General features: G+C 47.8%; 3 protein-coding genes across 7 annotated transcripts in view; 2 read left to right on the forward strand and 1 right to left on the reverse strand.

The window, feature by feature from the left end:
• Window positions 1-75,390: 75,390 nt before the first annotated feature.
• PRMT5 (protein arginine methyltransferase 5) lies at window positions 75,391-170,015 on the reverse strand. The gene is made up of 17 exons (XM_069238235.1): window positions 169,782-170,015; window positions 151,008-151,126; window positions 122,690-122,775; window positions 120,276-120,410; window positions 119,763-119,878; window positions 118,464-118,513; window positions 117,875-118,038; window positions 117,489-117,650; window positions 116,943-117,020; window positions 116,038-116,096; window positions 113,712-113,834; window positions 113,413-113,588; window positions 78,082-78,191; window positions 77,727-77,820; window positions 77,395-77,511; window positions 77,072-77,136; window positions 75,391-76,776 (listed from the first exon to the last, which is right to left on the reverse strand). Exons 1-17 carry the CDS (start codon window positions 169,901-169,903, stop codon window positions 76,624-76,626), a joined length of 1,929 nt encoding a protein of 642 aa, XP_069094336.1. The 5' UTR covers window positions 169,904-170,015; the 3' UTR covers window positions 75,391-76,623.
• A 506-nt stretch (window positions 170,016-170,521) lies between these two features.
• On the forward strand, window positions 170,522-625,168 carry RBM23 (RNA binding motif protein 23). Of its 2 annotated transcripts, none has more exons than XM_069238236.1 (14): window positions 170,522-170,641; window positions 190,872-190,981; window positions 231,911-231,957; window positions 288,095-288,145; window positions 336,594-336,884; window positions 351,912-351,971; window positions 408,208-408,325; window positions 408,416-408,568; window positions 409,507-409,644; window positions 460,783-460,848; window positions 510,574-510,772; window positions 511,578-511,667; window positions 594,823-594,907; window positions 623,386-625,168. In XM_069238236.1, the coding sequence occupies exons 2-14, from the start codon at window positions 190,916-190,918 to the stop codon at window positions 623,387-623,389; spliced, it is 1,368 nt and encodes a 455-aa protein (XP_069094337.1). In that variant the 5' UTR covers window positions 170,522-170,641; window positions 190,872-190,915; the 3' UTR covers window positions 623,390-625,168. The 2 variants fall into 2 exon arrangements, with proteins under 2 accessions (XP_069094337.1, XP_069094338.1); XM_069238237.1 differs by having other exon boundaries at window positions 170,631-170,738.
• Window positions 625,169-911,051: 285,883 nt separating this feature from the next.
• The window catches only part of REM2 (RRAD and GEM like GTPase 2), a 388,579-nt gene continuing 146,197 nt past the window's right edge, over window positions 911,052-1,153,433 (forward strand). The window contains exons 1-3 of one of the 4 annotated variants that reach the window (XM_069238241.1): window positions 911,052-911,270; window positions 1,003,312-1,003,434; window positions 1,119,089-1,119,432. In XM_069238241.1, coding sequence (XP_069094342.1) covers window positions 1,119,108-1,119,432 — 325 coding nt within the window. In that variant the 5' untranslated portion in view covers window positions 911,052-911,270; window positions 1,003,312-1,003,434; window positions 1,119,089-1,119,107. Of the gene's footprint in view, window positions 911,271-1,003,311; window positions 1,003,435-1,095,528; window positions 1,097,002-1,097,435; window positions 1,097,545-1,098,781; window positions 1,098,893-1,119,088; window positions 1,119,433-1,153,433 lie in introns of those variants that run through there. The other 3 variants (XM_069238239.1, XM_069238238.1, XM_069238240.1) reach the window with 3 other exon arrangements.

Consider the following 1,153,433-nt stretch of genomic DNA (forward strand, 5'->3'; position numbering starts at 1 on the left):
ATAAACTAACTTACTTGTAAGTCCCTAGTATGTGGTACCCTGAGTACCTATGGCATGTAAGTTTTAGGGTCGTCCCAGGGACTGCAGCACTGGTTGTGCCACCCTGGATGTGACAGAGGTAAAACATGGCTTCTAGTCTGCCACTGCAGACTGGTGATGTAGTCTTTAAACTGCTAACTCAACTTTGCCATTTAAGGTGATGGCAAAGCCAAGTCCTCCCCTTTTAATAAATGTAAGTCATCCCTAATGGAGGCCTAGCGGGCCATAAGGCAGGGTGCTGTATATTACAAAGTGGATCATGTGTTTTACATGTTCCAACCGTAAACAACCATGATTGACGTTTTTACTTTGGAAAAGACTAGTAGGCGATTTGGCGAGTGCAGAAATGCAGGCTGCCACACAGCTTTGCAAACGTTTGACTGTGATTACTAAAGTTGATACTGTAAATGATCAAATAATCCTTTACCTTGAGCCCGACTTGATGCCAAGTCAAAATTAATGTAACTTGCTGCAGTGAACACATTTTTACTAAATTGCCACTCTGTTGCCTAAATCCCCTGTGCTCGTCCATGCTTGCACATGGGGTCTGATTCCCAAGACAGCCTTTTACCCCTGTGGTGACACATGCAGACGCCTCCCAGGAAAGAAGGCAATAGCAGCCATTATGGGAGAGAGGAGTTTCCTCACCAGGCAGAAAGCCATATAGGTTGTCTTATCCAGGTGACTGGTTGACACCTGTTCGGTATAAGTCAATAAGGACACTCAATGGAGGACCACACACCAATTATTAATACAATTTAACTTTACTAGAATTTCAGGTAAATGTATGCATTTAGCACGTCAACAATAGTAGAATAAGAATAGCAATGAAAAGCATCTATTTATATATGAGTACACTACAAAGAGCATCTATGCATATATATATATATATATATATATATATATATATATATATATATATATATATAAGCAAAGAGTTCATTGACAGATATAAGCTTTGATTAACTGTATACCAAAATGCATCACACTACGATGTTCAGGAAGCAAAATATAAATGAGTTGAATACTTCAGATAAGCTTTGATTTACTGCACACCAAAATGCATGTTTCAATTACTGCAGCAGGCTCACACTACGATGTTCAGAAAGCAAAATATAAACAAGCTGAATACTTCAGATTAGCTTTGATTAACTGCATACCAAAATGCATGTTTCAATTACTGCAGCAAGCTCACACTACGATGTTCAGAAAGCAAAATATGAATGAGCTGAATACTTCAGATTATAAACACAGTGCAAGCTTAATAATCAATCATAATAATAGAGCAGAGAAACAAAGGCCTTTCATCCCTGTGTGGAACTTAACTTAGTTCACGAAATGCTGGGAAGCCCTCTACCGCCCGCTTGGACCTCTCCCCCTCTCAAGCATCACGGTCTCTGAACAGCAAACAGGGAGGCAGCACTGGGTCTGAAGATGGCAGCTTTCACAACCCCATCTGCAAGCTTAAAATCCCTCACCCGCACTTCAGTGCTTAAATAACTCGAAACTTGGATTCTATCTCTTTCTGGCATTTTCTAGCTATGTTATCAGCACTTGTCGCTTGGCTGCTCTGCCCTTCCGCAGCCTTTGTTTTCATTCCATCTTCTCCCTGTACTCTCGTTCTCAAGGTTGAGATGGAGTCTCCTACACAAACAAGCTTGAAAATAATATCATGAACTTTTCCACATTGTTCGGGGGTTTCAGCAGGCATCACGCTCATCTACACTGCTCATGCTAATTAACCCTTCGTGTCACAATGTCTTACGCACCTTTCCCTATACTGATCATAGGTGTTGGCCCAAAAGGCGAGCTTCAAAGGAAAAGCCATCTTTGAAGGGCAAATGGTGAATGAACACTTGGTATTGAGGCTGCCCTGCTGTTTAGGTAGACAGGGTGGCACTCGGGAAGGAGAGTGACTAGTTGCCAAACTGTTTTTCCAGGTGCTTGTAGACCCCTTGGTAGCCACAGCTCTGGCTTGGGCTACGGAGCGGTGCACAACAAGAGAAGGGTTCTGCCATGTTGGGAGTGGGCTAAGTGGAAAATTCTGGGATAGCCAGTTGCCACACTTTGCAAGAAGTCATCATCAGAAGGAAGGGAACCTAGTAGCCCATTAGCTACTGACCACATCCACTCTGATGGCATTTTCTCTGCATAAAAAAGGACTTCCCTGGCACCCAGAACTCAGATCTTGGCAGACTTGAGAAGAGCACTGATGAAGGACTGCCTTGCTAAACACCAAGGAAATGGCAGAGAGAGGCTGCACCTACATGTACTGCACCTGCTAAACCTGGTGGCTATGCCTGCTGTGCCCAGCTCACAGAGAAATCATTGCTTTAGCCCAGCCGAAGCCAGAGACCCCAAGGGTCAGTTAGCTGACCTCCTGCTCGCATCACAACAGCTGACGAAGTCTGCTGGCGCAGTTTGGTAGCCCAGATCTTTGCATCGCTGCCACATGTTGCAGTGCAGCAAGAGAGGCAGGGACCCAATGCTCAAAGTTGCACGTGGGTCTGCTGGAGCCGGGAGAGTCTGAGTGTCAGTTGCTCACTCAGATAGCAAGGCATCGTCATCCAAGGAAGGATTCTGCTGTGACCACAATACCGGGTAACTGGTAGCCCAGTGGCAATTGGACTTGTGCCAGGACAGAGAGGACTTTGGGAGGCATTGTCATCTGTGGCCAATACCCCTTCCCCTAGCTTGTGGATTGAGGAGAACCGCAGAAAGACCCAAGAAGACTGTATTGCATCCACAACATCCTTCAGCATCCTGTATCCCTTGCATCATGACCACTATTATAGGAACCTACAGCAAGATGATAAAAGTGCCTGAAACAGATTGAAGACTGCTTTTTCCTCTGAGGTAACTGTTCCTAAAGACCTTGCTGATCCCCCTGACTGCCTCCATGCCAAAGCTGGTCGCCTAAAGTAACTGAAAGTAACCACATTGATACTTACCCAAATTTTTCCTGAAAAAGTTTCTAAGTGTCAAATTCGTTGAATTTGTCAAAGTTTGTTCATGGTTAAGTAAAAGTGCATATTTACTGTACCTTGTACATGGACATCAGTGGATCGTTTTTATTTTGGTGTCTAAAAATACATAGAAAATAAAGGCTATTTTTATTAATTGGTGTCAGATTTCTTCGCTGTCTTGTGTATTTCTTCTTCAATTGTTTTGGTGCTGTTTAAATACTTAGCACTTGTTACTTTGTGTACGCTTGGCTGCACAAAGACACAGCTACTCAGAGGTGAGCTAAGGATTTCACAGAAAAACGAAACCTACTGCTCCTTAAGGGGTTGGAAAGTATTACACGGTGAGGTTGCACAACCACACCATGTAATACACCCCACTTTCTCACACAGGCTTACTCCATGACTAACCATTCCCTTTTTCAAGAATAAAATAATTTGGCGGCATGACTTTCTCTGTACAGACTGCCAAACAATGGAATTCAGTCACTGAAAAATGAGAGCAACGGCCAATCATGTGAAATTCAGAGGAATGGTCAAGCACTGGTTAGTCTCACCCTCACCATCATAGACACCTAGAGACAGAATATAGAAGATGAGGCCCAGCTGTTCTGTTCACTTGATAGATGTTTGATCCAACTTTACAAAGCCCTTATGGAAGAAATAAATCAATTCTATCAGCAGACAAACCATTGGTCTGTCTTTAGTGCTTATCAAAAACACTTGATAAAAATACTTTCTCACAGGTAAATAATGTAATTGTTCCGATAACTTACATGATTACCATTCATTGTAATTTCAACAAACCTCCTCCCATTATATTGTTAAAGCCCTGCTAGAAAACTGATCCTGCTATCAGATGTCCCTTTACCTTTCCCACTGTCAAACAACCCCTCACAATACCGACCATCCTCTGTATGGCCCACTTTCCCTGTGCTTGTCTACTCTGCGTATCATGCTCCTTTGCCTTTATTTTCTGCTATATATTTCTGTGACCTGCCTACACCTCATTCTGTAGATCACAACCTCTCTTTTCCTTAAAGCCAATACCTAATGACTTCTGTCCCTCCATTAATACCACCAGTTATTTGCATGATGCCAGAAAGCCTATCCTAACAATGTCATCTAACTCCTATTAATTGAATTTACAATAAGAGACGGAAGTAAATGTATGGAATGCTTTTCTTGACAGCGCTAAATCTAATAATCAATTAACCACTGGATATAACAACTAACCTTGGGTTGCAGAGTAGCATGCTACGCCTCGTGTAGTCCTTCAAAGCCTTTTAAGCAGTAATAAGTGCTATATAAATGCAATCACAATATAATACATCCTTACTACATCCAGCTTGATCTACCTTAAGTTGTTTAAAGTGAATCACTTATGATCTCCCTTGAATACATTGTCCATCTGAACCGCTCCTGCCCTGTACCCTCTGCAACTTGGATACTGTGAACATCTCAAATAGCACGCACACCGTACGTAAACTAAACAAGGCTTCATCCGATCTGAACCTACATCTATCACATCATCTAAAGCAATCCTCTCAAACCCTACTAATGACATTGGTCTCCCCAAGCTACCTCGCTGTCTTTCACTGGCCAAATCCTCTAATATTCAGCACCTCATCTCTCTTGTTATTGGCTTTTAAGCTTAATACCGCTTAACATAAAATGCCACCCCAGCCATTTCTCTACAGTAGTAATGGGGTGATAATCCTCTGTCAATCAATTGTATCGAATTATATGACATCCTCCTTCCAGTTTTCACTATCCATAACTCCTCGCCTCTTCTCACGACCCCACTTGCCATAAGTCCTCACCACGTTGGTAAGCCATCCTGTAGACTATCACTCAATCAGTTGCATCAGCCCTTCTCTCCTATCGCCCATAATTTTTAATTGTTACACCTGACAGCCTTAGGGTGGTCATCCTCCAACTTTTTACCTGCCTCCCTCCACTTTTCTGACACTATTTTTGCTGGTTTTAGGACTCTGCACACTTTACCACTGCTAACCAGTGCGAAAGTGCATATGCTCTCTCCCTTAAACGTGGTAACATTGGTTCATCCCCAATTGGCATATTTGATTTACTTATAAGTCCCTAGTAAAGTGCACTACATGTGCCCAAGGCCTATAAATTAAATGCTACTAGTGGGCCTGCAGCACTGATTGTGCCTCCCACATTAGTAGCCTCTTAATCATGACTCAGACCTGCCATTGCAAGGCCTGTGTGTGCAGTGTCACTGCCACTTCGACTTGGCCTTTAAAGTACTTGCCAAGCCTTAAACTCCCCTTTTTGTACATATACGTCCCCCACTAAGGGAGGCCCTAGGTAACCCATAGGGCAGGGTGCTATGTAGGTAAATGGCAGGACACGTACCTATGTGTTTTATATGTCCTGGTGGTGAAAAGCTCCTAAATTCGCATTAGGACTGCCCCCATGTACTTTTTGATTGGTAGATTCTGATTTGAAAGGGGTAACCAGGTCATATTTAGTATGGCCAGAATGGTAATGGAAAATCCTGCTTACTGGCGAGGTTGGATTTTATATTACTATTTTAGAAATGTCTCTGCACTTGAAACCATCTGTGCCTTACAGCCTGTCTGCAATCAACGTCTGTGCTGGGTTGGTTGACAGCTTCCTTGTGCATTTCACCCAGACAACCACAAACACAGGACACTCAGTCACATCTCCATTCATCTGCATACTGAATGGGTCTTCCTGGGCTGGAAGGGTGGAAGGCCTGACACTTACATTTGAAAGGCCAGTGCCCTGCCCTCACACAATGCATATGGATGCAGCGCCCGTGCCTTCTTCCAGCGCATCAAGGATTTTCAATGCCTCATCCCTGCGCATCAAAATATCCTTGTATCACAGTGAGGAACCAAGACTGCGCGCAGAAAAAAAGAGGCATAGCCCTTGCAGCAGGGAAAGAAACAACGCATTGTCTGTGCCGTGTCAGAAAATTTTAAGCAACGCCTTATTTTTCCACGAATCTCCTTCTCTCCGGTCTCCATGCGTCGTTATTTGTAACGCATACCAGGTACTGTGTGTAACAAAGAGACAACTGTTTATTTCTAAGGATTAAGACTCTTTTAAACATCTTAAAAGTGATATTTCAACTTGTGCTTATTGGATCTTTGTCGTTTTTACCTTATTTTATTCAGATAAATATTACCTATTTTTCTAAACCTGTGTGGTGAATTCTTGTGGTGTTTTCACTGAGATACTGTGTGATTTATTGCACAAATACTTTACACATTGCCTGCTAAGTTAAGCCTGACTGCTCAGTGCCAAGCTACCAGAAGGGTGGGCACAGGATAATTTGGATTGTGTGTGACTTGCCCTGACTAGGATTGTGGTCCCTTGTTGGACAATGGTGTATACCTCTGCCAACTAGAGACCCCATTTCTAACAATCCTCTTCTTCCGCTCTGCCTCCAGTGCAAACCAATGGAAAATCCTACATTGCGAATGAGACAACACATCCTTAATAGGGTTCTCCCTCTTCGGAAGAAGCCACTCCAGAAGATTATTTTGTGTCATACGATGAAGAACAAACACTAACCATCTCAACTCCCTCACATCCCTCAGAGCCTTCCTGTTTACCAGCTCCACTCAGCCAGGCTATCCTCAATAAATTAGCTATTTCTGCTTGACAAAGCTATGCCTTGCAAAACCAGTGCCACAATTAATGGGACAAACACCAAGAATGCTTTATTCCACCCTTGACTTTACTCTTCCAGCCACTGCTCCATGCACCACTTGCCATACCAGCACCAACCAAAGCCCCAGCTCCATCAGATATACAAAGGTCTTAACTGGTATGCTTTGAATTTGGGTCGAAAAAACAAGCATTCCAGTGCAAGTGTGCCTACATCAAACTATGTTAGAGACTTCGTGCCACTAACGGTGGCTCCATCAGTAACCTATGCTGGAAGGAAATTGAGGAGAAACAGCAAAGTAACTTAATAAGGTTTATGGAGGCACAATTTAAATTTGGCAATCAGGGAACTCTGCCTGCAAGACGCATGGGATATGAGCTTGGGGAAATTGGCATTCAACCGCATGGTTAACGCCTCAACTCGGTCATTGTCTTTTTTAACAGATAAAAATGCGCTTGCACAAAGACGGCACACTTGGACAGTAATATGTCCATATAAAAGTTTGCGAGCCTAGGAAAACCTGCCAATCCACTTTTCTCAAGTTCTGAAGCACCAGTACTTGTTATATCGTCTTGTTATGATGGAGACTAAAGACATTGGCCCTCATTCCGACCTGCTGGCGGTGCTTCATTCGTCATTCCGACCACAGCGGTACAGCCGCGGTCGCCCAGCCGGGTCCGGCGGTTTCCCGCCGGATTTCCCCCGGATGGGAGAATCCTCCAGGGCAGCGCTGCAAGCAGCGCTGCCCAGGGGATTCTGACCCCTTCCCGCCAGCCTGTTTCTGGCGGTTTTTACCGCCAGGAACAGGATGGCGGGAACGGGTGTCCTGGGGCCCCTGGGGGCCCCTGCACTGCCCATGCCAGTGGCATGGGCAGTGCAGGGGCCCCCTAACAGGGCCCCAGCCTGCTTTTCACTGTCTGCCTAGCAGACAGTGAAAAGCGCGACGGGTGCAACTGCACCCGTCGCACACCTGCAACACCGCCGGCTCCATTCGGAGCCGGCTTCAGTGTTGCAGGCCCCCTTCCCGCCGGCCCAGCGGGAAGGTCGGAATTGCACCAGCGGTCTTTTGACCATGGTGCGGCCAAATGGCGGTTCCCGCCAGGCGGGCGGCAACCGCCGCCCGCCGGGGTCAGAATGACCCCCATTGTTCCTTCCTGGAAACTCCAGCCGTAAACCCAAACGTGTTGTTTTTGTGGGTACTGTATTGCTCCTCACTTCATATAAGAGGACACAATGCCAAAACAATTCAGCACTCTTAGTCTGAATAATGAATTTATTAAGGCACTTCCCAAACATCAAATAAAGGTCATACAAATATATGAGAATAAGCATATAACTTAAGTGCAGCAGAACTTGGGTATATGCAAAGATACATGCATATATCAAGTGGTCAAGACTTAAAAAGAAATGTGCAATGCATCAACAGAACTTGTATACTCATGAGCTAAATGACCAAGATTTAAAATAGTTCACCATTTGAGTCAAAGTCATCATCCTCGCCTGATTGGGATCACAAGTAGATCGTGGGAAACGCGTTGGTTCCACAGGCAAGCTTCTGTCTGAGTGCCAAGTCTCTTCATCTTTTGTACCTTAAAACACCTCAAGAAGAGAGTTCTAGAACTCCCTCCCTTCTGTTATGAAACTAAACACTGGCTGTACTTTGTCTGCATCGAAAACACCCATGGAAGCTGGGCAGGCTCCCAATGTTTGTTCTGAGATAGATTTGTACATTCCTCTGGTAAAAATAGTCTCATTCTTATGAACTCTTATTGAGTCTGTTTCCCACATATTATGTTCCAGCACTGCCTGACTTTGTGCTGCTGAAAAGAAAAACAACTTCTATGAGAAAAAACACCTGTGCTGCCCTGCAACTGCTGCAGGACACAAAATGGAATCACTAAAACAAGATGGAGTCGATGGGGAAATGATGGCCACATCTACAGAGCATCACAGGTACAAGCAAGAGTCACTAGAACATGTTTTTGTGTGTGTCTGGTGCAGGCGGCACAAAGGAAAAGGTACTTGAAACACATTTTTATGACACTGAACATTCGCTCTTGCAGACAAGCAGTAATAACATAGCTAAGTGGTGCATCAGTTCCCCTAGCATGTAGGGGGATAAGGTTTTTAATGCCGCTTTTTAAAGAAATGTCTATTAACCCCGAGTAAAGCCAGCATAACAGCCCCTAGATAAACTATCCGCTCAGACATCTTTTATATGAAGGAAGCTCCGGCACCCTACAAGCTGCAAAAAAAAAGCTCTTTGTTAGATCTTAGTGCTAATGTACTGTTTTATTTTATAGCATGTTCTTAGGTCAATATTTTATTGTACTGTACTGCTTCCATACTTTGAAGTTTTTTTAGGCTAAATATGAAGCACGTCTTGTGTATTTACATTGTCTGTATGCATGTGAACCGATTTTAAATGTGGCACTGGTTTAATTAACTATGCTGATAAACTTGACATGGACTTCGACAAATGTATGTGCACCCTCTTCCCTGCTTCACCCTCCCAATGCCTACATTGTGAAGGCATTAAAACACCACAGAAATGCTGTTCACACTGAAAAGTCTGTCTTCACTGCTGTTTTCAGTCTCACCCTGTAGTGCAACAAAACTGTCCCAGACATGGCCAACCCCATTTGTCTAAAGAAAGTCCTGGTTCTGACAGCCTGCAACACTGTACATGCACATTTCTGATGCTCCATCAAATACAGCAACTTTCTCAATTCTAATTTGTGCGTGCCTGCGCCTTCCTGATGAAGTGCAGTACCCCATCACCACCACCGCGTCTTTGGGCAACCATGCCTCACTAATGATCGCCAATAATAAGCATTCTAGAGTGTTCCTTTGGTATTTTTCGCTTTTGAGACACACTGTGACATAATGAAGAAGATTACTGCAATACAGCCCACCTCCGCTTGGGTGGAAAGCACAAAAAAGGAGCAATACATCACTGGTGCCCCCGCTGCAACCACAAATCCTGAGGAAACTCACCCCACATGACCTCATCAACCACGCTCAGAACTGCTCAGTGTGTGTCCAAGCCGACCCACCGAAAGGCACATGTGCATTGAGAATCATGTCCATATACTTCAAAAGTGCAACGCCTCATACATGATGCCATATACATGTGCGTATACTAAAAAGGCAGGCGTCCAATTCTCTGTTGTAAAACCAACTATTTTCGGCCACTTCTAACTTCTCCTGCTCAGACCTTCCTTTCCCTTTACCTCCATGTATAGCAACGTTAACACGTCCACGAGCTCCGTGTTCCATATCTTTTATTTGGTCGAACACATCAATGTACTTTCATTGGTTTCTTAACAATCCATGCAGGGGTGTGCTTTCTCTGCTCCTCGTTTTTAGAGCCGAGCCTGCGTTGCATGCGCTCGCGCATGCGTATCGCAGCGAGACCCTTTAGTTATTAGAAAAGGGCTCAGAGCCCTGACAACATCACATCAGTGTTTTTTATTGGTTCGTGGGCTTGCCTGTTAAAATCCGCTTGCTTTCATTAGTCGAAGGCATGCACACGTCATGCCTTTTCAAGTGGCTAGCCCTCCTCGAGCGCATCGACCAAGTACAGAAAACATGCAAGGCTTGCTGCTTTCTGTCCGGCTCGTGGACTACTTTTTCTCTATTTTACAAGCGCGATTTCGCTTGGCAGAAGTCGAGCGCTTTACACAGTTAATTGCACTTTTTCGGTTACGTACATAAATACACTTTTGCCAATAAGTGAAAAGTCGGGTTAGGAGTTTACAACGCTATCAGCTCTAACATGAGCAAACGTGAGACCCGTTGCATTGCAAATGCTTGTTATTCTTGAAGAAAGCAGGAAGGGCGAAGGAAGGGAAGAAAGAAAATGAAATTAAGGACAAAAGGCAAGAGAGAAAGAAATAAAAAATAAAAAAACAAAGGTTTTACAAGTGCTGCAAATGAAACACAATAAAAGCTGATTTTCTTCCTGTGCAAAGTTTATTAAAGAACAAGTGGTGAAATTGGGACCAGAATAAACACGTTCTGAAGAATTATCTGCTTAGGAATTCACATGTATAATATTGAAGCTTTTGATTTGTGTCCTGCAGGCATAGTAAAAAGAGAATGACTTAATATAGAACAGTTTCAAGTATACAAAATCTGTTTTGCTGTAAAATACCAGCAGTCAAACAAACAAAGGACACTTCAAAAGAAACGTACAATATCATTGGCAGTAAGTGATCAAGCTGGAATGTGGCTTGTGCTCTTAACTGGTAGAAAGCATCCTATCACCCAAGGCTCTAAAGATAAGGGCAACACTAAAGTAATTGTGAAGTAAAAAAAAAAAAACACTGCCACTGAAGGAAACTACCTTGTGCATGGATGTGCTGCTTGTGAAAGAGCAAAATGCTGTCACTCAAACCGACGTTAGCTAATGGCTGAATTACTCCATGCTGTAGTGGGCGGAAGCAAAATGTGAATGACACAACAGACCAACGGATGAAGAACCTCCTTTAAATAAGTAAATGATACAAACAGTTTTAGTAAAATCAAAAGGCCTTGTCTAACGCCAGACCCAATAAATGCACATTGACACATTTGTTACTACATTGTAAAAGCCAAATAGAGTTTATTACCACAGTACAGTAAAACGTATATTAGAAAAAAGATGACTGTCTCACAGACTGATTATAACAATTACTTTACATGGGGATTTTTTTTTAATTATCAGCAAGACTTTTTCAAAGCGATTTTCCTTATTGCACAAATGTAAGCCTTTGAAACAAGTAAACATGAAATATTGCCATGGCACATCATATATGCAATTGTGTATAATATCCTATTATATATATTCATATAAAATACAATATGGCCCCTCTTTTTTTATTTTACACGTGTATTATGTTGTGATAAATATTTAAGTTTTCCAAATGTTATAATTAATGCAAAAGATTACAACTTATCAGCCTTTTAACTACCCACGCCCCTAAACAGTGACAATGCCAAATCCTCACATCCATATCAACCCATTGTTGTCCCTTATTAGTAGTTTCTCACCTCGCCGATTATCTCAAATCTTAATTATCTGCAGGGCTCTCTATGACCTGGGGCACGTCAGGGCTCTATAATATTTTACAAAGTAGCTCAGTACTGGCACCTAAGTCCAGCACAGTTGTTTATTGTTCTCCATTAAGGCATAGGTGATTTCGAACAAGCCAAAGATGTGTGTCCCATAGTCTACCGTGAGGGGAGTAGCGACATGCCCCCTGCAGCCAGTGGCAACCTGTTCAGCAGCTCTCCCTGGCCTCTGCTATCCCTATTTAGTAGCAGGCATCCAGTTCAGTAAAAGGTTAGTCGAGGACCTAAATATTTTTGTACCCACAATTTCATCTATTGTATTCAAAATATCCTCCCAAAAGATCCTTACCTTCGACCAGTCCCACAGAATGTTTCATCTGTTAGGTTTGGCGGCATCTCTTCCAGCAAATGTCTGAGTTGCTGTCATTCATTAACTGCACTCTGTGAGGGGTCAAATGTCATTGGTGAAGGTTCTTGCAAACTGCTCATTTCACATGGACAGTCCCATCACATGCTTTGGTAAAATAGGTTTCTATTGTCTCTGGGATAGCTCGTCTTCTAATTCCTTCTCGCAGTTAATCTCGGCCGCATTCTTTAAGATAGTCTCCCCAACTAATATTAGTTCATAATTTGGAGATAAAATATATGTATCTTCTGTAAACTTCCTAAGCAGTTTTTCAAATTCTGCGAGTGAAAGAGTGGCAGATTCCTTTATCTATTTTTGCAGTGTTTATATGTGTCTATCTATATCGCTCTATTTCACCCAGAATAAAATCTGCCTTCATTTGTTCAAAGGTTTTTACTTCCCCCTGGCAAAACATGTCACCAATATTGATACATGTGGCATCCCTCCAGTGCTTAAAATCCTCTCTATCTTGTCCTGGTATAAAGTCGGGTTTCCCAAACAGTGGTGTGTAAGGAGATGGGTATTTTATGAGTCCCAAGTCTTCTCCAATTGTAATCCAATTTTTTATGTTTGATTTATTGGGGTCCTTGTTAAGCTTGGCTCTGAATATATTTGGTTTATGTCAAGAAATACGTAATACACTGTTCCAACCAAAAAAGAACGAAAACTAATGGCGGGGGTCCTAAATTTTAGGAGCAAGAAACCTCACACATCCATAGGATGTCATGCTTCATCATCGGTACTGCTCCTCGTCAGACCGGTGCTGCAATGTCTGACGGGCACCACCCCTAATGGGGGGGCTCTTTGCCGGAGATCTTTTGCAATGATGGTGCCATGACCCCAGAAGTGAAGGAGTGAAAAAGGAGATCGAAAAAAATCGTGGTTAAAATTGGCTCACAAAACTGCCATTGGGTCGATAGTTTTATTGGACCAGATGGACGGTCAGGGCCAAGATTAAAAGATATATATAGTCAAAAGAGTGAACCAGAGGTAATGCTCAATCACTCTGTATAGGATAGTGAAGGGGGGAATTGGGGATTTTCCAAAACCTACCCTATCATGGCTCAACATGTTTCGCATCCTGGTGGTCCATACGGATCCAGTGATGCTTCATCAGGAACTAGATGACTACGTGAATCTCCAATTTATATGAGCCACATATGTTTCCTAATACGAGTGTACAGTTTAACAAAGGCCAGAGATTATCTGGGAGAAATAACCGTCACTTACATAAAAATGGAACCACTAATTCCTATTTGTCGCCCTGTAAATCAAAATACACAGGTTAATCAAGGATAAGGGCGAGTCATAACCAAATTACTAGAGGTCAACAGACCACTCATGCATATAGAGGGAAATGAGGACAAAAAGTGCTATGCAGTGAGAGTGTCAAAAACCGTGAAAGAAGCACACGCATGCAAATGCACATAGTACAGGCTTACCGTCCTACATTAGAGAACAAGCATCCTAGGAACACATAGACCTATAATCCAGCGTAATTAACGTCTATGGAAGAATAAACAGAGGGGGTGGAGTACCAAATAGGTATCCAAATTAGTAAAGAGTACGGTAGCGTGGAGATATAGGTATTCTTAAAAATCCCTATTAGAATAATCACAAGGAGGTACATCGTGTAGTTAATACCAATAAGTGTATAAATAGAGATAACAATGCGGTATGGGGAAGATAACTCTATCAAACTTCCATGTCTGCCTGTTTGCCTGACTCTCACGTCACCGGAAACACGCATGCGGTGTTTCCGGGACGGCGAGCTTTTTACCGACTCCGGCAGCGTTCCTTGCACTATGCAGGGACCACGGACCTGGGTAGGTTCTCCGCCCACCAGCACCGTATCTACCAAGTAAGTGTTTCACTGCCCGCACTTTAGACAGTCTGGGCTCCCGATTTCGGGACCCACCGCAGAATGCAGGACTGTCTCTGCTGTATCATTAGACGCGATTTACTGTTAATTCTGGGCACCCGTTTTTTGGACCCACCCCGTAATGAAGGATCGACTTCACTTAATATAATCTTACCCTTATCCCCTGCTATTATGTAGACTTTTGGGTAAAAACTTAACCATGAACGTACATATCTGATAATACAGTGAATCATCGTATACCACCGGGACCTTTTACATACCCTATAGGGGCCCGGTGCTCATGTAAAACACATGTTTTTTTCTCCGGCCCTGTTGAATTCACTACCTAGTGACCCTCCCGGCTGTACCTTATCCCTTATACTTTCCCTGGCCTGTTACTAATCTTGGGGCAAGATTGGACACACATAACGTTCTGAGCATGTTCTATTGATTGATTGCCAGCCAAATATTAGGGAAGTTTGATAGAGTTATCTTCCCCATACCGCATTGTTATCTCTGTTTATACACTTATTGGTATTAACTACACGATGTACCTCCTTGTGATTATTCTAATAGGGATTTTTAAGAATACCTATATCTCCACGCTACCGTACTCTTTATTAATTTGGATACCTACTTGGTACTCCACCCCCTCTGTTTATTCTTCCATAGACGTTAATTACGCTGGATTATAGGTCTATGTGTTCCTAGGATGCTCGTTCTCTAATGTAGGACGGTAAGCCTGTACTATGTGCATTTGCATGCGTGTGCTTCTTTCACGGTTTTTGACACTCTCACTGCATAGCACTTTTTGTCCTCATTTCCCTCTATATGCATGAGTGGTCTGTTGACCTCTAGTAATTTGGTTATGACTCGCCCTTATCCTTGATTAACCTGTGTATTTTGATTTACAGGGCGACAAATAGGAATTAGTGGTTCCATTTTTATGTAAGTGACGGTTATTTCTCCCAGATAATCTCTGGCCTTTGTTAAACTGTACACTCGTATTAGGAAACATATGTGGCTCATATAAATTGGAGATTCACATAGTCATCTAGGTCCTGATGAAGCATCACTGGATCCGTATGGACCACCAGGATGCGAAACATGTTGACCCATGATAGGGTAGGTTTTGGAAAATCCCCAATTCCCCCCTTCACTATCCTATACAGAGTGATTGAGCATTACCTCTGGTTCACTCTTTTGACTATATATATCTTTTAATCTTGGCCCTGACCGTCCATCTGGTCCAATAAAACTATCGATCCAGTGGCAGTTTTGTGAGCCAATTTTAACCACGATTTTTTTCGATCTCCTTTTTCACTCATTCCCTTCTGGGGTCACGGCACCATCATTGCAAAAGATCTCCGGCAAAGAGCCCCCCCATTAGGGGTGGTGCCCGTCAGACATTGCAGCGCCGGTCTGACGAGGAGCAGTACCGATGATGAAGCATGACATCCTATGGATGTGTGATGTTTCTTGCTCCTAAAATTTAGGACCCCCGCCATTAGTTTTCATTCTTTTTTGGTTGGAACAGTGTATTACGTAGTTCTTGACATTTCCACTGGGAGGATATACACTGGACCATAATCCCTCCTAAATCCCTTCATTTTTGGAATATATTTGGTTTATGCCATGAGATTTACTAGAGATACATCCCCGCCAAAAGATGTTCTGTAAAGAACCATTGCCAATCTGTTTATGCTTTGGACCAATTCAGGAGGCAGCCCAAGTGAGCAGCTTGGTAATAGGCCATGGAACTCGGAATCCCTAGGCCCCTATTGTTCATTGGTCGGTAGGCATATTTCACCTCGATCCTGGCTTTCTTTCTCCCATTTCTGAAGTCCAAATGGATTCATAGGTCTCTTTGCATGGGGATTGCTTATAATAGGAAGAGTACCCGTAGTAGAATATTTATCTTAATAGATGCAACTACTATGCCTGCTTAGTAGGTAATTCAAAAAAATTTCAGTAGAGTAGGAACGTTAGCATTGTTGGACCTAGCTGTGTTCCCAAGTATTTTCTAGTGTTGCCATTATATTGAAATTGAGAGATCTCTTGGAGACATCACTTATCATAGGCCGTTAAGTGAATCCAAAAGGCTTTGCATTTGGTCATATTTCATTTAAATCTGGAGACCCCCAAAAAATGTGTTTCGTTCCTGGAATGGAAGAAGGATATAGAACCTTGAAACTCATCCCAACCTAATTCCATTCCCTGTATTTGTGTTGTTGCAGATACTTTGGGCTAGCGATTCTAGATACAGTGGGAAGAGAGGGTGACAGAGGGCACCCCTGTGTAGTCCTTCTCTTGATCTTTACAGCATCCGAGTCTTGCCCAAGGACATTAAAGTTGACCGCCAGATCTGTATATCCCACCAGGGCCATTTAATGTCCAATTGACTAAGGCTTTTTTGCATCAAGGGATAGAAGTACCAAACTTTATTTATTAGCTATTTATATCAGATGGATGATTTTCTTTGTATCGTCTCCCACCCTTTTCCTGGGTACAAATCCTGTCTTACTCTGGTCAACGAGGACTGGTAGTAAATGTTGAAGACCATTAGCTTTTATTTTTGTTTACATTTTCAGATTGACAAAGAAGAGCCTAAATGAACCACAATATTCGGGGTCCTTTTCCTTTTTTTCAAAATAACAGAGACGTTTGCCTTTCCCATTGATGGAGTGACAGTTCCTTTGTTAGCTATCCCATTCAAAACTTTGGATGTAAGCCCTATCAGCTCTGGCTCGGCCATCCTATAAAAGGCAGGTGCATCCCTATCAGGATTGGGCCTTGCAGCGCTTTAAGCTTTTAATTGCTGAGATGATCTCTTCCCATATAGTAGGTCCATCTAGAGACTACTTGTTCCCTGTTGAGCTTATTAAAGCTGTGTGCTACCTATATACTGTCTAATAATAGTCTCATCTTTAGGACTCCGCTTTGTATAAAATTGAGAAAAGGGCTCCCAGTTACCTTTTTTTGTTTTCACTGTGTCATCTAATTGATAGCTAGGATATGAGCCTGGCCTTGTCTTCGACTCACTTTAACAGCCCATAATCTCCCGGCCTTATTATCCCCTTCTTAATATATCTGTTGTATTTTTACAAAATGGTATTCTGCTTTATTGAGCTCCATCAAGTACAGCTGGCTTTGTATGTTAACTATTAGGTACCATATCGTTTTTGTCAGTTTTTTTCTTCTAGATCCTGAAGAGTATTTTTAAAGTCTTGATTTGGTAAGTTATGTATTGTACTAAGCCTGGCCACTTTAGCTGTAAATTTGCCCTTCACAGCAGCCTTCATGGAGTCCAGTAACATCTCCAAGCTACAGTATCGTTGAGTTCGAGAAACTCTTTTATCTGGGCCTGAATTGATTTTCTAGCAGCTATATCCCACAGGAGGTATTCATTAAAATGCCATCTTTGTGGGCCCTCCATCTCCCCCATGACAGTTCCAAAGTAAGAGGTGCATGATCAGAAAGAGTAATCACTTTATGTCTGTCCGCACACCTCACTTGTGTCTATTCATCAGATTGATGGGAGACAGAGTGGTGGGAGTAATGTCTTGCCCCTCCGTGTCTATTTCTCCTGATATTCACCAAGCTCATCTCCATGAGTTACTTATTTCCTTCTTCCCGCTCTGTCGCTCTTCCCATCCATCACTAGATTCCAGACATCGCTCACTATCAGAGGGCCGACTGCAATGTCAAGGAATTTCTGAGTTGTTTGACATTGGAAAGATACCTGGTCCTGATTCTGGCCGTGCACTGTGGCTAATGATATGTTTCTACCTCTCAAGATACTAATGAGGCATAACCAAAGCCCTTTTTTATCTTTGTGTACAGATTTTAGCAAAAACCCTACATGTTGTCCCACCAGAATTCCTACACATTTGCTTTTTTGTATTTGCAGAGGCATAGTATTGATGCTGGACAGTACTGGATCATCTCTGTCAAGGATCCTTATCTTGTAAGTGTGTTTCCTGAGCAAAACTGATATCTCTCTACAGCATTTTCAATGCTTATAGGACCCATTATGCTCTGAACAGCTGTATTAAGACCTTACCATTAAATAAAGGGATGGCTTCAACTTGATCAATGCTGGTCTACTTAAGCCTATAGCTGGTTCTTGCCATGGAAACCTGACTGGTAGTATGGTAGATGGTCTAGCTTTCACTGTCCTCTCCACAGCGTGAATGACTAACTGTTGAGCCTGTTATCTCTAATTCTGGCCAGTGATCCCTTCACAACTATGTGCAACACATTAGGATGAACCCAAAAACTATGTTCTTTTTCATAGTGTGCAATGTGATATTTACCAGTACTCTACTGCAGCCTGCCCTGCGCCAATCCTGACGCTGCTCAGAGCCCAACTGGGAGCCTGTGCATGCTCTCTTCAGCCCGGCAACTGTGTTGCTGAGCTGGAGAGAGCCTACTGTGCATGTGTGTTTGGCCGGCCCGAGACAGCTGGCCAAATATACATGCGCAGTGAGGGGGTGGCTGTGCATTCCCCCTCACAGCTCTTCACCCCAATAGCCCCGCCCCTTTACAAGAAAACTATAATAAACTCAGTTTATCATTTTGTGGAAAAGGTTTTGCAGCTGTCGCTGCTGGCGGGGTGGGCGACTCCTCTGCCCTAAAGGAGGAGCTGCCCCTGTCCTACTGCACCTCCTTCCCTAGCCCATGCTGATCACCAAGGAGTCTGCATCTTCTCCCTTTGGCTTCACTGAGAGAATCCTCTAGCAGTCTAGTCCTTATATTTGTTGAGGGCATCTGATTCTTTCTTTCATCAGTGGCCTGCTGCAGAGGGCAGGGATTCTATTGCCACTTTCCTTTCTTCTCTGATTCCAAGTAAGGTTTCCTGCTATGTCCCTTCAGAACTCTTGCTTCTGTTGTGGTGTGTCTCTGCTCCCTCCTTCAGGGGTGATGTTACTCACAATGTGTCTTCTCACTAAATGGCAAAGATTATCTGCACTTGTATGAGTGATTTTGTTTGGAAGTGCTATTCTCACTCAAAGAAGATTTTGAAGGGGGTGTCCTCACCTTTACCGGACCTTGTGTTGCCTCATTAATTGTGTCAATGGTCAGAATAATTTCCGTTTTAAGATCAGCCACTGCTAGCTCTTGGAAGACAGTGAATTGGTGGCCCTCAAAAGAACTATTGCCTTGCTCTCATGCTCCTTCCATAATCCTTTCCTTTGTCTGAATGACAGCCAGAGGGCCAGTTGTTTGTGATGATGGGGAATCACTGATCTTTGTGTGTGATCCAATTTAATTGGGTCCGAGTTGTTTGTACTCAGCAACGAACTCAGGAGGTGCTCAACAAAATTTTTAATGTCCTTTCCGTCCACTCCAGCTGGAATTCCTCTTATCCATAAGTTATTCTTCTGTGATCCATGTTCCATTTCTTCAAGTTTTAATTGCGTAACTATATGCTATTTTTGGAGGGTCAATAAATCTGTTTTCGGAATTCCAGTGCCTCTTCTCTACTATTCCCTGATTCCTTTTAAATGGAAAACTCTCTCTCCGAAACCAGTTACATCTTTGCAGATGTCCTGAATTTCTTGCTGTAGGTCTTTGTATAGTGCAGTGAAGCAGTCTTTCAATCCATCTAATAGTTCTTTGAGGAACTATCTTATAACAGATTTTGTACCGTTGGTAGTTGCAGGTGTCTCATCACACATGCCTTCCTGTTTTTTCTTGTATTCGACTCCATTTTGTTCAGTGTAGGTCTGCTTAGTAAGTCTTTCACAGTTTGGTTATGTTTATTTTTTGGAGCCACCATTTCTGATTTCCTGGTTTTCCAGGTGAGTGCTGCATGATGGCCAGGCATCATACCGCTGGCCTAGTACCCTTGCCGTAAGTGGCACGGTTTGTGCTGCATCTGAGAGCCCGGCAGAAGACACCCGCTGTATAGAAGCAAGTAATCGAGTTCGAGGTTTGTGGTTTTGTTAGCCTCCCAACTTCAAACTAACTCACCAGGCCATTTACTCACATCAGCTTTACATTATAACACTGTTGGCAATTCCGAAAATAGTTCCAAAGATTGGTCACAGGTTGTTTTCTGCCTCCTCCATGTTTGTTTTAGTTCTATGGGGCCCAAAGGAGACACTCCCTGATTTAAAGCTGTATGAAGAAGTGGAAGCGATGGGGGCGTCCCACTCAGAATGTGCGACTTCAACCATGCCTCCGTGCAGCTCTCTCAGCCCACTCGCTTGTGGGGTCCTCTACTACAGCACTCCTCCTACAAGCCAGAGCAGCTTCCTCACCACTATGGTGAGGCCCAGCACCAGTTCCAGTGCATACATGCAAACAAACTTAATTCATATGGGAGACTATTTATTAAAACCCAAAAAGGCTTTATTTTAGGTGTCTCCCACCTAAAATCTCCTCTTTTTCAATGTAAGTCAATGGGGAAAATCAGTTCCCCCAGTTCTTTTTCAAAATCTCCCTCTTATGAAGTTCAAAATGTTAGCATGTATGCCAGTGACACCAGCAGCATGTTGCCCCCACTTCGCCTCTTGAGGGCCAGTTTTCTAAACTGGAGTGGTGGGTGCCTCGGGCAGCATCACCAGGTCCAGGCCTCCGATCTCCTGCTCCAATGTCAATGGAGAGGACCTACTTCCATGGTGGTTAGTAGGGCAGTAGGGGCTCTTTCCTCCCAGCGTCGCATCTAACAATCTGACCCTCATGATATCGCAATTTGCACATTAAAAAAACAGCACTTTTGTAAAAATCCCTCAACTGGTTAAAAAAATGTATGCAACATTTTTGATAAAAAGGAAATATTGGGATGACCCTCTCTTTAAAGGCTCTGTGCGGTCGCTGAGCCAGTACAAGCAGTGCCAAAATGAATACATCTTGCCTATGCAAGAGCTAAGCTTTGCTAATTTGTTTTAGCCATGTTATACACCAGTGTGAATACTGTTCAGCATGGTTAAAAGTTAGTGGCATAAAGGAGAGTGGTGTGGAGTAGAGTGGATTGTTATGGAGTGGCAGAGTGTTGTGGAGTGTTGTGCAGGGAGTAGAGAGTTATACAGGGAGTGCAGAATTATTAGGCAAATGAGTATTTTGACCACATCATCCTCTTTATGCATGTTGTCTTACTCCAAGCTGTATAGGCTCGAAAGCCTACTACCAATTAAGCATATTAGGTGATGTGCATCTCTGTAATGAGAAGGGGTGTGGTCTAATGACATCAACACCCTATATCAGGTGTGCATAATTATTAGGCAACTTCCTTTCCTTTGGCAAAATGGGTCAAAAGAAGGACTTGACAGGCTCAGAAAAGTCAAAAATAGTGAGATATCTTGCAGAGGGATGCAGCACTCTTAAAATTGCAAAGCTTCTGAAGCGTGATCATCGAACAATCAAGCGTTTCATTCAAAATAGTCAACAGGGTCGCAAGAAGCGTGTGGAAAAACCAAGGCGCAAAATAACTGCCCATGAACTGAGAAAAGTCAAGCGTGCAGCTGCCACGATGCCACTTGCCACCAGTTTGGCCATATTTCAGAGCTGCAACATCACTGGAGTGCCCAAAAGCACAAGGTGTGCAATACTCAGAGACATGGCCAAGGTAAGAAAGGCTGAAAGACGACCACCACTGAACAAGACACACAAGCTGAAACGTCAAGACTGGGCCAAGAAATATCTCAAGACTGATTTTTCTAAGGTTTTATGGACTGATGAAATGAGAGTGAGTCTTGATGGGCCAGATGGATGGGCCCGTGGCTGGATTGGTAAAGGGCAGAGAGCTCCAGTCCGACTCAGACGCCAGCAAGGTGGAGGTGGAGTACTGGTTTGGGCTGGTATCATCAAAGATGAGCTTGTGGGGCCTTTTCAGGTTGAGGATGGAGTCAAGCTCAACTCCCAGTCCTACTGCCAGTTCCTGGAAGACACCTTCTTCAAGCAGTGGTACAGGAAGAAGTCTGCATCCTTCAAGAAAAACATGATTTTCATGCAGGACAATGCTCCATCACACGCGTCCAAGTACTCCACAGCGTGGCTGGCAAGAAAGGGTATAAAAGAAGGAAATCTAATGACATGGCCTCCTTGTTCACCCGATCTGAACCCCATTGAGAACCTGTGGTCCATCATCAAATGTGAGATTTACAAGGAGGGAAAACAGTACACCTCTCTGAACAGTGTCTGGGAGGCTGTGGTTGCTGCTGCACGCAATGTTGATGGTGAACAGATCAAAACACTGACAGAATCCATGGATGGCAGGCTTTTGAGTGTCCTTGCAAAGAAAGGTGGCTATATTGGTCACTGATTTGTTTTTGTTTTGTTTTTGAATGTCAGAAATGTATATTTGTGAATGTTGAGATGTTCTATTGGTTTCACTGGTAATAATAAATAATTGAAATGGGTATATATATTTTTTTGTTAAGTTGCCTAATAATTATGCACAGTAATAGTCACCTGCACACACAGGTATCCCCCTAACATAGCTAAAACTAAAAACAAACTACAAACTACTTCCAAAAATATTCAGCTTTGATATTAATGAGTTTTTTGGGTTCATTGAGAACATGGTTGTTGTTCAATAATAACATTAATCCTCAAAAATACTACTTGCCTAATAATTCTGCACTCCCTGTAGAGTGGAAGGGCATAAACTGGAGTAGGTGTCTTGGAGTAGAGTGGCACAGAGTGAAGTAAAGTCATTTGAAGTGGTGTAGAGGGAGTTGCATAGAGCAGAGCAGATCGTGTAGAGTGGAGTGGCAGAGTGGTGTAGTAGAGTGGAATGGCAGAGTGGAGGAGAGCGGCATAGAGTGGAGTAGTGGTGTGAAGTAGAGTGTCATGGAGCATTGTAAATGGAGTTGCATAGAGAGTCGTAGATTGGTTTAGAGTGTCAGAGTAATATATATTGGAGTGGAATGTTGTAGAGTGAAGGAATGTAAAGTGGAGGGGTGCAGTGGCATAGAGTGAACTAAAGTGTCAGAGTAGGGTGGAGTGGGGTACAGTGGAGTGGCCTAGAGTAAAGTTTGAGTGAAGTGGCTTAGAGTGGAGTTGTTTAGAGTGGAGTGGATTACGGTGCAGTGATGTACGGTAGATTATTTCAAAGTAGAGAGAAGTGGAGTGGTGCAGGTTAGAGTGGAGTGGTGCAGGATGGATAGAGTGCAGTGGTGTAGAGTGGCATAGAGTGCAGTGGTGCGAGTACATTGGCGTAGAGTGGTGTATACCTTCAGATGCCCAAAAGAGTTGACGAATTTTGTACACCGGTTAATTCTTACATCATCCTTGAGTGACACTTTGGAAACCCTGTATCAGACTTTAAAAAGAATACAGGAAATTATTCAACCAAACAAAACCTCCTTAAGTCAACATAAATCCCCTTGCACACCACGGAAATATGGAAAAGGAGCAGATATTAAAACGAGTCATGAGAGACTGTAACAAAGATAGATACAACAAAGCGCTGCACCAAAGGGTGTGGGTTCTAAGAAAACTGCATCGCAGCTGCTATTGTCCCTGAAGTCGAAACATCTTGAAAATGAATGGCAGGGGCAGCCCTTCCGTAATAGCAGAGGAGCGTTGCCCCCCTGCTCAGTCAGGCAGTGACAAATTTGTCACTGCTTGACTGAGCCAAGGGAGTTTAGGGCGAGGTGGGGCCATTACAGAAAGGAGAAGTGGTGGGCACTCGTAAGTGCGCATGTCAGTTTGGTTGGCTGTCTTAGGCTGGCCAAACTGACATGCGCACTTACATTTCTCCAACCCAGCTGTGTTACACAGCCGAGTTGGAGAAATGGCACAAGGTCCCTGTGCCTGAGTGAGCGTCACACCAGTGCACTCAAGCCAATCCAGAAGCTGCTCTCATGCTTGCTGAAAGGTTTAACAGCTGTAACGCAGATGTGTTTCAAAAGCTGCTTTGTTGACGGGGCTGTTCTCGTAGGGTCGAAAACTGCTCCCCTCTTATACTGGGCGGAGTATAGATTCCATCTGGGCAATACTTTATTAATCTTCCTAGGCGCCTCGACACGGAGACCTTTATGGAAAAAAAAGCTCTGCAATGTTTTTTATAGCATTCAGGCATTTACCACAAAGCAAATGAATCGTAGGACCATGAGGCAGAAAAAAACATTTGCATTTTTTCCAAGACCTCTGGTTCACAGCTTCCTCTGTGGGACAGGCTCCAACCCCATCAGACAGCCTACGTTGCTTGCCTGTGTGCCAGTGTGGGTGGGAGGGGCGAGTGTTTGAGATTTCCGTGTATAGAGTGCACTGCCTCAGAACTAAATCATAGTGCTCCAGCAACCATGTGGGGGAGAAGCTGGGATGGGGAAGCTAGGACAGGATTTGGAGCTAGACCCTATTTATGCAAAGAGATTTCCTAAACAGAATCCAGATGAGGCACAGCTGACCTCGCAACCCCTTCCAGACTTTAGGTCCACCACCACAGCACGTGCTACAAACCTATGATACTTTCAGAAGAAGGGTGCCAGATGCCATGATGGAACACGGGGGACAGGGAGCTCGAAAAGAAAAGTGGTGCCAGTGCGACAGCATCCTCCTGCGAAGAGCACCTCGAAATAAACGCAGCTGAATATGACGATTTAACAAGATAGGCGACAAGGCAGAGTAAAGGACAAGGATCACACCAAGGCTGATCTGGTGAGCCCAGGAGCAGCCAAACAACCAGCCAGAATACTGTGGTCACCGGTGTCAAATGCGGATGCGATCCAGTAACAGCAAGATAACTTGCTCTGATCCCCTGCGGTGCTCAACTCATCCAAGGACGCTATTAATGTGGCTTCCCTGCTGAGGCTAGCAATCAGTCTAAGGTGCTTCAGAAATCAATGGTGTTAACCAGCCATGTAGTTAAGCATTACTTCATGATTTTGGCACGGGCAGAAAGGCGATTTAAGTAATGGCATTTCTGCTACAGTTGTGTGATGTGCCTTACGGTATAGTGGAAGACAGTGCCTTATGTCTCACCTCCCCTGCAGACCGCTTCCCCATCCTGCACCTCTGAACGCCCTCTCTCTAGAACTCATTGTGAAACCACGTGTATTCTGTCTGACTTTGGATGGACAGTCAATAAGGAAGGATCTACCTTTTGTTCAACTAGGTATGACCCAAATCGGTTCAAGCAAGTTAAGGCAACACCACAAAAAAGGAACAGACAAAAGGCAAGGCCAAGGCTACAAACAGCACAAAACAAAAAGGCTGCTTGCCCCTCCATGCTTCCTTAGGGTTGTGTCATCTGAAACCAGTTCCAAGGAGATGAGGCACACTGAAGAGAATACAAGTTCACTGGTTTGCCTACAAGTGTGTAGGGCAAACTGAATCTGTCTGAATAACTGGGACTAAGTGGACTGACCCAGGACTCGAAGGAAGAAGACATGCCAGTGCAGAGGAAGGAAAAGATCAGGGATGGAATTCTGGGTTTTCTCCATTTCAGAGTTAAGGACTACACCCCTGGGACAGATGAGAAGATCTGTGCTGCGGATCCTGGCAGTAGAAGCAGGTTGGCTGTCTGGGTGCTTAGATCCTGCCTTGCACTGGCAGAAAACAAGATTCAGCTGTGCCCACTCCACCACAAGGTACTTGCTGATGAATCAGACGGATACCACATGTGCTATACCACTGCCTGACTGAATCCAAAGATGATCGACTTGAACATCATGCTAAACAAGCATCTCATTCCAGGTGTGACTCTCAGATGTAGTCATCCAAAGTTGGTGGCCTTCAGCACTGCAACTGCTGTAACCAGTGTGAGGCCTGTATCAGTCAGCACCCCCTTTGCAAGAGTGGGGCCAGTGTACATGATCATGTTGGTGCTGACCTCCTGGTCAGTGCCTGCTCGCTCTCCTCTGCACAGCACCACCTGTTGCTGCTGCCTCTGCCGCGTTCAAACTGAGAGCCTCCCTGACTCTCAGTTTGAGGCCCACCTCCACCTGCGCCTCATCCCTAGTGGCCATCTGTATGTAAGTACCTTGCTGCCACTTTTTACTTTTGCTTATTTTTCTATCATCTTTATTTTTCTTTTCTTTCTTGTCTTTCTCCCTCAGTCTTTCACTCTCCCCTGTGTTTCATTCCCTGCTGCCTCTGTGGCCTTGCCCTACTCCCTCCCTGCGCAGCGCTTTCCTGCCCTCCCACCTCACAGCCAACCGGACCACCCTCCCCTCACCTCCCGCCACTTCTTAATGTCAGCCGCGGCGCACCGAGTGGGGGACTCCTTTGACTTTCTGGCCAGCATCTGCTCGCTCTCCTCTGCGCAGCTCTACCTCTTGCTGCCTCCTGCTGCGTTCGAACTGAGAGCCTGCCTGACTCTTGCTTCCAGGCCCACCTCCACCTGCAAGCACCCCCTGCACCTCATCCCTAATGGCCTAGTGGCCATCTGTATGTAAGTATCTTGTTTTCACCTTTTACTTTTGCTAATTTTTCTGCTATCTTTATTTTTTCTTTTCTTTCTTGTCTCTTTCTCTCTCCCTCAGCCTTTTACTCTCCCAGTGTTTCATTCCCCGCTGCTCCACCCCACTCCCTCCCTGCAAAGCGCTTTGCCACCCTCCTGCCTCCCAGCTGACCAGAGCCCCCCTACCGCCCACCTCCCTCCACTGCCGAATGGCAGCCGCACTAAAGGAAAGCCGAGCTGCGCCTGGACGGCACTGAGCACCACAAACCCAGGTCCTCCCACCTTCCATGGCTACAATGCAGAGACCTCCACACAGAAAGCTCCACCACTTGCCATCTCGCATCACCCAGAGACACCCACAGATTATTCTCCTGCCTCTACTGCCACCGCACCCCCACCCTCACCCTCACCCTCACCCTACAAAAAGCATCAGACCCTACTACCACTGAACCATTGAACACCAACACAGAGCACCTTGGCTGCATCCTGCTCAACATTCACTCCCTCCACAAACACGCCATAGAACTCTGGGACCTACTACACTCCACCCGCCCGGACATCACCTATCTCACCGAAACATGGATAAACCCAGCATCTACACCAGACATTGCCATCCCCAGTGACTATAAACTGCTCCGCGCAAAGACCAGCCCTCTTGCTCAGGCAGCCTGGCCATTGTACACAAATCCACCCTTTGCCTGACGACCAACGCATAATAACCTCCCCCACCCCTGCCCCCCCCCCCCCCATGGAGCACCTCCATTTCCAGATACACACCATCCCCAAGAAAACCTTTCACAGCACCCTCATCTACAGGCCACCTGGCCCCAGACCAGAGACTCCACTGTCAACATCATCTCTCCTCATGCTCTCGCCTCCCCGAACTACTTCCTCCTCAGCGACCTCAACTACCACACTGACAGCGGCAACACCACCAACACCGCTTCCCTGCTTGATAACCTTGCCACAATAGGACTAAAGCAACTGGTCACCTCACCAATACACATAGCTAGACACACACTCAAAGCCATCTTTTCCACCAGCAACAACATCACAGTCGACAACACCTCCACACTTCACTGGACTGACCACCACTGCATCCATTTCTCCATCACCTCACAACCATTCACCCTCTGCACACTCTGAGCCCCAAGCAGAAAATGGAACCAGATGACTGAGGAACATCTCACTAACACCCTCAGCCAGTCTCCCCTGCCCTTCAGCTCAGATGCTAACATCTCAGCACAGAACTTCCACCAATGGATCTCTGCACCTCTCCCTAAGACCTCAGCTCAATACCACCTCAAGAAGGCCAGCTGGTTCTCTCCCAAACTCCAGGAGCACGTACAGACAGTTCGAAAAAAGAGTCACCAGGAAAGCCACCCTGCAGGACTGTACCAGCGTCACGGCTCACAACACCAAACAACTCTTCGCCGTGGTCAAAGAGTTTGCCAAACCCTAATCTGAAACGGCAAGGATCCCTTCATCTCAAGACCTCTGCGACAGATTAGCCATCATCTTCCACTGATATCTTCGAATCCCAAGACCCTCGGCCGAGCCCTCCAACAACCCTGCTGTTCTGACCCATCAAACTGTCACAGATCCTGCACCACTGGACCACCCTCACCACAGACGAGACCCGCACAATCATGAGCTACTCCGGAGCCCCTAAGGCCCCCTGTCCTTACCACATTTTCAAGTGAATACCTACATCGCACCCGAGCTCCGCCACACCCTCAACTGTTCCATAGAGACAGCCACCTTCCCAGAGGACTGGAAACACGCCAAAATCCACTCCTGAAGAAACCCACAGCTGACTCCCTGGACCACAAGAATTACCGCCCCATCTCTCTGCTGATTTTCCCTGCCAAGGTCATCGAAAAGGCCATCAACGTTCAGCTCCATAAGCACATCAAGGACAACATCATCCTGGACATCTCCCAATCAGGTTTCAGGATCGACCATGGCACACAGACCGCCCTCCTTGCTGCCACAGATGACATTCGCTCGCTCGACTGAAGCCATACAGCAGCCCTCATCCTACTGGACCTATCGGCCGCCTTGACATGGTCTCGCACCTCAGCCTCCGCTCCAAACTCCACACAGATGGCATCTGCGGAAAGGCCCTACAATGGATACGCTCCTTCCTGTCAGGCAGAACACAGTCAGACTCCCGCCTTACCTGTCAGAACCTACGCACATCAGCTGCGGAGTTCCACAGGGCTTCTCCCTGAGCCACACACTTTTCAACATCAACATGGCCCGCACGCATTCATTGTCAGGAACCACGGGCTGAACATAGTCTCTGACGATACCCAGCTGATCATCTCACTGACTGAAAACCCCACAACTGCCAAGAAGAATTTCCACCACAGGATGGAAGCCGTCGCCGCCTCAAGCTCAACTCTGAAAAGACAGAGATCTTCAGCCTGGGACCCTCCACATCAGCCTAGGGTGACTCCTGGTGGCCATCAATCCTTAGCACTCTTCTCCCCCCCGCCCTGCCTCCTAAACATGCTCACAACCTCTGCTTCATCCTGGACTTATCGCTCACCATAAACCATGACCCCACCAAGTCAACTCAGTCACATCCTCTTTTTTTCACACACTCTGACTTCTCCGGAAGATCTACAATTGGATCCCAAAGGACTGCCGCAGAACCATAACCCATGCCCTGGTTACCAGCAGACCAGACTACGGCAACACCCTCTACTCCGGCACCACCCAGAAGAACCTGAAGGAACTACAGCACATCCAAAACGCCTCTGCCATACTCATCCTGGACATTTCCTGCTGTGAACACATCTCCAGTCACCTAAGAGACCTCCTCTGGCTTCCTATAGAGAAAATAATTAACTTCAAACTCCTCAGCAGCAGCCCCAGTAGTCCCACAGGATGGGTACATAGAAGTTGCAGGAGCCCACGCATCACTCCAAAAAGGGATCACACGCCACAGGAGAACCATGCAGAGTGCTGAACATTGCAGGAAGGAGTGCTAGAGCTATAAGTCACCTGAAGATCCCTTGGAGGAGATGCAAACAAGCTTTGGCAGCTGCAAGAGACGCAGTGCACTAGGGTACTGTCCTCTGTGGGTAGGCAAGGGCTTACCTCCACCAAAGTTGGACGGCTGTCAGAGAGGACCAAGAGGACTACGCTGGACCAGCACCCATGATGCAGAATCCACGCAGCTCAAGATGAGGGGAGATCCACGCCACCGGTCGTCGTTTGCAGTAGGTAGATGCAGGGGTGCCGTAGTTTGGACTCTTGCTCTAGGCAAGACTGCTGGTCAAAGGATGACAGTACTTTTGTTTGTAGGCGACTATGCGCATCCTACAACAAGTCGCAATTGTTTTCCCAACCTTACTGGCTCACTAGCAGCACCTCACTAGAAACACAATAGTAAAAGGTGATTTGTGGCAGCCTTTACGCATGGACTCGAGAATAAGACATCTCAGGGAGCGTTGTGGTTAAATGGAGATTACCCCTTTCTCACAGATATATCATGTCTCATACAAACTCAGGCAATGACAAAGATGCAGTAAAGTTTCAATAGTTTTTATTTAACATGACTGCAATTTGCGATAAGTTGCATGGGCTGCAATGATTAGGATAATGAATAATGCAAGAAACAGAATTGTGAAGACGAGAGTCATTATTACAAAGACCCCCGCCATCTTGCAATGCATAAAAAAGACATACGAGATGTAAAGTGCCCTAATACCCTAATGTGAGAGGCCTAACCTCCTACCTATAGGTTTAGCAAACCCAGCTCTCCTCATCTGCCAATGCCATGTCCATGAGAGGAGCCCCCAACCATCGATACCTTGGAATGAGGTCTCTATTTCAGACTCCGCAGGGACACGAAGACTGCGTCAGCGTCAAGACGACGTGCAGCATCGATATCAGCGATGGTGGTGATGCCCTCTGGTCAGAATCCCTCTGATTATCTTTCTAAAGTGCGATGTATTTATACAGATCTACCAGGATCCCTGACGTAGGTGTGTTCCCAAACAATAGATAACAGACATGCTTGGGACAGCAATTAATATAAACAATCCCTCGAAAGTATAGAGAGGGAAAATCCCTAACTGTGAACACCTACCGTTTGTTTGTCTTTGTTGCTTGATCTTGACACCTTAGCGCAGTGACACTGATAATGCAAAGCATAACAAGTGGCCGAACTATAAACAAGGCAGCCATCTTAGAAGCTTTAAATAATAAAATCGTCTAAGACAGAGCAAGCTAAGTAGGATAAAAGTCACTAGGTGACGGGGGCACGAGTCTGCAAGCCAGAGACTAAGCGAACTCCTGTTATCCCATTAAAACAAACTAGGATTCACTACACCCTCCCCATTGCCGTAACAGGTATGACGAAGGTACAGGAACCCAAACGCTAAAATTGCTCTGAACTAAAAAGCTAAAAGCATAAAACCAGCTTAAAAAGTCTTTAAAACATGCTAAAAAAGGTAATAAAAACAGTTCCGCTAAAATACATACAGAGATGTTAATGTCAACCATGACAAGCACAGCGTGCCAAAGCAAGTTAATTTAAATGCATAACTTTAATCGGGAATGCAAACCAATTCATCAAATTATTTGCTGTACGCATGATCTTGAAGAGTGTCATCGAAGCCACCAATCAGGGACCTCAAAAATGAGTCAACATCATCTAATGTTAAATCGAGTGCTGGGCAGACAAACGGATCCACAGAGCAGTAGTGAGCAGTACTTTCTGGTGTAACGTAATTCGTTGCAGTGCCCTCGTCCATGGTAGATCTCAAAACAGAAGGCTCATAGGTGGCCTCGCGGAGCAACCTCAGTCTCAAGGGGCATGACCGTGTATGAACCCTCAGCGGGGACATCAGCAGTTCGTGGTCCACAGGAGATATCGGTGCCACAGCAAGACAGACCATAGGCAGATGTTCAAAGAGGCACCATATGCAACAAAAGGCTGGTTGTACACACCAGAGAAGGGGCTAAAATGACAACGACCAGTCATGCTCCAGTTCCACCAGCAAGGGTGCACCGAAGATCCGAACCATGCGTTCACGGCACAGTGGAGTTGGTGGGAGCGGCTCCATTGCTCTGCGAAGCTGGAAAGAAACAACCACTGCTAATCAGAAGAATTAGCAGTAGTAGTCTGCAAATCAAAGCCAAAATAATTGGAAAGCCACCAAACACGCTTGAAAAGAGCGTGTGGATGGCTGACGGGATGACTCCGAAGACAGTCTGGAAGATGGACACGAAACCAGAACCGACAGCCTTAAAGAAATGAACAGTCCTGGTGGTGCTTGAAGCATTGAATATTCTGGATGCCAGCTCTCCAAAGTGCTTGGGGAAGTTGGTATTTAATAGGGATTGTATCTCGGCTGATGATCTCGCAATCTGGAGAGCATACAACTCTTTTGCGGATGTCAAGGCGACCTGTTTTTGAAACAATAGCGCCTTTAGCCTGCTCAGCTTGTCATATTTAACATTAATAGTATCTATGTGGGGCCACATGTCAGATACTTTTATCTCTCGTGTGGGGGGGAACAAAACATGTCCACAACACGTAACGACCTTCGAGACCGAGATTGCGTAGGCAATTCCTGGTCGCATGCCGCAACAACTTTGATCGTTCAGTACCACATAACTTCCATTGGAAAGTACATGAAATACCGGGCGAATCAAAGGGACGGGAGTACCTTTCAGCAAACAGGACAAATTTGCGACCCCCGCATTGCAAAGACCATGAAGGGACACCTGCTTGCATATCATGGAATGACTAACAGCAGACTCACATTCGCTTCCGCTAAGAAAGACCTCTGTTTCGCCGTTCAGACATTTGTAATCAAAGGGCAACTCCCACTCTTCCTTAATATAGCTATCTCCTAGTTGCTCGTACCTTCCCACTGCAAGATGTTTCAGGCAGCTTGAGAAACGAAAGGTCGAAATGGGTAAATTAAGTATGCCATGTAAGAGCCAGATAGTTGAAGGACTCTCTGCTACCGTGAAGGGCAACTTATCCAACTTCTCTACGTGAAGCATGGTGAAACTAGCCTCCCTTTTAGCCATTGTCTGTTGTTCTTTGGAGAAATTAAAAGCAGTGAAAGATTCACTCCTGTTAATACACTTCCATGGAATGCAGCCATTTTTCAGTATCTGCAAAGTCCAACCCACCTGCATAATGGAGCAGAGCTGCGTTTGCCCATGATATAACCGGGACAAGTCTGTCTGGGTGATATCAATAGCAGACAACACTATATTTGATAGTGAATAAATTCTGTTGGACAGAGTATTCATGCCATTGTCGACAACCGCTAAAGCCTTTTCTAAATTTTCCTTATCCAATTGCCTTAAACGCGCAGCAGCCTCAATCTGTGAAAGTTTCCAAATTTCATTGTACATAGCATATAAAAACCTTTTTGAGTGCTTTTTTCTAGGACCCAGCAGAGAATCCTGCAAGTCTACATCTTCAGAAAGAGAGTTCAGGTGTTTAACTGCGGCTAACGTGTTGGTCTGTACCCATTGCTGGCACAGCTTACCCACACTGTATATTGTAACTATACCCTTCTGTTGACCCGATACAAAGCGAGGGTCTGGCCTGTTAACTGAAAAAAACCCTGAAGAGTTAAAAAAAAATGCGCTTGACACTCAGTGTCATTGGGCCATATTAACCACCCACCGGGACTGGAAAGTGAAGAATTATAGGTACCAGCATTAACCATTGCATCTAGCCTGTCCTCAGTGATGTTAAGGAAGTATTGCCAATCTTTAAACCCTGCCGGAGTGGAGATACTGGGCGTATTCAAGTCTTTAATTTTTGCTAACCCCAGACAGGATGTCTGCTGAATAGTGTCATTTAAGAAAATCATTTGCACAGGAATCAGGCATGCTCGAAATAAAGCCTCCCTACCCTGTATCTGCCAATCTTGTGTTCCCCATACACTTTTCAAGTCAATAGTGCTCTTCCAGTATTCGTAACCTTCAACTGCGAGCCGGGAAACAAAAGGACCTGAATAAATCATTTTTGTCTCAGTTAGCAATATTTTCCTAATTTGTGCTGGAGGTATTTTAAAATAATATGAGACTCCTTTTTTTGTGTCATGCCCAGAAAAGTATGTAAATTTATCATTATAGTACTTTGGGCTCCCCACCGGTGGTGTAGAACAGTGTTCCCACTGTGTGTAGTTTAATACTGGCCTGTATCTAGTGGCACGCTGTTGGTAGTAATGTCCCCAATTTTTATAGCAGAACATTTCCCCATAATTCATTGTATGTTCATATACATCATCACTTTCAAAAGCGGCATAGTACTTTATTTCAGTTAGCATGGAATCAACTGTTTGGACATCCCAATCATCAGAGACAACATCAGGTGTAATTACATCTGTCATAGAAATTCTGAACACGTATGGTATTTGAATAATTTCTGTAGGCCCGTATATATCAAATGGAACCTTGTCCACCACAATCCCATCAGAAATCAGTATTGCTGTAACATTTACAGGGGACAAGTCTCTTCGGACCTTATGTGAGGAATGATATGGAGTTAAAACTTCATCAACAGGCTCCATAGAGGAGCGATCAGGAATATAGTGACCATTTATGAGCAAAAAGAAAACAGTCACAAAACCAACCCATAAAAATAATGCAAAAAATGTCAAACAGAACCATAAATAGTTCCATGGGTATGTCAAATAGTTCTTTTCAAGCCAATGATACAGATCACGTCTATTTGAAACATTGTCAATCACAGTAGTGGATGAGTCTGAAGAAAAATCATCAATGTCAATGAAATAGCCAGAGGCAGTCTCTGCAAACACGGGAGCCGGAGCACCATCCATACTTTGGTGCACTTCATGTGGAGGCTCTTGATAGACAGTGTCATTAGTCCATGATGTGTTTGTGTAAAAAAACAGCTAAATCTTGGACCGGAGTGGTCACTGAAGTGGTGACAGGAACTAGCAAGAGTTCATTTTCCGCCCTCCCCATGGTCGGGGAGGTATATGGAACAGCATTGGACATCGTTGCATAGTCCGTAGTAGTGTTGTCCTGCTGGGTAGTGAGAGGGAATCAGGAACCACCCAAGGGACCTCTTGGTCTACTGTGAAGGATCTGCCACATGGTGTAATTTGATGTCATCGATGGAGATAAATCTGTTTGTTCGAGAGCCAGACAGCGGTGGTAAGATGACAGTCCTGGTACCTTGAATTCCCAAAACGGGTACAGTTGCTCTGTATGATGGACCGAATTCCTTCTTCACGGCGATCTTCTCACAAACCAGATCCCCAACTTTAGGAATCCAGCCAGTCGAAGTTTTCGCTAAATCCCTTATTCCTAAAGTGGCAGCACTTGCAGATGATTTATCATCACGAAATTGCTGAAGCTCCTGTAAGACAGTGAGACGTTCATTTATGACAAATGGTGTTTCTGCTGCCACCATACCAGAGGCATCAAGATCTGGGACATACATAGGTATCACAAAGAGAACCTCATATGGAGTGCGACCCCCCCAAGGACCGTCTTGGCAGATTATTCAATGCTCTCTGGACCCCATATAGGTGATGTAGCCAACTGCGGCCTGAACCTAATACTCGAGCTGTTAAGGACTGCTTTAGATCACGATTCTGCCTCTCCACAACCAAATTTCCCTCGGGATGGTATGGTGAGGAGTAATGGAGTTCAACACCCATCGTCCCTATGGTGTCCCTGAATGCCTTCGAGGCAAATGCAGGGCCCTACTCCGAATTGAATGCTGCAACTGCATATGTACCGATAAAGATCAGCAAGTCTTTTATAACAGTCCGAGCGTCAGCCGACTGCTGTGGCCACACCCACAGGAATCTAGAACAAGAATCTACAGTGACTAGAATGTATTTGTATGCACCATCAGGCTGTAAGGGACCACAATGGTCCAGGTACACACACTGTAGTGGCCTGTTGGACACTAAGAGGGATGTGTGCGGTGGGCGTTTGATATTAGAGCCCTTTATCTGCTGGCAAATGTAACAGCAAAGGACATACTGTTTTGTTCGTCTGCATAGACCAGGCCACCAGAAGCGTTTCTGTAAGAGTGTTATCGTGGCCGATATACCAGCATGTACAGAAGTGAGACCCTCATGCGCTGCTTTAATTAGATCTAATCTCTGGTCTTCGTTGGGGATCACTCGATCTCCAACCCCAGGAATTGTTGCATAGTCAACATTCTGTGCAGTAATATGGTAAGTATAGTTTGTAGGGTATCCCTTCGGAAGGGGCTTGGCTGCAACCGAGGCTTTCACGGCAATCAAAGTTTAATTATCCAATATCGTCTGTGAACGAGTCACTGCAGCCAGAGAAGCTGTAGCTACTGCTGCCTTGACCGCTTCATCAGCCAATGTATTACAGGTAACGTGTAGTCCTACACGTTGGTGACCCAATGTATGTACTACATGGAGACGCGGTAGCTTCTCCACCCTCCCCCACAATATTTTGTGTTTAATGGTGTTCCCTTTAGAGTCTCTAACCCCGTTCAGCTTCCAATGATTGAGATAATCCTTGTATGAATGAACTCAGTAATATGAGTCACAGACTATTAAAGTCAGGCTTCCTGGCTCTGTATGTTCGAGGGCTAGTATAAGAGCTTTAAGTTCAGCCAACTGGGCTGTGCAGTCCCCTAAGGTCTGCGTGTAGGTATTGTGTGGGTGGAAGACTCCATCTTCCATCACTCCGCTCATGGCTGCGCAAGCTGCGGAGTATTGAGGTTTAGTACCTACTGCCGTTTGTGCTGAACCGTCAGTGTATAAGACAGTATGGTATCTGTCTAGTGGCAAGATATTTAGAGGAGCGGGGTACTCTTGTTCGTACTAGAGAAACTCTTGTGTCTGAAGTTTTGGATCAAAAATGTAATCGACATCAGTGGCGGTCAGAGACGTTGCCCATTGAATCCAAAGTGGATGTAATGCTTTAGCGTTAGGAATGATTGCTTTTGGTGACAGCCTCCGAGGCCGGCACCGGGGCACAACAATAATACCTTTCCCCTGGGCAAGTGGCCTCTCTTTTATGACAGCCATCTGAACTGCCGTCAGAATCTTTTCTCTGGGTGCAAAACGCTGTTCAGCATTGGAGTATAAATGTGATTTATATGCTATAGGTACTGTGTCACCCTCATTGAAGGTGACATAAGTAAATCCAATGGCATCAGCAATTATTCTGATGACCAAATTTGTTTTATTGTCACGTGTGTGCAAGTGTTTAGCTTCTAGCAGGTCCTGTTGCATTTCCCTAAGGATGCAGGTGTGTTCAACCGTCCAGTGTCTGCCAGAAAAATTGGGCTGAACCAAGTCATAAAGTGGCTTTATTCGTTGTGCATAATCTGGAATGTACGTTCTGCCAAAATTAAAGAAACCTAGTAATGACTGTAGTTTCTTAAGGGTGTTAGGAGGGTGCAGTTGAGCACATTTTTCTAGAAAGTGCAGGGCCAGGCTCTTTCTCTCGTTCGATAGCTCATATCCCAGGAATAATACACTGAGAAAGGAGATCTTGCTTTTCTTAAAGTTGAATTTGTAACCAAGGTCTGCAAATCCCAAAATGATCCGATCGACCCTTGCAAGATGAATGCCGAGGTCGTCGTCTGTGAGATATATGTCACCCATGTAGGATAATGCATTGGAATCAATATCATGTAATATTGATGTTACACGGGCTGAAAATAGCCCCGGGCTGTTTTTATAGCCTTGAGGTAAACGACAAAAGCGTTTGAGAGCCAAATGAGAATGCACTCAGGTCCCGACTTTCATGTGCTAAGTTCTGGCAGAAAAAAACATTTGATATGTCTAATGTTGTTTTATATTTTTTATGCACTATATTGTTTATTAGTGCTGTGCTATGTGAATTTTGTATAGCATATGTGCGTGTACGACTATTTAGATGTCTATAATCAATGACTATTCTGTATGAATGGTCTGGCTTTGCAACGGGGAATAACAGATTATTCATTGCAGATGTATTACTCCCTGGTATTCAAGTTGGGTGAGGATCTTCCTCACCGGAGCTTTTGCTTCATGTTTGACAGGATATTGTGGCTGCGGTTGGGGTGTTGACCTAATGGGAATGACATGACAAGGAGACTCTTTGTCCCAACTTAGATGATTGCGATATAAATGCAGGTGCCTGCGCTAAAGCCCATTCAGCTGCATAGGCTTCTTTTTCTTCTTCCAGAACAAGATCGGAGAAAGAAGGCAAAATTACATTTTCCCCATGCGGGAGCTTACGGACGTGTTCAGGTGGCCAATCTCTTTCGGCCAGTAGGATATCACTAGTAAGTTCATCCCAAAATATCACACTAATGGTGCGCTCCACGTCTCCCTCTATTTGAATTTTTAAATCATAAACCCTGTCTGGGGGGGGGTAAGAACGCAGCCGTCCGCTGTTTCAACTGCGATTAAATCACTAGTTGCTGTTGCATCCAGATGATCTTTCAGACTTTGGCAACATATCGTGACCTCTGCTGCGCTGTCTAACAGAGTCACTGCCCACATCTTGTTCCTCAACAGTGTTCTCAAGTATACTGGCATTTTTTGCTGTCAGTGCTGCCACCTTTTTCTTTTTAAACTGTGGCTTTTGCTGAGGAGTCTTTTCTTGTTTTTTATTGGTAGACTGTGGCAAGTCTTTCTTTTCTTTCACGTATTCAGGACGTGGATCTGGACGGCCCCCTCTCTCGCTACGTCTGTCCTGTGCGTCCTGAAAGGAACGAGAGGGACGTGAATCAGTATATCTGTCTGGAGTTTTAATGTTCTCCCTATTTCTGAGATTGTATCTCCTTTCGGAGTTCTCCGGGTGTGGAGAATCAGCTCTCTTATTTCTTCTTTCTTTGAAATCTTTTAGTTGGTCCCAGCACTTCTTAGGGGCCCTCTTGTGCCTGCTTTGTACCTTCCTTATGGTTGGTACCTTGTAACTCCAATTTCTTTGGTTTGGCTCCTAAACTATCCCAGCCTATACTAGTATAGGTGTCGGAAATTATTTTTGGTAGCTGTCTCTCTTGTTCCTGGTGTGGAGTTTCCCGGAGACGCTGGTGTATTGCCAGTGCTACCGCTTCCCCATTAATATTACTGAGTATTACTGAGGAAACCGCGTCAAAATTACGCATTAATTTCAGCCCCAAATCCAGGGCTGGTGCAGCCCCATGCTCATTTTGTATTTGTTTTAACACTTCCAGTAAATTGGCAAGTGTCGGGGTACCATGTGTGGTAGTATATATGGCAGCGAAGACTGTACCCCATGTGGCACAGTCATCCACCGAGGGAACCATCCCAAAGGGCAAGCACATAGTGAGCAGTCTATGTTTTTCCTGTGGCCCCGTATGGGGAAACACAGCTTCCAGCTGATTAGTTTTCTGGGCAATCCAGAACGGTATTTTTTCCCGTTCCGCTGGAACTTTACCCATGATAGTATGCACTGTTTGTGGATTAATCCCAGTAGCCAATTGGTAACCACCAGGTGCTGGACTTGCTGGTGTTGTGTTCAATGTTTGCATCACGAACTGAACTAATCGTATATATATTGTCACCAATTCATTATGTAAGTCTCGCAGATCTGCTATTGGCATATTTTGTATGCCTGGGTGAGGTGTGTATGTGGCAAACATAGGCCATGTTGGTCCATCATTACTTAAGGGACCTAGCCTCACTCTTTGTAATACATGTGGTAGGGCGCCGTCAAACCAGTTCTGGTGGTATGTGAGCGATATTTCATGATATTGGTATGCTCGGTACCGTAAAGGTACGTTTGCAATTTCATATGTGTGGAACGTATGTGTTCTTTGGTCTACCTCAGGAAAGGTGACCCAACAGGAAAATGTTTCTGTTTGGTTTGCTTCATTAGCTTCTATTATAAGAGTAACATCCCCGCCCTCATCTGTAAGGCCATGCGTTAATAAATGTTGTGTTAGTGCATGTCTAGCATTTTCAGGAATGCCTATGGCAGCAGCCATTTTTGTTTAGAAAACGGAACACTAAAATGGAGAGTTTAAGTCCTTTTATGAGTTCGAGCTCGAACAACCTACAGCTTAATCAGGTTTTACCTTTTCAGCTGAGGAGGAATTTCCCAAAGACCACGGACGTCTCCGTATAATGGTAGTTAGGGTACCTGTTGTCTGTGAGACAGTGATAGTCGGGGTATCCGTAAATTAGTGCCTAAACACCATCGTTGGTGGCGCCATGTAGTAGTTTGGACTCCTGCTCTAGGGAAGACTGCTCATTAAAGGATGACAGTACTTTTGTTTGTAGGCGACTATGCCCATCCTACAAGTCGCAACTGTTATCCCAACCTTACCGGCTCACTAGCAGCACCTCACCAGAAACACAATAGTAAAAGGTGATTTGTGGAAGCCTTTACGCATGAACTCGAGAATAAGACATCTCATGGAGCGTCGTGGTTAAACTGAGATTACCCCTTTCTCACAGATATATCATGTCTCATACAAACTCAGGCAATGACAAAGATGCAGTAAAGTTTCAAAAGTTTTTATTTAACATAACTGCAATTTGCGATAAGTTGCATGGGCTGCAGTGATTAGGATAATGAATAATGCAAGAAACAGAATTGTGAAAACGAGAGTCATTATTAAAAAGAACCCCACCATCTTGCAATGCATAAAAAAGACATACAAGATGTAATATGCCCTAATACCCTAATGTGAGAGGCCTAACCTCCTACCTAGAGGAGAGCTGGGTTTGCTAAACTTAATCTGCCAATGTCTTGTCCATGAGAGGAGCCCCCAACCCTCGTTACCTTGGAATGAGGTCTCTCTCTCAGACTATGCAAGGACACGAAGACTGGGTCAGCGTCAAGACAACGTGCAGCATCGATATCAGCGATGGTGGCGATGCCCTCTGATCGGAATCCCTCTGATTATCTGTCTAAAGTGCATTGTATTTATACAGATCTACCACGACCCCTGACGTAGGTGTTCCCAAACAATAGATAACAGACATGCTTGGGACGGCAATTAATATAAACAATCCCTCAAAAGTATAGAGAGGGAAAATCCCTAACTGTGAACACCTACCGTTTGTTTGTCTTTGTTGCTTGATCTTGACGCCTTAGCGCTGTGACACTGATAGTGCAAAGCATAACAAGTGGCCTAACTATAAACAACGCAGCCATCTTAGAAGAATTAAATAATAAAATGGGCTAAGACAGAGCAAGCTAAGTAGGTTAAAAGTCACTAGGTGACGGGGGCACAAGTCTGCAAGCCAGAGGCTAAGCTAACTCCTGTTATCCCATTAAAACGAACTAGGATTCACTACAGGGGAGTGACTCCTTCACTCCAAGGAAGATTAGTTTGTCTTGTGCAGGCTGAAGAGTTGCTGTCTTCTGAGGATGCACGGACGGGGAAGTGTTGCAAAGCTGGCAGGAGCCGCGGAAACAAAGTTGCAGAAGAGTCCTCTTCACTGATTGCAGCGTTGTCAGTTTCTGGAGGGTTTAGTCACAGTTCCAGTGGGCAGAAGACAACGTGGAGGTTGTAGAGGAATCCTGCTGGAGTCTTGTAAGCCGAATCTGAGGACCCACCCAAGAGAGACCCTAAATAGCCCTGAAAGAGGGATTTCTCACCTAACCAGGTAAGCACCTATCAGGAGGCCGCTCTGAAGTCACCTGCCTGGACTGACCACTCAGATGTGCCTGCCAACCTTGGAAACAAGATGGCAGAACCCAGGGACCCTCTGGAGGAGCTCTGAGCACTACCCCTGGGATGGTGATGGACAGGGGAGTGGCCACTCCCCTTTCCATTGTCCAGCTTCACGCAAGAGCAAGGGGTGGCTCACTGAACTGGTGTGGACTGGTTGATGCACGGAGGGCACCAAATGTGCCCTTCACGGCATACCAGTGGCTTGGGGAGGCTAGCCCTCCCAAGCCAGTCACATCTATTTCCAAAGGGAGAGGGTGTTACCTCCCTCTCCCAAAGGAAATCCTTTGTTCGGCCCTCCTGGGCTTGATTAGATCAAGCAGTAGGAGGGCATAAACCTATCTGAAGGGTGTCAGCAGCTTGGGCTGCCCGGAAAACCCTGCAAGACTGGTGGTAGCAATGCCGGGGGTTCTCTAAGGAGCCCCCCCAGAATGCATGGAATCATACTTCCACTACTTGCAACAGTGTACCAAACATGCCCCGGATTAGAGTTACTAATATGCAGCTGGTCATAGGTAGCGACTATGTCCAGTACACAAGCAAAATGGTGTCCCTGGACCCGAAAAGCCAGGGAAATGGATCTGGAGTTTGTGGGGACACCTCTGCTAGTGCATGGGTGCCCTCATACACAGGTACCTGCACCCTGCCCTCTGGGCTGAGAGGGCCTTCCATAGGGGTGACTTAGTGACCTGGTGCAGCGACCTGTAGTGAAAACGGGTGCATGCACCAGTTTCACGCAGACTGTAATGACAGGACTGCAGAACCCTTTGCATGGGCTCCCTATGGGTGGCAGAATCAATCAATCAGGAATTTGTAAAGCTCACTACTCACTGCGAGGGTCTTAAGGGGCTGAGGAGGGGAGAACAACTGCTGCAGCCCATAGCGATCCCCTGGAAACCCAAAGCCCTGGGTAGCTAGGTACCATATACTAGGGACTTACATGGGGGACCAGTATGCCAAATTTGGAAAGAAAAAGGTACAGTTACCAAGTTAGAAGGCAGAGAGCAGAACCACTGGGGCCCTGGTTAGCAGGATCCCAGTGGACACAGTCAAACACACTGACAACAGGCAGAAAATGGGGGTAACCATGCCAAGAAAGGGCACTTTCCTACAGAGAGGCACATGGGGCCACACCACAGATTAAGGGGGGGGGGAAAGCAGCTGGAAGCGGATGTAACACCTCAGTCATCTTGTGATGCCAGACCCTACTGGAGAGAGAAATGTGGAGTCCGCGCACTCAAATAGCTGGCTTTGGAGTGGATGCAGTGGAGTTTGAGAAAGGGGGAGCTTCCTACTCCCTTTTGACAAACAAGCCGCGATAACCTTGTTTGTGATGCTACGGGGCGAAGTATGTTTGGATAAGGTATTGCTGTGGCGCAAGGAAATGTGACGCCTGTGCGTTGTCTTACCTGGAATATTCGCGGGTTGAATGCAGCGTCATGCGGTGGACATTTGCAAGCTTCACGAGACTCACCTGGTTGAGGCCACTAAGCACCAGATGAAGGCTGGCTGGATTGGTGAATGGCACGCTGAGTTGTATTCGCACCATGCGAGAGGTGTGGCAATTCTGATCAGGATGGGTCTTCAGTGGCGTACTGAGAGAGCATTTGTAGATCCTAATAGCCGCTATGTCATGCTGAGTGGTACGTTGCTTAATAGGCTGTGAAGGTTGGTAGCGCTATATGGCCCAAATATGGATGACCCGGAATTCTTGGGGGAAGTGGGGCAACTCGTTGACTCGCTGGGTCTAGGTCCCTGTTATGGGGAGGCGACTTTAACCTGGTGGTGGACTTTGAGTTAAATCGCAAGAGCCGGGCTAGACCCCAGCATGTGGCGGCTGCTAGAGCTCTGACGCGGGTGATGGAGGAGGTTGCCTTGGGGGATTTATGGAGGAAAAAACACGGGACTGACAGGGAAGGCACACTTGTCAATTATGTACACGGCAGCTGGTCCTGCATAGACAGATGGCTCGGCACCAGGGATGTTGAGCTCTGGATGCTGTCCATCGAGCATAAGGCCCGTACTTGGTCAGATCATTCGCCGGTCATGCTGGAGCTGGCTGTTCCGGGTGGGCCGCGCCGTGCCTTCATGTGGCATCCCTCTCATGGCGCGCTTCGGGACCAGGTATTGAGGGATGAGGTCCGTGATGCCATATTTCATTACTTTGCTGAGAATCAGGAGTCGTGACCTCAGCCGGCACTGCACGGGAGGCCTTTAAGGTGGTGATCTGTGGGATTTGTCTTTCTAAACAGCATGGTGTGCTGAAGATGTTAAGGCGTGAGATGACAGAACTGGAGGCCCAGATTGCTGATCCTGAAAAACACTTGGCTTTCAACTCGGCGGCCTTGAGGGAAAAGAGGTCTGCTTCTTGGGGGAAGAACGCTGCAGGGAGGCGATACGGTGAGGGTGACAGAGCTGGCCGCACTCTGGTTGCAATGCTCCGCAAGCCGGGGGCAAGTAATTATATAGTCGAGCTGAATGACGCATCTGGAGTGCGTTGCACTGGTACTGGCGAGATCAAGCGTATCTTTACTGACTTTTATTCAGCTCTATATGCTGAAGTCCCGGGGTTGAACCCGGAGGCTGCCACTGACTATTTCGAGGACATTAGCCTTCAGTGGTTTGAGAATGCCCATAGGCAGTATTTAGATGTTCCCTTCTTGGTGGACGATGTTGTCCAGGCAATACGCAGCTTACCCGGGGATAAGGCACCAGGGCTGGATGGTCTCACACCGGCCTTCTATAAGGAATATGCTGATATATTAGCTCCTCACCTCTTAAAGGGTTATGCGGAAGCTCTAGAGACCGGGCTCCTTCCGCCCTCGCTGCGTGAGGCTCATCTTGTGACAATTTTGAAGCCTGGATAAGATCCGTGCTGCTGGGACTCCTATAGGCCTCTCTCACTGATCAATATTGATAATAGTTAGCGCCTCATTCACTTAAATTTTCTACATCGTTTATATTATACGCCCCTTAGGCTGAAGAAAATGGGCCTCTGGACTGAAGCGCATTGTGAGAGATGTATGACCTCCTGAAGCAGACTTTATGCATCTGGCATGGAACTGCCCGCCACTGCGTGTGTACTGGTGAGAGGTGCTGCGGGTGATTGGGGAGATGACAGACTCAGCTTCTGCAAAACTCTAGGCTTGCCCTCTTGGGGTGTGTTGAGGGGCTCCCCGCTGCACACAGGAGATTGATTGGACTGTTGCTGCTGCTGGCAAAGCGTAGGGTTGTGATGTATTGGGGGAGGCGGTGGACTCCCTGTTGTTCTGAATGGTTGCACACTGCTTTGTATTGTCAGGACCAATTAATGATTTACTGGGACCTAATGCCGAAGGGATCTCGGGCGCGAGATATATGGCCCCTCTACGCTCCTTTTTAGAGACCCGTTCGACCATTCCACAGCCTTAGCGCCCTCAGGAATTGCGCAATGGCTATACCCCCGTTGCACTACTTCATCGCTGGCTTCATTTGTATGGCGTCCCTTAACTCCTCTCACCTCTTCTGCTCTATATTCTTCCTCTCCTCTTCTGTCGCTTTCCCTCTGTGCCTTGCACTACCCATTGTGGAGGTCTTTTGTATGTTGTTTCTTCTACACATCGGGGGGGGTCGCATTGATGCGTTTTGGATAATAATTGTGATTTATGACGTTGATTGCCTCCTCAGCGCGGTATGCGGCTGTTGGATATAAGACTCTAATGTTCCCTATTTTGAATTTGGTCATGATACATGCCTATGACCTCTCCGATGTGTTTGATGCTGTTCTCAAGAAATGCCAAAAAATTGTTTTTAAAAATAAAATAAAAGACTTAAAATGACCATAGGCCCAACCACAGTTTTTGATTAGCAGCACGTCCATCTCATTTTAAATAACCAGAACTTCAGCCATTCAGGTTAGGGCACTCTTCGGAAGCTAGTGTGCACTTTATATAGGTTTATTGTTTTTTATTGATATAAGATAAAGTTGCTTGTCCCGGCTGTTCATACATAAACCCTTCTATTTAGCATTATAATTTAGCACTGTTGCAGGTGCTCGAGCCACTGTTTCTCTACAAGTGTACAATTAGATGTTAAGTTGACCAAACACTTTAAGTGGTCAGGAACCAAGCTGTTTATTTGGGTGGCAGCCATGTCTGCAGTCTCTGGGGAAGAGATTGGGATGGTTCTTGAACTGTACGGGTGAACTCAGTGACAAGTCTCAACAGGTTGTTGATGCAATGAAAATCAGAGGAAAGTGGTCCAATTGGCCTTCCTAAGCACCTTCGGAGTGATGAAAAATGTCACAAAGTCCAAGATGTTTAACAAAGTCATTGAGAAGGCAATGCACCTGGGCCACACGTGCCATACCCAATGGTGCAATACTGTCATTACTTGTTCTTAAGTGTGGCAAAAACATTTAGAGCTGGAAGATCCCACTTTCTGAAGACACTACAGCTTATCCTGCTGTACCTCCAACTCAGGGGCACAACTCAGCGCATCTGCCTGAATGTTGTAGACTCCTAGTAGATGTTCTACTACAGTACCACCCTAGTTCACTAATGGTCCAGTTCCACCACATCTGCATCTCCTCAGACAGCATCAAGACTTTGAGCTTCCTAGTTTGGTGATGTAGCGTATCTAGGTTGTTTTGGGCTGCTCTGATAAAACACTGCTTGGCCTGCCAGTCTCTGCTCATCAGCCTAGTCTGATGTCTAGCAGCTACAAGATGCTTACACAGAGTGACTTTTCCTCTTCTGACCAGAGGTCTATAGCAGACAATTCCTGCCTGTGAGATCCCCATTCTCCCACCAACACGTCCATTGTGATAGTTATTCTATTCACAGTGGGTTGAAATGTAAGGCCTGCCTTGAGATTGCTTGGGAATCTCTACCACAGAAGAAACTGTTTGAGCCTTCTGGATACCAGCACTGTATGATTCCATGATCGCATCTGTTTAAAACTTTTCAGCACCTTGTCCAAAAGGGGTTTGTCCTTCAAAAGACAGGTTGAGGATTTTAACTTAGAGGGCTGATAAAACCAGCATTTGAAACATCCAATGTTGCATCTACGATGGATGGAAGTTGATACATTAGCCTTTTCCCTCCTGCTAGGAAGAATGGGAATGTTGTGCCACATTTGGCAGCTGCCGTGGCCTGGGAAGGCAAAACATTTGTTGGTTTATGGATGGAAATATCTCTGTAGCAGACGTCAGTCAGGCATAGGCTGGCCATTTAAATATGCTGGTGCAGACTAGGGTGCACTTTGTGTTCGAGGAGCCATACCAGTGCTTGTAGCTCAGTTGGAGTCTATAATTTTCAACCCCATTTTACAGATGCAATTTGAGAGAGGAATGGACTTAGTGGTCTTTAAAATCATAAAATGAATAGCTTCTACACTGCAAAGTTCTTTGCTGTTCTTTGTAGCAGGGCAGGATACTGGATGTAGGAAGTTGGCTCTGTATGTGCTATTTCAAAGTAAGGAATAGCATGCACAGAGTCCAAGGGTTCCCCTTAGAGGTAAAATAGTGGTAAAAATAGATAATACTAATGCTCTATTTTGTGGTAGTGTGGTCGAGCAGTAGGCTTATCCAAGGAGTAGTGTTAAGCATTTGTTGTACATACACATAGACAATAAATGAGGTACACACACTCAGAAACAAATCCAGCCAATAGGTTTTTATATAGAAAAATATCTTTTCTTAGTTTATTTTAAGAACCACAGGTTCAAATTCTACATGTAATATCTCATTCGAAAGGTATTGCAGGTAAGTACTTTAGGAACTTCAAATCATCAAAATTGCATGTATACTTTTCAAGTTATTGACAAATAGCTGTTTTAAAAGTGGACACTTAGTGCAATTTTCACAGTTCCTAGGGGAGGTAAGTTTTGATTAGTTTTACCAGGTAAGTAAGACACTTACAGGGTTCAGTTCTTGGTCCAAGGTAGCCCACCGTTGGGGGTTCAGAGCAACTCCAAAGTCACCACACCCGCAGCTCAGGGCCGGTCAGGTGCAGAGTTCAAAGTGGTGCCCAAAACACATAGGCTAGAATGGAGAGAAGGGGGTGCCCCGGTTCCGGTCTGCTTGCAGGTAAGCACCCGCGTCTTCGGAGGGCAGACCAGGGGGGTTTTGTAGGGCACCGGGGGGGACACAAGTCCACACAGAAATTTCACCCTCAGCGGCGCGGGGGCGGCCGGGTGCAGTGTAGAAACAAGCGTCGGGTTCGCAATGTTAGTCTATGAGAGATCTCGGGATCTCTTCAGCGCTGCAGGCAGGCAAGGGGGGGGTTCCTCGGGGAAACCTCCACTTGGGCAAGGGAGAGGGACTCCTGGGGGTCACTCCTCCAGTGAAAGTCCGGTCCTTCAGGTCCTGGGGGCTGCGGGTGCAGGGTCTCTCCCAGGTGTCGGGACTTAGGTTTCAGAGAGTCGCGGTCAGGGGAAGCCTCGGGATTCCCTCTGCAGGCGGCGCTGTGGGGGCTCAGGGGGGACAGGGTTTGGTACTCACAGTATCAGAGTAGTCCTGGGGTCCCTCCTGAGGTGTCGGATCTCCACCAGCCGAGTCAGGGTCGCCGGGTGCAGTGTTGCAAGTCTCACGCTTCTTGCGGGGAGCTTGCAGGGATCTTTAAAGTTGCTGGAAACAAAGTTGCAGCTTTTCTTGGAGCAGGTCCGCTGTCCTCGGGAGTTTCTTGTCTTTTCGAAGCCGGGGCAGTCCTCAGAGGATGTCGAGGTCGCTGGTCCCTTCGGAAGGCGTCGCTGGAGCAGGATCTTTGGAAGGCAGGAGACAGGCCGGTGAGTTTCTGGAGCCAAGGCAGTTGTCGTCTTCTGGTCTTCCGCTGCAGGGGTTTTCAGCTGGGCAGTCCTTCTTCTTGTTGCAGGAATCTCATTTTTCTAGGGTTCAGGGTAGCCCTTAAATACTAAATTTAAGGGCGTGTTTAGGTCTGGGGGGTTAGTAGCCAATGGCTACTAGCCCTGAGGGTGGGTACACCCTCTTTGTGCCTCCTCCCAAGGGGAGGGGGTCACAATCCTAACCCTATTGGGGGAATCCTCCATCTGCAAGATGGAGGATTTCTAAAAGTTAGAGTCACCTCAGCTCAGGACACCTTAGGGGCTGTCCTGACTGGCCAGTGACTCCTCCTTGTTTTTCTCATTATTTTCTCCGGCCTTGCCGCCAAAAGTGGGGCCTGGCCGGAGGGGGCGGGCAACTCCACTAGCTGGAGTGTCCTGCTGGGTTGGCACAAAGGAGGTGAGCCTTTGAGGCTCACCGCCAGGTGTGACAAGTCCTGCCTGGGAGAGGTGTTAGCATCTCCACCCAGTGCAGGCTTTGTTACTGGCCTCAGAGTGACAAAGGCACTCTCCCCATGGGGCCAGCAACATGTCTCGGTTTGTGGCAGGCTGCTAAAACTAGTCAGCCTACACAGATAGTCGGTTAAGTTTCAGGGGGCACCTCTAAGGTGCCCTCTGTGGTGTATTTTACAATAAAATGTACACTGGCATCAGTGTGCATTTATTGTGCTGAGAAGTTTGATACCAAACTTCCCAGTTTTCAGTGTAGCCATTATGGTGCTGTGGAGTTCGTGTTTGACAGACTCCCAGACCATATACTCTTATGGCTACCCTGCACTTACAATGTCTAAGGTTTTGTTTAGACACTGTAGGGGTACCATGCCCATGCACTGGTACCCTCACCTATGGTATAGTGCACCCTGCCTTAGGGCTGTAAGGCCTGCTAGAGGGGTGTCTTACCTATACTGCATAGGCAGTGAGAGGCTGGCATGGCACCCTGAGGGGAGTGCCATGTCGACTTACTCGTTTTGTCCTCACTAGCACACACAAGCTGGTAAGCAGTGTGTCTGTGCTGAGTGAGAGGTCTCCAGGGTGGCATAAGACATGCTGCAGCCCTTAGAGACCTTCCTTGGCATCAGGGCCCTTGGTACTAGAGGTACCAGTTACAAGGGACTTATCTGGATGCCAGGGTCTGCCAATTGTGGATACAAAAGTACAGGTTAGGGAAAGAACACTGGTGCTGGGGCCTGGTTAGCAGGCCTCAGCACACTTTCAATTGTAAACATAGCATCAGCAAAGGCAAAAAGTCAGGGGGCAACCATGCCAAGGAGGCATTTCCTTACACAACCCCCCCCCAAACGAAAGAGGATGAGACTAACCTTTCCCAAGAGAGTCTTCATTTTCTAAGTGGAAGAACCTGGAAAGGCCATCTGCATTGGCATGGGCAGTCCCAGGTCTGTGTTCCACTATAAAGTCCATTCCCTGTAGGGAGATGGACCACCTCAACAGTTTAGGATTTTCACCTTTCATTTGCATCAGCCATTTGAGAGGTCTGTGGTCAGTTTGAACTAGGAAGTGAGTCCCAAAGAGGTATGGTCTCGGCTTCTTCAGGGACCAAACCACAGCAAAGGCCTCCCTCTCAATGGCACTCCAACGCTGCTCCCTGGGGAGTAACCTCCTGCTAATGAAAGCAACAGGCTGGTCAAGGCCATCATCGTTTGTTTGGGACAAAACTGCCCCTATCCCATGTTCAGAGGCATCAGTCTGCACAATGAACTGCTTAGAATAATCTGGAGCTTTGAGAACTGGTGCTGAGCACATTGCCTGTTTCAGGGTGTCAAAGGCCTGTTGGCAGTCCACAGTCCAGTTTACTTTCTTGGGCATTTTCTTGGAGGTGAGTTCAGTGAGGGCTGTCACAATGGATCCATATCCCTTCACAAACCTCCTGTAGTACCCAGTCAAGCCAAGGAATGCCCTGACTTGAGTCTGGGTTTTTGGAGCTACCCAGTCCAGAATAGTCTGGATCTTGGGTTGGAGTGGCTGAACTTGGCCTCCACCTACAAGGTGTCCCAAGTAAACCACAGTTCCCTGCCCTATCTGGCATTTGGATGCCTTGATAGAGAGGCCTGCAGATTGCAGAGCCTTCAAAACCTTCCTCAGGTGGACCAGGTGATCCTGCCAGGTGGAGCTAAAGACAGCAATATCATCAAGATAAGCTGTGCTAAAGGACTCCAAGCCAGCAAGGACTTGATTCACCAACCTTTGGAAGGTGGCAGGGGCATTCTTTAAACCAAAGGGCATAACAGTAAACTGATAATGCCCATCAGGTGTGGAGAATGCTGTCTTTTCTTTTGCTCCAGGTGCCATTTTTATTTGCCAGTACCCTGCTGTCAAGTCAAAGGTACTTAGAAATTTGGCAGCACCTAATTTATCAATGAGCTCATCAGCTCTTGGAATTGGATGAGCATCTGTCTTGGTGACAGAATTGAGCCCTCTGTAGTCCACACAAAACCTCATCTCTTTCTTTCCATCTGTGGTGTGAGGTTTGGGGACTAAGACCACTGGGCTAGCCCAGGGGCTGTCAGAGCGCTCAATGACTCCCAATTCCAGCATCTTGTGGACTTCCACCTTGATGCTTTCCTTAACATGGTCAGACTGTCTAAAGATTTTGTTCTTGACAGGCATGCTGTCTCCTGTGTCCACATCATGGGTACACAGGTGTGTCTGACCAGGGGTTAAGGAGAAGAGTTCAGGAAACTGTTGTAGGACTCTCCTACAATCAGCTTGCTGTTGGCCAGAGAGGGTGTCTGAGTAGATCACTCCATCTACTGTACCATCTTTTGGGTCTGATGACAGAAGATCAGGGAGAGGTTCACTCTCTGCCTCCTGATCCTCATCTGTTACCATCAACAGATTGACATCAGCCCTGTCGTGGAAGAGTTTAAGGCGGTTTACATGGATCACCCTCTTGGGGCTCCTGCTTGTGCCCAGGTCCACCAAGTAGGTGACCTGACTCTTCCTCTCTAGTACTGGGTAAGGGCCACTCCATTTGTCCTGGAGTGCCCTGGGAGCCACAGGCTCCAGAACCCAGACTTTCTGTCCTGGTTGGAACTCAACCAGTGCAGCCTTTTGGTCATACCAAAACTTCTGGAGTTGTTGGCTGGCCTCAAGGTTTTTGGTTGCCTTTTCCATGTACTCTGCCATTCTAGAGCGAAGGCCAAGTACATAGTCCACTATGTCCTGTTTAGGCTCATGGAGAGGTCTCTCCCAGCCTTCTTTAACAAGGGCAAGTGGTCCCCTTACAGGATGACCAAACAGAAGTTCAAAGGGTGAGAACCCTACTCCCTTCTGTGGTACCTCCCTGTAAGCGAAAAGCAGACATGGCAGGAGGACATCCCATCTCCTTTTGAGTTTTTCTGGGAGCCCCATGATCATGCCCTTTAATGTCTTGTTGAATCTCTCAACTAAGCCATTAGTTTGTGGATGGTAAGGTGTAGTGAATTTATAAGTCACTCCACACTCATTCCACATGTGCTTTAGGTATGCTGACATGAAGTTGGTACCTCTGTCAGATACCACCTCCTTAGGGAAACCCACTCTGGTAAAGATACCAATGAGGGCCTTGGCTACTGCAGGGGCAGTAGTCGACCTAAGGGGAATAGCTTCAGGATACCTGGTAGCATGATCCACTACTACCAGGATATACATATTTCCTGAGGCTGTGGGAGGTTCCAGTGGACCAACTATGTCCACACCCACTCTTTCAAAGGGCACCCCCACCACTGGAAGTGGAATGAGGGGGGCCTTTGGATGCCCACCTGTCTTACCACTGGCTTGACAGGTGGGGCAGGAGAGGCAAAACTCCTTAACCATGTTGGACATATTGGGCCAGTAGAAGTGGTTGACTAACCTCTCCCACGTCTTGGTTTGTCCCAAATGTCCAGCAAGGGGAATGTCATGGGCCAATGTTAGGATGAACTCTCTGAACAGCTGAGGCACTACCACTCTCCTAGTGGCACCAGGTTTGGGGTCTCTGGCCTCAGTGTACAGGAGCCCATCTTCCCAATAGACCCTATGTGTTCCATTTTTCTTGCCTTTGGACTCTTCAGCAGCTTGCTGCCTAAGGCCTTCAAGAGAGGGACAGGTTTCTTGTCCCTTACACAGCTCTTCCCTGGAGGGTCCCCCTGGGCCTAAGAGCTCAACCTGATAAGGTTCAAGCTCCAAAGGCTCAGTTCCCTCAGAGGGCAGAACTTCTTCCTGAGAAGAGAGGTTCCCTTTCTTTTGCTGTGTTGCAGTTGGTTTCCCCACTGACTTTCCTGTTCTCTTGGTAGGCTGGGCCATTTTTCCAGACTCCAGCTCTACTTTTTCACCCTGTGCCTTGCATTGCGCTCTTGTTTTCACACACACCAGTTCAGGGATACCCAGCATTGCTGCATGGGTTTTTAGCTCTACCTCAGCCCATGCTGAGGACTCCAGGTCATTTCCAAGCAGACAGTCCACTGGGATATTTGAGGAGACCACCACCTGTTTCAGGCCATTGACCCCTCCCCATTCTAAAGTAACCATTGCCATGGGATGTACTTTTCTCTGATTGTCAGCGTTGGTGACTGTGTAAGTCTTTCCAGTCAGGTATTGGCCAGGGGAAACCAGTTTCTCTGTCACCATGGTGACACTGGCACCTGTATCCCTCAGGCCCTCTATTCTAGTCCCATTAATTAAGAGTTGCTGTCTGTATTTTTGCATGTTAGGCGGCCAGACAGCTAGTGTGGCTAAATCCACCCCACCCTCAGAAACTAGAGTAGCTTCAGTGTGGACCCTGATTTGCTCTGGGCACACTGTTGATCCCACTTGGAGACTAGCCATACCAGTGTTACCTGGATGGGAGTTTGGAGTGGAACCTTTCTTGGGACAGGCCTTGTCTCCAGTTTGGTGTCCATGCTGTTTACAGCTATGACACCAGGCCTTTTTGGGATCAAAGTTTTTACCCTTGTACCCATTGTTTTGTGAAGAGGCTCTGGGCCCACCCTCCTGTGCAGGTTTTTGGGGGCCTGTAGAAGACTCTTTACTATTTTTAGTTTTGGTTGTCTCATCACCCTTCTGCTGGGGAGTCTTTGTGACCCCTTTCTTTTGGTCACCCCCTGTTGAAGTCTTGGACACCCTTGTCTTGACCCAATGGTCCGCCTTCTTTCCCAATTCTTGGGGAGAAATTGGTCCTAGGTCTACCAGATGCTGATGCAGTTTATCATTGAAACAATTACTTAACAGGTGTTCTTTCACAAATAAATTGTACAGCCCATCATAATTACTTACACCACTGCCTTGAATCCAACCATCTAGTGTTTTCACTGAGTAGTCAACAAAGTCAACCCAGGTCTGGCTCGAGGATTTTTGAGCCCCCCTGAACCTAATCCTGTACTCCTCAGTGGAGAATCCAAAGCCCTCAATCAGGGTACCCTTCATGAGGTCATAAGATTCTGCATCTTGTCCAGAGAGTGTGAGGAGTCTATCCCTACACTTTCCTGTGAACATTTCCCAAAGGAGAGCACCCCAGTGAGATCTGTTCACTTTTCTGGTTACACAAGCCCTCTCAAAAGCTGTGAACCATTTGGTGATGTCATCACCATCTTCATATTTAGTTACAATCCCTTTGGGGATTTTCAACATGTCAGGAGAATCTCTGACCCTATTTATGTTGCTGCCACCATTGATGGGTCCTAGGCCCATCTCTTGTCTTTCCCTCTCTATGGCTAGGATCTGTCTTTCCAAAGCCAATCTTTTGGCCATCCTGGCTAACTGGATGTCCTCTTCACTGGAGTTATCCTCAGTGATTTCAGAGTTGTTGGTCCCTCCTGTGAGGGAACCAGCATCTCTGACTATTATTTGTGGAGTCAGGGCTTGAGAAGCCCTGCTCTCCCTAAGTAGGACTGGAGGGGGGGAATTTCCCTCCAAGTCACTATCTTCATCCTCTGAGTTGCCATCCTCAGAGGGGTTGGCCTTTTCAAACTCTGCCAAAAGCTCCTGGAGCTGTACTTTGGTAGGTTTGGGGCCCATTGCTATTTTCTTTAGTTTACAGAGTGACCTTAGCTCTCTCATCTGTAGATGGAGGTAAGGTGTGGTGTCGAGTTCCACCACATTCACATCTGTGCTAGACATTATGCTTCTAAAAGTTGGAATACTTTTTAAGAAACTAAAACTGGTTCTAGAATCTAATTCAAACTTTTACAAACTTTTAAACTCTAAAAGAAATGCTAAACAGGGACTTAACACACAAGGCCCTAGCAGGACTTTTAAGAATTTAGAAAACTTTTCAAATTGCAAAAATCAATTTCTAATGACAATTTTGGAATTTGTCGTGTGATCAGGTATTGGCTGAGTAGTCCAGCAAATGCAAAGTCTTGTACCCCACCGCTGATCCACCAATGTAGGAAGTTGGCTCTGTATGTGCTATTTCAAAGTAAGGAATAGCATGCACAGAGTCCAAGGGTTCCCCTTAGAGGTAAAATAGTGGTAAAAATAGATAATACTAATGCTCTATTTTGTGGTAGTGTGGTCGAGCAGTAGGCTTATCCAAGGAGTAGTGTTAAGCATTTGTTGTACATACACATAGACAATAAATGAGGTACACACACTCAGAAACAAATCCAGCCAATAGGTTTTTATATAGAAAAATATCTTTTCTTAGTTTATTTTAAGAACCACAGGTTCAAATTCTACATGTAATATCTCATTCGAAAGGTATTGCAGGTAAGTACTTTAGGAACTTCAAATCATCAAAATTGCATGTATACTTTTCAAGTTATTGACAAATAGCTGTTTTAAAAGTGGACACTTAGTGCAATTTTCACAGTTCCTAGGGGAGGTAAGTTTTGATTAGTTTTACCAGGTAAGTAAGACACTTACAGGGTTCAGTTCTTGGTCCAAGGTAGCCCACCGTTGGGGGTTCAGAGCAACTCCAAAGTCACCACACCCGCAGCTCAGGGCCGGTCAGGTGCAGAGTTCAAAGTGGTGCCCAAAACACATAGGCTAGAATGGAGAGAAGGGGGTGCCCCGGTTCCGGTCTGCTTGCAGGTAAGCACCCGCGTCTTCGGAGGGCAGACCAGGGGGGTTTTGTAGGGCACCGGGGGGGACACAAGTCCACACAGAAATTTCACCCTCAGCGGCGCGGGGGCGGCCGGGTGCAGTGTAGAAACAAGCGTCGGGTTCGCAATGTTAGTCTATGAGAGATCTCGGGATCTCTTCAGCGCTGCAGGCAGGCAAGGGGGGGGTTCCTCGGGGAAACCTCCACTTGGGCAAGGGAGAGGGACTCCTGGGGGTCACTCCTCCAGTGAAAGTCCGGTCCTTCAGGTCCTGGGGGCTGCGGGTGCAGGGTCTCTCCCAGGTGTCGGGACTTAGGTTTCAGAGAGTCGCGGTCAGGGGAAGCCTCGGGATTCCCTCTGCAGGCGGCGCTGTGGGGGCTCAGGGGGGACAGGGTTTGGTACTCACAGTATCAGAGTAGTCCTGGGGTCCCTCCTGAGGTGTCGGATCTCCACCAGCCGAGTCGGGGTCGCCGGGTGCAGTGTTGCAAGTCTCACGCTTCTTGCGGGGAGCTTGCAGGGATCTTTAAAGTTGCTGGAAACAAAGTTGCAGCTTTTCTTGGAGCAGGTCCGCTGTCCTCGGGAGTTTCTTGTCTTTTCGAAGCCGGGGCAGTCCTCAGAGGATGTCGAGGTCGCTGGTCCCTTCGGAAGGCGTCGCTGGAGCAGGATCTTTGGAAGGCAGGAGACAGGCCGGTGAGTTTCTGGAGCCAAGGCAGTTGTCGTCTTCTGGTCTTCCGCTGCAGGGGTTTTCAGCTGGGCAGTCCTTCTTCTTGTTGCAGGAATCTCATTTTTCTAGGGTTCAGGGTAGCCCTTAAATACTAAATTTAAGGGCGTGTTTAGGTCTGGGGGGTTAGTAGCCAATGGCTACTAGCCCTGAGGGTGGGTACACCCTCTTTGTGCCTCCTCCCAAGGGGAGGGGGTCACAATCCTAACCCTATTGGGGGAATCCTCCATCTGCAAGATGGAGGATTTCTAAAAGTTAGAGTCACCTCAGCTCAGGACACCTTAGGGGCTGTCCTGACTGGCCAGTGACTCCTCCTTGTTTTTCTCATTATTTTCTCCGGCCTTGCCGCCAAAAGTGGGGCCTGGCCGGAGGGGGCGGGCAACTCCACTAGCTGGAGTGTCCTGCTGGGTTGGCACAAAGGAGGTGAGCCTTTGAGGCTCACCGCCAGGTGTGACAAGTCCTGCCTGGGAGAGGTGTTAGCATCTCCACCCAGTGCAGGCTTTGTTACTGGCCTCAGAGTGACAAAGGCACTCTCCCCATGGGGCCAGCAACATGTCTCGGTTTGTGGCAGGCTGCTAAAACTAGTCAGCCTACACAGATAGTCGGTTAAGTTTCAGGGGGCACCTCTAAGGTGCCCTCTGTGGTGTATTTTACAATAAAATGTACACTGGCATCAGTGTGCATTTATTGTGCTGAGAAGTTTGATACCAAACTTCCCAGTTTTCAGTGTAGCCATTATGGTGCTGTGGAGTTCGTGTTTGACAGACTCCCAGACCATATACTCTTATGGCTACCCTGCACTTACAATGTCTAAGGTTTTGTTTAGACACTGTAGGGGTACCATGCTCATGCACTGGTACCCTCACCTATGGTATAGTGCACCCTGCCTTAGGGCTGTAAGGCCTGCTAGAGGGGTGTCTTACCTATACTGCATAGGCAGTGAGAGGCTGGCATGGCACCCTGAGGGGAGTGCCATGTCGACTTACTCGTTTTGTCCTCACTAGCACACACAAGCTGGTAAGCAGTGTGTCTGTGCTGAGTGAGAGGTCTCCAGGGTGGCATAAGACATGCTGCAGCCCTTAGAGACCTTCCTTGGCATCAGGGCCCTTGGTACTAGAGGTACCAGTTACAAGGGACTTATCTGGATGCCAGGGTCTGCCAATTGTGGATACAAAAGTACAGGTTAGGGAAAGAACACTGGTGCTGGGGCCTGGTTAGCAGGCCTCAGCACACTTTCAATTGTAAACATAGCATCAGCAAAGGCAAAAAGTCAGGGGGCAACCATGCCAAGGAGGCATTTCCTTACACTGGACAAGGTCATCCAGTTAAGAATTTAGTAGTGGAGGGGGGTTTTGTCACTTTCCTTGGGCAGGATAAAGTCTCTCACTTCTTTATCCTCTTAACGATCACCATCCTCCTCTTTCTCTTATTCGATGACCTCAACTTCCTTCTCATTTAGGCCTTATTCCTCATCACTATCTAGAGTCAATAACACCCATCTCATGTGTCCCAAGGGGCGGTCATATGGGACATTGCCACATGGCTGGCAGTGGTGACATATGAACTTGTGGTTTCGGTGGACATGGCAGAAGTGGTGATCCGAATGAGGACCCAGCAAAGGGTAGATATGTTTGGCTTGATGAATCTGTCTTTAGAATGTCTTATCATTTGTGGCACCGTAGAGATGAAGGTACATGCATTACAGGTGATTCAGTGTACTGGTGCCGAGCTCCTAAATGAGTCTCTAGACTCATGGACGACCTTCAGATGGGAAATTCTTGGAATGTCATAGTTCTGCTGAAAGTCTGTCTCCATCTCCATCTCCATAAGACTCTTCAACTCTAATGCAGTGCATAATCAACTGCCTATTCAAAGTTTGTCCTGGTCGCTGATCTCAGCCTTTGCAGCAGGTACATCTAAGTGAAAACCCCATTCCCCACCCATACCAAGATCCCCAAGCAGGGGTCCACCTACTAGACACCAGGTAAAGTGTTTGTGGTGAGAGCAGCCTGCCTAGTCAGGGGCAAGTGCTCCCCTGCCTAAAAAATGTAAAAACAGTATGTCTGTGCCCTGTGTGTGGAGGGCAATTTGGGGTGGGGGCTAACTCAAATACCCAAAGGGGGCAGACAGCCCACTAGACTACCAGGGTTAACATATGGATAAGAACAGGCCACCCTGGCATCAAGCTATAGCCCCAACCCAGAAAAAAAAAAATCTTCATTTGCCCTTCCCTCTCCAAGAAAACCCACTAGTTTCTAAAAAAAAGGGGGTATAGCCCATAAAGGCATCGGGTACTGCCGGCGGTCCATAAGGGCCCCAACAATCTTTCTGCTTTCCTCTCTCCCTCTCCTGGAACAACATATGTTTCTAGAACCACTTTGCCCTTCTTGCTCCAAGGGTAGCCTACAAAGAGCTGTTCATCAGTTCTGCTCTCACTGGTATGGTCTGTGTAGAACCGGACCAACCTTCTACGATACAACTGGTGTAGCTACTCCTCCTTCATAGGATGTGGTGGGGCTAAAAGGCAAAGTAATGAACTGATGAAACCGGGTGGGGGAAGAGGAAGATCATCTACAGCAGAAAAGCAGCTTAGCTTGAAGAACCAACTTGGCTGACTGATGCTCAGTGCTTGCATCTCGCCGACTTGTATCGCAGACACACTGGCAACCAAAAACAGTCTTTAATGGTAATAGCCTCAACTGCCAACTGTGAAGGGGCTCATACGAGACATCATCAAAATCATTAATACTAGATTTAAATACCCATTGAGGTATGACACATTGGTTCTGCTGATACAAATGACAGTCCTTTTGGGACCATCCTAACAATGGGAAATTTGAACAGGGAAGGCTGGCTTGGAAGGCAGGTGAATGCTGATAAGGTACTCCTTAACAGTGGCTACCATACAACCCTGTTGAGCAAGCAGAAGGACTTCTGACAGGCAAGCATGTAAGAGATCTACATGGTTCTCAGTGCACCCTGCGACAAACTTGCTTCACCTTCCAAAGTATACTGTTTTCATGTAGTGGCTGCACGCACACAGAAAGACATTTACCACCTCTAGGGTCAGATGAACTACCCTCACTCAATCTCCAGGAATTTAGGTGAAAGCTCTGGAGGTTGCGGTACTGGATCCTCCATTCTGACTGGAAGAGGCAGTGCTCCCTGAAAGGCAGGCAGGATGGGGGCACAAGGAGAGATGCAGGTATGCATACCACACTATTCTCTGCCAGTCTGGAACAAAGAGAGTGACTTAAGCTCACTCTTAACGAACCTTCCTCAGAACTTGAGGAAACGCATAGTAAAGTAGAATTTTTTTTTACCTCAACAGAAACATGACCCCAAGGCTCCCCTCAAAGAATACAGGAGGGCACAGAAATGAGGACATTCAACATTATCCAATGTGATGAAAAGATCCAGCTGAGGAATGTCCCAAAGGGAACAGATATCCTACAACACCTTCAGCTGTAGGCACCACTCATGGCTGGCAAGATGACGACAGCTCATACTGTCAGTCAGCCCTGACATCCAGGGACCTGGCCATGTGATTGACAGTTAACCAAATCCCATGCCACTGAGTCCATGTCCATATCCTTGCACCTCGTGACAGAGGAATGGAGCACCCCCTAGACCTGCTTGTTGATGTGCTACGTTACGGTTGTGTTTTCTGTCAAAATCTAGAGGCACTGAGCATGAAAGAAGGCAGAAAGGCATTGAGGGCAAGTCAGAGGTGATGTACCTGCTCCTCTGGAGGCCACAGGCCTCTGCTCTTCCAGATGAGTGCCCCACTAAGGATGGAGGCATCCGTTACGAATGTGGTCACAGCTGGTAGAGGGCCGAAATAAAAATCCCTTTCAGTAGGTTATTTTCTACCTGCTCCCAAAGAGAATTCACTGCAGTTTTCTAGGAGAGCACCATGGTTCCTGATATCTCTTTTCCACCCCATGCTGGAACCACTGCAGGGTCCTCCTGTGCAGGCCAGAGCAGGAGGATACAGAAAGCTACCTCACTTAGCAGGCATAAAGCCATCCAGACAGGAATGTATGCTGCCACTGAAAAAAATTGGAATCATCACCCAAATGTCTCAGATCTTCTGAGGGGGGGTAAGGCTCAACGTGATTTACCAGAATTACTATGTGAAACACCCCTGCCATAGTTACAGCTGTGGCTCCAACTCCATAGATTATTTATGTAGCAAACCTGCAACCTTTTGTTGCCGGATACAGAAATGATCTTCCATGGGGCGAGTGTCTGACAATGGGTTCAGAGAGGGACTTGGTGGAAGACTACAGTATAATTCCTGTCAACAATTTGGAGGAGCCATGGGCACGAACTAATGGCCTTCCAGCCTTATGGAAAGGACACAATCTTCCAACTGGCCTCTGATGCTAAGACAGGAGCAAACTAAAGTTGCCTTCCTTGTGGTGCGGGGAGGAAGAGGCAGTTTACTGGACACCAGGTCCTTAGCCCTTTTATTACTCAAGAAGGGGAGTCTGGGGTTGCATGGGGTAGCATTCACAGAAGCTAAAGCCATGGGAGAAACCACCAAACATCTGAAATTTCCTATAGTATTTCAGCAGGACTAGGGGGCCAAGGGAACATGTGGTAGCCCAGCTGGCCTTAAAACATTCCATGGATGAGAGTGTCTTGCCTCCAAAAATGTTGGCACAGTCGAAAGGCAAATCCATTAACGTCACCTGTATGTCAGTGTAAAACCTTGACGATTGCAACCCAGCACCACAATGCAAAGAGACTGAAGACTTAAGAACCACACAAAAGAATCAGGCCTACCTTGATTTTTCTGGAGGAGTCCTGGCCATCCCTGGCCATTGTACAATGATCTTTCAGGTGGTTTGTTAAATGGAGAATGACTAAATCGGACCATATCCAAAAATGCATGAATGTTTCTTCCCAAGAGGCAGGTGACATTAAGGGATTTCAAGACCATACTGCAAACAGAAAAGACCTTCTTACCCCAAGCTCACAGTCTTAGGAGTTTCTATCTGCTGTCATAATGGGGAATGCTCCTGAAACTTGCTTGAGACAGCCAGAAGATGGTGACCAAGCTTGTAGGAGAGATTTGATGACAGAAAAGAAGGGTCCCCAGGAGCTGGTCAGTACCTTAGAATCACCAATCAGATGACGGCTGGAGCTGAATTTGGTTTCTCCTAGGCCACTCTAATAGGGTTCAGCAAAGCCTTGTTGAATGGCAATAGAGGCTGCATGATGTGTTGCTGGCTGAAGTTCATTAGTATGCCCCCTCCCTAATCACCTTCTGTGTACTGAACCTCTAGCGTGCTAGGTCAGCACAGACCTGCTGATGAACGTTGAAAGGAATCTAAATAGAGAGGACCAGATTATCACTATATCTGGACAATGTCATCTATGTAGGCAACCCTTGGCAGACAGCTCCCACACTCACGTACATTTTCCAGCTGTACGAAACACTTTCGTTTTTGGATAAACTAGAACAAATCTATTTGGTTCTAGATTTGCTGTTTGGACATTGGACCCTTGTGAAAGATCTAGCTCAGGTTTTGTTACTGGGAGCAAAAATTACTAGGGCATATTCTTGGAATGTACTCTGGATGTGTTAGTCACCATTTCCCAGGATGTGCAAAAGTGTTGTACACACACCCCGTCACTGCTAAGGAGTGCTGCATATTATACGGAACTGCTCATATCAACCACCACATATTATTTTAACCACCACCCCAGTGCTCAAATGTCACATCATCTGAGGTGAAGAGGTGACAACACCCAAAGTAAGGAAGTGCAAAAAATATTCTGGAGCCTGAGAATATGGAAGGCAGGTGAACTGGCGAGGACTATGCAGGTACACCTGAAATATTGTTATGGAAGAACTTATTGTTTTGACGGATACTTAACACCTGGAGTTTCCTCACCTCATGAATCAATATCAAACAAATAGAACACCAGGAGAAGGGGCAGAAGAGAAACACAAGTGTGCAGGCAATCACATCCACAGTTCTAAGTTGGAAACAATGGCATGTGACAAGGAACTGAGTAAACACCTTGCAGCAGTCTAGTGCATGCTTCTGCTTTTAACAAGCAGAAAGGTAGAAAATAACTCATTTTGCTTGGCAAATGAATCAAACACTATCTGAGACAAAGACACCTACCTCCTACAGAGTCCATCACAATTACAGGAAGGGAGATACCTAATTTCTAATTCCCAATGCCTCTCTACTTACTCATCCTTTTTTTGTGCTTAAACAATACTTAAGGAGGAGGGACAGAGATAGGCTAACAGCTGAAAAGGTGTCAACATAAACATCATACATCTATCAAGGTGTCCTAAGGTAAGCAATGCTGCATGTAATACAGGGAAATGACAAGGTGAAATCCCCTCCACACATCCCATTAGAGGTGAAAACTAAAAACACTGGAAGAAACACAAAGTTGCCGAAATGTCCACAGCATTATGGCTGGGTGAAGACAGAGCAGCAATCAACTACAACCCAGAAAAGCCAGCACAACCACACTCAACTTTGTCCAATACTAATCAACACAACAACAGGGGCAAAGAGGCCCACAGCAGGAACAGACTGGTGAATGACAGACATCAATCAAACCCTGACAGGAGGGCAACTCTGAAGAAGGCGCTCAGAGAAGACAACCCCCGGGAGAACGGTAGGTGAAAACAAAAACATATACCTTTTCAGCCCAATCAGGCCAAAGTGACTATTACTGCCAACCTTTTAAAGGCCATTCTTACATGGCTACAAAACCAAGCAACAAGACTAGTAGGAAGGGCAAGTCGTCCAAGAGTGGAGAATCCAGGTGGCAGATGATTCAAAGCAGAAGATGGAGTTAGAGAAGGTCACCTCTTAGAGAGAACTTCCTGGCACCATCGTGGTGCTACATAGCCCATACACACATGCAATCCAAGCATGAACAGGACGGATAGTACATAGAAGCAAGGTCTGCCTGAAGCAAAACTTCCAAATAATACTAATGGCATTTTCTGAGAAGATAACATCTAAGAAGCGAAACAAAACGACACTTGGCTCTCAGAAGCAGGTTCTCAATATGCCAAGAAGGGAGTAACCCTACAATCTGCCCCTGCTTTGGGTTGGGCTAAAGTACATACCAATCATGTCCACTCCCTACCTAAAAGAACCATATCCTAATTCAAGTCACAAAAACCATTGAGAAAGTGGCAGATGACCAAGCCCCAATATTAAAAAAACAAGGCACACTACTACTATGAACCAAGAAACCTGGTCACCATTTCTCAACAGAAGAGGTTTTGCACATGAGCCAAGAAGGATGAATCAGAACAAAAGTCCTAGTTCAAAACAACTGTGAGGCTGACGAGCAATGGGGGCGGTCACAACAGCACCCCTCAATCCCCAAACAATGGACTCTAGCATTCATTAATTAGCAGCAACTCTCAGAGGCAAGGCTCCACCTTACTCTAATATGTGGAAAAACTGCAGACTGAACCAGAAACCACAGTGCAACCAATGCACCTTCCCTAAAAAGGGAAGAAAACGAACTGCTAGAAAGGAGACCAGAATCCCAAACACTTCCCACTAGCAGATTAAGAGCCGAGTCAGGAACTACTGAGACCTTCCGAGAGATGGTGACTTTCCTGCAGAGGAACAAAACTTAGTCAGTTTAGTTTGCCTGGCAACTGTGTAACAGCCTGGGTGGTCAAGGAATACAGATCAAAAAGCAAGCCCATATCACAATAAACCTCAGTGCAGATCAAAAGTTCCAACAAACAATGCAGTTTCAAGGCCTTTAGGCCTACTCTCCAAGGAGGCATTCAACACTGACTGACAGAAAAGCTGGGGATGACCAAAGAGAAAAACAAACACACAAAAGGTACATCAAGGCTAAAGAAGATAGTTATTTGGTTGTCTCAGGCGTATGTCCGGATTCCTCTGTAAAGATAACAAGCATTTGCAATGCAATGGGTCTCGCGTTTGCTGGAGTTACTGCTATTAGCGCTGTAAACTCCTAACCGGACTTTTCTTGCCACAAACTGAAAATGAAAAGTAAAAGTTTCACATAAGCGAGCTGACAACCGCCATGAGCGCAAAGCAGACACAAAAGGAAACAGAAGTTAGCTCACAGTGAAACATATCGGCAAAAGTGCAATTATCCATGCAACTGGCAAAAGTTTAAATATCCATGTAACCGGGTCGAGGTCATGCAAAGCGCTCAACTACTGCCCAGCAAGATCACACTGCATATGAAATAAAGAGAAAAAGTAGTCCAGAAACCATACGGAAAACATAGAGCCTCGTATGTTTTCAGTAGTTGGCCAGTGCGCTCGAGGCAGACTAAACACCAAAAAAAAGGCTTGATGTATGCATGCCTTTCACTAATTAAATCAAGTGAATTTTAAAAGACAAGCCCACTAACCAACCAAACCGATGGGCATGAAATGGGTGCGGTTAAAAGCCAACAGAGATTGCACCAGGGACAGATCAATTTGTGCGCTCTACCCTAAAAACAGCCCTCACCCACAGTTTCATCACCAGGCTTGCATTCATGCCAACAGTTATACTGTTGGGACAGGATCAAGCAGGATAATAAGGAAACTCTTGATATTGTTTGTGTGGATCAGATTTAGATATATTGGAGATCTAAAATTGTAATGGATTAACCAATAATGATTTATTTCCTATTGGCTAACATGAAAATGATAAAATAAAAAAATAATAAGTGTGGCTGGTCAAGGGAAATTATTGTCCTGTCATTCCTAAACTTTCAGCCAGCAAGTATTTCTTCTTGGTGGATACTCGTGTAAAGTGACTGTCTAGCCCTAGCAGCAGCTCATGGGAGTGCTACTAATGATTTTATGCAGGTCTTTTGTATTTGATGTAAGAAGGCAACTCTTTTACAAGACGCCATTGAAAATGGACACAAAACTGTCACAAGGGATCTAGGATGAAGTTCATGCCAGAAAAAAAAATGGGACATCCAGATGGTGTTCTGGTTTTTTTGAACAAGGACATCTGCCTCGTCCTTGGAAGTCCAGTTGTTTCAGCTAACCTTATCTGTAAGATCTTTTATTTTAGGTTTTAACTCATTAAATTGGTCGTGTATAACGATTGTATAGCTCTCTGTAACATTTAGGTGCAGGGGCATTCCTGTGTACATGCTTCTTTTGTTTGTGTAAAAAAATAAATAAAAAAAAACAGGCTCCATGTTAAACTGCTAGTTTTATAATCGGATCCTTCTTCGCTCTGACATCTTGTAATGCAATTTTTCATTCTCAGTAAGGCTGAAAAAGGTTTGGCTATCTTGTGGGTCAAGATGTTTAATGTCTTTAGTCAAAGTCTCTATTCTTGTTCCTCTAGGTTATTAGTAAGGAAGAAAAACTCAACTACTTAGAGTCTAAGGTTGATACATTAAATGGGACAAACCCCGTCCACCATTTACAAGACTTAGTAATTAGTAAGTGCAGTGGTGGCTAAATCTGTCACTGTTGTCTGCCTGCTAGACTTTCGTTGACTGTCACCTGACACGTTTCTGTTGATTCGTTGAGTGAGGTTGCCCCCTCTGAATTTTACGATCTTTCTGTCATCCTTTTCCCCTCCTCCAGTGGGTCGTTAAAAAGGGCGTGGATTGTAGCTAAAAGGTATGTTCTTTGGGATCCATATGGTTCTGGCCAACCAAAGAATAGTCCGGTCTATGATGGTGGAAGGCACGTGGGAGCATATTTTCCCCAAAATCCCTCTCTTCCCTTTTGAATACCCTCTGTCATCAAACTCAGGGGATGAAACCGTAAAAAACTATTCTTATGTGATCTATTGTAATTGGAAATGTTGTGGTTGGTGGACTTTGCTAGTACCTGGTTGCAGTATTCATATGTTAGGACTACCCTCTGTCATCAAACTCAGGGGATGAAACCGTAAAAAACTATTCTTATGTGATCTATTGTAATTGGAAATGTTGTGGTTGGTGGACTTTGCTAGTACCTGGTTGCAGTATTCATATGTTATGACTACCCTCTGTCATCAAACTCAGGGGATGAAACCGTAAAAAACTATTCTTATGTGATCTATTGTAATTGGAAATGTGGTTGGTGGACTTTGCTAGCACCTGGTTGCAGTATTCATATGTTATGTACTGATAAACCACCTCATGTGAGAACTTGTTTTAATGTCTTTTTGGAGTTCATACATGTTCAACGTAGCAGTGCCTTTTTTTTTTTATAGCTCTGTTAATGAATCCCAACCTTCCATCTGGGTGAATGCTCGGGAGATAGTGGTTGCCCCCATCAACTGGGGGGTGGAGTGGCTGAATAAACAGATGCTACCATGCATTGGGTTATAAAAAGACCTTGTTGCTCGTACATGGTTACTCTCTTTATGGGTGTAGTACCCTCTTCATAATGTGGTAGTTTATAACTTATTACCACAGACTGTTTTGGTATACTACAGGTGTTACACACAAACTGATGATAGCAAGCAATGTTCCCTCTAATTTTTTTCTACTGTGTGCAGCAGTGTGCGGTCTCTGTGCACTGCAGCCAAGGATACGTGCGCCAAGAAATTGACCATTCACGCACGCGCAGCGCATAACTAGCCAAGATCTTTGGCATTAGCCTCTCCATACCACTAAAGCAAAAAAGGGATATCATTGCTCCATGGAATAGGGCATCAAGGCAGTTTTGTGACCTGGTTGCCCACCCCAAGGACATGACCTGTTAAGTGCCACCTACACCCCAGTTAGAGAAAACAGAGGAACATTGCCCGCGGCCTTTAAACGCTGTTTTCATTGACTTCAATCCAGATTCAAATATGAGCATTTTCTGCAATAGGAGAGCACGACTATCGCTCTAAAAGGCTTATTTGAGCTGAGAAAGTGATAATGCATATAAACAACTATGAAGTATGACAATGATGGAAAAGTTGATAACAGCACATTTCCTACTGTTCTGAAGCATTTTCTAGCTCATTAACCATTAATTTTCAACATAAGTATCACTTGCTCGCTTGTATGCTAAAGTACGCCAAATGATGTTTAAAACACTCCCCGCGGCATTTAAACGCTGTTTTCATTCACTTCAATCCAGATTCAAATATGAGCATTATCTGCCTTAGGGGAGCACGTATATCGCTCTAAAAGGCTTATTTATTAACGTGCGCGCTTGCCGAAGGAGCCTGCGCGATGGGGGAAGGAAAGGTGGGCGCGCTCCTTACAGGGAACATTGATAGCAAGGCTAAAGCAACCAGGTTTTTGGTAGTACAATGTATCAGTCTAGAAGATAAAACAACTCACCCAGTCTGTGGCATGCTACACTCACTGGGCCATCTTCATCCTGACAATTATCCTACCAGGGTGAGCTAAACAAATGTAATTGGAGGGTGCTTGGTATTCTATGTGGAAATCATTTTCCTCTCACTCCTGGTTTATGGACTATTTACCAGTTAATTAAGGTATCAGGACAAGTCAAAATACATTTGCCAGCAAGCACAGGGGTTGCCTCTCAAGCACCAATAGAATAAGAGCAAAAGGCAAAAAGGTATGCCCTGTTGTAGTGAAGTCAGAGAACGAAGGGGGCATGCATGTGCTCACAATTTAGCTTGCTCTGCAAGACAGTCAATACCCAGAAGCTCCTGGTGACCTCTTTAAGAGTGATGAGCAGCCCAGATAGACTGCTCTTAAGCTTGGGATGTAAGGGTAAAGAGGCCTCAGAGTCCTGCCATAACCCAGCAACAAATGTGTGCTCAATACAATATGGATAACAGAATTCCACTGTCTCCCAGCTGGGGCATCAAATCTGCTAATATTAAAAAAAGACAATACATGAGCCATTTGGAAGCAAGGCCAGATGGTCTGTCTGATCACAGCTAGGCTGAAAGGAGAACGTGTTCTCTTTAAGCCTCTAAACTTTTGTTGGGTTTTACCTATTTTATAGTCTTTCACAACAATGTATGTTCTTTAGGTTTATAAAAAAAAAAAAAAAAAAAAAAAAAAAAAAAAAAAGACAAGGAACTAGCTCAAAGTATTGAGCTGCTGCTGCGTTAAACAGGCTCTGGTTATAGACTGCCATTGAAGGTCAATAAAATGAATACTGTTAAGTAGGTTAATACCTGTTAAACACCTAAAGACAGTGTAGACTGCGGTCGCACTACTGTACATAACATTACTAGTGTGTGGGCTTTAGGAACAGCTGCACGTTGGTGCCCGTGTCAGGAGCTACTTAGGAGCAAGTCCAAGTCCAACAAAAACATATCTCATCTTGCACAGAAAGATTAAGGGTCGGAGGGTGAAAAATACAGTACTCAGTATCCAGCAGTAACAAAACCAGAATTACAGGACAGTAACAGAATAAGCTACAAAGGAAAATATAAAATAAAATAAAAAAAAGACTGCAAACAGGAGGTTGTGATAGACCGGGTGGGAGAATAAACCAGAGTTCTCAGCCTAGTGCTCCATCATAGGCGTGGGAAAGTATTTTATTATGTGATGTAGGTGTGAGACTTCACCATCTAATAATGTCACAATCTTTATCAGGTCCAGTTAGACTTCTTTAATACAACATTTTGCTCAGTGATGGGTAGCTGTGGCACACAGCAGTTAGGCTTAATCAAAGGAACAAGTGTAAACCATTTAGACGCACTAAAAGAACAGATAAGAAGCATGTCGCAAAATAAAATATAAAAATACGAGAGTTTTTAGCTTTAAATAGACACCAAAATGACAACCTGTAGATATCATCTTTCAAAGGAAAGTAAAATACTTTTATTTAACTCTTTTTAAATGCAATAAATGGTTGCAAGTGGTGCGTAGCCAACAAGGCTAAAATTCCTGTTAGAACCCTCTTAGATTCGCCACAATAGGTTGGGGGCGAGTCAGAGGAACCATGCAGGTCGCGGGGGCCTATCTTAGCAGTCCTAGGGTACTCCATGCACTTTTCTCTTTTAACGCTGTCCAGCCAAGAAGTAGTCCTGATGCTGAAGAGCTGTGATGAGGGGTCCTGGGTTCACCCTGGGATCCACGAATTTCAGGGGTCATCTCCAGCCGCAGAACTCGATGCCCCACTGATCATTAGAGGAGTCTGGTGCAGGTCCAGTAGCCACTGGTCAATTGGTCCCCTGGTTACATCAGGTTTCACAGCTGCTTACAGGTAGGCAATTTTTTTTTTTTTTTTAAATGACCAGAGTCCACTCCGGCAACAGGTCTCCAACTTGAGGACACTTCAGTTGGGCCTAGACTCAATCTCCCAGCAGGCACTGTATCATCCAGTGTTGGAAAGGCATTCCTGGCAGCTAGGCTTTACACATGTGCCGGATTCTTTAGCTTTTGGTGGTTCTGAAGCTTAATATGAAGCTCACCACCTAGCCCTGGGAGTCACTTCTTCTGTCCTGGCAAACGTGGAGGTCTCTTCCACGAGTGAGCACAGCAGGCACAGTCCTCTGCATATCCCTCGGGTGTGGCAGTTGCAGGCTAGTCTTTGGTGCAGCCTCTTTGTTGAGCACAGGTAACAGCAGGGCAGTCCTTGTCTTCATTCCAGTCCAGTCGTGATCGGAGGGCTATAGGTCTGGGGTGACACTTTTATTTAATCTTTCCCCTATGAAAAACTATGGGCACACCTGTGGACTATACCCAGCATAATGAGTCACTCCTACTGGAAAACTGGTTCTACAAAAAGTTTCTGACCCGCCCCCCGGAAATGCCAGCCTGTATGCCTACACAAAGGAGAAAGTTGACTAAATTCTGATCGCCATTTGCTTCACGGAGGTGGTAGCCTCTGAAACTGGGTCATCCGTGTCCACTACCCGGTAGTCATCCTGCTAGAGGAGGTAACATCGGCTCCCAACAGCAATTCTTTTTGTTCCCTGTTCCTGGGAGCACTTTACTCTTCCTAGTAGGGGGTAGCATGTCGTCTTGGGTGACATTTGCTGCAGACAGACAAGAAAGGCTAGCAGAGGTTTGGGCAACAAAGTAGTGATTTTCTAACGTCACCTTTCTATTAAGTTACATAAAATCTGATCTCAGCAATGAGATGGGATTAATGTAACCATCTAAAACCTATAGTGTAAAAAGCAATTGTGTGTTTTCATTGTCAAGGCATGTTAAAAACAAAAGGAACAACATCCTTCTTTTCAATATGAAGCACCTTGCCTGGTGGTTACTAAACCTTTCCTTCGGGTGGTTCACTAAAAATGAAAAGGAAAGGTTTGACCTGATAAATGGGTCTATTTTGTCAGATTAAGTTGGCAGGTTTAAATCTGTATGACTAGGCTGCAGTGGCAGACGTACAGTCACGTTTTAACCATGTCGCTGTTGTGGTGCCACAATTAAGTGCTGCAGTCCTATAGTGACATTTTACTTACTGTCCTTGTGCAAACACTGAACCGTATACTATGGACTTAGAATAAAGTTATATGAGCCAATCGAGTAGTAGCCAACTGAACACATTCCTTAGGGAAATGTGCACTGGGGCCTGGACAGCAGGGCCCAGTATACTATAGAGTTGAAAACCCAGCAGCATCAATCCAAGAACCTGGGAATATGACCATGTAAAAATAGGTCATTTCCTACAATATGCCAAACAAATGTGTGAATGAGCTATAGCTTTTCTTTGAGAAGGATCCAATTTGCCAGTTTTGTGTAAAATAACAAGTTACTTACCTTCGGTAACGCCTTATCTGGTAGAGACTATATCTAGCTGCAGATTCCTTACCGTAGAATTTTCCCACTGCAGATTCCTTACCGTAGAATTTTCCCAGGCGTCATAATGGATCCAGAAGATTTTGTGAGCAGTATCACTACACCCCTGTAGGTGGCGTCGTTCAGCTCTGCATGCATCGTGGGTGTCCTCCACGCCAAAAGTGACATCCGTGGTACCTAAATAGGCGCCAGCCAGGCATGCTGACATCAGTTTCTTTTCATGACTCTTCACACCAGAAACGCAGAGTCATGGAGAACACTGACCACTGGTGTGGATGACTAAGGCCCTGTAAGGGGAAACAGCTGTGACCCTAGAAATCCAGTTACAGAGCAGGGATACTGGATGGTCTGGTAAGGAATCTGCAGCTAAATATAGTATCTACAAAATAAGGCGTTACCAAAGTTAAGTAACTTGTTCATCTGATGTAGACTTCTAGCTGCAGATTCCTTACCTTAGACTAGTTGCCCAAGCAATACCAGCTCCACAGGTGGGTCTACAGACCAATTTCAGATGAGGAAGTATTTTATTGTAATCGTATTTATATAGCGCTTACTACCCCGGACGAGGCGTCGAAGCACTTTTCGATGAGTAGCACGCTACTCCGGAACCCAACAAGAATTAGTGATGGATTAGTATCGTATAATGAGTACAGTTTTAGTATTATTATGAGTTAATTTGAGCCGCGGATATGAGAGTTTGTTAGTTAGATTGACTGGAGTAATGGAGGGGTGGAGGAGGAAAGAAATCCAGAAGTGTTAATTGGGAGTATATCCTTCATTTACTCAGCCCAAAGGCTGTTGAGGCAGTAGTATTTGGTAAACGTGTGCAGAGAGGCCCACATTACTGCTAGGCAAATATGCAGGTCTGGAACTCTGCGTGCTAATGCAGTACTCGAAGCTTTGGTGGAATATATTGCAGAGCACGAACCATCTGGAGATGGTTGTTTTCTGCACAGCATGACTTTTTTTTTTTTTAAGCTCTGACATACCCCACGAAGAGCTGATCATCTACCCGGAATGCCTACGTGCGGTCAAGGTAGAACGACAACACTTGCTTGGGGTTCAGACAGTGGAGCCGCTTCTCATCTTTGGAAGAGTGAGGTGGAGTGCAGAAAGTAGGCAAGGTGATGGACTGACCTACATGAATGTGTGTGACCACCTTCGGAAGACAGGAGGATGTGTGTAAAGCACCAATTTGTCAGGATGGATAGATAGATACATAGAGTGGCTCATTAACTTGTCAGGCAAACGTAATGGCTACAAGGAAAGCCGTTTTGATGGTGACTAACCACAGGGGACAATTGAGACGTGGCTCAAAAGGAACCTACATTATGAATGTGGGAACCAGATTTAAGTCCAAAATGAGGCATGGTAAAAGGAGATGTTTGGAAAAGATGAACCAAAACGTTTAAGAATCTATGTACAATAGGAGATTTGAAACGAGAGGGCTGATCATGCAATCTGAGGAATGCAGAGATAGCAGAAAGACAGCCTTCAAGAGTACCTAGAGCACAACGCTGCTGGGCACGAGAAAGTAAATAGAAGAACTTGAGAAAGAGGAGGGGGGTTGATATTTCTGTCAGAACACCAAGCCACAAATTAATTTAATCAGCAGGCATTTACCATCTTAGTGGAGGACATTCATTGGCTGGCTGGCAAAATAACTTAAGACCTCAGGTGGCAGGTCAAAGGCCAGCAACGGCCGCCGTTCAATCTTCACGCAAGAAAGCAGAGACTCGACAGGTTCATGTTCAAACCACCCCCGCTGCTGCGACAGAAGATCCTAACGAAGGGGTAGCCTGATCGAAGGATCGATGGCCATGCTCAGTAACTCAAGATATGTAAGCAGAAGAAGTATGCAGTTCCTAAGTGAAAGGAGAAAATATAGGTCGGGTGGCATGAGACACCAGATTCTGGGATGCGATTGCTGAGGAGCAAAAGCCCTCACACACTCTAATGGGTGTCATGCTTTATCATCAGGCAGCTCATCGTTGGCCCGAGGCTGCAATGTCCAACAGGCCTCCATGGGGGGAAGGGGCTCTTTGCCAGAGTTATTTTGCATTTCGCCAAAGTGGAGAATGAGGTGCAGTGTTCAGTGTGATAGCATGAATAAACTTGTGTAAGGTGAGGTTAAAAATAACTAAGGGATACCCTACTCTTTAAATATACAGGTGCCCTTGTTATTGTTAAAAAAATATATATAATTGGCCAGAAGTGGAAACAATATTAGGAGAGCGCACTTTGCACAAGACACACACCTGTCCTCTGCCACCACATCTCTATTGTGGCAGAGGACAGGGTAGGTCTTGTGCGAAGCACGCTCTTGATCTCTATTGTTTTAACGTCAGTGAGCTTCTTCCCTGCCACTCATGTTGGGGCAAAGTACTCTTCCTAATATGGTTGTTTTTTTAATTTTGAAGGTATACCTGTATGAATGCCTTTGGGTATGATTATAAAGTTTTGCGCACTTTGGTGACCCAAATCATGAGCAGATTAGGATTCCAGTCCTGATGAATTGCAGTGATCAGTTTTTACATTAAATAGGCAAGAAACATGTTGACCGTCTCCTAATATATCACTTTCTGAGCTAGGTTGAACCATTGTATCCACTTCTGGCCAATTATATATTTAACAATAACAAGTGCACCTATATATTAAAAGATTAGGGTATCCCTTAGTTATTTTTAACCTCACCTTACACCAGTCTACTCACGTTATCACACTGAACACTGCACTTCGTTCTTCATATAGGTGACACACACAAAAACTCAGAAAAAGAGCCTCCCCTCTGGGGCCCGATGGGCATGGCAGTGCCAGCCCCACGAGGAGCTGCCTGATGATGAAGCATGACACCCATTAGGGTGTGTGATGGCTTTTGCTCCTGAGCAATCAGATGCCTGGATATGGTATCTCACGTCACTACCCAACCTATATTTGCTCCTTTCACTTAGGAACTGCATACTATAACTTAAGATAGCCTAATTGGGGGTGTGTATACTGAACCTTAATTAGCCCCCTGTCCCTCTTGTATTTTGTCAGTAACTCGGGATGCCAGACTCTCCATGCCTAATCCTGAGCCACCAGACTAACTTGGGCCCAGGTGTTCTGGATCTTCTTAAGAATTATGGGGTGAAGTGGTATGGGTAGAAAGGAGTACAGGAGGCCTGAGCTCCACTTGTGATGAGACGAGGATATGAAACTATGCATCCTGCAAGTTCAACGCTACCATCCAGTCTCCTGGGTCCAGGACAGACAGAACCTGAGCCAAGGTGAGCATTTTGAATTTCTCCTTCTGAGAAAGTAGTTGAGGGGTTGCAGGTCTAGGATAGGACCAAGGTCTCAGTCCTTCTTCGGCACCAGAAAGTAGCAAGAACAGCAAGCACAACCTACTTCTGGCATCGGGACCCTCTCTATGGCCAAGAGAGCTTTAACTTCCTGACAGAAAAGAAAAAGATGAGCCTCTACCAGCTGGTCATGAGATGGTGGCATGAGGGTAGAAGTAGTCAGGAAGGGGACGGAGCAGCCCTTCCAGACTATCTGCAAGGCCCACCTATCAGATGTTATGGACGGCCAATGGGGCGGGTGATGATGTATCCTGCCACCAATTGGCTGCCTGTGATGGTATGCAGGCATATTTGGAGGGCTTGGAGGTTGCAGAGGCACAGGTTTGGGGGTGGGGAGCGGGGCAGTGGCAATTGTTCACCGGAGTCCCTATGTTGGGTTTGGACAAGGTACCCAAAATGACATCTATGAGGGCCTCATTGAATGGGAGGAGCTATTCAGATGGGGAGACTCCCAGCTGAAGTACCTCTGTCAAGACACTAGTCTTGACCCCACCAAGGGCAACTGAAGGACGAGGACCTCTGTAGCCCTCTGCACCATCATAGCAGAAGTTCCCTCCTCCATAGCCATGGTAGGGGGAGAAAGCATGTCAGCATCCAGACCACTGGCTTCAACCAGTTTAACCAGTCCATGTCTTGTTCATAGGGCTGGGCTTCTAAAGGGTCCAGTGACCACTCCCTATCCTCTCCGAGACCAAGACCATAGGAATAGGGCTCAGTGTCTGATCTGGGAGGCAAGGCTCCCGATGACGCTGAATACAGCGTCATGATGCCCCTCTGCTTCCCTATCAGAGTCAGGCATCAAAATGGGGATGGCGCTGCCGGGAGCCTCCACATCAGGAGTGGCGCTAAGGAAGGTGGTATGACCGGCATTGGTCCAGATCCAGAAGTTGATCCTTGGGGTCCCGCTGGGGCCAGAGCCACCGGCGTGGAACCAGCAGCAGCCCCTGCTGATCCCCCGAGGGACCGGCCTGCCCACAAATAGCACACATTGCATCACAGAATTTCTTTATTTGGGCGTAGCTCACTCTGGCTCCTTGAAACTCAGGGAAGTCAGGTGACGACCCAGGTGCAGGATCAACCGAAGAGCAAGGTCTCGAATGCAGACTATCCCATGTCTCGTCGACTGACGGATGCTGAGAAGTCGAAGCACACTTAGACTTCTTCTTGTGTTCTGACTTACTTACCCAAGTGTCCCAAAGATTCTGAATGGGACAGGGGCCTTGGCATACCTGCCCGATACCTGAAAACCAACAGACAGCCCCTCACCCACCCCACACCCCCAGCAGATCTGCACTGGCTGGCGTGAGAAGAAAATGGACCTCAGCACGCCTGAGCAGCACCTATATACTTCCGGCGATGCACACGGAGCCAAATGACGCCACCTACTAGCACGCGGGGGTCCTGCTCACGAAAAATCTTCCAGATCCAGTCTGACGCTTGGGAAAAGTGCGACGTTAAGGGGCTTGCAGCTAGAAATCTGTATCAGATAATGGAAGATTAGAACCACACCCTTAAATTGTGTGTTACCTGTTTAATAACAAACTAGCCCTAAACAGTTTTTCTATGAAATTTCAACAATTAACCCTACTTGTGAGCCATGTCTGCCAACCCAAGGACAGGTTAGGTGTAAAAGGTAGGTGCAGAGAACGATGAGGCTTGAACTGCAGAGGCCAGGTGCTGAATGTTAGACAAGGGCAAGATGGAAGAACACTCCACAAATTTTGCATCTAATATCAGCATTGCCCTCCTTTCCCGAAAAGGATATCAATGTCAGTGCTGTCAGAAGCATTAAAATAAATAGGAAAAAGAGCATTAAAAAAACCCAAAATGTTTTATGCAAAAAAAAATCTGTATTTTTGGAATGAACACTTCAAGTATATAAGAACCTAAATTGAGAGAAAATGGTTTTGTAGACTAAAGAATCCTAGTATAGTCAGTCTCTGCAACACCCTCTCATGCTGTGACTTTGTGCCACAAGCAGACACCAGTTCCACTACACACACTAACCCATCACACAAGTTTAATTCCCATCTAGCCCTCCTATCCAGATAGTGGTATTCTTCCACACCCGACACCCAAAAATAGAACTCCGCTATTCCACCAGAGAGTCGAGCCTAACTAAATAGGACAGATACATGAATAGGACACAAATCTCTATAAACACGGTCTCCTTTAAACAAACGTTGTAATGCCACACTGGAGGAGAAGACCATATCAGCACAGCACAGAGCTTAGGTGAATATGAGCCTATGTCCCACTACCCAGACCACCCTCACAGCAAACAGCAGCACCTGATACACCCCCAGGCCCATCCATGGCAGGGTGCCACCACAAGGGAAAACCTAGACCTGCCTTATGCCAGGAGCTGCGATAAGACTATAATGATTTTTGACACACTGTAGCCAAAATTGTATAATTTCCTACACTGCAAATGTTAGTGCTACAGGGAATCGGGGGTGGGGTTGAGAGAAGGAATGACAAGTGCATAGTGTATAGTTACTAGGACACTTCAAAGTGGTATAGTGGTAACGGCAGTATGGTCACTGGGCAGATAACTGACAAGAATGGAAAGGTGTGCCCTCAGCATTCATTCTTTAAAAGTGAATTTAATGCCCCGTCTCTAAGAATTGGAGGAGGGGGGGGGGGGGGGGGGTAGGGGCAGAGGGTGTGGTTACAGCAGTTACAAAACGAAGCATGCTTTGTAATCCTGCACAGCAAGAATTACAAGGGTCATCATTGTGCTCAGAGGAGAGTTACACTGCTACAAATCCTTTCTGCTGGTAGTTCCTAAGACCTCCTCGACCAGTTCAATTGTATTCACCACAAAAATGTCCAACATTCAGTTAGTAGGCAACACTCAAAACTGGCTAATGGGATTTTCTGCCGACAGTGCACCTCAAGTGTTGGAGAAGATGGACCCGGTGAAGAGATCAGGAAGGACCGGACCTGGTGCAGTTAAATCCATATCCAGGGATTAAAGCGGGAGCTCTCTGCAGGACTTCTTTTGCACTAGAGTCGATATCTGTAGCCCCGGTTCAATATTGGGCAGGAAGAGTCCCTGTACTACAGACCAATGGTGTAAGAGCGTCCAGTTGGATTGTGGATAGCAGAACAGGAAGGCGAAGTAACTGCCCACTCGTACCACACCTTCTTAGAGTTATTGCAGCGCCAGAAGCACACGCAGACCTTGTCACCTTTGGAAAGCATGATGGGTTGCTGCAAGAAAAGAAGAGGGTGGAGTAGCCCCCCCACCAAAGGTTAGTCAAGCAAACAGCCATGTGAAAATTGTGAAAAAACACAGAAACACTTATTTTCCAAAGACCCTCCACACTGCCAAGCCCTAAAGATTTACTATACTCAACAGTCCTGATACAGTAATAATCTGGAATTTCCACACAGGTCACTGTGAGCTACAATCAAGTTTCTCTCACTCCTTAGGTTTTCTTTATTAAATCCACCTGTGCATTACTTTATTTTGGCATTTCATTGTGCTCTCTGAGCAAGTCCTTACCTTAATGGGAAAAAGGATGGGGAACCAGGAGAACATCCCTGGGGAATGAGTTTCTGGACGAATACCTAAAAGATAAGAAAAGGATAAGACATATTGATTAAAAGAGTCCAAAAACACTGAAAATGAAAACACAGCCAGTCAAGATGCTGAGTCAACCATAGTCACCCAACCACGAAGCCAGGTCTGCAAAAATGTATTAGCTGGCTTAGTGAATGTCATCCAGTCCTGCAGCTGAATTTGCCATAGTATCCTATATTCACCAACCCAAGCACAAGCTCTTCTCAATCATACCTGTGCAAGGGCACCAAGCTACACATACTTACTGAGGGTGACATCCTTGTACAAAACTGTCTCGAAATAGCCGGAGAAGCCATGCAGGACAGTGTTCAGCTCCACGGAATACTCTAGTGCCTTGAACCGATTGTTGTCTATAACTGCATCTAGAGATGTAGTGAATAGGAAGGAAAGAGGTTAGACGAAAACATGAGCAACATATGACTGTGAAGGAACTGGTAAGAGGTAATTAGAGTCTCAATGTAGAGAAGTCTGCTGGGTGTCAAAACTGAATATCAGTATTATTCCAGGAGAGAGGGAAGGAAAGAACAGGAGTGGCTAGACCCAGGCTTTAGAGAAACTGATGAAACATTCAACTCACCTTTGTTGGGGTGGCAGAAAGTGAAGCAAGGCAGAGGATCAGCAAGCTGGTGAAAATTGTGCAGCCGTACTACATATGGCATCTCAAATTGGGCCTGTCAAAGACAAAATCCAGTCAGACATCAAATTCAACCCAGGTCGTTCCCCCCCCCCCCCCCAAAAACACACACCAAACATCCTTCAGCCTCCAACCACAAGGGAAAGCAGCAACAACGTTTTGCACTGTGTATCCTCCTTATCAGATCTCTAGTGTGTAAAGGAAAGGTGACATATTGCAGGTTTCGAAGATAAACACCGGCTCTTGAATGGCCATCTATACATAGTTGGATGTAAGATCAAAGAGCTTCTGTTCTCACCTCAGGGTCTCTGTCTTTCTCTCGACACGCTCGCACCTCATTGTACAGCTTCGATGAGGAGATGGGTGCTAAGAATGATGTATACTCAGTGGGGATGCTAACGCCATCATCTAAAAAACAATAATATTCGCCACTTAAGAATCATATCTGACTCCATTACCACACCCTAGAGAAACAGAAACTCTATAATTGATTGAAAATGCAGTGGCATCAGCGGCTACTGATTAACCTGCCCTCCTTTATATTCCACCACCGCCCCCTAGTTACCCTCACCTGTGAAGTGTTTGGTAAAAAAGATGCACCCAACATGTATCACCACCAATAGTTGAGGATATGGAAACGACTGGTGTCAAGTAATCGTTGGTTCCTAGTTACAGATGTAAGTGTCCTCCTGTTAAAGGAACTGTCTAAAGGCCTTTCTGATTTAAAAATCGTGTCAGTTCGCTATAACTGGAATCCTTGCTAGACTGTGGTGTAAAGTACATGGATGGCACCAAATGACAGCGTACAAATTAACTTGAATATTGTGGACAATGTATGTAGCTCAGCATACAGTCTGGTATATGTTGCAAGTTGCTTTTTCGTTCATTAAGGATGCAACGGCACACCTGCCCTTTAGTCTCCTGGGTCCCTGCTGGAAAGCATGGTTGGCTAGGAAACAAAACGCTCCCACTGCCTGCTAAACTAGATTTCAATCCACTACACTAAACCTCAATATCACTCCCACTTCTTTCTACCCTCCGATACTTGCAGTCACATGGCAACCAGGCTCACTTTGCCCAGGCCTTCTAACTCTTATCTACAAACATCTTTGCTGGTTTTGACCAGCCCATCATAAACATCTGTGTGCCAGAAAAGTCTAAGAAAATGATCAATGCGGACTAAATATTTCCTCCTGGTTAAAAACATTTTAAGAAAGCTTATACTATCTCTTGGATCTGGCTTCCTTGGTGTGCTTTCCCCCTAACTTTTTGCCTTCAGACCTCCTGTTTTTGCTGGCTTTAGGAATCAGCACACTTTACCACTGCTAACGTGTTTGAGCTCTCTCCTTAAAATATGTTAAATTGTCTCATACCCAACTGGCATATGCAAATTACTTGTACGTCCCTCGTAACGTGGTACTGAGCCCATGGCCTGTAAATTAAATGCTACTAGTGGGTCTCCATGACTGATTGTGCCACCCATTTATGTGGCACTTGAAACATATCTGGTCTCAGGCCAGCCTCTGCAGGGTATGTGTATGTGCAGTTTTAAACTGCCATTTTGACCAAGCAAAGTAACCCTGTTCCCAAGCCCAACCCTTCCTTTTTTTAACATCTATTGGACACCCCTACTGAAGGCCCTGGACATCCTGGAAGGCAGGGAACAATGCACTTAAAAAGACAGACATGTATTTTTAAGTTGCATACGCCCAGATAGTGAAAAACTCTTGAATTTGTGTTTCTCCACTGAAAGGCCTACTTCTGCCTTAGGATAACCTGAGTTATGTTATTACATTTTTAGTAGTGTAATTTCAAAATGGGAACAAGTAATCAGTTCATGTTTGGTGTCTGTAGAATGGGATTTATCATCCTAACTTACGGTGAAGTGATTTCAAATGAGGATTTTGAAAATGCCACTTTTAGAAAGTTGGCAGTCTTGCCTCAGCCATTTGGTGTCTGCAGCCTTTCTCTGGGTCACATGAATGGGTGAAGTTGACATTTGGGCTCTGTGTATTCCTCCTCGATAGCCACACATAATGAAGCAGTTCAGGTGACTGGATAGGGCTTTGCTGTCAGGGTGAGAGGGAGAAGCCACTTACACAGGCTGTATTCTGCCTCCACACAAGGGGCTGAATAGCTCCCTTGCCCCCATAGTAGTTGGTCTGGAGCCAGGGCCAGGAATGCAGAGTACTTGTGCACTTCAAAAGGCATGTCTCTAGAAGCTTCTCCCCACTTTAAAGGCACAGCTAGGTAAAAATATTGGATCTCAGACAACAACTCTTCAGTACACTTTTGGACCGCTCTGCTGTTGAAAGGACTGCCACTCTGCTACTCTGAAGGACTGCTGTCCTGCTGTGCTGAATTGCTGCCCTCTTGCCTGGGTGAGAAGGAATGGACCTGCATCTCTTGAACCCAGAGGGACCCCAAGGGCTAGTTGGCTGGCCTCCTGATCTGTAGTCTCAGGGACACAACAGGATTCCAACAACCTTGCACCTGCACTGAACTCTGCCATCTGAGTCTACCCTGCCAAGTGGTGCCACTCCAGGACCCTTGGAAGTGGGCTTAAGGTGCTCTGCCAGTCTCTCTGGATCCAGCGTAACTGAAGCATCTGCTCGGCTGCAAACCCAAACAGAACGGACACATCACAGCCCATTGGAACTGCCCCTTTGCGATGCATCCTCAGCATCCCCTGTTTACAGCAGCCTTGACGCGGACTTCCACTGGCAGCTCTTCAGAACCAACAACGCATTGCCCCTAATGTGTGCCGCATCACCGATACCAATTTTCGCACTGCAAGCTCCATCAACAGGATCCTCAATGACGACGCAGGCCCTCGCATCACAGCCTTGCTGTATCTCGGAACGGATGCATCGCTTCAGCTGTGCGACGCATCTTCGACATGGATCCTGACAATGCCTTGAAAACCAGGATTTAAGGTACTTTGTTCAGCAGGTCTATCTGGGTCATTGTAGCTGGCCCACGCTCCATTGTGGTCAGCCTGAACTTGCGACTTTGTCCCAATCTGGCATGACCCGAACTCCACAGTTAATTTCATCCTTTTTGGTGCTATTTTCACTAAGATCTTAAACTGTTTGACACATTGCCTCTAAGTTAAGCTTGACTGCTCGTGCCAAGCTACCAGAGGGTTGATCAAAGGTTAATTTAGGGTCACTTGGCCTCACTCTGACAAAGATTGTGGTTGCTGCCTGACCTGGGTTTACACCTGTAGGAAGGTACCCTCTTTCTTTGCATGGTTACCCCCATTTGTTGCCTGTTGTCAGTGTGTTTGACTGTCTACTGGGATCCTGCCAACCAGGACCTCAATAGTTATGCTCTCCCCTGTAAACTGTACCTTTTTCTACCCACAACTGGGATACTACCCCCCCCCCCCATGTAAGTCCCTAGTATATGGTATCTAGGTACCCAGGGCATTGGGGGGTTCCAGGGGATCCCTATAGGCTGTATCAGTTTCTCTGCCACCTGTAGGGAGCTCATTCAAAGGGTTCTGCAGGCCTGCCATTGCAGCCTGCATGAACCCGGTTTCACTACAAATCACTGCAAGTCACCCCCTATGGTAGGCCCTCAGCCCAGAGGCCAGGGTGCAGGTACTGGTGTGTGAGGGCACCCCGGCAAAAGCAGAGGTGCCCCCAAAAACTCCAGATCCGTTTTCCTGGAGTTTGCGAGTGCGGGAACACCATTTTACGCATGTACTGGACAAGGTCACTACCTATGTCCAGCTACATAATGGTAACTCCAAACCTGGGCATGTTTGGTAACAAACATGTAAGAATCATACTCCAACACTGTTGCAAGTATTGGAAGTATGATTCCATGCACTCTGGGGGCTCCTTAGAGGACCTCCAGCATTGCTACCACCAGTCTTACAGGGTTTTACGGGCATCCCAAGCTGCTGCTACCCCCGCAGGCAGGTTTCTGCCCTCCTGCTGCTTGATCTGATCAAACCCAAGAAGAAGATAGAACAAAGGATTTCCTTTGGGAGAGGTAGGTAACACCCTCTCCCTTTGGAAACAGGTGTGACTGGATTGGGAGGAGTAGCCTCCCCAAGCCACTGACTGGTATGCTTTGAAGGGCACATTTGGTGCCCTTCGTACATAAACCAGTCCACACCCGTTCAGGGATCTCCCCCCCCCCCCCCCGGCGCAAAAATGGACAATGGAAAGAGAAGTGACCATTCCTCTGTCCATCACCACCCCAGCGGTAGTGCTCAGAGCTCCTCCAGAGGGTTCCTGGGTTCTGCCATCTTGCTTCCAAGGTTGGCAGGGAACTCTGGGAGCATCTGAGTGGGCAGTCCAGGCAGGTCACGTCAAAGCCCCCTCCTGATAGGTGCTTACCTGGTTAGGTGACCAATCCCCCTTTCAGGGCTACTTAGGGTTCTCTCTCTTGGGTGGGTCCAGACTCCAGCAGGGTTCCTCTGCAACCTTTACTTCGACTTCTGGCCACTGGAACTGCGACTGGACCCTCCAGGAACCGACAATACTGCAATCAACAAAGAAGATTCTTTGGCAATATTGTTTCCTCGACTCCTGCCAGCTTTGCAACATTTCCCCAGCCGTGCATCCTCAGAAGACAGCAACTCTTCAGCCTGCACAAAGAGAAGGAATCTCCCTTGGAGTGAAGGAGTCACTCCCCTGCAACCGCAGGCACCTACAGCAAACGACAACCGGCTGCGTGGATCCTGCATCACGGGTGGTGGTATGGAGTAGTTCTCTTGGTCAACTCTGCCAGCTGTCCAACTTTGGTGGAGGTAAGCCTTTGCCTTCCCACGCAGAACAGCACCCCCATGGACCGCGTCTTTTGCAGCTGCCAAGGCTTGTTGGCATCTCCTCCAAGGGATCTTCAGGCAAGGTGCAGCTCCAGCCCCCAGCACTCCTTCCTGCAAAGCACAGCCTCCTGCTGCGTGGGCTTATGTGTCCCCATCCTGTGGGTGCTCTCTCTGCGACTGAGGGCCCCCTATGACTCCCCCTCCTGGACCTTGCTGGTCCCTGGCAGCACCACTTTCCCGCTAACCGAGAGTGCCTTTGCCAAGGCTTGTTAGTGGAATTCCTGCACCGACACCCATCTGCAATCTTCACCCTAGTGTGGGACATCTTCTGCAACCATCAGGAACTCTTCTGGGCTCCAGGGCTGCAGTACTGACCTGTTAATCATCACCGTCGACCAACTCCTGCAAGTACAGCTGGGTGGGAAGGAGCTCCTACTCCTCCTGGACTCCACTGTGACTTCTTATCCTCCTTTTGGGTGGGTTTGGGAAAGTCCAGTGATTTATTCCTTCTTTCATGGTCACTGGGGGGTGCTGTGTTACTTACCTCTGTAGTTTTCTAGTACCCCCAGCTTTGTGTACCTTTAATTTTGCCCAACTGAGTGTTTTCTTTCATGTGTTTAAGTGCTGTGTGACTACAGTGGTATTGCATGAGCTTTGCAAGTCTCCTAGATAAGCCCTGGCTGCTCATCCACAGCTACCTCTAGAGAGCCTGGCTTCTAGACATTGACTACACTTCACTAAGAGGGGATACCTGGACCTGGTATAAGGTGCAAGTACCTTGGGTACCCATCACACATCAGGCCAGCTTCCTACAACACCCCAGTCAATCAACTACCCAATTCCTCATACTAGCTCTGAGCCCCCAAAGCAGAATAAATAGAACCTCCTGTGCTGAGGATTTTACTTGTGTCTGTACTTCAAAAGGGAAACTGCCTACAGCAAAGAAAGATCCACAGGCATGTTCCCCAAGGGATGGATTCTGGAAGGAAAAGCAATGGTGCGAGCCACTTGACAGAAGATGCACTATTCAGTGAGATGAGCATAGCCCAGATTTAGAAGCAATCGTGTGCAAGGCTCAACTGGATAAGTCCAGTGACGATGTGTGTGCGGACCACAATCACTCCAAAAGAAAAATAGCTGAAGAGCTGCAGAGCTCTTCTCCTAGTCTACAACCCTGGTGAATCTTCACCTTCTTAGACCTGCAACAAGCCCACATCTGCTGGCTAGAAGCCTGGAAGACCAGAGGTTGCACTTAGTTAATTGTGTATGGTACCCGCAAAAATAAATTTGTTTAAAGTCAGCTCCTTTATCCTTTCTTGCCTAGACTATGCAACTGCTGTCTATCTGGGACTTCCTGAATCTGAGAATAACAGATGACTTGAAATATGGAAGCTTGGCTGTTTACTGTCTCCAATGCAAGATGTAAACTACACTGGTTGTTGGTCAATGAATGAATTCAGTATAAAGTAGCCACCCCTCCCCCAAAAAGCTTACTTTACCCAATCCTGTATCACCAATAATATGGGGCCCAGAATGTTCCTTTTTTATGTCTGATTAGGTTTTGAAACTACTGTGACATAATTCACCAGAGAGCTTGCTTTACTTGGTCATCTATATCTATGGAAATGTCCCTTTCAGATGCCTTTGATTTACCTGCCTCTGCCCCCGCGAAATCCCAGGCTACAAGAAAGGCTTTTGTATCTTGGGCTTCAAAATCTGGAATGGGCTGCACCTGGAAACGCAACCAACTTTTGGGAAAAAGCTCCTAACAGTTAACATTTTGCAGATCCGTTCCCTTCTCTCTCTCCTCTTTTTGTAAAGCATTGCTGTTTTGGACTCAGAAATGTTTAAAACTGTGTTTTGCTCCTGAACCTAAATTCTAGGTCCTAGCACTAGAGAAGCTAGTTGGTCCTCTAGCCCCAGAAGTGTCCACACCCCTGGCAAAACCACTTTAAGCCCCTAATGCATGGCAGCCCTGGTACCTAGGGCCTGGAGTACTAAGGAGGGTCTCCAAACGCTGCAGCACGAATTGTGCCACCATAAGGGACCCCTCACCAAGCACATGACAGGCTGCCATTGCAGGCCGTGTGTCTTGGTGCAGAGAAAAGTGTAAACACAACATGGCACACATCCTGTGAGCCATGTCCCTTAAACACTGCATGCAATATATGTAAGTCACCCCTCTATTAGGCCTTACAGCCCTAAGGCAGGGTGCATTATATTACATGTGAGGGTATATCTGCACGAGCAGATATGCCCCTGCTAGGTCTTCGTCGATTCTCAGACATAGTAAGTGACCAGGAAAGTCATTTTAAATGCATGTGCTGGACACGAGTTTCCAAGCTACTGGATGGCCAAGCTACAGGATGGCTTCTCCGAATAAAGGAATGTTTGGTATCAAACATCTCAGATTAATAAACCCTCAATGATGCCAGAGAGGGATTTATTAATAACTGCACCATAGGGCACCTTAGAGCTGGCTCCTGAAAACATACCAGCTACTAGTGTCACCTTCGGCGCGTTCACCCTCCCCCAGACCCCCCCAAACCTCACCCAGGCAGGATGACATTCCAGGGTGGTGAGCTTCAAAGGCATAGCTCTTATAAGGAAACCAAGATGGCAGAGATGACCAACCCCCACACTTCATGCCAGTCCCACCTCTAAGGGGGACGAACTGAAGTGGATGCTACTTTTTAAATTTGTCCATCTTGTTTGGAAGGAATTAGGCCACTATTATGCCCACTTCCCAGCAGTGGAAGTATACATAAGAAGGGTGTAGTCGCGCTAAAGGTGGCAAGCCCAATGGCTACCACCTGGAAGTCCCTATAACGCCCCTAAATTATTTAGGTGTCCCCCCTGAACCCTAGAACTCAGATCCTGACGACCGAGGTAGAAAAGGATACAGAGGAGTCAAACCTGCAGAACAGGAAAAGAAGAAGCAACTGACTTGGCACCAGCCTGCCTGCTGACCTTGACGGACTCTGCCCAAAAAGAAGACTCATCCTGCAGCTGAGCCTCCAAGAAACCCAGGAGGACGGCCTGTCTTCCACAAAGACTCAGACTCCTATGAGCAGTGGATCTGCTCTGCAACCAAAGTCTCAAGAAAGAACTCTGCAGCCTCAGGAACAGCAAAGACCAGACAGCTGAAGTGATCTCCGCACTGGACGTCCATGACCCGAGGTGAAACCAAACATTGCTAGCACGGTTCCCCAGCTGTCCAGAGTCTGAGTCCAAGTTGCCTACAGCCTCTGCATGCAGCCCCCTCCATTGTGGCCTTGTGGTGAGAAAAAACCCAACACCTCCAGCAACCACTGCATCTGTTGCCCATGACCCAATCTGAGGTGGGTCTCTGGTGCAAAGACCCCCGGGTCCCCTGAGCTCAAGTCTACCCTGGTTTCCCAGACACCTCAACACACAGACCCCCTGACAGCAACTGCTTCTGAACGAAGAAACCCGACATCTAAGAACAACCCTGCATCTGTCATCGTCCCTGGGCACAGGAGAAGAGGACCAAAGGTGCACCTACGTGCCCGAGCACCCCAAGTCGACACCCTACTTGCTTGTTGAACCAGACTGGCTTCCTAGTCAGAGCCTGTAGCCTGTCTTTACAAGGACCAATTCCCACTGGGCACCCGAAGCCTTGCTGCACCCGGCCACCTCAATGCTGCCCGGAGTGACCTGCTGGTGTGATTCTGATCAGTACCCAGTACTTCCATTAACTCTCTGAGATTGGCCTCATAAGTGATTGTTAACCGTGTTTGCTGAACATTGTTTTCCTCCACAGATTAACACTGAAGAACCCGGAAATTGCACAAAGTGTCAATTTTTGAAACTTAAAAGTATTCATGCTTGAAAACATACTTACCTTGTAACGAAGGTCTTGGGTTTATAGAATTTATAAACAAAAGTATTATTTTTCTAAATCAATCTCGGTGTGTTCTTTGAGTGTGTATCTCATTAATTGCCTCCGCGAGTACAAAAAATGCCTAGCCCTGCCCTTTGATAAGCCTAACTGCTCACCCAAACTACCACAAAAAGAGCACTAGTCCTATGTACTTTTGTCTCTGCAGACCAATTGGTAATCCAATGGACTCTCTGCACAGTGTACTTTTTAGTGCACCATATAGAGAGCCAGCTTCCTACAACCTCGTCAACAAAAATCTTGGCCACAACTAGCCTGTTTGAAAAGAAGGCCACTGAAGTAACAAAAAGGGGCAAGGAGTGCACAATGTACTTTGGGCTCCATTTTGTCACATCCTTGAACAGTGTCCTAATAGACAGACTACTGAAACTCAGTCAACTGGTCTCAACTCTTCCAATGGTCATGGCACCCTAAAGTCTCAATATTGGACTTGGGTGGGATCTCTGTTGCAGTTTAGTTTCAAATATTTTACTGTTGTGGGTAGAAAAAACCAAACTGAGTTGTTAAGTTTTGCATCTAGAGTCTGAGAATCTATGGTATAAGGATACAGATCAGATTTTTTGGCTTCATAAAGCTCAACTCACAAAGCTTTTTTTTTTTTTATTTAAAGAGTAGGCTTCTTATTAAAGACATTGGTGCGACTTACTCATGAGTTTTCAGTAGTAAGACATTTTTACAATGGCAAAATATTTTGTAAATCAAACTTGTTGTGTAACCCCGTAGGAAGCTGTCCTGGTGTGTGGTGGGTACCTAAGGTACTTACACCTTATACCAGGTCCAGGTCCAGGTATCCCCCTCTTAGTGAAGTGTAGACAGTGTCTAGAAGCCAGGCACTCTACAGGTAGCTGTGTATGAGCAGCCAAGTCTTATCTAGGAGACATGCAAAGCTCATGCAATACCATAGTAGTTACACAGCACTTACACACATGAACAAAATGAAAATGTCACTTACCCAGTGTACATCTGTTCGTGGCATCAGTCGCAGTAGATTCGCATGTTTTGCAATAGCTCGCCATCTGGTGTTGGGCCGGAGTGTTACAAGTTGTTTTTCTTCGAAGAAGTCTTTCGAGTCACGGGACCGAGTGACTCCTCCTTTTGTCACCATTGCGCATGGGCGTCGACTCCATCTTCGATTGTTTTTCCCCGCAGAGGGTGAGGTAGGAGTTGAATTGTAGTAATAGTGCCCATGCAATGGAGTGACTAAGTATGCACCTATTTAAGGTTGAGATGATACATATATAAATAATTGAAGGTAACTTCCAAACTGCTACAGGCTCCCGGGGAGGCGGGTGGGCACATGCGAATCTACTGCGACTGATGCCACGAACAGATGTACACTGGGTAAGTGACATTTTCAGTTCGATGGCATCTGTCGCTGTAGATACGCATGTTTTGCATAGACTATTAAGCAGTTATCTCCCCAAAAGCGGTGGATCAGCCTGTAGGAGTGGAAGTAGTCTGAAATAATGTTCTTAATACGGCTTGACCCACTGTGGCTTGTTGTGCGGATAACACGTCTACACAGTAGTGCTTGGTGAATGTGTGAGGCGTAGACCATGTGGCTGCCTTACATATTTCTTGCATTGGGATGTTTCCTAGAAAGGCCATGGTAGCACCTTTCTTTCTGGTTGAGTGTGCCCTTGGTGTAATGGGCAGCTGTCGTTTAGCTTTAAGGTAGCAGATTTGGATGCATTTAACTATCCATCTGGCTATACCTTGTTTTGATATTGGGTTTCCTGCATGAGGTTCTTGAAATGCAATAAATAGTTTAGTCTTTCTGATGTTTTTTGTTCTGTCAATGTAATACATCAATGCTCTTTTGACATCTAATGTATGTAGTGCCCTTTCAGCTACGGTATCTGGCTGTGGAAAGAACACTGGAAGTTCCACTGTTTGATTTAGATGGAACGGTGAAATAACCTTTGGCAAAAATTTAGGATAGGTCCTTAGGACAACCTTATTCTTGTGTAGTTGTATAAAAGGTTCCTGTATTGTAAACGCCTGAATCTCGTTTACTCTTCTTAGGGAAGTAATGGCGATGAGAAATGCCACCTTCCAGGTTAGGAACTGTATGTCGCAGGAGTGCATGGGTTCAAAAGGTGGACCCATAAGTCTAGTTAGGACAACATTTAGGTTCCATGAAGGAACAGGTGGTGTTCTTGGTGGTATAATTCTCCTAAGGCCCTCCATGAATGCTTTAATGACTGGTATCTTATATAGGGAAGTTGAATAGGTAGTCTGCAGGTATGCAGATATTGCTGCAAGGTGTATTTTAATGGAAGAGAAAGCCAGGTTAGATTTTTGTAAGTGAAGCAAGTAACCCACTACATGTTCTGGAGTTGTGTGTAATGGTTGTATTTGATTAATATGGCAGTAGCAAACAAACCTCTTCCATTTACTTGCATAGCAGTGCCTGGTGGATGGCCTTCTGGCTTGTTTTATGACTTCCATACATTCTTGGGTAAGTTGTAAGTGCCCGAATTCTAGGATTTCAGGAGCCAGATTGCTAGATTCAGCGATGCTGGATCTGGGTGTCTGATCTTTTGGTTGTGCTGTGTCAACAGATCTGGCCTGTTGGGCAATTTGATGCAGGGTACTACTGATAGGTCTAGCAGCGTTGTGTCCCAGGGTTGCCTTGCCCAAGTTGGTGCTATCAATATGAGTTTAAGTTTGTTTTGACTGAGTTTGTTTACCAGGTAAGGAAGGAGAGGGAGAGGAGGAAAAGCGAAAGCAAATATCCCTGACCAGTTCATCCATAGGGCATTGCCTTGGGATTGTTCGTGTGGGTATCTGGATGCGAAGTTTTGGCATTTTGCGTTGTCCCTTGTCGCAAACAAGTCTATCTGAGGTGTTCCCCAGAGTTTGAAATAAGTGTTCAGAATTTGGGGGTGAATTTCCCATTCGTGGACTTGTTGGTGATCTCGAGAGAGATTGTCTGCGAGTTGATTTTGGATCCCTGGTATAAATTGTGCTATTAGGCGAATTTGGTTGTGAATTGCCCAACGCCAAATCTTTTGTGCTAGCAGGCTTAACTGCGTGGAGTGCGTCCCCCCCTGCTTGTTTAGATAATACATTGTTGTCATGTTGTCTGTTTTGACGAGAATGTATTTGTGAACTATTATTGGTTGGAAAGCTTTTAGTGCTTGAAAAACTGCTAGAAGTTCTAGGTGATTTATATGCAGTTTTGTTTGATGTACGTTCCATTGTCCTTGTATGCTGTGTTGATCGAGGTGTGCTCCCCACCCTGTCATGGAAGCATCTGTTATTACGTATTGTGGCACTGGGTCTTGGAAAGGCCGCCCTTTGTTTAAATTTATGTTGTTCCACCACAGAAGCGAGAGGTAAGTTTGGCGGTCTATTAACACCAGATCTAGAAGGTGACCCTGTGCTTGTGACCATTGTGATGCTAGGCACTGTTGTAAGGGCCTCATGTGCAGTCTTGCGTTTGGGACAATGGCTATGCATGAAGACATCATGCCTAGGAGTTGTAGTACCATCTTTGCGTGTATCCTTTGTGTTGGATACATGCGTTGTATGATGGTGTTGAAATTTCGAATTCTTTGTGGACTTGGAGTGGCTACTCCTTTTGATGTGTCTATTATGGCTCCCAGGTATTGTTGTACCTTGCGCGGCATAATTTTGGATTTTGTGAAATTGACGGTGAACCCTAGTTTGAAGAGGGTTTGTATGATATGATTTGTGTGATTTGAGCACTGTATTAACGAATGGGCCTTGATTAGCCAGTCGTCTAGATATGGGAACACATGTATTTGCTGCCTTCTTATGTGTGCAGCGACTACCGCTAGGCATTTGGTAAAGACTCTTGGTGCGGTTGTTAATCCGAAAGGCAGTACCTTGAATTGGTAATGTATTCCTTTGAATACAAACCTTAGGTATTTCCTGTGCGATGGGTGTATTGGTATATGGAAATAAGCATCCTTGAGGTCTAAAGTTGCCATGTAGTCGTGTAGTTTTAGCAATGGCAATACTTCTTGTAGTGTGACCATGTGAAAGTGGTCTGATTTGATGAAAGTGTTCACTACTCTGAGGTCTAGGATTGGTCTCAGCGTTTTGTCCTTTTTTGGTATCAGAAAGTACAGTGAGTAAACTCCTGTGTTTATTTGTGTGTTTGGCACTAATTCGATTGCATTCTTTTGCAATAGTGCCTGCACTTCTATCTCCAGGAGATTGGAATGGTGTGTTGTCAAATTTTGTGCTTTTGGTGGTATGTTTGGAGGGAATTGTAGAAATTCTATGCAATAACCATGTTGGACAATTGCTAGAACCCAAGTGTCTGTAGTGATCTCCTCCCATGCTTTGTAATAATGACTTATTCTTCCCCCCACTGGTGTTGTGTGGAGGGGGTGAGTGACATGTGAGTCACTGTTTAGTAGTAGGGGTTTTGGGGCTCTGAAATCTTCCTCTATTTCTAGGGAATTGCCCTCCTCTATATTGTCCCCGAAAACCTCATCTATACTGTCCCTGGTAACTGGACGGTGTTGCTTGTGAGGTGCTGGCTTGTGTGGTCTGACCCCGAAAGCCCCCTCGAAAGGGCGTTTTACGGAATGTGCTGTAATTCCCTCTGCTCTGCGGGGAGTAGAGTGCGCCCATGGCTTTGGCAGTGTCCGTATCTTTTTTGAGTTTCTCAATCGCTGTGTCCACTTCTGGACCGAACAGTTCTTTTTCATTAAAAGGCATATTGAGAACTGCTTGTTGAATCTCTGGTTTAAATCCAGACGTTCGGAGCCATGCATGCCTTCTGATAGTTACAGATGTATTAATTGTCCGTGCAGCTGTATCTGCAGCGTCCATGGAGGAGCGGATCTGGTTGTTGGAAATGGTTTGTCCCTCCTCAACCACTTGTTTTGCCCTATTTTGTAAGTCCTTGGGCAGATGTTCAATAAGATGTTGCATCTCGTCCCAGTGGGCTCTGTCATAGCGCGCAAGTAGTGCCTGGGAGTTCGCGATGCGCCACTGGTTTGCAGCTTGTGCTGCGACTCTTTTACCAGCTGCATCGAACTTGCGGCTTTCTTTATCTGGGGGTGGTGCATCTCCAGATGTGTGAGAGTTGGCCCTTTTCCTAGCTGCTCCTACAACGACAGAGTCTGGTGGCAGCTGTGTAGTGATGAAAACCGGGTCTGTAGGAGGCGCCTTATACTTTTTTTCCACCCTTGGTGTGATTGCCCTACTTTTGACCGGCTCCTTAAAGATTTCTTTCGCGTGCCGGAGCATACCAGGGAGCATAGGCAGGCTTTGGTATGAGCTGTGGGTTGAGGAGAGTGTGTTGAATAAAAAATCATCCTCGACCTGTTCTGAGTGGAGGCTTACGTTGTGAAATTGTGCTGCTCTAGCCACCACTTGAGAATACGCGGTGCTGTCTTCTGGTGGAGATGGCTTCGTAGGGTATGCCTCCGGACTGTTATCTGACACTGGGGCGTCGTATAGGTCCCATGCGTCTTGATCTTGGTCACCCTGGCTTATGGTGGTGTGAGCTGGGGAGTGTGATGGAGTTCGTGCTGGTGAGACGTTAATCACGGGCGGAGGAGAGGGTGGTGGGGTAACTCTTTTCACCACTTTTGGTTGTGGTGTCTGTTCAGTTTGGAACTCCAACCTTCTCTTTCTTCTAATGGGGGGAAGGGTGCTTATTTTTCCTGTCCCCTGCTGTATGAAGATACGCTTTTGCGTATGGTCCACATCAGTTGCTTGTAGCTCTTCCTCAAACTTATGCTTTTGCATTTGGGAGGTTAGCGAGTGCTCTTCTGTATAAGAGCCTGAAGCTGGGTCGCTTGCAGTTTGTTTCGGCATCGAAACCCTGTCTGCGTGTTTTTTCGGCTCCGAGGTGACTTTTTTCTTTTTCGGGGCAGAAACCTCTCGGCGTCGATCTTCTTCGGTGCCGCTGTCTCGGCGTCGAGCCGTGTCCACACCGGCATCTCGGTGTCGAGGCTTGTCTCCAGCACTTTCTCGGTCCCGAGAAGGCTGCGTGCCGGTGTCTCGACCGGAGTCGGACGACCTTGGCACTGTTTGGGCCTTTTTCGGTGCCGACGGTCGGTCACCGAATTTATGGGTGGAGCCATGGCCTGATGGCAGTGGCGTCCCCTGGGCCTTGTAAATCTTTCTCTGTGTGGTTTTCGACGTCTTACTCACGGTTTGTGTATCGTCGAATCCTTCGGAGTCCGATTCTTGGATCGAGAAGGTACCTTCCTCTTCCTGCTCCTCGAACTCTCGGTGGGCTGTCGGCGCGGACGCCATCTGAAGTCTTCTGGCTCGACGGTCTCGGAGTGTCTTTCGGGACCGGAACGCACGACAGGCCTCACAGGTGTCTTCACTGTGCTCAGGTGACAGGCACAGGTTACAGACCAAGTGTTGGTCTGTATAGGGGTATTTATTGTGGCATTTGGGGCAGAAACGGAACGGGGTCCGTTCCATCGGCGTTCTTCAGCACGCGGTCGGGCCGACCAGGCCCCGACGGGGGATCGAAAAACTACCCCGAAGGGCACCGGAGCTCTTCGATCTTCGATGCGGTGTAGAATCTAAGTACGCCGATCCCGAACGCAACAAAACCGACGAAAATCTTCCGAAATTAGCTAATTTTCCGTTCCGAAACTCGGAGCGACAGGAACACGTCCGAACCCGATGGCGGAAAAAAAACAATCGAAGATGGAGTCGACGCCCATGCGCAATGGAGACAAAAGGAGGAGTCACTCGGTCCCGTGACTCGAAAGACTTCTTCTAGAAAAACAACTTGTAACACTCCGGCCCAACACCAGATGGCGAGCTATTGCAAAACATGCGTATCTACAGCGACAGATGCCATCGAACACAGTGTTACAAAAATAAAGGTACACTAGTAATCAGAAATAGACATAGAAAACAGTGCAATTAGCAGTAGTGACCCTAGGGGGAGCCCACACCATGTACTAAAAAAATGGAGTGCAAATGCAGGAACCCTATCTAGGTAAGTGGAATGTGTAGAGGGGAACTAGGAAGCCCCAAAAGGGAAGTTACACCCCCGCCCCCCAAAGCTACCAGGAAGAAAGGAGTAAGCTACCCAAAAGGAAGGAAATGAAGAAAATGCAACACCCAGACAAGACTGCAAGAAACCAGCAGTGGATTCCTGCAGAGCAAGATCGCTAGAAGAAGGGGACCAAGTCCAGAAGTCATAGAAGAGTACAGTGGGGGCAGGAGCCACTACCCACCCAACTGTGATTGCAGGAGTTGGTCGATGGTAGGACGAAGACGGTCAGGAATGCATCCCTGGAGCAGGTAAGGAGTTCCAGGAGGATGCAGTCTACGTCCCACCCCGAATGGATGACTGCAGTCAGTCAGTGGTGTGGAACAACCACCAACAAGCCTTGGCAATGGCAGAAGTTGCGGTGAAGCAAAGTTGGAGCTGCGGGGGACCAGCAAGGTGAGGAGGACACTCTGCCTTGCCTAGGGGGACCCTCAGCAAGGCAGAGAGTCCACAAAGAGGCAGTCTCTACAGGAGACCCACTGGAAGAGGAACCAGGAGTCGCAGAGGAGCCCACACAGCACAACTGGAGAAGGGTCCCAGGAGGCAGGAGAAGAGCGTAGAGGGCTGTGCGTCGCAGGAAGGAGTGCTGGGGCTATGCAGAGCCTGAAGATCCCTTGGAGATGCCAACAAGCCTTGGTAGCTGCAAGAGACGTGGTGCACAGGGATACTGTTGGGTGTGGGAAGGCAAGGGCTTACCTCCACCAAAGTTGGACAGCTGGCAGAGAGGAACAAGAGGACTATTCCGGACCACCACCCATGATGCAGGATCCACACAGTTCAGGATGAGAGGAGACCTACGAAGCCAATCGTCGTTGCAGTTGGTGCCTGCAGATGTAGAGGGAAATTCCCTCTTCCTCATTGTGCAAGCTGAAGAATTGCCACCCAGAGGATGCACAACTGGGGAAATATTGCAGAAGCTGGAAGGAGCTGTGGAAACAATGTTGCAAGAAGAGTCTTTGTCGTGGATGGAGATTGTCGGTTCCTGAAGGGTCCAGTCACGGTTCCAGTGGCTAGAAGATGAAGTAGAGGTTGCAGGGGAGTCCTGCTGGAATCCTGCAAGCAGAATGTGAGGACCCACCCAAGAGAAAGAGCCTAAATAGTCCTGAAAGGGGGACTGGTCACCTAGCCAGGTGACCACCTATCAGGAGAGGGATCTGCTGTCACCTGCCTGACCTGGCCACTCATATGCTCCCAGAGGTCCCTGCCAAACTTGGATTCAAAATGGCAGAACCCAGGGACCCACTGGAGATGGGGTGGAGATGGAGTGGGGAGTGGTCGCTCCCCTTTCCATTGTCCAGTTTCTCACCAGAGCACAAACTGGAGGTCCCTGAACCAGTGTAGACTTGTTTATGCACAGAGGGCACCAAATGTGCCCTTCAAAGCCTACCAGTGGCTTAGGTGTTAATGGCTTGGGAGGGATAGCTTCCCTATTTCCAAAGGAAGAGGGTGTTACCCATCTCCGAAAGGAAATCCTTTGTTCTGCTTAACTGGGCTTGAGCTGTACAAGCAGCAGGATAGCAGAAACCTGTCTGAGGGGTGGCAGCAGCTTGGGCTGCCGCAAACCCCAGAAGGCTTGTAAAAGCTGGGGGCCCTCTAAGGAGCCCCCATAGTGCACGGAATCATACTTCCAATACTAGCAACAGTATTGGGGAATGATTTCGAGATGTTTGCTACCAAACATTCCGAGTTACCATTGGGTTGCTGGACATAGATAGTGACCTATGTCCAGGACACGCATAAAATGGTGTCTCTGCAATCATGAAGTCCAGGAAAATGGGACTGGAGTTCATGGGGGCAACTCTGCTAGTGCAGGGGTGCCCTCACACATAGGTACTTGCACTCTGTACTAGGAGGGCCTACCATAGGGGTGACCTGGTGCAGTGACCTGTAGTGAAAAGGGTGCATGCACCCTTTCACGCAGGCTGCAATGGCAGGCCTGCAGATACACTTTGCATGGGCTCCCCATGGGTTGCATAATACATGCTGCAGCCCCTGGGGATCCCCTGGTACCTCAATGCCGTGGGTATCATACTAGGGACTTGCATGGGGGCACCAGTATTCCAAATGTGTGGTGTAAGTGGTTCAAGTAACCAAGTTTAAAGGGAGAGAGCAAAATCACTGGGAACAGGCAGAAAATGTGGGTAACTATGCCAAGAAACAGTACTTTCCTACAAACCCTGTTCGGCAGATCAGCCCCACTACTTATTTATTTGTAAACATCCACTGGTAGCACCACTGAACTAGATTTTAGTGAACTTACCAGATTTGACAATTCACCCAGTGGACAGTAGCAAACAAGGAAAAATGTGTTTTTGCAACATATAAATACAATAACATTTTGAATGGTGCTTTGACCTACTTGGTTTTCGGTGTTAATCCGGATTTTAACTGCCCCATTTATTTACCTGGGAAACTTATGTGCTAGCCCTGGATAGACATTTAGCTTTTTGGGTTTTATATACAGTGCCATCCTGTATCAGTTTTTAACTTGACCACATCACAGAGTAAGCTTTGACTTTGCCATCCCCAGTCAATTTTCCAAAAGGGGGTATCTTAAATTGTTTAACAGAACCCCACCAGCAGTGGTGTCTGTTCGATACGGACACTGCCAGTGAACTCAGAACCCGCCTCACTCCAAACCTTTCTCCGAGCACACATTCATAACGATAGGACCCAGTCCTAGAGGCGACTGCCTTGAGTGAAGTAAAATAGGTAATCTTTTCCATGCTTGTTCACTTCTTGGTGTGCATATAATCATTATTCCACTTCATCCTCCTTAATATGCATGTAATGAGAGCTGTTCCCATACATCCAGCTAGGTCTACCAGAGAATAAGTCTGTTCGGGTGCCTACCTTCAACGATTATATATTTCGGTGTTAACCCAACAAGACTGAAGTCCGACCCAGTGGATGTGAAGCAAAAGTCATTCTCTAGTATTGACTGCCCTCCACACATGCGCCTCCTTTTCCAATTCTCATGCAGACCAAACCCACTGGTGCGAAGACTACCAGGGTCCTTCTGATGCAGCATTGCCTACGGGTCACACGTTATCTAGGTTTGCATGTGCTTCTTTCCCTGTTAATCTGTTTTCTTTGGTCGTTCGAATTACTTGATGCATCATGTTTTTAATCCTACAGAATTTATATGCTTTTTGGGATACTAAAAGTGTTCAATAAAAAATGTGTGCCTTTCATATTTACGTTTCTATATCTGTTTTGGTTGCTCCTACATTTTGATTTTCTAAACAGTGTCAAGGGGTGTCTTTCAGGAGGGTCATCTTTAATCTAGAATATTTTGAGACCACAGATCCCAAAAATATAATGAGAAAGCTGTTGGAACCAGCATAATGAAGTGTGAGAGCAGGGGATATCTGTGCAGGACAGAACGTTACCATAGTGTTGGAGATGAACCCAGAAGATATAGGGGTCTGCAGCTGAGGAGCCTTTAATGGTGGGTTTGAAAACTGGGAAATCCTACAAGGCTAGGGCATGCTGTAACAAAGGGGTACCACATTAAATAAAGGTGACGCTGATGAGTGCTCTTGGACAGGTAGCCGTCAAAACTATTTGAAATGGAGGAAGCACGGTTATTGTATGTTCCATTTGTTTCAAGTCCCTCTTCCTCCAGATGACCCATTCTCTTTAGAGTATTATGTGGGAGAGAGGAGGAGAAAGCCTGCAGGTGCGTGGTCATGTTTCTTGACAGTGATGGTGTGGCAAAGCCTGTATCTGGGCCTGAAAAGTGAACCAATTATTTACCACAGAAAAATAAAAAGCTGCCTATTGAGTTCCAGCCCACACGACTTCTGTGAATGAAAGTCAGAGAGAGAGAGAGAGAGGTGAGTGAGAGGGTGGGGCAGCAGCAGGTGCACAGGTGGATGACTGTGTGCAAGGCAAAGTAACACATACGATCGCTGATTAAAGAAACTAATAAACAATAGCAAAACAATCAGTACAATGCATAATTTGCTAACGCATGAACAGAAAATAGTTTAAAGAAATGCTATCAAGGCACAGAATCAGTAAACTATCACTGGCTACTCGCAGGAACATCAACTTGTGGAAATCACCCCCTTTCGAAATATCAGTAAATTACAAACTATAAAGGAGTGAGAAGAGACGCATGAGCTCATAAAATATTAGAATGGACGTTTCACGCCACAATCTGGTAAATCTTTCCAACAGAAAAGGAGCAACTGGTATAGAGGACTTTATCCAAACTTGCCAGTGCAATGCTCAGTGGCATTAGCAGCTATCTACCACAATAAAGTAGTCTACTTGGTTTGCAGCCTCCTCTCAAGTGTCTAAGGTTAAAAAACACTTTTCCAGTGCCATGACCTTTGCGCTACAAATAAAGTATGGGTTCGTGCAATAAATAACTAATGTTTACAATGCAAATAGGTTTCCAACTTTTTACCCACTTAAAATACTAGCATTGGAAAGAGAAACTATATTCCAGAAAAAAATGTATTTTACTTTTAAAAGTAAGGAACAATTTACTCTTATTTATCCGGAGCTGTGGGGGTGACACTTTAAGAAAAAAAATTCTCCAGAGTTTACCAACAGAAGAGAAAAGAAAAAAACCGTAATCCTTCGATGAATGTGTACACTGCCTATGACTGGAATCAAACAATGATGAATACTTTCCGCATACGGCTTTCTTCTACTGTTCCAATCCTATTCATAGACTGCAGCCAGGTTTAGCATGCTTGACAGCTAATATTAGGATAGCATGAACCCTGTAAGTTCTACATCTTAGAAAAGGACAGGGGCTAAACCACAACTTAGTGTCTGAGTATTGGGTGACTTTCAAAAAATAAATTTTAAACTTCTCATGATGGAAACACGTAGTGAGATTGTTAGAGGGCTAGGGTAAGTGTTAATTAGGATTACAAGCGCTCGCCTGACTGAAAGAATGCACAGTTGTGATAAAAAAATTAAAATATTTTACCATACTACAGCTGGAAATTAGATGAACACTCTTCAAGTCTAGAGGTAACAAGACTTCAAGATGCAAAAGTGTAAAACCTATTTAAGGAGAATGCAATAGAGTTAGATCAGAGCAACTGACTAAGTTTGAGATGTAAACCTAAAAGGACTTCCATAATACTTTTAGTTTTTATTCTAGATGTGGTGAAAAACAGCCATGTGCTTAAATTAAACTCTTTAGTTTAAACTTATAAATAAGGGTCACTGTATGTAGGTGAACGTAATGTTTTCTTAATTGTTCACATTTGCCGGTAGTTGTGTTAATCTCACAGGGAAATTTATATTAACTTTTTCTACTTTGGAGGTTAAGAAATTGTAAATGGAGGAAACCATGTCAAACATTTTGAACCGAAACTATCTTCTGATAAATTAACAGAGAATACTTTCCCTAGTTTCAACATTTCTCTTATGGGGTCTGGTCTATTGGGGAGTTGCAGTTTAAAAAGTATTATTCCTTTTGCTGTAAGGCTTCCCCCTCAATGAGGGGTCATGCAAAGGGAAGGGTTGATGTTTGCTATCGAATAGACTGCATTGGCAGCATGAATGCTTTATGGATCCCAGTAATGTGTTTTTAGCAGTAACTTTACACTGCATTGAAGTCGGAGACAAGGTAATCTCCCTTACTTTGATGAACTCTTATGTTCCTCCTGGCATCTCTTTGAATAATCTTTTAGTTAAGGTATTTCTTTACATTAAGGAACTCTGTGACAGGGACCTAGGAACCCAAATCATCACGGTAGGCGATCTAAATTGTAAGAGTTCAAACCCAGGGCTTGCATCCTTCCAGGATAAGGAAAAGGAAGAAGCATTTGGATTACCACCTTGTACTTTTCCTCACAAAATAAGACTTTATAAGAGCGGGAAGCTTTTTCTTGAGTACTTGAGAGAGAATGATTGTATTGTTGCTCCCATCTGACTCCCCAGCCCATTCTACTCATAAGTCGCCTAGGGGTGCCGCAATCCTGGACTACTTGGTAAACTATCAGTCTTTTTCTCTATTAAAGGACATAATAGTACAGACTACCCTAGAGTGACCATAATGTCTTGGTAGATTCTCTTGATTTGAAGGCGCAACTCACTGATTCATGGAGGTAGCACCCCCAGGCAGGGCAGCACACCCAGCTAAATGTTACAAATGGTAGAACATATTGGTTCCGAGTAGCTTTAAGGGGCTCAAAGGAATCCTGGAAAGTACCCTGAATGATCTTGGTAGCTGGGTAGGAAAAGTAATGGAGAGTTTTACTAGTTTCATGCAACTGTTTGTTTCAATCCCCAGTCAAAAGCCTCAGAATAAATAAATAGTAAAACCCCGCTCCCTTTTATTAGTGAGCAGAGAAATGAATGCTCTTATTCGTAAACAGTATTGGGATTATACATCTGTGAGGCATTCCATCTTAAAGAGTGCACCTAAAAAAAAAGATGCCACAGATAGATTCTGGGTTGCAATAAGAGAAGCAGCCTCCTCCAGCCATACTAGGTGGTTTTGGTCCTTGATCGCAAAGGGGTGTTGTAAAGAAATGGCTCCCTGTTGCAGTTACCCTCCACTTTTTGCCTGATACTGATGCTGACTTGACTGAGAAGTGTGCTGGGACCCTGCTAACCAGGCCCCAGCACCAGTGTTCTTTCACCTAAAATGTACCATTGTCTCCACAATTGGCACAACCCTGGCACCCAGTTAAGTCCCTTGTAACTGGTACCCCTGGTACCAAGGGTCCTGATGCCAGGGAAGGTCTCTAAGGGCTGCAGCATGTCTTATGCCACCCTAGGGACCCCTCACTCAGCACAGACACACTGCTTGCCAGCTTGTGTGTGCTGATGGGGAGAAAATGACTAAGTCGACATGGCACTCCCCTCAGGGTGCCATGCCAACCTCCCACTGCCTGTGGCATAGGTAAGTCACCCCTCTAGTAGGCCTTACAGCCCTAAGGCAGGGTGCACTATACCACAGGTGAGGGCATAGGTGCATAAGCACTATGTGTAAAGAAATGGCTCCCTGTTGCAGTTACCCCCCACTTTTTGCCTGATACTGATGCTGACTTGACTGAGAAGTGTGCTGGGACCCTGCTAACCAGGCCCCAGCACCAGTGTTTTCACCTAAAATGTACCATTGTTTCCACAATTGGCACAACCCTGGCACCTAGGTAAGTCCCTTGTAACTGGTACCAAGGGCCCTGATGCCAGGGAAGGTCTCTAAGGGCTGTGGCATGTCTTATGCCACCCTAGGGACCCCTCACTCAGCACAGACACACTGCTTGCCAGCTTGTGTGTGCTGATGGGGAGAAAATGACTAAGTCGACATGGCACTCCCCTCAGGGTGCCATGCCAACCTCCCACTGCCTGTGGCATAGGTAAGTCACCCCTCTAGTAGGCCTTACAGCCCTAAGGCAGGATGCACTATACCACAGGTGAGGGCATATGTGCATGAGCACTATGCCCCTACAGTGTCTAAGCAAAACCTTAGACATTGTAAGTGCAGGGTAGCCATAAGAGTATATGGGCTGGGAGTCTGTCAAAAACGAGCTCCACAGATCCATAATGGCTACACTGAATACTGGGAAGTTTAGTATCAAATTTCTCAGAATAATAAACCCACACTGATGCCAGTGTTGGATTTATTAAAAAATGCACACAGAGGGCATCATAGAGATACCCCCTGTATTTTACCCAATTGTTCAGTGCAGGACGGACTGGTCTGAGCCAGCCTGCTGCTGAGAGACGAGTGTCTGACCTCATGCGGTGAGAGCCTTTGTGCTCTCTGAGGACAGAAACAAAGCCTGCTCTGGGTGGAGGTGCTTCACACCTCCCCCCTGCAGGAACGGTAACACCTAGCAGTGAGCTTCAAAGGCTCAAGCTTCGTGTTACAATGCCCCAGGGAACTCCAGCTAGTGGAGATGCCCGCCCCCTGGACACAGCCCCCACTTTTGGCGGCAAGTCCAGGAGAAATAATGAGAACAACAAGGAGGAGTCACTGGCCAGTCAGGACAGCCCCTAAGGTGTCCTGAGCTGAGGTGACTCTGACTTTTAGAAATCCTCCATCTTGTAGAAGGAGGATTCCCCCAATAGGGATAGGAATGTGACCCCCTCCCCTTGGGAGGAGGCACAAAGAGGGTGTACCCACCCTCAGGGCTAGTAGCCATTGGCTACTAACCCCCCAGACCTAAACACGCCCTTAAATTTAGTATTTAAGGGCTTCCCTGAACCTAAGAATTTAGATTCCTGAAACTACAAGAAGAAGAAGACTGCTGAGCTGAAAAACCCCTGCAGAGGAAGAACAGAAGACACCAACTGCTTTGGCCCCAGTCCTACCGGCCTGTCTCCTGCCTTCCAAAGAACCCTGCTCCAGCGACGCTTTCCAAAGGACCAGCGACCTCTGAATCCTCAGAGGACTGCCCTGCTTCACGCAAAACAAGGAACTCCCGAGGACAGCGGCCCTGCTCCAAAAGAACTGCAACTTTGTTTCAAGGAGCAGACTTAAAGACCCCTGCAACTCCCTGCAAGAAGCGTGAGACTTGCAACACTGCACCCGGCGACCCCGACTCGACTGGTGGAGAACCAACACCTCAGGGAGGACCCTCCGGCGACTCCGAGACCGTGAGTAACCAAAGTTGTCCCCCCTGAGCCCCCACAGCGACGCCTGCAGAGGGAATCCCGAGGCTCCCCCTGACCGCGACTGCCTGACTCCATTTCCCGACGGCTGGAAAAGACCCTGCACCCGCAGCCCCCAGCACCTAAAGGAACGGAACTCCTGTGCAGGAGTGACCCCCAGGAGGCCCTCTCCCTTGCCCAGGTGGTGGCTACCCCGAGGAGCCCCCCCCTTGCCTGCCTGCGACGCTGAAGAGATCCCTGGATCTCTCATTGAACATCATTGAAAACCCGACGCATGTTTGCACACTGCACTCGGCCGCCCCTGCGCTGCTGAGGGTGTACTTTTTGTGCTGACTTGTGTCCCCCCCGGTGCCCTACAAAACCCCCCTGGTCTGCCCTCCGAAGACGCGGGTACTTACCTGCTGGCAGACCGGAACCGGGGCACCCCCTTCTCTCCATTGAAGCCTATGTGTTTTGGGCACCTCTTTGACCTCTGCACCTGACCGGCCCTGAGCTGCTGGTGTGGTAACTTTGGGGTTGCTCTGAACCCCCAACGGTGGCCTACCTTGGACCAAAAACTGAAACCTGTAAGTGACTTACTTACCTGTGAAACCTAACAAAACTTTACCTCCCCCAGGAACTGTGAAAATTGCACTGTGTCCACTTTTAAAACAGCTTATTGTGTTTTATGTGAAAAGTATACATGCTAATGTAATGATTCAAAGTTCCTAAAGTACTTACCTGCAATACCTTTCAAATGAGATATTACATGTAGAATTTGAACCTGTGGTTCTTAAAATAAACTAAAAAAAGGTATTTTTCTATAACAAAACCTATTGGCTGGATTTGTCTCTGAGTGTGTGTTCCTCATTTATTGCCTGTGTGTATGTACAACAAATGCTTAACACTACTCCTTTGATAAGCCTACTGCTCGACCACACTACCACAAAATAGAGCATTAGTATTATCTCTTTTTGCCACTATCTTACCTCTAAGGGGAACCCTTAGACTCTGTGCATACTATTCCTTACTTTGAAATAGTGCATACAGAGCCAACTTCCTACATTGGTGGATCAGCGGTGGGGTACAAGACTTTGCATTTGCTGGACTACTCAGCCAATACCTGATCACACGACAAATTCCAAAAATTGTCATTAGAAATTGTTTTTGCAATTTGAACTATTTTTCTAAATTCTTAAAAGACCTGCTAGGGCCTTGTGTTAGATCCTGTTTAGCATTTCTTTTAGAGTTTAAAAGTTTGTGAAAGTTTGAATTAGAACCTAGAACTAGTTTTAGATTCTTAAAAAGTATTCCAACTTTTAGAAGCATAATGTCTAGTACAGAGATGAATGTGGTGGAACTCGACACTACCCCTTACCTCCATCTTAAGATGAGGGAGTCAAGGTCACTCTGTAAAATAAAGAAAATAACAATGGGCCCCAGACCTTCCAAACTACAGCTCCAGGAGCTGTTGGCAGAGTTTGAAAAGGCCAACCCCTCTGAGGATGACAACCCAGAGGATGATGATAGTGACTTGGAGGAGAATTCCCCCCTTTCAGTCCTAATTAGGGAGATCAGGGACCCTCAATCCCTGACTCCAAACATAATAGTCAGAGATGCTGCTTCCCTCACAGGAGGGGCCAGCACCTCTGGAATCACGGAGGATAGCCTCAGTGAAGATACCTCCTGTTAGCCAGGATGGCCAAAAGATTGGCTTTGGAGAGACAGCTCCTAGCCATAGAAAGGGAAAGACAAGAGATGGGCCTAGGTCCCATCAATGGTGGCAGCAACATAAATAGGGTCAGAGATTCTCCTGACATGTTGAAAATCCCTAAAGGGATTGTAACTAAATATGAAGATGGTGATGACATCACCAAATGGTTCACAGCTTTTGAGAGGGCTTGTGTAACCAGAAAAGTAAGCAAATCTCACTGGGGTGCTCTGCTTTGGGAAATGTTCACTGGAAAGTGTAGGGATAGACTCCTCACACTCTCTGGAAAAGATGCAGAATCTTATGACCTCATGAAGGGTACCCTGATTGAGGGCTTTGGATTCTCCACTGAGGAGTATAGAATTAGATTCAGGGGGGCTTAAAAATCCTCGAGCCAGACCTGGGTTGATTTTGTAGACTACTCAGTGAAAACACTGGATGGTTGGGTAACTGGAAATGAAGTGCATGACTATGTTGGGCTTTATAATTTGTTTATGAAAGAACACATTTTAAGTAACTGCTTCAATGAAAAGTTGCATCAGTATCTGGTAGACCTAGGACCAATTTCTCCCCAAGAATTGGGAAAGAAGGCAGACCACTGGGTCAAGACTAGGGTAACCAAAACTTCCACTGGGGGTGACCAAAAGAAAGGGGTTACAAAGCCTCCCCAGGAGGAGAAAGTGGGTGACACTAGAAACAAAGAAAAAGAGTCCTCTGTAGGCCCCCAAAAACCAGACCAGGTGGGTGGGCCCCGAGACACAACCCAAAACAAAGGTGGGTACCAGGGTAAGAACTGGGATGCCACTAAGGCATGGTGCCAGAACTGTAGACAGACAGGGCACCACACCAAGGACACTTCTTGTCCCAAAAACAAACCCCCTAGCAAAATCCCAGGGGTAACCAGTGTAGCCATTGGGGATGACCCCTCAGATGAGGAGGTCTTCATAGCCTTCAACTGGAAAAAGGGCCCCACAGGTGAGTTGGAGATTCCAGAGGGAAGTAGACACTTCCACCACCTACTGGTGAATGGAATCCCAGCCACTGCCCTGAGAGACACTTGTGCCAGTCACACTATTGTGCATGACAGGCTGGTGTTCTCAAACCAGTACATTCCAGGTGAGACTGCCAGAGTAAGAGTTAGCCCAGACAGGGTCACTGATAGGCCTGTGGCTTTTGTGCCCATAGAAGTGGGTGGGACTTTTAGCTGGAGAAGGGTGGTAGTCAGTACAGACCTCCCCCTTGATTGTCTCCTTGGAAATGACTACCCAGAGGTTAGTCAGAGCCCAAGAGAGGAACTGGTCCAGTGCCAGTCCTCTCCCAAGGATTCTGGAGTTCCTGCCTCTGCAGTAAATGCAAGTAGGCCCCAGAAGAAAAAGAAAAGAAAACAGTGTAGGAAGGGTGGACAACCTTTAGCCAAGGTTCCAGCAAGCCAAGGAGATTCTGCTACAGTAGGGGAGAACTCCAAAAGTGGCACTGGTAAAGTCCAACCTGACCCACAAGAAGTCCTGGCTAGTCAGGACACTGTTAAGCCTGAGTGGGTGGCTCCTCAGCTAACAGAAGAAAGAGTGGAAGAAGGGTGTTTACTACAAGATGTGGTAACCCCCCACTCTAATACAGCAGACAGGCACCCTGAACCCAAAGAAGCCTGTAACTTAGCCCCTTCCCTTGTAGGTGAAGAGCTAAAGGTGTGGTTCTGGGCACGGACAGCTGTCAGTGGCCTCTGCTGGGTGTTAGCCTTTATGGCTGCACTATCCTTGGCATGGTGGTCAGACCCCATGCCAAATAGCAAGTTAGGACCCCTGACCCTATTGGTCATGGTGGGGTTACTCCAGCTCTGGGTAACCTCTTTGGGTAAGCTAGGGGTGACCCTGTGTAAAGAAATGGCTCCCTGTTGCAGTTACCCCCCACTTTTTGTCTGATACTGATGCTGACTTGACTGAGAAGTGTGCTGGGACCCTGCTAACCAGGCCCCAGCACCAGTGTTCTTTCACCTAAAATGTACCATTGTTTCCACAATTGGCACAACCCTGGCACCTAGGTAAGTCCCTTGTAACTGGTACCCCTGGTACCAAGGGCCCTGATGCCAGGGAAGGTCTCTAAGGGCTGCAGCATGTCTTATGCCACCCTAGGGACCCCTCACTCAGCACAGACACACTGCTTGCCAGCTTGTGTGTGCTGATGGGGAGAAAATGACTAAGTCGACATGGCACTCCCCTCAGGGTGCCATGCCAACCTCCCACTGCCTGTGGCATAGGTAAGTCACCCCTCTAGTAGGCCTTACAGCCCTAAGGCAGGGTGCACTATACCACAGGTGAGGGCATATGTGCATGAGCACTATGCCCCTACAGTGTCTAAGCAAAACCTTAGACATTGTAAGTGCAGGGTAGCCATAAGAGTATATGGGCTGGGAGTCTGTCAAAAACGAACTCCACAGCTCCATAATGGCTACACTGAATACTGGGAAGTTTAGTATCACACTTCTCAGAATAATAAACCCACACAGATGCCAGTGTTGGATTTATTAAAAAACGCACACAGAGAGCATCTTAGAGATGCCCCCTGTATTTTACCCAATTGTTCAGTGTAGGCTGACTGGTTCCAGCAGACTGCCACAACCGAGACATGTTGCCGGCCCCATGGGGAGAGTGCCTTTGTCACTCTGAGGCCAGAAACAAAGCCTGCACTGGGTGGAGATGCTAACACCTCCACCAGGCAGGAGCTGTAACACCGGTCGGTGAGCCTCAAAGGCTCACCCCTTTGTTCCAGCACCGCAGGACACTCCAGCTAGTGGAGTTGCCCGCCCCCTCCGGCCACGGCCCCCACTTTTGGCGGCAAGGCCGGAGAAAATAATGAGAAAAACAAGGAGGAGTCACTGGCCAGTCAGGACAGCTCCTAAGGTGTCCTGAGCTGAAGTGACTCTAACTTTTAGAAATCCTCCATCTTGCAGATGGAGGATTCCCCAATAGGATTAGGGATGTGACCCCCTCCCCTTGGGAGGAGGCACAAAGAGGGTGTACCCACCCTCAGGGCTAGTAGCCATTGGCTACTAACCCCCCAGACCTAAACACGCCCTTAAATTTAGTATTTAAGGGCTCCCCTGAACCTAAGAATTTAGATTCCTGAAACTACAAGAAGAAGAAGACTGCTGAGCTGAAAAACCCCTGCAGAGGAAGAACAGAAGACACCAACTGCTTTGGCCCCAGTCCTACCGGCCTGTCTCCTGCCTTCCAAAGAACCCTGCTCCAGCGACGCTTTCCAAGGGACCAGCGACCTCTGAATCCTCTGAGGACTGCCCTGCTTCGAGAAAGACAAGAAACTCCCGAGGAAAGCGGCCCTGCTCCAAAAGAACTGCAACTTTGTTTCAAGTAGCAGATTTAAAGACCCCTGCAACTCCCCGCAAGAAGCGTGAGACTTGCAACACTGCACCCGGCGACCCCGACTCAACTGGTGGAGAAACAACGCTTCAGGGAGGACCCTCCGGCGACTCTACGACTGTGAGTAACCAAAGTTGTCCCCCCTGAGCCCCCACAGCGACGCCTGCAGAGGGAATCCCGAGGCTCCCCCTGACCGCGACTGCCTGAACTCCCTTTCCCGACGGCTGGAAAAGACTCTGCACCCGCAGCCCCCAGAACCTAAAGAAACGGAACTCCTGTGCAGGAGTGACCCCCAGGAGGCCCTCTCCCTTGCCCAGGTGGTGGCTACCCCGAGGAGCCCCCCCCCCTTGCCTGCCTGCAACGCTGAAGGGATTCCTTGATCTCTCATTGAAAACCATTACAAACCAGACGCGTGTTTGCACACTGCACCCGGCCGCCCCCGCGCTGCTGAGGGTGTACTTTTTGTGCTGACCTGTGTCCCCCACGGTGCCCTACAAAACCCCCCTGGTCTGCCCTCCGAAGACGCGGGTACTTACCTGCTGGCAGACCGGAACCGGGGCACCCCCTTCTCTCCATTGAGGCCTATGCGTTTTGGGCACCTCTTTGACCTCTGCACCTGACCGGCCCTGAGCTGCTGGTGTGGTAACTTTGGGGTTGCTCTGAACCCCCAACGGTGGGCTACCTTGGACCAAAAACTGAAACCTGTAAGTGACTTACTTACCTGTGAAAACTAACAAAAACTTACCTCCCCCAGGAACTGTGAAAATTGCACTGTGTCCACTTTTAAAACAGCTTATTGTGTTTTATGTAAAAAGTATACATGCTAATGTAATGATTTAAAGTTCCTGAAGTACTTACCTGCAATACCTTTCAAATGAGATATTACATGTAGAATTTGAACCTGTGGTTCTTAAAATAAACTAAGAAAATATATTTTTCTATAACAAAACCTATTGGCTGGATTTGTCTCCGAGTGTGTGTTCCTCATTTATTGCCTGTGTGTATGTACAACAAATGCTTAACACTACTCCTTTGATAAGCCTACTGCTCGACCACACTACCACAAAATAGAGCATTAGTATTATCTCTTTTTGCCACTATTTTACCTCTAAGGGGAACCCTTTGACTCTGTGCATACTATTCCTTACTTTGAAATAGTGCATACAGAGCCAACTTCCTACATTGGTGGATCAGCGGTGGGGTACAAGACTTTGCATTTGCTGGACTACTCAGCCAATACCTGATCACACAACAAATTCCAAAAATTGTCATTAGAACTTGATTTTTTGCAATTTGAAATTTTTCTAAATTCTTAAAAGACCTGCTAGGGCCTTGTGTTAGATCCTGTTTAGCATTTCTTTTAGAGTTTAAAAGTTTGGTAAAAGTTTGAATTAGAACCTAGAACTAGTTTTAGTTTCTTAAAAAGTATTCCAACTTTTAGAAGCATAATGTCTAGTGCAGAGATTAATGTGGTGGAACTCGACACCACACCTTACCTCCATCGTAAAATGAGGGAGCTAAGGTCACTCTGTAAAATAAAGAAAATAGTAATGGGCCCCAGACCTTCCAAACTACAGCTCCAGGAGCTGTTGGCAGAGTTTGAAAAGGCCAACCCCTCTGAGGATGGCAACTCAGAGGATGATGATAGTGACTTGGAGGGTGATTCCCCCCTACCAGTCCTATCTAGGGAAGACAGGGCCTCTCAAGCCCTGACTCCACAAATCATAGTCAGAGATGCTGGTTCCCTCACAGGAGGGACCGACCTCTCTGAAATCACTGAGGATAACTCCAGTGAAGAGGACATCCAGTTAGCCAGGATGGCCAAAAGATTGGCTTTGGAAAGACAGATCCTAGCCATAGAAAGGGAAAGACAAGAGATGGGCCTAGGACCCATCAATGGTGGCAGCAACATAAATAGGGTCAGAGATTCTCCTGACATGTTGAAAATCCCTAAAGGGATTGTAACTAAATATGAAGATGGTGATGACATCACCAAATGGTTCACAGCTTTTGAGAGGGCTTGTGTAACCAGAAAAGTGAACAAATCTCACTGGGGTGCTCTCCTTTGGGAAATGTTCACTGGAAAGTGTAGGGATAGACTCCTCACACTCTCTGGAAAAGATGCAGAATCCTATGACCTCATGAAGGGTACCCCGATTGAGGGCTTTGGATTCTCCACTGAGGAGTATAGAATTAGATTCAGGGGGGCTCAAAAATCCTCGAGCCAGACCTGGGTTGATTTTGTAGACTACTCAGTGAAAACACTGGATGGTTGGGTAACTGGAAATGAAGTGCATGACTATGTTGGGCTTTATAATTTGTTTATGAAAGAACACATTTTAAGTAACTGCTTCAATGAAAAGTTGCATCAGTATCTGGTAGACCTAGGTCCAATTTCTCCCCAAGAATTGGGAAAGAAGGCAGACCACTGGGTCAAGACTAGGGTAACCAAAACTTCCACTGGGGGTGACCAAAAGAAAGGGGTTACAAAGCCTCCCCAGGAGAAAGTGGGTGACACTAAAAATAAAGAAAAAGAGTCCTCTGTAGGCCCCCAAAAACCAGACCAGGTGGGTGGGCCCCGAGACACAACCCAAAACAAAGGTGGGTACCAGGGTAAGAACTGGGATGCCACTAAGGCATGGTGCCAAAACTGTAGACAGACAGGGCACCACACCAAGGACACTTCTTGTCCCAAAAACAAACCCCCTGGCAAAATCCCAGGGGTAACCAGTGTAGCCATTGGGGATGACTCCTCAGATGAGGAGGTCTTCATAGCCTTCAACTGGAAAAAGGGCCCAACAGGTGAGTTGGAGATTCCAGAGAGAAGTAGACACTTCCACCACCTACTGGTGAATGGAATCTCAGCCACTGCCCTGAGAGACACTTGTGCCAGTCACACTATTGTGCATGACAGGCTGGTGTTCTCCAACCAGTACATCCCAGGTGAGACTGCCAGAGTAAGAGTTAGCCCAGACAGGGTCACTGATAGGCCTGTGGCTTTTGTGCCCATAGAAGTGGGTGGGACTTTTAGCTGGAGAAGGGTGGTAGTCAGTACAGACCTCCCCCTTGATTGTCTCCTTGCAAATGACTACCCAGAGGTTAGTCAGAGCCCAAGAGAGGAACTGGTCCAGTGCCAGTCCTCTCCCAAGGATTCTGGAGGTGCTACCCCTGCAGTTACTGCAGGTAGGCCCCAGAAGAAAAAGAAAAGAAAACAGAGTAGGAAAGGTGGCCAACCTTTAGCCAAGGTTCCAGCAAGCCAAGGAGATTCTGCTCCAGTAGGGGAGAACTCCAAAAATGGCACTGATAAAGTCCAACATGACCCACAAGAAGTCCTGGCTAGTCAGGCAACTGTTAAACCTGAATGGGTGGCTCCTCAGTTAACAGAAGAAAGAGTGGAAGAAGGGTGTTTATTACAATATGTAGTAACCCCCCACTCTTACACAGCAGACAGGCACCCTGAACCCAAAGAAGCCTGTAACTTAGCCCCTTCCCTTGTAGGTGAAGAGCTAAAGGTGTGGTTCTGGGCACTGACAGCTGTCAGTGGCCTCTGCTGGGTGTTAGCCTTTATGGCTGCACTATCCTTGGCATGGTGGTCTGAACCCATGCCAAATAGCAAGTTAGGCCCCCTGACCCTGTAGTGCATACAGAGCCAACTTCCTACAGGTGTGGTACAAGAACCAGGCCCCTCCCAATATCCATTAGTGAATTAAGCTGGTTGACTTTTTTATCTGACCTTTATGCTTCTAATGGGACTACAGTGGAATTCCCTCAAACCACATTTGATTCCTCATACTCATATCCAACCCTAAAAAACATTGAGGCTGCTATAAGAGGAATGCATTGTTCTGCAGCAATGGGACCGGATGAAGTCCCAATATTGCTAATAAAACACGATCTATCCTCCTGGTGTACGATTTTATTCCCGGTGTTTCAGCATTGCAATGAAGCCAGGAATGTTCCTCAATCCTGGAAGGGTAGCGTCATTGTCCCTGTGTATAAAAAAGGGGATCACAATTGTCCTAGGAATTACCCCCAGATTGCACTTTTGGATGCGGTCGGTTGGAAAAATCTTTACTAAATTCTTGTTGTCACAGATTAATGATTGGGCAGAAAGGTACAAAATTACCCCCGGAGAGCAGTCAGGCTTCAGGAAAAATCATGGCACAATTGACAATATCTGTTTTGCAAGTAATTAATGAAAAATATGTCTCTCTGAAGGGGGAAGTGATCTACGCAGCCTTCATAGCTTTCTCCACAGCATTTGATAAGGTAGACTGTGTCTTGTTATGGAAGAAGCTCCTAGGACTAGGCATGTCCGGCATTCTCTTTGACCTTGTGGTAGCTCTTCACTCCTCCACCTGGTGCAGAGCTTTGCTAGGGGGTGAACAAGTTCTATCTCAAGTAATTTCAACCAAAAACGGCCTTAAACAAGGATGTATGTTGGCTTCACTGTTATTTTCCCTGTATCTTTCGGATTTTCCAGCACATTTAACTCAATGTGAGGGCTTTGCTCCCAAATTAGAAGGTAGATTGCTATGCTGTCTATTTTATGAAGATTTCAATCATTTTAGATCGTCCCCCAAAGGGGCTTAATAACAGACTACACTGAAGCTCACTTTTTAAAGATAAATTGCTCAAAAAGCAAAATCTTCTGCTTTCATGGGAACAAAAGATAAAAGTACAGCAGTTTTAGCTGGACCTTGGGAGCTCAACACCTTGAAAGAGTAACCTCTTAAGCTTTTTTGGGTAAAATTGTCTGTGGGAGCCTTAAAGACAGAGCACATTGAGCATAATCAAAGGAAGGCCCAATCCCAAGCTAATGGTCTGAACACCTTATATAGGGCAACGGGCAGAAGGCATTTTAAACATCTTTGAGGTTTATCGGTGAAGATACCTCCATCTCTATTGTATGGTATAGAGCATATTGCGGTATCAAAGTGGATCTTTCTCGATAAACTCAAGGGACGTGTCTTAAGGAATATTTTAACTGGAAACTCTGCCTTTTCTGTACCGTTATCAAGGAGTTGGGCCTGCGTAGCACTTTTATTCAAGGCCTGGCTGCGGTAATTAGTTGGATGTTTATTTGATGACGTGCAGCGACAACTCTTTTCGGTCACTGCTAAAAAAAGAAATATTAGCTGGTCATAAAGTAAAATATACCATCTGCAGGAACTTTTTATATGCCATGGATCATTTACAATTAGATCCCTCTGCAATTTGTACTCTCTCTCCAGCACAGCTTAAATCCACACTCAGGAAAGCAACTTGGGCAATGAGTTTCCGCCAGGACAGCCAGGCCTGCGCACATAAACAGAGTTTTCATATAATATCGGACTCCTTAAGGCCAAGGATCACACAGCCCTACCTTATCTGGAACTTGCTTCACGGGGGGAGAAGATTCTGGCTCCTGCTGTGACAGGGGCAGCTCCCCCTGAATACATTACAAGCAAAATGGTTTGGCTCTTCCGCTATTTGTAATTTATGCCATAATGGCGTCCAAGATTTGAAACATGTTTTAATTTGCCCGCGCTATTGCCTTATCATCGTAAGTGGCAGCGTCCTAATTGCCTATCCTTTTCGTTTAGTACTGCTTCTAAACTATTACAAGCCTTATCCATTCTCCCTAATGAAAGTTTTTTGAGTTTTTAACCATTTTTTAACTTTGTATTAGCTTAATCAATTTGTTTCTCAAAGTTTAATCCATTTGCTACTATTATGTTTCTTCTTTTTGTATATTTATGGATTATTTTATGTGGATCTCCATCGGAGTTCCGTAACATAATAAACTTGAACTTAATGGTTCATATTTGCCAGTAGTGGTGTTAAACTCACAGGGAAATTTAGATTTACTTTTTCTACTTTAGAAGTTAAGAAATTGTAAATGGAGGAATCCATGTCAAACATTTTGAACTGTAACTGTGTCTTTTGATAAGTGAACAGAGAATACTTTCCCTAGTTTCAACATTTCTCGCTCTGAATTTGTCAATCTATAGCGGTCCCACAAGCAAAGGAGGGAGAGTTTTCAGCTTTATTTGTGCCCCGCTGTAAGAATGAAAGTGAAGTTCATACAGCACGTGACGAGAGGTACGGACAGCGATATAGGTTATGGTTTGTCTGCTGCTTAAATCTCTGTCCCGTACATGGTGAGAGATCAATATAGCATATTCATATGGCCATGTTTCAGACTGACGAAGCTCACAATCTTGGGCCAAACACAATAAGCAATCTGACCCACTTGCAGGTGATCACACACCCTTAAGAAAACTCTGAGCTCCATCTAGGCACTCTGGGGACAGCTCGTTGTCTCCAAAGGAGCCGAGCAGCTCGCTGACGATGATGTCTGCCTTCTCGGGGGCTGCCCACTCACGCATATCACCCGACACCACTGTGACCTGGCTGCCCCACTCCTCGAAGCGCCAGTTCTCCAGGCTGAAAAAGGGTAACAGAGAAGGGGAGAGGTGAGCGCATACATTGCAAGATGAACGATATGCTAGTGTACGACACGGTTTAGAGAGGAATGGAGGGTGCAGCACGTGCCAGGGTCTCACTCACGTCACAACAGCATTTGGATTCTTCTCCACAGCGTACACCTTGATCTTACGGTTGGCCTGACTGGCTGCCCGGAGTGAAGCGTTCACCAGGGGCCCTCGGCCTGCTCCCAAAACCATGAGCACCCTGAAAACAGTAGGAAGGAAGTCATTCTAGGCCCCCAAACATATCACATGATAAAACCAAGCAACCTGCTTGAGACAAGGTTTTAAACTCGTGCACAGGAAGAAGACTGAATACTAAGCAAATTAACTGGAAACAAAAGTCAAACAAGCTTCCTGATGAATCCTCCCAAACAATGAACATGAATGAGCAAAATTTGCTGCAAGTTACTTTTTGTGGTGATACTCTACTAGGTTAGTCCTCAGTCCACCTATCCTCCGGACTCAAAGAATGTTTGAGCACAGGTCTAATGAGGGGAACAGTACTACACAGTAATCGTTAAATGCTGGCTCTTACACCAAACTTCTGTTTTAGGTCTTACCAGAATCAGAACATGCCCTTTTTGTTGGGAGACAATTTGGTTACAGTGCCCATTGCTTATCACGCGTTGGCTTTATTGCCACTCATTTGCTTGCTTATTTGTCAGCTCAGTGTGCCCGATCTCTTCTGGGGTGTCTCCCTCCCCTGAAGCACAGACCCATTACTTCTATCACTGCTCTTTTCAGGTGCCACCTTTTAGTTTCGACTAAACATTCAACAAGCGAGCACATACATGTGTTTTCCAGCTGTCTCCATTACTTACTATGTGTTTTTGCCTGTGTTTCTCTTGACATTCACTCCTTCAGTGTCAGTTTTTTTCCCCCGAGCATCTGCCACTACCTTTCTTGCTTAGAACACTCTGCTGTCCATCAGCTCCTCCATCCCTGATTGCCCACCGCTCGTTGTCATCCGCTTCCCCAACCCATCCACTGTACTCCCTGTGCTTCCCCATTATCTCTCCACTGTGCTTCGCTCCCCCACCTGCATCCTTCTCTCCCACCTTCCTTCCAGTGTGGTCTCGTTCTAGTACGCTGCCCAACCCACTACCGCGTTAAAAAAGTGCATTAGTGCTATACGAAAAAGAAAAAAAAAGCACATTTCCCACAGCTGTTAATGTACTAATTTACCTCTGATTGGTAAGTCAAACGAAAAAATACCTGCCCTGTTTTCTAGGTTTGGGCATTAGTGTGGGTGCATGCCTACAAAATGACTCGACTACTGTACAGCATAGCTAAAAACTAATTGCCAAAGCCAAAAGGTCTCATAGGGAGACCTACTGGCTTTGCCAATGCTTTAGTTTGCAACAAGATGATGATTTGGATTGTTTCTCTTTGGAGGAAGAGGGGCTGGGGGATATGACGATCAATGGCTTTCAGTACAAGACTCACTACGCTAATCACTTATACTTAGCAGTAGATCCAGTCTACAATTGCCTCTACATTCAAGTTTAGTATCACATTTGGCTGCTTTACAAATCAAATCGAAGGAACAAACATGGAAGAACACAGAGGCTGTTCTGACCTTGAGTGCACAGCAACAGATCAACTTAAGTGAGAAAGATCTACAACCCAGTAACTCAGAATATCGTATAACCCAGCAACAAAGTCTTTGAATACCTGTCTTCCAGGTACCAGCATAGATTATTCAGCGAGAACTCAAACAATGCTCTACATCACCAAACTATAGTATTTAGCAACAGAGGACTGAATGTTCAAAGGGTTTAGGAACCAATGTAGTGAGGGACAGATTGAAGACCCACAGTAAGTTAGGCTTCCAAACATGAAATAAAAATCAACAAGTCCTGAAAAAGCAAATTGTCGTTTTCTGGGAAAAGAAATTCCAACTCGTAACTTCAGTAGTCCTCTATTTCTGCCAGGTACGACCTGCATGACAGCTTGGATCCCCATCCCAAAGAAATATGAAACAAAGCACATTAAATAAACCATGATACAAGCTGGAATCGATTTCTGACAGAGTCCACTGGCAAAATCTTGTGCACTTATATTGTCCTCATATCATCCTTAAAGTCATAATCGTGTAAAGACAGCACTATAATGGCAGTAGGTAGAGCTTCCATGCACCAGTCAACTGAGTTGAAAGGTTAGGTGCAGGGAAGAACTATCTGGTGTTCCAGTGGAGTGAAAAGTTCCTTACAGAAATCGGAGAATGACTGTCTGACAATTACAACTGCACTCTATCCTTTTAGAGAACCCCCAAAACTAAAGGGTGGGCTGAAAGTGTACAACAACGGCAGACTACCACTATTTAATATTTGGTGTCTAGATGTATTCTTCCCACACCCCACTTCTTTTCCCATCGCATGCGCCAAGAGGGGAACTGTACTCACTGTGTGTTTGTATCCTTCTGCTCATCAGGTACGCGGTCCAGTAGACACTTGTAAACAGCCTGGAGAAACAGACAGCATGTCAGCTACAAAGTCATCTTGATAAAAGCGAATGAAGAGAGGACCTCGAAGTCAATTTCTAAACCAGCAGTGACTAAGTCTGGCTTGGTGTTTGCATTGCTGCATCTTTGTATAATGTCCACTAAAACGCATTGCATTTGTGTAGGAGTATCTACTGTAGTTACTAACGAATAAGTAAAGAGGATATTTGTGTGTTTGGAGGAAAGAGAATCATGCACCTTGTTAAAGTTGGTTTGGTTGAAAGCACACCTTGTCAAAGTTGTGCGCAGAAAGCATTAAGAAGGCAGCCAAGAGGGGGGTACAAGGCAGAGAAATGGACAGAAGGTCGCCCTTTATCATCAATGTGCATTAGCAGAATATGGACACAAAAAAAACGCACAATGCACTATTCTAGCAGAAATTACCCATAATAAAATGTTTCACAAGCTACAGATAAATCATCTCTGGCAATAGAGCACCTAAAGTGGTAGTCCATGCTCAAAGTTATGTTCTTTTACAAACCCAACTGCTTAACATTGAGGATTTTTAAAGCATACTGTAAAGAAAATCCTGATGCCTGGCAAAGACTCAGAAAGACTGACATTTGTTCAGACCGACATTTCAGCAGGTCAGTTCTGTATTTTGATTACTATTAATATCTTTATTGCATCAAAGTAGTAGTTATTTATTTAGGCAGTCCTATAAGTCAGGGTTGGGAGAGAAAACGAAAGTAGGACACTACCTAGGATGCTACTTACTAAGAACTATTCAGTGTTTTTTTTTTGCTCTCGAGATGGAGTTGTGCCCTGCAATGAAATGTGTGTTATTCATCCGCGAACATCACTCACCTGCTGGTACTGGGAGTATTTTACAGGGTCCTTCTCAAACACCTCATATGTCTGTGACTCCAGATTATCCATCAGAGGCTGCATGGTATAAAACAAAATGTAAATACGCTGGCGAGGGCATTATGGATTAAGTTGGAGAGCCTTGAAAGAGACCCAAGGGAAGGAGTGATTTACTACTTTTTTCCACAGGCTTTTTCCTCGATTTGCTGACATGGCTTTCTGTAGGCTCTCGAGCAGTTTTTTTTAAATAGCATTCTGCCATTTCCCTGGTAGCCTGATCTCTCCAGGAGAAAATGAACCCTTTTCCATTCAAAAATCACCTGGATTTGATAAAAAGTAGTCCCCATCCGTCCACCTCCCAAAACAAATAACCATTGGATCCACTGACAGCTCAAAAGAGTCGGTTGAGTGGTGCCATTAGCTCTCTAATTCCAATCGATCCATCTTGCTTGCAAGCAGCTGTATTCTATTTTGCTGTTAAATTCCCATGCAAGAGCCTACCACAATTTCACATTCCTTCCCTCTAGGAAGCCCTAACCGCCTTACCTGGAGGGGGGATTGCAAGTAATCCTCATATCCCTTGGCAAACATCTCATAGGCATTGGGTGGGGGCCTGTTCTGACTCAGGTATTCCAGGTACTGCAGGTAGCAACAGAAATCCTTTTCGGAGTGGTGGTTGGTGCCGGTAATGATAAACTGCACCTCTAGCTGAGAGAGAAATAAAAGTAAGAGTTTAGGAAGCACCCATAATCCCAGTCAAATCTCACACTCCTCCGTCAACGGAACTCAATACCAAAAGTGAGGAATCTTAACCCAATCCCTCACCATGACTGAATTTAAACCAGATAAGCACCAAGGAACAACCCTAAGAGTGACAAATGTTTAAGACCACAACTTTAAACTACTAGACCAAAGTGGATACCACAGATTACCTTGAGGAGCCGGAAAATGAGGCGTTGGTGGCTCTTTGCCAGCACAGGGAAGCACTTCTTATTAGTCAGGAAGATGCTGGTGGGTAAAATGGCAGCTTTGATGGGTTCCCCAAGCCAGCGGTCAATGACATGATCCGAGGGGAGGTCAGCACCCACCTCGATGGCTACATAGGACAGAGGGAGGGAGATTTGTTAGCCCTGTCTTGGGTACTTCATGGCACGTTGATACCAGAGGTCAATGAGCAATGATGCGATAAAGGCAGGGCAAATTAATTACATTACTGCATGCTTCCTCATTTACAGATAGGTACAGCCCACACAACAATACAAGCTGCATACACAAAGAATATAGCAGAGGGGACGGCAGATCAAGCCTTACTCTCATACATAACAAGTGATGGACAGGCAGCAGCATGGCAAGAGTACAGAGAACAGCAGACACAACCGCACTGGCAGTGCAAGCTCTCCAAAACAACAAGTACAACATGAGCAGCAGTACTGCAAACCTCTCCACACAGAAATTACAGCAAATGCAGCCACGGCTTCCTTTAAAACCAGTGTTATACAGAAGAGGCATTATGAAACTCACCAAGGGCAATCCGCTTGTTGTAGTCACAGAGTGTACGGAAGTTGTGCCACCTATGGGGAAAAGGGAACGCAAGAGGAGGGAAAATGTGAGCATCATCTGCCAGCTTTATGCTGCAAACTGTTTAGGAGGTAATACAACACCTGATCCCAAAGCATTACTGTCGGGAACCACAGATCAGGAAAAAAAAGGAAGCATGTCTGACTCGGGTGTGATAAGTTTATTAAGTTGGCCAATAGTTACATATTTTTGGAGCACTTAGAGAAAAGTGTGGTAATAACCTTTTTGGAAAGGTATGTGGCCTTGTAATGCTGTGAAAGCGGACAGCCCTGTGAGAGCACATACTGAAGTAATAGAAAAGCTGAAGAGAATAGTTCAACAACTACCTACAGAGCCTGATGAGCAATTTGACCCCCTTTCCCATACCAGCTTCCAAGTGGCTGTCGAGAACGGTACAGTGAAAACTGGTAACAGTGACCCAACTCCCCTCCTTTCTAGAAAGCATAGCCTTCCCCATGCAATGTACGATTGTTTCCACAGACTTTTCCTTCCCTCAGGAGCCTAGGCTCTCGGGTTTAATCAGAATGCGTCTCCTCAACTACTCCTTTCTCTAGCTTATTATTCCCTGTGCAAAGACATTCAAGCACCACATCCCCCAAGAGCCTGGCCTCCCTAGGCTAAGATGACAAGGATCTAATTCCACTCCCCACCCCTGCCTTCCACAAACGTACTGCCCCATCCTGTGAGAGTGAAGCATCACAAAGTGTTGTGCATCTTGGGAAGAGTCAGATCATTCACTCAATTGTATCTGAAAGCAAGTGTACCTACACAATCACCCCAACCACCCTAATGAGACCAATACGCTTTGTGAAAGGGTTTGCCCGCATGCCCTTTAAAAGCCTAACCTACCCTGTTTTGAGAAGATAGGCCTATATCCCTTATGAGGGGATGTGACACTGTTAACCCCGACGTCCCACTCCCCAGAAGCCTTGCCTTCCTTATTTGTGCAGCCTGGTAGCCTCTGTCCTTAGTACTAACATAGTACCACCAATTCATCATCACTAATGAGTAGTACACCCACCCTGCACGCCGCTCCTAAACAGTTTCTGTCCTACACTTCTGCCACAGAGCACTACTTTCTTTAGCCCACATTTAAACATTTAGTATTAGCGCTCAAAAAGTAGTGCTTATTCATATTAAACAAACCTGCCTTCCTTAAACACAGGTGTGATAACAGACTAGTAGGCAGGAAGAAGGCTGGAAAAGGGAAGGAGCGCACTGGGCCTAAGCAAAGGCACTCACCACATCCAAGTAGTCTCTTCACTCCTACTGTCTTGATCAGGGTTAAGCACTTGCTCATTCTCAATGAGGTCATCTCGCAGGTCCTCTGCTGCGATGAGAGGCACACGCATCCAGAACTGAAGGAGTAAAAAAAAAAAAAAAAAAAAAAAAAAAAAGGGGGGGGGGTTTAATATGTAAAGTCAATCAGGGACTCTGATACACCTACACTAAAATTGTTCTAAGCAACTACACTGACTCATCCAATAGCAACCAACACGATGCAATAAAGGAACATTTACCCAAACCCTTACTACCGGAATAGAATACAACATTTCCACAGAGGAATGTTAATGGCACTGCACCCTCTACAAATACATCACTACATATCTCTGTTGAACCAAAAAACACACTATCCTAGCAACCACACCAATCCACTCAACAGTACAGAAGAATCTCTACTAGACTCATATACTTGTATATTACCTACTTACAGTCCCTGAAATACCAGCAGGCCTCACCTGCCCTACTACATACCACAGATGAGTGATGGCCTCCATGGATATGGTTGATAAGAATTCGAGCCAGGTTGCTGTTGTCTCCTTGAGTGAGGGAGATCAGAAAAGCGGGAAGTCCGAGGTAGGCAGAGAAGTTCAGTTCCTGAACCAAGGCCTGGAAGAAAGAAGCAGAGGAGAGGCTTCAGAGGAAAGGTCCAGCTTTAATCTCAATATTGGTTCTAGCCAGAGAGCAAAAGATACTGCTGTCATGAGGCACAGAAGCAGCACAGGGGCCAATCCTCCACATTCATCAATCAGGATACTGATTAGAACCAGAATGGCCTGGCACTATTTTCTTGAGTAACTTTCGCACACTATAAAACCAGTCAATCTGTCAGATTACACATATATTTCTTTTTTAATCTCACTACATGACCACTGCTGCTGGGTAGCCAACTAAAAGCATATAAACCACGTGCTCAAGATTCCACAGCTGCCACACAATCGCCATCAGTTATTTTAAGTTACGGCTTTAGATCGGTTCCCCAATAAATGGAGCTCTGGGAATTTTGCTTCACGCAGTACTCAACATTCCAGATGGCATTTTGACTAGGGAAAACAAGAATGCAAGGGCAGTTAAATAAGACTTTTTACCAGCTGCTAGAGCTTACCCATATGTACTGAGAACATGGGTCAACTAGGAAAAGTGACAGTGGTTCCGAAGGATTAATAACACGTACAATTGCTTAAGGTATGACTACATGTTCACAACAGCCAATGTACTTTTATTACATTAAGACTACGTTCATCTTTTAATGCAAATTTTTTGTACAAGGAAACTTAAAATACGTAATGAATGAATCACTCAAGACGTGATCCGCCTGTTACTGTATTCAATTTCCACTGGGTACATAAGTGCCATTTTCACACAATATTAATACACAACTAGAAGAGCGGTACTAACGGCACAAAGTAAATAAAAATGCTATGTTGCGGTCAAAGCAGGCCACGTCATAGCGTTTTTTTTTTGTACTTTAAGCCACGTTATATAGCAGGCCAAGTGCTGTGCACCATGTTAAAAAATAAAATAAAAATTAAAATAGATTTTGCTTATGCAAAACCTACTGGCTTTGCCAGTGCTTATTAAGTGTACCCATAAAAACTTACCTCTGCTTTATTTAAAAATCTTATCGATTAGTGTCACATAAAAGGAAAATTGCCCCCTTAACATGGTGAAAAGATACATGTAGATTTTGAATAGGGAACATAATGTCATCAGCTGTTTCATAGGTGATGTTCCACTGAGAGAGCGTTAAACTACTCTGTTCCACTCTGGTGGCTGGGATCATGGCTACTACAAACTGTTTTAATCTTTAATTAAATGAACTTTATAAACCACTTACTGTCATGGAAACCTCATGGCGGCCTTCAGATAACTTCTACTACTAAGATTCTGTTTTTGACTTTCAGGCTGAGGGCCCCCGCAACAAGTTTGACTAATTGGTGGACGTTATGTGTGTTTTTACTTGGAGAATACTCCCCGATAAAGGATCTGCTTGGTCCAAAATGCATTGGGGATATGTCCATTACTCGGGGTCACTTTGGATTAACAAGTCAATTAACAACAATGTCTTTTAGAGAATATTTGAGAACAAAATAATAAATACGGAGATTCTTTGCAGAAAAGGATTGTTTTGAACATTTGGATTTTACAAATGTTAGTTCATTTTAAATAAACTAATCAATTTTGGAGCAATTAAATGTTTTACACTGGAGAAAAATAGCCCACGAGACTTATTCAGGTGGCTGCGTGCCTTTGAACTATTCTCAAAAAAGTTTCATTTTCATGGAGCATTCCAAGACAAAGAACACGCTGAGGAAGCACGCCCTTATGTGGGGAGTACTTGGAAGAAACTACTAATAAATTTGGCGTGCAGCGTGCTCAAGAATCATTCCTAGCAGTTGCTGGCACTGTAAAAAATATTCTTTCCTTTTCTTCATCTGCAGTCTCATCAGGCCACCAACAGTTTCATCATGCATACCATAAAATGCCATCTTCCGGGTATATGTGCTGGAAAGTCAGTTTGAAAAGGTATTTGAAGAACACACAAATTATATCTCAGCTGACTCTTGCCGGGAAAGTAAGCAGAATACCTGCTGCCCGTTGATCGAGAGCAATTTTCATTAGAACTAAATTTCACAGCATTAAGAATTTCTAGCCTTTTGAGACGTTATTGGCATGTTTGTGAAATATCTTTTTTTAGAATGACTTTCTTGCAAATATATGCATGAAGGACCTATGGATCAAATACTAATAGGGTTGAAATGACAAGATTACCCCAAGTGCCCTAAATTTCATTTTGGAAAGGCATGCTGTGAGCAACAGTATAAAATACATGAGCATAGAATATTTTATCTTTTTTTTTTTTAACTAACTGGCATCTAAGCACTCACCGTCTCAGAGTTCCTTCGCACAACCTCTTGCTTGGCATCTGGCTGAATCCACATGGACAGCTTCCCCACGATCAGCGTGTTCCAATCTAGACACAAGGAATACTGAGGTCACCAATATCCTCAACGATGAACCCTTAAACACTAGTAAGCAAGCTCACTCGTAGGTGAGGTTTAACAGAATAAACTAGGGGTGCTCTAAGCAGAGTGGAAAGTGGGTACTTGGAGCAGCAATGGGCACTTTCACAGGAGTCTGGGCAGGGAATTAACAGCAATCAATACTCCACTGTGCGGATGTGGCACCATCGAGGGAGAGGCAAGTCCTGGACAAGAGTCTCTCATCAAGGTCGAGATTCATATCTCTTTCAAGACGAATGAAACATTACGAAAATGAACTACTTCAACAAACAAGAGTGCAGTAGGTACACTCGCCATTGTGGAACGGCAACACTAGGTGTAAAAGTACCAATCGCATCTTAGAGAGAGGGTGGGAGTTCATAGCAATTGTATGGCACTGTGAAAATACGGGCACCCTGTGGGAAGCTGGCCTGGTGTGTGGTGGGTACCTAAGGTACTTACACCTTATACCAGGTCCAGGTATCCACTATTAGTGTAGTATAGACAGTGTCTAGAAGCCAGGCTCTCTAGAGGCAGCTGTGGATGAGCAGCTAAGGCTTATCTAGGAGACATGCAAAGCTCATGCAATACCACTGTAGTCACACAGCACTCACACACATGAAAGAAAAACACTCAGTGGTTCAAAATTTAAGGTACTTAACAATACCAAAAAGTACTAGATAGGCAACCCTCCAATAGGAGTTAACACACTAGGTATATATAATAGTTATCAGCAATAGGCATAGAAAGTGATAGAAAACAGTGCAAATGCAACAGACCACAGTGACCATAGGATGAGCCAAAGCCATAAACTAAAAAAAAATGGATTGCAAACACAGGCCCCTCACCTAGGTAAGTGTAATGTGTAGAGGGGAGCTAGGCGCACTAGGAAACCCCAAAGGTAAGTACCACAGTGCCCTCAGCAACCAGGAAGAAAGGAGTAAGTTATTGGACTTTCCCCCAATCCACCCAAAAGGAAGTAAAAGCAACACCCAGACACGCCTGCTAGAAACCAGCGGTGGATTCTTGAAGAGGAAGACCTGTGGAAGAAAGGGACCAAGTCCAGAAGTCACAGAAGAGTCCAGGAGGTGTAGGAGCAGTGTTCGTCCCACACCAGATGGAGAATTGCAGTCGGTCCGTGGCATGGAAGAGCCATCAACCTTGGCAAAGGAAGAAGTTGCGGTGAAGCAAAAGCGGAGCTGCCTGGGATCCGGAGGACTCAAACCCAGGGGGGCTCTATGGGGACCCTCAGCAAGGCAGGGAGTCCAAAGAAGAGGAGGCAGCCCTCACAGGACGAGGAACCAGGAGTCTCCGAGGAGCCCATGCAGCACAACTGGAGAAGGGTCCCACACCGCAGGAGAAGCAAGCAGAGGGCTGTGTGTTGCAGGAAGGAGTGCTGGGGCTACATGGAGCCTGAAGACCCCTTGGAGGAGATGCTAACAAGCCTTGGCAGCTGCAAGAGACGCAGTACATGGCGGTACTGTCCTGTGTGGGAAGGCAAAGGCTTACCTCCAAAGTTGGGCAGCTGGCAGAGATGACCAAGAGGACTCCTCCAGACTACTCCACCCATGATGCAGGATCCACGCAGCTCAGGATGAGAGGAGATCCAGGCAGCCGGTCGACGTTTCAGTTGGTGCCTGAGGATGCAGGTGAGCGACTCCTTCACTCCAAGGGAGATTCCTTTTTCCTTCTCACGCAGGCTAAAGACTTGCCGCCCTCAGAGGATGCACAACTGGGGAAATGTTGCAGAAGCTAGGAGGAGCCATGGAAACATTGTTGCACTCAGTCTTTGTCGTGGATGCAGATTGTCGGTTCCTGGAGGGTCCAGTCGCAGTTCCAGTGGCTAGAAGTCAAAGTAAAGGTTGCAGAGGAGTCCTGCAAGCCAATTCTGAGGACCCACCCAAGAGAGAGACCCTAAATAGCCCTGAAAGGGTGACTGGTCACCTAACCAGGTGACCACCTATTAGGAGGGGGCTCTGACGTCACCTTCCCACTCAGATGCTCCCAGAGGTTCCTGCTAACCTTGAATTCAAGATGGCAGAACCCAGGGGCCCTCTGGAGCAGCTCTGGCCACACCCCTGGGGTGGTGATGGGACAGGGGAATGGCCACTTCCATTGTCCAGTTTCGTGCCAGAGCAGGGGCTGCGGGTCCCTGAACCGGTGTAGACCGGTTTATGCACGGAGGGCACCAAATGTGCCCTTCAAAGCATACCAGTGGCTTGGGGAGGCTAACCCTCCCAAGCCATGCAACACTCATTTCCAAAGGGAAGGGCGTTACCACCCCACCACCCCCTCACACACAAGTACTTGCACCTTGCCCTTTGAGCTAAGAGGGCCTGCCGTAGGAGGAGACTTACAGTGACCTGGTGCAGTGACCTGTAGTGAAAAAGGGTGCATGCACCCTTTCACGCAGGCTGCAATGGCAGGCCTGCAGAACACTTTGCATGGGCTCCCCATGGGTGGCTTAATACATGCTGCAGCCCATGGGGATCCCCTGGTACCCCAAAGCCCTGGGTACCATTTACTAGGGACTTAAAGGGGGCACCAGTATGCCAAATGTGGGCTGAAAGTCACCAAGTTACCAAGTTAGAAGGGAGAAAGCATAATCACTGTGGTCCTGGTTAGCAGGATCCCAGTGAACACAGTCAAACACACTGACAACAGGCAGAAAAATGGGGGTAACCATACCAAGAAAGGGTGTACTTTCCTACACCCTCCCAATGGTGTTGGAAATGGCATGTGGAAGTAAGGGCCTTACAAGCAGGTGTACTTGGAAATATGCTGTAGAAGAGGGACAAATTATGCGTCAGGAGAGGACCAACTTATGCACAAGGGCTCAGTAAATATTGAACCAAGAAAAAGCAAATTATGCAGCATTTTTTGTAATAGTATTACCTCATTTTTTCTTTATTAAATTTGGGAATACTCTCTGGGCATTGGTTTCACCATATTAGTGCCAGGTTAACATCAAAATACAGCAGCAAGCAGCAGAAAGGTAACCACTCCAGCTTTTCAAAGGGCATTCCACTACACAGCAACGTGTCATCGCGTTTTTAGTAGCTTTTGAATCATTTGAGCTAGAAACAACATTTTTTTGTTAAATTCTGCAGATTATGAGACAGGATGGATTACGTGCCAAATGCGACAACTCTATACTTGGTGAAAATTGCAATGTCCGCACAACTGCATAATTCCAGTGGCCTTGACGGTAGGCACAGTCAGAATGGGAAGTGTTTATTGAGAATTTATGGGCAGTAACAATATGGAGTGCTTTAATCATATTAGCTTCACTGTGCTAGAAAGGGCACCTAAACTGGTGGGGAAGGCAGCTCAGTTAAAACAGGACCGTTCTTACTAAGGATGAACTTTGCTAAATGCAGGGTGGTTTACACATGCGTTATTCTGACAGCATCTTAAAATTCTCTTCACTTTCATGTCTCTCATACCCAACACAAAGAACCATTTGCTGCTCCTTTAGAATGAAGAATACAAATGATGGTTCAGTAGGAGCATGTGGTATCCTTGGCACTCAGGCTGTGCCTTTGTATACCCGGTCACAAGATCCATTGAGCCCACTAATGAAGATGTTGAAGAAGGGAAACCTTTACAGCACAGAGCTCGAAAAACCGCTAACTCGGGTAAACTATTGGAACAAAGCAATACTTACTGAGATACAGTGTTGTCTAACTTGCATATGTATTACTATTTCCATTGTTAAAACATGGTCTGATCAAACCACGATTTATAAAATCACTAGTGATGGTTCGATCTCTTGGATGACCCCAAGAATAAACAATCACTTGCAATGCAGTAGGTCTTGCATTTGCTAGAGTTAGAGCTATTGACGCTGTAAAAGCATAACTGGACTTTTCTTGCCACATAAAATGGTCAACCCTGCAACATCACTGAATGGTAGGAGAGGTTACTATTTTGCCCCCCACGACCCCAACCTAGTGTAGGGACCCAGAGATGACCTAAACAGAAAGCATGTCTTACTGAATGATTTGATGGTGGCCCCATTGTCCTAGGACCACCGCAGGCTGAGTTATGGGCAAAAATATATATTTAAAAAAAAAAGAACCCCGCAAAGCATTATGGGGAGAGTTTACTCGAGTGCATTGGATATTGTAGTATCGGCTCTCCCCGCTGTGTCCCGGGAGAGCCGCTTTAAGATTTCTGCTTTAAATGCTCCAGTTTGATCAACTGCTAAACTTGTTAAGTGGTACTCATGTAAAGTGCTCTTCCGATCGAGTTTACGCTATACGAACCTTTGGAAGAAAAAAAAGAAAAAAAAAGAAACTAAATAAATAAAAAAAAGAAGCCCCCTCCATCTTGCAGTCTTTGTTCAGTAAACAAGGAAAACTGTTGTAAAATTATTATGAGATGATATCTGACGTGCTGGTCTAGCACTCCCATATAATATTGGCACTGTAAAACCGAGAGGGGTACAATGGTTCACAAGCGGGGGTCCTGTACATAGGTTCAATCATTTTGGCAAGCACTCATACCAATAAAGGAAATAACAGTTTAAAATTGGACCTTACAACTCTAGTACTGGCGACGGCAACACAGGAGAATATTCTGTTTATCCATAAACACCATTTTTTTGGGGAGGGGGGGGGGTAACTCCTTGCCCAGTTTCTTACTGCAGCCCGATTAACGTTGGCTCTGCAATTGGGAACCCAAACCGTCCCATCAATTTGAATGTGGTGGCTCAGGGTGCTGTCGCTATCTATGCTTTGAACCATGACCTACCTTTTAGAACTACTACCTGGCTCATGACCCACCTAGCTTTGAGGAGCGCGAGGTGTGATATATATATTTTTTGTTTTGATCCCATTTAAATCTGTTTCATCACAATTCATAAATACAAAAAAAAGTTATTTTGGTTGCTTTACTAACTGCTGAACGCGTACAGTTAATTTATGTTTTGTCATACAAATCCAGCATTTTAAGACTCCCTGTACACGACAAAATGGTCACAAAATTCACTTTTCTTTCTCAGACTGCAAAGGGAGAAGTACTTGTAAAAAACAAATCCTGATTTTAAAAAACAAAACAAAAAATAAAATAAATAAAAAACCACAAAGCAGCAGTTTGCCAAGCACCTCCTGACATTGGACTTCTGTCTTTGAAAACCAGCAAATGGGACAAGATATTTAAAGAATATGAAGGCATCTTTATTGCGTGGACTTTCAAGAATCACCGAAAATCGAGTCACGACCCACAGTTTGGGAAACACTGCTCTACGCAATGGAAAAATTGATCGCAATAGTGAGAGACAGTCTATATAAAATACCAGGGGGAAATTGACCTGCGTCCTGGTTGCATCCCTAAACTCCTACATGGTTCGGCCCGATACCCAAGTTCCTCAGAGACCCCGGCCAGTGACATTAGTGACATTTTGAACTAATATTCAGCTGGAGACACATTGCGGAAGGTAGTTAGGTCAAGAGGGTAACAACCTCCTGGGGCTGCTCTGGGGCTCCTGAGCCCAGTGCAGGGAAACATATTCCATGCTGATCAGATACTGGAACTTTGGTAACGCCATTACATTGTAAGCCGGTTCTGATCAAACTGGGAACATTACAGGAGGATCAATCTATTATTCTTTTTCCTTTCTTTCTCATTGTACTATGGTTTGTTTCATTTAGATCATAAGGCTGAGACTAGCAGTCGAATGCTGATGCTACGTATTAATGTTATAGCTTCCTGATGTGGAGTCCACTGACGAAATGCAAATAAGACTGCTTTATGCCCAACTACTTTGCATGCATGCTTTGTTGTGTTCACTGACTTGTACTTACTGCTAGAAATGGGGTCTCTAGTCGGCAGTGGCTTGCACCATGTCCAAGTAGGGACCCTCACTCTAGTCACGGTAACAGAGTCGCACATCTAAGATAACCCCTGCTCACCACCTTGGCTCAAGCAGTTAGGCTCATTTCAGGAGCAATGCAAAAAGTATCTGTGCACACATGCATGCACGCAGTGAAAACACCTCAAAAGTACTCCACACCAGTTTAGAAAAATAGCCATTATTTAGCTGAGTAATACAAGACCAAAACAACAAAAATCCAACATACATAAGTAAAGATACAAATTTTCAAAGATTAAATCTTAGTAAAGCGCTTAGAGAAACCATAGTTCCACTCAGGCGTCTTGCCAGTCTTTTCCAACCGTTTGACACCACTCACGAGGGAGTGCGAGCCAGTCACTGAGTTGCATGGACCCCGGTTACAGTACCTTGGAAAACAAAGAGGAAACAAAGATGTTGCACGGAGTATGGGGGATGAGGAGTTGCTGGAGCAAGTGCAGTGTCGGTTTCTTACTGCTAGCAGGGGGGAGTGTAGGCGGGGCGTTGGTTCCTTATGGTTGCAGGGGAGGTGATGCGGAGTCGATGGTGAGGCATTCAGTTCCTTACTGTAGGAAGCTGTCCTGGGGTGTGGCGGACACCTATGGTGTTTGCACCTTATAGCAGGCCCAGGCAACCCCCTATTAGTCAGTGAGACAGTGTCTAGGAAGCCAGGGCTCTCTAGTGGTAGCTGTGGTGAGCAGCCAATCTAGGAGTGTAAAGCACTTGCAATACCACAGCAGTCACAGAGTAACTCATCTCATATGAAAAGAACCACAGTGTTGCAAAAAATAAAAGTAATCTATTACAGTAAAACTCAAATAGATTACGTACAGGAAGTCCCACAACTGGAGGTAAGGACACTATATATACACACACTGTAAGTATTAAGTATTAAGAATTAGCAAAGAGAAACAACAAACATTGGCAAGAAATAGCTGAAACCAGCTAGGGCCCTATAGGGGGGCCAAATCATATACTAAAATAGTGGAAAGCAAATTGAAATCCCCAACCCAAGGATGTGGAATAGTTATAAGGGAGCTGGGAGAACTTGGGCCCTTCAAAGGTGAGTACCTAGATGATCCCAGCGACCAGGAGAGCAGAGGAAAGTTACCTGGTCTTCCCAGAGACTAACAAGAGGACTTGGAAAAGAAAGACAGCAAGAACAGGGCCAGTCCAGGAGAACCTAACTGTGGATTCCAGAAGAAGAGGACCTGCAAGAGAAGGGGACAGAGTCCAGTCCACGCAGGAGTGTCTGGGTGGGGCATGACCCACTGCCAACCCTTCTGCGGGTGAAGCTTCGGGTCAATGGCGGAAGATGAAGATCAGCTGTGGAGCATAGTCGGTAGTCAGGAAGACTATTTGCAAAGCTGAAGAGGACCAGCAAGGTCCAGGGGACTCGATCCTTGAAGGGGAGTCTGGACTGACCCTCAGCAGTCGGGAGAGTCAGCAACCCCCAAGTCAACCCCCTTCGGCAACAGGCACACTAAGTTGTTGTCAAGATGACAGTGTCAAGTGGCCCCCTGGAGGAGCTCTAGGCACCACCCCTGGGGTAGTGATGGACAAGGGAAGCAGTCACTCTCCCTTCCTTTGTCTGGTTTCGCACCAGAGCAGGGAATGGGGGTCCCTGGACTGGTGCAAACCGGATTATGCAAGGAGGATACCAACCCTTCAAAGCAAGTCGGTACTCCTCCACAGCCTCTTAACACCCATTTCAAAGGAAGAGGGCGTTGCTTCCCCTCTCCCACAGGAAATCCCCTGCTTGAGCTGGTCAAGCAGCAGGAGGGCAGAAACCTGCCTGAGAGACTGCAGCAGCATGGGCTGCCCGCAAACCCTTGAAGACTGGTAGGGTCAATACTGGGGCAGGGGCGGTCCTCTAAGGAGCTTTCAGAGTGCATGGAATCATGCTACAAATACTGGCATTAGTACAGGGGTATGATTCCAACATGTATGATACCAAACATGCCTAGGTTTGGAGTTAGCATTATGTAGCTGGACCTGTGGCCAGTACACGGGTAAAATGGCTTCCCAGCACTTACGAAGTCCAGTGCATTGGAACTGGAGTTTGTAGAGGCACCTCTGATCATGCAGGGGTACCCTCACACACAGGAACCAGCACCTTGCCCTTTGGGCTGAAAGAGCCTACCATAGAGGTGACTTATAGAGACCTGATGCAGCGACCAGCAGTGAAAGGGTGCATGCACCTTTTCACTGAGGCTGTAACGACAGGCCTGCTGACAGTTTGCATGGGCTCCCATGGGTAGCACAAAACATGCTGCAGCCCATGGGGGACCTCTACTGTACCAATGCCCTGGGTACCCAAGTATCATATACTAGGGACTTACAGAGGTACACCAGTGCCCAAATTGTGGGGTGTAAATGGTAAAGCACCAAATTTAGAGGAAAAAGCAAAATCACTGGGGTCCTGGTTAGCAGGATCCCAGTGAAAACAACCTAAGCGCACTGATAAACTGGTAAAACATGGGGGTAAACATGCCAAAAAGAGTGACTTTCTTACACGCACAAGGCAGGCTCGACGAATTCAGCAGGTCAAGATAACAGAAGTCAACTTTGCAGTGTAGCAATCACACCATGGGACCACAGGTGTTGCGACAAAGTTTGGTGTCTCTGACTTCGGCGACACTGCTCGGGTCTCACAATGTGCAGGACTTCGGAGGAACTGCCGCGGTTTTGGGCATGGGTTGCAGGTTATGGTTGTTGCACTCAGCGGGGACCACACCACCGGTGCAGGCAGCGGCACAAAGTCAGATGGCGCGTTGGTTCCTAAGTCCCTCTGAAGTTGATGTGCTTTGTTTCTTCTTGGTTGCACCAGAGCTCACTTTCAACAACCCTGGAACTGGATTTGGCACCACCTGTCAAGTCAGAACTCTCAGCAAGAGAGCCCAGGCGCTGGCAGGGCTCTTAGACTTGAGGGCCCTGAGACTTTAACAGGAGGCAAGCGCAGTTGAAGCCCTTGGAGAACCTTTGGAAGCAGGATGTAGAAACCATAGCCCAGGCCTTTCCCTCCCAGGACAGAAGCAGCAGGCCAGCACAACAAAGTAATAGACAGAGTGGCAGTCCCTCCTACAGCATCCAGTCCTTCTTCCTCGCAGAATGTCCTCAGTGCAGAAGTGTTCTAACTACGTGGTGTCAGAGGTTCAGTACTTATACCCATTTCGGTCTTTGAAGTAGGCAAACATCAAAGAGTCTTTGTAGTGCACAAGACCCTGCCCTGGCCCCAGACAGACTCCAGGGGGTTGGGGACGGCTTTGTGTGACGATAGGCACAGCCTTATTTAGGTGCAAGTGTCAGCTCCTCCCACCACTCTAGCTCAGGAAGACCCATCAGAAAATGCAGGGCTCACCTCAGCCCCCTTTGTGCGACTGTCTAGAGTGACTTCTCAAACAGCCCAACTGTCATCTTGACCCAGACGTGTATTCCACAGAGGCACAGATTGGTTAAGCAAGAAAATGCCCACTTTCTAAAAGTGGCATTTTCAAACCTAAAATTCAAAAAACAATTTCACCAAAATATGTATTTTTTAATTGTGAGATTAGAGACCCCAAACTCCATTTCTCCATCGGCTCCCAATGGGAATTTATGCGTAAAAAGGTATTTCAAGGCAATACCCATGTTACCTTAGGAGAGAAACAGGTCTTGCAATAGTGAAAAACGAATTTAGCAGTATTTCACTATTTAGAATTATAAAACACACCAGTACATAGCCTACATTTTAAATACACTACACCCTGCTCACAGGAATGCCTTGGCCCTACCTTAGGGATGACTCACATGTAGTAAAAGTGAAGGGTTGGGCCTGGCAAATGGGTGCAATTGCCAGGTTGAAATGGTAGTTTAAAACTGCACACAGTGGGTAGGAAAATGGCTCCCTGTTGCAGTTACCCCCTGTAGGAAGTTGGCTCTGTATGTGCTATTTCAAAGTAAGGAATAGCATGCAGAGAGTCCAAGGGTTCCCCTTAGAGGTAAGATAGTGGCAAAAAGAGATAATACTAATGCTCTATTTTGTGGTAGTGTGGTCGAGCAGTAGGCTTATCAAAGGAGTAGTGTTAAGCATTTGTTGTACATACACACAGGCAATAAATGAGGAACACACACTCAGAGACAAATCCAGCCAATAGGTTTTGTTATAGAAAAATATATTTTCCTAGTTTATTTTAAGAACCACAGGTTCAAATTTTACATGGAATATCTCATTTGAAAGGTATTGCAGGTAAGTACTTTAGGAACTTTGAATCATTTCATTAGCATGTATACCTTTTACATAAAACACAATAAGCTGTTTTAAAAGTGGACAGTGCAATTTTCACAGTTCCCGGGGGAGGTAAAGTAATGTTAGTTTTAACAGGTAAGTAAGTCACTTACAGGTTTCAGTTTTTGGTCCAAGGTAGCCCACCGGTGGGGGTTCAGAGCAACCCCAAAGTTACCACACCAGCAGCTCAGGGCCGGTCAGGTGCAGAGTTCAAAGAGGTGCCCCAAACGCATAGGCTTCAATGGAGAGAAGGGGGTGCCCCGGTTCCAGTCTGCCAGCAGGTAAGTACCCGCGTCTTCGAAGGGCAGACCAGGGGGGTTTTGTAGGGCACCGGGGGGGACACAGGTCAGCACAAAAAGTACACCCTCAGCTGCGCAGGGGCGGCCGGGTGCAGTGTGCAAAAACGCGTCGGGTTTGTAATGGTTTTCAATGAGAGATCAAGGGATCTCTTCAGCGTTGCAGGCAGGCAAGGGGGGGGCTCCTCGGGGTAGCCACCACCTGGGCAAGGGAGAGGGCCTCCTGGGGGTCACTCCTGCACAGGAGTTCCGTTTCTTTAGGTGCTGGGGGCTGCGGGTGCAGAGTCTTTTCCAGCCGTCGGGATATGGAGTTCAGGCAGTCGCGGTCAGGGGGAGCCTCGGGATTCCCTCTGCAGGCGTCGCTGTGGGGGCTCAGGGGGGACAACTTTGGTTACTCACAGTCGTAGAGTCGCCGGAGGGTCCTCCCTGAAGCGTTGTTTCTCCACCAGTCGAGTCGGGGTCGCCGGGTGCAGTGTTGCAAGTCTCACGCTTCTTGCGGGGAGTTGCAGGGGTCTTTAAATCTGCTCCTTGAAACAAAGTTGCAGTTCTTTTGGAGCAGTGCCGCTGTCCTCTGGAGTTTCTTGTCTTTCTTGAAGCAGGGCAGTCCTCAGAGGATTCAGAGGTCGCTGGTCCCTTGGAAAGCGTCGCTGGAGCAGGTTTCTATGGAAGGCAGGAGACAGGCCGGTGAGTCTGGGGCCAAAGCAGTTGGTGTCTTCTGTTCTTCCTCTGCAGGGGTTTTTCAGCTCAGCAGTCCTCTTCTTCTTGTAGTTTCAGGAATCTAAATTCTTAGGTTCAGGGAAGCCCTTAAATACTAAATTTAAGGGCGTGTTTAGGTCTGGGGGGGTTAGTAGCCAATGGCTACTAGCCCTGAGGGTGAGTACACCCTCTTTGTGCCTCCTCCCAAGGGGAGGGGGTCACATCCCTAATCCTATTGGGGGAATCCTCCATCTGCAAGATGGGGTAGGTAAGTATTGATTAGTTTTTCAGGTAAGTAAGGCACTTACAAGTTCAGTTTCCTGGGCATAGGCACCCCACGTTTGCGGTTTCAAGGCAACCCCAAAGTCACCGCACCAGCAACACAGGGCCAGTCAGGTGCAGAGGTCAAAGGAGGGCCCAAAACACATAAGCACCTATGGAGAACAGGGGTGCTCCGGTTCCAGTCTGCCAACCATTGAGTACCTGCGTCTTCGGAGGGCAGACCAGGGTTTTTTTGTTGTGCAGTGAGGGGGGTGGGAGGAGGGGGGGCACAAGTAGGCACACAAAACACACCCTTAGCGGCACAGGGGCGGCCGGGTGCAGTGTGCTTAGCAGGCATCGTGTTTTCAATAGGAATCAATGGAGGGACTCTGGGGGTCACTAGCGGTGCAGGCAGGGCACGGGGGCTTCTCGGGCCAGCCACCGACTGGGCTAGGCAGAGGGGCATCTGATGGTCACTCCTGCACTGGAGTTCGGTTCCTTCTTGTCCTGGGGGCTGCGGGTGCAGTGCTTGATCCAGGCGTTGGGTTCTTTGTTCCAGGCAATCGTGGGCCTCTGGATCCTCTCTGCATGCGTCGCTGTGGAGGTCCAGGGGGGGTCGTCTGAGGTTACTCACGAAGTCGCAGTCGCCTGGGAGTCCTGTCTGCAGTGTTGGTTCTCTGGAGCTCGAGCCGGGAGAGTCGGGTGCAGAGTGTGAAGTCTCACGCTTCCGGTGGGAAGAGTGAAGTCTTTGAAAGTTGCAAAGTTGTTGCTGTTTTTGAACAGTGCCGCTGTTCTCTGGAGTTCCTTGGTCCTTCGGGTTCAGGGCAGTCCTCAGGCTTCAGAGGTCGCTGGTCCCTGTCAGATGGGTCGCTGTGCAGGTTCTTTGAGTCTGTAGACAGTCCGGTAGGGCTGGAGCCAAGTCAGTTGTCATCTCTGCATGGCTTTCAGGTCAGCAGTCCTTCTTTGTGTAGGTTGCAGGAATCTGATTTCCTGGGTTCTGGGTCACTCCTAAATACTGAATTTAGGGGTGTGTTGAGGGCAGTAGCCAATGGCTACAGTCCTGGAGGGTGGCTACACCCTCTTTGTGCCTCCTCCCTGGGGGAAGGGGGGGCACATTCCTAATCCTATTGGGGGAATCCTCCAAAACCAAGATGGAGGATTTCTAAAGGCAGGGGGTCACCTCAGCTCAGGACACCTTAAGGGCTCTCCTGACTGGTGGGTGACTCGTCCTTGTTTTTCCTCATTATCCTCTCCTGCCTTGCAGCCAAAAGTGGGGGACAGTGGCCAAAGGTGCGGGCATCTCCACTAGCTGGGATGCCCTGGGGTACTGTAACAAAAGGCATGAGCCTTTGAGACTTACCGCCAGGTGTTACAGTTCCTGCAGGGGGAGGTGAGAAGCACCGCCACCCAGTGCAGGCTTTGTTTCTGTCCTCAGAGAGCACAAAGGCTCTCACCCCAGGGGGACAGAAACTCTTCTCAGTGGCAGGCTGGCACAGACCAGTTAGTGCTGCACTAAAGCATTGGGTAAAGTACAGGGGTCATCTTCTAAGATGCCCTTTGTGTGCATTTTGTAATAAATACAACACTGGCATCAGTGTGGGTTTATTATTCTGAGACGTTTGATACCAAACTTCCCAGTATCCCGTGTAGTCATTATGGAGCTGTGGAGTTCGTTTTGACAAACTTCCAGACCATATACTTAATATAGCCACACAGTATTTACAATGTCTAAGAATAGACTTAGACACTCTAGGGGTTTATTACTCCTGCAGCTATGCCCTCACCTGTGGTATAGTGCACCCTGCCTTAGGGCTGTAAGGCCTGCTAGAGGGGTGACTTACCTATGCCACAGGCAGTATTTTGTGTGCATGGCATCCTGAGGGGGATGCCATGTCGACTTTGCCTTTTTCTCCCCATCAACACACACAATCTGCAATGGCAATGTGCTTGTGTTAGGCGAGGGGTCCCCTACGGTGGCACAACACATGCAGCAGCCCTTAGGGACCTTCTCTAGTCACAGGGCCCTTGGTACCACTGGTACCTTTTACAAGGGACTTATCTGTGTGCCAGGGATGTGCCAAGTGTAGAACAATGGTACATTTTTAAGTGAAAGAACACTGGTGCTGGGGCCTGGTTAGCAGGGTCCCAGCACACTTCTCAGTCCAAGTCGGCATCAATATCAGGCAAAAAGTGGGGGGGTGTAAGGAAATGCCTCCTTGGCATGGTTACCCCCTGACTTTTTGCCTTTGCTGATGCTATGTTTTGAATTGAAAGTGTGCTGAGGCCTGCTAACCAGGCCCCAGCACCAGTGTTCTTTCCCTAACCTGTACTTTTGATTCCCCAATTGGCACACCCTGGCATCTGATAAGTCCCTTGTAAGTGGTACCCCTGGTACCAAGGGCCCTGATGCCAAGGAAGGTCTCTAAGGGCTGCAGCATGTCTTATGCCACCCTGGAGACCCCTCACTCAGCACAGACACCCTGCTTGCCAGCTTGTGTGTGCTGGTGAGAACAAAACGAGTAAGTCGACATGGCACTCCCCTCAGGGTGCCATGCCAACCTCTCACTGCCTATGCAGGTATAGATAAGTCACCCCTCTAGTAGGCCTTACAGCCCTAAGGCAGGGTGCACTATACCATAGGTGAGGGCACCAGTGCATGAGCACTGTGCCCCTACAGTGTCTAAGCAATACCTTAGACATTGTAAGTGCAGGGTAGCCATAAGAGTATATGGTCTGGGAGTCTGTCAAACACGAACTCCACAGCACCATAATGGCTACACCGAAAACTGGGAAGTTTGGTATCAAACTTCTCAGCACAATAAAAGCACACTGATGCCAGTGTACATTTTATTGTAAAATATACCCCAGAGAGCACCTTAGAGGTGCCCCCTGAAACCTCAACCAACTATCTGTGTAGGCTGACTGGTTTCAGCAGCCTGCCACGCTAGAGACATGTTGCTGGCCCCATGGGGAGAGTGCCTTTGTCACTCTGAGGCCAGTAACAAAGCCTGCACTGGGTGGAGATGCTAACACCTCCCCCAGGCAGGAGCTGTCACACCTGGCGGTGAGCCTCAAAGGCTCACCCCTTTGTGCCAGCACAGCAGGACACTCCAGCTAGTGGAGTTGCCCGCCCCCTCCGGCCACGGCCCCCTCTTTTGGCGGCAAGGCCGGAGAAAATAATGAGAAAAACAAGGAGGAGTCACTGACCAGTCAGGACAGCCCCTAAGGTGTCCTCAGCTGAAGTGACTCTAACTTTTAGAAATCCTCCATCTTGCAGATGGAGGATTCCCCAATAGGATTAGGGATGTGACCCCCTCCCCTTGGGAGGAGGCACAAAGAGGGTGTACCCACCCTCAGGGCTAGTAGCCATTGGCTACTAACCCCCCAGACCTAAACACGCCCTTAAATTTAGTATTTAAGGGCTCCCCTGAACCTAAGAGATTAGATTCCTGAAACTACAAGAAGAAGAGGACTGCTGAGCTGAAAAACCCCTGCAGAGGAAGAACAGAAGACACCAACTGCTTTGGCCCCAGACTCACCGGCCTGTCTCCTGCCTTCCAAAGAAACCTGCTCCAGCGACGCTTTCCAAGGGACCAACGACCTCTGAATCCTCTGAGGACTGCCCTGCTTCGAGAAAGACAAGAAACTCCAGAGGACAGCAGCCCTTCTCCAAAAGAACTGCAACTTTGTTTCAAGTAGCAGATTTAAAGACCCCTGCAACTCCCCGCAAGAAGTGTGAGACTTGCAACACTGCACCCGGCGACCCAGACTCGACTGGTGGAGAACCAACACCTCAGGGAGGACCCTCCGGCGACTCCGAGTCCGTGAGTAACCAAAGTTGTCCCCCCTGAGCCCCCACAGCGACGCCTGCAGAGGGAATCCCGAGGCTCCCCCTGACCGTGACTGCCTGGCTCCATTTCCCGACGGCTGGAAAAGACCCTGCACCCGCAGCCCCCAGCACCTAAAGGAACGGAACTCCTGTGCAGGAGTGACCCCCAGGAAGCCCTCTCCCTTGCCCAGATGGTGGCTACCCCGAGGAGCCCCCCCCTTGCCTGCCTGCAACGCTGAAGAGATCCCTTGATCTCTCATTGATTTCCATTGAAAACCCGACGCTTGTTTCTACACTGCACCCGGCCGCCCCAGTGCCGCTGAGGGTGTACTTTTTGTGTGGACTTGTGTCCCCCCCGGTGCCCTACAAAACCCCCCTGGTCTGCCCTCCGAAGACGCGGGTACTTACCTGCTGGCAGACCGGAACCGGGGCACCCCCTTCTCTCCATTGAAGCCTATGCGTTTTGGGCACCTCCTTGACCTCTGCACCTGACCGGCCCTGAGCTGCTGGTGTGGTAACTTTGGGGTTGCTCTGAACCCCCAACGGTGGGCTACCTTGGACCCAAACCTGAGACTTGTAAGTGATTTACTTACCTGACAAACCTAACAAAAACTTACCTCCCCCAGGAACTGTGAAAATTGCACTAAGTGTCCACTTTTAAAACAGCTTATTGTGTTTTATGTGAAAAGTATACATGCTAATGAAATGATTCAAAGTTCCTAAAGTACTTACCTGCAATACCTTTCAAATGAGATATTACATGTAGAATTTGAACCTGTGGTTCTTAAAATAAACTAAGAAAATATATTTTTCTATAACAAAACCTATTGGCTGGATTTGTCTCTGAGTGTGTGTTCCTCATTTATTGCCTGTGTGTATGTACAACAAATGCTTAACACTACTCCTTTGATAAGCCTACTGCTCGACCACACTACCACAAAATAGAGCATTAGTATTATCTCTTTTTGCCACTATCTTACCTCTAAGGGGAACCCTTGGACTCTGTGCATACTATTCCTTACTTTGAAATAGTGCATACAGAGCCAACTTCCTACATCTACCCTCTGATAAGCCTACTGCTAGACCACACAATAGAGCATAGGAATTATCTAATTTTGCCACTATCTTACCTCTAAGTGGAACCCTTGGACTCTGGGCATGCTATCTCTTACTTTGAGAAAGTATACAAAGCCAACTTCCTACACACAGGCACTGCAATGTTAGGCCTGAGACATGTTTGCAAGGGGAACTCGTGTGGGTGGCACAATCAGTGGTGCAGGCCCACTATTAGCATTTGATTTATAGGCCCAGGGCACACACTGTGCACTGTACTAGGGACTTACTAGTAAATCAAATCATGGAGAAACCAGTCAGCAATACATTTTTTTTTTTTAAACAGAAATCAAATGCACAGTCATACAGCCAACCAAAACAAGTCAGAAAAAAAAAAAACAGGAGGAAGAAGGCTGCTAAAATGTTTGGTGATAACCCTGCAAAAAGGGCCAGGTTCAACACTTATGTATACTGGAGCAAGGCACTCGCCCACATCGGTTTATGCGCTGAAGAATACAGTTTGCCGAATAAGCATCCATGTTAAGGTATCTGTGGGTGGTGTTCGAAGATGTCCAGCCAGTGTGAGCTTATGTGCTTTGGTCTTGCTTTGTTGTGAATAACCGTTAAACAGAGTAACGTATGCAATGTGCTAACTGTTATACTTTATTGGAAACTAAATAAAAACATGTTATTAAAAAAAAGTTTTCTACACAAGAAGAACTGAAGGACTTCAGAGTGATTTGAGTGCAGTCGCATACGCTGTTGAAATATGCACACAGGATGAGAACTTCAATGAACAATTACAGCACGTAAACAGAATAGCCACTATATATGTTGAGGCAGGCCACAATCTGAATTTCAGGAAATTAAAAATAAGTTTTCTTAATGTATTATTTTTTAGGTTACAAATCATCCAGCGAAAGAAAAAGGCCTGCACCTGGGTTCTTGAAAAAACGTGGGATGCTTAAACATATTAGGAAAGTGCAGGCATTAATGAGTTACCTGTTTTTGTTGTTGTTTTTTTATTTAAACAAAACATTTACAAAACTATCCAGAAAGGACGAAACCCTAGTCACAATTGATTCCACAACATTGCAAATGAAAGAACTTGAAAATAATCAGTCATTCGAAAATACTTCTGTCTTCTACACTGAAGGACAAATTAGACCCATCGCCTACAAATAACACTTGTATACGTTTGGTGCAATTAGCACCGAATCAGGACAGTTGAGACAGACATCTGAATATCACCTCAAATTAAGAACACGGGAATTCTTGCACTATCAGCAGGTAATACTGTGAAACCCCTACTACAGAAGAATTGCATGAATATCATGTTTTTTTTTTAAACGGATGTATTAGTACAGCTTGCAAAACAGCTGTTTTCTGCAGCTTTTGCGATTGTTCAATGAAAATGTGAGGATTCAAAAATCAAGCAGGTACACGTGAAGCCCATAAGTGACTTCAGTGCACACATTTCATAACTAAATGCACCGCAGTATTCTGTACTGTGTTTCTCTTTGCTGCAGGCTTGTTCCTTTTTCCAGCTATGATGGCTACACATAATTCTCTATTTAAGCATTGGAAGAACTCTAACAGTTGTTCCGCGCTCCTGGGTTGACTGATCCGCAAGCACTGTGGGGTTGTTTTGCTGTTTATTTCTTGATAAACTTGGCTGTCCAGACCAGATTGCTTGCCGTGTAATGGAGTCTTTACCACAAATATTAGAGACGAGCTATTGAGTCACTTTGAAGCTGATCCCACCACAAACGAATCAAATCTTATTACCCACATCAGTAACCTGTCCAGTCTATTTTATTGCTAAAACCACCCATATCTACAGTAATTTCTGTGGCACTGTTTTCCCATTTTTAACAACAACAAAAAAACTTTGTTCTTCATTTAAGCAGGGTAGACCTACTTTTCAGTCATACTTTTCACTGTTGAAAAGCAAAGACCTTGAAGAGTGGTGCAAGAGTGCTATGTCAATGCTCCACTGCGGACAATTTACATTCACGGCATATGCATTTACTCTGCTTATGTTCTGCCAATTTGAAGTCGCACGCTGTACAGACGCAGCGGATGATAACGTGCCGTTAGTTTTAGTTTGGCCCACTTTTAATCTAATGTCACCTGTGGCATACAGCAACTTAGAACAATTCAAAGTGGCATTTGTGAAGCTGGCACCAAAAGCCCAAGAATGTGGCGCTACTTTTGTTTTGCATTATCACAGTGATGCACACACCCTGACTCTTGGAAGCTCGCAGGTTATAAACACATGATACAAAGTGAAGGTACATTATTGTTTTATTGGGAACAAATTGTTAGTTCACTGTTGATTCACAGAGTGAGCCTCAGTAATGTGCGCACCTTACAGTCTTGAACTACACCCACTTTTCGATCAGGGACACTGTCCCTACAAACTATAGCACAGTCTCTACAAACTACAGCAGTCTCAACACTGAATCAGTTCTGAACTTTTTCAGCACACAGTAATAATAATATAAATAACACTGCGTGGTGTAGGATGTGTCCCCATCACTTCTTGTTTTAATTAGATAAAGGTTTTTAAAGGGTGCATTTGTCTGGTTGGTTCATTCTTGGCATTATGTGGTCTGTTAATCCACAATCACTTCTGTAAACTCTAGGGAACCCACTTATTCCATAGAGGAATTGATATGCTGCTTTGCAGACCTATCTGGGTGCAGGTAGGTGCTTCACGTTTTCGACTACAAAGTAAAAACAAATCTTATATTCTTCTGGTTTTGCAGGCACAGAGATCTCCAACACTTACCAGATTTAGCAACTGATGAGATTGAAGAATATGTTAAATTAGTCAAGAAACTTGAAGCAAGATTTGATGTTCAACCCAGTCTGGTTGTACTCGGCCACATTTTTTTTTTTTTTTAAAGATCAAAAACCTAGTGAAGATGTGGACATCTAAATCTCTGCTTTAAGTAGACCGGTTGCATATTGCCAACTTTACGCATTTAAAAGACCAGTTGGTAAAGTACCCATTTATCTATCAATGCACGGGTGGAAATATTAAACAAAAACTGCTTTCCATGGGTAATCAATGTCTCGAATAAATTGTTAGGACTTCAAAGAGTATTGAGACATTGAAAGTGTGAGCCAAGGAACTGGATGACAGATCCTGTAGCAGGTGTGTGAAGTAAGGATGTCAAGATTCAGAAGACAACTTAAGGTGTACAAAGGACATTTTCTGAACAGATCAACATTTCTTTCAGGCGTGGTAACAGTATATACTAGAGGGGGTACAAAATGTGTCCTACCAGGAATGTTTCTTGCAGGGCATGCAGCAACGTGGTTCATTTTGCCAAACAGTGGAAAATGCAGCAATGTGGCGTATGCAGCTGAAGTGGATTATTAGGACAGTGCTTATGAAACTTCAGGATGAACTGAAAGACAAGGTCATGGTAGTAACAGAAGAAAGGATTGTGCATGCTGGTTCTGAAGAATGTGCTGATCTGTATGTAAGCACTGGTGCTGGCGATAAGCGTTTGAAATTGCTGGTAGACGCAGAAGCCAGAATTACAATGAGAAGACAAGAATGGTATATGGATACAAGACCTAGCCAAGAGTTGGAATCACCCAACAGATCGCCGGTATCATACGAAGGGTGCAGAATTCTACCATCTGGGTTCTTTAAATGTATTTTGGAATTTAGCAGAAGGAAGCTCTTTGCCTAAGTCTATGTTGCTATCAAAGAGCTGTGTATTCTCAGTTGGTTCCATCAGGGTTTGTTCCAGATGGTCTTCAAATCTGACACAAAAGATCAAGTTTCCATAGTCAGCACCAATAATGTAACAGAGGACATCATAGTAGATTTCCCTTGGTTTTTGCCAACAGGCTTGATACCATCAAGGATTTCATGTATAAAATAAAGTAAAAGACAGGGTAATACTGGTCAAGCTTAAGTTGAGGAGTGTGCCAATTTGCATCAGGCATGACCTTGAGAAGGAACTGAGGGGGCTGTGTGGCAAAGGGACCATTGAAACCAATAAGTCTTTGCTTTGGTTCTCACCATTAGCTGCAGCGCGCAACAGGAATGGTGAATTTAGTATTTGGGTTACTTCTGCAATTTGAACAAGGTCATTTGAGTGGATGCTCATTCCCCTCCTGAAGATCACCGAGTTGTTGGCCATGTGAGGTGGCTCAAAGTGGTTATCAAAACTCGATTTAGCAGCAGCATATTACCAGGAGGTTCTGGATTGGGGTCAAGACATCCCAACATTTTTCCCCCCAGGATGCTGGTTGGGCTGGCTTTTGCGGCTGCCATATTTCAGAGACTAATATTCCCAATATTCAGAGATCTTAAAAGGAGTCACAATTTTTTCAGGATATTAAACTTAAAAACAGCAGAAAGCAAAAATATTCTTACCAGTCCGAGGAGGACATACCGATATGCTGCTGTACAAGGAACAGGGCTGCATTGTTGAAAAAGCACTATGCACTGGCAGGGTCATTCTTAAGGTTGAGAAATATGGGTTCCTTAGGTACAGTATAGAACATTTGGGACACATGCCGGAGAATGGTTTTGAACCAAGACCTGGTTTAATCAATGCCTTTATTAATGCCAAGCCACTCGCTGGCAAAGTTGGAATGAAATCTTTTATTGGCTTTAGTGAGTTCTACTCTCAGTTCATTCCGTACTACACTTCACATGCCAAGCCATTAATTTCTCTGTTAAAGATTTTTTTTTTTGTGTGGGATGAAAGTTGTAAAGAGGAGTGTGGTTGGATCAAGATTTTGTTAGTTTTTTTTTTTTAAAAAGGATACTTAAACTCTAAGATCCCTGCTTACTGTGCACATCACTATGGATGCCAGCAATCTAGGGGTGGGGGATGTTTTGACCCAAGCCAATAGTGATGTGGAAAAACACAATTAGTTATGCAGCACAAGACTCGAGAGGCAATTAAGTTAATTTTTCAGTTATTAAGAAGGAACTTCTAAATTGTTGCAGGGCTATTCAGAAATGTCACCCTTACGTCTGGGGTGGAAAACCTGTCATAAAAACAGACCACAAACCACTAATCAATACTATCAGGAGAACAAATTAAAGAGCACACGCCTCACATTGCCAATTTCTCCACCAAACTCCTCAAATAGAATTTTGACATGTTACATACAGGGTGGTAAGAATCCTAGAGCAAATTATGTTGTTTTCTGTCAGATTCGGAAGTTTGTCATGAAAGTCACTGAGGACGAAGGCAACAAGGTGCAACTGATCAAGAAACGTGGACTGCGGTCAATGAGAATGTATAGAGGGATGGAGAAGTTGGCTAAATATACCTCCTTTTGATGCAAGCGGTTACTTTTATAAACAAAGTTTGGCCTAAGGAGAAGAATGACATTGGAGCATGGCAGCTGTTTGTGAAAGCTGGACCTGAACTCTCAGTGGAGGATGGTATTCCCATGACAAGAGGAAAAGTTATAACCTCGGAGAATATAAGGAAGGGAATTATTAATGGTGCCCACAAGGGTTACTTTGGACAGACTCTTGCTAAGTGCAGAGTCCAGGAGGTGTTCTGTGGCCAGCCGTGCATCAGGAAGTTGATTGTGTGAACAGGCGTGTCATTTATAACAGCCGTGAGAACAGAGAATAAGAAATCCACCTTGCAAGCCACTGGATTTCCTTCCAGGCCTGGGGAGATGGTCGGCATTGGTCTGATTTGACCTTTTGATTCTCTACCTGCCCATTCTGGTCTTGCCTTAGTCCTAGTCAACTATTATTCTAAATAGATTGAGACTCATTTAACGAGTGAATCTAATTCTAAAACTAAGATTGAATTTTTGAAAGAGGTGTTTTTAAGAAAGGGTTTTCCTTCTTCCTTAGTTTTGGGCAACACCCCACAGTTAGTTATTGAAGAAGCGGATGTGTTCTTAAAGCAGGGTAACAACACCTCGAGAGTTCTCTGCACCATCCACAAACCAATGTGTTAGCTTAACAAATGAATCGTGATCTGGTTGTGTGTTCAGTGGGCAATATCAAACAAATGTGTGGTAGTGAATGCTGTACATTCCATGTTGTATTCTATTGCATTATGGCTCACTCCACTTTCTCCTTTTAAATTTATTGAGAAGGAAGAAATCTTCTTCGGAATGGTTTCATGGATGGATGTCCGAGTGGGTGAAATAGGGTATGGATATGAAGGACAATGGTGATGTCGTTAGAAAGAATGTGGCAGAGGAAGCAAAAAGATGTTTGACAAAAAGGTAAACATGGGTGCAAGTTAGCTTATAAGGTAGAGGATATGTATAAATTAAACTCCCTACCCATTCTAATAAAGGTGAGAGGAAATGTGGTCAACCAATTGTTGTTGGCAAGGTTTGTGGCAATGCTATCAGGTCGAAAGGCCACTTCTTGGTAGAATAAAGAATGGACAAATCTGACATAGAACTGAGCACAAACATGAAATCAAGATCAGCTCCTGATATACTTACTAAAAAACAATAATGGTGTTGTTCCTGCATGGAAAAATACTTATGCCTGGAGGACATCAATGAGTTCCGGGTAAATTTTGTCATTGTGCTCCACTTTTCTAATTGTGGCTAGTTGCGAACATTGTGTATTTAAAAGTATGTTTGTACTTCTTGTTGCTCTTATTTGTAATTTAGAGTATGCATTTATTTCTTTTGTTTTTCCCCTTGGTTTCGTTAATTGTGTAGGAAAAGTCATGTGGTGTTGTGTGTATTGTTTCGGTTCTTCTTGCTGCAGTTCTGTTCCTTTTTCCTGTTACCATGGCTACACAGCGTTCTTAGAATATTTACAGCAATACATGGACTTGACAGTTGGTCAGCAACCCTGGGCTGATTTACCTGCGAGCTCTGTGGGGTGGTTTCACTGCTTATTTCTTAATCAACTTGCTTGCCTTGATCACATCTTTTGCTTTATAATGGACTTTACCACATGTATTTCTGTTAGCCTTGCAGAAACTTGCTTCTAATTTTGTGTGTCCCCGATCCGGTATTGTGTGTACATGGATACAATGTTGATTGGAAACATTCAGAAAACATGGATTTTAATGACATACATGGAAATACAATAAAAGCTAAATGATCTGGGCTTGCAAAACTGTCCTAGAGAGACCACGAGGTGAGGGGCCTCTGCCAGAGAGGTCTTAACCGTTCATTGAACCACTCCCTCAACCTCTCTCTCTTGTTCACTAACTTAAATGTATGCTTTCCACAAAATCACTAATCAATACTCTTGCTCTACAGTTCATTAACACAACCAACGAGTTGTGCCATCACCCTTCCTGTGTAGAATCCACACAGATGTACAGTGTCTGTTGATCCCCTGGCCTGCACATATCAGCATATAGTGGTTGGCAGTATAATACCAATTCCTCTGGGTTGCACCCCAGCCAATCCATCATACTACTCAGCCATATTACAGTGGATAACTGCATAAACGCTAGCTTTCTATTGCTCCAAGGTAGGTTCCACCGAGCACATATGACGACTTGCATTACAGTGATTATTCCTTTTGCTTCCTCCTCAGTAGACTCTAAAACTAACTATGGCTGGTTCTGAAAGTCCTCATTGCCACAGACTGCTTCTGGCCACTTAAGTGGACTCACTAGTCCAAGTATTTATATGATGCCCACTCTTCTGGGATTGCTTTTTGCTGCACCTAGCTCAGCACATCAATGATTTGCTTTGGCTGGTGGTACAATGATTGGTCCCCCAATACTCGACAGCAGACCCATCAGATGATATGACTGTAGGAAACTGGACCAGTGTGTGGTGAGCACCTATGGTGTTATCACCTTATACCAGGTATCCCCTATTAGTGAGGTGTAGACAGTGACAAGGAAGCCATGGCTCTCTAGATAGCTGTGGATGAGCAGCTGAGACTTATCTAGGAGACATGCAAAGCTTATGCAATACCACTAGTCACTACAAACATGAAAGAACCACACAGTGTTACAAAAATAAAGGTACCCTATTGTAGTAACACAATTATTAGAAGTCAATGATCAGCATAGGAAGTAATAGCAAATAGTAAGAACAAGAGCCAATAGCAAAGTCCCTGAGGGAGACCAAACCATATACCAAGTGAGTGGGATGTGAAAGGCAGTCCCCCACCCAAGGAAGTGGAATTGGTAGAGGGGAGCTGGAGGAACTAGTAACCCCAAAAGGTAAATACTAGGGTGCCCCCCAACGACCAGGTGAAAAGAGATAAGTACCTGGTTCCCCCCCAACCCACAGAAGAGCTTTGGAAAAGGACTGTGCAAGACCCAGACATGACTGGAAGAAACCAAAAGGTAGATCCTGACAGAAAAGGACCTGCAAAGGAAGGGGACCAAGTCGAGTTGGAGTATCCGTCTGTGGCAGGAGCCACTACCCACTCTTCTGTGGATGTAGAAAGTCAGCAGTGCAGCAGAAGAGGAGTTCCATAGGTCTTGCAAGTGATGTCCCACATCGGTGGCCGTGATGCAGTGGTGCTGGAAAACTATCAACCAGCCTTAGTACATGCAAGAGTCGGTGAAGGTGGTTTTGCAAGGCTGAAGAGGACCCTCAAGGCCCAGGGGACTCGACCCAAGGTGGGGAGTCCAGGGTGACCCTCAGCAGCTCAGAGTGTCACAAGAAGAGGAGGCAGCCCCCACAGGCGACCCACATGCAGCAGGCACTGAAGCCGCAGTGAGGCCCACTCAGCACACCTGAAGAGAAGTCCCACGTCACTGGAGTACCAGGTAGGAGATGGTGCTTTGCAGGGAAGAGTGCTGGAAGCCGGGGCTACACAGAGCCCGAAGATCCCTTGGAGGCGGAACAAACAAGTACCTGGTAGATGCACGAGTCGTGGTGCACAGGAGTATTGTCCTCTGAGGCGAGGCAAGGGCTTACTGTTTCCCAAGTTGGACAGCTGGTAGAGAGGACCAAGGGGACCACTCCATGTGATGCAGGATCCACGTAGTTCCGGGCTGGGGGAGGATCCACGCATCCGGTCGCCGTTGCAGTTGGTGCCTGCAGATGCAGGGGAGCGACTCCTTCACGCCAGGGGGAATTCCTTCTTACTTCTTGTGCAGGCTGAAGACTCGTTGCCCTCAGAGGATGCACATCCAGGGAAATACTGCAGTTGCTGGAAGGAGCTGAAAAAACAATGTTGCAGAGCGGAGTTGTCGCTGGAGTTATGGATTGTCGGTTCCTGGAGGGTCTAGTTGCAGTCCCGGTGGCAAGAAGTTGAAGTAAATGAAGCAGAGGAGTCCTGCTGGAATCTTGCACATCGAATCTGAAGACCCGCCCAGGAGGGAGACCATAAATAGCCCAGGAAGGGGGGGGGGGTGTCACCTCCCCCAGCTATCATTAGGGCGCTGTGATGTCACCTACCTAATCTGGCCACTCATACTCCCAGGAGCTTCTGCCCTCCTTGGTTTCATGACGGCAGAATCAAGCGGTCACGTGGAGAAGCTCTGGGCACCACCCCTTGGGTGGTGATGGACAGAGGAGTGGTCACTCCCCTTTCCATTGTCCAGTTTCGCACCAGAGAAAGGACCAGGGTCCCTGGACTGGTGCAAACTGGTTTATGAAAAAGGGCACCAAATATGCCCTTCAAACCATACTGGTTGCCTGGGGAGGCTACCCCTCCCAAGCCATGTAACACCTATTTCCGAAGGGAGAGGATGTTGCCTCCCTCTTCCAAAGGAAATCCTATGTTCTGCCTTCCTTTGCTGGAGCCAGTAAAGCAGGAGGAGGACAGAAACCTGTCTGAGGGGTGGCAGCAGCGCAGGCTGTCTGGAAAACCCCAGAAGGCTGGTAGGAGAAACGCTGGGGGTCCTCTAAGGAGTCCCCAGAGTGCATGGAGTCATATAACCAATACTGGCATGCCCACGTTCAGAGTTACCATTATGTAGCTGGGCACAGGTAGTGCCTGTGTCCAGTACACAGGGAAAATGGCTTTCCTGCACTTACGAAGTCCAGGGAAATGGAGTTTGAGTTTGTAGGGGCAGCGCTGCTCATGCAGATGTGCCCTCACACACTGGTACCTGCACCCTGCCCTCTGGGCTAGGAGGGCCTGCCGTAGGGGTGACTTACAGTGACCTGGTGCAGTGACCTGTAGTGAAAGGGTGCATGCACCTTTTCATGCAGGCTGAAATGGCAGGCCTGCAGACACATTTTGCATGGGCTCCCATGGGTGGCTTAAAACATGCTGCAGCCCATGGGGGACCCCTAGTGTACCAACGCCCTGGGTACCCAAGTATCATATACTAGGGACTTACAGGGGTAAGTCAGAATACCAGTTGTGGGGTGTAAATGGTAAAAAAAAAAGCAACTAAATTTAGAGGAGCGCGCACAATCACTGGATCCTTGTTAGCAGGATCCCAGTGAAAACAGTCTAAGCACACTGATAAACAGGCAAAAAGACAGGGCAACCATGCCAAAAAGAGTGACTTTCCTACAAGTACGACAAGGCGGGCTTGATGAATCCAGCAGGTCAAGATAAGCAGCATCCAGCTCTTCTTCCTGGCAGAACGTCCTCCGTTCAGAAGTGTTCTAACTATGTGGTGTCAGAGGTTTAGTACTTATACCCATTTCTGTCTTTGAAGTAGGCAAACATCAAAGAAGTGTTTTGTAGTGCACAAGACCCTATCTTTCCCTGCCCTGGCCCCAGACAGACTCCAGGGGGTTAGGGACGGCTTTGTGAGGATAGCCACTGCCTTATTCAGGTGCAAGTGTCAGCTCCTCCCACCACTCTAGCTCAGAAAGACCCATCAGGAAATGCAGGGCTCACCTCAGCTCCCTTTGTGCGACTGTCTAGTGACTTCTCAAACAGCCCAACTGTCATCTTGACCCAGACGTGTATTCCAGACAGAGGCACAGATTGCTTAAGCAAGAAAATGCCCACTTTCTAAAAGTGGCATAGATTAGGATTTAAAAGGAGAGCGAGCACAGTCACTGGGGTCCTGGTTAGCAGTATACCAGTGAATACAGTGAAAAACAAACTGACAGCAGGCAAAAACTGGGAGTAACCATGACAGAACGTAATTTCCTACAATTACACGCTTAATTGGAGAATGAGAAATCTAATGGGTTGCTCCTATGCTGCCTCTGCGTGAACTTGAGGGCACATACTACAGCTGATGAAACATTGCACCCAAGATGAACATCCTTCACTTCCAAGAACTTCTTTTGCTCATTCTCAGTATTGTTCAAAATGGACAATTGAGAACAATTCAAATCTCATAGGTGCAGGATGTATGGTGGCGTGAAGCCACTCACAGTTGCATGCTTGAGCAACATGGTTTGAACAGTCTGAAACACGTTTTATCAAAGCTTTTCACATATGTCAAAAATGTACTCCTATACCTTTTATTAAATCCTACACTACAATATAAAGATGAACTACCATCTCGCTAACTCCTTTTTAACTCGTATTTATGAGCAGGGCAGTGAAAAAAAACCAATAAGAACAAATCTGGCCTTTACAGACATTAGAACAGTACTTAAAAAAGCCACATGACAAATGCACACATACCTTTTCAGCCATAGCACTCTCCCAAGAGCTACCTGCTCACAAATGTGCTTCTGCCCTTCATAAGATATATAAAGAACTTTTCATGCAACTCCAATACAATATCTCAGTGTGAACCGAGACAGAGCTTCTAGTTCAAGGCTCATACCACTGAAACCACTACTCCCAGCCTTAAGAGGCCCATGAGAGTGCTTCTAATGGATTGAGTTTACTACAGCAGACTCTACTGGTTAACATAGTAGTGATGGTGGCCCTGTTGAGAAGAGCAATTCATGTGTTCTTGATAAGGTCGCTAAAATCTTTAGTAGTAGCAAGCAACTGAGCCCTCAATCAGTGGTCCATGATATTAAAAATAGTAGATCCCACAACACAAGGTTCCAAAACTACGCCCTAGCACTCCCCTCCATACACCGAGAGAACATTTGATGGTGACGCAAACTGAATTTTTTACCTCTTCCAGACAGTAACAGATCAGACCGGGTCTGGGCCCCGGGCCTCCCTCGAGCCGGCTGACAGCTGAATTCCCTCTTGAATCTGGGATGGAAGATGGGCATGCAAAGGAAGTCAAACCTACATTTTAAAGTGGAACAAAGAAACAGTTAAAACAATAGGCATTCACGGTTATATGTAGGCTAGACGAAAACAGGCAACTAAAAATTTAAAAAAACATAGGTAAAGCAACAGTGGTTTAGCAATGTGAACCTGTAAATCTCCACACATTCAACTGTCACGCTAATAGCTATTTTTCCAGTAAGGTTTTACACTGTGTTTTTGGACATGTCAGTGTGAATTTCATGCCAATCTATTCAAAGCCAAGCTGCTTTTCCTTTCAGCTCAGTGAACATGATCAGAAAACATGTATTTTTTACAGCACCTTTTAATATGCTATTCATACTGTCAGTTAAGTTGATAAAGGCATGTGACAAATGCAATATATACACCAGGAACAAATTCTGCTGAACTGTATTTTTTTTTTTAAACTATAGCAGTTTCAAAAAGTATATATATATATATATATATTTTTTTTTTTTAAACTGAATGACATTTACACCCTTACTATAAAAATACGTTAAACAAGTTGTTTAGACAATGGGGACACCTGCTTGCCAGTATACAAAGGTATCTTCTTGGATTGCCTCACAACAGGGTAAACCAGCCCTTAAAAAAAAAAAAAATATATATATATATATATATATATATATATATATATATATATATATATATATATATATATATATATATATATATATATATATATTAGGCAGAGAGACTATCAAAGCAACTCAGCAATGTCTCCAGTGTTCCCATGGAATAAGTGCTCCAACCACTACTGTAAGGAAATGCCTCCTTGGCATGGTTACCCACTGACTTTTTGCCTTTGCTGATGCTAAGTTTTGATTTGAAAGTGTGCGGAGGCCTGCTATCCAGGCCCCAGCACCAGTGTTCTTTCCCTAACCTGTACTTTTGTTTACACAATTGGCACACCCTGGCATCCAGGTAAGTCCCTTGTAACTGGTACCAAGGGCCCTGATGCCAGGGAAGGTCTCTAAGGGCTGCAGCATATCTTATGCCACCCTGGGGACCCCTCACTCAGCACAGACACACTGCTTGCCAGCTTGTGTGTGCTGGTGAGGACAAAACGAGTAAGTCGACATGGCACTCCCCTCAGGGTGCCATGCCAACCTCACACTGCCTATGCAGTATAGATAAGTCACCCCTCTAGCAGGCCTTACAGCCCTAAGGCAGGGTGCACTATACCATAGGTGAGGGCACCAGTGCATGAGCACTGTGCCCCTACAGTGTCTAAGCAAAACCTTAGTGTAAGGAAATGCCTCCTTGGCATGGTTGCCCCCTGACTTTTTGCCTTTGCTGATGCTATGTTTACAATTGAAAGTGTGCTGAGGCCTGATAACCAGGCCCCAGCACCAGTGTTCTTTCCCTAACCTGTACTTTTGTATCCACAATTGGCAGACCCTGGCATCCAGATAAGTCCCTTGTAACTGGTACTTCTAGTACCAAGGGCCCTGATGCCAAGGAAGGTCTCCAAGGGCTGCAGCATGTCTTATGCCACCCTGGAGACCTCTCACTCAACACAGACACACTGCTTGCCAGCTTGTGTGTGCTAGTGAGGACAAAACGAGTAAGTCGACATGGCACTCCCCTCAGGGTGCCATGCCAGCCTCTCACTGCCTATGCAGTATAGGTAAGACACCCCTCTAGCAGGCCTTACAGCCCTAAGGCAGGGTGCACTATACCATAGGTGAGGGTACCAGTGCATGAGCACTGTACCCCTACAGTGTCTAAGCAAAACCTTAGACATTGTAAGTGCAGGGTAGCCATAAGAGTATATGGTCTGGGAGTCTGTTTTACACGAACTCCACAGCACCATAATGGCTACACTGAAAACTGGGAAGTTTGGTATCAAACTTCTCAGCACAATAAATGCACACTGATGCCAGTGTACATTTTATTGCAAAATACACCCCAGAGGGCACCTTAGAGGTGCCCCCTGAAACTTAACCGACTATCTGTGTAGGCTGACTAGTTCCAGCAGCCTGCCACACTAGAGACATGTTGCTGGCCCCATGGGGAGAGTGCCTTTGCCACTCTGAGGCCAGTAACAAAGCCTGCACTGGGTGGAGATGCTAACACCTCCCCCAGGCAGGAGCTGTAACACCTGGCGGTGAGCCTCAAAGGCTCACCCCTTTGTCACAGCACCGCAGGACACTCCAGCTAGTGGAGTTGCCCGCCCCCTCCGGCCCCGGCCCCTACTTTTGGCGGCAAGGCCGGAGAAAATAATGAGAATAACAAGGAGGAGTCACTGGCCAGTCAGGACAGCCCCTAAGGTGTCCTGAGCTGACTTTTAGAAATCCTCCATCTTGCAGATGGAGGATTCCCCCAATAGGGTTAGGATTGTGACCCCCTCCCCTTGGGAGGAGACACAAAGAGGGTGTACCCACCCTCAGGGCTAGTAGCCATTGGCTACTAACCCCCCAGACCTAAACACGCCCTTAAATTTAGTATTTAAGGGATACCCTGAACCCTAGAAAATGAGATTCCTGCAACAACAAGAAGAAGGACTGCCTAGCTGAAAACCCCTGCAGAGGAAGACCAGAAGACAACAACTGCCTTGGCTCCAGAAACTCACCGGCCTGTCTCCTGCCTTCCAAAGAACTCTGCTCCAGCGACGCCTTCCAAAGGGACCAGCGACCTCTGAATCCTCGGAGGACTGCCCTACTTCAACGACGACAAGAAACTCCCGAGGACAGCGGACCTGCTCCAAAAAGACTGCAACTTTATCCAAAGGAGCAGCTTTAAAGACCCCTGCAATCTCCCCGCAAGAAGCGTGAGACTTGCAACACTGCACCCGGCGACCCCGACTCGGCTGGTGGATAACCAACACCTCAGGGAGGACCCCCGGACTACTCTACGACTGTGAGTACCAAAACCTGTCCCCCCTGAGCCCCCACAGCGCCGCCTGCAGAGGGAATCCCGAGGCTTCCCCTGACCGCGACTCTCTGAAACCTAAGTCCCGACACCTGGGAGAGACCCTGCACCCGCAGCCCCCAGGACCGGACTTTAACTGCAGAAGTGACCCCCAGGAGTCCCTCTCCCTTGCCCAAGTGGAGGTTTCCCCGAGGAAGCCCCCCCTTACCTGCCTGCAGCGCTGAAGAGATCCCTTGATCTCTCATTGACTTCCATTGCGAACCAGACGCTTGTTCTAACACTGCACCCGGCCGCCCCCGCGCCGCTGAGGGTGAAATTTCTGTGTGGGCTTGTGTCCCCCCCGGTGCCCTACAAAACCCCCCTGGTCTGCCCTCCGAAGACGCGGGTACTTACATGCTGGCAGACTGGAACCGGGGCACCCCCTTCTCTCCATTGGAGCCTATGCGTTTTGGGCACCACTTTGAACTCTGCACCTGACCGGCCCTGAGCTGCTGGTGTGGTAACTTTGGGGTTGCTCTGAACCCCAAACGGTGGGCTACCTTGGACAAAGAACTGAACCCTGTAAGTGTCTTACTTACCTGGTAAAACTAACAAAAACTTACCTCCCCCAGGAACTGTGAAAATTGCACTAAGTGTCCACTTTTAAAATAGCTATTTGTGAATAACTTGAAAAGTATACATGCAATTGAAATGATTCAAAGTTCCTAATGTACTTACCTGCAATACCTTTCAAACAAGATATTACATGTTAAATTTGAACTTGTGGTTCTTAAAATAAACTAAGAAAAGATATTTTTCTATACAAAACCTATTGGCTGGATTTGTCTCTGAGTGTGTGTACTTCATTTATTGTCTATGTGTATGTACAACAAATGCTTAACACTACTCCTTGGATAAGCCTACTGCTCGACCACACTACCACAAAATAGAGCATTAGTATTATCTCTTTTTACCACTATTTTACCTCTAAGGGGAACCCTTGGACTCTGTGCATGCTATTCCTTACTTTGAAATAGCACATACAGAGCCAACTTCCTACACTTAGACATTGTAAGTGCAGGGTAGCCATAGGAGTATATGGTCTGGGAGTCTGTTTTACACGAACTCCACAGCACCATAATGGCTACACTGAAAACTGGGAAGTTTGGTATCAAACTTCTCAGCACAATAAATGCACACTGATGCCAGTGTACATTCTATTGTAACATACACCCCAGAGGGCAACTTAGAGGTGCCCCCTGAAACCTAAACCGACTACCCATGTAGGCTGACTGGTTTTAGCAGCCTGCCACACTCGAGACATGTTGCTGGCCACATGGGGAGAGTGCCTTTGTCACTCTGTGGCTAGTAACAAAGCCTGTACTGGGTGGAGATGCTTATCACCTCCCCCTTGCAGGACTGTAACACCTGGCGGTGAGCCTCAAAGGCTCACCCCCTTTGTTACAGCGCCCCAGGGCATTCCAGCTAGTGGAGTTGTCCGCCCCCTCCGGCCACGGCCCCACTTTTGGCGGCAAGGCCGGAGGAGATAATGAGAAAAACAAGGAGGAGTCATTGGCCAGTCAGGACAGCCCCTAAGGCAACCTGAGCTGAAGTGACTGACTTTTAGGAATCCTCCATCTTGCAGATGGAGAATCCCCCCCAATAGGGATAGGAATGTGACCCCCTCCCCTTGGGAGGAGGCACGAAGCGGGTGTAGCCACCCTCAGGGCTAGTAGCCATTGGCTACTGCCCTCCCTGACCTAAACACCCCCCTAAATTCTGTATTTAGGGGCTCCCCTGAACCTAGGAACTCCGATTCCTGCAACCTAAGAAGAAGAGGACTGCTAAGCTGAAAAACCCTGCAGAGAAGACGGAGACACCAACTGCTTTGGCCCCAGCTCTACCGGCCTGTCTCCCCACTTCTAAAGACACTGCTCCAGCAACGCTTTCCCCAGGGACCAGGGACCTCTGAATCCTCAGAGGACTGCCCTGCTCTAGAAGGACCAAGAAACTCCCAAGGACAGCGGCCCTGTTCACCCAATACTGCAACTTTAAAACAACTGCATCTCCCGCCGGAGGCTTGAGACTTTCTACTCTGCACCCGACGCCCCCAGCTCGACTTGTGGAGAAACAACACTTCAGCAAGGACTACCCGGCGACTACAAGACTGTGAGTAGCCAGAGTTGCCCCCCCTGAGCCCCCACAGCGACGCCTGCAGAGGGAATCCCGAGGCTCCCCCTGACCGCGACTGCCTGCTTCCCAGATCCCGACACCTGGTAAAGACACTGCACCCGCAGCCCCCAGGACCTGAAAGATCGGACCTCCAGTGCAGGAGTGACCCCCAGGAGGCCCTCTCCCTTGCCCAGGTGGTGGCTACCCCGAGGAGCCCCCCCCTTGCCTGCATCGCTGAAGAGACTCCTTGGTCTCCCATTGATTTACATTGGAAACCCGACGTGTGTTGGCACACTGCACCCGGCCGCCCCCGTGCTGCTGAGGGTGTACTTTCTGTGCTAACTTGTGTCCCCCCCGGTGCCCTACAAAACCCCCCTGGTCTGCCCTCCGAAGACGCGGGTACTTACCTGCTGGCAGACTGGAACCGGGGCACCCCCTTCTCAATTGAAGCCTATGCGTTTTGGGCACCACTTTGACCTCTGCACCTGACCGGCCCTGAGCTGCTGGTGTGGTAACTTTGGGGTTGCTCTGAACCCCCAACGGTGGGCTACCTTGGACCCAAACTTGAACCCCGTAGGTGGTTTACTTACCTGCAAAAACTAACTAACTCTTACTCCCCCCAGGAACTGTTGAAAATTGCACTAAGTGTCTAGTTTTAAAATAGCTATATGTGATTTATTTGAAAAGTGTGCATGCTATTTTGATTATTCAAAGTTCCTAAAGTACCTACCTGCAATACCTTTCATTTGAAGTATTACATGTAAAGTTTAAACCTGTGGTTCTTAAGATAAACTAAGAAAATATATTTTTCTACACAAAAACCTATTGGCCTGGAATTGTATTTGAGTGTGTGTTCCTCATTTATTGACTGGGTGTGTACAACAAATGCTTAACACTACTCCTTTGATAAGCCTACTGCTCGACCACACTACCACAAAATAGAGCATTAGAATTATCTCTTTTTGCCACTATCTTACCTCTAAGGGGAACCCTTGGACTCTGTGCATGCTATTTCTTACTTTGAAATAGTACATACAGAGCCAACTTCCTACAACTACCCTTTCAGGGCCTCCAAGCCACCATCTTTTCAAACCTTGAAGACACCTGTCATCTTCGTATCCCATCCCATTTTTTCATTTCCTAAACCAACCCAATCCTTGCACTTTTGTCAAAAACTTTCCTTATTAGGTTTTTATATAAAACATTGAGAGCAACACTGACAATATTTTAAGTGAGCTTTGAGATAATATCCATTCAGTCCACTAGTGTCAATTAAAGTTGCTTAAAATAGAACAAAGCAAAAAAAATGAGCATTTGGTACCAAACGGGATGGCATCAACAGAATACAGTGAAATATAGGCTACTTAATGCATAACAATCCCAAACCCCTCAAACACCAGTAAAAAAAAAAAAAAGTAACAAGAAAAACCATGAGTGTGTACAGGATGCAGGAGGGGGCTAGAGCTTGTCACGTTCCGAGGCGGGTCTTGGAAGTTGCTAAAAATTGAAATAAGTGGAGGGCCCTTGTTAGGGTTGGACAGACTCTCAGGGGGAGGCCCTCCGGTAGAAATTGGACCAAAGGTCCCCATTTATATTCAAATTGTTTTAAATCGTCTGTATATCTGCCATTCGCTCCAGTGTTATAGCTTGCCATATTCTGGCATGCCAGGAGCTGTTGGTCTCTTCCAAGCTGCTGCTATCGTCGTTTTGGCAGCCCCCCGGCAAAGTCAGAGGAGAGAATGGTCACTGGAGCGTTGTCATTTCAGAGAAGCATCTTGAGGGCCTAACAGAGCAAATGCTGGTGTAGAGGGTAGCCCAGTATAGTTTTCATTTGTGCTAAAATTTCTTTCCAGAAACGACAGATGGTAGAGCAATCCCACTAGATATGGCGGAAGTCTCCAAGAAGGCCACCCTCTCTCTAACAGATCAGACCTATAGAGAAATATGTTTTTAAGTTTTGTAGGATAGAGGTACCAGACAAATAGTTTTTGTAATGTGCTTCTCACATAAACAGGGAATGGTTGAATCGAAGAATGTCATTTCATAGTGCCAGTACTTGTCTGAAATCGAGGTATTAAGCATGTTGTCCCAGAATTGCACATGGTATAGGATGGGGCTGGTGTAAGTAGATGACTACAGAGAAAGGAGATAGCACCTTTCATACTACCAGAGCAGCAACAAATCTTTCAACTGGAGTGAAATTTCTAGTGGCCGCTAGGTGTGTATTCATTTGAAGAGCCCAGTGTATGAGTTGAATGTAGTGGTAGCTTTCAGTTAGGGATATTCCAAAGTACCTCTGACAATGTTCAAAAGTACATAGGTTCCCGCTGTGAAAGAGCTCGAACAGCACAAGACAGCCTTTCTCTCTCCATTGATCAAATGGGCTGGGAGAAATGCTGGATTTTAGTGAATGGGGATATATTGGGAAGAAAACGTGGTCCAGCCCTCCATCTTAGTCACCGAATGTACACCCATGGGTTCAATGACGAGAGTGAAAAGCAGTGGTGAAAGGGAGCACCCCTGCCAGGTGCCCCTGTGTAGGGGAAATGTGCCAGAGCTCACTCCATTCACCACTACCTGAGAGCAGGGACAGCATAGCTCGCTTGAACCATGGTAGTAAACTGTTCATCAAAGCCGAACCTCTGGAATGTATGTAATAGAAAGGACTAGTCCACCAGATCGAAGGCCTTTTCTACATCTAAAGTCAGCAGAATTGCTGTGATCTTTTTCTTGTGGCCTTTTCAATCAAATGAATTATGTAAGGAAATGCCTCCTTGGCATGGTTACCCCCTGACTTTTTGCCTTTGCTGATGCTATGTTTTGAATTGAAAGTGTGCGGAGGCCTGCTAACCAGGCCCCAGCACCAGTGTTCTTTCCCTAACCTGTACTTTTGATCCCACAATTGGCACACCCTGGCATCCAGATAAGTCCCTTGTAACTGGTACCTCTGGTACCAAGGGCCCTGATGCCAGGGAAGGTCTCTAAGGGCTGCAGCATGTATTATGCCACCCTAAGAGACCCCTCACTCAGCACAGACACACTGCTTACCAGCTTGTGTGTGCTAGTGAGAACAAAATGAGTAAGTCGACATAGCACTCCTCTCAGGGTGCCATGCCAGCCTCTCACTGCCTATGCAGTATAGGTAAGACACCCCTCTAGCAGGCCTTACAGCCCTAAGGCAGGGTGCACTATACCATAGGTGAGGGTACCAGTGCATGAGCACTGTGCCCCTACAGTGTCTAAGCAAAACCTTAGACATTGTAAGTGCAGGGTAGCCATAAGAGTATATGGTCTGGGAGTCTGTTTTACACGAACTCCACAGCACCATAATGGCTACACTGAAAACTGGGAAGTTTGGTATCAAACTTCTCAGCACAATAAATGCACACTGATGCCAGTGTACATTTTATTGTAAAATACACCACAGAGGGCACCTTAGAGGTGCCCCCTGAAACTTAACCGACTATCTGTGTAGGCTGACTGGTTCCAGCAGCCTGCCACACTAGAGACATGTTGCTGGCCCCATGGGGAGAGTGCCTTTGTCACTCTGAGGCCAGTAACAAAGCCTGCACTGGGTGGAGATGCTAACACCTCCCCCAGGCAGGAGCTGTAACACCTAGCGGTGAGCCTCAAAGGCTCACCCCTTTGTCACAGCCCCGCAGGACACTCCAGCTAGTGGAGTTGCCCGCCCCGGCCCCCACTTTTGGCGGCAAGGCCGGAGAAAATAATGAGAATAACAAGGAGGAGTCACTGGCCAGTCAGGACAGCCCCTAAGGTGTCCTGAGCTGAGGTGACTAACTTTTAGAAATCCTCCATCTTGCAGATGGAGGATTCCCCCAGTAGGATTGGGGATGTGACCCCCTCCCCTTGGGAGGAGGCACAAAGAGGGTGTACCCACCCTCAGGGCTAGTAGCCATTGGCTACTAACCCCCCAGACCTAAACACGCCCTTAAATTTAGTATTTAAGGGCTTCCCTGAACCTAAAGAGTTAGATTCCTGCAACTACAAGAAGAAGGACTGCCGAGCTGACAAACCCCTGCAGAGGAAGAATAGAAGACACCAACTGCCTTGGCCCCAGACTTACCGGCCTGTCTCCTGCCTTCCAAAGAAACCTTCTCCAGCGACGCTTTCCAAGGGACCAGCGACCTCTGAATCCTCTGAGGACTGCCCTGCTTCGAAAAAGACAAGAAACTCCTGAGGACAGCGGCACTGCTCCAAAAGAACTGCAACTTTGTTACAAGGAGCAGATTTAAAGACCCCTGCAATTCCCCGCAAGAAGCGTGAGACTTGCAACACTGCACCCGGCGACCCCGACTCGACTGGTGGAGAACAACCAACTCAGGGAGGACCCTCCGGCGACTCTACGACTGTTAGTAACCAAAGTTGTCCCCCCTGAGCCCCCACAGCGACGCCTGCAGAGGGAATCCCCAGGCTCCCCCTGACCGCGACTGTCTGAACTCCATTTCCCGACGGCTGGAAAAGACCCTGCACCCGCAGCCCCCAGCCCCTAAAGAAACGGAACTTCTGTGCAGGAGTGACCCCCAGGAGGCCCTCTCCCTTGCCCAGGTGGTGGCTACCCCGAGGAGCCCCCCCCTTGCCCGCCTGCATCGCTGAAGAGACCCCTTGGTCTCCCATTGAAACCTGAAGGAAACCCGACGCGTGTTTGCACACTGCACCCGGCCGCCCCCGCGCTGCTGAGGGTGTACTTTCTGTGCTACTTTGTGTCCCCCCCGGTGCCCTACAAAACCCCCCTGGTCTGCCCTCCGAAGACGCGGGTACTTACCTGCTGGCAGACTGGAACCAGGGCACCCCCTTCTCTCCATTATAGCCTATGTGTTTTGGGCACCTCTTTGACCTTTGCACCTGACCGGCCCTGAGCTGCTGGTGTGATAACTTTGGGGTTGCTCTGAACCCCCAACGGTGGGCTACCTTGGACCAAAAACTGAAACCTGTAAGTGCCTTACTTACCTGTTGAAACTAACAATAACTTACCTCCCCCAGGAACTGTGAAAATTGCACTAAGTGTCCACTTTTAAAACAGCTTATTGTGTTTTATGTGAAAAGTATACATGCTAAAGTAATGATTCAAAGTTCCTAGAGTACTTACCTGCAATACCTTTCAAAAGAGCTATTACATGTAAAATTTGAACCTGTGGTTCTTAAAATAAACTAAGAAAAGATATTTTTCTATAACAAAACCTATTGGCTGGATTTGTCTCTGAGTGTGTGTACCTCATTTATTGTCTATGTGTATGTACAACAAATGCTTAACACTACTCCTTGGATAAGCCTACTGCTCGACCACACTACCACAAAATAGAGCATTAGTATTATCTCTTTTTACCACTATTTTACCTCTAAGGGGAACCCTTGGACTCTGTGCATGCTATTCCTTACTTTGAAATAGCACATACAGAGCCAACTTCCTACAAATTACTTTCCTTAAATTGTTTTGAGTATGGCAGCCCCGGATAAAGCCGGACTGGCCTAGATGGATCAGATATGGCAGAATGTTTTCTAGTCTGGTTGCAAGTATTCTAGTATTTAGTTTGGTGCCCAGATGCATAAGTGTGATCGGCCTATAAGAGGCACATTTAAGAGGGTCTTTTCCTTTCTTGCGATGACCGCGATTAGGGCCTCGGCCATGGAGGGGGTGACCTGCTTTGTCAGTGCGATAGAGTTAAATAGCTGCGTAAGGTTGGGTACAAAGTCAGTGCTAAAGGTATTGCAGAAATGGGCTGTAACCCCATTGGTTCCAGGGGATTTACACAGCTTAAGTTCCATCAGGGCGATTAACACCTCTTTGTCTGTGATGGGACTGATAAATATTGATAGATCTGAGGATACTTGGGGGAGGCTAACCCTTCCAAATACTCTAATTGGGGCTTTTCATTATATATACCCACCATATAGAGGGTTTCATAAAAGGAACGGAAAGTGTTGTCTTTGTCCTGTTCTGTAGTGATCATCTTGTCTGAATCTAGCTGGCTACTACTTTTATTCCCATTATCATAGATCTTATGTTTAAGTTGAAGAAGGATAAATTCTGCTCTATTCGTATATATGGCTTTCAGTTTTCCCCATAGGGCAGCAACGCTGTAGGGTTATCTTTGTGTGTCCTTCCTGCTGTGCGGATTTCCGCTTACAGGAGTAACCTTTCACGGGTCTTTTGTTTAGTTTGTGTGGCTAACAAGAAAACGTATTTCCCAAGTGTCACGGCTTTAAAGCGTCCCATGTACTCGCATAACAAGTGTCTAAGGGGGCGTTATGATGAAATAAATTTGCAAATGGTTTTGTCTCTATTGTTTCATAAGAGGTGATCCCTCGTGAGAGTCTGGAAAGAACCATTGCCGTAATTTAGGAGTAGGGACGCACAGTCTAACATCACTTCAACTGGGGAATGATTGCATGTAAACCCCGGTGGAGTCGACATCCTGCAGCAGAGTGGTTAGTTTGGAAATGAGATCCACCTGCAGAGTCTCCAAGGACATGGTGAAATCTGCCTGGTGTACCTTCCTTAGCTCTTTCTTAAACTCCTGTAGGGAGGCAAGAAGGTCCTATTTTGTTAGTGCCAACTGCGATTGCAGGGGGAAAACCTCTGTCGACTGAAAATAGCTAGAAAGCCTGTTTGCCTGAGGCTTTTTAGGTGGCATGTGCGTAACAATCCCCTCGCGTGGCAGGGAAATCTTAACAGTAATTGATTGCGAGTCTCTCCAATATCGTGATCCGTCCTATCTAAGTGCCGCTCTTCAGATGAGGTAAAAGGTCTATGGCTCGGTGGGCAATCCTGGGTCGCCTTCCCTTAATGTATGAACTCAGTGCAGGCGAGGATAATATCCACAGAAGCAGTCTTGGTGCATTTATGTAGACAATGATAGTGATGTGGGGGGAGCGGGGTGGAGAGCTACACCTTTGGCCGAGAGTGGTACGGTTCCGAATAAGGTCCCCAGACAGCCAAGAAGCATCCAGTTAACTTTCACTTTCTGGCAATGCTCCCATGCGGGAGTTCATGTTTTTGTGAGAGCGTTTGTGAGGCTACAAAAAGTCTCCCAACAGGCCTGGCATATCGCAAAATGTGCCGAGTACTCATATTTCAGGTGCCATTGGTGCATTTTTCTAGCCTTGACCAGTTCACATTTATGGTTGCAGCAAATATCCAAGAAGATCTGAAGCTCCAAGGACCTAATGCTGCGAACCAGAATTAGGCTTTTTAACAACTTAGTCTTTAAATTATATTCTTCCTGGAATAATAGGAGATAAGACTTAGTAAATGTGGTGGTTTTATATTTTGATGGGAGGGTTTTAGGGCTGTATATGATGTTTAAATGAGTAATGTAGGATGTTGGCTCTGTATGCACTATTTCAAAGTAAGGAATAGTATGCACAGAGTACAAGGGTTCCCCTTAGAGGTAAGATAGTGGCAAAAGAGATAATACTAATGCTCTATTTTGTGGTAGTGTGGTCGAGCAGTAGGCTTATCAAAGGAGTAGTGTTAAGCATTTGTTGTACATACACACAGGCAATAAATGAGGAACACACACTCAGAGACAAATCCAGCCAATAGGTTTTGTTATAGAAAAATATATTTTCTTAGTTTATTTTAAGAACCACAGGTTCAAATTCTACATGTAATATCTCATTTGAAAGGTATTGCAGGTAAGTACTTTAGGAACTTTGAATCATTACATTAGCATGTATACTTTTTACATAAAACACAATAAGCTGTTTTAAAAGTGGACACAGTGCAATTTTCACAGTTCCTGGGGGAGGTAAGTTTTTGTTAGTTTTGTCAGGTAAGTAAATCACAAGTCTCAGGTTTGGGTCCAAGGTAGCCCACCGTTGGGAGTTCAGAGCGACCCCAAAGTTACCACACCAGCAGCTCAGGGCCGGTCAGGTGCAGAGGTCAAAGAGGTGCCCAAAACACATTGTCTTCAATGGAGAGAAGGGGGTGCCCCGGTTCCGGTCTGCCAGCAGGTAAGTACCGGCGTCTTCGGAGGGCAGACCAGGGGGGTTTTGTAGGGCACCGGGGGGGGACACAAGTCAGCACAAAAAGTACACCCTCAGCAGCGCGGGGGCGGCCGGGTGCAGTGTGCAAACACGCGTCGGGTTTACAATGGTTTTCAATGAGAGATCAAGGGATCTCTTCAGCGTTGCAGGCAGGCAAGGGGGGGCTCCTCGGGGTAGCCACCACCTGGGCAAGGGAGAGGGCCTCCTGGGGGTCACTCCTGCACAGGAGTTCCGTTCCTTTAGGTGCTGGGGGCTGCGGGTGCAGGGTCTTTTCCAGCCGTCGGGAAATGGAGTTCAGGCAGTCGCGGTCAGGGGGAGCCTCGGGATTCCCTCTGCAGGCGTCGCTGTGGGGGCTCACGGGGGACAACTTTGGTTACTCACGGTCTCGGAGTCGCCGGAGGGTCCTCCCTGAGGTGTTGGTTCTCCACCAGTCGAGTCGGGGTCGCCGGGTGCAGTGTTGCAAGTCTCACGTTTCTTGCGGGGAGTTGCAGGGGTCTTTAAATCTGCTCCTCTGTAACAAAGTTGCAGTTCTTTTGGAGCAGTGCCGCTGTCCTCTGGAGTTTCTTGTCTTTCTTGAAGCAGGGCAGTCCTCAGAGGATTCAGAGGTCGCTGGTCCCTTGGAAAGCGTCGCTGGAGCAGGTTTCTTTGGAAGGCAGGAGACAGGCCGGTAAGTCTGGGGCCAAAGCAGTTGGTGTCTTCTGTTCTTCCTCTGCAGGGGTTTTTCAGCTTAGCAGTCTTCTTCTTGTAGTTTCAGGAATCTAAATTCTTAGGTTCAGGGAAGCCCTTAAATACTAAATTTAAGGGCGTGTTTAGGTCTGGGGGGTTAGTAGCCAATGGCTACTAGCCCTGAGGGTGGGTACACCCTCTTTGTGCCTCCTCCCAAGGGGAGGGGGTCACATCCCTAATCCTATTGGGGAATCCTTCATCTGCAAGATGGAGGATTTCTAAAAGTTAGAGTCACTTCAGCTCAGGACACCTTAGGGGCTGTCCTGACTGGCCAGTGACGACTCCTTGTTATTCTCATTATTTTCTCCGGCCTTGCCGCCAAAAGTGGGGGCCGTGGCCGGAGGGGGCGGGCAACTCCACTAGCTAGAGTGTCCTGCGGTGCTGGCACAAAGGGGTGAGCCTTTGAGGCTCACCGCCAGGTGTGACAGCTCCTGCCTGGGGGAGGTGTTAGCATCTCCACCCAGTGCAGGCTTTGTTACTGGCCTCAGAGTGACAAAGGCACTCTCCCCATAGGGCCAGCAACATGTCTCGGTTGTGGCAGGCTGCTGGAACCAGTCAGCCTACACAGATAGTCGGTTAAGGTTTCAGGGGGCACCTCTAAGGTGCCCTCTGGGGTGTATTTTACAATAAAATGTACACTGGCATCAGTGTGCATTTATTGTGCTGAGAAGTTTGATACCAAACTTCCCAGTTTTCAGTGTAGCCAATATGGTGCTGTGGAGTTCGTGTATAACAGACTCCCAGACCATATACTCTTATGGCTACCCTGCACTTACAATGTCTAAGGTATTGCTTAGACACTGTAGGGGCACAGTGCTCATGCACTGGTGCCCTCACCTATGGTATAGTGCACCCTGCCTTAGGGCTGTAAGGCCTGCTAGAGGGGTGACTTATCTATACCTGCATAGGCAGTGAGAGGCTGGCATGGCACCCTGAGGGGAGTGCCATGTCGACTTACTCGTTTTGTTCTCAACAGCACACACAAGCTGGCAAGCAGTGTGTCTGTGCTGAGTGAGGGGTCTCCAGGGTGGCATAAGACATGCTGCAGCCCTTAGAGACCTTCCTTGGCATCAGGGCCCTTGATACCAGGGGTACCACTTACAAGGGACTTATCTGGATGTCAGGGTGTGCCAATTGTGGATACAAAAGTACAGGTTAGGGAAAGAACACTGGTGCTGGGGCCTGGTTAGCAGGCCTCAGCACACTTTCAATTCAAAACATAGCATCAGCAAAGGCAAAAAGTCAGGGGGTAACCATGCCAAGGAGGCATTTCCTTACAAGTAACCTCTAAAAATATGTTTTTTTTTTAAAAGGATGCTGTATTCTCCTGGGGACACCACATGGAAAACCTATGCGACAGGGAGGCTTTGCAAGCCGTTGGACAAAGATGTCCGGGCCCGTCAGGGGCCAGAGTGTCCCCACCTGTTCCAGGAAAGCAAGGTGGCACTCACCTCAGAGATAGACGAGCGCATGTTTACTTTCTTGACAATGTATATTAGGGACCTCAAGAAGGGCATAGATCACTTATGGCGGTCATGTCAAGACAAGTTATTGGAATTGACAAGGCAAATCACAAAGATCTAAGACATGGCGGAAGAAGCCAAGCAGGTGATCCCATATCTCACCAAGTTCTGTCTGGATGGGCCCCAGAGAACAGTAGTATTGTTGGGCAATGCAAGTTGTGCGCTCTCAGGGGCGAGACTGCATTCTCTCTAGATTAAGGTAGACCCTAAACTTGGTGAACTGGCAGTTTCAGAAGCAGGCCAGATGTGTCAGAGGGCACTCCTTCTGCCGCTTTGCTTTCAATCCCTCCAAAACAGGGAAAGACTCTCACTAGGGGCAATATCAAGAGCTGTGTGTGCGTGTATTAATAAAACTAATCTTGAGGAGAACTTACAGTTGATTATTCTGTACAATAGTCAATATTTTATAATTGATATTTCAGTTCAAGACTGACTGAGGATCATTAATATATGAGGTGGCTCTCCTTAAGCGTGTGAAAAATAATTAGCATTTTGTTTGACTCCCCCACACTGCAGTAAAGGGACAGTGATACAGTAATCACACATTCTTGGAGTACAATTATTTATTCAATTACCCAAAGGCAAAGTCTGTACCAACTGCCAAGTAAATATTGTCGAAAAACAGCATCTTTTTGGCATGGTTAACCCCACTTTTTGCCTGCTGTCAGTGGTTTTGACTGTGTTCACTGAGATCCTGCTAACCAGGACCCCAGTGACTGTGCTCTCCCCCTCTAAATTTGGTTGCTTAGGACTTAGCACACTTCACAATTGGCATACTGGTGCCCCCATATAAGTCCCTAGTATAAGGTACTTAGGTATCCAGGACACTGGGGCATCAGGGGATCCCCATGGGCTGCAGCATGTGTTGTGCCATCCATGGGAGCCCGTGCAAAATGTGTCTGCATGGCTGTCATTGCAGCCTGTGTGAAAAGGTGCATGCACCCTTTCACTACAGGTCACTGCAAGTCACCTCTACGGCAGGTCTTCCTAGTCCAGAGGGCAGGATACAAGTACCTGTGTGATAGGGCACCCCTGCACTAACAGAGGTGCTCCCACAAACTCCAGCTCCATTACACTGGACTTTAAGTGCGGGGAAGCCATTTTACCCGTGTACTGGAAACCTATCATTACCTGTATCCAGCTACATAATGGTAACTCCAAACCTAGGAATGTTCGGTATCAAACGTGTCAGAATCATAACCCAATACTGTTGCGGGTATTGGTTGTATGATTCCATACACTCTGGGAGCTCCTTATAGGGCCCCCAGCATTTCTCCGATCAGTCTTTTGGTGTTTTCTGGGCAGCCCGTACAGCTGCCACCCCTCAAACAGGTTTCTGCACTCCTGCTGCTTGACCAGCTCAAGCAGAGCAAAGGATTTCTTGTGGGAGAGGGAGATAACACCCTCTCCCTTGAAAGTAGGCATTACTTGGCTTTGGAGGGGTAGCCTCCCCAAGCCACTGGTATGCTTTGAAGGGCACATTTGAAGCCTTCCTTGCATAAACCAGTTTGCACAAGTCCAGGGACCCCTGGTCCCTGCTCTAGTGTAAAACTGGACAATGGAAAGGGGAGTGACCACTCCCCTGCCCATCACCACCCCAGGGGTGGGACCCACAGTTGCACCAGGTGGCCACTTGATTCTGCCATGTTGAATCCAAGGTGGGAAGAAGCCCCTGGTAGCATCTGAGTGGCCAGGGCAGGCAGAAGACATCACAGCCCCCTCCTGATAGGTGGTCACCCTACTAGGTAATCAATCCCCTTTCCTGGGCTATTCACGGTCTGGTCTCCCTCTTGGGTGGGTCCTCAGACTCTACATGCAAGTTTCCAGCAGGACTCCTCTGCATCGTTTACTTCTTCATCTTCTGGCCACCGGGACTGCAACTGGACCATCCAATCTGCAACTATAGTGAGGGCAACAAGTCTTCAGCTCGCACAAGAAGCAAGAAGGAATCTCCTTTGGAGTGAAAGAATCCTTCCCCTGAATCCTCAGGCACCAAGTGCAGCAATGACTGGCTGTGTGTATCCTCTCTCATACGGAATTGCGTGGATCCTGCATCTCAGGTGGTAGTCTGAAGTGGTCCCCTTGGTTCTCTCTACCAGCTGTCCAACTTGGAAGACGATAAGCTCTTTCCCTCCCTGCAGGACAATACCCCTCTTGCAGCTACCAAGGCTTGTTGGCTCTTCTTCTAAGGGATCTTCAGGCTCTGTGTAGCCCCGGCCTCCAGCACTCTTCCGTGCAAAACAGTCTCCTGCCTGCTACTCCAGCAATGTGGGACTCCTCTCCGGATGTGCTGAGTAGGCCTCATTGTGACTCCTGTGCCTGCTGCCTGTGGGGGCTGCATCCTCGTCTTCCGACTCTTCTCACTGCTGAGGGTCACCGGGGACTCCCATCTTGTGTTGGGTCCCCTAGACCTTTCTGGTCCCTGACAGCTCTGCAACTCATCTGCGACTCTTGCCTATGCCAGGGCTTGTTGGTGGCTTTTCCAAACCACTGACTACCTGCAACTCTTCTCCTTCTCTTGTGCTGCACAGCTGACTCCTTGTCTTCACCGCAGACCTGGTCCTGCATCTCCAGAAGGGTGGGTAGTGGCTCCTGCCCCAACCAGATGCTCCAACTGGACTTGGTCCCCTTCTTTTGCAGATCCTCTTCTGTCAGGATCCACCTTTTGTTCCAGTCTTGCTTGGATCTTGCACAGTTCTTTTCCAAAGGTTAACTGTGTTTGGGGGGAAAACCAGGTACTTACCTTTTCTCTCCTGGTCACGGGGGGGGTCCCTGGTACTTACCTTTTGGGGTTCCTAATTCCTCCACCTCCCCTCTACAGATTCCACTTCCTTGGGTGGGGGACTGCCTTTCCCATCTCCCTTACTTAGTATATGGTATAACGCACCCCCCTTACCCTCCGCACTACTGTTTGCTATTGCTTTGTTACCATAATAAAGTACCTTTAGTTTTGTAACTATGTGGTTCTTTCATGTGTGATAGTGCTGTGTGACTGTAGTGGTATTGCATAAGCTTTGCATGTCTCCTAGATGTCTTGGCTGCTCATCCAGAAATACCTCTAGAGAGCCCTGGCTTCCTAGACACTGTCTACACGTCACTGAGAAGGGATACCTAGAATAAGGTGATAACACCATAGGTGCTCACTACACACCAGGCCAATTACCGTCTCCGAATGCCCAAGCACCTCATCAAGAACACATAAAAAGCCTCTAGGAGGTCCGTCAAAACTGCATCTGATCCAATAACGTAAACGTCCTCCCACCGACCCTCTGTACGCTCACCTGCTGTCCTTGACGAATTCAAACTTGGGTTCCCATCACCTTCCTCCTTACATTTATGTATTCTCATTATCTCCAGCTCGCATCACTTACCCCTGCTTGGCCACGGCTCCCAGGCTGTCGGGCACCTCGGGGACACAATTCAGATCTCTACCACTGGATACCCGACTCCCGCCGGTGCCAGGCGCCCCACCAGCCGCTGCTACCGCCGCCATTTTCCCGCTTCAGCCACACCACATGTGCTGCTGTAGCAGGTAACCGGCTCATAGCCAACCACAACCAAATCCTTGAGATCACCAACCAATCAGATCTAGACTTTCCGTTTGGTGTACTGAAGTGCGATGGATGATTCAACCAATCAGAATGCCAATTTCTATCAGGACCACAATACTTCTGCGGCCTGTCATGTGACGTAGACAACGAGGGCGGGGCGGCACGCAGCGTACAATCTGGAGAATATATTAATACACTCCCAATTTACTCTGAAATGTCGCACGCCCTTTTCGTTCGGTATGGACGAAATGTTACGTGGTGGTTTACGAAAACAGATTCTTTAAGCTACATACAAAGTTTCCGAACCCCATATTTGTTTATGTCTATTTTGAGAACTACATTTCAACGAATCAATGTGGTAACGTCTTGTCTGCCCCTAATATGTCATAAACTCACAGGAAGCAAAAGCCAGAACACTAGCCCCACACAACTCTAGCCAATGGCAGAGTTGGAGTCTTCCTCGTCCTTTTTGTGTGTGTTCGCCAATAGGAGAGCTTGGGATTCCTAATAACACTCCAACCAGCGGGCATGATAGAAAATAAACCCGCTCTTTCGTCATCCGTGTTGTGTTAGGCCAATAAGGAAGTAGTGGAGGGGGTGGAGGGACAGCAGGGCTCATCTTGTGCCACCATCTTGTTTCTGTTTCCGGGAAGAGAAGCGGAAGAAGAGGCATTCTAGAGGTGAGAGAAAATGTTTTTGGCGTCACAAATAGACCGGTAAAAAGACAGGCGACCGTTGGTGGCGGAGAGTACTGATGAGGCCAGGCAAAGGTTGGAAGTAAGCCGTTAGAGGGAAAGGGGTCACTGGGGAAGGGAAGCACTTCTTGGAAAATAGAGATGCAGGCCTAGGACTCCAGCCCAACTGCCAAAAATATCAAAACAAAGGGTTTCCTTACGGGCCAAGTGGGAAGTCGAAGAAAGCATTTGAGTTATTTTTTTATTGCCATCCCTGCGACAGCTATGCTCTACCTCCTATAAATTACTGCATGATCGTACACATTAGAACGTTTGTGTTCACAGCGAGCGCTACTGTCCTAAAAACAACAGAAATTGCCGACAGATAAATTCATAGTAATTGCGTGTGATACTAATTAGTTATGTGTGAGTAACATCTACAGTTCAGTTTCAAGGTGCCAACATTGTCGGGCCAGATGTTGTTATATTGTTACTGTTTAAAAAGTGCTATCGCTAGAGTGGATATATTCTAAAAGTCTCGAGCCGTCCTCCTTTTACGGAACGTTATTGTATTATTGGTCAGAGCACGGTTCTGCATTAAAAGACACTTGTCTCCGGAGTTCAGTGTGTCGTTGGCAGTGAGCACCATTAGCGTAGCAAGTGAATCCACCGCTTTGCGTTCTACCTGGCTGCACGATAATCACCCTGACAGAGCGGCTGTATACATAACTTGGAATTACCTTGTATGTTCTCAAGTATAATCAACTGTGAGGAGCGCAACGTAAAGTAGGATTCGTGTGCTTAGATGGTGGTGCGAGTTACACTTTAATATATTTTAATACCAAGGTTACTTAATAGTAATCTTCATTAGCCTTAATTCAACACGTCCCTGTCGCAGTCCCACCTCTGACATGATAACAGGAAGTAACTAAAATAGCCCTGGTCACCTAGCAGTTCTATGATTATCCACCTTTTTCTCCCCATGGTCTCTCCTTGTACATACCAGGCCTCGGAAGCCTAGTAATCACATGGAAGATGGGTGTAAGATTGTAATGAGTGTGACGATTACCAGTAAGTAACCAGAGAATAGTGCTCATTGTAGGGTAGCACAAGACAATGGTGTATCGCAAAATGACATTGCTCTTCTACAAAATATCTAAAGGGGCCCTGAGACTCCCATATGTCACAAGTATTGATACCCCTGAGACTAAATGGTAGGGGCCTCTTGCAGGGTTGTGGTAGTGTATCGCAGACGATTCAAAGGCCCCCGGCACAATCAATCAATCAGTTTTTATAAAGTGCAACTACTCACCCTTGAGGGTCTCAAGGCATTGGTGGTGGGTCTGTGCCTCATTCGAAGAGCCAGGTCTTGAGGTTCTTCCTGAAGATAGTGAGAGATGGGCTCTATCTGAAATGCGTGGGCAGGTTGTTCCCGCTTTTTGCTGCAAGGTAGACAAAAGATCTTCCTCCGGCAGTCCAGATGCGTGGGATGTCGGCCAGTGCCTTCTGAGAGGAGCAAAGGGGTCTGGCGAGGTTATAGAAGGAGATGCGATGGCCCAGGTAGGACAGTCCGATGTTGTGAAGGGCCTTAGAGGTGTGGGTGAGTAGTTTAAAGTTGATTTGCTTCTCCGCTGGGAGCCAACAGAGATGTGTTCCTGGCGAGGGATGTTCAGGACCAGTCTGGCGGTGGCGTTTTGGATGAGTTGTAGTTTTTTGATGTTTTTTGCTGTAGTGCCAGCGTAGAGTGCGTTGCCGTAGTCAAGCTTGCTTGTGACTAAAGCGTGGGTGACTATCTTGCGGTAGTCGTCAGGGATCCATTTTGAAGATTTTGCAGAGTTGGTGAAGGGTGTGCCAGCAGGAAGAGGTGAATGCGTTTACCTGTCGGGTCATCAACAGGGAAGAGTCGATGATTCCTAGGTTGCAGGCGTGGTCAATCGGAGTAGGCGGGGCGCTGAGCGATGTGGACCACCAGGACTCATCCCAGGCTGAAGTGGAGTTTCCGAAGATGATTAACTTGATCTTGTCTGAGTTGCGCTTGAGGCTGCTCTCCCTCATCCAAGTGGCGTCTCCTTCCATTCTGGAGTGTAAATTCTTCTTAGCTTTGTCGGGGTCTACAGTGAGAGATATAGTGATGTGTGTCATCTGAGTATGCCACAATGTTCATTCAGTGGAATCTGACGATGGCTGCAAGTGGGGCGATGTAGATGTTCAAGAGTGGTGTCTGGTGCATAGGGTGCTGAGAGGTCCAGGAGTATGTGTGCTGTGACCATGGTCGAGTAGTGTGCAGATGTCATCGGTGGCTGCAAGAATAGCTGTCTCCTTGCTGTGGTTGCTGCAGAAGCCAGGCTGAGAGGTGTCTAGTGAGTTGTTGTCCTTGATGAATTGTCGCAGCTGTGTGTTTATGGCGTTTTCCAGGACTTTGGCCAGGTAAGGTAGCAGCGTGATGGGCCAGAAATTCTTCAGCTCTGATGGGTCTGCTGTGGGGTTCTTCAGGAGGGGGCAGACTTTAGCGTGTTTCCAGTCTTTGGGGAAGGAGGCTGTTTCAATAGAGCAGTTCAGCGCGTTGCAGCGTTCAGGTTGTTTTCTTGACATTTCTAAATATATGACCAGTAGCAAACATCTTGTGGGAGTACACAATCATCCGTTTAAGATGAGGGTCATATTACTTGCATTTTCATCTTGTCTTATTAGCCTGAGTAAGGCCTCCCGTGCCATTACAACCCAATGATTTTGTTAGTCCCATCAATTGAACTAATAATAAGGCATGAAAGGGCCATCAACACGGTTGGGACGTCGAGGCCCCCCTCCCCCCCCCCCCCCCCCCCCATTGCATTACAAAACCGCATATTCAAAGAAGAAGGAAACACATTTTTGTAACAACACCCAACAACTAATTGAAAGCCTTGTCCAAACATACGCCTATTGCTTCTTGCAGGTGTCGGTAAGGTTCAAAACCCGGAGAGGGGGGAAACAGGGAGGAAGGGAGCAGCGCCCCCTCCATTGCACATCAGGTCATTACATGGCACCAGTGTACCCTCCCGAAAACAGTCCCCCAGAGTCAACAAGCCTGCATCTGTCCAGGGCTCCTCTTGATCAGTTGTAAAAAAGAAGTAAGGATCTCTGTTTGGTAGACCAACCAATGGAATTGCTGGGACATATGGTTTAGTTATGCGAGCTTTCTTAAGGGCTTTGCACCAGACTGTCAGGGCGGTCTTCACCAGTACATTTGGTCTGGGTTCTCCATGGCGCAGTCTTAAGCCACCGTGCCACGAGGGCATTGCTGTCGGGACCCATTGTCTGAACCAATTTCCGTCAATCCCCGCCCAAGGAGTCACCGCGCTGGCCATTGTAGTTGAGCAGCTATGTAGTAAAGCTCACAATCTGGATCCCCCAGCCCCCCACTTTCTGGAGGGAGACAGAAGGTAGACGGTGCAACCTGGTGTCACTCTCCATCCCACAGTAACTCCCATAAGAGCACATCCAGTGCCCTAAACCCACGACCCTGGTAGGACCACCGGTAAATTAGTAAAATAATATAAAATCCTATTGCGCATCGACATTTTAGAAAGGAATATCTGCGCCATAAAGGGCAGCTTTCGAGCCGTCTTCAACAAGCGGTATGCCCCCTTCCAGAATAACCTCCTATAGGCCCCGCCCCTGGTAAACCTGAATACCTAGGTAACAGAATGTGCCCGGGACCCAGGACAGTTCATCCGGGCAGGAAGGTGGGAGGGGAGCGCCCTCCACCATCGGGAAGACACAGGTTTTCCTTAGATTCAGACGGAGTCCCCCTTTTTCAGCGGCAACCCCCCCCCCCCCAATGCATAACCCTGTGCCCTGAACCTCGCCGCCAGTGGATCCATGGCTAAGGTGAAAAACAAGGTAGACCAGAGTCTGGTTCCGCAGTGAATTTTGTAGCTCTCTAAAATTTTATGATCGGGTTTCACTCCGGTCGTAGGGTGAGCGTAGAGCAGGTCTATCCATCTCGTCCACCGGTGACTGAGCCCCATTTGCAACAATGTGGCCTTCAAATAATTCCAACGGATTGTTTCGAAGGCCTTTTCTAGTTCTACCAACACTATTGTTGCAGTGTGGGTGGGCCGGTGCACATCACCATGGAGCAGGGAATATAGTCTCTGTAGGTTTTGGGATGTGCTGCAGGAGGTAATAAGTCCATTCTGCTCATCATGGCCTAGTGCATGGATACTCAAAGTACAGCCCGTGGGCCTCATGCGGCCCCTCTGACCTTTACGTGCGCCCCCTTTGGGCAACAGGAGCACTGGGCAGCTGTTTGCTCAACTACGCACTAACAATGAAAATATTAAATACACACACAATCATTTATTTCAAACTTAATTGGTGTTAAAGAAAGGAAGTAACTAGGGATTTAGTTAACATGCAGAATCTTTTTGCCTTAGTAAAAAAATATTTTATCAGTGCATTGAGATGTATCATCATATATCATCATATACCTATCATACATTAACAACATTATAGTTTATTAAATCAAACATTGAAGCAGGTTTTGTGCAGCGCACACCATGAATCATGTATTTCGAGGTCATCTTAAATGTGATAATGCAAAAAAAGGAGGGAAAGTGAGTCAAGACAATTGCCTAGGATCACACAATTTGGAAAAGTGGGTAAGCCGGGATTCATTCCAGGTTTTCTGGTTTCCCATTGTTTATTTCAGCCACTAGATGTATATCATTTGCTTCTCCTACACCTACCTTGCTACCAATCCCCCCAGCCACCCCACTTGACCGCCACTGCCCTGGCATCAATGCGGCCCCCAGGTGCATCACAGACCAAAATTTTTGGCCCCTGGGAAAATGTTTGCGAGTACCTAGTGTTTAGTGCCTAGTGTTTGCATGTGCGGCAACAATTTGGTGGCCAGTGCCTTACTGAGTATTTTAAAGTCAGTGTTTAGCATAGAAAACGGCCTGAAATCCGAGACCGTAGCATCAGGCCCTTGTTCTTGGGGAGCTGCACCACCAAGGCCTCCTGGTCGAAGGAGACAACACCCAGTTCTCATATGCCTCAGGGTATATCTCAGTAAACGTGGGTGACAATTCTCCTGTAAGCCATTTATACAATTCAGGTGAAAGTCTGTCCGTCTCTGGTGTCTTCCAAGCCGCCAGGGACCTAACAGCATCTCTAACCTCCTGGATTGCTATCGGTTCACCCAGGGCATCCTGGTCCGCCTCAGCCAGAGTCGGCAGCAGTAGGGCCTCCAAAAAGATGTCCAGAGGCTTCGCCTGCGGAGGAGACTACAGGGTGATATAAAAGGCTCCAAACTCATCATTAATCCTTGTAGGTGAGAACAAAGTTTCTCTCTCTTGGACTGTCAAACGAGTGATGGGTGAACCTCTATCTTCAGGGCGTATCAGTCAGGCCAGTAGTTTACCTGGCCTACCCTCTTCTTCATGTGCCTTTGATGTGTATGTCTTTAAAATCATGGCAACAGAGGCTTTCCATTGCTCGGTATGGAGATCACGGGTCTCCAGCAGGTGTTTCTGACCCTCCGGATCTGTGACAGGGGCTGTACCACGTTTATGAAAATCAGCTTCAAGGTGTGTACTGTTTAAGACTAGATCTCTTCTAATCCTTACTGTTTGTCCCAGGCAATGCCCTTGCACCACCACCACCACCACCACATTCAAGGCTTCCCACTCAATGCTCCTGTCCGAAGCCGCTCCATGATTTCTCCACTTTCCAACACCCCTTCTTATTTTGTACAGTTCCATGATTAGTGGCAAGACACTCTGCTACCTTAGACACCAATGCGTCCCGATAAACCTCATCCTCGAGCGCCGTCGAATATACATGCCATGTAGGAATGGAAGGACGTTGTTTGGCAGTTAGCAGTGTCACCATTAGGGGGCTGTGGCTGGACAACCTGCGGCCCAGGTATTCAGGTATTTTTTTTACCCCACATTTGGTATACTGGTAACCCCATGTAAGTCCCTAGTATATGGTACACAGGTACCCAGGGCATTGGACTACCAGGGGATCCCTGTGGGCTGCAGCATGTATTATGCCACCCATAGGGAGCCCATGCAAAGTGTTCTGCAGGCCTGCCAATGCAGCCTGCGAGAAAGGGTGCATGCTACCCGGTCACTGCACCAGGTCTCTAAGTCACCCCTATAACAGGCCGCCTAGCACAGAGGGCAGGGTGCAAGTACCGGTGTGGGAGGACATCGCTGCACTAGCAGAGGTACCCCCATGAACTCCAGCCCCATTTTCCTGGACTTCGTGAATGCGGGGACGCCATTTTATGCGTGTACTGGACATAGGTCGCTACATAATGGTAACTCCGAACCTAGACATGTTTGGCATCAAACATGTCGGACTCATACCCCAATACTTTTGCAAGTATTGGAAGCATGATTCCATGCACCCTGGGGGCTCCTTAGAGGACCCCCAGCATTGCTACCACCATTCATACTGGGTTTCCTGGGCAGCACAAGCTGCTGCCACCTCTCAGACAGGTTTCTGCCCTCCTGCTGCTTGATCTGATCAAGCTCAGGAAGGCAGAACAAAGGATTTCCTTTGTGAGAGAAAGGTAACACCCTAGCCCTTTGGAAATAGGTGTGACTGGCTAGGAGGGTAGCCTCCCCAAGCCAATGGTATGCTTTGAAGGGCACATTTGGTGCCCCCGTGCATAAACAGTCCTTACCGGTTCAGGGACCCATAGTCCCTGTTCTGATACGAAACTGGACAGTGGAAAGGGGAGTGACCACTCCCCTCTCCATCACCTCCCCAGGAGTGGTGTTCAGAGCTCCTCCAGAGGGTCCCTGGGTTCTGCTATCTTGTTTCCAAGGTTGGATGGGAACTCTGGGAGCATCTGAGAGGCCAGGCAGCCCATATCGGAGCCCCCGCCAATAGGTGCTTACTTGGCTAGGTGACCAATCCCCCTTTCAGGGCTATTTAGGGTTTCTTTCTTGGGTGGGTCCTTGGATTCAGCTTGCAGGATTCCTCTGCAACATTCAGTTCGATTTTTGGCCTTCGGAACTGCGATTGGACCCTTCAGGACCAGACAATCTGCCTCCAAGAAGAAGAACTCTTCTGCAACATTGTTTCCAGGGCTCCTGCCAGCAATTGCATTATTTCCACCGGCTGTACAACTACTGAAAGTGGCGTGTCTTCAGTCTGCACTAGAAGAAAGAAGGAATCTCCCTTGGAGTGAAGGAGTCGCTCCCCTGCGTCTGCAGGCACCTACTGCAATGGCGACCGGCTGCGTGGATCTACTCTCCTCCTGAGCTGCGTGGATCCTGTATCACGGGTGGTGATCTGGAGTAGTCCTCTCTCTGCCAGCTGTCCAACTTTGGTGGAGGTAAGCCCTTGCTTTCCCACGCAGGACAGTACCCCCCCTGCACCGCATCTCCTGCAGCTGCTAGGGCTTGTTTGCATCTCCTCCAAGAGAGGTCATCTGAATGATCACTGATGCCATTGAGTTCACCTGTGTCACGTTTAATGAGGGTGACACAGTACCCATTGCATACAAATCACATTTGTATTCCAATGCAGATTAATGTTTTGCACCAAGAGAGAAGATATCGACTGCTGTACAGATGGCTGTCATTACGGAGAGGCCACGTGCCCAAGGGAAATGCCTTGTTGTTACCCTGGTATCAGTTCTTGAGGCTGTCACCTTTATCCAGCGTTCCAAATTTGAAAGCATTACATCCATGACTGATTCAATGGGCACCCTGTCTGACTGTCACTAGTGTTGATTACATCTTTGATCCAAAACTTCAGACCCAAGAATTCTTCCAACACGAACAGGAATACTGCTGCACCTGCTTATGTTCTACGCTTGATCAATATCAAACTATCATTTACACTGAGGGGTAGGATAGCTGGTCTCAAGGACAGGCTACCAAAAGCTCATGTGGAGTATACATTGGGCCATCAACATGTAGGAGTACATGTAGGAAACACTTTGGCTGATGAACTTGCCATATCTGCAGTAGCTACGGCTTCTGTTGCTGCAATAACCCATTCCCATATGAAGTTGGATGAGGAAACACTGGCTGCTGTGAAAACCTCAGCTGATGGCAAGACTTCACCAAAAGCATATCCTGCTAAGTATTCCTACCGTCTTAGTGCCTGAAACGTTACATTTGCAAAGATTCCAAGGGTAGGAAATTGTGTGATCCCCAACGAAGCACAGTAATTATATCTCATTAAAGCAGCGCAAGAGATTGTTGCATCTGCCCATGCTGTTGTGGTGGCCACAATTACTCTATTGTTATGAATGACTATTGTGTTCCTTGCCTTAGGGTTAGCAAGACCAGAATAAGAATAGTACAAGATAATGCTTGGAATTGCCCCCACAGGACTGCGTAACTAATCAACTTCTTAGTTACTACTAGCAAGCTGGGAGGGTTGGGACGACAGTTGCCAAACCAGGGTGGGAGAGACTGTCCTGTACAAGCAGTGGTGCTGCCAACCCGGGCCCAGCAGTCTTGTGGAATCACGAGTCACACTACAATAACCGTATAATGCTTCTGTAAGTCAGACAATGTGACAAAAAAGTGCAGGTTAAAATGTCACCAGTTGAGCTTTGTTTTTGAACTCATTGCATTATTTTTTATTTCAATATATAATTTCTTTCGGGAACCATACAGGGATCTACACAAATGACCCCTTCCTGAATTAAGTTTTGGCTAATTTTCAGAAATGTATAGCTTTCCTGGCTTACTCTTAGGGGTCTCCCCTGTTTATCTTGCAAACTGCAAGTAGGTTTAAACCTCCAAAATTAAGAAAAATGGACCAACTCTGAGAAAAATTCTAAAACTGTGCAATGTGTGTGGTAAAAATATAGTTAAAAAAAGTTTGTTTTTTATATACAGGTCTACTTGTTCCTGAAAGCTGGTCAGCCGGTGATCTTAGCAGCATTTTTTTTGAAGAAGAAAAAATACTTTCTTATTTTGGCATTTTCACTCTGGAACATCTCTCTCTCCACCCCCTCCCCCCTCAAAAAAGGCTATATTTTGTCTATTTTAGAAGAGCCCCTCCAGAGGAATTTTCAAACCCTGGCTACCAAAGAGTTTGGAAAAAAGTATAGCTAACTTGTCATTAATATTTTAGGTGGAAAAAAAAGTACTGGGGGTTAAAGGCCTCAGCATTTAATGATTAAAGTCTCTTAAGGCTATACATAGTCTTATTTTGCCGTTCTCGTGGTGTGCATGTAGGTTTACTTCTGTTCAAACCTAGGACCTCCACATTCAGTAGTTCAACATTATCTGCTTCCTCATAAATATCTTCCGCTACAAACCAAATTTGCATGTGATGGCTAATTTGCATACAGGATAGACACATTATCTACACTTTGGTTTGCTTTTGCATGGCTACAAATATTGTGGCGTTCAATAGCCGTGCAAACAGTGGGTGCATAATACCCAAATCTAAAAGCACATTAACAAAATCATGCGCAGCGAGAGAGACTTGTGTATAAGGCCAGAGGTTGCTTACACAAATATAATAAGATATGGGGGAAGTGGGAGGGTGTAGCAGGCTTTTAAGCGTTAGATTGTGAGTAATATTTAGTAATAATATGTGGCGGGGACCTAGGGTTTGACCATGATTGTTTGATGCCCGTTGACATCATGTTGAAGTGTATACATCGCTGTTTCATGCAAAATTAATAAATTCTCTTTATCAAAAAAAAAAAAAAAAAATCATAATTTTTTCCCCTTTATAACATGTCTTTTTGGGAATTTGATATAAACGCTCACACCTTCTGGTCCCAGAGAATGTAAAAGAATTTTATTTTTTCCGTCAGGCATTCATGAGACATCATCTTGCTTATATAGACACTTTCCCCTGAAAGTAAGGCTGAAACCCATCGTCAGGAGATGCATTAAAGGTTTTATCTTACACTATATTTATGCCGTGAGTGAGCCCTGTTTTCGTGGGATTGTTTTTCATATTCTGCTGGGTAGATACTCCAGCGTAGAGCTCCACCCCCCCATGTGCCAAGTCCTGGTTTGTGGAGCAGATTGTGTCTCTATTTCGCTATTGCCACCGCAATACAAGTTCTGCTTGTTGTAATGTGAGGGCTTGTGGGGGAGCCAGTGGGAAAGAATGAACCATTTCATACATATATGAATAATAATTTACAGGAAGCACAGCCCACTGAAAGTGTGGAGCCAAAGTGGAGAGGTCTCTTTGTAATGTATCTGCAATTAACATTTTTCAAAATCGGGTAAACCTTTTTAGGGTGAGCATAGCAGCGCACAAGCGCTGCTTTTCTGGCGTGTTGGTATCTATGTGGGCTTTTGACCACGCCCACCTCACGCTAATTACTTTCACTCGTTTGTGGGCTTGCCTTTTAAAAATCCTTTGACATTAGTAAATTCTTTACATTTGTCCCGCCTTGGGGCGGTTTTGTTAGTGCCTTGGGGACCGACCGTGTTACATAGATAATTGCACGTATGCCGATATGTTTGTCTGCGAGCAAACTTTTTTTTTCCTTTTGTGTCTCTCCTTTGCGCTCATGGTGGCTGTGGCACTTGGAATTGACTTGCTCATGTCAACTGTTTTACTTTTCATTTTCAATTTGTGTGGCAAGAAAAGGTCAGTTAGGAATTTACCACGGTAATAGCTCTAACTTAAGCAAATGCGAGACCCATTGCACTGCAAATACTTGTTTTACAAGTCGGTTCCACAGTTCGAAAAAGACAACAAATTAATTGTACAACCTTAGTGAATTTCATGATCATGAAAGTTTCAAACTTATTGTCCTTTGACACATATAATGATCAGTGATTGTGTCTCTTTGAGTCTACTACAAAAAATGGCTGCTATGTTGCGTGACCCACGTAACATTATGGAGTCACACTGCAACACACTAACCTAATGAAGTGGGTGTTGCATTTTTGCAGGAGGCAGCAGCCCTCAAAGGGTTCAAAGCACGATGGACGCCTTTGGTGGTGATGTCGTGCATGCTTCACTCTTAACTATTTCCCAGAGGGGGAATTCTTTTTAAGGTATGCATCTCTTCTTTTCTAATATACACAAAAGTTAAATTTCTTGTACCTATGGTAGCCTTAAAGGACATCTTGGAACATATTTCATGATGAGTGTAGGAAGTTGGCTCTGTATGCACTATTTCAAAGTGAGGAATAGTATGCACAGAGTCCAAGGGTTCCCCTTAGAGGTAAGATAGTGGCAAAAAGAGATAATACTAATGCTCTATTTTGTGGTAGTGTGGTCGAGCAGTAGGCTTATCCAAGGAGTAGTGTTAAGCATTTGTTGTACATACACATAGACAATAAATGAGGTACACACACTCAGAGACAAATCCAGCCAATAGGTTTTTATATAGAAAAATATCTTTTCTTAGTTTATTTTAAGAACCACAGGTTCAAATTCTACATGTAATATCTCATTCGAAAGGTATTGCAGGTAAGTACTTTAGGAACTTCAAATCATCAAAATTGCATGTATACTTTTCAAGTTATTGACAAATAGCTGTTTTAAAAGTGGACACTTAGTGCAATTTTCACAGTTCCTAGGGGAGGTAAGTTTTTGTTAGTTTTACCAGGTAAGTAAGACACTTACAGGGCTTAGTTCTTGGTCCAAGGTAGCCCACCGTTGGGGGTTCAGAGCAACCCCAAAGTCACCACACCAGCAGCTCAGGGCCGGTCAGGTGCAGAGTTCAAAGTGGTGCCCAAAACGCATAGGCTAGAATGGAGAGAAGGGGGTGCCCCGGTTCCGGTCTGCTTGCAGGTAAGTACCCGCGTCTTCGGAGGGCAGACCAGGGGGGTTTTGTAGGGCACCGGGGGGGACACAAGCCCACACAGAAATTTCACCCTCAGCAGCGCGGGGGCGGCCGGGTGCAGTGTAGAAACAGGCGTCGGGTTCGCAATGTTAGTCTATGAGAGATCTCGGGATCTCTTCAGCGCTGCAGGCAGGCAAGGGGGGGGATTCCTCGGGGAAACCTCCTCTTGGGCAAGGGAGAGGGACTCCTGGGGGTCACTTCTCCAGTGAAAGTCCGGTCCTTCAGGTCCTGGGGGCTGCGGGTGCAGGGTCTCTCCCAGGTGTCGGGACTTGGGATTCAAAGAGTCGCGGTCAGGGGAAGCCTCGGGATTCCCTCTGCAGGCGGCGCTGTGGGGGCTCAGGGGGGACAGGTTTTTGTACTCACAGTCTTAGAGTAGTCCTGGGGTCCCTCCTGAGGTGTTGGATCGCCACCAGCCGAGTCGGGGTCGCCGGGTGCAGTGTTGCAAGTCTCACGCTTCTTGCGGGGAGCTTGCAGGGTTCTTTAAAGCTGCTGGAAACAAAGTTGCAGCTTTTCTTGGAGCAGGTCCGCTGTCCTCGGGAGTTTCTTGTCTTTTCGAAGCAGGGGCAGTCCTCAGAGGATGTCGAGGTCGCTGGTCCCTTTGGAAGGCGTCGCTGGAGCAGGATCTTTGGAAGGCAGGAGACAGGCCGGTGAGTTTCTGGAGCCAAGGCAGTTGTCGTCTTCTGGTCTTCCGCTGCAGGGGTTTTCAGCTAGGCAGTCCTTCTTCTTGTAGTTGCAGGAATCTAATTTTCTAGGGTTCAGGGTAGCCCTTAAATACTAAATTTAAGGGCGTGTTTTAGGTCTGGGGGGTTAGTAGCCAATGGCTACTAGCCCTGAGGGTGGGTACACCCTCTTTGTGCCTCCTCCCAAGGGGAGGGGGTCACAATCCTAACCCTATTGGGGGAATCCTCCATCTGCAAGATGGAGGATTTCTAAAAGTCAGAGTCACTTCAGCTCAGGACACCTTAGGGGCTGTCCTGACTGGCCAGTGACTCCTCCTTGTTTTTCTCATTATTTTCTCCGGCCTTGCCGCCAAAAGTGGGGCCTGGCCGGAGGGGGGCGGGCAACTCCACTAGCTGGAGTGTCCTGCTGGGTTGGCACAAAGGAGGTGAGCCTTTGAGGCTCACCGCCAGGTGTGACAATTCCTGCCTGGGGGAGGTGTTAGCATCTCCACCCAGTGCAGGCTTTGTTACTGGCCTCAGAGTGACAAAGGCACTCTCCCCATGGGGCCAGCAACATGTCTCGGTTTGTGGCAGGCTGCTAAAACTAGTCAGCCTACACAGATAGTCGGTTAAGTTTCAGGGGGCACCTCTAAGGTGCCCTCTGGGGTGTATTTTACAATAAAATGTACACTGGCATCAGTGTGCATTTATTGTGCTGAGAAGTTTGATACCAAACTTCCCAGTTTTCAGTGTAGCCATTATGGTGCTGTGGAGTTCGTGTTTGACAAACTCCCAGACCATATACTCTTATGGCTACCCTGCACTTACAATGTCTAAGGTTTTGTTTAGACACTGTAGGGGTACCATGCTCATGCACTGGTACCCTCACCTATGGTATAGTGCACCCTGCCTTAGGGCTGTAAGGCCTGCTAGAGGGGTGTCTTACCTATACTGCATAGGCAGTGAGAGGCTGGCATGGCACCCTGAGGGGAGTGCCATGTCGACTTACTCGTTTTGTCCTCACTAGCACACACAAGCTGGCAAGCAGTGTGTCTGTGCTGAGTGAGAGGTCTCCAGGGTGGCATAAGACATGCTGCAGCCCTTAGAGACCTTCCTTGGCATCAGGGCCCTTGGTACTAGAAGTACCAGTTACAAGGGACTTATCTGGATGCCAGGGTCTGCCAATTGTGGATACAAAAGTACAGGTTAGGGAAAGAACACTGGTGCTGGGGCCTGGTTAGCAGGCCTCAGCACACTTTCAATTGTAAACATAGCATCAGCAAAGGCAAAAAGTCAGGGGGCAACCATGCCAAGGAGGCATTTCCTTACAATGAGGTAATGATGCTGGGGTTACGCGGTGTAGCTAGTCACCAAAATAATGTAACCACACAGGGAATTGTGGTGTATTTAATCGTGTTTTATTTTATTTTAAATTGCCCCAGCACTCGGTGACAAGATCCTGCTCCCAACGACAGGGACTTATAACTCCTACATATAATTTCACAGAACATCCAACCAACACCATTCTGGTACGGTCTGAAGCAGTACTACTGTTGAAGTCACAACAGTGCACTGCAACTGGGACAGCAGAGCCCCACACAGCGCCTGTGTGGTCTCTGGAGGTCCTCCCTGTAGGAGGCTGGCCTGGCTTATAGTGGGTACCTTGTGGTGCTTACACCCTCTGCCAGGTCCAGTTATCTCTTATTAGTAGAATAGAGGTATTTCTAGCAGCTTAGGCTGTTAGAAGGTAGCTATGGCAAAGCAGCTTAGGCTGAACTAGGAGACATGCAAAGCTCCTACTATACCACTTATATCATATAGCACAATATCATAAGAAAACACAATACTCCAGAGTTACTAAAAATAAAGGTACTTTATTTTAGTGACAATATGCCCAAAGTATCTCATAGAATACCCTCACTTAGGAGGTAAGTAATATACACAAGTTACATGTACACAAACCCAAAACAGGTAAGTAACAGTAAGAAAAGTAGTGCAAACAATGTAGAATCACAATAGGATGCAATAGGCAAACAAAGGTCTAGGGGCAACACAAACCATGTACTCCAAAAGTGGAATGCAAAACACGAATGGACCCCAGACCTATGGGAAGTTGTAGAGGGTCGCTGGGACTGTAAGAAAACAGTAAGGGTGTCCAAAATACCCCACCCCAAGACCCTAGAAAGTAGGAGTAAAGTTACCCTACTACCCCAGAAAGACACAATAGTTGTGATAGGGGGATTATGCAAGAACCACAAGCACCAGCAAAACACTGAAGACGGATTCCTGGACCTGAGGACCTGAAAAGGAAGGGGACCAAGTCCAAGAGTCGCGATAATGTCCAGGGGGGGCAGGAGCCCAGGAAACCCCTGATGAAGGTACAAAAGGGCTGGCTCTGGGTGGAAGAAGCCGAAGATTCTGCAACAACAAACAGGGCTAGGAACTTCTCCTTTGGATGGAAGATGTTCCACGGCGTGCTGGATGTTGCAGAAGTGTTTCCACGCAGAAATACTGCAAACAAGCCTTGCGAGCTGCAAGGGTCGCGTTAGAGGTTTTTGGGTGCTGCTGGGGACCAGGAAGGACCAGGATGTCGCCCCTTGGAGGAGGAGACGGGGGGCGCTCAGCAACTCAGAGAGCCCCCGCAGATGCAGGCAGCACCCACAGAAGTACCGAAGCAGGGCATTGGAAGTTCTGTGAAGTCAGTCACAAAAGGAGGGTCCCACGACGTTGGAGTCCAACTCAGAGGGTTGAGCACTGCAGGATGGAGTGCTGGGGACCCAGGCTACGCTGTGCACAAAGGAATCCTTGGAGAAGTGCACAGAAGCCGGAGCAGCTGCAAATCACGCAGTACACAGGTTTTCTGTCTGGCGTGGGGAGGCAAGGACTTACCTCCACCAAATTTGGACAGAAGGGCCACTGGACTGTGGGAGACACTTAGACCCGGCTCCTGTGTTCCAGGGACCACGCTCGTCAGGATGAGAGGGGACCGGTGATGCAGTCTTTTGGTGCCTGCGTTAGCAGGGGGAAGATTCCGTCGACCCACGGGAGATTTCTTCTTGGCTTCCAGTGCAGGGTGAAGACAGACAGCCCTCAGAGCATGCACCACTAGGAAACAGTTGAGAAAGCCGGCAGGATGAGGCGCTGGAGCAGTCAGCGGTCGATCCTTGGCAGAAGTCGAAGAGGGAAGTGCAGAGGAGCTCTGGTGAGCTCTTGCATTCGTATTCTGAGGAATAGCCCAGAGGAGGGACCCTAAATAGCCAGAAAAGGAGGTTCGGCTACCAAGAGAGGTAAGAACCTATCAGGAGAGGTCTCTGACGTCACCTGCTGGCACTGACCACTCAGAGCAGTCCAGTGTGCCCCCAACACCTCTGAATCCAAGATAACAGAGGTCTGGGACACACTGGAGGAGCTCTGGGCACATCCCCTGGGAGGTACTGGTTGGGGGAGTAGTCAGTTCCCTTTCCTTTGTCCAGTTTCGTGCCAGAGCAGGCCTGGGGGATCCCTGAACCGGTGTAGACTGGCTTATGCAGAGATGGGCACCATCTGTGCCCATCAAAGCATTTCCAGAGGCTGGGGGAGGCTACTCCTCCCCAGCCCTTCACACCTATTTCCAAAGGGAGAGGGTGTAACACCCTCTCTCAGAGGAAATCCTCTTTTCTGCCTTCCTGGGCCGGGGCTGCCCAGACCCCAGGAGGGTAGAATCCTGTCTGAGGGGTTGGCAGCAGCTGCAGTGGAAACCCCAGAAAGGCAGTTTGGCAGTACCCAGGTTCTGTGCTAGAGACCCGGGGGATCATGGAATTGTCCCCGCCAATACCAGAATGGTATTGGGGGGACAATTCCATGATCCTAGACATGTTACATGGCCATGTTCGGAGTTACCATGGTGATGCTACACATAGGTAGTGACCTATGTGCAGTGCATGCGTGTGATGGTGTCCCCGCAGTCACACAGTTTGGGGAATTTGCCCTGAACAATGTGGGGGCACCTTGGCTAGTGCCAGGGTGCCCACACACTAAGTAACTTAGCACCTAACCTTCACCAAGTGACGGTTAGATATATAGGTGACTTATAAGTTACTTGAGTGCAGTGAAAAATGGCTGTGAAATAACGTGGACGTTATTTCACTCAAGCTGCAGTGGCAGTCCTGTGTAAGAATTGTCTGAGCTCCCTATGGGTGGCAAAAGAAATGCTGCAGCCCATAGGGATCTCCTGGAACCCCAATACCCTGGTGTAAAGAAATGGCTCCCTGTTGCAGTTACCCCCCACTTTTTGCCTGATACTGATGCTGACTTGACTGAGAAGTGTGCTGGGACCCTGCTAACCAGGCCCCAGCACCAGTGTTCTTTCACCTAAAATGTACCATTGATCCCACAATTGGCACACCCTGGCATCCAGATAAGTCCCTTGTAACTGGTACCTCTGGTACCAAGGGCCCTGATGCCAGGGAAGGTCTCTAAGGGCTGCAGCATGCATTATGCCACCCTAGAGACCCCTCACTCAGCACAGCCACACTGCTTACAAGCCTGTGTGTGCTAGTGAGAACAAAATGAGTAAGTCGACATGGCACTCCCCTCAGGGTGCCATGCCAGCCTCTCACTGCCTATGCAGTATAGATAAGACACCCCTCTAGCAGGCCTTACAGCCCTAAGGCAGGGTGCACTATACCATAGGTGAGGGTACCAGTGCATGAGCACTGTGCCCCTACAGTGTCTAAGCAAAACCTTAGACATTGTAAGTGCAGGGTAGCCATAAGAGTATATGGTCTGGGAGTCTGTTTTACACGAACTCCACAGCACCATAATGGCTACACTGAAAACTGGGAAGTTTGGTATCAAACTTCTCAGCACAATAAATGCACACTGATGCCAGTGTACATTTTATTGTAAAATACACCACAGAGGGCACCTTAGAGGTGCCCCCTGAAACTTAACCAACTATCTGTGTAGGCTGACTGGTTCCAGCAGCCTGCCACACTAGAGACATGTTGCTGGCCCCATGGGGAGAGTGCCTTTGTCACTCTGAGGCCAGTAACAAAGCCTGCACTGGGTGGAGATGCTAACACCTCCCCCAGGCAGGAGCTGTAACACCTGGCGGTGAGCCTCAAAGGCTCACCCCTTTGTCACAGCCCAGCAGGGCACTCCAGCTTAGTGGAGTTGCCCGCCCCCTCCGGCCACAGCCCCCACTTTTGGCGGCAAGGCTGGAGGGAACAAAGAAAGCAACAAGGAGGAGTCACTGGCCAGTCAGGACAGCCCCTAAGGTGTCCTGAGCTGAGGTGACTCTAACTTTTAGAAATCCTCCATCTTGCAGATGGAGGATTCCCCCAATAGGGTTAGGATTGTGACCCCCTCCCCTTGGGAGGAGGCACAAAGAGGGTGTACCCACCCTCAGGGCTAGTAGCCATTGGCTACTAACCCCCCAGACCTAAACACGCCCTTAAATTTAGTATTTAAGGGCTACCCTGAACCCTAGAAAATTAGATTCCTGCAACTACAAGAAGAAGGACTGCCTAGCTGAAAACCCCTGCAGCGGAAGACCAGAAGACGACAACTGCCTTGGCTCCAGAAACTCACCGGCCTGTCTCCTGCCTTCCAAAGATCCTGCTCCAGCGACGCCTTCCAAAGGGACCAGCGACCTCGACATCCTCTGAGGACTGCCCCTGCTTCGAAAAGACAAGAAACTCCCGAGGACAGCGGACCTGCTCCAAGAAAGGCTGCAACTTTGTTTCCAGCAGCCTTGAAAGAACCCTGCAAGCTCCCCGCAAGAAGCGTGAGACTTGCAACACTGCACCCGGCGACCCCGACTCGGCTGGTGGAGATCCAACACCTCAGGAGGGACCCCAGGACTACTCTGATACTGTGAGTACCAAAACCTGTCCCCCCTGAGCCCCCACAGCGCCGCCTGCAGAGGGAATCCCGAGGCTTCCCCTGACCGCGACTCTTTGAATCCTAAATCCCGCCGCCTGGGAGAGACCCTGCACCCGCAGCCCCCAGGACCTGAAGGACCGGACTTTCACTGGAGAAGTGACCCCCAGGAGTCCCTCTCCCTTGCCCAAGTGGAGGTTTCCCCGAGGAATCCCCCCTTGCCTGCCTGCAGCGCTGAAGAGATCCCGAGATCTCTCATAGACTAACATTGCGAACCCGACGCTTGTTTCTACACTGCACCCGGCCGCCCCCGCGCTGCTGAGGGTGAAATTTCTGTGTGGGCTTGTGTCCCCCCCGGTGCCCTACAAAACCCCCCTGGTCTGCCCTCCGAAGACGCGGGTACTTACCTGCAAGCAGACCGGAACCGGGGCACCCCCTTCTCTCCATTCTAGCCTATGCGTTTTGGGCACCACTTTGGACTCTGCACCTGACCGGCCCTGAGCTGCTGGTGTGGTGACTTTGGGGTTGCTCTGAACCCCCAACGGTGGGCTACCTTGGACCAAGAACTGAACCCTGTAAGTGTCTTACTTACCTGGTAAAACTAACAAAAACTTACCTCCCCCAGGAACTGTGAAAATTGCACTAAGTGTCCACTTTTAAAGTAGCTATTTGTCAATAACTTGAAAAGTATACATGCAATTGAAATGATTCAAAGTTCCTAATGTACTTACCTGCAATACCTTTCAAACAAGATATTACATGTTAAATTTGAACCTGTGATTCTTAAAATAAACTAAGAAAAGATATTTTTCTATAACAAAACCTATTGGCTGGATTTGTCTCTGAGTGTGTGTACCTCATTTATTGTCTATGTGTATGTACAACAAATGCTTAACACTACTCCTTGGATAAGCCTACTGCTCGACCACACTACCACAAAATAGAGCATTAGTATTATCTATTTTTACCACTATTTTACCTCTAAGGGGAACCCTTGGACTCTGTGCATGCTATTCCTTACTTTGAAATAGCACATACAGAGCCAACTTCCTACACCTGGGTACCTGGGTACCATATACAAGGGAATTATAAGGGTGTTCCAGTGTGCCAATGAGAACTGGTAAAATTAGTCACTAGCCTGTAGTGACAATTTTAGAAAGCAGAGAAAGCATAAACACTGAGGTTCTGGTTAGCAGAGCCTCAGTGATAGTTAGGCACCACACAGGGAACACATACAGGCCACAGCGTATGAGCCCGGGGGTCCTGGCTAGCAGGTTCCAGTGACACATATCAAACACATTGACAACATAGGGTTTTCACTATGAGCACTGGGCCCTGGCTAACAGGATCCCAGTGAGACAGTAAAAACACCCTGACATACACTCACAAAGGGGCCAAAAATGGGGTAACAAGGCTAGAAAGAGGCTACCTTCCTACACTCCCTGTTACTCTGATGACTTTGGGGAGGCCTGCCTCCTTGCCCTGGTGTCTCTTGCAGCCGCTGTTACACTTTTCACCCTCTGAGATTTTCTTTTTTCACTTGCTCCGATCCTTTTCTTCTCTCCTTCTGGTGTCTTACCCCTGTCTCTTGCCTTCCCCATCTCCTGCCTTCCCCATCTCCTGCCTTGTGTCTTGGTCCCTATCCATTGGTTCCCCTGCACTTCTGCCCCATGTCTCTTACCAGTATCATTTTGTCTCTTGCCCCCTTTCTGTCTTTTTCTTTTGTCTTTTGCATCTTGCCATCATCTATTGGCACCCTTCCTTGATCATATCACCCTCTTTTGTCTCCATGCATTCTCTTCTTTTTCTCTCCCACTGCTCTTCTCTCATCTTCTGCTTTTTATCCATCTTACCACCTTTCTCCACTTTTTTTTTTTTTTTTGACCTATTCTCACCATTTTACTATGTCTTTTCTTCATTTCAGATTTTCATATTTACTGCCTGCACTCCCCCAACTTAGAAACAGTCATGGCTGCAGATGACTTTGACATTGTCATCGAAGCAATGCTGGAGGAGCCATACAAGAACCGTGAGGTGAGTCTCTTTGTGTGACCAAATGCTTTATTTTTATTTATTTATTACTGGTCTGTTGCCCAGAAAGGGGTATGTTTGGTGAAGTCCTTTCTTGGGAGTCTGGGGCAGTCAGTGGTTACTTGGAAGGTTGTTGATCAGTTATGTCCAGGGCCACAGTGGTGGTGCACACCATTTGGAGAGCCTAGTTACTATTTGTGCTCTTGACGTGCAGGGTAGAGAGTTTGAGCAGTCAAGACTTAATTCATGAGGTGGAAGGCATTACAGTGTGACATGACAGCTTTTATTTAGTGTTAATTGCTCGGTCAGTGTTTCCTTTTATTAAAGGAAGAGTACATTTAACAGGTAAGGTGCCTCCTGGTCTAAGCTATAGATAAAACTGCAAAGTGAGCAAATGATGATAAAAATGTGGGGCTCTAGACAGTTGTGATTATAGTAACTGGCGCCTATATAAGTGGCCGCAATGTCACTTCCGGCGACTCCACAATGGACCCACCTGACTGTGCGCACAGGGATATTGCTCAAGTAAAAAATTCTGGATCCAGTCTGACGCCTGGGGAAATTCAAAGGTAAGGAATCTAAAGCTAGATAGTCTCTACCAGATGATACGTTACTGAAGGTAAGTAACTTGTGTGACGCCCACGGGGAAAAAAGTGGGAAAATACAGACCGTTCCGGATCTAACCACTAGATGGCAGAAGAATGCACAGCATGTGACTCCAGAAAACTCCAAGCTGCAAAACTACTCCTACTGGTAAGTAACCATTTTGTTTTGGAGCATGAGGCCTGGGATAGTCTGTGAGCGGAAAGCAGTGTATGTGCAGGCAGGGGTTTCTGAAATGGGCATCACCAACTCAACACAAGGGAGACCACCATTTATGCAACAGATCAACATCAGTCCATGTGTGAACCACATCTCTCATATACATATAACATGCGTCCTGCATTCATGTTCCAGACATAATAAAAAAAGGCCTGTGCACGTGAGTCTCCATGCCAGTTACACCACCTTCAGTCATTGCTTATTCTGTGGTTCGAGGATAGTAGTGTTTTTACTGTTATAGGATACTGTAGTGCTATACCAAATGTTCAATAAATATTTCCCCTAGTATTTCTCCTTTCCCTGTGGAATACCATTTCTTGGGAATACACACAGATATTCCCAACTACTTAACCCCTCCTCCTCCCCCCTCCCTTGCTTCCCACACATTCCTTGCTACTAAGATTATGTCATTGCTGCCCTTGTAGTGACCCTCCATTGCGTATAGCACCTGTAGAACTGACCTACCTGTGTCCTGTAGGAAGCCATTCGAAATGCTATCTCACAATGTGAATGGCATGATCAACTATGTCAAGTGTAAGAAAGTGTTACTGTACCTGGCCACTAATCTAGTACTTATCCATGGAATGCACCTATGTGGTTGATTCTGGAAAGCTGAAAAGAGGCTGGTTGGGTAGCATGGAGAATACTTGCAGGTCACAGCACTGTGCTGGTCTATACACTATGGCTCAAGCATTATCCTCTAGGTGCTGCAGGGTAGAGATTCTGATCCGAAAATCCCTGCTCCACTCAGTTCAGAAAACAGTTTGACCCACTGGTGCGACAAGCCTATCTCAAATTGTGCATCATACATACAGCACTGATGGTGGTGTCTGTGCGTGCCCCCAATTCCTTTAAAACATCTTATAGACGATCTCTATTGTTTTGGTACTATTTGTATACTTGTCAACCGTGATTTGATTCCACTTTTATATTCAAGTGCGACTGGCCCATAGAACTGGCACAATGCATTGGATAGGGGAGTCCTTCGTGATGTCATAGGTGACCTCGGTTTAATGACCTTGGTGATAAATAAACCCCAGGAACAGGAAATGTGCCCTGCCTTTCAATTGTTTAACCAACTGTCTTCCTGTTGTCTCAGAGCAAAAGGCACCAGCTTGACTTGTGGCAGGCCACTCTTAGACTTCATGGTTGTTAGAGACTTGTCGCTGCTTATTGGGAGGAGGAAGTGGAGATCAATGGCTTCTGTTCTCTGGAGGGACAGCTCTATATCACATCTTTTGTAGCTTTGTGTGATCCATCTGTCTCTAGAGTCCTTCCTGCCATCCATCAAAGGAAGACTAGTGCAGACTCTCATGCAAATAAGTTCTGTCATGTGGTACTTCAACAAGCTGGGTGGAGTGGGGTCTTGGATCCTTGGTCGGGAGGCTCTATGCCTCTGGAGGTTGTTGGATCAACAGGGCATCTGCCTGGTTGCCAGTCCCAAAGTGGAGTCCCTGAATGGCAGAGCAGACAAACTACCCAAAGAAATTCCGTGGAATATAATGCAAATATAACCCTTGACAAGACAATGTATAACAAAAGCACTGGTTTCTTTGGGGGAAATGTAGGACTCAACTTCCATGTGACAACACGCGTCGCTCCATTTTTTTTAAATAGTAACTTTTGAACAGTTTGAGCTGGAAACACTTTATTTAAAAATAAAATCTGCAGATTATGTGGCAAATTTCTAATTATCAAAAATCTCCTTGGCTGCACAATCACATTTCAGTGGCCCTGGCTATACAGAAAGCATGTATACAAGGGACTGATATGGCTACATTTGTTGTTACATGCCACTTGTTTTTACACGCCTCTTCTCGTCAGTGTGTCTTAATCCAAATTCAATTAAGATAGTCCACTGTTATAGTTATCAACGTTTAACCCCACAAAAGGATTATTTTTACACAATGGCCATCAGGACTGAAGGAATATATTGGAAGCAATTGGAAGTGAAAAATCATGTTTTAATTATTTTTAAAAATATAATGGGGAGCTCAAAAACCAATCTTTCTATTTATATATTTCTCAAACATACCCAAAAATCGTGGCCATGGCTAGCACAACTAAGTTGTGTGGTGAAGAGGGAAATAATTCATGACCACTGTCGGTGCCAATACATTGCTAATGATTCTGCAGAAAAATCAACAATTCTAACAAAGGCTAGCACAAATGTGTGTCTACCAAAACTCAAAGGGACTCGCCGAAGTGGCGTAATTAATTGAATCAGCCCTTATGAGCTTCTGTTATCCCTTTTTATTTTTATTTCTTTCATTTCAACCGTAATAGTCAGTCTTTGGAGGACCCTGCTATTGAATTCAGGGGTTGCTGGACCCCAGTTCACTTTTTGATTGCACGATCATTCTATGCTTGCTGCACTGTAGTGAGTGCAAGCCACACTCCCTGCCACGCCCTTCCTTGGAGTGGCGGGCTAATTCAAGGACTCTACAGCTTGTCTGCGCAGCTCTGAGACATCGAAGACTCACTTCTTTATTTTCCTTGTAGGCAACTGCGCTGCCATTTTCTGAGAGTTGCCTGGGCTCATCGTGAAGTTCCACTAAGGTTGAATTCCTTATTTTTGAATTATTTTATGAGTTTCTGTTCTTCCTTTTATTTTAATTTAATTTCGCCAGTAGTATTCAGTCGGCGGGGGAGCCTGCTACTGAATTCAGGGGTTGCTGGAACCCGGTTCACTTTTTAATTACCTAATTATTCTGTGCTTGCCTAGCTGGTGCACGCGCAAGCCACGCCCTCTGCCATACCCCACCTTGGAGTGGCGGGCTTTTTCAAGCACTCTACAGCTGCCTGTGCCAAAGGCAAGACCGTCTGCGCCCAGCGCCTGTTTGACACCCCCACTGTGCTTTGGGGCCAGATCCCAGCCCTTAACCTTACGCTCGAGAGAAGCTACCTGCCCTAAATCTTGGTAAGAACTGATGTATCACTGTCTTGGAGAACCTCTACATTGTAATTAAAGTCGCCCAAAACCGTGAAGTCCATGGACAGAATATGCCCATCAAGGAGGTGTTCAATCTCCTGCATGAAGACTTGTCTTGGACCAGGTGGACAATGAATTAACATGTTGTTGAAACATTGATGGTTCGCCACTTTTATGTTAAAGGGCATAGCTTCACAGTGTTCAGAGGAAACCGGATTGCAGTTAACCGCCAAATCATTTCTGTGCACTAACGCTTCCCCCCCCCCCGCTCAAGTACCCTGCCTTTTCTGGTAATGGAATAACCAACAGCAGTGCTGATAACAAATACGTGTTGCTGGAAGCGTCTGCCTAAGATTCTGTTATGAATATTATATCAGGTTTGTAAGTATCCACAAACAGAAAGAAATCAGTACAATGTTTAACTAATGATCTAGCGTTAATAAGCATGCACGATACGGAGCATGCATGAACGCGTATTGCTGAATATTTCCCAACTGCAGGTATATGTTGTAGGAAGTTGGCTCTGTATGTGCTATTTCAAAGTAAGGAATAGCATGCACAGAGTCCAAGGGTTCCCCTTAGAGGTAAAATAGTGGTAAAAAGAGATAATACTAATGCTCTATTTTGTGGTAGTGTGGTCGAGCAGTAGGCTTATCCAAGGAGTAGTGTTAAGCATTTGTTGTACATACACATAGACAATAAATGAGGTACACACACTCAGAGACAAATCCAGTCAATAGGTTTTGTTATAGAAAAATATCTTTTCTTAGTTTATTTTAAGAACCACAGGTTCAAATTTCACATGTAATAGCTTGTTTGGAAGGTATTGCAGGTAAGTACTCTAGGAACTTTGAATCATTACATTAGCATGAATACTTTTGTCATAAAACACAATAAGCTGTTTTAAAAGTGGACACTTAGTGCAATTTTCACAGTTCCTGGGGGAGGTAAGTTATTGTTAGTTTTCACAGGTAAGTAAGTCACTTACAGTTCTCAGTTTTTGGTCCAAGGTAGCCCACCGTTGGGGGTTCAGAGCAACCCCAAAGTTATCACACCAGCAGCTCAGGGCCGGTCAGGTGCAAAGGTCAAAGAGGTGCCCAAAACACATAGGCTATAATGGAGAGAAGGGGGTGCCCCGGTTCCAGTCTGCCAGCATGTAAGTACCCGCGTCTTCGGAGGGCAGACCAGGGGGGTTTTGTAGGGCACCGGGGGGGACACAAAGTAGCACAGAAAGTACACCCTCAGCAGCGCGGGGGTGGCCGGGTGCAGTGTGCAAACACGCGTCGGGTTTCCTTCAGGTTTCAATGGGAGACCAAGGGGTCTCTTCAGCGATGCAGGCAAGGGGGGGGCTCCTCGGGGTAGCCACCACCTGGGCAAGGGAGAGGGCCTCCTGGGGGTCACTCCTGCACAGAAGTTCTGTTTCTTTAGGGGCTGGGGGCTGCGGGTGCAGGGCCTTTTCCAGCCGTCGGGAAATGGAGTTCAGACAGTCGCGGTCAGGGGGAGCCTGGGGATTCCCTCTGCAGGCGTCGCTGTGGGGGCTCAGGGGGGACAACTTTGGTTACACAGTCGTAGAGTCGCCGGAGGGTCCTCCCTGAGTTGGTTGTTCTCCACCAGTCGAGTCGGGGTCGCCGGGTGCAGTGTTGCAAGTCTCACGCTTCTTGCGGGGAATTGCAGGGGTCTTTAAATCTGCTCCTTGTAACAAAGTTGCAGTTCTTTTGGAGCAGTGCCGCTGTCCTCTGGAGTTTCTTGTCTTTTTCGAAGCAGGGCAGTCCTCAGAGGATTCAGAGGTCGCTGGTCCCTTGGAAAGCGTCGCTGGAGCAGGTTCTTTGGAAGGCAGGAGACAGGCCGGTAAGTCTGGGGCCAAGGCAGTTGGTGTCTTCTGGTCTTCCTCTGCAGGGGTCTTTCAGCTCGGCAGTCCTTCTTCTTGTAGTTGCAGGAATCTAAATCTTTAGGTTCAGGGAAGCCCTTAAATACTAAATTTAAGGGCGTGTTTAGGTCTGGGGGGTTAGTAGCCAATGGCTACTAGCCCTGAGGGTGGGTACACCCTCTTTGTGCCTCCTCCCAAGGGGAGGGGGTCACATCCCTAATCCTATTGGGGGAATCCTCCATCTGCAAGATGGAGGATTTCTAAAAGTTAGAGTCACCTCAGCTCAGGACACCTTAGGGGCTGTCCTGACTGGCCAGTGACTCCTCCTTGTTATTCTCATTATTTTCTCCGGCCTTGCCGCCAAAAGTGGGGGAGGGGGCGGGCAACTCCACTAGCTGGAGTGTCCTGCGGGGCTGTGACAAAGGGGTGAGCCTTTGAGGCTCACCGCCAGGTGTTACAGCTCCTGCCTGGGGGAGGTGTTAGCATCTCCACCCAGTGCAGGCTTTGTTACTGGCCTCAGAGTGACAAAGGCACTCTCCCCATGGGGCCAGCAACATGTCTCTAGTGTGGCAGGCTGCTGGAACCAGTCAGCCTACACAGATAGTCGGTTAAGTTTCAGGGGGCACCTCTAAGGTGCCCTCTGTGGTGTATTTTACAATAAAATGTACACTGGCATCAGTGTGCATTTATTGTGCTGAGAAGTTTGATACCAAACTTCCCAGTTTTCAGTGTAGCCATTATGGTGCTGTGGAGTTCGTGTAAAACAGACTCCCAGACCATATACTCTTATGGCTACCCTGCACTTACAATGTCTAAGGTTTTGCTTAGACACTGTAGGGGCACAGTGCTCATGCACTGGTACCCTCACCTATGGTATAGTGCACCCTGCCTTAGGGCTGTAAGGCCTGCTAGAGGGGTGTCTTACCTTTACTGCATAGGCAGTGAGAGGCTGGCATGGCACCCTGAGGGGAGTGCCATGTCGACTTACTCGTTTTGTCCTCACTAGCACACACAAGCTGGTAAGCAGTGTGTCTGTGCTGAGTGAGGGGTCTCTTAGGGTGGCATAATACATGCTGCAGCCCTTAGAGACCTTCCCTGGCATCAGGGCCCTTGGTACCAGGGGTACCACTTACAAGGGACTTATCTGGATGCCAGGGTGTGCCAATTGTGGAATCAAAAGTACAGGTTAGGGAAAGAACACTGGTGCTGGGGCCTGGTTAGCAGGCCTCAGCACACTTTCAATTCAAAACATAGCATCAGCAAAGGCAAAAAGTCAGGGGGTAACCATGCCAAGGAGGCATTTCCTTACACATGTTTTGTGGGAGATTCAGTTAACGTAATGTCAGCGTATAATATTGCCTGAAGTACTTGCAGGCCACATGCCTGTCAAATATACAGTGTGTTGGCCTTAATAGAATCACGTTTTAGTGGAGAACAATTGAAATTCTCCTCCAGACCATAGATGGACCAGGTCTTTTTCAATCTGTTTCCGAGGCTACCCATTAGGCTGGTCACACCCTTGATGGGATTTTTACAAACAACAAATCGCCATGCAACATAAAAAACATGCCTTTAGTCTGGTCTGATTACCATGCAGGCTTTTTTTTTTTTTATGATTAGTATTCAACATCATTGTTCTAATATTATGACCAGGCCCACTGTACGAAAGTACCCTCTTTTTGGCCTCTTACCCCCAATTTCTGCCTGATGTCAGTGTGTTTTTGGCTGTGTCACTGGGATCCTGCTGGTCAGGAACCCCAGTGCTTACGGTTTATGGCCTGCTTGTCAGTTTGTTTCACTGTTTTCTAAATTGTCACTAGAGTCCTGCTAATCAGAACTCCAGTGCTCATGCTCTCTCTGTATCTAACATTTGTCACTACATAATAGTGACTCAGTATTTCACTCCAAATTGACATACTGGACCCCACTTATAAGCCCCTAGTATATGGTACATAGGTACCCAGGGCACTGGGATTCCAGGGGATCCTTATGGACTGCAGCATTTCTTTGGGCCCCCATAAGGAGCCCATACAAAGGCTTCTACAGGACTGCCATTGCATCCTGTGTGAAATAGTGCACACACTATTTCACAGCCATTTTCACTGCACCAGGTCACTTCTAAGTCACCTATTCTAGGAAGTTGGCTCTGTATGCACTATTTCAAAGTAAGGAATAGTATGCACAGAGTCCAAGGGTTCCCCTTAGAGGTAAGATAGTGGCAAAAAGAGATAATACTAATGCTCTATTTTGTGGTAGTGTGGTCGAGCAGTAGGCTTATCAAAGGAGTAGTGTTAAGCATTTGTTGTACACCCACAGGCAATAAATGAGGAACACACACTCAAAGACAATTCCAGGCCAATAGGTTTTTTGTATAGAAAAATAAACTAAGAAAATATATTTTAAGAACCACAGGTTCAAATTTTACATGTAATACTTCAAAGGAAAGGTATTGCAGGTAGGTACTTTAGGAACTTTGAATAATCAAAATAGCATACACAGTTTTCAAATAAATCACATATAGCTATTTTAAAACTAGACAGTGCAATTTTCAACAGTTCCTGGGGGGAGTAAGAGTTAGTTAGTTTTTGCAGGTAAGTAAACCACCTACGGGGTTCAAGTTTGGGTCCAAAGTAGCCCACCGTTGGGGGTTCAGAGCAACCCCAAAGTTACCACACCAGCAGCTCAGGGCCGGTAAGGTGCAGAGTTTAAAGTGGGGGTCAAAACTGTAGGAAGTTGGCTCTGTATGTGCTATTTCAAAGTAAGGAATAGCATGCACAGAGTCCAAGGGTTCCCCTTAGAGGTAAAATAGTGGTAAAAATAGATAATACTAATGCTCTATTTTGTGGTAGTGTGGTCGAGCAGTAGGCTTATCCAAGGAGTAGTGTTAAGCATTTGTTGTACATACACATAGACAATAAATGAGGTACACACACTCAGAGACAAATCCAGCCAATAGGTTTTGTTATTGAAAAATATATTTTCTTAGTTTATTTTAAGAACCACAGGTTCAAATTTAACATGTAATATCTTGTTTGAAAGGTATTGCAGGTAAGTACATTAGGAACTTTGAATCATTTCAATTGCATGTATACTTTTCAAGTTATTGACAAATAGCTACTTTAAAAGGGGACACAGTGCAATTTTCACAGTTCCTGGGGGAGGTAAGTTTTTGTTAGTTTTACCAGGTAAGTACGACACTTACAGGGTTCAGTTCTTGGTCCAAGGTAGCCCACCGTTGGGGGTTCAGAGCAACCCCAAAGTTACCACACCAGCAGCTCAGGGCCGGTCAGGTGCAGAGTTCAAAGTGGTGCCCAAAACGCATAGGCTAGAATGGAGAGAAGGGGGTGCCCCGGTTCCGGTCTGCTTGCAGGTAAGTACCCGCGTCTTCGGAGGGCAGACCAGGGGGGTTTTGTAGGGCACCGGGGAGGACACAAGCCCACACAGAAATTTCACCCTCAGCAGCGCGGGGGCGGCCGGGTGCAGTGTAGAAACAAGCGTCGGGTTTGCAATGTTAGTCTATGAGAGATCAACGGATCTCTTCAGCGCTGCAGGCAGGCAAGGGGGGGCTTCCTCGGGGAAACCTCCACTTGGGCAAGGGAGAGGGACTCCTGGGGGTCACTTCTCCAGTGAAAGTCCGGTCCTTCAGGTCCTGGGGGCTGCGGGTGCAGGGTCTCTCCCAGGCGTCGGGACTTAGGTTTCAGTGAGTCGCGGTCAGGGGAAGCCTCGGGATTCCCTCTGCAGGCGGCGCTGTGGGGGCTCAGGGGGGACAGGTTTTGGTACTCACAGTCGGAGAGTAGTCCGGGGGTCCTCCCTGAGGTGTTGGTTCTCCACCAGCCGAGTCGGGGTCGCCGGGTGCAGTGTTGCAAGTCTCACGCTTCTTGCGGGGAGTTGCAGGGTTCTTTAAAGCTGCTTCTGGAAACAAAGTTGCAGTCTTTTTGGAGCAGGTCCGCTGTCCTCGGGAGTTTCTTGTCGTCGTCGAAGCAGGGCAGTCCTCAGAGGATGCAGAGGTCGCTGGTCCCTTTGGAAGGCGTCGCTGGAGCAGAGTTCTTTGGAAGGCAGGAGACAGGCCGGTGAGTTTCTGGAGCCAAGGCAGTTGTTGTCTTCTGGTCTTCCTCTGCAGGGGTTTTCAGCTAGGCAGTCCTTCTTCTGGTTGTTGCAGGAATCTAATTTTCTAGGGTTCAGGGTAGCCCTTAAATACTAAATTTAAGGGCGGGTTTAGGTCTGGGGGGTTAGTAGCCAATGACTACTAGCCCTGAGGGTGGGTACACCCTCTATGTGCCTCCTCCCAAGGGGAGGGGGTCACAATCCTAACCCTATTGGGGGAATCCTCCATCTGCAAGATGGAGGATTTCTAAAAGTTAGTCACCTCAGCTCAGGACACCTTAGGGGCTGTCCTGACTGGCCAGTGACTCCTCCTTGTTGCCTTCTTTGTTCCCTCCAGCCTTGCCGCCAAAAGTGGGGGCCGTGGCCGGAGGGGGCGGGCAACTCCACTAAGCTGGAGTGCCCTGCTGGGCTGTGACAAAGGGGTGAGCCTTTGAGGCTCACCGCCAGGTGTTACAGCTCCTGCCTGGGGGAGGTGTTAGCATCTCCACCCAGTGCAGGCTTTGTTACTGGCCTCAGAGTGACAAAGGCACTCTCCCCATGGGGCCAGCAACATGTCTCTAGTGTGGCAGGCTGCTGGAACTAGTCAGCCTACACAGACAGTCGGTTAAGTTTCAGGGGGCACCTCCAAGGTGCCCTCTGGGGTGTATTTTGCAATAAAATGTACACTGGCATCAGTGTGCATTTATTGTGCTGAGAAGTTTGATACCAAACTTCCCAGTTTTCAGTGTAGCCATTATGGTGCTGTGGAGTTTGTGTTTGACAAACTCCCAGACCATATACTCTTATGGCTACCCTGCACTTACAATGTCTAAGGTTTTGTTTAGACACTGTAGGGGTACCATGCTCATGCATTGGTACCCTCACCTATGGTATAGTGCACCCTGCCTTAGGGCTGTAAGGCCTGCTAGAGGGGTGTCTTACCTATACTGCATAGGCAGTGAGAGGCTGGCATGGCACCCTGAGGGGAGTGCCATGTCGACTTACTCGTTTTGTCCTCACTAGCACACACAAGCTGGCAAGCAGTGTGTCTGTGCTGAGTGAGAGGTCTCCAGGGTGGCATAAGACATGCTGCAGCCCTTAGAGACCTTCCTTGGCATCAGGGCCCTTGGTACTAGAAGTACCAGTTACAAGGGACTTATCTGGATGCCAGGGTCTGCCAATTGTGGATACAAAAGTACAGGTTAGGGAAAGAACACTGGTGCTGGGGCCTGGTTAGCAGGCCTCAGCACACTTTCAATTGTAAACATAGCATCAGCAAAGGCAAAAAGTCAGGGGGCAACCATGCCAAGGAGGCATTTCCTTACACAACCCCCCCCCCCCCCCCCCCCCCCCAAACGAAAGAGGATGAGACTAACCTTTCCCAAGAGAGTCTTCATTTTCTAAGTGGAAGAACCTGGAAAGGCCATCTGCATTGGCATGGGCAGTCCCAGGTCTGTGTTCCACTATAAAGTCCATTCCCTGTAGGGAGATGGACCACCTCAACAGTTTAGGATTTTCACCTTTCATTTGCATCAGCCATTTGAGAGGTCTGTGGTCAGTTTGAACTAGGAAGTGAGTCCCAAAGAGGTATGGTCTCAGCTTCTTCAGGGACCAAACCACAGCAAAGGCCTCCCTCTCAATGGCACTCCAACGCTGCTCCCTGGGGAGTAACCTCCTGCTAATGAAAGCAACAGGCTGGTCAAGGCCATCATCATTTGTTTGGGACAAAACTGCCCCTATCCCATGTTCAGAGGCATCTGTCTGCACAATGAACTGCTTAGAATAATCTGGAGCTTTTAGAACTGGTGCTGAGCACATTGCTTGTTTCAGGGTGTCAAAGGCCTGTTGGCATTCTACAGTCCAGTTCACTTTCTTGGGCATTTTCTTGGAGGTGAGCTCAGTGAGGGCTGTCACAATGGATCCATATCCCTTCACAAACCTCCTGTAGTACCCAGTCAAGCCAAGGAATGCCCTGACTTGAGTCTGGGTTTTTGGAGCTACCCAGTCCAGAATAGTCTGGATCTTGGGTTGGAGTGGCTGAACTTGGCCTCCACCTACAAGGTGGCCCAAGTAAACCACAGTTCCCTGCCCTATCTGGCATTTGGATGCCTTGATAGAGAGGCCTGCAGATTGCAGAGCCTTCAAAACCTTCTTCAGGTGGACCAGGTGATCCTGCCAGGTGGAGCTAAAGACAGCAATATCATCAAGATAAGCTGTGCTAAAGGACTCCAAACCAGGAAGGACTTGATTCACCAACCTTTGGAAGGTGGCAGGGGCATTCTTTAAACCAAAGGGCATAACAGTAAACTGATAATGCCCATCAGGTGTGGAGAATGCTGTTTTCTCTTTTGCTCCAGGTGCCATTTTTATTTGCCAGTATCCTGCTGTCAAGTCAAAGGTACTTAAGAATTTGGCAGCACCTAATTTGTCTATGAGCTCATCAGCTCTAGGAATTGGATGAGCATCTGTCTTGGTGACAGAATTGAGCCCTCTGTAATCCACACAAAACCTCATCTCTTTCTTTCCATCTTTGGTGTGAGGTTTGGGGACTAAGACCACTGGGCTAGCCCAGGGGCTGTCAGAGCGTCTCAATTACTCCCAATTCCAGCATCTTGTGGACTTCCACCTTGATGCTTTCCTTAACATGGTCAGACTGTCTAAAGATTTTGTTCTTGACAGGCATGCTGTCTCCTGTGTCCACATCATGGGTACACAGGTGTGTCTGACCAGGTGTTAAGGAGAAGAGTTCAGGAAACTGTTGTAGGACTCTCCTACAATCAGCTTGCTGTTGGCCAGAGAGGGTGTCTGAATATATCACTCCATCTACTGAGCCATCTTTTGGGTCTGATGACAGAAGATCAGGGAGAGGTTCACTCTCTGCCTCCTGATCCTCATCTGTTACCATCAACAGATTCACATCAGCCCTGTCATGGAAGAGCTTAAGGCGGTTCACATGGATCACCCTCTTGGGGCTCCTGCTTGTGCCCAGGTCCACCAGGTAGGTGACCTGACTCTTCCTTTCTAGCACTGGGTAAGGGCCACTCCATTTGTCCTGGAGTGCCCTGGGAGCCACAGGCTCCAGAACCCAGACTTTCTGCCCTGGTTGGAGCTCAACCAGTGCAGCCTTTTGGTCATACCAAAACTTCTGGAGCTGTTGGCTGGCCTCAAGGTTTTTGGTTGCCTTTTCCATGTACTCTGCCATTCTAGAGCGAAGGCCAAGTACATAGTCCACTATGTCTTGTTTAGGCTCATGAAGAGGTCTCTCCCAGCCTTCTTTAACAAGAGCAAGTGGTCCCCTTACAAGGTGACCAAACAGAAGTTCAAAGGGTGAGAATCCTACTCCCTTCTGTGGCACCTCTCTGTAAGCAAAAAGCAGACATGGCAAGAGGACATCCCATCTCCTTTTGAGTTTTTCTGGGAGCCCCATGATCATGCCTTTTAATGTCTTGTTGAATCTCTCAACTAAGCCATTAGTTTGTGGATGGTATGGTGTAGTGAATTTGTAAGTCACTCCACACTCATTCCACATGTGTTTTAGGTATGCTGACATGAAGTTGGTACCTCTGTCAGACACCACCTCCTTAGGGAAACCCACTCTGGTAAAGATACCAATGAGGGCCTTGGCTACTGCAGGGGCAGTAGTCGACCTAAGGGGAATAGCTTCAGGATACCTAGTAGCATGATTGTAAGGAAATGCCTCCTTGGCATGGTTGCCCCCTGACTTTTTGCCTTTGCTGATGCTATGTTTACAATTGAAAGTGTGCTGAGGCCTGCTAACCAGGCCCCAGCACCAGTGTTCTTTCCCTAACCTGTACTTTTGTATCCACAATTGGCAGACCCTGGCATCCAGATAAGTCCCTTGTAACTGGTACTTCTAGTACCAAGGGCCCTGATGCCAAGGAAGGTCTCTAAGGGCTGCAGCATGTCTTATGCCACCCTGGAGACCTCTCACTCAGCACAGACACACTGCTTGCCAGCTTGTGTGTGCTAGTGAGGACAAAACGAGTAAGTCGACATGGCACTCCCCTCAGGGTGCCATGCCAGCCTCTCACTGCCTATGCAGTATAGGTAAGACACCCCTCTAGCAGGCCTTACAGCCCTAAGGCAGGGTGCACTATACCATAGGTGAGGGTACCAGTGCATGAGCATGGTACCCCTACAGTGTCTAAACAAAACCTTAGACATTGTAAGTGCAGGGTAGCCATAAGAGTATATGGTCTGGGAGTCTGTTTTACCCGAACTCCACAGCACCATAATGGCTACACTGAAAACTGGGAAGTTTGGTATCAAACTTCTCAGCACAATAAATGCACACTGATGCCAGTGTACATTTTATTGTAAAATACACCACAGAGGGCACCTTAGAGGTGCCCCCTGAAACTTAACCAACTATCTGTGTAGGCTGACTGGTTCCAGCAGCCTGCCACACTAGAGACATGTTGCTGGCCCCATGGGGAGAGTGCCTTTGTCACTCTGAGGCCAGTAACAAAGCCTGCACTGGGTGGAGATGCTAACACCTCCCCCAGGCAGGAGCTGTGACACCTGGCGGTGAGCCTCAAAGGCTCACCCCTTTGTCACAGACCAGCAGGGCACTCCAGCTTAGTGGAGTTGCCCGCCCCCTCCGGCCACGGCCCCCACTTTTGGCGGCAAGGCTGGAGGGAACAAAGAAAGCAACAAGGAGGAGTCACTGGCCAGTCAGGACAGCCCCTAAGGTGTCCTGAGCTGAAGTGACTCCAACTTTTAGAAATCCTCCATCTTGCAGATGGGGGATTCCCCCAATAGGGTTAGGATTGTGACCCCCTCCCCTTGGGAGGAGGCACAAAGAGGGTGTACCCACCCTCAGGGCTAGTAGCCATTGGCTACTAACCCCCCAGACCTAAACACGCCCTTAAATTTAGTATTAAAGGGCTACCCTGAACCCTAGAAAATTAGATTCCTGCAAACTACAAGAAGGACTGCCTAGCTGAAAACCCCTGCAGAGGAAGACCAGAAGACGACAACTGCCTTGGCTCCAGAAACTCACCGGCCTGTCTCCTGCCTTCCAAAGAACTCTGCTCCAGCGACGCCTTCCAAGGGACCAGCGACCTCTGAATCCTCTGAGGACTGCCCTGCTTCGAAAAAGACAAGAAACTCCCGAGGACAGCGGACCTGCTCCAAAAAGACTGCAACTTTGTTTCAAGAAGCAGCTTTAAAGAACCCTGCAACTCCCCGCAAGAAGCGTGAGACTTGCAACACTGCACCCGGCGACCCCGACTCGGCTGGTGGAGAACCAACACCTCAGGGAGGACCCCCGGACTACTCTCCGACTGTGAGTACCAAAACCTGTCCCCCCTGAGCCCCCACAGTGCCGCCTGCAGAGGGAATCCCGAGGCTTCCCCTGACCGCGACTCTCTGAAACCTAAGTCCCGACGCCTGGAAAAGACTCTGCACCCGCAGCCCCCAGGACCTGAAGGACCGGACTTTCACTGCAGAAGTGACCCCCAGGAGTCCCTCTCCCTTGTCCAAGTGGAGGTTTCCCCGAGGAAGCCCCCCCTTGCCTGCCTGCAGCGCTGAAGAGATCCGTTGATCTCTCATAGACTAACATTGCGAACCCGACGCTTGTTTCTACACTGCACCCGGCCGCCCCGCGCTGCTGAGGGTGAAATTTCTGTGTGGGCTTGTGTCCCCCCCGGTGCCCTACAAAACCCCCCTGGTCTGCCCTCCGAAGACGCGGGTACTTGCCTGCAAGCAGACCGGAATCGGGGCACCCCCTTCTTTCCATTCTAGCCTATGCGTTTTGGGCACCACTTTGAACTCTGCACCTGACCGGCCCTGAGCTGCTGGTGTGGTAACTTTGGGGTTGCTCTGAACCCCCAACGGTGGGCTACCTTGGACCAAGAACTGAACCCTGTAAGTGTCTTACTTACCTGGTAAAACTAACAAAAACTTACCTCCCCCAGGAACTGTGAAAATTGCACTAAGTGTCCACTTTTGAAATAGCTATTTGTGAATAACTTGAAAAGTATACATGCAATTGAAATGATTCAAAGTTCCTAATGTACTTACCTGCAATACCTTTCAAACAAGATATTACATGTTAAATTTGAACCTGTGGTTCTTAAAATAAACTAAGAAAAGATATTTTTCTATAACAAAACTTATTGGCTGGATTTGTCTCTGAGTGTGTGTACCTCATTTATTGTCTATGTGTATGTACAACAAATGCTTAACACTACTCCTTGGATAAGCCTACTGCTCGACCACACTACCACAAAATAGAGCATTAGTATTATCTATTTTTACCACTATTTTACCTCTAAGGGGAACCCTTGGACTCTGTGCATGCTATTCCTTACTTTGGAATGGCACATACAGAGCCAACTTCCTACAATGATCCACTACTACTAGGATGTACATATTTCCTGAGGCTGTGGGAGGTTCCAGTGGACCAACTATGTCCACACCCACTCTTTCAAAGGGGACCCCCACCACTGGAAGTGGAATGAGGGGGGCCTTTGGGTGCCCACCTGTCTTACCACTGGATTGACAGGTGGGGCAGGAGAGGCAAAACTCCTTAACCTTCTGGGACATATTGGGCCAGTAGAAGTGGTTGACTAACCTCTCCCACGTCTTGGTTTGTCCCAAATGCCCAGCAAGGGGAATATCATGGGTTAAGGTCAGAATAAACTCTCTGAACGACTGAGGCACTACCACTCTCCTAGTGGCACCAGGTTTGGGGCCTCTGGCCTCAGTGTACAGGAGTCCATCTTCCCAATAGACCCTATGTGTTCCATTTTTCTTGCCCTTGGACTCTTCAGCAGCTTGCTGCCTAAGGCCTTCAAGAGAGGGACAGGTTTCTTGTCCCTTACACAGCTCCTCCCTTGAGGGTCCCCCTGGGCCTAAGAGCTCAACCTGATAAGGTTCAAGTTCCAAAGGCTCAGTTCCCTCAGAGGGCAGAACTTCTTCCTGAGAAGAGAGGTTCTCTTTTTCTGACTGTGTTGCAGTTGGTTTCCCAACTGACTTTCCTTTTCTCTTGGTAGGCTGGGCCTTTCTTCCAGACTCCAGCTCTACTTTTTCACCCTGTGCCTTGCATTGTGCTCTTGTTTTTACACACACCAGTTCAGGGATACCCAGCATGGCTGCATGGGTTTTTAGTTCTACCTCAGCCCATGCTGAGGACTCCAGGTCATTTCCAAGCAGACAGTCTACTGGGATGTTTGAGGAGACCACCACCTGTTTCAGGCCATTGACCCCTCCCCATTCTAAAGTTACCATTGCCATGGGATGTGCTTTAGTCTGATTGTCAGCGTTGGTGACTGTATAGGTTTTTCCAGTCAGGTATTGGCCAGGGGAAACCAGTTTCTCTGTCACCATGGTGACACTGGCACCTGTATCCCTCAGGCCCTCTACACTTGTCCCATTAATAAAGAGCTGCTGCCTGTATTTTTGCATGTTAGGCGGCCAGGCAGCTAGTGTGGCTAAATCCACCCCTCCCTCAGAGACTAGAGTAGCTTCAGTGTGGACCCTGATTTGCTCTGGGCACACTGTTGATCCCACTTGGAGACTAGCCATTCCAGTGTTACCTGGATTGGAGTTTGGAGTGCAACTTTTCTTGGGACAGGCCTTGTCTCCAGTTTGGTGTCCAGACTGACTACAGTTTCGACACCAGGCCTTTTTGGGATCAAAGTTTTTACCCTTGTACCCAGGATTGTTTTGTGAAGAGGCTCTGGGCCCACCCTCCTGTGCAGGTTTTTGGGGGCCTGTAGAAGACTCTTTACTATTTTTAGTTTTGGCTGTCTCACCACCTTTCCCCTGGGGAGGTTTTGTGACCCCTTTCTTTTGGTCACCCCCTGTGGAAGTTTTGGACACCCTAGTCTTGACCCAATGGTCCGCCTTCTTTCCCAATTCTTGGGGAGAAATTGGTCCTAGGTCTACCAGATGCTGATGCAGTTTATCATTGAAACAATTACTTAACAGGTGTTCTTTCACAAATAAATTGTACAGCCCATCATAATTACTTACACCACTGCCTTGAATCAAACCATCTAGTGTTTTTACTGAGTAGTCTACAAAGTCAACCCAGGTCTGGCTCGAGGATTTTTGAGCCCCCCTGAATCTAATCCTATACTCCTCAGTGGAGAATCCAAAGCCCTCAATCAGGGTACCCTTCATGAGGTCATAAGATTCTGCATCTTTTCCAGAGAGTGTGAGGAGTCTATCCCTACACTTTCCTGTGAACATTTCCCAAAGGAGAGCACCCCAGTGAGATTTGTTCACTTTTCTGGTTACACAAGCCCTCTCAAAAGCTGTGAACCATTTGGTGATGTCATCACCATCTTCATATTTAGTTACAATCCCTTTGGGGATTTTCAACATGTCAGGGGAATCTCTGACCCTATTTATGTTGCTGCCACCATTGATGGGTCCTAGGCCCATCTCTTGTCTTTCCCTTTCTATGGCTAGGATCTGTCTTTCCAAAGCCAATCTTTTGGCCATCCTGGCTAACTGGATGTCCTCTTCACTGGAGTTATCCTCAGTGATTTCAGAGGTGCTGGTCCCTCCTGTGAGGGAGCCAGGATCTCTGACTAGTATTTTTGGAGTCAGGGCTTGAGAGGCCCTGTCCTCCCTAGATAGGACTGGTAGGGGGGAATCTTCCTCCAATTCACTATCATCTTCCTCTGAGTTGCCACCCTCAGAGGGGTTGGCCTTTTCAAACTCTGCCAAAGCTCCTGGAGCTGTATTTTGGTAGGTTTGGGGCCTATTGTTATTTTCTTTAGTTTACAGAGTGACCTTAGCTCTCTCATCTGTAGATGGAGGTAAGGTGTGGTGTCGAGTTCCACCACAGTCACATCTGTGCTAGACATTTTGCTTCTAAAAGTTGGAATACTTTTTAAGAATCTAAAACTGGTTCTAGAATCTAATTCAAACTTTTACAAACTTTTAAACTCTAAAAGAAATGCTAAACAGGATCTAACACAAGGCCCTAGCAGGACTTTAAAGAATTTAGAAAACTTTTCAAATTGCAAAAATCAATTTCTAATGACAATTTTGGAATTTGTCGTGTGATCAGGTATTGGCTGAGTAGTCCAGCAAATGCAAAGTCTTGTACCCCACCGCTGATCCCCCAATGTAGGAAGTTGGCTCTGTATGTGCTATTTCAAAGTAAGGAATAGCATGCACAGAGTCCAAGGGTTCCCCTTAGAGGTAAAATAGTGGTAAAAATAGATCATACTAATGCTCTATTTTGTGGTAGTGTGGTCGAGCAGTAGGCTTATCCAAGGAGTAGTGTTAAGCATTTGTTGTACATACACATAGACAATAAATGAGGTACACACACTCAGAGACAAATCCAGCCAATAGGTTTTGTTATAGAAAAATATCTTTTCTTAGTTTATTTTAAGAACCACAGGTTCAAATTTAACATGTAATATCTTGTTTGAAAGGTATTGCAGGTAAGTACATTAGGAACTTTGAATCATTTCAATTGCATGTATACTTTCAAAGTTATTGACAAATAGCTACTTTAAAAGTGGACACAGTGCAATTTTCACAGTTCCTGGGGGAGGTAAGTTTTTGTTAGTTTTACCAGGTAAGTAAGGCACTTACAGGGTTCAGTTCTTGGTCCAAGGTAGCCCACCGTTGGGGGTTCAGAGCAACCCCAAAGTTACCACTCCAGCAGCTCAGGGCCGGTCAGGTGCAGAGTTCAAAGTGGTGCCCAAAACGCATAGGCTAGAATGGAGAGAAGGGGGTGCCCCGGTTCCGGTCTGCTTGCAGGTAAGTACCCTCGTCTTCGGAGGGCAGACCAGGGGGGTTTTGTAGGGCACCGGGGGGACACAAGCCCACACAGAAATTTCACCCTCAGCAGCGCGGGGGCGGCCGGGTGCAGTGTAGAAACAAGCGTCGGGTTTGCAATGTTAGTCTATGAGAGATCAACGGATCTCTTCAGCGCTGCAGGCAGGCAAGGGGGGGCTTCCTCGGGGAAACCTCCACTTGGGCAAGGGAGAGGGACTCCTGGGGGTCACTTCTCCAGTGAAAGTCCGGTCCTTCAGGTCCTGGGGGCTGCGGGTGCAGGGTCTTTTCCAGGTGTTGGGACTTAGGTTTCAGTGAGTCGCGGTCAGGGGAAGCCTCGGGATTCCCTCTGCAGGCGGCGCTGTGGGGGCTCAGGGGGGACAGGTTTTGGTACTCACAGTCGGAGAGTAGTCCGGGGGTCCTCCCTGAGGTGTTGGTTCTCCACCAGCCGAGTCGGGGTCGCCGGGTGCAGTGTTGCAAGTCTCACGCTTCTTGCGGGGAGTTGCAGGGTTCTTTAAAGCTGCTTCTGGAAACAAAGTTGCAGTCTTTTTGGAGCAGGTCCGCTGTCCTCAGGAGTTTCTTGTCGTCGTCGAAGCAGGGCAGTCCTCAGAGGATGCAGAGGTCGCTGGTCCCTTTGGAAGGCGTCGCCGGAGCAGAGTTCTTTGGAAGGCAGGAGACAGGCCGGTGAGTTTCTGGAGCCAAGGCAGTTGTTGTCTTCTGGTCTTCCTCTGCAGGGGTTTTCAGCTAGGCAGTCCTTCTTCTTGTTGTTGCAGGAATCTAATTTTCTAGGGTTCAGGGTAGCCCTTAAATACTAAATTTAAGGGCGGGTTTAGGTCTGGGGGGTTAGTAGCCAATGGCTACTAGCCCTGAGGGTGGGTACACCCTCTTTGTGCCTCCTCCCAAGGGGAGGGGGTCACAATCCTAACCCTATTGGGGGAATCCTCCATCTGCAAGATGGAGGATTTCTAAAAGTTAGAGTCACCTCAGCTCAGGACACCTTAGGGGCTGTCCTGACTGGCCAGTGACTCCTCCTTGTTGCCTTCTTTGTTCCCTCCAGCCTTGCCGCCAAAAGTGGGGGCGGTGGCCGGAGGGGGCGGGCAACTCCACTAAGCTGGAGTGCCCTGCTGGGGTGTGACAAAGGGGTGAGCCTTTGAGGCTCACCGCCAGGTGTTACAGCTCCTGCCTTGGGGAGGTGTTAGCATCTCCACCCAGTGCAGGCTTTGTTACTGGCCTCAGAGTGACAAAGGCACTCTCCCCATGGGGCCAGCAACATGTCTCTAGTGTGGCAGGCTGCTGGAACTAGTCAGCCTACACAGACAGTCGGTTAAGTTTCAGGGGGCACCTCTAAGGTGCCTTCTGGGGTGTATTTTGCAATAAAATGTACACTGGCATCAGTGTGCATTTATTGTGCTGAGAAGTTTGATACCAAACTTCCCAGTTTTCAGTGTAGCCATTATGGTGCTGTGGAGTTCGTGTTTGACAGACTCCCAGACCATATACTCTTATGGCTACCCTGCACTTACAATGTCTAAGGTTTTGTTTAGACACTGTAGGGGTACCATGCTCATGCACTGGTACCCTCACCTATGGTATAGTGCACCCTGCCTTAGGGCTGTAAGGCCTGCTAGAGGGGTGTCTTACCTATACTGCATAGGCAGTGAGAGGCTGGCATGGCACCCTGAGGGGAGTGCCATGTCGACTTACTCGTTTTGTCCTCACTAGCACACACAAGCTGGCAAGCAGTGTGTCTGTGCTGAGTGAGAGGTCTCCAGGGTGGCATAAGACATGCTGCAGCCCTTAGAGACCTTCCTTGGCATCAGGGCCCTTGGTACTAGAAGTACCAGTTACAAGGGACTTATCTGGATGCCAGGGTCTGCCAATTGTGGATACAAAAGTACAGGTTAGGGAAAGAACACTGGTGCTGGGGCCTGGTTAGCAGGCCTCAGCACACTTTCAATTGTAAACATAGCATCAGCAAAGGCAAAAAGTCAGGGGGCAACCATGCCAAGGAGGCATTTCCTTACAAAAACTCATAGGCTTCAATGGAGAAGGGGGTGCCCCGGTTCCAGTCTCCCAGCAGGTAAGTACCCGCGTCTTCGGAGGGCAGACCAGGGGGGTTTTGTAGGGCACCGGGGGGGGGGGGACACAAGTTAGCACAGAAAGTACACCCTCTGCACACTGCAACAGGCCGCCCCAGTGCTGCTAACACATGTCGGGTTTCCAATGTAAATCAATGGGAGACCAAGGGGTCTCTTCAGCGATGCAGGCAAGGGGGGGGGCTCCTCGGGGTAGCCACCACCTGGGCAAGGGAGAGGGCCTCCTGGGGGTCACTCCTGCACTGGTGTTCCGATCCTTCAGGTCCTGGGGGCTGTGGGTGCAGAGTCTTTTCCAGGTGTCGGGATCTGGGAGTCAGGGGGAGCCTCGGGATTCCCTCTGCAGGCGTCGCTGTGGGGGCAACTCTGGTTACTCACAGTCTTGTGGTCGCCGGGGAGTCCTCCCTGAAGTGTTGTTTCTCCACAAGTCGAGCCGGGGGTGTCGGGTGCAGAGTAGCAAGTCTCACGCTTCCGGCGGGAAACGCAGTTGTCTTGAAGTTGCTTCTTTGAAAGAAAGTTGCAGTCTTGGGTGAACAGAGCCGCTGTCCTCGGGAGTTTCTTGGTCCTTCTAGAGCAGGGCAGTCCTCTGAGGATTCAGAGGTCGCTGGTCCTGGGGAAAGCGTCGCTGGAGCAGTTTCTTTAGAAGTGTGGAGACAGGCCGGTAGAGCTGGGGCAAAAGCAGTTGGTGTCTCCGTCTTCTCTGCAGGGTTTTTCAGCTTAGCAGTCCTCTTCTTCTTAGGTTGCAGGAATCTGAGTTCCTTGGTTCTGGGGAGCCCCTAAATACTGAATATAGGGGTGTGTTTAGGTCTGGGAGGGCAGTAGCCAATGGCTACTAGCTCTGAGGGTGGCTGCACCCTCTTTGTGCCTCCTCCCAAGGGGAGGGGGGTCACATTCCTATCCCTATTGGGGGAATCCTCCATCTGCAAGATGGAGGATTTCTAAAAGTCAGAGTCACCTCACCTCAGGTTGCCTTAGGGGCTGTCCTGACTGGCCAGTGACTTCTCCTTGTTTTTCTCATTATCTCCTCCGGCCTTGCCGCCAAAAGTGGGGCCGTGGCCAGAGGGGGCGGGCATCTCCACTAGCTGGAATGCCCTGTGGTGCTGTAACAAAGGGGGTGAGCCTTTGAGGCTCACCGCCAGGTGTTACAGTTCCTGCAAGGGGGAGGTGATAAGCATCTCCACCCAGTACAGGCTTTGTTACTAGCCACAGAGTGATAAAGGCACTCTTCACATGTGGCCAGCAACATGTCTCGAGTGTGGCAGGCTGCTAAAACCAGTCAGCCTACACAGATAGTCGGTTAAGTTTCAGGGGGCACCTCTAAGGTGCCCTCTGTGGTGTATTTTACAATAAAATGTACACTGGCATCAGTGTGCATTTATTGTGCTGAGAAGTTTGATACCAAACTTCCCAGTTTTCAGTGTAGCCATTATGGTGCTGTGGAGTTCGTGTAAAACAGACTCCCAGACCATATACTCTTATGGCTACCCTGCACTTACAATGTCTAAGGTTTTGCTTAGACACTGTAGGGGCACAGTGCTCATGCACTGGTACCCTCACCTATGGTATAGTGCACCCTGCCTTAGGGCTGTAAGGCCTGCTAGAGGGGTGTCTTACCTTTACTGCATAGGCAGTGAGAGGCTGGCATGGCACCCTGAGGGGAGTGCCATGTCGACTTACTCGTTTTGTCCTCACTAGCACACACAAGCTGGTAAGCAGTGTGTCTGTGCTGAGTGAGGGGTCTCTTAGGGTGGCATAATACATGCTGCAGCCCTTAGAGACCTTCCCTGGCATCAGGGCCCTTGGTACCAGGGGTACCACTTACAAGGGACTTATCTGGATGCCAGGGTGTGCCAATTGTGGAATCAAAAGTACAGGTTAGGGAAAGAACACTGGTGCTGGGGCCTGGTTAGCAGGCCTCAGCACACTTTCAATTCAAAACATAGCATCAGCAAAGGCAAAAAGTCAGGGGGTAACCATGCCAAGGAGGCATTTCCTTACACATGTTTTGTGGGAGATTCAGTTAACGTAATGTCAGCGTATAATATTGCCTGAAGTACTTGCAGGCCACATGCCTGTCAAATATACAGTGTGTTGGCCTTAATAGAATCACATTTTAGTGGAGAACAATTGAAATTCTCCTCCAGACCATAGATGGACCAGGTCTTTTTCAATCTGTTTCCGAGGCTACCCATTAGGCTGGTCACACCCTTGATTGGATTTTTACAAACAACAAATCGCCATGCAACATACAAAACATGCCTTTAGTCTGGTCTGATTACCATGCAGGCTTTTTTTTTTTTTATGATTAGTATTCAACATCATTGTTCTAATATTATGACCAGGCCCACTGTACGAAAGTACCCTCTTTTTGGCCTCTTACCCCCAATTTCTGCCTGATGTCAGTGTGTTTTTGGCTGTGTCACTGGGATCCTGCTGGTCAGGAACCCCAGTGCTTACGGTTTATGGCCTGCTTGTCAGTGTGTTTCACTGTTTTCTAAATTGTCACTAGAGTCCTGCTAATCAGAACTCCAGTGCTCATGCTCTCTCTGTATCTAACATTTGTCACTACATAATAGTGACTCAGTATTTCACTCCAAATTGACATACTGGACCCCACTTATAAGCCCCTAGTATATGGTACATAGGTACCCAGGGCATTGGGATTCCAGGGGATCCTTATGGACTGCAGCATTTCTTTGGGCCCCCATAAGGAGCCCATACAAAGGCTTCTATAGGACTGCCATTGCATCCTGTGTGAAATAGTGCACACACTATTTCACAGCCATTTTCACTGCACCAGGTCACTTATAAGTCACCTATTCTAGGAAGTTGGCTCTGTATGCACTATTTCAAAGTAAGGAATAGTATGCACAGAGTCCAAGGGTTCCCCTTAGAGGTAAGATAGTGGCAAAAAGAGATAATACTAATGCTCTATTTTGTGGTAGTGTGGTCGAGCAGTAGGCTTATCAAAGGAGTAGTGTTAAGCATTTGTTGTACACCCACAGGCAATAAATGAGGAACACACACTCAAAGACAATTCCAGGCCAATAGGTTTTTTGTATAGAAAAATAAACTAAGAAAATATATTTTAAGAACCACAGGTTCAAATTTTACATGTAATACTTCAAAGGAAAGGTATTGCAGGTAGGTACTTTAGGAACTTTGAATAATCAAAATAGCATACACAGTTTTCAAATAAATCACATATAGCTATTTTAAAACTAGACAGTGCAATTTTCAACAGTTCCTGGGGGGAGTAAGAGTTAGTTAGTTTTTGCAGGTAAGTAAACCACCTACGGGGTTCAAGTTTGGGTCCAAAGTAGCCCACCGTTGGGGGTTCAGAGCAACCCCAAAGTTACCACACCAGCAGCTCAGGGCCGGTAAGGTGCAGAGTTTAAAGTGGTGGTCAAAACTCATAGGCTTCAATGGAGAAGGGGGTGCCCCGGTTCCAGTCTCCCAGCAGGTAAGTACCCGCGTCTTCGGAGGGCAGACCAGGGGGGTTTTGTAGGGCACCGGGGGGGGGGACACAAGTTAGCACAGAAAGTACACCCTCAGCAGCACTGGGGCGGCCGGTTGCAGTGTGCAAACACACGTCGGGTTTCCAATGTAAATCAATGGGAGACCAAGGGGTCTCTTCAGCGATGCAGGCAAGGGGGGGGGCTCCTCGGGGTAGCCACCACCTGGGCAAGGGAGAGGGCCTCCTGGGGGTCACTCCTGCACTGGTGTTCCGATCCTTCAGGTCCTGGGGGCTGTGGGTGCAGAGTCTTTTCCAGGTGTCGGGATCTGGGAGTCAGGGGGAGCCTCGGGATTCCCTCTGCAGGCGTCGCTGTGGGGGCAACTCTGGTTACTCACAGTCTTGTGGTCGCCGGGGAGTCCTCCCTTAAGTGTTGTTTCTCCACAAGTCGAGCCAGGGGCGTCGGGTGCAGAGTAGCAAGTCTCACGCTTCCGGCGGGAAACACAGTTGTCTTGAAGTTGCTTCTTTGAAAGAAAGTTGCAGTCTTGGGTGAACAGAGCCGCTGTCCTCGGGAGTTTCTTGGTCCTTCTAGAGCAGGGCAGTCTTCTGAGGATTCAGAGGTCGCTGGTCCTGGGGAAAGCGTCGCTGGAGCAGTTTCTTTAGAAGTGGGGAGACAGGCCGGTAGAGCTGGGGCAAAAGCAGTTGCTGTCTCCGTCTTGTCTGCAGGGTTTTTCAGCTTAGCAGTCCTCTTCTTCTTAGGTTGCAGGAATCTGAGTTCCTTGGTTCTGGGGAGCCCCTAAATACTGAATATAGGGGTGTGTTTAGGTCTGGGAGGGCAGTAGCCAATGGCTACTAGCCCTGAGGGTGGCTACACCCTCTTTGTTCCTCCTCCCAAGGGGAGGGGGGTCACATTCCTATCCCTATTGGGGGAATCCTCCATCTGCAAGATGGAGGATTTCTAAAAGTCAGAGTCACCTCAGCTCAGGTTGCCTTAGGGGCTGTCCTGACTGGCCAGTGACTCCTCCTTGTTTTTCTCATTATCTCCTCCGGCCTTGCCGCCAAAAGTGGGGCCGTGGCCGGAGGGGGCGGGCATCTCCACTAGCTGGAATGCCCTGTGGTGCTGTAACAAAGGGGGTGAGCCTTTGAGGCTCACCGCCAGGTGTTACAGTTCCTGCAAGGGGGAGGTGATAAGCATCTCCACCCAGTACAGGCTTTGTTACTAGCCACAGAGTGATAAAGGCACTCTCCACATGTGGCCAGCAACATGTCTCGAGTGTGGCAGGCTGCTAAAACCAGTCAGCCTACACGGGTAGTTGGTTAAGGTTTCAGGGGGCACCTCTAAGGTGCCCTCTGGGGTGTATGTTACAATAAAATGTACACTGGCATCAGTGTGCATTTATTGTGCTGAGAAGTTTGATACCAAACTTCCCAGTTTTCAGTGTAGCCAAAATGGTGGTGCGGAGTTCATGTTTGACAGACTCCCAGACCATATACTCTCATGGCTACCCTGCACTTACAATATCTAAGGTTTTGCTTATACACTGTAGGGGCACAGTGCTCATGCACTTGTGCCCTCACCTATGGTATAGTGCACCCTGCCTTAGGGCTGTAAGGCCTGCTAGAGGGGTGACTTATCTATACTGCATAGGCAGTGTGAGGTTGGCATGGCACGCTGAGGCGAGTGCCATGTCGACTTACTCGTTTTGTCCTCACCAGCACACACAAGCTGGTAAGCAGTGTGTCTGTGCTGAGTGAGGGGTCCCCAGGGTGGCATAAGATATGCTGCAGCCCTTAGAGACCTTCCCTGGCATCAGGGCCCTTGGTACCAGTGGTACCAGTTACAAGGAACTTACCTGGATGCCAGGGTGTGCCAATTGTGAAAACAAAAGTACAGGTTAGGGAAAGAACACTGGTGCTGGGGCCTGGTTAGCAGGCCTCAGCACACTTTCAAGTCAAAACATAGCATCAGCAAAGGCAAAAAGTCAGGGGGTAACCATGCCAAGGAGGCATTTCCTTACACAACCCCCCCTCTCCCCCCCCCCCAAACGAAAGAGGATGAGACTAACCTTTCCCAAGAGAGTCTTCATTTTCTAAGTGGAAGAACCTGGAAAGTCCATCTGCATTGGCATGGGCAGTCCCAGGTCTGTGTTCCACTATAAAGTCCATTCCCTGTAGGGAGATGGACCACCTCAACAGGTTTGGATTTTCACCTTTCATTTGCATCAGCCATCTGAGAGGTCTGTGGTCAGTTTGAACTACAAAGTGAGTACCAAAGAGGTATGGTTTCAGCTTCTTCAGGGACCAAACCACAGCAAAGGCCTCCCTCTCAATGGCACTCCAACGCTGCTCCCTGGGGAGTAACCTCCTGCTAATGAAAGCAACAGGCTGGTCAAGGCCATCATCATTTGTTTGGGACAAAACTGCCCCTATTCCATGTTCAGAGGCATCTGTCTGCACAATGAACTGCTTGGAGTAATCTGGAGCTTTTAGAACTGGTGCTGTGCACATTGCTTGTTTCAGGGTGTCAAAGGCCTGTTGGCATTCTACAGTCCAGTTTACTTTCTTGGGCATTTTCTTGAAGGTAAGTTCTGTGAGGGCTGTCACTATGTGTAAGGAAATGCCTCCTTGGCATGGTTGCCCCCTGACTTTTTGCCTTTGCTGATGCTATGTTTACAATTGAAAGTGTGCTGAGGCCTGCTAACCAGGCCCCAGCACCAGTGTTCTTTCCCTAACCTGTACTTTTGTATCCACAATTGGCAGACCCTGGCATCCAGATAAGTCCCTTGTAACTGGTACTTCTAGTACCAAGGGCCCTGATGCCAAGGAAGGTCTCTAAGGGCTGCAGCATGTCTTATGCCACCCTGGGGACCTCTCACTCAGCACAGACACACTGCTTGCCAGCTTGTGTGTGCTAGTGAGGACAAAACGAGTAAGTCGACATGGCACTCCCCTCAGGGTGCCATGCCAGCCTCTCACTGCCTATGCAGTATAGGTAAGACACCCCTCTAGCAGGCCTTACAGCCCTAAGGCAGGGTGCACTATACCATAGGTGAGGGTACCAGTGCATGAGCATGGTACCCCTACAGTGTCTAAACAAAACCTTAGACATTGTAAGTGCAGGGTAGCCATAAGAGTATATGGTCTGGGAGTTTGTCAAACACGAACTCCACAGCACCATAATGGCTACACTGAAAACTGGGAAGTTTGGTATCAAACTTCTCAGCACAATAAATGCACACTGATGCCAGTGTACATTTTATTGAAAAATACACCACAGAGGGCACCTTAGAGGTGCCCCCTGAAACTTAACCGACTATCTGTGTAGGCTGACTAGTTTTAGCAGCCTGCCACAAACCGAGACATGTTGCTGGCCCCATGGAGAGAGTGCCTTTGTCACTCTGAGGCCAGTAACAAAGCCTGCACTGGGTGGAGATGCTAACACCTCTCCCAGGCAGGAATTGTCACACCTGGCGGTGAGCCTCAAAGGCTCACCTCCTTTGTGCCAACCCAGCAGGACACTCCAGCTAGTGGAGTTGCCCGCCCCCTCCGGCCAGGCCCCACTTTTGGCGGCAAGGCCGGAGAAAATAATGAGAAAAACAAGGAGGAGTCACTGGCCAGTCAGGACAGCCCCTAAGGTGTCCTGAGCTGAGGTGACTCTAACTTTTAGAAATCCTCCATCTTGCAGATGGAGGATTCCCCCAATAGGGTTAGGATTGTGACCCCCTCCCCTTGGGAGGAGGCACAAAGAGGGTGTACCCACCCTCAGGGCTAGTAGCCATTGGCTACTAACCCCCCAGACCTAAACACGCCCTTAAATTTAGTATTTAAGGGCTACCCTGAACCCTAGAAAATTAGATTCCTGCAACTACAAGAAGAAGGACTGCCTAGCTGAAAACCCCTGCAGCGGAAGACCAGAAGACGACAACTGCCTTGGCTCCAGAAACTCACCGGCCTGTCTCCTGCCTTCCAAAGATCCTGCTCCAGCGACGCCTTCCAAAGGGACCAGCGACCTCGACATCCTCTGAGGACTGCCCCTGCTTCGAAAAGACAAGAAACTCCCGAGGACAGCGGACCTGCTCCAAGAAAAGCTGCAACTTTGTTTCCAGCAGCTTTAAAGAACCCTGCAAGCTCCCCGCAAGAAGCGTGAGACTTGCAACACTACACCCGGCGACCCCGACTCGGCTGGTGGCGATCCAACACCTCAGGAGGGACCCCAGGACTACTCTGATACTGTGAGTACCAAAACCTGTCCCCCCTGAGCCCCCACAGCGCCGCCTGCAGAGGGAATCCCGAGGCTTCCCCTGACCGCGACTCTTTGAACCTAAAGTCCCGACGCCTGGGAGAGACCCTGCACCCGCAGCCCCCAGGACCTGAAGGACCGGACTTTCACTGGAGAAGTGACCCCCAGGAGTCCCTCTCCCTTACCCAAGTGGAGGTTTCCCCAAGGAACCCCCCCCTTGCCTGCCTGCAGCGCTGAAGAGATCCCGAGATCTCTCATAGACTAACATTGCGAACCCGACGCCTGTTCCTACACTGCACCCGGCCGCCCCCGCGCTGCTGAGGGTGAAATTTCTGTGTGGACTTGTGTCCCCCCCGGTGCCCTACAAAACCCCCCTGGTCTGCCCTCCGAAGACGCGGGTACTTACCTGCAAGCAGACCGGAACCGGGGCACCCCCTTCTCTCCATTCTAGCCTATGTGTTTTGGGCACCACTTTGAACTCTGCACCTGACCGGCCCTGAGCTGCTGGTGTGGTGACTTTGGGGTTGCTCTGAACCCCCAACGGTGGGCTACCTTGGACCAAGAACTGAACCCTGTAAGTGTCTTACTTACCTGGTAAAACTAACAAAAACTTACCTCCCCCAGGAACTGTGAAAATTGCACTAAGTGTCCACTTTTAAAACAGCTATTTGTCAATAACTTGAAAAGTATACATGCAATTTTGATGATTTGAAGTTCCTAAAGTACTTACCTGCAATACCTTTCGAATGAGATATTACATGTAGAATTTGAACCTGTGGTTCTTAAAATAAACTAAGAAAATATATTTTTCTATATAAAAACCTATTGGCTGGATTTGTCTCTGAGTGTGTGTACCTCATTTATTGTCTATGTGTATGTACAACAAATGCTTAACACTACTCCTTGGATAAGCCTACTGCTCGACCACACTACCACAAAATAGAGCATTAGTATTATCTATTTTTACCACTATTTTACCTCTAAGGGGAACCCTTGGACTCTGTGCATGCTATTCCTTACTTTGAAATAGCACATACAGAGCCAACTTCCTACACTATGGATCCATATCCCTTCACAAACCTCCTGTAGTACCCAGTCAAGCCAAGGAATGCCCTGATCTGAGTCTGGGTTTTTGGAGCTGCCCAGTCCAGAATAGTCTGGATCTTAGGCTGGAGTGGCTGAACTTGGCCTCCACCTACAAGGTGTCCCAAGTAAACCACAGTTCCCTGCCCTATCTGGCATTTGGATGCCTTGATAGAGAGGCCTGCTGATTGCAGAGCCTTCAAAACCTTCTTCAGGTGGACCAGGTGATCCTGCCAGCTGGAGCTAAAGACAGCAATATCGCCAAGATAAGCTGCACTAAAGGACTCCAAACCAGCAAGGACTTGATTCACCAACCTTTGGAAGGTGGCAGGGGCATTCTTTAAACCAAAGGGCATAACAGTAAACTGATAATGCCCATCAGGTGTGGAGAATGCTGTCTTTTCTTTTGCTCCTGGTGCCATTTTGGTTTGCCAGTGCCCTGCTGTTAAGTCAAAGGTACTTAAGAATTTGGCAGCACCTTAAATTATCAATCAGTTCGTCAGCCCTTGGAATGGGATGGGCATCTGTCTTGGTGACAGAATTAAGTCCTCTGTAGTCCACACAAAACCTCATCTCTCTCTTTCCATCTTTAGTGTGAGGTTTGGGGACTAAGACCACTGGGCTAGCCCAGGGGCTGTCAGAGTGCTCAATGACTCCCAATTCCAGCATCTTGTGGACTTCCACCTTGATGCTTTCCTTAACTTGGTCAGACTGTCTGAATATTTTGTTTTTGACAGGCATGCTGTCTCCTGTGTCCACATCAAGGGTAGACAGGTGTGTCTGACCAGGGGTTAGGGAAAAGTGCTCAGCAAACTGTTGCAGGACCTTCCTACAGTCAGATTGCTGTTGGCTAGAGAGGGTGTCTGAATAGATCACTCCATCAGCTGAGCCATCTTTAGGGTTGGATGAGAGGAGATCAGGGAGAGTTTCACTCTCAGCTTCCTGGTCCTCATCTGTTACCATCAACAGATTCACATCAGCCCTATCATGGAAGAGCTTAAGGCGGTTCACATGGATCACCCTCTTGGGGCTCCTGCTAGTGCCTAGGTCCACCAGGTAGGTGACCTGACTCTTCTTCTCTAGCACTGGGTAAGGGCCACTCCATTTGTCCTGAAGTGCCCTGGGAGCCACAGGCTCCAGAACCCAGACTTTCTGCCCTGGTTGAAATTCAACTAGTGCAGCCTTTTGGTCATACCAAAACTTCTGGAGCTGTTGGCTGGCCTCAAGGTTTTTACTTGCCTTTTCCATGTACTCTGCCATCCTTGAGCGAAGGCCAAGTACATAGTCCACTATGTCTTGTTTAGGCTCATGAAGAGGTCTCTCCCAGCCTTCTTTCACAAGAGCTAGTGGTCCCCTTACAGGGTGTCCAAACAGAAGTTCAAAGGGTGAGAACCCTACTCACTTCTGAGGCACCTCTCTGTAAGCGAAAAACAGACATGGCAAGAGGACATCCCATCTCCTTTTAAGTTTTTCAGGGAGCCCCATGATCATGCCTTTTAATGTCTTGTTGAATCTCTCAACAAGGCCATTAGTTTGTGGATGGTATGGTGTAGTGAATTTATAAGTCACTCCACACTCATTCCACATGTGTTTCAGGTATACTGACATGAAGTTGGTACCTCTGTCAGACACCACCTCCTTAAGAAAACCCACTCTGGTAAAAATACCAATTAGGGCCTTGGCTACTGCAGGGGCAGTAGTCGACCTAAGGGGAATAGCTTCAGGGTATCTAGTAGCATGATCCACTACTACTAGTATGTACATGTTCCCTGAGGCTGTGGGAGGGTCAAGTGGACCCACTATGTCCACACCCACTCTTTCAAAGGGGACCCCCACCACTGGAAGTGGAATGAGTGGGGCCTTTGGGTGTCCACCTGTCTTGCCTCTGGCTTGACAAGTGGTACAGGAGGCACAAAACTCATTGACTTTCTGGAACATGTTGGGCCAGTAGAAGTGGTTGACTAGTCTCTCCCACGTCTTGGTTTGTCCCAAATGCCCAGCAAGAGGAATATCATGGGCTAAGGTCAATATGAACTCCCTAAATTCCTGAGGCACTACCACTGTCCTAGTGGCACCAGGTTTGGGATCTCTTGCCTCAGTGTACAGGAGTCCATCTTCCCAATAGACCCTATGTGTTCCAGTTTTCTTGCCATTGGACTCTTCAGCAGCTTGCTGCCTAAGGCCTTCAAGAGAGGGACAGGTTTCTTGCCCCTTACACAACTGCTCCCTTGAGGGTCCCCCTGGGCCTAAGAGCTCAACCTGATAAGGTTCTAACTCCATAGGCTCAGTTCCCTCAGAGGGCAGAACTTTTTCCTGAGAAGAGAGGTTCTCTTTTTGTTGTTGTGTTGCAGCTGGTTTCCCAGTTGTCTTTCCTTTCCTCTTGGTAGGCTGGGTCCTTTTTCCAGGCTCCAGCTCTACTTTTTCACCCTGTGCCTTGCACTGTGCCCTTGTCTTGACACACACCAGTTCAGGGATACCCAGCATGGCTGCATGGGTTTTCAGTTCTACCTCAGCCCATGCTGAGGACTCCAGGTCATTTCCAAGCAAACAGTCTACTGGGATATTTGAGGAGACCACCACCTGTTTCAGGCCATTGACTCCTCCCCACGCTAAAGTTACCATAGCCATGGGATGTACTTTAGTCTGATTGTCAGCGTTGGTGACTGGATAAGTTTGTCCAGCCAGGTATTGACCAGGGGAAACCAGTTTCTCTGTCACCATGGTGACACTGGCACCTGTATCCCTCAGGCCTTCTACACTTGTCCCATTAATTAAGAGCTGCTGCCTGTATTTTTGCATGTTAGGAGGCCAGGCAGCCAGTGTGGCTAAATCCACCCCACCCTCAGAGACTAATGTAGCTTCAGTGTGACACCTGATTTGCTCTGGGCACACTGTTGATCCCACTTGGAGACTAGCCATTCCAGTGTTAGCTGGAGTGGAGTTAGAAGTGGTACTTTTCTTGGGACAGGCCTTGTCTCCAGTTTGGTGTCCAGGCTGATTACAGCTACGACACCAGGCCTTTTTGGGATCAAAGTTTTTACCCTTGTACCCAAAATTGATTTGTGAAGAGGCTCTGGGCCCACCCTCCTGTGCAGGTTTTTGGGGTCCTGTAGAAGACTCTTTACTATTTTTATTTTTGGATGTCTCAACACTCTTCCCCTGGGGAGGCTTTGTGACCCCTTTCTTTTGGTCACCCCCTGTGGAAGTCTTGGTCACCCTAGTCTTGACCCAATGGTCCACCTTCTTTCCCAATTCTTGGGGAGAAATTGGTCCTAGGTCTACCATATGCTGATGCAGTTTATCATTTGAACAATTACTTAGTAGGTGTTCTTTCACAAATAAATTGTACAGCCCATCATAATCATTTACACCACTGCCTTGAATCCAACCATCCAGTGTTTTCACTGAGTAGTCCACAAAATCAACCCAGGTCTGGCTCGAGGATTTTTGAGCCCCCCTGAATCTAATTCTATACTCAGTGGAGAATCCAAAGCCCTCAATCGGGGTACCCTTCATAGGGTCATAAAATTCTGCATCTTTTCCAGAGAGTGTGAGGAGTCTAGCCCTACACTTTCCTGTGAACATTTCCCAAAGGAGAGCACCCCAGTGAGATTTGTTCACTTTTCTGGTTACACAAGCCCTCTCAAAAGCTGTGAACCATTTGGTGATGTCATCACCATCTTCATATTTAGTTATAATCCCTTTAGGGATTTTCAACATGTCAGGAGAATCTCTGACCCTATTTATGTTGCTGCCACCATTGATGGGTCCTAGGCCCATCTCTTGTCTTTCCCTTTCTATGGCTAGGAGCTGTCTCTCCAAAGCCAATCTTTTGGCCATCCTGGCTAACAGGAGGTCATCTTCACTGAGGCTATCCTCAGTGATTTCAGAGGTGCTGGCCCCTCCTGTGAGGGAAGCAGCATCTCTGACTAACACAGTTGGAATCGGGGATTGAAGGTCCCTGGGTTCCCTAATTAGGACTGGAAGGCAGGAATTCTCCTCCAGTTCACTATCATCATCCTCTGGGTTGTCATCCTCAGAGGGGTTGGCTTTTTCAAACTCTGCCAAAAGCTCCTGGAGCTGTTGTTTGGAGGGTCTTAAGCCAACTGGGATTTTCTTTATTTTGCAGAGAGACCTTAACTCCCTCATCTTAAGATGGAGGTAAGGTGTGAGGTCGAGTTCCACCACATTCTCATCTGCACCAGACATTATGTTTCTAAAAGTTGGAATACTTTTTAAGAATCTAAAACTATCTCTAGAACTTAATTCAAACTTTCACAAAACTTTTAAACTCTAAAAGAAATGCTAATAGGGACTAACACAAGGCCCTAGCAGGACTTTTAAAAATTTAGAAAAATAGTTCAAATTGCAAAAATCAATTTCTAATGAATTTTTTTGGAATTTGTCGTGTGATCAGGTATTGGCTGAGTAGTCCAGCAAATGCAAAGTCTTGTACCCCACCGCTGATCCACCAATGTAGGAAGTTGGCTCTGTATGCACTATTTCAAAGTAAGGAATAGTATGCACAGAATCCAAGGGTTCCCCTTAGAGGTAAGATAGTGGCAAAAAGAGATAATACTAATGCTCTATTTTGTGGTAGTGTGGTCGAGCAGTAGGCGTATCAAAGGAGTAGTGTTAAGCATTTGTTGTACATACACAAGCAATAAATGAGGAATACACACTCCAAGACAATTCCAGGCCAATAGGTTTTTGTATAGAAAAATATATTTTCTTAGTTTATTTTAAGAACCACAGGTTCAAATTTTACATGTAATACTTCAAATGAAAGGTATTGCAGGTAGGTCCTTTAGGAACTTTGAATAATCACAATAGCATATATACTTTTCAAATAAATCACATATAGCTATTTTAAAACTAGTCACTTAGTGCAATTTTTACAGTTCCTGGGGGAGTAAGAGTTTGTTAGTATTTGCAGGTAAGTAAACCACCTATGGGGTTCAAGTGTGGGTCCAAAGTAGCCCACCGTTGGGGGTTCAGAGCAACCCCAAAGTTACCACACCAGCAGCTCAGGGCCGGTCAGGTGCAGAGTTCAAAGTGGTGCCCAAAACACATAGGCTTCAATGGAGAAGGGGGTGCCCCGGTTCCAGTCTGCCAGCAGGTAAGTACCCGCGTCTTCGGAGGGCAGACCAGGGGGGTTTTGTAGGGCACTGGGGGGGGGACACAGGTTAGCACAGAAAGCACACCCTCAGCAGCACGGGGGCGGCCGGGTGCAGTGTTCAAACACACGTCGGGTTTCCAATGTAAATCAATGGGAGACCAAGGGGTCTCTTCAGCGATGCAGGGGGGGGCTCCTCGGGGTAGCCACCACCTGGGCAAGGGAGAGGGCCTCCTGGGGGTCACTCCTGCACTGGAGTTCCGATCTTTCAGGTCCTGGGGGCTGCGGGTGCAGAGTCTTTACCAGGCGTCGGCATCTGGGAGTCAGGCAGTCGCGGTCAGGGGGAGCCTCGGGATTCCCTCTGCAGGCGTCGCTGTGGGGGCAACTCTGGCTACTCACGGTCTTGCAGTCGGCGGGGAGTCCTCCCTGAAGTGTTGTTTTCTCCACAAGTCGAGCCGGGGGCGTCGGGTGCAGAGTAGCAAGTCTCACGCTTCCGGCGGGAAACGCAGTCGTTTTAAAGTTGCTCCTTTGGAAACAAAGTTGCAGTCTTGGGTGAACAGGGCCGCTGTCCTCGGGACTTTCTTGGTCCTTCTAGAGCAGGGGAAAGCGTTGCTGGAGCAGTGTCTTTAGAAGTGGGGAGACAGGCCGGTAGAGCTGGGGCCAAAGCAGTTGGTGCCTCCGTCTTCTCTGCAGGGTTTTTCAGCTTAGCAGTCCTCTTCTTCTTAGGTTGCAGGAATCTGAGTTCCTAGGTTCAGGGGAGCCCCTAAATACAGAATTTAGGGGTGTGTTTAGGTCAGGGAGGGCAGTAGCCAATGGCTACTAGCCCTGAGGGTGGCTACACCCTCTTTGTGCCTCCTCCCAAGGGGAGGGGGTCACATTCCTATCCCTATTGGGGGGATCCTCCATCTGCAAGATGGAGGATTCCTGAAAGTCAGAGTCACTTCAGCTCAGGTTGCCTTAGGGGCTGTCCTGACTGGCCAGTTACTCCTCCTTGTTTTTCTCATTATCTCCTCCGGCCTTGCCGCCAAAAGTGGGGCCGTGGCTGGAGGGGGCGGGCAACTCCACTAGCTGGAATGCCCTGGGGTGCTGTAACAAAGGGGGTGAACCTTTGAGGCTCACCGCCTGGTGTTACAGTCCTGTAAGGGTGAGGTGATAAGCATCTCCACCCAGTACAGGCTTTGTTACTAGCCACAGAGTGACAAAGGCACTCTTCCCATGTGGCCAGCAACATGTCTCGAATGTGGCAGGCTGCTAGAACGAGTCAGCCTACACGGGTAGTTGGTTAAGGTTTCAGGGGGCACCTCTAAGGTGCCCTCTGGGGTGTATTTTACAATAAAATGTACACTGGCATCAGTGTGCATTTATTGTGCTGAGAAGTTTGATACCAAACTTCCCAGTTTTCAGTGCAGCCATTATGGTGCTGTGGAGTTCGTGTTTGACAGACTCCCAGACCATATACTCTTATGGCTACCCTGCACTTACAATGTCTAAGGTTTTGTTTAGACACTGTAGGGGCACAGTGCACTGGTGCCCTCACCTATGGTATAGTGCACCCTGCCTTAGGGCTGTAAGGCCTGCTAGAGTGGTGACTTATCTATACTGCATAGGCAGTGTGAGGTTGGCATGGCACCCTGAGGGGAGTGCCATGTCGACTTAATCGTTTTGTCCTCACCAGCAGCACACAAGCTGGCAAGCAGTGTGTCTGGTCTGGGTGAGGGGTCCCCAGGGTGGCATTAGATATGCTGCAGCCCTTAGAGACCTTCCCTGGCATCAGGGCCCTTGGTACCAGGGGTACCAGTTACAAGGGACTTACCTGGATGCCAGGGTGTGCCAATCGTGTCCACAAAAGTACAGGTTAGGGAAAGAACACTGGTACTGGGGCCTGGTTAGCAGGCCTCAGCACACTTTAAAATCAAATCAAAACATAGCATCAGCAAAGGCAAAAAGTCAGGGGGTAACCATGCCAAGGAGGCATTTCCTTACAGAATATTAAAATGTTTCACCTGCAGCTTGCATCAGTGGATCCACAACCTGGCATTGGGTGGGGTTATGGCTCCTTCTGTTGATCCCTTGCATAGCTATAATGTCCTATGATGCCTAAGTTTAGTAAGTCAGTAATTTTTTCGTTAGATACCCTAATTCCATTGTTATCAGATTGTTCAAGGGTGAGATTTCTCTGCTTCTTTTATGGTAAAGTTGTTAAATGTCCCTTATCACGAAAGGCAGCTATGCTATATTAATTGACATGTTGTATTCACAAGGTAGAGGTGGCAGATCTGATTAACTTTCAAACCAAAGCCTGGATCCATTTGTGTTGATGCCCACAGCATTGAAGAGAGTTTGATACTTATAGCTGTTTTAGTCTCATCAGAAATGTTAAAACATTTTGGACATAATAGAGGTTACATGATGGAATATCAAAGAGACTACTGTTTAGGTGTTGACTCCATTTTTGTTAATCCTTTTTAGTTACCCTGCTTTCTACAGTTCACCCATCCCTTGTGGTTGCTCCCATAGTTAAGTCTACGTATTTGCCTTCTGCCTGTCTGTAAGGAAATGCCTCCTTGGCATGGTTGCCCCCTGACTTTTTGCCTTTGCTGATATGTTTACAATTGAAAGTGTGCTGAGGCCTGCTAACCAGGCCCCAGCACCAGTGTTCTTTCCCTAACCTGTACTTTTGTATCCACAATTGGCAGACCCTGGCATCCAGATAAGTCCCTTGTAACTGGTACTTCTAGTACCAAGGGCCCTGATGCCAAGGAAGGTCTCTAAGGGCTGCAGCATGTCTTATGCCACCCTGGAGACCTCTCACTCAGCACAGACACACTGCTTGCCAGCTTGTGTGTGCTAGTGAGGACAAAACGAGTAAGTCGACATGGCACTCCCCTCAGGGTGCCATGCCAGCCTCTCACTGCCTATGCAGTATAGGTAAGACACCCCTCTAGCAGGCCTTACAGCCCTAAGGCAGGGTGCACTATACCATAGGTGAGGGTACCAGTGCATGAGCATGGTACCCCTACAGTGTCTAAACAAAACCTTAGACATTGTAAGTGCAGGGTAGCCATAAGAGTATATGGTCTGGGAGTCTGTCAAACACGAACTCCACAGCACCATAATGGCTACACTGAAAACTGGGAAGTTTGGTATCAAACTTCTCAGCACAATAAATGCACACTGATGCCAGTGTACATTTTATTGCAAAATACACCCCAGAGGGCACCTTAGAGGTGCCCCCTGAAACTTAACCGACTGTCTGTGTAGGCTGACTAGTTCCAGCAGCCTGCCACACTAGAGACATGTTGCTGGCCCCATGGGGAGAGTGCCTTTGTCACTCTGAGGCCAGTAACAAAGCCTGCACTGGGTGGAGATGCTAACACCTCCCCCAGGCAGGAGCTGTGACACCTGGCGGTGAGCCTCAAAGGCTCACCCCTTTGTCACAGCCCAGCAGGGCACTCCAGCTTAGTGGAGTTGCCCGCCCCCTCCGGCCACGGCCCCCACTTTTGGCGGCAAGGCTGGAGGGAACAAAGAAAGCAACAAGGAGGAGCCACTGACCAGTCAGGACAGCCCCTAAGGTGTCCTGAGCTGAAGTGACTCTAACTTTTAGAAATCCTCCATCTTGCAGATGGAGGATTCCCCCAATAGGGTTAGGATTGTGACCCCCTCCCCTTGGGAGGAGGCACAAAGAGGGTGTACCCACCCTCAGGGCTAGTAGCCATTGGCTACTAACCCCCCAGACCTAAACACGCCCTTAAATTTAGTATTTAAGGGCTACCCTGAACCCTAGAAAATTAGATTCCTGCAAACTACAAGAAGGACTGCCTAGCTGAAAACCGCAGAGGAAGACCAGAAGACGACAACTGCCTTGGCTCCAGAAACTCACCGGCCTGTCTCCTGCCTTCCAAAGAACTCTGCTCCAGCGACGCCTTCCAAGGGACCAGCGACCTCTGAATCCTCTGAGGACTGCCCTGCTTCGACGACGACAAGAAACTCCCGAGGACAGCGGACCTGCTCCAAAAAGACTGCAACTTTGTCTCAAGAAGCAGCTTTAAAGAACCCTGCAACTCCCCGCAAGAAGCGTGAGACTTGCAACACTGCACCCGGCGACCCCGACTCGGCTGGTGGAGAACCAACACCTCAGGGAGGACCCCCGAACTACTCTACGACTGTGAGTACCAAAACCTGTCCCCCCTGAGCCCTCACAGCGCCGCCTGCAGAGGGAATCCCGAGGCTTCCCCTGACCGCGACTCTCTGAAACCTAAGTCCCGACGCCTGGAAAAGACCCTGCACCCGCAGCCCCCAGGACCTGAAGGACCGGACTTTCACTGGAGAAGTGACCCCCAGGAGTCCCTCTCCCTTGCCCAAGTGGAGGTTTCCCTGAGGAAGCCCCCCCTTTCCTGCCTGCAGCGCTGAAGAGATCCGTTGATCTCTCATAGACTAACATTGCAAACCCGACGCTTGTTTCTACACTGCACCCGGCCGCCCCCGCGCTGCTGAGGGTGAAATTTCTGTGTGGGCTTGTGTCCCCCCCGGTGCCCTACAAAACCCCCCTGGTCTGCCCTCCGAAGACGCGGGTACTTACCTGCAAGCAGACCGGAACCGGGGCACCCCCTTCTCTCCATTCTAGCCTATGCGTTTTGGGCACCACTTTGAACTCTGCACCTGACCGGCCCTGAGCTGCTGGTGTGGTGACTTTGGGGTTGCTCTGAACCCCCAACGGTGGGCTACCTTGGACCAAGAACTGAACCCTGTAAGTGTCTTACTTACCTGGTAAAACTAACAAAAACTTACCTCCCCCAGGAACTGTGAAAATTGCACTAAGTGTCCACTTTTAAAACCGCTATTTGTCAATAACTTGAAAAGTATACATGCAATTGAAATGATTCAAAGTTCCTAATGTACTTACCTGCAATACCTTTCAAACAAGATATTACATGTTAAATTTGAACCTGTGGTTCTTAAAATAAACTAAGAAAAGATATTTTTCTATAACAAAACCTATTGGCTGGATTTGTCTCTGAGTGTGTGTACCTCATTTATTGTCTATGTGTATGTACAACAAATGCTTAACACTACTCCTTGGATAAGCCTACTGCTCGACCACACTACCACAAAATAGAGCATTAGTATTATCTATTTTTACCACTATTTTACCTCTAAGGGGAACCCTTGGACTCTGTGCATGCTATTCCTTACTTTGAAATAGCACATACAGAGCCAACTTCCTACACTGTCTGAATCAAATTTTAGGTGTTTACCTGATGTTCCTGTTGTTCGAGATAAACAGTTTGTTCCACCTAAGTACACATCCTGCAAAACAGATCAGTGACACAAAGGCTGAAAATGTTATCTTTGGATTAATAGCTTTTAATATTAATTTTGTCTGTTTTCTTTCTTTCTTTCGCCCCTCCTCCCCCTCATTCTGTCACTCCCTACACAACTGCACGTCATTTGTACATTGTTCGTGACCTGTCTAGGATGAAAGCCAGAGGAATGAGGCGAATCAGGAGGCAGAGAGCAGTAGGTGAGTTGGAGTGGATTGATCTTTAATTGTAGCAGTCAGCCTGTTGTGATGATGCAGAGTGGTGGCTCTCTAAATACTGTCAGTTCCAGAGTTTCTATTGCCACAAGGCTGTCTATCTGGCGCTCGGTAAAATTCATAACTTGAGATGTTATTTGAAAAGCCACAATAGTCCAGCAAACCATGCAGTTCAGTTTTAAACCTCATTCTCTACAAGTCAAAATGTGCTACTGTTCATTTAAACAATGACAAATTATGTGTCACAAAACATATTAAAAATTGCTATAAATCGTGTACTATTTCAAAGGTCTTATGCATTCAACTACATTTTTTTGTTAGAATAATCTCTTGTCTTTAGAGGCAAGAACACGTTTTTTGAGGGAGAATATTAGCTGAAATCTAACACTGTCATATTAGTTGATTGGATCATGTTTGTGCTGCGTTTTTTTAGGTCTCGGGGCAGTTGTCAAGTATGAGGCAGTAACTGGTAGGTTTACAGTTATTTACCATTAGTGTCCTTGGACAACATTGCTATTCATTAAAATTGAGCGACAAAGTAGTTCCTTTTAAAAACCAATCTGCTCTACCCTATTATCCTGAGAGTTTGCTCTGACTCAAGGATTTGATGTGAAGTTAGCTTAGGAAAAAGATAGGGATATAGATAAGTCGATACCTTTTTAAATATCCAGGCAGTTTCTCGTCAAAATACATCACCCAAACAAACTGGATCACACCTATCTTGGTAGAATTGTTCTAGGAGCAGGGGCTAAAAACTATCTCAGACAAGGGCACCTAAAGCAGGTGCCAGAGATGTCAGTAGCCTTCTGGTTACTGGTCAGAATAAGGAGATCAGATTCAAGTGATGATATTTCTAGAACTGGGACAAGGAGGAGTCCAGCAGTTAGTTACTTGACAACTGCCTCCATCAAGATGAGACCCAAGGTCAGGGTTGAAGTATGAGTTTTTCCAGACTTCTTGGAATGCCGGAAGAGGCGCGAACAGTCACCCCAGTTGCATAGGGACAATGCAGACTTGCAGCTTACTTTTGTGATACAATGGATGCAACAGACCCATCAAGATGTCTCCCATGCAGACCCTTTCAGTCAACTGGGTGTTGGCTGTCTTCTGTTGATCAGGTCATTATTCCAGGTAGGTGTACAGTTCAGATTCTCATCACTCTTTATCTATAGGTCCAGCAACAAGTTGGTTCCCAGATTTAGGCCCACTCTGGAGGGAATACAGTAAACTCACAGCGGTTCATCTACTGAGTTTGATTATATTCTTTTCTGATACTGGTCTATAAGACATCCTTGGTAATGAAGTATGGCTACAGATGGCCAGTACTAATACTCCTGGTGGCCTGGCATGGCTATTAAGGGGAGGGTACACCCCAGCTCCCGATCTGTGGGTGGTATTCTTCTTACTCTTGGAGCCCTGATTCATGAACCCCTGCTCTGCCATTTTTCATGAATAGTTGCGTCTGGCTCGAGTGTATTTGAAATGGCTCTGTCTGACAATTATACATGCATGTAAAAATTGAGAAGTGGATTTCATTCTGGCAGGTACAGCTTAAAAACTCTACCACTTAAAAGGACAGTGTATGAAGCTGGCTCTGTATATAGTGTCCAGCAAACACAGGTTTAACGACTTACAAAGCCAATCTCAGGAAGTTAAGGTAAGTACTGGACACTGATCAGAACCACACCAGCAGGTCACTCCGAGCAGCGCTGGGGCAGCCAAGTGCAGAGGAGCAGTAAGGAGCTGATACCCTATGGTTTCCTATGGGAGTTTGGTCCTTGTGAAGACCGGCTGTGGCTGGGAAGCCAGTCAAGGACAACAAACAGGTAGGTAGTAGGCTCTGGGTGCTTGGGGATGTAGGTGCTCCTTTGGTCCTCTTCTCCTGTGCCCAGGGGCGACTAGTGCAGGGGTGTCAGGCATCGGCTTTTCATGACTGGAAGCACTTGCGGTCAGGGGGTCCTGTATGTTTAGGCTGCAAATGTCGTGGGGGAGTCCAGCAGGGTTTGACCTAGGGTGGACTCGCGCTCATAGGAGTTTGGGGATGTCATTGGCACTGATGACCCACCTCAGCTGAGGTCAGGGGCCACTGGGTGCAGTGGTTTCTGTAGCGGTCATATCTTCTCTCTCCACAAGCCTGGGGCAGAGCGGGCCTGCGTGTTGGGGCTGCAGGCAACTTGAATGAGTCCAGCACAGGTGACACTGGTGGACTTTATGCACAGCAGGGGAGCCCTGCTGTCACCGTTGGCGCGCTTCTCACTGGGTCGATGTAGTCTGGTGCAGAGGTCACTTCAGGTGTCCGGTTTCAAGGCTGCAGGGTCTTTGCCGGATACCTTGTTGCTGAGCAGGACCGCTGCTCACCGGAATCTGAGTCTTTTTAGGAGGCAGGCAGGCTTCCTGGGTTTCTTGCAGCTGCAGGACGAGTCTTTTTGTGTAGAGTCTGGTGAGGTTAGCAGGCACGCCGGAATGCCTGGTACCGGGTCCGCTGTGTAGGAAGCTGGCCTGGTGTGTGGTGAGCACCTATGGTGTTTTCACCCTATACCAGGTCTAGGTATCCCCTATTAGTGAGGTGTAGGCAGTGTCTAGGAAGCCAGGCTGTCTAGAGGTAGCTGTGGGTGATCAGCCAAGGCTTATTTAGGAGACCTGCAAAGCTCATGCAATATCACATGTAGTCACACAGCTCTCATACACATGAAAGAACTGCACAGTGTCACAAAAATAAAGATACTTTATGTTCGATGGCATCTGTCGCTGTAGATACGCATGTTTTGCAATAGCTCGCCATCTGGTGTTGGGCCGGAGTGTTACAAGTTGTTTTTCTTCTAAGAAGTCTTTCGAGTCACGGGACCGAGTGGTGACTCCTTTTGTCTCCATTGCGCATGGGCGTCGACTCCATCTTAGATTGTTTTTTTTCCGCCATCGGGTTCGGACGTGTTCCTGTCGCTCCGAGTTTCGGAACGGAAAGATAGCTAATTTCGGAAGATTTTCGTCGGTATTGTTGCGTTCGGGATCGGCGTAGTTAGATTCAACACCGCATCGAAGATCGAAGAGCTCCGGTGCCCTTCGGGGTAGTTTTTCGATCCCCCGTCGGGGCCTGGTCGGCCCGACCACGTGCTGAACAACGCCGATGGAACGGACCCCGTTCCGTTTCTGCCCCAAATGCCACAATAAATACCCCTATACAGACCAACACTTGGTCTGTAACCTGTGCCTGTCACCTGAGCACAGTGAAGACACCTGCGAGGCCTGTCGTGCGTTCCGGTCCCGAAAAACTCTCCGAGACCGTCGAGCCAGAAGACTTCAGATGGCGTCCGCGTCGACAGCCCACCGGGAGTTCGAGGAACAAGAAGAGGAGGGATCCTTTTCGATCCAAGAATCGGACTCCGAAGGATTCGACGATACACAAACCGTGAGTAAGACGTCGAAAACCACACAGAGGAAGATTTACAAGGCCCAGGGGACGCCACTGCCTTCAGGCCATGGCTCCACCCATAAATTCGGTGACCGACCGTCGGCACCGAAAAAGGCCCAAACAGTGCCGAGATCGTCCGACTCCGGTCGAGACACCGGCACGCAGCCTTCTCGGGACCGAGAAAGTGCTGGAGACAAGCCTCGACACCGAGATACCGGTGTGGACACGGCTCGACGCCGAGACAGCGGCACCGAAGAAGATCGACGCCGAGAGGTTTCGGCCCCGAAAATGAAAAAAGTCACCTCGGAGCCGAAAAAACACGCAGACAGGGTTTCGATCCCGAAACAAACTGCAAGCGACCCAGCTTCAGGCTCTTATACAGAAGAGCACTCGCTAACCTCCCAAATGCAAAAGCATAGGTTTGAGGAAGAGCTACAATCAACTGATGTGGACCATACGCAAAAGCGTATTTTCATACAGCAGGGGACAGGTAAAATAAGCACCCTTCCCCCCATTAGAAGAAAGAGAAGGTTGGAGTTCCAAACTGAACAGACACCACAACCAAAAGTGGTGAAAAGAGTTACCCCACCACCCTCTCCTCCGCCCGTGATTAACGTCTCACCAGCACAAACTCCATCACACTCCCCAGCTCACACCACCATAAGTCAGGGTGACCAAGATCAAGACGCATGGGACCTATACGACGCCCCAGTGTCAGATAACAGCCCGGAGGCATACCCTACGAAGCCATCTCCACCAGAGGACAGCACCGCGTATTCTCAAGTGGTGGCTAGAGCAGCACAATTTCACAACGTAAGCCTCCACTCAGAACAGGTCGAGGATGATTTTTTATTCAACACACTCTCCTCCACCCACAGCTCATACCAAAGCCTGCCTATGCTCCCTGGTATGCTCCGGCACGCAAAAGAAATCTTTAAGGAGCCGGTCAAAAGTAGGGCAATTACACCAAGGGTGGAAAAAAAGTATAAGGCGCCTCCTACAGACCCGGTTTTCATCACTACACAGCTGCCACCAGACTCTGTCGTTGTAGGAGCAGCTAGGAAAAGGGCCAACTCCCACACATCTGGAGATGCACCACCCCCAGATAAAGAAAGCCGCAAGTTCGATGCAGCTGGTAAAAGAGTCGCAGCACAAGCTGCAAACCAGTGGCGCATCGCGAACTCCCAGGCACTACTTGCGCGCTATGACAGAGCCCACTGGGACGAGATGCAACATCTCATTGAACATCTGCCCAAGGACTTACAAAATAGGGCAAAACAAGTGGTTGAGGAGGGACAGACCATTTCCAACAACCAGATCCGCTCCTCTATGGACGCTGCAGATACAGCTGCACGGACAATTAATACATCTGTAACTATCAGAAGGCATGCATGGCTCCGCACGTCTGGATTTAAACCAGAGATTCAACAAGCAGTTCTCAATATGCCTTTTAACGAAAAAGAACTGTTCGGTCCAGAAGTGGACACAGCGATTGAGAAACTCAAAAAAGATACGGACACTGCCAAAGCCATGGGCGCACTCTACTCCCCGCAGAGCAGAGGGAATTACAGCACATTCCATAAAACACCCTTTCGAGGGGGGTTTCGGGGTCAGAGCACACAAGCCAGCACCTCACAAGCAACACCGTCCAGTTACCAGGGACAGTATAGAGGAGGTTTTCGGGGACAATATAGAGGAGGGCAATTCCCTAGGAATAGAGGAAGATTTCAGAGCCCCAAAACCCCTACTACTAAACAGTGACTCACATGTCACTCACCCCCTCCACACAACACCAGTGGGGGGAAGAATAAGTCATTATTACAAAGCATGGGAGGAAATCACTACAGACACTTGGGTTCTAGCAATTATCCAACATGGTTATTGCATAGAATTTCTACAATTCCCTCCAAACATACCACCAAAAGCACAAAATTTGACAACACACGATTCCAATCTCCTGGAGATAGAAGTGCAGGCACTATTGCAAAAGAATGCAATCGAATTAGTGCCAAACACACAAATAAACACAGGAGTTTACTCACTGTACTTTCTGATACCAAAGAAGGACAAAACGCTGAGACCAATCCTAGACCTCAGAGTAGTGAACACTTTCATCAAATCAGACCACTTTCACATGGTCACACTACAAGAAGTATTGCCATTGCTAAAACTACACGACTACATGGCAACTTTAGACCTCAAGGATGCTTATTTCCATATACCAATACACCCATCGCACAGGAAATACCTAAGGTTTGTATTCAAGGGAATACATTACCAATTCAAGGTACTGCCTTTCGGATTAACAACCGCACCAAGAGTCTTTACCAAATGTCTAGCGGTAGTCGCTGCACACATAAGAAGGCAGCAAATACATGTGTTCCCATATCTAGACGACTGGCTAATCAAGGCCCATTCGTTAATAGAGTGCTCAAATCACACAAATCATATCATACAAACCCTCTTCAAACTAGGGTTCACCGTCAATTTCACAAAATCCAAAATTCTGCCGCGCAAGGTACAACAATACCTGGGAGCCATAATAGACACATCAAAAGGAGTAGCCACTCCAAGTCCACAAAGAATTCAAAATTTCAACACCATCATACAACGCACGTATCCAACACAAAGGATACAAGCAAAGATGGTACTACAACTCCTAGGCATGATGTCTTCATGCATAGCCATTGTCCCAAACGCAAGACTGCACATGAGGCCCTTACAACAGTGCCTAGCATCACAATGGTCACAAGCACAGGGTCACCTTCTAGATCTGGTGTTAATAGACCGCCAAACTTACCTCTCGCTTCTGTGGTGGAACAACATAAATTTAAACAAAGGGCGGCCTTTCCAAGACCCAGTGCCACAATACGTAATAACAACAGATGCTTCCATGACAGGGTGGGGAGCACACCTCGATCAACACAGCATACAAGGACAATGGAACGTACATCAAACAAAACTGCATATAAATCACCTAGAACTTCTAGCAGTTTTTCAAGCACTAAAAGCTTTCCAGCCAATAATAGTTCACAAATACATTCTCGTCAAAACAGACAACATGACAACAATGTATTATCTAAACAAGCAAGGGGGGACGCACTCCACGCAGTTAAGCCTGCTAGCACAAAAGATTTGGCGTTGGGCAATTCACAACCAAATTCGCCTAATAGCAAAATTTATACCAGGGATCCAAAATCAACTCGCAGACAATCTCTCTCGAGATCACCAACAGGTCCACGAATGGGAAATTCACCCCCAAATTCTGAACACTTATTTCAAACTCTGGGGAACACCTCAGATAGACTTGTTTGCGACAAAGGAGAACGCAAAATGCCAAAACTTCGCATCCAGATACCCACACAAACAGTCCCAAGGCAATGCCCTATGGATGAACTGGTCAGGGATATTTGCTTACGCTTTTCCTCCTCTCCCTCTCCTTCCTTACCTGGTAAACAAACTCAGTCAAAACAAACTCAAACTCATATTAATAGCACCAACTTGGGCAAGGCAACCCTGGTACACAACGCTGCTAGACCTATCAGTAGTACCCTGCATCAAATTGCCCAACAGGCCAGATCTGTTGACACAACACAACCAAAAGATCAGACACCCAGATCCAGCATCGCTGAATCTAGGAATCTGGCTCCTGAAATCCTAGAATTCGGGCACTTACAACTTACCCAAGAATGTATGGAAGTCATAAAACAAGCCAGAAGGCCATCCACCAGGCACTGCTATGCAAGTAAATGGAAGAGGTTTGTTTGCTACTGCCATATTAATCAAATACAACCATTACACACAACTCCAGAACATGTAGTGGGTTACTTGCTTCACTTACAAAAATCTAACCTGGCTTTCTCTTCCATTAAAATACACCTTGCAGCAATATCTGCATACCTGCAGACTACCTATTCAACTTCCCTATATAAGATACCAGTCATTAAAGCATTCATGGAGGGCCTTAGGAGAATTATACCACCAAGAACACCACCTGTTCCTTCATGGAACCTAAATGTTGTCCTAACTAGACTTATGGGTCCACCTTTTGAACCCATGCACTCCTGCGAAATACAGTTCCTAAGCTGGAAGGTGGCATTTCTCATCGCCATTACTTCCCTAAGAAGAGTAAGCGACATTCAGGCGTTTACAATACAGGAACCTTTTATACAACTACACAAGAATAAGGTCGTCCTAAGGACCAATCCTAAATTTTTGCCAAAGGTTATTTCACCGTTCCATCTAAATCAAACAGTGGAACTTCCAGTGTTCTTTCCACAGCCAGATACCGTAGCTGAAAGGGCACTACATACATTAGATGTCAAAAGAGCATTGATGTATTACATTGACAGAACAAAAAACATCAGAAAGACTAAACAACTATTTATTGCATTTCAAAAACCTCATGCAGGAAACCCAATATCAAAACAAGGTATAGCCAGATGGATAGTTAAATGCATCCAAATCTGCTACCTTAAAGCTAAACGACAGCTGCCCATTACACCAAGGGCACACTCAACCAGAAAGAAAGGTGCTACCATGGCCTTTCTAGGAAACATCGCAATGCAAGAAATATGTAAGGCAGCCACATGGTCTACGCCTCACACATTCACCAAGCACTACTGTGTAGACGTGTTATCCGCACAACAAGCCACAGTAGGTCAAGCCGTACTAAGAACATTATTTCAAACTACTTCCACTCCTACAGGCTGATCCACCGCTTTTTGGGAGATAACTGCTTACTAGTCTATGCAAAACGTGCGTATCTACAGCGACAGATGCCATCGAACTGAAAATGTCACTTACCCAGTGTACATCTGTTCGTGGCATCAGTCGCAGTAGATTCGCATGTGCCCACCTGCCTCCCCGGGAGCCTGTAGCAGTTTGGAAGTTACCTTCAACTATTTATATATGTATCATCTCAACCTTAAATAGGTGCATACTTAGTCACTCCATTGCATGGGCACTATTACTACAATTCAACTCCTACCTCACCCTCTGCGGGGAAAAACAATCGAAGATGGAGTCGACGCCCATGCGCAATGGAGACAAAAGGAGGAGTCACTCGGTCCCGTGACTCGAAAGACTTCTTCGAAGAAAAACAACTTGTAACACTCCGGCCCAACACCAGATGGCGAGCTATTGCAAAACATGCGAATCTACTGCGACTGATGCCACGAACAGATGTACACTGGGTAAGTGACATTTTCATTTATTGACACAAATACAGCAACACTGTATAGGCAATACTCTAATAGCCGGTGAGTAAACACACTATTGTATACACCTTAGTAATCAGGAATGGGCATAGAAAGGAATAGAAAACAGTGAGGGGAGACCAAACCATATACTAAACAAGCATTTGCAATGCAATCGGTCTCGCATTTGCTCGTGTTAAAGCTACTAGCGTTATAAACTCCTAACCGGACTTTTCATACCACATAACTTGAAAATCAAAAGTAAAACAGTTTTACATAAGCGAGCCAATTCACAGCGCCACGGCCGCCATGAGCATCAGCGATAACGAAAGACACAAAAGGAAAAAGAAGTTCGCTCTCAGTCAAACTTATCGGCTAAAGTGCAATTAGACATGTAACAGGGTCAATAGCCAAGGCGGTAACTAAACCGCCCCAAGGAGGGACAAACGTAAACCCTTTACCAATGTCATCAAAGGATTTTTGAAGGTCAAACCCACGAACAAGTGGTAGTGATGGGCGTGAGGTGGGGGTTGTTAAAAGCCCAGATACATGCTAACAGTCGGGGAAAAAACAGCGCATGCGCTCTGCTATGCTCAACCTAAATAATGGTATGCGAAAGTCAGACACTCACCCAGGTAAGTGGAATCTGTAGAGGGGAGCTGGGGGAACTAGGGACCCCAAAAGGTAAGTACCACAGAGTTTTTTTTAAAAGGACTGTGTGTAAGGAAATGCCTCCTTGGCATGGTTGCCCCCTGACTTTTTGCCTTTGCTGATGCTATGTTTACAATTGAAAGTGTGCTGAGGCCTGCTAACCAGGCCCCAGCACCAGTGTTCTTTCCCTAACCTGTACTTTTGTATCCACAATTGGCAGACCCTGGCATCCAGATAAGTCCCTTGTAACTGGTACTTCTAGTACCAAGGGCCCTGATGCCAAGGAAGGTCTCTAAGGGCTGCAGCATGTCTTATGCCACCCTGGAGACCTCTCACTCAGCACAGACACACTGCTTGCCAGCTTGTGTGTGCTAGTGAGGACAAAACGAGTAAGTCGACATGGCACTCCCCTCAGGGTGCCATGCCAGCCTCTCACTGCCTATGCAGTATAGGTAAGACACCCCTCTAGCAGGCCTTACAGCCCTAAGGCAGGGTGCACTATACCATAGGTGAGGGTACCAGTGCATGAGCACTGTACCCCTACAGTGTCTAAGCAAAACCTTAGACATTGTAAGTGCAGGGTAGCCATAAGAGTATATGGTCTGGGAGTTTGTCAAACACGAACTCCACAGCACCATAATGGCTACACTGAAAACTGGGAAGTTTGGTATCAAACTTCTCAGCACAATAAATGCACACTGATGCCAGTGTACATTTTATGGCAAAATACACCCCAGAGGGCACCTTAGAGGTGCCCCCTGAAACTTAACCGACTGTCTGTGTAGGCTGACTAGTTCCAGCAGCCTGCCACACTAGAGACATGTTGCTGGCCTCATGGGGAGAGTGCCTTTGTCACTCTGAGGCCAGTAACAAAGCCTGCACTGGGTGGAGATGCTAACACCTCCCCCAGGCAGGAGCTGTAACACCTGGCGGTGAGCCTCAAAGGCTCACCCCTTTGTCACAGCCCAGCAGGGCACTCCAGCTTAGTGGAGTTGCCCGCCCCTCCGGCCCCGGCCCCCACTTTTGGCGGCAAGGCCGGAGAAAATAATGAGAATAACAAGGAGGAGTCACTGGCCAGTCAGGACAGCCCCTAAGGTGTCCTGAGCTGAGGTGACTCTAACTTTTAGAAATCCTCCATCTTGCAGATGGAGGATTCCCCCAATAGGGTTAGGATTGTGACCTCCTCCCCTTGGGAGGAGGCACAAAGAGGGTGTACCCACCCTCAGGGCTAGTAGCCATTGGCTACTAACCCCCCAGACCTAAACACGCCCTTAAATTTAGTATTTAAGGGCTACCCTGAACCCTAGAAAATTAGATTCCTGCAAACTACAAGAAGAAGGACTGCCTAGCTGAAAACCCCTGCAGAGGAAGACCAGAAGACGACAACTGCCTTGGCTCCAGAAACTCACCGGCCTGTCTCCTGCCTTCCAAAGAACTCTGCTCCAGCGACGCCTTCCAAGGGACCAGCGACCTCTGAATCCTCTGAGGACTGCCCTGCTTCGAAAAAGACAAGAAACTCCCGAGGACAGCGGACCTGCTCCAAAAAGACTGCAACTTTGTTTCCAGAAGCAGCTTTAAAGAACCCTGCAACTCCCCGCAAGAAGCGTGAGACCGCGACTCTCTGAAACCTAAGTCCCGACGCCTGGAAAAGACCCTGCAACCGCAGCCCCCAGGACCTGAAGGACCGGACTTTCACTGCAGAAGTGACCCCCAGGAGTCCCTCTCCCTTGCCCAAGTGGAGGTTTCCCCGAGGAAGCCCCCCCTTGCCTGCCTGCAGCGCTGAAGAGATCCCTTGATCTCTCATTGACTTACATTGCGAACCCGACGCTTGTTCTAACACTGCACCCGGCCGCCCCCGCGCCGCTGTGGGTGAAATTTCTGTGTGGGCTTGTGTCCCCCCCGGTGCCCTACAAAACCCCCCTGGTCTGCCCTCCGAAGACGCGGGGACTTACCTGCAAGCAGACCGGAACCGGGGCACCCACCTTCTCTCCATTCTAGCCTATGCGTTTTGGGCACCACTTTGAACTCTGCACCTGACCGGCCCTGGGCTGCTGGTGTGGTAACTTTGGGGTTGCTCTGAACCCCCAACGGTGGGCTACCTTGGACCAAGAACTGAACCCTGTAAGTGTCTTACTTACCTGGTAAAACTAACAAAAACTTACCTCCCCCAGGAACTGTGAAAATTGCACTGTGTCCACTTTTAAAGTAGCTATTTGTGAATAACTTGAAAAGTATACATGCAATTGAAATGATTCAAAGTTCCTAATGTACTTACATGCAATACCTTTCAAACAAGATATTACATGTTAAATTTGAACCTGTGGTTCTTAAAATAAACTAAGAAAAGATATTTTTCTATAACAAAACCTATTGGCTGGATTTGTCTCTGAGTGTGTGTACCTCATTTATTGTCTATGTGTATGTACAACAAATGCTTAACACTACTCCTTGGATAAGCCTACTGCTCGACCACACTACCACAAAATAGAGCATTAGTATTATCTATTTTTACCACTATTTTACCTCTAAGGGGAACCCTTGGACTCTGTGCATGCTATTCCTTACTTTGAAATAGCACATACAGAGCCAACTTCCTACATTGGTGGATCAGCGGTGGGGTACAAGACTTTGCATTTGCTGGACTACTCAGCCAATACCTGATCACACGACAAATTCCAAAATTGTCATTAGAAATTGATTTTTGCAATTTGAAAAGTTTTCTAAATTCTTTAAAGTCCTGCTAGGGCCTTGTGTTAGATCCTGTTTAGCATTTCTTTTAGAGTTTAAAAGTTTGTAAAAGTTTGAATTAGATTCTAGAACCAGTTTTAGATTCTTAAAAAGTATTCCAACTTTTAGAAGCAAAATGTCTAGCACAGATGTGACTGTGGTGGAACTCGACACCACACCTTACCTCCATCTACAGATGAGAGAGCTAAGGTCACTCTGTAAACTAAAGAAAATAGCAATGGGCCCCAAACCTACCAAAGTACAGCTCCAGGAGCTTTTGGCAGAGTTTGAAAAGGCCAACCCCTCTGAGGATGGCAACTCAGAGGATGAAGATAGTGACTTGGAGGGAAATTCCCCCCCTCCAGTCCTACTTAGGGAGAGCAGGGCTTCTCAAGCCCTGACTCCACAAATAATAGTCAGAGATGCAGGTTCCCTCACAGGAGGGACCAACAACTCTGAAATCACTGAGGATAACTCCAGTGAAGAGGACATCCAGTTAGCCAGGATGGCCAAAAGATTGGCTTTGGAAAGACACATCCTAGCCATAGAGAGGGAAAGACAAGAGATGGGCCTAGGACCCATCAATGGTGGCAGCAACATAAATAGGGTCAGAGATTCTCCTGACATGTTGAAAATCCCTAAAGGGATTGTAACTAAATATGAAGATGGTGATGACATCACCAAATGGTTCACAGCTTTTGAGAGGGCTTGTGTAACCAGAAAAGTGAACAAATCTCACTGGGGTGCTCTCCTTTGGGAAATGTTCACAGGAAAGTGTAGGGATAGACTCCTCACACTCTCTGGAAATGATGCAGAATCTTATGACCTCATGAAGGGTACCCTGATTGAGGGCTTTGGATTCTCCACTGAGGAGTATAGGATTAGATTCAGGGGGGCTCAAAAATCCTCGAGCCAGACCTGGGTTGACTTTGTAGACTACTCAGTAAAAACACTAGATGGTTGGATTCAAGGCAGTGGTGTAAGTAATTATGATGGGCTGTACAATTTATTTGTGAAAGAACACCTGTTAAGTAATTGTTTCAATGATAAACTGCATCAGCATCTGGTAGACCTAGGACCAATTTCTCCCCAAGAATTGGGAAAGAAGGCGGACCATTGGGTCAAGACAAGGGTGTCCAAAACTTCCACAGGGGGTGACCAAAAGAAAGGGGTCACAAAACCTCCCCAGGGGAAAGGTGGTGAGACAGCCAAAAATAAAAATAGTAAAGAGTCTTCTACAGGCCCCCAAAAACCTGCACAGGAGGGTGGGCCCAGAGCCTCTTCACAAACCAATCCAGGGTACAAGGGTAAAAACTTTGATCCCAAAAAGGCCTGGTGTCGAAACTGTAGTCAGTCTGGACACCAAACTGGAGACAAGGCCTGTCCCAAGAAAAGTTCCACTCCAAACTCCAATCCAGGTAACACTGGAATGGCTAGTCTCCAAGTGGGATCAACAGTGTGCCCAGAGCAAATCAGGGTCCACACTGAAGCTACTCTAGTCTCTGAGGGTGGGGTGGATTTAGCCACACTAGCTGCCTGGCCTCCTAACATGCAAAAATACAGGCAGCAGCTCTTTATTAATGGGACACGTGTAGAGGGCCTGAGGGATACAGGTGCCAGTGTCACCATGGTGACAGAGAAACTGGTTTCCCCTGGCCAATACCTGACTGGAAAAACTTATACAGTCACCAACGCTGACAATCAGACTAAAGCACATCCCATGGCAATGGTAACTTTAGAATGGGGAGGGGTCAATGGCCTGAAACAGGTGGTGGTCTCCTCAAACATCCCAGTAGACTGTCTGCTTGGAAATGACCTGGAGTCCTCAGCATGGGCTGAGGTAGAACTAAAAACCCATGCAGCCATGCTGGGTATCCCTGAACTGGTGTGTGTAAAAACAAGAGCACAGTGCAAGGCACAGGGTGAAAAAGTAGAGCTGGAGTCTGGAAAAATGGCCCAGCCTACCAAGAGAAAAGGAAAGTCAGTTGGGAAACCAACTGCAACACAGTCAGAAAAAGAGAACCTCTCTTCTCAGGAAGAAGTTCTGCCCTCTGAGGGAACTGAGCCTTTGGAACTTGAACCTTATCAGGTTGAGCTCTTAGGCCCAGGGGGACCCTCAAGGGAGGAGCTGTGTAAGGGACAAGAAACCTGTCCCTCTCTTGAAGGCCTTAGGCAGCAAGCTGCTGAAGAGTCCAAGGGCAAGAAAAATGGAACACATAGGGTCTATTGGGAAGATGGACTCCTGTACACTGAGGCCAGAGACCCCAAACCTGGTGCCACTAGGAGAGTGGTAGTGCCTCAGTCGTTCAGAGAGTTTATTCTGACCTTAGCCCATGATATTCCCCTTGCTGGGCATTTGGGACAAACCAAGACGTGGGAGAGGTTAGTCAACCACTTCTACTGGCCCAATATGTCCCAGAAGGTTAAGGAGTTTTGCCTCTCCTGCCCCACCTGTCAATCCAGTGGTAAGACAGGTGGGCACCCAAAGGCCCCCCTCATTCCACTTCCAGTGGTGGGGGTCCCCTTTGAAAGAGTGGGTGTGGACATAGTTGGTCCACTGGAACCTCCCACAGCCTCAGGAAATATGTACATCCTGGTAGTAGTGGATCATGCTACTAGGTATCCTGAAGCTATTCCCCTTAGGTCGACTACTGCCCCTGCAGTAGCCAAGGCCCTCATTGGTATCTTTACCAGAGTGGGTTTTCCTAAGGAGGTGGTGTCTGACAGAAGTACCAACTTCATGTCAGCATACCTAAAACACATGTGGAATGAGTGTGGAGTGACTTACAAATTCACTACACCATACCATCCACAAACTAATGGCTTAGTTGAAAGATTCAACAAGACATTAAAAGGCATGATCATGGGGCTCCCAGAAAAACTCAAAAGGAGATGGGATGTCCTCTTGCCATGTCTGCTTTTTGCTTACAGAGAGGTGCCACAGAAGGGAGTAGGATTCTCACCCTTTGAACTTCTGTTTGGTCACCCTGTAAGGGGACCACTTGCTCTTGTTAAAGAAGGCTGGGAGAGACCTCTTCATGAGCCTAAACAAGACATAGTGGACTATGTACTTGGCCTTCGCTCTAGAATGGCAGAGTACATGGAAAAGGCAACCAAAAACCTTGAGGCCAGCCAACAGCTCCAGAAGTTTTGGTATGACCAAAAGGCTGCAATGGTTGAGTTCCAACCAGGGCAGAAAGTCTGGGTTCTGGAGCCTGTGGCTCCCAGGGCACTCCAGGACAAATGGAGTGGCCCTTACCCAGTGCTAGAAAGGAAGAGTCAGGTCACCTACCTGGTGGACCTGGGCACAAGCAGGAGCCCCAAGAGGGTGATCCATGTGAACCGCCTTAAGCTCTTCCATGACAGGGCTGATGTAAATCTGTTGATGGTAACAGATGAGGATCAGGAGGCAGAGAGTGAACCTCTCCCTGATCGTCTGTCATCAGACCCAAAAGATGGCTCAGTAGATGGAGTGATCTACTCAGACACCCTCTCTGGCCAACAGCAAGCTGATTGTAGGAGAGTCCTACAACAGTTTCCTGAACTCTTCTCCCTAACCCCTGGTCAGACACACCTGTGTACCCATGATGTGGACACAGGAGACAGCATGCCTGTCAAAAACAAAATTTTTAGACAGTCTGACCATGTTAAGGAAAGCATCAAGGTGGAAGTCCACAAGATGCTGGAATTGGGAGTAATTGAGTGCTGTGACAGCCCCTGGGCTAGCCCAGTGGTCTTAGTCTCCAAACCTCACACCAAAGATGGAAAGAAAGAGATGAGGTTTTGTGTGGACTACAGAGGGCTCAACTCTGTCACCAAGACAGATGCTCATCCCATTCCTAGAGCTGATGAGCTCATAGACAAATTAGGTGCTGCCAAATTCTTAAGTACCTTTGACTTGACAGCAGGGTACTGGCAAATAAAAATGGCACCTGGAGCAAAAGAGAAAACAGCATTCTCCACACCTGATGGGCATTATCAGTTTACTGTTATGCCCTTTGGTTTAAAGAATGCCCCTGCCACCTTCCAAAGGTTGGTGAATCAAGTCCTTGCTGGTCTGGAGTCCTTTAGCACAGCTTATCTTGATGATATTGCTGTCTTTAGCTCCACCTGGCAGGATCACCTGGTCCACCTGAAGAAGGTTTTGAAGGCTCTGCAATCTGCAGGCCTCTCTATCAAGGCATCCAAATGCCAGATAGGGCAGGGAACTGTGGTTTACTTGGGCCACCATGTAGGTGGAGGCCAAGTTCAGCCACTCCAACCCAAGATCCAGACTATTCTGGACTGGGTAGCTCCAAAAACCCAGACTCAAGTCAGGGCATTCCTTGGCTTGACTGGGTACTACAGGAGGTTTGTGAAGGGATATGGATCCATTGTGACAGCCCTCACTGAACTCACCTCCAAGAAAATGCCCAAGAAAGTGAACTGGACTGTGGAATGCCAACAGGCCTTTGACACCCTGAAACAAGCAATGTGCTCAGCACCAGTTCTAAAAGCTCCAGATTATTCTAAGCAGTTCATTGTGCAGACAGATGCCTCTGAACATGGGATAGGGGCAGTTTTGTCCCAAACAAATGATGATGGCCTTGACCAGCCTGTTGCTTTCATTAGCAGGAGGTTACTCCCCAGGGAGCAGCGTTGGAGTGCCATTGAGAGGGAGGCCTTTGCTGTGGTTTGGTCCCTGAAGAAGCTGAGACCATACCTCTTTGGGACTCACTTCCTAGTTCAAACTGACCACAGACCTCTCAAATGGCTGATGCAAATGAAAGGTGAAAATCCTAAACTATTGAGGTGGTCCATCTCCCTACAGGGAATGGACTTTATAGTGGAACACAGACCTGGGACTGCCCATGCCAATGCAGATGGCCTTTCCAGGTTCTTCCACTTAGAAAATGAAGACTCTCTTGGGAAAGGTTAGTCTCATCCTCTTTCGTTTGGGGGGGGGGGGGGTTGTGTAAGGAAATGCCTCCTTGGCATGGTTGCCCCCTGACTTTTTGCCTTTGCTGATGCTATGTTTACAATTGAAAGTGTGCTGAGGCCTGCTAACCAGGCCCCAGCACCAGTGTTCTTTCCCTAACCTGTACTTTTGTATCCACAATTGGCAGACCCTGGCATCCAGATAAGTCCCTTGTAACTGGTACTTCTAGTACCAAGGGCCCTGATGCCAAGGAAGGTCTCTAAGGGCTGCAGCATGTCTTATGCCACCCTGGAGACCTCTCACTCAGCACAGACACACTGCTTGCCAGCTTGTGTGTGCTAGTGAGGACAAAACGAGTAAGTCGACATGGCACTCCCCTCAGGGTGCCATGCCAGCCTCTCACTGCCTATGCAGTATAGGTAAGCCACCCCTCTAGCAGGCCTTACAGCCCTAAGGCAGGGTGCACTATACCATAGGTGAGGGTACCAGTGCATGAGCACTGTACCCCTACAGTGTCTAAGCAAAACCTTAGACATTGTAAGTGCAGGGTAGCCATAAGAGTATATGGTCTGGGAGTTTGTCAAACACGAACTCCACAGCACCATAATGGCTACACTGAAAACTGGGGAGTTTGGTATCAAACTTCTCAGCACAATAAATGCACACTGATGCCAGTGTACATTTTATGGCAAAATACACCCCAGAGGGCACCTTAGAGGTGCCCCCTGAAACTTAACCGACTGTCTGTGTAGGCTGACTAGTTCCAGCAGCCTGCCACACTAGAGACATGTTGCTGGCCTCATGGGGAGAGTGCCTTTGTCACTCTGAGGCCAGTAACAAAGCCTGCACTGGGTGGAGATGCTAACACCTCCCCCAGGCAGGAGCTGTAACACCTGGCGGTGAGCCTCAAAGGCTCACCCCTTTGTCACAGCACCGCAGGACACTCCAGCTAGTGGAGTTGCCCGCCCCTCCGGCCCCGGCCCCCACTTTTGGCGGCAAGGCTGGAGAAAATAATGAGAATAACAAGGAGGAGTCACTGGCCAGTCAGGACAGCCCCTAAGGTGTCCTGAGCTGAGGTGACTCTAACTTTTAGAAATCCTCCATCTTGCAGATGGAGGATTCCCCCAATAGGGTTAGGATTGTGACCCCCTCCCCTTGGGAGGAGGCACAAAGAGGGTGTACCCACCCTCAGGGCTAGTAGCCATTGGCTACTAACCCCCCAGACCTAAACACGCCCTTAAATTTAGTATTTAAGGGCTACCCTGAACCCTAGAAAATTAGATTCCTGCAACAACAAGAAGGACTGCCTAGCTGAAAACCCCTGCAGAGGAAGACCAGAAGACAACAACTGCCTTGGCTCCAGAAACTCACCGGCCTGTCTCCTGCCTTCCAAAGAACTCTGCTCCAGTGACGCCTTCCAAAGGGACCAGCGACCTCTGAATCCTCTGAGGACTGCCCTGCTTCGACGACGACAAGAAACTCCTGAGGACAGCGGACCTGCTCCAAAAAGACTGCAACTGTGTTTTAAGAAGCAGCTTTAAAGAACCCTGCAACTCCCCGCAAGAAGCGTGAGACTTGCAACACTGCACCCGGCGACCCCGACTCGGCTGGTGGAGAACCAACACCTCAGGGAGGACCCCCGGACTACTCTACGACTGTGAGTACCAAAACCTGTCCCCCCTGAGCCCCCACAGCGCCGCCTGCAGAGGGAATCCCGAGGCTTCCCCTGACCGCGACTCTCTGAAACCTAAGTCCCGACGCCTGGAAAAGACCCTGCAACCGCAGCCCCCAGGACCTGAAGGACCGGACTTTCACTGCAGAAGTGACCCCCAGGAGTCCCTCTCCCTTGCCCAAGTGGAGGTTTCCCCGAGGAAGCCCCCCCTTGCCTGCCTGCAGCGCTGAAGAGATCCTTTGATCTCTCATTGACTTACATTGCGAACCCGACGCTTGTTCTAACACTGCACCCGGCCGCCCCCGCGCCGCTGTGGGTGAAATTTCTGTGTGGGCTTGTGTCCCCCCCGGTGCCCTACAAAACCCCCCTGGTCTGCCCTCCGAAGACGCGGGGACTTACCTGCAAGCAGACCGGAACCGGGGCACCCCCTTCTCTCCATTCTAGCCTATGCGTTTTGGGCACCACTTTGAACTCTGCACCTGACCGGCCCTGAGCTGCTGGTGTGGTAACTTTGGGGTTGCTCTGAACCCCCAACGGTGGGCTACCTTGGACGAAGAACTGAACCCTGTAAGTGTCTTACTTACCTGGTAAAACTAACAAAAACTTACCTCCCCCAGGAACTGTGAAAATTGCACTGTGTCCACTTTTAAAGTAGCTATTTGTGAATAACTTGAAAAGTATACATGCAATTGAAATGATTCAAAGTTCCTAATGTACTTACCTGCAATACCTTTCAAACAAGATATTACATGTTAAATTTGAACCTGTGGTTCTTAAAATAAACTAAGAAAATATATTTTTCTATAACAAAACCTATTGGCTGGATTTGTCTCTGAGTGTGTGTACCTCATTTATTGTCTATGTGTATGTACAACAAATGCTTAACACTACTCCTTGGATAAGCCTACTGCTCGCCCACACTACCACAAAATAGAGCATTAGTATTATCTATTTTTACCACTATTTTACCTCTAAGGGGAACCCTTGGACTCTGTGCATGCTATTCCTTACTTTGAAATAGCACATACAGAGCCAACTTCCTACACTGTGCAAGACCCAAGCAAGACTGCAAGCAACAGAAGATGGATCGAGACAGAAGAGGACCTGCAAATGAATGGACCAAGACCAGTTGGAGTGTCTGGTTGGGGCAGGAGCCACTACCCACCCTTCTGGAGATGCAGGACCAGGTCGACGGTGTGGGCCAAGAGTCTGCTATGTAGCACAGGAGCAGAGGAAAAAGTGAGTCGGACAATGTCCCACGGCGGAAGAAGAGTTGATGTCCGCCAGTGGTGTTGAAAAACCACCAAAAAGCCTGGACAAACGCAAGAGTCGCAAAAGAGAAATTGCAGAGCTGCTGGGAACCAGTATGATCTGGGAGGGGGGACTCAACCCAAGGAGGGGAGTCCCAGGGGACCCACAGCAGTCAGGAGAACAAAAAGTCGTGGATGTAGCCCCCACAGGCAACTCGCAGGCACAGGAGTCGCTGTGAGGCCCAATCAGCACAACTGGAAAGGAGTCCCACGTCTCTGGAGCAGCAGGCAGTAGACTACACGTTGCAGGGAAGAGACTTGGAGGCCAGGGCTACATGGAGCCTGAAGTTCCCTTGAAGAGCCAACAAGCCTTGGTATCTGCAAGAGTTGCTTTGCACATGGGTGCTGTCCTTCAAGGAGAGGCAAAGACTAACCACCTCCAAAGTAGGACAGCTGGTAGAGAGGACCAAAGGGACCACTCAGGACCACCACCTTTGTTGCAGGATCCACGCATAGTTGCAGGAGAGAGAGGACCCACGCAGCCTGTCGTTACAGTTGGTGCCGGCGGATGCAGGGTAGTGACTGCTTCATTCCCAGGGAGATTCCTTCTTGCATCTTGGTGCAGACTGAAGACTTGCCGCCCTCAGAGGATGTAAAGCTGGTGAAATGGTGCAGTTGCTGGAAGGAGCCGGAGAAATAATGTTGCAGAGCGAAGTAGTCGCTGGAGCTGCAGATTGTAGGTTCCTGTGAAGTCCAGTTGTGGTTTCAGTGGCCAGAAGTCGAAGTAAATGTTGCAGAGGAGTCTTGCTTGAATCTTGCTCGTCGAATCTGAGGGCTCACCCAAGAGGGAAACTCTATATAGCCCTGGAAGGGGGATTGGTTACCTAGCAAGGTGACCACCTATCGGGAGGAGGATGCGACCTCACCTGCCTGACCTGGCCATCTGATGCTCCCAGAGGCCTCTGCCCACCTTGGATTCAAGATAGCAGAATCAAGTGGCCACGAGGACCTGTGGGCTCCAACCCTGGGGTGGTGATGGACAGGGGAGTGGTTACTCCCCTTTCCATTGTCCACTTCTGCGCCAGAGCAGGGACTGGAGGTCCCTTAACCGGTGCAGACTGGTTTATGCAAGGAAGGTACCAAATGTGGCCTTCAAAGCATACTAGTGACTTGCGGAGCCTACTCCTCCCAAGCCATGTAACTCCTATTTCCAAAGGGAGAGGGTTTTGCCTCCCTCTACCAAAGTAAATCCTTTGTTCTGCCTTCCTGGGCTTGAGCTGTTCAAGCAGCAGGAGGACAGAAACCTGTCTGTAGGATGGCAGCAGCCCGGGCTGCCCGGGAAAACCCCAGAAGACTGGTAGGAGCAAAGTTGGGGGTCCACTAAGGAGCATCCAGTGTGATTGGAATCATACTTCCAATACTGGGAACAGTATTGGGGGTATGATTCCGATATGTTTGATACGAAATGTGTAGGTACGGAGTTACCATTATGTAGCTGGACGTAGGTAGTGACCTATGTCCAGTACACGCATAAAATGGCATCCCCCCCCACTCACGAAGTCCATGAAAATGGAACTGGAGTTCGTGGGGGCACCTCCGGTAGTGCAGGGGTGCCCTCACAAACAGGTACTTGCACCTTTCCACTGAGCTAGGAAGGCCTGCCAAAGAGGTGACTTACAGTGACCTGTCGTGAAAAAGGGTGCATGCACCCTTTCACGCAGGCTGCAAAGACTGGCCTGTTGAAATGTTTGCATGGGCTCTCTGTGGGTGGCATAATACATGCTGTAGCCCATGGGGGAATCCCCTGGTACCCCAATACAATGTGTACCATATACTAGGGACTTACATGGGGGCACCAGTATGCCAAATATGGGGTTTAAGTGGTTCAAGTAACAAAGTTTGGAGGGAGAGCGCATAATCATTAGGGTCCTGGTTAGCAGGATCCCAGTGAACACAGTCAAACACACACTGACAACAGGCAGAAAATGGGGGTAACCATGCCAAGAAAGAGGGTACTTTCCTACAGGTGACTTAGTGACCAGGTGCAGTGATCAGTAGTGAAAAGGGTGCATGCACCCTTTCATGCAGGCTGCAATAGCAGACCTGCAGACACACTTTGCATGGGCTCCCATGGGTGGTATAATACATGCTGCAGCCCATGGGGGAAACTCATGGTGCCCCAATGCCTGGGTACCTAGGTACCATATACTAGGGACTTATATGGGGCACCAGTATTCCAACTGTGGGATGTAAAGTTAGGGACAACCAAATCCAGAGGGCTAGATCACAGTTCCTGGGGTCCTGGTTAGCTCAAGACACACTGACATCCGGCAAAAAGTAGGGGTAACCATGCCAAAAAAAGGATACTTTTTGCTGCACAGCAGACTCCTTGTCTCCATGGTAGACCTGGTCCTGCATCTCCAGAAGGGTATGTAGTGGCTCCTGCCACAACCGGACACTCCAACTTGTACTGAACTTGGTCCCTTTCTTTTGCAGGTCCTCTTCTGTCAGGATCTACCTTTGGTTTCTTCCAGTCTTGCTTGGGGCTTGCACAGTGTTTTTCCTAAGTTTGCCTGTGGGTTTGTGTAAAAAACAGGTACTTAGCTCTTCTCTCCTGGTCGCTGGGTGGTTCTGTAGCTCTAGCGCCATTGCCTAAGCTTCAATCAATCAAATACATTTCTTAAGTACTCTTCTCACTGGGTAGGGTCTCAAGGCACTGGGGGGGTGGGGGTTGGTGGGGCTGTTACTGCTCGAAAAGCCATGTTTTGAGGTGCTTTCTGAAGGTTAGGAGGTCCTGGGTCTTGGTAGGTTGGTGGGGAGGGAGTTCCAGGTTTTGGCTGCGAGGTGGGAGAAGAATCTGCCTCCGGAGCTGGTGCGTTGGATGCGGGAGACTGTAGCGAGGTCGCTGGAGCGGAGCTGTCGAGTTGGTATGTGGAAGTTGACTCGTTCGTTGAGGTAGGCCGGTCCAGTGTCATGGAGAGCTTTGTGAGCGTAGACCAGGATTTTGAAAATTATCCTTTTGTTGATGGGCAGCCAGCGTAGGGATCTGAGGTCGGTGGATATGTGTTCGTGGCGAGGGAGGATGAGGATGAGACGTGCAGCTGCGGTCTGGATTCGCTGGAGTAATCTTTGAAGCTTGGCTGTGGTCCCTGCGTAGAGGGCGTTGCCGTAGTCCAGTCTGCTGCTTATAAGAGCGTGGGTGACTGTTCTTCTTGTTTCTAAAGGAATCCATTTGAAAGTCTTGCGTAGCATGCAAAGGGTTTTGAAGCAGGAGGATGATATGGCGTTGATTTGCTGTGTCATGGAGAGAGACGAGTCCAGTATGATGCCAAGGTTGCGTGGGTGGTGAGTGTTGGAGGTGGTCTGAGGATGGTGGGCCACCAAGAGTCGTTCCATGCTGCCTTGTTGGGGCTGAAAATGATGATCTCTGTTTTGTCCAAGTTCAGTTTGAGGTGGCTTGCTGTCATCCAGTTGGCGATGTCGAGGAGTCCGGCGTACAGCTTATTCTTGGCGATCGCTGGGTTCCTAGTGAGGGAGATGATGAGCTGGGTGTCGTCAGCGTATGAAATGATGGTGATGCCGTGGGGACAGAGGATGTTGGCGAGAGGAGCTGTGTAGATGTTGAAGAGGGTGGGGCTGAGGGAGGGTCCTTGGGGGACCCCACAGATGATCTTGGTGGCTTTAGACCGGAAAGGAGGGAGGCAAACTCTTTGGGTTCTTTCGTAGAGGAAGGAGGTGAGCCAGTCCAAGGCTTTGTGTAAGCTTTGTATGTCTCTTAGATAAGTTTTGGCTGCTCATCCACAGCTACCTCTGGAGAGCCCTGGCTTCCTAGATACTGTCTACACCTCACTAATAGGGGATGCCTGGACCTGGTGTAGGGTGGGAACACCATAGGTGCTCACCACACACCAGGCCAGTTTCCTACAGTGAAAACTGCTGGGAAAGGCAAAATATGGTAAGAAAAATAGATGGACAGTTGTTTATGAACCGAAGGTGGAAGAAACTGCGGCCTTACAAAGGGAGGACATTGGTTTGATCAGTGGAGTGATGCCAGTAGGAAAGCTTGCAATGAGTGTGGAAATTAGAACCAAAGTAAACATGAGAGGAAGATAAAAGCACATGACTTACTGGGTAATGATGGGTCCTGAAGGATTAGGGAGTGGAGTAGAGGGGTTCTCAAAAAGATATGGAAGAAAATGAGTGGCCTACGAAAAGTCGCCGGCTCAGTGTGACAGTCGCTGTACACTAGTGCAAAGTCTAGCATGGGAAAATTGCATTTGTTAAAGGCATCCATCCACAGGTGAAAAGATGAGAACCAGGGAGGAGGAGAGAAAGAAAATACGCTAGGGGAGAAAATTGCCATGATAGGATGGGAAATAATGGAAACAATGGGAAAACAGTTTATCAAAGTTCATTTTGTCTTGTAGTTAAACGATCTTCGAAAACCTAATTATGAATGTTTATAAGTGCAGGGCTATATCAATGATAAAACAGACTAAACAGTCACAGTAAGAGCACTACATTGATAACTTAAGAAGTTCATTCCACAGAATTGTGCAATGACAGGTTGTTTAGGGCAGTAATGAAGAGTTCCAGTCTTCAAGAAGTCGGTTTTACAGTTGCAGCGGAGAATCCATTTAATTTGCCTTTTCTCCAAAATAGTACCTGTGTCACCTCCTTTTATGGGCTTGTTTACAGCTTTTATAATTTGCCTTTGTGGTCATGTTAATCTCATGGTTTCTTTGAGAAATTATAGTATAGCATAATATTCTACTTTTTAGGTGACATGTTTATTTTAATTTGTTCTGATGCTTGGCCGATGTAAATCCGGTGTAGGAAGTTGGCTCTGTATGTGCTATTTCAAAGTAAGGAATAGCATGCACAGAGTCCAAGGGGTTCCCCTTAGAGGTAAAATAGTGGTAAAAAGAGATAATACTAATGCTCTATTTTGTGGTAGTGTGGTCGAGCAGTAGGCTTATCCAAGGAGTAGTTGTAAAGAAATGGCTCCCTGTTGCAGTTACCCCCCACTTTTTGCCTGATACTGATGCTGACTTGACTGAGAAGAGTGCTGGGACCCTGCTAACCAGGCCCCAGCACCAGTGTTCCTTCACCTAAAATGTACCATTGTATCCACAATTGGCACACCCTGGCATTCAGATAAGTCCCTTGTAACTGGTACTTCTAGTACCAAGGGCCCTGATGCCAAGGAAGGTCTCTAAGGGCTGCAGCATGTCTTATGCCACCCTAGAGACCCCTCACTCAGCACAGACACACTGCTTACAAGCCTGTGTGTGCTAGTGAGAACAAAATGAGTAAGTCGACATGGCACTCCCCTCAGGGTGCCATGCCAGCCTCTCACTGCCTATGCAGTATAGGTAAGACACCCCTCTAGCAGGCCTTACAGCCCTAAGGCAGGGTGCACTATACCATAGGTGAGGGTACCAGTGCATGAGCACTGTGCCCCTACAGTGTCTAAACAAAACCTTAGACATTGTAAGTGCAGGGTAGCCATAAGAGTATATGGTCTGGGAGTCTGTTTTACACGAACTCCACAGCACCATAATGGCTACACTGAAAACTGGGAAGTTTGGTATCAAACTTCTCAGCACAATAAATGCACACTGATGCCAGTGTACATTTTATTGCAAAACACACCCCAGAGGGCACCTTAGAGGGGCCCCCTGAAACTTAACCGACTGTCTGTGTAGGCTGACTAGTTCCAGCAGCCTGCCACACCAGAGACATGTTGCTGGCCCCATGGGGAGAGTGCCTTTGTCACTCTGAGGCCAGTAACAAAGCCTGCACTGGGTGGAGATGCTAACACCTCCCCCAGGCAGGAGCTGTAACACCTGGCGGTGAGCCTCAAAGGCTCACCCCTTTGTCACAGCCCATCAGGGCACTCCAGCTTAGTGGAGTTGCCCGCCCCCTCCGGCCACGGCCCCCACTTTTGGCGGCAAGGCTGGAGGGAACAAAGAAAGCAACAAGGAGGAGTCACTGGCCAGTCAGGACAGCCCCTAAGGTGTCCTGAGCTGAGGTGACTCTGACTTTTAGAAATCCTCCATCTTGCAGATGGAGGATTCCCCCAATAGGGTTATGTAGGAAGTTGGCTCTGTATGTGCTATTTCAAAGTAAGGAATAGCATGCACAGAGTCCAAGGGTTCCCCTTAGAGGTAAAATAGTGGTAAAAAGAGATAATACTAATGCTCTATTTTGTGGTAGTGTGGTCGAGCAGTAGGCTTATCCAAGGAGTAGTGTTAAGCATTTGTTGTACATACACATAGACAATAAATGAGGTACACACACTCAGAGACAAATCCAGCCAATAGGTTTTTATATAGAAAAATATCTTTTCTTAGTTTATTTTAAGAACCACAGGTTCAAATTCTACATGTAATAGCTCATTCGAAAGGTATTGCAGGTAAGTACTTTAGGAACTTCAAATCATCAAAATTGCATGTATACTTTTCAAGTTATTCACAAATAGCTGTTTTAAAAGTGGACACTTAGTGCAATTTTCACACTTCCTAGGGGAGGTAAGTATTTGTTAGTTTTACCAGGTAAGTAAGACACTTACAGGGTTCAGTTCTTGGTCCAAGGTAGCCCACCGTTGGGGGTTCAGAGCAACCCCAAAGTCACCACACCAGCAGCTCAGGGCCGGTCAGGTGCAGAGTTCAAAGTGGTGCCCAAAACACATAGGCTAGAATGGAGAGAAGGGGGTGCCCCGGTTCCGGTCTGCTTGCAGGTAAGTACCTGCGTCTTCGGAGGGCAGACCAGGGGGGTTTTGTAGGGCACCGGGGGGGACACAAGTCCACACAGAAATTTCACCCTCAGCAGCGCGGGGGCGGCCGGGTGCAGTGTAGAAACAAGCGTCGGGTTTGTAATGGAAGTCAATGGGAGATCTAGGGATCTCTTCAGCGCTGCAGGCAGGCAAGGGGGGGGTTCCTCGGGGAAACCTCCACTTGGGCAAGGGAGAGGGACTCCTGGGGGTCACTCCTCCAGTGAAAGTCCGGTCCTTCAGGTCCTGGGGGCTGCGGGTGCAGGGTCTCTCCCAGGTGTCGGGACTTAGGATTCAAAGAGTCGCGGTCAGGGGAAGCCTCGGGATTCCCTCTGCAGGCGGCGCTGTGGGGGCTCAGGGGGGACAGGTTTTTGTACTCACAGTCTTAGAGTAGTCCTGGGGTCCCTCCTGAGGTGTTGGATCGCCACCAGCCGAGTCGGGGTCGCCGGGTGCAGTGTTGCAAGTCTCACGCCTTTTGCGGGGAGCTTGCAGGGTTCTTTAAAGCTGCTGGAAACAAAGTTGCAGCCTTTCTTGGAGCAGGTCCGCTGTCCTCGGGAGTTTCTTGTCTTTTCGAAGCAGGGGCAGTCCTCAGAGGATGTCGAGGTCGCTGGTCCCTTTGGAAGGCGTCGCTGGAGCAGGATCTTTGGAAGGCAGGAGACAGGCCGGTGAGTTTCTGGAGCCAAGGCAGTAGTCGTCTTCTGGTCTTCCTCTGCAGGGGTTTTCAGCTAGGCAGTCCTTCTTCTTGTAGGTGCAGGAATCTAATTTTCTAGGGTTCAGGGTAGCCCTTAAATACTAAATTTAAGGGCGTGTTTAGGTCTGGGGGGTTAGTAGCCAATGGCTACTAGCCCTGAGGGTGGGTACACCCTCTTTGTGCCTCCTCCCAAGGGGAGGGGGTCACAATCCTAACCCTATTGGGGGAATCCTCCATCTGCAAGATGGAGGATTTCTAAAAGTCAGAGTCACCTCAGCTCAGGACACCTTAGGGGCTGTCCTGACTGGCCAGTGACTCCTCCTTGTTGCTTTCTTTGTTCCCTCCAGCCTTGCCGCCAAAAGTGGGGGCCGTGGCCGGAGGGGGCGGGCAACTCCACTAAGCTGGAGTGCCCTGCTGGGCTGTGACAAAGGGGTGAGCCTTTGAGGCTCACCGCCAGGTGTCACAGCTCCTGCCTGGGGGAGGTGTTAGCATCTCCACCCAGTGCAGGCTTTGTTACTGGCCTCAGAGTGACAAAGGCACTCTCCCCATGGGGCCAGCAACATGTCTCTGGTGTGGCAGGCTGCTGGAACTAGTCAGCCTACACAGACAGTCGGTTAAGTTTCAGGGGGCACCTCTAAGGTGCCCTCTGTGGTGTATTTTACAATAAAATGTACACTGGCATCAGTGTGCATTTATTGTGCTGAGAAGTTTGATACCAAACTTCCCAGTTTTCAGTGTAGCCATTATGGTGCTGTGGAGTTCGTGTTTGACAGACTCCCAGACCATATACTCTTATGGCTACCCTGCACTTACAATGTCTAAGGTTTTGTTTAGACACTGTAGGGGTACCATGCTCATGCACTGGTACCCTCACCTATGGTATAGTGCACCCTGCCTTAGGGCTGTAAGGCCTGCTAGAGGGGTGGCTTACCTATACTGCATAGGCAGTGAGAGGCTGGCATGGCACCCTGAGGGGAGTGCCATGTCGACTTACTCGTTTTGTCCTCACTAGCACACACAAGCTGGCAAGCAGTGTGTCTGTGCTGAGTGAGAGGTCTCCAGGGTGGCATAAGACATGCTGCATCCCTTAGAGACCTTCCTTGGCATCAGGGCCCTTGGTACTAGAAGTACCAGTTACAAGGGACTTATCTGGATGCCAGGGTCTGCCAATTGTGGATACAAAAGTACAGGTTAGGGAAAGAACACTGGTGCTGGGGCCTGGTTAGCAGGCCTCAGCACACTTTCAATTGTAAACATAGCATCAGCAAAGGCAAAAAGTCAGGGGGCAACCATGCCAAGGAGGCATTTCCTTACACAACCCCCCCCCAAACGAAAGAGGATGAGACTAACCTTTCCCAAGAGAGTCTTCATTTTCTAAGTGGAAGAACCTGGAAAGGCCATCTGCATTGGCATGGGCAGTCCCAGGTCTGTGTTCCACTATAAAGTCCATTCCCTGTAGGGAGATGGACCACCTCAACAGTTTAGGATTTTCACCTTTCATTTGCATCAGCCATTTGAGAGGTCTGTGGTCAGTTTGAACTAGGAAGTGAGTCCCAAAGAGGTATGGTCTCAGCTTCTTCAGGGACCAAACCACAGCAAAGGCCTCCCTCTCAATGGCACTCCAACGCTGCTCCCTGGGGAGTAACCTCCTGCTAATGAAAGCAACAGGCTGGTCAAGGCCATCATCATTTGTTTGGGACAAAACTGCCCCTATCCCATGTTCAGAGGCATCAGTCTGCACAATGAACTGCTTAGAATAATCTGGAGCTTTGAGAACTGGTGCTGAGCACATTGCTTGTTTCAGGGTGTCAAAGGCCTGTTGGCAGTCCACAGTCCAGTTCACTTTCTTGGGCATTTTCTTGGAGGTGAGCTCAGTGAGGGCTGTCACAATGGATCCATATCCCTTCACAAACCTCCTGTAGTACCCAGTCAAGCCAAGGAATGCCCTGACTTGAGTCTGGGTTTTTGGAGCTACCCAGTCCAGAATGGTCTGGATCTTGGGTTGGAGTGGCTGAACTTGGCCTCCACCTACAAGGTGGCCCAAGTAAACCACAGTTCCCTGCCCTATCTGGCATTTGGATGCCTTGATAGAGAGGCCTGCAGATTGCAGAGCCTTCAAAACCTTCTTCAGGTGGACCAGGTGATCCTGCCAGGTGGAGCTAAAGACAGCAATATCATCAAGATAAGCTGTGCTAAAGGACTCCAAGCCAGCAAGGACTTGATTCACCAACCTTTGGAAGGTGGCAGGGGCATTCTTTAAACCAAAGGGCATAACAGTAAACTGATAATGCCCATCAGGTGTGGAGAATGCTGTCTTTTCTTTTGCTCCAGGTGCCATTTTTATTTGCCAGTACCCTGCTGTCAAGTCAAAGGTACTTAGAAATTTGGCAGCACCTAACTTATCAATGAGCTCATCAGCTCTTGGAATTGGATGGGCATCTGTCTTGGTGACCGAGTTGAGCCCTCTGTAGTCCACACAAAACCTCATCTCTTTCTTTCCATCTTTGGTGTGAGGTTTGGGGACTAAGACCACTGGGCTAGCCCAGGGGCTGTCAGAGCGCTCAATCACTCCCAATTCCAGCATCTTGTGGACTTCCATCTTGATGCTTTCCTTAACATGGTCAGACTGTCTGAAGATTTTGTTCTTGACAGGCATGCTGTCTCCTGTGTCCACATCATGGGTACACAGGTGTGTCTGACCAGGGGTTAGGGAGAAAAGCTCAGGAAACTGTTGTAGGACTCTCCTACAATCAGCCTGCTGTTGGCCAGAGAGGGTGTCTGAGTAGATCACTCCATCTACTGTGCCATCTTTTGGGTCTGATGACAGAAGATCAGGGAGAGGTTCACTCTCTGCCTCCTGATCCTCATCTGTTACCATTAACAGATTCACATCAGCCCTGTCATGGGAGAGCTTAAGGCGGTTCACATGGATCACCCTCTTGGGGCTCCTGCTTGTGCCCAGGTCCACCAGGTAGGTGACCTGACTCTTCCTCTCTAGCACTGGGTAAGGGCCACTCCATTTGTCCTGGAGTGCCCTGGGAGCCACAGGCTCCAGAACCCAGACTTTCTGCCCTGGTTGGAACTCAACCAGTGCAGCCTTTTGGTCATACCAAAACTTCTGGAGTTGTTGGCTGGCCTCAAGGTTTTTGGTTGCCTTTTCCATGTACTCTGCCATTCTAGAGCGAAGGCCAAGTACATAGTCCACTATGTCCTGTTTAGGCTCATGGAGAGGTCTCTCCCAGCCTTCTTTAACCAGGGCAAGTGGTCCCCTTACAGGATGACCAAACAGAAGTTCAAAGGGTGAGAACCCTACTCCCTTCTGTGGTACCTCCCTGTAAGCGAAAAGCAGACATGGCAGGAGGACATCCCATCTCCTTTTGAGTTTTTCTGGGAGCCCCATGATCATGCCCTTTAATGTCTTGTTGAATCTCTCAACTAAGCCATTAGTTTGTGGATGGTAAGGTGTAGTGAATTTATAAGTCACTCCACACTCATTCCACATGTGCTTTAGGTATGCTGACATGAAGTTGGTACCTCTGTCAGACACCACCTCCTTAGGGAAACCCACTCTGGTAAAGATACCAATGAGGGCCTTGGCTACTGCAGGGGCAGTAGTCGACCTAAGGGGAATAGCTTCAGGATACCTGGTAGCATGATCCACTACTACCAGGATATACATATTTCCTGAGGCTGTGGGAGGTTCCAGTGGACCAACTATGTCCACACCCACTCTTTCAAAGGGCACCCCCACCACAGGAAGTGGAATGAGGGGGGCCTTTGGATGCCCACCTGTCTTACCACTGGCTTGACAGGTGGGGCAGGAGAGGCAAAACTCCTTAACCATGTTGGACATATTGGGCCAGTAGAAGTGGTTGACTAACCTCTCCCACGTCTTGGTTTGTCCCAAATGTCCAGCAAGGGGAATGTCATGGGCCAACGTTAGGATGAACTCTCTGAACAGCTGAGGCACTACCACTCTCCTAGTGGCACCAGGTTTGGGGTCTCTGGCCTCAGTGTACAGGAGCCCATCTTCCCAATAGACCCTATGTGTTCCATTTTTCTTGCCTTTGGACTCTTCAGCAGCTTGCTGCCTAAGGCCTTCAAGAGAGGGACAGGTTTCTTGTCCCTTACACAGCTCCTCCCTTGAGGGTCCCCCTGGGCCTAAGAGCTCAACCTGATAAGGTTCAAGCTCCAAAGGCTCAGTTCCCTCAGAGGGCAGAACTTCTTCCTGAGAAGAGAGGTTCCCTTTCTTTTGCTGTGTTGCAGTTGGTTTCCCAACTGACTTTCCTGTTCTCTTGGTAGGCTGGGCCATTTTTCCAGACTCCAGCTCTACTTTTTCACCCTGTGCCTTGCATTGTGCTCTTGTTTTCACACACACCAGTTCAGGGATACCCAGCATTGCTGCATGGGTTTTTAGCTCTACCTCAGCCCATGCTGAGGACTCCAGGTCATTTCCAAGCAGACAGTCCACTGGGATATTTGAGGAGACCACCACCTGCTTCAGGCCATTGACCCCTCCCCATTCTAAAGTAACCATTGCCATGGGATGTACTTTTCTCTGATTGTCAGCGTTGGTGACTGTGTAAGTTTTTCCAGTCAGGTATTGGCCAGGGGAAACCAGTTTCTCTGTCACCATGGTGACACTGGCACCTGTATCCCTCAGGCCCTCTATTCTAGTCCCATTAATTAAGAGTTGCTGTCTGTATTTTTGCATGTTAGGCGGCCAGACAGCTAGTGTGGCTAAATCCACCCCACCCTCAGAAACTAGAGTAGCTTCAGTGTGGACCCTGATTTGCTCTGGGCACACTGTTGATCCCACTTGGAGACTAGCCATACCAGTGTTACCTGGATGGGAGTTTGGAGTGGAACCTTTCTTGGGACAGGCCTTGTCTCCAGTTTGGTGTCCATGCTGTTTACAGCTATGACACCAGGCCTTTTTGGGATCAAAGTTTTTACCCTTGTACCCATTGTTTTGTGAAGAGGCTCTGGGCCCACCCTCCTGTGCAGGTTTTTGGGGGCCTGTAGAAGACTCTTTACTATTTTTAGTTTTGGTTGTCTCATCACCCTTCTGCTGGGGAGTCTTCGTGACCCCTTTCTTTTGGTCACCCCCTGTTGAAGTCTTGGACACCCTTGTCTTGACCCAATGGTCCGCCTTCTTTCCCAATTCTTGGGGAGAAATTGGTCCTAGGTCTACCAGATGCTGATGCAGTTTATCATTGAAACAATTACTTAACAGGTGTTCTTTCACAAATAAATTGTACAGCCCATCATAATTACTTACACCACTGCCTTGAATCCAACCATCTAGTGTTTTCACTGAGTAGTCAACAAAGTCAACCCAGGTCTGGCTCGAGGATTTTTGAGCCCCCCTGAACCTAATCCTGTACTCCTCAGTGGAGAATCCAAAGCCCTCAATCAGGGTACCCTTCATGAGGTCATAAGATTCTGCATCTTGTCCAGAGAGTGTGAGGAGTCTATCCCTACACTTTCCTGTGAACATTTCCCAAAGGAGAGCACCCCAGTGAGATCTGTTCACTTTTCTGGTTACACAAGCCCTCTCAAAAGCTGTGAACCATTTGGTGATGTCATCACCATCTTCATATTTAGTTACAATCCCTTTGGGGATTTTCAACATGTCAGGAGAATCTCTGACCCTATTTATGTTGCTGCCACCATTGATGGGTCCTAGGCCCATCTCTTGTCTTTCCCTCTCTATGGCTAGGATCTGTCTTTCCAAAGCCAATCTTTTGGCCATCCTGGCTAACTGGATGTCCTCTTCACTGGAGTTATCCTCAGTGATTTCAGAGTTGTTGGTCCCTCCTGTGAGGGAACCAGCATCTCTGACTATTATTTGTGGAGTCAGGGCTTGAGAAGCCCTGCTCTCCCTAAGTAGGACTGGAGGGGGGGAATTTCCCTCCAAGTCACTATCTTCATCCTCTGAGTTGCCATCCTCAGAGGGGTTGGCCTTTTCAAACTCTGCCAAAAGCTCCTGGAGCTGTACTTTGGTAGGTTTGGGGCCCATTGCTATTTTCTTTAGTTTACAGAGTGACCTTAGCTCTCTCATCTGTAGATGGAGGTAAGGTGTGGTGTCGAGTTCCACCACATTCACATCTGTGCTAGACATTATGCTTCTAAAAGTTGGAATACTTTTTAAGAAACTAAAACTGGTTCTAGAATCTAATTCAAACTTTTACAAACTTTTAAACTCTAAAAGAAATGCTAAACAGGATCTAACACAAGGCCCTAGCAGGTCTTTTAAGAATTTAGAAAACTTTTCAAATTGCAAAAATCAATTTCTAATGACAATTTTGGAATTTGTCGTGTGATCAGGTATTGGCTGAGTAGTCCAGCAAATGCAAAGTCTTGTACCCCACCGCTGATCCACCAATGTAGGAAGTTGGCTCTGTATGTGCTATTTCAAAGTAAGGAATAGCATGCACAGAGTCCAAGGGTTCCCCTTAGAGGTAAAATAGTGGTAAAAAGAGATAATACTAATGCTCTATTTTGTGGTAGTGTGGTCGAGCAGTAGGCTTATCCAAGGAGTAGTGTTAAGCATTTGTTGTACATACACATAGACAATAAATGAGGTACACACACTCAGAGACAAATCCAGCCAATAGGTTTTTATATAGAAAAATATCTTTTCTTAGTTTATTTTAAGAACCACAGGTTCAGATTCTACATGTAATAGCTCATTCGAAAGGTATTGCAGGTAAGTACTTTAGGAACTTCAAATCATCAAAATTGCATGTATACTTTTCAAGTTATTCACAAATAGCTGTTTTAAAAGTGGACACTTAGTGCAATTTTCACAGTTCCTAGGGGAGGTAAGTATTTGTTAGTTTTACCAGGTAAGTAAGACACTTACAGGGTTCAGTTCTTGGTCCAAGGTAGCCCACCGTTGGGGGTTCAGAGCAACCCCAAAGTCACCACACCAGCAGCTCAGGGCCGGTCAGGTGCAGAGTTCAAAGTGGTGCCCAAAACACATAGGCTAGAATGGAGAGAAGGGGGTGCCCCGGTTCCGGTCTGCTTGCAGGTAAGTACCCGCGTCTTCGGAGGGCAGACCAGGGGGGTTTTGTAGGGCACCGGGGGGGACACAAGTCCACACAGAAATTTCACCCTCAGCGGCGCGGGGGCGGCCGGGTGCAGTGTAGAAACAAGCGTCGGGTTCGCAATGTTAGTCTATGAGAGATCTCGGGATCTCTTCAGCGCTGCAGGCAGGCAAGGGGGGGGTTCCTCGGGGAAACCTCCACTTGGGCAAGGGAGAGGGACTCCTGGGGGTCACTTCTCCAGTGAAAGTCCGGTCCTTCAGGTCCTGGGGGCTGCGGGTGCAGGGTCTCTCCCAGGCGTCGGGACTTTAGGTTCAAAGAGTCGCGGTCAGGGGAAGCCTCGGGATTCCCTCTGCAGGCGGCGCTGTGGGGGCTCAGGGGGGACAGGTTTTTGTACTCACAGTATCAGAGTAGTCCTGGGGTCCCTCCTGAGGTGTTGGATCGCCACCAGCCGAGTCGGGGTCGCCGGGTGCAGTGTTGCAAGTCTCACGCTTCTTGCGGGGAGCTTGCAGGGTTCTTTAAAGTTGCTGGAAACAAAGTTGCAGCTTTTCTTGGAGCAGGTCCGCTGTCCTCGGGAGTTTCTTGTCTTTTCGAAGCAGGGGCAGTCCTCAGAGGATGTCGAGGTCGCTGGTCCCTTTGGAAGGCGTCGCTGGAGCAGGATCTTTGGAAGGCAGGAGACAGGCCGGTGAGTTTCTGGAGCCAAGGCAGTTGTCGTCTTCTGGTCTTCCGCTGCAGGGGTTTTCAGCTGGGCAGTCCTTCTTCTTGTAGTTGCAGGAATCTAATTTTCTAGGGTTCAGGGTAGCCCTTAAATACTAAATTTAAGGGCGTGTTTAGGTCTGGGGGGTTAGTAGCCAATGGCCACTAGCCCTGAGGGTGGGTACACCCTCTTTGTGCCTCCTCCCAAGGGGAGGGGGTCACAATCCTAACCCTATTGGGGGAATCCTCCATCTGCAAGATGGAGGATTTCTAAAAGTCAGAGTCACCTCAGCTCAGGACACCTTAGGGGCTGTCCTGACTGGCCAGTGACTCCTCCTTGTTGCTTGCTTTGTTCCCTCCAGCCTTGCCGCCAAAAGTGGGGGCCGTGGCCGGAGGGGGCGGGCAACTCCACTAAGCTGGAGTGCCCTGCTGGGCTGTGACAAAGGGGTGAGCCTTTGAGGCTCACCGCCAGGTGTCACAGCTCCTGCCTGGGGGAGGTGTTAGCATCTCCACCCAGTGCAGGCTTTGTTACTGGCCTCAGAGTGACAAAGGCACTCTCCCCATGGGGCCAGCAACATGTCTCTGGTGTGGCAGGCTGCTGGAACTAGTCAGCCTACACAGACAGTCGGTTAAGTTTCAGGGGGCACCTCTAAGGTGCCCTCTGTGGTGTATTTTACAATAAAATGTACACTGGCATCAGTGTGCATTTATTGTGCTGAGAAGTTTGATACCAAACTTCCCAGTTTTCAGTGTAGCCATTATGGTGCTGTGGAGTTCGTGTAAAACAGACTCCCAGACCATATACTCTTATGGCTACCCTGCACTTACAATGTCTAAGGTTTTGCTTAGACACTGTAGGGGCACAGTGCTCATGCACTGGTACCCTCACCTATGGTATAGTGCACCCTGCCTTAGGGCTGTAAGGCCTGCTAGAGGGGTGTCTTACCTATACTGCATAGGCAGTGAGAGGCTGGCATGGCACCCTGAGGGGAGTGCCATGTCGACTTACTCATTTTGTTCTCACTAGCACACACAGGCTTGTAAGCAGTGTGTCTGTGCTGAGTGAGGGGTCTCTAGGGTGGCATAAGACATGCTGCAGCCCTTAGAGACCTTTCTTGGCATCAGGGCCCTTGGTACTAGAAGTACCAGTTACAAGGGACTTATCTGAATGCCAGGGTGTGCCAATTGTGGATACAATGGTACATTTTAGGTGAAGGAACACTGGTGCTGGGGCCTGGTTAGCAGGGTCCCAGCACACTTCTCAGTCAAGTCAGCATCAGTATCAGGCAAAAAGTGGGGGGTAACTGCAACAGGGAGCCATTTCTTTACAGTACACCATCGGGAAATGTCAGCCAAATTACTACCTAGCTCACAGTGCCTCACTTAAACCCCCAACCTTCCCAGTTTAAGAGCTGATTTTAGCAACCCCGAGCAAGACCACTCTTCACTCCCTAGGAAGTTGTGGAAACAGATTGTACCTTTTCGTTGCCTACTCATGCATGCCCAGGATAAATGCAAGAAAGAAACAAAGAGAGGTTTTGCACCATGAATCCTTTTCTGGAGTCACATGGTGTGCATTATTTCGCCATCTAGTGGTTAGGTCTGTAAAGTGTTGTGTTCTAGCCTTTTTTTTTCTTCCCCTCTTTCTTTTGAGGTGTCGTCAACCACCATTTGTTTCTTACGCTTGCATGATATTAGTCTGAAAAGACACTGTACATGCTTACGTGTTTTCAGTAAGCCTTTCTCTCCCATGTAGTCTATACACTGTTTAAGACTAGGAACCTAGAGCAAGATATTATGGTACTTGTGTTGATGGTTTGGAGACTGCTCCCGGAATCTAGACATCATATCGTGTCAGAGCTGTGCCTCCAACACAGTGTGGTTTGGATTATATAAATTGTGCACTGTCCTTCATGGGTCGCCTTTACCAGGGTGCCTCCGGTGACAGAAACCCAGCGCCTCAGGACACCTTTGCACCCGGCTGCCCTGCCATGAAGCGAAGAGGACTAAAGGCGTCCCGAAGCCCCTGAGCATCGTCAAACCTACGCACACTTGTTGGTTCAGCCAGACTGGACTTTCTGTCGCTTCTTTGTACAGCCCCCTCCAACCGCTAGTAACTCCATCCCCAGATTCAATGCCAAAAGACACCACTGCACCCGAGCCCCACAGCCCAAGAAGAAGTGGATCAGCTGTGTCCCTATGTGCCAGAGGATTGCAAGGGTTGAGACCTCCTGTGGGTTCCCCCGGACTGGTCTCCCCAGCCTCTTCCCGACCGGACCTTTCCCCATTGAAGTGAATGGGACATCCGATGCAGTGACACATCTCTGCACCTGGATGCCATAGAGGAGCCACCCTTCCCCTCACCCCACAAGGTGACCTATTGATGTGGCCTTTAACCTTGCTCCCATACTCGCCTCAAGTCCAGAAGAACAGTCCTGTAAGTCTTTGCCAAGTACCCATATACAGTGTCTGTTTCTTTCCCATAGAGCAGAGGTCTTCAAACTGGGGGGCGGGCCCCCCTAGGGGGACCCCAAGTGGGGCGTCAGACACTGGCCAAAAGAAGCATTATACAGATAACAGGCCTTTGTTTTATTCAGAAGCTTGTTATTACATTTTTAAAAAGGTAACAGTACTTAACTGCAATGTTTAAATAGGTCTAGGCATATTTAAACATTGCCAATCTGTATAAAATAATTGTGAAGAATTCTGAGGGGAGCCCAAAGATTTTTATTTTTCAACTGGGGGGGGGCGTGGCATTAAAAAGTTTGAGGACCACTGCCATAAAGTAACATTAGGGCACCCAAGGCTGAAAAGCACCTCTGCCCCACAGACGCTTCAGTGCCTCCTAAAGTGACCTGTTGGTGCTGTTTTGGACCTTGCTCCACACTTACCTTAACTCCAGAGAACAGTCCTGGAAGTCATTTTAAGTGTCTGTATGCAGTATGTCTTTTCCCTATAGGATAACATTACCACTCCAGAAATTGTGCTGTCAACTTTTGAAACTTGTGAAAATTAATATCTCAAAGTATTTATCAGAATCTGATCTTGGTATCTAAATTCATATAAAAAAACGTGTTTTTTTTATTTTTATTTTTTAAATAAATTGGTGTCTTTGAGTGTTTCTCACTTACTGCCTTTGTTTGTGGAATGCATTCTTAGCTCTACCCTCTGATATGCCCAGCTGCTCGCCCACACTACCACAAAAGAGTATTTGGGATGCCATTTGTTCCTCTAGTTCCTTTGATGTTTGCCTGGACTCATTGCACAGTGTACCTCTTTTTGGTCCACTATCTAAAGAACCACCTTCCTGTACAATAGTTTAAGTTCTCTAAAAATGCATTATGCATTAGGATAATACTAAACATTTCAGCAGAAGATAGTTTAAAATACTATAACTGAGTTCCCAATAGTTTTCTAACTCTCCATGCTGCATGTAAATAGTTACCAAGTCACACTAATCAGCAAATCTGCTCAACAAATTCTGCAACCCGATAGGTGTGCAAGATAACGCATCAACCTCAAATAGAAGGGCGGAGATAAAGGAACCCCCTGGCCTAGGAAAAGTGAAAACTGTCTGGAAGCGAGCACGCAACCCTTGCCGCACTCCACAATATATGGGTATGCAGTCTGTGATCTCCCTCCATCTTACTTGGGCAAAGGTCTTGTAGTGAAGTCTGAGGACATCCAGTAAACTGGTGTAGGAAGTTGGCTCTGTATATACTATTTCAAAGTAAGAAATAGTGTGCACAGAGTCCAAGGGTTCCCCTTAGAGGTAAGATAGTGGCAAAAAGAGATAATTCTAATGCTCTATTTTGTGGTAGTGTGGTCGAGCAGTAGGCTTATCAGAGGGTAGTGTTAAGCATTTGTTGTACACACACAGGCAATAAATGAGGAACACACACTCAAAGACAAATTCCAGGCCAATAGGTTTTTATATAGAAAAATATATTTTCTTAGTTTATTTTAAGAACCACAGGTTCAAGATTTACAAACAATACTTTAAATAAACGGTATTTCACTCAGGTATTCTAGGAACTTTAAATTATCACAATAGCATGTACAGTTTTGACAAAAATGGCAATACGCTATTTTCAAAGTGGACAGTGCAAAAATCAACAGTTCCTGGGGGAGGTAAGTAAATGTTAAGTTCACAGGTAAGTAAAACACTTACAGGGTTCAAAGTTGGGTCCAAGGTAGCCCCCCGTTGGGGGTTCAAGGCAACCCCAAAGTTACCACACCAGCAGCTCAGGGCCGGTCAGGTGCAGAGGTCAAAATGGTACCCAAAATACATAGGCTTCAAGGGAAATTGGGGTGCCTCGGTTCCATTCTGCCAGCAGGTAAGTACCCGTGACTTCAGAGGGCAGACCAGGGGGGTTTTGTAGGGCACCGGGGGGGGGGGGGGACACACAAGCAGGCACAGAAAGTACACCCTCAGCTGCACAGGGGCAGCCGGGTGCAGAGTGCAAACAGGCATCGGGTTTTCAATAGGAATCAATGGGGAGACCCGGGGTTCTCTTCAACAATGCAGGCAGGGCTCCTCGGGGTAGCCACCACCTGGGCTAGGCAGAGGGTCGCCTGGGGGTCGCTCCTGCACTGGAGTTCGGTTCCTTCAGGTCCTGGGGGCTGCAGGTGCAGTGTGGTTTCCAGGCGTCTGGTTCCTTGAAGCAGTCAGGGGGAGCCTCTGGATTTCCTCTGCAGGCGTCGCTGTGGGGGTCAACTCTGGCTACTCAGTGGCTCGCAGTCGCCGGGGAGTCCTCCCTGTAGTGTTAGTTTTCCGCAGGTTGAGCCGGGGGCTTCGGGTGCAGAGTGGAGTCTCACGCTTCCGGTGGGAAATGTGTGGTCTTTAAAAGTTGCAGTTTCTTGAACAGGGCCGCTGTTCTCGGGAGCTTCTTGGTCCTTTTAGATGCAGGGTAGTCCTCTGAGGCTTCAGAGGTCGCTGGACCCTGTTGGATGCGTCGCTGTTGCAGTTTTCTTCGAAGTAGGGAGACAGGCCGGTGGGGCTGGGGCCAAATCAGTTGTCGTCTCCGTCTTCACTGCAGGGCTTCAGGTCAGCAGTCCTTCTTTAGGTTGCAGGAATCTCGTTTCCTGGGTTCTGGGTGCCCCTAAATACTAAATTTAGGGGTGTGTTTAGGTCTGGGAGGGCAGTAGCCAATGGCTACTGTCCTTGAGGATGGCTACACCGTCCTTGTGCCTCCTCCCTGAGGGGAGGGGGGCACATCCCTATTCCTATCTGGGGAATCCTCCAAAATCAAGATGGAAGATTTCTAAAGGCAGGGGTCACCTCAGCTCAGGACACCTTAGGGGCTGTCCTGATTGGTGGGTGACTCCTCCTTGTTTTTCTCATTATCTCCCCTGGACTTGCCGCCAAAAGTGGGGGCTGTGTCCAGGGGGCGGGCATCTCCACTAGCTGGAGTGTCCTGGGGCATTGTAACACGAAGCCTGAGCGTTTGAGGCTCACTGCTAGGTGTTACAGTTCCTGCAGGGGGGAGGTGTGAAGCACCTCCACCCAGAGCAGGCTTTTGTTTCTGTCCTCAGAGAGCACAAAGGCCCTCACCACATGGGGTCAGAAACTCGTCTCTCAGCAGCAGGCTGGCACAGACCAGTCAGTCCTGCACTGAACAATTGCCCTAAGATGCCCTCTGTGTGCATTTTGTAATAAATCCAACACTGGCATCAGTGTGGGTTTATTATTCTGAGAAGTTTGATACCAAACTTCCCAGTATTCAGTGTAGCCATTATGGAGCTGTGGAGTTTGTTTTTGACAAACTCCCAGACCATATACTTAATATGGCCACAACTGTACTTACAATGTCTAAGAATAGGCTTAGACACTGTAGGGGCATATTGCTCATGCAGCTATGCCCTCACATGTGGTATAGTGCACCCTGCCTTAGGGCTGTAAGGCCTGCTAGAGGGGTGACTTACCTATGCCAGAGGCAGTATTTTGTGTGCATGGCATCCTGAGGGGGATGCCATGTCGACTTTGCCTTTTTCTCCCCACCAACACACACAATCTGCAATGGCAGTGTGCATGTGTTAGGTCAGGGGTCCCTTAGGGTGGCACCACATATGCTGCAGCCCTTAGGGACTTTCCCTGGTCACAGGGCCCTTGGTACCACTGGTACCTTTTACAAGGGACTTATCTGTGTGCCAGGGGTGTGCCAATTGTGGAAACAATGGGACATTTTAGGTGAAAGAACACTGGTGCTGGGGCCTGGTTAGCAGGGTCCCAGCACACTTCTCAGTCAAGTCAGTATCAGGCAAAAAGTGGGGGGTAACTGCAACAGGCTGCCATTTCCTTACAACTGGGTTCTCCACCCATTCTAGCCAGAGTGGACCACCGTTGTTGCCTGGGAACTTAATCAAAAAGTGCTCCTCAGATATATGAAGGCCATATACAAGTGGCTGTTTGAAAGCTCCAACTATTTCTAGACTGAGGTTCAATCAAAAACCTCGTCTTTGATGCTCACTCTGGTAAGAAAACCTGCTTGGAACAGAGATATTACCTTTACTTCATTCATCCAGTCTTGTAATATGACTGGTACTTGGGGGCAGAATACCTTCTGGAGGTTGTTGATAATGGTAATAGGTCTATTATTGCTAGGATGTATTTATTTTAGTCACTCCTATTTGTACAGTGGAATTCTCTCCGCACCGAACAATGAGTTTGGTATACTATTGTCTACCAAGATTTTATTTGAAAGTGCATGTAAGGAAATGCCTCCTTGGCATGGTTGCCCCCTGACTTTTTGCCTTTGCTGATGCTATGTTTACAATTGAAAGTGTGCTGAGGCCTGCTAACCAGGCCCCAGCACCAGTGTTCTTTCCCTAACCTGTACTTTTGTATCCACAATTGGCAGACCCTGGCATCCAGATAAGTCCCTTGTAACTGGTACTCCTAGTACCAAGGGCCCTGATGCCAAGGAAGGTCTCTAAGGGCTGCAGCATGTCTTATGCCACCCTGGAGACCTCTCACTCAGCACAGACACACTGCTTGCCAGCTTGTGTGTGCTAGTGAGAACAAAACGAGTAAGTCGACATGGCACTCCCCTCAGGGTGCCATGCCAGCCTCTCACTGCCTATGCAAGTATAGGTCAGTCACCCCTCTAGCAGGCCTTACAGCCCTAAAGGCAGGGTGCACTATACCATAGGTGAGGGTACCAATGCATGAGCATGGTACCCCTACAGTGTCTAAACAAAACCTTAGACATTGTAAGTGCAGGGTAGCCATAAGAGTATATGGTCTGGGAGTTTGTCAAACACACGAACTCCACAGCACCATAATGGCTACACTGAAAACTGGGAAATTTGGTATCAAACTTCTCAGCACAATAAATGCACACTGATGCCAGTGTACATTTTATTGCAAAATACACCCCAGAGGGCACCTTAGAGGTGCCCCCTGAAACTTAACCGACTGTCTGTGTAGGCTGACTAGTTCCAGCAGCCTGCCACACTAGAGACATGTTGCTGGCCCCATGGGGAGAGTGCCTTTGTCACTCTGAGGCCAGTAACAAAGCCTGCACTGGGTGGAGATGCTAACACCTCCCCCAGGCAGGAGCTGTGACACCTGGCGGTGAGCCTCAAAGGCTCGCCCCTTTGTCACAGCCCAGCAGGGCACTCCAGCTTAGTGGAGTTGCCCGCCCCCTCCGGCCACGGCCCCCACTTTTGGCGGCAAGGCTGGAGGGAACAAAGAAAGCAACAAGGAGGAGTCACTGGCCAGTCAGGACAGCCCCTAAGGTGTCCTGAGCTGAGGTGACTCTAACTTTTAGAAATCCTCCATCTTGCAGATGGAGGATTCCCCCAATAGGGTTAGGATTGTGACCCCCTCCCCTTGGGAGGAGGCACAAAGAGGGTGTACCCACCCTCAGGGCTAGTAGCCATTGGCTACTAACCCCCCAGACCTAAACACGCCCTTAAATTTAGTATTTAAGGGCTACCCTGAACCCTAGAAAATTAGATTCCTGCAAACTACAAGAAGAAGGACTGCCTAGCTGAAAACCCCTGCAGAGGAAGACCAGAAGACGACAACTGCCTTGGCTCCAGAAACTCACCGGCCTGTCTCCTGCCTTCCAAAGAACTCTGCTCCAGCGACGCCTTCCAAGGGACCAGCGACCTCTGAATCCTCTGAGGACTGCCCTGCTTCGAAAAAGACAAGAAACTCCCGAGGACAGCGGACCTGCTCCAAAAAGACTGCAACTTTGTTTCCAGAAGCAGCTTTAAAGAACCCTGCAACTCCCCGCAAGAAGCGTGAGACTTGCAACACTGCACCCGGCGACCCCGACTCGGCTGGTGGAGAACCAACACCCCAGGGAGGACCCCCGGACTACTCTACGACTGTGAGTACCAAAACCTGTCCCCCCTGAGCCCCCACAGCGCCGCCTGCAGAGGGAATCCCGAGGCTTCCCCTGACCGCGACTCTCTGAAACCTAAGTCCCGACGCCTGGAAAAGACCCTGCACCCGCAGCCCCCAGGACCTGAAGGACCGGACTTTCACTGCAGAAGTGACCCCCAGGAGTCCCTCTCCCTTGCCCAAGTGGAGGTTTCCCCGAGGAAGCCCCCCCTTGCCTGCCTGCAGCGCTGAAGAAATCCGTTGATCTCTCATTGACTTACATTGCGAACCCGACGCTTGTTCTAACACTGCACCCGGCCGCCCCCGCGCCGCTGTGGGTGAAATTTCGGGGTGGGCTTGTGTCCCCCCCGGTGCCCTACAAAACCCCCCTGGTCTGCCCTCCGAAGACGCGGGTACTTACCTGCAAGCAGACCGGAACCGGGGCACCCCCTTCTCTCCATTCTAGCCTATGCGTTTTGGGCACCACTTTGAACTCTGCACCTGACCGGCCCTGAGCTGCTGGTGTGGTAACTTTGGGGTTGCTCTGAACCCCCAACGGTGGGCTACCTTGGACCAAGAACTGAACCCTGTAAGTGTCTTACTTACCTGGTAAAACTAACAAAAACTTACCTCCCCCAGGAGCTGTGAAAATTGCACTAAGTGTCCACTTTTAAAGTAGCTATTTGTCAATAACTTGAAAAGTATACATGCAATTGAAATGATTCCAAGTTCCTAATGTACGTACCTACAATACCTTTCAAACAAGATATTACATGTTAAATTTGAACCTGTGGTTCTTAAAATAAACTAAGAAAAGATATTTTTCTATAACAAAACCTATTGGCTGGATTTGTCTCTGAGTGTGTGTACCTCATTTATTGTCTATGTGTATGTACAACAAATGCTTAACACTACTCCTTGGATAAGCCTACTGCTCGACCACACTACCACAAAATAGAGCATTGGTATTATCTCTTTTTACCACTATTTTACCTCTAAGGGGAACCCTTGGACTCTGTGCATGCTATTCCTTACTTTGAAATAGCACATACAGAGCCAACTTCCTACAGTGCATTAATATGTGATCCCCAAATGTTGGGCTGCAAACTGAAGAGATCCCCTGGTAACTTATCTGGACATGGCGCATTTCCAGGGTGCAGAGACTGTATAGCTCTAAGTGTTTCATCCATAGAAAATGGTCTGAAATGATGGCCAGTAGTTCTTTCCACATCTTGTATGGCTATTGGCGAATTCATAGTAAAGGAACCCCTCTGACTAGTTGGAGCATACATTTCCATAGGTGTTTCACCCACTGTTTGGGCTGCACAGCAGATTCAATAGGCCTGTGGGCTTTTATGCCACCATGTGAAAAAAATCTGCCTAAAGTATTATTATTATTATTATTTTTTTTTTTAGAAGCCTTGATTGACAACCAAATTGGAATCAACCCACTTCTGCTTTAGAGCGGAAGTAATTCTTTTAGAATTTGCTCACATTTCTCTGAATAAATCATGATCCCACTGCCTAATGCCCCTAATTAAATACCCTTTGGCCTTGTGGCACTCACTTAAGTGCCAGGGTGAGGGCTGGTGGACTCTTTCCTTGCTTTCAGTCATTTGTTTGGTACATAGAGTATAGGACCACAAATAGGTCATTATGCAATTTGCCTAGTGGGCAAGTTACAAATGGTCCTAAGATACTATTGAATGCAGCATATACATGTAGTAAGATAGCTGGTTTAAAACTCAATTTAGTCCACTTTCCAGCTTTTCTGTTTGACAATGGTAGACCCACCTCTGATGGCATGCATAAAGGTGTATTGATCGTAAACAAGTTATCCTTCTTTGTCAACTTGATCACTATCTTGCCTAGGCATGATTTCAAAGTCTAGTGTGAAATGCCAAAGATCAATATCCAGAATACCAGTCAATTCTGTTCTGGTTATTCGCTCTTTCCAAAGTTGGGGCTAGTAAGCTGTTTGACTTAAATCTGCCATTGCAGGCTTTAGTTCATGGGAAAGGCGCATTTACTGTTACGCTTTAGTTGACCAAGTATTAAGTAGTTTGGCCTCCAACTTCTGTATGACCCTTGCTTTATCTTCCCTTTCAGTAATTATAGGTAGCCCAACCAGGGGCTCTTATGTGGTGTTAAAGTCACCAGTAATAACCAGAGGGGAGATTTGTCAGTGCACTCCATACGATGATTAGCAAACAGTCTGAAAGTAGGGTAATCCTTCTACTTCTAATGTGTTTATAGATATTTTAAATGTTTACCATCAGACCTAAAATGCCTTGACTATCAATCTCTATTCCCCTTATGGTACCATTAAGCGTGTTCACCCTTATCTTTAACTTTCCAAATAGGTGGCCTGCTTTGGAGGGGACAGCTTCAATACAGAAATTTGTAAACCCCTGTTTAAAATACTTTTCCAGTGCCCATGTCTCCTGTAATAAAACTACATCACAATGACTAATAACAATGCCCCACTCCTGGTCTGCAAGTTTCCCACTTAGGCCTGCTACATTCCGTGACAACGAAGTAAACTGTAAACCCTTCCAGGGATGTAAAATTCCTATCGCCCGACGCCCAGGACATATTTGTTTGGGGTCAAACGCAACAAGTTTTCATGTTTATTTTGTCCTTGGGACAAGTAGGCCCAACTCCCTGCAGCACAAAACCTTTGGCTGACAGTTTACAGAGAAAGGAACTGTCTGCAGTTGAGGTAATATGCGTGTCCATAAGTTAATGCCATTAGAACTTGTATTTATGGTTCATTAAATTAAAAATGTTCATTACTAGGGTAAGCAGGGTAAGCGCTGTAAATAAATGTTTTAAGGTCATACTGCACTACCGACATTGATTCCAGTTAAAAAAAATTTGAAAAGATTAACAATATGAGGTTAAGTATAATGCTTCCAGGATGCTTTCTGATTAGGTGCAAATGTTTGCAGAAGCTTGTATGCAAGAGTGATGATTCTTAGCTTTCAATATAAAATGTTCAGAAAAAATGCAAATAGGAAAAAAACAATCCTTGCAATGCAACGGGTCTCATTACGTCGAGTTAGAGGTATTAACGTTGTAAACTCCTAACTGGACTATTCTTGCCACATTAAATGGAAAAAAAACCCAAAAAGTACGTGATCGCTGCTGCGAAATAAGGAGAAAAAGTAGTCCAGAAACCATATGGTAAAACAGAGTCTCGTATGTTTCCAGCAGTTTACCAGTGCTCTCAAGGAGAGCTAAGCACCGGAAAAGGCATGACGTACGCATGCCTTTCCCAAATGAAAACAAGCGGATTTTGAAAAAAGAACCAATGAAAGTGACTGACGTAACATGGGCGTGGTTAAAATCCCCTAAAGTGAGATTAGAAGAGAGATGGAGCGCTTTGCGCTCTCCCCTAAAATGGTTTGCTAGTATTACATTTTAGGTGCTATTTCTTTGAAGAGTCATTCAGTAAAAATGTGTTGATGGATGCTAGTATTTCCAAAAAATATTCCTAATGGAAGATCAGTGTGTCCATTTTCAACAAGATTATGGGAAGCATGAAATTAAACAAGCACTGGCAAAGCCAACCAATCCAACATTTTTTGTTCGCCTTTTGGTTTTGCCAATGTATGTCTTGTTTTGGCATGGCTTTTGTAACACTTTAATGTTGTGGGAGCTGTCAGGCCCTCACCATGGTAACCATCACTGGTAAAAAGGAAAACATGTTTTTGGTCTCAAAAAGCACACATTGCCACTAGTGGCGTAACAACTGCCCTGCAGCCCCCTCCCAGGGAGCCTCCTCAGCACATCACCTGCCCTGATTGAGTCTGGAGGGGAGGGGCCTCCATATTCTTTGCAGGGTGGATCCCCTTCAGTTTCGTTACGCCACTGATTGCCACAGTGGTTTCTGGCACTGAACAAAACTACTTTGTGTGCCAACATGCTCCTTGTGGAAGAGCAGAATGTGATCACTCACAATAAAGCCAGCCAATAGAGAGACAAATAGAAGTGTAATAAAAACCAAATGTCTTTGGCCAGACCTGATTAGCGACCCAATTCTTAAAGAAGATCAAAAAAAGTGCAGCCATGGAATATGTCTTTGAATTAGTGGCTTTTATGAATTCGCAAGAATTTGCTGAAGTAGACCAGGAAATTGTGCTCCTAGAGAATGTTTGTGAACTGTATTTTAGTACAGGCAAATATGCATGTGTAGGTTTGCTCATGTGAAAATCTATTGAGCGTTTACAAGTTCACTTTTCCTTCAACCACTTTGTCCCCCACCCCTGGAAGAAATTCTTCTGCCCTTGTCAGGAGTAAATTTCCAACCATTTCTCAATATGGGAGAAGATTAGAGAAGAGCTAGTGAAAATTCTTATAACATGCAAAGTAATAGGTTTGCAGGCTTAACGGCATTCCAGCCCTGGAACTATCGTTTACTGCCTCCTCCAGCCCCAGAGAGAGATGCGTTAAGGTGGCAAAATAAGAAAATTGCTTTAGTAGGGATTAAAATGTAAAGTATTAAAGCCCTACTATAGTAGTAGCCCTGGCATAATCAGAGAGGCTATTAACAGAGCGCTTACATAATGAGATGGCTGCCATGATTTGTTGCCGCATTCAGGGATGTGGAATTCCTATCGCCCGACGCCCGGGACATCTTGTTTGGGGTCAAGGGCAACAAGTTTTTATGTTTCCTTTGTCCTTGGGACAAGTAGGCCCAACCCCCTGCAGCACAAACCCATTGGCTGCCTGTTAACAGAGAGTTGAACTCTCTGCAGTTGAGGTAATGTGTTTCCAAAAGATAATGCTGTTCGAACTTGTATTTATGGTTCATTATTTGAAAGCCTTCATTATTAGGGTGCGTGCTGTAAATAAATGTTTTAAGGTCACACTTCACTACTGACGTTGGTTCCAGTACAAAAAAAAAAACGTGTACACACATGTTTGAAAAGTTTAGGCTAAGAGGCTAAGTATAATGCTCCCAGAATGCTCTCTGATTATATGCAAATGAAGTGTCATTTAGTAAAATGTGTTGATGCATGCTAGTATTTCCCAAAAATATTTCTAATGGAAAATCAGTGTAACCATTTTCAACACGATTATGGGAAGCATGAAAATAAACAAACACTGACAAAGCCAACTGATCTGACATATTTTTATAAGTCTTTTAGTTTCATCAATGCGTGTCTTGTTTTGACATGGCTTTTGTAACACTTTATTGCTGTGGGAGCTACCAGGCCCTCAACATTGTAACAAACATTGGCAAAACCCCCCCAAAAGGTTTTTGAACTCTTAAAGCACACGTTGCCACCAGCAGCATAACAAAGGCCCCGCAGCCGCCCTCCAGGGGGCCCCGTCAGCACAGCACCTGCCCTGAGTGAGTCTGGAGAGGGTGCTCCTCCATGTTCTTTGCAAAGGGGCACCCTCCAGTTTCGTTACGTCACTGATTGCCACTGTAGTTCCTGACACTGAACAAAACTACTTTGTGTGGCAATATGCTCCTTGTGGAAGAGAAGAATGCGATCACTCACAGTAAAGCCAGCCGAAAGAGAGAGAAATAGAAGTTTAATAAAAACAAAATGTCTTTGTTAACACCAGACCTAATTAGGGACCAAGACCCACATGTAGGTAGCTTTTTGCATGTCGCAAACAGCGACTTTCGCTGTTTGCGACGTGCAAAAAGCACATTGCGATGCACAAACCCAGTTTTGCGATTCAGTAACCTGGTTACCGAATCACAAAACGGGTTTGCGACTCGCAATTAGGAAGGGGTGTTCCCTTCCTAATTGCAACTCGCAGTGCAATGTAAGATTGTTTTGTGACCGCGAACGCGGGCGCAAACCAATCGCAGTTTGCACCCATTTCAAATGGGTGCCAACACTTTCGCAAAAGGGAAGGGATCCCCATGGAACCCCTTTCCCATTGTGAATGTCACTGTAAACATTTTTTCAGAGCAGGCAGTGGTCCTGTGGACCACTGCCTGCTCTGAAAAAATGAAACGAAAACGTTTCATTTTTCGTTTTTGTTATGCATCTCGTTTTCCTTTAAGGAAAACGGGCTGCATTACAAAAAAAAAAAAAAAAAAAAACTGCTTTATTGAAAAGCAGTCACAGACATGGTGGTCTGCTGTCTCCAGCAGGCCACCATTCGTGAGGGGGTCGCAAATTGCGACCCACCTCATGATTATTCATGATGTGGGCATTTGTGAAGCCCTTGCGAATCACAGATGGTGTCAAGGACACCATCCTACATTCGGATTTGCAACTCGCAATTTGCAGGTCACAAATCTGAACCTCCCTACTTGTGGCCCCAAATTCTTAAAGAAAGTCACAAAAGTGCACCCATGGTATATGTCGTACCCCAATAAAATATTTGTGAACTGTATTTTAGCGTGGGTAAATATGATGTGTAGATTTGCTCATGTGAAAATCTATTGAGCATTTGCAAGTTCATTTTCCCTCCAGCCACTTTCTTCCCAACCCTGGAAGAAGTTCTAATTCTGCCATTGTCAGGAGTAAATGTCCAACCTTTCTTATTATGGGAAAATATTAGAGAGAAGCTGGTAAAAATCTTTAAAATATGCAGGTTAGTAGGTTTGCAGACTCAAAGGCATTCCAGCCCTGGAACTATTGCTTACTGCTTCCTCCAGCCCCAGTATGCAGATCTGCAGAAAGGTGGCAAAATAAGGAAATTGCTACAGTAGGGATTGAAACTCCAAGTATTCAAGCCCTACTATGGTAGTAGCCCTGGCATAATCAGAGAGGCTATTAATTGCTGCCATAATTTGTCGCCACACTACATGACACCTGTAGGAAGTTGGCTCTGTATGTGCTATTTCAAAGTAAGGAATAGCATGCACAGAGTCCAAGGGTTCCCCTTAGAGGTAAAATAGTGGTAAAAATAGATAATAATGCTCTATTTTGTGGTAGTGTGGTCGAGCAGTAGGCTTATCCAAGGAGTAGTGTTAAGCATTTGTTGTACATACATATAGACAATAAATGAGGTACACACACTCAGAGACAAATCCAGCCAATAGGTTTTGTATAGAAAAATATATTTTCTTAGTTTATTTTAAGAACCACAGGTTCAAATTTAACATGTAATATCTTGTTTGAAAGGTATTGCAGGTAAGTACATTAGGAACTTTGAATCATTTCAATTGCATGTATACTTTTCAAGTTATTCACAAATAGCTACTTTAAAAGTGGACACTTAGTGCAATTTTCACAGTTCCTGGGGGAGGTAAGTTTTTGTTAGTTTTACCAGGTAAGTAAGACACTTACAGGGTTCAGTTCTTGGTCCAAGGTAGCCCACCGTTGGGGGTTCAGAGCAACCCCAAAGTCACCACACCAGCAGCTCAGGGCCGGTCAGGTGCAGAGTTCAAAGTGGTGCCCAAAACGCATAGGCTAGAATGGAGAGAAGGGGGTGCCCCGGTTCCGGTCTGCTTGCAGGTAAGTACCCGCGTCTTCGGAGGGCAGACCAGGGGGGTTTTGTAGGGTACCGGGGGGGACACAAGCCCACACAGAAATTTCACCCTCAGCAGCGCGGGGGCGGCCGGGTGCAGTGTAGAAACAAGCGTCGGGTTTTCAATGTTAGTCTATGAGAGATCAAGGGATCTCTTCAGCGCTGCAGGCAGGCAAGGGGGGGCTTCCTCGGGGAAACCTCCACTTGGGCAAGGGAGAGGGACTCCTGGGGGTCACTTCTCCAGTGAAAGTCCGGTCCTTCAGGTCCTGGGGGCTGCGGGTGCAGGGTCTTTTCCAGGCGTCGGGACTTAGGTTTCAGAGAGTCGCGGTCAGGGGAAGCCTCGGGATTCCCTCTGCAGGCGGCGCTGTGGGGGCTCAGGGGGGACAGGTTTTGGTACTCACAGTCGTAGAGTAGTCCGGGGGTCCTCCCTGAGGTGTTGGTTCTCCACCAGCCGAGTCGGGGTCGCCGGGTGCAGTGTTGCAAGTCTCACGCTTCTTGCGGGGAGTTGCAGGGTTCTTTAAAGCTGCTTCTTGAAACAAAGTTGCAGTCTTTTTGGAGCAGGTCCGCTGTCCTCTGGAGTTTCTTGTCGTCGTCGAAGCAGGGCAGTCCTCAGAGGATTCAGAGGTCGCTGGTCCCTTTGGAAGGCGTCGCTGGAGCAGAGTTCTTTGGAAGGCAGGAGACAGGCCGGTGAGTTTCTGGAGCCAAGGCAGTTGTTGTCTTCTGGTCTTCCTCTGCAGGGGTTTTCAGCTGGGCAGTCCTTCTTGTTGTTGCAGGAATCTAATTTTCTAGGGTTCAGGGTAGCCCTTAAATACTAAATTTAAGGGCGTGTTTAGGTCTGGGGGGTTAGTAGCCAATGGCTACTAGCCCTGAGGGTGGGTACACCCTCTTTGTGCCTCCTCCCAAGGGGAGGGGGTCACAATCCTAACCCTATTGGGGGAATCCTCCATCTGCAAGATGGAGGATTTCTAAAAGTTAGTCACTTCAGCTCAGGACACCTTAGGGGCTGTCCTGACTGGCCAGTGACTCCTCCTTGTTGCTTTCTTTGTTCCCTCCAGCCTTGCCGCCAAAAGTGGGGGCCGTGGCCGGAGGGGGCGGGCAACTCCACTAAGGTGGAGTGCCCTGCTGGGCTGTGACAAAGGGGTGAGCCTTTGAGGCTCACCGCCAGGTGTCACAGCTCCTGCCTGGGGGAGGTGTTAGCATCTCCACCCAGTGCAGGCTTTGTTACTAGCCTCAGAGTGACAAAGGCACTCTCCCCATGGGGCCAGCAACATGTCTCTAGTGTGGCAGGCTGCTGGAACTAGTCAGCCTACACAGACAGTCGGTTAAGTTTCAGGGGGCACCTCTAAGGTGCCCTCTGGGGTGTATTTTGCAATAAAATGTACACTGGCATCAGTGTGCATTTATTGTGCTGAGAAGTTTGATACCAAACTTCCCAGTTTTCAGTGTAGCCATTATGGTGCTGTGGAGTTCGTGTTTGACAAACTCCCAGACCATATACTCTTATGGCTACCCTGCACTTACAATGTCTAAGGTTTTGTTTAGACACTGTAGGGGTACCATGCTCATGCACTGGTACCCTCACCTATGGTATAGTGCACCCTGCCTTTAGGGCTGTAAGGCCTGCTAGAGGGGTGACTGACCTATACTTGCATAGGCAGTGAGAGGCTGGCATGGCACCCTGAGGGGAGTGCCATGTCGACTTACTCGTTTTGTTCTCACTAGCACACAAAAGCTGGCAAGCAGTGTGTCTGTGCTGAGTGAGAGGTCTCCAGGGTGGCATAAGACATGCTGCAGCCCTTAGAGACCTTCCTTGGCATCAGGGCCCTTGGTACTAGAAGTACCAGTTACAAGGGACTTATCTGGATGCCAGGGTCTGCCAATTGTGGATACAATGGTACATTTTAGGTGAAAGAACACTGGTGCTGGGGCCTGGTTAGCAGGGTCCCAGCACACTTCTCAGTCAAGTCAGCATCAGTATCAGGCAAAAAGTGGGGGGTAACTGCAACAGGGAGCCATTTCTTTACAGCACCAAAGGGACAAGTAGATCTTTTTACAGGACAAGTAGATTTGAGAAGCAACCTGTCCCCTGGACAAGTAGATATTTTAATAAATTCCACACCCCTGGCATTACATGACGCCAATGGGACAAGTAGGTTTTTTTTACCGGACAAGCAGATTTAAGAAGCAACCTGTCCCACAGGCAAGTAGATATTCTACTGAATTTCACACCCCTGACTTTTGTTTCCCCAGGTTCCCCTCGCCTTGAGGAAAAGAAGTCAACACCTGGCACTACAGAATATTGCAAAATGGCATCTATTGTTGATAAATGGACAGACAAACCAGCACTAATGCCATGCTGGTAGGATAGATTAAACTGGTCCAATTGAAAATTGCCTGCGTTCAATTGGGTTGATTGTTACTGGCAGCATTATTTAGGAAAACTAGAATTAACTGCGTGGAGTACAATTATTTATAGGTACATCATGAATGCCATCAACAGTTCTAGTTACATGATATTTTACTAGAGAGGATGATGGTGTTCGAACATAAGAGACAGGCGAGGTGCAAGGCACCATCCGGTTAGTCAGCTTCATTCAATTGGGACAACTTGGTTCCCCTAGCTTCAGATGCAGACAGTTTTACTTGGGCACTAGCTTTGCCGTGCGCACTTTGGTCTTGAATTTGCAGATAGCAGATGGTGTAAGGACCAGTTGTTCTTCTGGGTAGTATCTTAAATTGTATTTTGGAGCCTATAGTTGGATATGTTCAAACATCCAGGGCCAATAAGCCATCAGATATTGAGAGATCCGTCATAGTCAAATTAATTGTCATAATTTTCAGTGGGGTTAGATGAACATTGAGCAGAAACAATGTCCGATTGCACAGTTGATGGACACGGACGTCAATATCTTATACAGGATGTCACCTTATTCACCATTGAATCTGTCGACTCCTTTTGACCAGTTTTTAGTCTTGGAACATTGGTCATATAAACTAAAGGTTGCTTTTTTGGCCAAGACGGAGAAGCAGGCTTCCAACTGATGGCCAGCAATGTATTATCCCGATTCCCAGAGAAGGATCGGGGCAAAGATTGCGGGCAACTGTTTCCTGGTGGTGAAAGTGGGGTATTGTTTTGGTAAGGAGGCAACAATGAAGGTTGGATCCTTAAGCTTGTCTCGAGACCTAAATGCATGGCATGCAGCAGAGTATTTTTCAACCCCCTCCCATTTCTATGCTGCTCGTTAATAATTCCATGACTTTGGGCAGATGCAACATGGGGTGCATTGATGTGATCAGGTATTGGTTGAGCCCTGCAGGCTTCTCCCTCTGCTGTTGTATGACAGCCAACAACGCCGACAATACTGCTGCATCTCAAGACACCCAGGCAAATGGGTTTTAAATTTAATGGTATTGTTATTATGTGCACATCATTACTAATTTTACTTCTATTACCACATCAGCTACCAACCATTATTGTCCGTACCACTAGTGACACTACTAATGTTTCCACTATAGTTTTTTAAATTTTACTAGACGTATTTGTTAGTCCACAGTGGTACTGTTTTTTTCTGCTACATCGGAACACATTTATTTTGCATGTTACTCAGTTGGCCATAGTAAGGAAAACACTTGATTAATTTGAACTCGGTCAGTTTTCTTCAAATTGTTACTATTATTTTAGCAAAACCACATAAATACCTACCTGATTATGTTTTTTCAATTAAAAAGTGATGCTTATTCCAAAGTAGATTTAAATTTTTCATCACCAGAACTGATATTATTTTTAATAGGACTCACTCAGTTCGTAGTCTGTGAAAAAAAGAGACCATTATTAAAGTTCAGTGAGCTCGTGGGAGTTTGTAGTTTATGGAAAAATGCATTCTGTTTGCCCCTCAAGGTTACCCAGTTAATTTTGGTTAGGAAGTGGGATAAAACCACTTGTTTTCTTGGTCCATATTCTACAACATAGCTACCACATCGTTAATCTTGAATTATCACTCATAGCCGTGATTAGGTGTATGAAAGCCAGGCATGGTTAAATACTGGGCTTTTACACAGGCTTAGCCTTTTGAGATTATTTGTAGTCTATCTTCACAGAATCTGTAGCATGCTGTCTGTTTGATATCTACTTTACAAAGCTACGTACGCCGTTCATTAGGGATTTAGGACTTCTAAGGCTAGAAAGACTCCTTTTAGTTCTCTATTGCTCTTGTCCCACAGATAAGCTGTTACTATACACCTACTACATGTCCATGTTATTTATAATTCAGTTGGATCCAAAAGCATTTGGTTGCTTTCCGTAGCTTCTGTTGATCTGCTGTAAAAGAGCGCTTTTCTTCAGGTCGTATTCCCTTCACCCATGAATTTTGTTGGGACACTCCAGGCATTCAGAGACCGGCAATTAAGCAGGCTTTGTTGCAACTCTAAGGTACTTCACTGTTCCCATAGTAGTTTGAGGACAGTGGTTGTTCTTAAAGTAGGCACATGAGCTGTATAATTTAGAAAGCTCATAGATAAGGACATGGGTGGGTGTGCAGAAGAAGGGATCACTAATCAGTTGTGAGCCACATAAGAAAGGCGCATACTTAGAGCAGTAAATGATTTAATAAGAAATTGCATAAAACATGTCTGAACTCAACAAAAGAAAGCAAATCTTTAATAGAAAAGTTGACAATATAGTTTCCAGGGTTCTTTATTCTTCTCCATAAGTGGTAGATTCAAAGCAGGATAAAACACCTAGCCTTCTCTTTACTGTGGGGTTTTACTATCCGTGTGATAAGGCACAGTGCTTAATTTAAGGCACCAGCACTTACTTTTGAATGTCATCACTTATTACTCTGCTTCAAGCATTTACTACGAGCAAAAGACACATATGGAAAAGGCGGAGGAAGACAAAAACAAAACAACGTCACAAAGGGGAGAAAAGGAGTAAGCTGGAGAGTGAGCTGAAGGGGCAGGAAGTGGCTATAAATGGATTAAAGAGCCCTGAGTTGGCTTTAGGATTATGCTGCCTCAGTTTTCCCTGCTCGCACATTTAAACACAGCAGTCGCGTGTTTCAAAGGAGAGCTTTGGGCACTTGCACGTTTTTATTTAGAAATTAAGCACTGGAAAAACACCTTGCCTTGCAAGTTCTAATTCCAAAGGTACTTGAGCATTCCTAATGCTTTTTTCATGTTGTTAACAAGACATTGAGTCTTTTGACTCTTGCTTTTAGAGCGCTGCAATAGTAATTCTTTATAGCAAACAATATTCAAGCAGTGCATAGCCTGGGTATTGATTCCCTTGTTTCTGTGCTTTCTCTCCTAGCACCAACCGAAAGAGTCGTAGTCCCAGCGGGAGCAAAGACCAGCCGCGCAGGTAAGAGAACACTCTAGATGTGTGGGATAACTGGATGTGAGTGTGTGTTTTCCATTTCATCCCCTCAAAGCTTCCTGTAACTCGCATCATGTTTGAATGGAATTTAGTGTGCGGAGACTTAATGTAACTTCTGTATAGCCTCTTCGTCCACATTAATTGACCCAGAACTATCCTGTCTTTTAATTGAGATCCCATGCTAATACCAGTCCATGTGCAATGGCAAAGGAATACACATTCCGAAATAACTCACAAACGGGATACCTTGACATTGTGTCAACATGAACCAGACACCTAAGATGCCCACCCTTGAAAATGTTGTGAGCTCATGTCCATCTGATCAGTACAGAGTTGAAGGAAACCAACGAAACATGCTGTTAACCTTTTATATCTACAAAAGAGTCTTTGTTTTGTACAAGTCTTAATGAGTGAAGTTTAGTCAGAATGGTCTAACCCAATACAGAAACGCTCAGAAGCCAGGTTGTGTGCATTAATTGTGGCAGGGGGTCACTTAAAAATATTTGTCGGAACATTTAATGACTCTAGTTTCAGGATAGAGAAATGTGTTCTATATTCCATTGAGCTGTGACACAGGTCACTGAGTTTGTTGGTTTTTGTTATGCATGATCTTATTGAGGTAAGATACATTTAAACTGAGGTTTTGTTCCCGTTTGTTAAAGAGGCCTGGTTTGATCGGCAATATTACTGATTTTCCCCTTTGTGTAACTTTTGCAGAGAACATCGATGTGCCATTGTTTCTCTATTTTCAATGTTTTATATTGCAGGTGGCAAACACTAAAAGACATGCACAAGTCAAAACGTTCAATTAAAGGATGAATGCAAAATCCCATCATTATTTCTTGGAATAAATTGATATGTTAATATTCAGATTATCATAATATAATAATTTAAATGATGTAAACTACATAGGAAATTTGCTTTATTTACACAAATATTAAAACCAAGATGTAATACAAATTCATACATAAAAGCTGTAACCTACCTATGTAAGCATATTATGGGAGAAGCTTCTCTGAAATGGCACTTCGATCACTGCAAATATGAATAAACCTAGTGGTATATTTACCACAAAATAATATGCTGATATCATATTCAGGTCCTGGAGTAGCCTGTTAATACTGATTTGTATCCTTGTACTCCTCCCCTTTTAAGGAACTCATTTTTCTTTTAGCCCCTCATGACCTTGGACGTTTTCTAGCTTCCTTCCACCTATATAGAAATACCTGTCCCTTTCACCCCCTACAGTGCTCTGTGTTTATCCATCATCACCCAGGCTTCTTCATTGCTGTAGGAAGCTGGCCTGGTGTGTGTTGGTACCTATGGTACTTACACCTTATACCAGGTATCCCCTCTTAGTGAAGTGTAGACAGTGTCTAGAAGCCAGGTTCTCTAGAGGTAGCTGTGGATGAGCAGCCAAGGTGTGTTAACTGTGTAGTCACACAGCACTTACACACATGAAAGAAAACACTTCGTGTTAGGAAAATAAAGGGGACCACTCCGGACCACTGCCCGTGATGAGGGGAGACCCACGCAGCTAGTCATTGTTGCAGCCAGGTACCTGCAGATGCAGGGGAGTGATGCCTTCACCCCAAGGGAGATTCCTTCTTCTTTATGTGCAGACTGAAGAGTTGCAGTCTTCTGAGAATGCAGGCCGGGGAAATGTTGCAAAGCTGGCAGGAGCCGGAGAAACAAAGTTGCAGAAGAGTCCTTTCTTCTTGGAAGCAGCTTGTCTGGTCCTGGAGAGCCAGAAGTCAAAGCAGAGGTTGCAGAGGAGTCCTGCTGGAACCTTGCAAGCCGAATCTGAGGGCCCACCTCAGCGGGAAACCCTGTATAGCCAAAAGAAGGGGCTTGGTCACCTAACCAGGTAACTACCTATGGTGTGTAGGAAAATGGCACCTTGATGCAGTTAACTCCCCCCCACCTCCCCCAAACCCATTTTTTCCATGATACTGATGCTGCCTTGACTGAGTGTGCTCAGGCGCAGGCTAACCAGGCCCCAGCACCAGTTTTCTTTTTTTACTAAAAATGTACCATTGTTTCCACAATTGGCACACCCCTGGCACACAGATAAGTCCCTTATAAAAGGTACCAGTGATACCAAGGGCCCTGTGACCATGGAAGGTCCCTAAGGGCTGCAGAATGTGTTGTGCCACCCTATGGTACCCCTCACCTAAAACTTGCACACTGCCATTGTAGATTGTGTGTGTCGGTGGGGAGAAAAAGGCAAAGTCGACATGGCATCCCCCTCAGGGTGCCATGCACACAAAATACTACCTGTGGCATAGGGAAGTCACCCCTCTAGCAGGCCTTATAGCCCTAAGGCAGGGTGCACTATACCACAGGTGAGGGCATTGCTGCATGAGCAATATGCCCCTACAGTGTCCATTCTTAGACATTGTAAGTACAGTGTGGCCATACTAAGTATATGGTCTGGGAGTTTGTCAAACGAACTCCACAGTTCCATAATGGCTACACTTTTGGTATCAAACTTCTCAGAATAATAAACCCACACTGATGCCAGTGCTGGATTCATTAAAATGCACACAGAGGGCATCTTAGAGATGCCCCCTGTATTTTACGCAATCCTTCAGTGCAGGACAGACTGGTCTGTGCCAGCCTGCCTGTAACACCTAGCAGTGAGCCTCAAAGGCTCAGGCTTCATGTTACAATGCCCCAGGGCTCTCCAGTCAGTTGAGATGCCCGCCCCCTGAGGCACAGCCCCCACTTTTGGCGGCAAGTCCTGGGAGATAATGAGAAAAATGAGGAAGAGTCACCCCCTCAGCTAGGTCCACCCCTAAGGTGACCAGAGCTGAAGTGACCCCCTCCTTGGAAAATCCTCCATCTTGTTTTAGAGGATTTAGCCCAGTAGGAATAGGGATGTGCTCCCCTCCCCAAAGGGAGGGAGCACAAGGAGGGTGTAGCCACCCTCAAGGACAGCAGCCATTGGCTATTGCCCTGTGAGCCTAACACCCCCCTAAATTTGTCTTTAGGGGCGACCCTGAACCCAGGATTTCAGATTCCTGACGACCTCACAATAAGGACTGCTTAGTGGGAACTCCAGCAGAGAAGGAAAGGAGAGAACAACTGACTTGTCCTATCCCTGCCGGCCTGTCTCCTGCTTCAAAGAACCTGTAGAAGAAAAGTGACGCGTCTTGCAGGTCCAGCGGCCTCTGGAAAAACCTCCAGAGGACTGCCTGCATTCCCGAGGATCAAGAGCTTCCGTGGACAGCAGCCCTGTCCAAACAAGAACAGAAGAAGAAACCTCTTCTGAAGGACTCCCTCCTCACTCCAGAAGCGTGAGTCCTCACCACTCTGCACCAAACGCCCCTGGCCCGTGTCCAGAGAAACCAACAATCCAGAGAGGACCCCCAGGCAACTCCAACGACGTGTCCACCCTGGGCTGACCTCTCTCCACCCCTATGACTACGCCTGCAGAGGTAATCCCGAGGACCCCCCTGACCGCGACTGCCCAGAACAAAGAAAGCCGATGCCTGGAAGAAGCACTGCACCTGCAGCTCCCAGGCCCGTGAAGAACCGACCCCCGGTGCAGCAGTGGCCAGCAGGCGGCCTTCCCCCTTGCCCAGTCAGTGGCTGGCCCGAGAAGCCCCCCCGTGCCCTGCCTGCAACGTCTGAGTGACCCCCGGGTCCCTCCATTGAAACCTTTTGAACACCGAATCCGTTTGCCCACTGCACCCGGCCGTCCCTGTGCCACTGAGGTTGTGTTTTGTGTGCCTACTTGGGGACCACTCCCACCTCCCGCCAGTGCTCTACTAAACCCCCCTGGTCTGCCCCCCCAAGGACTTACCTGCTAGCAGACTGGAAACGTAGCACCCCCTGCCTCCATAGGCGCCCATGTTATTTGGGCCCCTCTTTGACCTCTGCACCTGACCGGCCCTGTGTTGCTGGTGCTGGGTGTTTGAGGTTGACTTGAACCCCCAATGGTGGGCTGCCTATGCCCTGGAGACTGACCTTGTAAGTGCTTTACTTACCTGATAAACTAACCTGTACTTACCTCCCCCAGGAACTGTTGAATTATGCAGTGTCCACTTTTAAAATAGCTTAATGCCATTTTATGCCAAACTGTGTACATTACTGTTTTGATTCAAAGTTCTATCTATACCTATGCAAAGTACCTTACATTTAATGTATTTACCTGCAATTTGACTCTTACGGTTCGAAAATAAATTAAGAAAATAATATTTTTCTATATAAAAACCTATTGTCCTGGAGTTAAGTCATTGTGTGTTCTCATTTATTGCCTGTGTGTGTACAACAAATGCTTAACACTACCCTCTGATAAACCTAACTGCTCGACCATATTACCACAAATTGAGCATTAGTATTATCTATTGTTGCCTCTGTCAAACCTCTTGGGGAACCCTGGACTCTGTGCACACTAGCTCTTACTTTAAGATAGTATATACAGAGCAAGCTTCCTACATGGTGCCTCTGACGTTACCTGCCTTGCCTGGCCACTCAGATGCTCGCAGAGCTCCCTGACAACCTTGGAAACAAGATGGCAGAACCCAGGGACTCTCTGGAGGAGCTCTGTGGTGATGGACAGGGGAGTGGTCATTGGCCAGTTTATCGCCAGAGCAGGGACTGGGGGGTGTTGGGGTTTTGGGGAGGGGGTGGGGGGTGGGTTCATGCATGGAGGGCACCAAATGTCCCCTTCAAAGTAAAACCAGTGGCTGTGGGAGGCTACCCCTCCCAAGCCCGTCACACCTATTTCCAAAGGGAAAGGGTGTTACCTCTCTCTCAAAGGAGATCCTTTGTTCTTCCATACTGGGTTGATCAGATCAAGCAGCAGGAGGGCAGAAATCTGTCTGAGGGGTGGCAGCAGCTGGGTTGTTCGTAAAGACCTGTAAGACTGTCCGTAGCAATGTGAGGGGTCCTGTAAGGAGCCCCCAGATTGCATGGAATCACACTTCCAATACTTACAACAATATTGGGGTATGATTCCAACATGTTTGATATCAAACACGCCCAGGTTTGGAGTTACCGTTACGTAGCTGGACATAGGTAGTGACCTATGTCCAGTACCCACATAAAATGGCGTCCGCGCACTCACTAAGTCCAGTAAAATGGGGCTGGAGTTTGTGAGGGCACCTCTGCTAGTGCAGGGGTGCCCTCACACACAGGTACCTGCACCCTGCCCACAGTGCTGAGAGGACCTACCATAGGGGTGACTTGCAGTGAAAACGAGTGCTTGCACCCGGCTCACGCAGACTGCAATGGCAGGCCTGCAGAACCCTTTGCATGGGCTCCCTATGGGTGGCAGAATAACTGCTGTAGCCCATAGGGATCCCCTGGAACCCCAATACCCTGGGTACCGAGGTGCCATATAGTAGGGACTTACATGGAGGGGACCAGTATGCAAATTGTGGGGAGAAAAGGTTACCAGCAACCAAATTTAGAGGAGATCATAACCACTGTGGTCCTGGTTTGCAGGATCCCAGTGAACACAGTCAAACACACTGACTAACAGGCCAAAAGTGGGGGTAACCAAGCTCAAAATAGGCTACTCTCCTACAATTGCTTTCCCCGCTATTCACAAGGATTTTCATTTTTCTTTATTTTTTCCCCCCAGCCTCAAGTACCTTTGTTGCTTCCTGTGCATCTCCTTCCCCAAACCTTTGCACTGTCCTTCTTCCATTTTTACCTCATACCCCTAGAAGTTTACGTTTTCAGGAGGGACACTTTGCTTGTCAAAAAATGCAAATGTGCTTTTGCTCAAGGAAGTTTAAGTTTTCATTTACCAGAACTAGTGGGGTCCACACCTTGAATGTTTAAATGAAAAACAAAAGAAAATGTTGCTTACGTGGTGATGGACATGTGTCCATGGCATAATGTGAAAACAAAACTGCCCATATTTTTTCATCAAAGCTGTATAGCATCAGTAATTTTTCATTTTGCTGATGCTTCCCAGCATCTGTAAAGCCTAAAAGTCAAAAAAGTGAGATCTATTGGGTTTGCCCTTGCTTGTTTTTGTCAGTGGCCTGCATCCCTGGAACTTCCATATGTGGTCAAAGTTTTCCTGTAGTTGGATAAACCACAGTACCGGCGGCACCCACTGCAGTAGAGGCTAGAAAGATACTTCATGCATTTCTGGAATCAGGTTGACCTTCTCTTGCCAGTAGGAGGGGGAACACCAGACAAGTGTAGACATTTTACTTCATTCCAACTTCTTTCCAGTCTTGAAAACCCTGCAGATTCATCTTTCGGCAATGCGTAGGGAATGCAAATGAGAACCTACCTGCTGAGGAGCAGGACATAACCTGCCAGCAGGCCTCTAAAAATGCAGGTAGAGTAGCTTGAATAATCTACTCTACCTAACTGTAATGTACTTGTCCTGGAAATGGGTCTCAAATTGTGTGATCCTAGGCAAATGTACAATAATTCTAGCCCACCTAAAGGGTACACATGATCCATGCATGTCTTGCCTCTTAGTTTACTAATAGCTTTGCCATCAGGGCAGGAGTGTTTTTTTGTTTGTTTAAATACTCAATTTTAATAAATATATGTTCGATGGCATCTGTCGCTGTAGATACGCATGTTTTGCAATAGCTCGCCATCTGGTGTTGGGCCGGAGTGTTACAAGTTGTTTTTCTTCGAAGAAGTCTTTCGAGTCACGGGACCGAGTGACTCCTCCTTTTGTCTCCATTGCGCATGGGCGTCGACTCCATCTTCGATTGTTTTTTTTCCGCCATCGGGTTCGGACGTGTTCCTGTCGCTCCGAGTTTCGGAACGGAAAGATAGCTAATTTCGGAAGATTTTCGTCGGTATTGTTGCGTTCCGGATCGGCGTAGTTAGATTCAACACCGCATCGAAGATCGAAGAGCTCCGGTGCCCTTTGGGGTAGTTTTTCGATCCCCCGTCGGGGCCTGGTCGGCACGACCACGTGCTGAACAACGCCGATGGAACGGACCCCGTTCCGTTTCTGCCCCAAATGCCACAATAAATACCCCTATACAGACAGGCACAGGTTACAGACCAAGTGTTGGTCACCTGAGCACAGCGAAGACACCTGCGAGGCCTGTCGTGCGTTCCGGTCCCGAAAAAGTCTCCGAGACCGTCGAGCCAGAAGACTTCAGATGGCGTCCGCGCCGACAGCCCACCGGGAGTTCGAGGAACAAGAAGAGGAGGGATCCTTTTCGATCCAAGAATCGGACTCCGAAGGATTCGACGATACACAAACCGTGAGTAAGACGTCGAAAACCACACAGAGGAAGATTTACAAGGCCCAGGGGACGCCACTGCCTTCAGGCCATGGCTCCACCCATAAATTCGGTGACCGACCGTCTGCACCGAAAAAGGCCCAAACAGTGCCGAGATCGTCCGACTCCGGTCGAGACACCGGCACGCAGCCTTCTCGGGACCGAGAAAGTGCTGGAGACAAGCCTCGACACCGAGATACCGGTGTGGACACGGCTCGACGCCGAGACAGCGGCACCGAAGAAGATCGACGCCGAGAGGTTTCGGCCCCGAAAATGAAAAAAGTCACCTCGGAGCCGAAAAAACACGCAGACAGGGTTTCGATCCCGAAACAAACTGCAAGCGACCCAGCTTCAGGCTCTTATACAGAAGAGCACTCGCTAACCTCCCAAATGCAAAAGCATAGGTTTGAGGAAGAGCTACAATCAACTGATGTGGACCATACGCAAAAGCGTATTTTCATACAGCAGGGGACAGGTAAAATAAGCACCCTTCCCCCCATTAGAAGAAAGAGAAGGTTGGAGTTCCAAACTGAACAGACACCACAACCAAAAGTGGTGAAAAGAGTTACCCCACCACCCTCTCCTCCGCCCGTGATTAACGTCTCACCAGCACAAACTCCATCACACTCCCCAGCTCACACCACCATAAGTCAGGGTGACCAAGATCAAGACGCATGGGACCTATACGACGCCCCAGTGTCAGATAACAGCCCGGAGGCATACCCTACGAAGCCATCTCCACCAGAGGACAGCACCGCGTATTCTCAAGTGGTGGCTAGAGCAGCACAATTTCACAACGTAAGCCTCCACTCAGAACAGGTCGAGGATGATTTTTTATTCAACACACTCTCCTCCACCCACAGCTCATACCAAAGCCTGCCTATGCTCCCTGGTATGCTCCGGCACGCAAAAGAAATCTTTAAGGAGCCGGTCAAAAGTAGGGCAATTACACCAAGGGTGGAAAAAAAGTATAAGGCGCCTCCTACAGACCCGGTTTTCATCACTACACAGCTGCCACCAGACTCTGTCGTTGTAGGAGCAGCTAGGAAAAGGGCCAACTCCCACACATCTGGAGAAGCACCACCCCCAGATAAAGAAAGCCGCAAGTTCAATGCAGCTGGTAAGAGAGTCGCAGCACAAGCTGCAAACCAGTGGCGCATCGCGAACTCCCAGGCATTACTTGCGCGCTATGACAGAGCCCACTGGGACGAGATGCAACATCTCATTGAACATCTGCCCAAGGACTTACAAAATAGGGCAAAACAGCAGATCCGCTCCTCCAAGGACGCTGCAGATACAGCTGCACGGACAATTAATACATCTGTAACTATCAGAAGGCATGCATGGCTCCGCACGTCTGGATTTAAACCAGAGATTCAACAAGCAGTTCTCAATATGCCTTTTAACGAAAAAGAACTGTTCGGTCCAGAAGTGGACACAGCGATTGAGAAACTCAAAAAAGATACGGACACTGCCAAAGCCATGGGCGCACTCTACTCCCCGCAGAGCAGAGGGAATTACAGCACATTCCATAAAACACCCTTTCGAGGGGGGTTTCGGGGTCAGAGCACACAAGCCAGCACCTCACAAGCAACACCGTCCAGTTACCAGGGACAGTATAGAGGAGGTTTTCGGGGACAATATAGAGGAGGGCAATTCCCTAGGAATAGAGGAAGATTTCAGAGCCCCAAAACCCCTACTACTAAACAGTGACTCACATGTCACTCACCCCCTCCACACAACACCAGTGGGGGGAAGAATAAGTCATTATTACAAAGCATGGGAGGAAATCACTACAGACACTTGGGTTCTAGCAATTATCCAACATGGTTATTGCATAGAATTTCTACAATTCCCTCCAAACATACCACCAAAAGCACAAAATTTGACAACACACCATTCCAATCTCCTGGAGATAGAAGTGCAGGCACTATTGCAAAAGAATGCAATCGAATTAGTGCCAAACACACAAATAAACACAGGAGTTTACTCACTGTACTTTCTGATACCAAAGAAGGACAAAACGCTGAGACCAATCCTAGACCTCAGAGTAGTGAACACTTTCATCAAATCAGACCACTTTCACATGGTCACACTACAAGAAGTATTGCCATTGCTAAAACTACACGACTACATGGCAACTTTAGACCTCAAGGATGCTTATTTCCATATACCAATACACCCATCGCACAGGAAATACCTAAGGTTTGTATTCAAGGGAATACATTACCAATTCAAGGTACTGCCTTTTCGGATTAACAACCGCACCAAGAGTCTTTACCAAATGTCTAGCGGTAGTCGCTGCACACATAAGAAGGCAGCAAATACATGTGTTCCCATATCTAGACGACTGGCTAATCAAGGCCCATTCGTTAATAGAGTGCTCAAATCACACAAATCATATCATACAAACCCTCTTCAAACTAGGGTTCACCGTCAATTTCACAAAATCCAAAATTCTGCCGCGCAAGGTACAACAATACCTGGGAGCCATAATAGACACATCAAAAGGAGTAGCCACTCCAAGTCCACAAAGAATTCAAAATTTCAACACCATCATACAACGCACGTATCCAACACAAAGGATACAAGCAAAGATGGTACTACAACTCCTAGGCATGATGTCTTCATGCATAGCCATTGTCCCAAACGCAAGACTGCACATGAGGCCCTTACAACAGTGCCTAGCATCACAATGGTCACAAGCACAGGGTCACCTTCTAGATCTGGTGTTAATAGACCGCCAAACTTACCTCTCGCTTCTGTGGTGGAACAACATAAATTTAAACAAAGGGCGGCCTTTCCAAGACCCAGTGCCACAATACGTAATAACAACAGATGCTTCCATGACAGGGTGGGGAGCACACCTCGAACGTACATCAAACAAAACTGCATATAAATCACCTAGAACTTCTAGCAGTTTTTCAAGCACTAAAAGCTTTCCAGCCAATAATAGTTCACAAATACATTCTCGTCAAAACAGACAACATGACAACAATGTATTATCTAAACAAGCAAGGGGGGACGCACTCCACGCAGTTAAGCCTGCTAGCACAAAAGATTTGGCGTTGGGCAATTCACAACCAAATTCGCCTAATAGCACAATTTATACCAGGGATCCAAAATCAACTCTCAAACAATCTCTCTCAAGATCACCAACAGGTCCACGAATGGGAAATTCACCCCCAAATTCTGAACACTTATTTCAAACTCTGGGGAACACCTCAGATAGACTTGTTTGCGACAAAGGAGAACGCAAAATGCCAAAACTTCGCATCCAGATACCCACACAAACAGTCCCAAGGCAATGCCCTATGGATGAACTGGTCAGGGATATTTGCTTACGCTTTTCCTCCTCTCCCTCTCCTTCCTTACCTGGTAAACAAACTCAGTCAAAACAAACTCAAACTCATATTAATAGCACCAACTTGGGCAAGGCAACCCTGGTACACAACGCTGCTAGACCTATCAGTAGTACCCTGCATCAAATTGCCCAACAGGCCAGATCTGTTGACACAACACAACCAAAAGATCAGACACCCAGATCCAGCATCGCTGAATCTAGCAATCTGGCTCCTGAAATCCTAGAATTCGGGCACTTACAACTTACCCAAGAATGTATGGAAGTCATAAAACAAGCCAGAAGGCCATCCACCAGGCACTGCTATGCAAGTAAATGGAAGAGGTTTATTTGCTACTGCCATATTAATCAAATACAACCATTACACACAACTCCAGAACATGTAGTGGGTTACTTGCTTCACTTACAAAAATCTAACCTGGCTTTCTCTTCCATTAAAATACACCTTGCAGCAACATCTGCATACCTGCAGACTACCTATTCAACTTCCCTATATAAGATACTAGTCATTAAAGCATTCATGGAGGGCCTTAGGAGAATTATACCACCAAGAACACCACCTGTTCCTTCATGGAACCTAAATGTTGTCCTAACTAGACTTATGGGTCCACCTTTTGAACCCATGCACTCCTGCGAAATACAGTTCCTAAGCTGGAAGGTGGCATTTCTCATCGCCATTACTTCCCTAAGAAGAGTAAGCGACATTCAGGCGTTTACAATACAGGAACCTTTTATACAACTACACAAGAATAAGGTCGTCCTAAGGACCAATCCTAAATTTTTGCCAAAGGTTATTTCACCGTTCCATCTAAATCAAACAGTGGAACTTCCAGTGTTCTTTCCACAGCCAGATACCGTAGCTGAAAGGGCACTACATACATTAGATGTCAAAAGAGCATTGATGTATTACATTGACAGAACAAAAAACATCAGAAAGACTAAACAACTATTTATTGCATTTCAAAAACCTCATGCAGGAAACCCAATATCAAAACAAGGTATAGCCAGATGGATAGTTAAATGCATCCAAATCTGCTACCTTAAAGCTAAACGACAGCTGCCCATTACACCAAGGGCACACTCAACCAGAAAGAAAGGTGCTACCATGGCCTTTCTAGGAAACATCGCAATGCAAGAAATATGTGAGGCAGCCACATGGTCTACGCCTCACACATTCACCAAGCACTACTGTGTAGACGTGTTATCCGCACAACAAGCCACAGTAGGTCAAGCCGTACTAAGAACATTATTTCAAACTACATCCACTCCTACAGGCTGATCCACCGCTTTTGGGGAGATAACTGCTTACTAGTCTATGCAAAACATGCGTATCTACAGCGACAGATGCCATCGAACTGAAAATGTCACTTACCCAGTGTACATCTGTTCGTGGCATCAGTCGCAGTAGATTCGCATGTGCCCACCCGCCTCCCCGGGAGCCTGTAGCAGTTTGGAAGTTACCTTCAACTATTTATATATGTATCATCTCAACCTTAAATAGGTGCATACTTAGTCACTCCATTGCATGGGCACTATTACTACAATTCAACTCCTACCTCACCCTCTGCGGGGAAAAACAATCGAAGATGGAGTCGACGCCCATGCGCAATGGAGACAAAAGGAGGAGTCACTCGGTCCCGTGACTCGAAAGACTTCTTCGAAGAAAAACAACTTGTAACACTCCGGCCCAACACCAGATGGCGAGCTATTGCAAAACATGCGAATCTACTGCGACTGATGCCACGAACAGATGTACACTGGGTAAGTGACATTTTCATACTAAACCATGATGTGATAGTGCACTGGCATTTACAGACAGTAAATTTCCAAGAAATATCCAAAAACCTTTCCACTAATGTAAGGAAATGCCTCCTTGGCATGGTTGCCCCCTGACTTTTTGCCTTTGCTGATGCTATGTTTACAATTGAAAGTGTGCTGAGGCCTGCTAACCAGGCCCCAGCACCAGTGTTCTTTCCCTAACCTGTACTTTTGTATCCACAATTGGCAGACCCTGGCATCCAGATAAGTCCCTTGTAACTGGTACTTCTAGTACCAAGGGCCCTGATGCCAAGGAAGGTCTCTAAGGGCTGCAGCATGTCTTATGCCACCCTGGAGACCTCTCACTCAGCACAGACACACTGCTTGCCAGCTTGTGTGTGCTAGTGAGGACAAAACGAGTAAGTCGACATGGCACTCCCCTCAGGGTGCCATGCCAGCCTCTCACTGCCTATGCAGTATAGGTAAGACACCCCTCTAGCAGGCCTTACAGCCCTAAGGCAGGGTGCACTATACCATAGGTGAGGGTACCAGTGCATGAGCATGGTACCCCTACAGTGTCTAAACAAAACCTTAGACATTGTAAGTGCAGGGTAGCCATAAGAGTATATGGTCTGGGAGTTTGTCAAACACGAACTCCACAGCACCATAATGGCTACACTGAAAACTGGGAAGTTTGGTATCAAACTTCTCAGCACAATAAATGCACACTGATGCCAGTGTACATTTTATTGTCAAATACACCCCAGAGGGCACCTTAGAGGTGCCCCCTGAAACTTAACCGACTATCTGTGTAGGCTGACTGGTTTTAGCAGCCTGCCACAAACCGAGACATGTTGCTGGCCCCATGGGGAGAGTGCCTTTGTCACTCTGAGGCCAGTAACAAAGCCTGCACTGGGTGGAGATGCTAACACCTCCCCCAGGCAGGAATTGTCACACCTGGCGGTGAGCCTCAAAGGCTCACCTCCTTTGTGCCAACCCAGCAGGACACTCCAGCTAGTGGAGTTGCCCGCCCCCTCCGGCCAGGCCCCACTTTTGGCGGCAAGGCCGGAGAAAATAATGAGAAAAACAAGGAGGAGTCACTGGCCAGTCAGGACAGCCCCTAAGGTGTCCTGAGCTGAAGTGACTCTAACTTTTAGAAATCCTCCATCTTGCAGATGAAGGATTCCCCCAATAGGGTTAGGATTGTGACCCCCTCCCCTTGGGAGGAGGCACAAAGAGGGTGTACCCACCCTCAGGGCTAGTAGCCATTGGCTACTAACCCCCCAGACCTAAACACGCCCTTAAATTTAGTATTTAAGGGCTACCCTGAACCCTAGAAAATTAGATTCCTGCAACAACAAGAAGAAGGACTGCCTAGCTGAAAACCCCTGCAGAGGAAGACCAGAAGACAACAACTGCCTTGGCTCCAGAAACTCACCGGCCTGTCTCCTGCCTTCCAAAGAACTCTGCTCCAGCGACGCCTTCCAAAGGGACCAGCGACCTCTGAACCCTCTGAGGACTGCCCTGCTTCGACGACGACAAGAAACTCCCGAGGACAGCGGACCTGCTCCAAAAAGACTGCAACTTTATCCAAAGGAGCAGCTTTAAAGACCCCTGCAATCTCCCCGCAAGAAGCGTGAGACTTGCAACACTGCACCCGGCGACCCCGACTCAGCTGGTGGAGAACCAACACCTCAGGGAGGACCCCAGGACTACGTTGATACTGTGAGTACCAAAACCTGTCCCCCCTGAGCCCCCACAGCGCCGCCTGCAGAGGGAATCCCGAGGCTTCCCCTGACCGCGACTCTTTGAACCTAAAGTCCCGACGCCTGGGAGAGACCCTGCACCCGCAGCCCCCAGGACCTGAAGGACCGGACTTTCACTGGAGAAGTGACCCCCAGGAGTCCCTCTCCCTTGCACAAGTGGAGGTTTCCCCGAGGAATCCCCCCCTTGCCTGCCTGCAGCGCTGAAGAGATCCCGAGATCTCTCATAGACTAACATTGCGAACCCGACGCTTGTTTCTACACTGCACCCGGCCGCCCCCGCGCCGCTGAGGGTGAAATTTCTGTGTGGACTTGCGTCCCCCCCGGTGCCCTACAAAACCCCCCTGGTCTGCCCTCCGAAGACGCGGGTACTTACCTGCAAGCAGACCGGAACCGGGGCACCCCCTTCTCTCCATTCTAGCCTATGTGTTTTGGGCACCACTTTGAACTCTGCACCTGACCGGCCCTGAGCTGCTGGTGTGTTGACTTTGGGGTTGCTCTGAACCCCCAACGGTGGGCTACCTTGGACCAAGAACTAAGCCCTGTAAGTGTCTTACTTACCTGGTTAACCTAACAAATACTTACCTCCCCTAGGAACTGTGAAAATTGCACTGTGTCCACTTTTAAAACGGCTATTTGTGAATAACTTGAAAAGTATACATGCAATTTTGATGATTTGAAGTTCCTAAAGTACTTACCTGCAATACCTTTCGAATGAGATATTACATGTAGAATTTGAACCTGTGGTTCTTAAAATAAACTAAGAAAAGATATTTTTCTATACAAAAACCTATTGGCTGGATTTGTCTCTGAGTGTGTGTACCTCATTTATTGTCTATGTGTATGTACAACAAATGCTTAACACTACTCCTTGGATAAGCCTACTGCTCGACCACACTACCACAAAATAGAGCATTAGTATTATCTCTTTTTGCCACTATCTTACCTCTAAGGGGAACCCTTGGACTCTGTGCATGCTATTCCTTACTTTGAAATAGCACATACAGAGCCAACTTCCTACAACTAACTTGCAACTTTACTGATAAAACTAGATAGCATATTAACAATAATCTATGAAAATGGGATTTGAGAAAACATTTATCATTTGCACAACATCAAGTAAAGTGGTCTGACTTTTTTCATCCTATTAAAATATTGTTTTCATCACACGGAAGTAAAAAAAAAAAGGGCTTTCACAGCTACTGAAATATATTTTGAAATGTTTGTAAAGTTGACTAAGTTATATAAATGCTGTGTGTTAGGAAGAACCTGACACCAAAAGCCTTTCATTTCACATAGGTCAGATAGTTCACCTTACAAAATCCTGGAACTCTGCAGTCACAAGAAAAAGTATTTGCATTGCAAGAAAAACTGACTTTTGATGTATTTGAACACAGAGCAAATGTGACACGAAAAAGATTTAAAGGAATCTTAATTGCTAATTCAGTTTCTGACTGAACAGAACACCTGTTCTTTACACTCGTCCCCTCTTGCGAGTGGGCAATCTAAAAATAGCTCGAATTCATAAAATAAAACTCACTATAGCAAGTGGTTGAGTATATTTTTCGAGTCCTGGCTAGGAGAGACCTGATTCCTGGAAAGACTTGCTCCCGGTAAAGCTGGTTGGACAGTTTGACAAAACTGAGCCTTCTGTCATGAGAAGGCTCACCACAGCTCAGCAAAAATCTAAGGGTTTGTGAAGCTTCAGCATTAGTAATTGCCTCGTACGATGATAGTGCTTGCATCTCGCTTCCTGCAGCACCAAGATGTAGAAGCAGCTGGCCATCACAATCTGAATATGGGTTACGGTCCAGAAATCTTCAGACTGTGGGGCATGCATGCCCTGGGGTCCGTGGCTGCATTCCCATGGGGCACAAATATGTCTGCAAGTACTTGTGAATGAAGGAGACCTGGCACTGCGATTTTATTTGGCACTTTTCCAGGCAGTCTTGATTTGCAAGCAGCAGTTGAGGGGGCCCAAAATAAAAGTATGAACTGTGATTCAGGGTGCTATGGGGTTGTGTTAGTGAGTGGCGGGACAGGGTCAAAGATGTGACTAAAAAGAACAAAATATTCTGGATTTTTTTTTCTTTCATCCTCCGGTAACTGCATATAAAATAAAGCACAAAACATAAGGTATCCTACAGACTTCCTTGTTCCGTCTTTTCTCTGACTGAACTTTATTAAAATTATACTTGACACTGTGGTGTTTTTATTGGACACTTGCACACCCTATTAGGGTCATGCTTCATCGCCTGGTCTCGGTAAACCAGGATCGGCTCAGTTGTATTCCAGGATGAAAAGAAATGGCTCCCTGTTGCAGTTACCCCCCACTTTTTGCCTGATACTGATGCTGACTTGACTGAGAAGTGTGCTGGGACCCTGCTAACCAAGCCCCAGGACCAGTGTTCTTTCACCTAAAATGTACCATTGTCTCCACAGTTGGCACAACCCTGGCACCCAGGTAAGTCCCTTGTAACTGGTACCCCTGGTACCAAGGGCCCTGATGCCAGGGAAGGTCTCTAAGGGCTGCAGCATGTCTTATGCCACCCTAGGGACCCCTCACTCAGCACAGACACACTGCTTGCCAGCTTGTGTGTGCTGGTGGGGAGAAAATGACTAAATCGACATGGCACTCCCCTCAGGGTGCCATGCCAACCTCCCACTGCCTGTGGCATAGGTAAGTCACCCCTCTAGTAGGCCTTACAGCCCTAAGGCAGGGCGCACTATACCACAGGTGAGGGCATAGGTGCATGAGCACTATGCCCCTACAGTGTCTAAGCAAAACCTTAGACATTGTAAGTGCAGGGTAGCCATAAGAGTATATGGGCTGGGAGTCTGTCAAAAACGAACTCCACAGCTCCATAATGGCTACACTGAATACTGGGAAGTTTGGTATCAAACTTCTCAGAATAATAAACCCACACTGATGCCAGTGTTGGATTTATTAAAAAATGCACACAGAGGGCATTTTAGAGATGCCCCCTGCATTTTACCCAATTGTTCAGTGCAGGACTGACTGGTCTGTGCCAGCCTGCTGCTGAGAGACGAGTTTCTGACCCCATGCGGTGAGAGCTTTGTGCTCTCTGAGGACAGAAACAAAGCCTGCTCTGGGTGGAGGTGCTTCACACCTCCCCCCTGCAGGAACTGTAACACCTAGCAGTGAGCTTCAAAGGCTCAAGCTTCGTGTTACAATGCCCCAGGGCACTCCAGCTAGTGGAGATGCCCGCCCCCTGGACACAGCCCCCACTTTTGGCGGCAAGTCCAGGAGAGATAATGAGAAAAACAAGGAGGAGTCACTGGGCAGTCAGGACAGCCCCTAAGGTGTCCTGAGCTGAGGTGACTCTGACTTTTAGAAATCCTCCATCTTGTAGAAAGAGGATTCCCCCAATAGGAATAGGGATGTGCCCCCCTCCCCTCAGGGAGGAGGCACAAAGAGGGTGTACCCACCCTCAAGGACAGTAGCCATTGGCTACTGCCCTCCCAGACCTAAACACCCCCCCAAATTCAGTATTTAGGGGCTCCCCAGATCCTAGGAAACTGGATTCCTGCAACCTAAGAAGAAGAGGACTGCTGAGCTGAAAAAACCCTGCAGAGAAGACGGAGACACCAACTGCTTTGTCCCCAGCCCTACCGGACTGTCTCCCCGCCCCCCCCCCCCCCCTCTGAAGAAACTGCTCCAGCCACGCTTTCCCCAGGACCAGCGACCTCTGAATCCTCAGAGGACTGCCCTGCTCTAAAAGGACCAAGAAACTCCCGAGAACAGCGGCCCTGTTCACCAAAGACTGCAACTTTGTTTCCAAAGGAGCAACTTAAAGACAACTGCGTTTCCTGCCAGAAGCGTGAGACTTGCAACTCTGCACCCGACGCCCCCGGCTCGACTTGTGGAGAAACAGCACTTCAGGGAGGACTCCCCGGCGACTACGAGATCGTGAGTAACCAGAGTTGCCCCCCCCTGAGCCCCCACAGCGACGCCTCCAGAGGGAATCCCGAGGCTCCCCCTGACCGCGACTGCCTGACTCCCAGATCCCGACGCCTGGAAAAGACTCTGCACCCGCAGCCCCCAGGACGTGAACGATCAGAACTCCAGTGCAGGAGTGACCCCCAGGAGGCCCTCTCCCTTGCCCAGGAGGTGGAAACCCCGAGGAGCCCCCCTCTTGCCTGCCTGCATCGCTGAAGAGACCCCTTGGTCTCCCATTGATTCCAATTGAAAACCCGACGTGTGTTTGCACACTGCATCCGGCCGCCCCCGGGCTGCTGAGGGTGTACTTTCTGTGCTAACTTGTGTCCCCCCTGGTGCCCTACAAAGCCCCCCTGGTCTGCCCTCCGAAGACATGGGTACTTACCTGCTGGCAGACTGGAACCGGGGCACCCCCTTCTTCATTGAAGCCTATGCGTTTTGGGCACGACTTTGACCTCTGCACCTGACCGGCCCTGAGCTGCTGATGTGGTGTGCACTATTTCAAAGTAAGGAATAGTATGCACAGAGTCCAAGGGTTCCCCTTAGAGGTAAGATAGTGGCAAAAAGAGATAATACTAATGCTCTATTTTGTGGTAGTGTGGTCGAGCAGTAGGCTTATCAAAGGAGTATTGTTAAGCATTTGTTGTACATACACACAGGCAATAAATGAGGAACACACACTCAAAGACAATTCCAGGCCAATAGGTTTTTGTATAGAAAAATATATTTTCTTAGTTTATTTTAAGAACCACAGGTTCAAATTTTACATGTAATACTTCAAATGAAAGGTATTGCAGGTAGGTACTTTAGGAACTTTGAATAATCAAAATAGCATATATACTTTTCACATAAATCACATATAGCTATTTTAAAACTAGACACAGTGCAATTTTCAACAGTTCCTGGGGGAGGTAAGTATTTGTTAGTTCTTGCAGGTAAGTAAACCACCTACGGGGTTCAAGTTTGGGTCCAAAGTAGCCCACCGTTGGGGGTTCAGAGCAACCCCAAAGTTACCACACCAGCAGCTCAGGGCCGGTCAGGTGCAGAGGTCCAAGAGGTGCCCAAAATGCATAGGCTTCAATGGAGAAGGGGGTGCCCCGGTTCCAGTCTGCCAGCAGGTAAGTACCCGCGTCTTCGGACGGCAGACCAGGGGGGTTTTGTAGGGCACCGGGGGGGGGGGGGGACACAAGTTAGCACAGAAAGTACACCCTCAGCAGCACGGGGGCGGCCGGGTGCAGTGTGCAAACACACGTTGGGTTTTCAATTGGAATCAATGGGAGACCAAGGGGTCTCTTCAGCAATGCAGGCAGGCAAGGGGGGGGGCTCACTCCTGCACTGGAGTTCCGATCTTTCAGGTCCTGGGGGCTGTGGGTGCAGAGTCTTTCCCAGGCGTCGAGATCTGGGAAGCAGGCAGTCGCGGTCAGGGGGAGCCTCGGGATTCCCTCTGCAGGCGTCGCTGTGGGGGCTCAGGGGGGGGCAACTCTGGCTACTCACGGTCTCTCAGTCGCCGGGGAGTCCTCCCTGAAGTGTTGTTTCTCCACAAGTCGAGCTGGGGGCGTCGGGTGCAGAGCAGCAAGTCTCACGCTTCCGGCAGGAAACGCAGTTGTTTTTAAAGTTGCTCCTTTGAAACAAAGTTGCAGTCTTGGGTGAACAGGGCCGCTGTCCTCGGGAGTTTCTTGGTCCTTCTAGAGCAGGGCAGTCCTCTGAGGATTCAGAGGTCGCTGGTCCCTGGGGAAAGCGTTGCTGGAGCAGTGTCTTTAGAAGGGGGAGACAGGCCGGTAGAGCTGGGGCCAAAGCAGTTGGTGTCTCCGTCTTCTCTGCAGGGTTTTTCAGCTTAGCAGTCCTCTTCTTCTTAGGTTGCAGGAATCTGAGTTCCTAGGTTCAGGGGAGCCCCTAAATACTCGATTTAGGGGTGTGTTTAGGTCTCGGGGGTTAGTAGCCAATGGCTACTAGCCCTGAGGGTGGCTACACCCTCTTTGTGCCTCCTCCCTGAGGGGAGGGGGGCACATCCCTATCCCTATTGGGGGAATCCTCCATCTGCGAGATGGAGGATTTCTAAAAGTCAGAGTCACCTCAGCTCAGGACACCTTAGGGGCTGTCTTGACTGGCCAGTGACTCATCCTTGTTTTTCTCATTATCTCCCGTGGACTTGCCACCAAAAGTGTGGGCTGTGTCCAGGGGGCGGGCATCTCCACTAGCTGGAGTGCCCTGGGGCTTTGTAACACGAAGCCTGAGCCTTTGAGGCTCACAGCTAGGTGTACAGTTCCTGCAGGGGGGAGGGGTGAAACACCTCCACCCAGAGCAGGCTTTGTTTCTGTCCTCCGAGAGCACAAAGGCTCTCACCACATGGGGTCAGAAACTCGTCTCTCAGCAGCAGGCTGGCACAGACCAGTCAGTCCCTCACTGAACAATTGGGTAAAATACAGGGGGCATCTCTAAAATGCCCTCTGTGTGCATTTTTTAATAAATCCAACACTGGCATCAGTGTGGGTTTATTATTCTGAGAAGTTTGATACCAAACTTCCCAGTTTTCAGTGTAGCCATTATGGTGCTGTGGAGTTCGTGCATGACAGACTCCCAGACCATATACTCTTATGGCTACCCTGCACTTACAATGTCTAAGGTTTTGCTTAGACACTGTAGGGGCATAGTGCTCATGCACCTATGCCCTCACCTGTGGTATAGTGCACCCTGCCTTAGGGCTGTAAGGCCTGCTAGAGGGGTGACTTGCCTATGCCACAGGCAGTGTGAGGTTGGCATGGCAGCCTGAGGGGAGTGCCATGTCGACTTAGTAATTTTCTGCCCACCAGCACACACAAGCTGGCAAGCAGTGTGTCTGTGCTGAGTGAGGGGTCCCTAGGGGGGGGGCATAAGACATGCTGCAGCCCTTAGAGACCTTCCCTGGCATCAGGGCCCTTGGTACAAGGGGTACGAGTTACAAGGGATTACCTGGGTGCCAGGGTTGTGCCAATTGTGGAGACAATGGTACATTTTAGGTGAAAGAACACTGGTGCTGGGGCCTGGTTAGCAGGGTCCCAGCACACTTCTCAGTCAAGTCAGCATCAGTATCAGGCAAAAAGTGGGGGGGGTAACTGCAACAGGGAGCCATTTCTTTACAACTAGGTACTCACCTCTTGGGGTCCTGAGTTCTCCCAGCTCCCTTCTAACTACTCCAGATCCTTGGGTGGGAGACATCACTTTGCATTCCACTATTTTAGCATATGGTTTTGCTCCCTTACAGGGACCTAAATCTTTTCTACTATTTCTTGCCAATGCTTTTTTCTAAATGCTAATTCCTAATGTTTACTGTGTGAATATATAGTGTGTACTTATCTCCAGTTAGGAACGGTCTATAGGTAATCTAGTTCAGTGTTACTGTCATAAAGTACTTTTATTTTTGTAACACTGTGGTTCCTTTCATGTGTGATAAGTGTCTGTGTGACTGCTGTAGTATTACAAGTGCTTTACACTCCTCCTAGATAAGTCTTGGCTGCTCACTGCAGCTACCACTAGAGAGCGCTGGCTTCCTAGACACTGTCTCACTAACTGATAGTTTGCCTGGACCTGGTATAAGGTGCAAACACCATAAGTGTCCACCACACACTAGGCCAGCTTCCTGCACCCCTACTATGACTGTTGATTATCAGACATAGTAAGTGTTTAGGGAAGCCATTTTTAGGTAGAGGTAAGCATTCAACCTCGTGTATACTTTTAGTATACTTCTTATGGCTCAGAGCGATTTCATTTGTTGGTTGCAGTGTCCTTTAAAAATTCTTGCTTGCTACTGGTCATGTCTGCCTTTTTCTCCCTCCTTTTTTCTGTTGCAGAGCAGTGACCAACTACTGTATTATTCCTCTTTGGTTTCTTTATCTGTTGCTGTTACAGAGTGTTTGTCATTTCTTTGGTGCCTCCCTTTCACTGTGGTTGCTTTAGGCTGGTAGCTGCCTTTGTTTTAATGCAGCACTCTGTTCCTCCCACCTCCTCCCATGTCCCTGATATTTGTTTTTGTTTTATTCTAGTGCTATCCTCGTTTACCTCTGGCTCCTAAAATAAGCTTATTTTACAGAAGAAACACCCGGTCGTTTAGCTCAGTGCTCACAAAGGTTACAATATGCCCTTTATGGTAGAATGTAGCTAAACCTAGAAGCAATGATGTGAAATTTGCTTAGCCTCTCATCGCATCAGAGTCTCTCTTGCCAGGGCTCCTTCCTGCCAGCACTCAGGACAACACACACAGGGCATTGCGTATCTCCTTTATTGGGTCCATAAATCTTCGCCGGCTGCTCTGCTCGTTGAAGCAAGAATGCTTGCAAGACTTTTCGTTCTGTTAAAATAAAATAATTTTCCAATTTCTGTTCAGACGTTTACACAATGAGAGGTAATGCAATCATCTTCTCATACCTCTTCAAGGGCTTGTGATTTATGATGCCGGTAGCCACCAGGGACCACCAAAACATGGCAGGAAAAGACAAAATCATGATACAGGGCTGACCAATTTATGTGGCAAGAAAAGTCCAGTTCTGGATTTACAATGACAATAGCTCTAACTCAAGAAAATGCAAGACCTATTGCATTGTAAATGCTTGTTAATATATGTGCTGGACAAAGGTCAATACAATTTCCCCCAGCTATGTGATGGCTTCACTGAAGATAGGGATGTGTGGCACCAAACATCTTCTATTGGTGAATCCACACTGATGCCAGTGTCCTATTTGCCAGTACATACATCAGAAGGAACCTTAGGGGTGCCCTCTGCAACCCTACTAGCCTCTGTTGTGCTTACTGACTCATTTCTACCAGCCTGGCACCCGAGACATGGTTATGGCCACCTAGGGTGAGAAAACGTCTGCTCTCAGGAGGCCCAGAACAAAAGCCTATCTGGGAAGAGAGTGTACCACTCCCTCCCACAGGATGACCTACTGATTAGCCTTCCTAAGGTGGCAAGCCTCAAAGGTCTGCTGCCCCTCACAGGAGAGGACCTCCCATTCTCCCCCCCCGTCCAGAGTTTGGCATCTGAGCAGGCGGGAAAATTAGCTAGTCAGGTAGGCGTGCCACCTCCAGGCTAGTACCACCCCTAAGGTGGACTACTGCAAAGTGGACACGATTTTTCAGAGGTAGCCATCTTTGAGATGGCATACCTAGAAATTCTGGGACAGAGTTATGCCCACTTCCCACAGGTAGTGGTCATAGTGACTTCAGGGGTCAGTAGCCCCTTGGCTTTCATCCTACACACCCCTAACGCCCCTAAGTTCAGTATTTAGGCGAGCCCCTGGCACCAGAGAAGCAGATCCTGATGACCTAAGAAGACTAAGCGCACAGAAGAGCCACAAAAAGCAGAAGAGGGAGAAAAGAAGTAGCTGACCTGGTACCAACCTTGCCAGCATGCCTTGTTGAAAATCTGCACCAGAGTCGACTCATCCTGCAGCTGTGACTCCAGAAACCTGGGAGGACTGCCTGCCTTTGTGCAGCAGACCTGTCATCCAGCAAACTAAAAAAAAAAAAAAAGACTCCGAAGCCTCTTCAACTGCAACCTGAAGTCACCACTGCACCCGCCGTCTCCAACTCGAGTTGAAGTGGGCCTGCGGTGCCAACAAGTTTCCCCAGCCCTCCAGAGCCTGTGTCCATCGTGGTTCCACCCCTTCTGGACTTCCTGACGTTGCCTCCTATAGTACCCAGTCAAGCCAAGGAATGCCCTGACTTGAGTCTGGGTTTTTGGAGCTCCCCAGTCGAGAATAGTCTGGATCTTAGGCTGGAGTGGCTGAACTTGGCCTCCACCTACAAGGTGTCCCAAGTAAACCACAGTTCCCTGCCCTATCTGGCATTTGGATGCCTTGATAGAGAGGCCTGCAGATTGCAGAGCCTTCAAAACCTTCTTCAGGTGGACCAGGTGATCCTGCCAGGTGGAGCTGAAGACAGCAATATCATCAAGATAAGCTGCACTAAATGATTCCAACCCAGCAAGGACTTGATTCACCAACCTTTGGAAGGTGGCAGGGGCATTCTTTAAACCAAAGGGCATAACAGTGAACTGATAATGCCCATCAGGTGTGGAGAATGCTGTTTTCTCTTTTGCTCCAGGTGCCATTTTGATTTGCCAGTACCCTGCAGTTAAGTCAAAGGTACGTAAGAACTTGGCAGCACCTAATTTGTCAATCAGCTCGTCAGCTCTAGGTATGGGATGGGCATCTGTCTTGGTGACAGAATTAAGACCTCTGTAGTCCACACAAAACCTCATCTCTCTCTTTCCATCTTTGGTGTGAGGTTTGGGGACTAAGACCACTGGGCTAGCCCAGGGGCTGTCCGAGTACTCAATTACTCCCAATTCCAGCATCTTGTGGACTTCCACCTTGATGCTTTCCTTAACTTGGTCAGACTCTCTGAATATTTTGTTTTTGACAGGCATGCTGTCTCCTGTGTCCACATCATGGGTACACAGGTGTGTCTGACCAGGGGTTAGGGAAAAGAGCTCAGCAAACTGTTGCAGGACCTTCCTACAATCGGCTTGCTGTTGGCCAGAGAGGGTGTCTGAATAGATCACTCCATCCACTGAGCCATCTTTAGGGTCTGATGAGAGGAGATCAGGGAGAGGTTCACTCTCAGCTTCCTGGTCCTCATCCGTTACCATCAACAGATTCACATCAGCCCTATCATGGAAGAGTTTTAGGCGGTTTACATGGATCACCCTCTTGGGGCTCCTGCTTGTGCCTAGGTCCACCAGGTAGGTGACCTGACTCTTCTTTTCTAGGATTGGGTAAGGGCCACTCCAGCTGTCCTGAAGTGCCCTGGGAGCCACAGGCTCCAAAACCCAAACTTTCTGCCCTGGTTGGAATTCAACCATTGCAGCCTTTTAGTCATACCAAAACTTCTGGAGCTGTTGGCTGGCCTCAAGGTTTTTACTTGCCTTTTCCATGTACTCTGCCATTCTTGAGCGAAGGCCAAGTACATAGTCCACTATGTCTTGTTTAGGCTCATGAAGAGGTCTCTCCCAGCCTTCTTTAACAAGAGCAAGTGGTCCCCTTACAGGGTGGCCAAACAGAAGTTCAAAGGGTGAGAACCCTACTCCCTTCTGAGGCACCTCTCTGTAAGCGAAAAGCAGGCATGGCAGGAGGACATCCCATCTCCTTTTGAGTTTTTCTGGGAGCCCCATGATCATGCCCTTTAATGTCTTGTTGAATCTCTCAACAAGGCCAATAGTTTGTGGATGATATGGTGTAGTGAACTTATAAGTCACTCCACACTCATTCCACATGTGTTTTAGGTATGCTGACATGAAGTTGGTACCTCTGTCAGACACCACCTCCTTAGGGAAACCCACTCTGGTAAAGATACCAATGAGGGCCTTGGCTACTGCAGGGGCAGTAGTCGACCTAAGGGGAATAGCTTCAGGATACCTAGTAGCATGATCCACTACTACTAGGATGTACATATTTCCTGAGGCTGTGGGAGGTTCAAGTGGACCCACTATGTCCACACCCACTCTTTCAAAGGGGACCCCCACCACTGGAAGTGGAATGAGGGGGGCCTTTGGATGCCCACCTGTCTTACCACTGGCTTGACAGGTGGGGCAGGAGAGGCAAAACTCCTTAACCTTCTGGGACATATTGGGCCAGTAGAAGTGGTTGACTAACCTCTCCCACGTCTTGGTTTGTCCCAAATGCCCAGCAAGGGGAATATCATGGCCTAAGGTCAGAATAAACTCTCTGAACCCCTGAGGCACTACCACTCTCCTAGTGGCAACAGGTTTGGGATCTCTTCCCTCAGTGTACAGGAGTCCATCTTCCCAATAGACCCTATGTGTTCCATTTTTCTTGCCTTTGGACTCTTCAGCAGCTTGCTGCCTAAGGCCTTCAAGAGAGGGACATGTTTCTTGTCCCTTACACAACTCTTCCCTTGAGGGTCCCCCTGGGCCCAAGAGCTCAACCTGATAAGGTTCCAGCTCCATAGGCTCAGTTCCCTCAGAGGGCAGAACTTCTTCCTGAGAAGAGAGGTTCTCCTTTTCTTGTTGTGTTGCAGCTGGTTTCCCAGCTGACTTTCCTTTTCTCTTGGTAGGCTGGGCCCTTCTTCCAGACTCCAGCTCTACTTTTTCACCCTGTGCCTTGCACTGTGCCCTTGTCTTGACACACACCAGTTCAGGGATACCCAGCATGGGTGCATGGGTTTTCAGTTCTACCTCAGCCCATGCTGAGGACTCCAGGTCGTTTCCAAGCAAACAGTCTACTGGGATATTTGAGGAGACCACCACCTGTTTCAGGCCATTGACCCCTCCCCACTCTAAAGTTACCATAGCCATGGGATGTACTTTAGTCCGATTGTCAGCGTTGGTGTAAGGAAATGCCTCCTTGGCATGGTTGCCCCCTGACTTTTTGCCTTTGCTGATGCTATGTTTACAATTGAAAGTGTGCTGAGGCCTGCTAACCAGGCCCCAGCACCAGTGTTCTTTCCCTAACCTGTACTTTTTTATCCACAATTGGCAGACCCTGGCATCCAGATAAGTCCCTTGTAACTGGTACTTCTAGTACCAAGGGCCCTGATGCCAAGGAAGGTCTCTAAGGGCTGCAGCATGTCTTATGCCACCCTGGAGACCTCTCACTCTGCACAGACACACTGCTTGCCAGCTTGTGTGTGCTAGTGAGAACAAAACAAGTAAGTCGACATGGCACTCCCCTCAGGGTGCCATGCCAGCCTCTCACTGCCTATGCAAGTATAGGTCAGTCACCCCTCTAGCAGGCCTTACAGCCCTAAGGCAGGGTGCACTGTACCATAGGTGAGGGTACCAGTGCATGAGCATGGTACCCCTACAGTGTCTAAACAAAACCTTAGACATTGTAAGTGCAGGGTAGCCATAAGAGTATATGGTCTGGGAGTTTGTCAAACACGAACTCCACAGCACCATAGTGGCTACACTGAAAACTGGGAAGTTTGGTATCAAACTTCTCAGCACAATAAATGCACACTGATGCCAGTGTACATTTTATTGCAAAATACACCCCAGAGGGCACCTTAGAGGTGCCCCCTGAAACTTAACCGACTGTCTGTGTAGGCTGACTAGTTCCAGCAGCCTGCCACACTAGAGACATGTTGCTGGCCCCATGGGGAGAGTGCCTTTGTCACTCTGAGGCCAGTAACAAAGCCTGCCTTGGGTGGAGATGCTAACACCTCCCCCAGGCAGGAGCTGTAACACCTGGCGGTGAGCCTCAAAGGCTCACCCCTTTGTCACAGCCCAGCAGGGCACTCCAGCTTAGTGGAGTTGCCCGCCCCCTCCGGCCACGGCCCCCACTTTTGGCGGCAAGGCTGGAGGGAACAAAGAAAGCAACAAGGAGGAGTCACTGGCCAGTCAGGACAGCCCCTAAGGTGTCCTGAGCTGAGGTGACTCTAACTTTTAGAAATCCTCCATCTTGCAGATGGAGGATTCCCCCAATAGGGTTAGGATTGTGACCCCCTCCCCTTGGGAGGAGGCACAAAGAGGGTGTACCCACCCTCAGGGCTAGTAGCCATTGGCTACTAACCCCCCAGACCTAAACACGCCCTTAAATTTAGTATTTAAGGTCTACCCTGAACCCTAGAAAATTAGATTCCTGCAACAACAAGAAGGACTGCCTAGCTGAAAACCGCTGCAGAGGAAGACCAGAAGACAACAACTGCCTTGGCTCCAGAAACTCACCGGCCTGTCTCCTGCCTTCCAAAGAACTCTGCTCCAGCGACGCCTTCCAAAGGGACCAGCGACCTCTGAATCCTCTGAGGACTGCCCTGCTTCGACGACGACAAGAAACTCCTGAGGACAGCGGACCTGCTCCAAAAAGACTGCAACTTTATCCAAAGAAGCAGCTTTAAAGAACCCTGCAATCTCCCCGCAAGAAGCGTGAGACTTGCAACACTGCACCCGGCGACCCCGACTCGGCTGGTGGAGAACCAACACCTCAGGGAGGACCCCCGGACTACTCTACGACTGTGAGTACCAAAACCTGTCCCCCCTGAGCCCCCACAGCGCCGCCTGCAGAGGGAATCCCGAGGCTTCCCCTGACCGCGACTCTCTGAAACCTAAGTCCCGACGCCTGGAAAAGACCCTGCACCCGCAGCCCCCAGGACCTGAAGGACCGGACTTTCACTGCAGAAGTGACCCCCAGGAGTCCCTCTCCCTTGCCCAAGTGGAGGTTTCCCCGAGGAAGCTCCCCTTGCCTGCCTGCAGCGCTGAAGAGATCCCTTGATCTCTCATTGACTTCCATTGCGAACCCGACGCTTGTTCTAACACTGCACCCGGCCGCCCCCGCGCCGCTGAGGGTGAAATTTCTGTGTGGGCTTGTGTCCCCCCCCCCGGTGCCCTACAAAACCCCCCTGGTCTGCCCTCCGAAGACGCGGGTACTTACCTGCTGGCAGACTGGAACCGGGGCACCCCCTTCTCTCCATTGAAGCCTATGCGTTTTGGGCACCACTTTGAACTCTGCACCTGACCGGCCCTGAGCTGCTGGTGTGGTAACTTTGGGGTTGCTCTGAACCCCCAACGGTGGGCTACCTTGGACCAAGAACTGAACCCTGTAAGTGTCTTACTTACCTGGTAAAACTAACAAAAACTTACCTCCCCCAGGAACTGTGAAAATTGCACTGTGTCCACATTTAAAATAGCTATTTGTGAATAACTTGAAAAGTATACATGCAATTGAAATGATTCCAAGTTCCTAATATACTTACCTGCAATACCTTTCAAACAAGATATTACATGTTAAATTTGAACCTGTGGTTCTTAAAATAAACTAAGAAAAGATATTTTTCTATACAAAACCTATTGGCTGGATTTGTCTCTGAGTGTGTGTACCTCATTTATTGTCTATGTGTATGTACAACAAATGCTTAACACTACTCCTTGGATAAGCCTACTGCTCGACCACACTACCACAAAATAGAGCATTAGTATTATCTCTTTTTACCACTATTTTACCTCTAAGGGGAACCCTTGGACTCTGTGCATGCTATTCCTTACTTTGAAATAGCACATACAGAGCCAACTTCCTACAGTTGGTGACCTGATAAGTTTGTCCAGCCAGGTATTGGCCAGGGGAAACCAGTTTCTCTGGCACCATAGTGACACTGGCACCTGTATCCCTCAGGCCCTCTACACTTGTCCCATTAATTAAGGGCTGCTGCCTGTATTTTTGCATGTTAGGGGGCCAGGCAGCCAGTGTGGCTAAATCCACCCCACCCTCAGAGACTAATGTAGCTTCAGTGTGACACCTGATTTGCTCTGGGCACACTGTTGATCCCACTTGGAGACTAGCCATTCCAGTGTTAGCTGGAGTGGAGTTTGAAGTGGTATTTTTCTTGGGACAGGCCTTGTCTCCAGTTTGGTGTCCAGACTGACTACAGCTACGACACCAGGCCTTTTTGGGATCAAAGTTTTTACCCTTGTACCCAGAATTGTTTTGTGAAGAGGCTCTGGGCCCACCCTCCTGTGCAGGTTTTTGGGGGCCTGTAGAAGACTCTTTACTATTTTTGTTTTTGGCTGTCTCACCACCTTTCCCTTGGGGAGGTTTTGTGACCCCTTTCTTTTGGTCACCCCCTGTGGAAGTTTTGGACACCCTAGTCTTGACCCAATGGTCCGCCTTCTTTCCCAATTCTTGGTGAGAAATTGGTCCTAGGTCTACCAGATGCTGATGCAGTTTATCATTGAAACAATTACTTAATAGGTGTTCTTTCACAAATAAATTGTACAGCCCATCATAATTACTTACACCACTGCCTTGAATCCAACCATCTAGTGTTTTTACTGAGTAGTCTACAAAGTCAACCCAGGTCTGGCTCGAGGATTTTTGAGCCCCCCTGAATCTAATCCTATACTCCTCAGTGGAGAATCCAAAGCCCTCAATCAGGGTACCCTTCATGAGGTCATAAGATTCTGCATCTTTTCCAGAGAGTGTGAGGAGTCTAGCCCTACACTTTCCTGTGAACATTTCCCAAAGGAGAGCACCCCAGTGAGATTTGTTCACTTTTCTGGTTACACAAGCCCTCTCAAAAGCTGTGAACCATTTGGTGATGTCATCACCATCTTCATATTTAGTTACAATCCCTTTAGGGATTTTCAACATGTCAGGAGAATCTCTGACCCTATTTATGTTGCTGCCACCATTGATGGGTCCTAGGCCCATCTCTTGTCTTTCCCTTTCTATGGCTAGGATCTGTCTTTCCAAAGCCAATCTTTTGGCCATCCTGGCTAACTGGATGTCCTCTTCACTGGAGTTATCCTCAGTGATTTCAGAGGTGCTGGTCCCTCCTGTGAGGAAACCAGCATCTCGGACTATGATTTGTGGAGTCAGGGCTTGAGAAGCCCTGTTCTCCCTAGATAGGACTGGTGGGGGGGAAGTCACTATACTCATCCTCTGTGTTGCCATCCTCAGAGGGGTTGTGTAAGGAAATGCCTCCTTGGCATGGTTGCCCCCTGACTTTTTGCCTTTGCTGATGCTATGTTTACAATTGAAAGTGTGCTGAGGCCTGCTAACCAGGCCCCAGCACCAGTGTTCTTTCCCTAACCTGTACTTTTGTATCCACAATTGGCAGACCCTGGCATCCAGATAAGTCCCTTGTAACTGGTACTTCTAGTACCAAGGGCCCTGATGCCAAGGAAGGTCTCTAAGGGCTGCAGCATGTCTTATGCCACCCTGGAGACCTCTCACTCAGCACAGACACCCTGCTTGCCAGCTTGTGTGTGCTAGTGAGGACAAAACTAGTCAGCCTACACAGATAGTCGGTTAAGTTTCAGGGGGCACCTCTAAGGTGCCCTCTGGGGTGTATTTGACAATAAAATGTACACTGGCATCAGTGTGCAAGGTGGGCATCCAAAGGCCCCCCTCATTCCACTTCCAGTGGTGGGGGTTCCCTTTGAAAGAGTGGGTGTGGACATAGTTGGTCCACTAGAACCTCCCACAGCCTCAGGAAATATGTATATCCTGGTAGTAGTGGATCATGCTACCAGGTATCCTGAAGCTATTCCCCTTAGGTCGACTACTGCCCCTGCAGTAGCCAAGGCCCTCATTGGTATCTTTACCAGAGTGGGTTTCCCTAAGGAGGTGGTGTCTGACAGAGGTACCAACTTCATGTCAGCATACCTAAAGCACATGTGGAATGAGTGTGGAGTGACTTATAAATTCACTACACCATACCATCCCCAAACTAATGGCTTGGTTGAGAGATTCAACAAGACATTAAAAGGCATGATCATGGGGCTCCCAGAAAAACTCAAAAGGAGATGGGATGTCCTCTTGCCATGTCTGCTTTTCGCTTACAGAGAGGTGCCACAGAAGGGAGTAGGATTCTCACCCTTTGAACTTCTGTTTGGTCATCCTGTAAGGGGACCACTTGCCCTTGTTAAAGAAGGCTGGGAGAGACCTCTCCATGAGCCAAAACAAGACATAGTGGACTATGTACTTGGCCTTCGCTCTAGAATGGCAGAGTACATGGAAAAGGCAACCAAAAACCTTGAGGCCAGCCAACAGCTCCAGAAGTTTTGGTATGACCAAAAGGCTGCACTGGTTGAGTTCCAACCAGGGCAGAAAGTCTGGGTTCTGGAGCCTGTGGCTCCCAGGGCACTCCAGGACAAATGGAGTGGCCCTTACCCAGTGCTAGAAAGGAAGAGTCAGGTCACCTACCTGGTGGACCTGGGCACAAGCAGGAGCCCCAAGAGGGTGATCCATGTGAACCGCCTTAAGCTCTTCCATGACAGGGCTGATGTGAATCTGTTGATGGTAACAGATGAGGATCAGGAGGCAGAGAGTGAACCTCTCCCTGATCTTCTGTCATCAGACCCAAAAGATGGCACAGTAGATGGAGTGATCTACTCAGACACCCTCTCTGGCCAACAGCAAGCTGATTGTAGGAGAGTCCTACAACAGTTTCCTGAACTCTTCTCCTTAACCCCTGGTCAGACACACCTGTGTACCCATGATGTGGACACAGGAGACAGCATGCCTGTCAAAAACAAAATCTTTAGACAGTCTGACCATGTTAAGGAAAGCATCAAGGTGGAAGTCCACAAGATGCTGGAATTGGGAGTAATTGAGCGCTCTGACAGCCCCTGGGCTAGCCCAGTGGTCTTAGTCCCCAAACCTCACACCAAAGATGGAAAGAAAGAGATGAGGTTTTGTGTGGACTACAGAGGGCTCAATTCTGTCACCAAGACAGATGCTCATCCAATTCCTAGAGCTGATGAGCTCATAGACAAATTAGGTGCTGCCAAATTCCTAAGTACCTTTGACTTGACAGCAGGGTACTGGCAAATAAAAATGGCACCTGGAGCAAAAGAGAAAACCGCATTCTCCACACCTGATGGGCATTATCAGTTTACTGTTATGCCCTTTGGTTTAAAGAATGCCCCTGCCACCTTCCAAAGGTTGGTGAATCAAGTCCTTGCTGGCTTGGAGTCCTTTAGCACAGCTTATCTTGATGATATTGCTGTCTTTAGCTCCACCTGGCAGGATCACCTGGTCCACCTGAAGAAGGTTTTGAAGGCTCTGCAATCTGCAGGCCTCTCTATCAAGGCATCCAAATGCCAGATAGGGCAGGGAACTGTGGTTTACTTGGGCCACCTTGTAGGTGGAGGCCAAGTTCAGCCACTCCAACCCAAGATCCAGACTATTCTGGACTGGGTAGCTCCAAAAACCCAGACTCAAGTCAGGGCATTCCTTGGCTTGACTGGGTATTACAGGAGGTTTGTGAAGGGATATGGATCCATTGTGACAGCCCTCACTGAACTCACCTCCAAGAAAATGCCCAAGAAAGTGAACTGGACTGTGGAATGCCAACAGGCCTTTGACACCCTGAAACAGGCAATGTGCTCAGCACCAGTTCTAAAAGCTCCAGATTATTCTAAGCAGTTCATTGTGCAGACTGATGCCTCTGAACATGGGATAGGGGCAGTTTTGTCCCAAACAAATGATGATGGCCTTGACCAGCCTGTTGCTTTCATTAGCAGGAGGTTACTCCCCAGGGAGCAGCGTTGGAGTGCCATTGAGAGGGAGGCCTTTGCTGTGGTTTGGTCCCTGAAGAAGCTGAGACCATACCTCTTTGGGACTCACTTCCTAGTTCAAACTGACCACAGACCTCTCAAATGGCTGATGCAAATGAAAGGTGAAAATCCTAAACTGTTGAGGTGGTCCATCTCCCTACAGGGAATGGACTTTATAGTGGAACACAGACCTGGGACTGCCCATGCCAATGCAGATGGCCTTTCCAGGTTCTTCCACTTAGAAAATGAAGACTCTCTTGGGAAAGGTTAGTCTCATCCTCTTTCGTTTGGGGGGGGGTTGTGTAAGGAAATGCCTCCTTGGCATGGTTGCCCCCTGACTTTTTGCCTTTGCTGATGCTATGTTTACAATTGAAAGTGTGCTGAGGCCTGCTAACCAGGCCCCAGCACCAGTGTTCTTTCCCTAACCTGTACTTTTGTATCCACAATTGGCAGACCCTGGCATCCAGATAAGTCCCTTGTAACTGGTACTTCTAGTACCAAGGGCCCTGATGCCAAGGAAGGTCTCTAAGGGCTGCAGCATGTCTTATGCCACCCTGGAGACCTCTCACTCAGCACAGACACCCTGCTTGCCAGCTTGTGTGTGCTAGTGAGGACAAAACGAGTAAGTCGACATGGCACTCCCCTCAGGGTGCCATGCCAGCCTCTCACTGCCTATGCAGTATAGGTAAGACACCCCTCTAGCAGGCCTTACAGCCCTAAGGCAGGGTGCACTATACCATAGGTGAGGGTACCAGTGCATGAGCATGGTACCCCTACAGTGTCTAAACAAAACCTTAGACATTGTAAGTGCAGGGTAGCCATAAGAGTATATGGTCTGGGAGTTTCAAACACGAACTCCACAGCACCATAATGGCTACACTGAAAACTGGGAAGTTTGGTATCAAACTTCTCAGCACAATAAATGCACACTGATGCCAGTGTACATTTTATTGTCAAATACACCCCAGAGGGCACCTTAGAGGTGCCCCCTGAAACTTAACCGACTATCTGTGTAGGCTGACTAGTTTTAGCAGCCTGCCACAAACCGAGACATGTTGCTGGCCCCATGGGGAGAGTGCCTTTGTCACTCTGAGGCCAGTAACAAAGCCTGCACTGGGTGGAGATGCTAACACCTCCCCCAGGCAGGAATTGTCACACCTGGCGGTGAGCCTCAAAGGCTCACCTCCTTTGTGCCAACCCAGCAGGACACTCCAGCTAGTGGAGTTGCCCGCCCCCTCCGGCCAGGCCCCACTTTTGGCGGCAAGGCCGGAGAAAATAATGAGAAAAACAAGGAGGAGTCACTGGCCAGTCAGGACAGCCCCTAAGGTGTCCTGAGCTGAAGTGACTCTAACTTTTAGAAATCCTCCATCTTGCAGATGGAGGATTCCCCCAATAGGGTTAGGATCGTGACCCCCTCCCCTTGGGAGGAGGCACAAAGAGGGTGTACCCACCCTCAGGGCTAGTAGCCATTGGCTACTAACCCCCCAGACCTAAACACGCCCTTAAATTTAGTATTTAAGGGCTACCCTGAACCCTAGAAAATTAGATTCCTGCAACTACAAGAAGAAGGACTGCCCAGCTGAAAACCCCTGCAGCGGAAGACCAGAAGACGACAACTGCCTTGGCTCCAGAAACTCACCGGCCTGTCTCCTGCCTTCCAAAGATCCTGCTCCAGCGACGCCTTCCAAAGGGACCAGCGACCTCGACATCCTCTGAGGACTGCCCCTGCTTCGAAAAGACAAGAAACTCCCGAGGACAGCGGACCTGCTCCAAGAAAAGCTGCAACTTTGTTTCCAGCAACTTTAAAGAACCCTGCAAGCTCCCCGCAAGAAGCGTGAGACTTGCAACCCTGCACCCGGCGACCCCGACTCGGCTGGTGGCGATCCAACACCTCAGTAGGGACCCCAGGACTACTCTGATACTGTGAGTACCAAAACCTGTCCCCCCTGAGCCCCCACAGCGCCGCCTGCAGAGGGAATCCCGAGGCTTCCCCTGACCGCGACTCTTTGAACCTAAAGTCCCGACGCCTGGGAGAGACCCTGCACCCGCAGCCCCCAGGACCTGAAGGACCGGACTTTCACTGGAGAAGTGACCCCCAGGAGTCCCTCTCCCTTGCCCAAGTGGAGGTTTCCCCGAGGAATCCCCCCCTTGCCTGCCTGCAGCGCTGAAGAGATCCCGAGATCTCTCATAGACTAACATTGCGAACCCGACGCTTGTTTCTACACTGCACCCGGCCGCCCCCGCGCCGCTGAGGGTGAAATTTCTGTGTGGACTTGTGTCCCCCCCCGGTGCCCTACAAAACCCCCCTGGTCTGCCCTCCGAAGACGCGGGTACTTACCTGCAAGCAGACCGGAACCGGGGCACCCCCTTCTCTCCATTCTAGCCTATGTGTTTTGGGCACCACTTTGAACTCTGCACCTGACCGGCCCTGAGCTGCTGGTGTGGTGACTTTGGGGTTGCTCTGAACCCCCAACGGTGGGCTACCTTGGACCAAGAACTAAGCCCTGTAAGTGTCTTACTTACCTGGTTAACCTAACAAATACTTACCTCCCCTAGGAACTGTGAAAATTGCACTAAGTGTCCACTTTTAAAACAGCTATTTGTGAATAACTTGAAAAGTATACATGCAATTTTGATGATTTGAAGTTCCTAAAGTACTTACCTGCAATACCTTTCGAATGAGATATTACATGTAAAATTTGAACCTGTGGTTCTTAAAATAAACTAAGAAAAGATATTTTTCTATACAAAAACCTATTGGCTGGATTTGTCTGAGTGTGTGTACCCCATTTATTGTCTATGTGTATGTACAACAAATGCTTAACACTACTCCTTGGATAAGCCTATTGCTCGACCACACTACCACAAAATAGAGCATTAGTATTATCTCTTTTTGCCACTATCTTACCTCTAAGGGGAACCCTTGGACTCTGTGCATGCTATTCCTTACTTTGAAATAGCACATACAGAGCCAACTTCCTACAGGTTGGCTCTTTCAAACTCTGCCAACAGCTCCTGGAGCTGTAGTTTGGAAGGTCTGGAGCCCATTGCTATTTTCTTTAGTTTACAGAGTGACCTTAGCTCCCTCATCTGTAGATGGAGGTAAGGTGTGGTGTCGAGTTCCACCACATTCACATCTGTATTAGACATTATGCTTCTAAATGTTGGCATACTTTTTAAGAAACTAAAACTAGTTCTAGGATCTAATTCAAACTTTTACAAACTTTGAAACTCTAAAAGGAAATGCTAACAGGGACTAACACAAGGCCCTAGCAGGACTTTTAAGAATTTAGAAAAATTTCAAATTGCAAAAAAATCAATTTCTAATGACAATTTGTGGAATTTGTCGTGTTATCAGGTATTGGCTGAGTAGTCCAGCAAATGCAAAGTCTTGTACCCCACAGCTGATCCACCGATGTAGGAAGTTGGCTCTGTATGTGCTATTTCAAAGTAAGGAATAGCATGCTCAGAGTCCAAGGGTTCCCCTTAGAGGTAAGATAGTGGCAAAAAGAGATAATACTAATGCTCTATTTTGTGGTAGTGTGGTCGAGCAGTAGGCTTATCCAAGGAGTAGTGTTAAGCATTTGTTGTACATACACACAGGCAATAAATGAGGAGCACACACTCAGAGACAAATCCAGCCAATAGGTTTTGTTATAGAAAAATATCTTTTCTTAGTTTATTTTAAGAACCACAGGTTCAAATTCTACATGTAATATCTCATTTGAAAGGGATTGCAGGTAAGTACTTTAGGAACTTTGAATCATTACATTAGCATGTATACTTTTTACATAAAACACAATAAGCTGTTTTAAAAGTGGACACAGTGCAATTTTCACAGTTCCTGGGGGAGGTAAAGTATGGTTATTTTTAACAGGTAAGTAAGTCACTTACAGGTCTCAGTTTTTGGTCCAAGGTAGCCCACCGTTGGGGGTTCAGAGCAACCCCAAAGTTACCACACCAGCAGCTCAGGGCCAGTCAGGTGCAGAGTTCAAAGTGGTGCCCAAAACACATAGGCTTCAATGGAGAGAAGGGGGTGCCCCGGTTCCGGTCTGCCAGCAGGTAAGTACCCGCGTCTTCGGAGGGCAGACCAGGGGGGTTTTGTAGGGCACCGGGGGGGCACAAGTCAGCACAAAAAGTACACCCTCAGCAGCGCGGGGGCGGCCGGGTGCAGTGTGCAAACACGCGTCGGGTTTACAATGGTTTTCAATGAGAGACCAAGGGATCTCTTCAGCGTTGCAGGCAGGCAAGGGGGGGGCTCCTCGGGGTAGCCACCACCTGGGCAAGGGAGAGGGCCTCCTGGGGGTCACTCCTGCACAGGAGTTCCGTTCCTTTAGGTGCTGGGGGCTGCGGGTGCAGGGTCTTTTCCAGCCGTCGGGAAATGGAGTTCAGGCAGTCGCGGTCAGGGGGAGCCTCGGGATTCCCTCTGCAGGCGTCGCTGTGGGGGCTCAGGGGGGACAACTTTGGGTACTCACAGTCTCGGAGTCGCAGGGGTCTTTACATCTGCTCCTTGAAACAAAGTTGCAGTTCTTTTGGACCAGTGCCGCTGTCCTCGGGAGTTTCTTGTCTTTCTTGAAGCAGGGCAGTCCTCAGAGGATTCAGAGGTCGCTGGTCCCTTGGAAAGCGTCGCTGGAGCAGGTTTCTTTGGAAGGCTGGAGACAGGCCGGTAAGTCTGGGGCCAAGGCAGTTGGTGTCTTCTGTTCTTCCTCTGCAGGGGTTTTTCAGCTCAGCAGTCTTCTTCTTCTTGTAGTTTCAGGAATCTAAATTCTTAGGTTCAGGGAAGCCCTTAAATACTAAATTTAAGGGCGTGTTTAGGTCTGGGGGGTTAGTAGCCAATGGCTACTAGCTCTGAGGGTGAGTACACCCTCTTTGTGCCTCCGCCCAAGGGGAGGGGGTCACATCCCTAATCCTATTGGGGAATCCTCCATCTGCAAGATGGAGGATTTCTAAAAGTTAGTCACTTCAGCTGAGGACAGCTTAGGGGCTGTCCTGACTGGTCAGTGACTCCTCCTTGTTTTTCTCATTATTTTCTCCGGCCTTGCCGCCAAAAGTGGGGGCCGTGGCCGGAGGGGGCGTGCAACTCCACTAGCTGGAGTGTCCTGCGGTGCTGGCACAAAGGGGTGAGCCTTTGAGGCTCACCGCCAGGTGTTACAGCTCCTGCCTGGGGGAGGTGTTAGCATCTCCACCCAGTGCAGGCTTTGTTACTGGCCTCAGAGTGACAAAGGCACTCTCCCCATGGGGACAGCAACATGTCTCGGTCGTGGCAGGCTGCTGGAACCAGTCAGCCTACACAGATAGTCGGTTAAGGTTTCAGGGGGCACCTCTAAGGTGCCCTCTGGGGTGTATTTGACAATAAAATGTACACTGGCATCAGTGTGCATTTATTGTGCTGAGAGGTTTGATACCAAACTTCCCAGTTTTCAGTGTAGCCATTATGGTGCTGTGGAGTTCGTGTTTGACAGACTCCCAGACCATATACTCTTATGGCTACCCTGCACTTACAATGTCTAAGGTTTGGCTTAGACACTGTAGGGGCACAGTGCTCATGCACTGGTGCCCTCACCTATGGTATAGTGCACCCTGCCTTAGGGCTGTAAGGCCTGCTAGAGGGGTGTCTTACCTATACTGCATAGGCAGTGAGAGGCTGGCATGGCACCCTGAGGGGAGTGCCATGTCGACTTACTCATTTTGTTCTCACTAGCACACACAAGCTGGTAAGCAGTGTGTCTGTGCTGAGTGAGGGGTCTCCAGGGTGGCATAAGACATGCTGCAGCCCTTAGAGACCTTCCCTGGCATCAGGGCCCTTGGTACCAGAGGTACCAGTTACAAGGGACTTACCTGGATGCCAGGGTGTGCCAATTGTGGATACAAAAGTACAGGTTAGGGAAAGAACACTGGTGCTGGGGCCTGGTTAGCAGGCCTCAGCACACTTTCAAGTCAAAACATAGCATCAGCAAAGGCAAAAAGTCGGGGGGTAACCATGCCAAGGAGGCATTTCCTTACAGCCTGGTGTCGTAGCTGTAATCTGCCTGGACACCAAACTGGAGACAAGTCCTGTCCTAAGAAAAGTACCACTTCTAACTCCACTCCAGCTAACACTGGAATGGCTAGTCTCCAAGTGGGATCAACAGTGTGCCCAGAGCAAATCAGGTGTCACACTGAAGCTACATTAGTCTCTGAGGGTGGGGTGGATTTAGCCACACTGGCTGCCTGGCCTCCTAACATGCAAAAATACAGGCAGCAGCTCTTAATTAATGGGACAAGTGTAGAAGGCCTGAGGGATACAGGTGCCAGTGTCACCATGGTGACCGAGAAACTGGTTTCCCCTGGTCAATACCTGGCTGGACAAACTTATCCAGTCACCAATGCTGACAATCAAACTAAAGTACATCCCATGGCTCTTAGGCCCAGGGGTACCCTCAAGGGAGCAGTTGTGTAAGGGGCAAGAAACCTGTCCCTCTCTTGACGGCCTTAGGCAACAAGCTGCTGAAGAGTCCAATGGCAAGAAAACTGGAACACATAGGGTCTATTGGGAAGATGGACTCCTGTACACTGAGGCAAGAGATCCCAAACCTGGTGCCACTAGGAGAGTGGTAGTGCCTCAGAAGTTCAGAGAGTTCATACTGACCTTAGCCCATGATATTCCCCTTGCTGGGCATTTGGGACAAACCAAGACTTGGGAGAGACTAGTCAACCACTTCTACTGGCCCAACATGTCCCAGAAAGTCAAGGAGTTTTGTGTCTCCTGTACCACCTGTCAAGCCAGTGGTAAGACAGGTGGATATCCAAAGGCCCCCCTCATTCCACTTCCAGTGGTGGGGGTCCCGTTTGAAAGAGTGGGTGTGGACATAGTGGGTCCACTTGAACCTCCCACAGCCTCAGGGAATATGTACATACTAGTAGCAGTGGATCATGCTACTAGATACCCTGAAGCTATTCCCCTTAGGTCGACTACTGCCCCTGCAGTAGCCAAGGCCCTCATTGGTATCTTTACCAGAGTGGGTTTCCCTAAGGAGGTGGTGTCTGACAGAGGTACCACCTTCATGTCAGCATACCTGAAACACATGTGGAATGAGTGTGGAGTGACTTATAAATTCACTACACCCTATCATCCACAAACTAATGGCCTTGTTGAGAGATTCAACAAGACATTAAAATGCATGATCATGGGGCTCCCAGAAAAACTCAAAAGGAGATGGGATGTCCTCTTGCCATGTCTGCTTTTTGCTTACAGAGAGGTGCCTCAGAAGGGAGTAGGGTTCTCACCCTTTGAACTTCTCTTTGGCCACCCTGTAAGTGGACCACTAGCTCTTGTGAAAGAACGCTGGGAGAGACCTCTTCATGAGCCTAAACAAGACATAGTGGACTATGTACTTGGCCTACGTTCAAGGATGGCAGAGTAGATGGAAAAGGCAAGCAAAAACCTTGAGGCCAGCCAACAGCTCCAGAAGTTTTGGTATGACCAAAAGGCTGCAATGGTTGAATTTCAACCAGGGCAGAAAGTCTCTGTTTTTGTAGCCTGTGGCTCCCAGGGCACTTCAGGACAAATGGAGTGGCCCTTACCCAGTGCTAGAGAAGAAGAGTCATGTCACCTACCTGGTGGACCTAGGCACTAGCAGGAGCCCCAAGAGGGTGATCCATGTGAACCGCCTAAAACTCTTCCATGATAGGGCTGATGTGAATCTGTTGATGGTAACAGATGAGGACTAGGAAGCTGAGAGTGAACCTCTCCCTGATCTCCTCTCATCAAACCCTAAGGATGGCTCAGTTGATGGAGTGATCTATTCAGACACCCTCTCTAGCCAACAGCAATCTGATTGTAGGAAGGCCCTGCAACAGTTTGCTGAGCTCTTTTCCCTAACCCCTGGTCAGACACACCTGTGTACCCATGATGTGGACACAGGAGACAGCATGCCTGTCAAAAACAAAATTTTCAGACAGTCTGACCAAGTTAAGGAAAGCATCAAGGTGGAAGTCCACAAGATGCTGGAATTGGGAGTCATTGAGCACTCTGACAGCCCCTGGGCTAGCCCAGTGGTCTTAGTCCCCAAACCTCACACCAAAGATGGAAAGAGAGAGATGAGGTTTTGTGTGGACTACAGAGGACTTAATTCTGTCACCAAGACAGATGCCCATCCCATTCCTAGGGCTGATGAACTGATTGATAAATTAGGTGCTGTCAAATTCTTAAGTACCTTTGACTTAACAGCAGGGTACTGGCTAATCAAAATGGCACCTGGAGCAAAAGAAAAGACAGCATTCTCCACATCTAATGGGCATTATCAGTTTACTGTTATGCCCTTGGGTTTAAAGAATGCCCCTGGCACCTTCCAAAGGTTGGTGAATCAAGTCCTTGCTGGGTTGGAATCCTTTAGTGCAGCTTATCTTGATGATATTGCTGTCTTTAGCTCCAGCTGGCAGGATCACCTGGTCCACCTGAAGAAGGTTTTGAAGGCTCTGCAATCAGCAGGCCTCTCTATCAAGGCATCCAAATGCCAGATAGGGCAGGGACCTGTGGTTTACTTGGGACACCTTGTAGGTGGAGGCCAAGTTCAGCCACTCCAGCCCAAGATCCAGACTATTCTGGACTGGGCAGCTCCAAAAACCCAGACTCAAGTCAGGGCATTTCTTGGCTTGACTGCGTATTACAGGAGGTTTGTGAAGGGATATGGATCCATAGTGACAGCCCTCACAGAACTTACCTCCAAGAAAATGCCCAAGAAGGTAAACTGGACTGTAGAATGCCAACAGGCCTTTGACACCCTGAAACAAGCAATGTGCACAGCACCAGTTCTAAAAGCTCCAGATTACTCCAAGCAGTTCATTGTGCAGACAGATGCCTCTGAACATGGGATAGGGGCAGTTTTGTCCCAAACAAATGATGATGGCCTTGACCAGCCTGTTGCTTTCATTAGCAGGAGGTTACTCCCCAGGGAGCAGCGTTGGAGTGCCATTGAGAGGGAGGCCTTTGCTGTGGTTTGGTCCCTGAAGAAGCTGAGACCATACCTCTTTGGTACTCACTTTGTAGTTCAAACTGACCACAGACCTCTCAGATGGCTGATGCAAATGAAAGGTGAAAATCCAAAACTGTTGAGGTGGTCCATCTCCCTACAGGGAATGGACTTTATAGTGGAACACAGACCTGGGACTGCCCATGCCAATACAGATGGCCTTTCCAGGTTCTTCCACTTAGAAAATGAAGACTCTCTTGGGAAAGGTTAGTCTCATCCTCTTTCGTTTGGGGGGGGGAGAGAGGGGGTTGTGTAAGGAAATGCCTCCTTGGCATGGTTACCCCCTGACATTTTGCCTTTGCTGATGCTATGTTTTGATTTGAAAGTGTGCTGAGGCCTGCTAACCAGGCCCCAGCACCAGTGTTCTTTCCCTAACCTGTACTTTTGTTTCCACAATTGGCACACCCTGGCATCCAGGTAAGTCCCTTGTAACTGGTACCCCTGGTACCAGGGGCCCTGATGCCAGGGAAGGTCTCTAAGGGCTGCAGCATGTCTTATGCCACCATGGGGACCCCACACTCGCACAGACACACTGCTTGCCAGCTTGTGTGTGCTAGTGAGGACAAAACGAGTAAGTCGTCATGGCACTCCCCTCAGGGTGCCATGCCAACCTCACACTGCCTGTGCAGTATAGATAAGTCACCCCTCTACCAGGCCTTACAGCCCTAAGGCAGGGTGCACTATACCATAGGTGAGGGCACCAGTGCATGAGCACTGTGCCCCTACAGTGTCAAAGCAAAACCTTGGACATTGTAAGTGCGGGGTAGCCATAAGAGTATATGGTCTGGGAGTCTGTCATGCACGAACTCCACAGCACCATAATGGCTACACTGAAAACTGGGAAGTTTGTTATCAAACTTCTCAGCACAATAAATGCACACTGATACCAGTGTACATTTTATTGTAACATACACCCCAAAGGGCACCTTAGAGGTGCCCCCTGAAACCTTAACCGACTATCCGTGTAGGCTGACTGGTTTAAGCAGCCTGCCACACTCGAGACATGTTGCTGGCCACATGGGGAGAGTGCCTTTGTCACTCTGTGGCTAGTAACAAAGCCTGTACTGGGTGGAGGTGCTTCACACCTCCCCCTTGCAGGAGCTGTAACACCTGGCGGTGAGCCTCAAAGGCTCACCCCCTTTGTTACAGCACCACAGGGCATTCCAGCTAGTGGAGTTGCCCGCCCCCTCCGGCCAGGCCCCACTTTTGGCGGCAAGGCCGGAGGAGATAATGAGAAAAACAAGGAGGAGTCACTGGCCAGTCAGGACAGCCCCTAAGGTGTCCTGAGCTGAAGTGACTCTGACTTAAAAAATCCTCCATCTTGCAGTTGGAGGATTCCCCCAATAGGATTAAGGATGTGCCCCCCTCCCCTCAGGGAGGAGGCACAAAGAGGGTGTAGCCACCCTCAGGGCTAGTAGCCATTGGCTACTAACCCCCCAGACCTAAACACGCCCTTAAATTTAGTACTTAAGGGCTCCCCAGAACCTAGGAACTCAGATTCCTGCAACCTAAGAAGAAGAGGACTGCTAAGCTGAAAAACCCTGCAGAGAAGACGGAGACACCAACTGCTTTGGCCCCAGCTCTACCGGCCTGTCTCCCCCCTTCTAAAGACACTGATCCAGCGACGCTCTCCCCAGGGACCAGCGACCTCTGAAGCCTCAGAGGACTGCCCTGCATCTAGAAGGACCAAGAACTCCTGAGGACAGCGGCTCTGTTCACCCAAGACTGCGACTTTGCTACAAAGAAGCAACTTTGAAACAACTTGCGTTTCCCGCCGGAAGCGTGAGACTTGACACTCTGCACCCGACGCCCCCGGATCGACTTGTGGAGAACAATCACTTCAGGGAGGACTCCCCGGCGACTGCGAGACCGTGAGTAGCCAGAGTTGCCCCCACAGCGACGCCTGCAGAGGGAATCCCGAGGTTCCCCCTGACCGCGACTGCCTGCTTCTAAGATCTGACGCCTGGTAAAGACTCTGCACCCGCAGCCCCCAGGGCCTGAAGGATCTGACCTCCAGTGCAGGAGCGACCCCCAGGTGGCCCTCTCCCTTGCCCAGGTGGTGGCTACCCAGAGGAGCCCCCCCTCCCCCTTGCCTGCCTGCATCTCTTAAGAGACCCCTTGGTCTCCCATTGAAACCTATTGAAAACCTGACGCATGTTTGCACACTGCACCCGGCCGCCCCCGTGCTGCTGAGGGTGTACTTTCTGTGTGGACTTGTGTCCCTCCCCCCCCCCGGTGCCCTACAAAACCTTCCTGGTCTGCCCTCCGAAGAGGCGGGTACTTACCTGCTGGCAGACTGGAACCGGGGCACCCCCTTCTCCATTGAAGCCTATGCGTTTTGGGCACCACTTTGACCTCTGCACCTGACCGGCCCTGAGCTGCTGGTGTGGTAACTTTGGGGTTGCTCTGAACCCCCAACGGTGGGCTACCTTGGACCCAAACTTGAACCCCGTAGGTGGTTTACTTACCTGCAAAAACTAACAAACTCTTACTCCCCCCAGGAACTGTTGAAAATTGCACTACGTGTCTAGTTTTAAAATAGCTATATGTGATTTATGTGAAAACTGTATATGCTATTTTGCTAATTCAAAGTTCCTAAAGTACCTACCTGCAATACCTTTCATGTGAAGTATTACATGTAAATCTTGAACCTGTGGTTGTTAAAATAAACTAAGAAAATATATTTTTTTATACAAAAACCTATTGGTCTGGAATTGTCTCTGAGTGTGTGTTCCTCATTTATTGCCTGTGTATGTACAACAAATGCTTAACACTACTCCTCTGATAAGCCTACTGCTCGACCACACTACCACAAAATAGAGCATTAGAATTATCTATTTTTGCCACTATCTTACCTCTAAGGGGAATCCTTGGACTCTGTGCATGCTATTTCTTACTTTGAAATAGTACATACAGAGCCAGCTTCCTACATGCTGTCACTCCTAAACCAGGCAGTCTCGCTAAGGAGTGAAAGTCCAGCTACGACAAGCATTACCAATTGAAACTGCTTGCCTTTAGTATACCTGCTGCAACCTTATTCGACAAATACCAGAGGTGGTGGTGAGCCACCTCTGGAGAAGGGAATCCACATGTACCTGTACTTAAGACAACTGAATGGGCAGGTCAAATTTGATGCACAACGCATATGGGCAATTAAAAAGGACATGCAGTCTTTAAAGAAGCAGCTTTTCACATTGGACTTTCAAACATAGCCTCTGAATGGTAGATCAAGATTCTGAGGCTGAGTAAGAGGGTACTACCTTTTAAGGGTGACCTCCTCCTGACAGGATGGCCTAGGGGATGTGGCCACCAACTGTACAAGCTTCAAAAGAGCAGCAGACCTATGCCTGCTCTTCCGTTGTCTAAGTTGCTAGAGTGGCACCAATGCCAGTGGGGAAAAACTGGCCTCGGAACTGGTTTTGCAGGGGGAGTTCTCATTTCCCTAGACACTCCGCAGGGGTGTGCTTATAGTTCTGACCCAGGGAAGGAAGATTTGACAACTTGGAATTGGACAGAAAGATGCACTGTGGGATTGTTTATTGGCAAGCCTCCAGGACGTGATGTAAGAGTGGCTAAGGTTGCCAATGGGAATTTTGCTCTTATTAGGAAGTCTTCCCCACCACAAGGTTACCAGACCTAAAAGTTGCCTTCCTGGCTACCTTCCTCAGACCTCTGCTGGACCTGTGAAAAACAGGAGAAGGCTTGCACCTGCTGAACCAACGGATAGGAACTCCGAAGAATGATGAGCCTTCTGTTTTACAAGTGAAGAGAAATCCCTTCACTGGATTGACCTGCTCCCACTTGTTCCTAGGACAGAAGAGTGCACTCCAAGGGCTTTTTGGTTAACCTCCTGTTAAGGCCCAGGATCAGAAAAGCTGCAAGAAGCCTGCTACTAGGAAGCTGACGAGTTCTAACTGGATTTGCTCTGAACCCTGCTGGTGGCTTCTAGAAGAATGAGTCCTAACTCACCAAGTGGTGCCCAAAAGGTCCTGGACCCTTAGCTGGTGTTGGAGTGCACTCTTTTTGAATATTTTCATAAAAGAACCAGTGGCTCCCACAGGGCCTCAGCTGCCACCATTGCTTTATCAGTCTGATCCAGCCTGCTGGTTTGCCCCATTGAAAGCAGCTCTACTTTCTATGTCCCAACGAGGATGATTTTCCCTGCCGACATCCAAATTACTTGAGAAAAAATGTCAAGTCAGAGGGTAAACATTTAAGTGGGACAAACCTGGTTTCTTTTGCTTACTGAGATCCTTCACAGTCGGCCTAATCGTTTGACTTTGACCCAATCTAGCATGACCAGATACCTGCGGTTGGTGTTATGGTTTTTGACACTAGAAAACTCAAAAACATATATCGCCGGTTCCTTTCGTCAGACTCATTATTTTGGTGTTTATTTTAAGATAAAAATATATGCTATTTTTTTTTTTTTTTTATAAAGTCTAGGAGGATTTTTATTTTGTTGTGTTTTAAACGTATTAACTGTTTGGTACTGATAAATGCTATACATGGGTTTTCCTTTGTGTGACTGCTCTGTGCTACATCTACCCAGAACTGAGCTAAGGTTTAAATGTAAGTAATGTAACAGGACCTGATACAGATTATTGGCATTATTGCTTGCTGATGTCTCAAGCACACCAACCAATAATCCACTTTATCACATTTGCTTGAGATGCTTGCAGGATATTTACTAGATAAGAAGTTGACCATGTCAAAAATCCTACCCATGAGCTGAGCTGCTTGCTAATATGCATTCAGATCCATAATCACCTATCCATAATTTTCATGGTTGGTTTCATAGGAAGCGAGTGGGCACTTTTTCCAGACATTTCTGGTATTTATCTTGTATCTAATACTGTCTGGTTCACCCAAAAAAAGGACATTGGTAATTTTTTGGTAGTATGGTATATTTGACATGTTTCTTTATGCAGTGCTAGCTATATATCCGATCAAAAAACATATCCAATCTGCTAATTTTCCTACAGAGAGTATGCTTGAGTTGAGGTTGGTAATATAACTTGAAAAGCTGCTTTATAGGTTTTAGAGTTCTGGGTGTAACCTGCAGATTGCAGACTAGTCCACCCCAACAGAACAATGCACGTTTTAATAGTTTTCTCACCAAAATTATATATTATCCAAGCACTGACAGTCACATGTCCCACTCTACGGCCATTCTCTTTTGTAGAAATCGAACAAGAATAAAAATATTCACTGTTACTATTGATATAGGCTGTGTCTTCATTCCCGTGATAGCCTTTTTTTTGTATTGGATTAGGGTGATCAATATTTTTCAGAAAAAGTTAGTTGTAATGTGGTTAAGACTACACATTCTTTCATAGCTGCATCATCCCTTTACTCTCAATTGGTGGCTCTCTGTGGCAGAGATCTTGGAGATTAGAAGGTCCCATGTATTCTTAAAAGTTGTAAGTATTCTCTGAAGGAGTGTTGTTGTTTTTTTCTTCATCGCAGCATTTGTCTTCACCTCCCTTTCTGCAACAGAATGTGCCTATTTAGAGTCAGTGTCTTTATGCTTTGGACGTACAGCACATGTCAATATTCAGGAAGTTTAGTAAGATCTTGCTGTACTAACTGAACAGGACTTTGTTCTGTGCCCTTCCATCATTCAAATTAAGTTTGTGTCACTGTGTGGCTGCCTTCTTGGGAGATTTGTTGGTACAATAGGTAGCATTAAGTGTAATTTTATTTTTTGTTCCTTCTATACATGGTGCACTGGTTGTTGCACTGTCTGAATTTAAACATTGATGATGTATATTGTTGTAGCAGCTGCTCACAGGATGATGGTATCCTAATATTTTTTGTTTCTATGTAGTGGCATGGAAGCATGGGATTAACTTGGTGCTAAACCATTCTAAGTTGGATCTTATTTCTTATATACACTGTCAGTCTTGTAGCTTTCTAAAGAGCTGTGGGAAACCGCATGAAGAGGTTTGACAATTTTTCCGACTGGATAGTGGCAGGATGTCCGGCTGCGAGTTTCTGAAAAAGATTGTCAAACCAACCCCACGGAGATGCCCCCATTTCAACCTAGAAATTGAGGACAGCCGGCACACCATTCAGCTAACTTGCATATGTCACTGCACAGTGTTTTTTTTTTTTTTTTTTGTTTTTTTTTTCTGCTGAGGAAGATGGGAACAGTTCATGATTTTGAGATTGGAAGCTTAAGATAGTCACTTGAGATGGTTATTTAGGCAGCAGAAAGGGCAACAAGATTGTAGATTGGATGGGGATTATAGTGTGAGCTGGCTAAGGTGACTGATTGCTGGTATTATCAGTGATGTGAGTGGCCATAGGATCATTTAACCTATGCACACAGGGACTCACTTGATGGTGTGTTACTTGTGTGTTTCAGTGAAAGCAAGGACCGCAGAAGCCGAAGTAAGGGCCGCAGCAGCAAGGATCGCAGCAAGGATCGCAGCAAGGATCGCAGCAGCAAGGATCGCAGCAGTCGAAGCAGAAGTCGCAACCGGCACCGGAGCACACGAAGTAGGAGCCGAGACCGTCGCCACCGCAGTAAGAGCAGAGAGCGCCGCCATCGTAGTAGAAGTCGAGACAGACGCCACCCTAGCAGGACCCAAGAGCGCAGGCGCTCCCGTAGTAGAGACCGCTGGAGGGATGAGCGTGTGCGTCACCGAAGCCCAGTGTAAGTCCTTCAGATTCAACAGATCAGTGAGCCTTAAACTTGCAAGATGGAAGTCTTGTGCTGGGTTTTTGGATCTACTTTTCACATATCATGAACATCGGCTAAAGTAGGTTTACAAACCAGGACTTTAACAAACATACTGTACTGTTTACATTTGCAAGTGATGACTGAGATTGCCCATGTAGTTTGACCTTTTCACTGTTAGAGGAATTCCTGCATCCCTTTTTCATGGTGTTTTACTTGTTCCGAGAAGAAATTAGATTGTCTTCAAGGATTATCCTTCTTCTGACCATTCTGAACTGTCATTTGTTTGGGTCACTTTGCAATGTGTTTACTTTATCAATAGTTATTTAAAAGTTAGTTCCATCAACATTATGTAGCGCATGGTGCGTTGCCTATCCCTAACCTAATGGTGGCACGTACTAGAGCCGTGGGTCACATAGCTACTAAGTGCTTGAACTGAGCCAAAAGAATGGCTCAGTAAATTGAACACTTTCCTTTGAAATATGCTGTGAGCTGCAGGCATAAGCTTAAATATCTGCAAGGTCTATGCAGCCTTCCAAAGTTCATAAATGCCCTACCATTAAGGAATTAGGTAGTAGTAATTACGTGTTATATACTGAACTTGAAAATGGCAGTGGTATTTTATAAAACGCTATGTTAAAACATGTTCAAGTTATTTGGCACATGACATCCTCAATCTTTTTCAACCAACAGTATTCAAATGTTGGGATTTGAGAGCCCATGCAGATAACCAAAGAAGACTGAGTGCTGGGCACTAAAGGCCAGGGCTGGCTCACGGTTGTCCCATAATGATGTGGGCACTGTTGCAGTTAAGCAGTCACTTGTCATGATCACCACAGGAGAAATGAGGGGTGTAGGAAGCTGGCTCTGTATGTACTATACCAAAGTAAGGAGTGTGCATAGAGTCCAGTGGTTCCCCAGAGGTTTTACAGAGGCCAAAGTAGTTGGTACTAATGCTTTCTTGTGATAGCATGGGCGAGCACTAAGGCTTATCAAAGGGTAGTGCTTAGCATTTGTTGTACACACACACAGACAAGAAATGACACATACTCAATGACTAACTCCAGTCCAATTGTTTATGTATCAATAAAATATACTTTTACTTTTTTCTAGAACCAAAAGGATCTTTGTTGCAGGTAAGTACAGTTTCAAGAATGTATCACTTTCAAGTGTTAAATGCACTTTGTTTGTAAATCCCTTTTAATATAGGTTTCAGGTAAGTAATACTTTTCAGTAACAAAAGTAGACACTTAGTTCAAAAAGTATTGAAGGCAATGCAGTCCTAATAGGAAAAGTACAAGCACAGTTTACAGGTAAGTACTTGACTTACGGTCCCAGTCTTCAGGGGTTAAAGTGTGCCCAGGGCAAAGTTCAGGAAGACACCAGGGTGCACCACCAGCAACACAGTGCCGGCTAGGTGCAGAGGGTAACGTTGGTGTCTGACGCCCAATGAAAACCAACGGAGACTGGGGCCACTTACAAGTAAACAGATTCCAGATAAGCTGGGAATCTTCACTGGAGCCTTTTAGGGTGGGTCCTCAGTATTCAGGCTGCAGGCAGCATCGTGTTGGTCAGGAGGGGTCAACCCAGGGTGGACTTGAGGTCTGAATCGCCTGGGACCTTCTCTAGACCGGTGGGCCACCTATACTCAGGTTGTGTGCAGAGTGGGCAGGGCTCGCAGATCTGGAGGGCTCTAGAGTGCTTGTTGGAGGTTTCTTTGTGTTCAGGGCTGCTGCCCTTGGGAAGTTATTGGTCCTTAGGGAAGGCAGGCAGTCCTATGGAGGTTTGTAGAGGTCGCTGGTCCTGCAGAATGAGTCGTCTTTTTGTAGCAGGAGTCTTGAAGCTGCAGACAGGTCAGTAGGGCTGGTGCTTATTCAGTTGTCTTCTGGGGTCTTCACTGCTGGTGCGGCTCTTCAGTCCTCCTTCTTCTTTAGGTCTCCAGGATTCTGAAGGGCAAGGTCCAGGGGTGCTCCTAAATCCTAGAATTAGGGACGTTACAGAGATCAGAGGGCAGTAGCCAGTGGCAGGCCTAGATCTGTCGGCCACACTCTAGAGAGGAGGGTGAATTTCAAGGGGCATATTAAAGATGCCTTTCTGATGGATACAACTACCTGTGGATTCCTCACCTGATGAATACTCCCATGGCGCCAGCATTCGACGGAAATCTTCTTACTAGTCTCTGCACGTCGACGAGGACGTCACTCCAGCCCACGCGACGCCGTCTGACGTCATACAGGCAATAAGAGGTCCTCGCCGACGTGCCGATGACAGTTCCCTTTTTTCCGTGCATTCGAAACGGTTATCTTCGAGGGAGCTACTGTTACCTTCGTGGTTACAGTGTATTGTCTGCTGCGTAGTCTTCTCTGCGGTAATAATGTCTCAGAGGAAGTCGGGTTTCAAGCCCTGTCGAGAGTGTGGGGGCAAGATGTCAGTTACAGATCCTCACTCCGACTGTCTATGGTGTTTGAGCTCCGACCACGACGTCTCGACTTGCGATTCATGTCAACACATGAATCCGAAGGCCCTCAAAGAGCGTGAAGCCAAGTTATTTATGGCAAAGTCAAAGAAGAAGGAGAAACATCATAAGAAGTCTTCTTCGCCAAGGTCTCACCGGCGTCATCGAGACTCCCGGCGCCGTAGAGACTCACGACGTCATTCCAGCAAGGAGTCTCGTTCGAGGTCACCTTTGGCTCGGCGTCGGAGGACTTGGGAGGTCAGCCCCACGGTCACGCCGCATCCGTCGACGCCGTTGCCCTCTCCGGCGTCACCGACTTCGCCTGGTCAGGCGTCAGTGATTGAGGTGGTGCAGCCTCTTGTGTTTTCTCCAGGGTCGCAGACGTCGAGGCCGGCATCGGGGTCGCCCTCGATCCAGGCACCCCAGTATCCGGCTTTTCCCACTCCTGGAGCCGATAGTACCGCGTTTCTTAATGCGATGTATACCATCTTTCAGCAGATGGCTCCAGGAGCTGCTCCGGCTGGTCCTTCGGGGCCCTTGGCCTTTTCGTTGGGTGATCCTGCGCCTCTTCGGCCGGCACCCTTTATGCCCTTTCTCCCTTTTGGGAATGTGGGCTCGGCGCCGGTGCCGGCGTCGGTGGCCGCTCCGGTGGCTTCGGATGTTTCGGCCCCGGAGGTTGCCCTTCCGTCGAAGTCAGGATTTTGCCCTGTGACTCCGGTTGGTCCATCGGCTCCAAGTCCTCGTCCTCCGGCTCCTGCCTCGGCGCCGAAGCTGCCTGTGGCGCCGGACGCGGCGTCAGATGCTTCTGGCGATCGGCGCCGTTCTTCGACGTCGGCGGAGGCCATGTCGACTCCGCGTATCGAGGAGAGACTTCATTCGAGGAGGCGTGCTCTCCGTCTTTTAGAAGAGCAGGAGTACCAGCGAGTCCTAGAGGAGGGAGAGATTGAGGACTCTGGAGAAGGACTGCATGGTCTGGATACAGCCAGTGGGCTGGACACTTCCCCTGAGTGGGACCTTTCATCTCCAGGGGAATATATGGAGGAGGCTGCTTCCTTTCATGCTGTGGTGAGGAAGGCAGCGAGCTTTTTGGACCTGCCTTTGCCGGTGACAGAGGCGAAGCAGAATTTGCTGACAGAGGTATTGCATCCGGCCTCTGCTGCAGCTGAGCCTCTCTTGCCATTTAATGAGGCTTTGCTGGATCCGGTGTTGGAGATGTGGAAGAAGCCGGTGTCTTCCTCGGCCGTTCATAGGGCTGTGGCCAGGAGGTATCGAGCTGCACCATCTGACCCTGGCTTTCTCTCTAGACACCCTACGCCGGAGAGCTTGGTGGTGCAAGCCTCCTGTTCCTCAAAGTCAGCGCCTGGTTCCTTCCCGACGGTGCCTGGAGACAGAGACTCCAAGAAACTGGATGCGCAGTCCAAGAAAATATTTTCGTCATGCAGTTTGGCGTTGAAGGCCACCAACGCAACGTGCATTCTGGGGAGGTACATCCATGCTCTGATGGATGATATTTCGTCTTCATTTACGGAGCTCCCCCAGGGTCTCTTGGATGTGGTCTCGGACGCCCAGGCTGCCGCGACCCAGATTATCCAGTCTGGGCTGGACATGACCGACTCGGTGGCCAGGGCGATGGGCACGGCTGTGGTGGCAAGAAGACAGGCCTGGCTCCGAAACTCAGGGTTTTCGGCGGATGTGCAGTCGACCCTGCTGGACCTCCCGTTTGATGGGGACAGACTGTTTGGAGTCTAGGCAGATTCGGCCTTGGAACGATTTAAGGAGAGCAGAGCCACAGCCAAATCGTTAGGACTGCAAGCTACTTCTTCCTCTGCCTCTTCTAGATTTTTCAGGAGGTTTCGGGGATTTGGGCGTGGTTCTTCCTCTTCCTTTCGGGGGAGGTTCCAGCAACCCGCCTCTTCCCTCCCCTATAGGTCATTTAGAGGGAGGGGGAGGGGTGGGGCCCGTACCAGAGGAGCCTCTCAACAGCACTCCGCCTCTTCCTCGTCCTCTGGAGGGGTGCAGCAGGGGAAGCAGCCTTAGGCTTCCACCGTTTCCCACTCACTCCTCTCCTGTAGGGGGAAGATTACAGCATTTTCTCCACAAGTGGAAGTCTATCACCACGGACACTTGGGTTCTCGGCATTGTGGGGAAAGGCTACGCCCTTCCCTTTCGGGAGTTCCCGCCCCTCATCCCGCCCCGCCCATCTTATTGTTCAGAAGAACACCTCCTGTTGCTAGAACAGGAGGTTCAAGTCCTCCTTTCAAAGGGCGCGGTAGAGTTGGTCCCAGAGCAGGAAAAGGGTCGAGGTTGTTACTCAAGATACTTCCTGATTCCCAAAAAGGATGGTCAGTTGAGACCAATCCTGGATCTGAGGATCTTGAATTGGTTCCTCAAACAGGAAAAGTTCAAGATGCTGACCCTAGCACAGGTGCTTTTGGCGTTGAACAAGGAAGATTGGATGGTGTCGGTCGACTTGCAGGATGCTTACTTTCATATCCCGATACTCAAGTCGCACAGGAAGTATCTCCGGTTTGTGGTAGGGTCGCAGCACTATCAGTTTGCGATCCTCCCGTTTGGTCTTACTTCAGCACCTCGAGTCTTCACAAAGGTGATGTCAGTGGTTGCGGCGGAGCTCAGAAGAAAGGGGATAGCAGTATTCCCTTACTTGGACGACTGGTTGATCAAAGCCAAGTCCCCGGAGCTTGTGTCGCATCATCTGCAGTCAACAACCCAGTTGTTGTTCGACCTGGGCTTTTCGGTGAACGTGCCCAAATCTCACCTGGAGCCCTCTCAGCGCCTCCTGTTCATAGGGGCAGTACTGGATACAACATTGAGTCGAGCCTTTCCTCCGCCTCAGCGGATTCAAGATATTCAGGAATTGGTTCCAATGTTTCGAAATGGAGCGGTAGTTCCAGTCCTCAAGGTCCTTCGTCTGCTCGGTCTGTTCGCCTCCTGCATTCTGTTGGTCACGCATGCTCGCTGGCACATGAGGGCTCTTCAGTGGTGCCTCCGAAGGCAGTGGTCTCAACACAAGGGAGATTTAGAAGGTACTGTCAAGATCTCCAGAGATGCTGCTGTGGAATTGAAGTGGTGGATTGCGGGCAACAATCTTTCACAGGGAAAGCCGTTCGCGCAGTCGCCACCAGTGGCCACGGTCATAACGGATGCTTCCACCCTAGGATGGGGAGCTCATCTGGGGGATCTGGAGATCAAAGGGCTTTGGTCTCCAGAGGAACAGGTGTTTCATATCAATCTGTTGGAGTTACGGGCTGTACGTCTGGCTCTCAAGGCCTTCCTCCCATCCCTTCGTGGTCAGTCGGTACAGGTCCTGACGGACAATACTACCACGATGTGGTACATAAACAAACAGGGAGGAGTAGGGTCGTACCTTCTCTGCAGAGAAGCTCTTCGGCTATGGTCCTGGGCAAAGGACCATCAGATTTGCTTGGTGGCAAATCATCTGGCCGGGGTCTTGAATGTACGTGCGGACAGTCTGTCGCCAATTCTCGGCAGACCACGAGTGGCGTCTCCATCCAGATCAAGTCTGTTTAATCTTCCAGATGTGGGGGTTTCCTCGGATAGATCTGTTTGCCACTCGGGAGAACGCGCATTGCCCGTTATTCTGCAGCCTCCAGTATCCGATGCAGGGAGCGTTGGGGGACGCGTTTCAGATAACCTGGTGCGACCAGTTGCTTTACGCGTTTCCCCCCATACCCTTGATTCCTCGAGTGTTGAGGAAAATTCGCCAAGACCGGGCCCAAGTCATCTTAATAGCTCCGGATTGGCCAAGGAGGGTATGGTACTCCGACCTTCTCCAACTCTCACTGTGCCCTCCGCTCCGTCTCCCTCTCAGGGCAGACCTCCTCTCGCAGTCGCAGGGGCAGGTTTTACACCCCAACCTCCAGAATCTGCACCTACATGCTTGGAGATTGAACGGGGCAACCTGAGTTCCTTCTCTCTCCCGCCTGATGTAGTGGATGTTATCTTAGCGGCCTGGCGACACTCCACTAAATCTATCTACGCTAATAGGTGGTCTAAATTTGTTATGTGGTGTGGAGAGAGACAGATTGATCCCTTACATGCTCATCTGTCACATGTTTTGTCTTTTGCACTGTCTCTAGCGCAGAAAGGTTGTGCAGTGGCTACCATTAAGGGTTATTTGTCGGCCTTGTCAGCCTTCATTTGTCTTCCAGACCAACCATCGTTATTTAAATCCCCTATTGTTCTCAGATTCTTGAAAGGTCTTCTGAATCAATATCCTCCAAAACCATTCGTTATGCCTCAATGGGATTTGTCCTTGGTCCTGACTTTCCATATGGGGTCCCCTTTTGAGCCTATGCATTCTTGCCCCTTAAGGTATTTGGTTATTAAAACAGTATTCCTGGTAGCTATAACATCTGCAAGGAGAGTGAGTGAGTTGCAGGCCTTATCGGTTAAACCCCCTTATATAACGTTTTATGGGGATAAGGTGGTGTTGAGGACCAAGGCTGCTTTCCTTCCGAAGGTTGTTTCACCCTTCCATTTGGCTCAGACAATCACTTTGTCCACGTTTTATCCTCCGCCTCATCCTTCAAAGGAGGAAGAAAGACTACATCGCCTGGACCCAAAAAGGGCGTTGAGCTTCTATATCGACAGAATGAAGGATATCAGGCTGGAGGATCAGCTGTTTGTCGGATACGTGGGCAAGAGGAGAGGAAAGGCAGTCCACAAGAGAACACTCTCCAGGTGGGTTGTTCTTTGCATTAAAATCTGTTACTCTTTGGCAAAGAAGGATCCGCCTGAGGGCATTAGAGCTCACTCCACCAGAGCTAAGTCGGCCTCTTCGGCCTTGGCCAGGGGTGTTCCTGTGGTCGACATCTGCAAGGCCGCAACTTGGTCGTCCCTTCACACTTTTGTGAAACATTACTGTTTGGACTCTGAGGTCAGAAGGGACGGTCATTTTGCACGGTCAGTGCTGCAGGATTTCTTGGTTTGACCATTTAGGCACCCACCGCCGGGCGTGGTACTGCTTTGGGACTCTATTCATCAGGTGAGGAATCCACAGGTAGTTGTATCCATCAGAAGAACGAGTTACTTACCTTCGGTAACGACTTTTCTGGTGGATACATTAGCTACCTGTGGATTCCTCACGGTCCCACCCGCCTCCCCGTTGCCTTTTTGGTCTCTCCAAGCAATCCTTGAGTGTGCTCCTTTTGGTCTTCAAAGTTGCAATACATTTTGCATATATGATATTTGTATATATGTATATATTTATATATAAATCTATATATATTGTGTATATACATGATTCGTATGTATAAATATATTTATTTGTTTAAAAAAAAAAAAAAAAGGTTATATTAAATCTACAGCTATTTTATTGCAATGTTGTGTGATTTACAATATTAAGAGATGTTGCTTTGCTCTTTCATTACATTGGGTTATTATTATTCTCATGCACGTAAAAAATGTTGGTACTGTCATCGGCACGTCGGCGAGGACCTCTTATTGCCTGTATGACGTCAGACGGCGTCGCGTGGGCTGGAGTGACGTCCTCGTCGACGTGCAGAGACTAGTAAGAAGATTTCCGTCGAATGCTGGCGCTATGGGAGTATTCATCAGGTGAGGAATCCACAGGTAGCTAATGTATCCACCAGAAAAGTCGTTACCGAAGGTAAGTAACTCGTTCTTTGTGTACATTTCTCAATAAACCCAACACTGGATTGGTTTACTGAGCTGAGAGATTTGATACCAAACGTATCAGCATTCAGTAGAGCCATCTAGGAGCTGTGGAGTTCGTAGTGACAAACTCCCAGCCCATGTACTCAATATGGCTTCACTGCACTTACAATGTCTAAGAATGGACTTATCCACAGTAGGGGCACATTGCTCAGGCAGCTGTGCCCTCACCTGTGGTATAGTGCACCCTGCCCTAGAGCTGTAAGGGCTGCTAGAGAAGTGACTTACCCATGCCACAGGCAGGGTTTTTTAGACATTGCACCCAGGGAAGGGTGCCATGCCGACTTTACCTTTTTCTCTACATCAACACACACAAGCTGAAATGGCAGTGTGCATGTGTTTGGTGAGGGGTCCCTTAGGATGGCATAATACATGCTGCAGCCCTTGGAGACCCTCCATGGACACAGGGACCTTGGTACCACTGGTACCTTTTACAAGTGTCTTAGCAGGGTGCCAGAAGTGTTCGGGTGTGGAAGCACTGGTACAGGTTAGGGAAAGAACACATGGGCTGGGGCCTGGTTAGCAGGATCCCAGCACACACTCAGTTAAGTTAGCATTGGATATCAGGCAAAAAGTAGGGGGCTGTCCATGCCAAAGGGGGCACTTTCCTACAACAGGTAATAGTCATTATCAAGATCTGATAGGGTGGCTGATCTGCGGAAAAATTTGTTGTGTCCTATTTGCATTCAAGAGAACAGTAGATTTGTGAGTGAACCAGTCTCTGCAAATGAACATGGTGTCTAGCAAATTACCAATAAAAAAATAAAAAAATCCCAAACAAATTTGTCCCTCTTACTACCCAGTAGGTTTCATAATGAAAATGCAGTAAGCCTGACAGATTAATATAGCAAATACTCAAAATATAAACAGTGCTTGTATATGTATTAAATAAAATAAGACTTCTAGCCACAGATTCCTCAACTTTTGAATATTCCAGAGGAGTTAGGTTGGATTGTGACGCGTACAAGGCCTTTCACAACATCAGAACTGCCTACCTCGACCACTGCCTTTCCTTCTACACACCCTCAAGGCAACTCCGCTAAACTGGCCCTCTCCACCATCCCCAGGATCTGGAAGAACACTGCTGAAGGAAGATCCTTCTCCTTCCTCGCAATCCTGGAACACAATGCCGCTCTACCTCAGCAATCCCCCTCGCTGGCTCACTTCATGAAGGACCTGAAGACCTGGCTCTTTCACTGACCCGCGTCCACCAGCTAGCCCCTTGAGACCTCCCTGGGTGATAAGTCATGCTTTATAAATGTTGGTTGATTGATCTGGAAACTTTTCAGCAGTACCTTTGCATTCTGGAAGCGGTCGCCATGAAACTCTGCACTACTGATGTTCTGCTCTGAAAATGATGTGCAGGGCCTAAATAAGCATCAGTCCTGTGAGCTAATGTCAATTCCTTTTATTTTCATTTTTTCCCCTCTCCACGCGGATCCGGAGGTTTCTTAATTTGTCTTGGTGGCTCTTTTCTCCCAGTGGTCCAGCCACAGAAGAATCTGTTTCCTACACCATGGTGATGCGTAGGGTGGCCAAAGTTCTTAACCTCCAGCTGTCCACCTTGGAGGTTAAGTTGAATGTTTTGACTGAGGTCCTTCTACTGGGGCAGATATCTTAGCAGCCCCTTCTTTTTTTAAACAAGGCACTGACGCATACCATATTGGGTTCTTGGGTGAAGCCGTGCTCTGGCCCACCAATTAATCATCAGATAGCTGGGTGCCAGCTCCCTGTTCCAGACGGCAGGCTTTTCTTTTACAGTACCCTTCACCAGAAAGGCTTGTGATGCAAGCTTCCTCCAGCCACCCTAATCCCAACACATTTCCTGCCACTCTCCTTGATAGGGAATCCAAGCGAGTGGAGACAATCAGCAAGCATCTTTTTCTTTACCAATTTGACCCTGTGCTCTTTAAATGGCTACTGTTTGGAGGCAACGCTCATACCTTTTGGGCACAAGTCCTCTCTTGTGTGCCTGAAGACCTTCGCTCTGTGTTCTCTCCGGCGACTCAATTTGGTCTCGACTCAGCCAAGGTAAAGATTTGTTGTGGCTTGGACAAGACCGATTCCATGAGCTGGGCCATGGCAGCAGTGTTGCCACTTACCGGCATGCTTTGCTGCAGTTGACTGGGTTCGTGGTCTTGTACTTGCCGTTTGATGGGACTCACCTGTTTTGGAACAAGGCTGATGCTGCTGTCAAGCTTTTAAGAAGAGCAGGGATCCTGCTTTCTCTGGGCCTTTCTGCCCCATGTCACCAAACACAACAGTTCCACTGCCTCTTTTGTGGCTTTGGCTCAAATGCTTCCTACTGCCAGCCTGCCCAGCATCCACAGGGAATGCTGCAGTTTTGCGGTCGAGGCAGTGGTACCCACCGTGGCCAAGGCAAACGGGCCGCTCAGTCTGCCCATTCCCCCTCCCCACCCTCCAACCTGCCTCCAGCCACACCTGCAGACCTCCTTTAGTATGCTCTTACAGAAGCACAGACATCTGATGGGAGGCAAAATCCACAGATTCTGCTCTGGCTGATAGGCAGTATCTTTCACCAGGTGTGTTCTACTAATAATTGTTTGCGGGGGCTATGTCTTACACTTCATTTCTTCCCCGCTGCACCTTCCACGGCCCCTCCACCAACTGACAGAGGTCCAGCTCTCCATTTTGCAGCACAAAGTGCAAGCCCTTTTGGCTAAAGGGACTATAGAGAGGGTGTCTGTGGTTGCTATTCCTGTTACTGTCTGATGCGCAAGAAAGATGAAGGCCTGAGGCCTATTTTTATACCTGGTCCTCTCTGTGCTCAGGTCTTGCCTTCTCTTGACCCTGGAGAGTGGACAGTGGTGGTGTACCTGCAGGACTCCCATTTCCATATCCCAGTCCCGCTGACCCACCAGTGCTACCAACAAGTGTGGTGGGACTGGAGCATTTTCAGTTTGCAGTGCTCCCTTTTAGTCTTTCAAATGCCCCTCGGTGGTCACGAAAGAGATGACCGTGGTAGGCGTGAACCTTTGGTGATCAGCAGTGCCAATTTTCTCCTACCTCATTCACTGGCTGCTGAAGGCGGGCTGACCCCAGGCAATAGCAGCCTTATCTCATATTTAGGGTTCACTATCAACATTCTGTAGTCACCATTGATTCCTTCTCAGATGATCATTTCATTGTAACTTTTCCCTGTGAAAGAGTCCAGGATATTCAGGCTATGATCCCACATTTTCAGCCTCGGTCCTCTATTTCAACGAGGTCCACTCTTAGGCTGCTGGGCCTAATGGCCTGCAACCCGCTTCTTGAGCACACCAGGTGATGTATGCGGACACTGCAGTGGGATATGAAGTCTGTGAGATTTCTCCTACCACGTTCAGATTTCAGGGGGACCTTCACGGGATCTGCAGTGGTGGTTACTGGATCCTGATTGGGTCAGCAACAGACCTCTTCCTTCCCCACCCAGAGCCAACAGTGGTGACCGATGTATCACTTCTGGGTTGGGGCGGCCATCTAGGAGAGGTGAAAATTGGAAGCCTGTGGTCTCTAGCGGATGTAGGAAAGTACCCTCTTTTTAGCATGGCTACACCCACTTTTTTCCTGATGTCACTGTGTTTTGACTGAGTTAACTGGGATCATGCTAACCAGGACCCCAATAACTGTGCAGTCTCTCGCTCTTGCTGTCTCTCGCTGTCTGGATTTGGTTGTCCCTAACTTTTTACACCCCACAATTGGCATACTGGTGCCCCCATACAAGTCCCTAGTATATGGTACCAAGGTACCCAGGGCATTGGGGCACAAGGGGTTCTCCATGGGCTGCAGCATGTATTATGCCACCCATGGGAGTCCATACAAAGTGTGTTTGCAGGTCTGCCATTGCAGCCTGCTTGAAAAGGTGCATGCACCCTTTTCACAACAGGTCACTGCACCAGATCACTAAGTCACCCCTATGGCAGGCCCTCCTAGCCCAGAGGGCAGGGTGCAAGTACCTGTGTGTGAGGACACCCATGCATGAGCAGAGGTTCCCCCACGAACATTAGCTCCATTTTCCTGGATTTTGTGAGTCTGGGCAGTCATTTTACCCTTGTACTGGACATAGATCACTACCTATGTCCAGGTACATAATGGTAACTCCGAACCTCGGCATGTTTGGTATCAAACATGTCGGAATCATAACAGAATACTGTTGCAGGATTGGTTGTATTCCATGCACTCTGGGGGCTCCTTAGAGGACTCCTGACTTTGCTCGAACCAGTTAGCAAGGTTTTACTGGCCAGCCTGCGCTGCTGCCATCCTACGGATGGGTTTCTGCTCTCCTGCTGCTTGAGCAGCTCAAGGTCAGGAAGGCAAAACAAAGGATTTCCTTTGGGAGAGGGAGGCAACAACCTCTCCCTTTGGAAATAGGTGTTAGATGGCTTGGGGGATGGCCTCCCCAAGCCACTGATATGTTTTGAAGGGCACATTTGGTGCCCGCCTTGGATAAACCAGTCTGCACCGGTTCAGGGCCTCCTGTTGCTGCTCTGGTGCGAAACTGGATAATAGAAAGGGGAGTTACCACTCCCCTGTCCATCACCACCCCAGGTGTGGTGCCCAAAGCTCCTCCAGGTGGCCGCTTGATTCTGACATCTCGAAACCAAGGTGGGCAGAGGCCTCTGGGAGCATCTGAGTGGCAAGATCAGGCATGTGATGTCAGAGCCCCCTCCTGATAGGTGGTCATCTTGCTAGGTGACCAATCCCCTTTCCAGGGCTATTTAGGGTCTCCCTTTTGGGTGGGTCCTCAGATTCGACATGCAAGATTCCAGCAGGACTCCTCTGCAACATTTACTTCGAATTCTGGCCACTGGAACCACAACTGGGCTTCACAGGAACCTACAATCTGCAGCTCCAGCGACGACTTTGCTCTGGGACATTGTTTCTCTGGCTCTTTACAGCAACTGCAACATTTCCCCGCAATGTCAGTGCTTCCTTGTGTTGGAACTCTCAAGTCGTGTCCAACTTGAAGACACCTCCCACCTCAAGTGGATCACTGGGCTCCTCTACACATTTCTGCCGATATCATTCCTGCCCTGAGTTCTCCAGTAGATCCGGACCAACCGGGCCCAAGTCATCCTAGTGGCCACAGTTTGGACACGGAAGGTGTGGTATCCAGAACTCATGGTCTTGAGCATATGTCCTTCAATCAGGCTACCCATCTGGGAGGTCCTGCCAGGTTCTGCAACCAAGCCTTTGCAATCTCCACCCTCATGCTTGGAGGTTGAGCGGCGACAGCTGAACACCTCCCTCCTCCGGAGGTGCTTATTGTCATTGTGGAAGCCAGGTGTCCCTCCTCAAAAAATGTATATGCCTGACATTAGGACAAACTTGTGGTTTGCTGAGGCACATGTCAGATTAAACCCCCTCCAGATTGAACCCCTTCAAGCTAAGTTACCTGGCGTTTTATTATTCATGTTGTCTCGGGTCCTACAAGACTTTGCTTTGGGTACAGTTAAAGGTTATCTTTCGTCCTTCTTACAGTTGCCAGGTAAGCCCTCCTTGTTTAAGTCACCAGGTGTGATGCCTTTTTTTTTTATTTATTTTTTTAAAGGGCTTGAATACATGTTCTTTCCTTCTCCTTTTGTGATGCCCCAATGAGACCTTAATGCGGACTTTACTTATGTGATGTGTACTCGATTCGAGCTGCTTCACAGTTGCACCGAACGACTTTTTACTACAAACACTATGTTCTTTATCACCATCACCATCACCTTGGCATGGCATGTCAGTGAGCTTTAAATTCTTTGAGTTAATCCACCATACCACCTTCTTCCCTGTTAAACTGGTTTTGTGGACTCTAGGATCTCTTCTGCCAAAAGTTGTGATGACGTTCCACGTCAGTCAGTCACTCTGCTGGCGTTCTATGCTCCGCCTCACCCCTCTGACGAGGAGGAGAGACTACCACTTGGATCCCAAGAGAATGCTGAGCTTCCCCATAAATCGTACCACAGAACATAGAGTGAACACTCAGCTGTTTGTGTGGTACGTTGGTACTTCAAAAGGTAAAACTGTGCAGAAGAGGGCCATCTCTCGTTGGATCGTGCCCTACGTTAAATCTGCTACGCAGTGGCTAAATAGCAGCCTCAGTAACATGCTCGTTCGACCAGGGCTAAATATGGTATCAGTGTGTTAAAATGCAGAGTCCCTGTCCTGGACATATACCAGGCAGCATTGTGGATATCCCTTCATAAGTTCACAAAGTAATGTTTCCTGGACAGCCAGGGTCGCTGAGAGGGGCTCTTTGCCCACTCAGTCTTGCACGACTCTGTGGTTTGACTCTTTTCACAGACGCACCACCGAATGGATATTACTTTGGTATTTATTCAAAAGGTGAGTAATCTGTGGCTAGAAGTCTCTATCAGAAGAACAAGTTACATACTTTCGGTAACACCTCTAGCTGCAGAATCTTCACTTTTGCTCCCATCCTCTGATTTGACTCTATACCTTTAAAAAGATCCCAAGTCTAGGAATCTGCACGCTGGTCATACACATTTGATTTTGGGGCTCTGCGTTTGGAGGCTCAGACAGTCTTGAAAGCAACCGATGTCCGCTTTCGGAACCGGTACCTTTATAGGCCCTGCACGTCCTTTTTTCAGGGGAGCGGCGTCAGTGCTGAGCCGCCATCTTTCGGCTCGCAGAGGTACTTTCAAAGTTTCCGGATCCAGTCTAACACTTGGGGAATGTTCAGAAGTTGAGGAAACTGCAGCTAGACAATCTCTAGCAGAAAGAATGTTGCCAAAGGTGAGTAATTTGTTCTTTACTCCAAAACTTGTTTAAACCATAAATATCTTCACAATTGGAAAATCTGAATGACCACCTTTCTTGCTGCACAGGCGCCGTCCGACTCCAAGCATCGGTAGGAGCCCTCGGAACTTTGAGAAGAGCCCTATCAGGTGAGGATAAGCAGTCAAATGTATCTCTGCATTGCCACTTCTCAGACAGCAAATATTAGAGCAACTCAATGTAATTGTCCTATGTCTAATACTGATTCCTTGTAACTGTGCAGTATTAATTTTCTGGGTAATCCCTTCACTTAATTAACTCAAGGTAGTGAGGATGAGAAGTCAGGGTTCCCTCTAGGACAGTAGTTCCCAACCTGTGGTCCGGGGACCCCTGGAGGTCTGCAAACGCTCCTCAGGGCGTCCGTGACTACTTAGAAAATTAAATTATATTAACAGATTAAGGGGGTGATTCTAATTCTGGCGGGCGGCGGAGGTCGCCCGCCAGAATTCCGCCCCCATAATACCGCTCCGCGGTCAGAAGACCGCGGAGGGTATTATGAGTTTTTCCCTGGGCTGGCGGGCGGTCTCCAAAAGACCGCCCGCCAGCCCAGGGAAAAACTCCCTTCCCACGAGGATGCCGGCTCGTAATCGAGCCGGCGGAGTGGGAAGGTGCGACGGGTGCAGTGGCACCCGTTGCGTATTTCAGTGTCTGCAAGGCAGACACTGAAATACTTTGCGGGGCCCTCTTACGGCAGGGGCCCCCAGGTGCCCCGCGGCACCCCCTACCGCCATCCTGTTCCTGGCGGGCGAACCGCCAGGAACAGGATGGCGGTATGGGGTATCAGAATCCCCCATGGCGGCGCAGCAAGCTGCGCCGCCATGGGGGATTCTCAGGGCAGCGGTAAACCGGCGGGAGACTGCCGGTTTACCCTTTCTGACCGCGGCCAAAGCGCCGCGGTCAGAATGCCCTGCGGGGCACCGCCGGCCTGTCGGCGGTGCTCCCGCCGACCCTCGCCCCGGCGGTCGAAGACCGCCGGGGTTAGAATCAGGGCCTAAGTGTTGTAGGTAGCTGGCCTGGTGTGTGGTGGCTACCTAAGGTATTCACACCTTATACCAGGTCCAGAAATCCCCTCATAGTAAAGTGGAGGCAGTGTCTAGATGCCAGGCTTTCTAGAGGTAGCTGTGGATGAGCAGCCAAGGCTTATCTAGGAGACGAGCAGAGCTCATGCAATACCACTGTAGTCACACAGCACTTATACACATGAAAGAAACCACACAGTGTTACAAAAATAAAGATACTTTATTTTAGTGACACAATACCAAAATTACTAAAAAGGCAAATCTTAGAAATGGGGTCTTTAGCTGGCACTGGGTTTGCACCCTGTCCAAGTAGGGACCCTCACTCCAGTCAGGATAAGGGAGATACCCGCTCAGATAACTCCTGCTCCACCCCCTTGGTAACTTTCCACGAGCAGTCAGGCTTATCTCGGAAGCAATGTGTAAAGCGTTTGCACATAATGCACAGTAACAGTGAAAACACTACAAACGGACACCACACCAGTTTTAGAAAAATAGCCAATATTTATCTATATAAAACAAGACCAAATACGATAAAAATCCAACATACAGTAATAAAAATGACTTCTGCAAGATTTATTCAAAATACAGTTCCTTGAAGTCGATAGCTCCGCCTGGGGCTATTATGGCAGTACGAACAACAAAACCAACAGTTCAGGTTGGCCGCGGTGTGGCAGGCCAGCTACGGTGTCAGGAGGACCCGCAAACAGTACCTTTGGAATTGCAGGGCGTCGTGTCCTTGTGGTGAGCTCTGGAGAGCGGTGTCGCTAGCGTTGCAGTTTCGGTTCCAGAGTCGGTGCGGGAGTCATCGGGCCCTTGGAGTCGCACGCGTTGCAAATTGAACTCCGGGCTGATGAAGTCGGGAGAGCTGGCGTGGATGGCGTCAGGGCTGCAATGAGAAGCAGGCCGATGGGACATACGGTGCCAACAGGTCACAGTGCAGGCAGTGGCTTGGTGACGGCGTCCAGTGGTGTCGGTGAGACCAGGGCTGCGGTGTGAAGCACGGCAGTGCAGTGTACGGTGTCCACAGGTCACTGTGCAGGCAGCGGTGTCGTTGTTGCTGAAGCTCTTTTGTCGGTAGGCCCAAGCTGGCGGTACGGGACAGTACTTCGTGAACCTCACGAGCGGTGCCCACAGGCAGGGATGCCTGGTGATGACACTAGAGTTGATGGTGCTGGCGTCAGTGGACTGGGGCTGCGGTGCGGGATAGGATGGTGCTTTGTGTTCCTCAAAAGCGGTGTCCACAGGCCACGGTGCAGGCAGTGGTGCTGGCGTCAACAGGAGCGTCGTCGTCTGGGATGTCCAGGCTGCGGTGTGAGCAAGGCAATGCCAGAGTGCAGGGCCCTCAGGTCACGGTGCAAGCAGTGGCTCAGTGAAGTCGTCTGATGGCGTTGGTGAGACCAGGGTCGCGGGGCAGTGCGGCTCCGTGTGGCATCGGCAGGTCACAGTGCAGGCCAGCGGCGGCATCGTAGTGGTTTCTCCTCTTGAGCAGCACAAAACACACAGTTCCCAGTGCTGCAGGTCGAAGAAACTGAAGTCTTTGGTGTCACTGAGACTTCCAACAGGAGGCAAGCACTACTCCAAGCCTTTGGGGAACTTTCTCAAGCAGGATACACAGCAAAGTTCACCCTTTTGCTCTCTTTTAAGGCAGAAGCAGCAACTGTAGGCCAATCCAGCAAAGCAACACAGTAAAGGGACAGAACTCCTCCTCCAGTTCTTCAATTCTTCTCCTGGGCAGAGGTTCCTCTTGATTCCAGACACATTCTAAAAGTCTGAGGTATTGGGTCAGCTACTGTAGGAAGTTGGCTCTGTATATGCTATCTCAAAGTAAGAGATAGTGTGCACAGAGTCCAAGGGTTCCCCTTAGAGGTAAGATAGTGGCAAAATTTGATAATTCTAATGCTTTTTGTGGTAGTGTAGTCGAGCAGTAGGCTTATCAGAGGGTAGTGTTAAGCATTTGTTGTACACACTCAGGCAATAAATGAGGAACACACACTCAAAGACTTAACTCCAGGCCAATAGTTTTTATATAGAAAAATATATTTTCTTAGTTTATTTTAAGACCCACAGGTTCAAGATTTACATTAAACACTTTAAATGCAAGGTAATTCACTACTTTAGGAACTTTGAATAAAAGCAATATCATATACAGTATTGTAAAAATGGCAAAAAGCTATTTTCAAAGTGGACACAGTGCAAAAATCAATAGTTTCTGGGGGAGGTAAGTAAAGGTTAGTTTGTGAGGTAAGTAAAACACTTACAAGTCTCAGTTCTGGGTTATAGGCAGCCCACCGTTTGGGGTTCAAGGCAACCCCAAAGTTACCACACCAGCAGCTCAGGGTCGGTCAGGTGCAGAGGTCAAAGAGGTGCCCAAAACACATAGGCGCCTGTGGAGAAAAGGGGTGCTCTGGTTCCAGTCTGCCAGCAGGTAACTGCCTGTTTCCTCGGGGGGGCAGACCAAGAGGGTTTTGTAGAGCACAAGTAGGCACACAAAACACACCGTCAGCAGCACAGGGGCGGCTGGGTGCAGTGTGCACAGGCATGCGTTGAGTTTTGTATTGGTTTCAATAGAGGGACCCGGGGGTCACTCTAGCGGTGCAGGCAGGCACGGGTGGGGACAGCCACCACCTGGGCTATGCAGAGGGTCGTCTGGGGGTCACTCCTGCGCTGAGGTTCGGTTCCTTCAGGTCCTGGGGGTTGCGGGTGCAGTGCTGGTTCCAGGCATTGGGTCCCTTGTTACAGGCAGTCGCGGTCAGGGGGAGCCTCTGGATTCTCTCTGCAGGCGTCGCGGTGGGGGGCTCAGGGGGGGTCATCTCTGGCAACTCATGGGCTCGCAGTCGCCGGGTGAAACTGGTGTGAAACTGGACAAAGGAAAGGGGAGTGACCACTCCCCTGTCCATCACCTCCACAGGGGTGGTGCTCAGAGCTCCTTCAGGTGGCCTCTTGGTCCTGCTATATTGAGTCCAAGATGTGCAGAGGCCCCTGGGAGCATCTGAGTGGCCAGGTCAGGCAGATGACGTCACAGCCCCCTCCTGATTGGTGGTTGTAGGAAGCCGGCCTGGTGTGTGGTGAGTACCTATGGTATTATCACCATATACCAGGTCCAGATGTTTACATTTCTAGTAAAATAATCTCTTGTGAGAAATTATAAATACATATTTGTATTGAAGATCGTTCTCCGACAAATCGCTATTCGTAAATATAACTTGTTGCTGATCACCTGGGAAAATTACAAGCCCTTCCCATGCCTTTCTCGTGTCTGTACCTATACACTTTGAGGTGTAGTCAGTGTCTATGAAGCCAGGCTCTCTAGAGGTAGCTGTGGATGAGCAGCCAAGGATTATCTAGGAGACATGCAAAGCTCATGCAATACTGCTTATAGTCACACAGCACTGAGCCACACGAAAGAACTACAGTGTTGCAAAAATAAAGGTACTTTATTTTAGTGACACAAATACTAAAATACAATATAGACAATACTCTACCATCAGGTGAGTAAACCCACTTTATATACAGCTCAGTTGTCAAGAATGAGCATAGAAAGTACAGGAAAACAATGCAATGACAATAAACAACAGTGACCCTAATGGGTGCCCAAACGATAGACTAAAATAATGGAATGCGAATGATGGACCCTCACCCAGGAAAGTGGAATCTGTAGAGGGGAGCTGGAGGAACTAGGAACCCCAAAAGTTAAGTACCAGAGTGCCCTCCAGCAACCGGGAGAGAAAAGGTAAGTACTTGGTTTTTCCCAAACCCATAGAGAAACTTTGTGAAAGGACTGTGTAAGACCCAAGCAAGACTGCAAGAAACCTAAGATGGATCCAGACAGAAGAGGACCTTCAAATGAAAGAGACCAAGTCAAGTTCCAGTTGGAGTGTCTGGTTGGGGCAGAAGCCACTACCCACCCTTTTGGAGCTGCAGGACCAGAGGAAGAGTTCCAGAATTGATGCAGTCGATGTCCCACGTTGGAAGAAGAGTTGAAGTCTGTCAATGGTGTGGAAGAACACCAGCAAGCCTTGGTAAAGGCAAGAGTTGCAGTACAAGGTTTGCAGAGATGCCTGGGACCAGGAAGGTCTGAGGGCACTGAACCCATGGAGAGGATTCCCAGGCATCCCCCAGCAGTCAGGAGAGCAAGAAGTTGTGGATGCAGCCCCCACAGGCAACTCGCAGGCACAGAAGTCGCACTGAGGCCCACTCAGCACACCTGGAAAGGTGCCCCACGTCACTGGAACAGCAGGCAGGAGACCACACGTTGCAGGGAAGAGTGCTGGAGGCCGGGGCTACACGGAGCCTGAAGATCCCTTGGAAGGAGAGCCGACAAACATTGGTAGCTGCAAGAGTTGCGGTGCACAAGGGGACTGTCCTTTAAGGAGAGACAAAGATTCACCACCTCCAAGGTTGGACAGCTGGTAGAGGGAATCAAGGGGGCCCCTCAAGACCACCATCTGTGATTCGACATGCAAGATTCCACCATGACTTCTCTGCATCGTTTACTTCATCTTCTGGCCCATGGATCCGAAAAAAGGAACTCTTCATGAACCAACAATCTGCAACTCCAGCGACGACTCCACTTTGCAACATTGTCTTTCCGGCTCCTTTCAGCAACTGCAACATTTCCACGGCTGTGAATCCTCTGAGGTTGACGAGACTCCAGCCTGCACCAAGAAGTAAGAAGGAATCTCCCTTGGAGTGAAGGAGTCACTCCCCTGCATCTGCAGGCACCAACTGCAATGACTGCCTGCGTGGATCTGGTATCCTTTGGAACTGTGTGGATCCTGCATCACAGGTGGTTGTCTGGAGTGGTCCTCTTGGTCCTCTCTGCCAGCTGTCCAACTTGGGAGACGGTAAGCCCTTGCCTCTCCTCGCTGGACAGTACCCCTGTGTGCAGCGACTCTTGAGCTATCTGGGCTTGTTTGCTCCTGCTCCAAGGTATCCTCAGGCTCCATGTAGCCCCGGCCTCCAGCACTCCATCCTGCCAAGCACAATCTCCTCTCTGCTGCTCCAACTACGTGTGGCTCCTCTTCAGCTGTGCTGACTGGGCCTCACTGCGACTTACTGTGCCTGCTGCCAGTGGGTTTTCTGTGGGGGCTTTGACTGTTTCTGGTCACCCCGGACTCCCCTCCTTGGGTCGAGTCCCCTGGACCTTGCTGGGCCTCTTCTCCTTGCAACTCTTCTTTTTCATTTGCCAAGGCTTGATGGTGGTTCTCCAGCACTACTGACCAACTGCAACCTGGCAGCCGATGTGGGACACGATCTGCATCGCTTCAGGGACTCCTCTTCATCTCTTGCGCTGCACAGCTGGTCTTCTTCCCCCATCGACCTGGTCCTGCATCCACAGAAGAGTGGGTAGTGGCTCCTTCCGCAACCGGACACGTCACCACGAACTGGACTTGGTCCCCTTACTTTGTAGGTCCTCTTCTGCCAGAATCCACCTTTGGGTTCTTCCAGTCTGGTACGGGTCTTGCACAATCCTTTTCCTGTACTTTTTGGGGAACACTAGATACGTACCTCTGCTCTCCTGGTCTCTGGGGGTCACTCTGGTACTTACCTCTTAGGGTTCCTAGTTTCTCCAGCTCCCTTCTATCAACTCCACATCCTTGGGTGGGGGACTGAGTCTTGCATTCCACTTTCTTAGTATATGGTTTGGCCCTCCCCTAGGGCCCTCACTATTTGCTAATATTTTTGCCAATGCTTGTTGTTTTGATGCTCCTTACTGATTGCTATTGTGTATATAATTGTTGCGTTTACTTACCTCTAGTTGGGGGGGACTGCCTATTAGTATTCTAGTATTGTGTTACCATAATAAAGTACCTTTATTTTTGTAACACTCTGTGATTCTTTCATGTGTGATAGTGCTGTGTGACTACAGTGGTATTGCATAAGGCTTGCATGTCTCATGGATAAGTCTTGGCTGCTCATCCACAGCTGCCTCTAGAGAGCCCTGGCTTCCTAGACGCAGCCTACACTTTATTAATAAGGGATTCCTGGACCTGGTATAAGGCGAGAACACCATAGGTGCTTACCACACACCAGGCCAGCTTCCTACATATGGTACTTAGGTAACCAGGGCATTGGTACACCAGGGGTCCCCCATGGGCTGCAGCATGCATTATGCCATCCATGGGAGCCCATGCAAACTGTGACTGCAGGCCTGCCACTGCAGCCTGCGTGAAAGTGTCCATGCACTCTTTGTAAGGAAATGCCTCCTTGGCATGGTTACCCCCTGACTTTTTGCCTTTGCTGATTGTAAGGAAATGCCTCCTTGGCATGGTTGCCCCCTGACTTTTTGCCTTTGCTGATGCTATGTTTACAATTGAAAGTGTGCTGAGGCCTGCTAACCAGGCCCCAGCACCAGTGTTCTTTCCCTAACCTGTACTTTTGTATCCACAATTGGCAGACCCTGGCATCCAGATAAGTCCCTTGTAACTGGTACTTCTAGTACCAAGGGCCCTGATGCCAAGGAAGGTCTCTAAGGGCTGCAGCATGTCTTATGCCACCCTGGAGACCTCTCACTCAGCACAGACACACTGCTTGCCAGCTTGTGTGTGCTAGTGAGGACAAAACGAGTAAGTCGACATGGCACTCCCCTCAGGGTGCCATGCCAGCCTCACTGCCTATGCAGTATAGGTAAGCCACCCCTCTAGCAGGCCTTACAGCCCTAAGGCAGGGTGCACTATACCATAGGTGAGGGTACCAGTGCATGAGCATGGTACCCCTACAGTGTCTAAACAAAACCTTAGACATTGTAAGTGCAGGGTAGCCATAAGAGTATATGGTCTGGGAGTTTGTCAAACACGAACTCCACAGCACCATAATGGCTACACTGAAAAATGGGAAGTTTGGTATCAAACTTCTCAGCACAATAAATGCACACTGATGCCAGTGTACATTTTATTGTAAAATACACCCCAGAGGGCACCTTAGAGGTGCCCCCCTGAAACTTAACCGACTATCTGTGTAGGCTGACTAGTTTTAGCAGCCTGCCACAAACCGAGACATGTTGCTGGCCCCATGGGGAGAGTGCCTTTGTCACTCGGAGGCCAGTAACAAAGCCTGCACTGGGTGGAGATGCTAACACCTCCCCCAGGCAGGAATTGTCACACCTGGCGGTGAGCCTCAAAGGCTCACCTCCTTTGTGCCAACCCAGCAGGACACTCCAGCTAGTGGAGTTGCCCGCCCCCTCCGGCCAGGCCCCACTTTTGGCGGCAAGGCCGGAGAAAAATAATGAGAATAACAAGGAGGAGTCACTGGCCAGTCAGGACAGCCCCTAAGGTGTCCTGAGCTGAGGTGACTCTAACTTTTAGAAATCCTCCATCTTGCAGATGGAGGATTCCCCCAATAGGGTTAGGATTGTGACCCCCTCCCCTTGGGAGGAGGCACAAAAAGGGTGTACCCACCCTCAGGGCTAGTAGCCATTGGCTACTAACCCCCCAGACCTAAACACGCCCTTAAATTTAGTATTTAAGGGCTACCCTGAACCCTAGAAAATTAGATTCCTGCAACTACAAGAAGAAGGACTGCCTAGCTGAAAACCCCTGCAGAGGAAGACCAGAAGACAACAACTGCTTTGGCTCCAGAAACTCACCGGCCTGTCTCCTGCCTTCCAAAGATCCTGCTCCAGCGACGCCTTCCAAAGGGACCAGCGACCTCGACATCCTCTGAGGACTGCCCCGGCTTCGAAAAGACAAGAAACTCCCGAGGACAGCGGACCTGCTCCAAGAAAGGCTGCAACTTTGTTTCCAGCAGCCTTGAAAGAACCCTGCAAGCTCCCCGCAAGAAGCGTGAGACTTGCAACACTGCACCCGGCGACCCCGACTCGGCTGGTGGAGAACCAACACCTCAGGGAGGACCCCCGGACTACTCTCCGACTGTGAGTACCAAAACCTGTCCCCCCTGAGCCCCCACAGCGCCGCCTGCAGAGGGAATCCCGAGGCTTCCCCTGACCGCGACTCCCTGAGACCTAAGTCCCGACGCCTGGAAAAGACCCTGCACCCGCAGCCCCCAGGACCTGAAGGACCGAACTTTCACTGGAGAAGTGACCCCCAGGAGTCCCTCTCCCTTGCCCAAGTGGAGGTTTCCCCGAGGAACCCCCCCCTTGCCTGCCTACAGCGCTGAAGAGATCCCGAGATCTCTCATAGACTAACATTGCGAACCCGACGCTTGTTTCTACACTGCACCCGGCTGCCCCCGCGCCGCTGAGGGTGAAATTTCTGTGTGGGCTTGTGTCCCCCCCGGTGCCCTACAAAACCCCCCTGGTCTGCCCTCCGAAGACGCGGGTACTTACCTGCAAGCAGACCGGAACCGGGGCACCCCCTTCTCTCCATTCTAGCCTATGTGTTTTGGGCACCACTTTGAACTCTGCACCTGACCGGCCCTGAGCTGCTGGTGTGGTGACTTTGGGGTTGCTCTGAACCCCCAACGGTGGGCTACCTTGGACCAAGAACTGAACCCTGTAAGTGTCTTACTTACCTGGTAAAACTAACCAAAACTTACCTCCCCTAGGAACTGTGAAAATTGCACTAAGTGTCCACTTTTAAAACAGCTATTTGTCAATAACTTGAAAAGTATACATGCAATTTTTATGATTTAAAGTTCCTAAAGTACTTACCTGCAATACCTTTCAAATGAGCTATTACATGTAGAATTTGAACCTGTGGTTCTTAAAATAAACTAAGAAAAGATATTTTTCTATATAAAAACCTATTGGCTGGATTTGTCTCTGAGTGTGTGTACCTCATTTATTGTCTATGTGTATGTACAACAAATGCTTAACACTACTCCTTGGATAAGCCTACTGCTCGACCACACTACCACAAAATAGAGCATTAGTATTATCTATTTTTACCACTATTTTACCTCTAAGGGGAACCCTTGGACTCTGTGCATGCTATTCCTTACTTTGAAATAGCACATACAGAGCCAACTTCCTACATTGGTGGATCAGCGGTGGGGTACAAGACTTTGCATTTGCTGGACTACTCAGCCAATACCTGATCACACGACAAATTCCAAAATTGTCATTAGAAATTGATTTTTGCAATTTGAAAAGTTTTCTAAATTCTTAAAAGACCTGCTAGGGCCTTGTGTTAGATCCTGTTTAGCATTTCTTTTAGAGTTTAAAAGTTTGTTAAAAGTTTGAATTAGATTCTAGAACCAGTTGTAGATTCTTAAAAAGTATTCCAACTTTTAGAAGCAAAATGTCTAGCACAGATGTGACTGTGGTGGAACTCGACACCACACCTTACCTCCATCTTAAGATGAGGGAGCTAAGGTCACTCTGTAAAATAAAGAAAATAACAATGGGCCCCAAACCTACCAAAATACAGCTCCAGGAGCTTTTGGCAGAGTTTGAAAAGGCCAACCCCTCTGAGGGTGGCAACTCAGAGGAAGAGGATAGTGACTTGGAGGACAATTCCCCCCTACCAGTCCTATCTAGGGAGAACAGGGTCCCTCAAACCCTGACTCCAAAAATAATAGTCCGAGATGCTGGTTCCCTCACAGGAGAGACCAACACCTCTGAAATCACTGAGGATAACCCCAGTGAAGAGGACATCCAGTTAGCCAGGATGGCCAAAAGATTGGCTTTGGAAAGACAGATCCTAGCCATAGAGAGGGAAAGACAAGAGATGGGCCTAGGACCCATCAATGGTGGCAGCAACATAAATAGGGTCAGAGATTCTCCTGACATGTTGAAAATCCCCAAAGGGATTGTAACTAAATATGAAGATGGTGATGACATCACCAAATGGTTCACAGCTTTTGAGAGGGCTTGTGTAACCAGAAAAGTGAACAGATCTCACTGGGGTGCTCTCCTTTGGGAAATGTTCACAGGAAAGTGTAGGGATAGACTCCTCACACTCTCTGGACAAGATGCAGAATCTTATGACCTCATGAAGGGTACCCTGATTGAGGGCTTTGGATTCTCCACTGAGGAGTACAGGATTAGGTTCAGGGGGGCTCAAAAATCCTCGAGCCAGACCTGGGTTGACTTTGTTGACTACTCAGTGAAAACACTAGATGGTTGGATTCAAGGCAGTGGTGTAAGTAATTATGATGGGCTGTACAATTTATTTGTGAAAGAACACCTGTTAAGTAATTGTTTCAATGATAAACTGCATCAGCATCTGGTAGACCTAGGACCAATTTCTCCCCAAGAATTGGGAAAGAAGGCGGACCATTGGGTCAAGACAAGGGTGTCCAAGACTTCCACAGGGGGTGACCAAAAGAAAGGGGTCACAAAGACTCCCCAGGGGAAGGGTGATGAGACAACCAAAGCTAAAAGTAGTAAAGAGTCTTCTACAGGCCCCCAAAAACCTGCACAGGAGGGTGGGCCCAGAGCCTCTTCACAAAACAATGGGTACAAGGGTAAAAACTTTGATCCCAAAAAGGCCTGGTGTCATAGCTGTAAACAGCATGGACACCAAACTGGAGACAAGGCCTGTCCCAAGAAAGGTTCCACTCCAAACTCCCATCCAGGTAACACTGGTATGGCTAGTCTCCAAGTGGGATCAACAGTGTGCCCAGAGCAAATCAGGGTCCACACTGAAGCTACTCTAGTTTCTGAGGGTGGGGTGGATTTAGCCACACTAGCTGTCTGGCCGCCTAACATGCAAAAATACAGACAGCAACTCTTAATTAATGGGACTAGAATAGAGGGCCTGAGGGATACAGGTGCCAGTGTCACCATGGTGACAGAGAAACTGGTTTCCCCTGGCCAATACCTGACTGGAAAAACTTACACAGTCACCAACGCTGACAATCAGAAAAAAGTACATCCCATGGCAATGGTTACTTTAGAATGGGGAGGGGTCAATGGCCTGAAACAGGTGGAGGTCTCCTCAAATATCCCAGTGGACTGTCTGCTTGGAAATGACCTGGAGTCCTCAGCATGGGCTGAGGTAGAACTAAAAACCCATGCAGCAATGCTGGGTATCCCTGAACTGGTGTGTGTGAAAACAAGAGCACAGTGCAAGGCACAGGGTGAACAAGTAGAGCTGGAGTCTGGAAGAATGGCCCAGCCTACCAAGAGAACAGGAAAGTCAGTTGGGAAACCAACTGCAACACAGCAAAAGAAAGGGAACCTCTCTTCTCAGGAAGAAGTTCTGCCCTCTGAGGGAACTGAGCCTTTGGAGCTTGAACCTTATCAGGTTGAGCTCTTAGGCCCAGGGGGACCCTCAAGGGAGGAGCTGTGTAAGGGACAAGAAACCTGTCCCTCTCTTGAAGGCCTTAGGCAGCAAGCTGCTGAAGAGTCCAAAGGCAAGAAAAATGGAACGCATAGGGTCTATTGGGAAGATGGACTCCTGTACACTGAGGCCAGAGACCCCAAACCTGGTGCCACTAGGAGAGTGGTAGTGCCTCAGCTGTTCAGGAAGTTCATCCTAACATTGGCCCATGACATTCCCCTTGCTGGACATTTGGGACAAACCAAGACGTGGGAGAGGTTAGTCAACCACTTCTACTGGCCCAATATGTCCAACCTGGTTAAGGAGTTTTGCCTCTCCTGCCCCACCTGTCAAGCCAGTGGTAAGACAGGTGGGCATCCAAAGGCCCCCCTCATTCCACTTCCAGTGGTGGGGGTGCCCTTTGAAAGAGTGGGTGTGGACATAGTTGGTCCACTAGAACCTCCCACAGCCTCAGGAAATATGTATATCCTGGTAGTAGTGGATCATGCTACCAGGTACCCTGAAGCTATTCCCCTTAGGTCGACTACTGCCCCTGCAGTAGCCAAGGCCCTCATTGGTATCTTTACCAGAGTGGGTTTCCCTAAGGAGGTGGTGTCTGACAGAGGTACCAACTTCATGTCAGCATACCTAAAGCACATGTGGAATGAGTGTGGAGTGACTTATAAATTCACTACACCATACCATCCACAAACTAATGGCTTGGTTGAGAGATTCAACAAGACATTAAAAGGCATGATCATGGGGCTCCCAGAAAAGCTCAAAAGGAGATGGGATGTCCTCTTGCCATGTCTGCTTTTCGCTTACAGAGAGGTGCCACAGAAGGGAGTAGGATTCTCACCCTTTGAACTTCTGTTTGGTCATCCTGTAAGGGGACCACTTGCCCTTGTTAAAGAAGGCTGGGAGAGACCTCTCCATGAGCCTAAACAGGACATAGTGGACTATGTACTTGGCCTTCGCTCTAGAATGGCAGAGTACATGGAAAAGGCAACCAAAAACCTTGAGGCCAGCCAACAGCTCCAGAGGTTTTGGTATGACCAAAAGGCTGCACTGGTTGAGTTCCAACCAGGGCAGAAAGTCTGGGTTCTGGAACCTGTGGCTCCCAGGGCACTCCAGGACAAATGGAGTGGCCCTTACCCAGTACTAGAAAGGAAGAGTCAGGTCACCTACCTGGTGGACCTGGGCACAAGCAGGAGCCCCAAGAGGGTGATCCATGTGAACCGCCTTAAGCTCTTCCATGACAGGGCTGATGTCAATCTGTTGATGGTAACAGATGAGGATCAGGAGGCAGAGAGTGAACCTCTCCCTGATCTTCTGTCATCAGACCCAAAAGATGGCACAGTAGATGGAGTGATCTACTCAGACACCCTCTCTGGCCAACAGCAAGCTGATTGTAGGAGAGTCCTACAACAGTTTCCTGAACTCTTCTCCTTAACCCCTGGTCAGACCCACCTGTGTACCCATGATGTGGACACAGGAGACAGCATGCCTGTCAAGAACAAAATCTTTAGGCAGTCTGACCATGTTAAGGAAAGCATCAAGGTGGAAGTCCACAAGATGCTGGAATTGGGAGTAATTGAGCGCTCTGACAGCCCCTGGGCTAGCCCAGTGGTCTTAGTCCCCAAACCTCACACCAAAGATGGAAAGAAAGAGATGAGGTTTTGTGTGGACTACAGAGGGCTCAATTCTGTCACCAAGACAGATGCTCATCCAATTCCAAGAGCTGATGAGCTCATAGACAAATTAGGTGCTGCCAAATTTCTAAGTACCTTTGACTTGACAGCAGGGTACTGGCAAATAAAAATGGCACCTGGAGCAAAAGAAAAGACAGCATTCTCCACACCTGATGGGCATTATCAGTTTACTGTTATGCCCTTTGGTTTAAAGAATGCCCCTGCCACCTTCCAAAGGTTGGTGAATCAAGTCCTTGCTGGCTTGGAGTCCTTTAGCACAGCTTATCTTGATGATATTGCTGTCTTTAGCTCCACCTGGCAGGATCACCTGGTCCACCTGAGGAAGGTTTTGAAGGCTCTGCAATCTGCAGGCCTCTCTATCAAGGCATCCAAATGCCAGATAGGGCAGGGAACTGTGGTTTACTTGGGACACCTTGTAGGTGGAGGCCAAGTTCAGCCACTCCAACCCAAGATCCAGACTATTCTGGACTGGGTAGCTCCAAAAACCCAGACTCAAGTCAGGGCATTCCTTGGCTTAACTGGGTATTACAGGAGGTTTGTGAAGGGATATGGATCCATTGTGACAGCCCTCACTGAGCTCACCTCCAAGAAAATGCCCAAGAAAGTGAACTGGACTGTGGAATGCCAACAGGCCTTTGACACCCTGAAACAGGCAATGTGCTCAGCACCAGTTCTAAAAGCTCCAGATTATTCTAAGCAGTTCATTGTGCAGACTGATGCCTCTGAACATGGGATAGGGGCAGTTTTGTCCCAAACAAATGATGATGGCCTTGACCAGCCTGTTGCTTTCATTAGCAGGAGGTTACTCCCCAGGGAGCAGCGTTGGAGTGCCATTGAGAGGGAGGCCTTTGCTGTGGTTTGGTCCCTGAAGAAGCTGAGACCATACCTCTTTGGGACTCACTTCCTAGTTCAAACTGACCACAGACCTCTCAAATGGCTGATGCAAATGAAAGGTGAAAATCCTAAACTGTTGAGGTGGTCCATCTCCCTACAGGGAATGGACTTTATAGTGGAACACAGACCTGGGACTGCCCATGCCAATGCAGATGGCCTTTCCAGGTTCTTCCACTTAGAAAATGAAGACTCTCTTGGGAAAGGTTAGTCTCATCCTCTTTCGTTTGGGGGGGGGTTGTGTAAGGAAATGCCTCCTTGGCATGGTTGCCCCCTGACTTTTTGCCTTTGCTGATGCTATGTTTACAATTGAAAGTGTGCTGAGGCCTGCTAACCAGGCCCCAGCACCAGTGTTCTTTCCCTAACCTGTACTTTTGTATCCACAATTGGCAGACCCTGGCATCCAGATAAGTCCCTTGTAACTGGTACTTCTAGTACCAAGGGCCCTGATGCCAAGGAAGGTCTCTAAGGGCTGCAGCATGTCTTATGCCACCCTGGAGACCTCTCACTCAGCACAGACACACTGCTTGCCAGCTTGTGTGTGCTAGTGAGGACAAAACGAGTAAGTCGACATGGCACTCCCCTCAGGGTGCCATGCCAGCCTCTCACTGCCTATGCAGTATAGGTAAGCCACCCCTCTAGCAGGCCTTACAGCCCTAAGGCAGGGTGCACTATACCATAGGTGAGGGTACCAGTGCATGAGCATGGTACCCCTACAGTGTCTAAACAAAACCTTAGACATTGTAAGTGCAGGGTAGCCATAAGAGTATATGGTCTGGGAGTTTGTCAAACACGAACTCCACAGCACCATAATGGCTACACTGAAAAATGGGAAGTTTGGTATCAAACTTCTCAGCACAATAAATGCACACTGATGCCAGTGTACATTTTATTGTAAAATACACCCCAGAGGGCACCTTAGAGGTGCCCCCTGAAACTTAACCGACTATCTGTGTAGGCTGACTAGTTTTAGCAGCCTGCCACAAACCGAGACATGTTGCTGGCCCCATGGGGAGAGTGCCTTTGTCACTCGGAGGCCAGTAACAAAGCCTGCACTGGGTGGAGATGCTAACACCTCCCCCAGGCAGGAATTGTCACACCTGGCGGTGAGCCTCAAAGGCTCACCTCCTTTGTGCCAACCCAGCAGGACACTCCAGCTAGTGGAGTTGCCCGCCCCCTCCGGCCAGGCCCCACTTTTGGCGGCAAGGCCGGAGAAAAATAATGAGAATAACAAGGAGGAGTCACTGGCCAGTCAGGACAGCCCCTAAGGTGTCCTGAGCTGAGGTGACTCTAACTTTTAGAAATCCTCCATCTTGCAGATGGAGGATTCCCCCAATAGGGTTAGGATTGTGACCCCCTCCCCTTGGGAGGAGGCACAAAAAGGGTGTACCCACCCTCAGGGCTAGTAGCCATTGGCTACTAACCCCCCAGACCTAAACACGCCCTTAAATTTAGTATTTAAGGGCTACCCTGAACCCTAGAAAATTAGATTCCTGCAACTACAAGAAGAAGGACTGCCTAGCTGAAAACCCCTGCAGAGGAAGACCAGAAGACAACAACTGCTTTGGCTCCAGAAACTCACCGGCCTGTCTCCTGCCTTCCAAAGATCCTGCTCCAGCGACGCCTTCCAAAGGGACCAGCGACCTCGACATCCTCTGAGGACTGCCCCGGCTTCGAAAAGACAAGAAACTCCCGAGGACAGCGGACCTGCTCCAAGAAAGGCTGCAACTTTGTTTCCAGCAGCCTTGAAAGAACCCTGCAAGCTCCCCGCAAGAAGCGTGAGACTTGCAACACTGCACCCGGCGACCCCGACTCGGCTGGTGGAGAACCAACACCTCAGGGAGGACCCCCGGACTACTCTCCGACTGTGAGTACCAAAACCTGTCCCCCCTGATCCCCCACAGCGCCGCCTGCAGAGGGAATCCCGAGGCTTCCCCTGACCGCGACTCCCTGAGACCTAAGTCCCGACGCCTGGAAAAGACCCTGCACCCGCAGCCCCCAGGACCTGAAGGACCGAACTTTCACTGGAGAAGTGACCCCCAGGAGTCCCTCTCCCTTGCCCAAGTGGAGGTTTCCCCGAGGAACCCCCCCCTTGCCTGCCTGCAGCGCTGAAGAGATCCCGAGATCTCTCATAGACTAACATTGCGAACCCGACGCTTGTTTCTACACTGCACCCGGCTGCCCCCGCGCCGCTGAGGGTGAAATTTCTGTGTGGGCTTGTGTCCCCCCCGGTGCCCTACAAAACCCCCCTGGTCTGCCCTCCGAAGACGCGGGTACTTACCTGCAAGCAGACCGGAACCGGGGCACCCCCTTCTCTCCATTCTAGCTGTGTTTTGGGCACCACTTTGAACTCTGCACCTGACCGGCCCTGAGCTGCTGGTGTGGTGACTTTGGGGTTGCTCTGAACCCCCAACGGTGGGCTACCTTGGACCAAGAACTGAACCCTGTAAGTGTCTTACTTACCTGGTAAAACTAACCAAAACTTACCTCCCCTAGGAACTGTGAAAATTGCACTAAGTGTCCACTTTTAAAACAGCTATTTGTCAATAACTTGAAAAGTATACATGCAATTTTTATGATTTAAAGTTCCTAAAGTACTTACCTGCAATACCTTTCAAATGAGATATTACATGTAGAATGTGAACCTGTGGTTCTTAAAATAAACTAAGAAAAGATATTTTTCTATATAAAAACCTATTGGCTGGATTTGTCTCTGAGTGTGTGTACCTCATTTATTGTCTATGTGTATGTACAACAAATGCTTAACACTACTCCTTGGATAAGCCTACTGCTCGACCACACTACCACAAAATAGAGCATTAGTATTATCTATTTTTACCACTATTTTACCTCTAAGGGGAACCCTTGGACTCTGTGCATGCTATTCCTTACTTTGAAATAGCACATACAGAGCCAACTTCCTACACTGATGCTAAGTTTTGATTTGAAAGTCTGCTGAGTCCTGCTAACCAGGCCCCATCACCAGTGTTCTTTCCCTAACCTGTACTTTTGATTCCACAATTGGCACACCCTGGCATCCAGGTAAGTCCCTTGTAACTGGTACCTCTGGTACCTAGGGCCCTGATGCCAGGGAAGGTCTCTAAGGGCTGCAGCATGTATTATGCCACCCTAGAGACCCCTCACTCAGCACAGACACACTGCTTACCAGCTTGTGTGTGCTAGTGAGAACAAAATGAGTAAGTCGACATGGCACTCCCCTCAGGGTGCCATGCCAGCCTCTCACTGCCTATTCAGTATAGGTAAGACACCCCTCTAGCAGGCCTTACAGCCCTAAGGCAGGGTGCACTATACCATAGGTGAGGGTACCAGTGCATGAGCACTGTGCCCCTACAGTGTCTAAGCAAAACCTTAGACATTGTAAGTGCAGGGTAGCCATAAGAGTATATGGTCTGGGAGTCTGTTTTACACGAACTCCACAGCACCATAATGGCTACACTGAAAACTGGGGAGTTTGGTATCAAACTTCTCAGCACAATAAATGCACACTGATGCCAGTGTACATTTTATTGTAAAATACACCACAGAGGGCACCTTAGAGGTGCCCCCTGAAACTTAACCGACTATCTGTGTAGGCTGACTGGTCCCAGCAGCCTGCCACACTAGAGACATGTTGCTGGCCCCATGGGGAGAGTGCCTTTGTCACTCTGAGGCCAGTAACAAAGCCTGCACTGGGTGGAGATGCTAACACCTCCCCCAGGCAGGAGCTGTAACACCTGGCGGTGAGCCTCAAAGGCTCACCCCTTTGTCACAGCACCGCAGGACACTCCAGCTAGTGGAGTTGCCCGCCCCCTCCGGCCCCGGCCCCCACTTTTGGCGGCAAGGCCGGAGAAAATAATGAGAATAACAAGGAGGAGTCACTGGCCAGTCAGGACAGCCCCTAAGGTGTCCTGAGCTGAGGTGACTCTAACTTTTAGAAATCCTCCATCTTGCAGATGGAGGATTCCCCCAATAGGATTAGGGATGTGACCCCCTCCCCTTGGGAGGAGGCACAAAGAGGGTGTACTCACCCTCAGGGCTAGTAGCCATTGGCTACTAACCCCCCAGACCTAAACACGCCCTTAAATTTAGTATTTAAGGGCTCTCCCTGAACCTAGAAACTAGATTCCTGCAACTACAAGAAGGACTGCCGAGCTGACAAACCCCTGCAGAGGAAGACCAGAAGACACCAACTGCCTTGGCCCCAGACTTACCGGCCTGTCTCCTGCCTTCCAAAGAACCTGCTCCAGCGACGCTTTCCAAGGGACCAGCGACCTCTGAATCCTCTGAGGACTGCCCTGCTTCGAAAAAGACCAGAAACTCCAGAGGACAGCGGCCCTGCTCCAAAAGAACTGCAACTTTGTTACAAGGAGCAGATTTAAAGACCCCTGCAACTCCCCGCAAGAAGCGTGAGACTTGCAACACTGCACCCGGCGACCCCGACTCGACTGGTGGAGAACAACCAACTCAGGGAGGACCCTCCGGCGACTCTACGACTGTGAGTAACCAAAGTTGTCCCCCCTGAGCCCCCACAGCGACGCCTGCAGAGGGAATCCCCAAGCTCCCCCTGACCGCGACTGTCTGAACTCCATTTCCCGACGGCTGGAAAAGACCCTGCACCCGCAGCCCCCAGCCCATAAAGAAACTGAACTTCTGTGCAGGAGTGACCCCCAGGAGGCCCTCTCCCTTGCCCAGGTGGTGGCTACCCCGAGGAGCCCCCCCCTTGCCTGCCTGCATCGCTGAAGAGACCCCTTGGTCTCCCATTGAAACCTGAAGGAAACCCGACGCGTGTTTGCACACTGCACCCGGCCGCCCCCGCGCTGCTGAGGGCGTACTTTCTGTGCTACTTTGTGTCCCCCCCCCGGTGCCCTACAAAACCCCCCTGGTCTGCCCTCCGAAGACGTGGGTACTTACCTGCTGGCAGACTGGAACCGGGGCACCCCCTTCTCTCCATTATAGCCTATGTGTTTTGGGCACCTCTTTGACCTTTGCACCTGACCGGCCCTGAGCTGCTGGTGTGATAACTTTGGGGTTGCTCTGAACCCCCAACGGTGGGCTACCTTGGACCAAAAACTGAAACCTGTAAGTGCCTTACTTACCTGTTGAAACTAACATTACTTTACCTCCCCCAGGAACTGTGAAAATTGCACTGTGTCCACTTTTAAAACAGCTTATTTTGTTTTATGTAAAAAGTATACATGCTAAAGTAATGATTCAAAGTTCCTAGAGTACTTACCTGCAATACCTTTCAAAAGAGCTATTACATGTAAAATTTGAACCTGTGGTTCTTAAAATAAACTAAGAAAATATATTTTTCTATAACAAAACCTATTGGCTGGATTTGTCTCCGAGTGTGTGTTCCTCATTTATTGCCTGTGTGTATGTACAACAAATGCTTAACACTACTCCTTGGATAAGCCTACTGCTCGACCACACTACCACAAAATAGAGCACTAGTATTATCTCTTTTTACCACTATTTTACCTCTAAGGGGAACCCTTGGACTCTGTGCATGCTATTCCTTACTTTGAAATAGCACATACAGAGCCAACTTCCTACAGTAAGATAGTGGCAAAAAGAGATAATACTAATGCTCTATTTTGTGGTAGTGTGGTCGAGCAGTAGGCTTATCAAAGGAGTAGTGTTAAGCATTTGTTGTACACACACAGTCAATAAATGAGGAACACACACTGAAAGACAATTCCAGGCCAATAGGCTTTTGTATAGAAAAATATATTTTCTTAGTTTATTTTAAGAACCACAGGTTCAAATTTTACATGTAATACTTCAAATGAAAGGTATTGCAGGTCGGTACTTTAGGAACTTTGAATAATCAAAATAGCATATACACTTTTCACATAAATCACATATAGCTATTTTAAAAGTAGACAGTGCAATTTTCACAGTTCCTGGGGGGAGTAAGAGTTTGTTAGTTCTTGCAGGTAAGTAAACCACCTACGGGGTTCAAGTTTGGGTCCAAAGTAGCCCACCGTTGGGGGTTCAGAGCAACCCCAAAGTTACCACACCAGCAGCTCAGGGCCGGTCAGGTGCAGAGGTCAAAGTGGTGCCAAAAACACATAGGCTTCAATGGAGAAGGGGGTGCCCCGGTTCCAGTCTGCCAGCAGGTAAGTACCCGCGTCTTCGTAGGGCAGACCAGGGGGGTTTTGTAGGGCACCGGGGGGGACACAAGTTAGCACAGAAAGTACACCCTCAGCAGCACGGGGGCGGCCGGGTGCAGTGTGCAAACACACGTCGGGTTTCCAATGTAAATCAATGGGAGACCAAGGGGTCTCTTCAGCGATGCAGGCAAGCAAGGGGGGGGGGGCTCCTCGGGGTAGCCACTACCTGGGCAAGGGAGAGGGCCTCCTGGGGGTCACTCCTGCACTGGCGTTCCGATCTTTCAGGTCCTAGGGGATGCGGGTGCAGAGTCTTTACCAGGCGTCGGGATCTGGGAGTCAGGCAGTCGCGGTCAGGGGGAGCCTCTGGATTCCCTCTGCAGGCGTCGCTGTGGGGGCTCAGGGTGTGAACTCTGGCTACTCACGGTCTCGCAGTCGCCGGGGAGTCCTCCCTGAAGTGTTGTTTCTCCACAAGTCGAGCCGGGGGCATCGGGGGCAGAGTAGTAAGTCTCACGCTTCCGGCGGGAAACGCAGTTGTTTTAAAGTTACTCCTTTGAAACAAAGTTGCAGTCTTGGATAAACCGAGTGTAGGAAGTTGGCTCTGTATGCACTATTTCAAAGTAAGGAATAGTATGCACAGAGTCCAAGGGTTCCCCTTAGAGGTAAGATAGTGGCAAAAAGAGATAATACTAATGCTCTATTTTGTGGTAGTGTGGTCGAGCAGTAGGCTTATCCAAGGAGTAGTGTTAAGCATTTGTTGTACATACACACAGGCAATAAATGAGGAACACACACTCAGAGACAATTCCAGGCCAATAGGTTTTTGTATAGAAAAATATATTTTCTTAGTTTATTTTAAGAACCACAGGTTCAAATTCTACATGTAATATATCATTTGAAAGGTATTGCAGGTAAGTACTTTAGGAACTTTGAATAATCACAATAGCATATATACTTTTTACATAAAACACATATAGCTATTTTAAAAGTGGACACAGTGCAATTTTCACAGTTCCTGGGGGAGGTAAGTTAATGTTAGTTATTGCAGGTAAGTAAACCACCTACGGGGTTCAAATTGGGGTCCAAGGTAGCCCACCGTTGGGGGTTCAGAGCAACCCCAAAGTTACCACACCAGCAGCTCAGGGCCGGTCAGGTGCAGAGTTCAAAGTGGTGCCCAAAACACATAGGCTTCAATGGAGAAGGGGGTGTCCCGGTTCCAGTCTGCCAGCAGGTAAGTACCCGCGTCTTCGGAGGGCAGACCCGGGGGGTTTTGTAGGGCACCGGGGGGGGACACAAGTCCACACAGAAAGTACACCCTCAGCAGCGTGGGGGCGGCCGGGTGCAGTGTGCAAACAAGCGTCGGGTTTGTAATCGGAATCAATGGGAGACCAAGGGGTCTCTTCAGCGGTGCAGGCAGGCAAGGGGGGGGGCTCCTCGGGGTAGCCACCACCTGGGCAAGGGAGAGGGCCTCCTGGGGGTCACTCCTGCACAGGAGTTCCGTTCCTTTAGATGCTGGGGGCTGCGGGTGCAGGGTCTTTTCCAGCCGTCGGGAAATGGAGTTCAGGCAGTCGCGGTCAGGGGGAGCCTCGGGATTCCCTCTGCAGGCGTCGCTGTGGGGGCTAAGGGGGGACAACTTTGGTTACTCACAGTCTTGGAGTCGCCGGGGGGTCCTCCCTGTACCGTTGTTTCTTCACCAGTCGAGTCGGGGTCGCCGGGTGCAGTGTTTCAAGTCTCACGCTTCTGGCGGGAATTTCAGGGGTCTTTAAAGTTGCTCCTCTGGAAACAAAGTTGCAGTCTTTGTTGAACAGGGCCGCTGTTCTCGGGAGTTCTTGGTCCTTTTAGAGCAGGGCAGTCCTCTGAGGAGTCAGAGGTCGCTGGTCCTGGGGAAAGCGTCGCTGGATCAGTTTTCTTCCGAAGGGGGGAGACAGGCCGGTAGGGCTGGGGCCAAAGCAGTTGGTGTCTCCGTCTTCTCTGCAGGGTTTTTCAGCTCAGCAGTCCTCCTCTTCTTAGGTTGCAGGAATCTGAGTTCCTAGGTTCTGGGGAGCCCTTAAATACTAAATTTAAGGGCGTGTTTAGGTCTGGGGGGGGTTAGTAGCCAATGGCTACTAGCCCTGAGGGTGGGTACACCCTCTTTGTGCCTCCTCCCAAGAGGAGGGGGTCACATTCCTATCGGGGGAATCCTCCATCTGCAAGATGGAGGATTTCTAAAAGTTAGTCGCCTCAGCTCAGGACACCTTAGGGGCTGTCCTGACTGGCCAGTGACTCCTCCTTGTTTTTCTCATTAATTCCTCCTGCCTTGCCGCCAAAAGTGGGGCCGTGGCCGGAGCGAAAAGGAACACGTCCGAACCCGATGGCGGAAAAAAAACAATCTAAGATGGAGTCGACGCCCATGCGCAATGGAGTCGAAATGGGAGGAGTCCCTCGGTCTCGTGATTCGAAAAAAGACTTCTTCGAAGAAAGACAACTTGTAACACTCCAAGCCCAACACCAGATGGCGGCACACCCTGGCATCCAGGTAAGTCCCTTGTAACTGGTACCAAGGGCCCTGATGCCAGGGAAGGTCTCTAAGGGCTGCAGCATATCTTATGCCACCCTGGGGACCCCTCACTCAGCACAGACACACTGCTTGCCAGCTTGTGAGTGCTGGTGAGAGCAAAACGAGTAAGTCGACATGGCACTCCCCTCAGGGTGCCATGCCAGCCTCTCGCTGCCTATACAGGTATAGATAAGTCACCCCTCTAGTAGGCCTTACAGCCCTAAGGTAGGGTGCACTATACCATAGTTGAGGGCACCAGTGCATGAGCACTGTGCCCCTACAGTGTCTAAGCAAAACCTTAGACATTGTAAGTGCAGGGTAGCCATAAGAGTATATGGTCTGGGAGTCTGTTTTACACGAACTCCACAGCACCATAATGGCTACACTGAAAACTGGGAAGTTTGATATCAAACTTCTCAGCACAATAAATGCACACTGATGCCAGTGTACATTTTATTGTAAAATACACCCCAGAGGGCACCTTAGAGGTGCCCCCTGAAACCTTAACCGACTATCTGTGTAGGCTGACTGGTTCCAGCAGCCTGCCACAACCGAGACATGTTGCTGGCCCCATGGGGAGAGTGCCTTTGTCACTCTGAGGCCAGTAACAAAGCCTGCACTGGGTGGAGATGCTAACACCTCCCCCAGGCAGGAGCTGTCACACCTGGCGGTGAGCCTCAAAGGCTCACCCCTTTGTGCCAGCACCGCAGGACACTCCAGCTAGTGGAGTTGCCCGCCCCCTCCGGCCACGGCCCCCACTTTTGGCGGCAAGGCCGGAGAAAATAATGAGAATAAGAAGGAGGAGTCACTGGCCCGTCAGGACAGCCCCTAAGGTGTCCTGAGCTGAAGTGACTCTAACTTTTAGAAATCCTCCATCTTGCAGATGGAGGATTCCCCAATAGGATTAGGGATGTGACCCCCTCCCCTTGGGAGGAGGCACAAAGAGGGTGTACCCACCCTCAGGGCTAGTAGCCATTGGCTACTAACCCCCCAGACCTAAACACGCCCTTAAATTTAGTATTTAAGGGCTCCCCTGAACCTAAGAATTTAGATTCCTGAAACTACAAGAAGAAGAAGACTGCCGAGCTGAAAAACCCCTGCAGAGGAAGAACAGAAGACACCAACTGCTCTGGCCCCGGACTTACCGGCCTGTCTCCTGCCTTCCAAAGAAACCTGCTCCAGCGACGCTTTCCAAGGGACCAGCGACCTCTGAATCCTCTGAGGACTGCCCTGCTTCAAGAAAGACAAGAAACTCCCGAGGACAGCGGCACTGCTCCAAAAGAACTGCAACTTTGTTTCAAGGAGCAGATTGAAAGACTCCTGCAACTCCCCGCAAGAAGCGTGAGATTTGCAACACTGCACCCGGCGACCCCGACTCGACTGGTGGAGAACCAACACCTCAGGGAGGACCCTCCGAGACTGTGAGTAACCAAAGTTGTCCCCCCTGAGCCCCCACAGCGACGCCTGCAGAGGGAATCCCGAGGCTCCCCCTGACCGCGACTGCCTGAACTCCATTTCCCGACGGCTGGAAAAGACCCTGCACCCGCAGCCCCCAGCACCTTAAGGAACGGAACTCCTGTGCAGGAGTGACCCCCCAGGAGGCCCTCTCCCTTGTCCAGGTGGTGGCTACCCCGAGGAGCCCCCCCCTTGCCTGCCTGCAACGCTGAAGAGATCCCTTGATCTCTCATTGAAAACCATTGGAAACCCGACGCATGTTTGCACACTGCACCCGGCCGCCCCCGCGCTGCTGAGGGTGTACTTTTTGTTGTGACTTGTGTCCCCCCCGGTGCCCTACAAAACCCCCCCTGGTCTGCCCTCCGAAGACGCGGGTACTTACCTGCTGGCAGACCGGAACCGGGGCACCCCCTTCTCTCCATTGAAGCCTATGTGTTTTGGGCACCTCTTTGACCTTTGCACCTGACCGGCCCTGAGCTGCTGGTGTGGTAACTTTGGGGTTGCTCTGAACCCCCAACGGTGGGCTACCTTGGACCCAAAACTGAAACCTGTAAGTGACTTACTTACCTGTTAAAACTAACATTACTTTACCTCCCCCAGGAACTGTGAAAATTGCACTGTCCACTTTTAAAACAGCTTATTGTGTTTTATGTGAAAAGTATACATGCTAATGTAATGATTCAAAGTTCCTAAAGTACTTACCTGCAATACCTTTCAAATGAGATATTACATGTAGAATTTGAACCTGTGGTTCTTAAAATAAACTAAGAAAATATATTTTTCTATAACAAAACCTATTGGCTGGATTTGTCTCTGAGTGTGTGTTCCTCATTTATTGCCTGTGTGTATGTACAACAAATGCTTAACACTACTCCTTTGATAAGCCTACTGCTCGACCACACTACCACAAAATAGAGCATTAGTATTATCTCTTTTTGCCACTATCTTACCTCTAAGGGGAACCCTTGGACTCTGTGCATACTATTCCTTACTTTGAAAGAGTGTATACAGAGCCAACGTCCTACATTGGTGGATCAGCGGTGGGGTACAAGACTTTGCATTTGCTGGACTACTCAGCCAATACCTGATCACACGACAAATTCCAAAAATTGTCATTAGAAATTGTAAGGAAATGCCTCCTTGGCATGGTTGCCCCCTGACTTTTTGCCTTTGCTGATGCTATGTTTACAATTGAAAGTGTGCTGAGGCCTGCTAACCAGGCCCCAGCACCAGTGTTCTTTCCCTAAACCTGTACTTTTGTATCCACAATTGGCAGACCCTGGCATCCAGATAAGTCCCTTGTAACTGGTACTTCTAGTACCAAGGGCCCTGATGCCAAGGAAGGTCTCTAAGGGCTGCAGCATGTCTTATGCCACCCTGGAGACCTCTCACTCAGCACAGACACCCTGCTTGCCAGCTTGTGTGTGCTAGTGAGAACAAAACGAGTAAGTCGACATGGCACTCCCCTCAGGGTGCCATGCCAGCCTCTCACTGCCTATGCAAGTATAGGTCAGTCACCCCTCTAGCAGGCCTTACAGCCCTAAGGCAGGGTGCACTATACCATAGGTGAGGGTACCAGTGCATGAGCATGGTACCCCTACAGTGTCTAAACAAGACCTTAGACATTGTAAGTGCAGGGTAGCCATAAGAGTATATGGTCTGGGAGTTTGTCAAACACGAACTCCACAGCACCATAATGGCTACACTGAAAACTGGGAAGTTTGGTATCAAACTTCTCAGCACAATAAATGCACACTGATGCCAGTGTACATTTTATTGCAAAATACACCCCAGAGGGCACCTTAGAGGTGTCCCCTGAAACTTAACCGACTGTCTGTGTAGGCTGACTAGTTCCAGCAGCCTGCCACACTAGAGACATGTTGCTGGCCCCATGGAGAGAGTGCCTTTGTCACTCTGAGGCCAGTAACAAAGCCTGCACTGGGTGGAGATGCTAACACCTCCCCCAGGCAGGAGCTGTAACACCTGGCGGTGAGCCTCAAAGGCTCACCCCTTTGTCACAGCCCAGCAGGGCACTCCGACTTAGTGGAGTTGCTCACCCCCACAGGCCACGGCCCCCACTTTTGGCGGCAAGGCTGGAGGGAACAAAGAAAGCAACAAGGAGGAGTCACTGGCCAGTCAGGACAGCCCCTAAGGTGTCCTGAGCTGAGGTGACTCTAACTTTTAGAAATCCTCCATCTTGCAGATAGAGGATTCCCCCAATAGGATTAGGGATGTGACCCCCTCCCCTTGGGAGGAGGCACAAAGAGGGTGTACTCACCCTCAGGGCTAGTAGCCATTGGCTACTAACCCCCCAGACCTAAACACGCCCTTAAATTTAGTATTTAAGGGCTACCCTGAACCCTAGAAAATTAGATTCCTGCAACTACAAGAAGAAGGACTGCCTAGCTGAAAACCCCTGCAGAGGAAGACCAGAAGACAACAACTGCCTTGGCTCCAGAAACTCACCGGCCTGTCTCCTGCCTTCCAAAGAACTCTGCTCCAGCGACGCCTTCCAAAGGGACCAGCGACCTCTGAATCCTCTGAGGACTGCCCTGCTTCGACGACGACAAGAAACTCCCGAGGACAGCGGACCTGCTCCAAAAAGACTGCAACTTTATCCAAAGGAGCAGCTTTAAAGACCCCTGCAATCTCCCCGCAAGAAGCGTGAGACTTGCAACACTGCACCCGGCGACCCCGACTCGGCTGGTGGGGAACCAACACCTCAGGGAGGACCCCCGGACTACTCTACGACTGTGAGTACCAAAACCTGTCCCCCCTGAGCCCCCACAGCGCCGCCTGCAGAGGGAATCCCGAGGCTTCCCCTGACCGCGACTCTCTGAAACCTAAGTCCCGACACCTGGAAAAGACCCTGCACCCGCAGCCCCCAGGACCTGAAGGACCGGCCTTTCACTGCAGAAGTGACCCCCAGGAGTCCCTCTCCCTTGCCCAAGTGGAGGTTTCCCCGAGGAAGCCCCCCCTTGCCTGCCTGCAGCGCTGAAGAGATCCCTTGATCTCTCATTGACTTCCATTGCGAACCCGACACTTGTTCTAACACTGCACCCGGCCGCCCCCGCGCCGCTGAGGGTGAAATTTCTGTGTGGGCTTGTGTCCCCCCCGGTGCCCTACAAAACCCCCCTGGTCTGCCCTCCGAAGACGCGGGTACTTACCTGCAAGCAGACCGGAACCGGGGCACCCCCTTCTCTCCATTATAGCCTATGCGTTTTGGGCACCACTTTGAACTCTGCACCTGACCGGCCCTGAGCTGCTAGTGTGGTAACTTTGGGGTTGCTCTGAACCCCCAACGGTGGGCTACCTTGGACCAAGAACTGAACCCTGTAAGTGTCTTACTTACCTGGTAAAACTAACAAAAACTTACCTCCCCCAGGAACTGTGAAAATTGCACTGTGTCCACTTTTGAAATAGCTATCTGTGAATAACTTGAAAAGTATACATGCAATTGAAATGATTCAAAGTTCCTAATGTACTTACCTGCAATACCTTTCAAACAAGATATTACATGTTAAATTTGAACCTGTGGTTCTTAAAATAAACTAAGAAAATATATTTTTCTATAACAAAACCTATTGGCTGGATTTGTCTCTGAGTGTGTGTACCTCATTTATTGTCTGTGTATGTACAACAAATGCTTAACACTACTCCTTGGATAAGCCTACTGCTCGACCACACTACCACAAAATAGAGCATTAGTATTATCTATTTTTACCACTATTTTACCTCTAAGGGGAACCCTTGGACTCTGTGCATGCTATTCCTTACTTTGAAATAGCACATACAGAGCCAACTTCCTACAGAAATTGATTTTCGCAATTTGAAATTTTTCTAAATTCTTAAAAGTCCTGCTAGGGCCTTGTGTTAGTCCCTGTTAGCATTTCCTTTTAGAGTTTAAAAGTTTGGTAAAAGTTTGAATTAGATCCTAGACCTAGTTTTAGTTTCTTAAAAAGTATTCCAGCTTTTAGAAGCATAATGTCTAATACAGATGTGAATGTGGTGGAACTCGACACCACACCTTACCTCCATCTACAGATGAGAGAGCTAATGTCACTCTGTAAACTAAAGAAAATAGCAATGGGCTCCAGACCTTCCAAACTACAGCTCCAGGAGCTGTTGGCAGAGTTTGAAAGAGCCAACCCCTCTGAGGATGGCAACACAGAGGATGAGTATAGTGACTTGGAGGGTGATTCCCCCCCACCAGTCCTATCTAGGGAGGACAGGGCCTCGCAAGCCCTGACTCCACAAATTATAGTCAGAGATGCTGGTTCCCTCACAGGAGGGACCAACCTCTCTGAAATCACTGAGGATAACTCCAGTGAAGAGGACATCCAGTTAGCCAGGATGGCCAAAAGATTGGCTTTGGAAAGACAGATCCTAGCCATAGAAAGAGAAAGACAAGAGATGGGCCTAGGACCCATCAATGGTGGCAGCAACATAAATAGGGTCAGAGATTCTCCTGACATGTTGAAAATCCCTAAAGGGATTGTAACTAAATATGAAGATGGTGATGACATCACCAAATGGTTCACAGCTTTTGAGAGGGCTTGTGTAACCAGAAAAGTGAACAAATCTCACTGGGGTGCTCTCCTTTGGGAAATGTTCACAGGAAAGTGTAGGGATAAACTCCTCACACTCTCTGGAAAAGATGCAGAATCTTATGACCTCATGAAGGGTACCCTGATTGAGGGCTTTGGATTCTCCACTGAGGAGTATAGGATTAGATTCAAGGGGGCTCAAAAATCCTCGAGCCAGACCTGGGTTGACTTTGTAGACTACTCAGTAAAAACACTAGATGGTTGGATTCAAGGCAGTGGTGTAAGTAATTATGATGGGCTGTACAATTTATTTGTGAAAGAACACCTGTTAAGTAATTGTTTCAATGACAAACTGCATCAGCATCTGGTAGACCTAGGACCAATTTCTACCCAAGAATTGGGAAAGAAGGTGGACCATTGGGTCAAGACTAGGGTGTCCAAAACTTCTACAGGGGGTGACCAAAAGAAAGGGGTCACAAAACCTCCCCAGGGGAAGGAGTGGTGAGACAGCCAAAAACAAAAATAGTAAAGAGTCTTCTACAGGCCCCCAAAAACCTGCACAGGAGGGTGGGCCCAGAGCCTCTTCACAAAACAATTCTGGGTACAAGGGTAAAAACTTTGATCCCAAAAAGGCCTGGTGTCGTAGCTGTAGTCAGTCTGGACACCAAACTGGAGACAAGGCCTGTCCCAAGAAAGATAACACTTCTAACTCCAATCCAGCTAAAACTGGAATGGCCAGTCTCCAAGTGGGATCAACAGTGTGCCCAGAGCAAATCGGGTGTCACACTGAAGCTACATTAGTCTCTGAGGGTGGGGTGGATTTAGCCACACTGGCTGCCTGGCCCCCTAACATGCAAAAATACAGGCAGCAGCTCTTAATTAATGGGACAAGTGTAGAGGGCCTGAGGGATACAGGTGCCAGTGTCACTATGGTGACAGAGAAACTGGTTTCCCCTGGCCAATACCTGGCTGGACAAACTTATCCAGTCACCAACGCTGACAATCAGACTAAAGTACATCCCATGGCTATGGTAACTTTAGAGTGGGGAGGGGTCAATGGCCTGAAACAGGTGGTGGTCTCCTCAAATATCCCAGTAGACTGTTTGCTTGGAAATGACCTGGAGTCCTCAGCATGGGCTGAGGTAGAACTGAAAACCCATGCAGCCATGCTGGGTATCCCTGAACTGGTGTGTGTCAAGACAAGGGCACAGTGCAAGGCACAGGGTGAAAAAGTAGATCTGGAGTCTGGAAGAAAGGCCCAGCCTACCAAGAGAAAAGGAAAGTCAGCTGGGAAACCAGCTGCAACACAACAAGAAAAAGAGAACCTCTCTTCTCAGGAAGAAGTTCTGCCCTCTGAGGGAACTGAGCCTATGGAACTGGAACCTTATCAGGTTGAGCTCTTGGGCCCAGGAGGACCCTCAAGGGAAGAGTTGTGTAAGGGACAAGAAACCTGTCCCTCTCTTGAAGGCCTTAGGCAGCAAGCTGCTGAAGAGTCCAAAGGGAAGAAAAATGGAACACATAGGGTCTATTGGGAAGATGGACTCCTGTACACTGAGGCAAGAGATCCCAAACCTGGTGCCACTAGGAGAGTGGTAGTGCCTCAGAGTTTCAGAGAGTTTATTCTGACCTTAGCCCATGATATTCCCCTTGCTGGGCATTTGGGACAAACCAAGACGTGGGAGAGGTTAGTCAACCACTTCTACTGGCCCAATATGTCCCAGAAGGTTAAGGAGTTTTGCCTCTCCTGCCCCACCTGTCAAGCCAGTGGTAAGACAGGTGGGCATCCAAAGGCCCCCCTCATTCCACTTCCAGTGGTGGGGGTCCCCTTTGAAAGAGTGGGTGTGGACATAGTGGGTCCACTTGAACCTCCCACAGCCTCAGGAAATATGTACATCCTAGTAGTAGTGGATCATGCTACTAGGTATCCTGAAGCTATTCCCCTTAGGTCGACTACTGCCCCTGCAGTAGCCAAGGCCCTCATTGGTATCTTTACCAGAGTGGGTTTCCCTAAGGAGGTGGTGTCTGACAGAGGTACCAACTTCATGTCAGCATACCTAAAACACATGTGGAATGAGTGTAGAGTGACTTACAAATTCACTACACCATATCATCCACAAACTAATGGCCTTGTTGAGAGATTCAACAAGACATTAAAGGGCATGATCATGGGGCTCCCAGAAAAACTCAAAAGGAGATGGGATGTCCTCCTGCCATGTCTGCTTTTCGCTTACAGAGAGGTGCCTCAGAAGGGAGTAGGGTTCTCACCCTTTGAACTTCTGTTTGGCCACCCTGTAAGGGGACCACTTGCTCTTGTTAAAGAAGGCTGGGAGAGACCTCTTCATGAGCCTAAACAAGACATAGTGGACTATGTACTTGGCCTTCGCTCAAGGATGGCAGAGTACATGGAAAAGGCAAGTAAAAACCTTGAGGCCAGCCAACAGCTCCAGAAGTTTTGGTATGACCAAAAGGCTGCAATGGTTGAATTTCAACCACAGCAGAAAGTATGGGGTTTGGAGCCTGTGGCTCCCAGGGCACCCCAGGACAGATGGAGTGGCCCTTACCCAATCCTGGAAAAGAAGAGGCAGGTCACCTACCTGGTGGACCTAGGCACAAGCAGGAGCCCCAAGAGGGTGATCCATGTAAACCGCCTAAAACTCTTCCATGATAGGGCTGATGTGAATCTGTTGATGGTAACAGATGAGGACCAGGAAGCTGAGAGTGAGCCTCTCCCGGATCTCCTCTCATCAGACCCTAAAGATGGCTCAGTGGATGGAGTGATCTATTCAGACACCCTCTCTGGCCAACAGCAATCTGACTGTAGGAAGGACCTGCAACAGTTTGCTGAGCTCTTTTCCCTAACCCCTGGTCAGACACACCTGTGTACCCATGATGTGGACACAGGAGCTAGCATGCCTGTCAAAAACAATATTTTCAGACAGTCTGACCAAGTTAAGGAAAGCATCAAGGTGGAAGTCCACAAGATGCTGGAGTTGGGAGTAATTGAGCACTCTGACAGCCCCTGGGCTAGCCCAGTGGTCTTGGTCCCCAAACCTCACACCAAAGAAGGAAAGAGAGAGATGAGGTTTTGTGTGGACTACAGAGGTCTTAATTCTGTCACCAAGACAGATGCCCATCCAATTCCTAGAGCTGATGAGCTGATTGACAAATTAGGGGCTGCCAAATTCTTAAGTACCTTTGACTTAACAGCAGGGTACTGGCAAATCAAGATGGCCCCTGGAGCAAAAGAAAAGACAGCATTCTCCACACCTGATGGGCATTATCAGTTCACTGTTATGCCCTTTGGTTTAAAGAATGCCCCTGCCACCTTCCAAAGGTTGGTGAATCAAGTCCTTGCTGGGTTGGAATCCTTTAGTGCAGTTTATCTTGATGATATTGCTGTCTTCAGCTCCACCTGGCAGGATCACCTGGTCCACCTGAAGAAGGTTTTGAAGGCTCTGCAATCTGCAGGCCTCTCTATCAAGGCATCCAAATGCCAGATAGGGCAGGGAACTGTGGTTTACTTGGGACACCTTGTAGGTGGAAGCCAAGTTCAGCCACTCCAGCCTAAGATCCAGACTATTCTGGACTGGGCAGCTCCAAAAACCCAGACTCAAGTCAGGGCATTCCTTGGCTTGACTGGGTACTATAGGAGGTTTGTGAAGGGATATGGATCCATTGTGACAGCCCTCACAGAACTCGCCTCCAAGAAAATGCCCAAGAAAGTAAACTAGACTGTAGAATGCCAACAGGCCTTTGACACCCTGAAACAAGCTATGTGCACAGCACCAGTTCTAAAAGCTCCAGATTACTCCAAGCAATTCATTGTGCAAACAGATGCCTCTGAACATGGGATAGGGGCATTTTGTCCCAAACAAATGATGATGGCCTTGACCAGCCTGTTGCTTTCATTAGCAGGAGGTTACTCCCCAGGGAGCAGCGTTGGAGTGCCATTGAGAGGGAGGCCTTTGCTGTGGTTTGGTCCCTGAAGAAGTTGAGACCATACCTCTTTGGTACTCACTTCCTAGTTCAGACTGACCACAGACCTCTTAGATGGCTGATGCAAATGAAAGGTGAAAATCCAAAACTGTTGAGGTGGTCCATCTCCCTACAGGGAATGGACTTTATAGTGGAACACAGACCTGGGACTGCCCATGCCAATGCAGATGGCCTTTCCAGGTTCTTCCACTTAGAAAATGAAGACTCTCTTGGGAAAGGTTAGTCTCATCCTCTTTCGTTTGGGGGGGGGATGGGGGGGCTGTGTAAGGAAATGCCTCCTTGGCATGGTTACCCCCTGACGTTTTGCCTTTGCTGATGCTATGTTTTGAATTGAAAGTGTGCTGAGGCCTGCTAACCAGGCCCCAGCACCAGTGTTCTTTCCCTAACCTGTACTTTTGATTCCACAATTGGCACACCCTGGCATCCAGATAAGTCCCTTGTAAGTGGTACCCCTGGTACCAAGGGCCCTGATGCCAAGGAAGGTCTCTAAGGGCTGCAGCATGTCTTATGCCACCCTGGAGACCCCTCACTCAGCACAGACACACTGCTTGCCAGCTTGTGTGTGCTGGTGAGAACAAAACGAGTAAGTCGACATGGCACTCCCCTCCGGGTGCCATGCCAGCCTCTCACTGCCTATGCAGGTATAGATAAGTCAGCCCTCTAGTAGGCCTTACAGCCCTAAGGCAGGGTGCACTATACCATAGGTGAGGGCACCAGTGCATGAGCACTGTGCCCCTACAGTGTCTAAGCAAAACCTTAGGCATTGTAAGTGCAGGGTAGCCATAAGAGTATATGGTCTGGGAGTCTGTTTTACACGAACTCCACAGCACCATAATGGCTACACTGAAAACTGGGAAGTTTGGTATCAAACTTCTCAGCACAATAAATGCACACTGATGCCAGTGTACATTTTATTGTAAAATACACCCCAGAGGGCACCTTAGAGGTGCCCCCTGAAACCTTAACCGACTATCTGTGTAGGCTGACTGGTTCCAGCAGCCTGCCACAACCGAGACATGTTGATGGCCCCATGGGGAGAGTGCTTTTGTCACTCTGAGGCCAGTAACAAAGCCTGCACTGGGTGGAGATGCTAACACCTCCCCCAGGCAGGAGCTGTCACACCTGGCGGTGAGCCTCAAAGGCTCACCCCTTTGTGCCAGCACCGCAGGACACTCCAGCTAGTGGAGTTGCCCGCCCCCTCCGGCCACGGCCCCCACTTTTGGCGGCAAGGCCGGAGAAAATAATGAGAATAACCAGGAGGATTCACTGGCCAGTCAGGACAGCCCCTAAGGTGTCCTGAGCTGAAGTGACTCTAACTTTTGAGAAATCCTCCATCTTGCAGATGGAGGATTCCCCAATAGGATTAGGGATGTGACCCCCTCCCCTTGGGAGGAGGCACAAAGAGGGTGTACCCACCCTCAGGGCTAGTAGCCATTGGCTACTAACCCCCCAGACCTAAACACGCCCTTAAATTTAGTATTTAAGGGCTTCCCTGAACCTAAGAATTTAGATTCCTGAAACTACAAGAAGAAGAGGACTGCCGAGCTGAAAAACCCCTGCAGAGGAAGAACAGAAGACACCAACTGCTTTGGCCCCAGACTTACCGGCCTGTCTCCTGCCTTCCAAAGAAACCTGCTCCAGCGACGCTTTCCAAGGGACCAGCGACCTCTGAATCCTCTGAGGACTGCCCTGCTTCAAGAAAGACAAGAAACTCCCGAGGACAGCGGCACTGCTCCAAAAGAACTGCAACTTTGTTTCAAGGAGCAGATTTAAAAACCCCTGCAACTCCCCGCAAGAAGCGTGAGACTTGCAACACTGCACCCGGCGACACCGACTCGACTGGTGGAGAACCAACACCTCAGGGAGGACCATCCGGCGACTCCCGAGACTGTGAGTAACCAAAGGGTCGCTGGCATGTGTAGCTGCAGATACACATGCTGTGCATAGTCCGCCGTCTGGTGTTGGGTCGGAGTGTTACAAGTTGTTTTTCTTCGAAGAAGTCTTTTCGAGTCACGAGACCGAGGGACTCCTCCCACTTCGGTTCCATTGCGCATGGGCGTCGACTCCATCTTAGATTGTTTTTTTTCCGCCATCGGGTTCGGACGTGTTTCTTTTCGCTCCGTTTTTCGGGTCGGAAAGTTAGTCAGAATCAACGGAAAATTTGTCGGTATTTTTTCGTTCGGTATCGGGATAGTTAGGGCAAATCAACACCGAGCCTTAAAGAGCTCCGGTAACCCTTCGGGGTATTTTCGATCCCCCGTCGGGGCCTGGTCGGCCCGACCGCGTGCAACATCGAGACTGATGGAACGGACCCCGTTCCGATTCTGTCCTAAATGCCACAGTAAATATCCTTATACAGACCAACATTTGGTCTGTAACTTGTGCCTGTCCCCCGAGCACAAGGAAGAGTCGTGTGAGGCCTGTCGCGTGTTTCGGTCGAGAAAAACGCTCAGGGACCGAAGAGCCAGGAGGTTGCAGATGGCTTCCACGCCGACAGGACAACAAGGGTTCGAGGAGTAGGAAGAAGAAGAAACTTTCTCCATCCGCGATTCGGATTCCGAAGAATTCGACGTCGACGAGCAACCAACCGTGAGTAAGACGTCGAAAGAAAGAACCCACGAAAAAACAGACAAAGCCCAGGGGACGCCACTGCCAACAGGCCATGGCATAACCCATAAAGTAGGTGACCGTCCATCGGCACCGAAAAAGGGCGAGCTGGTGCCGAAGTCGTCCAACTCAGGTCGAGACACAGGCACGCAACACTCTCGGGACCGAGAGAGTGGTGCAGAAAAGGCTCGACACCGAGATAGCGGCACCGAAGCTACTCGACACAGGGACAGCGGCACCGAAGCTGCTCGGCACAGAGATAGCGGCACCGAAGATGGTCGGCACCGAGAGGCCAAGACACCGAAAAAGAGAAAGATCTCGTCAGAGCCGAAAACAACTAAAGACACGGTTTCGGTGCCAAAACACCCGGCAACCGAACCAAAAACCAGTTCCTACTCAGAGGAACAATCACTGTCCTCCCAACTAAAAAGACACAGATTTGAGGAGGAATTACAAACTACAGAGGGAGATCACACGCAAAAGCGGATCTTTATCCAAAAGGGTACAGGGAAAATCAGCACTCTTCCCCCAATCAGAAGGAAAAGGAAACTTGACTTCCAGCAACAAGACAAGCCACCACAAGCAAAGGTGGTAAAGAGGGTAACTCCACCACCCTCTCCACCACAGTCAACTCATGTATTACCGGCACAGACTCCACCACAATCACCAGCTCATACCACCATGAACCAGGATGATCAGGCAGCATGGGACCTCTATGATGCTCCAGTATCGGACAATAGTCCAGAGTCGTACCCAACTAAACCCTCACTACCTGAGGACAGTACAGCATATGCACAGGTGGTAGCTAGGGCAGCCGAATTTCATAATGTATCTCTACATTCGGAGCCTATTGAGGATGACTTCCTCTTTAACACCCTGTCCTCCACCCACAGCCATTATCAAAGCCTTCCCATGCTCCCGGGAATGCTAAGGCACGCTAAACAGATTTTCAAGGAGCCTGTTAAAAGCAGAGCAATAACTCCAAGGGTGGAGAAAAAATACAAGGCACCGCCCACAGACCCTGCTTTTATTACATCACAACTGACACCAGATTCAGTAGTCGTAGGAGCAGCTCGTAAAAGAGCCAACTCGCAGACATCAGGCGACGCACCACCTCCGGACAAGGAGAGCCGCAAGTTTGATGCAGCTGGGAAAAGGGTTGCAGCACAAGCTGCAAATCAGTGGCGCATCGCCAACTCGCAAGCACTCCTAGCGCGATACGACAGGGCCCATTGGGACGAGATGCAGCATCTCATCGAGCACCTCCCCAAAGAATTCCAGAAACGAGCGAAACAAGTGGTTGAAGAGGGGCAAAATATCTCCAACACCCAAATACGTTCTTCTATGGATGCAACAGATACAGCTGCAAGAACAATAAATACTGCTGTGACAATAAGGAGGCACGCATGGCTGCGCACATCTGGCTTCAAACCTGAGATACAACAGGCAGTGCTCAATATGCCGTTCAATGAACAGCAATTGTTTGGCCCAGAAGTGGACACTGCAATTGAAAAATTAAAAAAGGATACTGACACAGCCAAAGCCATGGGCGCACTCTATTACCCGCAGGGCAGAGGCACATTTGGCACATTTCGCAAAACAACTTTCAGAGGAGGGTTTCGAGGTCAAGCCACAGAAGCCAGCACCTCCCAAACAAGACCACCTACCTACCAGGGACAATATCAAAGGGGTGGCTTTCGAGGCCAATACAGAGGGGGCCAATTCCCAAGAAACCGGGGAAAGTTTAAAGGTCCCAAAACCCCTCAAAATAAACAGTGACTCACAGGTCACACAACCCCTTCACACAACACCAGTGGGGGGAAGACTAAGCCAGTTCCACAAATCATGGGAGGAAATAACAACAGACACTTGGGTCTTAGCAATTATCCAACATGGTTATTGCATAGAATTTCTCCAACTCCCTCCAAACGTCCCACCGAAAACACACAATATGTCAAAACAGCATATAGACCTTCTAGGACTAGAAGTTCAAGCATTACTGCAAAAAGACACAATAGAATTAGTACCAAAAACACAAAAGAACACAGGAGTTTACTCACTGTACTTTCTAATACCGAAAAAGGACAAAACTCTGAGACCAATATTAGATCTCAGAACACTAAACACCTACATCAAATCAGACCACTTTCACATGGTCACGTTACAAGACGTAATACCACTACTGAAACAGCAAGACTACATGACAACGTTAGATCTAAAAGACGCGTATTTCCATATACCGATACATCCCTCGCACAGGAAATACCTAAGGTTCGTATTCAAAGAAATACATTACCAATTCAAAGTGTTGCCATTCGGAATAACAACAACACCGAGAGTCTGCAGTAGTAGCTGCACATATCAGGAGGCAGCAAATACACGTGTTCCCGTACCTAGACGATTGGTTAATCAAAACCAACTCGCTAACAGTGTTCACAGCACACAGATTATGTTATACAAACCCTTTACAAACTGGGTTTCTCCATCAACTATGCAAAGTCACACCTTTTGCCGTGTCAAACACAGCAATACTTAGGAGCGACAATCAACACAACACAAGGGATAGCCACTCCAAGTCCACAAAGGGTTCAAAATTTTCACAAGGTGATACAAGCTATGTATCCAACACAAAAGATACACGCAAAGATGGTATTAAAACTCCTAGGCATGATGTCCTCATGCATAGCCATTGTCCCAAACGCAAGATTGCACATGCGGCCCCTACAACAGTGCCTAGCATCACAATGGTCACATGCACAGGGTCAACTTCTAGATCTGGTGTTGATAGACCGCCAAACATACATCTCGCTTCTATGGTGGAACAGTACAAATTTAAACAAAGGGCGGCCTTTCCAAGACCCAGTGCCACAATACGTGATAGCAACAGATGCTTCCATGACAGGGTGGGGAGCACACCTCAATCAACACAGCATCCAAGGACAATGGGACGTACATCAAAGAAAGTTTCATATAAATCACCTAGAATTGTTAGCAGTATTTCTAGCGTTGAAAGCATTCCAACCAATGATAACCCACAAATACATTCTTGTCAAAACAGACAACATGACGACAATGTATTATTTAAATAAACAGGGGGTAACACACTCGACACAGTTGTGTCTCCTAACACAAAAAATATGGCATTGGGCAATTCACAACCACATTCGCCTAATAGCACAGTTTATTCCAGGGATCCAGAACCAGCTAGCAGACAATCTCTCTCGGGATCACCAACAGGTCCACGAATGGTAAATTCACCCCCAAATCCTGAACACTTACTTCCAAGTTTGGGGAACACCTCAAATAGATCTGTTTGCAACAAAAGAAAACGCAAAATGCCAAAACTTCGCATCCAGGTACCCACACCGGCAATCTCAAGGCAATGCTCTATGGATGAATTGGTCAGGGATATTTGCGTACGCTTTTCCCCCTCTCCCTCTCCTTCCATATCTAGTAAACAGATTGAGTCAAAACAAACTCAAACTCATACTAATAGCACCAACATGGGCAAGACAACCTTGGTATACCACACTACTAGACCTGTCAGTAGTACCTCATGTCAAACTACCCAACAGGCCAGATCTGTTAACACAACACAAACAACAGATCAGGCATCCAAACCCAACATCGTTGAATCTAGCAATTTGGCTCCTGAAATCCTAGAATTTGGACACTTAAACCTCACACAAGAGTGTATGGAGGTCATAAAACAAGCTAGAAGACCATCCACTAGACACTGCTATGCAAGTAAATGGAAAAGATTTGTTTGTTACTGCCATAATAATCAAGTCCAACCATTGCATGCATCTCCAAAAGATGTAGTAGGATATTTACTACATTTACAAAAATCAAATCTAGCTTTCTCTTCCATAAAAATACATCTCGCAGCAATATCTGCTTACCTGCAGATTACTCATTCAACTTCCCTATTTAGAATAACTGTCATTAAAGCGTTTATGGAGGGCCTAAAGAGAATTATACCACCAAGGACACCACCTGTTCCTTCATGGAACCTCAACATTGTCTTGACAAGGCTCATGGGTCCACCTTTCGAACCCATGCATTCTTGTGAAATGCAATACTTAACGTGGAAAGTTGCATTTCTCATTGCCATCACATCTCTAAGAAGAGTAAGTGAAATACAGGCGTTTACCATACAAGAACCATTTATTCAAATACACAAAAATAAGGTCGTTCTAAGAACAAATCCAAAATTCTTACCAAAGGTTATCTCACCGTTCCACTTAAACCAAACAGTGGAATTACCAGTGTTCTTCCCACAGCCTGATTCAATAGCTGAAAGAGCACTACATACATTAGACATCAAGAGAGCGCTAATGTACTACATTGACAGGACAAAACAAATTAGGAAGACAAAACAACTATTTATTGCCTTCCACAAACCTCATACAGGAAACCCAATTTCAAAACAAGGTATCGCCAGATGGATAGTAAAGTGCATCCAAACCTGCTATCTTAAAGCAAAGAGAGAACTGCCTATTACACCAAAGGCACACTCAACCAGAAAGAAAGGTGCTACTATGGCCTTTCTAGGAAATATTCCAATGACCGAAATATGTAAGGCAGCAACATGGTCTATGCCTCATACATTTACTAAACACTACTGTGTAGATGTGTTATCTGCACAACAGGCCACAGTAGGTCAAGCCGTGCTAAGAACTTTATTTCAAACTAATTCCACTCCTACAGGCTGAACCACCGCTTTTGGGGAGATAACTGCTTACTAGTCTATGCACAGCATGTGTATCTGCAGCTACACATGCCACCGAACGGAAAATGTCACTTACCCAGAGTACATCTGTTCGTGGCATTAGTCGCTGCAGATTCACATGCGCCCACCCTCCTCCCCGGGAGCCTGTAGCCGTTTAGAAGTAGATCTTGAACATTTGTACATTTGTAAATATATTACATTAAACCTTCATTTTGTACATACGTATTTATTCCATTGCATGGGCACTATTATTAGCATACACAACTCCTACCTCACCCTCTGCGGGGAAAACAATCTAAGATGGAGTCGACACCCATGCGCTATGGAACTGAAGTGGGAGGAGTCCCTCGGTCTCGTGACTCGAAAAGACTTCTTCGAAGAAAAACAACTTGTAACACTCCGACCCAACACCAGACGGCGGACTATGCACAGCATGTGAATCTGCAGCGACTAATGCCACGAACAGATGTACACTGGGTAAGTGACATTTTCCTTGTCCCCCCTGAGCCCCCACAGTGACGCCTGCAGAGGGAATCCCGAGGCTCCCCCTGACCGCGACTGCCTGAACTCCATTTCCCGACAGCTGGAAAAGACCCTGCACCCGCATCCCCCAGCACCTAAAGGAACGGAACTCCTGTGCAGGAGTGACCCCCAGGAGGCCCTCTCCCTTGTCCAGGTGGTGGCTACCCCGAGGAGCCCCCCCTTGCCTGCCTGCAACGCTGAAGAGATCCCTTGATCTCTCATTGAAAACCATTGGAAACCCGACGCGTGTTTGCACACTGCACCCCTTCTCTCCATTGAAGCCTATGTGTTTTGGGCACCTCTTTGACCTTTGCACCTGACCGGCCCTGAGCTGCTGGTGTGATAACTTTGGGGTTGCTCTGAACCCCCAACGGTGGGCTACCTTGGACCCAAAACTGAAACCTGTAAGTGACTTACTTACCTGTTAAAACTAACATTACTTTACCTCCCCCAGGAACTGTGAAAATTGCACTAAGTGTCCACTTTTAAAACAGCTTATTGTGTTTTATGTGAAAAGTATACATGCTAATGTAATGATTCAAAGTTCCTAAAGTACTTACCTGCAATACCTTTCAACTGAGATATTACATGTAGAATTTGAACCTGTGGTTCTTAAAATAAAATAAGAAAAGATATTTTTCTATAACAAAACCTATTGGCTGGATTTGTCTCTGAGTGTGTGTTCCTCATTTATTGCCTGTGTGTATGTACAACAAATGCTTAACACTACTCCTTTGATAAGCCTACTGCTCGACCACACTACCACAAAATAGAGCATTAGTATTAAGTCACTTACAGGTTTCAGTTTTGGGTCCAAGGTAGCCCACCGTTGGGGGTTCAGAGCAACCCCAAAGTTATCACACCAGCAGCTCAGGGCCGGTCAGGTGCAAAGGTCAAAGAGGTGCCCAAAACACATAGGCTTCAATGGAGAGAAGGGGGTGCCCCGGTTCCAGTCTGCCAGCAGGTAAGTACCCGCGTCTTCGGAGGGCAGACCAGGGGGGTTTTGTAGGGCACCGGGGGGGACACAAGTCAGCACAAAAAGTACACCCTCAGCAGCGCGGGGGCGGCCGGGTGCAGTGTGCAAACACGCGTCGGGTTTTCAATGAGAGATCAAGGGATCTCTTCAGCGTTGCAGGCAGGCAAGGGGGGGGGCTCCTCGGGGTAGCCACCACCTGGACAAGGGAGAGGGCTTCCTGGGGGTCACTCCTGCACAGGAGTTCCGTTCCTTTAGATGCTGGGGGCTGCGGGTGCAGGGTCTTTTCCAGCCGTCGGGAAATGGAGTTCAGGCAGTCGTGGTCAGGGGGAGCCTCAGGATTCCCTCTGCAGGCGTCGCTGTGGGGGCTCAGGGGGGACAACTTTGGTTACTCAGTCTTTGAGTCGCCGGAGGGTCCTCCCTGAAGTGTTGGTTCTCCACCAGTCGAGGCGGGGTCGCCGGGTGCAGTGTTGCAAGTCTCACGCTTCTTGCAGGGAGTTGCAGGGGTCTTTAAATCTGCTCCTTGAAACAAAGTTGCAGTTCTTTTGGAGCAGTGCCGCTGTCCTCAGGAGTTTCTTGTCTTTCTTGAAGCAGGGCAGTCCTCAGAGGATTCAGAGGTCGCTGGTCCCTTGGAAAGCGTCGCTGGAGCAGGTTTCTTTGGAAAGCAGGAGACAGGCCGGTAACTCTGGGGCCAAAGCAGTTGGTGTCTTCTGTTCTTCCTCTGCATGGGTTTTTCAGCTCAGCAGTCCTCTTCTTCTTGTAGTTTCAGGAATCTAAATTCTTAGGTTCAGGGAAGCCCTTAAATACTGAATTTAAGGGCGTGTTTAGGTCTGGGGGGTTAGTAGCCAATGGCTACTAGCCCTGAGGGTGGGTACACCCTCTTTGTGCCTCCTCCCAAGGGGAGGGGGTCACATCCCTAATCCTATTGGGGAATCCTCCATCTGCAAGATGGAGGATTTCTAAAAGTTAGTCACTTCAGCTCAGGACACCTTAGGGGCTGTCCTGACTGGCCAGTGACTCCTCCTTGTTATTCTCATTATTTTCTCCGGCCTTGCCGCCAAAAGTGGGGGCCGTGGCCGGAGGGGGCGGGCAACTCCACTAGCTGGAGTGTCCTGCGGTGCTGGCACAAAGGGGTGAGCCTTTCAGGCTCACCGCCAGGTGTGACAGCTCCTGCCTGGGGGAGGTGTTAGCATCTCCACCCAGTGCAGGCTTTGTTACTGGCCTCAGAGTGACAAAGGCACTCTCCCCATGGGGCCAGCAACATGTCTCGGTTGTGGCAGGCTGCTGGAACCAGTCAGCCTACACAGATAGTCGGTTAAGGTTTCAGGGGGTACCTCTAAGGTGCCCTCTGGGGTGGATTTTACAATAAAATGTACACTGGCATCAGTGTCCATTTATTGTGCTGAGAAGTTTGATACCAAGCTTCCCAGTTTTCAGTGTAGCCATTATGGTGCTGTGGAGTTCGTGTATAACAGACTCCCAGACCATATACTCTTATGGCTACCCTGCACTTACAATGTCTAAGGTATTGCTTAGACACTGTAGGGGCACAGTGCTCATGCACTGGTGCCCTCACCTATGGTATAGTGCACCCTGCCTTAGGGCTGTAAGGCCTGCTAGAGGGGTGACTTATCTATACCTGCATAGGCAGTGAGAGGCTGGCATGGCACCCTGAGGGGAGTGCCATGTCGACTTACTCGTTTTGTTCTCACCAGCACACACAAGCTGGCAAGCAGTGTGTCTGTGCTGAGTGAGGGGTCTGCAGGGTGGCATAAGACATGCTGCAGCCCTTAGAGACCTTCCTTGGCATCAGGGCCCTTGGTACCAGGGGTACCATTTACAAGGGACTTATCTGGATGCCAGGGTGTGCCAATTGTGGATACAAAAGTACAGGTTAGGGAAAGAACACTGGTGCTGGGGCCTGGTTAGCAGGCCTCAGCACACATTCAATTCAAAACATAGCATCAGCAAAGGCAAAAAGTCAGGGGGTAACCATGCCAAGGAGGCATTTCCTTACACAACCCCCCCCCCCCCCCCCCCCCCCCCCCAAACGAAAGAGGATGAGACTAACCTTTCCCAAGAGAGTCTTAATTTTCTAAGTGGGAGAACCTGGAAAGGCCATCTGCATTGGCATGGGCAGTCCCAGGTCTGTGTTCCACTGTAAAGTCCAGTCCCTGTAGGGAGATGGACCACCTCAACAGTTTTGGATTTTCACCTTTCATTTGCATCAGCCATCTGAGAGGTCTGTGGTCAGTTTGAACTAGGAAGTGAGTACCAAAGAGGTATGGTCTCAACTTCTTCAGGGACCAAACCACAGCAAAGGCCTCTCTCTCAATGGCACTCCAACGCTGCTCCCTGGGGAGTAACCTCCTGCCAATGAAAGCAACAGGCTGGTCAAGGCCATCATAATTTGTTTGGGACAAAACTGCCCCTATCCCATGTTCAGAGGCATCTGTTTGCACAATGAATTGCTTGGAGTAATCTGGAGCTTTTAGAACTGGTGCTGTGCACATAGCTTGTTTCAGGGTGTCAAAGGCCTGTTGGCATTCTACAGTCCAGTTTACTTTCTTGGGCATTTTCTTGGAGGTGAGTTCTGTGAGGGCTGTCCTAATGGATCCATATCCATTCACAAACCTCCTATAGTACCCAGTCAAGCCAAGGAATGCCCTGACTTGAGTCTGGGTTTTTGGAGCTGCCCAGTCCAGAATAGTCTGGATCTTAGGCTGGAGTGGCTGAACTTGGCCTCCACCTACAAGGTGTCCCAAGTAAACCACAGTTCCCTGCCCTATCTGGCATTTGGATGCCTTGATAGAGAGGCCTGCTGATTGCAGAGCCTTCAAAACCTTCTTCAGGTGGACCAGGTGATCCTGCCAGGTGGAGCTAAAGACAGCAATATCATCAAGATAAGCTGCACTAAAGGACTCCAACCCAGCAAGGACTTGATTCACCAACCTTTGGAAGGTGGCAGGGGCATTCTTTAAACCAAAGGGCATAACAGTAAACTGATAATGCCCATCAGGTGTGGAGAATGCTGTTCTCTTTTGCTCCAGGTGCCATTTTGATTTGCCAGTACCCTGCTGTTAAGTCAAAGGTACTTAAGAATTTGGCAGCACCTAATTTGTCAATCAGCTCGTCAGCTCTAGGAATGGGATGGGCATCTGTCTTGGTGACAGAATTAAGACCTCTGTAGTCAACACAAAACCTCATCTCTCTCTTTCCTTCTTTGGTGTGAGTTTTGGGGACTAAGACCACTGGGCTAGCCCAGGGGCTGTCAGAGTGCTCAATTACTCCCAACTCCAGCATCTTGTGGACTTCCACCTTGATGCTTTCCTTAACTTGATCAGACTGTCTGAATATTTTGTTTTTGACAGGCATGCTGTCCCCTGTGTCCACATCATGGGTACACAGGTGTGTCTGACCAGGGGTTAGGGAAAAGAGTTCAGCAAACTGCTGCAGGACCTTCCTACAGTCAGACTGCTGTTGGCTAGAGAGGGTGTCTGAATAGATCACTCCATCCACTGAGCCATCTTTTGGGTCTGATGAGAGGAGATCAGGGAGAGGCTCACTCTCAGCTTCCTGGTCCTCATCTGTTACCATCAACAGATTTACATCAGCCCTGTCATGGAAGAGCTTAAGGCGGTTCACATGGATCACCCTCTTGGGGCTCCTGCTTGTGCCCAGGTCCACCAGGTAGGTGACCTGACTCTTCCTCTCTAGTACTGGGTAAGGGCCACTCCATTTGTCCTGAAGTGCCCTGGGAGCCACAGGCTCCAGAACCCAGACTTTCTGCCCTGGTTGAAATTCAACCAGTGCAGCCTTTTGGTCATACCACAACTTCTGGAGTTGTTGGCTGGCCTCAAGGTTTTTACTTGCCTTTTCCATGTACTCTGCCATCCTTGAGCGAAGGCCAAGTACATAGTCCACTATGTCTTGTTTAGGCTCATGAAGAGGTCTCTCCCAGCCTTCTTTAATAAGAGCAAGTGGTCCCCTTACAGGGTGGCCAAACAGAAGTTCAAAGGGTGAGAACCCTACTCCCTTCTGAGGCACCTCTCTGTAAGCGAAAAGCAGACATGGCAGGAGGACATCCCATCTCCTTTTGAGTTTTTCTGGGAGCCCCATGATCATGCCCTTTAATGTCTTGTTGAATCTCTCAACAAGGCCATTAGTTTGTGGATGATATGGTGTAGTGAACTTATAAGTCACTCCACACTCATTCCACATGTGTTTTAGGTATGCTGACATGAAGTTGGTACCTCTGTCAGACACCACCTCCTTAGGGAAGCCCACTCTGGTAAAGATACCAATGAGGGCCTTGGCTACTGCAGGGGCAGTAGTCGACCTAAGGGGAATAGCTTCAGGATACCTAGTAGCATGATCCACTACTACTAGGATGTACATATTTCCTGAGGCTGTGGGAGGTTCCAGTGGACCAACTATGTCCACACCCACTCTTTCAAAGGGGACCCCCACCACTGGAAGTGGAATGAGGGGGGCCTTTGGATGTCCACCTGTCTTACCACTGGCTTGACAGGTGGGACAGGAGAGGCAAAACTCCTTAACCTTCTGGGACATATTGGGCCAGTAGAAGAAGTTGACTAACCTCTCCCACGTCTTGGTTTGTCCCAAATGCCCAGCAAGGGGAATATCATGGGCTAAGGTCAGAATAAACTCTCTGAAACCCTGAGGCACTACCACTCTCCTAGTGGCACCAGGTTTGGGATCTCTTGCCTCAGTGTACAGGAGTCCATCTTCCCAATAGACCCTATGTGTTCCATTTTTCTTGCCTTTGGACTCTTCAGCAGCTTGCTGCCTAAGGCCTTCAAGAGAGGGACAGGTTTCTTGTCCCTTACACAACTCTTCCCTTGAGGGTCCCCCTGGGCCTAAGAGCTCAACCTGATAAGGTTCGAGTTCCATAGGCTCAGTTCCCTCAGAGGGCAGAACTTCTTCCTGAGAAGAGAGGTTCTCTTTCTCTTGTTGTGTTGCAGCTGGTTTCCCAGCTGACTTTCCTTTTCTCTTGGTAGGCTGGGCCTTTCTTCCAGACTCCAGCTCTACTTTTTCACCCTGTGCCTTGCACTGTGCCCTTGTCTTGACACACACCAGTTCAGGGATACCCAGCATGGCTGCATGGGTTTTCAGTTCTACCTCAGCCCATGCTGAGGAGTCCAGGTCATTTCCAAGCAAACAGTCTACTGGGATATTTGAGGAGACCACCACCTGTTTCAGGCCATTGACCCCTCCCCACTCTAAAGTTACCATAGCCATGGGATGTACTTTAGTCTGATTGTCAGCGTTGGTGACTGGATAAGTTTGTCCAGCCAGGTAATGGCCAGGGGAAACCAGTTTCTCTGTCACCATAGTGACACTGGCACCTGTATCCCTCAGGCCCTCTACACTTGTCCCATTAATTAAGAGCTGCTGCCTGTATTTTTGCATGTTAGGGGGCCAGGCAGCCAGTCTGGCTAAATCCACCCCACCCTCAGAGACTAATGTAGCTTCAGTGTGACACCTGATTTGCTCTGGGCACACTGTTGATCCCACTTGGAGACTGGCCATTCCAGTTTTAGCTGGATTGGAGTTAGAAGTGGTATCTTTCTTGGGACAGGCCTTGTCTCCAGTTTGGTGTCCAGACTGACTACAGCTACGACACCAGGCCTTTTTGGGATCAAAGTTTTTACCCTTGTACCCAGAATTGTTTTGTGAAGAGGCTCTGGGCCCACCCTCCTGTGCAGGTTTTTGGGGGCCTGTAGAAGACTCTTTAATATTTTTGTTTTTGGCTGTCTCACCACCCTTCCCCTGGGGAGGTTTTGTGACCCCTTTCTTTTGGTCACCCCCTGTGGAAATTTTGGACACCCTAGTCTTGACCCAATGGTCCGCCTTCTTTCCCAATTCTTGGGGAGAAATTGGTCCTAGGTCTACCAGATGCTGATGCAGTTTGTCATTGAAACAATTACTTAACAGGTGTTCTTTCACAAATAAATTGTACAGCCCATCATAATTACTTACACCACTGCCTTGAATCCAACTGTAAGGAAATGCCTCCTTGGCATGGTTGCCCCCTGACTTTTTGCCTTTGCTGATGCTATGTTTACAATTGAAAGTGTGCTGAGGCCTGCTAACCAGGCCCCAGCACCAGTGTTCTTTCCCTAACCTGTACTTTTGTATCCACAATTGGCAGACCCTGGCATCCAGATAAGTCCCTTGTAACTGGTACTTCTAGTACCAAGGGCCCTGATGCCAAGGAAGGTCTCTAAGGGCTGCAGCATGTCTTATGCCACCCTGGAGAACTCTCACTCAGCACAGACACACTGCTTGCCAGCTTGTGTGTGCTAGTGAGGACAAAACGAGTAAGTCGACATGGCACTCCCCTCAGGGTGCCATGCCAGCCTCTCACTGCCTATGCAAGTATAGGTCAGCCACCCCTCTAGCAGGCCTTACAGCCCTAAGGCAGGGTGCACTATACCATAGGTGAGGGTACCAGTGCATGAGCACTGTACCCCTACAGTGTCTAAGCAAAACCTTAGACATTGTAAGTGCAGGGTAGCCATAAGAGTATATGGTCTGGGAGTCTGTTTTACACGAACTCCACAGCACCATAATGGCTACACTGAAAACTGGGAAGTTTGGTATCAAACTTCTCAGCACAATAAATGCACACTGATACCAGTGTACATTTTATTGCAAAATACACCCCAGAGGGCACCTTAGAGGTGCCCCCTGAAACTTAACCGACTATCTGTGTAGGCTGACTAGTTCCAGCAGCCTGCCACACTAGAGACATGTTGCTGGCCCCATGGGGAGAGTGCCTTTGTCACTCTGAGGCCAGTAACAAAGCCTGCACTGGGTGGAGATGCTAACACCTCCCCCAGGCAGGAGCTGTAACACCTGGCGGTGAGCCTCAAAGGCTCACCCCTTTGTCACAGCACCGCAGGACACTCCAGCTAGTGGAGTTGCCCGCCCCCTCCGGCCCGGCCCCCACTTTTGGCGGCAAGGCCGGAGAAAATAATGAGAATAACAAGGAGGAGTCACTGGCCAGTCAGGACAGCCCCTAAGGTGTCCTGAGCTGAGGTGACTCTAACTTTTAGAAATCCTCCATCTTGCAGATGGAGGATTCCCCCAATAGGGTTAGGATTGTGACCCCCTCCCCTTGGGAGAAGGCACAAAGAGGGTGTACCCATCCTCAGGGCTAGTAGCCATTGGCTACTAACCCCCCAGACCTAAACACGCCCTTAAATTTAGTATTTAAGGGCTACCCTGAACCCTAGAAAATTAGATTCCTGCAACAACAAGAAGAAGGACTGCCCAGCTGAAAACCCCTGCAGAGGAAGACCAGAAGACAACAACTGCCTTGGCTCCAGAAACTCACCGGCCTGTCTCCTGCCTTCCAAAGAACTCTGCTCCAGCGACGCCTTCCAAAGGGACCAGCGACCTCTGAATCCTCTGAGGACTGCCCGGCTTCAACGACGACAAGAAACTCCCGAGGACAGCGGACCTGCTCCAAAAAGACTGCAACTTTGTTTCAAGAAGCAGCTTTAAAGAACCCTGCAACTCCCCGCAAGAAGCGTGAGACTTGCAACACTGCACCCGGCGACCCCGACTCGGCTGGTGGAGAACCAACACCTCAGGGAGGACCCCCGGACTACTCTACGACTGTGAGTACCAAAACCTGTCCCCCCTGAGCCCCCACAGCGCCGCCTGCAGAGGGAATCCCGAGGCTTCCCCTGACCGCGACTCTCTGAAACCTAAGTCCCGACGCCTGGAAAAGACCCTGCACCCGCAGCCCCCAGGACCTGAAGGACCGGACTTTCACTGCAGAAGTGACCCCCAGGAGTCCCTCTCCCTTGCCCAAGTGGAGGTTTCCCCGAGGAAGCCCCCCCTTGCCTGCCTGCAGCGCTGAAGAGATCCCTTGATCTCTCATTGACTTCCATTGCAAACCCGACGCTTGTTCTAACACTGCACCCGGCCGCCCCCGCGCCGCTGAGGGTGAAATTTCTGTGTGGGCTTGTGTCCCCCCCCCCGGTGCCCTACAAAACCCCCCTGGTCTGCCCCCCGAAGACGCGGGTACTTACCTGCAAGCAGACCGGAACCGGGGCACCCCCTTCTCTCCATTATAGCCTATGCGTTTTGGGCACCACTTTGAACTCTGCACCTGACCGGCCCTGAGCTGCTGGTGTGGTAACTTTGGGGTTGCTCTGAACCCCCAACGGTGGGCTACCTTGGACCAAGAACTGAACCCTGTAAGTGTCTTACTTACCTGGTAAAACTAACAAAAACTTACCTCCCCCAGGAACTGTGAAAATTGCACTAAGTGTCCACTTTTGAAGTAGCTATTTGTGAATAACTTGAAAAGTATACATGCAATTGAAATGATTCAAAGTTCCTAATGTACTTACCTGCAATACCTTTCAAACAAGATATTACATGTTAAATTTGAACCTGTGGTTCTTAAAATAAACTAAGAAAATATATTTTTCTATAACAAAACCTATTGGCTGGATTTGTCTCTGAGTGTGTGTACCTCATTTATTGTCTATGTGTATGTACAACAAATGCTTAACACTACTCCTTGGATAAGCCTACTGCTCGACCAGACTACCACAAAATAGAGCATTAGAATTATCTACTTTTGCCACTATCTTACCTCTGAGGGGATTCCTTGGACTCTGTGCACACTATTTCTTACTTTGAAATAGTATATACAGAGCCAACTTCCTACAGGCAGTCAGAGACAAAGGCTGCACTGGGTGAGGTCTTTACACACCCAACATAACAGGATAACCTGCATTTCAGGGCAGGGGACTTCAAAGAAGCCTACCGCTCTTGGTATGCAGATCTGGTGTCACTTAATGGAGAGATGTAGACCCATTTGACACTTGGACAGGAGAGATATTTAGTGTTCAGAGACGTGTGTTCAACCCCTCCCCCCCCCCTCAAATTCCAGGTCAGTCTCACCCCTAAGGTGAGCTGCCTGATATGGACACCAAATTTAGAAATCTGTCATATTGGTTTTGGCAGAATTAGGAACTGCGGGACAGGGTTATGCCCACTTCCCAGCTTCCCACAGGAATTGGTCAGCTTTCACCACAGCGCAAGAAACTCCTGTGAAGTAGAAACACAACTCCTGTGAAGAAGCCGAGCTGCTCCCCTGCATCCTTGCAGGCACTTAAGAGCCGCTGAAGAGGACTTTGGACAGCAACACTGCACCCAAGCCTCCCAGCTCATGTTGAAGGGGGCCAGCGGTGTCCATCTGGTACCCAGCCTCTCCAGTGGCAAAGTCCATCATGGGTTTTCCCACTGCGACCTCCACTTCAAGGCCTGCTCCTCATTGTGCTGGCCCCCCCCATCAACCGTGACCGCCTCCACTGACGCCAACCCCGCCGGTCTATTGCACCTCTGCATCCAGGTGCCCTGGATCGAGGAGAAGACAACCACTGGTGTATTTGCGTCCCCCAGGCTCATGAGACGTGAGCCCACCTGGTGGCTCACCCAAACTGGACACCTACTCCTAACCTGCAGTCTTTTCAACCGGTCCGATCCCCATTGACTAACATTGGGCACAACGCTATAATTCACCTCTGCACCTGGCTGCCCGGTGTGACCTGTTGCTGTGGTCCTGACCCTTGCCCAATACTTACCATAAGTCCAGGAGATTGGTCCTGTAAGTCGTTGTACTATACCTGAATGCAGTACTTGTTTTACTGTCCATAGGATAACATTGCAGCTTCCAAAAATTGCACTGTGGACTTTTCAGAACTGTAAAGATTTCTCTTGAAAAACATACTTACATGATTGTGTTGATTCTGGTGCCTAAACATTTATAAAGATACTATTATTTTTGTAAATTTGTGTGGATCTCCTTCTTAAATTGTGAGTCTCATTTATAAACTGGGTGTCTATTTGCAGACGTCTGGCGCTCCTCCTTAATAAGCCTAAGGCTGCTCGACCCCACTACTCTCTAAAAGAGCACCTTGTGTTTGCTAGAGCAAGCCCCTGTCCACTGATAAGGGAAACCCTGGACTCTTTGCACTATATATCTCATTTCGTTATATCATGTAAAGAGTGCTTCCCACACACCCTCATTCTCACTCAAGGTGATTACAGATCTTCACTTGAATGATGCAATTACTTTTCCATCCCTTCCTTCTGAATACCTTCATTCACGGTTGAGACAGCTTGGATCATTCTGGGTTTAAAGAAAGTTTAAGTGATTGCTTATCTAAGATTAGACATCAAAAGAAACAATTAACTTTGGTAACAGTTCAGTTATCTGCACAGTATTCCCTGCATCTAAAAAGAACCCAGTTGCCAGATCTTTTGGTGCAGTGGACTAATGCTTCCACTGCAGGAATCTGCATTTGAGAGTTTGTTTTTCAGCATGAATCTTTTTTTTTTTTTTCTCTCTCGATTCACATGCTTTGCACTCCTGTTGCATATATTCAGATCTCAAAGTATATATAGAAGTGGGTAAAGTCTCTTGGAGATTGTAAGGAAATGCCTCCTTGGCATGGTTACCCCCTGACTTTTTGCCTTTGCTGATGCTATGTTTTGATTTGAAAGTGTGCTGAGGCCTGCTAACCAGGCCCCAGCACCAGTGTTCTTTCCCTAACCTGTACTTTTGTTTTACACAATTGGCACACCCTGGCATCCAGGTAAGTCCCTTGTAACTGGTACCAAGGGCCCTGATGCCAAGGAAGGTCTCTAAGGGCTGCAGCATAGCTTATGCCACCCTGGGGACCCCTCACTCAGCACAGACGCACTGCTTGCCAGCTTGTGTGTGCTGGTGAGGACAAAACGAGTAAGTCGACATGGCACTCCCCTCAGGGTGCCATGCCAACCTCACACTGCCTATGCAGGTATAGATAAGTCACCCCTCTAGCAGGCCTTACAGCCCTAAGGCAGGGTGCACTATACCATAGGTGAGGGCCCCAGTGCATGAGCACTGTGCCCCTACAGTGTCTAAGCAAAACCTTAGACATTGTAAGTGCAGGGTAGCCATAAGAGTATATGGTCTGGGAGTCTGTCAAACACGAACTCCACAGCACCATAATGGCTACACTGAAAACTGGGAAGTTTGGTATCAAACTTCTCAGCACAATAAATGCACACTGATGCCAGTGTACATTTTATTGTGAAATACACCCCAGAGGGCACCTTAGAGATGCCCCCTGAAACCTTAACCAACTACCCGTGTAGGCTGACTGGTTTTAGCAGCCTGCCATACTCGAGACATGTTGCTGGCCACATGGGGAGAGTGCCTTTGTCACTCTGTGGCCAGTAACAAAGCCTGCACTGGGTGGAGATGCTATCACCTCCCCCAGGCAGGAGCTGTAACACCTGGCGGACCTGGCAGTGAGCCTCAAAGGCTCATCCCCTTTGTTCCAGCACCACAGGGCACTCCAGCTAGTGGAGTTGCCCGCCCCCTCCGGCCACGGCCCCACTTTTGGCGACAAGGCAGGAGGAATTAATGAGAAAAACAAGGAGGAGTCACTGGCCAGTCAGGACAGCCCCTAAGGTGTCCTGAGCTGAAGTGACTCTAACTTTTAGAAATCCTCCATCATGCAGATGGAGGATTCCCCCAATAGGGATAGGAATGTGACCCCCTCCCCTTGGGAGGAGGCACAAAGAGGGTGTACCCACCCTCAGGGCTAGTAGCCATTGGCTACTAACCCCCCAGACCTAAACACGCCCTTAAATTTAGTATTTAAGGGCTCCCCTGAACCTAAGAATTTAGATTCCTGCAACTTACAGAAGAAGAGGACTGCTGAGCGGAAAAACCCTGCAGAGAAGAAGACACCAACTGCTTTGGCCTCAGCCCTACCGGCCTGTCTCCCTCCTTCAGAAGAAACCTGCTCCAGCGACGCTTTCCCTGGGACCAGCGACCTCTGAATCCTCAGAGGACTGCCCTGCTTCCAAGAGACCAAGAAACTCCAGAGAACAGCGGCTCTGTTCAACAAAGACTGCAACTTTGTATCCAGAGGAGCAGATTTAAAGACCCCTGCAATCCCCGCAAGAAGCGTGAGACTTGCAACACTGCACCCGGCGACCGTGACTCGACTGGTGGAGAACCAACACCTCAGGGAGGACCCTCCGGCGACTCCGAGACTGTGAGTAACCGAAGTTGTCCCCCCTGAACCCCCACAGCGACGCCTGCAGAGGGAATCCCGAGGCTCCCCCTGACCGCGACTGCCTGACTCTAAAATCCCGACGGCTGGAAAAGACCCTGCACCCGCAGCCCCCAGCACCTGAAGGATCGGAACTTCAGTGCAGGAGTGACCCCCAGGAGGCTCTCTCCCTTGCCCAGGTGGTGGCTACCCCCCCCCTTGCCTGCCTGCACCGCTGAAGAGACCCCTTGGTCTCCCATTGAAATCCATTGGAAACCCAACGCGTGTTTGCACACTGCACCCGGCCGCCCCATTGCCGCTGAGGGTGTACTTTTTGTGTGAGCTTGTGTCCCCCCCGGTGCCCTACAAAACCCCCCTGGTCTGCCCTCCGAAGACGTGGGTACTTACCTGCTGGCAGACTGGAACCGGGGCACCCCCTTCTCTCCATTGAAGCCTATGCGTTTTGGGCACCACTTTGAACTCTGCACCTGACCGGCCCTGAGCTGCTGGTGTGGTAACTTTGGGGTTGCTCTGAACCCCCAACGGTGGGCTACCTTGGACCCCAATTTGAACCCCGTATGTGGTTTACTTACCTGCAAGAACTAACATTACTTTACCTCCCCCAGGAACTGTGAAAATTGCACTGTGTCCACTTTTAAAACAGCTAAATGTGTTTTATGTAAAAAGTATACATGCTATTGTGATTGTTCAAAGTTCCTAGAGTACTTACCTGCAATACCTTTCAAATGAGATATTACATGTAGAATTTGAACCTGTGGTTCTTAAAATAAACTAAGAAAATATATTTTTCTATAATAAAAACCTATTGGCCTGGAATTGTTTCTGAGTGTGTGTTCCTCATTTATTGCCTGTGTGTATGTACAACAAATGCTTAACACTACTCCTTTGATAAGCCTACTGCTCGACCACACTACCACAAAATAGAGCATTAGTATTATTATTTTTTGCCACTATCTTACCTCTAAGGGGAACCCTTGGACTCTGTGCATACTATTCCTTACTTTGAAATAGTGCATACAGAGCCAACTTCCTACAGAGATCTTTGCTTATTTTCTATTTGCTTTCATCCCACTTTGTCCCATGTTTTTCCCCGTCATCCTTTTTGGGACTGAAACTGCAGATACATTTGTTGCTGATGAATAACTGTAGAGACTACATGTTGTAGTACGGAATTTAAATTCTTGAAATCCTAGTTCAGTTCTCCATCATAAATAATCATCTTGCATCTTACTGCAACTCAATACCTGTTTTTTGGAGTTAAGCACTGTGGACCCTCTTTCAAGTGAGTTGTAAAAATGAGCTGTCTTTACTTACTAGTGTACTATACTGTAGGCTCCAGATGATACTTGGTTACCTTAAAGTGGTAGTCATTTTGCTAAGTTTAGGATTACCTCCCTCTGCGTTTCTTTTTTGTAGTCATTTTCAAATAGGGATATTTAAGAAACAAAACCTCGATTATGATTTTACATTCCTTTTGATTTCACATGGCTGTTTGAAATAGGTTCCTTTAGTATTATAGGAGCTGTTTTTCTGAATACGTTTACAGATATTCAGCACTCATGGACTCAATGATAATCCTGTTGGTAAATGAGGATTACAAGTAAATTGTTTTTCCTTCTCAGACCAATTTCCTTGTATTTTGTTAACCAGGTTTTTTTTAGGACCCCCTTGTTTACAGCCTAGAAATGTACAATTCATGCTTCGTCTGTTATGAGCTTAGCATGTAACTATGATTGACATGACAGACAATGGCCCTCTCATGAAAGATACAAATTCAATAAAGTTTCATGTTGTATAGATATGTGTAATGCCATTCCTTTTAGACTCCTGGTTGCTGGGTTTGCTTCTAAGGGCACACATTAACTTACATCAGACTTCCTTTCATTGATAATTTACTCATTTTGTTCCTGTGGTTTTAACATATGTCAGAAATTTTGCAACTAATTTTTTTTCCGGCTGCAGGGAACCCCTTGATAACTTGTCCCCTGAGGAGCGAGATGCCCGCACAGTCTTCTGTATGCAGCTGGCAGCCCGGATCCGACCACGTGACCTAGAGGACTTTTTCTCTGCAGTAGGCAAAGTGCGTGCAGTGGTAGCCCTCTTGTACTTATGTGGCCTTCTATATTTGTCATTTATAACTAACCTCATTTGGAACATTGTGTCTTAATAGGTGCGGGATGTGCGCATCATCGCCGACAGGAACTCCCGCCGCTCTAAGGGAATTGCATATGTTGAGTTCTGCGAAATCCAGTCCGTACCTTTGGCTATTGGGCTAACCAATCAGCGCCTGCTGGGAGTGCCGATCATCGTCCAGGCCTCACAGGTAAATTTTTGTGTGCCAGAGTGGGAGACACAGAAGGCACTGAGCCAAACAAGAGGCAACAAGGAACACGTTTGCAAGGAGAACATAAGTTACACCTCACCAACTAAATCCATTCTTCTCCTTCTGTTTAAGAGTGTTCAGGCCCATCACTTGTGCCTATTTCATGCAGATTGTCTTTTCCAGGCCATCCCTGCAGATCTGAACTGCAACAATCCAGTCTTTGTCCTCTGCTGGTAGGTACAATCACATCCTACCTGCCCATGCAGAGGAAGCCCGATAGTCTCACCCAATTCATTCCCTACAGAGAATGACAATCAGGCCTGTCCTGGCTTTCCATCCCTGCACATCTCATATTCCCATTTCTTCCAGGTAAGTATCACCAGTGCCATGCTGTCTGCCTTTCAATGCAGATAATGCCCTCCAGGCCTATCCTGCCTACCCATATTTTCCAGGTAAACACCTCCAGGCCGTTTCCTGCAGACCAAGGCCCTTAGCCCTATTCAGTTGTGTCGTCAACACGAAAGTAGGATCAAAATTGGATCTCTGCAGTAAAAACAAGTAAGACTTATAATACAGTTCTTAAATTGTGATTTGCATTTCTATTACCCCTCATAATGGCGTATAATGTCTGAGTGTTGGTGCAAAAAATTACTCAGATGGCCCAGGGGCTAGGTTCTTGCTAAGGAGCTTGAATGTTACTGCCCGTTATTGTTTCCTTTAATTCCACTTTAACGTTTTTGACCCTGCCAGTTACTGCTAGGGGGGTTGCTTTAGTTCAGCAATAAAAATCCTATGTAGTTCCATATATGATATAGTAGATGATGTTCAATGCATAGACCAGTTTAGTCCCTGTGTATTCAGTGGGTGAAGGTGTGTGTGTGTGCGCGCACGCAGGGGGGGTTTCTCAGATATCCTGACTGCCACTGTTTGTGTTTCAGGCTGAGAAGAATCGTCTGGCTGCCTTGGCTAACAGCATGCAGCGCTTAAGTGCAGGTCCCCAGAAGTTGTATGTGGGTGAACTGCACTGCAACATAACTGAGTTCATGCTGCGCCGTATTTTTGAGCCTTTCGGAAAGGTGAGTACCTGCATTATCATTATTTCGGGGCACATAGCCACCCAATCTGAGGTTGCCAGGTACACATCACACATCACTGCAGCACAGATAGCTGATATAATCTGAAATAAGTACTCCCCATGTGACCCTGAAACGTACTTATATTGAAATGATCTTCTAATAAAACGCGATGTTGGGTGGCGAAATATTTTTAAGAGCAAACATTTTAATACTACTGACTGAAAACCCCATTTTGATCTTCCTTGAACTTATAAGAAGGCACAGAGTGGTGCCAATTCACATTACCCTTTACATAGAAACTTGTTGGCACTGCCGCTTTGTAGCTATCAAGGTACTCTGTTCCAAAGTGCAGTGTAGTTCCCAGGTACTTCATGTCCCTTATTTTTGGTAAACACATTTGAAAGTGTACAATCTGGCATGTAATCCCAGTGTCCACCCAGACTTCCTCAACCCTGCTCTAGATTAGGAAAGAGCTGAAAATGCACCACTCTATAAACTACTGCATCTGACCGTCCACCTGCAATCTAAAAACACAGCTACTGTCCTAGTCACTGAGTGCCTCTTTACCTTTCATCGTATACAGAACTTAGCTGCTTTTTGCCGAGGTTTGCTCTTCATACAAATATCACACGCATACATTTTTAGGTTTTGTAGAAGTTTGTTTTGGAAGCAAGATAGCTACATGCTGTTAGATGGGCTGTTGACTGTTCCTTTTCATCAGGGGAAGCAGGCCTGATATATATAATGTTCGATGGCATGTGTAGCTGCAGATACACATGCTGTGCATTATCCTGCCATCTAGTGTTGGGCTCGGAGTGTTACAAGTTGTTTTTCTTCGAAGAAGTGTTTTGAAGTCACGGGATCGAGTGACTCCTCCTCTTCGGTTCCATTGCGCATGGGCATCGACTCCATTGTTAGATTGTTTTCTTTCCGCTGTCTGGTTCGGACGTGTTTCCTCTCGCTCTGAGATTTCGATTCGGTAAACTCTGTAAAACTCTTTTCGTTGGTATTGTATCGATCAGGTTAATATCCTTCCATCGACACAGCAGTACCGTCGGGAAAACAACTTTGTTTGCCCTTCGGGGCGTGCACGCCCAACTTGGGCCTATTCGGGCCGACCGCGTGGAAGCCTCATGGATCAGACTCCATTCCGATTCTGTCCTCTGTGCCATGCGAAGTATCCGTACACAGACAAGCATCTGGTTTGCAACCTCTACCTTTCCCCAGACCATCAGGAAGAAAACTGTGAGGCCTGTCGATCCTTCAGATCGAAAAAGACTCTTCGAGACAGAAGGGCAAGAAGACTCGAAATGGCGTCGAGAAGCGGTGAACATCTCAACATAGAAGAAGAACTGATGCAAACCGCAGTCTCTGTTCGAGATTCCGAGTCCGAGCAGGAATCCGAAGAAGACAGACTGATCACAGCAGGACAACATGTGAGTACGTCTGCCCCTGTACCCTCACAAAAGAAAAAGCACAAGGCCTTGGGTACGCCACTGACGGAAGGCCATGGCTCAGCCCGAAAAAAGACTGAAGGTGACCAACTTACCATTTCTGCACCGAAAAAGGCCACTCCTCCGAAAACGTCAGAGACAATGTAGGAAGTTGGCTCTGTATGCACTATTTCAAAGTAAGGAATAGTATGCACAGAGTCCAAGGGTTCCCCTTAGAGGTAAGATAGTGGCAAAAAGAAATAATACTAATGCTCTATTTTGTGGTAGTGTGGTCGAGCAGTAGGCTTATCCAAGGAGTAGTGTTAAGCATTTGTTGTACATACACACAGGCAATAAATGAGGAACACACACTCGGAGACAAATCCAGCCAATAGGTTTTGTTATAGAAAAATATCTTTACTTAGTTTATTTTAAGAACCACAGGTTCAAATTCTACATGTAATATCTCATTTGAAAGGTATTGCAGGTAAGTACTTTAGGAACTTTGAATCATTACATTAGCATGTATACTTTTTACATAAAACACAAACTGTTTTAAAAGTGGACACAGTGCAATTTTCACAGTTCCTGGGGAGGTAAGTTTTTGGTTAGTTTTTGTCAGGTAAGTAAATCACTTACAAGTCTCAGGTTTGGGTCCAAGGTAGCCCACCGTTGGGGGTTCAGAGCAACCCCAAAGTTACCACACCAGCAGCTCAGGGCCGGTCAGGTGCAGAGGTCAAAGTGGTGCCCAAAACGCATAGGCTTCAATGGAGAGAAGGGGGTGCCCCGGTTCCGGTCTGCCAGCAGGTAAGTACCCGCGTCTTCGGAGGGCAGACCAGGGGGGTTTTGTAGGGCACCGGGGGGGACACAAGTCCACACAAAAAGTACACCCTCAGCGGCACTGGGGCGGCCGGGTGCAGTGTAGAAACAAGCGTCGGGTTTTCAATGGAAATCAATGAGAGATCAAGGGATCTCTTCAGCGTTGCAGGCAGGCAAGGGGGGGGCTCCTCGGGGTAGCCACCACCTGGGCAAGGGAGAGGGCTTCCTGGGGGTCACTCCTGCACAGGAGTTCCGTTCCTTTAGGTGCTGGGGGCTGCGGGTGCAGGGTCTTTTCCAGCCGTCGGGAAATGGAGTTCAGGCAGTCGCGGTCAGGGGGAGCCTCTGGATTCCCTCTGCAGGCGTCGCTGTGGGGGCTCAGGGGGGACAACTTTGGTTACTCACGGACTCGGAGTCGCCGGAGGGTGCTCCCTGAGGTGTTGGTTCTCTACCAGTCGAGTCGGGGTCGCCGGGTGCAGTGTTGCAAGTCTCATGCTTCTTGCGGGGAGTTGCAGGGGTCTTTAAATCTGCTCCTTCGAAACAAAGTTGCAGTCTTTTTGGAGCAGTACCGCTGTCCTCGGGAGTTTCTTGGTCTCTTGGAAGCAGGCCAGTCCTCTGAGGATTCAGAGGTCGCTGGTCCTGGAGAAAGCGTCGCTGGAGCAGGGTTCTTTAGAAGGCAGGAGACAGGCCGGTAGGACTGGGGCCAAAGCAGTTGGTGTCTTCTTTCTTCTTCTGCAGGGGTTTTCAGCTCAGCAGTCTTCTTCTTCGGTAAGTTGCAGGAATCTAAATTCTTAGGTTCAGGGGAGCCCTTAAATACTAAATTTAAGGGCGTGTTTAGGTCTGGGGGGGTTAGTAGCCAATGGCTACTAGCCCTGAGGGTGGGTACACCCTCTTTGTGCCTCCTCCCAAGGGGAGGGGGTCACATCCCTAATCCTATTGGGGAATCCTCCATCTGCAAGATGGAGGATTTCTAAAAGTTAGAGTCACTTCAGCTCAGGACACCTTAGGGGCTGTCCTGACTGGCCAGTGACTCCTCCTTGTTATTCTCATTATTTTCTCCGGCCTTGCCGCCAAAAGTGGGGGCCGTGGCCGGAGGGGGCGAGCAACTCCACTAGCTGGAGTGTCCTGCGGTGCTGGCACAAAGGGGTGAGCCTTTGAGGCTCACCGCCAGGTGTGACAGCTCCTGCCTGGGGGAGGTGTTAGCATCTCCACCCAGTGCAGGCTTTGTTACTGGCCTCCGAGTGACAAAGGCACTCTCCCCATGGGGCCAGCAACATGTCTTGGTTGTGGCAGGCTGCTGGAACTAGTCAGCCTACACAGATAGTCGGTTAAGGTTTCAGGGGGCACCTCTAAGGTGCCCTCTGGGGTGTATTTCACAATAAAATGTACACTGGCATCAGTGTGCATTTATTGTGCTGAGAAGTTTGATACCAAACTTCCCAGTTTTCAGTGTAGCCATTATGGTGCTGTGGAGTTCGTGTAAAACAGACTCCCAGACCATATACTCTTATGGCTACCCTGCACTTACAATGTCTAAGGTATTGCTTAGACACTGTAGGGGCACAGTGCTCATGCACTGGTGCCCTCACCTATGGTATAGTGCACCCTGCCTTAGGGCTGTAAGGCCTGCTAGAGGGGTGACTTATCTATACCTGCATAGGCAGTGAGAGGCTGGCATGGCACCCTGAGGGGAGTGCCATGTCGACTTACTCGTTTTGTTCTCACGAGCACACACAAGCTGGCAAGCAGGGTGTCTGTGCTGAGTGAGGGGTCTCCAGGGTGGCATAAGATATGCTGCAGCCCTTAGAGACCTTCCTTGGCATCAGGGCCCTTGGTACCAGGGGTACCATTTACAAGGGACTTATCTGGATGCCAGGGTGTGCCAATTGTGGATACAAAAGTACAGGTTTAGGGAAAGAACACTGGTGCTGGGGCCTGGTTAGCAGGCCTTAGCACACTTTCAATTCAAAACATAGCATCAGCAAAGGCCAAAAGTCAGGGGGTAACCATGCCAAGGAGGCATTTCCTTACAGACAACAAAAAGCTCAGCTTCCGACTCCAGTAGACGCCATTTTATGGAGTTGAAAATTAGAAAACCAGTTTTGGCGCCGAAACCTTTGTCCTCATCTTTGTCGATCCCGAAAAAGCATGCTTCAGAGCCGAAAAGGCCAACTTATACAGAGGAACATGGACTTTCAAAGAGACTTAAAGCCACAAAACCTCTGAAGAGGAGTTAGAGGTTGTAAGGAAATGCCTCCTTGGCATGGTTGCCCCCTGACTTTTTGCCTTTGCTGATGCTATGTTTACAATTGAAAGTGTGCTGAGGCCTGCTAACCAGGCCCCAGCACCAGTGTTCTTTCCCTAACCTGTACTTTTGTATCCACAATTGGCAGACCCTGGCATCCAGATAAGTCCCTTGTAACTGGTACTTCTAGTACCAAGGGCCCTGATGCCAAGGAAGGTCTCTAAGGGCTGCAGCATGTCTTATGCCACCCTGGAGACCTCTCACTCAGCACAGACACACTGCTTGCCAGCTTGTGTGTGCTAGTGAGGACAAAACGAGTAAGTCGACATGGCACTCCCCTCAGGGTGCCATGCCAGCCTCTCACTGCCTATGCAGTATAGGTAAGCCACCCCTCTAGCAGGCCTTACAGCCCTAAGGCAGGGTGCACTATACCATAGGTGAGGGTACCAGTGCATGAGCATGGTACCCCTACAGTGTCTAAACAAAACCTTAGACATTGTAAGTGCAGGGTAGCCATAAGAGTATATGGTCTGGGAGTTTGTCAAACACGAACTCCACAGCACCATAATGGCTACACTGAAAAATGGGAAGTTTGGTATCAAACTTCTCAGCACAATAAATGCACACTGATGCCAGTGTACATTTTATTGTAAAATACACCCCAGAGGGCACCTTAGAGGTGCCCCCTGAAACTTAACCGACTATCTGTGTAGGCTGACTAGTTTTAGCAGCCTGCCACAAACCGAGACATGTTGCTGGCCCCATGGGGAGAGTGCCTTTGTCACTCGGAGGCCAGTAACAAAGCCTGCACTGGGTGGAGATGCTAACACCTCCCCCAGGCAGGAATTGTCACACCTGGCGGTGAGCCTCAAAGGCTCACCTCCTTTGTGCCAACCCAGCAGGACACTCCAGCTAGTGGAGTTGCCCGCCCCCTCCGGCCAGGCCCCACTTTTGGCGGCAAGGCCGGAGAAAAATAATGAGAATAACAAGGAGGAGTCACTGGCCAGTCAGGACAGCCCCTAAGGTGTCCTGAGCTGAGGTGACTCTAACTTTTAGAAATCCTCCATCTTGCAGATGGAGGATTCCCCCAATAGGGTTAGGATTGTGACCCCCTCCCCTTGGGAGGAGGCACAAAAAGGGTGTACCCACCCTCAGGGCTAGTAGCCATTGGCTACTAACCCCCCAGACCTAAACACGCCCTTAAATTTAGTATTTAAGGGCTACCCTGAACCCTAGAAAATTAGATTCCTGCAACTACAAGAAGAAGGACTGCCTAGCTGAAAACCCCTGCAGAGGAAGACCAGAAGACAACAACTGCTTTGGCTCCAGAAACTCACCGGCCTGTCTCCTGCCTTCCAAAGATCCTGCTCCAGCGACGCCTTCCAAAGGGACCAGCGACCTCGACATCCTCTGAGGACTGCCCCTGCTTCGAAAAGACAAGAAACTCCCGAGGACAGCGGACCTGCTCCAAGAAAGGCTGCAACTTTGTTTCCAGCAGCCTTGAAAGAACCCTGCAAGCTCCCCGCAAGAAGCGTGAGACTTGCAACACTGCACCCGGCGACCCCGACTCGGCTGGTGGAGAACCAACACCTCAGGGAGGACCCCCGGACTACTCTCCGACTGTGAGTACCAAAACCTGTCCCCCCTGAGCCCCCACAGCGCCGCCTGCAGAGGGAATCCCGAGGCTTCCCCTGACCGCGACTCCCTGAGACCTAAGTCCCGACGCCTGGAAAAGACCCTGCACCCGCAGCCCCCAGGACCTGAAGGACCGAACTTTCACTGGAGAAGTGACCCCCAGGAGTCCCTCTCCCTTGCCCAAGTGGAGGTTTCCCCGAGGAACCCCCCCCCTTGCCTGCCTGCAGCGCTGAAGAGATCCCGAGATCTCTCATAGACTAACATTGCGAACCCGACGCTTGTTTCTACACTGCACCCGGCTGCCCCCGCGCCGCTGAGGGTGAAATTTCTGTGTGGGCTTGTGTCCCCCCCGGTGCCCTACAAAACCCCCCTGGTCTGCCCTCCGAAGACGCGGGTACTTACCTGCAAGCAGACCGGAACCGGGGCACCCCCTTCTCTCCATTCTAGCCTATGTGTTTTGGGCACCACTTTGAACTCTGCACCTGACCGGCCCTGAGCTGCTGGTGTGGTGACTTTGGGGTTGCTCTGAACCCCCAACGGTGGGCTACCTTGGACCAAGAACTGAACCCTGTAAGTGTCTTACTTACCTGGTAAAACTAACCAAAACTTACCTCCCCTAGGAACTGTGAAAATTGCACTAAGTGTCCACTTTTAAAACAGCTATTTGTCAATAACTTGAAAAGTATACATGCAATTTTTATGATTTAAAGTTCCTAAAGTACTTACCTGCAATACCTTTCAAATGAGATATTACATGTAGAATTTGAACCTGTGGTTCTTAAAATAAACTAAGAAAAGATATTTTTCTATATAAAAACCTATTGGCTGGATTTGTCTCTGAGTGTGTGTACCTCATTTATTGTCTATGTGTATGTACAACAAATGCTTAACACTACTCCTTGGATAAGCCTACTGCTCGACCACACTACCACAAAATAGAGCATTAGTATTATCTATTTTTACCACTATTTTACCTCTAAGGGGAACCCTTGGACTCTGTGCATGCTATTCCTTACTTTGAAATAGCACATACAGAGCCAACTTCCTACATTGGTGGATCAGCGGTGGGGTACAAGACTTTGCATTTGCTGGACTACTCAGCCAATACCTGATCACACGACAAATTCCAAAATTGTCATTAGAAATTGATTTTTGCAATTTGAAAAGTTTTCTAAATTCTTAAAAGACCTGCTAGGGCCTTGTGTTAGATCCTGTTTAGCATTTCTTTTAGAGTTTAAAAGTTTGTTAAAAGTTTGAATTAGATTCTAGAACCAGTTGTAGATTCTTAAAAAGTATTCCAACTTTTAGAAGCAAAATGTCTAGCACAGATGTGACTGTGGTGGAACTCGACACCACACCTTACCTCCATCTTAAGATGAGGGAGCTAAGGTCACTCTGTAAAATAAAGAACATAACAATGGGCCCCAAACCTACCAAAATACAGCTCCAGGAGCTTTTGGCAGAGTTTGAAAAGGCCAACCCCTCTGAGGGTGGCAACTCAGAGGAAGAGGATAGTGACTTGGAGGACAATTCCCCCCTACCAGTCCTATCTAGGGAGAACAGGGTCCCTCAAACCCTGACTCCAAAAATAATAGTCAGAGATGCTGGTTCCCTCACAGGAGAGACCAACACCTCTGAAATCACTGAGGATAACCCCAGTGAAGAGGACATCCAGTTAGCCAGGATGGCCAAAAGATTGGCTTTGGAAAGACAGATCCTAGCCATAGAGAGGGAAAGACAAGAGATGGGCCTAGGACCCATCAATGGTGGCAGCAACATAAATAGGGTCAGAGATTCTCCTGACATGTTGAAAATCCCCAAAGGGATTGTAACTAAATATGAAGATGGTGATGACATCACCAAATGGTTCACAGCTTTTGAGAGGGCTTGTGTAACCAGAAAAGTGAACAGATCTCACTGGGGTGCTCTCCTTTGGGAAATGTTCACAGGAAAGTGTAGGGATAGACTCCTCACACTCTCTGGACAAGATGCAGAATCTTATGACCTCATGAAGGGTACCCTGATTGAGGGCTTTGGATTCTCCACTGAGGAGTACAGGATTAGGTTCAGGGGGGCTCAAAAATCCTCGAGCCAGACCTGGGTTGACTTTGTTGACTACTCAGTGAAAACACTAGATGGTTGGATTCAAGGCAGTGGTGTAAGTAATTATGATGGGCTGTACAATTTATTTGTGAAAGAACACCTGTTAAGTAATTGTTTCAATGATAAACTGCATCAGCATCTGGTAGACCTAGGACCAATTTCTCCCCAAGAATTGGGAAAGAAGGCGGACCATTGGGTCAAGACAAGGGTGTCCAAGACTTCCACAGGGGGTGACCAAAAGAAAGGGGTCACAAAGACTCCCCAGGGGAAGGGTGATGAGACAACCAAAGCTAAAAGTAGTAAAGAGTCTTCTACAGGCCCCCAAAAACCTGCACAGGAGGGTGGGCCCAGAGCCTCTTCACAAAACAATGGGTACAAGGGTAAAAACTTTGATCCCAAAAAGGCCTGGTGTCATAGCTGTAAACAGCATGGACACCAAACTGGAGACAAGGCCTGTCCCAAGAAAGGTTCCACTCCAAACTCCCATCCAGGTAACACTGGTATGGCTAGTCTCCAAGTGGGATCAACAGTGTGCCCAGAGCAAATCAGGGTCCACACTGAAGCTACTCTAGTTTCTGAGGGTGGGGTGGATTTAGCCACACTAGCTGTCTGGCCGCCTAACATGCAAAAATACAGACAGCAACTCTTAATTAATGGGACTAGAATAGAGGGCCTGAGGGATACAGGTGCCAGTGTCACCATGGTGACAGAGAAACTGGTTTCCCCTGGCCAATACCTGACTGGAAAAACTTACACAGTCACCAACGCTGACAATCAGAAAAAAGTACATCCCATGGCAATGGTTACTTTAGAATGGGGAGGGGTCAATGGCCTGAAACAGGTGGTGGTCTCCTCAAATATCCCAGTGGACTGTCTGCTTGGAAATGACCTGGAGTCCTCAGCATGGGCTGAGGTAGAACTAAAAACCCATGCAGCAATGCTGGGTATCCCTGAACTGGTGTGTGTGAAAACAAGAGCACAGTGCAAGGCACAGGGTGAACAAGTAGAGCTGGAGTCTGGAAGAATGGCCCAGCCTACCAAGAGAACAGGAAAGTCAGTTGGGAAACCAACTGCAACACAGCAAAAGAAAGGGAACCTCTCTTCTCAGGAAGAAGTTCTGCCCTCTGAGGGAACTGAGCCTTTGGAGCTTGAACCTTATCAGGTTGAGCTCTTAGGCCCAGGGGGACCCTCAAGGGAGGAGCTGTGTAAGGGACAAGAAACCTGTCCCTCTCTTGAAGGCCTTAGGCAGCAAGCTGCTGAAGAGTCCAAAGGCAAGAAAAATGGAACGCATAGGGTCTATTGGGAAGATGGACTCCTGTACACTGAGGCCAGAGACCCCAAACCTGGTGCCACTAGGAGAGTGGTAGTGCCTCAGCTGTTCAGGAAGTTCATCCTAACATTGGCCCATGACATTCCCCTTGCTGGACATTTGGGACAAACCAAGACGTGGGAGAGGTTAGTCAACCACTTCTACTGGCCCAATATGTCCAACCTGGTTAAGGAGTTTTGCCTCTCCTGCCCCACCTGTCAAGCCAGTGGTAAGACAGGTGGGCATCCAAAGGCCCCCCTCATTCCACTTCCAGTGGTGGGGGTGCCCTTTGAAAGAGTGGGTGTGGACATAGTTGGTCCACTAGAACCTCCCACAGCCTCAGGAAATATGTATATCCTGGTAGTAGTGGATCATGCTACCAGGTACCCTGAAGCTATTCCCCTTAGGTCGACTACTGCCCCTGCAGTAGCCAAGGCCCTCATTGGTATCTTTACCAGAGTGGGTTTCCCTAAGGAGGTGGTGTCTGACAGAGGTACCAACTTCATGTCAGCATACCTAAAGCACATGTGGAATGAGTGTGGAGTGACTTATAAATTCACTACACCATACCATCCACAAACTAATGGCTTGGTTGAGAGATTCAACAAGACATTAAAAGGCATGATCATGGGGCTCCCAGAAAAGCTCAAAAGGAGATGGGATGTCCTCTTGCCATGTCTGCTTTTCGCTTACAGAGAGGTGCCACAGAAGGGAGTAGGATTCTCACCCTTTGAACTTCTGTTTGGTCATCCTGTAAGGGGACCACTTGCCCTTGTTAAAGAAGGCTGGGAGAGACCTCTCCATGAGCCTAAACAGGACATAGTGGACTATGTACTTGGCCTTCGCTCTAGAATGGCAGAGTACATGGAAAAGGCAACCAAAAACCTTGAGGCCAGCCAACAGCTCCAGAAGTTTTGGTATGACCAAAAGGCTGCACTGGTTGAGTTCCAACCAGGGCAGAAAGTCTGGGTTCTGGAACCTGTGGCTCCCAGGGCACTCCAGGACAAATGGAGTGGCCCTTACCCAGTACTAGAAAGGAAGAGTCAGGTCACCTACCTGGTGGACCTGGGCACAAGCAGGAGCCCCAAGAGGGTGATCCATGTGAACCGCCTTAAGCTCTTCCATGACAGGGCTGATGTCAATCTGTTGATGGTAACAGATGAGGATCAGGAGGCAGAGAGTGAACCTCTCCCTGATCTTCTGTCATCAGACCCAAAAGATGGCACAGTAGATGGAGTGATCTACTCAGACACCCTCTCTGGCCAACAGCAAGCTGATTGTAGGAGAGTCCTACAACAGTTTCCTGAACTCTTCTCCTTAACCCCTGGTCAGACCCACCTGTGTACCCATGATGTGGACACAGGAGACAGCATGCCTGTCAAGAACAAAATCTTTAGGCAGTCTGACCATGTTAAGGAAAGCATCAAGGTGGAAGTCCACAAGATGCTGGAATTGGGAGTAATTGAGCGCTCTGACAGCCCCTGGGCTAGCCCAGTGGTCTTAGTCCCCAAACCTCACACCAAAGATGGAAAGAAAGAGATGAGGTTTTGTGTGGACTACAGAGGGCTCAATTCTGTCACCAAGACAGATGCTCATCCAATTCCAAGAGCTGATGAGCTCATAGACAAATTAGGTGCTGCCAAATTTCTAAGTACCTTTGACTTGACAGCAGGGTACTGGCAAATAAAAATGGCACCTGGAGCAAAAGAAAAGACAGCATTCTCCACACCTGATGGGCATTATCAGTTTACTGTTATGCCCTTTGGTTTAAAGAATGCCCCTGCCACCTTCCAAAGGTTGGTGAATCAAGTCCTTGCTGGCTTGGAGTCCTTTAGCACAGCTTATCTTGATGATATTGCTGTCTTTAGCTCCACCTGGCAGGATCACCTGGTCCACCTGAGGAAGGTTTTGAAGGCTCTGCAATCTGCAGGCCTCTCTATCAAGGCATCCAAATGCCAGATAGGGCAGGGAACTGTGGTTTACTTGGGACACCTTGTAGGTGGAGGCCAAGTTCAGCCACTCCAACCCAAGATCCAGACTATTCTGGACTGGGTAGCTCCAAAAACCCAGACTCAAGTCAGGGCATTCCTTGGCTTAACTGGGTATTACAGGAGGTTTGTGAAGGGATATGGATCCATTGTGACAGCCCTCACTGAACTCACCTCCAAGAAAATGCCAAAAAAAGTGAACTGGACTGTGGAATGCCAACAGGCCTTTGACACCCTGAAACAGGCAATGTGCTCAGCACCAGTTCTAAAAGCTCCAGATTATTCTAAGCAGTTCATTGTGCAGACTGATGCCTCTGAACATGGGATAGGGGCAGTTTTGTCCCAAACAAATGATGATGGCCTTGACCAGCCTGTTGCTTTCATTAGCAGGAGGTTACTCCCCAGGGAGCAGCGTTGGAGTGCCATTGAGAGGGAGGCCTTTGCTGTGGTTTGGTCCCTGAAGAAGTTGAGACCATACCTCTTTGGGACTCACTTCCTAGTTCAAACTGACCACAGACCTCTCAAATGGCTGATGCAAATGAAAGGTGAAAATCCTAAACTGTTGAGGTGGTCCATCTCCCTACAGGGAATGGACTTTATAGTGGAACACAGACCTGGGACTGCCCATGCCAATGCAGATGGCCTTTCCAGGTTCTTCCACTTAGAAAATGAAGACTCTCTTGGGAAAGGTTAGTCTCATCCTCTTTCGTTTGGGGGGGGGTTGTGTAAGGAAATGCCTCCTTGGCATGGTTGCCCCCTGACTTTTTGCCTTTGCTGATGCTATGTTTACAATTGAAAGTGTGCTGAGGCCTGCTAACCAGGCCCCAGCACCAGTGTTCTTTCCCTAACCTGTACTTTTGTATCCACAATTGGCAGACCCTGGCATCCAGATAAGTCCCTTGTAACTGGTACTTCTAGTACCAAGGGCCCTGATGCCAAGGAAGGTCTCTAAGGGCTGCAGCATGTCTTATGCCACCCTGGAGACCTCTCACTCAGCACAGACACACTGCTTGCCAGCTTGTGTGTGCTAGTGAGGACAAAACGAGTAAGTCGACATGGCACTCCCCTCAGGGTGCCATGCCAGCCTCTCACTGCCTATGCAGTATAGGTAAGCCACCCCTCTAGCAGGCCTTACAGCCCTAAGGCAGGGTGCACTATACCATAGGTGAGAGTACCAGTGCATGAGCATGGTACCCCTACAGTGTCTAAACAAAACCTTAGACATTGTAAGTGCAGGGTAGCCATAAGAGTATATGGTCTGGGAGTTTGTCAAACACGAACTCCACAGCACCATAATGGCTACACTGAAAAATGGGAAGTTTGGTATCAAACTTCTCAGCACAATAAATGCACACTGATGCCAGTGTACATTTTATTGTAAAATACACCCCAGAGGGCACCTTAGAGGTGCCCCCTGAAACTTAACCGACTATCTGTGTAGGCTGACTAGTTTTAGCAGCCTGCCACAAACCGAGACATGTTGCTGGCCCCATGGGGAGGAGAGTGCCTTTGTCACTCGGAGGCCAGTAACAAAGCCTGCACTGGGTGGAGATGCTAACACCTCCCCCAGGCAGGAATTGTCACACCTGGCGGTGAGCCTCAAAGGCTCACCTCCTTTGTGCCAACCCAGCAGGACACTCCAGCTAGTGGAGTTGCCCGCCCCCTCCGGCCAGGCCCCACTTTTGGCGGCAAGGCCGGAGAAAAATAATGAGAATAACAAGGAGGAGTCACTGGCCAGTCAGGACAGCCCCTAAGGTGTCCTGAGCTGAGGTGACTCTAACTTTTAGAAATCCTCCATCTTGCAGATGGAGGATTCCCCCAATAGGGTTAGGATTGTGACCCCCTCCCCTTGGGAGGAGGCACAAAAAGGGTGTACCCACCCTCAGGGCTAGTAGCCATTGGCTACTAACCCCCCAGACCTAAACACGCCCTTAAATTTAGTATTTAAGGGCTACCCTGAACCCTAGAAAATTAGATTCCTGCAACTACAAGAAGAAGGACTGCCTAGCTGAAAACCCCTGCAGAGGAAGACCAGAAAACAACAACTGCTTTGGCTCCAGAAACTCACCGGCCTGTCTCCTGCCTTCCAAAGATCCTGCTCCAGCGACGCCTTCCAAAGGGACCAGCGACCTCGACATCCTCTGAGGACTGCCCCTGCTTCGAAAAGACAAGAAACTCCCGAGGACAGCGGACCTGCTCCAAGAAAGGCTGCAACTTTGTTTCCAGCAGCCTTGAAAGAACCCTGCAAGCTCCCCGCAAGAAGCGTGAGACTTGCAACACTGCACCCGGCGACCCCGACTCGGCTGGTGGAGAACCAACACCTCAGGGAGGACCCCCGGACTACTCTCCGACTGTGAGTACCAAAACCTGTCCCCCCTGAGCCCCCACAGCGCCGCCTGCAGAGGGAATCCCGAGGCTTCCCCTGACCGCGACTCCCTGAGACCTAAGTCCCGACGCCTGGAAAAGACCCTGCACCCGCAGCCCCCAGGACCTGAAGGACCGAACTTTCACTGGAGAAGTGACCCCCAGGAGTCCCTCTCCCTTGCCCAAGTGGAGGTTTCCCCGAGGAACCCCCCCCTTGCCTGCCTGCAGCGCTGAAGAGATCCCGAGATCTCTCATAGACTAACATTGTGAACCCGACGCTTGTTTCTACACTGCACCCGGCTGCCCCCGCGCCGCTGAGGGTGAAATTTCTGTGTGGGCTTGTGTCCCCCCCGGTGCCCTACAAAACCCCCCTGGTCTGCCCTCCGAAGACGCGGGTACTTACCTGCAAGCAGACCGGAACCGGGGCACCCCCTTCTCTCCATTCTAGCCTATGTGTTTTGGGCACCACTTTGAACTCTGCACCTGACCGGCCCTGAGCTGCTGGTGTGGTGACTTTGGGGTTGCTCTGAACCCCCAACGGTGGGCTACCTTGGACCAAGAACTGAACCCTGTAAGTGTCTTACTTACCTGGTAAAACTAACCAAAACTTACCTCCCCTAGGAACTGTGAAAATTGCACTAAGTGTCCACTTTTAAAACAGCTATTTGTCAATAACTTGAAAAGTATACATGCAATTTTTATGATTTAAAGTTCCTAAAGTACTTACCTGCAATACCTTTCAAATGAGATATTACATGTAGAATTTGAACCTGTGGTTCTTAAAATAAACTAAGAAAAGATATTTTTCTATATAAAAACCTATTGGCTGGATTTGTCTCTGAGTGTGTGTACCTCATTTATTGTCTATGTGTATGTACAACAAATGCTTAACACTACTCCTTGGATAAGCCTACTGCTCGACCACACTACCACAAAATAGAGCATTAGTATTATCTATTTTTACCACTATTTTACCTCTAAGGGGAACCCTTGGACTCTGTGCATGCTATTCCTTACTTTGAAATAGCACATACAGAGCCAACTTCCTACAGAGGTACAACCAATACTAGAAGTTATGGATGAAAGGCAATCCAGGGTCCACATCCATGAGGAAACAGGGAGAATTCTGACAGCACCTCTTTTAAAATCAAAAAGGAAGCTAGCTTTTCAGGAGGAATTGGACACACTGCAGCCTACAGCAAAAGTGACAAAGCAGAAGGAGAAACCACCACCTCTTCAATCTTCTCCTCATTCTCCACACCTACCTACCTACCTACCTACCTCTCTTCCTATTAGCCCTACACCAGTGCAGTCACCCACCCACTCACTCTTACGATTCACAACAAGACAATGTGGATCCATGGGATCTTTATGACCCAGATCCCATTCCTAGTAACGATCCAGACAGCTATCCCTCTAAACCATCACCACCTGAGGATAGTACTGTCTATAACCAAGTTATAGCTAGGGCTGCAGCATATTATGGTGTCACCATGCATACCGAACCCCTAGAAGAGGATTTCTTGTTTAATACTCTATCCTCAACACATTCGAGCTGTCCATGCCCTCCGATGCTCCCAGGCATGGTAAAACACGCTGATCAGATATTTAGTAAACCTGTTAAAGCACGCATCATCACACCTAGGATAGAGAAAAAATATAAACCTGCACCCTCTGACCCTGATTATATCACCCATCAGGTACCTCCTGATTCTGTGGTAGTTAGCGCTGCCAGGAAGAGAGCAAATAGTCAGTCATCATGAGGTGCACCCCCTCCTGATAGAGAGCAGGAAATTCGATGCTGCAGGGAAAAGAGTTGTGTCCCAGGCAAAAAATGAGTGGAGGATAGCCAACTCGCAAGCACTATTAGCTCGCTATGACAGAGCCCATTGGGACGAAATGCAAGACATAATCCAGCCTCTCCCCAAAGAACACCAGAAAAGGGCGCAACAAGTAGTGGAGGAAGGACAAGCCATTACTAACCATCAAATACGATCTGCCCTTGATGCAGCAGATACCGCTGCTAGAAGTGTCAATACTGCAATCACTATATGCAGGCATGGATGGCTCAGATCTTCTGGATTCAAGCCAGAAATACAGCAGGCTGTGTTAAATATGCTGTTTGATTATAAAAAAAAAAACATCTTTTTGGGCCAGAAGTAGACACAGCCATAGAAAAATTGAGAAAGGAATGACACAGCCAAAGCAATGGGTGCACTCTACTCTACACTTACAGGGGGTCCTTTCGAAAACCTCAGTTTCGAGGTGGTTTCAGACCACAACCCGCTGATGCATCCACCTCACAGGCAAAGCCAACCTACCAACCCCAATACCAACGGGGTAGTTTTAGGGGCACATATAGAGGACAGTACCCCAGAAATAGAGGAAAATGTCAGGCCTCTAAGCAGCCTCCGCAGCACCCAAAACAGTGACTTCTCTCATTCCCTTCCACTCCACACCTCTCCTGTGGGGGGAAGACTACAACAGTTCCACACATATTGTCAAAATATTACCACAGACAATTGGGTGCTATCAATTATCTGCAATGGCTATTGCCTAGAATTAATACACACTCCTCCAAATATCCCACCAAGGTCACACAAACTATCCACAGAACACACCATTCTGTTAAAAGAAGAGGTCTAATCTCTACTACTCAAACAAGCAATAGAATTGGTGCCACAGTCTCAAATAGGACAGGAGTTTACTCCCTATATTTTCTAATTTCCCCAAAAGATGGCACCCTTAGGCCAATATTAGACCTCAGGCCTCAATCTTTACATCCTGTCAGAACATTTTCACATGGTAACTTTACAGGATGTCATTCCACTACTACAAAAACAAGATTTCATGACAGCCTTAGACCTCAAAGATGCGTATTTCCATGTACCCATCCATCCTGCACACAGAAAATATCTCAGGTTTGTCATTCAGGGAAAACACTACCAGTTCAAGGTGTTGCCCTTTGAAATAACAACAACTCCAAGGGTATTCACAAAGTGCTTAGCAGTAGTGGCAGCTTACCTAAGAAGACAACATTTACATGTCTTTCCAAATCTAGACGATTGGCTAATAAAATCAAACAGTCACACACAATGCCAAAATCATACGCATTATGTAATACAAACCTTGCATACACTTGGGTTCTCAATAAACTACCAAAAATCACACCTTCAACTGGCAGAAATACAGCAATATTTGGGTGCAATACTGAACACTCAGCAAGCTCTAGCATATCCAAATACACAAAGGATACAAGCTTTCCACAATTTAATCACACAAATACAAACAAATCAACAATGCACTGTCAGATTTGTCATGAAGATTTTAGGAATGATGGCATCATGCATTGCAATTGTGCCACACGCAAGATTAAACATGCGGCCCTTACAGCAGTGCCATGCACAACAGTGGTCACAGGCACACGGTCAACTTCAAGATCTAGTGTTGATAGACTGCCAAACATACATGTCCCTTCATTGGTGGAATTCCACAAATCTAAAAAAAGGGCGGCCATTTCAAGACCCTGTGCCTCAGACCATAATCACAAAAGATGCATTAATGATGTTTGGGGAGTCCACCTAAACAATCACAACATTCAAGGGCAATGGGATGTCAAACAACAACAACTACACATAAACCACCTGGAGTTATTAGCTGTTTTTCTAGAACTCAAAGTTTTTTAACCTCTTCTCACATAGAAGAATGTTCTAATCAAAACAGACAACATGACAACCATGTATTATCTCATCAAACAGGGAGGGACACATTCATCTCAACTGTCCCCTCGAGCCCAGAAAATTTGGAAATGGGCAATCCACATCCAAATTCATCTATTGGCACAATACATTCCAGGGATAGACAATCAATTGGCAGATATCCTCAGCAGAAATCACCAACAAACTCACAAATGGGAGATTCATCCTCAAGTACTTCAAAAATACTTTCAAAAGTGGGGAACACCAAACATAGACCTGTTCTGTGGATCAATTGGTCAGGGATATTTGCATACGCTTTTCCCCCTATCCCACTCCTTCCTTTTCAAGTCAACAAGTTGCGTCAAACTTCACTCTACGTGATACTCCGCACCAACACGGGCACGTCAACCGTGGTACACAACATTATTAGATCTATCAGTAGTACCACACTCCAAACTCCCGACCAGATCTGTTGACACAAAATAGAGGTCAAATCAGACATCCAAATCCCAAAACACTCAATCTAGCAATTTGGCCCCTGAAGTCCTAGAGTTTGGATAGTTACAACTCCTATCAGAATGTATGGAAGTTATTAAGCAAGCAAGAAAATCCACTACTAGACAGTGCTATGCAAACAAATAAGATTTGTATATTACTGTCAATCCAAAAATATTGACCCTCTTTCAGCATCAATACAAGAAATTGTATGTTATTTACTTCATTTACAAAAATCAAATTTAGCATTCTCTTCAATAAAAATTAATCTTACTGCAATTTCAGCATATTTACAACATATACAATGTAGGAAGTTGGCTCTGTATGTGCTATTTCAAAGTAAGGAATAGCATGCACAGAGTCCAAGGGTTCCCCTTAGAGGTAAAATAGTGGTAAAAATAGATAATACTAATGCTCTATTTTGTGGTAGTGTGGTCGAGCAGTAGGCTTATCCAAGGAGTAGTGTTAAGCATTTGTTGTACATACACATAGACAATAAATGAGGTACACACACTCAGAGACAAATCCAGCCAATAGGTTTTTATATAGAAAAATATCTTTTCTTAGTTTATTTTAAGAACCACAGGTTCAAATTCTACATATAATATCTCATTCGAAAGGTATTGCAGGTAAGTACTTTAGGAACTTCAAATCATCAAAATTGCATGTATACTTTTCAAGTTATTGACAAATAGCTGTTTTAAAAGTGGACACTTAGTGCAATTTTCACAGTTCCTAGGGGAGGTAAGTTTTGATTAGTTTTACCAGGTAAGTAAGACACTTACAGGGTTCAGTTCTTGGTCCAAGGTAGCCCACCGTTGGGGGTTCAGAGCAACCCCAAAGTCACCACACCAGCAGCTCCGGGCCGGTCAGGTGCAGAGTTCAAAGTGGTGCCCAAAACACATAGGCTAGAATGGAGAGAAGGGGGTGCCCCGGTCCCGGTCTGCTTGCAGGTAAGTACCCGCGTCTTCGGAGGGCAGACCAGGGGGGTTTTGTAGGGCACCGGGGGGGACACGAGTCCACACAGAAATTTCACCCTCAGCGGCGCGGGGGCGGCCGGGTGCAGTGTAGAAACAAGCGTCGGGTTCGCAATGTTAGTCTATGAGAGATCTCGGGATCTCTTCAGCGCTGCAGGCAGGCAAGGGGGGGATTCCTCGGGGAAACCTCCACTTGGGCAAGGGAGAGGGACTCCTGGGGGTCACTTCTCCAGTGAAAGTCCGGTCCTTCAGGTCCTGGGGGCTGCGGGTGCAGGGTCTCTCCCAGGCGTCGGGACTTTAGGTTCAAAGAGTCGCGGTCAGGGGAAGCCTCGGGATTCCCTCTGCAGGCGGCGCTGTGGGGGCTCAGGGGGGACAGGTTTTGGTACTCACAGTATCAGAGTAGTCCTGGGGTCCCTCCTGAGGTGTTGGATCGCCACCAGCCGAGTCGGGGTCGCCGGGTGCAGTGTTGCAAGTCTCACGCTTCTTGCGGGGAGCTTGCAGGGTTCTTTAAAGCTGCTGGAAACAAAGTTGCAGCTTTTCTTGGAGCAGGTCCGCTGTCCTCGGGAGTTTCTTGTCTTTTCGAAGCAGGGGCAGTCCTCAGAGGATGTCGAGGTCGCTGGTCCCTTTGGAAGGCGTCGCTGGAGCAGGATCTTTGGAAGGCAGGAGACAGGCCGGTGAGTTTCTGGAGCCAAGGCAGTTGTCGTCTTCTGGTCTTCCGCTGCAGGGGTTTTCAGCTAGGCAGTCCTTCTTCTTGTAGTTGCAGGAATCTAATTTTCTAGGGTTCAGGGTAGCCCTTAAATACTAAATTTAAGGGCGTGTTTAGGTCTGGGGGGTTAGTAGCCAATGGCTACTAGCCCTGAGGGTGGGTACACCCTCTTTGTGCCTCCTCCCAAGGGGAGGGGGTCACAATCCTAACCCTATTGGGGGAATCCTCCATCTGCAAGATGGAGGATTTCTAAAAGTTAGAGTCACCTCAGCTCAGGACACCTTAGGGGCTGTCCTGACTGGCCAGTGACTCCTCCTTGTTATTCTCATTATTTTCTCCGGCCTTGCCGCCAAACGTGGGGCCTGGCCGGAGGGGGCGGGCAACTCCACTAGCTGGAGTGTCCTGCTGGGTTGGCACAAAGGAGGTGAGCCTTTGAGGCTCACCGCCAGGTGTGACAATTCCTGCCTGGGAGAGGTGTTAGCATCTCCACCCAGTGCAGGCTTTGTTACTGGCCTCAGAGTGACAAAGGCACTCTCCCCATGGGGCCAGCAATATGTCTCGGTTTGTGGCAGGCTGCTAAAACTAGTCAGCCTACACAGATAGTCGGTTAAGTTTCAGGGGGCACCTCTAAGGTGCCCTCTGTGGTGTATTTTACAATAAAATGTACACTGGCATCAGTGTGCATTTATTGTGCTGAGAAGTTTGATACCAAACTTCCCAGTTTTCAGTGTAGCCATTATGGTGCTGTGGAGTTCGTGTTTGACAGACTCCCAGACCATATACTCTTATGGCTACCCTGCACTTACAATGTCTAAGGTTTTGTTTAGACACTGTAGGGGTACCATGCTCATGCACTGGTACCCTCACCTATGGTATAGTGCACCCTGCCTTAGGGCTGTAAGGCCTGCTAGAGGGGTGTCTTACCTATACTGCATAGGCAGTGAGAGGCTGGCATGGCACCCTGAGGGGAGTGCCATGTCGACTTACTCGTTTTGTCCTCACTAGCACACACAAGCTGGTAAGCAGTGTGTCTGTGCTGAGTGAGAGGTCTCCAGGGTGGCATAAGACATGCTGCAGCCCTTAGAGACCTTCCTTGGCATCAGGGCCCTTGGTACTAGAAGTACCAGTTACAAGGGACTTATCTGGATGCCAGGGTCTGCCAATTGTGGATACAAAAGTACAGGTTAGGGAAAGAACACTGGTGCTGGGGCCTGGTTAGCAGGCCTCAGCACACTTTCAATTGTAAACATAGCATCAGCAAAGGCAAAAAGTCAGGGGGCAACCATGCCAAGGAGGCATTTCCTTACACAACCCCCCCCCAAACGAAAGAGGATGAGACTAACCTTTCCCAAGAGAGTCTTCATTTTCTAAGTGGAAGAACCTGGAAAGGCCATCTGCATTGGCATGGGCAGTCCCAGGTCTGTGTTCCACTATAAAGTCCATTCCCTGTAGGGAGATGGACCACCTCAACAGTTTAGGATTTTCACCTTTCATTTGCATCAGCCATTTGAGAGGTCTGTGGTCAGTTTGAACTAGGAAGTGAGTCCCAAAGAGGTATGGTCTCAGCTTCTTCAGGGACCAGACCACAGCAAAGGCCTCCCTCTCAATGGCACTCCAACGCTGCTCCCTGGGGAGTAACCTCCTGCTAATGAAAGCAACAGGCTGGTCAAGGCCATCATCATTTGTTTGGGACAAAACTGCCCCTATCCCATGTTCAGAGGCATCAGTCTGCACAATGAACTGCTTAGAATAATCTGGAGCTTTGAGAACTGGTGCTGAGCACATTGCCTGTTTCAGGGTGTCAAAGGCCTGTTGGCAGTCCACAGTCCAGTTCACTTTCTTGGGCATTTTCTTGGAGGTGAGCTCAGTGAGGGCTGTCACAATGGATCCATATCCCTTCACAAACCTCCTGTAGTACCCAGTCAAGCCAAGGAATGCCCTGACTTGAGTCTGGGTTTTTGGAGCTACCCAGTCCAGAATAGTCTGGATCTTGGGTTGGAGTGGCTGAACTTGGCCTCCACCTACAAGGTGTCCCAAGTAAACCACAGTTCCCTGCCCTATCTGGCATTTGGATGCCTTGATAGAGAGGCCTGCAGATTGCAGAGCCTTCAAAACCTTCCTCAGGTGGACCAGGTGATCCTGCCAGGTGGAGCTAAAGACAGCAATATCATCAAGATAAGCTGTGCTAAAGGACTCCAAGCCAGCAAGGACTTGATTCACCAACCTTTGGAAGGTGGCAGGGGCATTCTTTAAACCAAAGGGCATAACAGTAAACTGATAATGCCCATCAGGTGTGGAGAATGCTGTCTTTTCTTTTGCTCCAGGTGCCATTTTTATTTGCCAGTACCCGGCTGTCAAGTCAAAGGTACTTAGGAATTTGGCAGCACCTAATTTATCAATGAGCTCATCAGCTCTTGGAATTGGATGAGCATCTGTCTTGGTGACAGAATTGAGCCCTCTGTAGTCCACACAAAACCTCATCTCTTTCTTTCCATCTGTGGTGTGAGGTTTGGGGACTAAGACCACTGGGCTAGCCCAGGGGCTGTCAGAGCGCTCAATGACTCCCAATTCCAGCATCTTGTGGACTTCCACCTTGATGCTTTCCTTAACATGGTCAGACTGTCTAAAGATTTTGTTCTTGACAGGCATGCTGTCTCCTGTGTCCACATCATGGGTACACAGGTGTGTCTGACCAGGGGTTAAGGAGAAGAGTTCAGGAAACTGTTGTAGGACTCTCCTACAATCAGCTTGCTGTTGGCCAGAGAGGGTGTCTGAGTAGATCACTCCATCTACTGTACCATCTTTTGGGTCTGATGACAGAAGATCAGGGAGAGGTTCACTCTCTGCCTCCTGATCCTCATCTGTTACCATCAACAGATTGACATCAGCCCTGTCGTGGAAGAGCTTAAGGCGGTTTACATGGATCACCCTTTTGGGGCTCCTGCTTGTGCCCAGGTCCACCAAGTAGGTGACCTGACTCTTCCTCTCTAGTACTGGGTGAGGGCCACTCCATTTGTCCTGGAGTGCCCTGGGAGCCACAGGCTCCAGAACCCAGACTTTCTGCCCTGGTTGGAACTCAACCAGTGCAGCCTTTTGGTCATACCAAAACTTCTGGAGCTGTTGGCTGGCCTCAAGGTTTTTGGTTGCCTTTTCCATGTACTCTGCCATTCTAGAGCGAAGGCCAAGTACATAGTCCACTATGTCCTGTTTAGGCTCATGGAGAGGTCTCTCCCAGCCTTCTTTAACAAGGGCAAGTGGTCCCCTTACAGGATGACCAAACAGAAGTTCAAAGGGTGAGAACCCTACTCCCTTCTGTGGTACCTCCCTGTAAGCGAAAAGCAGACATGGCAGGAGGACATCCCATCTCCTTTTGAGTTTTTCTGGGAGCCCCATGATCATGCCTTTTAATGTCTTGTTGAATCTCTCAACTAAGCCATTAGTTTGTGGATGGTAAGGTGTAGTGAATTTATAAGTCACTCCACACTCATTCCACATGTGCTTTAGGTATGCTGACATGAAGTTGGTACCTCTGTCAGACACCACCTCCTTAGGGAAACCCACTCTGGTAAAGATACCAATGAGGGCCTTGGCTACTGCAGGGGCAGTAGTCGACCTAAGGGGAATAGCTTCAGGATACCTGGTAGCATGATCCACTACTACCAGGATATACATATTTCCTGAGGCTGTGGGAGGTTCCAGTGGACCAACTATGTCCACACCCACTCTTTCAAAGGGCACCCCCACCACTGGAAGTGGAATGAGGGGGGCCTTTGGGTGCCCACCTGTCTTACCACTGGCTTGACAGGTGGGGCAGGAGAGGCAAAACTCCTTAACCATGTTGGACATATTGGGCCAGTAGAAGTGGTTGACTAACCTCTCCCACGTCTTGGTTTGTCCCAAATGTCCAGCAAGGGGAATGTCATGGGCCAATGTTAGGATGAACTCTCTGAACAGCTGAGGCACTACCACTCTCCTAGTGGCACCAGGTTTGGGGTCTCTGGCCTCAGTGTACAGGAGCCCATCTTCCCAATAGACCCTATGTGTTCCATTTTTCTTGCCTTTGGACTCTTCAGCAGCTTGCTGCCTAAGGCCTTCAAGAGAGGGACAGGTTTCTTGTCCCTTACACAGCTCTTCCCTTGAGGGTCCCCCTGGGCCTAAGAGCTCAACCTGATAAGGTTCAAGTTCCAAAGGCTCAGTTCCCTCAGAGGGCAGAACTTCTTCCTGAGAAGAGAGGTTCCCTTTCTTTTGCTGTGTTGCAGTTGGTTTCCCAACTGACTTTCCTGTTCTCTTGGTAGGCTGGGCCATTTTTCCAGACTCCAGCTCTACTTTTTCACCCTGTGCCTTGCATTGTGCTCTTGTTTTCACACACACCAGTTCAGGGATACCCAGCATGGCTGCATGGGTTTTTAGCTCTACCTCAGCCCATGCTGAGGACTCCAGGTCATTTCCAAGCAGACAGTCCACTGGGATATTTGAGGAGACCACCACCTGTTTCAGGCCATTGACCCCTCCCCATTCTAAAGTAACCATTGCCATGGGATGTACTTTTCTCTGATTGTCAGCGTTGGTGACTGTGTAAGTTTTTCCAGTCAGGTATTGGCCAGGGGAAACCAGTTTCTCTGTCACCATGGTGACACTGGCACCTGTATCCCTCAGGCCCTCTATTCTAGTCCCATTAATTAAGAGTTGCTGTCTGTATTTTTGCATGTTAGGCGGCCAGACAGCTAGTGTGGCTAAATCCACCCCACCCTCAGAAACTAGAGTAGCTTCAGTGTGGACCCTGATTTGCTCTGGGCACACTGTTGATCCCACTTGGAGACTAGCCATACCAGTGTTACCTGGATGGGAGTTTGGAGTGGAACCTTTCTTGGGACAGGCCTTGTCTCCAGTTTGGTGTCCATGCTGTTTACAGCTATGACACCAGGCCTTTTTGGGATCAAAGTTTTTACCCTTGTACCCATTGTTTTGTGAAGAGGCTCTGGGCCCACCCTCCTGTGCAGGTTTTTGGGGGCCTGTAGAAGACTCTTTACTATTTTTAGTTTTGGTTGTCTCATCACCCTTCTGCTGGGGAGTCTTTGTGACCCCTTTCTTTTGGTCACCCCCTGTTGAAGTCTTGGACACCCTTGTCTTGACCCAATGGTCCGCCTTCTTTCCCAATTCTTGGGGAGAAATTGGTCCTAGGTCTACCAGATGCTGATGCAGTTTATCATTGAAACAATTACTTAACAGGTGTTCTTTCACAAATAAATTGTACAGCCCATCATAATTACTTACACCACTGCCTTGAATCCAACCATCTAGTGTTTTCACTGAGTAGTCAACAAAGTCAACCCAGGTCTGGCTCGAGGATTTTTGAGCCCCCCTGAACCTAATCCTGTACTCCTCAGTGGAGAATCCAAAGCCCTCAATCAGGGTACCCTTCATGAGGTCATAAGATTCTGCATCTTGTCCAGAGAGTGTGAGGAGTCTATCCCTACACTTTCCTGTGAACATTTCCCAAAGGAGAGCACCCCAGTGAGATCTGTTCACTTTTCTGGTTACACAAGCCCTCTCAAAAGCTGTGAACCATTTGGTGATGTCATCACCATCTTCATATTTAGTTACAATCCCTTTGGGGATTTTCAACATGTCAGGAGAATCTCTGACCCTATTTATGTTGCTGCCACCATTGATGGGTCCTAGGCCCATCTCTTGTCTTTCCCTCTCTATGGCTAGGATCTGTCTTTCCAAAGCCAATCTTTTGGCCATCCTGGCTAACTGGATGTCCTCTTCACTGGAGTTATCCTCAGTGATTTCAGAGTTGTTGGTCCCTCCTGTGAGGGAACCAGCATCTCTGACTATTATTTGTGGAGTCAGGGCTTGAGAAGCCCTGCTCTCCCTAAGTAGGACTGGAGGGGGGGAATTTCCCTCCAAGTCACTATCTTCATCCTCTGAGTTGCCATCCTCAGAGGGGTTGGCCTTTTCAAACTCTGCCAAAAGCTCCTGGAGCTGTACTTTGGTAGGTTTGGGGCCCATTGCTATTTTCTTTAGTTTACAGAGTGACCTTAGCTCTCTCATCTGTAGATGGAGGTAAGGTGTGGTGTCGAGTTCCACCACATTCACATCTGTGCTAGACATTATGCTTCTAAAAGTTGGAATACTTTTTAAGAAACTAAAACTGGTTCTAGAATCTAGTTCAAACTTTTACAAACTTTTAAACTCTAAAAGAAATGCTAAACAGGATCTAACACAAGGCCCTAGCAGGTCTTTTAAGAATTTAGAAAACTTTTCAAATTGCAAAAATCAATTTCTAATGACAATTTTGGAATTTGTCGTGTGATCAGGTATTGGCTGAGTAGTCCAGCAAATGCAAAGTCTTGTACCCCACCGCTGATCCACCAATGTAGGAAGTTGGCTCTGTATGTGCTATTTCAAAGTAAGGAATAGCATGCACAGAGTCCAAGGGTTCCCCTTAGAGGTAAAATAGTGGTAAAAATAGATAATACTAATGCTCTATTTTGTGGTAGTGTGGTCGAGCAGTAGGCTTATCCAAGGAGTAGTGTTAAGCATTTGTTGTACATACACATAGACAATAAATGAGGTACACACACTCAGAGACAAATCCAGCCAATAGGTTTTTATATAGAAAAATATCTTTTCTTAGTTTATTTTAAGAACCACAGGTTCAAATTCTACATATAATATCTCATTCGAAAGGTATTGCAGGTAAGTACTTTAGGAACTTCAAATCATCAAAATTGCATGTATACTTTTCAAGTTATTGACAAATAGCTGTTTTAAAAGTGGACACTTAGTGCAATTTTCACAGTTCCTAGGGGAGGTAAGTTTTGATTAGTTTTACCAGGTAAGTAAGACACTTACAGGGTTCAGTTCTTGGTCCAAGGTAGCCCACCGTTGGGGGTTCAGAGCAACCCCAAAGTCACCACACCAGCAGCTCCGGGCCGGTCAGGTGCAGAGTTCAAAGTGGTGCCCAAAACACATAGGCTAGAATGGAGAGAAGGGGGTGCCCCGGTCCCGGTCTGCTTGCAGGTAAGTACCCGCGTCTTCGGAGGGCAGACCAGGGGGGTTTTGTAGGGCACCGGGGGGGACACGAGTCCACACAGAAATTTCACCCTCAGCGGCGCGGGGGCGGCCGGGTGCAGTGTAGAAACAAGCGTCGGGTTCGCAATGTTAGTCTATGAGAGATCTCGGGATCTCTTCAGCGCTGCAGGCAGGCAAGGGGGGGATTCCTCGGGGAAACCTCCACTTGGGCAAGGGAGAGGGACTCCTGGGGGTCACTTCTCCAGTGAAAGTCCGGTCCTTCAGGTCCTGGGGGCTGCGGGTGCAGGGTCTCTCCCAGGCGTCGGGACTTTAGGTTCAAAGAGTCGCGGTCAGGGGAAGCCTCGGGATTCCCTCTGCAGGCGGCGCTGTGGGGGCTCAGGGGGGACAGGTTTTGGTACTCACAGTATCAGAGTAGTCCTGGGGTCCCTCCTGAGGTGTTGGATCGCCACCAGCCGAGTCGGGGTCGCCGGGTGCAGTGTTGCAAGTCTCACGCTTCTTGCGGGGAGCTTGCAGGGTTCTTTAAAGCTGCTGGAAACAAAGTTGCAGCTTTTCTTGGAGCAGGTCCGCTGTCCTCGGGAGTTTCTTGTCTTTTCGAAGCAGGGGCAGTCCTCAGAGGATGTCGAGGTCGCTGGTCCCTTTGGAAGGCGTCGCTGGAGCAGGATCTTTGGAAGGCAGGAGACAGGCCGGTGAGTTTCTGGAGCCAAGGCAGTTGTCGTCTTCTGGTCTTCCGCTGCAGGGGTTTTCAGCTAGGCAGTCCTTCTTCTTGTAGTTGCAGGAATCTAATTTTCTAGGGTTCAGGGTAGCCCTTAAATACTAAATTTAAGGGCGTGTTTAGGTCTGGGGGGTTAGTAGCCAATGGCTACTAGCCCTGAGGGTGGGTACACCCTCTTTGTGCCTCCTCCCAAGGGGAGGGGGTCACAATCCTAACCCTATTGGGGGAATCCTCCATCTGCAAGATGGAGGATTTCTAAAAGTTAGAGTCACCTCAGCTCAGGACACCTTAGGGGCTGTCCTGACTGGCCAGTGACTCCTCCTTGTTATTCTCATTATTTTCTCCGGCCTTGCCGCCAAAAGTGGGGCCTGGCCGGAGGGGGCGGGCAACTCCACTAGCTGGAGTGTCCTGCTGGGTTGGCACAAAGGAGGTGAGCCTTTGAGGCTCACCGCCAGGTGTGACAATTCCTGCCTGGGAGAGGTGTTAGCATCTCCACCCAGTGCAGGCTTTGTTACTGGCCTCAGAGTGACAAAGGCACTCTCCCCATGGGGCCAGCAACATGTCTCGGTTTGTGGCAGGCTGCTAAAACTAGTCAGCCTACACAGATAGTCGGTTAAGTTTCAGGGGGCACCTCTAAGGTGCCCTCTGTGGTGTATTTTACAATAAAATGTACACTGGCATCAGTGTGCATTTATTGTGCTGAGAAGTTTGATACCAAACTTCCCAGTTTTCAGTGTAGCCATTATGGTGCTGTGGAGTTCGTGTTTGACAGACTCCCAGACCATATACTCTTATGGCTACCCTGCACTTACAATGTCTAAGGTTTTGTTTAGACACTGTAGGGGTACCATGCTCATGCACTGGTACCCTCACCTATGGTATAGTGCACCCTGCCTTAGGGCTGTAAGGCCTGCTAGAGGGGTGTCTTACCTATACTGCATAGGCAGTGAGAGGCTGGCATGGCACCCTGAGGGGAGTGCCATGTCGACTTACTCGTTTTGTCCTCACTAGCACACACAAGCTGGTAAGCAGTGTGTCTGTGCTGAGTGAGAGGTCTCCAGGGTGGCATAAGACATGCTGCAGCCCTTAGAGACCTTCCTTGGCATCAGGGCCCTTGGTACTAGAAGTACCAGTTACAAGGGACTTATCTGGATGCCAGGGTCTGCCAATTGTGGATACAAAAGTACAGGTTAGGGAAAGAACACTGGTGCTGGGGCCTGGTTAGCAGGCCTCAGCACACTTTCAATTGTAAACATAGCATCAGCAAAGGCAAAAAGTCAGGGGGCAACCATGCCAAGGAGGCATTTCCTTACATACAACATAGCTCTTTATTTAGAGTTCCTGTCAGTAAAGCTTTCATGGAAGGTTTAAAACGTATCATTCCACCCAGAACACCACCAGTTCCTTCTTGGAATTTAAGTATAGTGCTTACACGACTTATGGGACCACTATTTGAGCCTATGCACTCATGCCAAATTCAGTTTCTAACATGGAAAGTTGCCTTTCTAGTGGCAATTACTTCTTCAAGAAGAGTAAGTGAAATCCAAGCCTTTACTCTTGAAGAACCTTTCTTCCAATTACACAAGCATAAAGTTGTGCTAAGAACAAACCCAATATTTCTTCCAAAAGTGGTATCGCCATTTCATATAAATCAAACAGTGGAACTGCCAGTCTTCTTCCTGCAGCCAGATTTTGTGGCAGAAAGAGCTCTATATACATTAGACGTCAAAAGAGCTTTAATGTACTACATAGATAGAACTAAACCGTTTAGAAAAACTAAACAACTATTTGTCGCCTTCAAAAAACATCATACAGGCAATCCCATATCAAAACAAGGTTTAGCAAGATGGATTGTAAGATGCATCCAAACATGCTATATTAAAGCAAAAAGGCAGCTTTTAGTTACTCCTAAAGCACATTCTACAAGGAAAAAAGGTGCAACAATGGCTTTTTTAGGGAATATACCAATGGCTGAAATATGTAAAGCAGCCACATGGTCAACACCACATACATTCACCGAACACTACTGCGTAGACATATTATTACAACAACAAGCCACAGTTGGCCAAGCTGTACTAAGAACATTATTTCAAACAACTTCAACTCCTACAGGATAACCACCGCTCATTTATGGGTGGACTAACTGCTTTGTGGTCTATGCACAGCATGTGTATCTGCAGCTACACATGCCATCAAACGGAAAATGTTACTTACCCAGTGTACATCTGTTTGTGGCATGTTCTGCTGCGTATTCACATGCACCCTCCCTCCTCCACGGAAGCCTGTAGTTGTTTAAGTTACACACATTTGTACATATGTGTATACATTTACATTAGCATGGACATCTCTTACTTTTTACCTATATACTCTACCACTCCTTCCTTTACCATCTGCGGGAAAACAATCGAACAATGGAGTCGATGCCCATCCGCAATGGAACCGAAGAGGAGTCGTCACTCAGTCCCGTGACTCGAAAAGACTTCTTTGAAGAAAAACAACTTGTAACACTCCGAGCCCAACACTAGATGGCAGGAACAGTGCACAGCATGTGAATCTGCAGCGGAACATGCCACGAACAGATGTACACTGGGTAAGTGACATTTTCCGTTTGATGGCATGTGTAGCTGCAGATACACATGCTGTGCATTATCCTGCCATCTAGTGTTGGGCTCGGAGTGTTAAAAGTTGTTTTTCTTCTAAGAAGTCTTTTTGAGTCACGAGACCGAGGGACTCCTCCCTTTCGGCTCCATTGCGCATGGGCGTCAACTCCATCTTAGATTGTTTTCTTTCCGCCATCGGGGTCGGACGTGTTCCTCTTCGCTCTGTATTTCGAATTGGGAAAGTTAGCTAATTATCGAAAATTCAACGGTATTGTTCGCGCTCGGTACCGGTTTAGTGTTAGTACATCGACACTGATTGTAGAAGTGCTCCGGCGGCCCTTCGGGGCTTCCACTCTTCAGCGGGGCCTGGTCGGCCCGACCGCGTCCATCGTCGAAACTCATGGACCGGACCCCCTTCCGCTTCTGCCCGAATTGCCACGCCAAGTATCCTTATATAGACCAACACTTGGTCTGTAATCTGTGTCTATCACCGGAACACAGGGAGGATACTTGCGAGGCCTGTTGGGCATTTCGATCGAAAAAGACCCTATGCGATCGAAGAGCCAGAAGACTTAAGATGGCGTCGACACCGGCCGAACAGATCGACGTAGAGGAGGAGGAGAGATTCTCCATACAAGAATCGGACTCGGACGACTCCGAAAGTGAGCAACCGACGGCACAGCAAAAAACTGTGAGTAAAACTGCCCCGGCCAAGACTCACTCCAAAATCATAAAGGCCAAGGGGATGCCACCGCCAATTGGCCATGGCTTAACCCGAAAACACGGTGACCAACCATCGGCACCGAAAAAGGCCTCCCAACAGCCGAAGACATCCGACTCTGGTTGCGATACCGGCTCCGAACCATCTCGGCACCGAGAGTTCGACACACCCAAAGTGAAAAAGGTTTCCTCGGAGCCGAAAAAGACTGTTCCGAAACCTTCGGTGTCGAAAAAGGCAGCCTCAGAGCCGAAAATAGGCTCCTACACAGAAGAGCACGGACTTTCCAGCCAAATGCAAGATCACAGATTTGAGCAGGAATTAAGTATGGGAGAGCCAGACCATACTCAAAGGAGGCTGCACATCCAGAAAGAGACTGGTAAAATTCAAACTTTCCTCCAATAAAAAGAAAGCTAGCATTTCAGGAGTCGGAAATGCAGCCAAGGGCAAAGGTGGCAAGAGACAAAACACCACCACCAAGGTTTTCGCCACAGCTTTCTCCACTGCACTCACCACAGCTGTCCCCGGTAACGACACCCCCAATGCAGTCACCAACACACACGGGGATGACACGGGATGACCCGGATGCATGGGACTTATATGATGCACCGGTCTCCGACAACAGTCCCGATTGTTACCCGGTGTAGGAAGTTGGCTCTGTATGTGCTATTTCAAAGTAAGGAATAGCATGCACAGAGTCCAAGGGTTCCCCTTAGAGGTAAAATAGTGGTAGAAATAGATAATACTAATGCTCTATTTTGTGGTAGTGTGGTCGAGCAGTAGGCTTATCCAAGGAGTAGTGTTAAGCATTTGTTGTACATACACATAGACAATAAATGAGGTACACACACTCAGAGACAAATCCAGCCAATAGGTTTTGTATAGAAAAATATATTTTCTTAGTTTATTTTAAGAACCACAGGTTCAAATTTAACATGTAATATCTTGTTTGAAAGGTATTGCAGGTAAGTACATTAGGAACTTTGAATCATTTCAATTGCATGTATACTTTTCAAGTTATTCACAAATAGCTATTTCAAAAGTGGACACTTAGTGCAATTTTCACAGTTCCTGGGGGAGGTAAGTTTTTGTTAGTTTTACCAGGTAAGTAAGACACTTACAGGGTTCAGTTCTTGGTCCAAGGTAGCCCACCGTTGGGGGTTCAGAGCAACCCCAAAGTCACCACACCAGCAGCTCCGGGCCGGTCAGGTGCAGAGTTCAAAGTGGTGCCCAAAACGCATAGGCTAGAATGGAGAGAAGGGGGCGCCCCGGTTCCGGTCTGCTTGCAGGTAAGTACCCGCGTCTTCGGAGGGCAGACCAGGGGGGTTTTGTAGGGCACCGAGGGGACACAAGCTCACACAGAAATTTCACCCTCAGCAGCGCGGGGGCGGCCGGGTGCAGTGTAGAAACAAGCGTCGGGTTTTCAGTGTTAGTCTATGAGAGATCAACGGATCTCTTCAGCGCTGCAGGCAGGCAAGGGGGGGCTTCCTCGGGGAAACCTCCACTTGGGCAAGGGAGAGGGACTCCTGGGGGTCACTTCTCCAGTGAAAGTCCGGTCCTTCAGGTCCTGGGGGCTGCGGGTGCAGGGTCGTTTCCAGGCGTCTGGACTTAGGTTTCAGAGAGTCGCGGTCAGGGGAAGCCTCGGGATTCCCTCTGCAGGCGGCGCTGTGGGGGCTCAGGGGGGACAGGTTTTGGTACTCACAGTCGTAGAGTAGTCCGGGGGTCCTCCCTGAGGTGTTGGTTCTCCACCAGCCGAGTCGGGGTCGCCGGGTGCAGTGTTGCAAGTCTCACGCTTCTTGCGGGGAGATTGCAGGGTCTTTAAAGCTGCTCCTTGAAACAAAGTTGCAGTCTTTTTGGAGCAGGTCCGCTGTCCTCGGGAGTTTCTTGTCTTTTTCGAAGCAGGGCAGTCCTCAGAGGATTCAGAGGTCGCTGGTCCCTTGGAAGGCGTCGCTGGAGCAGAGTTCTTTGGAAGGCAGGAGACAGGCCGGTGAGTTTCTGGAGCCAAGGCAGTTGTTGTCTTCTGGTCTTCCTCTGCAGGGGTTTTCAGCTGGGCCGTCCTTCTTCTTGTTGTTGCAGGAATCTAGTTTCTAGGTTCAGGGAGAGCCCTTAAATACTAAATTTAAGGGCGTGTTTAGGTCTGGGGGGTTAGTAGCCAATGGCTACTAGCCCTGAGGGTGGGTACACCCTCTTTGTGCCCCCTCCCAAGGGGAGGGGGTCACATCCCTAATCCTATTGGGGGAATCCTCCTTCTACAAGATGGAGGATTTCTAAAAGTCAGAGTCACCTCAGCTCAGGACACCTTAGGGGCTGTCCTGACTGGCCAGTGACTCCTCCTTGTTTTTCTCATTATCTCTCCTGGACTTGCCGCCAAAAGTGGGGGCTGGGTCCAGGAGGCGGGCATCTCCACTAGCTGGAGTGCCCTGGGGCATTGTAACACGAAGCTTGAGCCTTTGAAGCTCACTGCTAGGTGTTACAGTTCCTGCAGGGGGGAGGTGTGAAGCACCTCCACCCAGAGCAGGCTTTGTTTCTGTCCTCAGAGAGCACAAAGGCTCTCACCGCATGAGGTCAGACACTCGTCTCTCAGCAGCAGGCTGGCACAGACCAGTCAGTCCTGCACTGAACAATTGGGTAAAATACAGGGGGTATCTCTAAGATGCCCTCTGTGTGCATTTTTTAATAAATCCAACACTGGCATCAGTGTGGGTTTATTATTCTGAGAAGTTTGATACTAAACTTCCCAGTATTCAGTGTAGCCATTATGGAGCTGTGGAGTTCGTTTTTGACAGACTCCCAGCCCATATACTCTTATGGCTACCCTGCACTTACAATGTCTAAGGTTTTGCTTAGACACTGTAGGGGCATAGTGCTCATGCACATATGCCTTCACCTGTGGTATAGTGCACCCTGCCTTAGGGCTGTAAGGCCTACTAGAGGGGTGACTTACCTATGCCACAGGCAGTGGGTGGTTGGCATGGCACCCTGAGGGGAGTGCCATGTCGACTTAGTCATTTTCTCCCCATCAGCACACACAAGCTGGCAAGCAGTGTGTCTGTGCTGAGTGAGGGGTCCCTAGGGTGGCATAAGACATGCTGCAGCCCTTAGAGACCTTCCCTGGCATCAGGGCCCTTGGTACCAGGGGTACCAGTTACAAGGGACTTACCTAGGTGCCAGGGTTGTGCCAATTGTGGAAACAATGGTACATTTTAGGTGAAAGAACACTGGTGCTGGGGCCTGGTTAGCAGGGTCCCAGCACACTTCGCAGTCAAGTCAGCATCAGTATCAGGCAAAAAGTGGGGGGTAACTGCAACAGGGAGCCATTTCTTTACACAAGCCCCCCCCAGCCCACAGGCCAGGAGACTCAGCCAAAGCTGGAAGAGTCTCCCTAGTCTGTCAGGCGAGGAAGAGTAGAGGAAATAGGCTGGTTTGTTGCAGGGCCTACTCTGCCTTACATCCTCCTGTTCAGGTCATTCCCTCTGGGGAACTGACCCACTTCCACAGTGATAGGACCTAGTCTGAACTGCCTCTTGTCTGTGCTTTTTATGTCTTTACCCATTCTCTCTATTTTGAGGTCAGAGGTATCCACCTCTGCTAATCTTATCTTAGCCAGGGTCACCCCTAGCTTACCCAAAGAGGTTACCCAGAGCTGGAGTAACCCCACCATGACCAACAGGGTCAGGGGGCCTAACTTGTTATTTGGCATGGGGTCAGACCACCATGCCAAGGATAGTGCAGCCATAAAGGCTAACACCCAGCAGAGGCCACTGACAGCTGTCAGTGCCCAGAACCACACCTTTAGCTCTTCACCTACAAGGGAAGGGGCTAAGTTACAGGCTTCTTTGGGTTCAGGGTGCCTGTCTGCTGTATTAGAGTGGGGGGTTACCACATCTTGTAGTAAACACCCTTCTTCCACTCTTTCTACTGTTAGCTGAGGAGCCACCCACTCAGGCTTAACAGTTGCCTGACTAGCCAGGACTTCTTGTGGGTCAGGTTGGACTTTATCAGAGCCACTTTTGGAGTTCTCCTCTACTGGAGCAGAATCTCATTGGCTTGCTGGAACCTTGGCTAAAGGTTGTCCAACTTTCCTACTCTGTTTCCTTTTCTTTTTCTTCTGGGGCCTACTTGCATTTACTGCAGAGGCAGGCACTCCAGAATCCTTGGGAGAGGACTGGCACTGGACCAGTTCTTCTCGTAGGCTCTGACTAACTTCTGGGTAGTCATTTCCAAGGAGACAATCAAGGGGGAGGTCTGTACTGACTACCACCCTTCTCCAGCTAAAAGTTCCACCCACTTATATGGGCACAAAAGCCACAGGCCTATTAGTGACCCTGTCTGGGCTAACTCTTACTCTGGCCATCTCACCTGGGATGTACTGGTTTGAGAACACCAGCCTGTCATGCACAATAGTGTGACTGGCACAAGTGTCTCTCAGGGCAGTGGCTGGGATTCCATTCACCTGTAGGTGGTGGAAGTGTCTACTTCCCTCTGGAATCTCCAACTCACCTGTTGGGCCCTTTTTCCAGTTGAAGGCTATGAAGACCTCCTCATCTGAGGAGTCATCTCCAATGGCTACACTGGTTACCCCTGGGATTTTGCTAGGGGGTTTGTTTTTGGGACAAGAAGTGTCCTTGGTGTGGTGCCCTGTCTGTTTACAGTTATGGCACCATGCCTTAGTGGCATCCCAGCTCTTACCCTGGTACCCACCTTTGTTTTGGGTTTTGTCTCTGGGCCCACCCACCTGGTCTGGTTTTTGGGGGCCTACAGGGGACTCTTTTTCTTTGTTTCTAGTGTCACCCACTTTCTCCTGGGGAGGCTTTGTAACCCCTTTCTTTTGGTCACCCCCAGTGGAAGTTTTGGTTACCCTAGTCTTGACCCAGTGGTCTGCCTTCTTTCCCAATTCTTGGGGAGAAATTGGACCTAGGTCTACCAGATACTGATGCAACTTTTCATTGAAGCAGTTACATAAAATGTGTTCTTTCATAAACAAATTATAAAGCCCAACATAGTCATGCACTTCATTTCCAGTTACCCAACCGTCCAGTGTTTTCACTGAGTAGTCAACGTAATCAACCCAGGTCTGGCTCGAGGATTTTTGAGCCCCCCTGAATCTAATCCTATACTCCTCAGTGGAGAATCCAAAGCCCTCAATCAGGGTACCCTTCATGAGGTCATAAGATTCTGCATCTTTTCCAGAGAGTGTGAGGAGTCTATCCCTACACTTTCCTGTGAACATTTCCCAAAGGAGAGCACCCCAGTGAGATTTGTTCACTTTTCTGGTTACACAAGCCCTCTCAAAAGCTGTGAACCATTTGGTGATGTCATCACCATCTTCATATTTTGTTACAATCCCTTTGGGGATTTTCAACATGTCAGGAGAATCTCTGACCCTATTTATGTTGCTGCCACCATTGATGGGTCCTAGGCCCATCTCTTGTCTTTCCCTTTCTATGGCTAGGATCTGTCTTTCCAAAGCCAATCTTTTGGCCATCCTGGCTAGCTGGATGTCCTCTTCACTGGAGTTATCCTCAGTGATTTCAGAGAGGTTGGTCCCTCCTGTGAGGGAACCAGCATCTCTGACTATTATGTTTGGAGACAGGGCTTGAGAGGCCCTGTTCTCCCTAGTTAGGACTGGTAGGGGGGAATTTTCCTCCAAGTCACTATCTTCATCCTCTGTGTTGCCATCCTCAGAGGGGTTGGCCTTTTTAAACTCTGCCAACAGCTCCTGGAGCTGTAGTTTGGAAGGTCTGGGGCCCATTGTTATTTTCTTTATTTTACAGAGTGACCTTAGCTCCCTCATCTTAAGATGGAGGTAAGGTGTGGTGTCGAGTTCCACCACATTCACATCTGTACTAGACATTATGCTTCTAAAAGTTGGAATACTTTTTAAGAATCTAAAACTAGTTCTAGAATCTAATTCAAACTTTCACAAAACTTTTAAACTCTAAAAGGAAATGCTAAACAGGGACTAACACAAGGCCCTAGCAGGACTTTTAAGAATTTAGAAAAATTTCAAATTGTAAAAATCAATTTCTAATGACAATTTTTGGAATTTGTCGTGTGATCAGGTATTGGCTGAGTAGTCCAGCAAATGCAAAGTCTTGTACCCCACCGCTGATCCACCAATGTAGGAAGTTGGCTCTGTATGTGCTATTTCAAAGTAAGGAATAGCATGCACAGAGTCCAAGGGTTCCCCTTAGAGGTAAAATAGTGGTAAAAATAGATAATACTAATGCTCTATTTTGTGGTAGTGTGGTCGAGCAATAGGCTTATCCAAGGAGTAGTGTTAAGCATTTGTTGTAGATACACATAGACAATAAATGAGGTACACACACTCAGAGACAAATCCAGCCAATAGGTTTTTATATAGAAAAATATATTTTCTTAGTTTATTTTAAGAACCACAGGTTCAAATTCTACATGTAATATCTCATTCGAAAGGTATTGCAGGTAAGTACTTTAGGAACTTCAAATCATCAAAATTGCATGTATACTTTTCAAGTTATTCACAAATAGCTGTTTTAAAAGTGGACACTTAGTGCAATTTTCACAGTTCCTAGGGGAGGTAAGTATTTGTTAGGTTAACCAGGTAAGTAAGACACTTACAGGGCTTAGTTCTTGGTCCAAGGTAGCCCACCGTTGGGGGTTCAGAGCAACCCCAAAGTCACCACACCAGCAGCTCAGGGCCGGTCAGGTGCAGAGTTCAAAGTGGTGCCCAAAACGCATAGGCTAGAATGGAGAGAAGGGGGTGCTCCGGTTCCGGTCTGCTTGCAGGTAAGTACCCGCGTCTTCGGAGGGCAGACCAGGGGGGTTTTGTAGGGCACCGGGGGGGACACAAATCCACACAGAAATTTCACCCTCAGCGGCGCGGGGGCGGCCGGGTGCAGTGTAGAAACAAGCGTCGGGTTCGCAATGTTAGTCTATGAGAGATCTCGGGATCTCTTCAGCGCTGCAGGCAGGCAAGGGGGGGATTCCTCGGGGAAACCTCCACTTGGGCAAGGGAGAGGGACTCCTGGGGGTCACTTCTCCAGTGAAAGTCCGGTCCTTCAGGTCCTGGGGGCTGCGGGTGCAGGGTCTCTCCCAGGCGTCGGGACTTTAGGTTCAAAGAGTCGCGGTCAGGGGAAGCCTCGGGATTCCCTCTGCAGGCGGCGCTGTGGGGGCTCAGGGGGGACAGGTTTTTGTACTCACAGTCTTAGAGTAGTCCTGGGGTCCCTCCTGAGGTGTTGGATCGCCACCAGCCGAGTCGGGGTCGCCGGGTGCAGTGTTGCAAGTCTCACGCTTCTTGCGGGGAGCTTGCAGGGTTCTTTAAAGCTGCTGGAAACAAAGTTGCAGCGTTTCTTGGAGCAGGTCCGCTGTCCTCGGGAGTTTCTTGTCTTTTCGAAGCAGGGGCAGTCCTCAGAGGATGTCGAGGTCGCTGGTCCCTTCGGAAGGCGTCGCTGGAGCAGGATCTTTGGAAGGCAGGAGACAGGCCGGTGAGTTTCTGGGGCCAAGGCAGTTGTCGTCTTCTGGTCTTCCGCTGCAGGGGTTTTCAGCTGGGCAGTCCTTCTTCTTGTAGTTGCAGGAATCTAATTTTCTAGGGTTCAGGGTAGCCCTTAAATACTAAATTTAAGGGCGTGTTTAGGTCTGGGGGGTTAGTAGCCAATGGCTACTAGCCCTGAGGGTGGGTACACCCTCTTTGTGCCTCCTCCCAAGGGGAGGGGGTCACAATCCTAACCCTATTGGGGGAATCCTCCATCTGCAAGATGGAGGATTTCTAAAAGTTAGAGTCACCTCAGCTCAGGACACCTTAGGGGCTGTCCTGACTGGCCAGTGACTCCTCCTTGTTTTTCTCATTATTTTCTCCGGCCTTGCCGCCAAAAGTGGGGCCTGGCCGGAGGGGGCGGGCAACTCCACTAGCTGGAGTGTCCTGCTGGGTTGGCACAAAGGAGGTGAGCCTTTGAGGCTCACCGCCAGGTGTGACAATTCCTGCCTGGGAGAGGTGTTAGCATCTCCACCCAGTGCAGGCTTTGTTACTGGCCTCAGAGTGACAAAGGCACTCTCCCCATGGGGCCAGCAACATGTCTCGGTTTGTGGCAGGCTGCTAAAACTAGTCAGCCTACACAGATAGTCGGTTAAGTTTCAGGGGGCACCTCTAAGGTGCCCTCTGTGGTGTATTTTTCAATAAAATGTACACTGGCATCAGTGTGCATTTATTGTGCTGAGAAGTTTGATACCAAACTTCCCAGTTTTCAGTGTAGCCATTATGGTGCTGTGGAGTTCGTGTTTGACAAACTCCCAGACCATATACTCTTATGGCTACCCTGCACTTACAATGTCTAAGGTTTTGTTTAGACACTGTAGGGGTACCATGCTCATGCACTGGTACCCTCACCTATGGTATAGTGCACCCTGCCTTAGGGCTGTAAGGCCTGCTAGAGGGGTGTCTTACCTATACTGCATAGGCAGTGAGAGGCTGGCATGGCACCCTGAGGGGAGTGCCATGTCGACTTACTCGTTTTGTCCTCACTAGCACACACAAGCTGGCAAGCAGGGTGTCTGTGCTGAGTGAGAGGTCTCCAGGGTGGCATAAGACATGCTGCAGCCCTTAGAGACCTTCCTTGGCATCAGGGCCCTTGGTACTAGAAGTACCAGTTACAAGGGACTTATCTGGATGCCAGGGTCTGCCAATTGTGGATACAAAAGTACAGGTTAGGGAAAGAACACTGGTGCTGGGGCCTGGTTAGCAGGCCTCAGCACACTTTCAATTGTAAACATAGCATCAGCAAAGGCAAAAAGTCAGGGGGCAACCATGCCAAGGAGGCATTTCCTTACACTAGCCTTCACCCAGTGGTCTGCCTTCTTTCCCAATTCTTGGGGAGAAATTGTACCTAGGTCAACCAGATGCTGATGGAGTTTATCATTGAAACAATTACTTAAAAGGTGTTCCTTCATAAATAAATTATACAGCTCTTCATAATCATTTGCACCACTGCCATTAATCCAACCATCCAGTGTTTTGACTGAGAAGTCAACAAAATCAACCCAGGTCTGGCTCGAGGATTTTTGAGCCCCCCTGAACCTAATCCTGTACTCCTCAGTTAAGAATCCAAAGCCTTCAATCAGGGTAGCCTTCATGAGGTCATAGGATTCTGCATCTTTTCCAGAGAGTGTGAGGAGTCTATCCCTACACTTTCCAGTGAACATTTCCAAAAGGAGAGCATACCAGTGAGATCTGTTTACTTTTCTGGTTGCACAAGCCCTCTCAAAAGCTTTGAACCATTTGGTGATACCATCACCATCTTCATATTTAGTTACAATCCCTTTGGGGATTTTCAACATGTCAGGAGAATCTCTGACCCTATTTATGTTGCTGCCACCATTGATGGGTCCTAGGCCCATCTCTTGTCTTTCCCTTTCTATGGCTAGGAGCTGTCTCTCCAAAGCCAATCTTTTGGCCATCCTGGCTAGCACTAGGTCATCTTCATTGAGGCTTCCCTCAATGCTTCCATAGTTGCTGGAGTCCCCTGTGGGAGAAGCAGCATCTCTATCACTTTTGGAGTCAGGGTTTGAGCAACCCTGGTCTCCCTAACTAGGACAGGAGGGGTGGGGGGCCAGATTATCCTCCTGGCCACTAGCTTCCCCCTCTGTAAGGTTGTCTTCAGAGGGGTGGTCTCTAGCAAACTCTGCCAAAAGCTCCTGGAGCTGTACTTTGGTAGGGTTTGATCCAGTTTTTATCCTTTTTATTTTACAGAGAGTCCTTAACTCTGACATCCTAAGATGCAGGTAGGGGGTGAGGTTGAGTTCCACCACCATCCCATCTGTACTAGACATTATTTCTCTAAAAGTTGGGATACTTTTTAAGAACCTAAAACTATCTCTAGAACTTAATCCAAACTTTTACAAAACGTTTAAACTCTAAAAGAAATGCTAACCGGGTCTAACACATATCCCTAGCAGGACTTTTAAAAATTTAGAAAAATAGCTCAATTTGCAAAAATCCGTTTCTAATGACAATTTTGGGAATTTAGTCGTGTGATCAGGTATTGGCTGAGTAGTCCAGCAAATGCCAAGTCTGAGACCCCACCGCTGATCCACCAAAGTAGGAAGTTGGCTCTGTATATACTATTTCAAAGTAAGAAATAGTGTGCACATAGTTCAAGGGTTCCCCTTAGAGGTAAGATGGTGGCAAAAAGAGAGAGAGCATTAGAATTATTTTGTGGTAGTGTGGTCGAGCAGTAGGCTTATCAAAGGTAGTGTTAAGCATTTGTTGTACACACACAGGCAATAAATGAGGAACACACACTCAAAGACAATTCCTGGCCAGTAGGTTTTTATATAGAAAAATATATTTTCTTAGTTTATTTTAAGAACCACAGGTTCAGGATTTACAAGTAATACTTCAAATGGAAGGTATTTCACTTAGGTACTCTAGGAACTTTGAATAATCACAATATTATGTACAGTCTTTGTAAAAATGGCAATAAGCTATTTTAAAGGTGGACACAGTGGAAAAATCAACAGTTTCTGGGGGAGGTAAGTAAAAGTTAGTTTTGCAGGTAAGTAAAACACTTACAAGTCTCAAAGTTAGGTCCAAGGTAGCCGACCGTTGGGAGTTCAAGGCAACCCCAAAGTTACCACACCTGCAGCTCAGGGCCGTTCAGGTGCAGAGGTCAAAGAGGTGCCCAAAACACATAGGCGCCTATGGGGAACAGGGGTGCCCCGGTTCCAGTCTGCCAGCAGGTAAGTACCCGTGTCCTCTGGGGGCAGACCAGGGGGGTTTTGTGGGGCAACTGGGGGGACACAAGCAGGCACAGAAAGTACACCCTCAGCGGCACAGGGGCTGCCGGGTGCAGAGTGCAAACAGGCGTCGGGTTTTAGATTGGAAGTAATGGGGAGACCCGGGGGTCTCTTCAACGATGCAGGCAGGCACAGGGGGTGCTCCTCGGGGTAGCTACCATCTGGGGTAGGCAGAGGGTCGTCTGGGGGTCGCTCCTGCACTGGAGTTCGATTCCTTCAGGTCCTGGGGCTGCGGGTGCAGTGTTGGTTCCAGGCATCGGCTCCCTGGTTACCGGCAGTCGCGGTCAGGGGGAGCCTCTGGATTCTCTCTGGAGGCGTCGCTGTGGGGGCTCGGGGGGGGTCGTCTCTGGTTTCATACTCTTTGCCAGGGAAGGTCTCTAAGGGCTGCAGCATGTCTTATGCCACCCTAGGGACCCCTCACTCAGCACATGCACACTGCTTCACAGCGACACATCCAACAGGGACCAGCGACCCCTGAAGCCTCAGAGGACTGCCCTGCACCCAAGGACCAAGAAACTCCAGTGAACAGTGGCCCTGTTCAAAAACCTGCAACTTCCTTGCAACAAAGAAACAACTATAAAGACTTCACGTTTCCCGCCCGAAGTGTGAGACTTCACACTCTGCACCCGACGCCCCCGGCTCGACCTGCAGAAATCCAACACCTCAGGGAGGACTCCCCGGCTACTGCGAGCCCGTAAGTAACCAGAGACGACCCCCCCCGAGCCCCCACAGTGACGCCTGCAGAGAGAATCCGGAGGCTCCCCCTGACCGCGACTGCCTGTAACAAGGGACCCGACCCCTGGAACCAACACTGCACCCGCAGCCCCCAGGACCTGAAGGAACCGAACTTCAGTGCAAGAGTGACCCCCAGGCGACCCTCTGCCTAGCCCAGGTGGTGGCTGTCCCGAGAAGCCCCGTGCCTGCCTGCAACGCTAGAGTGACCCCCGTGTCCCTCCAATGTTTTCAAACTAAAACCCAACGCCTGTTTGCTCACTGCACCCGGCCGCCCCTGTGCCGCTGAGGGTGTACTTTGTGTACCTTTTCGTGTCCCCTCCGGTGCTCTACAAAACCCCCCTGGTCTGCCCCCGAGGACGCAAGTACTTACCTGCTGGCAGACTGGAACTGGAGCACCCCTGTTTTCCATAGGCACCTATGTGTTTTGGGCACCTCTTTGACCTCTGCACCTGAACGGCCCTGAGCTGCTGGTGTGGTAACTTTGGGGTTACCTTGAACCCCCAACGGTGGGCTGCCTATGCCCCAAACTTGAGACTTGTAAGTGTTTTACTTACCTTCAAAACTAACCTTTACTTACCTCCCCCAGGAACTGTTGATTTTTGCACTGTCCACTTTGAAAATAGCTTATTTTTACAAAGACTGTATGTGATATTGCTTTCATTCAAAGTTCCTAAGGTATCTAAGTGAAGTACCTTACATTTAAAGTACTAATTGTAAATCTTGAACCTGTGGTTCTTAAAATAAACTAAGAAAATATATTTTTCAATATAAAAACCTATTAGCCTGGAGTAAGTCTTTGAGTGTGTGTGTTCCTCATTTATTGCCTGTGTGTGTGTACAACAATTGCTTAACACTACCCTCTGATAAGCCTACTGCTCGACCACACTACAACAAAATAGAGCATTAGAATTATCTACTTTTGCCACTATCTTACCTCTAAGGGGAACCCTTTGACTCTGTGTAATCTTCAAAGGAGGAACATTCAAGCAAGAAGCAGACCAAGCAGCCCTAACATTAGTAATTATACTTGTACTGTTGCGAGAAGTATTAACTTTTATGTATGAATTAAAATACTTCTCTCGTAGGGGATTTCCATGTATAGTCATAAGCACTGAATAGTTCTGCGCGCCTGCGGGGACCCCGGAGCACTGTTGTGTAGTATATTCTTAAGTGCAATCATCAGCTCCTTGACAAAAAAGGTCTGTGAAAAACACTTAAGAATAACAATGTGCAGCCTATGTGAACAGCTACACAAGCCAAAATTGTTAGAAGAAAAAACAGTTGTAGTGTAAATTTCACGTTTAAACCTCTATTTATTCTATAAATACATAAATAAATACATTCTCATATTTTATTTACACCTCTCATGAGAATAAAACAATGTAGGGCAGTGTAGCCCATAGGCTGCCATTATACAGAATGAAAATAGAGCTGTGCCTTTAAGAAAGTAAAGTCTTCCTGTTTCCCATCATGCACAGCAAAAGGCAGTTGCCTCAGTTCTTTTTTCCGGCTCCTGCTGACAGGACCCTGAAGCATTGAGCTCTACCTCACAAAAGCTTTTGTGACAGAAATTCATTGAAATATCTTCTGAATTTCATTTTCACTCGACGTTTTTACCTTTGAGTGATCATTTTCTACTGATTTCTGTTAAATTCTGACAGAATTTGGAGGTTTTTTCTAGTTAGAAATGCCTTCACTTTTTGATAAATGTCCTTCTTGTGGAAGAAAGAAGGCTAAAACAGATCCACATAGGGTCTGTATAATTTGTCTTCCATCCAGCCACAAACCGGAGTCGTGTGACATTTGTAAAACCTTCTCTAGAAGAACCCTTCGTGATAGAGAGAAGATCCGACTTCAGGCGAGAGAGGACAGGAAAAAAAGTGGCCATTCCACTACAGAGCGAGGAGAAGGTCAGACTTCTACCAGGGCTCAACCTGTTTCCTCCATGACTCCTTCCAGACCTGCTGAAAAACGACATAGATCTCCGACGACGTCGAGAGCGTCGACATCGAAGCAGGGAACGGCGCCAACATGTTCGCCGTCGAGGAGTGCTTCGCCGGCGAGAAAAAGGCATCGTTCGCCGTCGACAGCTATTTCGCCGTCGAGGCGGCGAAGACACCCGACGTCGAGAGGATCTGGGTCGCCGTCGACACGGCGAACACAGTCAACGTCAAGGAGATCCGAGTCGGGCTCGCCGTCGACACAGCGAGGGAGATCGCCGTCCAGAGAGAGTGTTCGCCGTCGGAGGCGTTCACCGTCACTGCACCGACGTCGAGGTTCGTCGTCGAGAGGTTCTCAGCGGCGAGACGAGTCGACGTCTAGAGGCACTCGCCGTCACCGCAGTTCGACGTCGAGGAGTGCTTCGACGTCGAGAAGACCATCTAAGAGGCCTAGAAGGGTTTATACAACCTCGGAATCCTCTGCCTCGCTTATCCTACTTCCAGCATCGCCACAGCTCTCGCAAAGGCAGTCGCCGTTACCACAGACGCCGGTAACACCTACGGCTCCTCTTCCGGCGCCTCCTCCAGAACCTGTTCCGAGGACTCCAACGCGATCTGCAGGGCGTTCTGGTTATTCCTCGAGGCGTACATCTACCTCTAGGCACCGTCGTCAGGAATCACATCATGGACATTCTTCATCGTCCACACGAGACTACTCTCCAACCTTATCGGACTCCCCGTCCCCAAGAGTGTCTCCCATAGATGATGTCAACACATTTCAGGAGGTCTTAGTAAGAGGGGCAACCAAGCTGAATATCCCGCTAGCAGCTCCGGCCCCATCGACATCAGTGATCTTTGAGACCTTGCATCAAAGGACATCTTCACGACCTTTACTTCCACTGGTTCCGGGTCTTATTGAGCCAGCAATGGACATTTTTCTCACGCCGGCTACAACAAAGTCTGCTCCTTCCAGACTCATTAAAAAGTACCGTCCACCAGAGCAAGATCCTCTATTCTTGAGGTCGGACCCAGTACCAGACTCGGTAGTTATAGTGGCAGCGAAGAAATCGCATTCGACGTCACCGTCTTCCTCTGCTCCCCCAGACAAAGAGAGCAGAAAGATCGATGCTGCAGGAAGAAAAGTATGCTCGACGGCATCCATCACCATGAAAGCAGCCAGTGCCACTGCTTTATTAGGGAGATATGATCGATCCCTCTGGGACTCTATACTGCAGTTCGCGGAGCATCTCCCTAGGGACAAAAGGGAAGATTTCCTAGAGGTCGTGAGCGAGGGAGCTATGGTTTCTAACCAGATTATAAGTGCTGCGGCGGATTCTTCAACACTATCCGCACATAACTATGCTCATGGTATAGCGCTCAGGAGACATGCATGGCTGCGGCTTACATCGCTTAAACCCGAAGCACAGCAGAGGATACAGAACCTGCCTTTCTCAGGCTCCACTTTGTTCGGCTCTCATGCCGATGATGAGATGGCCAGAATGAAGTCGGAGCTGGATACCCTGAAAGCGGTAGGCATGGAGCGACCTAAGGAACAGCGAAAAGGATTCCGCCCATATCAAAGAAGACTGTTCACCCACAGGTATCAGGCTCCACATTGGATGTCTTCACGCCCTCAGCAACAGCAGCAGCATCAGAGGGGCTTCTCCAGAAGGTCGACAAGGGGTCGTTCAACACCTCAGACCCAGACACCTCGACAAGCTCCCACGTCTAAGCCCTGAATCTTTGCTTCCCCCTCCTCCGTTACCCACTCCGGTAGGGGGAAGTATCGCAAATCATCTGGACGAGTGGCAACGCATCACAACAGACGCCTGGGTATTGAATATTGTGAGACATGGTTACGCTCTCAGATTCACCAGTTCTCCACCATCTGTTCCACCCAAAACAGCCAACCACCATCTCGAAGCTCTGCAGTTAGAGGTCAATATCCTATTGCAGAAAAGAGCCATAGAACCCGTTCCCATCAGCCAACAAGGGAAGGGGATTTATTCGAGATATTTCCTTGTACCGAAAAAAGACAAACAAGAGTTTCGTCCCATCTTAGATCTGAGGACAGCAAACAAATGGATTCGCAAAGAAAAATTCAGGATGTTAGCCTTACACCAAATTTACCCACATCTACGTCAGGGCGACTGGCTATGTGCGATAGATCTTTGCGACGCTTACTTTCATATCCCAGTAACCAAGAAACACCGAAAATTCCTAAGGTTCACCGTCGGAAAACGCCATTACCAATTTGCAGTTCTACCTTTCGGCCTAAAATCAGCGCCAAGAACTTTTTCCAAATGCATGGCGGTAGTAGCCGCCCACTTGAGGAAACAGCGAATATTCGTCTACCCCTATCTAGACGATTGGCTCATAAAGGCCTCCAGCTGTCTCGAGGCACAGCACCATTTCGAATGGACTCTACAACTGCTACAAAAACTTGGTCTTCAAGTCAATCTTCTGAAATCTACAGCAGCACCTGTTCAGAGGTTGCATTACTTAGGGGCCATTGTAGATACCAGGCTAGGAAAGGTGTTTCCTTCGGAGGAACGACGGTTATCGATTCTCCAAAAATGCAAACAACTGCAGGAAAGACCTCAAGCCACTGCAAGAATAATAGCTTCTCTACTGGGCTCGATGGCGTCTTGTATCCATCTGGTTCCCAATGCTCGCCTCCATATGAGACCATTGCAGGAAAATCTAGAGGATCAGTGGTGTCAACTGAGGGACGATTGGGAGAACAAAGTCCTTCTTTCTCCTCACACCCTACAATCCCTGAAGTGGTGGTGCTTACCCAGCAATCTCTTGGTGGGGATTCCGTTCCAACAACGGCCTCCATCTCAAACCATCGTAACAGATGCGTCACTGCTCGGATGGGGGGCGCACATGGAACATCTTCGAGTCCAAGGCGAGTGGTCACAGAGAGAGAGTCTCTATCACATCAACCTGCTGGAACTTCGCGCAGTCCACCTTGCGCTCAAAGCCTTCCTTCCCTCTCTGAGAACGGAAACTCTCCTTCTTCAGACAGACAACGTGGCCACTATGTACTACGTGAACAAACAAGGAGGCACCAGGTCCAGAATTTTATCCAGAGAGGCTCAGACAATCTGGCATTGGCTTCTAGCCAGCAACCTGTCGCTAGTGGCAACTCACCTGCCCGGCATCCAGAATGTTCAAGCGGATGCCCTCAGTCGGGTAATGAACGAGAACCACGAATGGGTACTACACGACGACGTCGTTCATTCCATTTTCGCACTCTGGGGTACCCCCTCTACAGACCTATTCGCAACCCCAGAAAACAAAAAATGCCAAAACTTCGCCTCCAGATATTACCATCCAGGGACACTGGGGAATGCCCTGTGGATAAGCTGGTCAGGAGCATTTCTTTACGCCTTTCCACCGCTTCCCCTGATTCCGGCGGTCCTCCAGAAGCTGTCCAATGCTCAGACCAAAATGATCCTAATTGCTCCGGAGTGGCCACGCCAGTGGTGGTTCCCAGACCTTCTTCACCGGTCACTCAAACCACACATCAGGCTACCATATCGTCCGGACCTTCTCACGAAGTTCAGAGGGCAGATATCTCATCCCAACCCCTCATCGTTGAGTTTGGCAGCATGGCTACTGAGCTAGTGCAATATGGACACTTGAACCTACCTCAGGACTGTATGGAAATTCTGAAGGAAGCAAAACGCCCTTCCACACGATCAGCCTATGCAAGCAAGTGGAAGAGATTCTGCATTTGGTGTTTACACAACAACATTGACCCGGTTTCCTGTGGAGAACAATCTATCCTGCCATACCTGTTAAGTTTGGCAAAATCGGATTTACAACTGTCGTCAATAAAAGTTCACTTGGCGGCGATAACGGCATACAGAAAGAGTCCTTCACAAACGTCCTTTTTTCGGATGCCGATTATTAAGGATTTCCTAGAAGGTTTAAAGAAGGTTTTTCCTCCCATTAGAAAGCCTTCTCCTCCATGGGAACTGAACGTTGTCTTATCAGGTCTGATGCTGACGCCATTCGAGCCGATACACAAGGCATCGCTGCAGCATCTCACATGGAAAGCTGCTTTTCTAGTGGCAATCACTTCAGCGCGTAGGGTCAGCGAAATCCAGGCCCTTTGCGCGCAGGAACCCTACACGGTTTTTCATTCTACAAAAGTGGTAATGAGAACTCATCCAAAATTTCTACCTAAGGTAGTCTCCGACTTCCATGTGAACCAAACAATTTCATTACCGACTTTCTTTCAGAATCCAGCTACTCCTGCTGAGAGAACTCTGCACTCTCTGGATGTAAAGAGAGTATTGAAATTTTACTTGGACAGGACAAAAAGCTTACGAAAATCACAACAGCTTTTTATTAACTATGGCCCAATCAGAACAGGTTTGGGCACATCTAAACAATCTTTATCCAGGTGGATTGTTTCATGTATAATGTTATGTTATCAGTTAGCAAACAAATCCCTTGGTGGTAGGCCAAAAGCCCACTCTACCAGAGGGAAAGCAGCTACTGTAGCCTTGATGAGAAATGTCCCTTTGGCAGAAATATGCAAGGCTGCCACTTGGAGGTCGGTCCATACCTTTACTAAGCATTACTGCCTTGATACAGACGCTAGGGCAGATGCTCAGGTTGGACAGGCTTTGCTCAAGAATTTGTTTGCATGATTCATGTTTTTTCTAAGTATTCTTATATCTACTCCACCGCGGTTATGGGGATGGGCTTGCTACTCTATTCAGTGCTTATGACTATACATGGAAATCCCCTACGAGAGAAGGAATGGTTTCTTACCTGTAACTCCAGTTCTCTCGTAGGGGTATTTCCATGATAGTCATAAGCAACCCTCCCTCCTCCCCGGTGGAGTTGACATAGAATATGAATATTATGGAGGTTGGTACTCCAACAAATGTTTTGTTTTTCTTCATGTCAGGTTAATAGCCTCCAAAAAAGAACTGAGGCAACTGCCTTTTGCTGTGCATGATGGGAAACAGGAAGACTTTACTTTCTTAAAGGCACAGCTCTATTTTCATTCTGTATAATGGCAGCCTATGGGCTACACTGCCGTACATTGTTTTATTCTCATGAGAGGTGTAAATAAAATATGAGAATTTATTTATTTATGTATTTATAGAATAAATAGAGGCTTAAACGTGAAATTTACACTACAACTGTTTTTTCTTCTAACAATTTTGGCTTGTGTAGCTGTTCACATAGGCTGCACATTGTTATTCTTAAGTGTTTTTCACAGACCTTTTTTGTCAAGGAGCTGATGATTGCACTTAAGAATATTCTACACAACAGTGCTCCGGGGTCCCCGCAGGCGCGCGGAACTATTCAGTGCTGATGACTATCATGGAAATACCCCTACGAGAGAACTGGAGTTACAGGTAAGAAACCATTCCTTTTCTTTGTCCAACCCAGTAGTTTAATTAGGTAATCAGTCATTTCTCTTTTGGATGATTGTTGAGTTCTGAGCTTGTGCACTCCCTCACTAGCGCACTGAGAAGCTGCGACTGCTCCGTCGCTACCACTGAGAGAGAAGTGGTTGTAATGGGCCAAATTTTCAGAGTCGGATTAGGACAGACCCTGGGAGGTAAACGACCCCAGCCTCCATGGCGAAGGCCTAGTTATCTCTGCTTCTAGCCTCACTGAGTGGCTCTGCAGTTGCTGATTAACTAAAGAGATCAATTGTTATGCCGTGCATAAATATGGGACAATAAAATGCTTTCATTCCTATTTGCCCTAATGAAAAAATCAAATGATTGAGCCTTTAATTATGCCTCTTCTGTTCTTTTTAAATATGGTAGAAGGGTTATAGTAGCTTCTAGTTTACTTATGGTGATGGTGTTGGTTTGGATTACAAACTCGTAGGCAGGCCTTGGAAAATCTACTTGCCCACTCGCAATGGCTAGTCATATTTTATCAGTACGAGCTATTTTAGGTCCAAAACAGGTGTTCTGTTCAGTCAAAAAGTGAAGAAGCAATAAAGATGTCTTTAAATCTTGTTCTTATCTTGTGACATTGCACTGTGTTCAGAGACTGAGCTCAAATGTCAGTTTGTCTTCTTACAATTAATTTTCCTTCTGACTGCAGAATGTCAAGATTTTATAAGTGAACTGTCTGACCTGTTGTACAAAGAGTATGAAATGAAATGTTGTAGGGTGTCAGGTTTTTCCTAACACACAACATTTAAATAACTAAGTTAAGTGTACAAACATTTCAAAATACATTTTAGAAGTTGATAAAACTCATTTTTTGTAACTGTGATGAAAAGAACATTTTAATAGGATGAAAACAAATAGGAACACTTTACTTGGTGATGTGCAACGGGTAGGTATGTTTTCTGAAACCCAGTTTTCACTGATTATTGTTAATACTCTATCTAGTTGTATCTGTAAAGCTGCAAGTTGGTGAGAAGGATTTTGGACATTTCTTGGAAATTTACTGTCTATAAATGACAGCGTTCCACATCATTAGTAAACTAAGATGCAAGTCATGGATCCCGTGTTCTTTATATGTGAGCTAGATTATTTTTATATAATGAGCAAACGTTCAGTCTATTTAATCAAACATGTTTTTTTGTACAGCAGTAATGCTGAGCTCACATATTTGAAGGTGCACTTATATGTGAGAATGAAGAAAAAGGTGACTCTGTAAACTAAAATATTTGCCTAGGATCACAAAATTTGAGACCAGTTTACGGGTCAAGTACATTACAGTTAGGTCAAGTAGATTATCCAAGTTACTTGACCCGCAGGGCTAGTGACATTTTCATGATTTTTCGAGGTCTGTGAGTGTCTGTTGAACCTTATGGTGCTCTGTCTCTAGGGCCTAATTGTCTCCTTTTCTGCAGATAGAAAACATCCAGCTCATGACGGTACCAGAAACTGGGATCTCGAAGGGGTTCGGTTTCATCACAGTGAGTACCTGAAACCTTTATTTAATTGCCTTGCATATTTAACTTGTCATGTTTCAGAAGTGTGGTGGTAAGTGTGCCACTTCAGTCCTGGGTCCAATGCCGCTTTTGTCTAAACACTATACTGTTCATCATGATAGCAACATTACTTCTCTTTTGTCTCTACCTGCTTTTCTTGAAATCCTTTTTGTGTCTGTATCAGCAAAGACTGCTTTTTATTAAAGAAAGCTCTGCATTTCATCTCCGGACTCCGGACTATCTCACACAATGCAGCAGTGCTTGTCTAGTCGCCATTGGTCATCTTTTTTCCTGGTTAGGCTGGTTCAGCGATTGCTTACAGGTAAGTAAATGTGTTGTTTTCTGGACACTGGAGTCCATTTAGACGTTGGCAACTGGTGCCATGCACTTAGGGTCTCCTCAGGAAGGTCAGGACTCTATTGCCCAGCAGGCACTTCGCGTCCAGCAGCAGTCAAGTGTAGCTGAGCTTTGGAAGAGTGTAGGGTTCCTTAGCTTTTGATGGTCCTCTAGCTTAACAGGAGGCTAGCCAACTAGACCTTCAAGTCCCTTCCATCCTGGCACAAGTGGAACTGTTTTCCATGAGTGGGCACAGTCCTTTTTGCCGGTCCCTCAAGTGCAGCAGGTGCACTCTAGTCTTTGGTGCAGCCTCTTTGCTGGGTCCAAGGAGCAACAGGGCAGCCCTCCTGACTTCGGTCCTGTCCAGTATTGATCTCAGAACTGTCTGGGTTGTGTAGGGCGCTGGCTCTTTGTATAGTGGATGAAAATGAGGTACAATGTACAAAGTGTCCAGGCAAACCCCAGAGGTATCACAGAGGCACAAATGGCATCACAAATGCTCTCTTGTAAGGCACACACTCCTACAGTAAGTGAGATGCATGCTCAATAAAGAAATCTGACACCAGTGTATAAAAAATAACATATACTTTTATATAAACTTTGATAACAGATTCACCGGAATCAGGTGAGTTATTTTCGAGGTAGAGATTTTTTGAGTTTTTAAAGGTTGACCGTACAATTTCTGGGTGTGGTAATGTTATCCTATGGGGGGAAAACATGTTCTGCATTCGGATACTTCACAGGGACTAAAGGACTGTTCTCCTGGACTTAAGGTGAGTATGGGGCAGGGTCCAAGGCCACACCAACAGGCCAACTCTGGAGGCTCTGGGTATAGAGGTGTGTTACGGCACCAGGTATCCTATTCACTACAATGGGAAATCATCTGGTCGGGAAGTTGCTGGGACTGGAAGGTCAGTCCACGGGAACCCACAGGTCGGCTCAACCCTTGAGGTCCTCAGGCACGTGGGGACACCATTAGTCCACTTCCCGTTGGGCTGTGGGGTTCCGGTGCAGTGGTGGCTTCTGGCATTGGGTCTGGTGCTGGAGTTACTCTTGGTTGCTGGGGGGGGGCTGACAGGAAGTCTGTAGGTGTGGGCTGGTTGTCCAGTCTGACCAAACCAGGCCGGGAGACATGGAGACACCCTTGGTTCTCTTCTCCTCACTCTGGGGTGGATGGGTGCAGAGGTGTCCCGAGGCATCAGGTCTTTGTCTCCCGGTCACTAGTGGTTGGAGTGGGGTCTGCAGAAACAGGCTGCAGATGCCGTTGTGAAGTCCACAGTGGACAAACTCAAGGTGGGCTTCATGTCTGAAGACCTGCAGACCACACTGACATCGTTGGCCCACTCCAGCTCGGGCTAGGCGGCTCAGGTGCAGTAGTGCTGTCCAGCATTGGGTTTTGGTGGTCCCCGTAGTTCTTTCTTGGATTTCCTGCAGATGCAGGGAATCAGCTCCTCTGCTCGAAGGGAGATCTTCTTGGCGATTTGTGAAGATCTGGCAGCTCTCTCGCTTTCTTGGAGGTTCCAGCGGCCAGACAGGTCAGTTGTTCGTCGAGGGTCGGGTGCAGCATACAGGCTCGCATGGTTGGCGCCTTGGTTCTTGGGTTCAGCAAGCTTCTTGTCCACTTCTTTTGTGTACAGTGAATATATTAATTCCTGGTATCAGGGGTCCCCTACATTACATGCTCAATTTAGGAGGGTGTTCAAGGGAGTGAAGGATAGTAGCCAATGGGCTACTTACCCTTGGGGTCACCACACCCCCTAGATGACCACTTCCTGAGGGGGGAAGGTGGGGTGGCTTCCTTCTCGGAGGTGAGCGCCAGTTCTGCATATCAAAGACAGTGGATTTCTCTGAAACCTCCTGCTTTTGAATGCAGATTTTGTGGGTAATCCTGTTGGGAAGGGTGTGTTAACACCCCTGCCAGAGCATGCTTTGTTTCTGACCTCCAGAAAGCAAAAGCTCTCACCCTTGGGGGGAGCAGTGGGGGGAGTGAGGGGGGGGGGGGGGGACAGGCAGATGGTGCGTGGTGTTGCTGGGCGGCGGATGGGGGGGGTGTTGCTGGGAGGGTTTGAGGGTACTGGGCGGGAGGGCGATGTCAGATTCTCATCTGTTGGTGGCAGGCTGGCTAGAACTAGTCGGTGAACCAACCAGCAGTTGCTAGATTTTCTAGCAGCACCTCTACGGTGATCTCTGGGTACATATATTAATAAATCCATCACTGGAATCAGTGAGGGTTTATTAAAATGAGGTGTTTGATACCAAACATCCCTTTTTTTCAGTGAAGCCATTATGTAGCCGGGGAACTCATATTTGAAGGAGGCTGGCTCAGTTTATGGTGTACACCTTTGGTGTGGCACCCTATACTGAGTCCAGGAAACCTGAAGTGATAGCAAAAGCTCTCTAGGGTTAGCTGAGACAAGCAGCTGAAGCTTATCCAGTAGGAATATAAAGCACTTGCAATACCACAGCAGTCAGACAGTAACTCCCACACAAGAAAGATCCACACAAGTGTTACAAAACAAAAGGATTGTTTATTACAGCACTAACTACTAGACTAGCAAAAATATCTACACACAATATGTACACCAAATAACAAGCAGAAATAGCATGAAATGTACAGGGCTCTATGGGAAGTGGCAAGGGGCTGGGGAAGAACGAAAACACCAGAGGTAAATATCGCAAGTGTCCCCAGTGACCTGGTGGTTACCTACCCAGTCATCCGATAGACTGACACAGGAAAGTTGCGGTTGGAATTTGTGAGTTTCGGGACCCTTCCCATTGGACCCCAAGGAAACCCAAAGACAGGAAGAAGGTTGGAGAGTGTCCCCACCCAAGGATACCCAGAAGGTAGGAGTACCTACACCAGGGGACCCGAATGCATTGGGGTGAAAGGATGTCGTAAATCCTTGCTGAAGACAATGGAGGCCTCCGTTGTCCATCTGCTGTGGACCAGGCTGAAGGAACCCAAGGACGGATTCTGGACGTAGAAGACCTGAAAAGGAAGGGGACAGAGTCCAGCACCCTCGGAGGTGCCAAGGTGGTGCAGGGGGCAATGCCCACCTTCCTAAAGGTGAAGTTTCTGCAGGCTGGTAGAGGAAAGAGTCCAGGTGCAGGGTCCAGGAGCTGCAGAAGATCCTAGGAGTTGCCTGCAAGCTATCCCACGTCGGTAGCCCGATTGCAGGAGGGTCATTGACCAGTGAGGCCACCAACAAGCACTGGCAAATGCAAGCAGGAGCTGAAGGTGGATTTGCAAGTTTTTAGGGACCAGCAAGGTCCAGGAGGAAGACTCTACCATTGAGGGGTAGTCGGGGCTGGCCCTCAGCACACAGGCCAGCGGAAGTCATTGAAGCCTCCACGAGTGACCCACAGGTGATGGATACCTGGAGTCAGAAGGCAGCCTCAGCAGCAGAAGTACCATGTCTCAGGAGCTGCACAGCGGTGGCTGATCTTCGGATTGCAGAGTACTGGAGGCTGGGGTTTCTTGGTGCTTGAAGATCTCGTGGAGGAAGAGCCAACAGCCCTTGGCAAAAGCAAGTCGTGGTGCCCAGCGGTTTCAGTCCAGGAGCAGGGGTCCACTGTCTTCCAAGTTGGTCAGAAGATAGGCAGGTCCCAGAGGAGGCCATAGAACCACCATCTGTGATGCAGAGCATTTCGATGTCCGTGGGACAACCGACCCCACCAGCCGGTTGACGTCGTCTTAAGGTGCCTGCTGTAAGGAAATGCCTCCTTGGCATGGTTACCCCCTGACTTTTTGCCTTTGCTGATGCTATGTTTTGAATTGGAAGTGTGCTGAGGCCTGCTAACCAGGCCCCAGCACCAGTGTTCTTTCCCTAACCTGTACTTTTGATTCCACAATTGGCACACCCTGGCATCCAGATAAGTCCCTTGTAACTGGTACCACTGGTACCAAGGGCCCTGATGCCAGGGAAGGTCTCTAAGGGCTGCAGCATGTCTTATGCCACCCTGGAGACCCCTCACTCAGCACAGACACACTGCTTGCCAGCTTGTGTGTGCTGGTGAGAACAAAATTAGTAAGTCGACATGGCACTCCCCTCAGGGTGCCATGCCAGCCTCTCACTGCCTATGCAGGTATAGATGAGTCACCCCTCTAGTAGGCCTTACAGCCCTAAGGCAGGGTGCACTATACCATAGGTGAGGGCACCAGTGCATGAGCACTGTGCCCCTACAGTGTCTAAGCAATACCTTAGACATTGTAAGTGCAGGGTAGCCATAAGAGTATATGGTCTGGGAGTCTGTTTTACACGAACTCCACAGCACCATAATGGCTACACTGAAAACTGGGAAGTTTGGTATCAAACTTCTCAGCACAATAAATGCACACTGATGCCAGTGTACATTTTATTGTAAAATACACCACAGAGGTGCCCCCTGAAACTTAACCGACTATCTGTGTAGGCTGACTGGTTCCAGCAGCCTGCCACACTAGAGACATGTTGCTGGCCCCATGGGGAGAGTGCCTTTGTCACTCTGAGGCCAGTAACAAAGCCTGCACTGGGTGGAGATGCTAACACCTCCCCCAGGCAGGAGCTGTAACACCTGGCGGTGAGCCTCAAAGGCTCACCCCTTTGTCACAGCACCGCAGGACACTCCAGCTTAGTGGAGTTGCCCGCCCCCTCCGGCCACGGCCCCCACTTTTGGCGGCAAGGCTGGAGGAAACAAAGAAAACAACAAGGAGGAGTCACTGGCCAGTCAGGACAGCCCCTAAGGTGTCCTGAGCTGAAGTGACTCTAACTTTTAGAAATCCTCCATCTTGCAGATGGAGGATTCCCCCAATAGGATTAGGGATGTGACCCCCTCCCCTTGGGAGGGGGCACAAAGAGGGTGTACCCACCCTCAGGGCTAGTAGCCATTGGCTACTAACCCCCCAGACCTAAACACGCCCTTAAATTTAGTATTTAAGGGCTTCCCTGAACCTAAGATTTTAGATTCCTGCAACTTACCGAAGAAGAAGACTGCTGAGCTGAAAACCCCTGCAGAAGAAGAAAGAAGACACCAACTGCTTTGGCCCCAGTCCTACCGGCCCGTCTCCTGCCTTCTAAAGAACCCTGCTCCAGCTACGCTTTCTCCAGGACCAGCGACCTCTGAATCCTCAGAGGACTGCCCTACTTCCAAGAGACCAAGAAACTCCCGAGGACAGCGGCACTGCTCCAAAAGAACTGCAACTTTGTTTCAAGTAGCAGATTTAAAGACCCCTGCAACTCCCCACAAGAAGCGTGAGACTTGCAACACTGCGACCCCGACTCGACTGGTGGAGAACAACCAACTCAGGGAGGACCCTCTGGCGACTCTACGACTGTGAGTAACCAAAGTTGTCCCCCCTGAGCCCCCACAGCGACGCCTGCAGAGGGAATCCCCAGGCTCCCCCTGACCGTGACTGTCTGAACTCCATTTCCCGACGGCTGGAAAAGACCCTGCACCCGCAGCCCCCAGCCCCTAAAGAAACGGAACTCTCTCCCTTGCCCAGGTGGTGGCTACCCCGAGGAGCCCCCCCTTGCGTGCCTGCATCGCTGAACAGACCCCTTGGTCTCCCATTGAAAACTAAAGGAAACCCGACGCTTGTTTGCACACTGCACCCGGCCGCCCCCGCGCTGCTGAGGGTGTACTTTCTGTGTGGACTTGTGTCCCCCCCGGTGCCCTACAAAACCCCCCTGGTCTGCCCTCCGAAGACGCGGGTACTTACCTGCTGGCAGACTGGAACCGGGGCACCCCCTTCTCTCCATTATAGCCTATGTGTTTTGGGCACCTCTTTGACCTTTGCACCTGACCGGCCCTGAGCTGCTGGTGTGATAACTTTGGGGTTGCTCTGAACCCCCAACGGTGGGCTACCTTGGACCAAAAACTGAAACCCGTAAGTGACTTACTTACCTGTGAAAACTAACAAAAACTTACCTCCCCCAGGAACTGTGAAAATTGCACTGTCCACTTTTAAAACAGCTTATTGTGTTTTATGTAAAAAGTATACATGCTAATGTAATGATTTAAAGTTCCTGAAGTACTTACCTGCAATACCTTTCAAATGAGATATTACATGTAGAATTTGAACCTGTGGTTCTTAAAATAAACTAAGAAAATATATTTTTCTATAACAAAACCTATTGGCTGGATTTGTCTCTGAGTGTGTGTTCCTCATTTATTGCCTGTGTGTATGTACAACAAATGCTTAACACTACTCCTTTGATAAGCCTACTGCTCGACCACACTACCACAAAATAGAGCATTAGTATTATCTCTTTTTACCACTATTTTACCTCTAAGGGGAACCCTTGGACTCTGTGCATGCTATTCCTTACTTTGAAATAGCACATACAGAGCCAACTTCCTACATTGGTGGATCAGCGGTGGGGTACAAGACTTTGCATTTGCTGGACTACTCAGCCAATTCCTGATCACACGACAAATTCCAAAAATTGTCATTAGAAATTTATTTTTTGCAATTTGAAATTTTTCTAAATTCTTTAAAGTCCTGCTAGGGCCTTGTGTTAGTCCCTGTTAGCATTTCTTTTAGAGTTTAAAAGTTTGTAAAAGTTTGAATTAGATTCTAGAACCAGTTTTAGATTCTTAAAAAGCATTCCAACTTTTAGAAGAATAATGTCTAGTACAGATATGAATGTGGTGGAACTCGACACCACACCTTACCTCCATCTCCAGATGAGAGAGCTAAGGTCACTCTGTAATATAAGAAAAATAACAATGGGCTCCAGACCTACCAAACTCCAGCTCCAGGAGCTGTTGGCAGAGTATGATAGAGCCAACCCCTCTGTGGATAACACAGATGAAGATGATAGTGAATTGGAGAAAGATTCCCCCCTACCAGTCCTATCTAGGGAGGACAGGGCTTCTCAAGCCCTGTGTAAGGAAATGCCTCCTTGGCATGGTTGCCCCCTGACTTTTTGCCTTTGCTGATGCTATGTTTACAATTGAAAGTGTGCTGAGGCCTGCTAACCAGGCTCCAGCACCAGTGTTCTTTCCCTAACCTGTACTTTTGTATCCACAATTGGCAGACCCTGGCATCCAGATAAGTCCCTTGTAACTGGTACTTCTAGTACCAAGGGCCCTGATGCCAAGGAAGGTCTCTAAGGGCTGCAGCATGTCTTATGCCACCCTGGAGACCTCTCACTCAGCACAGACACCCTGCTTGCCAGCTTGTGTGTGCTAGTGAGGACAAAACGAGTAAGTCGACATGGCACTCCCCTCAGGGTGCCATGCCAGCCTCTCACTGCCTATGCAGTATAGGTAAGACACCCCTCTAGCAGGCCTTACAGCCCTAAGGCAGGGTGCACTATACCATAGGTGAGGGTACCAGTGCATGAGCACTGTACCCCTACAGTGTCTAAGCAAAACCTTAGACATTGTAAGTGCAGGGTAGCCATAAGAGTATATGGTCTGGGAGTCTGTTTCACACGAACTCCACAGCACCATAATGGCTACACTGAAAACTGGGAAGTTTGGTATCAAACTTCTCAGCACAATAAATGCACACTGATGCCAGTGTACATTTTATTGCAAAATACACCCCAGAGGGCACCTTAGAGGTGCCCCCTGAAACTTAACCGACCATCTGTGTAGGCTGACTAGTTCCAGCAGCCTGCCACACTAGAGACATGTTGCTGGCCCCATGGGGAGAGTGCCTTTGTCACTCTGAGGCCAGTAACAAAGCCTGCACTGGGTGGAGATGCTAACACCTCCCCCAGGCAGGAGCTGTAACACCTGGCGGTGAGCCTCAAAGGCTCACCCCTTTGTCACAGCACCGCAGGACACTCCAGCTAGTGGAGTTGCCCGCCCCCTCCGGCCCGGCCCCCACTTTTGGCGGCAAGGCCGGAGAAAATAATGAGAATAACAAGGAGGAGTCACTGGCCAGTCAGGACAGCCCCTAAGGTGTCCTGAGCTGAGGTGACTCTAACTTTTAGAAATCCTCCATCTTGCAGATGGAGGATTCCCCCAATAGGGTTAGGATTGTGACCCCCTCCCCTTGGGAGGAGGCACAAAGAGGGTGTACCCACCCTCAGGGCTAGTAGCCATTGGCTACTAACCCCCCAGACCTAAACACGCCCTTAAAATTAGTATTTAAGGGCTACCCTGAACCCTAGAAAATTAGATTCCTGCAACAACAAGAAGAAGGACTGCCTAGCTGAAAACCCCTGCAGAGGAAGACCAGAAGACAACAACTGCCTTGGCTCCAGAAACTCACCGGCCTGTCTCCTGCCTTCCAAAGAACTCTGCTCCAGCGACGCCTTCCAAAGGGACCAGCGACCTCTGAATCCTCTGAGGACTGCCCTGCTTCGACGACGACAAGAAACTCCCGAGGACAGCGGACCTGCTCCAAAAAGACTGCAACTTTATCCAAAGAAGCAGCTTTAAAAAACCCTGCAACTCCCCGCAAGAAGCGTGAGACTTGCAACACTGCACCCAGTGACCCCGACTCGGCTGGTGGAGAACCAACACCTCAGGGAGGACCCCCGGACTACTCTACGACTGTGAGTACCAAAACCTGTCCCCCCTGAGCCCCCACAGCGCCGCCTGCAGAGGGAATCCCGAGGCTTCCCCTGACCGCGACTCTCTGAAACCTAAGTCCCGACGCCTGGAAAAGACCCTGCACCCGCAGCCCCCAGGACCTGAAGGACCGGACTTTCACTGCAGAAGTGACCCCCAGGAGTCCCTCTCCCTTGCCCAAGTGGAGGTTTCCCCGAGGAAGCCCCCCCTTGCCTGCCTGCAGCGCTGAAGAGATCCCTTGATCTCTCATTGACTTACATTGCGAACCCGACGCTTGTTCTAACACTGCACCCGGCCGCCCCCGCGCCGCTGAGGGTGAAATTTCTGTGTAGGCTTGTGTCCCCCCCTGGTGCCCTACAAAACCCCCCTGGTCTGCCCTCCGAAGACGCGGGTACTTACCTCCAAGCAGACCGGAACCGGGGCACCCCCTTCTCTCCATTCTAGCCTATGCGTTTTGGGCACCACTTTGAACTCTGCACCTGACCGGCCCTGAGCTGCTGGTGTGGTAACTTTGGGGTTGCTCTGAACCCCCAACGGTGGGCTACCTTGGACCAAGAACTGAACCCTGTAAGTGTCCTACTTACCTGGTAAAACTAACAAAAACTTACCTCCCCCAGGAACTGTGAAAATTGCACTAAGTGTCCACTTTTAAAGTAGCTATTTGTGAATAACTTGAAAAGTATACATGCAATTGAAATGATTCAAAGTTCCTAATGTACTTACCTGCAATACCTTTCAAACAAGATATTACATGTTAAATTTGAACCTGTGGTTCTTAAAATAAACTAAGAAAAGATATTTTTCTATAACAAAACCTATTGGCTGGATTTGTCTCTGAGTGTGTGTACCTCATTTATTGTCTATGTGTATGTACTACAAATGCTTAACACTACTCCTTGGATAAGCCTACTGCTCGACCACACTACCACAAAATAGAGCATTAGTATTATCTCTTTTTACCACTATTTCACCTCTAAGGGGAACCCTTGGACTCTGTGCATGCTATTCCTTACTTTGAAATAAGCACATACAGAGCCAACTTCCTACACCCTGACTCCAAAAATACTAGTCAGAGATGCTGGCTCCCTCACAGGAGGGACCAGCACCTCTGAAATCACTGAGGATAACTCCAGTGAAGAGGACATCCAGTTAGCCAGGATGGCCAAAAGATTGGCTTTGGAAAGACAGATCCTAGCCATAGAAAGGGAAAGACAAGAGATGGGCCTAGGACCCATCAATGGTGGCAGCAACATAAATAGGGTCAGAGATTCTCCTGACATGTTGAAAATCCCCAAAGGGATTGTAACTAAATATGAAGATGGTGATGACATCACCAAATGGTTCACAGCTTTTGAGAGGGCTTGTGAAACCAGAAAAGTGAACAAATCTCACTGGGGTGCTCTCCTTTGGGAAATGTTCACAGGAAAGTGTAGGGATAGACTCCTCACACTCTCTAAAAAAGATGCAGAATCTTATGACCTCATGAAGGGTACCCTGATTGAGGGCTTTGGATTCTCCACTGAGGAGTATAGGATTAGATTCAGGGGGGCTCAAAAATCCTCGAGCCAGACCTGGGTTGACTTTGTAGACTACTCAGTAAAAACACTAGATGGTTGGATTCAAGGCAATGGTGTAAATGATTATGATGGGCTGTACAATTTATTTGTGAAAGAACACCTATTAAGTAATTGTTTCAATGATAAACTGCATCAGCATCTGGTGGACCTAGGACCAATTTCTCCCCAAGAATTGGGAAAGAAGGTCGGACCATTGGGTCAAGACTAGGGTGTCCAAAACTTCCACAGGGGGTGACCAAAAGAAAGGGGTCACAAAACCTCCCCAAGGGAAAGGTGGTGAGACAGCCAAAAACAAAAATAGTAAAGAGTCTTCTACAGGCCCCCAAAAACCTGCACAGGAGGGTGGGCCCAGAGCCTCTTCACAAAACAATTCTGGGTACAAGGGTAAAAACTTTGATCCCAAAAAGGCCTGGTGTCGTAGCTGTAGTCAGTCTGGACACCAAACTGGAGACAAGGCCTGTCCCAAGAAAGATACCACTTCTAACTCCCATCCAGCTAAAACTGGAATGGCCAGTCTCCAAGTGGGATCAACAGTGTGCCTAGAGCAAATCAGGTGTCACACTGAAGCTACATTAGTCTCTGAGGGTGGGGTGGATTTAGCCACACTGGCTGCCTGGCCCCCTAACATGCAAAAATACAGGCAGCAGCTCTTAATTAATGGGACAAGTGTAGAGGGCCTGAGGGATACAGGTGCCAGTGTCACCATGGTGACAGAGAAACTGGTTTCCCCTGGCCAATACCTGGCTGGACAAACTTATCCAGTCACCAACGCTGACAATCAGACTAAAGTACATCCCATGGCTATGGTAACTTTAGAGTGGGGAGGGGTCAATGGCCTGAAACAGGTGGTGGTCTCCTCAAATATCCCAGTAGACTGTTTGCTTGGAAATGACCTGGAGTCCTCAGCATGGGCTGAGGTAGAACTGAAAACCCATGCAGCCATGCTGGGTATCCCTGAACTGGTGTGTGTCACGACAAGGGCACAATGCAAGGCTCAGGGTGAAAAAGTAGAGCTGGAGTCTGGAAAAATGGCCCAGCCTACCAAGAGAAAAGGAAAGTCAGCTGGGAAACCAGCTGCAACACAACACCAAAAAGAGAACCTCTCTTCTCAGGAAGAAGTTCTGCCCTCTGAGGGAACTGAGCCTATGGAGCTGGAACCTTATCAGGTTGAGCTCTTGGGCCCAGGGGGACCCTCAAGGGAAGTGTTGTGTAAGGGACAAGAAACCTGTCCCTCTCTTGAAGGCCTTAGGCAGCAAGCTGCTGAAGAGTCCAAAGGCAAGAAAAATGGAACACATAGGGTCTATTGGGAAGATGGACTCCTGTACACTGAGGCAAGAGATCCCAAACCTGGTGCCACTAGGAGAGTGGTAGTGCCTCAGAGTTTCAGAGAGTTTATTCTGACCTTAGCCCATGATATTCCCCTTGCTGGGCATTTGGGACAAACCAAGACGTGGGAGAGGTTAGTCAACCACTTCTACTGGCCCAATATGTCCCAGAAGGTTAAGGAGTTTTGCCTCTCCTGCCCCACCTGTCAAGCCAGTGGTAAGACAGGTGGGCATCCAAAGGCCCCCCTCATTCCACTTCCAGTGGTGGGGGTCCCCTTTGAAAGAGTGGGTGTGGACATAGTTGGTCCACTAGAACCTCCCACAGCCTCAGGAAATATGTATATCCTAGTAGTAGTGGATCATGCTACTAGGTATCCGGAAGCTATTCCCCTTAGGTCGACTACTGCCCCTGCAGTAGCCAAGGCCCTCATTGGTATCTTTACCAGAGTGGGCTTCCCTAAGGAGGTGGTGTCTGACAGAGGTACCAACTTCATGTCAGCATACCTAAAACACATGTGGAATGAGTGTGGAGTGACTTACAAATTCACTACACCATATCGTCCACAAACTAATGGCCTTGTTGAGAGATTCAACAAGACATTAAAGGGCATGATCATGGGGCTCCCAGAAAAACTCAAAAGGAGATGGGATGTCCTCTTGCCACGTCTGCTTTTCGCTTACAGAGAGGTGCCTCAGAAGGGAGTAGGATTCTCACCCTTTGAACTTCTGTTTGGCCACCCTGTAAGGGGACCACTTGCTCTTGTTAAAGAAGGCTGGGAGAGACCTCTTCATGAGCCTAAACAAGACATAGTGGACTATGTACTTGGCCTTCGCTCAAGGATGGCAGAGTACATGGAAAAGGCAAGTAAAAACCTTGAGGCCAGCCAACAACTCCAGAAGTTGTGGTATGACCAAAAGGCTGCACTGGTTGAATTCCAACCAGGGCAGAAAGTCTGGGTTCTGGAGCCTGTGGCTCCCAGGGCACTTCAAGACAAATGGAGTGGCCCTTACCCAGTACTAGAGAGGAAGAGTCAGGTCACCTACCTGGTCGACCTGGGCACAAGCAGGAGCCCCAAGAGTGTGATCCATGTGAACCGCCTTAAGCTCTTCCATGACAGGGCTGATGTAAATCTGTTGATGGTAACAGATGAGGACCAGGAAGCTGAGAGTGAACCTCTCCCTAATCTCCTCTCATCGGACCCTAAATATGGCTCAGTGGATGGAGTGATCTACTCAGACACCCTCTCTGGCCAGCAGCAGTCTGACTGCAGGAAGGTCCTGCAGCAGTTTGCTGAACTCTTTTCCCTAAACCCTGGTCAGACACACCTGTGTACCCATGATGTGGACACAGGAGACAGCATGCCTGTCAAAAACAAAATATTTAGACAGTCTGACCAAGTTAAGGAAAGCATCAAGGTGGAAGTCCACAAGATGCTGGAATTGGGAGTAATTGAGTACTCTGACAGCCCCTGGGCTAGCCCAGTGGTCTTAGTCCCCAAACCTCACACCAAAGAAGGAAAGAGAGAGATGAGGTTTTGTGTGGACTACAGAGGTCTCAACTCTGTCACCAAGACAGATGCTCATCCCATTCCTAGAGCTGATAAGCTAATAGACAAATTAGGGGCTGCCAAATTCTTAAGTACCTTTGACTTAACAGCAGGGTACTGGCAAATCAAAATGGCCCCTGGAGCAAAAGAAAAGACCGCATTCTCCACACCTGATGGGCATTATCAGTTCACTGTTATGCCCTTTGGTTTAAAGAATGCCCCTGCCACCTTCCAAAGGTTGGTGAATCAAGTCCTTGCTGGGTTGGAATCCTTTAGTGCAGCTTATCTTGATGATATTGCTGTCTTCAGCTCCACCTGGCAGGATCACCTGGTCCACCTGAAGAAGGTTTTGAAGGCTCTGCAATCTGCAGGCCTCTCTATCAAGGCATCCAAATGCCAGATAGGACAGGGAACTGTGGTTTACTTGGGACACCTTGTAGGTGGAGGCCAAGTTCAGCCACTCCAGCCTAAGATCCAGACTATTCTGGACTGGGCAGCTCCAAAAACCCAGACTCAAGTCAGGGCATTCCTTGGCTTGACTGGGTACTATAGGAGGTTTGTGAAGGGATATGGATCCATAGTGACAGCCCTCACAGAACTTACCTCCAAGAAAATGCCCAAGAAAGTAAACTGGACTGTAGAATGCCAACAGGCCTTTGACACCCTGAAGCAAGCTATGTGCACAGCACCAGTTCTAAAAGCTCCAGATTACTCCAAGCAATTCATTGTGCAAACAGATGCTTCTGAACATGGGATAGGGGCAGTTTTGTCCCAAACAAATGATGATGGCCTTGACCAGCCTGTTGCTTTCATTAGCAGGAGGTTACTCCCCAGGGAGCAGCGTTGGAGTGCCATTGAGAGGGAGGCCTTTGCTGTGGTTTGGTCCCTGAAGAAGTTGAGACCATACCTCTTTGGTACTCACTTCCTAGTTCAGACTGACCACAGACCTCTCAGATGGCTGATGCAAATGAAAGGTGAAAATCCAAAACAGTTGAGGTGGTCCATCTCCCTACAGGGAATGGACTTTATAGTGGAACACAGACCTGGGACTGCCCATGCCAATGCAGATGGCCTTTCCAGGTTCTTCCACTTAGAAAATTAAGACTCTCTTGGGAAAGGTTAGTCTCATCCTCTTTCGTTTGGGGGGGGTGTGTGTAAGGAAATGCCTCCTTGGCATGGTTACCCCCTGACTTTTTGCCTTTGCTGATGCTATGTTTTGAATTGGAAGTGTGCTGAGGCCTGCTAACCAGGCCCCAGCACCAGTGTTCTTTCCCTAACCTGTACTTTTGATTCCACAATTGGCACACCCTGGCATCCAGATAAGTCCCTTGTAACTGGTACTTCTAGTACCAAGGGCCCTGATGCCAAGGAAGGTCTCTAAGGGCTGCAGCATGTCTTATGCCACCCTGGAGACTCCTCACTCAGCACAGACACACTGCTTGCCAGCTTGTGTGTGCTGGTGAGAACAAAACGAGTAAGTCGACATGGCACGCCCCTCAGGGTGCCATGCCAGCCTCTCACTGCCTATGCAGGTATAGATGAGTCACCCCTCTAGTAGGCCTTACAGCCCTAAGGCAGGGTGCACTATACCATAGGTGAGGGCACCAGTGCATGAGCACTGTGCCCCTACAGTGTCTAAGCAATACCTTAGACATTGTAAGTGCAGGGTAGCCATAAGAGTATATGGTCTGGGAGTCTGTTTTACACGAACTCCACAGCACCATAATGGCTACACTGAAAACTGGGAAGTTTGGTATCAAACTTCTCAGCACAATAAATGCACACTGATGCCAGTGTACATTTTATTGTAAAATACACCACAGAGGGCACCTTAGAGGTGCCCCCTGAAACTTAACCGACTATCTGTGTAGGCTGACTGGTTCCAGCAGCCTGCCACACTAGAGACATGTTGCTGGCCCCATGGGGAGAGTGCCTTTGTCACTCTGAGGCCAGTAACAAAGCCTGCACTGGGTGGAGATGCTAACACCTCCCCCAGGCAGGAGCTGTAACACCTGGCGGTGAGCCTCAAAGGCTCACCCCTTTGTCACAGCACCGCAGGACACTCCAGCTTAGTGGAGTTGCCCGCCCTCTCCGGCCACGGCCCCCACTTTTGGCGGCAAGGCTGGAGGAAACAAAGAAAACAACAAGGAGTCGTCACTGGCCAGTCAGGACAGCCCCTAAGGTGTCCTGAGCTGAAGTGACTCTAACTTTTAGAAATCCTCCATCTTGCAGATGGAGGATTCCCCCAATAGGATTAGGGATGTGACCCCCTCCCCTTGGGAGGGGGCACAAAGAGGGTGTACCCACCCTCAGGGCTAGTAGCCATTGGCTACTAACCCCCCAGACCTAAACACGCCCTTAAATTTAGTATTTAAGGGCTTCCCTGAACCTAAGATTTTAGATTCCTGCAACTTACCGAAGAAGAAGACTGCTGAGCTGAAAACCCCTGCAGAAGAAGAAAGAAGACACCAACTGCTTTGGCCCCAGACCTACCGGCCCGTCTCCTGCCTTCTAAAGAACCCTGCTCCAGCGACGCTTTCTCCAGGACCAGCGACCTCTGAATCCTCAGAGGACTGCCCTACTTCCAGGAGACCAAGAAACTCCTGAGGACAGCGGCACTGCTCCAAAAGAACTGCAACTTTGTTTCAAGTAGCATATTTAAAGACCCCTGCAACTCCCCGCAAGAAGCGTGAGACTTGCAACACTGCACCCGGCGACCCCGACTCGACTGGTGGAGAACAACCAACTCAGGGAGGACCCTCCGGCGACTCTACGACTGTGAGTAACCAAAGTTGTCCTCCCTGAGCCCCCACAGCGACGCCTGCAGAGGGAATCCCCAGGCTCCCCCTGACCGCGACTGTCTGAACTCCATTTCCCGACGGCTGGAAAAGACCCTGCACCCGCAGCCCCTAAAGAAACGGAACTTCTGTGCAGGAGTGACCCCCAGGAGGCCCTCTCCCTTGCCCAGGTGGTGGCTACCCCGAGGAGCCCCCCCCTTGCCTGCCTGCATCGCTGAAGAGACCCCTTGGTCTCCCATTGAAAACTAAAGGAAACCCGACGCTTGTTTGCACACTGCACCCGGCCGCCCCCGCGCTGCTGAGGGTGTACTTTCTGTGTGGACTTGTGTCCCCCCCGGTGCCCTACAAAACCCCCCTGGTCTGCCCTCCGAAGACGCGGGTACTTACCTGCTGGCAGACTGGAACCGGGGCACCCCCTTCTCTCCATTATAGCCTATGTGTTTTGGGCACCTCTTTGACCTTTGCACCTGACCGGCCCTGAGCTGCTGGTGTGATAACTTTGGGGTTGCTCTGAACCCCCAACGGTGGGCTACCTTGGACCAAAAACTGAAACCCGTAAGTGACTTACTTACCTGTGAAAACTAACAAAAACTTACCTCCCCCAGGAACTGTGAAAATTGCAGTGTCCACTTTTAAAACAGATTATTGTGTTTTATGTAAAAAGTATACATGCTAATGTAATTATTTAAAGTTCCTGAAGTACCTACCTGCAATACCTTTCAAATGAGATATTACATGTAGAATTTGAACCTGTGGTTCTTAAAATAAACTAAGAAAATATATTTTTCTATAACAAAACCTATTGGCTGGATTTGTCTCTGAGTGTGTGTTCCTCATTTTTTGCCTGTGTGTATGTACAACAAAAGCTTAACACTACTCCTTTGATAAGCCTACTGTTCGACCACACTACCACAAAATAGAGCATTAGTATTATCTCTTTTTACCACTATTTTACCTCTAAGGGGAACCCTTGGACTCTGTGCATGCTATTCCTTACTTTGAAATAGCACATACAGAGCCAACTTCCTACACCTGCGGATGCAGGGAAGTGACTCCTTCACTCCAAGGGAGATTCCCTTGTGCTTCAAGGTGCAAACAGAGTCCTTGTGATCCCGGAGGATGCACAACCTTGGATGTTGCAGAATTCTTGCAGGATCTAGAGAAACAATGCTGCAATGGGAGCCTTCCCACCAGAAGCAGACTTGTTTCGGTTCGAAAGCAGACCAGTTCCAGAGGCCAGGAACACAAAATGTCTTGCAGAGAGTTCCTTGGAGAGTCTTGCTCGACAAATCTGATGACCCATTGTAGGAAGTTGGCTCTGTATGTGCTATTTCAAAGTAAGGAATAGCATGCACAGAGTCCAAGGGTTCCCCTTAGAGGTAAAATAGTGGTAAAAATAGATAATACTAATGCTCTATTTTGTGGTAGTGTGGTCGAGCAGTAGGCTTATCCAAGGAGTAGTGTTAAGCATTTGTTGTACATACACATAGACAATAAATGAGATACACACACTCAGAGACAAATCCAGCCAATAGGTTTTTATATAGAAAAATATCTTTTCTTAGTTTATTTTAAGAACCACAGGTTCAAATTCTACATGTAATATCTCATTCGAAAGGTATTGCAGGTAAGTACTTTAGGAACTTCAAATCATCAAAATTGCATGTATACTTTTCAAGTTATTCACAAATAGCTGTTTTAAAAGTGGACACTTAGTGCAATTCTCACAGTTCCTAGGGGAGGTAAGTATTTGTTAGGTTAACCAGGTAAGTAAGACACTTACAGGGCTTAGTTCTTGGTCCAAGGTAGCCCACCGTTGGGGGTTCAGAGCAACCCCAAAGTCACCACACCAGCAGCTCAGGGCCGGTCAGGTGCAGAGTTCAAAGTGGTGCCCAAAACACATAGGCTAGAATGGAGAGAAGGGGGGTGCCCCGGTTCCGGTCTGTTTGCAGGTAAGTACCCGCGTCTTCGGAGGGCAGACCAGGGGGGTTTTGTAGGGCACCGGGGGGGACACAAGTCCACACAGAAATTTCACCCTCAGCAGCGCGGGGGCGGCCGGGTGCAGTGTAGGAACAGGCGTCGGGTTCGCAATGTTAGTCTATGAGAGATCTCGGGATCTCTTCAGCGCTGCAGGCAGGCAAGGGGGGGATTCCTCGGGGAAACCTCCACTTGGGCAAGGGAGAGGGACTCCTGGGGGTCACTTCTCCAGTGAAAGTCCGGTCCTTCAGGTCCTGGGGGCTGCGGGTGCAGGGTCTCTCCCAGGCGTCGGGACTTTAGGTTCAAAGTGTCGCGGTCAGGGGAAGCCTCGGGATTCCCTCTGCAGGCGGCGCTGTGGGGGTTCAGGGGGGACAGGTTTTTGTACTCACAGTCTTAGAGTAGTCCTGGGGTCCCTCCTGAGGTGTTGGATCGCCACCAGCCGAGTCGGGGTCGCCGGGTGCAGTGTCGCAAGTCTCACGCTTCTTGCGGGGAGCTTGCAGGGTTCTTTAAAGCTGCTGGAAACAAAGTTGCAGCTTTTCTTGGAGCAGGTCCGCTGTCCTCGGGAGTTTCTTGTCTTTTCGAAGCAGGGGCAGTCCTCAGAGGATGTCGAGGTCGCTGGTCCCTTTGGAAGGCGTCGCTGGGGCAGGATCTTTGGAAGGCAGGAGACAGGCCGGTGAGTTTCTGGAGCCAAGGCAGTTGTCGTCTTCTGGTCTTCCTCTGCAGGGGTTTTTCAGCTAGGCAGTCCTTCTTCTTGTAGTTGCAGGAATCTAATTTTCTAGGGTTCAGGGTAGCCCTTAAATACTAAATTTAAGGGCGTGTTTAGGTCTGGGGGGTTAGTAGCCAATGGTTACTAGCCCTGAGGGTGGGTACACCCTCTTTGTGCCTCCTCCCAAGGGGAGGGGGTCACAATCCTAACCCTATTGGGGGAATCCTCCATCTGCAAGATGGAGGATTTCTAAAAGTTAGAGTCACTTCAGCTCAGGACACCTTAGGGGCTGTCCTGACTGGCCAGTGACTCCTCCTTGTTGCTTTCTTTGTTCCCTCCAGCCTTGCCGCCAAAAGTGGGGGCCGTGGCCGGAGGGGGCGGGCAACTCCACTAAGCTGGAGTGCCCTGCTGGGCTGTGACAAAGGGGTGAGCCTTTGAGGCTCACCGCCAGGTGTCACAGCTCCTGCCTGGGGGAGGTGTTAGCATCTCCACCCAGTGCAGGCTTTGTTACTGGCCTCAGAGTGACAAAGGCACTCTCCCCATGGGGCCAGCAACATGTCTCTGGTGTGGCAGGCTGCTGTAACTAGTCAGCCTACACAGACAGTCGGTTAAGTTTCAGGGGGCACCTCTAAGGTGCCCTCTGTGGTGTATTTTACAATAAAATGTACACTGGCATCAGTGTGCATTTATTGTGCTGAGAAGTTTGATACCAAACTTCCCAGTTTTCAGTGTAGCCATTATGGTGCTGTGGAGTTCGTGTAAAACAGACTCCCAGACCATATACTCTTATGGCTACCCTGCACTTACAATGTCTAAGGTTTTGCTTAGACACTGTAGGGGCACAGTGCTCATGCACTGGTACCCTCACCTATGGTATAGTGCACCCTGCCTTAGGGCTGTAAGGCCTGCTAGAGGGGTGTCTTACCTATACTGCATAGGCAGTGAGAGGCTGGCATGGCACCCTGAGGGGAGTGCCATGTCGACTTACTCATTTTGTTCTCACTAGCACACACAGGCTTGTAAGCAGTGTGTCTGTGCTGAGTGAGGGGTCTCTAGGGTGGCATAAGACATGCTGCAGCCCTTAGAGACCTTTCTTGGCATCAGGGCCCTTGGTACTAGAAGTACCAGTTACAAGGGACTTATCTGAATGCCAGGGTGTGCCAATTGTGGATACAATGGTACATTTTAGGTGAAGGAACACTGGTGCTGGGGCCTGGTTAGCAGGGTCCCAGCACACTTCTCAGTCAAGTCAGCATCAGTATCAGGCAAAAAGTGGGGGGTAACTGCAACAGGGAGCCATTTCTTTACACCCATCTTCGTGGGAGCCCTTAAGTAACCCTAAAAAGGTGCTTGGTCAGTCTCTGCAGTGATCCACCTGTCAGACGGGATGAGGGACATCATCTACCTGGCCTAACCAGTCAGATGCTCCCAAGAGTCTCTGTACATCTTATTTTCAAGATGGAAGAATCAAGTGGCCAACTGGCAGAGCTCTCTGCACCTCCCTAGGGGCGGAGCTGGACAAGGGGATGGTCACGGGAACCCGGGGGTTCCTAAACTGGTGCAAACCGGATTATGCAAGGAGGGCATCAAGTGTGCTCTTCAAAGCAGTCTGGTGGTGCTCAGAGTCCACCGCACCTCAGCCCATAGACACCAAATGTAAAGGGGGAGGTGGTCACACCTCTCGCTTGCAGGAAATCCTTTGTTCTGCCCTCTGCTGCTTGAGTCAAGCTCACCAGCTGGACTGACAGCCAGACCCCGTAAGGCTGCACAGGCAGAACTGGGGGATCCTCTGAGGAAACCCCAGAGTACAGGGGCATCATGCAGCTAGCACAGGAATCTGTGTAGTTGCAGATTCCAACATGTTTGATACCAAATATGCCTAGGTTCAGAGAAGCCATTATGTAGTTGGACCACTTGTGTTGACCAGTGTCCACTGCATACCTTAAGATGGCTTCCCCGCACTTACAAAGCCCAGGGAATGGAGGGCCTACCAGAAGGGTGACTTTTAGTGTCTGTAGGAAGTTGGCTCTGTATGCACTATTTCAAAGTAAGGAATAGTATGCACAGAGTACAAGGGTTCCCCTTAGAGGTAAGATAGTGGTAAAAAGAGATAATACCAATGCTCTATTTTGTGGTAGTGTGGTCAAGCAGTAGGCTTATCAAAGGAGTAGTGTTAAGCATTTGTTGTACACACACAGGCAATAAATGAGGAACACACACTCCAAGACAATTCCAGGCCAATAGGTTTTTATATAGAAAAATATCTTTTCTTAGTTTATTTTAAGAACCACAGGTTAAAATTTTACATGTAATACTTCAAATGAAAGGTATTGCAGGTAAGTACTTTAGGAACTTTGAATAATCACAATAGCATATATACTTTTCAAATAAATCACATATAGCTATTTTAAAACTAGACAGTGCAATTTTCACAGTTCCTAGGGGGAGTAAGAGTTTGTTAGTTCTTGCAGGTAAGTAAACCACCTACAGGGCTCAAGTTTGGGTCCAAAGTAGCCCACCGTTGGGGGTTCAGAGCAACCCCAAAGTTACCACACCAGCAGCTCAGGGCCGGTCAGGTGCAGAGTTTAAAATGGTGCCCAAAACGCATAGGCTTCAATGGAGAAGGGGGTGCCCCGGTTCCAGTCTGCCAGCAGGTAAGTACCCGCGTCTTCGGAGGGCAGACCAGGGGGCTTTTGTAGGGCACCAGGGGGGGGGGGACACAAGTTAGCACAGAAAGTACACCCTCAGCAGCACGGGGCGGCGGGGTGCAGTGTGCAAACACACGTCGGGTTTCCAATGTAAATCAATGGGAGACCAAGGGGTCTCTTCAGCGATGCAGGCAGGCAAGGGGGGGGGCTCCTCGGGGTAGCCACCGCTTGGACAAGGGAGAGGGCCTCCTGGGGGTCACTCCTGCACTGGAGTTCCGATCTTTCAGGTCCTGGGGGCTGCGGGTGCAGAGTCTTTACCAGGCGTCGGGATCTGAGGAGCAGGCAGTCACGGTCAGGGGGAGCCTCGGGATTCCCTCTGCAGGCGTCGCTGTGGGGGCTTAGGGGGGGGCAACTCTGGCTACTCATGGTCTCGCAGTCGCCGGAGAGTCCTCCCTGAAGTGTTTCTCCACAAGTCGAGCCGGGGGCGTCGGGTGCAGAGTAGCAAGTCTCACGCTTCCGGCGGGAAACACAGTTGTTTTAAAGTAGCTCCTTTGAAACAAAGTTGCAGTCTTGGGTGAACAGGGCCGCTGTCCTCTGGAGTTTCTTGGTCCTTCTAGAGCAGGGCAGTCCTCTGAGGATTCAGAGGTCGCTGGTCCCTGGGGAAAGCGTCGCTGGAGCAGTGTCTTTAGAAGTGGGGAGACAGGCCGGTAGAGCTGGGGCCAAAGCAGTTGGTGTCTCCGTCTTCTCTGCAGGGTTTTTCAGCTCAGCAGTCCTCTTCTTCTTAGGTTGCAGGAATCTGAGTTCCTAGGTTCAGGGGAGCCCCTAAATACAGAATTTAGGGGTGTGTTTAGGTCAGGGAGGGCAGTAGCCAATGGCTACACCCTCTTTGTGCCTCCTCCCAAGGGGAGGGGGTTACATTCCTATCCCTATTGGGGGAATCCTCCATCTGCAAGATGGAGGATTTCTAAAAGTCAGAGTCACCTCAGCTCAGGTTGCCTTAGGGGCTGTCCTGACTGGCCAGTGACTCCTCCTTGTTTTTCTCATCATCTCCTCCGGCCTTGCCGCCAAAAGTGGGGCCATGGCCGGAGGGGGCGGGCAACTCCATTAGCTGGAATGCCCTGGGGTGCTGTAACAAAGGGGGTGAGCCTTTGAGGCTCACCGCCAGGTGTAGCAGTTCCTGCAAGGGGAAAGTGATAAGCATCTCCACCCAGTCCAGGCTTTGTTACTAGCCACAGAGTGACAAAGGCACTCTCCCCATGGGGCCAGCAACATGTCTCGAGTGTGGCAGGCTGCTAAAACCAGTCAGCCTACACGGGTAGTTGGTTAAGGTTTCAGGGGGCACCTCTAAGGTGCCCTCTGGGGTGTATGTTACAATAAAATGTACACTGGCATCAGTGATACCAAACTTCCCAGTTTTCAGTGTAGCCATTATAGTGCTGTGGAGTTCGTGCATGATAGACTCCCAGACCATATACTCTTATGGCTACCCTGCACTTACAATGTCTAAGGTTTTGCTTAGACACTGTAGGGGCACAGTGCTCATGCACTGGTGCCCTCACCTATAGTATAGTGCACCCTGCCTTAGGGCTGTAAGGCCTGCTAGAGGGGTGACTTATCTATACTGCATAGGCAGTGTGAGGTTGGCATGGCACCTTGAGGGGAGTGCCATGTCGACTTACTCGTTTTGTCCTCACCAGCACACACAAGCTTGCAAGCAGTGTGTCTGTGCTGAGTGAGGGGTCCCAAGGGTGGCATATGATATGCTGCAGCCCTTAGAGACCTTCCCTGGCATCAGGGCCCTTGGTACCAGGGGTACCAGTTACAAGGGACTTACCTGGATGCCAGGGTGTGCCAATTGTGAAAACAAAAGTACAGGTTAGGAAAAGAACACTGGTGCTGGGGCCTGGTTAGAAGGCCTCAGCACACTTTCAAATCAAAACTTAGCATCAGCAAAGGCAAAAAGTCAGGGGGTAACCATGCCAAGGAGGCATTTCCTTACACAACCCGCCCCCCCCCCCCCTCCCCCCAAAACAAAAGAGGATGAGACTAACTGTAAGGAAATGCCTCCTTGGCATGGTTGCCCCCTGACTTTTTGCCTTTGCTGATGCTATGTTTACAATTGAAAGTGTGCTGAGGCCTGCTAACCAGGCCCCAGCACCAGTGTTCTTTCCCTAACCTGTACTTTTGTATCCACAATTGGCAGACCCTGGCATCCAGATAAGTCCCTTGTAACTGGTACTTCTAGTACCAAGGGCCCTGATGCCAAGGAAGGTCTCTAAGGGCTGCAGCATGTCTTATGCCACCCTGGAGACCTCTCACTCAGCACAGACACACTGCTTGCCAGCTTGTGGGTGCTAGTGAGGACAAAACGAGTAAGTCGACATGGCACTCCCCTCAGGGTGCCATGCCAGCCTCTCACTGCCTATGCAGTATAGGTAAGACACCCCTCTAGCAGGCCTTACAGCCCTAAGGCAGGGTGCACTATACCATAGGTGAGGGTACCAGTGCATGAGCACTGTACCCCTACAGTGTCTAAGCAAAACCTTAGACATTGTAAGTGCAGGGTAGCCATAAGAGTATATGGTCTGGGAGTCTGTTTTACACGAACTCCACAGCACCATAATGGCTACACTGAAAACTGGGAAGTTTGGTATCAAACTTCTCAGCACAATAAATGCACACTGATGCCAGTGTACATTTTATTACAAAATACACCCCAGAGGGCACCTTCGAGGTGCCCCCTGAAACTTAACCGACTATCTGTGTAGGCTGACTAGTTCCAGCAGCCTGCCACACTAGAGACATGTTGCTGGCCCCATGGGGAGAGTGCCTTTGTCACTCTGAGGCCAGTAACAAAGCCTGCACTGGGTGGAGATGCTAACACCTCCCCCAGGCAGGAGCTGTAACACCTGGCGGTGAGCCTCAAAGGCTCACCCCTTTGTCACAGCACCGCAGGACACTCCAGCTAGTGGAGTTGTCCGGCCCCGGCCCCCACTTTTGGCGGCAAGGCCGGAGAAAATAATGAGAATCACAAGGAGGAGTCACTGGCCAGTCAGGACAGCCCCTAAGGTGTCCTGAGCTGAGGTGACTCTAACTTTTAGAAATCCTCCATCTTGCAGATGGAGGATTCCCCCAATAGGGTTAGGATTGTGACCCCCTCCCCTTGGGAGGAGACACAAAGAGGGTGTACCCACCCTCAGGGCTAGTAGCCATTGGCTACTAACCCCCCAGACCTAAACACGCCCTTAAATTTAGTATTTAAGGGCTACCCTGAACCCTAGAAAATTAGATTCCTGCAACAACAAGAAGAAGGACTGCCTAGCTGAAAACCCCTGCAGAGGAAGACCAGAAGACAACAACTGCCTTGGCTCCAGAAACTCACCGGCCTGTCTCCTGCCTTCCAAAGAACTCTGCTCCAGCGACCCCTTCCAAAGGGACCAGCGACCTCTGAATCCTCTGAGGACTGCCCTGCTTCGACGACGACAAGAAACTCCCGAGGACAGCGGACCTGCTCCAAAAAGACTGCAACTTTATCCAAAGAAGCAGCTTTAAAGAACCCTGCAATCTCCCCGCAAGAAGTGTGAGACTTGCAACACTGCACCCGGCGACCCCGACTCGGCTGGTGGAGAACCAACACCTCAGGGAGGACCCCCGGACTACTCTACGACTGTGAGTACCAAAACCTGTCCCCCCTGAGCCCCCACAGCGCCGCCTGCAGAGGGAATCCCGAGGCTTCCCCTGACCGCGACTCTCTGAAACCTAAGTCCCGACGCCTGGAAAAGACCCTGCACCCGCAGCCCCCAGGACCTGAAGGACTGGACTTTCACTGCAGAAGTGACCCCCAGGAGTCCCTCGCCCTCGCCCAAGTGGAGGTTTCCCCGAGGAAGCCCCCCCCTTGCCTGCCTGCAGCGCTAAAGAGATCCCTTGATCTCTCATTGACTTCCATTGCGAACCCGACGCTTGTTCTAACACTGCACCCGGCCGCCCCCGCGCCGCTGAGGGTGAAATTTCTGTGTGGGCTTGTGTCCCCCCCGGTGCCCTACAAAACCCCCCTGGTCTGCCCTCCGAAGACGCGGGTACTTACCTGCTGGCAGACTGGAACCGGGGCACCCCCTTCTCTCCATTGAAGCCTATGCGTTTTGGGCACCACTTTGAACTCTGCACCTGACCGGCCCTGAGCTGCTGGTGTGGTAACTTTGGGGTTGCTCTGAACCCCCAACGGTGGGCTACCTTGGACCAAAAACTGAAACCCGTAAGTGACTTACTTACCTGTGAAAACTAACAAAAACTTACCTCCCCCAGGAACTGTGAAAATTGCAGTGTCCACTTTTAAAACAGATTATTGTGTTTTATGTAAAAAGTATACATGCTAATGTAATTATTTAAAGTTCCTGAAGTACCTACCTGCAATACCTTTCAAATGAGATATTACATGTAGAATTTGAACCTGTGGTTCTTAAAATAAACTAAGAAAATATATTTTTCTATAACAAAACCTATTGGCTGGATTTGTCTCTGAGTGTGTGTTCCTCATTTTTTTGCCTGTGTGTATGTACAACAAAAGCTTAACACTACTCCTTTGATAAGCCTACTGTTCGACCACACTACCACAAAATAGAGCATTAGTATTATCTCTTTTTACCACTATTTTACCTCTAAGGGGAACCCTTGGACTCTGTGCATGCTATTCCTTACTTTGAAATAGCACATACAGAGCCAACTTCCTACACCTGCGGATGCAGGGAAGTGACTCCTTCACTCCAAGGGAGATTCCCTTGTGCTTCAAGGTGCAAACAGAGTCCCTGTGATCCCGGAGGATGCACAACCTTGGATGTTGCAGAATTCTTGCAGGATCTAGAGAAACAATGCTGCAATGGGAGCCTTCCCACCAGAAGCAGACTTGTTTCGGTTCGAAAGCAGACCAGTTCCAGAGGCCAGGAACACAAAATGTCTTGCAGAGAGTTCCTTGGAGAGTCTTGCTCGACAAATCTGATGACCCATCTTCGTGGGAGCCCTTAAGTAACCCTAAAAAGGTGCTTGGTCAGTCTCTGCAGTGATCCACCTGTCAGACGGGATGAGGGACATCATCTACCTGGCCTAACCAGTCAGATGCTCCCAAGAGTCTCTGTACATCTTATTTTCAAGATGGAAGAATCAAGTGGCCAACTGGCAGAGCTCTCTGCACCTCCCTAGGGGCGGAGCTGGACAAGGGGATGGTCACGGGAACCCGGGGGTTCCTAAACTGGTGCAAACCGGATTATGCAAGGAGGGCATCAATTGTGCTCTTCAAAGCAGTCTGGTGGTGCTCAGAGTCCACCGCACCTCAGCCCATAGACACCAAATGTAAAGGGGGAGGTGGTCACACCTCTCGCTTGCAGGAAATCCTTTGTTCTGCCCTCTGCTGCTTGAGTCAAGCTCACCAGCTGGACTGACAGCCAGACCCCGTAAGGCTGCACAGGCAGAACTGGGGGATCCTCTGAGGAAACCCCAGAGTACAGGGGCATCATGCAGCTAGCACAGGAATCTGTGTAGTTGCAGATTCCAACATGTTTGATACCAAATATGCCTAGGTTCAGAGAAGCCATTATGTAGTTGGACCACTTGTGTTGACCAGTGTCCACTGCATACCTTAAGATGGCTTCCCCGCACTTACAAAGCCCAGGGAATGGAGGGCCTACCAGAAGGGTGACTTTTAGTGTCTGTAGGAAGTTGGCTCTGTATGCACTATTTCAAAGTAAGGAATAGTATGCACAGAGTACAAGGGTTCCCCTTAGAGGTAAGATAGTGGTAAAAAGAGATAATACCAATGCTCTATTTTGTGGTAGTGTGGTCAAGCAGTAGGCTTATCAAAGGAGTAGTGTTAAGCATTTGTTGTACACACACAGGCAATAAATGAGGAACACACACTCCAAGACAATTCCAGGCCAATAGGTTTTTATATAGAAAAATATCTTTTCTTAGTTTATTTTAAGAACCACAGGTTAAAATTTTACATGTAATACTTCAAATGAAAGGTATTGCAGGTAAGTACTTTAGGAACTTTGAATAATCACAATAGCATATATACTTTTCAAATAAATCACATATAGCTATTTTAAAACTAGACAGTGCAATTTTCACAGTTCCTAGGGGGAGTAAGAGTTTGTTAGTTCTTGCAGGTAAGTAAACCACCTACAGGGCTCAAGTTTGGGTCCAAAGTAGCCCACCGTTGGGGGTTCAGAGCAACCCCAAAGTTACCACACCAGCAGCTCAGGGCCGGTCAGGTGCAGAGTTTAAAATGGTGCCCAAAACGCATAGGCTTCAATGGAGAAGGGGGTGCCCCGGTTCCAGTCTGCCAGCAGGTAAGTACCCGCGTCTTCGGAGGGCAGACCAGGGGGCTTTTGTAGGGCACCAGGGGGGGGGGACACAAGTTAGCACAGAAAGTACACCCTCAGCAGCACGGGGCGGCGGGGTGCAGTGTGCAAACACACGTCGGGTTTCCAATGTAAATCAATGGGAGACCAAGGGGTCTCTTCAGCGATGCAGGCAGGCAAGGGGGGGGGCTCCTCGGGGTAGCCACTGCTTGGACAAGGGAGAGGGCCTCCTGGGGGTCACTCCTGCACTGGAGTTCCGATCTTTCAGGTCCTGGGGGCTGCGGGTGCAGAGTCTTTACCAGGCGTCGGGATCTGAGGAGCAGGCAGTCACGGTCAGGGGGAGCCTCGGGATTCCCTCTGCAGGCGTCGCTGTGGGGGCTTAGGGGGGGGCAACTCTGGCTACTCATGGTCTCGCAGTCGCCGGAGAGTCCTCCCTGAAGTGTTTCTCCACAAGTTGAGCCGGGGGCGTCGGGTGCAGAGTAGCAAGTCTCACGCTTCCGGCGGGAAACACAGTTGTTTTAAAGTAGCTCCTTTGAAACAAAGTTGCAGTCTTGGGTGAACAGGGCCGCTGTCCTCTGGAGTTTCTTGGTCCTTCTAGAGCAGGGCAGTCCTCTGAGGATTCAGAGGTCGCTGGTCCCTGGGGAAAGCGTCGCTGGAGCAGTGTCTTTAGAAGTGGGGAGACAGGCCGGTAGAGCTGGGGCCAAAGCAGTTGGTGTCTCCGTCTTCTCTGCAGGGTTTTTCAGCTCAGCAGTCCTCTTCTTAGGTTGCAGGAATCTGAGTTCCTAGGTTCAGGGGAGCCCCTAAATACAGAATTTAGGGGTGTGTTTAGGTCAGGGAGGGCAGTAGCCAATGGCTACACCCTCTTTGTGCCTCCTCCCAAGGGGAGGGGGTTACATTCCTATCCCTATTGGGGGAATCCTCCATCTGCAAGATGGAGGATTTCTAAAAGTCAGAGTCACCTCAGCTCAGGTTGCCTTAGGGGCTGTCCTGACTGGCCAGTGACTCCTCCTTGTTTTTCTCATCATCTCCTCCGGCCTTGCCGCCAAAAGTGGGGCCATGGCCGGAGGGGGCGGGCAACTCCATTAGCTGGAATGCCCTGGGGTGCTGTAACAAAGGGGGTGAGCCTTTGAGGCTCACCGCCAGGTGTAGCAGTTCCTGCAAGGGGGAAGTGATAAGCATCTCCACCCAGTCCAGGCTTTGTTACTAGCCACAGAGTGACAAAGGCACTCTCCCCATGTGGCCAGCAACATGTCTCGAGTGTGGCAGGCTGCTAAAACCAGTCAGCCTACACGGGTAGTTGGTTAAGGTTTCAGGGGGCACCTCTAAGGTGCCCTCTGGGGTGTATGTTACAATAAAATGTACACTGGCATCAGTGATACCAAACTTCCCAGTTTTCAGTGTAGCCATTATAGTGCTGTGGAGTTCGTGCATGATAGACTCCCAGACCATATACTCTTATGGCTACCCTGCACTTACAATGTCTAAGGTTTTGCTTAGACACTGTAGGGGCACAGTGCTCATGCACTGGTGCCCTCACCTATAGTATAGTGCACCCTGCCTTAGGGCTGTAAGGCCTGCTAGAGGGGTGACTTATCTATACTGCATAGGCAGTGTGAGGTTGGCATGGCACCTTGAGGGGAGTGCCATGTCGACTTACTCGTTTTGTCCTCACCAGCACACACAAGCTTGCAAGCAGTGTGTCTGTGCTGAGTGAGGGGTCCCAAGGGTGGCATATGATATGCTGCAGCCCTTAGAGACCTTCCCTGGCATCAGGGCCCTTGGTACCAGGGGTACCAGTTACAAGGGACTTACCTGGATGCCAGGGTGTGCCAATTGTGAAAACAAAAGTACAGGTTAGGAAAAGAACACTGGTGCTGGGGCCTGGTTAGAAGGCCTCAGCACACTTTCAAATCAAAACTTAGCATCAGCAAAGGCAAAAAGTCAGGGGGTAACCATGCCAAGGAGGCATTTCCTTACACAACCCGCCCCCCCCCCCCCCCACCCCCCAAAACGAAAGAGGATGAGACTAACTGTAAGGAAATGCCTCCTTGGCATGGTTGCCCCCTGACTTTTTGCCTTTGCTGATGCTATGTTTACAATTGAAAGTGTGCTGAGGCCTGCTAACCAGGCCCCAGCACCAGTGTTCTTTCCCTAACCTGTACTTTTGTATCCACAATTGGCAGACCCTGGCATCCAGATAAGTCCCTTGTAACTGGTACTTCTAGTACCAAGGGCCCTGATGCCAAGGAAGGTCTCTAAGGGCTGCAGCATGTCTTATGCCACCCTGGAGACCTCTCACTCAGCACAGACACACTGCTTGCCAGCTTGTGGGTGCTAGTGAGGACAAAACGAGTAAGTCGACATGGCACTCCCCTCAGGGTGCCATGCCAGCCTCTCACTGCCTATGCAGTATAGGTAAGACACCCCTCTAGCAGGCCTTACAGCCCTAAGGCAGGGTGCACTATACCATAGGTGAGGGTACCAGTGCATGAGCACTGTACCCCTACAGTGTCTAAGCAAAACCTTAGACATTGTAAGTGCAGGGTAGCCATAAGAGTATATGGTCTGGGAGTCTGTTTTACACGAACTCCACAGCACCATAATGGCTACACTGAAAACTGGGAAGTTTGGTATCAAACTTCTCAGCACAATAAATGCACACTGATGCCAGTGTACATTTTATTACAAAATACACCCCAGAGGGCACCTTCGAGGTGCCCCCTGAAACTTAACCGACTATCTGTGTAGGCTGACTAGTTCCAGCAGCCTGCCACACTAGAGACATGTTGCTGGCCCCATGGGGAGAGTGCCTTTGTCACTCTGAGGCCAGTAACAAAGCCTGCACTGGGTGGAGATGCTAACACCTCCCCCAGGCAGGAGCTGTAACACCTGGCGGTGAGCCTCAAAGGCTCACCCCTTTGTCACAGCACCGCAGGACACTCCAGCTAGTGGAGTTGTCCGGCCCCGGCCCCCACTTTTGGCGGCAAGGCCGGAGAAAATAATGAGAATCACAAGGAGGAGTCACTGGCCAGTCAGGACAGCCCCTAAGGTGTCCTGAGCTGAGGTGACTCTAACTTTTAGAAATCCTCCATCTTGCAGATGGAGGATTCCCCCAATAGGGTTAGGATTGTGACCCCCTCCCCTTGGGAGGAGACACAAAGAGGGTGTACCCACCCTCAGGGCTAGTAGCCATTGGCTACTAACCCCCCAGACCTAAACACGCCATTAAATTTAGTATTTAAGGGCTACCCTGAACCCTAGAAAATGAGATTCCTGCAACAACAAGAAGAAGGACTGCCTAGCTGAAAACCCCTGCAGAGGAAGACCAGAAGACAACAACTGCCTTGGCTCCAGAAACTCACCGGCCTGTCTCCTGCCTTCCAAAGAACTCTGCTCCAGCGACCCCTTCCAAAGGGACCAGCGACCTCTGAATCCTCTGCGGACTGCCCTGCTTCGACGACGACAAGAAACTCCCGAGGACAGCGGACCTGCTCCAAAAAGACTGCAACTTTATCCAAAGAAGCAGCTTTAAAGAACCCTGCAATCTCCCCGCAAGAAGTGTGAGACTTGCAACACTGCACCCGGCGACCCCGACTCGGCTGGTGGAGAACCAACACCTCAGGGAGGACCCCCGGACTACTCTACGACTGTGAGTACCAAAACCTGTCCCCCCTGAGCCCCCACAGCGCCTCCTGCAGAGGGAATCCCGAGGCTTCCCCTGACCGCGACTCTCTGAAACCTAAGTCCCGACGCCTGGAAAAGACCCTGCACCCGCAGCCCCCAGGACCTGAAGGACTGGACTTTCACTGCAGAAGTGACCCCCAGGAGTCCCTCTCCCTCGCCCAAGTGGAGGTTTCCCCGAGGAAGCCCCCCCCTTGCCTGCCTGCAGCGCTAAAGAGATCCCTTGATCTCTCATTGACTTCCATTGCGAACCCGACGCTTGTTCTAACACTGCACCCGGCCGCCCCCGCGCCGCTGGGGGTGAAATTTCTGTGTGGGCTTGTGTCCCCCCCGGTGCCCTACAAAACCCCCCTGGTCTGCCCTCCGAAGACGCGGGTACTTACCTGCTGGCAGACTGGAACCGGGGCACCCCCTTCTCTCCATTGAAGCCTATGCGTTTTGGGCACCACTTTGAACTCTGCACCTGACCGGCCCTGAGCTGCTGGTGTGGTAACTTTGGGGTTGCTCTGAACCCCCAACGGTGGGCTACCTTGGACCAAGAACTGAACCCTGTAAGTGTCTTACTTACCTGGTAAAACTAACAAAAACTTACCTCCCCCAGGAACTGTGAAAATTGCACTAAGTGTCCACTTTTAAAATAGCTATTTGTGAATAACTTGAAAAGTATACATGCAATTGAAATGATTCAAAGTTCCTAGTGTACTTACCTGCAATACCTTTCAAACAAGATATTACATGTTAAATTTGAACCTGTGGTTCTTAAAATAAACTAAGAAAAGATATTTTTCTATAACAAAACCTATTGACTGGATTTGTCTCTGAGTGTGTGTACCTCATTTATTGTCTATGTGTATGTACAACAAATGCTTAACACTACTCCTTGGATAAGCCTACTGCTCGACCACACTACCACAAAATAGAGCATTAGTATTATCTCTTTTTACCACTATTTTACCTCTAAGGGGAACCCTTGGACTCTGTGCATGCTATTCCTTACTTTGAAATAGCACATACAGAGCCAACTTCCTACACTAACCTTTCCCAAGAGAGTCTTCATTTTCTAAGTGGAAGAACCTGGAAACTCCATCTGCATTGTCATGGGCAGTCCCAGGTCTGTGTTCCACTATAAAGTCCATTCCCTGTAGGGAGATGGACCACCTCAACAGTTTTGGATTTTCACCTTTCATTTGCATCAGCCATCTGAGAGGTCTGTGGTCAGTTTGAACTACAAAGTGAGTACCAAAGAGGTATGGTCTCAGCTTCTTCAGGGACCAAACCACAGCAAAGGCCTCCCTCTCAATGGCACTCCAACGCTGCTCCCTGGGGAGTAACCTCTGCTAATGAAAGCAACAGGCTGGTCAAGGCCACCATGATTTGTTTGGGACAAAACTGCCCCTATCCCATGTTCAGAGGCATCTGTCTGCACAATGAACTGCTTGGAGTAATCTGGAGCTTTTAGAACTGGTGCTGTGCACATTGCTTGTTTCAGGGTGTCAAGGGCCTGTTGGCATTCTACAGTCCAGTTTACTTTCTTGGGCATTTTCTTGGAGGTAAGTTCTGTGAGGGCTGTCACTATGGATCCATATCCCTTCACAAACCTCCTATAGTACCCAGTCAAGCCAAGGAATGCCCTGACTTGAGTCTGGGTTTTTGGAGCTGCCCAGTCCAGAATAGTCTGGATCTTAGGCTGGAGTGGCTGAACTTGGCCTCCACCTACAAGGTGTCCCAAGTAAACCACAGTTCCCTGCCCTATCTGGCATTTGGATGCCTTGATAGAGAGGCCTGCTGATTGCAGAGCCTTCAAAACCTTCTTCAGGTGGACCAGGTGATCCTGCCAGCTGGAGCTAAAGACAGCAATATCGTCAAGATAAGCTGCACTAAAGGACTCCAAGCCAGCAAGGACTTGATTCACCAACCTTTGGAAGGTGGCAGGGGCATTCTTTAAACCCAAGGGCATAACAGTGAACTGATAATGACCATCAGGTGTGGAGAATGCTGTCTTTTCTTTTGCTCCTGGTGCCATTTTGATTTGCCAGTACCCTGCTGTTAAGTCAAAGGTACTTAAGAATTTGGCAGCACCTAATTTGTCAATCAGTTCATCAGCCCTTGGAATGGGATGGGCATCTGTCTTGGTGACAGAATTAAGTCCTCTGTAGTCCACACAAAACCTCATCTCTCTCTTTCCATCTTTGGTGTGAGGTTTGGGGACTAAGACCACTGGGCTAGCCCAGGGGCTGTCAGAGTGCTCAATTACTCCCAATTCCAGCATCTTGTGGACTTCCACCTTGATGCTTTCCTTTACTTGGTCAGACTGTCTGAATATTTTGTTTTTGACAGGCATGCTGTCTCCTGTGTCCACATCATGGGTACACAGGTGTGTCTGACCAGGGGTTAGGGAAAAGAGCTCAGCAAACTGTTGCAGGACCTTCCTACAGTCAGCTTGCTGTTGGCTAGAGAGGGTGTCTGAATAGATCACTCCATCAACTGAGCCATCTTTAGGGTTTGATGAGAGGAGATCAGGGAGAGGTTCACTCTCAGCTTCCTGGTCCTCATCTGTTACCATTAACAGATTCACATCAGCCCTGTCATGGAAGAGCTTAAGGCGGTTCACAGGGATCACCCTCTTGGGGCTCCTGCTAGTGCCTAGGTCCACCAGGTAGGTGACCTGACTCTTCTTCTCTAGCACTGGGTAAGGGCCACTCCATTTGTCCTGAAGTGCCCTGGGAGCCACAGGCTCCAGAACCCAGACTTTCTGCCCTGGTTGAAATTCAACCATTGCATCCTATTGGTCATACCAAAACTTCTGGAGCTGTTGGCTGGCCTCGGGGTTTTTACTTGCCTTTTCCATGTACTCTGCCATCCTTAAACATAGTCCACTACGTCTTGTTTAGGCTCATGAAGAGGTCTCTCCCAGCCTTCTTTCACAAGAGCTAGTGGTCCCCTTACAGGGTGGCCAAACAGAAGTTCAAAGGGTGAGAACCCTACTCCCTTCTGAGGCACCTCTCTGTAAGCGAAAAGCAGACATGGCAAGAGGACATCCCATCTCCTTTTGAGTTTTTCAGGGAGCCCCATGATCATGCCTTTTAATGTCTTGTTGAATCCCTCAACAAGGCCATTAGTTTGTGGATGGTATGGTGTAGTGAATTTATAGGTCACTCCACACTCATTCCACATGTGTTTCAGGTATGCTGACATGAAGTTGGTACCTCTGTCAGACACCACCTCCTTAGGGAAGCCCACTCTAGTAAAAATACCAACGAGGGCCTTGGCTACTGCAGGGGCAGTAGTCGACCTAAGGGGAATATGTAAAGAAATGGCTCCCTGTTGCAGTTACCCCCCACTTTTTGCCTGATACTGATGCTGACTTTACTGAGAAGTGTGCTGGGACCCTGCTAACCAGGCCCCAGCACCAGTGTTCTTTCACCTAAAATGTACCATTGTTTCCACAATTGGCACAACCCTGGCACCTAGGTAAGTCCCTTGTAACTGGTACCCCTGGTACCAAGGGCCCTGATGCCAGGGAAGGTCTCTAAGGGCTGCAGCATGTCTTATGCCACCCTAGGGACCCCTCACTCAGCACAGACACACTGCTTGCCAGCTTGTGTGTGCTAGTGAGGACAAAACGAGTAAGTCGACATGGCACTCCCCTCAAGGTGCCATGCCAGCCTCTCACTGCCTATGCAGTATAGGTAAGACACCCCTCTAGCAGGCCTTACAGCCCTAAGGCAGGGTGCACTATACTATAGGTGAGGGTACCAGTGCATGAGCATGGTACCCCTACAGTGTCTAAACAAAACCTTAGACATTGTAAGTGCAGGGTAGCCATAAGAGTATATGGTCTGGGAGTCTGTTTTACACGAACTCCACAGCACCATAATGGCTACACTGAAAACTGGGAAGTTTGGTATCAAACTTCTCAGCACAATAAATGCACACTGATGCCAGTGTACATTTTATTGCAAAATACACCCCAGAGGGCACCTTAGAGGTGCCCCCTGAAACTTAACCGACTGTCTGTGTAGGCTGACTAGTTCCAGCAGCCTGCCACACGAGACATGTTGCTGGCCCCATGGGGAGAGTGCCTTTGTCACTCTGAGGCCAGTAACAAAGCCTGCACTGGGTGGAGATGCTAACACCTCCCCCAGGCAGGAGCTGTGACACCTGGCGGTGAGCCTCAAAGGCTCACCCCTTTGTCACAGCCCAGCAGGGCACTCCAGCTTAGTGGAGTTGCCCGCCCCCTCCGGCCACGGCCCCCACTTTTGGCGGCAAGGCTGGAGGGAACAAAGAAAGCAACAAGGAGTCACTGGCCAGTCAGGACAGCCCCTAAGGTGTCCTGAGCTGAAGTGACTCCAACTTTTAGAAATCCTCCATCTTGCAGATGGAGGATTCCCCCAATAGGGTTAGGATTGTGACCCCCTCCCCTTGGGAGGAGGCACAAAGAGGGTGTACCCACCCTCAGGGCTAGTAGCCATTGGCTACTAACCCCCCAGACCTAAACACGCCCTTAAATTTAGTATTTAAGGGCTACCCTGAACCCTAGAAAATTAGATTCCTGCAACAACAAGAAGGACTGCCCAGCTGAAAACCCCTGCAGAGGAAGACCAGAAGACAACAACTGCCTTGGCTCCAGAAACTCACCGGCCTGTCTCCTGCCTTCCAAAGAACTCTGCTCCAGCGACGCCTTCCAAAGGGACCAGCGACCTCTGAATCCTCTGAGGACTGCCCTGCTTCGACGACGACAAGAAACTCCCGAGGACAGCGGACCTGCTCCAAAAAGACTGCAACTTTGTTTCAAGAAGCAGCTTTAAAGAACCCTGCAACTCCCCGCAAGAAGCGTGAGACTTGCAACACTGCACCCGGCGACCCCGACTCGGCTGGTGGAGAACCAACACCTCAGGGAGGACCCCCGGACTACTCTCCGACTGGGAGTACCAAAACCTGTCCCCCCTGAGCCCCCACAGCGCCGCCTGCAGAGGGAATCCCGAGGCTTCCCCTGACCGCGACTCTCTGAAACCTAAGTCCCGACGCCTGGAAAAGACCCTGCACCCGCAGCCCCCAGGACCTGAAGGACCGGACTTGCACTGGAGAAGTGACCCCCAGGAGTCCCTCTCCCTTGCCCAAGTGGAGGTTTCCCCGAGGAAGCCCCCCCCTTGCCTGCCTGCAGCGCTGAAGAGATCCGTTGATCTCTCATAGACTAACATTGAAAACCCGACGCTTGTTTCTACACTGCACCCGGCCGCCCCCGCGCTGCTGAGGGTGAAATTTCTGTGTGGGCTTGTGTCCCCCCCGGTGCCCTACAAAACCCCCCTGGTCTGCCCTCCGAAGACGCGGGTACTTACCTGCAAGCAGACCGGAACCGGGGCACCCCCCTCTCTCCATTGAAGCCTATGCGTTTTGGGCACCACTTTGAACTCTGCACCTGACCGGCCCTGAGCTGCTGGTGTGGTAACTTTGGGGTTGCTCTGAACCCCCAACGGTGGGCTACCTTGGACCAAGAACTGAACCCTGTAAGTGTCGTACTTACCTAGTAAAACTAACAAAAACTTACCTCCCCCAGGAACTGTGAAAATTGCACTAAGTGTCCACTTTTTAAATAGCTATTTGTGAATAACTTGAAAAGTATACATGCAATTGAAATGATTCAAAGTTCCTAATGTACTTACCTGCAATACCTTTCAAACAAGATATTACATGTTAAATTTGAACCTGTGGTTCTTAAAATAAACTAAGAAAAGATATTTTTCTATAACAAAACCTATTGGCTGGATTTGTCTCTGAGTGTGTGTACCTCATTTATTGTCTATGTGTATGTACAACAAATGCTTAACACTACTCCTTGGATAAGCCTACTGCTCGACCACACTACCACAAAATAGAGCATTAGTATTATCTATTTTTACCACTATTTTACCTCTAAGGGGAACCCTTGGACTCTGTGCATGCTATTCCTTACTTTGAAATAGCACATACAGAGCCAACTTCCTACACTCAGGCTTCGTGTTACAGTGCCACAGGGCACTCCAGCTAGTGGAGATGCCCGCCCCCTGGACACAGTCCCCTCTTTTGGCGGCAAGTCCAGGAGAGATAATGAGAAAAACAAGGAGTCGTCACTGGCCAGTCAGGACAGCCCCTAAGGTGTCCTGAGCTGAGGTGACTGACTTTTAGAAATCCTCCATCTTGCAGATGGAGGATTCCCCCAATAAGAAATAGGGATGTGCCCCCCTCCCCTCAGGGAGGAGCAACAAAGAGGGTGTAGCCACCCTAAAGGACAGTAGCCATTGGCTACTGCCCTCCCAGACCTAAACACACCCCGAGTATTTAGGGGCTCCCAGAACACAGCAAGATAGATTCCTGCAACCTAAGAAGAAGAGGTCTGCTAAGCTGAAAAACCCTGCAGAGAAGACCCCCAGGAGGCCCTCTCCCTTGCCCAGGTGGTGGCTACCCAGAGGAGCCCCCCCCCCCCTTGCCTGCCTGCATCGCTGAAGAGACCCCTTGGTCTCCCATTGATTTACATTGGAAACCCGACGTGTGTTTGCACACTGCACCGGCCGCCCCGTGCTGCTGAGGGTGTGCTTTCTGTGCTAACTTGTGTCCCCCCCGGTGCCCTACAAAACCCTCCTGGTCTGCCCTCCGAAGACGCGGGTACTTACCTGCTGGCAGACTGGAACCGGGGCACCCCCTTCTCCATTGAAGCCTATGCGTTTTGGGCACCACTTTGAACTCTGCACCTGACCGACCCTGAGCTGCTGGTGTGGTAACTTTGGGGTTGCTCTGAACCCCCAACGGTGGGCTATTTTGGACCCAAACTTGAACCCCGTAGGTGGTTTACTTACCTGCAAGAACTAACAAACTCTTACTCCCCCTAGGAACTGTGAAAATTGCACTGTCTAGTTTTAAAATAGCTATATGTGATTTATTTGAAAAGTATATTTGCTATTGTGATTATTCAAAGTTCCTAAAGTACCTACCTGCAATACCTTTCATTTTAAGTATTACATGTAAAATTTGAACCTGTGGTTCTTAAAATAAACTAAGAAAAGAAATGTTCGGTGGCATGTGTAGCTGCAGATACACATGCTGTGCATAGTCCGCCGTCTGGTGTTGGGTCGGAGTGTTACAAGTTGTTTTTCTTCGAAGAAGTCTTTTCGAGTCACGAGACCGAGGGACTCCTCCTCCTTTGTTTCCATTGCGCATGGGCGTCGACTCCATCTTCGATTGTTTTTTTTCCGCCATCGGGTTCGGGCGTGTTCCTTTTCGCTCCGGGTTTCGGGACGGAAAGATAGTCAAAACTTCGGAAAACTACGTCGGTATTGTTTCGTTTGGTATCGGGTTCGATAGAATCGACACCGAATCGGGAAGAGCTCCGGTAGCCCTTCGGGGTAACTTCGACCCCCCCGTCGGGGCCTGGTCGGCCCGACCGCGTGTAACATCGACACCGATGGAACGGACCCCGTTCCGATTCTGTCCTAAATGCCACAGCAAATATCCGTATACAGACCTACATTTGATCTGTAACTTGTGCCTGTCGCCCGAGCACAAGGAAGAGACGTGTGAGGCCTGTCGTGCGTTCCGGTCCCGAAAGACGCTCCGTGACCGAAGAGCCTGAAGGTTGCAAATGGCGTCCACGCCGACAGGACAACGTGGGTTCGAGGAACAAGGAGAAGAAGAGGAAGCCTTCTCCATCCATGAATCGGACTCGGAGGAGTTCGACGTCGAAGAAACCGTGAGTAAGACAACGAAACAAGCACCACACGGGAAAACAGACAAGGCCCAGGGGACGCCACTGCCAACAGGCCATGGCTCAACCCATAAAATAGGTGACCGTCCATCGGCACCGAAAAAGGGCGAACCGGTGCCGAGATCGTCCGACTCGGGTCGAGACACAGGCACGCAGCAATCTCGGGACCGAGAAAGTGCTGCCGAAAAGGGTCGACGCCGAGACAGCGGAACCGAAGCTGCTCGACGCACAGACAGCGGCACCGAGGATGATCGACGCCGAGAAGGCTCGACTACAAAAAAGAGAAAATTCTCCTCGGAGCCGAAAACAAGAAAAGACACAGTTTCGGTGCCAAAACGCCCAGCAACCGAACCGACTGCCAGCTCGTATTCAGAGGAACAATCACTGTCCTCTCAAATGCGCAAACACAGATTTGAAGAAGAGTTACAAACCACTGACATAGACCACACCCAGAAGCGGATCTTCATACAGAGTGGGACAGGGAAGATCAGCACTCTTCCCCCAATCAGGAGGAAAAGGAGACTCGAGTTCCAAACACAAGAACAAACACCACAAGCAAAAGTGGTGAAGAAAGTAACTCCACCACCCTCTCCTCCCCCTGTAACTCATACATCACCGGCACGAACTCCGTCACATTCACCAGCTCATACCACCATGAGCCAAGATGACCAAGACGCTTGGGACCTATATGACGCCCCAGTATCAGACAATAGTCCTGAGTCGTACCCTACCAAGCCCTCACCACCCGAGGACAGCACAGCGTATGCACAGGTGGTAGCTAGGGCAGCAGAATTCCATAACGTGTTGTTACACTCCGAACCTGTCGAGGATGACTTCCTTTTCAACACCCTCTCCTCCACACATAGCACCTATCAAAGCCTGCCTATGCTCCCGGGAATGCTAAGGCACGCAAAACAGATCTTTAAAGATCCTGTCAAAAGCAGAGCGATAACTCCACGGGTGGATAAAAAATATAAAGCACCGCCCACAGACCCTGCTTTTATCACATCACAACTGCCACCAGATTCAGTTGTAGTAGGGGCAGCTCGCAAGAGAGCCAACTCACACACATCAGGCGACGCCCCACCTCCGGACAAAGAGAGCCGCAAGTTCGACGCAGCTGGAAAAAGGGTTGCTGTACAAGCTGCAAACCAGTGGCGCATCGCGAACTCTCAGGCGCTCCTAGTGCAATATGACAGAGCCCATTGGGATGAGATGCAGCATCTCATCGAGCATCTACCCAAAGAATTGCAGAAACGGGCAAAACAAGTAGTTGAGGAGGGACAAAATATCTCTAATAACCAAATACGCTCCTCTATGGATGCAGCGGATACAGCTGCAAGAACAATAAATACTGCGGTAACCATAAGACGGCACGCATGGTTGCGCACATCCGGGTTTAAACTCGAGATACAACAGGCAGTGCTCAATCTGCCGTTCAACGAACAACCATTGTTTGGACCCGATGTGGACACGGCGATTGAGAAATTGAAAAAGGATACTGACACAGCCAAGGCCATGGGCGCACTCTATTCCCCGCAGGGCAGAGGCACTTTTGGCACATTTCGCAGAACACCCTTCAGAGGGGGGTTTCGGGGTCAAGCCACACAAGCCAGCACCTCACAATCAACACCGTCTACCTACCAGGGACAGTACCAAAGGGGAGGCTTTCGGGGCCAGTACAGAGGGGGACAATTCCCTCGAAACCGGGGAAAATTTCAAGGTCCCAAAACCCCTACAACCAAACAGTGACTCACAAGTCACTCAACCCCTTCACACAACACCAGTGGGGGGAAGACTAAGCCAATTTTACAAAGCTTGGGAGGAGATAACAACAGACACTTGGGTCTTAGCAATTATCCAACATGGTTATTGCATAGAATTTCTCCAAATGCCTCCAAATGTCCCACCAAAAACACAAAACATGTCAAAACAGCATTTAGACCTTCTGGAATTAGAAGTTCAGGCATTACTGCAAAAGGACGCAATAGAACTTGTACCACGTACGCAAAGGAACACAGGAGTTTACTCACTGTACTTTCTAATACCAAAAAAAGACAAAACACCGAGACCAATCTTAGATCTCAGAACACTAAACATCTACATCAAATCGGAACACTTTCACATGGTCACGCTACAAGACGTATTACCACTGCTAAAACAACAAGACTATATGACAACCTTAGATCTAAAGGGCGCGTATTTCCACATACTGATACATCCCTCGCACAGGAAATACCTAAGGTTCGTATTCAAGGGAATACACTACCAATTCAAAGTGTTGCCGTTCGGTATAACAACCGCACCAAGAGTATTTACAAAATGCCTAGCAGTAGTAGCTGCACATATCAGAAGGCAGCAAATACGTGTTCCCCTACCTAGACGATTGGCTAATCAAAACCAACTCCCTAACCAAGTGTTCACACCACACAGAGTATGTCATACAAACCCTCTACAAGCTCGGTTTCTCCATCAACTATGCAAAATCACGCATTCTGCCGTGCAAAACACAGCAATACTTAGGAGCGACAATCGACACAACAAAGGGGATAGCCACTCGTCCACAAAGGGTTCAACATTTTTACAAGGTTATACAAGCCATGTATCCGACACAAAAAATACATGCAAAGATGGTATTAAAACTCCTAGGCATGATGTCTTCATGCATAGCCATTGTCCCAAACGCAAGACTGCACATGAGGCCCTTACAACAGTGCCTAGCATCGCAATGGTCACAGGCACAGGGTCACCTTCTAGATCTGGTGTTGATAGACCGCCAAACATACATCTCGCTTCTATGGAGGAACAGTATAAATTTAAACAAAGGGCGGCCTTTCCAAGACCCAGTGCCACAATACGTGATAACAACAGATGCTTCCATGACAGGGTGGGGAGCACACCTCAATCAACACAGCATCCAAGGACAATGGGACGTACATCAAACGAAGTTGCATATAAATCACCTCGAATTGTTAGCAGTATTCCTAGTGTTGAAAGCATTTCAACCCATCATAACCCACAAATACATTCTTGTCAAAACAGACAACATGACAACAATGTATTATCTAAACAAACAGGGGGGAACACACTCGACACAGCTGTGCCTCCTGGCACAAAAGACATGGCAATGGGTGATTCACAACCACATTCGCCTAATAGCACAGTTTATTCCAGGGATCCAGAATCAACTAGCAGACAACCTCTCTCGAGATCACCAACAAGTCCACGAATGGGAGATTCACCCCCAAATTCTAAACACTTACTTCCACATTTGGGGAACACCTCAAATAGACCTATTTGCAACAAAGGAGAACGCAAAATGCCAAAACTTCGCATCCAGGTACCCACACAGGCAGTCTCAAGGCAATGCTCTATGGATGAATTGGTCAGGGATATTTGCATACGCTTTTCCCCCTCCCCCTCTCCCTCTCCTTCCATATCTAGTAAACAAATTGAGTCAAAACAAACTCAAACTCCTACTAATAGCACCAACATGGGCAAGACAACCCTGGTACACAACACTACTAGACCTGTCAGTAGTACCCCATGTCAAGCTACCCAACAGGCCAGATCTGCTAACACAACACAAACAACAGATCAGGCATCCAAACCCAGCATCGCTGAATCTAGCAATCTGGCTCCTGAAATCCTAGAATTCGGACATTTAAACCTAACCCAAGAATGTATGGAGGTCATAAAACAGGCTAGAAGGCCATCCACTAGACACTGCTATGCAAGTAAATGGAAAAGATTTGTTTGCTACTGCCATAGTAATCAAGTTCAACCATTACATGCATCTCCAAAGGATGTAGTAGGATACTTACTACATTTGCAGAAATCAAATCTGGCCTTCTCTTCCATAAAGACACACCTCGCAGCAATTTCTGCATACCTGCAGATTACCCATTCAACTTCACTATTTAGGATACCTGTCATTAAAGCGTTTATGGAAGGCCTAAAAAGAATTATACCACCAAGAACACCACCTGTTCCTTCATGGAACCTCAACATCGTCTTAACAAGACTCATGGGTCCACCTTTCGAACCCATGCATTCTTGCGAAATGCAATTCTTAACGTGGAAGGTTGCATTTCTCATTGCCATTACATCTCTAAGAAGAGTAAGCGAAATTCAAGCGTTTACTATACAGGAACCTTTTATTCAAATACACAAAAATAAGGTAGTTCTAAGAACCAATCCTAAATTTTTACCAAAAGTTATTTCACTGTTCCACTTAAATCAAACAGTAGAACTACCAGTGTTTTTTCCACAGCCAGACTCAGTAGCTGAAAGAGCACTACATACATTAGACATCAGAAGAGCACTAATGTACTACATTGACAGAACAAAACTAATTAAGAAAACAAAACAACTGTTTATTGCATTTCAAAAACCTCATACAGGAATCCCAATATCAAAACAGGGTATAGCCAGATGGATAGTTAAGTGTATCCAAACCTGCTACCTTAAAGCAAAGAGAGAGCTGCCCATTACACCAAAGGCACACTCAACCAGAAAGAAAGGCGCTACCATGGCCTTCCTAGGAAATATTCCAATGAACGAAATATGTGAGGCAGCCACATGGTCTACGCCTCACACATTTACTAAGCACTACTGTGTAGACGTGCTATCCGCACAACAAGCCACAGTAGGTCAAGCCGTACTAAGAACTTTATTTCAAACTACTTCCACTCCTACAGGCTGAACCACCGCTTTTGGGGAGATAACTGCTTACTAGTCTATGCACAGCGTGTGTATCTGCAGCTACACATGCCACCGAACTGAAAATGTCACTTACCCAGTGTACATCTGTTCGTGGCATTAGTCGCTGCAGATTCACATGCGCCCACCCGCCTCCCCGGGAGCCTGTAGCCGTTTAGAAGTAATCTTCAACATTTGTACATTTGTAAATATATTACTTAAACTTTATTTTGTACATACTTATTCATTCCATTGCATGGGCACTATTACTAACATACACAACTCCTACCTCACCCTCTGCGGGGAAAACAATCGAAGATGGAGTCGACGCCCATGCGCAATGGAAACAAAGGAGGAGGAGTCCCTCGGTCTCGTGACTCGAAAAGACTTCTTCGAAGAAAAACAACTTGTAACACTCCGACCCAACACCAGACGGCGGACTATGCACAGCATGTGAATCTGCAGCGACTAATGCCACGAACAGATGTACACTGGGTAAGTGACATTTTCATTTTCTATACAAAAACCTATTGGTCTGGAATTGTCTTTGAGTGTGTGTTCCTCATTTATTGCCTCTGTGTGTACAACAAATGCTTAACACTACTCCTTTGATAAGCCTACTGCTCGACCACACTACCACAAAATAGAGCATTAGTATTATCTCTTTTTGCCACTATCTTACCTCTAAGGGGAACCCTTGGACTCTGTGGTAAAAGAGATAATACCAATGCTCTATTTTGTGGTTGCGTGGTCGAGCAGTAGGCTTATCAAAGGAGTTGTGTTAAGCATTTGTTGTACACACACAGGCAATAAATGAGGAACACACACTCAAAGACAATTCCAGGCCAATAGGTTTTTGTATAGAAAAATCTCTTTTCTTAGTTTATTTTAAGAACCACAGGTTCAAATTTTACATGTAATACTTAAAATGAAAGGTATTGCAGGTAGGTACTTTAGGAACTTTGAATAATCACAATAGCATATATACTTTTCAAATAAATCACATATAGCTATTTTAAAACTAGACAGTGCAATTTTCACAGTTCCTAGGGGGAGTAAGAGTTTGTTAGTTCTTGCAGGTAAGTAAACCACCTACGGGGCTCAAGTTTGGGTCCAAAGTAGCCCACCGTTGGGGGTTCAGAGCAACCCCAAAGTTACCACACCAGCAGCTCAGGGCCGGTCAGGTGCAGAGTTCAAATTGGTGCCCAAAACACATAGGCTTCAATGGAGAAGGGGGTGCCCCGGTTCCAGTCTGCCAGCAGGTAAGTACCTGCGTCTTCGGAGGGCAGACCAGGGGGGTTTTGTAGGGCACCGGGGGGGACACAAGTTAGCACAGAAAGCACACCCTCAGCAGCACGGAGTCGGCCGGGTGCAGTGTGCAAACACACGTCGGGTTTCCAATGTAAATCAGTGGGAGACCAAGGGGTCTCTTCAGCAATGCAGGCAAGGGGGGGGCTCCTCGGGGTAGCCACCGCCTGGACAAGGGAGAGGGCCTCCTGGGGGTCACTCCTGCACTGGAGTTCCGATCTTTCAGGTCCTGGGGGCTGCGGGTGCAGAGTCTTTACCAGGTGTCCGGATCTGAGGAGCAGGCAGTCGCGGTCAGGGGGAGCCTCGGGATTCCCTCTGCAGGCGTTGCTGTGGGGGCTCAGGGGGGGGGCAACTCTGGCTACTCACGGTCTCGCAGTCGCCGGGGAGTCCTCCCTGAAGTGTTGTTTCTCCACAAGTCGAGCCGGGGGCGTCGGGTGCAGAGTAGCAAGTCTCACGCTTCCGGCGGGAAACGCAGTTGTTTTAAAGTTGCTCCTTTGAAACAAAGTTGCAGTCTTGGGTGAACAGGGCCACTGTCCTCGGGAGTTTCTTGGTCCTTCTAGAGCAGGGCAGTCCTCTGAGGATTCAGAAGTCGCTGGTCCCTGGGGAAAGCATCGCTGGAGCAGTGTCTTTAGAAGGGGGGAGACAGGCCGGTAGAGCTGGGGCCAAAGCAGTTGGTGTCTCCATCTTCTCTGCAGGGTTTTTCAGCTCAGCAGTCCTCTTCTTCTTAGGTTGCAGGAATCTGAGTTCCTAGGTTCAGGGGAGCCCCTAAATACAGAATTTAGGGGTGTGTTTAGGTCTGGGAGGGCAGTAGCCAATGGCTACTAGCCCTGAGGGTGGCTGCACCCTCTTTGTGCCTCCCCCCAAGGGGAGAGGGTCACATTCCTATCCCTTTTGGGGGAATCCTCCATCTGCAAGATGGAGGATTTCTAAAAGTCAGTCACCTCAGCTCAGGTTGCCTTAGGGGCTGTCCTGACTGGCCAGTGACTCTTCCTTGTTTTTCTCATTATCTCCTCCGGCCTTGCCGCCAAAAGTGGGGCCGTGGCCGGAGGGGGCAGGCAACTCCACTAGCTGGAATGCCCTGGGGTGCTGTAACAAAGAGGGTGAGCCTTTGAGGCTCACCGCCAGGTGTTACAGTTCCTGCAAGGGTGAGGTGATAAGCATCTCCACCCAGTACAGGCTTTGTTACTAGCCACAGAGTGACAAAGGCATTCTCCCCATGTGGCCAGCAACATGTCTCGAGTGTGGCAGGCTGCTAAAACCAGTCAGCCTTCACGAGTAGTTGGTTAAGGTTTCAGGGGGCACCTCTAAGGTGCCCTCTGGGGTGTATGTTACAATAAAATGTACACTGGCATCAGTGTGCATTTATTGTGCTGAGAAGTTTGATACCAAACTTCCCAGTTTTCAGTGTAGCCATTATGGTGCTGTGGAGTTCGTGCATGACAGACTCCCAGACCATATACTCCTATGGCTACCCTGCACTTACAATGTCGAAGGTTTTGCTTAGACACTGTAGGGGCACAGTGCTCATGCACTGGTGCCCTCACCTATAGTATAGTGCACCCTGCCTTAGGGCTGTAAGGCCTGCTAGAGGGGTGACTTATCTATACTGCATAGGCAGTGTGAGGTTGGCATGGCACGCTGAGGGGAGTGCCATGTCGACTTACTCGTTTTGTCCTCACCAGCACACACAAGCTGGCAAGCAGTGTGTCTGTGCTGAGTGAGGGGTCCCCAGGGTGGCATAAGATATGCTGCAGCCCTTAGAGACCTTCCCTGGCATCAGGGCCCTTGGTACCAGAGGTACCAGTTACAAGGGACTTACATGGATGCCAGGGTGTGCCAATTGTGAAAACAAAAGTACAGGTTAGGAAAAGAACACTGGTGCTGGGGCCTGGTTAGCAGGCCTCAGCACACTTTCAAATCAAAACTTAGCATCAGCAAAGGCAAAAAGTCAGGGGGTAACCATGCCAAGGAGGCATTTCCTTACAGTGTCTAAATGCAGTGACCAGGATATAAAGCAAGCCTTAGATGTGTGGTGAAAGGGTGCATGTACCATTTCACGCAGGCTGCAAATGGCAGGTCTGCAGATACAGTTTGCATGGGCTCCCATGGGTGGCACAATACATGCTGCAGCCCATGGGAGACCCCTGGTGCATAAATGCTCTGGGTACCTAGGTACAATATACTAGGGACTTACGTGGGTGCACCAGTATGCCAATTGTGGGATGTAAAGTTTACCAGCAACCAAATTTAGAGGAGAGAGCACAGGCACACTGGAGTCCTGGTTAGCAGGATACCAGTGCACTACAATCTAAAAACACTGTTGCCAGGCAAAAAGTGGGAGTAGCTATGTAAGAAAGATGCTACTTTCCTACAGTATTGACCATTATTCAGCAGGGCTCTCTAGAGGTAGCTGTGGATGAGCAGCCAAGACTTATCTAGGAGACATGAAAAGCTTATGCATATCACACACGAAAAACCACACAGTGTTAGAAAAACAAAGGTGTTGTATTACAGTAACACTACACTAGATTAAGCCCTGGGGGAAGATGCCAAACCAAATACTAAAATAGTGCAATGCAATGTGAAGTCCCCCACCCAAGGATATGGAGTAGTTAGAGAGGAGCTGGGAGAACTTGAGACCCTTACCTTAGTGACCCCCAGCAACCAGGAGAGCAGAAGCAAGGGCCTGGTATTCCCAAGGGCTAACAAGAGGACTTAGAAAATGGATTGTGCAAGAACAGGGCCAGACCAGATGAAACCAAATTTGGATTCTGAAAGTAGAGGACTTGCAAAAGAAGGGGACAGAGTCCAGTCCACAATGGAGTGTCCAGTCGGGGCAGGAGTCTCTACCTGCCCTTCTGTGGATGAAGATCTGGGTCTACGGGGAAGACGACCAGCTATGGAGTCCAGGAGCTGCAGATGAGTCCTTGGAGCGGTACAGATGGTGTCTTATGTCAGTCACCAGGTAGCAGATGGTCAGTGGCGTAGGAGAACCACCATCAAACCTTGCCAAATGCAAGAGGAGCAAAAGAAGAGTTACAAGGCTGAAGAGAAACTTCAGGGCCCAGGGGACTCGACCGTTGGATGGGAGTCCAGGCTGACTCTCAGCAGTCTGGAGAGTCAGGAGAAGCAGTCTGCAGCCCCCACAGGTAACCCAGTGGCAGGAGGCACTGTGAGTTGCAGTGAGGCCCAACCAGCACACCTGGAGAGGAGTCCCACGTCGCTGAAGCAGCAGAGAGGAGACTGTCCTTGGAAGGATGAAGTGCTGGATTCCTTGGTACTCTGAGTCTGAAGATCCCTTAGAGCAGGAGTCAACAAGCCTTGGTTGCTGCAAAAGTCGCGGTGCACAGGGGTGCTGTCTTATAAGGAGAGGCAATGGCTTACCGTCTCCCCCAAAAGTGGGGGCTGTGTCCAGGGGCGGGCATCTCCACTATCTGGAGTGCCGTGGGACATTGTAACAGAAAGCCTGAGCCTTTGAGGCTCATTGCTAGGTGTTAGTTCTTGCAGGGGGGTTGTGAAGCACCTCCTCTGAGTGCAGGCTTTTTCTGGCCTCAGAGCACAAAGGCTCTCACCCCAGGGGGTCAGAAACTCGTCTCTCAGTGGCAGGCTGGCACAGACCAGTCAGCCCTGCACTGAAGGATTGGGTAAAATACAGGGGGCATCTCTACGATGCCCTCTGTGTGCATTTGTTTAATAAATCCAGCACTGGCATCAGTGTGGGTTTATTATTCTGAGAAGTTTGATACCAAACTTCCCAGTGTTCAGTGTAGCCATTATGGAACTGTAGAGTTTGTTTTGACAAACCCCCAGACCATATACTTAACATGGCCACACTGTACTTACTATGTCTAAGAATGGACTTTGACACTGTAGGGGCATATTGCTCATGCAGCTATGCCCTCACGTGTGGTGTCGTGCACCCTACCTTAGGGCTTTAAGGCCTGCTAGAGGGATGACTTACCTATGCCACAGGCAGTATTTTGTGTGCATCGTATCCTGAGGGGGATTCAATGCGTCTTTGCCTTTTTCTCCCCACCAACACACACAATCTGCAATGGCAGTGTGCATGTGTTGGGTGAGAGGTCCCTTAGGGTGGCACAACACATGCTGCAGCCCTTAGCGACCTTCCCATGTCACATGGCCCTTGGTACCACTGGTACCTTTTACAAGGGACCTATCTGGGTGCCAGGGGTGTGCCAATTGTGGAAACAATGGTACATTTTTAGTGAAAGAACACTGGTGCTTGGGGCCTGGTTAGCAGGGTCCCAGCACACACTGTCAAGTCAGCATCGATATCAGGAAAAAAGTGGGGTTTGGGGGGTGAAGGGGAGGAGGACTGCAACAAGGAGCCATTTTCCTAGAAGTGGGAAAAGCTAATGAAAGACCAGTTTATGTTCATGCAAGCCTAAAATAGGGTGAAGTATGAAAGCTGCTAAATATGTGAGTCAGCATGCTTTTCTATCCATTTAAAACCTTTATTCCTCTCTTCCCCTTATTTCCTTCACAGTTTGCTGAAGCAGAGAGTGCCCGGCGAGCCCTAGAGCAACTGAATGGTTTTGAGTTGGCAGGACGGTCCATGAAGGTTGGGTATGTGACAGACCGGCTGGACGGAAGCTGTGACATTTCTTTCCCAGAAGATGAAGAGGCAGAGCGCGCCAAGGCACTGGAGGCTGCACGAATGCGGCTTGTGGCCAAGCTGGCAGAAGGTGAGAATTGGGTTCCTGGGTTTCTGCACATGGGTTAGGGTTGGCAGGAAAAATCAACGTAATTTCTGGGTAGGAGTGATGGTGGAAGGTCTTTGGGCTGGAGAGATCTCTAAACCTTGGAAAAGACATTGGCCGATCAGTGCTAATAGGATCTGAGAAGTTCCTTCTGCCTATTAAGTTTTTATTTTCTGTTACTTGGAATTTGTGTAGCTCATATCTGCCCTAGTTTTTGACCTCCTGTGCTTTGGGCTTCTTGGCAGACATGTTTCCATTTGAATGTCTGGTTTCATGTGCAACAGAGTTCAGTATGATAGAATACAGTGTTTGTGTCTTCATGTTCTACCTGTGGCATGATCGCCCTGTTTCATTCTTGCTTGTTTTTTTTTTCTGTCACGATGTAGCTCTCCTCATGTTTTCTTCCACTGTTTTTGTTTGTCTACCTGTGCCTTCCTCGATCATATATACATCATCTTGTGCATCTATCTGTACTAGTGTGTGTCTAGTGCCCCATTCTCTATGTATACCACTGTTCCCTATGTCCCCCACCTTGCACATCCTAGAGACCCAGTGTACTCATGCCTCCTGATATTAGACCCATCTCTGCTCTCTCCTGCTCCATCCTCCTGGTGTCTTTCCAGGTCTCCCTTTCTTTGCCACCTGTTTTTTTCCTGGTCACTCTATGCACCCTTTTGTTGGACCATTCATGTCGACCCTCATATCTGTGATCTGTGCCCTTGTCTGCTACTGCCTTGCTGATTTATGGACCCACAGATGCCTTCAGCTGCAATTACCCTCTTTGTTGCAGGATCTGGGATGCAGCTTCCTCTGATGGCACAGGCAGCACTGCAGTTGAATGGAGCCATCCCCCTGAGTGCTTTCAGTCCTGCTCTCACAGGTTAGTGGGTGTGAGGAGAACATTCTACAGGTTGATTGAAGTTTCTTTGTTCAGTGCATTGAAGGGGTTGGTATAACAGGCCTATTGTAAGGAAATGCCTCCTTGGCATGGTTACCCCCTGACTTTTTGCCTTTGCTGATGCTATGTTTTGAATTGAAAGTGTGCTAAGGCCTGCTAACCAGGCCCCAGCACCAGTGTTCTTTCCCTAACTTGTACTTTTGATTCCACAATTGGCACACCCTGGCACCCAGATAAGTCCCTTGTAACTGGTACCTCTGGTACCAAGGGCCCTGATGCCAGGGAAGGTCTCTAAGGGCTGCAGCATGTATTATGCCACCCTAAGAGACCCCTCACTCAGCACAGACACACTGCTTACCAGCTTGTGTGTGCTAGTGAGAACAAAATGAGTAAGTCGACATGGCACTCCCCTCAGGGTGCCATGCCAGCCTCTCACTGCCTATGCAGTATAGGTAAGACACCCCTCTAGCAGGCCTTACAGCCCTAAGGCAGGGTGCACTATACCATAGGTGAGGGTACCAGTGCATGAGCACTGTGCCCCTACAGTGTCTAAGCAAAACCTTAGACATCGTAAGTGCAGGGTAGCCATAAGAGTATATGGTCTGGGAGTCTGTTTTACACGAACTCCACAGCACCATAATGGCTACACTGAAAACTGGGAAGTTTGGTATCAAACTTCTCAGCACAATAAATGCACACTGATGCCAGTGTACATTTTATTGTAAAATACACCACAGAGGGCACCTTAGAGGTGCCCCCTGAAACTTAACCGACTATCTGTGTAGGCTGACTGGTTCCAGCAGCCTGCCACACTAGAGACATGTTGCTGGCCCCATGGGGAGAGTGCCTTTGTCACTCTGAGGCCAGTAACAAAGCCTGCACTGGGTGGAGATGCTAACACCTCCCCCAGGCAGGAGCTGTAACACCTGGCGGTGAGCCTCAAAGGCTCACCCCTTTGTCACAGCACCGCAGGACACTCCAGCTAGTGGAGTTGCCCGCCCCCTCCGGCCCCTGCCCCCACTTTTGGCGGCAAGGCCGGAGAAAATAATGAGAATAACAAGGAGGAGTCACTGGCCAGTCAGGACAGCCCCTAAGGTGTCCTGAGCTGAGGTGACTCTAACTTTTAGAAATCCTCCATCTTGCAGATGGAGGATTCCCCCAATAGGATTAGGGATGTGACCCCCTCCCCTTGGGAGGAGGCACAAAGAAGGTGTACCCACCCTCAGGGCTAGTAGCCATTGGCTACTAACCCCCCAGACCTAAACACGCCCTTAAACTTAGTATTTAAGGGCTCTCCCTGAACCTAGAAACTAGATTCCTGCAACAACAAGAAGAAGGACTGCCTAGCTGAAAACCCCTGCAGAGGAAGACCAGAAGACAACAACTGCCTTGGCTCCAGAAACTCACCGGCCTGTCTCCTGCCTTCCAAAGAACTCTGCTCCAGCGACGCCTTCCAAAGGGACCAGCGACCTCTGCACCCTCTGAGGACTGCCCTGCTTCGACGACGACAAGAAACTCCCGAGGACAGCGGACCTGCTCCAAAAAGACTGCAACTTTATCCAAAGGAGCAGCTTTAAAGAACCCTGCAATCTCCCCGCAAGAAGCGTGAGACCCCGACTCGGCTGGTGGAGAACCAACACCTCAGGGAGGACCCCCGGACTACTCTACGACTGTGAGTACCAAAACCTGTCCCCCCCCCTGAGCCCCCACAGCGCCGCCTGCAGAGGGAATCCCGAGGCTTCCCCTGACCGCGACTCTCTGAAACCTAAGTCCCGACGCCTGGAAAAGACCCTGCACCCGCAGCCCCCAGGACCTGAAGGACCGGACTTTCACTGCAGAAGTGACCCCCAGGAGTCCCTCTCCCTTGCCCAAGTGGAGGTTTCCCCGAGGAAGCCCCCCCCTTGCCTGCCTGCAGCGCTGAAGAGATCCCTTGATCTCTCATTGACTTCCATTGCGAACCCGACGCTTGTTCTAACACTGCACCCGGCCGCCCCCGCGCCGCTGAGGGTGAAATTTCTGTGTGGGCTTGTGTCCCCCCCGGTGCCCTACAAAACCCCCCTGGTCTGCCCTCCGAAGACGCGGGTACTTACCTGCTGGCAGACTGGAACCGGGGCACCCCCTTCTCTCCATTGAAGCTCTGCGTTTTGGGCACCACTTTGAACTCTGCACCTGACCGGCCCTGAGCTGCTGGTGTGGTAACTTTGGGGTTGCTCTGAACCCCCAACGGTGGGCTACCTTGGACCAAAAACTGAAACCTGTAAGTGACTTACTTACCTATGAAAACTAACATTACTTTACCTCCCCCAGGAACTGTGAAAATTGCACTAAGTGTCCACTTTTAAAACAGCTTATTGTGTTTTATGTGAAAAGTATACATGCTAATGAAATGATTCAACGTTCCTAAAATACTTACCTGCAATACCTTTCAAATGAGATATTACATGTAAAATTTGAACCTGTGGTTCTTAAAATAAACTAAGAAAAGATATTTTTCTATAACAAAACCTATTGGCTGGATTTGTCTCTGAGTGTGTGTTCCTCATTTATTGCCTGTGTGTATGTACAACAAATGCTTAACACTACTCCTTTGATAAGCCTACTGCTCGACCACACTACCACAAAATAGAGCATTAGTATTATCTCTTTTTGCCACTATCTTACCTCTAAGGGGAACCCTTGGACTCTGTGCATGCTATTCCTTACTTTGAAATAGCACATACAGAGCCAACTTCCTACATTGGTGGATCAGCGGTGGGGTACAAGACTTTGCATTTGCTGGACTACTCAGCCAATACCTGATCACACGACAAATTCCAAAATTATCATTAGAAATTGATTTTTGCAATTTGAAAAGTTTTCTAAATTCTTTAAAGTCCTGCTAGGGCCTTGTGTTAGTCCCTGTTAGCATTTCTTTTAGAGTTTAAAAGTTTGTAAAAGTTTGAATTAGATTCTAGAACCAGTTTAGTTTCTTAAAAAGTATTCCAACTTTTAGAAGCATAATGTCTAGCACAGATGTGAATGTGGTGGAACTCGACACCACACCTTACCTCCATCTCCAGATGAGAGAGCTAAGGTCACTCTGTAACATAAGAAAAATAACAATGGGCTCCAGACCTACCAAAGCACAGCTCCAGGAGCTGTTGGCAGAGTATGATAGAGCCAACCCCTCTGTGGATAACACAGAGGAAGATGATAGTGAACTGGAGGAAGAATCCCCTCCACCAGTCCTATCTAGGGAGAACAGGGCTTCTCAAGCCCTGACTCCAAAAATAATAGTCAGAGATGCTGGCTCCCTCACAGGAGGGTCCAACCTCTCTGAAATCACTGAGGATAACTCCAGTGAAGAGGACATCCAGTTAGCCAGGATGGCCAAAAGATTGGCTTTGGAAAGACAGATCCTAGCCATAGAAAGGGAAAGACAAGAGATGGGCCTAGGACCCATCAATGGTGGCAGCAACATAACTAGGGTCAGAGATTCTCCTGACATGTTGAAAATCCCCAAAGGGATTGTAACTAAATATGAAGATGGTGATGATATCACCAAATGGTTCACAGCTTTTGAGAGGGCTTGTGAAACCAGAAAAGTGAACAAATCTCACTGGGGTGCTCTCCTTTGGGAAATGTTCACAGGAAAGTGTAGGGATAGACTCCTCACACTCTCTAAAAAAGATGCAGAATCTTATGACCTCATGAAGGGTACCCTGATTGAGGGCTTTGGATTCTCCACTGAGGAGTATAGGATTAGATTCAGGGGGGCTCAAAAATCCTCGAGCCAGACCTGGGTTGACTTTGTAGACTACTCAGTAAAAACACTAGATGGTTGGATTCAAGGAAATGGTGTAAATGATTATGATGGGCTGTACAATCTATTTGTGAAAGAACACCTATTAAGTAATTGTTTCAATTATAAACTGCATCAGCATCTGGTGGACCTAGGACCAATTTCTCCCCAAGAATTGGGAAAGAAGGCGGACCATTGGGTCAAGACTAGGGTGTCCAAAACTTCCACAGGGGGTGACCAAAAGAAAGGGGTCACAAAACCTCCCCAGGGGAAAGGTGGTGAGACAGCCAAAAATAAAAATAGTAAAGAGTCTTCTACAGGCCCCCAAAAACCTGCACAGGAGGGTGGGCCCAGAGCCTCTTCACAAAACAATCCTGGGTACAAGGGTAAAAACTTTGATCCCAAAAAGGCCTGGTGTCGAAACTGTAGTCAGTCTGGACACCAAACTGGAGACAAGGCCTGTCCCAAGAAAGATACCACTTCTAACTCCCATCCAGCTAAAACTGGAATGGCCAGTCTCCAAGTGGGATCAACAGTGTGCCCAGAGCAAATCAGGTGTCACACTGAAGCTACATTAGTCTCTGAGGGTGGGGTGGATTTAGCCACACTGGCTGCCTGGCCCCCTAACATGCAAAAATACAGGCAGCAGCTCTTAATTAATGGGACAAGTGTAGAGGGCCTGAGGGATACAGGTGCCAGTGTCACCATGGTGACAGAGAAACTGGTCTTCCCTGGCCAATACCTGACTGGACAAACTTATCCAGTCACCAACGCTGACAATCAGACTAAAGTACATCCCATGGCTATGGTAACTTTAGAGTGGGGAGGGGTCAATGGCCTGAAACAGGTGGTGGTCTCCTCAAATATCCCAGTAGACTGTTTGCTTGGAAATGACCTGGAGTCCTCAGCATGGGCTGAGGTAGAACTGAAAACCCATGCAGCCATGCTGGGTATCCCTGAACTGGTGTTTGTCAAGACTAGGGCACAGTGCAAGGCACAGGGTGAAAAAGTAGAGCTGGAGTCTGGAAAAATGGCCCAGCCTACCAAGAGAAAAGGAAAGTCAGCTGGGAAACCAGCTGCAACACAACACCAAAAAGAGAACCTCTCTGCTCAGGAAGAAGTTCTGCCCTCTGAGGGAACTGAGCCTATGGAGCTGGAACCTTATCAGGTTGAGCTCTTGGGCCCAGGGGGACCCTCAAGGGAAGAGTTGTGTAAGGGACAAGAAACCTGTCCCTCTCTTGAAGGCCTTAGGCAGCAAGCTGCTGAAGAGTCCAAAGGCAAGAAAAATGGAACACATAGGGTCTATTGGGAAGATGGACTCCTGTACACTGAGGCAAGAGATCCCAAACCTGGTGCAACTAGGAGAGTGGTAGTGGCTCAGGGTTTCAGAGAGTTTATTCTGACCTTAGCCCATGATATTCCCCTTGCTGGGCATTTGGGACAAACCAAGACGTGGGAGAGGTTAGTCAACCACTTCTACTGGCCCAATATGTCCCAGAAGGTTAAGGAGTTTTGCCTCTCCTGCCCCACCTGTCAATCCAGTGGTAAGACAGGTGGGCATCCAAAGGCCCCCCTCATTCCACTTCCAGTGGTGGGGGTCCCTTTTGAAAGAGTGGGTGTGGACATAGTTGGTCCACTAGAACCTCCCACAGCCTCAGGAATTATGTATATCCTGGTAGTAGTGGATCATGCTACCAGGTATCCTGAAGCTATTCCCCTTAGGTCGACTACTGCCCCTGCAGTAGCCAAGGCCCTCATTGGTATCTTTACCAGAGTGGGTTTCCCTAAGGAGGTGGTGTCTGACAGAGGTACCAACTTCATGTCAGCATACCTAAAACACATGTGGAATGAGTGTGGAGTGACTTACAAATTCACTACACCATATCATCCACAAACTAATGGCCTTGTTGAGAGATTCAACAAGACATTAAAGGGCATGATCATGGGGCTCCCAGAAAAACTCAAAAGGAGATGGGATGTCCTCCTGCCATGTCTGCTTTTCGCTTACAGAGAGGTGCCTCAGAAGGGAGTAGGATTCTCACCCTTTGAACTTCTGTTTGGCCACCCTGTAAGGGGACCACTTGCTCTTGTTAAAGAAGGCTGGGAGAGACCTCTTCATGAGCCTAAACAAGACATAGTGGACTATGTACTTGGCCTTCGCTCAAGGATGGCAGAGTACATGGAAAAGGCAAGTAAAAACCTTGAGGCCAGCCAACAACTCCAGAAGTTGTGGTATGACCAAAAGGCTGCACTGGTTGAATTTCAACCAGGGCAGAAAGTCTGGGTTCTGGAGCCTGTGGCTCCCAGGGCACTTCAGGACAAATGGAGTGGCCCTTACCCAGTACTAGAAAGGAAGAGTCAGGTCACCTACCTGGTGGACCTGGGCACCAGCAGGAGCCCCAAGAGGGTGATCCATGTGAACCGCCTCAAGCTCTTCCATGACAGGGCTGATGTAAATCTGTTGATGGTAACAGATGAGGACCAGGAAGCTGAGAGTGAACCTCTCCCTGATCTCCTCTCCTCAGACCCTAAAGATGGCTCAGTAGATGGAGTGATCTACTCTGACACCCTCTCTAGCCAGCAGCAGTCTGACTGCAGGAAGGTCCTGCAGCAGTTTGCTGAACTCTTTTCCCTAACCCCTGGTCAGACACACCTGTGTACCCATGATGTGGACACAGGAGACACCATGCCTGTCAAAAACAAAATATTTAGACAGTCTGACCAAGTTAAGGAAAGCATCAAGGTGGAAGTCCACAAGATGCTGGAATTGGGAGTAATTGAGTACTCTGATAGCCCCTGGGCTAGCCCAGTGGTCTTAGTCCCCAAACCTCACACCAAAGAAGGAAAGAGAGAGATGAGGTTTTGTGTGGACTACAGAGGTCTCAACTCTGTCACCAAGACAGATGCCCATCCCATTCCTAGAGCCGAAGAGCTAATAGACAAATTAGGGGCTGCCAAATTCTTAAGTATCTTTGACTTAACAGCAGGGTACTGGCAAATCAAAATGGCCCCTGGAGCAAAAGAAAAGACAGCATTCTCCACACCTGATGGGCATTGTAGGAAGTTGGCTCTGTATGTGCTATTTCAAAGTAAGGAATAGCATGCACAGAGTCCAAGGGTTCCCCTTAGAGGTAAAATAGTGGTAAAAAGAGATAATACTAATGCTCTATTTTGTGGTAGTGTGGTCGAGCAGTAGACTTATCCAAGGAGTAGTGTTAAGCATTTGTTGTACATACACATAGACAATAAATGAGGTACACACACTCAGAGACAAATCCAGCCAATAGGTTTTGTTATAGAAAAATATCTTTTCTTAGTTTATTTTAAGAACCACAGGTTCAAATTTAACATGTAATATCTTGTTTGAAAGGTATTGCAGGTAAGTACATTAGGAACTTTGAATCATTTCAATTGCATGTATACTTTTCAAGTTATTCACAAATAGCTATTTAAAAAGTGGACACTTAGTGCAATTTTCACAGTTCCTGGGGGAGGTAAGTTTTTGTTAGTTTTACCAGGTAAGTACGACACTTACAGGGTTCAGTTCTTGGTCCAAGGTAGCCCACCGTTGGGGGTTCAGAGCAACCCCAAAGTTACCACACCAGCAGCTCAGGGCCGGTCAGGTGCAGAGTTCAAAGTGGTGCCCAAAACGCATAGGCTTCAATGGAGAGAGGGGGGTGCCCCGGTTCCGGTCTGCTTGCAGGTAAGTACCCGCGTCTTCGGAGGGCAGACCAGGAGGGTTTTGTAGGGCACCGGGGGGGACACAAGCCCACACAGAAATTTCACCCTCAGCGGCGCGGGGGCGGCCGGGTGCAGTGTTAGAACAAGCGTCGGGTTCGCAATGGAAGTCAATGAGAGATCAAGGGATCTCTTCAGCGCTGCAGGCAGGCAAGGGGGGGCTTCCTCGGGGAAACCTCCACTTGGGCAAGGGAGAGGGACTCCTGGGGGGTCACTTCTGCAGTGAAAGTCCGGTCCTTCAGGTCCTGGGGGCTGCGGGTGCAGGGTCTTTTCCAGGCGTCGGGACTTAGGTTTCAGAGAGTCGCGGTCAGGGGAAGCCTCGGGATTCCCTCTGCAGGCGGCGCTGTGGGGACTCGGGGGGGACAGGTTTTGGTACTCACAGTCGTAGAGTAGTCCGGGGGTCCTCCCTGAGGTGTTGGTTCTCCACCAGCCGAGTCGGGGTCGCTGGGTGCAGTGTTGCAAGTCTCACGCTTCTTGCGGGGAGATTGCAGGGTTCTTTGAAGCTGCTCCTTTGGATAAAGTTGCAGTCTTTTTGGAGCAGGTCCGCTGTCCTCTGGAGTTTCTTGTCGTCGTCGAAGCAGGGCAGTCCTCCGAGGATTCAGAGGTCGCTGGTCCCTTTGGAAGGCGTCGCTGGAGCAGAGTTCTTTGGAAGGCAGGAGACAGGCCGGTGAGTTTCTGGAGCCAAGGCAGTAGTTGTCTTCTGGTCTTCCTCTGCAGGGGTTTTCAGCTAGGCAGTCCTTCTTGTTGTTGCAGGAATCTAATTTTCTAGGGTTCAGGGTAGCCCTTAAATACTAAATTTAAGGGCGTGTTTAGGTCTGGGGGGTTAGTAGCCAATGGCTACTAGCCCTGAGGGTGGGTACACCCTCTTTGTGCCTCCTCCCAAGGGGAGGGGGTCACAATCCTAACCCTATTGGGGGAATCCTCCATCTGCAAGATGGAGGATTTCTAAAAGTTAGAGTCACCTCAGCTCAGGACACCTTAGGGGCTGTCCTGACTGGCCAGTGACTCCTCCTTGTTATTCGCATTATTTTCTCCGGCCTTGCCGCCAAAAGTGGGGGCCGGGGCCGGAGGGGGCAGGCAACTCCACTAGCTGGAGTGTCCTGCGGTGCTGTGACAAAGGGGTGAGCCTTTGAGGCTCACCGCCAGGTGTTACAGCTCCTGCCTGGGTGAGGTGTTAGCATCTCCACCCAGTGCAGGCTTTGTTACTGGCCTCAGAGTGACAAAGGCACTCTCCCCATGGGGCCAGCAACATGTCTCTAGTGTGGCAGGCTGCTGGAACTAGTCAGCCTACACAGACAGTCGGTTAAGTTTCAGGGGGCACCTCTAAGGTGCCCTCTGTGGTGTATTTTGCAATAAAATGTACACTGGCATCAGTGTGTGTAAAGAAATGGCTCCCTGTTGCAGTTACCCCCCACTTTTTGCCTGATACTGATGCTGACTTGACTGAGAAGAGTGCTGGGACCCTGCTAACCAGGCCCCAGCACCAGTGTTCCTTCACCTAAAATGTACCATTGTATCCACAATTGGCACACCCTGGCATTCAGATAAGTCCCTTGTAACTGGTACTTCTAGTACCAAGGGCCCTGATGCCAAGGAAGGTCTCTAAGGGCTGCAGCATGTCTTATGCCACCCTAGAGACCCCTCACTCAGCACAGACACACTGCTTACAAGCCTGTGTGTGCTAGTGAGAACAAAAATGAGTAAGTCGACATGGCACTCCCCTCAGGGTGCCATGCCAGCCTCTCACTGCCTCTGCAGTATAGGTAAGACACCCCTCTAGCAGGCCTTACAGCCCTAAGGCAGGGTGCACTATACCATAGGTGAGGGTACCAGTGCATGAGCATGGTACCCCTACAGTGTCTAAACAAAACCTTAGACATTGTAAGTGCAGGGTAGCCATAAGAGTATATGGTCTGGGAGTCTGTCAAACACGAACTCCACAGCACCATAATGGCTACACTGAAAACTGGGAAGTTTGGTATCAAACTTCTCAGCACAATAAATGCACACTGATGCCAGTGTACATTTTATTGTAAAATACACCCCAGAGGGCACCTTAGAGGTGCCCCCTGAAACCTATCCGACTATCTGTGTAGGCTGACTGGTTCCAGCAGCCTGCCACACTAGAGACATGTTGCTGGCCCCATGGGGAGAGTGCCTTTGTCACTCTGAGGCCAGTAACAAAGCCTGCACTGGGTGGAGATGCTAACACCTCCCCCAGGCAGGAGCTGTAACACCTGGCGGTGAGCCTCAAAGGCTCACCCCTTTGTCACAGCCCAGCAGGGCACTCCAGCTTAGTGGAGTTGCCCGCCCCCTCCGGCCACGGCCCCCACTTTTGGCGGCAAGGCTGGAGGGAACAAAGAAAGCAACAAGGAGGAGTCGCTGGCCAGTCAGGACAGCCCCTAAGGTGTCCTGAGCTGAAGTGACTCTAACTTTTAGAAATCCTCCATCTTGCAGATGGAGGATTCCCCCAATAGGGTTAGGATTGTGACCCCCTCCCCTTGGGAGGAGGCACAAAGAGGGTGTACCCACCCTCAGGGCTAGTAGCCATTGGCTACTAACCCCCCAGACCTAAACACGCCCTTAAATTTAGTATTTAAGGGCTACCCTGAACCCTAGAAAATTAGATTCCTGCAACAAGAAGAAGGACTGCCCAGCTGAAAACCCCTGCAGCGGAAGACCAGAAGACGACAACTGCCTTGGCTCCAGAAACTCACCGGCCTGTCTCCTGCCTTCCAAAGATCCTGCTCCAGCGACGCCTTCCGAAGGGACCAGCGACCTCGACATCCTCTGAGGACTGCCCCTGCTTCGAAAAGACAAGAAACTCCCGAGGACAGCGGACCTGCTCCAAGAAAAGCTGCAACTTTGTTTCCAGCAACTTTAAAGATCCCTGCAAGCTCCCCGCAAGAAGCGTGAGACTTGCAACACTGCACCCGGCGACCCCGACTCGGCTGGTGGCGATCCAACACCTCAGGAGGGACCCCAGGACTACTCTAAGACTGTGAGTACAAAAACCTGTCCCCCCTGAGCCCCCACAGCGCCGCCTGCAGAGGGAATCCCGAGGCTTCCCCTGACCGCGACTCTTTGAACCTAAAGTCCCGACGCCTGGGAGAGACCCTGCACCCGCAGCCCCCAGGACCTGAAGGACCGGACTTTCACTGGAGAAGCGACCCCCAGGAGTCCCTCTCCCTTGCCCAAGTGGAGGTTTCCCCGAGGAATCCCCCCCTTGCCTGCCTGCAGCGCTGAAGAGATCCCGAGATCTCTCATAGACTAACATTGCCAACCCGACGCTTGTTTCTACACTGCACCCGGCCGCCCCCGCGCTGCTGAGGGTGAAATTTCTGTGTGGACTTGTGTCCCCCCCGGTGCCCTACGAAACCCCCCTGGTCTGTCCTCCGAAGACGCGGGTACTTACCTGCAAGCAGACCGGAACCGGGGCACCCCCTTCTCTCCATTCTAGCCTATGCGTTTTGGGCACCACTTTGAACTCTGCACCTGACCGGCCCTGAGCTGCTGGTGTGGTGACTTTGGGGTTGCTCTGAACCCCCACCGGTGGGCTACCTTGGACCAAGAACTGAACCCTGTAAGTGCCTTACTTACCTGGTTAACCTAACAAATACTTACCTCCCCTAGGAACTGTGAAAATTGCACTAAGTGTCCACTTTTAAAACAGCTATTTGTGAATAACTTGAAAAGTATACATGCAATTTTGATGATTTGAAGTTCCTAAAGTACTTACCTGCAATACCTTTCGAATGAGCTATTACATGTAGAATTTGAACCTGTGGTTCTTAAAATAAACTAAGAAAAGATATTTTTCTATATAAAAACCTATTGGCTGGATTTGTCTCTGAGTGTGTGTACCTCATTTATTGTCTATGTGTATGTACAACAAATGCTTAACACTACTCCTTGGATAAGCCTACTGCTCGACCACACTACCACAAAATAGAGCATTAGTATTATCTATTTTTACCACTATTTTACCTCTAAGGGGAACCCTTGGACTCTGTGCATGCTATTCCTTACTTCGAAATAGCACATACAGAGCCAACTTCCTACAGTGTGCATTTATTGTGCTGAGAAGTTTGATACCAAACTTCCCAGTTTTCAGTGTAGCCATTATGGTGCTGTGGAGTTCGTGCAAAACAGACTCCCAGACCATATACTCTTATGGCTACCCTGCACTTACAATGTCTAAGGTTTTGCTTAGACACTGTAGGGGCACAGTGCTCATGCACTGGTACCCTCACCTATGGTATAGTGCACCCTGCCTTAGGGCTGTAAGGCCTGCTAGAGGGGTGACTGACCTATACTGGCATAGGCAGTGAGAGGCTGGCATGGCACCCTGAGGGGAGTGCCATGTCGACTTACTCGTTTTGTCCTCACTAGCACACACAAGCTGGCAAGCAGTGTGTCTGTGCTGAGTGAGAGGTCTCCAGGGTGGCATAAGACATGCTGCAGCCCTTAGAGACCTTCCTTGGCATCAGGGCCCTTGGTACTAGAAGTACCAGTTACAAGGGACTTATCTGGATGCCAGGGTCTGCCAATTGTGGATACAAAAGTACAGGTTAGGGAAAGAACACTGGTGCTGGGGCCTGGTTAGCAGGCCTCAGCACACTTTCAATTGTAAACATAGCATCAGCAAAGGCAAAAAGTCAGGGGGCAACCATGCCAAGGAGGCATTTCCTTACAGGCATTATCAGTTCACTGTTATGCCCTTTGGTTTAAAGAATGCCCCTGCCACCTTCCAAAGGTTGGTGAATCAAGTCCTTGCTGGGCTGGAATCCTTTAGTGCAGCTTATCTTGATGATATTGCTGTCTTCAGCTCCACCTGGCAGGATCACCTGGTCCACCTGAAGAAGGTTTTGAAGGCTCTGCAATCCGCAGGCCTCTCTATCAAGGCATCCAAATGCCAGATAGGGCAGGGAACTGTGGTTTACTTGGGACACCTTGTAGGTGGAGGCCAAGTTCAGCCACTCCAGCCTAAGATCCAGACTATTCTGGACTGGGCAGCGCCAAAAACCCAGACTCAAGTCAGGGCATTCCTTGGCTTGACTGGTGTAAAGAAATGGCTCCCTGTTGCAGTTACCCCCCACTTTTTGCCTGATACTGATGCTGACTTGACGGAGAAGTGTGCTGGGACCCTGCTAACCAGGCCCCAGCACCAGTGTTCTTTCACCTAAAATGTACCATTGTTTCCACAATTGGCACAACCCTGGCACCTAGGTAAGTCCCTTGTAACTGGTACCCCTGGTACCAAGGGCCCTGATGCCAGGGAAGGTCTCTAAGGGCTGCAGCATGTCTTATGCCACCCTAAGGACCCCTCACTCAGCACAGACACACTGCTTGCCAGCTTGTGTGTGCTGATGGGGAGAAAATGACTAAGTCGACATGGCACTCCCCTCAGGGTGCCATGCCAACCTCCCACTGCCTGTGGCATAGGTAAGTCACCCCTCTAGTAGGCCTTACAGCCCTAAGGCAGGGTGCACTATACCACAGGTGAGGGCATATGTGCATGAGCACTATGCCCCTACAGTGTCTAAGCAAAACCTTAGACATTGTAAGTGCAGGGTAGCCATAAGAGTATATGGGCTGGGAGTCTGTCAAAAACGAACTCCACAGCTCCATAATGGCTACACTGAATACTGGGAAGTTTAGTATCAAACTTCTCAGAATAATAAACCCACACTGATGCCAGTGTTGGATTTATTAAAAAATGCACACAGAGGGCATCTTAGAGATACCCCCTGTATTTTACCCAATTGTTCAGTGCAGGACTGACTGGTCTGTGCCAGCCTGCTGCTGAGAGACGAGTGTCTGACCTCATGCGGTGAGAGCCTTTGTGCTCTCTGAGGACAGAAACAAAGCCTGCTCTGGGTGGAGGTGCTTCACACCTCCCCCCTGCAGGAACTGTAACACCTAGCAGTGAGCTTCAAAGGCTCAAGCTTCGTGTTACAATGCCCCAAGGCACTCCAGCTAGTGGAGATGCCCACCTCCTGGACCCAGCCCCCACTTTTGGCGGCAAGTCCAGGAGAGATAATGAGAAAAACAAGGAGGAGTCACTGGCCAGTCAGGACAGCCCCTAAGGTGTCCTGAGCTGAGGTGACTCTCACTTTTAGAAATCCTCCATCTTGCAGATGGAGGATTCCCCCAATAGGATTAGGGATGTGACCCCCTCCCCTTGGGAGGAGGCACAAAGAGGGTGTACTCACCCTCAGGGCTAGTAGCCATTGGCTACTAACCCCCCAGACCTAAACACGCCCTTAAATTTAGTATTTAAGGGCTACCCTGAACCCTAGAAAAATTAGATTCCTGCAACAACAAGAAGAAGGACTGCCTAGCTGAAAACCCCTGCAGAGGAAGACCAGAAGACAACAACTGCCTTGGCTCCAAAAACTCACCGGCCTGTCTCCTGCCTTCCAAAGAACTCTGCTCCAGCGACGCCTTCCAAAGGGACCAGCGACCTCTGAATCCTCTGAGGACTGCCCTGCTTCGACGACGACAAGGAACTCCCGAGGACAGCGGACCTGCTCCAAAAAGACTGCAACTTTGTTTCAAGAAGCAGCTTTAAAGAACCCTGCAACTCCCCGCAAGAAGCGTGAGACTTGCAACACTGCACCCGGCGACCCCGACTCGGCTGGTGGAGAACCAACACCTCAGGGAGGACCTCCGGACTACTCTACGACTGTGAGTACCAAAACCTGTCCCCCCTGAGCCCCCACAGCGCCGCCTGCAGAGGGAATCCCGAGGCTCCCCCTGACCGCGACTCTCTGAAACCTAAGTCCCGACGCCTGGAAAAGACCCTGCACCCGCAACCCCCAGGACCTGAAGGACCGGACTTTCACTGGAGAAGTGACCCCCAGGAGTCCCTCTCCCTTGCCCAAGTGGAGGTTTCCCCGAGGAAGCCCCCCTTGCCTGCCTGCAGCGCTGAAGAGATCCGTTGATCTCTCATAGACTAACATTGCAAACCCGACGTTTGTTTCTACACTGCACCCGGCCGCCCCCGCGCTGCTGAGGGTGAAATTTCTGTGTGGGCTTGTGTCCCCCCCCGGTGCCCTACAAAACCCCCCTGGTCTGCCCTCCGAAGACGCGGGTACTTACCTGCAAGCAGACCGGAACCGGGGCACCCCCTTCTCTCCATTGCAGCCTATGCGTTTTGGGCACCACTTTGAACTCTGTACCTGAACGGCCCTGAGCTGCTGGTGTGGTGACTTTGGGGTTGCTCTGAACCCCCAACGGTGGGCTACCTTGGACCAAGAACTGAACCCTGTAAGTGTCTTACTTACCTGGTAAAACTAACAAAAACTTACCTCCCCCAGGAACTGTGAAAATTGCACTAAGTGTCCACTTTTAAAGTAGCTATTTGTGAATAACTTGAAAAGTATACATGCAATTGAAATGATTCAAAGTTCCTAATGTACTTACCTGCAATACCTTTCAAACAAGATATTACATGTTAAATTTGAACCTGTGGTTCTTAAAATAAACTAAGAAAAGATATTTTTCTATAACAAAACCTATTGGCTGGATTTGTCTCTGAGTGTGTGTACCTCATTTATTGTCTGTGTATGTACAACAAATGCTTAACACTACTCCTTGGATAAGCCTACTGCTCGACCACACTACCACAAAATAGAGCATTAGTATTATCTATTTTTACCACTATTTTACCTCTAAGGGGAACCCTTGGACTCTGTGCAGGCTATTCCTTACTTTGAAATAGCACATACAGAGCCAACTTCCTACAACTGGGTACTACAGGAGGTTTGTGAAGGGATATGGATCCATTGTGACAGCCCTCACAGAACTCACCTCCAAGAAAATGCCCAAGAAAGTAACCTGGACTGTAGAATGCCAACAGGCCTTTGACACCCTGAAACAAGCTATGTGCACAGCACCAGTTCTAAAAGCTCCAGATTACTCCAAGCAGTTCATTGTGCAAACAGATGCCTCTGAACATGGGATAGGGGCAGTTTTGTCCCAAACAAATGATGATGGCCTTGACCAGGCCTGTTGCTTTCATTAGCAGGAGGTTACTCCCCAGGGAGCAGCGTTGGAGTGCCATTGAGAGGGAGGCCTTTGCTGTGGTTTGGTCCCTGAAGAAGCTGAGACCATACCTCTTTGGTACTCACTTCCTAGTTCAGACTGACCACAGACCTCTCAGATGGCTGATGCAAATGAAAGGTGAAAATCCAAAACTGTTGAGGTGGTCCATCTCCCTACAGGGAATGGACTTTATAGTGGAACACAGACCTGGGACTGCCCATGCCAATGCAGATGGCCTTTCCAGGTTCTTCCACTTAGAAAATGAAGACTCTCTTGGGAAAGGTTAGTCTCATCCTCTTTCGTTTGGGGGGGGGGGGGGGGGGGGGGGGGGGGGGAGGGGTTGTGTAAGGAAATGCCTCCTTGGCATGGTTACCCCCTGACATTTTGCCTTTGCTGATGCTATGTTTTGATTTGAAAGTGTGCTGAGGCCTGCTAACCAGGCCCCAGCACCAGTGTTCTTTCCCTAACCTGTACTTTTGTTTCCACAATTGCCACACCCTGGCATCCAGGTAAGTCCCTTGTAACTGGTACCTCTGGTACCAAGGGCCCTGATGCCAGGGAAGGTCTCTAAGGGCTGCAGCATGTATTATGCCACCCTAAGAGACCCCTCACTCAGCACAGACACACTGCTTACCAGCTTGTGTGTGCTAGTGAGAACAAAATGAGTAAGTCGACGTGGCACTCCCCTCAGGGTGCCATGCCAGCCTCTCACTGCCTATGCAGTATAGGTAAGACACCCCTCTAGCAGGCCTTACAGCCCTAAGGCAGGGTGCACTATACCATAGGTGAGGGTACCAGAGCATGAGCACTGTGCCCCTACAGTGTCTAAGCAAAACCTTAGACATTGTAAGTGCAGGGTAGCCATAAGCGTATATGGTCTGGGAGTCTGTTTTACACGAACTCCACAGCACCATAATGGCTACACTGAAAACTGGGAAGTTTGTTATCAAACTTCTCAGCACAATAAATGCACACTGATGCCAGTGTACATTTTATTGTAAAATACACCACAGAGGGCACCTTAGAGGTGCCCCCTGAAACTTAACCGACTATCTGTGTAGGCTGACTGGTTCCAGCAGCCTGCCACACTAGAGACATGTTGCTGGCCCCATGGGGAGAGTGCCTTTGTCACTATGAGGCCAGTAACAAAGCCTGCACTGGGTGGAGATGCTAACACCTCCCCCAGGCAGGAGCTGTAACACCTGGCGGTGAGCCTCAAAGGCTCACCCCTTTGTCACAGCACCGCAGGACACTCCAGCTAGTGGAGTTGCCCGCCCCCGGCCCCCACTTTTGGCGGCAAGGCCGGAGAAAATAATGAGAATAACAAGGAGGAGTCACTGGCCAGTCAGGACAGCCCCTAAGGTGTCCTGAGCTGAGGTGACTCTAACTTTTCGAAATCCTCCATCTTGCAGATGGAGGATTCCCCCAATAGGATTAGGGATGTGACCCCCTCCCCTTGGGAGGAGGCACAAAGAGGGTGTACCCACCCTCAGGGCTAGTAGCCATTGGCTACTAACCCCCCAGACCTAAACACGCCCTTAAACTTAGTATTTAAGGGCTCTCCCTGAACCTAGAAACGAGATTCCTGCAACAAGAAGAAGGACTGCCTAGCTGAAAACCCCTGCAGAGGAAGACCAGAAGACAACAACTGCCTTGGCTCCAGAAACTCACCGGCCTGTCTCCTGCCTTCCAAAGAACTCTGCTCCAGCGACGCCTTCCAAAGGGACCAGCGACCTCTGCACCCTCTGAGGACTGCCCTGCTTCGACGACGACAAGAAACTCCCGAGGACAGCGGACCTGCTCCAAAAAGACTGCAACTTTATCCAAAGGAGCAGCTTTAAAGAACCCTGCAATCTCCCCGCAAGAAGCGTGAGACTTGCAACACTGCACCCGGCGACCCCGACTCAGCTAGTGGAGAACCAACACCTCAGGGAGGACCCCCGGACTACTCTACGACTGTGAGTACCAAAACCTGTCCCCCCCTGAGCCCCCACAGCGCCGCCTGCAGAGGGAATCCCGAGGCTTCCCCTGACCGCGACTCTCTGAAACCTAAGTCCCGACGCCTGGAAAAGACCCTGCACCGCAGCCCCCAGGACCTGAAGGACCGGACTTTCACTGCAGAAGTGACCCCCAGGAGTCCCTCTCCCTTGCCCAAGTGGAGGTTTCCCCGAGGAAGCCCCCCCTTGCCTGCCTGCAGCGCTGAAGAGATCCCTTGATCTCTCATTGACTTCCATTGCGAACCCGACGCTTGTTCTAACACTGCACCCGGCCGCCCCCGCGCCGCTGAGGGTGAAATTTCTGTGTGGGCTTGTGTCCCCCCCCCGGTGCCCTACAAAACCCCCCTGGTCTGCCCTCCGAAGACGCGGGTACTTACCTGCTGGCAGACTGGAACCGGGGCACCCCCTTCTCTCCATTGAAGCCTATGCGTTTTGGGCACCACTTTGAACTCTGCACCTGACCGGCCCTGAGCTGCTGGTGTGGTAACTTTGGGGTTGCTCTGAACCCCCAACGGTGGGCTACCTTGGACCAAAAACTGAAACCCGTAAGTGACTTACTTACCTGTGAAAACTAACAAAAACTTACCTCCCCCAGGAACTGTGAAAATTGCACTGTGTCCACTTTTAAAACAGCTTATTGTGTTTTATGTGAAAAGTATACATGCTAATGAAATGTTTCAAAGTTCCTAAAATACTTACATGCAATACCTTTCAAATGAGATATTACATGTAAAATTTGAACCTGTGGTTCTTAAAATAAACTAAGAAAAGATATTTTTCTATAACAAAACCTATTGGCTGGATTTGTCTCTGAGTGTGTGTTCCTCATTTATTGCCTGTGTGTATGTACAACAAATGCTTAACACTACTCCTTTGATAAGCCTACTGCTCGACCACACTACCACAAAATAGAGCATTAGTATTATCTCTTTTTGCCACTATCTTACCTCTAAGGGGAACCCTTGGACTCTGTGCATGCTATTCCTTACTTTGAAATAGCACATACAGAGCCAACTTCCTACACCTATTGACTGTCTTCAGCCCCACTATCACCAGTGAGATGGATATGTGGTTTTAGGGAATCTACTGGCTAGTTGTTAGATCAGTTAATATTTTTTTGTGGGTTGGGGGCTGCCAGTTTATCCCTTTAGTCAGAAAAGTATATTGAATGAAGTGTGAGGTCTCAGATTTCTGACTCTGGACACCCTTCTCAACTGATTCTCACTGTAGTCACTCATGTGTTTTTCGCACTGTAAGGTTTGCATCGTCATCCTGTTCTAGAGTTCTGTGGCCTACTTCATCTCTCCATCAAGTGGATGGCCTTAAAAAAACAAACTCATTTGCCCATCTGAATAAGGACTCCCCTCCACAGGATGCAGTGAGTTTGATGTTGTCTCGAATCTCAGAATGCCATATGCTGTATAGGCAATCTTCAGGTTTTTAAGTTTGGCGTTAGTCAAGACATTTTGTATTTAATAAAAATACTTGGAGTCTTTCAGTCAGTTCTCTTCACTCATTGGTCTGCTGTAGCGTTGTTATTGTGTTCTTTTTTTTTTTGTTTTGTTTTGTTTCTGTCCACCACAGCATACAGCATGAAGGGACATTATCCATTTTGACTTACCGTGAGTGACAGCATTGTGCTCTTTCAAAAAGTGCACTTCTGCATAATTAGTACCTCTCTCCAGTGGCAGGGACTCCTGTTGTGATGTCTGATTTTGCCCAAAAAAATGACTTTTAGTCAGGGCTTCTTTTCATGCAATGCTTACCTTCATACAAAAACCATTCACAGATAAAAGCATTGACAATGCTGAAATGTCAGGAACCAACACCAGACATACAGGGCTTTGCCAAATGCTGGAGTTTTAGGTCGAGCAGGCAAGCACATTGACCTGTTGTAAGTATTGTGAGCTTTTAACAACGGCCATGCCACACCCATCTCTTTCACTTGTTTGTGGGCGTGCCCTTCAAAAATCACTTGATGTCATTAGTAAATGCTTTACGTTTGTCCCGCTTTGAGGCTGTTTTTGTCACGTCTTGCAGACTGACCCTGTTACATGGATTATTGCACGATTGCCAATATACTTCAGCGTGGGCGAACTATTTCTTTTGTCTCTCACCTTCGTGCTGCATGACAGCCATGGTGCTCACAGCTCAGACACAACAGAGTGAACTCGATCAGTGGTATTGGAGCGCTGGTCACATTGTTCACAGTTACCTAATCAGTAATTTCTTGTGGCTCTCCCCTTAAACACTTGAACTTGGTGAATGCTTTACGTAAAACATAAGTTTTCAAAGCAAAACGTATCGCCCTAAACAGCGGGAGAGTCGATAAATACAATATTCACTGCTCTCGGGGAAACTCGACACAATGCTTTGCAGGGCATTACTTTTACAAAACAATTTTGCTCATAACTCCGCCTGTGGTGGTCCTGGGACAAAGGGACCACCACGAAAACAGTCACGACCACCTGCTCTTTCGGTCTGCATCATCTTTGGGTCCCCCCACACTAGGTTATTGGGGACCCCAAAATTATAACCGCTTTCAGTGTCTGTTTAAGCTCTCTCATGACTGAAACTTTGGTTTTACAGCTGGGAATATCTTGTTTTAAGGTCCTTGTTTATATTATAATTGTTATAGGCCTGCTATCCCTGAATATATGTAGTGCATTATGCCCTCTAGGGGCTAAATATATGGTTGCACTGCATTATTTATTGCCATATTCTTTTTCTATGGTTATGCCCTCTAGGGGCTAGCTATATAGTTACATGACAATGTTTCTTACACATGCTATTTTGATTGTGGGATCCTCTAGGGGCTGTTCTAAGCATTACAGTCATATTAAAATATTTGTGGCACGGAAACTTGTCCCATAATGCTTTTCAGGGCATTGCTTTTACAAAACATTTTTGCTCCTAACTCAGCCTGTGGTGGTCCTAGGACAATGGGAACAGCTTCAAAACATTGCCCACAGTGAGCTCTTTCTGTGTTCGGTGGCATGTGTAGCTGCAGATACACATGCTGTGCATTGTCCGCCGTCTGGTGTTGGGTCGGAGTGTTACAAGTTGTTTTTCTTCGAAGAAGTCTTTTCGAGTCACGAGACCGAGGGACTCATCCTCCTTAGTTTCCATTGCGCATGGGCGTCGACTCCATCTTAGATTGTTTTTTTTCCGCCATCGGGTTCGGACGTGTTCCTTTTCGCTCCGTGTTTCGGGACGGAAAGATAGTCATAACTTCGGAAAACTACGTCGGTATTGTTTCGTTCGGTATCGGGTTAGATTAGAATCGACACCGAATCCTGAAGAGCTCCGGTAGCCCTTCGGGGTAATTTCGATCCCCCGTCGGGGCCTGGTCGGCCCGACCGCGTGCAACATCGAGACAGATGGAACGGACCCCGTTCCGATTCTGTCCTAAGTGCCACAGTAAATATCCCTATACAGACCAGCATTTGGTCTGTAACTTGTGCCTGTCACCCGAGCACAAGGAAGAAAAGTGTGAGGCCTGTCGAGCGTTTCGGTCGAGAAAAACGCTCCGTGACCGAAGAGCCAGACGGTTGCAGATGGCGTCCACGCCGACAGAACAACGAGGGTTCGAGGAACAGGGAGAAGAAGCCTTCTCCATCCATGAATCGGACTCGGAAGAATTCGACGTCGAAGAAACCGTGAGTAAGACGTCGAAGCAAGCACCACACGGGAAAACAGACAAAGCCCAGGGGACGCCACTGCCAACAGGCCATGGCTCAAACCATAAAGTAGGTGACCGTCCATTGGCACCGAAAAAAGGCGAACTGGTGCCGAGGTCGTCCGACTCGGGTCGAGACACAGGCACGCAGCAATCTCGGGACCGAGAAAGTGCTGCAGAAAAGGGTCGACACCGAGACCGCACCACCGAGGCTGCTCGGCACAGAGACCGCGGCACCGAAGATGGCCGACGCCGAGAAAGTTCGACACCGAAAAAGAGAAAAATCTCGTCGGAGTCGAAAACAACAAAAGACACGGTTTCGGTGCCTAAACGACCAGCAACTGAACCGACAGCCAGTTCGTACTCAGAGGAACAATCACTGTCCTCCCAAATGCGCAAACACAGGTTTGAGGAAGATTTACAAACCAGAGATGTAGACCACACCCAAAAGCCGATCTTCATACAAAGTGGTACAGGGAAGATCAGCACTCTTCCCCCATTCAGGAGGAAAAGGAAACTCGATTTCCAACCACAAGAAAAGACACCACAAGCAAAAGTGGTAAAGAAGGTAACTCCACCACCCTCTCCACCACCAGTAACTCATACATCACCGGCACAGACTCCGTCACATTCACCAGCTCATACCACTATGAGCCAAGATGACCAGGATGCGTGGGATCTCTGACGCCCCAGTATCAGACAATAGCCCTGAGTCGTACCCTACTAAGCCCTCACCACCTGAAGACAGTACAGCGTATGCACAGGTGGTAGCTAGGGCAGCAGAGTTCCATAACGTGTCTTTACACTCAGAGCCTGTCGAGGATGACTTCCTTTTCAACACCCTCTCCTCCACCCATAGCAATTATCAAAGCCTCCCTATGCTCCCGGGAATGCTAAGGCACGCTAAACAGATCTTTAAAGAACCTGTCAAAAGCAGAGCAATAACTCCAAGGGTGGAGAAGAAATATAAAGCACCGCCCACGGACCCTGCTTTTATCACATCACAACTGCCACCAGATTCAGTTGTCGTAGGAGCAGCTCGTAAAAGAGCCAACTCGCACACATCAGGCGACGCACCACCTCCAGACAAGGAGAGCCGCAAGTTCGACGCAGCTGGGAAAAGGGTTGCAGTACAAGCTGCAAACCAGTGGCGCATCGCTAACTCGCAGGCGCTCCTAGCGCGATAGGACAGAGCCCATTGGGACGAGATGCAGCATCTCATCGAGCATCTACCCAAAGAATTCCAGAAACGGGCAAAACAAGTGGTTGAGGAGGGACAAAATATCTCCAACAACCAAATACGTTCCTCTATGGATGCAGCGGATACAGCTGCAAGAACAATAAATACCGCGGTAACCATAAGGAGGCACGCATGGTTGTGCACATCCGGCTTCAAACCCGAGATACAACAGGCAGTGCTCAATATGCTGTTCAATGAACAACAATTGTTTGGACCCGAAGTGGACACGGCAATTGAAAAATTGAAAAAAGATACTGACACAGCTAAGGCCATGGGCGCACTCTATTCCCCGCAGGGCAGAGGCACTTTTGGCACGTTTCGCAAAAAAACCTTCAGAGGGGGGTTTCGAGGTCAAACCACACAAGCTAGTACCTCACAAACAACACCTTCTACCTACCAGGGACAGTACCAAAGGGGAGGCTTTCGGGGCCAATACAGAGGGGGACAATTCCCTAGAAACCGGGGAAAATTTCAGGGTCCCAAGACCTCACCAACCAAACAGTGACTCACAAGTCACTCAACCCCTTCACAAAACACCAGTGGGGGGAAGACTAAGCCAGTTCTACAAATTTTGGGAGGAGATAACAACAGACACTTGGGTCTTAGCAATTATCCGGCATGGTTATTGCATAGAATTTCTCCAACTCCCTCCAAACATCCCACCAAAAACACAGAATATGTCAAAACAGCATTTAGACCTTCTACCACTAGAAGTTCAAGCATTACTGCAAAAAGACGCAATAGAATTAGTACCAGGTCCACAAAAGAACACAGGAGTTTACTCACTGTACTTTCTAATACCAAAAAAGACAAAACACTGAGACCAATCTTAGATCTCAGAACACTAAACACCTACATCAAATCGGAACACTTTCACATGGTCACGCTACAGGACGTATTACCACTGTTGAGACAACAAGACTACATGACAACCTTAGATCTAAAAGACGCGTATTTCCACATACCGATACATCCCTCACACAGGAAATACCTAAGGTTCGTATTCAAGGGAATACATTACCACTTTCAAAGTGTTGCCGTTCGGTATAACAACCGCACCGAGAGTCTTTACAAAATGTCTAGCAGTAGTAGCTGCACATATCAGAAGGCAGCAAATACACGTGTTCCCCCTACCTAGACGATTGGCTAATCAAGACCAACTCCCTAACAAAGTGTTCACACCACACAGATTATGTCATACAAACCCTCTACAAACTAGGGTTCTCCATCAACTATACAAAGTCACACATTCTGCCGTGCCAAACACAGCAATACTTGGGAGCGACAATCAACACAACAAAAGGGATAGCCACTCCAAGTCCACAAAGGATTCAACATTTTTACAAAGTCATACAAGCCATGTATCCAACAGAAAAAATACATGCAAAGATGGTGTTAAAACTCCTAGGCATGATGTCCTCATGCATAGCCATTGTCCCAAACGCAAGATTGCACATGAGGCCCTTACAACAGTGCCTAGCATCACAATGGTCACATGCACAGGGTCACCTTCTAGATCTGGTGTTGATAGACCACCAAACATACATCTCGCTTCTATGGTGGAACAGTATAAATTTAAACAAAGGGCGGCCTTTCCAAGACCCAGTGCCACAATACGTGATAACTACAGATGCTTCCATGACAGGGTGGGGAGCACACCTCAATCAACACAGCATCCAAGGACAATGGGACGTACATCAAAGAAGGTTTCATATAAATCACCTCGAATTGTTAGCATTATTCCTAGCGTTGAAAGCATTTCAACCCATCATAATCCACAAATATATTCTTGTCAAAACAGACAACATGACAACAATGTATTATCTAAACAAACAGGGGGGAACACACTCGACACAGCTGTGTCTCCTAGCACAAAGGATATGGCAGTGGGCAATTCACTACCACATTCGCCTAATAGCACAGTTTATTTCAGGGATCCAGAACCAGCTAGCAGACAATCTCTCTCGGGATCACCAACAAGTACACGAATGGGAGATTCACCCCCAAATTCTAAAATCTTACTTCCAAATTTGGGGAACACCTCAAATAGACCTATTTGCAAAAAAAGAGAACGCAAAATGCCAAAACTTCGCATCCAGGTACCCACACCAGCAGTCTCAAGGCAATGCTCTATGCATGAATTGGTCAGGGATATTTGCGTACGCTTTTCCCCCCTCTCCTTCCATATCTAGTAAACAGATTGAGTCAAAACAAACTCAAACTCATACTAATAGCACCTACATGGGCAAGACAACCTTGGTATACAACACTACTAGACCTGTCAGTAGTGCCTCATGTCAAACTACCCAACAGACCAGATCTGTTAACACAGCACAAACAACAGATCAGGCATCCAAACCCAGCATCGCTGAATCTAGCAATTTGGCTCCTGAAATCCTAGAATTTGGACACTTAAACCTCACACAAGAAAGTATGGAGGTCATAAAACAAGCTAGAAGGCCATCCACTAGACACTGCTATGCAAGTAAATGGAAAAGATTTGTTTGCTACTGCCATAATAATCAAGTTCAACCATTACATGCATCTCCAACAGATATAGTAGGATACTTACTACATTTGCAGAAATCAAATCTGGCCTTCTCTTCCATAAAGATACATCTCGCAGCAATATCTGCATACCTGCAGATTACTCATTCAACTTCACTGTTTAGAATACCTGTCATTAAAGCATTTATGGAAGGCCTAAAAAGAATTATACCACCAAGAACACCACCTGTTCCTTCATGGAACCTCAACATTGTCTTAACAAGACTCATGGGTCCACCTTTCGAACCCATGCATTCTTGCGAAATACAATACCTAACGTGGAAAGTTGCATTTCTCATTGCCATTACATCTCTAAGAAGAGTAAGTGAAATTCAGGCGTTTACTATACAGGAACCATTTATTCAAATACACAAAAATAAGGTAGTTCTAAGAACCAATCTAAAATTCTTACCAAAAGTTATCTCACCGTTTCACTTAAATCAAACAGTAGAACTACCAGTGTTCTTTCCACAGCCAGACTCAATAGCTGAAAGGGCACTACATACATTAGACATCAAAAGAGCACTAATGTACTACATTGACAGAACAAAACTAATTAGGAAAACAAAACAACTATTTATTGCATTTCAAAAACCTCATACAGGAAACCCAATATCAAAACAAGGTATAGCCAGATGGATAGTTAAGTGCATCCAAACCTGCTACCTTAAAGCAAAGAGAGAGCTGCCTATTACACCAAAGGCACACTCAACCAGAAAGAAAGGTGCTACCATGGCCTTTCTAGGAAACATCCCAATGCAAGAAATATGTAAGGCAGCAACATGGTCTACGCCTCACACATTTACTAAGCACTACTGTGTAGATGTGTTATCCGCACAACAAGCCACAGTAGGTCAAGCCGTATTAAGAACTTTATTTCAAACTACTTCCACTCCTACAGGCTGAGCCACCGCTTTTGGGGAGATAACTGCTTACTAGTCTATGCAAAACATGCGTATCTACAGCGACAGATGCCACCGAACGGAAAATGTCACTTACCCAGTGTACATCTGTTCGTGGCATTAGTCGCTGTAGATTCGCATGCGCCCACCCGCCTCCCCGGGAGCCTGTAGCAGTTTGGAAGTTACCTTCAACTATTTGTATCTGTATCATCTCAACCTTAAATAGGTACATACTTAGTCACTCCATTGCATGGGCACTATTACTACAATTCAACTCCTACCTCACCCTCTGCGGGGAAAAACAATCGAAGATGGAGTCGACGCCCATGCGCAATGGAGACAAAAGGAGGAGTCACTCGGTCCCGTGACTCGAAAGACTTCTTCGAAGAAAAACAACTTGTAACACTCCGGCCCAACACCAGATGGCGAGCTATTGCAAAACATGCGAATCTACAGCGACTGATGCCACGAACAGATGTACACTGGGTAAGTGACATTTTCATACCTTAACATTTATTTTGTACATACTTATTCATTCCATTGCATGGGCACTATTACTAACATACACAACTCCTACCTCACCCTCTGCGGGGAAAACAATCTAAGATGGAGTCGACGCCCATGCGCAATGGAAACAAAGGAGGAGGAGTTCCTCGGTCTCGTGACTCGAAAAGACTTCTTCGAAGAAAAACAACTTGTAACACTCCGACCCAACACCAGACGGCGGACTATGCACAGCATGTGAATCTGCAGCGACTAATGCCACGAACAGATGTACACTGGGTAAGTGACATTTTCCTTACATGACATCTGGGTTCCCACACTGTTAGTGGGGGCACCAAAACAATACCCCCTACCCACATTCATTATTTATTCAAGTGTATTTTAAGCTTTCTCATGGCTGGAACTTTTGTTTTACAGCTGGGAGAAGTTATGTTTTATGGGCCTTGATTGTAATATCATTGCAATAGTCCTGCTAGCCTCGAAAATGTGTAATGCACTATGTCCTCTAGGGGCTAAATATATGGTTACTCTGATTTACTTTATCCCATTCATTATTCCTGTGGTTATGCTCTATAAGGGCTGACAGTATGGTTACTTGACCATGTTTCTTCCAAATGCTATTTTTATTGTGGTTTCCTCTAGGGGCTGTTCTGAGCATTACTGTTAACATACTATAATATTTGCAGCACAAACTCACCTCATAATGCTTTGCAGGACATTACGTTTACAAAACAGTTTTGCTCATAACCCGGCCTGTGGTGGTCCTAGAACAATGAGACCACTTTAAAAAAAAAAAAAAAAAAAAATGCTCTGTCTAAATCATCTCTGAGTCCCCACACTAGGTTAGTGGGGACCATAAAATACCCCCTCCCACCATTCAGTGTCCTTTTAAGCTTTCGTATGCTACAACCTTTGTTTTACAGCTGGGAGAAGTTTTGTTTTAAAGGCCTTGTTTATAATATTGCAATAGTCTTGCCAGCTTTGAAAACGTCCTATAGGTGCAATGTGTATGGTTACATTGCATTTGTTTCACCTGTTCTTTTTTTCATGGGATTATCCCCTCTAAGGGCTAACAATATGGTTACATGACCATGTTTCTTACAAATATTATTGTTATGGTGCCCTCCAGAGGCTTTTTTTTTAGCATTACAGTCTAATGCCAAAAGTTTATTTCTGATAAAGGTTTATATGATAACTGTATATGTTTTAATAATCTCTCCTTTTTACAATTATGACCATAATTCAGGCCAATTTAACATCCTTCTTACACTATGACTGCTTGTAAGGAAATGCCTCCTTGGCATGGTTGCCCCCTGACTTTTTGCCTTTGCTGACGCTATGTTTACAATTGAAAGTGTGCTGAGGCCTGCTAACCAGGCCCCAGCACCAGTGTTCTTTCCCTAACCTGTACTTTTGTATCCACAATTGGCAGACCCTGGCATCCAGATAAGTCCCTTGTAACTGGTACTTCTAGTACCAAGGGCCCTGATGCCAAGGAAGGTCTCTAAGGGCTGCAGCATGTCTTATGCCACCCTGGAGACCTCTCACTCAGCACAGACACACTGCTTACCAGCTTGTGTGTGCTAGTGAGGACAAAACGAGTAAGTCGACATGGCACTCCCCTCAGGGTGCCATGCCAGCCTCTCACTGCCTATGCAGTATAGGTAAGACACCCCTCTAGCAGGCCTTACAGCCCTAAGGCAGGGTGCACTATACCATAGGTGAGGGTACCAGTGCATGAGCATGGTACCCCTACAGTGTCTAAACAAAACCTTAGACATTGTAAGTGCAGGGTAGCCATAAGAGTATATGGTCTGGGAGTCTGTCAAACACGAACTCCACAGCACCATAATGGCTACACTGAAAACTGGGAAGTTTGGTATCAAACTTCTCAGCACAATAAATGCACACTGATGCCAGTGTACATTTTATTGTAAAATACACCACAGAGGGCACCTTAGAGGTGCCCCCTGAAACTTAACCGACTATCTGTGTAGGCTGACTAGTTCTAGCAGCCTGCCACAAACCGAGACATGTTGCTGGCCCCATGGGGAGAGTGCCTTTGTCACTCTGAGGCCAGTAACAAAGCCTGCACTGGGTGGAGATGCTAACACCTCTCCCAGGCAGGAATTGTCACACCTGGCGGTGAGCCTCAAAGGCTCACCTCCTTTGTGCCAACCCAGCAGGACACTCCAGCTAGTGGAGTTGCCCGCCCCCTCCGGCCAGGCCCCACTTTTGGCGGCAAGGCCGGAGAAAATAATGAGAATAACAAGGAGGAGTCACTGGCCAGTCAGGACAGCCCCTAAGGTGTCCTGAGCTGAGGTGACTCTAACTTTTAGAAATCCTCCATCTTGCAGATGGAGGATTCCCCCAATAGGGTTAGGATTGTGACCCCCTCCCCTTGGGAGGAGGCACAAAGAGGGTGTACCCACCCTCAGGGCTAGTAGCCATTGGCTACTAACCCCCCAGACCTAAACACGCCCTTAAATTTAGTATTTAAGGGCTACCCTGAACCCTAGAAGATTAGATTCCTGCAACTACAAGAAGAAGGACTGCCCAGCTGAAAAACCCCTGCAGCGGAAGACCAGAAGACGACAACTGCCTTGGCTCCAGAAACTCACCGGCCTGTCTCCTGCCTTCCAAAGATCCTGCTCCAGCGACGCCTTCCAAAGGGACCAGCGACCTCGACATCCTCTGAGGACTGCCCCTGCTTCGAAAAGACAAGAAACTCCCGAGGACAGCGGACCTGCTCCAAGAAAAGCTGCAACTTTGTTTCCAGCAACTTTAAAGATCCCTGCAAGCTCCCCGCAAGAAGCGTGAGACTTGCAACACTGCACCCGGCGACCCCGACTCGGCTGGTGGAGACCCGACACCTCAGGAGGGACCCCAGGACTACTCTGATACTGTGAGTACCAAAACCTGTCCCCCCTGAGCCCCCACAGCGCCGCCTGCAGAGGGAATCCCGAGGCTTCCCCTGACCGCGACTCTTTGAACCTAAAGTCCCGACGCCTGGGAGAGACCCTGCACCCGCAGCCCCCAGGACCTGAAGGACCGGACTTTCACTGGAGAAGTGACCCCCAGGAGTCCCTCTCCCTTGCCCAAGTGGAGGTTTCCCCGAGGAACCCCCCCCTTGCCTGCCTGCAGCGCTGAAGAGATCCCGAGATCTCTCATAGACTAACATTGCGAACCCGACGCTTGTTTCTACACTGCACCCGGCCGCCCCCGCGCCGCTGAGGGTGAAATTTCTGTGTGGACTCGTGTCCCCCCCGGTGCCCTACAAAACCCCCCTGGTCTGCCCTCCGAAGACGCGGGTACTTACCTGCAAGCAGACCGGAACCGGGGCACCCCCTTCTCTCCATTCTAGCCTATGTGTTTTGGGCACCACTTTGAACTCTGCACCTGACCGGCCCTGAGCTGCTGGTGTGGTGACTTTGGGGTTGCTCTGAACCCCCAACGGTGGGCTACCTTGGACCAAGAACTGAACCCTGTAAGTGTCTTACTTACCTGGTAAAACTAATCAAAACTTACCTCCCCTAGGAACTGTGAAAATTGCACTAAGTGTCCACTTTTAAAACAGCTATTTGTCAATAACTTGAAAAGTATACATGCAATTTTGATGATTTGAAGTTCCTAAAGTACTTACCTGCAATACCTTTCGAATGAAATATTACATGTAGAATTTGAACCTGTGGTTCTTAAAATAAACTAAGAAAAGATATTTTTCTATATAAAAACCTATTGGCTGGATTTGTCTCTGAGTGTGTGTACCTCATTTATTGTCTATGTGTATGTACAACAAATGCTTAACACTACTCCTTGGATAAGCCTACTGCTCGACCACACTACCACAAAATAGAGCATTAGTATTATCTATTTTTACCACTATTTTACCTCTAAGGGGAACCCTTGGACTCTGTGCATGCTATTCCTTACTTTGAAATAGCACATACAGAGCCAACTTCCTACATTGGTGGATCAGCGGTGGGGTACAAGACTTTGCATTTGCTGGACTACTCAGCCAATACCTGATCACACGACAAATTCCAAAATTGTCATTAGAAATTGATTTTTGCAATTTGAAAAGTTTTCTAAATTCTTAAAAGACCTGCTAGGGCCTTGTGTTAGATCCTGTTTAGCATTTCTTTTAGAGTTTAAAAGTTTGTAAAAGTTTGAATTAGATTCTAGAACCAGTTTTAGTTTCTTAAAAAGTATTCCAACTTTTAGAAGCATAATGTCTAGCACAGATGTGAATGTGGTGGAACTCGACACCACACCTTACCTCCATCTACAGATGAGAGAGCTAAGGTCACTCTGTAAACTAAAGAAAATAGCAATGGGCCCCAAACCTACCAAAGTACAGCTCCAGGAGCTTTTGGCAGAGTTTGAAAAGGCCAACCCCTCTGAGGATGGCAACTCAGAGGATGAAGATAGTGACTTGGAGGGAAATTCCCCCCCTCCAGTCCTACTTAGGGAGAGCAGGGCTTCTCAAGCCCTGACTCCACAAATAATAGTCAGAGATGCTGGTTCCCTCACAGGAGGGACCAACAACTCTGAAATCACTGAGGATAACTCCAGTGAAGAGGACATCCAGTTAGCCAGGATGGCCAAAAGATTGGCTTTGGAAAGACAGATCCTAGCCATAGAGAGGGAAAGACAAGAGATGGGCCTAGGACCCATCAATGGTGGCAGCAACATAAATAGGGTCAGAGATTCTCCTGACATGTTGAAAATCCCCAAAGGGATTGTAACTAAATATGAAGATGGTGATGACATCACCAAATGGTTCACAGCTTTTGAGAGGGCTTGTGTAACCAGAAAAGTGAACAGATCTCACTGGGGTGCTCTCCTTTGGGAAATGTTCACAGGAAAGTGTAGGGATAGACTCCTCACACTCTCTGGACAAGATGCAGAATCTTATGACCTCATGAAGGGTACCCTGATTGAGGGCTTTGGATTCTCCACTGAGGAGTACAGGATTAGGTTCAGGGGGGCTCAAAAATCCTCGAGCCAGACCTGGGTTGACTTTGTTGACTACTCAGTGAAAACACTAGATGGTTGGATTCAAGGCAGTGGTGTAAGTAATTATGATGGGCTGTACAATTTATTTGTGAAAGAACACCTGTTAAGTAATTGTTTCAATGATAAACTGCATCAGCATCTGGTAGACCTAGGACCAATTTCTCCCCAAGAATTGGGAAAGAAGGCGGACCATTGGGTCAAGACAAGGGTGTCCAAGACTTCAACAGGGGGTGACCAAAAGAAAGGGGTCACAAAGACTCCCCAGGGGAAGAGTGATGAGACAACCAAAACTAAAAATAGTAAAGAGTCTTCTACAGGCCCCCAAAAACCTGCACAGGAGGGTGGGCCCAGAGCCTCTTCACAAAACAATGGGTACAAGGGTAAAAACTTTGATCCCAAAAAGGCCTGGTGTCATAGCTGTAAACAGCATGGACACCAAACTGGAGACAAGGCCTGTCCCAAGAAAGGTTCCACTCCAAACTCCCATCCAGGTAACACTGGTATGGCTAGTCTCCAAGTGGGATCAACAGTGTGCCCAGAGCAAATCAGGGTTCACACTGAAGCTACTCTAGTTTCTGAGGGTGGGGTGGATTTAGCCACACTAGCTGTCTGGCCGCCTAACATGCAAAAATACAGACAGCAACTCTTAATTAATGGGACTAGAATAGAGGGCCTGAGGGATACAGGTGCCAGTGTCACCATGGTGACAGAGAAACTGGTTTCCCCTGGCCAATACCTGACTGGAAAAACTTACACAGTCACCAACGCTGACAATCAGAGAAAAGTACATCCCATGGCAATGGTTACTTTAGAATGGGGAGGGGTCAATGGCCTGAAACAGGTGGTGGTCTCCTCAAATATCCCAGTGGACTGTCTGCTTGGAAATGACCTGGAGTCCTCAGCATGGGCTGAGGTAGAGCTAAAAACCCATGCAGCCATGCTGGGTATCCCTGAACTGGTGTGTGTGAAAACAAGAGCGCAATGCAAGGCACAGGGTGAAAAAGTAGAGCTGGAGTCTGGAAAAATGGCCCAGCCTACCAAGAGAACAGGAAAGTCAGTTGGGAAACCAACTGCAACACAGCAAAAAAAAGGGAACCTCTCTTCTCAGGAAGAAGTTCTGCCCTCTGAGGGAACTGAGCCTTTGGAGCTTGAACCTTATCAGGTTGAGCTCTTAGGCCCAGGGGGACCCTCAAGGGAAGAGCTGTGTAAGGGACAAGAAACCTGTCCCTCTCTTGAAGGCCTTAGGCAGCAAGCTGCTGAAGAGTCCAAAGGCAAGAAAAATGGAACACATAGGGTCTATTGGGAAGATGGGCTCCTGTACACTGAGGCCAGAGACCCCAAACCTGGTGCCACTAGGAGAGTGGTAGTGCCTCAGCTGTTCAGAGAGTTCATCCTAACATTGGCCCATGACATTCCCCTTGCTGGACATTTGGGACAAACCAAGACGTGGGAGAGGTTAGTCAACCACTTCTACTGGCCCAATATGTCCAACATGGTTAAGGAGTTTTGCCTCTCCTGCCCCACCTGTCAAGCCAGTGGTAAGACAGGTGGGCATCCAAAGGCCCCCCTCATTCCACTTCCAGTGGTGGGGGTGCCCTTTGAAAGAGTGGGTGTGGACATAGTTGGTCCACTGGAACCTCCCACAGCCTCAGGAAATATGTATATCCTGGTAGTAGTGGATCATGCTACCAGGTATCCTGAAGCTATTCCCCTTAGGTCGACTACTGCCCCTGCAGTAGCCAAGGCCCTCATTGGTATCTTTACCAGAGTGGGTTTCCCTAAGGAGGTGGTGTCTGACAGAGGTACCAACTTCATGTCAGCATACCTAAAGCACATGTGGAATGAGTGTGGAGTGACTTATAAATTCACTACACCATACCATCCACAAACTAATGGCTTGGTTGAGAGATTCAACAAGACATTAAAGGGCATGATCATGGGGCTCCCAGAAAAACTCAAAAGGAGATGGGATGTCCTCCTGCCATGTCTGCTTTTCGCTTACAGGGAGGTACCACAGAAGGGAGTAGGGTTCTCACCCTTTGAACTTCTGTTTGGTCATCCTGTAAGGGGACCACTTGCCCTTGTTAAAGAAGGCTGGGAGAGACCTCTCCATGAGCCTAAACAGGACATAGTGGACTATGTACTTGGCCTTCGCTCTAGAATGGCAGAGTACATGGAAAAGGCAACCAAAAACCTTGAGGCCAGCCAACAGCTCCAGAAGTTTTGGTATGACCAAAAGGCTGCACTGGTTGAGTTCCAACCAGGGCAGAAAGTCTGGGTTCTGGAGCCTGTGGCTCCCAGGGCACTCCAGGACAAATGGAGTGGCCCTTACCCAGTACTAGAGAGGAAGAGTCAGGTCACCTACTTGGTGGACCTGGGCACAAGCAGGAGCCCCAAAAGGGTGATCCATGTAAACCGCCTTAAGCTCTTCCACGACAGGGCTGATGTCAATCTGTTGATGGTAACAGATGAGGATCAGGAGGCAGAGAGTGAACCTCTCCCTGATCTTCTGTCATCAGACCCAAAAGATGGTACAGTAGATGGAGTGATCTACTCCGACACCCTCTCTGGCCAACAGCAAGCTGATTGTAGGAGAGTCCTACAACAGTTTCCTGAACTCTTCTCCTTGACCCCTGGTCAGACACACCTGTGTACCCATGATGTGGACACAGGAGACAGCATGCCTGTCAAGAACAAAATCTTTAGACAATCTGACCATGTTAAAGAAAGCATCAAGGTGGAAGTCCACAAGATGCTGGAATTGGGAGTCATTGAGCGCTCTGACAGCCCCTGGGCTAGCCCAGTGGTCTTAGTCCCCAAACCTCACACCACAGATGGAAAGAAAGAGATGAGGTTTTGTGTGGACTACAGAGGGCTCAACTCTGTCACCAAGACAGATGCTCATCCAATTCCAAGAGCTGATGAGCTCATTGATAAATTAGGTGCTGCCAAATTTCTAAGTACCTTTGACTTGACAGCAGGGTACTGGCAAATAAAAATGGCACCTGGAGCAAAAGAAAAGACAGCATTCTCCACACCTGATGGGCATTATCAATTTACTGTTATGCCCTTTGGTTTAAAGAATGCCCCTGCCACCTTCCAAAGGTTGGTGAATCAAGTCCTTGCTGGCTTGGAGTCCTTTAGCACAGCTTATCTTGATGATATTGCTGTCTTTAGCTCCACCTGGCAGGATCACCTGGTCCACCTGAGGAAGGTTTTGAAGGCTCTGCAATCTGCAGGCCTCTCTATCAAGGCATCCAAATGCCAGATAGGGCAGGGAACTGTGGTTTACTTGGGACACCTTGTAGGTGGAGGCCAAGTTCAGCCACTCCAACCCAAGATCCAGACTATTCTGGACTGGGTAGCTCCAAAAACCCAGACTCAAGTCAGGGCATTCCTTGGCTTGACTGGGTACTACAGGAGGTTTGTGAAGGGATATGGATCCATTGTGACAGCCCTCACTGAACTCACCTCCAAGAAAATGCCCAAGAAAGTAAACTGGACTGTGGACTGCCAACAGGCCTTTGACACCCTGAAACAGGCAATGTGCTCAGCACCAGTTCTCAAAGCTCCAGATTATTCTAAGCAGTTCATTGTGCAGACTGATGCCTCTGAACATGGGATAGGGGCAGTTTTGTCCCAAACAAATGATGATGGCCTTGACCAGCCTGTTGCTTTCATTAGCAGGAGGTTACTCCCCAGGGAGCAGCGTTGGAGTGCCATTGAGAGGGAGGCCTTTGCTGTGGTCTGGTCCCTGAAGAAGCTGAGACCATACCTCTTTGGGACTCACTTCCTAGTTCAAACTGACCACAGACCTCTCAAATGGCTGATGCAAATGAAAGGTGAAAATCCTAAACTGTTGAGGTGGTCCATCTCCCTACAGGGAATGGACTTTATAGTGGAACACAGACCTGGGACTGCCCATGCCAATGCAGATGGCCTTTCCAGGTTCTTCCACTTAGAAAATGAAGACTCTCTTGGGAAAGGTTAGTCTCATCCTCTTTCGTTTGGGGGGGGGTTGTGTAAGGAAATGCCTCCTTGGCATGGTTGCCCCCTGACTTTTTGCCTTTGCTGACGCTATGTTTACAATTGAAAGTGTGCTGAGGCCTGCTAACCAGGCCCCAGCACCAGTGTTCTTTCCCTAACCTGTACTTTTGTATCCACAATTGGCAGACCCTGGCATCCAGATAAGTCCCTTGTAACTGGTACTTCTAGTACCAAGGGCCCTGATGCCAAGGAAGGTCTCTAAGGGCTGCAGCATGTCTTATGCCACCCTGGAGACCTCTCACTCAGCACAGACACACTGCTTACCAGCTTGTGTGTGCTAGTGAGGACAAAACGAGTAAGTCGACATGGCACTCCCCTCAGGGTGCCATGCCAGCCTCTCACTGCCTATGCAGTATAGGTAAGACACCCCTCTAGCAGGCCTTACAGCCCTAAGGCAGGGTGCACTATACCATAGGTGAGGGTACCAGTGCATGAGCATGGTACCCCTACAGTGTCTAAACAAAACCTTAGACATTGTAAGTGCAGGGTAGCCATAAGAGTATATGGTCTGGGAGTCTGTCAAACACGAACTCCACAGCACCATAATGGCTACACTGAAAACTGGGAAGTTTGGTATCAAACTTCTCAGCACAATAAATGCACACTGATGCCAGTGTACATTTTATTGTAAAATACACCACAGAGGGCACCTTAGAGGTGCCCCCTGAAACTTAACCGACTATCTGTGTAGGCTGACTAGTTCTAGCAGCCTGCCACAAACCGAGACATGTTGCTGGCCCCATGGGGAGAGTGCCTTTGTCACTCTGAGGCCAGTAACAAAGCCTGCACTGGGTGGAGATGCTAACACCTCTCCCAGGCAGGAATTGTCACACCTGGCGGTGAGCCTCAAAGGCTCACCTCCTTTGTGCCAACCCAGCAGGACACTCCAGCTAGTGGAGTTGCCCGCCCCCTCCGGCCAGGCCCCACTTTTGGCGGCAAGGCCGGAGAAAATAATGAGAATAACAAGGAGGAGTCACTGGCCAGTCAGGACAGCCCCTAAGGTGTCCTGAGCTGAGGTGACTCTAACTTTTAGAAATCCTCCATCTTGCAGATGGAGGATTCCCCCAATAGGGTTAGGATTGTGACCCCCTCCCCTTGGGAGGAGGCACAAAGAGGGTGTACCCACCCTCAGGGCTAGTAGCCATTGGCTACTAACCCCCCAGACCTAAACACGCCCTTAAATTTAGTATTTAAGGGCTACCCTGAACCCTAGAAGATTAGATTCCTGCAACTACAAGAAGAAGGACTGCCCAGCTGAAAAACCCCTGCAGCGGAAGACCAGAAGACGACAACTGCCTTGGCTCCAGAAACTCACCGGCCTGTCTCCTGCCTTCCAAAGATCCTGCTCCAGCGACGCCTTCCAAAGGGACCAGCGACCTCGACATCCTCTGAGGACTGCCCCTGCTTCGAAAAGACAAGAAACTCCCGAGGACAGCGGACCTGCTCCAAGAAAAGCTGCAACTTTGTTTCCAGCAACTTTAAAGATCCCTGCAAGCTCCCCGCAAGAAGCGTGAGACTTGCAACACTGCACCCGGCGACCCCGACTCGGCTGGTGGAGACCCGACACCTCAGGAGGGACCCCAGGACTACTCTGATACTGTGAGTACCAAAACCTGTCCCCCCTGAGCCCCCACAGCGCCGCCTGCAGAGGGAATCCCGAGGCTTCCCCTGACCGCGACTCTTTGAACCTAAAGTCCCGACGCCTGGGAGAGACCCTGCACCCGCAGCCCCCAGGACCTGAAGGACCGGACTTTCACTGGAGAAGTGACCCCCAGGAGTCCCTCTCCCTTGCCCAAGTGGAGGTTTCCCCGAGGAACCCCCCCCTTGCCTGCCTGCAGCGCTGAAGAGATCCCGAGATCTCTCATAGACTAACATTGCGAACCCGACGCTTGTTTCTACACTGCACCCGGCCGCCCCCGCGCCGCTGAGGGTGAAATTTCTGTGTGGACTCGTGTCCCCCCCGGTGCCCTACAAAACCCCCCTGGTCTGCCCTCCGAAGACGCGGGTACTTACCTGCAAGCAGACCGGAACCGGGGCACCCCCTTCTCTCCATTCTAGCCTATGTGTTTTGGGCACCACTTTGAACTCTGCACCTGACCGGCCCTGAGCTGCTGATGTGGTGACTTTGGGGTTGCTCTGAACCCCCAACGGTGGGCTACCTTGGACCAAGAACTGAACCCTGTAAGTGTCTTACTTACCTGGTAAAACTAATCAAAACTTACCTCCCCTAGGAACTGTGAAAATTGCACTAAGTGTCCACTTTTAAAACAGCTATTTGTCAATAACTTGAAAAGTATACATGCAATTTTGATGATTTGAAGTTCCTAAAGTACTTACCTGCAATACCTTTCGAATGAAATATTACATGTAGAATTTGAACCTGTGGTTCTTAAAATAAACTAAGAAAAGATATTTTTCTATATAAAAACCTATTGGCTGGATTTGTCTCTGAGTGTGTGTACCTCATTTATTGTCTATGTGTATGTACAACAAATGCTTAACACTACTCCTTGGATAAGCCTACTGCTCGACCACACTACCACAAAATAGAGCATTAGTATTATCTATTTTTACCACTATTTTACCTCTAAGGGGAACCCTTGGACTCTGTGCATGCTATTCCTTACTTTGAAATAGCACATACAGAGCCAACTTCCTACACTGCTCGAACGCTCTTGATATGTTTGAGTGACCCTTCTAGTTTATTTCTCCTCTGTGACTGTCTTGTGTCTTTTTTGGGGTAATTGTGTTAGCCACCCAGCAACTCTGATGGTGTGGTGGTGAAAGTGGTATTCTTTTGGAATTAGCATGGCAGATTTAAATTAGGATGCTAAATGGGAATATTTTCATTTCTTGCTGCAGATAGAGGAAGAAGGTAAATGGGAATGCTTTAGTTATATGTAGGGCCACTGGAATTATATGGCATGAAAAGACAACTTTGTGAGGAAGTGCTGACCAATTTGTGGCAAGAAAAGTCCGGTTATGAATTTACAACGCCAGTAGCTCTAACTCAAACAAATGTGAGACCTATTGCATTGGACATTGCTTTTTATCACAATCCTTTAATACTGTAATGTATTGTATTGCACTGAAATATTTATATAGTGCTTACTACCCCTGTGTGGGGTGTTGAAGTGCTTGCTTACATAGGTAACAAGCTACACAGTACAGGGTGTGTGGTTGAAAGATTGTTGTCTTTGCTTTGATTCTTGTGGGTATTGTTTTCATGTGGTGCATGATATCCACTGAGATGCTGTTATCGAATTATTGGAGGCAGAGCTTAGCAGTATGATCGATGAAGTGTGGGAGAAAGGTCCTGACCAGACAGAGGTTAAAGGGAGGAGTGGTAGAGAGATCTGCTGGGATGAACTTTGTTAGTATCCATCCAAAATCTGATTGTCATTGTGAGATGTCAAGAAGTGTCTGTAGTATGTTGCTATTTGGGACCTACAGTGCTGGGCTAAATTTGAGTCCTCCATTGGCCTGCGGTATGTGGCAGATCTCTTCAGTTATTCTGTGCTTGTTCAATTGTTGATGAGTGGTTTTATTGCTGTGGACCAGTGTAGTACTAGGTGATGTATATGATCATTACCTTTTTTCTTTTAGGATTGTGAGTGTCGGGCAATAAAAGGGTATAATTAAGCAGCCTGTGTAGGAAAGTGCCCCTTTTTAGACATGGTCACCCCCACTTTTTGCCTGGCATTTGATGCAATTTTGTCAGTAAAGTGCATTGGGTTCCTGCTGGTTGTGTCCTCCGTGCCAGAACTGTTTCCCTAAAACTGTACAATTGTTCCCCAATTGACAATACCTTTAGCACCCCTTAAAGTCCCTTCTAAGTCTTTAGTAAATGGTACCCCAAGTACCTAGGGCATGGGTACCAAAGAGGGTCCCCAAGGGCTGCTTCATGTATTGTGCCGCCCTCAGGGACCCCTCACCTAGGTCATGCGTGTCTTGGTGCAGCTAAAAGTGAAAACACAACATGGCACACAGCCTGTGTGCCATACATACTAATGCTGCATGCAATATATGTAAGTCACCCCAACAGCGGGCCTTTCGGCCCTAAACCACGCTGGATTATATGACATATCTGCAAGAGCCGATATGCCCTTGCTATGTCTTTGTCGATCTTAGATATAGTAAGTGATCATCAAAGCCATTTTAAGTACATGTGCAAGACACTGGTCAATACAAATTCCCCAGCTACATGAAGGCTTCACTGAAACTAGGGATGTTTGAAATCAAACATCTTGTACTAATAAGCTCTCACTGATTACAGTGCTGGCTTTATTAATACATGCACCCAGAGGACACCTTAGATGGTGCTCACTTTTCACAACTGGAAACCTTCTGCAGTTTGACATCGTGGAAGTCTGCTTTTGAATCCAGTGTGGGAAGATCATGACTCCAAAGAAGACATCTAAATCTTTGATGTGGAGGAAGCAAAGCCTGCCCAGATTAACCAAATTTATGACAAGATAGTTGACTAATAGCAACATGGCCGAACTATGCACCCACAATTGACTTTCCTAAAGTTTTGTAATGCAACAATTGATGAGCCGTAATGTTCCAGACAAGCAACTGGGCGGAATCATTAGACACTGTCAAATTTGCATGTGTCTGGATTGGCAGAGCGGGCAAAAAAAGAATGTACTGGAATGTGTTCCTAAGCAATTGCTGGTCGGTTAGACATTTGTAAGCCTTCCACTCATTAACTTTAGGTTTTACCTCATCCACACCAACAGTCTCTCTCCTGGCATGCAACTGATTTGGCTGCCTTGGTGCCAAAAGAATTGCATTCTTGAGCAGAGACACTTGACCCTACATCAGAACATGTTTTACCCCAGCATTGAAGCAGTGGTGTAAGCCTTGAACTAAATAGGAATGTTTAACTCTAGAAATGTCTTGTCCCATACAGATAGACTTTGGAAAAATGTCCACATTGGTTGATACTGAATAGTGACCCTTCAGGCTCTTGTATTATACTCCGTAAACATCTGAAGTGGTCTTGTAGGGAGTTTCTTGCTGAAAAGAGAGCAGTGCCCTCAAGCTCTTCACCACTCCTAAGATGTTCTACAAAGAACTGTACACTTTCTTGTGAACAAGTAGAGGAAGACTCCTGCAGACAACACAAGAATCACTTGTTTGTTGCCATGAGTCACCAATCAGAAATATTAGGACAAAGGAATGGAAACTTTTAATCTGTGGTGCAAGGCTCACTTTTTGTTGCCATTGTGGACATGCACTCAGTGATCCCTCACCTTGGAGGTACTGCTTTGTTATCTAATCAAAAAGTGAGGAATCTGTGGCTAAAAGCTGCCTTGCTACAAAGGCAGTCTTGTGGCACTATTACTCCACTTTGCCCACCTGATTTCACTGGTTAACGCCAGCCTGTGTGCATGATTTATGAAAGCCGTATAATAAAGAGCATAACCTCTAGGCTGTCGGACCAGTTCCAGGAATCCATCAGGGGTGTGGTAGCTAACAACTTTAACTTCGTACTTTGCAGTGTACCTGAACTGAGAGCCTCTGACTCATCATCCCTTCAATATAGAGGAGTAGCCTCAAACGTGATTTGGTGAGGTCCTTGCTCATCTCGGTAAGAAGGGTAGTGAGCATAAATGTAATGTTCGATGGCATGTGGCTGTAGATACTCATACTTTGCATACTTATACCATCTAGTGTTAGGTCCAGAGTGGTGCAAGTTGTTTTTCTTCGAAGAAGCCTTTTGAGTCACAAGATCGAATGACTCCGTGTAAGGAAATGCCTCCTTGGCATGGTTGCCCCCTGACTTTTTGCCTTTGCTGATGCTATGTTTACAATTGAAAGTGTGCTGAGGCCTGCTAACCAGGCCCCAGCACCAGTGTTCTTTCCCTAACCTGTACTTTTGTATCCACAATTGGCAGACCCTGGCATCCAGATAAGTCCCTTGTAACTGGTACTTCTAGTACCAAGGGCCCTGATGCCAAGGAAGGTCTCTAAGGGCTGCAGCATGTCTTATGCCACCCTGGAGACCTCTCACTCAGCACAGACACACTGCTTGCCAGCTTGTGTGTGCTAGTGAGGACAAAACGAGTAAGTCGACATGGCACTCCCCTCAGGGTGCCATGCCAGCCTCTCACTGCCTATGCAGTATAGGTAAGCCACCCCTCTAGCAGGCCTTACAGCCCTAAGGCAGGGTGCACTATACCATAGGTGAGGGTACCAGTGCATGAGCATGGTACCCCTACAGTGTCTAAACAAAACCTTAGACATTGTAAGTGCAGGGTAGCCATAAGAGTATATGGTCTGGGAGTTTGTCAAACACGAACTCCACAGCACCATAATGGCTACACTGAAAAATGGGAAGTTTGGTATCAAACTTCTCAGCACAATAAATGCACACTGATGCCAGTGTACATTTTATTGTAAAATACACCCCAGAGGGCACCTTAGAGGTGCCCCCTGAAACTTAACCGACTATCTGTGTAGGCTGACTAGTTTTAGCAGCCTGCCACAAACCGAGACATGTTGCTGGCCCCATGGGGAGAGTGCCTTTGTCACTCGGAGGCCAGTAACAAAGCCTGCACTGGGTGGAGATGCTAACACCTCCCCCAGGCAGGAATTGTCACACCTGGCGGTGAGCCTCAAAGGCTCACCTCCTTTGTGCCAACCCAGCAGGACACTCCAGCTAGTGGAGTTGCCCGCCCCCTCCGGCCAGGCCCCACTTTTGGCGGCAAGGCCGGAGAAAAATAATGAGAATAACAAGGAGGAGTCACTGGCCAGTCAGGACAGCCCCTAAGGTGTCCTGAGCTGAGGTGACTCTAACTTTTAGAAATCCTCCATCTTGCAGATGGAGGATTCCCCCAATAGGGTTAGGATTGTGACCCCCTCCCCTTGGGAGGAGGCACAAAAAGGGTGTACCCACCCTCAGGGCTAGTAGCCATTGGCTACTAACCCCCCCGACCTAAACACGCCCTTAAATTTAGTATTTAAGGGCTACCCTGAACCCTAGAAAATTAGATTCCTGCAACTACAAGAAGAAGGACTGCCTAGCTGAAAACCCCTGCAGAGGAAGACCAGAAGACAACAACTGCTTTGGCTCCAGAAACTCACCGGCCTGTCTCCTGCCTTCCAAAGATCCTGCTCCAGCGACGCCTTCCAAAGGGACCAGCGACCTCGACATCCTCTGAGGACTGCCCCTGCTTCGAAAAGACAAGAAACTCCCGAGGACAGCGGACCTGCTCCAAGAAAGGCTGCAACTTTGTTTCCAGCAGCCTTGAAAGAACCCTGCAAGCTCCCCGCAAGAAGCGTGAGACTTGCAACACTGCACCCGGCGACCCCGACTCGGCTGGTGGAGAACCAACACCTCAGGGAGGACCCCCGGACTACTCTCCGACTGTGAGTACCAAAACCTGTCCCCCCTGAGCCCCCACAGCGCCGCCTGCAGAGGGAATCCCGAGGCTTCCCCTGACCGCGACTCCCTGAGACCTAAGTCCCGACGCCTGGAAAAGACCCTGCACCCGCAGCCCCCAGGACCTGAAGGACCGAACTTTCACTGGAGAAGTGACCCCCAGGAGTCCCTCTCCCTTGCCCAAGTGGAGGTTTCCCCGAGGAACCCCCCCCCTTGCCTGCCTGCAGCGCTGAAGAGATCCCGAGATCTCTCATAGACTAACATTGCGAACCCGACGCTTGTTTCTACACTGCACCCGGCTGCCCCCGCGCCGCTGAGGGTGAAATTTCTGTGTGGGCTTGTGTCCCCCCCGGTGCCCTACAAAACCCCCCTGGTCTGCCCTCCGAAGACGCGGGTACTTACCTGCAAGCAGACCGGAACCGGGGCACCCCCTTCTCTCCATTCTAGCCTATGTGTTTTGGGCACCACTTTGAACTCTGCACCTGACCGGCCCTGAGCTGCTGGTGTGGTGACTTTGGGGTTGCTCTGAACCCCCAACGGTGGGCTACCTTGGACCAAGAACTGAACCCTGTAAGTGTCTTACTTACCTGGTAAAACTAACCAAAACTTACCTCCCCTAGGAACTGTGAAAATTGCACTAAGTGTCCACTTTTAAAACAGCTATTTGTCAATAACTTGAAAAGTATACATGCAATTTTTATGATTTAAAGTTCCTAAAGTACTTACCTGCAATACCTTTCAAATGAGATATTACATGTAGAATTTGAACCTGTGGTTCTTAAAATAAACTAAGAAAAGATATTTTTCTATATAAAAACCTATTGGCTGGATTTGTCTCTGAGTGTGTGTACCTCATTTATTGTCTATGTGTATGTACAACAAATGCTTAACACTACTCCTTGGATAAGCCTACTGCTCGACCACACTACCACAAAATAGAGCATTAGTATTATCTATTTTTACCACTATTTTACCTCTAAGGGGAACCCTTGGACTCTGTGCATGCTATTCCTTACTTTGAAATAGCACATACAGAGCCAACTTCCTACATTGGTGGATCAGCGGTGGGGTACAAGACTTTGCATTTGCTGGACTACTCAGCCAATACCTGATCACACGACAAATTCCAAAATTGTCATTAGAAATTGATTTTTGCAATTTGAAAAGTTTTCTAAATTCTTAAAAGACCTGCTAGGGCCTTGTGTTAGATCCTGTTTAGCATTTCTTTTAGAGTTTAAAAGTTTGTTAAAAGTTTGAATTAGATTCTAGAACCAGTTGTAGATTCTTAAAAAGTATTCCAACTTTTAGAAGCAAAATGTCTAGCACAGATGTGACTGTGGTGGAACTCGACACCACACCTTACCTCCATCTTAAGATGAGGGAGCTAAGGTCACTCTGTAAAATAAAGAAAATAACAATGGGCCCCAAACCTACCAAAATACAGCTCCAGGAGCTTTTGGCAGAGTTTGAAAAGGCCAACCCCTCTGAGGGTGGCAACTCAGAGGAAGAGGATAGTGACTTGGAGGACAATTCCCCCCTACCAGTCCTATCTAGGGAGAACAGGGTCCCTCAAACCCTGACTCCAAAAATAATAGTCAGAGATGCTGGTTCCCTCACAGGAGAGACCAACACCTCTGAAATCACTGAGGATAACCCCAGTGAAGAGGACATCCAGTTAGCCAGGATGGCCAAAAGATTGGCTTTGGAAAGACAGATCCTAGCCATAGAGAGGGAAAGACAAGAGATGGGCCTAGGACCCATCAATGGTGGCAGCAACATAAATAGGGTCAGAGATTCTCCTGACATGTTGAAAATCCCCAAAGGGATTGTAACTAAATATGAAGATGGTGATGACATCACCAAATGGTTCACAGCTTTTGAGAGGGCTTGTGTAACCAGAAAAGTGAACAGATCTCACTGGGGTGCTCTCCTTTGGGAAATGTTCACAGGAAAGTGTAGGGATAGACTCCTCACACTCTCTGGACAAGATGCAGAATCTTATGACCTCATGAAGGGTACCCTGATTGAGGGCTTTGGATTCTCCACTGAGGAGTACAGGATTAGGTTCAGGGGGGCTCAAAAATCCTCGAGCCAGACCTGGGTTGACTTTGTTGACTACTCAGTGAAAACACTAGATGGTTGGATTCAAAGCAGTGGTGTAAGTAATTATGATGGGCTGTACAATTTATTTGTGAAAGAACACTGTAAGGAAATGCCTCCTTGGCATGGTTGCCCCCTGACTTTTTGCCTTTGCTGATGCTATGTTTACAATTGAAAGTGTGCTGAGGCCTGCTAACCAGGCCCCAGCACCAGTGTTCTTTCCCTAACCTGTACTTTTGTATCCACAATTGGCAGACCCTGGCATCCAGATAAGTCCCTTGTAACTGGTACTTCTAGTACCAAGGGCCCTGATGCCAAGGAAGGTCTCTAAGGGCTGCAGCATGTCTTATGCCACCCTGGAGACCTCTCACTCAGCACAGACACACTGCTTGCCAGCTTGTGTGTGCTAGTGAGGACAAAACGAGTAAGTCGACATGGCACTCCCCTCAGGGTGCCATGCCAGCCTCTCACTGCCTATGCAGTATAGGTAAGACACCCCTCTAGCAGGCCTTACAGCCCTAAGGCAGGGTGCACTATACCATAGGTGAGGGTACCAGTGCATGAGCATGGTACCCCTACAGTGTCTAAACAAAACCTTAGACATTGTAAGTGCAGGGTAGCCATAAGAGTATATGGTCTGGGAGTCTGTCAAACACGAACTCCACAGCACCATAATGGCTACACTGAAAACTGGGAAGTTTGGTATCAAACTTCTCAGCACAATAAATGCACACTGATGCCAGTGTACATTTTATTGTAAAATACACCACAGAGGGCACCTTAGAGGTGCCCCCTGAAACTTAACCGACTATCTGTGTAGGCTGACTAGTTCTGGCAGCCTGCCACAGACCGAGACATGTTGCTGGCCCCATGGGGAGAGTGCCTTTGTCACTCTGAGGCCAGTAACAAAGCCTGCACTGGGTGGAGATGCTAACACCTCTCCCAGGCAGGAATTGTCACACCTGGCGGTGAGCCTCAAAGGCTCACCTCCTTTGTGCCAACCCAGCAGGACACTCCAGCTAGTGGAGTTGCCCGCCCCCTCCGGCCAGGCCCCACTTTTGGCGGCAAGGCCGGAGAAAATAATGAGAATAACAAGGAGGAGTCTCTGGCCAGTCAGGACAGCCCCTAAGGTGTCCTGAGCTGAGGTGACTCTAACTTTTAGAAATCCTCCATCTTGCAGATGGAGGATTCCCCCAATAGGGTTAGGATTGTGACCCCCTCCCCTTGGGAGGAGGCACAAAGAGGGTGTACCCACCCTCAGGGCTAGTAGCCATTGGCTACTAACCCCCCAGACCTAAACACGCCCTTAAATTTAGTATTTAAGGGCTACCCTGAACCCTAGAAAATTAGATTCCTGCAACAAGAAGAAGGACTGCCCAGCTGAAAACCCCTGCAGCGGAAGACCAGAAGACGACAACTGCCTTGGCTCCAGAAACTCACCGGCCTGTCTCCTGCCTTCCAAAGATCCTGCTCCAGCGACGCCTTCCGAAGGGACCAGCGACCTCGACATCCTCTGAGGACTGCCCCTGCTTCGAAAAGACAAGAAACTCCCGAGGACAGCGGACCTGCTCCAAGAAAAGCTGCAACTTTGTTTCCAGCAACTTTAAAGAACCCTGCAAGCTCCCCGCAAGAAGCGTGAGACTTGCAACACTGCACCCGGCGACCCCGACTCGGCTGGTGGCGATCCGACACCTCAGGAGGGACCCCAGGACTACTCTGATTCTGTGAGTACCAAAACCTGTCCCCCCTGAGCCCCCACAGCGCCGCCTGCAGAGGGAATCCCGAGGCTTCCCCTGACCGCGACTCTTTGAACCTAAAGTCCCGACGCCTGGGAGAGACCCTGCACCCGCAGCCCCCAGGACCTGAAGGACCGGACTTTCACTGGAGAAGTGACCCCCAGGAGTCCCTCTCCCTTGCCCAAGTGGAGGTTTCCCCGAGGAACCCCCCCCTTGCCTGCCTGCAGCGCTGAAGAGATCCCGAGATCTCTCGTAGACTAACATTGCGAACCCGACGCTTGTTTCTACACTGCACCCGGCCGCCCCCGCGCCGCTGAGGGTGAAATTTCGGTGTGGACTCGTGTCCCCCCCGGTGCCCTACAAAACCCCCCTGGTCTGCCCTCCGAAGACGCGGGTACTTACCTGCAAGCAGACCGGAACCGGGGCACCCCCTTCTCTCCATTCTAGCCTATGTGTTTTGGGCACCACTTTGAACTCTGCACCTGACCGGCCCTGAGCTGCTGGTGTGGTGACTTTGGGGTTGCTCTGAACCCCCGACGGTGGGCTACCTTGGACCAAGAACTGAACCCTGTAAGTGTCCTACTTACCTGGTAAAACTAACAAAAACTTACCTCCCCCAGGAACTGTGAAAATTGCACTAAGTGTCCACTTTTAAAACAGCTATTTGTCAATAACTTGAAAAGTATACATGCAATTTTTTATGATTTGAAGTTCCTAAAGTACTTACCTGCAATACCTTTCGAACAAGATATTACATGTTAAATTTGAACCTGTGGTTCTTAAAATAAACTAAGAAAAGATATTTTTCTATAACAAAAACCTATTGGCTGGATTTGTCTCTGAGTGTGTGTACCTCATTTATTGTCTATGTGTATGTACAACAAATGCTTAACACTACTCCTTGGATAAGCCTACTGCTCGACCACACTACCACAAAATAGAGCATTAGTATTATCTATTTTTACCACTATTTTACCTCTAAGGGGAACCCTTGGACTCTGTGCATGCTATTCCTTACTTTGAAATAGCACATACAGAGCCAACTTCCTACATTGGTGGATCAGCGGTGGGGTACAAGACTTTGCATTTGCTGGACTACTCAGCCAATACCTGATCACACGACAAATTCCAAAATTGTCATTAGAAATTGATTTTTGCAATTTGAAAAGTTTTCTAAATTCTTAAAAGACCTGCTAGGGCCTTGTGTTAGATCCTGTTTAGCATTTCTTTTAGAGTTTAAAAGTTTGTAAAAGTTTGAATTAGATTCTAGAACCAGTTTTAGTTTCTTAAAAAGTATTCCAACTTTTAGAAGCATAATGTCTAGCACAGATGTGAATGTGGTGGAACTCGACACCACACCTTACCTCCATCTACAGATGAGAGAGCTAAGGTCACTCTGTAAACTAAAGAAAATAGCAATGGGCCCCAAACCTACCAAAGTACAGCTCCAGGAGCTTTTGGCAGAGTTTGAAAAGGCCAACCCCTCTGAGGATGGCAACTCAGAGGATGAAGATAGTGACTTGGAGGGAAATTCCCCCCCTCCAGTCCTACTTAGGGAGAGCAGGGCTTCTCAAGCCCTGACTCCACAAATAATAGTCAGAGATGCTGGTTCCCCCACAGGAGGGACCAACAACTCTGAAATCACTGAGGATAACTCCAGTGAAGAGGACATCCAGTTAGCCAGGATGGCCAAAAGATTGGCTTTGGAAAGACAGATCCTAGCCATAGAGAGGGAAAGACAAGAGATGGGCCTAGGACCCATCAATGGTGGCAGCAACATAAATAGGGTCAGAGATTCTCCTGACATGTTGAAAATCCCCAAAGGGATTGTAACTAAATATGAAGATGGTGATGACATCACCAAATGGTTCACAGCTTTTGAGAGGGCTTGTGTAACCAGAAAAGTGAACAGATCTCACTGGGGTGCTCTCCTTTGGGAAATGTTCACAGGAAAGTGTAGGGATAGACTCCTCACACTCTCTGGACAAGATGCAGAATCTTATGACCTCATGAAGGGTACCCTGATTGAGGGCTTTGGATTCTCCACTGAGGAGTACAGGATTAGGTTCAGGGGGGCTCAAAAATCCTCGAGCCAGACCTGGGTTGACTTTGTTGACTACTCAGTGAAAACACTAGATGGTTGGATTCAAGGCAGTGGTGTAAGTAATTATGATGGGCTGTACAATTTATTTGTGAAAGAACACCTGTTAAGTAATTGTTTCAATGATAAACTGCATCAGCATCTGGTAGACCTAGGACCAATTTCTCCCCAAGAATTGGGAAAGAAGGCGGACCATTGGGTCAAGACAAGGGTGTCCAAGACTTCAACAGGGGGTGACCAAAAGAAAGGGGTCACAAAGACTCCCCAGCAGAAGGGTGATGAGACAACCAAAACTAAAAATAGTAAAGAGTCTTCTACAGGCCCCCAAAAACCTGCACAGGAGGGTGGGCCCAGAGCCTCTTCACAAAACAATGGGTACAAGGGTAAAAACTTTGATCCCAAAAAGGCCTGGTGTCATAGCTGTAAACAGCATGGACACCAAACTGGAGACAAGGCCTGTCCCAAGAAAGGTTCCACTCCAAACTCCCATCCAGGTAACACTGGTATGGCTAGTCTCCAAGTGGGATCAACAGTGTGCCCAGAGCAAATCAGGGTCCACACTGAAGCTACTCTAGTTTCTGAGGGTGGGGTGGATTTAGCCACACTAGCTGTCTGGCCGCCTAACATGCAAAAATACAGACAGCAACTCTTAATTAATGGGACTAGAATAGAGGGCCTGAGGGATACAGGTGCCAGTGTCACCATGGTGACAGAGAAACTGGTTTCCCCTGGCCAATACCTGACTGGAAAAACTTACACAGTCACCAACGCTGACAATCAGAGAAAAGTACATCCCATGGCAATGGTTACTTTAGAATGGGGAGGGGTCAATGGCCTGAAACAGGTGGTGGTCTCCTCAAATATCCCAGTGGACTGTCTGCTTGGAAATGACCTGGAGTCCTCAGCATGGGCTGAGGTAGAGCTAAAAACCCATGCAGCAATGCTGGGTATCCCTGAACTGGTGTGTGTGAAGACAAGAGCGCACAATGCAAGGCACAGGGTGAAAAAGTAGAGCTGGAGTCTGGAAAAATGGCCCAGCCTACCAAGAGAACAGGAAAGTCAGTTGGGAAACCAACTGCAACACAGCAAAAGAAAGGGAACCTCTCTTCTCAGGAAGAAGTTCTGCCCTCTGAGGGAACTGAGCCTTTGGAGCTTGAACCTTATCAGGTTGAGCTCTTAGGCCCAGGGGGACCCTCAAGGGAAGAGCTGTGTAAGGGACAAGAAACCTGTCCCTCTCTTGAAGGCCTTAGGCAGCAAGCTGCTGAAGAGTCCAAAGGCAAGAAAAATGGAACCCATAGGGTCTATTGGGAAGATGGGCTCCTGTACACTGAGGCCAGAGACCCCAAACCTGGTGCCACTAGGAGAGTGGTAGTGCCTCAGCTGTTCAGAGAGTTCATCCTAACATTGGCCCATGACATTCCCCTTGCTGGACATTTGGGACAAACCAAGACGTGGGAGAGGTTAGTCAACCACTTCTACTGGCCCAATATGTCCAACATGGTTAAGGAGTTTTGCCTCTCCTGCCCCACCTGTCAAGCCAGTGGTAAGACAGGTGGGCATCCAAAGGCCCCCCTCATTCCACTTCCAGTGGTGGGGGTGCCCTTTGAAAGAGTGGGTGTGGACATAGTTGGTCCACTGGAACCTCCCACAGCCTCAGGAAATATGTATATCCTGGTAGTAGTGGATCATGCTACCAGGTATCCTGAAGCTATTCCCCTTAGGTCGACTACTGCCCCTGCAGTAGCCAAGGCCCTCATTGGTATCTTTACCAGAGTGGGTTTCCCTAAGGAGGTGGTGTCTGACAGAGGTACCAACTTCATGTCAGCATACCTAAAGCACATGTGGAATGAGTGTGGAGTGACTTATAAATTCACTACACCATACCATCCACAAACTAATGGCTTAGTTGAGAGATTCAACAAGACATTAAAAGGCATGATCATGGGGCTCCCAGAAAAACTCAAAAGGAGATGGGATGTCCTCCTGCCATGTCTGCTTTTCGCTTACAGGGAGGTACCACAGAAGGGAGTAGGGTTCTCACCCTTTGAACTTCTGTTTGGTCATCCTGTAAGGGGACCACTTGCCCTTGTTAAAGAAGGCTGGGAGAGACCTCTCCATGAGCCTAAACAGGACATAGTGGACTATGTACTTGGCCTTCGCTCTAGAATGGCAGAGTACATGGAAAAGGCAACCAAAAACCTTGAGGCCAGCCAACAGCTCCAGAAGTTTTGGTATGACCAAAAGGCTGCACTGATTGAGTTCCAACCAGGGCAGAAAGTCTGGGTTCTGGAGCCTGTGGCTCCCAGGGCACTCCAGGACAAATGGAGTGGCCCTTACCCAGTACTAGAGAGGAAGAGTCAGGTCACCTACTTGGTGGACCTGGGCACAAGCAGGAGCCCCAAAAGGGTGATCCATGTAAACCGCCTTAAGCTCTTCCACGACAGGGCTGATGTGAATCTGTTGATGGTAACAGATGAGGATCAGGAGGCAGAGAGTGAACCTCTCCCTGATCTTCTGACATCAGACCCAAAAGATGGTACAGTAGATGGAGTGATCTACTCAGACACCCTCTCTGGCCAACAGCAAGCTGATTGTAGGAGAGTCCTACAACAGTTTCCTGAACTCTTCTCCTTAACCCCTGGTCAGACACACCTGTGTACCCATGATGTGGACACAGGAGACAGCATGCCTGTCAAGAACAAAATCTTTAGACAGTCTGACCATGTTAAGGAAAGCATCAAGGTGGAAGTCCACAAGATGCTGGAATTGGGAGTCATTGAGCGCTCTGACAGCCCCTGGGCTAGCCCAGTGGTCTTAGTCCCCAAACCTCACACCACAGATGGAAAGAAAGAGATGAGGTTTTGTGTGGACTACAGAGGGCTCAATTCTGTCACCAAGACAGATGCTCATCCAATTCCAAGAGCTGATGAGCTCATTGATAAATTAGGTGCTGCCAAATTTCTAAGTACCTTTGACTTGACAGCAGGGTACTGGCAAATAAAAATGGCACCTGGAGCAAAAGAAAAGACAGCATTCTCCACACCTGATGGGCATTATCAGTTTACTGTTATGCCCTTTGGTTTAAAGAATGCCCCTGCCACCTTCCAAAGGTTGGTGAATCAAGTCCTTGCTGGCTTGGAGTCCTTTAGCACAGCTTATCTTGATGATATTGCTGTCTTTAGCTCCACCTGGCAGGATCACCTGGTCCACCTGAGGAAGGTTTTGAAGGCTCTGCAATCTGCAGGCCTCTCTATCAAAGCATCCAAATGCCAGATAGGGCAGGGAACTGTGGTTTACTTGGGACACCTTGTAGGTGGAGGCCAAGTTCAGCCACTCCAACCCAAGATCCAGACTATTCTGGACTGGGTAGCTCCAAAAACCCAGACTCAAGTCAGGGCATTCCTTGGCTTGACTGGGTATTACAGGAGGTTTGTGAAGGGATATGGATCCATTGTGACAGCCCTCACTGAACTCACCTCCAAGAAAATGCCCAAGAAAGTAAACTGGACTGTGGACTGCCAACAGGCCTTTGACACCCTGAAACAGGCAATGTGCTCAGCACCAGTTCTCAAAGCTCCAGATTATTCTAAGCAGTTCATTGTGCAGACTGATGCCTCTGAACATGGGATAGGGGCAGTTTTGTCCCAAACAAATGATGATGGCCTTGACCAGCCTGTTGCTTTCATTAGCAGGAGGTTACTCCCCAGGGAGCAGCGTTGGAGTGCCATTGAGAGGGAGGCCTTTGCTGTGGTTTGGTCCCTGAAGAAGCTGAGACCATACCTCTTTGGGACTCACTTCCTAGTTCAAACTGACCACAGACCTCTCAAATGGCTGATGCAAATGAAAGGTGAAAATCCTAAACTGTTGAGGTGGTCCATCTCCCTACAGGGAATGGACTTCATAGTGGAACACAGACCTGGGACTGCCCATGCCAATGCAGATGGCCTTTCCAGGTTCTTCCACTTAGAAAATGAAGACTCTCTTGGGAAAGGTTAGTCTCATCCTCTTTCGTTTGGGGGGGGGTTGTGTAAGGAAATGCCTCCTTGGCATGGTTGCCCCCTGACTTTTTGCCTTTGCTGATGCTATGTTTACAATTGAAAGTGTGCTGAGGCCTGCTAACCAGGCCCCAGCACCAGTGTTCTTTCCCTAACCTGTACTTTTGTATCCACAATTGGCAGACCCTGGCATCCAGATAAGTCCCTTGTAACTGGTACTTCTAGTACCAAGGGCCCTGATGCCAAGGAAGGTCTCTAAGGGCTGCAGCATGTCTTATGCCACCCTGGAGACCTCTCACTCAGCACAGACACACTGCTTGCCAGCTTGTGTGTGCTAGTGAGGACAAAACGAGTAAGTCGACATGGCACTCCCCTCAGGGTGCCATGCCAGCCTCTCACTGCCTATGCAGTATAGGTAAGACACCCCTCTAGCAGGCCTTACAGCCCTAAGGCAGGGTGCACTATACCATAGGTGAGGGTACCAGTGCATGAGCATGGTACCCCTACAGTGTCTAAACAAAACCTTAGACATTGTAAGTGCAGGGTAGCCATAAGAGTATATGGTCTGGGAGTCTGTCAAACACGAACTCCACAGCACCATAATGGCTACACTGAAAACTGGGAAGTTTGGTATCAAACTTCTCAGCACAATAAATGCACACTGATGCCAGTGTACATTTTATTGTAAAATACACCACAGAGGGCACCTTAGAGGTGCCCCCTGAAACTTAACCGACTATCTGTGTAGGCTGACTAGTTCTGGCAGCCTGCCACAGACCGAGACATGTTGCTGGCCCCATGGGGAGAGTGCCTTTGTCACTCTGAGGCCAGTAACAAAGCCTGCACTGGGTGGAGATGCTAACACCTCTCCCAGGCAGGAATTGTCACACCTGGCGGTGAGCCTCAAAGGCTCACCTCCTTTGTGCCAACCCAGCAGGACACTCCAGCTAGTGGAGTTGCCCGCCCCCTCCGGCCAGGCCCCACTTTTGGCGGCAAGGCCGGAGAAAATAATGAGAATAACAAGGAGGAGTCTCTGGCCAGTCAGGACAGCCCCTAAGGTGTCCTGAGCTGAGGTGACTCTAACTTTTAGAAATCCTCCATCTTGCAGATGGAGGATTCCCCCAATAGGGTTAGGATTGTGACCCCCTCCCCTTGGGAGGAGGCACAAAGAGGGTGTACCCACCCTCAGGGCTAGTAGCCATTGGCTACTAACCCCCCAGACCTAAACACGCCCTTAAATTTAGTATTTAAGGGCTACCCTGAACCCTAGAAAATTAGATTCCTGCAACAAGAAGAAGGACTGCCCAGCTGAAAACCCCTGCAGCGGAAGACCAGAAGACGACAACTGCCTTGGCTCCAGAAACTCACCGGCCTGTCTCCTGCCTTCCAAAGATCCTGCTCCAGCGACGCCTTCCGAAGGGACCAGCGACCTCGACATCCTCTGAGGACTGCCCCTGCTTCGAAAAGACAAGAAACTCCCGAGGACAGCGGACCTGCTCCAAGAAAAGCTGCAACTTTGTTTCCAGCAACTTTAAAGAACCCTGCAAGCTCCCCGCAAGAAGCGTGAGACTTGCAACACTGCACCCGGCGACCCCGACTCGGCTGGTGGCGATCCGACACCTCAGGAGGGACCCCAGGACTACTCTGATTCTGTGAGTACCAAAACCTGTCCCCCCTGAGCCCCCACAGCGCCGCCTGCAGAGGGAATCCCGAGGCTTCCCCTGACCGCGACTCTTTGAACCTAAAGTCCCGACGCCTGGGAGAGACCCTGCACCCGCAGCCCCCAGGACCTGAAGGACCGGACTTTCACTGGAGAAGTGACCCCCAGGAGTCCCTCTCCCTTGCCCAAGTGGAGGTTTCCCCGAGGAACCCCCCCCTTGCCTGCCTGCAGCGCTGAAGAGATCCCGAGATCTCTCGTAGACTAACATTGCGAACCCGACGCTTGTTTCTACACTGCACCCGGCCGCCCCCGCGCCGCTGAGGGTGAAATTTCGGTGTGGACTCGTGTCCCCCCCGGTGCCCTACAAAACCCCCCTGGTCTGCCCTCCGAAGACGCGGGTACTTACCTGCAAGCAGACCGGAACCGGGGCACCCCCTTCTCTCCATTCTAGCCTATGTGTTTTGGGCACCACTTTGAACTCTGCACCTGACCGGCCCTGAGCTGCTGGTGTGGTGACTTTGGGGTTGCTCTGAACCCCCGACGGTGGGCTACCTTGGACCAAGAACTGAACCCTGTAAGTGTCCTACTTACCTGGTAAAACTAACAAAAACTTACCTCCCCCAGGAACTGTGAAAATTGCACTAAGTGTCCACTTTTAAAACAGCTATTTGTCAATAACTTGAAAAGTATACATGCAATTTTTTATGATTTGAAGTTCCTAAAGTACTTACCTGCAATACCTTTCGAACAAGATATTACATGTTAAATTTGAACCTGTGGTTCTTAAAATAAACTAAGAAAAGATATTTTTCTATAACAAAAACCTATTGGCTGGATTTGTCTCTGAGTGTGTGTACCTCATTTATTGTCTATGTGTATGTACAACAAATGCTTAACACTACTCCTTGGATAAGCCTACTGCTCGACCACACTACCACAAAATAGAGCATTAGTATTATCTATTTTTACCACTATTTTACCTCTAAGGGGAACCCTTGGACTCTGTGCATGCTATTCCTTACTTTGAAATAGCACATACAGAGCCAACTTCCTACAAACACCTGTTAAGTAATTGTTTCAATGATAAACTGCATCAGCATCTGGTAGACCTAGGACCAATTTCTCCCCAAGAATTGGGAAAGAAGGCGGACCATTGGGTCAAGACAAGGGTGTCCAAGACTTCCACAGGGGGTGACCAAAAGAAAGGGGTCACAAAGACTCCCCAGGGGAAGGGTGATGAGACAACCAAAGCTAAAAGTAGTAAAGAGTCTTCTACAGGCCCCCAAAAACCTGCACAGGAGGGTGGGCCCAGAGCCTCTTCACAAAACAATGGGTACAAGGGTAAAAACTTTGATCCCAAAAAGGCCTGGTGTCATAGCTGTAAACAGCATGGACACCAAACTGGAGACAAGGCCTGTCCCAAGAAAGGTTCCACTCCAAACTCCCATCCAGGTAACACTGGTATGGCTAGTCTCCAAGTGGGATCAACAGTGTGCCCAGAGCAAATCAGGGTCCACACTGAAGCTACTCTAGTTTCTGAGGGTGGGGTGGATTTAGCCACACTAGCTGTCTGGCCGCCTAACATGCAAAAATACAGACAGCAACTCTTAATTAATGGGACTAGAATAGAGGGCCTGAGGGATACAGGTGCCAGTGTCACCATGGTGACAGAGAAACTGGTTTCCCCTGGCCAATACCTGACTGGAAAAACTTACACAGTCACCAACGCTGACAATCAGAAAAAAGTACATCCCATGGCAATGGTTACTTTAGAATGGGGAGGGGTCAATGGCCTGAAACAGGTGGTGGTCTCCTCAAATATCCCAGTGGACTGTCTGCTTGGAAATGACCTGGAGTCCTCAGCATGGGCTGAGGTAGAACTAAAAACCCATGCAGCAATGCTGGGTATCCCTGAACTGGTGTGTGTGAAAACAAGAGCACAGTGCAAGGCACAGGGTGAACAAGTAGAGCTGGAGTCTGGAAGAATGGCCCAGCCTACCAAGAGAACAGGAAAGTCAGTTGGGAAACCAACTGCAACACAGCAAAAGAAAGGGAACCTCTCTTCTCAGGAAGAAGTTCTGCCCTCTGAGGGGACTGAGCCTTTGGAGCTTGAACCTTATCAGGTTGAGCTCTTAGGCCCAGGGGGACCCTCAAGGGAGGAGCTGTGTAAGGGACAAGAAACCTGTCCCTCTCTTGAAGGCCTTAGGCAGCAAGCTGCTGAAGAGTCCAAAGGCAAGAAAAATGGAACGCATAGGGTCTATTGGGAAGATGGACTCCTGTACACTGAGGCCAGAGACCCCAAACCTGGTGCCACTAGGAGAGTGGTAGTGCCTCAGCTGTTCAGGAAGTTCATCCTAACATTGGCCCATGACATTCCCCTTGCTGGACATTTGGGACAAACCAAGACGTGGGAGAGGTTAGTCAACCACTTCTACTGGCCCAATATGTCCAACCTGGTTAAGGAGTTTTGCCTCTCCTGCCCCACCTGTCAAGCCAGTGGTAAGACAGGTGGGCATCCAAAGGCCCCCCTCATTCCACTTCCAGTGGTGGGGGTGCCCTTTGAAAGAGTGGGTGTGGACATAGTTGGTCCACTAGAACCTCCCACAGCCTCAGGAAATATGTATATCCTGGTAGTAGTGGATCATGCTACCAGGTACCCTGAAGCTATTCCCCTTAGGTCGACTACTGCCCCTGCAGTAGCCAAGGCCCTCATTGGTATCTTTACCAGAGTGGGTTTCCCTAAGGAGGTGGTGTCTGACAGAGGTACCAACTTCATGTCAGCATACCTAAAGCACATGTGGAATGAGTGTGGAGTGACTTATAAATTCACTACACCATACCATCCACAAACTAATGGCTTGGTTGAGAGATTCAACAAGACATTAAAAGGCATGATCATGGGGCTCCCAGAAAAGCTCAAAAGGAGATGGGATGTCCTCTTGCCATGTCTGCTTTTCGCTTACAGAGAGGTGCCACAGAAGGGAGTAGGATTCTCACCCTTTGAACTTCTGTTTGGTCATCCTGTAAGGGGACCACTTGCCCTTGTTAAAGAAGGCTGGGAGAGACCTCTCCATGAGCCTAAACAGGACATAGTGGACTATGTACTTGGCCTTCGCTCTAGAATGGCAGAGTACATGGAAAAGGCAACCAAAAACCTTGAGGCCAGCCAACAGCTCCAGAAGTTTTGGTATGACCAAAAGGCTGCACTGGTTGAGTTCCAACCAGGGCAGAAAGTCTGGGTTCTGGAACCTGTGGCTCCCAGGGCACTCCAGGACAAATGGAGTGGCCCTTACCCAGTACTAGAAAGGAAGAGTCAGGTCACCTACCTGGTGGACCTGGGCACAAGCAGGAGCCCCAAGAGGGTGATCCATGTGAACCGCCTTAAGCTCTTCCATGACAGGGCTGATGTCAATCTGTTGATGGTAACAGATGAGGATCAGGAGGCAGAGAGTGAACCTCTCCCTGATCTTCTGTCATCAGACCCAAAAGATGGCACAGTAGATGGAGTGATCTACTCAGACACCCTCTCTGGCCAACAGCAAGCTGATTGTAGGAGAGTCCTACAACAGTTTCCTGAACTCTTCTCCTTAACCCCTGGTCAGACCCACCTGTGTACCCATGATGTGGACACAGGAGACAGCATGCCTGTCAAGAACAAAATCTTTAGGCAGTCTGACCATGTTAAGGAAAGCATCAAGGTGGAAGTCCACAAGATGCTGGAATTGGGAGTAATTGAGCGCTCTGACAGCCCCTGGGCTAGCCCAGTGGTCTTAGTCCCCAAACCTCACACCAAAGATGGAAAGAAAGAGATGAGGTTTTGTGTGGACTACAGAGGGCTCAATTCTGTCACCAAGACAGATGCTCATCCAATTCCAAGAGCTGATGAGCTCATAGACAAATTAGGTGCTGCCAAATTTCTAAGTACCTTTGACTTGACAGCAGGGTACTGGCAAATAAAAATGGCACCTGGAGCAAAAGAAAAGACAGCATTCTCCACACCTGATGGGCATTATCAGTTTACTGTTATGCCCTTTGGTTTAAAGAATGCCCCTGCCACCTTCCAAAGGTTGGTGAATCAAGTCCTTGCTGGCTTGGAGTCCTTTAGCACAGCTTATCTTGATGATATTGCTGTCTTTAGCTCCACCTGGCAGGATCACCTGGTCCACCTGAGGAAGGTTTTGAAGGCTCTGCAATCTGCAGGCCTCTCTATCAAGGCATCCAAATGCCAGATAGGGCAGGGAACTGTGGTTTACTTGGGACACCTTGTAGGTGGAGGCCAAGTTCAGCCACTCCAACCCAAGATCCAGACTATTCTGGACTGGGTAGCTCCAAAAACCCAGACTCAAGTCAGGGCATTCCTTGGCTTAACTGGGTATTACAGGAGGTTTGTGAAGGGATATGGATCCATTGTGACAGCCCTCACTGAACTCACCTCCAAGAAAATGCCAAAAAAAGTGAACTGGACTGTGGAATGCCAACAGGCCTTTGACACCCTGAAACAGGCAATGTGCTCAGCACCAGTTCTAAAAGCTCCAGATTATTCTAAGCAGTTCATTGTGCAGACTGATGCCTCTGAACATGGGATAGGGGCAGTTTTGTCCCAAACAAATGATGATGGCCTTGACCAGCCTGTTGCTTTCATTAGCAGGAGGTTACTCCCCAGGGAGCAGCGTTGGAGTGCCATTGAGAGGGAGGCCTTTGCTGTGGTTTGGTCCCTGAAGAAGCTGAGACCATACCTCTTTGGGACTCACTTCCTAGTTCAAACTGACCACAGACCTCTCAAATGGCTGATGCAAATGAAAGGTGAAAATCCTAAACTGTTGAGGTGGTCCATCTCCCTACAGGGAATGGACTTTATAGTGGAACACAGACCTGGGACTGCCCATGCCAATGCAGATGGCCTTTCCAGGTTCTTCCACTTAGAAAATGAAGACTCTCTTGGGAAAGGTTAGTCTCATCCTCTTTCGTTTGGGGGGGGGTTGTGTAAGGAAATGCCTCCTTGGCATGGTTGCCCCCTGACTTTTTGCCTTTGCTGATGCTATGTTTACAATTGAAAGTGTGCTGAGGCCTGCTAACCAGGCCCCAGCACCAGTGTTCTTTCCCTAACCTGTACTTTTGTATCCACAATTGGCAGACCCTGGCATCCAGATAAGTCCCTTGTAACTGGTACTTCTAGTACCAAGGGCCCTGATGCCAAGGAAGGTCTCTAAGGGCTGCAGCATGTCTTATGCCACCCTGGAGACCTCTCACTCAGCACAGACACACTGCTTGCCAGCTTGTGTGTGCTAGTGAGGACAAAACGAGTAAGTCGACATGGCACTCCCCTCAGGGTGCCATGCCAGCCTCTCACTGCCTATGCAGTATAGGTAAGCCACCCCTCTAGCAGGCCTTACAGCCCTAAGGCAGGGTGCACTATACCATAGGTGAGGGTACCAGTGCATGAGCATGGTACCCCTACAGTGTCTAAACAAAACCTTAGACATTGTAAGTGCAGGGTAGCCATAAGAGTATATGGTCTGGGAGTTTGTCAAACACGAACTCCACAGCACCATAATGGCTACACTGAAAAATGGGAAGTTTGGTATCAAACTTCTCAGCACAATAAATGCACACTGATGCCAGTGTACATTTTATTGTAAAATACACCCCAGAGGGCACCTTAGAGGTGCCCCCTGAAACTTAACCGACTATCTGTGTAGGCTGACTAGTTTTAGCAGCCTGCCACAAACCGAGACATGTTGCTGGCCCCATGGGGAGAGTGCCTTTGTCACTCGGAGGCCAGTAACAAAGCCTGCACTGGGTGGAGATGCTAACACCTCCCCCAGGCAGGAATTGTCACACCTGGCGGTGAGCCTCAAAGGCTCACCTCCTTTGTGCCAACCCAGCAGGACACTCCAGCTAGTGGAGTTGCCCGCCCCCTCCGGCCAGGCCCCACTTTTGGCGGCAAGGCCGGAGAAAAATAATGAGAATAACAAGGAGGAGTCACTGGCCAGTCAGGACAGCCCCTAAGGTGTCCTGAGCTGAGGTGACTCTAACTTTTAGAAATCCTCCATCTTGCAGATGGAGGATTCCCCCAATAGGGTTAGGATTGTGACCCCCTCCCCTTGGGAGGAGGCACAAAAAGGGTGTACCCACCCTCAGGGCTAGTAGCCATTGGCTACTAACCCCCCAGACCTAAACACGCCCTTAAATTTAGTATTTAAGGGCTACCCTGAACCCTAGAAAATTAGATTCCTGCAACTACAAGAAGAAGGACTGCCTAGCTGAAAACCCCTGCAGAGGAAGACCAGAAGACAACAACTGCTTTGGCTCCAGAAACTCACCGGCCTGTCTCCTGCCTTCCAAAGATCCTGCTCCAGCGACGCCTTCCAAAGGGACCAGCGACCTCGACATCCTCTGAGGACTGCCCCTGCTTCGAAAAGACAAGAAACTCCCGAGGACAGCGGACCTGCTCCAAGAAAGGCTGCAACTTTGTTTCCAGCAGCCTTGAAAGAACCCTGCAAGCTCCCCGCAAGAAGCGTGAGACTTGCAACACTGCACCCGGCGACCCCGACTCGGCTGGTGGAGAACCAACACCTCAGGGAGGACCCCCGGACTACTCTCCGACTGTGAGTACCAAAACCTGTCCCCCCTGAGCCCCCACAGCGCCGCCTGCAGAGGGAATCCCGAGGCTTCCCCTGACCGCGACTCCCTGAGACCTAAGTCCCGACGCCTGGAAAAGACCCTGCACCCGCAGCCCCCAGGACCTGAAGGACCGAACTTTCACTGGAGAAGTGACCCCCAGGAGTCCCTCTCCCTTGCCCAAGTGGAGGTTTCCCCGAGGAACCCCCCCCTTGCCTGCCTGCAGCGCTGAAGAGATCCCGAGATCTCTGATAGACTAACATTGCGAACCCGACGCTTGTTTCTACACTGCACCCGGCTGCCCCCGCGCCGCTGAGGGTGAAATTTCTGTGTGGGCTTGTGTCCCCCCCGGTGCCCTACAAAACCCCCCTGGTCTGCCCTCCGAAGACGCGGGTACTTACCTGCAAGCAGACCGGAACCGGGGCACCCCCTTCTCTCCATTCTAGCCTATGTGTTTTGGGCACCACTTTGAACTCTGCACCTGACCGGCCCTGAGCTGCTGGTGTGGTGACTTTGGGGTTGCTCTGAACCCCCAACGGTGGGCTACCTTGGACCAAGAACTGAACCCTGTAAGTGTCTTACTTACCTGGTAAAACTAACCAAAACTTACCTCCCCTAGGAACTGTGAAAATTGCACTAAGTGTCCACTTTTAAAACAGCTATTTGTCAATAACTTGAAACGTATACATGCAATTTTTATGATTTAAAGTTCCTAAAGTACTTACCTGCAATACCTTTCAAATGAGATATTACATGTAGAATTTGAACCTGTGGTTCTTAAAATAAACTAAGAAAAGATATTTTTCTATATAAAAACCTATTGGCTGGATTTGTCTCTGAGTGTGTGTACCTCATTTATTGTCTATGTGTATGTACAACAAATGCTTAACACTACTCCTTGGATAAGCCTACTGCTCGACCACACTACCACAAAATAGAGCATTAGTATTATCTATTTTTACCACTATTTTACCTCTAAGGGGAACCCTTGGACTCTGTGCATGCTATTCCTTACTTTGAAATAGCACATACAGAGCCAACTTCCTACACTCCGCCTCTCGGTGAAATTGCACATGGGCATTGACTCCTTTTAGATTGTGTTCTCTCCACCGTCTGGTTTGGATGTCTGTGCCTCAGCTCCTTGTCTTTGCCTGTGTTTGGTTCTATCTCTTTCTTCTGTTCAGGTAGTGTTGTCTTCGTTTGTTCATTTCTATTCTTGCACTCCCTACGTTTTTCGTCGTTTCAGTCTTCGACTGACTGCTCTTCAGGTTGTTACTGCTCCTCTCAGGCCTACCTTCCACGTGGCTCTGGCGTAGACTGAAATGGTTCCCTGATGGAACGTACACCATTTTTGTTTTTCTGCCATGCTAAGTTCTCTCACACCAACCAACGCCTCATGTGCCACTCTCCAGACCACCGTGAGGCCGACTGCAACGCTTGCTAGTCGTTTAGATTTAAGAACACCCTCGGGCCGGAGGGCTATGGGACTTGAGGTGGCACAAACCGTATCAGATGATACTCCAGATATCTTCGGGGATGAACATGCCCAATAGGAGCCCAGGAGAAAGAAACCTTTTGCAGCATGAATCCTTTTCTGGATTCACATGCTGTGCATTATTTCACCATCTAGAGGTTGGGTCTGTAAAGTTGTGTTCTAGTCCTTCTTTTCTTTCTTTATTTTTTATTTTTATTCCACATACCCTCCCCAATTTGGTGCTAAGACTGTCCTCTGTGTGACGCCAGATGTGGAAGTTCCTGTGCGTGCCCTTTGTAGGAAGCTGGCCCAGTGTATGGTGGACACCTATGGTGTTACACCTTATACTGGGCCCAGGCAACCCTGATTTGATAATGTTAGTGTTTAGACAGTCAGGGCTGTCTCGGTAGCTGTGGTGAGCAACCAAGACTTATTTAGAAGGCATGTGAAGCACTTGCAATACCACAGTAGTCACACAATAACTTCTCACACATGAAAGGAACCACACAGTGTTGCAAAAATAAAGGTACTTTATTATAGGCACACCAAATTAGACTAACATTGGTGTATCCACCTTTGCTTCTCCCCCCCTCCTCCCCCAAAAGGTAAGAATACCCAAAATATTAACCAATAAGTGCGCAGGAAAAGCATAAATGAGCAAGGGCTTTATAGGGGAGGCCAGACCATATATTTAAAAAATGGAATGCGAAAGCATGTCACCCACCAGTGTGTATGGAATAGTTAGCTGAGAGTTGGGAAGGAGTGGAACCCCAAAAAAGTACCAGAAGATGCTCGGCGGCTAGGTGCAGAGGTAAGTTACCCGGTCTTCTCATAGGCTAACATGTAGACGTCATGGTTGGAGAAATGCAGGACCAGGCCGGTGGAACCCAAGGGTGGATTCTGAAAGAAGAAGAAAAGGAGACGAGAGTCCAGTCCACACATGCGTGTCCAGGTGGGGCAAGAGGCAATGCCCACCCTTCTGTATGTAGCTGAAGATCAGAGTTATCGGTGATGGATGAAGTCCAGCTGCTGCGGGGTCCAGGAGCTGCAGAGGAGTCCCTGAAGTCGCCTATGAGCTGTCCCTCAGCGGTCGCTGCATTGCAGACAGGTCAGTGGTCAGGAGGACCATCAACAAGCACAGGCAAATGCAAAAGGAGCTGTGGAAGGTTTTGCAGAGCTGTGAAGGACCAGCAATGGCCCAGGGACTCGACCCTTGGAGGGGTGTTTGGACTGACCCTCACAATGCAGGAGAGCCAGAAGAAGCAGTCAGAGCCCCCTAAAGCAACCCACTGGCAGAAGGCAGAGTAAGTTGCAGTGAGGCCCAGTTAGCACACCTGAAGAGGAGTCCCATGCCCTAGAGCTGCAGAGAGGAAACTGTTCTTTCAGAGTTAGAGTGCTGGGGGCCGGCGCTGCTTGGATCCTGAAGGTCCCTCAGAGCAGGATTCAACAAGCCTTGGTTGCTACTACAGTTGCGGTGCAGAGGGGTTCTGTCCAAGTGGCAGAGACAAGGGCTCACTGTCTCCCATGTCTGACAGAAGGCAGAGAGGACCCAGGGGATCTCTCAGAACCACCAGCTGTGTTGGAGAATTTTCGCAGATCTGACGGACCGAAGATCCCACCAGCCAGATGTCGTTGCCCTAGGTGCCTGCGGATGCAGAGTAGTGAGTCCTTCTCTCTAAGGGAGATTCCTTCTTGCTGCAGTCGAAGTCTTGCTGACCCCAGAGGAATCACAACTTTGGAGATGTTGCAGAATGCAGACAGGAGCTGCAGAAACAGTGTTGCAAAGAGAAGTCTTCTCAGGCAGTGCAGTCTTGTCCGGTTCCTGTGTAGCCCAGCAGCAGTTCCAGAGGCCAGGAGCAGAAGACGTCTTGCAGACAGTTCCTTCCAGTATCTTGCACGACAAATCTGGGGATCCAACCTCAAGGAAGTCCCTAAATAGGCCAAGAAGGGGGTTTGGTCACTCTGGGGTTACCACCTATCGGGAGGTGTCACTGATGTCCGCTATCTGGCCTACCCAGCCAGATGATCCCAGAGGCCTCTGCATATCTTGATTTCAAGATGGCAGAGCCGAGTAGCCACCTGGAGGAGCCCTCTGCACCACCCTAGGGGTGGATATGGGCAGGGGAATGGTCACTCCCCATTCCATTGTGTGTTTCATGCCAGAGTGGGGACCAGTGGTCCCTGGACTGGTACAAATTGGATTATGCAAGGAGGGCACCAAATGTGCCCTTCAAAGCAGTCCAGTGGCGTGGCCAGGCTACCACTCCCCAGCCCAGTAACACCTATTTCCAAAGGAGAGGAGGTTGCACCCCTCTCCTACAAGAAATCCTTTGTTCTACTTTCCCCTGCTCAAGCTGATGAAGCAGCAGGACGGCAGAATCGTGTCTGGTGGGCTGCAGCAGCAAAGGCTGCCTGCAGACCCTGAAAGACTGGTAGGAGCAGGACTAGGGGATCCTCTAAGAAATCCCCAGAGTGCATGGAATCATGCCACTAATACTGGAATTAGTATTCAGGTATGATTTCGACATGTTTGATACCAAACATGCCCAGGTTCGGGTTTACCTTTACGTAGCTGTACCACAGGTAGTGGCCAGTACATAGCTAAAATGGCTTCCCTGCACTTACAAAGTCCAGGGAATTGGCACAGGAGTTCGTAGGGGCACCTTTGCTCATGCAGGGGTGCTCACACACAGGAACCTGCTCCCTGCCATTTGGGTCGAAATGGCCTACCGTAGGGGGGGGGGGCTTACAGTGACCTGGTGTAGTGATCAGCAGTGAAAGGGTCCATGCACCATTTCACACAGGCTGCTAATGGCAGGCCTGCAGAGACAGTTTGCATGGGCTCCCCTGGGTGGTGTAATATACGCTGCAGCCCATGGGAAACCCCTGGGTACATAAGTACCAACGACCAGGGACTTGCAGGGGGTACACCAGTATGCCAATTGTGGGGTTTATGAAGTACAGGAACAACCAAATTTGGAGGAGAGCAGGATCCTAGTGAAAACAGTCTAAACTCACTGACATCAAGCACAAATTGGGGGTAACCATTCCAGAAATAGGGGACTTCCTACAGCCTTTATCTTCAGATTCTTTTTTCCACCATTCAGTCTGCAAGCATGACGGAGGAGCTCCGAAAATGTTTTTGAAAAATTTCAACAAGAAAGGAAACTCGGAAGACTCCGTTGAAGGAGACAACAATACCCGCAAGAGGAGAAGGGAGATCTCCCAGATTTCAGTGTAGCCATTATGGAACTGTGGAGTTTGTGTTTGACAGACTCCCAGACCATATACTCTTATGGCTACCCTGCACTTACAATGTCTAAGGTTTTGCTTAGACACTGTAGGGGCATAGTGCTCATGCACCTATGCCCTCACCTGTGGTATACTGCACCCTGCCTTAGGGCTGTAAGGCCTGCTAGAGGGGTGACTTACCTATGTCACAGGCAGTGTGAGGTTGGCATGGCACTCTGAGGGGAGTGCCATGTCGACTTAGTCATTTTCTCCCCACTAGCACACACAAGCTGTGAGGCAGCGTGCATGTGCTGAGTGAGGGGTCCCCAGGGTGGCATAAGACCCTGCAGCCCTTAGAGACCTTCCCTGGCATCAGGGCGCTTGGTACCAGGGGTACCATTTACAAGGGACTTATCTGAGTGCCAGGGCTGTGCCAATTGTGGAAGCCAAGGTACAGTTTAGGGAAAGAACGCTGGGGCCTGGTTAGCAGAGTCCCAGCACACTTTCAATCATAACTTGGCATCCGCAAAAGGCAAAAAGTCAGGGGGTAACCATGCCAAGGAGGCATTTCCTTACATCATTTTAGCAAGGATGGTCACAAGGTTAGCTTTGGAGCAACAACTCCTAGTTATAGAAAGGGAGAGAGCAGAAATGGGCTTTGCACCCATTAATTATGGCAAGAACATAAATGGGGTCAGAGAGATTACTGATAACCTAAAACTCCCCAAAGGGATTGTCTCAAAATATGAAGAAGCTGGTGATATCACCAAGTGGTTCACAGCTTTTGAGAGGACTTGTGCAACCAGAAAGTTAAACAGATCTCACTGGAGAGCTCTTCTTTGTGAAATGTTCACTGGTCAGTGTAGGGATAGACTCTTCACACTCTCTGGTAAAGATGCTGAATCTAATGACCTCATGAAGGCTACCCTGATTGAGGGCTTTGGATTCACTACTGAAGAGTACAGGATTAGTTTCAGGGGGTTCACCAAACCTCGAGCCAGACCTGGGTTGATTTTGTTGACTACTCAGTTAAAACACTAGATGGTTGGATAACTGGCAGTGGAGTGCATGACTGATGGGCTGTATAATTTATTTATGAAAGAACATCTGTTAAGTAACTGCTTCAGTGATAAGTTGCATCAGCATCTGTAGACCTAGGTCCAATTTCTCCCTAAGAATTGGGAGCGAAGGCGGACCATTGGGTCAAGACTAGGGTGACCAAGACTTCCACAGGGAGGGACCAAAAGAAAGAAAGGGCTCTCAAAGCCTCCCCAGGGGGAGGGTGGTGAGACACTCAGGACAAAAGCAAAGTCTTTCAAAGGGCCCCAAAAACCTGCTCAGGGTGGGTCCCGAGCCTCTTCAGTCCACAAATGGGTACAAGGATAAGAACTTTGATCCTAAGAAGGCCTGGTGTCACAACTGTAAACATCATGGACACCAAACTGGAGACATAGCCTGCCCCAAGAAAAATTCCACTAGCACTACTCCCGTTAGTACTGGAATATCCAGTCTGCCGGTGGGAACAGTGTGCCAAGAGCAAATCAGGGTTCACACTGAAGGTACTTTAGTCTCGGAGGGTGGGGTGGATATAGCCACACTAGCTGCCTGGCCGCCTAATATGCAAAATTACAGGCAGCAGCTCTTGATGAATGGGAACAAGGTAGAAGCCCTGAGAGATACAGGTGCCATTGTCACCATGGTGACAGAGAAACTGGTTTCCACAGGACAGTATTTGGCTGGACAAACCTATCTAGTTACCACTGCTGACAATGTAACTAAAGTCCATCCCTTGGCTATGGTGACTTTGGAATGGGAAGGGGTTACTGGCCTAAAACAGGTAGTGGTCTCTTCTGCAATTCCAGTAGAGTGTTTGCTAGGGAATGATCTGGAGTCCTCAGCATGGGCTGAGTTAGAACTCAAAACCCATGCAGCCAATGCTGGGTATCCCTGAACTGATGTTTCTAAAAACAATCGCACAGAGCAGAGCACAGGGTGAAAAAGAAGTGTTGGAGCCTGGAATAATGTCCCAACCTTCCAAGAGAAAAGTTAAGAGGACTGGGGGACCAGCCTCTGAACAGCACAAGAAACAAGTCCTCTCTTCTCAGGAAGGTGTCTCATCCTCTGAGGGAACTGAGTCCATGGAGCTGGAACCTTACCAGGTAGATCCCTTCAGGCCAGAGGGACCCACAAGGGAACAGCTGTGCCAGGGACAGAAAACCTGTCCCACTCTTGAAGGCCTGAGACAGCAAGCTGCTGAGCAGTAAAAGGGAGACGTCCGTGGCTCCCACAGGGTCTATTGGAAGGATCGACTCCTATACACTGAGGCCAGAGATACCAAACCTGGTGCCACTAGGAGAGTGGTAGTGCCTCAGGAGTTTAGAGATTATCCTCACATTGGTCCATGACACCCCCCTAGCTGGGCATTAAGGGCAGACCAGGACATGGGACAGATTAGTGAACCATTTCCATTGCTCCAACATGTCCCAGACAGTAAGGGAGTTTTGTAGCACCTGTGAAGCCAGTGGTAAGACAGGTGACCATCCACAGGCCCCCCTCATTCCACTTTCAGTGGTGGGGGTACCTTTTGAGAGAGTGGGAGTGGACATAGTGGGTCCACTGGAACCTCCCACAGCCTCAGGGAATCAGTATATACTGGTAGTAGTGGATCATGCTACCAGATACCCTGAAGCAATTCCCATTAGGTCCACTACTGCTCCTGCAGTAGCCAAAGCCCTAATTGGTATTTCACCAGGGTGGGTTTCTCTAAGGAGGTGGTTTCTGACAAAGGTACACACTTCATGTCAGCTTACCTGAAACACATGTGGAATGAGTGTGGGGTGCCTTATAAGTTCACCACAACATACCATCCACAAACCAATGGACTTGTTCAGAGATTCAACAAGACATTAAAGGGCATGATCATGGAGCTCCCTGAAAAACTCAAAAGGAGATGGGATGTCCTCCTTCCATGCCTGCTTTTCGCCTACAGAGAGGTGCCTCAGAAGGGAGTAGGGTTTTCCCCCTTTGAACCTCTGTTTTGCTATCAGCTAAGTGGACCACTGACACCTTGTTAAAGAGGGCTGGGAGAGACCTCTCCATGAGCCTAAACAAGATGTGGTGGACTTATGTGCCTGGCCTCTGCTCCAGGATGGCTGAGTACATGGAAAAGGCATCCAATACATGAGGCCAGTCAACTCCAGAAGTTGTGGTATGACCAAAAGGCTGCAGTGGTTGAATTTCAGCCAGGGCAGAAAGTCTGGCTTCTGGAACCTGTGGCTTCCAGGGCACTTCAAGACAAATGGAGTGGCCCTTACCCAGTCTTCGAGAAAAAGAGTCAGGTCACTTAATTAGTGGACCTGGGCACTAGCAGGACACCCAAGAGGGTGATCCATGTTAACTGCCTGAAACACCTGTGTACCCATTGTAAGGAAATGCCTCCTTGGCATGGTTACCCCCTGACTTTTTGCCTTTGCTGATGCCAAGTTATGATTTGAAAGTGTGCTGGGACCCTGCTAACCAGGCCCCAGCACCAGTGTTCTTTCCCTAAACTGTACATTTGTCTCCACAATTGGCACAACCCTGGCACCCAGGTAAGTCCCTTGTAACTGGTACCAAGGGCCCTGATGCCAGGGAAGGTCTCTACGGGCTGCAGCATGTCTTATGCCACCCTGGGGTCCCCTCGCTCAGCACATGCACACTGCTTGCCAGCTTGTGTGTGCTGGTGGAGAGAAAATGACTACGTCGACATGGCACTCCCCTCAGAGTAACATGCCAACCTCACACTGCCTATGGCATAGATAAGTCACACCTCTAGCAGGACTTACAGCCCTAAGGCAGGGTGCACTATACCACCGGTGGGGCTGGGGCCACATCAGTTGTCGTCTCCGTCTTCACTGCAGGGCTTCAGGTCAGCAGTCTTTAGTCTTCTTTAGGTTGCAGGAATCTATCTTCCTCGGTTCTGAGAGCCCCTAAATACTCAATTTAGGGGTGTGTTTAGGTCTGGGAGTGCAGTAGCCAATGGCTACTGGCCCTGAGGGTGGCTACACCCTCTTTGTGCCTCCTCCCTGTGGGGAGGGGGGCATATCCCTAATCCTATTGGGGGAATCCTCCATCTACGAGATGGAGGATTTCTAAAAGTAAGTCACCTCAGCTCAGGATACCTTAGGGGCTGTCCTGACTGGGGGGTGACTCCTCCTTGTTTTTCTCATTATCTCCTCCAGCCTTGCCACCAAAAGGGGGGCAGTGGCCGGAGGGGTGGGCATCTCCACTAGCTGGGATGCCCTGTGGCGCTGTGTAAAGAAATGACTCCCTGTTGCAGTTACCCCCCACTTTTTGCCTGATACTGATGCTGACTTGACAGAGAAGAGTGCTGGGACCCTGCTAACCAGGCCCCAGCACCAGTGTTCCTTCACCTAAAATGTACCATTGTATCCACAATTGGCACACCCTGGCATTCAGATAAGTCCCTTGTAACTGGTACTTCTAGTACCAAGGGCCCTGATGCCAAGGAAGGTCTCTAAGGGCTGCAGCATGTCTTATGCCACCCTAGAGACCCCTCACTCAGCACAGACACACTGCTTACAAGCCTGTGTGTGCTAGTGAGAACAAAATGAGTAAGTCGACATGGCACTCCCCTCAGGGTGCCATGCCAGCCTCTCACTGCCTATGCAGTATAGGTAAGACACCCCTCTAGCAGGCCTTACAGCCCTATGGCAGGGTGCACTATACCATAGGTGAGGGTACCAGTGCATGAGCATGGTACCCCTACAGTGTCTAAACAAAACCTTAGACATTGTAAGTGCAGGGTAGCCATAAGAGTATATGGTCTGGGAGCCTGTCAAACACGAACTCCACAGCACCATAATGGCTACACTGAAAACTGGGAAGTTTGGTATCAAACTTCTCAGCACAATAAATGCACACTGATGCCAGTGTACATTTTATTGTAAAATACACCCCAGAGGGCACCTTAGAGGTGCCCCCTGAAACTTAACCGACTATCTGTGTAGGCTGACTAGTTTTAGCAGCCTGCCACAAACCGAGACATGTTGCTGGCCCCATGGGGAGAGTGCCTTTGTCACTCTGAGGCCAGTAACAAAGCCTGCACTGGGTGGAGATGCTAACACCTCCCCCAGGCAGGAATTGTCACACCTGGCGGTGAGCCTCAAAGGCTCACCTCCTTTGTGCCAACCCAGCAGGACACTCCAGCTAGTGGAGTTGCCCGCCCCCTCCGGCCAGGCCCCACTTTTGGCGGCAAGGCCGGAGAAAATAATGAGAAAAACAAGGAGGAGTCACTGGCCAGTCAGGACAGCCCCTAAGGTGTCCTGAGCTGAAGTGACTCTAACTTTTAGAAATCCTCCATCTTGCAGATGGAGGATTCCCCCAATAGGGTTAGGATTGTGACCCCCTCCCCTTGGGAGGAGGCACAAAGAGGGTGTACCCACCCTCAGGGCTAGTAGCCATTGGCTACTAACCCCCCAGACCTAAACACGCCCTTAAATTTAGTATTTAAGGGCTACCCTGAACCCTAGAAAATTAGATTCCTGCAACTACAAGAAGAAGGACTGCCTAGCTGAAAACCCCTGCAGCGGAAGACCAGAAGACGACAACTGCCTTGGCTCCAGAAACTCACCGGCCTGTCTCCTCCCTTCCAAAGATCCTGCTCCAGCGACGCCTTCCAAAGGGACCAGCGACCTCGACATCCTCTGAGGACTGCCCCTGCTTCGAAAAGACAAGAAACTCCCGAGGACAGCGGACCTGCTCCAAGAAAAGCTGCAACTTTGTGTCCAGCAGCTTTAAAGAACCCTCCAAGCTCCCCGCAAGAAGCGTGAGACTTGCAACACTGCACCCGGCGACCCCGACTCGGCTGGGGGAGAACCGACACCTCAGGAGGGACCCCAGGACTACTCTGATACTGTGAGTACCAAAACCTGTCCCCCCTGAGCCCCCACAGCGCCGCCTGCAGAGGGAATCCCGAGGCTTCCCCTGACCGCGACTCTTTGAACCTAAAGTCCCGACGCCTGGGAGAGACCCTGCACCCGCAGCCCCCAGGACCTGAAGGACCGGACTTTCACTGGAGAAGTGACCCCCAGGAGTCCCTCTCCCTTGCCCAAGTGGAGGTTTCCCCGAGGAATCCCCCCCTTGCCTGCCTGCAGCGCTGAAGAGATCCCGAGATCTCTCATAGACTAACATTGCGAACCCGACGCTTGTTTCTACACTGCACCCGGCCGCCCCCGCGCCGCTGAGGGTGAAATTTCTGTGAGGGCTTGTGTCCCCCCCGGTGCCCTACAAAACCCCCCTGGTCTGCCCTCCGAAGACGCGGGTACTTACCTGCAAGCAGACCGGAACCGGGGCACCCCCTTCTCTCCATTCTAGCCTATGTGTTTTGGGCACCACTTTGAACTCTGCACCTGACCGACCCTGAGCTGCTGGTGTGGTGACTTTGGGGTTGCTCGGAACCCCCAACGGTGGGCTACCTTGGACCAAGAACTAAGCCCTGTAAGTGTCTTACTTACCTGGTTAACCTAACAAATACTTACCTCCCCTAGGAACTGTGAAAATTGCACTAAGTGTCCACTTTTAAAACAGCTATTTGTGAATAACTTGAAAAGTATACATGCAATTTTGATGATTTGAAGTTCCTAAAGTACTTACCTGCAATACCTTTCGAATGAGATATTACATGTAGAATTTGAACCTGTGGTTCTTAAAATAAACTAAGAAAAGATATATTTCTATACAAAAACCTATTGGCTGGATTTGTCTCTGAGTGTGTGTACCTCATTTATTGTCTATGTGTATGTACAACAAATGCTTAACACTACTCCTTGGATAAGCCTATTGCTCGACCACACTACCACAAAATAGAGCATTAGTATTATCTCTTTTTGCCACTATCTTACCTCTAAGGGGAACCCTTGGACTCTGTGCATGCTATTCCTTACTTTGAAATAGCACATACAGAGCCAACTTCCTACATTGGTGGATCAGCGGTGGGGTACAAGACTTTGCATTTGCTGGACTACTCAGCCAATACCTGATCACACGACAAATTCCAAAATTGTCATTAGAAATTCATTTTTGCAATTTGAAATTTTTCTAAATTCTTAAAAGTCCTGCTAGGGCCTTGTGTGTTAAGTCCCTGTTTAGCATTGTCTTTTAGAGTTTAAAAGTTTGTTAAAGGTTTGAAATTAGATTCTAGAAACAGTTTTAGATTCTTTAAAAAGTCTTCCAACTTTTAGCAAAATAATGTCTGATACAGAGATGAATGTGGTGGAACTCGACACCACACCTTACCTCCATCTTAAGATGAGGGAGCTAAGGTCTCTCTGTAATATAAAGAAAATAACCATTGGCTCCAGACCTACCAAAATTCAGCTCCAGGAGCTGTTGGCAGAGTTTGAAAAAGCCAACCCCTCTGAGGATGACTTCACAGAGGAAGAAATTAGTGACTTGGAGGGCAATTCCCCCCTTCCAGTCCTAAATAGGGAGACCAGGGCCTCTCAAGCCCTGTCTCCAAAAATGATAGTCAGAAATGTTGCTTCCCTCACAGGAGGGTCCAGCATTTCTGAAATCACTGAGGATGCTCTCAGTGAGGATGACCCCCTGTTAGCCAGGATGGTCAAAAGATTGGCTTTAGAAAAGCAGCTCCTAGCCATAGAAAGGGAAAGAAAAGAGATGGGCCTAGGTCCCATCAATGGTGGCAGCAACTTAAATAGGGTCAGAGATTCTCCTGACATCCTAAAAATCCCCAAAGGGATTGTAACAAAATATGAAGATGGTGATGACATCACCAAATGGTTCACAGCTTTTGAGAGGGCTTGTGTAACCAGAAAAGTGAACAGATCTCACTGGGGTGCTCTCCTTTGGGAAATGTTCACTGGAAAGTGTAGGGATAGACTCCTCACACTCTCTGGAAAAGATGCAGAATCCTATGACCTCATGAAGGGTACCCTGATTGAGGGCTTTGGATTCTCCACTGAGGAGTATAGAATTAGATTCAGGGGGGCTCAAAAATCTTCGAGCCAGACCTGGGTTGATTTTGTAGACTACTCAGTAAAAACACTAGATGGTTGGTTAACTGGAAATGAAGTGTGTGACTATGTTGGGCTTTATAATTTGTTTATGAAAGAACACATTTTAAGTAACTGCTTCAATGAAAAGTTGCATCAGTATCTGGTAGACCTAGGTCCAATTTCTCCCCAAGAATTGGGAAAGAAGGCAGACCACTGGGTCAAGACTAGGGTAACCAAAACTTCCACTGGGGGTGACCAAAAGAAAGGGGTTACAAAAACTCCCCCGGAGAAAGTGGGTAACACTAGAAACAAAGAGAAAGAGTCCTCTGTAGGCCCCCAAAAACCAGAACCGGTGGGTGGGCCCCAGGACACAACCCAAAACAAAGGTGGGTACCAGGGTAAGAACTGGGATGCCACTAAGGCATGGTGCCACAACTGTAAACAGTCTGGGCACCACACCAAGGACACTTCTTGTCCCAAAAACAAACCCCAGAACAAAATTCCTGGGGTAACCAGTGTAGCCATGGGAGATGACTCCTCAGATGAGGAGGTCTTCCTAGCCTTCAACTGGAAACAGGGCCCAACAGGTGAGTTGGAGATTCCAGAGGGAAGTAGACACTTCCACCACCTACTGGTGAATGGAATCCCAACCACTGCCCTGAGAGACACTTGTGCCAGTCACACTATTGTGCATGACAGGCTGGTGCTCTCAAACCAGTACATCCCAGGTGAGACTGCCAGGGTAAGAGTTAGCCTAGACAGGGTCACTAAGAGGCCTGTGGCTTTAGTGCCCATAGAAGTGGGTGGCACTCTTAGCTGGAGAAGGGTAGTAGTCAGTACGGACCTCCCCCTTGATTGTCTCCTTGGAAATGACTACCCAGAGGTTAGTCAGAGCTCAAGAGAGGAACTGGTCCAGTGCCAGTCCTCTCCCAAGGATTCTGGAAGTCCTGCCTCTGCAGTAAATGCAAGCAGGCCCCAGAAGAAGAAGAAAAGAAAACAGAGTAGGAAGGGTGGACAACCTTTAGCCAAGGTTACAGCAAGCCAAGGAGATTCTGCTCCAGTAGGGGAGAACTCCAAAAGTGGCTCTGATAAAGTCCAACCTGACCCACAAGAAGTCCTGGCTAGTCAGGCAACTGTTAAACCTGAGTGGGTGGCTCCTCAGCTAACAGAAGAAAGAGTGGAAGAAGGGTGTTTACTACAAGATGTGGTAACCCCCCACTCCAATACAGCAGACAGGCAACCTGAACCCAAAGAAGCCTGTAACTTAGCCCCTTCCCTTTTAGGTGAAGAGCTAAAGGTGTGGTTCTGGGCACTGACAGCTGTCAGTGGCCTCTGCTGGGTGTTAGCCTTTATGGCTGCACTATCCTTAGCATGGTGGTCTGACCCCATGCCAAATAGCAAGTTAGGCCCCCTGACCCTATTGGTCATGGTGGGGTTACTCCAGCTCTGGGTAACCTCTCTGGGTAAGCTAGGGGTAACCCTGGCCAAGATAAGGTTAGCAGAGGTGGATACCTCTAAGACCAAGATAGAAAGAATGGGTGGAGACATTGAAGAGGCAGACAAGAGGCAATTCAGACTAGGTCCTATCACTGTGGAAGTAGGTCAGTTCCCCAAAGGGAATGACCTGAACAGAAGGATGTAAGGCAGAGTAGGCCCTGCAACTAACCAGCCTATTTCTCCTACTCTTCCTCGCCTGACAGACTAGGAAGACTCTCCCAGCTTGGGCTGAGTCTCCTGGCCTGTGGGCTGGGGGGGGCTTGTGTAAAGAAATGGCTCCCTGTTGCAGTTACCCCCCACTTTTTGCCTGATACTGATGCTGACTTGACTGAGAAGAGTGCTGGGACCCTGCTAACCAGGCCCCAGCACCAGTGTTCCTTCACCTAAAATGTACCATTGTATCCACAATTGGCACACCCTGGCATTCAGATAAGTCCCTTGTAACTGGTACTTCTAGTACCAAGGGCCCTGATGCCAAGGAAGGTCTCTAAGGGCTGCAGCATGTCTTATGCCACCCTAGAGACCCCTCACTCAGCACAGACACACTGCTTACAAGCCTGTGTGTGCTAGTGAGAACAAAATGAGTAAGTCGACATGGCACTCCCCTCAGGGTGCCATGCCAGCCTCTCACTGCCTATGCAGTATAGGTAAGACACCCCTCTAGCAGGCCTTACAGCCCTAAGGCAGGGTGCACTATACCATAGGTGAGGGTACCAGTGCATGAGCATGGTACCCCTACAGTGTCTAAACAAAACCTTAGACATTGTAAGTGCAGGGTAGCCATAAGAGTATATGGTCTGGGAGCCTGTCAAACACGAACTCCACAGCACCATAATGGCTACACTGAAAACTGGGAAGTTTGGTATCAAACTTCTCAGCACAATAAATGCACACTGATGCCAGTGTACATTTTATTGTAAAATACACCCCAGAGGGCACCTTAGAGGTGCCCCCTGAAACTTAACCGACTATCTGTGTAGGCTGACTAGTTTTAGCAGCCTGCCACAAACCGAGACATGTTGCTGGCCCCATGGGGAGAGTGCCTTTGTCACTCTGAGGCCAGTAACAAAGCCTGCACTGGGTGGAGATGCTAACACCTCCCCCAGGCAGGAATTGTCACACCTGGCGGTGAGCCTCAAAGGCTCACCTCCTTTGTGCCAACCCAGCAGGACACTCCAGCTAGTGGAGTTGCCCGCCCCCTCCGGCCAGGCCCCACTTTTGGCGGCAAGGCCGGAGAAAATAATGAGAAAAACAAGGAGGAGTCACTGGCCAGTCAGGACAGCCCCTAAGGTGTCCTGAGCTGAAGTGACTCTAACTTTTAGAAATCCTCCATCTTGCAGATGGAGGATTCCCCCAATAGGGTTAGGATTGTGACCCCCTCCCCTTGGGAGGAGGCACAAAGAGGGTGTACCCACCCTCAGGGCTAGTAGCCATTGGCTACTAACCCCCCAGACCTAAACACGCCCTTAAATTTAGTATTTAAGGGCTACCCTGAACCCTAGAAAATTAGATTCCTGCAACTACAAGAAGAAGGACTGCCTAGCTGAAAACCCCTGCAGCGGAAGACCAGAAGACGACAACTGCCTTGGCTCCAGAAACTCACCGGCCTGTCTCCTGCCTTCCAAAGATCCTGCTCCAGCGACGCCTTCCAAAGGGACCAGCGACCTCGACATCCTCTGAGGACTGCCCCTGCTTCGAAAAGACAAGAAACTCCCGAGGACAGCGGACCTGCTCCAAGAAAAGCTGCAACTTTGTTTCCAGCAGCTTTAAAGAACCCTGCAAGCTCCCCGCAAGAAGCGTGAGACTTGCAACACTGCACCCGGCGACCCCGACTCGGCTGGGGGAGAACCGACACCTCAGGAGGGACCCCAGGACTACTCTGATACTGTAAGTACCAAAACCTGTCCCCCCTGAGCCCCCACAGCGCCGCCTGCAGAGGGAATCCCGAGGCTTCCCCTGACCGCGACTCTTTGAACCTAAAGTCCCGACGCCTGGGAGAGACCCTGCACCCGCAGCCCCCAGGACCTGAAGGACCGGACTTTCACTGGAGAAGTGACCCCCAGGAGTCCCTCTCCCTTGCCCAAGTGGAGGTTTCCCCGAGGAATCCCCCCCTTGCCTGCCTGCAGCGCTGAAGAGATCCCGAGATCTCTCATAGACTAACATTGCGAACCCGACGCTTGTTTCTACACTGCACCCGGCCGCCCCCGCGCCGCTGAGGGTGAAATTTCTGTGTGGGCTTGTGTCCCCCCCGGTGCCCTACAAAACCCCCCTGGTCTGCCCTCCGAAGACGCGGGTACTTACCTGCAAGCAGACCGGAACCGGGGCACCCCCTTCTCTCCATTCTAGCCTATGTGTTTTGGGCACCACTTTGAACTCTGCACCTGACCGACCCTGAGCTGCTGGTGTGGTGACTTTGGGGTTGCTCGGAACCCCCAACGGTGGGCTACCTTGGACCAAGAACTAAGCCCTGTAAGTGTCTTACTTACCTGGTTAACCTAACAAATACTTACCTCCCCTAGGAACTGTGAAAATTGCACTAAGTGTCCACTTTTAAAACAGCTATTTGTGAATAACTTGAAAAGTATACATGCAATTTTGATGATTTGAAGTTCCTAAAGTACTTACCTGCAATACCTTTCGAATGAGATATTACATGTAGAATTTGAACCTGTGGTTCTTAAAATAAACTAAGAAAAGATATATTTCTATACAAAAACCTATTGGCTGGATTTGTCTCTGAGTGTGTGTACCTCATTTATTGTCTATGTGTATGTACAACAAATGCTTAACACTACTCCTTGGATAAGCCTATTGCTCGACCACACTACCACAAAATAGAGCATTAGTATTATCTCTTTTTGCCACTATCTTACCTCTAAGGGGAACCCTTGGACTCTGTGCATGCTATTCCTTACTTTGAAATAGCACATACAGAGCCAACTTCCTACACGCTGTAACAAAGGGGGTGAGCCTTTGAGGCTCACCGCCAGGTGTTACAGTTCCTGCAGGGGGAGGTGAGAAGCACCTCCACACAGTACAGGCTTTGTTCCTGGCCACAGAGTGACAAAGGCACTCTCCCCATGTGGCCAGCAACATGTCTGGTGTGTGGCAGGCTGGCAAAAACTAGTCAGCCCACACTGGAGTTGGGTATGTTTTCAGGGGGCATCTCTAAGATGCCCTCTGTGTGCATTTTTCAATAAATCCCACATTGGCATCAGTGTGGGTTTATTGTGCTGAGAAGTTTGATACCAGACTTCTTAGTATTCAGTGTAGCCATTATGGTGCTGTGGAGTTCGTAATGACAGACTCCCAGACCATATACTCAATATGGCTACCCTGCACTTACAATGTCTAAGAATTGGCTTACTCACTGTAGGGGCATACTGCTCATAGTGCACCCTGCCTTAGGGCTGTAAGGCCTGCTAGAGAGGTGACTTATCTATGTCACAGGCAGTGTTTGTTAGGGACAGGGCACCCTGAGGGGAGTGCCATGTCGACTTTCTTTTCTCCCCACCAGCACACACAAGCTGCCTGGCAGTGTGCATGTACTGGGTGAGGGGTCCCTTAGGGTGGCATAATACATGCTGCAGCCCTTAGGGACCTTTCCTGGCCACAGGGCCCTTGGTACCAGGGGTTCCTTTTACAAGGGACTTAAATGTGTGCCAATTGTGGAAACAAATGTACAGTTTTAGGAAAGAACACTGGTGCTGGGGCCGGGTTAGCAGGGTCCCAGCAAACTTCCAATCAAAGCTGGCATCAACACTAGGCAAAAAGTGTGTGTGTGTGTGTGTGTGGGGTTGGGGGGGGTAACCATGCCAACAGTGGCATTTTCCTACAGTTGGTACTTAGACTTTTGTGGAAGTAGAGCTGCTTTCAGCAGGGCAGACCAGAATGTCGAATGTGACCTCTGTTGCAGAGTTAAGCAAGAGAGTATGTACACTCTAGCATCAGCCAAGGGCCCAGGACTTTTGGGAACCACTTGGTTAGTTACAACTCAATCTTCCAGGAGCCACCAACAAAGTCCAGTGCAAATCGAGTTGGAACTGTCAGTTGGGCTGTCTGCTTCAGACGTCTTGCAGCTTGTGTGTTCCTGGACCTTAACAGGAAGCTAGCCTGGGTTCAAGTGGGCGAAGGTCCAACCCCAGGAGTTTATCTCTCCAGATAAAACAGCAGGCTTAGTCCCACTTCTGAGTTCCAGTCCTTTGGTTCATCAGATACAGGCCTTTGTTTTGCCACATGTCCAGCAGTGTTCTCAGGTAGGTTGCCAGGGTGCTCCTTTTATGCCTGGCACTAATGTATGTGGGGAGAGGGGAGTCTCCCTGTCCAATAAGAGTAAGATTCCCACAGGTAACCCTACCCACTCTTACTTCCTGGGGGATTGGCACTAAACAATCCCATAGAGCATCTCTCTGCCCAAAATGTCAATCATCTTCACTCCCTCACTGGCATTTGTACCAGTCTGGCTACTTAGACAATGGCAGGACTAGGACTAGGTGTGGGTTGCATCTGCCTGTGACCGGGGTTGCCCCGTTGAAGCTTGTTTAGTTGACAACCACATCCCAAATGCCATCATGTCAGAAGGAGATCATACCTCCGCCCAGTCAAGGTCCTCTGTTTCCCATTTCCAGAGACCAATTTACACCTCCCAGCGAGCTGCAAAGTGACAACTGGAGACTTTTTCTGAAGGTGCTGTTGATGGCTTTAGGTAGAAAAGTGCCAACTTTCTAAAAGTGCCATTATAGAAGTAGTAATTTCAAATCTGACTTTACCATTAGTTTAGTTTTTTGAATTACTATTAATTTGAGTCCATGAACCATGGTTTTAGCCATTCTCAAACTGAAGGTATACTTTCTAAAGTGTTATAATGTAATCCAGTGCTTTTTCTATGAGAAAGCCAGCCTTGCCACAGTAAAAAACAACTTTGATTCTGAAACATATGAGTCCAAGGGGGCATGTGGAAACAGAGGTTAGGGTAACTCTTGCCTAAGTCTTTGATTTAGTGCTAAGGCTGTGTCAACTGTTGGAGAGAGGAGACTGTTCCCCGCATTGTGAAGGGGTGAGTTTAAGGACTAAGAGTGTTTGAACGTAAATGCAGTAAATACATTCACCTAAGTTTCCCTTTGTAGCACAAGTGGTTAATGGGCAGGGAGTAGGAAACTGGCTTTGTATATACTATCTCAAAATGAGATATAGTGTGCACAGAGTCCAGGAGTTCCCCTTACAGGTTGGTAGTGGCAATAATATATAATACCAATGCTCTATTTGTGGTAGTGTGGTTGAGCAGCTAGGCGTATAAGAGGCTAGTGTTAAGCATTTGTTGTACACACACAAGCAATAAGTGAAAACACACACTCAATGACTTAACTCCAGTCCATTAGGTTTTTATATAAAAAAATATTATTCACTTAATTTAATTTATTACTAGAACCACAAGATTAATTTAGCAAGTAAGTACATTAAATGAAAGGTACTTTGTTTAGTAATAAACATGGGTGCCCGTGGAGACTGGGTTACTCCGGTTCCGGACTGCTAGTAGGTAAGTACCCACGTTGTCGGTGGGCTGACCAGAGGGGTTTTGTAGAGTACCGGGGGGGGCCCAAGTAGGCACACAACACGCACCCACAGGGGCAGCTGGGTGCAGTGGGCAAACAGGGCGTCTGATTTTGTATAAGAATTAATGGAGGGACCCGGGGGTCACTCAGACGCTGCAGGTAGGGCACAGGGGGGCTTGTCGGGCCAGCCACTGAGTGGGCACTGGTGAGGGTCGCCTGCTGGTCGTTTCTGCACTGGTGGTCGATCTCTCCTGATCCTCGGGCTGTGGGTGCAGTGCTTTTCCAGGTGTCAAATCTTCGTCCCAGTTAGTTGGGGTGGGGGGAGGGGGGGGGTGGATGGGTTTGGTGGGGGGGGGGGTACAGGGTGGTCCTCTGGATTCCCTGTGCCAGCGTCATCGTGGGGGTCGTGAGATGTCAGCCCAGGGTGGACACTTGGTCAGAATTGCCTGGGGGTCCTCTCTGGGTTGTTGGTTTCTCTGGACACAGGCCAAGGGCGTCGGGTGCAGAGTAGTTGGGACTCACACTTCTGGAGTGAGGTGGGAGCCCCTTTAAAGATGGATGTCTTTTCTTCTGGTTGAGCAGAGCCGCTGCCCACAGGAGTTCTTGATCCTCGGTAATGCAGGCAGTCCCCTGGAGGCTTTTCAGGGGTCGCTGGTCCTGTAGAACGTGTTGCTTTTCTTCTTGCAGGTTTTTGGAACAGATGACAGGCCAGTAGGCCTGGGGCCAAGTCAGTTGTTGTCTCCTTTTCTTCTCTGTGGGGTTGTCAGCTCAGCAGTCCTTCTTTTTCTTGTGAGGTTGTCGGGAATCTGCTTTCCAGGGTTCATGGTCGCCCCTAAATACTGACTTTCGAGGTGTGTTAGGGTTGCATGGCAGTAGCCAATGGCTACTGTCCTTGAGGGTGGCTACACCCTCCTTGTGCTCCCTCCCTTTGGGGAGGGGAGCACATTCCTATGCCTATTGAGCTAAATCCTCCAAAGCAAGATGGAGAATTTTCTAAGGAGGGGGTCACTTCAGCCCTGGTCACCTTAGGGGTGGATATGGCTGGGGGGGGGGGGGGGTCACTCTTCCTTGTTTTTCCCATAATCTCCCCGGTCTTGCTGCCAAAAGTGGGGGCTGTGTCCGGGGGCGGGCATCTCCACTAGCTGGAGTGCCCTGGGGCAGTGTAACACCAGGCTTGAGCCTTTGAGGCTCTCTCGCCAGGTGTTACAGTTCCTGCAGGGGGAGGTATGAAGCACCTCCACCCAGGACAGGCTTTTTTCCTGGTCACAGAGTGCACAAAGGCACTCGCCCCATGTGGTCCAAACCCGTCTGGATGTGGCAGGCTGGCAGAGACCGGTCACCCTAGCACTAGTAGTTAGGCTAACATACAGGGGGCATCTCTAAGATGCCCTCTGTGTGCATTTTTTAATAAATCCCACACTGGCATCAGTGTGGGTTTATTGTACTGAGAAGTTTGATACCAAACTTTCCAGTATTCAGTGTAGCCATTATGGAACTGTTGAGTTTGTTTTTGACAAACTCCCAGACCATATACTCAGTATGGCTACCCTGCACTTAAAATGTCTAAGAATTGACTTAGACACTGTAGGGGCATAGTGCTCCTGCAGCTATGCCCTCATCTGTGGTATAGTGCACCCTGCCTTAGGGCTGTAAGGCCTGCTAGGGGGTGACTTACCTATGCCACAGGCAGTCGGTTTTGGGCATGGCACTCTGAGGGGAGTGCCATGTTGACTTTCTTTTCTCCCCACCAGCACACAAGCTGTGAGACAGTGTGCGTGTGCTGAGTGAGGGCTCCCCAAGGTGGCATAATACATGCTGCAGCCCTTAGAGACCTTCCCTGGCCACAGCGCCCTTAGTATCAGGGGTACCATTTACAAGGAACTGAACTGTGTGCCACGGCTGTGCCAATTGTGGAAACAAAGGTATAGTTTTTGGGAAAGAACACTGGTGCTGGGGCCTGGTTAGCAGGGTCCCAGCACACTTCCAGTCAAAGCTGACATCAACAAAAGGCAAAAAGTTAGGGGGTAACCATGCCAACAGTGGCATTTTCCTACACAGGGCGTTTGCTGGTTCCCAACCACCCCCTATTCAACTGACCGCAGGAGACCACAATCATCTAATGGGAATGGGTTATAATGTATGCCATTTTGTCAAGAAAGGTTCTCTAAGAAAAGTATATCCCATGTGATGTGGTGTGGGTCTTTAAGTGTCTAATTCTGTTTGCCCATTTCTCAGCTGCTTTTCTAATTCTCTCCTCCACAGCTATAAATCCTGCCTTAAATCTCACTTCCCCAGGCGTGGCATCACAGTGTCTACAGCTCTCAAACATCTTCCAGTCTCAGACCATGTGAGTATTGTTTGTTTGCTAGATAAACACATTTCTGAGCTACATGGAGTACTGCCTTCCTAGCTGATGGAAAGATGCTTTTAGAGAGTTTGTAATGATCTGAGTAGTTGTAGAAGCTGGCTCTCTATACAGAGCACTAAAAAGAAGTACACCCTGTATAGAGTCCAGAGGATCCCCCAATCGGTTTGCAGAGGTAAAAGTAGATAGGACTAATGCTCTATTTTGTGGTAGTGTGTGCGAGCACATGGGCTTATCAGAGGGTAGTGCTAAGTATTTGTTGTACTCTAAGGCAATAAATGAAACACACTCAAAGAATAAATCTGAGGACAAATTAGAAAAATAACACTTCTTTTTATGTATGTTTCAAACCCAGCAACTTTGTAACCAGGTAAGCAATTTTTCAAGCATAAATACTTTTAAGTTTCAAAAATCAACACTTGGTGCATGTAGGAAGTTGGCTGTGTATATACTGTCTCAAAGTGAGAGATAGTGTGCACAGAGTCTGCCTAAAACCCGGACATAGGAACTGTAAGTCGAGTACTTGCCTATGAAACTGTACAGTATTTTCTTCCCCCAGGAACTGTTGAAAATTACATTGTCTACTTTTAGAATTGCTTTTTGCCATTTTCAAGAAAACTGTATACTTTGTCGATTCCATTTAAAGTTCTGATGATATATATGCAAACTACCTTTCATTTAATGTACTTACCTGCAAACTGAATCTTCTGGTTCTAGAAATAAATTAACACAAAAATATTTTTCTATATAAAAACCTATTGGTCTGGAGTTTAATCATTTTGTGTGTTCTCTTATTGCTGGTGTGTATACAACAAATGCTTAACCCTGCCCTCTGATAAGCCTAACTGCTCAACCGCACTACCACAAATAGAGCATTAGTATGATCTATTATTGCCTCTGTGAAGCCCAAGGGGAACTCCTAGACTCTGTGCACACTTTATCTCATTTTGATATAGTATATACAGAGCCAGCTTCCTACATTGGTGGATAAGCGGTGGGGTCTACGACTTTGCATTTGCTGGACTACTCAGCTCACACGATTAAGTTCCTTTAGATAAGTAATTTTTGAATATGTCTATTTTTCCAAAAATTTTTCCTGTTAGGGCCCTGGTTAGGTCCCTTTAGCATCTCTTTTTAAGTTCAAAAGTTTTTGTAAAGTTAGGATTTAGTGACTAGAAGTAGTTTTTAATCTCTAAAAAATAATCCCAACTTTAGTAGCATAATGAGCAGCTTAGAGGAAATAGTGATGGAACTCAACCTCATTCCTTATCTCCATTTAGGGATGGCAGAGTTAAGGACCCTCTGTAAGCTGAAAAAGATTAGAACTGGCTTCAGCCCTACCAAGGTCAAGCTCCAGGACCTCTTGGCAGAGTACACCAGGGACCATCCTGCTGAGGAGGAAGAACTCCACTCAGACAGGGAAGATGTTAGGTGAGGAAGGGGGAGATCATCTACCTCTTCTCTAACTAGGGAGACCAGTGCCCACAGACCCGTCTCTCCAAGGATAGAACTCACTGGATCTTCCACAGGGGAGTCTAGCTCCTCTGGGAACATTGAGGGCAGCCTCAATGAAGAGGACATCTGTAGGAAGTTGGCTCTGTATATACTATCTCAAAGTAAGAGATAGTGTGCACAGAGTACAAGGGTTCCCCTTAGAGGTTGATAGTGGCAAAATTAGATAATTCTAGGTTCGATGGCATCTGTTGCTGCAGATACACATGTTGTCCACAGTCCGCCATCTGGTGTTGGGTCGGAGTGTTACAAGTTATTTTTCTTCGAAGAAGTCTTTTGAGTCACGAGACCGAGGGACTCCTCCTCTTTGCTTCCATTGCGCATGGGTGTCGGCTCCATCTTAGGTTGTTTTTTTTCCGCCCTCGGGTTCGGACGTGTTCCTTTTCGCTCCGGGTTTCGGGACGGAAAGATAGTCAAAACTTCGAAAAACTACATTGGTATTGTTTCGCTCGGGATAGTCCGAATCGACACCGAATCGTGAAGAGCTCCGGTAGCCCTTCGGGGTAATTTCGATCCCCCGTCGGGGCCTGGTCGGCCCGACCGCGTGTAACATCGACACCGATGGAACGGACCCCGTTCCGATTCTGTCCTAAATGCCACAGTAAATATCCATATACGGACCAACATTTGGTCTGTAACTTGTGCCTGTCACCCGAGCACAAAGAAGAAACTTGTGAGGCCTGTCGTGCGTTCCGGTCCCGAAAAACGCTCCGTGACCGTCGAGCCAGAAGATTACAGATGGCGTCCATGCCGACAGAACACCGAGAGTTCGAGGAACAAGGAGAAGAGGAGGAAGCCTTCTCCATCCATGAATCGGACTCGGATGAATTTGACGTCGATGAAACTGAGTAAGACGTCGAAAAGCACACAGCACAAGAAAACAGACAAGGCCCAGGGGACGCCACTGCCAACTGGCCATGGCTCAACCCATAAAGGTGACCGTCCATCGGCACCGAAAAAGGCCGAACTGGTGCCCAGAACGTCCGACTCGGGTCGAGACACAGGCACGCAACATTCTCGGGACCGAGAAAGTGTTGCCGAAAAAGATCGACGCCGAGAAAGCGGAGCCGACGCTGCTCGACGCAGAGACAGCGGCACCGAGGATGATCGACGCCGAGAAGGCTCGACTCCGAAAAAGAAGAGATTCGCCTCGGAGCCGAAAACAAAAAAAGACACAGTTTTGGTGCCAAAACAACCAGCAACCGAACCCACTACCGGCTCATATTCAGAGGAACAATCATTGTCCTCTCAAATGCGTAAACACAGGTTTGAAGAGGAGTTACAGACTACTGATGTAGACCATACACAAAAGAGGATCTTCATCCAGAGTGGAACAGGGAAGATTAGCACTCTTCCACCAATCAGGAGAAAAAGGAGACTAGAGTTCCAAACTGAACAACTAACACCACAAGCAAAGGTGGCAAAGAAAGCAACTCCGCCACCCTCTCCTCCACCTGTAACTCAGATATCACCGGCACAAACTCCGGCACATTCACCGGCTCACACCACCATGAGCCAAGATGACCAAGATGCTTGGGACCTATACGACGCCCCAGTGTCAGACAGTAGTCCAGAGTCATACCCTACCAAGCCCTCACCACCTGAGGACAGCACAGCGTATGCGCAGGTGGTAGCTAGGGCAGCAGAATTCCACAACGTGTCGTTGCACACAGAACCTGTCGAGGATGACTTCCTTTTTAACACCCTCTCCTCCACCCATAGCAACTACCAAAGCCTGCCTATGCTTCCAGGAATGCTAAGGCACGCGAAGCAAATCTTCAAAGACCCTGTCAAGAGTAGAGCGATCACTCCGAGGGTAGAGAAAAAATATAAAGCACCTCCCACAGACCCTGCTTTTATCACCTCTCAACTGCCACCAGACTCAGTCGTGGTAGGAGCAGCTCGCAAAAGAGCCAATTCACACACATCGGGCGATGCACCACCCCCGGATAAGGAAAGCCGAAAATTCGACGCAGCTGGGAAAAGAGTCGCTGTACAAGCTGCAAGCCAGTGGCGCATCGCAAACTCTCAGGCGCTCCTAGCGCGTTATGACAGAGCCCATTGGGACGAGATGCAGCATCTCATCGAGCATCTACCCAAAGAATTTCAAAAGCGGGCAAAACAGGTGGTTGAGGAGGGACAAAACATCTCCAATAACCAAATACGCTCCTCTATGGATGCAGCGGACACAGCTGCAAGGACAATAAACACTGCAGTAACCATCAGAAGGCACGCATGGTTACGCACGTCTGGCTTTAAACCAGAAATACAGCAAGCAGTACTCAATATGCCGTTCAACGAACAACAATTGTTCGGACCAGAGGTTGACACGGCGATTGAGAAGCTGAAAAAGGACACTGACACAGCCAAGGCCATGGGCGCGCTCTACTCCCCGCAAAGCAGAGGCACTTTCGGCACCTTCCGTAAAACAACCTTCAGAGGGGGGTTTCGGGGTCAGGCCACACAAGCCAGCACCTCGCAATCAACACCGTCTACCTACCAGGCACAGTACCAAAGGGGAGGTTTTCGGGGCCAGTACAGAGGGGGACAATTCCTGAGAAACCGGGGAAAATTTCAAAGCCCCAAAACCCCAACAACCAAACAGTGACTTACAAGTCACTCAACCCCTCCACATAACACCAGTGGGGGGAAGACTAAGTCAGTTTTATCAATCGTGGGTGGATATAACAACAGACACTTGGGTCTTAGCAATTATCCAACATGGTTATTGCATAGAATTTCTACAGATCCCTCCAAATATCCCACCAAAAACACAAAAAATGTCAAAACAGCATTTAGACCTCCTAGAAATAGAAGTTCAAGCACTACTGCAAAAAGAAGCAATAGAACTGGTACCATGTACAGAAATAAACACAGGAGTCTATTCACTGTACTTTCTAATACCCAAAAAGGACAAAACACTGAGGCCAATCTTAGATCTCTGAATACTAAACACCTACATCAAATCAGACCACTTTCACATGGTCACGCTACAGGAGGTGTTACCACTGCTAAAGCAACAAGATTACATGACAACCTTAGATCTCAAAGACGCGTATTTCCACATACCGATACACCCTTCGCACAGGAAATACCGAAGGTTTGTATTCAAGGGAATACACTATCAATTCAAAGTCTTACCGTTCGGTATAACGACCACACCAAGAGTATTTACCAAATGCCTAGCAGTAGTAGCCGCACACATCAGAAGGCAGCAAATACACGTATTCCCGTATCTAGACGATTGGCTAATCAAGACCAACTCGCTAACAAAGTGTTCACAACACACAGAGTATTTCATACAAACCCTCTACAAACTCGGGTTCTCCCTCAACTACAAAAAATCACACATTGTGCCGTGCAAAATACAGCACTACTTAGGAGCGGTAATCAACACAACAAAAGGATTAGCCACTCCGAGTCCACAAAGGGTTCAAAATGTTCACAAGGTCATACAGGCCATGTATCCAACACTAAAAATACAGGCAAAAGTGGTTTTAAAACTCCTAGGCATGATGTCCTCATGCATAGCCATTGTCCCAAACGCAAGACTGCACATGAGGCCCTTACAACAGTGCCTAGCATCACAATGGTCACATGCACAGGGTCACCTTCTAGATCTGGTGTTGATAGACCGCCAAACATACATCTCGCTTCTATGGTGGAACAGTACAAATTTAAACAAAGGGCTGCCGTTCCAAGACCCAGTGCCACAATACGTAATAACAACAGATGCTTCCATGACAGGGTGGGGAGCACACCTTGATCACCACAGCATCCAAGGACAATGGGACGTACATCAAACAAAACTGCATATAAATCACCTCGAATTACTAGCAGTATTCCTGGCGCTAAAAGCATTTCAACCCATCATAACCCACAAATACGTTCTTGTCAAAACAGACAACATGACAACAATGTATTACCTAAACAAGCAAGGGGGAACACACTCGACACAGCTATGTCTCCTAGCACAAAAGATATGGCAATGGGCAATTCACAACCACATTCGCCTAATAGCACAGTTTATTCCAGGGATCCAAAATCAACTAGCAGACAATCTCTCTCGAGATCACCAACAGGTCCACGAATGGGAGATTCACCCCCAAATCCTAAACACTTACTTCAAACTTTGGGGTACACCGCAAATAGACCTATTTGCAACAAAAGAGAACGCAAAATGCCAAAACTTCACATCCAGGTACCCACACAGACAGTCTCAAGGCAATGCCCTATGGATGAACTGGTCAGGGAAATTTGCATACACTTTTCCCCCTCTCCCTCTCCATCCATATCTAGTAAACAAATTGAGTCAAAACAAACTCAAACTCATATTAATAGCACCAACATGGGCAAGACAACCTTGGTACACAACACTACTAGACCTGTCAGTAGTACCACACGTCAAGTTACCCAACAGGCCAGATCTGTTAACACAACACAAACAGCAGATCAGGCATCCAAACCCAGCATCGCTCAATCTAGCAATCTGGCTCCTGAAATCCTAGAATTCGGACATTTAAACCTCACTCAAGAATGTATGGAAGTCATAAAACAAGCTAGAAGACCATCCACTAGACACTGCTATGCAAGCAAATGGAAAAGGTTTGTTTGCTACTGCCATAATAATCAAGTTCATCCATTACACGCATCCCCAAAAGATGTAGTGGGATACTTACTACACTTACAAAAGTCAAATCTAGCCTTCTCTTTCATTAAAATACACCTTGCAGCAATATCTGCATACCTGCAGATTACCCATTCAACTTCACTGTTTAGGATACCCGTCATTAAAGCATTTATGGAGGGCCTAAGAAGAATAATACCACCAAGAACACCACCTGTTCCTTCATGGAACCTTAACATCGTCTTGACAAGACTCATGGGACCACCTTTTGAACCCATGCATTCTTGCGAAATACAATTCTTAACCTGGAAAGTTGCATTTCTCATTGCAATCACATCTCTAAGAAGAGTAAGTGAAATTCAGGCGTTTACAATACAAGAACCTTTTATCCAAATACACAAAAATAAGGTTGTACTAAGAACCAATCCTAAATTCCTACCAAAGGTTATTTCACCGTTCCACTTAAATCAAACGGTAGAGTTACCAGTGTTCTTCCCACAGCCAGACTCAGTAGCTGAAAGGGCACTACATACATTAGATGTCAAAAGAGCACTAATGTACTACATCGACAGAACAAAGGAGGTTAGGAAAACAAAACTACTGTTTATTGCATTTCAAAAACCTCATACAGGAAACCCAATATCAAAACAAGGTATAGCCAGATGGATAGTTAAGTGCATCCAAACCTGCTATCTTAAAGCAAAGAGACAACTGCCCATTACACCAAGGGCACACTCAACCAGAAAAAAAGGCGCTACCATGGCATTCCTAGGAAATATTCCAATGCACGAAATATGTAAGGCAGCCACATGGTCCACGCCTCACACATTTACTAAACACTACTGTGTAGACGTGCTATCCGCACAACAAGCCACAGTAGGTCAAGCCGTACTGAGAACTTTGTTTCAGACTACTTCCACTCCTACAGGCTGAGCCACCGCTTTTGGGGAGATAACTGCTTACTAGTCTATGCACAACATGTGTATCTGCAGCAACAGATGCCATCGAACTGAAAATGTCACTTACCCAGTGTACATCTGTTCGTGGCATTGGTCGCTGCAGATTCACATGTGCCCACCCGCCTCCCCGGGAGCCTGTAGCCGTTGGAAGTTATCTTCAACATTTGTACATTTGTATATATATATATTACTTAACCTTAATTTGTACATACTTATTCATTCCATTGCATGGGCACTATTACTAACACACACAACTCCTACCTCACCCTCTGCGGGGAAAACAATCTAAGATGGAGCCGACGCCCATGCGCAATGGAAGCAAAGAGGAGGAGTCCCTCGGTCTCGTGACTCGAAAGACTTCTTCGAAGAAAAACAACTTGTAACACTCCGACCCAACACCAGATGGCGGACTGTGCACAACATGTGAATCTGCAGCGACCAATGCCACGAACAGATGTACACTGGGTAAGTGACATTTTCATTCTCTATTTTGTGGTAGTGTGGTCGAGCAGTAGGCTTATCAGAGGGTAGTGTTAAGCATTTGTTGTACACACACAGGCAATAAATGAGGAACACACACTCAAAGAATTACTCCAGGCCAATAGTGTTTATATAGAAAAATATATTTTCTTAATTTATTTTAGAACCACAAGATTCAAGATTTGAAGTAAATACATATAATGCAAGGTACTCCCCACAGGTAAGTAAGGAACTTTGAATTAGAGCAGTAACATACACAGTATAGGTTAAAATGGCAATAAGCTATTTTAAAAGTGGACACTGCAAAATCAACAGTTCCGGGAGGTAAGTATGGTCAAGTTTCTGAGGTAAGTAAAGCACTTACAAGTTCAGTTTTTCCTGGGCATAGGCAGCCCACCATTGGGGGTTCAAGGCAACCCCAAAGTCACCGCACCAGCAACACAGGGCCAGTCAGGTGCAGAGGTCAAAGGAGGGCCCAAAACTCATAAGTGCCTATGGAGAACAGGGGTGCTCTGGTTCCAGTCTGCCAACAGGTAAGTACCTGCGTCTTTGGAGGGCAGACCAGGGGGGTTTTGTAGAGCAGTGGGGGGGACACAAGTAGGCAAACAAAACACACCCTCAGCTGCACAGCGGCAGCCAGGTACAGTGTGCAAAGTTGGCGTCTGGTTTGCTATAGAAATCATAGGAGGGACCTGGGGGTCACTCTAGTGATGCAGGCAGGGCACACAGGGGGGGCTTCTCGAGCCAGCCACCCACTGGGCTAGGCAGAGGGTCGTCTGAGGGTCACTCCTGCACTAGAGTTCGGTTCCCCTCGGTCCTCTGTCCTGGGGGCTGCGGGTGCAGTGCTTGGTCCAGGCGTCGGGTTCTTTGTTCCAGGCAGTCACGGTCAGGGGCAGCCTCTGGATCCTCTCTGCAGGCCGTTGCTGTGGGGTTCTGGGGGGTGGGGGGGGGGGGGAGAGAGAGTCGTCTCAGGTTACTCACGAAGTCGCAGTCGCCTGGGAGTCCTCTCTGCAGTGTTCTCTGGAGCTGGGGGCGTCTGGTGCAGAGGGTGAAGTCTCACGCTTCCGGCTGGAAGAGTGAGTTCTTTAAAAGTTGCTTCAAAGTTGCAAAAATATTGCTGTAGGTGAACAGTGCCGCTGTTCTCAGGAGTTTCATGGTCCTTCAGTTCAGGGCAGTCCTCTGAGGCTTCAGAGATCGCTGGTCCCTGTCGGATGCGTTGCTGTGCAGGTTCTTTGATTCTGGAGACAGGCTGGTAGGGCTGGGGCCAAGTCAGTTGTCGTCTCCGTTGTCTCTGCAGGGCTTTCAGGTCAGCAGTTCTTCTTTGTGTAGGTTGCAGGAATCTGATTTCCTGGGTTCTGGGTCGCCCCTAAATACTAAATGTAGTGGTGTGTTTAGGTCAGGAGGGCAGTAGCCAATGGCTACTGTCCTGGAGGGTGTCTACACTCTTTGTGCCCCCCTCCCTGAGTGTGTGCTGGGATCCTGCTAACCAGGCCCCAGCACCAGTGTTCTTTCCCTAAACTGTGCCTTTGTTCCCACAATTGGCACAGCCCTGACACCCACATAAGTCCCTTGTAAATGGTACCCCTGGTTCCAAGGGCCCGATGACAGGGAAGGTCTCTAGGGGCTGCAGCATGTCTTGTGCCACCGTGGGGGCCCCCTCACCCAGCACATGCACACTGCCTCACAGCTTGTGTGTGTTGGTGGGGAGAAAATGACTTGGTCGACATGGCACTCCCCTCAGAGTGCCATGCCCACCTCACACTGCCTGTGACATAGGTAAGTCACCCCCCTAGCAGGCCTTACAGCCCTAAGGCAGGGTACACTATACCACAGGTGAGGGCATATGTGCATGAGCACTATGCCCCTACAGTGCCTAAGCAAAACCTTAGACATTGTAAGTGCAGGGTAGCCCTAAAGAGTATATGGTCTGGGAGTTTGTCAAACACGAACCCCACAGTTTCATAATGGCTACACTGAAAACTGGGAAGTTTGGTATCAAACTTCTCAGCACAAAAAATGCACACTGATGGCAGTGCGGAATTTATTGTAAAATGTACCCAGATGGCATCTTAGAGATGCCCCCCGAATACCAGTCCAACTCCTAGTGCTAGGCTGACCAGTTTCTGCCAGCCTCCCACAACCAGACGAGTTTCTGGCCACATGGGGAGAGTGCCTTTGTCACTCTGTGGCCAGGAACAAAGCCTGTACTGGATTTATTAAAAAATGCACGCACAGCATCTTAGAGAGGCCTCTGTATTTTACCCAATCCTTCAGTGCAGCACTGACTGGTCAGTGCCAGCCTGCCACTGAGAGATGAGTTTCTGACCCCCTGGGGTGAGAGCCTTTGTGCTCTGAGTCCAAAAACAAAGCCTGCACTGGGTGGAGATGCTTCACGCCTCCCCACTGCAGGAACTGTAACACCTATCGGTGATCCTCAAAGGCTCAGGCTTCGTGTTACAATGCCCCAGGCCACTCCAGCTAGTGGAGATGCCCAGCCCCCAGACAAAGCCCCACTTTTGGCGGCAAGTCCAGAGGGATAATGAGAAACCCCACTCAGCCAGAACCATCCCTAAGGTGTCCAGAGCTGAAGTGACCCCCTCCTTGAGAAATCCTCCATCTTACTTTGGAGGATCAGGGGCTATAGGGATAGAACTGAGCTCCCCTCCCCAAAGGAAGTGAGCACAAGGAGGGTGGAGCCACCCTCGGGGACAGTAGCCATTGTCTACTGCCCTCTGTCCGCTAAAACTCCCCTAAATCTTGTATTTAAGGGTTCCCTGAACCAAGCTAGTCAGATTCCTGACGACCTCACAAGAAGGATGACTGCTTAAAGGAAACCCCAGCAGAGAAATAAAGGAGACAACAACTGACTTGGCCCAGCCCTACCAGCCTGTCTCCTACTTCAAAGAACCTGCAGAAGAAAAGTGACGCATCCTGCAGGTCCAGCGACCTCTGAAAAACCTCCAGAGGAATGCCTGCATCACTGAGGATCAAGAACTCCGTGGACAGCGCCCCTGTCCAAAAAAGAACAGAATAAGAAACCTCTTCTGAAGGACTCCCACCTCACTGCAGAAGCGTGAGTCCTTACCACTGTGCACCCGACGCCCATGGCCCAAGTCCAGGTGGCCCAACCGACCAGAGAGGACCCCCAGGCGACTGCGATCAAGAGCTCACTCTGGGTTGACCTCTCCACCCCTGTACGACGACGCCTGCAGAGGGAATCCCGAGGATCCCCCTGACCACGACTGTCCTGGACGAAGATAACCGACGCCAAAGGACCCACTGCACCCGTAGCCCCCAGGCCTTGGGGAACTCGACATCTGGTGCAGCAACAATCAACAGGCAGCCCTCTTCCCTGTCCGACCAGTGGTGTGCCCGAGACAGCCCCCTGGAACTCGTCTGCAGCGCCTGAGTGACCCCTGTGGTCCCCTCATAGAGTTTCATTGCAAACTAGACGCCCTGTTTGCACCCTGCACACGGCCACCCGAGTGCCCCTGAGGGTGTGGGATTGGTGCCTACTTGGGACCCCTCCAGTGCCCTCTTAAACACCCAACCCCCCCGGTCTACCCCGCGAGCCGCCGGTACTTACCTGCTGGCAGACTGAATTCCCAGTACCCCCTGTCTCCATAGGAGCTCACATTAATTGCTCAACTTTGACCTCTACACCCGGCCGGCCCAGTGATGCTGGTGGTGGGTGTTTGGAGTTGACTTGAACCCCCAGCGGTGGACTACCTAAAACCTGGAGACTGGAACTGTAAGTTGTGTACTTTCCTCTAAAACTGTTCTTTATTTTCTTCCCCCAGGAACTGTTCTGAAAATGCAGTGTCCACTTTTAAAATAGATATTCTGTTTTCTTAAAAACTGTTTACTTGACTAAAGTGAAATAAAGTTACATTGATGTCTATGCTAAGTACTTACCTGCAACAGTATTTACTTCTGAACGGAGTGTTGTGGTTCTAGAAATAAAGTAACAAGAAGATATTTTTCTATATAAAATCCTATTGGTCTGGAGTTAAGTCATTGAGTGTGTGTTTCTCTTATTGCCTGTGCGTGTACAACAAATGCTTAAAACTACCCTCTGATAAGCCTAACTGCTCAACCACACTACCACAAATAGAGCATTAGTATTATTAAATATTGCTTCTGCCAAGCCTCTTGGGGAACCCCTGGACTCTGTGCACACTATCTCATTTTGATATAGTATATACAGAGACCGCTTCCTACACAGGGGTGTCCTTCGGCATCGGGTTTCTTCATATGGGAGCACTCACGGTCAGGGCGTCCTGCATGTTAAGTCTGCAGGCATTGTGGGGGAGTCCAGCAGCTTTGGGGGGTGGGGGTGGGGGATAGGGTATGGGTAGAACCCAGGGTGGACTCTATCTCAGAGGTGCCGGGAGGACGTTGTTGGAACCAGTGACCCACCTCAGATGGGGCAACTGGTTCAATGGTTGGTAGAGGCCTTGGGTTTTCTCTCACCACAAGGCTATGGGAACAGGGGCTGCAGGCAACTTGGGGGGAGTCCAAGATGGGTGAGACCACACTGGACTCAAACTCTGGACAGCTGGGGAACCTTGCTGGCACCGTTGGTTGCTTCACCTCCGGTTTTGGATGTCGGGTGCAGTGGTCACTTCAGGTGTCGGGTTTTAGTGTTCTGAAGGCTGCAGAGTCTTTTCTTGTGACTTTCAGTATCCTCCTGAGGAGAGCCAGTTCTACATACCAAATGCCGTGGGCTTCTTTGAATCCTGCTGCCTTGGAATACAGATTTGTGAGCCCACCTTGTAGGAAGTTGGCTCTGTATGTGCTATTTCAAAGTAAGGAATAGCATGCACAGAGTCCAAGGGTTCCCCTTAGAGGTAAAATAGTGGTAGAAATAGATAATACTAATGCTCTATTTTGTGGTAGTGTGGTCGAGCAGTAGGCTTATCCAAGGAGTAGTGTTAAGCATTTGTTGTACATACACATAGACAATAAATGAGGTACACAAACTCAGAGACAAATCCAGCCAATAGGTTTTTGTATAGAAAAATATCTTTTCTTAGTTTATTTTAAGAACCACAGGTTCAAATTCTACATGTAATATCTCATTCGAAAGGTATTGCAGGTAAGTACTTTAGGAACTTTAAATCATAAAAATTGCATGTATACTTTTCAAGTTATTGACAAATAGCTGTTTTAAAAGTGGACACTTAGTGCAATTTTCACAGTTCCTAGGGGAGGTAAGTTTTTGTTAGTTTTACCAGGTAAGTAAGACACTTACAGGGTTCAGTTCTTGGTCCAAGGTAGCCCACCGTTGGGGGTTCAGAGCAACCCCAAAGTTACCACACCAGCAGCTCAGGGCCGGTCAGGTGCAGAGTTCAAAGTGGTGCCCAAAACACATAGGCTAGAATGGAGAGAAGGGGGTGCCCCGGTTCCGGTCTGCTTGCAGGTAAGTACCCGCGTCTTCGGAGGGCAGACCAGGGGGGTTTTGTAGGGCACCGGGGGGGGACACAAGTCCACACAGAAATTTCACCCTCAGCAGCGCGGGGGCGGCCGGGTGCAGTGTAGGAACAGGCGTCGGGTTCGCAATGTTAGTCTATGAGAGATCTCGGGATCTCTTCAGCGCTGCAGGCAGGCAAGGGGGGGGTTCCTCGGGGAAACCTCCACTTGGGTAAGGGAGAGGGACTCCTGGGGGTCACTTCTCCAGTGAAAGTCCGGTCCTTCAGGTCCTGGGGGCTGCGGGTGCAGGGTCTCTCCCAGGCGTCGGGACTTTAGGTTCAAAGAGTCGCGGTCAGGGGAAGCCTCGGGATTCCCTCTGCAGGCGGCGCTGTGGGGGCTCAGGGGGGACAGGTTTTGGTACTCACAGTATCAGAGTAGTCCTGGGGTCCCTCCTGAGGTGTTGGATCGCCACCAGCCGAGTCGGGGTCGCCGGGTGCAGTGTTGCAAGTCTCACGCTTCTTGCGGGGAGCTTGCAGGGTTCTTTCAAGGCTGCTGGAAACAAAGTTGCAGCCTTTCTTGGAGCAGGTCCGCTGTCCTCGGGAGTTTCTTGTCGTTTCGAAGCAGGGGCAGTCCTCAGAGGATGTCGAGGTCGCTGGTCCCTTTGGAAGGCGTCGCTGGAGCAGGATCTTTGGAAGGCAGGAGACAGGCCGGTGAGTTTCTGGAGCCAAGGCAGTTGTCGTCTTCTGGTCTTCCTCTGCAGGGGTTTTCAGCTAGGCAGTCCGTCTTCTTGTAGTTGCAGGAATCTAATTTTCTAGGGTTCAGGGTAGCCCTTAAATACTAAATTTAAGGGCGTGTTTAGGTCTGGGGGGTTAGTAGCCAATGGCTACTAGCCCTGAGGGTGGGTACACCCTCTTTGTGCCTCCTCCCAAGGGGAGGGGGTCACAATCCTAACCCTATTGGGGGAATCCTCCATCTGCAAGATGGAGGATTTCTAAAAGTTAGAGTCACTTCAGCTCAGGACACCTTAGGGGCTGTCCTGACTGGCCAGTGACTCCTCCTTGTTTTTCTCATTATTTTCTCCGGCCTTGCCGCCAAAAGTGGGGCCTGGCCGGAGGGGGCGGGCAACTCCACTAGCTGGAGTGTCCTGCTGGGTTGGCACAAAGGAGGTGAGCCTTTGAGGCTCACCGCCAGGTGTGACAATTCCTGCCTGGGGGAGGTGTTAGCATCTCCACCCAGTGCAGGCTTTGTTACTGGCCTCAGAGTGACAAAGGCACTCTCCCCGTGGGGCCAGCAACATGTCTCGGTTTGTGGCAGGCTGCTAAAACTAGTCAGCCTACACAGATAGTCGGTTAAGTTTCAGGGGGCACCTCTAAGGTGCCCTCTGGGGTGTATTTTACAATAAAATGTACACTGGCATCAGTGTGCATTTATTGTGCTGAGAAGTTTGACACCAAACTTCCCAGTTTTCAGTGTAGCCATTATGGTGCTGTGGAGTTCGTGTTTGACAAACTCCCAGACCATATACTCTTATGGCTACCCTGCACTTACAATGTCTAAGGTTTTTGTTTAGACACTGTAGGGGTACCATGCTCATGCACTGGTACCCTCACCTATGGTATAGTGCACCCTGCCTTAGGGCTGTAAGGCCTGCTAGAGGGGTGTCTTACCTATACTGCATAGGCAGTGAGAGGCTGGCATGGCACCCTGAGGGGAGTGCCATGTCGACTTACTCGTTTTGTCCTCACTAGCACACACAAGCTGGCAAGCAGTGTGTCTGTGCTGAGTGAGAGGTCTCCAGGGTGGCATAAGACATGCTGCAGCCCTTAGAGACCTTCCTTGGCATCAGGGCCCTTGGTACTAGAAGTACCAGTTACAAGGGACTTATCTGGATGCCAGGGTCTGCCAATTGTGGATACAAAAGTACAGGTTTAGGGAAAGAACACTGGTGCTGGGGCCTGGTTAGCAGGCCTCAGCACACTTTCAATTGTAAACATAGCATCAGCAAAGGCAAAAAGTCAGGGGGCAACCATGCCAAGGAGGCATTTCCTTACACAACCCCCCCCCCCAAACGAAAGAGGATGAGACTAACCTTTCCCAAGAGAGTCTTCATTTTCTAAGTGGAAGAACCTGGAAAGGCCATCTGCATTGGCATGGGCAGTCCCAGGTCTGTGTTCCACTATAAAGTCCATTCCCTGTAGGGAGATGGACCACCTCAACAGTTTAGGATTTTCACCTTTCATTTGCATCAGCCATTTGAGAGGTCTGTGGTCAGTTTGAACTAGGAAGTGAGTCCCAAAGAGGTATGGTCTCAGCTTCTTCAGGGACCAAACCACAGCAAAGGCCTCCCTCTCAATGGCACTCCAACGCTGCTCCCTGGGGAGTAACCTCCTGCTAATGAAAGCAACAGGCTGGTCAAGGCCATCATCATTTGTTTGGGACAAAACTGCCCCTATCCCATGTTCAGAGGCATCAGTTTGCACAATGAACTGCTTAGAATAATCTGGAGCTTTGAGAACTGGTGCTGAGCACATTGCCTGTTTCAGGGTGTCAAAGGCCTGTTGGCATTCCACAGTCCAGTTCACTTTCTTGGGCATTTTCTTGGAGGTGAGTTCAGTGAGGGCTGTCACAATGGATCCATATCCCTTCACAAACCTCCTGTAATACCCAGTCAAGCCAAGGAATGCCCTGACTTGAGTCTGGGTTTTTGGAGCTACCCAGTCCAGAATAGTCTGGATCTTGGGTTGGAGTGGCTGAACTTGGCCTCCACCTACAAGGTGTCCCAAGTAAACCACAGTTCCCTGCCCTATCTGGCATTTGGATGCCTTGATAGAGAGGCCTGCAGATTGCAGAGCCTTCAAAACCTTCTTCAGGTGGACCAGGTGATCCTGCCAGGTGGAGCTAAAGACAGCAATATCATCAAGATAAGCTGTGCTAAAGGACTCCAAGCCAGCAAGGACTTGATTCACCAACCTTTGGAAGGTGGCAGGGGCATTCTTTAAACCAAAGGGCATAACAGTAAACTGATAATGCCCATCAGGTGTGGAGAATGCTGTTTTCTCTTTTGCTCCAGGTGCCATTTTTATTTGCCAGTACCCTGCTGTCAAGTCAAAGGTACTTAAGAATTTGGCAGCACCTAATTTGTCTATGAGCTCATCAGCTCTTGGAATTGGATGAGCATCTGTCTTGGTGACAGAATTGAGCCCTCTGTAGTCCACACAAAACCTCATCTCTTTCTTTCCATCTTTGGTGTGAGGTTTGGGGACTAAGACCACTGGGCTAGCCCAGGGGCTGTCAGAGCGCTCAATTACTCCCAATTCCAGCATCTTGTGGACTTCCACCTTGATGCTTTCTTTAACATGGTCAGATTGTCTAAAGATTTTGTTCTTGACAGGCATGCTGTCTCCTGTGTCCACATCATGGGTACACAGGTGTGTCTGACCAGGGGTTAAGGAGAAGAGTTCAGGAAACTGTTGTAGGACTCTCCTACAATCAGCTTGCTGTTGGCCAGAGAGGGTGTCTGAGTAGACCACTCCATCTACTGTGCCATCTTTTGGGTCTGATGACAGAAGATCAGGGAGAGGTTCACTCTCTGCCTCCTGATCCTCATCTGTTACCATCAACAGATTCACATCAGCCCTGTCATGGAAGAGCTTAAGGCGGTTCACATGGATCACCCTCTTGGGGCTCCTGCTTGTGCCCAGGTCCACCAGGTAGGTGACCTGACTCTTCCTTTCTAGCACTGGGTAAGGGCCACTCCATTTGTCCTGGAGTGCCCTGGGAGCTACAGGCTCCAGAACCCAGACTTTCTGCCCTGGTTGGAACTCAACCAGTGCAGCCTTTTGGTCATACCAAAACTTCTGGAGCTGTTGGCTGGCCTCAAGGTTTTTGGTTGCCTTTTCCATGTACTCTGCCATTCTAGAGCGAAGGCCAAGTACATAGTCCACTATGTCCTGTTTAGGCTCATGGAGAGGTCTCTCCCAGCCTTCTTTAACAAGGGCAAGTGGTCCCCTTACAGGATGACCAAACAGAAGTTCAAAGGGTGAGAATCCTACTCCCTTCTGTGGCACCTCTCTGTAAGCGAAAAGCAGGCATGGCAAGAGGACATCCCATCTCCTTTTGAGTTTTTCTGGGAGCCCCATGATCATGCCCTTTAATGTCTTGTTGAATCTCTCAACTAAGCCATTAGTTTGTGGATGGTATGGTGTAGTGAATTTATAAGTCACCCCACACTCATTCCACATGTGCTTTAGGTATGCTGACATGAAGTTGGTACCTCTGTCAGACACCACCTCCTTAGGGAAACCCACTCTGGTAAAGATACCAATGAGGGCCTTGGCTACTGCAGGGGCAGTAGTCGACCTAAGGGGAATAGCTTCAGGATACCTGGTAGCATGATCCACTACTACCAGGATATACATATTTCCTGAGGCTGTGGGAGGTTCCAGTGGACCAACTATGTCCACACCCACTCTTTCAAAGGGAACCCCCACCACTGGAAGTGGAATGAGGGGGGCCTTTGGATGTCCACCTGTCTTACCACTGGCTTGACAGGTGGGGCAGGAGAGGCAAAACTCCTTAACCATGTTGGACATATTGGGCCAGTAGAAGTGGTTGACTAACCTCTCCCACGTCTTGGTTTGTCCCAAATGTCCAGCAAGGAGAATGTCATGGGCCAATGTTAGGATGAACTTCCTGAACAGCTGAGGCACTACCACTCTCCTAGTGGCACCAGGTTTGGGGTCTCTGGCCTCAGTGTACAGGAGTCCATCTTCCCAATAGACCCTATGCGTTCCATTTTTCTTGCCTTTGGACTCTTCAGCAGCTTGCTGCCTAAGGCCTTCAAGAGAGGGACAGGTTTCTTGTCCCTTACACAGCTCCTCCCTTGAGGGTCCCCCTGGGCCTAAGAGCTCAACCTGATAAGGTTCAAGCTCCAAAGGCTCAGTTCCCTCAGAGGGCAGAACTTCTTCCTGAGAAGAGAGGTTCCCTTTCTTTTGCTGTGTTGTAGTTGGTTTCCCAACTGACTTTCCTGTTCTCTTGGTAGGCTGGGCCATTCTTCCAGACTCCAGCTCTACTTGTTCACCCTGTGCCTTGCATTGTGCTCTTGTTTTCACACACACCAGTTCAGGGATACCCAGCATTGCTGCATGGGTTTTTAGTTCTACCTCAGCCCATGCTGAGGACTCCAGGTCATTTCCAAGCAGACAGTCCACTGGGATATTTGAGGAGACCACCACCTGTTTCAGGCCATTGACCCCTCCCCATTCTAAAGTAACCATTGCCATGGGATGTACTTTTCTCTGATTGTCAGCGTTGGTGACTGTGTAAGTTTTTCCAGTCAGGTATTGGCCAGGGGAAACCAGTTTCTCTGTCACCATGGTGACACTGGCACCTGTATCCCTCAGGCCCTCTATTCTAGTCCCATTAATTAAGAGTTGCTGTCTGTATTTTTGCATGTTAGGCGGCCAGACAGCTAGTGTGGCTAAATCCACCCCACCCTCAGAAACTAGAATAGCTTCAGTGTGGACCCTGATTTGCTCTGGGCACACTGTTGATCCTACTTGGAGACTAGCCATACCAGTGTTACCTGGATGGGAGTTTGGAGTGGAACCTTTCTTGGGACAGGCCTTGTCTCCAGTTTGGTGTCCATGCTGTTTACAGCTATGACACCAGGCCTTTTTGGGATCAAAGTTTTTACCCTTGTACCCATTGTTTTGTGAAGAGGCTCTGGGCCCACCCTCCTGTGCAGGTTTTTGGGGGCCTGTAGAAGACTCTTTACTATTTTTAGTTTTGGCTGTCTCATCACCCTTCCCCTGGGGAGTCTTTGTGACCCCTTTCTTTTGGTCACCCCCTGTTGAAGTCTTGGACACCCTTGTCTTGACCCAATGGTCCGCCTTCTTTCCCAATTCTTGGGGAGAAATTGGTCCTAGGTCTACCAGATGCTGATGCAGTTTATCATTGAAACAATTACTTAACAGGTGTTCTTTCACAAATAAATTGTACAGCCCATCATAATTACTTACACCACTGCCTTGAATCCAACCATCTAGTGTTTTCACTGAGTAGTCAACAAAGTCAACCCAGGTCTGGCTCGAGGATTTTTGAGCCCCCCTGAACCTAATCCTGTACTCCTCAGTGGAGAATCCAAAACCCTCAATCAGGGTACCCTTCATGAGGTCATAAGATTCTGCATCTTTTCCAGAGAGTGTGAGGAGTCTATCCCTACACTTTCCAGTGAACATTTCCCAAAGGAGAGCACCCCAGTGAGATCTGTTCACTTTTCTGGTTACACAAGCCCTCTCAAAAGCTGTGAACCACTTGGTGATGTCATCACCATCTTCAAATTTTGTCACAATCCCTTTGGGGATTTTTAACATGTCAGGAGAATCTCTGACCCTATTTATATTGCTGCCACCATTGATGGGTCCTAGGCCCATCTCTTGTCTTTCCCTTTCTATGGCTAGGAGCTGTCTCTCTAAAGCCAATCTTTTGGCCATCCTGGCTAACAGGAGGTCATCTTCACTGAGAGCATCCTCCGTGATTTCAGAAATGTGGGACCCTCCTGTGAGGGACTCACTATTTCTGACTAACACAGTTGGAGACAGGACTTGAGGGGTCCTGTTCTCCCTATTTAGGACTGGAGGAGGGACATTGGCCTCCAAGTCACTAATTTCTTCCTCTGTGAGGTCATCATCAGAGGGGTTGGCTTTTTCAAACTCTGCCAACAGCTCCTGGAGCTGAATTTTGGTAGGTCTGGAGCCAATGGTTATTTTTTTGATATTACAGAGAGACCTTAGCTCCCTCATCTTAAGATGGAGGTAAGGTGTGGTGTCGAGTTCCACCACATTCATCTCTGTATCAGACATTATTTTGCTAAGAGTTGGAAGACTTTTTAAAGAATCTAAAACTGTTTCTAGAATCTAATTTCAAACTTTTAACAAACTTTTAAACTCTAAAAGACAATGCTAAACAGGGACTTAACACACAAGGCCCTAGCAGGACTTTTAAGAATTTAGAAAAATTTCAAATTGCAAAAATGAATTTCTAATGACAATTTTGGAATTTGTCGTGTGATCAGGTATTGGCTGAGTAGTCCAGCAAATGCAAAGTCTTGTACCCCACCGCTGATCCACCAATGTAGGAAGTTGGCTCTGTATGTGCTATTTCAAAGTAAGGAATAGCATGCACAGAGTCCAAGGGTTCCCCTTAGAGGTAAGATAGTGGCAAAAAGAGATAATACTAATGCTCTATTTTGTGGTAGTGTGGTCGAGCAGTAGGCTTATCAAAGGAGTAGTGTTAAGCATTTGTTGTACATACACATAGACAATAAATGAGGTACACACACTCAGAGACAAATCCAGCCAATAGGTTTTGTTATAGAAAAATATATTTTCTTAGTTTATTTTAAGAACCACAGGTTCAAATTCTACATGTAATATCTCATTCGAAAGGTATTGCAGGTAAGTACTTTAGGAACTTCAAATCATCAAAATTGCATGTATACTTTTCAAGTTATTCACAAATAGCTGTTTTAAAAGTGGACACTTAGTGCAATTTTCACAGTTCCTAGGGGAGGTAAGTATTTGTTAGGTTAACCAGGTAAGTAAGACACTTACAGGGCTTAGTTCTTGGTCCAAGGTAGCCCACCGTTGGGGGTTCCGAGCAACCCCAAAGTCACCACACCAGCAGCTCAGGGTCGGTCAGGTGCAGAGTTCAAAGTGGTGCCCAAAACACATAGGCTAGAATGGAGAGAAGGGGGTGCCCCGGTTCCGGTCTGCTTGCAGGTAAGTACCCGCGTCTTCGGAGGGCAGACCAGGGGGGTTTTGTAGGGCACCGGGGGGGACACAAGCCCTCACAGAAATTTCACCCTCAGCGGCGCGGGGGCGGCCGGGTGCAGTGTAGAAACAAGCGTCGGGTTCGCAATGTTAGTCTATGAGAGATCTCGGGATCTCTTCAGCGCTGCAGGCAGGCAAGGGGGGGATTCCTCGGGGAAACCTCCACTTGGGCAAGGGAGAGGGACTCCTGGGGGTCACTTCTCCAGTGAAAGTCCGGTCCTTCAGGTCCTGGGGGCTGCGGGTGCAGGGTCTCTCCCAGGCGTCGGGACTTTAGGTTCAAAGAGTCGCGGTCAGGGGAAGCCTCGGGATTCCCTCTGCAGGCGGCGCTGTGGGGGCTCAGGGGGGACAGGTTTTGGTACTCACAGTATCAGAGTAGTCCTGGGGTCCCTCCTGAGGTGTCGGTTCTCCCCCAGCCGAGTCGGGGTCGCCGGGTGCAGTGTTGCAAGTCTCACGCTTCTTGCGGGGAGCTTGCAGGGTTCTTTAAAGCTGCTGGACACAAAGTTGCAGCTTTTCTTGGAGCAGGTCCGCTGTCCTCGGGAGTTTCTTGTCTTTTCGAAGCAGGGGCAGTCCTCAGAGGATGTCGAGGTCGCTGGTCCCTTTGGAAGGCGTCGCTGGAGCAGGATCTTTGGAAGGCAGGAGACAGGCCGGTGAGTTTCTGGAGCCAAGGCAGTTGTCGTCTTCTGGTCTTCCTCTGCAGGGGTTTTCAGCTAGGCAGTCCGTCTTCTTGTAGTTGCAGGAATCTAATTTTCTAGGGTTCAGGGTAGCCCTTAAATACTAAATTTAAGGGCGTGTTTAGGTCTGGGGGGTTAGTAGCCAATGGCTACTAGCCCTGAGGGTGGGTACACCCTCTTTGTGCCTCCTCCCAAGGGGAGGGGGTCACAATCCTAACCCTATTGGGGGAATCCTCCATCTGCAAGATGGAGGATTTCTAAAAGTTAGAGTCACTTCAGCTCAGGACACCTTAGGGGCTGTCCTGACTGGCCAGTGACTCCTCCTTGTTTTTCTCATTATTTTCTCCGGCCTTGCCGCCAAAAGTGGGGCCTGGCCGGAGGGGGCGGGCAACTCCACTAGCTGGAGTGTCCTGCTGGGTTGGCACAAAGGAGGTGAGCCTTTGAGGCTCACCGCCAGGTGTGACAATTCCTGCCTGGGGGAGGTGTTAGCATCTCCACCCAGTGCAGGCTTTGTTACTGGCCTCAGAGTGACAAAGGCACTCTCCCCGTGGGGCCAGCAACATGTCTCGGTTTGTGGCAGGCTGCTAAAACTAGTCAGCCTACACAGATAGTCGGTTAAGTTTCAGGGGGCACCTCTAAGGTGCCCTCTGGGGTGTATTTTACAATAAAATGTACACTGGCATCAGTGTGCATTTATTGTGCTGAGAAGTTTGACACCAAACTTCCCAGTTTTCAGTGTAGCCACTATGGTGCTGTGGAGTTCGTGTTTGACAAACTCCCAGACCATATACTCTTATGGCTACCCTGCACTTACAATGTCTAAGGTTTTTGTTTAGACACTGTAGGGGTACCATGCTCATGCACTGGTACCCTCACCTATGGTATAGTGCACCCTGCCTTAGGGCTGTAAGGCCTGCTAGAGGGGTGTCTTACCTATACTGCATAGGCAGTGAGAGGCTGGCATGGCACCCTGAGGGGAGTGCCATGTCGACTTACTCGTTTTGTCCTCACTAGCACACACAAGCTGGCAAGCAGTGTGTCTGTGCTGAGTGAGAGGTCTCCAGGGTGGCATAAGACATGCTGCAGCCCTTAGAGACCTTCCTTGGCATCAGGGCCCTTGGTACTAGAAGTACCAGTTACAAGGGACTTATCTGGATGCCAGGGTCTGCCAATTGTGGATACAAAAGTACAGGTTTAGGGAAAGAACACTGGTGCTGGGGCCTGGTTAGCAGGCCTCAGCACACTTTCAATTGTAAACATAGTGTAAGGAAATGCCTCCTTGGCATGGTTGCCCCCTGACTTTTTGCCTTTGCTGATGCTATGTTTACAATTGAAAGTGTGCTGAGGCCTGCTAACCAGGCCCCAGCACCAGTGTTCTTTCCCTAACCTGTACTTTTGTATCCACAATTGGCAGACCCTGGCATCCAGATAAGTCCCTTGTAACTGGTACTTCTAGTACCGAGGGCCCTGATGCCAAGGAAGGTCTCTAAGGGCTGCAGCAGGTCTTATGCCACCCTGGAGACCTCTCACTCAGCACAGACACACTGCTTGCCAGCTTGTGTGTGCTAGTGAGAACAAAACGAGTAAGTCGACATGGCACTCCCCTCAGGGTGCCATGCCAGCCTCTCACTGCCTATGCAAGTATAGGTCAGTCACCCCTCTAGCAGGCCTTACAGCCCTAAGGCAGGGTGCACTATACCATAGGTGAGGGTACCAGTGCATGAGCATGGTACCCCTACAGTGTCTAAACAAAACCTTAGACATTGTAAGTGCAGGGTAGCCATGAGAGTATATGGTCTGGGAGTTTGTCAAACACGAACTCCACAGCACCATAATGGCTACACTGAAAACTGGGAAGTTTGGTATCAAACTTCTCAGCACAATAAATGCACACTGATGCCAGTGTACATTTTATTGAAAAATACACCACAGAGGGCACCTTAGAGGTGCCCCCTGAAACTTAACCGACTATCTGTGTAGGCTGACTAGTTTTAGCAGCCTGCCACAAACCGAGACATGTTGCTGGCCCCATGGGGAGAGTGCCTTTGTCACTCTGAGGCCAGTAACAAAGCCTGCACTGGGTGGAGATGCTAACACCTCTCCCAGGCAGGAATTGTCACACCTGGCGGTGAGCCTCAAAGGCTCACCTCCTTTGTGCCAACCCAGCAGGACACTCCAGCTAGTGGAGTTGCCCGCCCCCTCCGGCCAGGCCCCACTTTTGGCGGCAAGGCCGGAGAAAATAATGAGAAAAACAAGGAGGAGTCACTGGCCAGTCAGGACAGCCCCTAAGGTGTCCTGAGCTGAGGTGACTCTAACTTTTAGAAATCCTCCATCTTGCAGATGGAGGATTCCCCCAATAGGGTTAGGATTGTGACCCCCTCCCCTTGGGAGGAGGCACAAAGAGGGTGTACCCACCCTCAGGGCTAGTAGCCATTGGCTACTAACCCCCCAGACCTAAACACGCCCTTAAATTTAGTATTTAAGGGCTACCCTGAACCCTAGAAAATTAGATTCCTGCAACTACAAGAAGAAGGACTGCCTAGCTGAAAACCCCTGCAGCGGAAGACCAGAAGACGACAACTGCCTTGGCTCCAGAAACTCACCGGCCTGTCTCCTGCCTTCCAAAGATCCTGCTCCAGCGACGCCTTCCAAAGGGACCAGCGACCTCGACCTCCTCTGAGGACTGCCCCTGCTTCGAAAAGACAAGAAACTCCCGAGGACAGCAGACCTGCTCCAAGAAAAGCTGCAACTTTGTTTCCAGCAGCTTTAAAGAACCCTGCAAGCTCCCCGCAAGAAGCGTGAGACTTGCAACACTGCACCCGGCGACCCCGACTCGGCTGGTGGCGATCCAACACCTCAGGAGGGACCCCAGGACTACTCTGATACTGTGAGTACCAAAACCTGTCCCCCCTGAGGCCCCACAGCGCCGCCTGCAGAGGGAATCCCGAGGCTTCCCCTGACCGCGACTCTTTGAACCTAAAGTCCCGACGCCTGGGAGAGACCCTGCACCCGCAGCCCCCAGGACCTGAAGGACCGGACTTTCACTGGAGAAGTGACCCCCAGGAGTCCCTCTCCCTTGCCCAAGTGGAGGTTTCCCCGAGGAATCCCCCCCTTGCCTGCCTGCAGCGCTGAAGAGATCCCGAGATCTCTCATAGACTAACATTGAAAACCCGACGCTTGTTTCTACACTGCACCCGGCCGCCCCGCGCTGCTGAGGGTGAAATTTCTGTGTGGACTTGTGTCCCCCCCGGTGCCCTACAAAACCCCCCTGGTCTGCCCTCCGAAGACGCGGGTACTTACCTGCAAGCAGACTGGAACCGGGGCACCCCCTTCTCTCCATTCTAGCCTATGTGTTTTGGGCACCACTTTGAACTCTGCACCTGACCGGCCCTGAGCTGCTGGTGTGGTGACTTTGGGGTTGCTCTGAACCCCCAACGGTGGGCTACCTTGGACCAAGAACTAAGCCCTGTAAGTGTCTTACTTACCTGGTTAACCTAACAAATACTTACCTCCCCTAGGAACTGTGAAAATTGCACTAAGTGTCCACTTTTAAAACAGCTATTTGTGAATAACTTGAAAAGTATACATGCAATTTTGATGATTTGAAGTTCCTAAAGTACTTACCTGCAATACCTTTCGAATGAGATATTACATATAGAATTTGAACCTGTGGTTCTTAAAATAAACTAAGAAAAGATATTTTTCTATATAAAAACCTATTGGCTGGATTTGTCTCTGAGTGTGTGTACCTCATTTATTGTCTATGTGTATGTACAACAAATGCTTAACACTACTCCTTGGATAAGCCTACTGCTCGACCACACTACCACAAAATAGAGCATTAGTATTATCTATTTTTACCACTATTTTACCTCTAAGGGGAACCCTTGGACTCTGTGCATGCTATTCCTTACTTTGAAATAGCACAACAAGAGCCAACTTCCTACACATAGCATCAGCAAAGGCAAAAAGTCAGGGGGCAACCATGCCAAGGAGGCATTTCCTTACAGAATGTGACCCCCTTCCCTTGGGAGGAGGCACAAAGAGAGTGTAGCCACCCTCAGGGCTAGTAGCCATTGGCTACTAACCCCCCAGACCTAAACACCCCCCTAAATTCTGTCTTTAGGGGCTCCCCTGAACCTAGGAACTCAGATTCCTCCAACCTAAGAAGAAGAAGACTGCTGAGCTGAAAAACCCTGCAGAGAAGACGGAGACACTAACTGCTTTGGCCCCAGCTCTACCGGCCTGTCTCCCCCCTTCGGAAGAAAACTGCTCCAGCGACGCTTTCCCCAGGGACCAGCGACCTCTGAATCCTCAGAGGACTGCCCTGCTCTAGAAGGACCAAGAAACTCCAGAGAACAGCGGCCCTGTTCACCCAAGACTGCAACTTTGTTTCCAAAGGAGCAACTTAAAGACAACAGCGTTTCCCGCCAGAAGCGTGAGACTTGCAACCCTGCACCCGGCGACCCCGACTCGACTGGTGGAGAAACAACACCTCAGGGAGGACACCCCGGCGACTCCGAGACTGTGAGTAACCAAAGTTGTCCCCCCTGAGCCCCCACAGCGAAACCTGCAGAGGGAATCCCGAGGCTCCCCCTGACAGCGACTGCCTGACTCTCAGATCCCGACGCCTGGAAAAGACCCTGCACCCGCAGCCCCCAGGACCTGAAGGATCGGAACTCCAGTGCAGGAGTGACCCCCAGGAGGCCCTCTCCCTTACCCAGGTGGTGGCTACCCCGAGGAGCCCCCCCCCTTGCCTGCCTGCATTGCTGAAGAGACCCCTTGGTCTCCCATTGATTTAAACAACAAACCCGACGTGTGTTGGCACACTGCACCCGGCCGCCCCGTGCTGCTGAGGGTGTACTTTCTGTGCTAACTTGTGTCCCCCCCCGGTACCCTACAAAACCCCCCTGGTCTGCCCTCCGAAGACGCGGGTACTTACCTGCTGGCAGACTGGAACCGGGGCACCCCCTTCTCCATTGAAGCCTATGCATTTTGGGCAGCACCTCTTGGACCTCTGCACCTGACCGGCCCTGAGCTGCTGGTGTGGTAACTTTGGGGTTGCTCTGAACCCCCAACGGTGGGCTACCTTGGACCCAAACTTGAACCCTGTAGGTGGTTTACTTACCTGCAAGAACTAACAATTACTTACCTCCCCTAGGAACTGTGAAAATTGCACTGTCTAGTTTTAAAATAGCTATATGTGTTTCATTTGAAAAGTATATATGCTATTGTGATTATTCAAAGTTCCTAAAGTACTTACCTGCAATACCTTTCATGCAAAGTATTACTGGTAGAATTTGAACCTGTGGTTCTTAAAATAAACTAAGAAAATATATTTTTCTATACAAAACCTATTGGCCTGGAATTGTCTCTGAGTGTGTGTTCCTCATTTATTGCCTGTGTGTATGTACAACAAATGCTTAACACTACTCCTTTTGATAAGCCTACTGCTCGACCTCACTACCACAAAATAGAGCATTAGTATTATCTCTTTTTGCCACTAGCTTACCTCTAAGGGGAACCCTTGGACTCTGTGCATACTATTCCTTACTTTGAAATAGTGCATAGAGAGCCAACTTCCTACACACCTCAGCTCAGGACACCTTAGGGGCTGTCCTGACTGGCCAGTGACTCCTCCTTGTTTTTCTCATTATCTCTCCTGGACTTGCTGCCAAAAGTGGGGGCTGTGTCCAGGGGGCGGGCATCTCCACTAGCTGGAGTGCCCTGGGGCATTGTAACACGAAGCCTGAGCCTTTGAGGCTCACTGCTAGGTGTTACAGTTCCTGCAGGGGGGAGGTGTTAAGCACGTCCACCCAGTGCAGGCTTTTGTGTCTGTCCTCAGAGAGCACAAAGGCCCTCACCACATGGGGTCAGAAACTAGTCTCTCAGCAGCAGGCTGGCACAGACCAGTCAGTCCTGCACTGAACAATAGGGTAAAATACAGGGGATATCTCTAAGATGCCCTCTGTGTGCATTTTTAATAAATCCAACACTGGCATCAGTGTGGGTTTATTATTCTGAGAAGTTTGGTACCAAACTTCCCAGTATTCAGTGTAGCCATTATGGAGCTGTGGAGTTCGTTTTTGACAGACTCCCAGACCATATACTCTTATGTATACTCTGCACTTACAATGTCTAAGGTTTTGTTTAGACACTGCAGGGGCATAGTGCTCATGCACCTATGCCCTCACCTGTGGTATAGTGCACCCTGCCTTAGGGCTGTAAGGCCTGTTAGAGGGGTGACTTACCTATGCCATAGGCAGTGTGAGGTTGGCATGGCACCCTGAGGGGAGTGCCATGTCAACTTAGTCATTTTCTCCCCACCAGCACACACAAGCTGGCAAGCAGTGTGTCTGTGCTGAGTGAGGGGTCCTTAGGGTGGCATAAGACATGCTGCAGCCCTTAGAGACCTTCCCTGGCATCAGGGCCCTTGGTACCAGGGGTACCAGTTCCAAGGGACTTGCCTGGGTGCCAGGGTTGTGCCAATTGTGGAGACAATGGTACATTTTAGGTGAAAGAACACTGGTGCTGGGGCCTGGTTAGCAGGGTCCCAGCACACTTCTTAGTCAAGTCAGCATCAGTATCAGGCAAAAAGTGGGGGGTAACTGCAACAGGGAGCCATTTCTTTACAGTTTGCCAGAGTGCATTTGTGCTTGCATGTTTGTTCAACTTGTCCTCTATTATGTTGCTCTTTGTGCTGGCTGTGATGCACCTCTGTATGCATGCACTATGCAAAAGTGAAGGCTATAGACTTTCGTGATACTTGTTTGTGCTGCACTACGTGGTAGGTGAGACTCGTTCAATACAATACTGCTGGTTTGCACTCCGTTTTAGCAAGTGCTATGCGTGATTAGTGTCCATGTAGGTAGTGGTGTGTGATGTACTCAGTGGTGTGAGTGGCACTTACATATGTTCTGTTTGAATGATTGATCCAGCTCCTGACTCCACCTTTCTCTCATTGCAGGTAAGGCATTGCCAGGTCCCTGACACAGAGCTTCTGCCCAGTATCAGTAGCTCTTACCAGATTCTCAGTGCCAGATGGAGCACTGTCCAAGCAGTGGTAGCAGCACAGACGTCAACTGGACCAATGCCTCTGAATAAGGGGTAGCAGAAACAGTCCACCAGCTTGCAAAGCAGCTGATTCGCTGTTTTTATGTCAAGAGTGGTAGCAATACACATGAACATCCTAGCAAAAGTCAGACTGCCATATCTGCTGTGAGATGCTAGAATCATGGACTTCAGCTGGATTGCCTTCTTTGCCCTATATATTTTGGTCATCCTACAAAGCAACCAGTGCCGAGCATTTGTTGAAATATCAAGGACATCTGTTGAGATTGCGCTGCCCTCTGGAAGGTTGGCATTTCAACTGTCAGTACTCAAAAGAAGTGGGCCAGAAAATCTAGTGTCGTTTCGTGGAACCAGAGTCTCTGCTTTCTGTGGCAGGCGTACCTCTCGCACACCAGTGAAAGTCTACAACTCTTTTTCCTTGACTGTACTGTGAACGAGCAAATGTTTGATCTGCCTCCGGTACAAGTTTTCTGTAAATATTCTATACATAAAACAGACTTGGACTCGTATTCTGCGAGTGATGGAATCTGCTGTCATTTGTAGTCGGAATGTTAGTTTGCCAGATATTGTGGAGTGTGGTATTATGAGAGGTACTGTACCCTGGTTATATAGTCAATCTTTCTTATTTCTCTTCACATCTCAAAAGCAGGCAAAAAAGTTAAACTGGACTCCCTGTGAATTCTCTTGGCAGCTGGGCGTACTTCAGTGATGCCAAGCAGGCGGAACATAGGGTTATGTTCTGTAAACTTACAGAAGTACCCATCCACTCTGCGTACTCTGCCCAGCAAAGGTGAGAAAAGGGTGCACGGGAAAGATGGATTCTTCTCCAGTGTTTATATGTTCCATAGATTCATATGCATTTTCCTTGTCATCAGATGATTCCTCGCAGCACATGAATTGCTGAACTGTATCAAGGTTAGAAAACAGACCAGCAACTGCTAATTTTTTAACTAGAAATGGAAGCGCCACATCTGTGTCAGAAGAAATACCTACTGACAAGTAACACTATAGAGACTCATCAAACAGACACACTTGTCATGGAAAGAGTTCCTCCCCTTTGGATTGTAGTCTGTACCAATGCCCTCTGTGGGGCTCATACTTTTTTTTTTATGGCTTTATGCACCAAAAGGGTCGTTTTTGGTTAATTTTCCAAAATCCTAGTTTTTGGTAAAACATTTGGAGAACTTTCTCATGCTTCCAGCTGACTGGTTGTGAGGCAGATGACATACATTCTGTGGAACATAGCCGTCTGGCCTACTCCAGGTTTATAGCCGTAGCTATGTTTGGTAGTCCGAAGTGCATGTATCTTACTTGTAGGGACCACCAATTACTCCGACAAAACAAAGTGGGACTTTGTTGTAATCTTTACACATCACATATAGCCTATGACATTCGGTTATGGACTTTGTTTTTCTATATTTCTTATTTAAATTCTCTTGTTGTATTCTTCTAGGTATTCATGATCCGATCAGTGGATGGACAGTTGGGCCTATGTCCACGTTTTTCTTTATTGGCCTTCTGTGCATAATTGCTTATGAATTTTCTTTAGGATTAAAAGGTAACATTTTGTATGTGAAATGTCGTCTTTTTTCTTCTTTATCCTGACCTTTAGGCCTTCGCTGTAGGGTCCAGGAAATTTAGAGTTATAATTTCTGATAAACTGAAGATTTCTATACCAAGTTCCTCACTGCAGTCTGTGTTTTTTGTTTGTTTTTAGTAGCTGTGTGCATTGTTTTGTATTTCCTCTGGTTTCTCTAAGGGGACAGAACCATCTTAGAAAAATAATTCTAACAAATAACCTGTGATGTAACCTTTTTTTATTGCTTTGCCAAAACACACATATTGACTTAAAGGGCAAATGAGTTTGCATGCGTTGAGGGTTATAAGTGGTTGCTTAGTGCCTACTTTGCAATTTGAGTGATTTGTAGTAAAAGGGAGATAACCTGTTCTACTCACCATGGATTAATAGTCTATTCAGTGCAACTCAACTAACAGCAATTTAAGTGAATTTCAGTAGTTGTTTCGCAACCTCTTTACTTTGCTAAACAACAGTAAGCTCCACAGGTAAAAGTAAAAACTTACTTTTCTTTCATGATGGTGTTAATGTTTCTGTGAGGAAATTAGAGTACTGTTGGTTGAGAAGTAGGATTCTAAAGGCGTCAGCTGCTCTTTTAAAACCCTAGTGATGATTTTGGTAAGAAAGAATATAGAGGAGAGGAATAGCATGAATATAGGAAAAAGGCAAGGGTGAAGAAGGAAACTGGATTAAATTGAGTTGGTGGCCTGGATTTAGGTAGGTACATGGGAATAGAGGACCCAGAGACAGAGTGGAGCAGTTAGTGTCCAAGATATCATTAACTGAAGGAGGTGTGTTGAAGTTGATATACATTTTTGTAAAGTTATCTTTAAAAAAAAAAAAAAAAGTGGCTAGATTGGTGAAAATGTCAGACTTGTGTGTGATTTTAAGATTAGTAGCCTTAGGAGGAAGGACTGAACCACTGAAAAAAATCTTTAGTGAAGTTGGCCGAAGCATTGATTGATTTTGTTTGAAAAGAAGTGTTCCCAGGGTTTATGAATGGCTTGATGGTAGTTTTTAATTGTGACTTTGTAGGTAGTGTCTGCTGAAGGGCTGTAGGATACAATAAACTTTTTTTTTTTTTTTTTTGACGTGGCTTTTTAAGGTGCAGAGTTCCTCATTACAACAGAGGGAGCAGAAGGTCTCAGACAGTACAATATAAACTGTTTGGTAGGCGCTAAGGACAGGAGGGCTTTGTCCATCCAGGAGTTTAAAAAAAAAAAAAAAAGCTTGGCAGAGGATGGTTCATTAAGTCTGTTAGGCATATTCCAGGGCAGTTAGCAGCTTCTACTTTGGACCAGGCACTTATGGTCTTAAAGGGAGGGGCTGAAGGGCAGTATTTGGTACTGGTTGGGAGTATGAGAATGGAACAGCATGAACTCTTCGTATTGATGATATGGTTGCTAGATGCGAGTTAGTGAATCAAATCTGTGGCCTACATGATGGTTGGGAAATATGACTTCTTGTAGTAAGGCAAATGTTAGAATTTCTGTAACGGGTGGAGTCCTTGGGATCATCAAAATGAAACTGGAAAAATTGAGGTCTCCCAGAACAGTGAAGTTGCAGAATGTAAGAACTTGCAGAGCAATAGACTAGGCCAAGCGGTTGAAGAACTTGGCTTTAGGTGCAGGAAGGCAAAAGTCCTATGTATACCTATGCAAAGTACCTTATATTTAATGTACTTACCTGCAATTTGAATCTTGTGGTTCTAAAATAAATTAAGAAAAGAATATTTTCAATATAAAAACCTATTGGCCAGGAGTTAAGTCATTGAGTGTGCGTTCTCATTTATTGCCTGGGTGTGTACAACAAATGCTTATCACTACCCTCTGATAAGCCTAACTGCTCAATCACACTACCACAAATAGAGCATTAGTATTATCTATTATTGCCTCGGTCAAGCTTCTTGGGGAACCCCTGGACTCTGTGCACACTATCTCACATTGAGATAGTATATACAGAGCCAGCTTCCTACAGAAAGAGTATCAGTAATGTGGTGTGTGGAAAGCAAAACTTAAGCTTCTGTGAGTTAAAAAAAAAAAAAAAAAGGGGGGGGGGTGGGGGATAACTAATGCTTTTGACGATCACTTTGAAAATAATGGTTAGTCTTCCTTGTTTGCCGAGGCGGTCACCATAAAAGCTGGATTAGCCTTCAGAGGGTGCTATTTGGTTGGGAAGAGTCAGAAAGCCAGGTTTTGGATATTTTTTTAATTCACATGCTGTGCATTATTTCGTCATCTGGTTTTTGGGTCCAGAGTCCAGAATGCTGTCGACAATTTTGCTGTAGGTCCCATCTTGATGACATCAGATGTACCCTTCTGTATGTGGTAGTCATGTTCAGATTATTTTTTTCTGCCATTGGGCCTGGATGCATGGACTTAAGCTTTGAGTTGAAAAGAAATAAAAGTTTTTCTTAATGGTAAAATCCCTGAAAGAGACAGACAGGGGGATAAACAACATTGCCATCCAGCAGATGCTAAGGGAATACACCGAAAAACTCTGGAGAGCTTTCATCAAGGGAACACATGGGAGCAACAACCGTGAGTCGAGGAATTTCAAGTGAGTGTGGAGCATACCCCTTTTCATTTTTGCCCAAAGTGCCACCACAAATTTGCACAAAGGACAGCCTCGAAATCTGCAAACTCTGTCTGGCCTGTGACCATCGATTGAAGGACTGCGGCACCTGCCCGAAGCTCCAGCCCAAGATGCTAAAATCGAGGGTTGGCGGGGGGGACCGAACTAACACAGAGGAAATTCTGACGCTGAGGAGACTGCCAGTCAGAGAAAAGATGCTGAAAAGACCAATTTACAAGGGACCTGTAAGGAAATGCCTCCTTGGCATGGTTACCCCCTGACTTTTTGCCTTTGCTGATGCTATGTTTTGAATTGAAATTGTGCTGAGTCCTGCTAACCAGGCCCCAGCACCAGTGTTCTTTCCCTAACCTGTACTTTTGTATCCACAATTGGCACACCATGGCATCCAGATAAGTCCCTTGTAAATGGTACCCCTGGTACCAAGGGCCCTGATGCCAAGGAAGGTCTCTAAGAGCTGCAGCATGTCTTATGCCACCCTGGAGACCCCTCACTCAGCACAGACACACTGCTTGCCAGCTTGTGTGTGCCGGTGAGAACAAAACGAGTAAGTCGACATGGCACTCCCCTCAGGGTGCCATGCCAGCCTCTCACTGCCTATGCAGGTATAGATAAGTCACCCCTCTAGCAGGCCTTACAGCCCTAAGGCAGGGTGCACTATACCATAGGTGAGGGCACCAGTGCATGAGCACTGTGCCCCTACAGTGTCTAAACAAAACCTTAGACATTGTAAGTGCAGGGTAGCCATAAGAGTATATGGTCTGGGAGTCTGTCAAACACGAACTCCACAGCACCATAATGGCTACACTGAAAACTGGGAAGTTTGGTATCCAACTTCTAAGCACAATAAATGCACACTGATGCCAGTGTACATTTTATTGTAAAATACACCCCAGAGGGCACCTTAGAGGTGCCCCCTGAAACCTTAACCGACTATCTGTGTAGGCTGACTGGTTCCAGCAGCCTGCCACAACCGAGACATGTTGCTGGCCCCATGGGGAGAGTGCCTTTGTCACTCTGAGGCCAGTAACAAAGCCTGCACTGGGTGGAGATGCTAACACCTCCCCCAGGCAGGAGCTGTCACACCTGGCGGTGAGCCTCAAAGGCTCACCCCTTTGTGCCAGCACCGCAGGACACTCCAGCTAGTGGAGTTGCCCGCCCCCTCCGGCCACGGCCCCCACTTTTGGCGGCAAGGCCGGAGAAAATAATGAGAATAACAAGGAGGAGTCACTGGCCAGTCAGGACAGCCCCTAAGGTGTCCTGAGCTGAAGTGACTCTAACTTTTAGAAATCCTCCATCTTGCAGATGGAGGATTCCCCAATAGGATTAGGGATGTGACCCCCTCCCCTTGGGAGGAGGCACAAAGAGGGTGTACCCACCCTCAGGGCTAGTAGCCATTTGCTACTAACCCCCCAGACCTAAACACGCCCTTAAATTTAGTATTTAAGGGCTTCCCTGAACCTAAGAATTTAGATTCCTGAAACTACAAGAAGAAGAGGACTGCTGAGCTGAAAACCCCCTGCAGAGGAAGAACAGAAGACACCAACTGCTTTGGCCCCAGACTTACCGGCCTGTCTCCTACCTTCCAAAGAAACCTGCTCCAGCGACGCTTTCCAAGGGACCAGCGACCTCTGAATCCTCTGAGGACTGCCCTGCTTCAAGAAAGACAAGAAACTCCCGAGGACAGCGGCACTGCTCCAAAAGAACTGCAACTTTGTTTCAAGGAGCAGATTTAAAGACCCCTGCAACTCCCCGCAAGAAGCGTGAGACTTGCAACACTGCACCCGGCGACCCCGACTCGACTGGTGGAGAACCAACACCTCAGGGAGGACCCTCCGGCGACTCCGAGACCGTGAGTAACCAAAGTTGTCCCCCCTGAGCCCCCACAGCGACGCCTGCAGAGGGAATCCCGAGGCTCCCCCTGACCGCGACTGCCTGAACTCTATTTCCCGACGGCTGGAAAAGACCCTGCACCCGCAGCCCCCAGCACCTAAAGGAACGGAACTCCTGTGCAGGAGTGACCCCCAGGAGGCCCTCTCCTTTGCCCAGGTGGTGGCTACCCCGAGGAGCCCCCCCCCCTTGCCTGCCTGCAACGCTGAAGAGATCCCTTGATCTCTCATAGGAAACCATTGAAAACCCGACGTGTGTTTGCACACTGCACCCGGCCGCCCCCGCGCTGCTGAGGGTGTACTTTTTGTGCTGACTTGTGTCCCCCCCCCCCGGTGCCCTACAAAACCCCCTGGTCTGCCCTCCGAAGACGCGGGTACTTACCTGCTGGCAGACCGGAACCGGGGCACCCCCTTCTCTCCATTGAAGCCTATGTGTTTTGGGCACCTCTTTGACCTCTGCACCTGACCGGCCCTGAGCTGCTGGTGTGATAACTTTGGGGTTGCTCTGAACCCCCAACGGTGGGCTACCTTGGACCCAAACCTGAGACTTGTAAGTGATTTACTTACCTGACAAAACTAACAAAAACTTACCTCCCCCAGGAACTGTGAAAATTGCACTGTGTCCACTTTTAAAACAGCTTATTGTGTTTTATGTAAAAAGTATACATGCTAATGTAATGATTCAAAGTTCCTAAAGTACTTACCTGCAATACCTTTCAAATGAGATATTACATGTAGAATTTGAACCTGTGGTTCTTAAAATAAACTAAGAAAATATATTTTTCTATAACAAAACCTATTGGCTGGATTTGTCTCTGAGTGTGTGTTCCTCATTTATTGCCTCTGTGTATGTACAACAAATGCTTAACACTACTCCTTGGATAAGCCTACTGCTCGACCACACTACCACAAACTAGAGCATTAGTATTATCTCTTTTTGCCACTATCTTACCTCTAAGGGGAACCCTTGGACTCTGTGCGTACTATTCCTTACTTTGAAATAGTGGATACAGAGCCAACTTCCTACATTGGTGGATCAGCGGTGGGGTACAAGACTTTGCATTTGCTGGACTACTCAGCCAATACCTGATCACACGACAAATTCCAAAAATTGTCATTAGAAATTGTTTTTGAATTTGAGCTATTTTTCTAAATTCTTAAAAGTCCTGCTAGGGCCTTGTGTTAGTCCCTGTTTAGCATTTCTTTTAGTGTTTAAAAGTTTGGTAAAAGTTTGAATTAGATTCTAGAAACTAGTTTTAGTTTCTTAAAAAGTATTCCAACTTTTAGAAGCATAATGTCTAATACAGATGTGAATGTGGTGGAACTCGACACCACACCTTACCTCCATCTACAGATGAGAGAGCTAAGGTCACTCTGTAAACTAAAGAAAATAGCAATGGGCTCCAGACCTTCCAAACTACAGCTCCAGGAGCTGTTGGCAGAGTTTGAAAGAGCCAACCCCTCTGAGGATGGCAACACAGAGGATGAGTATAGTGACTTGGAGGGTGATTCCCCCCCACCAGTCCTATCTAGGGAGGACAGGGCCTCTCAAGCCCTGACTCCACAAATCATAGTCAGAGATGCTGGTTCCCTCACAGGAGGGACCAACCTCTCTGAAATCACTGAGGATAACTCCAGTGAAGAGGACATCCAGTTAGCCAGGATGGCCAAAAGATTGGCTTTGGAAAGACAGATCCTAGCCATAGAAAGGGAAAGACAAGAGATGGGCCTAGGACCCATCAATGGTGGCAGCAACATAAATAGGGTCAGAGATTCTCCTGACATGTTGAAAATCCCTAAAGGGATTGTAACTAAATATGAAGATGGTGATGACATCACCAAATGGTTCACAGCTTTTGAGAGGGCTTGTGTAACCAGAAAAGTGAACAAATCTCACTGGGGTGCTCTCCTTTGGGAAATGTTCACAGGAAAGTGTAGGGATAGACTCCTCACACTCTCTGGAAAAGATGCAGAATCTTATGACCTCATGAAGGGTACCCTGATTGAGGGCTTTGGATTCTCCACTGAGGAGTATAGGATTAGATTCAGGGGGGCTCAAAAATCCTCGAGCCAGACCTGGGTTGACTTTGTAGACTACTCAGTAAAAACACTAGATGGTTGGATTCAAGGCAGTGGTGTAAGTAATTATGATGGGCTGTACAATTTATTTGTGAAAGAACACCTGTTAAGTAATTGTTTCAATGACAAACTGCATCAGCATCTGGTAGACCTAGGACCAATTTCTCCCCAAGAATTGGGAAAGAAGGCGGACCATTGGGTCAAGACTAGGGTGTCCAAAACTTCCACAGGGGGTGACCAAAAGAAAGGGGTCACAACCTCCCCAGGGGAAGGGTGGTGAGACAACCAAAAACAAAAATAGTAAAGAGTCTTCTACAGGCCCCCAAAAACCTGCGCAGGAGGGTGGGCCCAGAGCCTCTTCACAAAACAATTCTGGGTACAAGGGTAAAAACTTTGATCCCAAAAAGGCCTGGTGTCGTAGCTGTAGTCAGTCTGGACACCAAACTGGAGACAAGGCCTGTCCCAAGAAAGATACCACTTCTAACTCCAATCCAGCTAAAACTGGAATGGCCAGTCTCCAAGTGGGATCAACAGTGGGCCCAGAGCAAATCAGGTGTCACACTGAAGCTACATTAGTCTCTGAGGGTGGGGTGGATTTAGCCACACTGGCTGCCTGGCCCCCTAACATGCAAAAATACAGGCAGCAGCTCTTAATTAATGGGACAAGTGTAGAGGGCCTGAGGGATACAGGTGCCAGTGTCACTATGGTGACAGAGAAACTGGTTTCCCCTGGCCAATACCTGGCTGGACAAACTTATCCAGTCACCAACGCTGACAATCAGACTAAAGTACATCCCATGGCTATGGTAACTTTAGAGTCGGGAGAGGTCAATGGCCTGAAACAGGTGGTGGTCTCCTCAAATATCCCAGTAGACTGTTTGCTTGGAAATGACCTGGAGTCCTCAGCATGGGCTGAGGTAGAACTGAAAACCCATGCAGCCATGCTGGGTATCCCTGAACTGGTGTGTGTCAAGACAAGGGCACAGTGCAAGGCACAGGGTGAAAAAGTAGAGCTGGAGTCTGGAAGAAAGGCCCAGCCTACCAAGAGAAAAGGAAAGTCAGCTGGGAAACCAGCTGCAACACAACAAGAGAAAGAGAACCTCTCTTCTCAGGAAGAAGTTCTGCCCTCTGAGGGAACTGAGCCTATGGAGCTGGAACCTTATCAGGTTGAGCTCTTAGGCCCAGGGGGACCCTCAAGGGAGGAGTTGTGTAAGGGACAAGAAACCTGTCCCTCTCTTGAAGGCCTTAGGCAGCAAGCTGCTGAAGAGTCCAAAGGCACGAAAAATGGAACACATAGGGTCTATTGGGAAGATGGACTCCTGTACACTGAGGCAAGAGATCCCAAACCTGGTGCCACTAGGAGAGTGGTAGTGCCTCAGGCGTTCAGAGAGTTTATTCTGACCTTAGCCCATGATATTCCCCTTGCTGGGCTTTTGGGACAAACCAAGACGTGGGAGAGGTTAGTCAACCACTTCTACTGGCCCAACATGTCCCAGAAGGTTAAGGAGTTTTGCATCTCCTGTCCCACCTGTCAAGCCAGTGGTAAGACAGGTGGACATCCAAAGGCCCCCCTCATTCCACTTCCAGTGGTGGGGGTCCCCTTTGAAAGAGTGGGTGTGGACATAGTGGGTCCACTTGAACCTCCCACTGCCTCAGGAAATATGTACATCCTAGTAGTAGTGGATCATGCTGCTAGGTATCCTGAAGCTATTCCCCTTAGGTCGACTACTGCCCCTGCAGTAGCCAAGGCCCTCATTGGTATCTTTACCAGAGTGGGTTTCCCTAAGGAGGTGGTGTCTGACAGAGGTACCAACTTCATGTCAGCATACCTAAAACACATGTGGAATGAGTGTGGAGTGACTTATAAGTTCACTACACCATATCATCCACAAACTAATGGCCTTGTTGAGAGATTCAACAAGACATTAAAGGGCATGATCATGGGGCTCCTAGAAAAACTCAAAAGTAGATGGGATGTCCTCCTGCCATGTCTGCTTTTCGCTTACAGAGAGGTGCCTCAGAAGGGAGTAGGGTTCTCACCCTTTGAACTTCTGTTTGGCCACCCTGTAAGGGGACCACTTGCTCTTGTTAAAGAAGGCTGGGAGAGACCTCTTCATGAGCCTAAACAAGACATATTGGACTATGTACTTGGCCTTCGCTCAAGAATGGCAGAGTACATGGAAAAGGCAAGTAAAAACCTTGAGGCCAGCCAACAGCTCCAGAAGTTTTGGTATGACCAAAAGGCTGCAATGGTTGAATTTCAACCAGGGCAGAAAGTCTGGGTTTTGGAGCCTGTGGCTCCCATGGCACTTCAGGACTGATGGAGTGGCCCTTACCCAATCCTGGAAAAGAAGAGTCAGGTCACCTACCTGGTGACCTAGGCACAAGCAGGAGCCCCAAGAGGGTGATCCATGTAAACCGCCTAAAACTCTTCCATGATAGGGCTGATGTGAATCTGTTGATGGTAACAGATGAGGAGCAGGAAGCTGAGAGTGAGCCTCTCCCTGATCTCCTCTCATCAGACCCTAAAGATGGCTCAGTGGATGGAGTGATCTATTCAGACACCCTCTCTGGCCAACAGCAAGCTGACTGTAGGAAGGTCCTACAACAGTTTGCTGAGCTCTTTTCCCTAACCCCTGGTCAGACACACCTGTGTACCCATGATGTGGACACAGGAGACAGCATGCCTGTCAAAAACAAAATCTTCAGACAGTCTGATCAAGTTAAGGAAAGCATCAAGGTGGAAGTCCACAAGATGCTGGAATTGGGGGTAATTGAGTACTCTGACAGCCCCTGGGCTAGCCCAGTTGTCTTAGTCCCCAAACCTCACACCAAAGAAGGAAAGAGAGAGATGAGGTTTTGTGTGGACTACAGAGGTCTTAATTCTGTCTCCAAGACAGATGCCCATCCCATTCCTAGAGCTGACGAGCTGATTGACAAATTAGGTGCTGCCAAATTCTTAAGTACCTTTGACTTAACTGCAGGGTACTGGCAAATCAAAATGGCACCTGGAGCAAAAGAGAAAACAGCATTCTCCACACCTGATGGGCATTATCAGTTTACTGTTATGCCCTTTGGTTTAAAGAATGCCCCTGCCACCTTCCAAAGGTTGGTGAATCAAGTCCTTGCTGGGTTGGAATCCTTTAGTGCAGCTTATCTTGATGATATTGCTGTCTTCAGCTCCACCTGGCAGGATCACCTGGTCCACCTGAAGAAGGTTTTGAAGGCTCTGCAATCAACAGGCCTCTCTATCAAGGCATCCAAATGCCAGATAGGGCAGGGAACTGTGGTTTACTTGGGACACCTTGTAGGTGGAGGCCAAGTTCAGCCACTCCAGCCTAAGATCCAGACTATTCTGGACTGGGCAGCTCCAAAAACCCAGACTCAAGTCAGGGCATTCCTTGGCTTGACTGGGTACTATAGGAGGTTTGTGAAGGGATATGGATCAATTGTGACAGCCCTCACAGAACTCACCTCCAAGAAAATGCCAAAGAAAGTAAACTGGACTGTAGAATGCCAACAGGCCTTTGACACCCTGAAACAAGCTATGTGCACAGCACCAGTTCTAAAAGCTCCAGATTACTCCAAGCAATTCATTGTGCAAACAGATGCCTCTGAACATGGGATAGGGGCAGTTTTGTCCCAAACAAATGATGATGGCCTTGACCAGCCTGTTGCTTTCATTAGCAGGAGGTTACTCCCCAGGGAGCAGCGTTGGAGTGCCATTGAGAGGGAGGCCTTTGCTGTGGTTTGGTCCCTGAAGAAGTTGAGACCATACCTCTTTGGTACTCACTTCCTAGTTCAAACTGACCACAGACCTCTCAGATGGCTGATGCAAATGAAAGGTGAAAATCCAAAACTGTTGAGGTGGTCCATCTCCCTACAGGGAATGGACTTTATAGTGGAACACAGACCTGGGACTGCCCATGCCAATGCAGATGGCCTTTCCAGGTTCTTCCACTTAGAAAATGAAGACTCTCTTGGGAAAGGTTAGTCTCATCCTCTTTCGTTTGGGGGGGGGGGGGGGAGGGGGTTGTGTAAGGAAATGCCTCCTTGGCATGGTTACCCCCTGACTTTTTGCCTTTGCTGATGCTATGTTTTGAATTGAAAGTGTGCTGAGGCCTGCTAACCAGGCCCCAGCACCAGTGTTCTTTCCCTAACCTGTACTTTTGTATCCACAATTGGCACACCCTGGCATCCAGATAAGTCCCTTGTAAATGGTACCCCTGGTGCCAAGGGCCCTGATGCCAAGGAAGGTCTCTAAGGGCTGCAGCATGTCTTATGCCACCCTGGAGACCCCTCACTCAGCACAGACACACTGCTTGCCAGCTTGTGTGTGCTGGTGAGAACAAAACGAGTAAGTCGACATGGCACTCCCCTCAGGGTGCCATGCCAGCCTCTCACTGCCTATGCAGGTATAGATAAGTCACCCCTCTAGCAGGCCTTACAGCCCTAAGGCAGGGTGCACTATACCATAGGTGAGGGCACCAGTGCACTGTGCCCCTACAGTGTCTAAACAAAACCTTAGACATTGTAAGTGCAGGGTAGCCATAAGAGTATATGGTCTGGGAGTCTGTTTTACATGAACTCCACAGCACCATAATGGCTACACTGAAAACTGGGAAGTTTGGTATCAAACTTCTCAGCACAATAAATGCACACTGATGCCAGTGTACATTTTATTGTAAAATACACCCCAGAGGGCACCTTAGAGGTGCCCCCTGAAACCTTAACCGACTATCTGTGTAGGCTGACTGGTTCCAGCAGCCTGCCACAACCGAGACATGTTGCTGGCCCCATGGGGAGAGTGCCTTTGTCACTCTGAGGCCAGTAACAAAGCCTGCACTGGGTGGAGATGCTAACACCTCCCCCAGGCAGGCGCTGTCACACCTGGCGGTGAGCCTCAAAGGCTCACCCCTTTGTGCCAGCACCGCAGGACACTCCAGCTAGTGGAGTTGCCCGCCCCCTCCAGCAATGCCCCCACTTTTGGCGGCAAGGCCGGAGAAAATAATGAGAATAACAAGGAGGAGTCACTGGCCAGTCAGGACAGCCCCTAAGGTGTTCTGAGCTGAAGTGACTCTAACTTTTAGAAATCCTCCATCTTGCAGATGGAGGATTCCCCAATAGGATTAGGGATGTGACCCCCTCCCCTTGGGAGGAGGCACAAAGAGGGTGTACCCACCCTCAGGGCTAGTAGCCATTGGCTACTAACCCCCCAGACCTAAACACGCCCTTAAATTTAGTATTTAAGGGCTTCCCTGAACCTAAGAATTTAGATTCCTGAAACTACAAGAAGAATAGGACTGCTGATCTGAAAAACCCCTGCAGAGGAAGAACAGAAGACACCAACTGCTTTGGCCCCAGACTTACCGGCCTGTCTCCTGCCTTCCAAAGAAACCTGCTCCAGCGACGCTTTCCAAGGGACCAGCGACCTCTGAATCCTCTGAGGACTGCCCTGCTTCAAGAAAGACCCGAAACTCCAGAGGACAGCGGCACTGCTCCAAAAGAACTGCAACTTTGTTTCAAGGAGCAGATTTAAAGACCCCTGCAACTCCCCGCAAGAAGCGTGAGACTTGCAACACTGCACCCGGCGACCCCGACTCGACTGGTGGAGAACCAACACCTCAGGGAGGACCCTCCGGTGACTCCGAGACCGTGAGTAACCCCCCTGAGCCCCCACAGCGACGCCTGCAGAGGGAATCCCGAGGCTCCCCCTGACCGCGACTGCCTGAACTCCATTTCCCGACGTCTGGAAAAGACCCTGCACCCGCAGCCCCCAGCACCTAAAGGAACAGAACTCCTGTGCAGGAGTGACCCCCAGGAGGCCCTCTCCCTTGCCCAGGTGGTGGCTACCCCGAGGAGCCCCCCCCTTGCCTGCCTGCAACGCTGAAGAGATCCCTTGATCTCTCATAGGAAACCATTGAAAACCCGACGCGTGTTTGCACACTGCACCCGACCGCCCCCGCGCTGCTGAGGGTGTACTTTTTGTGCTGACTTGTGTCCCCCCCGGTGCCCTACAAAACCCCTCTGGTCTGCCCTCCGAAGACGCGGGTACTTACCTGCTGGCAGACCGGAACCGGGGCACCCCCTTCTCTCCATTGAAGCCTATGTGTTTTGGGCACCTCTTTGACCTCTGCACCTGACCGGCCCTGAGCTGCTGGTGTGATAACTTTGGGGTTGCTTTGAACCCCCAACGGTGGGCTACCTTGGACCCAAACCTGAGACTTGTAAGTGATTTACTTACCTGACAAAACTAACAAAAACTTACCTCCCCCAGGAACTGTGAAAATTGCACTGTCCACTTTTAAAACAGCTTATGGTGTTTTATGTAAAAAGTATACATGCTAATGTAATGATTCAAAGTTCCTAAAGTACTTACCTGCAATACCTTTCAAATGAGATATTACATGTAGAATTTGAACCTGTGGTTCTTAAAATAAACTAAGAAAAGATATGTTCGATGGCATCTGTCGCTGTAGATATGCATGTTTTGCAATAGCTCGCCATCTGGTGTTGGGCCGGAGTGTTACAAGTTGTTTTTCTTCGAAGAAGTCTTTCGAGTCACGGGACCGAGTGACTCCTCCTTTTGTCTCCATTGCGCATGGGCGTCGACTCCATCTTCGATTGTTTTTTTTCCGCCATCGGGTTCGGACGTGTTCCTGTCGCTCCGAGTTTCGGAACGGAGAATTAGCTAATTTCGGAAGATTTTCGTCGGTATTGTTGCGTTCGGGATCGGCGTACTTAGATTCAACACCGCATCGAAGATCGAAGAGCTCCGGTGCCCTTCGGGGTAGTTTTTCGATCCCCCGTCGGGGCCTGGTCGGCCCGACCGCGTGCTGAAGAACGCCGATGGAACGGACCCCGTTCCGTTTCTGCCCCAAATGCCACAATAAATACCCCTATACAGACCAACACTTGGTCTGTAACCTGTGCCTGTCACCTGAGCACAGTGAAGACACCTGTGAGGCCTGTCGTGCGTTCCGGTCCCGAAAGACACTCCGAGACCGTCGAGCCAGAAGACTTCAGATGGCGTCGGCGCCGACAGCCCACCAAGAGTTCGAGGAGCAGGAAGAGGAAGGTACCTTCTCGATCCAAGAATCGGACTCCGAAGGATTCGACGATACACAAACCGTGAGTAAGACGTCGAAAACCACACAAAGGAAGATTTACAAGGCCCAGGGGACGCCACTGCCATCAGGCCATGGCTCCACCCATAAATTCGGTGACCGACCGTCGGCACCGAAAAAGGCCCAAACAGTGCCGAGATCGTCCGACTCCGGTCGAGACACCGGCACGCAGCCTTCTCGGGACCGAGAAAGTGCTGGAGACAAACCGAGATGCCGGTGTGGACACGGCTCGACGCCGAGACAGCGGCACCGAAGAAGATAGACGCCGAGAGGTTTCGGCTCCGAAAAAGAAAAAAGTCACCTCAGAGCCGAAAAAACACGCAGACAGGGTTTCGGTGCCGAAACAAACTGCAAGCGACCCAGCTTCAGGCTCTTATACAGAAGAGCACTCGCTAACCTCCCAAATGCAAAAGCATAGGTTTGAGGAAGAGCTACAATCAACTGATGTGGACCATACGCAAAAGCGTATCTTCATACAGCAGGGGACAGGAAAAATAAGCACCCTTCCCCCCATTAGAAGAAAGAGAAGGTTGGAGTTCCAAACTGAACAGACACCACAACCAAAAGTGGTGAAAAGAGTTACCCCACCACCCTCTCCTCCGCCCGTGCTTAACGTCTCACCAGCACGAACTCCATCACACTCCCCAGCTCACACCACCATAAGCCAGGGTGACCAAGATCAAGACGCATGGGACCTATACGACGCCCCAGTGTCAGATAACAGTCCGGAGGCATACCCTACGAAGCCATCTCCACCAGAAGACAGCACCGCGTATTCTCAAGTGGTGGCTAGAGCAGCACAATTTCACAACGTAAGCCTCCACTCAGAACAGGTCGAGGATGATTTTTTATTCAACACACTCTCCTCCACCCACAGCTCATACCAAAGCCTGCCTATGCTCCCTGGTATGCTCCGGCACGCGAAAGAAATCTTTAAGGAGCCGGTCAAAAGTAGGGCAATCACACCAAGGGTGGAAAAAAAGTATAAGGCGCCTCCTACAGACCCGGTTTTCATCACTACACAGCTGCCACCAGACTCTGTCGTTGTAGGAGCAGCTAGGAAAAGGGCCAACTCTCACACATCTGGAGATGCACCACCCCCAGATAAAGAAAGCCGCAAGTTCGTTGCAGCTGGTAAAAGAGTCGCAGCACAAGCTGCAAACCAGTGGCGCATCGCGAACTCCCAGGCACTACTTGCGCGCTATGACAGAGCCCACTGGGACGAGATGCAACATCTCATTGAACATCTGCCCAAGGACTTACAAAATAGGGCAAAACAAGTGGTTGAGGAGGGACAGACCATTTCCAACAACCAGATCCGCTCCTCCATGGACGCTGCAGATACAGCTGCACGGACAATTAATACATCTGTAACTATCAGAAGGCATGCATGGCTCCGAACGTCTGGATTTAAACCAGAGATTCAACAAGCAGTTCTCAATATGCCTTTTAATGAAAAAGAACTGTTCGGTCCAGAAGTGGACACAGCGATTGAGAAACTCAAAAAAGATACGGACACTGCCAAAGCCATGGGCGCACTCTACTCCCCGCAGAGCAGAGGGAATTACAGCACATTCCGTAAAACACCCTTTCGAGGGGGGTTTCGGGGTCAGAGCACACAAGCCAGCACCTCACAAGCAACACCGTCCAGTTACCAGGGACAGTATAGAGGAGGTTTTCGGGGACAATATAGAGGAGGGCAATTCCCTAGAAATAGAGGAAGATTTCAGAGCCCCAAAACCCCTACTACTAAACAGTGACTCACATGTCACTCACCCCCTCCACACAACGCCAGTGGGGGGAAGAATAAGTCATTTTTACAAAGCATGGGAGGAAATCACTACAGACACTTGGGTTCTAGCAATTATCCAACATGGTTATTGCATAGAATTTCTACAATTCCCTCCAAACATACCACCAAAAGCACAAAATTTGACAACACACCATTCCAATCTCCTGGAGATAGAAGTGCAGGCACTATTGCAAAAGAATGCAATCGAATTAGTGCCAAACACACAAATAAACACAGGAGTTTACTCACTGTACTTTCTGATACCAAAGAAGGACAAAACGCGGAGACCAATCCTAGACCTCAGAGTAGTGAACACTTTCATCAAATCAGACCACTTTCACATGGTCACACTACAAGAAGTATTGCCATTGCTAAAACTACACGACTACATGTCAATTTTAGACCTCAAGGATGCTTATTTCCATATACCAATACACCCATCGCACAGGAAATACCTAAGGTTTGTATTCAAGGGAATACATTACCAATTCAAGGTACTGCCTTTCGGATTAACAACCGCACCAAGAGTCTTTACCAAATGTCTAGCGGTAGTCGCTGCACACATAAGAAGGCAGCAAATACATGTGTTCCCATATCTAGACGACTGGCTAATCAAGGCCCATTCATTAATACAGTGCTCAAATCACACAAATCCTATCATACAAACCCTCTTCAAACTAGGGTTCACCGTCAATTTCACAAAATCCAAAATTCTGCCGCGCAAGGTACAACAATACCTGGGAGCCATAATAGACACATCAAAAGGAGTAGCCACTCCAAGTCCACAAAGAATTCGAAATTTCAACACCATCATACAACGCATGTATCCAACACAAAGGATACACGCAAAGATGGTACTACAACTCCTAGGCATGATGTCTTCATGCATAGCCATTGTCCCAAACGCAAGACTGCACATGATGCCCTTACAACAGTGCCTAGCATCACAATGGTCACAAGCACAGGGTCACCTTCTAGATCTGGTGTTGATAGACCGCCAAACTTACCTCTCGCTTCTGTGGTGGAACAACATAAATTTAAACAAAGGGCGGCCTTTCCAAGACCCAGTGCCACAATACGTAATAACAACAGATGCTTCCATGACAGGGTGGGGAGCACACCTCGATCAACACAGCATACAAGGACAATGGAACGTACATCAAACAACACTGCATATAAATCACCTAGAACTTCTAGCAGTTTTTCAAGCACTAAAAGCTTTCCAACCAATAATAGTTCACAAATACATTCTCGTCAAAACAGACAACATGACAACAATGTATTATCTAAACAAGCAAGGGGGGACGCACTCCACGCAGTTAAGCCTGCTAGCACAAAAGATTTGGCGTTGGGCAATTCACAACCAAATTCGCCTAATAGCACAATTTATACCAGGGATCCAAAATCAACTCGCAGACAATCTCTCTCAAGATCACCAACAGGTCCACGAATGGGAAATTCACCCCCAAATTCTGAACACTTATTTCAAACTCTGGGGAACACCTCAGATAGACTTGTTTGCGACAAGGGAGAACGCAAAATGCCAAAACTTTGCATCCAGATACCCACACAAACAGTCCCAAGGCAATGCCCTATGGATGAACTGGTCAGGGATATTTGCTTACGCTTTTCCTCCTCTCTTCTCCTTCCTTACCTGGTAAACAAACTCAGTCAAAACAAACTCAAACTCATATTGATAGCACCAACTTGGGCAAGGCAACCCTGGTACACAACGCTGCTAGACCTATCAGTAGTACCCTGCATCAAATTGCCCAACAGGCCAGATCTGTTGACACAGCACAACCAAAAGATCAGACACCCAGATCCAGCATCGCTGAATCTAGCAATCTGGCTCCTGAAATCCTAGAATTCGGGCACTTACAACTTACCCAAGAATGTATGGAAGTCATAAAACAAGCCAGAAGGCCATCCACCAGGCACTGCTATGCAAGTAAATGGAAGAGGTTTGTTTGCTACTGCCATATTAATCAAATACAACCATTACACACAACTCCAGAACATGTAGTGGGTTACTTGCTTCACTTACAAAAATCTAACCTGGCTTTCTCTTCCATTAAAATACACCTTGCAGCAATATCTGCATACCTGCAGACTACCTATTCAACTTCCCTATATAAGATACCAGTCATTAAAGCATTCATGGAGGGCCTTAGGAGAATTATACCACCAAGAACACCACCTGTTCCTTCATGGAACCTAAATGTTGTCCTAACTAGACTTATGGGTCCACCTTTTGAACCCATGCACTCCTGCGAAATACAGTTCCTAACCTGGAAGGTGGCATTTCTCATCGCCATTACTTCCCTAAGAAGAGTAAGCGAGATTCAGGCGTTTACAATACAGGAACCTTTTATACAACTACACAACAATAAGGTCGTCCTAAGGACCAATCCTAAATTTTTGCCAAAGGTTATTTCACCGTTCCATCTAAATCAAACAGTGGAACTTCCAGTGTTCTTTCCACAGCCAGATACCGTAGCTGAAAGGGCACTACATACATTAGATGTCAAAAGAGCATTGATGTATTACATTGACAGAACAAAAAACATCAGAAAGACTAAACAACTATTTATTGCATTTCAAAAACCTCATGCAGGAAACCCAATATCAAAACAAGGTATAGCCAGATGGATAGTTAAATGCATCCAAATCTGCTACCTTCAAGCTAAACGACAGCTGCCCATTACACCAAGGGCACACTCAACCAGAAAGAAAGGTGCTACCATGGCCTTTCTAGGAAACATCCCAATGCAAGAAATATGTAAGGCAGCCACATGGTCTACGCCTCACACATTCACCAAGCACTACTGTGTAGACGTGTTATCCGCACAACAAGCCACAGTAGGTCAAGCCGTATTAAGAACATTATTTCAGACTACTTCCACTCCTACAGGCTGATCCACCGCTTTTGGGGAGATAACTGCTTACTAGTCTATGCAAAACATGCGTATCTACAGCGACAGATGCCATCGAACTGAAAATGTCACTTACCCAGTGTACATCTGTTCGTGGCATCAGTCGCAGTAGATTCGCATGTGCCCACCCGCCTCCCCGGGAGCCTGTAGCAGTTTGGAAGTTACCTTCAATTATTTATATATGTATCATCTCAACCTTAAATAGGTGCATACTTAGTCACTCCATTGCATGGGCACTATTACTACAATTCAACTCCTACCTCACCCTCTGCGGGAAAAACAATCGAAGATGGAGTCGACGCCCATGCGCAATGGAGACAAAAGGAGGAGTCACTCGGTCCCGTGACTCGAAAGACTTCTTCGAAGAAAAACAACTTGTAACACTCCGGCCCAACACCAGATGGCGAGCTATTGCAAAACATGCGAATCTACTGCGACTGATGCCACGAACAGATGTACACTGGGTAAGTGACATTTTCATTTTCTATAACAAAACCTATTGGCTGGATTTGTCTCTGAGTGTGTGTTCCTCATTTATTGCCTGTGTGTATGTACAACAAATGCTTAACACTACTCCTTGGATAAGCCTACTGCTCGACCACACTACCACAAACTAGAGCATTAGTATTATCTCTTTTTGCCACTATCTTACCTCTAAGGGGAACCCTTGGACTCTGTGCATACTATTCCTTACTTTGAAATAGTGCATACAGAGCCAACTTCCTACAGGACCCAAGTAGCAGGTGGTAACACCACGCTCAGGAACAGAACCGAAAACCATTGAGTCAAAACACTCAAAAGTCCACCCCTATAGAGAAAGGTTTTGCAGCATTAATCTTTTCTGAATTCACATCCCACCAGCAGAGAGAGCTGGTAAGCAGAACCTCACCAGGTCTCCCTGTAGCTTCACTCCCCTCATGGCTGCTCAAGCCTGAAGTCAGCTTCGCCAGCCAGCCAGCCTGCCTGCCTTGCCAGCCCGCCCAGGTTCCTGTGCTCCTGGAGCCCTGAGGTTCTTGGGCCTTAGGCTCCAGGACCAGTGCCTCGCCGTCTTTTGTTCCCGCATTCTCCTGTGTTGTTTTCCCGCTTCCTACCTCCCCAGTGCTCCTCCCAGGACCTACTTAATGAAGGCCACAGTGCAGCCGCACCAAAGGCAAGCCAGTCTTTCTGTCCACACCTGGATTGTGTCCAGCGCCAGGAACCCTTGCCTTACGGATATCCACAGGTACTCCACCGCAGATCTCTGATCCCTGGATCCCAGATGCCACAACAACAACTGCTGCCTTGCACCCCCCCCCAACTTCCACATCAGGACCGTTCAGCTGCCACCAATGCCAAGTCACCTGCAATCTAGGACTCCCCACCCTCATCGATACCTGCGCCACTTCCACCGTGCTGGCCGACACCACCCCAGAACCACTGTGGTGCCTCCTGATCAACGCCAGATCGCTCTGTAAACACGATACCGTGACCTTCATCACAGAGACGTGGCTTATCCCTGCCATTGCCACATCAACGGCCAACAGATAGAAGGTGAAACACCATGACCGCACTAACAAACACTGAGGCAACTTCACCATTGTACACAAGAAATCAGTCGACTGCTCCACCACAGAAGACGAAACCATGCCGATCATGGAGCACCTGAATTTTCAGATCCACACAGGTGACAAAACCACCATTAAAGGCACCCTCGCCTACAGAACCTCCGAACCATGAACAGGCCTCTGCAACACCATCACAGACTTCATTGCCCCACTCGCCATCAAAATCAAGCACCACATCTTCTTCGGAGACATCAACTTCCACCTGGACAAACCCTACAGACATGAATTCTGCCGACCTCCTGGAATGAAAGTACAGGAATCTGCCTCACCCAGCTGGTCGCAGACCCCACACTCACAGCAGGAGACACACTAGACCCTTTCTTCACGTCCAGCAACAGAGTCGGATACAGCCATACCACGGAACTCACCTTGACTAATCACTCCATGGTCCACTTCAACGTTGCAGCACCTCTTCGCACCACCTCCACCTCTCCCAGCACCTCCTTCCACAGCTGGAGGAAAGTGACACAAAACCAGTGGACGGATGCCCTTAACACCACACAGCTCAAAGCTGCCACCAACTTGAAACGGGCAGCAGATAAAATTCAACACCTGGATCACCAATGCCAACTGAGCCTCCCCAATCAAACCAGCCAAAACTCGCAGGTCCATCAAACAAACCAGCTGGTTCTTCCTGGATCTCAGCGCAATAAAACGCAGCTGCAAACAACTAGAAATAAAATGCCGCATCAGCAGAGGTGACACTGACTGAGAGACCTTCAAGTCAGCCCTTAACAACTACCACCAGCGACACCCTTGCAGACCGCATCGAGGCTAGCGCCAACCACACCATAGAACTCTTTACCATCATCCGAGAGTTCGTGCCCAACAGCTACTGAAAAATTAACCCCTCCATCATAACTGTACAATGCTCTAGTAAATCTCTTCCACAGCAAGATTTCTGCCATCTTCGTGAACTTCTACCCCCAACCCACTGACCTCCTCAGCCTCACCACTCTTAAGGAAGCCACCATCTCACCGCATGGAAGCAGTTAAACACACCGGACACTTCAGCCATAATGAACGCCATCCACTCGGGAGCACTCACCGACCTGTGTCCCCACCGCCTCTTATAGCTTGGAAGCAACAAGGTCAGCCACCAACTCACCACCATCCTCAATGCCTCCATCGCCGCAGCCACCTTTCTCGATGCTTGAAAACTCGCCGATGTCAGACCACTCCTCAGGAAACCCTCTGTAGACCCTAGTGACCTCCAGAACTACCACCCCATCTCTTCTGCTCCCATTCCCCACCAAAGTCCTGGAGAAGGCCATCCACCTTCAGCTCACTGAACACCTGGAGAGAAGCGACCCCCTCCCATTCCAGTTTCAGAGCCAACCACAGCACTAATACCACCCTGGTCACTGCCACAGATGACATCTGTACCTTACTTGACAGAGGAGAATCGGCCACCATGATCCTTCTCGACCTCTCTGCACGTTTCAACAGTCTCCCACCACACACTCATAAAGAGACTGTACCAGATCAGAATCAAAGAAAAATTCAGATAGATGGCATCATTTTTCACAGGTCGCGCACAGAGAATCAGTCTCCTCCCTCACCCCCTTTCACCTTGCAACTCATGAGCATCATCTGCGGCGTCCCTCTAGGTTTATCCCTCGGCCCCACCCTCTTCAACATTTACATGATGCCCCTAGCAGACATCGTGAGATCCCATGACATCAACCTCATATTGCATGCTGATGACGCTCAGCAGACCCCAACACAGCAAAGACAAAGTTCCACACCTGTGTGAAGAATGTTGCAGCCTTGATGAAGGGCAGCTGCCTGAAGCTCAGCACGGACAAAACCGAAGTGCCGATCTTTGGCAACCCATACCCCCTTCTGGAACAAGACTTGGTGGCCACGGAACTCAAACCCATCCCTACACCTGAAGACCACGCCTGCAACCTCTGCATCATCCTGCACAGCAAATTCACCATGAAATGACAGGTCATTAACTCTTCGGCCTGCTTCCACGCGCTCCGAAGAATCTTCAAATCGCTCCCCACAAGCACCAGGAAAAAAGTCATGCAAGCCCTAATCACCAGCCGTCTAGACTACGGCAACGCATTGTATGCAGGTACCACCAGCAAACTCATGAGAAGGCTCCAGCTGTTGCAGAACACTGCGGCCAGACTAACCCTCAACCTGCCCAAAAGGACCCACATCACCCAGCAGGGAGACTTCCACGGGCTCCCCATCCAGAAAAGATGTCAATTCAAACTACTGACATGTCTACTAAGCCCTCCACAACCAAGGACCATCACACCTGAACTTCCACCTGCCATCCAGAAACCTGCACTCTTCCTCGCTCGCCCTGGCACATACACCTCTTATCCACTGTAGCCACAGCAGAGGGCGCTCCTTCTCCCACCTCGCCGTGTAGTCCTGGATGCCCTTCACCTCCGAACATATTCCTCACTCTCAGACTTCAGGGAGAAGCTCAAGACCTGTCTCTTCGGTTATCCCAGCATCTCAGCTCTGGACACACTCACGGGTGATAAGACACACTATACTAATACCCCTGATTGATTGATTTTGTGGCTAATCCAGCCTCTCAATGTCATATGCCCTCCCAGAAGCACAGTCACAATCTTCAGATTCTTTTTTTGTTTTTGCCATTGGGTCTGAAAGTCTGCAAGCATCGAAAAGAAGGAAGTTTTTATCAAAAGTTAATCAAACTAGAAACACGAAAGACTACAGGAAAAAACATTGGATTAGTCGTCAATTGTCCACACACTGGTGGAAGACCGGAGAATGTCTGGGCAGGGGAGGTCCATGTTCTGTGTAACATAGAAAACACACTGTTTCGCTTCTGCTTCAGGTGCCACCACAAGTTTGCACAAATGGTTAGCCACCAAGTGTGTAATCTGTCTCCCGATAGATCACTGAAGAAATGACTGCGACCCCTTTGCAGTTTTTAAACAAAAGACTCTGAAGGTAAGAGAAAAACCGAGGCAGGCACACCACACCATGCAGGGCCAGAATGAAACTCAGTCTCCAAAAGACCTGAGGTTTTCGAGCAAGGAGGAGATCGCTGAGGTGGCAGAAGGAGGAGAGGGCTGTGACGTTGAGATGAGGATCATCAGTGTCACGAAGGAACATCGAGAGTCTAAGAAAAGGCGGCAGGTATCTCCAAAAAAAAAAACATTTGGGAAGTGAGTCTTGTTCATCACCTCAAAATCAAGAAAAGCTGCCTCGGTATTGAAGATTTGCTTGACTGAAAGTAAGCAGAAGCCGAAAGAACCCCTTGGGTCCCATTTGAAGGACACAGCAGGGGGCAGTGCTTCAGAGAAGGGTACGGCGTTGAGGGACGACTGAAGTTGGGAAAAGGCAAAAAAGAAAAAAGCTGTTCAGCGAGCCCTCGACAACAGAAGGCTCAACATCAAAAAGGAAGTAGACACCTCTGCTTGAAGCCGAAGATCGTTTGGCTCAAATTAAATGCAAAAAAGGGTCTTGTATCAGAGATGGCTGTAAGAAGAGAGTCCCTCCCCCCCTGAACAATACCAGAACCTCTGGAGGAGGAAGAACTAGACACCTTCAAAGAAGACCTAGTCTCTCAGGGCATGTTCCAGGACACAGAAGGGTCTGAATACCTTGAGACCCAGTGGTAAGACCTTGAAGCAGACTCTCCAGAAGAGGGGATAGACACTTACCCATTGAGGCCCTCGCCTCCAGACAACATCGATAGGTATAATCAGCTTAAGAGGGCTGCTGATAAGTACATTTTACAGCTGGAGGAAGAAAAAAGTAATGCTTTGTACTAGAGTTTATTACCATCTCAAAGTAAGACTCAGTATCTCCTTACATTGCCAAGCATACTGGACCAAGGTAGAGAGACCTTTAACAACCCGGCAACATGCAGGTCTGGGCCAAAAAGAAATATAAGCATTCATCGAAGGACCCGCCATACACTAGAGGGACAGTACCAGCAGACTATTATTGCAGCAAAAAGGAAGAAAGAGAGCTAATATTCCCACAACATCCGACCCGCCTCCAGACAAAGAGAGCTAGTAAATGGACATGGTGGGAAGAATATCTGAAAGAGGAGCTGATACGCAGTGGCACACTGCCACCTCTAACGCACTGCTAAACAGATATGCTTATCAGCATATGGAGGACATGGCAGAAATCATGAAGCATCTCCTTGAGCAATACCTGAAGAGAACGACATCCCTCGCAGAGGAGGGAAAAATATTGCAAATACCTGTCTAAAATCAGCTCTAAACACTGCGGAAACAGCATGCAGACAAATGAGAGCGGCAGCCAACCTAGGACGACTCATTTAGCTACGGGTGTCTGGTTTTAAGAGTAAGGTCTGAGCTTGTATAACTAGCACCCTGTTAAATGGAGAACAACTCTTTGGAAGTGCTATGGATGAAACACTACAACAGCTAATAAAGGATAATGAAATCTCAAATCCATGGGGGCTTTGCAATTCAGAGGAAACCTAGGAAGAGGATCCATGACTACCAGAAGACCGGTAGGGAGAGGGAGTTTCCAAGGCACAACCTCACATTAAGTGCTGCAGAGTTCCAGCCAAGCACGCATACAGGTGCAACATTGGCAGTACCAATCTACACCATGTCAACCCTTTCGGGGGTGAGCAAGAGAGAGACTGGAGCCACAAACCCCTGTGGGAGGGAAGATAAAGGACTTCTCCAAAGAGTGGGAGAAAATGACAGCCAAAAGGATAGTAAACATCATACGTATGGTCTATTGTATAGAACTAATTGTAGGAAGCTGGCTCTGTATATACTATACCAAAATGAGATAGTGTGCACAGAGTCCAGGAGTTCCCCAGGGGCTTAACGGAGGCTAAAGCAGATAATACTAATGCTCTCTTTAAAGGTAGTGTGGTCGAGCAGTTAGGCTTATCAGAGGGTAGTGCAAACCATTTGTTGTACACACACAATGGAAGAAGCACACACTCAATGACTTCACTCCAGTCCAATTGTTTTTATATACTAAAAATATCTTTTAATTTATTTCTAGAACCACAATATTCAAGTTGCAGGTAAGTAAATAAGTATTTCACATATCTATCAATACCACTTTGATTGGAATTGGTAAGTTGTACAGTTTTGAATAAATGTCAGTTTGTTTTAAAAGTTCACAGTGCAATTTTCAGAACAGTTCCTGAGGGGGCAAGAAAAGTTAGTATGTTTTACTGGTAAGTACAAGACTTATAATTCCAGTCTCCAGGGGTTAGGAAGTCCACAGGTTGGGGTTCAAGTTAACCCCAAACACCCACCACCAGCAACACGGAGCTAGCCGGGTGCAGAAGTCAAAGATGAGGCAAATTTAACATGGGCTTCTATGGAGACTGGGGGCACTCGGAATAAGGCCTGCTTGCAGGTAAGTACTCGTGTCCTCGGCGGGCAAACCTGGGGTGTTAGAGGAGCTCTGGGGGGTGGGGGCACATGTTAGCACCAAACCCACACCCTCAGCGGCGCAGGGGCAGCCGGGGGCAAACTCAGCCTCTGGCTCCCTGTGTTTTCTTATGAGGGGACCCCGGGGGTCACTTAGATGCTTCAGGCTGGGTCCAGGGGGTCTGTTCTGGAAAGCCACAGGCTGGACACCGCCTGCTGAACACTGCTGCACCAGACGTTTGGTTTCCCAAGGCCAAGGGCCTGCAGGTGCAGCGTACCTTTTGGCATCTGGTATCTTCATCCGGTGCTGTTGCGGTCAAGGGGTGTCCTCTGGATTCATACTGCAGGTGTCGTCTTGGAGGATAGAAGAGGCCAACCCTGGGTGGGCACTGGCTCAGAATCGCCGGGGGATCCTAGTCGTTTGGGCCACCTGGACATGGGCCGTGGGCATCTGGTGCAGAGTGGTCAGGACTCGCAGATCCGGGGAGGCTCTGGAGTCCTTAGGTGTTTTCTTCTTGGACAGGGCCGCTGTTCACAGGAAGTCTTGGTCCTCTGTGGTGCAGGCAGTCCTCTGGAAGCTTGGCAGAGGTCACTGGACCCACAGGACGTGCCAGTGGCTACTGTCCTTGAGGGTGGCTACACCCGTCCTGTGTCCACTCGCTTTGGGGAAGGGGACACAGACCTAACCCTATTGGTCCCTTTCCTCCAAACTAAGATGGGGGATTTTGCAAGGAGGGGGTCACCTCCGCTCTGGACACCTTAGTGATGGTTCCAACTGAGGTGGTCACTCCTCCCTGCTTTCCCTAATCTTTCCGCCGGACTTGCCTCCACAAGTAGGGCTTTGTCCAGGGTTCAGGCATTTCCACTAGCTGGAGTGCCCTGGGGCAGTGTATCAAGAGGCTTGAGTCTTTGAGGCTCACCACCTGGTGTTAGAGATCCTGCAGGGGGGATGTGTGAAGCACCTTCACCCAGTGCAGGCTTTGTTTCTGGCCACCAAGAGCACAAGACCTCCCACCCCTTGTGGCCAGAAACTCGTCTTAGTGGCAGGCTGGCACAGACCAGTCACTCCTGCACTAAAGTATTGGGTAAAATTTTGGGGGCATCTCTAAGATGCCCTCTGGGTGCATTGTTCAGTAAATCCAACACTGGCATCAGTGTGGGTTTATTGTGCTGGTAAGTTTAATACCAAACTGACCAGTATTCATGAAGCCATTATGGAGGTGTGGAGTTTGTAATGACAAATTCCCAGACCATATACTCAGTATGGCTACTCTGCACTTACAATGTCTGACAATGGACCTCAACACTGTAGGGTCATATTGCTCATGCCGCTATTCCCTCACCTGTGGTATAGTGCACCATGCTTTAGGGCTGTAAGGCCTGCTAGAGGGGTGGCAGGCAGTAGTTTCCGGGCATGGCACCCTGAGAGGGGTGCCATGTTGACTTTTCCTTTTTCTCCCAATCAGCACACACACAAGCTGCAAAGGCAGTGTGCATGTGCTTGGTGAGGGGTCCCCAGGGTGGCATAATGCATGCTGCAACCCTTGGGGACCTTCCCTGGCCACAGGGCCCTTGGTACAATGGGTACCTTTTTAAAAGGGACTTATCTGGATGCCAGGGCTGTGCCAATTGTGTAAGAAAGGTACAGATTTGGGGAAAGAACACTGGTGCTGGGCATTGGGTACCAGGATCCCAGCACGCTGTCAAAGTTTGCATCAATATCAGGCAAGAAGTGTTGGGGGGGGGGGAGGGGGTAACCATGCCAACAAAGGCAATTTCTTTCAAACACACACACACACACACAGGCACTTTTACATACGCACGCGCACACACCACCTCAAACGTTTAGGGTTCTCACCTCTCTTTTGCATTGGTTATGTTAGAGGTCTGTGGTCAGTTTGAACAGTAAATGGAGTACCCGTTTTTTCAGTGACCAAACCACAGCAAAGGCCTCCCTATCAATTGCACTCCAACGCTGCTCTCTGAGAGGTAACGTCCTGCTAATGAAAGCAACAGGCTGGTCAAGGCCATCACCATTGGTTTGGGACAGGACTACTCCTATCCCATGTTCAGAGGCATCTGTCTGCACAATGAACAGCTTAGAATAATCTGGAGCTTTGAGAACTAGTGCTGAGCGCTTTGCCGCCTTCAGGGTGTCAATGGCCTTTTGACACACGAGTCCAATTCACCACCTTGGGCATTTTCTTTGAGGTCAACTCTGAGGGGGGTCACAGTGGCTCCATACCCCTTCACAAACCTCCTGTAGTAGCCAGCCAAGCCAAGATATTTCCTGACTAGAGTGGGTTTTTGGAGCTTCCCAGTCCAGAATTGCCTGAATCCTGGGCTGCAAGGGTTGCTCTTTCCATCCAGCTACAAATATACAACTATGCCTTGCCCTATATGGCAATTTCATGCTGTAGGAAAATGGCTCCCTGTTGCAGTTACTGATATTGATGCTGACTTGACTGAGAAGTGTGCTGGGACCCTGCTAACCAGGCCCCAGCACCAGTGTTCTTTCACTAAAAATGTACCATTGTACAAATGGCACACACCTGGCACACAGATAAGACCCTTGTAAAAGGTACCAGTGGTACCAAGGGCCCTGTGACCAGGGAAGGTCCCTGAGGGCTACAGCATATGTTGTGCCACCCTAAGGGACCTCTCACCTAACCCATGCACACTGCCATTGCAGATTGTGTGTGTTGGTGGGGAGAAAAAGGCAAAGTCGACATGGCATCCCCTTCAGGATACCATGCCCACAAAATACTGCCTGTGGTATAGGTAAGTCACCCCTCTAGCAGGCCTTACAGCCCTAAGGCAGGGTGCACTATACCACAGATGAGGGCATAGCTGCATGAGCAATATGCCCCTACAGTGTATGTCTATTCTTAGACATTGTAAGTACAGTGTGGCCATATTAAGTCTATGGTCTGGGGGTTTGTCAAAACAAACTCCACAGCTCCATAATGGCTACACCGAATACTGGGAAGTTTGGTATCAAACTTCTCAGAATAATAAATCCACACTGATGCCAGTGCTGGATTTATTACAAAATGCACACAGAGGTCATCTCAGAAGATGCCCCTGTATTTTACCCAATCCTTCAGTGCAGGACTGACTCGTCTGTGCCAGCCTGCTGCTGAGAGACAAGTTTCTGACCCCCGGGGTGAAGGCCTTTTTGCCCTCTGAGGTCAGAAACAAAGCCTGCTCTGGGTGGAGGTGCTTCACACCTTCCCCCTGCAGGAACTGTAACAACTAGCAGTGAGCCTCAAAGGCTCAGGCTTCGTATTATAATGCCCCAGGGCACTCCAGCTAGTGGAGATGCCCGCCCCCTGAACACAGCCCCCACTTTTGGCTGCAAGTTCAGGGAAGATAGTGAGAAAAACAAGGAGGAGTCACCCACCTGTCAGGAAAGCCACCAAGGTGTCCTGAGCTGAGGTGACCCCTGCCATTAGAAATCCTCCATCTTGATTTTGCAGGATTCCCCCAATAGGAATAGGCATGCGCCCCCCCTCCCCTCAAGGAGGAGGCACAAGGAGGGTGTAGCCACCCTCAAGGACAGTAGCCATTGGCTACTGCCCCCCAGACCTAAACACACCCCTAAATTGAGTATTTAGGGGCGACCCTGAACCCAGGAAATCAGATTCATGCAACCTGAAGAAACAAGAAGGATTGCTGACCTACAAGCCTGCAGAGAAGAGGGAAGACAACTGCTTTGGCCCCAGCCCTACCGGCCTGTCTCCTCCTTCGAAAACCTGCAACCAGCGACGCATCCGACAGGGACCAGCGACCTCTGAAGCCTCAGAGGACTGCCCTGGACTAAAGGACCAAGAAACTCCTGTGAACAGCGGCTCTGCTCAACACCAGCAACTTCTTTGCAACAATGAAGCAACTTTTAAAGACTTCACATTTCCCGCCGGAAGCGTGAGACTTCCCACTCTGCACCCGGCGCCCCCGGCTCGAGATCCAGAGAACAACCACAGGGAGGACTCCCCGGTGACTGCGAGCCCGTGAGTAGCCTGAGACAACCCCACTGAGCCCCCACAGCGACGCCTGCAGAAAGAATTCAGAGGCTCCCCCTGACCGCCACCGCCTGTAACAAGGGACCCGATGCCTGGAACCAACACTGCACCTGCAGCCCTCAGGACCTGAAGGAACCGAACCTCAGCGCAAAAGTGACCCCCCCCCCAGCGACCCTCGGCCTAGCCCAGGTGGTGGCTGTCCCGAGAAGACGCCCCTCTGCCTGCCTGCACCGTTAGTGACTCCCGGGTCCCTCCATTGATTCCTATCTGAAACCAGATGCCTGCTTTGCCCACTGCACCCGGCCGCCCATGTGCCGCTGAGGGTGTGTTTTGTGTGCCTACTTCTGTTTCCCCCCCCACCACCCACCCAGTGCTCTACAAAACCCCCCCGGTCTGCCCCCCCAAGGACGCAGTTACTTCCCTTCTGGCTGACTGGAACCGGAGCACCCCTGTTCTCCATAGGCACCTATGTGTTTTGGGCACCTCTTTGACCTCTGCATCTGACCTGCCCTGAGCTGCTGCTGGTGTAACTTTGGGGTTGCCTTGAACCCACAACGGTGGGCTGCCTATGCCCAGGAACTGATACTTGTAAGTGTTTTACTTACCTCACCTACTAATATTTACTTACCTCCCCCAGGAACTGTTGATTTTTGCACTGTGTCCACTTTTAAAATGGCTTATTGCCATTTTAACAAAGACTGTATATGCTATTGCTTTTATTCAAAGTTCCTAACTTACCTGTGTGAAGTACCTTGCATTTTATGTGTTTACTTCAAATCTTGAACCTGTGGTTGTTAAAATAAACTAAGAAAAGAGGTTTTTATATAGAAATATATATTGGCCTGGAGTATGTCTTTGAGTGTGTGTGTTCCTCATTTATTGCCTGTGTATGTACAACAAATGCTTAACACTACCCTCTGATAAGCTTACTACTCAACCACACTTCCACAGTGTAGAGCATTAGAATTATCTAATTTTGCCACTATCTTACCTCTAAGGGGAACCCTTAGACTCTGTGCACACTATTTCTTACTTTGAGATAGTATATACAGAGCCAACTTCCTACAGATGCCTTAATAGTGAGGACTACAGCTTACAGGACCTGCAAAACCTTCCCCAGGTGGATCAGGTGATTGTGCCAGGTGGAGCTAAAGACAGCAATATCATCTAGCTATGCTGCACTAAAGGACTCCAAGCCAGCAAGGACTTGACCTTTGGAAATGATGGCAGGGCAATTCTTTAAGCCAAAGGGCATAACAGTAAACCGGTAATGCCCATCAGGTATAGAGAATGCTGTTTTTTATTTTGCTCCAGGTGCCATCCTATTTTGCCAGTACCTTGCAGTTAAGTCAAAGGTACTTAGGAATTTGGCTGCACCTAACTTGTCAATCAATTCATCTGCTCTTGGTATAGGGTGTGCTTTTTTCTTAGTGACAGAGTTGAGACACCTATAGTCCACACCCAACCTAATTTCTCTCTTGCCATCCTTGGTATGAGTTTGGGGACTAAGACCACTGGGCTAGTCCAGGGACTGTCCGAGTGCTCAATAACTCCCAATTCCAGCATCTTGTGGACTTCCTATTTGATGCTCTCTTTGACTTGGTCAGACTGTCTGTATATTTTTGGCTTGACAAGTAAACTGTCTCCTGTGTCCACATCATGGTTACACCGGTGAGTCTGTCCAGGGGTCAAAGAGAAGAGCCCAGCAAACTGCTGTAGGACTGGCCTGCAGTCAGGTTGCTGTTGGGCAGTGAGGGTGTCTGAATAGACAACTCCATCAACTGACCCATCTTTAGGGGCATGTGAGAGGAGGTCAGGGAGAGGTTCACTCTCTGCTTCCTGCTCCTCATCAGTAGCCATCAGCATTGTTACATCTGCCTTGTCACTATAGAACTTTAGGTGGTTCACATGGGTCACCCTTTTGGGAGTCCTGCTAATGCCCAGGTCCACTAAGTAGGTGACCTCACTCTTCTTTCCAAGATTGGGTAAGGGCCACTCCACCTATTCTGAAGTGCCATAGGAGCCACAGGCTCAAGATCCCATACCATCTGCCCTGGTTTGAATTCTACCAGTGCAGTCTTTTGATTATACCACAGCTTTTGGAGCTGTTGGCTAGCCTCAAGGTTTTTGGATGCATTTTCCATGTACTCAGCCCTCCTTGAGCGGACGCCAAGCACATAGTCCACCACATCTTGTTAAAGCTCATGGCAGGGTCTCTCCCAGCCTTCTTTTACAAGTGCCAGTGGTCCCCTTACATGGTGTCCAAACAGAAGATCAAACGGAGAAACTCTACTCCTTTCTGAGGAGCCTCTCAGTAAGCAAAAAGCAGGCATCCCAGGAGGACATCCCATCTCCTTTTGAGTTTTTCAGGGAGCCCCATGATCATGTCCTGGAATGTCTTGTTGAACTCAACAAGTCCATTGGTCTGTGGATGGTATGGTATGGTGAATTTGTAAGTCAACCCACACTCATTCCACATGTTTTAGGTAAGCTGACATGACGTTTGTACCTCTGTCAGAAACCCCCTCCTTAGGAAACCCCATTCTGGTAAAAATACCAATCGGGGCCTTGGCTACTGCAGGATCTGTAGTAGACCTAAGGAGAATTGCTTCAGGGTATCTGGTAGCATGATCCACTACTCCAAGTAGGTACTGATTCCCTGAGGCTGTGGGTGGCTCAAGTGGACTCACAATGTCCACACCAATCCTTTCAAAGGGAACCCCCACCACAGGAAGTGGAATGAGGGGGGCCTTTGGGTGGCCACCTGCCTTGTCACTGGCTTGGCAGGTGACACAGGAGCTACAAAACTCCTTCACCTTCTGGGATATATTGGGCCAATAGAAGGTTGACAAGTGTACTATGTGTTTTTGTTTGTCCCAGATTCCCAGCTAGGGGGGAATGTATTGGGCCAAAATTAGGATAAACTCCCTAAACTGCTGAGGCACTACCACTCTCCTGGTTGCACCAGGTTTGGGGGTCTCTGGCCTCAATGTAAAGGAGTCCATCTTCCCAATAGACCCTGTGGAAGCCACTGACATCTCCCTTTTCCTGTGCAGCTGCTTGCTGCCTCAGGCCTTTAAGAGTGGGTCAAGTCTTCTGTACCTGGCACAGCTGTTCCCTTGAGGGTCCCCACCTGGGCCCAAGAGCTCTACCTGGTAAGGATCCAGCTCATGGACTCCGTTCCCTCTGGGGATAAGACATCTTCCTGAGAAGAGGTCTTGCTTCTTTTGCTGTTGAGAGGCTGGTCCTCCTGGCCTCTTACCTTTTCTCTTGGAGGATTGGGCCATTATTCCAGGCTCCAAACACTTTTTTCACCCTGTGCTCTGCTTTGTGCTCTTGTTTTCACACACACCAGTTCAGGGATTCCCAGCACAGTTGCATGGGTTTTGAGCTGTACCTCAGATCAAGCTGAGGACTCCAGATCATTCCCTAGCAAGCATTCCACTGGGATTGCAGAAGAGACCAATACCTGTTTCAGGCCAGTAACCCCTCCCCATTCCAAAGTCGCCATGGGATCGAATTTAGTTACATTGTCAGCATTGGTGACTGGATAAGTTTGTCCAGCCAGATACTGTCACCTGTATCCGTCAGGGCTTGTACTTTTGTCCCATTGGTTAAGAGTTGCTGCCTGTATTTTTGCATGTTAGGCAGCCAGACAGCAAGTGTGGCTACATCCACACCACCCTCAGAGACTAGAGTACCTTCGGTGTGGACCCTGATTTGCTCTGGGCACGCTATTGATACCTCCTAGAGACTGGCTATGCCAGTACTAACTGGAGCTGTGCTTGGGGGATTCCTATCTGAGGTGGTCTTCTTCCTCTGCAAGGTGGTCCCTTGTGTATTCTGCCAAGAGCTCCTGGAGCTTCACTTTGGTAGGGTTGGAACCTGTTTTAATATTTTTCAGCTTGCAGAGGGACCTTAACTCTCCCATCCCTAGATGGAGGGAAGGGGTGAGGTTGAGTTTCATAACCATTTTCTCTGAGCTGCTCATTAGGTTGGCACCAAACCCACACTCTCCGCGGCACAGGGGCGGTCTGGTGCAGGGTGCAAACGCAGCATCAGGCTCCCAATGTTTTCCTAGGAGGGGACCCGGGCAGGTCAATTAGATGCTGCAGGCTGGGTCCATGGGGTCGGTTCTGGAAAACCACAGGCTGGACAAGTAGGAGGGCTGCCTGCTGAAAGTTGCTACTCCGGACGTCGTGTTCCCCAAGGCTAGGGGGCTGCGGGTGCAGTGTATGTTTTGGCGTCGGGTATTTATGTCCGGGGCTGTCACGGTCAGGGGATCCTCTGGATTCACACTTCAGGCATAGATATGGAGGACAGGAGAGGCCAATCTAGGGTGGGCTGGGGGATCCTCTCTAATCTGTTGGCCCACCTGGACACGGGCTGTGGGTGTTGGGTGAAGAGTGGTCAGGACTCGCAGATCTGGGGACGCTTTGGAGTCCTTAGGTGTTTCTTCTTGGACAGGGCCGCTGTCCACAGGAGTTCTTGGTCCTCTGTGGTGCAGGAGGTCCTCTGGAACCTTGGGAGAGATTGCGTTACCCGCAGGACGTATCGCCTTTTTTTAGTTGGGCTTTTAAAGCAGGAGAAGGCCAGTAGGGCTGGGGCCCAAGTCAGTTTTCGTCTTCCTTCTGGTCTGCTGGGGTTTAGCTTAGCAGTCCTTCCTTCTTCTTTCTTCTTGTGAGGTTGCCAGGAATCTGCTGAGTCAAGTTCAGGGGATCCCTTAAGCCTTGGATTTAGGGACGTTACAGTGGTCAGAGGGCAGTAACCAATGGCTACTGTCCCTGAGGGTAGCTACACCCTTCCTGGGTCCACTCCCTTTGGGGTGGGGGACACAGGCCTAACCCTATTGGTCCCTGTCCTCCAAACTAAGATGGAGAATTTTGCAAGGAGGGGGTCAACTCAGTTCTGGACACCTTAGGGGTGGTCCCAGCTGAGGTGGTCACTCCTCCCTGCTTTCCCTAATGTTCCCGCCAGACTTGCCGCCACAAGTGAGGCTTTCTCCAGAGGTGGGCATCTCCACTAGCTGGAGTGCCCTGGGGCACTGTAACTAGAAGCTTGAGCCTTTGAGGCTCACCGTCAGGTGTTCAAGTTCCTGCAAGGGGAAGAGTAAAGCACCTCCACCCAGTGCAGGCTTTGTTTCTGGCCACTGAGCGCACAAAGGCTCTCACCCCATGTGGCCAGAAACTCATCTCTTACTGGCCGGCTGGCACAGACCAGTCAGTCCTGCACTAAAGGCTTGGGTAGAATACAGGGGGCATCTGTAAGATGCCTTCTGGGTACATTGTTCAATAAATCCAGCACTAGCATCAGTGTGGGTTTATTGTGCTGAGACGTTTGATACCAAACTTCCCAGTATTCAGTGAAGCCATTATGGAGCTGTGGAGTTTGTAACGACAAACTCCCAGACAAGATACTCAATATGGCTACACTTCACTTACAATGTCTAAGAATGGACTTAGACACTGTAGGGACTGAACAATTGTTTTTACCAATTGTTCAACCTTTAGCTACCCCTATAAGTCCCTAGTAAATGGTACCCATAGTATCTAGGGCATGGGGTACTAAAGGAAGGCCCCTGAGGTCTGCAACACAAATTGTGCCACCCTAAGGGATCCTCTCACTAAGAGCACACAGTGCTGCTTTCGCAGGCTGCGTTTCTTGGTGCAAAACAAAAATGAAAACATGAGATGGCACACAGCCTGTGTGCCCTGTTCCCTATGCAACATATGTAAATCACTCCTCTAGCAGGCCTTCCAGCCCTAAAGGCAGGGTGCATTATATTGCATGTGAGGACATACCTGCATCAGCAGATATGTCCCTGCTACGTCCTTGTCAATTCTCAGACATAGTAAGTGAACAGTAAAGCCATATCTGATAGAGATTTCTAGTTGCAGATTCCTTGCCTTTGAATTTCCCCAGGCGTCAGACTGGATCCAGAGAATTTTTCTTCGAGCAGTACCCCTGTGTTAGGTTGCTACGGCCGACACCGCATGCGTTGTGGTCGCCATGATGACGTCACGGTCGTATATAGGTGCCCCTTAACATGCTGATGTCAGTTCTTTTCTTTCCATGCCAGCCTACTCGCAGATCCAGAGAAGAGCTACCCCAGTCATATTTTGACATTTTGTCTAATTTGATTTTGACCAGTTTTGGTGCGTCACAGGATGTCCCGCAAGGCAGGATTTAAGCCCTGAGAGTCCTGTCACTGCATGATGTCGCTGACAGAACTGCACCTCATGTGTCTCTGGTATTTGGAGCACGACCCGAAGTCATGCTCAGTGTTGGGCCGCCATGAACTTCAGGGACCGCTCCATCAAAGCTTCCGGGATCATGACATGACACTCGACTCTGTGTCGTTCCCATTCAAGAGGAAGGTCAGGAGACCGGTCGCGGAGTCACCACCATTCTTATTTGTCCAAGTCATCTGGACATTCGAGTAAGAAGTAGTCGCAGGAAGAGCGGTGACGCTCTAGGCCTCTGTCCTCTCAGCCTCAGCCTGGTTCCGCTCCTCGCCTCTCCGGATTTCCTGGAGCAGGGGCTACGCCTTCCCAACTTACGGAGTTCTATGAGACCATGTGCCCCATATTTGGGCAGTCCGACCCACCTTCGGGCCCAGGGGAGTCGGTGAGGGCCTCCTTCGGTTCAAAGGTTGCGACTTTGTTACCGACTCCGGAGGGCACCTCAGGATCTGCTTCAGGATCCGTCCGATGCCAGTCGTGCCAGTGCGACCTTCCCTGTCACCGGGTCAGACGTCGAAGCTCCGGGTGCAGATTTGGGACCACAATAGACATCGACCCTATACTCATTCCCGACGGCAAGGAGCCGGAACGGCATCGCTCAACGTCGATTCCGTTTTCCAAGGGCCCTGCTGTGCCCAGGGTTGATCCTGAACCATATTACTAAAGGTATGAGTACAGGGAGAATGTAGAGTCGCCGCTGGACCTTTAGAAGCGTGAGCCTGAACTAGACTGGGTACAGGATTTGGGTGATGCCAGTGGGTTGGACACCTCCCTTGACACTTGCATGTTCTATCCCCGTACAGTGGCTACGTAGGAGGGAGCATCTTATTCTGTGGTGGTGAGAAGGGCGGCTGAAGTTTTGAACTTCAAGCTTCCTTCTGTGAAGGTCAAGCCTAACCTACTGACCAAAGTGCTTCAGCCTGGGGCCTCCAACTCGGAACCCCTTCTTCCCTTCAACAAAGCTCTTACGCGCGTCCTACTGGGGACCAGGTCCAAACCCAGCACAGGGGCACCTGTGAATAGGACGATTGCCCGCCGTCATCGGCCTGCGCCGAATGACCCAAATTCTCTTACCCAACACCTGAGAGCCTTGTCATCCAGGTTTCTTCATCCTCTGGCGCATTCCCTACCGCTCCCCCGGCAGGGAATCAAAAAGACTGTACAATTTAGGGAAGATGTTTTCTTCTGCCAGTCTAGCGCTGCGGTCCGTGAACACCGCATGCTTTTTGGGCCGCTATTCCCTTACTCTGGGATTCGGTCACGCAAGTGCTGCCTCAGGTTCCGGGAGAGGCCCGGAGCATTCTCTCCCAAGCCATGACAGATGGGAGAGACGCAGCCAAGTTCATGATCTGTTGTGGACTGGATACAACCGACTCACTGGGCCGATCGGTTGCATCGACGGTGGCACTGATAAACCACGCCTGGTTGAGGAAGTCTGGCTTTTTGGGGGATGTCCAGCAATCTTTGATGGACATGCCATTTGATGGCACTCATCTCTTCGGAGACAAGGCGGACTCATCGCTCAAGTGTTTTAAGGATTCCCAGGCTATGGCTCAGTCCCTTGGCCTCGCAGCCGCTTTCCGCCCCCCTCAGTCTGCTTCTCGCTCCTTTCGTGGCTACGGAAGGGGCACCCAAACGCGTCCATTTCCACCAGGCCACCAACCCGCGCATGCTGTACAGCCCCCATGTGGACACGGGATCCACCAAGCTCGTGAATCAGCAACTCAGCAGGCCGCCCAGTCCTCCCCCTCCTCTGCCTCAAAACCTTCCTAGTCAGTTGGGACATCCGGGTCTAGTTGGAAGCAGAATTCGCCATCATCTGCCCCGCTGGGATTCCATTACCACGGAAAGGTGGGTTTTACAGATCGTCCGAAGGGGCCACTCCCTCCCCTTCTAAACTTATCCAGCAATGAACTATCATTCAAACACCTGTCGGGGGATCATTTGGCACTTCTCCAGCGAGGAAGCCAATGCTTTATTGGCCAAAGGAGCCATAGAGAGGGTCCCTGCGTCAGAAGTAGGTTGTCGTTACTATTCCCACTACTCTCTGGGGCCCAAAAAGGACAAGGGTGTTTGCCCTATCCTAGACCTACGGTCCCTCAATCTCTTCCTCAAGAAGTTCAAGATGTTAACCCTTTCTCAGGACCTTTCTGCCCTCGACCCTGAAGACTGGATGGTTGCATTGGACTTGCAGGATGCAAGTTTCCATATTCCTGTCCTGCCGGCCCACAGACGTTTCGTGGTAGGTCACAAGCACTTTCAGTTCACCGTGCTCCCTTTTGGCCTTACCAGTGCCCCTTGAGTGTTCACAAAAGTGATGATAGTGGTTGCAGCTCATCTGCGCAGGTTAAGGGGGTCCCAGTCTTCCCCTACCTCGACGACTGGCTGTTGAAGGCGGACACACCCCAGAAAGTTGTCTTCCACCTCCAGACTACGACAAACCTCCTGCATTCACTGGGGTTCACTATCAACGTACCGAAGTCACACCTGACTCCCTCTCAGACGCTCCCTTTCATCGGAGCTGTTCTGAACACAGTGCAGTTTCAGGTTTATCCTCCCGAAAAGCGAGTCCACAATATTCGGGCTATGGCACCAATGTTTCAGCCTCTATCCTGGATTTCGATGATAATGACTGAGGCTCCTGGGCCTCATGGCCTCCTGCATCCTGCTGGTCCACCATGCCAGATGGCACATGCAGGCTCTGCAGTGGGACCTGAAGTTCCAGTGGGCGCAGCGTCAAGGGAATCTCTCCAACATGGTTCAGATCTCAGAGGGAACTGCGAAAGACCTGCAGTGGTGGTTGTCGAATCCAGATTGGGTCAGTGGCAGATCCCTCTCCCTTCCCCAACCAGATCTCACAGTAGTGACAGATGCATCACTCCTGGGATGGGGTGGCCACATGGGAGAAGGTGAAGATCAGAGGCCTCTCGTCTCCGGCGGAGTCCGTACTCCACATCAACCTTTTGGAGCTCCGGGCGATCTGACTTGCATTGAAATCATTTCTTCACTCTCTCAAAGGGAAAGAAGTGCAGGTGTTCATCGACAGCACCACTGCCATCTGGTATTGCAACAAGCAGGTCGGAGTGGGGTCGTGGACCCTTTGTCAAGAGGTTCTTTGCTTCTGGACATAGCTGGAATGCCAGGGCTTTTCCCTGGTGGGTCAACATCTGGCGGGCTCTCTGAACGACAGAGCAGACTAACTCAGATCTCAATGTGTAGTCAATCATGAATGGAGCCTCCATCCGGAGGTGGCGCAAGGTCTCTTTCAGCAGTGGAGAGAGCCTTGGTTAGATCTGTTCGCCTCCGCAGAGAACTCGCAATGTCAGCTGTTTTGCGCATTGGAGTTTCCAAGGCGGCACTCGCTCAGCAATGCTTTTCGTCACGAGTGGAACTCAGGCCTCCTGTATGCCTTCCTGCCAATACCACTTCTGCCCAGAGTTCTGAAGAAGATCAGACAAGATCGGGCCCAAGTAATCTTGGTGGCTGTGGACTGGGAATGAAGAGTCTGGTATCCTGAGCTCTTGAGCATGGCCATCGATCCTCCGATCAGACTGCCCCTTTGGGAGCACCTTCTGTCGCAGCAGCATGGGACGGTTATCTACCCGAACCTGTCCAGTCTCTGGAGATTGAGCGGCAACAGTTGATGGCTTTTGACCTTTTACCGAAGTCTGTAATGTCATCTTGGCAGCCAGGCGTCCCTTCACCAAAACGGTATACGCCGTCAGAAGAAATTTGTGCCATCGTGTATGAACAAAAATGTTGATCCCCTCCCTGCACCTTTCTCAGAGGTTCTCCTCTTTATTCTCTCTCTTGCCCAGCAGGGCTGTGCTCTGGGCACCCTCAAGGGTTATTTTCTGCCATCTCTGCCTTCTTAAGGCTACCAGATCAACCTTCTCTCTTCAAATCTCCCATTGTTGGGAGGTTTCTTAAAGGCCTTACTCGTATGTTTCCTCCCTTCCCATTGATCATGCCCCAGTGGGATTTGAACTTGGTCCTCACATACCTCATACCCCCTTTCGGTCCGCTCCACAACTGTCCTTTACGGCTCTTAAGCTTTAAAACCGCTTTCTTGATTGCCATCACCTCTGCTCGCAGAGTAAGTGAGCTTCAGACTCTTTCTTCGTAGCCACCATTCCTAGCAGTGCATCCTGACAAAGTTGTGGTTCGTACCAGGGCTTCCTTTCTTCCCAAAGTGGTAACACCTTTTCACGTAGGTCACCTTTTCACGTAGGTCAATCAATCACCGTGCCAACTTTTTACGCACCCCCACATCCCTCCTACGAGGAGACTCCACTGTCTGGATCCAAAAAGAACATTGGCGTTCTACCTAGATCGTACCAAAGAATTCCTGCTGGATGATCAATGTGGGTGCGAAGAAAGGGAAGGCGGTGCAGAAGAGGACCATCTCATGATGGGTAGTCCTAGGCATCAAGATGTGCTACGCTTTGGCGAAAAAGTAACTCCCTGAGGGTTTGTGCGCTCATTCTACCAGAGCAACTACTTCTACCACAGCGTTAGCACGCGGATTTCCAATCCTGGCTTTGTCATGCCGCAACATGGTTGTCCTTACATATGTCCACCAAGCACTACTGCCTGGACAATCACGTCCGCAGGGATAGCTATTTTGGCTGTTCGGTCCTGCAGGATTTTTTGGTGTGATCTCAGTTCGCAGCCCACCACCGTGTATGGTTTTGCTCAGGCATCTATTCAAAGGTAAGGAATTTGCAAATAGAGGTCTATCAGATGTACAATTTCGTTACCTTCGGTAACAATATATCTGGTAGAGACATATTCTAGTTGCAGAATCCTTAATGACCTGCCCATCCTCCACGCACTGCAAACTGATTTCTAGGGACAGGTATTTCCATCTAAGGTCCCTAGTTTTGGCGCACCATTCTCAGTGTTGTTCATGGCTCCACACTACTGCCGTGGAAAGTTGTGAAAAGAAACAGACGTCAGCGTACCAGGGTGGCGCCTATATACGAACGTGACATCATCATGGCAACCACAACGCCAGCGACACCCGCGGAGTCGACCGACGCCACCTAACGGCGCGCAGGGGTACTGCTCGAAGAACAATTCTCCGGATCTAGTCTGACACCTGGGGAAATTCAAAGGTAAGGAATCTGCAACTAGAATGTGTCTCTACCAGATACTTTGTTACCGAAGTTAAGTAACTTATACTTTAAGTACATATCCTAGACACTGGTCATTAAGAGTTCCTCAGCTACATGATGGCTTCACTGACAATAGGGATATGTGGTATCAAACATCCTGTGTAGAAAAAGGCCACTGTTGGCATGGTTACCCCTTAACGTTTTGCCTTTTGTTGATGCCAGCTTTGATTGGAAGTGTGCTGATACCATGCTAACCAGGCCCCAGCACCAGTGTTCCTTCCCTAAAACTGTACCTTTGTTTCCACAATTGGCACAGCCCTGGCACACAGTTAAGTCCCTTGTAAAGGATACCCCTGGTACCAAGGGCCCTGTGACCAGGGAAGGTCTCAAGGGCTGCAGACTGTATTATGCCACCCTGGGGACCCCTCACTCAGCACATGCACACTGCCTCACAGCTTGTGTTTGCTGGTGGGGAGAAAAAGACTAAGTCGACATGTCACTCTCAGAGTGCCATGCCCACAACCCACTGCCTGTGGCATAGGTAAGTCACCCCTCTAGCAGGTCTTACAGCCCTAAGGCAGGGTGCACTATACCACAGGTGAAGGCATAGCTGCATGAGCCCTATGCCCCTACAGTATCTAAGTCAATTCTTCAGCATTGTACGTGCAGGGTAGCCATACAGAGTAAATGGTCTGGGAGTTTGTCAAACACAAACTCCACAGTTTCATAATGGCTACAGTGAACACTGGGAAGTTTGGTATCAAACTTCTCAGCACAATAAATCCACACTGATGCCAGTGTGGAATTTATTGAGAAATACACACGGAGGGCATCTTAGAGATGCCCCCTGCATGCCAGCCCAACCGCTAGTGCTAGGCTGACTGGTCTCTGCCAGCCTGCCACTTCCAGACCAGTTTCTGGCCACATGGGGTGAGTGCCTTTGTGCCCTCGTGACCGGGAACAAAGCCTGCCCTGGGTTCACACCTCCCCCTGCAGGAACTGTAACACCTGGTGGTGAGCCTCAAAGGCTGAAGCCTGGTGTTAAATCTCCCCAAGGCACTCCAGCTAGTGGAGATGCCAGCCCCCACTTTTGGCGGCAAGTACGGGGAGATAATGAGAGAAACAAGGAGGAGTCACCCCTTCAGCCAGGTCCACCCCTAAGGTGACCAGAGCTGATGTGACCCCCTACTTAGAAAATCCTCTATCTTGCTTTGGAGGATTTAGCCCAATAGGAACAGGGATGATGTGGGTCCAAAGGGAGGAGGCACAAGGAGGGTGTAGCCACCCTCAGGGGCAGTAGCCATTGGCTACTGCCCTCCACCCCTAACACACCCCTAAATTTAGTATTTAGGGGCGACCCTGAACTCAGAAAATCAGATTCCTGACGACCTACAAAGGAGGACTGCTGATCTGAAAACCCCGCAGAGAAGAATGGAGACAACTGCTTAGGCCCCAGCCCTACTGGCCTCTCTTCTGATTCAAAGAACCTGCAACAGCAACGCCCCCTGCAGGCCCAGCTACCTCTGCTGACTCAAAGGACTGCCCTGCAACCCCAAAGGATCAAGGACTCCTGAGGACAGCAGAACTGTCTACCCAAAGCAAGAAGAAACCATATGTAAAGGTACTCCCACCTCACTCCAGAAGCGTGAGTCCCCACTGTAGGAAGTTGGCTCTGTATATACTATCTCAAAGTAAGAGATAATGTGCACAGAGTCCAAGGGTTCCCCTTAGAGGTAAGATAGTGGCCAAATTAGATAATTCTAATGCTCTATTTCGTGGTAGTGTGGTCGAGCAGTAGGCTTATCAGAGGGTAGTGTTAAGCATTTGTTGTTCACAGACAGGCAATAAATGAGGAACACACACTCAAGGACTTAACTCTAGGCCAATAGTTTTTATATAGAAAAATAACTTTTCTTAATTTATTTTTAGAACCACAAGTTCAAGATTTGAAGTAAATACATAAAATGCAAGTTACTCCACATAGGTAAGTTAGGAACTTTGAATTAGAGCAATAACATACAGTTTTTGTTAAAATGGCAATAAGCTATTTTAAAAGTAGACAGTGCAAACATCAACAGTTCGCGGGGGAAGTAAGTATTGTTTAGATTGTGAGGTAAGTAAGACACTTACAAGTCTCAGTTCCTGGGCATAGGCAGCCCATATTTGGGGGTTCAAGGTAACCCCAAAGTTACCACATCAGCAGCTCAGGGCCGGTCAGGTGCAGAGGTCAAAGAGGTGCCCAAAACACATAGGCGCCTATGGAGAACAGGGGGTGCTCCGGTTCCAGTCTGCCAGCAGGTAAGTACCCGCGTCATCGGGGGGGAGCCGAGGGGGGTTTTGTAGAGCACTGGAGGGGGACACAAGTAGGCACACAAAACACACCCTCAGCAGCACAGGGGCAGCCGGGTGCAGTGTGAAAAGCAGGCGTCAGGGTTTGCATTGGTTTTAATGGAGGGACCCGGGGTTCACTCTAGTGGTGCGCACAGGGGGGGCTTCTTGGTCCAGCCTCCATCTGGGCTAGGCAGAGTGCTAGGCAGAGGGTTGCCTGGGGGTCACTCCTGCACTGAGGTTCGGTTCCTTCTGGTCCCGGGGGCTGCGGCTGCAGTGCTTGGTCCAGGCATCTGGTCCCTTGTTACAGGCAGACGCGGTCAGGGGGAGCCTCTTGATTCTCTCTTCATGCGTCGCTGTGGGGATCCAGGGGGGTCGTCTCGGGCTACTCATGAGGTCGCAGTCGCCTGGGAGTCCTCCCTGTAGTGTTGGCTCTCTGGAACTCGAGCAGGGGGCGTCAGGTGCAGAGGGTGAAGTCTCATGCTTCCGGCGGGAAGAGTGAGTTCTTTAAAAGTTGCTTCTTTGTTGCAAAGATGTTGCTGTTGTTGAGCAGAGCCGCTGCTCACAGGAGTTTCTTGGTCCTTCGGTTCAGGGCAGTCCTTTGAGGTTGCTGGCCACTGTCGGATGCGTCGCTGTTGCAGGTTTTCGAGTCAGGAGACAGGCCGGTAGGGCTGGGGCCAAAGCAGTTGTCGTCTGTCGTCTCAGCAGGGCTTTTAGGTCAGCAGTCCTTCTTCTTAGTTCAGGTTGCAGGAATCTGATTTCCTGGGTTCAGGGACGCCGCTAAATACTCAATTTAGGGATGTGTTTAGGTCTGGGGGGCAGTAGCCAATGGCTAATGTCCTTGAGGGGGGCTACACCCTCCTTGTGCCTCCTCCCTGAGGGAATCCTCCAAAATCAAGATGGAGGATTTCTAAAGGCAGGTGTCACCTCAGCTCAAGACACCTTGGGGGCTGTCCTGACTGGTGGGTGATTCCTACTTGTTTTTCTCATTATCTCCCCTGGACTTTCCGCCAAAAGTGGGGGCTGTGCCCAGGGGGCGGGCATCTCCACTAGCTGGAGTGCCCTGGGGCATTGTAATACGAAGCCTGAGCCTTTGAGGCTCACTGCTAGGTGTTACAGTTCCTGCAGGGGGGAGGTGTGAAGCACCACCATCCAGAGCAGGCTTTGTTTCTGGTCTCAGAGGGCACAAAGGCCCTCACCCCAGGGGGCCAGAAACTCGTCTTTCAGCAGCAGGCTGGCACAGATGAGTCAGTCCTGCACTGAAGGATTGGGTAAAATGCAGGGGGCATCTCTAAGATGCCCTCTGTGTGCATTTTGTAATAAATCCAACACTGGCATCAGTGTGGGTTTAATATTCTGAGAAGTTTGATACCAAACTTCCCAGTATTCCATGTAGCCATTATGGAGCTGTGGAGTTCGTTTTTGACAAACTCCCAGACCATATTCTTAATATGGCCACACTGTACTTACAATGTCTGAGAATGGAGTTACACTGTAGGGGCATATTGCTCATGCAGCTATGCCCTCACCTGTGGTATAGTGCACCCTGCCTTAGGGCTGTAAGGCCTGCTAGAGGGGTGACTTGCCTCTACCACAGGCATTATTTTGTGTGCATGGCTTCCTGAGGGGGATGCCATGTCGACTTTGCCTTTTTCTCCCCACCAACACACACAATCAGCAATGGCAGTGTGCATGTGTTGGGTGAGGGGTCCCTTAGGGTGGCGCAACACATGCTGCAGCCCTTAGGGACCTTCCCTGTTCAAAGCACAACAAATAGTAAAAATGGGGTATCTCCCAGTAAAATGCCAAAATCATGTAGAAAAATGTGTTTTTCTGATTCAAGTCTGCCTGTTCCTGAAACTGGGAAGATGGTGATTTTAGCACCACAAACACTTTGTTGACGCCATTTTCAGGGGAAAAACCACAATCCTTCTTCTGCAGTCCTTTTTTTTTTTTTTTTTAAACATTTTTGCTGCATTTTGGCTAATTTCTTGGTGTCCTCCAGGGGAACCCACAAACTCTGGGTACCTCTAGAGTCCCTAGGATGTTGGGGAAAAAACTGACCCAAATTTGGCGAGGGTAGCTTATGTGGACAAAAAGTTGAGGGCTTAAGCGTGAACTGCCACAAATAGCCCGGCAGTTCGGGGCAAGTTTTATCCAAGCGCTAGGGACTGGTTGCAGGGTTCCAGGGCCACTGCACCCAGTCCCTGGGGGACAACAGTAAAGGAAAAGGAGCACAGGCGGCAGGGCCCAGCAGCAGGCCAGCACCAGGTGGATGCAGGCAAGTGGCAGTTCCTCCACGGGACCCAGAAGGTCACAGGTCAGTGCAGCAGCAGCAGCAGTCCATGGCGGTTCCTGGTGAGTTCCACCAGCATTCTGTGTCCAGTTCAAGGTAAGTTCCTAAGTGTCACCAAATTGTGGAGAAAATTCCCCTGTACGTATACTCATTTTTAAAGTGTTACAAAGGAAGGGGAGAGGAGGTTATAACTGGTTCTGGGAGTGCCCCCTTCTCTCCTCCAGCACAGGCTCCAAACATCAGTGGTGGTTGGGGGGGGGGGGGTGTCAACGACCCTGTTGTGTGAGGCCAGGGCACAGCCTTAACAAATGCAGGTGTGCCCCGCCTCTCCCTTCTCTCAGCCCAGGAAGGCTAGTCAGTATGTAGATGCAGCTCTGACACCTCCACCCTCCCTGTCTGCAGGCTGTCTGAAAAGTATGCACAAAGCCCAACTGTCACTCTGCCCAGACTTGGACTGGAGTCAAGCTGCAAAACACCAGTCATAAACACGGAGAAATGCTCGCTTTTTAGAAGTGGAATTCCTGTAATAGTAATAAAAAATCCACTTACACCACCAGTAAGCAGCATTTCTCATCACCGTTCCAATCATACCAAACATGCCTACGCTACCCCCTCATAAATCAGAGAGTACCCCTTACACACAAGGCAGGGCATTTCCAATGCAATCCTATGAGATGGCAGCACTCACAGCAGTGAGAAACCAAATAGGCTGTTTGTCACTACCAGGACCCATTACTAGGCACATGTCCTGCCCTCTACATACATGGCACCCTGTCCATAGGGCTAGCTAGGGCCTACCTTAGGGGTGACTTACATGTAGTAAAAGGGGAGTTCTGGGCCTGGCAAGTAAATTTAGATGCCAGGTCCCTGTGGCAGAAAACTGCGCACACAGGCCCTGCGCTAGCAGGCCTGAGACAGGTTTGAAAGACTACTTCAGTGGGTGGCGCAAGCAGCGCTGCAGGCCCACTAATAGAATTTAATTTACAGGCCCTGGGTATAGAGATACCACTTTACAAGGGACTTGTAGGTAAATTAATTATGCCCATTTGGTATAAGCCAATCATACCAAGTTTACAAGGGAGAGCACATGCACTTTAGCACTGATTAGCAGTGGTAAAGTGCTCAGAGTCATAACGTCAGCCAACAAGGGTCAGAAAAATAAGTAGGAAAAACGCAAAAAGTTTCGGGAATGACCCTGTAAAAGGGCCAGGTCCAACATATACTATATATAAATAATAAATAGTGATCTATAAATATATACATAATATATACATTTAATATAAAACAATAGAGAGGATTCCAGAGGCTATGCTGCCACCTATAGGCTTCCAGATGACTTGCATACTTCTATTAATAGCTAAATATATAACTTAATAATCGATAGCCTATAAATGCTAAAGTTGCTGTGGGCCGGATAAAATCTTGTAGAGAGCCTGATGTGGCCTGCGGGCCACAGTTTGGAGACCCTAAACAATGGGTCTGACCTTCTTCCAAGTGATCTACATTTGCCTTTCAAAGGCAGCTTTAGCTTTGAAGCTGGCCTTTTGGGCCAATCGTGTGTCTTCCTACATGGGAGAAGTAACACATCTCCAGTGCAGGCCCATATTGTCTCCTTTCAGGGCTAGGTGTAGGGAATGACTTACTCATATTTCAGGGTGACCGTGGACTTTGCCATGGCTTCTAAATTGCAGAGGTGGGCCAGAAGCTCAGCTTTTAAATGGCAAAGTCAGGCTAGAAGTTTAAAACTGCCCTTCCAGTGACGGACTGAGAAAATTGTTTCTGTTATCACCATCTGGGTGGCACAACTAGTGCTGCAATCCCTAAAGAAGTGGTGGGGGAGGGGAGAAAACATGAACGTGCAGGCCCTGGGCACCATGTACTAGGGACTTACAGGTAAGTTAGCCTGTGCCAATTGAGTATAGCTAATATAACAAGCATGTTTTGTTGATTAGGGCACTGGCACTGTGGTCCGATGATAGACCTTGTGCACTTGCAAAAATGAAACGGTAGCAGCATCACTTGAAAAACCTAGGGCTGACCATACAAAATGAAGCGTTTTCTTACACTTAACCACCAGACGACATTGGCGCATACAACATGGTCATCAAGAGTGCGGCAGACAAGTATGGAGTAAAGCTGGCAGAATTGTTTCTTGCTAGACACACTTCCTTCAGAAAAGAAAAGTCAATACCTCTCTATGCTATCAATCTTTCTTGACCAAGGCTGAGAAATATTTAGAAAACCAGCCACGGACAAAGTCATGGCTCGGAGGGTCGAAAAGAAATATAAACAGTCTTCCCAGTACCCAGCTTACCTCAAAGGCATGATCAAGGCAGACTCCATAATAATCACCACTGCTCGGAAGAGGGCCAGCACCCCATCAACTGTGGGACCCTCACTGGGTAGAGAAAGCAAGCGCTTGCTTGGAGATGGTATAAAGAAAGATGGAACACTTGACTTCAACGCAATGGTGTATAGCCTGATTCAACGTGCTTTTCAACAGATATGGTCACCAGCAGTGGGATGAGGTTGAAGATCTGATGCAACATCTACCTGATCATTAGAAGAGGGCAATGAATATAATTGGTGAGGGCAAGAATATCACCAATACTTGAAATCCACTCTGGGTGCAGCTGACTTTGTCAGCAGGCAGTTATGAAAAGGTATCACCCTGAGAAGACAAGCATGGATGAGGGTGACAGGATTTAGACCAAAGGTGCAGGCAGCTGTCATCAATATGCCATTGACTGGGAACACACTTTTATGGAACCTTAGATGAGGCCCTGCGGGGCATGAAAAAGACAATGAGATGACAAAGGCGATAGGAGCACCACAGGAATTTTCAGAGAAGCCTCTACACCAAGGAGAAAAACAACCTACATAAGGGGAGCCCAGAGAAGAACTGGGCATATTTCCTACAGGCCCCAATTCCCACTACAAGGGACCTCACCTCAATGGAAATATACCAGCAGGCAAAGGCAGCCATTTCAAATGAGGGCAAGAGGGAGAAGATCAGTACTAAGAGAAGCAGGGACCTCCAACGAGTGACTCTGTGCTAAGGATCTCTTCACATCTAACATTAGTGGGGGAGCAGTGTCCTCATCAGAGGTTTCCTCCAGCAATGGAGTTCCATCACCTCTGACAAATAGATCTTAAACATTATCTGTCATGGATATTGTACAAAACTATTAAAACAATCTCCAAACATCAAACCAAGACCAATCAACTCTAAAGAACAAAGCTGTGTCTAGGAGTAGGTCGAGGACCTATTGAGAAAACCAGCAATAAGAGGATTCCAGCAGAGAAAAGAGGGCAGGGTGTTTACTCTGTCTACTTCCTGATTCTAAAACCAGACCAATCTTTAAGACCCACCTTAGACCTCAGAATCTTAAACAGATAAAACACACAAATTCAAGATGACAACTCTTCAAGAGGTCATACCTGGTGAGGAAAGGCATCTAGATCCCAAGGACTCATACCTTCATATTCCTTTGAACAACAAATACAAGAGACTTCGGAGATTCTTAACAGGCCAAGTGAACTACCATTTCAAGATTCTACTCTTTAGCACAAAATATGCGTCAAACGTATTTACAAAATGCTTGGCGGGAGCACATTTGAGAAAAAGGAAATACATGTGTACCTATTTCTGAATGACTGGTTAGTAAAAGTAGGGTCATTTGAGACATGCAAGGAGAACATCAGATTCACAATTCAAATCTTACACACCCTAGGGTTCTTCATAACTCAAGAAAATTCAGAACCAACCCCACAGAAAGAAAAGACTTTTCTTGGTGCACAAGTAAACTCCAACCCAAAAAAAGCATTTGCTGTTCAGAAGAGGATCATTGCACTAACAGGCCTGATTTTCCTTTATCAGAAGAGGCAAGCTGTGACAGTAGGGAAACTTGGACACAATGGCTTCCTCCATTCCTCTCATACCCAATACAAGACTACACAAGACCGCACAGAGGCAATGGTTACAGGTGATGGAGCAGTGGGACAATGTTGTAGCAGGCAAAGTACACAAGGAACTACAGTGGTAGAGCATATCAAATAACACGATGGGCAGACCCTTTCAAAACCCAACTCCCTCAGCCACGATCACAACGGATGCTCACCCCTAGGCTGGGGAGCTCACATGAACAGAGTAAAGATCATGGGCATATGGAGCCCTCAGGATGTGGGGAGGCACATACATGTGCTGGATCTCACACAGTTTGTGGCTTTAAACGCCTATCAGAAAAGATTATGGGGAAAAACTACCAGTAGTAGTTTTGTCCCTTGAAAAGCTTGTGTTGTTACATGCAACCCACACTCCTCCCTGGGATGGGTGACTTTAAAACAGAGGGAGGAGAAAGAAAAAAAAAAAAAAAGAATCTAAAGATGGCTACCACATACAGAGGATTCTGGGAGGTACGTTTGATGTCATGGTGGGACCTACAGCCAAATGGTCGCTGATTTCACCAAAAAAGAGAGAGAAAAACATGAAAGCGTTCCGGACCCATCCACTAGAAGGTGTAATAAAGCACAGCATGTAAATTCATAAAAACGTCAAACTGCAAAACCCCTCCTACTAGTAAGTAACCATTTGGTTTCTGGGACATGAGGTTTATGTGAGTATACGAAATTCTGTAAGTAAAGGCTGTGCTTGTGCAGGGATTTGACATTAATTAAGTAGCAGGAGAGTTTTGAAGAGGGGGTATGGGATGTAAAAGAAAGGACTGGGGGTGAGGCCTTTGATGGAAATGTTAGTAGCTATATGTGGCAGCGGTTGCAGGTAAAGGGACCTATAAAGCTTAATGGAGGCTAAGTACCCAAGCAAGAGGGTTACCTGACAATGTTCTGCACTTGTTAGTTTGAAGAAGGTACAGACAGGTAAGGTGGGATTGGGATGGGACATGGGCGGTGTAGGAAAGTAGCCTCTTTCTAGCATGGTTACCCCCACTTTTTCCTTGTTTGACTGTGTACTTTGGGATCATGCTAACCAGGACCCCAGTGATTATGCTCGCTCCCTCCTAACTTGGTTGCTGGAACATTTTTCACCCTACATTTGGCATACTGGTGCCCCCATGTAAGCTCTTATTATATGGTACCTAGGTACCCAAGGCATTGGAGTACCAGGGGATCCCTATGGGCTGCAGCATGTATTATGCCACCCATAGGGAGTCCATGAAAAGTGTTCTGCAGGCCTGCCATTGCAGCCTGCGCGAAAGGGAGCATGCACCCTTTCACTACTATGCAGCTAAGACCACAGCACTCATAGCACAAATATTTCTATACAAAAAATTGAAGTGGAAAAAGATCAGAATCAGTCTTTGAATAGTACAGTAATCTTCCTTGTGCTCCAGGATGGTGGTTTATTTCCATCAAAAGTAGCTCCGTATAGTCAGATTATTAATGTGCAATATACAGTAACAGCCTTTGATCATGCATATATTCATAAACAGCCAACACGTGTTTCGTCACAGAGTGACTTTTTCAAGGCTGTAAATATAGTGTGAACATGTGTTTACAACATTGGCAAAGAGTTAAAACACTCGGACATGATAGAGGTGAAGAAACGTGAGCGGTGGGATGTTCTACCATTTAGAAGTGAAAAAATATGTACACTTACCTATGCCTATTACGGTTTCCTAGTATATATTTAGTGTATTACTTACCTTCTATTGGAGGGTTGCTCTTCTAGTACTTTGTGGTATTGTGTTCCAAAAATAAAGTACCTTTATTTTTGTACAACTGAGTGTTTTCTTTCATGTGTGTAAGTGCTGTGTGACTACAGTAGTATTGCATGAGCTTTGCAGGTCTCCTAGATAAACCTTGGCTGCTCATCCACAGCGACCTCTAGAGAGCCTGGTTTCTAGACACCGCCTACACTTCACTAAGAGGGGATACCCGGAATAAAGTTTCATTACCTTAGGTACCCACCACACACCAAACCAGCTTCCTACAGGCAGTGAATGCGGGAGTGGGAGAAAAGTGGACAAAATAAAAATAAAAAAAGGCAAAATAAAATTACTAAAATAACAAAATGGCAAATAAAACAATTGAAGCCAGGCACCCTCAGAGAGGGTAGAAGGAAAGGAAAGCAAAGACAACTGAAATAACAAGCATTGGCAAAGCTAATAGATCTCACTTATGTGAGAACTATTGACTTAGATAATGCCTTTTAGCCATGTTGTGTGTATCTAGAGACTTCTAGTTGCAGATTCCTTACCTTAGAATTTCCCTTCATGCGTCAGTCTGGATCTGGAGATTTTTCTTGAGCAGTACCCCTGCGCGCCGTCAGTTGGCGTCAGTCGGATCCACGTCCAGCGTCATGCGCACCGGATATGATGTTGCAGGTCCTATATCGGTGCCATCCTTCCGTGATGACATCAGTTCTTTTCTTTCCACGCCAGCCACTGCTGATCCTCAGTCACTTATTGACTGGTGTTTTTCAACTTTTAGTTCAAGATTTTTGAGTGTCTACACTCCTGGTGCATCGAGGATAGCTTTCAGGTAAGACTGGGCTCAAGCCCTGTGGATTCTGTCAGTGGGTGATGTCCATGACGGATCCTCACCTCGTGTGCTTGTGATGTCTGGAGCGCGACCATGACCCGAAGTTGTGCTCCGAGTGCCAGGCCATGAATCTGAAAACTTTGGAGAGCGGTCCCTAAAGCTCCTTGTTGCCCCGCGGTTTGCTCAGCGTTGTTCTCGGTCGAGAGGAAGGTCCCAAGTTCTCGAGGCAGTCGAGTAAGTCGAGGCCCAAGAAGTAGTAGAAGATGAACATGTGTTCTTCGACTTTGCCCCATCCGTCAGCTGACGAGACGAGGTAAAGGGAGCATTGTCATTCTAAGCCTTTGCCCCCTGTGTTGGCTCTGCGCCTCCCCGAGTTTCTGCGAGTTAGAGTGACCCCTGCCAAACTTCAAGAGTTTTATGAGGCCATGCGCCTCATCTTTGGGCAGTCCAACTCCGCTGGAGCGCCTTCTGGCCCTGGGGGGTTGGCAAGGGCCCCCTTGAGTTCCATGCCGCCGGCATCAGCCCCTACTCCAGGGGGCACCCATGGATCTGTTTCTGGATCCAAACCAGTGTTGGTCATACAACCTCGACCTTCTCCGCTGCTGGTTCCGATGTCTAGGCTCATGTGCCCCTAGATGGTGTCAACCCCATTCTTATTGCCGAGTCCCAAACTGAGCCGGATCGCGCAATGCTGACTCCAAATTTGGCAGGGGTCTTGTCCCCTATGTTGGAACCTGACCCTTATTCTTATGAGTTGGGGTACGGTGAGGGATGGGAGGGGTTGCTCAACCCTCTAGAATACCAGCCCCAAGACCCTATGGACTGGCAGATGAACCTGGGTGAGGCCAGTGGTCTGGATACTTCCCCTGACACTGGCATGCTTTCTCCCCCTACCATGGCTACGTAGGAGGGAGTGTCCTCTTCAGTGGTGGTGCAAAACGTGGCCAAAGTCCTGGACCTCGAGCTACCTTGAGCCTGGGGCTTCATCCTCTGAACCCCTTCTGCTCTTTAATGAACCCCTTACAAATGTACTGCTGGGTACATGGTCCAAACCCAGCACAGACTCCTGTGAACAGGACAATTGCCACCCCACCCCCTACTGCCATAGACCTTTTCCAAATGACCCAGCATTCCTGACGCAACACCCCACCCTTGAGAGCTTGGTTATCCTATCCAAGCTTGTATATCCCAGGGTGCATTCCTTTTTGCAGCCTCTGATAGGTAATCTAAGTGGCTGGACCAAATTGCGAGGAAGAGGTTTTCTTCCTCCAGCATGGCATTGCAGTCCATGAACACTGCATGACATTTGGGCTGTTATACCCTTACTCTATGGGACACAGTTGCGCAGTAGCTGCCACAGATAATGGAGGAGGCCCGGGCCATTCTCTCCTACGCTGTTGCTGATGGGAGAGCCGCAGCGAAGTTCACAATCAGATGTGGGCTTGACTCAACCGACTCACTGGGCAGAGCGGTTGCATCAACGGTGGCCTTGAGGCGCAACGTCTGATTGAGGACATCTAGCTTTTCAAGGGATGTCCAGTCTACCCTTATAGACATGCTCTTTGATGGCAGCTGTCTCTTCGAAGTCCAAGCGGATTCGAGTGCTTCAAGGATTCTTGTAGTTCGACCAGGTCCTTGGGCCTCGCAGCTGACCCTCACCAGCTTCAGTCTGCATTTCACCCCTTTCATGGCTACGGAGGGGGTGCCCCACCACGTCCGTTCCCCTTCAGCCACCGTGCCACGCATGCTGCCCAGCCTCTGCGTGGTCGGGGACGTGGGATCCATCGTCGTCATGGATCAGGGAAGACAGTGATCTGGTCAGTCCACCTCATCCTCTTCCTCCCCTCCCCCTGCATCTTCCTCCAAGCCTTCCTAGTCTCACAATTCTCCACCAGGAACCAGTCAGAGGCAGGATTCACCATCACCTGCTCCACTGGCAGTCCATCATATCAGGGAGGTGGGTTTTTACAGATAGTCCAAAGGGGCTATTCTCTCCCCTTCAAAACTATCCCTCCATCCATGTCACCATCCTATGATTGGGTGACTTAGGATCACTTGGCACCCGAGGTTATGGCTCTCTTGGCCAAGGGAGCCATAGAGAGGGTCACTGTGCCAGAAGTAGGTTGTGTTGTTATTCCCACAACTTTGCGGTACCCAAAAAGGACAAGGGCCTCCGCACTATCCTAGACCTTAGGTCCCTCAATCTCTTCCTCCAAAGAGAGAAGTTCAAAATGCTCACTCTGGTTCAGTGCCAGGATGCCCTCGTGGGTTACAAGTCGCGCTTTACAAATACATGATTGATTGACTGAGGTCTTATTTCCCCTGGACCCAGAAGACTGGATCGTAGCGTTGGACTTGCAGGATTTTATTTTCGTATCTCCGTTCTGCCTGCCCACAGATGTTACTTGCTGTTCACAGGGGCCACAGACACTTTCAGTTCACTGTGCCCCTAGGATGTTCACCAAGGTGATAGTGGTGGTCGCAGCCCATCTGGGCAGGTCAAGGGTTTCGGTCATCCCCTACCTCGGGACTCGCTGTTGATGGCGGGCTGTACTTCAGTGGGAGGTTCGGAGACAATTTCACCCCTATGCACCTGGGCTCCCTGGTGTAGGTACTCCATTGCTCTTTGTATCCACGGGTGGGGGCACTATCCAACCTCCCTTCTCCCAACGGGTTTTCTCCGGGTACTCTGGGAAGGGTCCTAAAACGTGAAAACATCAACTGCGTCTTCCCCACGTTAGCCTACGGACTCTGATCCGAGGTTACTACACTGCACAGAGTTGTCTGAGGAATCCTACTTACTTAACCATTCTTAAAGGTCCTTGAGTAGTAGTGTGGGGTGGAAGTGGTTTTCACACCCCAATTTTTTAGTATATGATTTGCCGTCACCCCCCACCTACCCCATTACGATCCCATGTTATTCTACGCCTTTACTGGCCTGTTGCCAAGTATTTTTGTATGATCATATTGCCGGTTAGGAGATATACCAAAGTTAGTGCTAGAGTGTGTGTTACAATAAATGTAACCTATTTTTCTAACACTTGTGTGGTTCTTTCCTGTGTCTACATCACTGACTGACATGGTATTTGCAGCCGCTTTACAACCTCCTGGGTAAGCCTTCACTGCTCTCCACAGCTACCCTTATGAAAGCTCTGGTTATTTAGAACCACCTACACTATTACCAATGGTTCCCTGGACTCAGTACAGAGTGCCTCACCTATAGGTGTACACCATATACTGAGCCAGCCTCCTACACCAAGTAATCCCTGTGGTTCTGGACTGGGCATGAAGAGGCTGGTATCCTGAGCTGTTGAGCATGGCCATCGATCCTCCAATCAGACTGCCCCTTCAATAGGATCTTCTGTTGCAGCAGCAGGGAAGGGTTCTCCACCTGCACCTGTCCAATCTCCACCTTCTTGTGTGGAGATTGAGTAGCGGCAGTTGTCAGCTTTTCACCTTCCACCCGAAGTGTGTAATGTTATCTTGGCAGCCAGGCGTCCCGCCACCAAAACGGTATACGCCTGTTTTTGGAATAAATTTGTGTCATGGTGCACAGACAAGCCTGTTGACCCCCTCTCTGCCCCTCCTTCCGAGGTGCTTCTGTTCATACTTTCTTTTTTGGGTACCCTCAAAGATTATTTGTCTGCTATCTCTACATTTCTGAGATTACCTGACCAACCCTCCTTGTTTAAGTCTCCTATTGTTAGTAGGTTCCTTAAGGGTCTTACCCATATGTTTCCTCCATCCCCATTCTGCCAATGGGATTTGAATTACCAATGTGCTCTCCTTTTGAACCTCTCCACAATTGTCCTTAGGCTTCTGATATTAAAACAACCTTCCTTGTAGCCATTACCTCTGCCCACAGGGGAAGTGGGCTGCAGGCATTATAATCTAGGCTAACCTACCTTTCCATCTATCCTGACAAAGTGGTGCTTAGCACTAGGGCTTCCTTTTTGCTAAAAGTGGTCACTGCCTTTCACGTAGACCAATCCATCACCTTGCCTACTTTTTATGTACACCCACAGCCTTCTGAGGAAAAGGAGAGACTCCACCGTCTGGACCCAGAAAGAGCGTTGCTGTTCCATCTTGATCATACCAAAGAGTTCTGGGTGATTAACGTTTTATTGGTTATGTGGGTGCGAATGAAGATCGAGCAGTGCAGAAGAGAACTATCTCCAGATGGGTCGTTCTCTGCATTTATATGTGCTACTCAGTGGCCAAAAAGCAACCCTCAGAGGCGTTGTGCGCTCATTCTACCAGACTGAGAGCTACAACCACTGTTGGCACACAGTTCCAGTCCTGGACATCTGTCAGGCAGTAACGTGGGTTTCCTTCCACAAGTTCACCAAACACTACTGCCTGGAGAGTCCGGTCCGAAGGGACAGATACTTTGCCTGTTCTGTCTTGCAGGACTTCCTGGTATGATCTGGGTTCGCAGACCCACCCCTAGGGATGGTATTGCTTGGGTATCTATTCTAAGGTAAGGAATCTGCAACCAGAAGTCTCTCCCGGATGAACAGGTTACTTACCTTCAGTGACACCATATCTGGTAGAGACATATTGTAGTTGCAGATGCCTTACCAAGCCGCCCATCCTCTCTGGTCTGCAAACTGATTTGTAGGGAAAGGGACTTCTTTCAGGGCCCTAGTTTTGACACATCAGTGGTCAGTGTTCTTCATGGTTCTGCTGTAGGAAAGCCACATTTTTTGGCATGGTTACCCCCCCACTTTTTGCCTGTCTATCAGTGTGTTGAGACTGTTTTCACTGGGATCCTGCTAACCAAGACCTCAGTGATTGTGCTCTCTCTCCCCTAAGTTTGGTACTCTACACCCCACGCATACTGGTGTACTCCTGCAAGTCCCCAGTATATGGTACTTGGTTACCCAGGGCATTGGTACACCTGGTGTCCCCCATGGGCTGCAGCATGTATAATGACACCCATGGGAACCCATGCAAACTGGCTGCAAGCCTGCCATTGCAGCTTGTATGAAAAGGTGCATGCATCCTTTCACTGCTGGTGACTGCAAAAGGTCACTGTAAGTCTCCCCTATGATAGGCCCTCCTAGCCCAGAGGACAGAGTGCAGGTTACTGTGTGTGAGGTCACCTGTGCACTAGGAGAGTTGCCCCCCCCCTATTAGTGAAGTGTAGGCAGTGACTAGAAGCCAGGATCTCTAGAGGTAGCTGTGGATGAACAGCCAAGGCTTCTCTAGGAGACATGCAATACCACCTTTAGTCATACAGCACTTACACACATGAAAGAACCACACAGTGTTACAAAAATAAAGGTACTTTGTTTTAGTGACACAATTACCAAAAGTACTAGACGCGCAACGGTAAGTAAAACACACTAAATATGTGCACTAGTAATCAGAAATAGGCATAAAACGCAATAGAAAACAGTGCAATAGCAATAGACAATAGTGACCCTAGGGGAGCCCAAACCATATACTAAAAAAATGGATTGCGAACCCCCACCCAGGTAAGTAGAATCTGTAGAGTGGAGCTGGAGGACCTAGGAACCCCAAAAGGTAAGTACCACAGTGCCCCCAAGCGACCAGGAAGAAAGGAGTAAGTTACTGGTTTTCCCCAAACCACCAAAAGTCCAGAACTCGTAGAAGTGTCCGGTGGTGGCAGGAGCCACTACCCATCCGACTGTGGTTGCGGGAGTTGGTCGACAGTAGGACGAAGACAGTCAGCAATGTAGCCCTGGAGTTGGTGAAGAGTTCCTGGAGGATGCAGTCGACGTCCCACGCCAGGTGGAAGATTGCAGTCTGCAGGAGAAGCATGCATAGGGCTATGTGTCGCACGGAAGAGTGCTGGGGGTGGGGGCTACATGAAGCCTGGAGATCCGTTGGAGGAGATGCCAACAAGCACTGGTACCTGCAAGAGACATGGTGCACGGGGTACTGTCCTGCTTGGGAAGGCAAGGACCTACCTTCATCAAAGTTGGACAGCTAGCAGAGAGGACCAACGTGACCATTCCAGACCACCACTCCTGATGCAGGATCCACACAGCTCAGGATGAGAGGAGATCCAGGCCATCGTCTGGGTAGTAGGGGGAGTCCAATCCAAAATGGTTTGAATCTTCCCCTGCAGTGGTTGAATCTGGCCTCCACCTACCAGGTGGCCCAGATGTACAACCTTCCCCTGCCCTATCTGGCACTTAGAGGCCTTGATAGTGAGAACTGCTTTCTGCAGATCCTCCAAAACATTCCACAGGTGTGGGCGAGGTGGAGCTAAAGACAGCTATATCATCAAAATAAGCTGCACCATAGGCTTCCTAGGCTTCCAATCCTTGGAGGACTGTATACCAACAGCTGAAATGTGGCAAGTGCATTTTTCAGCACAAAGGGCATCACTGTAAAGTGATAGTGCCCTCCAATGGTTGAAAATGCTGTTTTAGGTTTAGCATAATTTAATAACGTGATTTGCCAATTACCAGCAGTCAGATCAAATGTGCTCAGATACTTGGCAGATGCCTGTGTATCAATTAGCTCATCTGCCCTAGGGATAGGATGAGCATCTGTTTTTGTTAGTCTTGAGCCCTCTATAGTCAACACAAAACCTCATTTCTTTGTTTCCATTTTGGGAGGGAGGTTTTGGGACCAGAACCACTGGACTAGCTCAGGGACTGTCTTGAGTGCTCAATGTCTCCCAGGTTCAGCATCTTCTGAACCTCAGATTTAATGCAATCTCTGACATGGTCAGGTTGCCTTAATATTTAACTTTTGATTGGCAAACTGTTCCCTGTGTCAAAAGTGTGTTCACACAAAGTGGTCTGACCAAGTGTCAATAAAAACAGTTCTGAGAACTGTCCCAGGAGATTACTGCAGTCTTGTTTTTGTGACTCAGAGAGGCAGTCAGCAAGGATTACCCCATCAGCTGCATTGTGGGAGAAGAGGTCAGGGAGAAGGTCACTCTTCTTCAGTGGCCATGAATAGGGTCATATCAGCCCTGTCCTAGTAGGGCTTTAGGCGGTTCACATGAAGTACCCTGAGGGGGCTTCTGGGGATGCTTAGGTCTACCAGGTAGGTAACCTCACCCTTTTTCTCCCTTGTTCTTTGGGGACCACTCCTCTTGTCCTAGAGTGCCCTGGGAGCCACAGGCTCCAGGACCCCCACTTTGTCCTGGCTGGTATACAGTCAGTGCAGCCTTCTGATCGTACCATTGCTTTTGCAGCTCCTGGCTGGCCTAAACGTTTCTAATGGCCTTCTTCATATACTCAGCCATCCTAGATCTGAGGCCAAGTACATAGTCCACTATGTCTTGCTTGGGAGGCTTGAGAGGTTGCCCCCAGCCTTCTCTTACAAGAGCAAGAGGACCCCTAACAGGGTGCCCAGACAGAAGCTCAAATGGGTTGTGGCCCACACTCTTCTGAGGGACCTCCCTATAGGCGAAAAGGAGGCATGGCAATAGGACATCCCATCTCCTCCTGGGTTTTTCATAGTCCCATGATCATTTCTTCAGAAGTTTTATTAAGCCTCTCGGGTGGTAAACGTATAAGTAACACCACACTCCTTCCACATTGCTTTTAGGCATCCAGACATGAAGTTTGCATCTATGTCTTACACAACCTCTTTAGGAAAACCCACTCTTGAGAAGATGCCAATAAGGGCTTTGGCCACTGCAGGAGCTATAGTGGTCCTAAGAGAAATAGCTTCTGGGTACCTGGTGGCATGGTCCACCACCACCAGTATAAACCTGTTCCCAGAGGCTGTGGGAGGGTCTGGGGTGGGTAACAATATCCTCCCCATCCCTCTCAAAGGGTACCCCAACCACTGGTAGTGGGATTAAGGGGGCCTTTGGGGTGCCACCTGTCTTGCCACTGGCTTGACAGGTGACACAGAAGCGACAAAACTCCTTTGTGTCTTCTGATATATGGGGCCAGTGAAAGTGAGGGACAAGTCTGTCCCAAATTTTGCTTTGCCCCAGGTGACCTGCCAGGGTAATGTCATGTGCTAGGGTTAACGGAAATTCTCTGTACTGCAGAGGGCCCACCAATCTCTTGGTGGCACCAGGTTTTGGTTCCCTTGGCTCTTAGTACAAGAGGGTGTCTTCCCAATACACCTTGTGGGTGCCACTGACATCCCCTGCCTCTTGATTGACAGCTTGCTGCCTCAAGTCCTCCAGTGTGGGACAGGTCATTTGTTCCCTACTGAACTTTTCCCTGGCAGGCCCCCCTGCACCTAAGAGCTCAGCTGTGTCAGCTTGTAGCTCCGCTGGTAAAGGTTCTGCCAAGGGAGTGGATTCTTCACTCTTGGGGGTTGAATACTCACTGGAGGCTGGATCAGGGGGAACCTTCTACTCTTGGGTTTGGGAAGTATTTGGGCCATTGTTCCAGGCTCCAAGTTTCCCTGATCTTTCTTCTTTTTGGCCTGTGCTCTTGTGAGGGCAAAAATATGCCCTTGGATGCCCAGCATTGCTGCATGGGCTCCCAACTCCACTTCAGCCCAAGCTGAAGTCTCCAAGTCGTTCCCTAGTAGACACTCTACAGGTAGGTCGGTGGACACTACAACTTTTTTTAGGACCAGTAACCACCCCTCTCCCTCCCCCCCAAGCTGAAGTCAACAACTGCCATGGGGTGGCACACAGTTCTATGAGCATCAGTAACTTGGTACTGATGACCAAGTAGGTGTTGCCCAGGAGACACCCGTTTTTCAGTCACCATAGTGACACTGGCAACTGTCCCTTTAAGCCTCAGCCTCAACACCAGTTATCAGAGGATGCTGCCTGTACTTACCCAAGTACAGGGGACAGGCAGCAAGGGTGGCAGTCAATGGCCCCATCAGAGACTAACACTGCTTCAGTGGCCTCCTTAACCAACCCAGACCCCACTACGGTCCCTAAAGTGAGCCCAGATACACCCTTAGACTGACTACTGTTAGTACTCCCGCCACTATTGCTAGGGGCACTAGAAGTAGAAGTGGGGTTGGTAGTGGTGGTTGGCTTGGTGCCTTTCTTAGGGCAGGAGCTGTCTCCTGGCCTATGGACTTTGTTCTTACAGACATAACACCAAGGCCTTTTGAAGCTAGAGGAAGAGGATTTGCCCCCACCCTCAGAGGAAGTTTGTGGGCCTGATGAAGACTCCCCACCCTTCTCATGGTACTTACCTGTATCTTTTTTCTTGTGGTCACCCCCTGTGTGCATTTTCCTACTCACCCTGGTGCGGAGCCATTTGTCTGCCTTCTTTCCCAATTCTTTGGGAGAGGTCAGATCAGAGTCCACCAGGTACTGATGCAACAAATCAGACACAGTTATTCAAAATGTGCTCTCTTCAGACTCTTAAGATTAGGTTGTACAAGCCCTGATAATCACTGACTTTGCTTCTATGCAACCAGCCTTCCAGAGCTTTCACAGAACAGTCCACAAAATCTACCCAATCCTGGGAGGACTCTTTCTTGGTCTCACTGAACTTTATCCTGTATTGTTCAGTGGTTAGACCAAACCCATCTAACGGAGCTGTTTTGAGAACTAAGTAATTGCCTGCATCCTCTTCCCTGATAGTAAGGGTTCTGTTTCTCCCCTTGTCAGAGGAGAGCCACAAGATAGCTGCCCACTGTTTTTGGGGAACCCTCTGTACCTTGCAGGCCCTCGCCAAAGCAGTGAACCATTTGTAAATGTCATCCCCCACCTTGTAGGGTGGACTACCTTGCTCACGTTTCTGGAGTCAAGAGACCTCCCTGACTCTAGGCTTTCTGAAACTAAAACTGCTGCCACCATGGGGTGCTAACCCCAAACTCTGCCTTTCTCTCTCTCTCTCTCTCTCTCCCCACTGTCAAGGCCTCCCTATCTTGGGCTAGCTGCTGCTGTTGCAGCCTCAGCTTGGCCTCCTCCAGTCTCAGTTGCCTGAGCTCCCTGTCTATGGGATCCTCACCTGAAGGTCAGCAGTGTATCCCCTCAGATACTGAGGAGACATGAGAGTGGGCACACAAAGATCTGGCCCTATTCTTAGTCACCCTCTAAACCAACCCTCTGGGTACAAAGGGGGGCCTACTTGTATACCAGTTGATTCCTGCTCCAAGGGATCTTCAGGCTCCAAGCAGCCCCGGTCTCCAGCACTGTATCCTTGCACGGACAGCCTCTCCTCTGCTGCTCCAGCGACATGGGACTCCTCTCCAGGTGTACTGACTGGGCCTCAGTGCAACTTACTGTGCCTGCTGCCAGTGGGTTGCCTGTGGTTATGACTGCTTCTGCTGGCTCCCCCAACTGCTGAGGATCAACCTGGACTCCCCTCCAAGGGTCGAGTCCCCTGGACCTTGCTGGTCCTCTTCTTCTCTGCAAATCCTTTTCTGCCCAGATTTACACTTGCCAATGCTAGTTAGCGGTCGTCCCACTGACCATCTGCGATCCAGCTATTGGCGTGGGACATCATCTTCACAACTCCAAGGACCTCTGCAGCTCCTGGGATCCACAGCTGATGCTAATCTTCCCTCGTCTACCCAGATCTTCATCCACAGAAGGGTGGATAGTGGCTCTTGCCCCACCTGGACACTTCTGCGTGGACTGGACTCTGTCCCCTTCTCTGGCAGGTTCTCTTTTTCTGGAATCCACTGTTGGGTTCCACCGGACTGGTCCAGGTCTTGCAATCTTCCTTTTCCAAGTCCTCTTGTTAGTCTTTGGGGGACCAGGTAAATTACATCTGCTCTCCTGGTCGCTAGGGGTCACCTAGGTACCCACCTTTTTGGGTCCTGAGTCCTCCCAGCTCCCTTCTAACTGTTCCACATCCTAGGTGGAGGACCTATCTTCACATTCCACTATATTAGTATATGGTTTGCCCCCCTCTCTCCATGAGGCTCTAGCTATTTTCTGCTATTTCTTGCCAGTGCTTGTTGTTTTTCTATCCATGGTAAGTCCTAACACCCTGTATATACAGTGTGTACTTACCTCCAGTTGGGGGACTGCCTATAAGTAATCTAGTTCAGTGTTACTTGTAATAAAGTACCTTTATTTTTGTAACACTGTGTGGTTCCTTTCATGTGTAATAAGTTACTGTGTGACTGCCGTGGTTTCTCATGTGCTTTACACTCCTCCTAGATAAGTCTTGGCTACTCACCACAGCTACCACTAAAGAGCCCTGGTGTAAGGAAATGCCTCCTTGGCATGGTTGCCCCCTGACTTTTTGCCTTTGCTGATGCTATGTTTACAATTGAAAGTGTGCTGAGGCCTGCTAACCAGGCCCCAGCACCAGTGTTCCTTCCCTAACCTGTACTTTTGTATCCACAATTGGCAGACCCTGGCATCCAGATAAGTCCCTTGTAACTGGTACTTCTAGTACCAAGGGCCCTGATGCCAAGGAAGGTCCCTAAGGGCTGCAGCATGTCTTATGCCACCCTGGAGACCTCTCACTCAGCACAGACACACTGCTTGCCAGCTTGTGTGTGCTAGTGAGAACAAAACGAGTAAGTCGACATGGCACTCCCCTCAGGGTGCCATGCCAGCCTCTCACTGCCTATGCAAGTATAGGTCAGCCACCCCTCTAGCAGGCCTTACAGCCCTAAGGCAGGGTGCACTATACCATAGGTGAGGGTACCAGTGCATGAGCATGGTACCCCTACAGTGTCTAAACAAAACCTTAGACATTGTAAGTGCAGGGTAGCCATAAGAGTATATGGTCTGGGAGTCTGTTTTGCACGAACTCCACAGCACCATAATGGCTACACTGAAAACTGAGAAGTTTGGTATCAAACTTCTCAGCACAATAAATGCACACTGATGCCAGTGTACATTTTATTGCAAAATACACCCCAGAGGGCACCTTAGAGGTGCCCCCTGAAACTTAACCGACTGTCTGTGTAGGCTGACTAGTTCCAGCAGCCTGCCACACTAGAGACATGTTGCTGGCCCCATGGGGAGAGTGCCTTTGTCACTCTGAGGCCAGTAACAAAGCCTGCACTGGGTGGAGATGCTAACGCCTCCCCCAGGCAGGAGCTGTAACACCTGGCGGTGAGCCTCAAAGGCTCACCCCTTTGTCACAGCCCAGCAGGGCACTCCAGCTTAGTGGAGTTGCCCGCCCCCTCCGGCCACGGCCCCCACTTTTGGCGGCAAGGCTGGAGGGAACAAAGAAAGCAACAAGGAGGAGTCACTGGCCAGTCAGGACAGCCCCTAAGGTGTCCTGAGCTGAGGTGACTCTAACTTTTAGAAATCCTCCATCTTGCAGATGGAGGATTCCCCCAATAGGGTTAGGATTGTGACCCCCTCCCCTTGGGAGGAGGCACAAAGAGGGTGTACCCACCCTCAGGGCTAGTAGCCATTGGCTACTAACCCCCCAGACCTAAACACGCCCTTAAATTTAGTATTTAAGGGCTTCCCTGAACCTAAAGATTTAGATTCCTGCAACAACAAGAAGAAGGACTGCCTAGCTGAAAACCCCTGCAGAGGAAGACCAGATGACAACAACTGCCTTGGCTCCAGAAACTCACCGGCCTGTCTCCTGCCTTCCAAAGAACTCTGCTCCAGCGACGCCTTCCAAAGGGACCAGCGACCTCTGAATCCTCTGAGGACTGCCCTACTTCGACGACGACAAGAAACTCCCGAGGACAGCGGACCTGCTCCAAAAAGACTGCAACTTTATCCAAAGAAGCAGCTTTAAAGAACCCTGCAATCTCCCCGCAAGAAGCGTGAGACTTGCAACACTGCACCCGGCGACCCCGACTCGGCTGGTGGAGAACCAACACCTCAGGGAGGACCCCCGGACTACTCTACGACTGTGAGTACCAAAACCTGTCTCCCCTGAGCCCCCACAGCGCCGCCTGCAGAGGGAATCCCGAGGCTTCCCCTGACCGCGACTCTCTGAAACCTAAGTCCCGACGCCTGGAAAAGACCCTGCACCCGCAGCCCCCAGGACCTGAAGGACCGGACTTTCACTGCAGAAGTGACCCCCAGGAGTCCCTCTCCCTTGCCCAAGTGGAGGTTTCCCCGAGGAAGCCCCCCCTTGCCTGCCTGCAGCGCTGAAGAGATCCCTTGATCTCTCATTGACTTCCATTGCGAACCCGACGCTTGTTCTAACACTGCACCCGGCCGCCCCCGCGCCGCTGAGGGTGAAATTTCTGTGTGGGCTTGTGTCCCCCCCGGTGCCCTACAAAACCCCCCTGGTCTGCCCTCCGAAGACGCGGGTACTTACCTGCTGGCAGACTGGAACCGGGGCACCCCCTTCTCTCCATTGAAGCCTATGCATTTTGGGCACCACTTTGAACTCTGCACCTGACCGGCCCTGAGCTGCTGGTGTGGTAACTTTGGGGTTGCTCTGAACCCCTAACGGTGGGCTACCTTGGACCAAGAACTGAACCCTGTAAGTGTCTTACTTACCTGGTAAAACTAACAAAAACTTACCTCCCCCAGGAACTGTGAAAATTGCACTGTGTCCACTTTTAAAATAGCTATTTGTGAATAACTTGAAAAGTATACATGCAATTGAAATGATTCAAGGTTCCTAATGTACTTACCTGCAATACCTTTCAAACAAGATATTACATGTTAAATTTGAACCTGTGGTTCTTAAAATAAACTAAGAAAAGATATTTTTCTATAACAAAACCTATTGACTGGATTTGTCTCTGAGTGTGTGTACCTCATTTATTGTCTGTGTATGTAGAACAAATGCTTAACACTACTCCTTGGATAAGCCTACTGCTCGACCACACTACCACAAAATAGAGCATTAGTATTATCTATTTTTACCACTATTTTACCTCTAAGGGGAACCCTTGGACTCTGTGCATGCTATTCCTTACTTTGAAATAGCACATACATAGCCAACTTCCTACACCTGGCTTCCTAGGCGCTGTCTCACTACCTAATAGAGGTTGCCTGGACCTGCTATTAGGTGCAAACACCATAGATGTCCCCCATGCACCAGGCCAGGTTCCTACATTGGTGGTGCAGCGGTGAGATAAGACACTTGCGATTGCCTTACCACTCTGTCACTGGTAACTTTCCATAGGAAAGTCCACCACTATTTTATAGGGTACACTACACTTAGTAATTAGGATCTCTAGACTTCTAGTTTAGATAACTTTGGGGTCTGGCATAGCTCTTTCTCTTAACTCTTAGAAAGTCTAGTTACTTAGAGTAGGTGGGTGCACCCACACTACTATAGGAAAAATGTCTTCAGCAGAAAACACAGCTCAGGTCTCAGACTCTCAGCATGAGAGTCTTATTTTCAGGAATTGGGAGAGATTTGTGCTTCTAGGAAGCTGAAGACAGGGAGAAATCCCAACAAATCTCTCCTCCTATGATTGCTCTTCCAGGCTGATACCCAGAGCACTACAGGCCAGGAAGAGCAGGAGGGAGATATTGACCCTACAGTCTTAGATAGGGTAGACCTAGATTTCACTGGAGAGGGTCAGGAAGAAACTCAGGAACACATTAGTCCTGCAGGGAGCACTCATGGCAGTGATAAGGGGGGGCACACCAGTAGGCCCACCTTTACTCCCAGGGGGATAGTGCAAAGGGTCTCCAGGAGGAGGGGCAGGTCCTCCTCATCTGTTCATACCCATGTCTCAGCATTACCTGATGCGACTAACCACTCTAGATCAGAAGGGGAGTCCCTAGATACGGAGTTCAGTAAACTGAGGCTAGAGGAGGCCAGAATGAGGCTACAGCAGCAACAGTTAGCCCTAGATAGGCAGCCCTTTGCAGTGGAAAGGGAAAGGCAGAATTTGGGGCCAACACCCTATGGTGGCAGCAACAACTTTGGGGACACAAGGGTCAGGGAGGACTTCTATGGCTCCAGGAACCTAGGTAAAATTGTCCCATCTGACCTGGTTGTGGATGATTTTCACAAGTGGTTCATTGCTTTAGGGAGGTCCTGTAAAGTTCAGAGGGTCCCTCAATGACAGTGGGCAGCCATCTTCTGGCTTTCTTTTTCTGACAAAGGCAGGGACAAACTCCTCACTGTCTGGGAGGAAGATGCAGACAACTATGAATAACTGAAGAATGCACTCAGTGGTGGATTTGGCTTAACTACAGAGGAATATATAATCAAATTCAGGGAGACTAGGAAGGAGTCGTCCCAGGATTGGGTAGATTTTATGGATAGCTCTGTCAAGTACCTGGAAGGCTGGTTGCATGGCAGCATTGTGCATGATTTTCAGGGCTTGTATAATCTTTTTGTGAGAGTGCACATCCAATAGACTGCATCAGTCCAGTTCCTGGTGGACTCAGATCTGACCACTCCCCAAGAATTCGGTAAGAAGGCAGACAAACGGGTTAGCGCCATGGTGGGTAGGACCAACTCCACAGGGGGTGATCACAAGAAGAAGAATTCTTCCAAGAATCAGTACAAAGGTGGGGACAAATCAAACCAGAAGGAGTCTTCATCAGGCCCACAAAACTCTTCTGGGGATGGGTCTAAGCCCTCCTCCTCTTCCCACAAGAAACCTTGGTGCTACATCTGTAGACAAAAAGGCCCCAGGGCAGGTGACAGGACCTGTCCTGAAAAGAGCACCAAGCCTGCTACTGCCACTATGTCTTCTACCCCTAGTGCTCCTAGCAGTAGCAATAACCATGGTAGTAGCAGTCAGTCCAAGAGTGTAGCTGGGCTCACCCTGGGGACTTTTAGTGGGCTCTGGGTGAGTCAGAGAAACCACTGAGGCAGTTTTGGACTCTGAGGGTGGCAATGACCATGCCACCCTAGCTGCTTGTCCCCTTAATATGGGTAGGTACAGGCAGCATCCCCTTATAAATGGTGTTGAGGCTGAAGCCTAGAGGGCCACAGGTGCAGGTGTGACAATGGTGACTGAAAAACTGGTATCACCTGAACACCATCTACTTGGTCACACTTACAAATTACTGATGGTCACAACACCACTCAGTGCCACCCCATGGCTGTTGTTGACCTTAGCTGGGAGGGCAGAGGGGCTTGGGCTGAAGTGGAGTTGGAAGCCCATGCAGCAATGCTGGGTATCCCTGAGTACATCTTTGCCTTAACCAGAGCATAGGCCAGGAAGCAGGGAGCCTGGAAACTGGCCCAGGAAGCTCTCAAAAAGAGAGGTAGGCAGTGTAAAAAGTTGCCCCCTGTTCAGACTTCCAATGAGAATCCTACTCCTGAGGGAGAGGAACATGCTTCTTGGGTGGAACGTATACCAGAGAAACTTAAGGCTGATGCAGCTGAGCTCTTAGGTGCAGGGGAACCCACGAGGGAAGAACTTAGTCTAGAACAGAAGTCCTGTCCTACTCTAGAAAGTCTGAGGCAGCAAGCTCAGGAAGCAAGGGATGTCAGTGGGACCCATAGGGCCTACTGGGACAATAACCTTTATTCTGAGGCAAGGGACCCGAAACCTGGTGCCACCAGGAGGTTGGTCGTTCCTCCGAAATTTAGGGAATTTGTATTGACCTTGGCACATGACATTCCACTGCAGGCTATTTGGGGCAAAGCAAGACTTCGGACAGACTTGTCCCTCACTTTCACTGGCCCCCCATGTCTGAGACTACAAAGGAGTTTTGTTGCTCCTTTGTAACCTGTCAAGCCATTGACAAGACAGGTGGCACTCCAAAGGCCTGCTAATTCCACTACCAGTGGTTAAGATACCCTTTTAGGAGGGTAGGGGTGGACATAGTTGGCACCCTGGACCCTCCAACTGCCTCTGGGAACAGGTTTATAGTGGTGGTGGTAGACCATGCCACTAGGTACCCAGAAGCAATTTCCCTTAGGACTACTACAGTCCCTGCACTGATACGAAACCACAGAAAGGAAAGGGGAGTGACCACTCCCCTGTCCATCACCACCTGAGGGGTGGTGCGTGGAGCTCCTCCAGGTGGCCACTTGATTCTGCTATCTTGGAAACCAGATGTGCAGAGGCCCCTGGGAACATCTGGTTGGACAGGACAGGTGTCTGACATCAGTGATCCCCCCCGATGGGTAGTCACCCTGCAGAGTGACCAAGCCCCCTGGTAGGGCTATTTAGGGACTCCAGATTCGGCGTGCAAGACTCCACCAGGACTCCTCTGCATCTACCTGTTCTGCTCCTGGCCACTGGAACCGCTGCTGGACTTCACCGGAACTAAACAAGCCTGCAATTTCTGAGATGACCTTGCCTTACAACATTGTTTCCCTGACTCCTTCCAGCAATTGCAACATTTCCACGGTTGTGCAACCCCTGGGGTTGGCAATACTTCAGCTGCACCAAAAAAGCAGGCCTGAATCTCTCTTGGAGTCCGGCTGCTGGGATCTGCTTTCCACAGGAACTGCATGGATCCTCCAACCCTGGTGGTGGTTCTGAGTGGTCCTCTTTGCCATCTGTCCAACTTGGGAGATTGTGAGCCCTTGCCTCTCCTTGCAGGACAGCCCCCTGTGCACCGTGGCTCTTGAAGGAACCAAGGCTTGTTGACTCCTGCTCTAAAAACCCTTCAGGCTCCAAGTAGCCCCAACCTCAAGCACATCATCCTTGCAAGGACAGTCTCTTCTCTGCTGCTCCAGCGACGTGGGACTCCTCTCCAGGTGTGCTTACTAGGCCTCCCTGCAACTTACTGTGCCTGCTGCCAGTGGGTTGCCTGTGGTTACGACCACTTCTGCTGGTTCTCCCAACTGCTGAGGGTCAGCCCGGACTCCCCTCCAAGGGCCGAGTCCCCTGGACCTTGCTGTTTCTCCTCTTCTCTGCAAATCCTCTTCTGCCCATATTTCCATTTGTCAAGGCTTGCTGGTGGTTCTCCTGACCACTGACCTTCTGCGACCAGCGTGGGACATCGTCTGCATGACCCCAAGGACCTCTCTGCAGCTACTGGGGCTCCACAGCTGATCTTCCCTCGTTGATCCGGATCTTCATCCACAGAAGGGTGGGTAGTGGCTCCTGCCCCACCTGGACACTCCTGCATGAACTCGACTCTGTCCCCTTCTCTGGCCCATCCTCTTCTGGAACCCACTGTTGGGTTCCACTGGACTGGTCTTGCAATCTTCCTTGGCCAAGTGCCCTTGTTAGTCTGTGGGAAGACCAGGTAACTTACCTCTGATTTCCTGTTCGATAGAGGTCACCTAGGTACTCCCCTCTTGGGGTCTCGAGTTCTCTTAGCTCCATTCTAACTGTTCCACATCCTTGGGTGAAGGACCTAACTTCGCATTCCACTATATTCGTATATGGTTTGCGCCCCCCCCAATAGGGCCCTAGCTATTTTCTATTTCTTGCCAATGCTTGTTGTTTTTCTATGCTAAGCCCTAATACTTAACTGTGTGTGTGTCTGTGTGTGTGTGTGTATATATATATATATATATATATATATATACATATATATATATATATATATATAGTGTGTACTTACCTCCAGATGAGGGACTGCCTATAAGTAATCTAGTTCAGTGTTACTGTAATAAAGTACCTTTATTTTTGTAACACTGTGTGGTTCCTTTCATGTGTAATAAGTTACTGTGTGACTGCTGTGGTTTTGCATGTGCTTTACACTCCTCCTAGATAGGTCTTGGCTACTCACCACAGCTACCACTAGAGAGTCCTGGCTTCCTAGACACTGTCTCACTACCTAATAGAGGTTGACTGGACCTGCTATAAGGTGCAAACACCATAGGTGTCCACCACACACCAGGCTAGCTTCCTACATCCATGCTTCTGGCATGGAAAGTCGTAAAAAGAAACTTATGCCACTGCGCCGGTGTGGCACCTATATAGGATCTGTGACATCATGTCCGGTGTGCACAACACCAGACATGAAGCCGTCCAGTGCCAAATGACGGCGTGCAGGGGGGTACTACTCGAGAAAAATCTCTGGATCTAGACTGACACCTGGGGAATATTCTGAGGTAAGGAATATGCGACTAGAATATGTCTCTACCAGACAAGGCATTACGAAAGTATGAAACTTGTTCAATATGGCTACAAATAGCTCTTTTTTCTGACGTTTAGTAATGTTGCACCGAAAGTGGTTAAAAGACATTGTCTAAACCAATAGTTCTTGCCTAGGCAAGAACTATTGGCTCTGCCAATGCATGTTAATCACAGGGTGGAAGAGTTTGGGCTTAGTTTATGTAAGGAAATGCCTCTTTTTGTATGTGATCCCCATGTTTATGAACTGATGTTGCTGGTTTTTTGACTGAATGCACTGGAACCTGCTATGCAGACCCCAGTGACTGTGTCCTTGCCCTTAAATTTGTATGTCGAATTGGCTCTTACCAAATCGGCTAAGCCAATTTACCTGTAAGTCCCTAGTAAATAGTACTCAGCATACTCATGGCATGTAAGTTAGAGGCCTCCACCCAGGACTATATCACTGGTTGTGCCACAAGTAAAACAAGACTCACAGCCAGCCTTCTGCAGGATGGTAGAGCAATTTAAACTGCTGGCCCGACTGCCATTTGAAGTAATGGCAAAGTCAGGATTCCCCAGGTATGTGTGTGTAGGTTAACATCTATGGCAGGTCTTTCTAGTAGTAAGGCCGGGTGTAGCATATCCCACAGGCAGAACCTGTAATTTTACATGTTCTGACAGTAAAAATGCAAAACTGTTGATTTTTTCTGTGGAAAAACCTGGTCAACCATTTGGTGAGTTTGGAGTGACTTGCTAACTCTGCAACACTGTGCCAAAAGTGGTTCATCCAAAGTATCAAACAACTCATTACATTAAGCCCCACTTGCTTCTCAGGTCGAAATTAATGTACAAGTTGCAGTGTGCAACTTTAGTGAAGTTGCCACTTTGTTACCTCTAGACCTCTGTGCCCATACTGATTGCACATGGAGTCCTGTCACCTAGGCAGGTTTCTGCTCTCCTGGGGAGATGTGCTAATGACTTCCAGGAAAGGATACAGCAGGGGGCTGCTCTGGAAGGAAGTGCCACCTCTCTCCTGCAGGAAGCCACACTGGTGTTGGCCCAAATGTCGAGCTTCCAAGGAAAAGCCACCTTTGAAGGGGAAATGTATAACACTTGGAAGAGGGGCTGCTCTATTGTTTAGGCAGACGGGCTGGCACTAGAGACAGGAGAGGGGAAACAAGTTGCAAAACTGTTTCTCTAGGGGTGTGTAGCTCCCTTGGTAGCAATGTCTCTGGGCTAGGCTAGGGAATGCCATACGCCAGGAGAGGGATCCTGCCATATTGGAAGTGGTCAGAATGGTGCATCCTGGGATGCCAAAATTTCAAACACTGCAGGAAGTAGTTATCAGGTGAGAAGGAACCTGGTAGCTCATTGACCATCAACCGCATCCTGCCCCGAGGGTGCTTTCTGAGCACAAGTAGGGTACCTCTGGCACCAAACTCAGATCTCAACTGGACTTGAAGGAGGACCAAGAAGGACTGTCCTGCTGCGCCATGGAACTGGCAAAGAGAGGCTGCATCATTGTGGACTGCACCTGGTGGCTATCAAAGAAGAGGGACTGTACCTGCTGTATCATGCTCAAGGAGAAGTTGTTTGTAGAGCTCAGCCAAGGCCAAAAGACTCTAAGGGCTAACTGACTGGCCTTCTGTTCATAGCAAAGGGACACAACAGTTGCAAGAGCCTGCTGGGGCAAGTTGGTGGGCCAAAGTCTTCCAACCCACTTGCCAGTCTCTGCCGTGCAGCACCTGGAACTAAGACCCATTGTACATAGTTGCACCTGAGTTCGCTGAGCCTGCGAGTGCCTTCGGAGTGCAGCTGGGACATCCAGAGGTTAAGTTGTCAACCCAGGAGGGATTGGCCTGTGACAGCGATACCGAACAACCAGTATTTCAGTGGCGACTAGACTTCTGCCAGCACTGAGAGAACATTGAGGGACGTCAAACCTGTAACCAGGTTCACCTCACTCCCTTCATGGACTGAGGAGTAGTTGCAGCAAGACCCCTGTCAATCACATTGCATTCTCAGCATCCTTTGAGTATCATCAGAATCCTTTATCCACTACATCAAGACCACTTTCATAGGAAAGTGCTGCAAAGGATAAAAGTGCCTACAATAGACTGAAGATTGCTTCATCTGCTGAGCTACATGTTTCTGAGGACCTTGATGGTCTCCCTTACTGGCTCTCTACTGGGGCTGGTCACCTAAAGTTACTCCAAGTGACCGCATTGCAGCCAGCCCAACTTTTTGCTGAAAAAGTTTCTAAGTGTCAAATTTGTTGAATTTGTCAGTGCTTGTTCGTGGTTCAAAGTCATGCTTTGATTTACTATACCTTCTAAAATCTATATCTCTGGTACCCTCCAGTGGATCTTTCATTGTGGTGTCTAAATGTACATAAAAATACAGTCTACTTTTGTGAATTGGTGTCTGGTTTCTTCGGAGTCTTGTTGATATCTTCTTCAGTTTTGTTTTTGGTGCTGTTTAAAAGCTTTACAATTGGTGCTTTGTGTAAGCCTTGCTGCTCAAAGCCACAGCTACCCAGAGTCAGTCAGTCAAATAACTTTATTCGGCAATTGCCATAAAAGTACAAACCAAGACACATTTCCCAATCTATAAATAGTAAAATAAAACTTTAAAACCATTACTGGAAGCACCAGATGAACATCCAATCTGAAACCCCTTGACATACATAGATAAATATACTAGACATGATTAAAAATCACAAAGTCAGAAAAGTACAAATGTTTGCGTTAAAAAGATATACTATACGTACATAAAATATTTAAAAAGGAGTAGGCCTTTTCCTAATGCGTAAAGAAGCTGTGACAAAGTCTAATACATGGTGACAAATTTGGATATTAGGCAATCTCTGAAGGTATAGCAGGGCTTCCTTATAATGAATAGGTCTAAAAAGACGTAACGTGGGTAAAATAAAGGCCCCTCTAGGTGCAGCATATAAAGGGCAAAAAAGACAAAAAAATGCAAAGTGCTCTGGGTTGATTTGGAGTCACAGGGACAAAGCGGTAAATCCTTTTTCCAGAAACATGGTTCAGGGAAAGCTACCTTAAAATGAATTAGATTAAGTCTAAAAAGTGTTAAAAAGGAAATTATTTTAAAACTTGAAAACCAAGACAAATAGGGTTCAAGGCATGGAACAGTCACAATCCGGGAATAAGAATCAAAAGTTTTCAATTTCAGGGAACTATAAAATCTCAGCTCTGATATGTGCTTGGAATAAGTAGACTTCAAAACAGACCTAGAGTTTGTGGTTAATAGATGGGGATCATCAAACATATATCTGAGCCCTAGGTTCTCAAAGGAGTTTTGCAGAAACATAAGCCAGGGAATCCTAGTTGAGTATTCCAATTGAAGACAATCAGTGATACAGTCTTGGACCAAACTTGCCATAGGGTTTGACCAACATTTGATCCACAGCAGTAGGGGAGCCATAAAGACCCTGTCCTCCAAAAAGCACTGACCCAGTTCTTCATGGCAGATTATGTTTGCGGTGCATTTTGGAACCAACAATAATCTGCGCAGGAATTTATTTTCTACACTCTGAAGAGACGGTATTTTATTATAGCCCCAGACGCCTGCCCCATAAAGGACTGATGCAGTGCATTTGGAATTATAAAGAGTTTTCAACTGAGCAGGGGGTCTGTGACGCTACCCAGAGTTGAACTGAAGGTTTGACAAACGAAACCTAAGGGCCATAAAGGGGTTGGTAAGTACATTACATCATGCGGCTGCACAACCACACCATATACTACACCCTATTTCCTCACATTTTGACATCCCCAGGTTTCATTAATAAGAACCTAAAGGTCCACGCTGCTCTAACATAATTTAATATACAGTTATGGCATTATGCCACCATGTGGTTTGCATGCTTCATATATGATCAATAGTATGTGAATGTCCATAAACCAAAGTCTAATGGCAATCATTCAATATAATTGCCTCTGTATGCAAAAGCGAAAATGTGGACTGGTTTTGCTCTCCGGTCAACCACTGCAATTTTCCGATTGTTGTGGAGAGAGATGCTTTCTTTTAAAAGACCTACTTTCTGTTTGGGCGGGGGTTAGAAGACTAGCTGCTCACTCATAGAATACTATAAAAACGTGAAGGACATGCGCAGCGGGCACACCAATCGCTCGTCAAATGCAAATCCATCTTTGCCTGTCCACGCCCAGATGTCGCCAGGAGCCAGAGCCCCTGCAGCTTTTAAATAAACTAACAGGATTGCCCCCAAAATTACTTGTACGGCACACAATCTATTTGCCTTGAAACAATGTGCATGAATACTTTCCCAACCGATTTAGCGGGCCCGGTTACCTGCCTATGTTGTGAATGGCAGAGTTGAAGTGAAATTCTTAGAGGTAATGAACAATTAGTCAGCGCCTTGGCACCGCCTCAAGTTATGGTGTTGACTATGCCAAATTCAGCTATTTCTACAGCCAGTCATTTGGAGATATCTCCTATTAAACACTTGCCGTTAAATGTTAGATCCATGCCAACACACTCATGTGAATTATGGGATGTATTCCAATCCTTCTCATCTGACATTGGTTTCCTAACAGAAACCTGTCTTAACCCCGCTTCAGCACCAACTATTGCCATGGCTCTCCCTGATTATTATGAAAGGATTAGAGTAGACAGAGAAGATCGAGTCAGAGGTGGTATTGCAATTGTATTCAAGAACTCTATTAAGGTCTCTCTAGTTGATTCCTTTATGACTGATTGGGTAGAAATATGCCTTTTCAAATTTGAATTCTCAGCCAAGGACGGTGGTCCCGGAACTTTAATTTATTGTCCACCTGGCTCTAAAATGCAATTTAGCCAGAAACTTGTGGAACTAATAGCCCCTCATGTCCTAGCTTCTCAACTCTTTATCCTCTGGGAAGACTTTAATTATCACGGGGAAAACCTCCAAGATTTGGAGGTAGCTCAGCTTTGATCTGATCTGATCGCACTAGGCCTGGCTCAAAAAGTCACGGGCACTACTCATACAGCAGTCCACACTTTGGACTTGATTTTTTCCAATTCCACCCATCTAACTTGTAATAACCTATATTTGCTGGTATGGTCTGATCACGTGGCCATTTTCGTTGAAATTCAGTTGTCCCATAAGCCATATAGGGCGATACACACCGAAATCGTATTATTAAGACAATGGTCCAAAATCTCTCAGTTTTTGCAGAAGTCTGCCAACCTCCAAATTTAGCAACTATGGCTGCTGTTGAGACAGGAGTAGTTCATTATAATAATGGGCACTCACCTTGGTTTATTTCTGTACTGCGAGACCAAGACGCCTCGTGCAAAAAGCTAGTGTCACTGCAAAGAACCAGAGACCAAGCAATTATTTTGCTCAGCCTTGAGTAAATACCACCGAAATTTGAAAAAAGCTAGAAAAATATACTTAGCCAATCAAATTAACTCTACTGGCAATTCATCCAAAGAGTTATATAACGTTCTCATTTCCTTTCTCAAACCATCAGCCTGTACTCAAAATATTCAGGCCTCTCAAGCCTTATGTGACTCTCTTGCTTCACGCTTTCAGAATAAAATTAATAACATTTATCAGAACTTTACTAATTCTGATGACCTGGCAGCCAAGTCCTTAGAGTTAAATAAGGATAAGTCGGCTTGTAAATCCTGTTTGGAACAGTTTTCTCCCCCGTCCCTAGAATAATTCCAGCTGGCCTTAACTTCAACCAAATCGAGATCCTCCTTAGACATCTGCCCTCCCAGGGATACATCTTCCTTAGCCAACACACTAGTGCCAGCTGTGATCTCTTTTCAACCTATCTATTACAATGGAAAAACCCTGCAGCTTGAAAATCTGCATAAGTGCTTCCAATTCAGAAGAAAGTCAATTTAACACCTGACGAGTTAAACAATTATTGTCCAATTTAATTACTTCCTCTACTGAGCAAATCACTGGAAGCCCTAATAAATAGATTTTGGAATATCTAGAAACCAATCAGCTCTTAGATCCATCACAGTCGGGTTTTTGCCCTTTCCATAGTACTGAGACCATTTTAGTAAGTTTGACTGACCATATTAGATGCTCCCTGGACACTAATAATCCTTTCATGCTAGTACTATTTGATCTGTCAGCAGCCTTTGACACAGTGGCACACTCCCGACTTCTGCTAAGACTGAGGGAGTGCGGCATTGAGGGGTTAACACTACAGTGGCTAGAGGATTTCCTCTCCAATAGAACTCAAAGAAGCGGATGAAAATCGTTTAAGTCACGCACTCCAAACATGGATAAAGGAGTGCCTCATGGCTCTAGTCTTAGCCCTACGTTGTTCAATATTTACGTGGCACCTCTAGCGAAGCTGGTCAGACAATATGGATTAGAAATCTATTTTATGCAGATGATACTCAATTTCTGCTGGCTTGTGATGGTCTCATCTAAAGTGAAGGAACTCTTTGGCTTGGGCCTTTAGGCAGTTGCGGATTGGATGACGATGAACTGTCTCCATCTTAACACAGGTAAAGCGGAGATCATGCTATTTGGAAAGGCAGCTAAACTCTGAAACCCAAGTTAATGGCCCATGGAACTTGCCCCCCTCCCCCCCCCACAACAACTGTTGTAAAGAATCTAGGAGTTTATTTGGATCGATCTCTTTCTATGGTCGGCCATGTTTAAAAAAAAACAGGCTTCTCCTTCCGTCTGCTTCACCTGTTAAGGCGGGTTTTCCCTCCACTTCCCTCTTCTTCCAGGAAGACACTCGCCAGGCACTGGTTATGAGTTGCCTGAATTATGGAAACACCTGGTTTGCTCCCATACATGAGTCTTTACTGACTAAGTTACAGGTAGTTCAGAATATGACCGCTCACATAGTACACAATGCTTCAGCTAGAACATCAGCCACTCCTTTATTGCAGCCCCTCCATTGGCTTCCGGTCCGTAAAAGGATTACCTTTAAAACACATAAGCACACATAAGGCGCTCATTGGCAAGGGACCTCCTTATTTATCATTCAGACTTGTCCCCTATTGTCCTAACAGAAACTTGCGCTCTCGCGATAAATTCCTGACTGTTCCCAGAGTTAATAAGATCAGTACGGGAGAAAGATCCTTCTCGCATGTGGCCCCGCTATGGTGGAATGCTCTTCCAATTTCTCTTCATCAGTTCTCTGATCATTTTAGATTTAGGAAATTACTTAAAACATTTCTGTTTTAATGGTGGTGCTGCATCTGCCATTTTATAGCTGCTGAGCTTATGCGCTGAGATACCCCTTCCGGGATGAGTCAAGCGCAATAGAAGCAATTTCAACATAACAATATTGCACTATATCCTTTTGGAGAAAGCACAGGTTTGTAGTGCTTGTTGGCAAAGCTCATTTGTCTAAATGGGCTATGGCTTTTTGCTTCTCAGTCCTACAGATTACAGTAACAACACCTTGCATCTATATTTTTGATAATAGTATTGGAAAGTGTTACATATAAATGACACCGCAAAATAACTTACCCTTCCATAATTATAACAGTAATAAAATGTGTCCCTTCAGTTTCATCGTGGAATCTTGCGGCAAGGTATAATTCCAGATGTGGCATTTACTACTGTACAACAGAGATCCTTTTAAATGCAAGTCAGAGGAATAACAAGTGCAGTTGTCTTTGATAGTATGTGGGAAATATTGTCTGCACATTGCCTCTGACCGCATTAGCAAGTATTTCATTCAACACATTCGTTTTCTGAAATCCTGCTCCAATGCTCACAACTGTGAAGAGATGGCAAATGTCATTTGTGCCCCTTTACAGTAATCTTTAGAGCTCCCAGAATCTCTGTACTGCTAGGCAGATATTCAACGACAGTATACTGTGCTATTCTAACCTCAGTCCTCCAATGTTTAGGAACGAGTGTAATTTCTATATTGAGAACCTTGGTAAACAGAAAGTGAAAATAGAGACGTCTGTGCACACGGGAAATTCATTTGCTTGGAAGGTAGAGGTGGTTTAGTTAATTTACTGCAGCGTAGCAGCATCTCCTTAAGGTGAGTTGAGATGGGGAGACAACCGGCTGAGGCGACGTGGGCAGTGGCTATCCAAACGTGAATCCAGGAGCAAGTTTACTTCTTGATCCCCTGCATGCACACAGACATACCCCTCTGCAGTGAGTGGAGAAATGAGCACGTGAATCTTAGCAGCAGAATTATGGAATGGTGAAAATCCTCCAGTGATTTCACCTAAACTGCAGATGTTTTGGCCACTAACAAGACTGAAATAGGTCTACTTTAATTTTCTAACACAGGGTTTGTAGGTGGCTCACACTACTGAAGAACACTAGCAAGGGAGGGTTTTGAGAAGTAGAGTTGAATTGTTTGCCATGCCGCATATGTCTTCTGCGTTATTGATACAAGATGATGTATAAAAAGCTAATGAACAAGTTACTTACCTTCGGTAACAAATTATCTAGTAGAGTCATATTCCGAGTTGCAGATTCCTTACCTTAGAATTTCCCCCAGGCATCAGCCTGGATCCAGAGATTTTTCATTGAGCAGTACCCCTGCGCACCCTTAGGTGGTGTCGGTTGACTTCATGTCTGTCGTTGGCGTCCTGGTCGCCGGATATGACGTCGCGGGTCGTATATAGGCGCTACCTCGGTGCGCTGACGTCAGTTTCTTTTCACAACTTTCCACGCCAGAAGCGCTGAGCCATGAAGAACAATTACTCTGGTATGCCAGAACTAGGGCCCCGCATGGGAAGACCCGGTCCCTAGAAATCAGTTTGCAGAACGGGGAGAATGGGTGGATCGGTAAGGAATCTGCAAATGCAATATGTCTCTACCAGATAATCCGGTACCGAAGGTAAATGACTTGTTAATTTGAAAGAGAATTCTAGTTGCAGATTCCTTACCTTAAAATAGATACCCAAGCAATACCATTCCTGAAGGTGGGTCTGTGAACCAAAATCATACTAGGAAGTCCTGCAGGACAGAAAGGGCATATTACCCATCCCTTTGGACCTGACTCTCCAGGCAGTAGTGTTTTGTGAACGTGTGCAAAGGCACTGACGTTGCTGCCTGGCAGATATCCAAGATTGGAACTCCGTGTGTTAATGCAGCTATTGCTCTGGTGAAGTGAGCATGCAAACCCTCATGGGGTTTCTTCTTAGCCAATGTGTAGCACATTTTAATGCAGAGAACAGCCCATCTTGAGATGGTTCTTTTCTACACTGCCTGACCTTTCTGCGCACCCACAAAGGATTGATCATCCACCTGGAACTCTTTAGTTTGATTCAGGTAGAAGCCAACTCTCTTTTTGTGTCCAGGTGATCAAGTCTCTCCTCTTCCTTACAAGGATGTGTGGGTGAATAAAAAGTAGGGAAGGTGACAGATTAACCTACATGAAAGGGTGTAACTACTTTATGTAAAAAAGAAGCACTGGTATGAAACATCACCTTGTCAGAATGGATGGAAATGAAAGGTGACTTTGAGTAAAGGGCCTGCAGCTCACTCACACTGCAAGGAGAGGTGATGGCGACCAGAAGGGCTGTCTTTACAGTAAGAAGCTGCAGTGGATAGTTATGAAGTGGATCGAAAGGAGCACACATCAAGAAGGTAAGAACTAAGTTCAAATCCCATTAGGGCATGATGAACGGAGAAGGAGGAAACATGGGTAAGATCGTTTAGAAATCTACCAACAATGGGAGATTTAAACAAAGAGCCCGGCTGGCCCAGAGAAAGGACAAATAAAAGAACCTCAATAAGAGGGGCAGAAAGGGGCTCAACAGACTTGTTTGTACACCATGCCACAAATTTGTTCCAACGACCGTTATATACCATTTTGGTGGAGGGACGCCTGGCTGCCAGGATAATGTTACAGACTTCGGGCGGAAGGTTAAAAGCTGTCAACTGCTGCCGCTCAATCACCACGCAAGAAGTCGGAGACTGGACAGGTTCAGGTGGAGAACCGTCCCCTGCTGCGGCGAGAGAAGATCTTCCCGAAGAGGCAATCTGACTGGAGGATTGATGGCCATGTTCAAGAGCTTGGGATACCAGACTCTTCTCGCCCAGTTCGGAGCGACAAGAATGACTTGTGCCCAGTTGTTTTTGATCTTCTTGAGAACTCTGGGCAGAAGTGGTATTGGTGGATGTAGGAAAGTGCCCACTTTCTTGGCATGGTTACCCCCATTTTCTGCCTGTTAGTGTGTTTCACTGTGTTCACTGAGACCCTGCTAACCAGGACCCCAGTGACTATGCTCTCGCCTTCCTAAATTGGTAACTGTACCTTTTTCTTTTAACAATTGGCATACTGGTACACCCATGTAAGCCCCTAGTATATGGTACCTAGGTACCCAGGACATTGAGGTTCCATGGGATCCCTATGGGCTGCAACTGTTGTTCTGCCACCCATAGGGAACCCATGCAAAGGGTTCTGCAGGCTTGCCATTGCAGTCTGCATGAAACGGCTGCATGCACCCGTTTTCACTACAGGTCACTGCACCAGGTCACTATAAATCACCCCTATGGTAGACCCTCTCAGCCCAGAGGGCAGGGAGCAGTTACGTGTGTGTAAGGGCACCCCTGCACTATTAGAGGTGCCTCCACAAACTCCAGATCCATTTTCTTGGACTTTGTGAGTGCAGGGACACCATTTTACGTGTGTACTGGACATAGGTCTCTACGTATGTCCAGCTACATAATGGTTACTCCGATTCTGGGCATGTTTGGTATCAAACATGTCAGAATCATATCCCAATACTGTTGCAAGTATTGGAAGTATGATTCCATGAACTCTCGTGCCTCCTTAGAGGACCCCCAGCATTACTACCACTAGTCTTACAGGGTTTTCCGGGCAGCCCAGATGCTTTCACCCTCAGACAGGCTTCTGCCCTCCTGCTGCTTGATCTGATCAAGCCTAGGAAGGCAGAACAAAGGATTTCCTTTGGGAGAGGGAGGTAACACCCTCTTCCTTTGGAAATAGGTGTGACTGGCTTGGTATGGGTAGCCTCCCCCAAGCCACTGGTTTGCTTTGAAGGGCACATTTGGTGCCCTCCATGCATAGACCAGTCCACACCTGTTCATGGACCCCCAGTCCTTGCTCTGCTGCGAAACAGGACAATGGAAATGGGAGTAACCACTCCCCTGTCCATCACCACCCCACGGGTGATGCTCAGAACTCCTCCAGAGGATCACTGGGTTCTACCATCTTGTTTCCAAGGTTAGCAGGGAACTCTGGGAGCATCGGAATGCCCAGGCCATGCAGGTGATGTCAGAGTCCCCTCCTGATAGGTGCTTTCCTGGTCAGGTGACCAATCCCCTTATCAGGGCTATTTAGGGTCTCTCTCTTGGGTGGGTCCTCAGATTCGGCTTGCTAGACTCCAGCAGGATTCCTCTATAACCTCCACTTCTGGCTACTGGAACTGCGACTGGACCCCCCCCCCCCAGGAACTGACAACACTGCAATCAACGAAGAAGACTCTTCTGCAACATTGTTTTCACTACTCCTGCCAGCTTTGCAACATTTCCCCTGGCTGTGCATCCTCAGAAGATAGCAACTCTTCAGCCTGCACAAGAAGAAGAAGGAATCTCCCTTGGAGTGAAGGAGTCAAACCCCTGCATCCGCAGGCACCTGCTGCATCGATGACCGGCTGCGTGGATCTCCCCTCATCTTGAGCTGCGTGGATCCTGCATCACGGGTGGTGGTCCAGAGTAGTCCTCTTGGTCCTCTCTGCCAGCTGTCCAACTTTGGTGGAGGCAAGCTTTTGCCTTCCAACACAGGAGAGTACCCCTGTGCACTGTGTCTTTTGCAGCTGTCAAGGCTTGTTGGCATCTCCTCTAAGGGATCTTCAGGCTAGGTGCAGCTCCAGCCCCAGCCCCAGCACTCCTTCCTACAAAGCCCAGCCTTCTGCGTGGTTCTCTGCCGGCGTGGGATCCTCTTTTGCAGTGCTGTGTGGGCTCCTTCTGCGACTCCTGTGTCCCCGTCCAGTGGGACTCCTGTAGGTGGTGCCTCTGCTCCTGTGGACTCCCTGTGATGCTGAGGGTCCCTTGTGACTCCCCCTCTTGAGTTGAGTCCTCCTGGGCCTTGCTGGTCCGCAGCAGTACCACTTTTCCACTAACCGCAAATTTGCCTTTGCCAAGGCTTGTTGGTGGAATTCCTGTATCGACGTCAATTTGCAATCTTTACTCCAGCATGGGACTTCATCTGCATCCATCAGTAACTCTTCTCCGGCTCCAGGGCTGCAGTGCTGACCTGTTCTTCATCACCGTCGACCAACTCCTGCAAGTACAGCTGGATGGGTAGTAGCTTCTACTCCTTTTGGACTCCACTGTGACTCTTGGACTTGGTCCCCTCTCTTCACAGGTCCTCTTTCTTCAGGAATACACAGCTGGTTTTCTTGCAGTCTTGTCTGGGTGTCTTCTTTTCTTCTTTGTACTCCTTTTGGCTGGTTTGGGGAAATTCCAGTGATTTACTCCTGCTTTCCTGGTCGCTGGGGGGGAACTGTGTTACTTACTTCTGTGGTTTTCTCGTACTCCCAGCTCCCCTCTACATATTCCACTTACCCAGGTGGGGGTCGTGTGTTCGCATCCCATTTTTTTAGTATATGGTTTTTGCTCTCCCTAGGGTCACTATTGGTTATTGCTATTTGCACTGTTTTATAACCTTTTCTATGCCTATTTCTGATTACTAGTGTATATATTTAGTGTATTATGTTTGGAGGGCTGCCCTTCTAGTATTTTGTGGTATTGTGTTCCAAAAATAAAGTACCTTTATTTTTGTACAACTGAGTTGTTTTCTTTCATGTGTGTAAGTCCTGTGTGTCTATAGTGGTATTGCATGAGCTTTGCATGTCTCGTGTATAAGCTTCGGTTGCTCATCCACAGCTTCCTCTACAGAGTCTGGCTTCTAGACACTGCCTACACTTCACTAAGAGGGAATACCTGGACCTGGTATAAGGTGTAAGTACCTTAGATACCCACCACACACCAGGCCAGCTTCCTACATTCGTGGCAGCGGTGGGATACGCACTTGCAATTTCCTTACCACTCTGTCACTTGGTACTTTCCACAGGAAAGACCACTTACTAGCTAAGGATCTACACGTATACCTAGTTTCAGGACACAGTATCTGGGGTTTGGGTAAGAGAAGGGTCTAGGCATAGCCCTTGCTCCAAACTTCTCTAAGAGAGACTAGAAGTTAGGGACTTTAGGCACACCCTACACCACTCTAACACAAACATGTCTTCAGTACAGAGCACCCCCCAGGCGATGGACTCTCCTAATGAGAGACTCACTTTTCGGGAGCGGAGGGAGAAGTGCAAAAAAAAGGACCCTGGAGACAGGGAGAAACCCTAACAAGAGTCTGCTCCTAGGCCTGCTCCTCCAGGATGACCAGGATCATGCTGGTAGCCAGGAGGAGAGGGAGGAGGATGTAGACTCTAGCCCCCCAGTGTTAGAAAGGGACAACCTGGACACTGAGTAAGGTCAGGAGGATCCCTCAGAGGATCACAAGGTCCCTAGTAAACCCCCTGGTGTAGCTGGGAGCAATATAGGTAGGTTGTTGGAGAGCCATGTTAGTAGGCCCCCCTTTGTGCCCAGAGGGCTAGTTCAGAGGGTTAGTAACACTAGGGACAGATACTCCTCTGCCCACTCTCATGTCACCTCAGTGTCTGAGGGGACGTGCTGCTCAACTCCAGAAGAATATTCCTTAGACAGGGAGCTCAGGAAACTGAGGCTAGAGGAGGCCAAGCTGAGGTAGCAACAGCTAGCCCTAGACATGGAAGCTTTGGCAGTAGAGAGAGAGAGGCAGGGGCTGTGGTTAGTACCCCATGGTGGCAGCAGCAACTTTGGTTTCAGGCAGCCTTGGGGCAGTGAGGACTCTTTCGATTCCAGGAGCCTTAGTAAAGTTGTTTCTCCCTAGACGGTGGGGGATGACATCCATAAGTGGGTCTCCGCTCTGGAGAGGGCCTGTAAAGTACAGAGGGTCCCCCAGAAGCAGTGGCCTGCTATCCTTTGGCTCTCATTTTCTGACAAGAGAAGGGATAGACTCCTTACTGTCAGAGAGGAAGAGACTGTTAAGTACACTGTTTTAAAGTCTGCTCTTTTGGATGGTTTTAGTCTCACCACAGAACTGTACAGGATAAAGTTCTGGGAGACCAGGAAAGAGTCCTCCCAAGATTGGGTTGATTTTGTGGATTGCTCTTTGAAGGCTTTGAAGGGCTGGTTACATGGTAGCAAAGTCAGTGACTATGAGGGCTTATACAATCTTATTCTGACAGAGCATATACTTAACAATTGTGTGTCTGATTTGTTGCACCAATACTAGGTAGACTCAGATCTGACCTCTCCTCAAGAATTGGGAAAGAAGGCAGACAAATGGGTCTGAACAAGGGTGAGCAGAAAAGCTCACACAGGGGCTGACAAAGTCAAGAAAAAGGAAGCAGGTAAGACTCGGGACAAGGGTGGGGACAAAAACAAAGAGTCTTCACCAGGCCCACAAAAATTATCTTCCTCTTCTTTCCACAACAAATGCCTTTGTGCTATGTGTGCAAAAACAAAGGCCATAGTACAGGAGACAGCTCCTGTCCTAAGAAAGGCACCACGCCACCCACCCCTACCAACCCCACCTCTACCACTAGTGCCCCTAGTAACAGCAGTAGTGGTAGGTCAGGTAACAATATCCAATCCAAAGGTGTAGCTGGGCTCACCTTAGCAAATGTGGTGGGGGCTGGATTAGTTAGGAAGACTACTGAGGCTGTTTTAGTCTCGGATGGGGATATTGATCATGCCACCCTGGCTGCCTGTCCCCTTAACATGGGTAAGTACAGGCATCTCCCCTTAATAAATGGTGTTCAGGCAGAGGCCTACAGGGACACAGGTGCCATTGTCACTATGGTGAGTGAAAAACTGGTGTCCCCTAAGCAATACCTACTTGGTCATCAGTCCCAAGTAACTGATACCCACAACAATACTGTGTGCCACCCCAGGGCAGTTGTTGATTTCAGCTAGGGGAATGGAGTTACTAGCCTAAAGAAAGTTGTAGTGTCCACAGACCTACCTGTTTGGGGAATGACTTGGAGAATTCAGCTTGGGCTGAAGTGGAGTTGGAGGCCCATGCAGCAATGCTCGACATCCCAGGGCATATGTTTGCTTGAACCAGGGCACAGGCCAAAAAGCAAAAAGAGAAAGGAAACTTGGAGCCTGGAACAATAGCCCAAGAAGCTCCCGGTGTCAAGGGTAGAAAGGGCAAAAAGGTGCCACTGACACCACCCTTCAGTGAGGATTTCCCCTTTAAGGAGGAGGAATCCACTCCCTTGGTGGAACCTACACCTGAAGTGTTGAAAGCTGACACAGCTGAACTTTTCGGTGCAGGGGGGGGCTGTCGGGGAGGAATTTAGTATGGCACAAAAATTGAGTCAGATGTTTGTAGGGGTTCATGCAGTGGTACCCTCACACTTAGGGACATGCACCTGCCCTTGGGCTGAAGGGCCTATCAGAGCTGTGACTTACTGTGTCTTAGTGCAGTGACCAGGATATAAGGGAAGCCTTATATCTGTGGTGAAAGAGTGCATGCAACATTTCACGAGGGCTGCAATGGCAGGCCTCCAGACACAGTTTGCATGTGCTCCCATGGGTGGCACAATACATGCTGCAGCTCCTGGGCAAACCCTGGTGTACCAACTCCCTGGGTACCTAAGTTCCATATACTAGGGCCTTACATGAGTGCACCAGTATTGCAATTGTGGGTGTAAAAAGTTACCAAGTAACCAAATCTAGAGGAGAGAGCACAGCCGGTGGGATCCTGGTTAGCAGGATCTCAGTGAACTGCAGTCTTAACACACTGACATCAGGCAAAAACTGGTGGGTAACTATGCTAGAAAGATGGTAGTTTCTTACACTACCCCTCTGCGCTGAGACTTCATAAGGGTCCTAAAATGTACCTGTCGGTTAAGAGTATGCTTGTTTTCTGATGGATACTTCTGACTGCAGATTCCTCACCTTAGAATATCATCCAGGCACAAGACTGAATCCCAAGAATTTTGTAGCAGTACTCTCAATCTGATAGGTGAAGTCATGCAACTCTGCATTGACTCCATACCTCCCAGGAGTGGATCAGCATTTAAGTGCCACCCCTACATGCTGATGTCAGTTTCTTTCTTTTCACGCCTTCTGACAATTCCTAAACGCTCTTCAACAGTTTGCTAAGTATGCTAAGGAAAAATGCTCCTCCCGAACACAACAGGATTCAAGCTGAGCAGCAGATGCAGAATGCAGATGCTTGTCATTGATTGTCATGATGTGCCTAGGTGTCCGTATACAACTTGAAGTTGTGTGATAAATGTGCCCCTATTGCATCCGAAAGCAGTTTAAAACCTTAAATTGTAGGTCACCGAATGCAAGAAGAAATGAAGGCCCTCATTACGACTTCAGCAGTCTTTTAAAAAGACCGCCGAAGCCACGGGCGCCAACATACCGCCAGTGCTGGCAGTATGTTTGGTACCCTATTATGACATTTCCTCTGGGCCAGTGGACAGAAACAGCGTTTTCGCCCGCTGGCCCAGCGGAAAACTCACCACAACATTGAAGGCGGCTTGTGATCGAGCCGGCGGCAATGTTGAGGTGCGTCGGGTGCAGCAGCACCCGTCGCGCATTCCACTACCCGTAACTCGGGCAGTGGAATGTGCAATGGGGCTGTGCATGGGGGCCCATGCCAAGTGCATGGGCACTGCAGGGGCCCCCGAGTCTCCCATACCGCCAGCCTTTCCACCATGGACAGGCTGGCAGATGGGGACTTGTAATCCCCAGGGCAGCGCTGGTGGATTCCTGCAGAAAGAAGACCTGTAGAGAGAGGGGACCAAGTCCAAGAGTCACAGTGGAGCCTACGAGGAGTAGGAGCTACTACCCTCCCCCAGCTGTGGATGCAGGAATTGGTCGATGGTGATGAACACATCAGCACTGCAGCCCTGGAGCTGGAGCAGAGTTCCTGATGGATGCAGATGATGTCCCATGCTGGAAGGAAGATTGCAGACTAGTGTTGGTGCAGGTATTCCACAAAAAATCCTTGGCAAAGGCAAACTCACGGTTAGTGGAGAAAGGGTGCTTCCAGGACCAGGAGGACTCAACCCAGGAGAGGGAGTCACAGGGGACCCTCCACGTTGCAAAGTGTCCACAGGCAGCACCCACAGGAGTCCCACAGGACGGGGACACAGGAGTCGCAGAAGAAGCCCACGCAGCACTACAAAAGAGGATCCCACGCCGCAGCAGAACCACGCAAGAGGCTTTGCGCTGCAGGATGGCGTGCTGGGGGGTGGAGCTACACGTCACCTGAAGATCCCTTGGCGGAGATGCAAACAAGCCTTGGCAGCTGCAAGAGACGCAGTGCACAGGGGTACTGTCCTGCGTGAGAAGGCAAAAGCTTACCTTCACCAAAGCTGGACAGCTGGCAGACAGGACCAAGAGGACTACTCTGGACCACCACCCGTGATGCAGGATGCACGCAGCTGGTTGTCACTTGTTGTAGGTGCCTGCGGTTGCAGGGGAGTGACTCCTTCACTCCAAGGGAGATTCCGTATTCTTCTTGTGCAAGCTGAAGAGTTGCAATCTTCGGAGGATGCATGGCCGGGGAAATGTTGCAAAGCTGGCAGGAGACGTGAAAACAAAGTTGCAGAAGAGTCTTATTTGTTGTAGCAGCGTCTTTCGTTTCCTGCAGGGTCCAGTCGTGGTTCCAGTGGCCAGAAGTCGAAGTGGAGGTTGCCGAGAAGTCCTGCTGGAATCTTGAAAGTAGAATCTGAGGACCCACCCAAGAGAGAGACCCTAAATAGCCCTGAAAGAGGGATTGGTAGCCTAAACAGGTAAGCACCTATCAGGAGGGGGTTCTGACGTCACCTGCCTGGTCTGGCCACTCAGATGCTCCCAGAGTTCCCTGCCAACCTTGCAAACAAGATGGCAGAACCCAGGGACCCTCTGTAAGTGCTCTGGGCACCACCATTCCTGGGGGGGTGATGGACAGGAGAGTTGTCACTCCCCCGTCCATTGCCCAGTTTTGCGCCAGAGCAGGGACTGGAGGTCCCTGAACCGGTGTAGACAGGTTTATGCACAGAGAGCACCAAATGTGCTCTTCAAAGCAAACCAGTGGCTTGGGGAGAATACCGCTCCCAAGCCAGTCACACCTATTTCCAAAGGGAGAGGGTGTTACCTCCCTGTCCCAAAGGAAATCATTTGTTCTGCCTTCCTGGGCTTGATCAGATCAAGCAGCAGGAGGACAGAAACCTGTCTGAGGGGTGGCAGCAGCTGGGCTGCCCGGAAAACCCTGTAAGACTGGTAGTAGCTGCTGGGGTTCCCCAGAGTGCATGGAATCATACTTCCAATACTTGCAACAGTATTGGGGTATGATTCCGACATCTTTGATTCCAAACATGCCAGGTTAGGAGTTAAAATTATGAAGCTGGACATAGTTATTGACCTATGTCCAGTACACCAGTAAAAGGGCGTCCCCGCACTCACAAAGTCCAGGAAAATTGATCTGGAGTTTGTGGGGGCACCTCTGCTTGTTCAGGGGTGCCCTCACACACAGGTACCTGCACCCTGCCCTCTGGGCTGAGAGGGCCTACCATAGGGGTGACTTATAGTGACCTGGTGTACTGACCTGTAGTATAAACAGGTGCATGCACCTGCAGGATCATTTGCATGGGCTCCCTATGGGTGGCATAATAACTGCTGAGCCCATGGGGAGCCCCAATGCCCTGTGTACCTAGGTACCATATACTATGGACTTACATGGGGGGACCAGTTTGCCAATTGTGGGAAGAAAAAGGTACAATTTAGAGGAGAGGGCAAAACGACTGGGGTCCTGGTTAGCAGGATCCCAGTAGACACAGGCAGACATATTGAAAGCAGGCAGAAAATGGGGGTAACCATGCCAAGAAAGGGGGTACTCTCCTACACTCCTGTTCATTGGAGCTGTTCTGGACACAGTGCAGTTTCGGGCCTAGCCTCCTGAGCCTGGAGTCCGGGATATTCAGGCTATGATACTGATACTTCGGCCTCTATCCTGTATTTCAATGAGACTGACTCTGAGGCTGTGGGGCCTCATGGCTTCCTGCATTCTACTTGTTGCTCATGCCCACTGGCATATGTGGGATCTGCAGTGGGACCTAAAGGCTCAGAGGGCACAGCATGAGGGGAATCTCTACAACATGGTCCAAAACTCAGAGGAAACTGCAAAAGATCTGCGGTGATGGCTGATGATTCACAATTGGGTCAGTGGCAGACCCCTCTCCTTTCCCCTACGGCTAACTGTAGTGACAGATAAGTCACCCCTAGGCTGGGGCGACCACCTGGGCGAGGTGGAGATCAGAGAACTCTAGTCTTTGGTGGAATCCAGGATACGCATCCACCTGTAGGAGCTTCGGGCAATCCATCTGGCATTGAACGACATTCTTCCTTCAGTCAGGGGAAGAATGGTATAAGTGTTTACTGGTAACACCACTGCCAAGTGGTATTGCAACAAACAGAGTGGGGTGCGGTCGGGTTGAGGACTATTTATCAAGAGACATTGTGCTGTGCTTCTGGACTTTGCTGGGACACCAGACGTCTCTCATGGGGTGAGGTGTGCATGTACATCACAACAATGTGCATGGAATGTAGCCCTTTCCACACCAGTGTCATCACGTTAACTACCTGGAGCCGCTAGTCATTTTTCTAACTCTCAAAGCTTTCCTTCAAGTCATTCGGGATCAAGAAGTCCTAATCTAGACTGACAACATGACTGTTATATGCTACCCACAGTAACAGGGTGGCACACTCTCCACAGCTGTCTTAGCTCAGGGTATTTGGTACTGGGCCCTTGACCACAACACATAGCTCATGGTGGAGCATCTTCCAGGAGCAGAGGACAATTTTGTGGACCTGCTCAGTATGATCCATCAAAAGGTCCCTGAGTGGAAAGTCTGCCCACAAGACCTACACCAGTATTTCCAACATAGGGGCACTCCACAGATGGACCTGTTTGCCACCCCAGAAAAGGCAAAAGGCCCAAACTTCACCTTCAGGTACCCACACCTCATCAGTAATGCATTATGGATGAAATGGGCAGGGATATTTGCTACACTGTAGGAAAGTGTCTCTTTTGACATGGTCACCCCCCCACTTTTTGCCTTGTTTCTGGTGCAATTTCGACTGAGAGTTTACTGGGTCCGTGCTAAACAGGTCCCCAGTGCTAGATCTCTTGCCCCAAAACCTCAGAGTCATTTTTCACAATTGACAAACCTTTAGCTACCACTATAAGTCCCTAGTAAATGGTACCTCTGGTACCTTGGGCATGGGGTACTAAAGGAAGGCCCCCCAGGGATCCCCTCGCTAAGTGCACACAGTGCTGCTTTCGCAGGCTGCGTGTCTGGGTGCAGAACTAAAATGAAAACACGACAAGGTACACAGCATATATGCCCTGTCTCCTTTACACTGCATGCAATATATGCAAGTCACCCCAGTAGCAGGCCTTCCAGCCCTAAAGGGAGGGTGCATTATATTACATATGAGGGCATATGCATGAGAAGATATGCCGCTGCTATGTCTTTGTCAATTCTCAGACATAGAAAGTGAACACTGAAGACATCTTAAATACATGTGCTGGACACTGGTCATTACAAGTTCTCCAGCTACATGATGTCTTTACTGATAATAGGGATGTTTGGTATCAAACATCTCGTATTAATAAACCCTCACTGAATCCAGTGATGGATTTATCAATACATGCAATCAGAGGGCACCATAGAGGTGCCCCCTGAAAACCTGCCAACTCCTAACATGAGCACTGGCTGGTCAAAACCAGTACAGCCACCTTAGAGTTCTGGGTCCCTGAGGTGAGAGCCAATATTGTGGAGGGCTCAGAACAAAAGCCTGCTCTGGGCAGTGTGGTGACCACCTCTTCTCAGGCAGGATGGACATTCCAGAGTGGGGAGCTTCAAAGGCCTTGCCGCCTTTGAAATACAACCCAGGCCTCTCCAAATGGTAAAGCAGGCCAGCCCCCAGTTCCTGACCCCTGTTTTGGCGGCAAGACTGGCAGGAAAATTAAGTAAATTAGGAGGTATGCCGACTTCATGCTAGTCCCACCCCTAGGGTGGACGAGCTAAAGTGGATGCTATTTTTTTTAATTCCTCCATCTTGTATGGAAGGAATTAGGCCAATAGGGTTAGGGCTATGCCACTTTCCTAAGGAAGTGGTCATAGAAGGGGTGTAGTTACCCTAAAGTTGAGTAGCCCATTGGCTACTACCTGGTACTACCTGTAACACCACTAAATTCAGTATTTAGGTGGCACCCCTGAACCCTAGACTCAGATGCCTGTCGAAGAAGAGCCAGACAACACAGAAGTCATCCCAGCAGAGAAGACTGAAGACACCAACTGAATTGGCCATAGCCCTGCCGGCCTATCAGCAGCCTTCAATGAACCTGCACCCAGAAGACTTGTCTTCCAGCCCAGTGACCTCTAAAGCCTTGGGAGGACTGCCTGCTTTGGATAAAGAACAAGCATTCTAGTGGACAGCGTACCTGCCCAAAAGAAACCATCTCTAAAGAAGAAGAAGTGTTCCTGAGGAACCGCAAAACTGCTGCCAGGAACCACCTCTGTACCTGATGCCACCGGCACGAGTCCAAGTGGCCCACCAGTCCAGTCAAGGTTTCCCAGCGCTTCTGACCAAGAGTCCACTGTGGGTTGACCCCTGCCAGCCTCCACAGCGACGCCTGCAGCCTAAATCTGAGGACTCCCCCTGACTGCAACCTGCCAGATTGCACTTATCTCAACTCCAGGAGATCAACCCCTGACCATGCTTTACTCACCTATAAGCAGCACTTCTGCGGATACCCCCGTCTTCATTATATAGTATTGGGCGCCTGATGCCTTGTCTGCAACTGGCCGCCCCTGTGCTGCGGAGGGTGTAAGTTTGGTGCTTACCTCAGCCCCTGGAGACCAACCTCTGAAGCCGCTTGTACTTACCTGGGAGCAGTGTGTCTTCATTCACCCCCACTTTCCATTGATTAACACTGATTAACACCCGACTCTGACTTTGACTTCTGCACCCAGTTGTCCCTGTGCTGCTGTGGGTGCACTCTTGGTATCAACATGAACCCTGCCCAGTGCTGGTCTAAAATCCTGAAGATTGGGATCATAAGTTGTGTACTTATCTGCAAAACTGCAATCTTGTTTTCCATAGGTTAACATTGAAGACTCTGCAAATTGCACTGTCGATTTTTGAAACAGTAAAGTATTTTTAATTTAAAACTGTCTACCTTAAAACGAAGTTCCTTGGTTCAAAGCACATATAAAAGCAACTGTCATTTTTCTAAATTGGTCCTGGATTTATTCTTTTAGTGTGTGTCTCATTTATTGCCTCATGTGAGTACAACAAATGCTTAACACGACTCCTTGATAAGCCCAACTGCTCGCCCACACTTCCACAAAAAGAATACTAGACCTATCTATTTCTGCTCCTGCAAACCTTTGGGGATCCGCTGGACTCTCTGCACGGTGTACTTCATTTTAGTGCACCATATAGAGAGCCACATTCCTACATATGATTTTCCACCTTTCCCACTGCCTCCCTACATGGTGAGGAAAGCATCACTGATGCTCAGTCTGATTGCTCCTACCTGTGCTAGGCAACCCTAGTAATTCACGCTCCTTGAGATGTCCATCAGCCTTCATGAGAGGCTCACGTTCAGGATAGACCTTTATACCCAGTGGCAGTCTAGTCAGACATCCTGGTCCCAGCCCTGTGGTCCATGATTCTGGTATCTCAGCACCCCCCTTACCCCCCCCCCCCGATATTCTCCCCGTTTCCAATGTATGTCAGTCTTAAGGGAAGCTTGATGGCCACAAAACTTGGACCCATTAAAGCCTACTGTCCGAGACATCTTTTACCTACACCTCCATAAATGTACACTCAGTTCTCTTTTGAATTCCGGTTGTTAAAGCTTTCATGGAGGTTCTCAAGAGGGTTAGATACCCTGGAGTGCCTCCAGTCCCAATGTGGAATCTCATAGTCCTTTCAAAGCCCATGGCACCACACTTTGGACCTTTGCACTCAAGGTGCCTTCAGTTCCTTTTCAAGAAGGTGGTCTTCCTAGTGTCCATGACCTACCGCATTAGCAGACTGCACGTGCTCACTCTACAAGAGCCTTTCATTCAGGTCCAGAAAGACAGAGTTGTTCTTTGTACAAATCCTAAGGTGGTGACTCCTCTCCACATTAACCAAACCTAGAGCTCCCAGTCTTCTTCCTGCAAGTGGAGTTGGTTGCAAAAAGAGTGCAGCACACACCGAGGGCCACACAAGGGCTGCTCCCAACCTAAATGAAGTTTATCAAGCCACGGAAGGCCACCTTGCATGGCTCTGCATGGCTTTATAAATCTAGAGTAACACAGAGCATTCCAAATCTCTGCTTTGTGTTACTCTGCGTCAGGGAGGCATTCCCTTGATTGAGCGTGGGTGTTCCCACGCATCCACTCATGGCTTCTGACACATTCCCAGATTTACAGCGATAGTCCTGGGAATGCATCAGAATTGTACGCCCCCACCAGAGGCCCAACGAAGAGAAATATCTTTATTTTTTCTTGTTTCCTCTCTAAATGTGCTGTATTCTGCAGCACACATAGAAAGTGGAAAATGCTTCTAAGAATGCTTCTAAGAACTGTTTTTGTACAGGAAGGTACCCCTTCCTGCACACAAAAAAATATTCTGCCTTTAACAGAAGCACCCATGCAACAAGGCACAAGGGTGCATCTGTTAGCGCTAGGCAGCCAAAAGTTCTCCAGCACTAAGAAATTACAGGAAAGCTCCTTATAATGTCAAATGCAGTGCATTCCTGTCCTTTCCCTTTCACACGGCGCAGCAAGGTGGTTTGCTGCGCTGCGTAAAAGATTTTTAAATATGCCACTAAATATCAAAATAGCTCTTATGTATTCCATTGTTAGGACCAAGCCTTTCCACAAACCTGACCAGCTTGCAACACCACAAAGAGGGCAGCCCAACGCCAAGGAAGGCATATCTAGGTGGATAGTCGAATGTATCCAAACCTGCCTGATCCATCCATAGGGCTCTCCACTCATAAGATAAGAGCAGCCATTGTGGATATTTGCAAGGCAGCCACTTGGTCAACACCACACACATTTTTGAAGCACTGCTAGCTGGACATCTCAGACCATCCGCAGGCTGAGCCAGATAGTCTTAGGGACCGTGTTCCACACGTCTGCATCATCCAGAAACTAACCACTGCTTCTGAAGAACACCGTTTTACAGTCTGCTAAATATGCACATCTTCAGCCACACATCCTACGAACTGGATTTTATTTTCCCTGAGTAACAAATTACCCGCCTCAAGTAGTAATTGCTAACCTTGTTAGTGTGAACTCTCAGAATAATTAAAATAACCGGAGCACAACCCCCTAGAAGCTATGGCACAAAGTAGACAGGCTTAACTTAGGGCACTGTAGAACATATTTATGCAGTACCAAAACAGTGATAAAGTCAAAATACAAAACAGTAAAATTCCAAAACTTAATTTGAAAAAGAGAGTACATTTTAAGAAATGAAATTACAGCAAAATAGCAAAAATCCAATAAGGGGAATCTGAGATATTAATATTAAAGTTGCAAGTAGAAATAGAGCCAAAAAAACACAAAGGCGGTCATTCTGACCCTGGCGGTTGAAAACCGCCAGGGCAGAGTGCCGCGGAAGCACCGCCAACAGGCTGGCGGTGCTTCATGGGCAATTCTGACCGCGGCGGTAAAGCCGCGGTCAGAAAAAGGCAACCGGTGGTTTCCTGCCGGTTTACTCCTGCCCCAAAGAATCCTCCATGGCGGCGCTGCTCGCAGCACCGCCATGGGGATTCCGACCCCCTTCCCGCCATCCTGGGCCTGGCAGTAAAAACCGCCAGGAACAGGATGGTGGGAACGGGTGTCGTAGGGGCCCCTGGGGGCCCCTGCATTGCCCATGCCACAGGCATGGGCAGTGCAGGGGCCCCCTATCAGCCCCAGACTAGCAGACACTGAAAATCGCGACAGGTGCCACTGCACCCGTCGCACACCAGCAACTCCACCGGCTCCATTCGGAGCCGGCTTCATCGTTGCTGGGGCTTTCCCGCTGGGCGGGCGAGCGGCCTTTTGGCGGTCGCCCGCCCGCCCAGCGGGAAAGTCAGAATGACCGCCGCGGTCATTTGACCGCAGTGCGGTCTTCTGGCGGGCGGTGCCCGCCGCCCGCCGGGGTCGGAATGACCCCCAAAGTGCCAAGATAGTCACTGACCTCGGTAGACCGGGACCTAGGTGCAATTTGAGGTTGAATGCAATGGATCATGGGTCAGATATACCAACCAGGTTCGTCCTGGTCAAAGATTTTACCTTTTGACTCAGGCCCAATTTATATTTTGAAGGATGCATCTGGACTATTGAATATCGAAAGTGTGTCCGTCGTCGCTGAAACTGTTCTCCCATCTGATGTATATATTGGCAGCTTGATGGATGAAAGTCTGTCATGCTTCCACTGTCAAAGTCACATGCAGACTCCTCTGTCGATGGAATAAGAACAGAAAAGTAGCTGATGACTGAATTACAGCAACAACTCTGCCATCTTAATCACGATGTTGCTTTCCGTCTGCATTCCCATGGCAGCTAAACCTCCACAACTGAGCTGGCCTATTCCAGCAAACAAAAGCGGTAAGCTACCTTTACCAACCTCTTGCACTTTACAAGTCACCATGAGCCTGATGTTGCAACATGCTGCATATCTGCTTCTGGATACGGATGCTGACCAATCATGTCGCCCTCGTTATAAGAGGTGTAGGAAATTGGGTTATTAGTTGTGTTGCCTGCACAAGTTCTCCTTACTGGTAACCAAGCACCCCACTGTAGCTTTTTACTGTCTCAGGGTAGCGAAGCAGGAAAGTCCAAAGCCTACTCAGGGGAGGTGGTGTGGGATGATAATCACCATCTGCTGGCACGGAATAATAAAACTCAATAAATGATTGTACAGTCTGTGCTTTTTCTTTAGAAAAAGGAAACCAACGTTTATTATACACACTATTAAGTATTACACACGAATATACAAATATATACATTAGTAGATGGAAAATATCATAGATGACATCACATAATCACCTTTTACCCCTAAAGGGGGTCATAAAAATATATAAGGTAGGTCTACTGGCTGGTTCAAACGTTCATGCTCAACAAACCACATGCTAAAGACATCACTGTTGGTAAACGCAATCATCTATAATAGAAATCATGTGTAAATGTACTTATTAACTGTAATAATAAAGTATATGCACTTTGATCAGTATCCACTGTGGTCATTATCTTAATTAAGCATTTAAAATGAGCAAAATACATGTATGTGTGCTTTTAGTAGACTTTTAAACTAAGAAGCATCACATTTTGATTTCATAATAGTCTTGCAACCACAACATGTACTCTTTTGCAGCCTCTTTAGGTCACAGTAGATGCAAGCATATACTTAGCCTCTAGATGTTGCTGTACTCCCAGCTGTAGAACAGAAGCTCCAGCCTGGGAGTGCTTTGAAAACATTAGAACATTTTAGAAGGGTTCTGGTTTCGAGAATCCCGCAAATATAGTGAGAGTAACTTTTAAAACTCTTTAGGGGGAAGCTGCTGCGTTCATGCAGCTCCCCTCCCCACACCTCCTTAACTTAGTTAGAGATGCCTCAGACCATTTTGGGGCCACCACGGGTGGAAAAAAATGCAACAGTAAAAATCTTAGCAGGGCATTACAGGGAGCTCAAGCCCGAGCAGTGAATATTATACTAACAGGTCTCCCGCTGTGCCGAGAGCCCCGGTGTCTTTTGTTTAATTCTATTTCTTCCTTTTTGGGGATTTCCCAGGTGGGTCCATTTTAAAGATTGCATCCACATGAGTTGCTGTGCATAGCAAACATGTATCATTACACCATGCTTCTATGGACAGCATAACTACTGACCAGTGATACACTCTTATAGTAATGTGTTTGACACCTGCAAATATAGCTAAACATGCTCCAGTTTATGATAATGTTGCTCTGTCGGTTAAGATTGATTGAGTGCACATGTATGTACCCATTATCTGACTTACAGCTCCTTCACCATTTTTTGCAACACACCTCAATATAATCTGTATCAGTATTTCAGGCATACATGGCCCAGGCTCTGCGGTCATGTCCAATTTGAAGATATATTAAAACCTGTACCTTTTGTTCACTCCTCCATTTTCTATAGTACTTACCAAAAGCCACCCCGATGATTCCAATATGCAGCCCATAGTCCAGACTGAGGTATGCAGAAAATCAATCACACACAACAAGCACTTTAGGGTACAGCTGGATGGCACACTAATTAAATGATCATGTTTATTACTGCTATAGACAGGCGTTACACATACCCATTTGTTACCTGCAGGGTATCAGCTGAAATACAACAGTTGGATTCCTCGGACTGCTGTAAACTCGACATACGAGTTAGGATTATAGTTTGATGGGTGGGACAAAAGTGACTATTATGGCTGTGTGTGATCATTTGGCAGGCCAGAATAGCTTTTTCTCATAGTAATCTTACCCACGCAGGCCCCGAGTCTCAATAGTACATTGAAGCATTAGAGTACCACAAGATTATTTTGGTATGGACACACTAATTACGCAACTCGTATATTTATAACTGTAGAGAGTACACAATTGTGGAGAAGACTCCACACATTTAAAGACAGGCATGTCCTATCTTGTGTAGATTCCACCACAATTGTGGCGGCTTCTCGGCCGTCTTCATAACACTAATGATAATAGAAGCATGCATACCATATTAACCTAGATGTACGTAAAAGTGCAAGTTTGCCATTGTAAGTCAGACCCTCATTAAAGATTTGTGACTGGAATTATTTGTAACCATACTAATGTAATATGCTGACAGGAATAATAACAATATCTTTAAGTAAAAAACGGCTTTTTGTAGTCATTTCCAAATATTCATATTTTTAGTTATAAAAATTATTTGTTGTAACATGTATTTGAGATCCTTCAGTAGGTCAGAGACCATTTGTTCATAGCTAACATTGCACTGAACCTGTGTATCAAAATTACTTCAATTAAAAATCAGTCATTGAAATTTTTCACTATTGAGGCCTAAATATTTGGAAAATGAAAGTATGTAGCATATATATACCTGGAACAAAGTCCTCGGTTTTCTGGTACACACCTTCACATTTAAATATCTGTTATTTCCATGTCACAAAAATCATCAGACTAAGGAAATCACTTTGGCATGAGTGGTTTTAACTAAATATCTGTACAAAATCCAGGCACTCACAAATAATATACTTACAGCTCCATTTGTAATTCTGTTCTCAGTGTTGCGATGGTAAAACATTTACTCCTATTTAAGTTGTTGGCATATATCATACAACAGGCCACAAACAGAACATTATATAGACTCCCTTGTTGCAGCTCTCTGGCCTTCAGCTCTCCATCAAGCAGGGGATAGGCTATCAGCAGTATGCAGGTCACTGGGAGCAGGACTCGCCACACCCGCTTCCGCTGCTGGGAGGACTTCCCCAGCTGGACCTTTGCTACTATCTTGATCCAGCGACGCAGTTCCTCCCAACGTTTGTGTCAGTGCACGCTACAGTGGCTATGGGCCCCCAAGTTCTGCACTTTCACTGCAATGGCCCCCAATGCCCTTCTTGAAATGGGGCTGGCCTAAGATATGAAAATACAAAACAAATTGTACAACATCTGTTATATCTATCACCATATTTACATGTATAAATTTAAAACAAACATGTTTTGTTGAGGTCAGTTTTTAGATGAGCACTTTTAACTGTTTTGTCAACATATAAATGGGCCATACTCGGCTACCTTGTTTTCAAAAACTTGATTTTAGTGTATACACATGTATATACATTTTTAAGGAACATAATTAGATGCATAAATATTTTAGAACAAAAATTATCCCTCATGATCCTTAACTTAATGTAAATGTTTATGTATACCCACATCCTACAATAAGTATTATTTGGGTTAAGAATCTTGTGATTTTCAAATGAGCTGTAAATCTTAAGAACAGTTCTATATATGTCATCAGTTACAATAAAAAGAAAATATAAACTAAATATAAATAGCAAGGTACAACCTATAAATAGGTATGTTTCCAAATGTATACTATCATAGGTTACAATAAGGCATTAGTATGTGCCCTTAAACTTAAGAATCTGTATTCATAGGCCACATTGTCTAGTTCAATGTTTATCTCTTTAAAATAGTATGTTGATAGTAGTATGAAATAGTTACTTTTAACTTAGCAAACCTAGCATTATCTACATAGCTTTGTATTATTTCTACATACAGTGTAAGTATATCTACCTTGTAATGTCTCACATTTGAATTTATATGCAAGGTAACATTACATATGCATTACATACCAGGATATAAACACATTGCACATGGTATATTTTGTTTAGATTTGATATTTTCAATTTCTTATCAATTAGTACCTAATGGAAGCACTTAGCAATTATAAAGTGTTTTAATAATAAGAAAACTGACTTTTATGTAACTCAAATCACATATTTTTCATCCGAAGGCAATTTAACTTGTCACATATCCACACTGGTGGGATTACTCGGCAATATATGAGAAGTAAGGTCCTTACCTGTTGCTGTCACGTCCCATACAGATGAGTATACTGGGATAAGACCTGTTAGTATCTCTAACTCATAAGCAGTGAAGTTAGGGGTCCTTTCACCAGTACTTTCCAGTGTGGTTGCCAACTGTTCAGGTGAAACAGCAAACTCAGAGGAGATCTGAAGGCTATCAAAGCTAGGAGGCAAGTGAAAATCCACTAGAGAAGGCATATGTATTGCAAATCCGTTGGTAAAGCAATCGGGTCACGTTAACCTATGGGTGTGCACTATGTTTCCAGAGGTTACACCTGTGAGACATACTATTTCTGGCTGTCATGACGCAGAGGTCAGGCATTCATCATTTAAAGAGAAAATGCTTGAAAACTCATTAAGCAAACTGTAACAGCATAGAAAATGACAGCTTATGCTGCAAACCTTGCAAATGCACTTTACGTGAAGTATAACATTATGTATATGCAATGGCAGCAGTTAACCGTGTATGCTGTACAATGTCTACCTCCGTTGACAGGATCTCAAATTGTACTTTAAAAAAAAAAAGACACGCAAAATCATACATATATAAAAATAGTAGGTTCTTCATGCCTGATGTAAAATTACAGGTTGTAATAACATGTGGTCTTGTGGGAGTGTTCGATCATTTACATTTTACCCATACAATATATTGAAGTAGACATTATGACATTTCTAAGTAAAACACATTTTGGGCTAAGGTAAACATACATGTAGGGTAAATGTATGCTTATATATGTGTTGTAATTTGAGATTAGGCATCTAGGCACCCATAATGTATTAGGATTATTGTATATTGAAATTAATCAATGATAAGATATTACATTTATTTGACCTCTATACTTATCTTTTTACACCTTGTCTTTCAGAGACAATCTCCAAACTCCACAGAATAACTTTGCTAGTGTGTAGACAGCAACTTCGAATGTTCCGTCCTTTTCCTGATCTTGTGACCATGCAAGAAAGAGAAGTCATCAGTGTAGGAAGCTGGCTCTGTATATACTATATCAAATTGAGATTTGGGGCCAGATGTATCAAAGGATTTTGCATTCGCAAATGGTGCAAATCGGTAAATTCCACAGTTTGCGAATGCAAAATCACCTTTCACAATGTGTGAAAGGCATTTGTAGTGCAAATATAAGGAATCGCTAAAATAGCGATTCCTTGCAACTGCGACATGAATTTGCAGGTCGCATTCTGCGAATCGCAAATAGCACCATGAATTTGCGCTTCGCATTTTGCGAATCGCAAATAGCAATCTGAATTTGCGATTCACAGAATGCGAATTGCAAATTCCGTCTCGCAATGCAATGCATCAACAAATCTCAAATTGTAAATATTCGCAAAATGGCATTTTGCACGTGCAATTTACCACGAAATGAAATCAGGTGGTAAACAGGTGCAACCTATATAAAGAGGCCCAGAATGACTCAGCCTCTTTTCCACAATGGCTGCACTCTGCGTCATGGCGAGGAGGATGAGGATCCTGGCAGGTTTGAGGAGAGGGAGGAGGAGACAGGAGCGCATTTTTAAAGTGCGCATTACCCTTTTTGACCAGAGAAGGAGATATATGATAAGTACAGGTTAAGCTCAGCCATGATACTTGACCTGATAGCTGGTCTACAACCCTACCGTAGCGAAACACACACGGACAAATAGCATACCCACCCATGTGCAGGTATTATGCTCCCTGCACCTATTAGGAGCTATTAAGGGGTCATATAAGCAGCTGGAGGGGTCTCACAGAGTGCTGTTGCACGCTTTTTCAATGCATTTCTCAATGCCATGCTGAGCAAAATTCAACAGCACATAAGATTCCCCAACACTCCACAGGAATTACTACAGACAAAATTACATTTCTACTAGATTGCCCAATTCCCACATGTAATAGGTGCCATCGATGGGACACATGTAGCTATCTGTCCACCATCGGCCGCAGAGTATGTTTATCAGAACCATAAAAGTACACATTCCATGAACATACAAGTAATTAGCAATGCCTCCAACATTATAACGGATCTCGTGGCCAGATACCCAGGTAGCACACATGACTCCTACATCTTTCGGCACAGTGGAATATACACAAGACTACTTGCTGTGGAGTTTGGCGAGGATACCTACTTGGGAATGTTAAAGTTGACAATGTCCCCTTGATGTATATGTGATGTCACAGATAACAATGACTCATTTTACTCTCCTGTCATTCTAGGAGACAGTGCCTATGCCGTGCGGTCATTCATACTGACGCCCTATCTGAATCCTGCAACGCCAGCTGAAAGGAGGTATAATGCTGCTCACAGGACAACCCGCAGTGTTGTTGAAAGGACCTTTGGCCTGCTGAAGAGCCCCTTCAGATGCCTACACAAGAGTGGTGGTGCATTACAATACAGCCCTGAAACAAAATGCAAAATTGTGGCTACTTGTGCCATGTTGAACAACGTTGCAACAACAATGGGCATACCTGTGGAACCCACCGAGCCGGACTCAGATGGGGATGATGATACCTTGCCACCCCTTCAGCCAGCAGACAGACGCAGTGCAGCAGTCGGCAGACAAAGATGTGCTGAGATCACGTGCAACTATTTCTGATGTAATTAATTACAATACCACGACTATTTCATGTATTGCTGTAGGTAGCATCTTTATTGCCTTGACTTCAGGTAATATATTTGTGGATAGAACATAGGTATGCACTATACACAAACAGGTGCGAGTAACGGTGTCACATTATTAGCATCATAGTATAACTGCTCTGCTAAATGTTATGCAAGTCCCCTGTACCCCTCAACATTACTTCCTACGTCCATGCACTCCACTTGAGTGCTCAGTGGCCTCGGTGGCACCTCTTGTAGCGGGTTCAAAGACAGTATTGTGTCTGGTACTGCAACGCCTAGGATCCATCACAGGGGCTATGAGACTGCTGAGGCTAGAGAGCTCCTCACTATCCCCACCACCAAGTTCTCTGTAGCACTCCGTGCTGTCTGCATTCTCTCCAAAACATTGGTTATTTGCACCAATCCTTGTACAACGTCCCAACTGCAATATCTCCACTTGTGTGCCCACAGCACGTCGTGATACCAAGGCAGTTGTGGTCGTGAGCCGATTGCCAGATCTGCAGAGCCCATCCAAACCGCCCATCAATTGGCGATGGCATCTACGGTGGCTGACATGCTCCTGCTGCATCACAGTGCAGAGTTCCCTAATGCCGTTTGTCATCTCCTTTGCATTTTCTGGTGCTGTTTGCTGTCCCTCATGCAGCTTGCACATGTTTTCATTAAGAGACTCGAACTGCTTGTGCATTGATCCCATGTTTTCATTGAGAGACGCGAACTGTTTGTGCATTGATCCCATGTTTTCATTGAGTGCATCCACCTGCTTGTGCATTGATCCCATGTTGTCATTGTGAGACTCAAACTGCCTGTGCATTGCGGCCATGTAGGGATCGATTGACACCAACTGCCTGTGCATTAACCTCATGTGTTTAAATTGCAGGCGCTGCACTTTCAGCATGGTAGCCTCAAGGCTGCCAAATAGTGGTGGGCCCTCACCTTCCTCTGTTCACTGTCTGCTTGCTTCGCGACGCCTCCTGAGGGGAGTGGACTGACGATGGGGCAGGGACTTCTATCTGTCAGTGCTTCTAGCCTCTGGGGGTGGTGTGGGTACTTCACCCAGCATTTCATCAGAGTCCAGGTTATACTCAGGGAGAGGTAGCGCGCTTGCCCTGTGTCTAGTTGGTGCATGTATGAAGGACTCACTGGTGTTTGAGTCGGACAGTGGCTGAGTTTCGCTATCCTCCACATTTTCACCTTCTGCTGCCTCAGGGCCCGGAACATCTGCAACAACAATGTGCAGCATGTCATTTTTGATTAGTACTCAAATAGTTGCGTAATAGTATTAAATGTACATTGGCATGGTATCACTGAGAGTCGTTTGTGTTGTTTCTCTATTTGGTTTTACATTGTCTTGCTATTTATGTGGTATTTGCACTTTAGGGGTATGTACTACCACTCCCATAAGGCATTGTTGTGTTGTATGTAAGATGTGGCATGGACTACTTATCACACTGCATAGTGCCATAGCTATTTTCTAAGGTGCATTTGTACATGCACATATGGGGAAACACATCATTACTGCCCTTCCCTTTGCTGGTGCTGGGTGTGCCTGAGGTGTCAATGTCAGTGACACCACTGACAGCTTCAGGAAGCAGTGTGGACTCCACCATTGGTGTGTAGACAGTGTTTGGGTGGCTGATCCTCCTCCGGTGCTCCTTGCCTCCTTTAGCCTGCTGGCTACCCTCTCTTTGACACGCGAACGCAAGTCGTACCATCGCTTGCGTATCTCCTCGACAGAGCACTGTGCAACACCCACTGCACATATTTTGGTCTGGATGTCTGACCACAGTTTCCTCTTCTCACTTTCAGGTACCTGTAGTGAGTTTTTCCCAAAAAGTTTGTTGTGGTTCTTGACCACCTGCTCAGTGAGCACCTCCAATTACTGCTCACTGAATTTGAGCTTATGATTCCTGTCTCCTTTCTCCTTCACATTCCCATCAGTAGCCATAATCCTGTTTGGTCCTGGCTGGCTCTCATGGCTGCCTCCCTGGTGCTTGGCTGGGTCTCTCTGCCTGCTCCTGTAGGTGGGGCTTCTGGAAACAGCATGGGCTGACTCACTTCCTGGTTGTGATGTCATCAGGCTGTTCCGGCTTGCCGTTTTCACAATTTGCAATTTGCAAATACCGATTCGCTATTTTTTGCAATTCGGTATTTGCAACTCGAATATTGTGATTGCAAATTTTAAGAAATCGCTATTACCGGCTCGCAATGTATATACATCCCATTTTGCATTTCTAAATTAGCGATTTCTTAAAATTTGCTATTTAAGAATTGCAAACCGGGAGCTCGGTACATCTGGCCCATAGTGTGCAGAGAGTCCAGGGGTTCCACAGAGGCTTAACATAGGCTAAAGTAGATAATACTAATGCTCCCTTTTGTGGTAGTGTGGTCAAGCAGTTAGGGTTATCAGAGGGTAGTGCAAAGCATTTGTTGTACACACACAGACAACAGAAGAAGCACACACTCAATGACAACTCCAGACCAATGGCTTTTATATAGCAAAAATATATTTTCTTAGTTTATTTCTAGAACAACAACATTCAAGTTGCAGGTAAGTACTTCAGTAGATCAGTATTTCACTCATGTATCAATAGTACTTTGTTTGAAATCGATAAGTTATACAGTTTTTGAAATATTGTCAATCATCTGTTTTAAAAGTTGACACTGCAATTTTCAGAAACAGTTCCTGGGCAGAAGAAATGTAGTTTACAGGTAAGTACTTAACTTACAGTTCTTTGGGGGTTAGGATGTCCACAGGTTGGGGTTCAAGTTAACCCCAAACACCCACCACCAGCAACACGGGGCCGGCCAGGTGCAGAGATCAAAGTTGAGGCAAACTTAACATGGGCTCCTATGGAACTGGGGGGGACTTGGTTTCACATCTGTTTGCAGGTAAGTACCCCTGTCTTCAGAGGTCAGACCTGGGGGGTTTAGAGGAGCACCATGGGGGTGCCACAAGTAGGCACCAAACACAAACCCTCAGCGGCACAGGGGCGGCCGAGTGCAGGGTGCAAACAGAGCGTTGGGCTCCAAATCATTTTCTATGAGGGGACCCCGGTGGGTCACTCAGATGCTGAAGGCGAAGTCCAGGGGGTCAACTTGGACAAACCACAGGCTGGACAGGGAGAAGGGCTGCATGCTGAACGTAGCTGCACCAGAGGTCGGGTTCTCCAAGGCCTGAGAGTTGCGGGTGCAGTGGTCTTTTAGACATTGGATGTCTTCGTCAGAAGCTTTCACGGTCAGGGGGTCCTCGGGATTACCTCCGCAGGCGTCGTCGTGGAGGGGTGGAGAGGTCAACCCAAGGTGGGCTCTTGCTCACAATCGCCTGGGGACTCTCTCTAGCTGGTTGGGCCACCTGGACACCGGCAACAAGCGTCGGGTGCAGGGTGGTCAGGACTCGCGGATCCTGTGAGTCTCTGGACTCCAAGGATTCGTGAGTAGTAGTAGTTTCTTCTTGGACAGGGCCGTTGTCCACTGGAGTTCTTGGTCCTTTGGAGCGCAGGCCAGTCCTCTGGAGCGTGGCAGATGTCACTGGTCCCGCAGGATGCGTCGCCTTCTTTCTGCAGGTTCTTTGAAGCAGGAGACAGTTTGCGTCTTCCTTCTTCTCTGCTGGGGGTTCAGCTTAGCAGTCCTTCTTCTTTCTTGTCATGTGACCAGGAATCTGGTGAACTGGGTACAAGGAAGCCCTTGAATACAAGATTTAGGGGAGTTACAGGGGTCAGAGGGCAGTAGCCAAAGGCTACTGTCCCTGAGGGTGGCTACACCCTTCCTGTATCCACTCCCTTTGGGGAGGGGGACACATTCCTAACCCTATTGGCCCCTGTCCTCCAAACCAAGATGGAGTATTTTGCAGGGAGGGGGTCACTTCAGCTCTGGACACCTTAGAGTTAGTCCCAGCTGAAGTGGTCACTCCTCCTTGTTTTTCCTAAGTTTCCCTCCGAACTTGCCACCAAAAGTGGGGCTTTGTCTGGGGGGGTGGGCATCTCCACTAGCTAGGGTGCCCTGGGGCATTGTAACAGGAGGCCTGAGCCTTTGAGGCTCACTTCTAGGTGTTACAGTTCCTGCCGTGGGGTGTGAAGCACCACCACCCAGAGCAGGCTTTGTTTCTGGCCTCAGAGAGCACAAAGGCCCTCACGCCATTGGATCAGAAACTTGTCTGCTAGGAGCAGACTGGCACAGACCAGTCAGTCCTACACTAGAGGTTTGGGTAAAGTACAGGGGGCATCTCTAAGATGCCCTCTGTGTACTTTTTAGAATAAATCCAACACTGGCATCAGTGCGATTTTATTGTGCTGAGAAGTTTGATACCAAACTTCCCAGTATTCAGTGAAGCCATTATGGAGCTGTGGAGTTTGAATTACAAACTCCCAGACCATATATGTAATATGGCCACACTGTACTCACAATGTCTAAGAATGGGCTTACACACTGTAGGGGCATATTGCTCATGCAGCAATGCCCTCACCTGTGGTACAGTGCACCCTGCCTTAGGGCTGTAAGACCTGCTAGAGGGGTGACTTACTTATAAGGTGTGGCAATTGTGTAAAGCAAGAACACTGGTGCTGGGGCCTGGTTAGAAGGGTCCCAGCACACTCTCAGTCAAGTCAGCATTAATATCAGGCAAACAGTGAGGGGGGTGGTAAATGCAACAAGGGCCAGTTTCCTACACAAGACCCCCCACGCCTCTCCCCCCACCCGCCCTTCCAGGCGAGGCGACTCAGGCAGACCTGGAAGAGACTTCCTAGTCTTTCAGGTTAGGAAGAGTAGGGAAACAGGCTGGCTTGTTGCAGGGCCTACTCTGCCTTACATTCTCCTGTCTAAGTCATTCCCTCTGGGGAACTGCCCTACCTCAAGAGGGATAGGACCCATTCTGAATTGCTGTGTTTTTAATGTCTTCAGCCATCCTTTTTATCTTGGGGCTACAGGCGTCCACCTCTGCTAATCCTGTCTTAGCCAGGCCACCCCCAGCTGGAGTATCCCTACCATGACCAACAGGGTCAGGGGGGCTATCTTGCTATTTGGCATGGGGTCAGACCACCATGCCAAGGACAGTACAACCATAAAGGCCAACACCCAGCAGAGGCCACTGACAGCTGTCAATGCCCAGAACTACACCTTTAGCTGCTCACCAACAGGGGAAGGGGCTAAGATACAGGCTTTGGGGTCAGGGTGCCTGTCTGCTGTGGTAGAGTGGGGGGTTGCTACGTCTTGTAGTAAACACCCTACTTCCACTTTCTCTTCTGTTAGCTGAGGAGCCACCCATTCATGCTTAACAGTTGCCTGACTGGTCAGGACTTCTTGAGGGCCAGGCTGGACTTTACCAGTGTCAATTTTGGAGTGTTCCCCTGCTGGTGCAGAATCTCCTTGGCTTATTGGAACCTTGGCTAAAAGTTGTCTATCTTTCGTGCACTGCTTTCTCTTTTCTTCTGCGACCGGCCTTTAGCCACTGCAGGGGCAGCACCTCCAAAATCCTTGGGATAGGACTGGTACTGGACCAGCTCCTCTTTTGGGCTCTGACCAACCCCTGGGTAGTCATTTCCAAGGAGACAATCAAGGGGAAGGTCTGTACTGACTATCACCTTTCTCCAGCTAAAAGTCCCACCCACGTCTAGGGGCACTAAAGCTACAGGCCTATTAGTGACCTCCTCTGGGCTAACCCTTACCCTGGCAATCTCCCCTGGATTGTCCTGGTTTGAGAGTACCAGCCTGTCATGCACAATTGTGTGACTGACACAAGTGTCTCTCAGGGCAGTGGCTGGGATCCATTCACCAGTAGGTGGTGGAAGTGTCTACTTCCCTCTGGAATCTCCAACTCACCTGAGGCGCCCATTTTCCAGTTAAAGGCTATGAGGACCTCCTCATCTGAGGAGTCATCTTCAACGGCTACACATAGCTACACCAGGGAGTTTGCTAGTTGGTTTGTTTTTGGGACAAGAAGTGTCCTTGGTGTGGTGCCCTGTCTGTCTACAGTTGTAGCACCATGCCTTAGTGGCATCCCAGTTTTTACCCTGGTGCCCACTTTTGTTTTGGGGTGTGTCTTGTGGCCCACCCACCTGGGCAGGTTCTGGGGGGCTACTGAGGAATCTTTTTCTTTATTTTTAGGAGTATCACCCACTTGCTCCTGGGGAGGCTTTGTAACCCCTTTCTTTTGGTCACCCCCAGTGGAAGTTTTGGTCACCCTTGTCTTGACCCAGTGGTCTGCTTTCTTTCCCAAATCTTGGGGAGAAATTGGACCTAGGTCTACCAGATATTGATGCAACCTTTCATGGAAGAAGTTACTTAAATGTGTTCTTTCATAAACAAGTTATAAAGCCCATCATAGTCATGCACTTCATTTCCACTTACCCTACCATCCAGTGTTTTCACTGAGTAGTCTATTAAATCAACCTAGGACTGGCTCGAGGTTGTGTGAGCCTCCCTGAACCTAATTATATAATCCTCAGTGGTGAATCCAAAGCCCACAATCAGGGTAGCCTTCATGTGGTCATAGGATTCAGCATCTGCACCCGTGAGTGTGAGGAGCCTATCCTTACACTTACCAGTAAACAGTTCCCAAAGGAGAGCTCCCCGAATGAGATTTGTTTAATCTTCTGGTTCCACAGGCCTTCTCAAAGGCTATGAACCACTTGGTGAAAGAGGTGGAACGACCTACGGGGGAAGGTGTGTTCCATTGCATCAAGTCACCAGGTCGCCATCATGAGGACTGGCGGTGAACCCCTGCCTCCTTCCCCACAGTTGACAGCATGGGAGCAGCAAGTCTTGGCAATCCTGCATCCTGAGGGCCTCACTGGAATCACTGGAGGGCTGGACAGTGCTAATTCAACATTACTAACCTACCTCCACTGATACCTGCATGGCATGTCACCCCCCCTCGCCCCGAATCCCTACACCCCACTCCACCAAGACAGTGCACCACCCCAATGACCACACATAAATGTGTACCCCTGCATGCCCTACCCACTGCAAGCACACCCCTCCCAGCACTGCATGCACACCCACCAGCAATGAATGGACAACTTGTAGAACTACCAATCCCACAATCCATCACCATACACTACCAAACGTGTGAGGACAACAGCAAACCCATAGGGAAAGGTAGAAATGCGGAAAATGTGACAGACAATCACCCTAACAAATCACTTACATCCCCACAGGTGCCCCAGCCAATGTCAGCGGCGAGCAGGTGCCACGGCAACCCAGTCTTCCACCAGAAGATGCCCTCAGTGATGACAGCAACTCTGGATGTCCCGAGCTGAATGAACTCCCTGGCTCATCTGGGACCACAGGTCAGTCGGTTTCCACATCCCACAGTCAGTCCACCACAGGTCCCCCGTTCCCCCTCCGACTCCAACACCACAGCAGCCACTCAACAACCCCAGACCCCTGTCCCCAGGACACGTCGATCAATAGTGTGCCCACCTGTACACGGACCCGAGTCAACACCACACAGGCAAGACGGTGAAGGTCCTGGTATAAATGGGAGTGGACACGCCGTTCTGGGGACACAGGCACAGGGGGCCAGGGACAGTGGAAGGTCAGCTTTGCACCAGGGGGAGGACAGGCCCAGGGAACCGACTACCCAGGAGGCACTCACACATGTCCTTGGGGAATACCAAAAATCACAGGACAGGATGGGCCAGGTGATCAGCATCGTGCAGGAGTACCAGCGGCTGCAGGGGTTACACCACCAGGAGGTCATGAAGCAGTTGCAGGGCCTAAATGCCAACATGGGCTCCATTGTAAGGGTGCTGGTGGCATGGCCAACACCATGCAGGAGAACACAGAACACCAGCAGCCAACTTCTACTAGCCAGTCCACTCACCAGCCATCAACATCTGCTGCAGCTAGTGGACAGGAAGACCTGCCACAAGACCCACAGGCCAGTAGCATCCCTCCCTCTGCAGCAGAAGAACCACCCCGCAAACGTTCCCTGAGATCCAGACAGACACTAAAGACTGTTGCCAAGACAAGGACCACTGCCAGGAAATTAGCCCCTCAATAGTGTCCCACTTGTGTGCCACTGAGTCATCTTGTTCACTTTGGACTACCTCTTCCTATGGTCCCATGGACACTGGACCTGAGCTACAAACCAAGTGATCCACTACACTGAAGTTTTCCTCAACCATCACCTCACTCCATTGCACTATCCCTTCGTTATAGTCACTTCAAGAAACACCGTTGAACAAAACTGGTGTAATTGTGCTTTATCAGACAGAAATGTGCAATTAAATTAACTGTATCATCCTGTGCAAATGTCCTGTAATTTGTGAATCCATCCAACAAATGTATTTAAGCAATCTGTAGTCATCACATCAGTACACAGTTGTGACCACACCATCATCTGCAAAAAAGGAATTCATAAGTGACAGTCAATAGAAATGCAAAGGCAGTGATTGGCACAACACAGCTGGTACACAGCACTTTACCTAAATAGAGATATGATTAGATCTACAGCCTTACCTGAGTGTCATCGGAAAAACTGCTGTATGAATGTGTCCTGTTGTCCACAACCTCCTCCTCCTCCTCATGGTCTTCAGTGTCAACTGCTGCCACAGGTGCATTGTCACCCCCCCCCCCTCCTGCAGGTAGGGCACATGGCGTTGGAGGGGCAAGTTGTGCAGCGTGCAGCAGACCACCACAATCTGGCAGACTTTCTTAGGGGCATGGCATAGGGACCCACCTGTTAAATGGAGACACCGGAACCTGGCTTAAAGTAGACCAAATGTGCGTTCTACAACCCTCCTGGTACGGCTATGTCCCTCATTGTACTGATTTTCAGCCCCTGTTCTCGGATTCCTAACAGGGGTCAACAGTCAGGACAGGTTTGGGTAGCCTGAGTCACCTGAAAGTAGTGAGGGACACACATTACCAATGTACAATGGCATAGAGTACAACTCCAGCTGGCATACACTGACATACATTGTTTGAAGATTCAAGCTCACCTATGAGCCACACTCTGTGCCTCTGTAGTCATGCCATCACCTGTGGGACACTGCTATTCCTCAATACATATGCATCATGCACAGATCCAGGACACTTTGCAGTGATGTGGGAGATGTACTAATCTGCAAGGCACACCATCTGGACATTAATTGAGTGGAAACTCTTCCTATTCTCCTATTCTTGTAGACCTGCTCATTTGCCCTGGGAGGGACCAAGGCAATATGGGTCCCGGCAATGGCCCCAATCATCCCGTCAGTTTCTCCAATCACATGTGGTATGTGTCCCATGGCGTAGAATCCAGCCTTCACAGTGGGCAAATTTTCACTCTGGGGGAATGAGATGTAGCTGCTCATGTGTTTGAGCAAGGCAGCCAAAACTCTTCCAAGCAGTATAGAAAACATTGGCTGTGACATTCCTGCAGCCAAGGCCACTGTCACTTGGAATGAACCACTTGCCAGGAAGTGGAGCACTAAGAGTACCTGTAATACAGGTGGAATTGCTATAGTGCTACGGATAGCAGGAATTAGATCAGGCTCCAATTGTGCACACAGCTCAGTAATTGTGGCCCTGTCTAGACGGTAGGTGAGTATGATGTGCCAGTGCTCCAGTGTAGCCAAGTCCACTAGGGGTCTGTACACAGGAGCTTGCCTCCTCCTCCTTATCCTCCGCAGTGGTTGGTACCTTAGTCAACCAAAATTAAAATTTGTGTGGGATACAGGACATATGGACACACAATATGACTGTACACAGAACATGTATGTAAGTAGAATTGAATCTACACCTCCAACTCAAACCACCGTCTTTCTACTGCAGAAGCCTTCAGTGAGGACAACTCCTGCTGGCCCTGATCCAGAAGAGGAGCAGCATCCTGGGCAAGTGGCTAGGTGCTATACCACCCTTGTTGTGCCCCCTCCTCCACAACAGCCAGTAGTTGTCATTGCTCAACATCCCAATCATCATCTGCAGTGCGCACCCCACTCCTGGCTCTGGTTTTTACCTACAACTCCTTGACAAACATCTGCAGGTGAGCTAGGACCCATTGTGATGATGCCAATTCCAACAGTGGGACGCTACCTTGTGGACAGCAGAGTGAGGCCAGTGATATCCATAGTTTTATGGAAACTATTGGCCAAAACCTAATTGGAGCAGCCTCCTTGAATTAAAAGCAGATGGGCCAGATTATAGAGCTACTCAAAAAACATTAAGCAGTTGCAGTGGGAGCACAATGACCTTCTTCAGAGGCAAATTTCTGTTTTGTGCTCCTTGTCTAGGGTGATACAGGATGTGTTTAGGGTCATATGAAGAGCTATTCGTGAGTCAGCTACCCTTTTCGTGGACCCACAACATCTGAGCAACATACACCAGCCTCTTCCATGTTCTAATATGATCCACCTACATTATTAATTGTTTAATAGACATTTTTTATTGTTCACAGAGCAACTTAAAAATGATGCACACCTTGATTTTCATAACAAATGTAAAAGTTTTTATTTTTACATTTAACAAAACGACCCAGGTGTGATCTTCATGTATTACAATATATGCTGTTTACACATATTAGACATAGACCATTGACATCACATTAATTATGTATATACTCACACAGGAGTATTAGGCATTCCTATAAACAAACACTGCAATGATGCCTGCTGTTATAACATATTTCTATGTTATAAGACTATGTAGGAAGTTGGCTCTGTATGTACTATTTCAAAGTAAGAAATAGCATGCACAGAGTCAAAGGGTTCCCCTTAGAGGTAAGATAGTGGCAAAAAGAGATAATTCTAATGCTCTATTTTGTGGTAGTGTGGTCGAGCAGTAGGCTTATCAGAGGAGTAGTGTTAAGCATTTGTTGTACATACACAGGCAATAAATGAGGAACACACACTCAGAGACAATTCCAGGCCAATAGGTTTTTGTATAGAAAAATATCTTTTCTTAGTTCATTTTAAGAACCACAGGTTCAAGATTTACAAGTAATACTTCAAATGAAAGGTATTTCAGGTAGGTACTTTAGGAACTTTGAATTAGAAAAATAGCATATACAGTTTTCACATAAATGACATATAGCTATTTTAAAACTAGACACAGTGCAATTTTCAACAGTTCCTGGGGGAGGTAAGTGTTTGTTAGTTTTTGCAGGTAAGTAAACCACCTACGGGGTTCAAGTTTGGGTCCAAGTTAGCCCACCGTTGGGGGTTCAGGGCAACCCCAAAAGTTATCACACCTGCAGCTCAAGGGCCGGTCAGGTGCAGAGGTCAAAGTGGTGCCCAAAACGCATAGGCTTCAATGGAGAAGGGGGTGCCCCGGTTCCAGTCTGCCAGCAGGTAACTACCCGCGTCTTCGGGGGGCAGACCAGGGGGGTTTTGTAGGGCACCAGGGGGGACACAAGTCCACACAGAAAGTACACCCTTAGCGGCACGGGGGCAGCTGGGTGCAGTGTGCAAACAAGCGTCAGGTTTGTAATAGAAATCAATGGGAGACCAAGGGGTCTCTTCAGTGATGCAGGCAGGCAAGTGGGGGCTCCTCGGGGTAGCCACCACCTGGGCAAGGGAGAGGGCCACCTGGGGTCGCTCCTGCACTGAAGGTCGGATCCTTCAGGTCCTGGGGGCTGCAGGTACAGAGTCTTTACCAGCTGTCGGGTCTTTGAAGCAGGCAGTCGCGGTCAGGGGGAGCCTCGGGATTCCCTCTGCAGGCGTCGCTGTAGGGGCTCAGGGGGGTCAACTCTGGCTACTCACGGTCTCATAGTCGCCGGGGAGTCCTCACTGTGGTGTTTGTTCTCCACAAGTCGAGCCGGGGGCGTCGGGTGCAGAGTGCAAAGTCTCACGCTTCTGGCGGGAAACGTGTGTTGTTTCAAAGTTGCTTCTTTGTTGCAAAGTTGCAGTCTTTGGGGAACAGAGCCGCTGTCCTCGGGAGTTCTTGGTCCTTCTAGATGCAGGGTAGTCCTCTGAGGCTTCAGAGGTTACTGGACCCTGGGAACGCGTCGCTGGAGCAGTGTCTTTAGAAGGGGGGGAGACAGGCTGGTAGAGCTGGGGCCAAAGCAGTTGGTGTCTCCGTCTTCTCTGCAGGTTTTTCAGTTCAGCAGTCCTCTTCTTCTTAGGTTGCAGGAATCTATCTTGCTTGGTTCTGGGAGCCCCTAAATATTCAATATAGGGGTGTGTTTAGGTCTGGGGGGTTAGTAGCCAATGGCTACTTACTAGCCCTGAGGGTGGCTACACCCTCTTTGCGCCTCCTCCCTGAGGGGAGGGGGTCACATCCCTAATCCTATTGGGGGAATCCTCCATCTGCACGATGGAGGATTTCTAAAAGTCAGAGTCACCTCAGCTCAGGACACCTTAGGGGCTGTCCTGACTGGCCAGTGACTCCCCCTTGTTTTTCTCATTATCTCCTCCTGGACTTGCCGCCAAAAGTGGGGTCTGTGTCCAGGGGGCGGGCATCTCCATTAGCTGGAGTGCCCTGGGGCATTGTAACATGAAGCCTGAGCCTTGGAGGCTCACTGCTGGGTGTTACAGTTCCTGTAGGGGGGAGGTGTGAAGCACCTCCACCCAGAGCAGGCTTTTGTTTCTGTCCTCAGAGAGCACAAAGGCCCTCACCACATGGGGTCAGAAACTCGTCTCTCAGCAGCAGGCTGGCACAGACCAGTCAGTCCTGCACTGAACAATTGGGTAAAATACAGGGGGCATCTCTAAGATGCCCTCTGTGTGCATTTTTTAATAAATCCAACACTGGCATCAGTGTGGGTTTATTATTCTGAGAAGTTTGATACCAAAGTATTCAGTGTAGCCATTATGGAGCTGTTGAGTTCGTTTTTGACAGACTCCCAGACCATATACTCTTATGGCTACCCTGCACTTACAATGTCTAAGGTTTTGCTTAGACATGGTAGGGGCATAGTGCTCATGCACCTATGCCCTCACCTGTGGTATAGTGCACCCTGCCTTAGGGCTGTAAGGCCTGCTAGAGGGGTGACTTACCTATGCCATAGGCAGTGTGAGGTTAGCATGGCACCCTGAGGGGAGTGCCATGTCGACTTAGTCATTTTCTCCCCACCAGCACACACAAGCTGGCAAGCAGTGTGTCTGTGCTGAGTGAGGGGTCCCTAGGGTGGCATAAGACATGCTGCAGCCCTTAGAGACATTCCCTGGCATCAGGGCCCTTGGTACCAGGGGTACCAGTTACAAGGGACTTACCTGGGTGCCAGGGTTGTGCCAATTGTGGAGACAATGGTACATTTTAGGTGAAAGAACACTGGTGCTGGGGCCTGGTTAGCAGGGTCCCAGCACACTTCTCAGTCAAGTCAGCATCAGTATCAGGCAAAAAGTGGGGGGTAACTGCAACAGGGAGCCATTTCCTTACAGACTACAAAGTATCTCAACAGGAAAAACATCAACTAAATAGTACACCTATAGAACCCATTTGCCAGCTTGCCCATTCAATAAGGCATCAATGATTCTTCTGTGCTAAAAATGCAGTAGATTTTGACCTATGGCAAGAAAAACATTTGTGAAATCAAGATGCAAAATTACTTTAGTATCTAGATAGACTTAAAAGCACTGTACAACAATGTAGCAACTTGAAAAACTCAGTCTTCTCATGCTGATATTAACAGGCTGACAGTATTGTATTCCTGTATTTCTATTCTGGCATGTAGTGAGAACATTAGTACATGCCACCTTTTAAACCACTTTATGTGGACAACAACTTAAATTTACAAATCAAGCAAAGACTACAGGAGACTGCCACCTCCGTCCTAACCACTGTCATCTTCATTTGGCAAATCTTCAACATCACCCTGGGACTCCTCATTGTAGTCATCATAGCGAATGAATGGAATGTTCAGAGACACAGGGCAATGTTGTGCAGAATGCAAAAGAACATTTTTATCCTGCAAACGTTCTCAGGAAAGTAGAGGAGGTGTCCACCAGATTTATATAGAAAACTAAATCTAGCTTTCAGAAGCCCAAAAGCCAGCTCCACGGAGCCAAGAGTTCTATCATATGCTTCATTGAAGTGGAGTTCCCCTGGTGTTGTTGGATTTCTCAGTGGTGTCAACAACCAAGGACTATTAGGATACACAGAGGGCCTGATTTAGATGTTGGTTTAACAAACCCGCCATCGACCATTTGACTGAAAACCTGTCCACCACCGTGACGGTCTGTTCGTCGTATTTAGATTTTGGCGGTCCCAGAGACGAAAACCCACATTCGAACTGCCACCTCTGCCAAGAAACATCACTCGCATGGATGGCAGCAGAGGGAAACGTGGATGCTGGCGGGACCACTGCCAAGCCTCCCGCCATGTACATGTAGATGTGTCTTACTGTCAAAACAAGTGGCGGTCCAACATCTATGTCTGAGTTGGTGGATTGGGGGAAAAGGGGTGAAAAGTCACCTGTTTTCCCCATTCCACCCCTGTCTTCGACTGGACATGACTAAACAACACCTGCCATCACTGCTGCCATCAACCCACAGAGGAAACACAACCCTTCCTCAAAGGTAGGCATGCAGCATTGCTAGGGTACGTTGGGTGGGCTTTCAACAGGTGGTCGGGACCACTGCAGTCACAGCAATTTTTTTAAAATTACTATGACATGCATATGTGGGGTACGTGATGGTAGATGGGTACACATGGCTGGGGACACACTAGCACAACACACATGTTGCACACATACACCACTGTCATTGTGGTGTCATCATGCATTGCCAAATGAATGCTGGCACCACGACGGTACACTCAAACTGGACAACAGTTTCCTTGAGTGTGCACTGCAAGGGGACCTCTACAGATAGGTTTGCGCTATCCGTTGTGTATGTGAGTCAGTATGTGTATGTGTGTGTGTCTGTGGATTGGCTGCTTTAGGGAGTAGGAGTGGGTGATGTGATTGTGTCTATGGGCCTAATTACAACTTTGGAGGAGGTGTTAATCCGTCCTAAATGTGATGGATATACCACCAGCCATATTACGAGTTCCATAGGATATAATGGACTTTTAATATGGCTGGTGGTATATCCGTCACTTTACTGTCACTTTTGGGACGGATTAACACCTCCTCCAAAAAAAAAAGTTGTAATCAGGCCCTATATGTGTTTGCATATGAGATCGATTTTGTTGTGTATGTTGTGTTGCCATGTGACATTCAGGTGAGTGTTGCTGTTTGGCGGACGTTGTCGGGATGTATGTAGTTGTGCATGTGTGAGTATTGTGGTTGTGTTGTGTGATGGTGCAGTGTCAATGGTGTGTGTATGTTCTGTCAATGGTGTGTGTATGTTGTGTCATGGTTGTATGTCACTGTGTGTTTTCGGCATGTACGGGTTGTGTTGTTTTGGAATTGTAATGGATAATGGTGTGTATGTGGGGTGTTGTGTATTAGTGCAGGGGGACACCTATGGCTAAGGAGCATTGTGTGTGTGTCACATCTATTCCATAGCCCCTGCCATTGTATGAAGTCCATTGGGTCCCGCAACTGTCTCCCTCTATCAGCAATCCTTTGCCAGTCCTCCACTTGCAAAGCTGTAACATCTAAATACGACGGGTGGAACACTGTCAACGCCTCCAAGATCTAAATCAGGCCCTGAGTCTCTAACAAAACATTAAAAATGATCCTTTAACTTTTTAAAAAGTTAGATTGCAAGGTTGACATAATATTATTGGATTCTCACATACATTCACACAGAGCACTTACCAAAAAGCCATGCCCTCACATTTCTAAATTGTGCCATTAGCTGTTGTATGCTGCTACTGCATAGCACAAAAGAATCATGGGTGGATCCAGGGAAACTTGCACACACACACTAGTGATGCAAAGGTCTTATAGGTAAACCACTTGCACATTTATGGATGAAAGATTTGCCTTTTGCGGTATGCATTTTACCTGTTGTTTGGTGGGACCAAGGCAATGTGTGTCCCATCAATGGCCCTAATTACATGTGGAATCCCATCCAAAGGGTAAACATCTGCTTTCACATTGTTCAATTCACCTGCACTACATGGGAACTGGATGAAGCTGTTCCTTTGGGTCACTATCACTGCCATGAATTTCTGCAGCACACCACTAAAAGGTGCTTGGGACATTCTGTCGTAGTCTGCTACAGTGTTTTGGAAGGAGGCTGTCACAGCAAAATGAAGAACTGCCAATGTTTTTACTGGTGGTGTGGTTGCCTTTGGATTTTGGTTCAGAGGCAAAAGTAGTGAATCAATGGCGTTAATCCAAGATAACTTGGTGATTGAGCTAATATTTCCTGACTGTAGGAAATTGGCCCTTGTTGCGGTTATCACCCCCGCTTTGTGCCTGATATTGATGCTGACTTGACTGCGAGTGTGCTGGAATCCTGCTAACCAGGACCCAGCACCAGTGTTCTTGCCCTAAAACTGTAACATTGTTTCCACAATTGGCACACCTCTGGCACACAGATAAGTTCTTTATAAAGGGTAACAGTGGTCAGGGAGGGTTCCTAAGGGCTGCAGCATGTGTTGTGCCCATCTGTGCTCGTCCGTGCCTGGACCGTGCCCAGCGCCAGGGCCTCTGCGGTCCCCACGCCACCCGACGCTGCTACAGTGCCAACGCCCTCCACGCCCTCAACACCGGCCGTTCAGCCACCTGCTTCCATGCCACCCCGAAGCTTACCCACGGACCCTTCTCCTGCCGGAACTGCAGCTTCACCAGCCCCGAGCTGCCGACCATCCCGCCAGAACCGAACACAACCACCTCAGTTGCATCCTCCTCAACACCCGCTCCGTCCACAAGCACGTCGTTGAACTTTGGGACCTACTCATCCCATCCTCCCAGACATCACCTTCCTAACCGAAACCTGGATGAACCCCTCTTCGGAACCCGACATCGCCATAGCCATCCTGGACGGCTATGAGATCACCCGCAGAGAGTGCACCAACAGACCGGTAGGAGGGATCGCCATAGTCCACAAGAACACCATCAGAATCTGGGCCAACACCAAAGACGCCCTCGACGCCGCCGAACACTTACATTTCCAGATTCACATCAACACCAACACCACCCTCAGAGGAACACTCATCTAGAGTCCCCCGGCCGCAGTTCAGTGACTCCATCGCCGATGTAATCAGCGCTCACGCCCTTGCTTCTACAGACTTCATCCTCCTCGGCGACCTGAACTTTCACCTCGAGAACGCCAACAACAGCAACTCCACCGCCCAGCTCAACAACCTCGCCAACCTTGGTCTCAAACAACTCATCACGACTCCCACCCACTCCACCGGCCACACGCTCGACCCTGTCTTCTCCGCCAGCAGCCACGTCACCTTCAGCCACACCACCGAACTCCACTGGACCGACCACCGTTGCGTCCACTTCACCTTCAAGAAACCCACCACTGCACCACCACCCACAACAGATCCCCTGCCGCAGCTGGAACAAGGTCACTGAAGACCAACTGATCTCCACCTTTGCCTGAGCCCCGCCACCCGTCACCACCGACCCGAAAACAGCTGCCCGCAACCTCAGACAATGGATAGACGACTGCGCCAATTCCCTTTCCCCAATCAAGAAACCCTCCAACAACCGCACCAGCACTAAGGCCATCTGGTTCACCATCAACCTTCATGCCTCCAAACAGAAGTGCCGAAAACTCGAGAAGAAGTGCCGCCACGAACAAACAGAGATCAACCACACTGCCCTCGAGAACGCCATCTGCAAGCACCACCAGCTCATCTGGACCACCAAGAGATCCTCCTACAAGGAACGCATCGACAACAACGCACACAACATAAAGAGCTCGTCAACATCGTTAAGGAACTCGCCAACCCCAGCTCCTTCTCCAACAACACCTCAACTTCGCAAGACCTCTGCGACTCCCTCTCCACCTTCTTTCACAGCAAGATCATGGACATCCACGACAGCTTCAACACCTCGACCACCACGACAGCCGCTGTCACCACAAACCCCGACTCACCGGACCCCAGCCACACCAACCTCCTGCTCTCCTAGACCCACATCAACGACGAGGATACCATCAAAACCATGAGCATCATCCACTCCGGCTCACCCTCTGACCCAGGCCCTCACCACGTCTTCAACAAAGCAAGCTCCATCATCGCCTCCCAACTCCGAATGGTCGTCAACAGCTCCTTCGAGACCGCCACCTTCTCAGAAAGCTGGAAGCACACCAAAGTCAACGCCCTGCTAAAGAAACCCAAAGCAGACCCAAGAGATCTCAAGAACTACCGGTGCATCTCCCTCCTCCCCTTCCCGGTGAAGGTCATTGAGAAGATCGTCAATGGTCAACTGACCCACTTCCTTGAAGACAAAAACACGCTGGACACATCTCCATCCGGTTTCCATAGCACCCACAGTACCGAGACCACCCTCATCGCCGCCACCGACGACATCAGGACCATGCTACACAGAGGCGAAACTGCGGCCCTTATCCTCCTAAACCTCTCGGCTGCCTTCAACACTGTCTGCCACCACACCCTTCGCACACACCTCCATGACGCAGGGATCTGCCACAAAGCCCTGGACTGGATTACATCCTTCCTCTCCGGCAGAACCCAAAGAGTCCGCCTCCCTCCCTTCCTATCTGAAGCCACTGAGACCATCTGCGGCGTTCCCTAAGGATCCTCCCTCAGCCCTACCCTTTTCAGCATCCACATGGCACTACTCGCCAACATCATCCGATCACACAACCTCAACATTGTCTCCTACGCCGATGACACCCAGCTGATCCTCTCACTCACTAAGGACCCCTCCACCTCCAAAATCAACCTCCATGACGGAATAAAGGTCATCGCCAACTGGATGGAGGGCAGCCGCCTGAAACTGAATTCAGACAAGACGGAGACCCTCATCCTCGGCTCCAACCCCTCCGCCTGGGACGACTCCTGTTGGCCGGACACTCTAGGAACAGCACCGACGCCCACCAACCACGCACACAACCTAGGATTCATCATGACCATGACCCAGCAAGTCAACGCCGTCTCATCTTCCTGCTTCAACACCCTCTGCATGCTCCGCAAGATCTTCAGGTGGATCCCCACCGAAACCAGAAGGACGGTCACCCAGGCCCTCGTCAGCAGCAGACTGGACTACGGCAACGCTCTTTACGCTGGAACCATGGGCAAGCTCCAGAAAAGACTGCAACGTATACAGAACGCCTCCGCACGCCTCATCATCGACATCCCATGACGCAACCACATCTCAGCCCACCTGAGAGACCTACACTGGCTCCCCGTCAACAAGAGGATCACCTTCAAGCTCCTCACCCACGCCCACAAAGCGCTCCACAACACTGGCCCTGCTTACCTCAATGAGCGACTCACCTTCTACACTCCCAACTGTCAACTCCGCTCCACCAACCTCGCCATCGCCACCGTTCCTTGCATCCACCGAACTACAGCCAGTGGCAGATAGTTCTCCCACCTCGCCTGCAAGACCTGGAACTTCCTCCCCGTCCACCTTTGACAGACCAAGGACCTGCTGACCTTCAGGAAACGCATCAAGACCTGGCTGTTCGAGCAGTAGAATCTCCCCCCCCCATCGCCTTGAGACCCTTGTGGGTGAGTAGCACGCTCTACAAATGAATGATTGATTGATCGATTGTGCCACCCTAAGGGACACCTCACCAAAAACATGCACACTGCCATTGCAGATTGTGTGTTTTGGTGGGGAGAAAAAGGCAAAGTCGACATGGCGTCCTTCTCAGGGAGCCATGCCCACAAAACATTGCCTGTGACATAGGTAAGTCATCCCTCTAGCAGGCCTTACAGCCATAAGGCAGGGTGCCCTATACCTCAGGTGAGGGCATAGCTGCATGAGCAATATGCTCCTACAGTGTCTTAGTCCGTTCTTAGACATTGTAATTGCAGTGTGGCCATATTAAGTATATGGTCTGGGAGTTTATGATTTTGAACTCCACAGCTCCATAATGGCTTCACTGAATACTCAGAAGTTTGGTATCAAACGTCTCAGCACAATAAACCCACACTGATGCCAGTGTTGGATTCATTCTAAAAAGCACACAGAGGACATCTTAGAGATGCCACCTGTATTTTACCCAATCCTCTAGTGTAGGACTGACAGGTCTGTGCCAGCCTGCCACTAGCAGACACGTTTCTGACATCATGGGGTGAGGGCCCGTGTGCTCTCGGAGGCCAGAAACAAAGCCTGCTCTGGGTGGAGGTGCTTCACACCTCTCTCCTGCAGGAACTGTAACACCTGGCGGAGAGCCTCAAAAGCTCAGGCCTCCTGTTGCATTGCCTCAGGGCACTCCAGCTAGTGGAGATGCCTGCCCCTGGACAAAGCCCCACTTTTGGCGGCAAGTCCGGCAGGAAACTTTGGGAAAAAAAAGAGGAGTGACCATTTCAGCTGAGACCATCCCTAAGGTGTCCAGAGCTGAAGTGACCCCCTCCCTGCAGAATCCTCCATCTTGGTTTGGAGGACAGGGACAAATAGGGTTAGGAATGTGCCATCCCTCCCCAAAGGGAGTGGACATAGGAAGGTTGTAGCCACCCTCCTGGGACAGTAGCCATTGGCTACTACTCTCTGACCCCTGTAATGCCCCTAACTCTTGTATTTAAGGGCTTCCCTGAAACCAGCTCACCAGATTCCTGGCAACCTGACAAGAAAGAAGGACTGCTAAGCTGAACCCCCAGCAGAGAAGAAGGAAGATGCAAACGGACTTGCTCCAGTCCTACCGGCCTATCTCCTGCTTCAAAGAACCCGCAAAAAGAAGGCAACACATCCTGCGGAACCAGTGACCTCTGCCAAGCTCCAAGAGGACTGCCCTGGACCCCAAAGGACCAAGAACTCATATGGACAGTGGCCCTGACCAAGAAGAATCTGCTGCCAAGGGACTCCAGACACCCCCAGGATCCTTGGGTCCTGACCACCCTGCACCCGATGCTTGTGGCCGGTGTCCAGGTGGCCCAACCAGCTAGAGAGAGTCCCCAGGTGATTGTGAGCAAGCACCCACCCTGGGTTGACCACTCCACCCCTCCACAACGACGCCTGCAGAGGGAATCCTGAGGACCCCCCGACCGTAAAAGCCCAAAATGAAGATATCCGACGTCTAAAAGAGCACTGCACCCGCAGCCCCCAGGCCTTGGAGAACCAGACCTCCGGAGCAGCTACGTTCAGCAGGCAGACCTCCCTGTCCAGCCTGTGGTTTGTCCAAGTCGACCCCCTGGACTTCACCTGCAGCATCTGAGTGACTCCCGGGGTCCCCTCATAGAAAAGCATTGGGAGCCCAATGCTCTGTTTGCACCCGGCCGCCCCTGTGCCACTGAGGGTGTGTGTTTGGTGCCTCCTTGTGGCCCCCAGTGCTCCTCTAACCCCCCCAGGTCTGCCCTCCAAAGATGCAGGTACTTACCTGCAAGCAGATCTGAAACTGAATGCCCCCAGTCACCAAGGTCGCTAATGTTAACCATGGTGGTGATCACTCCCATAGACAGCCAATGTATGACCCGAACCGCCAGTGCGGACCGGCCACTGACCACGGCGGTAGCCATCTTCAGGCAGGTGGAAGACAAGGACCCACCCACCATATTATGACATAGCAGATCGCAAGGATTTCCGGGGCGGGACCACCGCCACCAAAAGTCTGGCAGAAGCACATCACATAAAAGGAGACACACACTTCCAGGGACAAAGAGGAGTCCGCGGCCGCCATGGAACCCGAACTGGAAGTCCTGCCGATGCTGTGCCATATGATGGGAGTCCAGGAGCACCATCACCGATGAAGACGGCGACAGTGAGTACAGCCGCCTAGCACACAAGGGAGGGAGGGGAGAATGACATGCCCACACACACAACACACATACCACACACCGAGAACAATCTGCAGAGTAAATCAACAGCAACATAACCCAGGAGGAAAAAAAGCTAGGACACATACCTCTGGTCCACCAATGTAATCATGTGGGAACAGCGACCTCAATTATAAATAATTAAATATAAACATATATACAAAAATACTGTAGAGCCATTGGCCAGTCCACAGTCAACAAATGGCCACAGGGCAATGTCCAAGGCCCAACTTGACTCCTGACAGCCCAGTCGCTCCACTGGACAGGGGCATCATGGTGATGTTAGGCAGGCACCTCAGGGGGGCAGGGGCAGGTGGGGGGCAGTGGGGGCTTCTTTTTGGGAGGGGGTCCTTGGGCTTAGGTTTGGGAGGAGGCAGTTTTTTACCCTTCTGTTTAGGGGTGGAGGAGTGGGCTTTGGGCAGGGGGCCGGCGTGCCACTCTTGTGCCCCTTAGTGGCAGGTGCAGTTTTAGGGGAAGGAACAGGATTCGACTGGGAACTGGAGGTACTGGGCGGGGGGAGGGGTGATATTTCTCTTATGGGCAGGATTGGGGGGGGAGGTCAATGCGGGAAAGAAAATTCTTCTTAGAACCAAGGGGGCGGGTTTTGGGAGAAGGAGTGGGAGTGGAGGTAGAGGGAATGGTTGTAGGAGGAGTAGGTGTGCTGGACTTGGGTGCAGTGCATGGACAGTGCGTGTGTGAGGTGGATGGCTGTTGGGTGTCTGGGTGGGATTGTTTATGTTTAATTGGAGGTGGGGGCAGGCAGGGTGGGAGAGGACACCCACTGACTAGAACCTTGCACCCAAACCCCATGCCAGGCTACAAACAAAATACCACACAGTCTGTACTCAGCCCATTGTGGCTGCTGTGCTGCCTCAAGTGCCCATCCAACTCAGGATTGGCCCCCGCCAGTACGGGCACCAACAAGCACCCCTCCCTCATTGGGAGGCCATCCCCAGCTGGGCCTCTGCGGTCTTCCGGGCCCAGCATCTCAGGTCCTCTCACCGTTTCCTGCAGTGGGTGCTCCACCAGCCATGTACCCCCAGGGTCCGCACATCCTTGGTGATGGCACGCCACAACCCTTTCTTTTGATGGGCACTGACCTGCAGAGGAGACACAGACAGAAGGATACCATGAACTCAATAATCCATTCTATTACACAAATGGCTTACATTCAGCATATGACCCACATAAAGCACACACATGACCCCTACGTCTGCATACACATTGCATGCAGCCAAACTCCCCCACCCCAAACACACTGCGAGCACACACATACCTCTTCATGCAGCCATGTTGCATCCAAAGTACCCATGATGTACTTACCTGTTGGTCTGGAGGCCCATACAACTGCCCATACAAGCTTCTCCAACTCCTCAGATGTGAAGGCTGGGGCCCTTTCCCTGTAGCGCGGGCCATCGCAGGTTCCAGACACAGGTCACAGCAGCAAATGCAGTGGAGATGTTTAACCGTAGAGTTAGTAATCAAGTGAAGTGATACAGAGAATATGGCGGTCACATCCGCGGCGGTGAACACTACCACAAATAGAGCATTAGTCCTATCTACTTTTGCCTCTGTACCAATTGGGGATCCACTGCACTCTCTGCACAGTGTAGTTCATTTTAGTGCACTGTATAGAGAGCCATCATCCTACAGTTACCTCAGTATAACAAAACATATGCCTGAAGTACATATGTATGGCTGTTGAGGGTAACAGTTTGAAAAAGAATAGAGGTTAAAAGATGTTTATACAGAGTTTTGTAAGTTATATGAGCTCCCAAAACACTCATCTAAAGTTTGTAATACATCATTGCCAAAAATATAGCTTAAAACACCTTTTGGTATTGAAAGACAGTATTCCACCCGTATACTGCAGGGAAAAAAGAAAACATTTGTTGCTATGTAACGTACTGTGCTCTGAGACCTCTAAGACATGGGCAGAGTTGGCTCTGGCCCAGTGTCCCCAGACTTTCAGGCCCCTCCTGTTAGAGCCAGTTCTGTTCTACAGAGTTTTGCCCTGATAAACTTGAATAATTCTTAAACAGATCTGCTAAAAATACCATTTGCCATGAATGTATTGTCATGAGGAACCACACCATGCCAATGCCAACAAAGCGTTATCTGGCAGCTGAGGACTGATCGCTGTTTGCATGGTGGGCTTGCTAGTATGACGGATTTACCTACGCCACAGCTGACAGCCGTTTCCCCAATATATAAATTGGACAGGGGTAACTCTACCAGGCCGATGGACTGATCTAAACCTCCGTTGCGGTGGACGGATGGTCCGACGACCAGGATACAAATCAGGCCCTTAGTCCTTTAAGTCTCAATCCACCACCTGAGTACACATCTAAAGCGCCCGAGGTCCTCAGCAGGGGGGCACTTTATAGACTCCCTGTCAGGCAGAGGTGAACAGCAGTGTCCAGTTCAAATCCAGTTGGCACTGGTCAGCTGCACAGTAGCAAGAAAGGCCTCTTGTGGCTAGTTGTATCCCTATAGCTTGAACGGGCCATCAGCCTTATGACAATGGAAGTTTACTTCTTTGTCCTGGGTACAAGAGGGAGCCGGTCCACGCCTTACGGTCTCTTCCCAGGTCACAGACAGCAAGTCCAGTTCTCTTCTGTTCTTTCCCAGGTCCAGCACTGTTCTGAAGTGTTATGGGGATGACTCCTGGGCATGACCTAAGGAATGGAGTAAACGTTTCTGCAACCGTACCCATGTTGGGCATTTTCAAGATGACAAATTTATTTTGCCACACTAACCCTGGGCTCCAAGGGCTGGGTGCATATGTGTGTGTGTGTGTGTGTGCGCGCATGTGAGGAGGGAGTGTACTATGGTAACTCTAGTGTCCTACCTTATGGAACACTATAAACCAGTTTGCAGCAGCTCCTGTACCCACAATAAACCCAGAGACAGTAGTTTGGTAGGACAAAATCAGGGTTCTTCAGAAACCAGATACTGGGTACACAAGAACTGTCTTGGCATCCTGTTCTCTGCCTTTCAAGAGCCCCACAAATGTTATATGTAAACCCAGCAAACCTGTTGAGCAGGATTTAACTCTCCAGTAGGATTTGACATTGTATGTCAAAAAGGATGTCCACAGCCCCCACCCTGCATATTCTGTGATATTCATAAAAGTCTTCTCTGCCTATTAAGTTCAGTCTATTGTTTGCTACTGGGAGGCATGTCACACCTATTCAGAATGATAATCACTGGCTAGGAGAAGCTGGAGAGTAAATACAAATTATCTACCAGGAACCTCAGGCAGAGAAAAGGTAACTTTCTAAAGGTTGCTTTTGCTTAATATTTATTTAAATTCTGACTTCACCATTGAATTAGATTGTAATACCTATTAAAGATATGTAAGTATGTTCTAGCTATACCCATTCCTGGAACACATTATTAGGATTTTACTACTTAAGTGCTATGTATGAGATGGTCTCTGCGCAGTCAGCTCCGATGGTGCTGAGGGCAATACTGTCCTGATCTTGTCCTTAGCTCTCAAGGGCTTAATCTAGTCTCTGGTTTTCTACATAGGACAGCTAGGCCTGCCACAATGAAAAATAGCTTTTAGGTGCTACTCACTAGTGGGAAATGTTAACAATAAATTTCTACATGTTCTACTTTTACATACCATGTACTCTGCCTACATAGAGGTGACTTATTAATATTGATAAAGGCGGTTTTGACTTGTAAAAAGGGTTTATTTTGATAGGTCGAATTGCAGTCCTTCCACTGCAACAGTCAGGCTACAATGGTAAGCTTGAATTCAGGTCTTACACTGTCACTGTAGGGATGGCATAATAGGTGCTGCAGGCCCTGAGTACATCTTGCACCATACACTAGGGACTTATAGGTAAGTTAAAAATATAATTTAGGAATATGCCATTCAACAACATTTAAAGTGGGAGCATATTCAGTTTACTACTGGTTAGCAGAGGTAAAGTGCCCAGAGCTCTAAAACCAGCATAAATATAGGGTCTAGCAAGAGGTGAAAAATCTGGGGTGGCCACACACTAAAGGTGGATTTCTTACACTGTTTAAGCGTCTTTCTGAATAAGCCCCCCCACCCCCAGGTGCCAGGCTGAAAGTTTACATAGCAGTGCACTCTTATGCTGCTAAGTGGTGCCCTGCAGCTCCACCTTGACTTTGTTCCACCCCAGATGTAATGGAGCAGAGGCACATATAACCACAATCCCTGCACACCAACATCAGATCCTTTCCTTTCCTGGTTTTCAACACAGATACAAAGGTCCACTCCTCTTTTTGTTAGTTTATGTTTCCGAATTGAATTAGAGTGTGCCAGGGAGCGTTGTCCTCACCTAAGACTATAGGACTCAAACCAATGCCGTGACTGTTGTAAATAAAGAGACAACCTTACGAGGTTTGCCTCAGGTGTTTGGGCTTCTGCCACTTCTCAGTTGTGTGCAGAATTTACCTCTGTGCACCCAAAGGCGATTTGAGACCGTGACATGAAGCTGTGTGTTGCTGAACATTGAAAGAAGCCATGCAAGTCTCACTGTTGTTCTAAGTTGAGGTTCCATAACCTTTCGCGCTCTTGAGGCTGATCTCACAACAGGTCTACTTCCTGGTCGAAGTCGTCCCCTAAGTCTTAGACAAAGTGGAAACACAACAAAGTATGGTGGATCTCAACTCTATCCTACCACATACCATCAAGATAATTTGTGATAACATCAAGGTCTCACTCAATCTCACTTCTAGTCAACGATTGAGGAGTCAATTCCATAATTGATCTTGATGAGTCTGAGTTTCAGGTTGTGACCTAAGGTCATGTTGCATAATTCTGGCACTCTCCTGGCTCTCTCTGCCACACCTTTGGGCCCCAATAATCCACAGTGGCCTCAGTTTGCGTTTCTGGCAGAAGATCTATCCTCAGCCCCTCAAACCTGCTTGGGATCCGCACCAACTCCAGTGCCAACTTCCATTCTGGCTTCAAGACTTGTCCTGATACCTTCTTAGCTATGTCAGTTCTATGTCACCAGCACCAGAGGTGGATCCTGTGCTGGTTCCAGTGTCTGACCCGAATCAATTCTGAATCTGCCTCATCCCCAAACTAGGTCATGCTCTGACTCCACTTCAGTGTACCCGGTATTCATATAATCTGATTTAGACAAAACACTTCTGCTACCACTGAGCCGTCGTCAGTTGCTCCACCAGCTTTTTGGTTCTGATTCTGACAAGAGTATGCCACCATTTGGGGGTGACGTTTTTGATGAGGATTATTCAATCCCACATTATGACAGTTTATGTATGGTTTTACAGGAGGTTCGTGGGCTGGATACTTTCTGTGATATGTGACTGGTTTCCCACAGGAACAGAGTGCTTCCTTTGCCATAGTTATCAGATATGCTGATGAGGTCCTGAATTTACAACTTTTTTCTGTTGTGGTTAAAACAAATGTGTTTACTGAAATCCTTCATCCTGGGCCCTCTTTTTCTGAGCCCTTTTTGCAGTTCAGAGAAGCCCTAACTGACACTCTTTTGGGCACTTGGTCTAAACCTGGTTCTTGCCCACCAGTGAACTGGCACAGACTGGCTCCTGGTAACCATGGTTTTCTCATGCAGCGTGCTATGTCTGAGAGTTTCGTTTTCCAAGTTCCCCCAGCAAAGTGAATACTAATGCATTCCCCATGATTCCTCCAGAAACAGAGTCAAAAGGTTTAGAGGCATTTGGGACGTGGACGTTCTCTTCAACCACCCTAGCCTTGCATTTAATCAGTGCCTGTTGCATTTTAGAGCATTGTATGCATGTCCTCTGGGACATGGTCATTGAGATCTTACCAGCAGTCCCAAAAGAGTTCAGAGCCTTATTGGCCCAAACCATTCAGGATTGGAGTGGAGTCAGTTAGCTAATGCGATCAGTGCAGCTGTCTGTGTGTGACCAGAGAATCACAGAATTTAATCCTGGCTCAAACAATAAGTAATAGTGACTTGTGTATTTATAGTGCTACAAGGTCCCAGCCTGAGATAAAAACTACTGTACGTATGTAAATCAGTATTTACATGATTTGAAATGATTTATAAAACGTGCAGTTACCCAAAGGTGTTCTGGCACCAAAGTGAGAATCAAAAACAGAAACAAAGAGGCAAATAGTTATGTGACTAAGGCTTTATACAGGCTTGCAAAATCTTAAAAGGTTGCGTTCAGCACGGATTGCAATAGGGATGTAGCTTCAAGGGTATACAGTGAGGATATAATAAACATTTATTTGTATGTATTTTAGTAATAAGTAATCAGAATAAGAAGCATTTGTCCATTAACAGGAAGTACACCAGGGCTCAGCTGGTAGCACCCTTCCTTTTGATGGACAAATACTTCTAGGTATATTCTGATTTATTATTTTTTACTTTTTTTTACATTTGCCAACACTGGGCATAGATTTTATCTCATTAGTTCCAAATACAGCAATAAGCAGCAGAAAGATGACCAGTAAATGTAAGTGAAGGGCCTTGTAATGTGCTGGAACACATCTCCGTGATTTTAGTAACTTTTGATCCGTTTGAACTAGGAACTAATTTTCTTTTGACTATCTACAGAGGGTTGAGCAGATTACAGATTCAAAGGCAAACATGGCAAATTCATAACTATGCAGAAACCACAGTGTCCACAAAATCGCATAATTGTAGTGGCCGTGACTAACCCCAATTATGTCTGTTTCGCTATTTTTCTTTGCTGGCATGAGGGGCCAGTACACACTTGCTGTACCAGTGAGCTTTGGGCCTTGGAGCAACAGCCTATGGGAGGGGATAACTGAATCAGAGCAGATGTCTCAGATCGGGCATCGGCGAGATGGCAGCGAGGTGGATGGAGAAAGATAAGAGCCCAAGTTCCTATCAATGGGCAGAAAGAGCAGCCCAATTCGCTTGGCAGTAGCGGTCGGTAGTGTAGTAGGTGTAGCAGCACCGAAGTCCAGGGGTCTGATGGACCCACTGGATCACCATTATGAATATCTTTCTCTAAAAACAAGGGATTTATTGTGGATCATGAACTACAGAAAATGTATCCGTAAATTGATCTCCTAAGCTACAACCCTGCACTCCGCTTTGTCCCTCCCCCAATCTTTGTCTTAATGTTTTTAAGAGGGGCACCAAATTCAAAACATTTTGCTTTGAGGGGCTGAGAGCAAAAGTGTTTGAAGACCTCTGTTCTAATGTGAGGAACCTGTGGCAAGCTAGATTATCGAAACGGTGTTGCCAAAGATAGTAACTTGTTTTTTCACCTTGTTACAAAACTGTAGAATATTTTTTCTTTAGTTATCTGCCTAATTGATAGTCATTTTTCATTCAAAAAAAGCCCTTTAAAGTTTCCCTTTTTTGCTTCTTCGATAAACTTGTGGCAGTCTAAATACAACAGAACCAGGATGCCCTCCTGAGTGACTGCCCAACTTAAGTAAGATCATGTCATCATCCTATAATCCTAGTTGCATAAATAGGAAATTATGCAAACAAGTACATTTTCAGGTCGGAGATGTCAGTATGCCCTCAGCTATAAATGGTTACATTGATATTGCATTCCTTCAGAGCGTCATCAGAGTTCACCATTATTGGATTTGAGGGGGGGTGGTGGCTAAAGGGAAAAGATAACAATTGCTCTCATTGGCATGGGGAGGCAGCTAAACGCAACTGTGTCTGCAATGAGGGCAATGTTGCTATCAGGATTTTTGATATACAGTAGCATATTAAATGTATATTAGGGAAAGAGAGTTGTTGATCCTCCATTGAATACGCTTCTTGCCCTTGTCACAGTGCTGCTAAAGAAGTATTACTACTAGGCAGCTCATTGGCTAGAAGAAATAGTTGTCTAAAAATCGTATTATTGTTGTGTGTGTAAATCGAATGGACATTGCATGCTGTTTTTCAAGGGTACTCAATCTAACAACCATTTCTTCTTCAGTCTCTCGGTTCTGCTCCTTTCTTTTAGCAGCAAATTGAATTGTAGTGCCTTGAATATATGCTTTAAAGGCACCCCAAACAATATTCCACTTGGTAGTGCCAGAATGTATATCTAAAAATTATCTGACAGATCTTAGCGTGTACTTTTGGAATGCAATATCCGACAATAGAGAGCGCTCAAAAGTCTATTCATGTTGGTGGTCGCACTGACTCCCTATTTAACCATCATTAAAAGGAAATTGTGATTTGAAATGATCATTGGGTCAGTTTTAATTTCTACTTCAGGTAACATTCTTCTTGATACATAAAACCATATCTGTCCCTGAGTATTGCTTATCTACTGTGCAATAGCCTTTGTAGCGAAGAAGCTTTGGATTTACTAACCTCCACACATCTTCCACACCAAATACCTGACAATTTGTTTCACAGTGTTCCTGACATTAATCGTACACAATAGTATCCTTTTATTCGTAGTATTTATTTTTGTATCCTTAATATAGTTGAAATCCCCCAGCAAAATAATCTCTCACTGCCATGCCATTAACTATATGGCCAATTGATCAAATAGCCTAGGGTAATCTTAATTATTTTGTACCTAGCTCCTGGACATCAAAGTCAAGTGACCCCTTTTATTGATATTTGTTGGGGAGTGTTTACAATTACTCAGGGCCGGATTTCGGACTGGTGGCGCTCTGTGCGACAGTTTATTGTGGCACCCCCCTCCCCATGATCCCCTCCTCGGTTTCACTCACTTCCACCTGGCAAATGTGGCCCTCATCTCTGCATTGCTCCCCTTTTACATGCATTCTTGTCTTTTAAAGCACTCGTAAAGGCTGGCTTTACTAATCCACTCAACAAGCAAATAAAATATAGAGGCACATTTACGAGCCCCTAGTGCCATTCTAACACCACATTAGCGTCCTTTTATTTTACGCTAATGTGGCGTTATAAGGCATGCATTGCACCACTTTCCCCTGCCAGGGATAATGTGTGCAAAGGTGGCATTCCCCGTTAGGGAGGCCCAAAAAAATGGCTCAAAGAAATTTGACAGATTTCTTTGCATTATTTTTTTCTGGCACTTTTAACGCCTGCTCAGAGCAGGTGTTAAAAGAAGGCGTCTGTTAGTTACAATGGGACTCTGGGTGCTTTGCAGGATTAGCATCAACATTTTTCACGCTAATCCTGCAAAGCACCGGACTAGCTTAAAAAATTCTGACACTAGTTCCCCAACTACCGCCATGTTGCACTGTATTTTAAATACAGCGCACACATGGTGGCGTTAGGGGAGCACTAAGTGGCACAAGAAAAGTGGTGCAGCACTGTGTGCAGCGCCACGTTTTTCAAATATGCCCCATAGGGGCATATTTAAGAGCCCCTAGTGTCATTCTAGCACCACATTAGTGTAATGCTCTTTTAAACTAACGTGGCGTTAGAAGGCCAAAAACGCTATGCCATATTTACCAACTGGCACAATGCATGCATTGCGCCACTTTGTAACCCTTTGCACTACATTATGCCTGTGCCAGGCATAATGTATGCAAAAGGGCCACCTCCCCAGTTGGGGGGTGGTGGTAAACAAAAAAATGGCTTAAAGAAATCTGATTTCTTTGTGTAATTTGTTTCTGGCACTTTTAACGCCTGCACAGAGCAGGCATTAAAAGGAAGCTTCCATTGGCTACAAATGGACCTCTGGGTGCTTTGCATGATTAGCGTCAACATTTTTTATGCTAATCCTGCAAAGCGCCAGACTAGCATATAAAATTCTGAAGCTAGTCCTCTAACTACCGCCATGGTGCTCCGTATTTTAAATATGACGCGCACACGTTGGCATTAGGGGGGACGCTAAGGGGTGCAAGAAAAGTGGCGGACCACTGTGTGCAGCACCACTTTTTTCAAATATGTCTCATAAGGCAGTGATTAATTTGTAAATAAAAAGGTGCCGGTGCCCAAAGCCCTCCTCTTAAACATGCAGCTGCTGCAGTTAAATGTGTGAACACGTAATACTGAGGCAGCGTAATCCTGAAGCCATCTCTGGCCTCTTCAATCCAATTACAGTCCCTCCCTGCCCCTTCAGCTCACTCTTGCGGATTTCTGCTTTTTCCCCATTGTGATGCTTTTTTGTTTTCTATATGTGTCTTTTTCTCGCAGTAAATGCTTGAGGCAGAAATATAAGTGCAGGCCCTGAAAAATAAGTGCTGGTGCTCCGCACCGGAAACAACAAGCACTAATTAAGCACTGCCATAGGGGCATATTTAAGAACCGCTAGTGCCATTCTAACGTCACAATATTGTCATTTTTTTAAACTAATGTGGCGTAAGAAGGCCAAAAACACTGCACCATATTTACAAAGAGGCGCAATGCATGCATTGCGCCACTTTGTAATCCTTTACGCTACATTATGCCTGTGCCAGACATAGGCCCTCATTCTGACCTTGGCGGTCTTTTCGCAAGACCGCTGAGTTACCGCCGCGGTGAAGACCGCCGACCGCGGCGGTGTGCCGCTGTGCGCATTCTGACCGCTGGGAGCGTTCCGCCGGAAAACCGCCAGCAGCCACACTGGCGGTCGGCGGGAAAGTGGAGACTGGTCAACCTCCACCGCCACGCCAGCAGAACACCGCCCAAAGAATTACGACCCACATTTCTGTGTGGCGGTCTTCTGTTGGCGGTCACGTCCCTATGGCTCCCGTCGCCTCCCGGAGGACCAACGCACAAGGTAAGTTGATCGTCCGTGAGGGGAGGGGGTGGGGGGGTGTTGTGTGATGTGGGCGTGCATGGGGGTGTGCGTGTGAGTGTGTAGAGGGGGTGTGTGAGTGCGTGTATGCGGGCGGGGGGTGCTGCTGTGTCTATGGGTAATGTGTGCTGTTCGGCAGGTGCGCATGTCGGCATGTATGTGTGCGGGTATGTGTCCCCGTTGTGTATGTGTGTGTAGGGGGTGTGTATATGTGCATGTTGGGGGTGTGTGCATGTCGGGGTACATGTATGTGCATGTCGGGGTGGGGGTGGGGAGGGGGTTCGTACCACCTCTGGGGGGTGGCAGGGGGGTGGAGGGTGTGGGGGGAGGACTCGGGTGGGTAGTGGGGGAGACCCCTATCAGTGCCAGGGAAGGAATTCCCTGGCCCCGATAGTGCTTACCGCCATGGTTCGCACGGCGGTTCCCGCCCGCAAGAAACCGCGGCGGTAGGCAGGGTCATAATACCCTTGGCGGTCTTGGGACGACCGCCGGGCCGGAGTGCGCAAACTCCAGCCCCGCGGTCATGACCGCCGCGGCGGTCGGAGTGGAGAAGTAGCGGTCGGTCGCGGCGGGGACCGCCGCGGTCAGAATGCCATTTTTAATACCGCCGGTCTGTTCGCGGTCCGACCGCCGTCTCTCCGCCGACCGCCAGGGTCAGAATGAGGGCCATAATGTATGCAAAGGGGGCATCCCCTCAGGTAGGGGGGCCCAAAAAATGACGCAAAGAAACTGTCAGATTTCTTTGCGTCATTTTTTTTCGGCACTTTTAACGCCTGCTCAGAGCAGGCAATAAAAGGAGGCATTTATTGGTTACAATGGGCCTCGGGTGCTTTGCAAGATTAGCGTCAAAATTAATCCTGCAGAGCGCCGGACTAGCGTAAAAAATTCTGACGATAGTCCCCTAACTACTGACATGGTGCGCCGTATTTTAAATATGACGCACAAATGGTGGTGTTAGGGGGGTGCTAAGGGGTGCAAGAAAATATGCCCCATAGTTCTGTTTTTTTGCAGCAGGCATATTAACCCACTATGCTGCTTTACGTTGAGTCAAAGCTGCCACTAGGCAAAACTCCCATCTCTTTCTCTAGCAGCAACATTAATCACAAGAGGTATCTTGACATTTTGTTTCTTGAAGGCTAAACGCACAAGGAAGTTTTCAGCAGGTGCTTTTAAATCGCAAATTCGTAAGTAATTGCTAAACACAGCGCCCCCCTGCAGTCAGCGCCTTGTGCGGTCGCACCGCTCGCACCGCCCAAAAGCCGGCCCTGCAATTACTGAAGAACCTAACTGAATGAGTCGAGATCTTTCTTTATAAGTGATCTGTATTTTAGTCAAACAATATTCACTTTACATGTAAATAAACTTTGATGTGGCTGCCTGCATTGGTGAGCACAATATGAACCGTGTACATTCCAATTGATACTTAGATGGATCCTTACAATGTTCATACTTGATTAATCTGTGTTATCTTCTGTGCTGTGCTTTGTCTACAATATTTACCTGCATGTTGTCTTCATTATTCATACCAAAAGACAACCAAAAAATTGTTCCCTTCTCTACTTCTCAACAGATTTAAAATACGCTCCCCTTGTGCCCACCACACCCAATCAGCCGTTATTTATCTTTTCCCTGCTGTCATTTACCCACCTCGGGTGGAAAATCAACTGATTAATGGCTGTCACCCTAAGAAGAATTGCGTAAGTGCTACCTGTCCTTTGCAGTCTAATAGGTGAAAGCCACCTGTCTTGTCTTATTCTTTCTCCTATCTCTTAACCCCTTTTACACCTGCTTAGGTCTTCCTAAGACATACCTTTTCTCTGCAAAATTAGCCTAGGTTAACATAAATTTGTCACATTCGGTGCTTAATCAACATCACTTAAACACCTATCCTATGCTATTGTCTCTTTCCTATTGCTGGTTTGAGAAATAGTTGGTCATTGTGAAATTAGATTGTGAGTCTTTGATTGCTCATTTATAAAATAACTGTTTCCAGTCATGATTAATGTTAGCCTGCAAGGTTACTGCAGGTAAACAACTGCTTCCAGATCTTGTAAAGGTGCTTTTCGTTTTCGGACTCTCCATGACGATGCTCCTTGTCTGTCCCAAGCTAAAATACATGTTTCTGATTATTTTGAAAAGGTCAGCCCTCACAATGAATGATATCAAATGCAAGAATTAACCTACTAATCTTGCACCTTCACTTAATTTGTATAAGACATTTTATGAATACATACATATGGGAAACATCCGGAACGACGACTCCGGAACAATGATTATGTTGTTAACGCAAGCAGAACCACGCTTGCATTACGACTCCATTTTTCTCTGCCTTAACCACGCATGTGCTGAACAACGCACATGCGTGGTTAAGGCAGAGAAAAAGGGGGAGTGCATCAGGAGAGGATGCCGTCAGGTAAGTGGGGCTGGGGCAGGGTTCGGGGGTAGATTTTAGGGGTGAGGAGGTTGGGTTATTTTTTTTTTAAGGGGTGGGGTGGGGGTTGGGGTAATTTTGTTGTTAGGGGTGGGATAGTTTTATTTTTGGGGGTGGGGTCGGGGTAGGTTTTAGGGCTCAGCGTGCGTGGGGGGTATTGAGGTAGTTGTTTTTAGGGGTGGGGTGGAGGTAGTTTGTTTTTTTAGGGCACGGGTGGGGGGTTGGGTAGTTTTGTATTTAGGGGTCGGTGTGGGGGGTTGGATTAGTTTTGTTTCCAGGGGCGTGGTGGAGGGGTAGAGTAGTTTTATTAGAGGAGGGGGTAGTTTTATTTTTGGGGGTGGGGGTCTGTTTATAGGGTGGGTGGGGGTCGGGAAAGGTTTTAGGGCTCAGGGTGGGCGGGGTTATCGGGATAGTTTTCGTTTTAGGGCCGGGTTGCAGGGGTTGGGGTAGTTTTTGTTTGCTGGAGTGGGGGGGTCGGAGTAGTTTTGTTTTTAGCGGTGGGGGGGCGGTTTAGTTTTGTTGCCAGGGGTGGGGTGGGGGGTCGGTTTAGTTTTTTTTTTAGGGGTGGGATGGGGGTCGGAGTAGTTTTGATTTTAGGGCGGGTGGGGGTCGGGGAAGGTTTTAGGGCTCAGGGTGGGTGGGGGTGTTGGGCTACTTTTGTTTTTAGTGTTGGGGGGTCGAGGTAGTTGTGTTTTCAGGTCAGGGGGGTGGCATGCTACACCCATGCCTGCCGTTCCACACATGCCTTTACTAGGCATGCATTTACAATGAAAAATCATTGTAAAGACATGCGTGGTGAAGGTATTCAAAGTAACAACGCAGTCATCGTTCCGACTGCGTTGTTCAGGCATGCATGGTTGGCGCATGTGTTGTTCCATCATACAACCCATACATATATGTATGTAGGTAATCTACCTTTTCTGTGTGGTCACCTTTGATATTCTACCACAGATGACCTTGCATCAGGAGAGGACGCAGTTAGGTAAGTAGGGCTGGGGCAGGGTTGGGGGGTAGTTTTTAGGGGTGAGGGAGGTTGGCTTATTTTGTTTTTTATAAGGGGCGGGGTGGGTTGTCGGGGTAATTTTGTTTTTAGGGGTGGTGTAGTTTTATTTTCGGGGTGGGGTCGGGGTAGGTTTTAGGGCTCAGCGTGGGTGGGGGGTATTGAGGTAGTTGTTTTTAGGGGTGGGATAGTTTGTTTTTTAGGGCAGGGATGGGGGGTCAGGACAGTTTTGTATTTAGGGGCAGGGGTGGCGGGGTTGGGTTAGTTTTGATTTTAGGGGCATGGTGGGGGGCAGGGTAGTTTTGTTAGTGGTGGGGGTGCGGGTCTGTTGTTTTTAGGGCCGGTGGGGGTCGGGAAAGGTTTTAGGGCTCAGGGTGGACGGGGGTATCGAGGTAATTTTCTTTTTAGGGGCGGGGTGGCGGTGGTTGGGGTAGTTTTGTTTGCGGGGGTGGAGAGGTCGTAGTAGTTTTGTTTTTGGGGTGGGGGTCGGTTTAGTTTTGTTTTCAGGGTCGCAGTAAGTTATTTTTTCGGGGTGGGATGGGGGTCGGAGTAGTTTTGATTTTAGGGCGGGTGGGGGGACGGTTGTTTTTAGGGTGGGTGGAGGGGTCGGGGAAGGTTTTAGGGCTCAGGGTGGGTTGGGGTGTTGGGGTACTTTTGTTTTTAGGGGTGGGGGGTGGGTAGTGTTTTTAGGGCAGGTGGGAGGTCGGGTAGTTGTGTTTTTAGGGCAGTGGGGTGGCATGCTACAACCATGCCTGCTGTTCCACACATGCTTTTACTAGGCATGCCTTTACAATGAAAAATCATTTTAAAGGCATGAGTGCTAAAGGCATTCATGGTAACAACGTGGTCGTTGTTCCGACTGCGATGTTCAGGCATGCATGGTTGGCACATGCATTGTTCCATCATACAACCCATACATATATGTATGTAGGTAATCTACCTTTTCTGTGTGGTCACCTTTGATATTGTTCCACAGATGACCTTGCAGTCAAACTGTAAAACAACATGATGCATAGGCTCGTCTGATAGATATAAAAATGATTTTCTTTAATCATACTCTCCTTTAAAAACTTCCTTTCACTCTAGCCACAGCCAATACGGTTCGTCTGTTGTGGGACTTCTTTGGGGCTGATTTTTTCGATCTTTAATTATGTATTGTAGTACAACATCGTCTTTCTGTCTCGAGTCTCCTCAGATATTGAGTTCATGTTCCGGTGGACGCTGCATGAAATGCTGACTGTGAGACCCAAACTCATGTGGTCATAAAGAATCACATACTGCACAGGATGAAAGAACTATGCATCATCTGAGGAGACTCAAAACAGAACAAATCACTCTGTACCACATCTCATAATTTCAGAGCAAAAAAGATGTTTTTAAAGGGGAATATGAATAAAGAAAATATTTTTAAATCACTCTGACAAGTCTACGAATCATGTGGTTTTGTTTGAATTAATTTGGAACTTATTGAATGAATTATGTACATGTGCCCGATACAGCCTTGTTACAATTTGAGTGCGGGGTCATCTGTTTTATAAATGTCAATATGGACTTTTTCCTGTAGGGAAGGTTAAGATGACTGATCTTCAAGACCTGTGCACCTCTTCTTATTTCTTATCAAAACGTATACTTACTATGGTGATAGGTGCAATAGTTATTGCCTCAGACTCTATGTAAATCTTTGATTTTGTGCCTTGTGCTGGACCCTATATTTTTGTTGGCTTTAGATCGCTGTGCACTTGTTCTGCTAACCAGTAGTGAAGTGCCTGTGCGCTCCCCCCCTTTACGCATGGTCGAATTGGCATACTCCTGACTTGTATATTTACCTTGTCTACAAGTCCCTTGTATATGGTACAAAATGTATCCAAGGTCCTGAAAGTTAAATGCCACTAGTGGACTTCAACACCCATTGTGCTATGCATGATCATGCCAGTGCAAACATGGGTTCAAGCTTACCACTATATCCTAATGGCAACAGTGCAAAACATGCACCACAACCTGTAAAAATAAAACCTTTTAACAGGCAAAACTCTCCATTTTGAATATTTGTAAGTCATCATATCTAAGCCTTGTAGCCCAGAAGGTAGTGTGTGTGGTATTTAGAAGTGAGGCATAATGAAAATTAATATGACCATGTTCCCACATTGACAAGGCCCTAAAGCTGTTTATTTTCACTGCAGCAGGCCTAGTTGTCCTATGTAGAAAACTAGAGTACAGATAAAAACAGATTAAGTTACTAATTCTGTATCCTGGGAAAGGGACCAGCCAAAAAAACATAACGAAACCACTATTTTTAATAAATATTAAGGAACAGAGGTTACTCTTTACCTGCTAATTAGCATAATCCTTTGCCAGCATCTATCCTTGATTAGGTGTGAAATACCTTCCACAAGCTCATAGTAAACTGACATGAATGAGTAGAGATGACTCCTGAACTACACAGAATATGCAGAGTGCGGGCTGCTTGACAGGTCTGCCGAGCTGCATGTAAGACTTGAAGCACACTTGAAAGGGAGAGAACAGGATGCCAAGACAATTCTTATGTATCCACTGCCTGGTTGCTAGAGGACACTGATTTTAACCTCCCAGACTTCTATGTCTTAGTTTGTTGTAGACACAGCATCTGCCTCAAACTGGATTTTAGTGTTAGATGTGGGAGGACACTAGGGTTACCATAGTACAGTCCCCACACACCAAGAGAACCCTTGTTTAGTGTGGCCAAGGACTTTTGCCATCTTGAACCTGCCCCTGTATGTTCCGCATGTTTGCAGTAAGGCAAACTGGAAATACTAAAAAAGTGGGTACGGCTGGCCCTGGGAATGTTTAGTCCATTGTTTAAGGTGTACCCAGGAGTCGCCTGATCCCACAAGCATAAATGTGGCACTTCCAGGCACCCACTTCTGGACTTGTGGAAGATAAGCAGAGGACTAGAGCTACTACCTATGACCTTAGAGGAGTCCTGAAAGAATGGACCTGCTTCCTTGTGTACCCAGGAAAAAGAAGTGGCTCCAGGAGTCAGTTGGCTGACCTCCTGTGTGGCTACAGGGAGACAACAAGCTGAAAGAATCCTTTTCCTGGAAGTACCCCGCTTACCAGTGACAACTGGACCTGGACTGGGCCCTGCTGCTCTTCTCTCCCTGACACACTGTGAATATCTAAGTGACTCCCCTGAAGTCATGGGGAGAAGGGGGAGCTTTAGAATTTTGCCCCTGTGGTGGATTGGGACTTAAAAGACTATGGGGCAAATTTAAGAAACATGGCACTACATTACACATAGCACCACTTTCTTGCGGCCCCTTGCGCTCCTCTACCACCACGGTATATGCGCCGTATTTAATATATGGCGCACCATGGCGGAGGGTAGCGGGTAATAGCGTCAGAATTTCTGACGCTATTAATGTATTGTTCTGGGTTTGCGCCAAAATGTTGGTGCTAACCGTAAACAGTACATAGGGGCACACTGAAAACAATGGCATGCCCCTTTTAATGCCTGCTGTGAGCAGGCATTATAAATGCCCCCAAAAAATGACGCAAAGAAATCTTTTAGATTTCTTTACACCATTTTTTTGCCCCCCCTTAATGGGGAAGCACCCCCTTGCATACATTATAACTGATGCAGGCATAATGTTGCACAAGTGGCACAATGCATGCATTGCGCCACTTTGTAAATTTGGTGCGGCGATTTTGGCCTCGTTGGGACGTATTAGCGTAAAAAAATTAAAATTATGCTAATTTGGCGCAAGGAGGTGCTAGGGGCTCTTAAATATGCCCCTATGTCAGAAGGTAAAATATTTGAACAGAATGAACCTGGTTGGTGTTTCCAACCCACACTCCATCACGCCTCAAATTGCACCTAGGTCCTGGTGTACTGGTGCTTTGTGCTTTTTGGTGCAATTTGGTGCAATTTCTACTGAAAACATTAAAAATTGTTGTCTTTGTTTCACCTTATTGGATTTTTTTCAGTTTGGTGTTATTCTGTTTATTACATTTTACTCTTATTTTTTTTTTTACTTGGTTTGGGATTTTTACTGCTTTGCATTTTGACTTTGTTACTGTTTTTGGTACTGCATTAATACTTTACACATTGTCCTAAGTTAAGCCGGTCTTCTTTGTGCCATAGTTACGAGGAGGTTGAGCTCAGGTTAATTCAGTGTCTTTGAAAAGTCACCTTGAGAGTGGTAAATTTTCATTGATTTTCAAAGATTATTCATTGGAATGTGCAGTTGCCCATCTCAAATATGAATCCAATATCTTACTATATATACAAAAAATTGATGTGCTGACAAACAATTATATGTTGTACAGGTGCAAGCAAAACGAAATGCAGCTCACGCTAAAAAAAAAAAACATTCGCTCAAAAGACATGAATATATGGAATGCAATTAGCGGTCATAAACAGAAAGATTGCGTCAGAACATTAATCTGCGTAGCAGCACTCGTGACCCGATCAAGAACAGGTATTTTCCCCCCAAGTACAACTTATATAGGCGTTCACCAAAGGAACAAAACAATTCAAGGGACTCAAGTCCTGTTTCCAAAATTAGATGGGGCAGATATCGCAGGTGTTACAAAGTCCACATTAGCCACTACAACAAACAGTCTACAACTATAAGATGAGTGGATCGGCCATGACCAAATCCAGACTGGTCACACTGATTTTTACAAACTTGTTGTATGCATCCAGAAAGGAGAAGAGGAAGCAAACCAAAGCTATTATGGATGTTATTTGTCTTGAAGAACAAAGTAGAATTAGCCTCTGAATTAGTTGAAGGGAGAATCGGACTAATGATGTAATTACAATTTATAACAATCTATAACTTTATCACTGCAGAGCGTTCTTTGGTTAGTAGCTATGTTAGGTAAAAGTCCCACCATTTGTGTGGTCAAGAAGTGCTTTTAGAATGTGGGTACACCATATCATGGGGGTTATTTAACTTATCGATTTACAGGGGCATAGCTTAGTATCAGCTTCAGATTTCCCCACAATAACACTGGCATGTAATGTTAAAATACATTCTATGACAAGCAGGGCGCATGAGAGGAGCTTAAGCAGTGCTTAATTTGTGCTTGTTGTTTCTGGTGCTGAGCACCGGCACTTATTTTTGAGGGCCGGGGTTTATTCTTCTGCCTCAAGCATTTGCTGTGAGCAAAAGACACATATGGGAAAGACGGAGGAAGAGAAAAACGAAAAAGCGTCACAAAGGTAGAACGCAGAAAGCTGCCAGAGTGAGCTGAAGGGGCAGGGAGTGGCTCTAAATGGATAGAAGAGGTCCGAGATGTCTTCAAGATTACGCTGCCTCAGTATTCCGTGCTCGCACATTCAGCAGCCTCGAGTTTCAGAGGAGGGCTTTGAGCACCGGCACATTTTTATTTACAAATTAAGCACTGGGCTTAAGAGCAGGGGCGGCTGGTGTTCAAGGGCTAAGGGGCTGTGCCCCTAGCCTTTTCTGGCCTCTCTAGTGAAGCATATATTTAATTACATGATGAAAGTAAAACATTTTCTGCACAACATTTTCCGAGTGAAAGTTGTGCACTTTGAAAAGCCCCACTGCGCCTGCGTCAGTATGTGGCTGAAAGCTGCACAGTAGGGCTGACAGGGCTTGCCCACGCAAACCCCTTATGTTTTCTCAGAACGCAGTGACTTCCCTGGCTTCTCTCCTCCTCCACCAGAAGCCCTGATAGTAAACAGCCTGGAGCATTTTTTGTTCAGCCCAGGTTTCTGAAAACTTCATGTCACTCCGATATTATTATCCACCCTTTCCTATTTACTCAAATAGTGGGGTGTGATCTACGTACCAGAGGTCATTGCGCAAAGAAAATCCCCTTTTCCTGCATTACAAGCAGTCTGTTGCAGGGAAATTGAATAAATACAATAAATAACTCCATCCAGGGCTCTCTGGGAGACAGGAGTGTGACCTGAAGCCCTCAAGTCATAAATATGCCAAAGACAACCCTTCACACAAGTAAGTTGGAGATCTAGTGTCTTTTTTACAGACAATAAGAAAAAAATCTGTTCTCTCAGCTCTCCTCTCCTTTCACTGCCTCTGTGGGTGATTTCGTCTCTCAAAGGCAGTAATGGTTCCAGTAATTTATCATTGCTAGTTATGCTCGTTTTATTTCTTCTGCAGACTAATGACGTGATATGTCATATTAAACATGTAATCCGCAGCTCAAATAAACGTGTATCTTTTATCACTGAAACTTCTTCATCCCAGCCGTCTAACATTCACTGACATAGAGCCCACTCTTTCCCCCATTCCTCACGCAGTAGAAGTGGATGCAAGCATGAGTAACTTGGGCCCATAGTTATACTTTTTTAGCGCCGCTTTGCGCCGCTTTTTGACGCAAAAACAGCGTAAACTTGCAAAATACAATTGTATTTTGTGAGTTTGCGCTGTTTTTGCATCAAAAAGCAGCGCAAATGCGGCACTAAAAAAGTATAAAAATGGGCCTTGGTGTCTTGTCTTGGGTAATGGTAAGTGTTATAATGCTAATCTTATGTTATCTTTATGGTACTGAGACCCCTTTCCACACTAACCTCCCCCACTGTGATGCCCCATGCCCTGGCTGCAAATCGCTGGCTCCTTTAGAAGTGGAGGTGCTGCATTTGTTTCCTCATGAAATTGATCCAAAAGACGAGCATGGTTCTTGTTCCCTTGCAAAATTGATCCAAATATTGGATTCAAGCACAAAGGGAGAAATATGTGCTTACAGTAAAGGCATTTATCTGCTGTATGGCCTTAAAACTGTCCCTATCATAATGCCCTTAGCATTAGTGCCAAAAACATGAATTGATATGCAAACAATGAATATTAACAAGTGATTTAGTTACTCTTATTTCACATGTTTTAATTAATGTTGCTTTCACCAAGAGAGTTAGCTGTTTCATCATGATCGGTTTCTGTCTTGCCTAGTGCACACTTTGATTCGTGCCAGGTGTTTATGAGGGGCTTTCATTGAGAGTGCTGGTGCTGAGGCTGAAGGTAAAGCAAAGTGCCTGTCAGTGTGTTGGCGTCTTCACAAAGCACACAGAACAATGGTCACGTTTTCCAGTTACATTTGACATTTAGGGCCAGATGTATCATGAAGGCCTTTTGCGATTCGGAAATAGCGATTTTTAAGAAATCGCTATTTCCGACTCGCAAAATGGCATGTATCACATTTGCGAATCGGTAATAGCGATTTATTAAAAATCGCAAATGCTATTACCGAATCGCAAATTGCGATACCGGCCCCATTCGCACCTATGGTATCTGCAAATATTTAGCATTTCCAAAATTGCGATTTCTTAACCAGAAATCGCAGTTTTGAAAATGCAAAACCCCAGGGTGCTTGGGGCCTTAGGCCCCCTCTGCTGCACCCCAAAATTATTTGTTGGGACATGTAAGGTGCACACATGCCAAAAGGGCATGTTTGCTTTACATGTACATTTTAAAAATGCATTTAAAATGCATTTTTAAATTTTGCACATGGTTACCACCAGGTTGAACCTGGTGGTAAACAGCGATTCCTAAATGCCCAAATCGCATTTAGGAGTGGCTTCATACATGTGTTAAGAAATCGCAAATAAGGAATCCTTATTTGCGATTTCTTATTTAGAGAGTCGCAATTTGCGACTCTCTAAACAGGGTCGCAATTTTAAGGAATCGCTATTTTAGCGATTCCTTAAAATTGCATTCAGAATTTCTTTCTTACATTCTGAACTGGCTTTTTGCATTCACAAACGGGCATTCGCACCGTTTGCAAATGCAAAAAACCTTGATACATCTGGCCCTTAGTGTAAATGTGTGTGAAGAGGATGCACAGAGGTCATAATATTTAGAAGGCAAAAGCAAAAGGAAATAAAGTGCTTATATTTGAATGAGTGCAATGTATGTTTGGGGTGGTAAAATGAGGGAGATGCAGGGAGTGCATTCAGGGGAGAGTGAAAAGAGGGTGCTGAAGAGGAGAGAGGAGGTTGAAAATGTGCAGATGGATGAGGTATGAAGAGAAATAGGGCAAACATATCTAACATTAAAGAACAAATAACTGAAGGCCCTACTCCTTCCGCAGGCCTCAACAATATTTAATTCATAGTCTCACAATTTCAGAATTAACACATTTTCAATGTTAATTATTAATAACTAATCATTGTTGTTACTCATTTATCTTCCACAGCTAACAACCATTGACAAAGCCAACTGTACTGACAGGCTTTACGTGATGTCAATTGTTGTGTTATATTTCTGGATGCAATAACATATCATTTTGCATTTTCCCTTTTAGAGATCCCCCACTTTTTTTATCCCACTTAAAGACCTGTCTGCACATATTTCTGTATGACTGGTTGCAGCCAGCAGTTGTGTGTGCTTCCTGATGCCTGGTTAGAACATATTCTTCCAAAGTTGATGCCGCATGGAGTGCAAGACAGTGGGTAAACACACACTTTAGAGGGCCTGAAGTTGTTGCAGTGTACAATTCGCACATTAAAGTAAAGGGTGAACGTATTAATGCAGTAACATATGTGTTTAATATTTCAAGACTATACATTCCCACTGCTTTAATAACCTTGCTTTCTCACTAAATTTATTTCCTTTCAAATGGACCACTTGTCAATCTTTTTTCTATTTTTTCTTGGGTGGAGGACCCACCCTCGACCCCATGTTTGTCCACTGAGCTTGCTCGCTACATAAAAGTCGTACCCAGACTATTACGCCCCACCACTTTCAAATGTCACCAGCCGCCACTGCTTAAGAGGCCGTGGAAAGGAAGAGGTTTGTGAACTGGAAGGAGTACTCATTGAGAAAACACAATATTCGGTAAAATAATGAACATTTTTGGGGCTTTCGAAACAGAGATGAAAGTGTCTATTTTTGTCGGTGAGTGTGTGTGTAAATGCAAGCTGAAATCCAACAGACACCTCCCTGTACCCACTGAAACCAACTATACCCAAATATTCTTCAGAAAATACATTGGGGGGAGTAACACCCCAAACAGCCCGCCTGAAGCTACACTCCGATTTAGGATGAGGCATTCACTTCCTCCTTGGAGGGGAAGTTCTGCAGAGGACATGACGGTGTTGCCTCTGAATAGGAAGGGATAACTTCTGACGCTTGCACCAGAAGGATTTTCTTTTTCAAACATAACCTTGAGATGCAAAGTAAGAGCTTCACTCCTAACCTGAAATTATTTTTTTCACACCGGGACAAGCACAGATATAGTGTTGTGACATCACAAAGTTTGAGAGTTAAAGCGATCTGTGCCATTATACCCTGGCTGCTTTCATTTTGATTGGTGCTCAGAGGGCATATCTCAGCCCCCAGAGCAGCAATCAAAGTGGGTTATTCACTCTTTAGAAAGAGATGGGTGCGTCTGTACCATGGTGCCTTTGCCAATAGTACCACTTCCCAGTGGAGCGCTGATGATGATGACTCCAAGGAGTGTCCCAGAGTTGCCTGGGTCGGACAGAGGTGAACAAGTTTGTATTTAAGTCTGCACAAAAAGCCAGGTTTTAAGCTTTTTCTTTAAAACTGCAACATTACTCACTTCGTCCAACTCCAATAGTAGCTGATTCCATGCTACTCAACCAAAGTAGGTAAGAGAATTTCATCCCGCTATAGCGCTTTGAATTCTGGGAGTCCCTGCTAATAGTTTGTTAGCCGACCTCAGGTTTCTGGAAAGAGAGTAGAATCTAATTCTGGTTCTAAGATAAGGAGCCCCACTCTGGCAAAGAGCTCCATGAACCAAAATGAGTGCCTTGACTATGATTCTCTTCCTAATCGCTGCTTTGATATTGTCACAGAAGGGCAATTCCCAAGCAGGGTTCCATACAGAGAATCATGGGCATGCGCTCCCTGCCACAAACAATATAATTCAGCCTTTCTGACACCTTGGTGAGGGCAGCTTCTGGGTTTCCCCCAATCTGACCCCGTTCCCAAAACGCCCAACAGAGCAGAGAATGTTTTCATTTTAAAAAAAGGGATGAGTGCTGCCTGTCCTGGCATTGGGTCATGCCCCACCCTATAAAGACCCCAAGAGACTTTCCGCACATGCCTCTCAGAGGGTCAGGCACAAGATTTTACTCCTAATCTGCCCTTCCTGTGGGATGGGAGGAGGGGACCGAAAGCCCTGTAGAACACCAGCGATTATGTTGAAAAAAAATGAATGAGATATAGGCGGTTTACCCTGGCAGCGGGTGTGACCCCTCACTCCTAAGGACCACAAGAGTCTGTGTACTGACTTTGGGGGGAGGAGGTCAGATTTATCATCAGGAAGCTCATTAACTAGACCCTAGGATATTAAAAAAATAAAAAAAGATCGAGTGGCTGCAGCCATCCCTGTACATGTGATTGGAGTGGACCAAAATTATAACCATGTAAAGATATCATGGACATTATATTAAATTCACACAGTCCAAGTTTTAACCAGTTCTTGAAGCAGGTGATAAGCCCAGCTACACCAGGAGGGTGACATTTCTATCAGGAGAAGGGTTGGAATGCAGGGTGGTATCAATTTTGTGAATCTCCATTGATTCCGGAACTTTACTTCAAAGAAATGTGTGTAAAATTTTTGATTTTAATTGAGGTTTGCAGGGTATTCTGGGCAAAAAAATTGCAATCGGATTCACATAAGTCACACTAACCTGGACTCCCCTGGTATCTCGTTTTCAGAAATGTGGCTTAAAAATGTAACAATACAAAAGACACATTTTGCAAAATGCTGTCTTGGAAGTATTTCAGACTTAAACAGATAAACAGAGTTCCAATCATACCAATATTTCATTCACTAGACTTTACCATATAAATTGATGCATGGTCGGTAATCAGTGATAAAAATATTATAAACTACAGCTCAGTTGTTAGCTCTGGGCATCACGTGTTTTGGATAACCAACAAACACCATACATGCCTGTGACCAGAAGGGCCTGATGGACATAACCGTGTATAACCTTTGTGAATTTGCATTGGGGTATAAAAAGTTAAGCTGAAAATGGAGCCAATTTCTATTTTTTTTCATACTTATTTGCATTTTTTATTTTATTTCAATGATCCATTTTTTGGGAAAGCCATGAGTAAGCTGCACAAATTAATTTTGTCTAATTTTAAGAAATGTATAGCTCTCTGGGTTCACCCATGGGTTCCACACCTATTCCCATCACAAACTGCAAGTAGGAAGAAACCTAAAAAAACAGCAAAAAAAAAACTGCCTACCATTTACAGCATGCATTGGCAAAGCCAATCGTTCTGGCACTGACTGCCAGCCTTTGCGCTTTATCAATGCTTTTTTGGTCTAAAAAAGCACACACTGCCATAAAAGTCCTGGCACTAAACGGAACTACTTTGTGTGTAGATGTGCTCATAGTGAAAGGGCAGAATCCCATCACTCACAGTGAAGTTAGCCAATGGCTATCATGGGTTGCCTTGTTCTATATGCTGTAGTAGGTGGACAGCAAATGTCAATGATACAACAGAAGATCAGTGAATGAAGGGTGGAGGGGCGCCTGAAGGTCCATATAAGTATATTATATATGTGATTTACTAAAATCAAAATCTTCGCTAGCACCAGTCATAAAAATGCAAAAACTATGAAAAAATATTTGTTACAACTCTGCCTGCTCCTCAAAGTTGAGAAGAGGGTGACTCTTAGCACAGCAAACCTTTTGTTGATGCCATTTTTGGAAACAAATACACTTTATTGTACAGCACTCTTCCCCGTCTTTTTAAACACTTATTACATTTTGCCTATTTTCTTGCTTCTTTATAGAGGAATCCACCAACCGTGGAATCTCCAATATTTAGAGTAAAAAGGATGCAAATTTGGCCTGCATACCTTTTTTTGGAAAAAGAGTTATGAAGGCGTAAGCACATCCAATACCATGTCTATTGGATTCACCCTGAACACCAATGTCATTCTTAAGGAACACTTTGCCAAGAAAACAAAGACAGTGAGGTGCCAGTTCTCTCTACTGAAGAAAGTGAAACTGTTCCTCCCAAAAAGTAACATCTGAACTGCTGTTCACGTCCTTGTACTCTTGCATCTGGATGGCGGAAACCCCCTTGCTCCACAGCCTCCTAGGCATAACGCTGGCCTCAATAAAGGGCATCCTGCATGCCACAGCAAGTTTCAGCTGCAACCTGAAGGAATATGCCGCTGTTGGGACGGAAATGTCCTCTGCATAGTGAGAGACATATACCCCTGCCCTGATTGCCCAAATGTATTTTTGTCTGGATCCCTAATGCTGATTTTTTGTCATAGGCAAAGATGGATATGCGTGTGCACCATGACATAGGCCTGCCTCACAGTATGCGGTCTTGTTGCTTCGAGGGGGCACCCAAAGCACTACCCTGATAGGGGTGGAAGGCTATTGCCTTCACTAGGAATTAAACAGCACAGGTGCGGTGGTGGTAGCATACCGTGTAGTGCTCAGTAGTAGTGAACAGGTCCTTTTCACCATGTCACTGGAGTGAGGCCTACAGGACTCACTCCCCATTTTAAAAGTTCCGCTGCCATGTGTCTAACTCATTCCTGACCTACATCATGTTGATGTGGATGTGGAAGTGCCTGCATGATGAAAACATGTGTTGAGTGCATGTGTGTTCACAAGTAACAGACTCTGACTTCGGTGTAGTGTGGTACAGTACGCACATGGTAAATGTGTGTGTGCTGGCAGGGTGTGCTTTTAAACTAACACACTGTGGTGCATTTCAGAGAGACTGCAGTACTGAACAGTGTGAGCAGACTGAGTGCATGTGCTGCATGTGGTAATGCTGTCGGTAGCATAATACACAAAAATAACACTACTAGGCAGTAGAGTGTGCTGTGAATGTACACTGAGTGCAGAAGTGTCTGCACTAGTACATAACATGGAGGACCTTGGGTTCCATTTTGGGAAGCCTAGCCCTACCTGCCTGGTGAAAACAAGAGGAGTAGAGGAATCCCCAAAGACAGAATTGTGTATTGCTACATTCCTGTAAGCTAGGTGGGATAAGCACTGGATGAGAGGAGAACCAGGAGGCTCTCCCTGTGCTTTTCAAAGGGCTCTTTGATTCAGTTCCAGATCACAAGTAAGGGGCCTGGACATAGCTCAGGATGAGGGAGATCGGGCTGCTAAGGGAATCATAAAGAATAAGGCTGACAGCCCATGATTAACCTTTAATGCACACATAACCATAGCAGATATCCAGGTGTGAACTCTGCCCACTCCTATGAATCTTGATGTGGGTTAATCAGCTCCTGAGTCCTGCCTGGAGGATGAAGAAAGAGGAGAGATGTCCATTTCAAAGAAGCAGAACACCAACATGAAACTGTAAAAGTCCAGACACTAAATCACAATCTGTGTGTGGAAAAGACCTATAAGTAGGGGAGTCAGAGACCCACAGCTTTCCCATCTGCCGAGCAGCCAGCCGGGCTATGTGAAAAAGGGAAGCTCTGCAAGGCCCCTGTTTGTGGCCAGGACTAGGGGCACAACCTGCCAGTGTCCCTGCTGGGTGAGGAGACCTACCCAGGAAAGCTAAGATTCCCTGCCCTTTTGCTTGGAGCACCAGCACCTGCCTGCTTGCCAGGAACGGTGTGCCCATGAGGAAGAGGAGAGTGTTGAAGGGGGAGGTCCAGAAGGGTGTGCTGGTGTCAGGGCTTTCTGTGCAAGGTGTGAGGAATCCAGCCCTGCACCGGTCGGGCCATAGCCTGTGTGTGTTAAACTTCATTGGCGACCCCGTATGCCAGAAGGGTCCGCCATGAACTGAGAAGAGCATGGTGGGAACAACCAGCTCCCCACACTGATCAGGCCTTTGCCTGTGTGCCTGACATGATGACCCGGTCTGCTAGGGGAAGCTACCACTGATTAGTGATAGCCTGTGGTGGGAGAAACCCGTCTCTGCAACAATCCGGCTGCTGCCCGAGTGCTACATTGACTTAGTGACCCTATATGCCAAGAGTAGTTGCCTCTATATGGATCAAAGCCAGTGGCGTCAGGAACCCGTCCATGCATCGATGATGCCATTGTTCATGTGCTGAAGCTGCTTGGCGACCCCATACGCTAAGAGGAGCCGCTGTGACTATCCACATGAGGCTAGAGTGACTGGAGAGTGATGGCTGGAGTGGTGGTCCCTTATGCCAGGAAGGGCTGCCAGAGATGCAGATACCCAGAGGTCCAGGTCATCACCCAGGAAACTTGTGACCAAGGTGGGATTCAACCGCATCTTGTGGATTGCATCAAACGAACCCTGTTGGAGCAAGGAGACCACCCCCCCCTCCACCGAGGGGGGAAAAAGACTTAACTTACCGTGTGACCGCTGGAGCCAGAGCACCTCGTCCATCTGATATTTGCAGGTAGTGTGGCTCAGGGAAAAGAGCCGGTGCCTGGCAGGTGCTGCCATGTATGACCATGGGCGGCTCGACTCAGCCGTTATAGAACAGGGCCACTCTGCACTGCTGCAGGGTACTTTGCTGCTGGAGCAGCTAAGCCGAGAACAGGGCCTTGCTGGCCCTGGGGAACATACCATCATTGGTGCTTCTAATCCATAGGCTCCAGACTCTACAAACCAAACTGACTTGCAGAGTCCGAGGGAGGAACTCTTGAGCACAGCCTATTAGTTTGCATTCCCTGGATGCGGCCATGAATGAATGGTGAATAACACCAAACCTGTTACACTAGAGGTGGGAGGCCAGGGAATGACTAGAGCACTGACGTCTAAGGGAGTGTGTTATTGCTTTTTGAATGATGTTTACCTTTGCATGTTAGAGTTAGAATTGAAATACTTATTTTTATACAAAAACAAGTATTTGACTGGACATTGATTTATTGTCGCCCTGCCCGCACTTTGAGTTATGAGTTGTGTTTACTGAACTATATCTGAGCCTCCTCTGAGCTATGCTACCCATTTGGGAGTCAGGTGCAGAAGCGAGCACCTGACCCAGTTGAGCAGGATCCATCATAGGATGGGCCCCAGGACGTCAGGGTTAAAAGGTCTCAACCACCTCGGTTGAGCCTACTAACTCCTATGTGCCTCAGGGCCCCCTGAAGGGCATTCTGGCAGTCACATCACCCCAACCTAATGGAATTTCAGTGGCTCCCTTTGCCCTCCCCCACCATCTTCAAAATCAGCTGCATCATCTACAGTCATCACGACCTACACCGTTTCCTTCGGCTGAGCAAGCTCACCATCTCCTGTGGCTCTTGGCACACTCACAGACAGGACACCACCAGACTGCAAATTAAGTGTTAAAAAAGGGGGGAAAGGCAATGGGACTTTTCCACCTCTGTACCCAGGATCTTGAGAAACACTCCCATATTGATCAGGACCATTCAATCCTTGCTCTACTTCAGGAGAGAGTAGAAAACACACACCTTTAAACAACAGTACACCTTGACACAGTAAGAGTCACTAAACTACCTACTTGACTCTGTTTTTCCCTTTGACCCTGTAATATGCTTTTCTAACTTTTGGTTAGGTTCCTGATATAGAAATATCGCATACATACATATTTAAATAAACACATATGTATCATATACCAAGAAAAGAAACACTGCACTTCCGGAGGCTCCACTTGGCAAATTACATTTAATTGTCAGCCAGCACTACAGCAGACACCAGGACGCGTTTCAACATCTTGTCTTTCTGGAGTGGTTTCAGTCTGTTTCCACAAGTTGTTATTGGCAGGCCTTTTAATAGCACAGAGGCATTCTGGGACCTATAGTTCAATACCCAGCACACCTGGGAACCATTGTTAAACTGCGAAAACATTAATCAAATATATTAATCTAATTATAATTGAAACTCCGATGAGTAAATTCGTATTATACATTGACATTTTTCTCAGTGCTAGATTAGTTACTGTTTTTATTACAATATTCACTCGTAATCCCACGGAGTTAATCGTTCGTGTGTTTGAATTTTACGCCAACAATGCTTCCACAGCAACAGATAATAACTGAATCACCATGTTCGCGCCTCTATCAGCTCTTTCTAATGAAATTGTTTCACCAAGCCTCCGGACCCTTCCTCACACTGAATTTCGTTCAAGGGCCTCATCGGTACTGTGAATACATGGTGAAAGGACATATGCTCACCAGATTCCTTGATGAGGCTGCCCGCCCGCCCCCCAGCCACAAGGTGGCGCAGGGGCATTAGAAGGCCCGACCGCCGGTCATTCCTCTCCCATTGAGGTTCGTATCTCCGCCAACTTGCTGACAGCTCGTAATTTCCTCAACGTTATCGCAGGTACCGGGCGCCACCGCTGTGTCGAATTCCAACACAAAGCGGACTAAAAAAGCAGAGCGCTCTGACTGCTGGTGCCCGCGTTACTTAACCCCAACACTGGCACCGGCGCTCAGCTTTTTATGTATGTCCGCACGAACCTACCAGGAAAGAGCATTGGGCCACCCCACAAAATCAGTACCCAATACTGCTGCTTGAAGGCCCTATCGCCGCTACTGAGGGGAGTTCTGGGATAGGAAGAGGACCAGTGCTTTAAATGGGCCGGTACTGTCCGGTACTGAGTACCGGCACTTTTTTATTTTGAGAGGGAGAGTACCGGCACATCTCAAGAAAAACGTAATACTTTTAATTGGAGAGTACCGGCACTTCTCAGAAACAAGCAGGTACTCTGGCACAGAGAACCGGCACTTTAATTTTTCCATTTCAAGCACTGAAGAGGACCACAGACATAACATCTGACAGCCTTCTTTGAGGGCCAGCCACTAAACCTCACCCGTCCACGCCACACTGGGGAATATGGAGTTCAACTTTAAAGTTAACTAGTTACCTGTAGCCAGTTCGTTCGTCCCCAGTGCCTCAAGATTCTTCTTCAGAAAAATTGGTTGGGCACGGGGTAGCTGGAATGCAAGCAGTTTGTGCCAGCTTGGTCAGATTCAGCTGACGTTTTACAGAAAGCTCCTTAAATGCCGACTAGTGACATTTGAAAGTGGTGGGCCGCAGAAGTTAGGAATTACTTTTAAATAGCGGGTGGGCACTGCATTTTCTTTTACTTTCACCTTGTCATTGTTTTACAGACTCGGCCCCCATCACACCCATTTGCACAGAATCACAATTACAACTGGAATATGTGACCACTGCCCTGTGCACACTCTGCAGAGAGGCCAAGGACTGGATGGCCATGTATTTTGAGCATGTTTTTGACCGACTGACAGGCACTGTGAGAAACTTGCAGTGCCTTCAGCCTCAGCTCCAGAGCTCTCCATCGCACCATAAACACTGGTGACTCAGTTGAAAGTATTGGTGATGACGAATAAAGAACTGCTCCGCTGCGTTGTGACTTTCGTTAGTTGTGTTGCATTACCATTTTTATATTTATTATGTGAACTTGTCCGGAAGCGCTTCACGCGAGCACCAGTTACATTACACAAATTCACATTCATTTTTGTTTTTGAGGCACAAGGAGATTTGCCCAGAATCACAGGATGTAGTGGTGAAGCTGAAACATACAGATCCCGCAGTCCGGTGCCTCGAGAGCACGAGAGTGTGTTCCCACTGAGAACAGCCAAGTCTGATCAACTTCCAAAGAGAGGAAGGAGCTGGTTGACTTTCCTTACAACAGCCATTGAACCTAACCAATCCTGGAGCTGCTTTCATGTTGTTTTCAGTATTAGAGAAGCACCAGGATTAGTTGGAGCAGGCTAACCCAGTACTCCTTTTGAGACTAGAGACCTGTGCCTGCAATCCGCCCAGCTGTTTAAAACAGCTTGGATGGCGCAGTCTGATGTGGGTATGTCGGGCTGGCTGTCACAAGACAGTCGGCCAATCTGACATGCACACTCCACACTTTGCCCAAGTCATCCCTGCTGCCAATTAGCAGGAATGGCCTCATCCCTCACACTAGAGCTAGAAAAGCGGCACTTTCTAATATGGTAGTAATTACCATTTTATTCATTTACGTTTGCTGCTGCGCTCACAGCAGGTGGGATAACACTCCTCTGCCCTAAAGGAGGAACCGCCACTGGCCTGCGTCCAGCGTGGATGTGACTAACCAGATGCCCTCTTGATGTTGACAGGATGCAAAGCCCTTGGACTTTGTGACCTGCCTCTTATTATTTGTTTGTGCGCCATGAGTCTTGATCACTTGTAGCATGGTTGCAAGACCTTCTTTGAAGAAGGAACAGAAGCCTTGATGCATACAAAACGGGGGCCAACGTCCACAGATCTGCCACTGTGTCTTGGTTACAGCTAACGGGGATAATAAGAAAATAAATCTGAAATCTCCTGATGTGGTTGACTTTTTTGTGTGCTACATGTTGGAGAGAGGGAGAGAGGTGTACTGCCTGCAGCTTGCAGGAGGATATGTCCAGTGCAAAGGGAAGATTCGGGTAGAATAGAGCAGGAAGGATTTTGCCATACGTGTTGTTGCACAATGAGTATGTGGAATTTACGCACATCAATAGTCCATTCGCACACACAGGTTAAAGAAGCATGTTTTAGGGCATCCTCCCCAAAAGAAGGCGAGATTTATGTTTTTTGCATACAAGCTGTTGGGGGACGCCCAATGTTTGGGGCGAAAACATACACACGATCTGTTCCTAAACTTCTTTATTGAACGGCAGATGTATTGGGAAAGTGGTTATTTGAAGCAGCCAGCTAAGAGAGCAAAAAGGTTCCCTCGTCATGTAACAGTACCACCTTTAACTAGCCCTAGTCAACGAGAGGTGATACCCACCCCCAGAGGCAATCCCAAAAGAAATGAAAAAATGGGAATGTATAATAGGGACATCCCTCCTACATTTGTCCTGGGTTTCCTGCCTACCCAGAGGCAGGCGCCTGAGTACTGTGAAACTTGCCCATGAGCGTGGTGGGTTTCTGCACTATCTAGACATTGCTCATTGTGGCCACTACATCAGAGGTTTGTCTGGTCTTCATTTGAGGTTGTGTCACACCTTGACTTCGGGACTGTGAAACTGAAAGCTCTCTCAGTGGGGTTTCGGGACCTCATTGTAAAGGATCCTGTGGTTTCTATTGCTGCTGCCTACTGAGGTCAGGGTTTTCATCCAGTCGTGTTTTGCTGCAAATCCATCAAGCAGATTCCGTCCCGCCATCGACTTGAAGAAGTTCGTGTGACCATGATGACAACAGTCTCGGTTACCCACGAAGCCCTGGTCTGGCTTGTGATTCTTCACTTGTCATTAGCCGGCCCCCTCATGTGATTATTTACGTTTCTGGGATTTAATGCAGAACAGATTTCAACTATGTCTGGCTGTTTCAGCCCTATGCTCTGCTGTCGAATGACTGCCTTATGGGGTTCTCACTCCTTTCAAGGTGGTCTCGACCACTTGCACTCTCCCCTTCCACCTACTCAGAAGCTTTCACCTGGCTTTCAACGGCGCTCCCTCTCCTGTGCCAGCGAGAGGCCTTGCCTTTGACCCATTGGAAGTCACCCACCAACATTTGTCAGCCAAGGTTTATTCCTTAGCGATCATCAACTCTGCATGCAGATTGAGGGAACCTGGGGTGCTTCTCTGTTCTGCCCTTTTCTGGCTTACGGTTTGGTTCATTGCTCTTCCCCTGCTTTTCCAACAAAAATAATTTTGACTTCCATCTCCAGCAGGAAACCTTTTTTCCCTACCTGTGTCCTTCCTCTTAGTCCTCTGATTTTTTTTTTTTTTTTTTTTTTTATATATCTTTTATTGCTTTTAACAAAGAAGTATGTCGCATTACAAATACAGATACTAGATTAGTCCCAACTGAGTATTCTAACCCCCCCTCTCGCATTTAGGCCCGTATTTATACTCCGTTTGCGCCGAATTAGCGTCGTTTTTTTCGACGCAAATTCGGTGCAAAACTAACGCCATATTTATACTTTGGCGTTAGACGCGTCTAGCGCCAAAGTATGGGCAAATAGCGTCATTTTTTTGCGTGAACGCCTTCCTTGCGTTAATGAGATGCAAGGAAGGCGTTCCCGTCTAAAAAAATGACGGCAACGCAAATGCGTCGTATTTATACTCCCGGGCAAAAATCACGCCCGGGAGGTGGCGGGTCAAAAAACCCCGCATTTGCGCCACTATTTAACGCCTGGGTCAGGGTAGGCGTTAAGGGGCCTGTGGGCTCAAAATGAGCCCACAGGTGCCCTCCCCTGCCCCCAGGGACCCCCCCTGCCACCCCTGCCCACCCCAGGAGGACACCCAAGGATGGAGGGACCCACCCCTGGGACATTCAGGTAAGTATAATTTTTTATATTTTTTTATTTTTTTTGGGTGGCATAGGGGGGCCTTATTTGTGCCCCCCTACATGCCACTATCCCCAATGACCATGCCCAGGGGACACAAGTCCCCTGGGCATGGCCATTGGGCAAGGGGGCATGACTCCTGTCTTTACTAAGACAGGAGTCATGAAATGGCGTCTGGGCGTCGTAAAAAAATGGCGCAAATCGGGTTGAGGCGATTTTTTTGCCTCAACCTGACTTGCCCCATTTTAAGACGCCCTAACGTCATTTTTTCCCAACGCCGGCGCTGCCTGGTCTACGTGGTTTTTTTCCACGCACACCAGGCAGCGCCGGTCTGCTTGCGCCGGCTAACGCCATTCCATAAATACGGAGCCCGCATGGCGCTTCAGAATGGCGTTAGACGGCGCTAAATTTTTTGACGCTAAACTGCGTTAGCGCAGTTTAGCGTCAAAAAGTATAAATATGGGCCTTAGTCCGTTATCCATTATTCTTATTGCAAATTTCCACTGCTGCCAGGGGATTAGTCGGTGTTCGTTAGTGTATTTTATGTCGTAGCAGTTGTTGACTGTACGGAGTCAGATTCTGAGTCAGATGTATTATCCTCTGAAGTAGAGGCATCCATTGTCTTAAGATTGTCCAGCAGTGCGTCCCAGTGTTTGGCGTTGTCTTTAGGTCTTTTACCCTGCAGTGCTTCTTTCAGTAGTACTGTGCTCTCGATTTCGGCCCATTTCACTAAAGCATTTTGCCATCTGTCCACTATGGGACCTCCCGGGTCTTTCCAGTGGGAAGTTATTTCTCTCTTTGCTAGTATTTGCGCCAGATCTATGAATCTATTGGATATTTTTTGTGCTGAGGGGCGAGGGAAATCTCCTAGTATTGTCACTATTGGGGTGGGCGAGATTGTTCTTGCTGTGCTGGAGGTAATTTTTCTGAGCACTTCGGTCCAGTACAGGTTAATTTTCGGGCAGTTCCAAAGCATGTGCAGAAGGTCTGCTGATAGTTCTTCACATCGCGGGCATTTAGAAGGATGGTGGAGAAATAGTATAATAGCCTGGGCAGTGCTATCATTTTTAGCAGGGCAACTCTCCCAAAGACAGTCGGGGAAGTGTGTTCCAGAATTGAATGTTGGCTTTGAGCCCTCTAATAGCTCTCTGTACATTTCCCTCTAGTAGATCTTCTGCTTTGTGGTATATGTTGACCCCCAGATATTTAAATGTATTCGGGGACCAGGGGAGGCCTCTGGTATCAGCAGGCTCTGGAGTGTCAGCAGTCAGTGGAAAGATGGTTTCTTCAGTTAATTCGGAGGCCAGAAGCCTTACCGAAGCTTTCTAGCATATCTATTGCCCCTGGAAGACCTGCATCCAGCCTTTTAAGAAATAGTAGCATGTCATCTGCCTATAGTGCTATGAGGTGTGTTTGATTATTGATCAGTATACCCTCATAGTGCCTCCTAGACCTCGCTGTTTGTGCAAGGGGCTCCACTGCCATAGCGAACAGGAGGGGAGATAGTGGGCAGCCTTGTCTGGTCCCCCTGCCCACCGGGAATGAATCGGAGATGATGCCACCTGTGCGTACTCTCGCTGTGGGGTTGGTATAAAGTAGCCTTGTCCAGCGCGTGAAGCCATCCCCTAGCCCTAGTTTTAGCATAACCAGTTCCAGGTAGTCCCACTGTAGGCTATCAAAGCTTTTCTATGTCTACTGATATTATCGCTGCTTGTGGTTTTGTTGTAGTTGAGGGCATGGTGTGTAGGATTGAAACTAAGCGTCTAATATTTTGCGCTGTGCTGCGTTGCAGGATAAATCCTGCCTGGTCTTGGTGGATTAGTGACGTCATGTGGGGTAGCAGTCTGTTTGCCAGTATTCGGCTTAATATTTTATAATCCAGGTTTAACATGGATAGCGGGCGGTAGGAGCGAACGTCCGTGGGTGGTTTATCGGGTTTTAGCAGGGGGATCATTATGGCCTCATTAGTTGATTGGGGCAGTTTATTGTTATGCCAGGCTTCAGTTTATAATATGCATAGTTTTGGGGCTAAAAGGTCTTGGTACAGCGAATAAAACTCCATTGGGAGTCCATCCGTTCCTGGGAATTTACATCTAGCCATGCCCTGTATTGCTGTTTTAATTTCTGTGATTGAGATAGGCGCGGCTAGTGCCTGACTGTCCTCTATATTTAATTTGAGGAGGGTGAGTATCTCTAATTCCTGGACCTGGATGTTACTGATAGTATCCGCAGGTGGAGAGTATAGGGTTGAGTAGTATTCGAGGAAACAGGTATTTATTTCCCTTTGACCATGTATACTACCACTTGTGGCAGTTTTTTGTTTATGGGGCCTGGCAAGCCATGCTAGCAGGGCCCCTGCTTTGTCACCTTCTGCGTGTTGTTTGTTCAAATGCTGCTTGTAGTCAAAGCGGGACAATCTTGAGTTAGCTTCAATTATTTTAGTTTTCGTTTCATTTAAGAGGGATAGCAGTTCGGGATGTGTTGGGAGCTTGCGCTCAGTTTCTCTGAGGGAGTCCTCCAGTTTTTTTAGTTCAGTCTCGATTGATTTTGACCCCAATACTCTTGCCTATGCAGTTACCCCTTGTTACTATTTTGAAGGTTTCCCATTCCAGGGCTCTGGAGGATGTTGACCCTGCGTTTAGTGAGAAAAATTCCTAAATATTTTGGTGTAAAGTGAGTTTGAAGGCCTCGTCTTCGAGTGACTCTGTTCTCATTCGCCAGGTGGGGATTGCCGGTTTTTCCCCGCCCCACGCCAGCGAGACCATCAGGGGGTTATGATCCGACATAGTGTGACATAGGTATTCGGCTGTCACTACAGTATGTTGTAGTTCCTGGGAAACCAGAAAGGTATCTAGTCTAGTGTGTAGATCGTGTGTTGTCGAATAGTAGGATTAGTCTCTGCCTAGAGGGTTGTGTTGTCTCCAACAGTCTTCTAATTGCCAGTGTTGCTGCCATTCCACAAAATATTTGGGAGTTTTTTGAGTTTGCGTGTGTTGTAAGGGGAGGTGGGATCTATCTAATTGCATGTTAGCTATGCAATTGAAGTCCCCGCCAAGTATTTTTGGCCCTGTGAGGGTCGGGCCTAGTTCCCGTGATAGTTTATCTAAGAAATTTGTTTGGTCTGAGTTCGGCACATAGAGGTCACTTCTTTTCCATCCAGCCTTCCCCTGACCACCACATATCTCCCCTCTTTATCCATCATTGTTAGTAGTGCCTGGAATGGCACCCCTGGTCGGATCCATATTAATACCCCCCTAGCAAATGCTGAGTAGTTCGTGGCAAACATTTGGCCTCTCCATCTTTTTTTGAGTGCTGTGACCTCCTGTTCTAGTAGATGAGTTTCTTGTAGTAGAGCTATATGTGCCCCTCTATATTTGAGGTAGCTGTATACTTTATACCGTTTGGACATGTTATTTAAGCCTCTAACGTTCCATGTTATCATTTTGTAGACTATAGCCATGAACTTTGAGTTTTAAATTGGTGACTATTGGCGGGTGCGGACCGCTGGTCAAATCTTCTGTTATATGAATTTGTTAATGAGTGATGACTAGAGTTGTTAGGTTGGTGGATGACTAGTGCGATGTAAACCCTTCTAACTATAAGAACAAATTTAAATCCCAACTCCCATTCCCCAGGACCGGTAGCCATAACTTTCCCCGTCCAAACCATAAACAGTCTTAATTTAGAGTCCTATAGGTGAGTGGCGTGACAGAGGCCGCGAGCCCCCGCTCCGAGCTGCTCCCGGGGCCCGGCTATGTTATATCTAGGTCCCGGAAAGTATACGTAATAAGTTTAGTCCATCGTCCGATTTGAAGGGGACTCTGCTTGGCGTCTTATATGTGTCGGCAAGTGTCATGTTAGTATTCTCATAGATCTTAATCTTTAAAGCTAGTGGTTAGATAATCTCCTCCGCAGTACCTGGTGTGATTTTAGGCAGACTTGTTAAGGTATCACCCGATGTTGAGGAACTCCCACAGTCTGAGTCAAAATCCGATGCATTTCCGGGAGTTTGTGGAGGAGGGCTCGTTCCCCCACTCAAGGCTGCCGCTGCTTCCACTGCGTTTCGCCTCTTGCGGAGGGATTGGTGTCTCGGGGGGGCGCTTCCGTGATTCGTTTGGAGGATCTGCTGGGTTTCCCACCCGGTTTGCGTGGGGTTTTAGAGGGATGGGTCAGAGTGGATATATTCCGAGATTCCAGCCATTCCCGTGCTAGTTGCGGTGATGTAAAGAAGTGCGTTTTGCCATCGTGTTCCACCCTTAGCTTGGCTGGGAATAGCATTGCAAATTTTATGCCGTTCTCGCGTAGGTCACGTTTGGAGCCGTTAAAGGAGGCCCTTTTGGCTTGCGTTTCCTTGGTGAAGTCTGGGAAGATCATAATCCGTTGGTTGTTACATGTGATCTCTCAGAGTTGACGTGTTTGTGAAAGAATATAGTCTCTGTCTTTGTAGTGTAGTAATTTAGCCACTATTGGTCACGGTCTAGCTCTTGGGGGTGGCCTTCTGCCAGGTACCCTATGTGCTCTTTCTATTGCAAAGAATGCTGATAGGCCCTCCGGGGCCACTGTGGTCTTAATCCAGTTTTCTAAAAAGGATTCCATACTGTCTGCAGACGTTTCGGTTTGCTCTGGTATCCCAACTATCCTGAGGTTGCTCCTGCGTGCACGATTTTCGGCATCTTCTGCTCTAGTTTCTAAGGTTTTGATGCGGGAGGAGAGGACCATGAGTTCGGTAGCTGTTGATTTTTGTGTTACAGTCATCGCCGTGAGCGACGTTTCGTTGGTTCCTACTCTCTCCTTTAATTTGCGATGGTCATCTCTCAATAGAGTGAGGTCCGTTGCTAAGTTATCTATTTTCTTCTCTAGTGCTTCGCGAGAATCTTTAATGGCCAGAAGGACCTTGTCCAGCTTAGTTTCCTGTAGTGTCGTCTGAGGGGTATGAGGGTTTAGCGCTTGCTGTTTCGCCCTGGCTCTGCTCCTCACGTTTTTTGGTTTTCCCCATTGTTGGAGGAGTCGTTAGATTAGACGTTGGGTTTTTCTTTTCTCTTTTTTTTCTTTTTCTTTTTTGTGTTGGGGGGTCTTTAGGGCTCGTCGCCTTTTCTCATGGAGCGGGCGCAGTGGGGAAGTCAAGGACCCCGGAGTCACAGCAAGAACGGATGGCGGGGGCAGAGTCAGGGGTGCCTTCGATCACTTTTCCTCTTCCAGCTGAAAGTGCGAGGGCCTTGTACTTTTCACAGCTGCGGGGTTTCTTCGCTCCAGCTGTTTCTATGCTACTGGGGCTGTCTAGGTGGTGCCTCTCCAATTCTTACTTGCAGCCTGCTGTGTCATTTCATTTTGGGGGTCCCTTCAGGCAGTTCTAGACTTTTCAGAGGCTTCTGGAGGCGTGTCTGTACCCATTCCTCCTTTCATCGACTGTTCTCAAGCCCGGTGAGGGGCCCCCGGCGCCGGAGAACCCCCTCTCGAGGTCCAGGCCAGCGAGATGACTTTATGGGGCTGGACCAGTTCCGCCGCACTTCTGTGCCCCCTCAGCTAGTCCACAGATCCTGACATCTGGCCTCCTCGCCACTCTTCCCACCCCTCTTGAAATTCAGCGCCACGGGGGTGGGGTCTCGCCGGCCCTGTCGGTTGGCGGCGGGAGGGGGGTCCCGACAGTCAGGCTGCCCCCAACTCCTCGCACCACCCAGCAGTCGTCGCCGCTGGGGGGGCTCACCGTCTTGCTTCTCTAGGGAGATGCACTTCCGCAGGAGCAGGGGGTGGGGCTTCCGTGCTCCCCGTCACCCTTCTCTCGCCGGGGGCTCCCCCGCCCCACTCGCTGCCCCCGGCGGGGCCACCGGGTCCGAGCCTGATCCGCGACCGGGCGAGGGGCTGCGGCTCCTCCCGCTCGGCTGCCCCCCCCCCACTCACCGGCTCTTCCTCCGCTCAGCCGAATGGGTCGATCGCCTCCGGCGGCTCCGCCGACCAGCAACAGTCCTCCGGCCCCCACCGCCCGCGCTCCGACTCCTTTGTACCTCGCCACAGGTCTGCCGCTCGCTCAGACTATCGCGGTTGCCCTTTTGTTTCAGGCGTCTGCGGTGTAAAGAATCACTTTATACAGCTCTCCGAGCTGGATTCAAGTCCGCGAGGGCTCCTTGTGATCCAGGGGTCCTGCGGTGCTGTTGCTTGCGATCAGCCCTGATTTTCGAGTGCCGATCAGCGGAATTAAGCGGGCCGGGCCCCGTTTACCGCCCCGGAGCTCTTCCCTAAGCGTGCGGCTTCATCAGCCGCTGGCCACGCCCCCTCTTAGTCCTCTGATGAGGTGGTCCTGTAATCGCTGGATGTGAGGAAGCCTGTATGTATCTATCTTTTCGTGTTTCTGATGTTCCCTTTGGCACTTTGAGGCTACATCACTGGGTTCAGAAGCTTTCTGTGGCCACCATGAGTGGCTGGTTGCGTGTTTTTTAATCTTTAGCTTTTGATCAGTGAGAGGTTCATTTACCCATATCCTTTCAAGGACACTGTACCAGGCGGAATTGTGGCAACATGGTCTTTGTGCAGAGCTAGCTCCTAGGCTTCACCTAGCACCTTTGTCACTCATCAGCTTCAGGTACTGCCTTCTGTAAAGATTGTTGTTAGTGATGTTGCTGTGTAATGCGGTTTTCTCGAAAAAGGTTTCATGTGTGATGCATTAACTCTGTAGGTCTGTGCCTGGGTTCCATGCCCTCTGAGCTGCTTTTAATCTCCTCATAAATGAGGACTGGGATGAGGAAGAAGGAAAACATGATAATACTTCAATGACTTATCTGTAATCTTCATTACCCCGTGTCCTACTTTTCCTCATCAGTCCTGTTTCTGCCCTCTCTTCCTCCTGAGTGGTGAGCATACCTCTTTCATGCTTTTTATCCTTAGGGTAACTGTTGTTAGTAGGAGCAGCGACCCTGCCATGCCTCTCCTTAAGAAGAAGAGATATTTCTTTTCATTTTGTTAGCACTTCACAGTGCCTCTCTTGGGGGTTGGGTCCCATCATAGATCAGCATTAAGACTATGAAGTACTAAGTGTAATGAAGATTACCAGTGAGTAATTGGAGTATAAACCTGAAATGTGACGAAAAACTAACACAGACTGTGCACTTGACTTCTACGAAGGTAGAACCTAATGGAGCATATTTGATTTTGATAATTCAGAGCATCAAAAAGTTAGATAAACACAAACCTGAAACACCGATGGGAATGCAGTGTTTTTAACACCATTTGGGGATTTTCAGTCGAAGCTTTAACATTGACCCCCCCCCACCCCCCAATTCTTTTTTTATATAGGGTGGCTTTGATCCTTACAGCAAGCAACACAGCTTACGGAATTTAGCCTGAAAAGGATGCATATCCCTTCCATTGTCTCATACAGTGACTTCAGCTTTGAAAGACATATTCCATTCAAGCATTGACGTGTCCTGCAAGGGAAAGCTCTTAAAGTCTCGTACTTCTTCAATAAGACACAAAAGAGTGCATTTGGAATATTCTTGCTAATGAAAGAATCCTCTTGGAGCATTGGGAGAGGGACTGGTTGTGGGGAGGGGCATCATGCACTTCTAACAAATGGACCAAGTGAACGCTTTGCCTGTTCGTAGAAGCAACATGCAATGCTCATTGTAATATTTTGAGACTCTTTCTTGGGGAGACCAGTCCTTGAGTACTAGGCACTACCATACTTTGGTATTGTTCTTTACCTCTGGTGCCTCGTGGACACCAATAATATTGGACTCAAGCTTTGGGAACTTCTCTCGAGGAAGTGATGCTGAGCAGTCAAAGCTTACTGTATAGAAAAGCAATTACAGTATGGCACAGTACAAACAAAATAAAAGAAACGCCAGAGTCAACAGTCTTATCGAGAAGTCTCAAGTCTCCTCAGACCCGTCAACTTGTGATCCCGTTTGTACTCACTTATTGAGGGCACTCAGTCAGTGATCCGAGCTGCGACACGCCTTTCCTTTTTGCAAGTAGTATTTTAATGTCTGCACTGAGTCTCTGCATCAAAAAGTACCAGGGTATTTGCCACAAGATGCTATATAAACGAAACATTTCGTATGTGCAGTGATCAAGAACAAACATGCATGAATGTGCAATGCCTTGCGTAACTTGTTAAAACAATACACTCACAATTGCTCACATTCTTTTTGAAGAAACTAGCACAGGATGCCTTTGACATGAATTGTCAACAAATCTCCACACTTCAGATACTCCCAGTTCGAGCTTAACCTAGATGCATATCCCCCCAACAAGAAAACAATATATTGATCCCTAATTGTAGTGAGAAGTGCACTTATTACTTTCAGAGCTCGAGCGCCTTGTGGGGGCCCGCAGAGAGAGAGACTCGTTCTAGTCTCTCCGCTGGTCTGTTCGGGAGGACAGGAAGTGGCGCGGGCGCGCCGGATTGGTCCTAAGGTAAGTGGGGGTGGGATTAGAAGGCCGGTTATAAGGGGGTGGAAGGGTGGGGTCGGCCTCTTTTCTGGGCCGACCTATTTAGGAAGGTTGAGTTGAGGAAGGAGGGCAGCTACGCGGCAAGTGCAGGTTTTCAGCAGCGTTAGTGTTAGGGCGAGGGGAGGGCTGCTTGCGCGCTGCGCTAGGACAGGGCCAGGTACAGGGCGGTGTGCGCGCAGGAGGGCGGGTGGGTGCGGCCGGGCACACGTGGCCCGGAGGCCTCGCCGTGCCCCTTGGGGAGCGGCCCCCGGCGGTAACAACAGGCGCGCGGAGGCTTTTCAGCCCCCGGCGTCTAATTTTGGGCAGAAGCGGGCAAGGAAACAACAAGCGCGTGGAGGCCATCTGGGCCCCGGCGCTCAATTTCGGAAGCGGGCAGAGAGGCGCGGGGCCGGGCGGCCACGCGCGCATAGTGAAGCGGAGGGGGCTCCCATTATTTAATAAAAGGCACAACGGCTGACGCGCAAAGCGCGCGAATGGTTTGGGGCACCAGACAGAGAGGCCACAGGTTATAAAAAAAAAAAACGCGTGGCGCCTGAGCGGGCCCCACAATTAACGGTCATCTTTCTGGGACATCTTTCCCGGATAACAGGCCTGTATAGACAGCGACGGGGCCACACTGGGGGCATTCATAGAATGGGGGGCATAACGGGGGAAGCACATAAGAAATTGTTTTGCATTTAGCACAAGGCTGAGAGAGGCACACACAGGGGGCAGGCCGGAGGGCTCTGGTCATTTACAGGCCACACAGGCCAGAGAGGGACCCCGCACTGGGTTAAGGACACACATTTTTCACAGGGTGAAAGCAGCAAGGCGCCATGTCAACCAGCCATGACGCAGAGGCAGTCAGGGCCGCGCTTCGCATTTTAGGCGAAGCCGGCCGGGCGGATTTACTCAGGCCCGGGGTTCTGGAGCAGGCCTGGGTTGGCATGACCTGGCCAACACGGGCAGCATCAAGTAGAGTGGCGGCGGCAACTGCCGCCTGTGAGTCACAGGATTCAGAGGGGGACAGGAACAGGTAACAGAACAGGTAACAGAAGCGCGGATGGGGACACCGGACACGCTCAGTCCTTTAATTTTCAACGGGGAAACACAGGGCCCACAGGAACAGGCCGCGCAGGCACACCTGCAGGCAGGCCCCCCCAGGGTGAAGGAGACATTACGGTAGAGCAGAGCCCAGGGCCACAAGGGGATGGAAGCGAGCAGCCTGCGCCGGGGCCCAGTGGTGTGCAGACCCCGTTAGACCTGTCCTGCCCCGGTGGGGGCAACCAATCAATGGGGCATGGGGCCCCAGCCAAAAAACGAGGGAAATACGCAGGGAAACCCGGGAGGGGGCAGGCAGACCCAAGGCCCCTCCGCGACAGGCCAGACCAGCAAAACACAAGACGTGCGGGGAGGCTGGGGCGATGGGGACCCCGGACCCCGCTGCGCGAGGAACTTGGGACCAGGCAGATGCTTGGGACTTGGAATCCAGAATTTGCGAGCAGCGTAGGGCGGTAGCAGAAACCGAGGCCAGGTGGGCCCAGTTGTGTAAAGACAGGGAGGAAGCGGGTAACCAGTGCGAAGACTACACTAGGAGCAGGAAAGCCACAGACATGAGGGGGACCCAGCCAGACAGGGCAGGCGCAGGAAGCTGGGTGTGGATACCATAGACGGAAGTGGGTAGGGGGCAGGAGGCTCGTGCGGCAGAAGGGCGGGTCGGCACGGGAAGGGAGGTTGGCAAGAGAAGGGGGATGCTAACTGGGCGCAATACGGCCCAAACACGTTGGTCCGAAGCACTAGAGGGGTCTGCGGCGGCCTTCTCTACTTCGTGGGAACGTGGGTACCACAACGATGGCATGCGCCTTGTGGGTCAAATGTCAACAGAAGCACCGGCGACAAAGTCACAGGGATATGTTGGAAACAAGGGAGGGTGGGTAGGCGAGGAAGAGTTGGAATTGGACTATGAAGAAGATGGGGAGGAGTGGGAAGATGGAGAGATACGAGATGAGGAGGTGGGCGGTGTCAAAACATGGGGGGGCGTGGGCTCAAGTGCGGCGCAACCCCTGCCTCTGCCTTTGTTTTTCAGGACACCGTCGTGGCCAAGGGGCCAGCAGGACTACGGCAAACAAGGACACGTGGCAGAGCGATGAGGAGAACACTGCGTAATTTGGGGGAGACAGTCGGAGGTAAGGGGAGATGGTGGTCAGTCTGGGGCGAGGGGGGGAGGTTACAAGGGTGACTTGCACTAGCAAATCCATAGGCGTAGGAGACGGGTCGGTGTTGGAGACACCAGGTTTGGTTTCAGGACAGAAGGGGGAAGGGACTAAAGACAAGGAGACGGCATCCACCACGTCACAACAATGGGTAGCCAGACGGCAGGGGAAGACACGAATACTGAGGACAAAGAGGAGGCAGTTCATAAGAAGCGTCTGCCGTACATGGGTTTGGCCATGCCCCTGGGGTCTCTCATTGCAAAAAAAACAAAGGCGAGGATATGGAAACATGAATATGTAGATGTTTTTAAGTTATTACACAGGGACATTCAGGCCAAGGAACGGTCTAAAGAGGAGGAATGGGATTTAGCACGCAGGCCCAGGGTTCCTAGTACAATGGACAACTGGACATCCGCATTCCTGATATTCGCTAGCACATATTGCGAAAAGTACCCAGACAGGGCCATTGCGCTTTTCAAATACATGGACATTATTAGGAAGGCCCAGATGCACTTTGGGCGGTTTGCATGGCTGAGTTATGATGAGGAGTTTAGGGCTCGGGTGAGCGTAAATCCCGAAAAGCCGTGGGGGGATGTACATCCTGAGTTATGGATGCAATGGATGGCATCGGCACAGGCATCGGCGTCCACTCATACGGCAAGCGGACTGCCAGTAATATATAAGCCTTTTCAGGCACGCCCCGCCTCGGGAGGGGAGGGCACTGTTACAAAAGCGCCGGTGTCCAACACGGGGGCATGTTGGAATTTCAACAAAGGTTTCTGCTCACGGGCGCAGTGTAGGTTTAAACATGATTGCTTCAAGTGCGGGGGCCGTCATCCAGTCATTCAGTGCTTCTCCCTTAACAGCCCTGTAGAACAGTGGAGGGCGGCGAGAGGAAGAGGCTCACAAGGAGCTCTTGCTCCAAAAGGGTCCTACACCAGTTAGATTGGAAGTGTTACTGCCTTGTTTGCACAGGTATCCAGACACGGATAAGGCACGATAATTGGAATGGGGTTTCCGAGAGTGTTTTAGGGTAGGCTATCAAGGTCCCCGGCAGAGGAGGTGGGCAGACAATTTGCGGTCTGCTAGGGAACAGCCTCAGGTAGTGCGGGATAAACTGGAGAAGGAGGTAGCACTCGGGAGAATAGCTGGTCCGTTTTTTGATTGGCCAACTGATCACTTGATGATATCCCCTTTAGGGGTGGTCCCCAAAAAAGCATCGGGCGAATTCCAGCTGATACATCATTTGTCATGGCCTGAAGGTGCGTCGGTGAACGATTTTATCGCGCAGGAGGACACCAAGGTAATTTACGCCTCGTGGATGATGCGGTGAAGTTAGTTTTGAGGTGCGGGAAAAAAGCGGAAATGGCAAAGTGTGACATCCAATCAGCCTTTAGGTTGTTACCCATTCATCCAGCAGATTTTGACCTCTTAGGAATGCAGCTGGACGGAGCTATAAACGTGGACAGGGTCTTACCTATGGGTTGTGCGATATCATGTGCCTTATTTGAAACGTTCAGCACCTTTTTGCAGTGGGTCTTTGTTAAAACGAGTGGCCACAGGGCGGTGACGCACTATTTAGATGATTTTCTATTTGTGTGGGCAGCCGCATCCGGAGCATGTGGACAGGCTTTGGCAGGTTTTCAGAGGCTAGCACTGCAGACAGGAGTGCCATTGGCCCCGGAAAAAATAGAGGGACTGCTATCAATTCTGACCTTTTTGGGCATCGAATTAGATGCAGAGACAATGGTGGCCAGATTGCCAGGGTCTAAAGTGACGGAAATACTGGAATGTCTGGCATATGTGCGGACATTGCACAAAATGGATCTACGAATGGCACAAAAACTGTTAGGATACCTCAATTTTGCTTGTAGGGTAGTGAGGGGAGGACAAACGTTTTGTAGATGATTGGGACTGTCCATGTCGGGAGCAGTGCTACCACATCATAGGATAAGAGTTTCCTTGGCCCTGAGAGAAGACATCAAGGTATGGCAGACTTTCCTGAAGAATTTTAATGGGGTACCAATGTCTTTTGGTGACTCCGATATGGTCTGGCAGGATCAAATATTTTCAGATGCGGCAGGGGCGTCTGGCTTCGGCATCCACTGGGACAGGAGGTGGTGCGCTGAAATATGGCCCCAGCTTCCTCAAGTTTTTTCCACTATTAGTGGCACTAGCAGTCTGGGGACAGGAATTAGCCAACAGGACGGTGGTTTTTCAAGTAGACAACATGACTGTAGTTGAATTGGTTAACAGGCAGAGGGCTAGGGACCTCAGAGTTTTGCAATTATTACGACAATTTATGCTGCAATGTTTATCTCTCAATGTTATCTTTAAAGCTGCACACATACGGGGGGTTTACAATGAGATTGCAGACTCCCTGTCTCGTTCACAGTGGCGGCGTTTTCGCGTGTTGGCACCAGGAGCGGAATGGAACAAGACTGCGGTCCCGGCAGACATTTGGGAGTAGTGGGCATGATGATCTCAGGGCTGGTGGAGATGTCTTTAGCGGTATATACGTGGCAAAGTTACAGGCTCGCATGGTTGGAGTTTCAATCTTTTGAGGCATTTGTGGGCAATTTTTGGGCACAGGGATCACAGACTTTGGAGGCACGGGCTTTACGCTTTGTGCTGTTTCTGATTAAGGAGGGTCTATCCCCGGCCACAATAGGAGGGAAGTTGGCAGGTGTTTCATTCTATGGGAAACTTTTCTTTGGTACGGATCCAGCACGTAATGATTTATTAGGTAGAATGTTGAAAGGTTGGGGTAGGGTCAGGGCCGGGGCGACAAGTATGGCAAGAGAAGCCATTACTTTTGAGATACTGCGGGAACTGTTGCATGTCTTGCCTGCATGTTGTATGGAGGAGTATGAAGTAGGACTTTTTCGGTTATGCATGGTTTGGATGTTTTTCGGCGCGTTTAGAGTATCTGAATTGTTGGGCATAGGGAACGAATTTGGGGTGAAAGTGAAGGAGGTTTGCATGCACAAGGAAAGGTTGGGGATATGGCTCAGGCGGTCCAAGACGGATCAGTTGGGAAAGGGGAAATGGGTATGGTTGGAAAAAGGAGGGGATGATTTAGCGTGCCCGGTGAAAGAGTGGATGGTTTTCAAACAGAAACTGAGAGGGGCCGGGGAAGCAGGGGTGTTTGTGCACGCTTCAGGCAAAAACTTACTAGCTATCAGCTGTTGCAGGTTTTGAGGATGGCACTGGGAAGGACGGGGCGGCGTGCAGGTGATTTCGGAACGCATTCCTTCAGGATTGGGGCAGCTACAGCGGCAGCTCATTTAGGTTGGGACTGGGCTAAGATCAAAGCTATAGGTAGATGCAAATCTAGATGCTGTGAGCGTTACGTTAGGCCTTGAAGAAATACAGGTTGGGGGGGGGGGTTTAGATGTTCACGACAAATGTTATAGTGTTTTTTCTTTGCAGGATGCGTGGCCGGGCCGCAGAAGGATAAGATGGTGACATGGCTGGTCGGTCACTCATTTGTTCACTGGGCGGCGAAATTTGCAGAAAAACAAATTTACGGCAGGTCATTGGGACTGCCCAGCAGACACCACGAAGTTTGTTGGTGGGGAAAGAGCGGCATGAGGTGGGGGAGTTTACTTCCATTTATCATGGGAAACTTGCCGCAGTGGGGATGTCCAGACTTATTACTGATACATTTGGGAGAAAATGATTTGGTGAAGCAATCAGGGCTCACATTGATTCAGTTCATGCAGAAGGACTTGGAGCAATTGAAGAAAAAACTATGCGGGACATGCCTGGAGTGGACATAATTTGTACCCAGATGGGTACGGAGAGGGGCAATTAATCATGGAGCCATTGAGCGGGCTCGGAAAAAGTTGAACAGAGCAATGAGGGTATTTTGCTGGGCTCAGGGGATCAAGGTACTGAGGCATGAGGACATTAAGGAACAAGATGGGACATTTTTCAGAGAGGTTAGTGTGCACTTATCGCAATTAGGAAATGCGTACTATTTGACGGAGTTGAGGTTGATGTTGGAGAACTTATGGGGAGAGAATCTGTGGATCAGGGAATAAAAAAGAAATGACAAATACCGTAAACAGGGGGTTTACGGGGTGGGGCAGCAAAACGCCACGTGGGTTTTGCTGGTTGGCAGGAAATGGGGGAGGGGGGAGAGCCAGATGCGGGCTTGTCCCCCTTTCCAAGGGGAAAAACGAGGTGAAGGATCAGAATGGGGGGTGGGATGTTACAAACAAGGAGGGCATGAAAGGAATAGGGGAGTGCCTAGGGGAGGAGATTTGAGGAGAGCCATTGGAAGAGAGAGTGAAGGGCATAGGGAAGCTCTAAAGTTAAGGTTGGGCAAGAGGGAGTTATACAGTTCAAAGTTATTGAAGTTATGTTAAATCCTGTCCTAAATAAATGACCTTTTACACCAGTTATGAGTGTCACTGTATGTGTGTCCCGGTGGGGGGGCCCGCGGAGAGAGAGACTCGTTCTAGTCTCTCCGCGGGTCTGTTCGGGAGGACAGGAAGTGGCGCGGGCGCGCCGGATTGGTCCTAAGGTAAGTGGGGGTGGGATTAGAAGGGCGGTTATAAGGGGGTGGAAGGGTGGGGTCGGCCTCTTTTGCGGGCCGACCTATTTAGGAAGGTTGAGTTCACCACCCACCCGCCCGGCAGCTAAGAAGGGAGGTAGGAATGGGGACAGTTAGAGGGCGTTCAGAAGATGGGTTGAGAAGAAGGTTTTTGAAGTCAGTTAGGGCAGGTGATGTTTTCAAGGTTTTAGCAGGAAATGGGGGAGGGGGGAGAGCCAGATGCGGGCTTGTCCCCCTTTCCAAGGGGAAAAACGAGGTGAAGGATCAGAATGGGGGGGGGAATGTTACAAACATGGAGGGCATGAAAGCAAATGGGGCGTGCCTAGGGGAGGAGATTTGAGGAGAGCCATTGGAAGAGAGAGTGAAGGGCATAGGGAAGCTCTAAAGTTAAGGTTGGGCAAGAGGGAGTTATACAGTTCAAAGTTATTGATGTTATGTTAAATCCTGTCCTAAATAAATGACCTTTTACACCAGTTATGAGTGTCACTGTATGTGTATCCCGATGCTAAGTTTACAAACTCTCACTCCCAAGGGTTAGGGTTGCCACGTTTTCAAGCGAAAATACCGCCTAATTGTTGTTGCTTTAAGATACTGCAAAGGCCTGGACGTAATACTAAATAGTACTGTAAAGAAATTAGTATGCGTTCATTTGTATCATGAGTTTTCTGTATTTGTTTAATTATTAGCCATGGATCTATAACGCAGCTGGAGAACAAGTGTTTTTTTTATTTTATTTGAAGTATGCACCGATAAAGGCTACAAATACGGGCTTTATGTGATTCTGCTTATTTTTGTACTGCCCAGAACATCAAAACACAAGTGGTGCTGACGGATAATCAGTCAGGTGGCAACCCTACCAAGGGTTAGTATATCAAAAAAGAAAGTTCAAATGCCAAATATCTGGACGCAGATGACTGCCACAGCAGTGGACTGGATGCATGAGCCACCACACTGGCAGGAAGTCTCAGTGCTAAGCATTACCACTCCCATGGACGTGGTTTGAGTACAGGGAGCTATTCAAGATGGCGCTGAGTTTTTGGAACTCCTAGAGGGGCCCGTTTTAGACCTGAAAGGCAAGAAAGAGCACATCTCTAGTCACCGAGGGCTTCTAAAATGAAAAGCCGAGCAGCAGAGTGTAGCACCAGCCTCTAAGCACATCCTATCATACAGTGTCAGCCACAGGAGAGGCGTTTTTACCCGGAGGCTGCTACTTCTTCGTTATGGAGCATCTGAAAATGGGGAATAAGCAAAGAAATCCAAAATGTATGGAGTAACCTAGGTCAACAAACACGACACCCCCTTTAGGTAGGAGTGCCAGAGCGTTGACCAGGAGGGATGATCTTCCTGGACGTTGTTCCAAAAGTGTACGTTGTTAGGGCCACTAACCAGTCAGGGTTCCTGAAAGTAGACTCTAGGGAACTTATATAAACTCTAAGATAAACTATTTCAAAAGGGTCTTAAAGGTAGGGACTCTGAACCAGACTATGGTCTTGGACCAAATTTGGGTGGCTGTCCAGGACAAATGGTGGCATTAATGATGTATTGATGAAAAACAGCAAAGATGTGAATAAAAAGTGTCTCTCCAAAAATGTTTAACTCAAAAAACCTCCAGCCATACAACTGGAACCCCTCTCAGCAAATGTCTCCCAGCCCTTACAGGGGTGACACCTTGCACAATGCACAGCTTCCACAAAACTACTGTTACTAGAGGCCCAAATTGTAGCCCTGATTTTGGTAAGGACTATGTTGATCCTTGGGTACCTCTTTTGTGCAGGGGCTTACATCACAGAAAGTACTAATCCAATCACTGTCACTGTCACTGTGTGTTTTACTAATAATTGTGACGCAGTATGGATGGACAATAATTCTTTGTAAAATCACTAACTTTTTGTACTTTCCTTATATTTGGTTTATGTTTAATGATGTCCTTTGCCTATTTTCATTACACACATAAGAATGTCCATGCTGGTGTTTTTTTTTACATTTCATAAAGATTTAATTGAGAAGAATTTTGAGACGGAATTAAACATAAATATTGAGAATGGGAGTATGATATGTAGTGTGTACAACACATCAAACATTACTTTCAGAACGATATAAGTAAGTTAGCCTATATCGTATACAGCTTAAACCAAATCCTGTAATGTATATGCAATTCAGTGCTGATCCTCTGCTGGGATTTGATGAACCATATTTGGGAGAAAACGGTTTCTCTCATGATGTTCTCATAGAGGTTATGAAAGGTGCTCCAGAGCTAGAATGAGAGCTCATTTTCTATAGGCCCACACTATTTTCCTCCGCCAAGCAGGAACAAAGTCTGATATTCAGTGAAGAGCTATACTACCAACGGCAGCAGCAGTTTGCCTCTTAATTCCCCAGTGTTCTACTGCAGCTTCACCACACTCAGTAGTTTATCTTCTGGAGGTATATGGGGTGGAACACCCACTAATCATATGTCAGAGTTGGATCTTGGCAGGGTTGGTTATGTCCAGCCTTTACAGTCATGTGACTGCTGGGAGGCTAAGTGTTGGCCATTGCCAGGCTTGTGACATGCAGACAGAGCCCTGTGGTGGCCTTGTGTGGGTCTGATTTCAAATGGTGCTCTGCTATGCTAGGATGACCCCGGTTACCTAACCAGAAACGCCACACTCATTTTCCAATGCTAGTCTAGCAAATATTTCTGGAAGAGTGGTTCCTTTAGTGGCATAATGCAAAATGGTGCCCCCCACCCCTTCACAATGTGATGCGTCTCCCATATCTCACAGATATTCATTGGCCTAGGGATAAGTGATGGCCCCTTGAAGGACTGGTGGTGCCCCTGCACCACCGGGGCTTGTGCAAGGTGGGCCCATTGTTCCAAAAAGCTGATGCAATTTGATACAGTAAAAAAACAGACAAGGATATTTCAGATGCCATAAAATGCATTGAACATGGGTTTAAAATAGCATTGACTTGATATTGTTTAAGCTGACATAAGCACATCAGAACATGCCTGTGCAAGAGCTAATGGCTTTGCCAATGTGTTTTAGCCATGTTGTACACCAGTGTGGCAGTTGTTCATCATGGCAAATGTTTGTGGCCTACAGTGGAGTGGCACAGAGTATTGTGGGGGGGAGAGTGTCTTAGAGTGGTATAGAGTATCTTGGAGTAGAGTGGCGTGGAGACGAGTGGTGTAGAGTGGAGTGATGTAGAATGGCACAAAGTGGAGGGGAATGGAGTGGGGAAGAGGAGCATAGAGTATTGTGGAGTAGAGTGTTGTAGAGTGTTGTAGCATAGAATGGAGTTAAGTGTTGTTGTAGAGTACAGTTTTGTGGAGTGGCATAGAGTGGAGTGTGGTAGAGTAGTGTCTTATGGAGGGTCATAGATCGGGGGTCGTGGAGTAGAGTGTCATAGAGTGGAGGGGCATAGACTCAAGGAGAATAGAGGGGAGTGGAGTACAATGTCGTAAAGTGGAGTGGTGTAGAGTGTCATAGAGTGGAGTTACATAGGGTGGAGGGGCATAGAGTGCTGTAGCATAGAGTGGAGCAAAGTGTTGTAGAGTGGAATTGAGTTCCATGCCATGGCGAAGAGTGGAGAGGCATAGAGTGGCTGTAGGAAAGTACACTCTTTCTTGGCATGGTTACCCCCATTTCCTGCCTGTTGTAAGTGTGTTTGACTGTGTTCACTGGGATCCTGCTAACCAGGACCCCAGTGATTATGCTCTCTCCCTTCTAACTTGGTAACATGTACGGATTTCACCCCACATTAGGCATACTGGTACCCCCATGTAAGTCCCTAGTATATGGTACATAGGTCCCCAGGGCATTGGGGTACCAGGGAATCCCTATGGCCTGCAACATGTATTATGCCACCCATAGGGAGCCTATGCAAAGTGTTCTGCAGGCCTGTCACTGCCGCCTACTAGAAAGGGTGCATGCCCCCTTTCACTTCCAGGTCACTGCACTGGGTCACTGTAAGTCACCTCTATGGCAGGCCCCCCTAGTCCAAAGGGCAGGGTGCAAGTACCTGTGTGTGAGGGCACCCCTGCACTAGCAGAGGTGCTCCCATGAACTCCAACTCAATTTTCCTGGACTTTGTTAGTGCGGGGATGCCATTTTATGCGTGTACTGGACATAGGTCACTACCTATATCCAACTACATAATGGTAACTCCGAACTTAGGCATGTTTGGTATCAAACATGTCAGAATCATACCCCAATACTGTTGCAAGTATTAGAAGTATGATTCCATGCACTCTGGGGTCTCCTTAGAGGACCTCCAGCATTGCTACCACCTGTCTTACAGGGTTTTCCAGGCAGCCCAAGTTGCTGCCTCCCCTCAGACAGGTTTCTGCCCTTCTGCTGTTTAATCTGATCAAGCCCAGGAAGGCAGTACAAAGTATTTCCTTTAGGAGAGGGAGGTAACACCCTCTCCCTTTGGAAATAGGTGTGACTGGCTTGGGAGGGGTAGCCTCCCCAAGCTACTGGTATGCTTTGAAGGGCACATTTGGTGCCCTCCGTGCATAAACCAGTCCACACAGGTTCAGGGACCTCCAGTCCCTGCTCTGGCACGAAACTGGAAAATGGAAAAGAGACTGACCACTCCCCTGTCCATCACCACCCCAGTGGTGGTGCCCAGAGTTCCTCCAGAAGGTCACTGGGTTCTGCCATCTTGAATCTAAGGTTTGCAGGGAGCTCTGGGAGCATCTGAGTGGCCAGGCCTGGCAGGTGATGTCAGAGCCCCCCACTGATAGGTGGTCATCTGGCTAGGTGACCAATCCCCCTTTCAGGGCTATTTAGGGTCTCTCTCTTGGGTAAGTCCTCAGATTCTGCTTGCAAGATTCCAGCAGGACTCCTCTGCAACCTCCACGTTGACTTCTAGCCGCTGGAACTGCGACTGGACCCACCAGGAACCAACAATGTGCATCCACGAAGAAGACTCTTCTTGCAACATTGTTTCCACGGCTCCTTCCAGCTTCTGCAATATTTCCCCAGCTGTGCATCCTCTGAGGGCAGCAAGTCTTCAGTCTGCACGAGAAGGAGGAAGGACTCTTCCTTGAAGTGAACTTGTCACTCCCTGCATCTGCAGGCACCTACTGCAGCGATGACCGGCTGCGTGGATTTCCTCTAATCCTGAGCGGTGTGGATCCTGCATCACGGGTGGTGGTCCGGAGTAGTCCACTTGGTCCTCTCTGCCAGCTGTCCAACTTTGGTGGAGGTAAGCCCTTACCTTTTCACCCAGGACAGTCCCCCCATGCACTGCGTCCCTTGCAGCTGCCAAGGCTTGTTTACATCTCCTCCAAGGGATCTTCAGGCAATGTGTAGCTCCAGCCCCCAGCGCTCCTTCCTGCAACGCACATCCCTCTGCGTGGTTCTCCTGCGGCGTGGTATCCCTTTCTGTAGTGCTGCATGGGCTCCTTCTGCAACTTCTGTGTTCCCATCCTGTGAGACTCCTGTGGGTGCTGCCTCTCCTCTTTTGGGCTCTCTCGGTTGCTGGGGGCCCACTCTGGCTCCTCCCTCCTGGGTTGAGTCCTTCTGGGCCTTGCTGGCCCTCGCAGCTCACTTTCCACTAACCGCAAATTTGCCTTTGCCAACGCTTGTTGGTGGAATTCCTGCACCGACACTCATCTGCAATCTTCATTCCAGCATGGGACAACTCCTGCATCCCTCATGATCTCTTCTCGGCCTCCAGGGCTGGAGTGTTGACCTGATCTTCATCAAAGTCGACCAACTCCTGCAAGTACATCTGGGGGGGTAGTAGCTCCTACTCCTCCTGGACTCCACTGTGACATTTGGACTTGGTCCCCTCTCTCCACAGGACTTCCTCTCCAGGAATCCACTGCTGGTTTCTTGCAGTCTTTTCTGTGTGTCTTATTTTCTTCTTTTTCTTCCTTTTGGGTGGTTTGGGGAAATTCCTGTGATTTACTCCTGCTTTACTGGTCGCCGGAGAATACTGTGTTACTTACCTCTGTGGTTTTCTAGTACTCCCAGATCCCCTGTGCACATCCCACTTACCTAGGTGAGGGCCCTGTGTTCGCATTCCATTTTTTTTGTATATGTTTTGGGCTCCCTAGGGTCACTATTGGTTATTTACATTTGCACTGTTTTCTAACCTTTTGTATGCTTATTACTGTTTACTAGTGGTATATACTTAGTGTATTACTTACCTCCTATTGGAGGTTGCCCTTAAAGTACTTTGTGGTATTGTGTGACCAAAAATAACATACCTTAATTTTTGTACAACTGAGTGTTTTCTTTCATGTGTGTAAGTGCTTTGTGATTACAGTGGTTTTGCACGAGCTTTGCATGCCTCCTAGATAAGCCTTGGCTGCTCATCCACAGCTACCTCAAGAGAGCCTGGCTTCTAGACACTGCCTACACTTCACTAAGAACAGATACCTGGACCTGGTATAAGGTATAAGTACCTTAGATACCCACCACACGCCAGGCCAGCTTCCTACAGTGACATACAGTGGTGTAAAATATTGTAGAGGGGAGTGGCTTAGAGTGTGAAGGAGTGTCATCGAGAAGACTGTTGTGGGGTAGAGTATTGTAGAGTGCCATGGAGGGTTGTGGTGTAGAGTGGCCTAGACGTAAGTGTTGTAGAGTTTCACAGAGTGGAATGGAGTATTGTGGAGAGCTGTGTAGTGAACTAGTGTGTCATGTCATGGAGTACAGTGGCCTAGAGTATCTTAGAGTGGAGTAGAATGTCATACAATAGCGTAAAGTGGAGTATCATGGATTAGAGTGGAGAGGAGAAGAGTGATGTAGAGTGGCATTGAAAGTTGTGGCATCTGGTTGAGTAGAGTGTGGTATAGTGGATGGTCACAGAGTGGCACAGCACAGAGTGGAAGAAAGTGATGTAAAGTAGTGTACAGTTTTGCAGAGTGGAGTGAAATGGCATAGAGTGGAGGGGCATAGTGTTGTAGAGTAGCTTGGAGTAGAATATCATAGAATGGAGTGATGAAGAGTGGAGGGGCGTAACAGAGTGGGGTGAAGTAGAATAGAGTGGCATTGCATACATGAGGTCTTAGAGTAGAATGGAGTAGAGAGGAGTGGCAGAGTGGAGTGGCGTAGAGTGGCTTAGAGTGAAGTGGCATAAAGTGTCAGAGTGGTGTAGAATAAAATGGCCTAGAGTGAAGTGGCTTAGAGTGGCGTGGGTAGAGTGGAGTTGCAGAGAGTGGAGTAGGCATGTTGGGTTGCACACTGCTATTACAGACAACACATTTTCAGGTGAAATGACCATTACATTTGCAAAGACATACAATTTTACTAATAATATTATACAAGACAGAAACAATAATGTGTGGAAATGTCATCACCAATTGTATTGATTTGTTTTGACCTTATTAAAATATTTGTTTCCACCGTACTTCATAATTACAAAAAATATGCTTCATTTGTGCTTTTCTAATTCTGATATATTTAGAAACATTTGCACAATTCATTTACATTTTGATGTGTGCTAGAAAAAATGATAGCCTTTCCTCAGCAGGATTGTCACATAAATCCTCTCATTCTGAAGTCAGAGAAAGAAAAATAAACACAAAGCTCCTTCGGATGACAGAGCCTGAGATTTGACCTCTGTCTTTGAATGCATAGCAAATATGACAAGATAAGAACAAAATGTAAAGGCCTGTTTAAAGGAACAGGTCACTTGTGCAAGAATACAAGAAGTGATGGTAAACAGGTCATGCTCCATGGGTCGGACAAGACATGCTGGGTATCCTAAAACAAATAAAGCCAGCAAATGGAAATATAGCAAATGTGAGTTGCAAACCACAAAGCCAATGGTAAGCGATGGGAGGAATGCATTCTTAGGGATGCTTTCAGAATGTCCCCAAGTTATCTCTGGAAACCAGACAGGGCTTTCTGGTTGGCTTCGACCTAAAAAGTGAAATTCCACCGTGTTTAACAATGTAATGAGCTTGAACACAGGTAGCACAACCCACATGTGGAATATTGACACAGCTTGAACACACTTTCTCTCTTTTGAGTGTGTGCCGTGCCATTTTGGGAACTGACGAATATTTCCTCAACTAACAGCTCGGTATCTATCAACTGAAACGACTGATGTCTTCAAAAGACTTTGGTATAAATATCATTGAGCTGCTGTAAGTGAAGCTTCTTTGTTGACTTCACAGGCCGGGATACAGAACTTTACCTGGTAAAACCAAAAGCACCAACATGGCCGGACTAGGAACCTAAAGCAGCACTGACAAGTTTGTCTGACCAACCCTCGGGTGGCGGTGGTGGGGAGCAAGTGAAAAGCACTGCTGCTTCTGCTACTGGGGGCTGATATAGAAGCAACGCTCCAAAACCAGCCCCCATCCTTCCAGCCTCCTGGGGAAACGCCTGATGCACGCCACAGCCAGTCCGGCCCTGAGCACCAAAGTGCCTGGCTTTCCCCTTTAGGCTTTGCTCCGGCAACACCTACCTGTGCCCCCCCTGCGTGACAGTTGTACCAGGGCTCTATTAATTTCAGCACAATGCTGACCTAGAGAAAGGTATACCTGCATTCAGCAGTCAGTATTTGAATGATTAGTTTATATTGTAGTGCTTCATGCCTCAGAACCACTATGAAGCACTGTAATTCACAGATGTTCCTTGTCCTCGATAACTTAATCATTTGCTGGTGTCACAGTTGTTGTGGTCACAGATATGTCTGACTTCTCAAAAAAAGCCTGCTGCAGAGACCTCCACGTAACGTTAGGTCACAGAATTTTATTCCAAGTAAGACACATCTTTGGATTAATTATTTTGTCGCCACAAATTTTATATATGAACCACAAGTTGGAATCCCAGCAAAATACCACTCAGAGTTAAGCATGCACTGTAAGCAGCTGCCTGTAACAGGCAAGGCGCAAATAACCGCCCTGCAGGCTTCTGCTGAAGCTTTCTTCTAAGGCTTCATGAAATTGGTTCATTTCTGAAGTAATAAATGCCAATATGTGGTAAAGGTTTGTACTGTGTTATGAAAATTGATATCATTTTTGTAAGAACAAATACACAATTCTATTGGTGCTAGCAGCTGGTGTTCCTTGTCCTGTCTGCCTCTCATTTATTTGGGTTCCCTTTTGCCTGGTCTGCTCAGGTAGGGCACAAGAGGTCTAATCATGCTGCCATGTCCAGTGCTTAGTTTGGAGAAGAATATGTGGCAGTGCTCAATGCTGTGCTTAGAAGCCCCTGGCTTGCACTGGCGTGCCGAATACTAAGTCTGCACAGACTGGACTGGAATCCATCTCATGTCTCTTTAATCTGCTACCAAAGATTCCCTACCACTTTATCTCACTCTTGCAGGTTCCTGCTTTCTCCAGTTAGGCGGATCTCCGTCATTCTCCTCTTCCATTCTTGTAGTTGGTTTGGATTTTTAATTTCTTGCTTTCGATAAAGATACAATGAACAAAAATAAGTGCAGATATCCAAAAATGAGTACCTGTGGTCCCCACCGGCCACCACAGGCTCAAATTAAGCACTTGCCATGGTGTTGAGGAGAGTATCGCTACATGGTTTGCTGGTCCTTGTTTCGCACAACAGGATGGGAGCTGTTAGTCCTTTTTTTTATCTAGCGTTTTGTCATTATTTCATAGGGGAGGTTCTCCTGGCAGCAGTGCTTTAAATGGGCCGGTACTGTCCGGTACTGAGTACCGGCACTTTTTTATTTTGAGAGGGAGAGTACCAGCACATTTCAAAAAAAACTTTATACTTTCAATTGGAGAGTACTGGCACTTCTTAGAAACAAGCAGGTACTCTGATACAGAGTACCGGCACTTTAATTTTTCCATTTCAAGCACTGCCTGGCAGATCATGAATTCTGACCTTATACTCCCTCTTTTCACATTTAATATTAAGAACCTTTGTCCCTAGTGTAAGGGGTGGGAGTTCTTGGCTTGGACTGTGTCTCCTACCTTCCAATCTCAATCCGGTACTATATGTACTATCTCTTGTAATCTTCCTTCAAACCATGCTCATTCATAGAGGGAGCTGGGAACTGAGCTCCTTATCACAGTGGTTCCCAACCTGTGGTCCGGGGACCCCTGGGGGTCCGCGAAGTCTTCTCAGGGGGTCCAGAACTGCTAAGAAAATAAAAAAATATTAACAAATATTAACAAATTAGGTCCCCAGCTTCCAGTAATGACTCAGGCGGGGGTCCCCGTGTTCCAATGATGATTCAGTGGGGGTCCCTGGGTTCCATTAATGTTAAAGTGGGGGTCCACAGGAATCAAAAGGTTGGGAACCACTGCCTTATCACATTCCTACTCCTTTCCCAGTTGGTGGGGGGTTAAGGGATATTAAATGCTGTATGCATAGTTTGGATAACCCTGCGTGAGAGTGTGTTCAGGTATGTCTTGTTTAAATGTGTGTGAGCGTGTACAACACTGCAATGACTTCACAGAGCACATCTTTTCCCGATGACCAGATTAGAGTAAATGACACTATGATTCAGATACAAACTGGCATTATGAGAGGTAAATAATATGACATACATGACTGATTCAGAGCACCGTCTAGCTTTTACCCCATTTCTGTTTCCATTTACTAGTAAACTTATTTATTCTGTGATGTAAGCGCCCAGTAACTTGCAACAGAGGCATGCATTTAAAGATATTAGACCCTCTTCAAAACGGTTTGTGCAGCTTCACTTTCTGCTCTGGCAAGTGCTGCATCCTTCACAGTTTCATTCACAGCCTCCCAAAAACTCGGTGGCATATTTAAGAGCCGCTAGCACCACCGGAGCGTCACTGGTGCTATGCACTGCACCCTATTTACAAGGTGGCGTTAAGCCACGTTTTGTGGATTAACGCCATCTTGTAAATACAGCCCTTTCACACGCAGCACTTTGGTTGAAAGGGGCGTGCACAGGGTGTCACAGCAACACTCATGCCCCCAGATTAACGAGTTTTCATAAACCTGAGGCAGCGCCAAAATCTAACGCCACCCCAGGGGTGACATTAGCATGGTGCAATGAGGAGAAATACTTTTATTTCTCCTCGTTTGTTGCTCTTTCTATGTGTGCTGCATACAAAGAGCATATCGCCATTTAAGATTGCTTTTGTGCAGGAAGGTGCTCCTTCCTGCACAAGAACAATCTCCCCCTCAACGCAGCCACCCTTGTACAATGGTGCAAGGATGGCTGCGTTGGCGCACGGCAGCAAATTCAGCGCCAGGGCAGGGGGAAATACAGGGGTGCGTCGTTATATTCTATTAAATAATGCACATCCCTGTGTTGTGAAAATGACGGTGCACGACGCTGCCAAATTTGTCGCAGCGATGCGCACTGTCATTGAAATCTGGCCCTCAGTCTTCTGGCAAAGCAGCCGTAGCCAACTTCCTATGTCAGTTTGCTTTGCAAATATGTATGAGAAATTCAACAATCTCCAAAGACAATGAGACAGTACACAGGTACACAGAGATTGACTACTGGTCTCTGAGAATGCCCAGCTGGATTGCTTGATGAAGGTGACTTCTCCTGGTGCGCTTGGTATTGAGGGTGGTTGACAGCTGGAGTTGGCAGTCTCCTATGGGATAGTGTTGTTCAGCAAGAGGCGGATAGTACTGGTACTTTTTGGATAAGAGTGCTTGAGAGAGCTGTCATCAAGGAAAGGAGTGTGACAACCTCTTGCAGCTCCGCTTGGGACCTGGTAAATGCAAATCTCTTCACTGTACATGTTGCTGGCACCGCCCCGATATGGGAGGGATGAGGAGTTATGTAGTAGTTACTTCTTGGGTATGCATGTCCAGCAGGTTGATCCCACATCTTGCTTATGCCTTGACCTTGACCAAATAACTGTTGTGGTATATATGCATCTGAGACCATAGCAATTGTATTTTCTCGTTGTATGCTTCTCTCCCACAGTATAACTCCACCATGGACACAATTCCTGGTATGCGCTTGCACAAAAGGTGCTCCAAGACACCCTCAGCTGTGTTTGCCACCTCGAAAGCACAACCACCTTAAGCCATACTCTCATGTTGCATACAACAACACAGAAAGGACAACTCCTAGCACCATTGTGCATAAAACATTACAAGGCCTATAGTTCGCTATGCATTTGCCACTACACCGATACAAACAGTCAGGTTATACCGTCGCTTCTATAGTCTATCACACATCCACATATCTTTGATAAAGAAATGATCTCAAGCTTGCGAAACCCACATGCAGTTAGAATGGCATCAATGCCACATCTATATCACTACCTTGCTGGCCACGCTCCTGTATAACCAATCGTGATTATACATAAATGTCCTGCACGTGTCGCACACATTCAGTGTGTGCAGATAATGCTGCAGGTGTCCTGATGTCAGCACAGTGCCACAAAAACCCAGTTTTCCAGCGCTAGAATAGCTGCTGGAATCAGAATCTGTCTGATTTACGCTTTATGTCAGCACTGGCTGGAATCACACTACGTCAGTTACTCAGATATAGCATAGCAAGGCATTCCATCTGCCAGTGAACCTTTTCCCCTGAATGGCATTTGGACCAGTTTATTCCAGCCATGATTTTCTTTTCTGTTTTAAACCTGTTTTTATTGTAATCGGTACAAAAGCAGGGCACAGTATGACAGTACACGTGACTTCAAGAAGGTGTAGTAGCATCTGTTCCCACTTCAGAAGTCAGGCAACAGCAGTGAGGATTGTCCAATTACCTGAAGTATGCACTGTGTAGTAAAACAGCATAAACAATAAACTATATCCACATTCTTCTAATGATAAGGGGCCTCCCCACCCAGGCACACCTCACAGAGTAGGATGTGGGGTGAGGGGGACAAAGCACGCAAGGGTAGCAAAAATGGGCCGGGGAGGAGGGGACACAGGTGGAGCAGCCACAGCGTCCCCAGTGCCTTGTCAGCGCCACTGAGAGACCCACCCAGGAGCACGCACCGATCTGGATCCAGCGGTGTAGCTAGTACCCTGAGCTCTCCGCAGGGGAGGCCCCAGGCACTGAGTTCTGAGAGGCATGTGTAGCACCCTCCGCCAGCAGATCCACTCCCGCCAGGCCGCCTAGTATGTCTGGCCATTTTCCCAGATCTTGTTCAGCATGCTTGTCAGTACGCACTGCATCCAGTCGTCTCTCTTCCTCCATGTCCCATTCATGCATGCCCTCAGTCCACTTTTGAGCGGTCGGCGAGCGGGTTGCATCCAGCAGATAGCCACCTGCACTTGGTGAGCACCAGTCACAGGAGAGCGAACCAATGGCTCATCTTCACCACGCTTAGACATTGGGAGTACCGCCAAACAGGCAATGACTGATAGAGGCACCTGTGTGACCTCCCGTAGAACCCGTACGATCTCCCCCTAAAACCCTTGCAGTTTGTGACAGTCCCATTTCATGTGGAGAAAGCAAGCCGGAGCTGATCCACACCTAGGATATGCCTCCGACGAGCTCTATGTAAGCGCTGTTCTATCATATAGGTTTGGTGCAAGTAATAGAACTGGGGAAGTTTGAACCTCAGATTGCTGGCAACCTCCTTGACTTGAGCAAATCCCCTTTAAAAGATGCTCTCGGGTAGCAGCTCTGACAGGTCAGCAGTCCTCCTTTCTCGGATTGTTGATGTGTTAATTCGGTTATCTTCTATAAGAGCTTTGTAAATGCGAGAAATCAATCCCCGAGTTAATCCTCCAACGTTCCGGATTCCGTAGACTCTGTTGGGAAGCCAGTCCAAATCTCGCGGATCATGTCCCACCTTACCATGTTGCAAGAACTGGCCTTGGTGGAGACCAAATAGGTACTGTGCCTCTCCCATCATGAGGAAAGTGTGTTTTCGGTAGAGGTCACCAGCTGTGTGGCATCTCCCTTCAAACCATTACATCATATCCATTATAGACTGGATAGTGAGGATGGGCTCTAGCCATAAGAGGGGCAGCAGTTTAGCTTAAGACACCTGGCGCAACACTCACACAACTGCATGCTCCCAGGCCACTGCCACCTGTCTGACAATAAAAGAGTTGTCCCTTGGGATACCTGCCCCTAGTATGAGGCACTGTGGGATCTCCACAGCCGCTCCCAATGCTCAATGGAGGTTCTTATCATCATTAGGGCCATCAGCACACCACTGTGCTGCTTACAGAAGGAGGCCCGCAAAACAGTATAACTGTAGGCCTGGCAGACCCAGGCCCCTCAGCTCGGTGTCTAACTTGAGGATATACAGTTTACCTCTACTCCTCTTGCCAGCCCAAACTAGAAACACCAGGAGATGCTTTACTGTAGCAAATGTGGATTTTGGAATGCTATACATGGCATTCTGCAAAGCGTATAAACAGTGGGGCAATAGAACCATTTTGCTGAGTGCAACCCTGCCCATTGCTGACAGAGGGAGGCGAATGCAAAGGCGAATCGACTTTTCCAGGCCTTCAAGGACTCTGCCCATATTGAGACGGTAGCAGGCCTCTGGAGAGTGCACCACCTGAACATCTAGGTAGTGAAAGTGATCCCTTTCCCACCTGAGCTCGGTCTCTGGAAGTTCGGCCGGGTGCCCACGCGCCAGAGCACCTAGCGGGAACTGCAAGGTTTTCTGTTCGTTGACCCGTAGACCAGACACTGCACTGAATTAAATCATAATCCGAAGTAACACCCTGACAGCACACTCCGAGTGCATGACATAGACAAGCACGACGTCTGCATATAGAGGAACAGCATGGGTGATACCTCCTACCTCAATACCCCACTTGATCAATTCACGGCGGCGTCAAATAGCCAGCAGCTCCATCACCAGAGCGAATAGGGAACATTGATGGGGGCATCCCTGTCTCATGCCTCTCTCAATGTGGAAGCACTCTGACACCACATTTCCTCTGGCACATGTGCGACCGGAGCAGCATACAGCAGCCGCACACAAGATATAAAGATTCGGCCCACCCCCATTCTCTGGAGAACCTCCTATAGATATTCCCAATTGAGTGTATCAAACCCCTTTTTGATGTCTAAAGCAATCAGCGCTGCTTCCAACTCCATCCGCACCCAAATGCAACACGTGGGACAGCCTCCGCAGTTTCATCTGGGTCCCTCTACCTGGCATAAAGCTGCACTAATCCCCATGCACTAAGTGGGTGACCACACCATGGAACTTATTCACGAGGGCTTTTGCAAGGATTTTGGTGTCAACACTCCGCATAGACAGGAGTCTATAAGAACTGGGGTCCGAAGGGTCCTACTTTGTTTTCAGGACCATAACAATCTAGACTTCTTGCATTTTTGGCGTTAGCATCCCACTTCTCTGCGCCTACTGAAGTGTCTCCATCAGGGGGGGGGGGGAAGTATCTCCGAATATGTCTGGTAGTATTCCACTGGGAGCTTTTCTGGGCCTGGAGCCCTGCAGCATGCCATCTCCCAGACTGCCCCCCCCTAACTCCTCCACCAGGACCTCCCTCTCCAGACTCTCAACCTGTTCCGCTGTGAGTCAAGGGAGTAACAGGTGATCCAGAAACCTGCAGGCCTCTGCCAGTCAGCTAACCCCCATCTTCTTATAAATAGTTGTGAGATGATCTGCCAGGAAGAGATTGACTCCAGCCTGTGACCCAACATTAGTATAATCTTGACGTTTCAATGAGAGAATCACCAGAGGTGGTCATTCCCTTTAAAGTAGCCAAGCCAGAAGGTGCCCGATTTGTCACCCTCCCTGTGTAGAAGTTGGCAATAGTCACGTCTAACTAGTCTGTCCAGCCTATCCCCATCTCCCCAACCTTTCTCTGTGCAGTCAATAGTACGTCTAACTATTCCCCCAGGGTGGCAGCATCCTGCTGAAGAGTTGCCATTGTCTACTCCTCCTCAACCAGGAGCCTCTAGGTGACATCTAGAGCTGCCAATAAGGTATAGGCATCCCCCTCGAGTCACTAGCTTCAGAGCATCTCATTACACATGGTGTATTGTTGTGGACCAATTGGTTTCAAAATAGCCATCACCATCCCGAGCTTCTTGTAAAACAGCACCCTGGGCCTATTTCCACATGCCCCCCCATTCCAAGAGCAGTGGGCATGGTTAGAGAGAACCCTACCCAGTATATGAACCTTCATTATCTCTGTGGCAAGGTTCTCCAATACCAAGAACCTATCAAAGCGACTATATGTGTTGTGAGCTGGGGTATAGCATGAGTATTCCCTGGTCTAAGGGTGGTATGTGCGTCAGACATCCAGACAGGCCGTGCATTTCCATCACTCCACCCGCGTGGCCACCATAACGTGTTTCACACTGTGTCTATGAGAGTGACATTCCCTGTCACCATCAAAAACCCAGCTGAAATCCCCAGCCCAGAGTAGAAGGGTCCCAACGTAGGGGAGGAGCTCTCGCTCCATGTCCAGATAGAATGCCCCATCATCTGTGTTGGGCACGTGCACATTCAATTAGCACTCCTCTTTTCCATCCAGTAAGTCATACAATACTAGATACCTACCCTCGCCATCCCCCTAACAGCTTCGAACCCAAAAAGGGACCTGAGGGGCAATCCATATGAATACTCTGCGGGCATAATTAGACTAAATGGCAGACTTGCATCCTCCACTTGATATTCACCTTCTGAACCTCACTCTCCATCACATACTTCCTGCACCAGCGTGATGTGTATGCCCTGTCACCGGAGACATGTTTGTACCCTTGTAGGAAGCTGGCTCTTTATATGATATATCAAAATGAGATATATCATGCAAAGAGTCCAGGTGTTCCTTTACTAGTGACAGGGGCTGCTCTAGTAATCCCAAGGTGCTCTTTTATGGGGTAGTGTGGTCAAGCAGCCTTAGGCTTATCAGAGAAGAGTGTTAGACATCTGCAAATTGCAAATACACATGCAGTCAATAAATGAGACACACCACTCAAGAAGAAGAACCACACTAATTTACAAGAATAACAAGTACATTTATATATGTTTAGGCACCAGAATCAGTACGATCAGGTAAATATGTTTTGCAAGATAAATCTTTACAGTTTTGAAAGGTCAACAGTGCAATTTCTGGAAGCTGCAATGTTATCCTATTGAGAGAAAAACAAGTACTGCATTCAGGGATAGTACAGCAACTTACCGGACCAATCTCCTTGACTTAAGGTAAGTACTGGGCAAGGATCAGGACTACATCAGTAGGGGGGCGCCGGGGTGTAGTATGGCACCTGGTACCCAATGTTAGTCAAAAAGGATTGGTCCGGTTGAAAAGAGACTGCAGGTTTGGACAGGGAGTCCAGTGGAGGAGAACCAATAGGTAGGTTCAAGTCTTGAGGTGCTCGGGGATGGAGGGACACCTTTGGTCCTCTTCTCCATGGGCCAGTGGTGACGGGTGCAGAAGTGTCCTGAGGCGTTGGGTTTTCTCCACCGGGAGCACTTGCATTTGAAGGGGCCTGCGGGCAGAGGCTGCAGGCAGCATCGATGACTCCACAGTGGGCAAGTCCAAAGTGGACATTGTCTCTGGAGGGCTAAGGGACCACGTTGGCACCATTGGCCCACTTCAGCATGGGCTATGCGGCACGGGTGCAGTGGTGCTTTTGGGTGTCGGGTTTTCAGTGGTCTGGAGTCCTCACAGTTCTCTTGGAGTGCCTGCAAGATGCAGGGAAGTAGTCTGCTACTCTGCTGGAGTTCCTGGGTCTTTGTTAAAGGCAGGCCTCCCAGGCTTTTGGATGCACAGCAGCTTGCAAGACAAGTCGACTTTGGCTCAAATCGTTGGGAACAGCAGACAGGCCGGCAGGGTTGGGGCCAAGTCAGATACTTCTTCCATTGCTTTGCTTTTGCGGGTCTTGAGTGTTCTTATTTGTAGGTCAATAGGAATCTGATTTCCTGAGGCTCCCCTAAATACTGAATTTGGGGGCATTTCTGGGAGTGTAGGGTAGTAGCCAAAGGGCTACTTGCCCCTGGGGTCACTACACACCCTATAGGACCACTTCCTGTGGGAAGTGGGCATAACCCTGTCTCAGAGTTCCTGAATCTGCCAACGCCAAGAAGGCAGATTTCTAAATGTGGTGTCCACATCAGGCAGCTTACCCTAGGAGTGGAACTGACGTGAATGGTGGACACACCTCTCTAAATACTATATTTTCCACCTGTACCAGTGCCAAGTTGTCCCTGGGGAGGGGAGGGGTCGGCATCTGTCCTTTGAGTGAAGCCAAATCCACATACCGAGGGAGGTGGGCTTCTTTGATGCCCTCTGTTTTGGAATGCAGATTCGCAGGTCACCTGTTAGGTGGGGTGTGTAAACACCTGACCCAGAGCAGGCTTTATTTCTAACCGCCCGTGAGCAAAGACTCTCACCCTAGGGGGCCAGAATCTTGTCTGGTGATGGCAGGCTGGTGACAACTAGTCAGTCCCAACACGGGTAGTTGGTAGGTTTTCAGGGGGCAACTTCTAAGGTGCCCGCTGGGTGCATGTATTAATAAATCTGGCATCAGTGAGGGCTTATTAATACGAAATGTTTGATAACAAAGATCCCTTTTCTTAGTGAAGCCATTATGTAGTTGGGGAACTCTTATTGACGAGTGTCCAGCACATGTACTTAAAAATGGCTTTCCCACTCACTCACTATGTCTAAGAATAGACAAAGATATAGCAGGGGCTTATCTACTCTTGCAGATATGCCCACACATGTAATATAATGCACCCTGCCTTAGAGCAGTAAGGCCTGCTATAGGGGTGACTTACATATATTGCACACCATGTTAGGAAACAGGGAACACAGGATGTGTGCCATGTTGTGTTTTCACTTTTAGCTGCACCAAGACATGTAGCCTGCAGTGGCAGTCTGCATGTGCTAGGTGAGGGGTCCCTGAGGGTGGCACAATACATGCTGCAGCCCTTGGGGACACTCTTTGGTACCTATACCCTAGGTATGAGGGGTACAATTTACTGTTGACTTACAGGGGGCCTACTGTATTACCAATTGTGGAACAATTGCACAGTTTTAGGGAAGGAGATCTGGCTCTGGGGACCTGGTTAGAAGGAACCCAGAGCTCTTTCAGTCAAAAACTACAACAATTACCAGGCAAAAAGTGGGGTGGGCCATGTCAAAATGGGGCACCTTCCTACAACCCAATATCGCTTTACATAGGAGTTGAGTCCACGTACATTCCATGTCACTACTTTAAAACAGACAGTCATTGCACCTTATGAAACACCCCACCCCGCCCAGCCACATCCCCCCATCACATACCACACTGCTGTAAAGCAGAACACAACAAAAAGGAAATGTCCCATCCCTTCCACCGGGTAAACACAACTGAACAAAACATGTCTCCCCAAGCATATCAACCCTGCTACTCCCACACCACCAAGAGTGTTTACTCCACGCTAAAGCCTTGAGCCCCTAGTTATCCCCACAACCAGCAATCAATCTATAAACTCCACCATATTGGGGAGGAAGCTGCGACTAGTGACTGCAATCACTGTCTCTAAGCACTGCCTGTCCATGAAACACTTCCACACCACCTTAGTCAGGCGCCCACACAGTCAACACATATATTCACACACTCAACCTGAGTCAATCAGAACCCTCCTCAAAACCCAAAATAAAGAACAAAGGAAACTAACTATGGGATTTTAGAGGTGGCCCTCCTGTCTTACTCAGCACATGCCACCAATACTCATGCATTTACACATGTACTCTCAGAACATGAGACCCAGTTTACCAATCCACCTCAGCACAATTCTCTGGGGCCCCTCAGTTTCGTATTCCGGTGGGAAAGCCCAAGGCATACACCCTGGCAGAGTGACGACACAGTCCTATACCAATACGTAGGATCTGCTGTGTCATCTGGGTCAAATATAAAGTCAAGAAACTCCCAGCTCCGGGGTTTCTTCCACCCCAATTCCCGGTATTCTCGTCAGAGTTGGAGGCCATCCCTGCCTCCACCAGCACCTTTGCTGCCTCCCTTTCTGATCTGTGTTGCGCTAAGTCCAAAGTGTGACCGGTCATTGTGAATTACTTTAGCTTTCTGGGTTGAAGGAGCATGTATCTCAGTCCCATAACCTTCAACTTCTGTTTAACTCCCCCAAATGTAAGGCACAACTGCTGAACCTGCTTTGTATAATCCGGATAATGTCAATGACATGGTTCTCGAACTTGGGGTCCCCAGTCTGCCGGACTGCATGCAGGTTGGCATCACTGTCCTCATATTTGAGCACTTTTGCTATCATAGTGTATAGTGCAGGGGGTGCCCCAGCTGGTGGCCTCAGTGCCAGAGCATCATAAGCAGGGAGGCAATTGGGCCGAGAGAATCATGATCGTTATGCAGCGTTCAAGATACAGCTCTGGGTTCTGTCCCTCCGCGTCCTCCGGGAAGCTAACGAAGCATAGGTTGCAACGGCAGAGGCGTCCCTTTGCATCTTTGCCCTGAGCTTCCAACATGGCCGTTCTGGCCAAAAGGGGCTTGCAGTTCCTCCTACTGAGAGGCAACCCATCTGTGAAGTTTGGAAACATCCTGCTCTGTGGCCAATTAAATGTCTGCCACCTTACGGAAGTCCACCCTCTGTAGACCGACATCCCGAGATACAGGCCTCAATTATTGCCTGGACGGCTGCACTCGAGGCCTCAATCGCTGCCAATATCTAGACTCCTGTAAAGCCATGCGGTTCCTGCAGGCCTTCTTCATGTGCTGGTGATGTAGGATTCACCACTGCACTCGGCATGGTCTATCTTTCCCTATGATAGGTTCTGCCCGGCAGGGGGAGCTGGTCAGACCTACTCTAGGACTCTTCCACTTCTCCCTCGAGCATCAGTGACACCAAATGGCAGGTCCCTGACTCAGGAGGACAAAGTGCAATCTACTAGGCAGAACAGCCGCGTTCCGCACAGTCTCCTGTAGGCAGGACCTCTTCCAAGAGCCACCTAGATTAACACAGCACCACAAAGCTGGACCTGTCCCCCACAGGGGGAACAAATAGGGCCAGTGTGAATTAAGGGGCCTATGTCGTATCACTGAGGCTGAATTCCTCTGTTGCTGAGGAGGAATTACACACTGGCACTAGAGACTGCCCAGTACCTCGGGGGAATCCTCTGATATGGCAGGGAGGTCTTGCAGCAATCCCCGGGGTTCTCAGTGCCCAGTCCCCATGCCCACAGCTGCTGACTACAGTCCACCGGCAGTCAGCCATCATCCATCACCAACTTAGTAGTGCCTTCGAGGGCACACAGAGCAGGTTTGTGGCCCAGTGGTCTCTGAGGTGTGTCCTGGTATGGGTAGTTTATTACCCGCACATATGATCTCCACGCGGCCCAATGCTACTGCATTACCGCGTCTCCCAACATGGAGACTATATGGTCATGACAGTCAGCAGCGTCTCCAGGGGCATATGTGTCCATGCCCGCCAGCCCCACAACAACCTCGCAGACCAGCGGCCTACATCCCCCAAAACTACATTAGGTAAGCACACCGGGTGCTCCAAGTTGGCCGCATCTCTCGATCTGGAGACCGCGCAGTCGCCCCGATTCAAATGGTCCCCAGCACTTATGTAGGGCACCTTGGATGTCAATTCACCGAAATGCCAGGGGTAGCGGAAGTGACAACACACGCCCTTTGACCTCCACTTTCACTAACACACCCACAATTATACATACACACAAATTCACACTTACTTACATTGCCTCACATAAATACAATCACCCTCAAGCATGCACACGACATACATTTAAAAGCATTTTTTACTTACCTCAGCTGCCATGTAAGAGCATATTCCAGCTAACTGTACTCCATTTTTATTACACTAATAGTGAATAATGTTTAATTAGTGTAATACAAATTCAACAGAAAGCAAAGAGTGGTGCCCCAACTGACATCCATAAGGACGAGCTGCTCCTGTGTTCCTGGCACTGAATTTGCTACCTCGGAGGCCAGGGGTCGCAAAGGGGCAAGCCAGGGGTCACAGCTGCGACCCCTGGGGACTCCTAAATGACATCAATGTAGGGCACAGGGCCCGAGCCTGTCCTCCCCACAGGAGAGTCCTGGCTCCAATGAGCACTCACCTCGTGCCCCCAGTGCAACTGGTCATTAGAGGTCACTGGTTCACCATGTCTCCTAACCCAGAAGCCGGGCTGTCGCTGACTAGGGTGACCACCTGTCCATAATTTTCATGGACTGCCCATAATTTCACCCTAATGTCCGTTAACCGTTATAAAAAGTTTTAAAGGGTGGCATTTGCCTGTAATTTTGGCCTTTGAGCCAAAGGACAAAATAAATGAGAATTCCCCAACCTTAGTGGAAGGGAGAGAGTCTCTTTTTCTGTTTTTGTGAGGGATGGGCAGACACATAAACAACCAGCTTTCTTAGCAGAGTGCCAGCTTCCCAGAAAGAAATGCAAATGTGTGCATTTGGTTAAATCTGCAGTCCTGAGAGGTCCACTGGAGTCAGGGGCGCAGCTTGGTCAGTAAGATTGGAGGGGGTGGAGGGTGGGAATTTTCAGATTTTCCAACAATCACGCTGGCACATAATGTGAAAATACATTATGACAAGCAGAGCACATGAGGGCCTAAAGAGGCAGTTGAAAAGGAGACAAATGCGGTTTGGTAGGGGTACTAATTGGGAGAAAACAGTATATTTTGTAAAATAACCAACATTTTTGAAGACTTTCAAAGCAGAGAGTGAGAAGGTTTGTGTGCATTTTTGTCTGCGTGTATATAAAATTTCCTTGTGAAATCAGACAGACACCTCACCATACCTGACTGAAAGCACCTGTACGCAACAAGTTTCAAGAAAATATATTTATTAAGGGGGTGTAACACCCCCACAGGAGCTACGATTCTGTCAAGAGACAGGCAGACCTTAATTGATGTAATCACTTGAAGCTTCCTGTGACAAAAATATTTTATTTGTGAAAAGTACTGTAAGGGTGCTAGAAGCTGGGCTGTGGAGAGCCTGCTTATAATGGACAGTTATTAAAAAAAGGTTTGCACTAGGCGTCATCTGTATATTACTGAAATATATACTTTAGCTCTTTTTATCTTAACCTAAATTATTTATGACATCTTTTGTCAGACTATATTATACTCTGTGTAACACATGTTTAAAATGATAACTTATACATTCTGAGTGCTTTCAGGGACATCAGAGCTCCACAAATATGTCACTTTTTCCTGCTGCACCAAAAATGATTAAATTCTATGGGTCTCTGGTTGCACAAATAGGCATCTGTAGTGATTGCATTAACCAATACAGGTTTTATGACATACAATAGTGCATTTCCCATTAAATAATTTAACTTTCATTTACTTTTCATTCAAGGTGTGTTTTTTTTTTATCTGTAGTTTCTACAAAACTGTTACAGAATATTTTGTTCTTTTTAACAACGCCTTTGGTTCTGCCTCCGCACTCACCGACACCATCCCCATTGCAGTATTCATACTTTTTTTATGCAGTTTGACTGCTGTTTTGAATAGATATGTAGGCCCTGATTTAATATTATTTCACACAACACAGCAAAACAACTTGCAAGGCTGCATGAAGAGAGAGGGCAGGAATATGCATTATCAAATTATGGCACATTGCTATCCTCGACCTGCATTAGCTTTGCCAATGCTTATTCTTTTTTAGTTATCGTGTCAAATTATCCTGTGGCATGTCTTTATTTAACAAAGTGTACTATTCATTTTATAGAATTGTACCAAAACACTGTTGTAGGAAGTTGGCTCTGTATGTGCTATTTCAAAGTAAGGAATAGCATGCACAGAGTCCAAGGGTTCCCCTTAGAGGTAAAATAGTGGTAAAAAGAGATAATACTAATGCTCTATTTTGTGGTAGTGTGGTCGAGCAGTAGGCTTATCCAAGGAGTAGTGTTAAGCATTTGTTGTACATACACATAGACAATAAATGAGGTACACACACTCAGAGACAAATCCAGCCAATAGGTTTTGTATAGAAAAATATCTTTTCTTAGTTTATTTTAAGAACCACAGGTTCAAATTTAACATGTAATATCTTGTTTGAAAGGTATTGCAGGTAAGTACATTAGGAACTTTGAATCATTTCAATTGCATGTATACTTTTCAAGTTATTCACAAATAGCTATTTTAAAAGTGGACACAGTGCAACTTTCACAGTTCCTGGGGGAGGTAAGTTTTTGTTAGTTTTACCAGGTAAGTACGACACTTACAGGGTTCAGTTCTTGGTCCAAGGTAGCCCACCGTTGGGGGTTCAGAGCAACCCCAAAGTTACCACACCAGCAGCTCAGGGCCGGTCAGGTGCAGAGTTCAAAGTGGTGCCCAAAACGCATAGGCTTCAATGGAGAGAAGGGGGTGCCCCGGTTCCAGTCTGCCAGCAGGTAAGTACCCGCGTCTTCGGAGGGCAGACCAGGGGGGTTTTGTAGGGCACCGGGGGGGACACAAGCCCACACAGAAATTTCACCCTCAGCGGCGCGGGGGCGGCCGGGTGCAGTGTTAGAACAAGCGTCGGGTTCGCAATGGAAGTCAATGAGAGATCAAGGGATCTCTTCAGCGCTGCAGGCAGGCAAGGGGGGGCTTCCTCGGGGAAACCTCCACTTGGGCGAGGGAGAGGGACTCCTGGGGGTCACTTCTGCAGTGAAAGTCCGGTCCTTCAGGTCCTGGGGGCTGCGGGTGCAGGGTCTTTTCCAGGCGTCGGGACTTAGGTTTCAGAGAGTCGCGGTCAGGGGAAGCCTCGGGATTCCCTCTGCAGGCGGCGCTGTGCGGGCTCAGGGGGCACAGGTTTTGGTACTCACAGTCGTAGAGTAGTCCGGGGGTCCTCCCTGAGGTGTTGGTTCTCCACCAGCCGAGTCGGGGTCGCCGGGTGCAGTGTTGCAAGTCTCACGCTTCTTGCGGGGAGATTGCAGGGTTCTTTAAAGCTGCTCCTTTGGATAAAGTTGCAGTCTTTTTGGAGCAGGTCCGCTGTCCTCGGGAGTTTCTTGTCGTCGTCGAAGCAGGGCAGTCCTCAGAGGATTCAGAGGTCGCTGGTCCCTTTGGAAGGCGTCGCTGGAGCAGAGTTCTTTGGAAGGCAGGAGACAGGCCGGTGAGTTTCTGGAGCCAAGGCAGTTGTTGTCTTCTGGTCTTCCTCTACAGGGGTTTTCAGCTTGGCAGTCCTTCTTCTTGTTGTTGCAGGAATCTAGTTTCTAGGTTCAGGGAGAGCCCTTAAATACTAAATTTAAAGGCGTGTTTAGGTCTGGGGGGTTAGTAGCCAATGGCTACTAGCCCTGAGGGTGGGTACACCCTTTTTGTGCCTCCTCCCAAGGGGAGGGGGTCACATCCCTAATCCTATTGGGGGAATCCTCCATCTGCAAGATGGAGGATTTCAAAAAGTTAGAGTCACCTCAGCTCAGGACACCTTAGGGGCTGTCCTGACTGGCCAGTGACTCCTCCTTGTTATTCTCATTATTTTCTCCGGCCTTGCCGCCAAAAGTGGGGGCCGGGGCCGGAGGGGGGCGGGCAACTCCACTAGCTGGAGTGTCCTGCTGTGCTGTGACAAAGGGGTGAGCCTTTGAGGCTCACCGCCAGGTGTTACAGCTCCTGCCTGGGGGAGGTGTTAGCATCTCCACCCAGTGCAGGCTTTGTTACTGGCCTCAGAGTGACAAAGGCACTCTCCCCATGGGGCCAGCAACATGTCTCTAGTGTGGCAGGCTGCTGGAACCAGTCAGCCTACACAGATAGTCGGTTAAGTTTCAGGGGGCACCTCTAAGGTGCCCTCTGTGGTGTATTTTACAATAAAATGTACACTGGCATCAGTGTGCATTTATTGTGCTGAGAAGTTTGATACCAAACTTCCCAGTTTTCAGTGTAGCCATTATGGTGCTGTGGAGTTCGTGTAAAACAGACTCCCAGACCATATACTCTTATGGCTACCCTGCACTTACAATGTCTAAGGTTTTGCTTAGACACTGTAGGGGCACAGTGCTCATGCACTGGTACCCTCACCTATGGTATAGTGCACCCTGCCTTAGGGCTGTAAGGCCTGCTAGAGGGGTGTCTTACCTATACTGCATAGGCAGTGAGAGGCTGGCATGGCACCCTGAGGGGAGTGCCATGTCGACTTACTCATTTTGTTCTCACTAGCACACACAAGCTGGTAAGCAGTGTGTCTGTGCTGAGTGAGGGGTCTCTTAGGGTGGCATAATACATGCTGCAGCCCTTAGAGACCTTCCCTGGCATCAGGGCCCTTGGTACCAGAGGTACCAGTTACAAGGGACTTATCTGGATGCCAGGGTGTGCCAATTGTGGAATCAAAAGTACAGGTTAGGGAAAGAACACTGGTGCTGGGGCCTGGTTAGCAGGCCTCAGCACACTTTCAATTCAAAACATAGCATCAGCAAAGGCAAAAAGTCAGGGGGTAACCATGCCAAGGAGGCATTTCCTTACACAACCCCCCCCCCAAACGAAAGAGGATGAGACTAACCTTTCCCAAGAGAGTCTTCATTTTCTAAGTGGAAGAACCTGGAAAGGCCATCTGCATTGGCATGGGCAGTCCTAGGTCTGTGTTCCACTATAAAGTCCATTCCCTGTAGGGAGATGGACCACCTCAACAGTTTTGGATTTTCACCTTTCATTTGCATCAGCCATCTGAGAGGTCTGTGGTCAGTCTGAACTAGGAAGTGAGTACCAAAGAGGTATGGTCTCAGCTTCTTCAGGGACCAAACCACAGCAAAGGCCTCCCTCTCAATGGCACTCCAACACTGCTCCCTGGGGAGTAACCTCCTGCTAATGAAAGCAACAGGCTGGTCAAGGCCATCATCATTTGTTTGGGACAAAACTGCCCCTATCCCATGTTCAGAGGCATCTGTTTGCACAATGAACTGCTTGGAGTAATCTGGAGCTTTTAGAACTGGTGCTGTGCACATAGCTTGTTTCAGGGTGTCAAAGGCCTGTTGGCATTCTACAGTCCAGTTTACTTTCTTGGGCATTTTCTTGGAGGTGGGTTCTGTGAGGGCTGTCACAATGGATCCATATCCCTTCACAAACCTCCTGTAGTACCCAGTCAAGCCAAGGAATGCCCTGACTTGAGTCTGGGTTTTTGGAGCTGCCCAGTCCAGAATAGTCTGGATCTTAGGCTGGAGTGGCTGAACTTGGCCTCCACCTACAAGGTGTCCCAAGTAAACCACAGTTCCCTGCCCTATCTGGCATTTGGATGCCTTGATAGAGAGGCCTGCAGATTGCAGAGCCTTCAAAACCTTCTTCAGGTGGACCAGGTGATCCTGCCAGGTGGAGCTGAAGACAGCAATATCATCAAGATAAGCTGCACTAAAGGATTCCAGCCCAGCAAGGACTTGATTCACCAACCTTTGGAAGGTGGCAGGGGCATTCTTTAAACCAAAGGGCATAACAGTGAACTGATAATGCCCATCAGGTGTGGAGAATGCTGTCTTTTCTTTTGCTCCAGGGGCCATTTTGATTTGCCAGTACCCTGCTGTTAAGTCAAAGGTACTTAAGAATTTGGCAGCCCCTAATTTGTCTATTAGCTCATCAGCTCTAGGAATGGGATGAGCATCTGTCTTGGTGACAGAGTTGAGACCTCTGTAGTCCACACAAAACCTCATCTCTCTCTTTCCTTCTTTGGTGTGAGGTTTGGGGACTAAGACCACTGGGCTAGCCCAGGGGCTGTCAGAGTACTCAATTACTCCCAATTCCAGCATCTTGTGGACTTCCACCTTGATGCTTTCCTTAACTTGGTCAGACTGTCTAAATATTTTGTTTTTGACAGGCATGCTGTCTCCTGTGTCCACATCATGGGTACACAGGTGTGTCTGACCAGGGGTTAGGGAAAAGAGGTCAGCAAACTGCTGCAGGACCTTCTTGCAGTCAGACTGCTGTTGGCTAGAGAGGGTGTCTGAGTAGATCACTCCATCTACTGAGCCATCTTTAGGGTCTGATGAGAGGAGATCAGGGAGAGGTTCGCTCTCAGCTTCCTGGTCCTCATCTGTTACCATCAACAGATTTACATCAGCCCTGTCATGGAAGAGCTTAAGGCGGTTCACATGGATCACCCTCTTGGGGCTCCTGCTTGTGCCCCGGTCCACCAGGTAGGTGACCTGACTCTTCCTCTCTAGTACTGGGTAAGGGCCACTCCATTTGTCCTGGAGTGCCCTGGGAGCCACAGGCTCCAGAACCCAGACTTTCTGTCCTGGTTGGAACTCAACCAGTGCAGCCTTTTGGTCATACCACAACTTCTGGAGTTGTTGGCTGGCCTCAAGGTTTTTACTTGCCTTTTCCATGTACTCTGCCATTCTTGAGCGAAGGCCAAGTACATAGTCCACTATGTCTTGTTTAGGCTCATGAAGAGGTCTCTCCCAGCCTTCTTTAACAAGAGCAAGTGGTCCCCTTACAGGGTGACCAAACAGAAGTTCAAAGGGTGAGAACCCTACTCCCTTCTGAGGCACCTCCCTGTAGGCGAAAAGCAGACATGGCAAGAGGACATCCCATCTCCTTTTGAGTTTTTCTGGGAGCCCCATGATCATGCCTTTTAATGTCTTGTTGAATCTCTCAACAAGGCTGTAAGGAAATGCCTCCTTGGCATGGTTGCCCCCTGACTTTTTGCCTTTGCTGATGCTATGTTTACAATTGAAAGTGTGCTGAGGCCTGCTAACCAGGCCCCAGCACCAGTGTTCTTTCCCTAACCTGTACTTTTGTATCCACAATTGGCAGACCCTGGCATCCAGATAAGTCCCTTGTAACTGGTACTTCTAGTACCAAGGGCCCTGATGCCAAGGAAGGTCTCTAAGGGCTGCAGCATGTCTTATGCCACCCTGGAGACCTCTCCCTCAGCACAGACACACTGCTTGCCAGCTTGTGTGTGCTAGTGAGGACAAAACGAGTAAGTCGACATGGCACTCCCCTCAGGGTGCCATGCCAGCCTCTCACTGCCTATGCAGTATAGGTAAGACACCCCTCTAGCAGGCCTTACAGCCCTAAGGCAGGGTGCACTATACCATAGGTGAGGGTACCAGTGCATGAGCATGGTACCCCTACAGTGTCTAAACAAAACCTTAGACATTGTAAGTGCAGGGTAGCCATAAGAGTATATGGTCTGGGAGTTTGTCAAACACGAACTCCACAGCACCATAATGGCTACACTGAAAACTGGGAAGTTTGGTATCAAACTTCTCAGCACAATAAATGCACACTGATGCCAGTGTACATTTTATTGTAAAATACACCACAGAGGGCACCTTAGAGGTGCCCCCTGAAACTTAACCGACTATCTGTGTAGGCTGACTAGTTTTAGCAGCCTGCCACAAACCGAGACATGTTGCTGGCCCCATGGGGAGAGTGCCTTTGTCACTCTGAGGCCAGTAACAAAGCCTGCACTGGGTGGAGATGCTAACACCTCTCCCAGGCAGGAATTGTCACACCTGGCGGTGAGCCTCAAAGGCTCACCTCCTTTGTGCCAACCCAGCAGGACACTCCAGCTAGTGGAGTTGCCCGCCCCCTCCGGCCAGGCCCCACTTTTGGCGGCAAGGCCGGAGAAGATAATGAGAAAAACAAGGAGGAGTCACTGGCCAGTCAGGACAGCCCCTAAGGTGTCCTGAGCTGAGGTGACTCTGACTTTTAGAAATCCTCCATCTTGCAGATGGAGGATTCCCCCAATAGGGTTAGGATTGTGACCCCCTCCCCTTGGGAGGAGGCACAAAGAGGGTGTACCCACCCTCAGGGCTAGTAGCCATTGGCTACTAACCCCCCAGACCTAAACACGCCCTTAAATTTAGTATTTAAGGGCTACCCTGAACCCTAGAAAATTAGATTCCTGCAACTACAAGAAGAAGGACTGCCCAGCTGAAAACCCCTGCAGCGGAAGACCAGAAGACGACAACTGCCTTGGCTCCAGAAACTCACCGGCCTGTCTCCTGCCTTCCAAAGATCCTGCTCCAGCGACGCCTTCCAAAGGGACCAGCGACCTCGACATCCTCTGAGGACTGCCCCTGCTTCGAAAAGACAAGAAACTCCCGAGGACAGCGGACCTGCTCCAAGAAAAGCTGCAACTCTGTTTCCAGCAACTTTAAAGAACCCTGCAAGCTCCCCGCAAGAAGCGTGAGACTTGCAACACTGCACCCGGCGACCCCGACTCGGCTGGTGGCGATCCAACACCTCAGGAGGGACCCCAGGACTACTCTGATACTGTGAGTACCAAAACCTGTCCCCCCTGAGCCCCCACAGCGCCGCCTGCAGAGGGAATCCCGAGGCTTCCCCTGACCGCGACTCTTTGAACCTAAAGTCCCGACGCCTGGGAGAGACCCTGCACCCGCAGCCCCCAGGACCTGAAGGACCGGACTTTCACTGGAGAAGTGACCCCCAGGAGTCCCTCTCCCTTGCCCAAGTGGAGGTTTCCCCGAGGAATCCCCCCCTTGCCTGCCTGCAGCGCTGAAGAGATCCCGAGATCTCTCATAGACTAACATTGCGAACCCGACGCGTGTTTCTACACTGCACCCGGCCGCCCCCGCGCCGCTGAGGGTGAAATTTCTGTGTGGACTTGTGTCCCCCCCGGTGCCCTACAAAACCCCCCTGGTCTGCCCTCCGAAGACGCGGGTACTTACCTGCAAGCAGACCGGAACCGGGGCACCCCCTTCTCTCCATTCTAGCCTATGTGTTTTGGGCACCACTTTGAACTCTGCACCTGACCGGCCCTGAGCTGCTGGTGTGGTAACTTTGGGATTGCTCTGAACCCCCAACGGTGGGCTACCTTGGACCAAGAACTAAGCCCTGTAAGTGTCTTACTTACCTGGTTAACCTAACAAATACTTACCTCCCCTAGGAACTGTGAAAATTGCACTGTGTCCACTTTTAAAACAGCTATTTGTGAATAACTTGAAAAGTATACATGCAATTTTGATGATTTGAAGTTCCTAAAGTACTTACCTGCAATACCTTTCGAATGAGATATTCCATGTAAAGTTTGAACCTGTGGTTCTTAAAATAAACTAAGAAAAGATATTTTTCTATACAAAAACCTATTGGCTGGATTTGTCTCTGAGTGTGTGTACCTCATTTATTGTCTATGTGTATGTACAACAAATGCTTAACACTACTCCTTGGATAAGCCTACTGCTCGACCACACTACCACAAAATAGAGCATTAGTATTATCTCTTTTTGCCACTATCTTACCTCTAAGGGGAACCCTTGGACTCTGTGCATGCTATTCCTTACTTTGAAATAGCACATACAGAGCCAACTTCCTACATTGGTGGATCAGCGGTGGGGTACAAGACTTTGCATTTGCTGGACTACTCAGCCAATACCTGATCACACGACAAATTCCAAAATTGTCATTAGAAATTCATTTTTGCAATTTGAAATTTTTCTAAATTCTTAAAAGTCCTGCTAGGGCCTTGTGTGTTAAGTCCCTGTTTAGCATTGTCTTTTAGAGTTTAAAAGTTTGTTAAAAGTTTGAAATTAGATTCTAGAAACAGTTTTAGATTCTTTAAAAAGTCTTCCAACTCTTAGCAAAATAATGTCTGATACAGAGATGAATGTGGTGGAACTCGACACCACACCTTACCTCCATCTTAAGATGAGGGAGCTAAGGTCTCTCTGTAATATCAAAAAAATAACCATTGGCTCCAGACCTACCAAAATTCAGCTCCAGGAGCTGTTGGCAGAGTTTGAAAAAGCCAACCCCTCTGATGATGACCTCACAGAGGAAGAAATTAGTGACTTGGAGGCCAATGTCCCTCCTCCAGTCCTAAATAGGGAGAACAGGACCCCTCAAGTCCTGTCTCCAACTGTGTTAGTCAGAAATAGTGAGTCCCTCACAGGAGGGTCCCACATTTCTGAAGTCACTGAGGATGCTCTCAGTGAAGATGACCTCCTGTTAGCCAGGATGGCCAAAAGATTGGCTTTAGAGAGACAGCTCCTAGCCATAGAAAGGGAAAGACAAGAGATGGGCCTAGGACCCATCAATGGTGGCAGCAATATAAATAGGGTCAGAGATTCTCCTGACATGTTAAAAATCCCCAAAGGGATTGTGACAAAATTTGAAGATGGAGATGACATCACCAAGTGGTTCACAGCTTTTGAGAGGGCTTGTGTAACCAGAAAAGTGAACAGATCTCACTGGGGTGCTCTCCTTTGGGAAATGTTCACTGGAAAGTGTAGGGATAGACTCCTCACACTCTCTGGAAAAGATGCAGAATCTTATGACCTCATGAAGGGTACCCTGATTGAGGGCTTTGGATTCTCCACTGAGGAGTATAGGATTAGATTCAGGGGGGCTCAAAAATCCTCAAGCCAGACCTGGGTTGACTTTGTAGACTACTCAGTGAAAACACTAGATGGTTGGATTCAAGGCAGTGGTGTAAGTAATTATGATGGGCTGTACAATTTATTTGTGAAAGAACACCTGTTAAGTAATTGTTTCAATGATAAACTGCATCAGCATCTGGTAGACCTAGGACCAATTTCTCCCCAAGAATTGGGAAAGAAGGCGGACCATTGGGTCAAGACAAGGGTGTCCAAGACTTCAACAGGGGGTGACCAAAAGAAAGGGGTCACAAAGACTCCCCAGGGGAAGGGTGATGAGACAACCAAAACTAAAAATAGTAAAGAGTCTTCTACAGGCCCCCAAAAACCTGCACAGGAGGGTGGGCCCAGAGCCTCTTCACAAAACAATGGGTACAAGGGTAAAAACTTTGATCCCAAAAAGGCCTGGTGTCATAGCTGTAAACAGCATGGACACCAAACTGGAGACAAGGCCTGTCCCAAGAAAGGTTCCACTCCAAACTCCCATCCAGGTAACACTGGTATGGCTAGTCTCCAAGTGGGATCAACAGTGTGCCCAGAGCAAATCAGGGTCCACACTGAGGCTATTCTAGTTTCTGAGGGTGGGGTGGATTTAGCCACACTAGCTGTCTGGCCGCCTAACATGCAAAAATACAGACAGCAACTCTTAATTAATGGGACTAGAATAGAGGGCCTGAGGGATACAGGTGCCAGTGTCACCATGGTGACAGAGAAACTGGTTTCCCCTGGCCAATACCTGACTGGAAAAACTTACACAGTCACCAACGCTGACAATCAGAGAAAAGTACATCCCATGGCAATGGTTACTTTAGAATGGGGAGGGGTCAATGGCCTGAAACAGGTGGTGGTCTCCTCAAATATCCCAGTGGACTGTCTGCTTGGAAATGACCTGGAGTCCTCAGCATGGGCTGAGGTAGAACTAAAAACCCATGCAGCAATGCTGGGTATCCCTGAACTGGTGTGTGTGAAAACAAGAGCACAGTGCAAGGCACGGGGTGAAAAAGTAGAGCTGGAGTCTGGAAAAATGGCCCAGCCTACCAAGAGAACAGGAAAGTCAGTTGGGAAACCAACTGCAACACAGCAAAAGAAAGGGAACCTCTCTTCTCAGGAAGAAGTTCTGCCCTCTGAGGGAACTGAGCCTTTGGAGCTTGAACCTTATCAGGTTGAGCTCTTAGGCCCAGGGGGACCCTCAAGGGAGGAGCTGTGTAAGGGACAAGAAACCTGTCCCTCTCTTGAAGGCCTTAGGCAGCAAGCTGCTGAAGAGTCCAAGGGCAAGAAAACTGGAACCCATAGGGTCTATTGGGAAGATGGACTCCTGTACACTGAGGCCAGAGACCCCAAACCTGGTGCCACTAGGAGAGTGGTAGTGCCTCAGCTGTTCAGAGAGTTCATCCTAACATTGGCCCATGACATTCCCCTTGCTGGACATTTGGGACAAACCAAGACGTGGGAGAGGTTAGTCAACCACTTCTACTGGCCCAATATGTCCAACATGGTTAAGGAGTTTTGCCTCTCCTGCCCCACCTGTCAAGCCAGTGGTAAGACAGGTGGGCACCCAAAGGCCCCCCTCATTCCACTTCCAGTGGTGGGGGTTCCCTTTGAAAGAGTGGGTGTGGACATAGTTGGTCCACTAGAACCTCCCACAGCCTCAGGAAATATGTATATCCTGGTAGTAGTGGATCATGCTACCAGGTATCCTGAAGCTATTCCCCTTAGGTCGACTACTGCCCCTGCAGTAGCCAAGGCCCTCATTGGTATCTTTACCAGAGTGGGTTTCCCTAAGGAGGTGGTGTCTGACAGAGGTACCAACTTCATGTCAGCATACCTAAAGCACATGTGGAATGAGTGTGGGGTGACTTATAAATTCACTACACCATACCATCCACAAACTAATGGCTTAGTTGAGAGATTCAACAAGACATTAAAGGGCATGATCATGGGGCTCCCAGAAAAACTCAAAAGGAGATGGGATGTCCTCTTGCCATGCCTGCTTTTCGCTTACAGAGAGGTGCCACAGAAGGGAGTAGGATTCTCACCCTTTGAACTTCTGTTTGGTCATCCTGTAAGGGGACCACTTGCCCTTGTTAAAGAAGGCTGGGAGAGACCTCTCCATGAGCCTAAACAGGACATAGTGGACTATGTACTTGGCCTTCGCTCTAGAATGGCAGAGTACATGGAAAAGGCAACCAAAAACCTTGAGGCCAGCCAACAGCTCCAGAAGTTTTGGTATGACCAAAAGGCTGCACTGGTTGAGTTCCAACCAGGGCAGAAAGTCTGGGTTCTGGAGCCTGTGGCTCCCAGGGCACTCCAGGACAAATGGAGTGGCCCTTACCCAGTACTAGAGAGGAAGAGTCAGGTCACCTACTTGGTGGACCTGGGCACAAGCAGGAGCCCCAAGAGGGTGATCCATGTAAACCGCCTTAAGCTCTTCCACGACAGGGCTGATGTCAATCTGTTGATGGTGACAGATGAGGATCAGGAGGCAGAGAGTGAACCTCTCCCTGATCTTCTGTCATCAGACCCAAAAGATGGTACAGTAGATGGAGTGATCTACTCAGACACCCTCTCTGGCCAACAGCAAGCTGATTGTAGGAGAGTCCTACAACAGTTTCCTGAACTCTTCTCCTTAACCCCTGGTCAGACACACCTGTGTACCCATGATGTGGACACAGGAGACAGCATGCCTGTCAAGAACAAAATCTTTAGACAATCTGACCATGTTAAGGAAAGCATCAAGGTGGAAGTCCACAAGATGCTGGAATTGGGAGTAATTGAGCGCTCTGACAGCCCCTGGGCTAGCCCAGTGGTCTTAGTCCCCAAACCTCACACCAAAGATGGAAAGAAAGAGATGAGGTTTTGTGTGGACTACAGAGGGCTCAATTCTGTCACCAAGACAGATGCTCATCCAATTCCAAGAGCTGATGAGCTCATAGACAAATTAGGTGCTGCCAAATTCCTAAGTACCTTTGACTTGACAGCAGGGTACTGGCAAATAAAAATGGCACCTGGAGCAAAAGAGAAAACAGCATTCTCCACACCTGATGGGCATTATCAGTTTACTGTTATGCCCTTTGGTTTAAAGAATGCCCCTGCCACCTTCCAAAGGTTGGTGAATCAAGTCCTTGCTGGCTTGGAGTCCTTTAGCACAGCTTATCTTGATGATATTGCTGTCTTTAGCTCCACCTGGCAGGATCACCTGGTCCACCTGAGGAAGGTTTTGAAGGCTCTGCAATCTGCAGGCCTCTCTATCAAGGCATCCAAATGCCAGATAGGGCAGGGAACTGTGGTTTACTTGGGACACCTTATAGGTGGAGGCCAAGTTCAGCCACTCCAACCCAAGATCCAGACTATTCTGGACTGGGTAGCTCCAAAAACCCAGACTCAAGTCAGGGCATTCCTTGGCTTGACTGGGTATTACAGGAGGTTTGTGAAGGGATATGGATCCATTGTGACAGCCCTCACTGAACTCACCTCCAAGAAAATGCCCAAGAAAGTAAACTGGACTGTGGAATGCCAACAGGCCTTTGACACCCTGAAACAGGCAATGTGCTCAGCACCAGTTCTAAAAGCTCCAGATTATTCTAAGCGGTTCATTGTGCAGACTGATGCCTCTGAACATGGGATAGGGGCAGTTTTGTCCCAAACAAATGATGATGGCCTTGACCAGCCTGTTGCTTTCATTAGCAGGAGGTTACTCCCCAGGGAGCAGCGTTGGAGTGCCATTGAGAGGGAGGCCTTTGCTGTGGTTTGGTCCCTGAAGAAGCTGAGACCATACCTCTTTGGGACTCACTTCCTAGTTCAAACTGACCACAGACCTCTCAAATGGCTGATGCAAATGAAAGGTGAAAATCCTAAACTGTTGAGGTGGTCCATCTCCCTACAGGGAATGGACTTTATAGTGGAACACAGACCTGGGACTGCCCATGCCAATGCAGATGGCCTTTCCAGGTTCTTCCACTTAGAAAATGAAGACTCTCTTGGGAAAGGTTAGTCTCATCCTCTTTCGTTTGGGGGGGGGTTGTGTAAGGAAATGCCTCCTTGGCATGGTTGCCCCCTGACTTTTTGCCTTTGCTGATGCTATGTTTACAATTGAAAGTGTGCTGAGGCCTGCTAACCAGGCCCCAGCACCAGTGTTCTTTCTCTAACCTGTACTTTTGTATCCACAATTGGCAGACCCTGGCATCCAGATAAGTCCCTTGTAACTGGTACTTCTAGTACCAAGGGCCCTGATGCCAAGGAAGGTCTCTAAGGGCTGCAGCATGTCTTATGCCACCCTGGAGACCTCTCACTCAGCACAGACACACTGCTTGCCAGCTTGTGTGTGCTAGTGAGGACAAAACGAGTAAGTCGACATGGCACTCCCCTCAGGGTGCCATGCCAGCCTCTCACTGCCTATGCAGTATAGGTAAGACACCCCTCTAGCAGGCCTTACAGCCCTAAGGCAGGGTGCACTATACCATAGGTGAGGGTACCAGTGCATGAGCATGGTACCCCTACAGTGTCTAAACAAAACCTTAGACATTGTAAGTGCAGGGTAGCCATAAGAGTATATGGTCTGGGAGTTTGTCAAACACGAACTCCACAGCACCATAATGGCTACACTGAAAACTGGGAAGTTTGGTATCAAACTTCTCAGCACAATAAATGCACACTGATGCCAGTGTACATTTTATTGTAAAATACACCACAGAGGGCACCTTAGAGGTGCCCCCTGAAACTTAACCGACTATCTGTGTAGGCTGACTAGTTTTAGCAGCCTGCCACAAACCGAGACATGTTGCTGGCCCCATGGGGAGAGTGCCTTTGTCACTCTGAGGCCAGTAACAAAGCCTGCACTGGGTGGAGATGCTAACACCTCTCCCAGGCAGGAATTGTCACACCTGGCGGTGAGCCTCAAAGGCTCACCTCCTTTGTGCCAACCCAGCAGGACACTCCAGCTAGTGGAGTTGCCCGCCCCCTCCGGCCAGGCCCCACTTTTGGCGGCAAGGCCGGAGAAGATAATGAGAAAAACAAGGAGGAGTCACTGGCCAGTCAGGACAGCCCCTAAGGTGTCCTGAGCTGAGGTGACTCTGACTTTTAGAAATCCTCCATCTTGCAGATGGAGGATTCCCCCAATAGGGTTAGGATTGTGACCCCCTCCCCTTGGGAGGAGGCACAAAGAGGGTGTACCCACCCTCAGGGCTAGTAGCCATTGGCTACTAACCCCCCAGGCCTAAACACGCCCTTAAATTTAGTATTTAAGGGCTACCCTGAACCCTAGAAAATTAGATTCCTGCAACTACAAGAAGAAGGACTGCCCAGCTGAAAACCCCTGCAGCGGAAGACCAGAAGACGACAACTGCCTTGGCTCCAGAAACTCACCGGCCTGTCTCCTGCCTTCCAAAGATCCTGCTCCAGCGACGCCTTCCAAAGGGACCAGCGACCTCGACATCCTCTGAGGACTGCCCCTGCTTCGAAAAGACAAGAAACTCCCGAGGACAGCGGACCTGCTCCAAGAAAAGCTGCAACTCTGTTTCCAGCAACTTTAAAGAACCCTGCAAGCTCCCCGCAAGAAGCGTGAGACTTGCAACACTGCACCCGGCGACCCCGACTCGGCTGGTGGCGATCCAACACCTCAGGAGGGACCCCAGGACTACTCTGATACTGTGAGTTCCAAAACCTGTCCCCCCTGAGCCCCCACAGCGCCGCCTGCAGAGGGAATCCCGAGGCTTCCCCTGACCGCGACTCTTTGAACCTAAAGTCCCGACGCCTGGGAGAGACCCTGCACCCGCAGCCCCCAGGACCTGAAGGACCGGACTTTCACTGGAGAAGTGACCCCCAGGAGTCCCTCTCCCTTGCCCAAGTGGAGGTTTCCCCGAGGAATCCCCCCCTTGCCTGCCTGCAGCGCTGAAGAGATCCCGAGATCTCTCATAGACTAACATTGCGAACCCGACGCGTGTTTCTACACTGCACCCGGCCGCCCCCGCGCCGCTGAGGGTGAAATTTCTGTGTGGACTTGTGTCCCCCCCGGTGCCCTACAAAACCCCCCTGGTCTGCCCTCCGAAGACGCGGGTACTTACCTGCAAGCAGACCGGAACCGGGGCACCCCCTTCTCTCCATTCTAGCCTATGTGTTTTGGGCACCACTTTGAACTCTGCACCTGACCGGCCCTGAGCTGCTGGTGTGGTAACTTTGGGATTGCTCTGAACCCCCAACGGTGGGCTACCTTGGACCAAGAACTAAGCCCTGTAAGTGTCTTACTTACCTGGTTAACCTAACAAATACTTACCTCCCCTAGGAACTGTGAAAATTGCACTGTGTCCACTTTTAAAACAGCTATTTGTGAATAACTTGAAAAGTATACATGCAATTTTGATGATTTGAAGTTCCTAAAGTACTTACCTGCAATACCTTTCGAATGAGATATTCCATGTAAAGTTTGAACCTGTGGTTCTTAAAATAAACTAAGAAAAGATATTTTTCTATACAAAAACCTATTGGCTGGATTTGTCTCTGAGTGTGTGTACCTCATTTATTGTCTATGTGTATGTACAACAAATGCTTAACACTACTCCTTGGATAAGCCTACTGCTCGACCACACTACCACAAAATAGAGCATTAGTATTATCTCTTTTTGCCACTATCTTACCTCTAAGGGGAACCCTTGGACTCTGTGCATGCTATTCCTTACTTTGAAATAGCACATACAGAGCCAACTTCCTACAAAGGCCATTAGTTTGTGGATGATATGGTGTAGTGAATTTATAAGTCACTCCACACTCATTCCACATGTGTTTTAGGTAAGCTGACATGAAGTTGGTACCTCTGTCAGAAACCACCTCCTTAGGGAAACCCACTCTGGTAAAGATACCAATGAGGGCCTTGGCTACTGCAGGGGCAGTAGTCGACCTAAGGGGAATAGCTTCAGGATACCTAGTAGCATGATCCACTACTACTAGGATGTACATATTTCCTGAGGCTGTGGGAGGTTCTAGTGGACCAACTATGTCCACACCCACTCTTTCAAAGGGGACCCCCACCACTGGAAGTGGAATGAGGGGGGCCTTTGGATGCCCACCTGTCTTACCACTGGCTTGACAGGTGGGGCAGGAGAGGCAAAACTCCTTAACCTTCGGGGACATATTGGGCCAGTAGAAGTGGTTGACTAACCTCTCCCACGTCTTGGTTTGTCCCAAATGCCCAGCAAGGGGAATATCATGGGCTAAGGTCAGAATAAACTCTCTGACACCCTGAGGCACTACCACTCTCCTAGTGGCACCAGGTTTGGGATCTCTTGCCTCAGTGTACAGGAGTCCATCTTCCCAATAGACCCTATGTGTTCCATTTTTCTTGCCTTTGGACTCTTCAGCAGCTTGCTGCCTAAGGCCTTCAAGAGAGGGACAGGTTTCTTGTCCCTTACACAACTCTTCCCTTGAGGGTCCCCCTGGGCCCAAGAGCTCAACCTGATAAGGTTCCAGCTCCATAGGCTCAGTTCCCTCAGAGGGCAGAACTTCTTCCTGAGAAGAGAGGTTCTCTTTTTGGTGTTGTGTTGCAGCTGGTTTCCCAGCTGACTTTCCTTTTCTCTTGGTAGGCTGGGCCATTTTTCCAGACTCCAGCTCTACTTTTTCACCCTGTGCCTTGCACTGTGCCCTAGTCTTGACACACACCAGTTCAGGGATACCCAGCATGGCTGCATGGGTTTTCAGTTCTACCTCAGCCCATGCTGAGGACTCCAGGTCATTTCCAAGCAAACAGTCTACTGGGATATTTGAGGAGACCACCACCTGTTTCAGGCCATTGACCCCTCCCCACTCTAAAGTTACCATAGCCATGGGATGTACTTTAGTCTGATTGTCAGCGTTGGTGACTGGATAAGTTTGTCCAGTCAGGTATTGGCCAGGGGAAACCAGTTTCTCTGTCACCATAGTGACACTGGCACCTGTATCCCTCAGGCCCTCTACACTTGTCCCATTAATTAAGAGCTGCTGCCTGTATTTTTGCATGTTAGGGGGCCAGGCAGCCAGTGTGGCTAAATCCACCCCACCCTCAGAGACTAATGTAGCTTCAGTGTGACACCTGATTTGCTCTGGGCACACTGTTGATCCCACTTGGAGACTGGCCATTCCAGTTTTAGCTGGACGGGAGTTAGAAGTGGTATCTTTCTTGGGACAGGCTTTGTCTCCAGTTTGGTGTCCAGACTGACTACAGTTTCGACACCAGGCCTTTTTGGGATCAAAGTTTTTACCCTTGTACCCAGGATTGTTTTGTGAAGAGGCTCTGGGCCCACCCTCCTGTGCAGGTTTTTGGGGGCCTGTAGAAGACTCTTTACTATTTTTATTTTTGGCTGTCTCACCACCCTTCCCCTGGGGAGGTTTTGTGACCCCTTTCTTTTGGTCACCCCCTGTGGAAGTTTTGGACACCCTAGTCTTGACCCAATGGTCCGCCTTCTTTCCCAATTCTTGGGGAGAAATTGGTCCTAGGTCCACCAGATGCTGATGCAGTTTATCATTGAAACAATTACTTAATAGGTGTTCTTTCACAAATAAATTGTACAGCCCATCATAATCATTTATACCATTTCCTTGAATCCAACCATCTAGTGTTTTTACTGAGTAGTCTACAAAGTCAACCCAGGTCTGGCTCGAGGATTTTTGAGCCCCCCTGAATCTAATCCTATACTCCTCAGTGGAGAATCCAAAGCCCTCAATCAGGGTACCCTTCATGAGGTCATAAGATTCTGCATCTTTTTTAGAGAGTGTGAGGAGTCTATCCCTACACTTTCCTGTGAACAATTCCCAAAGGAGAGCACCCCAGTGAGATTTGTTCACTTTTCTGGTTTCACAAGCCCTCTCAAAAGCTGTGAACCATTTGGTGATATCATCACCATCTTCATATTTAGTTATAATCCCTTTGGGGATTTTCAACATGTCAGGAGAATCTCTTACCCTAGTTATGTTGCTGCCACCATTGATGGGTCCTAGGCCCATCTCTTGTCTTTCCCTTTCTATGGCTAGGATCTGTCTTTCCAAAGCCAATCTTTTGGCCATCCTGGCTAACTGGATGTCCTCTTGACTGGAGTTATCCTCAGTGATTTCAGAGTTGTTGGTCCCTCCTGTGAGGGAACCAGCATCTCTGACTATTATTTGTGGAGTCAGGGCTTGAGAAGCCCTGTTCTCCCTAAGTAGGACTGGAGGGGGGGAATTTCCCTCCAAGTCACTATCTTCATCCTCTGTGTTGCCCACAGAGGGGTTGGCTCTATCATACTCTGCCAACAGCTCCTGGAGCTGTGCTTTGGTAGATCTGGAGCCCATTGTTATTTTTCTTATGTTACAGAGTGACCTTAGCTCTCTCATCTGGAGATGGAGGTAAGGTGTGGTGTCGAGTTCCACCACATTCACATCTGTGCTAGACATTATGCTTCTAAAAGTTGGAATACTTTTTAAGAAACTAAACTGGTTCTAGAATCTAATTCAAACTTTTACAAACTTTTAAACTCTAAAAGAAATGCTAACAGGGACTAACATAAGGCCCTAGCAGGACTTTAAAGAATTTAGAAAACTTTTCAAATTGCAAAATACAATTTCTAATGATAATTTTGGAATTTGTCGTGTGATCAGGTATTGGCTGAGTAGTCCAGCAAATGCAAAGTCTTGTACCCCACCGCTGATCCACCAATGTAGGAAGTTGGCTCTGTATGTGCTATTTCAAAGTAAGGAATAGCATGCACAGAGTCCAAGGGTTCCCCTTAGAGGTAAAATAGTGGTAAAAAGAGATAATACTAATGCTCTATTTTGTGGTAGTGTGGTCGAGCAGTAGGCTTATCCAAGGAGTAGTGTTAAGCATTTGTTGTACATACACATAGACAATAAATGAGGTACACACACTCAGAGACAAATCCAGCCAATAGGTTTTGTATGGAAAATATCTTTTCTTAGTTTATTTTAAGAACCACAGGTTCAAATTTAACATGTAATATCTTGTTTGAAAGGTATTGCAGGTAAGTACATTAGGAACTTTGAATCATTTCAATTGCATGTATACTTTTCAAGTTATTCACAAATAGCTATTTTAAAAGTGGACACAGTGCAATTTTCACAGTTCCTGGGGGAGGTAAGTTTTTGTTAGTTTTACCAGGTAAGTACGACACTTACAGGGTTCAGTTCTTGGTCCAAGGTAGCCCACCTTTGGGGGTTCAGAGCAACCCCAAAGTTACCACACCAGCAGCTCAGGGCCGGTCAGGTGCAGAGTTCAAAGTGGTGCCCAAAACGCATAGGCTTCAATGGAGAGAAGGGGGTGCCCCGGTTCCAGTCTGCCAGCAGGTAAGTACCCGCGTCTTCGGAGGGCAGACCAGGGGGGTTTTGTAGGGCACCGGGGGGGACACAAGCCCACACAGAAATTTCACCCTCAGCGGCGCGGGGGCGGCCGGGTGCAGTGTTAGAACAAGCGTTGGGTTTGCAATGGAAGTCAATGAGAGATCAAGGGATCTCTTCAGCGCTGCAGGCAGGCAAGGGGGGGCTTCCTCGGGGAAACCTCCACTTGGGCGAGGGAGAGGGACTCCTGGGGGTCACTTCTGCAGTGAAAGTCCGGTCCTTCAGGTCCTGGGGGCTGCGGGTGCAGGGTCTTTTCCAGGCGTCGGTACTTAGGTTTCAGAGAGTCGCGGTCAGGGGAAGCCTCGGGATTCCCTCTGCAGGCGGCGCTGTGCGGGCTCAGGGGGGACAGGTTTTGGTACTCACAGTCGTAGAGTAGTCCGGGGGTCCTCCCTGAGGTTTTGGTTCTCCACCAGCCGAGTCGGGGTCGCCGGGTGCAGTGTTGCAAGTCTCACGCTTCTTGCGGGGAGATTGCAGGGTTCTTTAAAGCTGCTCCTTTGGATAAAGTTGCAGTCTTTTTGGAGCAGGTCCGCTGTCCTCGGGAGTTTCTTGTCGTCGTCGAAGCAGGGCAGTCCTCAGAGGATTCAGAGGTCGCTGGTCCCTTTGGAAGGCGTCGCTGGAGCAGAGTTCTTTGGAAGGCAGGAGACAGGCCGGTGAGTTTCTGGAGCCAAGGCAGTTGTTGTCTTCTGGTCTTCCTCTGCAGGGGTTTTCAGCTTGGCAGTCCTTCTTCTTGTTGTTGCAGGAATCTAGTTTCTAGGTTCAGGGAGAGCCCTTAAATACTAAATTTAAGGGCGTGTTTAGGTCTGGGGGGTTAGTAGCCAATGGCTACTAGGCCTGAGGGTGGGTACACCCTCTTTGTGCCTCCTCCCAAGGGGAGGGGGTCACATCCCTAATCCTATTGGGGGAATCCTCCATCTGCAAGATGGAGGATTTCTAAAAGTTAGAGTCACCTCAGCTCAGGACACCTTAGGGGCTGTCCTGACTGGCCAGTGACTCCTCCTTGTTATTCTCATTATTTTCTCCGGCCTTGCCGCCAAAAGTGGGGGCCGAGGCCGGAGGGGGCGGGCAACTCCACTAGCTGGAGTGTCCTGCGGTGCTGTGACAAAGGGGTGAGCCTTTGAGGCTCACCGCCAGGTGTTACAGCTCCTGCCTGGGGGAGGTGTTAGCATCTCCACCCAGTGCAGGCTTTGTTACTGGCCTCAGAGTGACAAAGGCACTCTCCCCATGGGGCCAGCAACATGTCTCTAGTGTGGCAGGCTGCTGGAACCAGCCAGCCTACACAGATAGTCGGTTAAGTTTCAGGGGGCACCTCTAAGGTGCCCTCTGTGGTGTATTTTACAATAAAATGTACACTGGCATCAGTGTGCATTTATTGTGCTGAGAAGTTTGACACCAAACTTCCCAGTTTTCAGTGTAGCCATTATGGTGCTGTGGAGTTCGTGTAAAACAGACTCCCAGACCATATACTCTTATGGCTACCCTGCACTTACAATGTCTAAGGTTTTGCTTAGACACTGTAGGGGCACAGTGCTCATGCACTGGTACCCTCACCTATGGTATAGTGCACCCTGCCTTAGGGCTGTAAGGCCTGCTAGAGGGGTGTCTTACCTATACTGCATAGGCAGTGAGAGGCTGGCATGGCACCCTGAGGGGAGTGCCATGTCGACTTACTCATTTTGTTCTCACTAGCACACACAAGCTGGTAAGCAGTGTGTCTGTGCTGAGTGAGGGGTCTCTTAGGGTGGCATAATACATGCTGCAGCCCTTAGAGACCTTCCCTGGCATCAGGGCCCTTGGTACCAGAGGTACCAGTTACAAGGGACTTATCTGGATGCCAGGGTGTGCCAATTGTGGAATCAAAAGTACAGGTTAGGGAAAGAACACTGGTGCTGGGGCCTGGTTAGCAGGCCTCAGCACACTTTCAATTCAAAACATAGCATCAGCAAAGGCAAAAAGTCAGGGGGTAACCATGCCAAGGAGGCATTTCCTTACAACTGTCTTCTAGTTTCAAAGGGGATTGAGAAAACATAAATTAATCTAGTCAGTGGCTTAAGTGCACTGTGGCTGACTGGGAAGCCTGGGTTCTAATCCTGGAATCCCGGCATGACTAAATTGTGTGATCTGTGTCAAATCAATGATCTTTGTGTCTAATTTACTTGATAGTGATATATGAGAGCACTTTCGAGTAATTAAGTTTAAAATGGACTGTGTACAAAAACGCACTTGTATGCTTTATTAGCCTGTAATATTCCACCATCCATAACAATAATATTGGCCATGATGTAAGGTTCACCAGATAATTGGTTTACTGTATTCACTCATGGTGTTATCAGGAGGGAGGGTTAATGAATGTTTAAAGTTCATGTTTAGAAACTTTCACTTCATATTAATGTAAATATTGTGATCTAATGTACTAAATTGAAACACTACTGTGTGTTTCTAAAGATTTTATTGTTGTATGCCAAAGATGTGTCATAAGAGGAGAGAAGCTAGGCAAGTAGCAACAGATTCCATCATACATTTACAGAAGAACAGTGCTGGGCTACGTAGAGTTATGAAGAGTTAGTACACTATTTTTATATTTTTCTGTGTAACAAGCTGATCCAAAACAAACTGCCCTCCCCCGGCCAGTTGACGCTATCCTCTCTATCAGCATAGGGAAGCACAGCAATGAACCGTGTGGAGCTTATAAGAAAGTGTTCTAGCAGGGAAACCATGACAGTGTGTCAGAGGTAGGCGCCCTTAGACCTCTGCCTTGAGTAGTTGCCTAGATGTGGCAACAACAACTAGTACATAGAAACAGAGTGCATGTGTCTGGGTGGTTTACAGGGGGAGAGTTATTGTCCTTGGTGCAGTCTTTAAAGCCCTCCACCAAAATATTCCACTTCTGTGCAATAAAATATTTTCTCAGACCTGCTCATTCCTTTCTGTGTAACAGGGTGCTCTCAGTTTGAAACGTGAGACCTTGGTTCAACTTACTATAGTTGGAGGAAGTGAATCCTTCCAGTGTTGTGTGATATTGAACTTTGCTAGAAGAAGAGCCATGTCAAGGAATTTGGTCGAGGGTTTCTTGAACTTAGGGCGGGGAATACCCCATATAGGACCATTTCTGGGGAACTCGTTAGTACACGGCCCATCATGGTTGACAGCAGCTTGAGAATTCTCTGGCAGTATGAAAAAATGTGGGGCAAGACCTGAGTATATGAAGTAAATTGACATCTAATTGCACAAAGTAAGGACAAATGCAGCTGCGGCTCCCTGGTATATTTTGGTTATACTGGCAGTTGTAAGGTAGGCTCAGTTCAGAATATTAAATTGAATATAGTTAAAACAGAAGCAGCAGGATATGTTCTGGGGATATTGCAATACTTTAGCCCAGTTCACATCATGCAGAGATTTGGACAGGGCACTCTCTCAGTTAGTAATGTTTCCCAAACTGCATGCCATAGGTTTTAAAATGGTTAGAAACAAAATCAAAATGTTGCTGTTGCTTTCTCTCCGAGAAAGATTGGGTAAATTTGCATAGGGCAGATGCTCTTGACACCGTGTTCAGGGGCATTAATTTACTATTGAACAAGGACATAATGTGCCACTTCAATGTAGCATTCCTAGAGGCAATCGCACAAAGACCATAGTGAATTAATAGTGCTAGTAGAAAATAGTAAATAAATGTACTGATAAAGTTGTCTTGTGTGGTCTTTCCTTGGATGTGTCAGTACAATTGACTTTTGTCCTGCATGTTTGACCTTTGTCCTGAATTATTTACAGTCCTGTCCAGAATTTGCCTCCATACCAGGTGGCCACACCAGCTCCGACATGCAGCGCCTCTAGACCCACCAGGGCTAAGGTACAGGTCCACCGGCCCCGCAGATGTGTCCTGGGCAGTGGGGACACTCACCTCGCGCTCTTTCCTCCTCGCTCCGTCACCAGCCGCTGGGTAGCCCAAACCTGCCACGCTTCCTGGCCTGAAGCCACGTAGCCCCCCCAGCCGGTCACACCGGGCACCAACATGCGCGTCCAATGTTGAAGGAGCTCTTGTCACCAGGCTAAGGGGCAGAGGGGTCTCCTCGGGATTTCGGAGCACCAGTGCTCTCTGAGTCCCATGGGTCCTGAGCCTCGAATGCCTCCAGGCCTTCTCCCGGCCTTTACCGTCACTTGTCTGGATGGGGCCCCCAGCAGCTCAACCCCACCTGGAATCACAGGTATCAGCCATGAGTCCCGTGACAATGGTGTTTTACACGTCGGCTCCCAGGGTGGCATGCTGATCACATGAAAACGAGCCAGGACTGGTGCTCAGAAAGCTACGTCCTGGCAGATATCTTTCTTTGCCACGCCTCCCAGCCATGACGTTCTAGCTTCCATCATTTTGTTTTTCCTTGTTACAGATTTGTTTTGTTTTTTTGTCTAAATATGGTGAGAAATCTGTAATTTCAAATTGGAGAACCCAAAGTGCTGGTGGTTACAAGCCAGTACTAAGATGTCTGACATGCTGCCCAGCCGTACTCTGCAAATGAATAATAGATAATCTGGTTTGTGTTTTCTAGTGCTGTGGCTTATATTTGTATATTATTGCTACCAAGAATGTTGTTTCTTTTCCAATGAACTCTAAACTAAGGCCTGTACACCACCCAACATAAACCCCCAAACCCTTCACTCCCCATTACCTCACCCTGCTCACTGTTAAGTTGGGATCACCATGCTGCTTGTTGGGAAATCATACTCACACCCCACCCCACTGTTATGCCGTTAATTGTGTTTGACTAATGACTAATGACTTTGTGCTTCACCACTGCGCATATTAGTTGTTCAATGTTCATTAGTAGCACATTACATTTTGTATTTAGGTTAGCTGCCTATTGGCTTTAACGTGGCATTAGACATTACATTTTGTATTCAGTTTAGCTGCCTATTGGCTTTAACGTGGAGTTCGACATTGCAGTTGAGACATTGCAGATGAGCTGTGTTTTTCCACATGATAAACCAAGCTGTGTTTTTCGTATTGTGTTCACACCGAACCCTAGCGTGATAAGAGAGTGTATATTTTGTTTTTGTCTTTCTACTCAGCCTTGGGAAGAGGCGAGGTTTAGGAGAGCTGGCCAATCTCCAATGGCTTGTTTACTTTCCAACTCTGAGAGGAAGGGGCCTGTTAGCAGGCTTTTTACAGTGTCCCTGGGCAGCAACAAGGGGGAATTTTCCAGGACTTCAGTCAGGAGCGGACGTCAGCTGCCTGACCTCCCGTTTGGGTGGAAAATCTCTTTCTCGCAGTTGAACAGGAGTCATCAACTTGAGGCATGAGAAAGGTGACGAGCAGTGATAGACCCCACAGTGATGAATTTTGACTTTTATTCTTTGCTTTGAAGTTATGCTATAATATAATCACATGTATTTGCTGTGTACATTGCAATTGAGAAGTACTTAGATATATTTTACTTTCATTGCTGTGACTACTTTTAAACGTGTGCTTCCAACGTACTAATCTTGTCTCTCAGGAACCTTGTGGTGAAGTAATAATAATAAATGTCTTCTTTAAACTAAGAAGTGCACTCCAGAGAAGTTTTGTCAGCTCGGTCATAAGATAAGGAAAGCAAAACACCCCACAACATTGTGATGAAGTAACACCCCCAACCACATTGTTCTAATGAACAACTATAACACTAATACTCTGGGTGTTTGACAAAATTGGGGCACACATCTTGATGGAATCAACGCTGTAAAACTAAAACAGAGTATACTATAGAAAATGAAAAAGTGGGGTTTTTGCGTCATAGAAATATTATAGTTAGTGCTAAAATGAAGTAATGAGCAGTGCATGATGGGGGTGCAAGTTATTGGCTAAACTATAATTGGTGTATTTTTGTGTTTTTTTGCGTTATTTCTTATCTCATTTCAACACCTATCTATAACGTCATATTAACCTTGGCGTTTTTTTCAGTGAATACATTTATTTTCTCTCTGTTCTGGGGATCCCTTTCCAGGTCTTCCTGTTGACTGTGCCACACAGCTCCAGCCCAGCTCCTTTGTAGATAGCTCAACTCTCTTTCTTGCTACAGATCACAGCAGTGAAGCAGCTATGCAAGCTGCCTATACTAACGTCGTTTGCATTACAATGGCAGCTACATATAGGCTCCATTCCTGATGTGGTGCCTTCTCTATTCTTGCATTGGTGCGCATGCCTCGTGGGTTTACAGATGATGGCAAGAGAGTGCAGGCTAAAGGTTACCCCAGTGGTCAAAGTGGGAGACTAGCGACAACCAGAGGTTTGGCTACTTTCCAAGGTTTGTGGGCTCTTCTAGTCCGGGGGAGCAGCCTGTACCTAGCTAGACATATTTTGTATTGCACTTGTGATGTTACTCCCAACAGGAACAGCAAAGAAATAATACTTGTTTCCTGCACATACATAGCACAAAAACAGATTGGGAAATGTATCATCCAATTACCGCACATACTTGCACATGTGCTGACCCTAATGTGGGGCACTGTGTAGCGTGGTATCGGAAGGTGTGCATGTCACATGTGGAGCAACAATATCCGAACATTAACATGTACCAATGGTATTATCAATGAATAAGAGAGTGTACATAAAACTGTACAAAAACATGTAATCTGCAGGCACCACAATTATTGAGTGCAGTATGTAAGGCGTTTCCAAGCAGTCTGACATTTTCCCTACAAAGGGCACCACCAGCACGTGTGTCCTAACCTGTGAATAAGCATGTTTTTGGATGATCGCGTTTACTTGTACTTGCCAATCGCAAACCTGGCTGGGGGCCCACGAAGCGCTAGCAGAGCACAGAGTAGAGATCACAGTACAAGGATGACATTTCGGTGGCCATGTACAAAGCTTTGGTGCCAGTTAAAGGTGCATTTACTCTAGTAACTTTCTAGCAGCAATTCAAGTACTGAAAGATCTCACAATTAGTGTAGGTGGGTACGTTCCCTGCCACATGCGGGGCCTTTTTAGTTCATGATTGCAGCAGCACTTTTCTATTTGTAGCTCAGTACTCTAATTAAGCCCTTCGCTGTCAGTCGGTGCGTGCCAGCACGAGCCAATATTAGCCAAGCTTCTGTGGAACAAAAAAAATGCGCGGGTGAGCTGCGTGCACGTTAACGGTCTTCGTGCGTAGAAGACGTCAGCACTGAAGAAGCTTTCAAACAGACATCACGATACAGCATGTGGAATAACCAAACAAATATCTTGACACTTGGGTGTGTGACTTGTGTGTTCACGTTCACATAGGAAAAAGGGAGTGGAAGTGGCTATGACAGCAATGGCGTCTGGTGAACTTTGAAAGTGGTGGGGCTTAAATCACTGCCTCAAACTGTACCTTGCGAGCGAGGGGTGGAAGAGTTCTTCACCTGACAAAATGTAAAAAATAAATGTGTCAAAATGGTACATTTTGCAGCACAATGTTCAGACTGGTAAAAACACATTTTTTTTAACATGCTAATCCAAAAGGGTATACATAAAATCAAAAATCTCAATGTGGCCACAAAGTATGCCTCATTCGTGCTGCGTTTGTGAGGACTGCCAACCCTTTTCCCAAGAGACATTTGGAAAATTGAGTGACAACGATAATATAATAGCATAATTTCCCCAAAACAATGAGTTAAAAGCCACAAATAGTTCAAATAATCTAGGGAATACAAATTAACAGGCACTGCAGACATTTTCCAAAATTCTGAAAGCAACTTCCTTTGATTTTTACCTTCCTGACCTTTCTACGTTTATTATCAATCATCTAAGGTTCACAGTTACTGTATGTGTGAGTCACATGGATGTGCTTGTATTTACCAAAGTAAACTGTTCTTCTAATAATAAACAGGTTTGTGTTGCATCCATTTAATTCCCAACTACGTGACTGCAATTATTCATAATAAACTATATCCTCTTTACAAGTGAATCATTCACGTATAACTTTTGTTCCTCTCAGTGCCCTGTTGGAGATCCCAAAGTGAACATGTAATACACCACAAAAAGGATCTTTACTACAACCGAAAAATGAAAAAGTGTACTTTCTTCAATCCTAGCAGCCAAAGCTGCCTCACAATCACCGCTCACCTGAGTCAAGTGGGCGTCCTGCTCTGGACTCTGGTTTCGGTGAGCATTGCAGGCAGCCACTGACCCGCAGGAAAGAGACCGTTCAGCTCTCCATTCCCCGTTACATACACACCACTTGCATTGCTCTCTAATGAAAGCAAAATATCAACCCGCAGGAGGAGGGACAGGTGGGACAAAAGACCGACACTAGCCGTCTCTGAGTCCAGCTGCAGATAACACACGGTGACCGATGCCTCCTATCAAGCCCCACAAACAGGCTGGCATATAATGGGCCTCTGAGGGCTCAAATCCACGTTTAGACTTTTGACCTTCTGTAAATGCCATGTGCACGAAGTTGGTCGCAATTTGATAATCACCACTTACCTCTGAATCAAATCACGTGTATTTCTGTTACATGCACACCATAAGCACTGCTTTCCCAATGAAAACGAAAGTTCATTCTCCAGGAGGGGGGAGACTAAATTACAGAGAAGCTCCTCCTGTAATCATGTACATTTCTCTTGCTTTTCACAGGGTGGGTGGGGTCACTGAGATTTGCTAACCACATTCAACCTGTAATGGAATGGAACGTGGCGGGTTACAGAAGTGAAAGGAACACAGCGCAAATAAATGATCGCTCATTCAAAACCAGTCTGTGTGCTCTTGTTCCGAGGGAAGAATATTATTGGAGGCAATGGGCGCACCTGCAGTTCAACGGATTTCAGGAAGAGGCGCCAGTGTTGCTGTGCCCTAGAAAATGGAGGTCGATGCATGCGTAATATTGGGGGCACTTACAAAAAATATTGAAACTGAGGAACAAACCCAGGGCAGATTTTGATGGCACAATTGTTTTCTCTTTGTGCCAGACACAAGTAGCAGAGCGGGGCCTCAAATGTTCTTGCAAAGCAGCCCCCATGTATGACAGGCAATATCAAATCAATTGTCAAACAAGCCAATGGGTCTCGCCCTTGGCTTTACCAATGCTTGTTGGGATGTTGGAGGAAAAAGGGGGAAGCCGCACACGGGAAGAAAGCAAGAAACACACATTCCCATCAAGTGCTAAAAGTGCAAGAAAAATAGTTCTTGAATATAAGCAGTGGAGGGCACAAGTCATCCAGTCAAAAGGATGCTTAAGAAATTTTGCCCCAGAAAAGGGACAAACTCAAGGAGAGGAAGAAAAGTCCTTGCATTTGAAGCAAGAAAATGAGTTTGACAAGAAACCCAATCATTTTTAAGCAGAGGGCTGCCCTAAGTCAGCTGTAAGTTTCGGCATTGTACACAATACGTTTGTCGGCAATAAACAACTAAAGCAGTCTGTGGGCAAGACATTAAAAAACAAGCCTCTATCAATGATGCTCTGTCAGTGCTTTTGCATCTTGGATCTGTCACGCTTCAAGTCACCTTCTCATCTTCACCAGATGACGTTATAAAGACTATTGCATAATTCAGAAACAGGTGGCAAAAATAATTAACGAATTTTTATGTGTCAATTGAGTGTGGTTTTCAAGCACCAACAGTTTAATTTATAAACAATAACTTGTAGTTTTCAATCATTGGCACTAGATGGCGGCATAACCACGGGATGTTATGCAATAGTAGTCTGACGTTGTAAACAAATGTTACAGGTAAGTAACCTCTTATGAGTAGCGAGTGCAAATCAGCAGCAAAGATGTTGTAGACATTTCTTAATTCCCTGTTACGTTTCTAAGGGCCAGATGTATGAAAGTTTTTTGCACTCGCAAACGGTGCGAATCGCAAAATTCGTCCGTTTGCGAGTGCAAAAAAGTGGTCTGCGATGCATGAAAGGTATTCGCAGACCACAAATAAGAAATCGCAAAAATTGCGATTTCTTGCGTTGTGACCTGGTTTTGCGAGTTGCAATTTGCGATTCGCAAAATCCGCATCGCAAGGAGATGCTGCAAAAAATCGCAAATTGTGATTTTTCGCAGATTGGCATTTTGCACATGCAAAATACCATGAAAAGAAACCAGGTGGTAACCTGCTGCAAAATTTAAAAATGCAGTTAAAATGCATTGTTAAATTGAACATGTAAAGCACACATGCCCTTTTGGCGTGTGTGCACCTTACATGTCCCCCAAAACATTTTTGGGGTGTAGCAGAGGGGGCCTTAGGCCCCCAGCATCCTGGGCTTTTGCATTTCCAAAATTGCGATTTCTGGTTCAGAAATCGCAATTTTGGAAGTGCAAAAAATTCGCAGATATTGGCCAATAGGCCCATAGCTGCGAATGGGGCCGGTATCGCAATTTGCGATTCGGTAATAGCATTTGCGATTTTTAAGAAATCGCTATTACCGAATCGCAAATGTTATACATGGCACTTTGCGAGTCGGAAATAGCGATTTCTTAAAAATCGCTATTTCCGACTCGCAAAGGGCCGTGATGATACATCTGGCCCTAAATTTCCTCCAGATTTTGAGTATTTTATAAATCCACCATATTTTTAGCACATCTGTACTATTTCAACCTTAATTTCCGGGCAAAGTGGAAGCCTACAAAAGCTTGACAAAGGAAGGAATCCAGGGACAACGAGGCAAGGCCACAGCTATCAACATAGGTTGTAACAGTAGCGATGGGATATATGAGATAAAGTTCCCCCATGGACTGGAACAGTAGCGTTGGGATAGATGTAATAAAGTTTCCCTTGCAGGACTCTATGTGAGGACACTGCAACTCACTGAGGAGTTCTATTATTATGTAGAGAAACCAGACTGAAGGCAGATTTTCTTTTAAGCTCCTGGGGCTCCGGGGTGTGTTGCAGCATCTAATGTGTAGTTGTAGGGCATTTTATTCCTTATAATACTTAGCTACACTAGCACCTTTCCCACAAACCGTTAACGTCAGAGGGGTATAAGAAAAGTGGCGCTTCACTTTTCTTAGATCTGGGCCATGGTGTTTTGTTGTTTATTAGGAAAGAGTTATGTTTACAGACATGAAGAATACATTAAACACACCAGAAAGCAGTTCGTGATTTCGTGCAAAAAGCTATTGCAAGCAGTTTAAGGTAAATCCGAGTATAAAATGCTGTAGCCCAGAAAGTGTGGAAACATGCAGAGATTCATTAGGCTCTATATTATGAAACAACATAAACATTTTACCTTACATTTCTCCTTTCTGCCTATCACTCTTCATTTTTAGAAAACAAATAGGAAGAATGAAAAGCCAGTTCTCCTTTTCGGTGTTTAAAGTTAATCTGTAATTATGCTGACTTTCACCTTCGGTACTGGCTATCTCAGCTGGCATTATGATGTCACAACTCAACTGTAATAAGTTGTTACACTTGAGTAGCTGCATCAACTCGTTATTACATGTGACTAGAGAGGTCACAGCTTGACTGTAAGCAGAAAATTAGAGACCGTCTTTTATACTGGGATTGCATGCTAACATATGTTACTGAAATATTTTAATGTCAGCTGGGGTCAGGTGCAGCTGAGATAATCAGTGGCCACCTATGTAGAGAGTCTTTCCTAGGAACACACCCAGCAGGAGTTATTCAGTCAATTAGTGGAGGATTTCTTCACTACCTTGAGACTGAATGTGGCAAGCACTTTTGTGCTCTTGTGGCAGTGGCATAATTAAACTGGAGGGGACCCCACGCAAAGAACATGTAGGGGGGGGACCCTCAGGGCTCACTGAGGCCAAGTGCTGTGCAGAGGCAAAGCCCTGGAGCTAGGGCCCACCCCGCACCGTGGGGACCTTTTGTTGGGTTTGTGTTCTTCGTGCGTCCGCGCGAGGACAAAGTGAATGTAGAATATAGGGAGTAGAATGTTGGTCGGGTGGGGTTTTGGCAGTTGAAACCGGGGATTGGAGCGGACGGTCGGAGGGAAAGGCTGTATAGATGTAACCTGAATAAAGAACCAGTTAATTCAACGTGTGTGCGACTACGTACCTTTCAGTGGCGACGAGGCTCCATTTGCCGATCTTCTGAAGTCTATGTGCTCCGTGTCAGCCTTTCCCTTCTGTTGGCGTTTTCAGTTCGCGGCCTTTTCTGCTGAGGTATTGCTTCCTGGTGGAGTACAGCCGGAAGAAATTTCGCCGTCGATGTTTTTCAACTAATGAACCCGAGTGCCGCCGGGAGAGGGTAACATTTAAGGAACTTCCTCTCCCACTCTTGTGTCATTGCGCGTCTAGAGCGCGTCTCTGTGCGTCCAAGGCGCACATTCTGGCAGCCATATTACAGCGTGCCACGGTGACACGCACACCTTGTCCGCCATTTTGTGGTCTACATTGGAGGCTAGACCGCGCAATTCTTCCATTTCTCGATCTACGGCGCGTCACGGTGACGCGCACACCTTCCTTCTATATTTTAAAGTGCAATTAAATTCTACAATTTGTTTGATTTACGGTGCATCACGGTGATGCGCACACTTTTCTTTTCAATTTTAAGGTACAATTAATTAATGCGCACGCTTTCATCAGCACTTTTCTGGAATTTGCCTCTTGATGTTTAGTGCACATTTGAACTGTATTTGCTGGTTTTTGCTATATCAACACCTTTGAAGAGTTTGGAAAAAAGAAAAGAACTGTGTTATACCTTATGGTTAACTTATTATTTTAATTAGCTTATTTTAGAATTTTTGTCGTGCTATGCATCAATCCATTTCTCCGCCGCCTCCTTTTGTTCCTAATCCGTCCTCGCCTGACGCAGATTGGGAACAATGGAAAGAGGCATTTGAAGCATATTTAGACGCTCTTGAGGGTGAAACTTTCACACACAAGAGAAAATATGCAATTTTAAGGCATTGCCTTGGCAATGAAGGGTGGAAAACTTTGAAATATATACCTAAGGTGTCTGTACTAACAATTGAAGGTGAGGGTGATGGTGTTGAAGATGAGTATAGTACTGCTAATAAGTCTCTGGATGTAAGATTTAAGAAATGTAGAAATGTTACTCTTGAAAGACACAAATTTTACAAGAGAGATCAAGCCGACGGCGAGTCTGCGTCCAGTTACGTTGGAGCCTTGAGACTTTTGGCAGTTTCGTGCGAATATAGAGAATTTGAAGAGGAAATGATTAAGGATCAGCTAGTGGAAAAAACTAACAACAAGAAAGTACAAGAAGCTTTATTATCAACGCCAAATTTAACTTTACAAAAGGCATTGGAAATTGCCACCAGAATAGAAAGTTCTGTTTCGTTCATGGAACAAATGTCAGTTTCTGAGACCAGGAATCAAACCCCTCGTTCAGACGTATTTACTGTAAAATCTAAGTACATAAAAAAAAAACAACAAGAAAAGTGATGGTACTTTACAAATTACTGGGGGGAAAACCGAGAAAAAACCTTCCAAACCTTTAGAATGTTACAGATGTGGCAGCATTTCTCATTTGGGCAATGCTACATTTTGTCCGGCCGTTGACAAAATGTGTGCCAAGTGTTACAAAAAAGGTCATTTTGCGAGAGTGTGTAAAGCTAACAAAGTTAACAACGCTGAAAGATCGAATTCCAACAGAGTCAACAGCGTGGTTACCAATAGTTGTGTTTCTTCCAGCAGCGATGAGGAGGAAGTGTTTTTAGTGCGTGAGAACGAGAATCCTCATAAGAAAAGACCATTTTGTTCAGTGGAAATAAATGGTATCCAAGTTCAGATGATGGCTGATTCTGGGTCGCCATTCACACTTTTGAGTGAGAACAAGTGGAACAATTTGTTCAAAAGTCAGGGGGCTATTCTGAATCAGTCTCATATTCGGCCGATAGGCTATGGAGGTAGTTCAATTGATGTGCTTGGAGAATTTCAAGCTGAGCTCAAATTTAAGAGTAATGTCATACAGTCAACCATATACGTTGCCAAAGAGGATGCATGTTTGTTAGGATGGTTTGACCAGGGTAAATTAGAATTAATATTGGATCCTAACGATCCGCAACAGGTTATACTGAGAAGCGAGTTTGTGCAAGTCTCTACTGTAATGAGTGATAAATGGGAAGTGTGTTGTCCCGAAATCTTCAATGGTGGTGTTGGTCTATACAAGGGATTTGCTCACAAAATTAAAATTAATAAGGATGCTCAACCTAAAGTTCATAAAGTACGGAAAGTTCCCCTTACCCTAAAAGACGATTTTAAGAAAGAACTGGATAAATTGTGTTCTCAGGATATAATAGAACCAATTGAGTCTTCTGATTGGGTTGCGCCTGTAGTTCTGGCTCGCAAAGCGAATGGTCAGTTGCGTATGTGTGTTGATTTACGCGATCTTAATGATCAAATTTGGGTTAACCAATTTCCCTTACCGAACATAACCGAAATGTTATCTTCAATTAAGGGTGCTAAAGTATTTTCCTTGCTTGACATGACGTCGGCGTACCATCAAATTAGTCTACATCCTAATTCTAGACACTACACTGCTTTTATCACACCGTTTGGTTTGTTCCAATTTAAACGTATGCCATTCGGACTTGCGTCTGCTTCTGCAGTTTTTCAGAGGACTGTAGACAGAATGTTTAGGGAGCTGAGTGGTGTGATGGCTTTCCAGGATGACATTTTAGTTTATGGGAAGGACGTGCAGGAGCATGATGAGAGATTGAGTTGTGTATTAGACACGTTAAAATTGAAAGGTGTAACCTTAAGTCCTACTAAATGTCATTTTGGAGTATTCTCTGTTAACTATTTAGGTTTTGAATTGTCAGCTGAAGGTATCAAACCCAAAGTAAGTTTAGTGGAAGCTATACAAAATTTTGGGAGCCCAGAGAACAAAGATCAATTGAGGTCTTTCATGGGTTTGGTAGAGTTTTCCGCTCGATTTGTCCCAAATTGTTCGGAAAAGATGTATAATTTAAGGTACCTCCTAAAAAAGAATGTCAAGTTTGTGTGGAACGAACATTGTAATCGTGAGTTTGAACATATCAAAAATGAAATAGCTCAGGCAATTCCCTTGAAACCATTTGACACCATGGATCATACTATCATCATGACTGACGCCAGCCAAAAAGGGTTGGGAGCTGTGTTGTTACAAAGAAGGGACGGTAGGGAAGAGGTGGTTGCGTTTGCTTCTAGGAGTTTGAAGGGTGCTGAAGCGACGTATTCGGTAATTGAACGCGAGGCTTTGGCATGTTGGTGGAGCATTAATCACTTTAAACAATTTGTTTGGGGCTCAAGATTCACAGTGAGGACAGATCACAAACCGTTGGTTCAATTGTTCACTACCAAGGGGGCTGAGAAAGCCACTCCTAGGATTGCCAGGTGGCAATATAGTTTATGTGAACATAATTTCAAAATAGAGTATGTGCCGGGTAAAAAAAATGTCTTGGCAGATTGTTTGTCTAGATTGCCCAGCACTGATCCGTTAGGTGTGTCTAGTGCTGAGTGTGGTCCTAAGAATGACGACGATGATATTGTTGTATGTTCTGTTAACGAGCAATTGGATGGTGCGTTGTGTGAACAAGAGTGGAGAAATGCATGTGAAGAAGATCACAAGATGAAATCGGTCATGAATGCGGTGGTCACTGGGTGGTCACAATGGTCCTCAGAAGATGAACTAAGGAATAAGTATAAACATGTCTTTGACGAGTTGTCAGTTATTAGGGATTTATTATTTAGATCCAAGCAGTTAGTTGTGCCAAGTGGGATGAGGAATAAAGTTCTATGTTTGGCACACGAGGGTCACATCGGAATGCGTGCTATGAAGCGGCGGATAAGAGAAGGTTTTTGGTGGCCTGGGGTTGATAAGTGTATAGAACATTTCGTAAGAGATTGTGTATATTGCGCTACCAGTGATAAGTCCCAAGTTACTGTACCTAGTCCAATAGAAGCAGTGTGTGTGCCGGACAAACCGTGGAGTAAACTTGCAATTGATATAATTGGACCTATGAGGTTGTCTCATGGGATCCAAGAATATGGGTTGGTACTAATTGACTATTACAGTCGGTGGCCCGAAGTGAAATTTGTGAAGATTCCTGATTCTAGTAGTGTGATTCAATGGTTAGAAGGTATTTTTGCTAGAGAGGGGATTCCTGATGAAATTTTGACCGACAATGGTCCCCAGTTTACTTCTACGCAATTTGTGAGGTTTATGCAGTTGTTGGGAATCAAACATTTAAAAACTTCATTGTACCATCCAAGGAGTAATGGCCTTGTAGAAAGGTTCAATAGAGTCCTTAAGGACAACATTCAGTTATCCAAGGCAAGCGGTCTACATTGCAAGTCTGAATTGGCAAAGTTATTGTGGGCAATTCATACCACGAACAATTCTGATACACAGGTTTCACCGTTCGTGTTGTTACGTGGTCGTATTCCGTCCTCAAAATTATCTAGAGAATGGATGGGACATTTTAGTGTACCGTGGTACAAGGTTGATAGCGTGGTAGATAAACGTACAACTGCTCAGCAGAGATACATGTCAAATTCTCAGGAAATGCATAAACACATGTGCGAGTGGAAAGAAGGTGACTTGGTGAGAGTGGGTGACAGTGCTGTTAAATTGGATGACAGCAAGTGGTGGAACAAGAGCAAAATATCTGTATCGAAGATTGTATGTAAAAAAAATGTACAAAGTGCGAATGCCAACTTGCAGGATGTGTGTGATAACAATAATGTTCCCAGAACATCTATTCCAACTGTACAGCATGGTGTACGTACTCCTAGATCTGTCAAAATGCCCCCAAAATTTGATGATTATGTAATGATGCAACATTAAGCAGATATCCTTGGTGGAAACCTTTATTTTTAGGTGTCATGATGTCATTACGTTATTAAATGACAACAGTTATTCATGTAAGGAATATTACTGGTTATAGGAAAAATTTGTTTTTGTTATTTTATATTTTTGTAAGGGAAGAGGATGTGTTGGGTTTGTGTTCTTCGTGCGTCCGCGCGAGGACAAAGTGAATGTAGAATGTAGGGAGTAGAATGTTGGTCGGGTAGGGTTTTGGCAGTTGAAACCGGGGATTGGAGCGGACGGTCGGAGGGAAGGGCTGTATAGATGTAACCTGAATAAAGAACCAGTTAATTCAACGTGTGTGCGACTACGTACCTTTCACCTTTGTTACGCCACTGAGTATAAACACACAAAATGTGTATGAAGCAAGGTGTGGGAGGGTGAAGAGACATGCTGGCATCAAAACAAAGTCACTGACATAAGGTGTGTAGTGGGGACAGAGTTTTTAATGCCAAGGTGCACAATGACTCTGCTCTTGAATACCCCCTTAAAAAAATATTGGGATGATTTTGTCTGGAGCGCAGGTTAGAACCCGATGAGCCATTTCGTTTAGTTCTTTCATGCAGTTTTGTTAGACATTTGTTACACGTTGATTTTATCCTGCAGAATGTTATTCTTACACATGTCGTATGAGGTCATCTTTCGTAATCCTTTGGTATTTGAATGCTGGCTCCTTGGTTCCCTTCCCTTTCCTCTGAGGTGCTTCCCATACTGGTGGTAACCTGATCTTGTCCAGTGCTATAATCCATTCCAACATCCTCACTATTTTTAGGTATGGCCTGCATATAGCTTTAGCCATTTCACCAGCCTCACATATACATAATGCAGGGTGGCAGAGCTCTTCATCCATTGGTCTGTTCAGGTGTCATTCTTATTTTGCTTTCGCCCCTTCCTTACAGCACATAGAATAGGGCAAGGGGCCAGCCCACTCTATCCATTGGCTGCTTCAGTACCATGGCTCGAGTGCTGGGAGATTATTAAAAAAAAAAAAAAAAAAAAACACACACACACCCCTCCCCCCCACTCCAGATTTCCTCTCCTCAAATTACTGTTTCCTAGCAAAGTTTTTAAGCATATGATTAGCACAGTGCCATCCACACTGAGCTGGGACGGGACAATGTCTTTTGACGTTTGTACTGCAAGATCTTTAAGCTAAGTATTGGCACAGTGTCATCGTTGCCGAGCTGTAAAATGACAAAAGCTGAATTTTCCACGCATCATCATTGGGTGTCATTTTCTTCATCGACGCTGCACTGCAGCAAGGAATCAATGCATCGCCAGCCCGTCGAGAAAAGAGTCAATGCATCGCCTGTCTGGTGGGAAAAGAATCAACACATTGCAAACCTGACAAGAAAGGAATCCATGCACTTCCCGTCCAGTGGTGAAATAATCAACACATCGCTTGCTTTTCTGAAGCATCACCTCCTTGGCGGTCCAAATCATCTTTCTTTCTGAAGCATCCAAGGTACTGTGTGTTATAAGGATACACCCACTGATTTTTCATGATTAACTTTTGAAAAGTGATAACTTTATTTGTGCATGTTGGATTTTTGTCATTTTGGTCTTGTTTTACTCAGATAAATATTGGCTATTCTTCTAAACTGGTGTTGATTGCTTTTGTGGTGTTTTCACTGTGTTACTGTGTGTGGGTACAAATACTTTACACATTGCCTCTGGTATAAAGCCTGACTGTTTGTGCCAAAGTACCAAAGGGGTGAGTAGGGGTTATCTGAGCTGTGTATCTCCCTTACTGTGAGTAGAGTGAGGATCCCTACTTGGACATGGTGCAATCTGATTGCCAATTTCGACCCAGAGGACCCCATCCCCCAAGGCTTCGAAAATTAGTAAAATGGGAAAGGGCCACATGGCTCTCCACTCCCTGGGCCCATTTCGGCCCGAGGACCTCATCCCCTTGGGCCTGGCCAATTATTGAAAGCAGGGGGTTGTGTGGTCTCCCTCAGTGGACTGATTTAGGCCCTAGGGACGCCATCCCGCGGAGTTCAGCCAATTACTGAAAGGGGAGGGGGTCCGCATCGCCCCCGGACCAATTTTGGCCCTGGGGACCCCATCCCCCGGGGCCTGGCAAATTAGTAAAATGGGATAGGGGCTGCATGACCCACTCGCCTTCCTGGGCTGATTTTGGCCTCAGGGACCCCATCCCTGGGTATTGGCCATTTATCTGAAGGGGAGGGAGCTGCTTGGCCCTCCTTCCAGGGTCACTTTAGGCCTAGGGGACCCCTTCCCCATGTCTTATCAAATTAGTAAAATAGGAGAGGGGCCGTGTGGCCCCCCACACCCAGGCCAATCCGTATCCAACAGGGCCCGGCCAATTAGTTGTAGGGGAGTTGGGCCGTGCAGCCTTCATCCCTGGGCCAATTTCAGACCCGGAAACCCCATCCCGTGGAGCCTGGTCAATTATTAAAAGTGGAGGGTGTCTGTGTCGCCCCCTTCACAGGGCCAAATCCGGCCCTTGGGCTTGGCGAATTAGTAAAATAGGAGGGGATCATATGTCCTCCCTCCCCTAGCTGATTTTTGCCATGGGGACCCCATCCCCCAGGGCCCGGCCATTTGTTGCTGGGTGCCCTGGCCCCACCCACGGCACCCGGTGTGCACTTTTAGGGACCCTAGGGGGAGCCTCATAGCCCCCTTGGCCACTGCCACTCCCCGCCTGCAGCAGGAGCTGGCATTGCTCCTGCATGCAGAGAGGAGTAAGAAATGCTGCTGCCTGCGTGCAGGAGCAATTCTTTCATCTGTTTTCCTTGATAGCAGGCAGGAAAACAGATGAAAAGTCCACTCCCAGACAGTAGCAGTAGTTTTCTTGTTCTCCCACACTGGAATCAGACTTACTGTTTGCTCTTTTTTGGCAGGAGCTGTCAAAGCTCCCACTAAGCGACAGCAAACAACTATGTCCCGAGGGTGGACACCTCAGGACATAGGGAGCTGGCCGTGTGGGGGTGGTGGTCCTTGGGGCCATTAATGGCTCCAAGAGGGGGTAGCCACACGGCCGGGGGGGGGAGGCACAATGCAAAACTTGCATAACTTTTCAATAGACTTCTTTAAGAAGTACTACTGCAAAAACTGCTGAACAGAGCTACACCAAATTTGTCAGAAAGCTAGAATTTGGTCCGCAGATTGTGCTTTTTTGTGATTTGGTGTAAATCCATTCAGTAGGTTTTTTTTTTTTGTGGAAATTAAGGTTCAAAACTATTGAAGAGCGCTCTGATTGGCCCAAGGAGCTTTTTTCCTTTTTTTGTTTTTCCTTCCACCCACTTTTCTAATATAGAGGCAGGAAGGCCAAGAGGCCCCCTCTCTCTTTTAAAATAAAAAAGGCTCTGGGTGATGGGGTCCCCAGGGCCTAATGAGGCTCAGGGGAGAGGTCCCAGCCGCCGTTCACCTTAAAAAAAATTACATCTCTGGGGTGTAGAGTCCCCAGGCCTTTGAGGGTTGGGGAAGGGGCCACGCAGCTGCAACACAGGCCCTGCGGCCAACCCCACGCTGAATGCAATGAAAGGCCATGCACAGTGTGAGGTTGGCTGCATGCGCGTTGGTGTTGGCTGCCTCCTGGTGGTGTTGCCAACTCCCTGCTGTGCACAGCCAAAGGCTGTGCGCGGGGTGAGGTTGGCTGCCTCTGGTGGGTTTGGTGACACCAATGATATCATCCAAGCTTCTTTTGTACACCTTACTCTATAAAATAGCATGCCATTAGAGGCCTGAAAGTAAGTACAGAGCAGCTCAGAATAACATGAAGCATCACTAATGCCATCACAAATACAACTCCTTTAGGTGTAGCAAAGATATGTTATGAGCAACATTGACCCTATGCCATACACGTTACGGGTAGCCTAGTTCACATTAACAATAAACAACAGATATATGGGAAACTCTTATTGCACACATTATTAAATATGTACAAAACTCTCCTGAAAAAGCCAGGTTACACAAGATTCTCAACGACTGTTCCAAAATTAATGCCCTACTATGGACAGTTTTTAGCTAAATCAAACCCCTAACAGTCACTGAACCTACATTGAGAAATTAAGTTGATATAAATAGAAAAGTGGGTACTGTAAACAGTGTTTACTCTATGGAGAGACTTTACTCTTCATCATTCTGTTTGCAGACAGTGAAACTTTCAAGAGAAATACACCACACAGTATTAAAAATTATCTATTAACCTCTTAGCTGCTGGGCCTTCCCCCCCCCCAGTGCTGAGCCCTTTTTTGGCTATTTGGGGTAGTTCGCGCTTAGGCCTTCATAACTTTTTGTCCACATAAGCTATCCACGCCAAATGTGCGTCCTTTTTTTCCAACATCCTAGGGATTCTAATGGTACCCCGAGTTTGTGGTTTCCCCTGGAGAAGACCAAGAAATTAGCCAAAATACTTTGAAAATTTCATTTTTTTCAAAGAAATGGGAAAAAAGGGATGCCTAAGAAGGCTTGTGTTTTTTCCCCTGAAAATGGCATCAACAAAGTGTTTCTGGTGCTAAAATCACCATCTTCCCACCTTTCAGGAACGGGCAGACTTGAATCAGAAAACCACATTTTTTAACACAATTTTGCCATTTTACTGGGACATACCCCATTTTTACTATTTTTGGTGCTTTCAGTCTCCTTCCAGTTAGTGACAGGAATGGGTGTGAAACCAATGCTGGATCCCGGAAAGCTAAACATTTCTGAAAAGTAGACAAAATTCTGAATTCAGCAAGGGGTCATTTGTGTAGATCCTACAAGGTTTTCCTACGGAAAATAACAGCTGAAATAAAAATATCTTGAAAGTGAGCTGAAAAAACCAGCCATTTTTCTCCACATTTTACTCTGTAACTTTTTCCTGCAATGTCAGATTTTTTAAAGAAAATATACCGTTACATGTGCTGGACTCTTCCGGTTGCGAGGATATATATAGGGATATATAGGGCTATGTAGGTTCATCAAGATCCCTAGGTACCCAGAGCCAATAAATGAGCTGCACCTTGCAATGGGTTTTCATTCTATACCGGGTGTACAGCAATTCATTTGCTGAAATATAAAGAGTGAAAAATAGGTATCAAGCAAACCTTTGTATTTCCAAAATGGGCATAAGATAAGGTGTTGAGAAGCAGTGGTTATTTGCACATCTCTGAATTCCGGGGTGCCCATACTAGCATGTGAATTACAGGCCATTTCTCAAATAGATGTCTTTTTTACACACTGTCTTACATTTGGAAGGAAAAAATGTAGAGAAAGACAAGGGGCAATAACACTTGTTTTGCTATTCTGTGTACCCCCAAGTCTCCCAATAAAAATGGTACCTCACTTGCGTGGGTAGACCTAATGCTCGCTACAGGAAACGCAACATGGACATATCACATTTTTACATTGAAATCTGACGTGTTTTTTGCAAAGTGCCTAGCTGTAGATTTTGGCCTCTAGCTCAGCCGGCACCTAGGGAAACCTAGCAAACCTTGGCATTTTTGAAAACTAGACACCTAGGGGAATCCAAGATGAGGTGACTTGTGGTGCTCTGACCAGGTTTTGTTACCCAGAATCATTCGCAAACCTCAATATTTGGCTAAAAAAACACATTTTCCTCACATTTCGGTGACAGAAAGTTCTGGAATCTGAGAGGAGCCACAAATTTCCTTCCACCCAATGTTCCCCCAAGTCTCCCGATAAAATTGATATCTCACTTGTGTGGGTAGGCCTAGCGCCCACAAATGGAAATGCCCCAAAACACAACGTGGACACATCCCATTTTTTTACAGAAAACAGGTGTTTTTTGCAGAGTGCCTACCTGTAGATTTTGGCCTCTAGCTCAGCCGGCACCTAGGGAAACCTACCAAACCTGTGCATTTCTGAAAACTAGAGACTTAGGGAAATCCAAGATGGGGTGACTTGTGGGGCTCTGACCAGGTTCTGTTACCCAGAATCCTTTGCAAACCTCAAAATTTGGCCAAAAAAACACTTTTCCTCACATTTCGGCGACAGAAAGTTCTGGAATCTGACAGGAGTCACAAATTTCCTTCCACCCAGCGTTCCCCCAAGTCTCCCGATAAAAAGGGTGACTCACTTGCGTGGGTAGGCCTAGCGCCCACGAATGGAAATGGCCCAAAACACAACGTGGACACATCACATTTTTTCACAGAAAACAGAGGTGTTTTTTACAAAGTGCCTACCTGTGGATTTTGGCCTCTAGCTCAGCCGGCACCTGGGGAAACCTAGCAAACCAGCGCATTTTTGAAAACTAGAGACCTAGGGGAATCCAAGATGGGGTGACTTGTGGGGCTCTGGCAAGGTTCTGTTACCCAGAATCCTTTGCAAACCTCAAAATGTGGCAAAAAAAACACATTTTCCTCACATTCCGGTGACAGAAAGTTCTGGAATCTGAGAGGAGACACAAATTTCCTTCCACCCAGCGTTCCCCCAAGTCTCCCGATAAAAATGGTACCTCACTTGCGTGGGTAGGCCTAGCGCCCACGAATGGAAATGGCCCAAAACACAACGTGGACACATCACATTTTTTCACAGAAAACAGAGGTGTTTTTTGCAAAGTGCCTACCTGTAGATTTTGGCCTCTAGCTCAGCCGGCACCTAGGGAAACCTACCAAACCTGTGCATTTTTGAAAACTAGAGACCTAGGGGAATCCAAGATGGGGTGACTTGTGGGGCTCTGACCAGGTTCTGTTACCCAGAATCCTTTGCAAACCTCATAATTTGGCTAAAAAACACATTTTCCTCACATTTCGGTGACAGAAAGTTCTGGAATCTGAGAGGAGCCACAAATTTCCTTCCACCCAGCGTTCCCCCAAGTCTCCCAATAAAAATGGTACCTCACTTGTGTGGGTAGGCCTGGTGCCCGCGACAGGAATAGATCACACAACGGTCAACGTTGGTCCTTACATGAGGCAGCTGTTGACCCTGGGGTGATCCATTCCTGACGCAGGCACTAGGTGTAGGCACTCAAGTGGGGTAGTGTTTTTATCAGGACAGGTGAGGAATCACTGGGTGGTAGGAATTTTGTGGATCCCAGCATATTCCTGTAGTTTGTGTGACAGAAATGTGAGAAAAATAGAGTTTTTATTCAACATTTCAGTTTTGCAGGGTATTCTGGGTAAGAAAACTTTGGGGAATCCACACAAGTCACACCACTGTGGACTCCCCCGAATGTCTAGTTTCCAGAAATGTTTGGGTTTAGTGTGTTTCTCTATATGGCTGCCGAACCCAGGACCAAAACCACAGGTGCCTGCCTTACAAAACCAGTTTGTTTTGCGATAGATAATTTTGATGTCTCCACAATACGATTTGGGCGGTGGAATTTGGGGCTGAACTAAATTGGGGAGCTCCCAAGAGAGCACTCTCTCTCTCTGCTTGCCGCCGCATTCACCTGCTCTCTGGGTTGGGCTAACCCACTATTCACTGTTCTCTATAACCCGAGTGACAGCAGCAGTCATCCATCAAGATGCCATCTCTGCTATTGGCTAAACTGTTGCTCTAAAACACTAGCCTACGTAGACAGTCACAAAATCAATGGTGTGTGTGAGATATGTGCAACAGTAGAGGCCACCTTACCTGCGCTTCTTCCCTCAATCAGCACATTCTTTCAAGACACTCAAAAAACACCTTGTCACATACCATTCGTCACAGTCTTTAGCACCTCCTGCGCCCAGTCCAACAATCATTATTGGTGCTCCCACTCCCTCCTCCTCGGATTCCCTCATTACCACCCAGCAAAAGTGCCCTTCATCTCTCCATAGCCGCCGTCCACCCCGCACATACATTTCATTTGTATTATAGCGCAGGTAATGGCTGACTTTACTAATGTACTCAGCTATTTACATAAAATACAGATTTGCTCTTTGCAGTAGGCATATAAATCTTCTGCGCTTCTTTATGGCACTAAAACTGCCACTAGACAAGTCTGACCCTTTTGTAGCAGAAACATAATCACAATACTTACTTGACTTTTTTATTGCTGCCTAAAAGCTACAGTTGAAAAGCGTCAGTTGAAGTATGTGCATTGCTTTGAAGACGCAAGCTGCAACTGCAAGACAACTGGTGGCAAATATATATATATATATACATATATATACATATATATGTATATATATATATATATATATCACTTTTATATGTGGGTCTGGTTATCCTGGGGGCCGATCGCAGCCCCCAGGGAAACCACACACGTATTGACAAAAGTGATATATATATATATATATATCTATATATATATATCTATCTACATAGATATATCTATAGATAGATCTATATATATATACATATATCTATGTATATCTATAGATCTATCTATAGATATATCCATGTATATAGATATATCTACATAGATATATCTATATATATAGATCTATATATATATATATATATATATATATATATATATATTTATTTTTTTAGTTGTTGTATGGTTTCCTTGGTGGGCAAAATGGCCCCCAGGGAAACCCTACAACAACTAAAAAAAATATTGCCCCCACAGGGGGTCGCCCTGCCCATTTCTTTTTCTTTTTTTTTCTTTTTAATAAAATTTAGCCCCTGGGGGGGCACCTACCTTTTAAAAAAAATATATATATGCCCCCGGGCGGCCCGTTTTCCGAAGGGGCTGACCCCCCCAAGTGTCTAGTGGTGTTTCCTGGCCCCCGATCGCAGCTGTGCTGCAATCGGGGGCCAGGAAACACTTTCAGGGAGGCCTCGTAAGAAAGGGGAGAGTCTCCCCTTTCTTACGAGGCCTTCCCGAACGTGGGGAAGGCCGTTTGTGGCCGTTTTCCCCATTGGAGCAGGAAGCGGCCGCAAGGCCGCTTCCTGCTCCGATGGGGAAATCCACAAAGTGAGGCGCGCTGACGTCACAAAGGGGCGGGTGGGGGGCGGGGGGAGACACAGAAGAGCTTCCGTGTCTCCCGGGGAACAAAAATAAAAAAAGAAATCCTCGGGTGCGATGCACCGGAGGATTTATTAACCCCCTCCCTGGTGTCGTCCACTGGTCGTGACCCGCATCAGTGAGGTGGCCGACGCCCGCATCCAAGGGGTTAAGAACAGTGTATACTCTATGCAATACTTGTCAAAAAAGACACTATTTGCTTAAAGTAACCAAGATCTGAAGGTGCTAAAGATTATATTACCTGCAGCCTTCATAGTGTTGCGAAAGCATTACAGATAGCCCATCTTCTGAAGCAAACGGAGCACATGTACATAGGTTAGTACCTGGAGCACAGTCTTCTATGTTTTGTAGAAATTGTCATACTGTGACGATTCTGTCTAATAACCCAAGGCTGTTTACAATCCTTGGTATATAGCACTTAAACTTCTGTGAAAGATGCTGAACACAAGTCATCAACTGTCACTTGCAGACAGAGTTACTTTTCAGTGCAAAGATTTATATCTTAATCAATACCTCTACACGTTTTGTAAACAGTCCCATTAGCTGGACACAGGCTGTGGAAACTTAGGCAGAAAATGAATATGGAAGCTACCTGCTACTGTGTAAACTATTGTAGGAGGCTGGCCTGGCTTGTAGTGGGTACCAACGGGTACTTACACTCTGTGCCAGTTATCCCTTATTAGTGTAGAAGAGGTGTTTCTAGCAGCTTAGGCTGATAGAAGGTAGCTATAGCAGGGCAGCTTAGGCTGAACTAGGAGACATGCAAAGCTCCTACTATACCACTGGTGTCATATGCACAATATCATAAGAAAACACAATACACAGATATACTAAAAATGAAAACTTTATTTTTATGACAATATGCCAAAAGTATCTCAGTGAGTACCCTCAGTATGAGGATGCCAAATATACACAAGATATATGAACACAATACCAAAAATATGCAGTAATAGCAAAAGGAAGTAATGCAAGCAGTGTAAAGTTACAATAGATTGCAATAGGAGCACATAGGTATAGGGGCAACACAAACCATATACTCCAAAAGTGGAATGCGAACCACGAATGGACCCCAAACCTTTTGAGCTTGTAGAGGGTCGCTGGGACTGTAAGAAAACAGTGAGGGTTAGAAAAATAGCCCTCCCCAAGACCCTGAAAAGTAGGTGTAAAGTGCACCTATATTCCCCAGAGAGCACAGAAGTCGTGATAGGGGAATTCTCAAGGAAGACCAACACCAGCAATGCAACCAAAGTGGATTTCCGGACCTGAGTACCCGTGGAACAAGGGAACCAAGTCCAAGAGTCGCGACAATGTCGAGAGAGGGCAGATGCCCAGGAAATGCCAACTGAGGGTGCAAAGAAGCTGCCACCGGATGGTAGAAGCTGTGGATTCTGCAAGAACGAAGAGGACTAGGAACTTCCCCTTTGGAGGATGGATGTCCCACGTCGTGAAGAAGCTTGAAGAGGTGTTCCCATGCAGTACGACCGCAAACAAGCCTTGCTAGCTGCAAGGGTCGCTGTTAGGGTTTTTGGATGCTGCTGTGGCCCGGGAGGACCAGGATGTCGCCACTTGGATGAGGAGACAGAGGGGGCAACCAGCAAGTCAGGGAGCCCTCACAGAAGCAGGCAACACCCGCAGAAGTACCGGAACAGGCACTTGGAAGAGGAGTGAACCGGAGTTCACCCGAAGTCAGAAAAGGGAGTCCCACGACGCCGGAGGACAACTCAGAAGGTTGTGCACTGCAGGTTAGAGTGTCGGGGACCCAGGCTTGGCTGTGCACGAAGGAAATCCTGGAAGAATGCACAGGAGCCGGAGCAGCTGCAAATCACGCGGTATCCAGCAATGCAGTCTAGCGTGGGGAAGCAAGGACTTACCTCCACCAAACTTGGACTGAAGAGTCACTGGACTGTGGGAGTCACTTGGACAGAGTTGCTGAGTTCCAGGGACCACGCTCATCGTGCTGAGAGGGGACCCAGAGGACCGGTGATGCAGTCTTTTGTTGCCTGCGGTTGCAAGGGGAAGATTCCGTCGTCCCACGGGAGATTTCTTCAGAGCTCCTGGTGCAGAGAGGAGGCAGGCTACCCCCAGAGCGTGCACCACCAGGAAACAGTTGAGAAGGCGGCAGGATAAGCGATACAAGGTTGCAGTAGTCGTCTTTGCTACTTTGTTGCGGTTTTGCAGGCGTCCTGAGCAGTCAGCAGTCGATCCTTTGGCAGAAGGTGAAGAGAGAGATGCAGAGGAACTCTGATGAGCACTTGCATTCGGTATCTGCAGAATTCCCCAAAGCAGAGACCCTAAATAGCCAGAAAAGGAGGTTTGGCTACCTAGGAAGGAGGATAGGCTAGTAACACAGGTAAGAGCCTATCAGAAGGAGTCTCTGACGTCACCTGCTGGCCCTGGCAACTCAGGGCAGTCCAGTGTGCCAACACACCTCTGAATCCAAGATGGTAGAGGTCTGGGGCACGCTGGAGGAGCTCTGAGCACCTCCCCTGGGAGGTGCAGGTCAGGGGAGTGGTCACTCCCCTTTCCTTTGTCCAGTTTTGCACCAGAGCAGGGCTGGGGGATCCCTGAACCGGTGTAGACTGGCTTATGCAGAGATGTGCCCATCAAAGCATTTCCAGAGGCTGGGGGAGGCTACTCCTCCCCAGCCCTGACACCTTTTTCCAAAGGGAGAGGGTGTAACACCCTCCCTCTGAGGAAGTCCTTTGTTCTGCCTTCCTGGGCCAAGTCTGTCTGGACCCCAGGAGGGCAGAAACCCATCTGAGGGGTTGGCAGCCGCAGCAGCTGCAGTGAAACCCCGGGAAAGGTAGTTTGGCAGTACCCGGGTCTGTGCTAGAGACTCGGGGGATCATGGAATTGTCTCCCCAATGCCAGAATGGCATTGGGGTGACAATTCCATGATCTTAGACATGTTACATGGCCATGTTCGGAGTTACCATTGTGACGCTATACATAGGTAGTGACCTATGTATAGTGCACGCGTAAAATGGTGTCCCCACACTCACAAAGTCCGGGGAATGTGCCCTGAACAATGTGGGGGCACCTTGGCTAGTGCCAGGGTGCCCACACACTAAGTAACTTTGCACCCACCCTTCACCAGGTGAAGGTTAGACATATAGGTGACTTATAAGTTACTTAAGTGCAGTGGTAAATGGCTGTGAAATAACGTGGACGTTATTTCACTCAGGCTGCAGTGGCAGACCTATGTAAGAATTGTCAGAGCTCCCTATGGGTGGCAAAAGAAATGCTGCAGCCCATAGGGATCTCCTGGAACCCCAATACCCTGGGTACCTCTGTACCATATACTACGGAATTATAAGGGTGTTCCAGTATGCCAATGTGAATTGGTGAAATTGGTCACTAGCCTGTTAGTGACAATTTAGAAAGCAGAGAGAGCATAACCACTGAGGTTCTGGTTAGCAGAACCTCAGCGAGACAGTTAGTCATCACACAGGGAACACATACAGGGCACACGTATGAGCACTGGGGCCCTGGCTGGCAGGGTCCCAGTGACACATACACTAAAACAACATATATACAGTGAAATATGGGTGTAACATGCCAGGCAAGATGGTTCTTTCCTACAACTATAAAACAAACTAATGTATGCATCAGTGATGTCATCAATGATGTCATAGAATGTCACAAGTGATGTAATATGTGAGGTCATAAACACTGCATGGCAAGTGTGGAAGTTATAGTTAGCTCTGCTAACTATAACTGGTGTGTTTCTGTATTTTGTTTTTAGTTCCTAACTATAACGTAATATAAATGTATATATATATATATATATATTTTTTTTTTTCTTCTTATAAATGGCCCAATTGAGGCACGCTCTTTTCGTTGGTGCCCACGTCAGGGAAGAGCCTATTCCCTATATTCATCACCATACAACTTTGATATAAAGTCAATAACGCGGCACTCACAGGATAGTCGATTTCTTCTTATTTAATGTGCAATTGATACCTCCAAAGGTGTTTGTTGGAGGTATCAATTGCACATTAAATAAGAAGAAATTGACTATCCTGTGAGTGCTGCGTTATTGACTGTATGTCAAAGTTGTATGGTGATATATATATATATATATATATATATATATATATATAAAATATGATTGTTTGACCAAACCATGAGTGGTGTAAAGGATGTGACAGACCTTTAACCCCATGGATACAGCCCTGAGGCCACCATTTTCTGTTTCTCTTGGCCTTGCTTGGAGAGGTGTTTGCTTGTCACCGCAGAGAAGGTCCTGAATTAACCTTTTCAAGCTCCTCCATTTCTGTTTCCTACGTTGATGAGATGTCCACAAAATAAAAGCAAAAGCAGACATTCCCAAGTTGTTTGATGTTGCAAAAGCCGCCAGAATACACCAACCCCAATAGAAAACTCCATATTGAGGTTTTCCTCTACAGTGGGTCACTGGCAAAAGAGGTAGCAGCACCAGTAAACGCTGTATTTTCAGCCTCAATGAGCGTCCATGATACCACTGTATCCCACATTAATCAGGGCAGCTTGAACTTGCAGACATTTGTAGGTTTATATCAGCCATTCTTGCATGTATTATGCAACACGCTATTGGTGACGACCGCCAGCTCTGGGGATTGACGCATTATTCAACTGGCTGAATATGAATTTTGTTCATTAACAGGGATTGACGCAAATGATGATGATGGATTTCCTCTGCTTTACATTGTCTGGCAAACCTGGGACCATCTGTGTATGAGTTTATGTAATTCACATTTAACAGAGAGGCTGTCCTGCACCTTTATTTGAAAATGTTTGGATTGATTAACTCCTCCTGAAGTTGGGATACATAGTATACCATGAAGAAAGGTTTATTCCCATGTTGTGTACCCTTAGAGTCAGTAAAAGAAGGGGCAACAAACTAAAGACAGGAGGCAATGGACCCTCATTAGGACCTCAAAATCTCCTGGAAATACTTAACAGTGGCTCCCACGGTCAGACAGCCTAATGGGAGTAAACATCATACAATCGTCCAAAATGGCAAAGCCTAGTGAGATGCAGACAGGCTCTTGCACATGCTCCATCCTCCAAACACGATACGGTCTTGGACTATCCTTTGGCAAGTGATCCAGGAGGTGCACACTTTGCTAGAAAAATAAGCAATGGAGAGTGTCTGGGGTGTGCCTATCAGTGGTTAAGTTCTAAAAATAAAAAAATATTAATAACGATAACAAAAATAAGTACAAACTTTTACTCAGGAGCCCACTAGCTTTGCAGACAAACCACAAGTCTGCCCAGTCTTAATTACACCGCTTGCCTCTTTCTTCCACCACCACAAACGGGACAAAAGTAAAGCATTTAGTAAGGACATCAAGGGATTGTTGAAAGGCAAACCCAGGAATGAATGAAAGTGATGGGAGTGAGATTGGCGTGTTTAAAGCCCATGAGAGGTTGGCTCTCATCATACCAATAAGACTGCTGGATTCGGGCGGCAGCACCACCAGGCTGTGGGGAACTTAGTCCAATTCCGCACCTTGTGATAACTGTTGGCCTAACCCTTGCGGTCAGCTAGCAGTACCTCACCAACACCTGGACGTGGTGGCGATTTGTGGCAGTTGTGCGCATGACATTCTGACTTCTCAGGGAAACCGTGGTGCAACAGATCACATCCTTTTCCCTCAGTTACCTTCGTCTCACACATGCAAAGACAAACAGAAGCAAAGATTGGTTCAATATGCTTTATTAAATCAATTGTGTTCTAGATAAAATAGTATGCACTGCAATGATTAGGATGATAAAACAAGAAAAGTGAAATCTAAGTCAAGTCCCACCATAGTGTCAGAATGCTAGGTGGTTGAATTCCTACCTACCCCCATAAAGTACTATATTAGGGCATAGCAGTGTTAGCCCTAATTTGCCCTTCTGAATCCCTAGTAAGACATCATCTCCCATACCTGGATTTGGTAGTAGCGAAGAGGGCTGGTAGCCTACTGAGTGTCCCCTCTCATGAAGGTAGAGAAAAAGATATCAAGTCTCGGCAGACAGCTGCAATGGAGGGACAGCATGTGGTGACAGTCATCTGTCTGGAACTTTCCCTCTAATGTATAGGGAGCACAGAGATGTTTTATAATAAAACAGCTAATGTTCTAGGAAATTTGCTGTAATGTAAAATACGCATGTTTCCTTGAAGTGGCAGAGATTGCAGTGTTCCACTTTGTGTCGGCAACATATTGGAGACAGCCTTGAGCAAAGCACAGAACACAACTGTCAGAGTACAAAGAATAAAAACAGTTTCTGTGCTAAAAGTATACAAGATAAAGGAAAAATAAAATATCACTGCAGGAGAGAGCTGCTGCTACAAAAATTAAACAAAATAAAGTAAGTTGCAACTAGGCTAAAGGGCACAGGCTGCAGGCATATGGCTGTAATAATGTGCCCATAAAAAGCTCCTAAGATAACCTTACGACACCCACAGAATAGATTACAACAGGTAGAAAAGCAGTGCTTGTGCACTGCTATTTTCAACCTCAAACGAAGTCCCACAGGAAGGAATTATTGTGTTTTGCAAAATCATTAGTGTTGCAAAAAATGTGACAGGCCTTTCTGTCCACTGCTGGGAAGAGAAATAAAAGAGTAGAAACATGATGGTTGATATGTGATAGGAGATAGTTAAAAAAAAAAAGGGAGGGACTTAAATAAGTACAGCATAAAAAGATAGATGAAAGAAAATGGAGAGAGAGAGGCTAATGAGGTAAAGAAGAAAAAAAAAAGGCAATGATATGAAGAAAAGGCTTTAGACAAAAAAGGAACTGTATGTTTGCGAACAATATATTGGGATTAACCCCTTCTCCGCCATGGACGTAGTGGTTACATCCGGTGGCACGGCGCTGAGGCGCCACGGACGTAACCACTACGTCCTGGTATAGGCCCTTGAGGGAAGCGCTGGCACTCCCCCTGAGGGCAACCCCCCAATCCCCCTAGAGCTGGGCTGGAAGGGGAATCGCTTCTCCTTCAACCCAGTTCCAAGTGACGTCTGATGACGTCAGCACGCGATCCTGTGCTGACCTCATCAGAGGCCACCTCCCATCACGCTGGAAGCATGCTTCCAGCGCAATGCAGAAGAGAAATGCTCAGCATTTCTCTTCCGCTCGGGAGGAGGGGGCAGGCAGAGGCATGAAACGAAAGGAAAAGCCTTGCCTTTGCTTTCATGTCTCTGCAAACATTTAAATACCCACTAGACACCAGGGATAAAAAAAATTTTATATGGGGAGCGACCCCTTAGGCAAGGGTCACTCCCCTGGGGGGCAAATTGTATTTAGGCCATTTCTGCCCCCCCTCGGGGCACATCGGCCTGGGCAGAAACCTCTAGACACCAGGGATATATTTTTGTTTATGTTTACTTTTGTTTTTTATATATGGGGAGCGACCCCTTAGGCAAGGGTTGCTCCCCTGGGGGGGACATTTTATTTAGGCCATTTCTGCCCCCCTTAGGGGCAGATCGGCCTATTTTTGTTAGGCCAATCTGCCCCCAAGGGGGGCAGAAACTATTAAACACAAGAGATTTTTATTTTTTGCATCAATTTCACGCAAGGGGAGCGGCCCCTTAGGCAAGGGTCATTCCCCTAGGGGGCAAATTTATTTTAGGCCATTTCTGCCCCCTTGAGGGCAGATCCGCCTATTTTTATTAGAAAAACTACTAGGCACCGGGGATTTTTTTTTGTGCCAATTTCAGACAAGGGGAGTGACCCCTTAGGCAAGGGGAGCGACCCTGGGGGGGGGGGCAAATTTAGTTTAGGCCGATCTGCCTCCAGGAGGAGCAGAAACTACTTAGGCACCAGGGATTGTTATGTGTGTGTTTTCTTTGGGGGGGCAGCCCCTTGGGCAAGGGTCGCTCCCCATGGGGGCACATTACTGTTGGCCATATCTTTGGAAGGCCCATCTGCCCCCGAGGGGGGCAGAAAGCCCACCAGAGACCAGGGAAGATTTTGTTTTCAAAATAAGAGGGTGGGGGTATGGCCATACCCCCACCCCAAATAAACAGGGCCAAAGTTCTTCTGCCCACCAGTGGGCAGATGGGACAGTTATCCCCCGATCACACCCGGGGGGGGGGGGTGGACAGAAAGTCTACTAGATGCCAGGGAATTAAAAACTAAACAAAAATTAGTGGGGTGTTGGCTACCAACCATTATGGGCCTGGTTATGCCCCCACCCCAACTGACAGGGTTACAGTCTTTCAGCTCTCCCCCGCACACTAAAACATCTTATCCCACAGCAAGCAAGAGGACATTTGATTATTTTGGGTTTTGGTTTTACATTTGGGCCATGAGAGCTTGGCTAGCTCAAAATCGTCCCAGTTGGAATGGTGAGGGCTGCACTTTTAGGAATTTGAGACGCTGCCATGTAGAAAAATCCACAAGACCTAGACACGTCTGAAAACTATACATCTGGGTGATTCCAGGGTGGTGTGCTTCACATGCACCCGTACCATTTTCTTACCCACAATGCCCTGCAAACCGCCAACTTTGCTGGAAATCACACATTTTCCTCACATTTTTGTGATGGAACCTTCTGGAATCTGCAGAAATCCACAAAATTTCTACCACCCAGCATTGTCTCATCTATACTGATAAAACTTCTGCTGCACTTGTCAGCCTACAAATGTTTTTTTTCAAACTGCCCTTTCGGACCCGCTTTGGTTCCCCCTCAATTTCAACATGTTTTTGGCTCTTCCCTGTCACAGGCACTTGGTCCACCTACACAACTGAGGCATCATTTTTACCTGGGGAACGTTGGGTGGTAGGAAATTTGTCCCGCTGTGGTGATCTCACACAGAAATGTGGGAAAAATCTGATTTTTAGCTAAATTTGAGGTTTGCTGAGGATTCTGGGAAGAAAACATTGGGAGATCCACGCAAGTCACACCTCTCTGGACTCCCTCGGATGTCTAGTTTTCAGAAATGTCTGGGCTTGGTAGGTTTTCCTAGATGGCTGCTGAGCTCAGGACCAAAAACGCAGGCCCTCCTAAAAAAAAACAGGTAGTTTTGTATTTGATAATTTTGATGTGTTCAGATAGTGTTTTGGGGCATTTCCATTCGCGGGCACTAGTCCTACCCACACAAGTGAGGTTACATTTTTATCAGGAGACTTTGGGGAACGCTGGGTGGAAGGAAATTTGTGGCTCCTCTCAGATTTCAGAACTTTCTGTCACCGAAATGTGAAGAAAAAGTGTTTTTTTGGCCAAATGTTGAGGTTTGCAAAGGATTTTGGGTAACAGAACCTGGTGAGAGCCCCACAAGTCACCCCATCTTGGATTCCTCTAGGTGTCTAGTTTTAAAAAATATGCAGGTTTGGTAGGTTTTCCCTAGGTGCCAGCTGAGCTAGAGGCCAAAATCCACAGTTAGGCACTTTGCAAAAAACAGGTCTGTTTTCTTTGGGAAAATGTGATGTGTCCACGTTGTGTTTTGGGGCATTTCCTGTCTCGGGCGCTAGGCCTACCCACACAAGTGAGGTACCATTTTTATAGGGAGACTTTGGGGAATGCTGGGTGGAAGGAAATTTGTGGCTCCTCTCAGATTCCAGAACTTTCTGTCACCGAAATGTGAGGAAATAGTGTTTTTTTTGGCCAAATTGTGAGGTTTGCAAAGGATTCTGGGTAACAGAACCTGCTGAGAGCCCCACAAGTCACCCCATCTTGGATTCCCCTAGGTGTCTAGTTCTCAAAAATGCGCAGGTTTGGTAGGTTTCCCTAGGTGCCGGCTGAACTAGAGGCCAAAATCCACAGCTAGGCACTTGGCTAAAAACAGGTCTGTTTTCTTTGGGAAAATGTGATGTGTTCACGTTATGTTTTGGGGCATTTCCTGCTGCTGGCGCTAGGCCTACCCACACAAGTGTGGTACCATTTTTATCGGGAGACTTGGGGGAACGCTGGGTGGAAGGCAATTTGTGGCTCCTCTCAGATTCCAGAACTTTCTGTCACCAAAATGTGAGGAAAAAGTGTTTTTTTGGCCACATTTTGAGGTTTGCAAAGGATTCTGGGTAACAGAACCTGGTGAGAGCCCCACAAGTCACCCCATCTTGGATTCCCCTAGGTGTCTAGTTTTTATAAATGTGCATGTTTGGTAGGTTTCCCTGGGTGCTGGGTGAGCTAGAAGCCAAAATCTACAGCTAGGCACTTTGCTAAAAACACGTCAGATTGCAATGTAAAAATGTGATGCGTCCATGTTGCGTTTCCTGTCGCAAGCATGAGGCCTACCTATGCAAGTGAGGTACCATTTTTATCGGGAGACTTTGCCCCTTGTCTTTCTCTACATGTTTTCCTTCCAAATGTAAGACAGTGTGTAAAAAAGATGTCTATTTGAGAAATGCCCTGCAATTCACATGCTAGCATGGGCATCCTGGAATTCAGAGATTTGCAAATAACCACTGCTTCTCAACAGCTTATCTTGTGCCCATTTTGGAAATACAAAGGTTTTCTTGATACCTATTTTTCACCCTTTATATTTCAGCAAATGAATTGCTGTATACCCAGTATGGAATGAAAACCCATTGCAAGGTGCAGCTCATTTATTGGCTCTGGGTACCTAGGGTTCTTGATGAACCTACAAGCCCTATATATCCCTGCAACCAGAAGAGCCCAGCAGACGTAACAATATATTGCTTTCAAAAATCTGACATTGCAGGAAAAAGTTACAGAGTAAAATGTGGAGAAAAATGACTGTTTTTTTACCTCAATTTCAATATTTTTTATTTCAGTTGTTATTTTCTGTAGGAACCCCTTGTAGGATGTACACAAATTACCCCTTGCTGAATTCAGAATTCTGTCTACTTTTCAGCAATGTTTAGCTTCCTAGGATCCATATTTGGTTTCACACCCATTTCTGTCACTAACTGGAAGGAGGCTGAAAGCACAAACAATAGTGAAAATGGTGTATTTCCCAGGAAAATGCCAAAAGCGTGTTTAAAAATTGGGTTTTCTGATTCAAGTGTGCCTGTTCCTGAAAGCTGGGAAGACTGTGATTTTAGCACCGCAAACCGTTTGTTGATGCCATTTTCAGGGAAAAACCACACGCCTTCTTCTGCAGCCCTTTTTTCCCTTTTTTTTTTTTTAAAAACAAACTTTTGGCTGTACTTTGTCTAATTTCTTGATCTCCTTCAGGGGAACCCACAAAGTCTGGGTACCTTTAGAATCCCTAGGATGTTGGTAAAATATGACACAAATTTGGCCTGGGTAGCTTATGTGGACAAAAAGTTATGAGGGCCTAAGCGCGAACTGCCCCAAACAGCCAAAAAAAGGCTTGGCAGCTGAGGGGGAAAAGGCCTGGCAGCGAAGGGATTAAAGAAAACGTTACTGGGAAGGGTTGAAGAGTATCACTTGTAGGAACCTTGGCATAGAGTTTTTCAAAATAGTAGGTCTGTAAGATACTTAAAAAGTGAATGGAGTTCAAATAGTATTTTGAAGCGGATGAAGGGGAGATCTCTCAATGATTCTCAGAACAAACAGGTATCAACTGTTGGGCACTTGCTGTATGCCAAGGTTCCTACAAGTGATACTCTTTAAACTCCTCATCCACGCTCACAAAGCACTCCACAACAGTTGCCCTGCCTACCTCAACGAGCGACTCACCTTCCACACTCCCAACCGTCAATTCCACTCTGCCAACCTCGCTCTCTCCATCATCCCTCAAATCCACCGAGCAACAGCCGGCAGCAGATCTTTCTCCTACCTTGCCGCCAAGACCCGGAACTCCCTCCCCGTCCACCTACGACAGACCCAAGACCTGCTGACCTTCAGGAAACACCTCAAAACCTGGCTGTTCGAGCAGTAGCACTTTTCCCCACCCCTCCTCCTTTCAGCGCCTTGAGACCCTAGCGGGTGAGTAGCGTGCTCTACAAATGATTGAATAGTTGATTGATTGGTCTCCAGTTACAGGAGTACGAGTGGCCAAGTAGCACATGTGTCCCAAGTCTTTGGCATGAGTGGTGCTTTCACAGATTGAATGCAGAATCCTGCTCTATTCCAACCTCACTATTTGCGGCTACTTGAATTGTGGTTCTATTTTGGCTGCTGAAAAATGCCCTACTGTCCAGGGAAAACAGGTAGTGTATTCTCTTTCACAATTAACATTCACATTCCCTCCTGAGAAGTTGCAGTACAGTGAGACGGTGACCCCCCTGGGAAGAGCTGGTACTCTCCTGTCAATGGGAGGACAGTCCTGAAGGGAAGTGTCAACACAGTAGCATCAAAAGTATGTCATCCTCGCCTCAGAAATGCCTGTTCAGTCCCAGTAAATAGCAGGTCAGCTGAGGCGTGTTATGACTGTTTCACTAAAGGATAGCTCTGAACAACCTGCAATCTCCCAGTAACAGATCAGCTCTGCTGGCGGCTGCCACATTGTTTCATCACAGGTAATACAGTCTGGATCAGAAATGGCTGGAGCTATAGCAGATCTGTTGATATGTGTGTGGTATCCCATTTCAAATATAGAAGCAGTGCTTAATTTGTAAATAAAAACGTGCTGGTGCCCAAAGCCCTCCTCTTAAACATGCGGCTGCTGCAATTAAATGTGCGAACACGGAAAACTGTGGCAGCGTAGTCCCAAAGCCGTCTCGGGCTTCTTCAATCCAGTTACAGACACTCCCTGCCCCTTCAGCTCACTCTTGCAGCTTTCTGCTTTCTCCCATTGTGACCCTTTTTCGTTTTTCTCTTCCTCCGTCTTTCTCACATGTGTCTTCACATATGCAGTAAATGCTTCAGGCAGAAAACTAAGCGCCGGCCCTCAAAAATAAGTGCTGGTGCTCCGCACCGGAAACAACAAGCACAAATTAAGCACTGATTACACCTCCTTGTAAATATTGGCCCCTCCGACACAGTTATCTGTGTCAGAGGGGCGTGCAATGGGTGTTGCTGTGGGCGTGCCACAGCAACACCCATTGCATTTTGACACTGCCTAAGATTTACGAGATTTCGTAAACCCGAGGCAGCGGCAAGATTTAACGCCACCCCCAGGGGTGGCGTTAGCAAGGCGCAACCAGGAGGAATACTTTTATTCCTCCTCGTTATTTGCTTTTTCTGTGCGTGCTGCATTCTGCAGCACGCATAGAAAGAGCAAAATAGCAGAAATTATTGTTTTATGTGCGGAAAGGTGTCCCTTCCTGCACGTAAATAATCATTTGAAAATTACGCTTTGGCACTTCTGTGTGTGCTGTATTCTGAGGCACACACAGAAGCGCTAAAGCACCATTAGTGATTGGAAGGGATTGGAAGGGACACCTTCATGCACATAAACAATCACACCCCTCAACGCAGACATCCTTGCACGATGGTAGCTAAATTTAGCGCCAGCGCAGGGGACAACACAGTGGTGCACCATATTCACCTAAGTACAGCTCATCCCTGTGTTGTGAAAATGATGGAGCTCGGTGCTGCCAATTTTGCACAGCATCACGCTCCGTCATTTTCCCATAAATATGGGCCCAAATATTCCTATATTTTATTATTAAGCAGGCAATCACCAGTGCAATTACCTTGCAGACAATAGGATCATGATTTTAATGGTGCAGCAGGTGCAGTGGCACCAGAACCAAACGTTGTCATAACTCCTCTAAGCACCAAATATTGCAATATTTTACTACTAAACAGGCTGTCACAAATGCAGTTATCTTGCAGGCACTAAGGTCATAATTTGAATGGTGCAGCAGGTGCAGTGGCAACAGGCCCAAAAGATGTAAGACCTTCTTAAATAATAAAGGCTTCATTTACAAAGAAGTGGTGCAGTGCGGTGCTGCAGCATATTTTGCAGAAATGCAGGGATGAGCCCCATTTACTATAATATGGTGCATCCAAGTGTTTTCCCTAGCATTGGCGCTAAGATTTGCTGCCTAGTACCAATGCAGGCACCCTTGCACGATAGTGCAAGGGTGCCTGCTTTGCAGGGAATGATTGTTTATGTGCAGGAAAGTGTCCCTTCCTGCACAAAAACAATCATTAATGATGTTTTGCTCTTTCTATGTGTGCTGCAGAATGCAGCACACATAGAAAAAGCAAAAACAAGGATAAATACAAGTATTTCTCCTCAATGCGCCACTGTAACGCCACCCCTCTGGTGGTGTTAGTTTTTGGCACTGCCTCAGGTTTATAATTTCTTGTGAATCTAGGGCAGTGTCAAAAAGCAATGAGTGTTGGGGTGGAATGCCTACAGCAACACCCATTGTATATCCTTTTAACGCAAAATGATACGTGTCAAGGGGCCATATTTACAAGGTGGCATTAAGCCACAAAAAGTGACTTAATGCAGCTTTGTAAATATGGAGCAGGACATTGCGCCGCTGGAATGTCGGAAAAAGTGACGTTCCGCTGGCGCAATGCCCTTGTAGATGAGACCCCAAATAGTGCTATATTTTACTGCTACACAGGCAGTCACAAGTGCAGTTATCTTGTAGTCACTTAATGGTGTAGCAGGTGCAGTGGCACTGGTGCCACATGGTGTCAGAACCCCTCTAAACACAGATTATTGCTAAATATTTACTACTAAACAGTCAGTCACAAGTTCAGACACCTTGAAGGCATTAGGGCTCATGATTTTAGTGGTGCAGCAGGTGCAGTGACACCAGGGTCAAAAGCTCTAGGAGCCCCTCTATACACCAAATATTGCTATATTTCCTTCTAAACAGGCAGTCACAGGTGAAGTTACCTTGCAGTCAATAGGGTCATGATTTGAATGGTGCAGCAGGTGCGGTGGCACAGGGGCCAAAGGGTGTCATAACTCCTGTAAGCACCAACTATTGTAATATTTTACTACTAAACTGGCAGTCACAAGTGCAGTTATCTTGCAGGCACTAGCGTCATGATTTGAATGGTGCAGCAGGTGCAGTGGAACTATGCCCAGAAGTTGTCTCAACTTCTCTAAACACCAAATATTGCTATATTTTACTACTAAACAGACAGTCACACGTGCAGTTATCTTGCAGGCAAAAGGTTCTTGATTTTAGTGGTGTAGCAGGTGCCGTGACACCAAGGCCAAAAGCTCTAGGAACCCTCAAAACACCAAATGTTGCTATATTTTACAACTAAACAGGCAGTCACAAGTGCAGTAACCTTGCAGGGAACAGGGTCATGCTTTCAATGGTGCAGCAGGTGCAGTGGCACTGGAGTAAAAAGTTGTTGTAACTCCTCTAAGCACCAATTATTGCAATATTTTACTACTAAATAGGCAGTCATAAGTGCAGTAACCTTGCAGGGAATAGGGTCATGCTTTGAATGGAGCAGCAGGTACAGTGGCACCAGAATCAACAGTTGTCATAACTCCTTTAAGCACCAATTATTGCAATATTTTACTACTAAACAGGCAGTTACAAGTGCAGTTATTTTGCAGGTACTACGGTCATGATTTGAATGGTGCAGCAGGTGCAGTGGCACCAGAATCAACAGTTGTCATAACTCCTCTAAACACCAATTATTTCTATATTTTACTACTAAACTGGTGCCACAAGGTGTCAGAACCCCTCTAAACACAAATTATTCCTAAATTTTACTACTAAACAGGCAGTTACAAGTGCAGTTACCTTGCAAGCACTAAGGCCATGATTTTAGTTGTGCTACAGGTGCAGTGACACTGAGGCCAAAAGCTCTAGAATCCCCTCCCAACACCAAATATTGCTATATTTTACAACTAAACAGGCAGTCTCAAGTGCAGTTATCTTGCAGGCATTAAGGTCATGATTTGAATGGTGCAGCAGGTGCAGTGGCACTGAGGCCAAAAGTTGTCATAGCTCCTCTAAGCACCAGATATTGGTATATTTGACTAATAAACAGGCAGTCAAAATTGTGGATACCTTGCAGGCACTAGGGTCATGATTTTAGTGGTGCAGAAGGTGCTGAGACACCAGGGTCAAAAGCTCTAGGAGCCCCTCTATACACCAAATATTGGTATATTTTACTACTAAACAGCCAGTCACAAGTGCAGGTCCCTTGCAGGCAATGGGGTCATGATTTGAATGGTGTAGCAGGTGCAGTGGCACAGGTGCCAAAAATTGTCATAACTCCACAAAGCACCAACTATTGCAATATTTTACTACTAAACTGGCAGTCTCAAGTGCAGTTACCTTGCAGGCACTAGGGTCATGATTTGAATGGTGCAGCAGGTGGAGTGGCACTATGCCCAAAAGTTATCAGCGCTCCGCTAAACACCAAATATTGCTATATTTCACTACTAACCAGGCAGACAAGTGTAGTTACCTTGCACGCACAAGGGTCATGATTTGAGTGGTGCAGCAGGTGCCATGACACCAAGGCCAAAAGCTCTAGGAACCCCTCTATACACCAAATATTGCTATATTTTACAACTAAACAGGCAGTCACAAGTGCAGTTACCTTGCAGGCACTAAGGTCATGATTTGAATGGTGCAGCAGGTGCAGTGGCACTGGGCCCAAAAGTTGTCACAATTCCTCTAAACACCAATTATTTCTTTATTTTACTACTAAACAGGCAGTCACAAGTGCAGTTATCTTGCAGGCACTAGGATCATGGCTTTAATAGTACAGCAGGTGCAGTGGCCCCGGTGCCACAAGGTGTCAGAACCCCTCTAAACCCAAATTATTTCTATATTTTACTACTAAACAGTCAGTCACAAGTGCAGTTAACATGCAAGCTCTAAGGCCATGATTCTAGTGGTGCTGCAGGTGCAGTGACACTAGGTCCAAAAGCTCTACGAACCCCTCTCAACACCAATTATTGCTATATTTTACTACTAAACAAATATAAAGAAGTACACTGTTCCAAAAAGACTCTATTCATAGGAAAATACTGGGTGCGATCCAAATATTCCAGGAGCAAGAACCCTCATGCATCACACTGGATGACTGGCATCATCATTGGGAAAGCTCCTCATCAGGCTGGTGCTGCAATGCCTGACGGGCTCCCCCGATGGGGTGCTCTAAACCAAAGTGCTCAAATAGTAGCACAAGAGAAAAATTCAAAGTGAGTACCCAGTATTTGGCACCCAAGTGTTGATGGAGAGAAAAGGAAAAATCATTAAAATTGGTTCCCCGTCACAGACCATGAATCATTGATTTAATCAGCAATTGATATGATGGGGACCAAGATTAAAAACGCAAGAGAGGAGTACTAGGTGAATGTAATGGTCACCTACTCACACGATTTGAAGGAGGAGAAAACCAATTGTGGAAACTCACTCAACTAAGTCTACATGTTTCGCGTCTAGGTGGTCCAGCCGGATCCAGTGACGCTTCATCAGGTCAAAAAACTTCCCCAAAAAACTAAACTTAAAGTAGTAAAAGTTTTTTCACTTACTCAGTTCAACTCGTAAGATAAAGTTACCCATCCCCAATTTCAGAATAGGGTTCAATAAGGATCGCTTGTCAGAAATAGGAGCTAAAAATTTTAGGTATCCGTGTGTAGGCAGTATCACCTACCCGTCTGACGCGCGTCCTCCAAACCGTCAGACGGGTAGGTGATACTGCCTACACACGGATACCTAAAAATTTTAGCTCCTATTTCTGACAAGCGATCCTTATTGAACCCTATCCTGATTAAATCAATGATTCATGGTCTGTGACGGGGAACAAATTTTAATGATTTTTCCTTTTCTCTCCATCAACACTTGGGTGCCAAATACTGGGTACTCACTTTGAATTTTTCTCTTGTGCTACTATTTGAGCACTTTGGTTTAGAGCACCCCATCGGGGGAGCCCGTCAGACATTGCAGCACCAGCCTGATGAGGAGCTTTCCCAATGATGATGCCAGTCATCCAGTGTGATGCATGAGGGTTCTTGCTCCTGGAATATTTGGATCGCACCCAGTATTTTCCTATGAATAGAGTCTTTTTGGAACAGTGTACTTCTTTATATTTGAATGGTTACCATGGGAGGCCGTACACTGGACCATTAATCTCCCGGGTCCTTCCTCGTTTTACATGATATATTTTACTACTAAACAGACAGTCACAAGTGTAGTTATCTTGCAGGCATTAAGGTCATGATTTGAATGGTGCAGAAGGTGCAGTGACATTGAGGCCAAACGTTGTCAGAACTCCTCTAAACACCAGATATTGCTATATTTTACTACTAAACAGGTAGTCAAAATTGTGGTTACCACCGTGCAGTTAAAAGGGGCATGATTTGAAAGGTGCAGCAGGTGCAGTGGCACTTTACTAACTACACAGTACTATACTCTAATACAATGCCATATTAAAATAAGGTACAAATTACGAGTTTGGAATCCTGGGATATATATCAACATATATCACAACATAAACAACTATTAACGATTTATCAAATTTAACACAGACATTATTATAACCTCTTTCTGATATTTATAAACCAGTTACTAAGATAACATGCAAAAGAAAAAACAAAGGCGAAACCTATTGGCTTTGCCAATGCTTGTTAATGTAAGCAGTCCTCTGTGCAATCAGCAATAATGAAATGAAAACACACACATTGTTACTGAAGCTAAGCTGACACTACTTAATTATAGAAAGACAGTGCAGTTTAAATCCTGGCTGGGTGATGTTTTGGTTGTAGCTGTTAGCGCTACTAATATAGAATCTGTATGTTTTTCAATGTTGGCCACATCAAATCAAGGATTTCATTGGCAAAACCTGTATAGCACCAAAGGGCAGCCATAAACTTTATAATAGTACCTCTAAGTGAAAAGAGTCAAAACAGGCAACATGGTAATAGAACAGATAGGGTGTAGCATAGTTTTTTTCTGACATGTTCAGCTGCCCAGGTGAAGCAGAATTCCATTTGTTTCTGCCACTCTGTTGACTGAAGCCACCCGAAGCTACATAAGCAGACCATCTCAGACACCAGTAGGGATGTTTTGAGTCTGCAAAGACATCCAACTCCTGCATCACAAACTGACCACATAGAGATTGCAATGCCTCATCATCCAACACAATACCCCATTTACAACACCTACAGTATACACATATCCACCACAACTACAACAGTAGAACACCTTCATTTTCACAGCAAACACTACTCTGTCCATGCCCACTAACACAACCTGCCATCACCCACACAACACAAAACCACACTATACATTACTTTCAGCCTTCCAGATACACACTCCCTGTTCATACAAACCAACAACACTATCCTCTATTTGCTCCACACAGACAACCTTTCATCATGACAATTCCTAAACCCAGCCTTCCAACACACCATCTACAAACGCCCTTCCCCTCTCTTCACCAATTACGCTAAACCATATTATCCTCACACTCCACTCCACCACACATGTTACCTCTTCCAGTCATCACAACTAACACAACCTCCCCTGACACACATCCATCCCCTCTTACACACCTCATACATTCATCACCAAAACACATCAACAACCCCTGTAATACTCTAATTCCACTCACCAGCACTAACTCACATACAAATCCATCTCTGAAAACAACTACATCAATATCCCTCTCACTATTCCACAAAAACAATACAGACCACACACATCAGCACATTAAGTCAAAACAATCTTTCATTATACTTATCGTCACACCCACTCCCACCCTCATGACTACACAAAGAATACAAATCCCATCCAATCTTTACCCCTACATTCTCAGTCTTCACAAACATCTACCACAATCACCCCAACCCAGCAACTTTCATTCACCCGCCTCTCCTCCATTGCACAATTTAGAACCTTACATCATGATCCACATGCTCCTCCACCACCCCTAACCCATACTCCATCCACACTAAACAGACACAAACAAAATAAACAATATGCCACTCTTAACAACTTTGCATCCCCTTGTCTATTACGTAATAAGGCTACCCTACAAAAAACAGTACACTCTTCACGTCTTTCTCAGCCACCAAGTCCACCACCCACACACACAGACCCAACAAAACGCCTCCTAAACCTGCTGGAAGAGGAACACTATATTGAAAAACAAGACTATTGTGACCCTTACACAGTTATCACAACTAACAACACACCTGCTACAAGCTCAAAATATACTGCTTACTCTTCTCTGAAGCAAAACAACACCATAAACACACTTTTTCTAAACTGCCAGCTCACAAATGCTCGATCACTCACAAAAAACAAGCACCACATCTATGACCTTCTCACAGACACACAACCTGACTTACTATTCATAACAGAATCATGGTTGGGAGATGACATGGCCCCAGTGTTGCATGAAGCCCTTCCTCCGCACTATCAAACCATCACACAAAACCGTATAGGCAAGAGAGGAGGTGGAATAGCTATTATATTCAAACAGGCAATACATCTCAGTAAAACAGACAACATTTCCATACAAGGTTGTGAAGCCATTCTCACCAGATGCCACCCTACTCCAACTTCCTCCTGTAACTTTCTCCTCCTTTACAGACCTCCACCTAACAACTCCACATTCCCAGACGCTTTTCTAGATACAGTCTCAATCCTCATTACATTATACTCAAACCTATGCATTCTTGGGGACCTAAACAGTTGGTTTGACAAACCCAATATGCACCATCCAAAAGCTATCACCACTGGCCTAGTCACATTGAACCTACATCAGATTCTACACAATCCCACACACATCGCTGGAAACATCCTAGATGTCTTTTTTGCTAAGCCTGAACTGGTTACCGTTCATAGCATCACACCAATCACATGGTCAGACCACCATTTGATAACTTTCCAACATAAAACTCCACAAATCAACACACCCCACAACTACTTACATACATGCACCTATCGACCTTTGAGCAAACTCAATTTTGATGACTTAGAAACACAACTAACAGCCAAAACAGATCTAGATACAATTAATTCTGTTCCAAAACTTTATGAGTGGCTACAGGAAGCTTTTGATATCATAATACCACTCGGAAAAACTAAACACGACAAAAGAAAACCCACACCTTGGAGAAACACAGAATGGAAAAAGATAAAGCAACAAATCTGAAAGTTGCAGCAGACCTGGCTTAAAACAAACAACAGTCAAGACAAACTGCAGCTACACAAACTTAACAGAATATACAAATCATCAATCAAAAAAGCTAAAAAAAAGGTACTACTCAGACAGAATTCAAAATGCTAAATCTGCAACCGAAGAATTTTATAAAATTCTAAATGAATTTCGAAAACCTACATGCATGGAAGGAAGTCATCCCACTACTCAAGATTTCACAAACAAACTGGCAACTCATTATACAATCAAGGCAGACAGATTGGACTCCTATTTAAAACAGAAGAAAACCATCAGCACCAACCCCTTTCCTAAAATACCCTCTAAGAATAAACCAACCCAGCCTCTACAGTCCTTCAAACAAATATCACAAGGTGAATTTATGGATTTGGTCAAAGCAAGCAGACCTTCTGGTTGCCCTTCTGACCCTTGCCCACTACACATCTTCAAGAACATTCTTTTATCTACTTCTGCTGCCACACCGGTAATAAGAATCATCAACAACTCTTTAACTACAGGAACCTTTCCTGAAGACCTGAAAAAGGCATACATATGACTGTTATTAAGAAAACAAACCTAGACCCGCAAGACCCCAATAACTACAGACCAATCACAAATTGACCTTTCCTGGAAAAACTGATAGAAAGAGCAGCATTCACCCAGATGTCACAATTCATTGAAGACAATTCCATACTTTCAGACTTCCAAACTGGATTCCGCCCAGGAAGAGGCACTGAATCGGCACTCATAGCAATCTGGGATGATCTTAAAAACACAGTAGACCGCAATGAAGTTGCTGCACTACTTCTCTTGGACCTATCGACTGCCTTTGATACAGTTGACCACGAAACCCTAATTCAAAGACTCCATGAAGCCGGCATAGAAGGGACTGCTCTCGACTGGATTACATCTTACCTTCAAAAAATAACTAATATCATCTATTCGCCCCCCCCTCTCGTCCAAACCCTACCTCACAAAAGCAGGGGTCCCCCAAGGATCAATCATCGCACCTTTGCTTTTCAACATCTACATGATATCATTGCCAGAACTGATCAATGATTTTCATCTCCCATGCTACAACTATGCAGATGACACACAAATACTACTTAAATTAGAATGCCCCAAAACCATTGAAAACTCACTAATCTTCATTTGCCTCCGAGACGTTGATCAGTGGATGACTTGGAGCCATCTCAAACTAAATGCTTCCAAAACAGAAATACTCATATGTGGTGACTGGAAAAATTATGACCCTCTGTGCGTCTGGCCTGACGATCTCGGACCACCTCCTCAATTATCCAAGGAAGTTAAAAACCTTGGAATCACTATGGACTCCAAGTTAACAATGAATGCCCAAGTAGACAAAATAGCACGAACAAGCTTCATCACCTTGAAGACTCTACGACGCATCTTCCCCCACCTCGGATTTCCACACAAAGTGCAAGCTACTATCTCACTGTACTATCCAAACTGGATTATGCCAATGGCCTCTACCATGGATCATCTCTATCTATTATGAAAAAACTACAACATATTCAGAATTCCGCAGCCAGGCTACTATTCCATGTAAAGCCACAAGCCCACATCTCCCCTCCCTTGAGAGCACTACACTGGTTACCCGTTGCCAGAAGATGCTCCTTCAAGCTGCTTTGTATCACCCACAAAGCTATACATGGAACTGGACCGCTCTTTATCAGAAACAAAATAACTAAATACATTCAACAAAGAAACCTCCGCTCAACATTGGCAGCCCGCCTTAGAACACCACCATACAAGAAAAAGACTATAGGTGGTACATCCTTCTCTGTTCGAGCAGCCAAACTATGGAATTCACTACCCCCAACTATAAGAGCCACAGATAACTATCCTGTCTTCAGAAAACTAGTCAAGAGTTGGCTCTTGCCTTCATAACCACCATATTCAAACAGCTATGGACTGTATATGCCTATGTTGATAAATATTTTTTATCTGTTTATGTGTATATTCTAGTTATGTATAGTTCTTTAAAAAATATGTATCGCTACTATGTTATAACAATACACTACACACATAGGCCCATATTTATACTTTTTTAGCTCCGCATTTGCGTCATTTTTTGACGCAGAAACGGCGCAAACTTGCAAAATACAATTGTATTTTGTACGTTTGCGCCATTTCTGCGTCAAAAAGCGGCGCACATGCGGCGCTCAAAAAGTATAAATATGGTTAATACTCTTTAAACCTGTTTAACTAATGTATATTCACTCATGGTTAAAATATATATATGTATGTACGTATATGTTTGTGTATTGTATTATTCATGTGTGTATGAATGTGTGTGTGTGTGTGTGTGTGTGTGTCTATGTGTTATTCTACGCTTAACATGTTCATAGATCATTGCATAACTCCTAGATAAGTTGTTATATTAGAAATATGAATCCCTGCTCTCATTTTATATCACACTTTGTCTACCCATCACCATATATCATGTCTCTATCAATCTATCCTCCATTCCTACTCTGACTCATCCCAAATCCATTCTACTATTCATCTCCTAAATAACCCTGCCTGAGCTTTTCCCTCCTCTGCCACATCTAACTCACCCAAAACCTCACTTTACTACCATGATCTCCCGAACAACCCTATTAAATTCTCCCTCATTTATCTCACCCTGCTACTAGGATCTCCCTAACTCTTTACACAGACTCTTCCCTCCTCCATCCCCCCTTTACTCATCCAAGCCTAAATCCTATTACCATAAACTCCCAATTAACACTTCTGGATTCTTCCCTCCTCCACCCCTCCATTACTACAGTCAATCCAACTAACAAACTCACATACCCGCAGCTCAAATGAACTCTTAATAATACTAAAACTGTACTCATGTTTCCCTATACTAATCCACCACTAATTCCTTTTGGGTTCCGGAGTAGCATGCTACTCGCCAAAAAGCGCTTTGATGCCTCGTCAGGGGTAGTAAGCGCTATATAAATACTATTACAATTACTATTACAATTACAACTAATTAGCTGTAGTGTATCATGTCCTGCAGGGAGGAGGTGCAGATCTCCAGTAACTAATAAGGAGCAAGAATGGTAGATGGGACCCAAACAAAGCTGTGCACTATCGGTATACTGTCAGGGTGATTGGGCAAGTCTCCTGTTTATCGCACAGTACAAAGCATCCTGGGACTTGTAGTTTCACTTTTGCTGTTTTACGTATGGGCCTATAAGGCACAGTATAATTTGTGACTGGTAAAAAAAAACTTTGTGGCAGAAAGTCACCTTCATAATATTGTGTTAGTAAGGTGACTCTTGAAAGAAGGTAAGCGATGCTTCCGAAGATGAAGGAAGGGGGTTATGCAGGAATCGGAAGTGTACTGTGTAGGAGCAAGATCAGGAATGGGCAAAACATTTCAGGTCCTAAAGGAAGGGAGAAGCGTCACATGAGCTTGAGAACGTTACAGGAGATGTTTCAATGTCACTGAGACCCTACTTTTCCTTTCCTGGACTTCGCATTGAAATATAAGTGCATGATGGGAGTCGTAGTCTTTGTTGCATTTAATTGAGTTAATTTGACAAACGCACCTGATAAGAATGACATGTAAACAGCAAAGTCCAGGAACAGAAGAGTGGTGTCCTGGTAACATGGAGCCATCGGGTCATCCTACATAGCATCCAAGAGAAAGGGAGGAGCTTACCAGGTGTGCATTAGCCGTCTGTACAGCTGCATGAGCCTTTAGGAACTATGGGCCATATTTATACTTTTTGACGCAAAACTGCGCTAACGCGTTATCTGCCGGTGCTGCCTGGTGTGCGTGAAAAAAAATGACATACACCAGGCAGCGCCGGCGTAGGGGAATATGGAGCTTGGGCACCAAAAAATGGGGCAAGTCAGGCTGAGGCAAATTTTTCGCCTCAACCCGATTTGTGCCACTTTTTTCGACTCCCAACCCCCATTGAAATGACTCCTGTCTTAGCAAAGACAGGAGTCATGCCCCCTTGCCCAATGGCCATGCCCAGGGGACTTTTGTCCCCTGGGCATGGTCATTGGGCATAGTGGCATGTAGGGGGGCACAAATCAGGCCCCCCTATGCCACAAAAAATAAATAAATAAATACTTACCTGAACTTACCTCAATGTCCCTGGGATGGGTCCCTCCATCCTTGGGTGTCCTCCTGGGGTGGGCAAGGGTGGCAGGGGGTGTCCCTGGGGGCATGGGAGGGCACCTCTGGGCTCCTTCCGAGCCCACAGGTCCCTTAACGCCTGCCCTGACCAGGCGCTAAAAAACTACGCAAAAGCGGCTGGACGTCATTTTTTTTTACCCGCCCACTCCCGGGCGTAAGTTTTGCCCGGGAGTGTAAATACGGTGCACATGCCTCGGAGTCAATTTTTTAGACGGGAACGCCTACCTTGCATATCATTAACGCAAAGTAGGTGTCCACGCTAAAAAATGACGCAAACTCCATGGACTTTGGCGCTAGACGCGTCTAACGCCAAAGTATAAATATGGAGTTAGTTTTGCGTCGGAATTGCGTAAAAAAAAACGACGCAATTCCGGCGCAAACAGAGTATAACTATGCCCCTATAAGTCCTGTTGCCGAAGTCTGAAGAGAGGAAGCCTGCAGGCTCTGGGACCGAGTAAGTACTGTAAGATTTTGGAGACCGTGAGTTAGGGTACAGAACTTGTACAGCGACCCTGCTTTCTTGTTTTACACAGCGCTAAACTATGTTGTTTGTAGGTCTCAACCGTGCAGAGCTCAGCTAAGACCCCCAGCGCACAGTCTCTGATTCAGCATCAGTAATCATGTCACTAATGTCGTACTTGTTGAGTGAACAAAAAAGGAGGGAGCGTTGCTACGTGTTTTGCTTCTCTTTCTATCACTTGTACAGTGTTGCAATTGTAGCCGATCACAGTGCGATTAAAGGCGGAAACAGGAAGCTGAGCGGGGGGCACATGCTGCATCGGACCCAGGGCTGGCTTTGACATAGGCGAGCTGAGCCCAGGTCCGCGGAGCCAATCTTCACACGGCACTTGCATCAAAGTCATGCAGCCAGCAGACTTCCCTGTTACCTGGCTCTGGGCTTTACGCGCCGTTTTTAACATCCCATCAGCCTGCTTTCTTGTCCTCCCACCTCCTTCTTACCCCCTGCTGCCACATACTATAAACCCCACCGTCCTCCAACAAACAACGTGGCACCAGTGTGAACTAATCTGTGCATGATTGAGGTGAGCTGGGGGAGGTGCAGAGATATTTATGCAGGGGCGGCTCCTCCCTTAGGGCAGAAGAGTGCCCCCCCCTCCTCCCCCGCCAGCAGAGCAGGAGCTGCAAACCTTTAGAAATAAAACGATAATAAATGCTGCTTATTATCGTTTTATTTTTAAAGGGGCGGGCCGTGGGGGCGACGAGCAGTGAGGTGAGTGCACAGAGCACTCCCCTCAGTGCGCATGCATTTTTGGCCGGCAGTCTCGTGCTGGCCAAACACACATGAGCACAAGGGCTTTCTCCAGCCCGGCACTGTGTTGCCGAGTTGGAGAGAGCAGGTTCAGGCTCCCAATCTGCATTGGAACACCCACCCAGGGTGCTTCAGCCAATTATAATGCTGCTCTGAGCAGCGTCATGATTGGCGCAGGGCAGGCTGGGAGCCTGGAGTGTGGTGGCGGCGACGGCGACTAGGTAAGTTTAATTTTTTAATATATTTTTTTTAATTTTATTTGTTGTGCTTTCCCCTTTACCTGCTCGCCACTTTGCAGAGTCACCAGCCGCGGCTGTATTTATGTTCAGAGGCCAGTCATAAGTCAAAGCCAGGGACTGCCCTTTAAACACAAAAGGAGCTCCCTGGTGCTTATTTTATTCACAAACAACAGCGAGGGTGCCAAATTGCCTCCACCCAGGGCGCTAACCTGGCAAAGGCCAGCTCTGACTGGACCATTTCCACCTGTAAGGGCTTCTCTTTCTCTTCATAGCTGAGCCTGTCGAATGAGACTGGTTAGCGGGGCGGCAAAAAAGAAAGGCACTCACTGTCAGATTCAAAGAGAAGTCCATCCGAACTGATCCGTCCAGCTCAGCACCCTGCAACAGAGCGCCAAGCGGCTGTCTCAGGCACCGGGTGCGCACAAAGGCACTTCTGCCCTGCACAGGCAGGGGCAACCAAAGGTCCAAGATTCCGCTATTATTTCTAATTGAAAAAAGAAGGAACACTGATATTTATTTGTCCCTTTTCATTCTCCACACCTACTGCTTACCTCTCGTTAGCAGGTGGGTGGTGATTTCAGCTTCTGGGAGGAGAAGGCCACTGTGGGACTGGCCTTAGTGCCTCCTTAGGTGGGGAGAAAGGGTGTTAGGCTTCGGTGCCTCCATGTAACTATAATTATCCAATGGTTGGCTCAGGCAGGGTACAGACTTAGGGGGTCATTCTGACCCCGGCCGGCGGCGGAAGCCGCCGGCCTGGCTGGAACCGCCAGAATACCGCTGCGCGGTCAAAAGACCGCCGCGGGTATTCTGGGTTTCCCGCTGGGCTGGCGGGCGACCGCCAGAAGGCCGCCCGCCAGCCCAGTGGGAAACACCCTTCCATGAGGATGCCGGCTCCGAATGGAGCCGGCGGAGTGGAAGGGGTGCGACGGGTGCAGTTGCACCCGTCGCGATTTTCAGTGTCTGCATGGCAGACACTGAAAATCTTTGTGGGGCCCTGTTACGGGGGCCCCTGCAGTGCCCATGCCATTGGCATGGGCACTGCAGGGGCCCCCAGGGGCCCCACGACACCCCATACCGCCATTCTATTCCTGGCGGCCAAAACCACCAGGAACAGGATGGCGGTATGGGGGTCGGAATCCCCATGGCGGCGCAACAAGCTGCGCCGCCATGGAGGATTCCCCAGGGCAGCGGGAAACCGGCAGTACACCGCCGGTTTTCCGTTTCTGACCGCGGCTGTACCGCCGCGGTCAGAATGCCCATGGGAGCACCGCCAGCCTGTTGGCGGTGCTCCCGCGGTCGTTGGCCCTGGCGGATTTTACCGCCAGGGTCAGAATGACCCCCTTAGTGAGAACAGCTCCACAATTGACTCAAGAAAAATACAGCTGCCTGCCGCCTACATATATTTTTGAAAAATGATTTGCACCACTGCTGCTCGCATGGAAAAAAGTTATAGTACTGGCTCTGAAAAAAGGGCTGGTGCTGAGCATGGGAAACACAGCACAAATTAAGCTCTGAGAAATTAAGACTGACGGGAGATCCTCACATGCTGCAAAGAGCTGAGACCGAAGACTCCCACCCTCATAACCAGTGACTAAAATTGAAGCTGGCAAAAAACTCATTTCCAAAAAGATGAATAAAGGGGCATCACCATAATAGCGGGGCTAAGCCGCAGGAGGGCCTTACACCTAGCCCAAGGGAGGGGCACAACAACGGCATTTGCCGCTTGGTGTCTGTTCTTAAAATTTGCATGCTTTTCTGGTTTGCCCGGGAAGCCGAGCTTGCAGGGGCGGCTCCTCCGCAATGGTGGAGGAGCGTCGCCCCACTGGCTAAGCAGCTGTAAAATAAAACGATATTTCATTATCATATTTTTTTCAGCTGCTGGCACAGCCAGCAGCATGTGTTGGGAGGGGCGGGCCACAGGAGGGGAGAGAGGGGAGGGAGAGTGGAGTCTGTGCACTAAGTGTGCATATGTGTTTGGTTGCATGTCTCAGGCCAGCCAAATACACATGCGCACTTAGGTTTCTCCAACCCAGCTGTGTTACATAGCCAGGTTGGAGAAACTGCGCAGGCTCCAGTGCGCTGTCTGAGCAGCAGACCAAGTCGCTCAGACCAACCCTGGTGCTGCTTTCATGCTAAGTTTAGCATGAGAGCAGTGCCAGAATTGTTGGTGAGCCTGTGCTGGTGTCCCAAGGGATGCTGGGACACCGGAAGAGAAGAGAAGCAAGGCGACGATGTCGAGAAAGGGTAAGTTTTATTTTTTTATTATTTATTTTCCCTGTTTTCGTCCCCTCCTTGAGATGCTGCTGCATGCTTGCTACCCATTGGCTGCGCGGCGAACAGCAGGGTTGCCTGGATGGTAGACAGGGGCACAAGAAGTTCATTTAACAGTATAGTCACTTGCATTGCCCACTTCACTGTGCCCCTGGCGACTGCCAATGCAACTCCTGCTCTGGACAAAAGCTCTGAGAATCAGGATTGACTCAGGGAAGGGGGAATGCAGGTTGCTACCCAAGAACATTCATGCATTTCAGTCCTCGCTGGAGTCCTGCCTCAATGCACTAAAAGTAACTCTACGTCAGCAACAGGTATTGGTAGACCAGCTCAATTTTGCACTACGCATCATTCCCATGGGCCATCCTTTTTCCTGCTCTATTGCACAGGCCATGTCTATATTAAGAGTTAAGCACTATAGAGCCAGTCTTTCCGCATCCCAGAATCAGGGCAATAAAATTTGGTTGACATGCCTGGAAAACTTCATTGGGTCTATGGTATGGCCAACACCTATGCGTTCTAGCCAGGAATTTGGGCTTTTTACTGATGCTACAGGTAGCATAGTCCTGGCCTCAGCATTGGTTTGGACCTGGTCTGGTAAGAAACGTGACCTTCTTGGAGCTTTTTCCTATAATGGCGACCCTACATGTATGGACGGAGCAGTTCTGCAACCAATCAGTGACATTTTAGTCTGATAGCATGTCAGTTGTGGAGTCCATTAATGGAGTCCATTAATTTCCAGCATGCAAAGTGTAAGAAAGTCCTGAGTTTACTCAAGGAACTGGTGCTTATTTGTTTAAAGAATCACATTATGTTCAGAGCTACATTTGTTCCTGGTATCTCAAATAAAAGAGCCAATACATTGTCTCGTCTCAAGTTGCAGGACGTTTGGCGCTTCCATTCTAAGGCAGAAACAGAACCCACTCATTTTCCAGCATCTCTATGGACTCTTGGTGCCCAGCCTTACCACAGCTAATCACCGCCAGTCTTGTCCCCAAAATAAGGAGGGCTTACAAGAGGGCTTTCCAGACCTTTCTTACATGCACAGCAGGCCACACGCAGGTGCAGCATTTTTCCTTGGGCAACTGGCTGGGCTTTATTGAGCATATGGGGGTTGAGGGCAGGTGCAATATATCAGCAGTAGACTGCTTCACTAATCTTACAGGGACACCAGATCATTCACACTCTTTCTTAATTAAGAGGGCTTTGAGGGGTTGGGAAAGGCTAGAAGAGGCCCCAGTAGACAGCAGACATCCTATAGACATTGACAAATTGGAGAAAATGCTGGGAGTCCTACAGATGGTCTGAAGTTCAGCTTACGAGCCAACACTTTTTTCAGCAGCCTTTTCTGTAGCCCTTATAGGGCGTCCAGAGTTTGTGAACTTGTATCCCAGTCTAAGAAGGATATTCATAGAGGACTCTCAATTGGACACATCTGATACAGAGGTGGCCTAATTGTCACTCTGCCTCATTCCAAAACTGCCCACCTGGGGAATGGGGAGCAAATGATTTTGAGACAGGCTAAGGGCCTTCTTGGGTGCCCAGTGACCAATGTGTCTGCCTTTTTGCCCATTTGGTCTTCCACATCTTCCACCTTATTGTTAGTGCATCATTCAGTAGTACCCTTCACAAAATACCTGTTTACTTACATGATGCATGCAGCATTGAGTGAAGCTGGCTTGGATGACACTAACTATAGCTCACATTCATTTAAGATAGAGGCGGCGACATCCGCAGTTGGGGTGGGTCTCTCAGCAGAGACAGTCAAAAGGATTGGGAGGTGGAGGTCTGATTGCTACAAAGGTTATGTGCGCCTGGATATGGTATAGGGAATACCCTGCTCATTGGTGGCAACAGATTAATGGTGTTTTATTCCTTCCACTGTTTCTTTGTATTAGGTCATATTGCTCCAGCCACTGTGTGGATTCTCAACCATTCTTTTGTGCGATGAGCCGAGGCAGTCTTCGAGTGGAGTCCATTTTGTAGACAAGCAGTGGATGCGGGACTGCATCTTCTTTGGGTTGGAAAAGGAGGTCTTCAGCTTGATGGACTACTCCAGCTGGTGGAGGAGGTTGAGGGCAGGAGGCTTTAGACACCTGCAATTATCATTCTCCACATAGGTGGTAATGATCTAGTACTTTTAGGGAGGAGAGGACTTTTTGAGAACTTGTTAGTTTAGATCTCATGGCTGGTAAGAAGGTTCCCTGGCTCAGTGATTGCTTGGACTAATATTGTTCCGCATTGCATATAGCGTGAAGGCCTTCCATCAAAATGTCTGAATGAGTCAGTAAGGCCCCTGAATAGTTAAAGTCTCCTTAATACATCCATTCTTAAGACAATCCCTCATGGTTGCCTCAGAGACGGCACATTTTTACACATGGACTGTGTTCATTTATCCGCTCTGGGCAATAAAACGTTCACTGAAGCCTTGCTGGCCTTTGCGGTTCAACATTTCTCTCAGAGGGACAGGCATGAAGGGGAGGCCCAGCCAGTCAATTACCCAGCCAGGCCTTTAGCAGAGTTGGAGGCAAGTATGGCCACAAAGCTAGTAAACACCTTGGCATCTCAAACAAGAAGGCAGGTGATTTCTGGCTTTAAACCTTTGAGAAAGTCGGGGAAATAGTACTACAGCCTGTAAGACAGGGCCAGGGATGTGCACTACAGCAATTGTCCTTGGCTCACCGGTACTTTATGGCACTGCTCTGGAATTGTGCAGTGTTGGAGTTTGCGCCAGGGGACCAAGACACAGCCCGGTGTCCAGGACCATCTCCCACTGGGTGACGGGGGATTCTTTTCTGGTTTGTTCTGGCATGGGCATTTAAGGGGCACAGCTGACTTGCTGGTCTTTGTCTCATCTCCTTGTGAGGAAGCAGGGGATTTGCCTTGTACAGATTATATTGGGAAGACCTGGTGGATAGCACTTGGGCTCCCAAGTCAATTCGCCGGTGCTCTATGGGCCAGCAGGTTGGCCAAACATGACTTCAACAATGTGGTCACAGGATTCCAATGTACAGAAGTTCTTAAACTCTTTTCAAATGATGTACATTGTGTGACGGTAATCAAAGTATTTTAATGCTATCTTGTGGTGTAATAAATATGGCCTGAGAACTGTGCTCTCAAATGCAAAATCTGGTTGTCTCAGGCTAATTCTTTGCCTTCCTCAGTAGGGGATGGCCCGTCAACAGGGATGGGGGAGTTTATTTTCCCACAACACCCCTAGCCTGGGTACTGCCCCCCTACCTGTGGAAGGGCCAAAGGCGCTGCCTGGGAGATTGCCCAGACCTGCACCCAAATGACAGTGGATGCTCCTCTGTTTACTCCTTATAATACAGTGCAGTGAATCCTGACAGAACTTCAACAGCAGAAGGGCGGGACAAGCCAAGAGGATAACCTACCTGCAACTGCACATATCTTGGAGTAAAGAGGCAGTCTTTGGCCCTTGAGAGTGACCTTACAAATTAGGCTGACATACAGCAACAGTGATTGGGGTGAAATTTGAATCATACAACCCACCTTTAAACATCAAGCATCACAACAACTCAGGGCACTACTGGAAGTCTTCCAAACAACTTCAGAGAAACGTTTGAAAAGGCAAAGCCCACTGTTGAGGTGGGACTGAAAGAATTCCCTGGCTATCAGGAGTGACCCTCTGTGTGCCAATTCAGCAAGGTGCAGGGAAGTCTGTAAATTCTTTCACCGAGAGGCAGAGAAGGAGACATCACCTCTTTGCTATGAGACTGTAGCAAGATTGTAAGAAAACTATACTGGTAACACAGCAGTTACTGACAGACAGCAACTGCCCCTCATCCTACAATCCCAGTGGCAAACCTATATGGACAACACCTGTTGATTTGCCGTAGACCTGGAAGAACCAAAAACCACCAAAGACTCTACTCCTACAACAGAGCCATCTTCTCTGGCCACAAACTGTTAGACATTTAGCCCTGACACCCGCCCCTGTTTCCATGACGAAGTGAAACAACCCTCACAGCTAGCAATAATCAAGAAGTTACTATGTAGTAATTACTACCACCAGAGAAGCACTTGAAGCCTTTTTATTCATGGTAACAGTATACATGGGGCTTCTAGGGGAGGGCCAAAGAAAACTCTCCAATTGCATCAAACAGACAACTCCTGTTGTGGATTGGAACTTAAAAGACTAATTAGGTCAAAGCTTTGTCCAGGACAAACCTAGTTTTACAATCTTTCTAATACTAATACTCTGATCCTCCTTTTTAGAGCTAGACTCCTTACTAATAGACCTGATAGGGAATAAGGACAAGTGTTGAGGAAACTTACATTACTCATAAGTAGGGGTGCGCAGGTCAGAAAGACTTGGAGAAAATCCCAGAAAATACACAAAATTTCCAGGTAGAGTTAAAGAAAGTGGAAGCAACAGAACTCCATTATATCAGTATGAAAATATTGAGATTTACTGAAAAAACGATAGTTGCAAAGAAGTTGTTGCAAAAACCCAAGATCCCCGAATGTATTCAGTTTTGTAACTGCACTCTAACTCCCTTCACCATTCACAGCTCTGGAGCTCACACAACATCATAGATGATCTCACATATGACATCACTGATAACATCAGATTTGACATTACCTATGCATTCACTGATGGTATCATAAAACAGTATCTTTAACTGCACTTTCCATTTTTTTCCAAACTGTCCTCATAGCAGTTTGCGTCGTCCTCTATCAAATAGTCAAATGTCCGGAGGAACATATATGTAAGACAAATATTTGTTTATATATAGAGTTTGTATATTTGTAGATCCCATCACATTTGTGGTTGTATGAACATGGTTGTGCAACAGGGTGTATGTGTGTAAATTGGTGGTTGTGCAGAAATATAATGGTGGGTGTAGGATCGTATACGATGGAACTTGGATATTTATTTGATGGTGGGAGGATACTATTGTGACACACACATACTGTGTTTGTATAAAAATACTCCTATTTCCATGAAAGCAAGTATTTTACTGAACTATCATTTATTGGTGCTGCTAAAAGTATTTTGAATTGTGAGCCTGCGTTCACCCCCTTGTGTCTACTTCCCCCCCGAAGCCTTGGCCTTCTTGACTCTCGCTAACACTGAGAGTCAAGTGCTGAAGGGGTACTTGGCACAGTTGCTGAGAACCCATAGTAGGTCCGGCCCTGGGATATCAGGAGTAGGCCTCAACCCCCATTCTCTGTGCGGGGTTCCGACAGCCGTATTACTTAAAATGTCCCAGGCACTTCAGGTGTCTGTTACTGCTTTCTGCCTCCAACGCCTAGAAACTTTGTTATTACTGAAGGGGCAGTAGGCTCTTGTTCAACCCTTCTGTAGTACGGATAGTGCTAGCGTGACCCTAAAGGGGCCTTCTCTCATTTGTATGCAGTGGTGACTGGTAATTTTAGGAGGGAGGAGGGGCAGGCGGGACTGACATACACACTCTCACTCATTCATTCACACACCCTTGCATATGCACATCCATTCACAACACTCATTATCAAACATGCACGCACCAGTCATTTAAAAACACACACATGCACACATACACACACACACACTTACCTTCAGCTCAGCCTCTAAGGTCCTAGGAGGGTTGGGACTGCTGCCTTCCCTCGCCAATGAGGGAAGGCAGCAGACCCAACTTCGTCACAGAGTGGGATGGGGTCAGTGAGACTGCTGACCTCACCCCACTCTGTGACAAGGTGTCACTGATTGACGCACGGCCTGGACACGTCAAACCTGAAGCACCCAGGTTAGAGTCAATGGGTGACACTTCCCTCGTCACTGAGGGGGGAGGGCCTCGAGGCACCTTTGCTGAGCTGAGGAGGTCACGCCCATAGGAGATTTGACCTCTTCAGCCCAGCAAAGTTCAGCTCAGGCAGCCAGGAGCCTTCGCAAATCATGCATGTCTAGCCCTGGCTGCCGAATCTGAAACTAAGAGTGTCTGTTAGGCTGACCTTTGCTCAGTCTAACAGGCACTCTTCATGAGGGGCAAAAGGTGAGGGGGCATGGCCCCTCCGACCTAAAGGACGGGCTGCGGTTGTTTGTATGGGAGCATAGCTTCATGCACATGAGCTGAAACACTTTGGGTCATATTTATGACCCAGTTTGTGTTGCCCTTGCGCCACGCAACCTGGTGCAAGAGCAACACAAATCTTAGGTCAGATTTTTAAAGCCACAAAAAAGCTACTTTGCACGGCTCTGAGTGGATTAAAAGATCTGGAGTAAGGCAACACATTGCAAAACTCTGGGTTACCTTACTCTGCGCTAGGAAGGCATTCCATGCACGTTGCATGGGTGTTTTCATGCAACTTCAAGGGATTTTGATGCTCCCCAGATTTACAAGAACTTGTAATCTTTGAGATGCGCCAATATTTTATGCCTCCTCAGGGAAGGCATAACGAGGAAAATATCTCTATTTCTCCTTGTTTCTTCCTCATTCTGCAGCATGCATAGGAAGAGGAATATGCATCCCAGGATTGTTTCTGTGCAGGTAGGTTCGCCTTCCTGCACAAAAATAATCCTGCATGCAATGCTGGTACACTTGCACCATGGTGCAAGGGTGCCTGCATTGGCGCTAGGCAGCCCATTGTGCGCCAGCGCAAGGGGAAAAGTTAGGAATGCACCATATGCCTTCAATATGGAGCATTCCTGCCGTTCCCTGTCACGCAGTGCAGTGCTGCAAGGTTACTTGCTGCACTGCATGACAATCTGATAAATATGCCCCCTTTGGCTCTGCGCCCATGCTGGGGATGTGGGCACACAGACAAAGAGGCCTCAGAAAATGCAATGATCACAAAGAGGTGGCGCACAGTCAGTGAACTCACCAAGGGTTCACTCTGAAAAGCGTAAGGAGTTCCCATGGACCCTCCAAACATCGCCATGCAGGCAGGTGCATTCACTCACTGCAAACACTTACAGGGGGATCTCTGCCCCATTTTGTTAAGCAGGTTGGGTGCCACCTGCACTGTGAAAGAAAGAGGGGCTGTTTTAAACTGACGCTCTGCCTTTTAATAATGTGATGCCGCAAGTCTGTAGCTACCCTGGGGGCAATGCTATATCTGTCTTATGGGGCACTGCCCCAGTTTGAGCCTGGCACACCTAGTTAAAGAAGCACCGCAGCACATTTTGGAACAATGCACCCTTTAAATAAAGCGGTCCCAGGTCTCAACTGACTAAAGTTCGAACTGTCGCTCACTCAAAGCAAATCCGTGCTGTGCACCCAGGATTTTAAAATCGTAAGTAAATTGATGCTGTTTTTTGTGTCACGTTGCCGAGCTGTGATGCTAAATCAGAACATGAAGGCATATTTGTGACTAATGTGAGTCGTAAAGGTTTCCAAATCTCATTAGTGCATGCATATGTTTACGATCATCAACCTTAATGGGAATGTACTGATGCCCCCCACTTGTACCTACATGTGTGCTGTAAATAAATACTCATGACAGCCATGTGGCAGCCATCTGGAACCAGCAATCGTAAACACTTATGGGAACTTATCTTGAACAGTGGAATCTGCAACAATCCTTCCCACCATCTCGTAACAATGAACGTGAATGAGGTTAACCTCATTGGTTGTGTTCACTGTGTTGCCATCATTTTGCAATAATAATCACGAGTAGTTGTAGGGAAAATCAGTGACACTGGCTGGAGGGAGTTGGCATATCACCACAAACCCCTTGAAATGTACTGTAAGAACAGTAGCATAGGCTTAGTTAAGGTTGTGGAGGACACAGCCATAAAATGAAGTTGGCATAACATAGGGGCATATTTCTAAGCCCTTAGCACCACCTTGTGCCACATTTTCAGCATTTATCTTGACGCAAATGTGGCGTTAGGTGGCATTTTCCATGCGCCATATTTACAAAGTGGTGCAATGCTTGCATTGCGCCACTTTGTAAACCCTTGTGCCACATTATGCCTGTGCCAGGCATATGTATGCAAGGGGGGGGGGGGGTGTTCCCCTGTTAGGGGGGGTGGGCAGAAAAAATTGCGCAAGGAAATCTATGAGATTTCCTTGCACCATTTTTTCGGCACTTTTAACGCCTGCTTAGAGGAGACGTTAAAAGGGGGGCATGCCATTATTTAGAACGGGCCCCTATGTACTCTGCAGCTGCAGGAGTAGTGCCAACATTGTGGTGCTACTCCTACAGAGTACATCAATAGCGTCACATAAAATGATGCTATTGCCCCCTACCCTGCGCCATGGTGCGCCGTATTTTAAATACGATGCACACATGGTGCCAGTAGGAGGTGCTAAGGGGTACAAGGAAAGTGGCGCTTCACTGGGTGCAAAGCCACTTTCCATAAATCAGCCCCATAGTGTCTGTCAAACAAAACGTAGAACCACTTGAAATCACTTGAAATTCTCCAGGTAATGCACCAACACAACTTTTGGTAATGCCATGTAAGTGAAAATATCTGTGGAAATAAAGAACGTATTTGAAACGACAGCTAATAAACCTGCATCGACACATGCGCTGGTGCAGGTGAAGCAACCTTATTTCCACAGTAGAAGTTACACTGACCCGATTAATGAGACTGCCTCTCTCTGCACCTCAGACTGTGGTCCTGGTTAAATACATTTGTTGATAACATCTACACATAAAAACACAATACAATCACATAGACAGCGTGACATAAACCACACATCACGATTTGCAGAGACTAAAATGCTGTTCATTGCGGGAGCTTAGGGGCAGCAGGACCCACTCAAGGCTTCACTGCTCCTGATTCTCAGTCCCTCCCCACACTCAACAATGGTAATAAATAGCTTATGACACTTGTCACATGGGCCTGTGTGCTATATAAGTGTGTTACGGAAATGTATTCGTACTTAACACCGCGTTTATGTTTGTGCAACCATGAGAAACGTTTTGAGTATCTTTCTACCTATTTGTTTTTTTGCCATTGACCTACGGGAGTTATGTCATGCCAACAAGCACAGCGCGGGTACGACCAAATTGGCAATGCAACCCTGCTCAGCATTTACAAAAGACTTTAATTTGTAAAGAAATAGAAAGCCGATTTTATATTGAAAAACACATAAATCGATGTTAACAGGGAGGATGAAGGTAAGTGGCTGTTTAATCCGTAGGAAGAGGGGGTGGCCACAGCCTAGGCAAAGCTTTCCAGCCAGCAGAGAAATCTCCCACTGGACTCGCCTGCCGGGAGAAGTAGTTGAAAGTCTGGTGGGCACCATTAGCACTGATGGGCAGCGTAAAGGAAAATGGGACTGACCACTAGCTGATACAGAAATAGCCAAATATCTTGTTAAGCAATTAGTGAGGTGCATAAAAGTTGGGATGGAATCATGCTGAGGTAAGAGCAGCTGTGGAGATGGATTTGGTAAGAGTGAGTGGGAGAAAAAGTCTGTGTTGATCTTTACTCTAGACTGGCACTGAGCAGATGTGAAGTGTAAGGTCAGGCAGGCTATTAGTAGAGGCCTGGGCAGAATTTTGATTACTCTGGAGAAATTGGAGTATTTTCAGTAATTCTGTGTTGCTCTTTGACATGAAATCACCAAAAATTAAGCAATTACTCCTTCTCGCATAATTAGGAGTAACTTGGGGGAAAACGCTACCATGAGAGCTATTTATGTTCTGCTGCATGTAGCACTGTTTCTTAATACAAAATGCATCCTTGCGTCCATCGCGGATGCAAGGCGCCTTTTGCGCTAAGAAAATAGCCCTAAATGCCTGTAATAAGCTGAGGGAAAACCCTACTTCAAGTACATATTTAGCAAGAAGCTGGTCACACTTGCTATTTGTGTTCTGTTGCATTAAGCACTATTTCATAGCACAAAATGCACCCTTGCATCCATTTTGGATGTGAGGGGGCAATTTTGAGCTAATGGCGATAAATGTAGAATTTACTTTTCTCGCGTAATTCAACTGTAATCTTGTGACATTCTTAGGTTAGTCTGCATGATTGCGCTACATGGAATTACGTGAGTTAAGCCCACTGCTAGCTGTTAGTATCAACATCCCCACAATGCTGTATAACCATGCCTTAGCACCATGCTCTGGACAGCTCAATCCTTTTCTCCCTTTGACCTTGACAATCATGGGAGCCCACTGGCACTGCTCCATGACAGAACAAGGTGTATGTGGGGCACACCTTCTGAGAAAGAGTACCTACTGCACCCTTTTAACCTGGCTACGCAGTGAATTGGTGGTGATCGTAGCTTTATATTGGTTCAAGGGCACAATCATTTTTACCTGTACCCCTGTGGAGACATTAGTAAATGTCTGTTTGCTCCACATATTGTGGCTTTTTTCAGTTAATCTGGTCTGGAATATTGACTCTTGAATGAAGTGGTTGATCTGTTTGGACTCTGCATGCACAAAATAGTAATTTCTTGTTTTCTGAGATGCCATCACAAATTTCATAGCCTGTCTGAGTGCTCTTCCTGCTCCTCAAAACCTGTTTACCTGGCAGATGTGGGAGATATCCAGCCACTCCCTTTTTTCCAGTGTGGTTTTCACCTGCCTTGATGAAATTCACCCATTCTCCATTTTCTGTGCTGTGGCATCTCTCAAGGCAAAGGGAGCAGATGCAAGATTTATTATGCTTCACATACATATCAAACTTTGACCAGTTTGCATAGGTCTTACTATGGGTTCTTGGCAAAGAAGCCCGTATAACCTTGCCAACAGCAAGGAAAGGATGCTCCTTCATGACTGGAAGAAACACATACTTGAATGACGCATTCGCAGTTTGGGTTTGGCATCCTGTTTTAGTTATTAAAGGAAGGCCAACAAACCAGTGTAGGAGAACAAGAACCAGTTGTAGATTGCTACCATCCCTCCAGACTGACCCTTTGCCTGGGAAACGTTTCAGTCACTCAGAAGCTGTGCTCTGGGGACAAAGGAAGAATGTATGTGGGTTTCGAAGACCAGGACTGCACCTGCCAGAAGGTGTGACCTGATCTCTAGGAAGTCCTCCACAAGGGTGAGCTGCCTGGGAGGTCCTTCGTCAGGACATCTCAACACAGTGACCCTGCTGAAGTTGGCATATGTGAGCTGTTCCATCATCTTTAAACATTAAAGACAGTGACCCTGCATTGTTTCTGATCCATCCCCTGTCTCTACAGTACCTCTATCCCCTTTTCACCAGCATCATAAGGACCAGGAGGCAGGTGGTGTTTTCTCACCTAGCATGGCTCTGGTTGTGTTGGTTGGAGGAGGCAGTCCTGGTTCTGGATCTGTTTGAATAATCTCTCCACCATTCTATTATAGTTTCAGAGATATCATTAGTTGAAGTCAGAATGGTACCTAATCTGAAACTGATCATTGCTCAATTGTTATTGGTATCAGTAGTGATTACAATGGGTGTCCCAAGTCTGTCGATGTCCCTGCCACTTAAAAACCTTTTCTGTGATTCGTAGATCCTGAGATATAAGTCCCTAAAGCTAAAGCACCCTGGCGTAACTATGCTTTGAGCTGGCTCAATATTGTCAACTGTATCCATATCAGATTAAGTCCTAAACAAATTATTTGACTCCAAACAGTGCCCCTCCCTGTACACAAATGACCAGGCGCGCTCTGGTCATCAAGATATCACACCACAGGAGCACTGGCATCTCCCACTCATCTAAAGGCCTTTTGTTGGTTGTGATATGTTGAGAATTAACGTCAGGAAAATACCAGTAGCTTTGTTGATTGAAGTTTATTTCATGAAATACACAACCTGGCGTTATGCTCCCGCTCCGACTCCATCAACCGCCAACCTTCGAATCCACGCTGCCTCCAAGCTCGCGACCCACGATGCCTAGAACCCTGATACATCATAACACACCTTCTCCCGTTAAATAACAAATTGCATAAGAGAAGATAATCCACAATGAGACAAAAAGAAACTAAGAAATAATAAATATAAAACCAAGGTTAGAACATATGAACAAAGAAATGCAATGACAGAACTGTACTTAGAACATGACAAAAAGTAAAACTTGTACAGTAAACTAAGAATTTTCTATATTTCCATGTCAGTAAGCTTACCTGTTACAAGGTTCATCTAATGAAATCTTTCAAGTAAGATGGTGGTTTCCTAATCCTCTTCTGAGGAGCAGGCACATTCACTCCCTCAACAAAATCATCACCACCTTCACTTGCAACACCTTCAACGCAATCACTAAAAGACATCCGTTCTGTTTCGCTTGAAATTTCATCATCATTTATAAACATTGCTCCTGAACACCCTTCATCCAATCCTTTATCACTTGTTCCACCCTTTTGCTATATGGCTACATTCCTGAGATTCCACCTGTCACCGTTTTCCAATATCACAAAATGTGTGCCAACTTGTTGAACCCGGAAAGGCCCCTTGAACTTTGTTAAGCCTCCTTGTATTCTTCCCGACTTCACTTTAACCCAATCCCCCACTTTTACTCGTAAGCTAGGTGGTTCCTCACTTTAAAAAAAAAAAACTTAATAGGATCACCAACTGCTGTCTCCTCACTCAAGAGTTTTCTTAACCAATGTGGCAGTAGCTTGGAGACAGGTAAACGCCCCCTCATGTCCACAAAAGGAACCCTCTGAGTAACGCTGTGTGGCGTGGTGCGGAAAGCCCAGACCATGTTTGAAATGGTATCCCATACATCACACCGATTTGTCAAAGCCAATTGCAAAGTTCCTTTGTGCAGTCTGACTGCTCTCTCAGCCACACCATTTCCCCTAGGATTATACAAGGATGTGCAAGAATGCCTAACTCCCAAGGTTCTCAAAAATTCCGTCATGTAATGCGAAGTGAGTTGTGTGCCATTGTCTGTAATGAGCACTACTGGAGCCCCTTCTCCTTTAAAGATCTCCTTTAAAACATTGATGGTATTCCTTGTGGTGACATCTCTTTAGGATTCTACCACCAAACACCTCGAGTGAATATCCACCATCACCACTGCAAATCTCATGTCTGGGGACAATTCTCTAAACGGTCCAATAAAGTCTAAACATACAGTATGCCAAGACTTTCCAGGGTCCACCAAATGTCCACCTTCGCACTTCTCAAGAACCAACCTCTTCTCACTCTCTTTGCATAAGCAACAATTATGCACCCACTCCTTAATTTGATCGTCCATGCCTGGCCACCAAAAGTTGGTCCTCACCCTCCTGGTGATCAATCCTTGACCCAGGTGACCCTCATGCGCCAGTTGAAAGATACGAAAGCGCAACCCCGGAGAGGAACAAAACAATCTCCCTTCATGATCACGCCACCATCACAAACGGATAAATCCTCCAGGACTTTCAAATATGGTCTCACAGACGGGGCTAAGGCACTCTCTCTCACCGCACCACTTTTAATCATTTTGATTACATTGTTTATCACCAAATCCTCTTTAATTTTCTCTTCACAATGCGCCCCCGAAAATGAACCGGTACCACTATCCACTACATCATGAACAGTAGCAACAGCACCTTCCTCATTAGAATCACTCACACCACGATCATCCACCTCCCCCCAGTTCAGAGACAGTCGAGATAAGCAATCTGCTTGAACGTTCTTCCACCCTTGTAAAAACTCAATGGTGTAGATGTATTCTTGAAGTCTTGCCGCAAGCCTGGCTAGTCTGGCCGAACCCTTCCCTGCACCCCCCCGGAGCTAAAATCCTGACCATAGGTTTATGATCCGTTCGTAAAACGAATGGCAAACCCCACAGATAGACGTGGAAATATTCGGCACCCCAGGCCGCCGCTAAGGCTTCCCGTTCTATGACCAAATAATTTCTCTCAGCCTTTGTCAGAGTACGCGAAGCAAAAGCCACAGTCTTTTCTTCACCTCTGTGAAATTGGGAAAGCACTACACCCAAACCAGAAGCACTGGCATCAACGGTAAGTGCAGATTTTAGACTTCTATCAAACACTGATAATATGCCTGCTTGACACGTTTCTTTCTTAATTTTGTCAAAACAAAGCTGCTGCTCTTCCTGCCACTCAAACTTGTTCCCTTTGTGCAACAATTTCTTTAGATCTTCTGACTTCTCAGCAAACCTTTCAACTAATTTAGCGTAGTATTCCACCAACCCCAGGAATTATCTTAATTGATCCCTATCCTTTGGGGCAGGTGGTCCACTTATAGCATCCAATAAGGAGCGTTTAGGTTTGATTGAACCCATAGCCACACCATAACCCAAATACTCCACCTCCTCCGCCAAAAAGTTGCATTTCTCCTGATTGAGTGTTAGACCATGCTCTTCCAGCCTTCTTAATACTAGGCGTAAGGTAGAATTATGTTCACAATCAGCTGATCACGGATCAGTTCCTCCGTCATGTTACCAAACCGGCAATTAATAGAGAATTCTCTTAATCTAGCTACAAACTCATCAATGGATTTGTGATCCCCTTGATGCTGAGTGTAAAATTTATATCTGGCCATGACCAAATTGACCTTCTTTGCAAATCGTTTCTCTAGCCTTTTTACGGCCTCTTTAAAAACGTCATCCATAGGCTGACCATTAGGGCCGAAAGCTACTGGCAAATATTTAAAAATGCGCTGCCCCTCACTACCAAGAGCACTTAACAAAATCGCCTTCTTTCTGGTCAACGAAAAGTTCTGACCGTCAAGGGCTATAATGTAGTTTTCCAAAACTTCAATCCAGTCTTCCCAACAAATCTCGGGCGGTCCTGCTTGTTGAAGGAAGAAAGGTGGCATAATAATGTTCTCAACTGAAGCCACAACTTTTATGGTCTAGATGCAGAGTTAAGCATAGATTACAGTTTCCTTATTTTCTTTTGTAAACCTGTAAAATGGTTGCTATAGAATGCTCCCAATTAAATGAGCAAATTAGAACCAATAGCAAGAGTGTTCTGCACTTCCTTCCTTGAATATAAACAGCACAGGAAACAGTACTCACAGAGCATCTGCTGCAGTCTGGTGTTTAGTTCATTTTTTTTCTTTTACAAGTAATCAGAACACTCGAGTGTCTGCTGCAGTCTAGTGTTTTCATTTTTTTATTTTTTTTTACAAGTAATGAGGAACACTTTTGCTTGTAACAATGAGCCTCATCCACTTCCTGCCGTGCATGCGGTCTAGTTTTCAGTCAGCCCGGCCCCCCCGTTGAGGACGGCAGTTGTTGCGCTGCTCCCAGGCACCACTCACCCGAAGAAAACAGTGGAGGGAAGGAGCGTCAGGCACTGCGTCCAAAGCGGCAGCCACTACACAACCCTCACCTCCTCTGCAGTTGCCGCGCTGTTGCCAAACATCACTCCCATGAAGGAACAGCAGAGAGAAAAAGTGCCCGGCTCCACGTCCAAAGCGGCAGTCGACACGACGGGCCTCCAACGATCCACACACCCAGCTGGAAAACAGGTAGGAAGCGCCTGCAGCGAAGCTTGTGACGAAGCCAACCCGGGTTGTGTTTCACACAGCTCATTGCCAAAAATGCTGAGAAGTAACGTCAGGAAAATACCAGTAGCTTTGTTGATTGAAGTTTATTTCATGAAATACACAACCCGGTGTTATGCTCCCGCTCCGACTCCATCAACCGCCAACCTTCGAATCCCCGCTGCCTCCAAGCTCGCAACCCACGATGCCTAGAACCCTCATACATCATAACATGATACCATTTGCTTTGGTGGTCGAAGTGTAGAATACACATTTTTAATCTCACCTTTTATTGTGAATTCAGACTATTTCTGGGAGAGACACCTTTTAGTTGACTCTTATTTGTGACAGATTGGTACCCAGATAACTTACTTACGTCTAGAATCCACATATATACATCCACTGTCAACAATTTCAAACCATTAGCAGGAGTTTAGACAGCTAAGAATCTGATTCCTGTGTGCCTCTGGAATAGACTGAAACCAAGCCTCGTAGCATAACACTGCCTGAACTAAATTCTTTTTTACTTCTCTAGGTCCTTACATTTCTGTGATACAATCTTTCACTCCAGCTCAGAGAAGGGATCGCAGCTGGAGTACTTATGTCCACTGTAAACACTGAGGGAACAGTTGTCCTCAGTTTCCATCTATTAATCTGTAGCTAAATCACATACAAAGACTTTGCCATGCAGTGGGGGCATGGAAGTATTTCGGGAAATTAAGCTCTCAGTGTGTATACAGGACAGCTATGCTGACTGCAAGCTTCAACCCCACCTAACTTACAATCTGTGTTGAGTCACCTTACATCAATGTTTTCCTTTGCTTCTAATATACAAAAGAAGGTCTTCTTAGGCATCTTTTTCAACAAAAGATTGACAGTGCAATACATATTGTTTTTCTCTGTCTGGCCATTGTCCTCAGGACACAGCAGGTTGTCTAAACTGTCATTCTTTGAATGTAATCTTTGCTCCATAATTTTCGTTTGGAGCAAATGGTTGCCAGACTCGTCAAATGTAAGGAAGTCAAAATGAAATGCTAGATGGATGTTTAACTGCTGATTCTTGTGTTTTGCTTGTGTAAGGAACTGACAGGGATTTGGTTGAGTTAGGCGAAAACACCTTTTTATGGTCTGGCTTTACAGTACAGCTGTCACCAGACAATTATGTGAATATCACTAGAGAGGGGCTTTGGCTCCACCCACATGTTGGGAGCCAGGAGTACATGTTCTGAGTGGGCAGACGTTGTATGCATCCACAAAAAAGTGCTTTACTTCGACACAGGTATGATCATTTTGTTTATTTATCCAGCTGCCTGAGCATGAATTTTCACGGGCACGCACATGACACAGTAGATAATGTATGTTGTTTTTCTCTGGGAGCAGCACATATGGGAGGAGGGCAGTCATTAAGATAAATGAGAGTTTAGGCCTGGCTTGATAGTGCAACTGTGACCTGAGCTTTTAACCTACACCAATATTATTGTACAGGTCTTTGCTTCCACACATACGTATCTATTCCAATGCTATTTATTGGTAATGCTTCACTTACCATACGCCATTCCTCAAAAGCCAGACCAAATGGCATTGCCAATGCCTGTTAGTTTCTGTAAATGGTAGGTCCCACCAAGGCAAGCACAATAGTTGAATTGTCAAATGCAGCTGCTACTTTTTAAACATACCAAAGGTGTGTATGAACTTTCTAGACTATGCATTTGGCAGCCCTTTTTCTTATAGTTTTTTAGGGTCGAGCCTGCGTTGCATGCGCTCGCGCATGCGTATCGCAGCGAGACGCTTTAGTGTTTAGAAAAGGGCTCGGAGTCCTCTCAACGTCACGTCAGTGTTTTTTATTGGTTCGTGGGCTTGCCTAATAAAATCTGCTTGCTTTCATTAGTCGAAGGCACGCATACGTCATGCCTTTTCCGGTGGCTGTCCCTCCTCAAGCGCAGTGACCAAGTACAGAAAACAGGCGAGGCTCGCTGTTTTCCATCGGGCTCGTGGACTTCTTTTTCTCTAATTTACGAGCGCGATCTCGCTTGGCAGAAGTCTAGCGCTTTACATAGTTAATTTCACTTTTTCGGGTTATGTACATAAATGCACTTTTGCCCGATAGGTGGAAAGTCGAGTTAGGAGTTTACAACGCGATCAGCTCTAACATGAGCAAACGCGAGACCCGTTGCATTGCAAATGCTTGTTATATATAATTTTAGATGGGGGTTCTCATTTCTCTAATTCTCTGTATTTTATTGTAATGATTTGTTTATAAATTGACAATAAACCTTACTTGATGTGAAATTTTCAAGCTGGTTCCAAAGAGAAAATGCAGAGCTGAGCAGGAGATAAACTAAGTCATGGTGAAGCCCCAAGGTGGGAACTCCGTATAGGCCGAGCCAGTAATTTTTTTTAAGGCAAAATGAAAATTTAAGAGGGCAATGAAAGCTGCAAGTACTAAATCTACCTCAGAGCTGTAGATATGGTACTAAATATCATATCCTTAATACTGTTTGATGAAATACTATGAATGTAATTTACAAAAGTATCATGCCATTGGCGTTAAAGATAGAATACCTACACCAAAGGAAGTGAGCAGTGAAGTTAGCCACTTGAACGGACAAGTCCTACAGACACACCTCAACATAAATGGCACCCCTAGCACTACAGAATTTAAAGTTAAGACCCAGAGGTGCTCGTTAGAGCCCCATCCAAGGCTGCAGAGGTGACAACTGCAGCCCCAAGGTGCGGCTGTGACACAGGAGGCGAGCACCAGTGGAGGTGGTGTTCACCCGAGAGGGTGGAAGCTCTTAGAGGGCAGAGGGACCCGATTGGTAGCAAAACAGTGCACTGCTCTGACCTCCCCTTGGCAGAGAAGAGATAGGTCTGACTTCACTTGCTTCAGTGGATGTCATGATAAATAATCTGCAGGGTTCTATTCTTTTGCTGGTTTGTGAATGATTTGATAGTCATTCTTCCAGCCTTACAACCCATACTTCAATTCTTGAAGGCATTTTTACTTTTGGGCTTCCACAGATTCCTAGTAGGTCTTGATGGTTCATTATGATGGTATATCTTTTCCCATATATAAATGTGTGGAAGTGTTTGCACACCCACACTACCATTGGCTTTCCTTCTCTAGTTGTGAGCTTTCCATTTTGGATAGGCTCTGGCTGGTGTATCCCACCACGTACTTGATGCAGAGACTCTGGGATTTTCCTGTGTTGTGCCAGTATCGTCCCCGACCCAACTGGGCTGACATCCACAATGACTTCTGGGTGAAGTTTCTGGTCAAAGAATGCCATACCTGTTGTTATTTTGATCACCTCCTTGATGCTAAGAAAATTTTTCTTGCACTCAAGTATCGATTTCACGTCTGCATGTTATTTGTCAGTTGCCTGAGAGGTTTGCTCAGTCTTTAATGTATATTTCACAGTAGCTTGCCATGCCTCGGAAGGATCTTAGTGAGCCTATCTCCTGTGGGGTGGATGTGTTGGTGAGCGCCGTGTCTTTGTTCAGGTATGGCAGTCATTGCTTTTTCTGTAAATATGTATCCAAAGAATCATATTTGGGTTTTGTAAAATTAATATTTCCAATGTTTAGTGTGATACCTGTGTCCATGAGCAGTTGGCATGTCCTGTGCAATGTGGCATCATGTTACTATTCTGTAGTACACTCCGAACACCAGAATGTTATAACTGTAGTTGAATGCATTGCCTACAGATTGTATAACTCAGCGGATGATCTCTTCAAACATTTCTGCTGCTGATAAAGTTCTAAAGTTCAGACATTTGTAACGGAAAAACCATAGGTGTGTGGAGAATGTAATCATGTACCTGGGCCATTCCTCAAGCTCTAGCTGTTGATATCCTTTGTTGAGGTTGAGTTTGAAAACAACTTTGGGCCATTCAGCTCTGTGATCATCTCTCATATGTGTGGGCTTGGGTGTTGTTTGCATTCACTGGCCTCAGTTTGTTTTATGTCAACGCATATCCTCATGTTTCTCTTTGTATCCTTCTTTGGTAGTACTACAGTCGGGTAGACCCGGGGAAGATGATGTCCAGGGTAAGGAGGTTTCTGATTTCTTTCTCTACAGTCTCTTGCAGGTGGGATGCAACTCGCCTGTGCCCTTGGCTCACCAGATAGACTGCTTCTTATGTGTGGCTTGACTCTAGTGTCTTTCGTTTTACCTAGTCCGCTGAACAATATGGGGAGGGCTTACGTCACCAGCAGGCTGGTCTGTATGTTGTAGTTGACAGCTATGAGACCCATAGCTGCTGTGGGGGTAAAACTGTGGAGGCAAGCTTCTGCCACCTTTACTTGCAGCATGTGGAGGATGGCCTTGATGGTGCTTGACATGTGTTTATGTCGCAGTGATTTATCTGAGGCTTTGCAATGGCTTGGAGTATGACTATGTGTATACTTGGACATGAGTTGGCTTCAGTTACAACACTGGCTGGAGTTTCCTAAATTGTTCTATGCACATCATGTTGATCAATGCTCCAAAGTCAATTATGAAAGTGGTGGGGTGGCCATTTACTGTCATGTGGACTACTGGGCATTTGCTCTCTGCTTTAGATGTTACCATGTGGTAAACTTTATCTTTGAGATATCTTACTGTCAATATTTCTAGGCATGTTGCTGTGTAGAGGTAGATGATATGTGGCATTGTGGTTCGTTTATCTATGACATATATTTCTTCAGTGACCTTCTGTCCTCAATATTGGAAATCAATTGCAAATTTGTCTTTGCACTTTTAGCGGTTCTGGTGCATCCACGTGTATGTTTGCATGTGAATTGTACGCATGCAAGGTTTATGTTTCATTCAAGCAAGGTTCAGTGCTACTAAGGCATTCAAGGATTCACTACCGTCTATTGTGAATTGTGGTTGGTGGCCCCCAATAATAAGGCTGACCGTCAACTCCAGCTGATCTAGTCTGTTGGCTGTCTTCATTAAAGAGTTGCCTTTATCTTGCTCTATCCTTATGTCAATTGTGCAGATGATCTGCTGGATGTTTAGGATGAAGGTTGCCATCTGTGTTTGGTTTCAAGGCCCCGAATGTGGTGCCTTTCTCTATCTTTTGACCTGTACCTGTGTGTTTCTGCTGTCTTCATCGGTGTCGTTTGGCGCACTGTTGTCCCACACTCCACTTGTGTGCAGCAGACAGATTTGAAATGGTTTTCTCTGCCACAACCTTTGCTCACCTACCCCATGGTCGGGCATTTCCCTTCATGTGGATATGACAGTCCACATCTGTAGCATGTTCGCAGTGCCCACCCAGATGCAGATCCTTGTTTGTCTTTGAGAGATTGTTTTTGGCCTTTAGGGCCAGTATACTTTCTTTAGATTGTTGGATTTCATCATTGCAGTTTTCCTGTCCACTCTTTCTTCCACTCTTGTTGTGGCTGGCATTTTTTCTAGTGAATGTGTCTCCTTCTTCAGAATGACTCCCATCTATGATTCTGATGTGCATGAATTCCTCATCATTGAATCTGTCGAATTGGCACTGCTTGCTTAGTTTTTCTAGTCATTCTGTGAACTTGTCCATTGTCTCACTATGGTGTTGGGCTGCCCTGAATCTAGATTCTTAAGGTATTTGATTATTTTCATGTCTTTTGTTTCTTCTAGCATGTCAATGAAGTAATCACATTTTCAATCCTCTTGGACCTGGCCCTCTGTGCAGGGACACCCCCAAACCTTAGGCCTTCACCCCTCCTATCTCAGAACCCATTTTGTTGGCTTTTAGGAATCTGTGCACTTTACCACTGCTAACCAGTGCTGAAGTAGTTGTGCTCTTTCCTTTAAACATTTTAAAATGGCTTACACCTAATTGACATATTTAATTTATTTGTAAGTCCCTAGTAAAGTGGTACTACATGTACCAAGGACCTGTAAATTAAATGCAACTTCTGGGCCTGCAGCACTTATTGTACCCTCCCCCCCACCCCATAGCAAAGTCTTGTAAAACATATCTCAGGCTTGCCAATGCACCCTGTCTGTGCAGTTTTAATCTGCCTTTTTGACCTGGCAAAATAACCATTTTGCCAGGCCTAAATCTTCCTTTTTTATGAATGATGGTCATCCCTACAGTAGGTTCTGGCTTGATTAGGGGAGGGCAGAGCCATCACCTGTCACACGTGCACTTTCAAAGACATTGCTCGGCTCACACACAAGGGACTTAATATGAGCCTATTGTGCCCCCAGACAGGCTGGGACCGGGGCAGGGAGGCAGGAAATTCCAGACACATCTGTGGAGGAAAACTCCAGACGCTTCTCCAACTTCAAAGGGGTACCAGATATAACAATGGGGCCCTCAGATCCACTCTTTTGATCACTTCTGGGTCCGTGGAAGACTCAAAAGAAGGACAATGTCCCAATGCTAGAAGGACTTCCATGCTGCAAGAAGGACTGCCATGCTGCCCTGCTGCCTGAGTAAGGAAGACTGGACCTGTTCCTTGAACCCAGAACCACCAGAGTTACTCCAAGGGCTAGCTGACTGGCTTCCTGCTCTGAGCGACTGGAACATAGCAAGCTGCAGAAACCTGTCCTGTATCTGCCCAGCTGCCCAGACTCAACCGTCCCTGCCTCTGCCATGCTGCTGGCCACTGCTGGAGTGAGTCCTGATCCCCAAGAGGTGTCCCCCAGGTCCTGGACCCTTGGCTGGCATCAGAGCATACTCCTCCTGGCCCAACTTTAGGTTTCCTCAGAACTGAAGCAAAGTAATGCAATTCAACACAGCGCAACAAAGGCCCTCGCATCGCGCACCTCGCAGCCACTGATCGGTGGCTCATCTGAACCGACAAAGAACAACTCAACTTGACGCAGAACTGCTCATCGCAACCTTCGCAGCTCCTCACTGGTACCGACGCAGAATGAAACAACGCTTCATGTCAAAACCACAGACGCTCGTTGTAAGGGATAAAAGGCCACTTTAATAGAACAGGCCTGGTATAAAAACAATAACCTTGGCTTTTGCCTCACAAAACTACAAACCTCACTATACAATATTTCTCTCCAAACCCCTCCCCCACCCTCTAAACTTTCCACTCCCCAAATCGCCCTTGAACAATCCCTTCCCCATCTGTCCTGCTGCCCACCTTCTGCAGATACCCCTGCCTTTCCTCCCTTGTGCCCCTTGCTAAAACCTCCCTGCCCTCAAATCTTTGTCATCATCCCCTTCCCCCCCCAAAGCCTTTCCGTGTAAATCCCCCGCCACCCAGGAAAACCCACCAGGAGTTTTCCTGCCCCACCCCCCCAAATTAACAATCCCAAAGCTTCTCCCCCAACAAATCTGCGATCATAATCCTGAGATCCAATGGGTACAGCTCATTGCCCATGAATGTCAAGTGGACCCCATCCTGTCGAAACAACTCAACCGATGATATAACCAAATTTTCATGCAACAAAAAGGAAAAACCTTTTTCCTCACAGAATTTCCTCATCTCCCTATTCACTTTTCTCCTTCGTCTTTCTATGCCTGTAAAGGAATATGCTCCTCTCCACACCCGCCTAGGAACCATACAAGTCCAAACTATGTGCGTACCTGCCCAACGTTCCTTAATCCTGACCAGATCCATCTTCATTGCTTTCAACAATCCAATACCTGACAAGGAAACTAAATCATTCTCCCCAAGATGAATAACTAACAGGTCTGGGCAAATCCCTCTCTCGATCCTCCTCGAAAGAACCAACAACAACTCACCCCATCTCATGCCGCTCTTACCCACCCAAATGACCCTAATTCTCGTTCCATCTAAACCTAGGTGTGTTCCAAAATGCCTGCAAGCAGCTTGCTTCTCCGCCCACTGCACAAAAGAATGCCCAACTATCCAGACGGAACAGCTCCCATCAGGTTCCCCGACACAACCTACAAGAAAACCGGGAAAACACACGTGAAAAAATCTTCACAATACCAAATTAAGAAGGAAGAAGAGAAAGAAGAAGAGAAAAGAGAATATACAAAGTTAGGGAAAAAAGAAAAATAAGAATTGCCCAAGCACAACAGTGTAGAGAATAATAAAAAACATACAACCCCAACATCCTACCTGCAATACGCTAACGGACGTAGTGCTTAAAACATTGCGATTTCCATCTCCCCAAACCCATAATAAAACCATCTGATTTTCCTAAAGCCCTGGCTTCCGTAGCTGCTCCGATCCGAAATGAATGTGTGCCATAACAACGCGGATCCAAGCCTAAGAAAACCAAAAACCTTCTCAAAACAACCATAAGTTGGTTAGCCGTTAAACTTGAACCATCCTCATGAATGAAAACCAACCTTGATGACAACGGCAAAAACCATACACACAACCCCCACCAACTAACAGGACAAGTGGGAGATCCATTACCACCTAAAACCACCTCCTGTCCCCTCCCCAACTGATCAGTCTTAGATACCCGTAACCAAAGAATAACAACCCTTGTCTTACCTGTACATCAGACTGTAGAATACCCTCCTCTCCCTTCAAACCCAAAAGCTCTGAAGCCCGCAACGCTCCATGAAAAAGCCAAGACATACATAACGAAAACAATCTAACCTCCCAATGCGAAAAACAAACCTCCACCAAAACCCCCAGCAAACCCTGCAAAATCTGCGATGTTATGAGCCGCCTGCGATCCCTCCTCGCCCCTCCCTCCCTTGCCCAACCAGCAATCAGTCATCTACACAGCTCGCCCTCAACCGGATCCTAACCCCAGAAGTACTTCCCATAAAAGGAAATACCAGACAACTTACCTGATATTGTAACTGCTGACAAGCCCAACTCAATTTGCTGCATAATAAAATGGATGGCATCCTCCCTCCGCATCTCACAAACCTCGAAACCCCCCTCCCGTTTTACTGCACCTGACTGTAAAAACTCCAACCAGGCCTGCTCATAACTCCTCCGAGTGGACGAAGCTATGGACTGCTGAACCAGCTCCAGCATCCTCACTCTCCTAATTCCCATAACTCCCTGGGAACCGCCGTCTTCAGCACATCTGCTCCCGGTGCCAGCCCACAGAATCTCTGCCACTGGAAACGAGAACGCATCAGCCAAGTCATTATTAACACCTGGAACATATCTTGCCTTAAACAACACATTAAACTGCAAACATTTTAGCAAAAAGACTCGCAGAAGCTTCAGTACCTTCTCATCTCTCGCCCTCTGCGAATTAACAAGATTAACCACTGACTGGTTATCCACATTGAATAACACATTCCTGTTTGCAAAGGTCGAACCCCACATAAACAGCACAACCACTAAAGGAAAAAATTCCAAAAAGGCAATGCTATGCTTAGCCTTCTTCCAGCTTAAAGGCCAACTCTCCGCCGCCCAATGACCGTCCCAAAATAGCCCAAAACCATAGGCTCCAGAAGCATCCGAAAAAACTTGAATCTGCTAAATCCAATCAACCTCGTCAACCAACATGGTAACACCGTTGAATTGCTGCAAAAAAACGATCCACATCCTCAAATCCTCTCTCACACTCGCCCGAAGCCGATTGTGATGGTGGGGCAGCACAGCCCCTTTCATTGCAAAACCCAAACGCCTACAAAATGCTCTGCCGACCCGAACAACTCTACAAGCAAAATTCAAATGACCCAAGATACTCTGAGCCTGACGTAATTCCAATTTCGGCTTCTTAACCGCTTCCTCCAACAAGGAAATCAGCAGCTGAACCTTCTCTCGTGGCAACCTCACCTCCATCTTAACGGAGTCCAATTCGATTCCCAAAAAACTCAAGCAAGTTGAAGGCCCTTCCGTCTTCTCTTGAGCCAAAGGAACACCGAACTGGGCCATAGTCCTCTGAAATAGTACCAGCGCCTCACCACATTCACCAGACAGAGGTCTGCCCACAATTAGAAAATCATGCAAGTAATGAGTAACAAACTTCACCCCACACTGACCTTGTATAAACCATTGTAAAAACGTGCTAAACATTTCAAAAAGAGAACAAGACACCGAACAACCCATTGGTAACATCCTGTCCACGTAAATCGCGTCTTCAAACTGCATACCTAGCAATGAAAAATCCTCTGGGTGTACCGGCAACAATCGAAACGCCATCTGAATATATGATTTTGCCATTTCAGCACCCTGCCCGCATTTTCTCACCAAGGAAATTGCATAATCCACCGATGCATAATGAACAACCGCATCTTCAGGAGCGATAAAGTCATTTACCGATGCCCCTGCAGGCCATGACAGATGATGAATAAGGCGAAATTCCCCTTCCTGCTTCTTAGGTACAACTCCAAGAGGTGAAATGGTCAAATTAGGCAAAGGCCAACTATGAAAAGGACCAACAATCCTACCCAAACCCAATTCCTTCTGTAGTTTTGCCCTTACCACATCCGGAAACTGCTTTGCTGACTTCAAATTATTGGCCCATCTCCTCACTCTCGGACCCTGATAACAAAGTTTAAAACCTTCCTGAAAACCTCTTAACAAAGACTTCGCCTCTTCTACATGCGGGTAAAATTGCAACCAATAACCTACAACCTCTAAATTAATAGGATAGGGCCCTTTACCTGCCAATTGTTGTCCGTGAGCCCTGCCTCTATCTGCTCCTCTACCCTGCACCCCCTGTCCAGACCAATTGAAGCCACCAAAACATTGGTAGGCCGGGTGCCTGCCTCCACAATTGGCACAATCATGTCTAAATTTGCACTGGTGCACAACGCACTGTTAAATGCCCAACATGCCCCATTATGGGGGAACTGACCCCTGTGACTGAAACCCACCCCAAATTGGGTGGGACGGCCCTGAAAGGGCTTATATTGAACAGGTAAGCCATTAGCCGTATGTGTAGTAGGCGCATTCCTTGCAGTTCTTAACCACTGCATCCACAATTCGTTGTCAATCTCCCCCCAAACTTTCTCCGGATAAATAGCCTTACGGGCCCGAAACTCCTCATCATAGCGGAACCATCCAAAGCCCCCATAATCCATCTGGGCCCTTCTCACTACATCCATATACTTGAACAAAGCCACACAGAGATCCAGAAAACGTTCGCATAATACACTTGCATAGATTAAAAATGCAGACGTCCAATTCTCAATAGTCGTTGGCACCTTCGGTCTCCTCGCCAACTCCCACTCCTCCTCTTTTGATCCTTCCTTTGCCTGTACTTCCCTATGTAATAATTTAAAAACATCAATAAATTCGCCTTTCCAAATGTTTTCTTTTAAACTCTGAGTGAGATGCGCCCCCAAAGGCATCGACACTCCCATATATGGCAACTTCTTTCCTTTAGAACCCGCTTGTCCCACCGTACCCAATTCCCCTGTACTCACCTGACCCTCCACTGACTTACCTGTAACCACTGGAGTAGCATTAAATGAACCTTCCGGCTTACTTTCAGTTAACCCATCCCCCGTTTCCACCTGAATAGCCACATCCACATTCTTTGCATTACGCCCCAAAATTGATTCATCCCTACTCAACAAACCTGCCTCCCCAGATACCTCACCTCTGCGCAGCCCGCCAACCACTTCACGCCGTGATGACAGACAATCGCCCTGGACCGCCTGTCCACTCGACACTGTCTTCGGAGCCGACACAGCCCGCACATCCACAACCGGAGCTTCGTATTCGTAATCCAACTCCTCTTCCTCGGGAACTAGACCTGAACTAGCGCTCCGGCTAGCAGGAATCACCCGAGTTTCCCGCAAAAAAGGATCTAAAGACTCAATATCATGAACTGATGTCTCCCTTGCAGTCGGGCGAACCGCTCCGGATTGCGCCCTCTCTTCAAACTGATGTGCCGGAGGCGCCCTGACCTCCACCGGTACTGGAAAATCAGCTGGCCGTCCAAACCGCTGACACTCCGAGGCCAACCCATGCCGCTCATGAACATGGGCCTTGTTACACCCAGAAAGGTACGCCCTTGCACCCTGCTGCCAAAAATCTAACCGCACCTGCGCAGAACCTGACCTCCCATCATCTCTAGTCACCCCTGAAATGGTACCCCGAAGCACCGCACCCTGCTCGTCCACAAACTCAACCTGCTCCCATGCCATGAACACTGACTTATTGGCCACCTCCCACTCCTGCACTCTCTGCACAATGGGACTAACCTCCCTTGGCACCCATTGTAATGACCTGCTACCACCAGCCCTCTCGCTTGCCTCAGACTGCTCAATATTACCTTTACCACTCAAGCCCTCAACCTCCTCAATCTCTCCTTCTTCTTCAGAATCTATAATAATAATACCCGATTCCACAATTTTTGCCCCCCCTTGCCCGACACCTACATTTAGATTATCGGGCTCGAGAGAGCCAAAAACTGCCCTTCCCGAGGGCGCGGCCATCTTGGCCGCCCCTCCCAATGGCCTTTCCTCAAAATGCTCGTCACCGCGCTCCCCACCGCTCTCTACGGCGAGTGGGGCTTGTTTTGCTGCTTTTCGGGACGTGCGCGCACGTTTATACGTGCGCGCTGACGCCCCACACGCCACCAACCGGCCCCCTGAAGGCACCGCACTCATCGCGCTCTGCAAGCGTGCACTCCCCACACTCGCCGCTTTGCCCGACCTGCACCCGCTGCCATGTTAATGGAGGAGCCTCGCCCTAGAGCAGCCATGCGCTGCCTTAAAGACGAACCGGTCCTCCTAATCAAACGCGCGCCACCTCCTTGCATACCACTCACACCAGGTAAGCTTAACAAACCCTGTTCTATGCCTTCCGACCGCTCTGGTGACACTGAAACTTTCCTGCCTGCTACGCTTTTAACTTTAAACTTCCTAAATTTCTTGGGGCTCTTGGGCGATGTACACGCCAAAACAGCAGCAGTAACACGCTCTGCTGAAGACCTCTTCGGCCGTTTCAGCCCAACCCACGCCTGCTCTAAAACACCTTCCTTAATTAAATCCTCCCTACCAGCCTCCTGTAACACTTTCAAAGCCTGAACTACGCTATTCGCTGCCATGACAACCCCCTAACAACCAAAGAATACCTTGACAAATTGCTACAACTCTCGGCCTAAAACGCCCCCCAAAAACAGTACCGCCTCCTGGGTGTGTACAATGGCCAAAAGAGGCCGCCTACATCCAGCCCACTCCTTATATACCCACCCTAAGGACCCACCCCATCCTGTCAAATTACCCAATAGATGTCCCCGATCTCCCCGTGGCCCGTTCCACCCGCCCGATAAGCCCGGGGAGAGACTGGGTTAAACCTCGGCTCCCCCCAAGCCCCCATTGGGCTCTGTTATTGCGCTTTAGTCTGCTTTATGCGCATTCTCGGGCGTCCACCATTATCATGCGCTAGTTATGCGCGCATGTGCCCTTAATCGAACGTTCACTAACATTCGTTTTCTGCTTGTATGAGGTATTCTTAGCTCGCGTCGTTCCTCGCTCCTCCGATCCCTCTCAGCAGTGCCACAGAGCAGAAGAGTGTCGCGTGCCGGCTCCCTTCTTCTTTTACACCGCTACTATCGGTGAGGGCTTTTCTGTCTGCCCTACGTTTCTCTGGGTCCCGCCCATATCATGCCCCCATCCAGCCCCTCTCACTGTTAGACCCTCCCTTCCCTCGTTCAAGCTGTATTTAACCCTTCAGGTCTGGGTTTTTTGCTCGTTTGACAGGTTTTCCTTGTCTTTTGTTATTTCAATTTTATATTTCAATTTTATATTTCCATTTTTTCACCTTTTTCACTGTAATCATGTCTGGGGATGAACAGACTCAGTCCATGAAGGACAATTTAAAATCCTTCATCAATATTCTGTCCAACATGCTGTCTCTGTATCTATGTTAGATATCTAAAAAAAACTTAGAAGCCTCCATATCCAGAATGCTGCAGAACCCCAAGGATAATCCTCCTAGGAGAGGAAAGAAACATGTGGCAACCCTATATGTGCCTCCCAAAGGCGTTTCTGTCAAGTTTGGGCCTCCACCACGAGAGGCGAATTCTTCAGGGCTCCCTTCCTCCCCCCTTAACAGCTTACATATTAGAGACACAGACAGTGATGGGTATGATGTCTTACAAGACACTATGAGTGACGATATATATGATGATGGGCCTTTGGAGAAAAGGTGTAAAATTTCTCCTTCTGTGAATTCTCCTCATTTAGTGCCTGATGATCTGGTGGATCATGATGGTGAACTCATGTTCAACCCTACGTCAATTCACCATCCTAATTTGTCGGAATGGTTTCCTTCCAATCATGTTTAGGACTACGTCTCCTTTTACCTGAGGCATGCACTAGATAAGACATCTAGAGGCAAATTGAAGTCCATATGTCCTAGACCTTCCCTTCCCCTTAAGGTGGCTGATACCCCATCTATTGATCCCAATATGTTACAATTTTTTAGTAAATTTGGGAAGGATCCCAAGAAAGGGGTTGTTTGTGCCTGGTCGAACTGCCAGGACAGACTTCTGGACCTAGTTGGACCTCTGACTAGGATTTTTGATTTAGCCGACGAGGCAAAAATGGAGGGCACTCAAGTGGCCCGGGAGGAACTTTCAAACTGGGTTCAACAAGCGATATGCATGTTAGGCAATGCCAACGCCTATATTTCACATGAATGGCACAAAAGCCTTGTGCTCAGGATTGAGCCCAAACTCAGATCTTTGGCTTCCAAAGAGGAAGGTCTCAATGCAGATGGCCTTCTCTTTGGTGATTCTTTTATCAAGGAAATGAGCAGATATGTCTTGTAATTTAATTCTTTGGACAAAGCTCCTTCGTCGATGAAAACAATTTTTTCCCAACGTGTTTTTGGAAAGGCCGGCAAAGGAAGGTGTCGATTTGCCAGCCGTTATTCGTCAAGAGGGCAATCCCTCGGCAGAGGCTCCTACATCCAAGGCAAACAACTCGACTTCTACCGGGGGTACAAACCCCAATTCTATCCCCACCGGTTCCGCGGAGGCCGTAACAGGGGATACAGATCCAAAGGAGACCAACTCGCAGGTAAGAACTTTCAGTTCTGGCCTTCCTCCAGTAGGAGGCAGACTCGGCTTGTGTTTAAACGCTTGGCTTTCTATAACCTCAGATCCTTGGGTGATCCAGACGGTTCAAGGATACTGCATAGAGTTGTACTAGGTACCTTGTCAGTCCTATCTGCCTCGTCCTCTCCTTTTTTCCCGAGACCAATTTTGTCTGGTTCACGACAAAGTACAATCTTTACTAACAAAGCAGGCCATTGAAGAAGTCGTTTACGATCCCTCCGGGTTTCTCAGTACTATCTTTCTAGTTCAGAAGAAGCGCAAGAAACATCATCCAGTTATAAATCTGAAAGAGTTCAACAATTTCCGTCTCAGGGATCTCCTTCTTCACAACAATTGGTTGGTCCAAATAGATCTTCAGGATGCCTATCTTTCGGTGCCTGTCCATCCCTCCTTCAGAAAGTTTCTTTAGTTCCAGTGAGGGACTTCTTGCTTTCAGTTCAAAACTCTTCCTTTTGGCCTTTCATCAGCCCCTTGGTGTTTCACCAAGATCCTCAAGCCAGTAGTGGCCTTCCTCAGAGCTCAAGGGATAAGGCTTATCGTCTTTCTCGATGCCTTCCTTATCATGGCACAGGACAAGTCCTCCCTCATAACACAGTCAAATCTTTGTCGGGACCTCCTGTCTCGTCTGGGATTTCTCATAAATCTTCAAAAGTCTGTCCTGATCCCTTCCCAACGTCTCGAGTTTCTGGGTTTCCTAGTCAACACAGTGGAGTCTGTACTTCAACTTCCCCAACACAAGGTGTGTTTGATAAAGAAAGAGATTTGTCACGCCTATCTCTCTCTTGCTGTTCCCTCCGTTCCCTAGCACGTCTGGTAGGCCTTCTTTCTTCCTCCATTCAGGCCATCTTTCCCGGTCCTCTTCATTACAGGGCTCTTCAGAGGTTGAAAATCCGTCACCTTCACAAAGGCCTGGCCTACTCGGATCCGGTCTTCCTAGATTCAGAGTCCAGGGAAGAGCTTTCATGGTGGATGAGTCATTTAGATGCCTGGAATGGGAGAACAATTTTCTCTGCCACCCCCAGATCTTGTCTTAGAATCAGATGCAAGTCTGACCGGTTGGGGTGCAAGATGTGGTCTACTCTCGACTGGGGGTCCATGGTCCGTTCAGGAGTCCTCACTGCACATCAACTGTTTAGAGATGCTTGCAGGTTCCTTTGCCATCCAGTCCTTTACAAAATACAGGGTAAAGTGTTCAATTCTTCTGAGACAATCTGTCTGAAGTCAGGTACATAAACCGCTTTGGCGGAACAAGATCCAAACCTTTGGCACTTCTGGCCAAGAGTCTGTGGGAGTTTTGTCTCAACAGAAATATTTCGGTCAAGGCAGAATACCTCCCAGGCAAGCTGAATGTAATGGCAGATTGGTTTTCCAGACATACCCAAGACTCAAGCAATTGGCATATTCACCCTTCCATATTCAAGCTCCTTTCTTCGGAACTATGTCTATAGACCTCTTCACTTCAAGGATCAACTCTCAACTTCCTGCTTTCTTCAGTTGGAGACCAGATCCATTAGCCTTGGCCATGGATGCTTTCCTACAAGTATGGCCTCCCTCTCTCCTGTACGCCTTTCCCCACTTCCTGTTTATTGCTTGAGTTCTTGCGCAGGCCAGCAGACAATATTCTTCCCTAGTTCTTATCACTCCATTCTGGCAGTCTCAGTCTTGGTATCTGACCCTTTTGGAACTTTCCTCAGACCTTCCAGTATTGATACTTCAGTTTCCCGAACTTCTCTTGAACCCTCAGGGTCAACCCCACAATCTCATTCTAGAGGGCTCTCTTTATCTCATAGCTTGGAGAATTTCAGGGCTTCCTGGAGAACCCAAGGAATTTCGGGGGAGGCTGTCCAGTTCATTCAACAATCCTGGGCTCCGGGTACTTCAAGAGTCTACCGCTCTGCTTGGTCAGTGTGGTGTAGCTGGTGTGTGGACAGGAATTCCAATCCTGTTTCAGCAGATGTTACCTTAGTGGTAAATTTTCTGGCTTCCCTAGCTTCTCAAGGTAGAGCGTACCGTACAATGAATACCTAGAGATCTGCAATCTCTTCAGAACATGTCAGGGTGGATGGAAGACCATTTGGGGAACACCCGTTGGTTTGCCGACTTTTAAAGGGAGTACGTTTTACTAAACCTTCTGCCCCAAAATACAATGTCATGAGGGATGTTGACTCCGTTCTTCGTCTACTTCTCTCATGGCTGGATAATGCTGATTTATCCTTGAAACATTTGTCTGCTAAATTGACTATGGTCCTCTGTTTAGTTTCTATCAAACGTGTTTCAGATGTTGAAGCTCTGGATGTTTCCTCCTTTCAATTTTCTGCTTTAGGTGTTTATTTCTAAGTGTTTAGACGTACCAAGACCAATTTGTCTTCTGTCCTTTATCCCTTTTTTCCTTTTCAACCTAAATTGTGCGTGGGTAATTGTCTGAAAACTTACGTTTCAGGATTCCCTCCTCGACTCAATTGCTTGTTTCCTTTCAAAAGTCTCACAAACCTGTCTCAACCCCCACCTTGGCTCGTTGGGTGAAATGGCTAATGTCCTTGACTGGTGTTCCTACCCTCTCTTATGGTGCCCACTCATTAAGAGGAGCTACGGCTTCTCATGCCTTTTGGGCAGGGGCTAGTATTCAGAATATCTTCAGATCTGCAGATTGGCCAAACATTAGTACGTTTAGAACCTTCTATTGTAAACCTGTTGATCATCCATTGGACACTGTTATCTCATTGCTTTAAACAAGCATAATATGAGCCTCCGGTCTTGTAATAAAATTGAGATTTTTCTAGCCTTGGTGTCAGAAAGGCTAGATTTTATTAAAGACACGGAGTCGAATATTATCCCACCACATTTCCTTAACCGTCCCTATTCTTTTTCACAGTGGCCAGGTCTTCAACCAATACCACCGCTTCCGGTTGATCGACTGGTTGCTCCTGGCCTGGAATCTTCGCAAGGAATTTCTTACTCTCCTGTTGGTTCCTCTCAGCTCCCCATGGATTTCTGCAAGGATTTCCTCTCTGCTATCATGACTCTATATGTGGTTTTGTGGTTCTTCTCGGATTCTTCTTTCGACTGACTTTCACAAGAAAAGAGGACTTGGTGCTCTCAGTCAAGATTATTATGAGGGGGCTCATCATGTGATTGGTCAGCCCCACTGTGATGTCGTTTTGTAGTTTGTTTTTTTCCCAGGGTTTCTAGGATTTGTAGTTCTTGGCTGCTATTTAATAAAGTAAGAAACGTTTAGGCATAATACTTGCTTCCGTGTCTTTAATAATATCTAGCCTTTCTGACACCAAGGCTAGGAAAATCTCAATTATCTATCTATCTCCTGGGCTGTGGAGTGCACAGGCAGTTTGTCAACTGTCGTGGGCAGGGGCTGAGGACTCAAAATTGGCCTCATCCTAAGCACTTTGAAGGTCTTCAAACAACCATTTATCAGTTCACAGGTCTGTGTGTTTTAATTGATACCGCCCCCTGCTGTTCCAGTTCTTGATATGGACTGTTGCTGCCAGAGTGAGACAGGATGAAAGGATTTCATTTAAATACAAATGCGGGCGTGTAGCATATTAATATAAAGTGTCAGCCATTGGCCAGGTTTGCCTCTAAGCTCCAAAAGAGGAACTGAGCTCTCTGTGTGGTATATAATTCACCATTTAAAAACATGCCAAAGACACATTTTAAAAAGTATATTTCTTTAACTTGGAAGCATTTCACTTAAGTACACTAAAATTAATTTCTCTATTGACTGACATTTATCAGAATTCACAGTTTCCAAATGTAAAGCTTGAAACATTCATGCCTGCAATGACAATGCTATTAGCAGGGCCACTGGAATTATGAGATTCAAGCGTTTTTCAAATAATATTGGATTTGGCGCATTTGCCACATAATCCTTTGTTGCTGCACAATCTGTAGATGTTGACAAAAAAAAATAGTTTCGAGCTCAAACAGATGAAAATTTACTAAAGACATAGGGGTACATGTCTCTGCGCTCTAGAGGGCCCTTCACAAAGGTTGAATGGTCATATTTCAATTACTTAATGCTATATTTGTATATTAAATTTGTATTAATAAGGTGAAATCTTTCAGAGATAGTATTACTGTTGGAAAATGGCCCTCTCTGAAGAGTCACCCCAAACTTTTTGCCTTCCTCCTCCTCTTTTTCTGACCTAATTTTTGCTGGCTTTAGGACTCTGCACACTTTACCACTGCTAACACACTTAACCACTGCTAACCAGTGCTAAAGTGCATGTGCTCTCCCTACATGGTAACATTGGTTTCCTACTCAATTGACATATTTAAAAAAAAAAAATGTATTATTCATTTGAACACAAACCAAAGAAAACATACATTAATACAACAGATCTCTCGACGAGAGGATCAGGGATATATGAGAACCATTACAGACCATACAGCTACTATGGTATCCCGAGTCGCAAGCAGCTCTCTGTTAAAGTCTCTCCCTATATGCTAATATCGAGGGATCCGTTCACGAAAAAGAGCCTCCACACCGGGGGAGCGTAAAAAATCCACTGCCCCAATGTGGGAGAAGGATATACACGCCAATGGTAATAATCTAATATTGTCGAGCAGGAAGAACTGCAGAAAGCAACAATTGCTAGAACCTCTAAAAAGGCAGGTGGAGCACTCAGTCACATCGCGCAGGCTTATCATACAACATGGTAACACACATGATCCGAGGGGGGATGAACCTCGCAGGTGGGAGCCATCAATCACGCAGCACACTCCGTCTGGGTCGCCAGGTATTCATTCAGAGGTGCCCAAATATCTTTGGGATGGGACCCCTCTGGCATAAGTTCCCAAAATACTAACAGCTGATCATGGCAAAAAGCCGCATCTCGTAACCAGTCAGACCTACGAGGAGCTCTCCCCCGACCCCAACACATAGCAACCCTACGCTTAGCCAGCAGCATGAGAAGGCCCACCAGACGTCTATGCGGGCCCTGACTCTCATCCATATATCCCAACAGCGCTATCTTAGGGAGAGGGGTAGCTCCACCTCTATCATTTCAGCAATCGACCGCTCTACCTCCCCCCAAAAATTATACACTTCCGTGCACTCCCATGTCAGATGCAAGAAGCCCGCACCCTGAGCCCCGCAGCGAGCGCAGCATGCATCCGCCAGCAACCCCATGGAGTGTAGTCTCTTGGGCGTATAATATAGTCGGTGTAGGAACTTAAAGTGCAGCAGACGCAGTCTGTAATTCGGGGATAATGCCTTCATGTGAGCACAGCAGCTACGCCACATTGCCTCCGGAATAGGCTCCCCCACATCTCTCTCCCATGCAGTCCTGGAGGACACCACAAGGCCACCCGCCTGCTCCTGCATAGCATTATACAGCTTTGTTATCAGCTTAGAAGGGGATCTCGCGCCATAAAGTACCTCCAGGGCACGAAACTCCAAGGGAGCACCCGGCGCACCCAAAAATCGGTCTCGCAGCAAAGCACGGACCCGGAGAGCGCAAAATCGTTGCAACGGAGTACCATCACAGTCTGAAAGTGCCTCGGGAATATCCAACAGCCGGCCGTCCACTACCCAGTCTCCCAGCACCGTCAAGCCGGCGTCTCGCAGAAACCCGCGCACCCCTCCATCACGGAACATCTGAGCATCAGCAACCGCCATAACAGGCAGCGAAGGAGCAAAAGGTACAGAGACCCCAGACCGCTGCATCAGCGCTCTCCACGCTCCCGCCGCGCAGGCCACTGTGTCATTTCCCCTAGATCGGGGTGGAGCCCGCCTACCTAGCACGCACACCAAGCCATCAGGCCAGACAGAATCACTCTCAGGTGCCAGATGCGGCATATAACGGGTCGGATTCAACCAATAGTACGCAAAATGCGCCTGAGCACAATGATAATATAACTCCAGGTCTGGGGCTGCCAGTCCGCCCTGTTCAAATGGCAGCGTCATTTTCTCCCAAGCAATACGCGGCTGCCGCCCCGCCCACGCCAACCGAATGAGTGCAGATCGCAGGCGCCGGAAATAGCCCCCAGCAAGTGGAAGGGGAAGATTCACGAACAAATACAGGAATTTAGGGAGTACCACCATCTTGGCAATAGCAATGCGTCCAGTCAACGAAAGTGGCAAAGCGCTCCAGACCTCCACTTTCCCCTCCAGCCATGTCAGCACTGCCCCATAATTAGCAAGACGTAGCGCGTCCTCATCACAACACAGGTGTATGCCCAAATAACGTACCGGTCCCTCCGCCCAAACCAAAGGGTATCGAGAGTCAAATCTCTCCACGCTGGGAGTTAGAGGCAGGATCATCGATTTCGACCAGTTAATAGTGACCCCAGAAAAATTCCCGAAGCGCACGATTTCATCTAATAAAGTGTCTAGTTTCTGCCCTGGGTTTCGCACGTATATCGCGATATCGTCTGCATATAAAGATATCAAGTCAGGGCGTTGCCGAAACTGTAAGCCACTACTGCTATATTTCTGTCGCAATCCCACCGCTAGCGGCTCCATTGCAGCCGCAAAAAGAAGCGGAGACAGCGGGCAGCCCTGGCGCGTACCCCGCGAAACCAGGAATGGAGCCGATACAACCCCGTTAAGACATAATCTGGCAGTGGGCAGGGTGTACAGCAGCCTGATCCAGTTCACAAAGCGAGCGCTGAGACCCACTCGGTTCAAAAGTGCAAACATATACTCCCAGGCCAGGGAATCAAAGGCCTTGGCTGCATCAAGAAACACCGCAGCTACATCATCGTCCGCCTCTAATGATCCCAGCACCGCAAAGAAAGTGCGCAGATTATGGCTCGTGGACCTCCCGGGGGCAAAGCCTGATTGATCCGGAAGCACCAATCTAGAAAGAAGTGGCTGTAATCGCGTCGCTATCATTTTTGAAAGAATCTTGTTATCAATGTTTATCATGGAAAGTGGGCGATACGAATCACATTGTGTCGGGTCCTTTCCGGGCTTCAGAACAGTTATTATTAAAGCCTCCCGGAGGGAGGCCGGGAGTGACCCAGCCGCCAGAGACTCCACATACACCTCCAACAAATAGGGAGCAAGGATATCCATGTATTCTTTATAGAACGCGGGGGTCAGACCATCAGTACCTGGAGACTTATCTCTGGGTAGACTTCGAATCGCCGCCACCACCTCCTCTACTGTGAACGGCATATCCAGGTACATCCTATGTGCCTCCTCAAACCATATTAGCGCAATATTCTCAAAATACTCCCTCATATCTGCCTCCCTCAGACCCACCGGGGGCGCATATAGCTGCGTGAAATATTCTATAAATACTTGCATCACGCCTCTCGATCCGGTCACCCTGCCGCCGTCAGTGTCTATTGCTTCCGTAACATAATTACTGGCCCAGGGTCTGCGCAATAATCCTGCTAGCGTCCTCCCAGCTCTCTCGCCCTCCCCATACCTACGAGCCTGTGCGTGTCTCCCAAAGAAACAGACCTCTCTTAGAGAGGCCTCCTCGTACGAGGACACCTCACGCCTAATTTCCGCAAGTACCTCACTTGACCATGTCGCCTCCAAGCGTCGTTCCAGCTCACCGAGCCTCCTTTCAATATCGGCCATCTCCCGCCTTAAGACTTTCACAATCCCGTGCTGCTTCGCGAGACACACCCCACGGATAACCACTTTAAATGCCTCTCACATAGTGCCGGGAGATTCCACCGAACCTCGATTCTCAGCAAAAAATAACCAAACCGCATCCCGCACCTCCTCTCGGAAGATCTCGTCTCGGAGCGCTCCGCTGGGCAACTGCCACAGCACCATCGGTTGTAGCTCACTGGGTATCACCAATTCTAATAACACCGGCGAGTGGTCTGATAACGTACGGGGAAGATGATCTATCGCTCTAGTCCAAGCCTCCACATCTCTAGTGCCCAGCCATCGGTCAATACGAGACCAACTATTATGGAAGTAATTCAAGCAGGTGCCCTCTTGCACGCCTATATGTCTCTGCCTCCACAAATCCACCAGAGCTCCGCTATCCATCACTGCCGCCAGAGATCTCGCCGAAGAAACGTGTTGCACCCTAGCCACGCTCTCTCGGTCCAGCCTGGCATCTAGGACTACGTTAAAATCACCGCCCCAGATCACAGCTCCAGCTCCCAACGACTCCACTAGGCGCCATACTTCTAGGAAAAACTCCGGGTCATCACCATTCGGCCCATACACAGCCACTAGCCGGCAAGCCCTGTCCAGCAACATTTCACTCAGTATCACGTACCTGCCGTTGGGATCAACAATAATTTCGCGCGTACGCCACTGCAGTCCTTTGCGGATAATGATTGCAACCCCACGCGCGTAGCTAGAATATGTAGAGCAGTGAGCCTCCCCAATCCAGCCAGCTTTCAGCCTGCCAACCGCAGATGCCATCAGATGCGTCTCTTGCATCATACAGATGTCAATACCATGTCGCTTAACATAAGCCGTCACCAGCTGAGCTTTCCGATTATCATTGAGCCCCCTCACATTCCATGTCAAGCATTTCACAGCAGCGGTAGCGTCATCCCCATCCAGAACTACAGTCGTACAGCACTGCGCGTGAACACACCTCTCCACCTGCCAAGAACTTAACAAAAAGGAAACCTGAAACATTCCCCGATTGGCCCAATCCTCCCACCACCCACACAGGCACCCCAATCGGACCCTCGCAGTGACCCACCCAACCATCCTCAAAGCCCACACTGCAAACATAAAACAGGTAATAACCGGACTCATCCAAGGGGCAAAAGCCTGCCAACAGCTCTCCACCCAGATATCTAGGGGAGAGGGGCCGTTGGGCCAAGCAACAGCTATACATCAGGGGCCCGATCACGGAGCGGACCCACACGCATCCACAGCTTCAGACGTAGTAATATCCCACACATGTCGCTTAGTCATTGTCGCTAAGAGCGGCGTCCTCAGTACCCGCCCCTCCAGACCCCCCCACCCCCGACTGCTTGGGTAATCGTCTAGCGAATTTAGTCGCCTGCTTTGGGTCCGAGAAGTACAGCATCTTGCCCTCATGCCGCACCCTCAGTTTAGCCGGGTATAACAGGGCAAACCCGACTCCAGCTTGGCTCAGCAGGTGCCTCGTCGGCAGAAAAGCCCGCCTCTGGGCCTGTACTCCTGGGGTATAATCAGGGAAGAAGTTAATTTCAGAGTTCTTATATACTAGAGGTCTTCTCTCCCTAGCCAACCGGAGAACAGCATCTCGGTCCCTATAGTTCAATAGTCGTGCAATAATTGGACGTGGAGGCGTGCCGGGAGGAGGACGAGGTCCCAAGGAACGATGTGCCCTCTCAATCACCAACAGCCGAGAGAGCTCGCCAGCAAACAGCTCTTGTAACATATTCTCAATGAAGTCCTCCATGCGGCCCATGTCAGTTGCCTCCGGCAGCCCCACGATACGTATGTTATTACGCCGGGACCGGGCCTCCAAGTCCTCATTTTTGTTCCGTATCACCTCCAGGAGACGCTCCATCTGCGCGATCTGTTCCCTGTCACCACTACGCGCATCCTCTATCTCAGTCGTGCGTGACTCCAGAACCTCAAACCTGGCATCGTGGTCATCGACCCGGGCTCTGATGCGATCCAGCCGCTCCGACACATGGTCCAGCTTAGCGTCGATGCCTGCCAAGCTGGTCTTAAGTTCCATGAACATGGACCTCACAGACATCTCTGGAGGCTCCCCTTCGACGTCCGCGTCCCCTGACTGGGAGGCGGGAGGGGCACCACGTTTTTCTCCTCCAGAGAAGGAGAGCTTAGCCTGTCGCTTATCTGCCTTGCCCATCTTCCAATATTACACGAATAATGCAGCTAGCGCCAGCTCAGGCAAAACGAACCAAGACTGCGGGTCCACACCTCCAAAAATCACCCGGCTGACAACTCCGTTCTCCTCACAGGACCACCAGGCAGCCTCCAGACACACCGATCCGTCGTCGCGTCTCCCAGGTCAAACCCGCTTCCTTTGCAGGGATTCCGCAAATTTCGCCAGTAGCAGGGAGTTCCACACAACACAAGAGGGGGGGGGAGGGAAACCAAACCAGGCCGGAACCAGGTTCCAGAGCCAGGATGTTCAATCCCCAGACGCCAGGGGGTACCTCCAAAACACACTGCCGCACCAGCCCGGGCCTCCACCCCCGCCTCACCGCTCGTATCAGCGTCCACTTGGTTCTCTTCCGCCTGGGCAGTGCAGGGCCCTCAATGCAATATGCAGGTTCTCTCAGCAGGTTTCCGCAGGGAGGCGGCTAGGGGCCAAGCCGCAGCCCTCTCCGGTCATCTTTCCACCAGGGCCCAAAATTCAGGCCCCCGCCTCCTCCGATCTCCTCATCATCCCAGGGCCAGGCAAGTCACCGCCTCAGCGCGTCCTCCGCACGCTTCCTGCCGGCCGGGCCCAGCACACACCAGCCGGGGACCCGGAAATCGGGAGGCCCAAGAGAGCTTCTCAGTCGGAGGCCAGAAGGGGCCCAGAGGGCCGGCGCCCCCAGCAGCTATGTATACCAGAGGGGGGGGGGCCGCGGCCCGAAGCAGCCGCCGATCAGGCCTCCCGGAGCTCCCCCGCACTCCCGACTCCTCTCCCTCTCGGCCGGGAAGAGCCGCAGCGCCTCTCCTCCCCCACACGCACTGTCAGAGCCAGCGCGTGCAGGTGATCACCGGCACCAGGCCCAACAGCACAGAACCGGCCTCCGGGCGCCTGCAGCAGCCGAACCCGACTCACGCTATGTCGCTGGGGTCTCCAGGGGGATGACCCAGGGGTCCGCTCCTATCAATGCCGCCTGTAGGATAAATTAAATCGAATCGATTGCCCGGCCCCGGCAGAGCCTCACGATGTGACGGCCATCTTGCCCGGTGGCCAAGCCACGCCCCCTACTCAATTGACATATTTAATTTACTTGTAAGTCCCTAGTAAAGTGCCCTAGTCCTGTGTATTAAATGCTACTAATGGGCCTGCAGCACTGGTTGTGCCACCCGCATAAGTAGCCTCTTAACCATGTCTCAGGCTTGCCATTGCAAGGCCTGTGTGTGCAGTTTTATTGCCACTTCGACTTGGCATTTCAAACTACTTGCGAAGCCTTAAACTCCACTTTTTCTACATGTAAGTCACCCCTAAGGTAGGCCCTAGGTAACCCACAAGGCAGGGTGCTATGTAAGTAAAAGGCAAGACATGTACTTATGTGTTGTACATGCCCTGATGGTGAAAAACTCACCAATTCTTTTTCCACTACTTTGAGGCCTGCTCCTCTCATAGACTAGCATTAGAACTACCCTATACTTTGAAGTGGTAGATTCTGATCTGGAAGGAGTAGCCCTGTCATATTTAGTATTTCCGGAATGGTAATAGAGAATTCATATTCCTAAGTTTAGAAACTCCACTTTTAGAAAGTGGGCATGTCTCTGCACTGATTGTCACTGTGCCTTACATCCTGTCTCCAGTCCATAACTGGTCTGTGCTGGTTGACAGCTCTCCTTGTGCATTCCACCCAGACAGCCATAAACACAGGACACTCTGTCACATCTGCATACTGAATGGGTCTCCCTGGGCAGGAAGGGTGGAGGGGCTCCCTCTTGCATGTCAAAGGCCAGTGGCCTGCCCTCACACAACAGCCTGATAACCACCCCCAACAGGGATCCTGGCAGACAGGAGTGGACTGAAAGGGGAACTGGTGCACTTCAAAACCACTCTTTGACGTTTTCCTCACTTTGAAGGCATTTTTGCGTATATAAACTGGGTCTCTGACCCCACCAAAATCAGACACTTCTGGATCTACACCTGCACTCTGTCGGAGGAACTGCCTGGCTGACCAAAGGACTCATCTGGACAGCTTTGCTGAGAAGGACTGCTGCCCCACTTGTTGCCCTGCTGGCCTCTGACTTTGCTGGAAGTACTCTGCCTTCCCCCAAAGGTGCTCTCCAAGGGCTTGGATTGAGCTTGCCTCCTGTTCTGAAGTCTCAGTGCCAACAAAGACTTCACCTACTAGCTTCTCGCTAGTTCACCGACTTCTGCGCCTCCAGCACCGATGTCACTGTCTGATGCCGCACCAATGCCTTCTCCGGCTCCGTGGTCCTCGCTGCAAGCAACGACCGCGCCCCTCAATGCAAGTTCGAATTCGCCGCGACACTGCTGATGTCCCACAGTGTGATCGAGACACTGCAAAGCCAACACATCACGTCTTGGCCAACTGGATCCATCGACCCCCGCATGGTCACCAGAACTGACGCCCGCTATCCGACGCCACACCAGCTCCCCCTGCAACCGGACAGAACCGACGCCTCACCTCCCCTGTCTGGCAGTATGGGACCGATGCCTCACCTCCCCGGATGACGTAAGGGACTGACCGCCCTGATTCCAGCGATGCCTCGCTTCCACGACTCCATGCAACATCTTTGCTTCTTCGTTTCCAAAGGTACTGTGCCTGGGGGTCCATGTGCCTCTGTGACCTGTGCCTGTGGTGTCAGAATATTGGGAACGACTCCATCAACGACGTTGTAATAGCCCGAGTTGGAGCTATTGTGTTTCTAAGAGCTTTAGTTGGATTTAATCTTTAAAAATTCATAACTTTGCTTCTGTACATTGGAGTTTCATCGTTTTGACCTTATTTTATTCAGGTGTGTTTTTTGGTGGTGTTTTCACTGTGTTGCTGTATGAGTTATTGCACAAATACTTTACACATTGCCATCTAAGTTAAACCTGCCTGCTCCCTGCCAAGCTACCAGAGGGTGAGCACAGGATAATTTGGGTTGTGTTGTGACTTACCCTGACTAGGACTGTGGTCCCTACTTGGACAAGGGTGTATACCTCTGCCAACTAGAGACCCCATTTCTAACAATTACCATGTGTAAAAATGATAAAATAATGAAGTAATACTATCACAAAGTGTGGTGCATTATGCCGCATAATTTGCCTTTACTTGGCATATAATTTAGTCACCACTGCTGCATACCTTGGTCCTCCTCTACCAAATAATTCCAGTGGCCCTGGCTAGTAGTGAACCAAGAGGCAAGTCGGTTGTTATGTGAACCCCACTTAGATTTTTTTAATATATGAACCAACAGTCTACTAAAACATATAGGTGCAGTTTTTGGAGAGGGCACATGGTAAAATTATTATTTTTTTGAAGGTACTCCTAAAGGGGAGGATAGAAGACATGGATGCACAGTGAAGTAGGGTAATTGCCTAGAGTAAAACAGTTTTTGTCTAGAAAGTAAACCGTGTTTCCATCAGTGCCTTTAGTGCCTCTCACACCATTCCTACCTGAAGCCATTGTGCCCTTGACTCCCATTGAAAACTTAGTATTAAGTGAATGACACTGACGATATAGACTTAGGTGGCATACAGTGTATTGTTGGTCACTCTGAATACATATCCCTTCTGGCAGAGGGCACGTGTCAGATCCAGTTCAGGGGGTACAGGGCAAGCAGGGGCTACTGGGCCTAAACCGTGGGGGAAGGAGTGATTTACCTTGGATGACCCACATCCTGTACTGCTTTGGCTTCACGTACTGGGCCACATATAACCCTTCAGAATTTGACATTAAGTGGTAACACTTTGGATCATTCACACACTTCTCAGGAAGGTAGTGTAGGGGAATGGAAATTCGGAACTCAGATCACCCAGCAGAGCAATATCAGTTTCTTTAACCCAGTACTTTATTTGGATAAGAAATGCACTTTAATAGACACATTTTAAACAGTATGCTGCTGCAGATACAATAATATGCCACTTAGACCACTGCACCTTGGGATACTGTCCTTACTGTCTTCCACTTCTCTCTTTCACATGAGTCCCTCCTCTTGTGAGTCTAAGCAGGTCCCTGTATGTTAGTTTTGTGTGACATTAATCAAGGCTCAGGTGCATGTACCCAAGTTCAATTATGGTTGTGCTCAGTTCAGTACAGTCTCCTAGATACAGCCTCACCACAATGCAGGTCTCTATGCGTCTCAGCATCTTGAGTCCCTGATCTCACCGCTTCTAGGATGAGACTGCATGGTTGCAGGAGTAGCCCTCAGTGTGGGTAGGCTGCAGCAGGATGGGGCAGCCAGAGTTGCACCCATGAGTCCTTCAGTGAATGCAGCTAATGAAAGTCAGTGAGGGCTCATGGCAGGCATCAGACTTACTTCTGGGTCACTGGGCAGCAGAAAGGCCACCACTTACATGTGTGTCACAACAGCATGCTAGCAGCCATGGAATGCAATAACGCAGTGATGACCATCATGTGCACAAGTGTTGGCTATGACGGTGATATTCACCATGGACATATTTGTTTTACTTCTGTGGAGACGTCAGCCACAGGAACAGCTCTGGCTATCCTTCAGACAGAACCTTTGTGTAGAATGATGCTCTTCACTGCTGGGTAGTGTCCAGACTGGAGTACTCATAACGGAGGCCCAAAGAGGTATGAAGTTTCTACGACTGGCTTTTCTCTAATCACACTAAACAGTGATCAGGATGAAGACAAAAGACTGGATTCACCTAAAAGATCTCTCTCACCCTGAATAACAAAGATGATATTCCGACCCCAAACTCCTACAAAGTAACAGTACCAGAGGAAAACTAATCAGAAGCTCCACTCAGCAGGAGCTGCTTAAGTGAATTTGCCATGTCACCTCCCTCCATTTTCAGGAATGACAGCAATACTCTTCCACTGTCTGTGAAACAAATCTCATCTACATATTGTGCACAGGAGCACGCCAGGGCTTCCAGAATGGGACCTGCAGGCCTCCATTACTCTGGCTCACTCATGTACATACTGCATGTACTACACATGCCACAAACACACACACAAACACTTAGATGTTAGTATTAGGATCTAAGTTACACAGTGATGCCGCACTTTGCACAAGAGGGGCCAGCTCCACAGATTTAATGTTTGATCGCAACTGTGGATTCACAAAACACAGTATGCTGACAACACCGCTGTACATGCTAAACCCATGACAGCGGTGGTAGTCCAATTGGTGCACCCCTCCAGGTCACAGGACAATTGCAGGACTTCATTTGTGTCAGCGATAGGGGTAGGCCTCTGCACATGTTATATTAGTGTGGGCCTAGAGCCAAAAACAAAAACAGGGATACAAGTGAGTCCAAGTCAAGTACTCAGAACATGGCAACATGACTGCACACCCCGCAGGGAATATTCTCAGTCCAACAGCATGTTCAGGCAATCTTATGTTTTTCCTAATTAATATGGCTTATTTTACGGTCTTTTCACTACATATGTTTACTTGACTCATATAAATATGCTATTTTGTGGATACTGAACAATTGCATATTTGTTTCTCAACGTATAATAGTTGATGTAAATATACATTATTTCTGATCATTGTCCATCCCTACAAAGCACACACATGCAGGAATAGCTGCTTCTCACCCTCTAAATGGTGAGCAGCGTGGATGTTTTGTTTTCTTTTTCACAAGAATGAAGGGTTGGTAGCAAGGAAAGCTGACTGGATCCAGTAAAGTTAACACTCCTTGTGACCTGGTGGATGCCTTGCCCAACGGAGACCTGCCCTATTAGCTGGATAATTTAACTACAGGCGGTAGAGCTGAGAGTAGCCACAAACCCTTAACACGGGGCAGAAGATTTTAATAGAGAGAGCTGGTGAGGGGCCTTCAGACTTGATGAGAGGCCTCAAGGTCACAAAGAAGAGCTCTGCTAGAAGTTTTCAGAGGAAAAAGTGTCTGCTAGACATAATACCTGAAGTGTCAGTCTCTTAGAACATCCTTGGCAGAACAGCCTCCATGCCACTGGTCCTTGCTGTTTGGACCTGCATTTTGTCTCACCCACCAATTTCACTCTTCTTGCATCCCTTTCCCCCTGCTGAACCACAATTCCAGAAGCTCAGTATAGTTTACTATATAACAAAATAGAAAACCATCCACAGTCACTCTTCTTTAATCTCATCAAGGCTTCATCATTCCCTCATCAATGTTGCAAATGCCTGTGGGCCAGCAGAATTGCCTGAAGACCTATGTCAAAGACTAGCTCTGCAGCCAATCCAGTCAGAACACTCAAGAACTCATTGTGTATAGGTATTTTCCCAAAGAAACCTCAAATGCCTTACATAAAGCCCCACGTAAACCAAACAGGCTTTGTAACAAGAGATCCTTCTAACCACTGGCCAAAAAACAGACTGTTTTTAGTAAAAAGGATAGAACGATTTAAATATCTGCTTCAAAACATATACTTACATTCAAATAAAATAACCTGCCTTTAGATTGCCAAAACAGATTTTAATATGGCTCAGGCACAGAGGTAGCAGTGATTTCCACCTAGGATGATTTTATGGATCAATTCTTTTTATTAGGGGTACACAGCTGTTAGCCTACAACCCCACAAAGCCGGCAGCCTGATAGATAGAATAAAGCATATATTTTCAGCTGTTAGCTCTGTCCCCATGGGTCAGCAGCATCAAACATAATGCAACTGTTTTCTCATATAACCAAAAAGGACCCACCATCAACTCCCTCCCTCCCACCCTCTTCCTTCCGCCAAGAGAGTCAGCGTAGTGTGCAATGAGCAATCGATATGGGAGATGGTATACCCATCACAAGTAGGTGGGGATGAATTTATGGTATCATCTCTGGGACTGGATCTGTCTGAGCAGGCAACAGTCATAATAGTTTCAAGCAGGCAGGGCAAGTGAGTTCATTGAATTGCGTGGACAAAATTTGTATAAAGGGGGCCCAGTCTGTAGCGTAGTCTTCCGGTTGTTGTTCCAGAGAAAGTGACAGCTTTTCCATCCCTAGGATGAGCCACAGTTTATGCAGCCATGACGTGTATTGGAGAGTTGTGGTGGCCCCCCTTAAGGCCAATATAACTTGATGTGCTGCTCCCAGGGCAAGCGCCACGTGTCCGCCTCTGCGGGAGTGCAAGGGGAATGTTAGAGGGTTAGCGATTATAGTATAGGCTGGGAAGTGGGGTATTGAGGTTGTGAAGGCTCTGTCTATGTCATCTAGCACCTGCTTCCAGAACCGCAAGAGTTTGGGGCAGTGCCACAGTAAGTCAATCAGTGTGCCAGTCGCCCCACTCCCTCTCTAGCACTCTTTTGAGCATTCCAGGAAACAAACTCCTATTCTAGGTGGGGTCAGGTACCAGTACGATGCTAGCTTGTATGCTGTCTCTGTGCAAGGGATGTTGTGGGCAGTGTGTCTGACCTTGTACCTAGGATGACTTTAAAACAATACTGGATTAAAATTGGAGTGCTGGCACGTCTATTACTTGAACTCTCCTTTGCCTTTGATATTGTTCACCATCCCAAGCGTCTACAGAGACTTTGGGGGTCATTCTGACCAGGGTTGGCGGGAGCACCGCCAACAGGCTGGCGGTGCCCCGCAGGGCATTCTGACCACGGTGGTTTGGCCGCAGTCAGATGCGGAAAACCGGCGGTCTCCCGCCGGTTTTCCGCTGCCCTTTAGAATCCTCGCGCCGCCATGGGGATTCTGACAGCCCATACCGCTATCCTGTTCCTGGCGGTTCTCCCGCCAGGAACAGGATGGCGGTATGGGTTGTCGTGGGGCCCCTGGGGGCCCCTGCAGTGCCCATGCCATTGGCTGAGGGGTCCAGAAGGTGATCTGGCATTCTCTGCCTGTCCTGCTCTCCTTTGAGGCCTGATGTTCTATTACCCTTCCCCCTCCTCTGTCATTCCTGTCTAGCTGCAGAGCTTCCCTTCACTAGATAGCCTTTACCCTGGGCACCACTTATCACCTAATCAAAGAAGCTCTGCTAATCCTGTTAGCACTGACCAACCAAAGGGGACCTTCAGAAGGCTGGATTTTGACTTACAAAAAGAAAAGCCTTATAACATCTTTTCTGTACAAGTTGTGACAAATTCACCATTGCTGGATTTATCAAAATAAATCTTTTAAGCCCTTGAATGACTTTTCTACGCTTTTCCTTACTATATTTACAATACAATACAATATTGCAATGATAACCTATGGAGCCCAGTATCTACAATGGGGGAATAATGAAATGATCTGTTTTTTTCTCACCAGGGTTTATTAAACATATTTTATCAGGCCCCTGCTTATTGTTACATGACCCCACCCTACGCTACCCTCACCCCTGGGACACCTAGGGGATACCCTCTGGGTACCTAATATGTGAAAATATGGTAGATCATCCCATTTAAAGTGCCCATTGCACCAAAGTCGACTTGGGGCACCAGTTCCATCTAAATGCAGTTGGCAGAGTCAGGCTGCATTTACAAATGACAGAAACCCTCTAGCAGTGCCCACATGCAAATGGCAGTCATTCTGCTGGGCCCCTACTGCCATGCCCTATTATAGGTAGTTGGCACCCCCATGCCATATCATGTAGTAGGGACTTATAGGGGCTGTCATGCAAATGGTATGATTTTAACTTTTAAAGACAGGTTGCAAGGCAGGCCTACATTTAAAAGGGCAGAGAGTACATAGCAGTGCACACATGCAAGTGCAGAAATTCTGCTGGGCATCTAATCTCCATGGCCCATTATATACTAGGGGCTTATAGGCAGATTGTACCCCCTTACCCTATTATATACTGGGGACCTTCAGGGTCTGTCAGGCAAATTGGAAGGGTACCCTAATACCTACTGTACTCTACTACATGTGTGTTTTAACATAGCACTGGCCTGTGTCTGACTAACATAGCCCAGGGCACAGTCAAAGTCAGTTACCATCAGCACCAGTCAGCAACAAAAAAACTGGGGGTGAACAGGGCAAAAATATGACTTTGCAATAATGGTTTTCTGTTGATAACATCCAGATCTGTCATCTTATTTCTACTTTATTTGTGTTCCTGGTGTTTTCAATTGTTCCCCACCAAATCCCTTCCCTCCCATGGGGGCCCCACCCTTCTTTGCACCCATGATGAATACATTTGATACCACTACTGTGTCTCACCTTAGAAACAACTTAATCTAACTCTCCCTTAGTGGTTGGTGCACATGTGCTCTTCCTTATATTGTGGTTGCCAAAGATGGTACCAATACATTTTTGATTATGATTGGACACCAAGTTGATATACTCATTAATGTAGACACCCCTTACACTAGGTGCACTTCAGTGCTCACTCTCAGTAGTTGCCTATGACTGCTGCAGCTCCACTTGTATGTACATTTCCTGCTGCATTATGTGTGTGAAGCTCCCGTCATTGCCCTTTTGCAATAGTCAGCATTTCTGCGTGATTGCGGGAGCATAACATTACACATTTAGTGTCCGAGTTCCTATGTATTTCTTGTCTTTTTTGGCTGCTTGAGAGAGTGTCTCTTGCCCCTGACATCAATGCGTAGCTGCACTAAGTGCAGCAGCTGTTTGACGTGTGGAGGTTCCTCAGTATCCGTTGTCTTCCTTCAAAGATTTTACATTTCTTTTGGATAGTTATTCAAAAGTTTGGCTAGAATGAGATGCAATTCACATTATATTCCATTTTCAATTTTTATCACGCTGGGATCACTAGTTAGAATTTGTCTCTGTATCTTTGAAGATGTGGGGATCATTCAGAGGAAGCTAACAGTGGAGGGCACTGGGTGTTCTGTACTCTCTCTCTGTATTCCGTCAGGCTCCTTTTTGTCGATAAAATGATCTGATATGAGTTTTTCTGCAAATAATTCCATGGGGGGTATTTCTGTTCATGTTGGTATACCTAGAATGTGCATATTGTTGTATCTGGAACTATCCTTTAAATCAGCAAGTTTTTCTTTCCGCTTCTTGGTTATATGCCTCAGAACTACTATTTGCTCCGCAAATACACTTATGTTGTCTTTGACTGATGATATGCTACATTTGGTTTCTGCTCTGCACTCTTACATTTTGTCTAGGTCTTGTCTAAGAAACATGAATAGCCTGGCTGTTGATCGTATCAGTGATTAGTCTGTTTCCTTATATAATTATTTGCTTCTGATTGGTATTAGTGGGGCAGGTGTCAGGTTGTGGTATTTCGTGTGCTGTCTGTCCTATTACACTGGACTGCACAATTTTACCCAGCCCCTCTTTGATTGTATGCTTGCCATAATTAGTGTGTGCAGCATCCCTCTTCCCTTTTTGCAGCGTGAACTTCAGCCTCATTTTGAAGTTTTACATTCTATGATGGGCCTCTTCCTGTTGGTTCAGTTTAAGCTTGCCTTGCTTTAATATACTTCTGTTTATGGGTTCTTCACTTCACTTGGCTTACTGCTGCCCCAAGTGACTACCATTGGTTCCTTGTAAGGTAGTTCTCTTTTTGTTACTGCTATTTCTCCCCCCTCTCCATTCTCCTTACCTATGGTGTTATTACGTGGGTGCCGGTGTTAACCACCCTCTTTGTTGCTGTTTCTCCTGCTCCTAGCCCCATTCCTACTCCACCCGGGGCAGCTTTTCTTCCTCCAGGCCTGAAGAATTGTCCCTCCACCTGGAGGCGCACCTTCTTTTAATTGTGTTCATCTACTGGAGTTTAATTTTGTCCCAGAGGTGTTCATTGTTCTTATGTTGCTGTTAATCTGGGGGGTGAGTCTGCACCTGGTATCTCCTCCATCTACCTGTCTTCCACTCCTTCACATTTTGTCCACACTAAAGGAGCCCTCCTTTTTCTTTGCTGTGGGCACACACTTCTCTTCTCCATTCCTTGCTATTCAGGGAGGGCAACGGACAGTTGAGAAGGTGTGCCTGCTGCTTCTATTGTTGGGCATCATAATCCCCATCTGTGATTTCTACTGTTCTCTCTGCACCATTCTGGGCTTCATCCTTACTGTGGAATCGGGGGATAGGTCCCTGGGGACACTGGCCAAAGCCCATGAGACAACAAACAGCCATGGGGGAGAATTGAAAGACGCAACTTTCAAGGGGGAGGGCCTAACTCTTCAGTCAGTGAGTCGGGACAAGCATTTCAAGCAATGTAATTGGAAATACATTTATAGCCAATATGAGGGGAAAAAGTGCCAAACTGCAGTTTACATGTATTAGAGAAACACAACCTTATTTTGAGTGATGGACTGGAGTCTGTATTTATCCCTAGCTTTCTCACTTAGGCTCAGTTGTTGGTGACGGGCATACTTGCTGAGGTCATATTGTTGATGGGTCAGTGTTTGATCGATTTACTGCATATGGATATTTTGATTTGTGACATGTTTATTTTGCTGTGGTTAGATATCATCTATCATTTGGCTATTTGAGGTATTGTCTGAGTATGAGTCGAACTCTGATGAGTTTTTATAGTATGATTTGTTTATCATTTGATTATCTGATTCAGTGTGAATTGTTTATTATCTGCTTAACAGTAATACTGGAAATTGAAGGAACAGACTGGGTGCAATATAGAGCTAAGTTAAATGTTAAAGAAGGGGTAAAGATGTTTGTTACATTAGTTGTGAATGAATGGAGCTGACATAAAGATAACCGTGAGATGATGTCTTGCCTGACACAAAATATGCAATTTGCTTCTATTATGCCCCCTACACTAAGGGGGTGATTCTAACCCTGACGGGCGGCAGAGGCCGCAGGCCAGAGTTCCTCCCTCCAGAACACCGCTCCGCGGTCATAAGACCGCTGCGGTGATTCTGGCTTTTGCACTGGGCTGGCGGGCGGCCGCCAAAAGGCCGCCCGCCAGCCCAGTGCAAAAGATCCTTCCCACGAGGACGCCGGCTCAGAATTGAGCCGGCGGAGTGGGAAGGTGCGACGGGTGCAGTGGCACACGTCGCGTATTTCAGTGTCTGCAAAGCAGACACTGAAATACAAAGTGGGGCCCTCTTACGGGGGCCCCTGCAGTGCCCATGCCAAGTGGTGCCCAGGGTAAAGGCTATCTAGTTATCTAGGCTATCTAGCTATCTAGGCTTAAAGAAGGAATTTGCAGATGTTAGGAGGAGGAGAGCTATGGAAATGAGCCACACTGGGGATTGGCTTAGTCAACTCTGACTGCTCTGCTGACATTTCAGCCATCATGGATTCTGGAAGAATGGTGCTTTCTGGAACAGGAATATGCCACACTTTGGAGGAAGTGGTCATGTATCTGGGTGTCACCCTGTATTCTTTTGGTCAGGGGTGCCCCCTTCCTGATGCCCAAGAGCTGGGAATAAATATGTGAGAGATGCATAGCCTCTTAGATCTGATGTCTGAAACTACAAGAGGAAGAAGGAATGCCTTGCTGGAATCTGATCTGCACCCTTGGCCTACACGTCTGAGTGAACTGCGCCTGCTGCACAATCTAGTATTACAGCCCTGGGGATAGGGTCTTGTTTCAAGAAGGACTCAGGAGTGGACTCCCTGCAGCTACATGTTAAGAGCTTCACCTGCATCATCTTCAGCATGAGTCCCCAGCCTGGAGTGCATCTAGTGGACATTTAAGGATTTGGCTAGGTGCATTGTGGGGATTGTGGTCCAACTTTCCAAGGACTGTCCAGGAGATTACAGAGACTTGGATTTCTGTTTTCGACCCTTTGAACCTGCAAGGAGGACTTCAGGAAACACTTCCTGAAGTTTGGAGAATTTTGGTAAAGTTGGTGCTTTGTGTTTCTAAGCATTGGAAAAAATTCATATCTACTGTTCCCTATGTTGATGTTTGCTGTTTTGGTGTCTATTTACTCAGAAAAACGCTAAACTATTTTTATAAATTGGTGTGGGATTTTTATTATATGTTGTGTCCCACTCATTTACTGTATTGTTTTTTAATGCTTTACACTCTTGTCTCCTATGTTAGGCCTGCCTGGTCGGTTACAACTTCCAAAGGTTGAGCAAGCGGCTAATTTACTGAGACCTTTACTGAACCTATATTTTGTTAGTGGCCTTATTGCCAGAGGTACCAATTACCACTTTCCAACAACCATCACAAAAAACATATACAAGGTATAAGCTTAAGTGTATCATTGGTATCAATGGGGTGGTTAAAAGGCCCTGCATGTGGTCTTGCATGGGAACACGAGGCTTGCTAATAGCAACATTACAGGCGAACCACCTCACTGCCACACAGCATGAGAAGCTTGAAAAGGAAATGGAACAATCTAGCATGAGGAGTTTAGCTACTCAGCAGAGTGTTTCCAATATGGATGTCCCCAAACATGCCCCTAAAGATAGACAAATTACATACAAGCTCAATTGGAGACATATTGCGGTGACCGGTACAATACAGGGCAAACCACCTTTCTATTAATCATGTACACGCCTAATATAGGTGCCCCTGATTTCTTTGAGGCAATGTCAAACCTGCCAATACACAGTGTCCACCATAAACTACACTGGATGGGTGAAAATATTTGCATATTGGGCAGACTAACTCCGCCATGGCCGGTCCCAAGCCCAGCTGTGAAAGGAGGGTCATGCCTGAGGCTAGCTTGCGCACTATTTAAAAAATAAAAGAAAATCCTAGCTACAGAAATGTCAACCAAAAGACCAAGCAACATCCCGGCCTTGGGGAGAGAGGAATCTTTTTCACAGAGAGCTAAGACACCTTGTGGTGAAAGAAAGAGATCCCTGGAAGCAACAACAAAGCTGATTCTCCTGCTTTGTAGCAAAACCGTCAAATTGGTCGGAGAGATGAAAAAATACAACCTTGCCTTGCTTGGCATCAGCAAAACCAGATGGACGCAGTCTGGACAAAAAAAGACTGCCTTCAGGAGGAATGCTGCTGTATTCTGGGCACAAGGAAGAGAATGCCCCACGCACTTAAGGAGTAGCACTGATGCTAATGCCAGCAGCCCTCACATACTCATGGAGTAGCACTGATGTTAATGCCAGCAGCCTACAGAGCTCTGACTGGATGGGAAGCCCATGATCCCAGAATTACCACTGCAATCTTCCGCACAAAGAAAAAGAGGATCAACATTAATGTTATCCAGTGCTATGCACCTACAAATGACAGCAAATAAGAGGGAAAAGAACAGTTTTACAACAGACTCCAGTCCATCCTGGAGAAATGGCTTGAGAAAGACATCACCATACTGAAGGTCTCCAGCTGGGGCTCTCCCCTGCTGTCTGGCCCACTCACAACTCGGTCTCAGCACCATCACTCTATGCTGCCTCTGACCACCGCCTGTCCTCTTCACTTTCCTCTCAACCTCCTCCTCGCCTCTTTGCCTTTCTTTAATCTCTTCTCTTTCCATAATCCGTAATCTGCTTTTTTCTCTCTTTTCTTATTATCCTGTTAGCCTCTCTTTTATTTCCCCTCTTTTGCCCTTTCACCCATTTCCCACCGCTGCTTCTGCCTGCGTCTTCCACCAACCCAGCGCCCCTACCACCTACCAGGACCTACTTAATGGAGGTCGCAGTGTGGCCCCATTGAGCAGGTCCCAGGCCCAGTTATTCCCTGCTGTCTGGCAGCAGAGAGCTTGGTCTCAGCACCTTCACTCTCTGGTGCCTCTGATAGCTGTCCTCTTCTCTTCACTTCCTTCTCAACCTCCTTCTTGCCTCTTGGTCTTTATTTAATCTCCTCTTTTTCTGCAATCCTTAATCTCTTTTTGCCTCCCTTGTTCCTCTCTTTTCTTTTTCTCCTCTGTGCCTCTTTTTTCCTTTTCCCTCTTTTGCCCTTCCGCCCATTTCCTCTTCCTGCCTGCCTCTTCCCCCCCACCCAAGGCCACCCCACCGCCCAGGTCCTACTCAATGTGGGCCACAGGGTGGCTGCACAGTAGGAGCTTGTAACGTGCATGCCTAAGCCCATCTGTGCCCGTCCGCTCCTGGACCGGGCCCAGCACCAGTAACCCCCCCCGCAGCTACTCTGTTGCCAAACTTCACACCCTGCATCCCATACACCTCAGCAACCACACCTCCCCTCACCATATGGTAGGGCCTTTCACCTAAACTCCCTGCACCTTCACCTTCAACAATGACTCACCCATTAGTACTCTGCCCAGTGCCAAGTGGGCCACCCACCTAACTGCACAGCACGGCAACAATTTGCCTGCATTCACTTCAAGACACACTCACTCTGCAAGCATGCCACCAAACTGTGGGACCTCATCTCCACTGTCACCCCTGACATTGTCTTCCTCATGAGACCTAGATAAACACTTGGTCCACCCCGACATCATCACAGCAACACCCATCGGGTACAAGATCACCCAATGAGATCACATCAACAAGCCCGGAGGAGGGATCACATTATTCCACAGAGAAAACATCCACTGTACTATAATGATGGACAATGCCATTCAAGCCATGGAGCACCTGAAATTCAAACTCCAAACAGATGGAAAGTCCACCATCAGAGGCACCCTTGCCTACATACAACAGGACCACAGAACAGCTTCTACAACAGGATTGCTGACTTCATTGCTCCGCTCGCCATAGATTTGCATGGCTACATCTTCCTCTACAACCTTAACTTGCACCTCAGTGACAACAACACAGCCGACTTCCTCAATAGCATGAATAACCTCGGACTCACCCAACCGTCAATGACCCCCTCACTTCAGGTCCCATGCTGGCCCTCATCTTCACCTCCATCAAATGGGTCAAGTACAACCACACCACCGAACTCACCTGGACTGACCACTCCATCATCCATTTCAACATCTCCAGCCCTGGTATTGCCACCTCTATGCAACCCTGTACCTCCCACCACAGCTGAAGCAAAGTGTCAGAGACCAAATGGACCAACACCCTCAACACATCCAGCCCTGATACAGACACTAACCTGGATCAGGGCTTCAAAAACATCAACAACTGGATCCCCAACTACGTTGACAGCATTGCCTCTATCAAGACCAGCAGACATAGTAGATTCTCCAAACAAATCAGATGGTACACGAAGAACTGAGAACAGCAAAACGCGACTGCAAGCAACAAGAAAGGAAATGGTGCGCAAGCGACACCTCCGACAGGACCACCTTCATGACCTCCCTCAATCTCTACACCAACTGCTAAGGGCACACATCAAATCCAGCTCCAACCAACCAAAATAACTCTTTACCATTGTCAGGGAGTTCTCCAACCCCAAAGCCAGAGAAAACAGCATCATCCCCTCATATGAACTCTATGACAACCTCACCAACTTCTTTCACAACAAGATCACCACCATCTATAAAAACTTTGAGCCACAGCATAAGTCTATAGACTCCCTCAACCTACATTCCCTCACTGAAACCAGCACTGGCCACATGCAACAAGCTGACACCCCAGGACACCCTCACCATGAACTTTGTTTACTCAGGATCCCCCACACACCCTTGCCTTCACCACATCTTCAACCTTGAGAGCCGAAGAATCAGCCCCAAACGCACCTCTCTGTTCAACACCTCACTAACTACAGCCACCTTCCTCGAAGACTGGAAACACACCAAGATCAAACCACTACTCAAGAAACCATCTGCCGACCCCAGTGAACTAAAAAACTACTGCCCGATCTCCCTGCTCCCCTTCCCGGCCAAGGTCTTGGAGAAGGCCATCAAAAAGCAACTCACTAAATACCTGGAGCATAACCACATCTGCGACAACTCTCCGTTTGGATTCCACAGCACTAAGACCGCCCTGATCGCTGTTACTAATGACATCCGAGGCCTCGTAAACTGGGGAGAGACAGCGGCACTGATCATTCTCGACCACTCTGCAGAATTCAACACCGTATCCCACCACACTCTGATAACAAGACTGAACCACATGGGAATCCTAGGGGACACTCTCAGGTGAATTGCCTCCTTCCTCTCCAGAAGAATGCAGAAAGTCTTTCTACCACCATTCACCTCTGAGCCCAAGGATATCATCTGCAGCACCCCAGAAGGTTTATCCCTCAGTGCCACCGTCTTTAGCACTTACCCCCTTGGCCAACATCGTCAGATCCCATGGACTCCACATCATATCATATGCAGACGACACTCAACTTATCCTCTCCCTCTCTGAAGACCTCACGACCAGCAGAACCAACTTCCACAGATGCATGAGAAGTGTCGCCAAATGGATGAAGGACAACTGTCTGAAGCTCAACACGGACAAGACGGAAGTACTGATCTTCAGCAACAACACCACTCCATGGAATGGCTCCTGGTGGCCCTCGGATCTAGGACCTTCACCCACACTGACCAACCATGCCATAAACCTCGACATCATCCTCGAAAGCAAGCTGACAATGAAGTCCCAGATCAACACAGTCTGCTCTGCCTGCTTCCTCATACAGCACATGCTACAGAAAATCTTCATATGGCTCCTCCAGGACACAAGACGCATGTCACACAGGCCCTGATCACCAGTTGGCTGGACTATTGCAACGCTCTACACGCAGGGACCACCACACACCAACTACAGAGACTCTAGACCATACAGAATGCCACACCAAGACTCATCCTGGACTTGCCTTGATGAACCCCCACCTCAGGAAACTCTACTGACTTCCCATAGAGAAGAGATGCCATATCAAGTTGATGATGCACATGGACAAGGCACTACACAACCACGTACCCGCCTAAATCAATCACCACCTGAGCTTCCACTAACTTTCTAGACAGCTTCGTTCCACGTCCCTCTCGCTCGACCACACCCCCTGCATCCAATGAAGCAGAGGTGGTGGATGCTCCTTGTCCTACCTCGCGGCTAAGACTTTGAATGCCCTCCCCCTGCAGCCGTGGACCTCTGCCTTTCTTGCAGAATTCAGAAGGGCACTCAAGACCTCGCTGTTCGACTGAGCCCATTGAGTCCACAAGTGCCTGGATACCCTCTAATTTGATTAGCTGCACTGTATAAATCAACTGATTGAGGTTTCCCATCAATCAATAAATCAATCAATGTCAAGACTGAAATTGACAACACTGGGTACGCAAAGGTTATGGACAACCATAGCCTTGGAGACATGAATAAGAATGGTGAAAGGTTTTCAGATCTCTGTGCCCCATCTGGTGACAGGTGGTAATGTATTTCCACACAAAAGAATACACACGGCAACATTGATGTCACTAGACCATTCAACAGAGAATCAGATTGACCATGCCTGCATTGCTAAGAAGTTATGGAGGTCTCTGCAGGATGTGAGAGTAATGAGAGGAGGGGACATTGTGTCAGACCATTACCTTGTCGTTGCCAGGCTATAGCTAAAGCTGAAGAAAGCATGGATGGAACAAACAAACCAACGCCACTGATATAACACTACGTCCTTCAAAGATGCACAGAAAAGGACCATCATTAACAAGTTACAATTCCTGTAAGAACTAAAGGGCGACAGAGACTCAGTAGAAAGCCAGTGGAAGAAGATCAACGAAACAGTGACATCAACCTTCCATAAGTTACTGGTCCCAAGAAACACCATTATAAATAATGGATCCCCACCGAGACTCAGCAAAAATTCCAAGTGAAAAAGTAAAAGAAAGCTGCAGTCAAATCCAGCCGAACAAGAGCAGAAAAAGTGAAACCTGATGGCGAATACACCAAAACCAGCAAGGAAACAAAGAGAAGCTCAAGAGCAGACAAGCTAAATTTAAATTTAAAATAAATCAATGGTCTTGCCACAGAAACCCAGGAAGCAGCAAGTTATGGATTGCTAGCGCAGGTGTCTTAATAAGAAATTATTGTGTTTATGTATTTTGAATAATGAGTTTATGTAGAAAATGAAATAACATAGAAAAATAATGCAAGCATTTGAAAATGTGACCACGAAGAATGGCCACTAATGTTAACGAAATGTACTAATCAATGATTAATACTTATGAAATATTGAATATATGTTAGACTACTGCAGTAATATGTCTTATTAAGTGTTATGAAGTATGCTTTAACTTTATTAATTGTAGGCCTTAACTTAGTGAGTGTCTTGGCCTATTTTGCCAAGCCTCGTAGTAGCTGTATTTCTTGGCGTTTAATAAAAATGCTGACCAAGTGAACTAAACTGTGAAATGTCTATTGTATTGTTTAAATGTGCTCATAACGGAAGCTTTTCGTGAGAACAGACTGCTAGGAGATGATCTTTCTAATGCAACATTTTATGTGTTATATGTGTGAGACTGACTTTCCCAGGACAAGAACAATGAAGATACTGACTAGAGTGGAAGCTGCAACAATATTGTTACCTGACAAGCCGGATGATGATGAGATCGCAAGACTAACCAATCAACAATATGAGAACGGAGAAATATTAGAATTCATAGATTTGGTATAGTAGTTTTATTGGACAGAGTGTGAACATGTGATTAACTGATCAATAGGGAATTAGGGGATAGTTTAGGTGTCTTTGATATAACAACGCTGCAGAGGGAGAAGATTCAGACTTTAGGAGAGAGAGATTCATTCCGACATTCTAAGAGAAAACAGATTATTCCGATATTCTGGCTCATTGGGCTCACAAGGCTCAAAATTCCCTGACTGAGAGCCTGATGCCTTGCTGATGGACTGATATCCTGAGGACAAAGACTGATTCTGCTTTGCTGATCCATACCCAGGATAGATATACTCTGAAATGTAATTATTATGCATATTTGCTTTTCCTTTCTAGGTACCAACTTCGCTGTTTTGTCTGTGACTCCATCATAGTTAGATGTTTTCCAAATTGGTGTTACTAAATTGTTTTGCATTAAGCCCAACATGCTGATGCTCATCTGGTTTTAGTTAAGGATCCTGACTTATGACAATAGAGACTAATGCTTGATGGATTTCTCTGCTTAACTTCATTTATTTTATCTTGTTGACGCAGCTGACTTTGCTATTGATTTGCACCATAACTTTAAAATGTGTTGTAGTTCAAGCTTTGATTAGATTGTGTTTCTTCCACCGCTTTGGTCAACCAGTGTTGTTTCTGTATGTGTTTCATTTGATTCTGAGATTAATCTACTTGACCTTAACATTGTTAATATAGAGAAATAAACATTCTAAGCTTTTACTAACGGTGTGGTTATTCATGACTGAAAGGTCATGGTGCATGATAATTACTGACTCCATTGATTATTGATTTTATTGATTACTAATGATTGTTGATTATTGTGTATTGATTACTGATTTATGTACTGGAGCTATGGTAAAAACTTCTTAATTGTGAGTCAAAAGGTTCATCAACCTATTTGCGTCCCCTTGTAAGTTTACTTATTAAGGTCTGACGCCCTAACAAGGCGAATACACCAAAACCAACAAGGAAGCAAAGAAAAGCTTAAGAGCAGACAAGCTAAATTTAAATTTAAAATGAATCAATGGTCTTGCCACAGAAACCCAGGAAGCAGCCAGTTATGGAAACTTGAAAGAACTCTACCACATAACAAGGAAACTCTCAAGCAGATAAAGCAAGCCAGAAAGATCTGTTAAAGACAAAGCTGGGAAGACAATTATGGGTAATGAAGGCCAGCAACAAAGATGGTTGGAGCACTTTGAAGAACTGCCGAACCAGCCTGTGTCGCAGTCTTTACCAGACGTACAGCCAGCTGACAAGACTTGCCAATCGACTGCAGCAGATGAAAGGACACTAGGGCTGGATAGGCCATATCCTCCACAAGCCCACATCAAACATCACCAGGTAAGTCCTTACCTGGAGCCCTCAAGGGAAAAGAGGAAGACCAAGAAACACCTGGTATTGAAGCCCCTGGGTTGACTGCAAAGTGATGGGTTACACCTGGAGTCAGTTTGAAAGAAAGGCCCAGGACAGAGATGGCTAGAGAGTCCAGGTTGGTGGCCTGTACCTCAGAAGGGTAGTAGGTGTAAGTAAGCATGTAACTGGGCAGACTACTAAACAGTTCAAGGTCCACTGACAGACCCCTTAGGCTGGTCTACCACAGCGCTATTGGCTATGATGGATAGGCCAAACCTACTTGAGCTATATTGGGAAGTATATTGGGTAAACAGGGGGTGGATTCACAAACATTTTGTGCTGGTTAGCATCACAAAAGTGATGCTAACCAGCACAAAATGTTTTTCTCAATTTACTTTCCAGCGCAAAACTTGTTTTGTGCTGGAAAGTACCCTAAAAGTAACGGAAAGAAGTGCTACGCACTGCTTTGCGTTAGCTCCAAGGGGGCACTACATGGGTGTTCCCATGCAACCACCCATGCGTTTTGACTAGTGACCAGAGTTTGAAAAACAAAAACTGGGACATTTTGCTAAAATAGAAGAAGGACTACAATTTTACACCAAACAGGGCGCACAGAATGATAGCGGTCATCAACATACAAACGTAGTAAAGGCACGAAGGAAGTAAATAAAATGCAATTTCTGAACCCAGTACCATACCTGTTAATTATATTACTTTCAGATAACTGCTGCTAACTATTTCTTCTTTGGATCTCATAAAAACATGCCTCCCACTGGTTTCATTTACCCCCTCTGAAAACTGAGACATGAGCCAAATTTACTGAAATTTGCTGGGGCAGCTGGTGGGAAAAAACAGGATTATCCTGACAAATATGGGATGCTTGGTCACCCTAGGGATGGTGGACACCAGGAGGAGGCAGGAAACAACAAGGACAGTAGATGGGGCAAGCAAAAACACAGGCAGTGGGTAAGGGCAAGCAATAACATGGACATTGGGAGGATGACAGAAGTGACAAGCAACAACATGGAAGGTAGGAGGGATAGAATGACAAGATTTTGTAAAACAAAAACTGGGACATTTTGCAAAAACAGAAGAAGGACTGCAATTTTACATCAACTGAGGAGAACAGAATGATATCACGCATCTACACACAAATGCAGAAGAGGAACTAAGGAAATAAATAAAATGCCATTTATAAACCCCATATCATACCTGTTAATTCTAATTAGCTGTTAAGTATATATTCAGATAGCAGCTGCTAACTAGTCCTGCTTTGGCACACATAAAAACGTGCCTCCTACTGTTTTCAGTTTTCCCGCTATGAAAACCGGGAAATTAGTCTATTTGCCAGAATCATTAGCTGGGACAGCCAGTGAGAAAATCAGGACTATTCTGACAAATTCAGGATGCCTGGTCATGACAGCGGAAGAGGGCAGGCAACTACACAGATGGTGGGTGGGAGCAAGCAACAACAGACAGCGGAAAGAGGGCACTGGGGGCTAGCAATAACATTGAAGGCAGGAGGGAGCAAGCAACAACATGGACAGTGGGTAGAGCAACATTAGCATTCAAGGGGGGACAGAAGCATACAGGTGAAAGTGAGACAGAGAGTGTGGGGGGAACATATGAGGTAAGCGGTACGTAAGCACTTGCTCTTTCACGGAGTGCATTAATAAAAGGAAAAAAGAAGCTCCCAAAACGCTAGCAGTGGTAGTACACAAGTACCTGGACCTTGCTCCAGGGGATCAGAAACTAGCATATAAGAGTGATGATTAAGTCAACCAGAGTCAAGCAATGGACAGACTCAAAGCCCACTGTAAACTAACACCAGTGATAGCTCATGTGCTGTCTCGGGTGAGACCTAAAAAGTTCACGAAATTCAAGGGGGGGAGATTTGCCTCTCATATGTGCAATGAGCTGCTTAGCTTTAGTTAAATTTTAAAATAAAAGTGAGGGGTGAAATGTTTTAATTAATCTCAGCCTGGCAATTACTTGTGACTCCCTCCCAGTCCATCGTTATTTGTATACCATGCCACATCAGTTTGGACCCTGCTAAAAGGGAATAGATCTTTGCCCTGCTCCAATGGGAACAGTTCAGTCCAAACTACCAAGCCAGGTCCTCCCTGAATGGACCCAGGACCAGTTTAACACTAGTTATGGGCTCATCAGCCAAGTACCATTTGGTTCCAGTGACAATGTGTGCATGGGACCCACGTCTGGGCATACCTATCTCACTTAGGGTGACAAACTGAAGTATACAAAAAACAGTAATGAATAGAATACTTGAATTAATATCAGCCACTGGTAATTCTTCGGGCTGCATCAACATCCATTATTTTTTTGCACAATATGTCACCTCAGTTTGGAGCCAGCCATATGCAAATCAATCTTCACCCTGATCCAGCTCACTTCTCATTATTGCTGTATCTCAGCCGATGATGTAAAATTAGAAATTGTTTTGCATTACAAGATTTGAATTGACAAAAAATATTATTAAAATACACAGTTGTTTGAAGGAGGGGGTCCAAAATATTTCTTGTCCACGGCACACAAAAACCCTAAGATACCACCGGCAATGGCACTAGCTGAAGAGGCGGCCACCGCCGTACTGAGTGCATGGAGCAAGTCTTCTCGGCCCCACAAACCCGGCAAAGAGGACTACAGTCGGGCTTGGTCTCGTGGAGGAACGAAGAAGTAAATTAACTTCGCATTAAGAATCAGAAATGAAGCAGACTGTATGTAGTACGCCTTAAGTAACAAGACTGGCAAGGAGGCGTTCATCCGCTCACTAACGGTGTGAGTGCGTTGGATCTGGTGAACACCTCACATCTCACCCGTTTCAAGGTCCTCTGTCAAATATCAGCAGTGCACCTGGCCGGAGAGCGCCTAACACACCTACATGAGAGAGTTGCCTCAGTCACCCACACGGCCCGCTCGAGGGAGGACTCCGCCATCTGCCCAGAAACATTAGCAGCTGCGACCAATTCAGCAAGCCATGGCACCGAGTGCTGTAAATAGACAACGACTTGATGTTTGACTAGATCAAGAACGGTCCCTCCTTCCTCGGCAAGCTTTTGGAAACAACATTCATCTTGGCCCTCCAGGGTTTAATCTGCACAGACTAACTTCTAGCGCCTTACACTGAGCAAAGAAAGTCTTATGGCTCAAGCGCTGTACATTAGCGCACACATACAGGAATTTAGGAAGCACAATAATGTTGGCGTTGAGTTTGTTTTTACCGGCTCCTGAAATCTTTATGCGAAAATCGTTTATTGTATTACAGGTCCATATAAATGGAAGATCTTAAAATAGACGTGGGCATAACGTCTGAGTTGTTTGACTTTATGGCCAGAGCTCCCCAAACTGACAATCAGCTGCGGAAGGTACACGTCCTCTTGAGTTATTTAAATAAAGGAGGATGTTATGACTCTAGCCACGAATGCACTACCACCATGTCCACTCTGACTCTTGCAGCTGAGAGCTCCACAGCCAGGGAGGGCTGGAGGGGGCATCGTGTCTGATCCACTTCTGCAAGATGGCAGATGGCATGTAACCAAGGTAAGCACCACCAACCAGGACCTGTATGCAACGGGACTGGTGAGCAGAGAAATGGGCCAAAGTTCGGATGTTTGAGCAGACTTCTAATGTACGACCTTAAGACTGAATCAAGCACGTTCTCTGCATCCAAAGTACCAATGGCAGATGGGAGATTTTGTGCCCCCCACATCAAGTTGTGCAACCTGTGAATATTTCTCTGTGTCTGGTCTCCTGGGGTGAACCTAGGCTAGATCTCTACTCTGCGTCAATAGATCTGTAACCCCATCTGCTACTATAGGCAGCCCGACCCTGTTGCGGATTGTATCATTAAAAGCCACCAATACATTTGGAGCCTGTGCTGCAGCATAGGCTTTGTAGAACTCAGGAGGAATCCTGCCTGAGCCCTTACTTCTCATTCAACAACCATAATCTCCCTGGATAGTTTTAGGGCCTTGCAGTGAATTCCCTGGGGTCAGTCTAGATAAACCACAAGTCAGGCCATAGAAAATAGTTGAAGTCTGTTAGGCAACGCTTGGAGTGCAGATCCAAAATCGAAAATTAATGTATTCTCCCCAGGAGGAAAGGTTAATGATACACTTATACAGCTCCGGGGATGTTCGCAAAAGTGTTCAGGGAAGAGTCTAGAACGAACAACCCAAAGGATTTGGAGTTGTAACTACAAGGTCAAGAGAAGAGAGAAGTGGAAGCCACTGCACAGACAGTGCAAAAGTAGCAGTATAAAAGGCAGCTCAAATTACGTGGAGGCTACAAAAGGTGAGTTCTGTGGCATCCAGTTCTCAGTGACTCCTCAGCTGTTTATCATGCTACCAACTGTATCCACAAATTACACCTCATGTTCGAACTTTACACTATCCCCTTTCTGCTAAATGGAGGAGATGTGTGTGTCTTCTCCACAGAAAATATTGAAAGGCATGGGAGACACCGATGGTCACACCCTTACAGGTTTCCATCCTGTTAATTACAGTGTCTGTCTGATCCTATGTTGGTTTTCCAGCTGTTGCGAAGTTTCATCATCGTGGGTAATCACTCTTGCAGTGTTCTGTCGTGGGCCCAGGTGCTCTACAAAAGCTGATCCATGGGCACAGAATCCCGACAGGCTACCCATCCAGAGCTCATTTACTGTGCATTACAGGTTACAAGGCTGTGATTTATCTCCTCTGCAAGGGGCTCATGCCCTCTGTGAACTCCAATTATGGGGTCCTGCCCACAGCAAGGTACAATTCTGAAGCTCAGACCCTCCCTCTAGTTGTTCCTGTGGCTCAGGCCATCTGATGGGTCCTAACCTGTGACATAAAATGGTACACGCCTTCTGCCTCGGTCTCTCTTGTGGTTCTAGCCCTCTGTGTGTTTCTATCCGGGTATGAGACCACCCCACGGATCAGTCAACAGGGCTCAGGCAGTTGCAGAAGGGTTTGAACAATTCTAATGTTAAATTAACCAATATATTGTCGAACTCCAAGGCTCCTTCTTTTAATGCAGGTCTGTTGGAAGATTTGGAACGTACATTCATTGATTTCTTTTTCTCATATATATAATAGGGCTCCAATGATAATTTAAACAGATATAGGTGGTCATTAGCGGTCAGTTAATGTGGCGGTATCACTGCCAACAGGCTAGCAGTAATGACCATCAAATTATGACCATGGCGGTGATCACTCCCATAGACAGCCAATGTACCACACCAACCGCGAGCGCGGTACAAACACTGAAACCAGTGGTAGCCACCTACAGGCAGGCAGAAGATAAGGATCCGCCCACCAAATTATGACATAGCACACCGCCACGATTTCCGGGGTGGTAGAAATGACACAAAAAGCCTGGCGGAAACACATCAGTTAAAAGGAGCCACTCACCTCCAGGGACACACAGGAGTCTGCGTCCGCCATGGAACTTGAACTACAAGTATTCTCGATGCTGTACGACACCATGGCTGTCCTGGAGCACCAACACCGACTAAGACAACGGTGAGTACAGCCACCTAGCACACAAGGGTGGGAGAGAGGGAGGGGAGAGTGATACACATATGCACAACACACATCATACACACACCACACACCCAGAAACACATGCACAGGAATAAACAGCAACAGAACCCCAGAGTAATTAAAAGCAGGACACATACACAGTTCCAACCACTGTATTCCTTTTGTATGAATATGTAAAATGCAAAAACATGCACAACTGCAGAAATGAAGAAATGCAGGCCCAATGGCCAGTCCAAAGTTGCTAATGCTCACAGGGCAAAGTCCAAGCCCCAACTTGACTCCTGACAACATCGGGACTCCACTATTCAGGGGCAACATGTTGGAAATGGGCAGGCACCTCAGGGGGTGGGGTGGGTGGTGGTGCAACTTATTGTGAGGGGGCTCCTAGCCCACTGGTTCTGGAGGGGGATTCCTGCCCACAGGATGAGGAGGGGGCTGGCTGCCCACAGGATGAGGAGGGGGATGGCTGCCCACTGGTTTTGGAGGGGGCTTCCTGCACATGTGATGAGGAGGGGACTTTCCTTTTACGGGCAGGACAGGGGGAGGGGAAGGGAAGAGGTCAAGGCTGGAAAGGAAAAGCTTCTTAGGGACAATGGGGCGGGGTGTGGGAGGAGGGATGGGAGTGCAGGTAGAGGGAGTGGTTGTAGAAGGAGGAGGAGGAGGTGTGCTGGACTCGGGTGCAGGTGCATGGACAGTGTACGTGTGTGAGGTGGATGGCTGTTGGAGATCTGAGTGCGAGCGTGTGTGTGTTACTGGAGGGGGCCAGACAGGGTGGGGGAGGACAAACATGACGTGTGGATGGATGTTGTGGTAGTGTCTGCAAGTGAGATGGGTGTGGTGGTGACTGCGCATGTGGTATGTGGGGTGCATGTCTGCGGGTCTGCTGTTGTGGTGACTGTGGGCAAGGCTGTGCAGGTGGCAGGATCTGGGACTGTTGATGCAGTTCATGCAGGTGTGAGTGAGGATGTGACTGTGATGGAGGAGGAGGGGGGAGACAGTGGAGGCAGTGGATGATGTTCTTTGTGCATCTGTCTATTGGATGTGTGAGTGCTTGTGGACTGAAGTGTGCTGCTTGTGTTTGTGCAAGTCTTGTGTGTTGTTTGGGTGCATGCTTGTCAGAATGTGTACGTAGGATGGGTTGGGGGTAAGGAGACTGGGACTGGGTAGTGGTAGTAGGAGGGGGACGGATGAAACAGGGACACTGGCTGCCATCAGTGAAGAAGTGAGCCTGAAACAATTTCTGTAGGACCACCAACACACTGTGGATGCCCTCCAGGAAGGAATTGCATTGCTGTATCTGGGATGCCAGCCCCTGGATGGCATTCACAATGGTTGACTGCCCTACAGAGATGGATCTCAGGAGGTCAATAGCCTCCTCACTGAGAGCAGCAGGGCTGACTGGGTCAGGGCCTGAGGTGCCTCGGGCGAAGGAGATGCCAACCCTCCTGGGTGAGCGAGCATGGGCAACTCGGTGGGGGGCTAGTGGGAGGGCGGTGCTGGTACGGGGGTGGCGGTAGAACCTGTAGCTGGGGTGGTCCCACAGGGGGTCCGCCACCACCAGGGAGCTCCCATCAGAGGATGAATCAGAATCAGTGGTTTCACCTCCTGTCCCCACCAAGGTGCTCCCCTTCGCACTCTGCCCCACTGGTCCCCTCCGTGTCGGTGGACTCTGCCTCCTGGGTCTGTGGGCTGCAGCTCCCTCACTCGCTGGTGCCCCTGCTCCTTCGCCAGATGATGCTAATGCACACATAGACAGGATGACAAAAGGAGAGTGGGGAGGATAAAGAAAGGGGACTCAGGGTCAATCTCAGCACCAACAGCACAGATGGCAGGCACATCACTGTCCCACACTGAGACTGAGAATGGGCAGTATGGACCACACTGGCATACCATTGGGTAAGTACCACAGCAGGTAGGAGCCAAACTCTGCCACCAAAAATACAACCTGGACCAGCTAAGCCCTGCCTGATGTGGGACACCACCTACCTAGCTATCTAATACATGCTTTACACCCTATTATCCTCAGCTGGACCACGCAGCAATATCTGAACTGGCATATCGGGACATCCACTGACTAGTGCCCTGCACCCAAATCCCATGCCAGCCAACAGAGATGGTTGACATACAAATTGCACTCACCCCCTTGTGGCTGCTGTGATGCCCTCAAGCACCCATCCAGCTCTGTGTAGGCCACCACCATTATGCGGGCCATCGGGGGGGGTCAGGTTCCGACGGGCACCCCTCCCTTGTTATGAGGCTATCCCCAGCTGGGCTTCCGCGGTCTTCCAGGCCCAGCATCTCAGGTCCTCCCACCATTACCTGCAGTGGGTGCTCCGCCTGCCATAAACCCCCAGGGTCTGCACGTCCTTAGCGATGGCATGCCATAATCCCTTCTTCTAATGGGCGCTGACCTACAGAGGAAATACAGAAGGTGGTACACCATGAACCTGACAATCCAGCCACAAATATGGCCCACAAAAAGCATTTCCCACCATCAGGCACACACACATGACCCGTACACCTGCATTGTCACTGCCACCAGCCAATCCCCCACCTGACACACTGCCAGCACACATCTCCATGCAGTCATGTTGCATGCAACAAACCCATGGTGTACTCATTTGTTGGTCTGGAGGCCCATAAAAATGGCCATACTGGAGTAGGGCCCCGTCCAAGAGGCACTCCAACTCCTCCGACGTGAAGGCTGGGGCCCTTTCCCCTGTAGCACGAGCCATGGCAGGTTCCAGAAACGTCACAGCAGCACACGCAGTGGAGATGTCGTTCTGTGGAAAGCCAGGAATCAAGTGAAGTGTTAGAAAGGAAATGGCGGTCACATCATCATTGGTTCTTATACTCCATGGAGTGCTATGTTAGCAAATGAGGAATTGCACAGGGGTGCGGACCGCCTTCTGCCATGATGCCAATGCCAGCGGTGTGAGGTCACTTCTACCTGTCCCTGAATACAGGACAGGCGGGTGCCATTTTCTAATGCTGGTATATATGTACAGATTAATAAGTGCGTCATTGTAGCCGAATGGACTCACCTATACAGTTCCAGTGTCCAACATACAAACATGCTCTGTCTACACTGCAGTTGTGTGTTCATGGTTCCTGTTGACACTCCTTTTCTGCATTTGGGTCCCTTAGGTACCAACTACTGCAGAGGAATAGGAGGAGGCAAACACCCGTGTACAGACCCCTTGTAGACTTGGCTACACTGGAGGACTGGCACATCATACTCACCATTCGTCTGGACAGGGCTGCAATCACAGAGCTGTGTGTGCAATTGGAGTCTGGTCTGCTTCCTGCTATACGTAGCACCACAGCAATCCACCCTCTTGTGCATGTTCTCTCAGTGCTCTATTTCCTGGCAACTGGTGACAGTGTGGTTGGCTGCAGGGATGCCACAGCCAATGTTCTCTATTGTGCTTGCAAGGGTTTTGTCTGCCTTGCTCAAACACATGTGCAGCTACATCGCATTCCCCCAGGTAGATGACTTACCCACTGTGAAGGCTGGATTCTATGAAATGGGAATCGGAGAGTTTCCACTCACTCATTGTCCAGATGGTGTGCCTGGCTGACCAGTACATCTCCCACGTCACTGCCAAGTATCCAGGGTCGGTGCACGATGCCAGTGTACCGCTGTGTACCGCTATCAAAACAACATCAGATTCACTGGCCACCAACTTGGTGGTCCAGCCACTGAATTAAAATGTTGGCGGGTTGCTGGATAAGAGACCGCTGGAGTCCTACCAGCTCCGCCAGCCATTTACTGACCACCTCGACGGCAGCATCGGGAAAGGCAGCTGTCAAGGGGTGGGGCCAGCTATGGCGGGGAGACTGCCTGCTTCGAGACATGGGGTTCAAAAACTCACCTATTTCCTTCTTTCCTCTTCAGTCTCTGATGTGAACCCTTCCTCCAGGGCTCCCATTTACAGCAGCAACTTAACCTCGATGAAAGCGACCCCGTCGGGGCTGAATTCCAGGTTTTACACTTTTCTCCCATGGACTGGACTGGGCACATATGGTCCAGACTCCGGCAATGGAAAAATACTCACACAAGGTATTTTTTCACATATGTCATGCATATGTGTACATTTTACACCTATTTAGTCAAAATGTACACACCTACATTAACACATATGAAAAATATTTATTGAATTGCTGATTGAGTCAGGCGCTGGTTCCCCACCGTCAGAAGCACTGCCGCTTGGCCAGAGGTGACATCTAAAACTTGACAACTAAATTGTTACTTTGTTTTAGGTTGGACCTCATAAAGACAGCAGTAAAAACTAATGATGTCCTAATGGGACAGAGATTTGAATTTCAAAATCATTCCACTCTAGGACTGATCAAGATTCCTGATAGTGCTAGTGTAGCTCCTCAAAAGTCCGATCCCTTCATTGAACTTCTAAGATTTTGTTTTGGAACATTACGGGGGTTGTCAGCAAATAAAATTAAATGGAGAGGATTGTGTAAGCTTTTTAATACCTTCTGTTCCATCTGCATCCAGGAAACCTGGAAACTAGCATTTTTACCTTAAATAACTTTATCACTTATGAAACAATTGCTATCATGTACCTTGTGGGTAGACCAAGTGGTGGTCTACTGACTTTGGGTAATACAAACTTAGGTGCCAAGGAAAAATATGATCACTTCAAAATTAATTTGTACTGTAATGCTTGAGACCAGGTATATTAATTATTAGTCCAATTTTTTTCTTGTACTCATTTTTTATTGCTAGCAATAGTTAATTGTAATTTGTAACTGAGAATAAGTGTTGGCAAAATTGATCAACTGATTAACAATTTTCTCAATACCCTTTTTATAATCACATAATCACTGGGGACTATACAAATCTTCTGATTCACAAAACAACAGCTCTTAAAACTGATCTTAGGCTTCACCTGAAAACCACTATAACACACCAGAATTACTATTTCCATATTAGATTAAGACTACCACAGCCAAAATAGCTTTGTGTTCCTTAAGTTTTCTTTGCCTATGTGGCCACTTACCCACCCTGTATGAATGGACATGGCACTGTTTTGGATTATGTTTTCCGACTTGCTTTTGAGTGTTACTGCTGTCATGATCATGAAACTGAAAACTTCTCTGGAGCAATCATAACCCCCAAATATGTACCATTACTTGAACACATTTTATGCATGTCCACAAGTCAAAGTGCATCAGCTGTTCTCTTATTGTAAGTGCTGCTCGTCTGTCATTCCTTGAGGATTGCGATTTTATGGCACAGTTATGTAGGATATTTACCAGCACACATGTACAGAATCACTCTACTTGTCCTATTTGGGAGATTTTCATGACTATGTTGTTTAGCTACAATTACAATAATGCAACCTAGGGGCTTCCCAGATGCACACATCAGAGGAGATACAATACTAATACAATAAAGTAATAGGAAGGGATATTTGGTTCCTTAATATCCAAGACCTTAAAGAACCATTCAGAAATAAACAGAAACAAGTCTACCCACATACCATCAGTTTCTAATCAATACATTCTATGTAATATATAGCAGACCTCCTGAACAAGGTTTATCTTCAAATAATCATTGTTTCCATTTTCAAGGTTCAATCATAGTTATTGTTCAACTGCAACACAGATTTAAAAAGTACTATTTGCCGACAATATGTGTTTTGTTCTTGATATATTACTCATATGGAACTTCATCAGGGTATTTGCATCCAATTAGCACTTTCATACCATTTCGCAGTATTCCTGTAAAATGAGCAGTGAAAATGTTGGACTGTGAAATATGTTGGATACAGAAAGATAATTATGCTGTATACAAGTGAGTTGGATTGGAATATAGAGGACCAATTTATAAAAAAGCTATTTGCTGAATGTCCTAGAAGTCTGCTAAATATGAGATGGTATTTGTTGAATGGAAATTGATGGTGTGAAGATAGGCTTATTTACATTGTTTAATTACCTGCCATCAATACAAGATCTATCCCCAACCTTCAAGAATCCTTGCAACACTTAATAAATTAGATAGCATGATTAATAATGACAAACAGGGCTTTAGGAAGAAATTAAGAACAGTACTAACACTCCAGTTGTTGTTGCTTGAAGTGATCTAATAATGTATCTAAAAACATTCATTAGCAACACGTTTGTGATATAATTTCTCATAAACACGAGAGCATCTGGAGCCAGTTGTTTGGCAGTATTAAATATAATGATTCTTGATGCTTCTGGAAGCTCGTGGACCATGGTATGGACAGCTATCAAATTACATATTCATATCACATCTCATTTATAATTTTGGAGCTATTCATTCTGGGGTTATGCTCTGTGGAACAAAACAATAATTTTTCTTTCCCTAGTTGGTCTAATAGCAACAATCTTCTTACCGAAGATGATGTTAAGCCCCTGTTAAGGAACTGTTATTCATCTTTTTTTAAAAGGTCTGCTATAACAATATTAGATAGAGGAAATTGCAATCATGATGTAGCAGAAATGTTTATATTGCATTGTGTTTTTACTGTTCTGTTTGTACATGGCGTATTGCTGTTTGTGGATGGTTAATGCATTGTAATGTAGTGTTCTTTAAAGAGCTCAGTCTTCGAGTCTTTCCTGTATTGGAACAGCATTCAGGACATTCCTGATGGATATGGAGAGGTTGTTCTAGATGTTCTTGCTTTATAAAAATGTATGGTTATGTCAAGCTTTATGATTGGGGCATGATTAAAACTGCTACTCAGTTAGGCCTTCTATCCACATCTTCCTCTTCTCCACTGGTATTCCAAGGTATTAACTTGTTTCTATTAATACTGAGATTCTCTCACCCATACAAGCCTTCTCTTTCTTTATCCTTGCTCCCAAAATGCTTTTAACTGACTCTAGGGCATGGCAGGGCAACAGGATCTCTTGAATTAAGGTACCAAGTTACGGCCCTCTTGACCATCTGAACTGGGACTGGCTAAAATTGCATTTGATATCCTACCATATGACCAGGGCAAGTCTTTCCCTACTCTTGCCAGGGAGATGCACAACACCGGCATTTTACCTTAGGTACAAGTCAGGTAAATGTAACGCCTTGTGTTGATTACCCTATTTGTTATGCTATAAGACAAGAATATCTGCAGCTGCAATGACTCCCAAGACACTTCCCAAGAAGACGCATGAAGAACAGCCATATATTCAAGACCTGCTTGAAACACTGCCTTATCATATGAAGGTCTTGGTTATGTTCTACAGCTACCTAGCTGTATATGTGTTACATTTGATTATAAAGCAATGCTGATGCAATACACATTGTCTGAAATATAACTACTCAATAGTAACAGTTATATACATATTGCTTCTTTGTATAGTTCACATCACGATAAACAGGGTTGCCAAACTATACTTTTTTCAATAATATTCTGGGCCAACCACATAAACGTATCCCTACGAACACCATAACTTCTGATATTTCATGTGAATCACTACTGGGTGGACCTCACGCTTTTACTTCCTAGGGACTGCGAAAATTGCTAGTTCCAAGTTACTGCTAATGTACTTAACAGTTTTCCTTCAATGCTAATTGTAAGCAGGTATGTATTGGAGGCCTGATTCTCAAACGGTGTTAGTTGGAGCACAATTTCTGCGTTGTGCTGGGCCAGCCTCCCTCTTCCAGTCCCACACAGACTTTTCACTTAAAGTCACACTGATCTCCTGCCTAATGGATATAAATAAGGCAAGGATTGGCATGCAACTACTTGTGAAAGGTCCTGAATGGTTGGGGGAATCATGGACGGGACAGCGGATCACCATCTCAGCATCCTAATGTGCCACTGTAGTGACCGCAGTCCTCTAGAAGAGACTACAATCACATTGCCACAAGCGGCACACTAGATCAGACATCATAGAGGGAATGCAGTGATTGTTGAGGCCACTGTCAGTTCCTTACAACATACACAGCCTGTACAAGCAGAGTGTAAGCTGTCAAATATTGGCAGATTACACTTTACAAATAGTTACCTCCTGCCCCTGAAAGGTGCTTACCATTCCGTACTTTACAACTACAAAATTGGTCACAAAGCATTCCTGCATAGCTTTTGGGAACTGAGAGGGAGGGGAGGTGCCTCTCTGCTGCCCGTTCCCTTGTAATAGACAAGTGGCCATAATGTGTGAAATTAATAATTGTAATCAGGAAGACCGTTGTGCGATTTATGACTTTGCACTTACAAAAGCAGTCACACTGGCTTGGAAAGGGCAATGTTTTTTTTGAGGATCAGGCTTGTTATGTAATATGTTAACAATGCCTTCAAAGCTCCTGCTTGAACTATCTAGCATACATCAGGAAACAATATCATAAGTGCATTCAGCACAGGACAGATATGCAATATAGCTGGGTATTGTTGATGCTCTAATTAAGGAATTAGAGGGTTGATATTAGGGGTGGGCAGAATTGGCTGAGTTTCATTCCACGGAATTACATTAAAATTCTGCTGCATTCTGCTAAGAGGCAAAGGGAGCACTGCAGTGTGCATACCACTCAGGGCACTTACATACATATGTAATAGGGCTGAGGGGCATACACGGCACTGCAGTGGGGTAAACAGGGCTAGAGGAGGGAGCAGTCCCTCTATGTTTAAAAAATCACTGTGGATTAAAGTTTAATCTACATTGGTTTTTAAACATAGCAGGACTGCTACCTCTTCCAGCCCTGTTTAAAACCACTACAGTGCTGATTTAATTCAACTGGCAGAATGGCAGGATTGATTACTAATTCTGCGTTACATGAGCTATGTGGAATTACTAAATTATTTCAGTTCTGCTGGTGGAATTAAAAATTCTACTCACCACTGATATATAGGATAGTGGCTATCGAGTCTTCATAAAACCTAGAAAGTCTTCTTAAGTACTAGGACCAATAATAAAACTTTCATAAGAAAATAATTCAAAGTCAAAACTGTAAAGTTTTATTCAATATTTAAACTATGCAAAAAGAGTGTTCCTCAAATCATGGGCAATCGGCCTAATAAGTTAAATTAAAACAAGAGAATCAACATAAGTATACCTCCAAAGTAAGCAAACAGCCAGAACAGTATAGAGTTTTCCTTTAAAGAAAGTCAGAGAAAAGTCCACATTAACTCAAATGACAGACAAGTGCAGAGTGTGCTCAGTAAGCAAGTGCAAAACAGCTCCTACACATTTTCTGAATTAACAAAGATACATGTAAACACTATTCAAGTACACAGGATACATGAAAGAAGAAACATTTAAAACACCTACTTTGCACCATATAAATAAGCATATATGAATAACCAAGAGGAAATAATTGTGCATTTCATAACAAACTAATATAATAACACTGTTAGATAAATGGATGGCTCATTGCAGAGCTTTGTGTAAAATGCCTTGAAATTGTTACAGAGACAAGAAGATCCTGGGCAAAGTTTCCTCAAGAGGAAGGCACATTCGTTTGTTTGTATTTTATCAGCAAGCAGGCACCATGCAGAGAGCTTCTATTTCACTTAATTTTCTAAAATGGAAAAGAATACACAAAAGGGTATCTGGAAAGACTTGTACATTGTAATTTTTTTTAAATGGATGTTAATGTAAGATGGCTAAGGCCTTATGTACTACATCTGAATTAAGCATTAATTTCTAATTATCAAAAACATTTCCACAGTATAATAGTGTTCATAGCAGCACTAATCACTTAAAAAGAAAATATACAGAAATCCAACAGAATATGTCAACACATTACTGCCTAGACATCCAGCACAGTGCTGGTACACTAAATACTACTAAATAACATACACAACTTCCAACAAAATAGCTCAGACGGAACATCTCACACCGAGCCAGCACTGCTCAGATACTCCATATTGTTTGGTATCACCATGCTCAGTCACAGCACTAATGTTCTCAATATACCACACATATCTACAACAGAACATGCTATCTATTCTGAATTGTTATGAAGCACTACCTGTCTACTCACGGTTACTTCAGGGAACTGAACTAAATGCTTCTGTTTATGGATTGATTGGAGTCCAGTTCCAACTCATATTTGGGTGTCCTCCCACTCTGCACCAGTCGGAACTACTAACACTCACCCAACACTGTCCATATAGGAAAGTAGGTGCCCAGCTTGACTCACTGACAGCACCGATTAGTACACTTTACCTTACTCACTTACTAATGACATTCTTTGCACATCCCCAAAAACTCATACAGCAAGGAAAATAGATTTAGCGAGACATTTGGCCATTCGCATCAACCACTATAACTAACATAGTAATAATCAAGACATGCTTACAGAACAACCACAAATACTCTACTGATCCAGTGCTGGTACAGCTTAAACTAAATCATACTCTAATCTGAGATGAATTCACCAAAACCTAGATCAGAAGTTACTGCACTAATGGCAGGCATGGGCTACACAAATGACTATAACATAACGTGACATGACATGGTGTGAGTGGTGGGGAGGGTGGATGGGGGGTTTGGCGCAGCAGCAAGGACAACAGCTGCGTTGGCTCACTACGTCAGGGACGGAGCAGTGATTGTTAAATAGCTACCTCGAAGCCTTGTCTGCTCTTTTTGTTTGTAGTTCCCGGGCAACAGAAAGCCGCTTTGTTTCCACGACGAGGGGTATATAATCAGGAGAGGTGGATCAGTGGAGGAGGAAGCAGCCAGGTCAGCCTGGCCTGGCAGGGATGCCTCGCCTCCAGTATTGATCATCAGAGTGCCACCCTACAGCCTTGAAGTCAAGAGGGGGAGCACTCTACTGGGCCTCACAGCGCTGGATCTGCCTGCAAGGTCTAGGGGAGGGGAATCCCTCCGTGGGCCTTGAAGCCATTATTCAGTGCTGCAAGACCAAGGACAGTGTGCTCCTTACATTTTGCCTAAGAAAGCCCGGGAAGGAACTCCCCCAGGGCCTCACAACTTATGGAGTAGCTTGATATTTTTTACAGTCATTGTTAAGCTATCGATCAGTGTTTTGTGCTGTAAAGGACGTCAATATAAAGGCCATACACATTTTCAATACTGCCCTGCCTGAGATATGGCGGGATCTGCCTCAATGAAAGCCCTGATCTTTGGTTTATGCTGTTCACCTTGCTTTTGTTCAGTCCTGTGAAGTACCTTGTAGTGCCTTGAAATAAAGACAAATCCAAAATCGAGCAGAAATCTTCCTTTATTCTGTCAACCCTAAGAGTACATCTATTAGCAGCACAGCATGCCTCCACCAAGAATGAGCCCTAACATTTCAGCCCCCCAGATATAAACATAGAACAAAAGAACCAAGAACATCGAGCAAGGTAAATTCTACACAACAAGACACCTGGCAATGCAAGCGCAATACTACACAATCCCCCCATTAAAAAAAAAAAAGACATACATTAAAAAAACAACCTAATTACACTCAAACATTTCCTGATTAATCCAAACCACTTACTGCACGACAAGACACTTACTTTTATTTTTACTTTTGATTCTGCATCCTCTTGCAATAATTCCACATTCTAAGCATTTGGCAGCTTTAGCAGGGCACTAAAGCCTGGCAGTATGCGAGGTGCTACCTCAAGTAAAGCATGTTACGCTAACTCTTCCTTGACTGCCATTTAACTCTTTATACATTTCCTTGTTAATGTTCTCATGATCTCCAGCGTAAATCTAAGCTTTTCCCTTTCTTCCTTTTGATAATCTTATTGTTGTAACATTATCACTGCATAGCCATGGCACATTTCTCTGTCAATTCTGCCTTGTTGAGTAAGGTGATAATATCCTTCAAACTAGAATCATCCTCAATCGACACTCTTTCTTGTATAGCCTTGTTTCTTGCATACATAACAATTTGATCTTGAATTAACGCATAATAAAAAATTTCAAATCTGCACATTGCTGCCAATTTTTTGAGTGAAGAAACCTAATCCTCAATAAATTCATTCTGAAAGTATGTCTCATGACAGCAATGCAAACAGTAGGAATTCATCTAAGGGGCTCATTATGAGTTTGGTGGTCCTAGTACCTCCAAACTCACAGTGGCGGTCAGACCACCACAATTTTGGTGGTCCGACCACCAGATTATGATCCTTGCATCAGACCACCAGGAGACCGCCGCCTCCACCAGGATTCAGGGATCCCGACGGGTTGCCGGGGGTCAAAGTTGTGGTCAGCCATGGCGCCGCCGAGTTCGGAACCGCCATGCTGATCACGACTTTCCTTTCCACCAGCCTTTTCAAGGCAGGGGCGGAAAGGCAGAGTTGAGGGTCACAGGGGGACCCTGCACTGCCCACGACCATGTAATGTACAGCGCAGCCACCCCCCCATCAGCACCCTTGGAATGCGCACAGTCTGCTATATTGTAATGTGGCTATATAGTTTAAAAAATACTCCTTCCATTCTATCCACTTAATACAGGCGGAACCATGTATTCAAAGTTTAGCTGATATTGGCATTAGTTGAAGTACTTGCATCCATAGAATGTAGAAATCTATATTAACCTTCACAAACAGTGCAAAGTCGGTGCGTGGTTTAGGTGCCGGGCAAGATGGCCTCCTAATTAAGGAGTTCCGCATTGTGTCAGATGGACCTTTTCTTGACCAGAGTCGACAAGGAACCCTTTTTCTCCAAAGGAAGAGACTGTGGACTCCTTAATGTAGGAGGTGAGAAGTTGCTTTTGTGGCAAATTTACATGCTGAATGCTTGTTTTTCCTGTTTTGCCGCCCACTCCTGAGTTCAGTGAGAGGCGCGGCGGCCATCTTGAACAGGCCTCTCACACCAGAACCAACACACTACCTAGCTGCAGTGCAGCACATTTCTGTCATGAAGGAGTATGGTTATTTTCTCAGACTTTTGCATATCTGCTTGGAACCTTACATTTAATATTTCGTTTTTCCTCATTGCGCTACTTCCCTAGAAACTGGCAGTTATTATCTTGCATGGGCAAAGCTAGTAACCTGAAACTCTCTACCAAGCCTTTACCTCCTGCACCTTCCAGTTTTCACTGGTCTGTTCCTTCACAATGGCTTCACAACTTTCCAATGAAAATTCTTGCACTGCCATTCCAAGACCCTCTTCTTCTTTCATAAATACATTAAAAACTGTAAGTGCCTCCTCTGCAAAGAAGAGACTCAAGCATAATAATCCCTCACCCGAGAAATCACCATCACCTATCTCTCTAGAACTTTTACTTGAAGTAATACATGTAAACGTATTCAACATTTTGGTGACAAATGGTCAGTAATGGAGGCCAGAGTGTCTTGTGTTAAACAAGTGAGTGACATCCAAGATAAAACAAATACAATTATTTCCTTGGTGAAGGAGATTGCTTTTTGAAGCGCCAATCAGAGGATTTGGAAAGCAAAAAACAATCTTTGTATCTATGGTCTATCAGATGGCCTGGGGGGACAAGATCCTATTTCCATCTACTGTATTAAATATTCAGACAGCACATAGACTTAGATAACATGCTTTGCTACATTTGCTTTTAGCAAACCTAGAGGAGTAATTTGTTTTTCTGGAGTTCACTGACCTCTTTAAAGTACTTAATGCTGCAAAAGATAAGAGACACTTAGGGCCTCATTATGACTCTGGCGGCTGGCGGTAAGCTGGCAGTAACACCGCCAACAGGCTTGCGGTGTTCCGCCAGCTATTATGACCATGGCACATTAGCCACGACCATACCGCCGGCCCCTCCAACATACCGCCAGGCGTAATCCCCAGGGCAGCGGTGCAAGCACAGCTGCTCTGGGATTATGAGTCCCCAACCGCCAGCCTGTCCATGGCGGTAAACACCGCCATGGAGAGGCTGGCGGTAAGGGGGACTAGGGGTGCCCCTGGGGGCCCCTGCACTGTCCATGCACTTGGCATGGGCAGTGCAGGGGCTCCCAGGTGCAGCCCAATCGTGCATTTCACTTCCTGAATTTCGGGCAGTGAAATGAGCGACGGGTGCAGCTGCACCCGCTGCATATCAACATTGCCACCTGCTCTTTTACAAGCCGGCTGCAATGTTGATGTGACTTTTCCGCTGGGCCAGCAGACGGAAAAGCTGTTTCTGTTGCTGGCCCAGTGGAAAATTCATAATAGGGAGCCAGATATACCGCCAGCACTGGCGGTATAGTGGGACCCGCAGCTTCGGCGGTCTTTTGAAAAGACCGCCAAAGTTGTAATGAGGACCTTACTCTGGTCAGGAAAAATATTGTTATTACTCAAGATGTTTCTAACGCTACTGCCACTAGATGGAAGGAATTTCTGTATATACGGCCAGCACTTTGGGGGTCATTCTGACCCACGGGAGCACCGCCAACAGGCTGGCGGTGCTCCCACGAGCATTCTGACCGCGGCGGTTCAGCCGCGGTCAGAAGCGGAAAGTCTGCGGTCTCCCGCCGACTTTCCGCTGCTCGGGGGAATCCTCCATGGCGGCGGAGCGCGCTCCGCCGCCATGGGGATTCAGACACCCCCTACCGCCATCCTGTTCATGGCGGGAAACCTGCCATGAACAGGATGGCGGTAGGGGGTGCCGCGGGGCCCCTGGGGGCCCCTGCAGTGCCCATGCCAATGGCATGGGCACTGCAGGGGCCCCCATAAGAGGGCCCCGCAAAGTATTTCAGTGTCTGCCTTGCAGACACTGAAATACGCGACGGGTGCAACTGCACCCATCGCATCCCTGCAACTACGCCGGCTCAATTCTGAGCCGGCGTCCTCGTTGCAGGGGCATTTCCTCTGGGCCGGCGGGCACTCTTTTGGAGAGCACCCGCCGGCCCAGAGGAAATGTCTGAATGGCCGCCGAGGTCTTCTGACCGCGGTGCGGTCATTTGGCGGCGGTACCTTGGCGGACGGCCTCCGCCGTCCGCCAAGGTCAGAATCAGGGCCTTTGTTCTTTGCGGGCCCTCTATGGCCTGTTTCATCCCTGTTCCTTGAAGGTGACATAGCAAAATAAGACAACAAGGTATGAAAACCCCATGAAATTTAGGACATTGCTCCAAGCACATGCCTCTCAAAAAATGGATCATGCAGGACAGTCACATCAGTGAGACTTTTGATAACACAGTTCTTTAGTATTTGTTGGTTTTTGCTACTTTGATCATAGTTCTGAATTGGTAATCTTAAATCATAGTGTTTTGTTTTGTCTAGTTTTTTCCCTTTCCCTGCATATCTTCTTTTTGTCTTTGTTCCTCAGTTTTCTCCAATGTTTTGTTATCATTCACCCTCATAAATGTGTTTTGCTCCGTAGAAGTGCCATCTTCATCCCCACCTCTTTTTAGTCGACTTATCAAGGTATTTTCTTACCGTTATCGTTTGTTCAATACATATGATATTTTCTAGTTTATTTCCCTTGTCCTCTCCTTTTCCCTCTTCTTTTTTGATCCTTTCCTTTGTTTTTCTCTCCTAGTCTCGCTCCCCCTATACTTTGCTTTTTCCATGGATTCTTCTTGTTTGCTTCCATAATTTATTTATAAGAACTGTTTTCAATTTTCATGTTTGTAGATACTCAAATCATTCATAGTATTATCATGGAATGTCAAAGCGTTTATTAACCCCATCAAGTGACAGAAAGTACTATCTCATCTACAATCCGGATAAAGCCCTATTAAAATTAACACACCTTACTGAAAGTAAGGCTTTGATACTTAAACATGGATGGGTTGGCTCTGTCCTAGTTTCCTGTTTTTTGCATAGGAAAATGGAGTGGTTATCTTATGTAATAAAAATTTGATTTTATTTTGTTATCTTAAAAAACTGACACTGAGGGCAGATGGAATATTTTTCACTTTCTTAGTAATAAAAGTCCGATAACAAGTGCTTAATGCTTATGGACCTACTCAAGTGGATTATGATTTTTGGCCTACCATCCAAAAAATGTCTTCAGTATAATGATTCATACTTCATTTTTGGAGGAGACTGGAATCAAATTCTTGGCCCATTTTTAGGCTGACATTCTTAAGTTAGATTTCTACCACATAAAGTGGATAAATAAGTTTGTTCTACTGTCTCACAGACTGTTCTCCTTGTCTCTTGGAGGTTATGTCACCATACCTCCAGAGATTATACATTTTACTCTCTCATTCATAGATCATTCACTAGAATAGATTAAGGGGGTCATTCCAACCTCGGCGGTAAAAGGCGCTTACCGCCGTTCAGAAGACTGCCATAACACCGCCGCGGTAAACCGCCACGGTCATTCTGACCCATAACAGGCAAACCGCCAAAATACAGACATCCACAAAAGTCCGCCACACCAAAGGGCAGCGAGAAACTGGCGATGACCAAACCTCCACCGTCACGCCAACAGAAATACGCCCACACCATCACGACACACGAATCCACGCGGCAGTCTTTCAACCGCAGTATTCCATTGGCGGTACACACCGCCGCGCTCAAAATACACACACACTTACAAAATACAACCACATTGGACAATTCAAAATACACACACCTGAGACACATACACACACCACTCCGACACACCGAATTAAATATTCAAACACACACCCACATCACCCACAAACCTCCACTCCTAGAGATTCGTGAACACGCACCGAGAAAAGACATCCGAGCACCCAGACGCCCAATTCACTGTCACCCAGCAATATTTGCACGCACTTCACACAACACAACAATACACATCACCACACTTAGCACCACACAATCCACCCCACACATCACCCACACCACCCCATGGCACCGCAAAGACACCCCAGGTTCTCTGATGATGAACTCAGGGTCATGGTGGAGGAAATTGTACGAGTAGAGCCACAGCTGTTCGGGGCACAGGTGCAGCACACCACCATTGCCAGGAAGATGGAGCTATGGAGCAGAATAGTCGACAGGGTCAACGCTGTGGGACAGCACCCAAGAAATTGGGACGACATCAGGAAGAGGTGGAACGACCTACGAGGGAAGGTGCGTTCCATGGTATCCAGGCACAACATCGCGGTGCAGAAGACTGGCGGCGGACCCCCACCTCCTCCCCCAGAATTTACAACATGGGAGGAGCAAGTCTTGAACATCCTGCATCCTGAGGGCCTCGCAGGAGTAGGCGGAGGAATGGACTCTGGTAAGGCAAATCTTAACTACTTCTCCCCCCCACCCCACCTGCATGCCAACTCATACCCCCACCCTCACCCTCACCGCCATCACATCCTACTCCTTGCAACTGTCTCACCATCACAACCCACCCATCCCAACACCTAGCCCTGCATGCGTCCACAAAGCATGGACACCCATCACCTAAGCATGCCCACTGCACATACACATACAAACCCCCCTCCCCCCAACCACCGTCACAACAGCCCCCACAAAGGAATGCCAGCACTGGGGTACACGGGCACCCACCCATTGCACGCTATGACACACACAGAAGCAATAACCATGCTTTTATACCCCTGCAGGACCCGAACGCCACGTCACCGCGCAGGAGGGTCCACAAATGTCCCCTCCACCCCCAGAAGAGGCCCACAATGAGGACAGCAGCTCTGTCTCCCTGGATCTAGATGACCAGCCCGGTCCATCGGGGACCTCGGGACAGTCGGTTCCCCTCATACAGCCACAGTAGACCTTCCCCCCCTCTGGGAACACCAGCACAGCACCCACCCAGCGGGCCCATACCTCTGTCCCCAGGACACGTCAATCAGCGGTGTGTCCACCACTACAGGGAACCCAGGCTAACCCACCACCCCAACAACAACAGGGACCTGGGGGCAGTGGTAGTGGGCACACGGTCCAGGGGACAGAGGCACAGGGAAACAGGGGAACTGGGAGGTCTGCTGTGCGACGGGGGGGGACAGGCCCAGGGAACCCACTCTCCACGAGGCCCTCTCCTCCATCATGGGAGCATACCACCGCTCCCAGGAGACGATGGCGACGGTCCTGGCCAGGTTTCAGGAGATCCAGCTTCTGCAGGAGGAACAGTATATGGGGTTCAGGGAGGAACTAAGAAACATCAGTTCCGCCATGGGTACCATCGTAGTGGCCCTGAATGAGGTAGTCACGACACTGCGGAACACTGTGGCACCTCAAAGGGCCCCTGACACTCGCATGCACCAAGAACTGCCTACCACCTCCGCCGGCGCTAGTGGACAGGAGGCCCCGACACAAGACCAACAGGCCACCAGAACCCCACCCCCTGCAGAAGGAGAACCACCCCGCAAGCGGGCCCTGAGATCCAGGAAGAAGACAGAGTAAGATGTCAAGACCCCCGCCAGCAAAGGATACCGCCCTGATTGTCAACCCACTGTCCCACATTGTCACCCTGTCCAACCTTAAACTGCCCCTGCTCCACTTCCCACAGGCATTTGGACAATGCACCTGTGAAACTGATAGTCTGGACTCTGCCATGGACAATCCTCCACCATCACCCCTCACCGATTTGCAACCACCCATCCAATTTAGAGCACTTGAATAAAAACACTTATTGCACAAAACAATCTGGAGTCTGGCTGTGATTTAGAACAAATGTATTAGACATGACCATGCCAAAATGTTCATTCACATTGTGATGGTAACAAACCGCTGTCACACAGCTGTAGTCCATGGGGAAACAAAGCAGATGTCACGCAGTGGGGCCCACAGCTCTGAAAACGGAAGGGAAAGTCACAACACAGTTACCATACACTGGGGGAAAAAGTCAGACAGTAGAGAGGTAGGAGTCTTTAAGTAAATGTAATATGCTGGTGTCTACTCTTACCTGTGTGTCACTGAAAATACTGCTGTATTACTGTGTTCCTGTTCTCTATGTCGTCCTCTTCAGCTTCCTCCTCTTCACTCTCCACAGGCTGCACAGCTGCTACAACACCACCATCTGGACCATCCTCCTGCAGAAAAGGCACCTGGCGGCGCAAAGCCAGGTTGTGAAGCATACAGCAGGCCACGATGATCTGGCACACCTTCTTTGGTGAGTACATTAGGGATCCACCTGTCATATGGAGGCACCTGAACCTGGCCTTCAGGAGGCCAAAGGTTCGCTCGATCACCCTCCTAGTTCGCCCATGGGCCTCATTGTACCGTTCCTCTGCCCTTGTCCTGGGATTCCTCACTGGGGTCAGTAGCCAGGACAGGTTGGGGTAACCAGAGTCCCCTAATAGCCACACCCGGTGCCTCTGGAGTTGACCCATCACATACGGGATGCTGCTATTCCGCAGGATGTAGGCATCATGCACTGACCCAGGGAACTTGGCATTAACATGGGAGATGTACTGGTCGCCAAACACACCATCTGTACATTCATGGAATGATAACTCTTCCGGTTCCTGTACACCTGTTCACTCCTGCTGGGGGGGACCAAAGCAACATGTGTCCCATCAATGGCACCTATGATGTTGGGGATATGTCCAAGGGCATAGAAATCACCCTTCTCTGTAGGCAAATCCCCCACCTCAGGGAAAACGATGTAGCTCTGCATGTGTTTCAGCAGGGCAGACAACACTCTGGACAACACCTTGGAAAACATAGGCTGGGACATCCCTGATGATATGGCCACTGTTGTTTGAAATGACCCACTTGCTAAGAAATGGAGTACTGACAGCACCTGCACTAGAGGGGGGATCCCTGTGGGTTGGCGGATGGGTGACATCAGGTCTGGCTCCAGCTGGGCACATAGTTCCTGTATAGTGGCTCGGTCAAGCCTGTATGTCAGTATGACATGTCGTTCCTCCATTGTCGACAGGTCCACCAGCGGTCTGTACACAGGAAGATTCCTCCATCTCCTCGCATGTCCCAGCGGACGGTGCCTATGAAGGACAACAGCGAGCACAGAGTCAAGCAACCCACAGGTACGTAACCACAGCTTGCACATAGCACGATTCCCAATGCATTGAATGGCTTGTATGAGTGTTGGTGCATGGCCTAGGTATGTGTGATGCAGTTGGTAATTAGGCCATGTGGGCCCTTGAAATGGCGGCTGCCCGACCTGTGAAGTGCGACAGTGGGATGTGAGGTCAATGCGCTGGCGTGGCACACCGCGGCGGTAGGCGGTCGAAGACTGCGGCGCTAAGCCGCATTGGTTAACATAGAACCCTATGGGTTTCAGGAGCCAATGACGATGTGCGCCGGCGGTCGCGGTACGCACCGCCGCGGTACGCACCGCCGCGGGCGTGACCGCCATTTTCTATCTGCTTAATCACTCGTTACCTGATCTTCGACAGGAGAGGACCTACACTGCAAGTGCTGCTGTGATCTCGGTCTGGAAGAGACAATGGCTCATGCGACTGGGGAAAGGGCCCCTGCCTTCACTGCGGAGGAGTTGGAGAAACTTGCGGATGGGGTCCTCCCCCAGTATGCGCTACTCTACGGTCCTCCAGACCAACAGGTAAGTACACTGGGACCATGCTTAGTGGGCAATGCCTGGGTTGAGTCGGGTGGATGAAAGATGGTGGGGAGGGGAGCGATTGAGGCATGCATCAAACGACAGATGAGAGCATGTGCCACATGGCAAGGGTGGGGATGGGGGGCCACTCACATCGAGCATGCAGAAGGTGATGACAATTTTTCTCTCCCTGTACATGTCACATAGGTCAGCGCCCACCAGAAAGTCGCGATTTGGCGTGCCATCGCCAAGGACGTCCGGACCCTGGGGGTCCACAACAGACGGGGCACCCACTGCCGGAAGAGGTGGGAGGACATCCGACGCGGGAGCAGGAAGACGGCGGAGGCTCTGCTGTGGATGGCCTCCCAACGTAGGAGGGGTGCCAGTCTTCAATTGACCCCCCTGATGTCCCGGATCCTGGCAGTGGCCTACCCCGATTTGGATGGGCGCGTGAGGACATCACAGCAGACACAAGGGGGTGAGTACAAATACATTCTGCTGACTTTGCGCGCAGTGGAGGTGTCTGGGTGGGGGAGGAGGGCTGTGGGTATCCCTAGGCCAGGGCGATTTCTGTAGGCTAGGCCCCTCCGTAAGGCATGGCCCTGTGCCCCCACCCCCCACCTCTGTAGGGTGCCAAGTACAGGTATCCATGGCCCTGTGCCATCTATGTGTGTAGTTGTCGTCCATAGGCTTGTAGGCCATGTCCCACGGATTGCGTAGTGGACCCCAAGTGCGCGGCGTAGTGCAGGGGGCTTCTGTGTCTGTCTTGTCCGCCAACGGTAGCGGTAATCCATGCACTCAACATGTCTTTATTTCTCCTCCCCCCCTTTTTGTGGTCTTCCTGTTCATGTGTGCATTAGCATCATCAGGCGGAGGAGAAGTGGCATCGGAGCATGAGGGAGCTGCATCTCACATGGCCATGGCGGGCCATGCAACTGACTCAGATTTCACCAGTGAGACGGAGGGCGAGGGGAGCTCCACAGCGGGGACTCGTGCTGATGTCAGTGACAGCGACTCGTCCTCTGAAGGGAGCTCCCTTGTGGTGGCGGCAACATCCGTGCCCCCCGCAACAACAGGTACAGCCGCCATCCAGCGCACCAGCACCGCCCTCCCAGCAGCCCCTCAGCGTTTGCCCCGTGCCCGCTCACCCAGGAATGTGGGCATCTCCTTCGCCCCAGGCACCTCAGGCCCTGCCCCTGTCACCCCTGCTGCCCTCAGTGAGGAGGTCATTGACCTCCTAAGGACCATCATTGTTGGGCAGTCTACCCTTTTGAATGCCATCCAGGGTGTACAAAGAGAGGTGCACCAGAGTAATGCATACCTGGAGGGCATTCATTCGGGTCAGGCTGCCCATCAGCGATCGTTCAACGCTCTGGCCTCAGCACTGACGGCAGCAATTGTCCCTGTCTCTAGCCTCCCCCCTCCAACTTCCTCCACCCAGACCCAATCCCCTGTACCTCCGCCTATCCCAGACACACCTACAGACCAGCCTGCACACACCTCAACACCCAAGGGAAGCTCATCCAGACATAAGCACCACACATCACACAAGCATTCACACAAGCAACATCCACATGCAGACATACCAACAGCCACTGCCTCCACTGTGTCCCCCTCCTCCTCGTTTCCCTCCTCCCTCCCTGTGACGTCTCCACTCACACTTGCATGCACAACATCTTCAGCCACTATGTCCATCACCAGCACACCCACCAGAACACTCCGCACACGTGCAGTCACCACCCCCACTACCATTTACACGTCCCCTGTGTCCTCTCCAAGTGTGTCTGTCACCCCCTCCTCCAAACTACACAAACGCAGGCAGCCACCAACCCAACAGCCATCCACCTCACAACAGCCTCCAGCCCAAGCACCTGCACCCAAAGACACCAGACTTCACACTCCTACAACCACATCCTCTTCCTCCACTCCCATACCCACTACACCTACCCGTCCCTCTCTTTCCAAATTGCTTTTCCTTTCCAAACTTGACCTCTTTCCTACAACTCCCCCACCCCGTCCATCTCATAAGACTCCAATCAGCACCTCAGCCACCACAAAACCGGGACCAGTGAAGACTGTTGTCCATGGACTGTGGAGTCCCCCACCCTCAAGGGCATCCAGTTCAGCTAGGAGCCAAGGCACGGCCAGCCCACCACCGGAAAAGCATCCTAAGATTGCCAGTGCCCGGCGCGAGCGACCAAAGACCCCAGGGACCAAAATCTCTACATTGGCTCCGGCAGGAAGTGGGGTGCCACCTGGCACACCGCCAAAGGTGGGAAAGGGCCACAAGCGTGCAGGGAAGGGTGGGAAGGGCAGCACGCCCGACAAGTCCGGCAGCAGGCCAGCTGGCCAGGAGGGCCCCACCAGCCCCATCCCAGGTGTGCAGGAGGACACACACAGGCCCGGTACTGCAGCCCAGGAGGGCCCCGCAAGCCACGTCCCAGGTGGGCAGGAGGACACCCACAGGCCGAGAACTGCAGCCCAGGAGGGCCCCGCAAGCCACCAGACAGATGGGCAGGAAGGCCCCGCCAGCCACATGTCAGGTGGCGAGTAACATCCATGCCTGGGCCGGATCCGCCGACCAGGACACTCATCTCAAGCACCGCTCCGCTGGGCACCGCCGTCTCAAGAACCGCTGAACTGGGCCCTTCATCTCAAGCACCGCTCCGCTGGGCACCGCCGTCTCAAGCACCGCTGAACTGGGCCCTTCATCTCAAGCTCCGCTCCGCTGGGCACCGCCGTCTCAAGAACCGCTGAACTGGGCCCTTCATCTCAAGCACTGCTCCGCTGGACACCGCCGTCTCAAGAACCGCTGAAATGGGCCCTTCATCTCAAGCACCGCTCCGCTGGGCACCGCCGTCTCAAGAACCGCTGAACTGGGCCCTTCATCTCAAGCACCGCTTCGCTGGGCACCGCCGTCTCAAGCACCGCTGAACTGGGCCCTTCATCTCAAGAACCGCTGAACTGGGCCCTTCATCTCAAGCACCGCTCCGCTGGGCACCGCCGTCTCAAGCACCGCTGAACTGGGCCCTTCATCTCAAGAACCGCTGAACTGGGCCCTTCATCTCAAGCACCGCTGAACTGGGCCCTTCATCTCAAGCACCGCTGGCCCATTGACGGAAGGGGCAGGCCCGCATCTGTGTCGGGCAGGGCTGCACGAAGCACTCTGGGCACTAGTCCCCCTCCAGTACCAGTGGAGACTGTTATCCACTTGAGAGACTGTGGCTTTGCACTCCCCAGGATTGAACAGTGGGCAAACCACCCACTGTAGAGACTTGAGAGACTGTGGCTTTCCACTCCCCAGGATGGCACAGTGGGCAAGCCACCCACTGTAGAGACTTGAGAGACTGTGGCTTTGCACTCCCCAGGATGGCACAGTGGGCAACCCACCCACTGTAGAGACTTGAGAGACTGTGGCTTTGCACTCCCCAGGATATGGCAGTGGGCAACCCACCCACTGTAGAGACTTGTGAGACTGTGGCTTTGCACTCCCCAGGATGGCACAGTGGCCATGGATGCCCCTCGTGGATCTGGCGTCGTGGACTCATCTGGTGCCCCCCCTTCCCTTCCCCCTGAGGTGCCTGTAGTTTTCCTATCTGATGCCCCTGCAGTGTTCTCTCCGTTGGAGGCAGGTATCCTGTGTGGGCTTTGCCCATGTGTTTTGGCCCAGTGGCCCACGAACAATGGCTGATAGACATATCGGACTGGACAATTTATGTATATAAAGTTATAGATGTGTGATATATTTTATACTCAGTCTTACAATATAATTCTATATTTATAATCATTTCCTTTTGCCTTTGCATTCTTCCAGGGGGTTTAGGGGTGTAACTGTGATGTGTTGCTATGCATTGATGTGTGTGTTGTAGTAGTTGAGGGTGAGGGTGGGTGTGTCGCATATGTGTGTCCCCGTAATTTTTTGCCTCCCCTGTGTCGTAGGTGCAGTACTCACCGTTGTCTTCTGCGCCGGCGTTCGTGCTCCTGGTAGAGGAGCAGGAAGACAATGGCTGGTAGGATGTGTAGTTCGGGTTCCATGCTGTCCAGATTCCTCGTGGGGTGTATGGAGGTGAGCGTTTTCCGTTTGAAATGTCTGTTTCCGCCGTGTTTTTATCAGCGGGGCTACCACCCCGGAAAAGGTGGCGGATTGGTGGGTTGTGATAGGGTGGGCGGTACATTGTCTCCCGCCTGTCTGTTGGCGGTGACCGCCGCGCTGTTTGTTTGTCCCGCCGTGGCGGGCGGTGTGTTAAAGTGGCGGTCTCTGTTGGCGGTTTCCGCCAGGGTTGGAATTGCATTTTTTTTACCGCCAGCCTGTTGGCCGTTTGACCGCCGCTTTAACACTGACCGCCAGGGTTGGAATGACCCCCTATATATTTTTAAGCAAACATTTGTTACAATTCCTCCTTACAGCTAGCAGTGGTCCCATTGTATTTTTGGATCATGCCCCAAAGATCACAGATGTAGGCTTGATTCCTGTTGCTTCTGGACCTAATAGATAGAGATTTAACAATTCATTATTGCAAGGTGTACAATTTTCTACATTCTTTCTCTCTTTTGCAATTGAATTTTTTAATCTAAAGTCAACTTTCAACATTTCCCTACAGCTGTTATGGGACAGATTTAAGGCAGCTGCAAGAGGAGTTATCATTGATTTTCTTTCCAGAGAAAACCAGTTTGTGAAATAAAGAACACAAAATAAGTATTGTGCTCTATTAAATCTTTAGAGGCCCAATTTTATTCTTCAAAATCTGAAGCTGCCTTATAATAATTAATCAAAGCCAAATTACATTTTAATGGCATTTCTATGAACAGACTTTCACTAACTTACTTAGGAGCAGTGATCAATTTTATGGTGGCAACAACAATCTTGGGAAAGCTTTGGCGAACTATATCAAAGCAGTGGTCCCATATTGCTACCATGTCTACTGCTGAAGGTGTCTCTCTTTTTAAAGATGAAGATATTTTATGAGAATTTGTTACATTTTACACTGATCTTTACGCACCAGAAGCCTCAGCCCGGTAGTCACAATTTGCGTCAAATCTACAACAAATTCCGAAAATAGGAACTACCCAGCTGGACTTTTCTGCTCTTGAAACAGATATATCTTTACAAGAAGCCCTTAGTGCACTTTCTCTCCTAAATTAAGGCAAAACACGTGGTCCAGATGGCCTTACTATTAAGTTTTTCCTTCACTTTTTTTGTCTACTCATCCTAAATTAGTACAAGTCTTTCAATAATGCTCTACCTCTGTTGTACGAACTAGTAAATTTCAGGAGGCTACTTTTGTCTTATTCTGTAGGAAGATAAGGAAGCTACATTATGTAAGAATTATCTCCCAATATCACTTGTTGAATTGGCATTACGTCTAGATCCTCTCTTACCACAACTGATTGGGAAGGAGCAGGCAGACTTTGTAAAAGGTGGATTAGCCTCAAACAACAACTGTTTATTTTTCAATGTTCTAAGCAAATCTTCTTCAGTCAAAAATTCTATAGCAGCTATAATGGTTGATGCTGAGAAAGCATTTGAGAGGATTAGTTGGTATTTCTTACTTCAATCTTTGCTATAAACTGATTTCACTGATTTCCTTACTATGTGCTTCTCCTAGAGCTTCGGTCCAGGACAGACTTCTCCATATTTTGATTTACGGCAGGAGGTGCGTAAGGGTTGTCCCTTATCTCATTTGTTATTTATTGTGGTGCTGGAACCCTTTTTCTGATCTATCCAACAAAACCTGTTGATTTCTGGTTTCCATTATGGTGACCAACAGTTGAAATTCGCAGCTTATGCTGATGATATTCTATTTTTCGTCTCAGAGCCAGATAGTGCTATTTAACGGCCCCAACAGGCGCGGTTGCAAAATTACACCCAGGTGAGGGTGGGCTGACAACTAAAGCTTCCTCAATAAGCCATTTAGTGGTGACCATCTTGGATTCGTCGCTACTGAATTCTGCATCCCGTCCACAATACCTTCTGTCTTAGATTACATAGTGGTATACATTTAGTTTATAATTGGTCACCTTTCTTCAAAGTGCTCAATGTACTATTGTATGAATGTTTTTCAGGTGTTATTCAGCTTACACATATTTTTATATTTATTCCTTGTAAGTTCTTCCCTCCCCCCATTTCCTGTATTTTCCCCGTGTTCCAAAATCCTAAACATTTTATACAAATGGTCTTTGGTGCTTTTACTCCATTCATTTGATAATTTCCCTTGCAAAATTAATATTTGCACTTCTTTGACCACCCCTTTTTTTTAGCCCTGCTTAACCACATTTAATCACACAAATGAAACTCCTCCTTCAGTAGCTTGTAACCCAACATGACTTAGCTTAGCTAAGAGATTCCCAAATTTTAACTGGCAATATTATTCACAGTGCTAATAAATCAGAGAGTGCTAATAAATCAGAGTTTTGCTTCACAAAGGCTGAATTTCAGAACATTTGGTGCTACATTAGAGCACCTGATGTAAGCAAATCTACCTCTGTATTACTAACAGACTAAAGCAAATTTTGCTTTATTTTTGTCAGCATAGTGGAGGATGTCACTTAATTCAGTAAAAGTGTACTTGCCTGTTTTAAAAAAAAGACTATCCAGCTGTATGTTCCACCTCTTTTAAAATGCAATGATAATAGAACGCCCTAGGTTAGGTAGGTATTTGTTTGTTTGAATCGGTGTCTAATTGGTAACATAGAGGATCTTTGGAAATAGTACTTGTATCTGTTGCTTTGAAGAAACAGCATTTACCACGAGGTCTATACCACAAAATGCCTTGACCATGCAGATGCTTTTACCATGCATGCCTTTAGCACACCTATAGGTAAGCATAGGTAAACACTTTGTAATAGCAGTATTTGGTTAAAGGGGGCGGCTATGATGGTTTACCCCAATAAAAATCAAAGCTTTATTAAGTCACAGTGAAGGGTTGGGGGAGTTTACTCTCCATAAAAAGATATTTCATATTATTATATTAAGTTGCAGTGGGGGGTATGAGTGGCAAGTGTATTAAATGTAATACTTTTCTATGAAAATTGTAATTAATGTTTTTTAAATCATTCATTTATTACATAACAAATGTGTCTAAATGTCCACAACATTTTTTTTCAGGAGCAGAATGTAAGGGATGTAGAGTGGGAAGTGTATCAATACATAGCTGATACACATTAGAGTCTCCTCCTCACCGTTTGAATGCTACAAGAATCTGAAGACCTGGCTTTTTAGTAGTCGCTCTAGACCCACCAATGAAATAGACAAGCAGGGTGGCACAGATGTCTATTTCAAGACTAGAATCTGCAAAGCAAGGCCTGCCTTTATTCAGCTAAAGAAGATCTGGAACTCCTAGGACCTAACACTGCAAACCAAGATCAGGCTTTTTAACATCAACATAAATATTTTCCTTCTGTATGAAGTACAAACATGGAGGACAACAGTGACCACCACCAACAAAGTCCAGACCTTCATCTACACCTGTCTGGGAAAATCCTCCAAATCTGCTACCCAAACACCATCAGCAACAACAACTTATGTCAGCAGACTTTAATGCCCTTCTCAGGAAGAAATCATGAAAAGACACTGGGGCTGGATAGGTCACACCCTTCACAAGCCTGCATCAAACACCACCAAGCAAGCTCTGACCTGGAACCTGCAAGGGAAAAGGAAAAGAAAGCCAAGAAACACCTGGCGCCAAGGCCTCAAGGTTGACTGCAAGGAGATGAGGGACACCTGGAGTCAGATTGAAAGAAAAGCCCAGTACATGTATGCCTGGAGAGTCCTGGTTGTTGGCTTATACCCTAGGAGGGGTAGTACGCATAAGTAAGTAAGTACTCGGCCATAGGTCTGCGTAGAGTCACACCTGCTCATCGCCAGGATACCCTCCTGGGTGCATAACATAACATAACTTTAATTTTAATATGTGTGTATGAATATATACATATTTTTTTTATATTTATTTATCATGTATGTTTATTTAAAATATCCAGAATAATTTTAAGGATGGGGATGTATAGGGTATACAATGGGAAAATAATTGTAAAACATGTATATTAAAAATGTAATCTATGTTCTACACTATGGGCCGAAGACCACTCACCTCCCCTTGGAGTCTGTGCTGGCAATCTGGAAGCCTCCTGATTACAAATCCTCACCATGGTAGTTTCCACAATCACAATTTACGTGGAAAGAACACCAGCACTATAATTTTCTGCTTTCACAATGGTCATGAAGTTTTGCACTATTGAATACCCAGGAAATTATAATAATGAATGAGATATACATGATTGTTCATCTTTGAACAAAGTATATTTTTGCTGCCTATATGACATCAGGAATCATGGGATCTGTAGTATCTTGGAGAGTCTAGTAGTCACCATGATACACAAGGCTGATGGAGTTGTGTTTCACTTAATTTGTTACAATTTCATTGGTTTCTTGAAGTAGATGGTACTATTACATCTGTACAATCAGATTATATTTTAGCATCAATTTGATTTTTACATGATTGTTTTTCCATGATATAGTATGTTTCCGCTGTTTATGGCAATGATTCTTTAAATTTTTGTAAGAGGATTGGACACTTGAGTTTGAGAAAGGTGGACACTGCTGAAACGCGTAATGAATATGTTGGAAACAGGAAATTGGAGTGCCGGTGTTCTGTCCACGTAAATTGGGATTGTGGAAACTACCACTGGAAAATTTTAATTTATTTAGGTAGCAATTGCTACTTGTCATATTCTCTTCAGCTATGGAAGCTTTTTGAGTTGGTTTCTAGTATGCTTGGGGAAAATGAAAAAAACATCCTTTAATATGGGTTTTTGGATATATCTTAGTAATTGTATTTGTCAACTGCAATTCAAAACCAATTATTATTTTCCTATGCCTTTTGTGTATTGTTTTAGATTTCATAACTGATAAAAATTCTGTATATGTTGAAACATGTTTGTCCTAGTGCAATCCATTAACCAGGGGCATTGTTGTATTGCTTGTCTTGGAAGGAGTGGGGTGGAGGTGCTGGGAGATGCAGTGATGGATGGGTGACTATCTGTTGGGGTGGTGACTCCAGGTATGGTGCATGTAGTTGTGTCTGTGGTTGTGGTGCCTGCGGACGTAGTGACTTGTGTGGATGTCTGAGGGTCTGCTCTTGTGATGTCTCTGGGCATGATAGGTATAGTGGCTGGATCGGTGAATGTTGGTGTGGTGTCTGCAGGTGTTTCTGGTGTTGTGTCTGTGATGCTGAGGGTGGTGGGGGTTACAGGGAAGGTTGTGACTGTTGAAGTGTCTGCAGGTGGATGTTGCTTGTGTGCATGCCAGTGGTGTGTTTTGTGATGCTTGTGTTTGTCAGAGCTACCCTTGGATGTTGAGGTGGATGCATGCATGTCTGTCTGTGTGCTTTGACTGTGTCGGGGAAGAGGAGTTTGGGATTGGGAAGAGGAAGGTGGAGAGGGGACGGAGCACAAAGAGTGACTGGCTGCCGTCAGTGTGGAGGCCACAGCCTGAAAGGATCTCTGTAGGCCAGCCAGTGCACCATGAATGCCCTCCAGGAATGAATTACTCTGTTGCACTTAAGTTGCAAGTCCCTGGATGGCATTCACAATGGTCGACTGACCCACAGAGATTGACCTCAGGAGGTCAATAGCCACCTCACTGAGGGCAGCAGGACTGACAGGGGCAGGGGTAGAGGTGCCTGTGGCAAAGGAGATGCCCACTCTCTTGGATGAGCGGGCTCGGACAACTGGGTGGGGAGCTACAGGGAGGACAGTGGTAGAAAGGGGAGTGGCAGACAGAGATGGTGCTGGAGTGGTCCCAGATGGGTCCACCACCAGGGAGTGGCCACAGGATGATGATGTCGATCCTGTCTCCACCCGGCACTCCCCTCGCCCTATCGGCCAATGGGTCCCTTGCTGTTGGTGGTCTCAGCACTCCGCGTCCCTTGGCCGGCAGCATCCCCACTCGCCTGTGTCCTGTCTCCTTCACCTACCGATGATGATGCAGAGGGAGAGAGAGGGAGGAAGGGAGAGGGAAAGAAAAGGTCATCACATCCTTCACATACACACATTAATGTTAATGCTGAAATGCCAAGTGAGAAAGAGCTAGAGGAAGACGGAGCTGGTGACTCTAAGGCCAATCTCATCAATCAGTACTTCAACTGACACACAGGTATGTGAATTAGACCTATTGTACAGTTGTTTGCATGTAACCAGATGTAGATTAGTGACATCACACTTCCTTACTTGCTTCTTCTGTGGGGGTGTAATTAGCTTCAATGCCTATGTGTGAGTTGTGAATGCAGACTAAAAGTTTGTATTGTGTAAAGGACAGATTGTTCTGGATTCACGTATCTTGTTGTAGCAGATGCTAAGTTACACTTCTGGTACTGAATTCACAGATCTGAGGTGTGTTTTCTACAGTGTCCTATCCTCTTTCTCTTTCACTCACAGATATGCCTAGAACCTGTTTGGCTCTGCAGCCTTTGCTTGAGGAATACTGTGTCAGAAGCAGCTGGGAATTGCTGACAGACATGAGAGGTGGTTATATAGGTTTAGTGTAAGTGGGGTGTAAGGTTAATGGTTTAGCCTTCATAAAACTGGAGTGGTGAATGGTTTCTCCTCTTCTTTCACCCGTGGGGTAGAGGAGGATGTCAAATGGTGTATCATGTGTCTGGAGGAGTGTCTGGCACATGTGTTAAGGTTGGATCATAGCCTCTCACTTCACTATAGGTGGAGTAAATAGTGATCGCCATTGTACATAGTTTTCATTTTGTTTCGACTTTGCAGTGCAAGGTGCACTGTAGACTGATATAGGTGAGTGACAAACTTGCAGGTATGGGACCAATATTTGTGTATGCTTTCAGTACTGGGTTCCTCTGTTCTGATCTTTGTATGTTCCATGGGATATGTGAAATATAAACTATGTTTCCCCACCATGAAAAAGCTGGTGAAGAACAAGTACAGGTGGCCACATAGGATCATCAGTGCAGGCCCCCCCCCTGCCCAGCACCATTGGAATGAGCAGTGTCTGCTTTGCAAACAGTGTGCATTCCGATGGTGCTGGTCGGCCCCCTCTGTGCTACGAGATAGCACTCGGCTCTTTTAAGGGAGCTTTGTGCTATCTCATAGAATTGCGGTGGGAATGCTCTATTTCAAGGTTTCCGCCAGTCAGCCAGGTCAGGCTGGCGGAAACCTTGTAATAGGGCCGGGGGACGCCACAGTCATGGCAGTAGCGTCCTCCTCGCGAGTTTGGCAGGCCCAGGTTGGGACCGCCAAACTTGTAATGAGTCCCTTTATTTTGTTTTTATAAAAGCATGGTACAGAAATATGTAGTAAAGTGATGCAAAGTAAAGTTTTGTGTTGAAAAGGTATATTTAATGTTAGTCTATGTACTTGTGAGGTAAAGGCATGTGTTGCAAAATGCGCTTGGCAAAGGAATGCATGGTGAAGGCATATGTTTTGATGACATACATCTGTTGCTTTGTCAACTGAGCTTTTGCAGGATAAATAAATTTTTTGAATACCTTCAATGCCATTGACATCTGGCAGTGCATTCAGTCTATTCCTGTGGCTTTTATATGTACTAGAAGTGATTTTTGAGTGGAGTGTGTGGTTCACTCAGGATACTGCATAAGGTTTTCTTTATGTGAAGTCTGCCTCCAGGCTCCCTGGAGGGTGAGTATTGAATGTGTCACTTCATCTTGCCAAAAATGGACAAATTGGAACCAGAAGGGATATATTGAGGGCTCAACGAATTTTGCTTCACTTACTCATGGGATTGTCTAAGGAACAATGGTGCATCCGTGTGGTAAATGTTTACATTCGTTTTTCATTTTTGCTGTGAACCTCACCTCATATAGAGGTCAGACTCTACCCCACTGATAAATGGCAGTCTCACTAGAAATGGATTTGGTTACCAGATTGCACTTTTATCACTGAGATTAGAGTAAATGCCTGTGGATGACCTACAGATCTGTGCATAAAGTCCTTGTATATGGTGGAATAACATCCTCAAACTATAGCTTTTTGTTTTTCAGTTGTTTTCTGTTTTTTTCTATTGTGTTAGCATTTCAATTACACCTGCAGCATAGGTCATAATAGAGACAAGTATATTTTGGGTAAGATGTGTAGTATTATTAAATCAGGCGATAGAATCACACTGTCCATAGTGCTTACAAATAATAAAAGTACTGTATGAAGCACCATATTAAAGTCATTATCAAAGGTATTATTAATTGAGCTTAGTAAAAAATATTCTTTATAAGTAGTAGAGGGTAGAATACTACATAGAAGATTAACTTTCCAGTCTTTGATTTGCTATTGAATAGAATCATAAGCATTTTTCTTGATAGGAATAGTGTATATTTGAGAAATGTACACATACTTTATGTCTCCATTTCTGTATATGAAATGGTATTTGTTTTTACATTTAAGCTGAAGGTCCAAGCTTTTTAATGTAAGGAGAAATGGCTGTGACAGCGACTCTGGATGGAATAAGGAAAAAGAAGAGGGAACAGATTGAAGAAGGTAAAAGTCAGCAGGAAGCGTCTCTTAAGTTTATGAGAAGAGGGGTGTGCAATGAGAAGGAAAATAACCACAGTACAATGGAGTGCAAGCTTGGATCTTGAAAAGAGAACGGACAGGCTTTTTTTTAACAACATGCGCCTCTCACAGTTGGACCTGGTCTTGGGAAATGCTGCAGCTTCATTTACATACCATCTTCTTCGGTATCATTCATGACTTTACTCAAGGGGGGGGCGTGGCCAAGCAGGCGATAATAGCGGACGTGAGCTGAGCGAGCTCCGCGTCCTGCCCGGCTTATCTGGTGGCATACAGGGGATCTGTGGCCGGCGGCGCCCAGGCAGCAGGCACGCTGGAGTGGATCCGCGGCCTGCCGGGCCCAGGTGAGAGGCAGGCGCGGGCTCGGTGAGGCATGCGGCTGAAGTGCTGAAGAGGCCCAGCTGCCGGGGCCTGTTGGAGGAGGGCACCTGGAGGACTGTTGCTCCTCTGAGAGCGGAGCGGAGCCGGGGGAGCTTTGAGGCGTGCAGCGGCGGGGGACGGCCCCCTGGACAGGGCGCTACTGCGGTGGCGGGGAGGGCCGGGCATACCGGCCGTGCGGCCTGGCTTGCGCTGTCTGCCTCGGGCTGGGAAGTCTGCCTGAGACATCTGGGGGCCTAGAATCAGTGACCTGTGGCCCAGAGGCGGGCAGAAGGAGGAAGTCTGCGGGCGGTTGTCGGTTGGGCTGCTCGTGCTCCTGCACGAGGCCTTGGGGCGCAAGCGGGCCCGACCTTCGACGAGCTGGTGAAGCACTGGTCCAGAGGGAGCCCAGAGTGTTCTGAAGGCAGACTTGTTGCTGGTTTGGGAGCTGGTGGCGGGGAATCGGTCTCCACCGGCTTACAGTGCTGAGAGACCAGGCCACTGAACTGGCTGACCGAGGGGGCCTGGGGCTGACCTGGAGGGCCCGCACTGCCGCACGACTGCCACATTTGGTACACCGCTTTCCTGGCCAGGTCCTCCTGCTCTGGCTGGGTGCACTTGTGAGCCCTTGGGCAGCAACACTGGTTGCGTGTCGGCCGGTGAGTGGAGTGGCACCAGTTGGAGTCCACATAGACTTCAGATATGGCGGGGACGGGCCGCCTTCGTTCTGGCATCGGAGCTGGGAGGTCACAGGATGCTGCGGCGCAGGACAGCCAGAAGCTGGATGCTGTGCTGCCCGCGGTGGAGCGCATCAGCGACTCGCTGGAGCGCATCAGCGACTCGCTGGAGCGAGCTCGCACATCCCTGGAAACCAAGATAGACAAGGTGGCCAGTGACCTTGTCCTGCTACACGCTGACCACCGCAACCTGGCGGACAAGACATTTATGATAGAGGCGCGAGTGGATGAGCTGACTCCGGCAACGTCTCGCCTGGAGGCCAAAATGGGGGATGCACTGACTCGTATAGGAGAGTTGGAGCGCCGTGTTGAAGATGTAGAAGGCCGCACCAGGCAAAATAACATACGGGTGGTTGGATTACTGGAAGGTGCGGAGGGCCGCGATGCGGTGGCCTATTCTGAGAACTGGCTTAGGGGGCTAGTGCGGAAGGTACACTGACCCCATTCTTCTCGGTGGAGCGGGCTCATAGAATCCCCACGCAACCAAGGCCTCCAGGCAGCGGTCCTCGTCCCTTTATAATTTGCTTGCTCCACTATGCGGACCGAGATATTATCCTTAAAACTGTGAGATCCTCCCCGCCGCCTCGGGTGCATGATGCACAAATAATGCTGTTCCCAGACTACACTCTGGCGGTGCAACGAGACCGGGCCTCCTACCTACCCTTGAAGCGTAGACTCCGGGCGCTGCGCTTGGAGTACTCTCTCTTATTCCCAGCCAAGCTCCGCATCACAGCTGAGAATAAATCTCACTTCTTCACCACTCCAGAAGCGGCGTGGGAATGACTGGAGTCAACGGGCCGCGTTTCAGGCCGTGAGACGGAGAGGAACCCACCTGTGTCAAAGAGCAGGTGCAACCGGGTGAGGCGTGGCCGTAGGGGAGACGGTGTGACTGCTGAGGCTGCGACACACGCTCCTGACCTGGAACAGCTCATACGGGAGCGGCGCGAGGGGCTACAGTCGTCGGCGGCTATTAGTGCTTCTCCGGCAGCATCGGAGTCGGAAACTGAAATTTCACAGCCTCCCAGCGATCGCCCTGCCACCCTGGACCGGCTCTCTGAGTTGGGTTTTTCCGGAGTGTCCGACTGTGACCCCCGGCACTGCGGATGACCTTTTTTAGGCCCTGCAGGGGCCTATCTGAACGGCCCGGAAATGCTGTAACTCTTTGCTTGGTCTGAGCGGTGCGCCTGGTCATGACATGCTACTCAATATATGCTGACTGAGGGTGTAACTGCCAAGCATGGGATACTTTGCGGGTAGACTGTGCAGTTTTCATTAGTATTGTAATTGTTTCAGATCACTGTTTAAGAGCGCAGCTCGCTGCCGCCCCCCCCCACTCTGTTATCCTCTCTAACCTGGGTGACTGGCTTAGTGCGTGCTTATTTTTTTGTGTGATCTGGCCTACCTCACTCTCCTACTAGCGGAGAATTAACATGTGTGATTATTTTGTTGACTGTAAGAGTTGTTGGGTTTGAGCGGGAACCGGTTGTTCATCTGCTCTGATGGTATTGGTTTTGTTCTCGTTATATTGGAGGCTATACACGGGATGTCTGACTGGGTGCTGGAAATCCGCCATTGTACACGCAGTCTTATGCTTAAGGGTGGGACGGGCAGTATACAGGCACACTGAACTGATGCCGCCATGAACCCATATATTGCGATTACTTGGAACGTGCGCGGCATACACACGCCTAGGCGCAGGTACTCCATATATTCATATCTTAAAAGGCAATCAGTCCACATCGCCTTTCTGCAGGAGACCCATTTGGCGCTTTCAGAGCTCCCTCGCTTGCAGCAGCGCTGGAGAGGGCAGTTATACGCAACAGGCCACTCCACTTATACTAGGGGAGCCCTGATCTGGATCAAGCCGGGTGTCCCCTTTGTAGCAGAGGACCAGATCATAGATACGCAGGGGAGATTCGCCCTGGTACGTTGGCGGCTTGCTGGTCGGGCCATAGTGCTAGGCACTATATACGCCCCAAATGTGGATCAGACTTCCTTCCTGCGTACTTTGTCCCATCAACTATCGGGTTGGAGTGAATACCCTTGGTTACTGGGAGGGGATTTCAACAGTGCGCTAGATATTGACTTAAATCGTTCCTTCCCCCCACTGCCTACATCGCCTACTGTGGCAGCTGCGCGTGGGCTGGCCACCTGGACCCAGCACTGGCACCTGATAGATATATGGCGGCAGCAGAATGTCGCAGACAGAGTTTACTCAAACTACTCTACCCCGCACACCCTGCATGTGCGACTCGACAGAATACTCTGCACACAAAACTTGACCTCTGCGGTTGTGGACGTGGACTATTTAGGACGCACACACTCAGGCGACAACCCACAGATTGTGCGTTTGGGCTGGGATGTCTCCCCTTCAGCTGTCCGTTCCTGGAAACTCAGACCTGAGCTCCTGGAAGATGCAGCCTTTAAAGCATCGCTCGATGCGGTAATCCCTGAATTTTTTTAGCATAATGACGGCACTTCCTCCACTGGCCTGTTAGAATGGGACGCCTTTAAGGACTTCATCAGAGGTCACTGTATGGGTACCCAGTGGAATTTGCGCCGCTCGATCGAACATGACCTTGCCCATATAGAGCGAGGCCTGCTGCGCCCTGAGAGAGAGGCTGCTCGAAGCCCCGCAGAGGTGGCTCTGTTCTCCAGGGCCCAGGCTGAGCGCTTATCCCTACTTGAACGGCTGTGTCGCTTGAATTATGCTGCTTACTCGGCGCAAACGCACGCCTCAGCAGACAAGTCGGGTAGACTTCTGGCCTGGTTGATTAGAAGTGACCATGGCCCAGTTATGGAGATTCGCTCAGAGTCTGGTCGTTTGCTTCATACACCTGTGAAAATACACTCTGCGTTTATGCAGCATTATAGGGCACTGTACACCTCAGCCGTGGCTTCCTCTGAATGGTCCTGCGCCGAATTTCTCTCTGGGGTGGAACTCCCTTGTCTGAAGGCTGACCAGAGGAGTGTGCTGGAGGAGCCTCTTGACCTCACTTAGATTCAGGCCAGTATCCGCGAGCTGTTGGCTGGCAAGACACCGTGCCCAGATGGTCTGCCGGCCGACTTTTACAAGGCATTTACTTCAATCCTTGCACCCAGGTTACTCCGTGTCTATGAGGAGGCAGTACAGAGGGGATTCTTGACGACATCTCAGAGCGAGGCGATGCTTGTGTCCCTTCCCAAGCCCGGCAAAGATCCAGCAGAATTGGGCTCGTACCGACCATTGGCAATGCTCAACACGGATTATAAAATACTAGCCAAAACCCTAGCAATGCGATTAGTGCCTATGACACCGGGCCTGGTGCACACGGATCAAAATGGGTTTGTACCTCATAGAGATACGTCACACAACATCAGACGGCTGTTCCGTGTCATGCACTATGCGAGGCGGGACTGGCCACGGGCGGGATGTCTTGTCCTCAACCTGGAGAAGGCCTTTGATTCCTTCAAGTGGCCTTACCTTTTTGAGGTCTTAAAGCGGTTCGGCATTGGGCCCCACTTTATCCGTATGGTTAAGCTTCTATACACCAATCCTCAGGTCAAGCTGGGGGGCATTATATCAGAGTCAGTAAATGTGTGCAGAGGTACAAGGCAGGGTTGCCCCCTTTCCCCACTGCTGTTTTCCCTCGCCATGGAGCCGTTAGCAGCGGTTTTGCGTGACAGGGGTTCCGGTTGGGGTGTTGCCCTGGGAGATGGCCTGCACGTGGCATTGCTGTATGCCGATGACCTTTTGTTGTATTTTAGGGATTTCTCGCGAATGCCCTCAGAGATTGGGACCCTGCTGCAACAGTTTGCCTTGCTGTCTGGCCTCAAGGTTAATTGGTCTAAATCATGCCTCTTCCCTTTTGACCCCGCGCTTTCGAACCCAGAGCTTTGTCTCTCCGGTAACACTGTTCCTTGGCAACCCCACGCATTCAGATACTTAGGCATCCGTATTTACCACCATGAGGGAGACCTAATTGATGGGAACCTTAAGAGAGCGGTGTCCTCTATCAAATCCCAGATAGCTTTCTGGCAGACGCTGCCACTGTCGGTGGCAGGTAGGATAGCGCTGCTAAAAATGATAGTCTTACCACGCCTATTATATTAGTTTTCTAACCTCCCGCACTATATCCCGCCCAGTTTCTGGAGTCCACGTTGAGGGAATTTATTTGGAATAGGGGGCGCTGCAGAGTTGCGCTGAGAAAATTGCCACTGGAGAAGGGCAGCCTGTCAGTCCCTAACCTGGAGCACTACTACTTGGCCTCTCAGCTCCAGTGGGAGTCCAAATGGCAGGTGGGCCTTCATCTTGCAGACACAGCGACCACGGAGGGCCCTTGGTCCCTCATGCAAGCGTCGCATTTATTCCACCCACTCACACGAGCGGTGTCGCCGGGACAGATATTCCTTAAGGTGGCCTATAGCTGTTATCGTATGTCCCTGCGTCTTACTGGGGTTATAGTCCCATTTGCCCCAGCCTTGCCGTTGCTGGGTACTCCCCGGGGCCCCAAAGTTATATCAGGTCCCGAACTGCGGGCGTGGCATGCGGCAGAGTTGTATACTCTGGGCGACCTCTATAATGATGGTAAGCTGATCTCGTTCCCCGAACTGGTTCAGGAGTCGGGCCTACCTGCAGGACAGTTTCTGCTATGTAATTCACTGTTGAGGTCTTTAGCATCTAAGTGGGGCAACCTGTCAAGTACTCCTCCCACGCATCTGTTGGTTCAGTACATACAGGTGATGGGGCAGGGATGACACCTGATTAGGTGGTTCACTGACACGCTGCGCATGCACACAACCCTAGAGTGTGATACACTGCGCGCGGCCTGGGACATGGATGCGACCGCCTCATTCACAGACGCGTAATGGAACTCTGTTCTCTCCAGCCACGTTAATATACCCCGTAACTCCAGATTTCACTTGATCCAATTCTTTATCATTCATAGGGCATACCTCATTCCAGCTCGCATTAACAGATATTTTTCTCGTTGCGATGCAGCTTGCCCCCGCTGTTCCAACATTGATGTAGACATGATTCACATGCTATGGTCCTGTCCATCCTTGCACTGCTTCTGGAGAGCGGTGGTAGGCTGCTTATCGGATTGCACGTTGCACCCGGTTCCGTTTACCTGGGAGGTCTGTGTGCTGGGACTCTTTCCTAGGGACACACGGCATAGAGCTGCTGCGAGATTTCGGGATCTAGGCTTGATAACAGCTAAGCGCCTGATAACCCGTAGGTGGAAGTCGGCCGACCCACCAGCCGAGCGGGCCTGTAAATATTCATTCGAGACTTGGGCAAGTGCGGAGAGAGTGGCGTTAAGATGGGAGGATGCACTGGGGTTATGCAAGTATCTGTTATCAGACAGCTGGGAGACGATGATGGCATGCCTACAGGGCTCGGGACCGGACCCATGTGTGGAGGAGTTAGTCTAGCAGCTGAGATGGGAGCGCACCTGATCCAGACGCGGGGGCACGAAGCGGAGGGTGCCTGGGCTCGGGTGGCTGGCCCAGCCTCTATTTTGGGGGTGCGGCTGGGTCCGATATAGGCGGCAGGTGTCTGTGGTTTGCATGTGTTCCCGTCCTATATTGGCACGAATGGATAGAGCAGAGGGGTTCCCGCACGCACGACGACGCACTTCACTCAAAGTCTGCCGACTGAAGGAACAGTACTCCAAAGTTTGTTACTGTTCTTATTGTTATCTGTAGTTTGCTTAAGATTAATATCTGCAAGCACAATTCTGTACGAATGAACTGATCTTCGTGTGCGGTTTAAAGGGGCACTGGGGTATTAATCGTCCTCCAGGTTGATCCATGAGTTTAAAGATTTCAGTGTATGGACCTTTTCTTTTAAATTCGTATGTCATTTAATCCTGATCTATGTAAGTTCTGGCAGAGTGTAGTTGAGTACTCCAATTGGAGGTTTAGCTGTCAGCTGTTTCGATGCCTACTCTCTCCTGATGTGCTTATATAGACGACTAGTAATTGCACAAATTTGTTATCCTAGTGTTGATGTAAAAGTCAAAATGTTACAGTATGATGGGAAAAAATAATAATAAACAGATTTTTGAAAAAAATCATTCATGACTTTACTCAATATTCTCTGCATCTTCAAAAAGATGGAAAGTGATAACTGAAGCTGGGCTGTCCCTTCCCCTCAATTGCCTCTCTGTTACTCAACGGAATAGCCGTCTGGAAAGTGTGAAAGCTGTCTGATTTGAGGAGAGTCCAAAACATGAAGCACATCTGTAGGTGTCTGAAACTGATAAAGATGTGAAGCCTAGAAGTGAAGCTACATCACTAGCATCAGTGATAGTATCATATGAATTCCTGCTATATTTGGTCATATCGCATGATATTTTAATGAAAATCAACACTGTTAGTAAACAGATGCAGAGTGATAACGTGCAGGTCAGTGTATCAGTGTGACACATTCAGGAACTACTGGCATTCCTAACAAATTATTGCTAGCAGTGGTTTAGAGCTGTGTTGATTTCAGCAAACTAACTAGCAGTTAAGTAAAACATTCCAAAAGAATTTGAAGGTGATTGAAGGCTCGCTAAGAAAAAGTAAATGCTTTGGATATTAAGGAGCTGACACACTAATCAAGGATCAAAAAGAGCAATTTAGCATTCAGTCTTTCAGTACTCTTGTTGATACAGCAATTGTGTGCATTGACAGATGGTTGGGGCAGCTGAAAAATTCAAAAATAATTTAGTTTCTCTATAATATTTCCAAGTGAAACGACATAAAAAGTTGAGATGTACAAAAGAATTACAATGACCTGCAATATCGTCTGTCAGACAGGTCAGCTGATGGTGTTTTATCTTCCAACATGGATGGATTTTCTTGTTTCAAGAGATGTTCTTCCTTACTTCTGTCTTTCCAGAAAGAAAATACCCCAGAGGCTCTTCCGTATATTTATATTAACAGATTGGAAAACATCTGCCCACATTGTGTGCTTGCCCTAGGAGTTTTGCTTTTACTTCCAGTGACAAGAGCATCTGCCAACCTCAGCTTCTCATGACTCACATTAAGACTTTCACTTAACAAAGTCCCAAGAACAACTTTCAAGATTGGGCCTTCTTTTAATAGAAAGAGATACTGCAGCAACATTGGACTATGGAGGGATGAATGATACCTTTAGCAGAAGAAAGGCTACAAAGTTCACATTTTAGCATGTGGTGCTACCCAGCTGAGATTCTGATTTGTCCCAATAAATGTCCTTCCCCAATGTAATATTGCCCTGCCAGAAATAATTGATCTAGCTCTATGCTGTGGTTGTTTTTGAGAGTTAAACTTCCATTTCGGGTTTTGTTCCTTATTCTTCCTTACTCAGGAATGTGAAGATTGGCTTGTGAAGTTTATGTTGACGTTTTGCTGCCATTCTGATTCCTTTGAAATGTTTGGACATATCCTGTGCGCTCAGAGGATCTTCACCACCTAATGATTGCAGCAACCTGTAAGTGCTACACCGATTTTGTTGCCTTATATTATTTCCCTGTGTGTTACGAATGAACTTCCTGATAACCTGCGTTTTGCACATATTGGTATGAGGAAGTAGGCAAAACAGGCAGATTTTACCAATAACTTCCATATGTGTACAGGACATGATACGAAGATGGCAATTTTTTAATATTCCTATCCGTATCCCCATTTTTCCCAAGGTGGCCGACCCCATAAAGATGGAAATATATACAGCACTGGTGTTGTCTTTTTTGGGGAGATTGAGGGATTTTCATCAGAACCTAGTCATTCTTTATATTTAACTGGAATTTTATTTTTATATACATATGAATTTACTTAGCTCCCTAGTGTCATATCGGAATGCTTCCTTTTGTTTGCTTTTCCTGAGAGTATCGAGTAGCATGTATTCATTCTATATCTTAAATTCTAATGCTTTGTATATACAATACTCCACTGTCCTTTTTTAGTTTGGCCCTGTGATTTCTAAAACTCTCAAATAAAACTGAAAATCTACATGTCTCTGAATTCAATTTTATCTCACTAGACTTGTTGCTTAGTTTTTCCAGTGACCTGCTTGATGCCATTCAATATGTTTTCCTACCATGCACCAATCTGGAAGCAATTAGTTAACATGCAGTGAAAACCCCCATCTTTGTGAGCCCTGCACCTAGCATTTGCATCCATTGTGAATAATTTAATCCACTTAATACAACTCTCAAATATTTCATTTGAGTATTTATCTTTTTATCCATGTTGCTTATATACACCCTAGGTCATTTCAGCGATACCAAAGGAGATTAATAATCCTGTGATATCATTTCCTATGAAGTCATACTGCATGCAAATTAAAGAGGCCTCGCATCATCCATTTTGCTCAGGGCCCCAAAAGTCCTAGGTGGGGCCTGGGACCCTGGGAGTTAATGGTAGGAGCTGTGTTTTTCCGTTCCTGGGAGGAGCTGCTCTCTAGCTCAGCCACAAATTGTGTGATTTGTGTCTGCTGGTTAGTGAGAGGTGCTGCACTGCCTCTTTAGCTCTGGGACCGTTTTCTTGGATATGAAGATGAGAACTAGTGAGAGGGTCGGTTCCATTAGCAGAGGAGTTCTTTCTTACGACCCCTAAGTTTAATGAGAGGAACTGCTCCTTTACCTCCGGAGAGCAGTTCTTGGTAAGAACCTTGGGTTAGTGAGAGAGGCTATTCCTCTATTACAGAGAAAGAGTTCTTGCGAAAGACACTGAGCTAGTTAAGGAAGCTGTTATTCTAGCTCTGAGGAAGGGCTATTGGTAAAGATCCCGAGGGTTAGTGAGCGGATCGGCTCTGCTTCTTTAGCTCTGGGGTAGTTTCTTGAATGTTAACATGATAAAAACTAGAGAGGGTCTTACTTTACCACCAAGCAAGAATTCTTAGTAAGCACATTGCCCCTGAAGGCTGCTAGCCTTCTAGCTCTGGGGAAGAGTTATTGGTAAAGGCCTTGTGGGGTTGTGAGAGAAGCAGCTGTGCTACATTTGGGGAAGAATTATTTGTATAGACCCTGCAGGCTGGCTAGGGAAGGTGTTCCTTTAGCTCAGATGAAGAGTGTTAAGTAGAGACCCTGAGGGTTAGTGAGAGGGTCTGCTCCTCTAGCTCATGGGTTCAGTGTCAATTTATTTTTTTCAAAGTTAATTATTTGTTATTTAGACTTAAAAAGTCCATATAAATAGTATACCACACAATGTTTACATAGTATATTCTTTATTTCCCTGGAGGAGGTGGCCATGTATCTCTGAAGAAGAGTTTGTGGTAAAGACCATGGGGATTAGTGAGAGAAGATATTCCTTTAATCAGGGGTAGGGTTATCTGCTAAATCCCAAATGGTTAGAGAAAGGAGCTCAGAGGAAGACCTCTGGTAAAGACCTTGAAGGTTGGTGAAAGGAGGTGGTTATTTATATCTGAGGAGATTTTGTTGTAAAGGCCCTGTGACTGAGTAAGAGGAGGTGGTCCTCTACGTTAGGGGTAGAGTTATCTGCTAAATCTCTAGTGGGTAGTGTGATGAGCTGTTTTTTAAGCTCAGACTGACAGTTCAAGGTAAAGAACCTGAGAGTTAGTGAGAGAAGCTATTCCTTTTAGTTGGGAGTAGAGTTTTCTGATAAATCCCACATGATTAGTGAGCTCTTGGTAAGATCTTGATGGCTAGTTGAACTAAGTAGCCAACAAATTAAAATACCCCCCACTTTGAAGCAAAACTCTTATGACACCAAGCAAGTGAAGCAAGCCATTGCGACCCTCACTAGAAGTGCATGCTTATCTCTTCCATCCAAACATCTATCCATTTATCTTTTAATCCTTCCATCCACCTGCTCATAATCACTATTTCACCTTTGCATTCTGCACCTTGACACCCTATGGGTGATTATTGGACCCTCGAGGAGGTAATAGGGAATTGCGCCTCAGGAAACGAGAATGTGTTTGGATATTGAGACTAAGATCTGTTGAGGAGGGTTTAAATACCAATCATAAATTGGAGTTTTTTGGGGTGATTAACATATACGTCGTTCAGGAGCTGAATTAATTTATGTTACAGGGATTTCAATTGCTTTTGTTAATTGATGAGATACTTATGTTATTGTTAATAGACAGGTTATATTGATTATATGGTTAGGAGAGATTGTTACGCTTGTTGTCTCTGTGGGAAATTGGTCACTTACCTTTAACACTGTGGTACATAACTGTGGGTTAGATTTGTCTCCCGCAATAATTGATTACATTTTTTGTTGGCATTTTATGTTGGCAGTTTACTTAGGTCCACAACTACAAATTTATTTCATGCAAAGAGAGTGCTTTTCATTGTTCTTTTGTACTTCTCTCATATTATTAAATATTGGCTCTGAATAAACCTTTTTCCTAAACTATTGATATTATTTTACCAATCTATTGCTACTTATTTGTTAGCTTAATTCTGTTTAATATATTCTTGGCAATTACATATGCTTCTGGATGGTGAACAGTGAATATTAATATTGATGGATATTTATTATCAATAGCTAGTTTTGTTGCCTTTTCGTGACAGCTAGGTTTATTTATTTTATGTCATTATTTTTTGGTTGGAATCTTTTGAATTTATTTAGGTTTATAATGAAATATTTGTTTTCCTTAGATTATACTCTATGGGTTCGGATGGATTTCACAATTTAGGTATTAGGTACTACTTTATGTTTTATTTTGCATATTTCATCTGGTCTAATTTGTTTTATGTAATTTTGATAACTATATACGCTTTGAGATGGCCAAATGGGGACCTTTATAATGGTGAATATTGCGCATCATTAATCCGTTTTTGTTTTTTGTTCCTCGTATGTAGTGATACTACAATAATGGCGGACACCTTTCACAGTGATAGTCCGCTTTCTAGTTTGTTGCCTCCTCACGTATAAACGGTTTACGTGGGAGTTGAGTGCGGTTTAATGGATTCAGCAGCGCACACGCTTTTGTAAAGATTGGAGATGTATTTACTGATTTTGGGGGGAAGTGAGTCATTCCCCTTTGTTTTTTAGTTTCGGTTATTACGCGAGCATTTGTCCTAATTACTGTTTAATATTTTACTTGTCCTTTTGACATGATTTGGATATGAATTACATTCCCATTATTAGCTTTACGAATGGTCTAGGTGAATATTGAGCCATTGATAGGGTGTTTCACTTTACATTTTGTGCTAATTTTCATTTGGTGCAACAATAAATGTTTTAGATTTCTGGTCTTAATTTTCACCATTTATTTAGTATATTGATACTTTTTTGATGTTTATTTCTCTGGATTGTGGTATTTCGCATTCATTTGAGATTTTGATATGGTCTTTAGGTTATTACTGGACTTCCAATAAACATATACCAGATACTCTGTGCGAGAGATCGGTGAATTGATTCTTTTTTTAATTTTTTTGCGACAAGGGAGTTTTTTTCGAATTGATTCAGTCAATGGAGGCAAGTTCAAAAAGTTTGAAATTTTGTTTGTATTTGGCTTAACTTCACACAAAAAAAAAAAGATTGGTAGCATTTGGGTGTAGGGGGTGCCATTATTTCACTGATTCAGCACGTGACCAATTTCTAGGATAATTTATTTGTAAATAGCACTTGGTATTACTAATGGTTGTATCACCCACCATTTTTTCTTTCGTTTTTTCTTTACAATTTTCCTTTCGCTCTTTTTCTCATCATACTTGTGGATCGTGAGCACTACTATCTGAGCAATGGGTATTATTATTGTACATCTTATATTCATGCAGTATCTGCTGTTTGATATTATATAGGCAATTTTATTTATTAATTGCAGCCTTGATGAAATCAATGCGAGGAGTGGTCGCATGACGAAACACGTGTTGGCTGCCTTGGATGTGTTTGAAGAAGGAAGCTACATTAAACACACAATAACTTTTCACCTATGGATCTGTGGACTGCAATCATTTAATATATATGTGTGCCTTGGACATTATTCTATTTTGTTTTTCCTTTGGGGAAAGTTTGAGGCAGTTTCTTCACCTCCAGGGGCACCGTAACTTAATAATTGGAGATTGTTACTTGGGTGGGATATTCGTGAGCGCCACTCCTTATCTGTACAACACCTGTTTCGTTTGTTTGTTTACCCTATGGGTGATTAGCCACGCTTTAGAAATCACTGATTAATTGATTGCCATCCATTCAGTATTTCATCCAACATTTAGGGCCTCATTACGACTTTGGTGGTCCCACCACAGGACCATCAATGCCGCGGACAGGATGCCATCATCATGCCAGCCGAGACCAATACCGTAGCACGCCAGCACCCTCGGAATGCGCCTTATCTGCAAAGCAGACAGGGCACATACCGAGGGTGCTGAGCAGAAGGGCCCCTGCACTGCCCATGCCATGAGCAGCGGAGGTGCCCTCCTGTGGCCCCCAGCACTGGCTTTCTGCCAGCCTTTTCCTGGCGGGGTAACCACCATGGAAAGGCTGACGGAAAGCTCAATTGTAATCACCATGGCAGCTCTGATTTCAGCTCTGCTGTGGCCGAGCACAACTCAGACTGCCGTCTACCCATTGGTAACCATGTTCCCGGTGGTGACGGCAATCCAACCGCCAGGTTTGTAATGTGGCAGTCATCCACCTGGAGTGCAGCGGTCCGACCATCACAGTGAGTCTGGCAGTCCTCGGACCACCAGACTCATATTGAGGCCTTTAGTCTGCAACCATTCAGTCCACCAGTCCGCCCATCTATAACCAAACTTATGCATCTATCTTCAAACCTATCCATCAATCATATCTATCTTTTCACTCAGTTATCCATCCTTTCACACATCCATCTACCCTTTAACTTATCCATCCATTATTTCACTCCATGCATCCTTCCATCCCTTCACTCCATACATCCATCCATCCTTTCATTCAGCCATCCATCTTTCACTCATCCATCCATTCTTTGCCCTATCCATCAATTCATCCATCTTTCATCCACTTGCCCTTTCACTCATCTATTCATTCTTTCAGTCACTCGTCCATCAATCCACCCTTTCACTCATTTGTCCATCCATTCACCCTTTCACTCATCCATCTGTCCACCCTTTCATCCAGCCATCTATCGATCCTCCCTTTCACTCATCCACCCATTCATCCTTACATCAGCCCTTTCACTCATCCATACATCCACTCATCCATCCACCCTTTCACTCAGTCTATCCATCCATTCACTCATCGATCCTTCCATTTATCCTTTCACTTGTTGAACCATGCTTTCAATTACTCATCAATCCATCCTTTCTCTCAACATCCATCCAGCCATTCACCTTTTCTCTAATCTATCCATCCATTCACCCTTCCACTCATCCATCCACCCATTTGCCCTTTTATTCATCCATCCTTAAATGCATCCTTTTACTCATTCATCCATGAATCTATCCATTGACCTTTTTAGTCACACACCCATCCATCCATTTACCCTTTAACTCATTCATCCATCCATTCTTTCACTCACTCGTTCATCTGTCCACCCTTTTATCCAGCCATATTTTCTCCATTTTACTCATTCATCCATTCATCTGACCTTACATCCATCTGTCTATCCATCCATCATTTCATTCATCCAAACATCCACCCTTTAAACTCATCCACCCATCCACCCTTTCACTCATCCATCTTTACATCCATCCTTACACTCATTTATCATTCATGGTGGATGTATCTATCCATCCACCCTTTCACTCACCCACCCTCCATTGCACTCACACATCTGTCCATCCATCTATTAATCCATCCTTTCACTCACTAACCGTCCCACCTATGTCTCATTAATAATTAACCTTTGTCTGTCGAGTTCAGACAGAAGAGACCCATCAAAAAACCCACCTGCTCTAGCTACTAAAGCGGGGTGGGGGTTGACAATGCCCCTGCCATTTCACCTTTACATTCTGTCATTCATTTGGTGGTCTGTCATTCAACATTCAGTCTGTCACCATTCTGTCCATTTGTCCACCCATCTATCTCCAAACCTATCCATCTATCTTCAAACCTAGCCATCAAACAAATCCATCCTTTCACTCAGTCATCCATCCTTTCACTTATCAATCCCCCTTTCAACCATTCATTCATTCATTCTTTCAGTCATCCATCCATATTTTTGCTAATTCGTCCACCCTTTCACTCATTCACCCATCCTTTCACTCCATTCATTCCCTAACGCACCCTTTCACTCCATACATTCACCCATCCATCCTCCCTTTCACTCATCCATTGATTCACTCTCTCTCAGCCATCCATCCTTTCACTCATCCATCCAACCTTTGACTCATCCGTCCACTCACCCATCCATCCATCCATTTACCCTTTTAATCATCCATCCATCATTTTACTCACTCATCCATCTATCCACCCTTCCACTCATTCGTCCATCCATTCACCCTTTCACTCATCCATCCGTCCACCTTTTCATCTAGCCATCCATCTCCATCCCTTTCACTCATCCATCCTTTCACTCATCCATACATCCACTCATCCCTCAATCCACACTTTCACTCAGTCAATCCATCCATCCACTCATTGATCCATCCATTTATCCTTTAACTCATCGATCCATCCTTTCACTCAATCATCCATCCATCCTTGTTCTCATCATTCATCCAGTCATTCACCCATTCACTCATCGATATATTCATCCTTTTGCCCATCTATCCATCCTTCCTCCCTTTTACTCATCCATCCTGACAGTCACCATTTTACTCATTCATCTATGCATCTATCTATCCACTTTTTCACTCACACATCCATCCTTTCACTCATCCATCCATTTTTTACTCACTCTTCCATCCATTTACCCTTTCACTCATCCATCCGTAGACCCTCTCATCCTGTCATCCATCTTCCCTTTAATTTATTCATCCATTCTTTCACTCACTCATCACTACATCCATGCTTTCACTCATCCATCCTTCCTTTTACTCATCCATCCATCCACCCTCTCAACCCGGCCATTCATCCAGCATTTCACTTCATCCATCCATCAACCCACCCTTTAACTCATCAGCCATCCTTTCACTCACTCATTTATCCACCCTTTCTGTTATAATCCATCCATCCACGCTTTCACACATCCATCAGTTCATCCATCCTCCCTCTCTTTCACTCATCCATCTTTACATCCATCATTTCACTCATTTATCAATGAATCTATCCATCCACCCCTTCTCTTACCACCCATCCACCATTTCCATCCATCCTCACACATCCATCCCACGTTTCACTCACTCACCTTTCCACACGTTCACGTTAATTGTGAGTAGCAGACAGAAGAGGCCAACCAAAACCCCCACCACCGATGCAGCGGGTGAAGGTGGTGTTGACGACGCCCCTGAGTGGGAGGACGTGTGCCTCTTGATCTGAGGGAGAGTTTGTGATAGAGTCGATGAGGGTTAGCTGTAATAGCTCTTGGTAAGACCTTGGAGATTCGCGAGAGGAGGTGGCCCTTAGCTCTGATGAAAGGTTTGTGGTAAAGAGCCTGAGGGTTAATTAGAAGAAATTGTACTTCAGCTCTGAAGAAGAACTTGCGTTAAGAGCCTGAGGGTTAGTTACAGGAGGTGGTCCTGTAGCTCAGGGGCGAGTTGGTGGTAAAGACCATACGAGTTAGTGAAATTAAATTGTCCTTCATCCCAGATGAGGAGTTTGTGGCAAAGGCCCTGAAGGTTGGTGAGAGGAGCCGCTCAGAGGACAGTCTGTGGTAAAGGCCCCGAGGGTTGGGGAGAGGGGCCGCTCAGAGGACAGTCTGTGGTAAAGGCCCTGAAGGTTGGTGAGAGGAGCCGCTCAGAGGACAGTCTGTGGTAAAGGCCCCGAGGGTTGGTGACAGGAGCCGCTCAGAGGACAGTCTGTGGTAAAGGCCCTGAAGGTTGGTGAGAGGAGCCGCTCAGAGGACAGTCTGTGGTAAAGGCCCTGAAGGTTGGTGAGAGGAGCCGCTCAGAGGACAGTCTGTGGTAAAGGCCCTGAAGGTTGGTGAGAGGAGCCGCTCAGAGGACAGTCTGTGGTAAAGGCCCTGAAGGTTGGTGAGAGGAGCCGCTCAGAGGACAGTCTGTGGTAAAGGCCCTGAAGGTTGGTGAGAGGAGCCGCTCAGAGGACAGTCTGTGGTAAAGGCCCCGAGGGTTGGTGAGAGGAGCCGCTCAGAGGACAGTCTGTGGTAAAGGCCCCGAGGGTTGGGGAGAGGGGTTGCTCCTCTAGGCTCAGAGGCGAGGTTACGGTAAAGTTCCCGAAGGTTAATTAGCGGGAATGGTCCTTCAGCTCTGAGCAAGAGTTTGTGGAAAAGGCCCCGAGGGTTAGTGAGAGGAGCTGCTTTCTAAGCTCTGCGGCAGAGCTGTCGGTGAGGACCCTGAGGTGTAGTGAGAGAAGGCCTGAGTCCTAATTACAGCCCTCCCCCGCCTCCTCCCCCACCCCCTCGTAATTGGGTAATTCTTCTCTTCTCTCCCTAATTACCATCAATTGCTAATCTTCGGCCTGTGGGTTAATAACCCCTAGGAGGGCCACAGTGACAGTAATGAATCCAGCTGTTAATGGGGGACCCAGCTGCGCCCCCTCTGCGGGTGCCGTGAGTCACCGCATCTGCATAACTCTCATCTGCAGAACACTCATTTGCATAGGCGCGATTTGAATGCAATTCCCTCGCTCGCCTTATTGATTTGTCTATTGTGTGACGGTGAAAAATGCAAGTTTAATCGAGCTCCGAAGACAGATCAAACTGTCAGGAAAAGGTAATGAGCTCCTTGCAGAAAGCTGAGCCGCGAGCGAGGGGAAAGAGCCCTTATAACTAAGGCTAAACAATGAATGGCTTTACAACGGATGATTTATAACGAAAACACATTTATAACGATCTACTTTTACAATGACTTTTTTTTTACAACGAATATGCCCTTACCAGGGATGACTTTTACCACGAAAATTGTGGTAGATGTTTTATGCAGGTATGTAAAAAGCTTATATATATATATATATATATATACTCAATGAAAAAAACTAAGGTTACAGGGATGTTATAGTTAAGAAATAGAAATATTAAAAAACTCTTAGAAATCCACTAGTTAAAAAACTAAAGCGTCCAGGAATGTTATAGTTGTGTTCCGAATTTATTGGCACAAAAACATAAAATTCAGCAGTTAGAGTTATTTCAAGTAACTATAACTCGTGCCAGCACCATGCGCAGTTATCTGATCAATAATTTACTGCAGATGTTACACTGACATTATCAATGATGTTATTAAAGATGTCAAGAGTGTTGTAATTTGTAGGTTAATTAGCAGTTATAGTTACTTTAGGGTGCGAGTTATCGTTACTCCAACATTGCATTTGCACCAGGGACCCCTTCATTCTTTTATTGTAGGCCCGGGAAGGTGGTGTTTCCCTGTGAGGGGAGGGACTGCGCTGCCCCCACATACCATTCAATCATTTACCCGGGTAGGTGGCAGTCCCTGCATGACCCCCCTCCCGCATGCAATTGAAACTTTGAAACTTTGAAACTTTGCCCCGGGGAGATGCCAGTCCCCAGGGCTTCAGGGGGGCTCTTAGGTCCTCCTCCACATTAAATCGTTGTTTTTCCCTGGGGAGGTGGCGGTCCTCAGGGTGCGGGAGGCATAGCCTCCCCGCATTTTAATTTGGGAGCGCCCCTGGAGGTGGCTGTCCCCGGGGCTAATTGAAGCCATAGGGGGAGGGCCTGTGTACCCCCTCCTCGTTAAAGCCTGTTATGCCCCCGCTCTTTTTTTAAAATTTTGGGAAAATCCGAGGATCTAGATCCACAGATTTTCCCAACATTTTACCCAAAAAAATGCTTTTTAGCCTTGGCTCAGGGTGCCCCTACCCTGGCCCCTTTTCCTATTTTCTTTTTTTTCACTTTTTTGTGGGACTCGGCTGAAGCCAAGTCCCAAGATGGCTGCCAACACTTCCTTGTTGAAGTGCTGGCAGACAATTAGATTTCAGCATGAGTACAGTTGGATCCGCAGAGGATCCGCATCCCTAGATATCTATATTTTATTAACTACTGAAGGGATTTACACAAAAATTACAAAAGCATGCTTTCTGGACCAAGAGCTAGCTTTCTGCCAAATTTGGTGTAATTACAATCAGTGGTTAAGATTGTAGTCGTGTTAAAACATGTTAAAAATCCCATTGATGTAGAATGGGTAAAAAAGTGTTTTGGGATGCCCCCTTTTTCTTGGCCCCCGCTTGACGGATCACCTCGAAACTTTCAAGGCAGCAGCTAAATTGACCAAAAGTATAAGTTTTGAAAATTTTGTGAAGTTTTGTCAAACGGCACCAAAGTGATTGGCAAAACATAAACTGCTACATCTTTGGAAAAAATGGTCCTAACTGGAACTACTTACTGGTGACCATCCGTAGGTAATGTGTGTGTGTGTGTGTGTGTGTGTGTGTGTGTGTGTGTGTGTGTATATATATATATATATATATATATATATATATATATATAAAACAAAGGTTACAGGGATGTTATAGTTAGGTTGATTTTTTTACCCATACAAAACCAGAGAAACTCAGCAGTTACAGTTATACTTATAGTTATACTTATGTTAAGAAACTATAACTCGTTGCCCAAAGTTATTTTCTGCCACGAGTTATAGTTTCTTCATATAAGTATAACCATAAGTATAACTATAACCGCTGAATTTCTACAGTTTTGTATGGGTAAATTGTCAATCTAACTATAACGTCCCTGTAACCTCTGTTTTTTTGTGTGAATTTCCATGTTTTTTTTAAGACCCACGTTAATATTTTTGTCAGGTTGCGGGAAGCCAGTCAGGGCCTTGCTTTTTCCCATGATCAGAGAAGGATCCTGTATTGCCCCCCCCCCCCACAAAAAAAGGGCAATATTTTGCCCATGTGGGATCCCTAAGGGACCCCTCCATGTGAGCTATGAAGTCAGGATATGTGTATCATGACCCCTTATATGTTTTTACAGTGCCCTCCCCGCACCCCCAGCAATGCGACAAACAAAATGGCCCTATATATACTCAAATTTTACTTAAATTTAATAACTAGAAATCTACTGATTGGATTTACACCAAATCACAAAAAGGTCGCTTTCTGAACCAATGGCTAGCTTTCTGCCAAATTTGGTGTAAATCCCTAAAGTGGCTCAGCCACCATTCCTGTTCAAAATCCTTATGGAATTGAACATGGAGAAAACATGTTTTGGAATGCCAATTTTTCTCAGCTCCTGGTTGAAGAATTCCCCAAAACTTTCCAGCCAGCAGCTGACGTGAGCGTTGTATTTTGGGGGGGAAATGTTGTGAAGATTTGTCAACCGGCACCAAAGATATAGGCAAGTATAAAAACAAACACTTTTTCTACAGAAACTAGTCCTAACTATAACTACCTATTGGCGACCACCACTAGGTTTTATATGTGTGTATATATATATATATCTATATATAGAAATATATGGATATATATATATATATATATATATATATATATATATATATATATACACATTTTAAAGGTTTAGGTTTGGGTGGTTAGGTAATTTTTAGGCTTTAGGGTGGCCATAGGTTTTTGCGTGGTAAAATACTTTTTAGAGTTTAGGGTGGGTATGGGTTTTTGCACAGTAAATACATTTTTAGGGTTTAGGGTAGGAATGGGATTTTGGGTGGCAAGGGAATTTTTAGTTTTTAGGGTGAGTATGGGGTTTTAGATGGCAAGGGATTATTTAAGGAAGGTATAGGGGTTTGGGCAGCAAGGGATTTTTAGGGTTGAGGGTGAGTATGGGTTTTTGGGTGGCAAGAGAGTTTTTAGGGTTTAGATGGGTATGGATTTTTAGGTGGTAATGGATTTTTTTAGGGTTTAGGGTGGGTATGGGTGTTTAGGTGGCAAGGGAATTTTTAGGGTGGGTATGCGTTTTTGGAGTTGTGGGTTCATAGAGATTTATATATATATTCACTGAAAAAACAAAGGTTACAGGCACGTCATAGTTAGGAAATAGAATTTAAAAAAAAATTGAAATTCACTTAAAACACCAAAGATTACATGGCCGTTATAGTTAGGCTCACATTTTAACCGTATCAAACCATAGAAATTCACCAGTAATAGTTAGAATTACCTCAAGTAACTATAACTTGTGCCCTAAGGTGACTATAATGCGCACAAATATGCGTGCGGGAAGACAGATGAAAACATTGCTCCTTTAAGCTAGAAGTTACTATTTGAATCAGCTCCCTCCTCAGGGGAGCAATGCCGACTCCTGCAGGATGCGGGCAACTGACTAAGAACCGCGGGGGCCTTCAGACTCCCCCCGCAGACCTGTTACTCTCTCCCTCTCTTCCATCCCATAATGGGATAGAAGCGAGAAAGAGATTGGTTTTGCAATGGTCTCTCCATATAATGACTTCTAAGCGTCACTCTAGCAAGATGTTTGGTTTACATGCTATAGGTATGTTTTGCTGCAGAGTAGAACAGTCTCTTCTGGCCTACTGAGATAGCACTTGGACTTTCACTCAGAAGTTTGAAATCCTGGTATCTCATGACTTTGAGTCTATTTATTTACTTCTGCTGTGAATGTTAAACCTTCCTACTAGTGGAACAGTACATCTTTTTGCCATCAGAATGTGTGGATAGAATGCATTAGACCAGTCTGGGCAATGGAGACCATGCAGGCACCTGTGGCCTAGTGGTTACGTTCTCAGACCCTCAGCCTGAAGGTTGAGGGTTCTAGTCTAGAAGTATCAGTGGTCATTTCTCTGCTTTGATTTCTTTTCAACTTAAAATATTTAAGGAACATTTTGAAAGCTCATCTCAGTATTTTTACTTGATAAATACATTTTTATTTTCAATATGCCCAGAAATATCTCATTCTAAGTATATCATTCATCAAAGCCTAAACAATTCTCAATCTCCTTCCCTCTCACTCTCTTTCCCTCTCACTCTCTTTCCCTCAATTTCTGCCTTTCAGTCTTTCTCCCACTCACACACCCACTCTGACCCTTGCGCACCCTCTCACAGGCCCACTCAGACTCTGAGGTACCCACTCATAGACTCACTCAGACACTGACGCACCCACTCACAGACCCACTCAGACACTGACGCACCCACTTACAGACCCATTCAGACTATCACACATCCACTTATAGACCCACTCAGCCCGTCACACACCCACTCAGAGACCCACTTAGACCCTCATGCACCGAGTCGCATACCCACTCAGACCTTCACGTACCCACTCACAAAACCACTCAGACCCTCACACACCCACTCAGACACTGACAAACCCACTAACAGACCCACTTAGACACTGACTCACCCACTAACAGACCCACTTAGACACTGACTCACCCACTCACAGAACCAGTCAAACCCTCTCACACCTACTCTCCCATCCAGAGAGACAGACGTTTAGCCTTGCATGGTGTGGAGTTGGGTGGCTATAGGGGGTTGGCCGCAGGGCCTCGTCGCAGCCAGGCCCTGCAGCCTACCCGTACGTGGTTTGATTTACATATAGTAATTAAAATTACATTACGTTAAAAATAAAAAATAGAAATTCACTGAAAAAAACAAAGGTTACAGGGACGTTATAGTTAGGAAATAAAATTATTAAAAAACAATGAAATTCACTTAAAAAACAAAGGTTACAGGGATGTTATAGTTAGATTAGACTTGAAATAACTCTAACTATAACTGCAGAATTTCTATGGTTTTGTGCAAGTAATTCAGAACCTAACTATAATTTCCCTGTAACCTTTGGTTCTTTAAGTGAATATATATATATATATATATATATATATATATATATATATATATATATATATATACACACACACACACACACACATAGTTATCTATAAAAATGAATATGTATTCATATTGGTGATGCCTTTAACACAATAATGTAACTATTTTACAGGTAAGAATCAACCCATTTTTATCCCTCTCTCTCTCTCTCTCTCTCTCTCTCTCTCTCTATATCTATATATATATATATATATATATATATATACACACACCCACATATCTAGTTATCTAGATAGATAGATTCATTCATTCACGGTAAAGGCATCAGTGGTAAAGGTATAGTCGTATTATTGTAAAAAATTTCGTTTTAAAGTCTTTCATTGTAAAGGCAGTTTTGTTACAATGATTCCATTGTAAAGCCATACGTTGTAATGGCAATCGTTAAATTGTTATTCGACATACATCTGAGAGAGAGACGAATGTGTGTGCGTGAAAAAGGTAGATAGATACATAGATAGATAGATTTGTCTCTCACTTTCTGCCCACTCTTTTGTTCCTCTGTAGCACCAGCTCCCATCAGGGGCGACACACAGTCAAGTTAGGTGTTTACCTTAAAGGGCTAACCGACTCACCCAGCACCTTAAGATCCGGATAAATCCAGTTTTATATTCGCTCTGTCCAGAGCACAGGAGAAACACAGCACAGGAGAAACGTAGGAGGAAGTGGACGTCACTGCCCAAGAAGACTGCGGGCATATTCACTGCTTTCTGGTTGATACTGAAAAGTGCCCCCACCTCAGTGACGCACATGAACCAAGCGGTCTAATGAATGCCCCAATGAACTGGGTAGCCCTCTAACAATTCCCTCCCACTGGGAAAGCTCGTCTTGTTGCCGAGAAAAGAAAGGTCATGTCTTATATCCTTCTAATACTGTGATGATAAAAAGAAAATGTATTTTTTTCCCGTTACTAGGATGAAAGTGGATTTGAGACCTGTTCCGTGGGGGGGGGGGGGGGGGGGGCAGGGGGGCTGCCCGTGGACAAAATTAACCTCCTGGCTTCTGAGCAGTGCAGGCACATATTGCAGGGCCCGGAGATGGAACCAAGGATGGGGCATTCAGCTGGGAAAGGAAGCAGCGGAGGCCGCTGCAGATTTCAAGGGGAGGTCCGGGCGGGGGGGGCATGTTGGGGTTGGGCAGAGGGAAATAAAATAATAATTTTAAAAAACTTACCTGTTCCTGCTGCCGCCACCGGCCGCCTCGCTCCTCTTCCGATGGTGTCGGTGTCACAGCAGTCCCCGGGACACCAGCACAGGCTCCCCCCCATGCAATCCTGGTGCTGCTCTCATGCTATGCCTAGCATGAAAGTAGCATCATGATTGGTTTGAGCAGCTTGGGCTGCCGCTCAGACAGTGCACTAGAGTCTGTGCATTTTCTCCAACACAGCTGTGAAACACAGCCGGAATGGAGAAACCTAAGTGCACATGTAAGACGGCCGGCCAAACTGACATGCAGACTTAGTGCACTCACTCCACTACTCCTACTCCTACTCCCCCCTCCCATGGCCCTGCCCCGCCCCTCCCTGCACAAGCTGCCTGAGCCAGCAGCTGAAAAATGAAACAACAGTAAAATGTCTTTTTATTTTTCAGCTTTTGGCGCAGCCAGTGGGGCGCCGCTCAATGTCGTTGCGAAGGAGCCGCCCTGCAAGGAAGCCGAGCCAGGGTGTTGGAAATAGTAGTCAGATATGGGTGGGTGTGACATCTACTCTTGATGATGTAGAGAGTGACACCTAGAGACACTTCTAATTACATATTACACTGCTGTATACTGTATATTGTTCTGTACAGACTACAAGTATTTAAAAAATGCCTTCAAATCGTATGTGAAGTGGCATGCCAAAGGCCTCCTACAGACGTGGCCGCAAAGTGCAACACTGAGCACCTGTAGTGACTATTTTTGCAATCAAGCCCCAGAGGTTGAGTGCTCATCACTCACTCGCACTTGTGCCTGCAGTTACTACCCGGCCTTGTCTATAGGAAAGTAACTGCGCAATTTGGTGCAGTAGGGATAAGAAAGTGTGCAAAATCTGGCATAAATAAACTTGCGCGTGGTGTTTTATTGTCACACAAATAAAATGATGGTCCAAAAATACTTCAGGAACAACCTTTGTATCCACCAGGTTGTTTTACGCTCTTTAATGAGTTCAAATTGGAAAGTGCCCTCGATTAGGTTAAAGCAAATATTCCTCCTTCCTAAATCTGCAGGAGAGAGGGCGGCTATTCCGCACTGATGGCCCACACCTGATCGACGTGTGCGAAAATGCAAACTCATTGGGTTACCAGCCTGTGTACCTCGGGAAAGTTATACAAATATTAAAAAATATGTTGATAGTATTATTGGGGGAAGGTGGATGAAGGTGAGATGTGAACTCAGGTCCTTTCTCAAATCTTATCCAACACTATTTGTTGCAAAAAGACACCCAATCGCTCATTCCTGGAAGCAGCACCACACAAGCTCTGATTGGACACACTTGGCATATTTCAGGCACGCCGAACAGAATTGCTATTCTTAGGGACACATACATGAAATCCATCAAGAGGTGGTTTCCAAATGAGAGAAAGTCAATCAGATATAGACCCTCTGCCCGGGGGGCCGTCACCATCTACAGCTCGCTCAGACAGCCTTGAGAGATGGACAGCCACTCAATTATGGATTCCCTCGGGTGCTGACCTACATGAGCTGAGCACACATGATGCCCTTAGGGAAGGTTGAAGCGACGGATATGTTCTTCTCAGCATCATCCTCTTTAATTGGCGCAGTGTGGTGTATGTGTACTCTATTTTTTGTTTTATCTGCCGGAGATGCCAAAAATACATTATTTAAAAATACTAACTGATCTATAAGTTCAGCAAAGTTGTGTATGACCGTTAAACAACATCCTACCCTGCAACCCCAAAATAACTGAGTGACACGTTAATAGCTTTTTTCGCTCATGGCAAAATTCACTTAACTCTGTGCCACTGCTGGGTGACAGAGCCCACCATTTCCCCAAGAAATACCAGTACACACCAAGCCAGCAGATGTCCACCTGTTTGCAGATCTCCAACACCTGAGAACAACAAAACTCTCCCCTCCCCTACAGCCTGTTGTGAGTTAACCCTAGCCTACTAAACTTGGCATTGCCTTTTTTGTTGGACGATGCACCAGAAAAGTAGTGAAATCTTGCTTTCCGACCTACATACAACAAATTGGCTGCATGAGTGACAATCACACTTGTTTCTGCCGCTGCCACAGAGCCAAGCCCTATCACTCTTGAATTTAAGATGACAAGCTCACCTCCAAAGACTGAACCAAATTAAGGCCCTCATTTGGACCTCGGCGGTCTTTTTCAAAGACCGCTGAGGTACCGTCGGGCTGAAGACCGCCAGTGCAGGCGTTTTTCCGCCCAGCGTATTATGACTACTGGCAGCCCTCTGCCCTTTTTCGGACGGAGGGTCGCCAGCAGCCATACTGGCGGTTGGCGGTGAAGTGGAGGCTGCTCCACCTCCACCACCATGTCATCAGAACACTGCCCACCAAATCACAACCCATGATTCGGTGTGGCGGTGTTCTGGTGACGGGGAGCTGGTGGCAGAGCTGCCCCCATGGATCCCTTTCCCTCCCGGAGGATCACCGGACAAGGTAAGGTGATCGTCTGTTAGGGAAGGGGGGTGGGGGTGTTGTGTGCATTCAAGGGGGTGTGCTTGTGAGTGTGTAGAGGGGGGGTGTGAGTGCATGTGTGCATGCGGGGGGTGTGGCGTGTGTATGGGAAATGTGTGCATGTATTTCTGTGTGCGTGTATGTCTGTGTGCATGTGTGTGTGTAGGTCTGCATGTATGTGTAGTAGTTGTATGAGCGTGCGTGTAGGGGAGTGGGGGGTGTATGTGTCTATGTTTTGGGTGGGAGGGGAAGGGGGTCCTGCCACCTTTGGGGAGTGGTAGGGGGGTCGTGGGGTTGGGGGTAGGACTCTGGGGAGGGGTGGTGTAGACCCCTATCAGTGCCAGGGAACGAATTCCCTGGCACTGATAGTGCCTACCGCCATGGATTTCGTGGCGGTACAGAACCCCACGAAATCCATGGCGGTATGCGGGGTTGTGATACCGCAGGCAGTCTAGTGACGGCCGCCAGGCTGGAGACCAAAGTCTCCAGCCCAGCGGTCGTTACCACCCTGGCGGTCGGAGTGTAGAAGTGGCGGTTTGGCATGGCAGTAACCGCCATGCTTGTAATTTCATTTTTTCTACCGTCGGCCAGTTTGCGGTATTACCGCCACTTCTACACCGACTGCCAGGGTCGTAATGAGGGCCTAAGTGTCCTGCCACAGTTGGACCTCTTAGCAGCTGAGATACAACTGATCACAGATTTTATCATCCATTACTCTCCACAGCCATTGCGCTGGGGTGACAGTGATACAAAGGTCTACCTACTTCATGGTCTAAAATGCTACCAATTACACTATGCAAGAATCATCATCTTTTGAATGCCACAAGGATTAAAACTCTTACTGACCTTCAAAATCTACCTAGCACCACTAGTCAACAATTTTGTCAGCCATAAACCAAGTCCAATACATCTGAACAAAGCACCCCCTGTTAGAGGGGTGCGGTGCTAGGCCCGGAGCTCCCAATGGATCCCTACCCATTTCCTGCTCTTGCAACTCTTTGTCATGGGGCAGGGCATATGGAGTGATCACAAAGATCAGCAGTGTTGTCCATCTGGCCTCCCATCTCACACAAGAGTCGTAGGACCGGCAGAAGAGAGGGGATCACATGACCTACTCAGCACTGCCAATCCTGGTGTTTCAGGAGTAAAGGGGTATGAAGCAACCTTTTAACCCCTAGCAACATCCAAAATGTGTCTGGGAGGAGGAGAGTTTCTTAGATGAGATACAGGATACCGTCTCCCCTATCAATTCTCAACACATTATGTTGTCCTATGGCCCTCTTGCACATCTCCATACATTAGAGCAGAGAAGAACCCAAGAGAGGAACTCACTTTAGTTTTTTTGTAGATCCCACCAACTCTATTAGTGGCATGCTTCATCATTGGTTTTCATTCTAGACCCTATAAACCAGGATACATTCAACAATATTTCAGGGATCACTTTTGATATGTATCTGAACTGGACTCAGTGTCATATATGTATTAGTAGGAAGTTTTCCTTCCACCAATAGCACAAACTAATAATTATTAGTGGATGCTCATCCAGAATTGTGTGTCTCTTTGTGGCACCAGAGTATAAGAGGTTTGTATATTCTTATTAAGGTGCTGTCATGAAACTAGAGTTATGTCATTTCTGAGAAATCCATCATTTGTCAGCTCCAAAAGATTTTTCAGTTGATGATGCTATTGACCCACAAATTTACTCAGTCCAGTACATGCCAGTGGCTCAGACCTTAATTAAGTTGCAGAAGCTGGGCCCTGGGTCTCTCCATGCAAAGGCTGACATTGAAGCTGCTTTCAGACTGCTCTCAATCTATTCAGATTTTCAGTTATACAAACTGCAAGGTGGCTGGATTAAACTCTGCTGCACATCAAGGAGCAAAGCAATAATCTTAGAATTCGGTGCTCAAGGAAGAAAGGTGGCCACTATAACAGTTTTTAAGAAACTAAAAGTTTCACAATGAAGCACGCCTCTAAGCACACTGTTGCAACAAAATTAATCAACAATAAACTATAGATGTTAAATCTTGTATCCTTTAAGTTCAGTGTTCACCAAGATCCAGAAGCTGACACGTGTTTCATCCTAATGGCGTTTGTGCCTCCGACTTCATTAGGCCAAAGATTAAACAAAACACAACTAATTAAGGGTATTATTCTCTAGAACCTAATACCCATACTGATTTTTAGCTCTGGAGATATTATTATTACGACAAATGCATCAGTAGGCTTTGCTGTTTCTTATGATTATTGTCAATAGTTTAGCTCATGCCTGAAGTGGATTTTCTCAGCAAAATCATGTTTTGTCAACAGGATACATTATCTAGATGATTTCATCTTCTTCAAGTGGCTAATTCTACTGAATGTGGCCAGGTACATAGGACCAGATGTACAACCATTTCATTTTGCGAGTCTCTAATTGTGATTCACTGCGAATCGCAATTAGAGTCTCGCAAAATGAAATGTACAAATGTGTCTCTGACACATTTAGCGATTCCCAATGGGGTCGCCAATGACCCACCTCATTAATATACATGAGATAATTTGTGACTCCCAGCGGGAATGGCCACACTCACAGGGATGGTGGCCTGCTGGGACAGCAGACCACCATGTCTGTGACTCCTTTTTATATAAGGCTGTTTTTTTTGTAATACAGCCCTTTTCATTAAAGGAAAATGGGATGCTTTACAACCCAAAAAAAAGAAAAGTTTTCTTTTCATTTTTTCAGAACAAGCAGTGGTCCTTGGGACCACTGCCTCCTCTGACAAAATGTTGGAACCCCCATTCACAAAGGGGAATGGGTCTCTTGGGGACTCCTTCCTGTTTGAGAATAAGTTCCCACCAACTTGAAGTTGGTGGTAACTGAGAATGTTTTGCGACCGCATTCCCAGTTGCAAAACATTCTTACATGCCCCTGCAACTCGCTATGAGGAATGGACGCCCTTGGCACGCCCCTTCCTAATAGAGACTTGCAGTCCGTCCCTATTTTGCAAGTCTGTAAAAAGTTAATGACTCGCAAAATAGGGATGGTACATGGCCAGAAGCCTTTTACTGGTCAGGCTTTTTGCGACAGGCAAAACTGCTTCATACATCTGGCCCCTAATGCCTTTGTGGCCTTATGGCAGGAATTGGGTTTTCCTTTGGCGAGATAGAAAACTGAGGATCCCTCCACATGAATTGCATTTTTAGGTATTTATGTTGACTCAATTGTGAATCCATGCTGCCTCAAGAGAATGTCAGCGACTTCATCTAGGCAATTGAGTTAGTGCTGTCAGATAAAAAGGTTACATTTGCACCAGCTCCAAATTTTCGTGGAGCAGTTAAACTCTGCTTTCAGGATTATCCTTACGGCTTGCCCATTTTCTTGTTCCATTGCCAGGGCAATAGTAGAACTTGAAGATTTGGCACAGTTTTTGTCCCAGTTCAATGGTTCTGTAGTTTGGCCATCCCTGGCGGTGTCCAGTCAGATGTTAGGCCTGTACGCCCATACAGCAGGCAGCAGTGGTCCTTCAGGCAGTAATATGTGGCCAGTGGTGTAGGGAAGACTGGCCTTTCTCTTGGCATGAGGCAAGCTTGAACAAAAATGATGCCTTTTTGGAGTTATTCCCTATAATTATTGTGGTGTCTATTTGGTCTGGCGACTTCAGGAGCAAGAGTGTACTTTGTAGGTCAGGCAAAATGTTAGTAGTTTAGGTGATAGACTGAAGGACTCGTGTAGATATGTATTGAGGTTACGGAAACACTTATTCTTCCTCTGCGTGAAGCTGAATGTGATATTTAAGTTTAGGCATGTCCCCGGACTCTCTAGTAATGCAGACAATTCCTTGCCTAATTCCAAGCTACAGGATTTCTGAAAATACCGCCCCAGCAATGGCAGAACAAAACAAGGCTCCTGGAGGATCTTTGGAGAACTGGTGTCCTGCCTTGTCAGACTCAGCAACAGTTTCCCTAGCAAAGGACACTCGCAATGCTAATGAGAGAGAGCACAGGAACTTTTCAAAGAAACAGCAGGGCAATGATTTATTTTCTGTGCAAATTCTGCATCTTTTCTAAAATGCGCTGCGAGCTTAGGGGCAGACAGTGTCGTGTCGGGTTTTTTCACAAATATATTGGACCTGGGACATTACGAATAGCCTCCTGGTGTAGAAAGCATTGGTGGGGTGGACAACTTACCTGCTGGGAGAAAGAGGTCAAAGAGACCCCTAGGCAAAACAAACGTTTCTGAAATTCTATCTTGCGTGCTCATGGTATGCATCACACGGTATGAGGTGACTCGGCTCGCTGCCTTCTTGGTAGCTTTTTAAGGTCTGTTCCGCATTGGTGAACTAGTGGGTATATCTAAGCAGGATCAATTGGAGGGATTGCATTGTCAAGTCGTGCTAGTATCCAGTGGGAAACTGGTCATCTATTTAGCAAGGTCAAAAATAAATCAGGTAAGAAAGGGTGCCATCATTGAATTATTGGCAGCCCCCTCACAGCTCATGTGCCCGTTTTCATATATTAAGGCTTTCTTAGCCTTGAATCCTCACTTGAGGGTTCTTATGCTGCTCATTCATCAAAATGGGGAGACACTGTCATGTTATAAATTTTCTGCAGTCTTGGTCGCAGCCCTTATAGCAGCCGGCATTTTCCCTTATAACTGTTCCTCTAACTTATTTAGGATGGGTGCAGCTTCCATTGCAGTAGGCGTAGGTATTACTCAAGTAGAAGTCAAGAATATTGGGTGGTGATTTCTGTCTTGCTTTAGGCACTATGTACGCCCTGAGTTATTGTATTATCTTTCCCCTTTGCCTCTTTCTTTCTTCTCTTTTCTTCTCTTATAGTAGTAATGTCAGGCACGGTCATGTGGGTCATTGGACATCCATTTGCTTGGCGGGTGGCGTACTGGTTACAACAGCTCTGTAAACCTACGCTGGTGTATTTGAGACGGTCTTCTTCAGGTGGCATGGTGTTGGTGTTTTGAAGGTGGCACAAATTCACAAACTGATGGAATGCACAAAGAGTCGGGAGGGACCCCAGTCCCTGGATCTCATCATCATGCATTTGGGTGATAATGACTTCATAAAAACGGGTCAGCAGGAGTCGAGGGAGTGTGTTTTTAAGGAGTTCCAATGGCTAGAATGCTCACTTTCTAAAGAATTCATAGTGTAGTCACTTATAACCCAGAGACAGTTTTGGGGTACAGGCACGAAATCCAGGGCAATCAAGGTGTCTGTAAGACTCCTTAATTCAGAAATGGCCATGTTGTGTGCGGGAAGGCGTCACTTAATACACATTCCTTATAGGTTGCTGAGAGGTGATCAAATGTTTCAAAAGGATGGGATTCATGTGTCAGACACAATGATGAATATATTCATCAATGCTTTTTGGGCCTTTGCAACATCCCTGTTGGTCGGGGAGAAAGTAAAGGACCTTCGGGTCAAGTCAACCTTGCAGAGGATAGCAAGCCACAGCAACAGCTGATTTTAAGACTAGTGGACCTCTTCCCCAATGAAGACTCTGTCTGAGCTGGTCAAACAGCAGTCTTCGTTATGGTCTTCATTATGCAAGGACATTCAGACTGGGTGGCGGGTTGTAGACTCATAGTTCACACAGCAGGGCATAGGGCATGTAGAGCGTGGGGCATTAGTGTGGGGCATTAGCTCCTGGTCACATAGAATTGGGTGGCCCCCTTGTTGTCTGGTGATAAGAAGAGTCAGGTGCATGGCAGGCAGTTAGTTTGGTAGAGGCCAGAGATTGCCCCTCAGGGATACAGGTGGTTTCAACTATGTGGTTTGAGTAGACTGACATTCAAAGATTACCCTGAGTGCTGTGTAACGCATGTAACTACGTTGTAAACTATTGTAAATAAATAAGCTCTATCTTTGGAAGATTGTACGTGTCACCTAAAGATGCACTACGTGTCAACATATGTTAAAGTTTGTAATATTCTAAATTTTGTGATGTATGAGATTTTTAATAATTGAATCGTTTGCTGTTATTTTTGTGATGTAATATAAACACGACCTAACAACTAATGGGTGTAGATGTGAAGTCATTGATTTGGTTGAGTTGGAGGAGGGTGCGATCCATAACTGGGAGCTTCCTGGTCCTACTGACAAAACTAAGATTCGGCTCAGAATACAAGAGGAGCCTTCGGTCTGCGTGCAAATCGCAGGCTGTCCAGTAATGTCCAGATATGAATGCAAGAAAACTGTCTCAGCCTCTCTGCATATTTGAAGGTCTTATCCTTGCTTCTGGGACTACCACCCAGCTATAGTTCAAATAGCTGTCCATTATATGACCACGCATGGATATCACAGGTATTTAATGTTTAATGTAATTTTGTGACAAAATCCTGACCCCACTGCCATTACCCAGACCATATCTGCTACTCAGTTAGTGTTTCGCAGGTTCAGGCAGGAGGGCACTTGGGTTGTAAAGTCGCTGCAGGGCGTTTAGTGGGGTTTGGGACATGTCTCTGTGTTTTGGGTCCATTCATCAGTTTGCTAAGCCAGGACAGGTGCACCTTGATGAAGAGAAGGACCAGATTATCCAAAGATATTGAAAATGTCCATACACAATGGCGCCTCAGATGTGGCACATATAGTGGAGTGTGCTCTAGGCCGTTAGCCTTTTGCACCCATGTTTTTATCTTCTTTATTTCCATTGTTGTAGTTGACTCTTCAATTTTAGGTCCCATTTGATTTTCCTTTTCAGTTTTGTGATTCGCTGCTTCCTGCTCTTCAACTGGAACTCTTCTGGAGATCTCCAGACTTCTGGGCTTTGCTATTCTGTCTTAAGCGTCTGGTTAGAAACCAATACTCCAGAAATGGGATATGGTACATAGCATGTGAAGTGCACAAAATACGACTTGTTTGTTTGCTGACCTTTGTGCACACCAATTTGTTTTCCTTCTATTACAGTTCGGCTGTGTTGAATCCTGAGCTCCACTGTCTACATTTGCGCCACCTTTCCTGACTGTTTTATTTCTTAGATGTGTTGGTTGTGCCCATCATTGCCAAGATACAGGTGATTGGGAACAGTTTTGTTTAGCACTGAAGAGGCCTCACCTCCTAGCACCTTCAAACCCCAAATCAAGGGGACCATAAAAACTGAGAGATATGTTGTCTTTTTCCATGTGTGTTTTCCCTGTTTCCAAGAACAAAAACTGGCGAGGTTTTCCTCTTGATCTGAGCAGGCAGAAAGTGTGAGTAAGAGGGTCGGCGGGGGTTAGGTGGGGACAGAAGGGGGTCAGGGCAGGCTTGTGCCCATCCTGGAGAAGATTGTCTACTACCCCTGTGCTAATGTAGGGGATGGGCTCTTATCCTGCATTCAGTGCCTACTCTTGCAGATTGTTGCAGGGTGCAAGGTTGGACTGGTACAGTACATAAAGGAACATGGCGCTCCTTCTTGTCCTGCGATACCCGCACATGACATCAGCGCAGCCTACTTCCGCTTCCTGCTGCAGCCCTGTGCACCGGGACCTTAAAGACAGAGGGGCTGAAACGCACGAAGGGGCAAAGCCAGCAAGCACTACAACTGCAAAATTATATATGGCAAGGGTGACAGAGCTCTGCAGTCCATAAATAATTGGTTAAACAAAATTACTCGTGATAATATTGTACCGTGTTTTCATTCCCTGCTTGTTTGCTTGCTTTGAACCCTTTTACTGTCCCACTCTGCTCGCTGATAAGTCCTACTTGGCAAAATTTGTATTTGGAACTTTGTAAGAAGGCATTTATAACCTAAGTGCGAAATAAAAGAGTAACGTCGATAACGGCAGTAATATTAGTTTCAAGACAGAAACCAACAACTGGGACTGTTGTCTGTACATCTATGTGTTTGGCCTTTAGGTACCAGTGTTTACACTATCTCTGCTTTTCTTCTAAACTCGATATCTGTCTAACATTGCTGCAAGGAGAAAAAACATCCTGTTGGAAATGGCCCTTTCTGCAGGGTTTCCCCTGACTTTTTGTCTCTGACCTCCTGTTTTTTGATCATGTGTTAAATTTCATTTTTGCTGGCTTTAGGCCTCTGGGCACTCTACCAGTGCTAAAGTGCAATTGCTCCCTGTCTAGAATTGTATTGATGATTGGTTTATCAATCATTGGCATGTTTGATTTGCTAATACGTCCCTAGTATAGTGCACTATGTGTGCCCAGGGCCTATAAATCAAATGCTATTAGTGGGCCTGCAGCACTGATTGTGCCACCCACTTGAGTAGCCCTGTAAACATGTCTCAGACCTGCCACTTCAGTGCCTGTGTGTGCAGTTTTAAACTACCATTCGACCTGGGTTCAAACCTTCCCTTTTACTACGTGTAAGTTACCCCTAAGGTAGACCCAAGGCAGCCCTATGGGCATGGTGTGGTGTTTTTAAAAGGTAGGACATGTATCTTGATAGTGAAATACTGGTAAATTCAGGTTTTACTCTTGCAAGGCCTATCTCTTCCATAGGGTAACATGGGGATTGCCTTGAAATATCTTTCAAGTGTAATTTCCCATTGGGAGCAGATAGAGATATGGAGTTTGGGGGTCTCAGAACTCAAATTTAAAAATACACCTTTTTGGTGAAGTTGGTATTTAACTTGTAAGTTTGAAAATGCCACTTTTAGAAAGTGGGTATTTTCTTGCTTAACCATTCTGTGCCTCTGCCTGGTTGTGGAATACATGTCTGGATCAGGATGACAGTTGGGCTGTTTGTGAATTCACTCTAGGCAGTCACACGAAGAGAGCCGAGGTGTGCCATTCACATCCTGATGGGTCTTCCTGGGCTAGAGTGGTGGGAGGAGCTGACACTTGCACCTGAATAGTGCTGTGCCTGTCCTCACACAAAGCAGTCTCCAACACCCTGGAACACCCTGGAGTATGTCTGGGTCCATGGCAGGAAGGGCAGGGTCTTGTGCACTACAAAGACTTTCTTTTGAAGTTTGCCTACTTCAAAGGAAGACATGAGTATAAGTATTGGACCTTTGAGACCACACCTTAGAATCCTTCTGGACTGAGGATATTTTGCCAGGAAGAAGAGCTGCCACTACCACTATGCATGTTGCTCTGTTGTGCTGGCCTGCTGTGTGGTGCTTCTTTCCTGAGAGTGAAAGGACTGGACTTTGCTTTCTATATCCTGCTTCCGAAGGTTTTCCAAGGGCATGGGCTGAGCTTGCCTCCTGTTAGAAGTCTCAGGGACATCAAAGACTTCCTCTGCCAGTACCTGGGCTCTCTCGCGGACTCACTAGGTGGTGCCAAATCCAGTTCCTGGGTCCTTGGGAGTGAGTTCTGCTGTATCCAAGAAAAAAACAAGTATATGGACTCCAGAGTGGCTTCGGAACCAGAGCCACTGTCGGACTCTGCGCCACTGCCTGCACCAGGGCTGTGGTCCCCGCTGAGTGCAATGACCACGACTGATGCCGCAGGCCCAATGCTACTTCAGCGCCTTTCACGCCCTGTCACAGCGTGAGTCCTGAGTTCCGTGTCCCCGACATCCGGGACACCCGGCTAAACTCCAGCGGAGCATCTGTGGCCCGTGGTGTGATTGTGACACCGCAGAGTCGATGCCTCATGTGTTGACCTGCTGTATTCATAGACGACGCTAGATCGTAAGGAACTGACATCTTGCCACCGATGCCGAATCATCTCCCCTGGAACCAAAGAAAACAATGGCACCTCCACTGCCTTGCAGTAAGGAACCAATGCTTCACCTTCCTGGTAAGGTGTAAGCAGTAAGAAACTGATGCTGCACCGGCTCCAGCGACACCTCACTTCCCTGACTCAGTGCAACGTCTTTGTTTCATAGTTTTCCAAAGGTACTGTACCTGGTGTCCGTTCGACTCCATGATGGGCCAGCACTCTCTCACGAGTGGCATCAGATTGTTAGGAACAACTCCATCAATGATGTTCTGATAGCCCTAGTTGGAGCTATTGGGTTTCTAAGCGCTTTACTGAGATTAAATCTTTAAAAAATTGAATCTTTGCTTGTGTATGTTGGATTTTGGTCGTTTTGGTCTTCCTTAATTCACATAAATATTGCCTATTTTTCTAAACTGGCGTGGAGTACTTTTGTGGTGAGTTCACTGTGCTACTGTGTGAGTGTATACAAATACTTTACACATTGTCTCAAGCCTGACTGCTCGTGCCAAGCTACCAATGGGATGAGCAGGGGTTATCCTAGCTGTGTGGCTTCCTTACCCTGACTACAGTGAGGGTCCCTACTTAGACAGGGTGCAACCACTGCCAACTAGAGACCCCATTTCTAACACATACAGTGATCAGGGTTCCAGAAGGTGTTGCCTTCCTCCTTGAAACATAATGTTCACTCTAAGGTTTACCTTTGATGCAATATTCTATATCAGCAACCTTTTGAGTTCTGTGGACCCTCACTGTATCATTACTGGAACCCAGGGACCCTCATTGAATCATTATTGGAATCTGCGGACCCCCTAGTGAGTCATTACTGGAAGCCGGGGACCCCAGCCTAAACATTGTTGATGATTTGAAATGCAAAAACAGTAGGACGCAGACAGAGGAGCCGATCGTTGAGAGGATCATCAAGAGGAGGAGGAGGAGTAGGAGCAGGGAGGAGCGTGGTGCGGCACAGCACCGGCGGTGTTTGGCGGTGGCATTTGGCGCTCCTGCGGTGGGTTAGTGGGAACAGGAGGGAGTCAATCATTTCCCTTGTCTACCCCCGTGCGATCGTCTGATTTTCCTGACCGCCCTACTGGATCTGCCGGACCCGACTCGACTTGCCCAGTCCAACACAGCTATCGGGGGAGCAGAGAGTGTGGTACAACAGCCCAGCTGTATAACAGCACCACAGCAGCGGAGGAGGTAAACTCAACTCATTTTCTTTTCTTCAGAGGTTGAATTGCCTGCCCCCGTCTGCCAATTCACCGAACTCAGACTTTGCCCCCTGTCCTAAAATGCTATGCGCACTCCTGCAGGAGGGTTTGTCGGATTGACTCTTTAGAGCACCGGGGGGAATGTTCCCAATTTTGCCACCAAATTGCACCCTCACCCCATCATTCCTACTTCAACTAAAGGAAGACAAGGAAAGGAAAAGCCCAACAGTCTTGCAAGCGCACAACGCCATAATCAGCACCATGAAGCCAGGACTCCAAAGAAGTCAGCTGTGGAGGTGCCCCGGGTGTGTAGGTTGAGCGCAGCGGCTGTAGCGAGCCGTTGCTAAGTGCGAGCCCTGTGGGGGGGTTCACAGAAGCGGCTCAGCTAGGCCTGGGTGCAGTTTGTGATTCCGCTGGTGAGTCCTGCTCACACCCCTCCTGGAGGCCTCCTTAGAGCCTTCGTTCTGATGTCATCCGGCTCCTCACTGGTTAAAAAACACCAATATCTCAATATCTCAACCCCAGCACCAATAGGAGTGCACTAAAACCAAGAGGAAGCATCCTCTCGAGCAGAGCTTGAAAGTCTCCAATAGTTATACATTTGACGCCCACCGCCGCTGATCCATCTTATTCTTGATGTAGCAGGCAAGAACAATGCGATCCGCAAGCCCCAGAGGGGTCCTAATGGTGGAAGGAAGGCAAAGTTCCCCAGTGAGTTCACCGTTAGAGCTCATATGCGATTTGCCAAATGAACGAGATCAGCTCATGGAACAGAGGGAGAACGTTTCCAAATCTTCTTTAGCACCATCAGTAAAACAAAAAGTGGGGTACAAAATTACTGACTTTTTAACTGTCCGGCACCCAAGATCACAGGAACCAACAGAACTAATAGAACCAATAGCCCCAGCAACAGGGGAGAACCTCGAGAAGGAATCCAAAGAGTTCTCTCCCCCGGGGGGAGTGTGGAAGGTGGGGAAGGGGCAGAAGAAACCTCCAAAGTCTGGGAGGAGCAGCACAGTGGAGAAGACCGCCATCATCCCCGCTAGCAAGGAGGCCACCGCCAGCCCCATCGTCACTGCCCAGGAGGCCACCGCCAGCCCCATCGTCACTGCCCAGGAGGCCACCGCCAGCCCCATCGTCACTCCCCAGGAGGCCACCGCCAGCCCCATCGTCACTGTCCAGGAGGCCACCACCAGCCCCATCGTCACTGCCCAGGAGGCCACCGCCAGCCCCATCGTCGCTGCCCAGGAGGGCCCTGCAAGCCACAGCCCAGCTGACCCATGTAGGACCGCCATGGCAAGGACCGCTGAACAGGGCAAGGACCGCTGAACAGGGCAAGGACCGCTGAACAGGTCAGAAACTGGCAACTCAAGCACCGCTGAACAGGCCAAGCACCGCTGAACAGGGCAAAGACCGCCATGGCAAGCACTGCTGAACAGGGCAAAGACCGCCATGGCAAGCACCGCTGAACAGGCCAAGCACCGCCAAGGAAAGCACCGCTAACCCATTTGCGGCAGGGGAAGTGACGCAACTGGGACCGTCACGGGGTGAGTGCTGCACTCTGGGCACCAGTCCCCCTCCAGAACCAGTGGAGTCCTTCATCCACTTTGTCTGTCCTGCACAGGATGAAGCACTCTGGGCACCAGTCCCCCTCCAGAACCACCCTCAACCTCACTCCCATCATTCCACCACCTCCCACACACCCCACCATCACATATCACTCATCCCAATGCCAAGCCCTGCATGCCATACCAATGCATGGACACCACTCACAGACCTTCATGAACACCTGTCACCAAAGCATGTACACTAGAGAGAATTAGCTAGCCCACCACATAGCAACTTACACAAGTGAAAGCTGCCAGGGCAAATTCAATCAAGCAGGGAAACCCACTGATGCACAATATGTCACACACAGAAACAATAACACTGCATTTACATCACCACAGGTACCCCAGCCAAAGTCAGCAGCGAAGAGGTGCCAGCACTATCCAGTCCTCCAGTCCCCTAACAGAAGAGGCCCACAGTGATGACAGAAACTCTGGTCACCTGGATCTGGATGACCAACCTGGCCCATCAGGGACCTCTGGACAGTCGGTTACCCAGGCACAGTCACACACCACCACAGAGCCTCCCCCATCAGGAAACACCACCACAGCACCCACCCAGCGTACCCATACCTCTGTCCCCAGGACACGTCAATCAGCAGTGTGTCCACCACTACAGGGACCCCAGGCTACACCTCGCACCCAAGATAATCAGGGACCTGGGGTCAGTGTCAGTGGGAACACGGTTCAGGGGACAGAGGCACAGGACAACAGGGACACTGAGAGGACTGCTGTGCGCCAGAGGGAGGACAGGCCCAGGGAACCGACTCTCCAGGAGGTACTCACCAAGATCCTGGGAGCATACCAACATTCCCAGGATACGCTGGGCCAGATCCTAGCCAACGTGCATGAGAACAGGCGGCTGCAGGAGGGACAATACCAGGGGATCAGGGAGGACTTGCAGGCCATTAACACCACCCTGGTCTCTATTATAGGGGTGCTGGCAGGCATGGCCAATATCATGAGGGAGGTAGTCTTACAACAGCGGGCCCCTGCCACTAGCCAGACATCTGAACTGCCTTCCACCTCCACTGCCGCTAGTGGACAGGAGGCCCCGCCACAGGACCAACAGGCCACCAACACCCCTCCCCTTGCAGAAGGAGAACCACCCCACAAACGTCCCCTGTGATCCAGGCAGAAGCCAGAGACTATTGCCAAGACCCCGCCAGGAGATGAGACTCTGTCACCCTGTCCACCTTGAACTGACATTGCTTCCCTTCCTATGTCCCCTTGGACAATGCACCTGTGCTACCAATAGACTGGAACAATACCCTGGTCTTTCCTCCTTCATCACCGTAGCCCATTGCATTTGCCCCTCTACTTCTTAGCACTTAAATAAACACCCTTTGAAAAAATACAAATATGGAGTATGCCAAACTTCTTTTAGTATGTATTTGATTAACCAGGTTCAAACATTGCAATTCAACTGTACAGTAATGTTCAAATAGGAAAGACTTGTAAATGACTGCAGTGCTCACCCAGGAGCGATAGTGGGGCACCAACATCTTCAAAATGAGTTGCCAAAGTGTACAGTGAGTGGGCGTAGACGTTGGAAATAACAGCATGCCAGTGACAAAGATAAACCATAAAATGACAATGAAATATGAAGTAACACTGTCCACTACTGGTCAGAGCCGTGTGGGTCCCAGGTGTGCTGCAGTTGGCAGTATGTGCCCCACACCTCCCTGGCTAGCATTATTACCGGTAGTGCATTTGCATAGTGCGTAGGGCTGCTCCCTGTGTGTGATTGTGGTGTGTACGCCAACGGTGGTGTTGGTACAGCCAATGACCAACAGTATACTTTGTCTCTCCCCCACTTTTTGTTTTGTCACCCTATCATTATGTATCATCTGGCGGAGGAGCAGAGGCATTGGCGACGGAGGGAGCTGCATACCACAGGACCCAGGAGAAACAGTCCACCGACGGTGAGGGCACCAGTGGGATGGAGGACGAGGGGAGCACCACGGCAGAGACAGGAGGGGACAGTTCTGACAAAGATCCCTCCTCTGATGGAAGCTCCCTGGTGGTGGCAGACACTTCTGTGACCACTCCAGCTACAGCCGCCACCCCCGTACCAGCACCATCCTCCCAGCAGCCCCTCAGCTAGTTGCCTGTGCCCGCTCACTCAGGAGGGTAGGCATCTCCTTCGCCCCAGGCCCCTCAGGCCCTGCCCCAGTTAGCCCTGCTGCCCTGAGTGAGGAGGCTATCGACCTCCTGCGATCCATCTCTGCAGGGCAGTCAACCAAACCATTGTGAATGCCATCCAGGGGCTGGCAGCCCAAATGCAACAGACTAATGCATTCCTGGAGGGCATTCACACTGGCTCGGAGGCCCAACAGAGATCAATCCAGGCTCTGGCCTCCTCTCTGATGGCACCCATTGTCCCTGTTTCCACCCTCTACCAACTTCCTCTTCCCAATCCCATTCCCCTCAACCCCAACCTATCCCACGCACACAGGCAGACAAGCATGCACACAAGACAACACACAAGAGTGGCAACGGCAAACACAAGCACCACACATCATCCCACAGGCATTCACACAAACACCATCCAGATGCAGACATCCCAACATCCACTCCCTCCAATGAGTCCCCCTCCTCCTCCACCTTCCTCCCAGTTCTGTCTACTCTCACACCTGCATGCACTACACCATCATCCACTACCAGCATCACCACCACACCTAGCAGAACACACACCACCACAACAGCCATGCACAGGTCCCCTGTGTCCTCTCCCACTGTGTCTGTTCCCCCCTCTCAAGGTACACAAATGTAAGCACTCAGACACACAACAGCCATCCACCTCACAACAGCATCCAGCCCATGCACATGCACCCAAACACAGCAGACAGACACATCCCACAACCACACCACAACCACTCCCTCTTCCTCCACTCCCAAACCTTCTCCCTCTTCCCACCCCAATGTCCCTAAGAAGCTTTTCATCTCCACCATTGACCTCTTCCCTACCCTGCCACCCCTGTCCTTCATGTCTGGCCAGGGTAGCAAAAACCCAGGCAAGCACCTCAGCCACCCAGTCCACGGGCCCAGTAGTCTCCCCACTCGTGGTGGAAAATGATCCAGGGCACCAGGCAGCCTCAAGGAAAGGGTGCCTGACACAAGTGCTGCCCAGAAGGGCAAGGAGCCATCCACAGATGCTGCCCGCAAGGAGCCATCCCCAGCTGCTGTCAGGAAGGGCAAAGAGCCAGCTGCTGCACGGAAGGGCAAGGAGCCTGACCCAAGTGCTGCCCGGAAGGGCAAGGAGCTATCCCCAGCTGCTGCCAGGAAGGGCAAGGAGCCTGACCCAAGTGCTGCCCGGAAGGGCAAAGAGACATCCCCAGCTGGTGCAGACAGATAGGACAAGGGGCCTGGTGCAGGGACTCAGTCGGAGCCCCCACCACCAACCATGGTTGTGCAGCTGTCCGAGGCTGCAGGGGATGGGCTGGAGCCTCCCCCCACCAGCAGCAGCAGCACCACCACCGCCAGCAGTGAGCAGCCGTCCGAGGCTGCAGGGGATGGGCTGGAGCCTCCCCCCACCAGCAGCAGCAGCACCAGCAGCAGCAGCACCACCACCACCACCACCAGTGGGCAGCCATCTGAGGCTGCAGGGGATGGGCTGGAGCTTCCCCCCAGCAGCAGCAGCAGCAGCAGCACCATCACCAGTGAGCAGCCATCCGAGGCTGCAGGGGATGGGCTGGAGCGTCCCCCACCAGCGGCTGCAGCAGCACCACTACCACCACTGAGCAGCCGTCACCGCACGCGGGCAGTTTGTAGTCCTTCCTCTATGGGCTGCTGTGCGGCCTGCCCCCCTGTAAATCCTGTAGGAATGACACCCAGCTGAGAGACTGTGACCTTGCACTCCCCAGGATCAGAAGCACAGGGCTTGATGCCCCCTCCAGAACTAGTGGATATGAAACTCACTCATCCCATCCTCCCCAGGTTCAGAAGCACAGGGCACAATGCCCGTCAAGAACCAATGGGCAAGTCACCCACTTGAGAGACTGTGGCCTTGCACTCCCCAGGACCAAGCACAGGGCATGTTGCCCCCTCCAGAGCATGTGGACAAGTCATCTACTTGAGAGACTGTGGCCTTGCACTCCCCAGGACCAAGCACAGGGCATGTTGCCACCTCCAGAGCATGTGGGCAAGTCACCCATTTGAGAGACTGCGGCCTTGCATTCCTCAGTATCAGAAGCACAGGGCATGTTGCCCCCTCTAGAGCATGTGTGCAAGTCGCCCACTTGGGAGACTGTGGCCTTGCACTCCCCAGGATCAGAAGCACAAGGCATGTTGCCCCTCCAGAGAATGTGGGCAAGAGTTCCATTTGAGAGACTGTGGCCTTGCACTCCCCAGGATCAGAAGCACAGGGCAAATTGCCCTCTCCGGGACCAGTGGTGGTGTCCCATCTGCCGGCTAAGGTGCACCCCCATTCCCCATCCCCCTGAAGTGCCTGCCTATTTTCCAACTGATGCCCCTGCAGTGTTCTGTCCATGTTGGTGCAGGTGACAAGTGTAGCCTTGGACTTTGGCCAGTGGCCCATGCACATTGAGGACTAGGCAGTGTCCCTTGAACTGTACATATGTATATACCATTAGAATGAATTTTCGTATTTCTACTGTATTTATATAATTACACTCACTTTCATCAATTCCTGTTGTCCTTGCATTATTCCTGAGGGGTATGGGGGAATATGTTTTATTACTGCATCTGATTGTGTGTATGCTGTTGGGGGTGTGTGTTGTGTGTGAGTCACTCTCTTTTTCCTCCCTCCCTCCCCTGTGTGCTAGGCGGCTGTACTCACCGTGGTCGTCTTTGCTGTCGTTGGTGTTTGTGGTGGAGCAGGACGTTGTAGGAAAGTACCATCTTGCCTGGCATGTTACCCCCATTTTTTATGTATGTATGTTTGTTTTTGCCTGTGTCACTGGCATCTTGCCAGCCAGGACCCCAGTGCTCATAAAGTATGCCCTGTATGTGCTCCCTGTGTGGTGCCTAACTGTATCACTGAGGCTTTGCTAACCAGAACCTCAGTGTTTATGCTCTCTCTGCTTTTAAAATTGTCACTGCAGGCTAGTGACTAATTTTACCAATTCTGATTGGCACACTGGAACACCATTATAATTCCCGAGTTTATGGTACGTAGGTACCCAGGGTATTGGGGTTCCAGGAGATCCCTATGGGCTGCAGCGTTTCTTTTGCCACCCATAGGGAGCTCAGACAATTCTTACACGGGACTGCCACTGCAGCCAGAGTGAAATTACGTCCACTTTATTTCACAGCCATTTTACACTGCACTTAAGTAACTTATAAGTCACCTATATGTCTAACCCTCACTTGATGAAGGTTAGGTGCAAAGTTACTTAGTGTGTTGGCACCCTGGCACTAGCCAAGGTGCCCCCACATTGTTCAGGGCAAATTCCCCGGACTTTGTGAGTGCGGGGACACCATTACACGCGTGCACTACATATAGGTCAATACCTATATGTAGCATCACAATGGTAACTCTGAACATGGCCATGTAACATGTCTAGGATCTTGGAATTGTCACCCCAATACCATTCTGGTATTGGGGTGACAATTCCATGCATCCCCTGGTCTCCAGCATAGAGCCTGGGTACTGCCAAACTAACTTCCCGGGGTTTTCTCTGCAGCTACCGCTGATGTCAACCCTCAGAAAGGTTTCTGCCCCCCTGGGTCTGGGCAGCCTGGTCCCAGGAAGGCAGAACAAAGGATTTCCTCTGAGAGAGGGTGTTACACCCTCTCCCTTTGAAAATAGGTGTGAAGGGCCTGGGAGGGGAAGCCTCTCCTGGCCTCTGGAAATGCTTTGAAGGGCACAGATGGTGCCCTCCTTGCATAAGCCAGTCTACACCGGTTCAGGGATCCCCCCAGCCCTGCTCTGGCACAAAACTGGACAAAGGAAAGGGGAGTGACCACTCCCCTGACCAGCACCTCCCAGGGGAGGTGCCCAGAGCTCCTCCAGTGTGTCCCAGACCTCTGCCTTCTTGGATGCAGAGGTGTGAGGGCACAATGGACAGCTCTGAGTGGCCGGTGCCAGTAGGCGACGTCAGAGACCCCTCATGATAGGTGCTTACCTTTCTCTGTAGCCAATCCTCCTCTGTGGGCTTTTTAGGGTCTCTCCTGTGGGCATCTCACCAGATAACGGATGCAAGAACTCACCAGAGTTCCTCTGCACTTCCCTCTTCAACTTCTGCCAAGGATCGACCGCTGACTGCTCCAGGACGCCTGCATAACCGCAACAAAGTAGCAAGAAGACTACCAGCCACATTGTAGCGCCTCATCCTGCTGGCTTTCTCAACTGTTTCCTGGTGGTGCATGCTCTGAGGGCTGTCTGCCTTCACCCTGCACTGGAAGCCAAGAAGAAATCTCCTGTGGGTCGACAGAATCTTCCCCCTGCCAACGCAGGCACCAAACTTCTGCATCACCGGTCCTCTGGGTCCCCTCTCATCCTGACGAGTGTGGTCCCTGGAACACAGGAGCTGGGACCAAGTGTCCCCGACAGTCCAGTGGCCCGTCTGTTCAAATTTGGTGGAGGTAAATCCTTGCATCCCCACGCCAGACAGTAATCCTGTGTACTGAGTGAACTGCAGCTGCTCGGGCTTCTGTGAACTTTTGCAAGACTTCCTTTGTGCACAGCCTAGGCCAGGTCCCCAGCACTCCGTCCTGCATTGCCCAACTCGCTGAGTTGGACTCCGACGTCGTGGGACCCTCTTTTGTTGTTCTGAGTCTGCTGTTGTCCTCAGATCTTCTAAGTGCCTGTTCAGGTGCTTATGCGGGTGCTGCCTACTTCTGCGTGGGCTCTCTGTGTTGCTGAGTGCCCCCTCTGTCTCCTCCTCCAAAGGGCGACCTCCGGGGCCCTGGCAGCACCCAAACTCCTCAACCACGACTCTTGCAACTAGCAAGGCTTTTTTGCGGTCTTTTTGCGTTGAAACAACTCTGCATCCTCCAGCACGCCGTGGGACAGCTTCTGACCAAAGGAGAAGTTCCTGGCACCTTCCGTTGTTGCAGGATCGTCAGCTTCTTCCACCCAGAGGCAGCCCTTTTGCACCTTCATCCAGGGTTTAGTGGGCTCCTGCCGCCCCGGACACTTGCGTGACTCTTGGACATGGTCCCCTTCCTTTACAGGTCCTCAGGCCTAGGAATCCGTCTTCAGTGCTTTGCAGTCAGTTGTTGTCCTTGCAGAATCCCCTATCTCCACTTTACTGTTTTTCTGGGGTAGTAGGGTAACTTTACTCCTACATTTCAGGGTCTTGAGGAGGAGTATCTTGGACACCCTTAGTGTTTTCTTCCACTCCCAGCCACCCTCTACACACTACACTAGGCCGGGGGTCCATTCGTGGTTCGCATTCCACTTTTGGAGTATATGGTTTGTGTTGCCCCTAGGCCTATTTCTCCCTATTGCATCCTATTGTGTTCTACAGTGTTTGCACTACTTTTCTAACTGTTTACTTACCTGATTTGGTTTATGTGTGTATATTTTGTGTATTTCACTTACCTCCTAAGGGAGTATATCCTCTGAAATACTTTTGGCATATTGTCACTAAAATAAAGTACCTTTATTTTTAGTAACTCTGAGTATTGTGTCTGCTATGAGATATAAGTGGTATAGTAGGAGTTTTGCATGTCTCCTAGTTCAGCCTAAGCTGCTCTGCTATAGCTACCTCTATCAGCCTAAGCTGCTAGAACACCTCTAATAAGGGATAACTGGACCTGGCACAAGGTGTAAGTACCACAAGGTACCCACTATAAGCCAGGCCAGCCTCCTACATCATTGGGAAGATCTGAAGTTCAGGCTCCATGGCGGTGTGGCTGTTCCCTGTGTCTCCAAAGGTGAGTCCTTTCCCTTCTGTGTTCTGTTTCCGCCAGGCTTTTGATGTCGTTGGTACCGCCCCGGAAAAGGTAGCGGATTCGTGTCTCTTAATATGGTGAGCGGAACATTGACTTCCGCCTGGGTGTAGACGGCTACCGCCGTGGTGGCTGTTGTTTCTGCCCTGGCGGTCGGTGTGGTAAAGTGGCTGTCTATCTGAGTTCGCACCGCCCTGGTCATTATTTGGCAGTAGTTACCGCCAGCCTGTTGGTGGTATTACCGCCACTTTATCACTGACTACCAGGGTTGTTATGAGGACCTTAATCTTTGACTCTAGCAGCTGGTTATTTTATTATGTTTTATAAAGTTTTATATTGCAATGGTTTTCATTAATCGAGCAATAAAGATATTTTCAGTTTTCAGTTTCAGAAATGCAAAAACAATACACAGAAAAATACAGAAACACGCATTCATCAAATGCTTATACATATGATAACACATTTTATGTAATTTAAAAACAAATACAATTTTTAAAAATAATTTTAATAGGAAGGTTGAAGCTTTTCTAAATGCAATTGAGGCCACACATCGTTCATACTGTATTCAGTTTGATGCACTTACACTGCTCCCATGAAATAATCTGAAGATACTAATTCTATTTTTAGCCTCTACTTTCAAATTCCTTGACATTTACAGTACGTTTTAAAATGTTCAATTGTACGTTTAGCCACTTTATGTATATAGACGTTATTAACCTGTTAATAATATTTATTTTTCTAAGAAGTCGCGGCCCCGTGAAGAGGCTTTGTGGACCACCAGGGGTCTCCGGACTACAGGTTGGGAACCACTGTTATAGATGAAACCTTTAGCCTTAAAATGAGTCCCTGTAACACAATCGGAGAAGAGAATATGGGGCTACAGATGCTAACCACATCGCATCTGGGCTCGCTGCTCCATTTCTGCTGACAAGCTTCGCCCACTCATTACCTGTGTTTTGCATCGTATTTAGGTCTGACAGATCCTGACCTCGGCCCGACCCCATGGCCCCTATGGATATGAGGGCATACCACTGCCCAAGACAATAAAGTTTACAGGAGCCACCTCATGCGGACAGCTTAGAGGAAGGTAGAATCATGTATTTATGTGTTTGTAGAAGACCAGTAATGGAATCCAATGAACTTTGATAGGATCCTTCATACAAGTAGCCCAGGAGTAGGTCATACTTTCAGAGTTACTCGGACCTCTCTAGATGCGTCTATCAATGAAATGTTAGTGTTTGAGAAGATGAAAGTGTCCAAGATATATAGAGTGCTCAAATCCTAAACCTAAAGGAGGGGTCGAGCTTTGGCACCAACACCAATGTCTGCCTGAAGCTGTAGCTCCTCAGACCACGGCCTGCCATCCTTGGGGAAACTTCTGCTCTGAACCCTTACCTACTCCACCTCCTCTCCTGTGGAGGGGGGCTCTGGAGATGCAACAGCTCTGCTGGGGACCGCAGTGAGCAAAATAAGGAAGCAGCTCATGCGTCGTGTGGCCTGGGCCTGGGAGCTGCCTGCTACATGGGCCCAGCATACATCCATCTCTCCATTGCTGCAGGGGACACAGATTTCCTCCTCTTCCTGACGGTGGCACTGAGGGGCCCCCACCCTCTTCTTTCTGTGGACAGGGGACAGTGGCATGTGTGACCAGCCCCACGATTCCTCGGGGGATTGTTAGATCACTCTCCTCCACTGTAGGAGGCTGACCTGGTGTGTGGTGAGTACCTATGGTACTTACAACTTATATGAGGTCCAGCTATCCCTTGTACTGTAGTCAGTGTCTAGAAGCCAGGCTCTCTAGAGGTAGCTGTGGATAAGCAGCTAAGGCTTATCTAGGAGACATGCAAAGCTCGTGCAATACTACTGTCACACTTAGTACTTATACACATGAAAGAAAACACCCAGTGTTACAAAAATAAAGGTACTTTATTTTGGTGACACAAATACCAAAAATACCATAGAGGCTATACTCCCTTAAGAGATAAGTAATACACAAATTATATACACTAGTATGCAGAAATAGGCATAAAACAGTTAGAAAACAGTGCAATTAATGAAAATCACAATAGAGAGAAATAGACCTAGGGGAGCATAAACCATATACTAGAAAAATGGATTGTGAAAGTCGTTCCCCCACCTTGGTAAGTGTAGTGTGTAGAGGGGAGCTGGGAGTACTAAGAAAGCCCAAAGGTAAGTACCACAACCCACCCCAGCAACCAGGAAACCAGGAGTAAATCACAGCAAGTTTCCCATAACACACACAGAAAAGTAAAGAAGAATATTGCAAAACCTAGAAGAGTCTGCAAGACACCAACCGTGGATTCCTGGACAAGAAGACCTGTGGAATCAGGGGACCAAGTCCAAGAAGCACAGCAGAGTCCAGGAAGGGGAGGAGCCCCTACCCACTAGGATGAAGGTGCAAAAGGTGAATCACCGGTGAAGAAGAAGAGTCGCACTGCACCCAAGAAGACAAAGTCAGATTCCTGGAGGATGCAGATGATGTGCCACACCGGAAGGTGGACTGCAGTCGGGTTTGCATCTTCGCATTCCGCTAACAAGCATTGACGCACACAAAACTGATGGTTAGCGGAAAATGGAGCTTCCGGGGACCAGGAAGGACCAGGTGGACTCTTCCCAGGAGGGGGAGTCAGAGGAGATCCTCAGCAACACAGAGAGCCCACAGGAGCCCAGGCAGCACCCACAGGAGTCCCACAAGACAGGGACAGGAGAGTCACAGAAGAAGCCCATGCAGCACTAAGAGAAAGGCTCCCATGCCGCTGGAGAACCACTCTCGGAGCTGTGCGTCGCAGGAAGGAGTGCTGGGGGCTGGAGTTTTAAGATGCCTGATGATCTTGGAGGAAGGATACCAGCAAGCCTTGGCAGCTGCAAAGGACTTGTTGCACTGGGGTACTGTCCTGCATGGGCAGGCAAGGGCTTACCTCCACCCAAGTTGGACAGCTGGAAGAGAGGCCTGTTGGGACCACTTCAGTCCACCACCCGTGGTGCAGGATCCATGTAGCTCAGCAGGAGAGGGGATCCACACAGCCAGTTGTTGATACAGGTGGTGCCTGCAGAAGTAGGGGAGTGACTCCTTCACCCCAAGGGAGATTCCTTCTTTCGTCTGATGCAGGCTGAAGACGGGCTGTCCTCAGGATGCACGACTGGGGAAATGTTGCAGTTGCTGAAATCAGCTGGGGATACAATGTTGCAGAAGGCATCTTGCTTTGTTGGTTGCAGCTTGTAGCGTCCTGAAGAGTCCAGATGCAGTTTCTTCGGTCAGAAGTCAAAGTGAAGGGTGCGGAGGATTCCTGCTGGAGTCTTGCAATACGAATCTGAGGAACCACCCAAAGGAGAGACCCTAAATAGCCCTGAAAGGGGAACTGGTCATCTAGCTGAGTAACCACCTATCAGGAGGGGGCTCTGACGTCACCTGCTGGCACTGGCCACTCAGATGCTCCCAGAGTTCCCTGCCAACCTTGAATCCAAGATGGCAAAACCCAGGGACCCTCTGGAGGAGCCCTAAGCACCACCACTGGGGTGGTGATGGACAGGGGAGTGGTCACTTCCCTTTCCTTTGTCCAGTTTTGCCCCAGAGCAGGGACTGAGGGTCTCTAAACCGATATAGACTGGTTTATGCGAGGAGGGCACCAAATGTGCCCTTCAAAGCATTTCCAGTGGCTTGGGGAGGCTACCTCTCCCAAGCCTGTAACACCTATTTCCAAAGGGAGAGGGTGTACCATCCCTCTCCCAAAGGAAATCCTTTGTTATGCCTTCCTGGGCTCGAGCTTTTCATGCAACAGGAGGGCAGGAACCTGTCTGGGAGGTGGCAGCAACTTGGGCTGCCTGGAAACTCTCAGAAGGCTGTAATGGCAATACTGGGGTTCCTCTAGGGAGCCTCCAAAGTGCATGGAATCATACACCTAATGCTTACAAAAGCCTTGGGGTATGATTCCAACATGTTTGATACCAAACATGCCTATGTTCAGAGTTACCATTATGTAGCTGGACATAAGTATTGACCTATGTCTGGTACACGTGTAAAATAGCATCCCCACACTCACGAAGTCTGGGAAAATGGGCCTGGAGTTAATGGGGGAACCATTGCTAGTGCAGGGGTACTCTCACACACAATGGTACTTGGCACCCTGCCCTTTAGGCTGGAAGGCCTGCCATAGGGGTGACTTATAAATAACCTGGTGTAGTGAAAAGTGGCAGTGAAAGGGTGCTTGCACCTTTTCACGGAGGCTGCAATGGCAATCCTGCAGAACCCTTTTCTTGGGCTCCCTATGGGCGGCAAAATATATGCTGCAGCCCATAGGGATCCCCTGGAGCACTAATGCCCTGGATACCTGGGTACCATATACTAAGGACTTATAATGGGGCACAAGTGTGCCAGTTGTGGGATGAAATACTATGATAACAGTTACCAACAAATAAATTTAGGAAACAGAGCATAATAACTGGGGTCCTAGTTAGCAGGATACCAGTAGACACAGTCAAAAACAGTGACAAATGGGCCAAAAGTGGTGCTAACCAAGCTAGAAAGAGGCTTCTTTCCTACACCCACACCACATATCTTGGATCTCGCTCTTCTCCGTGCATACTTTGGGGGAGTGAGCAGCTACCTAGACCTCCCGGGAGGATTGCCCAGCCTGTCTTCACTTATTTCACCCTCTCCACCATCGCTGGAGCAGGACTATTGGGAGGGGACACCCCTTTGAGGCCCAGATGGAGGCCTTGGGTTGATCGTCTCGGGCCCGTCCCACTTTTCATGGATCTTTCTGGGCCTGGCTGGAAACTGAACTGTGCACATCCCCCCTCCTCCTGCTCACATCTGTGGGGACCCTGTCTGCCTAGGCCTGGGGCTGCAACAGCATCTCATCCTTCATCACCCCCCTGCCTGTTCCTTTCGTGTCTGCCCAATGCCCCTGCTGGACTATCCTACACCTTGGGGCCTACACCTTGTGAGGGGACCCCATCAGACCGACTGGCTACTGAGAGCTGAGATTGCCTGCCTCCACCTCTCTTCAAAGTCTTGACACAGGAGTCCTGGCGCGCCCTCGAGGGATCCCACACCCATCCTGCACTAACAAGGCCTCCCTTGGGGTCTCCACACATGAGTGCTGCAATGACTGCCAGCTCTCTGTCCCTTTAGTGGCATCTGGTGCTCCCCCCCCCCATCTATTCCCCCTACTGTCATGGCCTCTGGAAGACATCCTGAGAGCTGCTCTTTTCTGAGGCGGTGGCACTCACCAAGCCCCCAACCCTCCTAGACCGCACAGGCAACCACATGGCTTGTATCCTGCAGTTAATTGCAGTGGTGGGTCACAAACTAGAATCCATGGATGCCAATATTACGAACCTTACAACTGACACAAAATCCATCCAAGTGGAGATTGGGGTGTTTAAGGACTGACTGGATGGAGTACAGTCCCGCCTTGACACGCTAGATGCACAGTTTGTCACTGTCACTGCACAGGAGGTTGAACTTCATTGTCTTTCCCATAAAATCACAGATGTGGAGGAAAGGAGCCAGAGAGATAATATCCACTTCTTTGGATTTCATGAGCAGGACACTGCTGGGCACTCCCTATGTGACGTACCCCCCTGCTTCCTGGGGGTCATCTTCACCACCCCTCCTTTAGAGATCCAACAAGCACATCGCATCTGGGCTTGCTGCCCATTCCGCTGACAAGCCTCATCTGCTCATCACCCGTTTTTTGCATCATATTCAGGTCCGACAGATGCTGACCTTGGCCCAAACCCACGGCCCCTATGGCTATGAGGGCCATGTGATTTGCATTGTGGGGGGCAACTCCAGGGAAACCAACTACCAGGGTGGTGCCTTCCTGGCCCTCCGCAATGCCCTGTAAAAATGGAACATCAAGTACAGTCTGCTGGAACCGGCACAAATGTGGATCACCATGGATGGCCGCTCCAAGGACTTCCTGGACCCTCATGACTTCAAGACCTTTCTTGATTCCCTACAGGATCCTGTCATAGCTCCCACCATCCCTCTTTCGCTACCACCAACTGGGGGCCTGGCTCACCCCAAGACATAGGGTCAGCAGTGCAAGCTGAGCAGGCTGCAGGAGCAGCCTTTTGCCTCACTTTCCTGCACCATTAAGGCAGTGATGAAACTCAGATCCTGTTTCCCACTGAAGGCCACAGAGGCTTCTGGCCTGGCTCAGAAGAACAGCAGGGTGTCTCCATGTCCGACTGCGATGTTGGTTGGCTGGCTACTATGCTTGTTCTTGTTTTCTTAGCCTGTGCTGTTGGGATTGCCCCCACCCCACTGTGGACTCCATCCTGCATGGGGTCTCCCCTTTGCTCAACCACGACCTACCTCCTCCTTTAGGGCTGGCCTTTCTGGGGGGGTGGGTTTGTGGGGGCGTGTTTTCATGGCCTGCTGTTTCAAACTTTCCATGTTGGGAACTGTGCCTATTGTTTATGATGCAGGTGTTACTTCTTCTTATTTGATGGGGAGATTGTTTCATGATGAATGTTTTCTATTGTTGATTGAATCTCACCCGTTACTGGGTGTTACTGCGTATCAATGTATATTCTTCACTAATGATTTTGAATTGTTTGTTGCGCTGCGGGGATCCTGGGCTGCGTGTGTTGTGATGGTCCCTTGCCCCGGCGAGCATTTCCTAGTGCTTTGTTGTTTGGGCTCCCACCCCTCCAATGAGAGAGAGGGCTCAATCTTGTTTGGGAGGGTTGTTTGGTTGAGCCTCATCTACTGTGGAGGTCTTCATCCCCCTTGCTGTCTCTGTAGGTTACTGGGTATATGTGGCCCACCTCGTTCGCTCTGCTCCGTCCATCAACCCCAGATTCACTGCTCGGTCTCTATGATATGCTGGGAGAGTTTCTTTTTTTCTAACCCGTCCTCCCTCACCCACCCCATCCCTCAGGGCTACTCCCCACCTTCCCCTCTCTGCCTATCTCCAAGGTCCCTGGGCAGCAGGCAGATTTTTGGCTCAGCTGACTAAAGTTGTTTTCCTTCTGCGCATAGGGTACCCAACCCCGTTTTCTCTACTCCTTTCCTCCTCACTCCCCCATTTTCCATTCATGCTCCCACCCCCCACCACGACCGCTACCCAGATCCTTGCTTCTCCCCTTTCCCTTTTCTCCTCCCCCTTTTCTAGCCTCCTAATCTCCCTTCCCTCCCTTTGTGGCCACTCCTTTTCTTCCAGCCCGCCTTCCCTCCCCCTCTTCCTCTTTGTCTGCATCTCTGGTCTGCTATCCATGGCGTCAGTAAGTTTAATGGTCCGGTCTTGGAATGTCCACAGCCTCACCCACTATATCAAGAGGAAAGAAGTACTAGCTTTTTTTAACTCAAAGAAGGCTGACATTGACCTTTTGCAGGAGGCACACCTTACGTACATGGAGGCTGACACACTGTGGGGGGATTGTGTGGGTAAGGTGCTCCACAGTAGTTATGCTCCCAGGCCGTGCCCTGGGAACATACAATTGCCTCGCAAATGCGGGGTGGCTGTTCTCCTGCAGCGATTTTTCCCCTATTCAATACTCAAAATGTGGTCAGACCCTGAGCGGTGGTACATCATTGTCCTCAAGACTGTAGACTGGGTCCTCTGTGTGGGCTCCGTTTATGCCCCCAAGGGACCCAAGACAACCTTCCTTCTCTGCCTTAACCACATGTTCATTGAGGTGCGTTCCACCCATCTAATCCTAGGAGGGGATTGGAATGTGGCCTTGGACCCTGTTTTTGACCGCACAGGTTCCTTTGACACGCCAGCCAACCAAGATAGGGCAAATATGCATGACGTCTGAGAACGACCATGGTCTCATGGATTCCTGGTGCCTAATCCATCTGCCAGACAAATCTTATACCCACTTATCGCTGGTGCACATACCCAATCCCGGCTTGACTATTTTTTACTCTCTCATGCTCTCCTGCCAGTGGTGGCCACAGCCCGCATCCTGGAGGGCTCGCTCTTGAACCACTCCCTGACCTGTCTTTTGCTTGGCTTCGACGTGGTGCACCTACTAAGCAAACCCTGGAGGCTCAATACTTCCTTCTATCGCATGCCAGACCGAAAGAGACTTCTGCAGTTCCACCACACTACATATCTGAACGACAACAGTGGCTCTGTGGAGTCCACGTAGACTCTCTGGGCTATGGCCAAGGCTACCCTCCAGGTCAGTCCATGTGGGACACAGCACTTCATAACAGGCGTCAGGCAGAACAGTAGTCCTCCCTGGAGGTGTCCATTTGCAATCGGACATGCAGCTACACAGACTCCCGGATTCCAGACACAGAGGCATGACTCCTGTGCATGACTGGTCCTCAACAGTCTATATACCGCTCAGGTGGAACATGCTCTACACAAACTCTGCTACTGCCATTATGAACAGGCCAAGAAGGCGGGCCAGTTACTTGCGGCCCAGCTCCGCCAGTGGGAGGTGGCAGTGGCAGTCTTGGCTGTCAGGGACCCTTTGGGTCATCTAGTCGCCCACCCCCAGGAGATCACAGACACCTTTGCAGCCTTTTAGAGCCGCATCTGCACCCCAGAGATGGTAGTAGATGGGCCCTGGATCCAGAGCTTTTTGGACACAGTTATCTTGCCCCAGCTGAATGACAATGGCAAGGCCCTACTCTTCGACCCTGTTGCCAGAAATGAGATTGCTCAAGTCAAATCAGTAGCTCTATATGGCAAGGCACCCAAGTATGATGTCTTCCCCGTGGAATTTTCTAAATGGTTGGCTGATGATGTGGCCAAGTCCCTGTAGCGGTTTACCCTGAGGCCAGGGAGCTGGGCAACCTGTGGCCGCTTTGCAATAAGGCACTTTTCACTGTGCTTCCCAAGTAGGGCAAGGATACCTCCCACTTGTGATATCTATTAGCCTAATTCACTCTTGAATGGAGACGTGAAGATTCTGGTGAGTATCTTAGCCACCCACCTCAAGAAGGTAATTCCTACCCTGGTCAACTCCACACAGGTCGGCTTTACCTAGGCTGGTTATCCTGTAATCACCTATGCACCCTCGCTCATGTCCTCTGGCTAGAGAAAGATCTACCAGGGAATCTCCCTGGACGCCGAGAAGGCCTTCGACCGCATTAAACAGGGTATCTTTTTGCAGTGTGGTGCTCGTTTGACCCTGGGGGATGATTTCATTTTCATGGTCCAACTATTCTATGATGATCCATCAGCACAGGAAGATTGTGGGGCTTTTCTCCCCATGCCCTTCCTGATCCAAAGAGGGATGCGCCAGGGCTACCCCATCTCCCTGCTCCTCTTTTCCCTGGAACCCTTGGCTGCAGCTTGGCGCCAGACTCCAGATATAGTGGGTGTCCCAACTGCGGGCAGCCTCTCCTCTGTGTTCTTGTATGCAGATGATATTCTGCAAATGCTCGTAGATGTCGACTTGTCACACCCGGCCCGCTCTGCTCTCTTGGACGACTTTGCATTGATAGCGGTTACAAGATCAACTGGGCAAAGACTGAAGCCCTCCCTCTCTCCTCCTCCATGACGGCAGCGGCAATTCAGGGCCACCAATATTGCTGGACATTGACTCGCCTCAAGTACTTGGGGATACTGATGAATAGAGTGCTGGAACATATGACAAGAGACAACCTCAAACCCCTGATGGAGCATATGAAAGCGGATTTTGCAAAATGGACGCACCTTAACTTTCCTCTGTGGAGTCATGTATAGACAGTCAAGATGGTCACTCTCCCAAAGTTCACGTATGTTATCGGAATGCTGCCCTTTCAGGTTCCGGTCACTCTCCTTCGCTCCATGGACCAGCTCATTAGGGGCTTCATATGGGGCTCTACTCACCTGCGTGTGGCTGCCTCCAAACAGATAGAGCATAGGAAGCACGGTGGCCTAGACTTTCCTTCACTGGAACACTATGCTTTGGCACTTCAGCTGGTGCAGCTCACTTACCTGCACCTTGGTGAACCTCCCCCTGCATTCCTGTGGGTACAGATAGAGCATAGTCTATAGGCGAGCCCTTCTGGGTTTTCCCTGTTATATGTCTACAGCACCCTCAGGGTGTGGGCTGCCAACCCTGTGGTCCGAGTGATGGCTACTGCCTGGAAGAGAGCTCATAGCCTTTTTTCTGTGGATCACTATCTCCATACTGAAACTCCACTGTGGTGGAATACTGCTATTCGTATCAGTGGCTCTCCACCGGACTGACCCAAGTGGAGGCAAACTGTTACAGAAACTATCTCCCATCTGATGGTTGACAGGTCTCGCAAGACGTTCCAGGCCCTCCAGGAGGAGTTTTGCCTACTCCTGTGTCAGTATTGGTGGTAACTGCAGCTGTGACACTGCCTGTACAGCTGCCTGGGGGTGCACCTGTGGGTCCTGGAGTCTTCCCCCGTCGTTGCCTACTTTTGGGGCAGTTACTGCAATGTGATGTCAGGCCTCTACAATCTCCTGATCCGTCACAAATACTCAGTCCTGCGATTAGCCCAGCTGTGGGCATCGTGGCAGGGACTTCTTCAGGTAAACCATGGCAAGGAGGACTGGGATGAGCTCCTTGAGAGTCTTGATTAAGGTGTACGGAAGGCAAGGATGAAGTTCTGCCTTTTTAAATTAGTGAATGATTGGTATTGGACACCAGCCAAGCTGGAGCTCGCTGGCCTCCTCCGTCATTGGCTGTTCCTCGAGGAAGGGGTGGGCGGAGATGGAAACTAGATGCTGGGCCGGGTCTGTTTGCTGCTGTCTCCTCGCTGACAAAGAGCCCAAGACAGTTGCCCCAGCTCTACAACCTTTGGACTCCATCTTACATGTTTCCGCTGCTCCCACTGCCCCTGTCGACGTTGTGCTGGCCACTACTGGGGGACCTTGGGAGCCCTTGGTTCTTCTCACGCCAGGATATTCCCTCTTGCCTCCTCCCTTTCCCCGGTCCCCCTACGCCCCTAGTAACCACAGGCCGCGTCCTACTCCCCCCTTCTTTCTTTCTGCCGCCCCTTACCCTCCTTTTTTCTTCCCAGTCTTTCTCATTGTTCCCATCTCCTTCTCTTCTCTTCCCCCCTTTTCCTATTTTTTCTCTTCTTCTTTGGCCCCTCTGTTGTCCCTCAGATGGGGAGTGCTGAGTCCTGGGGCGGGTTGTGCTCCTCAATCCCCCGCCACCCCGAGAGATGTGCGTTCCTTCCCGGCTTATATTTCTGTATTATGTAGCTCATGAGTGCTTCTGCCTTATATTGTATTGTATTGTATTGTATTGTATTGTAGTGGTGTCTGTTTTGGATCCCCAAAATGAAAATAAAGACTTCTAAAACCTAATGGAGGGATAAAGAAATTGAAGATATCTGAAGGGAGGCCGCCGGTATCAGCACATCTGCCCCTCAGTGCAAGGAGCTGTGTTTCGGGGAGCAGTTCCTTCTATAGGGCTCTAATCTATGCAGGATAGCATTTATTTTACCTGTATCACTCCTTATGCTCTAGGAGGGATGTTAAAGATGAATTGTGCGGGCATTGGTATGAACACAGTTAGCAGGAAAACTATGCAGTAAAAAGAAACACATGCCCACTGCCTGACACATTGGCGAGTCCACCGGAACATGCGCACGCTTTCGTTAAATTCCCCGTACCAGACAAAAATGTGAATTTACTTCACGGGTTCCAAACTGGAAATTAAGCATACGTGAGCTATTTCTCCACAGCCACTTCCACTATAAAATACTATTTACATGAAATAAAGTAATCATATGTTGAGTTTGAGGAGTGGTGGTTGCAGACTTATCTGCCAGCCTACCCGCACTCACGTCTGATTGTGTGATATGGACTTGTTCATGCCAACGTTGATACATTAACAACCAGGCTGTCTGCACTTCTGCTTTGAGCATTTTGCATTTAGCACAGATGCCTGGACCATCAGAATGTGAGAAACCAGGACTGTTCCTGGTGCTGCTCTGAAACATGATGGGGCTCTGTATAAAGCAGCACGAACACTTATGACTGCTGCTCACTAGATCTCAGTAGCAGCAGAGTCAAACACAAACAAGCATTGTCAAACTCGATACATCTGGGTTAAATCTGCCAAAGGATGCAAACATGGGCATTCGCAAAATATTGTTTAAACCCACTGCACGGTTAAATGCTGTTTATTATATTAAAAGCAGCCCTAGTGAATTTGCCAATGATTGGAGAAAGTAGCAAATAAAGATTGCTTTCCATTTATAATACATATACATATAGGCTAATTGTCAGTGACAGTATGGTGCTTGCGTGTACTTTTCAGTTATAATCTATTCTCTCATGCATCCCACTGAAGGCACTTTTTGGAAGGGGGACAGATACACTAAACATCGAATAGCATGAGGTGGGAGAAGAGATGTTCTTCTGGGCGGAGCCAAAGCCCATCCTTTTTATATTTTAAAGAATTGATAACAATAACGTTTGCACCCAGATCTATGTTTCAGATTAATTCAAGCATTCTGTCCATCATTTTGTGCTTTTATGTTCAACATGGGGTGACAAAGACACAAATTATATGTGACGTGGAGAGAGCGCAAGCCTTCAGAAGCCTGTGGGAATGTATTGTAGATACAAGAAACAATGACGCAAATAATCGGTTCAAGCAAGGGCTGCAAGAGACCACCACTATGGAACGAAATAGACCAGGATGCAGCGCTTGTGAAAGAGCAACAGAGCTCCGAGTGAGACAGAGTTAGACTCCTGATGCATAGGATGGAAATGTAGCTGAAGACAGGAGGAATAACAAAAAACAAACATTGGCAAAGCCAATAGGTCTTGCCTATGCAAGAGCTATTGGCTTTGGCAGTGTGATTTAGCGTGGCTGCTGCTGAACATGGCTAACAATTAGTAGAGTGAAGTGGGGGTGGGGTAGGGTGGAATGGGGTGGAGTGTGGTACATTGGATTGGGGTGGATTTGAGTGCAGTGGGATAGCCTGGGGTACAGCGGAAGGGATAGATTGAGGTAGTTTGGAGTGGAGTGGATTACATTGAAATGGGGTAGGTTGCAGTAGAGTGGGGTAGATTTCCATAAAGTGGGGTAGATGGGAATAGAGTGGGGTGGAATGGATTAGTCTAGAGTGGGTTAGACTGGAGTGAATGGGTGAATTAGATTGGACTGGAGTAGATTGGAATGGAGTAGATTGGAGTGGGGTAGATTTGACTGCAGTAGACTGGTCTGGAGTAGATTGGAATGGGGTAGATTGGAGTTGAGTGGGGTAGATGGGAATACAGTGAGGTGGGGTGGGTTAGATTGGAGTGGGGAAGTGGAGTAGATTGGAGTATTATAGTTTGGACTGGAGTAGATTGGAGTGGGGTAAATTGGAGTTGAGTGTTGTAGATTGGAGTGGAGTTTGGTGGGTCCGATTGGGGTAGAATTGGGTGGGGTAGATTAGGGTATAGAATAGAGTTAGGTAGATTGGAGTGTGGTAAATTGGACTAGGGTAGATTGGGTGAGGTGGAGTAGATTGGAGTGTGGTGAATTGGGGTGAAGTGGGGTAGATTGGCGGACTGGGGTAGATTGGAGTGGTGTGAGGTAGATTGGTGTGGTAGTGGGGTGGAGTGGAGTAGGCTGGAGTGAAGTGGGTTAGATTGGGGTGGAGTGGGGTAGATTGAGGTACAGCAGATTGGGATAGAGTGGGGTTGGGTAGAATGCAGTGTCGTGGGGTAGATTGGGGTGGAATGGGGTAGACTGCCATGGGGTAAAATGTGGTAGATTGGAGTGGGCAGATTGGGGTGTAGTGGGGCAGATTAGAGTGGAGTGGAGTGGGATAGATTGGATTGGGGGTAGGTTGGAGTGGTCTACATTGGAGTGAGGTATATTGGAGTGGTGTAGATTGAAGTGAGGTAGTTTGGGTGGATTGGAGTGGAGTAGGGTAGATTGTTGTGGAGTGGGGTGGATTGCGACAGATTGGAGTGGTGTAGATTGGGATAGAATGGAATGGGGTAAATTGGAGTGGGGTAGATTGGGGTGGATTGAAGTGGAATGGATTGGGGCAGATTGGGGTGGAGTAGGGTAGATTGGAGTGAGGTAGATTGGGGTAGGATGAAGTAACATGGAGTGCGGTAGATTGGAGTGAGGTAGGTTGGGGTGGAGTGGGATAGACTGGAGGGATTTGGGAAGCTAAGGGTAGAGTGGCGTGGAGTGGAGTACATTGGAGTGGAGTGGGGAAGTCTGGGGTAGATTTGAGTAGGGTACATTGGAGTAGAGTGGATTGGGTTAGATTGGAATGGATTTGGATTGGAGTGGGGTAGATCAGAGTAGAGTGGAGTGGCGTTGATTGAGGTGGATTGGAGTGGGGTAGATGGGGGTGGGGTAGATTGTAGTGCGGTAGATTGAGGTAGGATGGAGTGGCGTGGAGTGGAGTAGATCGGAGTAAAGTGTGGTAGATTGGTTTAGTTTGGAGTGGAGTCGTTTGGAATGTAGTAGTTTGAAGTGGAGTAGATTGGAGTGGAGTGGATTGGATTCAGGGAGATTAGGGTAGAGTGGCGAGGAGTCAAGTACATTGGAGTGGGGTAGACTGGAGTGGAGTGGGAAAGACTGGGGTAGACTGGAGTAGGGCACAGTGGAGTGAGTTAGATTGGAGTGGGGTACATCGGAGTAGAGTGGATTGGGGTAGATTGGAATGGAGTGGGGTAGATCAGAGCGGAGTGGAGCACATTGGAGTGGAGTATAGTGGGGTAGATTTGGAGTGGGTAGATTGTGGTGGATTGGAGTGGGGTAGATTGGGGTGGAGTGGGGTAGATTGTGGTAAAATGGAGTGTAGTGGGGTAGATTGGAGTGCAGTGGGATAGATTGGGGTGGAGTGGGGTAGATTGGTTTAGTTTGGAATGGAGTAGTTTGAAGTGGAGTAGATTGGAGTGGATTGGATTTCGGTGAGATTAAGGTAGATTGCAGTAGAGTGGATCGTATTAGATTGGAATTGAGTGGGGTAGATTGGAGTGGGATAGATCTGGAGTGGAGAGGGGTACATTGGAGGGAAATGTGATAGATTGGGGTAGATTTGAACAGACTGGGATAGATTGGAGTGTGGTATATTTGAGTGGAGTGAGGTAGATTGGAGTGGAATGGTGCAGCTTGGGGTAGAGTGAAGCGGGTTGATTGGTGTAGTTTGGAATAGAGTGGGTAGATTGTGGTACAGTGGAGTGGAGTAGATTGAAGTGGAGTGGGGTATAGTGAGGTAAATTGGAGTGGAGTGGGATAGATTGGATTGAAGTGGATTGGAGTAAAATGGGTAGATTGGAGTGAGATAGATTTGATTGGGGTAGATTGGTGCAGAGTGGGTAGACTGGAGTGTGTAGTTTGGAATGGAGTGGAGTAAAGTATATTGGAGTGGGGTATTTTCAAGTAGAATGGGGTAAATTGGGGTAGACTGGAGCAGAGTTGGGTAGATTAGAGTGGAGTGGTGTAGACTGGAGTGCACCTGTGGCAGCTAAGCTACATCTATTGCACTTAAGTGCATATGAATACAGGGCGCCTGAAAGCTCTTTCATTAGAATACATATTAGAATGAGGACTTGGGCACAGGAGAAATGAAGTGGTTGCTGCACCACACAAAATGGAAGCACTTTAAATAGATACATACTTTGTGTGTGCAGAGAGGAAGTGGGATACATGTGAGACTGAGGACACAGGCTTTAAGGAGAAATGGATTATCTGCAGCACTGACCAAAATTGAGGCATTATAAAAAGCCACATAATTTGTGTTTGAAAAGGCACAGATGTGTCCAAAATGTTTATATTGCTTAGTGGCAGCCTGACCTGAAACACGTGACTGGACAACTTTTCTGGAAAGAATATGGGAGTCCTGTTTCAGTGTACGTTTTAAACAGACACGCTTGAATAATCTGGCCCACTTGTTTGGGGCTATAGAAATAAGCAGTGACTGTCATGAACTGCTTTAATAGCCTGTGCTATTTGATTGGCGCTATAAAAGGAAGTGCCAAATTCCAAAATAAACTTAGACAAGTTAAAAGTAATCCAAAGGCGTAGCATGAGTGTGGAAATTAGGACAGAAATATAAAAGAGTTCTCGGAATCATAGCTGCTTGCGGAAGAACACTAATCAAATGAAATCAGTTAGTACATGCTGTGGAGAAATAAAAGGAAGTGACATGCTTCATATGCTGGCCAATTAGGAGGCAGACAAAAAGAATGATAATCAAACCAACAAATGGTAAGCAATGGGCGGGCTCCATGCCATTTACTGTATACAGTACTCTTGCAACAACAGTGCATGTGTGCTGTTACGTGACACCTAAATCAAATAAAGGGCAGATGTGAACGAGTATTCAGTCTGCTTTTGAATGTGTCGCAGAGGCGTGATAGGACATGACTCACTAATCCAGAACAAAATGTACAAGGTTTCCAGTGTGAGGGTGCCACCAACAGCCAAAATGTACAAAATGTATAAGAATGACGATCATCCCCGATATATTGGTGTGAACTAGAGAGGTATGCACAAGGATTATGTTTAGGCGCTCGGTAGACGCAAACATATCTTGTATCGAAAGCTGTATTTATGCCGAATGAATGCTGACTTTATTTGCTAAATTAATGTTTTTTCCACGAAGAATGGGGCATAACCCGTGCAATATCACTGTTATTTTGCTGTGAGTTGCGCTCAGTGTATCACCAGTTACCTTAGTGTTGGTGTTACTATTAGGTGCAAAATAAAAAACAAATGCAATTAGTGCTTATGTGTGAGACCAGAGTATGAATTTGTCCTGCCACTGCAGCAGAAAGGGCAGAGCTGATAATACTTTTACTGATATCTTTAGAGCTGGGCATTTAATTTCAGGAATTATTGGAGGAAAACATTCGTTCTGAGGATAATTTCAACAGCTTTTTCAAATAACCAAAAAAAACTGTCAAAAACATCTCACTGAAATTATCGGAAGATGTGCAGTAATACCAGCATAATGTCTGTTATTACCACTCCATGTCCCTCTAAAGCAACAATGTACTCATAATGATGTGGAGAAATAAAAACGTGTCTAGTAATAAAACTGCCTGACTTTTTTTGCACTGTTACTGACACCTTCCTACTCATGGCTGTTATCGGTACAGCACTAAAAGTGAGTCTTAAAAATTGCACCTATTTTTATCACTGCACCAAGCTCAAAAGGAGGCTCTTAGTCCTCTAGAAAAGCTTTAAACAGTCAGACTACCGCACATTCAATACATTTCTGTAGATTTATAAAGTAATAACGAACTACTGAAATGTGGCAATACGACATCACGTAAAAACCGAGGCAGTTATTACCAGAAAAAAATTTGACAGCTATTCTGAATGAAAATATGTAAACCTGACAGCAATTATTACCATGTTATTCTACTTTCATATGCGTAAAAATTACCTCCCGCAAATACAGAATGCAATCATTTAATTACCTTCTCGTGGTATGGCTTATTTGCCACTTACGTCTAAATGATGGGTGGAGTGATAAAGATTGTGGCCCTCATTACGACCCTGGTGGTCGGTGATAAAGTGGCGGTAATACCGCCAACAGACTGGCGGTAAGTACTGCAAAATTATGACCCTGGCAGCAAAGACAGCCAATGTGCCACACCGACCGCCAGGGCAGAAACAACAGTCACCACGGTGGTAGCCACCTACAGCCAGGCAGAAGACAAAGTTCTGCCTACCATATTATGTCAACACAATCCGCCACCTTTTCCGGGGCGGTACCGACGCCATCAAAAGCCTGGCGGAAACACATCACAGAAGTGAAAGGACTCACCATTGGAGACACAGGAAAGAACCACACCGCCATGGAACCAGAACTGCAAGTATTCCTGATGATCTTCTACGTTATGCTCCACTACGAACACCAATGCCGACGAAGATGACGACGGTGAGTACAGCCACCAGGCACACAGGGGGGGGGAAGGAAAACGAGAGTGACACACACATGCACCACATACACCCCATACACAAACACCATACACACAACCAGCTGCACAAGAAAACAATTTATCCCCGTAAATCAGATGACTAATGCAAGGACAACAGGAATTGACTAAAATGATTGTAATAAGGTCAACACAAAATTAATGATTCAATTTAGCAATGCAGCAGATATGTACAAATGTACAAAAAAGGGACACTGCCCAGTCCTCAGTTCACAGGGGCCACATGGCCACAGGGCAAAGTCCAAGGCCCCACTCATTCCCTGCACCAATACGAAGAGAACACTGCAGGGGCATCAGTTGGCAAATAGGCAGGCACCTCAAGGAGTGGGGGGGCACCTCAGCCAGATGCAGAAACAAGACCACAGGTTCTGGAGGGGACAACATGCCCTGTGCTTGGTCCTGGGGAGTGCAAGGCCACAGACTCTCAAGTGGGTGACTTGCCCACTGGTTCTGGAGGGGGCGACATGCCCTGTGCTTGGTCCTGGGGAGTACAAGGCCACAATCTCTCAAGTGGGTGACTTTGGCCACTGGTTCTGGAGGGGGCGACATGCCCTGTGCTTGGTCCTGGGGAGTGCAAGGCCACAGTCTCTCGCGTGGGTGAATACCCCACTGGTTCTGGAGGGGACAAGCTGCGCAACAGCCCACGAAGGCTGGATCATATGGCATCTTCTGGCAGTGACGGCTGCACTGTGGTGGTGGTGGTAGTGGGAGGCACCTGCTCAGACTCTACACCCTCCGGTGGCTGCACTGTGGTTGTGGTGGTAGTGGGAGGCACCTGCTCCAACTCTGCACCATCCAATGGCTGCACTGTGGTGGTGGTAGTGGGAGGCACCTGCTCAGACTCTGCACCCTCCGATGGCTGCACTGTTGTGGTGGTGGTAGTGGGAGGCTCCTGCTCAGCCCCTGTACCCTACAATGCCTGCACTGTGGTGGTAGTGGGAGGGTCCTGCTCATCCCCTGCACTCACTGATGACTGCACAACAGCTGGTGGTGAGGGCTCTGTGACAGCTGCTGGTGCAGGTTCCTTCCCCTTTATGCTGGCTGGTGCAGGTTCCTTCCCCTTTATGCTGGCTGGTGCAGGCTCCTTCTCCTTTCCGCTGGCTGGTGCAGGCTCCTTCCCCTTCAGTATTTGTGGCCTGGAATCCTTTCCACCATGAGTAGGTACTGATGGAGCTGGGCTCGTGGACTGTTTGGCTGAGGTGCTTGGCTCAGTTCTTGATACCCTGGCCATAAGTGAAGGACGGGGGGAGGGGTAGGGAAGAGGTCAATGGTGGAAAGGAAAAGCTTTTTAGGGACATTGGGGCTGGAAGAGGGAGAAGAAATGGGAGTGGAGGATGAGGGAGTGGTTGTTGGAGGTTTTTGTCTGCTGGATTTGGGTGCAGGTGCATGGGTTGTATGCTGTTGTGAGGTGGATGCCTGTTGGGTGTCTTAGTGCTTACCTTTGTGTACTTTAGGAGGGGGGAAAGACACGGTGGGAGAGGACACCGGGGGCATGTGCATGGATGTTGTGGAGGTGTCTGCCAGTGAGGTGTGTGTTCTGCTTGGTGTGGTGATGATGCAGGTAGTGGATGATGATGTAGTGCATGCAGGTGTGAGTGTGGACGTAACTGGGTGGGAGGTTGAGGAAGAGGAGGAGGGGGAGACAGTGGAAATAGTGGATGTTGTGGTGTCTGCAACTGAATGGTGTTTGTGTGAGTGCCTGTGGGATGAAGTGTGGTGCTTGTGTTTACCTGTGACACATTTGTGTGTTGTCCTGTGTGCATGCTCGTCTGGCTGTGTGCTTGGGAAGGGTTGGAGTTGAGGAGAAGGGGACTCGGAAGTGGTAGTTGGAGGGGGGACGGTTGAAACAGGGACAATGGCTGCCATCAGAGAGGAGGCCAGAGCCTGGATCGATCTCAGTTGGACCGCCAATCCACTGTGAATGCCATCCAGGAATGCATTAGATTGTTGCATCTGGGCTGCCAGCCCTTGGATGGCATTCACAATGGTTGATTGCCATCCAATCAAACAGTATGTGGGCCATAAGGGGGGTCAAGGTTCGACGGGCACCCCTTCCTCATTGGGAGGCCATCCCCAGCTGGGCTTCCGCGGTCTTCCGTGCCCAGCGTCTCAGGCCCTCCCACCGTTTGAGACAGTGGGTGCTCCACCTGCCATAGGCCCGCAGGGTCCACACCTCCTTGGCGATGGCACGCCATATACCCTTCTTTTGATGGGCGCTGACCTGCAGAGGCAATACAGACAGGAGAACACCATTAGTTAAACAGTCCAGCCAGTTACAAAAATGGCCCACTATACCCGTTTACAGCACTATTGGCACACACATAGCCCAGCACTCAATGTGTACCCAGCCAGGAGGACATCCATCCCCCCTTACATGATGCCTTCACACACACCTCCATACATGCATGCCACATGCCTCGTGCCCACAGTGTACTCACCTGTTGGTCTGGAGGCCCATACAGCAGTCTGTACTGGGGTAGGACCCCATCCACTAGTTTCTCCAACTCCTCAGAAGTGAAGGCTGGGGCCCTTTCCCTGGTCACACGGGCCATGGTAGGTTCCAGACACAGGTCACAGCAGCACATGCAGTGTAGGTCCTTTCCTATGGAAGGTCAGGAAACAAGTGAGGAATCAGATAGAAAATGGCGGTCACGTCCGCGGTGGTGCATACTGTCACCGCCGGCGTAGATCACCATTGGCCACTGTACCCTATAGGGCCCAATATTAACCAATGAGGAATTGCAGGGTGATTCCAGACCGCCTCCCGCCACTGCGGACAACGTCAGCGGCATTACCTCACTTCCACCTGTCCCTCCACAAAGGACAGGTGGACGCCATTTCAGGGGGGGCAGGCCTATGGAATAATGCTGCCTCACAGGAGAAATAGGCACATACTGGACAGACCACACTGACCCATTTTATGTATACAGATTTCAAACTACTGTTGTGGCTCCATTGTTCAGTTTGTGACAGCCTCCTCACTCTTTTGTTCCTTAGATACCTACTGCTGCGGAAGAATAGGAGATGGAGACATACCCCCATGTACAGACCCCTGGTGGACTTGGCTACACTGGAGCACAGGCACATTATCCTCACCAATAGACTGGACAGGGCCACAATCATAGAGCTGTGTGCCTAATTGGAGCCTGTCCTGATAGCTGCTATCCGTCATGCCACTGGGATCCCCCCTCTTGTGCAAGTTCTATCAGTCGTCCATTTCCTGGCAGCTGGTTCTTTCCAAGGGACAGTGGGCTTGGCAGCAGGAATGTCACAGCCAATTTTCTCAATAGTGCTGACAAGAGTATTGTCTGCCCTGATAAAACACATGTGCAGCTACAGTGCATTCCCCCAGGTTGAGGATTTGGCCACTGTGAAGGCCGAGTTTTATGCAATGGGACATATCCCCAATATAACTGAAGCGATTGACAGAACACATATTGCATTTGCCCTCCCACCCCCCTCCAGAATGAACAGGTGTTCAGGAATCGTAAGAGTTTCCACTCTATGAATGTGCAGATGGTGTGCTTGGCGGACCAGTACATTTCCCATGTCAATGCTAAGTACTCTGGGTCAGTGCATGATGCCTTTGTCCTGAGGAATAGCAGCATCCCAAATGTGATGGGCCAACTACAGAGGCACAGGGTGTGGCTAATAGGTGAGTCCTGGTTCCCACCCAGTATATGTTGAGGTATGGGTATGGTGTAGCCCATATAGAATAGTGTGTGGGTAAATGTTGTCCCTCAATATTTGCATGTCACTCTGGTAACCCAAACCTATCATGGCTGCTGACCCCTGTGAGGAATGCCAGGAGAAGGGCAGAAGAACGTTATAATGAGGCACATGGGCGAACCAGAAGGATAATTGAGAGAACCTTTGTCCTCCTGAAGGCCAGGTTCCGGTGCCTCCATCTAACAGGTGGATCCCTGTGCTACTCACCCAAGAAGGTCTGCCAGATAGTAGTGGCATGCTGCATGTTGCACACCCTGGCCCTCAGACGCTATGTCCCTTTTCTGCAGGAGGAGGAGGAGGAGACTGGAGATGCCCCTGTGGCAGCAGTTGACCCTGTGGACTGTGAGGATGAGGAGGTAGAGGATGAGTATGAGGACAACAGAACAACTGTAATCCGTCAGTATTTCCAATGACACACAAGTGAGACAGAGTAACTTTACATTTCAATGACTTTGGTTGTATTCTGTGTGGCATTGGCATGCTGGTCTTTCCCAATTCTATGCCCACTTACTGTTGCCTCCGGTTACTAATTTTCCAGATGTTGGTGATTTGACAAATACTCCTGTGTGATCACAACAGCCAGCTACAGGTCATGAATTCTATGCTCATTCTATGTACCATTCTTTTGCACTGGTTGTACCTGTTTCAATCAATACATATTTGAAATACATGCCATACTCTAAATCGATTTTAATCAAAGGGTGTTTATTGAAGTGCTAACATATAGAGGGAAAGTGCAATGGGATGGGGTGATGATGGAGGAATGTCCAAAGTATTGTTCCAGCGTGTTTGTAGCACAGGTGCATTGTCCAAGGGGACATAGGAAGGGGAGCAATGGTAGTTCAAGATGGACAGGGTGACTGTGTGGGACACAAGGGGGACAATCAGGAGAGTCTAATTTCCTGGCGGGGGTCTTGGCAAATGTCTCTGGCTTCTGTCTGGATCACAGGGAACATTTGGGGGTGGTTCACCTTCTGCAGGGGGAGGGGTGCTGGTGGCCTGTTAGTCCTCCTGTGGTCGGGCCTCCTGGCCACTAGCGGCAGTGGAAGTGGAAGGATGTTCAGATGACTGGCTAGTGGCAGGGGCCCGCTGTTGTGAAACTGCCTCCTTCATAATGTTGGTCATGTCTGCCAGCATCCCTGCTATGGAGATCAGGGTGTTGTTGATGGCCTGCAAGTCCTCCCTGATTCCTTGGTACTGTCTCTCCTACAGCCGCCTGTTCTCCTGCACGTTGTCCAGGATCTGGCCCATTGTGTCCTGGGAATGTTGATAGGCTCCCAGGATCTCAGAGAGTGCCTCCTGGAGAGTCGGTTCCCTGGGCCTGTCCTCCCCCTGGTGCACAGCAGTCCACCCAGTGTACCTGATGGCCTGTGCCTCTGTCCCCTGAACCATGTGCTCACTGCCACTGACCCCAGGTCCCTGATTGTCTTGGGTGCGAGGTGTAGCCTGGGGTCCCTGTAGAGGTGGGCACACTGCTGATTGCCGTGTCCTGGGGACAGAGGTTTGGGGACACTTGGTGGGTGCTGAGGTGTTGGATGCTGATGGGGGGAGCTCTGTGGTGGTCTGTGACTGGGCTTGGGTAACCGGCAGTCCAGTGGTCCCTGATGGGCCAAGTAGATCGTCCAGATCCTGAAGACCAGTTACTGTCATCACTGTGGGCCTCTTCTGTTGGGGGACTGGATAGTGCTGGCACCTACTTTCCGATGAAATTGGTTGGGGTACCTGTGGGGATGTAAATGATGTGTTATGGTTAATGTGTATGAAATATTGTACATCCCTGGCTTCCCCCTCTATGGTTGTTGTTGCCCTGCCAGCTTTTACTTGTGTATGTTGGTGTCTGGTGGAATTCTGAGTTCTCTTTGCTATGCATGCTTTAGTGATGAGTGTCCATGCAGGGCTGTGAGGGGTGTCCATGCATTGGTACAGCATGCAGGGCTTGGCATTGGGATTACTGAGATGTGATGGTGGAGTGTGTGGGATGGAGTGGAGTGATGGGAGTTAGGGTAGGGTGTGTGATGGCATGCAGGTATGGGGGTGATAATAGTAGAGAGTCGACTTACCAGAGTCCAGTCCTCCTCCGACTCCGTCCAGGCCGTCAGGATGCAGTATTGCCATGACTTGCTCCTCCCATGCTGTGAGTTGTGGGGGAGTAGGTGGGGGTCCACAACTAGTCCTCTGGATAGCGAGTTGGTGTCTTGCTGCTATGGAACGTAGGTCCCCCGTAGGTCGTTCCACCTCTTCCTGATGTCGTCCCTTGTTCTGGGGCGATGTCCCATGGCGATGACACTGTCCACGATTTTCCACCATAACTCCATCTTCCTTGCGATGGATATCTGCTGCACCTGTGCTCCAAATAGCTGTGGCTCTACCCTGACAATTTCCTCCACCATGACCCTTAACTCCTCCTCTGTGAAACGGGGGTGCCTTTGTGGTGCCAAGGGTGTTATGTGATGTGTGTTGGTGAGGGTGTGTTGGGTAATGTGTTGGGGTGTGTGAAGTGGGTGCGTGAGGGATGTATGGGTGCATGTGGTGTGTGTGTATGTAGTTTTGTCAGTGGTCTTGGTGTCAGCCTCTTGCCAATTAATTGTAATCGTAAAGGGTTGTGGGTAATGTGGGTGGGTGTTTTTTAGTGATGTGGGTGTGGTGTGTGTATGGGTGTCAGGTGTGTGTTGTTTGAATTGTCCAATGTGGTGGTGTTTTGTCTGTGAGTGCCCATTGTGAGCGTGGCGGTATGTACCGCCAATGGTTTACCGCCATTGAATGTCCGCCATGGTGATTCGTGGGTCATAATGTGGTGGGTGTTGTTCTGTTGGCGTAACGGTGTGGGTTTTGATTCTGCCAGTTTATCTCTGACCTTTGGTCTGGCGGATTTGTGTCTGTGGCTGAATTCTGTCAGATTGGTGTGTGTGTACCACGGCGGTAAGTTGGTGGCCGTCAGTGTGGCGGTAAGCGGGATTTACCGCCTATGTCATAATGAGGGCCTAAGTGTTCTAATCATAAACCCCACTTGTACTTGGGCAACAAACATTTCTGCTGTGTATGTTCCTCTCCCCAGTTTTGTGTCATTCAGCTGATATCCTAGTCTAGTTGGTGGGGTGGATTGTGGGGCTTAAGAAAGGGTGGGTCGGGAGTGGCCAGGGAGGAGACCCGGCAAGACGTGTCTCCCATGATCTCTCCATGCTGGCCTCTTAACCCTCCCTGTAATGGCTCGTTGTTGGCGGGAGTGTTGCCCCCTAATGATCGCCCGCTCCTCAACATGAACACGGTGAGGGGAGAACTGGAAGCCTCCCGTATGAGTGAGGAAAAGCATCTGTAGGAAGCCGACCCAGAAGTTGAATGAAGCTGGGTCAGCCATCTTAGAGCTGCACCTGCTGTGACTCACGGGCTGCAGCTTCTTGCCTTGCGGCAGGAGGTGGTGGCAGACAGCAGCGGCCCCCAGGTGTCATTGGTCGGAGGTCCTTTGTGGTTGAGAGTGGTCTTGGTGGTCTGACACCTCTGTGACAGCTGGCCGTTCACCCCAGCCCTAGAGCCTAAGGCCCCTACACATGCGGTGGCACAGAGGCACACATTGACCTTACCCCCCCTGCACGGCCCAACTGTTGTTCATTTAGACTCCTCCTGACACCTGGGAGAAGGGGCCGCGACCACAAGGAGATGACTCCCCCGGGCCTAAGCCGGAGAACAGGCTCTGACTAGAGATAGGCAAGGACCTGATGTAGCCTCTGGCAGGACTGGAGGTGAGAGCAGAGGCATGGGGGGCTGTCTAGGACAGTGGCGATCTAATATATGCCACAGCCTGAGATTGCCTACCAAATAACATGGACCCATGCCCTTCCACTGCTGAAGTGCATGAGAGGGGTGCAGCACATTTTTCAACTTGGAGCCTCTGTATTGCATCATCAGATCTCCGAGAGGGCCCTAAGGAGAATGTGACAGCACCCCCCTAACCTCTGGTGAATCACCCTGCTCCATAGTGACTCTTGCCTACCTCTTGCCTAGTGACTGGGGCCCAGAGGCCTAGTGGGGACTCTACAGACATATAAACTTTGGCATCGCTATTGATTGGGGTGAGTCTATGAAAAAAAACGGGCATATTTGAGCCCTACTTCAGGGACATATTCAGTGGCCTTATCCAAATAGTGCAGACCTGACTGCCAGAGGAGGACGTTGAACCAGCTTTGTTCTGCGCCACATGCAAACTGGATCTCTGCTGCCCCTGCATCACAATAGAAGAAAATAAATCTAAGCCTCACTTCTTTGATCCAGGACATGCTCCATAAGCCTGACCCTCCCTGCTCGGTGGTGGGCGATCCCCAGCCTCAGCCGACAGCTCAAAGTGTGGGCTCGGACTTCACCCCCTGTGACCAAAGAAGACATCCAATTCCTGCTTACCAAATTTTGCAGGATCTCAGATCTCTTCACCAGGACTTTACCAGGAGCATAACTGACCTTGACCAGTCATTACGCCAAACAGATGCCTGTCTCACCACAGTAGAAGCAACTATGGCAGATCATGTCCTCAACAATGTCGATTGAATGGCCCAGATCAAAGAACTGGAGCAGGGTCAACTGGCACTCCAAGACAAGATTGACGACCTGGAAAACCATTCGGGGCAAAATAACATTTGCATTCGGGGCTTTGCAGCCTCTATTTCAGCAGCAGATCTCGAGTTCCACATCCAGGCTCTCTTCAACCATCTCCTGCAGTGTCCTGATGAGTCTCTGGCCTGCCTCGACCAATACTCATAGGGTGTATCCAGCCTTTCAACAACAACAAAATCTGACTCCGGACACTCTGACCTGAGTTCACTATTTCCATCAGAAGGAACAGATTCTGCGGGCTGCACAGCAACAGAAACCAATCGTCTTCCATAGAGATTCTATCTCTTTGTTTCAGGATTTATCAGCCCATATATTAGCTTGCCGCAAAGACTTCAAAGATGCCACTCACCATCTGCAGCACCACAATGTCCCGTATCAATAGGGATTCCTGCTCTGCCTTCATTTTACGCATCAAGATAAGAAAACCACAGCTCAAACGCCCCAAGAAGCCAGAGAGGCACTTGACCTGCCCATTTTACCCGATGCGGACCAGCCTTCCGAGTCAAGAGATCTTGCCCTAGTGGATAGGGGGCGGTTGGCGCTTGTTGCTTCCAACCTTCATGAGGGGTCAAGAGAAAAACGTGGAAGCAATGATGACAGGCTGATAAAGAATACTGTTCCCCCTCTTCAGATGACAACACACCACCTTGATTGCCCTGTCTCTACCAGCAGGTCTTCAATTGGTTTTAGTTTCCTTGCTCTGTGATTGATCGGGATGGAGGGGGGGGACCTATCTTTTCTCCCATTAATGACTGTTTTTTTCTTCCTCTGATGGGTTGTATTTAAGTCGAGGGAGAGGGCCCACATTGAATTACCCATGAGCTTGCCCCTTCTCCATTATTCTCCAGAATTTTCTTTGAGAGTACACTTTTTTTACTCATTCTAATCTTCACCTTTTGACTTTTACCTATTTTCTTGATGGCTGGCAGCCCGGTGGCTCCCTTGCTGCTTGGCTCTCTATTTCTGTTCTTGAAAGTTATGTTTTTTGTTAATTTTTCATAATTACCGACAAACAAGTAAACCTCATGCTTCTCTTGGGGGAGGGAACAGTTCCCACTTCATTTCTCCCTTGATGTGCTGGGAACTTATACACATGCTCACATATGACTACTCTCCATATTGTTTCCCTCCACAAATAGGGCCTAAACACCCAGCTCAAAGTCAGAGCACTAACAAACTATTTGTGGCGGAAAGAGGTCAATGTGTCACTTTTACAAGAGACACATCTCCTCCAAGCTGGCACTAAGTGCCTCCACTCCTATTGGTACCCCACACAGTTCACTCTTGTTACACCCACAAGTCCTGGTGAGTGGTTATCTTACTCTGTTGTGACCTCTTGTTTACCCTAGACAGCACCATAGAGACCACGAGAGACGGCAGATAAGACATAAAAGGCACGTTTAGTTCCAGTCAGCTGACTATAGCCTCGATCTTTGGCTCCAGTGGAAATAGATTTGAATTTTATTTCCAGAGGATGTCACATTTCCATTGTGGGGAATTAGTGCTAGGCCGGTGACCTTAATATTCCTCTAGACCCAGACCTGACCGATCCGATCCCTGACATGACAAATCTCACCCACCCACAGCCCTATCTCAGAAAATATTGGACCTTGCTGTATTCCCCAGGCCATGGATCCTCAATGAAGTAGCCCTCAAAGACTATAGAAAACTACTCCCCTGAAAATTGCACCAGAAAGGTGTTTTCGACGGCTCAATGGGATGGGGTAAAAGCAGTCTTTCGTGAAGAGCTTATCCCTCATACAACAACCTTCAAGAGGGTAAACAAACTTTACCAATAGGAATAAGAGGCTCAGATATGACAAGCAGAAGCACAACATAGGGAGGGAGGCTCCCATAAGATTTTGAGAGACCTACGCTAACTCAGGGGTGAGCTTGAATACCTCTTAATGAAATCGGCAGCCAAAACGCTGCTCTATAATAATCAAACATATTACAAAAAAGGGTTTAAGGTGCACAGACTCCTAGCATATAAACTATGCATCTGCTCTACCCCGAACCACATTAGGGAGTTGGTAGATAATGAGGGCCACCTCTGCCAAGAGACACTTGAAACACTCAAGGTCTTTAGAAGTTAGTATTTAACTCTCTATCAGGCTCAACAGCTCAATTCTCAGTACCAGGATGACTACTTAAAAAATGTATACTCCTTCGGATAGGTCTGAGAAGTCGCCCCTCCTCAAAGATTATATTAAATCGGAAGAGGTCTGGGTGGCGGTTAGCAAGCTTCCCCCACGCAAAACACCTGTCCGACGGCTACACTGCTACTTTTTACAAAGCCTATGCTTCTCTTCTAATAGAACCCCAGGTCAAGGTGTTCAACTCCATCTTAACCTCCAGAGTGGATACGGACATCATGTTGGAGTGTCACATCACCCTCCTCCTTAAGCCAGGCAAACCTTCCTCACAGTGCCCAAAGCTCTGCTCAATTGCGACATGAAGCTATTTGCTTCCATTCTGATTTCCTGCCTACATCAGGTCTGGCCATCCATAATCGCTCCGACCCAATCCGGCTTCATCCCCAACAGACATACAAACAATAATATGTGACTAGCAGTGGCCCTTATGGAAGTAGCTGAATGGCAACAACACCTTGTTGCCCATCTCTTCCTCAAGGCCGAGAAGGCATTCAATAGGGTGGACTGGAAATACCTCTCTAAGGTCCTTGACAAGATACATTTAGGGCATAAGATGAAAGCCTTCATTCTCGCCAACTTTCAAAAGTCCACTGCCAAACTTAAAATTAACGGTTCCTTCTCTCCAACAATTATGCTTAAACGGGGCTTCTACCAGGAATACCCTTTATCCCCTCTAATATTTGCCCTCATGATGGAACCGTTAGTAACCAAGGGCAAGGCTAATCCAATGATTAATGGAGTGGTGGTTGATAGCATAAAAGACAAGTTGGTCCTTTTCGCCAGTGACATCCCTTGTGTAAGGAAATGCCTCCTTGGCATGGTTGCCCCCTGACTTTTTGCCTTTGCTGATGCTATGTTTACAATTGAAAGTGTGCTGAGGCCTGCTAACCAGGCCCCAGCACCAGTGTTCTTTCCCTAACCTGTACTTTTGTATCCACAATTGGCAGACCCTGGCATCTAGATAAGTCCCTTGTAACTGGTACTTCTAGTACCAAGGGCCCTGATGCCAAGGAAGGTCTCTAAGGGCTGCAGCATGTCTTATGCCACCCTGGAGACCTCTCACTCAGCACAGACACACTGCTTGCCAGCTTGTGTGTGCTAGTGAGGACAAAACGAGTAAGTTGACATGGCACTCCCCTCAGGGTGCCATGCCAGCCTCTCACTGCCTATGCAGTATAGGTAAGACACCCCTCTAGCAGGCCTTACAGCCCTAAGGCAGGGTGCACTATACCATAGGTGAGGGTACCAGTGCATGAGCATGGTACCCCTACAGTGTCTAAACAAAACCTTAGACATTGTAAGTGCAGGGTAGCCATAAGAGTATATGGTCTGGGAGTCTGTCAAACACGAACTCCACAGCACCATAATGGCTACACTGAAAACTGGGAAGTTTGGTATCAAACTTCTCAGCACAATAAATGCACACTGATGCCAGTGTACATTTTATTGTAAAATACACCACAGAGGGCACCTTAGAGGTGCCCCCTGAAACTTAACCGACTGTCTGTGTAGGCTGACTAGTTCCAGCAGCCTGCCACACTAGAGACATGTTGCTGGCCCCATGGGGAGAGTGCCTTTGTCACTCTGAGGCCAGTAACAAAGCCTGCACTGGGTGGGGATGCTAACACCTCCCCCAGGCAGGAGCTGTGACACCTGGCGGTGAGCCTCAAAGGCTCACCCCTTTGTCACAGCCCAGCAGGGCACTCCAGCTTAGTGGAGTTGCCCGCCCCCTCCGGCCACGGCCCCCACTTTTGCCGGCAAGGCTGGAGGGAACAAAGAAAGCCACAAGGAGGAGTCACTGGCCAGACAGGACAGCCCCTAAGGTGTCCTGAGCTGAGGTGACTCTGACTTTTAGAAATCCTCCATCTTGCAGATGGAGGATTCCCCCAATAGGGTTAGGATTGTGACCCCCTCCCCTTGGGAGGAGGCACAAAGAGGGTGTACCCACCCTCAGGGCTAGTAGCCATTGGCTACTAACCCCCCAGACCTAAACACGCCCTTAAATTTAGTATTTAAGGGCTACCCTGAACCCTAGAAAATTAGATTCCTGCAACTACAAGAAGAAGGACTGCCTAGCTGAAAACCCCTGCAGAGGAAGACCAGAAGACGACAACTGCCTTGGCTCCAGAAACTCACCGGCCTGTCTCCTGCCTTCCAAAGATCCTGCTCCAGCGACGCCTTCCAAAGGGACCAGCGACCTCGACATCCTCTGAGGACTGCCCCTGCTTCGAAAAGACAAGAAACTCCCGAGGACAGCGGACCTGCTCCAAGAAAGGCTGCAACTTTGTTTCCAGCAGCTTTGAAAGAACCCTGCAAAGCTCCCCGCAAGAAGCGTGAGACTTGCAACACTGCACCCGGCGACCCCGACTCGGCTGGTGGAGATCCAACACCTCAGGAGGGACCCCAGGACTACTCTGATACTGTGAGTACCAAAACCTGTCCCCCCTGAGCCCCCACAGCGCCGCCTGCAGAGGGAATCCCGAGGCTTCCCCTGACCGCGACTCTTTGAATCCTAAGTCCCGACGCCTGGGAGAGACCCTGCACCCGCAGCCCCCAGGACCTGAAGGACCGGACTTTCACTGGAGAAGTGACCCCCAGGAGTCCCTCTCCCTTGCCCAAGTGGAGGTTTCCCCGAGGAACCCCCCCCTTGCCTGCCTGCAGCGCTGAAGAGATCCCGAGATCTCTCATAGACTAACATTGCGAACCCGACGCTTGTTTCTACACTGCACCCGGCCGCCCCCGTGCTGCTGAGGGTGAAATTTCTGTGTGGGCTTGTGTCCCCCCCGGTGCCCTACAAAACCCCCCTGGTCTGCCCTCCGAAGACGCGGGTACCTACCTGCAAGCAGACCGGAACCGGGGCACCCCCTTCTCTCCATTCTAGCCTATGTGTTTTGGGCACCACTTTGAACTCTGCACCTGACCGGCCCTGAGCTGCTGGTGTGGTGACTTTGGGGTTGCTCTGAACCCCCAACGGTGGGCTACCTTGGACCAAGAACTGAACCCTGTAAGTGTCTTACTTACCTGGTAAAACTAACAAAAACTTACCTCCCCTAGGAACTGTGAAAATTGCACTGTGTCCACTTTTAAAACAGCTATTTGTCAATAACTTGAAAAGTATACATGCAATTTTTATGATTTAAAGTTCCTAAAGTACTTACCTGCAATACCTTTCGAATGAGATATTACATGTAGAATTTGAACCTGTGGTTCTTAAAATAAACTAAGAAAAGATATTTTTCTATACAAAAACCTATTGGCTGGATTTGTCTCTGAGTGTGTGTACCTCATTTATTGTCTATGTGTATGTACAACAAATGCTTAACACTACTCCTTGGATAAGCCTACTGCTCGACCACACTACCACAAAATAGAGCATTAGTATTATCTATTTTTACCACTATTTTACCTCTAAGGGGAACCCTTGGACTCTGTGCATGCTATTCCTTACTTTGAAATTGCACATACAGAGCCAACTTCCTACATTGGTGGATCAGCGGTGGGGTACAAGACTTTGCATTTGCTGGACTACTCAGCCAATACCTGATCACACGACAAATTCCAAAATTGTCATTAGAAATTGATTTTTGCAATTTGAAAAGTTTTCTAAATTCTTAAAAGACCTGCTAGGGCCTTGTGTTAGATCCTGTTTAGCATTTCTTTTAGAGTTTAAAAGTTTGTAAAAGTTTGAATTAGATTCTAGAACCAGTTGTAGATTCTTAAAAAGTATTCCAACTTTTAGAAGCAAAATGTCTAGCACAGATGTGACTGTGGTGGAACTCGACACCACACCTTACCTCCATCTTAAGATGAGGGAGCTAAGGTCACTCTGTAAAATAAAGAAAATAACAATGGGCCCCAAACCTACCAAAATACAGCTCCAGGAGCTTTTGGCAGAGTTTGAAAAGGCCAACCCCTCTGAGGGTGGCAACTCAGAGGAAGAAGATAGTGACTTGGAGGAAAATTCCCCCCTACCAGTCCTATCTAGGGAGAACAGGGTCCCTCAAACCCTGACTCCAAAAATAATAGTCAGAGATGCTGGTTCCCTCACAGGAGAGACCAACACCTCTGAAATCACTGAGGATAACCTCAGTGAAGAGGACATCCAGTTAGCCAGGATGGCCAAAAGATTGGCTTTGGAAAGACAGATCCTAGCCATAGAGAGGGAAAGACAAGAGATGGGCCTAGGACCCATCAATGGTGGCAGCAACATAAATAGGGTCAGAGATTCTCCTGACATGTTGAAAATCCCTAAAGGGATTGTAACTAAATATGAAGATGGTGATGACATCACCAAATGGTTCACAGCTTTTGAGAGGGCTTGTGTAACCAGAAAAGTGAACAGATCTCACTGGGGTGCTCTCCTTTGGGAAATGTTCACAGGAAAGTGTAGGGATAGACTCCTCACACTCTCTGGACAAGATGCAGAATCTTATGACCTCATGAAGGGTACCCTGATTGAGGGCTTTGGATTCTCCACTGAGGAGTATAGGATTAGATTCAGGGGGGCTCAAAAATCCTCGAGCCAGACCTGGGTTGACTTTGTAGACTACTCAGTGAAAACACTAGATGGTTGGATTCAAGGCAGTGGTGTAAGTAATTATGATGGGCTGTACAATTTATTTGTGAAAGAACACCTATTGAGTAATTGTTTCAATGATAAACTGCATCAGCATCTGGTAGACCTAGGACCAATTTCTCCCCAAGAATTGGGAAAGAAGGCGGACCATTGGGTCAAGACAAGGGTGTCCAAGACTTCAACAGGGGGTGACCAAAAGAAAGGGGTCACAAAGACTCCCCAGGGGAAGGGTGATGAGACAACCAAAACTAAAAATAGTAAAGAGTCTTCTACAGGCCCCCAAAAACCTGCACAGGAGGGTGGGCCCAGAACCTCTTCACAAAACAATGGGTACAAGGGTAAAAACTTTGATCCCAAAAAGGCCTGGTGTCATAGCTGTAAACAGCATGGACACCAAACTGGAGACAAGGCCTGTCCCAAGAAAGGTTCCACTCCAAACTCCCATCCAGGTAACACTGGTATGGCTAGTCTCCAAGTGGGATCAACAGTGTGCCCAGAGCAAATCAGGGTCCACACTGAAGCTACTCTAGTTTCTGAGGGTGGGGTGGATTTAGCCACACTAGCTGTCTGGCCGCCTAATATGCAAAAATACAGACAGCAACTCTTAATTAATGGGACTAGAATAGGGGGCCTGAGGGATACAGGTGCCAGTGTCACCATGGTGACAGAGAAACTGGTTTCCCCTGGCCAATACCTGACTGGAAAAACTTACACAGTCACCAACGCTGACAATCAGAGAAAAGTACATCCCATGGCAATGGTTACTTTAGAATGGGGAGGGGTCAATGGCCTGAAACAGGTGGTGGTCTCCTCAAATATCCCAGTGGACTGTCTGCTTGGAAATGACCTGGAGTCCTCAGCACGGGCTGAGGTAGAACTAAAAACCCATGCAGCAATGCTGGGTATCCCTGAACTGGTGTGTGTGAAAACAAGAGCACAGTGCAAGGCACAGGGTGAACAAGTAGAGCTGGAGTCTGGAAGAATGGCCCAGCCTACCAAGAGAACAGAAAAGTCAGTTGGGAAACCAACTGCAACACAGCAAAAGAAAGGGAACGTCTCTTCCCAGGAAGAAGTTCTGCCCTCTGAGGGAACTGAGCCTTTGGGGCTTGAACCTTATCAGGTTGAGCTCTTAGGCCCAGGGGGACCCTCAAGGGAGGAGCTGTGTAAGGGACAAGAAACCTGTCCCTCTCTTGAAGGCCTTAGGCAGCAAGCTGCTGAAGAGTCCAAGGGCAAGAAAAATGGAACACATAGGGTCTATTGGGAAGATGGACTCCTGTACACTGAGGCCAGAGACCCCAAACCTGGTGCCACTAGGAGAGTGGTAGTGCCTCAGCTGTTCAGAGAGTTCATCCTAACATTGGCCCATGACATTCCCCTTGCTGGACATTTGGGACAAACCAAGACGTGGGAGAGGCTAGTCAACCACTTCTACTGGCCCAATATGTCCAACATGGTTAAGGAGTTTTGCCTCTCCTGCCCCACCTGTCAAGCCAGTGGTAAGACAGGTGGGCACCCAAAGGCCCCCCTCATTCCACTTCCAGTGGTGGGGGTCCCCTTTGAAAGAGTGGGTGTGGACATAGTTGGTCCACTAGAACCTCCCACAGCCTCAGGAAATATGTATATCCTGGTAGTAGTGGATCATGCTACCAGGTATCCTGAAGCTATTCCCCTTAGGTCGACTACTGCCCCTGCAGTAGCCAAGGCCCTCATTGGTATCTTTACCAGAGTGGGTTTCCCTAAGGAGGTGGTGTCTGACAGAGGTACCAACTTCATGTCAGCATACCTGAAACATATGTGGAATGAGTGTGGAGTGACTTATAAATTCACTACACCTTACCATCCACAAACTAATGGCTTAGTTGAGAGATTCAACAAGACATTAAAGGGCATGATCATGGGGCTCCCAGAAAAACTCAAAAGGAGATGGGATGTCCTCTTGCCATGTCTGCTTTTCGCTTACAGAGAGGTGCCACAGAAGGGAGTAGGATTCTCACCCTTTGAACTTCTGTTTGGTCATCCTGTAAGGGGACCACTTGCTCTTGTTAAAGAAGGCTGGGAGAGACCTCTCCATGAGCCTAAACAAGACATAGTGGACTATGTACTTGGCCTTCGCTCTAGAATGGCAGAGTACATGGAAAAGGCAACCAAAAACCTTGAGGCCAGCCAACAGCTCCAGAAGTTTTGGTATGACCAAAAGGCTGCACTGGTTGAGTTCCAACCAGGGCAGAAAGTCTGGGTTCTGGAGCCTGTGGCTCCCAGGGCACTCCAGGACAAATGGAGTGGCCCTTACCCAGTACTAGAAAGGAAGAGTCAGGTCACCTACCTGGTGGACCTGGGCACAAGCAGGAGCCCCAAGAGGGTGATCCATGTAAACCGCCTTAAGCTCTTCCATGACAGGGCTGATGTGAATCTGTTGATGGTAACAGATGAGGATCAGGAGGCAGAGAGTGAACCTCTCCCTGATCTTCTGTCATCAGACCCAAAAGATGGCACAGTAGATGGAGTGATCTACTCAGACACCCTCTCTGGCCAACAGCAAGCTGATTGTAGGAGAGTCCTACAACAGTTTCCTGAACTCTTCTCCTTAACCCCTGGTCAGACACACCTATGTACCCATGATGTGGACACAGGAGACAGCATGCCTGTCAAGAACAAAATCTTTAGACAATCTGACCATGTTAAGGAAAGCATCAAGGTGGAAGTCCACAAGATGCTGGAATTGGGAGTAATTGAGCGCTCTGACAGCCCCTGGGCTAGCCCAGTGGTCTTAGTCCCCAAACCTCACACCAAAGATGGAAAGAAAGAGATGAGGTTTTGTGTGGACTACAGAGGGCTCAATTCTGTCACCAAGACAGATGCTCATCCAATTCCAAGAGCTGATGAGCTCATAGATAAATTAGGTGCTGCCAAATTCTTAAGTACCTTTGACTTGACAGCAGGGTACTGGCAAATAAAAATGGCACCTGGAGCAAAAGAGAAAACAGCATTCTCCACACCTGATGGGCATTATCAGTTTACCGTTATGCCCTTTGGTTTAAAGAATGCCCCTGCCACCTTCCAAAGGTTGGTGAATCAAGTCCTTGCTGGCTTGGAGTCCTTTAGCACAGCTTATCTTGATGATATTGCTGTCTTTAGCTCCACCTGGCAGGATCACCTGGTCCACCTGAAGAAGGTTTTGAAGGCTCTGCAATCTGCAGGCCTCTCTATCAAGGCATCCAAATGCCAGATAGGGCAGGGAACTGTGGTTTACTTGGGCCACCTTGTAGGTGGAGGCCAAGTTCAGCCACTCCAACCCAAGATCCAGACTATTCTGGACTGGGTAGCTCCAAAAACCCAGACTCAAGTCAGGGCATTCCTTGGCTTGACTGGGTATTATAGGAGGTTTGTGAAGGGATATGGATCCATTGTGACAGCCCTCACTGAACTCACCTCCAAGAAAATGCCCAAGAAAGTGAACTGGACTGTGGAATGCCAACAGGCCTTTGACACCCTGAAACAAGCAATGTGCTCAGCACCAGTTCTAAAAGCTCCAGATTATTCTAAGCAGTTCATTGTGCAGACTGATGCCTCTGAACATGGGATAGGGGCAGTTTTGTCCCAAACAAATGATGATGGCCTTGACCAGCCTGTTGCTTTCATTAGCAGGAGGTTACTCCCCAGGGAGCAGCGTTGGAGTGCCATTGAGAGGGAGGCCTTTGCTGTGGTTTGGTCCCTGAAGAAGCTGAGACCATACCTCTTTGGGACTCACTTCCTAGTTCAAACTGACCACAGACCTCTCAAATGGCTGATGCAAATGAAAGGTGAAAATCCTAAACTGTTGAGGTGGTCCATCTCCCTACAGGGAATGGACTTTATAGTGGAACACAGACCTGGGACTGCCCATGCCAATGCAGATGGCCTTTCCAGGTTCTTCCACTTAGAAAATGAAGACTCTCTTGGGAAAGGTTAGTCTCATCCTCTTTCGTTTGGGGGGGGGTTGTGTAAGGAAATGCCTCCTTGGCATGGTTGCCCCCTGACTTTTTGCCTTTGCTGATGCTATGTTTACAATTGAAAGTGTGCTGAGGCCTGCTAACCAGGCCCCAGCACCAGTGTTCTTTCCCTAACCTGTACTTTTGTATCCACAATTGGCAGACCCTGGCATCCAGATAAGTCCCTTGTAACTGGTACTTCTAGTACCAAGGGCCCTGATGCCAAGGAAGGTCTCTAAGGGCTGCAGCATGTCTTATGCCACCCTGGAGACCTCTCACTCAGCACAGACACACTGCTTGCCAGCTTGTGTGTGCTAGTGAGGACAAAACGAGTAAGTCGACATGGCACTCCCCTCAGGGTGCCATGCCAGCCTCTCACTGCCTATGCAGTATAGGTAAGACACCCCTCTAGCAGGCCTTACAGCCCTAAGGCAGGGTGCACTATACCATAGGTGAGGGTACCAGTGCATGAGCATGGTACCCCTACAGTGTCTAAACAAAACCTTAGACATTGTAAGTGCAGGGTAGCCATAAGAGTATATGGTCTGGGAGTCTGTCAAACACGAACTCCACAGCACCATAATGGCTACACTGAAAACTGGGAAGTTTGGTATCAAACTTCTCAGCACAATAAATGCACACTGATGCCAGTGTACATTTTATTGTAAAATACACCACAGAGGGCACCTTAGAGGTGCCCCCTGAAACTTAACCGACTGTCTGTGTAGGCTGACTAGTTCCAGCAGCCTGCCACACTAGAGACATGTTGCTGGCCCCATGGGGAGAGTGCCTTTGTCACTCTGAGGCCAGTAACAAAGCCTGCACTGGGTGGGGATGCTAACACCTCCCCCAGGCAGGAGCTGTGACACCTGGCGGTGAGCCTCAAAGGCTCACCCCTTTGTCACAGCCCAGCAGGGCACTCCAGCTTAGTGGAGTTGCCCGCCCCCTCCGGCCACGGCCCCCACTTTTGCCGGCAAGGCTGGAGGGAACAAAGAAAGCCACAAGGAGGAGTCACTGGCCAGTCAGGACAGCCCCTAAGGTGTCCTGAGCTGAGGTGACTCTGACTTTTAGAAACCCTCCATCTTGCAGATGGAGGATTCCCCCAATAGGGTTAGGATTGTGACCCCCTCCCCTTGGGAGGAGGCACAAAGAGGGTGTACCCACCCTCAGGGCTAGTAGCCATTGGCTACTAACCCCCCAGACCTAAACACGCCCTTAAATTTAGTATTTAAGGGCTACCCTGAACCCTAGAAAATTAGATTCCTGCAACTACAAGAAGAAGGACTGCCTAGCTGAAAACCCCTGCAGAGGAAGACCAGAAGACGACAACTGCCTTGGCTCCAGAAACTCACCGGCCTGTCTCCTGCCTTCCAAAGATCCTGCTCCAGCGACGCCTTCCAAAGGGACCAGCGACCTCGACATCCTCTGAGGACTGCCCCTGCTTCGAAAAGACAAGAAACTCCCGAGGACAGCGGACCTGCTCCAAGAAAGGCTGCAACTTTGTTTCCAGCAGCTTTGAAAGAACCCTGCAAAGCTCCCCGCAAGAAGCGTGAGACTTGCAACACTGCACCCGGCGACCCCGACTCGGCTGGTGGAGATCCAACACCTCAGGAGGGACCCCAGGACTACTCTGATACTGTGAGTACCAAAACCTGTCCCCCCTGAGCCCCCACAGCGCCGCCTGCAGAGGGAATCCCGAGGCTTCCCCTGACCGCGACTCTTTGAATCCTAAGTCCCGACGCCTGGGAGAGACCCTGCACCCGCAGCCCCCAGGACCTGAAGGACCGGACTTTCACTGGAGAAGTGACCCCCAGGAGTCCCTCTCCCTTGCCCAAGTGGAGGTTTCCCCGAGGAACCCCCCCCTTGCCTGCCTGCAGCGCTGAAGAGATCCCGAGATCTCTCATAGACTAACATTGCGAACCCGACGCTTGTTTCTACACTGCACCCGGCCGCCCCCGTGCTGCTGAGGGTGAAATTTCTGTGTGGGCTTGTGTCCCCCCCGGTGCCCTACAAAACCCCCCTGGTCTGCCCTCCGAAGACGCGGGTACCTACCTGCAAGCAGACCGGAACCGGGGCACCCCCTTCTCTCCATTCTAGCCTATGTGTTTTGGGCACCACTTTGAACTCTGCACCTGACCGGCCCTGAGCTGCTGGTGTGGTGACTTTGGGGTTGCTCTGAACCCCCAACGGTGGGCTACCTTGGACCAAGAACTGAACCCTGTAAGTGTCTTACTTACCTGGTAAAACTAACAAAAACTTACCTCCCCTAGGAACTGTGAAAATTGCACTGTGTCCACTTTTAAAACAGCTATTTGTCAATAACTTGAAAAGTATACATGCAATTTTTATGATTTAAAGTTCCTAAAGTACTTACCTGCAATACCTTTCGAATGAGATATTACATGTAGAATTTGAACCTGTGGTTCTTAAAATAAACTAAGAAAAGATATTTTTCTATACAAAAACCTATTGGCTGGATTTGTCTCTGAGTGTGTGTACCTCATTTATTGTCTATGTGTATGTACAACAAATGCTTAACACTACTCCTTGGATAAGCCTACTGCTCGACCACACTACCACAAAATAGAGCATTAGTATTATCTATTTTTACCACTATTTTACCTCTAAGGGGAACCCTTGGACTCTGTGCATGCTATTCCTTACTTTGAAATAGCACATACAGAGCCAACTTCCTACACCTTGTTTTTAATAGAATCTGACACTACAATTCCATCATTGATGGAAGAGCTTGTTGCAGAAAATGTGAAATATGAATGTGAAAACATAATGCAACATCAGACACCAGCAGAAAGCACTACATAGGTGTATGTAGTAAAAGAACATTGAAGTCCCAAATCTAATACCGACTCAAATAAGGTGGAGCATTCACTTGAGGACATATTGGTATAAGTAACTTGAAAGGGTTGCAGTTTAAGGCCAACTCGTATTTAGTGCGCATGAAGGAATTTATGAATTTAGCACATTGGTTCACTGGAACGTACTTTGTGTTTTCAAATAGATTGCAACTTGATTAGACAATGGGTGCAGGAAATCTAATCAGTTCAGAATATAAGGAGGTCTTGGGTTCACAATGGTAAAGTACACGTTATTAAAATTGTATTAATTGCAAATATGCATGCATTCAACAACAAATAATGGTTAGTTTCCCAAGCAATGTTAAAGCTACAATTAAGAACGTGTAGGGGATTAGGTAAGGGTTTGGGGTTACGGGGTCATAGGTGTTCTAGTGTTTTTCTGTTTTCAATTTGTAACTGGCAAGACAGTTATTATTTGCTGTTCTGCAGTAAAGGATATGTAATATTGTAGGTTAAAGTGTAGGATCATAGGTGGCGTGATGTTTTACCATAACTAATTTATAACTATGTATTAATTTATTGGTGGATGTTTTAGAGTAAAGTATTGTTTGACTCTGTATATAAGAAGCAGTCTGTGAAACTGCAAATTGAGACCGGCTGCCTGCCTGCGAGAGGAGGGTTGACCTCCCGGTCACAACAGTAAAGAGTTGTCTTTACTTTGCCAAAAAGGAGTCTGTCTTTCTTTTCCATTTTTCATGTTTTTGACTTATCTTGCACCAGTTGGCGAACTGAGAGAGGAGATCCCTTTTGTTCCCACCTGACTGCTGATTGGAAGACCACCTACCCCGCTGGAAAGATTATTGCACTCCTTTGATGGGGTAAGCAAACACAGTGGTTTCTGAAGTTCTGCCTGTGCACGAGGATTAGGAAGGATCCGGGGATTGCCGTCTTTTTTATGGTGAGGGCTGTTGGAAGGTGGGTCATTAGTTGTGTGGCCTGCACATGTAACGAGTCCGCACACGACCGCCACTGGGAACCAAACACCCCATTGTAGCGCTTGACTCTCATAGGGTAGCGTTGCAGAGCAGTCCAAGGCTTACTCAAGGGAGGTGGTGTGGGCTAGTAATCCCCATTCACAAGCACGCAAGCATGACTCTTAATAAATGAATGTCCAGTCTGTGCTTTTTCTTTTGATAAAGTAAAAGTACATTTATTATTCACACACACTACTCAATACTATGCAACAATCTACAAATATATACAAAGTGATAAAATCACTCTGGGAAAACAGTATGTAATCTCTCAAATTAGCATAATCAGGGAACATAAGAGACCAAATTCTAGCATTATAACCATCAGGATTACTTTTGGATTACTCCTATTTAATCATGAAATAACAGTAGAATACATGGGGCCATACCAACCTACACCTATGGTAGGCACCCTTGCACAACCAGGAACAAAATTTCACTGAAGCTTGTGCTTCAAACATCCATCTAACCCTTGAGGGGTTATCTCTCATGTATCCCACCCTACCTAGGGTGGGGACACCAACAGATGCTGGGGGGAGGCTGCGCTGCTCCTGCAGCTCCCCCTGTCTCCTAATACTCCGTTGGTGGTGGCCCCCATCTTCCTGGGACCACCAGAGGCGTTTTAGGGGCTCAAACAACAGCCCCTGCCCCGCAAAGCATGCTGGGGCGGCTGCATAAGTGATGAGCGGCTCTCCCGCTGCACTGGGGAGAGCCGCTGTGCCCCTTTTTTGTTTCTTGGGGGTTGCCGGTCCCACCCGGACACCCCCGCACCACAACAAGGCTTCGTCGTTGGAGGGCGGCCCAGGGAGCCCACCCCTGGCCGCCCCCGCCGGCTCCCCGCATGGCCAGCACCTCCGGGTGCTGCCGCGGGAGCCGGCCAGCTGCATTGAAGTCTGCCCGCTCCAGCGGGCAGACTCAGGGATGCTGGCGGGCGGACGGGCCGCGCAGGGGGAGTGCAGCGGCACTCCCCCTTCCTCCTGGCATCTTCGGGGCCCCGGGATGGGGTCTGGGCCCCTCCTCCTTCTGGCGGGGAGCGCGACGGCGCTCCCCAGAGTCGTCCTCTTCTCGGGGCCCCGGGATGGGGTCCGAGGCCCCTCTCCTCCTTAGTGGGGAGCGTGACGGTGCTCCCCCAGGCCCTCTTCTGTTCGAGGCCCCGGGATGGGGTCCGGGGCCCCTCTAGCCACCTTCACGGGGAGCGCGACGGCGCTCCCCGACTTCTGCTTCGACTGGGGGTGCGCGACGGCGCACCCCCACTCCTGCCTCTTCTCGGGGCCCCGGGATGGGGTCCGGGGCCCCATTTGGGCCATCTTCACGGGGAGCGCCGCTCCCCGACTTCCCTTCTGCTGGGGGGTGCGCGACAGCACCCCTCCCCCCCATTACTCCCTCCTTCACGGGGGCGCGACGGCGCTCCCCGGCTTGTCTTCGCCGTCGGGGGCCCCGGGATGGGCACGACATCCGCAGACACCACAACCAGACACGCCTACATGCAGCACATCCACCATTCCTGCAGTCACCACCCCAACAGCCACCCACCCACCACAGCATCCCCCAGCACCTCCACCCCAAGACACATAAATGTTGGGTAGGTGGTGGTCACTCACCTACCCAACATATACCCACCACCCACAAGCATACTTCCCACAAACACGCACCCAAGACATCCACACCAACACCTCTTACAACCACCCCCTCTACCTCTACACCCAAACCCTTTTGTTATGACCATCCCGTTGTCTAATAAAGCTTTCCTCTCAGAGTTTAACTTTTTCCCTACTGTTCTCCCCCGTGACATACCTAAAAGATACATTTCCCTCCCCCAGGACATCCCTTGCATCTTCAAAGCCTCCTCTGCCCCTCTTCCTCCAGTACCCATGCCCTCCCCCGCCAAGGAGTTGACCGCTCCCAAGAAGACCCAAGCCTAAGCCCAACCCCCCTTCCCAGCCTAAGTCCAATCCCCCCCAACACAAAGTTCCTTAGGTGCCTGCCCTCTTGATGCCCCTGTCTTTGGAGGTTACATGGCAGTCAGGTGTCAGGTTTGAGCACCACTTAGTGCCTCTGTTGCAGTAGACGCTTGTTCATATGGACTGGACAAAGGCCTTGCACTTTTCCTTGTTTTAAAATGATTGGAAATATATTCTGACCAACCAGTTGTTGGTTGTCTGGTTACATCTTTGTTCTGCATTTCCTTTCCTAGGTTTGAGTTGTTCCTGGCTGACATTGGTTGTGGCCCAGTGTTTGTCTGTGTGTGGTGCTTGTGCTTCCTGTGTTGTTTGAGCAGTATGTGAGGGTGTGTGCAGTGCTTTTGTCCCCCAGAGATAGTGTGGTGTTGCTGACATGGTGTTGTGTCGTGTTTGTGTTGACATGTGTTTGTTGTTGTGTGTGGCTTTGTGTGCTTTGACTGTGTAAGTGTTTGTGTATTGTGCATGTTATGGTAGGGTCAATGTGTGTGTTGTTTGCTAAGATACAAGATAGGTGTAATTGTGTGTGTTCGTTTCCAGCTGGTTGAACATAGTGTTGTATGTGTGATGAGTCCCTGGCCAGTGTCGGTTATGATTGTTTGACAATGTGTTTATGATTGTGTAGTTGTCGCATGTTGGTATGTTGCATGGGATTCTATGAAACTAGGCCTGTGCGGTGCGTAACTGTGTGTTCTTGATGTGTAATGTGTGTGCTGGCTGCAGTGTGCATGCTGTGTATGTGTGGGTGTATTTGTTGCTGTATGCGAGGGTGCGTGTCACTGTACTGTTACATGTCAGTCTAGCCCTCACACCTCCCTCCCTATGGTATGTTATGTTTCTATACAAAATTTGCCAATATACAAATGTAACAGGCGAGTGTGTGTAGTTATGGTTGCTGTCATCCTCATCAGCGATGATTCGGTTGTCTTTCAGCAAGCAGGAGCAGCGGGATGACGTCTAGTTGTGGTTCCATGGCAGTGCCGGACAAGTATGGCTTCCTGGAGGAGAGTACCTCCTCTTATCCAGTTCGTTTCTGCCTGGGTTTCCGTGGTGATCCAACTGCGGTGGAAATTTTGGCGGTGTGCAATCTCGTAATGAGTCAGATGGAACCATGGTCTCCCCTGGCCTGTCTATGGCTCCAATCGGCGGCGGCGGTCTGACTGCACTGGCGGCGCTTTGGCTGTATTCCATTGGCATCTCCATCAAATTCATAATTTGCCGATCCTCTCTGCCAGCCTGTTGGCAGACTTACCGCCACACTTGTAATGAGATCCTCAGTGCTTACAGTGTTTTCTAAAGTTATATTTTTAGTAATACACAATTTAACCATAACAACTTGTGGTGGTGGCGGCGGCGGCAATGGTCCCAGACTGTGACTAAACGTACTGTGGATATGCACGTCATTATTTTAAAACTGTGTTACACCCAGTATAAAACAGGTGGCCACAAAATGTAGAAAGATATGAAGGGCCTTATTTAGAGTTGAACAGATAGAATACTCCATGAAAATGTGATGGATATCCCATCTGCTGTATTACTAGAGCCATAGGCTGTAATGGACCTGTAATATGGCGGATAGGACATCTGCTACATTTGTGATGAAGTATCCAGTTTACCAAACTCTAAATAAGGCCCTTAGTGCTTGAAATTAAATAAGTGTGATAAAATATATATATTTTTAGTATCAAACAGTCAGGCTAAATGTATCTAGTGCAAAACTTTTTATATAATTTTCCACTGGAAGGATACACTTCAGAACTTAGCTGATAACACCCTTTACATTACCTTTCAAAAAGAATACGCCTTTGTCCCCATGAACCCTCAAACGACTCCATAAATTAAAGCCATATACTGACCGCTGCCAATCAAGTAGAGGACCATCTGCCCTATTTAGAGCCCCCCCTCCCCCACATCTTTCTAGCTGGGATTTCTGTGCTGTGAGGGCAGCCGCCATGATGGAGCACCCTTCAGAGTACTGCAGGCTTCCTGAGCGGGCATCATTTTTAAAGTACCTACTCAGCCAAACTCTTTGTATTGAGAAAATAAACTCTCAATGTGGAAGCTTGTTTTCTCAATACATAACACAGATGGCCTGATGCAGCATAACTCTGATATTGTGTACAATAGGTTAACTACATAAAAGCACTGCATAATGAGAACACTACTTGTTCCAGTGTTACATTGACAACCTAGTAATCATGTTGTCTGCCTCGTGTCTCTTGTGCCCCATTCAATGAAGTCCCTTTCCCTACCGAGGACCAGGCTACATTCTACAATTAGTATACATATTTAGGAACAACCATTATAGAGAATATGGCCGTTCTTCTCAAAGCAGATTTGGATAAATTCATAACAAATGCCGAATGTTATAATTTCCATCACACCCATAGGATCTAAAAACAACATTGATATTTTACTGGCTTTGACACTTTATGTGCTGGAGACTTCAGAAAAAATTAAAGCATAGTTGTTACTATAACATATGTTATTAAGAAGTGTGAGAAAAGGCCTCTTTTTGACATGGTTAGCCCGACTTTTTGCCTGATGTATGATGTAGCCTAGAAATTGTAGTGCCCGGGGTCCCTGCTATCCAGGTTCCTCGGGCCAGAGCTCTTTCCCTAAAATTGTTGTGATACATTGACACAATTGGATACGCCCTTAGCTATCACTATAAGTCCCTAGTGAAAGGGTACATAGGTATCAGGGCATGGGGTGCTATGGGTAGGCCCCGGAGGGCAGCAGCACTGATTGTGCCACCCTCTAGGGCCATGCATCCAGACGCACCCAGCACTGCCATTGCAGGCTGAATGTCCTAGTGCAAACCAAAAATACAAACTCAACAAGGCACACTGCCTGTGTGCCCTCTCCACCATACACTGCAAGTACTATGGGTGAGACACCATCTTAGATGGAAGGGAAATAGTCAATCAGGGATAGGGAATTGACCCTTCCCACAGAAAGTGGTCACTATAGTGGGTTTAGCCACCCAAAGATAAGTGTCCCATTGGACACTACCAGGTCACCCCTAAAAAAACACTAAATTCAGCATTTAGTGGGCATCCCTGGACCAGATAATCAGATTGAAAGGATACAAATAAGACCAGCACAAAGAAGATCAAAGGCACAAGAAATGCAGACCTGCTGTACAAAGAAAAGGTGCCAAACCCTGCCTGCTGCACAAAGGACCTGACAATCGAAACTTCAAGAAACCCAGAAGACCTCCAGGCTTCACCAATCGCCCAAGAACTACCTCCAGAGTGGAGGTACCACTCTGCAACAAAGAAGAAACCAACAACCCTCGAAGGTCACTTTACTGACCGGCCGCTAACTTCTGAACCGGAAGTTGCAGCCAGACCTGACAACACACCAACTACCATGAGGACAAACCTTGCAAGGGGGCCATGTTTCGCGGCTCTGCGCCCTCCAGTGGCCGAACCGTAACAATACCCTGGGTACTGGTCATCTGAGACCGGACACCAGGAAAACCAGCCCGTCCGGGGCTGAAAAAGGACCAAGTGGAAGCCCCAGTTAAGGGACTTCAGGAACACCCCAGACCTCCCACCAGAATGCCCCTGTTGTCCTGTAAGCGACCCTTAAAGTGACTTACCTCCAGATCCCAAGGGCATTTTTGCTCACCAATTCGCTCTGCACCTGGCTGCCCTCTACCCTGCACGAAGAACCTGCTGTGCCCTAAGGGTCCCTCACCCATTTCGACCTCAACACTCCAAGGGGACCCCAAGGAACCACCTCTAAACTTACCTGCACAGACCTTTTCCAAGTGGTCCCCCGCAGTGGCCTTGCACCAGCTCCAGTGACGTTCCACTGCTGCTCCTGCCAGAACCGGACGCTTTCTGAACTTCTCCAGCTGGCACAGTGTGCCCGCTGACGACCTTGACCAACTTGCAAAAAAAGAACTTGGTAAAGCAACTGTGTGATTTTGTATGTATCTTAAAGGTGACTTTCGATTGATTCCTATGGTTCGTAATTACTCACAAAAAGACTATTTTTCTTAAACTTAAAAAAATCCATATTTCCAAAAATACTTAACCAATTTTGAAAATCTTGGTCTTAAAAATTATATACAATTTTAAGTATTTTTATAAATTGGTCTCAAGTTATTCCTTTGAATGTGTGAGTTGCATTATTGATACTGTGAGTACAACAAATGCTGTGCAATTCTCCAAGATTGGCATAACTGCTTGACCAAGCTACCTTACAAATTAAAGCATTAGGTGATCTAGTTTTTACCCTGTAAACCAATGTGTGGTTGCCTGGACCTCCTGCACAGTGTGCCTAGCTTTGCACACTACATAGAGGGTCAGCCTCCTACAAAAAGCACATTGTTAGGGTCAAGCCTGCGTTGCATGCGCTTGCGTTGAAAACACTGTTTCCTGTCAGGTTTGTGGACTACTTTTTATATATTTTTTGCAGCGCGATCTCGCTTGGCAGAAGGCCAGCGCTTTGCATGACATCGACCCTGTTACATAGTTAATTGCACTTTTGCCGGTTACGTACATAATTGCACTTTTGCCAATAGGTTTCACTACGAGTGAACTGTAGCAGCACGATTGCGCTCTTTTTTTGCATTTATTTTTATTATTTTTCTCTTTGAAGTCGGGGCAGTTTCTGCCGCAGGCGGGCACTAGACACTGAAACTAAACTTGCATGGTTTTGTGGGCGTTTTACAGGCACTGCTGTTCTAACTCGTCGGTCTTGGCTGTCAGCAGTTCTGCACGTCTTCTTCCTCTCGGGCAATTGTTCCCCGACAGCCAGGGAACAGCAGAACTCTCACTACTTAATTTATTTTCTTCTGGATTTTAGTCACCCATTAGTAGGGCCGTCAACAGAAACTAGCGTGTTAACTTGTTGCTCTTTCTTTAAAATGGTTATACGTCTCCTCATCCCTATTATAAAAGTAGCTAATGATATGACACATCGAAGCGACTGAGAGGTAAATATTGTTTAGGCACAGCAGTTCGTTTTCTCGACCTTTTGCAGTTATTGCATCCCTATATTTGTGCAAGTATTTAAAAACATTATTCAAGCATCTCTGCGATGCATATCACTCTCCTGATGCTATGCGATGGAATGAATTAGATTTTTTTTCAGACAGAGGGCAGTTACAATATAGTAGGACTAAAGGGGAAGGGAATTGCAGAGTCCCCAGTCACCCCCACATCCCCAAAAGAAAATTATTACGATGTTTGCATTTAAGGCTCACGTGTGGCGAAGGAGATGTGGCTCTGGTGCACACGTTCCTGCTTGACCTCCGTTCCTTGGACCTCCCACATTCCCCACACTCTTCTGGCGAGAGTATTTGTACCCTAGAACAGCGTTTTTTATTTTTTATTTTTTTATTTTTACTATTTTTGACTACTGTGCAATGCCCCCTGCACACCCTGCCCCCACAAACTCAGTGCTGGAATCGGTCCCCCTACTTACACCCCACCCCCCAAGTGATTATTAGAAGCTGTGCTTCTGTAATTTGAACCTCAAAACAATACACAAAAATACAGAAACAGGTATACACTAAACAAATGCTCAAATTTTTAAATATTTTGTTTAGCTACCAAATGGAGAAAAGTTTTCAAATTTTCAATTTGACTTCTTTGTATATACTATATTTATTTTAATGTACCAATTTTGATACTATTTAATTTTGTAAAACAGTTGCTGACCCTTTGAGTAGGCTTCGTGGACCCCCAGTAGTCCTCGGACCATAGGGTAAGAACCACTTCCTTTGGGTATTATTCCCTGCAATTCTGGACAGGGCTTTTTCACATTAGCCATTCTGGAACTGGGGCTCGTTTGGCCAAACAGGAGAACCTTATGGGTGATATTGTGTTTAGTTGGTGTGGTCCTCGCCACAATATTTTGGGACTTCAGGGTTTTTTGCTGGATTGATCCTAAAACAGCTAATTTTCCTTTATCAACTACATTTTTGGTGTGTGTTAACCACATTAGGCAACGTGCCTTGCAGACCGGAAGGAAGTCAGAATATGAGCTTGGCTTTTCCTGTATGACGATAAGTCCAGCACCTCGAGGACTGTTTTTAAGGGAAGTGGAAATATGGTAGACTGTCCAGCAACAGGTCTCATTCCGGCATTCATGAAGCATCTTAAAAAAAAGCCTTGTATTGTGTTTATGCCAGTACGATTCAGTCTTTCAGATTTGGTCTCTTGTTGTAAAAAGCAGACAGCATAATTTTTAGGGTCGAGCCTGCGTCGCATGTGCTTGCGCATGCATTTCGCTTACGAGACGCTTTAGTAGGTAGAATAGGGCTCGGAGCCCTGTCCATGTTATGTCAGTGTCTTTCATTGGTTTGTGGACTTTCCTTTCAAAATCTGCTTTCTTTCATTAGTGGAAGGCACTCATACGCCATGCCTTTTCCAGTGGTTAACCCTCCTCATGCGCAGCGACCAAGTACTGAAAACATGCGAGGCTCGCTGTTTCCCGTCAGTTTTTTGGACTACTTTTTATCGCAGCGCGATCTCGCTTGGCAGAAGGCCAGCGCTTTGCATGACATCGACCCTGTTACATAGTTAATTGCACTTTTGCCGGTTACGTACATAATTGCACTTTTGCCAATAGGTTTCACTACGAGTGGACTGTAGCAGCACGATCGCGCTCTTTTTTTGCATTTATTTTTATTATTTTTCTCTTTGACGTCGGAGCAGTTTCTGCCGCAGGCGGGCACTAGACACTGAAACTAAACTTGCATGGTTTTGTGGGCGTTTTACAGGCACTGCTGTTCTAACTCGTCGGTCTTGGCCGTCAGCAGTTCTGCACGTCTTCTTCCTCTCGGGCAATTGTTCCCCGACAGCCAGGGAACAGCAGAACTCTCACTTCTTAATTTATTTTCTTCGGGATTTTAGTCACCCATTAGTAGGGCCGTCAACAGAAACTAGCGTGTTAACTTGTTGCTCTTTCTTTAAAATGGTTATACGTCTCTTCATCCCTATTATAAAAGTAGCTAATGATACGACACATCGAAGCGACTGAGAGGTAAATATTGTTTAGGCCCAGCAGTTCATTTTCTCGACCTTTTGCAGTTATTGCATCCCTATATTTGTGCAAGTATTTAAAAACATTATTCAAGCATCTCTGCGATGCATATCACTCTCCTGATGCTATGCGATGGAATGAATTAGATTTTTTTTCAGACAGAGGGCAGTTACAGAATAGTAGGACTAAAGGGGAAGGGAATTGCAGAGTCCCCAGTCACCCCCACATCCCTAAAAGAAAATGATTACGATTTTTGCATTTAAGGCTCACGTGTGGCGAAGGAGATGTGGCTCTGGTGCACACGTTTCTGCTAGACCTCCGTTCCTTGGACCTTCCACATTCCCCACACTCTTCTGGCGAGAGTATTTGTACCCTAGAACAGTGGGTTTTTTCTTTGGGTTTTTACTATTTTTGACTACTGTACAATGCCCCCTGCACACCCTGCCACCACAGACTAAGTACTGGAATCGGTCCCCCTACTTACACCCCACCCCCCAAGTGATTATTAGAAGCTGTGCTTCTGTAATTTGAACCTCAAAACAATACACAAAAATACAGAAACAGGTATACACTAAACAAATGCTCAGATTTTAAAATATTTTGTTTAGCTACCAAATGGAGAAAAAGTTTTCAAATTTTCAATTTGACTTCTTTGTATATACTTTATTTATTTTAATGTAGCAATTTTGATACTATTCAATTTTGTAAAACAGTTGCTGACCCTTTGAGTAGGCTTCGTGGACCCCGAGTAGTCCTCAGACCATAGGGTAAGAACCACTTCCTTTGGGTATTATTCCCTGCAATTCTGGACAGGGCTTTTTCACATTAGCCATGCTTAAACTGGGGTTCGCTTGGCCAAACAGGAGAACCTTATGGGTGATATTGTGTTTAGTTGGTGTGGTCCTCGCCACAATATTTTTGGACTTCAGGGTTTTTTGCTGGATTGATCCTAAAAGAGCTCATTTTCCTTTATCAACTACATTTTTGGTGTGTGTTAACCACATTAGGCAACGTGCCTTGCAGACCGGAAGGAAGTCAGAATATGAGCTTGGCTTTTCCTATATGACGATAAGTCCAGCACCTCGAGGACTGTTTTGAAGGGAAGTGGAAATATGGTAGACTGCCCAGCAACAGGTCTCATTCCAGCATTCATGAAGCATCTTAAAAAAAAGCCTTGTATTGTGTTTATGCCAGTACGATTCAGTCTTTCAGATTTGGTCTCTTGTTGTAAAAAGCAGACAGCATAATTTTTAGGGTCAAGCCTGCGTCGCATGTGCTTGAGCATGCATTTCGCTTGCGAGGTGCTTTAGTAGGTAGAATAGGGCTCGGAGCCCTGTCCATGTTACGTCAGTGTTTTTCATTGGTTTGTGGACTTTCCTTTCAAAATCTGCTTTCTTTCATTAGTGGAAGGCACTCATACGCCATGCCTTTTCCAGTGGTTAACCCTCCTCATGCGCAGCGGGCAAGTACTGAAAACATGCGAGGCTCACTGTTTCCCGTCAGCTTTTTTAACTACTTTTTATCTTTTTTCCGCAGCGCGATCTCGCTTGGCAGAAGTCCAGCGTTTTGCATGACATCGACCTGTTACATAGTTAATTGCACTTTTGCCGGTTACGTACATAATTGCACTTTTGCCAATAGGTTTCACTACGAGTGAACTGTAGCAGCGCGATCGCGCTCTTTTTTTGCATTTTTTTTTTTTTTTCTACCTGCATGCCGTCTCAACTGTCCATACGAGTGAACTGTAACAGCGCGATTGCACTGTTTTTTTCTTCCATTTAATGTGGCAAGAAAATTCCGGTTGGGAGTTTACAACTGCTAATAGCTGTAACTCGGAGAAATGCGGGCCCCTATTGTATTGCAAATGCTTGTTTATTTCTGGCGGAGTGACCTCTTCGCAGGACGTTAACCATGAACCACACTTTCTCTGGGCTCTGGAGTTTCGAGGAATACTTTTATCCCTTGCATGCTAAAATACTGTTTGTTGCAGTTATTTCAGGGGCTATCCTTGGCTTCTTGCATGGATATAGCTCCATCATTGTATATGAAAACTGCTCAATGTGTGGTGCTAATAACATCTATTTTATTTTGATTTAAGAAAACTCAGATTCCTCGAAGAGTAATTAACCAGCTGTAATATTGCGAATTGATTGACACCAGTGAAATCAATCTCAGGAGGAATACACCCTGAAGTACCCAGTACTACTGATGCACTCTAGTGGCTGGTCTCACACCAGCAAAACAAACGCCAGCCAGCAAAATCCCATAAAAGAGGTAGGCTTCACTGCACCCACCAACCCTCAGCCCCCATACCTGCCACAGCCTCCTCACAGCCCCTCCAGCCGTCCAGAGCTACCGCCAAGAGTGAATTCACCAAAACTCTGGTCAGATGGGAAACACATGCTCAACCCTTGGGGCTCCCAGGGGGTAAATGGGGGAGTCCATAAGCAGTCCTGAGGCCTTTCTCCCGGTTGGTCTCTAGTCACAGGCGGGAGGCTGGCACAAGGATCCTTTCGGGAAGGTGAGTGGGAACAGAAAGACCTGCTCACCGCCCGCAGTCCCTTTTAATTGCAGTGCCAACCTGCCTCAGAACATGCAAGGAGCCCAGAAGCACTCCTGTGGTTCTGGGGGCAACGCGACTATTCAGCAGCCAATCTGTGCCTCTGGCCTGCCCTCTGGGCCCTCTTTGCACGCCACCAATGCGAGATGATCCCTGGCGCCATACCACTGGCTCTCCCAAGTTGGGAGATCCTCTTCAAATGTGTGTGACCTCAAGCAAGGTTCAATGTCCCAATGAGCAGTCTAAAAATGTTCCTTTGGTCAACAGTAAGGCAGGAGTGTGTTTCTTAAGATGGAATATTAAATATTTCACATGCTCACGGTCGTTTCACTGTAGGAATTTGTGGAGAGGATATTCGTCATGAAATAGCTTTGTGAAAACATGGTTTGTCAGGAGAACACTAAGAAGTGGAAACAAGTACAGTCTTTGTTTTTGATAATTAACAAGAGATATCAAATAGCTGTACAGATGGTTGTGTGTATTTATCAAACATGTTTAGTAATCTCATTTGATGGAACCCAATTTTATAATATTGCTGTGATCAAAAGAAACACATATACGTTGGGGACTTTAGTGCTGGACAATGATGTGCTTAATACTTTGATAGTTGTTCAAGCCAAATGTCTGACGACTTCTACCACCAAGTGTTTGATCACAATGGACTTTTTCAAGGCTTGTGAAGTTTTGAAGATACAAAGCAAAGTCCAAGTCTTGCACAAGGATAATCAAATGTATATTAAACAGCAGATTATTGTCTGAAGGGTTTATCTCATAGCCACTCAAATGAAACGACCGAAGGGAGTGTAGTAGATGGAAACAAAAAAGAAGATTGGTATGCCAGCCTACATACCTGTTTGTTGTAGCTGTTCTGATGAACAGCAATATCATCAGGTGAGGTGCTTGGAACTGAAATTTGTAGAAGCCACATTTTACTTGTCAGTTCATCCATTCCCCTTTGTAAAGATCTGTCAGTAGCCTATGAACATTGTCAAATCCCAAAAACATTTGCTGTATTCGCTTCGGGTATGATCAGTATATTTAAAATGCAGAATTTATCACTCTATTTTCTGGTATTGGCTTCAAGGATAGCTCTGCCCCTTAGTTTGAATTTTTAGCCCCATTTCCATTAGCTGGCCTCATCCCTCCTCCCAAAAACGTTCTGGCCTAATTGCACCCATGAGCACCCACCAGGAATAATTCACTGATTAAGGGAAATGACCGGATAGAGAAGCAGAGATGAGCACAGGGCGAGAGAGGGGGAATAGTGAGATGGGGGGGGGGGGGGGGTGCATGAAAGGAGATGGGAATCAGCTAGAAACAGGAAATAGGCCGAGATATGAGTGGACTGGGAGGAATGGAGCTGGAACTTGAATGCAGATACATTAAAATGTAGAATAAATGGGAGAGATGAAGAGGTGGAAGGAGGGGTAGAGGAAAGATGGATGTGTGACAGATGGGGTGGAGAGAGAAACCATATGGGGCATATGTAGAGTATGACGTGCAGAGAAGATTTGAGAAGCAAGAAAAGGCAAGGGAGAGGGGGCAGTGGTGTAACCCAAAGTGATGGAGCCCCCCACCTGCGGAAGGTCATGAGGGGCCCCTAAATCTACCACAAATCACAGATATCCATTGGACTTTGGTTGGATGGGGCCCCCCTTGTGCCGCAGGGGCCTCCGTGGGAGGGAGGGAGCAGCGAATGATTGCAGAGAGACGAGATTAAATTTGGGGAGATGGGGGACAAGCGCTACATCGAGAGAAGGGAGGCAGGGTAGGGCCTCGGTGTTAAATTGGGCGAAAACTGGGCATGCAGCTGAATCCAGGCCTAATGGGGGCGAGGGGTCTTACCAACAGGGGATTCCCAGCGGCATCGCCCCCTCATTATCATATAGGACATCCCCGCGGGGGCGGTAACTCCCCCCCCCCCCCCCCACGCAGCCTATACCAAGTGTGGGCGCTTGAGAGATTAGACCGCTGTTCGCGAGGCAGGATTGCGGGGCGCCTCTCGTCGCACCCCGGAGGCTCCCAACCGTCGCGCAGAGCCACGGCAACCAGCACCCTGGAGGTACAGGCAGAGGGACGGCGGAAACACCGCGCCCATTAGAAGTGCGGCGAGGGAGCGATCTGAAGCCACCGGGAGGAGGAGGCGATGTGCCCCACGCGGGTGACGGGCGCTTTTCATCGCTGCGCCGCTCTCGGTGTGATGGAAGAAAAGGCTCCGCGTGCTCTGGTGTAGTAAGGAGCGTCGGTCTGTCCGTCGCCATCACCTGAAACTGTGCAGCGCGGCCGCGGTCACGATCTGGCGCCTACAAAACAACTCCGTGATATGCGAGGGCAGAAAATGGCCAGGGCACACTGGAGTCGGACCAGTGCACCACTGTAGCGCCCACTTCATTTTTCAAGTGCCGGGTGGTTGTCAACTCATAAGCAAACTGACAGACGCACACTTATAATAAATACTCACGCGAATATACACAGATCCATTTATACCAGGACAGGCGAAAGTGGAGCCGCCTGCAGCGCGCGGATGAGCGCAGCAACAGGTGATACAGCAGACGCGCGTTACTGCGAGGCCGGGGCCCCCTCGCATTACTGGACATAGTAACCGCAGAAAAATACCCACTCGGGGCAGAGGAGACCTGTCGGCATTGAGGCCGGTGCACCCCGACGGCTCATACCGGACTGACCTCGGGCTTGCATTGGGGACCCTCGGCGCATCATAGGTGTGCAGAAGGGAGAAGCGCCTGGAGGCTCTTGATGTTTTAGGACTTGTGGCGCTGCATACATAAGAAAGTGATTGCACAAGAGCAGCAGCGAGGTTTGCATTGGCTAGAAACTGCTTGGGGCTCGGCCACTGCGCTCGCAGACCTGCAACCCGTCCTTCTGGACTGTGCGCACAAGCAGACGGACAACAGGAAGCCCCAGGGGTGGGCGCGGACAGGACGCGGGGCCACGGGGCGCCTCAGCTGCTTCTACGCGACCTGCTACGGATGGCGCATCGAAGCCGCTGCCCAGCCTAGTGGTATCTCCCCACCTCGAGAACCAGCAGTGCCCACCGCCCTACACTGGTTGTGTTTCAACGCCACCCCAGACATGCAGGCTAATAGGTATGGAGGGCGCAGGGGGGTACAGGTGTTAACACGCCCTGTCATTAAAATGGGTCTGTCCCAGAATTTTGCTTGGATGAATAAAGAAGTTGTGAAGTGATGAATGTGTTACCTAAAAGGGTTTATGTTTTTTTGCGGGCGGGCGGGCGGGGTGTCCATTGCTCTCCTCTTTGTAACACCGTGTGCCTCCCCCTTCAGTCTATGGTTTCCTCGCACAAAGAGGCCGGACTGGCCACTTTGCCACCCGGCATTTCCCCAGTGGGCTGCAAACTAAAGACTGTTTTCAGAGCAGGGCGGAACGCCGTGACCCCGCCATAGCCCTTGTCTGGCCGCGGCCTCCTGCCGTGTACGGCTGATTTAAGTTTCCTGTCTGGCCCCGTTTACAAATCATAGTTCCCAGGTGCGTTGGGTTAGTGGTTCGAATGAAATTAACAAGCCTCAAGGCTCAGAAAACGCACTGGTTTGTGCTTCAAACCCCAGGAGGCAGCTGTCTGCGCGCTCTCTCAAAATGATGTTTGTAGCCGGTGGCAATGAATGGCTCAGGTGGGTCCGGTGCTGTCGACGGACGGGGCGACTGCCCCACCCTTACTTGCTTTGCGTGGACCTGGCCTCTCTGTGAGTGGAATTCCCCCACTTAATTTTATCCATGCGGTAAGGAGCTAACGCCCAAGATCACACACTGCGGCTGCGCGGTGAAAAACATTCTCCTGTATTTTTATCAGTTTGCAGTGGATGGGAGGGAGAACAAGTTGAATTAATTTCTCCTGATAAAAAGATTATTTAAATCCTTTTCTTCCTGCTTAATGTTTTTGCTGTAATTTAACTGGCGAGGATTTCGTCGGATGTGGTTAATTTAAAGTGACTTCGTATAAACCTTTCCTTTCGCGTGGTCTCAAGGGCCGGCCCAGGCCTCAACCCCTCACTAGGTCAATTGTATCCAATTTATCAAACAGCTCTAATCCCATAATCTGGCAGAGTCATTTCAATTAGAGGTGAGGGGCAGGCAGGGATTATCTACTCCTAGATCGAATTAGTGAAGTTGCTGATGATAGCTTCGAGGGTTAATACGCATGCTACACAGATCTGCGTATAACCGACCAGAAATTTAATCTGGACAGCTCCCGCTGCTGAGTACTGTTGCAACGCTTAACTTGTAAATAAAAACGTGTCGATGCCCAAAACTCCCCTCCGACACACGCGACTGCTGCAACTAAATGTGCGAGCACAGACAACGGAGGTAGTGTAATCCTAAAGCCGTCGCGGGCCTCTTTAATCCATTTAGAGCCACTCCCTGCCCCTTCAACTCACTCCTGCAGCTTTCTTTTTTCTCTCCTTGTGGCGCTTTTCCGTGTTTCTCTTCTTCAGTTTTTCCCATATGTGTCTTTTGCCCGCAGCAAATGCCTGATGCACAAAAATAAGTGCTGCTGCCCCCACCGGCTCAAATTAAAGACCGTATTTCTCCTAATAAGGAGAAATGTGCCAAACCCGCAAGTTACGGGGGTAGAAACCCGAAGAGCCTGTTCAGCTTTGCAAACTTCTGACATCGATACAATTAGTAAAGCTGGTAAACCCGTCGCACAGACAATTCTTAAGTAGGACATTTATCTGCACCGAGCTGTTTCAGTATTTTTCTCGGACTCGCGAGACCACGACCTAAAGAGGGAACAAAGTGATTCAGCCAAGATTAGCGAGTTTGAGGTCACCCTAAGGGTCATTGGCGAAGCCGGGATAGATGGATAGTGGGCGGGGTGTGAAGCAACGAAATCGGATGAGATCACACGGTGAGTCGACAGAGTACGAGCTGTGCTCCAGGAGGCGGGATTCACCTCGGTACAGTCAACTGCAGATACTCTGCTCTCCGAAATCTGAAAACCTAGATTGTCTCAAACAGGTCAGTTTCTTCTTCGTTTAGTTGTTTCACTATTGCTTGATTGGCGGTGTAGGTAGGACGTAATGAAAGACTGAAGTAGATCCCTTCCCCCAGCGAACCGACTGAGCTAGAAAAAATGTCAGCCATGATCGGGGTGAGTTGGCACTTATGACTATAGCAGCTGGTGCAGTGAACCGCTCGTACCCATCAGCCCCGGCGTGGCTGCACCTGTTGCACCACGATAGATACCAGCCTTCCCCACCCCCCGCTGGGTGAAACTGAGTTGTAATAATTCGAAGCCTCTAGTGTGTAAAGTTTTTTTTTTTTTTTTTGTCTCCGGATTAATACCACTAGTTATTCGGAGACTAGTAGAAGGGGTTCCTTTACTCACTTTACCAATTCTCTACCCTTTCCACTCCACATACATACAGTCGTGTTGGGGGTTCTAATTAAACCCCGTCCTTAATTTGCTGGGGTAGCAATCAGTATGAGAAACAAAGGACGGATATAGCGCTTTATTCCACCAGGAGGCGCCCTCCACATTCTGCACTGCCTCTGACATGCGGGCTCAACAGGTGACTGAGTGGGTTCCTCGCTCCCTGAGATGAGCCGGAGACAGACCCTCATGGGTTAATGCTGTCCCTGTTTCCTGTGTTCCTCTGTTAAGGTGTACTCCCGGCTTCCACCCGTGTGTGTGTGTGTGTGTGTGTGTGTGTGTATATATATATATATATATATATATATATATATATATATATATATACATACACCCCCCCCCCCCCCAACCCCTCCTCCTTCAGGCATGTGTGCAGCTCGCAGGGACCATGCTTGGGATAGCAACAGGTTCTCCACCTTGCATTCAGTGCTCGATGACAGTAGGGCTGTGAGAACCTGTTATCAGGCATTGCATTTTCCAGGATATTTTATGTTTGCAGCAGCCTCAACTTGGGCCCTTTTGGTTCCCACATCGTTCTGAATTTGCTTCATGCGCGCCTCTCACGCGTCCTTTCTACCTCAGCAACGTCTTTTTCACTCTCTCCTGCGTACTTCCGTTCACCTCCCCCACTTCATCACCCTCACACGTCCCACCCACTCACCTGTAAGCACTCTTCCTTTGGCGATGTCAATATTTGGACAGCTTAGTAGCACTTCCACGCACGCCTCCCGCAGACACGATATTACGAATGGCGCTCGCGTGCCCCTGGCTGTGCAGAGACGTGGATGACGGTACCGGCAACACAACCCCTTCAACCTGGACTCGCCCGACACCGGGAGGCGACTCGGATCACAGAATGAACTAAGCAAGAATCCAATTTGTGCCATGGAAAACGCAGAAACAACATCTGGACATAGCAACTTAGTAATTGCTAAGACATAGTTCAATGTTTTGATTGTAAATCTGCTAAGGATTTGAATGTAAGGGCCCGTTTTAAAGTGTGTTTATAATTACTACCCCATCTGAGTCCCGCCAGGGGCCACCGACTTAAATCCCTCGGTAGGTAGGAGAAACTCATTGTGGGTCATTCAAACGCTCAAAGAGTAAAGCCCCTGCCCCACGTCTCCTTGAACACTCGTTGAAGGCTGCTTGGATAGTGGATAACGTTTTGAGATCGGGGAGTGTTTTTGTGTGTTTTGTTTTGGCCCTCTGGGGCACTCGTATGCGCCCTGCGCGGTGTCGGCTGAGAGAGCTCACAGCGACGGTCCCCGGTCTGAAGAAAGACATGAGTGCATCGGAGAAGAGCAGCGTCTGTCTTTGTACCCCTGGGTGCCTGCCGTGCCCTCTCCCTGGAGATTAGTGGTGCGCCTTCTTTCACAAGCTTCCCTTGGCGTCAGGAGGCGCAGAAGGGCGCCTGGTGGTACACGTTGCTATTGATACCTTTTCACTCTAGAGTAGCAGAGACACGTTGCCCCGAGTCCCCTCTAGGTCACATCCCCAGGCCCCACTGTAAATGTAAAGCAATCTGACGTTCCACCGGGTCTAGCCGGGAGACGCACAGGATCTGTTCCAGCCAAGCTGCCAGTACCCAGAAACCAGACCTCCATCCGCCAGGCTGAGACTCTGAGATAGAAAGCTCCCTAGACAACGGGAGGCAGATTTTAACAGCCCCCAAGATACTGGCCTCACTCTGGGGCCAGGCAGTGAGGGGTCTAGCCTCTAGGCCTACATTTTGAAAGCACTATATGCCAACCAGTAAATTTAGTAATTTATTATCAAGCGCTTAGTAAAGATGGCAGAGAACATGCGCACTAGGAAAACTGAAAAAGTGGCAAACTCATGGGATAGTGCTTGACATCTCAAATGCAAATAATGCAGCTCTTTTTGGGGAATAGGTTTGTGTGAATGCATGTACCGCCCACCCTACTCAAGACTTGCCATACACCAATTCAGTCAGTACTTAGCGAAAGTCCCCACAACCCGGTCCCAAGGCTGCTCTGATGTAGCATGTGGGCTTCGTTGGCCAGCGAACACCAGGCTATACCAAGGACCCACCAGTTCTACGTGGCCACGGCATTTCCACATAAATAATGAGTTTGCTGCAGTTGCCTCATAACTTATCTCCTGCTTAATTTTGCGATTTATATATATAAAAAAAAAAAAAAAAAAACATAATCTAAAATAGACCAAAAGTTATTACGTTTGCACTGCCAGGCACTTTATAGTGATGAACTGGTCATGTTCTGTCGATTTCTGAAATCCAAACATTGAAGAGGTGATATTGTTGCCCATGTGGTGCAGGGCCTTTGTCTCCAGCAAGAAACAAATACCCTCAAGTCTTTAAATGTAAATCCAGCTAGGCCACTAGAATAATTCTTTGTTGTTGTTGTCTTTTTTTTTTTGTTGTTTGAATACTAACACAACTCGTGCTCACGCCAGACACTATTCAGGGCACCTGACCTTTTGAACAATCACACGAATGTGGTATCCTGTCTTGTGCCCTCACTACTCCTACTGAGATGTACATAATGAACATGAAACGTACTAAGCTGTTCTGCAGCCAGAGTTTCAGAGGAATGGTTGCAGCAGAATTGTAGTGTCATTGCACATTTTGATGCTGCATTATTTAGTCCACTTTATTGCATATTTTTGTCCTCCACTGCCGCATAATTCCTGAGCCTCTGGCTGCTCCAGAGAACACCACATATCTTGTTCCAATGTTCTCTATATCACATTCATAGTGTACATGTGTGACACAACCCTGTTAGCATCACGCACACTGCTCTGTTCAGTACTGTACTGTAATCGGTAAAGAACGTCCAAGTCAAGGGCGCGATTATAGCGCACCATACCACATATACCCTAGACATAACACAGATAAAAGTAACGTAAACTTAACACGTAGTCACATGAACAACGATGTATCATAACATACTGCAACTGATTTTGATGCTAACATAGCAAAGCTCCCAGAAGCCATGTATTCTAGGCAAGAAAATGAAATCTCTCGGCACATGCATATACACATACGGTCTTCCAAGAACTGACTGCGGCAAACCATTTCAGGCCTTAAAACTGACCATAACAAACTCTCTTCTACCCATACACAGCCAATAGCCAGCTTACACTACAAGTGATAGTCCTTCTAGGTGGCTGGAAGGATGGAAAGATGCCTAGATAGAGATTGTGCTGTGGTGCCATTACCATGGTGGTCGTTGCTCTGCAACGCAGAATAACCCATACTCCTGTTTGCCAAGTCTGAGGTGTTACTTCAGGTCGTAGTTAAGTGCTCTTCACTTTAACTGTGATTTGACTTTGCAATTGCCACTTGAAGCACATTCATCTGTTGTAGAATTTAGAGGTCCCTGTAGATTTTTCCTTTTATTAGGATGCAGATTAATTAGACTTTTGCTTTACTTTTGGAGTTGGAGCTTGGGCGGTGAGTGTTCAGCTCATGTGCACCTATGTATAGGTGTGCGCAGGGTTACTTCAGAGAGAATGCAGTGGGGGTGTTTGCCAGCTTGTTTAAGGTGATCAGATGGCACCGGGACTTTGCTTTGACATATCATTGTTATCAGGTGTGTTGGTCCAATTAATGGACCAAGACCAATGTGCACAGAATTAAATTTAATTAGAATGTAAAAGCTAAGTCCAGGAATGGTAAAAAATGGAGCCATCTGGCCACACTAAAAGTGTTTCCCTGCCAGTGCATGATCTCCATAGCCAGGTTTGGAGTGAAACCACGTGCAGCCATTGCTTACTTGGATCAGCCATCCCAGACATCGACTTCAAAGGTCCAAATACGTTTTAACAACGTGACTCCGTGCACCAGAAGAATCCATAACATAGACCTTGAGATGTACACGTTCCGATTAACAGTAAAGGGTGCTTACTGGCTCCTTCTAAGGTGCAACTGCCCATCAGTCCTGGCTTTTCAGCCAGCGACATTTTATAAATTGGGATTTTTTTTGCCCAGAACGCCACGCGCTGTTGACTAAATGGCGAGGCGTAGTTTGTCACAGGCATGGTGCCCGTTCGTTTGTGAAGCCTATCGCAGGTGCCGTTGTGTGCGATCTCTGATGTTTTAGAGTGCATTCCTAAATCGCGGCAGCTGGAGGATTTGTTTTAGGAAAGTTCTCAGTTTCCTCGACGCCTTCTGCTAGGCCGCGACCTCATCCTCACTGCTTGGGCTGTGTTGGGAACAGACAGCATCTTGGAGCCAGCGCGGTTGCCAAGGTGACCGCTTCTGCTGCCGAAAAAGAAACGGATGTTGTGGTGGTTAGAGGATCCAGGCACTGTCAAAAGGGAACTCGGTAGAATAGCGGCCTGACAAGGCTTGTCCCAGGCCTACGAGCATTTCAGTCAGTCACATTTCAAACTGATGTCCCTAAGAGACTGAGGGAACTTGGAGGCGACTGGCTCGTCACTGGAGCCTGTAGAGTTGAGCCAGTCACGTGTCAGGCTGGTGCCTGTAGAATGCCAGGATGGCTCTCAAGGGAAACCGTAGCCTCTTATAATAGAAAGCTGGACAGGGGAGAGTTTATAGGCTGGGATTTGGCTAGTCATTGAGGGATACTCCTATGGAGCAGCCAGGATGCATATATGTCACCTGGCACCGTGTTCTCTATGGAACTGCCAACGCGTCCCTTTATAATAATTTATTACACATCAGGACTCGTTTTAGGCCAATGAATCTTTTGACCCAGTTGAGAGACACCTTAGGACTAGATAGCTATCAATATGTCAAAATAATGTCATCAATATTTATTACAACAATGCATTTCACTTTAGTCCAAGACATTAATCAATTCAAAACACCACCATGACCTGGCAGTCACGTATAACCACACCAGTTTAGTAGAATTTTATGAGTTTTATTCCCTATTAGTTACAATTCTAAGAGCAAATGTGTTAATCTTAAAACTAAAAAGCAAAGTAGCATAGTCACAATATGGCAACTCTGATAGGATTTCATCAAAGCAAAAATCATGAACATCAGAACATAACACGGCTTGAACATAGATACATTTTAGCAGAATGTCATTAGCGCGTCAGTCGTTTGTCTATTTGCGTCAGTTTAGTGAACACCTGTCCTAACCACTGATTAGCATTGGCATGTTGGGCTTCATGCAAAATGATTTAGAACACCAATTTGGAAAACATCTAAACTATGGTCCCTGTCAAAAGTAAGCAGTTGGTACCTAGAAAGGAAAAGCAAACAGACAAATTACAATTTCATTGTCATAGTTACCCTCCAAGGTTTAGGTCTGCGCTCAGGTTCAGTCTTCGTCTTCAGGACATCAATCAAATCGCCATCAGTCAGAACTCTGCTCCGGGGCAAAGGGGCACTTCCCTCATAAGGAGGTAAAGTGTAAATGGGCGATCTAAGGAAGAGGATGGTTTTAATAAACCATAGCCAGTCACCAAACAGAGTGACAAAGTTTCTGGATAAAATCAATAGCATTCCCTACCTAATTCTGTTGGTCCTCTGTGTCATGGGTTTTGTATCCCTTTTTCGTTGTACATTCCCCTATTATTTCATTGGTCCGCGGTTATACCCCACTATCTTTACCCAGTAAAAAAAAACAGATTATGTCATTAATCTATCACCCCATATTAGTTTACAGACATTTTATTGGTCCATATGATTGACGTCTTCAGAGGTAGCACGTCCGGTATGATTTCATCCTTCTGTAATTCTTTGCACATCTTTTGGTCAGTAGTTCCATTGTCTTCACCGGCTTGAATGACCTTGTACATTACATTAATCTACACTGTTGCATTTTGTCTAAAGATTTCTACAAGCAATGTGAATTTTCATGAGAACGGATCTACTATGGTTACATTCAGCTTCTAGTTTGGAGAAAACAAGAGGTCATGTCCTTTTGCGAGTCGGCACACTGCACATTAGGAAAAATACATTTAATATGAGAGCCAGGCAGCTAAGCTTCGGCTCATGCTAACTTAAGGCCTACAAGATTTCTTTAGCATAATCATTAATTCGAATATTCATAGGCATTAGTAATTTTTATTAATCCACGTATTCATTGGCGGCCACTCCCCGTGGTCACATTTCAAGTGCACGTTTTAGCAAAACAAGTCAATACAATTTCTATATGGCATTACCTCACATTAATTCATAAACATTTCATGTTAATATAGATTCTTATAAGCAACGCTCTCTCAGCGCCAAAGCCTGTCGTAACTCTTTTGTGAATGCTGCTTTCCATGCTTCTTTTTTGTATTAGCCAGCACTTCCAATATTTAATTTCAAACAAGGCCCATGATTGTGTGCTGTCGATTAATAGGGCACGACTAGACACAAGATGGCAGTTAGCTGGGTGTCCACTCCCGTGACTGCAAGCCATCTGCAGCCATGTTGAGTAAAGACATGCTTCCGCCTGAACCCTCCACCCCCCAAGTTCCCCCTGCTTGTCTCTTGTTTCAGGGCTCGCCCCCGTCTTTTAGCCTTTGTCCTGGTATCTCACAAAACCTACTTTAAACATAATTCTCCCCAGCCACTTTTACAAAGTGAGATAGAACAGTCTTCATTACAATGGAAAAAATAATACTTCAAACTAAGGACAAGGGGAAAATAACATAATTACTTTTCCACTCACAAATCTTCTATTGTTAAACCTTGCACGTTAACCACCATAGCATCGTGAATATCTGAACATGTCTTTAACTACTTATATAATTATATCAATAAAGAAATTAGAGAGCACTCCTAATTCGGTATCATTTCTTTGGAGAATTGATCATCTTACCATTCGTGATTTTGAGGCAGGGTGTTGGACAAATATTCTTGTATTAAAATAAGTGGACGTCTTATTTGACTTTAAGGATTTGTTAATTCACAAATGTTATGATTTATTTTCTTATATATATATATATATATATATATATTCACAAAAAAAAAAGGTTACAGGGACGTTATAGTTAGGTTCTGAATTTACCCTCACAAAACCATAGACATTCAGCTCTTACAGTTAGTTATTTCAAGTAGCTATAACTCGTGCCCTAAGGTAAATATAACTCGCTCCCTCACCATGCAGTTTTCTCATCAGTAATTTTACTGCAGATGTTACAGTGATATCGTCAATGAGGTCATAGAAGATGTCATAAGTGATGTCATATCTGGGGTAATTAGCAGTGCATGGCGAGGACGTGAGTTATAGTTACCTTGGGGCATGAGGTATAGTTACTTGAAATAACTCTAACAGCTGAATTTCTGTGGTTTTGTATGTGTAAAATATGAACCTAACTATAGCGTCCTCATAACCTTTGTGTTTTTTTTTTCCAGTGAATTTCTAGTTTAAAATTTTTTTATTATTTTTTTTTACCTTAAGTAAAGTGCCCATCGCAATCCCTAGTGGGTGTGTAGGGGGGTTTGGACGCAGTGCCTGGCCTGGCATTGTGCAGCTCCCAACCGAGCTTGCTGCTCTTGCCCCCTCCTCCTCGCCAACTCTATTGTCCATGCCTCTGCTCTCTCATTACAGCCCTGTGTGGCTGTTCTGCCACTGCCCTTCCAACCTGCCCTGAACAAATTCGCTTGCTGCCCCCTCTACAGCCTCCCTGCCCTCTTATCAAAGTCCATTCACTAGCCCCCTCCCTTATGCCCTGCATGGTGCGAAATGCTGCCACTGCCCTCCATTAAGCTTGATGTCCCTGAACACTTCTCCTGAACACTTCTCCTGCCTTCTGTTGCCCAATTCTATGCCCCATCGTTGCCCTCCTGTTTAGCCTCAGTGCTAAGTTGGCACCCCCTTGCCCTCAATGGTCGGTTATATTGCCACAGCCTCTCTTGCCTGTCCTGCATGGTTGGTTTGTTGTCCCTGACCACCCTTACCCCTGCCCCCCCATGGTTTGTTGTGCTGCCACTGCCCCTCCCACCTGCCCAGCATGGTCAACTTTTTGCCTCTGCACCGGGCTTCACCTATCTGAGTCTGTGCCTCAGACATCTGCCTACCCACAGTGTTCTAATGAACAACTAGATTACTAGCATTCTGTATTTATTACAAAAGTGTGGCACACCTTGCATCATCTTGATGTAATCAAAACTGTAATAACTAAAGCATTTCCTTTAGAAATTATACAAATGAGAGGGTTTTATTACCATAGAAATTATGGTTGGTGCTCTAAAAAATGAAAATGAGGACATATTTTCTGAGTTAAGTGGCAACAAAGCACTTTTAAATTATTTGCTATCTCTATTTTTTTTTTTAATTCAGTTGATCACTTGATTATATGTTGCACTTAGGGGAGAGAAGGTGGTGTTATGGCCAGAGCTGCAGACTTCGCAACTGGGGAACCAGATTTGAGTTTCGGTGTCAGCTCGACATCCTTTAATTCTGGGTAAATCACTTTAATCTCCCCATGCCTAAAATCAAAATGATTGTGTAATGTAACTCATGCTCATGTAAAGCACTACAATAACTTCAGGTCAAGTGTGCGCCATATAAAACTACAAACAAAATAGATTAAGCATTTTGCACATTTCTGTCATTGGGCTACATTTGGGTGATATTTGTGATCTTTTTTTTCTCTGGTGATCATCTTGGGTGACTTATTTGTTATGAGGCTCTGTTAGAAATGGTGTCTCTAGTTGGCAGTCGGTTTGGACCCTGTCCAAGTAGGGACCCTCACTCTAGTCCGGATGAGGGAGATACACAGCTCAGATAACCCCTGCTCACACCCTTGGTAGCTTGGCACAAGCAGTCAAGCTTATCTCAGAAGCAATGTGTAAAACATTTGCACATAACACACAGCAATACAGCAAAAACACTACAAAAGGACACCACACCAGTTATAGAACACCAAAATGAGAAAAATCCAATATACAGTAATAGTAATATGAATTTTGCAAGAATTAATTAAAAATACAGTTCTTTGAAGTCAGTAGCTCTGCCTGGGGCCATCGTGGTGTTGTGAACAACAAATACAACAGTTCAGGTCGGCCGCGGGCCCGCTATGGTGTTGGGAAGACCCGCAAACAGTACCTTGGAAATGTAGGGCGTTGTGATTCTTGCAATAAGATCTGGGGTGCTTCGTCTCAGGTGTTGGTTCCGGAGGTTTTTGCAGGGGTCGTCGGGCCCTTGAAGTCTCATGTGTTGCAGATTGAACTCCTGGCTGGTGTGGATGGCGTCGGGGCTGTGGTGCGAAGCGGAATTATTCAATATGCGGTGTCCACAGGTCACGGTGCAGGCGGTGGCTTAGTGACCGCGTCCTGCGTCGTCAGCAAGACCAGGGCTGTGGTGTGAAGTAGGGCGGTGCGATGTGAAATGCGGTGTCTCCAGGTCACGGAGCAGGCAGCGGCATTGTTGTTGCTGAAGCTCTGTCAACGGAAGGCCCAAGGTGGTGGTGCAGAGCGGGCTCCTTGTGGCTCCCATGGGTCGTGGTGCAGACAGGGGCGTCTGTTGATGACACTGGGGGTCGATGACGGTGGACTGGGGCTGCGGTGTGGTACGGGGAGGTGGTTCGTGTACCTCATCTGTGTCTTCCGGCCACAGTGCAGGCAGCAGCTTCTGTATCAGCGTGGAGCGTCATTGTTGTGGATGTCAAGGCTGCAGTGTGAGCAAGGCGATATGGAGTGCGGGGCTCATAGGTCACAGTGCAAGCAGCAGCTCGATAATGGTATGCGGGGGTGGTGAGACGAGGGTTGTGGTGCGGGCATCGTTGACTGCGTCTCAGTGGTTTTTCTTCTGTTGCAGCACAAAACACACAGTTCCCAGTGCAGTAGGCAGATGAAGGTGAAGTTTTTGATATCCCTGGGACTTCCAACAGGAGGCAAGTTCTACTCCAAGCCCTTGGAGAAACCTCACAAGCAGGATGCACAGTAAAGTCCAGTCATTTCCCTCTTTAAGGCAGAAGCAGTAACTGCAGGCCAACACAGCAAAGCATACACAGCAAAGGGGCAGTACTCCTCCTCTAGCTCTTCTCCTTGGCAGAAGTTCTTCTTAATCCAGAAGTGTTCTCCAAGTCTCTGGTTTTAGGTCCACTACTTGTACCCAGTTCTGCCTCTGAAGTAGGCAAACTTCAAAGGAAAGTCTGTTGTTAAGATTCTGCCTTGCCTGGGCCTGGCCCCAGACACACTCCAGGGGGTCGGAGACTGCATTGTGTGAAGGCAGGCACAGCCCTTTCAGGTGTAAGTGACCACTCCTCCCTCTACTCTAGCCCAGATGGCCCACCAGGATATGCAGGCTACACCCCAGCTCCCTTTGTGCCACTGTCGAGTGGAGATTCACAAACAGTCCAATTGTCAGCCTGACCAATACGTGGAATACACAAGCAGATAGAGGCATAGAATAATTAAGCAAGAAAATGCCCACTTTCTAAAAGTGGCGTTTTCAAACTGACAATCTAAAAACCAACTTTACCTAAAGATGTATTTTTAAATTGTGAGTTCGGAGACCCCAAACTCCATTATTCTATCTGCTCCCAATGGGGAATCTGCACTTAACATATATTGAAAGGCAGTTCCATGTTAACCTGTGTGAGACATGGGCCTTGCAATAGTGAAAACCGAATTTGGCAGTATTTCACAGCCAGGACTTGTAAAAAAACACCAGTACATGTCCTACCTTTTAACATACACTGTACCCTGCCCATGGGGCTACATAGGGCTTACCTTAGGGGTGTCTTACATGTACAAAAAGGGAAGGTTTGGGCCTGGCAAGTGGGTACACTTGCCAGGTCGAATTGGCGGTTTAAAACTGCACACATAGACACTGCAGAGGCAGGTCCGAGACATGTTCACAGGGCTGCTCATGTGGGTGGCACAATCAGTGCTGCAGGCCCACTAGTAGCATTTGATTTACTGGCTCTAGGCATACATAGTGCACTTTACTAGGGACATATGAGGAAATCAAATATGCATTCATGGATAAACCAATCACCAATACAATTTACATAGGGAGCACTTGCACTTTAGCACTGATCAGCAGTGGGAAAGTGTGCAGAAACAAACCAGCAAATACAGACCAGGAACAATAGGAGGAAGAGGGCATGTCAGAATGTTTTAATGAAATAAAACAGGAAGCTATTTCAGAACTCACTTAAAACAAGTCCTAATTTTTCTCTCTACAGCACTAACCATAATTTATGTGACAAAATTAACCCCCTCATTTTGTTCCATTCTAAATAAAATGTTTTAAGTTTTACCAATCTGATTCAATCAGGGTGAATTTTGTCACAAGTAAGACTATTTGCTCTCAAGTTGTTCTTTAGGACACTGGGAGACTGCAGCAGAACACAAGGGAATCAACTGATGGGCTGCTCCTGTTGGTAGTACATGTTTCACTGAGAATGTCAGTCTTCATTCTCATATATAGTAAATATAGTGTGAATTTACGGAAAATATGCTCTCATTTTAGTTTCTGGAGCACCTTCCATGACCTCTATAGGAAAATCATGAAAAAAAGTTTTCCCTCAAACATGATTAATGAAATCCCAGCAGAAGGGTTTTTCAGAGGGTAAAAACACCTTAGAACACATAGTATGACACCATTAACAAAGGATTAACATTGTAATTAAACTTTTATCACTTTTTATATGTTTTCCTTTTTGTGACCCTCAAAACCTGCCATTTACTACAGTCCATGTCAATGGGGTGCTATCGTGTATATAGGTCTAAAGATGGCTGCCAATCAGATCTCACCATGAGATGTGTGCTGAGACTCCACCCAGATATACAAATTTATTTTTCCTTCAATATTTAGAAAAACTACTGAATGGCTTTACCCCCAAATAACAACAAAAAGGGGGTTTCTGGACCAAAATCTACCTTTCTGCTAAGTTTGGTGCAATTCCGTTCAGGCTGTAGTTGTGTTTCCAAAATCCCTATGGAAATTGCCTCGGGGGATTGTGTGGTGTTTTTTTTTTTGGGGGGACCTCTTCTTCTTTTTCTTACTCCCCTCTAGGCAATTCATCCCAAAACTTTCAAAGCCGCAGGCAAATCAAAAAACTGCTTTTCCTAAGGAAACCTGGTCCTAACTATAACCACCTACTGGCCAGGGTATATAACCTACTGGTGGTCGACAGAAGGTAGTTATAGTTGGGACCTAGTTTCCATAGGGAAAACATATTTTGCTTTGCCAATAACTACAGCCATTTGTGAAATCCTGATGAAATTTGCAAAACAAGTTTCCCACTCACTTCAGATGCAATGTGGAAAGTTTGGCATAAAGATAGCTCTTGGTCCAGAAAGTGTTCTTTTATGATATAGTGTAAATCCATTCAGTAGTTTTGGAGTTATTAAAGGAAAGACAATTGTATATCTAGGGATGCAGATTCTCCACAGGTTCAACAGTGATGGATCCACATGTCAAAGCAAGGCCATGATTGGCTGGCCACAACCTGAGAGAAAAGTTGCGGCTATCATTTTGCTTATCTTGGGGGTTGGGGAGAAGAATAAAAATGATGACCTAAGGGGGTCAGCATAGAGGTATCCTGGCCCTATAGGACAAATGGAGGGGTCGGGCAAAAATTTGCCTAAATATTATTATTATTATTATTATTATTATTATTATTATTTTGGCCGATCTGCAGATCCACTGCGGGTCTCACTGCGGCCCTGGTGTAAATTTGTGACAGATCTGTGGACCCAGAGCCCAAAAGAAAAAATAAATAAATATATCCATTCACCAACTGTGTATGGCGTTTCACTGGGGGTTGGCTGTAGGGGTTTGGCTGCAGGCCAGGCCCTGTGGACAAGCACCCATCGACCGCCCCCCACCCCCCCCCCCCCCCAGCACTCCCAAGACCTCTGCAACTCCCTCTCCAACTACTTTCACTGCAAAAGTGCAGACCTACACGACAGCTTCACAACACCCTCATCATCAACATCCACCACCGACACAACCACCACCACAACACCCTACCGCACCAACAGACTAAACACCTGGACCCCCACCAACGAGGAAGAAATTGGCAAAACCATGAACTCCATCCACTCAGGCTCCCCAACAGACCTGTGCCCCCACCACATTTTCAACAAGGCCAGCCAAATCATCGCTCCCCAGCTCTGCGCCGTCATCAACAGCTCCTTCGACACCGCAACCTTCCCAGGCATTTGGAAGCATGCCGAAGTCAACGTTCTTCTCAAAAAACCCAAAGCAGACACAGAAGGCCTCACAAAACTAGTCCCATTTCTCTTCTCCCCTTCCCCGTAAAGGTCGCAGAGAAGATTGTCAATGCATAACTCTCAGTTCCTTGAAGAAAACAACATACTCAGCACCTCCCAATCTGGATTCCGCAAGAACCACAGTACTGATACCGCCCTCATCGCCTACACAGACGACATCAGGACCAGAGTGGACAAGGGCGACACCGCCAACCTCATCCTCCTAGACCTCTCAGCTTTTGACACCGTATTCCACCAAACCCTTCGCGCACTCCTGTTCGATGCCGGAATTCGCCACAAGGCCCTCAACTGGCTCACCTCCTTCCTCTCCGAAAGAACCCAAAGAGTTTGCCTCCCTCCTTTCCAGTCTACAGCCACCAAGATCATCTGTGGGGTCCCCCAAGGATCAGCCCCACCCTCTTCAACATCTACATGGCTCCTCTCGCCAACATCCTCCGACCCCACGGCATCACCATCGTTTCTTACGCTGACCACACTCAGTTCATCTCCCTTACCAAGAACACAGCCACCCCCAAGAATAACCTGCACACCGGACTCCTCGACACCGCCAAATGGATGACAACAAGCCACCTCAAATTGAACTCAAACAAAACAGAGATCATCATCTTCGGGCCCCAACAAGACAGAATGGAACGACTCCTGGTGGCTTACCACCCACGCACGCAACCTTGGCATCATACTGGACACATCCCTCTCCATGACCCAGCAAATCCACCCCATATCATCCTCCTGTTTCAACACCCTTTGCATGCTACCCAAGACTTTTAAATGGATACCCCTAGAAACAAGAACAGTCACCCACTCCCTCATCAGCAGCAGGCTGGATTACGGCAACGCCCTCTACGCTGGGACCACAGCCAAAACTCCAGCAAATCCAGAACGCAGCCACACGACTCATCTTCAACCTCCCTCTCCACGAACACATATCCACCCACCTCCGATCCCTACACTGGTTGCCCATCAACAAAAGGCTCATTTTCAAAGTCTTCGTCCACGCTCACAAGGCCCTCCATGACACCATACTGGCCTACCTCAACGAATGAGTAAACTTCCACATACCTACTTGCCAGCTCCACTCCGCCGCCCTCGCCGCAGTCCCCCCGCATCCCACGCACCACCTCCGGCGGCAGATTCTTCTCCCACCTCGCTGCCAAGACCTGGAACTCCCTCCCCACCAACCTACGCAAGACCTAATAACCTTCAGAAAGCACCTAAAAACATGGCTTTTCGAGCAGTAACCAGTGCCTTGAGACCATACCGGGCGAGTAGTGCGCTCAAGAAATTATTTGATTGGCCAAAGGCTGTGCATGGCAGGGGTTGGTTGATGCAGAGGGTTGGCCACAAGGCCTGTCCTCAAGCCAGGCCCTGTGTGGCAATCCCTTTGGCTGTGCGCGGCGTGGGTTTTTGCTGCATGCTTGGGTTGGACTCCTCCTCCTCCACTGCATTAAAAAAAAATATAAGTTGCATTAAAGCTTTAAAGGTTAGCTGAATGCAAGGGAGTTGGACGCAGGGCTTGGTCACAGGCCAAGCTCTTCACCCAATCTCCTGCTGCATTAAAAAATAAAAACACTATAGTTAGCTATTTGCAGTTACTGGGGTATTATATTTAGGAATTAGCATTTAAAAAATCTTAGAAATTCACTAAAAAAAAAAACCAACGTTTACAGGGACATTATAGTTAGGTTCAGAAGTTACACACATAAAACCATAGAAATTCATCTGTTATAGTTAGTTATTTTAATATTTCAAGTAACTATAATTTGTGCCCTAAGGTAACTATAACTCACGCCCTCGCCATACATAGCTAATTATCCCCAAATATTACATCATTCATGACGTCTTCTATAGCATCATTGATATTACCACTGCAACATTTGCAATACAATTACTGATGAGAAAACTGTGCATTGTGGGGTTGCTTATAGTTATCTTAGGGCACGAGTTAGTGACTTGAAATAACTCTAACTATAACCGCTGAATTTTTATGGTTTTGTGCGTGTAAATTCTGACTCTAACTAGAACATCCCTGTAACCTTTTATTTTTTTGTGTATAAATATATATATATATATCTCACTCTCTCTTCTCTTTTGCATAATTTATGAATCACTTTAACTCTGAAAGGGTTTTATTTTGAGATATGTATTCACTGGAAAACAAATGTCAAAATACTTGAGGAAGGTTGTGGGGTTTATATTTACACTTTAAAAAAAAAAAAACTTAAAAACTCACTGAAAAAGCCCTGCTGTCTTAAAAACCACAAAATTGGCCAGTTACATGTAAGTGACATAAGTATAAATTGCCGCGCCATAGACATCAGATGTCATATGTAAGGCCATAAGCTGCACATCACAGCAGTACACTATATTTGTCATTTATGTATAACTAGCACTTTCTGTGTTTTTTTTTTTTTTTTTTTTTTTAAATGGTAATGCTGTTTCAGTGAATTTATGAGGTTATTTTAGCACAAGTTTAAATTCTACTACTTCCTTTTGCTATATCTCCATTTTGACCTTTTGGTTTATTTTCAGTGAATTTCCTGGTTTCTTTTACCTTAAAGCGCTCCCGTATCATAATTACTTTGTACCCCCCCCCCCCCACCTCATTTTTTCTTGGCCCCACAGGAGTCCCATGGGAACACATTTTGGGGAGGTTGCTGGCTATTGCCCTGGACAGCCAACCAGGCCTAAGGGGGTCAGGATAGCTATACCCTGGCCTCTTACGATTTTTCTTGTTTTTAAGGACTCTGGGACAGAATCCTAAAATGACAACGCAACATTTAGTTTCATGTTGAGACTGCCAAACGCATCATGTGGTCCTAGTGGACCCACCAATCACATTGCACGTTTTGCCATTTTTCCCTGCAGGAATCCTGCAGCAACAGAGATCTTTAGATTGTAAACCTTTCTTTCTATAAAATGGCTTAACAGAATTGCACCAAATCACAAAAAGCACACTTTATGGATAATTATCTAGCACTCTGCCATATTTTCTGTACTTCTGGTCAGCGCTTTTTTTTTTTTTTCTTTCTCTGTATTGTTGTCTAATTTCTCTATGGAAAATACCTTGAGGGAATGTTTTAGCCGCCCCCCCCTCATTTTTCTCAGCCCCCAATTGACAAAAAAATTTCCCAGGAATGAGCGGAGGTGGATTAACTTTGTGACCGTTTGTCCAATTGTGACAAAATGTTATCAAGACAAAAATCGCTGTTTCTGTGGAATTTCTGACTCCTGTATATGCACAGTAGCTTGGATCCGCCACTTTGTGATATATATGATTTTGTAATAAATGCAACTTTTCTGATATGAGTAATCTAACTCGCATCCAAAGTTTACCAAGAGAGGATGGATTAATTAATGGAAAAAGAGTGATGGTGTCTATCTATGGTGGATAGAAGGGCCCCATATTCGGCTTCGGTTTAACATGCTTCTCAACAATATATAGGATAAAGTACCCACTGCCATACTTGATAAGGATATTGCAAGTCGCCAAGAAGTCCGCTAAACAGAGAAATTAGGATGAAGGCAGAGTTCGAGGACACATGGTCACACCAGCATCCATCACACAAACAGCTTAAATCCTTGATGTTATGCTCTTTCATATGAAAGAGATAGTATTATTAGCAGACATTAAAAAAATAAAAGTAGAATGTATAGCTTGGAATGAAACGCACCATAAAGCAGTTAGTAAGTTGTTGCAGAAAGATATTAGAATCCGCTTAATGCTTGTTAAATGGAATAAATGGTGTCGCTCAGAATACTCCTAATTACCTGTATCATGGAAAAACATACATGTTGCCATAGACCACTCCTTTCTGCTGATCACTTAAAAATAATATGGTAGAAGAAAAAGACAGTTTAAAACCCAGCTGTATTTATGTTCTCTGACTTGCCTTTAACCTAGACTGGGTGCTCTGGCTGAAGCAATTATGACATCAGTACTCAACTGTAATAACTTAATACAGTCCAGCAGCTGTGTTATTTCTTTATTGCGTGTGATGCCTGTCATACAGAAATTAGAAACCTACTTTTATACAAGGATTGCAGGCTCTCATATATTTATAAAACGATAAACTGCACCATTACCTTGTTTGTTCAATCAATGAATATATTCAGCCGAGCCTGAAGGTTTTATACTCAGTTGAAAAATGTTTCCTCTCTTCAGTCAATTGTATGTGCCTCCAGACTACAAATTACCTTCAGTCGAGCACAGGTAAAGCTGAGATACTGCTGTTTGGTAAAGCCCAACTGGTCTGGGACTCTGACTGTTGGCCTCCCGAATTAGACGCAGCTCCAATTCCCAAATAAACTGTTAAAAACCTAGGAGTCTACCATGACCCTGCGAATTCGATGAAAGACCATGTTATGTCAATAACCGGCACCTGCTTTCAAATGATGATGATTTGCGCGTGTTAACAAGTTCTCTAAAATAACATGTGGCAAAAGGGACAGCTTGCAGATTTTCTGCTATTTAGCATTGAATTTTAAACCATTGCTGTCCCATATTCATTGCCTCTTTTTCTTGTAATTTCTTTGTGATTCATTTTTAACTTAGCTTTTCGGCTGAATTTCCAAAGCGATTAATTAGAATTCAGTCGTATTTTGTATTCACAAACCATATAAACATTGAATCTTCGTTCTCATATGCCAGTTGCCTTGTCAGTTAGTCATAACACCAAATATGATGATTTTTAGTGTGTTTTTAAATTTTATTACATGGTGGATACATTTTCTATTTTTTCCCTGCCTCATTTGCATAATTGCCTCTGTTTTAAATCTGTATCATTGCTGCAGTTACAGACTTTGTTCTCTTCCGTTTTACTCTTTTTCTTTCTTTGTCGTTTTTTTTTTTCCCTTTCTCACCTATTTTGTTAACTTTATTTTTGCTTCTCTCATGTTGCATATTTAGTGGTATTCTCTCTACTTTGTTTTCACATATTTCTGTGCCTTTTCATTGCCCCCTTTGCTTTTTTTTTTTTTTTGTTTGTCCTATCTCACTACCTTTGGTCTCCTTTTTATTAATTTCTTTGCTACCATTTTGCCTTTCTAGTTTGCTGCTCTTACTCGTCACCTCTTTATTTGTCCCTTCACCACCTCCTGGATCACTTTCTGTTTCGCCTTTGTTTCCACTGTTTATTTTCCTTGACACTTTTCTTTGCTTTCACATTGCTCGGCTCACTGGTATTTTTCTTTGTATGTGCTTATTTTGAGTGCTTTGTCCTGTTCTTTGTTTAAATTGCTCAGCGCTCCTGTTCTTTAGCCTGCTTGTCACACCAATGTACTTTGCCCAACAGTTTGTGTTCTTGTTCCTTTTCCCCTTATTTATTTTTCTGTGTGCCTCATTAACATGTCTTCTATTTGTCACCTGTTTATTCTTCTTTTATGTTCCTCTTTCTTGTCACGTGTTTTTGTTTTCTTTGCTTGATATTTGTTCTTTTTTCATTTTCACGACTATCTTCTTGTCTTTTGATTTTTGTTATCTGCTTATCTCTGTTCCTCGTGGGTCTTCCATTTCCATAGTCTTCATTGTCACTGTTCCTCACATTTTCATTCAGTTTCGAAAACTTTCTTTCAATGTTCTTATCGTCCTTACCTGTTTGTCTATTTTTACTTCCATCCTTGTCAATTGAGTTATCTGTTCTTTGTTTCCACATTTGTACTTTCTACCACCGCTTTATAGTATTTTCCATTTCCTCTCACTGATTTCATTTTAATTCATACTTTCCATTGTCGCATCTTAACTACATTTACCTTTGTCTCTCTTCCTTGTGGCCATGTTGCTCTCTTCTTTAAGTCCTAGTCTTCCACTATTTTTCTTTGAGTATTTTTTATCATTGTCTCCTGTTTTTCTTTATTTCCCTTTTCTCTACCATCTTTTTGAACTGTTTAAGTCCTCTCTCCCTTCTTCGCCTGTACTTTCTTTTTTTTTTTTTTTGGGTTGCTCTATATTTATTAGTGCATTTCTTTTCTGTTTTCTTTGTTCTACCTTCTATTGTTACGCTTATGTTCTAATTTTCATTTTTGCTTTCTTATATTTTTGAAGTTTTATCCTTGTTTATTTTTGCATCATTAGTTCCTTTGTTACTTTCCACCTTCTTTTGTTCTCTTTTTTTTCTTCCCTGTGTGCTTTATTGCCTCTGTTTTACTTGGCCTCTGTGTACCTTGGTCATAGCTGCTTGGCATTTTTGTTATAGTTTTATTTGTTCACTGTCACCTTTTTGTCCCATTTTATTTATGCTGGTGTGTTCTATTTTGTTTTTCATTTCCTCTGTGTTCTCCCTTCGCTTAATGTACACCACGCCCTGTTTTCTTTGTTCCTAATTTGCCCTTTGTTTATCATTGCCCCTTTTATGCTGCTTACCCAGTGGCACTTTATTCCTTCTTTTTTTTTTTTCTAGGTTCCTCGTCAACATCGTCATTATTTTATTACTATTTTGTACTTTTCTTTCAAATTGTCACTTCTTCTTGTTGTTTTCACCTGTTTTATTCTTTCCTGTTACCTGCTCGTTCTCAAAAGTCCGGTGCATCTTTCTTAGACAGTGATGTTGTTTATATTGTATGTGCTAGTGATACAGCAACAGAGTTGAATTTCTCTGCGTATATTTTACATTGGTTTCTTGCTTTTTTCCCCCCTTCCCAGTATCATCTTCTCTCGTGCCATGACCCTGAACAAGCGGGAGCGGCCCGAGGTGCTGCCGCCTCTCCACCGGGGCAGCCTGCCCGTAGACCCCCGGCGCCGGGGCAGCATGCCCCTGCCCTACAAGCACCAGCTGCGGCGGGCGCAGGCCGTGGACGAGCTCGACTGGCCCCACGTGGGCAGTCCCCACTCGGGCTCCTCAGACTCCGTGCTTTCGTCGGACAGCCTCCCTGGCGGAGGGCTGCTGAAGGTCATGCTCCTGGGGGAGAGCGGCGTAGGCAAGACGGCCCTGGCCGGCATCTTTGCCGGGCTGGAGGAGAGCCAGCCCCAGGTGCTGCAGAGTGCAGGTGAGCGGAGTGGGGCGTGGTTTGTTTCCGTTGTCGGGGAGGGTCACCGCTGTTACAGCTGCTGCGTGTTTGTTGCTGCTGGGGGTGAAAGTGCCCCATGTCCAAGTTTGGCTACAATAGTCTCCTCATGCGATACATTTATTAGCTGTGTTTTTCTGGGTTATTTCATAGAGCCTTACTTAATTACGTTGTCCACGCTTTGCAAGGCGGCATTGAGGGGTGTACCTATTTGTAGAGACCATTCGCCCTCCTAGCGCCTTGTTGTCCCTGTAATAAAAAATGTCTGGTGTGTCATCTGGTGGACTGAGGAGTATTCGCGAGTGGCCCTCGAATCCCTCCATATTGGTCCATTTCATGTATTTGTAATTATAATTGCATTTATATAGCACTAACTACCCCTGCCGAGACATTGAAGCGCTTCACGGTGAGTAACACACTACTACGAACTAAAGGTTGGTGGTTAATCCAGTGGTTAAACGTTGATTATTGCGATTAGTCTTGTGCTCTTAAGAAAAAAAAACATTGCATGTATGTATCTCAGTTACTTTTTGATAGATATATTAGTACCAGCTTGGTGTGATCATTAATGGGTTGCAAGTGAGTGGTAGGTGAGATAGATAAACTGCCGGAGATTAGGTAATGTTAGGTTACAGGGATAGGGTTTTACTGAGGAGAGGTTGTGATCTATGAAATGAGGTGTCTGCCTTTTGCAGAATTACAATTAAAATAAGGCAAATGGGCATGAGATTGAGAGAATCCAATACTCAGAAATAGAAGGCATGCTGAGCATGGATGATAAGGAGAGGGTCACTGAAGAAAGAAAGGAGAGGAATCCAACTTAAAGCAATCAAGTGGAGTTAAGTCAAGTTAAGTTTTTTTCATGCAGGGTTTTAAGAGTATAGTGGAAGGCCCCTTTCTGAGACAGCAAGCATGTAAGCTGTGGAAAACAGTCTAAGGTTGTAAGTATTGGTTTAATTTATAATTATTAAATAATTTTATGTAATTTACATACTGTATTTACCCATTAAGCATTTTACTTATGATTACAACATGTTTATCATTTTAATACTGATAAAATAGCAGATCTTTAAAAACATATTATAAAGCACTCCCACAAGAAAGTATACAGCAATTATATATTAAGGAATCAATTTATCTTACAGTAATTAGATTCTCTTGTTTAAAAAAGTATTTGTTTATTGAAGAACAACTGAGCATGTCGGACAGGTAAGTAAATGGCTTTACACCTTATCACCTCAGAAATGTAACTTAAATACCCTATCACTTCAGATCTAATAAATCCACCAACACATCTCTGATATTCCGTAATTGAAGAGATTTCTGTAGTAGTGAACCGAAGTTAGGGTAGGGTGTATGCAAAGGGAAAGGAAAGAGACATAACCACAACAAAGAGAAGATAATGCCAAAAATACATTGACACGCAGCCCCAGACTCTGAGCATTACCATGACTAAGGTCATAATATTCCAGACAACTTCAGTATAACTGGATGCCAAAGTCCTAGGTGAGGGCCTCTACCATGTTTTCGGGTTATTGTTGTTCTTCTTCAGCTCCAAGAACTTCCAGGATGACTCCGGTTGAGAGGAGAGGTGTTAAGCACATCCTCAGTTTGATAGGGAGCAAAAGAGCTTCCTCTGTTCTTTAACCGATCGGTCCTCCTTCTTCTTCTTCTTCTTCTTCTTCTTCTTCTTCTTTTTATTATTATTTTTTTTTTTTTACCCCTCCGTAGATCTTTTTCTGGACCGCATTGAGTGGTACAGTTCTGCGAGAAGGAAGGTTTTACAATTGATAAGTCGAGCCGTCTTTCCTAGCCATGACGTACTGAGTAATTCTTGGGTGTGGTATCTGCAATGATTACGTCTACTCCTGTTTCTATACTTGTTGGCCTCTTGCAGGGATTTTCATGGTTTTCACAACTTAAGTATTGTCCGCACCAGTTGCGTTTGAACTAGGGGGCAGCACCCAACTGATCCTATCCAATTGATCCTAAACTAAGATGGCCCCTCGAATTCTTTATATGGTCCCTAAAAGGTCTATGCTCATTCTCCCATTCAGCCTGAGCACCTTGCTGCCCAAGGCCATCGCCTCCTTTTACTGTCTTACATTAAAGTAAACCTACAGAGGGGTGACTTAATTCCTGATCCTCTGCATTGTTTCTGCATCTTTTTTTTTTTTTTTACAATTAAACAGCAGAGTCTTTTGGTAGCAGGGGTGGGGAGGCAAACACGAAAGCCATCTCAAAATTAATTCTTCCAGCAGCTCCAGCTGAGTGCTCCTTTCATCGTCACTGTACTCAGTACACAGGGGGATGTCACGTGGCTGATGCTTTCTAGGCAGGCAGGACATTCTGACATCACAAAAAATGATTACTGGTTCTGCCTTCAGTTCTTTGTCCCTCTTGAGGTCACTTGTGGCTCAACATCTATGCAGCAAAGGAGGGTACCAGCCCACCCGCGAGCAACCACTGCTCCAATGTGCTGCAAGTGGCTCAGACCCTCAATTTGTAGTATTTTTGTATCCAAAATATTAGCTGGGTGGGCCTGGGTCTGGAGGAAGAAGAGTACACTGAGATCATGAAAAAGAACAAACGGCCAATGGCAACTGAAAGGCAGTCAGAAGAGGACTGTGTAATTGATGGTTGCCTAATTTTAAAATGCATTATTTTGGTTATCTGATAAAGGCTACTTTGTAGTGAACAAATTATTCTTGTGATCATCATTTGTAACATCGGCCAAAGGCAAAATTATCTGAAAGGGTAGCAAGCTGTCCCCGAACTTATTCTGAAACCTCTGGGTCTAATTACTGCCCTGGCCAGCTTCCACAGAGCTAGAATCCTGCGGATGGAGATCACTCCACATTCCTTGAAAGCTGCTGTACAGGTTGTGCCAATAATAAGCAATGATCAACCTGAAGATCTTGGATCTGATTATAATCTCAGAGCTAACAGTTTTGCCCCTATATCTCCATAGGTTATTTCTTGTTATTCTCTTACACTCTTAAACACGATCCCTCACTTTGAGATCACCTCCAACGATGAAGTGTATATTAAATCCACCTAATAATTTCATGTACACTGTGTTTCTCTTCTCATGAATGTAAGCTGGTGACCACTTATTATGATCATTTGCTTATAGAGGTTTATGGTTCAAACCCAGCTTCACTGACCTCACCAAACAAGTTGAGTCCAGTGTAAGTCACTAACTGAAAAACTAAATGGATATTGGGTGTGGGCGGTAAGCATCTCTGTAAGATGGTTGCAGAAGGCTGCAGGGCACAAGGGATACATTTACAACTCCCCTGTTTTAACAATGGGATGTAGTCATGGCTCATTTTAATACTCTTCTGATGATAATTCTGTTGCCCCTATGTAGAGAAATCTGATCCTTTGATACATCTTTGGAAAGATTATGAACAATTATCCTGGAAGAACATGGAAACCTGAAGCGATCTACTTATGGACAACTACAGCCCTCGCCTGGCAGTTCTCAGGCGTTGTTGCTTCCTAAACAGTGCGGTGTATCACTTTCTGGCTACTTCTCAAATTTTTACATTTTCAGCAAGCCTAGTTGGTGCAGGATTTGAAAATGGCAGATTGAAAATATTCTATGGCACAATTGAGTCTGGTTTGTGTGAGAAAATAGCCTCTTTCTAGCCTTGTTACCCCCACTTTTGGCCTGTTTGTGAGTATATGTCAGGGTGTTTTCACTGTCTCGCTGGGATCCTGCTAGCCAGGGCCCAGTGCTCATAGTGAAAACCCTATGTTTTCAGTATGTTTGTTATGTGTCACTGGGACCCTGCTAGCCAGGACCCCAGTGCTCATAAGTTTGTGGCCTATATGTATGTGTTCCCTGTGTGATGCCTAACTGTCTCACTGAGGCTCTGCTAATCAGAACCTCAGTGGTTCTGCTCTCTCTGCTTTCTAAATTGTCACTAACAGGCTAGTGACCAATTTCACCAATTCACATTGGCATACTGGAACACCCTTATAATTCCCTAGTATATGGTACTGAGGTACCCAGGGTATTGGGGTTCCAGGAGATCCCTATGGGCTGCAGCATTTCTTTTGCCACCCATAGGGAGCTCTGACAATTCTTACACGGGCCTGCCACTGCAGCCTGAGTGAAATAATGTCCACGTTATTTCACAGCCATTTACCACTGCACTTAAGTAACTTATAAGTCACCTATATGTCTAACCTTTACCTGGTAAAGGTTGGGTGCTAAGTTACTTGGTGTGTGGGCACCCTGGCACTAGCCAAGGTGCCCCCACATCGTTCAGGGCAAATTCCCCGGACTTTGTGAGTGCGGGGACACCATTACACGCGTGCACTATACATAGGTCACTACCTATGTATAGCGTCACAATGGTAACTCCGAACATGGCCATGTAACATGTCTAAGATCATGGAATTGTCATCCCCCGAGTCTCTAGCACAGACCCGGGTACTGCCAAACTGCCTTTCTCAGGGTTTCACTGCAGCTGCTGCTGCTGCCAACCCCTCAGACAGGTTTCTGCCCTCCTGGGGTCCAGCCAGGCTTGGCCCAGGGAGGCAGAACAAAGGACTTCCTCAGAGAGAGGGTGTTACACCCTCTCCCTTTGGAAAAAGGTGTCCGGGCTGGGGAGGAGTAGCTTCCCCCAGCCTCTGGAAATGCTTTGATGGGCACAGATGGCGCCCATCTCTGCATAAGCCAGTCTACACCGGTTCAGGGATCCCCCAGCCCTGCTCTGGCGCGAAACTGGACAAAGGAAAGGGGAGTGACCACTCCCCTGACCTGCACCTCCCAGGGGAGGTGTCCAGAGCCCCTCCAGTGTGCTCCAGACCTCTGCCATCTTGGATTCAGAGGTGTGCTGGCACACTGGACTGCTCTGAGTGGCCAGTGCCAGCAGGTGATGTCAGAGACTCCTCCTGATAGGCTCTTACCTGTGTTGCTAGCCTATCCTCCTTCCTAGGTAGCCAAACCTCCTTTTCTGGCTACTTAGGGTCTCTGCTTTGGGGAATTCTTTAGATAACGAATGCAAGAGCTCATCAGAGTTCCTCTGCATCTCTCTCTTCACCTTCTGCCAAGGGATCGACCGCTGACTGCTCAGGACGCCTGCAAAACCGCAACAAAGTAGCAAAGACGACTACTGCAACCTTGTATCGCTGATCCTGCCGCCTTCTCGACTGTTTTCCTGGTGGTGCATGCTGTGGGGATAGTCTGCCTCCTCTCTGCACTAGAAGCTCCGAAAAAATCTCCCGTGGGTTGACTGAATCTTCCCCCTGCAACCGCAGGCAACAAAAGACTGCATCACCGGTCCTCTGGGTCCCCTCTCAGCACGAGCAGCGTGGTCCCTGGAACTCAGCAACTCTGTCCAAGTGACTCCCACAGTCCAGTGACTCTTCAGTCCAAGTTTGGTGGAGGTAAGTCCTTGCCTCCCCACGCTAGACTGCATTGCTGGGTACCGCGTGATTTGCAGCTGCTCCGGCTCCTGTGCACTCTTCCAGGATTTCCTTTGTGCACAGCCAAGCCTGGGTCCCCGACACTCTAAGCTGCAGTGCACAACCTCCTGAGTTGTCCTCCGACGTCGTGGGATCTCCTTTTGTGACTTTGGGTGAGCTCCGGCTCACTCCTGTTCGTAGTGCCTGTTCCGGCACTTCTGCAGGTGCTGCCTGCTTCTGTGAGGGCTCCCTGTCTTGCTGGGCGCCCCCTCTGTCTCCTCACGCAAGTGGCGACATCCTGGGCCACAGCAGCATCCAAAAACCCTAACCGCGACCCTTGCAGCTAGCAAGGCTTGTTTGCGGTCTTTCTGCGTGGGAACACCTCTGCAAGCTGCTTCACGACGTGGGACATCCATCCTCCAAAGGGGAAGTTTCTAGCCCTCTTCGTTCTTGCAGAATCCACAGCTTCTACCATCCGGTGGCAGCTTCTTTGCACCCTCAGCTGGCATTTCCTGGGCATCGGCCCAATCTTGACTTTGTTGCGACTCTTGGACTTGGTCCCCTTGTTCCACAGGTACTCTCCTCCGGAAATCCACTTTGGTTGCATTGCTGGTGTTGGTCTTCCTTGCAGAATTCCCCTATCACGACTTCTGTGCTCTCTGGGGAATATAGGTGCACTTTACACCTACTTTTCAGGGTCTTTGGGTGGGCTATTTTTCTAACCCTCACTGTTTTCTTACAGTCCCAGCGACCCTCTACAAGCTCACATAGGTTTGGGGTCCATTCGTGGTTCGCATTCCACTTTTGGAGTTTATGGTTTGTGTTGCCCCTATACCTATGTGCTCCTATTGCAATCTACTGTAACTTTACATTGCTTGCATTACTTCCTTTTGCTATTACTGCATATTTTTGGTTTGTGTACATATATCTTGTGTTTATTTGGTATCCTCATACTGAGGGTACTCACTGAGATACTTTTGGCATATTGTCATAAAAATAAAGTACCTTTATTTTTAGTATATCTGTGTATTGTGTTTTCTTATGATATTGTGCATATGACACCAGTGGTATAATGGGAGCTTTGCATTTCTCCTAGTTCAGCCTAAGCTGCTCTGCTATAGCTACCTTCTATCAGCCTAAGCTGCTAGAAACACCTCTTCTACACTAATAAGGGATAACTGGACCTGGCACAAGGTGTAAGTACCTCTGGTACCCACTACAAGCCAGGCCAGCCTCCTACAGTTTGTGCAAACGGAGCCATCTTATCGCCCGTCATGTGGACTTAAGCACTGTGCTGTACAGTCTGACATGGGGCTGGGATACCAGGGAAGTGCAGAGGAGGGGGCGGGGGCAGGCTGGGCGCCACTTGTGACAATAGAGACTTCTCACCTTTTATATCCTTATTGCCGGATTTCAATTGAGTTCTAAATACTTCAGCACTCGACCTTCTGGGAAACGAAGCTTCAGGAGAGTATGAAATGGTTTGATTTCGAGACAGTGTTCACTCGGAAAAATGTTGTATGAACAATAAGAAAAGTTAATTTCAGGTTCAAAGGAGATGGGGACCGGATAAGAAGAGGCCACATCTCCTAAAACGCCGGCTACCCCGGTTGCTTTATACTGATAACTGGGTGGTGGTCCGCCCCTCCCATGCTGGAAGGCCTACTAGAGTAGCCCCTTGCTCATGCTGTGCTGAACAGGGCTGTGTCCTATCTCGGAATATCTCGGATCTGTTCATAGCAGACGTTCCTGAGATGCTTGCCGTTGATCGGATTATTCTGATGAGGTTTGGGCCAGACCACATCCCTGTCGAACAGTATGCCGACAACACAGTTATGTGTGATTTTAAAATAATTGGCTTGAACGTTGCACAGACCAGTGTACTCTGATTAATAATTTAAGTCAAATGGATTTACAATTGATCTACATATTCTCTCTAATAGCAAATTTGAAGCCTAGAAATAATTGGAGAATATAACTACTGGGGAAGATGCATTGAAAATAAACTGTCTTGAGGCAAAAACCACGGGGCATAATAAATTTGTCCAGTAATCTATTCAGGAAGCCATGCAAGGCCAAGTCGTGCTGCAGTAATTGGGTATGCACTTCAAGCTCTAGATGACATTGATAAAGCTGAAAATGCTTTATTTGTGTCTACACAGCTCACTGGTGTTGACTCGATTATTAGCCACCACTGTGCTAACTCGATGGCTTTGCTGGCCACAATCTGCAGCTTGCATGACCGTCTCCATGGTGACTACATCTCCTTAACTGGGAAGCTTGAAAACAGCCTAATTGAGGTTTCCTTATGAAACCACATCCCTGGGAGTGGTCGACTGGATATCTTTGGATAGGGATCAATAACAAACCAATACTTATGTGTATTACACCTTAAAGATAATGAATTGAGGAAACCTGTCTCCGGTTGTAGTGGAATAGGTTTGTGTCACTAACATCTTAAGACGATGCGGTGCTTTAGTGTGGAACCAGGCCTTTTTTACTCTTACCCGGTATTTTATTGGGTTGGCTTACAATTTAACTTTTTGCAGAAAATATATATTTATACAAAAGGTGCGTTAAGCCATCGGTAAGTTGGCAGATAATTGTTGAACTTAATATTGCATTGACTAGCTGTACTTTTACTGTTTTTTTTCTTTTTTTTTTTTTTTCTTCTTTTTTGTTGTTATGCTTTTTTCATTATGGAATTCAAGGTTAGCAAAGTACTAGGATATGCCTATGCCTTTTGATGACTTAGTTTGCTAACTTTTGGCATCTTTGCTTTCCAATAATTTTTTAAGCTGCTGTGTGTTCTGCCATCTTCCTGCTTCTTATGGACGGATCACCTGGGAAGCGGCTCTCCTCTGGTGCACCTGGGTGACTTTATTGTCTCTAGAAAGATCTCGGAGGAGCACGAGCCCGGTTTCCTTAAATATTTAGGTCACTACAACAGCTAAGCCTTATGTTTTTTGTGGATAACTGCTGATTCCCACAAATTGTTCTGAGTGACCGGGTGTTCTGGAAAGCTGACATCGGCAAGATGGAATTAACTAAATCAGTGGTTCCCACCCTGTGGTCTGGGGACCCCAGGAGGTCTGCAAAGCCTCCTTAGGAGGTGCGTGACTGCTTAGAAAATGAAATGAAATGATATGAACAGATTAGGTCCCCAGCTTTCAGTAATGACTCATTTTGGGGGGGGGGGGGTTGGGGTGGGGGGGGGGGGTCCCTGGATTGCAATAAGGATTCAGTGAGGGTCCCAGAGTTCCAGTAATGATAAAGTGGGGGTCCATAGAAGTCAAAAGGTTGGGAACCACTGCCCTAAATGCAACCAAAGAATATGAACTTCCAGTGCCGCTCCACCTCGGACAAAAGCGTAGCTGCTGGCTTCTGTGAAAGACCAGCAGTAGGGTAAGGCACTAACCCACTGGGTGGAGTGCATGCGCAGAGGCGTGCACTTAACCTGCAGAAGGTAATGGGGCTGATTTGTGCTTCATCTTTAGGCAGTTGACTGCTACGTGTACCACGGAGTTAAGTAATGAAGACATTTGTTCTTCAAGCCTGCAAGCGCTCATTTAGCTTGTGACCTGCTAAGTATACATACCTCCCTCCCTCACCTTCTTTCCTAACCCGGAAGGAAGGTGAGGGAGTGGGACTAGGAGTAATGCCATTATCAGTAAGTAATGGACGCATTCAATGGTATTAATTATTATAGACAGCCTAACTACATCACTTCCACGTCAAGCAACCCCGGAAAATAAATGGTAATCTGAATCTTCAATAATTGAATCGCAGTTTGCATGTGTGCTCATAGTAGAACTTCATGGAAAAAAAACATGAGACCCATCGTCTGTTACGGAAATTGGCCAAATACACATTTTACCGTTTGTTCTGAGGGGGCATTTATTAAATATTCCCATTTTTCAGGGTCTGCCAAGTTGTTCCTTGGAAATTATGCCATAATAACATTAGCAACGATAATTACAAAAGAAGTGTGAATTATCACCCAAATAACTGCTTGATATATATTGAGATTGAATTTATTTTGCCCAAAATATCAGCTTGCCACGTTTAGGTAATACAGATATTATTATTATTATTATTATTATTATTTATTTTTTCCCGCCCTCTCTCCCCCCCCCAACCTTCAAATACCAGGTTTAACTAATTAATTAATTAATTTTGTATTCAAACATCATCTTGCCATTTTCATGAAGTGCAGTAGTTTACAAGTTCCCCATATGAAACCTGAAGCCTTTCATGCCCCCAGATCTCTGCACCTTAAATGTAAGAGCTCTCGTTGGTGAACTGTCCATTACCCTTCCTGTACCCCAAGTGAGTTCAGGAGGATGTGAGGAATCCCAGCTATTCTGAGTGGCGGCCGAGCAGCCTATGAGAATGATCTAAACCTAGGGCCCAAGGTCATGGCAGAGATAATCACATTGACTGAAACATCAGATTGTCTGCCTTTCATATTGATGGCTTTAAAATCAATCTGAATTGATTCCTGTGTCTGTTGGTGTGATCGGATGTCTGCATTGAGCCCCTAAAAGGGGTGAATTATTTCAGCAGTTGTGCATCAAGAATTAAGGTCCATGTTCCCTCTAGGGCTCCCACATTTCACCGTTTTCCTGCAAGCTTTGAATCTGTAAATCTAGGATACAATGGATCCCTTCACAGCTGCAGACTGGAAAATGTGGGTTCTTCCAACCATTACCAACCAGTTGTTTGTGTAATCATTTACGTGGTGTAAGGTCTGACACAGCTTGACTCAGTACTTTTCTGTGATTCATATCAATGCTGCTTACTGACCTACACTTGTTAGTAGATACACCGGTGGTGAAATTTAGAGAGTGCAACTACAGTATCCCAATAGGTCACTCATCACAAACCTGTATGTAGAGAAACATGTAAGCAACGCCCGGCCCATGCAAACCACACGTCTGCACAGCAGGATCCCACAAAGGTGGACCATAATCTTGGCTGACTCTTTTCCAGATATACACATGTTCTACTAGAGTCATTGAGCTCCTATGGGGAAAGGTTCTCCGCTATCGAGAACAACTATGCGGAACACTCGAAACATTTAGGTGAACAAATAATTTTTGCAACTTGTGCAAGTCAACTAAAAGAGAAGTACTCCTGATTACACCAATGAAATCCTCAGTCTGAGGGTTACTTTCAGTGTTGGGTGCACTGTATCATCGGGAAGTGGAGTCTGCGTGACTCTCAATTCCGCTGCCTGCTGCCTTTTTTTCTCCTTGTACTATATTGTATTTGGATAGGGCACTCTGCTTCTGGGCACATGCACTTTCAGCAGGTCTGTTTTGAATGTGCTGTAGGAGACCACAAACCGAGGCTAATTTCAGACCGGAACAGCAGAAGAAGCCAGATGCAAACTAGATTTACACTTCAGTTGTGTAAAGAAGAACCCAGGGCACAAAGAGAAATTTGTTGTCTGACGTTTGGCCTTCTGTGCATACTGTGCCTTTCCTACAATCCCAGTGTACTGAATGAGATGGAACTGGGCCCAAATACAACATCTGCCAGCTGGACAAACTGTCAGAGTATTGGGCAAACAATGACAGTTTGAAGGCCTTGTTGTTGAACTGCCTTCTGGAGAAGTTCTGTTAAACTCCCCCCTTCTCATGTTGGTAATAAGGTATTTGGTACCTACAGCATTTGCCCACATCAGTATTAGCAATGATACATAATTTCCCAGTCTATTTGTGATAATCACTACAGGCCCTAAATGGTCTCCTGCTTTTATCCATGATAAGGAAGCACAATTTAATTGTTGGCTGTTGAGGCTGGGGCCTCCTACCTTCAAGAATGTAACCTACCATCCTCTGTGGAGTTTGTAGGTGTGCCGTCATTTCCATCTCTGGCTGTGCTGTGACCTGTCTAGCACCAGCACACCTGCTGCTCTTGAAGCTTGTGCTTAAGGTATGCATGCATGTTCCAGGGTATGAAATAGATCGGAGGAGGTCCTCGTTTCAGCTCTTACTACGCAGTGCATAACTTGTCAAGCGGGTGAATTATCAGAGACCAAATTGTTTTATTTAAAGCAATAGATGTGTACATTTGGAGGCATGTATGTCTGTGTGCTGGTTATTAGAGCTCATCTGCCTGCTTTTTATTCCTATTGCATGCAAAATCGTTTGGACTTCCTTGTTCTCTGTAATCTAGGGCGTCGTGCTTCATTAGCACCTGGATTGGGGGACAATGAACCCCAGATGAGAAACTTAAAGATCTACGAACATCACACTAAAAATAATTTTACACAAAACCACCCAGGACAATTTGAAAAAGCAGAAGATCCATTGCCCCAACACTGCTGCATCTGACTCAGGTTAGGCTTGTGGCTCAAGACCTGAACCCGCACTGTGAACCATCACTCACTGCACACTCCATATTCAGTTCGGCTATAACAAAGCACACCCAGTTTTGGAACATCTATGAATAAAGCCTACACCCTCCAGACCACCCACCAACACAAATGATGAACTGGAGAATTGCTAATGGTCAAATCACAACCACAAGCCAATAACCACACAAAGGCTGAGTAATTGAATGGTGCTGTTTACAACTAACCAGTAACATTGGATGGCATAGTATGGGCTGTACATAACTATGGCAGGCTTCATTTTCCGATTTGATTTATATCTGAACATGCACTTGCTCTGTAGCTACAGCCATCAAGAGTAGTGGCAGTTCCATCTTAATGAGGAAGGTTAGTATGAACCGTGTGAGCTCAGACATGGTTTTATGTTTATCAACTTTACCTTGCCAATTTTAGATTCGGGTGAGAACCCAGACATGGTCTGTTAGGCTGTGAGTGCAATGATCTGCTCCGGCAGAATCCTCCCTGGAGTGATGTTTTTCTATTCCATTCTGTATTCACCAGCTTATGTGAGAGTCCGGGGCAAGGGAGGGAGAACAGGGAGAAGGCCTTCAGAAGATGTCCTCCTTAATTAGCACCCTTAAAGGCCAGGCCACCAGCAGGTTGCTTTTGATCGATGGAGCTGTGAGTTCAGTCCACGCTTCCGACCCCTCCTTTACCTCCCCCAATGTGAAAACTGGTCTTGGGGAGTAGGGAAGAATCGCTAGTCAGTCTTGACTCCAAAGACCTCGTAACACATCCTAGGGAAACAGATGGCTACCTTTGTGACACCTGTGCTGATGCCCGTAATATTCCCTAAGTGTTGAGGCACAAGAAACCATATAAGGGGAAAACGTTGACCTGGTTTCTTGGTGCTTTGTTTAGGGGCCTGCAATGGAAAGAGCTTGACCGGAAGAAGGGCCTCCCTGTCGCAGCCTTGTGGAAAACATATACTCTCCCTTTGTCTTTCTTGATTCTCTTTAGTTGACCAGCACACCACAGTCGGCTTCCCATGTTGGTTGATAAATCTCGCCTGAAGCCATCAAAGTGTTTTACTCATTCTGTGTCTATGGGAAAATGCTTTAGTACAAATGGCCCCTGGTCCCTGAACATACTGGCCTCCACAATTCTCCAGTAGAGCCAAGTCCTTTATTTATCTAAGGGGGTTTATAAAGGCTTATAGATCACCATATGCACACTTTACAGAGCTTCAATATTCAGTTGTACAATTTGAGGCAGAGACCTGCTTCAACAGGGCATCTAAATCAGTGGTTCCCAGCCTTTTAACTTCTGTGCACCCGCACTTTATCATTATTGGAACCCGGGGACCCCCACTGAATCCTTATTGAAATCTGGGGACCCCCCACTGAGACAATACTGAAAGCTGGGGACCTATTCTATTAATATGTATTTAATTTTCTAAGCAGTTACTGACCCCCAGGGCCACAGGTTGGGAACCACTAATCTAAATAATGCACTCCCTCTTGAGGAAACTCCTGAAAACTACATTAGTCCGACTCCATTTGCAATTGAACTTTTTTCATACCGGGGTTGTGCTCAAAAACTATCTGATGCAGGCACTCGCCAATCAGGAGCTGTTTCCTCTTCATCAAACTGTATATTGTCTGCTTCTCTAGCACTATGAAGTAATCAAAAGGTAAAATGCAAGTCTTCCCAAAAACATAAATACACTAAGTAGATGCAGATGCGTCAACCACATCACCTTTATAGAATAAAATTGAAATGTGGGTTCTTGTTTGTTGACCTCAGACATTTTTCATGAAGCCCAGTCCTTTTTGTGAAAGGGGGACGTCTCCATTGGATTTTTCCTTAGATCAAACTCTTTCCAGTTGTGTTGCCTTAATGATTTTTCCTAGTGTTTTTCTTCAGTTTCCCCAGAACTATTCTATTGGAGGGCCTTGCTTAGTACACTACGAGGGGCAAATTTTTATGAAGGCCAGCCTGATGTAAGGGATCCATGGTCGGCTCTGACCGTCTTCCTCGAGTAACTTTTATCTATGTAACAGTATCATTCACTATATTAACCGGAGCATCAGAATCCACGATTTTTGCATGCATTGGTTGCCTCTTGATTTCTGAATACATGAAATATACTACTGTCCTGTGGTGATATTCTGTCTATGGAGGCAGTGACCCGAGGATGCATAGTACCTACACCAGAGAATGTGAGACCGCTGCATTCACTCTGGCAGTGCACAGCCCTCTATAGTCCGGCACTCGGATTGGAATGTAATGGGCTAGTGATTGGCAATGCCTCGTGCGAACCAGTCATCTATTAAGCAGAATACTGGACCTTTCATAAGAACCAGGTGCAAGATTACCATTGATATTTCCAATTCGGAAAGGATCCGAAGAATCCCCTCTTCAAACAGCACTACATCTTACACAATATGTTTCAGCACCCACAATCTTCTGCCTCACTGCAAACACTCTTGGATGGTATCTCATGGCTCCCTAGGTATGGACTATGTCTTTACATGGCTAAGAGTAAATAAAACAATTTTTAAATACACTAATCGGGCGTAGAATCTCCCAGTTTCAAAAAGTCTTTTTGTTGAATTTGAAATCTCATTTGCCCGTTGTCAAGAAAATATGAGAGACGTTCCAATAAGTAAACTTATTTTAAAAGTTCTTTTTACGTTTCTATGTGTAATGTCTAAGCTTAAGTTATTTTTATAGGTTACACTCGCAGACCCAAGAGACCGCTTCTATGCAAAAATCATCCCAAACTTTGGTGTCTCTTGTTTGGAAAATTGCACATACACCACAATGGACACATTCTGTAGTGTTTTACAAATACATGTATTGCACAGTATTAATAAATCATTTTTATTTGACAAGAGCCGTACAAAAAGATTGACCACATAGGTCTGCATGCAATGTTCAGCATTTTTATGGCACAGAACAGATTTATTTGTACATGTTCATTTTTAACAAGTAGGCTCATGCAGTGCTTCAAACATTCATTTTTGCTTTCAGTGACAGAATTTTTGTTCATTATGGTGCTGTAGACTGAGATTAGCCACATGTAGCTGGGCCTTGACAGTGAGCTATAACTAGAGCCCTATGGCACAGTGGGCTTGAGATCCACCCTGGGATAAACCAGTTGTACCTAAAGTGTCTAGAGCAAAAAAACAACGTAGTTGAAGGACTGCTTGAATCATTCTCATCCTCTTCAGATCGCTCGGGACAAATTCCACTTTTTCAACAGCTACGCTCTGTAGACTCAGACCATCCACGTGCAAATAAACTGTAATCCTCCTCCAATGAGAATAGTCCACGCCAACATGCCTCTAGATAGGAATGCAGTATACCCATAGCCACAGGAATTATGCGATTGTGCAGGGTTTATATATATATATATATATTTTTTCATGGTTATAGATTAGCCGCATTTGGCACATAATCCATTCACTGCCGCATAATATGCCGGTTTAAACAAAAAAAAATGTTTTGAACTGAAACGGTTCAAAAGTTACTAAAAGCGCAGCAACACCTGCTCCCAGCAATGTATGGCCCTTTGCAAAGACGAGCTAGTCACCTTTCTGTTATTAGTTGAAGGGCCAGCTTTACGACTGGTGGCGCCCTGTGTGACAGTTTATTGTGGTACCCCACCCCATGACCTCCTTCTCAGTTTCACTCACTACCACCTGGCAAATGTGCCCCTCATCTCTCCATTGCTCCCCTTTCACATACATTCATGTGTTTTAAAGCACTTGTAAAGGCTGACTTTACTAATCCACTCAGCTAGCCACTTAAAATACAGGGGCATATTTAAGATCCTGTAGCGCCATTCTAACGCCACATTGGCCTCATTTCTAAAAAAAAAATGTTATGCTATTGTGGCTTTAGAAGGCCCAAAACGCTGTGCCATATCCCTTTGCGCTACATTATGCCTGCGCCAGGCGTAATGTATGCAAAGGTGGCATTCCCCGTTAGGGGGGCCCAAAAAAATGGTGCAAAGAAATCAGACAGATTGCTCAAAGCAGGCGTTAAAAGGAGACTTCTGTTGGATACAATGAGCCTCTCAGTGCTTTCCAAGATTAGCATCAACATTTTTTACGCTAATCCTGCAAAGCCCTGGGCTAGTGTAAAACATTCTGACACTAGTCCCCTAACTACCGCCACGCTGCACCGTATTTTAAATACAGCGCACACATGGTGGCGTTACTGGAGCGCTAAGGGGCGCAAGAAAAGTGGTGCAGCATTGTGTGCAGCACCACTTTTTTCAAATATGCCCCATAGAGGTATATTTAAAAGCCCCTAGTGCCATTCTAATCCCACATTAGTGTACTTTTTTTTAAGCTAATGTGGTGCTAGAAGGCCAAACTTTGTAACCCTTTGCGCTACATTATGCCTGCGCCAGGCATATTGTATGCAAAGGGGGCATCCCCTGTTAGGGGGGCAAAAAACATGGCGCAAAGAAACCTGACAGAGTTCTTTGCATCATTTTTTTCCAGCACTTTTAACGCCTGCTCATTGCAGGCATTAAAAGGAGGCTTCCATTGGTTACAATGGGCCTCTGGGTGCTTTGCAGGATTAGCATCAACATTTTTGATGCTAATCCTGCAAAGCGCCGGACTAGCATGAAAAATTCTGACACTAGTCCCCTAACTACCGCCATGGTGCGCTGTATTTTAAATATGACGCACACATGGTGGCGTTAGGGAGGTGCTAAGGGGCGCAAGGAAAGTGGTGCAGCACTGTGTGCAGCCCCACTTTTTTCAAATATGCCCCATAGGGAAGTGCTTAATTTGGAAATAAAAAGGTGCCGATGCCCTAAGCCCCCCTCTTAAACATGGGACTGCTGCAATTAAATGTGTTCACGGAATACAGAGGCAGCGTAATCCTGAAGCCATCTCGGGCCTCTTCAATCCATTTACAGGCACTCCCTTCCCCTTCAGCTCCCTCTTGCGGATTTCAGCTTTTTCCCATTGTGACGCTTTTTCATTTTTCTCTTCCTCCTTCCTTCCCATGTGTGTCTCTTTCTCACAGAAAATGCTTGAGGCACAAAAATAAGCGCTGGTCCTCAAAAATAAGTGCCGATGCTCCGCACCAGAAACATCAAACACAAATTAAGCACTGCCATAGGGGCATATTTAAGAGCCCGTAGTGCCATTCTAATGCCACATTAGTGTCTTTTTTTTTTTTTTTTTTTTTTTACACTAATGTAGCGTTAGATGGCCAAAAACGCTGTGCCATATTTACAAAGAGGCACAATGCATGCATTGTCCCACTTTGTATCCCTTTGCGCTACATTATGCCTGCGCCAGGGATAATGTATGGAAAGGGGGCATCCACTCTTAGGGGGCCCCAAAAAAATGACGGAACTCTGTTAGATTTCTTTACATCATTTGTTTCTGCCACTTTTAACACCTGCCCAGAGCTGGCATTAAAATGAGGCTTCCATTGGTTACAATGGGCCTCTGGGTGCTTTGCAAGATTTTTTTACGCTAATCCTGCAAAGCGCTGGACTAGCGTAAAAAATTCGGACGCTGGCCCCCCTAACTACCGCCATGGTGCACCGTATTTTAAATATGATGGACACATGGTGGCGTTAGGGGGGCACTAAGGGGTGCAAGAAAAGTAGCGCTGCACTGTGTGCAGCGCCACTTTTATTAAATATGCCCCATAGTTCTGTTTGTTGCAGCAGGCATATTAACCCTCCATGCTACTTTATGTTCAGTCAAAACTGCCACTAGGCAAAATCCCACCTCCTCTCTCTAGCAGGAACATTAACCCCAAGAGGTATCTTGACATTTTCATTGTTTCTTGAAGGCTAAACGCACAAGGAACTTTTCAGCAGGTGCTTTTAAATCGCAAGTTTCTGAAGTTATTGCGAAACACAGCGCCCCCTGGAAGCCAGCACGCGGTGCGGTCGTGCCACCCAAAAGCCGGCCGTGATTAGTTGCTATATTTTGCTGTTAAACTGGTATTTTTTGTGGTGCAGACAATGTCCCTACAGTGTTAACAAGTTTAAAAAATATGAAAAACTGAAGTAATACCATTACAAAATGTGCTGCATTATGTTGTATAACTTGCCATTTCTTGCTGCATTATTTACTCAACCCTGAGGCATAATTCCAGGGGCCCTGACTACACCTCACCAATGAGCCCAAACAGGTCTGGGGGTTGTACTGGAGTGGTCTTGGCCTAACAGTTTGAGCTAGATTGTTCCTATTGAAACTGAACCAAGACTGGCTTGTCTCTGTCTAGAATGGTACTTTAGATGAAAAACGATAGACTGCAATCTAGCCAACGGCAGCAATTAGTTTAAGCATTCCATCACTTTGTTGTGTGGGTGGTTTTTTTTTTTTTGCAAGCCTCGTTGATTGACATGAATTTGTAGTTTTATAAATGAATAGGGAGTCTAAACACTAGTTACCTGCCTTTATATTTAGGTTAGACAAGGTAGTGACCGTCTTTCTTGCAATTTAGCAATACTGTGTTGGCTAATTAGTTCCCCCAACTATTTTATATGGCGATTTGTGGGTTCAAGGCATGGAAGCTAGAGGGGTCTGGCAATAGGTGGTATAATACAAAATTAATAAACGTGCATTATGTATGGTACAGGCGAGTGTGGCCAATCCCTGGATCTTTTCAATTTGGAAATCTGTCCCAAGGGTCGGGGGTGGGGTATAAAACAAGGGGTGCAATGCACCGAACCTCCTTCAGGGTAGTATGACGTGGCATATGACTCGCCTATAATTTGGTAAACCTGGTTCCTATGCTCAATGCTGGGCACATACCTCACCATTTCCTGCCAAATCGCTTTTGAAGACGCTAGAGGGGAAACACCATTGAATCAGGGTCTTTTTAGCACTGTTTCTTTTTCTTCCTTGGTTTTTCCTTTCTGCCTCTTTATCACATTCTCCCTCTGGTTTACCTCACTTTTTGTATTCCATTGTTCTCTCCCTCCCACGCGTCCTTCCCACACACACTCCCACTCCTTAGCTCTTATCTCCCTCCCACACCTTCCTTCCCTAATTTTCATTCCTTTCTGCACCCCCCCCCCCCAATTCGTCGCTCTTTAGTCTGTTTCTTCCCAACTCGCCCATTGTCTTTATTTTCTTCCCTTCCTCCTTTTACATCTCCTCGCTCTAGTCTGCATCTTCTCTTTCTCTGTTCCTTTCCTTTCTCTCTTTTGCCATGTCTTCCCTATCACATTTTCTCTCATTCCTCGAAGTGTCCGTCCTACCTCTGTCATGTTTCCCCCTCTCGCCCCCCAAAAGGAGCTTCACTGTTTTATATAGCCCTTTCACTCCCCGCAAATCTTCCTCCCCTCACCTTTCCCCACCCTTCCAAGGACATCGTGTCCTCTCAGAACAGAATAGTTTAAAAATCATTTAAAAATGCATGATCCACTGACATTTGGCTGGGGATCGGTTTCGCTTTGGATGGTCTCCGCGTCCCTGGCACGGCCGCGCCCGGAACACACGGAATAAAACCCGCCCCGTGGCCCCGCGCGAGCAAAGCCATTGGCTGCCGGCGCCGCTCGTTAGTGCTCACCAGCTGTCGCGCGTGTTCCCTCCAAAACCAACATCGCGCTTTTCATGCCAATGTAGCGGATTTTGGAAACGAAACACTTTTAAGTCAAAGTATGTAAAATCTAATGTTCTTAGGTGCATTTTTGTAAAAAAAAAAAAAAAAAAAAAAACAGATGCAGAACAGTCAGCAAATTGTTTTTAACTGCAGACCTGTCATACTAACGCAGCAATGTTGCTCCGGGCAGCGCGCCATACAAAACTACCCTACACAATACTAAGGTATAAAATGTCTTGACCCCACTCGCACCCTAGTGTAAGTTTACTATCGATTCCTTCCTTACCTGTACCTTCCCTTTTTGGCTAGTTACTCATTCCTTCCGAGCAGCCCTGCCAAGTATCTCTCATGAAGTGTGAGTCTAACGCATTTCAGTGTGGTGGTCCGCAGCACTGCACTGAAATGGAAAATCATGCATTATAGCGCCTCCTCAGCTGTTAAGGGGAGTGAGTGTACTATAATGCCCAGATCAACTGTGAGCTGCAGTGATTGGGTGAGTGCACTGCCTGCTCCCGGCAGGCTAAGGGCTGCTGACTATCTGTGCTTGCAGTCGAGTACACTCTTGTGTAGAGTTACAGTGGATCTAAAGTGAAGTTAGTGTGAACAGAGATACAGTGACAACACCCCACTGTAGGAAGGTAGCCTCTTTCTAGCCTTGTAACACTTTTGGCCTGTTTGTGAGTATGTCAGGGTGTTATTACTGTCTCACTGGGATCCTGCTAGCCAGGACCCCAGTACTCATAGTAAAAACCCTATTTGTCAGTGTGTTTTATCTCTCACTTGGACCCTGCTAGCCAGGACCCCAGTGCTCCTAGTTTGTGGCCTGAATGTGTTCCCTGTGTGGTGCCTAACTGTGTCACTGAGGTTCTGCTAACCAGAACCTCAGTTCTTATGCTCTCTCTTTGAAATTGTCACTGCAGGCTAGTGACAATTTTTACCAATTCTGATTGGCACGCTGGAACACCCTTATAATTCCCTAGTATATGGTACCTAGGTACCCAGGGTATTGGGGTTCCAGGAGATCCCTATGGGCTGCAGCATTTCTTTTGCCACCCATAGGGAGCTCAGACAATTCTTACACAGGACTGCCTCTGCAGCATGAGTGAAATAACATCCACGTTATTTCACAGCCATTTTACACTGCACTTAAGTAACTTATAAGTTGCCTATATGTCTAACCCTCACTTGGTGAAGGTTAGGTGCATAGTTACTAAGTGTGAGGGCAGCCTGGCACTAGCCAAGGTGCCCCCACATAGTTCAGGGCAATTTCCCCGGACTTTGTGAGAGTGGGGACTGTAGGAAAGTACCATCTTGCCTGGCATGTTACCCCCATTTTTCACTGTATATATGTTGTTTTAGTTGTATGTGTCACTGGGACCCTGGTAACCCAGGGCCCCAGTGCTCATAAGTGTGCCTGAATGTGTTACCTGTGTAGTGACTAACTGTCTCACTGAGGCTCTGCTAATCAGAACCTCAGTGGTTATGCTCTCTCATTTCTTTCCAAATTGTCACTAACAGGCTAGTGACCATTTTTACCAATTTACATTGGCTTACTGGAACACCCTTATAATTCCCTAGAATATGGTACTGAGGTACCCAGGGTATTGGGGTTCCAGGAGATCCCTATGGGCTGCAGCATTTCTTTTGCCACCCATAGGGAGCTCTGACAATTCTTACACAGGCCTGCCACTGCAGCCTGAGTGAAATAACGTCCACGTTATTTCACAGCCATTTTTCACTGCACTTAAGTAACTTATAAGTCACCTATATGTCTAACCTTTACCTGGTAAAGGTTAGGTGCAAAGTTACTTAGTGTGAGGGCACCCTGGCACTAGCCAAGGTGCCCCCACATTGTTCAGAGCCAATTCCCTGAACTTTGTGAGTGCGGGGACACCATTACACGCGTGCACTACATATAGGTCACTACCTATATGTAGCTTCACAATGGTAACTCCGAATATGGCCATGTAACATGTCTATGATCATGGAATTGCCCTCTCTATGCCATCCTGGCATAGTTGGCACAATCCCATGATCCCAGTGGTCTGTAGCACAGACCCTGGTACTGCCAAACTGCCCTTCCTGGGGTTTCACTGCAGCTGCTGCTAACCCCTCAGACAGGCAGCTGCCCTCCTGGGGTCCAGCCAGGCCTGGCCCAGGATGGCAGAACAAAGAACTTCCTCTGAGAGAGGGTGTGACACCCTCTCCCTTTGGAAAATGGTGTGAAGGCAGGGGAGGAGTAGCCTCCCCCAGCCTCTGGAAATGCTTTGTTGGGCACAGAGGTGCCCAATTCTGCATAAGCCAGTCTACACCGGTTCAGGGACCCCTTAGCCCTGCTCTGGCGCGAAACTGGACAAAGGAAAGGGGAGTGACCACTCCCCTGACCTGCACCTCCCCTGGGAGGTGTCCAGAGCTCCTCCAGTGTGCTCCAGACCTCTGCCATCTTGGAAACAGAGGTGCTGCTGGCACACTGGACTGCTCTGAGTGGCCAGTGCCACCAGGTGACGTCAGAGACTCCTGCTGATAGGCTCCTTCAGGTGTTAGTAGCCTATCCTCTCTCCTAGGTAGCCAAACCCTCTTTTCTGGCTATTTAGGGTCTCTGTCTCTGGGGAAACTTCAGATAACGAATGCAAGAGCTCATCCGAGTTCCTCTGCATCTCTCTCTTCACCTTCTGATAAGGAATCGACTGCTGACCGCGCTGGAAGCCTGCAAACCTGCAACATAGTAGCAAAGACGACTACTGCAACTCTGTAACGCTGATCCTGCCGCCTTCTTGACTGTTTTCCTGCTTGTGCATGCTGTGGGGGTAGTCCGCCTCCTCTCTGCACCAGAAGCTCCGAAGAAATCTCCCGTGGGTCGACGGAATCTTCCCCCTGCAACCGCAGGCACCAAAAAGCTGCATTACCGGTCCCTTGGGTCTCCTCTCAGCACGACGAGCGAGGTCCCTCGAATCCAGCGACTCTGTCCAAGTGACCCCCACAGTCCAGTGACTCTTCAGTCCAAGTTTGGTGGAGGTAAGTCCTTGCCTCACCTCGCTGGGCTGCATTGCTGGGAACCGCGACTTTGCAGCTACTCCGGCCCCTGTGCACTTCCGGCGGAAATCCTTTGTGCACAGCCAAGCCTGGGTCCACGGCACTCTAACCTGCATTGCACGACTTTCTAAGTTGGTCTCCGGCGACGTGGGACTCCTTTGTGCAACTTCGGCGAGCACCGTTTCACGCATCCTCGTAGTGCCTGTTTCTGGCACTTCTCCGGGTGCTACCTGCTTCAGTGAGGGCTCTTTGTCTTGCTCGACGTCCCCTCTCTCTTCAGGTCCAATTTGCGACCTCCTGGTCCCTCCTGGGCCCCAGCAGCGTCCAAAAACGCCAAACGCACGATTTGCGACTAGCAAGGCTTGTTGGCGTCCTTCCGGCGGGAAAACACTTCTGCACGACTCTCCAAGGCGAGAGGGATCCGTCCACCAAAGGGGAAGTCTCTAGCCCTTTTCTTTCCTGCAGAAACCTCAGCTTCTTCTGTCCAGTAGAAGCTTCTTTGCACCCGCAGCTGGCATTTCCTGGGCATTTGCCCATCTCCGACTTGCTTGTGACTTTTGGACTTGGTCCCCTTGTTCCACAGGTACCCTAGATTGGAAATCCACAGTTGTTGCATTGCTGGTTTGTGTCTTTCCTGCATTATTCCTCTAACACGACTTCTTTGTCCTTAGGGGAACTGTAGTGCACTTTGCACTCACTTTTCAGGGTCTTGGGGAGGGTTATTTTTCTAACTCTCACTATTTTCTAATAGTCCCAGCGACCCTCTACAAGGTCACATAGGTTTGGGGTCCATTCGTGGTTCGCATTCCACTTTTGGAGTATATGGTTTGTGTTGCCCCTATCCCTATGTTTCCCCATTGCATCCTATTGTAACTATACATTGTTTGCACTGTTTTCTAAGACTATACTGCATATTTTTGCTATTGTGTATATATATCTTGTGTATATTTCCTATCCTCTCACTGAGGGTACACTCTAAGATACTTTGGCATATTGTCATAAAAATAAAGTACCTTATTTTTAGTATAACTGTGTATTGTGTTTTCTTATGATATTGTGCATAGGACACTAAGTCGTACTGTAGTAGCTTCACACGTCTCCTAGTTCAGCCTAAGCTGCTCTGCTAAGCTACCATTATCTATCAGCCTAAGCTGCTAGACACCCTATACACTAATAAGGGATAACTGGGCCTGGTGCAAGGTGCAAGTACCCCTTGGTACTCACTACAAGCCAGTCCAGCCTCCTACAGGGACACCATTACACGTGTGCACTACATATAGGTCAATACCTATATGTAGCTTCACAATGGTAACTCCGAATATGGCCATGTAACATGTCTAAGATCATGAAATTGTCCCCCCATGCCAAATCTGGTATTGGGGTGCCAATCCCATGCATCCCGGGGCTCCAGCATGGACCCTGGGTACTGCCAAACTAGTTCTCTGGGGTTTTCACTGCAGCTACCGCTGCTGCCAACCAACAGACAGGCTTCTGCCCTCCTGGGGTCTGGGCAGTCCAGTCCGAGGAAGGCAGAACAAAGGATTTCCTCTGAGAGAGGGTGTTACACCCACTTCCTTTGGAAATAGGTGTTAAGGGCTGGGGAGGAGTAGCCTCCCCAAGCCTCTGGAAATGCTTTGAGGGGCACAGATGGTGCCCTCTTTGCATAAGCCAGTCTACACCGGTTCAGGGATACCCCAGCCCCTTCTCTGGCGGGAAACTGGACAAAGCAAAGGGGAGTGACCACTCCCCGTGTCCATCACCACCCCAGGGGTGGTGCCCAGAGCTGCTCCAGTGTGTCCCAGACCCCTGCCATCTTGAATACAGAGGTGTGAGGGCACAATGGAGGCCTCTGAGTAGCCAGTGCCAGCAGGTGACGTCAGAGACCCCTCCTGATAGATGCTTACTTGGTTAGGTGGCAAATCTTTCTCTGAGGGCTATTTAGGGTCTCCCCTGTGGGTTTCTCATCAGATAACGAATGCAAGAGCTCACAAGAGTTCCTCTGCATCTCCCTCTTTGACGTCTGCCAAGGATCGACCGCTGACTGATCCAGGACGCCTGCAAAACCACAACAAAGTAGCAAGAAGACTACCAGCAACATTGTCGGCTTTCTCTACTGTTTCCTGGTGGTGCATGCTCTGAGGGCTGTCTTCCTTCATCCTGCACTGGAAGCCAAGAAGAAATCTCCAGTGGGTCGAAGGAATCTTTCCCCTGCTAACGCAGGCACCAAACTTCTGCTTCACTGGTCCTCTGGGTCCCCTCTCCTCTCGACGAGCATGGTCCCTGGAACACAGGATCTGGATCCAAGTGACCCCGACAGCCCATTGTCCTTCTGTCCAAATTTGGTAGAGGTAAGTCCTTGCCTCCCCACGCACGACAGTAATCCTGTGTACTGCGTGAACTGCAGCTGCTAGGGCTTCTGTGCACTTTTACAAGGAATTCTTCATGCACAGCATAGCCCAGGTCCCCAGCACTCCGTCCTGCATTGCTCAACTCGCTGAGTTGACCACAGACTTCGTGGGACCCTCCTTTGTAGTGTTCAGATGACCGCCATGCTTAGATTTGTTGAATGCCTATTCAAGTGCTTTTGCGGGTGCTGCCTGCTTCTGCATGGTCTCTCTGCTGCTGAGCGCCCCCTCTGTCTTCTCCTCCAAGGGGCGACCTGGTCCTTCCTGGGCTCGGGCAGCACCCATTTTCTTCAACCGCGACCGTTGCAGCTAGCAAGGCTTGTTTGCAGTGTTTCTGCATGGAAACAACTCTGCATCCTCCAGCACACTGTGGGACATCTTCTGACCAAAGGAGAAGTTCCTGGCATCTTCCGTTGTTGCAGAATCTTCTGCTTCTTCCACCCGGAGGCAGCCCTTTTGCACCTTTATCTGGAGTTTAGTGGGCTCCTGCCCCTCCCCGGACACTTTCGTGACTCTTGGACTTGGTCCCTTTCCTTTTACAGGTCCTCAGGTCCAGGAATCCGTCTTCAGTGCTTTGCAGTTAGTTGTTGCCTTTGCAGAATCTCCTATCACGACTTTAGTGTGTTTCTGGGGAAGTAGGGTAACTTTACTCCTACTTTTCAGGGTCTTGGAGTGAGGTATCTTGGACACCCTTAGTGTTTTCTTACACTCCCAGCGACCCTCTATCCACTACACTAGGTCTGGGGTCCATTTGTGGTTCGCATTCCACTTTTAGAGTACATGGTTTGTGTTGCACCTAGGCCTATTGCATCCTATTGTATTTTACAGTGTTTGCACTACTTTTCTAACTGCTTACTTACCTGATTTTGGTTTGTGTGTATATTTTGTGTATTTTACTTACCTCCTAAGGGAGTATATCTTCTGAGATATTTCTGACACATTGTCACTACAGTAAAGTACCTTTTTATTGTTAGTAACTCTGAGTATTGTGATTCTTGTGATATAGTGCTATATGATATAAGTGGTATAGGAGGAGCTTTGCATGTCTCCTAGTTCAGCCTAAGCTGCTCTGCTATAGCTACCTCTATCAGCCTAAGCTGCTAGAACACTACTACTCTACTAATAAGGGATAACTGGACCTGGCACAAGGTGTAACTACCATCAGGTACCCACTATAAGCCAGGCCAGCCTCCTACACCCACCACCTCCCGCGCCCGGTCAACATGTGTGCATTTCAAAACTGATATCACTGTAGCGAGCGTCCAATGGCCGGACAGTAGTTGTTGCGCTTGCAGCATGTTCAATTGGGCTTCCTGCGTTTCATTTGGTGGCAACCACAAAGATGTTTATGCAGCACCGCTGCCGTGCAGGCTGACTCTGACCACCACCACACTCTCCATAGCAGGCCCTGAGGGCGGCTAGCGGTGGTGGGAGTGTGTGAACCACAGTCGGATCAGTTTCAGTGCAAAATAAATAATGAATTATTATCCTACGACCCGCCGACCGAGGCCTGCCACCGTGGCTGACTCTGCTCTGTGGTGCTGTGGGCGGCCAGCTCAGAGCTTGTCCTGGCTGGGCTGGCTGCTCTGAGTTAGCTGCTTTAATACTGCAGTGGCCCCAGGAGAACATATGTTGACCTGTGACAATTCATCTATTCCTGTCAGACCCCCTTCTGCGCAACACTCCTCTCCTGACCCCGGCAGCAGCGGGCTGAGAGACTGGCCACCACTGACTTCGGAGTCAGTAAGTGCCTTCTATTTGTGTTGTTTTGCAGCAGTTTTAAGATATTCTTAGAGCTTCTAATTGCTCAAATTGGTGTAATATCTGATATTTATATGTTTTCCTCATTTTCATTGCTTGATTTTGCTTGCAAGAAAGTGTCACTAGTCGTTGAAATGTCACTCCTAATTACACTGAGATTATGAAAATCTCCCACATACCGATCTGAAACCATGCCACCTATGTCCGGGGCCTACCCTGCAGACTTTCAGTCTCCTGATTGCACTCATCAGCCTGCCTTTCCTGGGCCTACTTTGCAGATTTGCATCTTGCTAGTACCCGCTTCCCCTTCCGTGCCGAATTTCCATTATCTGTAGCACCAGTCCTCCATATTTTTGGACTTACCTGTCATTCCAAACCCTTCTGGACACCTAGGTTGATTCGCGCCACAAGGACCAAGCTTCACCCTCTCACTCCCTTTCAAGGACTAGTAGGTAGCTCTAAGGCGAGGTCAACGCTTCTTTTACTGCCTCTAGCTGAAACAACAAAAACTAAGACTAAACATCACTAGCCTCTGCAGTCAGCAAAAGCCTCTCATTTTTGCCTCACCCATAGTCTCTTCTTGCGATACTCACCTGTCCAGGAGCTATCATATGGCGTGAAATGCTCAGTTACTCATGCACCTCCCAGTTTTACACCACCACCTTCTGACCCATCCCCCACCTGCCTCAATTACCTGTTGTCCCCCCTCCTTTTTGTTTCTTCTGCAAAGCAAGGGATGACCTGCCTGACCTACTCTGCTTTACCCTGCAAAATCTTTTTTTTTTTTTTTTTTAGTAAACTCTTCTCATGCTATGCAAGTCATATTACCTCACCTCTCTATCACTTATCTCTGTGCAAATATTCTCTGAGGAGATCCAATTACCTGTAAATGTATTCTCCCCGAAATTAATTAATTAATATAAAGCCATGATAACTCTATTCCCTTTAATTTACATCAAGAGAAATTGTTGTACTTGGAAGCCACTGTAGTGATGTCCATCTTGATTAGATTAGTCAGCTTGTGTCCTTCCATTCCAACACTTAATGTTAACTTTGACAAGCTGAGCCAACTCAAAGCACTATTGTTTCAGAAGAACTTGGCGCTCACATCCACCTGTGAGATGTTTGAGTTGCAAGGTCTTCTGAGGCTTACCACTGATATTGGTTCTCATAGATGGCATTTTGGCCTTGGTTTTTCTGCTCCGCACTGAATGTCCCATCTCGAAGCCAAAGGGTGATACCACTACCACACATTAATCTATGTCTTAATCGTATGATACAGTAATTTGATGCTTTTTTATTGGAGGAACAGAATGAAGATTGGTCCCTGTCCTTTGGACCAGTTTGGTTCTCTTGCGTCCAAAGACCGCTGTCTTTGGTACCCTTAAAAAAGCTCACGGGATATTTTTTTTGCAACACAATCAGTACGATCTGCAGACATGAATCTGTTGATATCCTCCTTACGGGTCAATTTTCGGTGTTGTCTTTTGAGAATATGATTGCTTCACGGATGCAGTTTATGAGCCACTACTTATGGATGCAACATCAGGATTCATTCCTGCTGCCTTATAAGTGGCCACTGCACAGGAAGCTACTGTCTCTGTGGCAGCTGAGGACACTGACCATGGGTGTTCCTTCGCCCTATTCACAGAGGTTCTGGCTGTACTATTTTCTGCTGAAGTGGATTCCATCCTGGATTCCACTGAACTTGACAACTTGGATGCCTTCATGAACATTTAAATTTGGCTTCTTTTTTTTATCCAAACTTATAATCTTTTAAATTGCCATATTTTTAATTCAGCTTGTTTGTAGGAGTGAACATGTTATCATCTTACTAGTTTTACATGCTTTTAATCTGTAGAGTTTTAAAATCTGGCCCAGTCTCTAGCAAGGGGATTGTATAGTGATGGCCGTCTTGGACTGAGTTGCTTTCGCCCTGTTTTTCCATTTTTCGTATTGCACGTTTTACATGTTGTACATTTTAGACACATTACATTTTTAGCAGTGTTATTTTTCATGTACAAGCTTACATGATATTCTTCTGAGATGGCATGTACATCACATTTATTTCTAGTTAGCTTTCTGGTGCAGTTCCCATTATGGAATGGGACTGTATGTGTGGGGTGGCAGAACTTCAGAATGTGGGGGACTGAGTTCTTCCACACCATCAGAAACCGTCTGACCTGTTCCTGGCTAGCTCGCAGCACCTCACTGAACCTCTAACCTTTATAGGGCAGTGTGATTTGAAGCAACCTGAAACATGACCCCGACTCCCCATAAAAGCCGTGGAAACAGATCTCACCCTTATGTCATATCACTCATGCATGTCAAGGCAAAAACACAAAAGATTTGTGATGCATTTATTGAAACTAATGTAATCTATTATAGAGAGAATGAGCTGTGATAATTAGGCAGATGAACCAGAGCAAAATAAAAAGCATTCTGAACATGGTGGTAACAATGGAACATCCACACCATGGTAAGATGGTTCCAAAAATTCTAGCAATTTCTACTATGCCCTAAAGAGAGCATATTTGAGTATACCCTTTTGCCTGCCCAATCTAAGGCATTGTTCTTGGTTTCATACCTGAAACTGGTGTCCGGATTCTGCCTGTTTGAATGGCAATCCTCGTCAGGAGGCTGGTGGATCAGCTCCAGTAAAGCTGCATAGTTGAGCTCAGCAGTCCCAAGATGGTCGTGGCTGGAATGCCCCTCTGCCCCCCCCCCCCCCCACCACCACCACCTCCCAGGTCAGTGCATTGCTCATATAATAATAAAACTGCACTGTTAGAAGATGCAGCTCTGATACTTTGTCTTGGTATTAGGAGCTGTCGCCGAAACTGGCAACATGACAACCCAGAATATCCCATTCCATATGTAGCCTTGGACAAAGTGTTCCTGATTGTGTGTCAAGGATGCTAACTAGAAACAACCGACATGTACCATGCCTCCTCAGAATAATATCATGCAAGCTTATACATAAAAAAATAATACTGCGAAAACGCTATGTGGCTAAAATGTGCAATGCGAAAAACTAAGAAAAAAAAAAAAACAGGGGTAATCAACTCTGTGCAAAACTGTCATCCCTACACCACCTGACTGGAGGGCATGATCGAAAATGATAGCCTTTTACTATACCAGTTTCAATCAGCTCTGCTTTTTTGGTTCGGTGTTTACCAAGTATAGTTGTCCACTACCCACCAAAATATGTGGTAATGGCAATAAATTCTATTGATACCTTCATAAGTGGTTAGCTGCATATTCGAGTTGATGGGTGTGTTCCATCGTAATGTGTGCAGTAGTAAGGTGATGTTTGATGTGTCGTGGTTCACAGTGCTTTAGTGAGCACTGGGTCAGCTTCTCCCATCATGTTTATTCTACACTCCCTATTCTCTCCTGACCACTTCTGTCTTTTCTTCTCTCCAGTAATGGGTTGTTTGTCCATTGTGCAGATGCTGCTGTGAGTTTTTGTTCCCAGTGCCTGGAAGCAGGGACAAACTGTCCTGTCATTGCCCCTGTGTCACAGAAGAGTCTCTCCAGAGTTTCCTGTCTGAGTGCTACATCTCAGCCACACATCCTTTCCTGTTTCAAGGCCAGTAAGATTACCACACGTCTTGCTTGCAGCTGGGCCTCTTTAGGCTTCTGACCTTATGTAAGCATTGTGGGCTTTTGACCACACCCATGTCGTGCCCATTACTTACATTCGTTTGTGGGCTTGCCTTTAAAAAATCACTTGAGGACTCTGCCCAAACATTACGTTTGTCCCACCTTGGGGCGGCTTTACCGCCTTGCAGACTGACCCTGTTACATGGGTTATCGCACGATTGCTGATACGTTTTATGTGAGCAAACTACTTTTTTTTTCCCTCTGTCTCTCTCCTTCACGCTCATGCTTATGCTGTTTTGAGCCGCCTCGTACTGTGGTCCCCAGCACATATCTGCAACACTTTCTTGAGCGCAAACAAAAGGAATAAACAGACTGTGGGAGCAGAGGGACCGTTGTCCCGAACTTGAGACCGACTGATCAACACCATTTGTGGAATTACTAAAAGCACATTGTGACATCAAACTGGGATAAACGGGTGTCTTCCCCAACCCACCACCCACACCCTCCTACGACACACAGGAGGGTGGGGCGGGGAAGAAAACATGTCTTCGTGATACATTCAGTACACATTTTGGAACACCCAGGAGCAAGCTCTTCAAAACCCTAATTTGTATTGAAGCGAGGGATGGTTGGAAGTTCCACCATAAGACCAGTTGGCTATATGACATGCGCTTTGAAGGGAACAGTAAATACTTGGGATTTGCGTAAAAAAGATGGAAGGGGGTATCCGGCCCCTTGTTTTTGTACTGCGGCTTGGTCGTAATACCTAAAAGCTTAATAGTGTGTTTTTTTTTGTTTGGTTTTGTGTTTTTTTTTTTTTTTTACTTAAAAATATTTTAAGAAATATAGGTACAATAGCCGTATTTGACAGTAAAATTCCAGTAAGAAAGCCTAACATGTTAGGAAGGGCATAAGTGTGGAGTGGTGGTGAATCTCTAATACATTTTTATCAAAAACAATTAACGCCAACGGGATCACTTGATAGAATTTGTACTGTGTGTGTGTCCTTTCCAAAGTCACCGAGGAGCATTCGGTAGAGCGATCACGACACCATAGAATGTTGTGAACTTTTCAGCCCTACTTGGTGTGGGAGGAGGTTTTTCCCCATTCATTACAGATCCGGTTCTGTGCAAGCTTTAAACCCAGCAGACTTTAACTTTTACAATTCCCTTGCCTTCATTTTCTCCTCAAATATCTCCCTTCAATTTTCCTACCGTATACGCTCCCCTATTCCTCCCATGCCTTCCCTGCCTGTAGCCTACCCCTCCCCGCTCTGATCCTTCACCTCCTTGTTTTTCCCCCTGGAAGGGTGGACAAGCCTGCACCTGGCTCTCCACCCTCCCCATCTCCTGCCAACCAGCGAAACCCGTGAGGCGTTTCGCTGCCCCACCCTCTTTTTATTTTCGGGTACACAAATTTGTTCCCCATACACTTTCCAGCATTAGTCTCAGTTCTGTGATATAATACGCGTTACCCATCTGCGATAAATGGACCCCGTCGTCACGAAACAAAACTTGTTCTTGCTCTTTTATGTCCCCGTGTCTCAAAACCTTGATCCCTTGGGCCCAACAGAAAACTCTCATGGCTCTGTTAAATTTTTTCCGAGCCCGCTCTATGGCTCCATGATTGATAGCCCCTCTCCATGACCTTCTTGGCACAAATTCCGTCCATACCAAGCATGTTCCGTATAGTTTTTGTTTCAAAAGTTCCAAGTCCCTCTGCATCAATTGTATCAAAGTGAGCCCTGATAGCTTCACTAAATCATTTTCCCCAAGATGAATCAATAACAGATCTGGGCATCCCCACTGAGGCAAGTTACCCGTGATAAATGGGAGCAGGCTCCCCCCACCTCATACCACTCTTGCCCCACCAACGCACTTCATGGCTTCTGCTGGGCAGTCCCAATGATCTGCCGTAAATTTGCTTCTCTGCAAATTTCGCCGCTCAATGAACAAACGAATGGCCGACCAACCACGTCGTCATCTTTCCCTTCTCCGGCCCAGCCACACAGCCTATAAAGAAAAAACATTGTAACCACTGTATTGATAAACTAACAAAAACATCCCCCCCCACCCCAGTCCTGCTTGTTTTGTTCTCTTCAAGGTCTGACATACCGCTCACAGCACCTAGACTTCTGATCTTATCCCAATCCCAGCCCAAATGTGCTGCCTCTGTCGCTGCGCCAATTCTAAATGAGTGCGTTCCATGGTCGCCTGCGTGCCGCCCTATCCTTCCAAGGGCCATTCTTGTAACAGTTGATAACTAGTTAGCTTCTTCCCTGACACATGCATAAAAACCCCTGATTCACCTGCCCCTGACCACCTCGTTTTGAAATTGACCCATTCCTCTACCGGGCAAGCCGCTTCAACTCCCCCTTTTTCCAGCCATATCCACTTGCCCTTTCCCAGCTGGTCCGTTTTAGACCGTCTTAGCCATATCCCCAACCTGTCTTTATGCATGCATACCTCTTTTCTCCTTACCCCAATTTCTTTACCCACCCCCAACAACTCGGATACTCTAAATGCGCCAAAAAACATCCACAACATACATAAACGAAATAAACCCACCTCGTATTCATCCCTACAACAAACTGGTAACACCTGTACCATCTCTACCAACATTTCAAACGTAATGGGTTCTCTTGCTGGTTTATCTCCGCTCGCTCTAACCTTGCTCCATCCCTTCAGCATTTTACCCAATAAATCATTGTGCGCTGGGTCATAACCAAAAAACAGTTTTCCATAAAAGGACACGCCAGCCAGTTTCCCCCCAATTGTCGCTGGAGATAAACCCTCCGTGCCTCCAGCATTGGCAGGCTTTGCGCCCAAAAATTGCCCAAAAATTGCCCCCAAACTGTTCAAAAGATTGAAACTCCAACCATGCCAGTCTGTAATTACGCCACGTAGATACCGCTAATGACATCTCCACCAGCCCCGTGATCATCATGCCCCCCATTCCCAGATGTCTGCCGGGACCACAGTCTTGTTCTGATCCGCTCCGGGTGCCAATTCGCGAAAACGCCGCCACTGTGAACGAGATAGGGAGTCTGCAATCTTGTTGTAAATCCCCGGTATATGTGCAGCTTTAAATATAACATTCAAAGATAAACATAACAGCATGAACTACCGCAACAAGCGCAAAACTCTGAGGTCCCTTGCTCTCTGTCTATTTACCAGCTCTACCACTGCCATATTGTCTATCTGAAAAATCACTGTCCTGCTGGTTAATTCTTTACCCCACACTGCCAGTGCCACTAACGGGAAAAAACTCCAGGAATGCGATGCTTCTCCCTTGCTGCATCCAAGATGCCGGCCATGTCTCCGCACACCACCTCCCATCCCAATATAAACCAAAACCCGACGCTCCCGCCGCGTCCGAGAAAATTTGGACCTGCCATACTGTGTCCGACTCACCAAAAGACATCGGAACTCCATTGAAGTTTCTCAGAAAAATCTCCCATATTCTAATGTCTTCTCGCAATGTCAATGACACTCGTATCCTGTGGTGCGGAAATACGGCACCTGACATGGAAAGTCCCAAGCGCCTACAAAAAGTCCTACCTCCCCTAACTACCCTGCATGCAAAGTTAAGGTAGCCTAAAAGCTTTTGAGCCGTTCGCAAGTCCATCTTGCGCAAAGTGCGCACCACCGCCAGGAATTCTAGTATTTCTCCCACTTTTGGCGCTGGCAACCTCGCGACCAGCTCTTTCGCATTCAGTTCAATGCCCAAAAAGGTTAAGATCGGCATGGGGCCTTCTGTTTTCTCCGAGCCTATTGCACCCCCGCCTGTTGCGCCAGCTTCTGAAAAGTGTCCAGGGC

This window comes from Pleurodeles waltl, chromosome 6 (assembly GCF_031143425.1).
Source record: "Pleurodeles waltl isolate 20211129_DDA chromosome 6, aPleWal1.hap1.20221129, whole genome shotgun sequence".
NCBI lineage: Eukaryota > Metazoa > Chordata > Amphibia > Caudata > Salamandridae > Pleurodeles > Pleurodeles waltl.

Bases quoted from the DNA above. Each gene is read 5' to 3' on its own strand.
- RBM23 (XM_069238236.1), top strand. From the start codon at position 190,916: ATGGCTGCAGATGACTTTGACATTGTCATCGAAGCAATGCTGGAGGAG. The intron at 408,569-409,506 runs GTAAATTTTTGT...TTTGTGTTTCAG, and splicing joins TCATCGTCCAGGCCTCACAG to GCTGAGAAGAATCGTCTGGC. The intron at 510,773-511,577 runs GTGAGAATTGGG...TCTTTGTTGCAG, and splicing joins TGTGGCCAAGCTGGCAGAAG to GATCTGGGATGCAGCTTCCT.
- PRMT5 (XM_069238235.1), bottom strand. From the start codon at position 169,903: ATGGCGGCGGTAGCAGCGGCTGGTGGGGCGCCTGGCACCGGCGGGAGT. The intron at 116,097-116,942 runs GTGAGTGATGTT...CTGTTTCTCCAG, and splicing joins AATACTCCCAGTACCAGCAG to GCTGTTTACAAGTGTCTACT. The intron at 113,589-113,711 runs GTGAGTGAGACC...ACCCTTTTTCAG, and splicing joins AATCCAAATGCTGTTGTGAC to CCTGGAGAACTGGCGCTTCG.